The 1,153,433-nt window shown below is 44.0% G+C and overlaps 17 protein-coding genes, 1 long non-coding RNA gene, 5 other non-coding genes and 1 pseudogene across 45 annotated transcripts; 16 read left to right on the top strand and 8 right to left on the bottom strand.

The window, feature by feature from the left end:
• The first annotated feature begins 30,091 nt into the window (after positions 1 to 30,091).
• NINJ1 (ninjurin 1) lies at positions 30,092 to 41,133 on the top strand. Its single transcript, XM_066257481.1, has 4 exons — positions 30,092 to 30,249; positions 38,450 to 38,675; positions 39,499 to 39,660; positions 40,611 to 41,133. The coding sequence occupies exons 1-3, from the start codon at positions 30,175 to 30,177 to the stop codon at positions 39,651 to 39,653; spliced, it is 456 nt and encodes a 151-aa protein (XP_066113578.1). The 5' UTR covers positions 30,092 to 30,174; the 3' UTR covers positions 39,654 to 39,660; positions 40,611 to 41,133.
• A 16,263-nt stretch (positions 41,134 to 57,396) lies between these two features.
• On the bottom strand, positions 57,397 to 72,217 carry CARD19 (caspase recruitment domain family member 19). Of its 7 annotated transcripts, none has more exons than XM_066257475.1 (8): positions 72,080 to 72,212; positions 68,077 to 68,217; positions 63,006 to 63,060; positions 61,363 to 61,505; positions 59,767 to 59,920; positions 58,601 to 58,660; positions 58,287 to 58,358; positions 57,397 to 57,693 (listed from the first exon to the last, which is right to left on the bottom strand). In XM_066257475.1, the coding sequence occupies exons 4-8, from the start codon at positions 61,459 to 61,461 to the stop codon at positions 57,578 to 57,580; spliced, it is 501 nt and encodes a 166-aa protein (XP_066113572.1). In that variant the 5' UTR covers positions 61,462 to 61,505; positions 63,006 to 63,060; positions 68,077 to 68,217; positions 72,080 to 72,212; the 3' UTR covers positions 57,397 to 57,577. The 7 variants fall into 7 exon arrangements, with proteins under 7 accessions (XP_066113572.1, XP_066113573.1, XP_066113571.1 ...); XM_066257476.1 differs by lacking the exon at positions 68,077 to 68,217 and adding an exon at positions 61,650 to 61,716 and having other exon boundaries at positions 72,080 to 72,142; XM_066257474.1 differs by lacking the exon at positions 68,077 to 68,217 and having other exon boundaries at positions 72,080 to 72,164.
• A 590-nt stretch (positions 72,218 to 72,807) lies between these two features.
• LOC136322898 (uncharacterized) lies at positions 72,808 to 78,476 on the top strand. Its single transcript, XR_010728876.1, has 3 exons — positions 72,808 to 72,912; positions 77,207 to 77,259; positions 78,196 to 78,476. It is a non-coding gene; the product is annotated as an uncharacterized lncRNA (long non-coding RNA).
• Positions 78,477 to 81,279: 2,803 nt separating this feature from the next.
• On the bottom strand, positions 81,280 to 104,647 carry SUSD3 (sushi domain containing 3). 2 transcript variants are annotated; one of them, XM_066254762.1, is made up of 5 exons: positions 104,510 to 104,647; positions 87,808 to 87,996; positions 86,102 to 86,249; positions 84,284 to 84,433; positions 81,280 to 81,951 (listed from the first exon to the last, which is right to left on the bottom strand). In XM_066254762.1, the coding sequence occupies exons 1-5, from the start codon at positions 104,595 to 104,597 to the stop codon at positions 81,756 to 81,758; spliced, it is 771 nt and encodes a 256-aa protein (XP_066110859.1). In that variant the 5' UTR covers positions 104,598 to 104,647; the 3' UTR covers positions 81,280 to 81,755. The 2 variants fall into 2 exon arrangements, with proteins under 2 accessions (XP_066110859.1, XP_066110860.1); XM_066254763.1 differs by having other exon boundaries at positions 104,453 to 104,587.
• Positions 104,648 to 125,673: 21,026 nt separating this feature from the next.
• FGD3 (FYVE, RhoGEF and PH domain containing 3) lies at positions 125,674 to 165,499 on the bottom strand. 2 transcript variants are annotated; one of them, XM_066257471.1, is made up of 17 exons: positions 165,406 to 165,499; positions 155,344 to 155,518; positions 152,972 to 153,511; positions 148,978 to 149,067; positions 148,153 to 148,289; positions 146,212 to 146,368; positions 140,631 to 140,769; positions 139,945 to 140,003; positions 135,584 to 135,730; positions 135,392 to 135,484; positions 134,004 to 134,083; positions 132,926 to 132,956; positions 131,864 to 131,971; positions 130,766 to 130,828; positions 130,326 to 130,448; positions 129,905 to 130,045; positions 125,674 to 126,834 (listed from the first exon to the last, which is right to left on the bottom strand). In XM_066257471.1, exons 2-17 carry the CDS (start codon positions 155,446 to 155,448, stop codon positions 126,745 to 126,747), a joined length of 2,103 nt encoding a protein of 700 aa, XP_066113568.1. In that variant the 5' UTR covers positions 155,449 to 155,518; positions 165,406 to 165,499; the 3' UTR covers positions 125,674 to 126,744. The 2 variants fall into 2 exon arrangements, with proteins under 2 accessions (XP_066113568.1, XP_066113569.1); XM_066257472.1 differs by having other exon boundaries at positions 140,631 to 140,766.
• A 34,310-nt stretch (positions 165,500 to 199,809) lies between these two features.
• On the top strand, positions 199,810 to 199,885 carry TRNAV-AAC (transfer RNA valine (anticodon AAC)). The gene has a single exon. It is a non-coding gene; the product is annotated as a tRNA-Val (tRNA).
• Positions 199,886 to 215,402: 15,517 nt separating this feature from the next.
• On the top strand, positions 215,403 to 272,490 carry BICD2 (BICD cargo adaptor 2). Of its 2 annotated transcripts, XM_066257468.1 has the most exons (8): positions 215,406 to 215,753; positions 251,855 to 252,067; positions 261,936 to 262,088; positions 264,490 to 264,924; positions 265,661 to 266,656; positions 266,948 to 267,099; positions 268,436 to 268,646; positions 270,387 to 272,490. In XM_066257468.1, the coding sequence occupies exons 1-8, from the start codon at positions 215,514 to 215,516 to the stop codon at positions 270,390 to 270,392; spliced, it is 2,406 nt and encodes an 801-aa protein (XP_066113565.1). In that variant the 5' UTR covers positions 215,406 to 215,513; the 3' UTR covers positions 270,393 to 272,490. The 2 variants fall into 2 exon arrangements, with proteins under 2 accessions (XP_066113567.1, XP_066113565.1); XM_066257470.1 differs by having other exon boundaries at positions 215,403 to 215,753; positions 268,436 to 272,490.
• A 7,475-nt stretch (positions 272,491 to 279,965) lies between these two features.
• On the top strand, positions 279,966 to 338,580 carry IPPK (inositol-pentakisphosphate 2-kinase). Its single transcript, XM_066257462.1, has 13 exons — positions 279,966 to 280,180; positions 289,568 to 289,615; positions 292,179 to 292,274; positions 295,248 to 295,314; positions 297,736 to 297,857; positions 299,181 to 299,270; positions 307,714 to 307,772; positions 308,400 to 308,472; positions 311,616 to 311,895; positions 313,512 to 313,662; positions 314,370 to 314,472; positions 333,872 to 333,951; positions 336,070 to 338,580. The coding sequence occupies exons 1-13, from the start codon at positions 280,100 to 280,102 to the stop codon at positions 336,293 to 336,295; spliced, it is 1,476 nt and encodes a 491-aa protein (XP_066113559.1). The 5' UTR covers positions 279,966 to 280,099; the 3' UTR covers positions 336,296 to 338,580.
• A 14-nt stretch (positions 338,581 to 338,594) lies between these two features.
• Positions 338,595 to 599,793, bottom strand: CENPP (centromere protein P). Of its 5 annotated transcripts, none has more exons than XM_066257465.1 (8): positions 599,766 to 599,793; positions 592,353 to 592,534; positions 582,036 to 582,124; positions 574,424 to 574,512; positions 554,588 to 554,684; positions 340,290 to 340,369; positions 339,081 to 339,172; positions 338,595 to 338,743 (listed from the first exon to the last, which is right to left on the bottom strand). In XM_066257465.1, the coding sequence occupies exons 1-8, from the start codon at positions 599,780 to 599,782 to the stop codon at positions 338,613 to 338,615; spliced, it is 777 nt and encodes a 258-aa protein (XP_066113562.1). In that variant the 5' UTR covers positions 599,783 to 599,793; the 3' UTR covers positions 338,595 to 338,612. The 5 variants fall into 5 exon arrangements, with proteins under 5 accessions (XP_066113562.1, XP_066113563.1, XP_066113560.1 ...); XM_066257466.1 differs by lacking the exon at positions 599,766 to 599,793 and adding an exon at positions 599,373 to 599,754; XM_066257463.1 differs by lacking the exon at positions 599,766 to 599,793 and adding an exon at positions 599,377 to 599,754.
• ECM2 (extracellular matrix protein 2) lies at positions 392,093 to 441,213 on the top strand. 3 transcript variants are annotated; one of them, XM_066257461.1, is made up of 10 exons: positions 392,093 to 392,221; positions 417,591 to 417,903; positions 419,044 to 419,232; positions 422,264 to 422,806; positions 425,161 to 425,276; positions 427,330 to 427,465; positions 431,866 to 432,023; positions 435,587 to 435,726; positions 437,025 to 437,351; positions 440,763 to 441,213. In XM_066257461.1, the coding sequence occupies exons 2-10, from the start codon at positions 417,615 to 417,617 to the stop codon at positions 440,929 to 440,931; spliced, it is 2,067 nt and encodes a 688-aa protein (XP_066113558.1). In that variant the 5' UTR covers positions 392,093 to 392,221; positions 417,591 to 417,614; the 3' UTR covers positions 440,932 to 441,213. The 3 variants fall into 3 exon arrangements, with proteins under 3 accessions (XP_066113558.1, XP_066113557.1, XP_066113555.1); XM_066257460.1 differs by having other exon boundaries at positions 422,198 to 422,806; XM_066257458.1 differs by having other exon boundaries at positions 422,195 to 422,806.
• On the top strand, positions 456,324 to 482,633 carry ASPN (asporin). The gene is made up of 8 exons (XM_066257457.1): positions 456,324 to 456,568; positions 465,001 to 465,279; positions 467,515 to 467,627; positions 472,475 to 472,688; positions 473,872 to 473,982; positions 477,492 to 477,585; positions 478,229 to 478,367; positions 481,350 to 482,633. Exons 2-8 carry the CDS (start codon positions 465,030 to 465,032, stop codon positions 481,545 to 481,547), a joined length of 1,119 nt encoding a protein of 372 aa, XP_066113554.1. The 5' UTR covers positions 456,324 to 456,568; positions 465,001 to 465,029; the 3' UTR covers positions 481,548 to 482,633.
• On the top strand, positions 497,801 to 509,367 carry OMD (osteomodulin). 2 transcript variants are annotated; one of them, XM_066257455.1, is made up of 3 exons: positions 497,801 to 498,119; positions 505,385 to 506,338; positions 507,321 to 509,365. In XM_066257455.1, exons 2-3 carry the CDS (start codon positions 505,399 to 505,401, stop codon positions 507,647 to 507,649), a joined length of 1,269 nt encoding a protein of 422 aa, XP_066113552.1. In that variant the 5' UTR covers positions 497,801 to 498,119; positions 505,385 to 505,398; the 3' UTR covers positions 507,650 to 509,365. The 2 variants fall into 2 exon arrangements, with proteins under 2 accessions (XP_066113552.1, XP_066113553.1); XM_066257456.1 differs by lacking the exon at positions 497,801 to 498,119 and having other exon boundaries at positions 507,321 to 509,367.
• OGN (osteoglycin) lies at positions 533,964 to 549,896 on the top strand. Its single transcript, XM_066257454.1, has 6 exons — positions 533,964 to 534,223; positions 536,686 to 536,779; positions 541,644 to 541,802; positions 544,472 to 544,674; positions 547,025 to 547,120; positions 547,868 to 549,896. The coding sequence occupies exons 1-6, from the start codon at positions 534,050 to 534,052 to the stop codon at positions 548,036 to 548,038; spliced, it is 897 nt and encodes a 298-aa protein (XP_066113551.1). The 5' UTR covers positions 533,964 to 534,049; the 3' UTR covers positions 548,039 to 549,896.
• Positions 566,546 to 566,887, top strand: LOC136322896 (uncharacterized protein C4orf46 homolog pseudogene; annotated as a pseudogene).
• TRNAA-UGC (transfer RNA alanine (anticodon UGC)) lies at positions 580,832 to 580,907 on the top strand. The gene has a single exon. It is a non-coding gene; the product is annotated as a tRNA-Ala (tRNA).
• A 165-nt stretch (positions 599,794 to 599,958) lies between the features above and the next one.
• NOL8 (nucleolar protein 8) lies at positions 599,959 to 643,250 on the top strand. 2 transcript variants are annotated; one of them, XM_066257453.1, is made up of 17 exons: positions 599,959 to 600,171; positions 601,151 to 601,365; positions 602,297 to 602,359; positions 604,083 to 604,161; positions 605,540 to 605,675; positions 609,879 to 609,949; positions 612,220 to 614,053; positions 615,334 to 615,447; positions 616,480 to 616,602; positions 616,862 to 616,952; positions 620,753 to 620,891; positions 622,349 to 622,426; positions 629,057 to 629,313; positions 631,869 to 631,995; positions 634,013 to 634,083; positions 640,748 to 640,827; positions 642,476 to 643,250. In XM_066257453.1, exons 2-17 carry the CDS (start codon positions 601,227 to 601,229, stop codon positions 642,524 to 642,526), a joined length of 3,453 nt encoding a protein of 1,150 aa, XP_066113550.1. In that variant the 5' UTR covers positions 599,959 to 600,171; positions 601,151 to 601,226; the 3' UTR covers positions 642,527 to 643,250. The 2 variants fall into 2 exon arrangements, with proteins under 2 accessions (XP_066113550.1, XP_066113549.1); XM_066257452.1 differs by having other exon boundaries at positions 640,745 to 640,827.
• Positions 643,251 to 653,206: 9,956 nt separating this feature from the next.
• On the top strand, positions 653,207 to 742,581 carry IARS1 (isoleucyl-tRNA synthetase 1). Its single transcript, XM_066257451.1, has 34 exons — positions 653,207 to 653,288; positions 658,609 to 658,734; positions 659,444 to 659,600; positions 659,855 to 659,974; positions 662,875 to 662,957; positions 668,480 to 668,597; positions 675,947 to 676,094; positions 680,475 to 680,562; positions 680,872 to 680,932; positions 684,606 to 684,701; positions 688,421 to 688,543; positions 689,293 to 689,384; positions 691,091 to 691,189; positions 693,736 to 693,862; positions 695,543 to 695,616; positions 695,994 to 696,188; positions 698,704 to 698,790; positions 700,596 to 700,679; positions 701,886 to 702,030; positions 702,952 to 703,072; positions 707,206 to 707,297; positions 708,322 to 708,399; positions 709,973 to 710,094; positions 710,524 to 710,626; positions 710,872 to 710,955; positions 712,764 to 712,938; positions 716,068 to 716,180; positions 718,283 to 718,378; positions 719,514 to 719,690; positions 720,847 to 720,955; positions 729,506 to 729,631; positions 734,839 to 734,982; positions 735,590 to 735,742; positions 739,640 to 742,581. The coding sequence occupies exons 2-34, from the start codon at positions 658,616 to 658,618 to the stop codon at positions 739,720 to 739,722; spliced, it is 3,792 nt and encodes a 1,263-aa protein (XP_066113548.1). The 5' UTR covers positions 653,207 to 653,288; positions 658,609 to 658,615; the 3' UTR covers positions 739,723 to 742,581.
• Positions 667,568 to 667,643, bottom strand: TRNAS-AGA (transfer RNA serine (anticodon AGA)). The gene has a single exon. It is a non-coding gene; the product is annotated as a tRNA-Ser (tRNA).
• A 9,187-nt stretch (positions 742,582 to 751,768) lies between the features above and the next one.
• ZNF484 (zinc finger protein 484) lies at positions 751,769 to 829,288 on the top strand. Of its 5 annotated transcripts, none has more exons than XM_066257448.1 (6): positions 751,781 to 751,898; positions 759,948 to 759,992; positions 771,941 to 772,067; positions 772,351 to 772,446; positions 783,906 to 786,245; positions 829,196 to 829,288. In XM_066257448.1, exons 2-5 carry the CDS (start codon positions 759,978 to 759,980, stop codon positions 786,233 to 786,235), a joined length of 2,568 nt encoding a protein of 855 aa, XP_066113545.1. In that variant the 5' UTR covers positions 751,781 to 751,898; positions 759,948 to 759,977; the 3' UTR covers positions 786,236 to 786,245; positions 829,196 to 829,288. The 5 variants fall into 5 exon arrangements, with proteins under 5 accessions (XP_066113546.1, XP_066113545.1, XP_066113542.1 ...); XM_066257445.1 differs by lacking the exon at positions 829,196 to 829,288 and adding an exon at positions 805,823 to 807,309; XM_066257446.1 differs by lacking the exon at positions 829,196 to 829,288 and adding an exon at positions 805,820 to 807,309.
• On the bottom strand, positions 814,133 to 890,583 carry MFSD14B (major facilitator superfamily domain containing 14B). The gene is made up of 12 exons (XM_066257450.1): positions 890,254 to 890,583; positions 871,768 to 871,863; positions 857,219 to 857,281; positions 836,790 to 836,917; positions 834,217 to 834,331; positions 830,588 to 830,806; positions 828,720 to 828,833; positions 822,934 to 823,005; positions 821,463 to 821,575; positions 819,656 to 819,753; positions 816,601 to 816,743; positions 814,133 to 815,896 (listed from the first exon to the last, which is right to left on the bottom strand). The coding sequence occupies exons 1-12, from the start codon at positions 890,347 to 890,349 to the stop codon at positions 815,651 to 815,653; spliced, it is 1,503 nt and encodes a 500-aa protein (XP_066113547.1). The 5' UTR covers positions 890,350 to 890,583; the 3' UTR covers positions 814,133 to 815,650.
• A 29,092-nt stretch (positions 890,584 to 919,675) lies between these two features.
• On the top strand, positions 919,676 to 936,730 carry ZNF658 (zinc finger protein 658). The gene is made up of 5 exons (XM_066257440.1): positions 919,676 to 919,769; positions 923,916 to 923,970; positions 929,483 to 929,609; positions 930,101 to 930,196; positions 932,295 to 936,730. The coding sequence occupies exons 2-5, from the start codon at positions 923,956 to 923,958 to the stop codon at positions 935,057 to 935,059; spliced, it is 3,003 nt and encodes a 1,000-aa protein (XP_066113537.1). The 5' UTR covers positions 919,676 to 919,769; positions 923,916 to 923,955; the 3' UTR covers positions 935,060 to 936,730.
• Positions 936,731 to 1,001,830: 65,100 nt separating this feature from the next.
• LOC136327982 (U6 spliceosomal RNA) lies at positions 1,001,831 to 1,001,933 on the bottom strand. The gene has a single exon (XR_010730028.1). It is a non-coding gene; the product is annotated as a U6 spliceosomal RNA (small nuclear RNA).
• Positions 1,001,934 to 1,026,898: 24,965 nt separating this feature from the next.
• Positions 1,026,899 to 1,153,032, top strand: FAM120A (family with sequence similarity 120 member A). Of its 2 annotated transcripts, none has more exons than XM_066257437.1 (18): positions 1,026,899 to 1,027,446; positions 1,047,740 to 1,047,986; positions 1,052,199 to 1,052,281; positions 1,079,401 to 1,079,529; positions 1,080,259 to 1,080,355; positions 1,097,370 to 1,097,467; positions 1,097,711 to 1,097,991; positions 1,109,488 to 1,109,575; positions 1,111,279 to 1,111,506; positions 1,113,995 to 1,114,169; positions 1,124,927 to 1,125,176; positions 1,133,210 to 1,133,324; positions 1,138,364 to 1,138,573; positions 1,140,585 to 1,140,768; positions 1,141,309 to 1,141,446; positions 1,143,435 to 1,143,576; positions 1,144,031 to 1,144,127; positions 1,151,147 to 1,153,032. In XM_066257437.1, exons 1-18 carry the CDS (start codon positions 1,026,973 to 1,026,975, stop codon positions 1,151,453 to 1,151,455), a joined length of 3,345 nt encoding a protein of 1,114 aa, XP_066113534.1. In that variant the 5' UTR covers positions 1,026,899 to 1,026,972; the 3' UTR covers positions 1,151,456 to 1,153,032. The 2 variants fall into 2 exon arrangements, with proteins under 2 accessions (XP_066113534.1, XP_066113535.1); XM_066257438.1 differs by lacking the exon at positions 1,026,899 to 1,027,446 and adding an exon at positions 1,027,677 to 1,027,817.
• On the bottom strand, positions 1,042,612 to 1,042,687 carry TRNAS-AGA (transfer RNA serine (anticodon AGA)). Its single transcript has one exon. It is a non-coding gene; the product is annotated as a tRNA-Ser (tRNA).
• Positions 1,153,033 to 1,153,433: the final 401 nt, after the last annotated feature.

The raw sequence follows: 1,153,433 nt of genomic DNA, 5'->3' as shown, positions 1-1,153,433 counted from the left end.
CCAGGGTTTAATTTCCATGTCTCTTATTAGCTGTGGGCTCAAGCCTTTCAATCTGCCATGCCAAGGCTCCAGCTGTGAGTCCTGGGTCTGAGGGGCAGAGCAAGACCTCCAGCTGCCGTGGTGAGATCTCCCAGGCTTTGATATGTGACTAAGCTCCGTTCACACAGGACACCGTGTGGACGACACCTCCCCACAGAGCAGACAGGCTGGTCATTCCCGTGATATGGTTTAAACTCAGGCTCAGGCACCTCCTCTGAAAACCAGGAACAAAATGTGTGCCCGCTCTCAGAGTTGTGGAAAGATTCAAGAAGCCAGACAGCCTGGCCGCAAATGGTTCTGTGCTGCTCTGAGCATCGCCTCTGCTCACCATGGGAGCGGGTGAGGCTTGAGGTACCTTGTCCAAGGTTTGAGCGGCTGGTCCAAGCCCACAACCAGTCCATTTCCCAGCCCCTGGCTGCCTGTCACCCTGAAATCACCATCATCACTGCTGCATCTGCCTCTCCCCTGCCCAACAATCCAGTCATAGCTAGGAAACCCCACCCATCTGGTTTCAGCACCTCTCCCCCTCTCCAGCAGGGCCTGTGCTGGTCTGAGCTGAATGTTCTGGGTGATGAACCTGCCTCCTTACAGGGAACCCACCAAGCAAGGTCTTAGCCTCAAGACTGTGGAGTGTGTATGGGTTGGGGTGGGGTGGGGAGGAGTGCTTACTTGTTGTTTAGTTGAATACATTAATGTACTCTGAGGGACTGTTTGCAAGTTAAGCGTTGTTTTGAGTGAGCTTTACCCCAGGGCCTGAAGGCTGACTGCTGGGAGCACAGGGATGCCCAGACTGGTCCTGCTGCAGACCCAACCCCGCCCTGGGACCACACAGCAGGGTCTAGGGGACAGTGGGCATATCCGGCCTTGGCCTGCACAACCCAGTCCCCAGATGTCACAGCACCCTCCAGATAATCTCCTGTCTGCCACATTGCAATTTTCCATCATGCCCCATCTTCCCCGAGGAGGAATCACAGGGAGAAATGAACAAGAACATGAATTCAACAGAAAGCTGAGAATGTCTGAAGACTGGGAGAAACATTTAACATACACTATGGCTGTGCCGGGGTTGGGGGAAGCATTTCAAGAGCTCAGGCATCATGTTTTCACACTGATCAAAAAGTGTGTTTTAAAAATTGAGACCTAATTCACATACCATATAATTCCCATTTTAAAGCATACAAGCCGGTAGTTGTTGGCACATTCGCAGACTTGTGCAACTGTCTCCTCGAAGTCCAGTGCGTGTTCATCACCTCAAAAGAAGACCCATTTTCCTGGCTGAAGCCCAGGGACCCTGTGTCCTTGGAGCTGAAGACTCTCGACTTACTGCAACCTGCTCAGTGGTGGGATTCAGATAGTTCGCACAGGCTCGGCAGAACCAACACCTAATTTTTTGTTGAATTCGGTGAAGCGGTTGTTAAAATGGCCCTTGTAATCAGGATTCTCTCTTAGGTGGGTGCCTGGGCAGACACCCAATGTGAAAATCACAAATTTACATTCCTTACTCTTTTTTAATATTCATCTGCACAACAGCATATTCTAAGCACCCGTAGTAATGTTCATTCCATGCATATGTGAACAAAATTGCAAGTGAGGACACCAATCAAGAAGCAATATGGAAATGTCTTAAAGAACAGTTTTATTGGTTTTTGTCAGGTATTTTTTAATATTTTTTCATTAATATTTTAAAATTATTTCTTATAACATAATCTACTTTAGTGTACCTCTTTTATTCTTATTTAAGTATTAAATGCATGAAATAATAAACTACCTTTAGGCACATTGTTTTTTAATATTTAAATGACCTTATTGGGGCAGAGAACCGGTTGTTAAATTATTTGAATCCCACCACTGAACCTGCTGCTTCAACTTCAACAATGAAAGAGAATCTAGAAACTTTATGGCTCAACTTGAAGATCAGAAAACCAGACACTGCCAGATGGAAAACGGAGGTAACTTAAGAAATATTCACAGCAGTGACCAGCCCCAATTCCTTGAAAAGTATCTCAAGACCTTAGCCATCCTTTCAAGATTCAAGAAGCTTTCTCTGTGAGACTAGAATATGGAAATGATAATGTTAAACATACAAGGACTCATACCTGACAACAACACACAGAAAAACACAATGTTGCAACTACAGATGCAGGACCTCGATCAGTTTCGATGTAAATAAGCCTGATTTTGAGTCTGGTGTCACTCTTCCTTCCCTTCAGCGTCAACACAGTCCTCATTGTGGCTCCCAAGGCCCTGACGCAGGATACAGTTGCCAATGACGAAATCCAACACGAGAGGGCTTGCCGGCTGCTTTAAGAGCATGCTCTTGGCTTTGACACAGAAGCTGCAACTCTTAATGGAGCTGCTCCAATTGTGCGATGGCTGTATACAGAAGGGCTCAGAGAGCTACAGACAAAAGGGAATGGAGCCACCGTGGACACAAAGACCACAGCCTGGGGAACATGAGAAGGACGGGTTAGGGTTTCAGCCTCTCATCTGCTCAATACACTCTGGCATGTGTCTGGAAATCAAATGCCATGTTTTTGAGGGCAGAATCCCCCAAACTGACTCTCTTCTAGAGTTTTTACTATCATTCCTTCTTTATTTAATAGTTTGGGAATGTAAGGGGAGCAGGGGAGGAAGACCTTATCAAGCAGTCACTCCCCACATCTTACGTTCTCCCCCAGAACTCGAAAACCGTTAGATTACCTTCTGTCTCTGGATTTGCCTATTTGGGACATTTCATATAAACAGAATCATACACTGTGTGGCCTTTGTGTCTGGCTTCTTTCACTCACAGAATGTTTTCCAAGTTCATGCTCATTGTAGCAGGTGTCTGAGCTCCATTCCTTTTATGGACGAATACCATTCCAGCATACGGAGAGACCACAATTTCTTTATCCATCGCCCATTAATGGACATCTGAGTCGCTTTCACTTTTTGGCCGCTGTATTCCCATACATGTTTTCGTGTATATGCGGAGTGGCCGAGCCACAGGGTCACTCTGTTAACTCTCTGAGGGACAGCTCGATTGTCCTGCACAGCAGCTGCAGGATTTTACACCCCACCAGTGGTGGGGGGACGGCTCCTCTACACACTTGCCAACGTTTATTTTTTGTGTTTGCAATTCCAACGATCCTGATGGGTGCGAGGTGGTTTTGATTTGCATTCTTTTCCTGTGTTTCTTGGCCTTTTGCATATCTTCTTGAGAGAAATAGCCATTCAAGTCCTTTGCTCATCTTTGATTCTAGTTGTTTGTCCATTTGCTGTTGAGTCTCAGGGGTTCTCTGTATATTCTGGACCCTGGACCCTGGTTAGATCTATGGTTTGCAAATATTTTTTCCCATTCTGTGAGTGGTCTTTGCACCCTTCTTCGTAGTGCCCATTGATGTACAAAGGTGTTTAATTTTGATGAAGTCTGTTTTTCCTTTGGTTGCCTATGCCCCAAATCTTTAACTGAAATTTCCACACTCCCCTGGCAACGTCCTGGACCTTCTCCTGACTCAGTCACCGGGAGGGCAGACCTTTTTCCTGCCACAGGTGTGCTGTGTGCGCCCCCTGCTGGCGCCCAGCACAGCATGGGACCGTAATCGCTGTGAGGCTTAGTGGGGTTCCTAGAGTTTGGAATGCTAAACTGCGTTCAAAGTTACTTCCTCTCCTGAGAAGGAAGGAGATAACATTCCTGCTTCCCCAGTCCTATGCTGCCTCTCAGTGTATCTTGTCCACAGCACTGTGAGGTCAAGATCGCTGTCCCCATCATGCCGCAGAAGAGGAAACTGAGAAGTGATGGGATTAAAATAATTTAGCAATCGGTTCTGTGCCCTAGTGACCATTTTAAGTATAAAAAACAATGTAACTAAAGGTAGTTTATTTCGTACATTTAATACTTAAATAAGAACAACAAAAGAGGTATACAGAATTAGATTATGTTTTAAAATATTAATGAAAAATTTTTAAATAATACCTGACAAAAAACAATAAAACTGTTCTTTAAGATATTTCCATACTACTTCTTGATTGGCATCCTCACTTGCAATTTTGTTCACCTATGAGCGGATTGAGCATTACTATGGGCACTTAAAATACGCTGTTGCGCAGATGAATATTAAAAAAGAGTAAGGAAGCTTGACCAGGTGGTGGCGCAGTGGATAGAGCATCAGACCGGGATGTGGAGGACCCAGATTCGAAATCCCGAGGTTGCTGGCTTGAGCAAGGACTCATCTGGCTTGAGTAAGGGCTCATCTGGTTTGAGCAAGGGCTCATCAGCTTGAGTGCAGGGTCAGTGGCTTGAGCGTGAGATCATAGACATGACCCCATGGTCGCTAACTTGAAGCCCAAGGTCACTGGCTTGAGCAAGGAGTCACTCGCTCTGCTGTAGTCAATGTGCCCCCTCCAGTCAAGGCACATATGCGAAAGCAATCAATGAACAACTAAGGAGCTGCAACAAAACATTGATGCTTCTCATCTCTCTCCCTTCCTGTCTGTCCCTCTCTCTGACTCTCTGTGTCAAAAAAAAAAAAAAAAATGTGTGATTTCCACACTGGGTGGCTGCCCAGGCGCCTACCTTAGAGAGAACCCTGATTACAAGTGTCATTTTAACAACCAGTTCGCCAAACTTAACAAAAAATTATGTACTGGTTCTCCCAACCTAGTATGAACCGACTGAATCCCATCACTGAAACTGAGTCTCCGGATAGTGCAGTAAGTGCCTGAGGCCCAGAGGCACAGACTGACTCATTCATTTATTTAATAAACATCTGTGAGGACACACCCCACACGGACCCTGGCTGAGCCCTAGCCAGCTCACAACCCCACAGGAGGACAGACTTAATAGATGAGCACCAGAGTGCCATGCAGGTCAGGGCCCCTAGGACTCCAAACTGGGCTCAGGGTGTGGGAGAGGCAGAGGCAGATTTAACGGCGGGTGCCCTGGGCGCACGCTCTGGGCCTCGACTTCTGAAGGGCCCCCCTAAACCACAACTTTACATTTTTTTCTAATGATACCAAGTTTGGTTTCATATGTGCAATTTTAACATTAATAAATATTAATAACATAATATTTTTTATTTATTTAAAAATATGGTTAACATGTATTTTTATTTTCCCTATCTCTCTCTTTTTTTTAAGGGGACCAATATTTTCTTCTGTGCCGGGGGCATCAACCGACCTTTATCAGCCTCTGGGGAGAGGGGAGCGGGGGGGGGGGGGGGAGAAGAATACCATTATTCTCCACCTACCTGGAAGACCAGGGCTCAACACTGACCAAAAAAACTCTGGGAGGGGGATGTCCTAAACCTCATTGCCCCTGCTTTCCTATGAGTGAGCAGAAGAGCTTCTGCTATGTGAGCCTGTCACCCACAGATCCTGAGAGCCCTGGGGCTGGCCCGGTGGGCCCCTTTACCAAACAGAAGAGCTGGGGAAAGGTGCAAAGTGCAAGATGGTGAGAGCACAGCCTGTCCTCATCCACATGTGTCTGTGTCTAGCTCGCTGCTTTCCAACGAGGTTCCGGAAAGAAACACAAACCCCACGGACAGTGGTGGCCTGGGTGTTGGGGGCCACCAAGTGGGTAGAGGCAGGCATGGAGGAGATGCCTTCTTAAAATGTTTGAGTCACTTAAATATGACTATTCAAAAATTAAATTAAAAATAACAATGAATAATCAAAGTATTCCCAGAATAGATCACGGGAATGGATGCACCCGTCCAAGAACATTGTATGCTTAACTGGTGTCCATTTCACATGAGTGAGATGGGAGGGTGTGATCACATCCCAATCAGGCTGTTAGAAAAGGGCGTTATCTGTGGCCCTGAGTGTTGTCCAAATAAATGAAGCAGCAGCCAGAAAGCGTGAGTAGTCGGTAGTGCTTCCATTGATGCAGGGGGCTGGGCACCTCCACACGGTACATATTTGCTCTCAGACTTTAGCTGACTCAGAAACCCTGAGGGCTGGCTGAAACACAGTTTCCTGGCCTCACGCCCAGATAGGGCCAGGGGCCTAGAAAAGTACACTTTTGTTAATCCCCTATGATGCAAGGCTGGTTAAAGGACCCACTTTGAGAACTGCCTGCCTGGATTTACTTTGCTGCCCCTGCAACGGCAGGAGGAGGAGGGACAGGTTTCACCACAGCCACTTTGAATGTTATACCGTGTGATCAGGCTACTTAACAAAAAATATGTAAATGAGATTCAAACTTTAGAAATTATTAGAACTTATTAGAATTAGGTATGCCCTCTGCTGTCCATTCTCTTCTTCCTCCATAATAGAAACCTTGAACTTTAGTTGGGAATAGGAAGTCCATCCTCACACTTCCCTCATATCTAGGTGGGACCATGTGGATGAGTTCTAGCCATAAATATGAGTGAATGTGTTCAAAAACTTCTGAGAAGTCTCTTGCAGTGGTCGGCAAACCGCGGCTCCGGAGCCACATGTGGCTCTTTGGCCCCTTGAGTGAGGCTCTTCCACAAAATACCACGTGCGGGCGCCACCTCGATAAGGAATGTACCTACCTAGATAGCTTAAGTTTAAAAGAATTGGCTCTCAAAAGAAATTTCAATCGTTGTACTGTTGATATTTGGCTCTGTGGACTAATGAGTTGGCCGACCACTGTTAAGAGGATGGGGTACACCCTTCTTTTTTCTTCCTTCTTCCCACTGGCTGGTATGCAAGCATGATGAATAGAATTAATGCAGCTATCTTAGCACTAGGTGGAGTCTACGTGTTGAGTATGGCAAAGCAGGAAAATAAGAGGAACTAGGGCTTCTGACTACATGGAACTACCACAGCAGTCCTGTCCTGCTTGGCTCAGGCATCCTCTATATGGTAAGAAAGAAACAAATTTCTTGGTTAAGCATCTGGTACTTTGAAGTTTATATCACTCATAGTCATACTTGCCACATGTGACATCTTTATTTATATGTGGCTTAAGTGTCTGTCGCTGATAGCTTATTGGTTGCTTGCGTAACTGTACTAGCCAATGGGGTGAAGTTGCCACGGCATTCAAATAGTCCCGCCTTCTGGCATGCCACCTCACAAATTGAGGTTAAAGATTGGAGCAATTATTATGCTGTTAAGAAATCTTAATACCAGAAGGGGTCTTTGCAATGGTACAAGACTAGAGGTTCTCCAATTGAAAAATAATGTCATAATAGCTAAGTCTTTGACTGGCTCCTCTAAAGGTGAAATACATGTCATTCCAAGAATTGATTTGGCTCCATCTCAAACAGGGTTGCCGTTTCAATTGAGACGTAGACAATTTCCTGTAAAACTTGCCTTTGCTATGACCATCAATAAGTCTCAGGGCCAAACGCTTAAGCATGTTGGCATTTTTTTACCTGAGCCTGCATTTGGACACGGTCAACTTTATGTTGCCTGTTCAAGAGTTCGTGAAAGAACGGACGTAAAATTAAAAATAATTGATGGTCCTCTGCAAGGTGAGCTTAAAAATGATGGAAAGATCTACACAAGAAATGTTTTGTACAAAGAGATTTTTGACATGTGAATTAACATTTTATTATTTAAATCACCTTTATTTATTGAGCTAGCGGTGGCTCTTAAGAAATGTACCGCCAGTGGTTTCCTTCATTGCACTCTACTTTAAGCAATTAAGCAAGTAGAAGGGGGAAACCCCGTGGGGCAGTAAGTAAAGGGGCGTTCCTCGCTGCCTGCCCTGGGTAATTCAGTTTGAATTAGCAGACACCTTTGCACAAATCATTTTAATTACAATTTATAATATCTAGAACAGCGGTCATTTCATATGACCGCCGGGCTTTCTAGTAGCATATAAAGTACCTGGCTCATGGATTGGAAGAAATAATGTTGTTAAAATGATCATATTACCCAAAGCAACATACACATTCAACGCAATCCCTACCAAAATATCAATGGCATTCTTTTCAGAATTAGAACAAATAATCCTAAAATGTATATTGAGTTACAAAAGACCACAAATAGACAAAACAATCTAGAAAAAGAACAGAGTGGGAGGTCTCATGGTCCCTGATCACAAACTATACTGCCAAGCTACAGTAATTAAAGGCATTCAAAGGGGCACAGTTCCGGCACAGAAACAGACATATACTTCAATGGACCTGGATGGAAATCCTAGAAATAAGCCCTCACTTAAATGGTCAATTAGTCTTAAATGGCAAAAATATACAATGGGAAAAAGACAATCTATGAATGAATGGGACTATATCAAACTAAAAAGCTTCTGCACAGCAAAAAAAAACTGACAACAAAACAAAAAAGAAGCCAACCAAATGGGAGATATTTACAAACAACAGCTCCAATAAGGGGTTATATCCAAAATATATAAAGAACTCACAAAGCTCAGCAACAATCAAGCAAACAATCCAACTAAAAAATGGGCAGAGGACCGGAGCAGACACTTCTCCCATAAAGATATACAAACAACAAATAGGTACATGAAAAGGTGCTTATCTTTGCTAGCTTTAGAGGAATACAAATCAAAACCACAATGAGATACCACCTCACACCTGTTAGATTAGCTATTATCAACAAGACAAGTAATAACAAGTGCTGGAGAGGCTGTGGAGAAAAAGGAGCCCTCATTCACTGCTGGTGGGAGGTACAGCCATTGTGGAAGTGAGATACCTCTGCAAACCCATTTATTGTTGGAGGAGGTCATCAACAGAGTGTGGCCACTGGTTGACCTGCAAGCTAGACCCTGGCAAATCTTTAGAATATGCGTTCTACCCACCATTCCCACACTAAGAGCTATTTTCAAGGACACAGCCTTTTAAGACCATCCAGAGACAATATACATAACTAAAACTAGCTAGGGTCTCTATATACACTTGAAGGTTCTGGTGGGCAGGTGCAAAGATCCACTGTCTTGTAGTGCCCAAGGCAAGCCTAGTGAGTATGTTTTCTTGCTTGTTAAACCTGCCACCTACCAGTCTGGAGTGGTCTGCCGCTTTCTTCAGTCTCTCCTTCCCCTCCTTGTATGGGGGCCATTTTACGAACCAGCAATTAGCAATCCAACCAGGAGATTGAAGAAATGAGCCTTGGGAAAGAGGTATCTTTGTGGGGAAATCCCGAGTCAGGGAAGATGGCTCATGTGTGAGACACTTGGGGATCACTACGTGAATACAAGGACCCTCGCAATACTCTGGCTGCTTTTTAATTCAAGGAACTGCACACAGGGCACTGTGGCAAAGAGGGAAATGAGTGACCGCTGCTGTGGGCTGACATCTACCCGGGGCAGTTTGGCTGGATTCCAATGCCCAGCTCGAGGCTGAAACTCAAGTTGGAAAACTGAATGAAGAGCTGAGACTAGAGACAGACATAAGGTTGTCCACTGTCTGTTAGCTTCGGGGCCAGCAGATAAGGTGGGAGAGCATGCTGTCTTACAAAGCTAGGAGAGCACATGCCACTGCTGATTAAGGTCCAAGCACTTGTGAGGAAGCTTGATTAGCATACTAAGAGGTAGAATCCCTGGGAAAGTAAGAAGAGCAAAGGGAAGGGAGTGTGGAGAGTGATTACCAGTAAAACAAATGCAGGCCCCACTCTCACCCCCGTGCCATTCAACCCCTAATACAAAAGGAAAGTTTAAATGGCAATTGCCCCAGACTTTTGATAATAGACAAATATATTCCAAAACTCCTAGGAGACAACTGGGCATTCTTTCTCTGTCCTTTGAGATTGTAAGTCTTATGTTTTTGAAATATAAACATCCCATGATTACTGCCTGAGACTGAAGAAAATACAGGGGGAAAGAGGCTTTTTAAAACACAGACTGTTATAGAAGCTTCCTTGCCCAAAATATAGTCCACAGCCTCCATCAGATGACTCATCTAGGTCTAAAGTTTTGAAATAAAGGCTGTGGGAGTCTCTGCTTGTATGTTACGTATGTCTATGGATATAGGTTATGTGTCTGTGGTGTTTCTCTACCTCCAGAGGGTATTGCCAAAAGTAATTTGTAAAAGAGCTTTATTTAACCAGCTTAAAGAAAAAAATGAGTTCTAATATCAGTCGTGTACTTGTGTAAAACTGACACTGAATTCTCATCCATCTGCCAGACGGACAAAGTGTTCTTGGACTATTGGTCTGTTCTCGATGGGACTGTGATTTTTTTTTCTTTCCTAATCTTTTAACTAAGCTACCTAGAAAACAAAGATTCTATGTTTAAGCAAAATAATTTCCTGTGCTTCATGTTGTCTTTGTCAGATGTTTGATTACTTAAAACTGAGTTTCCTCAACATTAAAAGAGCTAGGTTTTTATGTAACTATATAACTTTCTGCATCTACCTTTGAAGTCTTCATTGTCACTTTGGTTAAATGGATAACTATTGTTTCATGGTAACTGATGAGGTGTTTTAAACCTTTTGATATTTTGGACAAACTTCTCAGAACTCAAATTCTAAACGAAGTCTTGTTGTCCTTGAACTAACTAGAAGGTTTCTCAGAGTGCCCCTGGTACACCTCAAAAGATGTGTTCTCTCTCTTTCTGAAAGAGAGAGATTAAATTAAGTAGGCTTATTTGGTATGTCAAATTACATAGAAAGCAATATCAAATAGAAAATAATGCTCAACTTTCTTAAGACTATATTTTCATTATTTTTTTTACAGTGATAGAGAGAGAATCAGAGAGAGGGATAGATAGGGACAGACAGACAGGAACGAGAAAGATGAGAAGCATAAATTATATTAGTTTTTCGTTGCAACACCTTAGTTGTTCATTGATTGCTTTCTCATATGTGTCTTGACCACGGGCCTTCAGCAGACCGAGTAACCCCTTGCTTGAGCCAGAGACCTTGGGTCCAAGCTGGTGAGCTTTGCTCAAACCAGATGAGCCCACACTCAAGCTGGAGACCTTGGGGTCTCGAACCTGGGTCCTTCCGTATCCCAGTCTAACACTCTATCCACTGCGCCACCGCTTGGTCAGGCAAGACTATATTTTCATGAAATTCTTAGGAAGTTAATATCTTCTGGTATAATGTTGTCAGTCATAATTCTAGTTGTTAATCTAAAATTTATGTCACAAAAACAAGCAGATTCTTTTGTCAATTGCAACATAATGAGCTTTCACCAGGCCTTTAACCACTGCTGTTTCAGTCTTTTGTCAATGCAGACAGTTTTGTTTTATTCACAGGCTTTTGAAAAAGTACTTCACCTTCTAGGAGATGCATGGGAAGACTGCAAGTACGGGTTCCTGATAACTAAGACCAACAGGTCTTCAGCTGAGAGGGATGACAGTGAGCCTTTCGATTGCTCCCCCAAGGCTGCCTATACAACCTCCAAGGTGCCATGGGGTGGCAGCCTGAGACCTGGGCCTGTTCTCTTTCCCCACACCAGCAGCATGGCCACATTACACTGATGTTAAAGGTGGAGACCTGTCCCTGGTGCAGTCTGCACTGAAGGCTCTGCTGGAACATCTGCGAGGATGGATGGGGTGGGGCTGCAGAAAATTCAGGGCCCAGGCACCACCATAAGGTTTCAGGAGTCGCACATGAGATGCAAGTTATCTGAGAAGTCACTGGAGAAAGAGAGAAGGGGGTGCAGGCCTCTGTGGGGACTGACGGGTTCTGGAGGACCCTTATCTCCCACTGGGCGCAATGCCTCCACCCCTTGTGCTGCCTGGTGAAGAGAGGGCATGTGTGGGTGAGCGGATCCAAGCAGCAAGCCACCTTTTAAGAAGGCAAAAATACCAATAAAGCAGAAGAGAGCCCTGGACATGGCTACCATTCAAGTAGACATGTCTGTGACTGCGGAAGGCATGGCTCAGGCCCTGGAGCAGAGCAACAGAAGGGGAGAGTGTCCCTGCTGTGGAAGGGGCAGACACCGAGGTGTCATCTACTGGAATTTGCACTCCAGAGCCCCAGCTGCAGGCAGTGCACATAGGGCTCCTCCAGTGAGAGCCTCTCCGGAGGGGAAGAACCAGAGGCCACCGTGGGCTGAACGCAGAGCAGTTTGACTGGTGACCGCTCTGAGTCCTAGCTGGTGGTTACCCTTTGCACTGAGACTTGGGCTGTTCTAAAGGGATTAACCCTGTGGCTTGAACAATGGGAGGCTGAGGGGTGAATGATCATGAGTGTGACCTGTGGGGTCAGGATGTGTGGGGAGATGTTTGGACTTGCCTGCAAGCACCCGAGGCAGTTCTCACTGTTTTCCACAACCTGGCTCCTGTGACGCTGAGCCCTCTGGCCATCAGGAAGCTGATGCCCTAGATTAGATTTGATCCCTAGCAACTGACCCTTCAGTCAACAAGGCAGACGGGGTGAGCAGAAAGCACAGCCCCCACAGGGCCGAAGTGGTGGCATGTTGTTAAGGATGCTGACTGCCCTTGAAGTACAGCAGCTTGAATATGTGCTCTAAACAAGGCCCCAAGCAACTGCCGAAGGGGCTCAGGGCCACCCATCAGGGTCCCCACCCAATGAGGGATTGCACACAGATTGTATTGGCCCCTTACTATGAGTGAGGGCTCTAAACGTGCTCTGGTTTGTGTGACACAATGTATGGCCCAACCTGAGCTTTCCCTTGTCCCCCTGCAAGCCAGGCTGCCATCGGTAGGGAATTAGAGAAGCTGAGTGCCCTCATCAAAAAAACAGTGATGGGGGTCACAGTTCAGAGGTCATGATGTGCAACACTGGGTCAAAGACATGACACTGAGTGCAGGCTCCACCTCCCCAGACCCACAGGCAGCAGTGCCAGTAGACAGGAAGAATGGAGCATTAAAGCAGCAGATTAACTTCCCAACGAGTAAAACCACCTTGGCCAGGTGGACTAAGGTACTGTCCATGCTTTATACGTTTGAGTGGTCAGCCAGGGCCAGCTGCCCTGTATGCCAACCTGAGGACCCTTGCTGAAACACCCAATCCAGAAGATATAGAGCTCATGGGAGACATGTCACTATGGCTCCAGATCTCATTGTGGATCAACAAGCTATGCTCTTGGGCCCTGGCCGGTTGGCTCAGCGGTAGAGCGTTGGCCTGGCGTGCGGGGGACCCGGGTTCGATTCCCGGCCAGGGCATATAGGAGAAGCGCTCATTTGCTTCTCCACCCCCCCCTTCCTCTCTGTCTCTCTCTTCCCCTCCCACAGCCAAGGCTCCATTGGAGCAAAGATGGCCCGGGCGCTGGGGATGGCTCCTTGGCCTCTGCCCCAGGCGCTAGAGTGCCTCTGGTCGGCAGAGCGACGCCCTGGAGGGGCAGAGCATCGCCCCCTGGTGGGCAGAGCGTCGCCCCTGGTGGGCATGCCGGGTGGTTCCCGGTCGGGCGCATGTGGGAGTCTGTCTGACTGTCTCTCCCCGTTTCCAGCTTCAGAAAAATACAAAAAAAAAAACCACAAAAAAAACAAGCTATGCTCTTGAAAAAGCAAAGCCCATCACACCTGGGAAAGGTGTCATCTACTGGAATTTGCAATGAAACGGCTTACTTGATGGGTGCGTTACTTCATGCCCTTGGGTGAAGAGAAATTACTCAGTCTCCATTAGGCTCTTACTGCTCTGCTGCAAAGCCAGACCTATTGGGACACACTGTACCTGGAATGGAATGCACCACGGAAAGAGGGGAGAAGGTGGGGTCCTGGACTGGCACGCCCTGCCACCAGTCCATCTCCTCATGCCTGACAGCGCTGCTGCCCCCGGCCAACATATATAGGGTTTGGACAACCAGGTTAGGTTCCTAACGCTGTCAACCCCCTTCTCCTTACGGCCAGCTGGGCACATTCTGTTTCCCACTGGTATGATCATTGACCACCATCTTTGTTCCCTCCATTAGCCTGGAAGATGTTATAGCTCATGTAGAAGCTGTGACTAAACTTTCTTAATAAGCTTTAAAGGCTACCCAACAATGCCTGTCCTTATTGAACTCTGTAATGTCTCTAATGAGAAAAGCCATCCTCCAAAATAGAATGACCTTGGACTCATGCTGTAATCCAAAGAGCGTTGTATATTCAGACCTAATGAGTCTGCTGATGTATCATCTTTATTAAATCACACAAAGACACAAGTGAATGCCTTGAGTTATCCAACCCACAGCCTAGGGGACTTACCAGATTAGTGGTTCAGATCATGGGCTCTTGGTGAAAAAAAATGGTTTGGGTGTTAATCTACACAAGCCCATGCTGTTCTATGGCCTCTGCTTCCAATGCAGCCAGGCACTGCCAAGCAAGCCACCTCTGTGCTAATGAACCCCTCGCTGACCACTTGGGGCACATTGCAGAAGAAGGGGATGCACAAGATTGTAAGAGCTGGTCATGAGGGTAAAATGTTAGAGGAGGTCAAGAGGACATGATTATTGGTTGACTCATGAGCTGGATGCTGGCAGTCAAAGGCTCCTCACCCCTCCCGTTCCCACAGGGGGAGCCATTTGCAAGGACGCAGCCGTGAGCCAGCCCTGTGCTGCTGAGACCATCTGGATGGTACACATGTGACTGAGCCCATGCAGGCAGGCCTCTCCATGAACATTAAGGTCCAGTGGCAGGTGGGGGGTTGGCGTGGAGCAGAGGTCTACTCGTCTTGGGGCCCCCAAGTCAAGCTTTGTGTGTAAGTTCCCCCTTTTTACTTGCCGCTTATCAATCTGAAGAGGTCTGCCTCTTTCTCTCGTCTCTCCTTGCCCTCCATGTGCGGGAGCCAGTTTACCAACCAGCACCATTCTAATGGCTCAAATTTAATAAACACTTAGCGTAAATTCCACTCCATTCATCCAGGAGCTGTGAGAACATAGGCTTACACAGTCCCTACACACAAGCGCTAAGAGTGACTTCATTTACTGTAGCCCCAAACAAGAGCCACCGCTGTCTGCTGGCAAGTGAATGCTATTCTTATTAACCTCAAACATTTGTTTTCCTCTCACTTTAAAGGACCTTTTTATTTTTAAGTTAACTAATGCCTGTGTGACGTTCTCCAAATAACAGAACTTAAAGAAAAAGGAAGTCGTTTAACTTGTGTTGGGTCTGGTGACTGTGGGATCTTCAGACCCCAGGTTCTTCCTCCTCCTCCTCTACACATGCTTCCCCCTCGCTATCCAAATGGCTGCCTCGGTCCTGCCATGGCATCTCCGTGCCAGTCAGCAGAAATGGGACAGGTCACAGCCTCCCCTTCACCACGTGACCCAATAAATAGTTGTGCATGTCATTTCACTTACATCTGACTGGACACAATCCAATCAGATAGGCACACCTGGCTGTAGAAGGCACAGGAAGATGTGGTTTTATTTGGGGCAATGGTGTTTCAGTTATTAAAAATCAAGAAGGAAAGAATGGATATTGGGTGACAATCTCTGTCCTAGGGGACAACATGGTCAGATATAGTCAGACCAAGTGTCAGGTGAAGACTAGTCCAATTCTTTCCCATGTTTCTCAGCCTCCCTTACAGCTAGGGGTGGCCCTGGGACTTAAAGGACAGTTTGCTGAGGAAATTTAGATTTTTTGCTCCCAGGATAAAAGGGAGCTGATATGACCAGTGGGCTCCTCCTTGTTTCTCCTGGCCTGCACAGACATGGTGTCTGGAGCTGAGGCAGCTATATTGTGATGAAGAGGAAGCCACCCTGAGGAGATAAGAGCATCCCTGAGCTACTGCTCAGATAATACGAAGCCTCTAAGGGACGCTGCTGCTGCCCAGGTCTGATCTAGAGATGGGGGGGGGGGGCTATTTCTATTGTGAAACACCATCCATTCTTAAGGGGTGGATGCATTTACGTTATAGACCAGCTCTGGCAGCTGCCCCACAGATGAGTTCTGAGGATTTGGTGAGTGCTGCCAGAGCTCCGGTCAGCATCTCCCAGGTCAGACTGCCAGCCAGAGAGGAAACTCAAGTTCAGTGCCACAACTTGCCACGCTGCCTTACAAATCCACTCCTGCTGCCTTAATTGTTTTTCCTGATGCCCTGGCCTCAGCCTGAAGGGGGCGCATTTATCTGCCCTGACTCTTCCATACCACAGGCTTGTGTTACTCCAGTTGTGTCAGGTGCCTCCCTCATCCCCACCGGGCTGGGCCTGAGCCCAGGGGAGAGGGAAGGAGGGAAAAAGGTCATCTAATGGGTGTGTGTTTTTTAAGCAATTTCAGGAAAACATAAGAAGAAATGTGGAATAAAAGTAAATACTGTCCTTTTCATAGATGGCTAGAACTTTTAAAAGAGAAAGCTTCTGAATCATTGGTCCTAATGTCTTTAAAGTGGATACCCCAGGGCCAAGGGCGACATCACAAGCAGACCTCAAATCTATTATTTCTTCCTGGACTTGATCACAGTCAGGGTGGTGGGGAGCCCCAGCAAGTGAGGGCAGCTGTTAGGACCCATGCCTGACCTTGTGAGGTGGGGTCAAGGGAGAGGGAGGATCCCAAGTAAAAAAACAAAACAAAACACCCAGTCTCATCACAGGATCACCTGCAGGAGTCTCTCATGTCACTAGGGTCAGACTCATATTGCACACAGCCCCCCAGGCCGTCAGTGTAACATAGGCTCTCTCTAGCTCAGGACATCCACGCACCTCAGCCAAGTCACAAGGTTGAAGTGGGCAGCAGCTTCAAGGGGCAACCAGACCGTGCACACAAGTCTAGGGTGGGGGCAATGGTGGAGTCTCCTTCTTCTGCCACTCCCTGAGTCTTTCCACCTTCCTTCCCTCTCCATTTCTCTTTCTTTCCTTCCCTCTCTTCCTCCCTCCCTCTCTCTCCCTGCCTCTCTTTTTCTCTCTTCCATTGGTGGCGGACGAGGCAGTGACAGACTGAGAGCCACGCTCTGTATCAGGAGCCCTGTTCTGGCTGTGTGACCTTGAGGGAAGCCTCCCCTCGGCCTCAGGTCCCATCTGTGAGGTGGAACGGGATGGACATTGACGTAATGCCTGCAGGACTCGGTTCCTCTCTCTTAGTAGTCACATCACATCACAGTGTTGGGCTCACATGAGTCATCTGTCTCTCTCAGTCTTGCAATCCGTGGTTTTCCCCAGGCCCTGAGCCAAGACCCAGTGCTTCAGGGCACGCTCGGTACACAGTGCCCCTCACCCTCCTCTCCTCCCGCTCAGGCCTCCACAGCTCCCACTGCTGATGCCAAGGCCTTAACTTTTTCTTCCTGGCAAATTGGCCACCACTGCCACCTCTTCCTCCTCCATGGAAGACCCCAGCCACAGCCCCCAGCCTGGCAGTGACTGGCTGCCACTGGCCCCACACCAAGCCTCTTTGCACTCTGAGCTCTTATAGACATTGATTGTGGTCAGGGCCTGCGCCCAGGCCTGTGTCCCATCCCCAGAGCCTGGCCCACATGGGTGGTGCCAGAAGGGAGCTGGGACCACCCACTACAGCAGAGGCTACTCCCTCACAGGCATCATGTGAGAGCATTGGGGAAGGGGATCTGGGCTCTCAAGCCCTGCCCTCAACCCACTAGCTCAACCACCCTCTGGGCCTCAGTTTCCTCAATTATTAATAGGACAATAACTCCTATTGCTTGGCTCACTGTATGGGATAAATGCAGGGCAGTACCCACCATACTCTGGACACTGACCACAGACCACAAGTGTGCCCTTCTTGGCACCCAGGCCTGGGGAGGCATCTCCTGCACAGTCTTTCCCCTTGGGGTTCAAAAAGTAAGACCATGGCTGAGGCCATGTAGCGAGTGGGTGGAGACCAGCAATGACGTGAGTGGGTCCCAGCACCTCCTGCCCAGTTCCAACCATGATATGGATCCAGGAGGCTCCTGTTGACTGAAATGTAACTGAGTGTTTCATCAACAAAAAGGAATTATGTGGGGAGAAAGAAAGGTTTGGACCCAATGCATGCAGACATGGCAAGCACACACATGGAGGGGCATTTTTATAAGGGAAAAGGAAGTTAGGGGAAAAGGGAAGTCAGAACCACAGGGCTTTAGTGTAAACATAGAGTTCTTCCTCAAGGTACTCTCAAGTAGGTAGAAAAGGAGAACTCTACCTCTGAGCCCTAGCTCCTCCCACAAGCTCACCAACCAATTGTGTTCATTTTAAATACCCCATCACTCTGTGTCGCTCCCCAGGCCTCAATATTCAGGGCTTCCTTGCCAGTTAGACTGCCCCTGAGGGGCACGTGACAGAGCAGCGCACTCTGTGGGAGTGGGCTGAGAGCAGAGGCCACCATCTAAGCCCGCTTGGTATCATCACGGTTCAACAGCATGGAGGAGCTGTGGGCATCATGGTAGATACGGACATCACGGAGGATGTGGGCATCATACGGGCAGTGGGAAGGAGAGATGTGAGATGATGGGGTCTGTAAACATCTTGAGAGATGTAAGATATTGGGGCCTCTGAGAACCATGAGAAATGTAGGCATCATGGGAGATGTGGGCATTATGGGTATGTGAGCATTGTGGGAATTTAGGCATCATGGAGGACTGGACATCAAGGAGGACGTGAGCATCAGAAAGGCTATTGGTATCATGTAGCATGAGTTGGGGGGCATCAGGAGACAGTGAGATGGGAGATGTCCCAAGCCTCAGGCCTGGCTGTCATTTGGATCTGAGTGGCAGCACCTAGGAACCCATGGTGGCCCCCATCTGGTTCCTGTGGGTACAAGACCAAGACCCTGGTGCTCTCCAAAGTATCCTCTTTCCTCCTGGCCTGCCTCCACCCTGGGGAAGCTCCCAAGAGTATTGGGGAACTGTCACCTTAGGGTGAACAGTGAAGCCAGTAGTATCTGCGTCTGATTAAGGATTCAAAAACACCAGCATCTCCTTTTCCATCTCTCTCTCTCTTTTTTTTTTTTTTTGTCTTGGTATAAAATAACATATAAGGTTATACACACAGAGCTGTACCTAACTGAGGCAGGTCTTATAAAAAAAGCACTTTATTTTATTTATTTATTTATTTATTTATTTATTTATTTGTATTTTTCTGAAGCTGGGAACGGGGAGAGACAGTCAGACAGACTCCCTCATGTGCCCGACCGGGATCCCCCCCGGCACGCCCACCACGGGCAACGCTCTGCCCACCAGGGGGCGATGCTCTGCCCCTCCGGGGCGTCGCTCTGCCACGACCAGAGCCACTCTAGCGCCTGGGGCAGAGGCCAAGGAGCCATCCCCAGCGCCCGGGCCATCTTTACTCCAATGGAGCCTTGGCTGCGGGAGGGGAAGAGAGAGACAGAGAGGAAGGAGGGGGAGGGGGTGGAGAAGCAAATGGGCGCTTCTCCTATGTGTCCTGGTCAGGAATCAAACCCGGGTCCCCCGCACACCAGGCCGACGCTCTACCGCTGAGCCAACCGGCCAGGGAAAGAAAGCACTTTAGTATCTGAAAAAATAAAGAGATGGATGGAGAAAGAGGCCAGCAGGCTTGCAAATGTGCCGTGTGCCCACTTGAGAAAACTTGTCAAGTCAGCCAAGGTATAAAGTAAGCTAGGCCCTGGCTGGTTGGCTCAGTGGTAGAGCACCAACCTGGCGTATGTATGTCCTGGGTTTACCAGTCAGGGCACACAGGAGAAGCAACTATCTGCTTCTCCACCCCTCCCCCTTGCCCTTCTCTTTCTTCCTCTCTCTCTCTTCTGCTCCCACAGCCATGGCTCAGTTGGTTTGAGTGCATCAGCCCTGGGCGCTGAGGATGACTCTGTAGAGCCGTGATGGCGAACCTATGACACACGTGTCAGCACTGACTCGCGTAGCCATTTTCAATGACACGCAGCTGCATGCGGCCGCATACCAGAGAAGTATGGGGCCACATGCCGAGAAGGACGTTTCATCCTCGGCTCCTGCACGGCCAGGTGCAGTAGCCTAGGATAAAACATTTGCTGTAGTGTAGACACTCTGTGCTGGAGGTCTGTAGGCCAAAACAACAGAACTCCAGCACAGAGTGTCTAGTTCTGGGACTTCCGGTTAGACCGTTAGGGGATCTTTGACATCACTTCCGGCTGGCGGAGCAGGGAGCAGCAGAATGCCACGGGGGACGCATCTCTGGGGGCCCTATGATCGCCATTACCAGCAACCACATAACCACAGCAACCAGCATCCAATCTACTGTTCTGGGGTGTCGTGGATTTCTAATTGACCATCATTACTGAGATAAGTGAGGGGGAGGCTGGGAGAGGCGAGGGCCTGTGCTGTGGGTGCTGTTTCCCGCCATTAGAAATAGCGGCAGCCATCTTAATTTACGTAAGATGCAACTTGCAGAATTTCAAGTCAGCATCTGGGCTCAGGTGTTTGTCGACTTGAGGTCAAAGCTTGAGAATCCGGAAAGGTGCCCCTTGGAGAATCAAGAGGAGTGCCACTGTGAACAGGAAATTTGGAGTGCCTGGAACAGATTACCAGACACTTTTAGCACCCTGAAAAATATAGCAATGGCTTTACTCACAATTTTTCCCTCTATGTACTTTTGTGAGACCTTATTCTCAGTGTTAAATAATATCAAAACCAACAAAAGAAACAGATTGACAGATGAAGTTAGTAGTGCTTGCTTGGGCTTGAAGTGTACAAAATACTAACCTTCACTTGAAGATTTAGCCAATGAAATTCAGCAACAAAAAAGTCACTAATAGGCAGGTTAGTTAAAGAATTGCCCCTCCCCCTCACTTATCTAAGTTCTCAACACCCCACACAAGTTAAATGATATCAAGACCAACAAAAGAAACCTACTGACAGATGAACAAAGAAGTCACTAAGCAGGTAAGTTAAATAATTAGTTTTTGGTTTATTAAATACAGTTATATATTACAATTATACACTTTTGTTATTTAAACTATAAATATCATGAAATTATGTTTTTTTTTCTCAAAGTGACACACCACCCAAGTTATGCTCAGTATTTTGGCGAATTTTGACACAGCAAGCTCAAAATATTGCCCATCACTGCCGTAGAGCCTCTGCCTCAGACACTAGAAATAGCTTGGTTGTGAGCATGGGGCCTAGATTGACAGGGCATTGGGCCCCAGATGGGGGTTGTCGGGTGGATCCCCATTGAGGTGCATGCAGGAGTCTGTCTCTCTTATCTCCCCTCCTCTCATTTGGAAAAGAAGAAGAAGAAAAAAAAAAACCCGGCCCACCTCCTCCTACCACCCAGAGGAGACCATGCTAGTATTCAAGTGCTTCCTTTCTATGTGTGTTTCCATTGTTGCATCTCTTTAATTTTGCAGCCTTTACCCCATAACACTAGCATCAGCCAAGAAGAGCTCACTACAAGCACTGCCTGTATTGGCCACATGCATTCTATGGTGGAGGTGCCAGAGTCTATATTTAAGTTGCCTAAAGTTTATCATTACTTCATATAACACTATGGTGAATTAACATACAGCTTTATCATATTAAAGAATGCTTCTTTAGATTCTCAGAAGCAAAATTATTTGGGTCAGAAAAAAACTAGATAATTTAGGTTTTGGATACATATTATCAAACTTTTTGCAAAGAAGGGGTTGCTTTGTTTGCAAGTGTCTGTGTTACAGTAACTATGGAAGTTTGGATCTTCTCTATAAGAAAGGTTTTTGTTTATTCCATAGAAAGTGAAACATTGTGAATCATAATTTCAAAATGAATGTCTTTAAATCTTAGATTATTTTCTTAAAAATAGTAGTAACCATTTATAGTTCTTTTGATTTCTGTGGCAGAAACAGTGCGAAGTTTAGCCAGTTACTTTCTTGGCTCTGTATGTCCGGGTATGATCACAACCAATTCTCAACCCCTGAATGTGACAGGACCTGACCTTCTTCTGGATTGAAATACACTGGGTCCCCGGATGTCACTTGGGTGACAAGAAGGGAGTCACCTACCCGCACCACACATGCATGAATGAGAAATAAACCTTAACGTGATAGCCACCAAGATGCCGGGGTTTATCTGATACCACAGCACAGCTTGTTCTCTTGACCAAAATATTCACTGTTTTAGTTACCTGTCACTGTGAAACAACCCTAAAACTTAGTGGCTTTAAAAATAAATCATTTAATGTCTCTAACAGTTTCTATGGACCGAAACTTTAACTCTTCAGGGTGACTCGAGGTGAGGGTCTCTTGTGAGGCTGGGGTTAGATGTCGGCTGGGGCTGTGGTCTCATCTGAAGGCTTGACTGGGGTCAGGGATCCACTTTCGTGTGATTCCCTCCCTCATGGCCAGCAGGTGCCAGCTGCCCACAGGGGCCTCCTCCCTACATGGGGCTCTCCTCATGACAAGGTGCCTGGCTCCCCAGAGTGAGTGACTCAGGAGAGAAAGGCCAAAGCCTCAATATCCTTTATGACCCAGCCTCAGAAGTGCCACACCATCACCTTACTATGATCTATTGGTCACACAGACAGTCCCTGATTTACTTTGGGAGAGACTAAACAAGGGTATAAATGTGAAAGTGAAGATCTCTGTTACTAGAGACTGAGCTACTTTTTTTAGGCGAGAGGAGGGGAGATAGTGAGGCAAACTCCTGCATGCACCCCAACCACCTGGCAACCCCACCTGGGGCTGATGTTTGAGTACTGAGCTATTTTTAGCATCTTGAGGCTGATGCGCTCCAATGAAGCTATCCTCAGTGCCCGAGGTCACGTTCCAACTAATAGAACCACTGGCTGCAGGAAATGGAGAGAAGGGGGAGAGGGAGAGGGGAGAAGCAGGTGGTTGCTTCTCCTGTGTGACCGGGAATCAAACCTGGAACATCCATACACCGGGCTGACGCTCCATCCACTGAGCCACTTCTTAAACTTTCCAAAACATTAGTAGCATTGTTTTTAGCCCATTAAAATTTTTCAATTATTTACAGGTGTCAAGTAGGACTTAACTGCTGCTTAACTGTGTATTTTGGAGGCGCTTTGTAGGCAGAAGGAGTAGCAGAGGCAGAGCTACAAAAGCTGGAGGGACACAGAAGTCACTTCCTGCAGTGTGAAGCCATCTGCTCTCGTCTTACTGACAGGCTGTTGGGTGAGACATAAATTCAGATATTCACATCACAGGGAACTGCTGAGTCACAGCACCCCAGTGGAGACTTACCTGTGTTTTAATGTTTCTATTCTCTCTCTCTCTCTCTCTCTCTCTCTATATATATATATATATATATATATATATATATATATTCCTCTCTCCCCCCTTTGTCCCTCCCACTCTCCCTCCATTTCGCTCTACCTTTCCTCTCCCTCCTCCCCCCCTAACAATTTCTGCAGGAAAGTAAAGAAAAGCAGGTCCCTGCTTTTCTACAACACAGGGGGTCCCCTGCCAGGACAGTGAGTAACTCACCATGACTATGGACAGAAAGTGCAGCTTGGAGAAGGAGCAGGAAAACTGACACCCTCAGAGCAGGAGAGCCCAGCCCTGCGGGTGCTGTGTGAAAGGCTGTTTCTGTCCTCCCAGTGCCCGATGGAGACCCGCCATCCAGCTAATAAAAGCCCCTTTGTGTCAGATGGATTGACATCAATCTGTGAGATGCCCTTAACGAGGGCTGGCTGCGTGCTGCCCTGGGCTCTGCCCAGCACCAGGCCTGCCAGCAGAGGTACCACTGAAGCCATGGACAGGAGATGTGGCATTTAGGGACCACCCCAGAGACTGCAGGCTCTGCACAGTGCAGACAACACCCATGAGCTGTATAGGTAGCCGGCCCCATGGAGAGACCATAGTGTCAAACACAGGTCCTGGCTCTCAAACCTTGGACCTGCCTTGACTATATATATGACTGGGGGCCTAGTGGCTTGGCCCCTGAGCCCCTGGGGTCAGCCACCACCCGCTCCCTTTGACTGGAGGTAGCAGCTGTGGAATCAATTGAAATATCTCAGCTCCCAAATTCTTTCACTGAGCCTTCACTGAAAGCCAGGAAGGAAACCAGAGGTAGGCCACTGTGCAGAATTCAGGGGAACTTGGGAGAAGAGGCTGTTGGCACAAACCAGGCAATGTAGCCTGCGGCAGCAGCCCGAGGGCCCAGGGCCAGTTAAAGTGGAACTGCCCTGCTCCCTTGCCTGGCTACCCCGCAGTGTCCTTAGAATATCAAGGTCCTCCAGGTCCCTGCTTTTCTACAACACAGCCTTTACTGGGGTAAGGGTAGCACTTCCCATTGCTAGAATGAATTTGCTCTTCAACCCTGAGATGTGACAGGTGACAGGACACCACCAGGCCATCGGGAACCTAACCGGCATGAAAACTGTGTCAGCTGATCCCAGACAGGATCTCTTTTCAGGCCCCTTCCCTTCATGAATTCATGCCAGTAAAACAACTAAAAATGGTGCCTTTGCAGCAGTCATTTATTTTCTTTTCCTTTCTTTTGTTTTCTTTTTTTTAAGTGAGAGGATGGGAGATGGAGAGATAGACTCCCACATGCACCCTAGCTGGGATCCCCATGGCAACCCCGGTCTGAGGCCAGTGCTCTGCCCATCTGGGGCCATGCTCTCAACCAAGCTATTTTTAACACCTGAGGTGGAGGCTCCACAAGAGTCATTCTCAGTGCCCGGGGCCAATGTGTTCAAACCAATTGAGCCATGACTGAGGGAGAAGAAGAGAGAGAGAGAGAGAGAAAAGTGAGGGAGAGGGGTGGAGAAGCAGATGGACGCTTCTCCTGTGTGTCCTGACTGGGAATTGAACCTGGGACTTTCACATATCAGGCTGATGCTCTACCACTGAGCAAACCAGCCAGGGCCAACACAGTCATTTCTAATTTGCCACATTGACAAGTCAAGACTTCCCACAGCAGAGGGACACATGCCCTGGGCCAAGGGGTGATTAGGACATCCAAGTGAAAGAACATCCATGGCATATGCTCAGAAGAGGAGCCCCTCAGACAAATTCATGACTTGACCCAAATTCCTACCTCAGGGCTTAGAGTGAGGTCCCCAGACTAGCCTCACCAGCCTCCCTGAGACTCAGGCAGAAATGCAAGGGGTGGGCTGGTAAGCCATGTCCCTCAGTGGTTCTGATGCTGACCCAACCAGGAGTAGGACAAGGAGGCCCCTTTGGATGAGGCCATATGGTGTCCGACAGGTGTAAGGGCTTACTGCTGTCCCTTCCCCACCTCAAGATTTACACCTGGGCCTGAAGGCCTCACCTACCACAGGTCCTTGGAGCGTAGTTTGCCTGGCATCTGAGGTGGGCCACACCTCACCAGGAAAAAGAGGAAAGTCCTCAGGTAGCCAAGAGCTCCTACGGGTCGTACCATGACCTCAAGGTGGCTCTCAGTACCCATCTCATGAGGGCAGGTAGGTTTGTGGGAACCTGTGTTCAATCTTGGCTCTGGAAGTCTCAGTTTCCCCACCTGCAGAATGGGCATAACACCTTATAGTGCACATCAAGGCCCCAGCTTGGGCCTCTGGGTGGCAGTCATAACCCATGGGAGCATGGACATAAACTCACGGCCTTCAGATCCCGACAGCAGGGCAGAAAGCATCTTAGAAGATGAGGGTGCCTCAGTTAGGGAGAAGTCCCAAGAACAGGGCAGAAAAAGACCTCAGAGAGGATGTCCTCAGGGACATCTGGGGGCTTCCTGGAGGAAGCAGCCCCCAGGCTTGGAGAATAAAGAGGCTTTGGCCCTGGATAGGGGGAGGCACCAGGGAGAAATGAGGGCTGGGTGTGCACAGGTCCCACTGGTAACTCAGCAACTGTTTGCTGAGCCCCTGGGACAGGTGTGAGGCTTTCAGACCTGATTTACTCAGGAGAAGCCATGGACGGCCCATGGGGCTTCCACACAGCTGAGGCTGCAGCCCTTGGCCCAGTTGGCTTCCTGGACAGGCAACAGCCAGCAGCTAGCTTTTGGAAAATAAAGGGGGTACCCAGACTAGCCCTGACCTGCCAGTGACTGCCCTTCACTAAACCACAGGCTACTTGCCCGCCGGGACTCCAGACATCCGTCCTTGTTTCCACATGAACCTGGGGCCCAGTGACTTCATGGCCAGGGTCAGCTGTCAATGTCAGGGCCAAGAATATGGAGCCTGGTGGCTCTGTCATTAGTGGTTTGTGGAGCACAGGCTGGGCCCAGCTGGCTCAGCTGAGGGACACCTGGAGGCTGAACAAAGCAGATATGGCCAGGGCATGCCCCAGGCAGCCACCGGGCATGGGCCGAGGGTCAGCAGTGCCCAGGCTTTGTGTCTGGGGGTTAGGGGGACACAGCATGTACACAAACAAGAATGGTGCCTTCAGACTGACCCAGGGATTGTGGTGAGAAGGCCAGGGCAACTGCAGACAGGTGGGCTGCAGCCAGGTGACAAGAAGGAGCCTGCTGGGAGCAGGCCTGGGGGCAGATGGGTGAAATACAAAGGCCCTGAGGTAAACAGGTGGTCAGGAGTCGTGGAACAAAGAGAAGGGCAGTAGGAGGGTGAGGAGAGGGGAGGATGTAGCATCCAGAGTGAGGATTTTCAAAAGAAGACTTTAGAAGATTTAAACTAGCCAGTGACATATCTGCTTTACTCAGGAGAAGCCATGGAACTAAAACCAGCAGTCCATGACTGAGGGAGAAGGGGAGGACTGATAGTGGGGTTGAGCACTGTTCCTGTTACCTTAGCCCTAACTGTTGGGAACAGAGGCTTTGCTGGAAATAGATGCCAGAAGATGACAAGCAGAGTCAGCCCCACCCACCCTGGAGAGAGTCAGATGCACAAACCAGAAGGGCAGACATGTGAGTCGGGACTCCCCACCTTCCTTTCTCCGCGGTGCCACGTGGGCTTCTCCAAGCCAACCGGCTGCCTCATCTGCTCTGTTGGTGGCTGCCAGACATTTCAGAATGTGACGGACATAACTCCCTCATGGGGAACACCCGCCTTGTTTCTGGGGTTCAGAGCCTTTGAGGGCCAGCTGCTCTTTTCCATGTGGGCATGTCAGGTCTTGCTGCGGAACTGTGCAAGGCGCTGCACACATCTGCACAGGTATCCACCTCACGTTACTGGCCTGTTACCATGCATGGTCCAGGCATGCCTATGTGACATTGGCAGCACCTTCTCTCCTGTTTCTAAAGTGAGGGTGCTGGCACAGCACCCCCTCTGAACCTCTGGCCTCCTTTCTCTGGGTGGCATCCCTCCTCGACCTTCCACTCTGTGCACCCACCTGGATGGAGCTGTGGTTCTGGAAAGCACCTGAGGGAAGCGAGGAGCCCTGGGTCCACCTCACTGTTGTGTAACGGTCTCCCGGGGAGCGCCAATTGCCCCAAGCAGGCTGTGCTCCCTGGCGGTGGGCATGTGCAGGCTGCCTGGGCCCAGGACTGGCAGAGAAGCAGCTGCTGAGCTGCCTCCTGGGCCAGGACCTTGCACAGGCCTACCTCACTCAGCCCAGGATGCCAGCGGCAGGCCTCACCACCTCCCAGCCTTGGTGTCATCCCCACTCCACTCCCACCTCTCAGAGATGGAGAGGGATAGGAACCAGGCCATTTTGAAAGCCTCCCATTCACGAACATGGGCGAAGCACACATCCTCCCAGGCCCAAGATGCCACATGCCCAGGGGAGTGCTTATCCCTGGCTCCTGGGGCCACTGGGGTGGGAGGCAGAGGGGCCAGTGTCCCTCCTGACCAGGAGGGATGCTGCACCTCTGGGGCCTATTCCAGACATGCTGATGGGATGACACTGCCTGCTCAGCGTGACGGTGTGAGGAGGGGCTGGGGTTGAGGCCTCCGTTTCCCTCACGTAGGCTGGGTGGCCTCATGTTTGTGGCCCCCCCATTTTACAGACGGAAAGCACATCCCCAATCACACAGCTCAGAAGCGGAGCGTGAACTGGACACGCCACCACAGGTGTGTGCTCACTTTTGTGCGTGTCTGCATATGGGCACTAGTTGCACACATCCTCCACCACTCCCTGTGTCTCTCTCTCTCTGCTGGAACACAGCCCTCCTGGGACACTCCCCAATGGTCACTACCCCATGGACCCTCACTTATTTCAGTATCTGGGGACGGGAAACATGGGGGGACACGGCAGGCACTGGCCCTTTCAGGCTTCCTGGAAACAGTCTGGGAAGCAGACACTTCAGAGGCAAATGAGGGTGACACTCAGGAGGGGGGAAGTCCCTCCCTGAGGACACAGGACAGGGCTGGCAGGCCTGGAGGATGGGACCCTGCCAAGGCTGATCATACCCAGACCCCAGGAAAGTAGAGTGCCTACCAGGCCCTACAGTCAGTACAGAGCAGAGTGACAAACCAGGTGTAAATATACAGTTGCTCCACCATAACCTTTCCTGGCTTTCTCCTTCTGAATGCAGGGGATAATGGTCCTCAGATGGGAGCTGTCATGAGGCCCACAGGACAGACATCCTCAGGATGGGAGACCAGGTACCCCAGAACTTTTCTGCAGAAGCCCACTAAGACATTCACTGCAGGACAGGCAGGGACACAAGGCTCCTCAGCGCCACTCCCACCCCCGGCCCAGGAAGTGCTGCTGTGGGAAGGGGGACTCTGCCCACACCTGAACACAAGAGGGGCCTGGCACTTTGGGGCTGTAGTCAGGATGAGCTCCCAGGGTAGTCCCCACACATAGCCTGGACCTCATCCTGCCCCATAAGCAGAGCACTGAGGGATGGGGATCTGAATGCCTCTGAACACAGATGGGGAAACAGTTAAGTCACAGCAGCAGGGGCCCAGCTGGGTTTGGCCCCAACGCAGGTGGCACAGATGTGCCCATGGGTCACGGGAGGCCTGACCAGGGTTTAGGAGAAGATCCCTCTGCTGGTACACCCCCAGGATGACTTGCATTTTCCATGCTTTCAGTTTCACTTACAGAATACCACCCTCTCCCGCAGCAGGGTTAAGGCCCTGGGCAGGAGGAGGAGAGGAGTACCAGTCTGGAGTGTGGAGAGCAACCGTGGGCAAGGCCAGCACTAGGCTTCTGTACCTACGGGTGCTTGCTTGTGGGCCAGGCCAAACACAGAGGAAAGTATCCGCTACTTAACTGCACAACAATCCTAGAAGTTCTGAGTTCAGCCTCCTGGGCCTTTCCCCAGCTGTGACTCAGTTTCCTCCCCTGTCAGGTGAAGGGGGAACACCTACTTTCCAGGGAAAGAGAAGTAAGGAACCTGAGTCAGGCAGTGCCACCTGACACCACCCCACCTTACTCCACAAGCACAGCTCCAGCTGCCTGCTGCTTCCACAGAGCCTTCACCAGGGCCTGGCACACAGCAGGCTCTCCATGACTATACCATGAATGAATGCACCCCAGCAGCCACTGGACTGGGGCTCAGGGGTCCCAATTGTTGCCTTGGCACTGCTGCTTACCCTTTCTGATCTTCAGATTAGGGGAAGGGAAAAACCAGGCCTCCTGGCCTTGTGCTAGGAGCACCACATTCCCCTCTCACAGACAGGAAGCTGACCCATGGAGAGGTCAAGCCACTACTGGCAGTGGTTCAAGGTCATAGAATCAGGCAGCCTGGCCCCACTGGGCCCTGAGAGGTACCATTGCACCTCCCCAAGGCAGCTGGGAGGGATCAAGGGGGTTGGTGGCTCTGCTCAGGGCACAGTGAGGGGAGGGAAGCTTCAGTGCAAACACCAGCAGACATGGAGGGAGAGGGCAGAAGTCAGGGGCTCCACCTAGAAGGTCAAAAGCAGCCGTGCCTGGGAGCTCTGTCAGGGTCAGAACAGGAGGATACAATGGCCCCCACCTTGGAGTACAGGCCCCTGGAGATAATGCCCGGGCTCCTCCCACCCCACCCGCATCTGGGAAACAGGGGCCAACTGAGCTAGGGCTGAAGGAGCTAACGGCTCTGGCTGACTCTACCCGCTGGGCAGACACAGAGTGCCACCCCGGGCAAGGGCGTCCAGCCTCCCCCCTGGAACACCAAGGCTGTTCCAAGGGCGGGGCAAGGTGTGGAAGAGTAGGGGATGGGAACAAGCGCACGGGAGGTCTTCCTGCCCTGTTCCCCGGGAAAGGAAGACCAAGACTCAGGTGGAGGCCCAGAGTCCGGGTGCGCAGCCGGCCCAGGGCTCGCTGTGGCAGTGGCGCCCTCTCGCCTTCCTTCATGGCGCTCCGGGCAGTTTGCGAAGTGGCCAGGTTCTTGGTCTCATTTTATGGATTAAAAGTGCCACGACCAGAAAAACAAAAAGAGTGTCCACAACCTGGGCGCAGAGCGGGACGTGCGCCCCTCAAGGCCACTTGAGACCTGGGCCTGAGGAGCCAGGACGCAGCGTGGGATGTCCACACTTAAGAGAGCGGAGTCGCTGGTGTCCCCCAGCCGGGCTTCCAGGGCGGGGCCGCCAGGGCGGGGCGGAGCCAGGGGCTGCTGCGTTTGGTGGGGCGGTCCCGGGGCGGGCACTCGCCAGGACCCGCGGCGGACGAGCGGTTGGCGCTCAGGCTGGGAGCGAGGTGGCCCCTGCGGCCGCACCATGGACTCTGTCCCCGAGGAGTACGACCTCAACGGCGACCTGCGCCCGAACTCGCCGCGCTCTCCGGACGCCTCGGTAAGCCCCCTCCCCCGCACCGCTGTGCGACCTTGGCCGGCGCCCGCCCTCTCTGGGCTTTGGGCCCGGGGCCCGGGACTTGTGGGCACCAGCCAGTTGCGCGCTGCGGCCGCCGTGCCGGAGGCAGAGTTCCCCGCACCCGGTGCGCCCCATACCTCTCCGCACGCTCAGGAGCCCTAGCGGTGCCCCCGGGCTCCGGCCACTCCCGCAGGTGAGCGGGGGCGCGGGGCGGACTGGAGGGCCATCGTCCAAACCGCGCCAAGTTGTGCCCACGCCTCCCACGCCCGGCCTTCCCTCTCCCACACCACCCTCTAACTTCCAGTCGCCTCACCTCCGCTGCGCGCTGGGGATGGGCGGAGAGTAGTACCCCAGCCGCAGGGCCCCTGGCCAGCAGGCGGCAGACGGTTACGTCACCCATGGTGACCAGGGCGACCGTACAGTCTGGTGCGTGCCCTGATGGAGAATTTCTGGCACTGTGGCCCCGCTCCTCGTACACAGTACCTGCAGGTCAAGGAGGGTGGCGGGCACCAGGCGGGCACTGGCAGTGGTCCGGCTCCTCATTAAAGTTGCTGCCCTCCGGCCCCAGGGTCCCCTCCTGCTACTGGGCAAGGCCTGAGCGTGGTCTTGTGCCACTTAAGAGGCCCAGCACTTCCCCAGCTCCTGTTTGTGAAGCAGTCCTGGACACAGCCCTTTGTGATTGGTTGACTTTGGACATTCTTTTAGTTTCTGACTCTCTGGGGAGAGAGGCAGGGCCAGTGGAATCTCTGCTGTGTGAACCTGACTTGGACAGAGACGACAGTGCCCAGGTGTGGGTGACCAGACAGGCCATATTGGAGAAGACCCTGTGGGGCAAGCGAGGCCCCAGCTGGCCTGGATGGCCTTCCATGAGCCCCTGGTCCTGCTTAGTAACCATCTCCAACCTTCTCTGTAGCAAGCCTTTCCAGGGCCCAAGCCTCCTTGCCAGCCCTCAGTAACGCCTGACAGCCCTGGGGTGGCCCAGCATGTTTGTCCTGGGTTAAAGAGGAGGGCACTGAGGACTGAGAGGAGCCCACACCTGGCCCTGCCATGGTGTTTGAACACTTTTGAGCAGAGGGCTGTGTGTGCTTGGGGAGGCTGCCTTCCTCTCTGGGCCTTCTGTGGGTAGTCTGAAAAGGGAGAACGAATGATCTCTGCCTGCCTTCAGGGAAATGGGGGGAGCTCGGCAGGTAATACACAGGGCAGGTGGGTTGGAAGTAGATTTAAAAGAGAGGGATTCTGCTCATCTCCCAACCTTGGCTGCCCCTTTGCTCCAAACCTGCTCCGCTCACCAAATCTTGGGAGCACATCATAGGCTCTGAACTGACTGGTGAGGGAGAGCACTGTACCCTGTAAGCAGAGCAGACAGAGAAGCCCCCAGTCAAAGTGCTCCACTCTCAGGGTCGGATGTGATGGCAGTGGGAGTGTGACATTGGTGCTGGGCCCTGGACTGGAGTGGGGTGCAGGTGTGGCCCCCACAATGTGGGAAAGGGCATCCCAGGCAGAGGGAACAGGGAGAGAAAGGCCCAGAGGCTGGGCCACCACGCACGCTGAGGCTGGGGAGGTGTGATGGGAGGTCAGGCCTTGGTGGGAGCTTGTGTGAGAGGGAACACATTTGTCCTGTGCTGCAGACCAGTGCGGCTAGTAACTGTCCAGGTCCTTAGTGAGAACCGGGCAGAGTGAAGAAATAAACTCAAAGAGAAAAAGGATGGGATCCGGAGGCCGCTTTGCAGCCTTTAGCTTGCAAGAGTGAGTCTTCACCCCCAAACCGCTTTATTTATAGGACAGAGTAAAGTCATTAGCAAATCAAAGAGAACTTTAAAACAAAGTCACATTTCCAAGGCAACCCAATAATTCTCCCAAGTGCAGAAAACCTTCCACCCTGCATAACATCTTAACTTCACAAAACAAAAGGTAAAAAGAAAACTGCCTCCAGCCTCTCCTAGGGACAAGGGAGATGGGACAAGGGAGATAGGACAAGTAAAAACAATCCAGCATCACAGCTAACATGGAGGTGTGGGGAAAGAGCTTAACCTTTGGCTAAGCCTTAAACTGCAAGGGCTTCACCAGCTTGCAGTCTCCAACAGTCCTGCTGTCTTCAGTCACAGACAGGGAGGCTCCTGGAGGAGTGGCCAGCCTCAAGGCCCCTCAGCTGGCCCAGGCCCACAAAACACTGCAGCCCAGCCTCTTCCCTCCCCTCCCCACCCTCAGGAGCTACCTTGCTGTGTTTGAGGGACATCGCTCTGTGCCTCAGTTTGTTTTCTGTGAAATGGGTTGGTAGCAGAGCAGCCCTCAGGGGTCATTGTGAGGACCAAAAATGTTCGTGTGTGAAGTGCAGCCATCAGCCAGGCATACTGTGTCATTACCCGCACAGGCCTTCCTTCCAGGTGGCCTGGCTGGAATCTGAGCCTCAGGCACCTGCATGAGGTTGGGAAGAAAGGCTTGCTGGGAGGAGGGATAAACCAGGACATCTATATCTTCCGGGAGTCCTGAATAGCAGGATAGGTGAGCTGTGTCCCCAGTGTGCCCCTGGCCATGGGAGGACAGCTGGGAGGCCTGGCCTTACCGTGCAACCGTGGACAAGTGCAGACACAATCCAGCCTCAATTTTCTTTTCTGTGAAGTGGGGTGGCATGGCTCACTTCCCCAAGTGACCTGGCCTAAGGAGAAGTCACATGTGTAACCAGTTGGCAAACAAGTCGCACTGGGCCAGGACAGTGGGGAGCTCCACAGATGTCCCCCTCTGTGTGCCCGAGCCCCCGTGGCCCTCGCGTAGGCCAGCCTGCCCGGGGCCCCTCTGCAAGTGAGTTGGTGTCTTCATTTAGGTCATCTCACTTGTGCTGTGGACAGGAGGAATGGTGTCAGTTATGCTGTGAAAGTGGCCCACTGGCCCTGGCCGGTTGGCTCAGTGGTAGAGCGTCGGCCTGGCGTGCAGGAGTCCCGGGTTCAATTCCCGGCTAGGGCACACAGGAGAAGCGCCCATCTGCTTCTCTACCCCTCCCCCTCTCCTTCCTCTCTGTCTCTCTCTTCTCCTCCCGCAGCCGAGGCTCCATTGGAGCAGAGCTTGGCTCTGTGGCCTCTGCCTCAGGCGCTAGAATGGCTCTGGATGCAACAGAGCAGTGCCCCAGATGGGCAGAGCATCGCCCCCTGGTGGGCATGCCGGATGGATCCCGGTTGGGCACATGCGGGAGTCTGACTGTCTCCCCATTTCCAACTTCAGAAAAAAATACAAAAAAAAAAAAAGAAAGTGGCCCACAGCTGTGTCATGCCCAGAGTGGCTTGGTTTGGGGGCCACTGTGTTCAACCCTGCAGCAGATGCTGGGATGGTGGCCAGCTGAGGACACAGCAGGGAGGTGGTGGGACAAGGTTCCTCGGGCCACATCTGGGTCATGCACAGCCTGAGCTGCTGGGGGACTTTGCTCTTCTCATTTCTGCTTTCCCAGCAGATCCCCAAGCTGACGGGGCCTGGCCAAATTCTAGGAGGTGACTCTGATGTGGCCGCAGGGTCACTGGCACTAGTGCTGAGCCTGCAGGAAGTGGGTGTGCCCAGCCCACAGCCCAGCTGCCACAGGAAACACCCCCCCCCAACCCCCACCAAACTTCCTGCGTGGAGCGGGAGACCTTTTGGCTGGCCAAGTGGGGACAGTTCAGGAAAAGTGTAGGCAGGTGTGGCCCCAGGAGGGTGCCTTCACACGGCCTGTGCAGTGGACGCAATGGTAGCTCACGCACTAGTGGGTCAAACAAGGGACACCAAAGCCCTGCCAGAGCCAGTTTGGTTCTCAGTTCCCGCCCCAGAGAGAAGGACACAAGAGCCCCCACGTACACTGGTGCTAAGTCCAAGGCTCAGCGGGCAAGCATCTGGGGCTGGACACCCAGGACCTCCAGTGCCCCTCAACTCACGTAGACCTAATTCCCAAGCTTGTTCTTTTTCTTCTTTGTTATGGGTTTGTTTTATGGTGTTACTTAATTAACTGGCATAGTTTGTTTGAGAGGCAGTCTCTCAAAGCCGTGAGGGCTGGGCGGCAAGGAGGACCATCCAGCCCTGCCTCAGAGGGCTGTGTTCTGACTGGCCACCAGTTCTCTGAGTCCTTCATTCAGTCCCCTGTCAGCCCAGTTTACAAATGTAAGGAAACTGAGGCACGGAGCTGTCCCACCTCGGGTCTTTGGTGCAGCTGGATACAGGGGTGATGGGGCGGGGGCAGCTCTGCCCAGCTCCTAGCAGGCCCGCTGGTTGACCTTATAGATTTGTTGGGGTCCTTGGTCTCTCACTCAGCCAGTATGAAAACGGGCTCTGGGAGGACAGGTGGGAGTTCCCATGTAGGTCCTTGTTCTATACTGTGCTCAGGATTCAGGGCCCATGGAAGGTTGGAGATCAAGCAGGATTAGAGGGAGTCAGTAACCAAACCCCTCAGGTTCTTCAGGGTGTCAGTGAGCCTCGGCCCTGGCCTGTCTTGTCCTGGTCTCCCAGAAGGGCAGGAGTGTGGGGGCAAGAGGCTCGGGGTGGGCCAGGCAGCCTCCTTTATGGTCCCATTCAAGTCTGGGGTGGACTGGAGCGTCCCTTGTGCCATGACCAGAACCAGGCACCCAGGTTGCCTCAGACCTGGGTTCAAGTCAAGGCCTACTTCCCCTCCGCCGAATGGAGGGTGCCCAGCAGTGTGTTCCAGGCCAAGTGGTCTGGGTCCCTACCAGCTGCCTGTGGAGAGCTGCTGCAGGGCCCTCTGTCCACAGAAGGTGGGCATTCCTGCATTGAGGCAGTCTCCCCCCCACATAAGCCTTCTTTATGGCTTTTGTGGGGAAAAATCTGGCAGTCGTGAGGTCACCCAGGTCCTGGGGCCACAGCTGAAGTTTTGGGAAGTTACGTTGGCTCCAGGAACATATTCATATTAACCAGGGTGTTTGTCCCCTGCACTGCCCAGATTGTGGCTCGGGTCTCAGTGGGGGGTTCCCAAGGTAGCTCCTGGCAGCTGGTTAGGCAGGCGGCCAGTTCAGGCCCATGGACTCTAGGCCTGCAGGAGGCGGTTTGCAAGACAGCAGCCTCCTTGGGACTCACTCGTGTCGTGGTCATCTCCAGGGCCCAGAACTCCCCTCACAGTTCAGAGCCCCCGGAGGCCTGAAGCACCAACATTGGGCCTGGGTAAAGTGGGTCACCTGGGGCCCTTCCCAGGGTGGACATAAGGCTGTGCCTCACCCTGGGAATCCCTCGGCATTGGGGACAGCATTGGGACAGATGGGCCAGGTTTGAATTCTGATCTGCCCCTCCCTCTCAGTGGCCCAGGCACCGCCCTGAGCCTCAGTCTCCCACTCTGTAGAATGGGAGAATCACACTTCCTCTCATGGTTAGTGGAGAACTTGGTGAGAGGTGGAGCCTCCCAGAGTGCGGCCCAGGGCATACAGCTGCAGAGACCGAGGCCAGCAGAGGGAGAGCACATTGTCAAGGCCCTAGAGCCATGCTGTGGCGAGCCAGACTTTGACTGGCACCCCCTGACCCCAGCCTGTGTTGCCCTTATCACTGTAAAGGTTGACTAGGAAGCTGATGGCTGAATGGGCAGGAAGCACCCTGCACCAGGAAAGGTGCACAGGCCAGGGCTCCGGGGCAGCAGCTAGACTTCCAGAGTCCCCAGGGTACCTGCTCCATGACCCCCATGCACAAGTGAGGCGCAGAGGGGGCCAGGTGTCCTGAGGTCACACAGCTGGGGCCTGGAGTATATCCTCAGCCCCCACAGGGTGACCTTTGACCCCACCCCCCTCCATGGGGCCTGAGGAGACCATGGTGTCAGCTGCCATGGCTTCTGAACCCCAGGGCCTGTGTTCACATCTCAGGACAGCCCTCACTTGTTTGGACAAGAGCTTCAGTTTACCTGTAGTGAGTGGGTACGGGGTCAGGGAAGCTCCCTGGAGGAGGACAACCAGCTGAAAAGTGAATACAATGGTAGGCTGTACCCAGGGCCCCCAGGACAGAGGACAGCAGGGGCACAGGCTCTCTGTGCTGTGGGCTCTGCCACGGACAGTGTCATTCTGAATTTGAATGTGCATGTGGCTATGTGGCTACATGGCTATAAGATGTTCAGGTGGCTCAGGAGAGCTCAGAATAGAAAAGAATTCTTCCTCCTGCCTAGAGACCACCACAGTTAGCCTGGGCATGTGCACGTGTCTGTATGCATGTTTGTTTATGCACATGTACATGTGTCTGTTATGTATATATGTGTGCATGTTTATAGAGGTATGTTAACACACGTGAGTTCCACATATATGTACACCTGTGTTATGTGTATGTATATAGGCTTATGGGTTTATGTGTGCATACACATTTGTGTGTATTTACACATGTGTACACATGTTGCTTATGCATGTGGGGGGTGTGTATGGTCATGCTTGTATGTCCGCTTATGTGTGCATGTGTGTATAAGCTCATGAGTATACGTATGTAGCCCACGGAGGGTGGGAACCCCTTACAAAGTTTTCTCCGGGGTTGGCGACTGGGATGAGCATTGCGGTGGCTTCGAGTGAGGGCACTTCGGTTTATGAAACATAGTAGCACACACACCCACTGCAGGCCAGCGCTTCCCAGATGCCACCCCCAGAGGAGCACACTCATGTGACTGGGGTGGAGCTAGGGGCAGCCTCATGTTGTAGGCACCAGAGGCCCTTAGGCAGAGGGCAGCCTGTGCCCGGACTTTGGCTGGGAGCAGCCCTGGAGGTGTGGGGGTCTGGGTCACGGCCCGCCCCACTGTGAGTGCAGCTGGAGACCTGGCGTGAGAACCCGCACAGAGAGTTGCAGGGGAGACCCGGGGGGCTTGGCCATGTATGGAACATCCCAGAGAGCTGGGGCACGGCCTGGGTCTGCACAGGAGGCCTTCCTTGTGTCCTTTGGTCTTTAATTTTAAACGAAGTGAATTTGCTACTTCAGGGCCCCTCACACCAGGGAACCTGGGCAGGTAGCTGAGCCACCCCATTCTGTGCCCATCCTCCCTCCCCTCTGGGCATGTTATTCTAGAGTCAATTTAAATTTAAAGACACACTGTAAAAGTGAGTCCCGCCCTGCTGTAGGTCAGTGTTTTCCAGGGTGACATCTGCAGCTGCAGAAGGTGGAGGTGGACTGAGCACCATCCGGCCTCTCCCAGCACCCGCCTCCTAGTCTCCATCTTTCATGAGTCTAGAAACAGGATCTCCTGGGTGGCCCCAGGAGGCCACCTGCTGACTGGTCCCCAGGAGGCCACCATTCCAGCCTGGCAGCTCAGGGGCTCCTGTGGACAAAAGGCCAGGCCCAGGGGCTCAGATTTGCCCTGGTTAGTGGGGAGGGGCAGTCAGGGGCAGTTTGAAGTCATAGCATGTTGGGGACCTGGGAGTGGCAGGGGACCTGCCCCGAGACTGGGTGTTCTCAGGCAGAGGTGAGGGAAGAGGGACAGGACTCACTCTGTGTCTGTTTGATGGACAGGAACGTGAACACAGGGCATGAGCAGGGACTGCTCTGCGCAGGTGCCGTCTGTCCCAGGGGAAGTAAATGAAGGGGCGGGAGCAAGCGTGTAGAGGGCCGGGATGGTGGTGACAGTGTCACACCTGTAGGCTCCACACTCTTCAGGTTGTCTACATTAAATACATAGCCTTAATAAAGAGGTTTAAAATTTTGTTAATAAAAATTAAGGAAGGTATAAGAGCTGCAGCGTAGGATGCAAGGCATCCACGTTTTGTGCCCTGCTCAGCTGGGAGGCCTGTTTCATAGCTGGGCAAGGGTGCAGGGAGCGGGATCCAGCTCCCACCCCGAAAGTCACTTCTGCCCTGGTGCCAAACATCCGCCCAGATCTGGCAGAGAGGGTAGGCCAGGGCACCACGGGCAGGGTCATCCAGGAAAGGCTGCCAGACTCCACCCCAGTGCGTGGAGGTATTCTCTAGTGGTAGTTTCCGTTCTGAAACCAGAATGTGCTGGAGTAGTACTTGTGTTTCCTTTCTCTTCCAGGACTTGATTCCTGGGGAGGGTCTTGCAGGGCTGTGCAGCCTTCTCTGGGCCCCTTGTTCCGTTAATAAGCACTTCCCTCTCGAGCCTCGTCTGGGCCAACAACTGCAGGCCATTAGCCCCCACTTCCCTGCCAGTTCTGGGGAGGAGACCTGGGTAGCGGCTTGGGGTGGCTCAGGCCTGCAGCCCCTGCCTCCTCCCTGCCACCCATCAGCTGACTGCCCCTTCCCCACAGCCACCCCGCTGGGGCAGGAACCGGCCCATCAACGTGAATCATTATGCTAACAAGAAAAGTGCAGCGGAGAGCATGCTGGACATCGCCCTGCTGATGGCCAACGCCTCCCAGCTGAAGGCCGTCATCGACCAGGGCCCCAGCTTCGGCTTCTTCGTCCCCCTGGTGGTCCTCATCTCCATCTCCCTTGTGCTGCAGATCTGCGTGGGCGTGCTGCTCATCATCCTGGGTATGTGCCCAGACAGGGTCCCCACAGTGAGCGGGCCTTGGGGCAGCCCTGCCCCAGGATTGGCTGGCTCTGCCTGCACAGCTCCTCGCATAGGGTGCTTACCCTCTGACACTCTCTGAGCGTGGAGCCCTCACAGAGCTGCACAGGGGAAGGGGAGGCAGGGGGGTCCTCACTTGGCTAGGAAGTCCAGGATGTGGTCCCCAGAGAACTACCGCTGGGTCTCTGTCCTTCCATCCACCCTGGCTGAGGATGCTGGGAAATATCATAAACACACTAAGAGTTGACACATATCGGGTGCCCACCATGTATCCTCTAGTTCTTACAATGGTCTACAGGGACTAACTGCTGGTCCTTTTTTGCCAGGACATCTGTCTGCCCAGGTGAAGGTCAGGGCAAGGAGCAGCAAGGTCCCCAGGGTTGCCTTGACCTCCTGGCTGTGTGACCTCAGGCAGGTTGCTTGACCTCCTGGCTTCAGTTTCCCTGCCTGTCAAGTGGGCATAAAGCGGCCTTGGGTGCATGTGAGGGTTGCTAGGTTACCACGCAGAGGACACTCAGGAAGGTGCTTGCCTGTGTGTGCTCAGCACATCCTGCCTTAAAATCCAAACTGGGGCCTTGGGTTGGTACCGCACCCTCTGTGGCCACAAATGTCAGGCCCCTCCAAGCTTCTGTCCTGTCACCTTCCCAGGCCAAGCCTGTTGTCCGTAGTGTATTAAAACAGGTACGTCCCTCTGGAGGACAGAAGTGGGCCCTGCAGCGTCACTCCGCCCCAGCTCTGGGCCCCGTTCAGGCAGCCGCGGCAGTGTCCACACCCTCTTGCCCACAGTCAGGTATGACCTCAACAACCCAGCCAAGCACGCCAAGCTGGACTTCCTCAACAACCTGGCCACCGGCCTGGTCTTCATTATCGTTGTGGTCAACATCTTCATCACTGCCTTTGGCGTCCAGAAGCCCACAATGGACATGGCACCTCAGCAGTAGGGCTCAGGTGAGTGAGTCGTGAGGGTCAGGCCAGGCACTGTACTCCACCACAAGCCTGCTCTCAGACCCTGCTGGCCGCTGACCCATGAGTAGGCTGGGGACCTTTCATGCAGAGTGCCCTGACCTCGTGCCTGCCCCTGCCTGGGCCTTGTGGGGTGGGCGCCCCGGCTGTACATTCCCATACCACACTCCACCTTCATCCATGCTCAGAGAGGCTGAGCACCTGCCAAAGTCACCCTGCTAGGAAACAGGAGCCAAGGGAGGCCAGGTGACCCTTATAACACGCTCAATGAAGGACCCCCTACTGTGTGCAGCCAGGGGTGCTGAGACACAGGCACCCTTAGTGTTTGTTGCACAGGCAGATACAGGTTAGCAGAATTCAATACTTTGCTAAGTTTGATGTCAGCAATTAGGTTATAAGGATACAAGTGTCCTGCATTTGGAACCCTGGCCAGGGCTACTCACCACAGGTCCATGTGACCTGGGGCCCAGTGGTCATGACTCAGGCCTGTCTCAGAGGAAGCGTGGACACCACTAACAGACAGCTCTCTACCACCAGGGATACCCCAGGGCAGAATGGGAACCCCACAAAACCATCTGCAGGCCAGCATGGTCCCGCACTCATGGCATGGTGATTAGACCATTTATTAACCATCCATTGTATGCCCCACACACAGCCCCGACCCTCCCAAGCATCAGCCCATGGCACGAGTCCCCAACAGTTCCTGCTCTCTGGGGTCCCCTGTCAGAGTGTGCTGGGACCAGGGCTTTAAATCCTATAATAACCCAGGAGGGGAAACTGAGGCTTGCCCAGGTGAGAATTGGGCCCTTTTGGAGTTGGAGAGGTCCCAACATTTGTGGGCTGGTTGTTGGACACACCGTCAAGGCTGGGTCACCAGGATGGCACCAGGTTGCCTCTGGCCTGGACAGGCCTCACACCTCTCCTCTCCTTTGCAGATGTCCCAGATTGTGCCTGGCTGCAGCCACACAGACCCCAGAAGTTGCCTTACCCATGGGGCCCACCTGCCTGCGTACGGCACTCTTTGAAACTACCAGAGCCCAGCAGTGGACTGGAGGACACACAGGCCAGTGTGAAGCCTGCTCCGTCCTTGGCTTCTCCTCCTCATAGAGCAGTGGGCAGTAAGGCCCAGAGGGCAGAACTGGAGACCCCCAAGAAGGCTCATGGCCATCACAGACACGCAGCAGGACAGAAGATGGGCAGCAAGGGGCCAGGGCCAGCCTCAGCCTCAGGACATTTCCAGAGGGATGAGATGCCTCTTCTCAGTCAATGTACCCCCTGTGGGACCGGTGGTCTCGGCCATTCCCGACCCAGGACACTGGACCACCAGCTCCTCCCTTGGCCTGGCACTGTGGCCGTGGGCCCGGTGCACACCTTCCACCAGCAGTTACTGGTGGAGTCGGGTCCGAGCCCCACTTTTCTAAGCACAATGACCAATAAAACAGATGTTCCTACTGTGCAGCCTTTAGCACTGTTCTCCGTCCCACCCACGGCAGGCACGGGGACATAGTTTGCACCCCAGGTGCCCCCTCAGAACTGTGGGGTTGGACAGCTCCTTGGCACCGGACCTCCAGGTCAGGTTTTCAGGCAGAGACCGGGGTCTTGGGTCTCCAGTGCCCCAGTGTCTTACTGTTTTACTTGGCGCGCAGAAGAATGGTTCAAAGAGCTCCCAGTAGCCCAGGCCCAGAGACTGCATGGCAGGCAGTCCCACAGATCATCATTTACTCCATGGGGGCCTGCCCACAGGTGTCACCCCCTCACCCCGATCCCTGGGGCTCCCAGGAGTGACATACACACTGTGCCAACTCAGAAACTTCAGCAGCAAGCTCCCAGGAGTGGGCTCACTGACCTGACCACACGTGATGACCAGGTCAGAAAACCAGCTTTGACACAACAGTACCGTCTCCACGGCGGACCTGTCCACGTGTTGCCAACCTTCCCAGTGCTCATTTGTAGCAAGACAGCAAACCCCAAGGTCCAGCCCTGGCTCTGGTTCGAGGGCTCCCAGGCATTGCCTTAGATCTGGTTCAGGTGGGGCATTATTCAAGTGACTGGCCCAGGATGCCTGTGTCAGGGCTGGGGGTGTGTGACTGGTCCCCATGTCAACTTTGTGGGCATTTGGTGTCAGAAGCCAAGACTTGACTCTCTGCAGGGATTGGGGGACAAGTGGTAGGCAGGGCGACCTTGCATAGGAGCTCCCTCCATTAGCATCTCCAAACGTCACCCCTACTGTCCTCGGGCACTCGGCCTGATGATGACTACTAACCACTCCCTCATGGAAAGTTCCAGCACTCTCACTGTTTCTTGCAGCCTGTTCACTACTCGTCTTCCCTCCATACTCACAGTTGTGACCCACCCAACGTGGTGCCCAGCACTGCCCTTCAGTCATGCCTAATGGGCCAAGGAGAGTAGGGCTGGCGCTGGGTAGGCTGAGACCCTGCTGAGGGCCAGATGCCACCTAGGGGGCCAGCCTGCCTCAGAGGTCCTTACCTCACCTGGCTGGAGTCCCAGCTCCCTCCATTCTCCCCTCGAGGCCCTCAGGGCCTGAGCCCTCACTCTCTGCCCCTTTGCCCCTCCACTATGACCCTGCTGCTGCCCCACCCCCTCATCTCCTTGAGGTGGCAGGCCTGGCCTCATCTGGTACCTTCCAGGTGCCTGGGATACCTGGGAGCTGCTGTGGCCTTTGCCCTCCCTTTCCCCGTCACTTTTCCCTGCCACCACCTGAGCCTGAGGTGGCTTCAACGCCTTGTTCCCTTAAGATAATCAGGTGACACTGCCATCTGGTCAGTGGGGCTGGAAGATCATCTTGGCACAAAGTGATGAACAGAAGTGGGTGAGACACCCAGTCCCAGGCTTTGCCTGAAAATACTCCAGGAATAAGCATAGGGACTGCAGAGTGGGGCCACAGCGTGGCCCTGCTCTGGGGAGCGTCTGAATGTCCCACAAAGGCTTTTTAAAGGTGATACCCTGTGGGATGAGGTCCAGGAAGGAGCATGTGAGCAGAGCAGGCAGTGGTGGACACATTCTGGCTGTGCGGTGACCGGGCCCTGGGGGGTGAGGAGGTTTCCAGACTCACATCTCCTCTCCTGCTGATTGATCACTGTGAGCATGTCTTACCTCCCCCTCTCGCTTTTGACAGGAAGCAGCAGGTGTCAGGCTCCCAGCTATGAACTGTCCCGGCCATGGGCCCGGTTTCATCCCTTTTGCTTCCTGTCCCTGGCCATCCAGTGTGTCCAGGACAGTTCGGGCCCACTCTCACAGACACAGCTGTACCCAGGGCCTGGCACAAGCGAGTGCTACCCACACCTTGTTCCTGAGGTGGCCTGAAGCAGCCTGTGGCCTGCAGTGTGGCTGGCCAACAGCCACGCAGGACGGCTGCCGGCCTGTGTGCTGATCTTAGGAGGCAGCACCTCCAACATGACCAACAGATGGCATGGTTCCTCTTCGCCCGGGACCAGAAGTCTGCCCAGATGGGTGGATTGAGTACTGCGCCACCAAGTCAGGCTGGCTTCCACGGTGCTGGGGACAATGGGGACAGGTAGGGGTGTGCTTCCCACCCCCACCACCCCCATCCCAAGGTGCCTCCACCAGGCACACATGACAGCCTCACATTTCCCCACCCACTATCTCCCACATTCAAAACTCAATAGCCACTTTGGCCCTTAGACCCTCACTCCAGCCTTGGAACATGCTGTCACTTTCTGAGGACAGTGCTGAGGCCTGAGGTCCTCCCCATAAACCCTCTGACCCCCTCTACTGGTCACTGTCACAGGGAGCCATTGGGGTTTACTGGGCCTTTAGTGCTGTGGGCAGGCCTCACTGACCACCATGTCCCTATAGCTGGTGTCGGAGCCCCACCCATAACTTGCCGCACTGGTCCAAGATCAGGGCTCCACCCCAAGAAGGAATGTCCTGCCCCTCTCTCCCCAAGGGCAGAGGGGCTCTGCCTGAGATTGGAAAGGTGGGCCCCCAATCATGCCTGTGATTCTACTTACTTACAGGACCTTGGTCTGGTCCAATTGGATGCCACCAGCCATAGTCTGTGTCCTTGACACTGTGTCCAGCATACAGGATGTGCTCAGTAAACATCGACAGCATTTGCTCACTCATCCATGTGTGAGCCCAGAGAGCAGTGCAGAGCAAAGCCAGCCCCACAAGAGTGAAAACGCAACGGCACTTCCTGGACCCTAACACCCTACACCTGCCTGTCTCTCCCCTGTGCCCCACCCCGAAGCTCAGCTCTGTCCTCCTGGGGAACATCATAGACCTCAAGAGTGAGCAAGAGGCTTAAGGAGCAAGGAAGGCACATGCAGGGTTTGGGGGGGACGTCATGGAGGGACACACATAGAGAAGGGGTTTTGGGGAGGTCTTAAGAGCCATGCTTGATGCCCAGCAACAGGAGACAGCCTTGTGGAGGTATAAGTCCTGAGGCCTTGTGACCAGGGCCTGGCCAAGGTGGTCGGGTGGGGGAGAGAGTCTTCATGTGGAGCTTGAGTGGGATGCTGAACGAGACAGGCCAGGGGCATTGTGTGCTTCACCTCATGGCTCAGGTCCCCTGCATGCCTCCCAGGACACTAGTTTATTCCTGCCCGGCTCAAACCCCATGTGTGTCCTCTAGGTCTGGTTCACTCTGCAGGCTTCCCTGTCCTGGCGCTTCATTCTCACTGTCCACACCTGAGACCCTAGCCCACTTGGCAGGAGCCGAGGAAGGAGAAGAGAGAAGATAGGTTAGGCCTCCCACCTTGTCCCCGGGAGTGAAAGCCAGACTGGGTGGGGCCAGTAGACTGAGAAGGTGGCCATTGGCTCCCACACCTGTCATGTCATACCCACACCTGTTTGCCTCTGCCTCCTCCCTCCTTCAGGTGCCTCCCACAGGCCTTTCATTGACTTTAATCCCTCTTTCTTTGTGGTATTACTTTTAAAAATCAGGGAGCTAAATGTTTTGTTTTCTTGTCTTTCAAGTATTGATTTCAGGAGGGAACTAACTAAGGCTGCTAGATCTGTGTGGCATGAGGAAGCTGACCCAGGGCAGCAGGGCCCCTCCCTAGACCCCGCTTCTGCCCTTGGTTTTCTAACAGCTGGGAGATGGGGCTCAGTCCTGCCTCCAGGTGGGATAAAAATCAGAGTCCCAGTGCTGAGGGAGGGCCTCCAATCCCTGAGGGGTCCCCTTCTTGTCCCTACTATATAGGTGAGCTGACCTAGGCTCCAGCAGTCATTCTGGGAACAGGACATGCCCACCCAGCTCTTCATCTCCTTCCAAGCCCAACCCTTCACAGAGGTTTGTGCAGACGTTTGGGGAGATACATGGCTCTTTTTTTTTCTTTTTTTTTTACAGGGACAGAGTCAGAGAAAGGGATAGATAGGGACAGACAGACAGGAACGGAGAGAGATGAGAAGCATCAATCATCAGTTTTTCGTTGCGATACCTTAGTTGTTCATTCATTGCTTTCTCATATGTGCCTTGACCATGGGCCTTCAGCAGACCAAGTAACCCCTTGCTCAAGCCAGCGACCTTGGGTCCAAGCTGGTGAGCTTTTTGCTCAAACCAGATGAGCCCGCGCTCAAGCTGGTGACCTCGGGGTCTTGAACCTGGGTCTTCCGCATCCCAGTCTGACGCTCTATCCACTGCGCCACCACATGGTCAGGCAGCATGTCTCCTTCTGAGCTCTGCCTGCCTCAAAGCACTGACTCAGTAGGAACTATAAATACGAACCCCTATTTCAGCAGTGTCAGCACCCCCCACCTGAACCCTGTGATTGCAGAGTCAACACCACCCTCTTGCCAAGGGGAACCTTGTGTTGTGCAAGATGCAGCTGCATTTTGGGCTCTGAAAACAAGAGCTTGTGTCTTACACAGCTTATAACCATCTCTTCTGGACAGAGCCACTGGGACCCAAACTCCCTTCCCCACAGGAACATCCATTAATGAGACATATGCCCCTCCTTCATTGTATGCACTCCCAACAACCACACCAACTCCATACCTGATCAACTCTTCACACTGTCAACCGATGGTCAGTGGTCTATGGTTGACCATCAATTCAACACCAATAGGAATCCCCAATTTGGGGCACAGTGAAGAAGGAAACTTTATTCAGTACAAACAGCTCAATTGTGATACAGAACAGCTGTGGAACAGCTCAGTCGTGTTATAGCTCAATCATGAGGGATGGTTGTGAGGCCCTGGGGTGAGGAGGCCCTGAGGAATAAAGCTCTGCTCTTCTCTTCTCTGCTCTTTAATGTTTCACCTTTGGTATTTCAGCTCCAGCCAGGGAAAAGCAGTCTTCAGTTAAATGGAAAAGTATACTCTCTGAGCCAAAGGGGACCTGACTTATATAGACAGAAGTCCTGCTTCTGGTCCCTGATCTGCCCATCCTTATGCAAATGAGGACTCCAAATCCTTATAGTTTGATTGGTCCAAAAATCACTATCTTGATTGGTCAGAATGAAGCTGCTCCGATTGGTCAGTGAAGATGCCGGTGGGGAATATAGATGTGCAGATCCAATTGGATAGGACAAGCTTCCATCCTATTGGTTAAAATACAATTTCAGGAATTTCTTTATAAGGGCGGACTCCCATGGCAGGAACAGGGTGCAGGTGGGCAGTTCAGTGTGGGAGGCAGGCAGTTCAATGCAGGCTTTACCCTAAAGTAGTTTTCAAGAGGCCTTGTATATAAATGGCTACTAGGCTCTGTTTTTTAAATTTGAGCCCAGTTAGGCATCAGCCTCTTAGTATCTTCTTTCTCAAGGTCCACAAAACCCTCCTCAAACCCTCCCTCATAACTTTCATCACACCCTGCTACACCACCCTAACTCCCTCCTTCACCCACGCATCGTTACGTACACCCTCCCTAACTCCTGCCCTCACAACTTCCCTCATCCATTCCCTCCCTCACAACATCCCTCACAATTTTCCTCACATACCTCCTCCTCATACACCTTTGGTAATGAGAGAGCTCTCCCCACCCAAGCAACCTTCCCAAGCCTCTACACAGCTCTGGAGGGGGGAAGGACATCCCAACACTGTTGTAGTCATGAAGAGCTACAGTCACGAGTCCCTAAAGGACATTAGCAGATTTCATCATTGTGTGAATATCACAGGGTGTACTTTCACAAACCAGGATGCTACAACCTGCTACATGCCAAGGCTCTATGGCAAAACTGTGTTTTTCAATAAAAGTCTGTAATCTTTGGGTCTATACTCTTCATACATCAGGATGGTTAATCGTTTCATGCACCCGCACAAAATTTCTGGCAGATAGGCACTGGTCCACAGGCGGGTGGTTGAAAATCACTAGCTGGCCTATTGCTCCTAGGCTACATACCTGCACAGCATGTTACTGTACTGAATAATGTAGGCAACTGTAATAAAATGGTATTTGTGTCTAAACATAGAATAGGTACAGTAAAAATATGGTATGAAAGATAAAAATGGCACACCAGGATAGAGCACTTACCATGCACGGTGTTGCTCTGGGTAAATCAGTGAGTGGGTGATGAGTTAATGTGTGCACACTACTGCAGACTCTATATATACTGTACAACCAGCCTACACTAAATTTATAAAAAATGATTTTCTTTCTCCAGTAAATGTCAAATTTAGCTTACCATAACATTTTTACTTTATAAACTTAAAAAAATTAATTATAATTTTATTTATTTATTTATTTATTTATTTATTTATTTTGAATGAGAAAGAGACAGGAGGGGAGAAAGGGTGAGAAGCAACTCATAGCTGCTTTTGCTTTAGTTGTGCATTGATGGCTTCTCATATGTGCTTTGACCTGAGTGTGCCAGTGTTCCCTTGCTCAAGCCAGCAACTTTGGGCTTTTCATACCAGTAAACTTCAGGCTCAAGCTCGGCAGCTTTGGAATTGTGTGAGTGATCTCCCACTCAAGCCAGTGACCTCGGGGTTTTGAACCTGCGACCTCAGTGTTCCTGGTGGATGTTTTATCCACTGTGCTACCACCCATCAGGCTTTACTATTTTTTAACTTTTTGACTCATTTGTAGAAACACTTAACTTAAAACACAAACATGTTGTACAACTGTTCAAACGTTTTCTTTCTTTATATCCTTGCTCTATAAGCTTTTGATATTTAAATTTTTTAAAATTTGCTTTATACTTTTTAAACTTTTTTTTTTAAGTAGGACACAAACACATACAGTAGCCTAGGCCTACATTAGGTCAGGTCATCAGTATCACTGTCTCCATCTCCACATCCTGTCCCACTGGAAGGTCTCCAGGGACATTAGGCTTGGAGCTGTCCTCTCCTATGAGAACAATCCTCTGGAACACCTCCTGAAGGACCTGCCTGAGGCTCTTCGTGAGGTCTCATTTTTCAGAACTATGTCCATGGTGGTTTGCTTCTTGCTTTCTTTTTAATCATAGATTTGCCTATAATCAGATAATGCACCATGAACATTGCTCTCTATCAATGACAACCTCTCATTGTTGGTGTCTTCAGACGTTTTAAGTCTGAGAAAGCTTCTGCTAAAAGTTCACTGAATTTTCACAGGGGTTCTTCTCCTGCAGTTTCCTTTTCTTTCGCCCCTTCTTCAGCTCTGTTTCTTTCCAGTTCCAACAACCCCCATCAGTCAATGCCTCAGGAATCACCGCTAGACCTCCTTGGTGTCACCCTTATCTGCACCCTGGTTACAGTTGTGTGGCATCTGCACCACAGACACTGATACTTGCAACCTCCTCATCCTTGGCAAACCCTTTGAAGTCATGGACGAACCTCTTTGTTTGTATTTTATTTTATTTTATTTTATTTTATTTTTTACAGAGACAGAGTCAGAGAGAGGGATAGATAGGGACAGACAGACAGGAACGAAGAGAGATGAGAAGCATCAATCATTAATTTTTCATTGCGACACCTTAGTTGTTCATTGATTGCTTTCTCATATGTGCCTTGACTGTGGAGCTTCAGCAGACTGAGTAACCCCTTGCTCAAGCCAGCGACCTTGGGTCCAAGCTGGTGAGCTTTGCTCAAACCAGATGAGCCCGCACTCAAGCTGGCAACCTCGGGGTCTTGAACCTGGGTCCTCTGCATCCAGTCAGATGCTCTATCCATTACGTCACCGCCTGGTCAGGCTTTTTTTTTTTTTCTGAAGTGAGAAGTGGGGTGTCAGGGAGACAGACTTCCACATGCGCCCTACCGGGATCTACCCTTCATGCCCATCAGGGGGCGATGCTCTGCCCATCTGGGCCTTTGCTCCATTGTAACTGGAGCCATTCTAGTGCCTAAGGCAGAGGCCATGGAGCCATCCTCAGTGCCTGGGCCAACTTTGCTCCAATGGAGCCTTGGCTGTGGGAGGGGAAGAGAGAGACAGAGAGAAAGGAGAGGAGGAAGGGTGGAGAAGCAGATGGGAGCTTCTCCTGTGTGCCCCGACCAGGAACTGAACCTGAGACTTCCACACGCCGGGCCAATGCTCTACCACTGAGCCAACAGGCCAGGGCCATGGACAAACCTCTTAAGTATCTTCTTCCAAATGCCATTCCTACACTCCTTGGTGACATCAACCCAAGTCAAAACAAGGTTCCTGATGCAATCAAAGATGTTGTAATCCTTCCAGGATTGCAGCAATGTTGTCCTTAGGTGCTGCAGCAGCCTGGGCCCAGGGCCCCTGCAGGCAGTAGGCTTTAAAAGCTGCTACAACTCTTAGTTCCAATGATTGAATCGAAGAGGTGATATTTGAATGTATAAACACCACTTTGATGTTGATATGAAGATCACGAACAAAAGGAGAATGTCCAAGAGCATTATCAACAATAAGCAAAATCTTGAAAGGTCTGTTATGCTCCAAACAGTACTCCATTTCACTGGCATAGCAATCCAGGAGGGCATCTTGGAAGAAGAGCTGGGATGTCATGACTTCCTATTGCTCCTGTAGGACATGGGCAGTGTGTGCTCACTGACATGCTTGATGGCCCTGGGGCTCCCACTGTGCCAGGTCAGAGAGGGTTTCAGTTTGTAACCTGCAACACTGCTCCCAAGCTAGACTGTTATTTGCCCACAAGAGTCTTGAAACCTGGCATTGGCCTGGCCTCCTTATAAATGAACGTCTTCCAGGCATCTGCTTCCAGGATAGGAAATATTGAATATTTTCTCTGGCAAGTAATTTTCCCCCATAATCAGCTTATCTAGAGTTTCCAAAAATTCTTCAGCTGCCTTCACGCCAGCACTTGCCGACTCACCACTCACTTTCACATTGTGTAATGAATAATGATTCCTGAATTGTTTAAACCACCCAGATCTGGCAGTAAATTCAACATCATGGTTGAGCCCGGCCTTCTCTTTCAACATCACAGACAAACGTCTCCCTTTGGCCATGAACATCATGAAGTAGGAGGGACACGCTTCTGTGTCTGATCTTCAACCCAGGTCACCAGAAGTTTCTTCATGTCTAATACAGGCCCTTCCAGAATTCTTGTTAGTTTTGTTGCCCTCAGCAAAGGAGATCCATTAACAGCTTTCACCACTTTGCTCTTGTCCAATATGGTAGCTGTGGTGGAACGGGACATGCCTGACAGGTGAGCAATAGCCATCAGTGATGTCCCACCTTTTTATGAATAGTTTTTAATTTCGTTTACAGGGCAGTCCTCAATGTGGCCACTCACTGACAACATGAGCAGTGGATTTGTTTGCTCAGAGGCCACGATGAATAAAACATGAGATTAAATCAAGCATGAGAGAAAGTGATGCAATCAGGAGATGAAGTAAACACAAGATGCAGGAGGCCCCTGCCAGCTTAGTTCAGTATACTGTTTCACAGTTAACATTTTCTTGTGTAAATGGAAAGAGTATACTCAAAGTATAATATAGTAAATGCATAAACCAGTATCATAGTCAATTGTTATCAATATCAGTAACTATGTACTGTACGTATAATTGTACTTTTATACTCCTGGCAGCACAGGTTTGTTTACATAAGCATTACCACAGACACGTGAGTAATGTGTTGCACTGTGACGTTACAATGGCTGCAATGTCACTAGGTGATAGGAATTCTGCAGCTCCATTATAACCTTATGGGACCACTGTTGTATATGTGGTCCTGTTGACCAAAATGTCATTATGCGGCACATAACAGTATTCTTACTGGAATGTTAGAAGGACTTCCTGGAGGAGGCGGCATTTTACCCAAGACCTGAAGTGTGAGTAGATGGTGGGGGGGGGCTAGTAAAGAGTGTTCCAGTCAAAGGAACAGCAAGTTCAAAGGTGCAGAGGTATGGATCATGAGCAGTTGTTGGAGTGTGGAGGTGGGAAGTTGGGGACAGACAACGAGGGCCTTGAGGGAGGGGGGTCAACAGGAGAGGCCGTAGCCCTGCAGTGCTTTTCATGCCCTGATGGACTGAATTCATTCCAGGTCACAGGCACTGACTCACCAGGTGGTTGGCAGGGTGAGGCATCATGGGAGGAAGTGCTGAGTGTAGACACAGCAGCCAGGTTATTCCCTACCCAAGGCCCAGCCCAGGAGGACAGGCCTTGCAGGTCTCTGACCGGCTGTGGGCAGAGCAGCCTGGCTGGCGGTCTGGGCCATTGCAGGTCTCAGCCCCAGGCACAGAACCCAGGCATTGCCAGGGAACAGGACATCAAGGCTGAGAGCTGGGAAAGGGCCTGAGCACAGCCCGGGCTCAGGGGCTGGCTTTGGGCCCCGAGGGCAGGGCCTCGGTGGATCATGGACAGAAGAAAGAGTCAGCAGTCACAGGAAGCAACCCCGCCCAAGCCACGAGACAAACAGCCTGGACCATCACAGCTCATCACATGGTCCTGAGGCCCTGGGATGGGCACTGACTGCGCCTCACGCGGGATGGAACCCTGCCACTGGGCCCTAAAGACTCGTGGCCGTGGGGGTCTCAGGTAAGGACAGCTGGTGCATTTCTCCCTCGGATACTTGCTCAGGGCTGCCTCAGCCACCCAGGCTGCTGTAACAGGGTCACAGTGTGCGCAGCTTAAACAAAGGGCATTTATTTCTCAGACTGGAGCCTGCAGGTCTGGTATCTGTCACCTTCACCCGTGCATCTGTCACATGCACCTAGGCTTCTTGTCACCTTTACCTGGGCATCTCATTCACCTTTACCCAGGGGTCTCTGTCACCTTTACCAGAGCATTTCTCTCATCTCACCCAGGAACCTGTCACATTTACCCGGACGTGTCTGTCATCTTTTCCCAGCTGTGTCTCTCAGAGGAAGACAAGCATGAAGAACAGCCCCGGGCTCTTGCCCAGAGATATTTACCCAGGAATTAGGATCTTGCCTGGGCCCCGAGGTTAGAGGGGCGGCAGACTGCAGAGGACCTGCCAGGCTGAGCCACAGGGGTCTGCTGACCTTGAGCACCTCTGCTGCCCTCCCCCTGCAAGGTCAGAGCCTAGAGGGGGCACAGGGACTAGTGTTCCGTCTGGCTGGTAACCAGGAGGCCACCTCCAGCCTCACCTCTGCAGTGATGGGAGAAGGTTTATATGGGGACGGGGTGACTGAAGGGACCTGGAACACCACGCACCTTCCCAGCCCCACACAGGCCCCGGAGAAGGGCTGGAGGCACTGAGCAGGTTCACATCTTTACCCCAGACCCCAAGCAAGGTGCAGAGGGTTCTCAGGTGGGGCAGAGCCAGCAGGGCTTTGCTCAGCCTGCCCAGCTCAGGGCGACAACTGCTTGCACTGCACCAGAAACCTGTTCTGAGCTACACCTTCCAGCAAGGTGGTCAGTAATGGAGCAATTATGGGGACAGTACTGCCACTGAGCAGAGCTGTGCCAAGCTATGCTCAAGGAGCAATTCCCAGATCATGTGCCCATTGCACAGACACCCAGGGCCCACAGCCCACAGGTGGCAGTAAGCAGTCCGCCACTGTCCTCACCTCCTGGCGGGTGGGAGGACTCCTGCATGCAGGTCTCCCTTGCCTGCACCCTCACTTCTCTGAGAGGCATATGAATGAGTGAGATGTCACCTGAGCTGGCCCCATAGGGCCGGACTCCATGTAGGAAGCTGAATCATCTGCCCCATCTTGGTTCCCACTCCCGGGCCCCATGGCATCATCCTGGAGTCAGCATGTCTAGCACCTCCAGAAAGCCCCGTGGAAAACGCAAAGTCATGATTCTCAGGCGAACAAATATGCTTCTGTTTCTCCAAAAAGAGGCTGGGGGAGGGGGAGCTGACAGAGGGAGGCAGTCAAAAGAGGAACCCACTGGGGCCAGGCTGAGGCTAGCAGCACGCCCTCCATGTACGCACGTGTATGGGAGAGTCGTGCGCATGTGTGAATTTGCACGTGCGCCTGTGTGTGTGGCTGCCTGTGTGTGTGGCTGCCTGTGTGTGTGGCTGCCTGTGTGTGTGCTCCAGACTGTGTGGGGAGGGTGCTAGAGCCTCTACTCTCAGCTGCTATGTGGTCCTGGGCTCCAGCCTCAGGCCCCTCAGCAGTAAGGAGGGTGGCAGCAGGACACTGAGGAGGAGGAGGGTGCTGCCTTCAGGAGAGCAGGTGCCAAGTGTGGGTGACTGGGTCAGCTCACAGGGCCCAGGGCCTGACAGCAAATAGCGAAGGCAGCACCCAGACCCTCTAGAACAGGGGTCGGGAACCTTTTTGGCTGAGAGAGCCATGAACGCCACATATTTTAAAATGTAATTCTGTGAGAGCCATACAATATGTTTAACAATAAATACAAGTAAATGTGTGCATTTTATGTAAGACCAACACTTAAAGTACAATAAGTCTCTGAATTCCTTTTTTTTTTTTGTTTTGTTTTGTTTTTTAAAGATTTTATTTATTCAATTTTCAGAGAGGAGAGAGAGAGAGAAAGGGAGAGAGAGAAAGGGGAGGAGCAGGAAGCATCAACTCCCATATGTGCCTTGACCAGGCAAGCCCAGAGTATCAAACAGGCAACCTCAGCATCCCAGGTCGACGCTTTATCCCACTGCGCCACCACAGGTCAGGCACTGAATTCTTTTTAATAACATTGTTATGCTGTTGCTAACCAATGATGAATAAAGTACTTCTTACCATTAATGTGACTTCTGATGCTGCATGGTTTTGCTGATGGCTTTGTAGTCTGGTTGATACATGGTGAGGTTAAGCTTCATGCAGGCATTGAGACTTCCATCCGTTAAAAACGTGATCGTGGCCCTGGCCGGTTGGCTCAGTGGTAGAGCCTGGCATCGGGAAGTCCCGGGTTCGATTCCCGGCCAGGGCACACAGGAGAAGCGCCCATCTGCTTCTCCACCCTTCCCCCCTCTCCTTCCTTTCTGTCTCTCTCTTCCCCTCCCGCAGCGAGGCTCCATTGGAGCAAAGATGGCCCGGGCGCTGAGGATGGCTCCTTGGCCTCTGCCCCAGGTGCTAGAGTGGCTCTGGTCTTGGCAGAGCGAAGCCCTGGAGGGGCAGAGCATCGCCCCCTGGTGGGCAGAGCGTCGCCCCCTGGTGGGCGTGCCGGGTGGATCCCGGTCGGGTGCATGCAGGAGTCTGTCTGACTGTCTCTCCCCGTTTCTAGCTTCAGAAAAATACAAAAAACAAAAACAAAAACAAAAAAAACCATGATCGTAGGTTGGTCTTAACGTTCTTTAGATATGAGAAAGACTGCTCACATGCATACATAGAGCCAAACACTGTCAGTACAGCAATAGTCACACGCTGCAGTGTGTGGTATGTGACGGGAAGCACATTCCAAGTTTTGACAATCAGCTGGTCCGCAGGTTGAAGTTTTTTCATTTCTCCTCACTTGTGTTTGCTCACCAACTCTGCTTGCTGTCGTGCAAGTCTTTCCAAATCATCACTCAGTGACTTGAACTTATTCACCCATATGTCTGAGGCCTTCAGGTCAGCAGCTTATAGCTCCAATCTCTGACAGAGACACCGGGGATGTAACTCAAGTCGGCACTGTCCACTGCACACTCGTGTAGATGGGTGATGAACTTAAAAAGACGAATGCGCTCACAGAATTCTCCAAAGCGCGCTTTGAATGACTGCAGGAGATTAGATGCGAAGCCCGCTAGCTGCTGGAGATCAAGATGTTGAGCAGGGTCACTTGCTGTGCATGCATCTTTAAATTCTCCCAGTTTTTCAAAGTGTAGTAAACGACCTGTTTCAATGTCTGTGATGAAGAGTTCCAGCTTGTTTTCAAATGCAAACACTGCTTGTTGAAGGGATATAAGACTGTATTTCCAATGCCTTTCATTTTCACATTGAGCTGGTTCAGATGTTCAGTCATGTCCACGAGATAGTAGAACTTCAGGAGCCACTCAGTGTTAGCTAACCCAGGATGCTCGATGCTTTTCATTTCAAGAAAAGTCCGGATTTCACTCAGACAAGCCACGAAACGGCTGAGCACCTTCCCTCTTGACAACCAACGCACATTGCTGTGCAGAAGCAGACCAGGATAATTATTCCCAACTTCATTCAGCAGTGTTTTAAACTGGCAATCATTTAGAGCTCGGGCAACAATAAAGTTGACCACTCGAATGACCAGCGACATCACCTCACCAAGCTGCTTGCCACACATCTGAGCACTAAGCGCCTCCTGATATAGGATGCAGTGAAAACTTAGGATGGGTCTCTTTTCACGTTCACGAAGAAGCGCTATGAATCCTCTGTTTTTCCCCACCATACACAGAGCTCCATCAGTACACACTGAAATAAGTTTATCCATCAGATTTTTTTCTTTAGCGAACTCAGTGAAAGACCTGAATAAATCCTCCCCTCTTGTTGTCTCTTTCATAGGCAAAACAGCAAGACTTTCCTCACGTAGTTATGTCACCAACAGCATACCTTGCAATCACGCTGAACTGGGATAAATGGCTTACGTCTGTTGACTCATCCAAAGCGAGAGAAAAGAATGGTGCTGCATTTATGTCCTTCACTTGTGTTGCCTCAATTTGATTTGCCATCATGATGGTACAATGGTGAACAGTTCTTGCCGATAGAGACATGTCTTTTATTCGTTTGATTATCTTGTTTTTATTCAAAAAGTCGTCAAAAAGTTCATTGGCAACATCAAGCATGAATGTTTGGGCTTAGTCCCCATCTGTGAATGGCTTTCTGTTTCTCACAATTGCTAAAGCACCAGCAAAGCTAGCCAAATTCCAGTCACCTTGTTGGGTCCAAACACGGAGTTGCTGCTGACTAGCTTGCAGTCTGTACAGTAGCTCTTGACATGCTTTCTTCCTGCTGTCCCCCGCTGGATATTTCGATGCAAATGTAGTATGGCATGTGTCGAAGTGCCGCTTTATATTTGACCGTTTTATCAATGCAATTTTATCATTGCATATTAGACACACTGCAGAACCTGCTCTCTCCACAAAGGTGAATTCCTCTGTCCATTCTTGCTGAAAAGTACGATACTCATCTTTTTTTCTTTAAGCCATCTTCTTTGTCAAAAGGGTTTCTACAATTAGCTAGCTGACTACTTGATTAAAAGGAGGGAAGTTTACTTCCTGACATCACAACGACCCGTGTACTTGACGCATTATCCAATAAAAATTTGGTGTTGTCCCAGAGGACAGCTGTGATTGGCTCCAGCCACCATCAACCATGAACATGAGCAGTAGGAAATGAATGGATTGTAATACATAAGAATGTTTTATATTTTTAATGTTATTATTTGTCTGAGAGCCAGATGCAGCCATCAAGAGAGCCACATCTGGCTCGCGAGCCATAGGTTCCCAACCCCTGCTCTAGAACCTGTGTGTTCGCCCTCTTCTGCCCATGAGCAATATTTCCACAGAGTGAGACCAGCAGGAGACAGAGGGGTGTGAATATCCTGCTCAAGGGGGTCCAGCACTGAGGACCTGGTTGCTGACACTCTAATAAGGGGGCGCAGCACTAAGGAGGTCAGGGTGACACCCTGGTCAAAGGGAACCATGTCCTGAGGAGAAGGAGGCCCAGCTGTGGCTAAGCCCCAGGCAGATGGAGGGCTAGAAGAGCCAGAGCTCAGGACTGGGGAAAGCAAGTTTTTCATCTCTAATATTTCTCAACTGCTCCTTGGGCTGTTTTCAGGCTGGTTTCCCTTTCTCCTAAGATCCCAGACAAGTCTTTGTGTTCATCTCTATGTTCTGAACTACCACGGATCCACCATCACCTCCATGTGGGTGGGGAAAGGGGCTCTGTCACAAGGAAGGTCTGTGGGGCTGACAGGGGCCCAGGATGGGGACAAGGTGCCATTTTGGGGTCTCCTTGCACGTCATGGAACAGGAAGAGAATGTGGTTGAGCTCACACCCCTCAAGTGCAGGGTCCCCTCCTTGGCTGAAATACCTTACACTGTGGCCAGCTTCCTCATCAGGAAAGCAGGACTGCAGCCCCACCTGCTGGGGTGGCCAACAGGCAGCCAGTTCATACACTCGGGCACTGGGACCAGGGCAGGGTCTCACAAGGCCCAGGGCTTGGGTGACAGAGAGTCTGGTGGGGAATGCCCATCCCACCCCATCTGGGGCTGGGGCTGGGGGCCAGGAGGCAGAGGGGCAGGGCTGGGGTGGGGATGGGGAGGTGGGCGCTCTGGAGAGCAGTGGGAGGCGGCCATGGAAGAAGGGGAGCAGTGAGAGGGGAGAGGACTACTGGCATGGCAGTGGGTGGGGATACCTAGGGCTAGAGCAGGCAGCCAGGCAGAGGGGAGGCCCAGGCCCATGGTGGTAAAGAGTGTGCATGTAGGGGGGGGGGGCGCCCTGCAGAGGAACTTCAGGAGCCCCCAAGGTCAGCTTCTCCAAGAGGCCTGTAGAGTCTCAAGTATGAATCATCAGAGAACACTCCTGAGAGAAGGGAGGAGACTCCCACATTTAATATCACAGAGCACCTTTGGGAAGAGAAGGTGAAGTGCTTCTTACATTAATTATAAAGTGAAATACAAGCATTTAGAAAAGAAGCAGGACCCCTGGCTGGGCGGAAAGTTGGGGGCTCTTTGGTGTACGATGGTGGCAGGGCTGGTCCGTCAGAGGCCCCCCACGTTGTCTGCCAGGAAGGCCAGCAGGAAGCGGCTGACGTGCCTGTCCACGATGATGGGGGAGAAGCCCAGAACATGCCGGGCCCTTGGCAGCACCTTGGGATCTGGAACACAAGGAGAACTCAGAACCCACCAAAGATGCCTTCTCTCAGTTCCAATGTTGCCAGCCTCACACCCAAGTGACGGAGGTTACCGACACCAGCAAGCCTGCCAATCACTGACCCCATGTGACCTCAGCAATCTCAGCATAGCCAGAAAGGAACAGCAGGGACACCACACTGGGCCCCAGGGGGGCCTCAGCCATGAGTTTCTAGTCTATCCGTCAGGGCCATGACACTGGAGGGGGCCACAGACTGTGAGGTGATACTCTGCTCCAGGCCCCACACAGACAGGACTTTCTGACCCCTGAACCCCGCGGCACCCCTCCTCCCACAAGGGCTATCATCGTCTGGCCCCTGTGGGTGGTGGGTCCCTGAGGGACAGGCACAGGACCTGGGACCCACCGTCACGGGGCCTGGTGGGTGCGAGCCCCACACGCCCTCTCTCCTGAGCCTGGCCTCTGCTCTCTGCAGGAAACAGGCCTGGAGAAGCCAGGGGCTGGTACCATCCTGCAGAGTTGAGTGGCTCGTGTCCCAACTTGCATGACACCCTCTGCCCCGGGTCTCTCAGGGGCGGGGCTGAGGCTGATGGCACCCACCTGGGGGGCAGCAGTAGATGAGGAGTGCCAGCCCCGCAGCCAGGCCGAGACAGGCCAGGAAGGCCATGGGTCCTGGGGGAGAAATAAAGGTCAACAGCTGCTCGCCCCTCTGAGGGCAGGGAGGGTCCTCAGGCCATGAGGGGCAGGCTAGTGCCCCGCGCTGGGGTCAGCTGGGTGAGGACACCCCCAATGAGCACCCTTGGAGGATCCGTCCATGGGAAGCCAGGAACAGAGCCCAACTTGGAGAGGAGAAGTACCCCAGGTGGAGACAGAGCCCTGAGTGGGGGACAGAGGGGGGAGCAGTTGGTGGTTACCCCTGTCACTGAGCTCATGGCTTGCAGTACCCGAGTCGAGCTCTGTGCAATCTGAGTTCTCTGGAAACAAAATTACAGGGTGGGTTAGTCGTGGGTGAGCCACAAAGGAAAGTGGTTGCCTGCCCTCAAGACACCAAGGGGGCTGCCGAGGTCCCTCACTCCCAAGACCACCCTGCCCCTGGCTGAGTTGGGTCAGGCTGTGCTGCCAGGGAGCCCTCCAGCTCTGCTTGGTGGAGTCAGTGCCAGGGAGGGGACCCTGCACGGTTTCAGGTCCTCTACTTTTGTCTACCTCCTGGGACCTTGAGGGCCATCAAGTGTGGGGAGCAGAGGGAGGCACTGTTCCCTGGTGGCCATGAGGCACCAAATGCAGCACGAACACCGCCTGTCAAAGGTCTGACGGGGTCCATGTGTTAGCAGCACGCTTCTTCTCCAGACCTCCCCAAGCAGCCACCTGCTGGACGGCCCTGCAGACACTCATGAGCTGGGAAGGTGCTGGACTTCCAGCAGGGCTGTGGGGCCCTGATGGCTGGTGTCACACGACTGTCCAGTGCCAGAGCTCAGAGCCTGTCCTGTGGGCCTGCCTTTGGGGTCAGAGAGACCAGTCCCGGTCATGACTGAGTGGCCTGCGTGAGCTGTCCCATCCCTTGGGGCCTCTAGCCTCTTCTAAGAAATGGGAGAGAGCAGCCACTCCTCCTGGGGACCCCTCAGAACTAAGCTGCCATCTCTGCCTGTGCCTTCTCCATCCTGGTCCCAGCAGGTCATAGGGACCCTCACACACCTCCCAGGCCCAAAGACAGCACCCTCTAAACTGAATCACCCCCTACACTGACCATCTGGGCCAAAGGCTGTTGTACAGAAAAACCCACCCTGGGGGTCCACCTGGACCTCAGCACCCACCACAGGGGCCAGTGCACTCGGGCTGGAACAAGCATGCACTGCTGTGACCAGAAAGGGAAGGTTCCCACAGTGCCCTGAGCTACAGCTCAAGAGGCAAGCACTGCCTTTTGTGTAAAAACTGGCACAGGGAAAGAGACAGAGATGTCTGTGTTACCCGAAATACTCTCTACTCTCTGGGGGCCACACGAGATGAGACATGGCTGGAGGTAGTCTCTGGTATGGGTGGAGCCAGTTGTTGCTGATGCCCGGGGCCTGGGACATGCACTTACGCAAGACGTGCCGGCTGGGCAGACGGCTGTGCAGGGGCTGGGCGTGGATGTACAGGGCTCGGTAGAACTCCTGGCAATCCCGCTCGTTGCTCCGCTGCAGGTGGCCCAGGAGGTCACAGAGCCGCACGCGCAGGGATGCCTTGGGGTTCCGGAACTAGTAGCATAAGGGACACAAAGAAAAGGTCAGGCCTCAGGGCTGGGCCACCAGCGGCTGTGGGATGGGAGCAGGTGGGCTCCAGAGTCGGCCCTTCACCCCCTCTGGCTCCAGCCTCCTCATGGGTGGTGACCCCGCCGTGGTGCTCCACACTCCCCTGGGGAAGTAGTGACTGGGAACCCTGAACCACAGCCTCCTGTGCCCGAGACTGCTGGGGTCACAGCACAGCTGCTAATCCTCACACTCCCTGTGAGGGTGGAAAAGTCACCAAGAAAGGCAGCAGTGACATTATCCCAAGTGTGGGAACTTAGTGGCCTGCTGTGTAACTTCAGTAAGCCTTTTCACCCTCGAAGACTCGGTTTGCTCATTTGTAAAGGGAATAGCCCACATTGGAAAGCTATTGCAGAGAATCCATGAGGTGATGGTGTGATAACTTCTCATAGTTTATAGTCTACAGCAATGTGACTGAAGTATATAAAAAAATAAATCAAGGGTTAAGGAGAAAAGAATTGGCTCTTTCAATGTGTCTGATGGAGAAACGTGGTTCTAAAAGTCAGGGGACAGGGCACTAGGCATTGACCACCCAGGACCTGGAGGCTGTGCCTGGTGCTGCCACCTAGTGGCAGCATGCCACTCTACATGGAGCCAGAATTGGGTATCCTGAGAGAAGGGACTGTGTGGACAGAAGCTCAGCTGATAAGGAGTTTCCTTTTCCTTGTACAAATGTCAAAAACTTTTCAAAAAATTTTTTACAATGAATGTGTATTAGACTTTTAATTACAATGGTAAGATACAATTTGGCCTCCTACTTTTTGACTTTCTGTACCATTTTCGTAACTTGAGAAACATCTGAGCCAGTAGCAGGTCCGTGTGTATTCCAATTCTGCCAGAGATCTACCTGGGGATCACTGTCCCCAGGAGAGGCCCAATCCCCAGGACCACCCTCCATGTGGACCCACTTACCTGTGCCAAGGCAGAAAGCTGCTGTTCTAGAAGGGCTCACTGAGTCACCTGACGGGGAGGCTGGCTCTGCACCCCAAAGCCCTGGCTGGTCTCTGGCGCCTGCTGTCAGCCCCATGGGGGAGCCAGAGAAGTGGGTGTAGCAGTCAAGGTCACCCACTCTTACCCAGTGTCCACAAACAGGATGGGCCAGATTACAATGGAAAGTTTGCCTCTTTTGATTATGGAAGAGGCAGGGTGAAGAGCCACGTGGCACCTGGATGGTGCCCCTGCTCACTTCCCCTTGCCCCCCTCCCAGGTTTTTCATGTTGTGGCGCCTTGTCACGTCTCCTGTGATAATCCCAGCAACACTAGAAGGAGCCAGCAAGTACATGACATATAAAGAGATTGAGACAGAGAGAATTGATGTTCTAGGCCCAAGGTCACCCCAGAGAGCCCAGAAAGGAAGGACAGGAGGATGTGTCAGGCCCACCCTTCAGCACCTTTTCTGCGTCCTTGTTGCTGAGGATCTGGGGGTAGTAGCGGTTCAGCTGGAGGATGATCCTATCGACCTGCTGCTCACTCAGGCGTCCATCGCCCATCAGGAAAGGTGTGTCTTGGACCAGCCGGTCACAGTAGGTCTGCTCTGAAATAAAGGCAGAGAGCACGGAGGGCATAAACCAGCATGGCCAGTGGAGAGAGAGCAGTCCCTACCACCAAGACACAGCCTTGGCATGAACCCCTCACAGGAAGGCCCTTTGCCCACGGGAGGTATGCTAGTTGTGAGTACCTGGACAGCTGTTGACATCCCATGGGCCTCATGCACAGCCCAGAGCCCTCCATGATTGAGCTAACTCCTGGCCAAAGACAAGATATGAGACACAGTGAGAACTGTGCTGAGTGCTCAGAAGCAGAAGAGAGCTTCTGCTCCCTCTCTTCCCTGAAAATAAACTCAGAAGGCCTAAGTGTATGCTGTTCACGGGCCCCGCAGGACCTAAGCGTATGCTGTTCACGGGCCCCACAGGTCCCTCTGGAAATATCCAGGCCTGGGAAAGGGCATAAGCAGCCTGGAAAAGGCCCCACCCACAGCTTCCACAGGTGCCACTGTCACAGGGACAGAAGCACAGGGCTCAGGTTGGCCTGATGGCATGGCAAAGGAACCATGTGAGCAGCAGGTGGACAGGCCTGTCTGCAAAGGCCTCGAGAAGCTGCCAACAGAGGCCAGTGCAGAGGCAGATTAAGGTCGGTTGAGGCCCTGGTCACAGATAATATTGGGCCCCTTAAAAAAAGGAGAGAGGGCCCTGGCTGGTTGGCTCAGCGGTAGAGCGTCGGCCTAGCGTGCGGAGGACCCGGGTTCGATTCCCGGCCAGGGCACACAGGAGAAGCGCCCATTTGCTTCTCCACCCCTCCGCCGCGCTTTCCTCTCTGTCTCTCTCTTCCCCTCCCGCAGCCGAGGCTCCATTGGAGCAAAGATGGCCCGGGCGCTGGGGATGGCTCTGTGGCCTCTGCCTCAGGCGCTAGAGTGGCTCTGGTCGCAATATGGCGACGCCCAGGATGGGCAGAGCATCGCCCCCTGGTGGGCAGAGCGTCGCCCCTGGTGGGCGTGCCGGGTGGATCCCGGTCGGGCGCATGCGGGAGTCTGTCTGACTGTCTCTCCCTGTTTCCAGCTTCAGAAAAATGAAAAAAAAAAAAAAAAAGGAGAGAGATAGAGAAAATAAAAATACATATTAACCATATTTTTAAATAAATAAAAAATATTATATACTATTGTTAAAATTGCACATATTAAACTAAACTTGGTGTCATTAGAAAAAAGTGCAAAGTTGGGGTTTTGCGGGGCCCTTCAGAAGTCCAAGCCCTGTGTGCATGCCCGGTGTGCCCACCGTTAGATCCACCTCTGGGCCAGTGTGACTGCCCAGGGTGCTGGGGGTTTTCTTTTGTCTTTTCTTTCAGAATCACCATTAAAACATCATTGTTGCACCTTCTTTCCCATGAAGAACCAGGAAATTCTTTAAAGTGACAAGCTCTAAAGACAAAGAGTGGGGTGGAGCTTGGCAGATGGGAGACACAGGGTCTCCAAGGGAGAATCCTGAGTCCCTGTAGCACCAGCTGCCTGAGTAGGTGCACCACCACCTTACTTACCTACCTGTGGCAGCTTGTCCCGTTTCCCGGTGGGCACAGGGGCTGGGGGGCGGGCAGAGCTGTATAGGAGAAGAGTTTTTTGTATGTGATTGGAATTAAGCTGGTATGGATTCAAATTAGATTGTTACAACTTTAGGAGGTTATGTGTAATCTCATGATAACCACAAAGAAAATATCTGTACAATATACTCATAATGTGTTACTATAAAAAATCAAACACAAAAGAAGGTAGTGATGGATGAAATGAAGGGGGAAAAGCTGTAAGACATATAGAAAATAGCAAAAGGCAGAAATAAGTTATTCCTATCAGTAATTACTTCAAACATAAATGAGTTAAATTCTCATTTAACTGATAGAATGAATCTGTGATGTTGTGATTTGTAAGAAATACAGAAGTGGTCTTCATCCTGCTTCCTGGCACACACCACCTAAAACCCTAGGATTTCTTAAATAATGAGCTATGAAGTCTTTTGTTACTCATAACAAGCCCCTTTCAATCTCACTTGAGTCTGTGTTCATGAGGTGACTTCTGGAAAGCACTGAATAACCAGAGGGTGGGAGCTGGTTGCCAGGGGAACCAACCAAGTGATTGGAGGGTTGGAACTTTCAGTCCCACTTCCAGCCCTCCTGAGAGGAGAGAGGGGCTAGAGGTTGAATCATTCACCATTGGCCAATGATTTCATTAATCAAGCCTATGTAATGAAGCCTCTATAAAAACCCAAAGGACAGGGTTTGGAGAACTTCTGAGATGCTGGGAGGGTGGTCCACCTGAAAGGAGGATGGAAGCTCTACTCCTCTTCCCATGTGTAGTTCTTCCATCTGACTGTTCATTTGTATCCTTTGAAATATCCTTTGTAATAAATTGGCAATGTAATCAATTGAGTTCTGTGAGCCAATCTAGAAAATAATTGAATCCAACAAGGGGACTGTGGGAAATTCAATTTACAGCCAATTGGTCGGAAGCCCAGGTGAAAACCTGGACTTGTCATTGGCATCTGAACTGGGGGTAGTCTTTTGGGACTGAACCCTTAACCTGTGGGATCTAATACTATCTCCAGATAGATGGTGTGAGAATTAAATTGTAGGATGCCCAGTTGATGTCCACCAGAAAACTGGACAGTTATTTGAAAGGGATGAGGAGGAACAAACCCCACACATTTAGTGACTAGAAGTGTCAGAAGTGTTGAGAAATTGAGTTTTGTGGAGTAGAGATGATTTTCCCTCCAGGATTAAAAAATATATATGACTCAACTATATGCTGTTTTCAGAAGACTCACTTTAGATCTAAAGACACAAATAGGGTAAAAATGAAATGATGGAAAAGATATTTCATGCAAATAGTAACTAACAGAAATCAGGTGCTACACTAATGAGAAAAAAAGTCTTTAAGTCAAGTATTACTATATGAAACAAAGTAGTACATTATATAATAGGGATATTCACCAAGAAGATATAACAAATATATATGCACCAAATATCAGAGCCTCAAAATATGTAAAACAAACACTGGTAGAATTGAAGGGAGAAAATAGACAGCTTTATAATAACAGTTTGAGACTTCAATACACCACTTGCAATAATAGACAGACCAACCAGACAGAAGATCAATGAGGACACAGAGAACGTACCAGTTCCATAAACCAATCATACCTAAACACATATAAACAATACTCCACCAAACAATGACAGAATATACACTCGTCTCAAGTGCATATGTAACATTCTCCAGAATAGAACTCAAACAAAGCAAGTTTGGTCACAAAACAAGTCTTGGTAGATTTAAAAATATTGACATTATACAAAAGATCTTTTCTGATCACATGGAATAAAGCTAGAAATCAATAACAGAAGAAACAATGAAAAATCCACAGTATGTGAAGATTAAACAACCAATGGATCAAAGAAGAAATCACAAGAGGAATTAGAAAATACCTGGAGACAAGTGAAAATAAAAACACAGCATCTGGCCCTGGCTGGTTGGCTCAGCGGTAGAGCGTCGGCCTAGCGTGCGGAGGACCCGGGTTCGATTCCCGGCCAGGGCACACAGAAGAAGCGCCCTTTTGCTTCTCCACCCCTCCGCCACGCTTTCCTCTCTGTCTCTCTCTTCCCCTCCCGCAGCCAAGGCTCCATTGGAGCAAAGATGGCCCGGGCGCTGGGGATGGCTCCTTGGCCTCTGCCTCAGGCGCTAGAGTGGCTCTGGTCTCAACATGGCGACGCCCAGGATGGGCAGAGCATCGCCCCCTGGTGGGCAGAGCTTCGCCCCTGGTGGGTGTGCCGGGTGGATCCCGGTCGGGCGCATGCAGGAGTCTGTCTGACTGTCTCTCCCTGTTTCCAGCTTTAGAAAAATGAAAAAAAAAACACAAAAAAACAAAAACAAAAACAAAAACAAAAAAACAGCATCTGAAAACTGAAGGGATGCAGTGAGTGCAGGGCTGAGAGGGGACTTCACAGCTCAAATGCACACAATAAAATAGAAGAAAGATCTTAAATCAATAACCTAATGTGCAGCTCAGGAAAATAGAAAAAGAGCACACTAACCCCAAAGCAGCAGGAGAAAGAAAATAAATCGAGAAAAAATAGTAGGGAAAAAATATTAACAAAACTATAAGCTGGTTCTTTGAAAAGATCAATAAAATTGACAGATGTTTAGCTAGACTGACAAAGGAAATAAAAAAGACTCAAATTACTAACCTCAGAAATTAGAGTGGGGATATAACTACCAATTTTACAGAAATTAAAAGAATTATAAGAGAATACCATAAACGTTTATATGACAACAAATAGGATGATATTGATGAAATGAACAAATTCCTAAAATACACACTCTCCCAAAACTAAAAAGTTTCTACACAGCAAAAGAAACCAACAACAAAACAAAAAGGCAACCAACCCGGTCCTGGCTGGGTGACTCAGTGTGTAAGGCATCGTCCTGGTGTGCTAGAGGTCATGGGTTCGACCCCCATCCAGGGCACGTATGAGAAGCAATCAATGAGTACACAACTAAATGGAAAAACTGAATGAAATGAGTTGACACCTTTCTCTCTCTCTCTCTCTCTCTCTCTCTCTCCCTCTCTTCCACCCCCTTTCCTCTCTATCAATGGAAAAATTTTTTTAAAAAAGAGAAGAGAAAAAGGCAACCAGAGGAATGGGAAATTATATTTGCATACAACAGCTCTGACAAAAAGTTAATACCTAAAATATATAAAGAACTCATACAACTCAACAACAAACAATCCAATTAGAAAATGGGGAAAGGACCTGAACAAACACCTCTCCTAAGACATACAAACAGCCAATAGATATATGAAAAGATGTTCATTCTCACCAGCTATTAGGGAAATGCAAATCAAAATTACAATGAGATACTACCTCACATTTGTTAGATTGGCTGTTATCAACAAGACAGGTAATAACCAGTGCAGGAGAGGCTGTGAAGAAAAAGGAACCCTCAGTCACTGCTGGTGGGAATGTAGACTGTTGGAGCCACTATGTAAAACAGTGTGGTAGTTCCTCAAAAAATTAAGGATAGAGTTAACATATGATCCAGCAATCCCTCTATGGGGTACCTACTGAAAAAAAATTGAAAACATTTTCTTGCAAAGATATATTTACCCCCATGTTCACTGTAGCATCATTCACAGTGTCCAAGACATGGAGACAACCAAAGTGTCTTTTGATGGAGTATTGGATAAAGATGTGGTACATATATACAATGGAATACTACTCAGCTATAAGAAAAGATGAAATACTGCCATTTGCTACAACAGGAATAGACCCTGAGAATATTTTACTAAGCAAAATAAGTCAGTCAGAAAAAGCTAAAAACTATATGACTTCCCTCATAGATGGGACATAAAAATAAGGCTCACAGACACAGACAACAACAGTATGGTGGTTACCAAAGGGAAGGGGAGAGTGGTGGGGGGTAGAGGGGCCAAATATACAGTGACAGAAGATGGTATGACTTTGGGTGGTGGGCACACAATGCAATATACAGATCATGTATCATAGAGATGTACACTTGAAATATATATGATCCTATTAACCAATGTTACCCCAATAGATCTAAATTAAGAAAAGAGCCCAGAAATAAATAATATTTTGACTTAAAAAAAGGAGAGTGAAAAGACAACCCATAGAATGGAAAAAATATTTTCAAAGCACATGTCTGATATGGGAATGATATTCATAATATATACTGCTCACAAAAATTAGGAAATATTTCAAAATGAATATGAAGAGATAAAAAAAAGCATTTGATTTTTTTCATTAAACAAGAACATCAGAAAAGCAAAGGACAAGTCAGAGAAAGTTGTTTGATTATGCAAATGTATGCAAAACCAACTTTTATTTCATTGGTGAAAATGCACTATACAAAAGGCTGAAAGAACTGGAGTATCTGCATAATTCCTGATCCCCTAATTTTTGTGGGCAGTGTACAATAAACTCCTACAGTTCAACAACAAAAAACCTGCAAACAATCCAATCTGAAAATGAGCAAAGTACTTAACCAGGCATTTCTCCAAAGAAGATATACAAATGGCTAAAAAGCACATGAAAAGATGCTCAATATCATTAGTAATTAGGGAAATGCAAATCAAACCACAATGGGATTTCACTTCATACTCATAGGGTTATTTTATATATGTATATAGAAAACTATTAAGGTGATCTATTACATTGATGAATCTTCATATGTTGAACCATCCTTGCATTCTGGGAATAAGTCTTTTTATTGTGCTGCTAAATTCAGTTTGCTATATAGATATAGATCTATATAATATAGTAAACAAATATATATGGAGAATGAGGATGTAAAAAATTGGAACTCTCATGCATTGCTGGTGGGCACGTAAAATGATGCAGCCACTATGGAAAAACAGTATGGTAATTACTCAAACAGCTAAACATAGGGTTGTCACATGACTGAGCAATTCCAGGTATACGCCAAGAATTGAAAGTAGGGATTCGGATACTTGCACATCAATGTTCATAGTAGTGCTATTCACAATAACTAAAAGGTGGAAACTGATGGATGAATGAGTAAACAAAATGTGGCATACACGTGGCCTGACCTGTGGTGGCGCAGTAGATAAAGTGTTGACCTGGAACGCTGAGGTCGCTGATTCGAAACCCTGGGCTTGCCTGGTCAAGGCACATATGGGAGTTGATGCTTCCAGCTTCTCCCCTCCTCTCTCTCTCTGTCTCTTTCCCCTCTAAATGAATAAATAAAAAATCTTAAAAATATTTAAGATAAATGTGGTATGTATATACAAGAGAATATTATTCAGCCTTAAAAAGAAAATTCTGACACATATCATGGGTGTACACTGACAACATTATGCTAAGTTTAATAAGTCAGACACAGAAGGATAAATACTGTATGATTCCACTTATATGATATATCCAGAACAGACAAATTCTAGAAACAGAAAGTAGAATGGTGATTATCAGGAGCTGAAAGCATAGAAGAAACAGGAGTTTTTGCTTCATGGGGATAGAGTTTCTGTTTGAGATGATTGAAAAGTCTGGAAATGGATAGTGGGAATGGTTTCACAACATTGTAAATATATTTAATGCCACTGAAATATATAGTTACAATGGTACCCACACACACACACAAAAGGTGAATGGCTAAACTATGGTTCATCTATATAATCAAATATAATTCAGTAATAAAAAAGACCTATGAAGTCACAAAAAGACTTGCAGCAAACTTACATGTATATTTTGGTGTCTTTCACTTTTAAAAATATATATTTTTCAAAACTCACAGAATGTACAACACAAGGACTGAACCATCATGAAAACTATAGCTGGTACTGACCTATCAAATGAGCTTAGCAAGTGCAACAAATGCACCACATGAATGCAAGATGTCAGTAATACTGGAAACTAAAGAGTGAGAGGTGAAAGGGATGAATCCTCTGTAGTTAATCTCCTAATTTTCTATAAACTAAAATTGCTCTAAAATAAAATCTAGTAATTAAAAAATATCCTATTTAAAAATTCCAGTAAAGAAAAAACGGGGGTCACAGAAAGCAGATGAATCCCTGAGTTGGGTGGGGTTCTCTGGGAAGGAGACTGAAGAAACTTTCCAGAGTGATGAAAATGTTCTGACTCGACTTGGCCTGGGATGCTAGTTTCATGGTGTACACACTTGTCCAAACTTATCTAATTATTCACTAAAAATGAGTACATTTTCTTGTATTTTATACTTCAATAAAGTTGATTTTTACCAACGGGGTCATCGTCCTGGAACAAGCAATCTCCTCCCCGACTTCCTCTGTGGGGCTGACTGAATTGAGCATTTGCCTTCATCTCTCTCTTCTACTGCCAGCTTAGCCTGGCTGGTCTTTTATCCTAGAATATAAATTTCTAACTTCTAAACTCTCCCAGCCCCTGAAACTCTACCTGGCAGGCAGACTCATCAGCAGCCCCATCATGGTGAGGAAGTTGCACACGGGATGCCAAGGATCCTGCCACAACCACATAAGCAGTAACCCCTGCCACCTGTCTTCAGCACTCTCTGATTAGAGTTAATGGCACAGCCAGAGTGTGCCCTCAGAGCTGAGCATTCTGTGGGCTCTATGAAACAGAGCCTTCATCCTTACATCAGCACAAACACAATCATCACCCCCATTTTCAGACAGGGAGACTGAGGCACAGGGAGGACACCTCAGCCAGCTAGGGAGTGATGGATCAGGTTGAGATCCTGGACTAGTGTTGGGGCTACCTCTTGACACCAGACTTTCTGCTCCACTAACTGACACACTAATTGTGCATTTAGGTGCATCGTGTCTGCTCCTAGCCAGGCCCACAAGGGCAGGCCCAAGGATGTTCTGTCCAGTGTGTGCACAGCACCAGTATGCAGTAGGTGCTAACTAAAGAAGTCTGGAGTAAATGAATGTAGGCCTAAGACCCAAAGGTGAAGGCTGTTGGACCTTGGCCAGCACCCTGCAGTAGCTCCTCCAGCCCTGCCGTCCAGTAGCCAGGCGGAGTCCCTGCTGCTGCCAGCTGTGGCACAGTGGCTCAGCCTGTGGGATGAGGCTGCAGGTTCTGCTACGCCCTCTACTTCCTGTGGTCGCTGAAAACTGTGCATGCAAACCACACCCAGACAACCACTCAGAGGCGCTAAAAGGCATGGGAAAAGGAAACCACTTTGGTCCCAGGTTTGTATAACAGTCCCAGATAGTTTTTACAGGATAAAGGAAGAAAAATGCTATGGCACAAAATCCACCAGGACTTTGCCAGCTCCCTTTGCCAAGCCCCACCACGCCCACTTTTGTGTCCAGCTGGCACCAGGACTACAGACCCCTGCCTACACTAGTGGCCTGGTGGAAGCTGGCCCCATGTTCCCTCACCTGGCCCCCCCAGATCACCGAGCCTTCCTACATGGCAGCCCCCAACTGTGCCACACTGCCCAGGATCCCTGCCCCGGGACAAGAGCACCGTCCCTGTGTATTCCACCTGGCTAACTCATGTCCTCACCTCAATGCCCTCCTGAGTTCCCCTGGCTCTGGCCTGACTGCAATTCAGATGCTTGGGTCTCTACCTCCCCTCCTGAATGGAATCTCCCAGAAATCCTCCTGCCTCAGAGCCCAACTTGGCCTTGGGCACGAAGGAGCTAAGACTGCTCACTTTCCAGCACACCACAAGGCACTCATCACAGAGGCTCTAGAACCAGCATGAGGCAGGCCTCTGTCAGTGCACAGGGGCAACGAGCTACACATGACAAACCTGCCATCTTGCAGAGCTGCCCATCTGATGCTCCCAGGCATGTGCTCTCTGGGCTTCAGTTCCCCATCCCAAAAATGAAGGGCTGTGTGGGGAAGAGTCTCTAAAAGTCTAGCATACAGAGATGGCAGGGGAAGATGGGATCAGAAGGCCTGGGAAGCACACAGGTCTAATCCCATCTCTGTCACTGACCACCTGGCACTTAGCACCTGCCCAACCTGAGCTTTGTTTCCTTATCCATACATAGATATATTCCACACATCCCTATATGGTGTTGCTGGATGGGAAGTGTCCACTGCAGGGCCAAGTGCATGTTAGGTGCTTAGAAATGGCAGCCACAAATACAAAGGGTCCAGAGGAATAACCAGGTAGCGGGTGGCAGCTGGGGTCTCTTCTGGCTTAGGCTGGGACACCGCTGTCCTGCAAGTCACCAGGTTCCAGCTCATGAAATGCCATGTGTGCAGGCTCCATTCTGAGACTCCAGTGAGTTCTGGGGGAAAAGGACAGGGACTTCTGGGGCCTCCCTGACCCCCTGGTGCACCTCTAGATGATTCCTGTCCCATGAGGCAGAAGAGTGAGCCCCTCAGGGATGAGGTGCGGCTTCTGGGAGCCCCTAAATCCCCTGACCACTCTGCCATGGGTCCGTCACTGGCCCACCATCACCCTTGGAGCTTCTCCAACAAGAGCAGATCCACAGAACAGTGTGACCCTACTGGCTGGGGTCAGGAGGGAGGTGAGAGCCCAAGTTCAGAAAGACACCGTGGGGATTGCTGGGCTGGAAAAAGAAGTTGGAGGGGTAGGGGCAGCCTGGCGTGGAGCACAAAGCCTTGGCGGACTCAGTCTATGTTCCCAATTCCCCTGGGTCTGTCCCTGGGCTCGGGGTGCAGCCCAGGAGGCGCCAGAGTCTAAGGGGTTCCACACATAGCCTAAGAATGCAGCACCTGAGTGGCCTCCTGTCTAGGAGGCGGTGAGGATGGAGATGGGAGTGTCTGCATCTCCTACTGAAAGCACAGCAGAATCAGCCCTCCTGTCACCGTTTTCACTCTCACCTCCTACACTGTCAGGCTGCATCTTCATCCCAGCCCCACCCACAGGCGCACAGGTCTCCGTCCCCCATACCCCTCCGTGGCCTAACCACGCCCCCGGACCGCCGTAGTCCTGCTGGCCGAGGAGGCGGTCAGGGGCACGCGGTCACGGGCACGCAGTCACGACAAGGTCACTAGCCAACCCAGAGAGGAGCGGCCCCCAGGGCGACATCGGGGCAGCCGGGCCCTGGGGACCGCCGGGGTTGCGCGCCCGTCCCGGCACTGCAGGCGCGGCCACAGCCTGACTCGCGCTCACCTGTCATGGTAGCGACGGTATACACCCCGCTGGCACCGGCTTATCCCCCTGCAGCCGACCGTCAGTCCGCCCGCCAGCCCGACGCCGGCCAGCCCCGGGTGACCTCCGCCCACCCGCCGGACTCGGCCTGCCCCTCCCCAAAAGGCCCCGCCCCAAGCGTCGCGACGTCGTTTCCACAACCCTAACTCCGCCCCCACGAGGTCCCTCACTCCCCTTAGGCCACGCGCCCAGTGCCCTCAAACCCCGCCCTTCACAGATCCTTGTCTCTAGCGTCCGCACGGGGCCGCAGGAGCCCTTGAGTTCCACCCTCAACTGAACCACGGCCTGACGGTCCCGGGCCACGTTCCCACCAAAACTCCAAATCCCACTCTTCCTGAGCCCCGCCCTCCCCTAGGCCCCGCCTCCAACGTGAGCGACAGGGCTACCAAGCCCTAAAACCCTCCTTCACTGGGCCCCACCCTCACGACGTCGGCTACGTCGTTACTACCGCCTTGAGTCGTGCCTTCCACTGAACCCCGCCCTCTGTAGCTACTAAGCCTCCGGCAGACCGGAGCGTCGATCCCGCCCACCCTAGGGAACAGTACCCTCAGAAGCTCCTAGCCCCGCCCCTAGCTCGAGCCCCGCCCCCTGCCACCGAGGCGGCCTCTGAGAGAGCAGACGTGAACCTTCCTGGCCCCGCCCCGCCCCGTATTGGCCCCGCCTCTTCCTCTCCGGCCCCACCCAGCCCGGGTGCCTGGCTGGCTGTTACCGGGTTAAGCACTGCGGTGCAGTTAGCCTCCCAGCGAAACTGAGGCCCTGAGGGTGGAAGCGACTTGCCTAAGGCCATGTAGAAGGTGAGGTCATGGAGCAGAAGGTCGGTGAGCGTCCCAAAGAGGGCAGTGCCTGCATAATGACGCTCTCCAACCCACTGTGTGACTTGGGTAGGGCACTCCCCTCTCCGGGTCTCCCACCTGCAAAAGGGAGACGCCAGCTTGTCACTGTGACCGTGACTAGGTCTTTAAAGTGTCCTGAATCTCAGTTTTCCATTCTGTAAAGTGGGTGACCTTGGGCAAATCTCGCCCTCCCAAGAGTCCACTCGCCCTTCTGGAAAGTCACAGGCCTGGTGAGAGGGAAAGCAGGGCCACTGCGGACCTGGTTCCTTCTCTGCCTATCCGGGCTGTTACCTCATTAGCATGATCTTATTTTGAGACACCGGGGCTGGACCTGGAGTGGGAGCCAGCTCAGTATTCATTTCTTGGACAGCACACATATTCAGGTCCCCAAATAAATGTGCCCCCACCCCACCCACATCTGTGCCTTAGTCGTACCCCCTGTAAAATAGGACTAGGGACCACCATCAAAGGTTTGTGAAGTTGGGGCATCCAAAGAATTGGTGCAGTTGTCTCCTGGAAACCTCCAAAGCGAGTCATGGTGGTCATTATCTGGGAGTTACCTCCTCCCCAAACACTGAGGGTGAACCTGACCTGGCTCCCTGCAAGGCCCAGCCTGAGCCTTCCCTCCTTGGGAAGCCTGGCACAAGCCACCCCAGGGGCCTCTGGAGAGGGCTTCTTGAGCACAGTAGAACCCAGCCTGAACGCCATTTACCCACATCCTTCACTGTGTCATGGCTTCTAGCATTTCTTTCATTTCACCCTCAAAAGTAATGTCAGTGCCATAAGGGTGGGATCTAAATGGACAGGGGACAGAGTAGGGACACCAAGGGGTGGGGGGGAGGCTTCCAGACCCATCTACCTTCAGGGAGCCCAGACCTTCTGGGGTGGCCAGCTACTACTGCCATGGGATGGAAAGGGAAACAGGGAAGGAGAAGTGGAGTTCCTCCCAGGACTGGACCTCCCAGGTGCAGGATTCACTCTAAGGGCCCCAGGCTCACCAGCAAAGACCAGTGCCCCTCAGATGGGGCACTCAAAGCTAGCACAGTGGAAGCCTGGGGCACCAGCTAGGCTACCAGCGTGGATTTCTATCCCAAGTGTTTGGTGGATGCACACAGCACCCCCAGAATCAAAGGGTGGTCCTCAGACACTCCCCACCTTGGCTGAGGGGCAGAGTCTTCCCCCTTCCCTTCCTGCCACAGAAATGAGTGCTTGGGCCTATAGGCCCAGCCATCCACCTTGGGAGGGCAGAGGATCCTGGGGACTCTCACCTGCTCCACTGAGCACTATAGATCTCACACATGGAGGGGACTAGGTCGCTCTGTGCACTGTGCAAACTGAGGCTGTTTCCCACCTGTCCCTACATGGCACAGATGTATTGGCCCTGACCCCCATCCTGACAGCTTCCACCCATCTTTTACTTCTTTTACATTTTGTAACCATGGCATACTTTATCTGATCAGGAAGTAAATACAATTTTAAACCAACAAGGAAAGCTCATGGAATATAGTGTCTATACTTGCTATTCCCTGATCCCTGATTTCTCAGGGCCCCCTTCCTTATTCAGGCCTTTTTTTGTGTGTGTCCACTCCAGCAGGCCATCAAAGTCAGATAGCAAACAAGAAAGTGGGCAAATGTTGGCAGCTCATCTCCCAAATTAATAAAGAGCTCCTAAAAATTAGAAGTCAACACTCCTGTGCTCAGAGAGAGGAAACACACTATACTAAGCTGCTCAATTCCATTCATAACAAAAATATCATGACTCATAGACCCATCTGGCACAAGATGCAAGGGCCTGATCAGACTGTGGGGAACACCCTGCCACAGGGATCCTCCCCAGGTTTCCAGTCCTGCCCCCGGGCACTTCCTGCTGTCCCTCTCCCCAACAGAACATCACCTCCCAAGGACAGGAGCTTCAGTCGGACTCCAAGATGGCCCCACGACCCTCACATCCTGGGTTATTCTTTTCTGCAGTCTTCTCCTGTGACAAATCAGGCTGGTCTGTGCAACTGGTAAAATGTGGCAAAGGTGATGTGGTACCACTTCTGAAGCTGGGTCATAAAGGACATTGTAGCTTCTGCCTTTCCTGATTTACTCACTCTGAGGAGAGCCCATGTAGGGAGGAGGCCTGTAGCCAGCAGCCAGCACCAGGCACCAGCTGGCCAAAAAGGGAGGGAACCATGTGGAAGTGGATCTCCAGTCCCACTCAAGCCTTTAGATGATACTACAGCTATGGCCAACATCTGACCAGACCCTCACGAAACCCCCACCCTGCCCTGCCAAGCCTCACCCAAAACTGTGTGAGACAATAAATGGTTATTGCTTTTGAATCACTACATTTGAGGGCCAATTGGTTAGACAGCAGTATGTAACTAATACACCAGACTGAGCAGAGGCCTAGCTGAAGTGAGGGAGCAAGCCACATGACAGTCGGGGAAAGTATTCCAGAGCAAACAGTGCATACAGGGCCCCAGGCATGGATGACCTTTCTGTGCTTGAGGGACAGCCAGTGTGGCTGGGGTGGAGTGAGCAGGGGATGAAGGCAGGTGGTGATGGGTGGGTCAGGCAGGCAAGGCAGCCAGGAACCCACAGTCTGAGCAACAGGAGCTGAGGGAGGGCATGGGGACATGGGGATCTGCTCTGACTTATGTTTTAAAACAGGGGTCCCCAAACTTTTTACACAGGGGGCCAGTTCACTGTCCCTCAGACCATTGGAGGGCCAGACTATAAAAAAAACTATGAACAAATCCCTATGCACACTGCACAAATCTTATTTTAAAGTAAAAAAAAACAAAATGGGAACAAATACAATATTTAAAATAAAGAACAAGTAAATTTAAGTCAACCAACTGACCAGTATTTCAATGGGAACTATGCTCCTCTCATTGACCAACAATGAAAGAGGTGCCCCTTCCGGAAGTGCGGCGGGGCCGCATATGGCCTGCAGGCCATAGTTTAGGGACCCCAGTTTTAAAACAACCTATCGGCCCTGGCCGGTTGGCTTAGTGGTAGAGCATTGGCCTAGCATGCGGAAGTCCCGGGTTCGATTCCCGCCAGGGCATACAGGAGAGGCGCCCATCTGCTTCTCCACCCCTCCCCCTCTCCTTCCTCTACATCTCTCTCTTCCCCTCCGCAGCCAAGGCTCCATTGGAGCAAAAGATGGCCCGGGCGCTGGGGATGGCTCCTTGGCCTCTGCCCCAGGCTCTAGAGTGGCTCTGGTCGTGGCAGAGCGACGCCTTGGATGGGCAGAGCATTGCCCCCTGGTGGGCGTGCCAGGTGGATCCCGGTTGTGCGCATGCGGAAGTCTGTCTGACTGCCTCCCCGTTTCCAGCTTCAGAAAAATACAAAACAAAACAAAAAAAACCTATCTACACAGTCTTACCTATGTGCATACTGATGTTCACAGCAGCATTATTCCCACCAAAAGGTGGGAACAACCCAAGTGTCCACCAACAATGAATAGATAAACTGGTACTGTGTATCCATGCAGGAAATTCTGACACATGCTACAACAAGAATGAACCTAAGGACATTATGCTCAGTGACATAGCCCAGTCAGAGAAGGACATATGCTGTGTGATTCCACTCAAATAAGGTTCCCAGGGTAGTCGGACAGAATGGTGGTTATAGGAGGTGGGGGAGGGGTAGTGGGGAGCTGTCGCTTGATGGACAGTTTCTGTTTGGGAAGATGAACAAGTTCTGCAGAGAGATGGGGATGGTTGCACAACAGTGAGAATGTACTTAATGCCACTGAATTTTACACTTGAAAATGGTTAAGATGGTAAATTTTGTTATGTATATTTTACCACAGTAGAACTAAAGCAACCCTTTGATAAGTGTGTGATAACTGAGTTATGAGTCTCGGGTGGAGGCAGGGATGCCACGGGGACAGCGGGAGGAGGCTACTACAATGGTCCAGGCGAGAGGAGACAAGGCTGGAATCAGTGGTGGTTGTAGAGGAGAGGAGACTGGTTGGCTTCCAGATGAATTCTGAGATTGGGCCAAAACGACTTGGTGCAGTATTGGATGGGGCGTGTGTGTGTGTGTGTGGGGGGGGGGCCTGATAGAAAGCAGTCAGGGTTTTGGCCTGGGGGAGGTAGAATCCCTAGTTCATCTCTGGCGGGCCGGGCCAGGTTCAGCAGTCTGAGTGTGTCCACCTCTCTGACTGCTTGGCTAATAGGGAACCAGTATGGGCTCAGGGTTAGGAAGCCATCAGCCTCTACTTCCTGTTTCTTATGACCCTTACCTTTGATTCCAGCTGCCATGCAGGAAGGATTCTCAAGTCACATGCGTTCCTGCTGATCACCCCAGGTGAGGTCCCAGACAGCTAGTGTCTAATTCCAGACATGTGAATGGAGAAACGTATGGAAGATTCCAGTGCCAGCCTTTGCTAACCCCATGCGTGGGGGAGAAGCACCAGCAAGAGCCGACAGAAGCAGGAAAGATAATGATATCCTGGCAGCTGTGGTTTTAAGCCATGCAGTTGGGGTGGTTCACTGTCTGGCAGTGGATAAACAGGACCCTTATGTTACCTGCTGCAGCATCACCAACTCCTGAGGCACAATCCTTCCCAACTACCGTCCCCCCGGCTAGGGCTGTTCTGCCTGGTAACAAGCTCTCCTTTGTGACATCTTAGCCTGATTCTGCTCAGACTCTTTTGGGGACAAGAATGACACCGTCCGAGTACTTAAAGCTAACAGGTGTTTTCTCTGATAACTCAGCTGTCACAGCCACTGAACATCATGGGTCTCAGCAACACCACACCTGAAAAAGCTGGCACAGGCCTCAGAGGATGGCATGGTCATAATGGTGTTACTCTTGCCTTGCTGTTCCCTCTCCCTTCCCACACCCGGAGAGTCACCCTCCTGACCCGTGAGGTCAATGCCGTCAATGCACTGCCCACCCAAATGAGGTGTGCGCCTCCAGATCAGATCATGATGTTGCAAACCCCTGGGCATTTCTTCCGCTGCCAGAGAGATCTTGGAGGTGTAACCGCATAGAAACTCCATTCCTCTAATATGATCTTCTCTCCTTTCTTTCCTTTTGATTCAAACTGGCCTTGTCCAGCACCTTGACTCACCCATCTCCCTCTCCCTTGTAGGACCACTCCCTTAATCATTAAGTCCTCAGAACAATGAGGTTCTGGTCAGTATCAGACCATCTTCCGAACAAAGCCTCAGGTCTGTTGACTCCTCAGGTCTGAGTTTCAGTCAAACTAGAGGTAATATCTAGGCCTTGTTGTTTCAGCTCCAGGCCCAGAAAAGCAGCACAACCAGATGAAGTGGCGCCATGGCCGACATCAGGACCAGGTGCGGTGACTGAGGACCCCTATCCTAGTGCCGACCAATCACTAAAGATCCCTTCCCTGACCCTGACCTCAACTCCCTTAGTCCCCATGATTAATGATTCCCCCCTATATAACCCATCCCTGGAAGCCATTAGGGAGCCAGTTCTTTGAGCATTAGTGCACCTGTGTCTCCTAGCTTGGGCCAATTCCTGAAAATAAACCCTTCTTTCTTTGTTGCAAAGTGCTGTTTGTTATACAGCTTTAATGCCCACAGGCATCTATTACTGTTAGTCCAGTAACAGAGGTGTGTGTTGGAATGGACTGTTTTACCAGCGTCCACTGAGCAGACCCCCTGCCTATCACAGTGGACATGCATGCAATAAATAAGGTTGTTTGAGCCTTTGAGACTGGTCAGAGGGAAGGGAGGTTGTCATGAGCTGAATGTGTGCCCCCAAATTCCAGATAATTGAAGCCCTAACCTCCCACCTGGCTGTATTTGGAGGTGAGCCTCTATGGAAGTAATTAGAGGTTGAGGTCTTAACGGTGGGGCCCTGATCTCATAGGATTCGTGTTCTCTTAAGAAGAGACACCAGAGCTTACTCTCACCTTCTCCTCCTCTCCCTCTCTCTGCACACAAATCAAGAAAAGGCCATGTGAGGACAGAGGGAGAAGGCGGTCATCTGCAAGCCAGTAAGGGCCCCTTTCCAGAAACCAAATGAACTTCCAGCCTCCGGAACTATGAGCTAGAAAGGGCTGTGGCATTTGTTATAACAGCCCAAGCTGACTGAGACGGGTTCATTCGGCAGCATAACCTCACTGAGCCTGCATGTTATAACAGCAACAGAAGTTCACGTTTCTCGGGCTGAGAAGGAAGTGGGAGTGAGCCATGTGGCCTGCAAGGGCAGAGTTGCCGGCAGGGGGAACAGCAGGTGCTAAAAAGCCACTTGGTGAGGAAGGGGTTTCTCTCTTCCTAGTACAAGCTAGAATTGGTTTTAGGGGAAATTTGGGACTGGGTGGGTGAAGCCACTCTGCTCTGAAATGCCTGTGGAGACACAACTCTCTTCCTGCTCCTTGGTGGGGACATAACCCACTCCAGCTGACAGCCCCCAGGCCACAGCCCAGCCCAGGGCCAGCATGCTGCAATGTGGAGGCCTCTTGCCCCCCAGCTCTCCTGAGCAGTGGCTCCACGTCCAGGCTGCACCCTCTGCAGCTGGGCACCACATCCTTTCCCTCCCTCCTGCCCCCCTGCCACTGCAGCCCCTTGTGACCATCTGGACACCTACCTCAGTAACTCTCCGCTCCTGGGAGCTGAAGTAGAATGAGGTCGCCCTCCTTTCTCCACTTCACCCCAGTCCTCCTGTCCTCTGATCTAGTAGCCCAGGGTCAGACACCTGGGAACAAAACACCAGCCTCTCCTTGAAGGCGTCCCCAAAGTGTCCTAGCAGGGCCTCCCTACCCCAGGTCCCCTCCTCTTCCTCCCAATGAGGACGGTGGCACGGAGAGGGCCTGGTGGGGCTCACTCACACTGAGGACTGAGGACAAAGGCAAACAGAGCCTTTTCTCATCAGCACTGACCCTTGGCAGAATTGCTGAGTCCTGTAAGGAGCCAAGCAGTCTATAACAGCTGTGATACCTATCCATGTCACCCTCTACAGATCAAGAAAGCAGGGCAACTGTCCACCCCTGCCTGGCCCGCCGGACTCTTGTAGGTATGTGGCTGAGAGACCTTGCTTGCCACTCTGAGACAAGCCAGGGGAGCTGAGTCAGCCGAGGACCCCAGGATGTGGACACTGTGCTGCTCTGTGAGGGCAGGGTCTCAGCCTGCCCCTCCTGCAGCCCCTGCTGGGTCTGTCTCAGTCCTCTCACCAGGAACCAGAGTGAAAACCACCACATGCCTAAGGAGCACCATACCCACTCTGGCCTCAGGACCCCACTCTGGGATCCACCCAACAGAATAGCACCCCACAATAGAAAGGACGTCAGCACCCACCAGTATAACAGCTGAAAACATGGAAACACCCAGTGACCCTCACTGGGAGCTTGCTAATGGATCACAGGGCAGATGGACTGTTCTAACTTGCTAATGGATCACAGGGCAGACGGACTGCTCTAGCTTGCTAATGGATCACAGGGCAGACGGACTGCTCTGTGAAGCCTGTATCAGAACATATTTGTAAAAGATGGAAAACATGACCACTGTGGCTTCAGGGGGGAGCACAGACTCCTTTAGGACTGCCTGCTCTTCTTTCTCAGACTCCCCTCCTCATGGCCCCAAAGTGGCTGCAGGGCCTCCAGAAGAAAACAGGGGAGGTCAGGAGACAAACTTGAGCAAGTTTCCTCAATGGCCAGACAGGTCACACCCCAAACCATAGGAAGTTGGTCGGATTGTAACTGGCCTAGGGCAGGTATAGGCTCTGCTAGTGAGATATACAGGGGGTGGGGCCATTCAGAGGAGGCCTGCATGTAGAGTCCCAAGGTTACCTTCATTGTAGCAAATGTCTGGAGTTAAGCCCAAGGGCTCCTACCAACCATCCCCTTGGGGAGCAGGGCTGGGCAACAAGAAATGTGGCATCTTTTTATCTAACTGCTTCAAGAGTGACAGGTTAGGGGACTGTGATGGCTCTAAAGGTGCCCACCCATGCCCCGTACTCCCACACCAAAAGAGGGGTCTAACTGCCTCCCATGTTGACCAGCAGTGACCCAGCATGGCTTCCCGGACCATGAAAGGCGAGGCTCGCACTTGGGATTCTCACTGTGAAGACCAGCTACCCTGTGTGAGGAGGCCCAGGTGCCACCACCCCATGAAGTCTCTGCTGGCAGCAGCAACCCCCACATGTCAGCCAGCCAGCCAGCCTTCAGTATGACTCAGAGCTAGCCACCAGCTGACTGCAGCCACCCATGAGAGGCCCCTTGAGACCCAACCTGTTGAGCCTCGGCTGCACAGAGGCCCTAGGGTAATAAAAAAGGACTGCAGTTTTAGACTATTATGCTCAAGGTTTTGTCATGGAAGGATTGACAACTGAGCCAGTGATTTTTATCTTTGCAATTTTCAGTATTAGAATTGTTTATTTCACACCCCATCCCTGCAACCTGACAGATGTGGATGGAGCCCTCAGTTGGGTCCCTGCTTACGGGCTGCCGTCCCCTGAGGAGGAAGAGCCATCGTTGTGATTGCTGAGAATCTGGGTGTACTCTTCCTTTTCTGCTATGCAAAACTAGATGTGCTTAAAACGTCCCAGTCTCTTCAAAGGTCCCTGGTTGGAGCGGGGCTGCAGCTGGGTCTGTAAACCTCAGTGGCAGTCCCAGGAAGCCCCTCTGTGAAAGCAGCTATAGCTGAGCCCCTGGGACAGGAAACACTCAGCCTCTTTGGAGTCAGGAGATGTGCCCTGAGCAATCCCTAAACCCAGAAACTCACTTCAGTGACCAATCTCAAGCTGGACACACGCTGAGATGTAGGTGGGCAGCTGGTCAATTGGCCTGGTCCTCACAGTGTGGAGGGCAGCTCTGGCCTGGGCCTTGGTCATCCTGGGCCATAGGCAATAGGCTGTCTGGACAGTCCTGCGGTGGGCCTGGGAGCAGGCCGGCTCTGCCCTGGGATCCCTGCATGCACTATAACCTGGGCCTGGGACGAGCACACAGGGCTGCGGGAGGTCCAGGGGTCCTTGTCCACACTGCAGGCCACACCAGCCAGTTCTCTGGTGCCCTCACCAAGGTCTCTGCAGGGAGAAGAGGTGTGAACCAGAAGAGCCCGACCTCATTTAACCCCAACCCTGCCCCCGCTGCTGGGCCCCCAGGCCCCCAAAGCCATGGTCATCAGGTGGCCTGGGGCAGACTACTGCCCCAAGGTTGGGGAGACCCATTTCTCTTCCTGAGACCACCTTGAGCCTGAGGAGGCCCCTCCATCAGTGCCCTTCCCTCAGCCTAGGGCCCCTCAGCTATATGAGGGGAGTGATCCAAGGAGAAGCTCAGGTCTTAGGCACCTGCCTCCATTGAGCTGCCCCAAGGGTGAGGGAGCAGAGACTTCCCAAGGCTGTGTCAGGGAAGGGAGCAAAAACCACAGGCCAAGACCTTCTAGGACTGTCCAGAAAGTCACCTTTGCTCCTGCCAGACTGGTCCTCTGGTGGTCTGGGGGCTGCATCACCTCCTTCTACATCTTCTGTTCCCTGTGGCCCTTCTACCACCCAAACCACAAACCAAGCCCCTCTCCAGGCTGATCAGACCTTGGCCTGCCTCCATCGCCTGGCTCACGCTGTCTCCCCCTTACACTGGCCTCTTCTCCCTGGAAGCAGCCAGGCTGCTCTACCCCCAGCCATCCGCAGGGCTGCTCCCTCCGTAAGGTGCTCTCTCCTTCCCTGAAATTCAGGCTCTCCCAATCTGTTCACTTCAGGCATCACCTCTTTCAGGAACCCTTACTGGATCTTTGTTCCCACCCACATCTAATTCTCAGAAAAGCTCTAGGAAGTAGTAGGAATTAAGAAGTTGTCAGTTGGTTTGATGGGTAAGTGAATGAATCAAGTAATGAATTTGTGATAAGGAAAGACAGCTTAGAGGGCAAGTCCATGGACTTTGGAGCTAGACAGCCTGAGTTCAAACAAGCTTCATGCTTAGTAGCTCTATGTGATTTTGGTAAGAACAGATACTAGCCTGACCGGGCAGTGGCGCAGTGGATAGAGCATCGGACTGGGATGCAGAAGACCCAGGTTCGAGACCCCAAGGTCACCAGCTTGAGCGAGGGCTCATCTGGTTTGAGCAAAAGCTCACCAGCTTGAGCCCACGGTCGCTGGCTCAAGCAAGGGGTTACTCGGTCTGCTGAAGACCCACAGTCAAGGCACGTATGAGAAAGCAATCAATGAACAATTAAGGTGTTGCAACATGCAACGAAAAACTAATGATTGATGCTTCTCATCTCTCCATTCCTGTCTGTCCCTGTCTATCCCTCTCTCTGACTCTCTGTCTTTGTAAAAAAAAAAACCCACAAAACCAGATACTACTCTTGAACTTAGTCAAAAGGCCAAGAAGTGATAGTGTGTGATTCTGGACAAGTATCCTAAAATGGGGTAAGAACAGTACTTATCTGAAAGAGCTCAGAACAGTGCCTGGACCGTTTTGAGTCCTGGGAAGTATTTATGAAATAAAAGTAAGGTGGCTCTGGCTGAGTAGCTCAGTTGGTTGGAGTGTCATTCCAACATGCCACGTTGCAGGTTTGAGCCTAGTCAGGCAACATACAAGAATCAACCAATGATGGTATGAGTGAGTGGAACAAATAAATTGATGTTTCTCTCTCTGTGTGTGTCTCTCTCCCTCCCCCTCTCTCTAAAGGTCAATAAATAAAATAAATTTAAAATAAATAAAAGCAAGGTCAAGAGGCAAACTTCACCTTGCTGATGACAATTTCACTACCAAGTAGTGGGAGAATTGCCTGGGTATTGCCTAGGATGGCACATCCAGAGGCCCCAAGGGCTTAAGGGACCCTGCCTCCTCCATCAAGCTGTGCGGCCCTGAGCAGGAGCCGCCTTCCCTGGGTCCCCGTTGAGTCGGGCTCAGAGCTGGGGGCTGGGGGATATGTGGGAGAGCCTGGGGAGAGGCTGTGACTACACTGGAAGACACTGTATCACAGTCTACATTCAGCCAGATCAGACTCCTTGAGTCAGAAAGGGTGCTGCGTAAGAGTATATCCTCTATGTGTGCAGAAAGAGAGACGGAGGGAGAAAGGTATGACAGGATGACGGAGTGAGTCCACGTGCAGACCAGGAAGCCCTGCTGGGGTGAAGGGCATACTCGCTCAGAAGCTGCACTTTCCCTGCAGGTTCGACCTCTCAAGATAAAGCCACAGGGTGGGTAGTGGCTCTGGGCACTAGGGTACAAGGTCAGGACTGGGTGTTAGAGGACCATCAACCTGTCTTTGGGGCAGGATTTAAAGCTCATGTGAGCCTGCACAGCATGTGGGGGCAGCCAGTACCTCCCTCCAGGGTCCTGGTTCTCTGACCAGTCCTGAACAAGCCAAGGTCCCCACCCTCGCTCCCTGCTGCCCTCCGGGCCCCTACCCACCTGATGAAGCTGTGATTGTCATGTGCATTGCAGGGCCAGCTACTGGACTCCACACTGCCACTATTGTTATTCAAGCCCTTGAGGCCCAGGTAGGTGGCCTGCATTGTCTCCAAGTCTTCGCCTCTCAGCTGGAGCCACAGCTGGGCAGTTCTGCAGAGAGATACAGGAGGACGTTCAGGTGAGCAAGTGTGCAGGCCGCCATACCTAAGCCTCTGCAAGGCCCACTGAGAGTATTTCAGGGCCCTGTCATCACTCCTCAGCTCTGCCTCTGGAGGGTGGAAGCAGACATGGACGATGAGGAAATGCCAGAACATTATTTGCAAAGCAAGAAGGCAGTGGAACATTCTAGAGATGGATTGTGTCGATGGCGGCACAATATTGTGAATGGAATTTATGCCCCTGAATTCTACTCTAAAAGATTGTTAAGGCTCTGGCAGGTGGCTTAGTGGGTAGAGTGTCACCCAGCATGTGGATGTCCTAGGTTCAATTCCCAGTCAGGGCACATGGGAGAAGCAACCATCAGTTTCTCTCCCCTTCCCTCTCCTCTTCCTCTTCCCATAGACCAGGGATCCCCAAACTTTTTACACAGGGGGCCAGTTCACTGTCCCTCAGACCGTTGGAGGGCCAGACTATTAAAAAAAACTATGACGACCTGGAAATGCTGAGGTCACGGGTTCGAAACCCTAGGCTTGCCTGGTCAAGACACATATGGGAGTTGATGCTTCCAGCTCCTCCCCCCTTCTCTCTCTCTGTCTCTCCTCTCTCTCTCTGTCTCTCTCTCTGTCTCTCCCTCTCCTCTCTAAAATGAATAAATAAATTAAAAAAAACCTATGAACAAATTTCTATGCACACTGCACATATCTTATTTTAAAGTAAAACAACAAAACAGGAACAAATACAATATTTAAAATAAAGAATAAGTAAATTTAAATCAACAAACTGACCAGTATTTCAATGGGAACTATGGGCCTGCTTTTGGCTAATGAGATGGTCAATGTGCTCCTCTCACTGACCACCAATGAAAGAGGTGCCCCTTTCGGAAGTGCGGCAGGGGCAGGATAAATGACCTCAGGGGGCCGCATGCGGCCTGCAGGCTGTAGTTTAGGGACCCCTGCCGTAGACAGTGGCCTGATTGGCTTGAGCGTTGGCCCCAGGCACTGAGGATAGCTTGGTTGGTCTGACCGCATCAGCCTCAGGCACTAAAAATAGCTCAGTACTTGAGCATTGGCCCAAGATGGGGCTTGCTGGGTGGATCCTGGTCAGAGTGCCTGCAGGAGTCTGTCTCACTATCTCTCCTCTTCTCACTTAACTAACTAACTAAATAAATAAATAAATAAAAGATGGTTAAAATGGTAAATTTTATGTTATAAATATTTTACTGCCATTTAAAAAAATATCCCCCCAAAGGACTAATTATAGTGAAAAAGCAGCTGGCAGTGGGCCAGACTCTGCCTGCTGACTGAGGATAACCCTAAACTGTCGGCCCTGTACACCCCACATGGCAGAGCACACAGCATGCACACACAGACTGCACTGCAGGATGACAAAATCCCTGCTACCCCCAGCCCATGTGATGCCCTTCAGGGCTGCAATGCTCCATGACCAGAAGCCAAGCCCCCACCACACTGGGGAGACCCTGACTGACTTGTCTGCAGCTAGTGTGGACTGTGAGAGCAGCTCTTTGTAGGGTGATCTCTCTCCTCACACCCCTGGACGCCCTTAGGAGTCCCCGAAAGGCAGTGCCAGGCAAGCTCCTGGCTCCTGTCAAGGCTCCGGACCATAGGCTCATCTCGCGCAAGGATGCTGGGGCCACTGTACCTGTCAGTGCGCCGCTGCTTGGTCCTCTTCATGCATTTCAAGAGGCAGCAGGTGAGGAAGGCCATGGACATGAGCAGGATGATGGCGCAGCTGATGATGGAGGCGATCACGGCCACCCTGAAGCCAAAGTTCTCGTGGGGTGGCACAGCTACGAGAGAGACAAGACTAGCTCCTGGGCGTGGCTCCCCCAGCCCTCCTCCAGCGAGCCCCATTCCGCAGGGGAAGCAAGGAGTTGTGGACTACTAAAGCAATTGTCTATGCACACTGTTGTAGGAGTGGGGCTATCAGGGAAGGCTGCCTTCCAAGAAGGGGCTGTCTGAGCAGGGTTTTGGAGGGTGTCTAGGAGTTTGTGGTAGCACACCAGAGAAGCTCTGATAAGGAGTACAGGGAGGCCCCTCTGGCTCTTACCCACACTGCTGCCTGGGCCCAAGGCCAGATGACTACACAGAGCTCTCAGTCTGTTTTCACAATGCCCCCAGCTGGCAAAACCCTTCGGGAGCCTATGGGCCTTCACTTTCAAGAAGGCAAAAAAGTAAGAAAATGCCCACTTTGGGGTCAAAAGGCCTTTGTCACACAACATCTGTGTGACTTTGGCTATGAGCCAAGAACTAGTTCTGTCAGGTTCTAAAGGATGTTCCAGGAAAGCAAGGCCCAGGATCCTAATTTGAACAATGCCATCCACTCTCCCCTGTAGCAGACACTGCTCATATCCCTAGCCTCCTGCCCTGGCTGGACACTGGCCATTCAGACTACAGACTACATGTAGTCACATGCCCATGTTCTGACCTGTGGGGGACAAGGGTAAGGAGCGTGAGACCACTTCTAAGACTTCTTGCTCTGCCCTTAACGCCGTAACAACTGCCTGGAATACAGCTGCTATTATCCTGGATCACACGGCTAAGGACACACCCCACAGAACCACAACATGGAAGGGACCTGGCTCCCCACTGTGGAGCACTATATGAGCCTAGGACTTCCCAATCTGAGGGCTACAGGCAAGAGAAAGCTCCCATTGCCCCTGTCATTTTGGCTAACTCCTGTTATCTTGGGTTTTGTATCTCTAGGAAACTAATCCTAATAGATAGCTTCCTTTTCAGAGGTTCACCCAGCACATAAGCACTTTAAAGGCTCTGAGAAGTCCTACAGCCTATTAGCATGGCCTTTTCCAAACTGTTTTGAGTACTGAACCCTTTTTATCGCACAACACACGTGGCCTCCGTATGAAAAACGCTGTGCTGGGTATTATCCTTCAACACCCTCTACAACATATACAAATAGAAAACCATCTCTTTCCCCAGACTGGGGCTCCAGGCTAGGACACCCTGGCCCTTGGTGTCCACAGTTCTAGAATTCTTGGCATATGGAAAATCCTATTAAGGGTTGCCATGTGCATGCTTAGAGAATGAACAAATGTACAACAGGTGAGTGTTGGCTCAGACAGCACAGGGAACCTCTTGGAAGCAAGAGGCCAAGTCAGTGGCAGACCTAGGGTTTGGAGCACCTGTTGGGACTTGAATCCATACTATGGAAGTAGAGACATCAGGGCCACCAGCACCAGGAGCAGGACCCTACACAGAGGCCCAGCTGGGACTTAGCACCCACTGCATCTTCTCTGTGGACATCATGCTTTCCACGTGACAGCACCAGACACCCTCCCACCCAAGGCAACAGCGGATCTGGCGGCAGCTCAGGGGAGCGGGCCTCACTCTTGCACACGGGGGTCCCTGAAGACCACTCAGCGATGCTCCCCTTCCAGGTACAGGTGAGGAGGCCAGACCCCACCATCTGGTGTCCTGAGGGGCAGTGGAACATGATGACAGTCCCCACAGAAATGCCATCACCACGGAGGACTTGAAGGGTACCCTTTTGGGGTGGCTGCACTTGGGTACACGTGCCTAGGGAGGGAGAGGGAGAGAGAGAGAGAGAGAGTGGAGTGAGAGAGCATGAGGATCCCACACCAGAAGGCAGAGCCTCAGCAGAAGCCCCACACCTAGAACGGGCACTGCCACCCAATGGCAATGTGATGATCTGGAGGTCACCCAGCCACCCAGACCAGGAGTGGCAGCCACAGAGTCAGTGGCCTGGGAACAAATGTATACATGATCCCTATATTAAGTGAACTCTCAATGATCTGAGGACCACACTGTTAAAATCAGAAACATGCTGAAATAATACTCAGCAATAAAAACAATAAAATCTTTCCACTTGCAACAACATGGACGGACCTAGACAGGATTATTGCTAAGTGATGTAAATCAGATAGAGAAAAACAAATACTATGTGATTTCACTTATATGGGGAATCTAAAAAACAAAACAATTGAATAAACATAAAATAGAAACAGACCTATAGATACAGACAACAAGCTGATGGTGGCCAAAGGGGAGGGGAATGGGGAGTTGGGTGAAATTTTGTTTTTAGAGACAAATTGATGTTTATAAAAAAGAATTCTAAGCAGGGTGGTCTTAAGAAAATACAAAAAACAAACCAACAAAAAAACGAATGTAACACAAACCTACGAATCAAAAGATTTTATAGTTATAGGCAAAAATTTAAAAATAAAATGCATGTGCATAGTAGCTTGGCACACACAAAAAAGATACATGCATCAGGAGACAATAAAAGGAAATATGCAATGATTATCCAGGTGTTAGGAAGAAGGGTCTCAAGGTCTGCGCACTCCTTACTAAATGCTATTCTTGCTAAATGTTAAAACACTGCATAATATTTTACAGACTAGCTACAAACAGAATGACCTGACAAGAACCCAACTAGATAAGTATAGGCAATTACAAAGAGGAAATCAACATGTAATTCACCAAACACTTTATGTAAGCAATAAGCAATAGCTAAACCTCCCTTGGGGAGAGGAGAGCTTTGGAAATGAATCCCCTCTCCTTTACTTGTTCCAAGTTAAAACTACCTTGCAACTCAACAACCACGTCAGAATACTCTGAGGAGAGCTCCCCACACAGCGAACCCTGTGAGTTCAGTGCCACAACATAGCTTTAAAGGCAGAATTAAGAGAAAAGCTTTAGAAAGGGAGAGATCGCATGACAAGTAAAAAGCAAAAACTTTTGTTCCTCCCAAATAATTTGAAAACAAACATAAACTCGAATAAAAATAATTAGAAAAAATATTTGGAGAATAAAAGATCCAAGTTCCCCGCCTTTGATTTATAAAGAGATCTCATGCATCACGTTAGTAAAAGCTGAACATCCAAATAAAAAAGATCAAACTGATGTGTGAGCAAGCATTTCACATAAGAGATAAATGGCCAGCAACCTGAAAAAAGAAAGCTCGCCCTCATAGTAACTGAAGAAACACTGATTTAAATGAATGCTATCCTTTTTCTCCTCAACTTGGCAAAAAGTTAACAAAGAGAAAAAAGGCAGAAGTGCAAAGTTAGCAAGGGTCCGGGGGCAAATTCCTCTGACACTTTGCTGATAGGTGCAGACCCAGGCCTTCTGGATGGAGTTTGGTAAATGTATGAAGGGCCTTGTGTTGGATTGCATCTGAGGATTTAGCCAAAGGAAATAATTACTAATCTGCTGCCAGGATTTCTATACCAGGATGTTCACCTCAGAATAGTGAGAAGTGTAAACCACCCACATCTCCAGCTGTGGGGACTGAAGCAGGTACACCCTGATGGTGAATGTCATCAAGGCTGATCTAAAATTTTACCTCATCCTTACATTAGGGCAGAGAGACACTCCAGATGAAGTGGCAATCACAAGCATGTTATAAATTAGTAACAATGACAAGAGCTGGCACTCACACAGAACCTTCTGTGAACTGGACGCTGTTCTACCTGCTCTATGTACACTAACCCACTGAGCTACACAGCACCTTCTGAGGGAGAACCATCATTTGCCCACTTCATAGGTGAGCAAACTGAGGCACATAGCAATTAAGTCACTTCCTGAGGTCACACAGCTCATGTTGTAGGGCAGAGATTCAGAACAAGGCACAGTGGTCTGGGCCTACTTTCTGAACACACCCCCCCCACAGATGTGTGCACACACGCACACACACATATACCATGTGCCCTTTCTTGTCTGGTTACCCTGCTTGGCACAATGCCAGAGCTGCCAGGGTACATGTGCCCTGTTTGCTCGTTTCCTGCTGATGGGCATGTGAGCTGCCTCCCATGTGGAGTGGGCAAAATGAAGCTGCTATAAATGTTCCCAAGCATACCTCCCTAGGCCGAGTGCAAGAGGTTCTTCCTTCTGTTTTTCCATAATGTTCTGATGTTGAGCACTGACTGTGTACTAGTGCATGAAGGCAGAGTGGTTAGTCTTGGAGAACAGGGAGACTGGGTGTGCTGGTTGTCCGGCTTGTGCTGGTGGACACATCGACTCCAAGGTGACCTGCGCGGGTCCAGTGCCCAACATCCTCTGCATAGACCGTGGGCAAGGTTGGCGCAATGTGGGGGAGGGGGGAACAGAGGCCAACTCCTACAAGCTGAGGGCCCAGTTATTCTATGCTGACCAGAGACAATACTTTACCTCTCCTCCTTGTGATGCTCCAGCCAGGACTGCCCCCTGCACACTGGGCTCGGATGTCCTGCTGCCCACTTGGCCCGCCATGACCCATCCAAGTTCCTGTGCTTCCAACTGGCTTGTCCCATGGCCTCCCCCATTTTAACGTTGATGTTAGTTACCAAACCCTCCATCCTTGACTTGCTCTGGTCCCAAATCTAAGAATTTACCTGGACTCTTTCACAATCCACTACCAACCTACCCGCAAACCTGCTTTCCAAATATATGTATACATAGAGGAGATCTGTAGTGGGCTGACTGTCCCCCCAAATCCACATCTACCTGGAAGCATCCATGGAGAGGTCCACTGTGGAACACACAGCACCCTGTTTCGCACAGGTGTGGGGACAGAGCACACCCACGACCGCCCAGAGCAGTGGCTGTCACTCTGGACGGCCACACACGTGTACTCACATACCATAAGCTGATGCTTCACACACTGGCCCACAACCAACCCCAAGGCTCAGGGAAGCCTCACAGCTCTGGCTCAGCCATGCAGCCATGCCCCCCTTAGGGTAGGGTGTTAACAGGGCAGCAGCAGAGCCAGGCTTCAGCTTCAGCCAAGTATTCCTCAGCCTCCCAGATGGCAGCCCAAGCCCCTCAATGTGGGTGGTAACAAGGAAGGCCAGGCTTGGTTGTGCTTGGCCAAGATGCATTAGTCCATTCCCTACCTCAACCCCACTAGGAACTTGGGGTGGGGGTGCTCACCAGGCAGAGTGTGAGCCTGGGAGGCCCTGGTGGCTTGTGCCGTTGCGGAAAACTTGACTTCTAAACCAGCACCAACAACCCTGGGCACCTAATAGATGTTTGCTGGGTTACAGCCCTATGAAGAAGGCAGCTATGTCCACCTTACAGCTGGGGAAACTAAGGCACAGAAAGGCAGATGACACACCAAGAGTCAGCTGTGGGAAGATGGTGGGAGTGGACCTGTGCATCCCAGATGCTCGCCATCAGCGTCACCACTAGCTGCAGCAATGACTGCGTCCACAGTCCTGACCTCCTGTGACACTCAGAACATCCATGGTAAACAGCAGGGAAGAAATCCTTATTATCCCCAGTTTAACATGAGAAAACCGAACTCAGAGAAGTGGCTCACCTGTGAAGGAAATGTTTAACTCAGATTCTTTTCTTCAACTAACTTCCCAACCCCCTCCATTCGGATTCCTCTGACTGGGGAGTAGAATGAGAAACAGCTAACTTGTTTACCAATCCCCCAACCCCTTCGTCGGTCATCCAACCATTCCTCAACCCCCTTACCTAGTTAACGATATCCCCATCATCCCCATCTCTCCCTTCCACCTTGGTGTGGCCATTTAAACTAGCCAATTGGGAAAAAATAAGATTGTACAATCAACACTCCAGCCAATGAGCAAGACCCAGCCTAGGGCCTGCGCTGCATTAGGGATAAAAACAGAATTTGCCCTCTGCCTGTGTGTTTGCTGGCTGGCTTTCAATAGCGGCAGCACACCCTTCTGCAGAAGTTACTAAAGTTGTCTTGCCAAGGTGTTTTATCTCCACAAGTCTTGCTTAATTTCATCTCTAATACCTGCCCAATTCCCCAGACTGAGAATGGGCAGATGGTAGTGGGTTCAGTACTTAAGATTCTTGAAATAACAGCACAAGGAGACACTCCAGTCTACTACAGATGTGTGGGTATTGGCAACAGAGAGTGTCCTTCCCATATAAACAGCACTTACATATTAATAAGATGTAACAAAATTCACAACAGATTATGGCTAAGTTAGAAAAAAAAAACCCAAATAGTTCCAAAACCAGGGTGCAGGACAATTAGTTAAGAAAATTCAATAAACAGCATCCAAATCAGAAAGGAAGAAGCAAAACTTCTCTATTACTTAACATGGTCTTGTGTCCAGACAATCCCAAGGAGTCTGCTAAAAAATCTCTGGGAACTAACATACAAAGCCAGCAAGGTTGCAGGATACAAGATCAATACATGAAAACCCATGGTACTCCAGTACAGTGGCAAGCAACAAAATTAAAATGAAGAAAATCCCACTTATAAGAGCATCAAGAAAAATATATTACTTTTATTTTTTAGAAATACTTTTAACAAAAAGAATGCAAAACTTTTTTTTAAATGCAGTGAGAGGAGGGGAGGCAAAGACAGACTCCCTCATGTGCCCTGACCCGATCCACTTGGCAAGCCCACAGGGGGCTATACCCTGCCCAAATGGGCTGGTGCTCTGTTGCTCAGCAATAAAGCTCTTCTTAGTGCCTGAGGCAGAGGCCATGGAGCCATCCTCAGTGCCCAAGGCCAACTCACTCTAATCAAGCCATGGCTGCAGGAGGGGGAGAGAGAGAGAGAGAGAAGTGAGACAGGAAGGGGTGAAGAAGCAGGTGGGCACTTCTGTTTGCTCTGACCAGGAATCAAAACCGGGACATCCACATGCTGGGCTGACACTCTACCACTGAGCCAAACTGCCAGCACCAACAAAAGGAGCACAAAACTTAAACTCTGAGGACTACATAACATTGGTGAGAGACATTAAAGAAGACCTAAATAAATGGGGGGAAAAATGCCACATGCCCATGGGTCAAAAGACTTAAAGTTGTTTAGGGGCCAGTACTCTGGTTCTGCTGATGTACATATTCAACACGACCTAGCAGAGTCCCAGCTGCCGCCTTTGCAGAAATTGACAAACTGCTCCTAAAATTCAGAAGGAAATGTAAAGAGGGACCTAGAATAGCCTAAACAAAGACCATCTTGAAAAAGAAGAACAAAGCTGAAGGACTCAAACTTCCCTATTTCAAAACTTACCACAAAGCTATGGGGATCAGAACAGAATGGTCCTGGCACACAGACAGACATATAGGCCAATGGAATAGACTTCACTTACAGTCCCTCATTTTTGACAAGGGTGCCAAGACAATTCCATGGGCAAGGAACTGGTTCCCAACAGTCATGCTGGGACAACAATATCTACGTACAAAAGAATAAAGTTGAACCTCTCCTCATATCCTATACAGAAATCAACTGAAAATGAATCACAGCCATAAATACAAAAGTTAAAACTTTAAAACTCTCAGAAGAAAGCATAGGGATAAGTCTTTTTGACCTTGGATTAGGCAATGGTTTCTTAGAGATGATACCAATAGCAAATGACAAAAGAGAAAAATGAACTGGACATCATTAAAGTTTAAAACATTTGTACTTCAAAGGACACACTCAAGAGAATGAAGCCCTGGCCAGGCTACTCAGTTGGTTGCGGGGGTCCCCAAACTTTTTACACAGGGCGCCAGTTCACTGTCCCTCAGACTGTTGGAGAGCCGCCACATACAGTGCTCCTCTCACTGACCACCAGTGAAAGAGGTGCCCCCTCCGGAAGTGCGGTAGGGGGCTGGATAAATGGCCTCAGGGGGCCGCATGCGGCCTGCGGGCCATGGTTTGGGGACACCTGGAGAGTGTCAACCCAATATGCTAAGGTTATGGGTTCGATCCCAGGTCAGGGCACATAAACTACCAACCAAAGAATGCATGAATAAGTAGAATAACAAATGGATGTTTCTCTCTCTCAAAATCAATCAATAAAAATTTTTAAATAATTAGAAAAAAAAGTAAAAAGGTTTACAGAGTAGAAGAAAATACTTGCAAATCATATATCTGACAAGGGAATTGTGATAGATACATGAATTACAATTGCCCTTTTGCTGTTCTGCTTGGCTGCCTGACCCCACCCTTAATTACAGGACAATCGCCCCGGGGCAAAGGAATACCAGGAAGCTGGTCAATCACCGCAAAGAGGAGTATTCCAGAAAGCTGAACATACCAGCACACCCTTGCTCGAGGCTATCCCCAACCCTATAAAGTTTTACTTCAGTCTGTTTTGGGGGCTCTCCTTCCTGGAGAAGTACCCCGGCAGGTCTTTCTCCTCTAATAAAGCCTGCACACCTGGAGTTCGAGTGCCAGTCTCATTCTTACAAATTGTATCTAAAATGTATAAATTATTACAACTGAATTATAAAAACACACACACATAAAAAACAATTTAAAAATGGCCAAAGTTGGCCCTGGCCGGTAGAGTGTCAGCCTAGCATGCGGAGGACCCGGGTTCGATTCCCGGCCAGGGCACATAGGAGAGGCGCCCATTTGCTTCTCCACCCCTCTGCCGCGCCTTCCTCTCTGTCTCTCTCTTCCCCTCCTGCAGCCAAGGCTCCATTGGAGCAAAAATGGCCCGGGCGCTGGGAATGGCTCTGTGGCCTCTGCCTCAGGCGCTAGAGTGGCTCTGGTCGCAACATGGCGATGCCCAGAATGGGCAGAGCATCGCCCCCTGGTGGGCAGAGCATCGCCCCCTGGTGGGCGTGCCGGGTGGATCCCGGTCGGGCGCATGTGGGAGTCTGTCTGACTGTCTCTCCCTGTTTCCAGCTTCAGAAAAATGCAAAAAAAAAAAGGCCAAAGTTGCTGAATAGACATTTCTCTAAAGGTTTACCAATGGCCATCAATACGCACATAAAAAGATGCTCAACATCAGAGAAATACAAACTGAATCCACAGAAAGGCATCTTTGGAGCCAGCTGTACACAAAAAAGACAGCTGTGCCAAAGATGTGCAGAGACTGGACCTCTCTCACTGCAGGGAGGCATCATAAACCGGGGTAAGGGCTTTGACAATTTCTCCAACAGTTACATGATGCATCACCACAGGACGCAGCAACACCCATCCTAGAAATATAAGCAAAAGAATGAAACACGTGTCCACACAAACACTTGTATATAAATGTTCACAGCAACATCATTCACAGTAGCCAATTTGTAGAAATAACCCAAATGTCCATCAACTGATGAACTGGATAAATTAAATGTGGTCTATCCCCACAATGGAATATTATTTGGCAATAAAAGGAGTGAAGTTCTGACACATGCTACAATGTGGAGGAAGCTTCAAAACATTGCACTCAGTGCATGAAGCCAGTCACAAAAGACCACATATTGTATGGTCCCATGTATATGAAATGTCCAGAACAGGCAAATCCAGAGACAGAAAGTAGATTATTAATTGCTGTTGGGGGGCAGTAGGAGAATGGAGAGTGACTATGCTGAAGGGTCTTCTTTCTGGGGTGTTAACAATGTTTTAAAATTGATGGTGGTGCCTGACCAGGCAGTGGCGCAGTGGATAGAGCGTCGGACTGGGATGCAGAAGGACCCAGGTTTGAGTCCCTGAGGTTGCCAGCTTGAGCATGGGCTCATTTGGCTTGAGCGGGAGAAAAAAAAAAAAAAAAAAAAGCACATCAGCTTGGACCCAAGGTCACTGGCTTGAGCAAGGGGTTACTCGGTTTGCTGAAGGCCCACGGTCAGGGCACATATAAGAAACCAATCAATGAACAACTAAGGTGTCGCAATGAAAAACTGATGATTGATGTTTCTCATCTCTCTCCGTTCCTGTCTGTCCCTATCTATCCCTCTCTCTTTCTCTCTGTCCCTGTAAAAAAAAAAAAAAAAAAAAAAAATTGATGGTGGTGATGTTGGTAAATATTAATGAATGTAATATAAGCCATTGAGTTATACACATGTAATGTACAATTTAAGTGGGTGAATCATATGGTATGTGATTTATACCTCCATAAAGTTGTTAGGAAAAATTCAGAGGAAATATTTATGTCAAATAAATGCAAATTTGAAATCTAAAACAGTTTTTGGCCTCTTGGTCAAAGACAAACAGCGCACCAGACTGTTGAGGGTTTAGGGGGAGGGGTCCACACCCCAGGGTGGAGGGCAGTGTGGGCCTAAGAGCCCCTACAGCAAGGGGCTGAGCTTGGAGCCCCAGGGAGGCAGAGTGAGGAGGATCCCTGTGCCCCCATCTGGATATTTTCAGGAACCTCACACTTACCCTCACTGGCCTTGGGAAGCAGTCAGGGGTGCAGTGGGATGCCTCCCTGAGCCCAGTGTCTGGGCTGTTAATCAGCCACCATGACTTCACAGGAGCCAAAGCAGGAGTGAGTGAATGCATGCACAGATGAATGGATGGATGCATGGGTAATACAAAGGATGAGAGATATTACTGACATTACCCCAGGAAGAACCTCTTTTTTTTCCAGGATTCGTGGACTTGGACATATGCTGTCCTTCCAACCAGGAAGGTGGACATGGGTTTTGGAGCAGGACAGACAGAGCAGAGCAGCCACGGGCTGGCCACGTGCACCGCCCCCAGGATCACCAGGCAGGCAACACTTCCCAGTCCTCAATTTAGAGCTGCGACTTCTCCATTTTTCCGTAGCTGAGCAGCATTTTGTGGGGTTTTTTGGGTATACATTTTTAATTTTTATTTTTATTTAAGTATAGTTGGTAGATATTTCATATTGGTTATATTAGTTTCAAGAGTATAATACAGTGATTTGACATTTTTATACCTTACATTATGTCTACCCCACTAATTCTAATAATTACCTGTCACTGTATAAACTTACCACAATATTGGTGACTATATTCTCCTTCCTTTTTCACCTACTCTCTCACCCTCTCCCTCCTGGTAACTATCCCTTTGCTATGTTCCTGTAAGTCTGTTTTTGTTTTTAGAGTCCACATAGAAGGAAAATCATATGGTATTTGTCTTCCTCTGACTTATTTCACTTAGCATATAATACCCTCTAGATCCCTCTGTGTTGCAGAAAATGGTAAGATTTCATTCTTTTTTATTGCTATGAAATATTCCATTGCATGTATGGACCACTTCTTCTTTATCCGCTCATCTAGCGATGGACACCTACGTTGCTTCCCTCTTGGCTACTGTAAATAATGATGCAATAATCATAGAAGTGCACGTGTCTTTTTGAATTAGTCTTTTCATTTTCCTTGGATAAATACCCAGAATGGAACTGCTGAGTTATATGGTATATGCATTTTTAGTCTTTTGAGGAATATCCACAGTTTCCCACAGTGGCTGCACCAATTTACCATCCCACCAACAATGCAGTAGGGGTTCTCTTCTTCTCTCTGCATCCTTGCCAACACTGTTGTTTGCAATTTATTGATGATAACAGGTGTGAGGTGAATCTCACTGTGGTTTTAGTTTGCATTTCTCTGCTGATTAGTGGCATTAAACATCTTTTCATATGTCTATTGGCCATCTGTATATCCTCTCTGGAGAAGTGTGTTGGGTAAATAAGTTTGTAAAATGTGATTTTTATGTTTGCTCACTTTGATAAAAATGGTGCTGCCCACGTGAATGGCATGGCGCGCTACCAGGTGAAACTGCTAATTACCTTCCTGCTTGGGAAGGGCCATTGTTATGCTAATGTGTGCTGGAGGAGAGGTTTTCTGCCAAAAAGTTTTCAGAGAAAGGAGGAGAGGGAGGAAGAAGGAAGCCATTTTTGCAGAGTAGGAAGCCAAGATGGCAGGGTGCTGAAGGAGAAGCCAGTTTGTGCAGAGAGGAGGGAGAAGATGTGCAGATGGGGAACCAGAGGTGACTGAGACTGGTGGGGGCCTTTGAGTCTAGGAAAACACGGATGTGTCAGTAGCTTTGTGAGTGCTGAATGAGTGGGTTTTGCAGCCCTGTGTGTGTGTGTGTGTGTGTGTGTGTGTGTGTGTGTTTACTCGCCTGCCAGGTGCGAGGCTAGAATAAAGGAATGGCCCACTAGTTTCTGGCTCCGCAGTTTCTTTACCGTCTGCCTGAATCTAATGGGAATATGCATGTGCCTGGCAGTGATGGCCGTGACCACTGGCCTTACAAGTATCTATTCAGGTCCTTTGCCCATTTTTTTAATCAGACTGTTTATTTTTTGTGGTTATCAAGTCGTATGAGTTTCTTATATATTTTGAATATGGACCTCCTAAGGTCACTGGCCACCACCATGGCCACGCAGCTTCACATTGGATTCAGGCAGAAGGTAAAATGGTGGGCCATTCAGTTTATTAAAGTCTTGTAACAGTGGACGAGCAAACAGGCAGGGCTCCCAAGCCCCTCAGCATTCTGGACTCAAAGGCCCCCCACAAGCTAAACAGCCCTCCCCAAACAGGCAGGGCCAAAAATCTCAGGACTCCCACAAACCACGGGGGGGGGGGGGGGGGGGGGGGGGGAGGTGTTCTCCAGTAAACAATGGCAAACAAATGTCCCTCCTAAGCAGAAAGGCAGTCTTCAATTTGCAATCTGCTGCCCCGAAGGCAAGAATGCTGCCCCAATATAAGCAAGCAAACTTAAAAACATTTGTTTACCACCTGACCAGGTGTGGCATAGTGGATAGAGCGTCGGACTGGGACCTGGAGGACCCAAGTTCGAGACCCCGAGGTCGCCAGCTTGAGCGCGGGCTCATCTGATTTGAGCAAGGCTCACCAGCTTGGACCCAAGGTCGGTCTGCTGTAGCCCCCCCCCCCCCAAGGCACATGTGAGAAATCAATTAATGAACAACTATGGAACCATAACGAAGAATTGATGTTTCTCATCTCTCTCCCTTCCTGTCTGTCTGGCCCTCTCTCTGACTCTCTTTGTCTCTGCCACACACACACACACACACACAAAAAAAAAATTTGTTTACCCAACAGACCCCTTTTCGAAGGTGTCATTTGCTAAAATACTTTCCTATTCAGTGAGAGCACCTTCTTTCTTTCTTTCCAGTCCCATGTGGCCCATAGGGAAGGGAGACACTGGGGAAGGTGGTCGCAAGGGTAAGAGTCCTGGGGGCGCTTGTGGCTGTCTTCCCAGGCCCCACACCAGCGCCTAAGAATGCAAGGGGAAAGGGATACAGTCCTGCTCACCCTTTAAAAACACAACTAGCACTTGATCAAAAGGGTAAGAAGCCTTGAGGGATGGACAAAGAAATGGCAGAGATATGGTGATCAGGCTGGGGGAGGGGTGTGTTTACAAAAATGTTGGAGAAAGCCCTGCAGCTGATTACCTGGTTGCCGACATCCACCAGGCTGGGGGTGAGGGTGGGGGTGTGGGCGGTGCTGTCCTTCCAGCCAGAGCCCAGCCCAGAACCCTGATGAGCTGGTGCCAAAGGAACTGATGGCCCTCAAGGGGGTGTTCTTTCTCCTAACTCACAGAGGGCAGCAGAGCCTCCAGGAATCCAGACATGCCTGCTGAGTAACTCACATCACTGCCTGTGAGCCGCTCATGGTGCTGGGGTGGGTAGGGTGAAATAGGGGCCCCAGCCCCAGCGAGGAAACCACTGCTGTCATCTTAGAGAGACACATGGATTGTGCAAGGCAGCGGGGAGGGGACTAGCCAACAACAGTCACATCCTAGGCTGCACCGAGATGGCTTTGTGGGCAGTTTCACCACCCATGGAGGTCACTTATCTGAAAGGACAGAACTAACCCTCCCCAAGATGGCCTGAGCCTGTCCTGCCTCTTGGAGGCTACTCCAAGACCATGCCCCTCTGGGAGCTGGGGATGGAGTCTCTTAGAAGTGCTGGGGGTGGGGTAATGCTTCCAATGTGACCCCCCTCCCTCTTTCCCCTCCACCCTCCCCTTGTCTGTGCTTCCACCAGAAGCAGGGAGCCCCTGCTCCTGGCAGAAGTGTGTTGTTTGAACTAGTCTGCCCAGAAAAAAGGAAAATGGAAGGTCTGAGGAAATGACTCTTGTTAGGATAGTGAAGGAAGAGAGGAGCCCTTGCCTGGCAGGCCAGAGATCAACCCCATTATGGTGGGTATGCTCAGAACACCCCCAAACCCCCAGCCCCCATCCACACAGGGTCTGTCTTTGGCTCAATCACCTTATGGCCACAAGTCCTGGACCTGGCCCTGAAAAATGGGGTGATCTGCCCCCTTAGGGTCATAAGAGAAGTGGGAATACCCCATAGAGACCTTAAAGTGTCAGGAGCTCAGGAATGTTCCCCAAGAGGGCGCTTAAGGCCGTATCACAACCCCCCTCCCCCCCTCCACGGCACCCAGGAGACCACAACCTGCTCTCTCTACTACCCCCCATGGGATCTCCTGCATCCCCTCCCTGGGCCTGGAAGGTCAGTAAGAACTCCTCTGGGCTGAGCCCATTTTTCAGATAAGAAATTCAGGCCCGTAGAGCGTCGGCCTAGCGTGCGGAGGACCCGGGTTCGATTCCCGGCCAGGGCACACAGGAGAAGCGCCCATTTGCTTCTCCACCCCTCCGCCGCGCTTTCCTCTCTGTCTCTCGCTTCCCCTCCTGCAGCCAAGGCTCCATTGGAGCGGAGATGGCCCGGGCACTGGGGATGGCTCTGTGGCCTCTGCCTCAGGTGCTAGAGTGGCTCTGGTCACAATATGGCGACGCCCAGGATGGGCAGAGCATCGCCCCCTGGTGGGCAGAGCTTCGCCCCTGGTGGGCGTGCCGGGTGGATCCCGGTTGGGCGCATGCGGGAGTCTGTCTGACTGTCTCTCCCAGTTTCCAGCTTCAGAAAAATGAAAAAATGAAAAAAAAAAAAAAAAAAAGAAATTCAGGCCCACAGACCTGCCCAAGGCCTTGGCTATACAGCTGCCAGACCTTTCCACAGGACTTATGATCTCCCAGGATGAGCTAGGAGGTGACAAAGTACCAGTGGCCTATGGGGGCTCAGTCACATCTATTCTATCTCCCTGGAGACCTCAGGACACCCTTCATTGCCCTCCTCACAGCCTGGAGTCCCCTTGCTGTCCCTACTAGCCTGAGGACCACTGGACCCCCAGACACTCCTAGCTGAACCCCAACAGCCCCTCCCCACAATTGGTGCCTAAAGAAGCAAATCCCACCTCCTCCCTCCCCTGCTGAAAACCCTAACAGATACCCAGCTGTTCCAGGACACCCCTCCTAGCTCCCTACCCCCCAGCTGTCCTTTCCCCCCCAGCCTCACCCAGCCTGGTGCCAGCTTACATCCCTGCAGCTCTACACAGCAGGACACTAAATTGTGCACTTCCCCCAGCCCTTCCTGGGCTAGACTGACAACACAACCCTCAACCTTGGCTATGTTTTCCTTCGGCACCCTTTATGACCCCTCTCTTTTTTTACCATGTGAAAATAACTCTTACCTGAGAGAAAATAGAAAGGGAATGAATTTGATGCAAACAAGAGCCAAAGCAAAAACAACCCTATGGGCACTGAACAGTGAAGAGGGCAGGCAGACATGCCCATCAGGCCAGCCCTGACATGCCTATCTCACACCCGGCCCCTTCTCTCACTTCCACCCTGCCTGCTCCCAACCTCCTCCAGCCAGCCTGGCCTGTGGGGGTGAGAACAAGTCTTGCTTGTTAATCTTTTATCTGGAAACCTGGACCACAGGCCTTCTCTTCTCGTCCTCCCTCCTGGAGTCCACACAGTTACAAAACCTTGACCTCACCATCTGGGATCAGGTAAATAAGTTACCTTCTACACTGGCCATGGAGGGGGCCAGGCAGGCCACTGGCCAGCCCACCCAAGGCTTCGTGCCTAGCTTGGTCCCTGTGAGACCAGAGAGTCACTTCCTGCCTCTGGGTCTCAGATTTCCCAAATGGAAAGGAGAATCCTCAGAAGGAATTTCTGACAGTTCAAAAGTGTGGCATGTGCATACACAGATGTTCTATAGAGAGTAGGACCACCAAGATGCCTGCAGAGGGGACAGCTACATGCAGGAGGCCCACAGCCCTGGTTATGTGTCCTTAGGCAAGACAATTGCCTTCTCTTTTGCCTTCTCTGAGCCTGTCTCCTCTCCCCACGGAGGCGGGGCATGGAGGTTAGAGCCACTGCAGGCCTTGAGTTCGGTCAGAGCCCAGACTCTGGTTTCCCAAAAACAGAACCAGACTAATTCCAAGCCAGGAGAAGCATGCCCCCAAATCTCTCAGGGGAAAGCACTGAGGCTCAGGCCTGAGCCAGCCTCAGGGGCTTTGTCTAGATTCCCACTGCTCCCTCTGAGCCTCAGTGTCTCCTCTGTGAAATGGGCCCAGGCCAGCTGTGTGGCAGGGTTGCAGGAGAAAAGCCAAGAGAAAGCCCAGAGCATGCCCTCACCATCTAGCGGTCCTGCTGCCCTTTTTCTGGACCTTCCTCCACAGTTCCTCCAGGGTAGAGGGTGTGGGAGACTCCTCCCTGGCCACTGGAACCCTGCGTTCCTCCTCCCACCAGCCCACGTTCCTGGACAATCTTCCCGATCAGGGAGTGCTGGAGCTGCCTGCGGGCAGTGGAAGGGTGGTCTCTACACTGGTTTGGACACCCAGCCCCTCCCAATCAGCCATTCAACAAACACTTAAAACTGCTCTGAGCCAGCCTCCCCTGACTGACCCATTCCTCACGGGCCTCACATGGGAGACAAGGGGAGGACACAGACCCCAGGACATCGCATCCACCTGGCTGGACTTTCAGGAAGAGAAGAGTAACACGCCCATCTCACAGATCACAGGAGAACCACACAGCCCATTGCTGTGTTTGTGACAGCGCCAAATTGTCTCCCAAAGACCCCATCCCTGCACAGCCCTACAGGGAGGGGTGGGCATCCATTCCACAGTCCAAGAGACTGTGGCCACAGGGTAGGAAAGTGGTGGAGTCTGAATGATAGCATTACCTCAGAGCAGAAAAAACATGGCCAGGGTAGTGGCTCTATCTGGCCTGTCCAACACCACTAGCACACCTGGAAACTGCTGCACAGAGGCAGAAACTCACCCCAGGTCGACAGGGGGGTTCTAACCTCAATTCCAGGGAAGGGCTCATGGGTTGGGACCCCAGGGCTCCCATCTGGTAGGAAGCTGAGCTGCAGGTCACGGGAGGGCTGGGGCTAGGCTGGCAGGCCAGAGGGCAGAGACTGGACTCTGAGACTATCTTTCCCCAGGAGAGTCCTCTGCAAACAGCCTTCTGTATGACCTTGGGCAAGTCCCTTCACCTCTGGTCCACACCCACCTCCCCAGCAAGGAGCATATAGTCTTCCTCACACACATTAAGCAAAGCACCCAGTTCAGGACAGGAATCAAGCTGTCCTGGGCTGTCAAACAGTCAAAATAAATAAACCCACCCCACCAGGCTAGGGCAGGTCTTAGTTCCCACTTGGTGACTTAATTCCTTGGGCCTCAGTTTCCCTATCTGAGAAGGAGGTGGCCCTCCAGTGCCTTCTAGTGGCAGGCATCACTGTTTTAAGGAGGACCGGCTGCACCCTGAGGTGTGACCTGGGCCAGCTTCCACCTGTGCAGAGCCCAATCCTGCGCCTGAGCCCAGTACCTTGTCTGGCCTCATGCACAGGTGCGCTGGTACCCTCTAGATTAAGTGTCTACTAAGGTGAGCCTCCAGGACATCTAGGGCACATACATGGTCCAGGTCTGGTTCCGTTTCTAAAAGGGTTAGAGTTTAGGTGCATTCATGGAACAGAGCCGGCATTGGAACTCGGGACTTCAGATGCCTTTCCTACACCAGAACCAGAACACTAAGGTGAACCCTCCTCACATTATTCTCCAAATCAAACACAATAAAACAGCTAGACCTCCCCTCCTTCCGGAGATCCTGGCGCCTCAACCCAGGCCCCACATCCCCAGGGCCTAGGGCTGTCGCCCCCTCTCCCAGGCGCAGTTTCCCCACCAGCGAAGTGGACCCCACGGACCAGAGCACCACCGAGTGGCGACGCCAGTTCCGATTGCCCACCTCCGCCGACTTTCCCAGCGACGGGGCGGTGGCGCTCGGGGAGCCCTGGCCGCCGCTGGGAAAGGGCGGGCACCTGTGCCGGCAGGAGGCTGCTGCCTCCGCCTGGGCTCAGGCCGCTCGCTGCCCGCTTTCGGTCCGCTGGGGCGCCGGCTGGACGGGGCGGGGAGGGTAGGCTCGCCCTCCCTCGGGTCTCCTGCTGTGCGCCCCGCCCAGCGCAGCCCAGACGGACGTCCCCAACTTCTCGGCGGTGCACACTCCCTCCCGCCGCCCCCCAGCCCCCGGCTGTACCGAGGCTTCCCGGCTGTGCGGTGCGCCCTACCCCCCGTCCGGGAAAGGGTACAGAGCCCGGCTCACGTTCCGCCGTCCCGGCCTTCACCTGTTCTGTTCCCGGGGGCTGGCGTGGAGGCCCACGCGTGGCCTCCAGGCTTCACCCTGCCGCGGAGGGTCGCGGCCGCCCAACGCATCCCCGCTCACTCCCGGCTGTGCACCCGACTGCCCCGACCGCGGCGGGGCGGGGCGGGCACCCGGCCACGCCCTCCCAGAGTTCCGCCCCTTCTCCCAACGCGAGCCTGGTGGCTGGGCTAGGCCCCTGGGAGCCCAAATGCCTTAGGGGGCGAAGCCCGCGGAGCAGGAAGTCTCGCTCCAGGGCCTTGAGCAGGTGGTGACCCCTGCCCCCCGTCTCTCCGACCCGTTGGGTCTTTCCAGGCCAGGTGTCAGCTGGGCCTCATTTGCATCACTGTGGGCCATGCCCTGGGAGGTGGGTGCAGATATTGTATGCCCTCACTGAGGGACTCCTAGGTTTAGGGGCAGAATTCAGACGCTCAGAGCCTGGCACAAGGTCCACACCCACGGACCTGCTCTCTCCTGGCTCTCCCAATCCTGCCCTGGTCTCTCCAAAGAGGCCTGCTGCTCTGTCCTCTGACCTGCCCAGCCCACGTGCAGAACCCTGCCCAAGACAAAACCTAGAGGAGTCTCAGACCACAGACACCTCAGCTGGGGCCACGCAGGGTTCAGGGCAGCATTTGAGCAGGTGACCTGTCAAGCAGAGCTCAGGCAGGTGGTGCCTGTAGAGAAAACAGCAGATGCAAAAGCCCTGGGGTCTGAACACTTTGGAAGTTTGAGGGACTAGGAAGGTGGCCTATGGACAGAACTGGCTCTGGAGGGCCTGCCAGTGGCAGTGAAGGGGTGAGTGTTCTCACAGGACCACAGAGCAGTGTCCCAGCCAGGCAGAACTCCCCACTCTGCTTTCTAAGCCCAGTAGAACCTGAGGTTCAATTCAATAGGTGAAAGGTCCTCCCTTTTCTTGAGTTAGGGTTGGTTTCATCCCATAGTATCTCATTCCCACTTTAGACTTATGGAACACAGCTGATGACTTTCTTCAATTCCCTTAATGTGAACCAAGTACATGTGTCCCCTCTGCCACATCAGGAAACCAGGTGAGTCTGCAGGGTCCACAGACCACACTTGGGGACCCAGGACCCCAGAATTCCCTGCCAAATGGCCTGAGCCCACCTTGTGACCTCACTGGGTCTGACCTCCCTATGCACACACCACTGTGCTGAGGGCAGCTGCCTGCAGGGGGAGACAAGTCTGGGAGGGAAAGTCAGAGTAGTGCTTGAATTGCAGGATGGAGCCCATAGGAGCTACCTGCATGCTGCCCACATGGCCACTGTCTGACCAAGGCCTCCAAGAGCCCCAAATGCTGAGTTCCAGCCTGTCCATTTAGGGTGGGTATGCTTCCTGGGGCTGCCATAACAAGGTGCCACAGACTGGGTGTCTGAGGACTACAGAAATGGAATGTTTGGGAGTCCTGGAGGTCTGAAATCTGAGATCAAGGTGTCAGCAAGGCTGTGTTCACTCCAAATGCACTAGGAAGGGCGTGCCTCCAGCATGCAGTGATTCCTTGCCTTGTGGCTGCATTGCTGCTGTCTTCACACAGCTCAGCTGCTTTGTCCCTTATGCATATCTGCCTCTGTGTCCAAATTTCCCCTTTTTATAGGGACATCAGTTCTATTATATTAGGGCCAGCCTACTAACCTCACTTTAACTTGAGTGTATCTATCTCCAAAATAGGGCACGTTCTGAGGTACTGGGGGTTAAGACTTAAACATGTGAATGGAGGTGGGGGGCGGATACAATTCAGCCCATAACAGACAGTATCAAGGAAGGGATAGCATGTTTTCTTGACCATCTGTGACTTGGTTATATGTTCTGGGTGTTCAAGCACATGGTGTCAGCCTCCATTTGTACTGTTAGGGAGCTGGGGGTGGCCCTGACCTCTTTCATGTGCTACAGGAAACTATATGGTTTGCTATATCTCAGAACACTCACGTGCCACCAAAGGCACCTTCAGAAGCAGCAGGAGCCACTGGGGTTGGTTCTGGAGGTGGAACCTTGGCCAGTATGGACCTTGATCTGGCTTCCCTGTCCACATTTTCGAGGGCCTCTTGGAACAGCACCCTTCTGGAGAGTGCCAGCAATGCTGACCATGCGCAGGGAGAGAAACTGAGGCCAGGGAGGAGAAGGCACGTGGCCCATCACAGACAACAAACCACCTGGGCCACCCTTGCCCCCATTCATGGCAGGGAATGTGGCTCTGACGCCTCCCTGTGCCTGGGCCTTGGTGTTTCTATCTGAGGAATAGAGGAGGTTCTGCCACCCTCCTGAGGCGAGGGAGGCTGTGACATGATTAAAGATGGAGCAGCACAGCACTGGCGGGTTGGCTCAGTGGTAGAGCGTTGACCCAGCGTGTAGAAGTCCCAGGTTCTATTACCGGCCAGGGCACATGAGAGAAGCGCCCATCTGCTTCTCCACCCCTCCCCCTCTCCTTCCTCTCTGTCTCTCTCTTCTCCTCCCACAGCCGAGGCTCCATTGTAGCAAAGTTGGCTCAGGTGCTGAGGATGGCTCCATGGCCTCTGCCTCAGGCGCTAGAATGGCTCCGATTGCAGCTGATCAACGCCCCAGAGGGCAGAGCATTGCCCCCTAGTGGGCTTGCTGGATGAATTCCGTTAGGGCACATGCAGGAATCTGTCTCTCTGCCTCCTCGCTTCTCACTTCAGAAACATACAAAAAAATAGATACAAAAAAATAAATATAAATAAATAAATAAAAATAAAGATGGAGTAGCACCATGCAGCTGGGCCACACAGGAGCTGATGGACTTATTCACCTTGCCACCTATTCCTGGCTCTCCCAGCTACCCAGGATCCCCGTGTCCCAGCCCAGAGGGAGCAGTCCAATGCCAGGCTGGTATCTCCTTGTCCTCAGGCCTCAGCCATCTACTCCAGGGAGCCCTCCCTAATGCCCTGCCTAGTAGAACTCTTCTGTGGTGGAGACAATGTGTGGGCAGCTGCAGGGAGGCAAGGAAAATGCAGCACAGATGCCTAACCTTCAGGAACTGACCTTCTCTGCCTTTGAGAGTCCAGTACCCACTTCATTTCTTGCTCCCCATCTAGTTTTTCAGCTGGAAACACACAGATGGGGTAAGAAACTAGAGAAGCTGGTGGGGAGGGGTTGAAAACCCCTGGGCTTCAGTGTTCTGCTCTGTAAAATGGGCTTCCACGTGCTAACAGAGATTTCTTTTTTGTGTGTGTGTGACAGAGAGGGAGAGACAGAGGGAGGGACAGATAGGGACAGACAGACAGGAAGGGAGATGAGAAGCATCATTTCTTCATTGTGGCACCTTAGTTGTTCATTGATTGCTTTCTCATATGTGCCTTGACTGGGAGGCTACAGCAGACCAAGTGACCCCTTACTCAAGCCAAAGACCTTGGATTCAAGTCAGCGACCTTGGGCTCAAGCTAGTGAGCTGTGCTCAAACCAGATGAGCCTGTGCTCAAGCTAGCGACCTCAGAGTTTCGAACCTGGGACTTCTGCGTCCCAGTCCGACGTTCTATCCACTGCGCCACTGCCTGGTCAGGCATGCTGCCAGGGGTTTCAAGGGGATGGCCAGGGTCTGGTCCAGTGGTCTCTTCTTCCCACAGGGTCTAGTTGAGGCATTGCCTGCCCCAGGGAGCCTTCTTCAGCCCCCCATTTCCTTGTCACAGCATCCACAGGCCCTGGTGGCCTGAGTTGGGGAGGTGGTTATTAGTGTATGTCCCTCAAATCAGATAATAACTGACCAGGCAGTAGCGCAGTGGATTGAATGTTAGACTAGGATGCGGAAGACCCAGGTTCGAGACCCCGAGGTCGCCAGCTTGAGCTCAGGCTCATCTGGTTTGAGCAAGGCTCACCAGCTTGAGCCCAAGGTCGCTGGCTCGAGCAAGGAGTCACTCGGTCTGCTGTAGCCCCCCCACCCCCGTCAAGGCACATTTGAGAAAGCAATCAATGAACAACTAAGGTACCACAATGAAGAACTGATGCTTCTCATCTCTCTCCCTTCCTATCTGTCTGTCCCTATCTGTTCCTCTGTCTGACTCTGTCACAGAAGAAAAAATAAATAAAAATAATTATAGAATTGTAAAATGCCTCTTGTTTCCCTTTAAATATTCTTCATTTTTATTTCCACTCAATAGAAAAATGAAATTTCCATCCTAAAAACCTCATAATGGGCCAAGTCCAAAAAGTTCCATTACAATGCAGGAGTCACCTAAGCAGGGTGACCGCTCAGGCTTCGCCTCTTTTTCTTTTAATGTTTTAAAATTAAAAGCATTTTTTTTAAATGAAAGTAATCTGAGTTTGTAGCTCCAATAAAGTAGGTATTTGGGGAGAAAAGATTTTCCCCAAAATATTTTCTGCCAGGGTGTTTGGCACCCTCCAAGCCGCGTCTTCTAGCCCCGCCACAGCGAGAGCTGGTACCCTTATGCAGGTAGCCCCTCCCCGGGGCCCATTCCCCACCAGAAAGTGTCCTGACCATGTGGTTGTCCTCGCTGGCCAAGGCCCTACACAAGTGAGGCTTGCCTTGGTTTTCAAGAGGTAGACAGTTGAGTCACCCCATGTGACATTGAGCCACTGCCCACATGTTTGAAGTGATGGCTTGGAGACATACAGTAAGACCCATGCAGTGCTTCCCCAGAGTGTGAAAACAGGTGACGCATGCACAGAATAGAGCAACCAGCTCCTCCTGTGTGCCAGGCCTACTCAGGGGCTGGGACACAGTTTACCTGGAGGGACAGCACCTGGCTAGGTGCCCCTCAGGATTCCTCCCTGCCCCCTTCCGGGCAGCCAGACTGTGAGTTATGTTTTCCTGCCTCGACTTTCCATTGTTTCAATTTTCTACAATGAGCATGAATCTATTATCTAATCAGAAACTAGGAAACTAATATGGTTTTAAGGTAGGGTACATTGTACACATTCACAAGACAGTTCTGAATTCCACCTATAGTAAAAGACATGGACTGATGGACCGACCCCCTCATTTACAGATTGGGAAACTGAGGCTCGGAAAGCAAGAACTGTCCTGTCCAAGGTCACTTGCTTGCTAGGATTATGACACATTACTGTGGACTGAGGGCTCATTTGTAGTGATAGGATTCTGGCAGCCTCAGCTGCTAACAGGTAAGCCAGCAGTAAGAACTGCACAGGCCAGGCCGGTCAAGGGCAATCCAGAGGCTTAGTGCTCAGGAGCCAGTTAAGCTCCTCTGATGCCCACACTTGCACAGCCAGCACAGCAGGAGACTGTCACCCGAGAAGTGTGAGAGCCTGCTTCTCCATGCTCCCGCTAGCCTCCCCACTGCCCAGCACAGACCCCATGCCCACTGGACCCTCATCAGCCCCTCAGGCTCAGGAGTATTAGCGACTCTTCTTGCCCTGCTAGCTGGGTTTAGATCAGCGGTTCTCAATCTGTGGGTCGCGACCCCGGCGGGGGTCGAACGACCAAAACACAGGGGTCACCTAAAGCCATAGGAAAATACATATTTATTATACAATACATTTTTAAATAAAATATGTATTTCCGATGGCTTTAGGCGACCCCTGTGTTTTGGTCGTTCGACCCCCGCCGGGGTCGCGACCCACAGGTTGAGAACCTCTGGTTTAGATAAATCCCACCCCTCCCTGAATTCCTGTGTCTTCCCACCTCTCCGAAGCCACACCCACAGAGGCTCAAAGCTCTCAGCTCAGGGATCACCTCAGAGACCCAGCCATGGGGCCCGGCTCACACCTTGGGGAAAGGTATTCCTGGGGCCCTACAGGGTGGCCTCTCACAAGGCATGGAAGTCTGGCCAAACCATCCAAATGGACAGATCAGATACCCAGCCTGGAAGAGGTGCTTAGAGGGCTCCCATTTCACAGTTAGGGAGGCTGAGGCCCAGGGGAAGAATCTGCCCCTGCCAACACAGCTCATACCAGACATTACCCCCAAAGCTTGGGCTCTGGAGCCTGATGATCTGGTTTTTGGTGCCTCTCAGTTTCCACACTTGCAAAATGGGCAAGCTATCTCCTACCAGGGCGGAAGAAGGACAAGATGTACGTGCCTCCCAGTGTGCGAGGCAAGCAGTGGGGGCAAGTAGGAGGGGCTTGTGTCATCGGAGGAGTGAGGCGTGGGAAAGGGCTGCTCAGAGTCCCTAGCTGCATACCTGCTCTGGCCCCTCAGTCCCTGCACTGACAACTACACTTTTCCAGTAATCACAAGTGCTGTGGTCCTCATTTTACAGGTGGGAAACTGAGGCTCAGGCCTGTTTGCCGACTGCCTGCCGCATCAAGGGACAAAAGCCCAAGACCGACCCAGGGGAGGTGGCTGCTGGCAGCTTCATAGTTCTGAGGAAGGCCCTAGCAGCTTCGAGTCCCAGAGCAGGAGGAGCAGCTCTCCTGGCATTAATACCTTATACCAGGGACCCCGTGCTCCTCTGACCACTCTGTGGCTGGGAAGAGGCTCTCGGTATTGCTACAAATAACAACATTGCTTAGAATTGCAACAGTCGTGACTCTGTGGTGCAGGAGGAGCTCCACTGGAGAAAGCTCATCCAAGGGTGCAGACACCTCTCCACGGGGTGGTTTGACCTTTCTTACAATAAGGTGGCTGGCTTTTGGGAGCAGGCATTCCTGAAAACAGGAAGTGGGAGCTGCCAGTGTCTCCAGGATTGGCCTGAATGTCACTTCTGTTTTATGCTGTTCGTTAAGCAGCCAAGGAGATTAGGTTCAAGGAGTGGAATCTGAGACCACACTTTTCAGTGGATTGTCAGCAAATTTGAGGGCCACCGTGAGGGCCTGAGTCCAGCCAGGTTGTCCCCACCTCCTCTTGGGTACATGTAGGCCTTCTGCTCACCAGCAGCCCACTCTAAATTAGGGAACTAGCATACCTGTGTGGTGTGGGGTGCCCTGGCTCTCTCTCCCTTGGGGAGATGGTTCTGCACTGTGAGAAAGCTGGGCCACGGGGTTCTGTTAAAGAGAAACAAACCATCACAGAATGTTAACATCAGACAAGGTCACTCTGAGACAAAGAAACAACACCACTTCATCATGTCCAGGCACAGAAAACACAGCCACTGGGTGAATGATGATACAACGCTACCACGGGAATAAGAGTGTCTGCTGCTTTGTTACCACCTATAGCTTCTGCCTCCCTTCATCCCCCTCACTTTCTAATAAAATGTATTGATACTCAAGCACAGAACAAGCCCCACTTCCTAACAGCAGCCCATCCAGCCCTGCTTCCTCAAACCCTCCTCCAGTCCTCTTGGGCATTGCTCGGACACGTGGGATGCTTTACCACGGGGTATACGTCACTTTACCATGGCAGGTCAAAAACTCAGCATGGTCAACTACAGGTGTGTTCCTGGGCTCTGTGGGGAGTGAGTGGTGCCCAGTCTTCCCAGTAGCCAGGCTCCAGGTGCCTCCAGACCTAAGCTGCTTGACAACACACTCTGTGCATCAGTGTTCTGAGGCAACCACAACAAAGTGCCACAAGCCAGGGAGCTCGAAACAGCAAATGAATCCTCAGGGCTTCTTGGCTTGTAGCCGCCCACTGCCATTCCTGACTCCACCATCACATCGCTGTGTGTCCTCTCCTTCTTCTTGTAACGTCACCAGTCACTGGATTGGACTACCCTAATGCTGTATGACTTCAACTAATTATACCTGCAGAGACCTTATTTCCAAATAATGTCACATTCTGACATTCCAGGTGGACATGAATTTTGGGGGGAATACTTCAACCCACCACAATCTTCCCTCTGACCCCCTCAAGAGTCACTTCAGTTCCATGTTTAAAATACATCCTCCCCATGCCTGACCAGGTAATGGTGCAGTAGATTGAGTGTTGACTTGGGGCACTGAGGACCCAAGTTTGAAACCTTGAGGTCACTGGCTTGAGTACAGGCTCATCAACTTGAGCACAGAGTTGCCAGCTTGAGTGTGGAATCATAGACATGACCCATGGTGGCTGGTTTGAACCCAAAGGTCACTGGCTTGAAACCCAAGGTTGTTGGTTTGAGTCCAAGGTCACTGGCTTGAGCAAGAGGTCAGTGGCTTTGCTCCCCCCACCACCCCTGTGAAGGCACATAAAGGAAAGTACTCAATGAACAACCAAAAGTGCCACAACTACAAGTTGATGCTTCTCATATCTCCCCCTTTCTGTCTATATCTGTCTATCCCTCTCTCTCTCCAAAAAAATAAAATACATCCTTCCCATCTCAACATCTCCCAAAGGGAAAAAATGGAAAGAATGAAGGAATCTCTGGTTCAAATCAAGTCTGAAACCCAGCAGTGCAAGTTCCATTAGATTTCAAGACCTCAGAAGAATCCTTTGTGGCTTGATGCTCTGTCCTCTGGGTATAAGGTGGTGCCCTGCTCTTTAAGGCCTAGGCAGCAGCTGCAGCCCCACCTTCTCTAGTCTCTGCCTCTGCATTCATGGCTTTGCCCTCCAAGCTAGTCTTCCTTTACTTCATTTATCTCCATGTCTCTTAATTCAGGCTGGCAGGGTTTCTGCTGGTATAACATTCTTAAAAACCTTGTTGGTCTCCTATGTAATTTATCGGGATCCATGCCATCAGACAAGAGGCTCTACACATCTTTCCTGGGTATCTCTATCTCTATTCCTGCATTCCACTGAGATGGTGGAGTAGGCCCAACAATAGGTTATCCAACAATACCTTTGGTGTTCTCATCAGATTACACTTTCTGAACAGTAAATTTTCTAATTTTAACAATCTAGACAGCCTGACCTGTTGTGGCACAGTGGATAAAGTGTCGACCGGGAGCACTGAAGTCACTGGTTTGAAACCCTAGGTTTGCCTAGTCAAGGCACATAGGGGAGTTGATGCTTTCTGCCCCTGCCCCCTTCTCTCCTCTCTAAAATGAATAAATAAAATCTAAAACAAAACAAAAAAGCAATCTGGACAGGCTAAAGTCTTTCCAAATCATTAAGTTCTGGTTCCTTCTTGCTTAACAGTTCCTTCCCCAATGTCTTTCTTTCTTTCTTTTTGTATTTTTCTGAAGTTGGAAACGGGGAGAGACAGTCAGACAGACTCCCACATGCGCCCGACTGGGATCCACCTGACACGCCCACCAGGGGGCGACGCTCTGCCCACCAGGGGGCGATGCTCTGCCCCTCCGGGGCATCGCTCTGTTGCGACCAGAGCCACTCTAGCACCTGAGGCAGAGGCCACAGAGCCATCCTCAGCACCCAGGCCAACTTTGCTCCAATGGAGCCTTGGCTGCAGGAGGGGAAGAGAGAGACAGAGAGGAAGGAGAGGCAGAGGGGTGAAGAAGCAGATGGGCGCGTCTCCAGTGTGCCCTGGCCGGGAATCAAACTTGGGACTCCTGCACACCAGGCCGATGCTCTACCACTGAGCCAACCGGCCAGGGCCCCCAATGTCTTTCTTCCCTCTCAGATTTTACTACATGCAACACGGAGAACTCGGGCCACACTCTCCACTCTTGGTTTGGAAATTTCCTCAGTTACATATTCATCCTTTAAAATTTCAACGTTCTGCTCCACACTAGGACACAGGTCAGCCAAGTTTCCACCTTCTTACAACAAGGATGGTCTTTCTCTTGTCCCTAATAACCTGTTCCTCATTTCTCTCGGAGGCCTTCCCAGAAGTACCTTTCATCTTCATACTTCCACTGAGATTCTGTTAATGGTGCTGTATGTATTCTCTAAGACAGTGGAAACTTCCTCTACATTCTCCTCTCTTCTCTCCTCTCTGCGTTCTCACCAGAATCACCTTTAACATTTATATATTCCTATCAACAGTCTCTCCAAGGAAATCTAGGGATTTTCAACCATGCACCTCAAAACTCTTCCAGCGCGGCCACTTCCACATTCTTAGGTATTTGTCACAGCAACATCCCCTTTGCTTACTTTGCCAGGGCTGTGGTACAAATTGCGACAAACATAATGGCTTAGAACAACAGGAAGTTGTCCTCGCATTGTTCTAGAGGCCAGCAGTGCCAGCAGTCCAAAAATCAAGGTACCGACAGGGCTATGCTCCCTCTGAAAGCCCTGGGGGAGGATTCTCCCTGCCTCTCCCAACTGCTGGTCACTCTCGGTGATGTGTGGAGTTCCCTGGCTCATAAATGACCATGCCAATCACAGCCTCCATCATCACTTGGCTTCCCCTATGGGTCCTCTCCTCTCCTTTTATAGGACCCACACTATCCTCAGTTTAACTAACTACATCTGCAAAGACCTTTTTTCCAAATAATGTCACATGCTGAGGTTCCAGGTAGACACAGAGGCAGATTTAATGACGGGCGCACCAGGTACACACCCTGGGCCTCAACTTCTAAAGGGCCCCGCAAAACCCCAACTTTAGCCCTGGCCAGTTGGCTCAGCGGTAGAGCGTCGGCCTAGCGTGCGGAGGACCCGGGTTCGATTCCCAGCCAGGGCACACAGGAGAAGCGCCCATTTGCTTCTCCACCCCTCCGCCGCGCTTTCCTCTCTGTCTCTCTCTTCCCCTCCCACAGCCAAGGCTCCATTGGAGCAAAGATGGCCCGGGCGCTGGGGATGGCTCTGTGGCCTCTGCCTCAGGCGCTAGAGTGGCTCTGGTCGCAACATGGCGACGCCCAGGATGGGCAGGGCATCCCCCCCTGGTGGGCAGAGCATCGCCCAGGGCGTGCCGGGTGGATCCCAGTCGGGCGCATGCGGGAGTCTGTCTGACTGTCTCTCCCTGTTTCCAGCTTCAGAAAAATGAAAAAAAAAAACCCCAACTTTACACTTTTTTCTAATGTAAGGGTCCCAATATTTTCTTCTGCTGCTGGGGCCTCAACCGACCTTAATCCGCCTCTGAGTAGACATGATTAGACATGTCTAATCATGCCAGCCTGAATTAAGAGACATGGAGATAAATGAAGTAAAGGAAGACTAGCTTGGAGGGCTTGCCCAAGCCAGCCCCCCTTCTTTGAGCTACTGAAGAGATACCTAAGAACAGATCCTGCAATGATGACTAAAGACCCACCTGGACACAGGACCCCCTCTCTGAGCTACTGGGAACCAACCTAAGACATAACCCACTCTCTGAAACACTGGGGCCCACCTTAGACACAAACCCCCACTGTGAGTTACTGGAGACTCACCTAAGATGCTACCCTCCACTCAGAGCTATTGGCATGCCCCCTTCCTGTCTCTGACTTACCGGGACACATCTAAGACAAGGGCCCCCATTCTCAGCTACTGAGGTAGCTGAGCCCTTGCCCTGTGCTACTAGGGAAGCACTCTAAACATCCCCCTACTCTGAGCACCTGGACCATTCATTCTGAGCTGCTGGGGAACCACCTAAGACATGAGCCCCCGCCCCCCGTTCTCAGGTACTAGGGACCACATAGGACTCTGGGTTTAGGGCTACACACAGCCAATAGCACTCCCGGTCTCTGGGAAATAGAAGCATTGAAAATGTCCCCAATTATATTTTTCTTAGAAGTAGATGGGCACCTCAGTCGACATCAGTTTTCTGATTTCAATTTGGGGGCAGGTGTTGTTTTGGGGCTGTCATTTGATCTCTGAACTTTGATAAGACTCCAGAAAGCGGAGCTCCATGTCTGGGTGGGCTGCCCGGGAAGTGTGCACGCATCTACAGGGGCAGAGCTGTAGCCCAGAAGACTGGGGTCCCCACAGGCATGGTCCTGACAGGAGAGGGAAGGGTGTTGTCCCTTTTGGAGACACTGCCAGCCTGAATTTGGGTGGGGGGAGGATAGTGCCAAGGCAGGATGTTTGGGGGTATAGGCTGCTTCCTGCAAACAGTGTCTGGGTGTGGGGCAGGGCTACAGTGAACAGAAAATCTGACTCCAACTGTGCTTTATTCTTACACACCTGCAGCAGGTGAAGTCAGAAGTGGTTTTCTTCCTGCCTCTTCTCCCCTGTCCTGGTCCTCTGTCCCCTGCCCCCTGGGGGCCCTTCTGTCTGGCTTTAGGATGGCTCTCTGAGCACAGCAGTACAGCAGTACTGGCTCCCTCCACCCGCTGTGGCTGGGGGCTGTCTTGAATCACATGGGCAACCTAGACCAACCTTGGTGCAAGGAGTTGGAGAGCTGGCCAGCGAGCCTGTAACACAGGAGGCTGAGGTGGGTTTATACTTTGCACACCTTCCTGCCATGACCTACGTGATGAGTATATTCCAGGGTCTCAAGTGGCAATGGTACAAAACGAATGAAAAATATAGACTTAAAGACATATACAGGATGAGTCTGGGAGGATGCCACAGCTCCTTGCCGGCAATCTCCTGCCCTGACCAAGCCGCAAAAACATGGCTGCCCCCAGAGAAACAACTTTCTTTATTCTTTGGGCAAGGTGGGTCATTAGCAATTCAATCACATATCCAAGGCAACCCAAGAAAACCACCAGGTGCAGAAAAACCCCCACCATCTTAACTTTACACAAAGAAATAACTAGCTTCCAGTCCTTCCGGGAAACATGGGCGGGCAGGACGAGTACTGAAGTACAGCTCTTTGCAACTTAGTGAGGTGGGGGTTGAGCAGACTGTCAGCTTCCAGTCAACTCCCAGCACCTTTATCTCCCAGAATCCAAACTGCAAAATACCGTTTATTTTTTGGTCCCTAACACCTTCCCTTTCCAAGATCTCGGAGACCAAGTGACCCAGCCCAGCCACCAGCACTTCTCCTCTGCAGGACATTCTCCAAGTGTAGCCTTGTGTCTTCAACCCTGCTGATCAGAGGGGGCCAAGTCTAACTCAGGGCCAGCATAGGGTGGGGGTGGACATTGGGAGTGTGGGAAAGAGCTGACGGAAAAGCATGGGTGTGCCACCATCTCAGGGACCCCCGGACGCTCCCACCAGGGGTGCCACTGATGCCCAGCAGGCAGGGACCTGAACATTCCACGGCTTTGAGGGAAAGAAACCCCCAAGTCAGAAAGTGGTATGGGTTCTGAGGGACCATGTCTTCCCAGGCTGAGGGACCTCCTTCAGAGCTTTGCACTTATATGCAGGGCACTGAGACCAGAGGTACACTCATTAGTGAAGAGTGTTGTAAGGTACAAAAGGCTACAGAATTAATATTAATATTTTAGGGAGCTTAAAGAACATTTTATTAATTTGGGCTAGACATACAGAGAGATTTTGTAAATGATCTCTGTACTTGTATGATTAGCATAAAACCAAGATGGCCGGTGACATTGTGTTGTAAATGTAGAAAGAGAAAGGAGACTTGGATTCTCTGACCTTCCTCCATACCTGTGAGGAAATGGGTGAATGGCTTGCCAGGTGTAGGGAGAGAAAATATTAAATTAAACCTTTTCTTACATTGATGGACCATTTACAGGCATTTGTCCCCATGGAAACTACCTCTCCCTTCCTGAAAGCATGTAGTGAATATATGTATCTCTAGACCAAGGAATAGCAAATGAACGCTAGAAAATTATAGGAATGTCTTTTAGTATGTAAAGTGACATTTTTATCATTATGTTGCCTTGTAAGTTTTGATGTAGAAGCGTTTTTTTATGAATCCTATAGACATGTTATAAACTTGCTAATGAATTGTGTCTCATCCTCCTCTCTTCATTCTTTCCCCAAACCTGTATAGGAGAAAATAAAAGGTATAGTCTTACACCATAATGTCAGGTTATTTCCCCACCCATGTATAATTAACAGTATATAACCAACCCCTAGAATATTAATGAGACACATGATTTGGGACTGATCCCGTGTAAGCTATATGCAGCCGGTATATTTAATAAATTTTCTCTTTTAATAAAACTTTTCAAAAACTTATTTGGGCCCTGGCCGGTTGGCTCAGCGGTAGAGCGTCGGCCTAGCGTGCGGAGGACCCGGGTTCGATTCCCGGCCAGGGCACACAGGAGAAGCGCCCATTTGCTTCTCCACCCCTCCGCCGCGCTTTCCTCTCTGTTTCTCTCATCCCCTCCCGCAGCCAAGGCTCCATAGGAGCAAAGATGGCCCGGGCGCTGGGGATGGCTCTGTGGCCTCTGCCCCAGGCGCTAGAGTGGCTCTGGTCGCAACATGGCGACGCCCAGGATGGGCAGAGCATCGCCCCCTGGTGGGCAGAGCTTCGCCCCTGGTGGGCGTGCCGGGTGGATCCCGGTCGGGTGCATGTGGGAGTCTGTCTGACTGTCTCTCCCTATTTCCAGCTTCAGAAAAATGAAAAGAAAAAAAAAAAAAAAAACTTATTTGGACTACGTGCCTCTACGAAAACCCGCGCAATTGTGGATTGGGTACTTTACAACAAGAGGACGAGCAGCCAGGAGGGCACGTGCAGAATGTGAGGTGAACTGCTCTCCACGCTTGCCCAGCCCCACCCACCATCCCTCACACCACCCCTCACCCTCAGCCTTCAGGTTTCCTCTTGTTAATGCGAAAGCAGTGTGGAAAGGGAGCCGCGGAGGGCTTCCTTGGGACCACCTGAAGCCCCTTGGAGTTACGGGACAGGGGACCTGGCCCTCTGGGTCTGCCTAGGGCCAGCCAGTAGTGTGTGGGTTCTTGACTCCATGCAGGAAAAATTTCACAACATGAGTTCAGGTGATTTTGAGAGTACTGAGATAGAAAACCTCCCCTTGAACTAAGAGGCTTCAAGGGCATTTTATGATTTAGGCCAAGCGTTCAGAGATTTTGAAAGAACACCTTTGTAATTATACGACTTGTACTGTTACTATAATGTACTTCATTCCCTGCATTGGAATGCCTGTGGTGTAGATGTCAAAGTAAGCAGAAGGAGTAAGATGTTAACCAAATAATTTTGTATGATTTTTATACTTGTGTGTGATTTACACCAGCTCAAGATGGCCAATTGCATTCCTGCTTAGGAAGGGCTGTTATATTGTAAATGGAGAGGTTTTCCTACTAGAAGGTTTTGAATGGAAGGAGGAAGGAGACTCGGAACCCCTCCCTTCCCCACACCTGTGAGGAAGACGGTAAACAGTCAGGAATGCCGGAGGGGGGAGAAAGATTTGAGTAGCCCTTTCTTCTCCTCTTCCTTTCTCCTTTTTATTTTTATTTTTGTTTTTTAAATTTATGGTTCAAATTTGCATTTACATAGATTCAAGTGTCCCACCGAATATATTTCCCTCACCCCCTTATTTCCCTCGTCCCCCCCCAAGCCTCCTCCCCCTAATACCTTCCCCCCTTCCCTCCAGGATTTGCTGTCCTGTTCTCTATAATGCTGTGTTATGTATATATAATTTTACTAATCTCTTTCCCTTCTCTGATCCCATCTTCTCTTCTACTTTCCCTCTGACCACTTTCCCTCTGGTCCCTTTGATCCCGCCTCTGCCTCTGTTCAGTTGCTCAGTTCACATTGTTCATTGGATTCCTCAAATGAGTGAGGTTATATGGTATTTTTCTTTCTCTGCCTGGCTTATTTCACTTAGCATAATATTTTCCAGGTCCATCTATGTTGTTGTGAAAGGTAAGATTTCCTCCTTCCTCATGGCCGCGTAGTATTCCATTGTGTATATGTACCACAGCTTTTTAATCTACTTGTCTGCTGATGGACACTTGGGCTGTTTCCAGATCTTGGCTATTGTAAACAATGCTGCAATAAACATGGGAGTGCATTTCTTCTTTTGAATCAGTGATTTGGTATTCTTTCACCTTAATAAGCGATTTATAAACGCTTATCCTCTGATATCATCTAAACCAGTGATTTTCAACCTTTTTTGAGCCGCGGCATATTTTTTACATTTACAAAATCCTGAGGCACACTATCTACCAAAATGACACAAAATGACACTCTAACACAGTATATATATTATACATATAGTTAATAATATAGTTTCTAAATGTATTTATACTCACTTAGTGTGAAATCTGGGCCTGTTTCGATGAACACAAAAGGGATATCCTGGCAGGAATGGTAGAAAGACACACACGAAGCTCTTCCTCAACAGTTCTCAGTCTCTCTCTGTTTTTAGTTTTTATCACAGTCAAGCTTGAGAAGCTCAGCTCACATAGATATGTGGTTGAAAACGGGAGCAATGTCAAAATAGCTTTGTTGGCCAGAATGGGGAACTCCTTGGCAACAGATAACCAAAAACTGTCCAAAGGAAGACCAGCAAACTTTAGCTTTAAAGTTAGATAACATTGTGATGCATTGTGATGCGTTGTATATCACCCTCTGCGGGGGCCTCTTTTAAAAAGAAAAAGGTCAAATATCTATATACACCACCAGGATAAACATAACCAGCCGAGGCTGAGGCTTCATCTAGTGGTGGCAACACTTACCTCCAGTCCTGACCAGGATTAGAAATCGGGACCATGGGGAGGAGTAGCAGCTTCAACTACTCGGTGTGGCCACTCAATGACAAGTGCTCGGCAGCCCGAGCAGGGACCTTCCTGGGTGTGGATGAGAGGCGGCCTACTATTGGTTCATCGCTAGTGGTCGGCATGAATCCTAGAAGGTGATTGGTCAGTGAGCGTTCCCTGTGCCTCCACTCTTCCTGTCGCTGATAGCTGGAGGGATTGTGAGGGGAATGTTTATGTTTGGATGGAGGCGGCTGGCAGCAGGCCGTATCTGGCATACAGGCCATAGTTTTGGGACCCATGTTTAATTTCCCCACGGCACACCTGACCATGTCTCACGGCACACTAGTGCTGGCACACTGGTTGAAAAACACTGATCTAAACCCCCTCCCATCCTGAAATCATGTGATTGATGTATGTACCTAGACAAAGGAATCACGAGATCCATGTATGTTCTGTAAAGGGTATATAAGATGTAAGAAATCTAATTTCAGGGAGCACGTGTCTTTGGAGCTACTGGCCCACGTGCTCTGCTGGCTTTTTTAATAAATTCTTTTTCTCTTATGCAGTTATCTGAGTGTCAATCCTTCATTGTGTTGCTTTCAAGCAACATTTGTTTTTTGGTTTTTTGTTTGTTTTTTTACAGAAACAGAAAGAGAGTCAGAGAGAGGGATAGATAGGGACAGACAGACAGGAACGGAGAGAGATGAGAAGCATCAATTCTTCGTTGTGACACCTTAGTTGTTCATTGATTGCTTTCTCATATGTGCCTTGACTGTGGGGCTACAGCAGACCGAGTAACACCTTGCTTGAGCCAGAGACCTTGGGTCCAAGCTGGTGAGCTTTTGCTCAAACCAGATGAGCCCGTGCTCAAGCTGACGACCTCAGGGTCTCTAATCTGGGTCCTCCGCATCCCAGTCCAATGCTCTATCCACTGCACCACTGCCTGGTCAGGCAAGCAACATTGGTTTTACTGATCACTTGCTTGCTGCCATGAAAAGCAGTTTTCCCCTGCCTATTCACTCGCCTGCTGTTGTGAGAATCCAATAAATGGAAATGGCCCAATGCCTTTCAGCTCTGCAGTTCTTTGGTGGCCTGCCCAAAAATCCAGTGTGAATTTGCCTGCCTCAACCACCAGCATTACAAGGGGTGAGGGCTCCAGTCCCCCAAGTCTGGGTTCTGGAGCCTAGGTTAAGTTGGGACTTTAGGGGCCAATTCTGCTGCCTCACTGTGCACAGTGGTGACCTATTATTCCCTGGGAGAGTGTTGTATGGGCACAGCGGCAGGTCAGACCCCAAATGCCCCTCTGCTAGTGTTCTGGAGCATAGTGGCTCCTCTGGGTCTCATTGTGCTGATCCCTACAAGGGGACCAGATGTCTGGGGCGGGGGGATTAGCTCTGGGTCCCTGAGACCTAGAAACCTCAGGGAGTTGAGAGAGCACTGGGCCTTTACAACCCCAGGAAGCTATGACCTCTCCTGAGCCTTAATTGCCCCATCTGTAAAATGAGGATTCCAGACCCGAAGGGCTCAGGGGCCACACCCAGCTGTTGGCAGATATTTACTGAGGACCTTCTATATGCCAGGCACTGTTGTAGGTGCTTTGTCCTGCCCACAGAGCCTCTGCTCTAGATAGGGAGAGGTTAAACAAGAGTGCAAATACCCAAACACACAGTAGAGGGACTGAAGCAAGGGTTGTCTGTGGAGATGGCACCAGGAAGTCTTGTAAAGACCTGCAGGAAGAGTGAAATAACAGCATGTGCAAGGGCCTGGAGGTGGCAAGGGGCTAGTGTGTTCTGCAGGCCCACTGACCAGAGCCTGGTGACCTGAGGAGGGGACAAGAGAAAATGAGGCTGGAAGTGTGGCAGGGCCAGAGGCTACAGGACATCACCCAACACACTCCCTGCCCCCAGTTCCAGAAATCCAGGTGGCTGACCCCACAGTGCCTGGCACACAGGAGGTGTGTTAACAACACCTGCTGCATGAACAAATGGATGACTCCTGCTGGGTCCCTAAGTCACTGTGTGATCTTGGGGCAACTGTGTTTCCCTCTCTGGGCCTCAGTATCACTACTGCTAAGATGCTCTCTGGGTCATAATTCTTTTCAGAGGGTTGTTGGACTGGGCAGCTGGCTGCAGCATGCCCGTGTGGACGCTGCTTCCTTCAACTGTGGGGAAACAACCAGCACCACCTCTGGGCCTAGTGGGGATGTGTCTTCCCCCAGCAGGGCAGTCAGCAACCCCCTCCCCCCAGAACCCACACAAGGGCCTGGACTCCGAGTACCATGCAGAGACTTCTGCCAAAGAGCCCATTCACTAGCCACCTCATTTTCTCCTCTCTTTCATCACTACCCTCGCTCCTGTGGAAACCTCTCTGCTCAGGTGTGCACCGTGCTTCAACCAATGCCCCTGGGCCTGCTACCGGGATCATCTGACCTGCAGGCTGGGCAGGCAGCAGCCATTGGGAGTGCAGAAGACCCCTGCCTCAAGCCCCCGACCCCTGCAAGTGCAGGATAAGCAAGAACTGATGGGGTGGGCAGTGTGTGGAGCCCCCAGGGCAGGAAGCCTGCTCCTCACAGCTTTTCCCATCCAGTGGGAGCAGGACAGTGCAGATGCCTCCAACCAAAGGTTCCTGGGGACAGACCCTAGGAGTCAGCCCCTAAGGGCTGCAGCACAGGGCTCTGTGTGGCTGAAGTCCTTCACTGTCCCTCTGAGCCTCAGCTTCCACTTCTGGAAAAACTGGGGACAACAGCCTGTGGCCAAAATGAGCTCAGATCTTGGCTGACCATGGGCGTGAGCCCTTGGGCTTTGTGTCCACCTTGGGAGTGTGCCTGTCCCCACTTACCAGCTCCCTACAAGCACGCTTTCAGATTTTGTAATAGTTGCTAATATCTTCCAGGATATTTCATCAAAACATCTGAGTTTCACCTGACCTGTGGTTGCACAGTGCATCAAGTGGCAACCTGTTATGCTGAGGTCACTGGTTCAAAACCTTGGGCTTGCCCAGTCAAGGCACATATGGGAGTCGAAGTTTCCTGCTCTTCCCCCCTTCTCTCTTTCTCTCTTTCTCTCCTCTTTCTATAATGAATAAAATTTTTTTTAAAAAAAATCTGAGTTTCTTTCATCTCTTGAAAAGCTGGAAGCTCCATCCATCCAGGTCCCTGACTATGTGGGGATAGTTGGTCAGTGTCCCACACTGCCTTGGCTGCTGGCTTCTGGGTGCTTGTTGCAGGGGTCTGTATTGATACTTGCTAATGATGTGGGGCCCTGTCTCCATCTCTGCTCCTGGTGTCACCAGGGCCACCCCAGTGCCCACAGTACCCTCCCTCCCTTTTTCCTCAACAACGCCAAAGGAGAGACCCTGGGAGACCACATAGCCAGGCCCTGACATCCCTCCATCCACACTGCTCCACCCACAGGCCTGCCCAGCACTTGGTGGGAAAGGCCTGGGGAGGGGAACTCCCTGGGACCTCTGCCCCTGGCCGGCCCCCTCCCCGTCTCTGCTTCTGTTCCTCCCAAACCAAGGCACCACTCCCTAAAGCTGTCCAGTTTCTTCTGAGTCTGCAGGAGGAGGGCGGCAGCCTGGGGCCCAGCACTGTCTGAATTGGCAGGAGGGTATCTTTCCTCACCCTGCTGCAGCGACAGCTCATGAGGAGGCCTCATGCCCCCACACGTAGGGCCGACCCAGCAGGACATGCTTTGTGGACCCTGACAGAACATAATGTCCTGGTGGACCCTAAGCAGCGTGAGCACGCTGCCTCACCTGCCCATCCTCCATGTGCTGCAGGAAACTCCGCCAAGTGCGGCAGGATCTCTATGTGGTGAGATCACAGTGGAAAACTGCGTGCAGGGTGGGGGAGTGGGGGTGGGCAGAGGTGAGAGGGCTGGGCCTCCATGGTGCGGGGAGCTCCCTGGGAGACCAGCCGTGGGGCTGCCCAGGGTCACTGCAGACCCCAGCTGAGCACTGTCATGCCCAGAGTGTCAATTCCTGCAGTGGGACTCTCATGGTCTCCTCTTTGTAACTCAGTTTCTTAGCCGTCAAGTGGGAACATCCTGGGATTGTGGTGAGACTGGCCTAGAGTGGGCCTTTGTCACTAACTGTCCCTGTCCCAACCCATGAGTGAGAGGCCTTGCTACATTTCCTGCATTTGCAGGAGCCTGGCCACGGCTGGAAGGGGCTGACCTGCCCTTCACAATGGACATGTCCTTGATGTCAAGCAGGGCCAGAGCACCCACGGCAGGGTGGTGGGTGCTCACACTTGGCACTGAGACCCAGACATACAGCGAGTATGCAGCTGAAGCAGTGTCTAGACACTGTTGGGTGGGCCCCCAGGGTAGGACTGGCTCATGCACAAGCTCATCTCTGCCCTTCCTACCCTCATCTGGGCAACTACCTCACTTGTGTCCCACCTCATCTGTGCCCTGACCCTACTTCACCCATGATCAGATTCCCATTTATGGCTCCTACGTTGCCCTCTAAGCACCTCAGGTGGGCACCCTAACAATGTGCCCATGGCTGGGCAGTGACAGGCATCGCCCCAGGGTGCCATGTGGATGTTAGAGGGATGGGGGTCCCAAGGGACTGGACACCCTTTGATCACTGGTCCCTAAATCCTTCCTCTCTCTTCTAAGGCCCTCAGAGTTCTGTTTCAAACAGCATCCACTCCCCACCCATGGCCCCCTGTGACCTTTCTAACTTCTTTGCAAATGCCTGTACCCACTCTCCTTATCTCTACACAGGTACATGGCCCTATCCATTTCACTAACATGATCACGGACAGAGAGCAGGCCTCCAGGTGCCACACCTGGTCTGAGGCCTGGCTATCTGTCTCTCTTTCATCCTGGGATTTCCCACAAGGCCTTGGAGTTACACACCACAGGCCTGGGTCACTGTGCCCTTCTGTCACCCTTGTCCCCCACTCAACCACCAGAGGGCGTACCTGGGAGGACAGTAAACCAAGGTTGTGTTCACCTGCTGGCTGCCAGCATTTATTTATGCAGACAACACTGCCTGAGACCCTCCAGGCACAATTCTCAGGCACCCGTGTAACACTGGGGTGGGCTTCCCATCAAGTTCCTCACTGGGGTTACTCAGGAGCAGTGAATCCCTCCTGGTCCAGCACTAGCCCTGTCCTATGAGAAGCTCCACACGAGGCTGAGAGCTCCAAGGCAACGTGAGAGCAGTGGGTGCCTGGTAGCCAGGAAGGGCAGAAGAAGAGGTGGAGTCTGGGAACTGCTCATGGTGCCACTCACATGGTGTAGATCAGTTTTTTCCGCTGCCAGTCCACTGACCGGTCCACCAGAAAATTTGTGGTGGTCGGCAAAAGAGTTAACCACCCTAATGTTGTATGAAGATTATAGATCCAATGATCTTAGTCAAATTCACTTATGCTCAGGGTGATTCCTCCCTTAGGAGCCTCCAAAATAATTCTGTTGCCATTGTCCCCACATGTACAAAGGTTGAAAACCAGTGGTGTAGATGGCGTAGACAGGCAGACAGTGACCAGGAGGGATGGAATGACTGCAGATGTGCACAGGTGTTCCCAGGCACCATCTGTGACATTCCTCCTGCTTTCCAGAGCCCCCACAGACAGGGTTTACTTGACAGTCGCCCTGCATCCCTCTCTGAGCCATACTGCTGGGCCTGAGGGTGGAGGCTCTTCCCCGAGATGTGCTCAGTGACCCTGGACAGGTGGCCACCCCTCTCTGGGCTTGAGTTTCTTCCTCTTGAAACAGAGAATCCTCCAGGGCGAAGTGTCCTGTGGCCTGTTGGCCCCTCAGCAGTCAGGGAACACTTCACCTTTGCACACGGCCTCCATGGCCACCTCCCAGGTGAGCACAAGCCCTGCTGTGGCAGCTGCAGAGTCAGGGATATGGCCAAGACTCAGTTCATGGGGTTGCCAGGGCCTGGGGCTTCAGGGTCCGTGGGCTGGCTTGGGCCAGGGTGACCGTGCTCAGGACCTCTAGTCACCACTGTTGCAGTTCAGAAGATGGGGTCCTCAGGCACAAGGACTCCTGGGCCTGCTGCAGCCATCACACGTGCCCACTGTCCAGCCTCTCTGCCAGGTTCGGCACACTCTCTGCGGAGCTGGAGAGAGGGATGGCGCACGGCGGACCACTGCCCTGCAGCAAAGGAGAGGAGAGTCAGCACTCTGCTTCTGGAGTCCTGGTGTGTCCAACTATCATTGCCCACAAGTGGGCAGCAGTGGAGTGATTCTGGGCAGCCAGGAAACTGAAGTCCCACAATCACATGAGTCATATTCAAGCAATTGGTCCCAGGCAGCACGGCCTGGGCACCTCCGGGCACATGGGCCTGAGGCTCTGGGCTGCAGAAGGAAGCAGACTCCCAATGCACAACCAGTTCTAGGAGGTGCAATGTGGGAATAGTGGCCCATACCTTATTCTAGGTCATGCCATCATCTGATACCTGCAGGGGGTCACAGAGCATGCTGGGCAGGGGGTCAGCAGAGGCTGACTTCTGGGGACACAGAGGTTGGGTCAGGTACAATATACCTGCAGACATCACTCTCATGGAGGGTGCTTCAGTCCCCTCTGGGGACTGAAGGGTAAGGGAAATGAACTGGCCAGCTGTCCCTCCCTAGGGTCACCACCAGGCCACTTGGATTAGGCTGTATCCCTCTAGGAAATGAAACCACCATTGGGGCCAGGGAAGATACAAGATAAAACAGGATAAAATGAAACAGGAAGAGCTAGAGTGCAGCTCACCAGGGAAGGGCTGTGAATGATTCAGCTATTCTCTCTCTCTCTCTCTCTTTCACACACACACACACTCACATACACTACATATACTCATATACACACTGAGAAAAAGACACTTACTAAGAAGTGTTTCTGGTGGTTAACTTGGCTCAAAAAGAAAAAAAAAGTCTAGTAGCCATTTCTATACTGGGGCCTCTCCTGCAAATTACACTTCAGGGAGAAGGCTGCACTAAACTACCTGCCTCTGCACTGCACTGCCTCCCTACACTGTGTCTGGGATCTGAGCAGCCCTTATAAAAGGAATTCCTGAAATCCTGTTTCAACCAATAGAACTGAGGCTTTCCTCATTCAATTAGAGCTACACAGCTCCAATCAATGGGCACAGCTGTATTCTGATCATTCAGGACAGTGCCTTTTGGACCAATCAAACTGCAAGGATTTGGACTCCTCATTTGCATGAGGACAGACCAATCAGGACCCAGGAGTGGGGACTTTTGTCTATATAAGCCAGCTCCCTTCTAGTTTTAAGAGTGTACTTTTTCTTTCCACTAAAGAGTGAGCTGGAATGCTGGAAGATGTCTCAGGTGTGTGACCAGAGCAGAGAGGAGCTGACCAGCACAGGCCAAAGCAAAGTGACACAGAACAGAGCAGAGTGGTCTAGCAAGAGAGGCCTGGCCCCAGGTTGGCCTCATAGCCCTGCTGTGTTCACAGCTGTGCTGTATCAGAATTGAGCTGTTCCACAGTCCTGTTGTTTTCACAGTGTTACTGTTGTATTTATAGCTGTGCTGTATCACAATTGAGCTGTTTTGTGCTGAATAACATTCCTCCATCACTGCACTCCAAGTTGGGGATTCCTGTTAGAGTTAAATTGACCAACTACCACTGGTCGACCATGCACACATTCTCATCCACTCTCACACTCAAATACACACATACACTCATATTCACATATACACATGCACATATACACTCACACATATACATGTGCACATACACTTACACATATACACTCACACATATAAACATGCATATACACACTCATTCGCACATATACACTCACACATACTTAAATGTACACACACATACACTCATACTTGGACACATGTACAGTACATACATACACAGTCACATATATCCACTCACACATATACACATGCACATATATACAAACTCATATACACATTTACATACACACACATTCACACATACACTTAACACTCATGCATTTATACACACATTCATACACACTAATACATACACACTCACACACACATATGTGCATACACCGCACAAATACTACACACTCCCCTCCTTCTCTCTGACGTGTTTAGAGCAATCACGGACACAACTCCTGTGCTGTTTGGAAGCACTTGAGACACACCTGGCATAGCTGGTGCCTATTCAGACCTAGGTCTCCAGACACAGTGTTGGAAGTGCAGGCCCATGAGAGGGCTCCTCTGTCAATATCATTCTGTATCTGGTTCTGCTGTACTTACACATTTGACCTCTATGATAGACACCTAAGTGGGGCTCCAGCAACAGCTGTGACGCTCTTGGACCACCCCCTCCAACATCTGGGAAGGGAAGCCAAAATTATAAACAGCTTCCCAGGAGATGCCAACATGAATCTGACTTTGGACTGTGCTATGTGCAGAGAACAGAACAATGTACCTTTTTGAAAAGCCATATTTTCTCTTTCCCATCTTTCCTGCCACTCCATAAAACAGGGACTGTGCCCTTGAAAGAGGGCCGCCAAGGCAGTGGCCATCCTCAGGGGGGTAGGAGGTGAGGAGGGGGCTGGTGCCCTCCCTGCTCCCGGCCCTCAGTGGCTTCAGTGAGGCACAGGCAGAATCTCCCCTCCAGGCTTCCAATCAGGGTGACCATGAATAAAGATGATACTTGATCCCATTTGCTATGGGCCCCCAAAATCCATATGTTGCAACCCTAACCCTCTGTGTGACTATATTTGAACATAGAGCCTTTAAGAAGGTAATTATGTCAAAATGAGGTCATTAGGCTGAGCTCTAGTCCAATATGACTGGTGTCCTCAGAAGGAGATTAGGACACACACACACATGCACAGAGGGACAACTGTGTGAGGACACAGAGAGTAGACGGTCATTTGCAAGCCATGAAGAGGCTTCAGGGAAAACCAACCCTGCCCACACCTTGATCTTGGACTCCAGCCCCCAGGACTATGAGACAATAAATTTCTACTTGGAGCATCTGTCACACAGCCTGAGCTGACTAATATACCACCTGACTCCCAGGTACAAGTAACTTCCAAGCCCTAGGCTGTGACCAGACACTGAGAAGCCCAACACACATAGGCATGACATTAGGCATTCCATTGCTGGCTGCTCCAGCAACCTGTGGACCCCAAAGAGCCATCAATCCTGGTCCTAGGGAAGCACAGTCTTCCAAAACTGCCGGGATGGGGAGCTCATGTCTGGGAGGCTTACAGGATACCCACCTGCATGCTCTGCTGGGGTTCAGCGGGTGCCTCAGGGCTGGGGCTTGCAGGGACCACTGGCTGTGTCAGGAAACACTCTCGGCAGACTCGGCTCTGCCTCCCATTCTCTGTCTTGAACTCGGAGCACTTCCCACAAATGACCTGTCAGAAAGAGGGCACCTGTGACCCTACCGTATCCCGGGGATGAAAGACTGTCCTAGGAGAGGATAGAAGAGACACAAGGCCAGGAGAGATGGGACATGGTGGGCGAAGAGAAAGGGCTTTTCTACAGGTGATGGGGGCCGGGAGCCTCAATGGACAGCAGAGACCCTGAAGCTGGAGGGCCCAGGGTCCAGGCATCTGCATGCACAGAAAGAAGACTGGGAGGAGGCACCTAAGCGTGTGGATTGCCCAGAGCCGGCCTCCTCCTGCCCAGACTCACCGCCCCACACAACTTGCAGCGGTGCCTTCTCTTGGTGATAGAGTTGAAGGACTCGCCACAGCTCCTGCAGCCCTGTTTCTCCTTGTCACGCTTGGTCTTTGAGGACCCTCTCCTGGGCTCGAGCTACAGGGAGTCAAACAGTGGGAGTCAGCTTCTCGGTGCATACACGGGCAATGCACACACAGGGCAGAAAACCAGCATATTTCACAGGAAGTGAAGAGCTCAGGTCTCCAGAAGAACTCAGCTGGGACCTCCACCCACCCAAGGACAAGGACATTCAGGTCCCAGTGACCCTCACCCCCAGCCCTCCATCAATAAGCCTCAGGGTCATCACTGTGGGGACCTGGGTCATACAGGTCACCCTGGTCTGACCTCACTCTCCAGGATACCCTAGTCTGACCTGACCCTTCACCTCCTTCCTCTGTTGGGTAGTCACTCACCTCTGCAGTACCCCCTCTACCGTCGGCCACCACTGCAGGGTCCTCAGAGCTGGCACTTGCCATCTGAAAAAGACAGAGACAGCTAGCATAAGTGGAGGTCCCTTGGCCACACACTAAAGTCCAGTGTGGCGTTGGGATCACCCCAGCCCTCCATCTGACCACCAGGTGGGAGGAAGACTCCCAGCACGGCAGTGAGGCAGCCCTGGTCCTAGCCCCTCCCTTGGGTGGCTTGCAGATTGCTCTGCGCCAGCCCCCTCCAGTCGGGCTTTGCCTCTGTGCTGACTCTAATGGCAGGTATGACAGGGTTCTTGTTTCTAGGTGGCCACCGTTCAAGGCAGGGGACAGTACTTTCCCTGTCCAAGGCTGATACAGTTTTCTTTCAAAACAGTCCAGAAAGCAGAAAAAAGCAAGTAAATTTGATGCAAATATTAAGAGGTTAACAAGGGGGCCTGTGGGCTGAAGACCCAGTCAGGCCACAGAAAAGGGCAGCCAGGCCTGGTGCCTGGGTCTCGGGGCTGCTGGGCCAGGCTGGGCCGGGCCTCCGTCAGCTTCAGGGACAGCCTTGATGGGAAGCATGGAGCGAGATAACCTCACTCTGCAGCCCAGACAGAGGAAGTGGCTGAGGCCCCAGATGCCCCCGCCTCACCGAGGGACAGGGATGGCTAACGCCCTGACGGCCCCCACCTCACTCCTAGGCCCAGGCGACCCTGCATGGGAACAAGTGAGCTTCCCCACTGATAAGATCACTATGCCCAAGGTTCATGTGAGAGGATGCAACACCTCATGCAGCAGCTCCACCCAGGCCTGCCCCTCCTTCCTGTGCCTGAGTGCCACCTGGCCTTGAGGCACAGTGGTCCTCACGTGGGCACTCTGTACAGTGTGGGCAGTGAGTGTACATCACCTTTCTTCCAGACCCCTGTCCTGGGCATGAGGATAGCTCAGGATGGGGAGGCAGCTCCCCTCCTTGACACCAACCCTTGTGCAACAGGCCTGGGCGGTTGTGACGGGCACGGGCTCCCTGCAGCCACTCGCCCACCCAAGTGAGACTCATGCAGCAGGCAGGAGATACCTCCCACAACCCCCAGGGCTGGAGCTTACAGGTGGGTCTGGAGTGAGGGCGCTGTCCTCATCCTGGCTGAAGGAGCAGCCGAAGGCCTTGAAGGTCTGGCTGTTCTGTTTGTGCTTCTCGATAGTTGCCTCGATGACCTGCAATCGAACCACCGAGAACAGAAGTCCTCAGCATGTGCTTAAGGGAGAACAACATGGTGCCTCTGTCTGCAAGGACAGGATCCTGTGGCCACCACATGCCCACTGATCACGTGACCTTGCACTTTGGCAAAAGCCACACTCTAAGATGAGGCCCCAGCGATGTGACCAGTGGCCTACCAGGTCCCCACACCCTATCTCACGGGTCCCGGTTACCACACTGCAAGTGGCCAGGTCCCTCTCACGGTCCCCTTAGCTATGGGCTGCCACTTCCTAGGAATGTTCTACGTGGATTTGAGGCCATGTTTCCATTTCCTGCATCAGCATTTCTACCTGGTCCCTGTTTGAATTTCCTTTCCTCTTCTCACACAGATATCCGTTCTATGCTTTGTAGAAGCCACAGTTTCTAACAGCATTTGGTCTGACCGTGGTCACTCTGGGCTCCCTGTAGCCATGTCACAGAGCTCCTAACCTTTGCCCTCACAGGCTTGTCTGTAGCCCGTGTCCCCACCATGGCCAGTCCTGAGTCGAGTTTGCTCTGGCTTCCCTAGGACACTGCCCACCTCCCCGCCCAGCCCGTCCCTGGAAGCACAGGCTCTATCCTGTAAGTCACACTGCTCGGCCTGCCAGCCATGGAGAGAGGGCAACACGGGCTCTCTTTGGAGCCACCAGACAGCAGAGATCCATCCCCAGGGTGAGGGCACCTCCTTGATGCCCACCTCCAGACCACTCAGGTTTATTTATTTACTGGGGGGCCAAACAAGCAAATGGATTGAAAGGCTGTGGTGTCTAAAGGTGCTTGTAACCTCAGCCATGCCATCATTCCAAGGGGTGCAGACAGGTAGGGCAATGCCTGGGGGTTACAGGGCTATTCAAGCCCTTGTTCCAATAGGAAATGCGCATACTGCTCAAGAATTTGGTGATTTGGTTACTTTAAAACTTTAGGAGCTTCACCTGAATCCACTCTTTCTTCTCCTCTTCTGTCCTATGAAAAACAGAAATAGTAATTTATTAATTCAGTCTTGGATACTGACAATAAACCACCAAACTCCCCATAGCTCTTCAGCACATGCCTGAGCTGCTCACTGTCTCAAAGTGCAACTCAAGGCTTGGAAGACCGCCCTCAAAGGGTTCTTCCAGAACACTGTGGTCAGATGGAATCAAGTGCATCCAGGTGGGGTCATGTGTGTCCAGGTGGAGTCATATGTGTCCAGGTGGAGTCAGGGTTAGCCATATGGGGTCAGGTGTAGACAGATAAGGTCAGGTATGGTTAGGTATGGGTAGGTGTGGTAGGCAGAGCCCTGTTCAGTGGCTGTATATCAATGCTTCCCTGGTCCACAATGGATTATCACAAAGGTCCTTGGTAGAAGTGAGAGGAAGGATCACCCACACACTGCCTTCAGTCAGAGCATAAGCCTGGCATTGCCTTACAGTGTAGTGTGACAATAGCGACCAAAACTTAAAGTAGATGTGCTACTTTATGGGCAGCAATCCTACTTCAAGAATCCATGTGACAGATGTAACACACATATGTATCAAACCTGGTGTGAGGATGCTGTTTGCAGCGCTCTTTGTAAGAGTAAGACTCCAGAGGAGCCTACGTGCCCGTCAGTGAGAACTGGTCAATGACCATAACGAAGAATTATATTACTTTAGGAAATGATGCTCAGATTAAGATGATTTCTGATAAGTTAAATGAAAAAAAAAAGCAAGATGTAGAACAGGCTATATAGTAGATAGCCATCTGATTTTAAAAATAGATACATATGTATGAGCACAGAAATTGTGGGAGGATATTTAAGGAATGGTTAAGAATGTCTGCTGCATGGGGGAGGTGGGCAGGTAGGCAGAGTCTTAACTTTCATTGACGTCTCTCTATTCTGTTACATTTTAAATCACAAATAAGTGAATACAATGAATAAATAAAAACACATAGCAAGGTTATCTGGTGTAGAAAAAGAAGCTATCCGCTAAAATCCTAGGTCAAAGACAACCAATTTACAGCAGCCGACACTGACACAGCCAAGCTTACCGGGTCTGCAGCTCCAGGGACCTTTTCCTTCCTGTTATGATGAAGGTGTGGGCTGACTGTGGCTTGCTGATATCCTGAACCTAGAGGCACATGACCAAGGACAAAACAAAACAGCCAGTCACTTAGCAGGCCCTGAGCTGTGGCCACATGCTCTCAGACACGGAAGACTTTTCAGAAGAGGGGGCAGAGGTATTCCAGCGCGTCCTCAGGGAGGGTGCCTGGTTCAAGGTCAGGGTTGAGGAACAGATCCTTCATGAGCAAGTCTGTGGGGCAGGAGAGCCACTCTGTCAAGAAGCAGCCGGGACCTCTCATCTGCCCAAGCCACCTCCACCCCAGGATTCCTGGGAAGTCCCAGCCAGTCCCTGGACAAGCTGAGCAATTCCCCACAGGGAAGCCCACAGGCATGACACCTGAGAGAGGGGTGGAGCTCAGGAGAAGAGCCAGGAGGATCTCCACAGCTCTGTAGAAATACCTGAGCTCCCATAGCCGGATGTGACCTTAGGCCGGCAGCCATCAGAACCAGGACTGCTTGTTAGGGATATGGAGGTCTTGCCCGCTCAGAACTTTCAGTGGAGCCTCAGAGCAGAACTTCCCCAAACAGCCCAAGGTTGAGAACTTCTGCTTTAACACTCCAGTTAATTACACAGACAGATTTTTTTTAACAGAGAAACACTAGAAAAATGGTTTCTTCTAAGAAAATGTTTTTTTCTGTAGTTAATTGTTACTTTTAATGGTATTTCTTAAACCTGGATTCAGAAAATTTCAAGGTAAGAAGGGATTTTTTTGTATCACTAAGGCAAAACTTCACTTTTTAGAACTGATTAAATACTTTTATTTTGCCCGTATATTTAAACGCCTATTAATTCCCAGCCTTTCCTCACAGGAAAGGGGACTGATTTCAGCTCCTGCAGCCTCCACACCAGGAAACACTGACAGGCGCAGGGGACAGGGACAGCAAGGACAACAAGCTGTCTGGGCCTCAGACACAGGTGCTTGTGGAACCCTGTTTGGGCACAGAGGTGGTGCAGAGGAGGAGAGGGCGTGGACGGGGAGCAGGCATTCACCCCGAGCTTCAGGTCTGTAAATGGGGCCCTGAGCGCTGACCTTACAGGGGACAGGGGTCAGCCAAGGTCCTGGTGCCAACCTTCTCCTGTCAGCACAAGGTGTGCAGTGGGCCAAGTAGAGGGACAAGGGATCCTGTCCACCTGGTCCAGGATGCCAGGACAAGGTACTCTCAGAGACAGACCAACCATATCTGGGTTACTGACAGAGCAGAGGCTCAGAGAAGTGGGCCGGTGGCCAGGTACACAGAGGGGCCAGAGCCTGTGACCCCATCCCTGCTCTGTGCTCTCCCAGGGGAGGGGGGTGGAAGGGAGGGGCTCACCCACCTGGAGGTCGGAAATGTCCATCTTCTCCCGGACACTGAACTTCTGGCCCATGAGCCGCAGTTTAGGCACACAGTAAAGGATCATGCTGTTGAACTTTGAGAGGGACAGGCAGAGTCAGGGGCAGGCATCCCAGGGAGGAGATGCAGAGTGGCTCTGGGGGGGTGGCCCAGCAGGGGTTGGGGTAGGGCTCACCAGGAAGAGGTGGCGGTCCTGGGCTGTGCCATTCTTGGCTGACAGCTTCTGGATGTGGCCCTCCTTGATCAGCTCGTTGGCAGGGTTGACAATGTCTTCCTCCCCACCTAGTTGCTCGTACACTTCCAACAGCTTGTGCATTTTCTCCTGCAAGAGACAAAGGGCTCAGGCATTCTGCTCAGAAACAGTGAGTGGAGGCCTGAGGGGCTGTCTGGGACTTAGAGGTGAGCAGAGCCCTGCCATGCAAGCATGGCTCAGAACCAAGATGGATCAATAAGCCTACGGCATAGATAGGAGGGAAAACACGGGGGCTGAGCATTGAAGGCTGAAGAACAATAAATAAAAACAATAGGTATTAGCCCTGGCTGGTTGGCTCAGTGGTAGAGCGTCGGCCTGGCGTGCAGGGTCCCAGGTTCGATTCCCGGCCAGGGCACACAGAAGAAGCGCCCATCTGCTTCTCCACCCCTCCCCCTCTCCTTCCTCTCTGTCTCTCTCTTCCCCTCCTGCAGCCGAGGCTCCATTGGAGCAAAGATGGCCCGGGCGCTGGGGATGGCTCCGTGGCCTCTGCCTCAGGCGCTGGAGTGGCTCTGGTCGCAACAGAGCGACGCCCTGGATGGGCACAGCATCGCCCCCTGGTGGGCATGCCGGGTGGATCCCGGTCAGGCGCATGCGGGAGTCTGTCTGACTGCCTCCTGGTTTCCAGCTTCAGAAAAATACAAAACAAAACAAAACAAAAAACCCAATAGGTATTGACTCAATTAATTCTAGAACTGACCCTCTTATCCCCAATTTACAGACAAGGAAACTGAGGCATGGAGAAGTCAAGTGGCTTGCTGGAGGTATCTCAGCTGGGCTGGGACTGGCCTCTCAACCTCTGCACTGCATGCCAGCTCCTTCTACGGGGCTTCCATGGAGCCTTCAGGGGGGCGTGTCAGGAAGCTGCAGTTTTTACCCTGGTAGCCTTGCCTTATTTCCAGGCCCATCATAAGACGAGACCTTTGCCAATCTGTAGCTCATTGCCCTCTGGCCTCATGACTGCTTGAGTGGTTACATGACCAACCAGTGCCCCTGGGGTGTGCTGGGAGAGAGTCAGCAGCTGTGGCACCAGCTCTAAGCCGAGAGTCCATAGGCCCTGAGTTGTCACTGAGCCAGGACCAAATGAGTGCACACAGCAGAGGCTGAGCTGTGTCTGCAGGAACTCTGACCCAGTGACACAGAGCATTGACCTGCCATGCTGCAGCAGCCACTGCCCTTGGACCTGACCAAGCTCAGCCTTCACACTTCAGAAGCAGGCTGGTTTGGCTTACCCTTGTGCTTACAGTACAGAAACAGATGGTACATGTGGGTGTAGGGGGCAGAAGGAGAACTGGCATTGAGAGCCAGGAGGGCAGGGCTAAAGGGCCTTGCATGTGCTGGGGCACTTGGGGAGCACCTAGGGTGTACTAGGTAGGCTGGGCTTGCCCTGCTGTGTACTGGCGACAGGCATGCACCTGGTGTGTACTGGGGGGATGGGTGTGCAGATGGTCTGCACTGGGTAGGGTGGGCATGCACCTGGTGTTTACCTGGGAGGCTGGAAGTGCACTTGGTATGTACCTGAGGGCTAGGGGTGCATCTGGTGTGTTCTGGGTATACTGGGTGCACACCTGGTATGTACTAAGTGGGTTGGAAGTACACCTGGTGTATACTGGGGGCTAGAAATGCACCTGATATGTAACTAGGAGCTAAGTCAGGGTCGGGAAACTTTTTGGCTGAGAGAGCCATGAACATCACATATTTTAAAATGTAATTCTGTGAGAGCCATACAATGACCCATGTACATTATGCATTATCCAATAAAAATTTGATGTTGTCCCAGAGGACAGCTGTGATTGACTCCAGCCACCCGCAACCATGAACATGAGTGATAGGAAATGAATGGATTGTAATACATGAGAATGTTTTATATTTTTAATGTTATTATTTTTTTATTAAAGATTTGTCTGCAAGCCAGATACAGCCATCAAAAGAGCCACATCTGGCTCGTGAGCCATAGTTTTCCAACGCCTGAGCTAGGTGTATACCTGCTGTGTACTGGGCGGGTTATAAGTGCACCTGGTAAGTAAGGGGCATACTGGGTGTGTACCTGGTCTGTAGTGGATGGGCTGAGTGTGCACCCTGTCTGTACTGAGTGGGCTGGGTGTGCACCTGGTCTGTACTGGGTAGACTGTGTGTACACCTGGTATGTGCTGGGAGGACTGAGTGTGCACCTGGTGTGTACCGGGTGAGCTGGCATGCATGTGGTGTGTTGTGAAGGTGGGGCACACATACGGTGTATACTGGGGGCTGGCCATTCACCTGGTGTGTAGGAAACCTGGTTTGTACTCGAGAGGCAGTTGCAGGTCAGGAGAGTTCTGAACAAAGAATGGCAACATAGGTGCCCCTTAGAAATCTGTGATGCAGGGAGGGTGGATCAGAGGCCAGGGAGACTGGTGGCTAGGGGAGGCTTGGGGAGTTGTAGAGGCTCAGGTTGAGGGTGGGGGGATGGATGAAAGTACAAAGATGCTTCAGTGAACTCACTGATAGTTCCCCAGGGACACGACCTGGGTTCTCAGTGGGCCTCCCACTGGAGCTTCCTACCTGTCACACCTCATGGGCAGTGGCCTCGCTGGACTTGAAGAGAGAACCGCCACACAGCAGGCATGCTGCAGGCGGAGCAGGAGTCTACCTGAACGGGAGGCCCCAGGCCTTGTCCATTCCCCTCAGAGGTGTAGGCCCATGGAAGCTCCCCCAAACACCCATGGGTTCTGTATGAGCTCATGATCATTTCTGCAAAGCAGCTTTCCTTCCTTACTTAGATTGTCTTGGGTAGGAAAAAGAAAGAAATTAGATTTTAAAAATAGATACAGAGTAAAATGTGGCCTGTTTGGAGCTGCTGTGGGTGCCCTATAGTAGACCTGACCTCAGGCCCGTCTGGTCTGGGGGCCCCAGACCCAGACTTGGGGACAGGTGGGTAATGAGGATGCTGGATGTAGACCACCAGTAATAAGAGCAGTCCCAAACCAAGCTGCCCACCTCTCAATGATAACTTTTGAGAAATGTGGGATTTTAAAAAATTTATTTTACTTTATTTTTCCTCTCAAAAGACAGCTATGCCCTACAGAATAATATTGAATATAAATTGGAATTCTGTAAAAAACAACAACAGTGTCCGTGCAAAGGTAAATCATTCTCAGGATTGGGACACAGACACTAGAGCTGAGTGGGGACTCTGGTGGCCTGGAGAGCCAGGCAATATGCCAGCTGAACAAGGGACAGAACCACTTGAGTCACAGGGTGTTCAAGTGGGCCCAGTGAGGTCTCCCTGGCCCACAAACCCCATCACACAGAGGTGTTAGGTCAATAAGAAAATGTGTCTCCTCCATCTGTGGGAGGAATTTGGAGGCGAGGTCATAGTCACAAGGGCAGAGCCTGATAAAAAGAGACCCCAGAAAGAGTCATTGCTCTCTCTGCCACACGAGGACACAGCAAGAAGGCAACTGCCTGCGAGCCAGGGCCAAGTCTGCTGGCACCTTAATCTGGGACTATCAGCCTCCAGAACTGAGAATACAGGTGTATTATTTAAGCTGCGCTGTCTGTGGTACTTTGTTATAGCACCTGATAGGTGCTGATGAGCTGACAGGGCTTGAATGAATGAATGAGTGAATGAATGAATGAATGAATGAATTGATGGATGATGAGAACACTGAGACTAACATTGTGCCCAGTCCTACACTACTTTATGTAGAGTAATTTAATTCCCACAACAGTCCAACGAGACAGGTTTTGTCAGTGACTGTGTTTAAATATGAGGAAACTGAGGTGCAGCATGCTAAACCACATACCACCAATCACCAAGCTAGTGTGAGCAGTCCTGTCTAGTTCCCCACAGAGCCCCCATCTGCCCTGGGGAACATGTGAATGCATGTGCACGCCAATGAAACCCACCTGGGGACAGGTGTGTGTGTTTGTGTGTGTGTGTATGTGTGTAAGCTGATAGGGTCCACCTGGGGACAGGTGTGTGTGTGTGTGTGTGTGTGTGTGTGTGTGTGTGTGAGAGAGAGAGAGAGAGAGAGAGAGAGAGAGAGAGAGAGCACTCTGATGGAACCCACCTGGGAACAGGTGGGTATGTGTAATGGAGTCCACTTAAAGACAGGTGCACGTGTGTGCAGGCACACACCAATCGAGCCCACGTGCTGACAGGTGGTTGTGTATGCATGCCAATGGAGCCCCCTGGGAACAGGTGTGTTTGTGTGCACACTGGTGGCACCTGATCCACCCCACACTCTCCCTGCTTCACACTGTGGGTTGCTCAGACATCCTCCAGGAGTTGCCTCCCCACTTACCATTTTCCGAATGGCGGCATTGGAGTGGTTTGCAGCAGTGGAGATGAGTTCCAAGGATTCTGTAAGAGGAAGAGTCAGAGTCAGGCTACAGGATACCTGGTGACTCCTCTCATTCTGGACCAGCAAGGCTAAGAGTTCCTGTCCTGCCATTTCCCATGGGTGTTGGGGCTGCTCAAGAGGCCTGGCTAGTTGGGAGGGAGGGTTGTGACCCTGCAGACATCTTGTTTGCTGGGGCCTGGAGGGCTAGCATGGGTTCTATGGGTAGCTCCTGCCCTGTGGGGCATGCCAGCCACTGCCCTTGGGCCTGGAGTGACCCTTTCCATCCAGCAAGACCCTCTGGAGGCCTAAGCACTGCCAGCACTTAGTAGCTCCCTCCCCAGAACCAGTGTCTGCCCCTCACATGGCAGTGGGAGCAGGGGCGTCTTCCTCTGCCTCAAAGATGCTTGGTCACTTCCCAAGATGTGTTCAGGAGACACTTGGAGGTCTTTCCCTTTCTCTCTGTGTGTGTGTCTCTCTCTGTCACTGTCTCTCTCTATTTCTGTCTCTATTTCTCCGTATCCCTCCAGCTCAGTCTCTGTCTATATCTATCCGCCTCTGCCCCTCTGTCTCTCTTGACAGAGATTTTCAGCAGGTGCCTCTGCTCCCACTTCCCAGGAGCCGGCCGGCCTCCCGATGGCTCTCCTCACTCTCTGCGTCCTTTCGGTCTGGAGCGTCTTCAGGGAGCCTCTTCAGATAGTCTTTGAGCAGCAGCTCGTAGCGGGGGACCCTCTGCACAGGCTCCAGCATGTGGTGCTGCAGCGTCAGGCTCCCACACACCGCCTGCTTCTGCAGGGAAGACAGACAGTGTGGGGTGCTGTGGACACACACGCGAAGCCCAGGCTCCATTTCACCTCAAGCCCTACCACCCCCAGGAAGCTTCCTGGAGCACCTGTACCTCCAGACTGCAGACCACATACGATAGTGGGGGGAATGAGGCTTGGAGAGATTGAGCCTGGACGTCTGAACCAAACCTCTTCCCTCCACTGAGAAGTCAGGAGCTTCCCCAGCCCTTCTTACAGGGAAGCCCCGGGGATCAAGCCTAGACACTGCTCTCAGCGCTGTCTTTTCCTCTTCTGTAAACATGACGGGGAGTAGGGGGTACCCCCTGCCCAGCACTGATCCCAGGCTCCCACCCTCCTTTTTTCTTCTTCTTCTTTTCCAAGTGAGAGGAGGGGAAATAGAGAGACAGACTCCAACATGCACCCTGACAGGGATTCATCCAGAAAACCCCATCTGGGGCTGATGCTCTGCCCATCTAGGGACATGCTCGCAACCAAGCTATTTTTAGTGCCTGAGGCAGAAGCTGCACAGAGCCATCTTCATTGCCTGGGGCTGATGTGCTCAAATCAATTGTGCCAAGGCTGTGGCAAGGGAAGAGAAAGAGAGAAAAAGAGAAAGAGGAGGTGAAGGGGTGGAGAAGCAGATGGTTGCTTCTCTTGTGTGCCCCAACTGAGAATTGAAACCTGGACATCCACACACCAGGCCAACACTCTACCACTGAGGCAATCGGCCAGGGCCCCATTCTCTCTCTTAAATACAACCCTCCCCTCTGGCCCTTCAGCACCTTGTCCAGACTTCACTGGGCATCTGCACTCCAAACCACATTTGCTGAATGCTGTCAGCCACCAATCCTGTGCTTCCCCACTGGGGCTGCCCTCTCTTCCTCTCCTGACAGATGCACCAGCATCTGTGTCTTGGCAGATGGGCCTGTCTGCCTCTTTCAGAATCCATCCCACCCCTGTGTCCACCAGGGCAGTCTCTGCAGTCATCCAGGTTGTCACACAAGCCATCTACCTCCCCCACCCACCCACCACCCTTGCCCACCTCTGGGCCCAGCTATAATGAGCTCAGAACGCCTTGGACACAGCCAGGCTGGAAGAGTGCTAGTCTGAAGCCGCCATGCTAAACTGTTGTTCTAGGCAGGAAGCACCCTGGAGGATGAGGAAGGGGCATTTACATCATCTCTAAGCATCTCCCTTCAAGAAACTCACTAATAGGGCAAAACGTGACTTCACCATGGAGAGGTCTGGCAGACACCCCCTGAATCAAATGTACATCCTCCAGCCTAACCAGGTGGTGGCACAGTGGACAGAGCATCAGCCTGGGTTGCTGAGGGCCCAGATTTGAAACCCCGAGCTCGCCAGCTTGAGTGCAGGCTCATCCAGCTTAAGCCTAGGCTCACCAGCTTGAGCATGGGTTTGACAGCTTGAGCATGGGATCATAGACATGGATGGCCCTATGGTTGCTGGCTTGAGCAAGGGGTCACTGGCTCAGCTGGAGCCCCCTGGTCAAGGCACATATGAGAAAGCAATAAATTACGATGCCACAACTACAAGTTGATATTCTTCATCTCTCTCCCTTCCTGTCTCTCTCTCTCTCTCTCTCTCTCTCTCTCTCTCTCTCTCAAAACAAACAAACAAAAAATGCACATCCTCCAGAAAGGGACAATTTCCTCCAGAAGAGGACAGTTGGGAACTGTGCACCCCAGGCAAGACAGGTGAGGACACAGCCTCACTCCACAACCAGAACTGAGTCATGGAGAAGCCATGAACAAACCCAAATTGAGAGACAGTTTGCAAAAGTAACTGACCTGTCCCTTTCAGAAGTGATACTGTCATGGAAGACAACAATGGAAGGAGACAAACATGATAGAGAATGTAATGTGTGGTCCTGGGTTGGTTTGTGCAACAGGAAATTTTTTTGTGTGTGTGCAACAGGAAATTTAAAAAACTACATTGGGCCTGACCAGGCAGTGGCACAGTGGATAGAGCATCAGACTGGGAGGTGGAGGATCCAGGTTCGAAACCCCGAGGTCGCTGGCTTCAGCGTACTCTCATCTGGTTTGAGCAAGGCTCACCAGCTTGAACCCAAGGTTGCTGACTTGAGCAAGGGGTCACTCCATCTGCTGTAGCCCCCCGGTCAAGGCACATATGAGAAAGCAATCAATGAATAACTAAGGTGCCAAAATGAAGAATTGATGCTTCTCATCTCTCTCCTTTTCTGTCTGTCTGTCCCTTTCTCTGTCTCTGTCACAAAAACAAAACAAAACAAAAAAACACTACATTGGACTATGGGTGATATCCGAATAGGGACTGGATATTAGACAGCACGGTGGCAGCAGGTGAAATGTCCTGATTTTGATCACTGAGCTGTGGTTATACAGGAGGATATCCCTGTTCCCCCTCAGTGTCACAGGGCTACACCATCTGCTACTTAGTCGCAAGAGGTTCAGAAATAATGATCACACATGTGTGTCTGGAAAAAAAGATAAAGTAGCCTGACCTGTGGTGGCGCAGTGGATAAAGCGTCGACCTGGAAATGCTGAGGTCGCCGGTTCGAAACCCTGGGCTTGCCTGGTCAAGGCACATATGGGAGTTGATGCTTCCAGCTCCTCCCCCCCTTCTCTCTCTCTGTCTCTCCCTCTCCTCTCTAAAAATGAATAAATAAATTAAAAAAAAAAGAGCCTCCTAAAAAAAAAATCCTTTAAAAAAAAAAAAAGATAAAGTAAACAAAACAAAACTGTTAACAGTTCCTCATTTTTGCAACTTTCTTGTAAATGTTTGAAATTAATTTTGAAAAAAAGTTCTAAAAGTTTAGAATATGCTTTGGATTGAACCAAGGAAACCTCCAAAGGCCACGCAATCCCTGGTTTGTTCACACTGGGGGCTCTCAGCAGCCCTGTGCCTGTGGTACATTTAGCAGCATCCCCGACCTGCACTTGCTACCGTGCCATTCTGCAGGGGTCCCTGGGGGCTGGGGGCCTGTAGAGAACCCGGTACTGGGCTGAGCCTGGGTATGGAGCTCCAGGTCTGTCCAGGGTGTGGGGATGCATTGGCCAGCAGCTGGCTGTGACCTGAACCATGTCCACCTGTGAAAAATCACATTGGTCATCTGCTTCCCCATCCCCAAGTCACTAAGGCCCTGTAGACCCCAGGACCTGGTCTGCCGGGTGTAGGCAGAGAAGGCAGCCCCGCCCCAAGCGTGTCAGGAGGAAGCTCCATACAGCACCTCATTAGGCTGGGCACAGTGTGAACGTTAGCTTCCCAGCTAGCTGTTCCATCAAGGAGGAGCAGGTGCCCAGAATACGCCCTCCTTCATTCTGGAGCCCAGACAGTTGTCACTGCCTGGCAAATGGGGAAGTACACCAAATGGAACCTGATTTTTATCTTCTCTACTTTCTCAAAATAACCTAATCAGATAGCAATTGCCCAAAGCAAATTAGACAGATTTCAACTTCCTCGATTGTGGCTTTATTATTATTATGAATAATAATAATAAGAGATGTAGGAGGAGAAAAGAAAAATAACAAATTCTGGCCTCCAAACTGGGAAGGACAGTGGGGCCATGCGGAGTTCGGGTCTGAGGTCCACTGGGGGTGGACCCACAGGTCCTCCTGACAATAACACTGTCGCTCCAAGGACAGCAGTCAACCTGACAGTGACCTGCTGACAAAACCACACAGGGCCCACCCACACTCCCTGGAGAAGGAGACCATGCTGTAATCTGTGTCCCAGGAAGTGGGGCTTTGTTCTCCCTCTGCCAGGCTCGGCAGGAGGACAGAACTATGGTGCTAAGACCAGCCTAGATCTCCATCCTTGAGATGCCCTGCTGGGCCAACCCCAGTCAGCCCTGCCGCTGGGTGACCAGGCCCTGCAGACTTGAGCAGCACAAGCCCCTGGTGTCTGGTTGCTCAAGGCTGTGGGTCAGCCATAGGCACAGCTCAGGGAGGCTGGAGGAAACTGTTTCGTGGGAAAGCTGGGAATTCCAAGACAGAAGTGAGGGAGTGAGGGTTCAGGAGGTGTAGGAAGAAGAAAAAAGGAAGGATTCGGTGTTGAAGCTGTCATCTCTGGGAAGGAACAGGGATGCTAAGGGACACGAGGGGATCTAGGACATACCTAGGGAAATTGCTACTGACCTGGTGACAGAGACTCTGGGGAAATGCAGAAAGTTATGGAGAGACCACTCCTAACCCGAATCTGGTCTCTGAAGCGTCTGCACAGAGCGTCTCTGCGCCCGTTAACCCTACAGGATACACTGAGAAAGGTGTGTGTGTGTGTGTGTGCGTGTGTGTGAATACACATGTGTGTGAGAGCTAGTGATATCAGAACAAGCAGCTAACTAGTGACAAAAATGGAACTAGAGTCTTACTTCATACCACAATCCATTAGGAAACTATTCTGGGATAACATTTTGTGTGTGTGTGTGTGTGTGTGTGTGTGTGTGTGTGTGTGTGTGTGTGTTTCTGAAGCTGGAAACGGGGAGAGACAGTCAGACAGACTCCCGCATGCGCCCAACTGGGATCCACCCAGCACGCCCACCAGGGGCGACGCTCTGCCCCTCCGGGGTGTCGCTCTGCCACGACCAGAGCCACTCTAGCCCCTGGGGCAGAGGCCAAGAAGCCATTCCCAGCGCCCGGGCCATCTTTGCTCCAATGGAGCCTTGGCTGCGGGAGGGGAAGAGAGAGACAGAGAGGAAGGGGGGGGTGGAGAGCAAATGGGCGCTTCTCCTATGTGCCCTGGCCGGGAATCGAACCTGGGTCCCCCGCACGCCAGGCCGATGCTCTACCACTGAGCCAACCGGCCAGGGCCAACATTTTTTAATTTTTAAAATGAAGCTGTATATTAGAAGGAAACATAATTCTACAATGTGGGAGGTTGGAAATGCATTTATAAGCATTGCTTTAAAGATTTGTTTAAAAGCATTCATTTATTTAAAAATTAGTGGGTGTGGCTAATGAAAAACAAAAAATTTTATATAGAAAGCAATGTGATAAAGTTAAAAATTAATAAAAAACCCAGTGAGAAAAATTAATTGTAACACATGTGATAGATAACAGATAACACTCTTAACATAGAAAAACCTCGTGAATCAATGAAAAGAAGGGTAGTGTTGTGGGAGACAACAGCAACCAGATGTGAACTAGCTGTTTGTAGAAAAAGGAAAAGATCAATGTGGCATTTCCCTAAACGCCTGCTTCAGCCAGTGATGAGAGCTATGGAGGAGGAGCCGGCATTTGGATCCAGGTCCTAGCTACAGTAGTTTGTGGCAACACAGATCATACAACTTCTCTGAGCCATGACTTCCCCACAGGTGAAATAAGAACGATGATTTGTCTCTGGGAGTTATTTTAAGAATCAAAGCGGGATTCATTCCCGCAATGGAACCGATTTTCTCCGTGTGAAAATGACAACTTACTGCTCTGTCCCTGAGGCCATGGCAGGGCCCTACCTGGATACTGTGGATGATGTCTCTGAACAGCAGCGATCGCTGGGTCCAGGCGCTCACCAGCTCCACGGCCCGGTCAAAGTTTTTGATGTACTCGCCATACATCTTGAGGAATGGGGCCAGCTTCTGCAGGATGTCCCCGAGCCGAGGATTCATGTCCCTTTGTGGGAAAGTGAGACCATCAGAGAAGCAACTCAAGGGAGAGGTCAGGGTAGGACAGGGACTTCACCAGGGGGCTACAAGGTGGCGATCTGACTCCCAGTTCTGTGTGACGGTAGGCAACCTGGTCACCCTCTTTGAGCCTTAGTTCTTCTCTATCACATGGAGTAGAAAACAGTGTGTGACTGAACAGCAAACAGGAGGGTCATGTGACACACTTCACCGGTGCAGGCACAGAACCATTGCTCAAAACCAGGTGCTAGCAATGGAGCCACTCTAATGATGGACAGTTATCAAAGAGGAGCAAGGACACTCCATTTCACTCCTTCAAGTGAGCAAAGACTAGGAACAGGGGTGGGGGCGACCCCAGGCCAGTAGCCGCATTGGAAAGCAGCACTGTGCACTGCTGATAATGGTTTGGACAGGGCTTTACAATTAAGTTTCAGCAAGCATAAAAATATATTCTTAGTCTTTGACCTTACAACTATAAGGTGAATTATCCTAAAGAAATCACCAAAGAGAAAAAGAAAAGGCATGTGCACCACACAACACAAAGCTATCTACTGCAGTTGTCACTAAAAATGTGCACTTGGAAATTTCACTCAAAGCCCCCCAACCTGTAAAAGGCAGCAGGCCAGCACTGAACTCCTGCACTGTTATTATACCAGGAGCCACACGGACATCTATGCACTAACAGTTTCTCCAGGGTCTGGAGGAAAAAATCTATTTCTAGCCAGAAGGACCATGCCAGCCAAAAGGCCAGCCCAGCCCTGAGCATTAACCTGACAGCCTTGGGGATACCTACTCTGTAGGTGGAGTCTGTTCTTCTGAAGATTTACAAATTGTTCCAGCACCTGGCTGAGCCTTGCAGGTGATGGACACCCCTGAATCCAGCCCTGGCCTGGCTCTGCCTGGCCTGGCTGGAGCTTGGAAAGGACAGGCTCCTGATGTTCCCAATGCTCCAGGAAAATGGCACACTGACTCAAGCCAGGCCAGAGAAGAGGAGAGACAGTGGAGACTACAAAACAAAGCTGCAGCCGCACCCAGGACAGAGCAGAAAGTATGTAAGGTAGAGAACGGCCAGGCAGGGGCCATGCCTGTGATGTTTTATTATTGTGACTTGCAGCTGAGTTAAAAATGAACAGAAGTGGCTGAAGGACAGCAGGAGGATCCCAGGTGTACTACTGAGAGGGAAATCTAATGTTTAAAAGCAAAGGCGAACCTGGAAACGCTGAGGTTGCCGGTTCAAAACCCTGGGCTTGCCTGGTCAAGGCACATATGGGAATTGATGCTTCCCGCTCCTCCCCCCTTCTCTCTCTCCCCTCTCTATAATGAATAAATAAAATCTAAAAAAAAAAAAAAAAGCAAAGGCGGAGTATAGCCTAGGAGGGAAAATGAACTGACTAGCACCACTTAACAGCCGTTTGGTGCTTGCCGATATCTAGCCAATTAAATCCCATGAATCCCTAAGTAGTTATGAAAGCCCCTTTGATTTTCAGATGAAGCAGCTAAGCCTGAGAGCAGGGGGGTTGGTGAGGTCCACGTTGGCCCAGGACCTTGCAGAGAGGGAGCCCAGAGTTCCATGAGACAGGCTAAAGTACCTGCCTAGCTTTAAAACATAGAAACTCTAGATTTAGAGGCCACTCGGCAAAGAGAACTAAGAAAAAAAAACTGTGACAAAGTCACCATGACCCTCAAGCATCAACCATGTTGAAACTAAACTCCCTGGGAGACATTGCCTTCCCCTTCTGTCCTCATTTTCCAGGTGCCATGAACCACACTCACCACTCCTCTGTGATCCTTGTCTGCAGCTCAGGCAGGAGGAACTGCCCATGGAAGCGGTAGATGGAAGAGATGTTAGAGAAGATGCCTGTGATGACTTCCAGAGGGATTCCTGCTTCTGTCAGCTGGGTGCAGAAGACCTGGGCATACAATGGTCAATGAGTGTGGATCACCATGGATGGGATCATGCTTCTCCTGTGGGTGGGTACAGGTTCCCAGGAGAGGCTGTGACCACCTCTTCTTTCCTTCATAAACCTCCCATTTCATCAGAGTGGCTTAGACAACCTTATCATCTTCAAGCAAGCTTACATATGGCTAAGGATTGGGGTGAGGCAAGAACAGTCCCCTCCAGATGGAGATAGCCCATTTTTCCTCCATCTATCTCTCATGGGAAATGGAAGGTCCCAATTTCCTTTCTCTGCTGTGAGTTACAAACAGAAGTAACATCTTTCAAAACCCTAGGTTTCATTTGGAGTGACTTCCTGTGCTCATAAACCCCATGTTGCCACATGGACAGAGGAAGTACCAACCACAGGCTTTACTATTTATGCAGAAAGATGTCCAGGGGCCATTTACATGCTCATATAATGTGACTTTCAAGAATAAAGGGCCCAAGGGGACCAGACAAAGTCTTTACCCTAAAACCACAATCTCTGAAAGCAGAAAATACAAGTTTCCGGAGGATACTTAAATTTGGCTGAGTTTTTATATAGTCATTTGTACTGAAAATGTAAGGTCTAGCCAATGCTAAGATGGGGAATTTTCCTGTTAAACAGCCCACTGTAACTCTAGAAGTAGAGAAAGGCATGCCTCAGCCAGAAAAGCTACCTGGTCTAACAGGTGCAGCCGGCTCACATAGGTCTTCTCGGTGTGCAGGAGCTCTTGGGCGATGTGGAGCAGCTCCCGGGGCTTAGAGCACTGGTGAGAGAAAAGCCACAGCTCACATGGAGAAGATGAGCCTTAGAGAGGCAGATCTGAGAAGGGCTACCTGCTGTGCACCAGGGACAACGAAAGGTGCCATGGGGCCAGAGGAGGCTGCTGGGATTGGAATGTAGGGTTCAGTTCTCTCAGATGGAGTCTGCAGGGAGGTTTTTGTGGAAGGCACAATAGTTCCTACCAGTCTCCCAAAACTTCTGCAGTCCAGAGAAAACTCTACCTTCCTAGAGCTTTGAAAACAGAGCAGCTGCAGCAGCCACATCAGCTGTATTGTGGAATGATGCCAACAGGATTGCAGACCAGAAAGCAACAGACCCTCTTCTCCCCACAGAGACATGCAGTTAATAACAATATATGGACTAGACTACCTCTGTGAGAACTCTAGGGACTACCTGAGAAGCTACAGCTCCCAAGCCATTGTAAAACCAAGAACAGATCCTCACAAACACAATAGGAAACCATCAGTATTTTGTATGCCCTTGCATGTTCCTCCTCATGCAGTAGAGTGTGACAAAGGTAGAAGGAAAACCCCTTTATAGGGGCTAATCATTCAGGATGAAAACAAAAGAGTGAACTACACATCAATGTTTTGACTTGTTTGGGGGGTGCTTGAGAGACTGATTCCTGTCTTATTTGACTTGGAATGATGGCAAGACTAGAGCCAGAGTTTGGAAACCACTGAAAACAGAGGCAAGCAGCACATCAAAGCTTATATTCTGCAGGTAGGTTACAGGGGAGCAAGAAATTAGAAAAGGTTTAAGAGGCCTTAGGATCTCCAGTCAGACTGATTGGTGGTCTTTGGCTATACAAAACAAGCAAGCAAAAACTAAAAAGGTGATTGTTTTCCAAATGTCCAAATTCCAGCCAAAAATAACAAAGAAACAGGGAAATGTGGTTCAATCAAAGGAACAAATAAAACTCCAGAAACCACCCTTAAAAAAAACACAAATCTATGAGTTGCCTGACAAAAAAGAAAATAATCATATAGATGCTCAGTGAGCTAAAAGAAAACACAGATAGACAACTAAACAAAATCACAAAAATTATGCATGAAAAAAATGAGAATATCAACAAAGAAATAGAAACTATAAAAAATATGCTCAATGAACTAAAAGAAAACAGATAGACAACTAAACAAAATCATGAAAATGATGCATTAACAAAATGAGAATATCAACAGAGCTAGAAACTACAAAAAAGACCCAAATGAAAGTTATAGAGATTAAATATACAATAAATAAACTAAAAAAACTGAGAGGAATTAAATATCAGATTTGATCAGGCAGAAGAAAGAGTCAGCAAACTTAAAGCTTCATTTGAAATCATCAAGTCAGAGGAGCAAAAAGAAAAAGAAGGAATTAAAAACAAAGAGAACCTAAGGATCTTATGGGATACTAACAAGAAGGGCAATATATGCATTATGGGAGTCCTCGTGGAAAAGAGAGTGAAAGGGGCAAAGAGTTTATTTGAGGTAATAATGGCTGAAAATGTCCCAAATCTGAGTAAAGAAGAAGTGGACATAAAAATTTGAGAAGCTTGCCTGACCAGGCGGTGGAGCAGTGGATAGAGTGTTGGACTGGGATGCGGAGGACCCAGGTTTGAGACCCTGAGGTTGTCAGCTTGAGCACGGGCTCATCTGGTTTGAGCAAAGCTCACCAGCTTGGACCCAAGGACGCTGGCTCGAGCGAGAGGTTACTCAGTCTGCTGAAGGCCCAGGTCAAGGCACATATGAGAAAGCAATCAATGCACAACTAAGGTGTCGCAATGAAAAACTGATGATTGAGGCTTCTCATCTCTCTCCATTCTTGTCTGTCTGTCCCTATCTATCCCTCTCTCTGACTCTCTGTCTCTGTAAAAAATAAATAAATAAAAATTGAGAAGCTCAGGAAACTCCAACTAAGGTAAATCTAAAAAGAACCACACAGAGACCCATTAAAATAAAAAAAAAAGGAGTGAGATAAAAGAAAAAAAACTGTCAACCAAGAATACTATATCCAGGAAAGCTAAATTTCTTCTTAAAATAAACTAAAGATAAAGAGTGCATTGCCATTAGACCTTCTCCACCAAAAAAAAAAGTTTCAGGGAATCTTTCAAGTTGTGAACTTGAACACAGCAACTCATAAGCTGTACAAAAAAGCTTTAGTAAAGGTAAATTAATAATTGTTAGTGGATATACAGTGTATGACTGTCATTGGTGACATCAATAACTGAGTGAGGAGGAGGGGGAACTATAGAGGAATAGAGTTTTTATATGCAATTGAAATGATCAGTTCAAAAAAATGATCAGTTCAAAATAAAATGTATAACTTTAATATATTTTATGTAATTCAAATGACAATCACAAAGAAAATGACTATAATATATACACAAAAAGAAATGAGAACAAAAGAAAAGCATATCAGTATAAAATGTAGTGAAACAAAAAGAAAGTAGTAAGAGACAAAAAAAAGCAATAATAAGTCCTTTCCTATCAGTAATTACTTATAAATACATTAAACTCCCCAATCAAAAGACATGAATTGCCTGAATGGATTGAAAAAATTCGCCTCCAACTATATGTTATCCACAAAAACAAAACAAAACAAACAAACAAACAAAAAAAAACCCTCACTTTAGATTTTAAGGATACACATAGGCTAAAAGTAAAAGAATGGAGAAAGATATTTTATGCAAATGGTAACCAAAAGGAGTACCCATATTTATGTCAGACACAATAGGCTTTAAATAAACAACTGTTACACAAGACAAAGAAGAATATTCTATAATGATAACATGACCAATTTACTGAGAAGATATAACAGTTATAAATATTTATCCACCAAACCTTAGAGCTCCTAAATATAAGAAACAAACTTGACAGAATTGAAGGAGAAACAGGCAGTAACAAAATACTAGTAGGATATTTCAGTACTCTACTTTCAACACTGGGTAGACTATACAGAATATCAGTAAGGAAAACAGAGGACTTAAACAACACCAAAACCAAGGGGACCTAACGGACAAATACAAAACACAGCAGAATACACATTCTTCTCAAGTGCACGTGACATATTTTCCAGGACAGACAGACCACATGGTAGGCCACAAAACAAATATTAATACATTCAAGAAGGCTGAAATCATATAAAATATCTCAGCTAATCACAATGGAAGTAAAATGAAGTCAATAGAACAAGGGAAACTGGAAAATCCATAGGTGTGTGGAAAGTAGACAAAGAGTCAAAAAGTCATAAAGGAAACTAGAAAATACCTGGAGAAAAATGAAAGTGAAAACACAATGTACCAAATTTATGGAATGCAGTAAAAGCAGGGCTGAGAAGGCTGCTGATAGTCATAAATGCGTTTGTGAACAAGGAAGAAAGATCTCAAATCAACAACCTAACACGTGCTTCAAGAAACCGCAAAAGCAAGAACTAAACCAAAAGCAGCCAAAAGGAAGGAAACAATAGAGATGAGAGCAGAGAGAAATGAGACAGAGATTAGAAAAACAAAGGAAAAAATCAGCAAAACTAAGAGTTGTTTTTTTGAAAAGGTCAATGGAATTGACAAACCCTTAGCTGGTGACACCCTAAGCTCGGGGCCCCAGCCCCCGCCGGACCCAGGCACCTTCCCACTGAGACTGAGAGTCAGGTCTCCCTGGTGTGGACGTTTCCTTGCAACTGTGCTGCCATGGAAACCAGGCTCAAGAGTGAGGTTGTCATCCAAGATGATAAAGGGTGCCGGCCTGTGTGGTCCTTACCCAAGTCCTGCCCACAGACCTATCTAAGGGGCCGAACATGGTGTCTGAGCAGGCACTCAACTATTGGCACCAAACATGGGTGATGCCACTGCAAACCTCAAACCTCTTTGGAGGAGCCCTGCCACCCTGGGCAGGAGGACAACCTACCTTGGCTGGGTCCACACTGGCCCCCAGGGGGCTGTTCTCTTGCTCAGGCTCTTCGCTGCTGCTCTTGCCCACGTCACTGTCAGCCTCTTTCAGACAGGTCTTGCTGTCTGGGGTCCTCTCTGAGTGCAGTCCCAGGATGGTGGGGCCAAGGCCTGCCTCGCTGCTCTCCTCGCCAGGGAAGGACTCGTCAGCCATGCTGCAAGGTGGGCTGTCGATCCCACTGTCCCGGTTAGGGATCTTAATGTCACAGCTCTGCTCCCCCGTGGGGTCCATGTCTGGGGGACTGTCCCCCACAGTGGCCTGGCCACTAGAGTTCCTAGGGGCAGGTTCCCCATGGTGGTCTCTAGGCCCAAGGGGCAGCATTTGGAGCTTCTTTGGGTCTGTGCTGGATAGCTCTGTGGAGGAGCAGCCAGGCCCAGCATCTGGCCCTTTCAGGGTGGCAATGAGGGCTGGGGCTGTGGAGGCCTCTCCTCCTGACTCCATCCTCAAATTGAGCTCTTTGAGCTCTATGGAAGGGTTGGGTGGGTGGGGCAAGGATTCCTGTCAGAGAGAAATGAGCATGGTCAATGCCAGCTGGGTCGTGGACCAATCCCCAGGACAGCCCCAAATGCAGCTTCCAGGTATGCTTTTTGGAAAAATTCAACACGAAAGGGGTAAGCTGGGTCTCATGTGAGCTGAACAGGTGGCCAGATTTAGCTGGTCCTATCTAGACAAGCTTTTGGGAAATGGCACATGGAAAGCATTATATTTTTAAAATAAATTTCTTCTACATAAAAAAATAAAAGAAGCCCTGGCCGGTTGGCTCAGCGGTAGAGCGTCGGCCTAGCGTGCGGAGGACCCGGGTTCGATTCCCGGCCAGGGCACACAGGAGAAGCGCCCATTTGCTTCTCCACCCCTCCGCCGCGCTTTCCTCTCTGTTTCTCTCATCCCCTCCCGCAGCCAAGGCTCCATAGGAGCAAAGATGGCCCGGGCGCTGGGGATGGCTCTGTGGCCTCTGCCCCAGGCGCTAGAGTGGCTCTGGTCGCAACATGGCGACGCCCAGGATGGGCAGAGCATCGCCCCCTGGTGGGCAGAGCGTCGCCCCATGGTGGGCGTGCTGGGTGGATCCCGGTCGGGCGCATGCGGGAGTCTGTCTGACTGTCTCTCCCTGTTTCCAGCTTCAGAAAAATGCAAAAAGAAAATGCAAAAAAAATAAAAAAATAAAAATAAATAAATAAAAGAAGAGCCTGACCAGGCGGTGGCACAGTGGATAGAGTGTCGGCCTGGGATGAGGAAGACCCAGGTCTTTGGCTTGAAGCCCAAGGTTGCTGGTTTAAGCCCAATGTTGCTGGCTTGAGCGGGGTCACTCACTCTGCTGTAGCCCCCTGGTCAAGGCACATATGAGAAAGCAATCAGTGAACAACTAAGGAGCCACAATGAAGAATTGATGCTTCCCATCTCTCTCCCTTCCTGTCTGTCTATCCCTCTCTCTCTCTCTATCTCTCTCTTTGTCACACACACACAAAAAGAAGGGGTCCTGGCTGGTTGGCTCAGTGGTAGAGTGTTGGCCTGGCATGTGGATGTCCCAGGTTTGATTCCTGGTCAGGGCACACAGGAGAAGCGACCATCTGCTTCTCTACCCCTCCCTCTCCCCCTCCTCTCTCTCTCTCTCCCTCTCTTGTCTTACAGCCATGCGTTGATTGGTTCCAGCACATACACCCCAGGCACTGAGGATGGCTCTGTGGAGCCTCCGCCTCAGGTGCTAAAAATAGCTTGACTGAGAGCATGGCCCCAGATGGACAGAGCATCAGCCCCAATGAGGGTTGCAGGGTGGATCCTGGTCGGGGCGCATATGGGAGTCTGTCCCTCTATCTCCCCTCCTCTCACTTGGAAAAAAGAAAAGATAAAGGAAGAAGAAAAGAAGAGAGAGGGGAGGGAAAAGGGAGAGAGTGAAGAAGGAAGGAATCATGTACAAAATAATAGCAATAATCAGCTTGAGCACAGTGGACTGGGTCCACACTGTGCTTTGCCACAGTGCTTTTTATGCTATGACGCAGCTCTGAGGTGAGGCAGCTTCCCTGTCAAGACCCCTCCTCACCATCACTACCATTATCCCATCAGACAGGTGACAAGGCACCTCCTAGACAACCTGGTTCCCTCCACCCCCAATGGTACTCCTCTCCTGGAAGCCCCCTCTGGGGAGAGCAGGATCAAGCATCACTCTAGGTGCACAGAGAACGCACGAGAGTTCAGCCAAGGAGGGTGAAGGGTGGGATTGAACAAGAGCAAGACGGACATCCCTGAAACCTTCCTCTTAAACCTGCACTGGGGCTGCAGAGGAAGACAGGGACCAGGAGCAACAGTCCCTTATTCCTGAGGGACAGGCCGTTTACCTGATGCCCACAGACTCCTGGTGAAGATGCTGAGGAGGATGAGTTGGTGCCTGGCTCTCTGCTGGCCACGTCCTGGGGGTCTAGATTGGCCATCCAAGACCACATGCAGGGCTGGGAGGATTTGCTGAGACTTTTTCTTGCCCAGCAGGTTTGAAGCAGAGCAGCTCAGGCAGTTCTAAAACAACATGAAAGGAGAATGAAAACCACCTCCACTGGTGCTTGGAGTGGCCAAGGTGACAGGCCTGGTTTTGAATGGACAGTGTGTAAGAGCTGCTCCATGCCATTGTCCAATACAGTGGACCCAGGGCAGGTCACAGAGGGCAGCACACAGAGCACACTGATTCCCAGGCACTGAGCGCCTGAGGCAATGCCCTGTGGTATGGGGCAGCTCCGAGGGCCCAGCTTGATGCCCTGGGGCCAGAGCTGAGCTAGTCCCTGGCCACATGAGTCCCACATACCAGGGAAGCAGGGACCCCCTACATGTGCAGAGCCCACCCGGTGTAAAGAGGGCTGGCGGGCTCACCGCCCACCTTCCAGCCCATGTCCTGGGCATCTCACTGACACCACCTCAGACACACTGCCCACACCCTAAGCTGTGTGGCCAAGGGACACTTCACACACTTGCTCCTCACTCGCTGAATTGTGAAGAGCCATCCATGCAGATGGAGGTCTCACACTCAAGACCAAGGAGGTGTCCCAGAGCCTGCTTTTTGGCAGCTTGCATGGCACAACTGCTCTGCGCAGAGCCCAGTGGGGAGTAAAGTGAGCCCCAGTGCACCAGCTCCCGCCCCTGCAGCAGCCTCCTCACCTTCTCCTGTGGTCAAACTACTTTTGAGCAGATGCACCTTTAAGCGACACCAAACCCCACACAGGGCGCGCATCCATTGTTGGCTGCTACCACATTCTTAACGTGCTTATTCGGGAGAAATATTAAGATTTCTAAACAGAAAATACATGCTTTGCTGCATTCTTCTCATAGCACAGCGGATAAACTCAGGTTCACAGATATCAGACATGACCCAGCAGTAAAAATGTGCCAGAGGGAATGGGGCCTCGCACTCAGCCTCCTCGTGTGCACCTGCAGCCGGCTGGCACCGGATGGCGCTGGCCCCAGCCCCACCTCAGGGTCTCCTGCTTCCCATCAAGGTACAGTGACAGAAACAGGACTGAGCCTCTTGTCTGAAATAAGCAAAACCTGCATGAAACATGCAACGGCAGTTTGACAGATACCCTGTATCCAACAGCGAAGCACTGTGCTCCTGAGAGGTGGTAACTGGTGCAGTGTACCCTCTGTCACCTCAATTTCCTGCCTGGAGAAGGGGACCCTGGTAGACCCCCTCTGTGCACAGACTCAGCTGAATGTTCAAGAAGACCGAGGCGGCTTGAGATCACAGGGCAGAGCACTGGAGAGGGGAGGCGGCACAGAGAGAGGCGAGTTGAAGAAAGCCCCTCAAAGAAGACTCAGGTACGTGTGCAGAAACCACGAGGCTGGACCAGGTGGGGGCAGGGAAGGTGGTGGGACCATCACCTGGCGTTCACACAGGGTAGGGCATACGTTCGTCCCCACCTGCCCAGCTGAAAACCCCATGCTCTGGAGGGAGTTAGAGAACTTGGAAGGGTCTTGCCTCTGTGTAGGGGACAATCAGTCCCACAGTGAGATCTGCTTGGGTCGACCCAACAAATATTGATAAATCTTAACAGGAAGCCAGTCTCTAACAGCAGCTTAACTGCAGCCCTAAACCACACTCAGGAATAATTATAGGAACACAAACAAAGCTGGCACCCGGCAAGATGAGACTTACATGTCTGGTCCCCAACCATACATCACCAGGCACACAGAAGGCAGGAGTACACTGCCCACAAGCGAAGAAGAAAAGTCAATGAGGTAAAACAGACCCAGAGCCGACCCTGAGGTTGGAATTAGCAGACAAGTTCATCAAGGCAGCTGAGGGGCCTGCATTCCATCATGTTCAAAAGGTCAGCAGGGATATGGAGGGTAGAAAACATGCACATCAAACTTCTGGAGGTGAAACCCACAGAGTGTGAGATCAAGGCCCATTGGAAGCGTTCTCAATGGCAGGTTAAACATTGTAGAAGAAAAAATAGTGAATTTGGAGAGACAACAGGAGCTATCCAAAATAGAAGGAGAGGGAGAGAGAGAATAGTGGGAGGTGGGGAAATTTCAAGCAGCTCAGTTAACATATATGTGATCAGAGTCTCCATATATAATTGAAATCCCAAAAAAGAATGGGCAGGAAAAATATTTGAGGAAATAGTAACCAAAGTATTTCCATATTTGATAGAAACCATCAATCCACAGATCTAAGAAACACAAGCAGTATTTATTTTTAAGCGTTTTTCCACAGAGAAAACTCCAGGATTAGATGGTTTTACTGGTGAATTTTTACCAAACATTTAAGGGAGAAATGATGTCAATTCTACACAAACCTTCTTCAGAACAGCCAGGAGTAAAAAGTCTACTTCCCTACCACATAGATCAATCTAGAAATAATGATGCTAGGTGAAAAGAGATGGGCGAAAGGAAGGCACCCGCGTGCTTTGCATTTACGTAGAACTTTAGAAAGTGCACACTCATCTGTGCTGTCAGGCAGCAGACTGGGGGCTGCCTGGGAACAGGGGTGAGTGTAGTGAGGTGTGGGGGTTACAGTGGAGCTTTCAAGGGGTGACGGACTGTGGTGATGGTTTCATGGGTTTGGACGTATGTCAAAACATTGCATCATACACTAATTATGTGTCAATTATACCCCATAGAAGGTGATACCTCTGAGTTTGCAAACTTGGAGAGTTGCTGACATTCCCTAGTATGATTTTTCTTATTATGGAAGGGGTGATGACTCATGCAGAGGGCAGTGGTAAGGCACGTGGACGGTCCCGTCAGTAGGAGAGGTTTGCGCCCTTCCAGTGGAGATCCTTGAGCCATGATCAACTCCTCTTCCAAGGACTATTGTGCAAGGGAAGCCAAACAATGCATGGCCAGACAGGAGAGCCTAGGGCTCCGGGGGCAGAGAATGGGGCAGGGAGAGGGCCTGGCTGGGGAACAACTGAGACCGTCCCCGAACTGATTCAGAAAGATGAAGGATGCAGCCTGTGGCCTCACTGAAGTAGAGACTGGTCCCCCAACTGCTCTTCCCAGGCCAAAGTAAGCACCAGAGCAGGTTCCAGCCTCCCCTCCACACTGCTCAGGGGAGCAGGGGGGCTTTGGGGAGGGAACACATGTGTGCACATATGCTTACACATATAGACAGGTACACACACATACACATGTATGCACACATAGATATAAACACATAGTTATGCACACACATGATGTGCCAGGAACCATGCTAAGCGCTTCTGAATCCCAGTCAGTCAGTCAGTCAATGAAGTGGGTGATGCCGAGGATAATCCTGGCCACACTGGCCTGGACGGAAACAGCCCCCAGGACCTGGGCCCAACAGCTATGTGTCGCTGAACCCCTAGATGGGGCTCCAGGCTCATTCTGACACTGCAGCATAAGGGATGTACATGTCAAATAGATGTTATTCTAACTGACTACTCAGTTCTCCCTTTAGAAGCCTGGAGCTGCCTGAGCTGAGCGAGTCTGGCAACTGCCCAGGTGAGTGCAGCCCAGGTGAATGCAGCCCAGGTGAGATACACCCAGGTGAGCCAACCCCAGGTGAGCTGTTGCGTGCTGTAGGACTCAGCCAGGGCTGCCTTCACTCAGCATCAGAGGCCACAACACTGGGACTGTGAGAGGTGTGGGGACTGCAGCAGTGTGGAGAAAAATAAGGCACTCCACTCTCCATGGCATCACAGACCATTTACATGATTCCATACACAGCAGCCAGTGGAGGGGGTAACATGGGTGCTGTGGCCTCTGCCCTGGAGCCCCCACACTGCTCGGTGCCTGCTGGAACTGGTCCAGGATGGTCCCAAAGATGGGCCGTGAGACTGCCCACCGCCCAGCTACGCCTGCTGCCAGACATCTCCAGAGGAGCAGCACAGGAACCTCTGCTAAAACCACCACTACACCCCCTCATTTGTTGCCTGTCACCTGGCACCCCAGAGTCCCTGAGCAGGCAGGGAACTCCCCTGTCTGGTCATTGATGTGGCCTGGTGGCCTTGGCATATAGCTCCCCTGCTCCCAGCTAATGGCCCACAACTGGGAGAAGCCTTTGGAACTGTCCCAGCCCTGTTTGGTAATAGCCCCAGGGGAGCCCTGCCAGCCCCAGAACTGTGAGCTGACAATGCTCAGAGGGGTTGCTCTTTACAACACCACGTTCAGGTGGTTGGTTACCTGCAGGAGGTAATTAAATAATAATGAAAGTGCCAGGCAGAGGGGCAGCACCAGGAACCCCTGAGCAGTACACCCACATACAGGTCACAGACTGGGACGCATGGCTGCGGACTCGGGATGTGGGACTGGCCCTGCCAGTCAGCAAAGCCACCCTGCTATTCTGAACGGGGGACTTCCCTCTGGGATCCGGATCTGGAAGCACAATACTTGCCTTGGAGTCTCAGCCTGGCAAGTGCTCTGGCTGCAGCCGGCCCGGACTGGGGTGTCCATCCTGCGTGCTGAGAACACAGACAGGGATGAAGATGCCATGAGGTGCCACGTGCTCCGGGATGTGGTGGAGGTCAGACCTCAGGGCAAGCTGAGTGCGGAGGGAAGGAGGTGGGTCAGCACAGCCACATCCCTGCTTGCTGAGACTCCCCACTCAGTCACTCCCCAAACTGCTCACACAGAGTAGGATGGTGGGTGTCGGGAGCCAGGAGAGTTAGTATTTAATGGGAACAGAGTTTTAGTTCTACACGATGAAGAGTTCTGGAGGTAAGTGGTAGTGATGGTTGCACAATAATGTGAATGAATTTAATGCCACTAAACTGGACACTTAAAAGTGGTTTAGATGGTAAACTTATGTTATGTCATGTATATTTTACTACAGTTTTTTTGTTTTTTGTTTTTTGTTTTTTTTTTTTAGGGCAGAGGAGGGGAGATAGAGAGACAGACTCCCACATGCATCCCGACTGAGATCCACCCGGCAATGCCATCTGGGGCCAATACTCGAGTACTAAAGCTATTTTTAACACCTGAGGCTGATGCACTCCAACAGAGCTATCCTCAGCACTTCAACCTTGAGCCAATTGAGCCACTGGCTGTGGAAAGGGAAAAGGAAGAGAAGGGGGATAGGAAAGGGGTAGAAGCAGATAGTTGCTTCTTCTGTGTGCCCTGACCAAAATCAAACCTGGGATGTCCATACACTGGGCTGATGCTCTATCCACTGAGCCACCAGCCAAGGCCAATAATTTTTAAAAGCATTTTTAAAAATGTCAAAAAGGTCCTCATCAGAAGTTCTGTAATTTGACACTATGACAGCAATCACTCAAAAGCATGTAAAATGTACTCCCCAACCTGCATCCCTGGCACCCTGGGCCTCGACCCCTGGCTTTTCTCCACCTGGAAGCCCCATGGCCCTGGCTCAGATCCAGAACCGCCTGCAAACCCCTCACCCACTACTGATGCTCACTGCGTGCACTGCTGCCTCGCTTTTTGGGAAACAGGCTTGAGTGGGGCTGAGCACAGACCGGGGCGGGGGGGGGGGCAACAGTGGCCCATGTACCACGTGGCTCTGGCCTCAGAGTCCCCACCTGGCAGGTTAGCCTCAGGGACAGCTCAAGGGTCAGCACAGAGCCTAGGTATCATTATTAGGGGCTCAGTAAGTGATTGTGGGGAAAATACAGGATGATGTCTTGGTTGATTTCATCCCTGAGACGGTGGATGTCTTGTCGGATAGCATCAGATAGCACTTTAGGAAGAAGAGGGGAGACATGGAGACCCTTCACACACCAGTGGGTGAACCAACTCCAGCAAGGTAGAAGTCCTACCCCAACTCCCTGCTCTGTCCCCTGACTTAGGGACATGACAGACACATGGATTGCACAGTGCAAAACACATCACAGGCCCTCCTTTGTGGGTCTAGGGAGGCAGCAGTGTAGGGGTCTGAGGTTAGGCATCCAGTCTGACCAGTTTCTACCACTGACTGGCTGGGTAGCCAAACAAGCTCAGCCAAACCTCAGTTTTCTTGTCTGTAAAACGAACACAACAGTACCGCGAAGGTCCTTAGAGCCCAAGAAGGCACCCTGCACTCCACCCACCCCCGGGGCCGCATGGTACGAGCAAACGAGCACAGCCATTGTGTTGCTTGGAGTTCCCAGGTTGCCATCACAGGGCCCTCTCAGCTCCAGCAGGACTAAGGCTGGACCCACCGACAGCAGCTCATGAAAAGCAAAGCCGGGGACCCTCTGGTGCAGCGCAAGGCACTGTGACGGAGGTCCGGCACGGGGCGTGCTTGGAAAGAAAGCACTGCACGCTTTCTACTTGCTTCTTTTTACTTGTGTATTTATTTGCTTGATATTTTTCTTCCTACCTTTAATTTCTAGTAAAATTTTCTATACTATTTTTATTTTCAATTTATTTTTATTTTTACTTTACTTCTGTTAGAAGGAGTATAAATATTAACACTACAGCAGAGGCAGATTAAGGTCAGTTGAGGACCCAGGCATAGAAGAAAATATTAGGCCCCTTAAAAAAAAGAGAGAGAGAGAGAGACAGGAAAAATAAAAATACATGTTAACCGTATTTTTTAAATTAATAAAAAATATTATGTGCTATTAATGTTAAAATTCTACATATGAAACCAAACTTGGTGTCATTAGAAAAAAGTGTAAAGTTGGGGGTTTGTGGGGCTCTTCAGAAGTTGGGGCCCAGGGCGCGCACCCAGTGCACCTGTTGTTAAATCCGCCTCTGCACTACAGGGTCTGGCCGGGTGGCTCAGTGGATAAGGCGTCGACCCAGTGTACCATAGGTCATGGGTTTGACCCCCAGTCAGAGCACATACGAGAAGCAACCAAAGAGCATACTGCTAAATGTAACAACTAAGTGAAACGAGTTGATGCTTCTCTCTCCCTTCTTCTATCTCTCTCTATCCCTTCCTCTTTTTCTCTCTCAAATCAGTGAAAAAAGATTAAAATATATATGTATATAAACAGTATAGTCACTGTTGTCATACACATAAAGGCTACTATAAATCACAACCTTTAGCCGGACCGGTGGTGGTACAATAGATAGAGAGTTGACCTGGGACCTGAAGTCCCAGATTCAAAACCCTGAGGTCTCTGGCTTAGATCAGACTCAGAGAAGTGATCCCAATGTCGCTGACTTGAGGCCAAGATCGCTGGCTTGAGCAAGGGGTCACTGGCTGGGCTAGAGCACCCAGTCAAGGCATGTATGAGAAGCAATCAATGAACAACTAAAGTGACACAACTACAAGTTGATGCTTCTCCCTTTCTCTCTCTTTTGATAACTCTCTCAAAAAAAAGTCACAACCTTTAAAATAAAAAACAAATCCTTCTCTGTCCAGGTAGCTAGGTGTGTGACAAAGCAAGTCAAAACTCAGGCATGGGCACTGCAAAATTCCTGGAGTTTTGCTGTACACTTGAAATTTTTTATAATAAAGCTTTGGGGGAAAACAGTTGACCCCTGCAACAACCCATACCACCAGATCCACCCTTGAGGCAGTGAGGGGGCGGGGTACCTCACTCCATTCTTTCCACAAGTTCAGGCTGACCCGCCCTGTTGGCCACCCCGAGCTCATGACATAATTCTCTCTACTGTTGATTATGTAGTAAGTTTTTTTATTTTAAAAAAGTAATGAAACAAAAGAAGCAAAAACCTTCCAATGGCTTCAATCAACACTGAAATTCTTCACACAGATGTAGCTCTGCATTCTCAGCCCCCACCCTCCCAGCTCAGGCCTCTGAGGAGCATCGCAGGGCACAGCGGCCAAGTGCCTGACACTTCCTGCTCCCAGAGTGTCCACATTGTCCCACTCCACTCCCACCAGGGCGTGGCCACAGGAGGAAACAGGTGGAAACACCACTTTCTTCACATGGTCCCCGCCTGGCAGACAGGACCCAGTAGCATGTTGGTGAGTGAATGAATGAAGGAACTGTATCAGCACCTCATATAGCCTTTATTTCCCTTCTAATGCATACTTTGACATAAACATACAAAAATGGGCTCTGGCTGAACCCAAATTTTGAAAATAAAAATTCCAGCTTGAGGTCATGGAAGGTGAAACCTCCTTGTGACGCTCCGTCCCTGGGCTTGGCTCCCCAGGATGCCTCCCTGGGCTGCACCGTCATCCCGTCAGGTTATCATAGGACAGAGTGGCCACCTGGTGGCTTGTCCTCTCAGGGCCACACTCTGGCATCAGCAAGAGCTCCATGTCTGGGCAACAATGCACTCCACATGGGCCCTTAGTCACTGGTCACCATCCACCTCACTGGAGACCTGGGTAACCAGTCATCACCACCACACACATGAGGATGCAGTCAGAGGAACAGTGTCCTGACAGGGAACAGCATCCCAGACAGAGGGAACAAGTGTCCCGACAGAGGAAGCAGCGTCCCGATAGAGGGAACGGTGTTCTTGGCAAAGGGAAAGCCACAGAGGCAAATAAGCCTGAGTCAGGCCATGAGAAGAGCTGGTCGTGTGTGAGATATGTGAGCCCAGAGGGAAGGAGGTGAAACCTAGACAGTGGGGCCAGGATGTATCTCACTGGGGTGGACAGACAGGGCATGAAAGTGAGTGACATCCCATTCACGTCTGGGTTTCACATGTGTCCTATAGTCAGCACAGACCCAGTGCTGCATTCTCACTCCCAAGTTCACCCTCTTTATGTTGAAGCCTCAGTTGTTTCAACTGTCAGTTGGGGGGTTGTCAGAGCCCAACTGGAGCAGGAGAGGACACAGCAAGACAGGCGCTCTGGCCGCTGTGGTCATTATTCTGAATCTAGGGACACCCATAACCTGGGCTCACAAGGGATTCAGGGCCGCAAAGTGCCCCCCGTCGTTCGGGGCCTCACTGAGCACTTTCATCTCAGCTCTGACCTGGGAAGGCCAGCAACAGTCCAGGTTTCAGCATGTGCAGGACACACAGCCCTGTCCTGTTTCAGGAGCCACTGCACATAAGGAGGTGCCGGTCTTTGTGCCGAGATTAATGTCACCTCTGAGAAGCGGAACTGGGGACTTGGGCCTCCTGCAACTACCCGACTGGGGACAAACCACTTCCTCCCTCTGCACCCAGCCCCACCCAGTCCCCGCAGGCTGTCAGGCTCCGGAGGTTTGGGTTGGGTTTGGGCAGTCTGGAGCAACCAGGGGGGTGCTGTGTGTCGGCTTTCTGTCCTGTGAGAACAAGAACGGCTGAGCTAGTGGAGCCTGGGTGCTGTTAGGGACTGTGCTCTAAGCACATAGGCCTTGCTGCGCTGTACTCACAGCGGGAGCTGGCACACTCAGGCTCCCCTTCACAGACAGGGACACGAGGCGGTGGGAGCAGCTGCCCACAGTCATAGGGTTGGGACTGCGTGCCCAGCTGCCGTCTTGCATTGTCTGGGTGTGTCGCAGGGTCCCGTGGAGGCCTGGGTGGGCTGAGCCCTCTTTCCTGGTAGCATAACCATAGACAAGCCCTCATCATCCATACCAAAACTGAAGATGGCAAAGCAACCTTCTTGAGTCACATTGTGTGGAAAGGTCTAGACCCCTGGGGACTGTGTCTGGGACCACTTACCCATCCTTGGCCCAGGCGAGGAAGACCCAAATAGCCCTAGGCCTGGGCAACCGGAGTGGGACTACGCTGTGGGCAAGTGTGCCAGCCAGGCTGAATTGGGGATCTCCCTCAATCGATAAGCCGGCCCCTCCTCTCTGCTGGAGACTGAGATGCCCCAGATGATGACCAGCCCTGTCCCAGCACTTGGCATGCATAAAGGTTTGCACGCTTGCTGTTCCACAATAACCTGACTTTTGACAAGCAACCTCAGCAGCACCACAGGAAGAGAAAGGGACAAAAACAAGACAACATACAGTGCCACCATGACAGCTTCCTGCATGTAAGACACGTTCCCAATAGCTCCAGCTCTGATTGTGCCCCAACCCCAAAGTGCCCTTTCCAGGACCAGCCCAGGCTCGCAGGGCCACAAAGACCTGGGAGCCAGCACCACTCACCTGCCGCTGAGCGCGCTCGACCTCCTCTCTGGGACTGACTCCAGGCAGCAGGAGAACACACTTCCTTTTGCTAGTTTTCGTAACACAGGTCACCAAGTGACATGCATGTGCATTTCCGCATTCACGCCCCAGCTTGCTGGTGCTCCAGCTGTTTCACTTGCAAAAGCATAGCCGGGACTGGCCGGAAGGCTGTCTGAGGCCCAGGCTGCCTCAGCCCACGGCGGCCTGTGGCGGCTTAAACTTTAATGGGCTGCTCCAGCGCCCCTGAGTGCTTCGGGCTGGAGGCCACAGCCACCGCCTCGGTGGGCTTTTCTTAGCAGACAGGACCCTCAAAGAGAGGTCATCTAGTGGAGGTGAGTGGTGCCTCCAGTCCCCGGGTCACACAGGTAGCAGCCCCCAGGCTGAGATAAATGGTCTTCTTGGGCAGGAACACTGAGAATGGTTACAGGTGGCTGGAAAATTGAGAGCTGCCCCCCTTAAAAATGGGTTATTTCAAGGTGTTCCTAGGGGTGAAGCCAGCCCTCCTGCCCTCCTCTCTGGGAAGACCAGCCCCGGGAGGGCTGCTGCAGCCAGGCCCACACTTCTAGCACCCAAGAGAGGACTACATTATTTTAGGGAGAAAGTAATTAAATACTTAAAGACACAGGGGTCCTATAAGGCTTAGATCACAAATTCTGACCAAATTTTAATTATGGTTTCTTCATCCAACTCAAAGACTTAAAAAAAAAAACAAAGCCATTTTTTCTGGGCGTTGGCTTCCTCATTGTCACATGAGGTCACTGCAGAGACCCCTTGGGAACAGCACCTTACACACAGGAAACCTGTAAGTGTGACAAATAAAATCCACAAAGGGGCCACGGCAGAGTTCTTCAGCCTGCACTGACCTCCCCCGGCGAGGACCCTGAGTGCGTGGCCCTGTTTCTCCACAGGTTCCTGAGGAAGACTCACAGCTGCTGGAGAGGGGACTCCCTCCCTTCCTCCCTCCCTCATTTCCTCCAAATATTTATCTCATGTTTGACGGGGGCAGTAGGTGGAGCTATGCTACCCACTTTCACCTCCACATATACTTCCTGTCCACCTATGTTTTGAAGGATTCTACAAAGTGCTGATGAGCACAGGGTTACCGCCACAACAAATCAGTGAGAGCCATCGTGTGCTATCCCCGTGGGTCCCACAGCCCCAACCCTAGCCCAGCTCCTCACAAGTGCAACTACCTCCAGCAATCGCAGAATGAACTGAGGACAATTCTGTCTGGTCCCTGCTGGCTGCCACCCATCGCTGCGGCCTCAGAACCATCCCACCCAGCAGGCGACAGAGGACGGGTGGCCAGGGTCTTAGAGGCACCTGCATTATTACCTGGCTTGTGAGCTTTCAACCTGGCACATCACTGAGCCTCTTGAAGCCCCAGTTCACACTCCATAAAGTGGAAAGGCTATAGGATGCAAGGTTGGAGCTCATGAAGAATGATGGCTCAGCCTGTGGCAGGTGGACATCCAGATACTCCCAGCTCAGATGGCAAAGAACAGCACCTGCCGCCATCCCCCAGCACAGCCCTTCCCCCACTGACATCCTAAGCCAGGAGACTGGCAGCAGGACCCCCCTACCAGAGCCTGGGGACCCACTAATCAGAAATGGCCTCAGAAGGCAGGGGTGAATGCTGGCAACAAGGCAGCAGGCCAGGTGTGACAACCCAAAAGGTGAGGGATATTGGCAGGAACTAACAAAAGGTGGAGTAGGGTGAGGGCAGAGGCGTGTACCCTGGGACCTGACTTCTGAAGGGCCCTGCAACCTTACACTTTTTTCTAATGACAAAGGGCCCAATATTTCCTTCTGCACCTGGGGCTTCAGCTGACTTGAATTTGTCTCTGGTGAGGGGTATGGCAGGAAGGCAGAATTGGGGTCAAGAGTCCTCCTCTGAGAGGGATGTCTCCGCCAGGGAGCTGATACTCTCCAAGAAGAAACACGCTTATGGAAATCACTCCCAAGATGGCTCAGAGATGGTGACTTTCTAGTGATGCTGAACTTTTGTAGCCATGTTCATCTTGAATAAGGCTGACCCTGTGATGTAGCCAGTAGGACTCTGCAGAAATGACAGTGGTCGCATCTGAAGCCAGGTCATGCACCACATTGCAGCTTCTGCCTTTCTCTCCTGAGTCACCCTCTTTGGGGAGGCAGCAGCCATGTCCTGTGTGGGGAGAAGCCAAGGCCCCCAGCCAAAAGCCGGCACAAACTGGCCAGGAGGGAGGAAATCACATGGACGTGGATCCTCGGCCCCAGTCAAATCTTCAGATGAGACCACAGCCCTGGACAACATCTGACCCCAGCCTCATAAGAGACCCCAAGGCAGAGCCACTCTGCACCCATATTCCTGATCTACCCAAAGTAATAGAGTTGATAAGTATTTCCTAAGTTTGGGGTAATTTAGTATGCAGTAATAAGGGGTGATATAACATGGTTATCAGGGGAAAAAAAAGAGCAAGGGGTGATTTAAGGTTGGGTGGCATCAGCCACAGTGGAGAAGTATCCACAAGGACTAATGGCATAAAATCTTATTTCTCTGTCCAGTTATTTCATTAAAGACTTAACGGTCCAAACAGGGTCCTTAAGCCTGAAGGACTTCCTGGGGACAATGGTGATGTTCCTTTTGTGCTGTTCACTCTCAAATGGCCCCAAATAGCTACACAAGTCAGTCTCTTCAGGGAAAGCCTTTGTGCCTCCCTCCCATCATCCCCCTGCCTGCCCAGGGTGGGCCAGAGGCTGCTTCCTCTTCCTCCAGGCAACTTGCTGCCCAGGAGGCGGCTCTGATGGGGAGGGGCTTTCCCGGGGATAGCCAGCAGTCACCTGGGGGCAGGCCACCTGCAGAAGGCAGAGGAAACCCAAAAGCCAGGCACCCAAAGGGACCTGTGTGGAAACAAAGGCTGGACGAGCAGGAGAGCAGAGACCTTTCCGCCAGGGGCAATGTGCACTAGTTTCACTGAGGAATGACCCAGTGGGATAGGGCCCCGACCATGCAAGAAAAACTGGTCAGGGGAAGGCAGAACCAGGTGGAGCCCAAACCCTAGGGGAGGCTTCTGCCCAGCTCCGCCTCTGAGACGGAGGTAGGACTATCTCTCTGGATAAGGGACAGGCCAGCAAGGAACCAGGAAGGTCTGCGCAAAAGTCAGTGGAAAGAGTGACAAAAGACACTGCGTGGGTGGTGCAGGTCAGGATGTATATAGAGTTTCTCTGAGTCATGTCTTTGTCCCCTGCCCAGCCCTCAACTCCCTGGCTCACCATTTACTCTGAGAGCAGGTACAACACCTGCCCTGTGCCTGCTCAAGGGACACAGGGGTTGTCTTGACAACAGGTGCAGAGTGCATGGCCCACCTCATGTCACACATCACATTGGCCCTTCTGGGACTGTCTGGTCTAATACTCATTAAAAAACCCCATTAATTTAGCATATTATCCCCATTGCAGATGAAGGCTAGAGGCTCAGACACGTGACATTAACCTGTCCCAAACTGCACAACTAGTGTGTGAGAGAGTTAAGGCAGACCTGAGTCTAGGCCAAGCTCTGAAGGCCTCGGGCAGCTCAGAGGCTGGAGAGAGACCTGCACACCAGCTGCCCAAGTGCAAGACCACAGATGAGGAAGGGTGTGTGCACATGCACACGGGGCACAGATGCAAACATGACAGAGACACCGTACTTTACAAATTGGTAAAGAAGGGACAGACCATCCAATAGATATGGAGAGGGACACACACAGGATCAGTGCCCCTCACCATCCATGAAGATAATTCTGGGTGAATTAAAGACCAAAAATGAGAAGCAAGAAAACATGAGAACTTTTAGAACAAAATATATATATGGAAATGTCTTTATGACTTTAGGTAATGGAATTTTTTTTTAAAAAGCATAAACCATAAAGAAAAGGATTTGCTGCATTTGATAAGAAAACTGAGCATGTCTATACAGAAAAAAAATGTTTTAAACCAAGGGGAAAGGCCATCAGTGGTCTGGGAGGACTCCCTGCAGGGGCCCCAGCCATACCTGGGACACAGAGACCTGCCAGATTCACAAATTCGCATGATCATGAAGCAGACTAGCTGATCCTGGACAGAACATGAGGGTGAGTCAGGAAATGATCCTGAAAGAGGCCAGGGTCCAAGTTCTAAGGACTCCTGGGCACATGTTATTCAGTGTGTGTGTGTGTGTGTGTGTGTGTGTGTGTGTGTGTGTGTGTGTGTGTTTAGGGGGGTTGATTTTCTTTTAATTAATTAATTTTTTTAAATGAGAGGAGTGGAGATAGTGAGAGAGACTCCTACATTTACCCTGATCAGGATCCACCCTGCAACCTCTGTCTATGGCTGATGCTTGAGTACACAGCTATTTTTAGCACCTGAGGTTGATGCACTTGGACTGAGCTATCCTCAGCATCCAGGGACACACTTGAACCAACTGAGCCACTGGCTGCAAGAGGGAAAGAGGGAGAGAAGGGGGAGAAGAAAGGGAAGAGAAGCAGATGATCACTTCTTCTGTGTGCCCTGACTGGGGATCAAACCTGGGACTTCTGCACACCAGGTCAACACTCTATCCACTGAGTTAACCAGCCAGGGCCAGGTGGTGTGCCCCTTCAGGTCTTATCAACTCCCGCTACCACCACCCTCACCCCCAATGATGGGCACAGAGCCATGTGACCCAGCTCTTGACCATGAATGACCCCTCTAGGCCTAGCCCCTCAAAAACTCCCATGCAATCCTCCAGGTTCCTCTTCCTTGTCTGCAGTGTAAATGCACAGAAGACAAGCCCGGAGCCACCAGATGGAAGGGACAGGGCCTCAGACTGCGAAAAGGCTAAGCTGGATCCACATCACCTTTCTCCCTAAGAACAGGGGAAGTCTGTTTGAGGTCCGGGAGGCAGAAAGAAAAAGGCACCTAGCCCTGGCCGGTTGGCTCAGCGGTAGAGCGTCGGCCTAGCGTGCGGAGGACCCGGGTTCGATTCCCGGCCAGGGCACATAGGAGAAGCACCCATTTGCTTCTCCACCCCTCTGCCGCGCCTTCCTCTCTGTCTCTCTCTTCCCCTCCCGCAGCCAAGGCTCCATTGGAGCAAAGATGGCCCGGGTGCTGGGGATGGCTCTGTGGCCTCTGCCTCAGGCGCTAGAGTGGCTCTGGTCGCAACATGGCGACGCCCAGGATGGGCAGAGCATCGCCCCATGGTGGGCGCGCCGGGTGGATCCCGGTCGGGCGCATGCAGGAGTCTGTCTGTCTCTCCCTGTTTCCAGCTTCAGAAAAAAAAAAAAAAAAAAAAAAAAAAAAAGAAAAAGGCACCTTCCTCTCTGAAGAGTATTGTGACTGGGCGAGAGAGACTGCCCAGGTTCCAGCTGGGCCCCCTTTCTCTCTGCTCTGTGCCCAACCTTGCATCCTCCCAAGCAACGGCTGAATTCAGGCCCCATCCCAGGTCAGGGCCATAGTTTTCCGTGACTGTCCCCACCAGCTCCCCTTCACAATCAGTCTGCTGGTAGGCATGCTGGGCCCTTCCTTCCTAGCCTCTCACATGGTGGCCAGGCTTGTTCCTAAAACAAACCCCATACCTGATGCACTCCTGCACTCTCCCTAGCCAGCACTGGGCCCTGACAGAGTTTCTGGGCCACTTGTTACTGCAGCCAGCCGAGCCTGACTGTCACACCCACCTTCTTTCCCAGAGTTGGTGCCACTTTACCCTCCATGGGGAGAGATGTCCTCCTGGCATCCAGAGGTGAGACCTGAAGTGCATCTACTCAGCAAAGCCATGTTACTCATAGCGATTTTGGAGCCTTTGAAGGGAAGATTTTTAGGAGAAAGGCAGCTGATATTCACACATCCCTTATCCATGGGGGACACATTCCAAGACCCCCAGTGGACACTAGAAACTGCAGATAATACTGAAGCCAATATATACCATGTTTTTCCTAGAAACGCATACGTACAGTAAAAATTAATTTTTAAATTAAGCAAAGATTAACAATGATATAATAAAATAGAACAATTAAAACAATGCACTATAATAAAAGTTACCTGAAGGTAGTCACCATTTCAGGGGGTCCCTTGCTGAATGAAGTCTTGTATAGGCTTGGTGCCTCCCAGTGCAACCTGTATCCACAACTGGAACACATTTCCTATGTGTGTCTTCCACCTGCTAATTTAATGTCTTTCCATTCATGCATTGTGGTTGTAAATCTTTCCAGTTTCAGGAGCAGCAGCAAAACTAGTCTGACTTTCTTTTTCCTTCTTCATAATTTCACAGATAGCAGTTTTATTTTTACTGTAGATCTTAGCAACCTCAGGATAAGATTTTTTTTTATTAAGTCAAGCACTTTCACTCTTTTACTTAAAGGATACACTTTGCAACTTTCTATGGCATATCTGAATTGCCCACATCACTACTCTTACACTTGGGGGTCATTATTAAGTAAAATAATGGTGACTTGAACACAAGCACTATGATAACTTAACAGTGGATCTCATAACCAGCAGTTACTTAGTGACTAAGGGGCAGGGACCACGGGCCACTAGGGTGATGATACACAGCATAGACAACTTTCTGGATCTTCCAAGTGCTACCCGGCCCCACCTGTCCCCTGGCAGAGCCCCTCGGCACTGCCGCTGACTGCATGTGCCCGCCCCCCACCCATGGCCCCCACTGTGCTCTTCGGGATTGGGGCAGAACCACATAGCCAACGCCACTTCAGCATCCCTAATGGTGCATCCCCGTACCAATGCAATGACACAAAGCAGGGGGCAGCAATTGGCTCTTAATAGTCCAGGTGGCAGGCAGCCCTGCTGCACCCGTCATGCAGGACCGAGAAGACAGCCTACAAAGTGGTCCTGACCAAAGGGCAAAGCTACCACTGTTCCAACGTCTTTAGCAATGTTTGTCAGAACAGTGAAAACTCTCTCAATGTTACTCTAAATATAGAGATTTTAAAATAGTCATACCAATATTTATTCAAAGTATGTTATAGCTTGAAACATTGAGAATTAAGGTGTTTCATTTCTTTGTAAAAAAGGAAAACTTATCAAGAGAACTTAATTCTCTCTCTGGTCTTTTAATAAAATTCTGGACATATCAAATATTAAAATTCAATATTTACTAAGTGCAATATGGGACCCCAGACTGGATACTGGTGGAATCTGTGTACAGTCTGTAGTTTGTAGTGTTCTACCAATGCCATCTTGACAGAGAAAGCCAATTATGTTAATGCAAGCTGGGTGAAGTGTATACAGGAACCTTTTGTGTTATTTTTGCAACTTGTCTGTATATCTAAAATTATTCTAAAATAAAAGGTTTGAAGTTCAGTGTTGACTGTTTTAATGAGATGGGACAGTTCTACTGGGGGGCCGTGAGCTGACTGGCTTTCTGTTAAAATCTTGTCTCTTATTGCATTTTGTGTTCTGAATAACTTCCTGGGTCCCACATCGGGTCAGTGAGGCAGCATGGAGGACAAAAGGATGATATTTAAAAAAGGCAATTTGTCTGATGTTTATGTGTGTGGAATTTACATGAGTTGATGTGACTAAACCCACATTTGGTTTTGTTGCAAAATTGTTCAACTTTTTTTTTCTTTCTTTTTACAGAGACAGAGAGAGAGTCAGAGAGAGGGATAGATAGGGACAGACAGGAATGGAGAGAGATGAGAAGCATCAATCATTAGTTTTTCGTTGCAGACCTTAGTTGTTCATTGATTGCTTTCTCATATGTGCCCTGACTGCAGGCCTTCAGCAGACCGAGTAACTCCTTGCTCGAGCCAGTGACCTTGGGTCCAAGCTGGTGAGCTCGGGGTCTCGAATCTGGGTCCACTGCGCCACTGCCTGGTCAGGCCAAAATTGTTCAACTTTTAATTTTTTTAAGATTCATACGGCTGACCCCATCACATAGAGATCACCCTCCATCATGCAGTCCGGGTAAGGGGGTGGAGGGGTGGCAAGAGAGTGAGTGTGCTGTGGAATGATCCAAAAACTGATAACTCTGGGCAAAGGGCAGGAATGAAAAAGACAAACCATAGACGGGGAGATCTTTGCAAACCATGTATCCTATAAAGGACTAGTTCACAAAATATATGCAAAGAATCTGAAAACTCAACAATAAAACAAAACAATCAAAATTGGAAAATAAGCAAAAACCACTCAAAGACATTTCACCGAAGGAGACACACAGACGGCACAGAAGCACGTGGAGGGAAGTTCATCCTATTAGCCGTTAGGGGATAAAGTCATGATGAGATGTCACCACATTGCTATCAGAACGGCTTAAAAAAAAATAACAATACCACCAAATGCCAGTGACAAATTGTTGAAACTGGGTCTCTTATACACTGCCGGTGGAAATGCAAAATGGGACAGCCTCTCTAGAAAACTGTTGGGCAGATTCTTCTGAAAGGAAGCATGTCCCTACCCTACAACACAGCTGTTGCAACTCCAGGACATTGTCCTAGAGCAGGGGACCCCAAACTACGGCCCATGGGCCACATGCGGCCCCCTGAGGCCATTTATCCGGCCCCCACCACACTTCCGGAAGGGGCACCTCTTTCATTGGTGGTCAGTGAGAGGAGCATAGTTCCCATTGAAATACTGGTCAGTTTGTTGATTTAAATTTACTTGTTCTTTATTTTAAATATTGTATTTGTTTCCGTTTTGTTTTTTTACTTTAAAATAAAATATGTGCAGTGTGCATAGGGATTTGTTCATAGTTTTTTTATAGTCCGGCCCTCCAGTGGTCTGAGGGACAGTGAACTGGCCCCCTGTGTAAAAAGTTTGGGGCCCCCTCTCCTAGAGAAACAGAGACCTGTGCTCACACACAAACCTGTACGTGAATTTCCAGAGCAGCTTGATCCTTCACGGCTCCAAACTGCAAACAGCCCAGAGAGCCTTTAAGGGCTGCATGCCCGAACCACAGCACACCGCACCACAGACACCACTCATCCACGGAAAGGAGCAAACCAATGCAACAATGCGGACAGAGCCTCGAAGCGAACACCGAGGGAAAAGTTTGTTATTCTGTGATTCCACTTGAAATGAAAAAATTTAGAAATAGAGACCAGATAGTGGGTGTTGGGGAAGGGAGGTTAGGGGCAACCATTAAAGGGCATCAGGAGGGGTCTATGGGAGAGGGGATGGGCCTAGATCTCATCTCTGTCAGTGCCAACATCCTTGCTGTGACCTGGCACTCTACAGTTCTGCAAGGTGCCACCATCGGGGAAGGCTGGGTCAAGGGCACTCAGCATCTCTGCATTATTTCTTACAACTGCAAGTGAACCTACAATTATTTTAAAATAAAAGTTTATGTTTTTATTATTTATTTATGTATGTATGTATGTATGTATTGAGAGAGAGGGAAAAAAAGGAAGGGGGAGAGAGATGGAGGAGAGAGATGAGAAGCATCAACTCGTAGTTGTGTCACTTTAGTTGTTCATTGATTGCTTCTCATATGTGCCTTGACCGGGTGGGTTCCAGCCGAACCAGTGATCCCTTGCTCAAGCCAGTGACCTTCGGATCATGTAGATGACCCAGCGCTCAAGCTGGCAACCTTGGGGTTTCATACCAGGGACCTCAGCATTCCAGGTCGAAACACTATCCACTACATCACCACCAGTCAGGCAAAAAGCTTATTTATTTATTTATTTATTTAAAGGACTAATGGAGTTCTTCGGCTTTCATGAAGAAACAATGAGTTATTAAGTGAAATATAGCAATTCCTGGACTCCTTGGAATTACCTGAGCTGGAGGTGACTGAAACGCTAGGCCCTTCTGAGCCCTGGCCCCTGCCAGCTCCCCTGCTCCCCTGCACCTCCACATTACCTGCCTCTCATGGGCCCAGCCCTCAGGTCTGTGCCTCGGCCCAAGAGCACTGGCTAGTGTCTCTCACCCACCCACACACAGCTCAAGAGTGTGGGGCTGGTCACTCTTGCCCTCCGGGCATCTAGCTCCATTGCCTCTCCTACAGACATTGAGACCTGATGTCAGTCCTTGCCAGGCCAGACACAAGTCCCCACAAAGACTGAGCAATGAGGCACAACCTCAACGCTAGCCTCCATCTCCCCACTTCCAGGGCAGGAAGTTGCAGCTCAGAAGGTGAGGTCACGCCACAGCCACAGGGCTCTGCGCCTCACACAAGGTGCAGCCAGGACAGCTGGCCACTAGGGACAGCTGGGGTGCACGGGATTGAGGAGGCTCAAGGGAAAGTGATAGCCTGGAAGTTAGAGCCCCATTCCCAACCAGGAAACTGAGGGTCGAGATGCCAGCTGCTTTCCTTAGCCAACAACCGTTTGCTAAGCAGCATCGGGTGCAGAAGAACAGAGACAGGCTCTGAAAAGCAACTCCTAAAGAGGAAGCAGCACATGGGGCTGCCAGCTCCTCTGGGACAAGTTACCCCAGAACCCACAACCCTTCTACTCACTTGTCAGGGCCACAGTTGGTCAGAAGAACCACATGGGCGCTGGTTACTAGGAAGCACCCTTCAGAACTCAAGGATGGGACAAGTGTCCAGAGCTGTTATTCTCCTCTCCACGAGGCAGGTGAGAGTCACAGAAGTGCCAAAACAGCTGCGGTGTAGATCCAGGCTTTGGTTGGGGGGCACCTTTGTCGACTCTCAGGCCCCAAGATGAATCCTACTGAACATTCCATCTAACAATAGACAAGACCCAGAATAAGAAGCAAGAAATCTTTCTAGACGTGCATGAACCACTGATGGTGCCCCCCGGGCGATGAGCTGCTGGGAATTTTTATTTTTCCCTTCATGCTTCTTGGTAATATATAACTTTCTGCAAAGAACATTTATTTGATCTGTAATTGGGAGAAAAGCCAACCTATTTAAAAGCAACAGAATAAGCTTCTGTGTTGCTCATCTGAGGTTTCGCTCCCCCAACAATCATAGCCAGAGCCAGCCATGTCCATGGTGGTTATACATGAAACATTTAATGTCTACTTAGCTGTCCTAAACCTCTCTGAGGAAAAATGTGGTCAAGACACCAAAAACAGAAGAGAGACACTGAGTGTTATTTTGCTTTTGAAAACACTTTTGCAAAAAAAAAAAAAAAATTCTCTGGGTTGCTTTAAACCGAAACTTCATTTTGTTCAAAGACAGAAAAGACTTGCTAAACATAGGCACTGCCCTGAACTTCTACCTGTCTTCACCATTGGTCAGGTAGCTAGGAGGGTAGACAGGGCCAGGACCTGGAGCTCATGAGGCCATACCCTGCCGGGTGTGGGAGAGCCCTTTGCCCCAACTCCAGGCGATCAGGGGTTCCCTGGAAAAATGCACATGAGATGCACGTCCCTTGTGTGAGCAGTGAGGAGCTGATTACTCATCACTCACTTTATTCCCTTATGAGGAAAAAAGAAAGAATCACTTTAAAAATATTTGACGGTTTAGTCATCACAGCCAGAAGGCTTTGTACTGATAAAGCAATTGCTTCTCAGACCCTTAGAAGTGGCATTTGGGAGTTTTCCAGACAAGACAGGATAATTACAGAGGCCCTGGCATGGGCTGGGAAGACATTTGAGGGAGAAGGTGGGAAGGAGGGACAGGATACGGAGAAGAAAAAAAAAGAGGAAGGAAGTGAAGGAAGGTGGAAGGTAGAAGGGAAGGAGGGAATAGAGGGAGAAATGTGAGTGTCCCTCACAAGGGTCGGAGGACACCCATGCAAGATTAAAGTGCTGAGGAGGACATGTAGGGGGCTCCAGCTTCATTCACAACAGTTCTATTTTTACAATCATGTGCATATACATGCTTTTGCTAACTGAGAATATACACAGATGGGCTGGACTCTGGCGCACATGAACCAGGAAGCCAGGGCCGTTCTCATACAGCAAAAGCAGGCTCAGAAGAAGCTACACCCTCCTCTCCTTTATTATTACTATTATTATTATTATTGTTATTATTATTATTATTGAGAGAGAGAGACAGAGAGACAGGAACACCGAGCTGTTCCTCTAGGTGACCTGACTGGGGATCAAACCAGCCCCCAATTATTTCATAAGCAAACAGTTTGTTTTGTAGACAAAATTTTTTGGAACATGGTTTAAGAATAAGGATCATGGGAAAGATGGAAGGATCACATGCCCTCTTTGCCACTGAAGATCTTAGACTCTGAGGTTGCACCTGCCCCTGATCCCACATGTAGTGGGCAGGGGAAGGCAGGACCCTCTCTGCAGCAGCACTTGATATTAACAAGACGATCACCTACTCAGTTTCCTGCAGAACCCCCCCCCCAAACACGGTGCACACACATACACACATACGCACAGATGAGGACACAGGCCAGCCCCTCATCACACCAGGGGTCATGACCAGTCATCCAGGACAAGCAGGCAACAGCCTCATTCCTGCAACCCCAGTCTTTGGAGAAGCAGCACAGCCCGCCGACCAGCACACCCCAATCCCACATTTCAGACGTCAGCGGTTTCACCCAGTTTGCACCCCCAGCAACGGCAATGTGGGTTCCTTGGAGCACAGATATTTCAAGGACTAAGAACACAGGAGTGGGCAGAAATAACCCTACCTCTGCATGAGCTGGCGACTTATGTTAGCATGTTACAAGTTAAGCAAAAGATGCATTCAACAAAAAATTCAAGCCGGTCTAGCTCTGTCCAGGTGCAATCCTCTGAGATACAAATTATATACCTGGAGAAGACAGGCTAGGAATGACTAGAAACTAATTACTGGAAAACAACAAGGCTTTTCTCATTTATTTGTGTAAGCAGATAGCACTAAAAGCTTTTCTTTTTAAAAGCCTCCATTGGCCCTGGCTGGGTAGTTCAGTTCATTAGAATGTCGTCCCGATACACCAAGGTTATGGGTTCGATTCCCTGTCAGGGCACATACAATAATCAACCAATGAATATATAAATAAATGGAACAACAAATTGATGTTTCTCTCTCTTTCTCTCCTCTCTTCTCACTAAAATCAATCTCCAGAAAACCATTTGTAATTCCCCCTACACTCACTGAACATGGCCTACGGGTCCTAGGCTCTCATCCAGGCAGAGGAGCCAACTGTCCCTATGCTGTCCCTTCTCCCTTGTCCCTGCAGAGTCAGGAGCTGACAGCTGAGAGGACTGACCCTCAGGGACAGCAGGAATAGGTCGGCCTAGAATGAACCAACCCTGAGGTCAGAAACACAGCTTTTTGGCTCTTTGCCAGCACATGTCCCAGGGCGAGGAGAGGCAGCACTGTCCTTGAGGTCATTTAGAGGCTCCTGTTCTGAAGCTCCCCCTGAGTGGGTTCTTCAGGTCCATGTCTGAGTTTCCTTCTTTAGCCCGAAGGTCACTAGGTGCTCACAAGCCCCGACAGCTCACAAGGTCCTAACCTGGAGGAAGGGAGGAGGCTTGAATTAATTCGGCCAACCTCAAACACATGAGTGTGGAGACCTCCCTTCCCTTGCCATCCCCCAGTGGACCAGGCTCTAGAAGGGTCGACTGAAGTCCAGAATTTCCATGGAATTCAGTCACTGAGCTTCCTCAGCTCCTCAACAAATTCTTTCTGATAAACACAGAGGCTCTTACAATGTATTGGCCTGCTTCTCCCTACCTCACACACAGAAGCTGAACCAAACCCTTTCTGGAACAAGCCAGGAAGGAAGGAAGGAAGGAAGGAAGGAAGGAAGGAAGGAAGGAAGGAAGGAAGGAAGGAAGGAAGGAAGGAAGGAAGGAAGGAAGGGGGGAGGGAGGGAGGGAGGGAGGGAGGGAGGGAGGGAGGGAGGGAGGAAAGAAAAGGAAGTGGGTCAGTCAGTTAATTGGTTAGTGGCTGGTCAGGGATCAGCAGCAGCTGGCTGGTCAATTAGTCAAGCCCTAATGCGGATTCTGAGTCTGACTGGGTCCGGAGGGCTGAGACCATCTAAGGGTTGGTGGCAGGTGGACAAGATGACCCTTTGGCTGCACACTGGGCAGGTGCTGTCTTTGGAGGGATGGATCACTACAAACACAAATGTTCTGGAGTAGATGGATACCCCTCAAACTCTTTAGGACTGAGGAAGAACCAGCATCCACAGCTTGAAAAAGGTAGCCCTGTTGCTGAGGCTTTAGTCAGATGGGCCATCCACACCACAGTGTGTACCCCTCAGCTCCTATCTCCCACAAGTCCCACTGAATATCTGGAGAAACTGAGGCACTGGCCCATGGTCACATGATGGGGTGGAATGGGACTTCCTTCTTCCAATGGCAGGCAGAAGTGTCTTGCCCCAAACCCCCCAGACGTGTGTGAGCAGGTCTGTTCCGGGTTCCAGATCATGATCGGGTCCCCACGGCTCTGGCTGAGGTCACTCAGCAGCCCAGTAAGGGTCCAAGAATGAGCTGTCCTGACTCCTGTGGGAAACTGAGGCCCTAGCCCAAACTCTGCCCAATGGTTTTCTATGCCCATGGGACACAGGCCAGCCCCTGTCACCCATCACCCCATCACTAACTGAGTGATCAAGGCCGGGACCCTGGCCTGAGGGATCCTGAGCCTCAGGACCCACAGAAGCACAGAGAAGACCCTGAGCCCAAAGCCAGCTGCCTTCCAGTGAACCCACCCACTGGCCCAAACAATACAGGGGCCTGGACAGAAAGATCACCCTCACCAATATATATATATATATATATATATATATATATATATATATATATATATATATATTTTTTTTTTTTTTTAGTGAGAGGAGGGGAGGCAAGCCCACTAAGGGGCAATGCTCTGCCCATCTGGGGCCCTTGCTCGATTATAACCAGAGGCATTTTTTAGCACCTGAGGCAGAAGCCATGGAGCCATCCTCAGTGCCTGGGGCCAGCTTGCTGTAATCAAGCCATGTCTTCTACAGGAGGGGAGGAGTAGAGAAGGAGAGAGAGGAAGAGGGAGAAAGAGAGAAACAAGAGGGGGAGGGGTGGAGAAGCAGATGGGCGCTTCTCCTGTGTGCCCTGGCTGGGAATCAAACCCAGGACATCCACATGCTGGACCGACACTCTACCACTGGGCCAACCAGCCAGGGCCCAAAATATTTTTAACTTTTCTGCACAGTGCAATCCTGTGACAGCCTCTCCGGGGCTGAGGTGCCCTGTTGTTTCAATAGTTCACAAAATTGCCTGTGTGAGTGTGTGTATGTGTGTGTGTGTCTGCACATGGACACAACCACATTTTGACTCTTTTCATGTCAAGCTGACTCTAGCAAAGACGCCTGTATTCCCCAGTCACCCTAGAAATCCCACATGTTGGCTAAGATCCTCACTGTCCTCATTCACGGATGCAGCATCAGAAACATACCACCAAAAGCCAGGGAGAACCTGGTGTCCCCAAGGATGCGGGAATTGGCACTTCACAGCCTCTGGAAAGAAAAAGTCCTTTCTCACACATTCACCCAAACACCTGGCTCTCCTAATGACCCTCACACTTCCACAGCAACACCAAAGCACCACCTCTCACTTGGTTTTATTTATTCTCTTGGAAGAGGTGATACTTAGAGGAAATGTTCAGTGATAACACCCCCAAAAAAGTAAGGAAGAAAGAAAGAAAAAAAGACAGTCCCAGAACCTTAAATGCATCCTAACTGAGAGAACCCAATCTGAAAAGGTTGCACACTGTGTGAATCCAACTGTGTGATGTTCTCAAAAAAGCAAATCTATGGCGACAGTAGGAAGATCAGGGGTTGTCCAGAGTTAGGAAGGAAGGATGACTAGGTGGAACATAGAGGATTTTTAGGGCCATGCACCTATTCTGCATGACACTATATGATGAATACATGTCATTATACATTAGTCCAAACCCATAGGATGCACAAGACCCAAAGCAAACCCCAAGGCAAACTATGGACTTGGGTGACACATGTCATTGCAGGTTCAGCATGATGGTGGACAGTGATAATGGGAGGCTGAGATGGATGAGGAGTGGGAAATCTCTTTCCTCCCTTCAGTTCGGCTATGGACCTAAAACTGCTCTAAAAATAATAGCCTATTAAATTAAAAACAAACAAACGATCTTGTTATCTGAAATGGGATGTTATCAAGACAACCTTGGGCAAGGGTACTTCTAAAGCAGACTGCATCCCCTCTCACTCATTTATAAAGACATGGGAAGAGAGGTGAGGGTGGAAAAAGCCAGTAAGGAGCCAGGTCCCATCACAAGTCTAACAGCACCCATTTGTTCTAGAGATATGCTGGGCAATTCTGTTCAAGAGCCAGGGGAGCTCAGAACCCCGCAGGGAAGCCGGGCCAGGTAAGAGGATGAGGCTAGCGCTGAAGGTAGGGTCTGCGGGAACCTCCTCAAGTCACACAGCGGAGACCTGGCCCCTCTGCACTGGAGGAGAAGCAGGACAACTTCCTCCGGGGTCTCAGCACTACTGGAACGGGGATGAGGGCACAGCCTTCCTTTTCAGGCACCAGTCTACTCACCTCTGTCCCTCGAGGAGAAAAGCCATGAAATAGGCCAACAAACAGAGTCAGGAAGTTCCCATTGTCACTCCAGTGCAGACCGCTTGCTGCAGAGGGGACCGCAGTGAGTCACCAAGGAGCAGGACTCAGCCCCAGACCTCTGTCTGGGCTTTGCTGTGGGTGGTAAGTCCAGGTTGAGGCCAGTGGAGATTCACCAGCTGGAAGCTGGCCCAGGGTGGCCCTGCTGCCTGTCTGGGGCCCTCGGGGGCGTCCCTGCAGCGCCAGCAGACAAGCCCCTTCTCTGTCTGATAGCTGCAGGGAGACAGGAGCCCTGACAAAGCCGCCTGCTCATCCAGAGCCGGGGGGAGAGGGAAGGATGTGCAGCCCAGGGATGACCACTGTTGTCATAGCAGTGCAGGCTGGGAGTGCCCTGGGCGGAGGAGGCCTGCGCTGCAACAAGAGGTCCCTACAGCCCTGCAATGCGGAGGGGGCCCAGGAAGGCTGGGAGGCTGTTAGTCATTGTTCAAAACATCTCTGCCACCCATCCTCCCTCTTGCAGGCTTTTTAGGAGGTCCTGAGGCAGCAGCGCATTTAAATTACCCCCCATACCACCACCACCACAATGAACTCTCTTCTGTGGTGTAAAGATGCTTACCACATGGCTAGGGAAGCAGACGGGAATATGCAGTTGCTTAAAGAGGTCTTTGTTTGAAGAGAGAGACAGAGAAAGTTTGTATGTGTATGTGTGAGTATGACAGAAGAGTGTGTGTGTGTGTGTTCCACAACCTTCCCACACTCAAGCGCACTCCCACACTCCCACTCTCACCTGCACCACTCAATGTCAGGGATGCTAACTGACAGTTGTATCCCTGAGGCATGTCTGCTCCCCGAGGCCCTATGCTGAGAACCTGACACAGACTTACCTGTGTAATCTCTGCTGCACACCTATAAGGTGAGTATTATTATCACCTGTTTGCAGCAAAGGAGCTGAGGCAAAGAGGAGACCATTGTACCGCCAGGCATCCTTTCTGTAAATGAGGAGCCCAGGCCGCACAGCCACATTATGCACTTTAAGTGCTAGGATCACAGCCTTGTATTGGCCAGCCTGGCACCCCACAAATATAAGCACTGTGCCCCAGCTTCCGACGTTGCCCTGGCTGCAGACTCTGAGCATCTGTCATCTTAATGTCATTCATCTCAGCTCAAGTATTTACAGCTTATCATGGAAGGCCTGAAAATGTCCCACAGGTTCCCTCACATGAGTCCGAAACTGGGAAGTCCTAACTTCTCACTGTGTATTTCTAAGTACATTCATTACTGGTAGCATTGAAACACCTTGCAAAGAGGGTGCACTGATGCCTGACCAGGCGGTGGCGCAGTGGATAGAGCATCGGACTGGGATGCGGAAGGACCCAGGTTCGAAACCCCAAGGTCTCCAGCTTGAGCGTGGGCTCATCTGGTTTGAGCAAAAGCCCACCAGCTTGAACCCAAGGTTGCTGGCTCCAGCAATGGGTTACTCGGTCTGCTGAAGGCCCGCGGTCAAGGCACATATGAGAAAGCAATCAATGAACAACTAAGGTGTTGCAACGTGCAATGAAAAACTAGTGATTGATGCGTCTCATCTCTCTCCATTCCTGTCTGTCTGTCCCTGTCTATCTCTCTCTCTGACTCACTCTCTGTCTCTGTAAAAAATAAATAAAAAAACTTAAAAAAAATATTAAAAAAAAAAAAGAGGGTGCACTGATATGTTACTTCTAAAATTAAAAATAAATGCAAAAAGCCTCACCAGGTATGGTGCAGTGGATAGAGCATCAAGCTGGGATGCTGAGGACCCAGATTCAAAACCCTGAGGTTGCCGGCTTGAGCTCAGGCTCACCAGCTTGAGTGTGGGGTCACTGGCTTGAGCATGGGATTATTGACATGACCCTATGGTGGTTGGCTTGAACCCAAAGGTCACTGGCTTGAAGCCTATGGTCACTGGTTTGAGCCCAGGGTCACTGGCTTGAGCCCAAAGGTCGCTGGCTTGAAACCCAAGGTAGCTGGCTTGATCCCAAAGGTTGCTGACTTGAAGCCCAGGGTCACTAGTTTGAGGCCAAAGGTCGCCCCCCCCAATCCTCTGCTCCAGTGCCCCAGATTTCTGGCAGAGGCATCCCAGCTCTCTGACATTCTCACTGCCATCTGTGCCACTGAAACACATGAGCACACAGAGTTTGCCCCTCGCTGGGATGCTCTCCCACCACTGCTGACATTTGCACCATGAACCTAAAATGATGGCAAATACAACTGCAGCCATGTCTGTGCTCTGCGAACATAGGAGCCCCCCCCTTATCTATGGGGAACACATTCCAGACCCCGGGGAATGCCCAAAACCCTGGATAGTACTGAATTCTCACCTTTTCACTTAAAGGAAGCACTTTCCAAATTGCCAGCGTCATCACTATCTTGTTGCACTTTGGGGTCAAGATTAAGTTAAATAAAGGTGGCTTGAACACAGCACTGCGATACTACAACGGTTCTGATAACCAAGGCTGCTAATGGGCAGGAAGCATCTACAGGGTGTACACACTCTACAAAAGGATAAGTCATGTCTCTCTGGGACAGAGCTGGACAGCACAAGATCTCATGACGATACTCAGGATGGCAATCAATTTAAAACATGAATTCTTTATTTCTGGAACTTTCCACGTAATGTTTTCAGATCGTGACTGAATGTGGGTAACTGAACTGGGGAGAGTGGAAGTACAGACAAAGGGGGATTACTATATGGCGTTTAAAACCCATGCCATCTCTTCCTTGGAAAATGGCATGTTACAAATCTTGATGTTAGACGATTCCTCCACTCGGCGAAGAAGAGCATCACAGAATCAGCAGCCCAGTCAGCTATTACCAATCCTTAGATTCCCTCTGCACAAACAGCAGACTGTGGGCCTCAACCTGAAGTAGCAGAAATCATCCCACCCCCAGCCTCAGCCTTGCATCTCTGCAGCCCAGCCCACCTCAGCCTAGAGTGAACTTCTGACTACATGCTTCTGATCCTAGAGCCCCCCAGGACCACACAATCCTGGTCCTCAGAGACTTCTGATCACACACCGTCCTGGTCCTGGGAGACCCACTGACTGTTCCCTCCTGCTTCCCAGAGACCTTTGGTTGATTCCAGGACTCAGTCAGGAATAACACAAGATGAGCCTGGAATCTTGTTGTGCCAGATAGTAAGGAATGATCCCGCCCCCCCAAAAAAGATGGGTGCTTGTCAGAAGAACACCGGACCTGACCTGGCAGAGTTCCTACTTGGCAAAGCTGGAATAATTTTAGCAAAATAAATAAATAAACAAATAAATAAATAACAGTATAAGATTTCAACCCACAGAGTAAAATTGATATCTATGAATCCATGCTGATATTAATAACTGAAGAGGTCCATAAGTAATACAAGAGAAGAAATAGTTCACTGCTGCAGAACAAATGGAAAGAGAGACATGGAGAATCACAGCCAGGCAAACACCAACAACAAGGACTGGAGACAAGATGTCCCAGCAGAGACAAAAGGCACTGGTGACAATTTGAGGAGAAAGGGGATTTACGTGGTGACCCCCCAAGATTCTTTTTTTTTAAATTTTTTTTTAAATTTTTTTACAGGGACAGAGAGTGAGTCATAGAGAGGGATAGATAGGGACAGACAGACAGGAACGGAGAGAGATGAGAAGCATCAATCATCAGTTTTTCGTTGAGACACCTTAGTTGTTCATTGATTGCTTTCTCATATGTGCCATGACCGACGGCCTTCAGCAGACTGAGTAACCCCCTGCTCGAGCCAGTGACCTTGGGTCCATGCTAGTGAGCTTTTTTTTTAACTCAAACCAGATGAGCCCACGCTCAAGCTGGCTATCCTGGGGTCTCGAACCTGGGTCCTTTCGCATCCCAGTCTGATGCTCTATCCACTGTGCCACCGCCTGGTTAGCCCCTCCCCCAAGATTCTTATCAACCATATGGGAATGAGAGGATGGTTACAGGAGAGGAACTTCACCAACTTAACCATGGGAACAAGCTAACCTCGCCAAGGATGTTCTGATTTCATGGATAAACTGCCCTAAGAATGATGCATCGTTTCTGTGCCATTCCTGCCAAAACACACAACATCACTGCATTCATGAGCCAACAGGGAGGTAGCCCAAACTGAGGGCATTCTACAGAAATAGCAACTGGTCTTCTTTAATGCAGATCAGGAAAGACAAGAAACAACCTAGGCACTGTGACAAACTCGGGGAAATCTCAGAACAGAAGAGAACATTAGTAAGCTGTTTGCTAAAATTTGGCAAAGGTCTGGAGTTTAGTTAATAATCTAGTACTGGCTCTGGCCAGTTTGCTCAGTGGATAGAGTGTCAGCCTGACACATGAACGTCTCAGGTTCAATCCCTGGTCAAGGCACACAAGAGGAGTGACCATCTGCTTCTCTCCCTCTCCCTCTCCCCCGTCTCTCCCCTTTCCTCTCTCACAGCCAGTTGTTTGATTGGTTCGAGCACTGGCCCCAGGCACTGAGGATAGCTCAGTTGGTTGGAGTGCATCAGCTTTAGGCACTAAAAGTAGCTCTGTTGATTTGAGCATTGGACCCAGACAGGGATTGCCAGGTGGATCCCAGTGGTGACATGTAAGGGAGTCTGTCTCACTACTTCCCCTCCTCTCACTTAAAAAGAAAATAATAAATTTAGTACTAAGAGAAATATGCTTGTTTTAATACTGTACTAGGTTATCAGGAGTTTCCATGAAGGGGTTGAGAGGTGCAAGGGAACTCTGCACAAGTTCTGCAACTTTTCTATAACTCTAAAATTAGCTCAAAATTAAAAAGAATTTTAAACTCTTCAATGTTTCCTCAGGATGAAGTACAAGTGTCCTGTTCTGACATTCAAGGCTCTTCAGAGTGACTCCAACCTTCTCTGGAACCCAGAAATGAATTTTCTTAATTCTAGCAACAGAGCATTCCATTCAGCCTTTAAGAGGAAAGCTCTTCGTCTGACCAGGTGGTGGCGCAATGGACAGAGCATTGGACGGGGATGCAGGCTCATTGGCTTGAGTGTGGGGTTGCTGGCTTGAGCCCAAGATTGCTGGCTTGAGCAAGGGGTCACTCGCTCTGCTGTAGCCCTATGGTCAAGGCACATCGGAGAAAGCAATCAATGAACTACTAAGGAGAGACTAAGGAGCCACAACAAAGAATTGATACTCATTTCTTGCCCTTCCTGTCTGTTTGTCCCTATCTGTTCCTCTCTCTGGCTCTCTGCCTTTGTCTCTGGCAAAAAGGAGAGAGAGAGAGAAAGAGAGAGAGAGAGAGAGAGAGAGAGAAGCTCTTCTAGTTAAAGTAAGATTAACCAGAAGGTCACTTCTCTGATCCCCACACCCAGCTCGGAGGCCTATCCTCAGTGACACCCCCTGTCATCCCACCACACACACTGGGTGAGACTCCTGGTCTTCTGAGCTTGGGGCACCAGGCTGGCACTCACAGCAGTATACGTCTCTCCTTCATTGTTATTTGAGCTCACATGTCTTTTAGGGAGGCAGCAAGATGGAGGGGTTAAGGGCTCTGCCCTTGGGCAAGTTACTTACCCTCTCAAAACTTCCGTTTCCTCGTCTATGCAACAACAATAATAAGAGTACCAACTTCTGCCTGACCAGCAGTTGCACAATGAATAGGGCTGACCTGGGACGTTGAGGTCCCAGGTTTGAGACTCTGAAGTCACCAATTGAGCGCAGGTCACTGGCTTGAGTGTGGGATCATAGACATGGTCTCATGACTGGCTTGAAGCCCAGGGATGCTGGCTTTAGAAAGGGGTCACTGACTCAGCTGGAGGCCCCTGGTCAAGGCACATATAAAAAGTAATCAGTGAACAACTAAAGCGCCACAGCTACGAGTTGATGCTTCTCATCTCTCTCCCTGTCTCACTCTTTCTCTGTCTCTCTCTCTCAATAAAAATAAAATAAGAGTACCAACATTGTCTGGTTTTTGAAAGGATTAAAAGAAGCATCACATACAAAGGGTTAGCCCAGTATCTCTTATCAGTGCCACTATGACACCATCTCCCCATGGAGCTGGTGTCCCTGTGACTGCATGTGCAGCACCCAACACAGGGTCTCCCCAGACCACCATCAACTCCTTCAAACTTGGAACTGACTCTAAACTGACTGCAGCATATACTAGGTGCCCTGGAGCAAACACAGGACTCCACCTCACTCTCACCGTTTATAAGCTCACATTCGATAGATCAAAGAGTGAACCTGAAATAGGTTCACTTTGCCACCACCTGGTCAGGTGAAGAGCTTTTCTCTTAAGGGCTGAATGAAATGCTCTGTTGCTAGAATTAAGAAAATGCATTTCTGGTGTCCAGAGAAGGTTGGAGTCATTCTGAAGAGCCTTGAATGACAAATCAAGGAGTGAAATGAAAACACTCCAATTTCCAGTTGTCAGAAATTCAGAAGCTGAATAATACCTGCCCTTCATGGAAAGTGGACTGCTTTTCTGAGTGACCCTGGAACACCATCACACAGCCTCCACAGGCTTCCTGGAGGAGAGAGGGTCCCTCACAGCCCTAGCCCAGGGCAGGCACGCAAGAATTTGTGGAATGAACGATCTCAGAACTCTTAAGAGATCTCTAGAATCACCTGACTCATGCATACCCTCTTCCAACTTCATACCTTTTCATATATATATAATATATATGAAATATATATAATATATAATATATATATAATATATATATATTAGTGAGACAGCAAGGAGTTGGACAGAAAGGGACAGACAAACAGGAAGGGAGAGAGATGAGAAGCATCAACTCATAGTTGCAGCACTTTAGTTGTTCATTGATTGCATTCTTTTATGTGCCTTGACCAGGGGGCTCCAGCTGAGCCAGTAACCTTGGGCTCAAGTCAGCAACCTTGGGCTTCAAGCTAGTGACCTTTGGGCTCAAGCCAATGACCATGAGGTCATGTCTATGATCTCACACTCAAGTCAGCAATCTCACACTCAAGGTGGTGAGCCCACGCTTAAGCCAAATGAACCCACATTCAAGCTAGCAACCTCAGGGTTTTGAATCTGGGTCTTCAGCATCCCAGGCTGATGTTTTATCCACTGTGCCAACACCTGGTCAGGTCTTTTCAATTATTTTAAATGTATTTTTAAATATACTGCTCATAAAAATTAGGGGATATTTCAAAATGAATATGAGGCAATAAGAAAGAGAAGCATTTGATTTCTTCTTTTTTTTATTAAACAGGAACATCAGAAAAGCAAACGACAAGTCAAAGAAAGTTGTTCGATTATACAAATGAGATGCAAAACCAACTTTTATTTCATTAGTGAAAATGCACTATACAAAAGGCTGAAACTACTGGAGTATCTGCACATTCTCTGATCCCCTAATTTTTGTGAGCGGTGTAGTAGCCAAAGCAGGAAAGGTTGGTGATATGGTCACTGGTAAGCACAGCAGATAGTCAGCCCACTGTCTGGCCTGCCAGCGTGTGCCAAGTGCAGGACATCCCTGCCCCCTGACCCTGCATGCCTGAGAATTTTCAGTGGATCAACAGCAGCGGAGCTCCCCATGAAAGCCCCCTCTGACACAGAAGAGACAGCTGGGTGAATATCCCCAGCACCCAGTACCCAGGCATACAGATGGTTAATGCAGCGCTGTAGGTTATGAAATCATGGCCAAGTGCATACAAACTGTTTAGAGCAGTGTTTTTCAACCAGTGTGCCATGGCACACTAGTGTGCCATGAGACATGGTCAAGTGTGCTGTGGGGAAATTAAACATGGGTCCCCAAACTATGGCCCGTGTGCCAGATATGGCCTGCGGAGGTTATTTATCCAGCCCGCAGCCAGCCGCCTCCATCTGAACATAAACATTCCCCTCACAATCCCTCCAGCTATCAGCGACAGGAAGAGTGGAGGCACAGGGAACGCTCACTGACCAATCACCTTCTAGGATTCATCCTGACCACTAGTGATGAACCAATAGTAGGCCGCCTCTCATCCACACCCAGGAAGGTCCCCGCTCGGGCTTCCATGCACTTGTCATTGTGTGGCCACAGCGAGTAGTTGAAGCTGCTACTCCTCCCCACGGTCCCAATTTCTAATCCTGGTCAGGACTGGAGGTAAATGTTGCCACCACTAGATGAAGCCTCAGCTTCAGCTGGTTATGTCTATCCTGATGGTGTATACATATTTGACCTTTTTCTTTTTAAAAGAGGCCCCCGCAGAGGGTGATATACAATGCATCACAATGTTATCTATATTGTATATGGCCTCCTGAAGGGTCATCTTCTTAAAGAGCTCAAATCTCTATATACACCATCAAAACAGACAGAACCAAGGCCCCTGCACCCAGCTGACCATGGGATTTGAACCCATAACCTCAGGGAGAACTCTAGTATTTATCAGAATCCTTACCTAGAAAGCAAACCTCTCAATCTGACAGTAGAGATGCTCTGAGGACTTATGATGTTACACAAGTACCCAACATTTTCTAAAATTGATTTTGTCCAGTCTCTATATAGAGAGAGTATTTGCCAAATTGATTTCAACCCACAACCTTGATGAAAGCTCCAGTATCTATTAGCGGGACTGTATATATGAGGGGATACATGGGACTGTATATATGAGGGGTTATATGGGACTGAATATATGAGGTTATATGGGACTGTATATATGAGGTTACATGGGACTATATATATGAGATTACATGGGACTGTACATGAGAGGATGTTACATGGGACTGTATATGAGGGGATGTTACGTGGGACTGTATATATGAGGGATGTTACGTGGGACAGTATATATGAGGGATGTTACGTGGGACAGTATATATGAGGGATGTTACGTGGGACTGTATATATGAAGGATGTTACATGGGACTGTATATATGAGGGGGTTATCCTTTTTTATTTAACTTTTTTTTAATAAATGTAATTTATTTAAAGGACCTCTGCCAGGCATATTTCACTTTTGTGACAGTTTGGGATCTCAGCAAGATGAGCAAGTGACAGTGATGGAGAAGTTTTTGAGAAGAGAAAATGCAAATGTTGAACAGGGCCCTGGACAAAATTCTGACCCAGATGAAGGCCGTAGTATGAGTGGTTGACAAAAGAAAAAAGACAAGATGGTGAGCTTGAGGCAATACAATGAAAGCTATCTTTCATTTGGATTTACTTTCACCGGGGATGAGACAGCACCGATTCCGCTGTGCTTGGTGTGTGGTGAGAAATTATCCAATAGCGCCATGGTGCCAAACAAGCTTAAATGCCATCTCCAAATGAAACAGCCTTCCGTTCAAAACAAGCCGATGGACTATTTTGTATGCTTACGTACAAACAATGAGAAACGGGCAACTTTTTTGAGAAAAACCACAAAGGTAAACGAGAGAGCCCTCAAAGCTAGCTACCTTGTTGCTGAACTCATAGCTAAATCAAAAAAGTCCCACACTGTGGCAGAAACATTAATACTGCCAGCTTGTAAAGCCATTGTAAATGAGATGCTTGGCCCTACCGTGGCCAAAGAGATAGCTAAAGTGCCTCTCTCAGATAACACAATTGCCAGACGTATTGATGACATGTCTGCGGACACTGAAACTGTTGTTTTGGAAAAGGTGCGCATCAGTAAGAAATTTGCATTGCAACTTGATGAGTCGATGGATATTAGAGGACATTGTCAGCTCTTGGCCAACGTGCATTTTGTGGATGGAGAAGCCATTAGAGAAAACTTTCTATTTTGCAAGGCACTGCCAGATAAATCAATAGGAGAGGAAATATTTCGGGTCACGTCAGAATATCTTGATAAAAGCGAGCTTACATGGGAAAACTGCACAGGTGTCTGAAACTGATGGAGCCGCAGCCATGGTTGAGCACATCAAGGGCTTTGTAAGTAGAGTCAAAGAAAGAAACCCAGATGTTATTGTTACGCACTGTTTTTTGCACTGTGAGGCCCTCGTTGCAAAGACCTTACCAGCAGATCTAGCTCCTGTGTTGGATGATGTTGTGAGCATAGTGAACTTTGTGAAGAAGCGACCTTTGAGATGTCACTCATTTGCATCTTTGTGTAAAGAAATGGGAGCGGAACATAAAATCTTATTGCTCCACACAGAGGTCCGGTGGCTGTCACGCGGCAAAGTGCTGGCCCGTGTGTATGAGTTGTGAGAGGAACTTAAAGTATTTCTGACAAACGAGAGGTCCAATTACTCAAAGCTGCTTGCAACTGATGAGTGGTGTGCAAAGCTGGCATACCTGGCTGATATATTTCATTATCTGAATGAACTGAACACACGGATGCAAGGCTGAAATGAAAACTTGCTCACAAGCACTGATAAAATGAACAGATTTCGTTTAAAGGTGCAGCTCTGGCAACAATATGTCCAGCGTGGCAATCTTGAGATGTTCCCGCTCACCAAGAAACAGCATGATGGCAACACTGCTGCAATGTGCGAGGTGATTGGAAGACATTTGAAAACTCTTGAGAAGACGTTGTCATTTTATTGCTCTTCAGCCTTCACAGAATGCCTTGACTGGGTTAGGGACCCATACAGCTCAGTATCCATTGCTAGAAAGGACATGACTTTAAAGGAGCAAGAGGAACTCATTGAACTGAAACAAGATCATGGTTTAAAGCTAAAGTTTGCTGATCTTCCTTTGGACAGTTTTTGGTTATCTGTTGCCAAGGAGTTCCCCATTCTGGCCAACAAAGCTATTTTGACATTGCTCCCATTTTCAACAACATATCTATGTGAGCTGAGCTTCTCAAGCTTGACTGCAATAAAAACTAAAAACAGAGAGAGAGACTGAGAACTGTTGAGGAAGAGCTTCGTGTGTGTCTTTCTACCATTCCTGCCAGGATATCCCTTTTGTGTTCATCAAAACAGGCCCAGGTTTCACACCAAGTAAGTATAAATACATTTAGAAACTATATTATTAACTATATGTATAATATGTACTGTGTTAGAGTGTCATTTTGGTAGGTGGTGTGCCCCAGGATTTTGTAAATGTAAAAAATGTGCTGCGGCTCAAAAAAGGTTGAAAATCACTGGTTTAGAATACGTGTAAAACGGGGAAATCCAAATGGAAAGCATCAGTTCAGTACCATGTTTGTGTTGAAAACCCCTGGAGGCATGATGGGCTGGGGTAATGAGTGTCCTGCCCACTGTGCCCCACACACATTCTTTTTCTCCAGAATCTAGGTGGTATCCTCTTTTTACCTGATTGTGAGGAAAACTTGTGAAAAATTGTAGAAAACTGCTGTCAACAAAAAGACAACTGAATCTCTATAAAAATAAATTTTTAAGTGGGAGAAGGGGACACAGTAAGAGAGACTCCCTCATGCACCCTGATCAGGATCCACCTGGCAACCCCTGTCTGGGGCCCATTTGAATCTACCAAGCTATCCTCAGCACCCAGGGCTGACACTTGGGCCAACCAACCTATCCTCAGTGCCGGGACTGAGACAGATGCTCGAACCTATCAAGCCACTGGCTGAGAGAGGGGAAGAGAGAGAGAAGGAGGAGTGGGAGGGGGAGAGAAGCAGATGGTCACTTCTCATGTGTGCCCTGACCAGGGATTGAACCCAGGACATTTGCACACTGGGCCAACACTCTATTTGGTGAGGGCTTGAATCTCTGTAAATTTAAGCAAAAAGTTGTATTTGGACCTAACTGAGGACTAGCCCAGGAACTTCTCGAAATCTTCAGGAATGTGAGAGGGATACAGGCAAAAAAAAAAAAAAAAAAAAAAACCTAAGCAAAACTACATTTGATGTGTTAGAAGCTACACTGAGGGGCCATGTGTTTCAATGATGACAGTTTTACCTTAAAGGAAATGGACGCACAGAGAAAATGGGGTCGAGTGCTGTGCCCCCAGCATCAAGGAGACTGGGAGCGGAGTCTGGAAAAAAATCAATGACTTTGAAATGCTTTGAGGTGAACCTTTATTGGGGTGCAGAAAGAACAGGCACAGATCCTTGTAAGCATTGACTCTCAGCGGTGGAACTTTGTACTTCTGCGCTGACTGGTCCTTATGGTTTGTCTTTATTTTTCTGAAGTTGGAAATGGGGAGGCAGTCAGACAGACTCCTGCATGCGCCCGACTGGGATCCACTCCGCATACCCACCAGGGGGCGATGCTCTGCCCATCTGGGATGTTGCTCTATTGCAACCAGGGTCATTCTAGCACCTGAAGCAGAGGCCATGGAGCCATCCTCAGCGCCCGGGCCAACTTTGCTCCAATGGAGCCTTGGCTGCGGGAGGGGAAGAGAGAGACAGAGAGGAAGGAGAAGGGGAGGGGTGGAGAAGCAGATGGGCGCTTCTCCTGTGTGCCCTGGCTGGAAATCGAACCTGGGACTCCTGCACGCCAGGCCAACGCTCTACCACTGAGCCAACCGGCCAGGGCCTTATGGTTTGTCTTTAAAAGTTTTTCGTTAGATGGTTTGTGATGTCCTTCGTGGTTGTTGATTTAGTCAGAGAGGCTTTGGCACCCTTTCCTTTCCCCACTGTCAATGGTGAAAGTCAGAGACAACTGGCTATACTGCAAGTCACTCTTCTCCGTTGGAACTCAGCGAGGCATACTGCGCTGACCAGCCATCCACTGCCTGCACACGTGCCGCTGAGCCACCTCCTGTTGGAAGATTTGAGGGAGTGGAGGGTGGGGCGGCACCTGGGCAGGAGCATCTTTATGATTCTTGGATCACATCTTTGGCATGTGTTTGTATTATGTCTGTATGAGTCATGGCTTTACTTTTTAAAAAGTGGAAACTCCCCAAACATGGGCTTTATTTAAATGTCCAGGGCCAACATTCAGTTACCACATGGATGTCAAGATGTCAACACACTGGAGGAGACCTGGCTGGGGCTGTTGACCTCACCAGGACTGTGTTCTCAGAACCCCTGTGGGGTCACAGAACTGGGCACCACAGGTCCTAACCCCAGGCTTCCCAGATGTTCACGGCCCCTTTCCTTTCTCTTGGGAACACCTGCAAGTTCTAAGTTGTAGAAACAGTCTGGAAGAGTGAGGGCACCAAGAGCCCGCAGAACAGAGCCTGACAAGACCTCTTTTCTAAAAAGGAGGTTTAAATACATGGTGCTATATGAGCAAGAGGAGGAGAGACTACATTCAGGCTGCTGGCCAGATGCCCCTCCACCTGCCCTGCCTCAGGCCAGTCACCCCTGGGCCCACAGGAGACAGAGGGTCTGTCTCCTGGGCTGTGGGCTATACCGGAGCTCCCAAGAGCACCAAGTTCCAGAAAATGACCCTGTAGGCAATGGCTGCAAACCTTCAACCAAGCACCACTACCGGGGAGGTGAGAGCAATGCCACTATCAGGTACCTTATAGAGGAAAAACTGAGGCTGAGAGAGAAGGAACATGCCCCTCAGCCACCCCACCTCCATCCTGCCTTCAGTCCCACCCTCATCCTCAACACTCAGCTCCAGAGGCGGGGTCACTTTCCTCCTCCACCTCCTCCCCTGCCCCCTCCACCCAAAGTCCCTTCCCAACTCTGTCTCCCCACGGCCCCATCCCTCCCTTCCCCTGCCTCCACTCCCTGACCTAGCCCATTCAGCCCATTCGCAGAGGCCCCAAGCCCAGCTTATTGTCTCTCCTCCATGTGCTTCCTCCATGACAAGCACATTTCTAGAGCTGGTTTGTCTGCCCCTTTCGCTACCCTGTGAGAACGCCATGGGATTCAGGTGACCCTCAAGTCTTTCCTGAGAGGACCTCCCCTCGTCATTGGACAAGGCCAGGACTCTGGCTAGGACCTGCTGAAAGAAGGATCCCTCTTCCCAAGAAAGCCCCCTTGCCCATGGATTCTCTGGAGGGAGTACGAGCAGAGGAGACCTCGGGTACAGGCCCATTCCTATGCTTATCAGACAGATGTCCCCACTGCTCCCCACACCAGCGAGGGGGTGGCAAGGGCCTACATAATTTCCTGTTTGAGCAAAACCATAAATTAACCTTTTGCTCCCACTTTGTATTTTTTCCAAGTGAAATGCTAAGGCATACCCTTCCTCTTATCACTTCCCGCCTGGCTACCAACACTGAAATAGAAGCATCTGCATGGACACACGTTAAAAAGATGGAAAAGAAGTGAGGAAAAGCAAGAGACTTGGCATCACAATGGCCTGTTTTTCACAATAAGGAATCACTAATGAAAACGGTTACTCCAGAAGCAGTGCTCCCTGTGGTATGTCACAGTGATGGTGAATCGAGTGCCCCCTCTGTGCCACAGGCCCCCACAGTCCAGGAGGCCTGGAATCCTGCCCCTGCCTAAACCTGGGCATCCACACCACAGAGTAAAAATGACAAGAGCCCCCACCTGGAGGGGAAGAGTGATGGTCAGTGAGGTGTTTGTTGACACCATGCCCTGGTGTCAATACTCAGGGAGAGAGAATACAGGAAGTTTTGTCTCCTGTGACAGATGCAGAAATGGGAACTTCAAGGCCTGCAGGTTGGATGAAACCCTTGTACGCCCATCCAGATCCATATGACTACAGATATTCCTCACTGGCACTCATATGTAAAAATACCAATGATTTATGTATATGCACCTTATCCGGCCACCTTGCTGAACTTGTTTATTAGATCTTGTAGTTTTTCTGTGGACTCCTCAAGATTTTCTATATTTCTTTCACCTCTAAAGGCCTTTCATTTCCTTTTCCTTCCTGACTTCCCTGGCTGGGCTCTTCAGTTTGATATTGACTAGAAGTGGAGTGGACATCCTTGCTTTCGATGCTTTGATGGTAGAAAAAAAGCATCAGTCGGTCCTCAGGAGGTATGACGTTCCTGGTGGGTTGTTCATAGATGCCCCTTATAGGCTGAGAAAGTTCCCTCTCTTTAGTGTTGGGATTTAGTCAGTTCACACAGGTTCAGCAGAACCGATACCTAATATTTTGGTGAGTTTGGTGAATCAGTTGTTAAAATGGCACTTGTAACCTGGGTTCTCTCTAAGGTGGGCACCTGGGCAGCCGCCCAATGTGGAAATCACAAATTTACATTCCTTACCCTTTTTTAATGTTCATCTGAGCAACAGCGTATTCTAAGCACCCAAAGTCTTGTTCATTCCATCCATAGGTGAAAAAAGTTGCAAGTTAGGATGCCAATCAAGAAGCAATATGGAAATATCTTAAAAAACAGTTTTATTGTTTTTGTCAGGTATTATTCAATATTTTTTATTAATATTTTAAAACTCTTATAACAGGCTCTGGCCGGTTGGCTTAGTGGTAGAGTGTCGGCCTGGCGTGCAGAAGTCCCGGGTTCGATTCCCGGCCAGGGCACACAGGAGAAGCGCCCATCTGCTTCCCCACCCCTCCCCCTCTCCTTCCTCTCTGTCTCTCTCTTCCCCTCCCGCAGCCAGAGCCGAGGCTCCATTGGAGCGAAGATGGCCCAGGCGCTGGGGATGGCTCCTTGGCCTCTGCCCCAGGCGCTGGAGTGGCTCTGGTCGCAACAGAGCGATGCCCCGGAGGGGCAGAGCATCGCCCCCTGGTGGGCAGAGCGTAGCCCCTGGTGGGCGTGCCGGGTGGATCCCGGTCGGGTGCATGCGGGAGTCTGTCTGACTGTCTCTCCCCGTTTCCAGCTTCAGAAAAATACAAAAAACAAACAAACAAAAAAAGAACTCTTATAACATAATCTAGTTTTGTGTACCTCTTTCATGTTCTTATTTAAGAATTAAATGCATGAAATAATAAACAACCTTTTGGTATATTGGTTTTTTTATACTTGAAACAGTCATTAGGGCAGAGAACTGGTTGTTAAATTATTTGAATCCCACCACTGCCTCTCTTTCTAGTTTATTGAGAGTTTTCTTATCCTGAAAGGGTGTTGAATTTTATCAAATGCTTTTCCTGAACCAATTGAGATGATCATGAGGTTTCCATTCTTTGTTCTATCAGTATGGTACATTACAGTGCCATAGACTGAATGTTTGCATCTCCCAAAATTCATGCGTTGAATCCGAACCTTCTATGTGATAGTATTTGGAGGCACGGTCTGTAGGAGGTTTTCAGGTCATGAGAGCAGAGTCCTTATGAACAGGATTCCTGTCCTTATAAAAGAGATCCAGGAGAGTGCCCTCCCCTTCTGCCAGGTGAGGACACAGGGAGCAGAAAGCCATCAGTAAACCTGGAAGTGCCCCACGCCAGACACCAGATCTGCCCATGCCTTGATCCTGGATTTCCCATCCTCCAGAACTGTGAGAAATTTCCACATTTCTGTCCTTTACAAACCACCCAGTCAATTTTATTATAGCAGCCCAAATGAACTAAGACACAAAATTCCTGTTATTTGCTGGACCTAGGTTCTATAAAGTCATTGAGAACACTGAGTCAACAAATATGGAGCTGCTGTTCCTAAGAAAATACAGGATTAGGATCCCACTAGCCTCATGCCGCACTTTTTCATCAACTGATCAATATGTACCTTTTTAAAATAGGTGTTTCTTTTGTGAAAAATAATATAAACAATGCTACTTTAAAATGGAGTTGGAGCCTGACCAGGCAGTGGCACAGTAGATAGAGTGTCAGCCTGATATACTGAGGACCCAGGTTCAAAACCCTGAGGTCACTGGTTTGAGTGTGGGCTCGTCTAGGTGAGTGTGGGATCACCAGGTTGAGCCTAAAGGTCATTGGCTTGAAGCCCAAGGTTGCTGTCTTGAAGCCCAAGGTCACTGGCTTGAGCAAGGGGTCACTGGCTTGGCTGGAGACCTCTGGTCAAGGCACATATGAGAAAGTAATCAATAAACAACTAAAGTGATGCAACTATGAGTTCATCCTTCTCATCTCTCTCCCTCCCTGTCTGTACCACCCCAACCCCTCTCTCTCACTAAAAAAATTAATAAAATGGAGTTGGCCTCACCATCCCAGAGAAACTGCTTTACACGTCTTACTCTTTAAACCTTTCCAATGTTAAAATGGGGGAAAATGTTAAAACCTTTGGACTGGGCTTAAATTACCATTGTGTTCCAAAGAACTGTTGGAAAAGAGAAGACAGCAGATACTGTGAGTACTGGCCTGAAAATTAAAGGCATTCTTTAGAATTAGCATCGCACTGTTAACTTATCTGCACTATCTATAAAAATTCCTCCTTTCTCTTCATACAATTGTTTCTCTTTCCTTTCTTATAAACACTCACCCCTTGCCTTCATTATCTGGGTTTCTGCCTGAATCAGTGTTTCCAAAATAGCTATTTTTATGGACTTCAAATAAACACTTGTGGCTTCTCACTTTGAACTTTTATTTTTAGAGTAACACTTATTGACACTAAAAATGTCCAAATCTGTAGAGAATTTTTATAGAGTATTAAGCCAAACTGATGGCATTCTTGGAAGCAAGATCTCAAATGCTCTATAGAATGACAGTTTGGTTTTTTTAACATAGTGTTTTGTTTTTTTAACGAGAGAGAGAGAGAAAGAGAGAGAGACAGACAGACAGAGAGACAGGAAGGAGAGAAATGAGAAGTATCTACTCATAGTTATAGCACCTTAGTTGTTCATAGATTGCTTTCTCATACATGCCTAGATCCGGGGACTCTAACTGAGCCAATGACCTCTTGCTCAAGCCAGTGACCCTGGGCATCAAGTCAGAGAACTTTTGGCTCAATATGTAACCATGGAGTCATGTCTACAATCCCACACTCAGGCTGGTGACACCGCACTCATGCTGGTGAGTCCACACTCAATCCGATGAGCCCAAGCTCAAGCTAGTGATCTCGGGGTTTGAACCTGACTCCTCAGCATCTCAGAATGATGCTTTATCCACTGTGTCACCACCTAGTCAGGCAATAATGTATTATTACTGTTCTCAATATTCAGCAATCATGAGACAATCTTGGGACATCTTGAGACCTCCTTCCTAATTAGAAGCTTCTCTCTACTTTACAAATGTAAGCAGAAAAGATAACTTGTAAAATGTAAAAACTAAGAAATTGGGAGAGAGAATAAAAGAGAAACACTACCTATCACCCTAAAATGGTATGACAAAGTCTGCTTCTTTGATTTATTTTTGTTGCCTTATAATGTCTGTGGTCTTCAAAAATGAGTCATACTTTAGCCCTGGCTGATTGGCTCAGTGGTAGATCATCGGCCCAACATGTGGAAGTCCTGGGTTCAATTCCCAGCCAGGGCACACAGGAGAAGCATCCATTTGCTTCTCCACCCTTCCCCCTCTCATTCCTCTCTCTCTCTTCCCCTCCTTCAGCCAACGCTCCATTGGAGCTAAGTTGGCCTGGGCGCTGACAATGGTTCCATGGCCTCTGCCTCAAGTGCTAGAATGGCTCCAGTTGCAGCGGAACAACACCTCAGATGGGCCAAGCATCGCCCCCTGGTGGGCATGCTGGGTGGATCCTGGTCTGGCGCATGCAGGAGTCTGTCTGCCCCTGACCCTCATTTCTCACTTCAGAAAAATACAAAAATAAAAAAAAGAATAAATTAAAAAAAACAAAACTTGTTCTCTTAGCTTCAGTGTGAGGTCACTGGCTTGAACATGGGATTATTAGCATGATTCCATGGTTGCTGGCTTGAGCCCAAAGGTCTCTGGCTTGAAGCCCAAGGTGGATGGTTTGAGCCCATGGTCACTGGCTTAAACAAGGGGTGACTAGCTTGGCTTGAGCCCCCGGTTAAGGCAATCAATGCACAACTAAAATGATGCAATTATGAGTTGATGTTTCTTATCTCTCTCCCTTCCTGTCTTTCTCTCTCTCAGAAAGAAAAAAAAAGGAATCTACAAAAAACCTACAGCTAGCACCATACTTAACAATGAGAGACTGAATGCTTTTCTCCTAACATTGGGAACACAGCAAGGAAATCTAGTTCATCACTTCTGTCCAACATTGCACTGAAAGTTCTAGGCAACACAGGAAGATGAGAAAATGAAATAACAGGCATACATATCAGAAAGGAAGAAATAAAACCAATTGTATATCTGTATACTAGCAATTACCACACTGAAATCAAAGTTTAAAAATAGCACAATAGTTCAAAATGAGAGAAGGTATTTATGTATAAATTAAGGAAACATGCACAGAATTTCAATGCTCAAAATGATTTAAAAAATTTAATATTTTTTTTATTTATTCATTTTTTTTAGAGAGAGAAGAGGGAGAGAGAGAGAGAGGAGGGACAGAGAGAGAGAAGGGGGGGAGGAGCTGGAAGCATCAACTCCCATATGTGCCTTGACCAAGCAAGCCCAGGGTTTCGAACCGGCGACCTCAGCATTTCCAGGTCGATGTTTTATCCACTGCGCCACCACAGGTCAAGCAAAATGATAAAATTTTGACAAAAAAATCAAACAAGATTTAAATAAATGGTGACATACTGAGTTCATGTTTGGAAGACTCAATATAATAGAGCTGTCAATTGTGTCAGTGATATACAGATTTAGGGCAATTTCTATCAAAACCTTGGCAAGACTTATTCTAAATTAATACAGAAAGGCAAAGGAACTAAGAATAAAAATTGTTGAAAAAGAGGGATAAATTGGGAACCAATCCTAAGAATTTTCACAAAATAAGAAATTTGTCTCTGAAAACAGAAGAAAAAAAGAACTTTTCCATAGCCATGGTAATCAAGACTGTGTGGTACGGGCAGGAAGAGACGCATACATCAGCAGAAATGAAGACATCAAGGAACAGCCCCACAAGTAGGAGCAGCTGTTTCTTGACATAGGTGCAAAGGCAACCCATTGAAGGGAGAATAGTCTTTACAACAGATGGTGCTGGAGCAACTGAATATCCATAGGGAAAGAAGAATCTCCACCTAAATCACATATTATACCAAAACTAACACAAAAAACATCATAGATTTAAATGTATTAAAAGTATTAAAGCCCTGGCCAGTTGGCTCAGTGGTAGAGCATCGGCCTGGCGTGCAGGAGTCCCAGGTTCGATTCCCGGCAGGGCACTCAGGAGAAGCGCCCATTTGCTTCTCTACCCCTCCCCCTCTCCTTCCTCTCTGTCTCTCTCTTCCCCTCCTGCAGTTAAGGCTCCATTGGAGCCAAGTTGGCCCGGGCACTGAGGATGGCTCCATGGCCTCTGCCTCAGGTGCTAGAGTGGCTCTGGTTGCAACAGAGCGACACCCCAGATGGGCAGAGCATCGCCCCCGGTGGGCATGCCGGGTGGATCCTGGTTGGGTGCATGCGGGAGTCTGTCTGACTGCCTCCCCGTTTCCAACTTCAGAAAAATACCAAAAAAAAAAGTATTAAAATTCTAGAATAAAACAAAGGGGAAGGTCTTTGGGATCTAGGACATGGTTCAGGGTTCTTAGATGTGACACTAGACACATGATCTGAAAAAGAAAAAGATGGATAAATTTGTCTTCTACAAAATGTAAAACGTGTGCTCTGTGCCAGACTGCTACGAAGACAGAGGAGGAAAAGACAAACTAAAGACTGGGAGAAAAGATTCACAAAACGCCTATTTCACAAAGGACTCAAACTAGAATACATAAAAACTCTCAAAACTCAAGAGTAGAAAGAAGTCCTTTTAGAGAGCGGGCAAAAGGCTTGAAGTGCTATTTCACTGATGTGGACAGACAGATGGCAATAAGTACGTGTAGAGATAGTCAACTTGACTAGTCATCAGGAAAACGCAAATTAAGACTACAATATACACATCAGTCAGTATGCACCAACTGACCAGCTAAAATAAAAATCAGTGATAGTGGCAAGTAAGGACAAGAATGCAAAGAAACTGAATCTTTCTTCCATTTTTAAAGGGAATTTTAAATTGTACAACCACTCTTGCAAATAGTTAAGCAATTTCTTTAAACAAACAATAATAACCCTCTAAATATACACTTACCATAGTACTCCACAATCACATGCCTGGGCATTGATCGCAGAGCCCATTTCTTGAAGATTTATCCTTTTTTTTTCAAATTAATTATATTTTTTTAGCAAGCGAGAGAGAAAGAAGTGAGAACCATCAACTCATATTGCCAGTGGTCACTGTCTTTGGGAAGCTGTATCCAGACTTGACTGCGACCACAAATCACCCATAGCTCCTGAACTTGGATGCAGCAAAAGGATAAGACTGGGCTGTATCCTTTGGGCAGGGTTGATATGTATTTTATGTAGACACATGCATTATTTAAAGTGCCTATATGGGAAAGAAGTTGTGAGAAGAGCTGTTTGTTGTTGAAATCTCAAAAATTTCAGCTCAGGTGCACAGCCCCTGGCTGCTCAGATCCTGGGAGGTGAGACTCTGCCCCTTCATTGGGTTTCACTACTGGGAAGTTAACTCACTTTCCATCAAGGCTCACAGATGTGGCCTTGGCTGGTTGGCTCAGTGGGTAAAGCATCAGCCTGGCATGTGGAAGTCCCAGGTTCGATTCCTAGTCAGGGCACATAGGAGAAGCAACCATCTGCTTCTCTGTGCCTCTCCCTCCTCTCTCTCTCTCTCTCTCTCTTTCTCTCTCTCTCTTTTCTTCTTTTTCCATCCTGCAGCCACGGCTCAATTGGTTTGAGCACATCAGCCCTGGGTGCTGAGGAAGGCTCTATAAAGCCTCCGCCTCAGGTGCTAAAAATAGCTCAGTTGCGAGCATGGCCCCACATGGGCAAAGCACCGGCTCCAGACTGGGTGGATCCTGCTCAGGGCACATGCGGGAGTCTGTCTCTCTATCTCCCCTCCTCTCACTTGGAAAAGAAGAAGAAGAAGAAGAAAAAAGACTCACATGATGCGAAAGTTTTTCAAAGTAGGAAAAGTTTCTAATCCTGTGGGTCCTGAAATACCACAGTTCTCCACAGTGGCATTTTGGGTAAGAGCCTGAAAAAGATGGGAAGCACACAGGGCAAGTTGTGTTTAGAACAGCCTTGAATTCCAGCAAGAAAGCCATGTTGACTGGGATCCAGGAGAACCCACAGGTGGGGTAAGACACAAGGAATAGTTTAGGTGGCAGCAGGGTGATGATGAGTGGGAGTAAGAGCTCCCCTCTCCACCTTCAGGAGTTCAAATTCATGGCTTTATTACTCTGGTTCTGTATCCTGGTTTCCTCATCTGAAAAATGGGTATCATAACTAATCCATAAGGCCTTTTGTAAGAATTAAATGAGATAAATACTAGTAGTTCAAAGATAATCTAGGACAAAGTAGATGCTCAACAAATGACAGCTAATTATTATTATGAAAATAACAATAGCAATAAAGTGCCTAGTATTTGCAGCGCATAGCATGGAGTTGATGTATGTTGGGAGTTAAACCACATTGGCTACAAGAGCCCATGGTGAAACTTGCAAGAACGCTGGAGCTAATTGTTAAACTCAGCTTCTATTAAACATTCAATTACACACACTTACAAATAAATAGAGTAAATGCACAAGATTCTTCACTTCTTTATGACTTTGCTACATCTTACTATGATGGTGCTCTCAAGGTTATTTACCTGTATTTATCTGTGAGGGGCAATACTGTGTCAAGTTGATACTGTGCATCTCTTTCCAAGGCCATTCAGTATAGTTGCCATCAGTAACTTGAAATTGGCCATAGGGGATTAAGACTGGAGAAATTGGCCCTGGCCGGTTGGCTCAGCGGTAGAGCGTCGGCCTGGCGTGCGGGGGACCCGGGTTCGATTCCCGGCCAGGGCACATAGGAGAAGCTCCCATTTGCTTCTCCATCCCCCACCCCCTCCTTCCTCTCTGTCTCTCTCTTACCCTCCCGCAGCCAAGGCTCCATTGGAGCAAAGATGGCCCGGGCGCTGGGGATGGCTCCTTGGCCTCTGCCCCAGGCGCTAGAGTGCCTCTGGTCGGCAGAGCGACGCCCCGGAGGGGCAGAGCATCGCCCCTTGTGGGCTTGCCGGGTAGATCCCAGTCGGGCGCATGTGGGAGTCTGTCTGACTGTCTCTCCCCGTTTCCAGCTTCAGAAAAATACAAAAAAAAAAAAAAAAAGACTAGAGAAATCATAAAATCCTATAAATTCGGGCTTTTTTTTAATTAACAGGAAAGCCTAATGTTAAATAACTAACAGCATATTTCCTGATGTCTATTATTCTTGTTACTATGGACTGAATATTGTCCCCCTAAAATTAACATGTTGGAGCCCTAACCCCCATTATAACTCTTTAGAGACAGGATCTGTGAGGAGGTGATAACAGTTACATGACGTTATTAAGGCAGGGCCCTAAACCAACAGGATTAGTGCATTTCTAAGAAGAGAAAGAGGCCCTGGAACTCGCTGTCCCCTCTCTCCCTGCCTTGTGAAGGCACAGGGATAAGGCAGCTGTCTACAACATAGGACGAGAGCTCTCACCAGAGCCCACCATGCTGGGCTGGCATCCTGCTCGTGGGCTTCCAGTCTCTTGGACTGTGAGAAATAAATATCTGGTTTTTCGTGTTATTAAATTTTATTTATTGAGTTCCGAGAGAGAGGAAGGGAAAGAGACAGAAATATGGATCAGTTCCTGTATGTGTCCTGACTAGGGATCCAACCTTGGACTATTAGGATGATGTTCTAACTAACTGAGCTATCTGGCCTGCGCAAATATCTATTGTTTTAAATCACCCAGTCTATGGTTTTTGTTATATGGGAGCCCGAGCTAAGACACTTGGTCTTGTTGGTGGTATTAAAGTGCAATGTTTGCACATGGAAAATATTCCCTTCTTCCTCTTCTCCCCTCTCCTTCCTAATTCCCTCTTTTTCCTGTCTCCCAAACCTTTCCTTTTCCTATCCCCAGGTGAAAACTTCCAGGCCCAGCTCCAGCTGTGGTCCTCAGGTGCAGAGCTGCAAGGGGCCAGCAGAGGGAGCCAAGATTCCAGCCCCAGCCATGAACTGACATCAGGGTCTTGGAGGTTGACTTTCAAGTTAACTTGTGCTTAGGGGATTCTGGTTGCTTGACCCTTATCAGATATTAATTTGAAAATGTTTTCTCCAATTCTATTCTCCATATTGTTCTTTGAAGCACAGATTTTAAATTTGATAAAATTCTATTTATCCTTTTTTCTTCTGCTTGTGCTTTTGGTATCATATCTAAGAAACCATGCTTAATCCAAGGTCATAATTTTTTTTTAAGAGAGAAAGGAAAGGAGAGAGGGAGAAAGAAACAGAGAGACAGGAACATTGAGCTGTTCCTGTTTGTTCCCTGAATGGGGATTAAACCAGCAACCTCTGATGCTCAGGACAATGATCCAATCAACCAAGATAGGGCTAAGGTCACAAAAATTTATATGTGTTTTCTTCTAAGAGTTTCTTCATTCAGGTTTTTTATTCTTTTTTTTTTTTTACAGAGACAGAGAGAGAGAGTCAGAGAGAGGGATAGATAGGGACAGACAGACAGGAATGCAGAGAGATGAGAAGCATCAATCATCAGTTTTTCGTTGTGGCACCTTAGTTGTTCATTGATTGCTTTCTCATATATGCCTTGACCATGGGGCTACAGCAGACCGAGTAAACCCCTGCTCGAGCCAGCGACCTTGGGTCCAAGCTCGTGAGCTTTGCTCAAACCAGATGAGCCCGTGCTCAAGCTGGCAACCTCGGGGTCTTGAACCTGGGTCCTCCACATCCCAGTCCAACACTCCATCCACTGCACCACTGCCTGGTCAGGCTGATTCTTTTTTTTTTTTTTTAACAGGAGAGAGAAAGAGACAGGAAGGGAGAGAGATGAGAAGCATCAACTCGTAGTTGCATCACTTTATTTGCTCATTGGTTGCTTTCTCATATGTGCCTTGACTGGTGGGCTCAAGCCAAGCTAGTGACCCCTTCCTCAAGCCAGCAACCTTGGGATCATGTTGATGACTTCTCACTCAAGCAAGTGACCCCGCGCTTAAGATGGCAAGCCTGTGCTCAAGCCAACGAGCCCACACTCTAACCAGGTCACTTCAGGGTTTTTAACTGGGGCCCTCAGTGCCCTGGGCTGATGTTCAATCCGCTGTGCCACCACCAGTCAGGCCATTTCTTTTTCTTTTCTTTTTAAGTGAGAGGAGGTGAGATAGACAGATTCCCATGTGTGTCCTGACCAGGATCCACCTGGCAACCCTCGTCTGGGACTGATGCTGGGACCAACAGAGCTATCCTCAGCACCTGGGGCCAACGCTCAACTTGAACCAATCGAGCCACTGGCTGTGAGAAGGGAAAAGAGAGAGAAGGGAGAGAGAGAGAAGGTGAGAGAAGCAGATGGTCTCTTCTCATGTGTGCTCTAACTGGGAATCAAACCCAGAAGTCTGTACACCAGGCCAATGCTCTATTCACTGAACCACCAGCCAGGGCCTCATTTATTTTTCTTATATGATTTTTCGTTTGGTCTTTATATAATACTATGGATGTCCATTTTTATGTAATATTTTGGAAATGTTTTGATAACTTTTAGTAGTGGATTTGGACTCAGTTATTAAATTTAATTTATACTGATTTCCAATAAGTTGCAAATATGTTTTAATGTCACCTGGGAAATTCTTTCAGCTAAATTAGTTATTTCTGTTTCTAAACATTTTCATCATCTTTTCTGGATATCTTTTTCCATTTGGTATTCATTGTTTTACTTTTGTTATAAGTAAACAAACAGATAAAATTGTTTTTAAAAAATATTCTATGAATGAAATCATGTAGTTATGTAATCTTTTGTATTGCCCTTTTGTATTAGCATAATCCTTTGCAAATTCATCCAGCTTGTTGTATGTCATCCAGAATTCATTACTTTTATTGCTGAATAGTACTGTATTTCCTGGGACGGGTGTACTACTGTGTTTTTTTTAACCATCAACTTGGTAAAAGATATTTTGGGTTGTTTCCAGATTGGGGATTTTTATGAATAAAGCTGCTACAAACATTTGTGCACACATTTTTATGAACACAAATACTCATTTCTCTGAGATAAGTGAAATTGCTGAGTCCTATGGTAATAGCATTTTTGGGTTTACAAGAAAAAGTCAAATAGTTTTCCAAAGCAGCTACACCATTTTACCTTCCCCAAAGCAGTGTGTGAGTAATCCTGTTTCTCTGCATCTTTGCCAGCATTTGTTGCTGCCACTGTTTTTCTTTTGTCCTATTTTAGCCATTCTGATAGGTGTTTGGTTATATATTCTTCTTTGAAACTGAAATTTTAAACATGTGCATATTACCTAAAACAATAACAGTAATTAAAAAATAAAGTCACCTATGTAAGCAGGCACATGACGGCAACTGAAAATTAAGATATGAAGCAATTCATTTAAAGTAAGTAGGTTAAAGCGTAAGATCAGAATTCATGGCCACTGGTCAGGCACTCTGTCCCTAGCTGGGACAGACACCTAGAAGTCAAGTGCTGTTCCAATGGCAGCCTGACACCTTTCTCAGTGGACAGGTAAATGATTTTTTCTTAATTTTGTCTTCTCATGCTTTATGAAGATAATGCCATTATAACATTAAAACATTTGAAAATATTTCTTAAAGTTCTTTCTATATAGACTTCAAAATCAAAAGCATAATGTAACAGTGTGTGCATTCCACATAGCTTTGCCTACAATCAACAACTTCTGCCTGTTTCATTATCCTTATCTCCCCTTTTCTGTAGAGTATTTTAAAACAAACGCCGAATATCATGTCCTTTCTCTATAAATACTTTAGGATGTGTTTATATATATATATATTTTAAAAACACACACTTTCTTACATAATCATACTTAAAATCAACAATGATTTCTTTGTTAAAAATGTTTAAGGAGAAACAATTTCCCCCACTCCCACCACTATTCAAACCACAGTGATTGCACTTCCCCTCTTCCAATTCTGCAGGAAGTGTGCAAGGCCAGGTGCCGGAGATGCAAGCCCAGGGCCTCCCCTGTTTCTTCCCTTTTTAAACATGACATCATGTTCAGTTCCATGTAGCCCCATCATCTTAACCAGGGGAGTTGGATGATTTTTATATTCCTCTAAAAATACCTTCCTTACAGACCATTTATCCCTTATGAATATTGCTACAAAAATCCTCAACAAAATACTAGCCAACCAAATTCTGCTGCATATGAAAAGGATCAGCCTGACCTGTGGTGGCGCAGTGGATCAAGCGTCGACCTGGAATGCTGAGGTTACTGGTTCAAAACCCTGGGCTTGCCTGGTCAAGGCACATATGGGAGTTGATGCTTCCTGCTCCTCCCCCTTCTCTCTCTCTCTCTCTCTCTCTATCTATCTATCTCTCTCTCTCTTCTCTAAAATGAATAAATAAAAATTTTAAAAAATTGATACATAGTCAAAAAATAGAAAATTAAAAAAAAGGATCAGACACAATGACAAAACCGAATTTATTTGCAGAATGCAAAGATGGTTCAAAATATAAAAACCTGCCAAATTAATATATCACATTAGCTCTTTCTCTCTCTCTCTCTCTCTCTCTCACACACACACACACACACATACTTCCTCTCTTTCTCTAAAATTAATAAAAATAAATTAAAAAATATATATCATATTAACAGAATGAAGTTGGGAAGAGGGATACTGACATTATCATCTCAACTGATGCAGTAAAACATTTGACAAAGTCTAACACCTAATTTTTATGGCAAAAACAAAACAAAAAACACTCAACAAACTAGAAATGCAAGGCAACGTCCTCAACATGATGAAGGCCATATATGAAAAATCCACAGTGAACATTATATTCAATGGAAAAGACTGAAAGCTCTATCCCTAAGATCAGAAACAAGACAAGAATGCCTGCTTTTGTCCCTTTTATTCAGTAAAGTACTGAAATCTTAGCCAGAGCACTTAGGCAAGAAAAATAAATAAAAGGCATCCAAATTGAACAGGGAAAAAGTAAATTAATCTTTGTCCATAGATGACACTTTTTTTTTTTCTTTTCTTTTTTTAGCAAGAGAGAGAGACAGCCAGATAGACAGGAAGAGTGAGAAATGAGAAACATCAACTTGTGGCATTTTAGTTGTTCAGCGATTGCTTTCTTATATGTGCTTTGATAAGGGAATGGGGGGGGCAAGGGTGTGCTCCAGCTGAGCTGGTGACCCCTTGCTCAAGCCAGTAACTTTGGCCTCCAAACCAGCGACTTTTGGACTCAAGCCAGCGGCCATGGGGTCATGTCTATGATCCCGGGCTCAAACTGGTGAGCCTGTGCTCAAGCCAGCAACCTTGGGGTTTCGAACCTGGGTCCTCAGCATTCCTGGACACTCTATCCACTGCACCACCACCTGGTCGGAAAGATAACATCTTTATTATATACAGCTTAAGTGTCTGCTTGTCGCCGATAGCTTATTGGTTGCTTGCGTAACTGTACTAGCCAATGGGGTGAAGTTGCCACAGCTGAACACAAATTGAGCGGGTCAGGGGGAAGGTGAACATTTGTTTGCATTGGCAATCATCTGTTTTACATAAAAACTACGTCTTAACGTAATTTCTTTTAAGAATGCCTCCTAGAAAATACAGCACTGAAGAGGAGAGAAAAGGAGCTAAAGCAGCACAAAAACGGCTTTCTTGACAAAAAGAAACCACTGAGCAGAGAAAGACAAGGCTTGCTTCAGTCGCAGAGCAAATGCGTCTTTCTCAGCAAAATGAGACTGATGAGCATAGAGAAACAAGGCTTGCCTCAGCTGCAAGACAAAAAAGCCTGTCTTGACAAAATGAGTCCCTTGAACAAAGGCAGGAGAGAAATGCAAAAAAAACGACAGAGTAATGCTGACCGAAACGCAAAAAGGATTAAAACATATTTAAATCACCTTTATTTATTGAGCTAGCGGTGGCTCTTAAGAAATGTATCGCCAGTGGTTTCCTTCATTGCACTCTACTTTAAGCAATTAAGCAAGTAGAAGGAGGAAACCCCGTGGGGCACTAAGCAAAGGGGCGTCCTCGCTGCCTGCCCTGGGTAATTCAGCTTGAATTAGCAGACACCTTTGCACAAATCATTTTAATTACAATTTATAATATCTAGAACAGCGGTCATTTCATATGCCCACCAGGCTTTCTAGTACTCTTATATGTAGAAAACTCGATAAAGATTTCACATCAGCCTGACCAGGTGGTGGCGCAGTGGGTAGAGCGTTGGACTGGGACGTGGAAGACCAGGTTCTGAGACCCTGAGGTTGCTTGAGTGCAGGCTCATCTGGTTTGAGCAAGGCTCACCAGCTTAAACCCAAGGTCTCTGGCTGTAGCCCCCCCCCCCCCAAGGCACATATGAGAAAACAATTAATGAACAACTAAGGTGCCACAAGGAAGAATTGATGCTTCTCATCTCTCTCCCTTCCTATCTGTCTGTCCCTATCTGTCCCTCTGTCACAAAAATAAATAAATAAATAAATAAATAAATAAATAATAGTGCATTAAAAAAAAGATTTCACACCAACCTCCCCCACACAAAACAACCTAGTAGAGATAATAAACTCAGCAAAGCTGCAGGATACAAAATTAAGACAAATATCAATTGCATTTCGCCTGTCGCGTGTGTTGATCTGGTTTGTGAGGTGACATTGGGCCGGGAGGGTGCTGAAAAGCTAGGGTGGTTCCCGCTGCGCCAGGTCTCAGCTTCCCAGAAGTATATAGCTTGTCACTCCGCGGCAAGGATGCGGCGCTGACGGTGCGCTCTGAGCCCGGGCCTCACCCTCGCTCCGCCCCGCCTCTGCCCCCTCCTCCTTGCCCCCTCCTCCTTACCCGCTCCAGCTCACTCCGGGCTGCGGCTCGGCACTGCACCTTCCTGGTCTTGCGCCCTATGGTGGGCAAGACAAAAGCAGCCCAGGAGTCCCTGACGCAGGCTCCGGCCCTAGGGGCAGCGCTGGGGCGGGCAAGCCTGTATGACACCTGTGTGAAGAGGAGGGAGATGGAGAGGAGGAGGCGGGGGAGGACGAAGCCGACCTGCTGGACCCTCAGGACCTCCATGGGGCGGCGAGAGCAGTGCGAGGCCGGAGGACCTGGAGGACGAAGAGACCCACTCCAAGGGCGAGGAAAGCAGCGGGGGCGCCGGCGGACGAGGCAGCAGCTGGGCCGCATGAGCAAGACCTGTGCTTCTGAGGGCTGCACCGCAACTACGAGCCGAGTGCCCACGTAGCGCAAGGCATGAGTGTGCAAGAAACTCCGCAACAGCATGTACAAGGACAAATACAAAAAAGGAGAAAAGTGATCAGGCCCTGGGTGGAGCCGCCCGGGCTGGCAACTGGAGGAAAGTGCAAACAACATACTCTCTGTTTAAAAACGGGAGCTTTGGGCGATCCTCTTGCAAGTCCTACGTTTAGAACAAGTGTTGATCAATAGCTGGGCTGGCTAGAGCATCGTGGGGGAAGCACCGAAGCTGCCAGTTCAATCCTGCGTCAGGGCACATACAGAAACAGATCAATGTTCCTGTTTCTGTCTCTCTAAAACCAATTAAGTAAACATTTAAAAAAAGTTAAAGAAAAAAATATAAAGGAAGAGTCATTACCAAAAAGCCCAGAGTGTGCATTTTTTTACAGGAACAACTATTAAATCCCCAAGTTTTAGAGTAAAGACAGCAGCAGTTTTCAGGAACATCAGTGTGAGGAAATTTATCAAAAAGCTCAACATGATTTTTTAAAAACCTTATTTCAGTAGACAAAGGTATTTTTGTACTAAGATAACTGGGGTAGCCTGACCAGGCGGTGGCACAGTAGATAGAATCTCGTGGAACCATGATCTCAGACTTCCAGCCTCTGGAACTAAGAGAAATTAATGTTGTTTAAAAGCCTCCCAGTCTGTATTATTTTTATAGCAACCTGAATGTACTCAAAGGGTTTTGAGCAGAGGGAATGTGACTTGCCTTGGGTCTAAGAAACACTCAGCTGCTGTGAGAGAAAAGACAGGTTGTGGCCTAGCTGAAAGCCAATCGGAAGATGACTGCAATAGTCTAGGCGGGAGGCAATGGGGCTCCGGCCACAGAGAGGGCAGTGAGGAGAGCAGGAGGCTGAGAGGCTGGCTGTTCTTTGCTGTCAAATTGAGAAGTCAGATGAGGCGTGTAAGAAGTTGGACAGTGACACTGAAGTTTTGTGCTGAGTCTGTTTCCTCATTTGTCAAAGAAAATAGCAATTCTCACTTCTTGGGGTGTTGTGAGGACTCAATGGGATGATGTAAGTCAGATACCTATCCATATTGGGGGCCCAGTTGGAACTAAACAAAGGGTGGCCCTGCTTCTTTTATCTTGCTAGTCCCTTTTTGCAGCAGCCTGACTGGCCACTTCCTGTGCTTACTTTGGGTCTCCACTCAGGTCTCACCTTCTCAAGGCATCCTTTCTAATGCCCCTACCCACAACATGCACACATCATGGCTCCTCCGTCATAGCTCTAAGCTTGATGGCCAGAACAGCTGTCCCTCTTGCAGGAAGCCCACAGTGGCAATGATAAGTCCCTGCCTGTCCCCCTTCTCCCACCACCCTGTCTTCAAGTTCAAAGCTCCAAGGTCAATGACTGTCTCATATTCCCATGGCCTTTCCCCTCTCCATCCTCAGGTGTGGAGTGAGAGTGGGGTTTTCGAGTTTAGCCATTTTGGGTCAGAAGGGTATGTTGACTTGGAGGCTATGTCTGCTTGGACAAGCCACTGACTCTTGGAGCATCAGTGTTTAGCATCACCTATACTAAACTCGCTCAGACAAGTATTGTTCATTCTCCTTTTTCCCTGGGATTTCTTCCACTTAGGCTGAAAGGTGTGCCCAGGCCTGACGGTTTCCCAGGACTTGGGACTCTCAGTGCTAAAACCAGTCTGTCTCAGGCAAACTAGGCTGGTTGGGCACCCTACTCTTAATTGTGGTTGAAGGCCCTAAAAATTTAAATTTCACAATGACATTTTTCTCATACAAATGAAACATCAGACCATTAAAAGGAGTGAGAGGCCCTGGCCGGTTGGCTCAGCGGTAGAGCATCGGCCTGGCATGCGGGGGACCCGGGTTCGATTCCCAGCCAGGGCACATAGGAGAAGCGCCCATTTGCTTCTCCACCCCCACCCCTCCTTCCTCTCTGTCTCTCTCTTCCCCTCCCGCAGCCAAGGCTCCATTGGAGCAAAGATGGCCCGGGCGCTGGGGATGGCTCCTTGGCCTCTGTCCCAGGCGCTAGAGTGGCTCTGGTCGCGGCAGAGCGACACCCCAGAGGGGCAGAGCTTCGCCCCCTGGTGGGAAGAGCGTGCCCCTGGTGGGCATGCCGGGTGGATCCCAGTTGGGCGCATGCGGGAGTCTGTCTGACTGTCTCTCCCCGTTTCCAGCTTCAGAAAAAAAAAAAAAAGGAGTGAGGGCTCCTTGGAGAAACGGCTGATTACAGGTCTGGGGCAGAGTACAGATGATCCTGGAGCAATTTTTGCTAGAAAGTAAGAAAGTACCAAATAATTATGATGTATTGAAAGGAAGTGAACCTGACCTGTGGTGGCGCAGTGGATAAAGCATTGACTTGGAATGCTGAGGTTGCTGGTTCAAAACCCTGGGCTTGCCTGGTCAAGGCACATACAAATGAACAACTAAAGTGAAGCAACTATGACTTGATACTTCTTGTCTCTCCCCTCCTCTCTCTGTAAAATCAATCAATAAAAAAAAAAAAAGTGGATACCAGTTTGAAGGACACCCCTAGCTAAATCTGCCATTTGAGCATCTAAGTAAGGAGTGTAATAGAATTAAACTCAATGAGTAAAATAAAAATCCACTGCTCCATACTAATGAATATCTTCTCTAGAATACACAGCTAGTAAGTGGAGAAGGTAATTCGTTTGGACAAGAAATGTCAATGAAACGGGTAGTTTAGACATTTGAGGAGTGACAGGATGTTTGCATAGTCTCAAAGTGTTTTCTCACAAGTAATAATTACAAAGGAAAACCTAGCAGGGATCGGAGTGAGGCAACTGCGTGCTGAGAACGCAGCACCACCTGCCAAAGTGCATTACCTAATTTAACCATGTGGATACATCAGTGTGTACATTTGTTCTGCACCCTCAAGATCAAGGTGGTAAAGACAAAGAGGAAGTCTTCCCGTTGGAGGAACAGTAAGGAGACACCACAGCCACGCGAGGCGTGATGCAAGGCTGGAACTGTGTTCGTGAAGGCGGAGTCTGTGTGGGCTGTCCAGAATTGGAGCACTGGACTGACTGCACATAGAAATGTGCAATTCTTAGGACATACGCTGGGAGCTTGTTCCAATTAGTCGGGACGAAAGCGCCCCTTCCTCTTTCGGTCCTCAGTCAGTATGCTTTTGTCTGCCGCATGTTCCGCAGAACGCGGGTCTGGCCGTCAGACTTCACTAGCAAACTTAAACCGTGCACTTGACCATTTGTCCCACTCCACGGGTGCTCGGCTCAGTCCGCCTGGCCCGTAAGTTAAAACGGTCGGATCTTCGTGCACCAGACTCTCGGGCGCCCTACATGAGGCGCGGCGGGTCCGAAGCCAGGTCTCAGCGCGCGCGACACAGGTGCGTCCTCCCCAGCAGCCCTGGATTCAACCGCGAACCTCCAGCCTCGCTGGTCTAAGGCATCGGCACCAGTAAGCACGGTGCTTCCGGCGTCTCTGCGACAGCGGCCTCGCTGGCCAATCCCGGCCAGGGGCGGGCAGGCGCGGGGCATGACGGGCCTTAGAACCGGCGCGCGGGCGGGACTACGGCACCTACAATGTCCCGGGCAGCGGAGCGGAGGCGATGGAATTGGGAGGGGCCGCCCGGCGCGGAGCTCCGACCAATCAGGGGCCGGGATGGTGGGCTCGTGCTGCAGGAGCCTGGCAGTCGCACGGCTGGGACTACGGCACCCACAGTGCCTCGCCCGGCGGGGAGCGCACTGCGGCTGCGCGGCGGCCCGGGCGCCGTCGGGCTGGGCGGTGGCTAAGAGGACGGGAACCGGGTTTAAGCCCGGTGGAAGCGACGTGAGTCGGGCCGCGGCCACCATGTCGGCGCCGTCTGAGGAGGAGGAGTACACGCGGCTGGTGATGGAGGCGCAGCCCGAGTGGCTGCGCGCCGAGGTGAAGCGGCTGTCGCACGAGCTGGCAGAGACCACGCGCGAGAAGATCCAGGCAGCCGAGTACGGGCTGGCGGTGCTGGAGGAGAAACACCAGCTCAAGCTGCAGTTCGAGGAACTCGAGGTGGACTACGAGGCCATCCGCGGCGAGATGGAGCAGCTCAAGGAGGTGAGGAGCGCGGGCGGCCGCCGCCATGCCTTCCGGCGTCCCCGCCCTGCCCCCGACCCCTGAGCCGACTCCTCACGCGGGCCGGGCTGGGTCGACCACCTAGCCGGGCAGCCCCAGGGCGCCCAGGGTTGGCGTGCACGGCCGGCTTGCCCGCTCCGGGCAAGGCTGCGGTGGGGCCGCGTCGCCAGCCTGCCTGCTCCTGGTGACAGGCCTCAGGAACGGTGGGTGCTTTTCTCTGCGGTGTTTGGCTTCCTGAGCTGGGGGGTGGGGCGAGGGCGTGGGATGGATGCCGAGGAAAGCCAGACCGGCTTCTGCATCACTTCCAAGCGGATGATTTCCTCCATCTCGCCGTAGCAGCCTTCAGTAGTTCTAGGGTCTTTCAAGAATGCTCTGAGGCAAAGAAAGGGCTGGGACTGGGGCTCGCCTTGCTTGTGGCCCTCGCTGCCGGCTGGGGTCCCCCAGTGTCTCCCCCGAGTCAGCTTTCCGCGCGTACAGCGCATTACTACTATGCGATGTCGTGCTTCTTCCACCCACTTCCTGTCTTAGACGCACTTCCAGGTTCCTGCAGACGGGTGACAAGTTTGTGGGTGTTTGTCACAGAGAGAGCCTTGTGTCTCCTGTGTGTCTCCAGGATGAGGACGTCAGGGTCCCTTGGCAGTCTTCCAGGGAAGTAATTCTTGTTACAGATTTAAACACCAGCCTCTCTCCCAGCCCTGTTGTGGGGAGAGAGGAAGGAGAGGGTACTTTCTGGGTGGGACACCAAGGTTTGGACTCAGGCCCTACCCCTTGATGATGATGTGGCTATGGGCAGAGGCCTTAGCTTCTCCCTCTGCAACATTGGCCACCCAAGAAGTTTGTTCTGAAGGTCTTATATTTGAAAAGGCGGAGCATGGTTTTAGGCGTGTGGCCTGTCAGTTTCTCTGACAGTGTACTCTTTCTCCAGCCAACTCTTCCCTTGTTCTGGTGGGCTCTTTGCCCTTGGTTTTGGGATCCACCACGCTAGTTGCTACCCCACCACCTACCTCCTAACACTCGTGCTCCCAGTGGCCTTGGACAGGTGCCTGGACTGTTCAGAGCCTCCTTGCCTCATTGAGGAGACCAGTAGAGTCCTCTTTTGAAGGTGGGGAGAAAAGAATGAATCCATCCCTGGTACTTAATTAAGTTCATGCCTGGCAGAGAAGGTGCTCACTGTTAGCCATCAGTACACAACTGACAGGAGGGCTTGGGAAGGCAGGTGGCAGCTCATCCATCTGAAGTCCTAATATCTCTCAACAGGTATTGGGGTCTCCTTTGAGTCAGGCTTGATTGACACTGGATCCACAAGAGGGGCAACGTGTGGCCCCTCCTACAAGAGCCCCATTTTCGTGTGGGGGGAAGCACCCACAGTCTTCCTGGATGGGGCTCAACTCCCCCCCCACACACACACACACATAGCACTCACAGTCTCCCTTTGTGTTCCCAAGCATGCAGTCGTGACCCTATAAGAAGTGACTAGACCAACCATTGCAGATAGAACCAGTTTCCATTCAGGAACCTTACATTTGTTAGCTCTTTACTCTTGTGGATACAAACATTTTGGCCAATGCAAGAATCTTGACCCTTTTAGTGGGTGTGTGTGGAGGATGGGTCCCAGGGGAATTTGGAGGAAGGCTTGTCAGACTCCGCAGGTTCCTGCTTGCTTAGTTTGTTGTCAGCTCTTGGCTTCTGCGTGCACTGGGTATATGGCCTTGGACATGTTGCCCTGTGGTTCTGAACTCAGTTTCCTTCATTGCAGGTGGGAAGTCCTCGCTGGAGCTCGAGAAAGGTGGCTCAGTTTCAGTAGATGTCAGGAAGCTTGCACCAGTTCACTCACACCTGAGCCAGTACAGACTCTTGTCAACCTATTAATTTTTGGCTAATTTAATACTGAGAAATACTCTTATTTTAAAATTCAAGATTTAAGTAGACAATACAGGGTGGGGCAAAATTAGATTTACAGTTGTAAGTACATGAAACTATTCTTGTATTATTTATTAATTATGTTATTTTCCATATGAACAACTGTAAACCTATTTTTGTCTCGCTCTATGTTTGTTGGGTCCCTTTTTTCTCCTGTAGAGAAGTGAATTATCTTTCTTCTTTTAAAACTTTATTTCTTTAAAGTGGATTTAGTTACTAACAAATTATGCTGCAAATGGAGTTGCCTGTACCCTTCCCAGCATTTGTAGATAATACAATACTATTTTTGAGGGAGGGAAGTTGGCTGTCTGGGCTCAGGCACTGTGTCCTCAGCTGCAGCTTTAAGGGTGTGGGTGTACTGGGGTAGCAGCTTTTGTCTGGTAGGCTCAGGTAGGTATCAGAAGTATGTGGTCCTCACGGGTGGGGATGTGAGGATTAGAAGGCATGCCTCAGGCCAGGGGCAGGTTCCTGATGCATTTTCAGCCCCATCTCTTGGCTCCTAGCGAGAATGAGAAGACAGGTCTGGAAGCCCTCTCTGCCTACGTGCCACCTCAGGATCTTGAATGTTTGGTGTGCATACATCTTGGGGAAACAGTGGGTACAATTTTGTGAGCTTTGGCACGACACCAGCTAGGCATGGTGCCCAGCACACAGGAAGGGCTTACTTAATGTCTGCTGTCTGCTGTCCTCAGCTCCTTCCCTCCACCTGTCAGGCTTGGGTCCCCTCACTTCTGTTTCTGCAGCCACCTTGGCTCTGCTTCTTGGCCTGGTGTGATCTGGAGCAGCCTCACTGCATCTCCCAGAGCGCAGTCCCAGCCTGCTGCCTGAGGCCTCCAGCCTGGCTCAGCTTTCACTGCCCTTACTGTCTGATGCATCTGAGCCTCCTCTGCCTCAGACTCTGGACTTGCCTGAGCCCCGCTCCTGACACTCTGGTGTCCTCCTGTCCTGCAGGCTCAGTAGAAGGGCTGGGGTAGAGCTGGTGGGAGCAGCAACCCTGTCCCCTTTTCTCCTTTCCTCCCATCCCCCTTGTAATCTCCTCTGCTAGAGAATGGGGAGACTGAGGTAGAGATGTGTGGGAGCAACTAAGTCCTGATCATGCAGCTCAGACAATTCAGGAAGGAGTCCTCACCACTAGTTTCCCTGTCCATATGTTTTCACAGAAGTCACAGCCAGGAGTGGTGGTGTGAGCACGCCATGCAGCCTCACCCCTTGTAGATGAACTGCTTCTGCCATAACCTTCCTTTGCTCCACTGACTTCTGCAGTCCCCACACCAGCCCTTGGGTCACCATCTTCTTTTTTTTTTTTTCCGTGGCAGAGACAGAGAGTCAGAGAGAGGGACAGATAGGGACAGACAGGAAGGGAGAGAGATGAGAAACATCAACATCAATTCTTTGTTGAGGTTCCTTAGTTGTTCATTGATTGCTCTCTCTTATGTGCCTTGACCGTGGGGCTACAGCAGATTGAGTAACTCCTTGCTCGAGGCAGCGACCTTGGGCTCATGCTGGTGAGCCTTGCTCAAACCAGATGAGCCTGCGCTCAAGCTGGCGACCTTGGGGTCTCGAACCTGGGTCCTCCACGTCCCAGTCTGACGTTCTATCCACTGCGCCACCATCTGGTCAGGTGGGTCACCACCTTCTTATATCCATTGTACAAATGGGGAAACTGAGGCAGACACAGAGAAGATGTGTATTGCTCAAGGCAGTGAACCCAGGTAGCCTTTTCCCAAAGAACAGGTACCTACTTGGGGATGAAGGGCAATTGGAAGCCTCTGTGTGAGTCCCAGCCTCCTTGAGTGTTTGTTTTGGGGCAGGAAGAGTCCTGATTATGGCTAAAGCCTGTAGAGGTTCTTTTTGTTCCTCTGATACTACCCTAGACCTTGGAGCACAAAGTCATTGGGGGCTGGGAGGTCCTGGGAGTCCTGGGGCCTTTCGGAGCCTGGGCTGGGGGGTGTTTTTCTGCTGTTGGCATGAAGAGGCCTGACTTGGGATAGGAACTGTGGTCTGGGGAGTCCTGGAGGTTCTGAGGTGGCCCTGCTCTCTCCTTGTCAATAGCCAGGAGAGGCGGCTACAAGCATCCAGAGGCTATGACTCCAGGGCCCACTGTGGCTGGACTGCTGGGTGCTCCCCCTTGTCCCACAGGCAGAGTATGTGTGGGGCAGGGGGTTGTGACTTGATCTTATGGGCTCTTTCACTTTTAAAAGCACCTGAGAGACTGCTGCCACCTGGGCTGTTTCCTTCTGCCAGCCTGGGGGTTAAGCAGCTGTGTACCTCAACATGGCATGGCCTTGGACTTAAGTCTGGCATGCTGTGACAGAGCTGCTTTCCTACAAGTAGGACAGAAGGGAGACCAGGCCCAGGAGCCTGTGGCCCAAAAGTGGCTTGCCTGAGTAGGTGAGGAGGCCCTGCATGTGCTGTCCAGGGCTGTGGTTTTCACACTGGTTTTAGGGAGGAATTGGACCCTTCTTGGGTCCTCAGCTCTGTGGCCCTGAACAAGCAGCTCTGCCTGTTGGGGTTGGGATGGGTCACTAGGGTGCAGGTGCCTGCATGGGTTGGTGCACCTGGAGCCCACAGTGTGTGTGTGTGTGGGGTGGCTGATGCTCCCTGGGTCTGAGCAGCCACCTTGGAGAAAGTCATGGCCAGGTCAGCATGGGCTCCTGCTGTGCCTCCCCCATCACTTCCTATGAAGGAGATCAGCTTCCCCTCATCAGTTTGGGCAGCCACCCCTTAGACCAACTTCTCACGTCAATACACTGGGTGAAGGGCCACTACACACATTGGGGACAAAGATTTGTTTTCTTTTTAGACATTGAGGTGAAGCGGTCCTGACCCTGCTGGCACTGACAAGTGAGGCCCTCTTGGGCCTTGGGCTCTGTGTTGTCCGTTTTCAGAGTGTGGCTCCTTGAGCCATTTCCCAGTGCAGAGGCCCTCTGGTGTGGCTGCCCAGCTGCTGTCCTGACCTTTAAACCCTGTCATCCCACTGGGCTCTCCCATGGAGGTAAACTGAGAGATGGGGCTGGAAGCATGGGATGGATCTGGGTGATGGCAGCGAGAAGGATTAGGCTACAGCTTCTTCTTACAGTTTAGTATGTTTAAAAATTGTCCATCTTGGAAACATCAGAAAGTAAAAACGAGCAGTGGCTCTGCAGGAATTGTTAAGATGACAAATGTGGGGAACAATGCGGTGCTTCTACTTGTTGGCTTTTTTTCTTCTGTGTATGTATGTGAGATACATGGATACAATAAAAAGTAAAGAGTGCTCAGAGCTTCTGTGCGAGCTTTCAAAAAGACAGAGTTTGATGTTACTCTGAGTTGAAGAAAAGTGGGTTTCATTCAAGTGGATGAAGACATGGAAGTGTCCATAGGTTTAGAAGGCGCTGTGCACTTTCAGTCTGTTGTGTTGTGTGAAATAATTGTCGTGGTTTTGCATTTCATAGGTTTGCAAGGCAGTTTTCTGCATTGTTTCCCTCATACACTTCCCTCCTTCTACCTTCTATGGGAGAAGTTTTAAGTTTGGGCAGAACAGAGAGTAGTGTGGTCCCTGTGCATCCCATGCTCGGGCAGCACCAGCTCGGCAGCCTTCTGTTTTACCTCATTCCCTCTGAGTACATCAGTGTGTTGTACTGAGAAAATACCGTAACTCTTTTTTTATGAAATTAAACCATAGGTGAATTTTCACACCTAATGAAGTTCACAGTGATTCTTTAATGCCATCTCCTGTCCAGTAATCATTTGGATTTCTCGTTTTGGCTCATAAATGTAGCTTTCCAGCTGCTCTGTTAGCATCAGGAGCCAGGCAGGGGGCCTTGCAGAGGGCCTTGTTCCACCGACAGAGCAGTGTGTGCCTGTCCATTGGCCACCCCCTCCTACCTCCCTGCTGGAAACCTAGAGCTGCTCTCCTAGTCCCATTCTGGCCTGGCACCTCACTCTTACTTTTTCTTATCTTTCTTTTTTTAAAAAAATTGGCCAGGCCTGACCAAGCGGTGGCGCAGGGGATAGAGCGTCGGACTGGGATGCGGAGGACCCAGGTTCGAGACTCTGAGGTCGGCAGCTTGAGTGCGGGCTCATCTGGTTTGAGCAAAAGCTCACCAGCTTGGACCCAAGGCTGCTGGCTTGAGCAAGAGGTTACTCGGTCTGCTGAAGGCCTGTGGTTAAAGCACATATGAGAAAGCAATCAATGAACAACTAAGGTGTCGCAACACGCAACGAAAAACTAATGATTGAAACTTTTCATCTCTCCGTTCCTGTCTGTCTGTACCTGTCTATCCCTCTCTCTGACTCTCTCTCTGTCTCTGTTAAAAAAAAAAAAAAAATTGGCCAGAATGATGCCTACAGCTGATACATGCCTGGCTCTTGGGTTACTGGGTTGCTGTCACTGTCACCCATCCAGTCATTATAGCAGCCTTTATGGCTGCAGCTTGTGCCTCTGGGGCTGGTGGTCACCTGTTGTCACCCGTTGAGTTTGTTCTATGATGCTGAGAGCTGCCCAGCTCTTTCAGAACCAGGAGGGAAGCTCTTGTCTTCATTGTCATCTTTGTTCCACAGGTGGGGGTCCTGGGGCTCAAAGAATGAGGGTGACAGTTCAGGCTGTGTGCTAGCAATGCTTGATGTGACCCTGAGCCGTCCTCTCCCTGGGCCTCAGTTTTCTTAGTTTAGGCCCCTGATTGGCAAACTGTGGCTCATGAGCCACATGCGCGGCTCTTTGGCCCCTTGAGTATGGCTCTTGCACAAAATACCACAAATGGGCGCTACCTCAATAAGGACTCTAGCTACCTATATAGCAGAGGTCAGGAACCCATGGCTCATGAGCCAGATGTGGCTCTTTTGATGGCTGCATCTGGCTCGCAGACTAATCTTTAATAAAAAAAATAACGTTAAAAATATAAAACATTCTCACGTATTATAATCCATTCATTTCCTACCACTCATGTTCATGGTAGATGGTGGCTGGAGCCAATCACAGCTGTCCTTTTGGACAACACCAAATTTTTATTGGATAATGCATAACGTACACGGGTCGTTGTGAGGTCAGGAAGTAAACTTCCCTCCTTTTAATAAAGTAGTCAACTAGCTAATTGCAGAAACCCTTTTGATGAAGAAGATGACTAAAAGAAAAAAAGATGAGGAGGATCGTACTTTTCAGCAGGAATGGACAGAGAAATTCGCCTTTGTGGAGAGAGCAGGTTCTGCAGTGTGTCTAATATGCAATGATAAAATTGCATCGATGAAACAGTCAAATATAAAGCGGCACTTCGACACACTCCATACTACATTTGCATAGAAATATCCAGCGGGGGACAGCAGGAAGAAAGCATGTCAAGAGCTACTGTGCAGACTGCAAGCTAGTCAGCAGCAACTCCGTGTTTGGACCCAACAAGGTGACTGGAATTCGGCTAGCTTTACTGGTGCTTTAGCAATTGTGAGAAACGGAAAGCCATTCACAGATGGAGAGTATGCTAAAACATTCATGCTTGATGTTGCCAATAAACTTTTTTTTTTTTCAGGCTTATCCTTTATTTTTATTTTATTTTTTTACAGGGACAGAGAGAGAGTCAGAGAGAGGGATAGATAGGGACAGAAGACAGGAATGGAGAGAGATGAGAAGCATCAATCATCCGTTTTTCGTTGGGACTCCTTAGTTGTTCATTGATTGCTTTCTCATATGTGCCTTGACCGTGGCCTTCAGCAGACTGAGTAACCCCTTGCTTGAGCTAGCGACCTTGGGTCCAAGCTGGTGAGCTTTTTTTTTTTGTTCAAGCCAGATGAGCCCGAGGTCAAGCTGGTGACCTTGGGGTCTTGAACCTGGGTCCTTCCACATCCCAGTCCGACGCTCTATCCACTGCGCCACCAACTTGTCAGGCAGCTAGTGAACTTTCTGATGACTTTTCAAACAAAGACCAAGATAAACCAATAAAAGACATGCCCTTGTTGGCAAGAACTGTCCACGATTGTACCATCATGATGACAAATGAAATTGAGGCAACACAAGTGAAGGACATAAATGCAGCACCATTCTTTTCTCTCGCTTTGGATGAGTCAACAGACGTAAGCCATTTATCCCAGTTCAGCGTGATTGCAAGGTATGCTGTCGGTGACATACTATGTGAGGAAAGTCTTGCTGTTTTGCCTATGAAAGAGACAACAAGAGGGGAGGATTTATTCAGGTCTTTCACTGAGTTCGCTAAAGAAAAAAATCTGATGGATAAACTTATTTCAGTGTGTACTGATGGTGCTCTGTGCATGGTGGGGAAAAACAGGATTCGCAGTGCTTCTTCGTGAACATGAAAAGAAACCCATACTAAGTTTTCACTGCATCCTACATCAGGAGGCGCTTTGTGCTCAGATGTGTGGCGAGCAGCTTGGTGAGGTGATGTCGCTGGTCATTCGGGTGGTCAACTTTATTGTTGCCTGAGCTTTAAATGATCGCTAGTTTAAAACACTGCTGGGTGAAGTTGGGAATAATTATCTTGGTCTGCTTCTGCACAGTAATGTGCATTGGTTGTCAAGAGGGAAGATGCTCAGCCGTTTCGCAGCTTGTCTGAGCGAAATCCAGACTTTTTTTGAAATGAAAAGCATCGAGCATCCTGGGTTAGCTAACACTGAGTGGCTCCTGAAGTTCTACTATCTCGCGGACATGACTGAACATCTGACCCAGTTCAATGTGAAAATGCAAGGCATTGGAAATACAGTCTTATCCCTTCAACAAGCAGTGTTTGCATTTGAAAACAAGCTGGAACTCTTCATCACGGACATTGAAACAGGTTGTTTACTACACTTTGAAACTGGGAGAGTTTAAAGATGCATGCACAGCAAGTGACTCTGCTCAACATCTTGATTTCCAGCAGCTAGCGGGCTTCACATCTAATCTCCTATGCAGTCATTCAAAGTGCACTTTGGAGAATTTCGTGAGCGCACTCATCTTTTTAAGTTCATCACCCATCCACACGAGTGTGCAGTGGACAGCGCCAACCTGAGTTACATCCCCGGTGTCTCCGTCAGAGATTTTGAGCTATAAGCTGCTGACCTGAAGGCCTCAGTCATGTGGGTGAATAAATTCAAGTCACTGAATGAAGATTTGGAAAGACTTGCATGACAGCAAGCAGAGTTGGCGAGCAAACACAAGTGGGGAGAAATGAAAAAACTTCAACCTGCGGACCAGCTGATTTTCAAAACTTGGAATGCGTTTCCTGTCTCATACCACACACTGCAGCGTGAGTATTGCTGTACTGACAGTGTTTGGCTCTATGTATGCATGTGAGCAGTCTTTCTCACATCTAAAGAACGTTAAGACCAACCTATGATCACGTTTAACGGATGGAAGTCTCAATGCCTGCATGAAGCTTAACCTCACCACGTATCAACCAGACTACAAAGCCATCAGCAAAACCATGCAGCACCAGAAGTCACATTAATGGTAAGAAGTACTTTATTTATCAGTGGTTATCAACAGCATAACAATGTTATTAAAAAGAATTCAGAGACTTATTGTACTTTAAAAGTGTTGGCCTTACATAAAATGCACACATTTACTTGTATTTAGTGTTAAATATATTGTATGGCTCTCACAGAATTACATTTTAAAATAATGTGGCGTTCATGGCTCTCTCAGCCAAAAAGGTTCCCGACCCCTGCTATATAGTTTAAGTTTAAAACGTTTGGCTTTCAAAAGAAATTTCAGTCATTGTACTGTTGATATTTGGCTCTGTTGACTAATGAGTTTGCTGACCACTGTTTTAGGCCAGTGCATCCCTGAAGCCCTGGCACTGGACCATCTTTTCCTCAGCGATGGCCCCATTCTGCAGATTTCTGTGGCTTGCTGCCTGGGATTGCCTGGGTGCTTTCCTCCTTCCTTTCCTCCTCATACCCCATCCTGCACATGCTGCATAGGTCCAGGTTTTTCCACCAGTCTAGTCAGTCGCTGGGTGCTGTAAACTGTGACCTGGTATGGTCAGAGAGAACACTGGCCTTTGGAAGGGGGTGCACTAGGAAGGCTGTCTACAGTCTTGAACTCAAAGCCTTGCCTGCCATCATCATGTCACCTGGTGCAGATGCTGGGATTGCAGATGTTCTCCCCAATCCGAGAGGGCAGCCTCAGGATAGACTCCTGCAGCAGTCTCTGAGCAAGTCTGCATTCTCACCAGCACCTGTGGAGTGGACTTTGTCATCGTGGCCAGTGCACTGGGGGGGGGGGTTTGATTCATTTCTTCTTCCGGGAAGCAGTCAATTCTGCTATAACACTTGTTTTGAAAGTACAAATTTGTTCCAGAGTGGCTGATATTTGAGGGAACAGTGTGAGCATAATAAGATTTTAGCATCTGCTCATGTGCGATTTTTGTCCTCAGAACACAGCAGGTGAACACAGACCTGGCACTGAATGACCGCCCATCCGTATCTTGTATCTGGTGCATCTCCATTGCTTTCAGAAGGCCCGCTTCCCACCAGAGACACCTCGCCCACTCGCACACCTCAAGGCTTTGTCAGGATAAAGGACCATGTGTGTTGTGGCATTTATGTCTTAGCACATGTAACGTGGTGCTGCCTTTTTTAGCTACTGTTTAAAATTAAGCTGCTTTAGAAAAGTTTTAGGCTTACAGAAAACTTGTGAAGCTGGTAGAGTTCCTGCACACCCAGCATTCTCTCCTGCCACTGACTTCTACATTAGTGCAGCACATGGTTGCAGTTGCTTAGCAAGCATCCATGTGTCTTTATTAACTAAAGTTCATACTTCATTTAGGTTTTCTTAATTTTCATCTGCTGTTTTTCTTCTGCTCCAGGACCCAGTCCATGACCCCACATGACAGTTGTCACATCTCAGGTTCTTCTTGGCTGTAACAGTTTCTCCAACTTTCATTGTTTTTGGTAACTTAGTTTTAAGAAGTAGTAGTCAGGTATTTTGTTGAATGTCCCTCATTTGGGTGTTGTTCATTATTTTTATAGTGATTGGAATAGGATTATGGGTTTTTGGGAGGAAGCTACAGAGGAGTAGTGCCATTCTCCTCACATCCTGTCAGGGGTCACTGACTTTCCCTGTTGATACTGACCTTACTCCTCTGGCTTAGTTGTGTGTAAGCATCTGTGTTACAAAGGTGCTCTGCCCCTTTCCACACAAGTGGGCCCCGCCTAAGGATCATGCTCTGTTCCTTGAGGGGTAGCATCTACCTATATTACTTGGAGTTTTTCTGCATGGGTGAGTTGTCTGTTCTCGTTCATTCATTCATTCATTCATTCAACCATCCATTCATTTCTGTTGGTATGGACTCATGGATGTTTGTTTTATATTTGGGTTAAGATCCAATACTGCTTTATTTTGTTGCTCTTCTTCCAGATTTGATCCCTGACAGCTCTTTCTTTTGGCTCCTATGCCCCTTTGAGATACTTGTGATTTTTTCCCCTCCCTCTCTTTCTTTTCTTTAAAAATTTTTTTTTTTTTTTAAATTTTAGCAGGAGAGGAAGAGAGAGAAAGAGATGGGAACATTGATCTGTTCCTGTATGTGCCCTGACTGGGGATCGAAGCAGCAGCCTCTGTGCTTCAGGACAATGCTCTAACCAACTGAGCTCTCCTCCTTTCATAGCACCTCCTTACTTTCAAGCTCTACAAAATGCTCCAGGATCATTCTTTACATACCAGAACACACTCCTGGAATCAACTCCAAGGAGCCCTGGCGTGTCACTGCTTCTAGGCCCTCTCAGCTGACAGAGCCAGGGGATATACGTGTGTACTCTGGTCCATGTATACACACACATCTATGAACACTTCTCACTGTAGCCACCTGTATGTATATGAAGCTGAGCATGAGTTCATGCTGATGTCTCCAGTATGATCCATCACCCTGTGGGTCATCTCCACGGCCTCCCCTTGTTTATATGTAACGTCCCTCCAGCAGTGAGATACCTGGATCTCCTACTGGCCACAGCTACCCAACCATTCTGCTTCAACACACATCACGGTAGTCACAGCTATTGACTTGAACACCCCGGGGGAACAATTTATCAACTAGAGCAGGGGTAGTCAACCTTTTTTACCTACCGCCTACTTTTGTGTCTGTTAGTAGTAAAATTTTCTAACCGCTCATTGGTTCCACAGTAATGGTGACTTATAAAGTAGGGAAGTAACTTTACTTTATAAAATTTATAAAGAGGAGTTACAGCAAGTTAAAGCATATAATAATAATTACTTACCAACTACTTTATATCGGATTTTCACTAAGTTTGGCAGAATAAATCTTTATAAAACGACTTACTATAGTTAAATGTATCTTTTTATTTATACTTTGGTTGCTCCGCTACCGCCCTCTATGAAAGCTGGAACACCCACTAGTGGGCAGTAGGGACCAGGTTGACTACCACTGAACTAGAGTCTTATGTGCAGTTCCTTTTGTCTTAGTCTTATATACTCTGCTTATTTCCAAATAAGTTACTTACTTAAGCAAAGCATTTTATTCCCCATTCCTTTTAGTAAGGTGGTTTTATCCATATGTAATACAGTTAGATTGTTTTACCATATTCAACATTTCATCCTGGGATCCACTGACCTTCTAAGTGACTTAAAATTTGCATAAATTAAGGTTCACATTTTGGGCTATAAAGTTACCTGAATTTTGATAAATGCAATGTCATTTATCCACCATTAAAGTATTATACAGAATTATTTTACTATCTCACAAAATAATCTCCTGTGCTTCACTTATTCAACACCCTCCCTCCATAAACCCCTTTCTCTATGGTTTTGCCGTTTCCCGAATAGCACATAATTAGAATTATACAGTATGTAGTCTTTTCAGACTAACTTATTTCAGTTAGCAATATCTATCTATCTATCTATCTATCATGTATATGTTTTGTTTTTTTTTTAAAGAAAGAGAGACAGACGGGAAGGAAGAGAGATGAGAAGCATTATTAGCTCATAGTTGTGTTACTTAAGTTGTTCATTGATTGCTTCTCACATGTGCCTTGACCAGGGGCTCAAGCCAAACCAGCAACCTTGGGCTCAAGCCAGCGATCAAATGATCCGTGCTCAAGCTGAATGAGCCCGCGCTCAGGCTGGAGACTTTGGGGTTTTGAACCTGGGACCTCAGCATCCCAGGTTGACGCTCTATTCATTGCGTCACCACCAGTCAGACTTGTTATGTGATTTGATAGCTTTCTTTTTTAAATCACAGAATAATATCTCGTACCACAGTTTGTTTATCTAGCATCTTGGTTGCTTCCAGTTTGGAGCATTATTAAGAAAGTTGCTGTAAATATCTATGTGCAAGTATTTTTTTTTTTTTTTTTTTGTATTTTTCTGAAGCTGGAAACGGGGATAGACAGTCAGACAGACTCCCGCATGCGCCCGACCGGGATCCACCTGGCAAGCCCACCAGGGAGCAACGCTCTGCCCACCAGGGGGCGATGCTCTGCCCCTCTGGGGCGTCTCTGTCTTTGACCAGAGCCACTCTAGCGCTGGGGCAGAGGCCAAGGAGCCATCCCCAGCGCCCGGGCCATCTTTGCTCCAATGGAGCCTCGCTGCGGGAGGGGAAGAGAGAGACAGAGAGGAAGGAGAGGGGGAGGGGTGGAGAAGCAGATGGGCGCTTCTCCTCTGTACCCTGGCCGGGAATCGAACCCGGGACTTCTGCACGCCAGGCCGACACTCTACCACTGAGCCAACCGGCCAGGGCTATGTACAAGTATTTTTTAGGATATAATTTTTCAATCCATTTGTATAAATACCAAAGAGCATGATTGCTGGATTGTAGGGTAAGAGTATGTTTGGTTTTGTATGAAACTGCCAAACTATCTCTTCCAAAGTAGCTGTACCATTTTATGTTCCCAGCAGCAGTAAATGAGACTTCTTTTGCTCCATCAGCTTTTGCTCACCAGCATTTGGTGTTGTCATTGTTTTGGATTTTAGCTATTTTAGTAGGTATGTAGTGGTATTTTATTGTAGTTTTAAGTTGCATTTCCCTGATGATACAGGATGTTGAGTTTATTTTTATACGTTTATTTGTCATCTATATATCTTCTTTGGTGAGGTGTCTGTTCTAATCTTTTGCTAATTTTAAAATTGAGTTGGTTGTTTTCTTGTTGAGTTTTAAGAGGTAACTACTGTACTTTGGATTCACATTTTACTTTACAAATAATTTCTTGATTTGTCTTTTCTTTCTCTTAACAATGTCTTTCACAACGCAGAATTTTTAATTTAATACCATTGTGCAGGCCCTGGACAGGTGGCTCAGTGGATAAAGCAGTATCCCAGCACACTGAGGTTGCTGGTTCAATCCCTGGAATGAGAAGCAATCAATGAGTGCACAGCTAAATGAAACAACTAAGTGTAACAATGAGTTGATACTTCCGCCCTCCGGTCATTGGAAAAAAAAATATCATTGTGCAGATCATGCTTCTGGTGTTAAGATTTTTATCACCAAAACCCAAGATCACATAGATTCTTTTCCTATGTCTTTACCTTATTTTTAAAATTTTTAGTTATTGATTGAATTTAGAGAGAGAGGAAGGGATTGACAGAGACATTGGTTTGTTTATGTATTCATTGGTTGATTCTTGTATGTGCCCAACTGGGGATTGAAACTGCAATCTTGGCATATTGGGATGACGCTCCAACCACCTGAGCCACCTGGCCAAGGCCTCTTTTCATATGTTTTTATTTAGAAGTTTTATAGTTTTTCATTTTATATTTAGATCTATGGTTCAAGTAATTTTTATGAAAGGTTTAAGGTCCAGATTCTTTTTTTGCTTGTGGATGTCTAGTACCATTTATTGCAGAGACTATATACTTTCTCTATGAAATTGCTTTAGTGCATTTGTCAACGATTGGTTGGTTGTATGTGTGTGGGTCTGCTCCTGGCCCTTTGATCCCATTTTTTGTCCCATAGACCAGTGGTCCCCAACCTGTTTTGGGCCACAGACCAGTGTAATGTCAGAAAATATTTTCACGGACTGGCCTTTAGGGTGGGACGGATAAATGCACAAAATAAAATTATGCGACTGGCGTAAAAACTGTGGTATTTTTAAATATAATTGTCGAACTTACAAGACAAGCATCAAGAGTGAGTCTTAGATGGATGTAACAGAGGGAATCTGGTCATTTAAAAAAAATAAAACATCGTTTAGACTTAAATATAAATAAAATGGAAATAATGTAAGTTATTTATTCCTTCTCTGTGGACCGGTACTGTGGACCGGTACCAAATGGCCCACGGACCGGTACCGGTCCATGGCCTGGGGGTTGGGGACCACTGCCATAGACCTATGCAGTTGTCCTTTTGCCAATACCCTATTGTCTTGCTTGTGTTACTGGTTTTATTAGAGTTCTTATTTCTGTGTCTCTGATGAATTTGTGTGACTGCATACCTGACTGAGTTCTGTGACCCCGGTCTTCTGTCCTGGACTGCGGGGTTGGTCTTGGTCACCATCAACTAATGATAGCCTTTTTTTTAATGTTGAGAAAAAGGAATAGAATGCACATGGCTGGGTAGCTCAGTTGCTTAGGGTATCATCTTGATACGCCAGGGTTGTAGGTTCAATCCCCAGTCAGGGCACATGAAAGAATCAACCAATGAATGCATAAATAAGTGAAACAACAAATCAATGTCTCTCTTTCTGTCTCTCACTCTCTCATCTTTCTCCCTTCCTCTCTAAAAAAAGAAAAAAGAAAAACCACTAGTATGGTAGGTCAGATTCTCAGTAGAGAACAAGTGTGAGGCTTCTTGCCTTCTCAATCTGTTAAGGTGGTCCATGGGACTGCCCATTTTGCTCAGCTCAGCAGGGTTGACTTTACTCCTACATTTAAGTACTCCTACATTTAAGTAAGCATGCTGCTTAACTTACTACCCTGTGTGTCTGACTTTGGTGGCAATTAGGGGAAGGGTATGGTGGCAGCTACTGGTCAGACCTGAGATTGAGTCCCTCTAGGAGTCTAGGGTGTCCACTTGTTGCTTGCCCCATGGGTAGGTCTCGTCAAAAGTGTAACCAGTGCCCCCTGTTTGGGTTCAGTTGCTGCTGATGTCATTTCAGGTTTCCACCACCCTCCACAAGCACCTTTCCAGGTCTGGCCCCTTTTTGTACTAAGGCTGGATTCCACCCAGAGATGCCAGCCCAGCCTCTACCCCCTCCTGCTCCTCCTCTTCACCGGCTTCAGGCCAGCGCTGCAGGACCCCACTGTTGGATGTGCATTTGATTCAGGTGGTGCCCTGCCTTTTCCCTTCTGCACTCTTGGCATCAGTGTCTCACCTCCACTGTGGCATGCCCCAGTGTAGGCTGCAATCCACAGTCAGGAACACCTCCCTGTTTTCAGGATCCAAATGGCGCAGTGAGGCTCAGAGAGGGAGCACGCCTGGGCCAGTCATGAAGGGTGGTGGGTCAGTTCCTGAAATCACACCTTTTTTGGCTGTGATCTGCATGGTGGCTGTGTCAGCATCAGCATGGAGCAAAGTTGGTGCTGTGTGATTGGGCTGTGAAATTGCCCCAGATAGTCTCTATTGATGGTGTCCAGGATGAATCAAGAGTGGTGGGCCCTGGGCCCTCATGCCCACACTGTGGTGGAGTGGATCATGTGAGCACATGTGCCTGTGTCACACAGGGCACAGGAAGGATCCTGCAGGCCTTGCCCTCCCGGGTGACAACATCCAGGTGTTCTGGTGGAGGGTTGCGGTTGGGAGTCTAGATAATTGGCATAGCTTAGGATCCTGGTTGTCCCTCCCTAAACCTCAGTTTCTCACCTCTTTTCATGGTCAATGTCCTCATTTCCTCAAAGTGTAGGAGACCATCATGTTAGGTGATAATTACCTGGGGCACCTGGGACTGACTCTGCTAGGGTTTCTGTGACGAAATGCCAAATGTGGGGCACACTCAGCCCTTGAGACCCAGCAGTTATTGACAGTCCCGTCCTCCTAGAGCCCCTTGAGCACATCTCACACATTGGATCATCATCTGCCACACCTGCCTCTCCATGGGCTCCACCTATCCTGAACCCTGGGTCCTTGAAGGGACATGGCCTGAATTAGAGTCTCTGAGCAGTTGCTAACCTCGAGCTTGCTGGGTGTCCCTTCCTAAAATGGGCTAATAACTTGAGGAAATGTACTGACATTGGAGATGAAGTCAGAAAACTCAGACACACAACTCGGCTGCTCTCTTGGTGTTTCCAGCCCAGCACAATCCCTGCTACCCTGCCCTAGCCATCCTCTGGGGCCTGGGACAAATAGGAGCTGACAGCTGCCCCTCCGCCCTGACTGCGGGCCATTGAATGGAGGTTTGTGTCAGGCAGCCAGTGCTGTGGGAGATGGTGTTTCGTTCTCAAGCCCCAGGATGAGCGCAAGAGCCAGAGTCTGTGGAGACCGCCACCCACCACAGGGCTCAGCTGGCCAGAAGCCTATCTGCTCACACCAAGGCAATCAGGGTGTAATCTTCTCTAAATAGCACCCAATTCTGGCTAAATCCCTCCTGCCCAAGAGTGGATGCCAGTTTTCTAAAGGCAGCTTAGTGTTTGGATGCTGTCCAGCGCAGCTGGGGTGAGCAGTAGGTTATGGGACAGACACGGGCAGATGGGACAGATATGGCGGGGGTGTGGGTGACAGCCACTACAGCCCATTCTTCGATCCTCACCACCAGTGTGTAGATGTTCCGAGGGGAAACTGAGGCTGGAAGCTGCATAGTGGGAAGGGTGGGCCAGTGAAGAGGACAGATGTCACACATATGACCCTTTGAGACTGAGATGGGCGTGGGCCCTTGGCACATTGGTCTGATGGATGCAAGCTGTTTGCTAGGCAGGGTGTGTGCAGGTGTGCCCAAAGTCTCCGCCCTGCCAGGTGTAGCTGTTGGGGTCCAGTTCTACCCCACACCTACTTTTTCTCCAGGACACCCCAGCTCTGGGAACAGGGAGAGTGGTTTTTAGGTTGAGAAGCCCTGTGGTGCCAATCAGGCAAATCATCTGACCTCATGCATTACCTGGGGCACCTGGGACTGACCCAGTCTATGTGCTGTTGGGAGGGCCTGGCTCTGTGTTTGTGTTTCCCTGCTAAGTCAGGGCCGCTAGCTGCCCTGGGTTGGGCCCAGAGAGAGCTCCTCTCTGAAGGTGTGTGCAAGCTGAGGGTAGAGCCAGGGATGGGGCTGGGGGCCCTTCTGCCTCTGAGTCACTGGGGGTGTGTTGCCTGCTGGCTACAGGGAGCAGTAAAGAGGATACACCTGCAGCGCCTCTCCTTCAGAACCTGCAGCCCTCCAGCCGCTCAACAAACCTGGGGAGATGACTAGTCCATTCACGGGACCTGTTTTCCCATCCATTCCTTTGTGTCAGCATTTCACACCCCTGTAGTGTTCCCATGTCTTCCCTGTTCACCAGTTCGTCTACCCACACCTGTCACTTGCCAGGTGTGGACTTGCAGCTCCAGCCAGCACCCCATTGAGGAGGCACAGACTTGGTGCCAGGCGTGGGGTGTCCGGGCACATCTGTGCTTGTGTTCCTCCCTGTGTGAGAGCCACCATGGCCTCACACTGTATCTGGGTGTTGGGCCTTGCTTCCCCCAGGCCCCAATCTCTATGCCTGTGAACTGAAATGGCAGTGCTGGCCCTTGGGTGCACTGGACTGAGGGAATTCTACAGGAAAAGTCCTGGGGTAGCCCTCGACACTTTTCCTGTTTGCCCCTGCTATCCCTGGGGCAGACCCCTTGACTCCTGGTGATATCCTGGCTCTGAAATGTGGCCTGATGGAGACCCAGGGGGATATCTCAGGGTCTGTCAATCCTCCAGAAGGTTGTGGCTTATGTGGGAGCTTGGGCACCCCACCCCTACCCCTTGTGCTTTCTTTCCTGGAGGCTCTGGGAAGCTGCTTCTGCAGCTCCTGTTGCCCTGTCCCTGCTTGCCCAGGAGACCTACCTGTCGGGATTTGTGTGACTCACTATGAGGTGGGGCTGAGCCCCTATTCCAGTGGCAGTCTGCACTGACCTCCAGGGACAGGTGCTTTTAGAGTAACTGGCTGCTGCCCAGGTGATTCTGTCTGGTAAGCAGCTCTCATATTAAAATTGGGGCATATTTACCTGTAAGGAGACACAGAATTGTTGCGCTCCTGTGGGTGCCCTTCGGTGGGGGCATCCTCATGTACTCTCCAGATTCCCCACCCTGTGGGGCCTGCAGCCTCAGTGCAACAGTCAGGTTTTGTTCCAGACTTCTGAATAGCAGCTGCTCCCAGGTGGCTTGTGTCTGGCTCCTCTGAAAGGTGTTGGAGGTGCATATGTTGGTGGTTGGTTTTCTATGAGCACTGTTCCCAGAGTCACCAGCACCTTCCTTTGGTGGATCTCAGGGTTGCCCGTGTCTGGCTGTCGGGATCATAGCAACAGGAACACCCATGCATGAGGCTCTGTGTGGACCTGGGCTCTCATCTTTTTTACTGTTCCCATGAGGTGAGCCCATCTCCCCTTGTCCAGAAAGGACACACAGATAACCACTCTGGTTCCTTGGCAAAAGGGCTTTGCCCTTCAGCTCTGCCACTTCAGTTACCCAGCAACTGGGGCTGAGTGCCAGGCGGGAGATAATCTCCATAAATCCGTGTGAACCAGATCAGAGTATTAAAACAGGCACTGTCCCAGTAAGCCAGGGCATTCCAGCTTCCAGACCCCAGATCCCAAGACTGGGAAGGGCCAACTGGAAAGTGTGCCTGCATCTGGGAATGGATGCTTCTGACTTCCTGGGTGATTCTCAGGCTCAGGCAAGCTGAGCAGTGCAGCCATGGGTCCAAGTCCTAGTTTTGCCTTTCAACCTGTTTCGCCTCTTTCCTGTCTTTTCTGTGGTTCTACTGGCCAACATATGGAGTTGTTTGTTCTCAGAATTCAGTTTCTAACCTGTGAAAGGAGATCCCTCCCAGGAGGGAAGCTAATGGGCTAATGTTGGCACACACTGAGAGGTGCGTAGGCCTGGTTATTGCCTGCCCTCCAGGGCTCTCCCAGCTGTTTCATCTCTTCTCTGGATTCCTCAGAGTTGAGGGTGCAGAGGGCCTGGTGGGGCCAGGGGACAAGGAGCAGGGCTGTGGGCCAGGCCTTGGAGCTGCTTTGTTGCTGGGTGCTGCAGGGCCTTCCATGGCACCTTCCTCAGGACGGCTATCCTGGGTGCCTCCCCATTGACAGCGGGCTCCAGCCCTTCTCACGCCCCTCTTTCCAGACCTCTTTGTCAATGCAGGTGCCTTGTAGGGGCTTAACTTCTTTTCTCCAGTTGCCAGCAAGGCTGTGTTCCTGTGTGGGTGATGGAAAGTATAGGACCCAGAGCAGACCTGCAGTTTGTTTCTCATCCCCTTCCTGACTGGACTTTGCATTATTGTATCAGGTTTTTGCTAAAGTGCATTTATGGGAAGCTGGAGCTTTCATCTTGCCTCTGATGCCTTCTGTCTCATCAGTAAGGAGTGAGTGGGCTCCCTGGGGTATATTCAGACAGGGTTTGGGTTTCATTGATCTTTTAGCTATATTTACATGCAGGGAAATGCACAAACTTGAAGTGCATGTGCACACTGTCCCTGGTCACACTTGTTATTCTGCTTCCTCTTCTTTTTCACTACCAGGCTCTGAGCCTCTCATCTCCCAGTGTTGTGCATTTGGATTACATTTTGGATAATGTGTCCTTTTTAAGGATTTGTTTCTATTTCAGTATTCTGTTTGGCCCTGGATGGTTGGCTCAGTGGTAAAGTGTCAGCTCAGTGTGTGGATGTCCCGGGTTTGATTCTCAGTCAGAGCACATAGGAGAGGCACACATTTGCTTCTCCACCCCTGCTCCTGTTTCTCTCTCTCGCTCTCTCTCTCTCTCTCTCTTCCCCTCCTGCAGCCATGCTGGATTGGAGCGAATTAGCTTGGGGCACTGAGGATGGCTCCATAGCCTCCAGCCCTAAGAAGGGCTTGGTTGTTGAACAACAACCGAGATGAGCAGAGCATCATGGGCTTGCCAGGTAGATTCTGGTCAGGGTGCATGTAGGAATCTGTCTCTGAATTCCCTCCTTTCACTGAAAAAAAAAATTCAGTTTTACTTAGTTTTATGTATTGATTGATTTGAGAGAGAGAGAGAGAGAGAGAGGTTTCTTGTACCATATATATATATATATGCATTCATTGGTAGATTATTATTATTACTTTTTAGATATTATTGATATTTACAGAGAGAGGATTGGGGGGCGAGAAATATCAATTCATAGTTGCTTCACTTTAGTTCTTCATTGGCTGCTTGTCATATGTGCCTTGACCAGGCAAGCTCAGAATTTTGAACCAATGACCTAAGCATTCCTGGTCGACACTATATCCACTGCACCACCACAGGCCAGGTAATCATTGGTTGATTCTTGTATGTGTCCTAACTGGAGATCAAACCCACAGCCTTGAAATATCAGGACAACACTGTAAGCTGGCCAGGGCCCTTTTTTTTTTTTTTTTTTTGTATTTTTCTGAAGCTGGAAACGGGGAGAGACAGTCAGACAGACTCCTGCATGCGCCCGACCGGGATCCACCCGGCATGCCCACCAGGGGGCGACGCTCTGCCCCTCGGGGCGTCGCTCTGTCACGACCAGAGCCACTCTAGCGCCTGGGGCAGAGGCCAAGGAGCCATCCCCAGCGCCCGGGCCATCTTTGCTCCAATGGAGCCTCGCTGCGGGAGGGGAAGAGACAGAGAGGAAGGAGAGGGGGTGGAGAAGCAGATGGGCGCTTCTCCTATGTGCCCTGGCCGGAAATTGAATCCGGGACTTCTGCACGCTAGGCCGACGCTCTACCACTGAGCCAACCGTAGAAAGCATTTTATTTTTTTTACTTTTATTGAGATGTAATTTACTGTTTATTTTTAAGCCGTATTTTTAATAGTTTTGAAAATTGTCATACTGTACTTTTAAAAAAAACAACAACTGCTTTTGAGAGCGTAAGGCAAATACCAAAGCTGTACAAATCATAATTGTACAGCGTGATGGCCTCAATTGTACAGATGGAGCAGTGCATGTTATCAGCATCACAGTGACTGACTGGTCTCTGACTCTGTCCAGGGAGAAAGATTCTTTTCCAGAACTTCCCTATCATCAACTTACTATAGGCAGCCCCGTGACATGAGTTTGTGGGTACACCCAGCGTTTTGTGTCATGAAGTGCTGTTGCCTGAATTAGCAGGTTGTCAGCATTTGTCAAGGATAGGGCTCTTGTGGACTCACCATGTATGTCTTCTAACCCTGTTTGGGCTGCTGCTGTGAGCAGGCATGTAGATGGCACGTAGGGTGGGGTTCTCGGGTGAGTGAGGATAGGCCATTTCCACGGTAATTGCACTAGCAGTGTGGGTGCTCCTAGCTCTTACTATCCTCCCCACCCAAACTGGCACTTTCTGCATTAAATTTCAGCCTTTCTGATCTGTCAGATTTTGTTGAAGTCCTGGTGCTAATTTGCATTTGGAGACTCTTGGGAAGAGCCTGTTCAGGACTGTGGCCAGTTTTTCTGTGGAGTGTCTCCCTTTTCCTTGCTGATGTATCAGAGTTCTTTGTTTACTCTGGATATAGGACCTCCTGCCCTCTGGTAGTATTTCTGACACAAGTGCAGTAGAAGGGGCTGGCACGAGGGGTCTGGATGGCCCAGAGGTCCAGATGTGCCTCTGTCCAAATAGCTGAGGCTTTGGCCTCTAAGAGCCTTAGTTTTTTTGTTCATAAAATGGGAATGTCAGTCTTTTGTGAAAAGTGAAATAATATAATCACAGAGAATTATAAGAGTGGTAGCAATTAATGTTACTAATATTAATTTTTTTAATGGGAGGAGATGTCACACCCAGTAGGATGGCTAAAATAAAAAGACAGACAATAAAAAGTGTTGATGAGGATGTGGAGAAACCAGCTTACACTTGGGTGGTGGAGTGAAAAATGGTGCTGCTGCTTTGGCAAATAATCTGGCAGTTCCCCAGTGTTAAGCACAGAGTTACCATAAGACCCACCTGTTTACTCCTGTGTATATGGAAGTGAAAGGATGTGTTCCCATGAAAACATGTAAGCATAATTGTTCACAGTGGTGTTATTCACAATGGCACCAAAGTGAAAATCCCCGAATGTCCCTGAACAGATGAATGGATATATAAAATGTGGTCCATTCATACAACGGGATAGTGTTTGGCAATAAGAGAAGTGAAGTGCTGGTCTGACTGGTGAAGGGTTCTTGTTCCTCTTTAAGATAGAAATCACAAGAGAGGAGGTAAAATACTAGATTCAAAAGCAGGGGTTTATTGAAAGATGGAGGGAAAAGAGAAAGGGGGGCAGTTGGTACATCAAGGAGTGCAGCACCACTGATGGAGAACATGCTCCCGAACTGCTGCTGGGATCTGACTTCCACGGGGCTGGGTTCTCCTAGTAGGTGCAGAGTAGACTGCTTTCCAGGTTCCCTCTGTGGGCTGTTATCAGGCAGCACAGATGTGAGTACAGCTCTTTGGAGTGTGTCTGAAGAGAAAGTTTAAACTTATCTAGGAAACATCATAAATAATTGCATCGTGTTCCCTTCTGTTTAGTAGAGGCTCAGCCTGTCTCAGTGGTACACTCTACAACATGAGTGAACTTGCAGTCATTGTGTTCAGTGCGAGAAGCCAGTCACAGATCATGAGGTTCCCTTTAGATGTATGTACATCCTGAATAGGCAGTCCATAAAGACCGAAAACACATTGGTGGTTCTTAGGGTCAGGGAGAGGGAAGGTGAGGAGTGACTGATAACGGGGACAGGTTTTTCTGGGGTGATGAAATGTGGAATTGGATAGTGATGATGGTTGTTGCACGAACCTATGACCATACTAAAATCCGATGAATTGTACGCATTAAAAGGGTGAATGTTAGGAGATAGGAGTTGTATCTTTAATTTTTTTTTAATGGAGATGAGGGGGAGAGTTTTTTTGTTTGTTTGCTTTTTGCTCAGTCCCTCTACAGAGAGCATTTTTGCTTGCAAAATGGGCTGGATAAAATTGACTTTGACTCTGAAGTAATCCCAGAGGATCTTGGAAGCTTCCTTCAGCCGCACAGCTGTGTTGCCCTTGTTGCATGAGCTCCCTGTAACAGCTAGGTTCAGCCTTTCTCATTAGCGTATTTATCATTTTCTTGCACAAGTCTCATGTTTCTAGTTAAAGTAATATTCAAGTGCTAATTTTTTTTGATGTTGAGATTATAAACGTAATTGCTGCTTTTTAAAAAATTATGTATTCCTGGCCTAATAATTTAATTTGGGGGGATTAGAGATCTCTAAATGACCTTTTTGGAGGTGTTTCTTATCCTTTTTTAAAGAAAAACTGATTTTGAGAGAGAGAGAAACATCAACTTGTTCTTTCACTTATTCATGCCATCATTGATTGATTCTTTACTTATTGATTGATTGTAGAAAGAGAGGGGAAGGGAGGAGAGAGAGAGAGAGAGGGAGAGAGAGAAACAGTGATTTGTTATTCCACTTATGTCTTCTTTGGTCGTTTCTTGTATGTGCTCTGACTCGGGATCACACTGCCACACCCTTGGTGTCTCTGGACAATGCTCTTACTGACTGAGCTCACTGGTTGGGGCTAGTATGTGCCCTGACTGGGGATCGACCCAAAACATTGATGAGTTGAGACAAGGCTCTAGCCAAGTGAACTACCCAGGCAGGGCCTGGAGGTTTTTTTAGTGCTTTTTCTAGTTAAAATCATCACCTGCAAACAATAGGGAATTAATGTATCCTTCTGTTTCTTCTAGTCTCTATAAAGTGTGGTGGGAGGTTTTCTTGCCTCAGCCTTTTAAAGGGAGTGACACCAGTGCTTGACCACTACTTATTAATAATGCATTCTGTTCTTTGATAATGTTTGTTGTCATTTTAAATCTGTGTGAGTAGGTTTACTATAGTTATAAATGCTCTTTTTATGACATTAATAAAGCTACCACATACATTTTTCTAAAGTTTCAGTTGAGAAGTGAGGCCAGATCACAGTGAACACATCTTAGTGCGGATGGCATTCTTGCTTCCTTTCTAAACATTATCTGTGGCTTCACTTCTGACACACTACACTGTATGGGTTACTTACTGAGCTTGCCTATCCTGATCTCTGGCAGGTGCTGAATCAGTAATTTTAAAGCTGAACTGAATGGGTGCCGCTGTTTTTGTGTTCCTGGGGCACGTGAATGATTCCTAAGATGGACTGTTGCTTCTGTTTCCTGAGGTTTTGCCTGAGGTTTGGTGTGCATGGTCAGTGCATGGTCAGCGTGGGTGTTCATGATCCCCCTTTGAAGGGAGGATCTGTGGAGCTCCTGTTGCAGCTCTGGCATGTTGATTGACCCTGTGCCGACCATCCTCTCTCCTCTTCCCCTGTTCCTCCTCCTATTGTGGGTGGGTGTGGCAGTAGACAGAGAAGCTCTGGGTTGCAGCCCTGGTCCTGCCCCAGTGAGCACCGGCCAGTGCAGGGTCCGTGTGTGGGGTAAGCACCGGCCTGCCCATCCCTGGCACAGGCTGTCAGCCTGGATAACATCATTATGGGCTTGGGAGAAGTTTACTTAGCTGCTTTTGCTTTTTTCTTTTGTGTTTCAGCTTTTGTTGTTTCCCTTTCCCTTTGTGCCTTCTTACTCTGTTTAGATTTTGCATTTTCTTTACCTTTAATGTGTGTTTTAGTGCAGCTCTCAGCACAGTCCCTCAGGCAGTGGTTCCCAGGTTTTCATGTGCAATGTTTTTTTTTATTTGATTTCCTACTATTTTGTTCTGTATGTCCTCTCTGATACATTTTTTAAGAGGTCAATTTCTCTGTGTTTGGGTGCATACTAATACAGATTTTAGTAGCTTTTTTTTAAAGGACTCTTTTAGATGTACAGAAAACTTTTAAGTATATATTTTTATTTTGTTCTGTTCTGATGGGTGCACAACATATGTGGACTTTGTGCCCTTTTTACTTTACTGTGATGTTATTCCATCCCATTGTGATCCCATTTCCTTGGGGAAAACTCAGTCTTGAAAAGGCTATGCCCTTCATTCTGCTGTTGATGTCTGTGTTGTGTTCATGCTAGTTCTGACTTATTTGCCTATTGCTAAATGATTGTGATTGCTAAGTGCCAGATCCCTAGTTGACATAATCTTGTGTTTTTGCCATTACGAAGTATTTTCTTCTAAGCTGTTTGGGCCAGCAAATTCAGTGTTGATAGGTTTAATCAATCTTTGACAAAAACTTTAATCTCTTAATGCTGTAAAATCTTTATCTCATAGTGATGTCTTTGACCTTGTATCTGTGTCCACTTCACAGGTCTGAGCCCCCTCTTGAGTCTCTTTTGGAATTGGGGTTTTGCAGGGCTGATGGGCTCTTGCAGAGGGAATGACCACATGGAAATGTCCAAATGTGGCCCCATGTCACAGGTCCCTCTACCATATATGTCTTGTTTCCAGTCCTCAGAGTTGCCAGATTCCCACTCTAATTAGGGTAGTGAAGCCCTGTGGCTTGCAGGGAGAAATCAAGCAATTGATCAGTATCTGTTGAGGACAGACTGTGAAAGGCCAGCATGGGCTTGAGTTGTTTTTTCCTCTTCCTCGCCTACCTCCATGCTCTTTTCCCTCTCTCAAGACAGAAGCAGTGAATTATAACTTCAGCTGGTTACGTAGGGCTGGCAACCGGTTCAGTGGGCACAACTGTACCAGCAGATGGTGACTACACAGAGTGAGCCCTCCCTCTCTGAGCACCAGTTGCCTGACAGCTGGCCCAGCTCTGCCCCAGGGCAGGGTTCTGGCAGGGACACCACTTTGAACTGGGAACAGGGCACTGCAGGGGCTCCTCACTCTGGTTGGGAGATAGAGACGCTGTGGTGCTGACAGTCATTGATCCATAATCAAGACCACTGTTAGCTGAGGTGCCAGTGATTCTGATCATTTAGTGGTTCCCCAAGATTATCAGGTTTTGGTGGTCTCAGTGGAGACAGAGTTGGGTCCTGGGGCCTGACAGTCTGCTGTTTTTGCACCAGAAGCACCCATCTGAGGCCAGGCATGCAGTTGGTGCTACTGGTAAGGGGATGAAGGCACTGCATACTACCTGGTGAGGTCCTGGTGAAACTAGCTGGTGGGCTTTCCCCCAGGCCTGCATAGGAAGACATGTGTGGGGCGGTGTGTCCTGAGCCCCCCAGCCCCTGGTCTCAGAACAAATGAAGATCAGGCAAGTAGCTTGTCAGAAGGGTAGGATCGATAGTTGGCAGAGGTTGGGAATTCCTGGGCTGTGCCTACCAGGTGTAGGCTGGTGACCCTTTAAGGGATAAGTGGGATTTGCTGGTTGGGAGGGGGGCTGGGTCCAACCCAGGAATGGTAGCAACAAAGGAGTTGAGAGTCCCAGATGCCAGCTTCATTCTGGGACCTGCTTTTTATAGGGATGCCTTCTTCATGGGAATGCTGAGGTCAGCGCTGCTGGGTTGGACTGTGTTGTACCTGCTTCTTCAGATGCCAAACTGCAGGCCTGGTTTCCTGTTGGGGTCAGGAGTAAGGCTTGTTCTCAGTCTCCCCTGCAGAACTATCTCCAGGCCCAGCCTAGGTGTGTCAGACTTAGAGTTAGCCTCTGTGAGCTGGGACTGATGACCAGTGCTCACTGTGTAGATGCCAACACTGTTCTCTTGATGGGGGGGGCAGACAGTGAGGCCACTGCAAAGCAGACACATTGCCCTGTGGGGGCTGAAGAGGCTAGCCTGCATGAGTTCAGGGGCAGAACTCCCTGGGTTGCTCTTCAAGTCCTGGCACACCTCATAACTGGGCTTGACATGACTTGTTTCACCTGTGGACCCAGGTCCTTTCAGCTGCTTTAGCACTGGGCTGGGCATTCCACACTCGGCCCAGTTTATAGCCAGGCTTAGTGAGCAGGAGGGACCCACCTGACTCACAGCCAGGACAGGGCCCAGGCAGCATACCAGGGCCCTGGTATTCATACCCGCTGGGTGCTGGGGTTCGCCACAACCGAGGAGGAAAGGGACTTCTTGTCCAGAGCTCAGGCATGGGCTTTGGCCACACCCATGCCTCCACTTGGAGCATCCCCATCCTTTTTTTTTTTTTTTTTTTTTACAGAGACAGAGTCAGAGAGAGGGATAGATAGGGATAGACAGACAGGAATGGAGAGAGATGAGAAGCATCAATCATCAGTTTTTCGTTGTGACACCTTAATTGTTCATTGATTGCTTTCTCATATATGCCTTGACCGTGGGGCTACAGCAGACTGAGTAACCCTTGCTTGAGCCAGAGACCTTGGGTCCAAGCTAATGAGCTTTGCTCAAACCAGATTAACCCGCGCTCAAGCTGGCGACCTCGGGGTCTCGAACCTGGGTCCTCTGCGTCCCAGTCCCACGCTCTATCCACTGCGCCACCGCCTGGTCGGGCCATCCCTATCTTTCTCGACTCAGACCTGATGTGCATTTCTGCCTCTGCAGCCAGCTCTGGGCCGGGCCCTTCCAGCACACAGAGTATTTTCTGTAATGAACCACAGAAGGTGGGTGCCAGGTGATGATGAGGTGCTGGACTTGTGGGCCACAGCTGACTTTATGAAGAACATTTTACTCACAGTTGCACATGTCAATGGCTGCTTTCAACTACAACAGCAGAGTTGAGAGTCATTGCAACATCCCCCATGCTTGTGTGGGTGGTTGATTCTGTATGACTACTTGGCTGGACTGAGGGAGCCTAGCCAGCTGATGAAGCATCATTTCTGGGTGTGTCTGAGGGTGGTTCTGGAAGAGACCAGAATTTGATTCTCTGGATGCCTTCCTATGTGGGTGGCATCACTCAGTCTCAGTCTGTTGGGGCCCAAATGGAACAAAAGGCAGAGTTCTGTTCCTTCTTGAGCTGGGACATCCATCTCCTGCCTTTGGGCATTGGAGCTCTTAGATGTCTTCATGTATTTCCATATCTTCTTCATTCTGTTTCTCTGGAGAACCATGACTAAGGCATTTTGGTAACAAGAGTGTGGAGATGTATGTAGTCTCTTCCTGTTTGCCTCCCTATATTCACCCTCCCATCCTTGTCTCTGTGCTGGGCACCCCACCCAGAGGGGCTTTCTGGCTCTTCCTTTGGTGTTAGAGTGGGGTCTGGGGCAGGCATGGCCAACATATGGTCTGTGGGCCTGATGCAGCCCGCGTAATGAGTTTATGCTGCCTGCGATTGAATTTTTAATATTCTCCGCTACTTTAAAATCTCAGCTACTCAGAAGCGGAAGCATCTTTGATTATTGGATATCAAGATATTTAAGAAGATAGTGATATGCGGAAAAGAATTCCACATGTGATTAATCTAGGGTTAACTTCCAATAAGTGGTCGAATGGATTCATGATACTTCATTTTTTAAAAAAAATCCATTATAAAGATTTACAACTTTTGTACTCGTCTGTACTCGATTTGAACTATTTGACATTTAGCGGCAGTGTGAAACCCACATTCTTTTAGGCAGAGTTTGCCATTGCGCACCCAAGGTCAAACAATTTGTTATTTTTGTGGTCAAGTGTGCTGAATCAAGTGGCATTGTAGCATAGACAGTAGCTACAGTTAATAACTGAAAACGTGTCTAAGCTGTTTGTAAAACGAAATAATTGTTTTATTTGCGATGTAACCCCTTCAAGCTCATTCTATTAATTAAATATTGTTTCGATTGATTGCAATACAGTTTGGATATTTATACGGTATGTAATATATTTCTATTAAAATAATATTGTATATTAAATTTTTTTACTCACATTTATTCATAAACAAATTACATAATAAAATTTTGTTTACTTAAATGAATTGTTTTTGTATTTAACATTTTTTAATTTTAATATTTTAGCCGGCCCGTGAAAAAAGTTTTCTTTCTAATCTGGCCTGGGGGCAAAAACTGTTGGCCACTCCTGGTCTAGTAGATGTGTAGTAGTATCGCATTGTAGTTGTCATTCTCCAATGTGGAGCATCTTTGCATGTCATCCTTTCCCATACATACATCTTCTTGTATTCTTAGGTGAAGTATCTCTTTAGTTTTTTGGCTTTCTTTCTTTTTTCTTTTTTTATAAATTTTATTTATTTATTTATTTTTTACAGATATAGAGAGTGAGTCAGAGAGAGGGATAGACAGGGACAGACAGACAGGAATGGAGAGAGATGAGAAGCATCAATCATTAGTTTTTCATTGTGCGTTGCAACACCTTAGTTGTTCATTGATTGCTTTCTCATATGTGCCTTGATCGTGGGCCTTCAGCAGACCGAATAACTCCTTGCTGGCGCCAGCGACCTTGGATTCAAGCTGGTGAGCTTTTGCTCAAACCAGATGAGCCCGCGCTCAAGCTGGCGACCTCGGGGTCTCGAACCTGGGTCCTCTGCATCCCAGTTCGATGCTCTATCCACTGTGCCACCGCCTGGTCAGGCTGGCTTTCTTTCTTTTCTTTTTCTTTTTCTTAGTGAGAGAGATAGACACAGAAAGGGAGAGAGATGAGAAGCATCAACTTTAGTTGTGTCCTTTTAGTTGTTCATTGATTGCTTTCTCATACATGCCTTGATGGGGGGTGGTTCAAGCCAGTGACCATGGGCTCATGTCGATGATCCCACGCTCAAACTGGCAACCATGTGCTCAAGCAGATGAGCCTATGCTCAAACTGGTGACCTTGGGGTTTTGAACCTGGGTCCTCAGCATATCCCAGGTTGATGTTCTATCCACTGTGCCACCACCAGTCAAGCACTTATTTTTTGCTGGGTTGTTTTTCTTACTGAGTTTTAGTTCTTGTATTCTGGATACAAGTCTTTTTATCACATGTGTGATTTACAAAGATTTAATCCTACTCTATAATTTGTCTTTCTAGTCTGTTACTGTGTCTTTTTTTTTTAATTTACTGAGAGGAGGGGAGGCAAAGACAGACTCCTACATGCATCCCAACCAGGATCCACCCAGCAAGCCCACTAGGGCAGTGGTCCCCAACCCCTGGGCTGCGGACCGGTACCGGTCCGTGGGCCATTTGGTACTGGTCTGCAGAGAAAGAATAAATAACTTACATTATTTCCGTTTTATTTATATTTAAGTCTGAACGATGTTTTATTTTTAAAAAATGACCAGATTCCCTCTGTTACATCCGTCTAAGACTCAACTCTTGATGCTTGTCTCGGTCACATAATATATTTATCCATCCCATCCTAAAGGCCAGTCCGTGAAAATATTTTCTGACATTAAACCGGTCCGTGGCCCAAAAAAGGTTGGGGACCACTGCACTAAGGTGTGACTCTCCACCCATCTTGGGCCCTTGCTCCTTTGCTCTGTGACTGGAGCCATTTGGCAGATGCCATGGAGCCATTCTCAGTGCCTGAGGCCAGCTCACTCTAATCAAGCCATGGCTACAGGAGGGGAAGAGGAGAGAGAGAGAGAAGCCAGAGAAGTGAGAGGGGGAGGGATGGAGAAGCAGATGGTCACTTCTCCTGTGTGCCCTGACTGGGAATTGAACCCAGGACATCCACATGCTGGACCAATGCTCTACTGCCGAACCAACCTGCCAGGGCCTTACTGTGTCTTTCAACCAACATAAATTCTTAGTTTTGAAGTCCAAATTACCAGTTTTTCCTTTTATGTGTCGTGTCCAAGGTCACAAACATTTTTTCTTTTTTTCCCCTGGAAGTCTTATACTTTTATTTATTTATTTTTTATTCTTTTAAATTATTTTTATTTATTTATTCATTTTAGAGATGAAAGAGAGAGAGAAGAGGGGGAGGAGCAGGAAGCATCAACACCCATATGTGCATTGACCAGGCAAGCCCAGGGTTTTGAACCAGCGACCTCAGTGTTCCAGGTTGATGCTTGATCCACTGCACCACCACCAGTCAGGCAGAAGTCTTATACTTTTAATGCTTAAGCCTATGGTTCAATTTTTATTAACTTTCACATATACACTCCGAGGTATGGATAGGTATCCTTTTCCCACCAAATTATCTTGTACTTCTGTCAAATCAGTTGACTATATGTGTAGATCTATTTCTGGATTCTCTATTCTAATCAGATTTATTTGTCTGTCTTTATGCCAATACTGTACTGTCTGAATTACTAAAGCTTTATAAATACTGATATCAGATGGTGTTAGTCTTGCTACTTTGTTTTTCTTTTTCAAAGTTATTTTGATTATTATAGATCTTTTGAATTTCCATGTGACTTATAGAATCAGATATGTATATTTCTACTGAAAAAATGCTAGGGTATTGATTAGCATTGTGATGAATTAATTGAAAGATTAATCAATTTGTGAAGAATCGACACCTTAACAATATTGAGTCTTCTGGCCCATGAAGGTAAATCTCCATTTTTTTAATGTCTCCCAGCAATATTTTGTGGCTTTGAGTGTGTAGGTCTTGTATATCTTCTAACCATAAGCATTTAATATTTTTGATGCTTTTGTAAATAGCGTGAAAATTTTTTTCACTTTCTGATTTTGTTTTTAAGTGAGAACAGGGAAGATAGTGAGACAGACTCCCTCATGCACCCTGACTGGGATTTACCCAGTAACCCTTGTCTGGGGCTGATGCTTGAATCAGCTGAGCTATTTTTAGTGCCCAAGGCTGATGCACTTGGAACAACTGAGCTCTCCTTAGTGCCTGGGGTGGACACTCAAACCAGTCGAGCAGGAAGGGAAGAGGGAGAGATGGGGGAGAGGGAAAGAAGCAGATGGTCGCTTCTCCTGTGTGCCTTGACCAGGGATTGAACCGGAACATCCATATGCTGGGCTGGCATTCTATGCACTGCGACAACCAGCCAGGGCCACACTTTCTGATTTTATTCCTAGTATATTGAAATGTTTGATTTTTTGTGCATTGATCCTATGTCTTGCAGCCGTGCTTAAAATCACTTGGCAGTTCTAGTGGCTCCTTTGTAGATTCCTTTGGATTTTCTGCGTATAGACTGTTGTGTGATGCTGATGCGTGGTTAAAACACATGACACGTCCATTTTACCTCTTCCTTTCCAGTCTTGATGCCTTTCATTTTTTTGCTTCTATGCACTATAGACTGGGTACTCCTGTACAACATTGAGTGGAAGAAGGAAGGCTCAGTTTTTCACCATTAAAAAGTGTTAGCTATAAGGTATTTGGAAGGTTGACGAAGTACCTTTACCAGGTTGACCAAGTACCTTTTTGTTTGCTGAAAGTATTTATCAGGGTTGGATGTTGAATTTTGTCAGATTGTTTTCCTGCATCTTTTGAGATTATATCGATTTTCCTTTTTGCCTGTTAATATACTGAATCACATCGTTTGTTTCTGTAATGTTAACCAACCCTACGTTCTTTGGATAAGTCCGACTATCTCATGATTCTTTATCCTTTATTTTATATGTATTGGTGGATTCAGTTTGACATTTTGTGACGAATTTTTTGTGCCTGTGTTCATCTGGGATAGTGGTGTGTGGTTTCCCTTTTTGTACTGTCTCTGGTTTTGATTTACAGGGTAACGCCGACCTCACAAAATTAGTGAGAAATGTTCTCTGGGTTTAACAGTTACACATTCAGCTGCTTTAATAGATAAAGGACTCTCCAGGTTATCTATTTCTTCTGGAGTAGACTTTGCTAGTTTGTCTTTCAAGGAATTTGTTCATTTTATCTAAGTTATCAGATTTACTGGTATAAAGCTGTTGATATTCCCTTATTATTTTTCATATCTGTACTGCTGTCACCTTTCATTTCTGATATATTGGTAATTTGTGCCCCCATCCCCACCCTCATTCATCTGGCTAGAGGTTTATTGATTTGATCAATCTTTTCAAAGAACTTGCCTTTGGTGAGCTCGGGTGACCTATTTGTGTGAACAGGGCTCAGCCTCAGTCTTCATATCTGTTGAGAGAGCTGAACCACCCACAGGGCTGAGGGTGACTCAATGCCTTGTGAGATGCCTACATTTTGGCTTAAGGTTCCTGAATACATTCTGCTGCATTTGCCCAGTTAGGCTTGTTTGGAGGTTTGGAAAGACAGAGCTGGCTGATGCTTTCCTGCACTTCTGAGAGCCCTGCAGGTTCTGGTGGGCCCAGGGCTGGTTTGCAGCCAGGGGTCGGTGCAGCCATGTAGGATGATGGGGCAGGGTCAGCATGGATGCAGTCTGTGCTCTGGGCTCTCCTTGACCAGGATGGAGGAAGGGGACAGTAACAAACATCACAAGGCTGAGCTGACTTGGTTGGAAAATAAACACGTCTTCACAGAAGAGCTGTGTTGATGGCTGGGGCAGATGAGCAAGAGCTGCCCTCGGGAGGACGAGCCATTACCCTGAGCACACCCTACTTCATTTAGCTATCTCCACCTCTAAGAAACAGGTCACTTTCTACATTTTGATTTATTTTTTTTAAATTCTTATTATCAATATTAAGTGAGAGGCAGGGAGGCAGACACTTACTCCCACGTGCGCCCCTACCGGGCGATGCTCTTCCCATCTGTGCCACTGCTCCTTGCTGGCAGGTGAGCCATTTTAGTGCCTGAGGCAAGGCCATGGAGCCATCCTCATTGCCTGGGGCCAACTTGCTCAAAGCCTTTGACCCATGGCTGTGGGAGAGGGAGGGAAGGAGAGATAAACAGAGTGGAGAGGAAGAGAGAGGTGGGGGAGGGGTGGACAAGCAGATGGTCACTTCTCCTGTGTGCCCTGATCGGGAATTGACCTGGGACTTCCACATGCCTGGGCCAACCGGTCAGGGCCCCATATTGATTTTTTATATTGAAACAGCCCTGCTTAGTAGCATTTTATACATAGTTTTGCATATTTTCCCAGGTATTTTGTTGACTAAATTCCTTGGACTTTCTGTTAGTCTGTTATATTAATCTGGTTATATTGTCACTAGAAAGCCCAGCGGTCATACGAAATGACCACTGTTCTAGATATTATAAATTGTAATTAAAATGATTTGTGCAAAGGTGTCTGCTAATTCAAACTGAATTACCCAGGGCAGGCGGCGAGGACGCCCCTTTGCTTAGTGCCCCACAGGGTTTCCCCCTTCTACGTTTGAAACTGTTTTAATCCTTTTTGCGTTTCGGTCAGCATTACTCTGTCGTTTTTTTGCATTTCTCTCCTGCCTTTGTTCAAAGGACTCATTTTGTCGAGACAGGCTTTTTTGTCTTGCATCTGAGGCAAGCCTTGTTTCTCTATGCTCATCAGTCTCATTTTGCCGAGAAAGACGACGCATTTGCTCTGCGACTGAAGCAAGCCTTGTCTTTCTCTGCTCAGTGGTTTCTTTTTGTCGAGAAAGCCATTTTTGTGCAGCTTTAGCTCCTTTTCTCTCCTCTTCAGTGCTGTATTTTCTAGGAGGCATTCTTAAAAGAAATTACGTTAAGACGTAGTTTTTATGTAAAACAGATGATTGCCAATGCAAACAAATGTTCACCTTCCCCCTGACACGCTCAATTTGTGTTCAGCCTTAAATTGTTTCAAAAGCAGATGATTGCCAATGCAAACAAATGTTCACCTTCCCCCTGACCTGCTCAATTTGCGTTCAGCCGTGGCAACTTCACCCCATTGGCTAGTACAGTTACGCAAGCAACCAATAAGCTATTGGCGACAAACAGACACTTAAGCCGCATATAATAAAGATGTTAGCATTGATACTCATAGTAAATGAATAAAGACATTTCGTTTCTCTCAAGGAATAAAGGCATTAATTTCCTTGTTGTTCAGGAGCCCTGTAAAGAGACAAGATCCCCCACCCCCCCTAACTCCAGAAGTCTGCATGGGCAGCCAGTGGAGAGGGGGCACTGGGGAAGACACATAATGTTGGTTTATGGGGATCCTTTCTTGGCTACTGGGATGTACTGGGTGGGAGGGAAGGAGAAGCAGAGGTACTTCCTGGGGGCCTGGCCCCTTACCTACAGATAAGACATGATGGGAGGCCCCAGCCAGCCCAGAACTCTCGCCTACAGGGCTCCTCACTGAGCCTTTCCTCCCCATGCCCCTTCACCACTCAAACCCAACATCCTCGCTGCGTATGGGAGTGGCCGCCTCCTCTCCCCTGTCTGGCAGTTCCAGCTCTATCCCCAGGTTCCATGCAGGCAGGTGGATTCTTTTGAATCAGGCACACATGGTGGCCTGTTGCCTGGTTCCGAGTGTCCAGGTTCATGCTCAGGTCCCCTCATTCAGACCTGGGCCCCTTGGCCATAGGTGTCACCCAGAATGAGCATACAGATCTGGAGTCGGCCCTCCACCCATTCCTGTGTCTGGCTTCATGCACACTTGCAGCAGTGCTGGCCCGGCCAACCCTCTTGGTGTCTCTTCTCCATGTAGGCATATGGACAGGTGCACACGAACCACAGGAAGGTGGCCGCGGACGGTGAGAGCCGGGAGGAGAGTCTGATCCAGGAGTCGGCCTCCAAGGAGCAGTACTATGTGCGCAAGGTGCTGGAGCTGCAGACGGAGCTGAAGCAGCTGCGCAATGTGCTTACCAATGCACAGTCGGAGAGCGAGCGCTTGGCCTCGGTGGCACAGGAGCTGAAGGAGGTACCTTGGGCTGGTGGGCTGCCTGCGGGTGAGGAGACAGCCTCAGTGTGCCCCGGGGAGTGGGGGGGGGGGTACGAGGGCCGTACTATCAGTCATCTTACCTGCCCAGCACTAGCCTCATGTGGTCCAGGGTCCGGTAAGTCTTCTGGCTCTGTGCTTGAGCTGGTGTGAATCCTGGGTCTCAGGGGTGTTAGAAATGAAATTAAGCAAGACTCGTGGAGACAAAATATCTCAGTAAGGCAACTTTAATAACTTCTGCAGAAAGGTGTGCTGCCGCTATTGAAAGCCAGCCAGCAAACGCGTGGGTAGAGGGCAAATTCTGTTTTTATCTCTAACGCAGGCCCTAGGATGCTGGGTCTTGCTCCATTGGCTGGAGTGTTGATTGTACAATCTTATTTTTTCCCAATTGACTAGTTTAAATGGCCGCACCAAAGTGGAAGGGAGAGATGGGGATATCATTAACTAGGTAAGGGGGTTGAGAAATGGTCGGATGACTGGATGAAGGGACTAGGGGATTGAAAAACAAGTGGGCTGTTTCTCATTCTACTCCCCAGTCAGAGGAATCCGAATAGAGGGGGTTGGGAAGTTAGTTGAAGAAAAGAACCCAAGTTAAACATTTCCTTCAGGGGCAGCTTTTTCCTCAGGTGAAAAGTGGGACTATAGCATCCACCTGCTAACTCATGATAAAGAAGTCAGAAGGCGTTGCCACAGATGACATCCAGGACCAGCTCCACCCCTGACAGGGACCTGGCCATAAGAGAGACCTCTCTGAGTGGAGAGCAGAGGGCAAGTGGCCAGTGACCTCTGAGGGAGGTGGAAAGTGGGTCACTGACCCCAAAACGAAGTTGGACAGGGATAGCAGGTGCAGCTGGGAGTCTTTGTGAGCTGCAGTCTTAGCCATGACCTTGGGGACCCTGTTCCTGAGAGCCCCAGGGTTCTCAGGAAGGGCAAAGGGCCTTGTTCTGGGCTGCAGACTAACCCACCTCTGTTTTCCTGGGAGGGCAGTGACAGGTGACCAGACAGACAGTTTTGAGTGCTGGCTGGCTCTGTGGTTCACACCTCGGATATGAGGGCCCCAGAGGGCTGGATGGGGACATTGGCAAGGTTTGGGACAGAGCATAGGGGCCAGCAGTACAGGGAGCAATAACCCTTCCCTCCTCTGGTTCATTTGGGTCAGAGGTCTGGAGACTGTAGGCCTGGGAGGAGCTCTCTTGGATTGGGGGTTGTCAGTCCCTGGAGGCTGGGGAGCTGTGTGATCTCATTTCCTCCCAGAGGCTCATCCTGGTTGGGGGGTGGGGGAGGAACTGTCGGATGAGGATTTGGCCTCCCCACTGTCCAGACCAGGGTTTATTCTGTCTCTTCCCTCTTCCAGAAGGGCCTGTCCTGGGCTGTGAGGGAAGTGCTGGGACCTGCTGACTCTTGGCTTTGAGTGAGCTCAGGAAGTGAGCTCAGCCAGTCCCACAGGCCGTCAAAGAACAGTTCTGGTGGGGCCAGGCTCCTTGCTCTTCCTGTTAGTGCTTCAGGAGAAAGCTTGTGGCTCCCCACATGTCCTTAGCTGCCTCTTTCTCCTGGGGCACAGCCTGTACCCCTGGAGTCCCTGTGGGGCAGGCCATGAGGAGTTTTCCTGGGTTCGTGGTTGGGGAGGATGTTTCCTACTGCCACCAGCTTGGACCAGAGCCCTGGTCAGTCCTCTCCATTGCTGGTCGTATTTTATACCTCGTTCCTGTTCCTCTCCTATGACTCTTCGACCAGTCCTGGCCCTGCTGCTGTGCCAAGCTTTTCTGTCCTTCTGGCATGGCTGTCCCCTCTCCTGTACAAGGTTCGTGCCCAAGGCTCAGGCCTAGCTGAAGAGTTTGGACCATGTGGGCACAACACTGAGCATAGTCCTCAATGAACAGCAACCCGCAGCTGCCTTAGGATAACCCAGCTACACAGGCCTCACCCCATGGGATACCCCTTCCAAAGGAGGGTATCTGTCCTGGTGCCCAGTCCTGACCTGTTCACATTCAGTGACTGATGAGCTAGTTTGTCCATCCTCTTTGTGACAACTGGCTTGTGCCTGTTACCCCCATGTCCAACTCACCTGGAGGACCCTGTATTCTAGGGTCCTAATCACTGCACTGTGTTTGGACAGACCAGGTACCTTCTGTCTTTGGGTGTGGCCATTTTGTAGGTGGAGAAGCAGAGTCCCAGGAAGCCAGGCACGTCCGCAGCCGGCTGGAGTCAGAGTCTGGTTTTGTGCATATGCAGGGGCTGCCCCTGAGGACTGCCAGCAGGAAGGGGTCAGCCTCCTCTGCCAAGTGCTGGCCCCTCGGTCATCTTCCTGTCCTGGTGAACCCTTACATGGTCTTGCTGTTCTGATGGACCCTTGGTGACAGTGATGTTCTAGCAGCTGTCTCCTCCAGCCCAGGCCAGGAGCCAGGAAACGGCTTGTTTCCGTCTATGGGGCGGGCACCTGGGCTGTCTGGACTGGCTGGAAGAGAGCTGGGTGTTTGGTCACAAGCCAGGATGCGTACTGGGTCGGGAGCAGCAGCGCCAGGCACCAGTCAAGCTCTGCAGCATGAAGTGGATGCCTAGGTCCAGAACCAGGAGAAAGAAGTTGTGTGTGTGTGTGTGGGGGGGGGCTGTCATGTAGGTGGACAGCTCGGGACAAGACAGGTTGACTTGGGTATAAAGGAGGCAGCGAACATGGAGCTCCGCATGGGTGAGGAATGTAGACTCTCATGGTTCCTAGAACCCCGTGAAGGACACATTCCTCCAGGGAGCAGGACTGGATCCCAGTTGCTCAGGTGTTACATCCATCAGCTCCCCCAGGAAATCAGGGAGTTGGTGAGGGAGGGTCCACAGGAAGCATGGTGGGTGCTGTCTGGGCAGCCTGCACAGGGTAGCTCACCCTACTCCCAGCCTCTACAATTGCACATGAGAAACACTCACCTTCCCAGACTCCCAGGAAAAGGTGCCCCGGCTCCAGGCAGACACACCTGCACATCATCCTGCTCCCCCCTCAGAGCCTAGCTAGCCTTTGTCTGACAGCTGCAGCCATGGGCACCAGCACTTCCTAGGAGCTTTCTCGTTAATAAACTAATTTTTATGAAGTACAACTGGTCACACATACCTCATGGCTGCAGTGTGTACAGCAGAGCTCTAGAACCTTCCATATTCCTGTAGAGCCACGTTAACTGGCCTATCCCTGGACTCTAGTCAGACTGGCACCAGTGTCTGCCTCAGGACATAGGTGCAGCCTGTGCGCACTCGTCACCGCCCTGGAACCTGGTGAGAGAAGGGCGGCAGGATGTGTGGCTGAGGGCCAGGCCCATGGGGCCAGGGGGAGAGCCTGTGGGGTCACTCCCCAGCCTGACATCACACTGCCCGTCTGGCTTGCGTTGTCATTGCAGGCTTCCTTCTCTGACACTCCCTCCTGTTCCTTGTCTTCTTGCTGTCCCCCAACCCCTGCCTTATCTGTCCTGGGGCCTGATAGCCATCCCGTCTTTGGTCCTTCCTGCTGTGGACAGTGAGAATAGGTGGAGGCCTGGCTGGAGGACAAAGGCCTGGCTCAGTCCTGGTCCTGCTCTTATGATCTACCAGTGCCTCCTGCCCTAATGCCACTTCTCTGATGGTCCCATGTTGGCCATCCCCTCTGATGTGTATTGCATGTTCCCCCCTTTGCATGTTCCTCCATGGGCCTTTGCATGGTTTCCTCATTGAAGGGGAGTGTCTGCCCCTCCTCCCGTTTCAGGGCACCTGAAGGGCTGAGGTGTGAGTGTGCTGAGTGGATGGGGCAGGGGCCCTGAAGGGCACAGAAAAGGGTAGGCGACACCATCAGGTACCTGCTTGGCCCCTGAGGCCAGTGTCATAGTATTTTTTTTTTTTTTTAAACAAGTAACCTGAAGTTTCTTGGAGGAGCTGAGATGGGACCTCACTGGTCACCTTTTTTCCCATCAGGGCAGCTATTGACAGGCTTGCTGGGAGAAATGCTCACTTGGGAAGCCACACGCCACTGGGCCGGCTAGAACTTGTTTGAGCCCATGGATTTGGGGCGTGTGGATTTTGGGTGTGTGTTGGGCGGAGGTGCTTGGTCACTATGGGAACCAAGGTGCAGGCCTGTGAGTTCTGCAGTGTCAGCACACAGCACTTTTCCCTGCTGTGCGCTGTCCTGGGCCAGCCTGTGACCTGATTGTGCCTCGCCTCACTGTTCACAGGGCCCACCTGTGGGCCTAGCAAAGGGGCAAGGCAGGACACTGCCCTTGGGGCACTGGGGGACCCACACAGGACTTGCCTCAGGTGCGTCAGACCCAGTCCTGAGTTGGGAAGGTCAGGTCTGCCCTGATCTCATTGGAAGATACCCAAAGTTTCTGTTTTCACAGCCTGGAGGTCCTTCTAGGTCTGTCAGCCCTGGTGCAGAGACCTGCGGGGAGCTGGTGGTTTTAGACCTTTCCCTCAGCTTCCACTCTACCAGGTGGCCATGTTGGGTGACACTGTCCATGTTTGGACCTTTCCTGTGTGCCAAGTGCCGTGATTTAGCAAGGAAAGGGGAGGATTTGGCTAGACCTTTTTTTGACAGGGATAAGCAAGTTCCCACTTGTGTTTTCATGGAAAGCTGGAGGCTCTATTTGTAGCAGTGGGAAGCAGCATGCAGGGGCCTGGTCAGGCGAGAGGTTCATGAACATAGCCTGCTGAGGGCAGAAGGAACCAGTGAGGGGTTCCAGCAGTCTTTAAGCAGTGGGAACCAATGTAAGACGAGAGAGCAAAGCCAGCTGTGTGAGCAACCCCCCCCCCCCCCCCCGCTGAGTGGATTAGGGAGACTGGCTAGTTGTGGCTCACAGGGTGAGACGTCTGCAGAAGTGGCAGCTTCCCTGACAGCCTTTCTTACTCACCACAGTCTTCAGAATGGAGAAGAAGCTTTGAGAGGTGCCCCAAGAGTGGCAGCTATGTGGGGGCAGGGAGGAGCCTGTGAAGCTGACCCCTTGGATCCACACCTACCTGAATCAGTCTGAAGTGTCATCACAGCTGGTTCTTCCTGCCTCTCCAGGTGTGGGTGCATTTGGTGACACTGCATGGTCATTAAGATCGCTGATGGCTCCTTTAGAGTACAGTGGCCAAGGGGGTGAGGCCACCCTGCGAGGGCGGGAGGTGCCAAGCAGGACTGTCCGAGGTCGTGTCCCTTGCTTCCTGGCAACTTTCAGGTGGGGGCAACCACACCACCCCACCTGAGAGATGCTGACAGCGCCAGGGGCTTCTCTGACCTTTCTCTTACTCTGGCGTTATGGCCCACACTGCTGTTTACCTGTGTCCAGGTGCTCCAGGTTCTCCCCTTAACTGACCCCAGCTTTCTGGGGCTAAGACCAAAATTTGTGTTTACTTCTCACGGTTGCCATAACCAATTTAACACAAACTGGGGGCTTATGACAAGAGAAATTCTCTCACAGTTCAGGTCAGGAGCCCAGAATGAAGAGGTTGTTTGTTGCGGATGCCCCATGGGAGCATCCACCCTGTGCTTCTGCCAGCGCCTGCTGGCTGCCCTGCTGTTGTGGACGCACAGCTCTCACCTCTGCCTCTGTGTTTCCGTGGCCTTCTCCACATGTCTGTGTCTCTACCTCTCCCACTAGTCAGGACACTGGTTGTTGGATCAAGACCTGCCCTAACCCCTCCCACCTCATGTTAACTTGGTTATATCTGCAACAGTCACAGGTTTCAGGGATTAGCATTTCAGCATATTTTGGGGGTTAACACATTTAAAACCTAACAGCCTACCCTCTGGTCCCCCCAAATCATATCCTTTCCATCTGCAAAATATTTATATATTTATCCCTAAAGTGTTAGCCTTTTCCACCTTCAGCTCTTAAGTCCCAGATCTCAGCTAAATGCTCTAAATTAGGGACGGTATGACTCTAGGATGGTTCTTCCTAGGGTAAAACTCCTCCCAATACAAACTGCTTGCTCCTGGAAGACAGTGATGAGAGACAGAGGAAAGACACTCATTCCGAAAGGGAAGAAGAAGAAGGAATATAGGGCCTGTGGTTCCAGCAAGTAGCAACCTTGTGGAGAAAGTTGCACTGGGTTTCCAGGCCTGGGAATTTTTGAAGCTCTGGGCTCTGCCCTCTGGAACCTAGGATGCCATCGACCTGCTGGCCTTGAGCCAGCTCATTGGCTGGGAACCACACCCTTCATGCTCTGTCAAACACACTTTCTTCTCTTTTGTATTGATAGTAAGGACAGACTAAGAATTTTCTAAATCTCCAAATTCTGGGAGTTACTTGCTTACCAATTCTTTTTTTTAAGGTGTTTTTTTTTTTTTTTTTTTAATCGATTTGAGATAGAGGGAGACAGGGAAGCATCAACTCATTGTTTCACTTACTTGTTCCATTCATTGATTGCTTCTCATACATGCCCTGACCGGAATCGAACCTGCGATTTCACGCTGGATGGCGCTCTATCCACTGAACCACCTGGTGAGGGCCACCAGTTCTTAATTTCTCTCTCCTCACAAGGAGAAACCAGGCTGCAACTTCAACAAATATTTCCTCTGTGTGTCATCTGTGGGTGACTTCAGAGAGTCTCAGTGAATTCTTCAGCACAGTTGGTGCTCAGCAGTAAGAGAGTCGGGGATGCCCCTTGGGCTGGTCAAGCGCTGAGCACAGTGCCTGTGGAGACGGTGCCAGTGGAAGTTCCTTGAGCCAGGCAGAGGCTACCCATTGTCCAGACCCATGGAGACTGGCAACGGGTTGTTGGTTACTAATTGCTGTGTGGTTTCTTTTTAGGCTGATGAAAATGTTCTGGAGTTAGATAATGGTGCACAACTCTAAATAAAGCAAAACCGTTGACTTGTACACTTTCAGTGGGTAAAATTTTGGTGTGTGAATTATATCTCGATAAAGAACAGGGGTGACCCCTGTGAAGGAAGACTGCGCGGATTCAGCTCAGCACAGGTTCCTGGGTGCGCCCTGGGCAGTCAGACTGGCCTCTGCTTTTATGTCCTCTGACCTACTGTTTTTTTGAAGGGAATTGCTGAGTTTTAAATAGAGCCCATTTACAGGGAGGGACAAGAACGGGATTTACGGCCAATCCTTCCCTTGCCCCAATCTCAGCACACTGAGAGTGGGCAAGTGCTCCCAGGATGTGTGTCTGCCCAGGGGGAGGAGCCGTCAGCCTGCCTCACCAAGGCATATGCAGTGAGCACACAGTTCTGATATATCAGTCATTGTGTTAGTGGTGAGGGCCAGAGAGGCAGACCAGTAAGGTGCATGTGTGCTGGGGAGGGTGTGTGGTGAGATGGAGTTGTGTGTGTTAGTGATGTCTGGTGTGCATTTGTGAGGTGTCGGATGTGCTTGTGTGAGATGAAGGGTGTGCATGTGATAGTGTGTGTGGCGAGGAGGATGTGTGTGTCATGGATGGTGTGTGTTTGAGTGATGGAGGGTGTGTGAAGAGAGATTTATTGTAAGGAATTAGCTCACAAGATTGCAGGGTTTGGCAGGCCCAAAATCTGAAGGGTGGGCCAGCTGACTAGAAACCAGGGAAGAGTCCAAAGGCCACCTGGATGCAGAATTTCTTTTCCTGGAATCCTGTTCTTTTTGTTTTGTTTTGCTTTTAAAGGTCTTCATCTGATTGGTGAGACTCACTCACACTCTGGAGGGTATTGTGCTTTACTCAGTCGGCTTTCAGTGTTAACCTTATCTAAAAAATACCAGATGCCTAGATCAGACATTTGAGCATGTATCTGGGTGCTGGGGCCCAGCTTAGTTGGCACTGATGATGTTCACCATCACAGCCAGTCAGGCTGAAATGGGCGGTAACCGGAGGCAGAGGCTGCATGTGAAACTTGTTAGGGTCTCCAGCTGCCTCCCAGGTAAATGGAAGCAGGTCAGTATGTGTTTCCTCACGTTGTCACTCACACTGCTGTCGTGCTTATTTTCGCTTATTTTAGGAGTTTGCTTCCTGAGGGTGAGGGCCTTTCCCCCAGTCAGTAACTTGGTATTTGTTTCCTTTGTTGGCTTCTGGGCACCTACCTCTTTGGGTCACTTCCTGAGGAGGCTGTGTCCTTCCATTTGCTGGAGATCTTGTTCATCAGTGTTGGTCAGAATGCTGGCTGTACATGATGACCCTCCCTTTTCTGTTGTTTTCCTTTGCTCTTTGCCTTCTTTTTGGTTCTGCTTCATTTTACTAATGCCACACTACCGTTCCATGTGTGCCTGATGGAACCTTGGAAACTTGTCTGCAGAGCATGTGTGGAAGTGGTCACAAGAACCCTTTGCACCAGTGTCCTGGGGGAGGGCAGGGTGAGTGGTGGGGCTCAGCAGATGCCCAGGTGGGGTGGTGTTGGCCTGGGGGCACCACATGTTTGCAGATATTCAAGGAGGCCACTTGGAGCCACGGGAAATGAGAGGAGATAGTTTGTCTAGGAGACAGTTTTGTCTCCAGGGGATATTGGCCATGTCTGAAGACAATTTCAGTTGTCAGTATATGGGAAGGGGCTACATTTGTTGGGCAATGGGTCAGGGAATTGCTAAACACCCTTTCACGTACAGAATGAGCCCAGAATGTTGCAGAGTCTAGGGCCAAGGGACCCAGTTTCTGGCACATGGTGTGCAGCAGTAACCTCTCTTCCTGAAGGAAATCTGAATTCTCAGGGCACCCTGGAGGCGGGAACTATTTATTTATTTTTTTATTTTTTCTTTTTGTATTTTTCTGAAGTTGGAAATGGGGAGGCAGTCAGACAGTCTCCTGCATGTGCCCAACCGGGATCCACCTGGCTCGCCCACCAGGGGGCGATGCTCTGCCCATCTGGGGTGTCGCTCTGTTGCAACCAGAGCCATTCTAGCACCTGAGGCAGAGGCCACAGAGCCATCCTCAGCGCCTGGGCCAACTTTGCTCCAATGGAGCCTTGGCTACGGGAGGGGAAGAGAGAGACAGAGAGGAAGGAGAGGGGGAGGGGTGGAGAAGCAGATGGGCGCTTCTCCTGTGTGCCTTGGCCAGGAATTGAACCCGGAACTCCTGCACGGCAGGCCGGTGCTCTACCACTGAGCCAACCAGCCAGGGCCAGGAACTATTTTTTAATAGCTTTACTGAGATAATTTACATCCTTACAATTCACCCACTTAAAAGTGTACAGCTTGGTGGGTTTCAGTATATTTACGAATTCATGCACTGTCACAGACCAGCTTTAGAACATGTCATCACTCCAGAAAGAAATCCTGTTAGTGTCACCGTCCATCTCCCTCACCTCCCTCCCCCAACAACTACCCACTATCTGTCTTTGGATTTGCCTTTTCTGGACATTTCAAGAATTTTTAAAAAACTTACTGATTTTAGAGAGGAAGAGAGAGAGAGAGGGAAACATTGATTTGCTGTTCCACATATTTGTGTATTCATTGGTTGATTCTTATGTGTTCCCTGTATCAGAACAATGCTCCAACTGAGCGAGCTGGCCACGGCCTGGATATGTCATATATGTGGAATCATACGATACATGTCCTCTTGTGTCTTGCTTCTTTTACTTGTAATAACATTTTGGAGGTTCATTCTTGTGACAGTATGTGTCGGTTGCATGAATATGCCACATAAGTTCCATATGTTCATCTGTTCTTCAGTTTGTGTTTTTGTTTCTCTGGGGTGCATGCCAAGGAGCAACATTGCCGGGTCAGGTAGCAACTGTGCCGAACTGTTTGTTTCCACAGTGCTGTACCACTGTAACCCTATTTTACAGATGAAGAAATTGAGGGTCAGAGCCGACCAAGGCCACCCTCCCCATACTTCCTGGGGCCCCAGCTTCTCTCCAGGTAGCCACACTTGCTCTGACTGCGCTGAGCCCTCCGAACACCAGGGGTGGCAGGGCCAGCTGGGGTAGGCTGCTCACACCACCACCTCTCTGCAGATCAATCAGAATGTGGAGCTCCAGCGAGGCCGCCTTCGGGATGACATCAAGGAATACAAGTTCCGGGAGGCCCGCCTATTGCAGGACTACTCAGAGCTGGAGGAGGAGAACATCAGCCTGCAGAAGCAGGTGTCTGTGCTCAGGCAGAACCAGGTGAGTGTTTGGCTGGGATGGGTGATTTGGCTCTGGGCCATGGTCCTTGCACCCCCTCACCTTGCTATTTTGCATGGTCAGGAACCCACACACTGCTATGGACCGGTGTGTGGTAGCAGGGTCTGGCTCCTTCACAACCATGAGAACAAGGCCTCTGGCTTTAGTGTTGACTGATGATTGGCCTTGACAGCGTGTCCTGGCCAGCAGAAATGGAGGGAAATACAGGAGTTGATGGAAGAGATGACACCAGAAAACTCCTGAGGCTAGGTATCTAGCTCAGTCTCCTCTGGGGTGCTGACAGGAGGCCCCAGATGTCCTTATGCCCTGTGGTACCTGGAGCTGCCAGCCTCTCATCCTTCCTTCTGTCTCTGCTTTGCCAGCCTCCTTTGCTCCTGTGTGGTCCTGAGGGACCCCCTGGGTGAAGCTAGTGGGCCTTCCTTGAGGAGCACTGTGGAGATGTTCAGAGTGTCATCTCCTGCCCTCACGTAACCTCAGCAATGGGTGAGTCGAGGAGGATCACCATCACCTGTGACAGGACAACCAGGTGGTCCTAGGCACTTAGGTCCCTCAGTGACTTCCCCTGTTACCTGCTTCTCCAATAGCCACAGCTCCGCAGGTTGGTGACAGGGATCTTTTCCTCAGTTTGAATTTTACAGAAGGAAGTGTGGGCCCATGAGTTTATCTCAACAACAGAATCTCCGTGTTTGCAAAACCAGCAGAGAGCACACTTGTCCCCAAGAATGCAGACATAGGAGCTCCACCTCTGGTCACGGAGGAGGCCCACTGTGACACTGTGTTGGTGGTTACACACAAGGATCCTGAGGAGAGGGAGACTTTGCCCTTGGGCCTTGGGTGGCACATGGTGGAGTCTAGCCCCCTCCTAGAAATCTTCCTCCCCCAGGCTGTGACCATCAGAGATTCGCTCACTCCTTCCTCTGAGTAGCTTGTTTCCTTATTTTTTGCACAAGTATTATAGAATACTGTATTTCCCCATGTATAAGGCGCACCTTTTCCTGAAAAATTTGGGGTCTAAAAACTGGGTTTTTCTCATACAGTGGTTGTAGATATTTTTATTTGCATTTTTCCACTTTTTCATACTTGTTTTGTGCTCATTATTGAAGACAGTGATTCATCATCAGACACAGATGAGGACAAGCTAATGGATGAGAGTTTTAACAGTGATGAGGAGCTGTATGAATTTTATGATGAATAAAACTTGAGTTCAATAACTTTATGTAATACATTTTTTCCCCCAAATTTCGGGCCCCCAAAATAAGGTGTGTCTTATACATGGGATCATCCTATACGTGGGGAAATACGGTAATTAGAAATGTTTTGTTAAATTGCACATAGACCCTGATCCTCCACATCAAGCATAAGTTTCTGCTTGCTCCTCCCTTGTCCACCTTCAAATACAGTTTCAGCAAGATTCTGTGTCCCCTACTCACTCGGTATCTTCAGGTGTGGGTGCTGAGCAGCTGCAGCACACCCCACCTCAGTCAGAACTGCAGCTTTGTTGTTTTAAATATCATTAGAACTAATGATCATAGCACACATCTAGATATACAAAAATACATATGTGCTTTATTTATTTATTTGTTTATTTATTTATTGAGAAAGGCAAGGAGAGAGACAGGAACATTGAGGTATATGTGACCTCACCAGGAAATCAAACTGGCAACCTTTGTGCTCTGGGACAATTGAGCTACCTGGTCACAGCTTTAATTTTTTTTTTCCTTAAGTGAGAGGAGGGGAGACAGACTCCCCCACATGCACCCCAACTAGGCTCCACCTGGCAACGGCTGTCCAGGGCCTATGCTCAAGTCAGCTGAGCTATCCTCAGTGCTCGAGGCCGACATTCAAACCAATTGAGCCACAGGCTGCGAGAGGGAAAGAGAAGCAGATGGTCGCTTCTCATGTGCGCCTCATTTTTTTTTTAAAGGGACGGAGAGGGGAAGGGAGAGAGATGGTGGGAAAAGGGAAGCCTTCATTTGTTGTTCCACTCAGTCATGCATTCATTGGTGCTTCCTGTGTGTGCCCTGACCAAGGATCGAACCCACAACCTTACTGTTTTGGGACAACACTCAACTGACTGAGCAACTGGCCAGGGTCTAGATACGCATTTTATGCATTTTAAAATAACTGTTAAGGTTAAGTATTTATGTAGAATTTAAGATTAGTACACACTTGGTAACATGTTACTTATCTAACAAATTCATAGTGTGGATGTGTTTGTTTGGCTTCCTGAGTCTCTAGCTTTGAGCTCTGGTTGTCTCCTTTACTTGCACTGCCCACACCATGTGCACACTTGTTCTGTGTTTGCACCTGGTGTCATGGTGTCAGCACTCCGGTGCTTCTTACTGATCACTCGTGCTTAGAAGTGTTGGCCTTTCTTTCTCAGGTAGAGTTTGAGGGCCTCAAGCATGAGATCAAGCGTCTGGAGGAGGAGACTGAGTACCTCAACAGCCAGCTGGAGGACGCCATCCGGCTCAAGGAGATCTCAGAGCGGCAGCTGGAGGAAGCGCTGGAGACACTGAAGACGGAGCGGGAGCAGAAGAACAGCCTGCGCAAGGAGTTGTCGCACTACATGAGCATCAACGACTCTCTCTACACCAGCCACCTGCACGTTTCCCTGGACGGCCTCAAGCTCAATGATGACACTGAGGCTCTGGCCAATGGCTTTGAGCACGGCTGCCTGGCCAAGCTGCCGCTGGACAACAAGACCTCCACGCCAACCAAGGATGGCCTGGCCCCGCCCTGTCCCAGTCTTGTGTCCGACCTCCTCAGCGAGCTCAACCTCTCTGAGATTCAGAAGCTGAAGCAGCAGCTGATGCAGGTGAGCAGTGGGCAGCCGGGATGTCCACCTCCATTCCGCCCCTCCCCACCACCACTTTGTCAGTGGCACCACCTCATTTTACATGTCTTAAGTCTGCATTGCTAAGTAAGTAGAACTGCAGCATTACAGATGGAAGGTAACCAGAGAAATGGGTTCCTCGTTATGAGGTTGAAGTCTGAGTGCTGCCCAAGGTGTTCTTGTGTCTCTCTGATGTGTCCACGTGCAGTCTTCCTGTCTCCTGTGGACATGTCACATCAGGATTTCCTGTCCCAGACTGAATGGGATCCCAGGGTTTGTACCTTGGCCCTTCAGTTTGCTGCATGTCTCCGAGGAGAGGTCCACATGCCCTCCTAAGCCCCAACACCTGGCACCCCCACTGAACTCAAGGGGTCCGCCACTTTTGGTACTTACTATTCAATAGTGAGGTGTGGTTGTCACGAGGTAGTTTTATTTACTTGCAGCAAGTAAGGAGAGAGGATTCATATTGGTCGGTTACAGGTTGATTCCTTTTTTACAAATTACACTTATCACATTGGGTTCCTGTCAAACTAATCCTGTTTACAGCTAAGTTTGCAAAATATTGTGCTACACTTAGCATTTAGTATGAATGGTTCAGACCTTGAGACCCTTGTTCTATCTTACAGTGTCACAGAGCAGCAGGGTGATGGGTAGGGTCACTACTGGGACTGTGGGGGTCCCTGTGGGCTGTTGACAGGCCTTCTCTGTGCCTTTGCAGATGGAACGGGAGAAAGCGGGCCTGCTAGCCACACTGCAGGATGCGCAAAAGCAGCTGGAGCAGGCTCGTGGGGCTCTGTCAGAGCAGTGCGAGGAGGTGAGCCGCCTCACGGAGAGCCTGGGTGCCCTACAGCATCTGCAGGCTGGCAAGGAGAGGCGCACAGCCCTGGACAGTGAGAAGGAGCGCGACAGCCACGAGGATGGTGACTACTACGAGGTGGACATCAACGGGCCTGAGATCCTGGCCTGCAAGTACCGTGTGGCCCTGGCAGAGGCAGGTGAGCTCCGGGAGCAGCTGAAGGCCCTGCGCAGTGCACATGAGGCCAGCACAGCTCTGCACGCTGAGGAGAAGGGCCGGCATGAAGCCGAGAGCCAGGCGCTTACCGAGAAGGTATCCCTGCTGGAGAAGGCCAGCTTCCAGGACCGTGAGCTGCTGGCTCGGTTGCAGACAGAGCTGAAGAAGGTCAGTGATGTCGCCGGTGAGACACAGGGCAGTCTGAATGTGGCCCAGGATGAGCTGGTGACCTTTAGTGAGGAGCTGGCCAGCCTCTACCACCATGTGTGCATGTGCAACAATGAGACACCCACACGTGTCGTACTAGACTATTACCGTGAGGGCCCAGCTGGTGCTGGCCACTGCAGTCCTGAAGCCCGTGGGCACCGTTCACCAGTCCTGCCCAAGGGACCACTGGCTGCAGAAGGTGGGGCTGGGGACAGCAGCCCTTTGCTGCCCTCACCCCTGAGTGACCCACGCCGGGAGCCCATGAACATCTACAACCTGATTGCCATCATCCGTGACCAGATCAGGCACCTGCAGGTAGCTGTGGACCGCACCACGGAGCTGTCGCGGCAGCGCCTGGCTTCACAGGAGCTGGGTCCTGCCACAGACAAGGACCGCGAGGCACTCATGGAGGAGATCCTCAAGCTCAAGTCTCTGCTCAGCACCAAGCGGGAGCAGATCACCACTCTGCGCACAGTGCTCAAGGCCAACAAGCAGGTGCGTACTGTGCTCTGGCCAGCGGGGTGGGCAGCTGGGAGGTTGACGGGGCCCCTCGCCTCCCCAGCACCCCCGGGGCCTGTGTCGTCACAGGTTGGCTCAGGCCTCAGGCTGTGGAGCGTGTTGGTCCTGCTGCCAAAAGTGAGCGGATCTCAGCTCAGTGCTAGGGAGGAGCAGTCCCCCCAGTGCTGTGCTGAGGGGCGCAGCAGCTGGGGTCTTTGTGGCACTCACTGAAACAGGTGGAGCATTCCCCATCCCCTCACCCCCCCACCCTGTGTCTCTGACACCCAGACGGCCGAGGTGGCCCTTGCCAACCTGAAGAGCAAGTACGAGAATGAGAAAGCCATGGTGACCGAGACCATGATGAAGCTGCGCAACGAGCTCAAGGCCCTCAAGGAGGACGCGGCCACCTTCTCCTCGCTGCGCGCCATGTTTGCCACTAGGTAACACTGCCATCCTGTCACTACGGCGCTGGCCAAGGAGCCTGGTGTGGGATGGGGTGGGGGTGGCCTTCCTGCCATTTGTGGAAACCCAGAGGGCAGTTTGTCTCTGCTTTACATGTAGGATGAAGATGAAGGCAAAGGGTTGAAAGGACAGGTCCCTGGTGGCTGGGCTGCTGGTGGGCAGGTTACACAAGATCGACTTGGGGCCAATAATAAACAAGATCTGCCCCCCAGAGCTTGGCTGGAATTTTGTGGATTAAGAAACAAGGCCTTTCTTACCCCCCAGCCCTCCCTACCCCAGTGTCTGCTGTCTGACCCTGCTAGCCAGGTGGTGGTGGCAAAGCAGAGGGACTCTGAGGAAGTTCACAGCTGCCTGTTTCTGACATCCATAGAGGCATGGCGCCATCTGGTGGATGGTTTTGGACTGGCAGGGGTATGGCCTGCATGGCCCCTAAATAGTCCAGGCACATACTCAAGGGTGGGAAGGCTGAGGCTCCCCAGGTTAAAAGGGGTTGAACACGAGCTCAGGGCCTGCTTTTCCTCACACTGGGGTGCTGGGTGGCCCTTGCTTTCCAAAGGGAGAGGCGAAGACAAGGAAAGAAGCTTTCAGGCTCCTTGGGAAGCTTCTTTCCCCCCCCTGGGCAGAGTGCTTGGGACCACAGAGCACTGGCATGTTGACCCTCACTTCCTCAGCTTGTTTAAAAGACCTGACTTCTCTGATGCAGCTGAGATCTCTGGGTGAGAGCTAGAACTTGACACTGGCCCAGGCTCCTGGAGGAGTGGGAGAAGGGGAGTTGTAGGTGGGCATGCCCACTGCCCACTCTGCCCAGGCCTCATTCTCTTTCCCAGGGGTAGGGCCCTGGTGTGCACCTCTCTCTCCCAGCTCCATACTCTCACGTGTGTGGGGGTGTCACATGTAACAGTTAAGCAGAAGCTTAAATGAGCTGTTCACTGTACCCACTTGTGCCCTTCCCAGGCTCAGGCTCTGGTAGACTATTTGGTGCAGATTCACTGAATATCTCCTCTGTGCACATGTTAATCTGGAACAAGCCAAGTCCTGTCCTTGGATTCACACTCACACTTGGAGAGCCAGGTGTCATATCCTGCCTATAACCAACTGCTTCTGGGTTACCTGAAGACCTTAAGGGGTAGCCTCACCTTTATTAGTAAAAACTAGCTTCGTGTAGAGTCCCTTCCAGAGAAAGCCAGATCGCTGTGGGGCAGGGTTCTTTCTCCAGTCTGATGAGCGGAGGGTCCCATTGAGGCCCCATCACCTCTGCCCACGTGCCCTACCTGGGTCCTTCAGCTATCTTCTCACCTCTGATGACCCCCACAGGTGTGACGAGTACATCACACAGCTGGACGAGATGCAGAGGCAGCTGGCAGCAGCCGAGGATGAGAAGAAGACACTCAACTCACTGCTGCGCATGGCCATCCAGCAGAAGCTGGCACTGACCCAGCGGCTAGAGCTGCTTGAGCTGGACCATGAGCAGACCCGGCGGGGCCGTGCTAAAGCCACCCCGAAAGTCAAGCCCAGCACCCCGAGCGTAAGTCACACCTGCGCCTGTGCCAGCGACAGGACTGAGGGCACTGGGCTTGCTGCGCAGGTGATCTGTGGCGAGAAGTATAACATTTGCTGCGACTAGGGCCTCCGGGCTGCATGCCGCAGCTAACCTGTTGCCACCACCTGTCCGCTTCACCTCAACTAACCCAGCAGCAGTGGGACTGCGGTGCTAGGCTGGTCTTAACCATGACTAACGCACAGAGGGAAGGACTTAGCCAGGATGGTGTGCTTTTCACCAAGACAGTACAAGCTAGGTGTCTGCTTCTCACCCCTTGGGATCACCCTTCATAGCAGCTGCCCTCTGGGTGGGGTGGGGGTGGAGGTCACGGTATGGTCAGAGCCATTAGTCCTTGAAAAAGTGTGGCTTCCTGGGGCCCGAGTGTCAACTGGTTCTGCTGATGATACTTGCATGTGTCTAATGCAGATGTGCTCCCAGGCACCCAGGGAGTGATGTTAGAGGGCCTGGCCAGGTTCCAGCTGCTGCCTCAGGGGACAGAGAATTACTTCATAGTTTGTGCACTATCTCACTGCAAATCCTATTCTGGACAAAAGGACAGAATGTTTCCTCCCAAACCCAGAGAAAGGGCAGCCCCGAGCCTGGAGTCCTTTAGCTTAGGCATACACGTGCACTGAGCAGGTCACACTCACAGCACAGGCACACCTGGCCACACCCTGGATCAGAGCGTACAGCCTTGGCTTCTCTTTATGACACTTGCACACTGGTCTGGTGGTTTGCAAGGTGACAGATTAGCAGGCCCAAAGCCTTGGGTTTTTTCAATGAGAAAACTTCCCAAGTGCCTTCCCAGACTCCCATCCTGGGGAGAAGCCTGTTCTTCTGTACTTAGGGTCGCCCAGCTTTCAGAGTAGGTTTCTATACCCTCTGTTCCTAATCAGGCCTTCCTCCCACGGGGCTTTAGACCCTAAGAAACAGGGCTCTGGAAAGCCCCTCCTGCAGCTGGACCCCAGCCCAGTGTGAGAAAGGAGACTTGTGTGGGCCAGTTCAAGGACTCACTCAGGAGAGGAGGAAGGTGTTTCCCCTCATCACTGTGATTGCAGGGTGATGACAGCAAGAAAGGCAGCCCTGGTCTCTTGTTCCCAGGAGCTGCATCCACACCAGATTTCTGACACATTTGGAAGCAGAGCCTTTGTCAGTACTTTTCTCCCTTTTACACCCATGGTGGCCATTGGTTGTGTGGCTGCGGTCCTCTCCCTGAAAGGGCTCTTTGCGGCCCAGAGGGGTAGTTTGCATTGCCCCCTCACACAGCTGTCATTCCCCTTGGTTCCCTAGTGTGTCAGATCCCACCAGACTCCAGATGCTGTACAGACTGCCTTGGGTTTTGCAAACCACGGGAGTGGAGAGCTGCGGGTTGGGCACACCTGTTCCCTCTGAGTTCCTGTCCCAGGCTCTGGGCTGCTTTGCTGATGGGATGTCAGTCTTCGATTCTCCTCCTACTAAAGACGTGGTCAGGCCCTGTCTCTGGGCAAGCAGGACTTCTGGGGATTAGGGTCCAGACACCGCTTCTGCCCCCTCGCCGAGCCTGGCATGCAGCTTCCCTCTATACCTGTAAGCTATCTTCATGAGGCACGTGGAGCTGGCTGCTTCCCTAACACGTGCAGTCTTCTCTGCTGCTGACTAACGCTCCCACGCTCCCCGCTCAGCAGGAGCTTCAGGTGTCCGACAGGTGACTGGTTCTAACGCTGTCTTGTTTTCTCCCGTTTCCAGCTGTAGACTAGCTGCCGGGAGAACTCGGCCACCGGCCCTGTCACACTGCAGCCCCGTCACCCTGCAGCCCCATCCCTCCCCTCCCGTGGGCCCACACAGAGGAAGGAAGGGCAGCCTAAAAGTCCACTTAGAAACGTTTTTGGATATGCCACTGCAATTCTTTTCAAAATAGCATTCCTGAATTTTTAATGCGGAGGAGAAAAGCTTTAAAGTTCAGAAAGCCGGCAGCCACTGCTTGGAAAGGCCTTTGTACAAGAGCTTGAAGAACCTGCTGGACAGCAGCCACCAGGCTCACTTAGGAACCCTCTAGAAACACTCACCACTGGGGTCTCCCTGTTACAGATACTCCTTTTTCATTTGATCAACCTGTGCACTTTTGATATTTTGATTTTATATTTGCTTCCTCAGATCCCTCACATAGAGACGATCTCAAGTGCCGTGGTCTGTCTTGTTGTCCTGTAGCGCCCCGTCTTAGCTCCCGACATACTGATTTGACATCAGCATGTGGCACAGGTGTGTCCTATAGTGTGCAGCTCTAGAATGTGTAGATAAAGGCTTCAACCTAGCAAGGAGCTTGGCTAAACATCCACGCTGTGGTTCAGCAGCCTTTTAGATTCTACGGCATTGTGGTTCATGTTTGAAATTAACAGGTTTTAAATGCCATGTTCATTAAGAAATCCAGGGTTTTATGATTCTGGAGTTTTTCATATTGTATTATTATTATTCTTAGGAATAGTTCAATGTAACAAGAAGAAAACTTGACCTTTGCTCTGGTTAAACAGTTATAGGCACTTGAAAACAAAAAGATAAATTATTGAATGAGTAGTATTACCTACAAATTCCAGAATTTTCTGGGTTTTAGGATATTGTGAAGCATGACTGATTAACAGAATTTTATACAACTGTACCAGTGAAATTCCAAATTGGAATTGTTTTGTTACTCTGGTTGTTGTGCCAAATTATGGTACACTTAGAAAATTCTACAGTCAAATTTTCAGGTGTTCTGTTTCAACACCGTTTTGTTAGTAACATTGCCAGTAGTGCCTTCACCAGTTAAGGGAGGTGTCCCGGCATAGTGTGTTCTCTAACATGGACAGTGCAGAGCTAGTTGGGAATGTTGAAGGCCAGTATGGACCAATAGGTGTGAAAGGGCATACACCTTCACACCTGAACCTGGGCATCTTCATTGAGGGAAAGGAAACAGCAATTGTGCAAAATTCTGTTAGTCAGTGATTCTTTACTGTGTAGATCCTTGCAAATTCAGGGGCTGAGAAATGAAAGTGAACACAAACCTTGAGTGTACTTTAAGAACCAAACAGACTTTATGAGATAAGCTAAGCAAGCGGGATGAATAACATGCCACGTTTGTGAAGAGCCACTGGGCAGCAGGGAAACCGGTGCTGTCGGCCTCTTGCAGTGGGGTGAGGGCTAGCCATAGTATTCTTTGCAAATGTGAGGAAAAGATGTTATATATTCTCTTGCTTGGTGTAACTAATCACTGTTAATTTTCAGGAAACAGAACTTACTAAAGCTCCTTAGCAAACCAGGTCTACCAGTTTGCTGAGTGAGGTTGTGTGAATGATTAAATTGGTACTCGATGAGGAAGAACGAGTGTCTTTCCTCTTCCAAAATAAAGGACAAATTACAGTAAGTAGTAAGAATAAAAGAGTTCTGTTTCCTGGAACGAGCATTTCTTATTCCTAGTTGTAGGGACCCCTATTTTTACCTTCTATTACAGTGTTGATTCATAAGAAAGTATGTTACATTTATGATAACTTCATCATATGGGGTATTTATTTGCAATGATGTCTGAGTACTGTATTTTTTTCTATGCATTGCCTAGTGTCAGAATGTTGTCTTTATTAAGATCATATGCATGTTCTCCTGCTAAGGAACCTTTACACAGACCCACAAAGACAGATAAAAATGGCTTCAGATTCTGAGAAAATAAGGCCGAGAGTGGAAAAGGAATGGGAAGGAGAAATCGTCGTGACTAGGACACAGACATGGCGTGAAAGGCCTGAAAGCCAGTGCACATAGGAACAGTGGGCCTGAGTGAAGGGTCATGTTGGTAGGACCAATAAATAAAGAAGACAAAGCACAAGCTTGTTCTCTGTGGCTGCTTTGACTCTATCCTAGGTGACTGTGGACCTAGCAATACACTAGTTCCAACACCTAAAACAACAAAACCAGCTTATCAGAAACCCTGGTGGTGGGAGCTAGAAGCAGTCTTCGGCACAAACCGGGGAGGGGGAGGTTGTGGGGTGCCTCCTGTGAGGAGCAGCCGGTGTCGTGCTATGGCACTATGAACCCAGCACTATGGCAGTGAGTGCACTGCCTTCACACTGTCTGTCATCCTGACCAGAAAGCAGAGACTTGGATTATACAGGTCTCTTTGCCGCCTAAACTCTTGCTCACCGGACCTGGGAATGACGAGATGCAGGCAAGAAGAGTTACCTGTTTGTCATTGCAAAACCACATTCATCTGCAGGAATGTGTACAAAGCACGCTGAGGCTCACAGTTGTGAGTGTAGGTAGGGGCACAGCCTACCTGAGGGAGCAGTAAGTCCCTGGGATGCTCTGCCACCACTTCTACTGACAGCCTGTCAGACCTGAGCAACTTCGCTCAAACCTCGGAAAGGCCATCTGAGGCTGGGCTCTCCCTGCCCTGGCATCTCCCCAGGACCTCTCCCTCCACCTGCAATCTCCCTTCCTCTGATGATTCCCATCCCTCTTTAGTAGTGGTGGCCTCCCCTAAGCAGTTTGAAACTTTCAAAAGAGACTTGTTTTTCTAACTCTGCAGCTAGAAGGATTCTTCCTCCCCTGCTAGCCCACGTTGCTCCAACAGGCCCCTGGAAGAGGTTAAGAATAGAGCCTCTTTCCAGGTGGGGATACCACCTGGCCCTTGGCTAATACCAACCTGCATGGCACATGTTGGAGTATTTGATTTGCATGAGCACAGATGCCAAGAGTTTCCTGCCCGCAGTGTGCTCTGGGTCCTAGCACACATGGCTTTTCATTTCAGAGGTCAAGTGGCAGGCTCATGAGTAGGCAGCATCTCAGGAGCCTGTGGGAGGGGCATTGGGTGCTGGCAGGCCTGCTCAGCCTTTCCTTTCAATAGGGAGTATCTCGATTCCCCCACCTCCTCCATTTGCCTGTAGCAGTTTTCACCCCCACCTCCCACAGCTGGTTACAAGAGCTAGAAACAGTGGCAGCTTGGATACAGATCTTTGGTTGAATTTTCCCCTTTTGGTGGCTGACAACCTCTCTGAGCCTCAGTATCACATCTGTAGGTTGGGGACTGTAGTTCTTTGCTCAAGAGGTTGTTGTGAAGCTTCATCAAACCTGACGTATCTGGCATGCAGCAGATGCTCAGTGGATGGGTGTTGCTAATATGGTTCTTGCTGCCATTGTCATTAATTACCAAGATTTGGGATCCCGGGCCATGGTCTAGACCTCTATCCCATGGGGAGTGTGATTCTAAGTTAGCTTTTTGTCAAAGCATAGTTTGCATTTAGGAAAGTGCAAATCTTAATGTACAGGGGAGATATGCACACAGGAGACATAGCTGGTAACCAACAGCCACAGAGTTCCTAGAAGTGCTTCTTGGAATACATTATTAGTAGAATGCCTCTGTCTGCTGGTCCTGGTGAGGTCCTGGGAGAAGAGATGTGCTAACATTCTGACATCACCTGGCATGGGGTTTTGGCAGGGATGGGCAACCTCTGTGCTTAAAGTGCAGCTATGTCCAAATAGCAAGGACTACCTGTTGTCCTTCTGTCAGATTTCTTTTGAGCAAGCACATTGGCTCTCATGAGTTGATTGTGTTATCCATGAGCCTGCCTATGTAAGACCAAGTCCCAGGGATGAAGTCCCTCCACCCTCCAGTGGAGCTCCTCCCCTAAGCAGGAAGAGGCAACACCACAGTAGCTCACCCACAGGAAAGGCCTTCTTCCATGGATACTGTGAGCACACCCCCACGTGTGTCTCCTAGAAGGAAAAACAGTCAAATCTAGTACACATACACATACCAGGATCCTTTTTGTTCATCTGACTCTCAAGTAAAGAATCAAGACTTGTTTTATTTATCTTAAAGTGTTTGTGAAGTATAACACATCCATAAGAGTAAACAAGTGTCTACTAGCTGGATGTTTGCGTACTGAACACACTGTAGCCACTGTCCAAATGAGAAGAAAATGAGGGCAGCCCCTCAAAGCCCTCCCTCTTCACACCCACTCTTCCTCCCAGGGGTACCGAGTCTGTCAATGCAGGTCACTTGTGCCTACATCTGTACTTTATAAACGTGGAAGTAGAAAATGGAGACCTACGGCTTTGATAGATTTAACTTAGAGATTGCGTTGATTTCTCACACAGTGATTGAACTATGCGTTTACAGGTGACTCACTAGATTCAAAGACAATATAAATCAGCTGAATGTAAAAGAATGGGAAAACATATTCCCTGCAAATAGTCAAACCAGCAGTAATGGCTATACTAATAGACATTCAGACAAAAGTTGTTAAGAGAGACAAAGAAAGACATTATATAATGATAAAAGAAGATTTAACAGTTATAAACATATGCGTCAAACAACAGAGCCCCCAAAATACAATAAGCAAAACTGCCAGAAATGAAGGAAGAAATAGATCAACAACAATACAGGCAGTCCTCGAGTTATGAATGAGATAGGTTCTGCAGGTTTGAAAATGTGTAAGTACTTACATGCATGGAAAGGTAGAAAAAATACTATGTTAAGACAAACATCTAAGTTGCATTTAACTGGTAAATGAATGTACCTTATTCCAACATACATACAGATTCAACTTTTAAGAACAAACCTGCAGAACGTTTCCTGTTCATAACTGTGGACTGCCTGTATATAGGCCATTTTCCAGGATAGACAATATGTCAAACCGCAAAACAAATCTGAGTAAATTAAAGAAGATTGAAATCATACAAACATTACTGTTAAATGACAAGGGAATAAAATAAATAATGAAATGTAGGAAATTCATGAATGTATGCAATTGAAACAACATACTTCTTAATAACAATGGGCCAAAGATGATAAAAGGAAAGACAGCTAGCTTTCAAATCAATAATCTAACTTCCAAACTTAAGAAACTAGAAAAAGAACAACAAACTGCCCTGGCTGGGTAGATTAATTGGTTGGAGCATTGTCCTGATGTGCCAAGGTTGTGGGTTCAATTCCTGGTCTAGGCACATGCTGGAATCAGCCAGTGAATGCACAGCTAAGTGGAACAAGTAAATGGATTGATGTTTCTCACTTTCTTTCAAATCAATAATTAAAAAGAAAAAGGCACAACAAACAGCCCAAAGGAATTAGAGGAAAGGAAATGATGATTAGAGTGGAGATGATGAAATAGGAAATGGGGTCTGGGGAAGAAAAAACCAAAAAATGACAAGACTTTAGACACACACACACACACACAAAACTACAAAAGTCAGAAATAAAAGTGGAGAAATTATTACTGAATTTCTAGAAATATCAAGGATTACAAGAAAGTCCTGTGAGATATTATACACCAAAAAATTGAATAACTTTTAAACTCAAACCAAGCATAAAGAAGGAAATAGTAAAGATTAGAGCACAGATAAATGAAACAAATCAATAGGAAGAATCGACAATCAAAAGTAGTTTCCTAGACCTGGCAGGGTAGCTTAGTTCAGGCGTCCCCAAACTACGGCCCCCACCTCACTTCCGGAAGGGGCACCTCTTTCATTGGTGGTCAGTGAGAGGAGCACTGTATGTGGTGGCCCTCCAACGATCTGAGGGACAGTGAACTGGCCCCCTGTCTAAAAAGTTTGGGGACCCCTGGCTTAGTTGGTTAGAGCATCATCCGGATATACCAAGTTTGTGGTTCGATCCCTATTCAGGGCACATACAAGAATCAACCAATGAATGCATAAATAGGTAGAATAACAAATTCTACCCACCCCGGTCAGTTTTTTAAAAAAAGTTGTTTCCTAGAAACAAAAACAAGCAACCCAAATTACTGGTAACCAATAATGACAATGGGGACATTACTAATGACTTCACATAAATAAAAAGATTATAACAATGCCAACAAATTATATAACTTTAATGAAGTGACAAACCACTAGAATCACACCAACCACCAAAAGTAACTCCAAAGGAAATCTAATAGACCAATAACAAAAATTGAACCAGTAATCAAAAATCTTCCAATAGGATTTCTGGTTTCTGGTCCAAACTGTAAGGAGCTTAGAAATCATGATTGTTCTAAAAATAAGTAAAAAGATAAACAAACTGAACAACCAATTCTGAGAGCCATCATAAAAAGTGAGGACATAGGGCACACCACTGCCCCCAGCATTGTAGAGACAGATAGGCACAGAGAATTACAATTTAGCAGTGCAGTTGTAACCAACATCTGGGGAAGAAAACCTCAGCTTAGACTAGTCTGGAAGATAAAAGCTCCAGGAGCCCCAGGCATGGAGGGCACCCTCACACTTATGTGAGTTTTGTCCCCAGGAGCTCTAGCAGGCTGCCACAGTTAAGATGAGAGACAAATCCCTTCAGGCTCCCAAAAAATGGAAGAGGAAAAAAGCAGTTTTAAGACTATATGGCATTCTGTTCTTAGCCAGGCCTATCCTTAGGACAAACTACTTACCACAGAGCAACTAATCTGGGGGCGGGGGAAGGAAAGCAGTGTAACTCCAGTCCCTTCTGGCCATACTTTACCCCTAAAGGGGTGAAAAGAATAAACTGTGAAGCACAGAGGCACTAATAACAGATGAATCACAGTCCTAGAACGCTTCCCTTCCCCCCACACCTTAACATTACATTACAAAAGGTTCCCTTTCTCCAGTATATCTGTCTGGCTTTCAACAAAAACTTAACATAATAAAAGAAAATACTTTGAAGAGAGTACAAGCAATAGAACCAGACTTAAATATGACAAGAATGTTGGAAGTATCAGACCAGTGATTGATCAATATAGTGAGGGCAGTAATGGAAAAGGTAGACAACATGTAAGAACCTGTGTATAATAAAGCAGGAAGATTGCATAATCTAAGAAAGAATCAAAAACTGGAAATTAAAAACATTAAGAAAGAAAGCTTTTGGTTGGCTCATTGGTAAACTGGACATAGCTGAGAGAAGACTCTGAACTTGAGGATATGTCAGTAGAAATTTCCAAAACTGAAAAGAAAAAAGACTGAAAAATGGAAAATATTTAAGAACTGTGGGACTACTAAAAAAGGTGTAATAGGCACACAATGGGAATACAAGAAAGAAAGCAAAGAACAAAAGGAAGAATACTTGAAGCGACAGTGACAGAGAATTTCCCAAAATTGTCAGACACCAAACCACAGATCCAGGAAGCTCAGAACACCAAGCAGGATTAAGTGCCAAAATAAAACTACACCTAGGCATATGATATTCAAACTACAGAAAATGGCCTGATCTGTGGTGGTACAGTGGATAAAATGGAGACCTGGAACACTCAGGTCTCCAGTTCGAAACCCTGGGCTTGCTGGTGAAGGCAAATACAAGCAGCAACAATAAGTTGATGCTTTCTGTTCCTTTCTGCCCCCTCCCCCAAATTAATAAATGAAATCTTTAAAAAAAGGCAGAAATTGAAGCTAGACGCGGGGGGGGGGGGGGTGAACGACGAAAAGGCTTACTTATAGCAAAGAATTATATCTGACTTCTTAGAACCATGCAAACAAGAAAGTGAAGTGAAATATTTAAACTGGTGAGAGACCAAAAAACAAAAACAAAACCTAGAATTCTATATCTTGTGATATTATTCTTTTATTTTTTAATTTACTGTGTTGACATGATTTCAAGTCTCACTCAATTAAGACCATCTACACACTGCATCATGCCCCAACCCATACAAACTGAAATTATTCTTGAAAGGTAAGGAATAAAGACTTGCTCAGACAACCTGACTGATGGTGGTGCAGTGGTTAAAGCATTGACCCGAACACTGAGGTCGCTGGTTTGAAACCCAGAGGTCGCCAGCTTGAGTGCTGGCTTGTTGGCTTGAGCACAGGGCCACTGGTTTGAGTGTGAGATCATCAACACTATCCCAAGGTGGGTGGCTTGAGCAAGGAGTCACTGCTTCGGCTTGAGCCAACCTGGTCAAGTATGAGAAGCAATCAATGAACAACTAAAGTGGTGCGACTACAAGTTGCTGCTTCTCATCTCCTTGTTCCCCCTACCCCTTCCTGTCTCCCTCTCAAAAAAAATTTTTTTAATGAAAAAAAAATTGAGGAAATATGTTGTTGCCAGTAGACCTTCCTTGCAATAAATGTCAAAGGTTTTCAGAGAGAAGGAAAGTTATATGTCAGACACACATCAACTTAAAGAAAATTAGAGAAGGAATAAAGGTAAAATAAAAACCTTTTATTCTTATTGTTACTTGATCTAATAGTTCAAAATAATAACAGCTAAAATATGTTTAATAATTACAGACTATGTATAAGTGAAATGAATGGCAGCAATGATACAAGGAACAGGAGGAAAGAATTAATACTTTATTATAAGGTACTTGCATTACCTGTGAAGCGGTATAGAATTATTTGAAAGTGGACTTGGTTAGCTGTAAGTGTATTTTACAAACTCTAGGACAAAGAAGAGTAAGAAGAGAAAAAGAATTGAAATGCTAAGGAAGGGAGAAGACAAAAATGGGAATAAAGAACAGGTTAATAATAACTTTAAACATCAATTAAAAGACAGACATCAGCGTGGACCAGTAAACAAGGCCCAACTCTATTATATGTTGTCTCCAAAAACCCATCTTATCTAAAAACCATATCTTAACCTGACTGGTGGTGGTGCAGCGGATGGCTATAGTGTTGATCTGGGGCGCTGAGGTCCCGGTTGGAAATCCTGAGGTCGCTGGCTTGAGACTGAGGGCTCATCTGGCTTGAGCGCCATCCACTGCGCCACCGCCTGGTCAGGCCACACAAAATAACTCCCCAAACAAAGCACTGGGTCGAGATGGGTTCACTGGTAAATTCTACTAAATGTGTAGTTTCTTCCAGAAGACAAAAGCAGGGAGAATCCTGACTTCATGACTACTATGAAGTTGTAGTAATACAGATGGTTGGGTATTGGACACACACACACGACAAACATCAGTGGGACACACTAGAGAGCGGTACGGTAACCACTCGACATCTACAGACAAAAGGTGAACCTTGACAAAAGGTGAACCTCTGTGCCTCTTGGGGAGCCTAGACCCCGACTACCGTGGGCTCCCCATCTCCGCCGCCTGGACCACTCCACCCCAGCACACTTGAAGCCCTGCTCTCCGCCGCACCAGTCCAAGGCACAGCCGGTCCGGGAGCGACCGCAGGCTCTGCGCGCTTACCTCGCTTCCGGCGCCCAGGCAGAAATGTCACTTCTGTTTCTCAGGACCGCGCTCCGGAAGCGTGTTTGTGTGCCAGCACCGAAGATGGCCGCTGGCCCGGCCGCAGCCGTGATCCGTGGAGGAGAAGCGCGCGTGAACCCGGAAGTTGCCCGGCTCCGCTATGGCAGCCACGGGGGGCGTGGCTTCCGGCGGTCCTCTCCTTTGAGTCCGGGGTGGCAGTGTCTAGCGTAGGCGGCGGCTGACAGGCGCTCCTCCTCCTCCTCCGGCGACGGCGGCGGTTGGTGCCCACGCGGACTGGCGACCCCCAGCTCGCGGCCCTGCGAGGCGCCAGGGCCGCACTGGGGGATGGACAAGGCGAAGATGGACGAGAATGAATGGGGGTATCACGGTGAAGGCAACAAGAGCTTGGTTGTGGCCCACGCGCAGGTGAGCGGCAGACAGTCGGCGCGGCCCGGGGCCCTCGCCCTGCCCGGTTCGTTTCCGCGTCCCCAGCACCCCTCAGTCCGGATCATTTCCGCGTCCTCCCAGAACCGCCCCCCGCTCCAGGGTCGTTTCCGCGTCCCCAGTATCACCCCATGACAGTTCCGCGTCCTCACAGAATGTCACACTCTCTCCCCGGGTCAGTTCCGCGTCCCCACTTTGTCACCCCCTCCCTGGTGTCATTTTCCTGTCCCCGCATTGTCACCCCCTCCCTCCCGGTCAGTTCGCGTTCTCCGGGTGTCACCCCTTCTCCTGCAGTGAGTTCCGAGTCATCCCAGTATCACCACCTCCTTGGTCAGTTTCTTGCCCCCCCCCCGCAACCCCCGCGTCGGCCTTCCGTCCGGTCCGTGCCCCCCCCCCCCCCGGAATGCCCAGCTGCAGTGGGGCGGAGGTTGCGCCGGGAAGTCGCCGGCCCGTCGGTGGCCGGCCGGGTGGAGGGTCCAGGCAGCTCTGGAGGAAGAAGTGGAGAGCCCGGGATGCTGTTTGCCTCTCGCGCGGGCGCCGGGGGAGTTCCATGTCCAGACTCCAGAATTACTGGTCTCCTGCGTCTGCGGCTAATAATAATGGAGCACTGCCCACAGAGGTGGATTAAGGTCGGTTGAGGCCCCGGGCGCAGAAAAAAATATCGGGCCCCTTAAAAAGAGAGAGGGAAAAGTACATGTTAACCATATTTTAAAATAAATAAAAAGTATTATGTACTATTAACGTTAAAATTGCACATATGGAACCAAACTTGGTATCATTAGAAAAAAGTGTGAAGTTGGGATTTTGTGAGGCCCCTCAGAGGTCAGACCAGTGCGTCCACTGTTAAATCTGCCTCTGACTGCCCATAAGTTCTTGTGTAGGATCTTTTAGAATTGACTTTCCCTTTCTTCATTCTTCCCTTCTTAAACCACCGTTTGTTAAGGGAGGATGAGAGTTTCAGAAAGTGCCATAAGGACGCCCAGGGAGGTGACTCCAGGAAGAGTCATTTATGTGACTTAAGAGAAGGCCGGGATCTCTGGCTGGCATCCTGCTGTCTGATACAAGCGGCAGGAATGTGGTGGGCCAAGGAAGGGGTTGAGAGCATGGGTGTTGGAATCACAGAGAACTGGGCAGGATCCCAGTTCTACCACTGCCTGGCCCAGTCTCCATTTCTGCATTTGTAAAGTGTGAACTAGTAACAGAACCCCCTTTGTGGAATTGCTAGAAAAATGAGGTGAGCAGGAGCTGGACAGGTTATAACTGGTAAGTGAGGTTTAGAGTCCTCACCCAGTCCAAGAACTCCTTTGGGATGGTGCAGGCCTGGGTGGTGCCTTGCTCTGCCATTCTAAGCTGATCAAGCACATCTGGGTGTGCTGCATCAGCTATAGGGTCAGTTGCCGTCAGCCTGGTGGCCCCTGCATTCAGCCTTTGCATTTTGTTACCCATTAGCACAGTCGGGAAACTCGAGAACTAAGCTTATAGGCTTTGCTCAAGATCTTGAGATGAATTAATAATGGACAAGGCTTAACCTGAAGCCACTCTTCTCTGTGCAGTCTGCCTGGCTCCACTGTGTTTCAAGGTCAGGCAAAGCATGGGATATTACAGCATAAGTGTTGTTTGGTTATTGTAGTGACCCACTTTTGATTCCTTAGTAAGATTGGATAGTGTGTAAAGCTAAGGCTTCTTTTTAGTGGGGACTAATGTACTGAGTTTCCAAAGTAGTGTGGGACAAAGGAGCAAGTTCCAGACTTGGAATAAAAGGACTCCAAGTTGGAAGGTCAGAGACATTGGGCACCCACATGCCTTCTCCACCATCCCTGTCAAGGGTGTGTCACCCTCTAGGGCAGTCTGGCCCCCTCCTTTGTTGTACAGCTATTGTTAGGGCTGTGGGTTTCTTTCCCTTTTCTTTTTCCCCTTTATTTATTTATTATTTTTGTTTTAAACTTTTTCATCAATTTGAGAGAGAGAGAGAGAGAAGCATCAACTCATTGTTTCACTTCTTTGTTCCATTTAGTGCACTCATTGGTTGCTTGTTGTATGTGCTCTGACTGGGGGGGCAGGGGTCAAACCTGTGACCTCTGACATGCCGGTCAGCACTTTATCCACTAAGCCACCTGGCCAGGGCCTTTCTTTTTTCCTTGTAAACACAGCCTTCAGGCTACCCTGGACCTGTGTTCTTTATTCTTGATTTTACATCTAAGTTTGCTCTGCTATGCTCGTTCCTTCCTGGTTGTTAGTAGCTCATCATTTCACTTGAAGATCATCATTGCAAACGGACTTGTAAGGAAATGTTCCTACCAAGTGAAGGCACTGAGTAAAGGGAAGACTGTGCTCCTTGGGTGTGGAGAAGCCTTTGAGCTTTGCCTGGGGCTTGAGGACTAGGGAAGAGGAGAGAGTCCTAGAAGGCAGCCTTTCAGGTTCATCCTGTGTCCAAGGAGAGGCTGCGTGTATGAGTGGAATGGAGGGAAGGTAGATGACTGAGCACAAGGCTTCCCTTGCCTGCGGGTGGACTCTCCACACCCACCTCATTCATTCTAAGGTAGAGAGCTGCCTTTGCTGTGTGTTTTCCAGATCAGGAGATGGTCACTTTCTCACAGAGGGCATCATTTACTTTCAAATTGAAAGGACCCTAAAAAGTGACCCGTCTGTACTCTACTCTCCAGCTTCAGAACACAACGTGCCATCAGGCTGCCGGTCCTAGGGCCTGGTGTCTGCACTGAAGGAACCTAAAATGAGAGACAGGCAGCCTTTCAGGCTGGTAGGTCAGGAGCCTTGAGGAGCACGGGGACTTGTACAGTGGGGCCTGGAGGTGGAAGAGCTGAATGCAGGCCGCAGGAGAGTCGTAGCACAGGCGTGTGCTCAGGGCTGAGCAGTAAGAAAGGGCAGTGCGAGACCCTGGTGGCAGACCAGTTTCTGGCAGGCTGCTGTCAGCTTCCCATGGCCCTTTTCGGCATCCTTTGTCACCCTCAACCTGGTGCCCAGCACCCGTGGGTCCAGCTCTGCAGTTTAACCCTTTCCCAGGCACTGGTCCTTGTCCCTGGTGCTGACCTCTGAGGTGCTCCAGGCTGTGGCCAGCTTGGCACTGTTCCCCAACGGGTGCCTGGAAGCCCAGGCACTGACATCATGGGGGGTCTCGGGCAAGGACATTTCCCGTGTGGGAAAGCGGGGGTGCTGTCACTTGTCCTGGTGGCCATGTCACACTTCTACTCACTCTGGGCTGTGGTCAGTGAGGCCCAGGGCTGCCCTCATGTGTGCTGGGATTTCAGTCCATGTGGTGCCATGGCTTCCATATCTGCACCCAGCTTTCTTCACCTTTGTCTTGGCTTGGCTCATTGCCTGTCCTGGGAAGGTCACTGTAAGTCTGGGTTGTAATTTGAGCTCTTATGTGTCTCCAGTGGTGAGAGCCAGTGCAGTCCTGGTGGAGAGCTGTTCCCAGGCCTCCAGCTGCCCTCCAGCTGCCCACAGGTGTGGGTGCAGGGCAGACAACGGCTCCCTGCCTTCAGCACGCTAAGGTGCTGTGATGGAGGTGACATGAAAGACCTGCCAAAAAGATTATTTATCAAGAACGTGACTGAAGCTGCTCATGTCTGATATTGAAGGTTTTACAACCCTTCTAAGCTTCTGTGGGGGTTGTTCTGATGCCCAGTGGTATTTGGGTCCTGGAGATGGGAGGTTCAGTCAGGGGCCATCTAGCTGTTTCCTTCTTGTCTTGTATTTTAGGATTTCTGGTTTGTAGATCACACTTCTTACTGTGCCTGCTGAAAGCAAGGAACAGTTGCTCTGTTTTGTTTCTTTAATGTGATTTTCCCCAAGTCCTGGATCACTCCCTTCTTTCATTTTCTCCCAAATCTAGTTGAAAGAATCTTACATTTTTGTTGCCGCTAGTATTATTTTTTACCTTTTTTTTTCTTGAGAGGCAGGGAGAAAGAGAGGAACATCGAGCTGCTCCTGCATGTGCCCTGACCAGACAATCAAACCGGCAACTTCTGCACTGGGATGATGCTCCATATGGCCAGGGTTTAATTTTTATAGATTTCCAGAGAGACAGAGAGAAGAAGAGAGGGAGAGGAGGAAGGAAAACATTCATTTGCTGTTCCACTCAGTCATGCATTCACTGGTTGCTTCCCGTGTTTGCTGTGACAAGGATTGAACCCACAACCTTGTTGTTCCAGGACGATGCTCTTAACCAACTGAGCTGACTGGCCAGGTCTGCATCCAGTATATTTTTTAAACAAGTAACTAATTCTGCATTTGAGATTTTTAATATTATCCACACAGGTTGATGCAGCTGATGTGACTGCTTTCTTGGTGAGATCTCGGAGGGGAGCTCTGCATGCGGCTCCCAACTGTTTATTCCTGAGATCACCTGTAGTCAAATGGTTGGGATTTTATTTCCCAGCTATTTCCTTTGGCTGTTTCCAGCCCTGGCCCAGTGAGCACTGAGCTCTGCCCTCCTGGCCTGTGGGGCTCTGCCAGGCTAGGCCTTGTCTGTCCAGTGCATGGCTCCTTGTCCTGCTCTTCAGTCACATCTCAGGGTGGCAGTGGCCTCACGTGTCAATGAGGTGAGGAAGGCTTCTGTATCTTTAGCAGAAGGTCGAGGCTGCAGTACCGGGCACCCCACCACTGTGTAGTATGTGTGAATACTTGCTCCTTATGGAGCTGGGGTGTGGGGTCTGGGACCTTGACAGCTCCTCACAGGCCTGCTGTGTGTCTATGCAGTTCGGTTAGTCTTTTTTTTTTTTTTTTTTTTACAGAGACGGAGAGAGGGATAGATAAGGACAGACAGACAGGAACGAAGAGAGATGAGAAGCATCAATCATTCATTTTTTGTTGCTGCACCTTAGTTGTTCATTGATTGCTTTCTCATATGTGCCTTGACTGGAGGCTACATACAGCAGAGCCAATGACCCCTTGCTCAAGCCAGAGACCTTGGGTCCATCTGGTGAGCTTTGCTCAAACCAGATGAGCCCACGCTCAAGCTGGCAACCTCGGGGTCTTGAACCTGGGTCCTTTGCCTCCCAGTCCAACGCTCTATCCACTGCGCCACCACCTGGTCAGCCTCGGTTAGTCTTTATAGATCGTTCTGCTTCTCCTCTGGCTGTCACCTTGTTCATCCCTTCAGAATCACCGAGCTTGTCTTCTACTTTAGCCCCTGGGTGTCCTTCCCGTCTGTCACCTGGGCTTACACTCCTACTCTCTCATCCCCACCTCACAGATTCCATCTGCTTTAGTTGTGCAGCAATTCTGGGTCCAGATGGGGCTGCCAAAACTTGGGAAGGAAAATGTCCTTCCTTCTGGCCTCCATGGGGTGTCCTAGTCCCCGCTTTGTGAGACTTTTTACCTCACTCTCATCTGTTTTGTCTAAGGGTATCCACCCAGCACAGAGTTTCACCCCTTGTCTCCCAGTCCCACTGTGGGCCTTGGGTGCATTTCTGGTTGTGTTGCCAGAAGTGAGTGATGTGGCCAGGTGTTATGCTGCAGGTGTGCTGAGACTACTGGGGCCAAGGCCGTGGGCAGCTGCAGAAGGTAGCCTGGCCCCCTGGGAAACTATGAGCCGTTTCAGCCGTCCAGGGCTGCACCTCAGGGTTGCCATTTCTTCTGCTGTTTTGTTTGTCTGTCTCTCTTTCCTTTAAAAGTGAGGGTCTTCTCGGGGCCCTGTTCTGGGTCATAGCATCATCCCAGTGGAAAGCGAAGACTGTTTGGCAACAGCGAGGCTGTAGCCTGGGACTCCCCCTGCAGGGGCGCCTGCAGGTCATGGACCGCCTTGCCTTTGGTTTTACCAGGAGCCCTGGAGCTGTTAGTCCCGCCCACAGGTTCCCTGTCTCTGGCTTCAGGTGCCTAGGTGTCCCTTTTAATATATTGGTTTTTGTGGACTTTTATTTATTACCATCTATCATTTCCTTCTTCTGTTCCAGAAAATGTAGAATATTGGAAGAAAGTAAAAAGCACCCTATACTTACACATTAAAAAAATAATTTTTGTTAACACTCTGCTGCAATTCTTCCAACATATAATTTTACTGGATACTTAAGAGTCTTCTGTGTCTGTTTTTATTTTCTGCTTTTTCATTCAACCTTACAGCCCGAATATGTAGGAAATCTTTCACGCATGTCTGCCGAGCTGCAAAGCACTCAGGCGGCCAGAACCCCCAGGCCTGTGCTGTCACCTGTTCAGAAGGTTGTGCTTCTAGAGCTGTTCCGAGCCATGCTTGGTGTTTTGATGACTTGATGGGTTCTCAGAGTAGATCAGAGGCACCTCCCCCAGGCCACCCCTACCCGCTCCAGTGTTGGGACCCTCGCAGCACTGAGTGCCTTCTGCTGCTTTTTGAGTGACAAATTGTACCCTTAACTCTGAACATTCTGAGGTTGGTTAATGTGCATGTGTTTATCTGTGTCGTTCCTGGCATTCCATGGCTTTTTCGGCTGATTCTCATCTGGGTCGCAGAGCGTAAACAAGTCCGCCACTCCTCCCTGTCCTTCTGAGAGCTGCCCAGCCCAGACTGCAGGATCCTCACTAAGCCTGTTTCCTTACTCGCACCCCTTTCTCTTCACATTCTTAGCATTTTGTCCTAGACCGTTAAGAAGAAGGTACATTTTAAACGTCTGCTTTCAGATATTTATTTTAAAAGGAAGAGTTTCCTTCACAACTGGTTAAGATCTAGTGAAGTGACAGAGCCCTGGTACTTACTGGGTTTGTCAACAGTACTGGCTTCTTCTTGGGCATTTCTCCATGGGTGGCCAAGGCAGTCCTGCCCTTCTGCCCTGGGTGGGTCTTGGACTACTGGTGTCTTTCTGCCGAAAGGGCTGTAAGGTTGATTTCTCACCTTTCTCTGCTGTCCATCTGAATGAATTTTGCTGGTTCCATGTCCAGCCTTTTGGCGTGTCCCTGGGCCACCAGCCCAGTGGTCAGGCTCTGCCCCGGGGCCAGCGGGGCCTCCCTTCCAGGGCAGGTGCACCAGTGGGAATGCTCATGCTTGCGGGGCTGGCCCTTAGGTTGACACTGCAGCTCCCTGTGGCGGGCTGATGGCTGGTGGTAGTTTGGGTGATAAATGAGTCCATACAGAACGCAGTTTTCTCTGAAGCAGACACAACATGACACTCAAAATTTTCTGGCAGGTCTTGACAAGAATGGTGGAGTCCATGTAGGAGTTAGTATACAGTGTGTCTGTAAAGTCATGGTGCACTTTTGACCAGTCACAGGAAAGCAACAAAAGATTATAGAAATGTGAAATCTGCACCAAATAAAAGGAAATCCCTCCCAATTTCTGTAGGATGATATGGCAGCATGTGCAGATGATGACGTAACACTGTATACAGCAGAGCAGCCCACGGCCATGCCAGTCGAGATATGGACGGTACAGAGGAAAGTTCAGTGTGTTCTGTGGCTCGCTAAATTCGAATCCGTGACCAAAGTGCAACGTGAATATTGGCACGTTTATAACGAAGCGCCACCACATAGAAATAACATTACTCGGTGGGATAAGCAGTTGAAGGAAACTGGCAGTTTGGTGGAGAAACCCCATTCTGGTAGGCCATCAGTCAGTGATGAGTCTGTAGAGGCTATATGGGATAGCTACCTAAGAAGCCCTAAAAAAATCTGTTTGTGAGCCCACATCGAACTGCACTGAATAGGTATGAAACTGGGAGAGTTTTCCTTTTATTTGGTGCAGATTTCACATTTCTGTCGTCTTTTGTTGCTTTCCTGTGTCCAGTCAAAAGCGCACCATGACTTTACAGACACACTGTATTTTGGGGTCTGAGTTTCTGGAAAGGTGCCTCAAATGAGGATTTCTGCACATTACCCTTTGTTTTTCTTGAATTTGATGGAATTGTAGTTTCATGGAAATCATCGTTGGCTGGCTGATGCCTGTAATCAAGGGTTGATGTGTGCCTGGACTTGGAGGGAGTGGTGGCATTGGCAGTCTGTTCACCTCGGCTTCCCTGAGTCTGGGCTTGGGGCCTAAGCAGGTGATAGGTGTCCCAGGTTTTGAGAGGATCATGTGTTTTCTTTGAGTTGGGCAGAAAGGACCAGGGAGCTGTGGCCTGGGCAGAAGGGTCTGGTCTCCACGGGGCCCTCCCTGCTCTCAGGCCATTTTGGTTTAGAAAGCTGTACTTTCTGAACCTCTTCCATCACCCGTCCAGGTCGCAGAGCCCCCTTGCCTCCCTGGCCCCCACACCCTCATGGTTTCTCTAGGCCCAGCCCAGTTCCCTGCCCTCGGCCCTCTGCTTGATACCTGGTGCGTGCGAGCTGGTTTCCAAAGCTGTCCCTGTGGAGTGAGTCTACCTAGTTGTAGAGCTCCTAGGGTCTCCAGGTATTTCCCTGGAGAATGGCCATGTCCAAGGCTGTACTTGCTTAAAAAGTTATCTTTTTCATTCTTGTATATTACATGAACATTATAAAACAATTGAAAAACCCAAATAAGCAAAACTTAAGAAAAAAATGTTATGTCAATTGGAGATGCTGTTAATAGTGCTGAAGTTCTTTCAGACGTTTCATACAAATGAAATGTGTACGTACTATTTCTCCGCATCCCAGTCCAACACTATATCCACTGTGCCACCGCCTGGTCAGGTTACGTACTATTTCTAAACATTTTTATTTTACAGACTTAAGAATGAAGTGTAACAGACCTACAGAAAAGTGCTAAGATCATAAGTGCATCAGCAGTTTATTACAAAGTACATGGACCCATAAACAGCCCTTCTAAAACCATTCTCAGGGACCTTCCCATCTGCCGGAGGGGTGACCAGCAGCCTTGTCTTCCCCGTTTCCCTGTTTGTGAACATCACATGAGCAGAACTGTGCCTGTACATCATGTGTGTATATATGCACATACACATACCTGTATGCACACACAAGTGTAATTACGTATTTATAAAAGTGGGTTCACTTTGTAAGCCCTATTCTATGACCTTTTCATCTGGGTCTGTGCATGCAGAGCTCCCTGTTTTCTTGTCAGTGACAGCACAGGCTCCCAGTCTGGAATGTGTTCCCTGTGTTTAACCATCTCACTACTGATAGGCATTTAGGTGGTTTCCATTTTATTTAGAATTATAAACAGGACTTCTACATGAGTAGCTAAAATGTTTTGCACACCTTTTATTATTTCCTTAAGATAGAATTCTGGGAGTGGGCTGGCGAGGTCAGTGGGCATAGGTTTTCCTGATTGTGCTGTGGACCCAGTGTGTCCTCCAGCATGTGGCACAGTGCTGGGCCCTGTTCCCGGGGCACTGGGAGTCCTGGGCCAGTAGTCTGTCTATGGAGGCCGCAGCCCCCAGGCTGCCCCAGCTCCTTCTCCATACCCACCCACCCACCCACCCACACGGCTTTGGGAAGGTACTCATCAGACTTTGTTTTGTTTTCCAATAGCGTTGTGTGGTGCTGCGTTTTCTGAAGTTTCCTCCCAACAGGAAGAAGGTAAGAGCTATGGGGTTTGCCACACAGTCATTGAGTAATTAAAAAAACTTTGATTTTATTTGTGATATAGAAGTATTAATATGAATTGCAAAAATTTAAACATGACGTAGGCTTTCAGTATAGAGAGTGGTATGGTCCTGGTTCCTGCAAGACCCAGTGTTTTGACCTGCTGGGGTCACCATGAGTCACTGTGGTGAGTCCCTGGGTGATGAGCTGGGGAGTCACCTGTTCAGTCAAAGAGCCCTCCTAGTTGTCTGAGCCACCCAGGGCCAGGTCTCAGCTTTGTTGTGATGATGTCCTTGCACCCTGCTGCCTATGCTTTCCCATCTGTGGAACTGTCTCTATGAATAAGCAGTATGTAACACTGTCAAGTGGATGGTGTTACAAGTCACAAGATGCAGTTCCTTCCTAAGATGAAGCGTTAGTCTCCTTCCTTCCTTCCCCTTCCTCCCTCCCTCCCTTCCTTCCTTCTTTCCTTCATGAGAGGAGGGGAGATAGTGAGGCAGATTCCCACATGCACCCTGACCAGTATCTATCTGGCAACCCCTATTTGGGGCCAATGCTTAAATCAACCAAGCTATTTTTAGCATCTGAGTCTGATGCCCTCAGAGCAACTGAGCTATCCTCAGTGCCCAGGGCCACTGCTCAAACCAATGGAGCCACTGGCTGCTGGAGGGGAAGAAGGAGAGAAGGCAGAGAGGGAGGTAGGGAGAAGCAGATGGTTGCTTCTCCTGTGTGCCCTGACTGGGAATCAAATCCAGTACATCCATATGCCAGGCCAACACTCTATCCACTGAGCCACTGGCCAAGGCCTAGCAGGGGTCCCCAGACTTTTTACACAGGGGGCCAGTTCACTCCCTCCCTCAGACTGTTGGAGGGCCACCACATACAGTGCTCCTCTCACTGACCACCAGTGAAAGAGGTGCCCCTTCCGGAAATGCAGTGGGGGGGGGGCGGATAAATTACCTCAGGGTGCCGCATGTGGCCCGAGGGCCATAGTTTGGGGATGCCTGGCCTACAGCATTGGTTTCTATTTGCAGAGCTCCATGGATGCCCTCAGAGAGTTGTTGCTGCTCTGTAATACACCAGCAGACCACTGATTTGTAGAGTCTGTCTCCCAAGAGGTGGGATGTCACTGTAGAGTTATCTAAATCTTGTGGTTGCTCTGAGGAGCCCTTCCTCTTTTGTGGTCCTGGGGGGAAGGAGGGAGGCGCAGAAGCTGGCATGAGATCTGCTCCAAAACACAGGATCTTATCTTAAAAGGGGAGGGAACAAAGGCAGGAGCCCAGGGGCACAGTGAGGATGGGCAGGGTGGTTGGGTGGTGAGTGGAAACTGGGCACATGATCAGCATCACTGATCATTTGAGTGATGAAGAGACAGCCAGAACGGAAGGGGAGGTGACTGCCAACAGGCGTGGTGGTGGCCAGTGGTGGGAGTGAAGGGCACACTCGGGTGTGGCCACAATGGAACAAGAAGAGGGGTCTGTGGGAGGAAGCGGGGGCTGCTGTGAGCTCTGAGGAAGGTTAGGTCAGTGCAGAGAAGGCCGGCATAGGATAGGGCGGGGACAGAGGGATGCCCCTCCTCAGCTGCTGAAAAGAACCGTGTAGGATGTTGTGTTTCTGTGGAATCCAGGTGGAAACTAGACCCATTTGGGAAGCTGCCTTCGCCCCTCCCTCCCCACTCAGCAGCTTTTCCTGTCTCGATGTGTTGAGGCTGTGTCTTCCAAGGCAACAGGGCTGCCCTGGAAGACACTGAGTAAATGGCATGGTGTGATACCAGCTACATTACCTGTGGGCAGCCGGGTATAATTCTGTCAACAAGAAAACAAGAAGAGCTTTTTGTCAGAAGCTTTGCAGCCACAGCTGTGTGGAGCCACTGGGTGTGTTCTGGGCTTTACTGCTGAGCTTCATTCTCACACGGTCATACTGCATGCGCCCCACAAGGCCGGTCTGCACTGCTACAGGTGCAGTTGGCAGCTCTAGCACCTTCCTAGAGCCCAAGCTGTGTGTTGGGCACCTCCTGGTCTGCCAGTGACGAGAGTGGCCCTCCTGCCCCTTCGAGAGACCTGTAATGGGCCCTTCAGACTTCTCATATCGAGTTAGAGGGAGGAACACAGGGCTAATTTTCTGGGTCACCCAAATCTCACAGCTTATTGGCTGCTTAAGAACATCTGATTTGAGAGAAAGCATTTTATTCTTTATTTAGATAGACTTAAGAATAAAATCTAAACACTTAGTGATTTTTGGACAGGAGCGATTTTCAAAGTCCAGTTCCTTGGAACAAGGTGTACACGAGCTGCTCCACAGATGTTCCTGGCAAGGGTGGAGAGCGGGCACAGATGTGGGTCACATGAGGGACTGAGGGGACAGAAGCTCTAGTAGGTCCAGTGGTCCCTCTGGCAAGGCTCACCTTTATCCAAGTAGAGGGCCACTGTCTCCTGTTTGTGGCCACAGACATGGCAGCCCTGGATGCATTGGGCCCATGCTGGTGCCAGAGTCCACGCCCTCTGTACTCGCGTGGAGGCCCTAGTCACTAAGGCCTTCCTGCGCTTCTTTTTTACAGACCTCGGAAGAAATATTTCAGCACCTACAGGACATAGTGGACTTTGGCAAAAATGTCATGAAAGAGTTTTTGGGGGAGAACTATGTTCATTGTGGGGTAAGTGATTTTTATCTATGTAGTCCAAGTTCACGGGCGCATCTGTATCAATAATTCCAACCACTCAATTATAATATGGAACTTTGTGCTTAAGGATAACTCCTCAGTTAGTTCGAGTTTCTGAGTGTTTGCTTCTCTTGTTTGCTGCAGTGTGAGCAGCAGAGCAGACAGTATGACTCCTATTTTTCAGCTGAGTGACTGCGGTTCAGAGAGACCATGGAGACTCCTGCTCATTGGGATGTCCAGTCCCCGCTGTGCTGTCTTCATGGAGACAGGCAGTGTGGTGGGGGCTCTGCAGTGAGGTCCAGACAGCATCACTGACCCCCTGCAATGTGGGTGGTCAGTACTGTAGGCTTTTTCTGGTCTTGGTAACTGAGAGGAGTGCCTGTGTGACACTCAGGGAGGGGTCAGTGTAGGAAGCCATAGTGGCTTTGGGCCATGTCCGGGACAGCTGTCCTGGCTTCTGCTGGTTTTGCTGCTTGTCTGAAATCAGAGCCCTGAACAGTTGAGCAGGTTTGTCACTTTGAACACAGAGAGCATTGCTTTGTTTTGCAAATACTGTACCTTGTGTCCGTCCAGAGAAAAATGATACTAAGGAGGCCAGAGGAAAGTTTCTTTGAAGCTTAAGGATTGCCTGGAAGAGTAGAATTTAATTGTCTCTGACAGCAGAACACCCTCCAAGAAGGGTCCATTCCTGGGCGACCCTTAGGCTGCAGTCTCACCTGGAGGCCTCATGTCTCTTCCAGGGCTCTCTGGCCTTGTGGCTGGCAAGGAGGTGCCAGCTGTTTGCTTGGATCTCAGCACCTCCTGACATGTGCTCACCTCTGGGCTCTGAGTGTCCCCAAGACTCAGCTTGGCTTCCCCAGCACTTAGATCTGAGAGATGTTCTGGCCCAGAGTTGTGTTCTATTTCCACAGCATCCTGGTGGTTTTACAGGTGAGCCCTGGGCAGTGTGGAAGAGACTACACAGGAGCCAGAGTCATTGGGGCCATCCTTGCGGCTGGCCCTGTGCATAGTGAGGTCTTCAACTGTCAGTTGAATTGTGAGAGCCCCGGGGTCTCTGAGCCACCTATGTTGGGTGCCACCTACTTCCTGTCATTGCCCAGATGGACAAAGTCCGAGTGAGTGCAGGTGTGCCGACTTCCAGCACCCCCCTGAGGAGGGCGTGTGTGCCTCTGGCGAGCGGGAGCATTTCTCTGTAGCTGTGGCGCCAGGGGCTCTAGACCTTTTCCCTCAGAGGATCACAGTGAGGAAGGTCGTAGGAGCTCAGGCCAAGCCAAGAGTGGCCTGACAAGTGGGGACAGCATCAGGATGTTCCCCTGGGGCCCAGGGTACTTGCTGTGGCTCCAGGTTTGGTTCTCTTTGTCCACAGGGAATAGGGCTCTAGGCATAGGAAGTGAGCCCACAAAGTCACATTTTGGGGACATTCATCTCACTGACATACCTCCTCCACAGGAAGGTAGCACAAAGTGAACACACCCTGCTTTTCCTCCAGGTGGGCGTGACATCCCCAGGGAACTGCCACTGCGGCCCTGGCACGATTAGAATGTGGCCTGCAGAGCACATCTCTGGGCCTCACAAGACCGTGTACAGAAGAGCGTAAATGCCCCCGTTTTCTCTGACCACTGACCGAGACAGGGCAGAGTGGAGCCCTGGGGAGCATACCCTCCTCTGTTTCCTGGGACAAGATACAACCTGCCAGTGGTGAGAGCACAGGCCCAGCAGACTGCAGACACACCTCGTGCCCACGCTGCCTTGGGCCCGCCCAGCTGGTTTGAGGACGGGTCTGGGCCAGTCCCCATGTGAGCTGGAGGCTAGGAAATGGGGACGAGGCCGTTCCCTCCGTACACACAGGTGTTTGCATCTTACACTCCAGGCGGAGTAGAGACACTGGTTGAGTTGTAGAACTTTTGCTTCAGTTCTGTGGGCCTCGCCCTCCCAAGATTGGGTCCCCGAGTGGCCTCAACCTCACATTTTAACGTGACATGACGGAAGCGTTGGCGCATGCAAGGGGGGAGATGCTGTTTTGCTGAGGGAGCTTCTAGAAGACTAGATGTGCTGCCCCCCCTGGCAGGCCCCTCCCATCTCTGTGGCCTTTGTCCTCCTTTGCAGCTGTGCTGTCATCCCTTTGAGGGCAGATGCCTGTCAGTGGGGAGGCTATGTGGCCATACCTTCCAAGTTCCACGTCCTTGAGAGGAGTTCTGTGGTCTTAACTATCGTTTTTCCTAAGTGAATACTCTGGGCAGGTGCTGGCCACATGCCAGCTGATGACCACCTTCCCAGGGTTCTATCTGTGCTGTCTGTCCTGTCAGGTGGGATGGCGTGGCTCACGAGTGTGAATCAAGGATTGGTGAATGTAGCCAGATGTTAGGAAGGGTGCCTACTATAAACGTTTTATTTGGACTGAAAACACAAATCAAACCCATTATAAAATCATAAATTTAAAGCCGCATAGAGAGATATGGTTCTTTTTACCGTGGTGACTAAGGACTTAGACGGGTAGCTCACAGATGCTGTGTAGAGAGTACTGAGCTACTTTTGGCTCTGGACTTGGTCCCGTCTACCCCTGTGCACATTCTGTCACTGCACTGATTCCCACACAGGCATGACTTCCCGACTTCCTTCCCCAGTGGGGAGCGTCAGGACCTGGTGATCCTCTGCAAGAGCATCCCGTGCCGTTCTTTATCGTCCCTGTCCCTGTACATCGCCCTGTCTGCCATCTGCTCACTTTGCACGTTTGGTTTCTTTATAGCGAAGTGAGAACTTGGACTTTTTGTGAGATGGTCTAAGTTTTGAATTTTCACATATTTATAATTCCCACTCTTTTCTCTTGTTTCACCTTACCTAATTCAGAACTAAAATTTTAGCCTAAGATTTAGCATATTAACTGTTTCTAAGTGTGCGCCTGCGTAGAGTCGAATGTGCTCATGTTGCTGTGCAGCCACACTAAGTGTTTTGTGTTTGTCCTTACAGGAGGTTGTTCAGTTGCCTTTAGACTTTGTGAAGCAGCTTTGTGTAAAGATACAGTCCGAACGACCAGGTAAGGATTGTGACTTACAGGTTTTCTTTGTAACTTCAAGTATCCCATTTGAAAAGTGTTTCACATTATTACTCATGTTGGGCAGGTACAGTTTTTCACAGAAACGTAATTATCAGAGGTAGAAGTCCAGGAGGTCAAGAATACAGTCTGGGCAGCAGACACTGAGGTCACTGCAGGGAATATCTGACCGGGAAGTGATTAATATACATAAATGTGCATTTGGGAGAGAGAAGGAGTTGAAGGAGTCAGGGGAGACTTGGGGAAGGGAAGGTGGGCTACAAGAAGGCCTAGAGCAGGGGTCTCAAACTCGCGGGCCGCATGCGGCCCGCTGAACAATTTTGTGCAGCCCACAGACTAATCCACGAAGTTCAAAATATTTTGGATAAAATTAAGCCCGTGGATTAGTCTGTGGGCCGCACAAAATTGTTTGGCGGGCCGCATGCAGCCCGTGGGCCGCGAGCTTGAGACCCCTGGCCTAGAGGAATCAAAAGGAAAACCAGGGGAGACCCAGGCCACAGAGAGGGCCAGGCACTGGGGTCTGCAGCCTGAGGACCTTCCCCCAGGGCTAGAGTCCACCAGCCTGCTCATCCTCTGGGGGGACAGGAGACATGATTCTGTGGGCAGTACCTTTCCCCATCACCTTACATATCTCTCCCTGTCCCCTTCTATACCTCCCCCCATCACCTCACCTGACTCCTCCCGTCACCTCGTGTCACTTCCTTAAACTTGGCTGCGGCTGTGATGACAGAAACCATGTCAAAGCTTTTCCTCCCAGAGTCAGGGCAGAGCTGTGAGGGCTGTGTTACTGAGGATGGTGGACAGGCCTCCTCCTAGAGCCCAGTCAGGCCGCGAGCTGTGTAGTCAGCTGCGCAGTCCTTCCCTTATCTGATAAGGAAATGAAAGCGAACCAGGCACCGTGTCTGGAACCCCTGGTGGGGGGCCCCTGAGGAACAGGGCTCTGTGTGGGAATGGCTGATGAGGGCAGGGCGGGCGGAGCCACGTTACATCCAGGATTGTGCCTGGCTGCTCCCTCATCTAGACAAAGACAGACGGAGACGTGGTCTAGGGCTCTGCCCTGCTGCAGCACTGCTCAGTACAAGTGTTTTATTTTATAATTATAAGTTAAATGTAAACTACTCAACAATAACAAGAACTGTTCCCCATTGTCACAATGACACAAAATTGGCTTTGTTGTGTGAAAGGAAGAAAGCCAGCTTCACCTGGGGTCTGGAAGCCAGGCGTCTCCTGTGACCATGCACAGTGTGGCTTCCAGCAACCAGTGCTAAGGCAGTAGCGGTGCTGGTGTATTCTGAAGGGACTAGCAAGGGGAAGGCAGAGGCTGCTGCCTCCCTCCTCTCTGAGTCCCTGGGTTAAGGGGCTCATGGAATTGGGGCACAGTCCCCAAAACTTCCTTTACTTCTTTTTTTATTTAAAAATTTTTTTCCACTGATTTGAAAGAGAGAGAGGAAGGGAGGGGGAAAGAATAGAGAGAGAGAGGGGGGGGGGGCATCAACTCATTGTTCCACTTAGGGTGCACTCATTAGTTGTTTCTTGTGTGTGCTCTGACTGGGGATTGAACCTGTGACGTTGTTGTGCCAAAGGTAATGCTCTATTACACTTAGCCACCCAGCCAGGGCCAACCACCTTCACTTCTGATGACAATTGAACATGTGGTCAGATCCTGACCAACCCCAGGATCTGACAACGTGCTAGAAGGACCCATCGAACTCACTGTTATCCTCACAGTTACCGCTTATCACAGCTAAGGGACGTAGATTAAGACCAGCTGAGCCCTAGCCGGATGACTCGGTTGGTTAGACTCTAGCATCACCCTGATATACAATGTTTGCCGGTTTGATTCCCAATCAGAGCACATACAGGAGCAGATCAATGTTTTTCTTTCCTCTGCCCCCATTCTCTCCCTTCCTCTCTAAAACCAGTTAATAAAATAAATAAGTAAATAAAAATAAAAAGACAGCTGATTGAAGAGGCACTGGGGGCATTTCCAGGGAAGCGAGCAGGAGCTTCTCTGTGTCCGTTCCCGCCGGAGCCGGGTGGATCGCGCTCCTTCCTCCAGCAGCCCTGTGTGCCGCACAGAGCGGTGCTGAGCATGGAGGCTGCCTGAGCCCTGGTGTCGGGGCTTTTCTGGGATTGTAGACACAGCTGACTAGCTACCCTCAATCTCCAGCTTCCTGGAGGTCAAGCTGATACCGTGAGACCCGCACCCCCACTGGATCGCAGTGTCACAGTCGTGACTCACAGGCCCCAGGGTATTTCTCAGGCGGGTTGCCCAAGGCTCAGAGGCCACGGTCAGCCCTTAGGCCGGGCTGACGTTTCCTCCACAGGAATGTGCGCAGTTACCATGGGTCCATCCTGTCTCCTGTGCTGATCCTGAGGTACTTTCCTTGCTCTGTTTTCTAGAATCTCGCTGTGACAAGGACCTGGACACTCTCAGTGGTTACGCTCTGTGCCTTCCCAATTTAGCAAGACTTCAGACCTACCATTTTGCTGAGCACCGGCCAATTCTGTGTGTAGAGATCAAGGTGAAGTTTTGTCGAGGGGAAAATGGTGTGGGGAGAGGGGAAGGTTGGGTTCAGGTTGTAAATCCCTAGTACCTGCCAAGAGCACCTTCCCACAGAGGCTCCTGGTGTCCTCCCACTGGGCCCCATAGCCCCTCCTCAGGGACCCCCAAGTCCTGGAGACTCAGCTTGCTTCCTCTTCCTTTCGTGCGTGCCACCTGCACTTCCCTGTTCTGGGTTCCCCACCAGCCAGACCTGAGGGACATGACTCCTCAGGACCCAGATTTAGGCCTGTTCCCAGGTGCCACATTGGGGAGCCTGCCATGGACAGTCCTGCCATGTTCTATCCTTGTTTTCTTTGGAAGGTGACCTTCTTCGCTGCCATGCCCCCTTGGCCATGGACACTACATGCACGCTGTTTTTCAGGAGGTCAGCTTGCGGGTTGCCCTTTAAACTGGGTCGCGCTCCATTTCTTTGCTTCTGTCCTGCTTAGGACAGACCTGCCCAGAGGCACAGAAACCTGTGTGACTCTCAAGGTCCTAGTTTGTCCTGACCAAGAGTCCCGAGGGGGTGCGACAAAGGGTACCATTCACCCAGCGAGGGACATGACTGCTGGATAAGGGCCAGGTCCCCAGCTTCAGCTCCTCTGCCCAGTGTCCAGGGTGGCTGCCAGTCTTCCTCAGGATGCTTCCAGATGTCCCCGGGCCATTGCTTGTCTCCTTTGTCCAGATGTCTGTGGTGGTGATTTCTGGGTCACACCCTTGCTCTGAGCACTCACGCCTCCTGTGCTAAGTAGGGACTACTGAACTGCTTCCCCACCAGAGTGTGAATGTCTTGGGCACGACACAAGGCAGAGGTTCTTCTGGGCCCCAGTGCTGAGCGCAGGTCTTACGGATTGTACGTGGCCAGAAACCATGGCTCTTAAAAGGCAACTGGGGTTCCAGGTGTTTTGGGAACCTAGCAACCTTCCCATTCACGAGTTCTTGTCTGGAACGAGAGGCCTGCTTCTCGTAGCTGGGAGTGGGGCGAGTCTGCTCTCCCACAGTCTCCAGTCTTGTTCTGTCTCAGAAACACAAAGTGACTCCTTTGTACCTTTCAGTCCAACAACTGAGGAGCCAGTGTCTCCCAGTGAAAGTTCCAACTCTAGCAGCAAGGAGAGGTTTAGACAACACCACAGTGCCACAAGGGAAGCGTTGGTTCCCGCCTGGGGCTGGAGAAAAGCAGCTTGGGCTATGTTCCTACCTGACACTTGCTGCTGCTCCTGTGTTGCCTTGTAGTTAGTTGTATGTCTGCCTAAAGGAATGTGATTTCTCCCTAAGCAGTTTTTCTTCTTTCTTTATTTTGCAGCCAAAATGTGGATTTATTCCTTTCTCCAGTGACGTTACGCACGAGCTGAAGCATAAGGTGTGCCGTTACTGCATGCACCAGCACCTGAAGGTGAGCAGGGCCGCCTGGCGGGTCCTCCCTGCAGAGCAGCATGGAGGGTGGTGGGGCTTGAGCTGGGACCACCCGGGGTCCTCAGAAGGGTGAAAGTAAAAGATATTTATTGTATTCTTGTTATTTCACAAGTACTTCGTTTTCATCTTTTTTGGTTTTAAATTGAGATAAAATTTGCTTATCCTAAGATTCACCCTTTTAAAGTGTATTAGTGAGTATATTTTAGTAGATTCACAAGTTGTGCATCTATCACCACTCTCTAATTCCAGAACATTCTCACTGCTTCAAACAAGTTCTGTCCCCAGGAGCAGTCATTCTCCAGCCTCTTGTCCTGCCAGCGCCTGTCCACCACCTGTCTATCTGGCATTGCCTGTTCTGGATGTTTCTTGTAAATGAAGTCACACAATATGTGGCCTTTTGTGACTATCTTCTTTCACTTGATATTTTCACTAACAATACTGAGGGTCATCCATATTGTAGCCGTATTAGCACTTCATTCTTTAATGGCTGACTGACATCCCATCATATGGGATGTCATCTATTCATATACTGACTGAACCTGTGGATTGTTCCCACTTTTTGGTGTTTGTGAATAATGTTTCTTTGAACATGTGCATACATGTTTAAATCCCTATTTTCCTTTCTTTTGGGCAGATTCCTTAGACTAGAATTACTGGGTCTCTGGGAACTTCTGTGTTTAACTTTTTGAGAAAACGTTGAGTGCTTTCCCCAGCTGTTGCACTATTTTGTAGTCCCACCAGCAATGTATGAGTGTTCTAATTTCTCCATATCCTGGCCACCCCTTGTTATCTCTGTTTGTGGTTACAGCCATGTGAGTGAGGAGTGGTATCTCATTGTGGTTTTCACTTGCATTTCTCTAACAGTGATATTAAGCATTTTTCCATGTGCTTATTGTGCCATTTAAATATCTTCTTTGGAGAATTGTCTATTCAAGTTCTTTGCCCATTTTGAATTGGGTTGTTTTATGTGTTCTTTATATATTCTTATATTAATCTCTTACCAGATATTTGATTTGCAGATATTTTTTCCTCTTCTGTCAGTTGCCTTTCACTCTGTTGCTAGTGTCCTTTGATGCACCGTTTTTAATTTTTAGGAAGTCCAGTTTGTCTACTTTTTCTTTTATTGCCTCTGCTTTTGGTGTCATATCTAAAGAAATCATTACCTAATCCAAGGTCAGTGAAGCTTTTCTCCTATATTTTCTTCTAAGAGTCTTATAGTTTTAGCTCTTGTGTTTAAGTCTTTGATCCATTTTGAGTTAATTTTGTACATGGTGTTAGGTAAGGGTCCCACTTCATTCTTTTGCATGTAGAGATCCAGTTGTCCTTTCTTCAGTGAATGGACTTGGCACTCTTATCAGAGATCTTCTGGCTATATATATGGTGGATTATTTCTGGGCTCTGTATTCTGTTTTATTGGTCTTTATGCCAATATCACACTTTCTTGATTACTATATGTCAATGTCAAGCAGATGAGTTATATTTTGCTCACTCTGTTAAAGATGGCCGCCTCTCTCACACGGTGATGCTCTCACATGATAACAGCTAATTGCCCTTCTGGCTTGGGAAGGGGCTTGTTTATGCTAATGTGTGCTGGAGGAGAGGGTTGTCCCACCAAAAAGTTTTAAAAGGAGGAGCTAAGAGGCCATTTGGAGGAAAGTGATCATGGTCTTGTAGAGAGGAAGAGCCCATGGTGTAGCAGGGCAGGGAGGCCACGAGGAGGAGGCAGCCAAAATGGTGGAATGGTGAGGTCAAGCCTTTGATTCTAGGAAAACTCGGATGAGTCAGTGGCTTTGGGAGCCTTGAATGGAAAGGGAAGTGTTTTCCGCTGTGTGTTTTTACTCACTTGCCAAGTATGAGTTTCCGCTGTGTGTTTTTACTCACTTGCCAAGTATGAGTCTAGAATAAAGGAAAATGGACCACCAGTTTTCGGCTCAGTTGTTTCTCAATAACCTGTCCAAATTAAATGCGAACCTGCACGGGCCAGGTGCCTTTGATGGTGGCCGCAGCCACTGGCTTTACACTATAGTTTTGTAGCAAGTTTTGAAATCAGAAGTGTTCCCTGGTTTGTTCTTTTTTTTTTCGAGATTGTTTAGGCTATTTGGGGCCCTTTACAATTACATATGAATTTGAGGATAGGATTTGTCATTTTTGCAAAACATGACTTGAAATTTTGGCAGAAAATGCAGGAATCTATAAATCACTGTGGGTAGTTTTGCCATCTTAACAACATTGAGTCTTATGAGCCAAGTGTTTTGTAGTTTTCACTGTTCAAGTCTTTCACCACTTTGACTGTTTATTTCTAGATATTTTATTCTTTTGTAATATTGGAAATGTGATTATAAATGGAATTACTTCCTTAATTTTTTTTTGGAGTGTTCATTGCTGATATGTGGGAACACAACTAACTTTTGTCTGTTAATCTTGTACCCTGCAACCTTGCTGAATAGGAGCTTTGTTGTAGAGTCTTTGGAATTTTCTATGTATGGGATCACGTCCTTCGTGATTAGAGGTTTATTTCCTCCTTTCTAATTTAGATGCTTTTAGCTTCTCGATTTCCTCAAAGAAGTCAGCAGATTCTGATAGGGATTCTGTTGAATTGCAGGTTAGTTTGGGAGGTATTGCTCTCTTAACAGTATTAATAGTCTGTGAACCACAGGATGTTTTTCCATGTATTTAGGTCTTTAATTTCTTTGATGTTTTATAGTTTTCAGAGTATAAGTCTTATACTTCTTTTGTTAAGTTTATTTCTAAGTATTATTTGTTTTGAATGCTATTGTACATGGACTTTTATTTCATTTTCAGGTTGTTTGTTTCATAGAACTACAATTTATTTTTTAAATTTATGTATTTTTGGTTGCAGTGAAATACACATAACATAAAATTTAGCACCTTAACCATCCCTGGCAGTAAGTACATTTACAATGTAGTGCAACCATCACCATCACCTGTCTCCAGAACTTTTATCATCTGACAGAACTGAAGCGCTGTCTCAAAGAAACAGCCTCTTCTTTTCTTTCCTCAGCCGTGGGAGCCACCATTGTAGTTTTTATCTCTATGAATTTGGCTACTGTGATACCTCATATATGTGGCTCAAGCAGTATTGGCCTTCTGTGATGGACTTGTTTTCACTAAGCATGATGTTGTCGAGGTTCATCCATCCTGTAGCCTGTGTCAGGATTCCCTTCCTTTTGAAGGCTGAGAAACCCATTGAGCTTGGGTGGCTTCTATCTTTTAGCGGTTGTATCGAATGCTACTATGAATACGAGTATACAAGTAGCTCTTTGAGACCCTGCTTTCAGTTTTTCCTGAGTCTGTGCCCAGGGTAGAACTGCTGGATTGCATGGTGACTCTGTCATTATGTGGAGCCACCACTCTGCGCATAGCCGCTGCACCAGGTCCCGTTCCCACCCCAGCACACGAGCGCTCCCCATGTCCTCACCGAGACTTGTTTTCTGTTTCTGATAGTAGCCTCCTGATGAGTGTGAAGTGAGAAATGCTGTTGGGTTTTGCATATTGCTATTTTTAAGGAAAAGAAGCTTATTTCTTAGGCACCCACTGCCCGTCCATCCTGTGCCCCCCCCCCATCCTGGTGCAGGCACTTTCACAGTGGAGGCATGTCCCCTCTTACAGTGGTGGTGCCTAGTGACAGGTGTGACGTTAACAGCTCTTTTTCGACAGTAGCCAGCTGCTAAAGTTCTGACGGAGGTCAGGGAACACAGTGAGGTTGGGTCTCGGGTATCATCTGAAAAAATGGAGATAAATGCCAACTGTAGAAACGTCTCCTTGAGGTCAGCTTCTGCCTCGGCTCTTCTGAGGCATTTCTGCTGTCTCCTTGCCCGGGAGCAGGTACTGGTCCAGTGCTCCAAAAGCCAGGGCTGGGGTGGGCTTCCTTCTATGTGGCTCATTTACACTTAAGACCCAGTCAATCACAAAGAAATTCTGTCTTCATCATCATTGACCCGACAGCCTTATCTTGTATAATATTCAGTGTTCAGTGGAAAAATAAAAACAGTTCCAGGTATTCTAAGCAGAAAAGTTTAATATGGAAAGGAGGTGTTTACGGATTCATTAGAAAGCTGGAGGAGGGAGCCATAGGTTGTTCTCCCAGAATTGGAACATCAGAGCGCTGACCCCCCATGGTAGCTGCGGCCTTCTCTGTGGAGAAGGTGGTGGGGACGCAGGGAAGACCACCCTGAGTGCTCTGGATTCTCTCTCTGGGGCCACAGAAGTAAAGGTTGGGCCCTGGGACAGCTGAAGAAAAACCGTGCACAGAGCGAGTGCCTACTCTGCTGCACACCGATCTTTTATCTCGTCACCCTTCATGAACCTGTGCTCTGGGTTTTCTTAATGGTTCTTAGGATTTTCTGCATATGTGATCTGATCACTTGCAAATAGAGATCGTTCTAGTTCTTTTTTTCCAACCTGGATACTGTTTATTTTTATCTTCCCTAATTGCGGGCTTATGAGGAGTTTTCCTCTTTCTATTACAGTAGCATGGAAATCTTGTATGTCTGGGATAAACCCCCCTTGGTTGTAGGTGGATAATCCCTTTAATATTTTATTTCCCCTTGTATAAAACAACCTCATGTATTGCACCTTAATTTTGGGGCCCGAAATTTGGAAAATAATGTATTACATAAAGTTATTGAACTCAAGTTTTATTCATCATAAAATTCATACAACTCCTCATCACTGTCAAAACTCCCATTCATTAGCTTGTCCTCATCTGTGTCTGATGATAACTCACTGTCTTCAACAATGAGCGCAAAAACAAGCGCGAAAAAGCGAGGAAATGCAAGTAAAAAAGTCTACCACTGTATGAGACGCACCCAGTTTTTAGATCCCAAATTTTCTGGAAAACGTTGCGTCTTATACATGGGAAAATATGGTATGTTGCTGAATTTGTTTTGTTAGTATTTTGTTTAAGATTTTTTTCTTTTTTTTTTTTTTTTTTTTACAGAGACAGAGCGAGAGTCAGAGAGGGAGAGATAGATACAGACAGGAACACAGAGAGATGAGAAGAATCAATCATCAGTTTTTCATTGTGGCACTTTAGTTGTTCATTGATTGCTTTCTCATATGTGCCTTGACCCTGGGGGGCTACAGCAGACCTTGGATCCAACCAAGCTGGTGAGCTTTGCTCAAACTAGATGAGCCCACGCTAAAGCTGGTGACCTCCGGGTCTTGAACCTGGGTCCTCCACATCCCAGTCCGACGCTCTATCCACTGCGCCACCGCCCGGTCAGGCATAAGATTTTTTTCTTAAGGTATATTGATCAATAGAAGGTATATTGATCAATAGTTTTAAGAAATGTTTTCTAATAATGTTGTTGTGTGGTTTTGATACGGTGGTAGTAACTGGCTTCATAGAATGAGGCAGGGAGTACTTCCTTCTCTCCGCTCTTCAGGTTTTTGGAAGAGTTTGAGTATAGGTGTTGATTCTTCCTTAAACATTTGGTAGAATTCACTAGTGAAGCAGTCTGGTCCTGAGATTTCCTTTGTTGGTAGGTTTTGATTATGGATTTAGTCTCTTATTATTGATCTTTGACAGTTTTTTATGATGGATCTAGTGTGCTTCTGTTGGATTTTATCCTCTGCCTACTCAGATCTGTTGTTCAACATGACTTTCTCATCTTTGTACTTTTCAAGTACAGAATTTCTATATATTTGGTTCCTTTTTATAAATTCTGTCTCTATTGATATTCTGTTTGTTAAGACATTGTCTTCCTTGTTTCTTTCAGGTCTTTGTCCTTGATTTCCTTTAGCACTAAGCATATGAAAGTATTTAATTGCCTGGCTGGTGGTGGCGCAGTGGATAGAGTGTCAACCTGAGACCCAGGTTCAAAACCCCAGGTTGCCAGCTTAAGCATGGGCTCATCCCGCTTGAACACAGGGTTGCCAGCTTGAACATCAGGGCTGCTGGTTCATGGGATCCCATGGGTGCTGGCTTGAGCCCAAAGGTCTCTGGTTTGAAGCCCAAGGTCTCTGGCTTAGCTGGAGCCCCCCAGTCAAGGCACGTATGTGAAGCAATCAATGAACAACTACACTGACAGAACTACAAGTTGATGTTTCTCATCTCTACCTTCCTGTGTATCTGTCTCTATTTCTCTCTCAAAAAAAATAAAGCTAAAGTCTTTTCTTTTTTAAGATTTTATTTATTGATTTTACAGAGAGAGCAGGGGGGCGCGACTGAGAAGTTTCAGCTAAGACTATAGCTGCTTCACTTTAATTGTTCATTGGTTGCTTGCTGTGCCTTAACCAGTCAAGCCCAGGGTTTCGAACCAGCCACTTCGGTGTTCCAGGTCGATGTTTTATCCACTGTACTGCCACAGGTCAGGCAATTTAAAGTCTTTGTGTAGTAAGTCCAATGTCTGAACTTCCTCAGGGGCAGCCTGTTGATTGCTTTTTTCCCTGAAAGTATGGATCATCTTTTCTTGTTTCTTTGCATGTCTTGTAATGGTTTGCTGAAAATGGGCATTTTTTAGTAATATAATGTAGCCGCTCTCTACAACCTCTCTATGATTTATTATTGCTGCTTATTGTAATTATTTTTTTAGTGACTTTCAGTGCTAATTTTGAGAAGTCTATGTTATTGTTGCACGTAGCTTCTGAAGTCTTTGCTCAGCTAGCTTAGTGGGCAGCTAATGGCTTGAAGGGGTTTTCCTAAATGCCTGGCATCAACAAGTGTCTCAGTCATTGGCCAGAGGTTGCGTGTGGAAGCCTGCAGCCGCCCTCAGCAGGAGAGTGCCAGCTGCCTGCGCCTTCCCTCCCACGGAGTGCCGGGTCTGTGGGAGATGAGGGCCTCTTTAGGTCTCTAGAGCCTGTGTGTAGCCTTCTCTGTGCCCATGGTATGCCAGAGCTTATCAAAGCCCTGTGTACCTCTCATTCCTCAGTTTCATCTTTTTAGCTTTAGCCTATTGTTTGCCACAGTTGTTACCCACCATCTCAGGTAGCCATGAATTTGGGACGGTGGCTTCTGAGTAGTTTTCTTAAATGTCCCTGGGAAACAATGCCGCTCTGTACCTGGTGAGCTCTGAGACAGGTCAGTGCCGACAGGACACCGAGCGTGACCAGATACTGAGCCTTCTCCAGGAAGGAGGCCGTGCAGCAGCTCCTGCCCTGCTCTGCCCACCTGGAGGGGGCCAGGCTCTGTCTTCACCGTGATCGGGCTGCTGGTTCTCATGGTTCCCCTGGAACTGGGGGTAAGAATAGAGCATTAAAAGTGCCACAACGCTCACTGTTCTTACTTAGATTTGGCTGTATTTCATGAATAAATGTTCCTCAGATTGTTGCAAGACTTTGGTTAATTTCAGAATTATGAAAATTTTCATTGATTCTGACAGTTTTTGCCAGTTTTCTCAGAGAGACTTTCCATATGGTGAGACTTTTCCAGAGGTGCTTACTACCTTTGCTGACTCAGCACCTGCTCCTGTAACTGTTGAAGTGTGGACTGGTGTGATTAGGTCACCTCCTTCCTAAGTAACTCCTGTTGTCAGTTTGTACATTCTTCCAGACTTCCTCCTGTGCCATCAACATAAACATGTTGTCCAGGGGAAACGAGGAGATGCCCATCTCTGCGCGTAGTCTAATGTATGTTCGCGTGTGCATATGCACACATATCTAAATCAAATACGGAATCCTCTCCCGTGATTTTTCTGCTGATTGCTTTTTCCACTTAAATAATCTTTGAGGATTGTTTGTTTTATATCCTTTAAGTTCTTTTCTTTGCATATTTGGACACACACACATATATATATTTTAGCAAAAGTGACATCACATGCTTTGTTTTGCAAGTTGCTTTTTGACTTGAATAAATCTTGGTGCTTTTTAGTTCCACCTCTCTCTGTTTGTGGCTGCATATCATTTATTCATTGCTTCCTTCTACATGAGCCCTGCTGCATCCTGGGCCCAGGGCACACGTGCTGGGGTGGACCTGGTGGTTTCTAGGTCTTGCTGTCACAGTGAGGCAGCAGTGAGCATCCTTGACCCTGTCTTTCCTTGTAGATTTGCCACATCAGAGGACACCCAGCTTTTAATGGAAACTAGCAAGTTGACATTCAAAAGATTGTGCCAATTTTTCTTCTCACTGACAGTATGAAATTACTTACTAGCCGTACCCTACCTTTCCTGGGTATTATAATTTGTTTATCTGATTACCAAAGTTTAGCTTTGTCACTGTAAAAAGGTGCTTGCTGCTGCTTCCTCACTCATGTGGAGGGTTGGCCGGCATACGTGAGGCTCTAAGAGGAGGGCCACGGGTTCTGGGAGGAGTCCATTCCTCCACTCCAACTAATGATGTGCCCCTGAAGCTGGTGACATCTGTGGGGACCTCTGTCATCTTAGCCCCTTTGATTTTTCTGTGCTAAAGTTAGCCCTGTGCTGTTGCAGACCAATCACTGACACACGTGGTGGTTTCTTAACAGGTGGCAACTGGGAAGTGGAAGCAGATAAGTAGATACTGTCCCCTCGATCTCTACTCAGGGTAAGAGAGCACGCCTGCTTTGTCTCTAGTGCCGTTCTCCCTGGATGGGGGGGCGCTCTGTGAGGGGGTCAGCGAGGGGCACCCTGTGAGGGGGGTCAGTGAGGGGCGCCCTGTGAGGGGGGTCAGCGAGGGGCGCCCTGTGAGGGGGTCAGCGAGGGGCGCCCTGTGAGGGGAGTCAGTGAGGGGCGCTCTGTGAGGGGGTCAGCGAGGGGCGCTCTGTGACGGGGTCAGCATGGGGCGCCCTGTGAGGGGGGCCAGTGAGGGCGCTCTGTAGGGCTACTGGCCTGTGTGTAGCCAGGGCCTGGGCAGAACTCAGGTTTTGCCTGGGGTCAGGGTTGCCTTTATTTTAGTCCTGCAAGTTACCTGTGGGAGCCCGCAGCTGGGAGTCCACAGCTGGGAACATGTTGCCATGAGGACAGGGCTGAGAGCAGGATGGGGATTAGGGGTCCTGCAGGGTGCCTCTGTAGGGAGGGGCTGGGAGAGGGGACAGCGCAGCTCCTTGACCTGGAAAGTGTGGAGACCTGGAGCAGGTGTGCCTGGGTGTGTCCCCTGAGCCACGTGTCCTCACCACAGGCAGGTGAATGTGAAGACTGCTTCTAATTTACCAATGATCCTTTCCCCTTTTAGAAATAAACAGAGAATGTACTTTGCTTTGAAAAGCTTGTTGCAGGAGGCACAGAACAACTTAAAGATATTTAAGGTAAGAGTTGCTTCTCTATCGTGGCCCTTTTAGGATGGAGCCCACAGGTGTCTGGACTGGGCTGGGTGAACTCATGGTATGCTGGTCCCTGTGACCATGTGGATGGGGACAGTGAGCTGGCTCTGCCTTGGCAGGGTCCTTTGGATCCTTTCCCCAGCCTCACTCCATTAGCGTGGCATCCTGGGATTCCTCTGGTATGTGATGGCAACTCCCTGACCACCCTTGACACCCAGACCCTGACTCTGGGTCTTGGATGAGGCTGGTCCTGCTGCCGCTCGGGCATCCTCTGTGCACCTCTGGCCGGTGGCTGACGAGGCAGGAGGCACTGGGGCGGCCCCGCCTCGAGGGCAGCCTCGCCTGTGCGTTTGCTCTGGACTGACTGAGGGAGCCTGTAATTCGAGGACCTCTGTCAGTTAGCTCTGTCCTGGCCAGGCAGTGAGCTCATTCACCACCTGGCACAGGCTTCTTTGGCTCTCTCCTTGTGACTTACAGCTGGCACCCTGACCTGGGCTCACGGGCGCCCTGCGGTCACCTGGCTGGTGCTGGCAGGAGTCGGGCATCAGAGTGGGTGCAGGAGAGAGAGCAGGGCTGGCCCCGATCTGGGCGAGAGCTAGCTGGACCTGTGTTGGAAGTGTGTCTCCTGGGGTCCCTTTGCCATCTCCTTTCTCTTTGCCTCTGACTATCCCCAGTACTGGTTGTGCTCTAGCTGAGTGTGACACATGTGAGAGTTGGTGACAGGGTCTAGGCTTGCAGGCACAGGTCTGTGTAGGGAAGCAGGGCTGTTGGATCTGGACAGTGTGTATCCTCCGCACCCTGCTTTGTGTGGATGGTCCTTGGCAGGGGGCAGGAAGGGGCCTATTCTTGACTCGATTTCCCCCATTTGACTCAGAAGTCTGGCTGCAGTGACATGACTTTGCCCCGTCTGCCTCCCCTTCCTACATCTAGAAAAGGAGGACATGTTCAAATCAATTTATATTTATAGTTCTTATGAAGACTTCAGGGATTTTATGTTTATATTTGAAAGATAAATTTTCTTTCATCTGAGGATTTATTTGGAACCTGTCATAAGGCTGGCGTTTTGTCTCAAGGGAACCCCTTTCTGACCCACCCTGGGCTGGCCTGCCAGGCCCACTTAGCAGAGTGGTAGGTCTGGCTCGGCCCACAGGTAGACGGCTGTGCCCTGGGCCTGGAGTCTGGGTCTGAGAACTGGCTGCCTGTTGCTTCTGTTGAAATCAGTAGTTTCAAAAGAGAAGGAGTAAGAGAAGAGAAACAGTGGCTTTTGCACACAGGCCCTGGAACCGTGCAGCGCGTGCTCAATAGTAGCACGCATGCTCCTGCCTTCCACTGCAGCACATGCCAGCTGTGGAGGACGGTCCTGTGTCATGGGCACAGCCACCATCACACTGTCTGTGTGCGGTTCATAGACTCCATGGCTGTGGCCTGTCCACCCCAATACTGGTCACTTGTGAAACTTGCGGGGGGACACATGGGGTAATGATGGAGCCCACGTTGATGGCTGTCCCCCAGATGCCACAGGAGGTTCTTGAACAGCTGTATTTGTGCACGTAAAACTCTCCTCTGTCCGGATTGCAGTCACTGAAGAGAAGAGGCATTCCTCTTCCAGGGGTCACTCAGCCATGCGTGGGCTGTGCAGAGGGGCTAGCGTCACGGTGGGCCAAGGCTGCCACTCTGCACTGGACCTCGGGCGGCGTGCCGGCCCCACCTCCTGGCTGCAGCCCGTGGTTCCTGGTTTCAGCGCAGCACATGCTCTCTGCCTGCTTTCCCCTGGGCACCACTGCCTCCCTTTGCTCGGCACACCGTCCTCCCACTCTGAGGCCCTTCAAGGGTCAGTGTCTTTTGTTGGTTTTCCTGGTCCTGTGGCCACAGGTGGCCTTATTGTGTCCCCATCACCCTGGGCATCCACACCATGAGCTCTGACAGTGCTGATGGGCGGCTTCCAAGAGAGGTGGCGTGCTGCTGAACCTCAGGGCCTTGCTGAGGGCGTGAGGCCTGTCTGTGCTTCTCGCTGGTTGACTTGACTCCCGTAGGCCACCTAGGGGCAGACCGTCATCCTCAAGGATGCTGCCTACTGCTGCATCGCACCCACTTGTCACCTCAGTTTCTGTGGCCAGGAATTGAGGAGCAGTGTGGCTGACTTTGGCTCAGGTCTTTGAGCTATGTCACACCTGAAAACTCGGCTAGGGCCATATCTGTTCCCAAGACGGCGCCCATGGCCCAGCCTGGGCAGGAGGCCTTTGTGCCTGCCTAGGGGGCTTTGTGGGGCTGCTCAGCACGCTGCTGTGAGTTGAGAAGAGCCACCAAGGTGGAGGCCATGGCCTCTTTTACAACTTAACCTTGCTGAGGGGTGCCGTTAAACAGTCCAAACCTCCGCAGTGTGGAGCAGGCGGCAGGGTATGAAGATCAAAGGATAGGGACATGGGGGACCATCCTGCAGCCTGCTGATTCACCATCTCACAGACGAGGGAACTAGGGGCAAGGGGTTTCGCCATTCCCCTGGGGTGGCTGCTGCTCAGAGTCCTCTTAGGGGCTTTCCCGCCGGACACCACAGACCTCGGTAAGAGTCACGGGATTGGCCCCACTGGGTGTCCTCGCTGGCAGTGCTGGAGACACTGGTGCCACAGGTTTCTTTGCTGGACCTGGCTTTAGAAGGCAGGATGGCTTCAAAGACAGAGGTTTTCACATAAGCGATGCTGGCGGCGTCACCTACCCAGCGGGAGCTGGCCCAGCCTTGCACGGGACAGCAGTGCTCGGGAAACTGGCCCTCTGCTGTTGTCTTCACTGGCCCAGGAGTTTCCCTGCTCAGGGTCTGACCGACGCTGTGCCTCTCAGGAGCCTGTGTCAGCCTCTGAAGTGATGGGCTGCGATGTCTGGTCGAGGGTATTTCAGATCAGGACTCTTGTCTTCATATTTTTAGAACTTTGCTTCTTTTATGTCTTCCAGTGGGATTTGCCTCTCAGCCAATGACAGGGTCCATTGGGCTTCCCCATAGGGTCGCAGTGTGCAGGGATGGGGTGGGGGGCACATGTAGATGTTAGGTCCCTTTGCCTGTCCAGAGGCTGGGGACCACAGTGCTTTCCTAGCTGGCTGTTGGAAACAGCGCCCTGTTCTTTTCCTTCCTGAAGAATGGGGAGCTGATTTATGGCTGCAAGGACGCCCGCAGCCCCGTGGCCGACTGGAGTGAGCTCGCGTACCATCTAAAACCATTCTTCTTCCCATCCAACGGCCTAGCCAGTGGGCCCCACTGCACAAGGGCCATCATCCGGGAGTTGGTGCGCGTCATCACGAGGGTGCTACTCAGTGGCTCGGACAAGGGCCAGGCTGGTGCCCTGAGGCTAGGGCCAGGGTCTCAGGGCCCACGAGTCTGTGAAGCCAGCCCTTTCAGCAAGAGTCTGCGTCACCAAGGTAGGCTGGGAGGGTGGGCGGGCAGAGCCTGGGGCACAGCTTGCTGGAGTCCTGCCTGGCCTTATGGAGCTTCTGCAGGAGCCACCTGGGCTCCCACAGGGGTCCCCAAGCCATTCTCCCAGCCCTAGGTGGGGAGCCTCTCTTACCTTTGACCTGGGTTTGTAAATTGCAGCACCATTCTGTGCTGTGGAGTTTCCCCAAAACATCACCCCACGTGTCTGTGTCCTCTGGTTTGCTGAGAAATTTCTCCACATCATCCTAGCTTGTCCTCTTTGCAAACTTGGGGGTAGGTTTCTGTGGCCCCTTTCCCTTTCCCTTTTCTTTCCTTTCCCTTTCCTTTCCTTTCCTTTCCTTTTCTTTCCTCCTCCCCTTCCCCTTCCTTTCCCCTTCCCCTTCCTTTCCCCTTCCCCTTCCCCTTCCTTTCCCCTTCTCCTTCCCTTCCCCTTCCTTTTCCCTTCTCCTTCCCTTCCCCTTCCTTTCCCCTTCCCTTCCCTTCCCCTTCCTTTCCCCTTCCCTTCCCCTCCCTTTCCCCTTCCCCTTCCTTTCCCCTTCCCCTTTCCTTCTCCTTCCCCTTCCCCTTCCCTTCCCCTTCCTTTCCCCTTCTCCTTCCTTTCCCCTTCCCCTTCCCTTCCCCTTCCCCTTCCTTTCCCCTTCCCCTTCCTTTCCCTTTCCCCTTCCCCTTCTCCTTACTTTCCCCTTCCCCTTTCCTTTCTCTTCCTCCCTCCCTCCCTGCCTTCCTCTATTTTATTGATGAGAGAGAGAGAGAGACAGGAACATTGACCTGTTCCTGTATATGCCCTGGCCAGGAATCGAATTGGCAACCTCTGTGCTTCAGGATGATGCTCTAACCAACTGAGCTCTCCAGCCAGGACTCCTTGGCCTGTTTCTTACATATGGCAGATAGAGTGAGGCACAGGACTGGGAGTTCTACACTGCAGGCCCGTCAGGGTGGGGATGGCCCCAGCAGGCAGCAGTTTGCAGATAGGTGTGAACATAGGCATACAGGATTGGGGTTCTGGGTGCCTCCTACTGGAGGACCTGTTCCTTACAGACTCCCCAGTAGCCAGCTGTGACTGGTGGCATCTGGGCTTCCAAGTGGCTAGTTTGGATTAGAGTACATGGGCTACGCATTGCCCCTTGTCACCTGCTAGCAGGTCCACAACATGCTCGTGTTGTGGTGTGAGGGGCCACAGCCAGGAACTGAGTTTGGGGGCCAACTAGGAAGCCAGACTCTCCAGCTGTCATGCTGAGAGCCCTGTGGTCTGTCAGAGCCCTCTGATGACAGCCGTAGGGGGTGACAAAAGAAGGTACAGCCCTGCCTCTGTGAGTGGGCTGTGAACCTGGGCTCCACAGACATGTTCTCATAGATTGGAGACATTACCACAGTCGATTAAAATTTTGTGCCTTGTCTTATCCAAACCATGGGTCACCTCTCCAAGCTTAGCTCTGTCTGGTGTGACGGAATTGTCAGGTGCTGGAAGGGCAGAAGCACCAAGATGGTGAAGGCACCTGCCCTTTCTGCCTGGTCCCCAGCGGCTCCAAGAGGGAGGGTGCTGCCGTGCCCGCTGCCTCCCCAGCCGTGGCAGTAAATCTCGTTTCCCTGATGTTCTCGGTAGGAAAGAGCAGCCTGGAGCGCGCAGGGTTACCGAAGGGCTGTCTTCTGTACAAAACCCTTCAGGTGCAGATGTTGGACCTGCTGGACATCGAAGGCCTCTACCCACTGTACCGACGGGTCGAGCGGTACCTGGAGGAGTTTCCTGAGCAGAGGTGTGTCTTGGGCATGTGCCGCCCTGTCTCTGCTGGGCCCACGTGGGGCCCCTCGAGCGAGCAGCCATGATGGTGAGGTTAGGCTGAGGGGCAGGGCTGCTCCAGGGGGAGGACAGACAGGCCTCCCAGGAGGAGGGCCCTCCTGCACTCCTCCCTCCTTCCCTGCAGGTGCCGCCCACCTGGGCTTCCCTGCTGTGTGAAGGACCAGGGTCCCTGCACATCAGTGGTCACTGGTGCATTTCTGGAAAAGAAAGCACATCCTGTGACTGCAAGTCCACGCCAGGCAGCTGTGTCGAGGCCGGGTGGGGCCTGCAGGGGGCAGTGCTGCTCCACAGCCGGCAGCTTCTGTCTGTGCAGCGCTGTGTCTCTGGCTTTCCTGTGCAACTGAGTTGGTCCCCTTGCCCTCCTGATGTGGGTCCGCACCTGTGGTGTGTGGCAGGTCCGGGACCCCTTCTCACTGTCCCTTCACTAGGGTCTCTGACCCAGATGCCATTTGTTGTAAACAAAACACATTCAGCCTCAGCTCCCGGGTTCTGATGTTGCAAGTTCTCTTTAAAGCTCGGGTGCTTCAGGACCGACCAAGTTGTGGCCCTGCTGAGAGGAGTTCCCTCCGATGTGGTTTGAAACCAGTGTGAGCTGTGCAGTTGTTAGCAGTTTCAGAAGCAGTTCCCTGTCAGCTTTGTTATCTTTCTTGTGTCCTCCTCCAGAAAAGCACTGCAAATAGATGGGCCTTATGATGAAGCCTTTTACCAGAAGCTACTCGATCTCTCCACGGAGGATGATGGGACGGTGGCTTTCGCGCTGACAAAGGTGGGCAGACCTCTCCAGAGACACAGTGTGCTCCTCGGGCTGTCTGCACTGCTGTGGGCTCCCCAAGAAATGTTTCCCAGTGCCTGCCCCTGGTGCTTACAGTAGAAAAACAGGATTAGAAAAAGTGTTCAAGTTCCCCAGACTGAGGGTCCGGGGGAGGACCACTGGGCCCAGGCCTCTCTGCACCCCCACGCTGGGGTCCAGGGCCTGTGGCCACCCCTTTGTGCTTCCTTCTGAGCAGCCTTTGAACTGGCTGGCAGCAGCCATACCTCTGGTGGCCCTCACTGGGGCGTGGACCCCTCCCCTGTGGCCCATCGGGGGGCTTCCTTTCCCCAGAACTCGGGCCAAAGTTCAGCCTCAGAGACTCTTAGGGAAGAGGCCTGGTCCTGTTCTTTCTGGTTCTGTCAAATCAGGGAATTCAGAGGCTCCATGGAATTGGAGAGAGAAAAAAATTATTATCTTTTACTGAGTGCTAACTGCAGTGGAGCATTTTCACCCACGGTGAGCGTGGCAGCAAGCACTGTGTGGTGTGACGGTGAGCGTGGCAGCAAGCACTGTGTGGTGTGACGGTGAGCGTGGCAGCAAGCACTGTGTGGTGTGACGGTGAGCGTGGCAGCAGGCACTGTGTGGTGTGACGGTGAGCGTGGCAGCAAGCACTGTGTGGTGTGACGGGACCCTGCCTGTGCGTGAGACATCAGACCTGCCACTTCACACTGCGGTCACAGGTCTCACGAGAGCTGTGTGGTCATCACTTCTGGGGTTTGGTTGTGTAGTTCTGTGGAACACATTTGCTTTAGAAAATTGTGGTGTCTGATACAGGCACCTTCTGCTTTTTATTTTCTGCATTTAAAAATGTTATTCTGAGAGGGATTCACTGGGCTGCCAATGGTGTTTCTAGGTGCTGCTTAGTTAAGGAATCTTTGTCTCGTGGGAGTGAGGTGACAGAAGGCAAGAACAAATGAGGGACCTCCTTCTCTGTGCACCTGGGCGGCTTCCCTGGGTCTGACAGTGTGTCTGTGGTTCCCACTGGGAAAAGGACCCTCAGTGTTGTCCCAGGCTGAGGGGTCCCTCCTGGAGACAGAGCCCTCTGCAAGGTGCAGAGAGACCCACCACAGGGTCTCCACATCAGAATGAGGGACAGAGCCTGCCCAGTGATGCCTGGAACTTGGGTACATTGATTTTGGAATTCAATAACAGCATTGCTTCTTTTTTCAAGAGAGGAAACATAGGATATCTTTCTTTTATATACATTTCTATATTTTTCAAAATTCCTACTAAATAAGTGTGGATTACTCTTTAATATTATTTCAGTTTTTTAAGCTCATATGTAAACGAATCTGTTTCCTTTTTTCTAAAGGAAAATAATCTTGTCGTAATGGAGTCAAGCGGTCATTACATGACTGAGAAGGGCTAACATAGTCCATTGGGAGAGCGCTGAATGCTGATGCACAGAAACTGGGTGACTCGTGCACTGCGGGGGGTGGAAAGGGGCAGCTGCCACTCCAGGAGACAGTGTGGTGGCATCACGCTGAACTGAACGTGCCGGTCACCTGTTCCCCTCTGGGCACTTCTTACAGAGCATGGAATACATGCTCACCCAGAACTTTGTCAGTCTCATGTGTAGCAGCTAAAAGCTGGACACACCAGGTGTCGGCAGGTGGCCACCACAGGTAACACACACTGCACTGCTGAGCAGTGGAAGGGACGGACTCTGGAGGCACAAGTCACAAAGGGCACACACTGGTTCTGCTTAGATGACACTTCTGAAATAACAGATGTTGCTGTGGGTTGCAGAGGAGGTAGAAGGAAGGTGGGTGTGATGATAAAAGATCGATGTGAGGATCCTCGCAGTGATGGGACTGCTCTGTACCTGACTGGTGTGGCTGCACGTCTGATACAATACACGCACACTCACACACACAGGGCACTTGTAAAACTTTGGAGATTGGAATAAAACCATGGAGTGTATCAGTGGCACATTCGTGGCTGTGATACTGTGTCATAGTTCTGCAAGACGTCCCCTTGCGGAGGGCTGAGTAAAGGGCATTCAGGATCTCTGCTTGATTTCTAAGAGAGCCTGTGAGCCTACAGTTATCTCTAAGCAAACAATATACTGAAAAGGTTCAAGCCATGAGTATATTGTCTAAAATATGGCCATGTTCTTGCCCAAGCAATAGAACCCATGGCTAATAGTATGTCAGATGTCTTTTCAGAACTTCATACATACTCTCTCACTCCCTCACTCACTCCACTCCTTGGCCACAAACTGTTAAAGTTCTTTCTCAAAGGCTGTTTGTCTAATGTACCTTTGATGAATCAAGAGAGGAGGGGATATTCTTTATTTTCCAGCCCAGGACCCTGCGGCTCAAGTGACTCCTGCTGTCTGTTGTGTGGTCTTCTGTAGCAGGCCAGCAGGCTTTTCCTGTAACAGTGCTTTAGCCCTTGCAGGCCCTCTGCTCCCTGTTGCAGGTCCCCTGCTCTGACGCGGTAGCTTGGAACAGCCGTGCACAAACATCACTGAGCATAGCTGTGTTCCAGTGAGACTATGTTTACAAAGCAGGTGGCGGCTGGGTTTGACCCCAGCCCAGAGTTTGCTGACCTCTGTTCACTTCTGCTTGTTAGTTTTTATAGTCATTTTTTTCTTTATTAGTTTGGGAGTTACACATTGTTTTTATTATTTTAATGGTTACGTGTCCAATTTGACAATGCATATTTAAAATCTAAAGTTAATTAATAACCCGTTCTCTTCCCCACCATGTGTGCAGTTACTGTCTGCGAATCTCTGTTTCCTCTTTTCTAAAGTCACAATTTACAGTATCATTTTATACAGATGCTTGTGTAGATCTATCGTGTTTGGTTGTCTTTATCCAACATTCTTGCATCTCAGATCTTTCCTCTTTTTCCTTTTTTCCTCTAACAGCTTTATTGAGGTATAATTTACATACCATACAATTTACCTGCTTAAGTGTACAATTCAGTGGTTTTTACTAGATTCACAGATCTGTGCATTTTCATCAACTCCAAGAGAACTCTCCTGTTTAGCTGTCACCTCTCTCCTTCCCGCTCCTCACGCCCAGCCCTGAGTAACCACTAATCTGCCTTCTGTCTGTCTGCCTGTTCCAGATAACTGCAGATAGATGGTATCGTTCAATTTGTGGTCCTTTGTGACTAGTTTCTTTCACTTAGCATAATGTTTTCGAGCTTAACCTGCATTGTAGCATATATCAGTACTTTATGGCTGAATAATATTCCATTGTATAGATATACAAAATATACATGTTGTTATTTGTTCATGAGTTGGTGGCCACTGAGTTGTTTCCACTTTTTCGCTACTGTGAATAATGCTATAAATATTTGTGTACAAGTTTTTGTGTGGACATGTTTTTACTTTCCTTGGGCATATTCATAGGAGTGGAATTGCTAGGTCAAATGGTACTGTACTTTCCCACGAGCACTGTAGGATAGTTCCCATTTTCTCGTGTCTTTGGCAGTACTTATTCTCTGTCCTTCTGATTTTAGCTACCCTTATTGTGAAGTGGTAGCTCATTGTGGTTTTGATTTACTTTTCCCTGATGACTTAGAGCATTTTTTCCTGTGCTCGCTGCCGATTTGTGTATATCCTTTTGAGAAATCTTTTCAGATCCATTGCCCGCTTTTTTAAAATTAAATTTATTGGAGGACATTGGTCAATAAATTTATATGGATTTTGGGGTGCATCAATCCATTATACATCATCTGTACACTGCACCGTGTGTCTACCACCCCAAGTCGTCTCCTTCCATCACCATTTGTCCCCCCATACCCTCTTCTACCTCCCCACACCCTTCTCCCTTTATCAGACTTTTTTCCTTTGCTTAATTCCTTCACCTTTTTCAGCCGGCTTCCAAACCCACTTCCTCTCTGACAGCTGTCAGTCTGTTCTCTGTTTTTATGAGTCTGTTTCTGTTTCATTTGCTAGTTTATTTTGTTCAGAAGATTCCACACATAAGTGAAATCATATGGTACTTGTCTTTCTCTGGCTTATTTTACTTAGCATACTGCTCTCCAGGTCCCTCCATGCTGTTGCAAAGGGTAAGGTCTCCTTCTTTTTTTAGCTGAGTAGGTGTATAAATGTACCACAACTTTTATGTCTACTTATCTGTTTATGGGGACTTGGGTAGTTTCCAAATCTTGGCTATTGTAAATGACGCTGCAGTCAACGTAGGGGCGCATGTATTCTTTCTAATTAAGCTTTGGGTTCGTTTGGGTAAATTTCTAGAAGAGGAATTGCTGTGTCATAAGGGCCTACTTTTGAATTGTGTTGTCTTGCTGTTGAATTGTAAGAATCCTGTATTTTGTAGATACTAGGTCCTTATCAGATACATGATTTGTACATATTTTTTCCCAGCCTGTCACTTATATTTTCACTTCTTTAATAATGTTCTTTGATACAAAAATGTTTTTAATTTTGATGAGGTCCAGTTTATTTATTTTTATCTTTTAGTTGTTCATACTTTTGGTTGTCATACCTAAGAAGCCATTGCTAAATTCATGGTCATGATTTTTTCCCTGTTCTAACTAACAGTTTTATACTTTTAATTCTTACATTTAATTCTTTAATCCTTTTCTTTTTTCTTTATTTTTAGTGAGAGAGACAGGAAGGGAAGAGAGATAAGAAGCTTCAACTTTGCTAGTTGTGTCACTTAGTGGTTCACTGATTGCTTCTCCTATGCACCTTGACTAGGGGGCTCCAGCCAAGCCAGTGAGCCCATGCTCAAATCCACAATCTTGGGCTTCAAGCAAGTGACCATGAGATCATGTCGATGATCCCATGTTCAAGCTGGCATCTGTGCTCAAGCCGGTGACCTTGGGGTTTTGAACCTGGGACCTCAGTGTCCCAGGTTGACGATCTCTGTCCACTGTGCCACCACTGGTCAGGCTTTAAACCATTTTGAGTTAATTTTTGTATATGATTTTAGGTAAAGATTCAACATTATTCTTTGCATGTGGATATACCGTTGTCCCTGCATCATTTGTTGAAGAGATTACAACATTCCCCATGTATAAGACGCACCCACCCCTTTTCGAAAAATTTGGAGTCTAAAAATTGGGTGCGTCTTATACAGTGGTTGTGCATTTCAAGTGCCATAGATGGAACTGAGGACGAGGCAGTATTTGAAGACAGTTAATTGTCATCAGACACAGATGAGGACAAGCTAATGGATAGGAGTTTTGACAGTGATGAGGAGTTGTATGAATTTTATGATGAATAAAACTTGAGTTCAATAACTTTATGTAATATATTTTCAAAATTCGGGCCCAAAATTAAGGTGCATCTTGTATGTGGGAGTGTCTTATACATGGGGAAATACGGTATTTTTTCCCCAGTGAATGGTTTTGGCACCCCTGTGTTGCACTGATCTATGTCTGTACTTATGCCCATACCTTGTCTTGATTTACTCTTGCTTTTTTAGTAAGTTTTGAAATTGGAAAGTGTAAGTTTTCCAACTTGGTTCTTTTTCAAGATTGTTTAGGCTATCTGGAGTCCCTTATAATTATATGTATGAATTTTAGAATCAGCTTGCCAATTTCTACAAAGAAGCCAGCTGAAAGAAAGAAAAAAAAAAAAAAAAGAAGCCAGCTGAGATTGATAGGGATTGAGGTGAATCTGTGAATTTCTTTGGGAGATATGGCCATCTTTATAATAGTAAGTTTTCTGATTTCTTAACATGAGATGCGTTTCCATTTATTTAGATCTTTTTCTTTCAACAGTCTTTTACAATTTTCAGTGCATACTTCTTCTATTTAAACTTATTCCTGAATGTTTTGGTCTTTTGATGCTGTTATAAATGGAGTTTTCTAAATTCTGTTTTCAGATTGATCATTGCAAGTGTATAGAAATACAGTTTATTATTTGTATATTGATTTTGTGACTTGCAACCTTGCTGAATTTATTACTATAATTCTAATAGTTTTTTAGTGAACTCCTTGGGATTCTTTCCATGTGAGATAATCTGTTCATAGAGATTTATTTCTTCCTTTCCAGTTTGCATGCCTTTTATCTCTTTTCCTCGCATAAGTGCCCTAGCTAGAGCCTGTAGTACAGTGTTGAATAGAATTGGCAAGACAGCTCTGGCCAGAAAGCTCGGTTGGTTGGAGCATCATCTGGAAGTACAGAGGTAGCTGGTTCAATCCCGGTCAGAGCAGACACAGGGAGAAGTTGATGTTCTTGTCTCTCTCCCTTTCTCTCTCTCCCTTCCTCTTTCACTGAAATCAATGGATGAAAAAAAAAAAAATTGGCAAGAACAGACATTCTTGATTTGTTCCTGGTATTATTGTGACAGTGTTCAGTCTTTCATCATTATGTATGGTGTTAGCTCTGGGTTTTTAAGATATCCTTTATCAGATTGAAGAAGGTCTTTTCCTAATTTGTTGACAGTGTTGATCATGAAAGAATATTGAATTTTGTCTTTCTGCACCAATTGAGATTATCATGTGTTTTTGTTTTTTTATTCTATAGATATATAGTCTTAAATTTAGGCTTGAATATTACAGCCAACCTTGTATTCTGGGATAAATCCCACTTGGTCCTGCATCTAATCCTTCTTATATGTTGTTGGATGCAAATTTGCTATTATTTCATTGAGGACTTTTTTTTTTTTTTTGTATTTCTCTGAAGCTGGAAACGGGGAGAGACAGTCAGATTCCCGCATGCGCCCGACCGGGATCCACCCGGCATGCCCACCAGGGGGTGACGCTCTGCCCACCAGGGGGCGATGCTCTGCCCCTCCGGGGCATCGCTCTGCCGCGACCAGAGCCACTTGAGCGCCTGGGGCAGAGGCCAAGGAGCCATCCCCAGCGCCCGGGCCATCTTTGCTCCAATGGAGCCTTGGCTGTGGGAGGGGAAGAGAGAGACAGAGAGGAAGGAGGGGGGGGTGGAGAAGCAAATGGGCGCATCTCCTATGTGCCCTGGCCGGGAACCGAACCCGGGTCCCCCGCACGCCAGGCCGACGCTCTACCGCTGAGCCAACCGGCCAGGGCCCCAACCTCCTATTCTTGAAGTATATATATCCTTTAAGTTATATCAGTGAAAGTTTTTTGATAAATTCTTTATCTGGTTATATTTATAATTTGTCCACAAATTCAAAGGGTAGTTTTTTTTTTGTAGGTACAAAGACTTGATTGTTTTTCTACTAGCAATAACCATTTTATGTAATATCTGAGTGGTTGTTGCTTCCAAGATAACTTCTGTCGGTCTGACTGTCCTTTCTCGGGAGGTTAATTTTTTCTTTGTTGCAGTCATTAAGGTCTTCTCTTTCTCTTGTTACTTGACACTTTAGTGCAGTGTGATTAGGGGTGGGATGCTTTTTATTTATCCTGCTTAACGTATGTTGTGCTTTTTTCTCTATTTGTGAATTTATATTTTTCTCTTAGGATGGTCATATCATTGTCATTTATTTGGATGTTGTTTTAATTTGTTACTGTTAAAAAAAATTTTGACATTCACATTTTTGTACTTTAACCCTTGTGTACATAAGCATATGTGTAGGATAGATTCTTTTTTTAAAATTAAAAAATCTTTAAATTTTTATTAATTTTAATTTATTGTGTTAATATAGGTTCAAATGTCCCACTGAATATAACACCCTCACTCCTCACCCCCCCGTGTCCCTATTTACACCCCCTTTGCCCTCCTCGCCCTACCTCCCCCCTTCCTTCTGGGATTTGCTGTCCTATTATCTGTATCTGTAACTATATAACTATGTATATATAGTTTTACTAATTCCTTCACCTTCTCTGATCCTGTCCCCTCATCCCCCTTCCTCTGACTGCTGTCCCTCTGGCCCCTGGGACACCGCCTCTGCCTCTATTCTGTTCCTCAGTTCACTTTATTCGTTAGATTCCACATATAAGTGAGATCATATATTTGTCTTTCTCTGTCTGGCTTATTTTACTTAGCATAATAGTCTCCAGGTCCATCGATGCAGTTAAAAAAAAGTAAAATTTCCTTCTTTTTCAAGGCTGTATAGTATTCCATTGTTTATATGTATCACAGCTTTTTAATCCACTTGTCTGCTGATGGACACTTGTGCTAGGATAGATTCTTAGAAATAAAATTTCTAGATTTTTGATAGATTGTGTCATGTTATTCTCTCAAAATGGTTTTTCCAATTTGTGTTCCTTCTTGCAAAAATTGAAGGCACTTGTTTTCACCATGCTCAAAACACTAGATATTACTAGTATTTAATATTTTATTTTCTAATGTTTTTTTTTATTAACCATTTGTATTGTGAAATATAGCATACACAGAAAAGTACACAGAAAAAATGCACAGCCTAGTGATTTGTCCAAAGCACTCACTTCTAGAATTGCCAGTTAGGTCTTGATACAGAACATTGGCAGCCAACCAGAATCACTATTGGTTTCCTGTCCAGTTATTCCTCTTTTCTTTCTTCCCAGAGTTAACAATTATGTTGACTTGTATCCCGATGGTCCAGTGTATTCTGTTTTGAATTTTATTTATGGAATCATGTATATAGATCTCATGTTCTTTTTTGGCTCTATATGACACGAGAGTCACTCATGTTATTGTATGCATATCCATATCTGCATTGCTTTATAGTGATCCATTCTACTGTTGATGGACATTTGAATTGTTAGTGTTTGGCTACTATGTATAAAGCTTCTGTGGACATTCTTACTCAGATCTCTTGGTGTCCTTGTGCACATGTTTCTTTTGGATATATTCAGAGGAGTGGCATTTCTAGTCCAAAGGTATAAGCATATTTAGCTTTGGCAAATACTGCAAAGCAAGATTACTGTTTCTGTTCCCTACAACAGACCAGGGTAGCCCCTGTTTCCCCAAACCTCTCCATCACTTGGCTGTGGGTCTTTTTAACTTTAACCATTCTGCTGATTGCGTAGAAATGAGATTATGCACCTTTTCATATGTTTATTGGCTGTGTGTATTTTCTTTTTTGTGGTAATACTTAGTTAAGTCTCTTGCCCAGTCTCTTCTTGTTGTGTGCCATATTCTTATTGATTTGAAGGAGTTCTTTATATATTCTTTAAAGAATATATGCTACAGATAGCTTCTTTTACTCTGTAGCTTGCTGTTTTACTCTCTTAATGGAGTTTGTTAAGAAGGGAAGTTCAGACTTCCAGTCAAGGTGGCAGAGTAGGTAAAACTGTGCTCGTCTTCTCCCACAACCCCATCAGAATTACAGCTAAACTACAGAACATCACTCAGAACCACCTGAATACTAGCTGAACAGAAGCCCTGTAACTAAGGAAGAAGCCACATTCAGACTGGTAGAGGTGGAGATGCAGAACGGGCAGGTCCCACACCCACATGTGGCGGTGAAGAGATGGAAGGGATATTTCCTCTGCAGAGGTCCCCAACAGGAGTCCCCACAACATCTGGCTGTGAAAACCAGTGGGGATTCCATCCTGTTGAGATGGAGGGCTGCTGAAATCCCAGGTGTTCATTTTAAAGGGCCCATGCTCAGATTTACTCACTGATGGATCACTGGCGCAGTGGCTTAAAAAGTGCCAGAGAAACAAGGGGAGGAACTTCTTGGACTGCTTCCGAGCAAGGGCTGGAGGGCAGCTTTCTCCCAGGTAGAAGTGCTGGCAGACACCATTATTCATTTGTTGAACACTCCCCCACAGAGTTGGCAGACAGGTGTCATATCCGAGTCTCTGCCAACCTAACGCCATTCACCTAGCCCTTGTGATTCTTTGAGACCCTGTCCCACCTAACTTGCAGACCCACACAAGCTGCTTCCAGCAGTTTATCCATACAAACAGCGTGAACTTAGCTGTCACTGTGGATTTCCCTAAAATCTGTCAAAGGTTCACAAACTCCAAACAAGCAGCATCTGGCCTGGGTGTGCCCATACCTTTTTCTAAGTGGCCCCAACCCTGGCACTAGTGACAACCAGTCTCTTTCACAGCTCTGCCTTTCCCAGATGCCTCTGAGCGCAGCACAAGTGGCAACCACCTACAGATCATTTGGTAGGTCATACCATGTGGCTTTGCGCAGAGCAAAGCTGACCTTGGCCTGTACCAGAGCCTCTCCCCAGAGGACCCAGAACCAACAAACTTGGTGGCCATCATTATACCACAACAGAACACCACCCAACTACATCCACAAATGACCAACCAAAGAGTGAACCTGACAGGCACTAGATCCCTGCTAAAGATAATCCTGCTCCGTAGGGGCAGCCCCTGCACAATAGCTCCTCCACTATGATATGGCCAGTCCTCATAGTCAATCAGCCTAAAGGTCAATCATCCAACAGATATCCTAACAGCAGTCAAGGTTCAACGACCACAGAAGAGCACACAAAACCCACACAGTGGACACACCTAAAGCACCCAGCTCAGGTGACCAGGGAGACTGCACCAGTCAGTCCCACAGGAAACCTACACAATGCCACTTTACCAAAACTGAGAGATGTAACAGCTCTACCTAATGCATAGAAAAAAACACAGGAGGCAGCCAAAATAAGGAGACAAAGAAACATGTTCCAAATGACAGAACAGAACAAAACACCAGAAAAAGAACTAAACAAAATGGAGCTAAGCAATCTACTAGATGCAGAGTTCAAAACACTGGTTAGAGGGATGCTTAGTTAACCTTAAAGAAGAATAGATGAACTCAGTGAGAACGCCAGCAAAAAGACAGAAAACATAAAAATGGAAATAGAAAACAAAAAAGAACCAGTCAAAGATGAAGACTACAATAACTGAAATGAAGAATACATCAGAGGGAATCAACAGATTAGATTGAAGGAGAGGATCAAATCAATTTGGAAGACAGGGTAGGGGAGAACACCCAACCAGAACAGCAAAAAATAAAACAATTTAAAATATGAGAATAGTTTAAAGGGCCTCTGGGAGAATATAAAGCATATCAAATTTGCGTCATAGGCATAACAGGGGAGAAGAAAGAGAGAAGGGATTGAAAACCTATTTGAAGAAACAATGACAGAAAACTTCCCTAACCTGGTGATGGAAAAAGACATATAAGTTCAGAAAGCAGAGAGTCCCAAACAAGGTGAACCCAAAGAGGCCCACACCAAGACACATCATAAAATGTCAAAGGTTAAAGACAAAGACGGACCTTAAAACCAGCAAGAGAAAAGCAGTTAGTTCCCTACAAGGGAGCTCTCATAAGACTGTCAGCTGATTTCTCAACAGAAACATATCAGGCCAGAAGGGATTAGCAAGAAATATTCAAAGTGATGAAAAGCAAGGTGTTCACCACAAAACCAGTATTACAAGAAATGTTAAAGGGACTTCTTTAAAAAGAAAAAATATAAAAAATATGAATAATAAAATCCTATAAATAAAAAACCTATAAATAATTACTTTAAATGCAGATGGATTAAATGCCCTAATTAGAAGACACAGGCTGGCTGAGTGGAGAAGAAAGCAAGGCCCATACATATGCTGTCTTTAAAAGACCCACTTCAAATAGACACAGACTGAAAGTAAAGGGATAGAAAAAGCTATTTTATGCAAATGGAAACGGAAAAAAGAAAAGCTGGGGTGCATTACTTACATCATATAAAAAGAAAGGCCATAACAGGAGACAGAGAAGGACCCAACAGTCCACTCCTGGGTATTTATTCAAAGAAACCCAAAACACTAATTAAAAAAGACCTGCATCCCTATGTTCATTGCAACATTTACAATAGCCAAGATGTGAGAGCAACCGAAGTGCCCATCAGCAGACCAGCGGATCAAGGTGTGGTACATATATCCAATGGAATATTACTCAGCTATTAAAAAGTGTGTTCTGATCAGTGGTGGTGCAGTGGATAAAGTGTTGACCTGGAATGCTGAGGTCACTGGTTTGAAACCCTGGGCTTGCCCAGTCAAGGCACATAAATAAGAGAAGCAACTACTAGTGTGAGTTGATGCTTCCTCTCTCCCCACCTTTCTTTCGCTCGAAAAATCAATAAAAAAATCTTTTTAAAAAAGTGTGAAATTGTACCATTTGCAACAACATGTGTGGTTCCAGAGGATATTATGCTAAGTGAAATAAATTAGAGAAGGACAAATACCATATGATTTCACTTATATGTGGAATCTAAAAAAACAAAATAAACGAACAAACAAAATAGGAATAAGCTCACAGACACAGAACATTTTGAAGATTGCCAGATGGGAGGGTGGTTGGGGAATGGATAAAGAAGGGAAAGGGATTAAGAAGTACAAATTGGTAGTTACAATATAGACATGGGGATGTGAAGTGTAGCATAGGGAATATAGTAATATAATATTGTATCCTGGTTGGTTGCAGTGGTTGGCAAACCGCAGCTCACGAGCCACATGCGGCTCTTTGGCCCCTTGAGTGAGGCTCTTCCACAAAATACCACGTGTGGGCGCTACCTTGATAAGGAATGTACCTACTACCTATATAGTTTAAGTTTAAAAAATTTGGCTTTCAAAAAAAATTTTCAATCGTTGTACTGTTGCTATTTGGCTCTGTTGACTAATGAGTTTACTGACCACTGGCTCCTAGAGCATCGTCTTAAAGGGCAGAGGTTGCCAGTTTGAACCCTGGACAGGGCACACACAGGAACAGATAGATGTTCCTGTCTCTTTCATGTCTCTGCTTCTCTCCTTTCTTCTCTCACTAATATCAATAAATAAAAATTTAAAAAGTAAATATTGTGGAGGGGAGCTGAGGGGATCACGGGGGTGGGGAGAGATATATTTGGTGGGACACTTGAATCTATGTAAACACAATAAATTAAAATCATTAAAATAAGTAAATATGGTAATAATCATGTATGGTGTCAGATGGGTACTAGACTTATTGGGATGATCACTTGTAAGTTATATAAACATCAAATCACTATATTGTATACCTAAAACTAATACATTGTATGTGAACTGTAATTAAAAAATAATTTATTTTCAGAAGGAAGTTCATAACTTTAAAATAGTTTCATTTACATCTTTTTTTTTTCTTTTTAAGTCTTTTACCTTAAAGACCTATAGAAACTTTATAAACTTTATATTTGGTGTATACCCATCTGCAATTGATTTTTGGTGCAGCATGAAATAGTGTTTTATTTTATTATCATTTGGAATTGTTCCACAATCATAGCATCACAAGTCTTGATAACCAGTAAAATAAACCCTTCTGTGTTCTTCAAGGATGTCTCTCCTTTAATAAACACTTTGATTCTTCTTGACCTTTTGCTAGTCTACATCAATATTAGAATCAACATGTTCAGTTCCACAGGAAAAGCACAACAAAACTTGTGATTTTGACTGGTTTGGCATTAAAAGAATGCATAAGAGTTGACAGCTATACAATATTGAGTCTTCCCCCATGGGCATTTTGAATTTTTTTTTTTAACAAAGTCAGAGAGCGGGACAGATAGGGACAGACAGGAAGGGAGAGAAATGAGAAGCATAAATTCTTTGTTGCAGCTCCTTAGTTCATTGATTGATTTCTCATAAGTGCCTTGACCAGGGGGCTCCAGCAGAGGGAGTGACCTCTTGCTCAAGCTTCAAGCCAGCGACCATGGGGTCATGTCTATGATCCCATGTTCAAGTTGATGACTCAGCGCTCAAGCTGGTGAGCTTGGGGTCTCGAACCTGGGTCCTCTGCATCCCAGTCCGCCGCTGTATCCACTGTGCCACCGTGAGATCAGGTCATTTTGTATTTTTTTAGGTGTTATTTAAAATCTGGAAAAAATATTTGATTGACTTTACAGAAGTTTTATGTTGTACATAATAGATTTATTCTCAGATATTTGATAGTTTTAGATACAAATGGTATCCTTTAAAATATTTAATTTTACAGCAGTTACTGTGGTAGCAATTTTTTATTTTGATGTTTTATCTGTGTACCATGTTAAGCTCACTAATTCTAACAAATGTATAGCTTCTTTGGATTTTCATTGTATGTAATCATATTGTCTCTGAATTTGATTTTTTTTTTCCTATCCCACCTTCATACCTACACTTACTTTGTTTTGCTTAATTGCATGTAGTTAATATGTGATAGTGGGAATTATAGCCCCCATTTTTGAAGATAAAGCATTTTACTATTAATATATTGTTTGCTGTAGGATTTTTTGGGGTTTTATTTTTTAAAAAGATAATTCTTATCAGATTAAGCACGTTTTCTCTATTCCTGATTTGTTAAAAGAGTAGTTTTTTTATTTTTTATTTTTGGTAAAGTGGATGTTAAATTTTATCAATATCTTTTCTTTTTCTATTGCAATGATCACATTACTTTTCCCTTATCTGTTAATGTGGTTAATTGTACAATTTGTAATGATGTATCTTTTTATAGATTATGGTATTTGCTTTGCTAATATTTTGCTTAGGTGTCTTTGCATATATACTTGTGAGCAATGTGAGTTTTTGTAATGTTTTGTTAGGTCTTGGTATCAAGGGTATACCTGATATAAAATGTGTTAGTAATGTCTGACTGTGTTTTTCCCTCTGGAAGAGGTAAAGTAAATCTATGATTTCTTAAATATTTTGTGGAATCACAGGTGAAGCCATCTGGGACCAGGGTTGTCTTTGTAGAAAAACTTTAAATTATAATCTCAATTTCAGATTTTCACTTTCTTCAGTCAATTTTATTAAGTGGTATGTTGTAGAAATCTTAATTTATTGAAAAATTTCAAAATGTTGGCATATAATTTTTTATAATATTCTTTTATTTTCTTTTAATGTTTTATAAGATCTGAAGAATGCCCTTTCATTCCTGACTTCTGGTATTTGTCTTCTGAACACAACCCATCAAGAATTTATCAGTTTTGTAAAATGTAATTTAGGACCCTTTCACACTTTATGATTTTTCCATTTCATTAGTTTCTGGCCTTGATTATTTCCTTTCTTTGGATAATTTCTTTCTCTAACTTCTTCCTGATAAATGCTTACCAAATTAAGTTTTGGCCTTATTTTTTTCTAGAATATTTATTTAAAGCTGTATACAGAGGTGGACAAAAGTAGGTCGACAGTGTGTATGGGAAGTAGTGCAATAATAATCTGAGAACAAACCGTTTCCTGCACTCACAATGTAAGTGTACTTCTGCAGGCCCCTTGCAGTGCCGTGCAATTAAAGCTCACTCCGACTGGCACTGAGATTTCTCTTTTGACACACGGTGGTATTTTAGAAAAGAACTAATTACCAAACATGAGATTTCTAATTATCTTTTTCATCACCTCGCTCTACCAACTGAGTTGCCTGGCCAGGGCCAATGCATAGTTGTTAAGAGTCCATTTTATTATTATTCCTGAATTATTTTGCTATGGTTGTTATGTATTCTTTTTTTTTTTTTTTTGTATTTTTCTGAAGCTGGAAACGGGGAGAGACAGTCAGACAGACTCCCGCATGCGCCCGACCGGGATCCACCCGGCACGCCCACCAGGGGTGAAGCTCTGCCCACCAGGGGGCGATGCTCTGCCCCTCCGGGGCGTCGCTCTGCCGCAACCAGAGCCACTCTAGCGCCTGGGGCAGAGGCCAAGGAGCCATCCCCAGCGCCCAGGCCATCTTTGCTCCAATGGAGCCTTGGCTGCGGGAGGGGAAGAGAGAGACAGAGAGGAAGGAGGGGGGGGTGTGGAGAAGCAAATGGGCACTTCTCCTATGTGCCCTGGCCGGGAATCAAACCCAGGTCCCCTGCACGCCAGGCCGACGCTCTACCGCTGAGCCAACCGGCCAGGGCCTTGTTATGTATTCTATTCATTTAAAGAAGACATGTTTGTTTGTTTGTTTTGGTTTATTTATTTATTATTATTTTTATATTTTTCTGAGCTGGAAACAGGGAGGCAGTCAGACTCCCACATGCGCCTGACCTGGATCCACCCAGCACGCCCACCAGGGGGCGATGCTCTGCCCATCCGGGGCGTCGCTCTGTTGTGACCAGAGCCACTCTAGCGCCTGAGGCAGAGGCCAAGGAACTATCCCCAGTGCCCGGGCCATCTCTGCTCCAATGGAGCCTCAGCTGCGGGAGGGAAAGAGAGAGACAGAGAGAAAGGGGGGGGAGGGGTGGAGAAGCAGATGGGCGCTTCTCCTGTGTGCCCTGGCCAGGAATCGAACCCGGGACTTCCACACGCCAGGCCGACACTCTACCACTGAGCCAACTGGCCAGGGCCAAGGAGATGTTTTTGTTAATGTTTTACGCAGTCAGTGTCTATTACCCACATGGTTCTTTTGCAGCGTGCCCTTGTGTTCCACCTCTCTGAGCTTGTACCTGGATCACTGTGGTTTTGTCTGAAGAGTGAAGAACACTGTTCCTGTTCCCTCAGTGTAGGTCTGCTGGTGATTTGTCATTGTCCTTTCCTTGATAGTTTCCCTTCCTTACTTCATTGTGGTTACACACACACACACACACACACACACCCATCTTCCAGTTTAGCAAGTCTCTTTGGCTTTTTCTAATCTTTTAAAATTATGTTTTGAATTCTTAATAATTTTTATAGTTTTTATTTCTAAAATTTCCAAATGGTTCATTTTTTTTTTTTTTGTATTTTTCTGAAGTTGGAAATGGGGAGGCAGTCAGACAGACTCCCGCATGCGCCTGACCGGGATCCACCCGGCATGCCCACCAGGGGGTGATGCTCTGCCCATTTGGGGCGTCGCTCTGCTGCAACCAGAGCCATTCTAGCACCTGAGGCAGAGGCCACGGAGCCATCCTCAGCATCCGGGCCAACTTTTGCTCCAATGGAGCCTCGGCTGCCGGAGGGGAAGAGAGAGACAGAGAGGAAGGAGAGGGGGGAGGGGTGGAGAAGCAGATGGGCGCCTCTCCTGTGTGCCCTGGTCAGGAATCGAACCTGGAACTCCCGCACGCCGGGCCGACGCTCTACCACTGAGCCAACCAGCCAGGGCTCAAATGGTTCATTTTTATAATCTGGTTCTCATTTGAAGTTCTCCAGTACTGGAGTCCACCTGTCTGTGTCTCTGTCATGTTTTTTTTCCATTCATGTCAGCGTGTTTTGCGCTTACATGTCAGAAATTCTGTTTGTATAGTTATTTTAGAAAAATTTAAGGCCTAGGATGGTATCTTCTTCCAGAGCAGAGTTCAGGTTTGCTTGGCCAGGGGCCGAGGAAGCACTGCCAGCTGGGTCCATCCTACCCTAGGTCTGGTGGCGGTGCACTGTGGAGCAGAGCTGCAGTTGCTGGTAAGGCTTGCTGACTTATGGCTCACTCAGTCTTCAGATGCAGAATTTTGGGTAGTAACACACGGACGGGTTCATTGTGGTTATTGTACCCATAGCCCTGGAGGTTGGTTTAAAGTGCCTCTTGCCTGACCGGTGATGGTGCAGTGGATAAGGCGTCAAACCAGAATGCTGGGGTTGCTGGTTGGAAAACCCAGGGTCGCCAGCTCTGAGCATAGGTTTGTCTACTTTTGAGTGGGGGAATCGCCTGTACGACCCCAAAGCTTGCCAGTTTGAGTCCAGAGATTGTTTGCATGAAAAGCCCAAGGTCACTGGCTTGAGCAAGGGGACACTGGCTGGGCCCTCGTCAAGACATGTGTGAGAAGCAATCAATGTACAAGTAAAGTGAAAGCAACTCTGAGTTGATGCTTCTCACCCTCTCTCTCCCTTCCTGTCTCTCCCTCTCAAAAAAAAAAAATGCCTCTTGGCCAAACTTCCAGAATTGTCCCCTCACTCCCTCACTCCCTCACTCCCTCACTCCTAGGCAAAAAAGACCCAATGTCTTTGTCTTCCCTCAGTCCAGCAATGTTCCCTGGTCTTGTTACTCTGCCTTCAAGCAGGTGTTTTTGATGTTTTGTCCCACTTTTGCTAGTTGACTTCAGCCATTGGGTCAGCCCCAATTACAGGGTCCAGTGTTACTGGAAGTATAACTCTAACCCTTTTATCAGTGTCTGATATACATATATAGTGATAGTTTGTCTGTCTGATGAGTAAAAAATACATCACTGTTATAATGTACATTTCCTTTATTACTGGTAAGGCTGAGCAATGTTTCATGTATTGATTGGCTATTTTTTCTCTCATCGGTTTATTTGCTCCATATCTTCCTGGGGTCCTTCCCTGCTCTCATGCTGATCTAGCACTTTGTATACTTGATGCTAATCACCTCTTATTCGTTGTAGGCATTTTCTCACATTCTTTTGCAGGTCTTTTACATTACAGTTATGACTAGGTCGTAGAAAACATTTTAATTTTTAGGTATTTAAATTTTTTGGTCTTTTATGGTTTCTGGGGTTTATGTGCTACAAATTAGGGCATAATAAATATTTTATATTTTGTATTTATGTCTTACTAATTCTTTGGACTGAATTTTTAATGTATTGTGAAAAATCTGACTTCCTAGCTGAATGAATAGTGTAGGAGAAGAACTCTCTCATACTTGTCAAGGTTTGTGCGGACCCCAGGGAGAGCAGTCGGGCCTGAGCTAAGGCCCCCTCTTCTTCCTGCACAGTCCTGTCGTGGGGAAGATACAGCATAGTGTTTTCTTTGGATGGGTCCTCCTGGCTAAGTGACATGGAGGGGAATGACTAACGGGAGACCAGTTCTAATCTGTCATCACACAAATGTTGAGGCCAGTGATAACATGGAAGGTTTGCTTCCCTTTTTGTACTTTATTTTTGTAAAAGCAAGAGCTATTCAATCTAGAAAATTAAAATTATATAGGAAAGTTCAATGAAGAAAGGGAAAAGAATGCCCCAAATTTCATATAAAGGTGCCCATCTTTTTGGCTTTCTCTGTGTCTGTAACATGTGAGCACATAGTGCTTTATAGGTCAGACTGCAAATGATGCTGTGTGCTGTGCTGGTGGAGTCAGTGGCCCGAGTGGGTGCCATTTGGGCCGGTGTGCACAGATGCACGCGTGCTTGCAGCCCAGTCCAGAGCATAGACTTCAGAGCTGAGACACCAGAGTTTGTGTCCACCCTGTTAGCGCCCCGAAGTGCAGCATGAGCAGGTTTTCTCTCCTCATCCGTAAGCTAGGACAGTGGCCATTTCTGCCAGTGGGGATGAAGTGGCTTAACACCAGGACAGATGGGGACCCTCTGCAGCATCTTTCCAGGTGGATACACAACATTCTGAGTGTGATATGACCTGAGGGGTGTGCTAAACAGACCTCGGTGGATGTCTGTGCACCGCCGTCCCGAGGTTCGGAGTGGTGTTCGCTCACCCTGCTGTGTGGCCAGCCCAGTGGTGGAGGCAGCTAGTACTGCTGTCTCCACGGCAGACTGAGGCTACTTTGCTGCAGACAGATCCCAGCATTTGCTTTGGGGTCCACACACTGCTTGCAATGAGGCCAGAAGGCAGGGCTGTTCTCTGAGGAGCTCTTTGGCCTACAGCGTCCTAACCAGCCCCAGGTTCTGGGACTGGTTCCCAGACCTCACAGGAGGAAGAGTGCATGTGGTGGTGGCCTAGTGCCCCGGAGCTGACTTCTCCTCCCCAACAGGTGCAGCAGTACCGGGTTGCCATGACTGCAAAGGACTGCTCCATCATGATCGCGCTGTCCCCTTGTCTGCAGGATGCAAGGTGAGGTACCGTGCCGTGTCGCTGTCTCTGGTTTCGCAGGGTTCTGTGGTGTGACGAGTCAGTTCCCCACATTCAGAGCCCAGCAGGATCACGTGCGTTCTGAGGCTGACCCGAGGCTGCTTGAGATCACGCCGCTTACTGACTCTTGCCCTCGACAAAGTTGTAATTCAGTCAGAAAAACATTTATGGAGAGCAATTTTGATTGATCTATTAAATTGATGATTACTGTTGTTTTCTAAGAAAATACCCTATTAGAAGCATTTTGGATACTGTGGTGGAGAGTCCTCTTAAAAAAGCCCCAAGCTCCTGTCCAGGCTCCGAAGCCTGAGTAACCACAGGTCCCTAGGCCTTCCCCCGCCAGGCCCTCACGTGCTGGCCTCAAGAGTTGTTTGAAGCCTTGAAAACAAAACGGGCGTTCTGCTGCTGCCTGTCCGCAGCACCGCTCCCGAGCCACCACCTTGTCGTCCCGGGTCCTCCTCGCCTTTTTTAGGAATTCAAGACAAACCCGATAATCTTCTCTAGTAAATACATAGCATTTTCGGCCTTGATCTTCAGGGTGTAAAACCCCACACAGTATTTGCGGAATGTTCTGCATCCCTGTGCCAGAGTTTCTGGGTCAAGATGACCTTGTCACTGGCTGCCAGTGTCCCGTCTTTCTGCTTTTAACTAAGCATTTCTGGCAGGCACAGAATTGTCTATTTTCTGATAGGATACGTAGAGGCACATTTATAGATTATAACTAAAATACAGAAAAAGGTTGTTCCATTTACTTGAAAACTCATTATCCCCAAAGCAAATGCCCCAGTGCTTAGCTGTGAGGAGTCCACAAACTCGTGATGCAGGGTGAGGAGCAGCACAGACACGCTGCGCGCCCGCCTGGCACGAGGACGCCGGGTGCGGAACGGGGAGGGCCGAGGGCCCGGGCGGCTGCCCCCAGTTAGAATGGACATGCTGGGATAGGAGCAGGTCACATGCCCAGAGGTGGCAAACTGCTGAGGTGTCGGGAGCCAGGTCCTGGGCTCGGTGGGAGCTTCTGGGGATCAGACTCTGCATAGGGCATCCCTCTGGCCATGAGGTGATAGATTCTCACCATCTTGCTGGGTGCTGGTTCTGAAGTAAGAAATGGGGTGTGCTTGAATGTGTGTAGCCCTGTTGATAACTGCAGACAGGGACTGCCCCAGGCCCAGCTGTGCTGAGCTCGGGTTTTAGGCCCCGAGAGGAGACACTGTAGGGAGACCTGCACCTGTGGATGCGTCTCTGCTGTTCAGGAGGGAGTCAGGAACACACTGCACCTGGACCCCTTTCTCCTGTCAGCTGCATTCGGGCAGAAGCTACATCAGAGTCTTGCTTTGATTAGATTCAGCAGGACAGGAACATGGTCACTGGCCTTCTTTCTCCCAGGCAGAAACTTTTGAAATTGGTGTTTTGTTTTAACTTGTTTTTTAAATGATTTCTAAACAGTTAATCATGGGGACACCAGGACTCCTGGCCACTTCCCTTCAGCCACACTGAGCTGATCCAATGCCTGTCACCAGTCACCTGGATGCAGACTGTGACTGAGCATGCTGACAACTCAGTGGGACACACGGTGGTCTCAGTACAACAGTCAGAATCAGTCTCAAAGTGTTAAGTACAAGTAATTGTTCATCTATTGTTATACACATGACTCTTCCATTGTTTAGAAAAAACATACAACTAAGTCCTAAGGAACAAAACACAAAACCCTGCAGATACGATTTGAGAATAAAAGATGAAACAGCTGTCTCCAACTGAGAAGGCAGAAAGAGGCCTGCACTTTCAGCAGAGGTGGGAAGGTGTGTAAGAAGTGTGTTCTCAACATTTTACCCATTTGGTTGTTGAATGGCCAGATCTACTTTTTCTTAGGTTTTGTGCTACAGTTTCTTTTCCATCGTCACTCGTCCCACTAGGATACGGGGGATGTCACAGATATCCTGTGTACTTAGTTTTTTATCGGTCTGCATTGTGGTGGTGGTTTCCTGCAGGTGTCTGTCTTGCAGAAGCTGTAGGCACAGGTGCGCACTCTGACATGCAGAATGGGTGTTCTCTGTGAGCTGGGACGAGAGGATTTAAGGGCTGAAATTGCCTTTGTACTTTCAGCTCTGATCAGAGGCCCATCGTCCCATCGTCGAGATCCAGATTTGCCTTCTCCGTGTCTGTGCTGGACCTTGACCTCAAACCCTATGAGAGCATCCCTCATCAGTACAAACTGGATGGCAAGATCGTCAACTACTACTCAAAGACTGTACACGCCAAAGATGCGGCCATGATGGCGACCAGGTTCAGGGAGAGAGAAGACTGCACACTGGTTCTCCATAAGGTCTAACTTCCCTGCGGTGTCGTGGAAACTTGAACATAGAATGTGAAGGTTGAACAATAGAGCTCTTTTCTCTTTTGTGTTGAATGACTTTGGCTATGAATGTTTTTGCTTTTTAACCACTGCTCAGGTGGGACTGCTTCTGGGAGACACAGTGGAAGAAACATCTTCCAGGACAAAGAATGTCAGACGTGAGCCTGAGGTAGTCTGTGTCCCGGGAGCCCGCTGGGCAGTTTTCCCTCCCACCCGAGGGCTCATGTCTAATCTCTAACACAGAAAGCCTTATTTTAAGACCCAAGGTTTGAATCTCCTACCTAGACTAGGCTCCTAACATAGAAAACTTGAATTGTCACGTCTATCTTATAATTTGGACTCTTAAGGAAACAGGGATACTACTGGAACTTTCCCAGCTGAGTTACTTGGTCACTTTTTTATGTAAGCCACATGTCAGCACAGGTTCTGTGGTTCCCTGTGGCGCACTGGTGGGCTGTGGGTGCAGGTGTCGAGGACTCGGTTCCGTGGGGACTCGGTTCAGAACGGCAGCCACCGTTCTGTGCAGGATCACAGGGCTGCAGGACTCAGGTTGGGGTAAACACCACTGATGTGAGCATTGACTTGCTTGTTCTTTTTTCCCTGAATGATTTTGTAACTTTAGGGAGACAAGGTGTGTCTCACCTGACACTGCTGTGCTGCGTGCCAGGTGAGGCTCGGGCAGCTCGTGCCCTCCAGCTCCGTGTTCCTGGGGACCCCAGCCAGTTCTGCCAGACCCAGCACTGAGTCCCCTCATCCCTGCACCTGCTCCTCCCTCGGTTTCCCTGGGACACGTGGTGTTTACAGCCGTGAGTGCTGCTGGGCCGCCCCACTGGGGCTGCCTGAGGCCCTGCTCCCCTAGACGAGCATCTCCTGGCTGGCACTGAGGGGGTTCTTGTGCCTGGCTGCTATGGAAACAATTGGGAATCTTTGCTTCAGTTTTTTATTCTATGGTAGGTTGTACAGATTGATTATTTATATCATCATTTTGAGGAATTAATGAAGGCTTATTGTAATATAATATAATATTAGCAAAACCATGGAATTATATGAAAATGCTACATGAAAAATGAGAATATTTTGCTGATTGTAAACTTTTGTGGGGAAATTTTGTGATAACTTGAGAATTACACTTGTTTGAATTAAGCCAGTTTTTCTAGAATTTTTTTTAATTCTGTCCTAACATTTACTTCTTACTTCTATACTCAGAGTCAGAAAGAAACTTAAATGAGGCATCTCTCTCCTGTGTCAGTGCGCTGGCGTCTGGAGGCTCTGGAGACTCCACCGCAGGGACACGTGGGGAGCCGTGTTCTCGCGGGAGTCGGTGTGGGGAGGGGAGCAGCTGGAGTGTTTGGGCTGAGGTTCTTCCTGGCTGCTGGCTGGGGACAGGGACGGGCGGGTGGGATCTGCCTGACCTGCCGTGCCCAGCCCCACAATGTGCAGAGGGCCCTGGATCCCTGTGCACGGAGCCCTGGAAGCCCAGCTCCTGGGGTGGTGGGCTGGGCGGCCTCACGCTGGACCTGTCCTCTGAGCTGGGCAGCCTGAAACTCGGGGGGAGAGGGGACAGAAGAGCGGCCCGGGTTGGCCGGTCTTGGTCCAACCCTTGGCTCTGTTCAGGCCACCACAGCCTCTTCCCTGACTGTGGCATTCCTTTGACGGAAACAATGTCCTCGGAAACAATGTCCTCGGCGGCTCTAACCGGTTAATTGGGTGACTGAGGTCAGTGCAGCCCTGAGGAAGGCCGTTTCTTCTGTGCGGAGGGACGGGCACCGAGGCCCCGTGTGAATGGACAGTGTCATCTTTGCTGTCTTAGGCACCCACGTCTCTGTGGATGACCAGGAAGAGTGACAGGACGCTGAGAGGGGCTGGAAAGGTTCCCAGGGCTGCTCTGCCGCACGGGAGGGGGGGGACTGGCAGGTGCCTCCCCGGGGTGGGCTTGGGCAGTGGATGTGAGAAAGGAGGCTCCCAGACCCCAGGTGCTGGGTGGGGCAGTGCTGGGCAGCGCCTCTGCCCTCAGACTGGGGTGTGTGTGTGTGTGTGTGTGTGTGCGCGCGCGCGCGCGGGGTGGGGGGGTTGCCTTTGCACAGAGCTGTTCCCATCTATCTCTGGCATTTTGTATTTTAATAGCTGTATTTATTTTTTATGTCCTGACAGTTTCTTATATAATGTGGCATAACTGCACAGACAACACGTTTCTAAGGGTATGGTTTCTAAGTGGAAAATAGCAAATGTTTATATTCAATAAAATCACAGGCCTCGGTGAAGCACCTGTCTCCGCCGCATTACTGTCCGGGGACTAGTTGTTTTCCTCTGTGCACAGCGATCTTATCAGGCTTTCGAGAGCCGCCTCGATGCCCAGCACACCCAGCAGGGTTCGGAAGCTGAGCGGGGCAGTCTCCACCACTCCGTTCCTGTCCAGCTCCAGGGCTGCAGAGAAAACAAACTAGTAAGAAACTTTGCCGAAACCGTTCCCTCCTCTGCGACTGGCCGCCTGGGTCATGGCCGAGCCGGCTCTTCCCTGCGTGCTGGTGGCAAACCCAGGACACCCCCTCACGCACTCAGTCCAGGAGGGCCCTGGGGACACGATCCCCCTGCATGTGCTTTTTGAGTGATTATTGATAAAAATATTTTAAACATTGATATAAAAAGCACAAAAATAAGATGTTCAACTTTTGATTCTTGCCATTTAAAACCAGATAAAATAAATAGGTGTCTGTTGGGCACATTAAGGAGTCACCAGGACACCCACAGGGGACCTCCCCACCTTGCTGCGGCACTTTGGTGAGAAGATCCAGCTTCGGAAAAACCTTTCCTCCTTCCTCTATTTCAATCTTCCAAACAATGACCAATTCAAACCTGAAAGAAGTGAGACCCATCACCAGGTGCCTCTGAAACCTGCTGAGGGCGAGCTCTCTGCAGCGGCAGAGGGCGCCACCCAGGCAGCTCTGCCCTCTGACGGTCCGACCCGTGCAGCTGGTCATGCTCCTAAAGCTGACCCCACAGCTGAGGCTGAGGTACGGTTGGTTTGTCATGAACACATGTTCAGTATCATGAACAAACAGGAAAATGGAAACAGACCACAGGAAGTACTGTTTTGTCCCCACTAATATTAGTGTCACAGTACAAGTGAAGTACAGGATGCAGAGCAGCTGGAGTAACGTTTCCTGTGGGAAGTATCTATTGAAAACTACTTTGAAAAAATTTGGCAGTAACAGAAAGCTGACTCGACCCTGTGACCTGGGAATTGCACTTGTAGGTATAGAAGTGTCCTCCCAGGCCAGGGTTCATGAACAGGAAGGTCAGAAATGGTTGAAAATGAATAACCCAGATGCTGAAGACTTGAATACAGAAATATATATATTCGCTCAGTAGAGGATTGGCACCGGACACGATGGTCTAGCTACATGCGCTGCCAGAGGTGAATTTTGGAAATAATGTTTTATTACTAAAAGGCAGGTCCCAGAGGCCTACATAATTATGTCACCATTTTAAGGCTTGAAAACAAAACCAAACATCTGTGTGGGCAAGTCATCAAAGTGCATCACATTTAGGCAGATCTCCATGTGTACACTCAAGAGTGTCCATGGCCATGAGAAGGGGGCCTGAGGGGTCCTCCCTCACTCAGCACTTGCTGCCTCCTGAGCTTTTCTGAAATAAGTTACCCAAAACAAAACAGCTCCAGCACTTCCTGGCCTCCCCTCCTTGTTCCCCTAAGGATCCCTGCAGTGAGATCAGCCCCATTTCCTGTCCCCACATCCCCCTCCTCCCTAACCCAGCAAGGCCCCTCCCTGTGCTCTCAAGATCAGCTGCATCTCTGTTAGGATTCCATAGGCAATTCTCAAAATTTGGGTAGTATACATTTGGCCTCTAGTATCTGTAATCCTTGTTTTTAATAGGAAACAAGCATCTGCTTGCTGGGCAGGCACCTGGCCAGTGAGGACAGCCCAGGGGCCCCTGGGGCATCTGCACTCACCCGGGCTGGCTGGGGCTCCGGATCCCCATGTAGCTGGAGGAGGCCCCCTCTGAGAGGAGCACAGCCTCGGGGTACTTTTCCTGTGGGGAGAAGAACATTTATTATTTTTAAAATCATTTTTATGTGACATACATTATTACAATAATGCGTTTTAGGTGTACACCCCAGTGACTAGACATCACATAACTTACAAAGTGATTATCCTGATAAATCCTGCAGCCATCTGACACCATATACAGTTATAATATTATTGACTATCTCCCTGTGCTGTACTTCACATCCCCATGACTATTCTGTAACAACCAATTTGTACTACTTAATCCTGTCTCCTTTTTCACCCATCCTTCTGACCCCCTCCCATCTGAATCATTAAAACGTTCTCTGTATCTATGAGTCTGTTTCTGTTCTGCTTGTTTATTTAGTTTCTTAGATTCAATTGTTAATAGATATGTGCTCATATTTTTAATTTTTTTTCCTTCTTAATACCCTTTAACAGTTCATGTAATTCTTGTTTGGTGGCAATGAACTCGTTTGGCTTTTTCTTGTCTGGGAAGTTCTTTTTCTATCCTTAGATTCTAAACGATAGCCTTGCTGGGTAGAGTAATCTTGGTTGTAGTTCCTTGCTTTTCATCACTTTGAATATTTCTTGCCAGTCTCTTCTGGCCTGCAAAATTTCTGTTGAGAAATCAGCTGACAGTATTGTGGGAGCTCCTTTGCAGGTAACTAACAACTTTTGCTGCTTTTAAGAATCTCCCTTTGGCCTGACCTGTGGTGGTACAGTGGATAGGGCATTGACCTCCAATGCTGAGGTTGCTGGTTTGAAACCCCAGGCTTTCCCAGTTAAAGCACATATGAGAAGCAACTAGTATGAGTTGATGCTTCCTGCTCCTCCCTCCACCTTACTCTCTCTCTCTCTCTCTCTCTCCTTTCTCCCTTAAAAAAAAAATCAATAAATAAAATATTTTTTAAAATTCCCTCTTTGTCTTTAACCTTTTACATTTTAATTATGATGTGTCTTGGTGTGAGCCTCTTTGGGTTCATCTTATTTGGGATCTCTGTGTTTCCTGGACTTGTATGTCTATTTCCTTCACCAGTTAGGGAAGTTTTCCATCCTTGTTTTTTCAAGTATGTTTTCAATTTCTTGCTCACTCCCTCACAATGCGGATGTCAGTACACTTGAAGTTGTTCCAGAGGCTACTTACAGTGTCCTAATTCTTTTGGATTCTTTTTTGTTTTTGTTATTCTAAATGGGTGTTTATTGCTTCCTTATATTTCAAATCACTGATTTAAATTCTCCGCTTCATCTACTCTGCTGTTGATTCCTTGTAAGTTACTCTTCATTTCAGTTAGTGTATCCTTCATTTCTGACTGGCCTTTTTTTATACTGTTGAAGTTCTCACTAATAGCATTTGAGTATCCTTATAACCAGTGTTTTGAACTTTGCATCTAGTAGATTGCTTGTCTCCATTTTGTGTATTTTTCTGGAATTTTGTTCTGTTCTTTCATTTGGGAATGGTTGTCTCTTCATTTTGGCAGCCTCCCTGTGTTAGTTTCTATGTATTAAGTAGAGCTGCCTTGTTGAGTGGTCTTATGTAGTAGGTGTCCTGTTGGGTCCAGCAGCACAGCCTCCCTCATTACCCAACTCTTGAGCTGCATGCCCCATGTGGTCTGTGTACACCCGCCTGTTGTGCTTGAGTCTTGACCGCTGTTGGCATCTCAGTGGAGGGATTTACCCCCAGGCTGATCAGTTGCAAGGACTGGCTGCAACCACCAACCACAGTGGAAGATCAGCCGTGCAGGGGTCTACTCCATAAGGCAGGACTTACTTGAGCAGAGCTCTGGTGCCCACTGAGTCCACCCCTTGAGTGTATCACTGATGCAGGTGGTTGGGTGGTGCTCTGAACTGTCCACCAGTGCACTGATGCAGGCCAAGGTCAGCTATGGCCTCTGTTCTGCCCGGGGCCACCCAACATGAGCTGCAAAATGATCTGCAGATGGCTGCTACTTTTACAGGGTTTGGAGGTGCCCAGTAGAGGCCAAGCTACAAACCAAATCCAGTTGCCACTAGTGCTGGGCCTGGGGCCACTTAGCAAGAGGTACAGTATAGGTTGAGGCCAGATGCTTCTTGACTGGGTTTGGGAATCTTTGAGAGATTTTAGGGAAATCTGAAGCATGAGCCAAGACAGGCCGCTTGTGTGGAAAAACAACTGGAAGTGAGTGGCTTTGATGGGCCTGCAAGTTGGGTGGGGTGGGGTCTCAGGGAATCACCAGAGTGGGGACCAGCAGTGTGAGCCAGATTGATGGAGACTCAGATATGGTGCCTGCCTGCTGCTCTGTGGGGGGAGGGGTCATCCAAGGAACAATGGCCTCAGCCTGCACTTCTCTCTGGAAGAAAGCTGTCCTTGCCCCCCCGCCCCCAGCTCTTGGCCCAATGTCAGACAATTCAGTTCCTCCCAGCATGTCTCTGGTGCCTTTCAAGCTGCTGCCCTAGGGCTGGAGCTCAGAGGGAGTGTGAGGGAGTCTGAGTAAGTCTGTGTGCGTGGGCCCTTGAAGAAGAAGGCCTGGGACTCCAGCAGCCCTCCATCTCCCTCAGCCGCAGGCCCTGCTGGTTTTTACTGCCAGAAGTTTTGGGGACTTCTCTTCCTGGCTCTGGGCTCTGGGAATAGAGTTCCTGGCCTGGGGCTGGGACCCCTCACTCCTCAGGGGGATCTCCATAGCAGAGATATCCCTCCCAAGTTTGAACTGCCACATGTGGTGTGGGAGAAGCCCATTCTGCACCTCTGCCCCCCCCCACCAGTCTCAGTGTGGTTTCTTTCATTCCCTACTTGTAGGACTTCCGTTCAGCCCGATTTCAGGCAGTTCTGAGTGATGGTGGTTCTGTAGTTTAGTTGTAATTCTGATGTGGCTATGGGAAGATTTAAGTACTATGTTTACCTACACAGCCATCTTGACTGGAAGCCCCCTTTTTTTTTTTCACAAAGTAATCTGTGGGCACAGGGACGCTGATCCAGGTGGCTAGAAAGGGGAGGAACCCTTTTGAGATGTCTCTCCCACTCCGATATGACATTCTGTTAAGATTCTGATGCGCAGTCACTGGTCTCCCACACGCCTGCCTTCGTGCTCACTGGCACTGCCATTCTAGATCTTTCCATTGCTACACGGCCTCCAAGCTGCCACACGATCAGCTCCCCAATGCTAACACATTACAGAACAACTTCACCCAGGGTCCTGCGGCACATGGCTGTCCTGCGTCTGTAAGTCCCCACAGATCTGACGCAGCCTCTGTCCCGAGGAGGCCAGTCCGGCATGCTGTGGGGTGTCCTTTACCATCAGAGTTCAGCTCACTCTCCAAGAGGTTCTGACCCTGACTACTGAGGGGAGGTGATGTCTGCTGGCGTTCCCGCTGTAAAACAGCTGTTTTTCTCTAGAGCTTTAGCACTCAGCTTTAAGAACCTTTAAAACACCGAGGCCTATGGGCTGGCCCCTGTCACAGTGGACAATCTCACCCATCCTCACACTCGCCACCAAATTGCCCGCCCACACATCGATGCCTGCGGACTCATAGCCCTGCAGGTGCGCGGTTACCCAGACTCTCCCACCCACCTTTTTGTCACCCGAGGCACAGTGCCCGCTACTCCGGGCGACAAGCTGAAAGTTTCACAATGCGACTCTGTCCCATTTAAGAGCCAAAAGTATTCTCTCTATAGAATGGGGAAATTAAGTGGAACTTCAGAAATTTCTAGGCTTGCAAACTCTAAGGTAGAGTTCCCCCACACACACCATGTAATATAATCATTCTGCAAATGTCTGCTACTTTCTACTATGTGCTGCAGGGCCAGGGAACCGTTAGTACAGGGTGGGGCAAAAGTGGGTTTACAGTTGTATGTGAAACACAAGTTTATTCTTGTGTCATTATTTATTCATTATTGTATTATTTTCTATATAAACAACCATGGACCTGCTTTACCCACTCCGTATGCCAGCACTGACATGTGATTCAGCCTTGACTCAGGTCCTCAGTACGACTGGCTCTGCGGGGGTTTCCAGGGGCAGAGAAATGTGACTTGTCTGCTCTGAGAACAGACGGGCTGGGGGTGGTGTGGGGGACTGTATTCATGCGGGCTCCACTGTGAGATGCTGGGTGCCTGGGGTCGGCTTGTGAAAGACACTTTCTGCTCTTCTCACAACTCCAGATATGAAAAGGGCACCTGGCTGATGCTGCTGTCCGCTGTGGTCCTGTAAGTGCAAACCCAGCCCCACACCTCTGCACCTCGTGGGAGGAGGGAGAGGTGCAGCTCCCCTGAGAAGTGCTCGGTGCAGACGCCGGAGACCCCAGGATGGGCAGGCGAGAGCGGCAGAGGCAGGGCCTTCCTGAGGCCAGTGTTTGGTGGACTGAACTTAACCTGCTCTGTCAAACGAGGGCTCGCACAGACAAAGACGAGTCATAGCTCTTAAAGGACTAGCCCGCGTCTCGGTGAGCCTGTCCCCAGCGTGCGAGACCAGCGCCCCGACCCCTGTGGGAGAGGGATGCTGCCGGCCAAGAACACGTTCACACAGCAGGACGCTCCGAGCAAATGCTGGGCGGGCCCAGAGCACGCTTACAGACAACTTCTAATTTCAGCAAAGGATTTTTATTGGAAAATTTATACCTAAGTGTTTTAAATGGAAAGTGCTGGTTGGTGTTTGAACCTCAAGCCCTTCTAAATGAGTAACAACTGTCTGAGGAATGCAGGGGGCCCTGCGGCCTGGCTGGCTCCCGCGGGGTCTCGGGCAGCCTGGCTGGCTGCGGCTCGGCCCAGATGGCTCCCGGCCCACTCCAGGCCTGCTCCTGAGCAAAGGGGGCTCTAGATGAGAAGTTTTCACTAAAAAATACATTGTACTCCCTTAATTTTTTTTTAAACATAAGGAAAAGGGGCATTCAGTATGGTTTTCTGAGGAGCTTTATGGAGGTGGGGGGATGTGGAAAGTTTTCCTTCACGCAAGTTAGTAACATCACCGCGTTAGTCCAGCGCAGCCGCAGGGAGGAGGAGACGGCTGGGCCCGGCACACTAAGGGGCGGTCTCATCCACGGGAGTATACAAGTGATGTGGAGAGAGAAGACAGAAGAGCTTTGAAAAATGATACGACTCTAAATGCAAAGCGTGCCTCAGGTCGCTTAACCCAAGATTGGCACATTTCAACCGCAATGGAAAGTTCTACATATCACTGTATTTGACATTTGTCACATCACTGAGTCACCAGGAAAGGGTGAACATGCACTAAGATAAGGCAGAGACCTGGCCTCTGTAATTCAGAACATTTCCATGGAAAGGAGCAACAGAATGACAGCCCTTTGTTTCTGTTCACTCCTATCTGTCTGCTCATGTTTCCATAATCTTACAGCACCTTCTTGTTTCCCACGACATAAATGAAGATCATGGGCACAAAAAGAAAAGGAGGTACACACATGAAAAGAGTTTAACTGGAAAATTAGCCTGATTTGGAAAGCACCTCAGATAGTTGACATTCTGCCACAAACAACACCCCAGCCCAGGGAGGGAGCGAACAGGCCTCTGTTTTCACGATGACACCGGGGGCAAGGCCGGAGGATGCGGCCTGCAGGGCGTCTGCACACGCTGGCCCGTCGACACGGAACGGGTGTTACGCAGCTGCCTGCCCACACGCCTGGAGTGTGCACCCCACCTCCTGGTGTTTCTGATAGAAAAATGGCTGTGACAATGGGGGCAATTCGATGTCCACTCCCTATTTTACGCCTGAGACCCGCTTTCTGTTGGAATAGCTGCCGGATGCTGGTCCAAACGGAATAACATTTTTTTTTTTTACAGAGAGAGAGTCAGAGAGAGGGACAGACAGACAGGAATGGAGAGAGATGAGAAGCATCAATCATTAGATTTTGTTGTGACACCTTAGTTGTTCATTGATTGCTTTCTCATATGTGCCTTGACCGTGGGGTTACAGCAGACCGAGTAACCCCTTGCTCGAGCCAGAGACCTCGGGTCCAAGCTGGTGAGCTTTTGCTCAAACCAGATGAGCCCTCGCTCAAGCTGGCGACCTCGGGGTCTCGAACCTGGGTCCTCGGCATCCCAGTCTGATGTTCTATACACTGTGCCACTGCCTGGTCAGGCTGGAATAACATTTTTAACAGAGCTTTCAAGAGTACTGGCCTCACAGACATCAGCGGTCACACCAGCCCAAGAGGAGCAACCAGCCTACCTTCCACTTGCCTCCCTCTTACACAAATGGAAACCTTGAATCCTGGCTGGAATACCCTTGAGTGTCCACGGATGTGTTAATTCATCTTGATTTTGTTTTCCCAAAGATTGTTATCTGGTTGATTCAATGATTTTTAAAAAATAATTGGGATATAATTCACATGACAAAATTCACTCCTTTCAAGTGTATAATTCGGTAGGTTTTAGTACATTCACGAGGTGATGTGACCATCACCCCTTTCTGAATCCAGAATGTTTCATCACTCTGAAGCCTGGCACCCTTTAGCTACTACCCCCACCACCCCCTCCCCCACCCCGCCGTAAACTGCCTTCAGTGCACCAGTCTCTGCAGGGCCCCTCTGTGCACGTCCCAGGTGACGGAGCCAGTCATGCGGCGTGAGGTCCTCTGGGACCAGTTCTTCCCCTCAACACGTTTTCAAGGCTTGTCCACGCCGTGGGTGTGTCACTCACTCCACAGGACGGACATACCAATTCTGTTGTCCGTAAGCTGAGGGACACTGGGTGGTCGCTGCTTTTTGACTATTGGGAATGATGCCATGACCATCTGCATACGAGTTTTTGCACAGACACATTTTCACCTCTCGTGCTTATATACCTGGGAGTCAAACAGCCAGGCACAGCAACTCCGTAACCTCCCGAGGAGCCGTCAACTGCCCCACAGTGGCAGCACCATGCGTACTGTAGGGGGTTCTCCTTTCTCGCTTTGCCCACACTTATTTCCCTTTTCTAAGAAAATTCTGTCATCCTGGTGCGTGTGATATGGTATCTCATTGTGGTTTCAATGCGTTTCCCTACTGGTCTGTGACGCTGAACGTCTTCACATCTCTCACCAACCGTTTGTATACCTTTGGAGAAACATCTATTCAGATCCTTTGCCTATTTTTTAACTGGCTTATCTTCCTGTTTATTATTAAGTTATAATGGTTCTTTATATGTTCCAGACATCAATCACTCATCAGATATATGGTTTTCTAAAACACCAGTTGTCCTTTTTCTTCCTTAATGATCATTTGTATAAAGTTTTAATTTTGATGAAGACCAATTTATTTTTTTTCTTTTTTGCTTGTGCTTTTGGTGTCATACCTAAAACATTTAATCCAAAGTCAAAGGAATATACACCTGTGTTTTCTTCTAAAGAGTTTTATATTTTTAGTTTTTAAAATTGGGTTTTTGATCCATTCTGAGTTCATTTTTAAGTGTGGTGTGAGGTAGAGGTCCGACTTCACTCTGGCAAGTCCCCTGTTGTTCGAGCGCCAGGTGTTGAAATGACTGTCTTTCCCCATCTATCTTGGCTCCAGTCACATTTAGCAACATTTTGTATTTTGAAGACAGCCCAGTCCAGAGACACTGAGATCAGTGAGGTCCCAGACTTCTCAACAAACAGTGCTTGGACTGTTGGATATCTATATGTAGAAAAATAAAACTCAACACTCACCTCAGACCATACAGAAAAATTTACTTATAATGGATCATAAACATAATATAAGAGCTTTTAAAACTATAAAGCTTCCAAAAGAAAATGTCAGAGAAAAAAAAAATCTCTATAATCCTGAGTTAGCCAAAGATCTTTCAGATACAACACAAAAAAGCAGAATCCATTAAAAAAAATAAATTGAGGCCCTGGCTGGACAGCTCAATTGGTTAGAGTATCATCCCAATACACAAAGGTAGTGGTTCAATCCCTGGTCAGGAACATACAGGGACAGGTCTGTTTCTGTTTCTTTCTCTCTCCCCTTCCTTTCTCTCTAAAATCAATTGATAAATTTTAAAAATCAAAAATTGGGTAACTGATAAATTGAATTTATCATAATTAGAAACTACTTTTCTTTTGTTGTTGTTGTTGTTGTTTTGGGGTTTTTTTTTTGTATTTTTCTGAGGTTGGAAATGGGGAGGCAGTGAGACTCCCGCATGCGCCCGACCGGGATCCACCTGGCACGCCCACCAGGGGGGGATGGTCTGCCCATCTGGGGCTTTGCTCTGTAGCAACCAGAGCCATTCTAGCACCTGGGGCAGAGGCCATGGACCCATCCTCAGCGCCCAGGCCAACTTTGCTCCAATGGAGCCTCGGCTGCAGGAGGGGAAGAGAGAGACAGAGGAAGGAGAGGGGGAGGGGTGGAGAAGCAGATGGGCGCTTCTCCTGTGTGCCCTGGCCGGGAATTGAACTCGGGACTCCTGCACACCAGGCCGATGCTCTACCACTGAGCCAACCAGCCAGGGCTGAAAGTACTTTTCTTAAAAACCATTGTTAAAGAAAAAAACCCAGCCTGACTGATGGTGTGCAGTAGACAGAGCGCTGACGCGGAACGCTGAGGGCACCAGTTCAAAACCCAAGCTCGCTGCCCTGAAGGCAGGATCATCGTCACCATCCCGAGGTCCTGGTTGGAACCCAAGGTCTCCAGCTTGAGCGAGGGGTTGCTGGCTTGATTTAAGCCGAGGGCACAGGTCTGATCCCCAGTCAGGGTGCGTAGGGAAGCAAATCAACGCACAAGTAAGTGGAGCAACAAATTGATATGATTCCCTCTCCCTTCTCTTCCATCCCTCTCCTTCTCTCTTTCAAATTAAGTAAGTAAATTAAAAGAAAAAAGCCAGCCTCAGACTAAGTGAAAATATTGGCAAAATCTTGCATCCAGAACACATAAGGAACACTTTACAATTCAGTTATAAGACACATAACCCAATTTTAAATAATAGCCAAAAAAGTATTTAATGGTCAAAGAGAGATACGGAAGGGAAAAGATAATATCATGAGTTGCTAGGGAAATACAAATTAGAACCAAAATGAGATATCACTACGAACCTAGCAGAATGACTGACATCATAAAGACTGACAATACCATGTCTGGGTGAAGGCGTGGAGCAGCTGGAACTGCCAGACATCACTGGTGGGAATTAGAGAAACCAGGCAGCTTCCTAGGAAGCTAAACATACATTCACCATGTGACCCAGCTGCCCCACTCCTAAGTACTTCCCCAAGAATAATGGAAACCTATGTCCACACAGACTTGCACGCAACAGAGCATTAATAAGAACCCCACGGCTGTCAGCAGTAACAGACACTTGGAAGTCTAATTAGCAGAGCAACCAGAAGAGGTGGACACTTCCCACCTTAAGACACACCATCCAAGTGGAATCCTAACAAAACCCTAGCTACGAGATTGGATGAAAGGAGCCCTACTTTAAAACTGTGATCACACCAAGGATGGAAAGACTGTGAGTGTGGACTTTATTTTAACCAGCCTTGCCAGACTGTGGTCAGGGTAAACATCTCATGGAGGAAGATGAATGCTGTGTGCTGGACTACCTCATGTAAACCACACTGCCCCAACTTTCCTGGACGCAGTCCTGGGGATGAGACGCAAATAGACCCAGCCCCACACATGTCTGCACACGAGAGGCTCCGCTTGGTAAAAAATAAGGCACGGGAGCTTACCAGAGTGGGGGCAGAGACCAGACCCCCAACCTCTTAGACACAGGCGCCTGGGGGCCTGGACCACAGAAACTCCCTGAGAAGTAACTGGGAAAATCGCTTTGTTAGGCATTTCTGAGCCAGAGGAGCTTAAAAAAATGTATCCTAAAAGTTGCTTAGTAAGACAAACAATCAGAAAACCTCCATTCGAAGCACATGGTGGCTCACAAACCCGAGGGCGGGAATGTCATCACTGCGCTGGTGGGATCACACACAAACCTCTGGTGTGACTTGTGGGCGCATTCTGGTACCAGGTCCCAAGGGCCTGTCCAAATGCTCTCCACTGCCCCAGCCCAGCTTCTGGCCTGCTCCTGGCATGGTCTTCATCCCCTGGTCCCCCCAAACAGACCAGCCATGGTGCCCCATCCTCCTGTCACCCCCTTTTGTCTCGTGAGAACTGGGAAGAACCAGAGGATCTCAGGGACCCACATTATTGGAAATACATTCCAATAGCATTTTTAAAGCAAAGACTCTTTCCTAAGAGAAAGTTCCACAGAAATGGTCGCTGTGTAGCAGGAAGCAGGGGTCCCTGGGGCCAGGGCAGCGAGCCTTGGGGGTGCCATGTAGCACTTATGTGAAATTCAAACTTCAGGGCCCACAGTAAAGCCTGGCTGGAAGGCAGGCAGGTAGGCTCCCACGGGCACGACCCGGGGCTGCTCTCCCTGGCTGTGCAGACACCGCCAGCCCAGCCCAGCCTCCGCACCAGCACCAGTCTGGCCGTCAGGGACCCAGGGGGCGTGCATGTTCCCAGAGGAGAGGGAGCCTGAGGCAAGAGCGCAAGCAGGGAGATCAGGAGGGAGCCACACCACATGTTTAATGTTTCCTTTCGGGGAGGGAACCTGGGAGGGCACAGAGGTAGAGCAGATTATACATATATTTATAAAAATGCTACCTCAGTCACACCTGGATGGTCAGGTGAATGTGCAGCATAGGGGACCGTGGAGAGGGGTCAGATGTGGCCCCGGTGTGGCTGTCCAGTGTAGCCCTTGGAATGAACTAGGACACTTGGTACAACTGTTCTACTCAGTGACATCCCTGTTCACATGTTTCCATGTCACCCGAGATGGTGTCCCCTCAGCAGCCCTGGGACTGAAAAGTACTTTCTTTCCCTCTTCCCCCCTCTCTTTTTCATTCCTCAGATGCCTCCTTGTCTCCCAGACCCCCTTCAGGGCTGGGGCCAGTGTCCCATCTGGAGAGGCTGCTGAGCGGCTCTCAGCTAGTCAGATGCCTTTCCTTATCGTTTACTGCTTTTTTTCCATATTTCATTTAATTGTATTAAAGCTAGAGAAACTACCCAAGAACCCTCTGTTGCTTATGTTATAATTCCATGTTTAAATGTCATTTGTCGTTTGTCTGTAGTCTTTGGTACTGATAGCAATTTCTGTGCCCGGAGACACGGCATGTTCTGGGTTGGCTGTCACAGAGAAGGCCCTACCCTTTGACTTCATTCCAACTGAACCTGGTCAATGGTGAGACCAGCACTGCCTTTTCTGGTGTCAGAGAGAACAGTACGCGCCCACGCCCCCTGGGGAAAGTCAGGGTGTGTTTCCCCATCTGACTCCTTCATGCGGGCACAATCCCTCTGCACTGCCACCCGACGCCTAGACTGTCCAGAGGGACCCCATGGGACCCTTCGATCATGGCTGCAGTGATCACTGAAAGCCGGTCAGAGGAGCAGGGGTGACAGCGGTGGGGTGGGACGACCCTCTGCCCTCACCCGCTCCTTCCTGAACCCAGGGACCCGGAGAAGCGTTAGCCACCCCCGCGTTGGCCAGCCCCACCAGACAGGCAGAACACCCGTGACTCTCAGAGCTCCTCCTCAGCCAGCCGGGAAAATCCCACCACAGCAAGCAGCACTTTTTAGGAAACCAGGGAGTTGCTGATAGAAGAGATCACAACATGATCCTTGTCTAGAAAATGGAATTGAAAGAAGGAAGAGAGGGGTGTGGGAACCCAAGAGAGAAACAAAGCTTGCAGACCAGAGGTGGTCTGTACCTTCCCTTTTAGAATAAAGAGGGAAAAGCAAGGCAAGCAAACTCAGTTATACGACAGCTAAGGAACACATGCTCCCACAGTCGAGCTGAAGGCAAATGTGCCCTTAAATTCAGATGCCAAGACAATAAACATAATATGGGGGGGGGTAAGTCTTAGCGGTAAGAGTGTCATGCTAAGATTATCATACAGCAACCACATGCTCTAAAAAGGACTCTTCTGTTCCCTCCTGGACAAACTAAAGGATGAGCCAAGCTGGTTTCTTTCAAAAGAGTCAGAAATGATAATTAAGAAGCTAAATACAGGCCCTGGCCGGTTGGCTCAGTGGTGGAGCATCGGCCTGGCGTGCAGAAGTCCCAGGTTCGATTCCCGGCCGGCGCACACAGGAGAAGCGCCCATCTGCTTCTCCACCCCTCCCCCTCTCCTTCCTCTCTGTCTCTCTCTTCCCCTCCCGCAGCCAAGGCTCCATTGGAGCAAAGATGGCCCGAGCGCTGGGGATGGCTCCTCGGCCTCTGCCCCAGGTGCTAGAGTGGCTCTGGTCGCAACAGAGCGACGCCCCGGAGGGGCAGAGCATCGCCCCCTGGTGGGCAGAGCGTTGACCCTGGTGGGCGTGCCGGGTGGATCCCGGGCGGGCGCATGCGGGAGTCTGTCTGACTGTCTCTCCCCGTTTCCGGCTTCAGAAAAATACAGGAAAAAAAAAAAAAGAAAAAAGAAAAAAAAAAAAAGCTAAATACACACACACACACACACACACCAGTCAATGCTAGAAACTCTTCAGAGGGAAATTCACAACTTCCTCTTCATACAGTTATTAATATGTAATTATGCAAGCAAAATAATAAAATATTCACTGATAAATATATCATTACTAAGGTTTAAACTCTCTCATTAGTTCATAAATCTCAAAGTAATGTCTAAAACACTGAGACTAGTTATAATTTAAAGTTATAATGGTCTCACTTAAAATTTTTTCATGGAATCACAGGTCTCTAACTTTTAAGTGCTTATGTTTCTGTTTTAAAAGACAAATCACAGCCCTGCCAGATAGTTTAGTTGGTTAAACTAGAGCAGTGGTTTTCAACCACCAGTCGTGGTTCACTCTTTCGTGGACTGGCACAAAATTTCTGGTGGACCAGGAGTTGAAAAATACTGGGTTAGAGCGTTGCCCTGATATGCCAAAGGCGCAAGTTTGATCCCCGGTCAGGACATATACAAAAATCAACCAATGAGGGCATAAGTAAGTGGAACTAATTGATGTTTCTCTCTCTCCCTCTCTCAAGCCAATCAATCAATAAAATATAAATGCTTACTGAATATTTGAAAAAATAAAAAGTGAAAGATAAATCACACTCACATACTACCACACAGAACCTTTGCAGGCCCCTTGCCCTTAACATGCATTAGCTCACACAGTTTTCACAGTACTTGAATGAGTCATCAGTCTAATGTCCACTTAAATGACATGGAGGCTCAAAAAATTAAGGGACTTGCTCAAAATTGCACAGGTAAATTGATAGGCAATCATATTCCAAAACCTGAGTCTGGGACATTCTACCATATGGCATTTATTTATTTATTTATTTATTTTTAATAGAGACAGAGTCAGAGAGAGGGACAGACAGGGACAAAGAGATGAGAAGCATCAGTCATTAGTTTTTCGTTGCGTGTTGCAGCACCTTAGTTGTTCATTGATTGCTTTCTCATATGTGCCTTGACCACGGGCCTTCAGCAGACTGAGTAACCCCTTGCTCGAGCCAGCGACCTTGGGTCCAAGCTGGTGAGCTTTTTGCTCAAACCAGATGAGCCCGCGCTCAAGCTGACGACCTTGGGGTCTCGAACCTGGGTCCTTGGCATCCCAGTCTGATGCTCTATCCACTGCACCACCACCTGGTCAGGCCCATATGACATTTCTAAACTCAAATATAGTTGTAATACACAGGTACAGTGTTATTAAAATCAACTTAATCCATATCGGCAACTGACTTTGATGGTAGCAACAAAACATAATTGCTTCATTCCACATTCTGTGCCAGACATGAATAAGAACCAAGTCCCATGTGTAAAGGGCTCCTGAGACAGGACAGGAGCCCTTCTTTCCTCCCTCCCTCCCTCCCTCCCTTCTTTCTTCTCCTTAGGCCCTCCCTTCATTCTCCTTAGTTTTCTTTCCAGAGGAAGCAAGGCACAGAGTTCAGGCCCTTCCTGGAGATTCCTTTCTTTATCAGCTTGGCCTCTGTCAGGGTGGGGGGCGGCTGCTCACGTAGACTTCTCCCTTATTCTTCTCCCAGCAAAGGCCTGCTTTCAGAGGGCCCACAGGTTGAACCAGCAAGGTGTGAGTCTCGGTGTCCCCTGGTGTCCTCATCAAACCCGCACCTCCCCTGCTTCCTGCCTCCAGGACACTGCTGCCTGCCTCCCACCACTCAGCCTCATGCGTCATCTTTGCAAACCTCTCTGCTGTCATTTCAGAAAGGTGCCCAATATGGGCTGTTTCAATATTCCATTTTTGAGGTCTTTCATGTTCAATACTTTTTTTATTAAAGATTTAATTTATGGATTTTACAGAGAGGAGAGAGGGACAAAGAGCGAGAAGTTATCACTTTAATTGTTCACTGATGGATGGCTCTCATATGTGCCTTGACCGGGCAAGCCTAGGGCCTTGAATCAGCCCCCTCAACATTCCAGGTCAAGGCTCTGCCCACTGTACCACCACAGGCTAGGCATGTTCAATAATATTTTAAATTTTTCCTCATACTTGATGAATAGTTTGGGTATAGAAGTTAATGTTTAAATAGTTCAAAGACTATAGAGATGTTTACCTGAAACCTATGTACTCTTATTGATCAAGGTCATCCCATTAAATTTAATTTCTAAATAAAATAAAAAAGAAGTTAATCTTGAAATAATATTTACATTTTATGTAGAGATAATTATATATATTTAAACTTGTACTCTAGAGTCCTACGCTAAATGCCTTCTGTTTTTAAGAATGGGAAGCAAATAAATCACTAAATCAACACATGTCCTCAGTAGCAGAGCAAAACTTCACCTCTGGGGCAAAATAAAATAGGGCATAAATAACTTATGTAAATAAAATTTTAAATGGTTAAAATTTTGTATTATATCAAAAGTTGAGCCTGACCAGGTGGTGGAACAGTGGGTAGAGCATCGACCTGGGATGCTGAAGACCCAGGTTCAAAACCCCAAGGTTGCTGGCTTGAGTACAGACTCATCAGCTTGAGTTTGGAGTTGCCGGCATGAGTGTGGGATCATAGACATGACCCCATGGTCGCTGGCTTGAGCCCAAGATTGCTGGCTTGAACAAGGGGACACTGGCTCAGCTGGAGCCCCTTGGTCACAACACATACAAGAAGCAATCAATAAACAACAAAAGTGGCACAACCATGAGTTGATGCTTCTCATCTCTCTCCCTTCCTGCTTGTCTCTCTCGCAAAAAAAAAAAAAAAAAAAATTGATCATTAAGGAAAAATAAAATAAAAATGTGGGGTGGGGGAAGCAATCCTTGTTGAAATATTCCAAAGGACAATAATTTATTCTATTTGCAAATAGTTCTAGCTTTGTCAGAATTTTACATTTTGAACCATAGGACACCTTTTTGAGCTGGGAATACAAAATTATGGCCATTTTAAAACTAAGAAAAATCATGCACCTGAAACATACAAAATAATATTGAATATAAACTGCAATTGAAAAAATTTTTTTTAAAAAAGAGCCAGAGACATGCAATGCTACTCCAGTGACCCAGAACCCAGAGTGACCCTAATGCCTTTTCTTGAAAGCAAATTTCAGGTGACCCAATGTCCAGCTCAGCACTGATCAGAGCAGAGGGATATCAGAGTGAATTCACCTGAAACCAATAAAGCTTAGGCCTCAGGGACCTCTGTGAATGGGCTCCTTCCAAGGCCCTCTGTTAAATATTTAACAACACAAACTTTATTTTTTAGAAGTTTTAGATTGACAGAAAAATTGGGAAGCTAGTACAGAATTCCCATATTATTATTACCACCTGACATTGGTGTGGTATATTTGTTTTAACTAATGAACCAATATCGGTGCACCACTTTTATAACTGAATTCTATACTTTATCCAGCTTTCCTTAGTAGTTTTTACTAAATGTTCTGTGTCTGTTTCAGGACACCTAGGATCCCACATGATATTTGACACTAGTGACAGATGGGAAATTTATCAAGATGGTTATTCTATACATTCTTCTTTATGTCCTGACAGAGGTTGAAATATTATTTTAGGTATCTTTTTTTATTATTTTTATTGATTTCTTTAGAGAGAAAGGAAGAGAGAGAGGCAGAGACAGAGAGAAACATGGATTTGTTGTTCCATTTATCTATGCCATCATTGTTTGACTCTTGTATGTGCCCTGACTGGTGATTGAACCTGCAACCTTGGTGTGCTGGGAAGACACGTTAACCAACTAAGCTAGCCAGCCACTGCCTGTGCTTAGGTATCTTGATAAGAGAGTCGAATTTTTCACTTAAGGAATCTGAAGAGAAAGTGCATAGCTGTTTTTGGGTCCTAGAATAACACACAGGTTAGCAAAGACAGAAAGTTACTGGCTTCATCCAGTAGTAGTAGAGGGTGTGTCTTGTCACAAATCACATCACCAGCCCCACCACCATTGTCACTATAGGACTCCACCGCTCACCTGGGCAGGAAGAAGAAGCCAGCTGGTCCTGGCCTTGACTTGAGACTCAAATTGAATAATGGGACAGTAGCAAACACTGAAAATGCTTGCATGCATTCATTTCTCTACAGACCTCCTATGAATTTGCAAAATGGATCTCATGCACTATTTCAGCAGGTAGCAGACAGATTTTATTTCCTGTCTTAGAATTGCTTTATTTTCCCAGAGGACCCCTTACTAAAAGTATTCTGAGGCCCTGGCCGGTTGGCTCAGTAGTAGAGTGTTGGCCTGGCATGCAGAAGTCCCAGGTTCGATTCCTGGCCAGGGCACACAGGAGAGGCACCCATCTGCTTCTCCACCCCTCCCCCTCTCCTTCCTCTCTGTCTCTCTCTCTTTCCCTCCCGCAGCCGAGGCTCCATCGGAGCAAAGATGGCCCGGGCGCTGGAGATGGCTCCTTGGCCTCTGCCCCAGGTGCTAGAGTGGCTCTGGTCGCAACAGAGTGACACCCCCGATGGCAGAGCATCGCCCCCTGGTGGGCAGAGCGTCACCCCTGGTGGGTGTGCCGGGTGGATCCCGGTCGGGCGCATGCGGGAGTCTGACTGTCTCTCCCCGTTTCCAGCTTCAGAAAAATACAAAAAAAAAAAAAAAAAAAGTATTCTGAGTTCATCCTCTAACATATGATGAAGTCTACACTAACATGATGAACGTGGATTGACTCATTCATTCGCTCAAAACGATTTTTGGAGTATCTGCTGTGTGGAAACTTCATGGACTGCGAGACCTGTTGTTCTTTGTCCAGTGAGTGTTCAGATCGCTCCTCTCCTGGCAACGGGCTTGCCCCTGGTCACAGGACTGGCTCAGGGCACTTCAGACTGTCCACTCCTCCTCAACAGTGAAAGGCCTGCCCCGGGCCAACTGACATGTGATGCTGGGAGGAGGAAGGCTTCTCCTGTAGGTGTCATTCCTTTGGGGAGAGAGGCCCCTGGGGCTGCGGACAGCGTCCACTGGGCTGTGAGGTCAGCAGCCTGCCCTGGCAGAGATGAGGGGCTCCTGGTGGAGGGAGACTCCTCAATCATGGTGTGACCCCCAAATGAGGGCAAGCCTTTCTTCGATTGTTGGAGCTACGTCCACGCTCTCCTACTACTGGATGGAGCCATTAACTTGACGTCTTTGCTAAGCCATGGTGAGTTGGGGTTTCTGTCCCACCCTGCCCCTTGTACTGAAAGAGCTCTAATGAAAACTCTAGGCACACTGTTAAATGCTGGGTATACCCTAGTGAACAAACCAACACTGGGCGCCAGGGAAATGCAAATAAAACTCCAGTGGAAGACAACACACACACCTGAGGGGCTAAAACGACGAGCACAACCAGAACCAACAACCAGAACCCTCACACGTGGCTAGCGAGAGTATAAACGGGTGCAGTTACTTTGGAAAACTGTTTGGCGATGCCTCCTGAAGGTGAGCACATGCCTCCCTAAGATTCAGCAGTTCCACCCAACGTGCATAACAGCGTGTCAGCACGGGCCTGCCGCACAGCGGAGCCTGGAGGGACCCGGGAGCAGGCGCTCTGTCAGCGCTCGGGGGACAGCTACAGGGCAGGAAGGTGAATGACCACCGTCTGACTGCAAGGTTGCAGTCCTGGCAGACGGACCTCAGGGACACAGTGTGGAGCAACAGGCACTGACACTGCCCTGCCTGTGGGGAGTGGGCAAAGAGGGCTGCTCACGTGCTGCTTCCTCAACAAACTGTGAAAAATATCAAACTGAATATTCTGATGTGTGCCCCTTTTTGCATGTATTTAATTCAACAACAAAATTTTTTTTTAAAAAAGACAGCATCCTGAGCTCATGAAGCATAAGATCTAGCAGAAAAGAGACAATAAGTGAGTGCACACATGATTCCAAGACAGAGAAGGCTTTGCTCCTCTCCACCTGGCAGCCCTGTACCATCTCCATTACATGTTGTCTCCAGTTCTGTCTATCTGTCCTGCAGGGCAGTGACGACAGGTGCATGAAGCAATGTGTACAAATGCTCTAGGATTGGGCACGGAGCATAACATCTATTTTGTTTTCCCAGGTGTTCCTGGATTCAGACTAGTAATCTGAAAGCCTTTCTCGATGTGGAGGTATCTGAAACACTGCGCGGGCAGGATTTAATAGACAAGGGCACATTTGTCAGCCGGTAGTTTCTGTTTTTGTGTGCTCTGAATGAATGTTTTCAGTGCATTCCCACCCTGTGGTATTTTCAAGTGTGGGAAGGTTAAAAGGTATCTGAAAATATGGAGATTTTACTGTCCACTCTTCCTTGACTCAATTATACTTCTCTATCCGGAAAATATGGTCCACATGATTTTGTTCAACTAGAATCAGTAGTATCACATTTGACATAAGTGGGCCAAGGCCGCAGCTTATCAATTCTTGTTACATAAAAACTTAGGTTGTAAAGACATTTGTGCCTAACCAGGGGACGATGCAGTAGGTAGAGCGTCAGACTGATGCGGAGGAACCAGGTTCGAAAAATCAAGGTCACCGGCTTGATCGTGAGCTCATCTGGTTTGAGCAAGGCTCAACAGCTTGAGTGGAGCCCAAGGTTGCTGGCTTGAGCAAGGGGTCACTTGCTCTGCTATAGCTCCCAGTCAAGGCACATATGAGAAAGTAATCAATGAACAACTAAGGTGTTGCAACAAAGAATTGATGCTTCTCATCTCTCCCTATCTGTCTGTCCCTATCTCTGTCTCTGTCAAAACCCCCCCACAAAAACCACATCGTTCTGAATGTGAGTTTTCTATCTTTCATAATCTCATTCTATTAAAAGTTCAGTAAACCAGTACATTTAAATAATAGCTGAAGCCAAGGCTGACCAAAGAAATGGTAAAGGCCTCCACAATTCTTGGCTTTATTTGGGAACAGAGAGACGTTGTTAATTAAGCACCGGAGGGGAATATGGGCCCCAGGACCCCAGAGGTCGCACAACCACCATCCAATCTGGATTATGCAGATCAGCAACAGAGCCACAATGTCAAGCTGGACAATGTCAGGAAGGAAGGAAGAAAGGAAGGGAGGGAGGGAGGGAGGAAACAAAACAGCTAAAGGACAGATTCCAATTTCCTAAAAGACAAACTGCAACCTTAGACAAATTGCATAATGTTTTTTTTTCTTTTTTTAGTAGAAATTATTTTATTTTCACTGACTTTTAGACAGGGGAAGCAAGAGAGAGAAACATCAGTTTGTTGTTGCACTTATTTATGCATTCATTGGTTGATTCTTATAAATGCCCTGACCGGGTTTTGAAACCACAACCTTAGAGCTTTGTATCAGGATGACGCTCTGACCAACTGAGCTAACTGGCCAGAAACAATTGCACAGTTTTTAAAACTGAATAGCTGTAAACAGTGTTTACACATTTGTAACAGAAAGAGGGTTCTTTATTGACAAGTGTCATACGCACTAAATACTCATCAGATGTCTTTTACTGTCTCTTAGAAAGCAAGGAAAGGCATAGAGAAGAAACTAAAGTTTCAGTTTGAAAAAAACCTTACAGTAAGTAGTTAACAACCTGTTACAGTAACAGAATGAGCAAGCGGGTTGAGAGCCCCTTGCCCCACTGAGCAGCAGTACTGAACTTGCTCAGCCAGAGCCCTCTCCTCCCACTGATTCCAAGAGCACTCGGAGCATCTGGGCTCTTCTGTCCACACCTCTGCCTCTGACAGTGATTACGGTGTTCTAGTCACTGCTCCTGAGTGAGCTTAGCGACCCTGACTTAAGCAAACCCAGACAAGGACATGCAAAATCACTGACCTAATTATAACAGGAAGGTGATTATTTCAAACATGCTTCTCTCAAATAAACAACCTTTAAGTTCTTGGGACAAAAAAAAATTTTTTTTTAATCCACCTTTTTTCTAGGGAGGAGGGGGAAGGAGTAGTGAGGGTGATACTGTGAAGTTTGTGTTTGTCAGACAAATACTATTTTAAATACAATAAAAATATAACCAAAGATTGAATAAAAACTAACAGGGCATGTGAACACATGATTATTAATATAAATTACAACTAAGCTTTGTAAGAGAAGATAGTTTAGAAAGGCATTTAGCAACAATTGAATCTTAAAAACTTGAAATAGATGTAAAAAATAGATTTGCAGGCTGCTTAGTTTTCATCTACCTTAAAAGCATACAGAATCATGTCACACTCACTAGAATAGCTATAATAAGTAAGACAGACGGTAACACGTGCAGGTGAGAATGTGGGAGAGTGGATCACTCATACTCGGTTGGGAGGAATGAATGTAAAAGGGTGCAGCCGCTCTGTGAAACAGTCCAGAAGCTCCCATTCTTCTTCTCTTTTAAAAACATCCTTTATAAATTCTGAGATGATCTACCAGAAAGTTCTGTTCGTTTCTATCACAACAAGTTTCAACATATAAGCACATGTTTATTTGGCGCATGTGTGCCTCTCTATTTTTATCACTTAATGTATACATACTGATGTAGCAAATTAACTAAAACAAAGTTGATTCATGTTAGTCTTATGTGTGAAGCCATAGTGTACCCATGGCTACTGATAAAGTTCATTTACACCACTGTAATTTTTACAAATTTCAACAAGGAAGAAATGCTACAGAAGCATGTCTGTCGCATCCACCATATTCCCTGGACTTAGCACCCTCCAACTATCACCTGTTTTTGTCCTTACAAAATTTTTTGAAGGGCAAAAAATTCAAAAATGAAGAAGATATCAAACAAGCACTGGTTCAATTTTTCGCATCAAAAGATAAAACATTTTTCAAAAATGGGATATACAAATTGCCCTCACGCTAGCAAGAAATCATTAATAATAATGGCAATTATATTATTTAATAAAGTTTATTGATGGTAAGAAAAATTTGTATTTTGTTTTATTTCAAAAATGGACAGAACTTTCTGGTAGACCTTATACATTCACGTGTGAAGTGGAGTTATAAATGTTCCTTTAAAGTTGTTCATAATGCACGTTATTTCTTCATAACCTCACAAACATACACTCATCCTGGGGCTCAGAATGGAGACTGATTGTCCCTGGCAAGGTGTCTCTCTTTTCTCTGTAAGTAGACTCTGGCCAGGACACTGGAACGTCTTACTAGAGGCCCTGCTAGAGGGACAAACAACTGAGGGTGTTGGACAAGGTAACATTCTTCTCTTTAAAAACACCACCTCTTTCATTCGCTGTTACTGGAACTAGTATTAAAATACAGTATGTTGAACCACCTCATTCCATACTTAACTGAACTCATATTTTCCATCTAATTACCATTCTGTTCTTTTATGTGATTTCTTTCTTTTTTTTTTTTTTTTTTTTTTTTTTTACTTACAGAGAGAGTCAGAGAGAGGGATAGACAGGAACAGACAGACAGGAACGGAGAGATAAGAAGCATCAATCATTAGTTTTCTGTTGCGCACTGTGACACCTTAGTTGTTCATTGATTGCTTTCTCATATGTGCCTTGACTGCGGGCCTTCAGCAGACCGAGTAACCCCTTGCTTGAGCCAGTGACCTTGGGTCCAAGCTGGTGAGCTTTTGCTCAAACCAAATGAGCCCGCACTCAAGCTGGTGACCTCAGGGTCTCGAACCTGGGTCCTTGGCATCCCAGTCCGATGCTCTATCCACTGCGACACCGCCTGGTCAGGCTATGTGATTTCTTAAAATCAACCTAATTTTCTCTTTAGCGTTCTCTAACCTGTTTCACTTATCCATTGTTTGTTTGTTCATTTATTTGCTTGAGAGAAGAGAGACTGATAGGCAGGGAGAGAGATGAGAATTATCAACTTGCAGTTTCGGCGCCTTAGTTGTTCAATGATTGTTTCTCATACCTGCCTTGACCAGGGGGCTCCAGCCCAGCCAGTTACCCCTAGCTGAAGTCAGTGACCTTGAGCTCAAGCCAGCAACCTTGGGCTTCAAGCCAGGTCCTTTAGGCTCCGGCCAGAGACCCTGTGTTCAAGCTGGCAACCTCAGGGTTTAGAACTAGGGACCTTGCCCTGACTGGTTGGCTCAGCGGTAGAGCGTCGGCCTGGCGTGCAGGGGACCCGGGTTCGATTCCCGGCCAGGGCACATAGGAGAAGCGCCCATTTGCTTCTCCACCCCACCCCCTCCTTCCTCTCTGTCTCTTTCTTCCCCTCCCGCAGCCAAGGCTCCATTGGAGCAAAGATGGCCCGGGCGCTGGGGATGGCTCCTTGGCCTCTGCCCCAGGCGCTAGAGTGGCTCTGGTTGCGGCAGAGCGACGCCCCGGAGGGGCAGAGCATTGCCCCCTGGTGGGCAGAGCGTTGCCCCTGGTGGGTGTGCCAGGTGGATCCCAGTTGGGGGTATGCGGTAGTCTATCTGACTGTCTCTCCCCGTTTCCAGCTTCAGAAAAATACAAAAAAAAAAAAAAATGTAGAACTAGGGACCTCAGCATCCCAGGTAGACACTCTATCCACTGCACCAATACAGGTCAGGCTCAATTGGCTTTTATTTTTTATTTATTTATTCATTTTAGAGAAGAGAGAGAGAGAAAGAGAGAGAGAGAGAGAGAGAAGGGAGGAGGAATAGGAAGAATTAACTCCCATATGTACCTTGACCAGGCAAGCCCAGCATTCCAAACCAGCGACCTCAGCGTTCCAAGTCAACGCTTCATCCACTGCACTACCACAGGCCAGGCCTCCATTGGCTTTTAAATTTTAAAAATTCTAGTGACATTTAAAAAGATTTATTAGATGTAAATGGTTTTTTTTTTAATAAATTTTTATTAATGGTAATGGGATGACATTAATAAATCAGGGTACATATATTCAAAGAAAACATGTCTAGGTTATTTTGTCATCAAATTATGTTGCAAACCCCTCGCCCAAAGTCAGATTGTCCTCCGTCACCCTCTATCTAGTTCTCTGTGCCCCTCCCCCTCCCCCTAACTCTTTCCCTCCCTCCCTCCCATGTCCTCCCTCCCCCCCCCACCCTTGGTAACCACCACACTCTTGTCCATGTCTCTTAGTCTCATTTTTATGTTCCACCAATGTATGGAATCATGTAGTTCTTGTTTTTTTCTGATTTACTTATTTCACTCCTCATAATGTTATCAAGATCCCACCATTTTGCTGTAAATGATCTGATGTCATCATTTCTTATGGCTGAGTAGTATTCCATAGTGTATATGTGCCACATCTTCTTTATCCAGTCTTCTATTGAAGGGCTTTTTGGTTGTTTCCATGTCTTGGCCACTGTGAACAGTGCTGCAATGAACATGGGGCTACATGTGTCTTCACGTATCAATGTTTCTGAGGTTTTGGGGTATATACCCAGTAGAGGGATTGCTGGGTCATAAGGTAGTTCTATTTGCAGTTTTTTGAGGAACCACCATACTTTCCTCCATAATGGTTGTACTACTTTACAGTCCCACCAACAGTGAATGAGGGTTCCATTTTCTCCACAGCCTCTCCAACATTTGCTATTACCCGTCTTGTTGATAATAGCTAATCTAACAGGAGTGAGGTGGTATCTCATTGTAGTTTTGATTTGCATTTCTCTAATAACTAATGAAGCTGAGCATCTTTTCATATATCTGTTGGCCATTTGTATCTCTTCCTGGGAGAAGTGTCTGTTCATGTCCTCTTCCCATTTTTTTATTGGATTGTTTGTTTGTTTGTTGTTGAGTTTTATGAGTTCTTTGTAAATTTTGGATATTAGGCCCTTATCTGAGCTGTCGTTTGAAAATATCAGTTCCCATATAGTTGGCTGTCTGTTTATTTTGATATCAGTTTCTCTTGCTGAGCAAAAACTTTTTATTCTGATGTAGTCCCATTCATTTATCTTTGCCTTCACTTCTCTTGCCATTGGAGTCAAGTTCATAAAATGTTCTTTAAAACCCAGGTCCATGAGTTTAGTACCTATGTCTTCTTCTATGTACTTTATTGTTTCAGGTCTTATATTTAGGTCTTTGATCCATTTTGAATTAATTTTAGTACACGGGGACAGGCTGTAGTCGAGTTTCATTCTTTTGCATGTGGCTTTCCAGTTTTCCCAACACCATTTGTTGAAGAGGCTTTCTTTTCTCCATTGTGTGTTGTTGGCCCCTTTATCAAAGATTATTTGACCATATATATGTGGTTTTATTTCTGGGCTTTCTATTCTGTTCCATTGGTCTGAGTGTCTATTTTTTTGCCAATACCATGCTGTTTTGATTATCGTGGCCCTATAATATAGTTTAAAGTCAGGTATTGTAATGCCCCCAGCTTCATTCTTTTTCCTTAGGATTGTTTTGGCTATTCGGGGCTTTTTATAGTTCCATATAAATCTGATGATTTTTTGTTCCATTTCTTTAAAAAATCTCATAGGGATTTTGATGGGAATTGCATTAAATTCGTATATTGCTTTGGGTAATATGGCCATTTTGATTATATTTATTCTTCCTATCCAAGAACAAGGAATATTTTTCCATCTCATTGTATCTTTTTCGATTTCCCTTAACAATGCTTTGTAATTTTCATTATATAGGTCCTTTACGTTCTTTGTTATGTTTATTCCTAGGTATTTTATTGTTTTTGTTGCAATTGTAAAGGGGATTATTTTTTTGAGTTCGTTTTCTATTATTTCATTGTTGGCATATAGAAAGGCTATGGACTTTTGTATGTTAATTTTGTATCCTGCGACCTTACTGTATTGGTTTATTGTTTCTAATAATCTTTTTGTGGAGTCCTTCGGGTTTTCGATGTATAGGATCATATCATCAGCAAAAAGTGATAGCTTTACTTCTTCTTTTCCGATATGGATGCCTTTTATTTCTTTGTCTTGTCTGATTGCTCTGGCCAGAACTTCTAGCACCACGTTGAATAAGAGTGGAGAGAGTGGACAACCCTGTCTTGTTCCTGATTTAAGGTAGAAAGTCCTCAGTTTTATGCCGTTTAATAGGATGTTGGCTGATGGTTTATCATATATGGCCTTTATCATGTTGAGATATTTTCCTTCTATACCCATTTTGTTGAGAGTCTTAAACATAAAATTGTGTTGTATTTTATCAAAAGCCTTTTCTGCATCTATTGATAAGATCATGTGGTTTTTGTTCTTTGTTTTGTTGATATGGTGTATTACGTTAACCGTTTTGCGTATGTTGAACCATCCTTGAGATTCTGGGATGAATCCCACTTGATCATGATGTATTATTTTTTTAATATGTTGTTGTATTCGGTTTGCCAGTATTTTGTTTAGTATTTTAGCATCTGTATTCATTAGAGATATTGGTCTGTAGTTTTCTTTCTTTGTGCCATCCTTGCCAGGTTTTGGTATGAGGGTTATGTTGGCCTCATAAAATGTGTTTGGAAGTATTGCTTCTTCTTCAATTTTTTGGAAGACTTTGAGTAGAATAGGAACCAAGTCTTCTTTGAATGTTTGATAGAATTCACTAGTATAACCGTCTGGGCCTGGACTTTTATTTTTGGGGAGATTTTTAATAGTTTTTTCTATTTCCTCCCTGCTGATTGGTCTGTTTAGGCTTTCTGCTTCTTCATGACTCAGTCTAGGAAGGTTGTATTGTTCTAGGAATTTATCCATTTCTTCTAGATTGTTGTATTTGGTGGCATATAATTTTTCATAGTATTCTACAATAATTCTTTGTATTTCTATGATGTCTGTGGTGATCTCTCCTCTTTCATTTTGGATTTTATTTATTTGAGTCCTGTGTCTTTTTTCCTTGGTGAGTCTTGCCAAGGGTTTGTCAATTTTGTTGATCTTTTCAAAGAACCAGCTCCTTGTTTTATTGATTTTTTCTATAGTTTTTCTGTTCTCTATTTCATTTATTTCTGCTCTGATTTTTATTATCTCCTTTCTTTGGCTGGTTTTGGGTTGTCTTTGTTCTTCTTTTTCTAGTTCCTTAAGGTGTGAAGTTAAGTGGTTTACTTCGGCTCTCTCTTGTTTGTTCATATAGGCCTGAAGTGATATGAACTTTCCTCTTATTACTGCTTTTGCTGCATCCCAGAGATTCTGATATGTCGTATTTTCATTTTCATTTGTCTGTATATATCTTTTGATTTCTGCGCTTATTTCTTCTTTGACCCATTCATTTTTTAGAAGTATGTTGTTTAGTTTCCACATTTTTGTGGGTTTTTCCCCCTCTTTTTTGCAGTTGAATTCTAGTTTCAAGGCTTTATGATCAGAAAATATGCTTGGTACAATTTCAATTTTTCTAAATTTGCTGATATTGTCTTTGTGGCCCAACATATGGTCAATTCTTGAGAATGTTCCATGTACACTAGAGAAAAATGTATACTCTGTCGCTTTGGGATGAAGTGTCCTGTAGATGTCTATCATATCCAGGTGTTCTAGTATTTCATTTAAGGCCACTATATCTTTATTGATTCTCTGTTTGGATGACCGATCTAGAGCCGTCAGCGGTGTATTGAGGTCTCCAAGTATGATTGTATTTTTGTTAGTTTTTGTTTTAAGGTCAATAAGTAGCTGTCTTATATATTTTGGTGCTCCTTGGTTTGGTGCATATATATTAAGGATTGTTATGTCTTCTTGATTCAACTTCCCCTTAATCATTATGAAATGACCATTTTTGTCTCTGAGTACTTTTTCTGTCTTGTAGTCAGCATTATTAGATATGAGTATTGCTACACCTGCTTTTTTTTGGGTGTTGTTTGCTTGGAGTATTGTTTTCCAGCCTTTCACTTTGAATTTGTTTTTATCCTTGTTGCTTAGATGTGTTTCTTGTAGGCAGCATATAGTTGGATTTTCTTTTTTAATCCATTCTGCTACTCTGTGTCTTTTTATTGGTAAGTTTAATCCATTTACATTTAGTGTAATTATTGACACTTGTGGGTTCCCTACTGCCATTTTATAAATTGCTTTCTGTTAGTTTTGTATCTAGTTTGATTCTTCTCTTTTGTTTTTCTATCATTTGTTTTTGTTTGTTTGTGTTCCATACTTCTTTCCTCTGTTGCTACCTTTTTTAAGTCAAGTGTTTTTGTGGTGGTTTTTTTAAGGGTGGTTACCATTAAGTAATGAAAAGGGTACCTACCATATTCATTGTAGTACCCTATCTTATAAGTATTTCTGCACTTCATCATCCTTTGCTACTGTTAATCTCCATCCTCTCCCCCCTTTTTTTCCTTTGTTGTCACAGTTTAAGTTTGGTTTTATTGTGTTCTTGGTGGAGCTGTTACTTGTGGTGTTGTTTTCTTTTGTTCTTTGAATCTGGTTGGAAAACCCCCCTTAGTATTTCCTGGAGTGGGGGCTTTCTGTTGATAAATTCTCTCATCTTTTCTGTATTTGTGAATGTTTTTATATCTCCTTCATACTTGAAGGATAGCTTTGATGGGTATAGTATTCTTGGCTGAAAGTTCCTCTCTTTCAGGGCTTTAAATATTGGGGTCCACTCTCTTCTAGCTTGTAGAGTTTCTGCTGAGAAATCTGATGATAATCTAATAGGCCTTCCTTTATATGTTGTACTCTTCTTTTCCCTGGCTGCCTTGAGAATTTTTTCTTTGTCATTGGTTTGTGTCATCTTTATTATGATGTGCCTTGGAGTGGGTTTGTTGGGGTTAAGAAAACTTGGTGTTCTGTTTGCTTCTTGAATTTGAGGCTTTAGTTCCTTCCACAGGCTTGGGAAGTTCTCGTCTATTATTTGTTTGAGTATATTCTCCATTCCATTTTCTTTCTCTTCTCCCTCTGATATACCTATTATTCTTATGTTATTCTTTCTGATGGAGTCAGACAATTCCTGTAAGGCTTTCTCATTTTTTATTATTTTTGAGTCTCTTTCTTCTTCTCTCTGTTGTGCCTCAAGTTGTTTGTCTTCTATTTCACTAATCCTATCTTCAATCTGGGCTGTTCTGTTAGCTAAGCTTGTTACCTCGTTTTTCAGCTCGTGAATTGAGTTTTTCATTTCTGTTTGATTTGTTTTTATAGTTTCAATTTCCTTGGTAATATATTCTTTGTGTTCATTGAGTTGTTTTCTGATCTCCCTATATTGCCTTTCTGTGTTTTCTTGTATATCTCTGAGTATTTTTAAGATTTCTATTTTAAATTCTCTGTCATTTAGCTCCAAGGCTTCCAATATGTTGTCTTTTCTCCATAGATTTTTCCACATCTATTTGTGTTACCTCTCTTTCTTTTGTATCCATAATATTCGATTTCCTCTTTCTTATCGGCATCTGAGGGTGGTCTTATTGATAGCACGCAGGCGCACTCCCTCGTGGCTTGAATGAGCGTCGCTGCGGTAGCTTCCTCCACACCCTCGTCTCTCAGATTCAAGTGATAACAGTCCTTTTGCTTTCAGTTTGTGTGGAACTCCGGAATGCTCCGAGGATAAATTTTTCTGTTTCTAGTTGATAAATTTGTTGTGATTTAGGGGAGAGCTGTCGGACGCGCTTCTCACGGCACCATTTCCGTGACGTCACTCCAAATGTTTTTTTTTTGAAGTAGGTTTTGTAAAAAAAAAAAAAAAAAGAAAAAAATTGTCCTATATTTTTAATTAGATTTCTATTTGTTCAGTTATCACTTTGAGAACTTTAGCCCTTTACTCAATAAATAGCTTCTGTCCAGATTGTTCTATAATTCTCATTTAATGGTTTGGTTTTTTCAATTAATGCACAATTTCTTCTCCTTTTTTTAAAAAAATTATTGATTTTAGTGCGAGAGGGAGGGGGGAGAGAGAGAGATGGGGACATTGAACTGCTCCTGTATGTGCCCTGATGGGGGATTGAACTGGCATCCTCTCCACTTCAGGATAATGTTTTAACCAACTGAGCTATCCAGCCAAGGCTGCACAACTTCTAATGTGCACTTCCTTTAGCTGGGGTCATTTTTTCTGTGACTGTTCTGTGAGTATGGGTATGAAAGTTTCCCTTCAGGGCTGTTTCACTGTGGCTTTTCTCAGAGCCTAGGGAGAGTCCCTGTATCTGCAATTTACATTTCTCTGTGTATGTGTGTGTGTGTGTGTGTGTGTGTGTGAGAAAGAGAGAGAGAGAGAGAGAGAGAGAGACAGATAGGGACAGACAAGAAGACAGAGAGATGAAAAGCATCAATTCTTTGTTGTGGCACCTTAGTTCAGGGGTCGGGAACCTATGGCTCACGAGCCAGATGGGCTCTTTTGATGGCTGCATCTGGCTCGCAGACAAATCTTTAATAAAAAAAGATAATAACGTTAAAAATATAAAAGATTCTCATGTATTACAATCCATTCATTTCCTACCACTCATGTTCATGGTTGCGGGTGACTGGAGCCAATCACAGCTGTCCTCTGGGACAACACCAAATTTTTATTGGATAATGCTTAATGTACACGGGTCATTGTATGGCTCTCACGGAATTACATTTTAAAATATGTGGCGTTCATGGCTCGCTCAGCCAAAAACGTTCCCAACCCCTGCCTTAGTTGTTCATTGCCAGGGAGCTACAGCAGACCAAGTGACCCCTTGCTCAAGGCATTGACCTTGGGTTCAAGCTGGTGAACCTTGCTCAAGCCAGATGAGCCCTCACACAAACTGGTGACCTCAGGGTTTTGAACCTGGGTCCTCCGTGTCCCAGTCCAATGCTCCATCCACTGCGCCACCTCCTTGTCAGGCTACATTTCTTTTTGGATTTGGGATTCTACCTACATAAACTGAGACCCTGTATCTATGCCAGGGACCTGGAGAGGTGGGTTTCTCTACCCACCAAGCTCCCTGAAGCTGTCTGGCAGTTACTCTCTCCCCTTTCAACCAACAGAAGACTCTGAAACTCTGAGTTCTGGCAGGAGGAGCGCATAGCCCGCATCAGATGCAGTCCAGACTATCCTCCTGTCTCTGCTGGCAGGAGCACTCCGACCCCAGCCCCAGCCCACATCTGGGCTGCCCAGCACCAGCCAGAAACCTGTGCTTCATGTGTGATTCCTCTTCTTCCCCCTTTCCCTATATCCAACTCAATCTCAAGTCTTGTTGATTTACCTAAGTATCTGCTGAGTTCCCCTCTACTGTCGTCTATAGATCTCTCTCTCTTGAATGACTGCAGTGGTCTCCTCAGTGGTGTCATTCACCTCGTGAGCCACACTAAAGAGTCACCTATCTAAGCGGCAGAACTGGCCAGGCTCCTCCCGTGTAGCCTTTGGGTAAAGCCCCAAACCTTCAACGCCATTTCCAAAGCCATTTCAAACTTGCACCTGACCTTCTAGACCTCAAAGTCACTTTCACTTCCCACAGGTGCCCATGTCATCACAGGCCTTCTCTCACACTGTCCTTTGCCTAGAGCATTATTTCCCATCTTATCCCTCTGGACCCAAATGCTTACTTATTTAACCTTCAAGTTTCATTTTAAATATAACTGCAGTCATATTTAATAAATATCTGGGTCTGTTAGGTTTGAGATTATCCCCAGACCTTCAAACAGACTTGTCAAGAAAGCAGCTGAAATGACCAGCATATAGATGGCAGAGATGTGGATGCAAAATAAGAGGCCGCATGCTGAACATGACAAGCTCAGGGGAGGCCTGCATGGTGGCCTTGCAAACTCAGAGACCTGAAGTAACCACATAGCATGGTCTGAAATGAAAATGTCCGAACTAAGAGGGTCACGCCCTGGGCTGGTGTCAATGCTCACTTTAGTGGGGCTTGTCTGTTGTCTTCTTTTTCTTCTTCTTTTATTTTTTTTGCATTTACCATAACATACCTGATGGCGTACCTTTGGAACATCAAAGTAATTTCCTTTTTTCAAGCAGAGACCCCCAGACCCCCTTATTGTTATTACCATGTTAATGGTTAACTGTTAATTATCCTATACCCGGCCATGTACTTTTCATCCAATCCCAGAGATTTCTCCCTCCTTGGTTTCTCTTTCCTCCACAATCTATCACCAGTGGGTTTCGTGTAACCCCCTTCCGCCTCCTCCTTTGACTGTAATGTATAAAATAAGGTGTAAAGCTGCCATTATTGGAGCATTTTCTCAGTCCGTTGAGATTTTGCTTTCTGGTAACTGTTGTCAGTTTGGCTCAAATGAACTCATAAAAAAAAATCTTATAGGTTTGGATGTTTCTTAAGTTGACAGATGATCGAATCACCTGGAGAGAAATGATAGCAAGAGAAGAGGTTCCAGGCCCGAGACCAGATCCAGGCGGAAGAGCCAGCAACAGAGATGAAGAAGTGAGACAAGAGAGGCGTTGACAAACCGAGCTGAGTGTTGGAAGGAGGTGAGGACCACTGGGTTGATGCTGTTAAACTCGCTCTAACAACTCCAAAATGGTTTGTCCTGCCTGTTTCCATCACAACGCACATCCCCAACCACAGAAATGATCACACAGCCTAACCCCGAGGCCACTGTTGGTCTGAACTGACTCTGACTGGCTGCAGGTAAGAAGTGCGGCAGCGTTCCTTGTTGTCACAGTTTCAGCAGTGAGGTCAAGTCTCAGTCCATAAGAACTTGTTGCCTGACTTAATCACTGGTACATATGCATACATTGAAGGGCTCAAGAAAGTCACATGCTTTTTGGGGAAACAGATGAAAACCACTATTTACAACATAATGCAGGTGGCACAAGTAGTGGTGAAGAAGCAAGAGAACCTGGTGCTGTGGGACTAGATGGAGAGAGCTTCCTGGGAAGGAACTCAGTTAGGTTCAGGGCTGAAGAGAGGAGCAGGCTCCCGGAAAGTGATACTTGAGGTTTTAAAAGAATACCATGTGTTTGCTTTTAATTTTGTTAATTTATCCCATTGCGGCAAGACAGTGGTCATACACATCTGTGCCTGTAAATGGCAATACTCAAAACTTCATTTTGGTGGGAAAATGCAGTGTAAAGATGAGTACTGTATTTTAAAATACTATTACTTGTGCATGATTAATCTCAACAGTGGTATGATTCTAGATGACCATAGTCTTCATTATATAATATTTTCTAACAATTTCTAAATTTTCTATTCTGCTATAATTTGGTGAGGGGGCAGTTTTAGTTTTGTTATTAAATATCAATTTCATTTGAGCAAAATGAGAAAAAGAAACATAATTCAAAATACTATCCTTGCCTGACCACTGGTGGCATAGTGGATAGAGTGTCAACCTGGGACACTGAGGACCCAGGTTCAAAACCCGAGGTCGACAGCTTGAGTGTGGGGTCGCTGGCTTAAGCTCAAAGGTTGTTAACTTGAAGCCCAAAGTCACTGGCTTGAGCAAGGGCTCACTGGCTGGGTTTGAGCCTTGCCCCCTAACAAGGCACATATGAGAAGCAAACAATAAACATCTAAAGTGATGCAACTGTGAATTGATGCTTCTCATCTCTCTCCCTGCCTGTCTCTCTCTTTTGGAAAACAAACAACAAATAAACAAAAACAAAATCATAACCTTGTACATATACAGAAAACTCAGTAATTTCCAAAGTATTATTCCAGGGGTCAGGAACCTATGGCTCACAAGCCAGATGTGGCTCTTTTGATGGCTGTATCTGGCTTGCAGACAAATCTTTAATAAAAAACAAAAAACGTTAAAAATATAAAACATTCTCATGTATTACAGTCCATTCATTTCCTACCGCTCATGTTCATGGTTGCGAATGGCTGGAGCCAATCACAGCTGTCCTCTGGGACAACACCAAATTTTTATTGGATAATGCGTAATGTACATGGGTCATTGTGAGGTCAGAAAGTAAACTTCCCTCCTTTTAATCAAGTAGTCAGCTAGCTAATTGCAGAAACCCTTTTGACAAAGAGGAAGGCTAACAGAAAAAAGATGAGGAGTATCGTACTTTTCAGCATGAATGGATAGAGGGATTCGCCTTTGTGGAGAGAGCAGGTTCTGCAGTGTGTCTAATATGCAATGATAAAATTGCATCGATGAAATGGTCAAATATAAAGCGGCACTTTGACACACGCCATACTACATTTGCATTGAAATATCCAGCGGGGGACAGCAGGAAGAAAGCATGTCAAGAGCTACTGTGCAGAGTGCAAGCTAGTCAGCAGCAACTCCGTGTTTGGACCCAACAAGGTGACTGGAATTCGGCTAGCTTTGCTGGTACTTTAGCAATTGTAAGAAATGGAAAGCCATTCACAGATGGCGAGTAAGCCCAAACATTCATGCTTGATGTTGCCAATGAACTTTTTGACGACTTTTCAAATAAAGACAAGATAATCAAATGAATAAAAGACATGCCTCTGTTGGCAAGAACTGTTCACGATTATACCATCATGATGGCAAATCAAATTGGGACAACACAAGTGAAGGACATAAATGCAGCAGCATTCTTTTCTCTCGCTTTGGATGAGTCAACAGACGTAAGCCATTTATCCCAGTTCAGCGTGATTGCAAGGTATGCTGTCAGTGACACACTATGTGAGGAAAGTCTTGCTGTTTTGCCTATGAAAGAGACAACAAGAGGGGAGGGTTTATTCAAGTCTTTCACTGAGTTCGCTAAAGAAAAAAAAATCTACCGATGGATAAACTTATTTCGGTGTGTACTGATGGTGCTATGTGCATGGTGGCGAAAAACAGAGGATTTGTAGTGCTTCTTCATGAACGTGAAAAGAGAACCATCCTAAGTTTTCACTGTATCCTATATCAGAAGGCGCTTTGTGCTCAGATGTGTGGCGAGCAGCTTGGTGAGGTGATGTCGCTGGTCATTTGGTCATTCGGGTGGTCAACTTTATTGTTGCCCAAGCTTTAAATGATCGCCAGTTTAAAACACTGCTGGATGAAGTTGGGAATAATTATCCTGGTCTGCTTTTGCACAGCAATGTGTGTTGGTTGTCAAGAGGGAAGGTGCTCAGCCATTTAATGGCTTGTCTGAGCGAAATCTGAACTTTTCTTGAAATGAAAAACGTCAAGCATCCTGAGTTAGCTAACACTGAGTGGCTCCTGAAGTTCTACTATCTCGTGGACATGACTGAACATCTGAACCAGCTCAATGTGAAAATGTAAAGCATTGGAAATACAGTCTTATCCCTCAACAAGCAGTGTTTGCATTTGAAAACAAGCTGGAACTCTCCATTGCTGACATTGTAACAGGTTGGTTACTACACTTTGAAAAACTGGGAGAGCCTGACCTGTGGTGACGCAGTGGATAAAGCATCGACCTGGAAATGCTGAGATCGCCGGTTCGAAACCCTGGGCTTGCCTGGTCAAGGCACATATGGGAGTTGATGCTTCCAGCTCCTCCCCCCTTCTCTCTACCTCTCTCTCCTCTCTAAAAATGAATAAATAAAAATAAAAATAAAAAAAAAAACTGGGAGAGTTTAAAGATGCATGCACAGCAAGTGACTCTGCTCAACATCTTGATCTCCAGCAGCTAGCAGGCTTCACATCTAATCTCCTGCAGTCATTCAAAGTGCGCTTTGGAGAATTTCGTGAGCACACTCATCTTTTTAAGTTCATCACCCATCCACACGAGTGTGCAGTGGAAGCGCTGACCTGAGTTACATCCCCGGTGTCTCCGTCAGAGATTTTGAGCTACAAGCTGCTGACTCAAAGGCCTCAGACATGTGGGTGAATAAGTTCAAGTCACTGAATGAAAATTTGGAAAGACTTGCAAGACAGCAAGCAGAGTTGGCGAGCAAACACAAGTGGGGAGAAATGAAAAAACTTCAACCCACGGACCAGCTGATTGTCAAAACTTGGAATGCACTTCCTGTCACATACCACACACTGCAGCGTATGAGTATTGCTGTACTGACAATGTTTGGCTCTACGTATGCATGTGAGCAGTCTTTCTCACATCTAAAGAATGTTAAGACCAACCTACGATCACATTTAACAGATGGAAGTCTCAACGCCTGCATGAAGCTTAACCTCACCACGTATCAACCAGATACAAAGCCATCAGCAAAACCATGCAGCACCAGAAGTCATATTAATGGTAAGAAGTACTTTATTCATCATTGGTTAGCAACAGCGTAACAACATTATTAAAAATAATTCAGAGACTTATTGTACTTTAAAAGTGTTGGTCTTACATAAAATGCACACATTTACTTGTATTTAGTGTTAAACATATTGTATGGCTCATGGAATTACATTTTAAAATACGTGGCATTCATGGTTCTCTCAGCCAAAAAGGTTCCCGACCCCTGTACTATTCTTTTTTTTTTTTTTTTTTTTTTTTACAGAGACAGAGATAGAGAGAGGGATAGACAGGAACAGACAGACAGGAATGGAGAGATGAGAAGCATCAATCATTAGTTTTTCGTTGCGACACCTTAGTTGTTCATTGATTGCTTTCTCATATGTGCCTTGACCGCGGGCCTTCAGCAGACCGAGCAACTCCTTGCTGGAGCCAGCGACCTTGGGTTCAAGCTGGTGAGCTTTTGCTCAAACCAGATGAGCCCGTGCTCAAGCTGGCGACCTCGGGGTCTCGAACCTGGGTCCTTCTGCATCCCAGTCTGATGCTCTATTCACTGCGCCACCGCCTGGTCAGGCTATTCTTTTCTTTTAAATTCTTCCACTGATTTGAGAGAGAGGGAGAGAGAGGGGAAGGAGAGGTAAGGAAAAGAGAGAGAGAGACATCAAGTTGCTGTTTCACTTAATTGTTCCATTTGACTGTATACACCTATTAATTGCTTCTCTTATGTGTCCTGACTAGGGGTCGATCCCACAACCTCTGGTGCACTGGGTCAACATTTCATTCACTGAGCCACCCGGCCAGGGCTCACAATACTATTCTTATGAAAATCCCTGAGAACAGTTTGAAAATTTCATCCACACATCTGGCAGAATTAATATTATATTTCTCTTTAAAAATGGAAATACAGCACAATAAATGAAGTTAACACTTTTTTCCTCTGGGATGCTAAAAGAGTCTAATGGAAATGAAAAAGATGATATCACCCATGGGTAATGCGGAAAAACATGAAGCCATGGACAAACACACTGTTTTCGCTTATTAAACCTCAAGTGAGCTCCATCCCCAATGAGTGATGGGTTACACTAGTTGCCAAAGTCGTCTTTTTCACTGAATACCTTTGTAAATATTGTGGTTACTTTGGTTTATAGCCATCTCCTTCAGACAGTGTATCAGTGGAAAAGAATCCCCATTTCAGCAAATGTTAAAACTACCATATGTGAAATCTCACAGACCTCACGCTAATCATGGGTTTCAGGGTTTGCAGGAGGAAAATGTCAGTAAAAGACCGTTCTGGAGGCTCTGGCTGTGGTGGCTTTTCCCAAAGTTGGACTGCCATATCCAGAAAGCCAGAATCACCGGGGAAGTCTGTACTGGTCTTCCTTTAAGGAAGGTCGTGTGGCCTGTCCAGCCTGTACTGGGGACGGCGGCCGAGGTAAAGTCCAGGCCTGAAGGCTGTGCAGTGGCTGTACAGCACCTGCTCTCCAACCACAGGGCAATCTGCTTTTCATTTGAAGGCATCTGGCTCCTATGGCTTTATGGGTACATGGAGCTATGATGGGGATGCGAGTTGGTTTCTGCTGATGAGGGCTGCCAAACATAGTTCTACCCGTCCTTTCGTGTCTCCTGGGGGAGGGAAAGCTGCAGGGGAGAGCTGGCCAGTGACTCCAGTGTGACTGCTGTGGAAGCGAGAGATTAAACCCACTTGGAGTCCCACTCAGCACTCCCAGTTCCCAGCAAGCTAGGCAAACTACTTAACACGTGAAGCTTTAGTTTCCTCATTTAGCTCTTCTCCTTTGTAGACTGGAGGATAACCACACATACACCATGCTAAAGGAGTTGGGGAGATACACGCGTACTGTGCTTAGCAGAGAGCCAGGCATCGGGCTCATTAATGCTGGTGCCCTTGTTTCTCTCCCAACTCCAACACGTGCAGGGTGTGTAGGTATAGGTGAGGACCTGATTCTAATATACTGCAAACATCTATTCCTAACTTATTTTAAAACTCCACAAATTTATTTAAGTGCTCAATAACATACGTTACATTTTTAACTTTGAATGCATACTCATTTTTTTTTTTTTAGCGAGAGAGAGAGACAGACAGACAGGAAGAAAGAGAAATAAGAATCAACTTGTTGCGGCACCTTAGTTGTTCATTGATTGCTTTCTTATATGTGCCTTGACCAGAGCTCCAGCCAAGCCAGTGACCCCTTGCTCAAGCCTGCAACTTTGGGTTCAAGCCAGTGACCTTTGTGCTCAAGCCAGCGACCCTGCACTTAACCTGGTGAGCTCATGCACAAGCTGGTGACCTCGGGGTTTCAAACCTGGGTCCTCAGCATCCCAGGTCGACACTCTATCCACTGAGCTATCGCCTGGTCAGGGTGAATGCACAGTCTTATAGCAAAACATTACTGTAGTTTTTAAGAACAAACTAAATACCAAGTATGGTTTTTGTATACAGAACTTTTTCTCTAACATAAGCTCTCTTGAACTATCAGAATATTACAAGTGTTAAAACAGGTTGGTTTGGATAAGCAAAACAATATCCTGGTTCGACAGACATGATATAAATTCACATCTCCATCCAAGCCTAAACTTGACTAATCAGCTATAAAAAGCAGAGGTGAAACTAAATTTAAAAACCAGCCAGTAAAACTAGTGGTTAGGTAAATTCTGCATTTCTGTATTTCCATGAATTACCTACAATAAGAAATCAAGAAGGAGTAACAAGTCTGAGGGTAGAAAGTACATGTTGTTCTGGATGTGCTGATGCAATGCTTGGGAGAGATCCAAGCCAGACTGACCTAATGGAAGTTGGCAATTTGAGTATAAAGCTCAGCAAACAGTTTAGAGCTCAAACAGATCTGTAGCTCACTGGCATGTTAAAGCGATATGATTAGTGTGCTTTTGTGTTTGCTTAATGAATGAAAAAGAGCAAGAGGGAGAAAAACGATGATGACATCAACATTTATAATGCCACAAAGGGGAGGATCAGTAAAGGATGAAGAAAAAAATGGAAGAGCAGACTGGCTTCCAAGAGAATGGCAATCAATAAGAAAATGCCAAGAAAAAAGAAGGCCGAGTGGCTTAGGGGCCAGTGGGATGTCTGAGAGGGCAGGTTTATGATGGACAAAATTGCTGCAGCAGAACTGCAGAAGAATGAGCAACACATGGGAGGTGAACACGGGGAGGCATTGCCTAGAGATAACTTTGTCAAGAAATTAGGTAGAGCCTGACCAGGCGGTGGCGCAGTGGATAGAGCATCGGACTGGGATGCGAAAGGACCCAGGTTCGAGACCCCGAGGTTGCCAGCTTGAGCGTGGGCTCATCTGGTTTGAGCAAAAAGCTCACCAGCTTGGACCCAAGGTCACTGGCTCGAGCAGGGGGGTTACTCAGTCTGCTGAAGGCCCACGGTCATGGCACATATGAGAAAGCAATCAATGAACAACTATGGTGTTGCAACGAAAAACTGATGATTGATGCTTCTCATTTCTCTCCATTCCTGTCTGTCTGTCCCTGTCTATCCCTCTATCTGACTCTCTCTCTGTCCCTATTAAAAAAAAAAAAAAAGAAATTAGGTAGAGGATGGGATGAAGGAACAAATGGCAGTTTGAAGATTGCAGACAGGTTACAAGAAGGTTATGCAAACTGCCACACTCCTGATTCAGCGATGCACTGGACGGTTCATGAAAGTGCTATGGTCAGTCACACAGGAGACCCAACTTGCTCCTCACATGTTTACTTGCTGAACTTTTTATATTCCTCAGCCAGATTATTTCAGACTAGGTCCCTTGAATTGTTATACTTATACAGCACTTCCCTTACCTCAAGAGCTAAGTATATTTAGAAATGTATGACATCATGTAGGACCCCATTTTGGGGAACTGAGATGCCGCACAATAAGACTTCCACACTCAATCCCTTACCATATTCCTATAGATTTCTCCACCCAGAACATTTTCTGCTCTGAAAACTATGGTTGCCCTGGCTGGTTGGTGCAGTGGTAGAGCGTCGGCCTGGCATGCGGGAGTCCCGGGTTCGATTCCTGGCCAGGGCACACAGGAGAGGTGCCCATCTGCTTCTCTACCCCCCCCCCTTTCCTCTCTGTCTCTCTCTTCCCCTCTCGCAGCCGAGGCTCCATTGGAGCAAAAGATGGCCCGGGCACTGAGGGTGGCTCCTTGGCCTTGCCCCAGGCACTAGAGTGGCTCTGGTCATGGCAGAGCGATGCCCCGGAGGAGCAGAGCATCGCCCCCTGGCGGGCGTGCTGGGTGGGTCCCGGTTGGGCGCATGCGGGAGTCTGTCTGACTGCCTGTCTCCCCGTTTCCAGCTTCAGAAAAATACAAAAAAAAAAAAAGAAAACTATGGTTACTGCTCATGACACTTCCTGGCTTCAGAACCTAGCCTCACAATCAGATCTGAGTGACAGGGAATCTCTGCACCAGGCTCTGGCTGGCCCTGCCCTGGTCATGCCACTCTGCACTCATCAAGGTGCCGGCCAACTCTCACAGCAAGTGAATCCCCTGGAGGTTATGTTCAGGGTGCCTGATACCCTAGAGTTCCCTACCCAAGTGGTTTTGTTTCTAGGACTCGGCTAGGGAGGACCCCTGGCTCTGTGGCCCTGAGGACACACCACGAAGTTAGGTGAGCAAACCCTAGGCCCGTGATGGCGAACCTTTTAATAAAAACCACCCACTTTTGCAGTGCTGGTCAACCTGGTAACTCCCACCCACTAGTGGGCATTCCAGCTTTCACGGTGGGCCAATCGCGGCACCGTTTGGTTGCTCCGCTACCGTCCACCATGAAAGCTGGAATGCCCACTAGTGGGCGGGAGGGACCAGGTTGACAAGCACTGCAAAAGTAGGCAGTTTTTATAAAAAGGTTTGCCATCACAACCTTAGGCCCAAAGGGTTTGCTTGTGTAGGGCTGAGGAGAAACCTGAAAGCATAGGCTGGGTGGCAACACAAGCTGCTCATAGCTTGGGACGGCACACAGCACAGGGCAGGAGCCAGTGACTACCCCTTCCTGAGCCACCATGGATAGCTGGAGGCAAATTCTGTGGAGTTCAGGGTTCTGAGTTTGACCCCATAGTTCCAGGATACTTGTTGAGGTGAGAGAACGGTGCCCCAATGTATTTATTTAATTGCTTGCTAGCTTGATTTATGACTTGAGCACATTTGGAATATCACACGTGAACCTTCACTTGTCCCAGACTGAGTGTTCCTGCAGCAGAACAGGAACTCAAACACTGAAATGAAGATATAGCAGGCCCCAGGAACATATGCTATATTCATTGTCACCTCTTAAACTCAGTTCTCAAAAACAAGGCACTGCATTTCTTTCTTAGATTAGTTCTTCTTATCAAGACTTCAGTACCCCGACATCTTCAAGCCACACCATTTGTTCACTAGCATTTCTCTCTACAACCCGATGTAACGTAGAGGAGCTGGTCAGTGTGTCCTCTTCTGGAAATGCTCAGCAAGGAGATTCAGGGTCTGCTCCAGGCACCTGGAACTTCAAAGGATGGCTGTGGCCTGGACAACCCATGGACAAAGAAGCTGACCTAGAACCTGACCTAGAGCAGTCTATGTGGGCCATTTTACTAAGCCTGCCCCCTCATCACACTGTGCTCAGGGAGTGAGAGAAGGCCCCAAAGAAAAGATGGGCCTCTGAGGTCCCTGTAGCCTGCCAATGCAACCTTAAAAAGGCAGACTCAAAAAACATGGAACTTTATGACTTAAAATGATATTGTCGCCTGACCAGGCAGTGGCGCAGTGGATAGAGTGTTGGACTGGGAAGCGGAAGACTCAGGTTTGAGACCCCGAGGTCCTCAGCTTGAGTGCAGGCCCATCTGGTGTGAGCAAAAAGCTCACCAGCTTGGATCCAAGGTTGCTGGCTTGAGCGAGGGGTTACTCGGTCTGCTGAAAGCCTGCAGTCAAGGCACATATGAGAAAGCAATTAATGAACAACTGAGGAGTCCCAACGAAAAACTGATGATTGATGCTTCTCATCTCTCTCGGTTCCTGTCTGTCCCTATCTATCCCTCTCGCTCTGTCTCTGAAAAAAAAAATACATTAAAAAAAAAAAAAAGATATTGTCGAGTTCAGTGTCTTCTGTGCCTGATCTGGTGGTGACACAGTGTATAGAGCGTCAGTCCCAGGTTGGAAACCCCAAGGTCACCCGCTTGAATGCAGAGTTGCCAGCTTGAGTATGGGATCATCGACATAATCCCATGGTCGCTGGCATGGGCCCAAAGATCGCTGGCTTGAGCAAGGGGTCACTGACCTGGCTGGAGCTCCCTCAACTCCAGTTAAGGCACATGTGAGAAAACAATCAATAAACAACTAAAGTTGATGCAACTATGAGTTGATGCTTCTCATCTCCCTCTCTTCCTGCCTGTCTCTCTCTCTTGCTAAAAAAAAAAGAAAAAAAAAAGAAAAAAAGTCCCTTCCGTAGCATTCCCAGTAGAATGTTATCTGGTTTCAACTGAAGTCCTTCTAGTCCTCATCTGGCAGCTCAGTCAGACAGTTCTGGTAATGAGAAAGTTTGTTTGTTTTTAAACTAAGCCTAAATCAGCCTGTTTGTATCCTCTGTCCACTGGAACCGATTCTAGTCTCTGGAGCAGAGCATAATAGAACACATCCGGGGCCTGCTTCCACACATGCAGTCTCTTCTGTCTTCCTCAGTCTCTCTACACAGTCTTGGTCAAGGTGAGGTACCCCCACTCCTGGAAGAGAAACTTCTCTCATAAATCAAGGAGCCAAATGTGAACAAGTCCTTGTCCCACTGGTTTACTGTTCATCTTTGTGTCATCACCAAACAGTCTTAATTATCATATTTGTTTATAATAAGAGTTGATATTTAAGACAGAAATTCCTAGAGCCTTGTTCTTCTTCAACAATAGCTTGGCTATTGTTTGGTCTTTGTTTTTCCATATACATTTAGAATTTGTCAAATTCCACCAAAAAAACCCAAGCAAACCAACCAACCAACCAACCAACCAATCAACTCCCCCCTCCCAAAAAAAACCCCAATGCATGAACAATTAGGATTTTGATTAAAATTGCATCATGTTGGATCAGTATACAGAGAAATGATATCTTTGCAGTCCTGTGTTCCCTCCCCCATAGTTATCTTTAATCTCTCTCAACATTCTCTCTGAAGTGATCTCTCTCATCTTTGCTTTGATTATTCCCATATACTTAAAATATATATTTAAATATGCTTAATATTTAAAACACATTTTTTCCTTGATTTCATTCTCTAACTGTAGAAAGACACAATGGATTTTTATATGTTGTACATAGAAAAAGTCTTTAGATGATTTTAATAATTTTTATGGCCATACCACCTGAACATGCCCTATTTCATCTGAAAGTTATTTCTGATTTTCTATACATATAACCATATTATGTAAGTTTAAGAAAAGTTTTAAAATTTCACCGTTGAGTATATTTTTTTAGTAACAGCTTTACTGAGATATAATTTAAATACCATAAAGTTCACTCTTTTAAAGAATACATTTCAGTGGTTTTTAATATATTCCTAGTTGGGAGCCATTACCACTACCTATTTTGGGCACATTTTGATCACCCTACAAAGAAACCCCTGGCAGTACCTCCCCATCTTGCTCCTACCTGCACCGTCCTCACCCTGGCAATCACTCATCTACTGTCTGCCTCTGGAGATTTGCCTGCCCTGAACATTTCACATGCACAGAATCATATGTGGCTTCTTGTGACCAGCTTCACGCACTGGGCATACTGTTTTTGAGGTTCGTCCACATTGAGGCATGTGTCAGCACTTTGTTCCTTTTTATTGTTGAATAATATTCCACATTTTATTTATCCATTTATCAGCTAATGGCCTTTTGGGTTTTCTCCCTATCTAGGCTATTATGAGTAGTGCAGCTATGAAATCCAAAACTGGTGCACAAGTTTTCATGCAGATATGTTTCCACTTTTTTGGGGCATATAGCTAGGAGTGCAACAATGCTGTTACCGGCAGAACCTGGCAGACTAAGGAGTTCCTGTCTTATTCTGAATGGTGAAAGCCTGCCTGTCTGCCTCCCTCCCTCCTGCCTCTATTGCCCTTTCTCCCTTCTTTATTTCTTCTTTAAACATTAAGATAATCATATAAAGTTTGGATATTATCCTTAAATCATCCAAGTATTTCTTAAATACTAAATCCAATGTACTCATGATATATCTTCACACACACACACACACACATATACACACACACAATTGGTTTGGTTTGCTAATATTTTAGTTTTTAAAAAATCTGTGTGCAATAGTAAGACTAAGCTATAATCTTCCTTTCTTGTAATGTCTTTGACAGGTTGTAGTATAGTTAGTTATCCTGACTTTAATAAACTGTTTGATAGAATCTGTTCATAAATAATAGAGGCCTGTGGTATTCTTTGTGGGAAGGTTTGAAATTATGAATTCAATTTCCTTAAGTTATAGATAATTCAGATATTCTATTTCTTCTTCTGATAGTTTATTAAGTTGTATTTTTCTAGAAACTATCATCTAAATTTTCTGGTATAAAGTAGTTCATAATATCCTCTTATTTTCTCTCAAATGTTTTTAAAATCTGTAGTGGGCAATTTTCTAGTTCTCATACTAGTAACCTGTGCTTTCTCCTCACCCCCCACATTAGTCTTGCTAACAATTTTATTTCTCCTTCCCCCCGGCACTTTTAGCTTTGTTGATTCTGTCTGCTGTGTAATATTTTTCATTGATACTTTTGCTCTTTAATATTTCTGGTAAACACTCCCAGGACAAAGCGCTGCTCAAAGAGACCTCAAGGATGATTTAAAAATATTTTTATAGTGATCTGACTTTTTAGTTTGTCTTTGATAAGAAGGTTGGTAGAATTACCCAATCCTTCAATATTGGATATAGAAAGCTGAAATTTTTAACTGTATTTTTAAAATTTATGCCACTTACATGTATTACCTATTCAAAAATATAAACATAATTTAAAAAATAAAATTGCAGGGAAATAGGCATTTTATATATTTCTAGCGGGAGTAGATATTACTTGAATGTTTTTTAAAGCAACCTAGAAACATGCACCAAAACTCAAAATGGGTCAACAACCCAATGGCCACTGACAGAAGAGTTGAGTATATCATGGCATGTTTATATATAAATACTCCACTTAAGAGGGTAAATTCAATAAAAGCAAATGAAGCAAATGTCACATTGCAGTGTGAATTAGCTGAAAAAGAGTTTGATTATGGCAACAGGTGGGGATTCAGACTAGGCCTGAGGCAAGGTAGGACTCCCATTTCTGAGAGGGGCCCTACTTAAAATTTCCAAAATTCAGCTTTATCTGGGTGTTGTCCACAAAGCTGTCATATGGAAAGCAACTACACCCTTAAGAGGAAAAGTAACTGACTGGTGCTCAGTACCACAGAAGTAGAGACACTTCACTCAAACACACGCTCTGGAGTTAAACCTGCACTGGCCGCCTTGTGGCCTAGGCACTGAGGGCCCAGCTCACATCCTGTTTGGTGACCAGAATAAAACTCTGCAGAGCAGCTGTTAGAGCTAAGTCTCAGGATAAAGTTATGGCTGAAACAATAAAGGGGAGGAGAACTTCAATGCCAGCATTTTACATATACTGCTGTTACAACAGCTTCTGCAGAAGGACTCATGTAACAGTCCATTAAACCATGAAAGTCTAGAGCAGCGATCTCAGCAACTGTATAGCCGGGCTCTCTGCTACCTTGTCAGTCTTGGCATGGTAACTGCTGCTACTCCTCTGTGCTGCTATTTTTAGTTACTTTTTTTTCCTGATTGTTTAAATTCTCTTTCAGAAGTTACTAGTTTTCTTCTTTCTTTTTTTTTCTAATTTTTATTTATTGATTTTAGTGAGAGAGATAGGAACATTGATCTATTCTTGTATGTGCCCTGACTGGGGATTGAACTGGCAACCTCTGTGCTTTTGGATGACACCCTAACCAACTGAGCTATCACCTAATCTGTGGTGGCACAGTGGATAAAGTGTCGACCTGGAATGGTGAGGTGTCTGGTTCAAAACCCCAGGCTTTCCCAGTCCAGGCACATACAAGAAGCAACTACTATGAATAGAGGTTTCCTGCTCCTTCCCCACCCCCTTTCTTTCTCTCCTGTCCTCTCACTAAAATCAATTTTAAAAAAAGTCTATTAACCAACCGAGCTATCTAGCCAGGGCCAGAAGTTACTAGTTTTCTGAACTGGTTATAAAAAGCTCAAAACATTGTAAAATACAGAATTATTCCGTAATAAAGCTCCCCCATAATGCCATCATTAAGATAACCACTATTCACAATTTGTTGTTTATTCCTTCCAAATTGTCCTTGAGAAAGGTGCTAAATTGTATACATTAAAGAAGATAAGATGTTGGACAAATCAGTTTGTAAAATTTGATTTTGCTCACTTTTATTGTTAAAAATGGTCGCTGCCCATGTGATGAAGCTGCCAGGTGATGCTGCTAATTACCTTCCTGCTTGGGAATGGCTTTGTTATGCTAATTAATGTGTGCTGGAGGAGGGGTTTTTGCACCAAGAAAAGTCTGTGAAGAAGCTGGAGAAAGGGAAGGAAAGAGGCCGTGTTTTTGCAGAGAAGCAGCCAAGATGGCGGGGTGCTGAAGGAGAAGCCAGTTTGTGCAGAGAGAAGGAGATGGGGAGCAGAGGGGACTGAGCTAGTGGGGCCTTTGATTCTAGAAAAAACGGGAGAAAGTCAGTGCCTTTGGGAGCCCTGACTGTAAAGGGAAGTGTTTTCCCATTGTGTGTATTTACTTGCCCAGCGGTACAAGGCTAGAATAAAGGCATGGCCCACCAGTTTTCGGCTCCGCTGTTTCTCTACCGTCTGCTCAAATTCAATGAGAACCTGCATGTGAATGGCCACAATGGCAGTGGCCCCTGGCCTTATGTAAGATAATAGCACATGCACTGTTTGTTTGGGGTTTTTTTTAATTTTTATTTATTTATTTCAGAGACAGAGCGAGAGTCAGAGAGAGGGATAGATAGGGACAGACAGACAGGAATGGAAAGAGATGAGCAACATCAATCATCAGTTTTTCGTTGCAACACCTTAGTTGTTCATTGATTGCTTTCTCATATGTGCCTTGACCGCGGGCCTTCAGCAGACCGAGTAACCCCTTGCTCAAGCCAGCGACCTTGGGTCCAAGCTAGTGAGCTTTTTGCTCACACCAGATGAGTCCGTGCTCAAGCTGGCGACCTCGGGGTCTCGAACCTGGGTCCTTCCGCATCCCAGTCCAACGCTCTATCCACTGCGCCACCGCCTGGTCAGGCACATGCAATGTTTTGAAACTTCTTTCTTCTTGGTATATTGTGCACAACTTTACACACCTGTGTAACAGTTACTTCAGTTTCTCTCCATAGCTCACGGCAGCCCACTGTCCCATATCAATATACAACTGGGTTAATTCCTTCCCCACCCCACCCATGGTTACAATGATCCAAAGTGCTTTCCTAGGGGGATATCCATGCTGAGAAAAACATGTTTCCATACTGGATTCCTAGACAGGAAAGGCTGGGACGGAGTATAGTTATTTTTAAGTTGCCCTCAAAAAATATGCATTTCTGTTTGCACCCAAACACCACATGCCATCAACATTTTTTTCCTACTCAAGCAATGTATACATTTCAAATCAGGCCATATTTTTTAAGGCTATTTTGTTAAAAAACACCTTCAGGTCCACAGCAAAATAAAGAGGAAGGCACTATACAGAGATTTCCCATATATCCCCAGTTTCCCTTCTAGCCTCCCTCATTATCAACATCCCCAACTATCATGGTGCATTTGTGACAATTAATGGACCTGCACTTCATCTCCCAAGTCACAGTTACGTCAGGATGCACTCTGGGTATTATGCACTGTGTGGGTTTAGACAACTATATGACGGCATGTGTCCATCATATATTAGAGTAGTTTCACCGCCCTACAAATCCTCTGTGCTCCTCCTGTTCATCCCTTTCCTCCCCAAACCCTAGCAACCTCTCATCTTTTTACTGTCTCCAAGTTAGCCTTTTCCAAACAGTTGTAATCATACAGTTTTTGGCCTTTTCAGAATGGCTTATTGCACTTAGAATTTATGCACGTAAGGTTCCTCCATGTCTTCTCATGGCTTGAGAGCCACTCATTTTAGCACGGAGTAGTATTTCGTTTTCTGGATGTACTACAGTTTATCCATTTACCTACTGAAGGACATCCTCGCTGTTTCTAAACTTTGGCAATTATGAATAAAGCTGCTATAAATATCCATTGGAAGGTTTTGTGTGAACATAAGTTTTAAATTCATTTGAGTAAATATCAAGGAGCATGATTGCTGGATCATATGGTAAGAATATGTTTAGTTTTGTAAGAAACTGCCAAACTGTCTTCCAAAGTGGCTGCACTATTACACATTCCCACCAGCAGTGTGGAGAGTTCCTGTTTTTCCACATTCTCACCAGCATTTGGTGCTTTGAATTTTTGTAATTCTAATTGGTAATACTGTGCTATCTGGTTATGACTGAGAATACAGAGTTAGACACTGACCAAAAGTTCTGAAACGGTAGGTAGAGATGGTCAACTTTGTGCTGGTACTGGGTTGTACTGTAGCAAATTTGAATTCAGAACATGGGGACTCCATGTTCCACCAGCCACCCAAGGCCAAGTAGACGAGGACATGGGTTCAATTTGGGGGAAAATGCCTAGTACTTAGAACAAACAATAGAGACATCTGGAGGATTGAGGTTATCTGCCTGCTACTTGATAGATAGGTGAATTCCAAACTGCCCTCTTGATGTTCCGCTTATCTGTCAGACCTCACCCTTACTGGACTATCACCCCTGAGACAAAGGAATTCCAAAAAACTGACAACCCGCCCCAAGGAGGGGCTCCGGACACACCAGGACTTTTGCCTCAGTATCCCCTCAGGCTCTCCCAAACACTATATAACTTGCCCCTAGTCCAGGGGTCCCCAAACTACGGCCTGTGGGTTACATGCGGCCCACTGAGGCCATTTATCCGGCCCCCGCCGCACTTCTGGAAGGGCACCTCTTTCACTGGTGGTCAGTGAGAGGAGCATAGTTCCCACTGAAATATTGGTCAGTTTGTTGAATTAAATTTACTTGTTCTTTATTTTAAATATTGTATTTGTTCCCGTTTTGTTTTTTTACTTAAAAATAAGATATGTGCGGGTGCATAGGAATTTGTTCATAGTTTTTTTTATAGTCCGGCCCTCCAACGGTCTGAGGGACAGTGAACTGGCCCCCTGTGTAAAAATTTTGGGGACCCCTGCTCTAGTCTGTAACTGGTGCTCTTCTCCCCCAGGAGAAGTGCCCGGCAGGGTTCCTTTCTTCCTTTCAATAAAGCCTGTTTAGTCTGGTCTTTCAGACTCCCATGGATTCCAACACTACTCTTAAATGCAGCTTCCCAATGAACCTCACCATTCCTAGGACCTGTCATTTCTAAATCTGGAACACTCACAGAGCTATCCTGTCCCACACATATTTTGGGCTGTAATGTCATCTATCAGACAGAGTCTATGTGCCTTTATTTATTTATTTATTTATTTATTTATTTATTTATTTATTTATGGTAGAGACAGAGAGAGGGATGATAGGGACAGACAGGAAGGGAGAGAGATGAGAAACATCAATTCTTCGTGTGGTTCCTTAGTTGTTCATTGATTGATTTCTCATATGTGCCTTGACCGGGGGGCCACAGCAGACCGAGTAACCCCTTGCTTGAGCCAGCTTGGGTACAAGCTGGTGAGCTTTGTTCAAACCAGATGAGCCCGCGCTCAAGCTGGCGACCTCGGGGTCTTGAACCTGGGTGCTCCACATCCCAGTCCAACGCTCCATCCACTGCGCCACCGCCTGGTCAGGCTATGTGCCTTTAGTCTTTACGAAATTTCTCAGAATTTCTTGTCTTCTAAGAGTACTAATTATGGCTTTGGCTGGATAGGTCGGTTGGTTAGAGCATCGTTCTGAAGCACAGAGGTTACCAGTTCAATCAACAGTCAGAGCACATACAAGAACAGATTGATATTCTTGTCTCACTCTCTGCCTTTCTGATAGATAAAATGGCTACTCTGCTGCCATCTCTAAAACAATGCAGGCCTGAAGGAGAAGGACTGGATTACTTAGTAACCAGTCCTTACTTGGGACGTCCTTCTTACTTGGTAACCTGGCCCAAACCTCTCTTTTGCTGATAAATGACGGTTGAGCTGCTGTGCAAATTTTTTTTTTTTTTTTTCTGAAGCTGGAAATGGGGGGAGACAGTCAGATAGACTCCCGCATGCGCCCGACTGGGATCCACCCAGCACGCCCACCAGGGGTGAAGCTCTGCCCACCAGGGGGCGATGCTCTGCCCCTCCGGGGTGTCGCTCTGTCGAGACCAGAGCCACTCTAGCGCCTGGGGCAAAGGCCAAGGAGCCATCCCCAGCACCCAGGTCATCTTTCTCCAATGGAGCCTTGGCTGCGGGAGGGGAAGAGAGAGACAGAGAGGAAGGAGGGGGGGGGTGGAGAAGCAAATGGGCGCTTCTCCTATGTGCCCTGGCCAGGAATCGAACCCGGGTCCCCTGCACGTCAGGCCGACGCTCTACCGCTGAGCCAACTGGCCAGGGCTGCTGTGCAAAGTTTTGAGGAGCTGTGGCACCACTCCAATCCACAATGGAGGAAATAGTCTTGTGCCAACAGATGTAGCAAAATTAAGAAACAGAACATTTTCATCCCCCACTGTAAGGTTATAGTTCATTTCATTGCTTATTCCTTCTTAAGGGCTCCCTGGCCTCCTCTTTGAAATGCATCAAGATGTTTATCTTCACAGCAGAATCTGGGAAGTGTCCTTGGGAGCAAACATTTAGGAGGAGCCTGACCTTATGCTTAGGAAAGGAGACAGTCTTGAAAAGGGCAGAACCACAAACCTTAAATCTTTATCTTGTCTCCCAGAGAGAATGTCAGATAGACTGGTAATGGACCTGTGTTAACTTACCAAGGAGACATTCCTACCAAACAAACCCCCCACCTCCTACTCACCCTCACGTCAGTGACCAATGCCATAAACCAGGATGTTGTGAGTGTACTGGTGCACCACCCGATGTCGGCAGATGCCTGTAGCAGCCACCCCTAGCTCCTATATCTAACACTCTCTCCTGCAGCTTGGGGCTGACACCCTTTGCTGGTCTCAGCTTGCTAGCACCCAGGCAGTTTAAAATAAATTTTCCTTTGTGAACACAACAGCCTCATGTTTTCGGTTCAACACATGGTTTCTGCCTTTCAACTTCCTCTCATTAAAATCAATAAATAAAAATTACCAAAAAAAAAAAAAAGGTACTAATTATTTTGTAGTGCAGTGTTAATATTTTAAAAATCAAATGGGAGTTTTTATTATTTTTAGGAATTTGAGTGCTCATATGCTTAGTCAACCATCTTGATTTGATCTATCCAGATCATTTTTACATTTTTTTGGAGAAAAAAAAATGTAGCTCTTCTCTGTCAAATAATTTAGACCTCTGAAGTAGAATAATGAGAATTTTTTAAAAAGAAGAAGCTTGACTAGGCAGTGGCACAGTGGATAGAGAGTAGGGGCCTGGGATGCTGAGGACCCAGATTTAAAACCCCGAGGTTGCTAGCTTGAGTGCGGGCTCATCTGGCTTGAGCATGAGATCACAGACATGACACCACCGTCACTGGCTTAAGCCCAAAGGTCACTGGCTTGAAGCCCAAGGTCAATGGATTGAGTCCAAGGTCAATGGCTTGCGCAAGTGGTCACTCGGTCTGCTGTCCCCCCCCCCGCCCCCAGTCAAGGCACATATGAGAAAGCAATCAATGAACAACTAAGGTGATGTAACAAAAAATTGATGCTTCTCATCTCTCTCCCTTCCTGTCTGTTTCTGTCTCTCTAGCTAAAAAAAAAAGAAAGGAAAAAAATAGATATTATCATCCCTGTGTACAAAAACTAAACTTTAGAAACAGTAGTAACTTACCCAAAGTCACCTGTAAACAGAGGCGTGGGTCTGAAACCCTGACTTGTCTCTGAGCTGCTCCCTTGCAGATGCAGAAACTGAAGCCAAAGTACATAACCAATTTGCCAGAGTAATCATAATAGGAAGCCTCACAGATCCTTTGTACATTTTCTTGTTATTGCTTCAAGGTGGAAAGTTACATAATTTCAGTGACATTACTATGTAACAGCTTTTTGTTTGGTTAACAATACTGCATGTGTGATTCCCAGTGGGCAGGCAGAGAGATGGATGATGAGTTAAATAACACTACCCAACTACAGGCTTCCCAGGAATGTGGTACCTTAAACTTGGCAAAAACAGCATCTCTGTAATCAGATAAAGCTCAAGTGCTATCAACTAGGCTAGTATAAATATTAAGAATCTTTATGTAAAGAGTCTATGAAAACCACAGATTTCTTTCTTGTTTTTTAACCACAGATTTCTTAATCAAGCTTCATTTTTATGCTTCCAACTTCGCCTTCCCAGCCCACAGACTAATTTCCCCCCCTGCAGTTTTTCACTTTTCCTATGATTTCGAAAGAAATATTTCCCTTAGTAACCATTTCCCCTGGTTACTCTCTTGGCTGGTTTTCAGCACAAAGAACTGAAAGGCATTTATCCCCAAGGGAAGCAGTCATTTTAGATTTTACTAAGAAGTCAGTTAACATTTTTCAACATTCCTTTCTGTACTTTGTTTTAAAGAAAGCTCTGTTTTTGTTTCATTTGCAGCTGGAGACGTAAATGACACCAAGCAAAGCCTACTTAGTTTAGAGTTTCAGGTAAAAAAGTTTTCAATTTTAAGTTTTTACTAAAGCATGTGGAATGGTTTTAATATTTGGGTATTTTATGCTGTAAATGTGTTTAACACTTGAGGAAATTGGCTCTTACTAATAGATTTTTAAACTTTAAAATGTACATTATTCTGTTTACTTGTTTTTCTCAGGGTGAAAACTTCCCAAATATTTCAAAATTTACGAAACTGGGATTAAAAATATTCGTATATGTTTAAATAGAATAATGTACTCAATAGAAATGGTTTGAAAATTTTCGTCTGTATTTTTCAGTCCGAAAGAACATAAAGGATTAATTAAAACTTTTTTTTCATTTTAAGCTTGTAGAGTGAAGTTAAAAAGGATAACAGACATCTAATAGCTTCATGTAGAAGTTTAAAATCCTAAACTTAGTATTTTAAAAGCTTACTTAAGAGTGCTGATTAAAAAGTTTAAGGAGAAAAACAGTAAGTTAACTAGATTTAAAGATGATATTTAATGTTGGGATAAACACAGTTATGTGCTACAAGAAAAATTTACTTGATCAAAATAAGAATAACTGCAATTAGAGTGCCATAAAAGTTTATCTCTAGAAACCTATGAACTCAATTGCAGAGCTGTTTACTAATTTTTTTTTTTTTAACAGAGTCAGAGAGAGGGATAGACAGACAGGAATGAAGAGATGAGAAGCATCAATCATCAGTTTCTCGTTGCAACACCTTATTTGTTCATTGATTGCTTTCTCATATGTGCCTTGACCGTGGGCCTTCAGCAGACTGAGTAACCCCTTGCTCGAGCCAGCGATCTTGGGTCCACGCTGGTGAGATTTTTGCTCAAACCAGATGAGCCCGTGTTCAAGCTGGCGACCTCGGGGTCTCGAACCTGGGTCCTTCACATCCCAGTCCACGCTCTATCCACTGCGCCACCACCTGGTCAGGCCTGTTTACTAAATATTAAATGTGATGCAAAATTCTATAAATTGTTGAAAATAACAAAGACCTAGGCATCAATTATAAAATTAACATTGAGAGCCCATTCCCTAAAAATTGTTTAAACATTTCAGTGAGACTATTTAGATTCTGATTTTATTAAAGTTAAGATAGCTCTGCAAATTTATTTCTGTACATATCTAGTTAAATTTCTGGATTAGTAAAAATAGGATAATTTGAGGGGGGAAAGAGATAAAGACTAAGGGAGATGGTTTCCATGATGGGGAAAGTGGAAGAGGGGTGAACTCAAGCATCCTGCTGAGTGGTCACAGGGGGGCCAGGGATGGACTACAGGACACCAAGGACCCTCAATGGGAGTTTATCTTCAGAGCCCTCAAGTTCATGCCCAACCCCCCCATAACTCTTACCTACCACGGGGGCCTACACACATGACTCTCAAAGTAAGAACATTTCTCTGTGTGTTTTATGCACAGCAGAGCACGCATACTTTCCATCAGAGCCCACCTGCCTTGCCGCTCAGCACAGGTTACTTCCAGGCTACCTCATGGTCCAACTTGTCATAAGCACCCCTGCTGCTGTTGCTGTTCCTTCCCAATATCAGTTTGCTCTCGTAATTTACTTTTACAATGTTAACTGCAAATCACCTAAGGGGTTTACTCCTTCCTTGCATTTTGCATGTTACCTTTTCTAAAAATAGATTACAAAAAGTGGTTCTAATGTAGTTTTGTCTTGATGACCTACTGTAAAGACTCTGGAGTGACTGCAATAATTAATGTCCATATATGCTGAACAAACTTTGCAGTGCTGAGGTTCGCTGATATAAATATAAAGACACCTTCATGGTGGCAAGTCAAATATGACTCAAGGTCAACCTGACTACAGGAAGATGATTTTGTTGGACGAAGGTATAAAAAAGAACAACTGAGATTCAGAAGGGCAATCCGAGCAGATATCACACCTAGTTCTCCTCACCAGGTCCCTAGAAACAAGAGAAGATTAATTACAAATACACACATGAATATACAGCTACACTAGAAAATAATGAGAATTCCTGCTGAGAGAAACTCTGAGGAGTCCTTCGAAGACAGGAGAACACGGGAATGAATTCAAAGAGGGAAAACATTGCCATAGTGTGGGAAAGAACTACATAAAACAGAGCTTGGATGGGGGGAAAAATGTTAGAGTAAAAGAGTCCAAGAAGGATAGATTAAAAAACAAAACAAAACACCGATATATTAAACTTCTAACTATTAAACATAAAGTGAAAATATTAAAAAAAAAACCTATACAAAGAGGGAAAATGCCCTGGCTGGATAGTTCAGCTGGCTAGATCATTGTCCGGATATATAGAGGTTGCCGGTTCAATCCCTGGTCGGGGCACAAACAGAAACAGATTAATGTTTCTCTCTCTCTCTCTCTATCCCTCTCCCCCTTCCTAACTCTCTAAAAATCAATAAGTAAATTAAAAAAAGAAAAAGAGAAAGGAAAAATGAGATTTCTTAGAAAGAGATAAAAATTAGATTCAAATTGGCCTGACCTGTAGTGGCACAATGGATAAAGCATCAGCGCTTAGGTCACCAGTTCAAAACCCTGGGTTTGCCTGGTCAAGGCACATATGGGAGTTGATGCTTCCTGCTCCTCCCCCTACTTCCTCCCTCCCCCCCCCCTCTCGTCTCTCTAAAATAAATAAATAAAATCTTAAAAATAAATTTTAATAAGTTAAAAAAATAAAGTATTGAAGGAAATTATTTTTAAAATAATACTATTTCCAACTAAACTGAATACTTTCAGACATATTAGAATTCGAAATTTTTATAACTCACAACATTCTCTTTTAAGATGTAGATATATTTCAGTAGGAAATAGAATGAATCCAAGGGCTTCTAATAATGGCAGGCTAGGCAATTCAGACTGATGGACCTGCTAAGAATAATTAGACAAAAGAAGAAAATAACAGGGCCAGTGATAAGACTAAGACCCAAAGAAGTTTGGAATAGCTTTTTCTTCTGGTGGCATCTGTGTACCCAGATGAGGTGGTTGAGAAGCTTAGTATATAGCTTTAAAACAGCCTCATTAGGCAAGAGAGAAACAAAAACCAAGGGACAGGACCAAACCAGCAGCAGGGGTGGCAGGGACAGTGATGCCAGTGAAACCACCAGGCTCGTTTTGGGACACAAAGTGCTTCAAATCACTCAATCCATAACTGGTAGTGTCCTTAGTTTCATGTATGAGGCAAATGTAAATCTTTTTGGCATAAAGAATATATCATCCTAGGATTCAAAGTATTTTCAAATTTTTTCATATACAATGGCACTCAATCAAAAGCCATCAGGCATACAAACAAGACAATGTAACTAAAGACCTCAAGAAATACAAACTATAGAAATAGATATAAAGAGGGTCCAAAAAATGGAGTCTTCAGACACAAACTTTAAAAAATATGACACATTTGGCCCTGCCAGTTGGCTCAGTGGTAGAGTGTCGACCTGGTGTGCAGAAGTCCCGGGTTCAATTCCCGGCCAGGGCATACAGGAGAGGCGCCCATCTGCTTCTCCACCCCTCCTCCTCTCCTTCCTCTCTGTCTCTCTCTTCCCCTCCTGCAGCCAAGGCTCCATTGGAGCAAAAGATGGCCCAGGAGCTGAAGATGGCTCTGTGGCCTCTGCCTCAGGCGCTAGAATGGCCCTGGTTGCAACAGAGCAATGCCCCAGATGGGCAGAGCATCGCCCCCTGGTGGGCATGCCGGGTGGGTCCCCATCGGGCGCATGCGGGAGTCTGTCTGACTGCCTGTCTCCCCGTTTCCAGCTTCAGAAAAATACAAAAAAAAGATTGAAAATTTCAGTTGAGAGTCAAAACTAATAAAAACCCACTGAAAACTTAAAAAACTAAAAAAACCCCCCACAAAACAGAAATAAGGAAGCCAATGAGTGGGTTTAATAGCAAATAAATCACAGCTGGAGAGATAATTAGTTAACTGGATGATAGATTTAAAGAATAACTAGGATGGCCTGACCTGTGTTAGCGCAGTGGATAAAGTATCGACTTGGAACACTGAGGTCGCTGGTTCAAAACCCCAGGTTTGCCATGTCAAGGCACATATGAGAAGCAACTACAAGTTGATGTTTCCTACTTCTCCCTTTTCCCACCTCCTCCTAAAATCAATAAATAAAATCTAAAAAAAAAAAATTACCAGGATGAATCAGAGTCACAGAATAATGAAAAATACAAGACAGGGAAAGAGACATTAAAGACATAATAAGAAACAAAACAGAAACAAACTCACTGATACAGGAAACAAACTAATGGTTGTTAGATGGGAGGAAGGTATGGAGGGCTTGGGGGCTAAGTGGAAAGGTAAAGGGGTTTAAGTAATAAAAGTGGCAGTTACAAAATAGTGCAGCACAGAGAATATACTAATATTGTAATATCTATGTATAGTGTCAGGTGGGTAGAAGACTTATCAGAGCTATCATTTAATAAGTTATATAAGCCTGACCAGGCAGTGGCGCAGTGGATAGAGCGTCAAACTGGGACGCGGAAGGACCCAAGTTCGAGACCCCGAGGTCGCCAGCTTGAGTGCGGGCTCATCTGGTTTGAGCAAGGCTCACCAGCTTGAGCCCAAGGTCGCTGGCTCGAGCAAGGGGTCACTCGGTCTGCTGTAGCCCCAGTGGTCAAGGCACATATGAGAAATCAATCAATGAACAACTAAGGAACTGCAACGAAGAATTGATGTTTCTCATCTCTCTCTCCCTTCCTGTCTGTCTCTGTCTCTGCCAAAAAAAAATAATAATAACAATAAGTTATATAAGTGTCTAACCATCTATGGTATACCCTGAAACAAATAAAATATAGAGTGTCAACTGCAATTAAAAAATAAAACAAGCCCTGGCCAGTTGGCTCAGCGGTAGAGCGTCGGCCTAGCGTGCGGAGGACCCGGGTTCGATTCCCGGCCAGGGCACACAGGAGAAGCGCCCATTTGCTTCTCCACCCCTCCACCGTGCTTTCCTCTCTGTCTCTCTCTTCCCCTCCCACAGACAAGGCTCCATTAGAGCAAAGATGGCCCGGGCGCTGGGGATGGCTCTGTGGCCTCTGCCTCAGGCGCTAGAGTGGCTCTGGTAGCAACATGGCGAAGCCCAGGATGGGCAGAGCATCGCCCCCTGGTGGGCAGAGCGCCGCCCCTGGTGGGCGTGCCGGGTGGATCCCGGTCGGACGCATGCGGGAGTCTGTCTGACTGTCTCTCCCTGTTTCCAGCTTCAGAAAAATGAAAGAAAAAATAAATAAATAAAAAATAATAATAATAAAAAAAAATAAAACAAGCCCTGGCCGGTTGGCTCAGCGGTAGAGCGTCGGCCTGGCGTGCGGGGGACCCGGGTTCGATTCCCGGCCAGGGCACATAGGAGAAGTGCCCATTTGCTTCTTCACCCCCATCGCCTTCTTCCTCTCTGTCTCTCTCTTCCCCTCCCGCAGCCAAGGCTCCATTGGAGCAAAGATGGCTTGGGCACTGGGGATGGCTCCTTGGCCTCTGCCCCAGGCGCTAGAGTGGCTCTGGTCGCGGCAGAGTGACGCCCCGGAGGGGCAGAGCATCGCCCCCTTGTGGGCAGAGCGTCGTCCCTGGTGGGCATGCCGGGTGGATCCCGGTCGGGCGCATGCGGGAGTCTGTCTGACTGTCTCTCCCCGTTTCCAGCTTCAGAAAAAAATAAATAAAACAAGAGCCTGACCAGGTGGTAGCACAGTGGATAGAGCGTCGGACTGGGTTGCAGAGGACCCAGGTTCGAGACCCCAAGATTGCCAGCTTGAGCGCAAGCTCATCTGGTTTGAGCAAAAACTCACCAGCTTGGACCCAAGGTCGCTGGCTTGAGCAAGGGGTTACTCAGTCTGCTGAAGGCCCGTAGTCATGGCACATATGAGAAAGCAATCAATGAACAACTAAGGTGTCGCAACGACACACTGATGATTGATGCTTCTCATCTCTCTCTGTTCCTGTCTGTCTGTCCCTGTCTATCCCTCTCTCTGACTCTCTCTCTGTCCCTGTAAAATAAATAAATAAATAAAATAAAACAAGTAAAAACAACCCCCCAAACCAGCAAAACAAAACAAGACGTAATAAGAAGACTATCAGCCCTGGCCAGTTGGCTCAGCAGTAGAGTGTTGGTCCAGCGTGTGGAAGTCCGGGGTTCGATTCTTGGTCAGGGCACACAGGAGAAGCGTCTATCTGCTTCTCCACCCTTCCCCCTCCCCTTCCTCTCTATCTCTCTCTTCCCCTCCCGCAGCCAAGGCTCTGTTGGAGGAAAGTTGGCCCAGGTGCTGAGGATGGCTCCATGGCCTCTGCCTCAGGCACTAGAATGGCTCGGACTGCAGCAGAGCAACGTCCCAGAGGGGCCGAGCATCGCCCCCTTGTGGGCATACTGGATGGAGCCTGGTTGGGTACATGTGGGAGTCTCTCTGACTGCCTCCTTGCTTCTAACTTTGGAAAGAAAAAAAAAAGAAGACTATCATAATGTAACTATAGTTCCAAAAAAGAAAGAGAGAGAAGCAAGAAAGCAGTATTTAATGAAATAAGGGCTTAAAAGTTTCCGAATTTGATGAATATGAGGCTACAGTTTCAAAAATGTTTTGAATCTCAAACAGGGTAAGAACAAGAAAATTATATGTATAACAGAGTAAAACAGCTGAAAAACAAAGCTAAAGAGAATATAGTAAAAGCAGCCAGAAAACAAAGTTACTTTTAGCAGAGGGGGAAGAGTCCTGAGCCCCAGGAACAAAGCCCCAGCCTGCAGCCCCAGAGCCTAGAAGAGGCGTATGAACAGTATTTAGCTGGAAACAAGTCAGGATACTGTTTGTGAGAAAGAGTCTGATTTCTCAGACTCAGGATCCTTCTTTTTTTTTTTTTTTCTTTTTGTATTTTTCTGAAGCTGGAAACGGGGACAGACAGTCAGACAGACTCCCGCATGCGCCCGACCGGGATCCACCCGGCACGCCCACCAGGGGCGACGCTCTGCTCACCAGGGGGCGATGCTCTGCCCCTCCGGGGCATCACTCTGCCGCGACCAGAGCCACTCTAGCACCTGGGGCAGAGGCCAAGGAGCCATCCCCAGCGCCCAGGCCATTCTTGCTCCAATGGAGCCCTGGCTGCGGGAGGGGAAGAGAGAGACAGAGAGGAAGGGGGGGGGGTGGAGAAGCAAATGGGCGCCTCTCCTATGTGCCCTGGCCAGGAATCGAACCCGGATCCCCCGCACGCTAGGCCGACGCTCTACCGCTGAGCCAACCGGCCAGGGCCCAAAGTTACTTTTAAAAGAAAAATAATTAAATCGACAGATGACTACATAATAGAAACTATGAAAACAAGAAGACATTGAAATGAAACCTTCAAAATGCTGAACAAAACACTTGTCAATCTAGAATTTCATATCTAGACAATACATCATTTCAGAATAAACAAAATATAAATATTTTCAGATAAAAAATAATTGGTTATCAGTTTCCTGAACTATAAGAATGAAATGTCTTCATCAATTAGAAATAAAATACTCTTAATAGAAAACTGAAGATGCTGGAAGGAATAAAAAGAAACAAAAAGGATAAATGTTTAGGTAAATCTAAATTAGTGGTTCTCAACTGAAGGCAGGATGAATCCCTCCATACGATATAGGATACCATTAATAATGTCTGGAGACATTTTTGGTTGTCAAAACTGAAGGGAAGTTGTTAGGGTCATCTATTGACTTGATGCCACGAATGCTACTTAGTATAGAAAGGCCAGCCCCCGGCAAAAAAGAATTATCCAGCCCAAATATTATAGTGTGAAGGCTGAGAAAGCCTGATATAAATGAACTTTGAGCATAAAATATAAAAAATAATCTTTTGAGGGTTTAGCATATATAAAGAAATAAAGTGTATGACAAAAGCAGAATATGTGCCAGGATGAAGTATTTTTTGTTTTTGTTTTTGCCAGGGTAAAGTTCAAGTTGTCCTGGTTCTTACATTGTACAGGAAGAGGTAAAGGTACTGATTGTGTTTAGACTTGATTAGTCAGAGATGTGCGTGGCAAGCTGTACAAAGAACAGAAAGGTAAAAAGTGTATAATTGTTAATGTAATAATAAAAAATAAGTAATCAGCCTGACCAGGTGGTGGCGCAGTGGATAGAGCGTTGGACTGGGATGCCGAGGACTCAGGTTCGAGACCCCGAGGTGGTCATCAACTTGAGCGTGGGCTCATCTGGTTTGAGCAAAAGCTCACCAGCTTGGACCCAATGTCTCCGGCTAGAGCAAGGAGTTACTCAGTCTGCTGAAGGCCTGTGGTCAAGGCACATATGAGAAAGCAATCAATGAATAACTAAGGTTTCGCAATGTGCAACGAAAAACTAATGATTGATGCTTCTCATCTCTCCGTTCCTGTCTGTCTGTCCCTGTCTATCCCTCTCTCTGACTCTCTCTGTCTCTGTAAAAAAAAAAAAAAAAAAGTAATCAATTTTTAAAAAAGAATTAAAAAAAAAACAGACCAGGCAAGATAAATAGAAAGCAAATAATCAGAAACCAGATTTAAACCAAAATGCATCAAGTGTTATATTAGAGTAAATATTACAATTAAAAGACAAAGGTCAGCCTGACCTGTGGTGGCGCAGTGGATAAAGCGTCAACCTGGAATGCTGAGGTCACCGGTTCAAAACTCTGGGCTTGCCTGGTCAAGGTACATATGGGAGTTGATGCTTCCTGCTCCTCCCCCTGTTCTCTCTCTATCTCTCCCTCACTCTCTCTCTCTAATAAAAATGAATAAATAAAAATAAAAAAATAATTTAAAAAAATTAAAATTCCATAAAAAAAAAAAAGACAAAGGTCAGACTACATTAAAACCAATGTGCTAATAGAAGGTATATTGAAAATATAAGACTATGGACAGGTGGAAAATAAAATGATGCAAAAATAGATTAATTAGACATTAACCAAAAGAAAGCAACTCCCATTATCAGGCAAAGTAGATCTTATGACAAAAATCTCTACTAGAGATACAGAAAGTATCTAATGATCAAAGTACCAGAAAAATATAGCAATTATGTTTGCATATACCTCAAACATAGTCTCAAAATATGTCAGTAAATATGACCAAAGTGAGTTATAAATATTAAACCACATCCAAAAATAATTCCCCGGGATAATATAGTTAAAAAACAATGAAGACTTATATTATCTTATGTATAAATTAAAATTAAAACACAAAAGTACTTCCAGAAGACATATGTGTAAGAATGTATATAATAGCAAAAAATTGGAAAAATTAAATATCCATCATCAAATTGTCTGTTAAATCACATAAAATGAAAATAGTGTGTACAGACCAGATGGGTTTATCTATGTTGACATACGGGAGGGAGGAGGGAGGCTTACAGATGTTTATATGGCAAATAATACAATCGTTAACAATAATACAAAATAAATTGTCAAGAAAAAATTGTGTAAATCTACTTTTGCCACACCCTTTTTATGTCCACACATCCACAATTTATTATTGAGAAGAAGACAATAGGTTGCAGCATAATATATCAAACAATTCCATTTGTGTTTTTTGTTTTGTTTTTTTCACTTTTCTGAAGCTGGAAACAGGGAGAGACAGTCAGACAGACTCCCGCATGCGCCCGACCGGGATCCACCCGGCACGCCCACCATGGGGCGACACTCTGCCCACCAGGGGGCGATGCTCTGCCCATCCTGGGCGTCGCCATGTTGCGACCAGAGCCACTCTAGCGCCTGAGGAAGAGGCCACAGAGCCATCCCCAGTGCCCGGGCCATCCTTGCTCCAATGGAGCCTTGGCTGCGGGAGGGGAAGAGAGAGACAGAGAGGAAAGCGCGGCGGAGGGGTGGAGAAGCAAATGGGCGCTTCTCCTGTGTGCCCTGGCCGGGAATCGAACCCGGGTCCTCCGCACGCTAGGCCGACGCTCTACCGCTGAGCCAACCGGCCAGGGCTTTGTGTTTAAATATATATGTTCATATATGCTTAAAAGGGGTCAGATATACTGTAACAGCAGTTAGGAAATTATGGCCCCCAGGCCAAATCCTGTTTTTTTGTTTGTTTGTTTGTTTGTTTGTTTTGTATTTTTCTGAAGCTGGAAACGGGGAGAGGCAGTCAGACTCCTGCATGCGCCCGACCGGGATCCACCCGGCATGCCCACCAGGGCGACGCTCTGCCCACCAGGGGGCGATGCTCTGCCCCTCCGGGGCGTCGCTCTGCCGCGACCAGAGCCACTCTAGCGCCTGGGGCAGAGGCCAAGGAGCCATCCCCAGCGCCCGGGCCATCTTTGCTCCAATGGAACCTTGGCTGCGGGAGGGGAAGAGAGAGACAGAGAGGAAGGAAGGGGGGGTGGAGAAGCAAATGGGCGCTTCTCCTATGTGCCCTGGCCGGGAATCGAACCCGGGCCCCCTGCATGCCAAGCCGACACTCTACCACTGAGCCAACCGGCCAGGGCCCAAATCCTGTTTGTTTTAAAGAAACAACAACAAAGTGCCATTAGAATATACTCATGTCCTTCCATTCACTTATCTTGTATGGCTCCTTTTGGACTGCAGTAATAAGTAGAGTAGTTTAGACAGAAACTGTTGGCCAGCAAAGCCAAAAATATTTACTCTCTGGACCTTTAAGTAAAAGGTGACTACCCTTGTACTAAACTATGAATTACAGTTAAGGGAACTTACACATATGCCCATACATATGTGTATTGTTTTAAATATAAAAAACTATATTATTTTTATAAATTTAAACACATCTTTCTACTTTTTTTTTAAAAAGGAGCAGTACTATTTTTATTCAATGGTCTCTAACAAAAATAAAACAAAATAGAATGTATATGCAGAACTAGGAACTTTAAAGAGAATTGATGAAAATGATTGCAAAGTCAGAAGAGAGAAACTGTAAACATGGCTCTTATCTTTAAATCTCTTCTGAGCTTGGCCTGACCAGGCGGTGGCGCAGTGGATAGAGCGTTGGAAACAACAGCATCGCCTGAGCACAACAGAAACACAAACTGTAAAGGAGGGCCCTAAAATAAGGAATATGCGATTCTGACTACACGGCCAGATGGCTGAGACTTGGAAACAGATTAAAAGTAAAGAACATCTTGGAATTAAGAAAAAATCTTGAGAAAGAGATTACCACATGGAAATGATTTGCTTATAACTAATCCCATCTAGTTATAATTCACTAGATTCTGTCTATAAGCAACATGTGACGGTCTTGATTCTTCAAACATGGGTTTCTGAATCTTGGCACAAATGACATTTTTTTTGCTGGCTGATTGTTTGCTGTGGTGGCCTGTCCTAGGCACTGAAAGGCATTTAGCAGCATCTCTGGCCTGTAGCACCCCTTTCAACTGTGACTACAAAAATGGTATCCAGTCATTGCCAAATGTGTCCGCTGGGGGCGAAGTCATCCTCAGTCCTGGAGGACTGCTATAAACTGGCCAACTTGAGCTGTAAACTATTTTAGATGTAGCAGGCTACATTGTTAAAGTTTAAGCAGTATAGGCCCTGGCCGGTTGGCTCAGCGGTAGAGCGTCGGCCTGGCGTGCGGGGGAACCCGGGTTCGATTCCCAGCCAGGGCACATAGGAGAAGCGTCCATTTGCTTCTCCACCCCCCCCCCTCCTTCCTCTCTGTCTCTCTCTTCCCCTCCCTCAGCCAAGGCTCCATTAGAGCAAAGATGGCCCGGGCGCTGGGGATGGTTCCTTGGCCTCTGCCCCAGGCGCTAGAGTGGCTCTGGTCTCGGCAGAGCGACGCCCTGGAGGGACAGAGCATCGCCCCCTGGTGGGCAGAGCGTCGCCCCTGGTGGGCGTGCCGGGTGGATCCCGGGTCGGGCACATGCGGGAGTCTGTCTGACTGTCTCTCCCCGTTTCCAGCTTCAGAAAAATACAAAAAAAAAAAAAAAAAAGTTTAAGCAGTATATAAATAAATGAGTGTGGCTGTTTCAATAAAACTATGTATGGATATTGAAATTTTAATTTCATGTAGTTTAGTGTCATAAAATATTATTCTTTTAAAATTTAAAACCATTAAAATATAAAAGCCATTTTAAGCACCCAGCAGGTTTGATTTGGCTTCTGGCCCCTAATTTCCTGATCCCTTATCTAAGCTTCTATCAAACCCACAGCCTGGTCTTCAAGGCCCTCCACATCATTTCTCTTTGATCATATATCATTGCTAAGTATCTCAGACAAGTCAGGATTGTAAAGTTTATTCACACCATTTAGATGTGTGATACCAAAAAGCTGCTCTATTTCTCTGAACATCAAAGTGGTTGCCCTATCCAAATACAGTGGTGGAGACAACATACTTGTAGAGTATTGGCAAAACTATGACAGAATCAAGAAAATGAGTATCATCTAAAAGCTCACTAGTAACCATTGGTAAGCTCATCCATTGGTCTGACTCCAAAAAAAACCCCTCCCTATCTTGAAGCAAACACTGAGATGCTTTCCCTATAAAAAGTTTTGTATCCTTTTTACGTAAGACTTCTTTTATTCAAGATAATTATTTTGAGATGCATCCACTGTTGTTGCTAAGTACTCTTCCATTGTATAGATATATTACAGTTAGTTTATCCATGAACATACTGATGAATGTATAGATGGGTCCCACTTTTTGTCAAGTATGAAGAAAAGCTGCTCTGTACATTTACACATAGTCTTTGTGTAAGTAAAAGCTTTCATTTCTCTTGGGTAAATATCTAGGAGTGGAATAGCTAGGTAAATGAAAGGTGCATGATTAACTTTTGAGGAAACCACCAAACTGTTTCCTAAAAATGTTTATGTCATTTTACATTACCAAGAGCACTGTATGAAAATTATAGTTAGTCCACATACTTGCCAACACTTGCTATGGTCTGTTTTTTAAATTTTAGCCAGTCTAATATGTGTGTAGTGGTACCTCATTGAAGCCTGAATTTCAATTTTCTTAATGACTAAGGATGTGGAGCATCTTGTCATGTGCTTATTTGCCATTTATGTAGCATCTTTGCTAAACTGTGTTCAAAGCTTTGGACTGTTTTAAAAATTGGGTGGTTTTTCTCTTTATAATTGAGTTATAAGACTTCTTTATTCTTGATACAAGTGCTTTTAGAATATATATTTTGCAAAACTTCTCCATTATGTGGCATGCCTTTCCTTGTTCTTAACAGTGTCTTTTAAAAAGATTTAAATTTTGATCAAGTACAATTTATTTTTTAAAATACTACATGCTCTTTATTGCTATAGTTAAAGAAATCTTTGCTAAATTCAGTCACCATAAATTTTCCTGTTTTCTAAAATTTTATACATTTTGCAGTTACATTCTTTGACTTTTTGTATTTTTGTTTTATACGTGACTATGCAATTATGTTAGTATCTTGTGTTGAAATAATCACCCTTGCACCATTAAAATTGTTTTGTTACCTCTGTTGAAACCTAACTGGCTGTATTTGTTGAGCCTATTTCTATGCTCTCTACCCTGTTCCTGATCTACTTGTGTATCTTAATACCGATATCCAACTATCTTTATTTCTCTAGTTTTTAATAACTATTGAAATCAGGTACTCTTCGTCCTCCATATTTGTTCTTCTTTTTTACAAAGTTGATGTGGCTATTCAATGCTTTTTGCACTTCCATATAGGTTTTAGGATCACCTTATCAATTAAAAAAAGAAGAAAGCTTGGCCTGACCTGTGGTGGCACAGATAAAGCATCGACCTGGAAATGCTGAGGTCGCCAGTTCGAAAACCTGGGCTTGCCTGGTCAAGGCACATATGGGAGTTGATGCTTCCAGCTCCTCCCCCCTGTCTCTCTCTTCTCTCTCTCTCTCTCTCTGTCTCTCTCTCTCTCTGTCTCTCTCTTCTCTAAATTAAATAAATTAAAAAAAAATTTTTTTAAATCTTAAAAAAAAAAGAAGAAAGCTTGCTGAATTTTGATTGGCTCTGTGACAAATCTATAGACTAATTTAAGGGAGGACAGAGAATTAAGAACTGAGTCAGCTGAACCATATACACATCCTTTTTTTATTATTTATTTATTTTATTTATTTTTTATTTTTTTACAGAGGCAGAGATAGACAGGGACAGACAGAAACGGAGAGAGATGAGAAGCATCAATCATTAGTTTTTCGTTGCGTGTTGCGATTTCTTAGTTGTTCATTGATTGCTTTCTCATATGTGCCTTGACTGCGGGCCTTCAGCAGACCGAGTAACCCCTTGCTGGAGCCAGCGACCTTGGGTCCAAGCTGGTGAGCTTTTTTTTTTTTTTCTCAAGCCAGATGAGTCCGCGCTCAAGCTGGTGACCTCGGGGTCTCGAACCTGGGTCCTTCTGCATCCCAGTCTGACGCTCTATCCACTGCGCCACCACCTGGTCAGGCTACACATCCTTTTTATGGGTCTCTTTGTTCATTTATCTAGCGATGCTTTATAGTTTTCAGTGCTTGACCTCATACATCTCATCAAAGTATTGTTTGAGATTTCACATTTTTATGCTATTATAAATGGTGATGTAGTCTTAACCTCATTTTTCTGATTGTTGTTAGCATATAGAAATTTATTTTTGTATACCTATCTTATATCCTTAAACCTTGCTAAATTCTTTTAATTAATTTTAATGGGGTGACATTGATAAATCAGGGTACATATGTTCAGAGAAAACATCTCCAGGTTATTTTGACATTTGATTATGCTGCATTCCCATTACCCAAAGTCCAATTGTCTTCTGTCCCCTTCTAACTAGTTTTCTTTGTACCCCTCCCTCCCCCTCTCTCCTCCCCCCCCCCCCGCCTCCAGTAACCACCACCCTCTTGTCCATGTCTCTGAGTCTCAATTTTATGTCCCACCTATGTATGGAATCATATAGTTCTTAGTTTTTTCTGATTTACTTATTTCTCTCAGTATAATGTTATCAAGGTCCATCCACATTGTTGTAAATGATCCGATGTCATCATTTCTTATGGCTGAGTAGTATTCCATAGTATATATGTACCAAAGCTTTTTAACCCACTCGTCCACTGACGGACACTTGGGCTGTTTCCAGATCTTCGCTATTGTGAACAATGCTGCCATAAACATGGAGGTGCATTTCTTCTTTTGAAACAGTGCTATAGTGTTCTTGGGATATATTCCTAAAAGTGGGATAGTTGGGTCAAAAGGCAGTTTGATTTTTAATTTTTTGAGAAATCTCCATACTGTTTTCCACAGTGACCTTGCTAAAATCTTATTAGTTGTCGGAGAGCTTTTTTGTAGGCATCATAAAATTTTCTATATAAATAACCAAAAACATCTATGCATAAAGTCAGTTTTACTTCTTCCTTTCCAATCTCGATGTATTTTATTTCTTGGTCTTACGTTACTATATTGGCTAGCAGTAAAATGTTGACTAGAAGTGGTAAGATCAGACATCCATTTATTCCTGATCTTAAGGAAAAACACTGTATTTAACAATTAAGCAAGATGATAGCAATAAGTTTTTTTAATATGGCAATTACCAGATTGAGATTCACAGCAAGTTAAAAGTAATGGATCTACACAGATACATCGTTATAAGCAAGTCCATAGTTTACAGTATGTTTGGTGTCACACATTCCCTAGGATTGGATAAATGTCTAATGACATATATATATCATGATACTGTTTTATGCCCTAAAAATCTCCTGTGCTCCATTTATTCATCGCTCTCCCATGGCACTAACCCCTGAAAACTACAGATTTTTTTTACTACCTTTTCCAGAATGCCATATAGTTGCAATCATACAGTGTTAGCATTTTGTTAGCACTAAGTGGCTTATTTCACTTAGTAGTATTCATTTAAGGTCCTCCGTGTCTTTTCAATAATTGATAGCTTGGCCTGACCAGGTGGTGGCGCAGTGGATAGAGCTTTGGACTGGGATGTGGAAGGACCCAGGTTCGAGACCCCAAGGTCGCCAGCTTGAGCGCGGGCTCATCTGGCTTGAGCAAAAGCTCACTAGCTTGGACCCAGGGTCGCTGGCTCCAACAAGGGGTTACTCAGTCTGCTGAAGGCCCACGGTCAAGGCACATATGAGAAAGCAGTCAATGAACAACTAAGAAGTCACAACGTGCAACGAAAAGCTAATGATTGATGCTTCTCATCTGTCTCCATGCCTGTCTGTCTGTCTCTGTCTATCCCTCTGACTTTCTCTCTGTCTCTGTAAAAAAAAATAAATAAATAAATAATAATTGATAGCTTGTTTCTTCTTAACACTGAATAACATTCCATTGTCTGAATATTATTATTCATTCACCTACTGAAGGACATCTGGCAATTGTGAATAAAACTGCTGTAATCAGCCATGTTTAGGTCTCCATGTGGACATAAGTTTTCAACTCATTTGGGCAAATACCAAACAGCATGATTGCTGCATCATATATTAATATGTTCATTTTTCTAAAACACTGGCAAAATGTTTTGTACCACTCTGCATTCACATCAGCAATGAATAATAGAGCCTGTTGCTGCATATCCTTGTCAGCACTTGTCAGTGTTTTTTATTTTTGCCATTCTATAGGTGTGTAGTATTATCTTATTTTAACTTGCAATCTACTATTTTAAAAATCAGCATTTGAGACAGAAAAGTAAAAAATTTGGATAACTACAAATTGGTCTATTTAGTTTTACAGTTTCATCAGTATTATCTTTTTCTACTTTGAAGCTGAATTGTTCATTGTATAGAGGTTTAGATTTGTTATATTTGCATGAAGAAAAGATCCGTTTAGCATCACACAATGGCTCTCTTTGTGCTTGGTAATATTCTTCTTCTTCATCTTATCTACTTCATCTGATATTAGTATAACCATTAATGGTTTTTTGTTTTGTTTATTTTTAATTCTCAATTACAGCTGGCATACAACATCATTTTACTTTCAGGTGTATAATATAAATGATCAGGCATTTATATAACATAAAATGATCCTCAAATAAGTCTAGTTACCAACCTGACTATAATCCCTATGCTGTATTTTATATCCCTGTACTCCGCTTTTATTTTTCAATTACAGTTGACACTTATTATTTTATATTAGTTTCAGGTGTAAAACCGTGAATAGACATTTATATATTTTATGAAGTGATCTGCCCAATAAGTCTAGCGCTACCTGGAACCATACATAGTTATTACAATATTATTGACTATAATTATTCTTTGTTTTCTTCTTTTTTTTTTTTTTTTGTATTTTTCTGAAGCTGGAAATGGGGAGGCAAGCAGACTCCCACATGCGCCTGACAGGGATCAACCCAGCACGCCCACCAGGGGGCGATGCTCTGCCCATTCGGGGCATCGCTCTGTTGCGACCAGAGCCACTCTAGCACCTGAGGCAGAGGCCATGGAGCCATCCCCAGCGCCCGGGCCATCTTTGCTCCAATGGAGCCTTGGCTGCGGGAGGGGGAGAGAGAGACAGAGAGGAAGGAGAGGGGGAGAGGTGGAGAAGCAGATGGGCGCTTCTCCTGTGTGCCCTGGCCGGGAATCGAACCCGGGACTTTCACATGCCAGGCCGACGCTGTACCACTGAGCCAACCGGCCAGGGCCTATAATTATTCTTTATGCTCTATAATACATCTCATGATTATTTTGCTACTACCAATTTTTATTTCTTAATCCCTTTACCTTTTCACCCAGGTCCAACCTCGCTCTCATCTGGGATCCATGAATTTGTTTTCTGTGTCTGTGAGTCTGCTTCTGTTCTGTTTGTTTAAATACTTTGTTTTTGAGATTCCATATAAAGGTAAAATCATAGGGTATTTGTCTTTCTCTGTCTGACTTATTTCACTTAGCATAATACCCTCTAAGTCTATTTCATGCTGTCACAAATGGTAAGATTTCATTACTTTTTATGGCTGAGTAATATTCCATTGTATACGTGTACCACACCTTCTTTACCCAACTGCCTAATGATAGTCATTCAGGTTGCTTCCTTGACTATTGTAAATAATGCTGCAGATGAAAAAAGGGGTGCATATATCTCTTCAAATTACTCTTCTGGATTACCCAGGTGAGGAATTGCTAGGTCATGAAAAGTTTCTGTTTTTAATTTTTTGGTGAAACTCCATATTGTTTTCCATAGTGACTACAAAATTTGCTATCCCACCAACAGTGCACAGGGTTCCCTTTTTTCCACTTCCTCATCAACACTTGTTTATTTATTGATGACAGCCATTCTTATAGGTGTGAAGTGATCTCATTTTGGTTTATATTTGCATTCGTCTGATGATTAGTGACTTTGAGAAATTTTTTTGTTTGTTTTAGTGAGTGAGTGAGAAAGACAGAGAGGAAGGGAAGAGAATATTTTCATGTCTATTGGCCATGTGTATGTCCTCTTTGGAACAATATTCAGATACCCTGCCCATTTTAAACTGAATTGTTTTTTTGGTGTTAAGTTGTGTAAGATCTTTATAAATTTTGCATATTAACCCCTTACTGGATGTATCATTAATGAGTGTGTTCTCTCATTCAGTAGATTGTCTTTTTCTTTTACTGATGGTTTCCCCTGCTGTGGAACACTTTTAAGTTTGATATAGTCCTATTTGTTTCCCTATGTTTTCTTTGTCGTAGGAGATATAACAGAAAAAATATTACTAAGAGCAATATCAGAGAGTTTACTGCTTATGTTTCCTTCTAAACGTTTTATGATTTTAGGTCTTATATTTAAGTCTTTAATCTATTTGGAGTTTACTCTTATATATAATGTAAGAAGGTAGTCTATTTGCATTATTTTGCATGTACCTGTCCAGTTTTGCTGACACTATTTATTAAATAGACTGTCTTTACCCTAGTTTATATTCTTGCCTTCTTTGTGACATTATTAATTGACCATAGAGGCATGGAATTATTTCTGGCTCTGTTTTTCTGCCAGTACCATGCTATGTATTTATTTATTTATTTATTTATTTATTTGTATTTTTCTGAAGCAGGAAACGGGGATAGACAGTCAGACAGACTCCCGCATGCGCCCGACCGGGATCCACCCGGCACGCCCACCAGGGGGCGATGCTCTGCCCCTCCGAGGCATCGCTCTGTCGTGACCAGAGCCACTCTAGCCCTTGGGGCAGAGGCCAAGGAGCCATCCCCAGCGCCCAGGCCATCTTTGCTCCAATAGAGCCTCGCTGCGGAAGGGGAAGAGAGAGACAGAGAGGAAGGAGAGGGGGAGGGGTGGAGAAGCAGATGGGCGCCTCTCCTGTGTGCCCTGGCCGGGAATTGAACCCGGGACTTCTGCACGCCAGGCCGACGCTCTACCACTGAGCCAACCGGCCAGGGCCACATGCTATGTATTTTGATTACTACACCTTGTAGTGTAGTTTGATATCAGGTAGCATGATACCTCTACTTTGTTCTTCTTTCTCAAGATTGCTGTGGATATTTGGGGTCTTTTGTGGTTCCATATAAATTTTTGGATTATTTGTTGTACTTCCATAAAAAAAGCAATTGGTATTTTGATAGGGATTACATTGAATCTACAGATTGCTTTTAGTATTATGGACATTTTAACAACATTAATTCTTTCCATCTGTGAGGATGGTATGCTTCCATGTAGTTGTATCTTCTTCAGTGTCCCCTTTGTACAATTTTTTTTTAGTGTGTATGAGAGAGATAGACAAGGACAGACAGAAAGGGAGAGAGATAGAGAAGCATCAACTCATAGTTGAGACACTTTAGTTGTTCATTGATTGTTTCTCATATGTGCCCTGACTGGGGGGCTCCAACTGAGCCAGCAACCTTGGGCTCAAGTCAGTGACCATGAGATCATGTCCATGATCCCATGCTCAAAGTGGTGAGCCCATGCTCAAGTTGGCAACCTCAGGGTTTCAAACCTGAGCCGTCAGCATCTCAGGTCAACACCCTATCCTGCGCTACCTCCTGGTCAGTCATCTTTGTCAATGTCTTATAATTTGATGAGTACAGATCTTTTATATCCTCAGTTAAATTTATACCTGTGTGTATGTGTGTGTATATATATTTTTTTTTTTTTTTTACAGAAAGAGAGAGTCAGAGAGAGGGATAGACAGGGACAGACAAACAGGAATGGAGAGATGAGAAGCATTAACCATTAGTTTTTCATTGCACATTGCAACACCTTAATTGTTCTTTGATTGCTTTCTCATATGTGCCTTGACCACGGGCCTTCAGCAGACCAAGTAACCCCTTGCTCGAGCCAGCGACCTTGGATTCAAGCTGGTGGGCTTTTGCTCAAACCAGATGAGCCCACGCTCAAGCTGGCGACCTTGGGGTCTCGAACCTGGGTCCTCGGCATCCCAGTCCAACGCTCTATCCACTGCGCCACCAACTGGTCAGGCCCTACGTATATTTATATATATATATATATATATATATATATATATATATATATATATATATAAAGATTTTATTTATTCATTATAGAGAGGGGACAGAGGGGGGGGGAGCAGGAAGCATCAACTCCCATATGTGCCTTGACCAGGCAAGCCCAGGGTTTTGAACCGGCAACCTCAGCATTTCCATGTTGACGCTTTATCCACTGCGCCACCACAGGTCAGGCCTACGTATATTTTTAATGCAACGTAAATACGATTGATTTCTGCAACTATGTGCGGTACCTGCTGAGACCACCCTTTAGGTGGGCCACCTGTGGAGCTAGTCATATGGTGCTCTGTTGTAGTCTGGAGCCAGACACTGTGTGTTGTTTCTGGGGCCTCTTGTGAAGGGCTCCAGTGCAGGCCAGTGTCAGCTGCCGCCTGTGACTAGCCTGGGGCTGTGTTAGAAGCTACAAAGTGATCTGTGGCTTGTAGCTGCTTGTGCTGGACCTGGAGACATGTGGGAGAGGCCACACTGCATACCAAGGCTGGTTTCCACTAGTACCAACCCTGGTGCAGTTCAGCTAGAGACACAAGGAACCCTCAGGCCTGCTGCTGCCTTCCAGCTTCCTGTGAAGCTCAGCCACTGGAGAAGTCTTGGGTGGTAACTGAGTTGGGTGAGTCAGGTCTCAAGGAGCCACCAGGGTGGGGCAAGTGGTGTTTTTCACATTAAGCAGATTCAGATTTGGCACCAGTGCTGAGCGCTAGGCTAATCATTAAAAGGCAAGACCAGAAGCTCTCCACTTAAGGTCTGTGGACCTCTAGGAGTTTTTAAAGAAAGACTAGTGCAGGCCAAGTACAGCTTCCTGCTGCTGAAAGACCCTGGGGCAGTGCCCCAGTTGGGTGGGATCCAGTCTGGTGGAGTTGTTAGGGGGGAGGGAGTGGTGTCACCAGGCTAATGCAGATTCAGATTAGGCTGTGAGGGGCGTGTTCAGCAAAGGAAAGGTGGTGTTCCCCATTACCATCCACTGGCTGTGTGAGAGGAGGGCTCAACAGAGAGACAAGAGTAGCTATTCCTCCAGCACTTGCTGTTAAACCACACAAATCAGTATTTCCCTGTGTGTTTCTGGCATCTTCTGAGCTGCTGTCCCTCAAACCACACAAATCAGTATTTCCCTGTGTTTCTGGCACCTTCTGAGCTGCTGTCCCTGTGCTGGAGTGTGGAGTTGAGTCTGTGCACAGGTCCATTAAGTGGACACAAGGTTTTTTAGTAGCCTTGCATTTCACCTGACAAATGGTATTCCCACTGATTCCACTGCCAGATGTTATATGGGCTCTTCTAAGCACTGGTGGTCCAGGCCGAGGCACCTGGTGTGGGGATGGGACTCCTTGCTCCTCAGTGGGTGACCTTGCAACTGAGATGTCTCTTCCAGTTCTCACCTGCCACCTTTAGGTGTGGGACCAGCCCATTTGGTGTCTCTGCCCCTCCTAGCTCCACAGTCTTGAAGAGGCTTCTTCTTTATATTCAAAATTATAGGATTTCTGTTTAGCTATTCTTGAAATGGTTCTCCAGGTTGATTGTTCTATAATTCAGTTGTGCTCATAGGAGGAGGAGAGCAAAATGTTTACCTACTCTGTCATCTTGATTGGAATTTCCACTTTTGCTTAGTTTACCATGGTATATATTTTCCATCCTTTTAACTTTAACCCATTTGTATCTTTTATTTAGCATTAGCTTCTTATAGGCAGCATATTATTGGGTCCTGCTTTTTAAAAGCTCAGTCGGGCAGTCTCTGCATTTTAATTGTAGCATTTAATCAATTTGCATTTAATATAATTTACATATGAGATATTTTGAATAATTTGTTTTTTATTATTCCAGTTTATCTCCTTATTTGGTTTATTAGCTGTAACTCTTTTTGTTTAGTGGTTACCTTAGGACACATAATATGCATCTTTAACTTACTACAGTTTACCTTCAAGTGATAGTATTCTACTTTGCTTATAGTACAAGGTCTTTACAACATATATTTAATTTTCTGCTTCTGCCTCTTTGCTTCTGTTGTTATATATTTTACCTCTACTTATGTTATAAACACCCCAAATACCATATTCTTGTATTAATTAATGCAATTTTTAAGGAGTCGAGTATAAATAGTCAATTATGTTTTCTTTCGCTTTTTCTGTGTGTGTATGTGACAAGAGATACAGATAGGGACAGACAGGAAAGGAGAGAGAAGCATCAATTCTTCATTGTGGCTCCTTAGTTGTTCACTGATTACTTTCTCACATGTGCCTTGACCACAGGGCTATAGCAGAGCGAGTGACCCTTGCTCAAGCCAGTGACCTTGGGTTCAACCAGCGACCTTGAGCTTCAAGCCAGTGACCTTTGGGCTCAAGCCAGTTACCTTGGGGTCATGTCTATGATCCCACGCTCAAGCCAGTGATCCCACTCAAGCTGATGAGCCTGTGCTCAAGCTGGCGACCTCAGAGTTTCAAACCTGGGTCCTCTGTGTCCCAGTCTGATGCTCTATCCACTGCACCACCACCTAGTCAGGCTTCTTTTGCTTTCTTGAACACATTGCTCCACTGTCTTCTGGCTTGTACTGATTCTGATGCCTTTATCCATAACTTTATGTCTTTTTCTCTGGTTGCCTTTTTTAAAAAAAATATTTTATTTATTGATTTTTTAGAGAGAGAGGAGTGAGAGAGAGAGACAGAGAGAGAGAGAGAGAAGGGGGAGGAGCAGGAAGCATCAACTCCCATATGTGCCTTGACCAGGCAAGCCCAAGGTTTCGAACCGGCGACCTCAGTGTTCCAGGTCGACACTTTATCCCATTGCGCCACCACAGGTCAGGCCTCTCAGGTTGCTTTTAAGACTTTTGTCTTTATCACTGGTTTTAGGAAAATTTGAAATGATAAATATTTAGTGTAATGTTTTTCATATTTCTTATGTTTGGAGTTCACTGAGCTTGCACATGTGGGTTTATCATTTTCATCAAGCTTAGAAAATGACTGCTCTTTCTTTATATATAAATATTTATGTGCCCTCTATTTCTTTGGGTATTGAAATTAGACATTATACTGACCTGCTTGAAGTTTGTATTGGTCTTATATGTATGTGTGTGTGTGTGTGTGTGTGTGTGTGTGCGAGCATTTCCTTTTAAATAATTTCTATGACTATGTTTTCAAGTTCACTTTTTTTCTGTAATGTCTAATGTGCTATTCTTTCCTTTTAGTGTAGTTTTATTTTTCACATTGTAGTTTTCATCTTTTAAAGTCTGATTTGGATCTTTTAAATATCTTTCCTCTACCTTCTTGAACATATGGAATGTAGTTATAATAACTTTTAATAACATACTTAGTAATCATGTCAGTTGTACCATTTCTGGATTGGTTTCAATAGATTGATCTTTCTCATCATTATGGGTAAGCTCTTCCTGCTTGTGTGCCGGGCAAATTTTTGCTGGACTCTCAAACACTGTAAGGTAGTCTGGGACATGCTTAAATTACTGCATATAGTTGTGATCCTTTCAGAAAGGCTTGTTGCTCAGTTCTTTAAATGGATCAAAGTAGCCATTATTGCAGCGTGAACTGTTTCCTCTGCTGAGCCAGTATCCCGAGACCTCTGCCTGATGCCCTGTGAAGTACAGGTTTTCGACTATAACAGGTGGGCACATGAACACTGCCCAGGCCTTTTCAAGTCCCAGGTATATTTCCTTTGTGGTAGTTGTTTCTGCAGTGTCAGGTGGTTTACTCATACAAATGTGCTAAGCAGTATGAGGTCTCTGGAAGGCTTTCTCTGTATAGCTCTCACCTTTCAGTACTCTGCCCTACAAAATCTTGCCCCTTTGGCGCCTCCAGACCCCCAGGTTTGTCTTTTAACTGAAGGCGACTGTGGACTCAGCTGGGTCCCCTCCCTGGGCTGCAGCCTGGAAAGAAACTCTCTCTCAGTAGTAAGCAGGGTTTCACCTTGGATCTTGTCCCTCACTCAGGGATCTCTGTCTTCTGATTTTCCATGTCTAATGTCTAAAAATGTTGTTTTAGCCTGACCGGTGGTGGTGCAGTGGATAAAGCCTTGACTTGGAATGCTGAGGTTGTGAATTCAAAACCCTGGGCTTGCCTGGTCTAGGCACATACAGGAAGCAACACGAGTTGATGCCCCCCCCACACACACACACTTCTCTCTCTCCTCTCTCTAAAATGAATAAATAAAATCTAAAAATAAAATAAAAGTTATTTTATGTACCTTGCCCAAATTTAAGTTATTTTAGGTGAGAAATTATATCTGGTCTGTCTCTCCACCTTGGCTGAAAGTAGAAATTAGATATGATTGCTAAAATTGGTATAATAATTCATAGACGCTTTAGAAAGTGACAGTGAACCAACTTTCAGTTTCTCCAGGAGTCACAACTTCATGAGTCCACTCTAGTCACTAGTTGTCCAACTGGCAAGAATGTTGGCAAGGTGCCAAGTCGAACCCACTGCCTATTTTAGTAGGTACAGTTTTACTGGCATACAGCTCGTCTATGTACATATTGTCTGTTTTTGTGTTGCAAGGGACAAGCAGAGTAGTTGTGACAGATAACATATGACCTGTAAAGCCTCAAATATTTACTATCTGGTCCTTTATAGAAAAAGTCTTCTCTGCCTGGTCTAGAGATAACGATAGTAAAAATTCTTTGATGTTGATAGAAAAATTCCAATGTGGGCAGCAACACCTGCCCTGCCCTGCCCTCCACAGAGCCCGGTTCCAAGGGCTGTTCTGGACACCTGCCCATGTCACGGAGGGCCTGCCCCAGAGGCTCTGGGTCCAGCTCCACTCACCTGCATGTAGCTCCTTAGTGCTAACCTAGGAACCACCGCTGCCTGCTAAGAGGCCATGCCTCTCACGCCCTCCCCCAGCGAGGGTCCTTCACCAGTCAACACTTTCTTGTTTTATTCACATTTTATGGGATTGTTCACCTGGTTTGAAATAATAAAATGTAGAAAGAAAAATTCCAAACTCTGATTTGTCAGTAATACTACAGAATAGAACACATAGATCATATGTATTATTTCTCAAAAACTTGCTACTGAGGCATATAGGCAACCATCACTCAGTTTTCAGAGGTAAAAGTTTGGTCACTATGAACTTGAATATTCTGTTTATTCTCATTCTAGTGAGTGGACGGTGAAGAAGCAAGCATGAAGTTTGCAGGTTTGTTTTGTTTTCTTCTGCTTATCATTTCTCAAATTGACTTTGGACAAAATGATGAAACTCCCAGGAAGCAAAGGAGGAAGATGCATCACAGAAGACTGAAGAAAAGCTCTTCACCTAACCACAGAGCCGACAGACAGCTCAGAACTCAGCCAGCAACTGTGACGACACCCGCAGCAACACTCCCCAGGGTTAACGCGGAACACAGCACAGAGGAGAAGTTTGAATCCTTTCTAAGTGTTCTTGGAGTAGAATCAAGCTATAATGTACTACCAGGTAAGAAAGCAGTACTGGAGAGAGGGAGAGAAAAAGAACCTCCATGAAGATAATTTTTTTAAAATTCAACTAATCTTTTGATTTAATCTATGAAGATAAATTTTCATTTAATTTAAAAAATCATTCATAGAATGCACTTATAAAATTATTGGAAAACAAAGAAAGTTATCCTACAACTATACTTATAAAACCATAGTTATACTTTGTTTTATTTCTAGCCTATTTACTACTATGCCATGTATTTTAAACAGCTGTAATCATAACAGAGATAATATACACATAAATCTGTAAACTGCTTTTTCACTTATATCATCTAGGGTATAGAAATAAGTGATTCAGATGATTTTATGAACATATGGCTATTAAATATTTTCAATCAAAAAGTTTTCAACAAAAAATGGAGTTACGCTATTTTATCTTATATAGGCTAAATTACTGAATTTTTAAAGGTTGAAAAGATCGGAAATTCTACCAAATGGTTCAACCACCGCTTTTAAGAATGATTATTTAATGGTCCACATTTTTGCAGAAAAGGCTGTCAGAATTTTGACAGAATATAGTACATTTATATTCAGGAAAAAATTACGTGAATCTATGTTTTCTCCAAAGGAGAAATTGGGTGGGTGGGATTAGTCTACTGCAAGTATTCAAATGAGAGTTGGGTAGGGCTTGAACGGGACTATCACAGTGGTGAGGGAAAGTATGGAACAAATGTGAGAGCTCATATGGGGGTAGAATTTGGAGACAATGGCTCATCAGATGAAGAGTTATTAGGAATGATGTTAGGGTCAGAAGAAAAATACTCCCTCTAATATTTGTATCAGCTGTCTAATGCTCTGCTTAGTTGACACACTTATCCACATATCCAGTGATGGATAACTTAGCCACCCTGACAGATACAGGACAGAAGTGCAGTTCAGAGTCAAGTGACCATGAGGAGGTCACTGTCAGAATCTGAGAGAGGCTGAGAGTAGAGCAGGTGAAAAGCATTTCATTTATTAGCTTTGTTTACTCTAAGCATGAACACACAGAGTGTTATTCTTCTGTGGTTCTAAGAGGTTGACTTCACATTGTGCTCACTGCCATTCACAGGTGCTGGTAACCACGCAAGGAATTTAAATGTCACCTGTTCTCTCCTAGGAAAGGAGGGTCGCTGTTTCGTAAATGGGATGACCATGTACAACAAAGCTGTGTGGTCTCCGGAGCCCTGCACTACCTGCCTCTGCTCCAATGGAAGAGTGCTCTGTGATGAAACTGTGTGCTATCCTCAGAAGTGCCCCCAAACAGTCATCCCTGAAGGAGAATGTTGCCCTGTCTGCTCTGATACCGGTATAAATATTTAGCCAAGACAAAATGTCATGTGCAATTTAGTCCTTAACTTCCACTTGTTTTTATTTTGTTACTTACCTTAAGTCTCAAATTATGATAAACCTGTTATCAGAGTACTTACAATACTGGCACAATTATGATAAATATAGAATTACTTGGGAAAATAATGGTAGGGAACAGAAATAAAAGAGCTTGGTGGCATGGTTCTAGCTCGAGCAGCATGAGTAAACATGGACCAGAGGCCGTTCTGCATTTGACTCTCAGCTTTAGAAATGTAGCGACAGAATTTACACAGCCTGAGTTGTCAGTATGCAGAGTTCTGCTTAGTTCCTTACATGCATTACCTCACTGATCCAACTCAGTATGGGTATAAGTAATTATCCCAAATGAAGATAAAGAACTCATGGTGAACAAAGGAAGGAATGATTTACATCTAAGAGAATAAAGCTCGACTCTCCAATCTTCTTGGAGTGGTGGCTTTCTCTGTGGCACTGCTGCGCACAAGATCACACACACTATGGGGTTTTGTTGGCTGCTCACTGTGCCCTTATCCTATGAGGCTCAGAGCTGATGGAGTAGACAATCCTCAGGAGGGAGGCCCAGGTCTCCTCCCAGAAAAGCCAAGCCAATGACTTATGAAATAAACAAACACATGTCAATAAAAAGGTAAAGAGCCTGACCAGCTGGTGGTACAGTGGATAGAGCATTGAACTGGGACACAGAAGACCCAGGTTCAAAACCCCAAGGTCACTGGCTTGAGTGTGGGCTCATCCAGCTTGAATGTGGGCTCATCAACCTAAGTGCAGGATCATAGACATGACTCCATGGTTGCTGGCTTGAGCAAGGGGTCCCTTGCTCTGCTGTAGCCCCCCATCAAGGCACATATAAGAAAGTAATCGCCCTGGCCGGTTGGCTCAGCGGTAGAGCGTCGGCCTAGTGTGCGGAGGACCCAGGTTCGATTCCCGGCCAGGGCACACAGGAGAAGCGCCCATTTGCTTCTCCACCCCTCCGCCGCGCTTTCCTCTCTGTCTCTCTCTTCCCCTCCTGCAGCCAAGGCTCCATTGGAGCAAAGATGGCCCGGGCGCTGGGGATGGCTCTGTGGCCTCTGCCTCAGGCGCTAGAGTGGCTCTGGTCGCAACATGGCGATGCCCAGGATGGGCAGAGCATCGCCCCCTGGTGGGCAGAGTGTCGCCCCTGGTGGGCGTGCCGGGTGGATCCCGGTCGGGCGCATGCGGGAGTCTGTCAGACTGTCTCTCTCTGTTTCCAGCTTCAGAAAAATGAAAAAAAAAAAAAAAAAAAAAAAGAAAGTAATCAATGAACAACTAAGGTGTCACAACGAAGAATTGATGCTTCTCATCTCTATTTCTATCTGCCTGTTCCTATCCGTCCCTCTCCCTGTCTCTCTCTCTCTCTTTCTCTCTCTCTCTCTCTCTCTCTCTCTCTCTCACACACACACACACACACACACACACACACACACACACACACAAGGATTGGGATGGTTTCTCCTGTCTATGACCAAGTATGATCACAGGGCAAATATCTACAAGTCTCCTGCTGGGAAGAACTTTAAAATATTAGGAATTGTATTTTGGTAGGGAATACCAATTAGTTTACTAAGGTATTATAATTTTTAAAATGTTAAAAAATTAAAGTGTTTAATAAAATTTGACTCCTTGGCGGTAAAACACAAGGTTTATAAAGGAAAGATTGAGACATTTTCAAACATATTTCAAAGGACTTGGGTTAGTCTTAAAAGGCAATGGTTATTTTGAAAATATAAACTTGGATATACAGGAAGGATTTTAAATGTTTCAATACAATAGCTTTAGTTTCCTTCTGCTATTTTTTTTCCTACTCTCCTGTTGTAGTTCTGCCAGAGAGGTGGAAAAAATAATTCAAAGGCTTTTTAATATACACTGAATTGAAATCTCAAGTAATCCTTCAAATAACTATATTTTCTGAGTTCTTTTTGGGGCAATTTATATATAGTATTAAATAAAAGCAGGGAGATTATTAAGTAAATATTTTGATGAAAGAAAGTCCACACACTGAGCTCACTGCTTCTTAAAACTCTTCATCCCGAGGGTGAGTCTGATGGATACTCTTACTTATGTCTTCCCCACTTTAGCCAAAGATATTAAGTGCTAATAGCAAATGTAGATGAACTTTCTGCTATCTACAGGGGAGGCAAAAATAGGTTTAGAGTTGGGAGTTGTATTATTATTTATGTATTATGTATTGTCTTTATTTAGATAAGCAACTGTAAACCTACTTTTGTCCACCTCACTATATCTGCTCTCATCATCATAGAATAATAAAAGGTACCCTCATGTATATATCTAGGTTAATTAGGTCCAAGATGTTTTCTGTAAGTCTAAAGAAGAGTCTGGGAGAAAAACAGAACTTTCTGTCAAAGGATGCTTTTAGACTCATGGAACTGAAAGCAAATTGAACAACAACAGAAAATCTATAAACAAAAGCCAATTTTGTTGGTTAACTACCATAAGGAAAAACTAAGGCTATCATACTGAAACATTTAAAAGGAAAATATGCATCTGTTGCATATTTTTATGTCTAATGTGCACATATTCTTATATTATCAATAAGGCTAATGAACTAAACAGTATCTATTATAAAGGTGCCACATCTGACTATGTTGCAATCTCACAACAGGGCTGCTTATTATGTTGCATGTGTGGAAATATTATTCCCTCTTTATCAAGTAGCATGATACTTCAGTAAAAATAAATAGTAAAACCTCAGGCAAAACAAAAACGGTCCATAATAGATCTTACAGAATAAAGCAAAGTTACTACTTAAGCAAAAATTTCAAGATTCATTTCATATTTAAACCACATTCAAATACCTGGAGGGAATAATATTAACCTCATTTTCACTATGATTCTTCCTTTTATTAATATCACAACGTGTCCCTGCTGCCTACTCCTTGCTTGGTCAGTAGCCACCTACTTGCTACTCGGTGGTAAAGCATTAAATGACAGAACTCAATTTTCTGGTGATTCTTCAGAACAAAGAGAACCTACTAATTTACTTCATAAGCAAAAGCCACCTGCTCAGGTGGAAATGGATGAAGCATTGAGAAAAGAGGAACTTCAGTCTGAGGAGGCTGAAGAAGAAATTCCAGAAAATGATGATAGGAAGCAAAAGAACAACACCCCCGGACCTGGTGACGAGGGGAGACTTCATAAAGAGGAGCAGAGCAGAGAAGGGGCGAAGCAGAGACCTGGAGAGGAGGGCAGGCAGCCCCATCAACATGGAAACCCAACACGGGAGGAGGAGGATGAGGAGGAGGAGGAGGAGGAGGAGAATGACGAGGAGGAGGAGGAGAATGACGAGGAGGAGGAGGAGAACTACAAGGATGAGTATGAGATTACGAGAGGAGACGTGTTCAGGATGCCATCTCGACTCCCAGTCCCTGCCCCTCCCAGAGGCACGCCACCCCTGCCAAGCAGGTGCTCTTTGTCCTACAGGACCATCAGCTGCAACAGTGCTGACCTCACACAGATACCACCGCTAACAGCACCAGAGATAACAAGTCTGGAGCTCGTCGGTAAGAGATGTTGATGTCTGTTTTATTTTGTGCTTTATAAGTAAATAACTCTCATTGCCCTATGAATGTTATATTTAAGTTTCACAATATAAATGAAGTCCAAACAGACCACTTTCACAATCTTTAAACACAAATAAACTCGGCAGAATAGCATAAGAGTACATTCCTCCAAATCAAACCATAATTTCCTGTGGACTTTTTTCTTAAAATCAGCTCTACTAAGATATAATTTCTATGCAGTAAAACTTATTTTTAGCATGTTATTGAGTTTTGACACATGCATACAGTCAGGTAACCATTGTCACAATCAAGATACAGGCCATTTCCATCACCTCCCTCAATTCCTTCATTTCCTCTTTCCAAAGCCCAGCCCACCAGGATGTGTTGTTCTATGTCTAGAGTTTTGCCTTCTCCAGCATGTCATAAAAATGGAAGCATTCAGTACACAGCCTTTTCAGATGGTCGTCTTTCACTTATCACACTGCTTCTGAGGGCCATCTAGGTTGCTGCATTTATTAATAGCTTGCCCCTCCATACTGCTGAGTGGTTGTTGGATGACCACAGGTACCAGCTAAAATCATCTGAGTTATTTCCAGTTTGAGGCAATTTTGTGTACAGTTGTTTTAAATATCCACATACAAATGTTTGTGTGGACCCAAGTTTTCTTTTCCCTAGAGTATATACCCAGGAGTAGGACCACTGAGTGACCCAGTAAATGCATGTTTAAGTTCATAAGAAACTACGTATTAAGCATTCCCTAAAATGGCTATGACATTACCACCACCAATGTCAGCGATGTCTGGCCATTCTGCTTCCTGTCAGCTGTTTCTCCCCTCATATTAGCCATTCTGATGGACATGGAGTGGTCCAGACTTTCTACTCATGTTTTCATAGGGCCACCTGGAAGGGTTGTGAGTGGAAGGACAGCATGACCAGGTGTGTGTATGAGGCTGGTTGGCAGGGAGACTGGGCCAGAGGACTAAAGTGGGGGTCACCCTACAGATCAGAATGGTGCTTCAGGCATTGTCTTGGGGAAAAAAATAGAAATAAACTACCATCAAAATAATAAATAATCATATAAATACTCAATAGAAAGAGTCCAACACCTTTATTCAGGATGGTCAGTCTGCAATAGAAACCACCAGTGACGTGGCCTTCTGGACACCACATTCTTGTGTCCTCCAAAGGAATTCTTATACCCAGAGCCTCCTGCTCCAGCAGTACCCCTCCTCCCGCCTCCTGCATGCTTGTGAAAGTCTGAAGTCTTATGAAAGATGAAAGACTTGTGCTCATACTATCTTGATTTTACAAGAAGGTCACCAAGTAGTTTATATAGTACTAACTACTTCTGGTAAGCTCATTTTCTGAGTTTAAAACCATTGACTACTGTACTTAACTAAATGTTACAACAAAACACCATAATTTTAAGGCATGTAGGAACATCTGTAGATTAAAGTCATAGAAGTAAAATATTAGACATGGCAGTGACCTGAGAGATTATCTTATTTAGATAAACTGCTTACTTTGGGAAGAAAACTGATGCTCAGAAAAGGTAAGTGGCACACTCAAGATTTTATAATTAATGAGTATCATAGTTCTGAACCAGGGTCTGAGAAATGTCAATGGGAAAACCTGGAGAACTACAAAAATCAGTTTCTACATAACCTTCAGAAACAATCTTTGTTGTAAAATGCATGATGCTAATAGAACTGTCTAGCAAACCATCTTCTGGCCATTTATTTAAGCAGTTTTATCTAAAACATGATGTACTAGAGCAGGGGTTGGGAACCTATGGCTCACGAGCCAGATGTGACTCTTTTGATGGCTGCATCTGGCTCACAGACAAATCTTTAATAAAAAAAATAATGTTAAAAATATAAAACATCCTCATGTATTACAATCCATTCCTTTCCTACCGCTCATGTTCATGGTTGCGGGTGGCTGGAGCTAATCACAGTTGTCCTCCGGGACAACACCAAATTTTTATTGGATAACGCATAAGGCACATGGGTCGTTGTATGGCTCTCACAGAATTACATTTTAAAATATGTGGCATTCATGGCTCTCTCAGTCAAAAAGGTTTTCTTTTTGGAAACCTGTTCTAGAGCATGACAAATCCTTAGAGTGAAAATTTTGACTATGAGAAACAATCTAGTCCCAATCTTGTTAGTTTTCTAAATGTGTATTCGCTTACATAAGATATATTGTCCTTGTTATGAGTATTGCTCTCTCCTACAGATAAACTCTCTTGCTATCTGTGTATGTGTACATGTATGTATGTGCATGTGCATTCATGTATACATGTGTACATGTATTGGCACATCAGTCTAAAATGTAACTATTCCTTGTCCAAGGCAATTCCATCACCTCCATTCCGGATGAAGCATTTAATGGATTACCAAATTTGGAAAGGCTTGATTTGAGCAAAAATAATATCACCTCTTCAGGCATAGGTCCAAAAGCATTCAAGGTAAATACATACTCTGATTTGTGAATAACAATCCATTGATATAGCTTTCCAATGTCTGGCACTGGCAGTTGGTGGAGGTGGGGAAGGGAGGAGAAGTTAAATGTTTTAACTGGTAGTTTTCTCCTAAGTTAAGAAAGTTTTTTCCCTGAGGTCCCTGAATTGTATTCAAGTTTTATCTTGAAAAGTCTGTTCTTTCTCATGTTTCTGGCTGGTTTTCCTATGCTTCATCTTTAGAACGCCAACAACAGCATCAATGACAAAATGAATGCTTTAAGTTTATAGCATAGTTTTCCTCGAGTAGCTGAAAACATGTTGAAATATGGTCTCTTAGTACACAAGGTATCCTGAAAAGAAATAATAGCTTTATCTAGAAACCCCATGAACATCCCGAGGCTAGCAAGTCAGAGATTCCCTGTTTTGTGCCATGGGCCACACTTGATGAAGGGCTACTTTAGCAAGAGGAGGTTCTGAAAAATCAAATGGACTCAGATGAAAAGTGGCCGGAATAGACTGGAGAAAGAAGAGGGAAGGAGAGAAGCTGGGGAGAAGAACAGAATAAACTTCTGAAAGACTCATATTGGACAGTTTTTTTTCTAAAAAGGAGAAGAGAGGATCAAGGAATTTCATAGAAACAAAGACAGAAGCAAGAAAAAGAGAGGTCTCTGTTTGTAAACTAATACTCATAAATATGTGTGCTTTAAGACGCCCAGGTAAAACATACTAATCCCACTAGGTCAAACGTTATCCCCTTAAACACTCTTCTCTTCATTCTGTGGACACACTGCTGGCCTCTTATATGCTCAGTTCCCGTTTCTCACTCAGATTCTGGGCTGGCAGATGAGAGAGGTCCCCATTTATGTCACAGACCAAGAGCACCTACTCACGCTAGCCATCCTTCTCACAGAAAACCTGAGACTCATGCAAGTCCAGTATTTGCTCAAAAAGGAAGACATTGTAAGAGATTACATTCTTTTCTTGTTTGGGATTTTCCGTCCATTCCCAAACTACCAGTGAAGCGAGTCATTCATGTGGCCTCACAAAGACCTGCCTAACAGCAGTGCTCCGCATCAGCAGTGCAGGCTGCCATGGCCAAAAGCACATAGCTACAAATGTGGAGATGCACTTCCCACACAGTCAAACTGTTTGGCACTGTAGAGCAACAGCTTGTGATATTTGTACCACTTCCCTTTGAAGAATTTCCACTGTAATTAGTGCTATAATTCTGCTTTTATTTAATGAACATAGAAAACTGAGGTTACATAGACATTGAAAAGATCCAAATTGCTGTCCTAATTTCAGCATCCATGATAGATTCAGGTGACTGCACGATTTAATTAACTTTGTGTCTATTGCTGAGAATGTGGAAATCTAAGATCCAGCAAAATATAATCAATCCAGTTGCAACAGGAGCTTTCTTTGATTTACAAAGGCCGCAATAATGTGGCAAATAAGTATGTGTAAGTGGAATACAAAATCATCAAATGTAGTTTGCTAAAGATGCCTGGGAATAAATACTACTAACAGGATCAACATCCACCTGGCAGGGAGAATAAGGGGAGTCCCGTTTAAACCTGAGTAAGTGTGGATTTATAAGATTTCAGTGGCTCTAGCCAATTGGCTCCGTGGGTAGAGCATCGGCCCAGTGTGTGGATGTCCTGGGTTCAATTCCCGATTAGGGCACACAGGATATACGACCATCTGCTTCTCTACAATGTTTTTCTCTCTCTCCTCCTCTAGCCATGGCTCAATTAATTCAAGTGCATCAATCCTGGACACTGAGAATGGCTTTGTGAAGTATCTGCCTCAGGCATTGAAAATAGCTAGGTTATGAGCATGGCCCCAGATGGCCAGATGATTGGCCCCAGATGGGGGTTACCAGGTGGACCCTGGTCAAGGCACAAGAGGGAGTTTGTCTCTATTTCCCCTCCTTTCATTTGGAAAAAGAAGGAAAAAAAAAAAAAAGACATCAGTAACAATAGCAAACTGACCGTTAACTGAGATATGTTATTGTACATCTGTGACCAGATTAAAAAATTGAGATTTGCTTTTTAAGCTTCTGAAGAAGTTAATGTACCTGAATATGGATGGAAATAATTTGGTAGAGATTCCTTCAGGACTACCACCGACGTTACAAGAACTTAAAATCAATGAGAACAATCTCCGCACTATTGACGAAGAAAGTTTATCAGGTACTAAGTATGTGGCTTTGTATGTGTCCTTATAACCTTTCTCCTGTAGTCATCTGGGAATTTTATTTGCAGTATTGCCAAATGAATAATAGCTAGTGAGGTTGGTGTTAATGGTCATTTCACCATTTAAGTTGATAAAATTTATTTGAACTACTGACTGGTGAAACTTCATAAAATGTATTTTAAACTGCTCATTGTCTTAAAAAGAACTCTAAATAGAAATAAGAGTCTCAATGATCCAAGTTCTCATCATTTACAAGGCAATAACTAAGCCCTAAATCCATAATATTCTGAGTCGCATAATATTTAGACACAGCGTATGTTCCAGTGCTGTGTCCGTACTGATACTTTGATGGGGGTTAGTAGTGATAAAACGGTACCCTGACTTGCAGACTGGGTCTCCTTTATTACTCTTAGATGCCCAATACACTACAGCCACAACTCTTGCTGCCTCCACACATTTTGCTATTTTAATTTTTCATGTGTTGGCACATAAGAATTATATCTCAAATAGAAGTAGTAAGTGGCACTATATGCGAGGCTGAGGGACTCTCCTACCATCAAAGCATGTTAACGTCAGCACATGCATTCCATGGCAGTCACTTTGGTTTTGACAGTCTTGTTCCCAGGAGAACAACTCTGGCGCTTCTGGCCACAGAGCAAGACAGATGATGCACATGGGTGTGTGGATGGGTGTGTGGCTCTCATGCAACCTGGCTTCCCTATGAATGGGCTTTAGTGAAGGTGGCCCCATCCCATAAATCTGACACATCTACAATGAACTATTCTTATGGCTGTTTCTAGACTAAGCTGGCTAACTAAGCTGTCATATTATAAACTCTGTATAAAAGGTAGTATTACATTTAGCTTTTCATGAATTCTAGCTAATGTCTTTGATTAGATCATATTCTTCTTTAAGACAAAAACTGCCTAATTTTTGGTTCTTCCTAACAGTGTCATGTAGCTCTTGAGGTATAGTCCTCAACACTTTTTATTTGTTTTGAAATATATTTTTTATGTTAATGTTGATAACCCAAACCTTTGAGGAATGAAACAATTTTATTATTTCCCTTTACTCCCAAAAACTTCATAGGAAGAAAACACTTCTGGTGGTGAAAAAAAAAAATCATGGGCCTGACCTGTGGTGGTGCAGTGGATAAAGCGTCGACCTGGAAATGCTGAGGTCGCCGGTTCGAAACCCTGGGCTTGCCTGGTCAAAGCACATATGGGAGTTGCTTCCAGCTCCTCCCCACCTTTTCTCTCTGTCTCTCTCTCCTCTCTCTCGCCTTCTCTGTCTCTCTCTCTCCCTTTCTCTCTCCTCTCTAAAATGAATAAATAAAATTAAAAAAAAATCATGGGGACTGCCAAATCTGAGGATTCCAAAGTTATAGAATAATCTATTTACAGATGAATTTCAGGGTACACAAGAAAAATGATAAGAAATACAAAGTTTGATGGGCTTTGTAATATGGAAAAGACATTTAAAATTCAATTTCTAACTGCTAGAAACTGAAATAGATCCAAGGAATGCTTAATTTAGAAGATATGTACTCGCCCTGGCCAGTTGGCTCAGCAGTAGAGTGTCAGCCCAGCATGTGGAAGACCCAGATTCGATTCCTGGGCAGGGCACACAGAAGCGCCCATTTGCTTCTCTTCCCCTCCCACAGCCACGGCTTGAATGCTTCAAGCTGGCCCTGGGCACTGAGGATGGCTTCATGGCCTCGCTTCAGGCACTAAAATAGCTCCATTGCTGAGCAGCAGAGCAACAGCCCAAACAGGCAGAACATCGTCTGACAGGGATCAAGGCACATATAGGAGTTGTTGCTTCCAGCTCCTCCCCACCTTCTCTCTCTGTCTCTCTCTCCTCTCTCTCTTGCCTGGTGGATCCCGGTTGGGGCGCATGTGGGAGTTTGTCTCTGCCTCCCCACATCTCAATTAAAAAAAAAAAGACATGGACTAATAGGTTACATGTGAACTACATGTGAGATCATACTTCTACCTGTGTTAACGTGAGTCACACATTCCTGCAACTGCTTCTCTGTTCTTCTTCCTTGTGAACAAATGTTTCCACATTTCCAAGAGGGTTGACAGTGGTCCAGGGTAAACAGACCTCCTGCACGCCCCTCCCAACTCCACAGTCCAGGAACCGTGGAGGCCTCAGCGCTGTGCAGGGGCCACTGAGGAGTCTATTTGTTGTCATCTTGTCCCCAGAGCCCCTTGAACGCTCTGTGTGGGCTGGCTCTTTTTCTTTTGGGTCTGCACCTTGTCCTGTGCCAGTGCTGACCCCTCAGGTGCTGGGCTCTCTCTTAACTGCTGCAGCCACTGACGCTCCTCAGCTCCTGGGAACCTTGCTGCCCGATGGTCAGGTTGCCCAGCAGTGAATGGGTAAGCCTGAGGAAATGCCACCACCAGTGCCATGCCACTGCTTATTCACGGTGGAAGCCCCTGGGTTGGACACCAGTAGCCTACTATTCTTCTGTTATGTCTAGTGGCAGGTCTTCACCCACAACTTTCCAGGTTACACATGGTTCCAGAGACGTGGGGAAGACAGACCTTACAGGGAGAGAATCAGCAAGTGCAAAACCCATGGAGAAACGAAACAATCCATACACTAGGGAACCTTGTGCAGGTCTAGTTCTGCGAGTCTGGGGTAGGTTTGATGGGGAGTGAAGAGCAGAAGACGGCGTGAGGACGTGGGCAGGGACCTGACCAGGGAGAGCTGTCAGTGCTGTGCCAAGACACTGGCCGTTCACCCAGAACTCCATGAGGTGTGCAACACCACTAGGGAGAACAGCAGGGTCTTAGAATCGAGGAGGAGAGGTGGGAGGGGAGAAAGGAGGGACAGCGGGAGAAAACTGGATGTGCTTAGAAAATGTCTTTATATACATCTATAACCTATCATATTGGTCCTCTACCCCAAATGGGAAGGACTTTTACCAACTCCCTGCTAACAAATCTTCTTTCTACCCTAAGTCTAACCTACAAAAACATTTTCATCTTTTCTAACTCTATCCTGTTTCCTGTTACATATAATAACACACATACCATGTGGTTCCTACACATATAATAGACACATAAACGAGAGAAAAATTATAAAGTGTTGTATAATATCATGAGTTGGCATTGTATATTTTGTTTTTCTTCTGAGAAATAATAACTATTATTATTCTTTCTAATGTAATAACCATTAGTCTACTTCTGTTATCTGTTTTTCACTGGAAATTTTCTATTACATTCCCAAACCTGAACTTTGTACTAGGCAAATATGCTGGATTCTCAGTGTCTTCAGTGTTGGAAATTAAAAGAGAATATAAGGAAATATAATCACTTATTATAGTTTACTGGTTGGTCTCCCTAGTTCCTGTCTCTTGGCCCTTCAATTGACCCTACACACCAGCAGCTGGGCCCTGCTCACACTCCCGTACCACTCAACAGTGCACTACCGTCTCCTCTGTGTCATAGCCTATGTCTATGATCTGTACTCTGCACAGTGCTGTGTTGCTTCTCTGAAGGGCCTACGGGCTGCACAGAACATTTAGGGCAATGCCTGTGACTTGCAGCTGAATATAAAAACATCCCCCATTCTGGAAATCTTGGCCACAGAACAAACTACAGAGTTACACCCTGAATGTCTGACTCAGATCTCTGGCAGTCATCACTGATGAGCTGCCCATTATTCTCTAAACTTCCAATTAGTTTGGATCATACCAGTCCTGAAGCCAGCAGAAGTAATTTAGAGAAAAATTGTTTGTATAAAGGACTTTCTTGGTAGCGCAATCTGAACGTGTGGAGAATTTTTGATTATTTTCCTACCAAGACATCCACTTGGCTGCATTTTCTGCCAGGAAGTGAACACTGTGATGGAAATTCAGTGCTGCATGTTCAGGAACCAAGGGTTTGCCAGGCAAAGAGCGCTCTTTCTTTGTCCTTCTTTGTCCAAGGAACCACTCGTTGGACTACACTTCTCTTCCATCCCCACACGTGCTTGCCATTTCATACCTAGCTGTCTTTACAAGTGCTTCAAGTGACGTTCCACAACCTTCTACTTCTTGCCCACCTGTGCTCCACGTCCCTGCTTGGCCAGTGCTGCCTCTGTGGGGCACCCTGCTGACCCTTCCCACTCCCTGTCTTATAGTGCACACTTGGATCAAACAGTACAGCAACAGTCTCTGCACAGGCCTGCCTCTGCACTGAACCATGCTTTCAGCCGTCAGTCTTGGCTGAAACAAGCATTTAGAAGGTGCAAAGTACTTGGGGAAAGGCCCTACAGGGAGATACAATGAAAGAGGATACATCTACCCTCCAAATAAACTGAACACTTCACATGACATTTTGAGACCTTATAGAAATTGCATAATTCTCCAATTACTCTAATATTCCAATAATTTTATTTTTTATAGACTTAAATCAGTTGCTCACTTTAGAACTGGAAGGAAACAACCTCAGTGAAACCAATGTCAACCCCATAGCTTTCAAACCTCTGAAGAGCCTATCTTACCTGCGTCTGGGAAGAAACAAATATAGAATTATACCACAGGGTCTCCCTGCTTCTATCGAGGTACTAATATCTTTCCTCTAATGTTTTGTCTCTTAAATACAGTATGCTACAAACACCAAACAATATATTTTAAGAGATTATTGTGATGCATATTAAACTCAGTAGTTTTTTGTTGTTTTTTTTTTAATTTTTTTTTTTTTTAAATTTTATTTTTTACAGAGACAGAGAGTGAGTCAGAGAGAGGGATAGACAGGGACAGACAGACAGGAATGGAGAGAGATGAGAAGCATCAATCATTAGTTTTTCATTGCGCGCTGCAACACTTTAGTTGTTCATTGATTGCTTTCTCATATGTGCCTTGACCACTGGCCTTCAGCAGACTGAGTAACCCCTTGCTGGAGCCAGCGACCCTGGGTTCACGCTGGTGGGCTTTTACTCAAGCCAGATGAGCCCGCGCTCAAGCTGGTGACCTCGGGGTCTCGAACCTGGGTCTTCCGCATCCCAGTCTGACGCTCTATCCACTGCGCCACCACCTGGTCAGGCTAAACTCAGTAGTTTTGAGGCTGTATGTAGAACTTATTGTAATCTGAATGTTGTTTTCTCTTCAAATTACATAATATTATGAATCAAAGTTATCATTATGAGTAGAGACCATTAAAAAAGTAATGAATGGGCCCTGGCCGGTTGGCTCAGTGGTAGAGCGTCGGCCTGGCATGCAGAAGTCCCAGGTTCGATTCCCGGCCAGGGCACACAGGAGGGGCGCCCATCTGCTTCTCCACCCCTCCCCCTCTCCTTCCTCTCTGTCTCTCTCTTCCCCTCCCGCAGCGAGGCTCCATTGGAGCAAAGATGGCCCGGGCGCTGGGGATGGCTCCTTGGCCTCTGCCCCAGGCGCCGGAGTGGCTCTGGTCGCGACAGAGTGACGCCCCGAGGGGCAGAGCATCGCCCCCTGGTGGGCAGAGTGTCGCCCCTGGTGGGCATGCCGGGTGGATCCTGGTCGGGTGCATGCGGGAGTCTGTCTGACTGTCTCTCCCCGTTTCCAGCTTTAGAAAAATGCAAAAAAAAAAAAAAAAAAAAAAAAAGTAATGAATGGTCCTGCTGAAAGCTCCTGAGGAGAGACTGGGAAAGTGAACTGAGAATTTGAACAAAAACTATGACTTACAAAAAGTACCTGGACTCAGAAGTTACTTTTAACTGTCCCAAATGGGAAAGTGACAATCGTCCACCCCAGTCCATTCCACCCAAAGTCCCACTTGAACTAGCAGTGACCCCGCATGGATGAACACAGTCTATAGAAACAGCTGCCAACAGTCCCTCAACTTACTGGTTCTGACCAGCTCCTACCAAGGACTTAAGAGTGGTCCTGTTTCCATACCTACAGAGATGCCCCTGCTGCTGAGGTCTGTGGCCTCCTTTACTGTGGCAAGGAACACACTTATATAACAGGGACTCCTGGTGGCCTTTGCTACTGAGTCATACTCCAACTTCCTGCATTAAGGACATCTAGCTGAACCCCAGCTCATCTCCTCTGAGCTCCATTTCTACCACACATACAATCACCCAGCAGGAAGGATAGAGTTTCCCACAAGTATGGGCTCAGGGGACCAAGAGGAGGCCAGTGATCGTCATTTGACGCTGCTGCCACAGCCACAGCTACCACCCTTGTCTTTCCACTATTTACAGATGAAGATACAGCATCGGAATGTATCAAAATAATAAAGATCAAGGTTTCAATACCTGGATTGACACCACAATCACTTGGATACTAAAGAAATACAGGCTCCTGGACTTATTCCAGGCACACTAAATCAGGTTCTTTGAAGGGTGAAGCCAGCAATTTGTACCTTTTTTTAAAATGAAAAATTTTCATAAATAATGATACACACAGTAAAGCACATAGACACACACATAGGTATGCATGCACACACTTTGAAAAATACAGAGCCATGTGTCTCCATTTCACACCTGACCCTGCCGTCCCTTGTTTCTCCTTCTCTCACTAACCTACCTGGGAGATACTGTCTGTACAGGCGCATGTGCTGAGTCCAGCCATGGCACTGCTTCAGAGCTGCACAGTTTCAACGTATGGATGACTGCACTGTTTTATTTATTCATTTTTATTTATATTTTTGAAAGAAAGCATCAAATCATTGTTACATGTAATTGTGTACCCACTGACTACTTTGCACACATTCCTTGACCAGGGCTCAAACTGGCAACCTCGGGGTCAAGCCAGCGCCCTCAGGAGCTAGATGGCAACCTTGGGATTAAACAAGCAGCCTTGGCGCTCTGGGATTACACCCTATCCACTGTGCCAGCAGCCATGGCTGGAGGACAGTACTTGGACTGGGCTACATTTAGTTTGGGATTTACATTTAAAAAGCTCACAAGCAACTGTACTATACAACATTTGGGAACCACTGATCTAGTTTACTCCTAAATACATATGAACATCAAAGCAAAAAGTAAAAATCTCTACCCATTTCTAACAAATACCAAAATTAAGTGACAAAGGGAAATTACTACAAAAGGAACAGAAAGTTAAACAGAAGACACATACTTACTCTAATTCTGAATCCCAACATAATCCTTGCTGAATAAAAAACCCTAGATCTAAAACTACCTGAATTAAATTGAAAATGGCTAGATATTGAAAACTTAAAAGTTCTAGTGAACTTCTGAAGAAACCCGAAACACTAATTCAAAAGAATATAACCATCCCTCTCTTCATTGCAGCATTTCCAACAGCCAAGATTTGGAAACAGCACAAGTGCCCATCAGTAGATGAGTGGATAAAAAAGCTATAGGACATTTACATAATGGAATATTACTCGGCTGTTAAAAAAAAAGGAAATCTTACCTTTTGCAACAGCACGGAGGGACCTGCAGAATATCATATTAAGTGAAATAAGCCAGTCAGAGAAAGACAAATACCATATGATTTTGCTCACATGTGGAATCTAACGAACAAAATGAACTAATAAGCAAAACAGAAACAGACTCAGAGATAGAGAGCAGGTTGACAGCTTTTGGGGTGTGGGAGACTGGAGGGTCAAAGGGATTGAGCAAAAAAAGAAAAAAAAACTCATGGACAACAGTGTGGTGAGTGCCAGGGCTGGGTGGAGAGGTGGAGGAGGGTAAAGGGGAGATAGATGGGGATGGGTGAAGATGTGACTTGGGGGGGTGAACACACAATAACACAGGTGATGTGCTGTGGAACTGTGCATCTGAAACCTGTGTAGTTTTGTCTGAGTATGACTGTTTGTATCTCGAAGGCCTGATTCTCTCCACTGCTAAATGGGGATTATAACTTCTACCTATTTCCTAGGGTTTTGAAGCCAAATGAGATCATTTGTGTGAATAAGTTTTTGTAAATTAGAAAAGCTTTATCCAATTATTTTGGCATACTACATCTTGAAACATTTTATGGTTAAAAATAATTAAATGAGATACTTTTTTTTCTAATTAGAAAGTTTGACAACTTAAAAAATGAACTCACTTGGAAGAGCAGTAAAAGACTCATTAGATCATTCTAATGACAATAGTCTATAATACCATTTTAATTTCTGTAAAATTGATTATATTTATTAACATGAAGAAAAATAAGTCTTTTCTCTTACTTATAGGAATTATACCTGGAAAATAATCAGATTGAAGAAATAACTGAGATTTGTTTTAATCATACCAGAAATATCAATGTCATTGTACTGTGTTATAATAAAATTGAAGAAAATAGGATTGCTCCATTAGCCTGGATAAACCAAGAGTAAGTATATGTTATAATTAGACTTTTTCTAGACAGTTCCTTCCCTTTGCCATTATTAATGAGGGTATAAACATGGAGATATAAGGAAGGTAACAGCATAATTTTTTAGCAAATCTTTCCCTCCTCCAAACTTTCAAGGAGTTTAAACCATTGATAATGTGACTGGTGTTAGGATGACCAGGGTCATTGCTGCTGTAGACACTTGACTGCATTCAAGTGCTGAGCCAGCCAACCACTGAACCTGACTGAGTGTGTGACCCAAGCTGTGCCCACCACACCACTCACGCTGTCGACCTCACAGGGCATCATGAAATCTCAGAGTGAGGAAGAATGCTGCCCTCTGCACCTCCTCACTTAGGTAGAGGCAGCAGGCTTCACTGTCCTACATCACACTGTCTCTACTCCTCCAAACTATTTCTCTTACAAAATAGACTGGAGAATGCTTGCATGATAGCAAACAGCAGAGCCTATCTTCCTGGAAGAAATGAGTGGCCCCAGGCTGTGGCCCCAGGCTGCAGCCCTCATTGAAGGGGCCAGCATGGAGGCCCTGACTGTCAGGAGAGGGTGAACAGGCCATGTGGGAAAGCCAGACTGACCTGTTAGCAGGTCCAGCATGTGGCGAGGGAACAAAACACCTGACTAGCAGAACCTAGGAAAAGTTTCTTTCAGAAGCAGGATAGAGAGAGATGGATAAAAAGAGGCATGGAGGGCCTACTGGGTTTAGCAGGATGTGGAGGTGGCAGGTGACTGAGTCTTCATCAGACTCAGTCTTCATGGGTAGGCAGAGGCTGCAGGTGCAGCTCCTGAAACCAGCCAGGTAACCCATTTCCTGATCTGGCTGGTGAACAACCTCTGCTAGATCCCTCTGTCTTGCCTCATATCCCAGGTGCCAGGTCATCAGACAAATGCAGAATGAAATACAAAAATCCCACCACACTGTCACTTCTTTGCTGGAACCATTGAAGATTTTAGGGACAGGCAATTTTATGTTGGCTAGAACTCCTGGATCTCATTTCTGATTAAAGTTTGACCTTAGAGATATTTGGGGACCTCTTTGAGCCTCCCCATTACCCCCGGGATAGGAGTTTTTCTCTCTGAACTCTGGTGTTCTTCACTGATGGAACTGGAGCAGCTGTGTGGTGCCCAGGACACCCACCACACAGCCAGTGTCGCACTGGGAGTTGTTACTGCACACCGGGTGCTGGCAGGAAACTCAACAAGATCCTGACTGGCCTAGTCAAAGCCTAGAGCCGATGGTTACTGCGCTGATGCTCTGTTTACTCTTTTCTTTGCTGCAGAAATTTAGAATCAATCGACCTCTCCTATAACAAGCTCTACCAGGTTCCCTCCTACCTCCCCAAGTCGCTGCTGCACCTTGTGCTCCTGGGGAACAGGATTGAGCGCATCCCTGGCTACGTGTTTGGCCACATGAAGCCAGGCCTGGAGTACCTGTACCTCTCCTTTAACAAACTCTCTGATGATGGTGTGGACCGAGTCTCCTTCTATGGGGCTTATCATTCCCTGAGAGAGCTGTTTCTGGATCACAATGATTTACAGTCTATACCACCAGGGGTACAAGAAATGAAAGCACTACATTTTCTGAGGTTGAACAACAACAAGATACGGTAAATTTTCCCCCCAAGTATCCATTTAAATTGTTACAATTGGCAAAATATATGATTCAACTACCATGACATGATGTCTAAGGTTTACTTTAAGGGGGGGGGGGGAGACAAGAGTTGCATTAAATAAGATTGGTAAATGTTAATCACTGTTGAAGCCAGAAGATAATAGGTACCTAAGAATTCATTATATTTTTTCTACTCTTGTATGTTTTCAAACTTCCACAGTAAAATTGTTTACAATGGAGTGTTATTATATCAATATAATACTCAGAGCCTTAAACACTGGTTGAAACGTGCCATCAAGGCTTCAGGTTACGGTGTGGCTCCCACTTCACATATAAAGACTCTCACCTGTAGAACATACAATAGATGCTAAAATTACAGTGGCTGGAATTGTGCACCTGAAACCTGGACAATTTTGTAAGCCAGTGTCACACCAATAAATTCAATAAATAGGGGGAAAATCATAAAACCTAATCAATAAAAAAATTGGTTCTATTTAGATTCTTCTAAAGGCAAAATTCTAAACAAATCTATAGAGATTCAGCTTCCCTCACCTCTGGAAACACTTTTCTGCGTGTGTTCTGTCTGCCCAGAAAGCGTGAGGGTCTCAGGAATTAATCTGGAACACTTTGTTAGTGAGTTAACAACGGAGGCAGATCACTGAGCTCTGTGGCCTCATCCCTAAAGATTATACCCTTACTCTTTTCCCTAGCTCTGAAATTCCAAACACATTTAAACTCCCAAAAACAACAAGACAGAGAAAGGGTCAAGAGTTTGTAAAATCCCTGGTGGAAGAGGTGGTTTCAAAATATCTGGCTAAAATACTTCATAGGTCATGCCGTATGCTTGCTTCCGTTATAATGCAATAGGAGGCATGCGCGTGTTTGTCCCACTTCTGGTGGGATTTGGGTGGACACCGCCTGATATTTCCATCGCTTTTCTCCTCCACCACTGAGGCAATGAGTCACTCACAGATGACTGTTCCTTGAGTCAGTTATTTTCTTAGGGGTTAACAAAATGGTGAATTTTTTCTCCATATTTTTGTCATTCTTTCTATATTTGCTACCTGGAATTCCTTATAAGGAAATTTTTCTTACCAACTAGGGTTACTTTGTTACTCTGAAAGGTTGGATATAAGATCAGTTCTTTCCTTTAAACTGCTAGAGTAAGAAATTGGTTACAAATTTGTAACTATGGGAGATGTTCGATATTAACTAAACTTACCATGGCCATCATTTCCCAATATATACATACATCAAATCATTATGTTGTACACCTTAAACTAATACAATATTGTATATCAACTATAGCTTTATTTAACTAAAAAAAATTATACATATGTGCATTATATATTAATAAAGAGATTAGTAAATGTATTGAAATGTTAATAGTGGCTGTCTCGGTAAAAAATAACTGGTCAGTAAGTGTTTTTGCTTTATTATTTTGTTTTTGGCCTTCTCTCTCTTTGGAAAATCAAAATGAACTTATGGTTTTACATATTCAGAATGTTTCCATCAATTACAGTTATTACTCTTAAACGGTCCTGTCTTTGTCAATGGCAGCCCTTCAAGCTGGCGTTCTTAGGCAGGGCTTCCACGACCTTGGACGGCTCACTTTTACGCTTCCTACTGCATACCTGTGCCAGACTTTCTCCAAAGAGCCCTAGCTCCTCTTGTAGGGGAATAGCATTCAGAGGACCAATCCACACACTGGGCATGTTACCCTCAAAGTGTTGCAACTGTTTTGAGGGTTCAGTGGACTGTCAGAAAACATGCATTTTGTAAAGAAAAAGAATGAGTTCATACTGACATTCCCAATTACAACCTAGCAATACAGAATATTCCTTTTGTTTTAAACTTGCTTATCTTACACTGAAAATCTAGGTTCCCAATAATATTAACCTACATTTGTTATTTACAATAGGCAAACAATAGTTTCAAAATGATAATTATTACGACTAACAGCAAAAAAGTTTATGGGGAAAAAAAGTTTATGATGGTTTTTGTTGCTGTGTTGATTGTGAGAGTATGTTCCACGAAGGATGTAGAGTTGAAACACAGCAGTTTTCTCTATAACAATATGTCAACAACTTAATACACACTCAGAAAAGGTCTTTAGTTGTGGTTTTTAGGAACTGGTATTTTCTATTTGATTAATATTATTTTAACTGTGTTAAAAATTTATGATTTGAAAGTCAAACTGTATAACAATATCTATTAAGAGAAGTCTTTCTCCTATGTTTGTCCCTTACACTGCATTCTATCCTTCCCCAAAGGTTAAAATTTTAAATTAATTTCTAGTTTATCCTTCTAGTATTTCTTTTTGCAAATTTAAGCATACATACATACATACATACATACTCATATTTTCCTATCTGCTCCTATTACTATACAAATATCACGCTGAAGGTTTATTCTTTTCCCTCTCTAGTATGTGTATTTACTTTCAATCTTTATATTTTAAAAATTATCAGTATATCATGGATATTATTCCATCTCAGTACATAGAGAATTTCCTCGTTCCTTTTTATGACTCAATAGTATTCCACTCTGCAGACATTTTATTCACCAGTTCCTAGAAATTTGATTATTTCCATTCTTTACTACACGTAATACCACAATGCATAACGATGTTCAATCATTTTGTATTTTTCCAGTCTAATTTGGGGGCAGATTCCTAAAAGTGGGATTTCTGGGTAAAAGGGGTAAAATGCACATGTAATTTTGCTAGATATTGCAAAATTGCTTTTGATGGGCCAATATAGTTGTGAATTCCTTTCAGTGGTGTTTGGTCCCCCACGGCCTCATTGTCCAAACATGTTGATGAGCTTTTGAACTTTTTTTGATAGCAAATCTGGTGAGAGTGCTATGCCAATAACATTCAATTTACACTTCTCTTATGAGTGAAACTGAGCATCTTTTCATGTTATATATCATTTCATTTTTTCTTTTGCCAACTGGTTACCTTACTCTTAATTTTCTCTTTCCCCTTTTCCTTTAAATTTTTAGGTCTTTGTAAATTAGCCCCTTATCTGTGATATAAGTTGCAAAGACTTTCCTAGTTTGTCATTTGTCTTTTAACTGCATTTAAAAAAAATACCTTATAGTCAATCTACTGATCTAGTCTTTCAGTGCTTCTTGTTTTTAATTCACAAGAAGGACGATTCTTCTCCTGTTCCCATGGTATGGCCATGCTTTCTTTACTCTACTACATCCATGGCTTCATTATTTTTCATATGTAGATCTTTAATGTATTTGGAAACTTTTCTGGTTTATAATATTTAGAAAATGGATCTAATTTTTTAAGTAACAAAATAATTTTTAAAAATAAAAATAAAACTTAACTCCTGAACTATGAAGGCAGAATATCACTCAGACAATTCTGACCCTCATGTGCCTCTCTCCTTAGGAATGTTCTTGCCGAGCAAATCTGCAGCACTGACGAAGAGGACGAATCAGCACTGGAACATCTTCATCTTGAAAACAATTACATTAAAACAAGAGAAATATCATCCTATGCATTTTCATGCATAAGATCATATTCAAGTATTGTTCTTAAACCACAGAATGCCAAGTAACTCCACATTTTCCTTTGTCATTTATAAACTATAGTTCTATATTTGTTGTAGTAGCATTTATCACCAATAAGAGAGGCATCATGTCATCTTATATTCGGTGTCATTACATTAGTCTACTTGATTCATTAATCCAGAGATGAACAACCAAAAATCTATCTAGAGGGCTTAGTCTTCCAGCGCTTTTGGCAAAGGTTCCAGTTCCACACTTTAGAGAGAAGCTGTCCCATTGCAAAATTTTCTCATGGGGATAGGATGCTAGTACTGCTGAGCTGGACTGGGAGAGTCTGGAACAAAATAAGTAAAGTATGTCCTTTACAATCAATTTGTGAATATTGCTATAGCGGAAAACCCCTTAAATCCATTTAAAGTTATGTATACTATGTTTCAAGACCAAGAAGTAGATAGCAGGAAAAAAATTACAGTGGAATTTATGAATGAGTGTTCTGTTTATTATTCTAAACTTAAAAACAATTTGTTAATTTTTTTTAAGATCCTGTGCTAGAATTATTGGTAAAAATGAACTTAATTATTATTGGGTTTGCTTTAGATTCCTCTATTAATTATATGTGTGAAATTAAAACACTATTGTAATGTTAATTCCCTGGTTTTGAGAACTGTACTGTGATTATTTGGTGATTATTAATATTAGGGGAAACTGGGAAAGGGTACATGTGAATTCCATATTCTTTTGAAAGTTTTCTGAAGTCTAAAAAGTGTAACAGTATCTTAAGATCACCTTTGTTATTTTTTACTCAAGATCAAAATGTTTTATGGAAAGTGGTGGAGTTTGCTTAAAATATAAATTAATTATCCTTAATTATACTTTTGCAAATGTAATCATAAAACATGAATTTTTGAAAATTTTTGCTCCATTGGTCATTTTGAGAACCTATCTCCTTTGCCCTAATTGGCTCAAATGTATGTATCCTTTTACTCAGTTCAATTTAAGATAAAGATATTAGTATTTTCTGTATACTGGACACTACCAAAACCATACACTAAAATTTTCATTATGTAATGATCTTTTATCTCTATGTCTAAAATTATTTATAACACACATAGAAACTGTGTTGACTTCTCATTACTATCTGTTTTGTGTCTTAAAAAACACCAGACTGGGAACTTAATTTTCACACTTGGCACCATTGGGAAGGTTACACCAATCTTTTGAACTTCAGTTATTTAATCTTTTAATAGTTCTCCCACTGGCTCTGGCTGGTTTGCTCAGTGGTAGAAAGAGTGTCAACCCAGCATAGAAGTCCCAGGCTCAATTCCAGGTCAGAGCACACAGGAGAGATGACCATCTATTGAAATATTTCTCCCTTCCTTCTCTTTCTCTCTTTCTTTCTCTCTCTCTCTCTCTCTCTCTCTCTCTTCCCCTCCCGCAGCCATGGCTAGATTGGTTCAAGCACATCAGCCCCGGGGTGCTGAGGATGGCTCTGTGAGGCCTCCCCTTAGGGGCTAAAAATAGCTTAGTTCCAAGCATGGGCCCAGCTAGGCAGAGCATCGGTTCCAGATGGGGGTTGCTGGGTGGATCCCAATCTGGGCACATGCAGGAATCTGTCTTTCTACTTCTCTTCCTCTCACTTAGAAAAGAAATAAAATATCTTAGAACTGCAGAGAGCATGAATGGACCTAGAAGGTATTATGCTAAGTGAAAAATAGAGAATGACAAATATGATTTCATTTATATGTATAATCTAAAGAACAGTATAAACGAACTAACAAAACAGAAACCAACTCACAGATACAAAGAACAGACAATTAATGGTTTCCAGAGGAAAGGAGGGTTACCCTTCAACTGGGTAAAACAGTTGAAGGAATTGAGAAGTACAAATCAGTAAGTTACAAAATAGTCATAGGGATGTAAAGTTCAGCACAGGGAATAAATATAATCAGTAATGTTGTAATAACTATGTATAGTGCTAGGTGGCTACTTCAAGTATTGGCAGGAACACATTGTAAAGTATATGATTGTCTACCCACTGTATACCTGAAATTAATACAAAATAATATTGAATATAATATTGAAAAAAAATTTAACCCTGGCTGTAAAGCTTGGTTGGTTAGAGCATTGTCCTGAAGCACAGAGGTTGCCAGTTTGATCCTCAGTCAGGGCACAAAGAGAGACAGATTGATGTTCCTGTCTCTCCCCGTCTCTCCCTTCCTCTCTCTAAAATCAATAAAATAAACACTAAAAAAAATTTTTTTAATGAAAAAAAGTTTAGCTGCATACATTTAAAAAATTCCCCCTTTCATTAAAATGGAAAGTATCACCCACAACACTAGCTGAAATGGGCCTATGCTTAGTACCCTCTGGTCCACATGGACTCCTCTAAGAGCAGTGAAGTCAGGATGACTGCCCCATTCACACATAAAATGTGACTATTCCAGTAACTGTTCAAGGCTATCATGCTTGTTTTAAGATAACTCTGGGCCCTGGCCAGTTGGCTCAGCGGTAGAGCGTCAGCCTGGCGTGTGGGGTTCGATTCCTGGCCAGGGCACATAGGAGAAGCGCCCATTTGCTTCTCTGCCCCCCGCCCCCTTCCTTCCTCTCTGTCTCTCTCTTCCCCTCCCACAGCTGGGGCTCCACTGGAGCGAAGATGGCCCGGGCGCTGGGGATGGCTCCTTGGCCTCTGCCCCAGGTGCTAGAGTGGCTCTGGTCGCAGCGGAGCGACGCCCCAGAGGGGCAGAGCATCGCCCCCTGGTGGGCAGAGCACCCCCCCCCTGGTGGGCGTGCCAGGTGGATCCCAGCCGGGTGCATGCGGGAGTCTGTATGACTGTCTCTCCCCGTTTCCAGCTTCAGAAAAATACAAAAAGAAAAATAAATAAATAAATAAATAAAAAGATAACTGTAAAAACTTAAGTCACAGATGATGGCTCTATAGCTATATAATAAGAGCCCAAATTTTTACTGGTGGCAGCAAACACTGTGCTGTTTGCTGTAGGCAAAAATGGTTTCCCTAAACTGACAAATTTAGATCAGGAGTAACAAAGGAAGCCTGTGATATATATATAGGAAATAATTAGCACTAAATTATATGATGCTTAGCTTGAAAGAAAAAATCAACAGGCTTCACTGGGCTTGAAATAGGGTTTGGATCACTTGAGGGGGAAGAAATGATCAATGAGAGGTGAGTGCTGTGCCGAGCTGAGATTCACTAGTTAAGAGACGATGCAGAAAATAAAGTCCTGTAGGGCTTGGAAGGTCAAAGAGACCTAACTCACTATGATATGTTGGGCACTATGGACAAACTATGGAGGGAGAAATGTATTCTGAAAGCAATGGTTTCAGGATAAAAGCCACCATTGCAATAATAAAGAAACAGTATATGGGACCCACACAGCACAGGTGACAGGAGGACAAACAGAAACAGGAACAGTTATGACAGAGACTTCAAAAGAAATACCCTGGGAGGAAGAGAAGGAAGCCCAAGATAAGTCCTACGATGATGCTGAGAGGCTGAAAGGGGTAGTCTGGGCAAGACCATGCCGATGTGGGGGAGCTGCCATGGATTTCAGGCAGGAGGACAGGAAGAGGGAAAGACAGAAATGCATGCAGCAGCAGCAGAATCCAGAAGCAAGGTTATAGACTGAGGGGCATTTAAGGAGAAGGAGAGGAGAGCCAAACCCTAATGGGCATCATCCCCCAATGTCAAAGGGAGCCAAGTACACTGAGAGTTTCCATCTGACCTGAGCTGTGTGGTCTGGCCTCATAGAGCTTCCAGGGCACAAGACAAGTTGTGTCTAGAAGCATGGCTCCTGGTTTCTCTTCCCTCTCCCCCTGGCATTCAGAGCCTGTGCCACCACCCTGGTAACCGAGAAATAAGTTTAGGTCTGTATCGATCATTTTTTTTGCATATGTCGCATGTCAAACAGTAGAGAGGTAGAGGGTATACAGTAAGTCCTCATTTAATGTGGTTGATAGGTTCTATGACTTTAAACCATGTATAATAGCCCTGGCTGGTTGGCTCAGCGGTAGAGCATCGGCCTAGCGTGCGGAGGACCCGGGTTCGATTCCCGGCCAGGGCACACAGGAGAAGCGCCCATTTGCTTCTCCACCCCTCCGCTGCACTTTCCTCTCTGTCTCTCTCTTCCCCTCCCGCAGCCGGGGCTCCATTGGAGCAAGGATGGCCCGGGCGCTGGGGATGGCTCTGTGGCCTCTGCCTCAGGCGCTAGGGTGGCTCTGGTCGCAACATGGCGACGCCCAGGATGGGCAGAGCATCGCCCCCTGGTGGGCAGAGCGTCGCCCCTGGTGGGCGTGCCGGGTGGATCCCGGTCGGGCGCATGCGGGAGTCTGTCTGACTGTCTCTCCCTGTTTCCAGCTTCAGAAAAATGAAAAAAAAAAAAAAAAAAAAGTATAATAAAATCAATTTTATTATAGGCTAATTGATGTAAACAAAAGTTAAGTTCTTGCAGTATCTCATCAACGCTGTTACAAAACAACTGTTGAATGAAAAAACATTATTGGAGGACCTGCTAATACTTTGTTTCTCCCAAAAGATCGTAAAACCTGGAACAGAGACAATTCATTCCTTGGATCCCTGTATCCTGTGCACACAGGGTAGGTGCTAAAATGACTGTTGACCCCCTAGTTTAAACTGAGTCAGCTCAGAAGCTGACCAAAATTGATGTTAATACTATTCCTTACCAAAATAAAAAGGAAGTGAGAAACAACTGAAAACTGATATAGTCGTAAAATTAATAAGGAATAATTTCTCTTTTTAACATTTCCTAGTATGAACATCAAAAAGCACAGAGCACATTTTATAAACAGTTAAGTCATGCTTTCACAACTGGTAATACTTAGCAATCAACTGATTGTTCTGCATAATAGCAACATTGACTATGTTTTCCAAAACCATCATTTAAATATACCATGAATTACTAGGTTCACAGAAGAAGAAATACTCAAATTCTGCTGTTGAAGTAAAATTTCAAAGAGCTGGGTAAACCCTCTATGGTATCTATTCCACCGCTTTCCCTTATTTAAAAAGGAAAGTTTCCTCATAGGAGAAGTATTTGCAGATTGACAATGACAACTATTCCTCTGTCCATAGTTAAATGTGAATCCAGATCTTTGGTCAGATTAAAATTCAAAACTATTAAAAGTACCCATGAAAAGAGCCAGAAATTTCTGGCCAGCTCTAACTTACACCACCAGATAGACTCCAGAAGTCTATGGAACATGCGGTTCATTTCTTGTAGTTATACAAGATAGAGTAGCATGGTTCTGAACTAGAATCCTTATTAGCTGTGAACCTGGCCAAGTTAGATTTTGATTCCCAGTTTGTCACCCACTGAATTGGGAGGGAATAACATCTATCTCCCAAGGCTGTTAGGAAGGTTAAATGAAGTGATGTCTATGACAGTGCTGGTGAATGTCAGATAAGGTGTGTGTCCATCCCTTCATTGAAAGGTGCTGGGAAAACAGCAGGCAGGAGAGTTCAATGACTTGCTCACAGCTGTCAGGCCTCTTACTATGGTATACAATCTTTGATTCCTTAGATTATGAACTACAGTTGGAAAATGAGTGGGCCTATCACACTAGGACCTGAGTTGGCAAATACTCTATGTGGACGGCCAGGCTCCAGCGGGACCCTGCAGCCATGTCGCCAGCGACCCCGGGCGTGGATGCCTTTCTTGTGTCGCTCACTGTGTGCTCATCCCCACACAGAGCAGGGTGAACCGGAGCAGAACACACTCGACAAGGGGCTCTATGAGTGCAGTGAAGCTAGGATGCAGAGTCTGAACTACTTCTGGTACTGGACATGGGAGTAGTTTAGAAGATCTTGTTTTAAATCCTGATTATTGGAAAATAAATCTGACTTATGATAAATGTGATTTTTTCAACACCTATAATGGGTTAAAACTGTATTTAAGAGAGCCAGCTAAACTAGAAGAGTATCTGATCAAGAAATCTGTCCTGCAGATGGGACTCCTCTCTCCAGGATAACCCACGAGGGGTGCACAGGGCTGGAGTAAGCCTTGGTCTTCCTGTTCTGTAGCCAGAAGCAGCATGCTCTGGGCACCTGGTTTTCTGGGCAGTTTAATTATGTCATTACTGCCCCTATATCTGAACCTAATCCAACAGATCCAGAGGCATTTATAAAAATTTTTCAGAAAAACTAAAATATACCATATACAGTTTAATCATTTTTTTTTTTTTTACAGGGACAGAGTGAGAGTCAGAGAGAGGGATAGATAGAGACAGACAGGAACAGAGAGAGATGAGAAGCATCAATCATCAGTTTTTTGTTGTGACATCTTAGTTGTTCATTGATTGCTTTCTCATATGTGCCTTGACCGTGGGGCTACAGCAGACCGAGTAACCCCTTGCTCGAGCCAGCGACCTTGGGTCCAAGCTGGTGAGCTTTTTGCTCAAACCTGATGAGCCCGCACTCAAGCTGGCGACCTTGGGATCTCGAACCTGGGTCCTCTGCATCCCAGTCCGATGCTCTATCCACTGTGCCACTGCCTGGTCAAGCATAATCACTTTTATTTAAAATGTTGGATCCTATGTGACTTAAACAACACTTAAGCATATTCCAACCTATTACTCATGTCTCTCCTTCAATATGCTGAACAGGAAGAGTTGAGATGATAAGCCATGCCGAAATTCATTCTGTCATACAGTTATTTGCAGAGAAGTAAATGTTTCTAACTTGGTAAACAGAGCTTAGTGATCACACAACTGAAAAATAAAAGCATGACTCTTTTTTTGAAGTTATGTTTCTTTATCCACATAAACATGGATAAAATCAAAACTTATGGTCTAGCCTGACCAGGCGGTGGATAGAGCGTAGGACTGGGATGTGGTAGACCCAGGTTCAAAACCCCAAGGTCACCGGCCTGTGTACAGGCTCACCAGCTTGAGTGCAGGGTCACTGGTTTAAGCGTGGGATCATAGACATGACCCCATGGTCGCTGGCTTGAGCCCAAAGGTCACTGGCTTGAACCCAAGGTAGCTAGCTTGAGCCCAAGGTCGCTGGCTTGAGCCAGAGGTCACTCGCTCTGCTGTAGCCCCCCCGGTCAAGGCACATATTAGAAAGCCATGGAAGAACAACTGGGGAGCCGCAACAAAGAACTGATGCTTCTCATCTCTCTCCCTATCTGTCCCTCTCTTCGACTCTCTCTCTGTCTCTGTCAAAAAACAAACAAACAAAAAAACAGTCTAGGATAGATTTTCCTTTGCACAAAATGTGAAGAATGTGAGTCCAAAAAAAGGAAAGCAGATTGTATTAAAAATAACATGTGATTGCACTAAACATACATTAGTTTTGAAAAGAAATAATCGTGTTACTAAAATGTCACCATGTGTTCCCCAGTAACAGAATCTCTGTGGTAAAATAAACTTACATTAAACTATCAGCTGATATAAGAAAATCTTTGTCTAAGTTAGAATTTGATGGAGTTTCATTTGTTTTGAATAAGTTGAGAATTACACTGACAATTACCAAATTTATACGTGCACTGTCTGAAATTCAAACTTAAACTACTATTGTGATACTCAGAATAAAGAACACACTATGAATTATAAATATAGGGCAGTAGTTCTTAACTATCTGAAGGATAAATTACTTTGAGGATATCATGAACACTATGATGAACTCTCTATACAGAAAAATACACATATACAAGCACTCTGCTAGTATAAAAAGACTCATATAACCTTTCCCAAATCCTCTCAGGATTCATGTAACCTAGGTTAAGAATCTTTTCTACCTAGCGTGCGGAGGACCCGGGTTCGATTCCCGGCCAGGGCACACAGGAGAAGCGCCCATTTGCTTCTCCACCCCTCCGCCGCACTTTCCTCTCTGTCTCTCTCTTCCCCTCCCGCAACCAAGGCTCCATTGGAGCAGAGATGGCCCGGGCGCTGGGCATGGCTCTGTGGCCTCTGCCTCAGGCGCTAGAGTGGCTCTGGTCGCAATATGGCGACGCCCAGGATGGGCAGAGCATCGCCCCCTGGGGGGCAGAGCACCGCCTCTGGTGGGCGTGCCGGGTGGATCCCGGTCGGGCGCATGCGGGAGTCTGTCTGACTGTCTCTCCCTGTTTCCAGCTTCAGAAAAATGAAAAAAAAAAAAAAAAGAATCTTTTCTAGGGTAATGCCTTAATTAACTTAAAAATTACATGTAAATATTTAACTAGAGTTAAAGATAAATCAAAGAGTTAAAATTAATTTAAGGCAAACTCCCTTATTTTCCACAATTCTTTAGCATTTATTTCCCTATTTATTTAGGAATACTTTTAAGACCATAGAAAAGTTAAACATCTATATACACTTCACCTACCTTCACCAAATTAATTTTTTTCACATGCATTTTATCCCTCTCTCTTTCCATGTTCATATCTATACCTATATACACACATATATATGTATTTGCAGGGGAGGGGGTCTGGACCATTTAAATGTAAATTGCAGATATTATAACATGTCACTCCTCTATGAATCTTCTGAATGAATCTCTTAAGAACAAGGACATTTTCTTACATAACCATGAGACAATGATCACATCCTCTCACATTATGAACCCCAAGGAATGTAACAGTAATTATCAGCTAACATAAAGTCTATATTCAGATTTACCCAATTGTCCCAACAAAGTTCTAAATTACTGTGTGTGTATATGTGTGAAGATCTAATCAGAGTTCACATCCTGACCCTTTTTTTTTCTTTTTTTTAAAATAGCTATGCTTGTAAATAAGCCACGTTAAGCCTAAATTTACTTTGTTGTAGTTGTTTAGGTTTGTTCATTCTTTTCTTTCCTTTTTTTTTTTTTTTTTTTTTAATAGAGACAGAGAGAGAGACAGATAGATAGGGACAGACAGGCAGGAACAGAGAGAGATGAGAAGCATCAATCATCAGTTTTTCATTGCGACACCTTAGTTATTCATTGATTGCTTTCTCATATGTGCCTTGACCATGGGCCTTCAGCAGACTGAGTAACCCCTTGCTCGAGACAGCAACCTTGGGTCCAAGCTGGTGAGCTTTGCTCAAATCAGTTGAGCCTGCGCTCAAGCTGGTGATCTAGGGGTCTCGAACCTGGGTCCTCTGCATCCCAGTCCAACGCTCTATCCACTGTGCCACCGCCTGGTCAGGCACATCCTGACCCTTTAGTCTTCTGTACAATAGCAATTCCTTGCCAATGTGTTTCACACCTTTACTTTGTTGGAAGGATCCAAGCCAACTCTCTTATAGAATGTCCCCTAATCTGCATTTGTCTGATTGTTTCCTCTAAATTTAGATAAAACATTTTTGGCAAGAATCCCACATAAGTAATGTCATATACTTCCTATTGCATCTTACCAGGAGGCTCAAAATGGTAGGCTGGCCCAATATTGCTGATGCTGAGACATTTAGTTAATGGTATTTTTATCCCCTGAAAGACAGAGAGTGAGAGAGAGAAAAAGAAAGAGAGGAAGGGAGAGAGAGGCATCAACTCATAGCTGCGGCATTTTTAGTTGTTCATTGATTGCTTCTCATATATACTCTGAATGGGGGGGGGGGGCTCAGGCCAAGCCAGTGACCCCTTGCTCAAGCCAGCAACCATGGGATCGTGACAATTATCCCATGGTCAAGCCGGCAACCCCACACTCAGGGTTTCAAACCTGGGAAGCTCTATCCACTGCAACACTACTGGTTAGGTTATCCTCTTATAATTAAAAAATAATCTAAGACTTTGAGTCTGTGGGAATATCTTGCCATCTTACCTTTCATTTAGTGGTTTTAGCTTCCATTGATTATTTTTGCCTAAATCAATTACTATATTAGAGGTTTCACAGTGGTGATTTTTTAACTCTACAATTCCTTCTGTTCTTATTAGTTGGCATTCTTCTATAGGAGATGCTTTGACTCTTTTCTCTGTTATTATAAAGAAAGATTTTGCATTTGACATGTTATAATTCACTGCCATCTGATTCTTTCTGAGGTGCTTAAACCACTTTCCTGTTGGTTTCTATGTTCTGGCCACATGTACACAGTAATCTCTGCACACCTTCATGCATGTTAGTATGACGAGATGTTTCAAGCACACCTCATACTTTCTCAGGTCTGACTTGGTCCCTCTCCTGGGAAACATTCCCTAAAAACACATATCTAGAAGTTAGAGGCATTCTTTGCTTTCAAGTCTTCTCATTGGAAAAAAATGGGAAATGTATTTAAAACAAAACTATTACTGCCTGGCCAGGTGGTGACACAGCAGATACAGCATTGGCCTAGGACACTGAGGACCCAGGTTTGAAACCCCAAGGTCACTGGCTTGAGCATGGGCTCACCAGCTTGAGCGCAAGGTTGCCAGCTTGAGCATGGGATCACAGACATGACCCCATGGTCGCTGGCTTGAGCCCAAAGGTTGCTGGCTTGAACAAGGGGTCAATGGCTTGGCTGGAGCCCCCCAGTCAAGGCATATATGAGAAAGCAATCAATGAACTAAGGTGTCATAATTGATGCTTCTCTTTCTCTTCCTGTCTCTCTGTCTGTCTCTCTTTCACTAAAAAAATAAACAAAAAACAAAACCATTACTTGTAGCCATTCTTCAAAAACAAGTTTTTTAAAAAAATTTATTTATTTTTTACAGAGACAGAGTCAGAGAGAGGGATAGACAAGGACAGACAGGAACTGAGAGAGATGAGAAGCATCCATCATTAGTTTTTCATTGCACGTTGCAACACCTTAGTTGTTCATTGATTGCTTTCTCATATGTGCCTTGACCGCCGACCTTCAGCAGACCGAGTAACCCCTTGCTGGAGCTAGCGACCTTGGGTTCAAGCTGGACCTCGGGGTCTCGAACCTGGGTCCTCTGCATCCCAGTCCGAGGCTCTATCCACTGCGCCACCACCTAGTCAGGCACAAGCTGACTTTTAAGTCATTATTTTAAAATATCTGACACTAACACAATATTATAAACTAAATTATAAAAGACCTTCATTTTTCATAAACTTATTTTAAATAAAAATTTATGGTAAAAATTCATTTTCAGAGAGAAATCTCCCTCAATCTGTGTATCGCAGAAGTGAGCCATTATAGCACAGGGGGGTAGCAAAGGGAGGGAGGCCAAGAACCAGGAGCCAGGTCAATTGTTGGAAGCACAGGAATTAAGACCTGACTTTGTCAGATTGATTTTTTAAAGACATTGTGAATTTGGATTTGATATAAAATTTCCTGGTTTTTAAAAATATCATATACCCATGGATCATGACATATGGTATAAGTCAATTCATTGTAAACCAGAGCCTAGTCCACCATAAGGGGCACATGAACAATCAAAACAACCCATGGAGCCGGACCAGGCGGTGGCGCAGTGGATAGAGCATCAGACTGGGATGCTGAGGACCCAGGTTCGAGACCCCGAGGTCACCAGCTTGAGCGCAGGCTCATCTGGTTTGAGCAAAACGCTCACCAGCTTGGACCCAAGGTCCCTGGCTCAAGCGAGGGATTACTCAGCCTGCTGAAGGCCCATGGTCAAGGCGCATATGAGAAAGCAATCAATGAACAACTAAGGTGTCGCAATGTGCAACGAAAAACTAATGATTGATGCTTCTCATCTCTGTTCCTGTCTGTCTGTCCCTATCTATCCCTCTCTCTCTCTCTCTATCTCTGTAAACAACAACAACAACAACAACCCATGGAATCATAACCATTGCTTTTAAACGCTTTGTGAATGCCTACTATACACAACCTTTGTTATGCATAAAGAACATACATTATTTATATCCTAAGATTCAGTGGTCTAGAACATTCTTAAACTAGGTATTTATTTGCAAGGCATGCATACCCCCACGGGCTTCTCTGATGACTGATCAACCCTGCCCCTCAATCTTGCTTTCTCCATAGTACTTACACTATTCACTGCATGAATGAACGAACACACTAACAGACTCCTTGTGGCTACTACTGCATGAGACTGTCACACAATCCATTCCAATGTACTTACAAGGTAAGAGCAGAAAAGGAGGAGACACCGGATACTGGCTGAACACCACAAAATTCAATCACCTGAGTAACACTTAAACTCGGGGAGGCATCACATGTGGCCACAGTCACCTCTATTCCTCACCCACTGGATTCTTAATTTGAACAAGATGATTTCTAAGGTCTTTTCCAGTTCTCATTTGTTTGTGCTTGGACCATTCCATTTCTACAGCAGGAGGCACTCAGGAAAGGGTATTAGAAATTATGTGATCTTGGATTAAACAATTTATTTTTATCTTTACATGTTTGGAATATACTGGGCCATGCAAGAAATTTGTGTTGAAGTTCCTTTTTATAGCAATCTATGTCTCTGTTCATAAAATATAAGTGCAGAGAATATTACTTTTTCAGTTTTGTCATTTTCTTTTTAGTTCACCAGGTAATTTTGTGCTGGTTATTCATGATTCCTAGTAATATTTTTTGATACAGTAAATCTAATTCTTCAATATTTAGACCAAAGCCTAATGAGGCAAAAATGAAACAATAAAAATAATAAACATGTAGAAATAAATTACGTCTCCTCCACAGAACCCGTACAGGAACCAAATGCTGGAAACTTTCTCCTGACACTACGTTAGGGCAGAGCAGGCACTCTGTTGTGTGTGGAACGACAACCTGCAAAGACGTGGTAGTAAAACTTCCGTTCCTTTCCAAATGGTGTGTTCATGCATGCTGGGTCCCCTCTACAGCCCTTGGAAGGATCCCTGGCCACAGGTGAATAAGCCAAACACACCATCACCAAACCGGCATTATACTCTATGGCCAATTTCTTTCCCCAAGCCCTCTGACCAAAGATCAAAGCAAGATGCTGGAGGAAGACAAGTGCAGGGCTCACAAGTGAGGAGAGGAAAAAGAAGCTAAAACATACGTTTAGAAAAACCACCTCACAGGAAGTGCCTCGCAGTGCTCCACACGAAGAGGCAGAACCCCACCTACACGAGCGGTACCAACACCAGACTGGAAGAAGAGTGACATGGACCAACTGTGTGAGCAGAGGTGAAGGTAGAGAGGAAAAAGAGGAGGCACACACCGACAAAGCTTTACTTTTCAGGAGAAGCTGAAACCTCATAATTTTTAAATACAGCAATCGCACCTAACAAAAATTCACACATATGAGCCTCAGATGATAATGTGTGAATGTTCATATCTGCACTACAAATGGGAATAAGCCCAGTTGACTATGTATAAAATATATAATTTGTAGCATATTCATACAATAGAATACCATACAGTAATAAAAATGCACAAATGATTGCTAACCACAGGGACCTGGATGCTCTCATAAATATAATTTTTTGTTTGTTTGTTTGTGACAGAGAGAGGGCCCGATAGGGACAGACAGACAGGAAGGGAGAGAGACAAGAAGCATCAATTCTACATTGCGGCACCTTAGTTGTTCATCGATTGCTTTTTCATATGTGCCTTGACCAGGGGGCTTCAGCAGACTGAGTGACCCCTTGCTCAAGCCAGTGACCTTGGGCTCAAGCTGGTGAGCCTTGCTCAAACCAAATGAGCCTGCATTCAAGCTGGCAATCTCAGGGTTTTGAACCTGGGTCCTCCATGTCCCAGTCCAAAGTTCTATCCACTGCGCCACTGCCTGGTCAGGCTCTCATAAATATAATGTTGAATGAAGAAAGCCAGACACAATAGAGAATGCACTGTATGACTGATATACTTATGTGAAGTTCAGTAAATAAGTCATGGTGTTTGAAGCCAGGCAAGTGCCCCTTTGATGAGAGAATGATTCTGAGGGGGGTGCTGGGAATGCAGGAATTTCTTGCTCAGGGTTCAGTTTGTGAAAATTAATTGAGCTGTAGCATTATGATGTGTTTCTATTTCTGTAATACGTAATTCAGTTAGAAGTTAAAAAAATAAAACATTGTGCAAGACAGACATAATTTTGCCCAACGGCTTTCCATTTACAGCTGCTGCTCTGATGAAACTCAGGTTAATAAAATCCAGTTCCACTTTCAAGATGTCCCAAGTCATCAAGGTAATGTGTTTAGTTCAGAATAATATACATGTTTGAACTAAACATAACTGAGTAAATGAGAACACGAGCATTCTAACCAAACAAGAGGTTTGCCACTGCTCAGGTGCTATAGGCCTCAAGCGCCTTGGGGACCAGTGTATGAAACCATCCACCTCAAAGTTAAAGGACGGTATTTTATTCAAGTGGGGCTGGCCATCCTTAAACTAGCTGAGGACATTGCGATAGTTTCTTTGGGAGGAGGGAAAGGATATTCAGAATATTTATGGCAGGAGAGAATAAACTCTGCTAACTGATTAGAAACATACTTTGCAAATAGGCTAGTCCCCAAATCTGCACAATGGGAAGACCCAACTGGCATCACCTAGCACTGGTTGAGCCTTTCTCACCACTTAGTACAGTGTCCTCTATCAAAGATTGATTTTTTTTTGAGAGAGACAGACAGGGACAGACAGGAAGGGAAAGAGATGCGTAGCATCAATCCATAATTGTGGCACCTTTAGTTGTTCATTGATGGCTTTTTCATAACTGTCTTTACAAGGGGGCCCCATGCTCAAGCCAGAGACCTTGGGTTCAAGCCAGTAACCTTGGGCTTCAAGCCAGCGACCTTTGAGCTCAAGCCATAGACCGTGGGGTCATGTTTATGATCCCATGCTCAAGCTGGCAACCCCATGCTCAAACGGGCAAGCACATGCTCAAGCTGATGACCTCGAGGTTTCAAACCTGGATCCTCAGCAGGCCAATGCTCTATGCCACTGCCTGATCGGGCTCAAAGGATGATGTCTTATCTGATGTAGAAATAGGGAATTCTCTCAAGGCTAAGTGGGAAAGGGTTTACTAACAATGCCTTTCTTCTCAGAAAATGGTGTCTTTCTGCTCCCAAATCCTCCCTAAAAAATCTGTGTGGTCACAGCTGATATTCTCTTGAAAAGAGAAAGTCCAAGCAAGTGTCACCTGGATTTCTAGATGTCTATGTCTGTATCACAGCATATCAGCTGGACCTGGGGCATGACAGAGAGCTTGGTCTGTAGTTCCCAACAGGCTCACAGCAGGGACCTCAGCTTTGAAAGAAAACCTTGAGAGGTATGCTTCAGGTAACAGCTGCAGCCACCAGAAGAATATGACAGCACGGCTCCTGTCTCAGATACATCTGCAGTGTGGGTTTGTACTTCAGTAAGTATTCTTTGCTAAAATTGATAAACATGTTGTTGGGGTGTATAGAGTAATTTTTAAATTTGTAATTTGTAAGTATTCATTCATTTAAGAATTCTATAAAGTATTTTTCAAATCAGTTATTTCTTGAATGACTGTCAGTGCATTTTGAATGGCCAGTTGCCATGTATTATTAAACACTTTTTTTTCTTCAGAATCTTCCAGTAGACGTCTAGAGAGTTTAGCTAGAAGTCTTGGCTACAATACAAACAGTGATGGAAAACACATGAGCAGTAACAAATTTTAATCTTGCTTCTCAGTACGAACATGGGCTAATCTGTGGAAACAGCCTATTTCAGTGTCACCCAGGGTGCGGCCACACAAGCCTCTGCTGAAGGGTGCTTTTCTTTTCTATGTAACACCTCATCTTTTCTTCTTAAATAGTACCTGAGAATATTTACATTGCATAAGTAGTACATGGTGGAAAGTTCTGCTTTCAAGAGGACTTACTCTCTTCTTACAAGGTATGTTTTCATGTATTTTTTTCACTTACTGGTATACAATTATTTTATAGTCAATAGTAAGGGGACATGAATATTATTAATATAAATGCTTACAAATTATATGATAAAGTTTCAAGTTTATCTGCATAATTTCTTAAAAATCAATACTTAATTACATATCAACCTAAAATTACTCTAGTTTTTTATGTCATAATATAATATTCAATAATTATGACTTTTATTTTACAACTAAGTGAAACCTGTCATTGTGCTTTACTATTAATGTTAACATGAATTTAAACATATGTATTTCTTTTTAGAAAAAAGATATTATCTTAATAAATTATAAGGAATTGTAAGAATATCACAAATACATTAAATAAAATAGTAAATGTTTCTTTTGAAATGTAAAACTATAACATTTTCTAATGTATTTTTTAAACAGATGTATTATTCAAATGTGATTTTTACTTAAACACTTGAATATTCATATTTTCCCTTGATAAAAGTCTTCCTTATTCTTATGGAATGAAATGGCACTGTACAATTAAAATGGAAATCCACATAATTTCAGTAAAGAATAATGACCAGCAACAGTTTAACTAGCTCTATAGTCAATATAAAAATTAGGAACTTCTTTTCACAAAACCCATAAAGTCAGAACTTAAAGATTTCCTTTATTCCATCCCAAATTTTTTAAAATTAAATCTTAGATTAAAAAAAATTAAACAATGTATTTGCTATTCTACTCCCTCATAATTTAAACAGAGTAGAGCAGTCTTTCTTTTTAATCTGCTCAGAGGTATGACAGCAATGAACCATGGTCACATGTGTAGGATTATATTCCAAAGAAATCTGAGGGGTCTATAGCACTCTAAAAATAAAGTACTTTTACAAATTAATTCTACCAAGAATCAGTGAGTTGTTGTAAAAAAACAAAAAAGAAATCAATATAAATCAAAAGTCCACAGATGTGAAAGCATCTTGAGATTTTCTCTTCAATATTTAGCAATATTGTACAGTGGTGGGAAGAAGAGAGGATGTGCAGTCCTTTATTACAACTAACTATTGCATATTAAAAGATAATAAAAAAATATTTGATAATTGATCTGAGATTTGAGACAAAGTAGATTAATTTTATAAGCACAAATTGCTTACACTAGAGGAAACAGCAGAAAAATGAAATAGTAGGAGTGTTTTGTTTTTTAAGACAGCAGGAAGGTTGCTGGATATGTTTTAAAGATGATAAAGGACAAAAGTGGTATAAAGGGGAAAGCAGCCAAATAGCTCTTTAATCAAGTTCTATTTATACTTTAAAGTGAAGTTCATTGTTTCTTTAAGGAAAGTATAGTCTATAAAAGTATCAGTTTCCATGACCAAAAGGTACTGTGAGTAAGTTTCCAAATGCATGTTTGGACCTTTACCTTACTTGCTCACTCACATGGCTTTGCCTTGATTACACCTGAATTTAGTCTGGATTCCATCTGTGAACAGAGTATGTTATATAACATTTGTATACTGAAAAACTACTACTGGCACTTGTGAATTGACAGAAATACTTCCAAGGGGAAAGTTGCCAAGTATGGGATTTAAAAGCACAGTGACTTATTTTCCTAATAATAGTGTCTGAGAGGAAATACCATTTCACTTAGACAAATTTTCCATTCTAAGTTTGTGGAACATTGAAGAGAAAAACAGGAGCTTAAGCTAATTCAGAAGGACACTTCTAAGTTACATTTCCAGTCCTGAGAACCTGGGCAAACTTCTCACCCCGTCCTCTGCAAGGACAGTTTGGTTACTCCTGGAAGTCACTGTGGGATTGAGATTTGGAGGAGGCCATGCAGCAGGGTGGACAGTGCAGGAGGGCGGAGGCTGGCCTCAGCTTCCTTAGAGGTAAAAGAGGGCAATGGGAGAGAAGTCTTTAACCTGTTATGGCTCGATTAATAACAGTATTAGTACCAAAACAATATTCCAAATTTTATTCTGACTAAAAGATACTTGAAACAAAAATCCAAAGCTTTCAAATTGGGAAAATACTGAGTCTTCCTGAGAACAAGACTTAAATATTTTTAAAGTTTTAAAAATACCACAATCTAAATACTGCTAAAACTAATCTAGTAAGAGCTTGAGCTATATTAATTAATTCAAAATTTAGGCCCTGGCTGGGTAGTTGTTGGTTAGAGCATTGTCTCGATACAACAAAGTTGCAGATTCATTTCCCAGTCAGGACAAATAAAAGAATCAAAGAATGCATAAATAAGTGGGACAAGTTGGTGTTTCTTTCTCTCTCTCCCCTTCCTCTTTTCTCTCTCTAAAATCAATAAATTAAAAAGAAAAACAATTTTAAAGAGTATATGGTATATCCTCCCAGATACTCCAATATTTTTCTACTGATAATAGAATAAGGTAAGGTTTGGGGTCTACAATCAATCATACTTTATCAGGACTTTACCATCTCAGATCAAGGGTGAGTTCTTCGTGGAATTAAGATTCACCTGGCTTCTCTTTTCATGTAACCAGAATATGAGAATACAAAAAAGATAAGAGTAGTTTTATATGGCTAAAAGAAGACGGAACTAGTAGAGAGAGACAAGTGTGCCAGAGGCAATTTTAGTCTCAATGTAAATAAAGATTTTTCATTGCTTCTCAGCCTTTTAGCTAGGAGCAAGTGTAGTACCAACATAAAGATTTTATCAACCACAGATGCACAATGAAACTGGATGCCTCTCAAGGAGTACACACCTGGAGGCATGCAAGCAGAGTGCACCACTATCTGGTCCAGAATGTTCTGTAGGAAACTCTAACACTCAGAGGAAGTTCCAACTAGATGACATTTCCTGCTTCCGCAGGTCTCTCTCACTCACAGGGCAGGCTGGGAAGGCATGATAGGAGGCTGCCCCACCAGCCAGCAGACCGGAAAGCTTCCTGATTACCACAGCTGCACCACTGTCTAATTTAGCAGGCCAGAGTCTCCACTCATCTAAAGCAGGGAGAGTCTCACATAACTAATTAGTGTAAGAAAGGAGAGCCTGGAAAGGAGAAAGGAAGAGAGGGACACTGGCTGCTGCTCCAGACCCCATTTGTGAGCTGGTCGGCAGCCCTGCAGAAGGGGATGTGGAAGAGAAACCCCACCCCACCCCCATGCCTGGCTTCTTTCTCCTCCTTCATCTGTGCCTGGCTTCCCAGTGTCCTCCCAGCTCTGTTCCTTACACCAGCATACCTCCATGTTGGTCACATCTGCTATTGTCAGCCTGCTCCCCATCCTAGCCTGCACCTCACTTCTAAGCTCTCCTAGGTCACAGTGCAACAAGACGGCAATACGAAGTGGAAAGAAAATAAGGTTTGCAGGAGTGAAGGCAAGTCCCCGCCTGCCAGGCCACAGGGAAAGCCTACCAACACGTGTTCCTGGTTTCCTACACTGGCTCACACATTGCACTTAAACATTTTTTTTTTTTTCATTTTTCTGAAGCTGGAAACAGGGAGAGACAGTCAGACAGACTCCCGCATGCGCCCGACCGGGATCCACCCGGCACGCCCACCATGGGGTGACGCTCTGCCCACCAGGGGGCGATGCTCTGCCCATCCTGGGTGTCACCATGTTGCGACCAGAGCCACTCTAACGCCTGAGGCAGAGGCCACAGAGCCATCCCCAGCGCCCGGGCCATCTCCGCTCTCAATGGAGCCTTGGCTGCGGGAGGGGAAGAGAGAGACAGAGAGGAAAGCGCAGCGGAGGGGTCGAGAAGCAAATGGGCGCTTCTCCTGTGTGCCCTGGCCGGGAATCGAACCCGGGTCCTCCGCACGCTAGGCCGACGCTCTACCGCTGAGCCAACCTGCCAGGGCTTAAACATATTTTTTAAAGTTCTATGGTATTCTTAGGTCTATATCTCAGGTATATTAAGTCTTTTCTGGTCTAGACTGGGAAACTACAGCCCTTATACCTCTGCTCTATAAGAAAATACTGAAATTCTAACCAATCAACCAACTCAAAAACAATTTTTTTAAACCAAACTTTATTTCCCAAGGCTCAGAGTAAATAGAGCTAGGCTTTAAGAAATTGTGACCCTAAACAATTTCCCAGGAGAGTAATATGACTAGACTTTTAGGAGGGCAGTATGTGGAAAACTTTTTTGTTAAAGCGAGAGAGGCAGACAGACAGACAGGGACAGACAGGAAGGGAAAGAGATGAGAAGCATCAACTCGTAGTTGTGGCACCTTAGTTGTTCATTGACTACTCATATGTGCCTTGACCAGGGGGTGGGGGCTACAGCAGAGCAAGTGACCTCTTGCTCAGGCCAGCGCCCTTGGACTCAAGCCAGCAACCTTTGGGCTCAAAGGGACCATGGGTCATGTCTATGATACCATGCTTAAGCCAGTGATCCTATGCTCAAGCTGATGAACCTGTGCTCAGGCCAGATGAGCCCATGCTCAAGCCAGACGAGCCCATGCTCAAGCTGGCGATCTCAGGGTTTCAAACCTCGATCCTCAGCGTCCCAGGCCGACTTTCTACCCACTGTGCCACTGTGTGGTTAGGCTGTGGGAAACTTTAATTTGTATTAACTATTTAATACTGTAGAAATGGTAGCAATACAAAAGTACAGAGAGGACAAGAGCAAAAACAATTTTCATGGCAGGCTGATATTTATTTAGAAAACAACATAATTTTTCACTCATAATCCCACTGTCTCTCTTTATTAGGTTTGTGTATTCTATTTAATCTCTTTTTCATATGCATGTGTACTTCACTGAGGTCTTTACTTCTATTGGTCTCGAACAGTAAACTGAGGGTTATGAAGAGTAGACAGACATATAGTCGAAAATTTTACTTTCAGAGTCTGAGAACCACACATCTGGAGATTCCTCCAAACTGACTGAACCACAGTGTACACAATCAACATAGTTTACTTGCAGTTTAGTTCTATTTAGTAACTTGGACATTTATTTTTTAGTTTTTTATTAATTCACCTGACCAACTATTAACTTTTACAACAATTCCACACATATTAGGGGCTCTGGTTATGATTTTTGAGCAGGGAAGAGAATGGGAAGGGGTGTTTCCATCGAGACTGCCTAGACGTGTTCCACTTCGCGGATTCTACCTCCTAGCACTGTGCCTGCCACATGGAGGGTACCTGATACATGTCCACTGAGAAACTCCAGCAACCTCAAACAAAGCTAGAGACAGGATCTCTCTTGTTTTTGTTTTGTTTTGTTTTTTCTTTATTTTTTAGAGAGAGGAGAGAGAGAAGGGGGAAAGGAGCAGGAAGCATCTTCTCCTATATGTGCCCTGACCAGGCAAGCCCAGAGTTTCGAACCAGCAACTTCAGGGTTCCAGGTCGATGCTTTATCCACTGCACTACCATAGGTCAGGCTGAGACAGGATCTCAAATGACATTTCATTCAACAGCCTCTATGCCAAGGTCAGAAAAGGTCAAGGTAGCTACGGCTCCTGAAGGCACAGCTGCAATGCAGAACAATGTTAAAGAATAAATTAGTACTAGGGATAAGCTTTGCTTTCACTAAGGACTAAGAACTGAATTAGCTGAGAGATATGAAGATCAAGGCCATGCTGGGGACCAAGCATTAAAGAGCCAGGAATCACAAAGAAGCCTAAGGTCAAGAAACACAATGAATAAAGTTAGTTAGGCAGCCAAGAAGCAGAAATAATGTGCCAGAGACAAAGTGACATTGGAAAAGAAGCCCAGCTGACCTTAACCTGCTACGCATGCCAAGATTCCTGGAATACACAATACCAACCCATGCTCTGGGACAGCTGACAAAAGCTGCTGGGCTTTGGGTTTCCAGCAGTCTCCTCTGTATCATACAAATCTGACCACACAACTGCTCCCATTCCTGCTCGCCCAACCCAAGCTGTGTGGGAGCCCCTTTCTGCATAGATGTTTACCAGAATACAATGTGTAGACTGGCTGGAGGGGAAGAAATGCCAGTGCGCCTGTGAGGTCACTAGATTTGGGGATAAAAGTAGAATGCTACCATATGGGCTGCATCTGAAGATGCAGAGAATGGGATAGGACACATGGATTCTAACCCAGGATCTAATATTTTCTGGCCGTGTGGCCTTGGGGAAGCAACTGAAGCTCTCTGCGCATCCCCTTCCTCTTGGTTAATGTCACGGATGTATCTAGAATAAATTCTTAATTGACCCTTCCACAAGACAGTGCAGAGTTCTGAAGTGGGATTTCAGAACAGGATAATTAAAATATAAAAAGCTTTGCCATTCTCAGACATGTCCTAGCCTCTCCTCTTTCCCAGCATTACTGAGCATAGGCTATTGCAGGGAAACCTCGTGTAGCAGACTGGCGATGTCCAGCCACCCGGGGGGCAAAATATTCACAGTGCCATTTTGACTTCTAAGAATTAATAATGTAAGCTTTCCTCTGGTGATTAAAAGGAATACCACATACAAATGAATGTTTTAATTTAGTTAATTCACTTCTGATTACTAAGTACAGAAAGAGATGTTAAAGCTGATTTCTGGGTTCAGGGAAATTATAAGCAGCTTGCATGATTCAAGGATTTGGGGGCCAGGTCCTCCTCAGACTGGGCCGACTGACTGACTCTGGAAGCCCTGATGGCTAAGGTGCTGTCTGGTTCTCAGGCAGAGCGGGCAGGGATACTGCTGGCTGACCTGACTGAGGGACATCGGGGTGAGTTCCCGCACTGGCATAAATCTGTTCCATAATGCTTTTATAATTTTTGAATATTACAAAGAATGTATGTTTCACAGGTGATAGTTAAAAAACCATGATCATTAAGCACACCTGGAACAATACCCACAATCAGATTAACAACAAACCCATGCTCAGGTAATCACTCATACATTCCAGTTTTGTGTGGGCTTTAAAAAATACAACTGTAAACAAACCCCCACCCCCCCACACACACCAAAACCAAAAGGTATACAGTGGAAAGATGAGTAAGAAAGAATACTTTGTACCTCAGATGCTTTAGATTGGGTATTAGACAACGGAACAAATTAGAAGGAAGAAATCCAGATGGCACTGTGGAAAAAGTGACCACCTCTGAGAATGAGGCTGGGGATGGTGCTGGCAGAGAGCTCCATGAAAGAAAACTTTCAGACGCTGTGCCAAGGAAACGGGGAGGTTTCACCTTGAAAGTGATACAGCTATTAAGGCAATGGCAGGATTTGGGAACAGTCAGGTATGATAACTGGCTTTATTTTTAAAAAAACATTTATTAGTCTCCTAACTATACAAGTTGCACTTCATGGTCATTAAAAAAAAAACAAGCTAACAAAAAACGAACACAAGAAGTCATTCATCATTCTACTACCCAGAGATTATTATCAGTTAGGTGTATTAATGTCAATTTGGTATGGATGGATTTTTTATATTTATGAGTTAAAAAGTATTTCATTTAAAAAAAGGTATTTTATAAGGCCCTGGCCAGTCTGCTCAGTGGATAGAGCATCTGCCCAGCATATGGACGCCCTGGGCCTGATTCCCAGTCAGGGCACATAGGAAAAGTGACTATCTGCTTCTCTCCCTCTCTCCCTTCTCTCTCTCTTCCCCTCCTGCCACCAATGGCTCAATTGATTCAAGCATGGGCCTCAGGGCTCTGAGGATGGCTTGGTTGGTCAGAGTATTGGCCCCAGACAGAGGTGGCTAGGTAGATTCTGGTGAGGGAGCATACAGGAGTCTATCTCACTATCTCCCCTCCTCTCATTTAAAAAAAAAAGTTCATGAGCCTGACTGGTGGTAGCACAATAGATAGACAGTCAACCTGGGACACTGAGGACCCAGGTTTGAAACCCCAAGGTCACCGGCTTAAGAGAGGGCTCACCAGCTTGAGTGCGGGGTTGCTGGCTTGAGTGTGGGATTGCCGGCTTGAGCGTGGGATCTTAGACATGACCCATGGTTGCTGGCTTGAGCCCAAAGGTAGCTGGCTTGAAACCCAAGGTCACTGGCTTGGGCAAGGGTCACTTGCTCTGCTGAGCCACCTCCCCCCGCCCCCGTCAAGGTACATATGAAAAAACAACCAAAGAACAACTAAAGTACCACAACTACGAGTTGATACTTCTTATCTCTCTCCCTTCCTTCTTGTCTCTTTCTCTCTTTAAAAAAAAAAAAAAAAGTATTTCACAAATATACACTTTTTTATTTCACTATTTCCCTTTTACCACAGTCTAATCTTTAATTTTTTTTGCTATCATATATAATTCTATGATGAACATCTTCATGCATATTAGATTTCCTCAGATTAGATTCCAAAAGGTATAAATGACTAGATGAAATACAATCTTTTTAAAGCTTGTATTGCATACTGCTGAATTGCTTTCCAAAACTTTCTGTAAATTTACTCTCACACTAACGACGAATAAGAATGGCATTTCATTGTATTATTATCAGCTCTAAGAAATGTACAGTTGCAGTAATTTTATGTTTAACCATTAACCTCATCTTCTGTCTACTTAGTCTTGGACTGGTCCTGTGCACAAGGCAACATGAAGGAGTGTGTGCTCCTAGTATTCCTGGCCGTGTGCTCTGCCAAACCCTTATTTCACCCTTCATACATGACGCTTAAGGATATGATGCTGAAGGACATGGAAGACGAAGGTGATGGTGACACTGATGCTGACAACTCTCTTTTTCCAACAAGAGAGTCAATTAACTCCTTCTACCCATTCGATCTGTTTCCAACATGTCCGTTTGGATGCCAGTGCTACTCAAGAGTTGTACACTGTTCTGATCTAGGTAAGAACATGTCAGCTTGTTTTGGAGAATCATGTCATTTTGACAATATTAAAAGAAAATGAAAAGTCTTCACTAAAATTTCAAAAACCAGCTCATTGAGTATGTAAGAAATTTTCATTTGAATTTTTGGGAAGTATAACAAACCCCAAGTACATCAAAACTTTTTTTAAAAGTCCATAAAATCAGAGGTAAACAATGAGAATTTCATATATAGACCATTTCCTTCTCTTCCCAAATTTGAACCAAAGTACCTCATTTTCATTTTCTTCACAAAGAATGGATGTTAGTTTCTTTATCTTTGGGTGCCAGGACGTAGAGATTGTGCTTTCTAGGAAAACTCTACAATAACAAAATTAATCAACTGTCCTGGATAATAACTTATAGAGTAGTGAAATCTGTAATCTATATATTTAAAATTTTTACTTATTGATTGATTTTAGACAGAAAGGAAAGGAGAGAGAGAGAGAGAAACACCCCTCTAATCTATACATTTTTAAAACAATTCTCTATTTGTTTTGAGATTTGATTTTAGAATTGACTAAAGTGGCTGAACTAAATTATTTTTTAAATTCTCTTAAAAATGTGTATTTCGCTGCTGAGTACTTTATTTCCTTAATACTTCTAATGAAGGTGTTCTCAAATAGAGGGGCACACTCATACCCTGCTGAAAGAGAGGGTGTGACAGCAATTACATCAAGAGCTGCTGTATTCGCTGTTTCCATAAGAAGAGATGACTCAAATCTGCCTCACTGTAGGAAGCCACGGTCTGGCACACATCTCCTGTTCCAGGGCTGGAGGCCCAGTAGGGCTACTTCCAAAGTCCATATGAGCACATGGTGCCTTTGAAAGCTTTCGACTCATTTCCTACTGCTACAGCATTTGTGGCACTCACTAGTCAAAGCTTGTTACAATCCACTCTAGAGACTTTATTTAATAAAGTATGCTATTAAAGGACAAAATGAGATAGGTGAGTGCAATTTACTTCAATTTCATGTCACCTGACAGCAGACAAGCAGTGACAGCCAGACCCAGCTAGACACCTTGTAAAAATAAATTATTGGAAAAGGTCTTTAGGCCTTTCCAGAGAACAGTGTTTTTGTCATATGCTACACTAGAAAGCCCGGCGGTCATACAAAATGACCGCTGTTCTAGATATTATAAATTGTAATTAAAATGATTTGTGCAAAGGTGTCTGCTAATTCAAACTGAATTACCCAGGGCAGGCGGCGAGGACGCCCCTTTGCTTAGTGTCCCACGGGGTTTCCCCCTTCTACTTGCTTAATTGCTTAAAGTAGAGTGCAATGAAGGAAACCACTGGCGGTACATTACTTAAGAGCCACCGCTGGCTCAATAAAGGTGATTTAAATAATAAAATATTAATTCACATGTCAAAGATCTCTTTGTACACAACATTTCTTGTGTAGATCTTTCCATCATTTTTAAGCTCGCCTTGCAGAGGACCATCAATTAAGTGTTCACATTTAATATTCATGTCACCAGAGGAATGCTCAAATATTAAAGTTTCTCCGTTTGAAACTTTTAATCCTTTTTGCGTTTCGGTCAGCATTACTCTGTCGTTTTTTTGCATTTCTCTCCTGCCTTTGTTCAAGGGACTCATTTTGTCGAAACAGGCTTTTTTGTCTTGCATCTGAGGCAAGCCTTGTTTCTCTATGCTCATCAGTCTCATTTTGCCGAGAAAAACGTATTTGCTCTGCGACTGAAGCAAGCCTTGTCTTTCTCTGCTCAGTGGTTTCTTTTTTGTCGAGAAAGTCGTTTTTGTGCAGCTTTAGCTCCTTTTCTCTCCTCTTCAGTGCTGTATTTTCTAGGAGGCATTCTTAAAAGAAATTACATTAAGACGTAGTTTTTATGTAAAACAGATGATTGCCAATGCAAACAAATGTTCACCTTCCCCCTGACACGCTCAATTTGCGTTCAGCCTTAAATTGTTTCAAAAGCAGATGATTGCCAATGCAAACAAATGTTCACCTTACCCCTGACCCGCTCAATTTGCGTTCAGCCGTGGCAACTTCACCCCATTGGCTAGTACAGTTACGCAAGCAACCAATAAGCTATCGGTGACAAACAGACACTTAAGCCGCATATAATAAAGATGTTAAGTCATCTATTACATAATGGTAACCATGGGTTTTTAACAAATGCACATTTCCAACATATTAGTAGTCTCTTCATCATATAAGTTATATGTAACATGAAATATGTTTGTTTATTTCTCAGGTTTGTCCTCTGTCCCAAGCAACATTCCATTAGACACTCGAATGATTGATCTTCAAAACAATAAAATTAAGGAGATCAAAGAAAATGATTTTAAAGGACTCACTTCACTTTATGTAAGAATACATGCTCATATATTCAAATATTTGAGTTTAAATATCACTACTAAAATAATTGTTTGTATTGTGTTCATGTAAACAAGTCTTACTTTTCTGTGTGTGAAGAATGGCAAAAGCCTGTTATTTAATGGAGTTCTAAACAATGAAAAATTATAGATTTAATTCAATTAGTAATTTAATTCAACTGTTTACTGACTAACAGCTAAGCGAAGGCAGTGGGCTAAGAATTAAGTACACGGTCCTCAAATGAGTTTCTAATCTATGGTATTTAGCTCATCACAGTCACTATACACTAAAATGAATAAGATTATGATTATTTACAGAAATTCATTAGAATAATACAGTGTTAAGAAAATCTGTATCCAAACCAACTGACTTATCTAAGGCACCACCAATGTCTAATAGCAGCAGTACATGCAATATATCTAATTGACTAATATATACTTTATGGCTTTTTTCTATACCTTTAAGGATGAAAATGAATTTTTCCTTACTATACTTATTAATATTTTAATTTTCTAAAATTTAAAAGATTTCTATTTCTCTTTTAAACATTTTGAGTCTCTAGATTTTAGAAAGTAAAATCTCTAATTTGGAATTAAATCTGGGGGAGAGCCTGATAGCACATTGTCACAGGCCTGGGGTGCCGTCTCTCCCCCTCAGCGTGGTGCTCAGCACCTGTGCTCTCCCAGGCCGTGTTTCACAATCTCATGCTGTGGCTGGAGAGAAGAAATGCAGAGCTTGTCAACTGTAGTGGAGGTGTAGCTATGAGAGGAAAAGGTAGAGATGCCATGACCACATGTTGCTTGCTGCCATCCACGTCGGCTGTTATCTTCCTATATCTAAAAGACCTGTTCAGGTCACCCTGCTTGCTGTTCAGGTCAGTGTGTGGACCCTGCTGACCCATCCCAGGTGAGAGGAAAAGGAGACTACTGTGTCCTATTATGCAAACTAGTGCCTGTGTGTCAGCTAGGAGAGCAAGGACAATCAGGTGGATCATGTTCTAGGCCCCACGAGGGGTGCTCTTTACTAGGCTCTCCTGCTCAGTCCTCCTGCCAAGCCTGCCTGGAAGGGGTGACACCCGAAGGAGCCAAGCCAGCCTTCCTGCAAAGCCATTCTCTGCTCTGCACATCCAGGCACCTGGACTCTGGGGTCTTCATTGCTCCTTTCTTTTTCAAACGTACTGTGCTCAGTTTTGGTTAAACTTTAATCATACCACTGTTTCCATACACATATACATATATAATAGATATAGATAAATATAGAATAGATATGAAGAGACAGAGAAACTGGAAAAGCATATACTTATAATTGAGGCCTCATTTAAATATTAAGACAATCGTCAGTGGTAGAGCATCGGCCTGGCGTGAGGAAGTCCCGGGTTCGATTACCGGCCAGGGCACACAGGAGAAGCACCCATTTGCTTCTCCACCCCTCCCCCTCTCCTTCCTCTCTGTCTCTCTCTCCTCCCCTCCCGCAGCCGAGGCTCCATTGGAGCAAAAGATGGCCCGGGTGCTGGGGATGGCTCCTTGGCCTCTGCCCCAGGCGCTAGAGTGGCTCTGGTCGCGACAGAGCGACGCCTCAGATGGACAGAGCATCGCTCCCTGGTGGGTGTGCCGGGTGGATCCCGGTCAGGTGCATGCGGGAGTCTGTCTGACTGCCTCCTCGTTTCCAGCTTCAGAAAAATACAAAATATATATATATTATATATTACTATATATATATATATATATATATATATATATATATATATGACAATCAGAAACAGAAATGCCATGATGGATTCCATCAAGGATCCCTCTAATCCACCCTATTCCCTTCAGAACATGGAAAAGTTTGGAGAACAGCAAGACCATTGTTCTAACTTCATAAGGGAAAATATGCCTATGAATGCTTCTATAGCTTCTTCAACCTATATTCAGCTACATACCCACAATAATTAATGTCATATAATACTGAAATCATAAAAAGTTTTTAATTTAATTTGTCACATCATTATTTATTATACTTCAGGAGTATTCCAGGGATTTAGTCCATATGTATGCCTGTTAATCACTGGGAAATAAGAATCAAAAAGATGACATGAACTGTCTTAGACCTCCTTAATTTTCTTTTAGTCAATTTCTATGTGGCACTGTATTGGACAATGTGTGTTCTATAGGCAGGCAAACCTGGGCTCAAATCTCACGTCCTCCACCAAAAATGGACACTGGGAAGGCAGTTTACCACTAAGCCCAACCTTGTTCAGCCATGAAAGGGGTGTAATGACAGCATGAAATTCAGAATGCTTATTTAGACCAGATGAATGAATACAAGTAAGGTGCTCAGCATGCAATCACTTACTATTTATTGCCACCAGCCTAGTATTTCTAGACTGGCCAATGTACAAATACAAAGTACTTTTCAAAGCACATACTTTATAGTATCACTGGTACCTGTCTTTAAAGAGAGTCAATGTGTTTTTTAGGTATTCTGTAAATCCTCCATATTATGTTCTATTTGCTTGGTTAGCGTTGTGGTTCTTACACAAAGGACTATACAGCACTAGAGAATGAGTGAGATCATTACACACACTCACACTCACAGTTCACCTCTAGCCCATTTTTACAGTCACGTTCATCATACTGCCCTACTTCTGAAAGGCAATACTCTTCTCATCTTCTGGCCTCACACAGAACCACACTGTGTAGGGCTCTGTGACTGCCACTTTTGGAATTTTATATAAAAGCCAACACTGAAAGTACAGCTTAACTGAAGACAGTCTGCACACCTACTTTGCTGCGGCAGCATTTGATAGCACTACATGAACACTCTCACCCCATTCTGTACTACTTCTACTTCCTTTCATGAGTCTCTGGCAGCTGCATGCCCCAACCAGAGAGGGAGAAAAACACCAAACCTCAGGGGTCTAGGCACACATTCCCTGCAGGGCTCCTTCCAGGGGCAGCCCACAGGAAGTACACAGCAAGGACAGCAAGGTGTGCGGGGCAGGAGGCTGGGCCCACCGGAGGCAAGTCACTGTGCCTGTTTCATCACTGAAAGGAACGACATATTTTTGCTAAGTTGACTTCTGAGGCTGAATGAGGGTTCACCAAGTTGTTACATCCCTCCTGCTCAGCCTCATATTTCAGTAAAGGAAAAGAGAACAAACTCTTCGTTGACATCTTACATTCAGAAAGGAGTACATTTTACCATTTAGTAACAAAATGTAGTTTCATCTGTTTTCTTAGGCTTAACTTTTCTCAGGTAAATATTTTAATAGTAGTGATATGTCTGAAAGAAGGGCAAGAAAAGGGAGCAGCAAAGAGCTACAGGGAAATGAAAAAACAATGAAGACAATTTAACTGCCAACGCATCTATTTGCATAGGCATATTACTCAGTCTGCAAACACAGGGAAGACTGCTGTAGAACGGGGCTGGGGATAAAATGCATGAAAGGAATGCATCTAGAGCTGCTGCTCCCTGGAAGAACGAGAGACCCTAGATTGGTAGAGAGGGATAAAACTCCTAAGGAATGCTAAGCCTCCTGTATCACCCTGGGGAAACACCTTTACACCCTTGTAAAATCTGGCAGTAAAAGAAGGAGTAAGCTATGCTCATTTTGCAGTGAAAATAATTACTAGGAGGGGGAAGGGAGTAAAGAGGGACAAATATATGGTGGCGGAAAATGATTTGACTTCAGGTGATGAGCACACAATGCAATCAACAATTCAAATGCTACAGAGATGTTTACCTGAAACCCTAAATTTAATTTCTAAATAAAAATAAAATAATTATTAGTGAATTATTAGTGAGACTGATAAGTCTTGGTTACCAAGGGCTTTTCTAGTTTTCATTCCGAAGTTCCCACAACCCCCAGGGCGGACATAGCGCAGTCAGCACCCTCCACAGGGCACACAGGGCCTGTCTGTAGAGAATGCAGTCAGAGTTGCTACAAGTTCCTTTACTCTCAGGGGTTGCTGCGTCCTCTAAAGGGCGCTGCATGTCACACTGAAAAATAACCATGGGACTGAGAAAGGGCTGAGTCTCTGCAGGACCCACCACTCTCTCTCCAATGTCTTAAATATGTCTGATACTTTGTAGGAGTTTTTTTTCCTGATAGATCTATATTCTAGGAAAAATGGTAAAATTAGGAAATATAAAAGAAGTGAAGTTAAACTTAATTTTGCAGAATGAAGAAAAAATTTTTTTTTTTTTACAGGGACAGAGAGAGAGTGAGTCAGAGAGAGGGATAGACAGACAGGAATGAAGAGAGATGAGAAGCATCAATCATCAGTTTTTTGTTGCGACACCTTAGTTTTTCATTGATTGCTTTCTCATGTGTGCCTTGACCGCGGGCCTTCGGCAGACTGAGCGACCTTGGGTCCAAGCTGGTGAGCTTTTTGCTCAAACCAGATGAGCCTGCGCTCAAGCTGGCGACCTCAGGGTCTCGAACCTACGGTCTCGAACCTGGGTCCTCCGAACCTGGGTCCTCCACATTCCAGTCCAATGCTCTATCCACTGCGCCACCGCCTGGTCAGGCTAAGGCAAGATAAAGAAAATATTATCAACCACTGCCATAAAGGAAAGTTTCTAGAAACAGGAGAAGGGCCTCAACCATGTGAACACATCACCTACTCAAAGTAAACCACAGGCACAAAACCAATCATTAAAGCTTTGCATTGTTCCAACTCACTAGCCAAAATTTTTTTTTAAGTTTAGATTGGGCTGAGGAATTATTTACACAGAATCAAGTACTCAAAATGACATAATTTCACTGATTTCCACTAGTGACTAATCACTATAGAATACTGGTCAATTCAATTCACTTCCTAACATGGTGTAACTTTTTATGTTCCAATTAGGCTTTGATCCTGAACAACAACAAGCTGATAAAGATTCACCCAAAAGCCTTTCTAAGCACAAAGAAGTTGAGAAGACTGTATCTGTCTCACAATCAACTAACTGAAATACCTCTTAATCTTCCCAAATCATTAGCAGAACTCAGAATTCATGATAATAAAGTTAAGAAAATAAAAAAGGAAACATTCAAAGGAATGAATGCTTTACATGTTCTGGGTAAGGTTTTGCAAATAAATGGGACAATTAGAAACTATAAGTAATACACAGAGGTAGACATTTCATTATCATTAACAACTTTTAAAGCTAATAATTTCCAAAATTAACTTTTTGAATCTAATAACCTTTACCTAGATAACCCATTTACAAATCAACTAAAATGTTAAAATTTATAGCATATAAAGATGACTTTTGTAACACACACACAAAAACTCAAGAATCCCTCCCCCCTTTAAGATTTTATTTATTGATTTTAGAGAGAGGAGAGAAAGGCAGAGGGGAAGGAGTGGGAAGCATCAACTTGTGGCAGCTACTTCTCATATGGGCCCTGACCAGGCAAGCCCAGGGTTTCGAATCTGGAACCTCAGCATTCCAGGTCCACACCCTATTCACTGTGTCAACACAGGTCAGGCAAGAATTTTCTCTTAAATAACTAGTGTGGCTTCTGTTTTCTGACTGCATCCTAATTGGTAAAATCTATTATTATTATTATTATTATTAAATTTAAAAGTAGCATTTTTGATGTATGTATACTACTCAAATATATAGTGTAGAAAATTAATTCAGGTATTATTGCCTGGAATATACATCTAACTGTTCATTCTCTGTTTTATTATTATTGAGCTAAGGACTTTTCTGATGTATATGTTAAATTCCACTCTATTTGTTCAAACCCACTGAACAACCATGCCATCTCCCCCTAAAATACCCACTGAAAATTCCTAACCATATTCTCATTCATTTATTCACTTATTTCATTCAACCAAGTACCTGGTACATACCAAATAGCCTCACTTACTGGCATTTCCTCAGTTATCTTTCTGTTAGTCAAGAAACAATTCCTAACTGACCTATAAACGTTTAGGTAACAAATTAATGTACAGGCAAAAACAAATATTTTGATTTCTATGAAGAATCATCTTTGTTTCTAATGTAATATTACTACAATGAATCCTTGGTCATGCTTATGATTGGAAGAGAGTGATGTTATTGATTAGTAATTCAAAGCAAAATAGTAAACTTGTTATATATTCCAGCCTATGTAATACAAAGTAGTCTTTTTCTGAGAGTGACAAAAGGTAAGTAAATAGACATAGAAACAGACACACTGAGCAAAACATCACTGTATTGTGGGTCTCCACTTACAACATACGTGTTATAATTATGTGATTTCTCCCCACAGAAATGAGTGCAAACCCTCTTGAAAGTAATGGGATCGAGCCAGGGGCATTTGAAGGGGTGACAGTGTACCATATCAGAATTGCAGAAGCAAAACTGACTTCAATTCCTAAAGGTTTGTGTTTATTTAAGATAAAGTTTTTTTTTTCATGTTCATCCTTAAAGGGACATTAAGTATAATGCTATAACCTCTATACACTGTAAAAACTGCACTGTAATTAGAATTGTTTTTATCAGTGTATCAGGTCGGTGTAATATGAAGTTGAGTGTTTTCTCATGCACAACGTGAAGGGCCATATGCAGTACTTTTCTTTTTGTCAGTTTGAAACCAGAATCTTTATTTCCCCAGTGAAAGTAAATATTAAGAAGAAATAAACTTCTTATTTTCCTTCTCTTTCCTGATACTTATTCATCTATACTCTGTCATTCTGTAAAATACCTGTTACAGGTGAGAACTCTGTAGAAAAAAGAAAACGCATGGGACCAGAGACTCTTGTCCCAGCTGTGAAGGAGTGGTTTGCCCAGCCGGCCCTATGAGGCCAGACTAGGACAGACGCTGGCTCTGGCAGGGACCAGCATGAACTCGGGGCAAAGTGCTCATCTGCTGCTTCACAGAGCTGTTGTGCAGTTTAGAGAGTCAATGTACAGTAAGGTCTGAGGACAATGTTTGGAGCCTGGTAAACACCATCTTGTGACATAACTACCACCAGAATGAATACCTCACTCTTGATCATCTCACCTGAATCTGGAACCTCAAAGTAAAATGCTCCTTAAGTGTGCTGTCGGACTAATTTTCTAACGCAATACTCCAAGCTCCTAGCTGATGATTACCTTACTAGGACTGCCTTTCTCAGGAAGCATGCTCTCTCTCTGCTAGGATGGCTGCCTGGATCAGAAATAATCCCTATGGTTAATAATACATTTTTCGTTCATATGGCTCTGCCTTTCAGGATCCACAGCTAAAGCTGCAAGTTCACCGTAACCCCTTTTCTACTATCCATCCCATCCAGATGATTAATAAAACAAATATAAATTGATAATTTAAAAGATACAAGCCCTCCCACCCATGTAAAAATTAAAAAAAAAAAGATACAAGCCCTGACTGGATAGCTCAGTTGGTTAAAGCATTGTCCTAATATGCTAAGGTCGGCCCTGGCCGGTTGACTCAGTGGTAGAGCGTCGGCCTGGCGTGCAGGAGTCCCGGGTTGGATTCCCAGCCAGGGCACACAGGAGAAGCGCCCATCTGCTTCTCCACCCTTCCCCCTCTCCTTCCTCTCTGTCTCTCTCTTCCCCTCCCGCAGCCAAGGCTCCATTGGAGCAAAGATGGCCCGGGCGCTGGGGATGGCTCCTTGGCCTCTGCCTCAGGTGCCAAAATGGCGCAGGATGCAACAGAGCGACTGCCCCAGAGGGGCAGAACATCGCCCCCTGGTGGGCATGCCAGATGGATCCCGGTCGGGCACATGCAGGAGTCTGTCTGACTGCCTCCCCATTTCCAGCTTTGGAAAAATGAATAATAATAATAATAATAATAATGATAATATGCTAAGGTCACAGTTCAATCTGTGGTTGGGGCACATACAAGAGTAGACTAGAAAACCCATACATGAATAGACAGCAGGTTGATGTTTCTCTGTCTGTCTCTCTCTCTTTACCTTCTCCAAGCCCTAGGGAGAAATCCCCTCAAGTTGTACAAACCCAAGAAGGTTCCCTGACTCCTCAACACAACAGATAGTTCTCTCTTCTTTGACTTGCTACAACATACTCTAGAATAGGCTGGTGCACTCAATGAAAACTTTCTAGTGATTTCTGTATGCATGATGGATTTGCTCAACTAATGCATAAGGTCTTTTAAAAAACAACCTTTTCTTTTACATATTGAAGTGAGTATATAGAAATTAGAATCCTCTCAGTTTAGAATTATTTTCCTGCTCTCTACTTTTAAAATTCAAAGTAGATTCTAGAATAAACATAAATTCAGCCATGAAGAATATTCATATTATAAGGATGCTTCAATTACCTTCATCAGTCTTTACCACTAATATAGTAAGGAAATGTTTCAGTAGGAGTTGGAAAAAAAAGAACACTTTTCCCAGCTAGCTAACTAGAAACTTTGGTGACAAATAATACCTCACATTTTTAATACTAGGTGTTACATATAATACCAGGTCTTATAAAGGATTAATAAAATGAACTCTGACAGAATTTTCTGGTGAGCCTCTTAAAACTCCAGCTTCAGTTAATCTGGGGAGGCTGGGGTCAGAAGATGCAGGTACAAGAAAAAGAGAAGGTGAAAATATTCACTGGGTCCCTGCTATGGGCCTGGTAGAGTTGGCTGATTAAGCAATTAAGAGAGGCTTCTCTTATGCAGAAATTCCTATAAAATAAAAAGAATACTGCAATAGTCTGTATCTAGATCTACTAGGTCCTAAGAAATACGGGGCTAGAGGACCATGATAAACTATCATGTGGAAGCTATCAGCCCAACCCACATATGTGTATCTCAAATAAATCAATATCTGAAACAAATGAATAGAAAAGGGAGAAAAGGAGGAAGAATGTAATAGAAGAACAGATTTAAAGAGATATAAGAATCAAATAAATGTATTCTGTAAATTTTATTAGGATCCCGACTTAAATCAACTATAAAACAATATGTTTGAGATCATTAGGGAAATAAGTATTAGAGGATAGTAAATTATTATTACTAATTTTGTTAATGTGACACTGAATGATTAGTTACATGTATCTAGTCAACTCTTTACAGGCAAAATAACAATAGGTATAGAATTTAATTTTAAATATGCCAGCAAAAAAAGTGAATAAATAAAACTTTTAAAATAATCAATAATTAGGGAAGCAAGGTTGGGGGAGGCCTGGGTGGAAATGGTAAAGGGATTAAGCAAAAACAAAAACAAAAAAACCAAACTCATAGGCATAGATAAGAGTATGGTGATTAACAAAGGGGAAAAGGAGGTAGGGAGAAGGTGGAAGAGGGAAAAGGGGCATAAATGCTTACAGAAGGAGACTTGTGACCTGTGGTGGCGCAGTGGATAAAGCGTCGACCTGGAAATGCTGAGGTCGCCGGTTCGAAACCCTGGGCTTGCCTGGTCAAGGTACATATGGGAGTTGATGCTTCCTGCTCCTCCCCCCCTTTCTCTCTCTCTCTCTCTCTCTCCCCCTCTCCTCTCTAAAATGAATAAAAAATTAAAAAAAGATAGTGTCAGAAGGAGACTTGAGTTGAGATGGTGAACACACAATACAATATACAGGTGATATATTATGGTATTGTACAGTTAAAACATAATTTTATTAACCAATATCACCTCAAAAATTCAATTAAAAATAAAAAAATCAATTAAAATAATCAATAAGTAATGGGATAGATGAAATAAGAATAATAAATCATTTAAGATTGGAAAAATTAAGATACTTGTTGAAGCTGGGCAACAGCATAATGGTTCATAACACTAACTTCCATTTTTGTGTGTGTTTAAAATTTTCCATAATAAAAAATTTAAAAAAATCCCTAAAATATTACATAATATAATGTGAAACTTAACAAGTAAATAATCAATGGGACTTGATCTTACTTGACCTAACATATATTTCTTTCCTTATCATTAGAACTACCATCAACTTTATTAGAGCTTCATTTAGATCATAATAAAATTTCAACTGTGGAACTCGAGGATTTTAAACGCTACAAAGATCTGCAAAGGTAAGAATTCCCCAAATCCTAACTTAGAAGTGGTAGTCTATATGATGAACAAATCAATAAAATTTCTTGGAGAAGGTGTAACAGGGACCTAATCAAGATGATCATTGTTGCTACTAGAGCAGGGGTCTCAAACTCGCGGCCCACGGGCCGCATGTGGCCCGCCAAACAATTTTGTGCGGCCCGCAGACTAATCCACGAACTACAGTTTCTGGTCGTTTTGTGACACTGAAAAGTGTTGCGTAACAGTTGCCTTTTGTAGACCTAGTGCGGCCCGCCAAACGGCTGTGATCTTGCTCTGCGGCCCACATGCTGAGTTGAGTTTGAGACCCCTGTACTAGAGAGTGAAGGAAAAACAAGAAGGAATATTATTATTCTGTCTTGATGATGGAAGAGGGCACCAAGTAGAAGGAGAAGGCACTTTCCAAATGTCCCTTTTTTGAATATAGGTTACATAAAGAATTTTCCAACAGGGAAAGAGAGGACTGTTAACATACTGAAATAAGCTATTAAATAAAACCATGAAATATTGTTCTATGAACACATATATAAAAAGAACAGGTTTATATTTCTAACTCCATTGTGTTTTTAGCTAACTGTATCACACCATCTGCTTAAGAGTTGCTGAATTTTATATCACTTTCAGGCTGGGCCTAGGAAACAACAAAATCACAGATATTGAAAATGGAAGTCTTGCTAACATACCACGCATAAGAGAAATACACTTGGAAAACAATAAACTAAAAAAAATCCCATCAGGATTACAGCAGTTGAAATATCTCCAGGTAAAACATTCTAGTTGTGTTTTATATTGTATAGATATCAGTACTTTTCTTTGTTTTTATGAAACCTATTAGTACCTAACAAAAAGACAAAGCAAGGGTAAAGCAGGAGGGCATTAGGAGAATGGTTTTTACAAAAACGTCAACTAAACCTCTCAGGTACCCATTTCCAGTCTTCTCTTTCTCCAACTGAAACTGCTAAGGCCATTGTGGCAGAGGCACCAGCTAATTTCAGGGTTCTAGGGTGGCAGTGGCTATGTGAAGGCAGGCCTGGTCAGGAGGAAACCAAGTAAAACCATGTACCCTTTCATTCTGGGAACATTTAATGAAGGCAGACTGTGGATGAGGTCCTAGTATTTTCACTATCAATGTGGTACTAGATTAGAAGAATGTAATCTTTTTTTCTTTTTTTTTTTTTTTTTTTTTAATTTTTCCGAAGCTGGATACGGGGAGGCAGTCAGATAGACTCCTGCATGCGCCCGACCGGGATCCACTCGGCATGCCCACCAGGGGGCGATGTTCTGCCCCTCTGGGGCAGTCGCTCTGTTGCATCCAGAGCCATTCTAGCACCTGAGGCAGAGGCCACAGAGCCATCCCCAGTGCCCGGGCCATCTTTGCTCCAATGGAGCCTTGGCTGCGGGAGGGGAAGAGAGAGACAGAGAGGAAGGAGAGGGGGAGGGGTAGAGAAGCAGATGGGTGCTTCTACTGTGTGCCCTGGCCGGGAATCCAACCCGGGACTCCTGCACGCCAGGCCGACACTCTACCACTGAGCCAACCGGCCAGGGCGAATGTAATCTTCTTTAAAAATTCAGGCCAGGATATAAAATCAAAAGTCAGTGTTTGGAACATCATAGGTTTACATTTCTAGCTCTTCATTAGTAAAAATCCTTTCCCTCTAACCAGGCAACTCCTGAACAGCTGGGAGGGGCCACAGAATCTTTGGAGAATCACATGAAGATCCTCCCAAGAACAAAAATGAAGACAATATTTTGCACATAATTTTATAAGTTTCACAGATCTCCCCGATTTTCATCTATGGACCTCAAATTAAGAATCCCTACTTAATCCCATTTCACTTTAGTTAATTTTTCTCATGTGTTCTTGCTATACAAAGTTCTCATCTTACAAGAAGCAAAAATATACTGAGAACAAAGCTGGGCTTTGAGCTACTTGCTTCTAGATTTCTTTACTATTCATCTTTAAACAAGTATTGTTAACTACACTATTTTTGAGATGCAAGTCATCAAACTGGATGTACTTGCTACCTGCAGGTGTTCATCTTTTTTTTTTTTTATTTTTCTTTTTCATTTTTTCATTTTTCTGAAGCTGGAAACGGGGAGAGACAGTCAGACAGACTCCCGCATGCGCCCGACCGGGATCCACCCGGCACGCCCACCAGGGGCGATGCTCTGCCCACCAGGGGGCGATGCTCTGCCCATCCTGGGCGTCGCCATATTGCGACCAGAGCCACTCTAGCGCCTGAGGCAGAGGCCACAGAGCCATCCCCAGCGCCCGGGCCATCTCTGCTCCAATGGAGCCTTGGCTGCAGGAGGGGAAGAGAGAGACAGAGAGGAAAGCACGGCGGAGGGGTGGAGAAGCAAATGGGCGCTTCTCCTGTGTGCCCTGGCCGGGAATCGAACCCGGGTCCTCTGCACGCTAGGCCGACGCTCTACCGCTGAGCCAACCGGCCAGGGCCCAGGTGTTCATCTTAATGTTACAACTCTGACTTTTTCAAGTGCTAGAGTTAAATATCTATTGTGAACCAGCTAGCATGACCTGCCTATACCTCAAGCTGTCCCGTCTTTGCATACTCTACAACTCTGATCCCAGCTTCTGGGTGCGCTTATATCTATTACCCACATCCTTGCCAGGATTTTAGAAAAATGAATAGAATTATAACATAAACAGAGAGCACTACAAGTCATAAAGGTACAATTCAATGAATGTCCACAAAGCAAACAGAGACATGTCCAGACTTTTTCATTCCCAGAGATGTCAGCACTATGGGAAGCTCCATCTGCACTGACACTGGAAATGCTCAGGAAACAGGGAAAGCATCTGTTACAATATCCCCAAGAAGGAGGGTAGAGGGGACTCCAGCACCAAATGTACAGGTTTAATAATGCCTTGAGTTCTCATGACTGGATCAGATCGATCTCACCAAGACAGAAAGGCAGAACCTAGAGTAACAGCCAGAACCAATGTCTTGACTTTGCCAGTAAAAAGGTCCTACTTTTTATATGACAAAGTGCTGTCGGTTTAGTAGATAGTTTTTACTTCCCCAAAATTTCAGTGGTCGAAAAGGTCCAAAGGCGTTTACAGCAATGTTAAAGGGAATGAAGGGAAGTTTCTATATTGTCTATCCTGAGTAATAATTTAATTTAAAGACACATACACAGCATAAAAAATTATATTTTCTCCACTGGTGAAGATTCAACTTATTGATGCTGTATTACAGATATGTATTGAAGATGTCAACAGACATATTTTTCTATAAAACAACTCACAGAAATGCAGTTGTTTCTGCAGAAGTTGCACTTCTGTCTCTTGATCATAGAAAACGCTAACAAGTATTGTTAACTACACTATTTTTGAGTCCATATTGCAAGTCTAATTCTTGAAGCATTAAGTTCCATTATTCTACTCATTTCTAATACTTTTAAAACACATTATTGCAATATGGCACTGAAGTGAACACGCACACACCTATGTAAGTGTAGAGAAGCCATGCTGATCAGGTAGTGTGTTCTAGGCCTTGGCAGGAGTCCTGCATCACACCTCACACATAGAGCACTCTTGTGTATACCACATGATCCTGACATGTTAAATTTAGTTTTTAAAAGGCATAAGTGAGTACGTACATTTAAAGTGGAATACATTCAAATTAGTGTAAAATAAAGCCATGAAGTATTCAATATAAATAGAATATGTTCTTTTAACATATGCTGTGTATTTTATATCCTTTCTTTTCCCCTACTACAACAGGTAATCTTCCTTCATCATAATTCAATTATGAAAGTAGGAGTGAACGACTTCTGCCCAACAGTGCCAAAGATGAAGAAATCTTTATACAGTGCAATAAGTTTATTCAACAACCCGATAAAGTACTGGGAAGTACAACCTGCAACATTTCGTTGTGTTTTGAGTAGAATGAGTGTTCAGCTTGGGAACTTCAGAAAATAATAATTAGTAATTAATAATATCCACTTAACATAAAATTAAAAAATTGTTACATTTGGTATACTTGAACTCTATCAATAATGGTAGTATTATGCTCAGAAGCAAAAATCTATTCCTATGTGGTATGTCCAGTGACTTACTGTAAGACAAAAAATTTTATCAGAATTTTGCAAAACTATTGATACAGCAGAATTAAGAAAAACAAGTATTGATTACAGTTTTCTTTTGCATACAAATGATTTTACATAAATCTCATGCTTAAATATTCTTTCTCAGAAATATAAGACACTCAGTAGTTAACACTTTGTTATCAGGTATGTTTTTAAAAGAACTGTACTGTAAATGGAATGCTTCATTTAGCAAAATCTGTGCTCTTTAATTTGCAGTTCAAAAAAACCAAAATGGACAAGGAGAGTGATAGGAAGAATACATTATGTTGTTCTTACTTTTTAATAACTCGGGTCATACTGTAATATTCCTAATTATGTTAAGGTATGGTTTGATATAATCTTATTCAAGCTCTCATGTCTTAGAGCCTTATTTTCTTTGTGTTTAAAACTAACCCTTTATAACGAAACCTTCAGTAAGTGTTTATGACCAACTCAACAGATGGTATTCATAAGGGCTGGGTTTTGCACTATGGCACCTGCTTTTCTTTTTCATTATTATTACTCAATTATAAAATCTTTAGAAAATGTGTAGTGGGTGTTTATATAAAACCTGTAACTCACTCTTTTTATTATCACAGTTATTACAAGTTTTTACGAGTATGTCCGTTGTTAGGCTATGTAACGTTGTCACCTCGATGCTAAGGAATATTTTTGAACTGTCCCTCTGTGAGGTCTTGTTGGAAGAGCTTGGACACTCTAAATTCTACAGCAAATTGTCTCCTTAAGGATGCACAGACTGGATAACACTGAAAAACACATCTGGTATTATTAAAGAGGCAGAACATTAAATAAAACACAAAGAAATTAAAAGTTCTGAATAAAACTTAAAAGGACTCACATATTTTTTTATTGACATTCAACATAAGTTCAGTAAAACTAGAAAATCAGGAAAACATTAAAATATTGGTTTGAAATAAAACATTTGTGTTTTGGTTTAAATTTTCTTCTGCTATCCAGGAACTATTTCTCAGAGAACTCTAAGTTATACATAACATTTTAAACGCTATATAGCGCTAATGCTTATTCTTTTGGTTTATTTCTTTTAATTTAAATATTGGTTTTCAATTACAGTTTACATTCAATATTATTTTGTATTAGTTTCAGGTATACAGCATAGTGGTTAGATAATCACGAAATTTATAAAATGATTTCTGTTATTCCCAGACACTAAACATAGTTATTACAATATTATTGACTATGCTGTACTTTACATCCCCGTTACTATTTTGTAGTAATGCTTATTCCTAATAACAGCAGTGAAATACTCCAAATTATGCCTATTGTGTGAAAGATAATCCCTTTATGTTAGACTACCTTAAAAATTAGGTTTTAAGTAATTTGGGGGGAGGGGGTACTAAACATTACAGACATATAAGAAGGGGTGTGGATATCCAGGTCAAGAATGGGTAAATAGGGCCTGACCTGTAGTGGCGCAGTGGATAAAGCCATTGACCTGGAACACTGAGGTCACAGGTTTGAAACCCTGGATTTGAGTGGTCAAGGCACATATGGGAGTTGATGCTTCTTGCTCCTCCTCCTTCTCTGTTTCTCTCCCCCTCCTCTCTAAAGTGAATAAAGTTTTTTTTGTTTGTTTGTTTGTTTTTTACAGAGACAGAGAGTCAGAGAGAGGGATAGATAGGGATAGACAGAAATGGAGAGAGATGAGAAGCATCAACCATTAGTTTTTCGTTATGTGTTGCAACACCTTAGTTGTTCATTGATTGCTTTCTCATATGTGCCTTGACCACAGGCCTTCAGCAGATCAAGTAACCGCTTGCTCGAGCCAGCAACCTTGGGTCCAAGCTGGTGAGCTTTTGCTCAAATGAGATGAGCCCGCGCTCAAGCTGGCGACCTCAGGGTTTCGAACCTGGGTCTTCCGCATCCCAGTCCAATGTTCTATCCACTGCGCCACTGCCTGGTCAGGCTAAAGTGAATAAAGTCTTAAAAAACAAAACAAAAACAAATAATATAAAGAATGGGTAAATAGGTCATTCTTCCTGAGTGGTTCCACACCAGTGGCGCTGACACTGGCCTGGATCTCCCCTGTCCTTTGCAGAATGTCTGGTAGCTCAATAGTCTTCACTCATTAGGATGCTAGTAACACTTGCCACCCCAGCTCACGGCAACAATCAACAATTTCTCCAGACATCTGCGCACGCGTGTGTGTGTGTGTGTGTGTGCGCGCGCGCGCACATGTGTTGGGAGTCTGGGGGCTAGCTGAGAACAACTGTTTTATAGAATACTTACTTAACTTCTAAAAATGGCTGTGTTTGGTAAAATTATAGTGATGTAACAGAAAGAGCCCTGGGATGTAGAACTCTGAGTTGGAAGAACATAACCAGTAATCCCATGCCATTTATAGTCTTAGGCGATCATAATCTCTTTGAAACTGTCTCCTCATCTGAAAGAGTAGGGGTGACAATCAATTATGTTGCTATGAGAACTGAATACTAAAAAATGTATGTGAAAATGCTTTATAAACCATAAAGATTCCTAAAACATGAGTAATTATTATACTAGAAAATTACTGACAAAAATGACAGATTATGACGTCCTTAAAAATAAGAGTACAATGACAATTATTTTAAAAATAGATTCTACATTTCCAATAGTTTTAATAAATAAAATACATTTTTTCCTACAATATATCAAAAAATAAATTGTGATATCATGGCATGTAAAAGACATAAATAAAAGACAAATGTTCACTGAAATGTTAAGAACTCAGTTCTTAAAATTAATAATTAAGTTAATAAGGTTAATGCTAAGGTTAAAATCATTTAATAAACAGATTAGTCTGTGATCTGAATAGTGGAGATTAAAGTGGCCAAGTTAACCTTTTTCTAAAAAGAAAAGAACAGCATACATTTTAAAATGCTGGAAATGATTCGTGAAATCACTGCAATTAATTTCCTGTAGTTAATGTTTCTGTTTGTCTTTCCACAGCTGTTAACTATTTTTGGTTTTATGTTTACAAAAGACAAATCACTAATAAAAATCATAAACAACAAAAACTGCACAAAAGTTTTCTGCTATAAACCCATTTTGTGATATATACAAAATACTACTCACTTGAAACTCATTCAAGTTCAGAAACAAAAGAATTACTATGACTTACTGAGTTTATTAAGGAATTCAAGGTAGAAAAAAATTCTCAGGGACCATCTATCCTCATTTCCTCTGAAATAATAAAAGATGATCACTGAATTCAGGAAACAAGCACAACACTTTTAGATAATCATTTGCTGGCCTTGGCTAGTTGGCTTAGCAGTAGAGTGTTGGCCCAGTGTGTGAAAGTCCTGGGTTCAATTTCCGGTCAGGGCACACAGGAGAAGTGACTGTCTGCTTCTCCAACCCTCCCCTTCTCTCTCTCTCTCTCCTCTTCCCACAGCCACAGCTCCAGTGGTTCGAGCAATTTGGCTCTGGTTGCTGAGGATGGCTCCATGGCCTTGTCTCAGGCACTGAAATAGCTCTGGTTGGAGCAATGGAGCAGCAGCCCCAGATAGGCAGAGCATCGCTCCTACAGGGGACTTGCTAGATGGATCCCAGTTGGGTGCATGCGGGAGTCTGTCTCTCTGCCTCCCTGCCTCTCCACCTCTAAAAATAAATAAATAAATAGATAGATAGATAGATAGATAGATAGATAGATAGATAGATAGAAAATCACTTGCTAAAACAGAAATTTTTATTAAAAAATCAATTTTGTTTCTCCATCTTTTCTTTATTTTTTTAAAAAATTGTCTTACCTTTGTCTTAATTACCTGTCTACTCACATGGTCCTTAACCTATTGTAAATAGCCTAATAATTCTACTAAATCTATTTCCCAAAATCAAAATCATATTATATAAATAATAGCTGATGTTTAAAGAACATTTTCTAACATTCTTCCAAATGCCTTACTTGCATTATTTCATTTAATCCTCAAAATAATCTCATGAGACAAGACTTTCACACCTTCTTTTTATTTTTTATTTTTTGGTGTGGAGCCTAGGGAACAAAGACGAAGGGAGATCTAGGGTTTGATGCCAGCAGTCTAGCTCCATGCTCTTAACTGTGATAAGACTAATTTTTTTAGTCAGTGATCATCATTATAACACTACAGTGCTTCCTTCCAGAGACTATTAGTTGGCTTTCATACATCACGCCTTTGGGGTTGCTCTTTAGTGGCTAGCATTCTCAATATTCTTCTTTTGGCCTCTTCTCTCTAACCCTGGGCAATCTCATCCATTTCTACACATTCAGCCACAACCTCTAATGTGAGGCCTCTGAAATTCCCCTCTCAAACATGGCCCTCACTTGGGAGTAACAAACTCTCAAAAGCAAACCCAAACATTTAGATCTGTAAAAATCAATCAAAATCAACATTATAAACAATTTCATTCCCACCCACTCTGTCCTTCTTAACCTTTTCTTCCCCACAGCTGTTCAGGTTCATCCCTGAGCCTCTTGCTCTGAACAGGCGCCTGGTGCCAAGTTCTGTCCTAACTTGCAGGCTGCCTGTATCCATTCCTTCATGTTCATTCCCATTCACTGTATCACAATAGCTTTATTGTCTACTTGGAGTATCAAAATCAGTTCCTGGCCACATTTCACCAGTCCAAGTCTTAACATGACCAATCAAATAGAGCTGCTTTGATTATTCATCAAAAGTCTACAGTGTTTCCCATTCATTGCTAAATAACAAAAACTTCTTCACCTACTCTTCAAGACTAAGATCTACACTGAAATAATGATTTTTTAAAAGCTTTGCTTTCAGGCTTACAATTTTTTATGCTCCAGTTCAAGATTACTTGCTGTTTCTCAAACACATCCTCCGTGTTTTCTGGCTTCTGTGTTTTTGTTCACACATCCTTCACATGAACAGATCATACCCAACCTCAGTTGTCCATGTCCAAGTCACCCATCTCTGTTCATCTTCCTGACTTACTCATAAACAGATGTGGTTTCTCACCTCCTCCCATCTGTTCCTCTTTTGTACTTATCACATCCTAATTTATTATAGCTATTTATAGCCTGGCCTTTTAAAACTTTCACATTCCGCAGAGTGTTTGTAGACATCTCCTTCGCAAGCACTGTTTTAGTCATCTCCACATCTTCCTCTCACCAAAAGCTACCACATGCCTTGGCTCCATACATGTGTCTGAATTAAATCAGTGAAGGGGAATAAAACACTTTCTTCCCCGTAAGAACATAATGTGTTTTTACCCCACACTGTCACTCCCATTCTGGCAGCCCACACTGCTCCCCATCTCCCTCACAGACTATAAGCCGGCATACTGCGTACTGAGCATTACTCAGAGGTAGGTGCAAGCAGACGGCATTTTTTCCCAGTGATTCAATGTTATTGAAGAGATTTATCACAGGTTCTGAGAAACTGTAAAATAGATCCACCCAATCTGCTTTGACTAGTGCTGTAATGAGACAAGCATTCCCAGCAGAGACATCTTTCTCCTGGTGAAACAGTAACTCGGACTAAAGAGAAGCGCTTTAAAATGAGGTCTTCTGTAGACGGAAGAAGAGCTTACAGACACTGGAGAGGCAGGGCCACAGAAACAGGTCAGGCTACGGGACAAAAGCATGTGCCATCCCCCACTTTACACACAGGTCAGACTCAGTCACATGAGATCCTGATATTAAGACGCGCAGGTTGAGTGCTGGAAGCTTCCTCTTTATTATGGAAAACATACAACAATAGCAGAAGTAGACAAAATGACATAATGAACTTACATGTACTTCTCATCCAGATTAAAAATTATCAACTCAGATCCAATCCCATTCATTTATACTCCCATTACTATTATTTTTTTTCATTGCTATTATTTTTAGTAATATCTTGATATATAATTCACATACTGTACCATTCAGCCATTTAAAGTATACAGTTCAATGGTTTTTAGTATCTATATTTGTGGTTAGCAACTATCATCACACTTTCTAAACATTCTCATCACATAAAAAAGAAAACCTGTACCCATTAAAAGTTACTCCCCATTTACTCTCACTTTAGGTAACCACAGGTCCACTTTCTGTCTCTATGGCTTTGCCTATTCTCAATATTTCATATAAATTGAATCCATCAATATGTGGTCTTTTGTGACTGGTCTCTTCCATGTCAGATAATGTTTTCATGGTCCATTCATGTTGTAGCAATACCAGCACTTCATTCCTTTTTATTGACAAATAATATTCTATCATATAAATGAACCACATTTATCTATACATTCATTAGTTGGTGGACATACACTTCTTTCCACTTTTTGGCTATTATAAATAATGCTGCTATAAATGTTAGTGTATAAATTTCTGTGTAGACAGGTGTCTTCAATATACTTGGGTACATACTAAAGGAGTGAAAATCGAGGGTCAGCCTGACCGGTGGTGGCACAGTCAACTTGAAATGCTGAGGTCTCAGGTTCGAAACCTAGAGGTCACTGGCTTAAGCGCAGAATCATCAACATAATTCTAAGGTCACAGGTTTAAGCCCAAAGGTCACTGGCTTGAGCAAGGGGTCACTGGCTCGGCTTGAGGCCTCCAGTCAGGGCACATATGAGAAGCAATCAATAAACAAATAAAGTGAAGAAACTACAAGTTGATGCTTCTCATCTTCTTTCTTTCTCTTCTCTCCCTTTCTGTCTCTCTCTCTCTCTCTCAAAATTGATTAAATATACATATAGTATATATAAATTCATGGGTCAAATGGCAACTTTAATATTTTTAGGAACTGTAGACTTACTCCAAAGTGACTGTATATTCCTATATGCAACAAATGCAGAATCCAATTTCTCCAGGTCCTCACCAATACTGGCTATTATTCATCTTTTTGATTGACCCTAGACAATGTGAAGTGATACTTCACTGTGGTTTTGATTTGCATTTCTGTGATTACTAGTGATGGCTGAGCAGCTTTTCATGTGTTTATTGACCATTTGCTATCTTCTTTGGAGAAATGTTTATTTGGGTCCTTAACCCATTCTTCAACTGATGGTTATATTATTATTAGAAAGGCATTCTTAATGAAATATTATAAATGATTTGCAAGCTTTTCTCCCATTCTGTATGTTTTTTCACTTTCTTTTTTTTTTTTTTTTTTTAAATAATTTTATTTTTTTTACTGGGGTGACATCAATAAATCAGGATACATATATTCAAAGATAACAAGTCCAGGGTATCTTGTCGTTCAATTATGATGCATACCCATCACCCAAAGTCAGATTGTCCTCTGTCACCTTCTATCTTGTTTTCTTTGTGCCCCTCCCCCTCCCCCTTTCCCTCTCCCATTCCCCCCCTCCCCCCCCCCAACCACCACACTCTTATCAATGTCTCTTAGTTTCACTTTTATGTCCCACCTACGTATGGAATAATGCAGTTCCTGGTTTTTTCTGATTTACTTATTTCGCTTCGTATCATGTTATCAAGATCCCACCATTTTGCTGTAAATGTTCCGATGTCATCATTTCTTATGGCTGAGTAGTATTCCATAGTGTATATGTGCCACATCTTCTTTATCCAGTCGTCTATTGACGGGCTTTTTGGTTGTTTCCATGTCCTGGCCACTGTGAACAATGCTGCAATAAACATGGGGCTGCATGTGTCTTTACGTATCAATGTTTCTGAGTTTTTGGGGTATATACCCAGTAGAGGGATTGCTGGGTCATAAGGTAGTTCTATTTTCAGTTTTTTGAGGAACCACCATACTTTCTTCCATAATGGTTGTACTACTTTACATTCCCACCAACAGTGTATGAGGGTTCCTTTTTCTCCACAGCCTCTCCAACATTTGCTATTACCTGTCTTGTTAATAATAGCTAATCGAACAGGTGTGAGGTGGTATCTCATTGCTGTTTTGATTTGCATTTCTCTAATAGCTAAAGAAGATGAGCATCTTTTCATATATCTGTTGGCCATCTGCATTTCTTCCTGGGAGAAGTGTCTGTTCATATCCTCTTCCCATTTTTTTATGGGATTGCTTGTTTGTTTGTTGTTGAGTTTTATGAGTTCTTTGTATATTTTGGATATTAGGCCCTTATCTGAGCTGTTGTTTGAAAATATCATTTCCCATTTAGTTGGCTTTCTGTTTATTTTGTTATCAGTTTCTCTTGCTGAGCAAAAACTTCTTAGTCTGATGTAGTCCCATTCATTAATTTTTGCCTTCACTTCTCTTGCCATTGGAGTCAAATTCATAAAATGCTCTTTAAAACCCAGGTCCATGAGTTGAGTACCTATGTCTTCTTCTACGTACTTAATTGTTTCAGGTCTTATGTTTAGATCTTTGATCCATTTTGAGTTAATTTTTGTACAGGGGGAGAGACTGTAGTCCAGTTTCATTCTTTTGCATGTGGCTTTCCAGTTTTCCCAGCACCATTTATTGAAGAGGCTTTCTTTTCTCCATTGTGTGTTGTTGGTCCCTTTATCAAAAATTATTTGACTATATATATGTGGTTTTATTTCTGGACTTTCTATTCTGTTCCATTGGTCTGAGTGTCTATTTTTCTGCCAATACCATGCTGTTTTGATTGTCGTTTTTCACTTTCTTGATAGTATCCTTTGGCATAGTAAATATTAAAATTTTGATGATATGCAATTTATTTTTTTCTTTTGTTTCTTGTGCATTTAGTGTCACATCTAAGAAACTGGTGCCTGATTCAAGCTGATAACGACAGATATCTGTTTTCTTTAAAAATATAATTGTTTTAGTTCTTATACTTAAGTCTTTGTCCTAGTTTCAGTTAATTTTTGCATGTGACATGATGTGAATATCCAGTTGTCTTAGTACCGTTTGTTCAAAGTAGATCAAGATCCAGAAAGCTCTTCCATGCCCCTCCCTTGTCTATAGCTCTACTTCCCCTGCAAATGTACATTCACTCACTCTACCCATCAGATATACCCCCTGCCAGAGCTGTGCCACCTGCAGTATAACCCTCTCACCAAATATTCCTTTTTATAAGTCTTCTTAATAACTGTGAACCTGAATAAACATAATAGAATTCTGCTGCCTGAGTCCATATATCCCACCTTCCCTCTTAACAAAAAAGAGTAATTTCCTACTAATTTGGCCAAGGAAAACATATCTTATCATCCTTCCTTGGGTCTAAAAATGTTATTGCTTTGTACTCAGTCCCAGTCAGTGCAAAAAAAAGAAAAAAACATTGGCTCAGTGGTAGACTGTCGGCCTGGCATGCAGGGGTCCCGGGTTTGATTCCCGGCTAGGGCACACAGGAGAAGTACCCATCTGCTTCTCCACCCCTCCCCCTCTCCTTCCTCTCTGTCTCTCTCTTCCCCTCCCGTAGCTGAGGCTCCATTGGAGCAGAGATGGCCCAGGCACTGGGGATGGCTCCTTGGCCTCTGCCCCTGGCGCTGGAGTGGCTCTAGTCGCAACAGAGCGACGCCCGAAGGGGCAGAGCATCACCCCTGGTGGGCAGAGCTTCGCCCCTGGTGGGCGTGCCGGGTGGATCCCAGTCGGGCGCATGCGGGAGTCTGTCTGACTGTCTCTTCCCATTTCCAGCTTCAGAAAAATACACACACACACACAAAAAAGAGATGAATAACAAATAAAAATGAGTAAAAAATATTAATGGGCACAGCGCAGAAGAGAAAATCCAAATGGCTAAAAACATCTGAAAAAGATGTTCAACCTTTTCAGTAATCAGGGAAATGAAAATTAAAATCACAAGTCATGCCATTATATCCCTATCAAATTGGGGGCAAAGTTGGATAAGACCAAATATTAATGAAATCCCAAACAACTGTAGCCTTACCCATTACCCATTTCCAGTGAGCATGCAAACTGGTATCACTACTGTAGGACCTAATCCGGTATGTTGCAGAGCTGGAATGAAGTGACCCTTCGGTATACATATGCCCAATGACATCAAGCATGTGTCCCTAAGAGACAAGTTCCAGGAGAGTCATAGGGTTACTTTCCATAACAGAAAATAAAGGTAGTATGTTTAATGGTTTTTTCATAGAAGGAAACAGATAAATGCTGGTATTTTCATACAATAATATGAACATTGTACATAGTGAAATGACTGAGCCACATTGTTGAGGGAAAAAAAGAAAATTATCCAAAAATACCTACACAGTAGTACATCATTTTTTTTTTAATTTTTTTATTTTTATTTATTTATTTTTTACAGAGACAAAGAGTGAGTCAGAGTGAGGGATAGGCAGGGCCAGACAGACAGGAACGGAGAGAGATGAGAAGCATCAATCATTAGTTTTTCATTGTGCGTTGCAACACCTTAGTTGTTCATTGATTGATTTCTCATATGTGCCTTGACCGTGGGCCTTCAGCAGACCGAGTAACCCCTTGCTGGAGCCAGCGACCTTGGGTCCAAGCTGGTGGGCATTTGCTCAAATCAGATGAGCCCGCGCTCAAGCTGGCGACCTCGGGGTCTTGAACCTGGGTCCTCTGCATCCCAGTCCAACGCTCTATCTACTGCACCACCACCTGGTCAGTAGTACATCATCTTTACATAAAACTCAACAGTATAAAGTATGAGATGTGTTAGACAGCCATGCATATGTAGTATATATGAGATTCAAGGGTATACTAAACACATTATTCAAAACAGTGGTTCCTCCTGACACAAAGAAAAAGGGAAGATCCTGGCCCGGGGTGCAGTGGAAAGACTGTTGCCCTGGAGCACCAAGTCAAGCCTGGTCAGGACACATACGAGAAGTAATCAATGGCACAAGTAAGTGGAACAATGAGTTGATGCTTCTCTCTCTCTCTCAAAAAAAAAAAAAAAAAAGAGAAAGAAAAACAAATGAAGGGTCCTGAAAGGCATTAATAATATTCTGTTTCTTAAGCTGAATGGTAAGTACGTGTTTGCTTCATGAATCTGGATATCTAATAGATATGCATGTTTATTCTATAAATGAAGTATATCACTAATGAGTCTATCACACATAATAATACTTAGTAAAATGAAAAACAGTAAGAAAATTACCCACAATATAAAACAGATGGGTAACTTTAATACTGGAAAATATTAAAGAAAAGGAAATATGAAGGTCAAGTCAAATCAAACCAGGCAGCAGCAACAAGTAGGAACAGTTAGACAAATCCTGAAAAAGAAGCATGATGAGGGGAACAAGTCCTACCAGATATTTTAGTGATAATGTGGAAGTGAGGAAGGTGGCAAAAGCCAGAAGAACCTTAAATAGAAATGTATAAACAACTTAAAAGTTTTTGTGGCAAAACTGCTGAAAGCAGTCAAGGGACAAATGACAGGCTAGAATACAATAGTGAGAGTTCTGGCATATAGGCTTTATTTCCCTCATATATAAAATACTCCTAAAAGTCAATCAGAAAAAGACCCAAAACACAAGAGGGAAAAAAGTAAAAAATATAGGTATCTTCAGAAAAAGATGCACGCATGGCTGCAAAACATAAGGAAATCAAACTGACTCACAGAGAAATGAAAACCAAACTATACCATCTAACCTAGCAGGGCATCAGGATAAAATTTGATAAACTGCACAAAGGAGGATGTAACAGGTACCCTTGGGCCCTCTGTGGACAGCAATTCAGATGCAGATGAAATGGCTAGGACTTATTCCTCAAATATATCTGCATACACGTTCAATGACATATAATAGGTTATTATCTGTATCAGTGTTACTGTATTCATGTTTTTATGTTAACAAAAGTTTGTTCTCTATGCAGAACATATGATGTTCACTGATCAGCTGTTCAGGTGAGGTGAGGGAGCCAACAGCAAGAGAACATGCAGGAGGACTAATTTCTTGGTTGGCTTAAGGCAGCTTTACAGGACCATCTTTCATCTAACAGGCAAGAAGTTAGAAAAATACTCAGAAAATAGAAAAGAGGGAGAATCTTAGAAGGTATTGTATATTCTTTCATTCATCAAATAATATTTACTGAGCAACCATTATTAACAGACAATTTGGAGACATGGCAGCACATAAATGGAGTCTGGGTGGAAGCAATCAGACAAATAATTACACAGCATTCTAAGCAGAAGAAAAAGCACATGCCAAGGCATTAGTGAGAAGGATCAGGTCAGCTTGAGGATTAGTGTTGGTACAACACAAACCACTCCACAAATGGGCAAATAGTAAGCTGTCAAAGCCTCCCTTACTATGAATGTCACATTCAGAATTTATTTTAAAATGTGATGCACCACTAGAGGATTTTAAACAGAAGTACTGTAAAGTTAAGATTTATTTTTATATAGAACCAGATGAAAAATGGGTTAGAAAAGAAGACCAGTCAAAATACTACTGAAAACTTCTGGGGGACAGACATCAGTCTCTGGAAAAAAAGACTGTGGTGCCTGACCTGTGGTGGCGCAGTGGGTAAAGCGTCAACCTGGAAACACTGAGGTTGCCGGTTCAAAGCCCTGGGCTTGCCTGGTCAAGGCACATATGGGAGTTGATGCTTCCAGCTCCTCCCCCTTCTCTCTGTCTCTCTATCCTCTCTAAAAATAAATAAATTAAAAAAAAAAGACTGTGGTGGCAGTGGGGAACAAGACATAGACACACTAAAAGTTATTTAGGCACTAAAACACAAAAGACTCAGTAATAGATCCAATTTAAAAGTGAGACACAGGAGGTAATTTAGATCACTAGTACTCAAGTTTTCATGGCAGCTGGAACACCTGTTAAAAATATAAGTTCCTGGGCCCACACTCACAAGGTTCTGATTTTGCAGGTCTAAATTCATGCTGGAGCTTGAATTTTTAAACCAGTATCCTAGCAATTCATATACTGATGACTCTCCCACCACATTCAGGAACGCACTGATTTAGAGGACTCCCAAAATCCTGGCTTGCATAAAAGAGTGGATTAGGTTGAAACAGGGGTTTTCCACTGGATAAAGCACAGACCTGGAACTCTGAGGTCGCCAGTTCAAAACTCTAGGCTTGCCCAGTCAAGGTACATAGGATTGATGCTTCCTGTTCCTCTCCCCTTCTCTCTGTCTGTCTGTCTCTCTCTCTCTCCTCTGTAAAATGAATAAAGTCTTAAAAATAAAAGAAATGGGGGTTTCCCATTTTATGGGAAGAGTAAACAATGAGGGAAATAGAAGCCAGTATGCATTAATGTGTGGGTGCTCCTCAAAGCTCTGTGAAGGCTGATGCACAAAGGTGGACCACGTCTTCTGGGCACACGTGACATCCAGGATCTGAACTATTTCTATAGCACTACCTAAATGGGTCTTTCTGATAGAAGCAGTTCACCAGCTAAGTGTCATATTTGCCTCCGAAACATGACTGGACTTAGAATGCTGGGAGGCTGAGACTTCCAAGCATGTCAGCAGCATACACTGTCCTTGCTGGCCCTGGCTGCCTCTATCACGATACCCCACACCTCCTACACCACCTGGCCCCAGCCATGCATCTTTTACCCCTCTTATACCAGCTTGGCTTGCTCCCTTACTAGACACAGGTCTTTGATAAACCATCTAAAATAATAACTTTCCTTTTTAAAATTCATTAATAGATGTGAACTTTTAGAGCAGTTTTAGGTTCACAGCAAAACCGAGCAGAAGCTACACAAGTTCCCCATGTTTTCCCTTCTTAGCATCTCCTTACTTTGCAGCAGCACAAGATGCTCCAGGCTTGTCTTGTACATTCCCTGCCCCAGTCCTGGAGACAGCCATTTCTCCAAGGATCCCTGGTCTCTTTTATTGGAGAATGGTATTAGGAGCCAAGACCTGGGTGCTGGGTGTTTGTTGCTCATTGAATGTCACTGCTTCTAGGCCCTCTCAGCTGACAGAGCCAGGGGATAGACGTGTGTACTCTGGTCCATGTATACACACACATCTATGAACACTTCTCACTGTAGCCACCAGTATGTATATGAAGCTGAGCATGAGTTCATGCTGATGTCTCCAGTATGATCCATCACCCTGTGGGTCATCTCCACGGCCTCCCCTTGTTTATATGTAACGTCCCTCCAGCAGCGAGATACCTGGATCTCCTACTGGCCACAGCTACCCAACCATTCTGCTTCAGCACACATCACGGTAGTCACAGCTATTGACTTGAACCCTGTGCTCAGTTGTTTCTATCCTTCCCCATTGCTTTATTCTTCTCCATCACGCTTCACACCACCTGATTCACTGATTTTCTGTTTTCCTCCTCCATGACAACGGGGACTTTTACAGCTGGGTCCCCAGCACCTAACACTGCCTTAAACAAAGTAAATATGCAATAAATATTAGCTGAATTAGTAAATGAATAAAAACTCTTTATGCTTATCATCATAATTAAGCAGGTCTCAGTCAGGCCTTCCCTATTCAGCAATACATTATCTAGCCTTGAGATATTGCATCTACTTCAATTGAATTATAATTGTAAAATTTACACTTTTCATAAATTCAACGAGCTTCTCCTCAGTTGCTTTAATTATAACCATCTGAAACAGCGAAACAGTCACAATCACAGCTTCTATTTCTCCTCTAAGACCTGACTTGAACCCCCCTTCCCACCACTCTTCCTCCCCCCAAACCTAACCCTCCAGGACATTGTCAACTTCACTTAAATTTGCTAGATACTTTTGTTTTGAGCCATCTATTGATAAATGTTTTCATATTTTTTTAATTTAGAAATTAAATTTAATGAATGACATTGATCACAGGTTTCGGGTGAACATCTCTATAGCATTTGAACGGTTGATTGTGTTGTGTGCCCATCACCCAAAGTCAAATCATTTTCTGTCACCTTATATTTGTCCCTCTACTCTCCTCCGCTGCAACACCCTCCCCTGGTAATCACTTCACCTTTATCTCTGTCCATGAGTCTCAGTTTTATATCCCACCTATGTGTGAAATCACATACAAAGTTCTTAGCTTTCTCTGATTTACTTATTAGTTCACTCAGTAAATGTTCTCGAGGTTCATCCAGGTTGTTGTAAATGGCACACATTTGTTAGGAACATGAATAACATAATCACTATCATAAGTTCAAATCAGAGTTAAATAAGGAATTATATAAAAATTAAGCTATAGATTTTTAATCAATCTTTCAAAAGAACTGTGAGGGCACATAAAATAATTTTTGGAAAAAGTACACAGATTTGCTCTCTGTTCCTTAGCGTGGAAGCCTGAGCTTTAAGAACAAAGACTAATAGGAAACATATGGAAAAGATCAGTAACGAGATGAAATCTTGGCCCAGACAAACACGGTCCGCCACGTTTCACATACCACTGTCTCAAACAATAGATGAGATTTTTCATTATTGCCAGAGAACCACTTGGAATATTGTACACTTTTTAAAAAACTGAAGTATAACAAAATAAATATTATTTGTAAAAACCTAATGGAAAACACTATTTTGATGGAAAATAAAAAGGGAAACGAATTCCAAGATTTACTTTACCTTATTAGTTTGCACAAGCTTAAAAAAATCTCACAAAGAATGAACTCAAAGATCACTGCCAAGAGACACAAGTTAACTCTCTGTTGAAAATATGAAAACATTACTATAAAAATATAGCATTTAGGCAGTCAACTGTTACTCTTCAGGAGAAACAGCTCAGTGAAACCAGAAAACTTTCTACATCTGCAAATTAAAGGTAATAGCAATTGGTCAGCAGATGTTCCTAATTCTATTTTATTCAGTCCTGTAAGATTACTTCTTGTACTACCAAAAACAGGCAAATCAGAGATATATCTTCATAAAGGTAAAAAACTGACTTCTATACCGAAGAGACTAATTTTTATTTTAAAAGTTGTTAGAAGCCATTCTAATGAGTGTATTTGGGAGGAAGGTGATAGCTGATAGAAAAGAAGGTACAATAGTTTCTGTGGAAAAGTTATATACTTAATCTATGTCACCAATGACAATCTATTTCATTTAAACTAGAGGTGAAATGCTATGTTTCTAATCCTAGTCCCTTGTCTTAATGAAAGGAAGCACTGGTCTGAACAAAGGGTACCAAACAAGCAAGGTCTCGAGATGACTCTGAATTCCACCTTAAATTGCTGAGACACTGAGCTCCATGTTACAGAGGACCTTAATTTGAAGAATTCTTTGGCATGAAAATGAAAATAAAAACAGTAATCAGTACATGCCGTTTCATTTAGTTCTGTTTGCCTTTCAGACTGAGAGGAAATTCTTACCACACCTCAAAACCAAAGTTAAGGGGAAAAGAAAGAAGAAAGCCACATAAATCTGACCAAGAACTCAAGCATCTTAATTCAAATCCACAAAGTTTTGGATAATGAAAAGAAATACATAATTGTAATTCAACCCAAGTGTTTTCCAGGCAGATTATATTTGCTTAAATTGCTACAGTGATTCAAGAAACAGCCTTATTTGAACAAACAGTTACTGTGGATTTTTAAGAGACTCAGTTAAGAATTTAGGAATCTCTGATTCATTTACAGGATTTGCAAATTCATCAACCCCTGAAAACTAAGGCAAACTCAACAGGTATGACAATAAAATAATTTTCAATTTTTTAAAGAAAGTATTCCTACTGTTAAAAATAAAAAAAGTATATTTGATTTGTTTAGCATTAAAATAGGTTGCAGCCATCATAAAAGCATAACTTTGAAGCAATGTCTGTTAGAAGCTACATTAAAACTTTGATTAGCCAAATGATTCAGGGAAAGAAGTATTAGAGTGAATTTAATTTTCTAATTTAAGATCTACCCAATAAATAACCTTTGTTTATATATTTTTGTTTTGAAGGAAAGATTCTTAGGTTAATGAAGTAATTTTTTGTGCCTTTCTGCCTTTCAACTTTAAATGACAAAAACCTGACAAATGCTTTGAGCCATACATCTGAGCAGTGCTAGAGACTCTGGTGGTAGAGAAGATGGGTGTTTGCACAAATTTCACTAGAAATTTTCTCAAATTTTCTCCATTCACCAAATTCCTGGTATTAGAATGATTTTGTTTTATTTGCCTATTTTTCAAAGGGAAATGAGAGTGTTCCTTCTAGTACTGAAGGATCTAGTTTCTTGGGTTTCGGTTAATTGAGATTTAAATGTAATATGGCTAAAAATAATTGAAATGTGCATATTTTTAATAGCAAAAGTCTTACTTCCTTAGGCCTTGGGTATCATAGTGATGGTATACTAATTTTACAGAGTTAAATTTGAAACCGCTTTAAAAAAAACTCTGTACCATACCCTAATGCTTGGTTTCTTATGGTCCAGTTTTTAGGTATACCAAGAAAATAGTTGTGTATTTTAAAATAAAAAAAATGCAATGAGGCTTTCCAATTAACTTTCAAGAGCAAAGCTCTATCTTATTTTAATTTTAATTGGAACATTCCTGATGAAAGCATGAGTGCTTTTTTCCAAGTTAGAGAAGTGTGATAACATAGAAATTTTATAGCTATAATATAAAAATTTCATATTAATGGATAATTTTTTAAACTGGTAACTCGTATTCCACTTTCTTTTCCACATTTGTTATTTTTCTACCACACAATTTAATAGGAAAGTGAAGAATACAGTATATTGTGATGGAAACATATTCAATAGTCAAAAGAACAGCCACATTTTCTGTGACTATGTTCATTTAAAGAAACCACTGCAAAAATAAATGCCTAGAAAAATATCAACATTAGTAGTGATAAGCATCATTAATGAGATGAAATCTATAATTTATTAATATAATCATTCATTCAACAAAATTTTGAGCATTTATACCAGTGATAGTCAACCTGGTCCCTACCGCCCACTAGTGGGCGTTCCAGCTTTCATGGTGGGCGGTAGCGGAGCAACCAAAGTATAAATAAAAAGATAGCCTGACCAGACGTGGCGCAGTGGATAGAGCGTCGGACTGGGATGCGAGGACCCAGGTTCAAGACTCTGAGGTTGCCAGCTTGAGCGCAGGCTCATCTGGTTTGAGCAAAGCTCACTGGCTTGGACCCAAGGTCGCTGGCTCAAGCAAGGGGTTACTCGGTCTGCTGAAGGCCCACAGTCAAGGCACATATGAGAAAGCAATCAATGAGCAACTAAGGTGCCGCAACGAAAAACTGATGATTGATGCTTCTCATCTCTCTTCATTCCTGTCTGTCTGTCCCTACCTATCGCTCTCTCTGACTCTCTCTCTGTCTCTGTTAAAAATAATAATAATAATAATAATAAAATAATAAAAAGATAGATTTAACTATAGTAAGTTGTTTTATAAAGATTTATTCTGCTAAACTTAGTGAAAATCCAACATAAAGTACTTAGTAATTATATTATATGCTTTAACTTGCTGTAACTCTGCTTTATAAATTTTATAAAGTAAAGTTACTTCCCTACTTTATAAATCACCGTTACTGTGGAACCGGTGGGCGGTTAGAAAGTTTTACTACTAACAGAGATACAAAAGTGGGTGGTAGGTATAAAAAGGCTAACTACCCCTGATTTATACAATGTGAATTGTACTAGATTCTGTAAAAAATTAGAGCTCAGGAGATGAGATGATTGACAGTGAATTATACTGTTTGCTATGAATTATCCTACAAGAAACAAGGCATAAATTGTAGAGTACAAAAGAATCAGAAGTAATAAAAATATGCTTAGCAAGTGACTGGGAAAAGACTAGTTGAATGAAGATTTGGATGAAAAGAAATGAGATCATCATAATGTAAAATTATCATGGGTGAAGTTGAAGAGTAAGAGGAATAGAAAATAATGGACATAGAGATGGAAATAGGATGGAGTTAAGACCAGAAAGCTACACTAACAGTCAAAAGGGTGTGGGACCAGGTTAAGATACAGGATCACAGTCCTTAAGGGATAAGGACAATGATGATGAGTTCAGATTCAGAAGAGAAACCTTTCTTCTTAGGTGGTCTTCAAAAGCAAAGAGCAAGCACCAAAAATCCCTTTATTTCCAGAGAGACCCCCATCATCATAAGGTCTTTTTTAAATTTATTGATTTTTACAGAGAGAGGAGGTGGGAGGGCAGGGAATGACAGTAGTTGCTTCACTCTAGCTGTTCATTGGTTACTTGTCATATGTGCCTTGACCAGGCAAACTCAGGGTTTCGAATGGGCAACCTCAGTGCTCCAGGTCAGTGCTTTACCCACTGTGCCACCACAGGCTGGGCATCATCCTGAGGTCTTGATTCCAGGTCAAAGGTATGCAGTTAGGTACAGGATCAAAAGTATCATCTAGGTCTACTTTTTACCCAATCATTTATCATAATTATCAACAACAGAGTCATAACTTTTAATCCTCAGATGTAAGGTTTCTAAGTGATGACTGCTAATGTTCCTATCACAAGAATAAAATTCAGAGTTCTCATGAGCAACAACACTATTGATAGTTCAACTGTGTTACGGTAAGCTTCTGAGACCACCTAACTGCCCTGACCCCACACAGCTGCACAGCTCTCCTTTGTGTCTACATTCATCTTTCTGGGGCACAGCAACCTTACAGAACCCCAATTTCATGGTGCAGTGAGACTGACATGAAGTATAACAAATACTTTAAAAAGTTAGTATACTATACCATAATGAGTATAATAAAATACGAATTTAATGCTTAAGTTATTACCAACTAGTGAATAAAATATTTAGGCCTGACCTGTGGTGGCGCAGTGGATAAAGTGTCGACCTAGAATGCTGAGGTCGCCGGTTCAAAACTCTGGGCTTGCCTGGTCAAGGCATATATGGGAGTTGATGCTTCCTACTCCTCCCTACCCCTTCTCTCTCTGTTTCTCTCTCTCTCTCTCTCTGTTTCTCTCTCTCTCTCTCTCTCTCTCTCATTCTCTCTCCTCTCTAAAAATTAATAAAAGTAAAAAAAAAATATTTAGGATGACCTATCCCCACTCCTGCTAACAAGCCCATGCCTGGGCCAGATGATGACTATAAAGACGTCCCTGCCTCCCTCAAGCAGAGTTAAGCCACCAATTCTGACAGTACTGGTGTAGCTGCTGTAATCCACAGTTCTTTCAGCCTGAGAATATGGTTCACTGTTGTGTCTCTCTTGTCCACTAAACTGCATTCTCTTTACCCAAGGGGCCATGCCTTCACATCCTCTTCATTTCTGTAGTCCCCACCAAGCATAGCGCCTCACTCCTATTAATAATTCAAGACATTCATTCGTTGGGCAGAGACTCAACCAAACTAAAAAACCACTAATTTTGTAAGGTGCTTTCCTAACCACATTCACACCACGCAGATGAAAGGGCACTCCCAATCAGACCCCCTGGGAGCTTCCCAGCCCAAAGTCTAGGCCAGCATTTAACATTACCCTCTGGAATAAGACCACACTCTTTCCTTCACTTTTCCTCCTCCCAGGACTTTCTCCTACTTCAGCAGAAACACTGCTGTGTGACTTCACGGCTCAACTATGTATATTAATAAATTCAATAGGTGTTTAGTCCCCGAGTGTAAACTCCTTAGGTCAGAATTCAGGCCCTACAGATTTTGGTCCAGACTACTCTAACAGTTTTATTTTGCTCCTTCAACAGTTAACTACCAGTTCTCCAACATCCCATCCTTTACTGCTTATATGTTTTTGTTTGTTTCTAGTATCTGGAAATCTCCCTATCTCCTTCCATGAGTACCCTAATAGTCTTTCAAAGTCTTGTTCAAATGCCACATCCTCCATGAATCACACAGTTTCATGAAATAATGGATGTCTATTTAGCTTTTAACAGGAACTTTATGAATTTCAAAGTCAGATTGTTTAAAAATATCAAGCCATTGCTATTTTGTCATTTCCGTAGATAGGGGTAAGATGAATATATAATGAAAAATATATTAGAGTAAACAATTGATCCTGAGGTTTTCGAGGCTTGTCTAGTTGAAAGGGAAGGGAATTGCCTAAGTAGATGCTGGGCAGCACATGAATGGTCATGAACATAAAGTTAAATAGACTGGCACAGGCCCTGTTTTTTTCTTGCTATTTTCAGCTGCCTGAGTCAGGCCAAGAGTAAATGTAGGAATGAAGTAACCATTCCAACTAGAGGTTGGTAAGAAGGAACTGGATGTACTGGGAGGTATGGAAAGGGGTAATGAAAAGATAGTAGGATCTACATATTTTAGGTCCTGCTGAATTGAAGAATTACTGCAGCTAGAGGTACTATACAATGAGTGAGTTATAAAGACAGAGTGTGAGGGGTTGAGGCACTAGCAATGACAAGGCCCACGGTGTGGAAGCATGGAAAAGAATGGAAGGAGGGGAAGACTGGAAGAAATGTAACTGAAAGAAAAAAGATGAAGGGCCTCTACCTACTGCAATTCCCAAGTACACACAATGCTTACATTCTACCAGGTTTTGGTTTCTGATAAGTAAAGAAACAAAAGACTGAGATGCTTGTGTCTACAGCAACCTTTCTAAAATTAGGTGCTATCAGAGAAAATTTAAGTAACTCTTTTCTCAGTTATGCTGTTGATCAAAAATAGTTACTACCATTCTAGGTAAATAGGAGATAACTCATTTTATTACATACCGTAATGTGTTACAACATTTATTCTCTCTTGAAATCCTGGATGAAAAGGACAGAGAAAAGCGGCCTCAGAATAAAAGAGGCATATGCCTTTTTAAGAATAACATATTTAGCCTGACCAGGTGGTGGCACAGTGAATAGAGCGTCGGACTGGGATGTAGAGGACCCAGGTTCGAGACCCCGAGGTCACCAGCTTGAGTGCAGGCTCATCTGGTTTGAGCAAGGCTCACCAGCTTGGACCCAAGGTCGCTGGCTCAAGCAAGGGGTCACTCGGTCTGCTGTAGCCCTGCGGTTATATGGCACATATGAGAAAGCAATCAATGAACAACTAAGGTGTCATAACGAAAAACTGATGATTGATGTTTCCCATCTCTCTTTGTTCCTGTCTGTCTGTCCCTATCTACCCCTCTCTCTAACTCTCTCTCTGTCTCTGTAAAATAAATTAAAAAAAAAATAAATTAAAAAAATAACATATTTATTCTAGCTAAATCATTTTAAACTTGCAAAGTACATTTATGTACATATCTCATATAACCTTAACAACGACCAGGTGAGATAAACAGGCAGGCAATTATTCTTCTTATTTTATTGACAGATATGGTAAAGGACTTGGCCATCATTAAGTGACAGGACTTAAATGAAGGTTTACAGGCTCCTCACCCAGTCAGTACAACTCCAAGTTCCAGCAAGAATACAACTGTCTCTCACACTGAGTCCTCTGTCCTGTACAATCCCACCCTACGCACACCCTTCTGTTCAGTGCCTCACACGTCTCTCTGAATCTCCACTTGACCTAAACTCCTGGGATACAAGATACAAGTGAGATTGTTTTTAGTATCTGTGTATATAGAAGTTAGTTCAAAAGTATTAGTGATGGCCCTGGCCCGTTGGCTCAGCGGTGGAGCATCAGCCTGGCGTGCGGGGGACCCGGGTTTGATTCCCGGCCAGGGCACATAGGAGAGGCGCCCATTTGCTTCTCCACCCCCCTTCTTCCTCTCTGTCTCTCTCTTCCCCTCCCGCAGCCAAGGCTCCATTGGAGCGAGGATGGCCCGGGCGCTGGGGATGGCTCCTTGGCCTCTGCCCCGGGTGCTGGAGTGGCTCTGGTCGTGGCGGAGCGACGCCCCGGAGGGGCAGAGCATCGCCCCCTGGTGGGCAGAGCGTCGCCCCTGGTGGGCGTGCCGGGTGGATCCCGGTCGGGCGCATGCGGGAGTCTGTCTGGCTGTCTCTCCCCGTTTCCAGCTTCGGAGAAGTGCAGGGAAAAAAAAAATTTTTTTTTAAAAAGTATTAGTGAAAAGAAGGAAGCTAGGAAGGTAAAAAGAAAAATGTATAGAATAACCTATTAGAAACTAAAACTTGGCCTGACCTGTGGTGGCGCAGTGGATAAAGCGTCGACCTGGAAACACTGAGGTCGCTGGTTCGAAACCCTGAGCTTGCCTGGTCAAGGCACATATGGGAGTTAATGCTTCCTGCTCCTCCTCCTCTCTCTCTCTCTCTCTCTCTCCTCTCTAAAAATCAATAAATAAAAATAATAATTCTAGAACATTTAAAAAAAAAAGAACCAACTTTAAAAAAAAAAAAGAAACTAAAACTTGATAGAATGTAATTATGTATGTATTTTGGGATCTGAATTAATTGTGCAAGTAGACACAAGAGGAAAAATAATTGAATATTGGAAACTGTTTCACAGGGAAAATCTGAAGTCATGGTTAGGTGTGGAAAGAAAATAAAAAGAGAAAACATAACAGCTATTTTTAGTATCTCAAGCTCTCACATAAATGAAAGTGTTTCATATTCTCCCAAAAAGCAAAAAAGAACAGCAAACAGAAGCTGCAGTGGGAAATATTTGATTACTATTAAGAAAGAATCTTAGGTAAAAGCTCTCTCACTAAAACATAGGGTCTTTCCACTCGTCGGTAGAGGCCATCACCAAAGGACCAGTCAGTGAGAACACCCATCATTTATAGTGGAGAAAACTTCAGCTTTACCGTTGAGAGGCATCACTATATACAGTAAAGTATAGTAAACCAGCAGGACAAACTGAGATTCTCTTAAAAGATGGTTATTTATTCTGGTTCAATGCAATATGTGACTTTAAAAAAGAAAAAAAAAATCTTACTGCTACCTAAACGTTAATTTTGCCATGAGCATTGCCCATTCATTTGGACATTCTTTTATATGTTTCAATACAGGGATAGATATTATATGTTTTATGTAACTGTCAACTTATATAAAAAATGTTCTAAATTTCACTTATTTTTCCCACAATTTATTTTCTTTCTTCCTTGCAATAGGACAAAAAGAGACTATGGGCTTTTTAAGTCCAGTATGTATCCTTATCTTCTTTCTCGGAGTCAAAGTATACTGCCAATATGAAAGTTATCAATGGGACGAAGATTATAACCAAGAGCCAGATGATGATTACCAACCAGAATTCCATTTTCATCAAAATGTGGACTATGGAGTGCCTTTTCATCAGCCTACTTTAGGCTGCATCAGTGAATGCTTCTGTCCACCTAACTTTCCATTATCAATGTACTGTGATAATCGCAAACTCCACAGCATCCCAAAAATTCCAGCACACATTCAGCAAGTCTATCTTCAGTTTAATGAAATTGAGGCTGTGACTGCAGATTCATTCATCAATGCAACTCATCTTAAAGAAATCAATCTCAGCCACAACAAAATTAAATCTCAAAAGATTGATCATGGTGTTTTTGCTAAATTGTCAAACCTACTACAACTTCACTTACAGCATAACAATTTAGAAGAATTTCCATTTCCTCTTCCTAAGTCTTTGGAAAGACTTCTTCTTGGTAACAATGAGATCTCCAGACTGCAGACAAAAGCCGTGGATGAGCTGGCAAACTTGACCATGCTTGATCTCTGTCATAATCATCTTGAAGATTCTATGTTACAAGAAAAAAACTTTGCCAAAATGGAAAAATTAATGCAGCTTAACCTATGTAATAACAGATTAGAATCTATGCCTCCTGGTTTGCCTTCTTCACTGATGTATCTATCTTTAGAAAATAATTCAATTTCTTCTATACCAAAAAATTATTTCAATGGACTTCCAAAACTCCATGCTCTAAGAATGTCACACAACAAACTACAAGGCATACCATATAATATTTTTAATCTTTCCAACCTGATAGAACTCAATGTTGGACACAACAAACTGAAGCAAGCATTCTACATTCCAAGAAATTTAGAACACCTATACCTAGAAAATAATGAAATTGAAAGTATGTAAAATTTCTTTTCTTTTTTTTTTTTTACAGAGACAGAGAGAGTCAGAGAGAGGGATAAACAGGAACGGAGAGAGATGAGAAGCATCAATTATTAGTTTTTCATTGCGCATTGCGACACCTTAGTTATTCATTGATTGCTTTCTCATATGTGCCTTGACGGTGGGCCTTCAGCAGATCGAATAACCCCCTTGCTTGAGCCAGCAACCTTGTGTCCAAGCTGGTGAGCTTTACTCAAACCAGATGAGTCCACGCTCAAATTGGTGACCTCAGGGTCTCGAACCTGGGTCCTTCCACATCCCAGTCTAACGCTCTATTCACTGCACCACCGCCTGGCCAGGCAATTTCATTATTTTTTAAAGACAAAATGTTTACAGATCTATGCTTTATACATTGATGAAAATGGTTGTTTTGAAGTTTCTAGGAAAATGGCAAAAATTGACCCCAGAGAAAGATGTGCTAGAAAGTTCATAGCCATTTTTATTAAAAATTTTATCACCTTAAATATTGAGAAATAGTACTATAGAGTATATGAAGAAATATGAGTATCCTGAGCAATGTGGCTAGGAAAATGGCATAAATAGCCCCAAGAAAAGGTGTAAAGTTTAGTTTTATCTATTGAATTCTATCACTTTGAACATTGAGAAAGAGTATTGTACTCTATATGAAGAACTATGAGTATTCTGAATAGTGGGACTATAGGTAACTTTCACTTTTCCTTTTGAGACTGTTTGTACTAAGAATTTATTATTTATTACTTAACTTACTAAATTTCCAATGAAGCATCACTTATTTCAATAATATAAAACTCATTTAGTTTTTTCTTCATTTTATTATTTGGTTACTGTACAAATAATTAAACCTAATTCCACTTGTAAGTATTTTAATTAAAACTACACCTATATAACATTTTAATAAAATCTAATACAGGATTATGAATGTAATATAGCAGAATTAATTTTTATTTTGTATTTTTCAGATATCAATGTTACAGTGATGTGTCCGACCATTGATCCACTATATTACCACCGTTTAACATATATTCGTGTGGACCAAAACGAGCTAAAAGAGCCAATAAGCTCATACATTTTTCTCTGCTTCCCTCATATACATACTATTTATTATGGTGAACAAAGAAGCACTAATGGTCAAACAATACAACTGAAGACACAAGTTTTAGGGAGCCTTCCAGATGATGACGACAGTGAAGATCATGATGATCATTATGAAGGCTTAGACCAAGAAGGATCGGAAGAAAATGTTGACCCTCTCTATTATGGAAGTCAAGAATGGCAAGAAATTATATAGGTATACATTTACGACTTCACAAAACTTATAGCTCACAATAAAATGTGAAGAATTATGTGTTAGTATAAGATCAAATACTTGAATTTAGGTTGGTACTCAAAATGATACAAGTCTTTAGAAATATAAATTAGAATGACAAATAGAAATCAAAAATTAAACTTTAAACATAAATGTTTTATCATATTGAGAACGAGTGTGCCATTTCTATTGACAGTAATTTTTGTAAGAATGATGAAAGAAGTAACATTAGAAGCTCTGAATTATTGGCCCTTGCCGGTTGGCTCAGTGGTAGAGTGTCGGCCTGGCATGCGGGAGTCCCGGGTTCGATTCCCAGCCAGGGCACACAGGAGAAGCGCCCATCTGCTTCTCCACCCCTCTCCCTCTCCTTTCTCTCTGTCTCTCTCTTCCCCTCGCGCAGCCAAGGCTCCATTGGAGCAAAGTTGGCCTGGGCGCTGAGGATGGCTCTGTGGCCTCTGCCTCAGGCGCTGGAATGGCTCTGATTGCAGCAGAGCAATGCCCCAAGATGGGCAGAGCATCGCCCCCTGGTGGGCGTGCCGGGTGGATCCCGGTCAGGCGCATGCGGGAGTCTGTCTGACTGCTTCCCGTTTCCAACTTCAGAGAAATACAAAAAAGAAAAAAAAATCTAAGAAAAAAAAAAAAGAAGCTCTGAATTATTATAAGGATAGTTTTTAAATGCCAACTGGTACATTAATGGAATAGGCAGCCATTCACTTAAGGAATAGATTATCATAAAATCAATGAATCTTATTTTTCTTTCAGAGCATCAAAGCAACAAAATTTTAAACCCTGTATTTGGATAACTAAAAAAAAACACAAAAAAAAAAACAAATTAATCACATTCTGTATTTAGCAAAATTTAGCAATTGTCCAAAACAGTCTTTACTGTGTTTCAATTTACCTGGGATGTTTTAATAATAAATTCACTAGAGAAAGTTTCTTTGTTTTAGTTAGTAAAGATTTGCTAAAAGCCTGACCAGGCGCTGGCGCAGTGGATAGAGCATAAGACTGGGACCCAGAGGACTCAGGTTCGAAACCCTGAGCACACTGGTTTGAGTGCGGGCTCACCAGCTTGAACACAGGGTGTCTGGCTTGAGTGTGGGATCACAGACTTCACTGCATGGTCGCTGGCTTGAAGCCCAAGGTCGCTGGCTTGAGCAAGGGGTCACTTGCTCTGCTATCGTCCCCCAGTCAAGGCACATATGAGAAAGCAATCAATGGACAATTAAGGTGCTGCAACGAAGAACTGATGCTTCTCTTCTCTCTCCCTTCCTGTCTATCTGTCCCTATTTGTTCCTCTCTGTCTCTCTCTCTCAAAAAAAAAGATTTGTTAAAAAAAATAACTGCTTTATTCACAAAGTTGAGCTAATGTTAGCACAACAAAATATATCAACATTATTAAACACTTATTTTTCTAGCAATTAGAAACATAAACGCGCCCTGGCCGGTTGGCTCAGCGGTAGAGCGTCGGCCTAGCGTGCGGAGGACCCGGGTTCGATTCCCGGCCAGGGCACATAGGAGAAGCGCCCATTTGCTTCTCCACCCCTCCGCCGCGCCTTCCTCTCTGTCTCTCTCTTCCCCTCCCGCAGCCAAGGCTCCATTGGAGCAAAGATGGCCCGGGCGCTGGGGATGGCTCTGTGGCCTCTGCCCCAGGCGCTAGAGTGGCTCTGGTCGCAACATGGCGACACCCAGGAGGGTCGCAACATGGCGACGCCCAGGATGGGCAGAGCATCGCCCCCTGGTGGGCAGAGCGTCGCCCCCTGGTGGGCGTGCCGGGTGGATCCCGGTCGGGCGCATGCGGGAGTCTGTCTGACTGTCTCTCCGTTTCCAGCTTCAGAAAAGTGCAAAAAAAAAAAAAAAAAAAAATTAAAAAAAAAAAAAACATAAACGCGTATCAATGTTTATTTACAGTGTTAAAGCTAAATAAAGTTCCTTTAAAGTCTGAACAAAAAATGGGCTTGACATCCTCTTTAAAACTTTAGAAATCACATATTATTTAATCTATCAATTTGAAATATTTAAAGTATACCTTATAATAAAGATGATCTAATTGCTGTGGAAAACTTTCTTAATATCAAACTACCATGTCATAGAATTCCTCAGGTAAGGAATAAACTCAAACCTAGGCTGCCTATACAGGGAACCCAAAGAACAAGCAATAACAATGTGCACAATATGCAAAGACCAGAGAAGTTAAACTGTATTTTAGAAGCAGTTTTCAAGGAGCAAGTCATTATTTTTCTGGAGATGACAGTTTTAAATGAAGCCTCTAGTGCTCTTTATACTTTTAAGTTATTAGCATAACTTAAAGAAACAGTACCCACCTGTCCCCAGGAAAACAATCCAAATTAACACAGACAACATTCATTCTTTCATTTAACTAACATTTATCAAGTCATTTTGTGTGTAAGGCTTAGCAGTGAGGTCAAGAAAGAGAGTACCTATGTGCGACCATGACACCTAAGATGCAGGCGTGAAGATAAAGATCAGAGCAAAATGCTAGTGATGTGGGTAAGGCACACTTTATAATTTAAAATTAAAAAAATAATAATAATAAAGGGCACCACTACCCTTTTATTGAAATTTTTAAAAATAGGGTTTATAAATTAAAGTTTTTTTATTATGAGCTAATTTGTGGAAAATACAGTGGGTGTTTTAGGAAATAAGAAATATAAGAGGCCCTGGCCGGTTGGATCATCGGTAGAGTATCAGCCCGGTGTGTGGATGTCTTGGGTTCAATTTCCAGCCAGGGCACACAGGAGAAGCACCCATCTTGCTTCTCCATCCTTCCCCCCTCCTTTCTCTCTATCTCTCTCTTCCCCTTCCGCAGCCAAGGTTCCACTGGAGCAATGTTGGCCCGGGCACTGAGGATGGCTCCATGACCTCCATCTCAGGCGCTAGAATGGTGCTGGTTGCAACGAAGCAACGCCCCAGATGGGTAGTGCATCGCCCCCTGGTGGGCTTGCTAGGTGGATCCTTTCAGGCGCATGTGGGAATCTGTCTCTCTGCCTCCCTGCTTCTCACTTTAGAAAAATACAAAAAAAAAGAAAAGAAAAAGAAATATAAGAGCATTTCTTACTTAGATAATTTAAAAGTTACTGAGAAGCCATCATAGAAATGCAAATGAAAACCACAGGAAATATCTTTTCACACTCACAGGATGGCTATCATCATAAAGACAATTTTAGCAAGACGGGAAAAAGTAGAACCCTCATGCACCACTGCTAGGGATACCAACTGGTGCAGCTACTTTAGAAAGCAGTCTGGCAGTTCTTCAAAAAGTTAGTTACCTATGACATAGCAATACTACTCCTACATGTATACCCAATAGAAACGAACACATATGTTCACACAAAAACATTTACAAAAATGTTCATAGCACTATTATCCATTAACAGTGAGAAAGCACCTAAATGTCCATCAGTTGATGAATTGATAAATAAAATGCAATATATCCACACAAAGAAATATTATTCAGTCAAAAGAAGGAATGAAGTGCCTGACCAGGTGGTGGCGCAGTGGGTAAATGTAAAGCCAGGAGCCAGGGCCACCATCACAGCCGCCTGACCCATGCAGGTTCACACTGGACTTGGACAGTTGGTAAAGAAACAACGGAGCCAAAAACTGGTGGGCCATCATATTTAATCTTAGCTTGCACCCGGCAGGCAAGTAAAAACACACACTGGGCTCCAAAACCCACTCACATTCAGTGCTCACAAAACTACTGACTTATCCAAGTTTCCTAGAATCAAAGGTTTCTAGTTCACCAGCCTTATTCACCTCTGTTTCCCATCTCCTTCTCTCTGCACAAACTCTGCACAAACCGGCTTCTCATTCAACACTCCACCATCTTGCTTGCTTCTCCTGGCCTCCTCCACGTGGCCTCTCTCTGCTCTCCTCTGCTCTCTCCTCTAATATATATTAATCTCAGGAACCAAGAGAGCAAGCTCCCATTCTGCCTGCATTTTACAGTGTAGAAATCCAAACCTTTAATCCAATATACAAAATAGGGAAGTCTCTAATACAAAGTCACTTATCTGGGGCATGATGGGATTGTACCACCCCACATCAAAAAGGGTGGGAAAGGCTTAGTCCTAAAACCAAGCCCCAGCCTGACCTGTGGTGGCGCAGTGGGATAAAGCGTCGACCTGGAACACTGAGGTTGCCAGTTTGAAATCTTGGGCTTGCCTGGTCAAGGCACATATGAGAGTTGATGCTTCCTGCTCCTCCCCCTTCTCTCTCTCTCTCTCTTTCTCTCTCACTCCTCTCTCTCTAAAAATCAATAAATAAAACCAAGCCCCAGGCTACAATGATCCTGCCTGCCCACAGCCCGCCCCCAACACACTTTAATATCACCTGGGCGACGGCTTCCATGTGGGCAGCACCATCTTTAACAAAGTGAGCATAATATATTTTATCTGCTCAACAGTAAAGCATCACACTGGGACACAGAGAACCCAGGTTTGAAACCCCGAGATCGCCAGCTTGAGCATAGGGTCACTGGCTCGAGTGTGAGATCATGGACATGACCCCATGGTTGCTGGCTTAAGCCCAAAGGTCACTGCCTTGAGCAAGGGGTCACTTGCTCTGCTGTAGCCCTCTCCCGCCCCCCCCCAAAATCAGGGCACATATAAGAAAGCAACCAATGAACAACTAAGGAGCCACAACCGAAGAACTGATGCTTCTCATCTCTCTGCCTTCCTGTCTGTCTGTTCCTCTCTCTCTCTCTCTCTCTCTCTCTCTCTCTCACACACACACACACACAAAAGGGATGAAGTAATGATACATACTTAAACATGGATAAACCAAGAATCTATTATGCTAATGAAAAGTCAGTAGGAAAAGACCACATATTGTATCATTCCTTTTATATGACATGTCCAGAACAGGCAAACATATAAAGACAGAGTGATTACTGGTTCCCTGGGCTAGGGGGAAGGAGAATAAAGTGTTGTAAAGTACTGTACCCCAGATTCTGAAAAGTACCGTACCTCACTTCAGCGGGTCTATGTAGAGACACCAAGTCCAGTTGAATTTTGAAAAGTTTTATTGATTAAGCCGGCGGCATACACGGGGGGATTCTTCAGACCCAAATCATGCAGCCCCAAAAATAGTTCAGGGGCTGCTTATATACCCCTGATCACACGCGGGTGGGGGAGAGCATGACATTATGGCACAATCATTAACAAGATTATAACATTTGTCTAGAGGATACACAGAAACATTAAGACTTTCTAGGTAACACAATCAAAGATATTTACAAATCTTTCAGGGTTCTCTTCCCTCACTAGCCTACAGGTATTTTACTCTCAAGATTCCAGGAACTACAATCAGTGTTCCTCCCAAAAGGGAGGAACTACAATCAGTGCAAGGTGGTATGTAAATTCTGCCTCCTATTGAAAGAGAAGAAGTTTCTCAGTTAACCTTAATCCTTTCAGAGAACTTAAAACCATATGACCCTAGTCATCCTTGTGAGTCAGGAGACTTCTACATTCCTTTTCTTCCATTTTCCAAGAAAAGGATAGGAAAGCTTGACCTTTTCTTCCTAGAATATCAATATTAATTTGCAGCTTTTTGGTACCTTACAACATTTCCCATTGGCTTTATGTCCTAAGTCAAATCTTTGACTTAATTTACTGAAAAGCATAAGGCTGTGATATTAACATTAATTTATAATATGTAACAGATATTTAATAGACAGTATTAATAGTAATATAATTCATTAAAGAAACAAATATTATTGATTAATTTAGACTGTACAATTTTCTTTTGTAACTTATATAAAACTAATTTGCTTTTATAACAATTTACCTTTAGTCAGAATTTTTCATTTTAAAACCTTTAACCTTTAGTGACAACTAAACTGGTTTTCTTTTTACCCTAGTTTCCCTTTTCCCAAAGTCTGATTAAAAAGGGAGTCCCTTCAGCGGTAGAGCGTCGGCCTGGCGTGCGGGGGACCCGGGTTCGATTACCGGCCAGGGCATACAGGAGAAGCGCCCATTTGCTTCTCCACCCCCACCCCCCTCTTTCCTCTCTGTCTCTCTTCCCCTCGCGCAGCCAAGGCTCCATTGGAGCAAAGATGGCCCGGGCGCTGGGGATGGCTCCTTGGCCTCTGCCCCATGTGCTAGAGTGGCTCTGGTAGCGGCAGAGCAGTGCCCCGGAGGGGCAGAGCATCGCCCCCCTGATGGGCAGAGCATCGCCCCTGGTGGGCGTGCCAGGTGGATCCTGGTCGGGCGCATGCGGGAGTCTGTCTGACTGTCTCTCCCCATTTCCAGCTTCAGAAAAATACAAAAAAAAAAGGGAGTCCTTAGTAAGTTTCTTCATGCATTCGCCATACATAGACCAACCGGCTTCCAGTTTGTGGTTGGAGTAGGGCACGCCATTCTTCTACCTTAACAGCAGTGGGAGTTGTCAGGATCACAGTGTGCGGACCCGTCCACATGGGAGCTAGTCCCTGGGTAATGCACTGGATTTCCTAATAATGCTGGATGCACCTCTCAGACAGTTTTTTGAACAGTTTGCTGGGTAACCTGTAACTCCTGCAAGTACTTAAAGAATGGGTGGTTACATTTCTTTTACTATTTGATTCATGTAATTTATTTGCCCTGAACCTTCTGGGTGACTGTGGGCACAATGTAACTTCAAATTAGCTTCTGTTAGATTAATATTGAGTTCCTTTCCAACCAGCTTTGAGACTGTAGATATAAATGTAGGTCCAACACCAAAATAGGCAAGCTAAACTTGGAAAGAATTCCACACAGTAACTTTTTTTATTTTTTTTTAAGATTTTATTTATTCATTATAGAGAGGGGAGAGAGAGAGAGAAAGGGGAGGAGCAGGAAGCATCAATTCCCATATGTGCCCTGACCAGGCAAGCCCGGGTTTTGAACCGGCAACCTCAGTGTTTCCAGGTCGATGCTCCATCCACTGCGCCACCACAGGTCAGGCCCACACAGTAACTTTTTAACAACTGTTAATTATTTTATTAAAGTCTATTTTAAACATTTATCTGGGAAAGCCTTTTTCCTGTTTTGTTTTGTTTTTATGATTTCCTTATTTTGCTTAGTATTCACTTGGACACAAACTAAATACTCAGATATTATGCCTTCTGTAATAGATTCTAAGTTTGGCTTTTGTAATTATCCTTTTCCTGTTTGCAAAATCTTTTTCTAATTGGTTTTAAATATACCTTTTGCAATAAGGGTCCCAAGACCCCACTGGTTTTGGGTGGCATCTATTCATTTGAATTACTATGTTCCGATTTTAAGGTAGACTGGAAAAGCATATAATTAACAATAAAATTCAAATAGCTAATGTTAAAAAATATTATAATACTAATGTAATAAAATGACTAAAGCCTACCAGATTATTAAACAAAATAAAATTCTAACCAATGTAACAGGATTCAAAATAAAATTCTTACAATCACAAATGTTGTTAACATGTTAACATAATTTCACTAAGTCTATGTTGACATCATTGCTGCTTTATATTATTTAAAATGTAACCTAAATTTCTATTTTAGACTGAGAAATGTCCCAAAGAGCAGGAGTCACATCTATTCTGGAAAAGTCTATAAGGTACTGAAGTTGTAGTTATATTCCACACTCTGTAGCTAGAGTTTAAGTCTTAATGACCACTGCTTTTATTTTTTTAATTATTTTTATTTATTTATTCATTTTAGAGGAGAGAGATTGAGAGAGAGAGAGACAGACAGACAGACAGACAGACAGAAGGAGGGAGGAGCTGGAAGTATCAACTCCCATATGTGCCTTGACCAGGCAAGCCCAGGGTTTTGAACTGGCAACCTCAGCATTCCAGGTCAACGCTTTATCCACTGCGCCACCACAGGTCAGGCATGACCACTGCTTTTAACTGGAATTAGGAGCAGGTCCCAGCCTAAAATAGGCATGGAGCATTGAGACAAGAATTAAGGAGACACTATACATTAAATGAAGCAACAAAAATCAGACTGTCATTACCCCCAGTAGAGATCTTCGAGGGATAAATAGAACTCGAATACTCAGGCCCTCATGTTTACATGAAATGAGATCAGTTTTACCTGCTACTTGGAAGAAATACCTTAGGCTCCTAAACGGTGTTGTGAGATGGGGCCAACAGCCTTAGGCACCTTTTAGCCTTCAGTGGCAAGCCCCAGCAGGCTGGGCAAGGTCAGGTCACAGGTAGCTGGAAAGGGTTGGAAGATACTGAACCCTCCCTCCGTGGAGCAAAGGGGCAACTTACCTTCTTGTATCCCTTTTTCTCACAGCAGAGGTATGTCCCCTGGTGGGGCTGAGAAGCATGAAAGGCCTCAGCTCAATGACCTTTCTTTCCACTCTTGAAGCAGGGTCCTGATGGAATCCTATGAAGCCTGTTTGGGATGGTGGAGTCTTTAAGGGTGTATGCCAAGAACTGGTATTTTCCTGATCTCTTTTGGGCTCTATTTGCCTTTTCTGTTACTATCTTGGTCATTATAGACATTAAAAGCCATGCTCAGAAGATCTGACTGAGGGGCTTGAGGGTCCTTTTCTGTTTATATAACTTCTGGAAAAAGACAAAAGCAGCGTTATTAGCTAGATTAAATCAATAAAAACAGGTTTTGGTGTCTCCTTTAGGATTCCAGAGTCTCTCGCTACTGAATAACTCAGCACATTAGCATTCAAAAGAAATTTTAAACAAAGATCATGATAAAAATAGATTTGCAGAAGTTTCAGAATATGACTCCTTTATTTATATTACCTAGTATTGAACAATATTGTTGTAAAATAATAACTAAACATTACATAAAAAGGTATTATTAATAATTTCTAATATTTAAACTAAGATTCCAATATTACAGGGCTATAAAATAGCAAATAGAAGAATTAACAAAAGGCTTTGGAAATAACATATACATTTTAACATGGAAAATACCTTTTACACAATAGTGGAGGGGGGACAATAAGTCACCATTCCTAATTAGTGGCCGGAAAACCTATTAGTTAATAGATCTAATTATTAACAGTACAATAACTGAATTTTAAGAGCCTATTTTAAATTTAAACTATATATATGTAGGCACCTTTCCTATGGAGGCAGCGCCCACACCTGGCACTCCATTGGAGAGCTATACCTAAGAGGGCAAAAAGGTCTTATGTGGCCCACGAGCTGTTTGCGAATGGCAGTTTGCCGACCAGAGTTCTTAGGAAAAGGAGGAAGAGGAAGAGGCATCCAACGTGCCTGACCCTCTTTGCACATCCCGAGGGCTGACTGAACCCTAGCCTGGCCAAGCACAGGATGGCAGCAGCGACGAGACTCCGGGCTCAGTCCCAAAGCAGCGCCTATTTTTCCAGGACTCCCATTCCCTTCTCCTTTGCCGCTGGATTAGAGACACGGTTGCCATGCGAGAGGTGGCGCAGACAGGCGGGCATTTAGACCCAGCATTTCTAAAAACAAGCAAGCCGACTTTCATTACCCCCACCCTCAGCTGTTTAGCTGTATTTCTTACAATAAAAGCAGCAAATAAAAATACAATTTTTATAAATTTACCTTCCTAACAGAGGGCTGCTTTAGCCTATTTGAGGTTTCTAATTTTTTCCCGCAATTCCTTGAAAACTTTTTATAATTTTTACTATTATGGCTAATGCAGTAGGTCTTCGTTATGAACTCCATGCCTTCTACGTAACTAAGAGGCTTATAGAGGACCCAACACCCACTTGGCCCTCCCATGGGAGAGTGTTGGAACTTTTTTCTCTAATTTTTTACACCAGTGGAGGGCAACAAGCCACTATCCCCAACCCACGGAAGGCTCATTTCTAATCATTCTATTCCGTATAATCCTATTATTCATGCTTTTATTACTCCTTCTGGAATTGCAATTTAAGAAACTGCCAATTGCCTGGCCTGTGGTGGCGCAGTGGATAAACCTTCAGCCTGGAATGCCAAGGTTGCCGGTTCAAAACCCTGGGCTTCCCTGGTCAAGGCACATACCGCAAGCAAGCAATGAACAACTAGCCTGAAACAACTATGAGTTGTTACTTCCCGTTCCATGCTTCCCCTTCTCTCCTGTCTCTGTAAAATCAATAAAGTATTTAAAAAAAAAAAAAACTGCCAATAATTAGCAAGGTCCACACCTACCACTTGTTAATTTCTAAATTCTTTTTTCTTTCCTTTAAGATTTTTCTAAAGCGCCTGACCAGGCGGTGGCGCAGTGGATAGAGCATCAGACTGGGATTCAGATGACCCAGGTTCGAGACCCCGAGCTCGCCAGCTTGAGTGCGGGCTCATCTGGTTTGAGCAAAAAACCCACCAGCTTGAACCCAAGGTCCCTGGCTCCAGCAGGGGGTTACTCCGTCTGCTGAAGGCCCGCGGTCAAGGCACATATGGGAGGGCAGTCAATGAACAACTGAGGTGTTGCAACACGCAATGAAGAACTAATGATTGATGCTTCTCGTCTCTCTCCGTTCCTGTCTGTCTGTCCCTGTCTATCCCTCTCTCTGACTCACTCTGTCTCTGTAATAAATAAATAAATAAATAAAATTAAAAAAAAAAAAAAAAAGATTTTTCTAAAGCAAAATTCCAATTTTTAATACTATACCCACCCTGTATTTTCCAAATGGGCAAAACTTCTTTTGGTCAGTAGGCGGACATTTGAAACTAGTTTCTATTCTATATTTTTTAGTTACCTCACCCTTACTTTATTGCCCCCCCCCTTTCACTCCACACACAGCAGGCTGAATCCTAACCTAACCCTGTGCCCAGAGGCGGTGGGGCTCCTCTCTTAGTGCTTGGTTTGCTGTTTACTGTTTGCCTTCTGCTGCGGTGCAGCGTGACAGCTGAGGCAGGGGAACGATGGGGAGGGGAGGGGAGGGGCATGCACACGTTCGCCTCTCCTCGGCTGCGGCCCCTACACCTCGGTCCGCACACCGTACCTCCCAACACGGTATTTCTCTTTTCTTTCATTTAAATCGCTTGCTTGCCAGCCCTTTTCCCTAGAGGCTGGAGAAACACTTTCCCAAGGGTATTTCCTATTATAATATTCACATTGATCTTTTTCTTTTTCTTTCTTTTTTGTTTTTACAGGGACAGAAAGAGAGTCAGAGAGAGGGACAGATAGGGACAGACAGACAGGAACAGAGAGAGATGAGAAGCATCAACAATCAGTTTTTCGTTGTGATACCTTAGTTGTTCACTGATTACTTTCTCATATGTGCCTTGACCGCGGGTCTTCAGAAGACCGAGTAGCCCCTTGCTCAAGCCAGCAACCTTGGGTCCAAGCTGGTGAGCTCAGGGTCTCAAACCTGGGTCCTCCGCATCCCAGTCTGACGCTCTATCCACTGCGCAACCACCTGGTCAGGCACATTGATCTTTTTCTAGTAGAGTTTTAATTCTTTCTCTTGAATTCCCTTTCTGTCCTAGATATAAGTCTGGCTGGACTAGGAAGACATAGTACCCTTTCTGTATTGAACAAGCTTTTAGCCTTGTGGTGGGTTCATTGCTAAATACAGCCATTGATCAATGTATGAAAACTGATCAGGGTGGCCTGGATCCCCAGTCATGATATCCCAGATGTAAAGCCAGTAGCCATGGCTACCATCACAGCAGCCTGGCCCATGCAGTTTCGCATTGGATTCGGACAGTCGGTAAAGAAACAACCGAGCCAAAAACTGACGGGCCATCTTCTTTAATTCTAGCTTGCACCCGGCGGGCAAGTAAAAAACACACACTGGGCTCCAAAACCCACTCACATTCAGTGCTCACAAAGCTACTGACTTATCCGAGTTTCCTAGAATCAAAGGTTTCTAGTTCACCAGACTTATTCACCTATGTTCCCCATCTCCTTCCTTCTCTCTGCACAAACTGGCTTCTTACTCAACACTCCGCCATCTTGGCTGCTTCTCCTGGCCTCCACGTGGCCTTTCTCTGCTCTCTGCTCTGCTCTCTCCTCTAATGATAATCTCAGGAACTGAGAGCAAGCTCCCGTTCTGCCCCCATTTTATAGTGTAGAAATCCAAACCTTTAATCCAATATACAAAATAGGGAAGTCTCTAATACAAAGTCACTTCTCTGAGGCATGATTGGATTGTACCACCCCACATCAAAAAGGGTGGGAAAGGCTTAGTCCTAAAACCAAGCCCCAGGCTACAATGATCCTGCCTGCCCACAGCCCACAGAGACACACATTAATACCACCTGGGCAATGGCCTCCACGTGGGCAGTGCCATCTTTAACAAAGTGAGCATAATACATTTTATCTGCCCAACACCAGACTTCCCTTACTAGGCGGAGATTAAAAGTTCAAACTGTTGGCCATTCTATTACAAAAGTAGGCCATTCTGATTCACAAAGACTATGTATCCTTTTCTTGGACCATTTAATTTTATATTCACAGTTGTTTTCATAAGCTTCTTGAAAGTGCTTTAAAAGACAACCTAAAGGGGTCTTCTGTGAACTGGCCCCTCCTCCCATATTTAATAGCTAAGGATACTAATTACTACTTCAGGAAAACCCAGAAATTAGTGCACCGATAAAAAAAGAAAGATAAGACAGATAGTTAACTAGCACCCGAAGTAAGAGGATGTTTGACTATAGAGATATTAATTATTACACTAGACCAAGGGAAAAGTCAACAGAAGAGAATAATTTCCTTCAGGGAAGAAACCTAACAGGGTGCCCCGGAGCTAGAATTTGAGAACAAAGAGAATAATATTTATAATTTGCCACTTAAGATTTCTTTTTAGTCAGAAGCTTCCAATTTTGACACAAAAGATTTAAGCCAGGCCTTAAAACAGACACATTTAGACATTAAACAAAGAACTTACACACACACACACACACACACACACACACACACACACACGAGTGTGCTTTCATAGATGAGTAAAGGGCTCCCCCCCATGGCCTCTCTGGAGTATGCAGGCTGCATGCCTGCAAGGACTTGAGACTTAAACTCGGGAATTTTAGACAAAAGTAAGGAAAAGAAAGGATGAGATCTCGACAAACACAGAGAAATTTCTGGCAGTCCAAGGTGAGATTAATTAATCCAGGCTAGCTCAGCCTCTATAGGTGTCCTTCTAAAGTACAAGCAGATATCCCCAAGAGCCTCAAGCAGGACCCAATCCCACTAGTACCTCTTATAGAGAAACTGACATGTTTGAAGGCCTTCTAAAGTACAAGCAGAGATCCCCGAGAGCCTGAAGCAGGACCCAATCCCCACCAATCATCCCTCCAGAGTATAACCAGATGTTCCCCAGTAAAACCCAAGGCAGAACCACTAAAATTCCCCACCAACGTCTCGGTCTTGGAGAACGTGCTGCGAACATATGATCACGTCGGATCTGTTTCACAGCAGTCCAAAAACAGAAAGACTATAGACTAGTTACATACAGCAAAGCAGTTTTGAAAGCCCTACCTACTCCACCCTAGAGTCACAACTTAGCAAAGCCCCCAAATCCACTCTAACTACTTCTAGTCTCACACAGAAAAGCGAAAGCAAGAGTTTAGAGGAAAGCCAGAAAATTCAGTAAAGCAAAAAGAGTTGCTTTGCCTACCTCCTCGATTTCTCTGCCTATTTGTCTAAATTGTCGAATTTGGGAGACCACTCCAGGGAGGTGTCTACTGGAGAACTGTCCAAACCCCAAGGGAAGACCGGGAGCCCTGAAAACATGTCAGGTGGCGAGCCTCTCCTCAAGATTCAAGCGGAGCCAGGCAGCTCAGCAGAGAGTCCATCCGATTAAGGGTGTCTCAATCCAGTGATGCAAAACACCAGATCCCGGACAAGCCCCCAAATGTTGTAAAGTACTGTACCCCAGATTCTGAAAAGTACCGTACCTCACTTCAGCGGGTTTATGTAGAGACACCAAGTCCAGTTGAATTTTGAAAGGTTTTATTGATTAAGCCGGCGGCATACACGGGGGGGCGGGGATTCTTCAGACCCAAATCATGTAGCCCCAAAAATAGTTCAGGGGCTGCTTATATACCCCTGATCACACGCAGGTGGGGGAAAGCATGACATTATGGCACAATCATTAACAAGGATACACAGAAACATTAAGACTTTCTAGGTAACACAATCAAAGATATTTACAAATCTTTCAGGGTTCTCTTTCCTCACTAGCCTAGAGGTATTTTACTCTCAAGATTCCAGGAAAGGGAGGAACTACAATCAGTGCAAGGTGGTATATAAATTCTGCCTCCTATTGAAAGAGAAGAAGTTTCTCAGTTAACCTTAATCCTTTCAGAGAACTTAAAACCAAATGACCCTAGTCATCCTTGTGAGTCAGGAGACTTCTCCATTCCTTTTCTTCCATTTTCCAAGAAAAGGATAGGAAAGCCTGACCTTTTCTTCCTAGAATATCAATATTAATTTGCAGCTTTTTAGTACCTTACAACAAAAGGGAAAGTGGAGAGTGACTGAAAATAGGTAGAAAGTTTCATTTTGAGGTGATAAAATATTTTAAAATTAATTGTGATGATGGTTGTACAAGTCTGAAAATACTAAAAATACAACTATCGAATTGTACAATTTAAAAGAGTGAACCGAGCCTAACCTGTGGTAGCGCAGTGGATAAAGCGTTGACCTGGAAATACTGAGGTCGCCGGTTCGAAACCCTGGGCTTGCCTGGTCAAGGCACATATGGGAGTTGATGCTTCCAGCTCCTCCCCCCTTCTCTCTCTCTCTCTTTCTCTCTCTCTCTCTCTCTTCTCTCTCTCTCCTCTCTAAAAATGAATAAATTAAAAAAAAAAAAAGAGTGAACCGAGATGTGAATATCTCAATAAAGCCGTTACTTAAAAATTTAACAAAAAAGATGAAACAATTTATTCAACACAAGGAGGAAAGAAATAAAAGCTAAAGTGGCAGAAACTATGAAAAGTGATGTGATTTCAGATACCCTAATTCTGCTTCTTACTGGGATGTGGTAAAGAGGCTGAAGGCTTCATGGGAGATGTGTGAGGCAATGACTGGTAAGAGTGGAGAAAACACTCCCAGAAGAAAATTAATATAGACATGTGGTAAATGGAAGTGTAAAGCCAGGAGCCACGGCCATGGCCATTCACATGCAGGTTCGCATTGGATTCGGACAGTCGGTAAAGAAACAATGGAGCCAAAAGCAGATGGGCCATAGTCTTTAATTCTAGCTTGCACCCGGCGGGCAAGTAAAAATACACACTCTGGGCTCCAAAACCCAGTCACATTCAGTGCTCACAAAGCCACTGACTTATCCGAGTTTCCTAGAATCAAAGGTTTCTAGCTCACCAGCCTTATTCTCCTCAGTTCCCCATCTCCTTCCTCAGCCCAGATACAAACTCTACACAAACTGGTATCTCACACAGCACTCTGCCATCTTGGCTGCTTTTCCTGGCCTCCTTCACGTGGCCTCCTTCCGCTGCTGGCTCTACTCTCTCATGCTAATCATCCCAGGAACCAAGAGAGCAAACTCCCACTCCGGTCCCATTTTATAGTGTAGAAATCCAAACCCTTAATCCAATATACATAATAGGGAAGTCTCTAATACAGAGTCAATTCTCTGAGGCATAATAGGATTGTACCACCTCACACCAAAAAGGGTGGGACAGGCTTAATCCCAAAACCAAGCCTCAGGCTACAACAATTCTCAACACACATTAATATCACCTGGGCAACGGCCTCCTCGTGATATCTTTAACAAAGTGAGCATAATACATTTTATCTGCCCAACAGGAAGGAAGGAAGGAAGGGAGGGAGGGAGGGAGGGAGGAAGTGTAAAGCCAGGAGACACAGCCAGGGCCACTATCAAAGCAGCCCGGCCCATGCAGGTTCGCATTGGATTCGGACAGTCGGTAAAGAAACAGCGGAGCCAAAAACTGGTGGGCCATAGTCTTTAATTCTAGCTTGCACCTGGCGGGCAAGTAAAAATACACACTGGGCTCCAAAACCCAATCACATTCAGTGCTCACAAAGCCACTGACTTATCCGAGTTTCCTAGAATCAAAGGTTTCTAGCTCACCAGACTTATTCACCTCTGTTCCCCATCTCCTTCCTTATCCCAGATACAAACTCTACACAAACTGGCATCTCACTCAGCACTCCACCATCTTGGCTGCTTCTCCTGGCCTCCTCCACGTGGCCTTTCTCTGCTCTCCTCTGCTCTCTCTTCTAATGATAATCTCAGGAACCAAGAGTGCCAGCTCCCGTCCTACCCCCATTTTATATTGTAGCTTCACAACCTCTAATCCAATATACAAAATAGGGAAGTCTCTAATACAGTCACTTCTCTGAGGCATGATTGGATTGTACCACCCCACATCAAAAATGGGTGGGAAAGGCTTAATCCCAAAACCAAGCCCCAGGCTACAAGGATTCTCAACACACATTAATATCACCTGGGCAACGGCCTCTTTAACAAAGTGAGCATAATACATTTTATCTGCCCAACAGGGAGGGAAGGAAGGAAGAAAGGAAAAAAAGGGGAGGGAGAGAGGAAAGGATGAAAGGAGGGGGGGAGGGGGGGAGGGAGGGAGGGAGGCTGGCCAAAACCGTACAATTCTCAGAATTTTGGAGCTTCTATTTTTATCTCCTCCTAAACTGATAAAAAAAAATACATTTTAATTCTCAAAGAACAGTCTTAGGGAAGAATAAAACAGCACAATTTAGAAATTCAAAACAAGGAATTTGAAATAAGATATGCCTAGGCAGGAGCCTGACTTCTAAATAAGCTAGGTGACTTCAAGGAAGTTATTTAACTTCTGAAAGCTTTTCTTTCTGCATTTCCATTAAAAATGTGGTTCTCATAGAACTGTTATAAGGATAAAGAGAAAGCCTGTATGTAACAAAGGATTTAACAAACCCATGCCAGTCACAGGTATCCAACAGTCAGGAACCACTACTTCAGCTGTCCAGCCCAGCAACGAGCTGGATTTATGTGCTTCCCAAGTGGCAGCTGGGTTTTGCACACTTCAGTGCTCTCTGAGTCCCCAGAGCAGAGTCAGCACTCTTTGGGGTTCCTTCCAAGATTTCACTCATACAAAAGATCAGTGAACAGTAGAGACTTTACTAAAGGTTTCCTTAGGGGGAGAGAGGAGGGTGCTTAAATAATATATACACAACAAACACATACCAAGTTACTATTTGAGCGTTCAGCTTTCCAAAGCACCTCTGGACAATCTGCCAGGGAAGAAAAGCAGGAGTTCCTCCAGCCCCTCCCATAGCAGGCACTCTGGCCAATGTAAGGTCAAACTCCTCCCCTATATTAGGAAGAAGAGGTCAACTCTGTTCTGGCTCCTCCTTCCACAAGCATGCATATACAAACATAGCACAAAGGGCCTCCAGCTGCAAGGCTTAATGAAAAGACATGTTAAAAACTATCTTGTTACTAAAAAATGTGCTAAGGAACCCTCTCCAAGTAATTGTCCTAGGAGAAAGTGAAGAATAAAGTCCTTCTTTAACTACACATCAAAATTGCAAATACCTACCAGAACTACAGATAAAGCCAGTTGATTTGCTATTTATAACAGGAAATAAAAAGATAAAAATTCATCTATTTTCTCATTCTACTTCAAAGTATTAATTAGCTACTAGACTGAACTGTGTGACCACTAACAAATAAACCAAAATCACATCATGAACCCAATCTTAATTAATAAACATAAAGGCATGCCATATGTACAACCAGTAGTCACGGCCATCACAGCCAGGCACGTGCAGGTTCCCATTAGATTTGGTCAGATGGTAAAGAAACTGCAGAGCCAAAAACTGGTGGGCCATTCCTTTTATTCTAGCCTTGTACCCAGCAGGCAAGTAAACACACACACACACACACACACAGGGCTCCAAAACCCACTCATTCAGCACTCACAAAGCTACTGACACATCCGGGTTTTCCTAGAATCAAAGGCCCCACCAGTCTCAGTCACCTCTGGTTCCCCATCTGCACATCCTCTCCCTCCTCCTCTCTGCACAAACTGGCTTCTTCTTCAGCACCCTGCCATCTTAACTGTCTTTCCTCACTCTGTGAAAACATGGCCTCCTCTCTCCTCCTTCTTCTTCTTAAAACTTTTTAGTGTGAAAACCCCTCCTTTAGCATACATTAGCATAACAACTGCCATTCCCAAGCAGGAAGATAATTAGCAGTTTCATGTGGGCAGCTGCCATTTTTAACAATAAAAGTGAGCAAAATCAAATAACACAAATTTTACAAACTTATTTGTCCAACATACACTTAGCTTTTAGGAAGGAAATAAATTTAAGGAATACTTCATAAATTTGCTCACAATAATACGAGTTGAGAGTGTTTAGCTTGTGTTTAAATATTACCTGAAACACTATACAGTTTGCCTTTATTCCTGAAGCTGGAGCCACTAAACTAAAATGTAGATGTGTGCATATCATGTAACACACTTAATCAACTCCACAGGAACAAAATAGAAAAATAAACCTTGTCTCTTCTGCATACTTTCACTATTGCAGAAAATTCATGTGATTCTCAGGTAGGCTAGAACAAAACCTTGGTTTCCTGGTTCCAAATACATTTTTTCTAAATATTAGAAATAAAGTTTAACAGTAGCTGGAAACAAAATTAAATCATAGCAGCTAAAAATACAAAGTTTCTTGTATATTTCAACTGCCTAAATAAATATAACTACGCCTAGCAAGTAAATATCACAGAATCATGGACATGTCTATCACTAGAAGGTAAATATATTGCAAATTCACTACATGGAGATTTATATACTACTTAGAAAAATTAAACCCATAAACATGATATACTTTTTTTTTTTTTTTTTTTTTTTTTTTGCATTTTTCCGAAGCTGGAAACGGGGAGGCAGTCAGACAGACTCCCGCATGCGCCCGACCGGGATCCACCCGGCATGCCCACCAGGGGGCGATGCTCTGCCCCTCTGGGGCGTCGCTCTGTCGCATCCAGAGCCATTCTAGCACCTGAGGCAGAGGCCACAGAGCCATCCTCAGCGCCCGGGGCCATCTTTGCTCCAATGGAGCCTCGGCTGCGGGAGGGGAAGAGAGAGACAGAGAGGAAGAAGAGGGAGAGGGGTGGAGAAGCAGATGGGCGCCTCTCCTGTGTGCCCTGGCCGGGAATTGAACCCGGGACTCCTGCACGCCAGGCCGACTCTCTACCGCTGAGCCAACCGGCCAGGGCCCATGATATACTTTTAACAGGAACCCTTCCTTATATAGAGTCATAATTCCCCTCCCTTTAAATTTTATCCTTTAGTTTAAGAAGTTCTTGGTTCTAATCTGTATCTCTATATCTTATTTGACTAACTGACCGTGTTTTAATCATATGCACAAGATTTGATATGGAACTTCAAATCACAGCCTTTCCACAAAATCCTAGAATATCTTATTTTAAAGGATCTATAAATATCTGGCAACTCAGTGATTCTCAATGGGGGTAATTTTGCACTTCAGGGGACATCTGGCAATGTCTTGAGACAATTTTAGTTGTCACAGATGGGGAAGAGTAGGTGGAGGAGTATTACTGGCATCTAGTGAGCAGAGGGTGAGGATGCTGTTAAATGTCCTATAATGCATATGACAGTCCCTACTGAAGAATTATCCAGTCTAAAATTTCAACAGTGCTGAGGTTAAGAAACTCTTTAGGAACTAGATTTCAATCAAACAGATAAAGAAAATAAAGCCCATCAGGGGTCCTCAAACTTTTTATACAGGGGGCCAGTTCACTGTCCCTCAGACTGTTGGAGGGCCGCCACATACAGTGCTCCTCTCACTGACCACCAGTGAAAGAGGTGCCCCTTCCTGAAGTGTGGCAGGGGCCGAATAAATGGCCTCAGGGGGCCGCACGTGGCCCGCGGGCCGGGCTGTAATTTGGGGACACCTGCCCAAGTTAATCTGACCAAGATCAGGGTTAGAGTAATGACAGAACAAAACTAATGTGTATGTGCTCTGACTCCTAAATTATACTACTCCCAATAAAGTTAGAGAACACAGAAAATAGAGGACTTGACCACCTCATAGTTTTTTGAAACTCAAATGACTTGTTGGTTATATGTTCTGTCAGTAGAACTAAGCCTCCTCTTCCTCCTCCACAAAATACTCCCAGAAAACCCTTGTTTCTGATAGATAAAATGGCTGCTCAGCCACCATCTTTCTCAAGAACAAAGCAGGCCTGAAGGAGGAAGAAGGACTTGCCTACTCAGTAATCCAGCTCAGACCTCCCTTGTAGCTGGATGCTGATTGGGACGATTGAATCAAAGTGCAGACAGTTTTGAGGAACTGTGGCGCCAATCCCAACCACAAACGGAAGTTATCTTGCAGCTGCCTTTGCCCAAGGCCCTTTCACAAATCCGTATACTGTATTTTTCGCTCCGTAAGAGGCACCTGACCATAAGACCTACGGTTTTAAGGAGGAAAAAAAAAAATCTGAACCAAACGGTGTGTTAAAATATTTAATAAAATATACCACAATAATATTTCAACAATGTAAACTCAACAGCAGTATTAACAGTCATTAGCACTGTCATTAACAAATGAGAAGAGACTTAATGTTCAAATACTCTTCTAGTTGTCCAGGAACTCACAGCATCTAAAAAAAAATGAACATTCATACCATAAGACACACGGGCATTTTCCCCTCCACTTTTTTTGGGGAAAAGTCCATCTTATGGAGTAAAAAATACAGTAACCCTGCCCCATCCCTCCCTTGGGACTGATACCTTTTGCTGGTCTCAGCCCGCCTGCACCAGGCTTTTTTATAATAAACTTCCATTTGGAACAGATTAGCCTTGTGTTTTTGGTTCGGCCCACAGTTTCTGTCTTTCAGTTTCCAAAATCAATTCTATTCAACACATTTTTGGGTTGCCTGCTGCTGCAAAACAATTAGGAGGTAGAATGAATAGTCCAATGGGACCCCTTCAATAATACAAGACCCTACACAAAGATACCAAGGATAATGCAATAGGGTCACCAAGAAGAATCCCACAGAGAAAACACTCAATTTTGTATAAATGCACGCTCTTAAGCCATTAGACAACTCTCATCTTTTATTACGATGCAGTGAAAGCTAAATAACTTTCTATTAGGATATAATAGTTCTTTGTAGAATAGAAAACCACCTAAATTTCAAACATATTTTATTCTGGGAACTGTAGAGTAATACTCAAAGAGAGGTCCAGGCTTTGCAATCAGCTTCTAGGAGGTAGTCAACAATTTGTTTAGACTTGAGGTCACCTTACCACATCCTATCATATAGATAGTCTTAGGGTTGGGTTTACCATGTCAGAAAGACACAGAAAATCCATGTGATTTAGGATGGGGACTTTGGGTCATGCAGTATCAGTTGACCTGGATCCTGAGTTCAACCACATGGACATTCAATCAATCATGCCTATATAAAGCCCCAATAAAAAATCTGAACACCAAGGCTTGGCAGCAGTTCTCTGGTTGGCAGTGTGTTTTCAAACATCAATGCTGGGAAGGTAATGCATCCTGAGAAAAATTATTCCATCCAATGTATCTTTTTTTTTTTTTAATTTTTTTTTTAAGATCAATGTATCTTTTCTTGGCTGATATATGTGTGTCTTTCCCTGATAAACCATAACTATAAAGGCTTTCAGTGAATTCTGAGTCCTTCTAGAAAATTATCAAATGTAAGGGTGGTTCTGGGAATCCCCCCAAAGTTGCAGTTGGTCTTGGGGACTATGCCCTCAAATGTTGTTTAGCTATCTATAGGCAAGAGGGTGGGTTTATTACAAATTTGAGTATCTCTAGACCCCTGCTTTGTGTAGTCGTCTCCTCTTCAGTGTGGTTGTGATCTCTGACTTGCCTCTAACCAACAGAACGCAGCAAAGGAGATGACATATATGTAGTTATGTGTGCACGACTGCTACAAAGACCGTCATGCCCATCTTGTTGGAAGACTGTCTCCCTTTCTAGCTGTGAAGAACCAACCTGCCATGTTGAGAGCTACCTCATGGAGGAGGCCATTTTGCAAGAAACTAAGTGGCCCTTGGCAAACATCCAACAAGATACTGAGGCCCTAAGTCCCACATTCTGCTTGGAGCTATAGTCAACTACCACCTGGGCTTACACGCATCTCCTTTACTCAACACTTGAAGTAAGGGTGCAGTCTCAGCCAAAACCTCGATTGCAGCTTTTAGGTAAGATCCTGAAGCAGAGAACCAAACAAAATCATGCCTGGACTCCTGACTCATAGAAACTATGAAATAATAAATGTATGTTATTTTAAGCCAGGAAAGTTGTAATACATGCCTGACTGGTAGTAGTACAGTGGACAGAACGTTGACCTAGGATGCAGAGGTACCAGGTTCAAAACCCAAAAGTCACTGGCTTGAGCATAGGCTTGCCAGATTGAGCGAGGGGTGGTTGGCTTGAAGCCCAAGGTCGCTGGCTTGAGCCCAAGGTCTGTGGCTTGATCAAGGGGTCACTGGCTCAGCTTGAGACCCCTGAGTCAAGGTACATATGAGAAACTATCAAGGACAACTAAAGGTGATGCAACTATAAGCTGATGCTTCTCATCTCTCTCTCTTCCTATCTATCTGTCTCTCTCTTTAAAAAAAAAGGCCTGACTGGGCATGGCGCAGTGGATAGAGCGCCGGACTGGGATGTGAAAGACCCAGGTTTGAGACCCCAAGGTTGCCAGCTTGAGCAAGGGCTCATCTGGTTTGAGGAAAAACTCACCAGCTTGAGCCCAAGGTCACTGGCTCGAGCAAGGGGTTACTCAGTCTGCTGAAGGCCCGCGGTCAAGGCACATATGAGAAAGCAATCAATGAACAACTAAGGTGCCACAACAAAAAACTAATGATTGATGCTTCTCATCTCTCCGTTTCCTGTCTGTCTGTCCCTGTCTATCCCTCTCTCTGACTCTCTCTCTGTCTCTGTAAAAAAAAAAAAAAAAGTTGTAATACATAACCAATACAATAGACAAGTAGTTGTATTCTTTAGAAACGCAACATTAGTGGGATATTTCTAAAATGAAAATAGGCTATCACTCACTGGATAAAAAAAAAAATCTCTTAGTGATCTCTCACTAGCTACAGAGCAAACCCCAAACACCTTAGCCAGATATAAAACACTCTCTCCTTAATCTGACCTCTAGTCCCGTCTGTCTGATCTCTTAATATGTACCATCTCCTTACCTCTTCCCTCCCTCCCTCCAAGCTCTAGCCACACAGAACTAATAAATTTTCTCAATTATTTATTCTCCCTGACTTATGTGATGCTCTCCTTCCTAGAACATCTCACCTCCTGCCACCATCCCTGCTCATCGCCCATGTTCTCTGCGTAAGTCAGCCTGGCACAGCCTCCACAGCCCACCCTCTCTCAGCTATCACAGAACCCTGCGCATTTCTGGGTAGCAGGTCCCACTGTCCACTCCATGGTTTGTTTGCTGTCCTTCCTGCTGATTGACAGACTACAAGTGGCTTCAGGGGAGAAACTGAGTTTGTTTTGTCAGTGCTTATATTGTCTGTACTGGTGGAAAGTTGCTGTTCAATTAACTCTTATTAAAGGAATGAGTGCCGATAAGACAGCATTCCTGGTCATAACTTTTCAAGGAAAGATGTTATAACCTCCAAAGTAATTTTCTGTAGTAGAAAGTATCAAACTGTAGTACAAAGTATATACCATTAGTAAAACTATTAATCTCAAAGATTAACTAAATTTGAAATTTAGTATCTGATTCACTTTTCTACATTGTTAAACCTGCCATAAATGTAAAAACAAGTCAATATTTTCGGTTTCAGTATTACATATTTTCAAAGACTCTCCTTAAAGCTACAAATTTACAATTTATATCAAGTAAAACCAGAAAATATCACAACTAAATTTAAAATAATTAACATTCAAATAAAAACATGAGTCTTCAAATCTTAGTTTATCCAAGATTTAATTTTTTTTTAAATTTTTTAAATTTTTTTACAGAGACAGAGAGAGAGTCAGAGAGAGGGACAGATAGGGACAGACAGGAACGGAGAGAGATGAGAAGCATCAATCATCAGTTTTTTATTCTTTTTTAATAAGATTTTATTTATTCATTTTAGAAAGGAGAGAGAGAGAGAGAGAGAGAAGAGGGAGGAGCAAGAAGCATCAACTCCCATATGTGCCTTAACCAGGCAAGCCCAGGGTTTCGAACCGGGGACCTCAGCGTTCCAGGTCGACGCTTTATCCACTGCGCCACCACAGGTCAGACCCCAAGATTTAATTTATAAGAACCTTAAACCAGTTCTGAATAGAAAAGAACAAATTAGTATTCTTTCATTTTCTTTCTTTTTTTTTATTTATTTATTTTTTACAGAGACAGAGAGGCAGAGAGAGGGATAGACAGGGACAGACAGACAGACAGGAACAAAGAGAGACGAGAAGCATCAATCATTAGTTTTTCATTGCGCGTTGCAACACCTTAGTTGTTCATTGATTGCTTTTTCATATGTGTCTTGACCGTGGGCCTTCAGCAGACCGAGTAACCCCTTGCTGGAGCCAGCGACCTTGGGCTCAAGCTGGTGGGCTTTTGCTCAAACCAGATGAACCCGTGCTCAAGCTGGCAACCTCAGGGTCTTGAACCTGTGTCCTCCTCATCCCAGTCCGACGCTCTATCCACTGTGCCACCGCCTGGTCAGGCTCATTTTCTATTTTTAATATTTATCTACATCAATATTTACTGAATTTTTAGCTTAGAAGAGAAAGAAATGTTACCTTGCTTGACTGCTAAAAGCGCCAAAGAGTGATAAAAATAAAAGGGAATCTTTAATAAACCCAAACTGTAAATCATATCTACTTTTTAAAAGCTGATTCTTACACTTGGGTTATTTTATATGTAAATAAAATAAAGGGGAGGGACCCCAAATGACCAAACTATAAAATAATTTGTGCTAAAACAAATTTTCATATTGGCAATCTCTTGGCTATAAATTAATCATAATCTAGAACAATATGTTTATTCCTCCTATGCTTTGATTTATTGTTTTATTTGATTTTTAAAAAACCAGATATTGTGTCTCCTGTGAAAACATGAAAATAAAAAGCATGATTTTATAACTATGTCATCTTCATAAACTAATATTCACAAAACATTAGTGTTTATTTTACAAGGTAAAAATAACACAAAGTTAGGATAATTAGTAGAAGACTAAGCACAACATACATTTCATCCTAGACAAAGAATGTTGGCAACAATTTCTACCACATGGAAACTGCTTTTAAAGCTGCTGGGCCCTGAAATTCTACTCAGCAGTTTGAAATCAGTCCACAGCTTTCCTCATTCACCCTCCCACTTGGGGCTTATGCAAAGACATGAACATCTATTCAGGAAAACCACAAAAAAAACTTCAAAATACCTACTATGGTCGGTTCTCCCCCCACACAGGGGTATATTATTTTAAATATTGTTTGTTAAGATGTCACTCATCTAACAGTCTTAATAAATGTAAAGGCTGTCTCTAATTGTTCCATGTCTGTTATCTTAAACAATTATTATTAAAGTATATTTCATTGTATAGCTTTACTATTCATTGCAGGCAAGATCACGGTGCTGCTAATATCACAGACCACGCTATTCTTAATTTTTAACCATTGATTTTTGATGAAGTGGCATCTATAATGCAGCACCAGCAACTCTGAGTGATTCTGTTTCAAATTACTTAAGAAAAAGTCTGAAATGTGCATCAGCAGATAAAATCCACCAGCAAGCCTAAATCCTTCCCATTATACTTCCCCAATCCTTGATTAATGTTTTGTTTTTCCAGTTTGCAATACTGTTTTTTTTCATAGTTTAAATTTAAAAAGCAATTCTATTAACTAAAAACAGTGATACCTATTAAAATAAAAATAAAAAAACAAAAAACAAGATACTTTAAATTATGGCTTTTCCTATATTTTGTGCCACCTAAAAGTAAGTATTAATAGACTACTTTTCACAATGTTAAATTTAAAGTTTAAAACTGTTCTTAAAACTTGTTTTTGTTCATACCAATACAAATCAAGAGTTCTTATAAAGTAGCAAAGTTGAAATATGATATTTTAAACTCACATGAGACAGGACCTTAGGTCTTCGTTTTAACTATTTATACTACAGGTATCTTAACATTTCAAGTCCATAAAAGTAGTTCTGTTCAAGGCACCTAATTATTAAAAAACTGAAATTATCAACACTGCTTGAATTTTTTGATAGAAAAGAAATAAAACCATTTTCTGAAACTGTTTTTTCAGAGCATCACTGATACAGAAAAACTTTTAGCATCTAATTAAAGATCACTAAGGGTTAAATACTTGTTCTCTGGCCCCTACTGCGTACACCCTGCCAAAAAGTACTCTAAGCTTTTAAATATTGCTTCGATGGTCTGCGTTTTTGCTTCCAGGGAAAAAGGAGTATTGTCCTTCAGTCAGCAAGGCCACTAGCTTATTAACTTCCAGTCACCTCAATCTTTGTGAAAATGAAGATCCTGCAGTCTGTGCTGCTCCTGTTACTGTTTGTGCCTCTGATAAAGCCAGCACCATCAACCCAGCAGACCTCACGCATCACCCATGATTATGGAACAGATAATTTTGAAGAAATCTTATTTACCCAAGATTATGAGGATCAATACCTGGATGGAAAAAATATTAAGGTACCTTATTTTTACTCTAAATTTATCTTCTAAAATAGTCTAGCACATTTAAATGCATGCTTTTAGTTTTTTTCCGAATGTATCTAATAAGGTATAAGGAAAGAAAAAGTACTTTAAGTGATTCAAAGTAATTAAAATGTGTCCCTAAAATTATATTTTTAAAGTATGCATGCCTCTCAGATTAATAAATAATACCTGCAGTAAGCAAAGAGTATCTATAGTAACCAACACAAAAATTTAAGAAAAGCTAAAATTTAATATGATCCCTGACCAGTTGAGATTTATATGTTAAGTAGTCTATACAATGCCCTATATTTAAATATTATCTCAAATTAAAATAAAAGATGTGTATTAGAAGAAACAGAGGGATTACCAATTTAAGGTTTATTATTTTAGGAAGCAATTGTTCAAGAAAATAAATAGGAGAGTACTGTTATTTAGTATGTATAGTATTTCACAATAACTTATGTCAACTACAAACAGTACCAAAAAATGAAAAACTACTTAATATGAAGCTTTCGTTTTAAATTAGCTTCAACAATTTAGACTCTATCAATTTGCACCAAGTAACTGTAATTGTCATTGAGTTAATACTTCACCACATCTTTCATACTCCACTCATATGGGGACTAAGTAATTCGTTGTGGTTTTCTTGGCACACCATGCATAAGGAAAAAGTTAATACAGCACATAAATATCTTTCGCTTGCCTATGACACACACACACACACACACACACACAGAAAAATGAGAAAGGCAGCCAAATACATAACTGTAGATTGCTTCAAAGTTTTTCTCCACTATAAATAAGATGGTAAAGATTAAGAGTAACCAGTTATAGTTGCTTCTTTTTCTTTATCTCTCTTTTCCTTCCTTTTTCTTTTTCTCATTTTCTCTCTCACACACACACATGAGCAAATGTTAACAACACATTTTCTTTCAACAAAGTTAGTTAACATGCTAGTATATATTATTTTTGCCCAACATTAAGACAAAAAAGGTATGTAGTACCAGTCACAGCTTCAAATTTTAAAAGAAGGCCTAAGCTATTGGCTCACATGGATGATTTGAATCTATCAGTTATAATAATACTTTCAAAATTCCATGATCCCAAAAATGTAATAAGTAAAAGAAGTTCTCTGTTTTTTTTCTTTATGATGCTTTAGAAGTCCGTCTTAATATAAACAAAATGAAGCAGAATTGACTGGAACTTAATATACAAAACACAGAGTAGAAGGACTGTTCAACCAGAACACATATGAGAGAATGAAGGAGTCAAGACTGAGATTAGTGGTGGAAACGCTTCCAAAGGGTAGAGAAAATAGGGCCCGACATAATATACTTGAGCCTAATGGCAAAAAATGTTCTTTCCCAGAAAATGAAAGAGAGAGCAACAAATGTTAAGGACCCAAATTCTCCCAGAGCTAACAGCCTGGAGCAGTGGCCAAGTGTGGTGTGTGGGCTGGAATAAAGGACACCAAGGGCCAGGGTTTAATGGAGGCACACAGGTAACTAAGGGCCACTTCCAGAAGAGACAAAAAGAGCTTACTCAGTCCTATACATTTATGGCATGACTGGTGCTCTAGTTCTGTTCAACATGGTAGAATATAATGTCAGGAATTCACTTCAGGCAGAAACCATAAAGAGTAATTAAAAAGAGCTACTTTACACAAAAATAATCTCAAGACACTATCTTCATTTTAGGTTCCACCTCAGAAAAATTTTAATTCCAAGTCAGAAAATTCTCTCCTAGTTCCCATTTAGAATTTTAATATGTTCAAAATTTAGGAAGCACTGAGTTTGGTTTTTGGAGATAGAAAAGTAAAAAAGACCTATTTTTTTTTTTTTTCTTTCATTTTTTCATTTTTCTGAAGCTGGAAACGGGGAGAGGCAGTCAGACAGACTCCCGCATGCGCCCGACCGGGATCCACCCGGCACGCCCACCAGGGGCGACGCTCTGCCCACCAGGGGGCGATGCTCTGCCCATCCTGGGCGTCGCCATATTGCGACCAGAGCCACTCTAGCGCCTGAGGCAGAGGCCACAGAGCCATCCCCAGCGCCCAGACCATCTCTGCTCCAATGGAGCCTTGGCTGCGGGAGGGGAAGAGAGAGACAGAGAGGAAAGCGCGGCGGAGGGGTGCAGAAGCAAATGGGCGCTTCTCCTGTGTGCCCTGGCCGGGAATCGAACCCGGGTCCTCCGCATGCTAGGCCGACGCTCTACCGCTGAGCCAACCGGCCAGGGCCTAAAAGACCTAATTTTTATGCTCAAGGAGCCCACAGTATAAAAGTAAAAACAAGCTAAACAAATATTTACATAATGTGATAAATGTATAAAACCCTAATAAAACATAAAAGAAATGCCATTAACTGTAACTATAAAAAGACAAACGTTCACGATCCCTGTTTTTATAATCAAAATTAGATTTTATCACACCTAATAATAAATTTTTATTTTTCAAATAGGAAAAAGAATCTATGATAATATCTGATGAGAAAAGTCTTCAATTACAAAAAGATGAAAGTTCAACACCATTACCCCCCAAGAAAGAAAATGATGGTAAGTATGAACAATCATTAATCTATTTTTTTAAAGGAGCTTTAATAAACAGCTTATTGTGGAACTTTACTCTTTATAGTAAATCAAAAACTGCCTCTGGATATAGTAAATCCAAACAGTAGAATTCTTTCTCCAGTGATAAAGTCAAACAGGTACATAGGGAGTGTACATCATTTCCTGTCTCGTGATACGAGTGAGAAACATTCAAGAACAACCAAAGCTTAACCCAAGTCTAGCTAGCCCCTACAAAGTATGTCTTTCTGTTTATAGAAAATCAATTCATGAAAGTTATAAAACATCAATTATTTTCAAACTCAGTCTTCGAACTTATGTTTCAACTTGATTTTTCAACTTTCTGATGGCTCCAAATGAGACTCATAATAAATTACACAAGATATTCAACACTCATTGTAAAATTGAAATTATATTTCAAATGAATACTGTAATAGACTCAAGGAGGAAAAATATAATCCAAATAACCTTAAACACAGTATTTTGTCAGGCTAAAGAAAAAAACAAGAAACAAATACTAAAATTCCAGTGATGGGGTTTGTAGCAATAACGAAACTACTTAACGCTTGTTCTAGGACTGAACAATGTAAACATACTGTGGATATGGAGAGCTAGGTTTCTCACTGTTAGAGAAGGATGGAAATACACAAAGGGGAAGGCTAGAATGAGCACTGTGGAAACAAACTGGAATAAGACATTACCATCAACTCATGGCTTATACACAGATGCAGAAACAGATATAGGCATGTTTGTGTCACTACATGAACATGTATGCGTTGTGTATGTATGCCTATATGTGTATGTATGTGTATTATTACATATGGAGAGAGAGACAAATATACATGTATATATTTCCAAGTTCCCACTGCTGGGAAAGCCTAGAAGCAGTGAGATTCCAGAAGCAAGAGCGTATCCACACCCAAATCTTGGTTTCTAAATACCATTCTCCATTAAAATTAACCAGTAGGCCTTGAGGAAACAGCTGATTTCAGGCTTGGGGCAGAGAAAAGGCAATATTGGTCTGGGACATCTTACCAAGCCAGAAAATAAAGAAGTTCTCAAAGAATAATGGCAACATTTAAATTTTTAAGAATTAACCAAATATATTTTAAAATATATATGTAAACCTATGTGCAAAAGATATACAAGACTTATACACTAAAATTTAGACAACAATGATTGGAGAAATTTAAAGAGGCCTAAATATATAGATATATGGTGTTCAATGACCAGAATACTCAACATTGTTAAGATATCAATTTTCTTAAATGTATCTGTTGATTCAGGCTTCTTTCTTTCTTTCTTTTTTTCTTTCTTTCTTTCTTTAATTAACAAGCTTACTCTAAAATTTATATGGAAATGCAAAGAACCTAAACCATAACAGTGAAAAACAAAGTCATAACAGTGAAAAATAAAGTTGAAGGATTTATACAACCTAATACCAACATTCATTATAAATCTATAGGAATCAAGATATTCTGGTATTAGCATAAAAATAAACAAATAGATTAATGGAACAGAATAAGAGTCAAGAAATAGACTTACACAATATGATAAACTGATTATTAACAATGGTGCCAATATAATTCAGTGACGAAAGACAATCTTATCAAAAAATGGGGCCCTGGTTGGTTTGCTCAGTGGTAGAGCATCAGCCCGTTGTGTGATGTCCCAGGTTCAATTCACCAATAGAGCACACAGGAGAATTGACCATCTGTTTCTCCACCCCTTCCCTTTCTCTCTCTCTCTTCCCCTCCGGCACCCTAGGCGCCACTGGAGCAAGTTGGCACAGGCGCTGAGGATGACACCAAGGTCTTGCCTCAGGCATAAAAATGCAAAAGAACAACAGCCCCAGATGGGCAGATCATCGCCCCCTGGTGGGCATGCTGGGTGGGTCTTAGTAGGGCGCATGTGGGATTCTGTCTCTCTGCCTTCCTGCTTCTCATTTAAGAAAAAAAAAAAAATAGGGCTGTCTGACCTGTGGTGGCACAGTAGATTAAGCATCAACCTGGAACACTGAGGTCACCAGTTCAAAACCCTGCGCTTGCCTGGTCAAGGCACATACGAGAAGCAACTACTGTGAGTTGATGCTTCCCACTCCCCTCCCCACTTTCTCCTTTCTCTAAAATTAATTAATTAATTAAGTTTATTTAAAAAAATGGTTTGCCCTTCAAAAGACAATAAGAAAAGACAAGCCACAGACTAGAGGAAACATTTACAAAACATAAATCTATTAAATGACTTTTATCTATAAATACATATATGCTCTTATAATTCAATAATACAAAAAAAGGTCCCATTTAAAAAATAGGCAAGAGATATGAACAGACATTTCACCAAAGAAAATATGTGGATGGCAAACAGTATATAAACAGATCCTCGGCATCACTGGTCATTAGGAAAATACAAGTCAAAACATGATACACCACAACTCATTTTACTTGAATGGCTAAAATTAAAGAGTCCAACCATACAAAAATGTTGGTAAAGATGTGAGGCATCTGAAACAAACTCTCATGTACTGCTGACGGGAATACAAAATAGCACAATGACTACGGAAAACAGTTTGGGACTTTTCTCAAAAGGTACACATAAAAGAAAAAAGGTAAACATAAACCTACCCTAGGTATTTACCCCAGAAAACAAATGCATTAAGTGCACACAACCTGTACATAAATGTTCTTACTACACTTGATTCTAGCCGAAAGATTGAGAAGTGATGTATATACATAAATGTCTTTAGCAGTTTTCTTTGAAATACCCCAAAACTGAAACAACTGAAATGTCCATAATAGATAACTATACATTGTGTATATTGACACAACGGAATACTACTCAGTAACAAAAAAAGATTGTACTACTGATACAAGCAACAAGAGATGAATCTTACAGTAACCATGCAGAGTGAAAGAAGCCAAACATGAGAACATATCACATGACTGTTTTGACGCAAGATTGGGAGAAAGAGATTACCAAAAGGCATGAGAAAGCTGCGGTGATAAATATGTTAATAATCGTGATTGTGGTAATGGTTTCATGAGTATATATACATATGTCAAAAACTTACAAATTATATGTTAAATACATGCAATTTATTGTATGTCATTTAATCACAAAAAAACTTGAATTAAGAAAATAAATAAAAAGAGTTTATAAAAGCTACCGCTGGGTAATCTGTGACAATTTGATTATAAAAATAAATGTGATAGGGCCTGACCGATGGTGGCACAGCAGATAGAGCACAGACCTGGGACACTGAGGTTTCAGGCTTGAAACCCCGAGGTCACCAGCTTAAGCATGGGCTCATCTGGCTTGAGTGTAGGATCACTGACATAATCCCAAGGTCACTGGCTTGAACAAGGGGTCACAGGCTTAGCTGGAGCCACCTCCCCCTCGCCACCCCCTAAACCCTGGTCAAGGCACATATGAGAAGCAATCAATGAACAACTAAAGTACTGCAACTACAAGTTGATGCTTCTCATCTCTGTACCTCCTGTCTTTCTTTCGATGAATGAATGAATGAATGTGATGGCAATGTATTATGACCCCTAGGATAAGGAATTCATAAATTCATACTGACAGAAATAAATGAAAGAAAGAAAGAAAGAAAGAAAGAAAGAAAGAAAGAAAGAAAGAAAGAAAGAAAGAAAGAAAGAAAGAAAGAAAGAAAGAAATTAAGAAAGAGATGCTACTGCCTGACCTGTGGTGGTGCAGTGGATAAAACATTGACATGAAATGCTGAGGTTGCTGGTTCAAATCCCCAAGCTTGCCCAGTCAAGGCACATATGAGAAACAACTACCTGGTAAGGCTTCTCCCCTGCACCAGCGTGTGTCTCTCTCTCTCTCTCCTCTCTCTAAAATCAATAAATAAAATCTTTAAAAAAAAAGGAATGTTCTATCTTACAACAGAATACCAACTAACAAGTATGAAAAGAATGTTGGAATTGAAAATCATTATTTGGCAACTATCCTAGTGTTAAACAATTCAGGTAAAAATCAATTAATGATAAAACTAATGGGTGAATGATTAATGACAAATCAGATGTTTAAAATCTCAAAGTACTCCTCTGGAAGATACTTATTAATTACACAATGAAAAACATTTACTTTACAGAGTGAGAAACATGGTGGACACCAAATGAGCCAAGTGACTAAATACAGCATGGTCAGGAATGCGACAAATAGATACCATGTGCTCCTTAATACATGGCAGTGAGGACCCTACATCATTTCCATGGTATTCCTACCAAAAATGGGGAACCTCAATAAACTCTTAATTAAAAGACATTCCACAAAATATATGCCCTAAAAAGTGAAATTTAAAAAAAGACTAATAAACTGTCCTAGGTTGAAAGAGACAAAAGAGGCCTACCAAGTAAAAGGAAGGAAGGCCAGCAGAGTGAAATGGAACCCCAGAAGTGCCTCTGATGACTCTCATTTTCAAGTTAATAGTTTGCTTATTTAACCAGTGGTTTCTAAACTCCTTAGTAGTCACCAATCTGAAATGTGTTTGTGCAGACCAAGTGTTATATCAAGCTTGTATTTACCTTATTTCCTGCTTTACAAATTTTTTTGGTATTTAAATGAGGAAATAGAATTATTGATCAATTCAGCAATTAAAGGATCAATGCTAAAGCAGAGAATAAAAGAGACTGTGAATTACAAATCCTACATTAAAATTCTGGTGAATTATCAGTTACAAGTCTCTAGAACCATGGTATCTTTCCTATCACCTGTAACTCTAGAAAATACCTTTTCAAGTCAGTAATAACATTCATAATAGCAATGATTTTATCAGTAGAGGCCCAAAATTTAGAATTGTTTATACCTTTATGATTTTTTTCCCAACTAGAAATGCCCACGTGCCTGCTGTGTGTTTGTTTAAGTGGCTCTGTATATTGTGAAGAAGTTGACATTGATGCTGTACCACCTTTGCCAAAGGAATCAGCCTATCTTTATGCACGATTCAACAAAATTAAAAAGCTGACTGCCAAAGATTTTGCAGAAATACGTAAGTTAGTTTTAACTAAGATATTAATATTAACTCATGTTAGTATTTAATTAATATAAATACAAGATTCTAGGTACTTGCAACCTATCTCATCTAGGGTAGTCACTACTGTCATTTTTAAGTACCTTCCTCATTTCACAACCCACTGATTCGTTGGTGAAATCTCCTGTCCATTCAGAGCTTCCCTGTCATCTTTTTCTACTGGTGACTTTGGTGTCTAAGTTAACAGCCCATTAGCACATACATGAGAAGGCAAAGTGTCTTCTCAAGATCCATTTGCCTCAGCCAGGGAACAGCACAACGCAATATTGTATTTTCTACCTTCACTATAAAAGCATAGAAACTTTTTCCTTACTTTAACTCATGTTTCTTAAATCTGGCTGCATGATTAAAAATATCTGGAGAAGCATTTAAGAAATACTGGACTTAGATTATGCTAAATGAAATAAACCAGTCAGAGAAAAGACAAGTACCATATGATTTCAATTATATGTGGACTCTAATGAACAAAATAAACTCACAAACAAAATGGATACAGGCTCATAGATACAGAGAACAGACTGACAGATGTCAGAGGGGAAGGAGTTTGGAGGCTGGGTGAAAAAGGTGATGGGATTAAGGAAAGGAAAAAAAACAGTGTGGTGCTAACTGGAGGGCAAGAGGGTGGAGGAGGAAGAAGAGGGTCAAGGGGGATCAGCGGTGATGGAGACTTGACTTAGGGTGCTGAATGCATGGTGCGGCGTACAGATGTTTTATGGAACGGTACACCTGAAACCTACGTAATTTTATTAACCAATGTCACCCCAACAAATTCAATTCAAAAAGTAAAGTGCTGAAAGGAAAAAAAACAAAAAAACTTACACCTGGCAGGCTCCAAGTCACCCAGAGGTTCTAACTGAGGTCTGGGGAGAGGCCCAGGCACCATCATTAAACACAACCGAACTCCTCAGATGATTCTAATTTGGCACTAGTGTCGATCCTGAATCATTCATTTTGGACTTCTGGCGCCATGTCAAACCTTACAACAACCTGCCACTAAGGCACTACCATGGCACACCAAAATCCCCCGCTGCCACAGGATCTAGTACCAGGCCTGGATCACTAATCTTCTAGATTCCTATGCTGCCAAGTGTTTGCACAGTAAGAAATGCACACTGGCCCCACTACACAGTCACAAGAGAAATCGTAACTGGATTCATGTGGCCTCTGGCAGCTCCAGCTGGCTGAAGTACAGTTGTTCCTCATTATGTGTTGGTTCCATATTTTCAAACTCACACTAAATTTATTTGTAAACCCAAAATCAATATTTGCAGCATTTTCAGTGTCATCTGCAGACATACGCCTAGTGGCAAACAATAAATAAGTAAATATTGAGTGACCCACATGAGGCTGAATAAGGCAGCGCTTTGATCTTTTGTTTCTGCTCTTACACTATAAACAAGAGCACCCTTCAGTCTACTTAGAGCCACAGTTTTCACATTGTTGCCCTTTTCGCTGTTTAACCCTTTGGGTAGTGAGTTTTTTATGCTTGCTGATCCCCGGGAATGAGTTTTATTTTTCAAAAAATGAAATTAGTTCCAGTTTTATTACCTTAAAATCATGTTTGTTTGAAAATCAATGTATGGAAACAAGAAGAACATACATTTGCTTTTTTTAATGTTGGCTTACACATTTTTAAAATAAAAATTTTTGTACGATCGTACTCTGGATGGTCAGAAGGCACGAGGATGTACATGAACATTTGTACTACTCAAAGGGTTAAAATGGTCCCAAGTGCAGTGCTGCAATGCTGTCTAATGGTCCTTAACGCGAGAAGGCTGTGATGTGCCTTATGAAGATAATACATGTGTTAGTTGATCTTCATTCAAGTGTGACTTACAGCGCTAATGGCTGTTGAGTTCAATGTTAATGTATCAACAATATATTCTAAAAAAGATATCTTTAAAAAGAAACACACATAAAATTATGTACTGATCAGCTGATGAAAATGTGTGACCACAGGCTTTAAGGAACCTAGCCCTGTATTTCCCTAGTAACAGTGGTTCTATATTTACTAAGTCAGTGTTTCCAGCAATTTTATACACATGACTATCTCAAATGATGAGAAGCAACTATATTTCCTAATTGTTCCAGATGTACAAAGGTGGTACACACATACACATGCAATCTGAATTTCTCTCTTAGTCTGCATCACTTGAACAAATCAGGGAATATTTTTGTCTGTTGTTGTTAAGCAATAAGGCACAGAAAGATTAAGATAACATACTCACAATGGCAATGTATGTTGGCAAAAAATCCAAAAATAATTTATTTATGATTCTATTCAATCAAATGTAATGCTTACTTTCCATGATTTGCAACAAGAATTTCTTTCCAACTGCCTGAGCATCCTAAGAATTCAGAGTCAGAAGGATTCTATTGTTTCCTTCTAAATGTGATATTCTAGAACTCCAGTCAGAAAGGTCATCAGTGTTGAGTACACAGTAGATGCTCAGCATTCATTCAATAAAATTTCCTGAGCTCCTTATAATAGAAGATACTCTATCAGACACTAAAAATAAAAGACGTCCAATGACCTGTTAAACAAATGCTTTTCTTCAGTCCACTTAAATGATAATTCCTTATTTTTGTATACTTTCTGTATTTTTCATATATTTTTTCCCTTCAAGCTAATTTAAGAAGACTTGATTTTACGGGAAATTTGATTGAAGATATAGAAGACAGTACTTTTTCAAAACTTTCTCTGTTAGAAGAACTTACACTAGCTGAAAATCAACTATTGAAACTTCCAGTTCTTCCTCCCAAGCTTACTTTATTTAATGCAAAATACAACAAAATCAAGAGTAGAGGAATCAAAGCAAATACATTCAAAGTAAGTATTTTACAGTATGTATACAATATCAGTTTTATACAAACAATGATAATATGATTAAAGAAAGAGAAAATCTGGTAGAAGTAGAATTTGGTTTTATGCTTTAAGACTATTTTAATTTAATAAATGAAGACATAATTTACATAATAAATAGCCATATCATTAGGCTTATTTTGTCCAGTGTACATACTGGACAATATATAGCCTCACACAATATATAGCCTTGATCTTGTTTCACAGACTACTTCATGTCCCATCTTTTCTACTTATCTATACAGCAAATATTTATTTATAGAGACATCGTTCTTACCCTCATGGCATCAAACCTGTACAAAAGCTCAAAATGGGAGTTTCCCTATCTTTTTCCTTATAATATTAGTAATTTACCAATGCCATAAAAAATAACCTTCTAGAAGTAAACACTGAATTTTATTTTTAATACTTAGATGTATTAGACCATAAAATTATATAGGTAGCCTCTCTTTTTAATTCCATGACAGCACCTAAAACAAAATCATCTATGTAGTAAAAATTGAATAATTTAGTAATTCAAGAAAATACATGTACAGGAAAAAGGGGAGGTTGATCTACTGTGACTGGGGTAGCCTGGTTGTCTCAAAATGGATGGTCTATGGAGAAGCAATCGGCTCAGCCCAGGATTTCCATAGCTCTGATAACTCTTTCCAGTCCTGAAAGGAAGCCCAGATAAAAAGGCTTATGCTATTGTTAGCAAGAGACAACCTCATTCAAAAGGAAGGTAGCTTGTAGCAATTAGCACCTAAAACTATCAAATATTCATTATCATCACGTTATGCTAATTACACAACATACAATCTGTCCACAAAAGTACAACCGGTCAGAAAATGTAAAAATATTCCATTTTCCTTTTCTCTGTCTACATTTAAGGAGCCCTCCTTCAAATTTAAGGGACATTCTAGAGCAGGGGTCCCCAAACTACGGCCCGCGGGCCACATGCGGCCCTCTGAGGCCATTTATCGGGCCCCCGCCGCACTTCCGGAAGGGGCACCTCTTTCATTGGTGGTCAGTGAGAGGAGCCTAGTTCCCATGGAAATACTGGTCAGTTTGTTGATTTAAATTTACTTGTTCTTTATTTTAAATATTGTATTTGTTCCCGTTTTGTTTTTTTACTTTAAAATAAGATATGTGTAGTGTGCACAGGGATTTGTTCATAGTTTTTTTTTATAGTCCGGCCCTCCAATGGTCTGAGGGACAGTGAACTGGCCCACTGTGTAAAAAGTTTGGGGACCCCTGTCTAGAGACTCATCAAAGTTACACAGAATGTAAGAGACTCAGGGGGCTTTTAAAAACTAAATTCACTTTAAAAACAAATAAAAACCCCTGTAATTTGAAGATACATAATTTGAATAACTGGCTTGTTAAAGATCTACAGGAGGTGATCAGCATTTCACAAAAGGAATGTTTGAATATTTTTTATTTTACACATGCATTACAGCAGGGATTCATGACAAGTTTGCATGGAAATGATAAACTCGGCTACTCTGCAGTTTTGTTTAAAACCCTAGGCTGCAAAAGCCACCAGTAAAATCAAGTTATTCTAACCCAGGTAAAGAGAGAGGCCCATTGGGGAAGACAGGAGCTTGGGGCTCGTAAGGTGAATGGTAGAATGTTCAAGAAAGGATTAAAATCATAGCAACTTAATTCTAAAAAAAACAAAATCAGTAAACTCTGCTATAGGATGCATATCAAAAGTAAGGTAAAAGATTAATGTCAGGGGAAACTACAACATGAAATCATATTATAAAATTATTCACAACAATGGGTTACTGATAATGAAGAATAATACAATATCAAGCACTAAAGGGGGAAATTTTTTATCTACGAAAGTATTTAATAAATTGATTTAGGAAAAATCTTACTAACAAGCATATACATCTCCTAGGAGAATTCATTTTGCTACAGTTGAAGCTAAAATGGGAAGTTCTAGAGGTGCAATACAAGCTACGGCAACACCAGGAGCCAAACTCAATCCTGCACAGGGACTGACCTCATTAGCTGTTCCTAAAACAAAGTCAAAGAGCCCCAGACATCAGCATGAGGGCTGAGGTTAGACAGAGCTGGGGAATCAGAGATCAGATGAGCAGAAAGAAATGTGGAGATGCAGCAGGGCTCTCTCCTAACCAAAAAAATCCCCAAAGCCAAAATACTATCATAGCAATGATAAACACTATGAACAAGTATCTATCAGTATCTATATGTATATACAAATGTGCGCGCGTGTGTGTGTGTGTGTGTGTGTGTATGTGTGTAGAATTTGGACTCTGAAGAAATGCACTGACCTCACGGAAGTAAAAGTGCCCTTTCCTTACAGAAACTGAATAACCTGTCCTTCCTGTATTTGGACCACAATGCACTGGAATCTGTGCCTCTTAATTTACCAGAAAGTTTGCGTGTAATTCATCTTCAGGTAGGACTTTACTTCTTTCACAATATCTGACTTTAATTTTAATTAGTAAGGGTCAATCTTCTGACTCATTAGGACATTCACACTCACAGGTAAATTCTGCCCACCAAGTATTAATGCTGAGCCCAATGCATTCTCCTGCCCACTAATCCGTCTGTCTAAAGCACCATGAAAGGGCAAGCAAAACCAGGCCTGAGGTCTGCTCTCAAACTAGTGTTTGCCTCCAGCTGTGCACTTACTATCTCCTATTAGTTAACCTGGCCCGTGGATTTGAAGTTAGGGGCACTAAAACCTAAAGCTTATGTTTCTTTCTCCAAACAGCTGTAATACTTTGCTTATGAAGAGTTTCTGACTGACTTTATTGTTCAGCATCAACTTGAAGGAAAGAAAAGTAGACAGGGACTAAAAATAAACTAAAATTGATCTTCCAGCATTACAAGATCTCCTATTTGTTCTTTTTACTTCCTTAAAGACTATTTATGGACACAGTATGCATTTTGAATTGACACTCTAGAATAGGATACTTTATAAAGTTAGTATAATAGCAAGTAGTCTGTTCTTCCAAAGTCACGCTGTAGACTTAAAAAAAAAGGCTCAGATTGCACAGAGAGGGTTTTATTACCTTAAGGATAAACAATATGTACAATACTTTAAAAATCACTTTTTAGATAAAATATTCTGATCCCATTGCATAGCATACAAAAGATTGATTTCAGATATCTGAACATTTTTTTCCCTTTTATTTTCCAGTTTAACAACATAACTTCAATTACAGATGATACTTTCTGCAAGGCTAATGACACCCGTTATATTCGGAACCACATTGAAGAGATACGCTTGGAGGGAAATCCCATTGTCCTGGGAAAGCATCCCAACAGTTTTATCTGCTTAAAAAGATTGCCGATAGGGTCATACTTTTAGCCACTATCAATGTGGCATATACTAAAGTACACACATACTTACAATTTGTCACAAGTGTCTAAAGGAGTGTGAATATCTGTATAATATTAACTCTGTATACCACTATGAAGGAATTTTTTTTGTTTGTTTGTTTGGTTTTTTTTTTTTCTGTATTGTTCTGAAGCCGGAAACGGGGAGAGACAGTCAGACTCCTGCATGCGCCCGACTGGGATCCACCCGGCACGCCCACCAGGGGACGATGCTCTGCCCCTCCGGGGCGTCGCTCTATTGTGACCAGAGCCACTCTAGCGCCTGGGGCAGAGGCCAAGGAGCCATCCCCAGCGCCCGGGCCATCTTTGCTCCAGTGGAGCCTCGGCTGCGGGAGGGGAAGAGAGAGACAGAGAGGAAGGAGAGGGGGAGGGGTGGAGAAGCAGATGAGCACTTCTCCTGTGTGCCCTGGCTGGGAATCGAACCCCGGGACTTCTGCACGCCAGGCCGATGCTCTACCACTGAGCCAACCAACCAGGGCCAGGAATTTTGTTTCTTAAGAAAAGATGTTCCAAAGCTTACATATAACAACAGAAAAAAAGACTAATAAGTTCAAAACAGAGTAACGTGAAAATATTGAAACAGCATTACAAACTCCTTGTAGTTTATAGTGGGATGACATTTAAAAGGCATGTTTTTATGTAAATACCCAAATTTAAGAAGCATTATTTCTATTATTAATGAAGTGAGGATAAGTCCAAGAAACTTTCAACTGTTTGTCTTTTGTGGCCTTTGCTGGATCCCTAAAGCATTAAAAGCTGATGTTCCAAAAACTATGAAAAGCTTAATATTTCCAATGATCTCTTGTTTTTCTTTCATAATTCATACACTATTCATTATGAAGTAAAAACTTTGTTTTCTATTAAGGTAGCTATTATAATATATTTTTATTTAGCCTGAGAAATAAGGAATATCTCATATCTAGTCAAAACTTTCCAAATACAGCATAATTTTACTCTCTAATAAAGAGTTAACATAGTAATATTGTTCTGCTTTGTAGTTGCACAGTTAAAGGCTTTAATAAAATAGCATAAAATCCTCTTTTATCTAAATATTAACATTCTAAATCTAGGATAAAACATTTTAAGACGTCAAGCAAACCAAAATCAGTACGTTTATATAATATATAAAACAAGAATAACAAAAACAGCAATTAGGCTTTCTATTGTAAAGTCTTGCAAATATGATAATGCAAAATAATTCCTTTTTACACTACAGAAATAAAAATCCTATCAATAAATTTGCCTGAATGTAAGACATGAAAACAAAATGAATTCTGTGGTGTTATTACACTTCACCCTCTGAAACACATCCATGTTCATGCAAGTTCTGAGCAACATTTCTCAAGACCCGTAACTGATACCTTCAAGGATGAGAATTCATAGTCAATTTTAATGGTGAAGATTTATGATGAGAGAATGCTGCCAGAGTCAAGTTCCTAAAATAACTTCCAACTTGTCCAAATCCCACTCAAAAAGTCTTAGTTTCCACATTATTTTGGGGTTACACACAAAATCATTAGTGCCTTAGAAACATAAGTTTGAACTGTGTATATAAAAATTACCATAAGCCTGATCTGTGGTGGCACAGTGGATAAAGCGTCAACCTGGAACGCTGAGGTCGCTGGTTCAAAACCCTTGGCTTGCCTGGTCAAGGTACATACAGGAAGCAACTACTACAAGTTGATGCTTCCCATTCCTCCCCAGTCCCCCTTCCCCTCTCTCTTTCTTTCTCTCTCTCTCTCTCTCTCTCTCCTTTCTCTAAATAAATAAATGAAATCTTAAAAGAAAATACCAACATTGTTTCCAAATAAATTACACATTAGAATCAAGTTGGTCTCTGTATATTATTCCTAGAACAAATACTTATTCCTATTTTTAAGCATTTGCTTCCACGTTTTCCTTACCTAGCATGACCTCCTATCTGTTTTTCAATTTTTCCCAATTTCTCAAGGTTGAATGACCCCAAAATGAAACTTTTGCATTAAATGATCTGTGATCTCTTTTATTTATTTATTTATTTGAGAGAGAGAGAGAGAGAGAGAGAAAGACAAAAAAGGAGAGAGAGAGAGTGAGAAGCATCAACTTGTAGCTGCTTCCACTTTAGTTGTGCACTGATTGCTTCTTGTACATGCCTTGGTCAGGGCTGAGCCAGTGTCCCCTTGCCTCAAGCCAGCAACCTTGGGCTCAAGGTGGCAAGCTTTGGGATCGTGTAAACAATTCCCTGCTCAAACCAGTGACCCCCTGCTGATGAGCCATGCTCAGAGCTGGAGACCTTGGGGCTTCAAACAAGAGACCTCAGCATTCTAAGTAGATGCTTTATCCACTGTGCCACCACCGGTCAGGCCTGTGATCTCTTAAGGCCATAATAGTAACCCCACAGCACTTATTTACTCATTCATTTATTTTATTTCAGTAACTGGTAATCGTGATTGTACTTTGTCATTATTTTGTGTGCATGACTCATTTCTGTATGAAAAATGAGTCCATTTCTGTATGAAAAATGAAATACATGAATATTCCCTTTATACTTTCAAAGTGCCGAGCATAATAGTGAGCACATTTGAACTGAATATACAATAAACAGTACAAAATAAAATCCATTTAAACAGAAGGGCTCTGTTGTATTTGAAAACATAATCTTTAAACTATCATAATCTTGAATAAATCAATGGAAATAAATTATAACTTTATCTGGAAAAATAAAGTTAATAAGGAGTGCTGAGTGGTGGGATCAAAACTGGGAAAAATAGAGGAGAGTTCTCTCATATTTTCAGATGTCAGAAAAATAATGTATCTGTATGTTCTTAATATAATTAAACTTAAAGAGAAGAAAAAAATCAAAAGTAACTCAAATTTTAGAGGATTCAAAAGCCAGTGGTTTAGATAAAATAGGAAAGAGCACTGGTAAAAACTCTGAGTTATAAAATATCATTAAAAGATAATTTTGGGACTTCTAGGTAAAAGAAATGGCCTGAGTACCTGACAACCATACACACACACACACACACACACACACACACACACACCCTCTTAAGTTACAAATGAAATAATGAGAGAAAAAATATGCTGATTTCATTATCTTAAATAGATATTGCTTCATTCTTGACACTGATCATTACAGGCTTAAAATTAAGGATATTTTACTCTTACCAACATTCCTGAAAGAAACTAATGTCATGCATAAATGGAAAGACCTCCTATGTCCATGGACTGAGGAGTGAATAGTTAATATGTCGTGTTACCCAAAGCAATCTGCAGATTCAATGCAATCCCTTTCAAAGTCCCAATGACATGTTTTGAATGAATGGAAACACCATCCCCTTAAATTCATACAGGATCTCAAAAAACTCCAAATAGCCAAAACAAATTTGAAAAGAAAAAAACTGAAAAAACGTTCTACAGTATAAAGCTATACTAATCAATAGTGTGCTACTGGAATAAGAGCATACACAGGAACAATGGAATGTAATAGCCCAAAAAGGAAACTTTGCATATATGGTCAAATGATTTTCAACAAAGGTGCAAGACCACTCAATATGGAAACAACAGTATTTTCCACAAGCAGTGCTGGAAAACTGAATATGCACATGAAAAAGAATAAAGCTGGATCCTTAGCTTGTAAATTGGGTTAAACACCTAAACTTAATTAAGAGCTAAACCATAAAACTCTTAGGGAAAAAAAGTCTTTATAGCATTAAATCTGGAAGTGATTTTTGAATATAGCATCAATAAATACAGGCAGCAAAATAAATAGTAAGTAAATAAATAAATAAAAACTAGACTTCATCAAAAATAAAAACTTTTGTGCAACAAAAATCATTTATCAAGAGAATGAAAATACAGTCCAGGGCATGGGAGAAAATATTTACAATTATGTATCAGATAAGGAATCACTACCTAGAACATATGAAAAGCTCCTTCAACTCACCAATAAAAACTCAAAACAATTTGATTCAACACACAAACGCCTTGCAAAGATATTTCTATAAAGAAAATATGCAAGCCCTTGCCGGTTGGCTCAGTGGTAAAGCATCGGCCTGGCGTGCAGGAGTCCCGGGTTCGATTCCTGGCCAGGGCACACAGGAGAAGCGCCCATCTGCTTCTCCACCCCTCACCCTCTCCTTCCTCTCTGTCTCTCTTCCTCTCCTGCAGTCAAGGCTCTATTGGAGCAAAGTTGGCCTGGGCGCTGAGGATGGTTCTATAGCCTCTGCCTCAGGCGCTAGAATGGCTCTGGTTGCAACAGAGCAACACCCCAGATGGGCAGAGCATTGCCCCCTGGTGGGCATGCCGGGTGGATCCCGGTCGGGGGCATGCGGGAGTCTGTTTGACTGCCTCCCCATTTCCAACTTCAGAAAAATACAAAAAAATAAAATAAAATAAAATAAAAAATAAGAAAACATACAAGTAACTCAAAAGCACAGGAAAAGATAGATGCTGAACAACACTGATCATTAAGAAAATGCAAAAAATATATAATGAGAATACCTCTTCACATCCATTAGGTTGGCTATACCAAAACAAACAAACACCAACCACCCAACGTAACATGGATATGGAGAAATTGGAAGCCTGTATATTGCTTTGGAATGAAGTGGCATAGCTGCTATGGAAAAAAATATGCACTTCTTCCAAATATTAAACAGACTTACCATACAATCCAGCAATTCGGCTTACAGGTTACACTTAAGAGAACTGAAAGCAGGCACTTGAACTGATATAACAGATACTGTACACCATTCTTCACAGATACATTATTCACAACAGCCAAAAGGTGGGAACAACCCAAAGAACCCACCAAGTATCCATCAACAGATGAAAGGATGAACAAGATGCGATGAATACATAAAATGGAATATTCAGCCTTAAAAAGTAATGAGCCTAACCAGGCGGTGACACAGTGGGTAGTGTCGGACTGGGATGCGGAAGACCCAGGTTCGAGACCCCGAGGTTGCCAGCTTGAGCGCGGGCTCATCTGGTTTGAGCAAAAGCTCACCAGCTTGAGCCCAAGGTCGCTGGCTCGAGCAAGGGGTTACTCGGTCTGCTGAAGGCCCACGGTCAAGGCACATATGAGAGAGCAATCAATGAAGAACTAAGGTGTTGCAATGTGCAACGAAAAACTAATGATTGATGCTTCTCATCTCTTCGTTCCTGTCTGTCTGTCCCTGTCTATCCCTCTCTCTGACTCTCTCTCTCTGTCTCTGTAAAAAAATAAATAAATAAAAATTAAAAAAAGTAATGAAATCATGACACATGCTACATATAACATAGATGAACCTTGAAGATATTATGCTATGTGAAATAAGCCAGGCAAAAGAAATAAATTTTACAATTCTGCTTAAATGAGGTAACTAGAGTAATTAAATTCATAGAAACAGAAGAAAGAATGGTGATTCCCAGGAGCAGGTGAGAGAAGGAACTGGCCAGTTTCTGTTTAATGGGGACAGAATTTTAGTTTGAAATGTTGAAGAAATTCTGGAACTAGATATGATGATGGTTACACAACAATGTGACTATCTTCATTCTAGTAATCTTATCACCAGCAAACACGAGTTCATAGAAGTATTCTACCCTCAATAGGAAAAACACACCAATTATACTTCTACACCTGCCTTGAAAGCACCTGGAGGAGAACTGAATTTGGAAATGGGACTAGCATCACATTTCCCACAACCATTCCAATGTATAAGTGCACAATCATATTACATGATTCATATCTGTAACTCCTCAATCATTTGTGAAGGGGGACTAATTAATTGTTCTGGTGCCAAGAGCACCCGCAAATAAACAACATAATCATGAGATCTCAAAGGTATCACAGTACAAGTATAGGCATAGGACAGGATCTGGCAGGTTTCATTGTAAAGAAAACCCTATGACTGACAGACTTGATTAGCTCAACAAAATTGAATACAAATAATAATGATAATAATGATAAAAATAATATAATCCAAAATAAAGGAGAGTTAATACCAGATAGAAAATAATAGTCATGATCCAGTTAGGCTTTAGGGAAAACTGAACCTTGAGATATTATTTATGTTGACTCTTTCCGAACTGGTTTTTATTTAAATCACTATTGTCAAAACTCTGATGCTATCCAACTAAGCAGGATCTGGGGGATTACAATGCAGCCAAATATAATTTTAGTTATGCCAGAAAACAAGAGATGAAAGGAGTCTTTGAATGTATCAGTATCAGACTTAAGAAGCATTACTTTATAAGAATCAGACTTACACTTCTTTCAAGATATTCCATCATGTAAGATTCACTGATGTCACCTGAAACCTCTGTAATGTTATTAACCAATGTCACCACAGTATAGTCAATTTTTTTTTAAAAAAGCCTTTGATTTATACAAAAGCATTGCTCCTCCATTTATTCCAAATAACTAAAAATTTCAAAAGTCAATTAACCACATTTTGCTTAAAAACTTTTAGGAAAGAATGTTATATTAAATCCCCAAATTAAGACAAGCTTGAGTTTTTCATATATGTTTAAATTTAAAAAATTTAGACCCTACCTTGAAATGCTTAAATGTGCGCTTACGATATTCACACCATTTCACAAAAGAGTGTAGAGTTTGGAAAAACATAAGTAGATCTCTTCTTTCTTGTGCTCTGGAAGAATAAAAATTTCTATGATTAATAAATATTATTAAATGAGAGGTCCAACCTGGCTTTACTCCTTAATATTACTTTTTTTGTATATCCTCTGCTAGAGCTAAAAAAATTTATTTGATATATTTCTACATACTAAACTATTCACTTTTGAGCATGTGCTTGTATGATTGCTAATGCTACTTTCCCAGCCTGGAATGCCCTTTCCCATCTCCAAATGTCTAAATCCTACCCATCTTTCAAGGCACCATTCAAAGGCCACATTTTCATTGAAATTTTATTTGATAACTGTAGTATAATAAAGAATATATCTTGTCTTTATTACCAAATTGCTGGCACAGAGCTTCAAAATCACTTAAAATTCCTGAGTGACAAGAGTGCCTTTGTTATGTTAATAGTGACTCAAGGTGACCCCCTGAACAGCCTCAGGACAGGGGCAAGACACCAAAAAGACCAACCATTTAAAGAGATTGGAACTTTGGACCAACCAGGCCTCTAGGGAGGAGAGAGTGGGTAGGAGGAGCTCAATCATATGGGCAATCATTTAATCCCAATGCTAACATAAGAACACCAATAAAAAACCTGGACAACAAAGCTCAGAAGAAAGCTCAGAGGATGGTGAACACATGAATTAGCTGGGAGATAAATGTACATGAATTCCATGAGAAAAGACACAAAGGTCAATGTTCCTCCTGCTCACACCCCAATCCCACCCCAAACCATGGCCTATTCATTGCTTCCATTAGGCTGTTTCTAGGTTGTAGGCTGTATAATAAAACTACAATTTTTAGTATAGCATTTTCAGTGAGTTCTCTTGTGTCTTAGCATATTATCAAATCTGAGGAGTGATGGGAATGCCCAAATTATTGTTAAGTAGGACAGACAGGCAGGTGGCCCATGAGACCTGTGGCTGGCATATGAAGTAGAGCAGTCTTTTGGAAGATTTTGCCCTTAACCTTTGGGTCTGTGCTAAATCCGGGTGGTATCAGTGTTGAATTGAATTAAAGGACACACAGCTGGTGTCAGAAAATTATTGTCTGAAGAATGACCTTACCACCACACCACACCCAATTCCAGAATCACTAGAAATAATTTCATTTCTATGCCTATGAGTTCCTATAGAATTCATCTTAATTCTCTTAATACTATATGTATTGTTATATTGACACCCATAAACACAGCAACTTATAGGCAAGATGTACATACTCATTTAATCATTCATTAATTAATGTAGGAGTCAAGTTCCCATTCTAATCATAATGGATTTAAAAACACATTACTCCCAAAGATTATAATTTAGAACAACTGACATACACATAAAGCAAATATTGAAAGACTGAAATGTGGAAAGAAGGCGGCAGAATGGGTTGAGGCTTCAGGAATTAGAGGAGACCCAGGTGTTCAGCTCCGTGGGGTTTATTTTTGCCTCCTGTATATCCCAAATAAACACTAGAGGAGATGCAACCCAGAACAGTCATAGGATAGAGTTTAAAAAAAAGGGTCCTGGGAAACGCTACTACCCTCTAGGCAGCAGAGGTCATGTAAGATGAGAAGAGAGAGAACATGGTCTGGTGATGATTTTTTTGACTTGACACCAAAATAGGCAACAAAAGCAAAATAAATAAAGAACTACATCAAACTGATAAGCTTTTACAGAGCAAACAAAACCATCAACAGAATAAAAAGGTAACCTATCAAATGGAAGAAAATATTTGCAAAGTATGAATCTGACAGGGGTTAATATCCAGAATATATAAAGAACTCATACAATACAATAGCAAAAATGAAACTATTAGATTAAAATATGGGCAGAGCATCTATTTTTTTTTTTTCTGAAGTTGAAAAAGGGGAGGCAGCCAGACAGACTCCCGCATGCGCCCGACTGAGATCCACCCGGCATGCCCACCAGGGGCAATGCTCTGCCCATCTGGGGCGTTGCTCTGTTGCAACCAGAGCCATTCTAGTGCCTGAGGCAGAGGCCACAGAGCCATCCTCTGCGCTCGGGCCAACTTTGCTCCAAAGGAGCCTTGGCTGCAGGAGAGGAAGAGAGAGACAGAGAGGAAGGAGAGGGGGAGGGTTGGAGAAGCAGATGGGAACTTCTCCTGTGTGCCCTGGCCGGGAATCGAACCTGGGACTCTTGCATGGCAGGCCGACACTCTACCACTGAGCCAACCGGCCAGGGCCAGAGCATCTAAATAAACACTTTTCCAAAGAAGACACATAGATTAACCACAGGTACATAAAAAGGTGCTCAACATCACTAAACAGGGAAATGCAATTCAAAATTACCATGAAATAGCATCACACACATGTCAGAATGGCTGCTGTCAAAGAGACAAGAAATTCCAAGTGTTGACAAGAATGTGGATAAAAGGGAAACCTTGAACACTGTTGATGGTAATGTAAACTGGTAGACTTATATGAAAACTGTATGGGGTTTCCTCAAAAAATTACAACTACAAATACTATACGAGCCACCAATTCCACTTCTACGTATTTGCCTGAAAGACACAAAAACACTAACTTTAAAATATATATGGGCCCTGCACAGGTTGCTCAATGGATAGAATATCGTTCTGACACACAGAGGTTGGGGGTTTGATCGTGGTCAGGGCACATATGAGAAGCAACCAATAAGTATATAACTAAGTGGAATGAGTCTCTCGCTCTCCTTCTCTTCCTCCCTCTCACAAATCAATGGGGAAAATAAATAAATAAATAAATGGCTTTATGCACCCCCATACTCAGTGCAGCATGATTTACTGTATCAAAGACACAGAAACTAGTCCACCAATGATTGAATGAATAATGACAATGTGGTGTGTGCACACATGCATGATGGTACATTATTCAACCATAATAAAGGAAGTCCTGCTATTTCCAACATGAATGGACATTAGGGCATTATGAAATAAGTCATACAGAGAAAGACGAATACCATATGATCTCACTTGTATGTTAATTCTTAAAAAAAAAAAGAAAAAAACACAATACAAACTGAAATCCACAGGTACCAAAATGTACAAACTTTGAGTTATAAAATAAGTAAGTCACGGGGGTGTAATGTACAGCACAGTCACTGGAGTTAATAATACATATTGTATGTCTGAGAGTTGTTATTGTATGTAGAAAGTTCTCATCAGAAGAAAAACTGAAACTATGTGTAGTCATTGATGTCAACCATACTTACTGTGGTGATCACTTCACAATATATACAAATGCTGAATCATTATGTTGTACACCTGAAACTAATATATGTCAACTATATCCAATTAAAAAAAACCCATTGTTCAAAATCAAGCAATTTAGTCTACTAATGTAATGTTTATAAGTATCTTTTGTGAATTCTTACTTAATAGCAAACATTTACAAAAATTAAGCAATAAAATTTTTGATGCAGTTAAAAAAAGATGAGAGGAGAGGTCCATGCAGAACAAAATCCCAAGGCCTAAGACAAGCTGAGGCCCTCTGCCTCCCATTTGGGCAAGTGGCACTGCTAGCAATAAGCAAGTGTCAGGAAAAACACAGTGCCCTCACTTCCTGACCAAATGCTGAGGCTGGGAGACTGTGGAAGGAAGCTTTATAGGCTACCCCTACCCCTGACACAAAGCAAACTTGAGAAAGAGGGCATGCCATTCCCACTTTCCACTAGAATGGCTCCTGCAAACACAGTAGGATGCTTTGTCAACTTTTCACATCCTACACTAAGCGATCCCAAGCAGGGAGAAATAGAAAGGAGGAACCTGGAGAGAGGTAGCCTTTACATTTGTGTATGAAAGTCCTGAGATCACCACCAAATGGGCCACAAACAAATCTGACCAGAAACATTAAAACAAAAAATAATGAGAAGTGAACTATGATGTAGAATATCTCCCATAATTCACATTGGCCTCAAGGCTGTGTACAGGAGAGACAAACCAGGATAGCACAGTTAAACTATAGCCCGTAAAAGTGAGCCACGATGTGCTTTAGAATAAAAGTATGTTGACAAGAACAAATGCAAAAATGGCAAAATAGACTAGTGGGGCTATCCTTGCCCAGAAACACTGAAAATCATTGCAATATATGTCAGAATCACACTTAGTGGAATTTAGGAAGATAATAACACACTTACAGCAACCAACCAAACAATTAACCAGGAGGAGGACCACTAAACAGGAGCGGAAAGTTTTGCAGTGCTTTGGTTTATGTTAACTACACCCCCAACCTGCATAGAGTGGCGGTTTTGAAGATGGCATCTCATTTTCCAGGTGTGGGAACATTGTACTAACCACAACAAAGTGGATCTTGTTCCCAAATGAATTGTTTGTTTTGATGTCTATGTGGAGCCCTGAGGATTAATGAAAGGGGCATGGCTATTTTTCACCTAACTCATAACTTTCTTGGAGTAAAGACAATACTGCAGAGGACATTTCTCAAAGACTTTGACAAGTCTCTTGCCTAGGGCAGAATAACTGTTAAGGCAAACAACAGACATGCAAAAGCCAAGGAAGAAAAAGGTGCAGAGTGAGAACCTTTAGAGAATAAGGAATTTGAAAAAAGTATATCAAGAAACTAGCTAGAAAGCCACGTGAATGTCTAGGGCAGGTGAATGCTAAAAAATACCTAAAAAGACAATAAGCTTTCACCTCTGGCTGATCTTTAGACTAATGGCAGACAGGGGGTAAAGGCTGAGGCAGAACTATGAAGCCTTGCTGAGTGCTGAAGTAAGTAAAGTGCCCCAATACAAAGCCCAAATAGACCTGTGGTGGCACAGTGGATCAAGTGTTGACCTGGAATGCTGAGGTTGCCATTTCGAAACTCTGGGCTTATTGGGTGAAGGCACAAATGAGAAGCTACTATGATTTGATGATTACTGCTCCTTACTCCCCCTTTCTCACTCTCTCTTTCTCTCTCTCTCTCTCTCTCTCCTCTCTTTAAAAATCAGTAAATAAAATCTCTCTCTTTTTTTTAGCAAGAGAGAAAGAGATAAAAAGGTGGAGAGAGATGAGAAGCATCAACTTGTAGTTGCACCACTTTTACTTGTTTATTGATTGCTTTCTCATATATATCTTGAGGGGTTCCAGCCAAGCCAGTGACCCCTTGCTCAACCCAGCAACCTTGGGCCTCAAGGCAGCAACCTCTGGGCTCAAGCCAGTGACCATAGGATCATGTGTACGATCCCACACTCAAGCTGGCAATCCTGTGCTCAAGCCAGCGGTCTTGGGGTTTCAAACCTGGGACTTCAGCATCCCAGGTCGACACTCTAGCCACTGTGCTACCACCAGTCAGGCAATAAATAAAATCTTAAACACAAACAAACAAACAAAAAAGGCCAAAATGCCAATCCCTGGAGATAATATATTTTTCTTTTATTTCCTTTTGGTACATTACAATATTCAAAATGTATTCAACAACAACAAAACATAAGCAAGCAAAAAATACAGTGTGTCCGTAAAGCCATGGTGCACTTTTTTTTTTTTTTTTTTTTAAATATATATTTTATTTATTCATTATAGAGAGGGGAGAGAGAGAGAGAGAGAAGGGGAGATGAGCTGGAAGCATCAACTCCCATACGTGCCTTGACCAGGCAAGCCCAAGGTTTTGAACTGGCAACCTCAGCATTTCCAGGTTGACACCCCATCCACTGCACCACCACAGGTCAGGCCCATGGTGCACTTTTGACTGGTCACAGGAAAGTAACAAAAGACGATAGGAATGTGAAATCTGCACCAAATAAAAGGAAAACTCTCCCAGTTTCAACCTATTCAGTGCAGTTTGATGTGGGCTCACACACAGATTTTTTAGGGCTCCTTAGGTAGCTATCCCGTATAGCCTCTACAGACTTGTCATTGACTGATGGCCTACCAGAACGGGGTTTCTCCACCAAACTGCTGGTTCCTTCAACTGCTCATCCCACTGAGTAATGTTATTCCTATGTGGTGGCACTTCGTTATAAACGCGCTGATATTCACGGTGCACTTTGGTCACGGATTCGAATTTAGCGAGCGACAGAACACACTGAACTTTCCTTTGTACTGTCCACATCTCAACTGGCATGGCCATGGGCTGCTCCACTGTACAGACGGTGTTACGTCATCATTTGCGCATGCGCACATGCTGCCACATCATCCTAGAGAAACTGGGAGGGTTTTCCTTTTATTTGGTGCAGATTTCTATCGTCTTTTGTTGCTTTCCTGTGACCGATCAAAAGTGCACCATGACTTTACGGACATACTGTATATATAATGGCTCAACTACAGGGAAAAAAAATAGAAACTGTCCTTAAGGAAACACAGAGTGGAATTATTAGACAAAAATGATAAATCAACATATCCTAAATAAGTAAAGAGAACTCAAGGAAATCAAGAGAACAACATATACAACAAACAGAGAATACCAGTAAGAGACAAATTATAAAAAGAAAATAAATATAAATTTTAGAACCAAAAAGTACAAAAAAAAAAATAAAAAAGTTATTTAAAAGGCTTCAATAGTAGATTTGAACAGGCTGAACAATCAGCAAAAATGAATATAGGTAAAGTGAAATTATCTACTTTAAGTGAAAGGAAAAAAGATAATGAGAAAGAAAGCAGACCCTAAAAAACATGTGGGACACCGTCTAAAATACCAACATGCACATAATGGGAGTCCCAGACAAAGAGCTGAGAGAAGGGAGCTAAAAGTGTATCTCAAGAAATAATGGTCAACTGCTCCCAAATTTGATGAAAAAATTATATAAATCTAAGAAGCTCACAGACTACTACAAATAAAAACTCAGAGATCCATACCAAGACAAACACTCAAACTGTCAAAAAGCAAAGAAAGAATTCTTAAGAGTGATGAGAGAAGTAACTCAATACAAAAGAAATTACCAGTAAGACTAAGAGCTGATCTGCCTTCAAAAACAGAGATCAGGCCCTGGCCAGTTGGCTCAGTGGTAGAGCGTCGGCCTGGCGTGCGGGAGTCCCAGGTTCGATTCCCAGCCAGGGCACACAGGAGAAGCAGACAGGAGAAGCACCCATCTGCTTCTCCACTCCTCCCCCTGTCCTTCCTCTCTGTCTCTCTCTTCCCCTCCCGCAGCCAAGGCTCCATTGGAGCAGAGTTTGCCCGAGTGCTGAGGATGGCTCTGTGGCCTCTGCCTCAGGCGCTAGAATGGCTCTGATTGCGGCAGAGCAACGCCCCAGATGGGCAGAGCATCACCCCCTGGTGGGCGTGCCGGGTAGATCCTGGTCGGGTGCATACGGGAGTCTGTCTGACTGCCTTCCTGTTTCCAACTTCAGAGAAATACAAAAAAAAACAAACCCCAAAAAAACACACAAAGGTTAGAAGATAATGGGATGACATTTAATGTGCTAAGGAAAAAGTCAAACAATAATTCTGAATTGTTAATGGCAAAACTATACTTCAACAATGAAGGAGAAATCAAGATATTCCCTAATATTAAAAAGCTGAGAGCCTGACCTGTGGTGGCGCAGTGGATAAAGTGTTGACCTAGAAGGCTGAGGTTGCTGGTTTAAAACCCTGGGCTTACCCGGTCAAGGCACATATGAGAGTTGATGCTTCCTGCTCCTCCCCCCTTCTCTCTCTCTCTCTTCTCTAAAATGAATAAATAAATTAAAACTTAAAAAAAAAAAGCTGAGAGAATTTATTACTAAAACGCTCAACCTACAATAAATGCTAAAGGGAATACCCTCAGGCTAAAATGAAAGAATATTGGACAATAACTCAAAAAAAACACAGGTTACATAGATAGATAACAAAGACAGTATTATTGCATTTTTTTGTTTACAACCCCTCCTTTTTCTTATATAAGAGACAAATGAATCAAGTAATAATTGCAAATTCATATTAATGGGTATACTACACATAAAGATATAATCTGTAATAATATAAAAGGAGGAACAAAAATATAAGGAAACACTTTTTGCATATTAGTAAAGCAAAGCTGATATTAATTCAAAATAGTTTGTTAAAAGTTTAAGACATTTATTGTAGTACTCAAGGTAGTCACTATGAAATGACCAAAAAAATTAAACAGATAAATGAGAAGGGAATCAAAATGGTACACTACAAAAATCAATTAAACATTAAAGAAGACAGTTACGAAGAAATAATAAAAAGACATGACATATAGAAAACAAATAGCAAAATGACAGAAGTAAATACTTCCTTATAGTAATTACTTTAAACTGTAGATGGGTTAAATTCTCCAACAAAAAGGCCAATCAGAAAAACAAGTTTTTTTCAAATGATCCATCCATATGCTATCTATAAGAAATTCACTTTAGAGGTAAAAAATGAGGCTTGAAAAAGATGTCATGCAAATAGTAACCAGAATAGAGCTGGGGTGGCTTTATTATCACTAGACAAACTAGGCATTTAGTTAAATATTGTTATTAGACACAGACAAAAGTAAAGATTAGAAGAGGAAGCGTGGGGGAAGGCAGAAGAGAGAGAAATGGTGATGGAAGGAGGCCTGACTTGGGGTGGTGAACACACAGTGCAATGTACAGATGGTGTATTCTGGAGCGGTACACCTGAGATCTACGTAATTTTGTTAATATCAAAACCAATAAATCCAATTAAAAAAATAAAAAAACTCTTATAGTATCAAAAACTAGGAGACAAAAAATTACATTTATATTGATAAAAGGGTCAACTCACCAAAAAGCTATTAATAATAGGGTTAATTCATCAAGAGATAACACATATAAACCTAACAAAGAATCTGAAAATATATTAAGTATGACTTGACAGAATTAAAGAGAGAAATAAACAAGTCAGCAGTAACAGCTGGACACTTCAGTACTCCACATTTAATAATGGATAGAACTAGACAAAAGGTCTGTAAAGAAATAGAGGATATAAACACTACAAACGATTGTACCCAACAGACATATACAAAACATGCTACCCAACAGCAGAATATATATCATTCTTAAGTGCACATAAAGAATTTGAATGGTGACATAAGAGAAATGGTCACATGAGATATCCCTCGAAGTTTCAATATTTTGAACAGCTATAACGTAACAATTCCCTGCTCAACCTACAAACACACCAGAAATCTGCACGTTGAAGCATCTAAAGGTGAGCAAGTGGGAAAAAACGGGGGAGGCATGAAGGGAAGACTGAGATAACCCATGAATGCAGCCCTGCAGCTAGGAGCTCATGGCAGGGCTCAGCCCAAAGAGGGGAGAAATCAAGTTGTGACTGGCACTCCATTCAGCCAGGAGGAACAAAGAGATTCAGTGCACATTCGCACAGGAGTTAGCAGTGCAAGCTGCAGCTGAACCAGGGACCTGGGCAAGGACACAGCACGGGGGAGCAGCCATGGTTGTCTTCACAGGCAGCATTCCAAACAGAGAAACAAAGGCACAGAGCTCTGCCGTCCTGAAGCATCCCAGATTTCCTCTTCTGTCAAACTTGGTGTTGGGTTGTATAGCAACTTATCTGCAATCTGATAACTGTTACTACAGAATCACATCTTTCCCTGACAATAAGGTACACTCTTCACAGGTCCCAGGATGACAGCACAAGGGGGACCCCTGAAGTCTGGAAGGGAAAAACAAAGAAATTGGCCAGTTCTCCTGGGCTTACAATTACAACTATACTGAACACAGCTTCTGGCTGTGGGGATGCACTGGGATTTCACAAAGCTAAAAAAATCTTGTGATTCAGCACCACCTACTGAATAAAAATGGAAATACCTCATCAAATTAAACTGCTACTGCCTGGCCTGTGGTGGCACAGTAGATAGAGCATTGATTTGGAACACTGAGGTCGCTGGTTCAAAACCCTGGGCTTGCGTGGTCAGTGCACATACGACAAGCCATCAATGAACAAGTAAAGTGAAGCAACTATGAGTGATGCATCTCGTTCCTTCTCTCTCTCTCTCTCTCCTGTCTCTGTAAAATCAATAAATAAAAAATTTAAATATATATTTTAAGAATAAATAAAATAAACTGCTAGAGAAGTGCCATTCATATGTAAATGCTTACAGAAGGAATCTACCAAATACCATGTATAACTAAGGTACTGAGGCAGCTCAGAAGGAAAATGAATCACCAGAAAACATACTTAAAGACATGGAAATAGATTATATAAATGGCAAAGAATTCAAGATTGCAGTTCTGATAATAACAAGACGTGAGAAAATATAAATAGGCATTTAATAAGCTCAAAGAACAAATCAAGGAACAGAATGAGTACTTTACCAAAAACACTGAAACTTTAAAAAAGAGCTAAACAGATAATTCTGGATATGAAGAACTCAATAAAAAAGTTCATGAGTGAACTAGGAAACATAAGAAACAAAGCAGCCCAAATGAAGGAAAGAATTACTAATACAGAAGACAAAAACCTAGAAAATATTGGGAGGAAGACACACTTGAGCATTAAAAAAAAATGAAAGGATTCTGTGCGAACTGACTCCATCAGAAAGAGCAAAATAACAAGAGGCATACCAGAAGAAGAGGGAAGGCGATGAAAAGCCCATTCAAACAAATAGTGGATGACAACTTCCCAAGCCTATGTAAAGAACTAAGACCTTGAATCCAAGAAGCAAACAGAACTCCTAGTTACCTCAATCCAAAGAGGACTTCTTCAAGGCACAATGTATATTAAAACTGTCAAAAATTAATGGCAAAGAAAGAATTCTCAAGGCAGCCAGAGAAAAGGAAAAAACCTATAAAAAAATCCCATTAGGTTATTATTGAACTTTATAGCAGAAACTCTATAAGCTAGAAGAGAGTGGAACCAAATATTCAAATCACTGAAATAGAAGAATTACCAGGCAAGAATATATTAAAGTTATCCTATAAATATGAAGGAGAAATAAAGACTTTTTCTCCCAGACATACAAAATCTGAGGAAATTTATCACCAGAAGACCCCAACTGCAGGAAATACTCAAGGGGGTTATTCTACCTGAAATAAAGAACAAAACATCACAGAACTACAAGTAAGATCACCAACAAACTTAGACCATAAGTAGGGATAATTTGTGACAACAAAAACATATAAGGAAAGAGAGTAAAGATCTGAATTTGCAAAGAAAGATGGAGATCACATGCATTCAAAAGTAAAAGGACTACTGTATATATGAAACTGACTTTTGCATAAAACTAATAATAATCACACAAACATAAAGTACAAACTGAGGAACATAGCTTAAAAAAAAGGAAACATAGGAAAAAAGTATGGAATACCACCAAGCAAAAACATTAAACATAAAGACAAAGAAAAATAACCAACAGTAGAGCACTACCAGAAAAAAAAGATAAAATGGCTATAAGAGATATTCACACATCAATAATCACCCTAAATATAAATGGACTTCATTTACCAATAAGAATGCATGAAATAACAGACTGGGATCAAAAAACAAAACCCAGCCTTACCTGTGGTGGCAGAGTAGATAGAAAGAAAGGCAGAGAGAGACAGAGAGACAGAAACATTGATCTACTGCTGTATGTGCCCTGACCAGGGATTGGCAGAAATCTTTGCATATCAGAACAAAGCTCTTAACTGAGCGATACCACCAGAGCAAAAAGATAGCATTTAAAACAAGAAAAAAGCAGTTCAGTACCTACAAGGGAGCTCCCAAAAGACATCCAGCTGATTTCTCTACAGAAACTTTGCAGGCCAGAAAGGATTAGCAAGAAATATTCAAAGTGATGAATATTTCTTACAATATTGTAGGAATATTTTCTACAATCAAGATTACTTGACCCATCAAGACTATCATTTAGAATCAGAGGATACAAAAAGACAAGAAAAAACTAAAGGAGCTCGTCACCACCAAACCAGTGTTACATGAAATGTTAAGGCGGGGTGTCAGTTCCTCTACGTTCTGATTCGGCTGTCCCAGTCCTCTTCATGGCAGACCCTGAGGAAGTGAGGGTTTCTGCGCAGCCCCCGCTGCTTCCCTCCTCTCTCTTGTCTTCAGACATCTCTTCCACATCTTCCCCCAGAGTCCCAGGGACTTTAGACTGGCCAGTTCTGAGAAGGAGCAGTGGCCGGACAATGGACCCACTGGAAGAGGGGGAGCTGCAGATTGGAGACCCAGCATTTTCAGTACCCAAACTTCTTGAAGCCACATCTGCAGCAGCAGCTCATGTGGAAGAACTTGCCTTCAAATACACAGAAAATGCACACTTCCTTATAACATGGCAGGACCTCTCGAAAGAAGGCTATGATTCTTTGAAGCCTAACAACTGATTTGACTGTGGAATAACTCATAATTTCTCATTTATGATATCTGCACATGTAACATATGTACAGGATAATCTCCAGTAGTTCTGTATACTCAAAACAAATTTTTTCTTGGTTTTCTTCAAAAAGGAAGAATGGAAAGGAAAGGAGAGGAAAGGAGAAGAGAGGGGAGGGGAGGGGAGAAAAGAATGTTAAAGGGTCTTGTTTTGGAAGAAGAAAAATAATAGAACATGTTGACAGTTGCCAGATGAGAGAGGGGTTGGGGGAAGGGTGATACAGGGGAAAGGATTAAGACAGGGGTCCCCAAACTACAGCTAGGCCCGTGGGTCGCATGCGGCCCCCTGAGGCCATTTATCCAGCCCCCGCCGCACTTCTGGAAGGGGCACCTCTTTCATTGGTGGTCAGTGAGAGGAGCATAGTTCCCATTGAAATACTGGTCAGTTTGTTGATTTAAATTTACTTGTTCTTTATTTTAAATATTGTATTTGTTCCCGTTTGTTTTTTTTTACTTTAAAATAAGATATGTGCAGTGTGCATAGGGATTTGTTCATAGTTTTTTTTATAGTCCGGCCCTCCAACGGTCTGAGGGACAGTGAACTGGCCCCCTGTATAAAAAGTTTGGGGACCCCTGGATTAAGAAGTACAAATTGGTTGTTACAGAATAGTCATGGGGCTGTAAAGTACAGCACAGGGAACAGAGTCAACAATATTCTAATAACTCTGTATGGTACCTGGTAGGTATTAGACTTATTGGGGGATCATTTATTTAAATTATATAAATGTCTAACCATTGTGCTGTACACAGATGGATAAGCTAAAACTCTGCTCAGTATGCCACCACTAGAATAGGTAGGAAAATTTGAAAAAGACACACACACACATACACACACACACACACACACACAAAAGATACACACAACTTTTACAAATTACAAGTACTGTCAGTGAAATTTAAAACTCAACGAATGGGCCTGACCAGGCGGTGGCACAGTGGATAGAGCGTCGGACTGGGATGTAGAGGACCAGGGTCAAGACCTCAAGGTAGTCAGCTTGAGCGCGGGCTCATCTGGTTTGAGCAAAGCTCACCAGCTTGGAGCCAAGGTCGCTGGCTTGAGCAAGGGGTTACTCCAGGGGTAGTCAACTATTTTATTCCTACCACCCACTTTTGTATCTCTGTTAGTAGTAAAATTTTCTAACCGCCCACTGGTTCCACAGTAATGGTGATTTATAAAGTAAGGAAGTAACTTTACTTTATAAAATTTATAAAGCAGAGTTACAGCAAGTTAAAGCATATAATAATAATTACCAAGTACTTTATGTCGTATTTTCACTAAGTTTGGCAGAATAAATCTTTATAAAACAACTTATTGTAGTTAAATCTATCTTTTTATTTATACTTTGGTTGCTCTGCTACCGCCCACCATGAAAGCTGGAACGTCCACTAGTGGGCGGTAGGGACCAGGCTGACTACCACTGGGTTACTCCGTCTGCTGTAGCCCTACGGTCAAGGCAAATATGAGAGAGCAATCAATGAACAACTAAGGTACCGCAACGAAAAACTGATGATTGATGCTTCTCATCTCTCTCCGTTCCTGTCTGTCTGTCCCTATCTATCCCTCTCTCTGACTTTCTCTCTCTGTAAAAAAAAAAACAAAAAAACCCCCAAAAAACCCAACTCAACGAATTGGAGTTTAATAGTTTAGTCACAGAATGAAGAAATAATTACTGAACTGAAATACAGATCTGAGAAATAATCAGGAATAAGCACAAATTTATGAAGAGATAGAAAATATAAAGACAAGTCAGATGCAGAAGATAATATTATTATTCCCTAAATTCCATAATAAGATTCAGAAAAAAAATCAAGAAAGAATTCTGCTTCTACTTAGGATGTAAAAAGCTACAGAAAAGGTTACTCTCAACCTAACATCAAGAAAAATCTGAATAATCTATAAAATCATAATCTTTCTTGAGCTCACTAAAGACCTGAAGTCACACGACAACAAAGTAAATGAACATTTTTCTCCCTCGAAGGAGGACAGGACACATAAACTGTTCATCTTTGCTTAAACATAGAGGAGGGAAACAGCCACCACACAAATGGGTAGGAAGAAGTCAGCTAAAATTTTAACAAATTCTTAAAGGATAGATGTTAAGTACAGTGTCATTTACAACAGATAAGAACCCAAGAACAAGGACTCACTCCATCAGAAAGACTGGAGGCATGCAGCAACCTGGAGAGAGCTCTCCTCAGAGGCACAGGCATGGAGATGTGATTAGCTGCTGCTGGGGGTGCAAAACGAAGCCAGAATTCTTCTATGGCGAGAGGCAAAAATCCTAACCTGCTGAAGAAGAGGCAGCAAAACAATGGGGGGAAAATACCCTACTTCTGAGGGAGGAACAGAAGTCAAATCCACTTGACTCTGGGAGAAGGGCAATAAACACTTTTGCTACCAAGACCCACTGCTACGGGAAGAGTGGCAGAGCCAAAAACTTCTGTTCCAGGGTAAGGCAGGAGATCCACTGAGCCCAGAAACCTACACTAAATCCAAGCCTACCTCTGCTACTGGGTGAGGGACAATGATGTCTCTCACCAAACGCCATTGAGTTTGGCTACACTGGGAAGGAGCAGAAGAGCCCTACTCCAAAGGTACAGGTCCACAGGACCTGCCCAGTACTGAGGACAGACCATGAAAACACAGAACTCCCTTTGTTCCCATATGAACCCAGCACCAAGTAACAAGCATCAATGTCTACTGCTAATGGCACATCACATGCACAGAGAAAGATTCCCCATGAGGTGTACATACATAGGGACTTGCTGAAAACTAAGAGTGATGCTGGGACACCAAGGAAAACCCTCAAGTTCCCAAATCCCCATTAAAAGCATAAGAAAGAATTGAATTTGAATTTACTACTGGAAGAAATTGAAGCCTGTGGTGCCTGAAGTTAATGAAAGCAACAAACCCCAAACCCAGCTCAAAAGCTGACTACCTTAAATTAACCCCCACATTAACAGCCTGACCATGTGCCTACTTCTGAGCATAAACACTATTTGCTTCAGTCTCTACTATTTTTTCAAATTTAATAATTTCCATCATTTAATAAAAAAGAGATTATGACAAATATTCAAAAAAGAAACACCTATTGTAGCCTGGCCTGTGGTGGCGCAGTGGATAAAGCGTTGACCTGGAAATGCTGAGGTCGCCAGTTCCAAACCCTGGGCTTGCCTGGTCAAGGCACGTATGGGAGTTGATGCTTCCAGCTCCTCCCCACCTTCTCTCTCTGTCTCTCTCTCCTTTCTCTCTCCCTCTCTGTTTCTCTCTCTCCCTTTCTCTTTCTTCTCTAAAATGAATTTTAAAAAAATTAAAAGAAAAAAACCCAAAACACCTATTGTAAACTAATCAGAAGAATCACACTCAAAGATGATTGAGATGTACTACCGACAGGGAGTTGCAAATAACTATGATTAGAAATCACAGAGACAGAAGGAATGGTGGTGGCTGGGGACTGGGGAAAGGGGAAATGGGAGCTCTTGTTAAACACATACATATACAGTTTCAGTTTTACAAAAAGAAAAAAGTTATGGAGATGGATGATGGTCATGTACAATATTATGAATGTATTTAATACCACTGAACTGTACACTTAAAAATGGTTAAGAGGGCCTGACCAGGAGGTGGCGCAGTGGATAGAGCATCGGACTGGGATGCAGAGGACCCAGGTTCGAGACCCCAAGGTTGCCAGCTTAAGCGCAGGTTCATCTGGTTTGAGCAAAAGCTCACCAGCTTGAACCCAAGGTCGCTGGCTCCAGCTAGGGGTTACTCGGTCTGCTGAGGGCCTGCGGTCAAGGCACATATGAGAAAGCAATCAATGAACAACTAAGGTGTTGCAACATGCAATGAAAAACTAATGATTGATGCTTCTCATCTCTCTCCGTTCCTGTCTGTCTGTCCCTGTGTATCCCTCTCTCTGACTCACTCTCTGTCTCTGTAAAAAATAAAAAAAATAAAAAGGTTAAGAGGTAAATTTCATGCTATATATATTTTACCACAATGGGAGTTGATGCTTCCTGCTCCTCCCCCCTTCTCTCTCTCTCTCTCTCCCCCCTCTCTATAATGAATAAATAAAATCTTTAAAAAAAATGGCGGAGGCCCTGGCCGGTTGGCTCAGCGGTAGAGCGTCAGCCTAGCATGCGGAGGACCTGGGTTCGATTCCCGGCCAGGGCACACAGGAGAAGCGCCCACTTGCTTCTCCACCCCTCCGCCGCGCTTTCCTCTCTGTCTCTCTCTTCCCCTCCCGCAGCCAAGGCTCCATTGGAGCAAAGATGGCCCGGGCGCTGGGGATGGCTCTGTGGCCTCTGCCTCAGGTGCTAGAGTGGCTCTGGTCGCAACAGGGCGACGCCCAGGATGGGCAGAGCATCGCCCCCTGGTGGGCAGAGCGTCGCCCCTGGTGGGCGTGCCGGGTGGATCCCGGTCGGGCGCATGTGGGAGTCTGACTGTCTCTCCCTGTTTCCAGCTTCAGAAAAATGAAAAAAAAAAAAAAAAAAAAAAAAAGGGCGGAAAAGAGTATGAAATAGTCTTGTGTCTTAAATGTCAGGGATAGTTTCAAAAATATGTGTGTAAGAATAAATTAAATAAAACTGACAAAATACTGGTAATTGATGAAGGTGTTAATGTGTAGTTGCAGGTTAATTACCACCTTATTTTTTTATATATTTGAAAATTTCCATAAAACATTAAAAAATTAATTATGATTAATATGTTGAGATCTAGTGAAAATTTTGGACAGCACTCATGAACAAATGTGGAATTTCAGCAGAAAGAGAAATTAAGAATCAAATGAAAATGCTAGAAGTAAAAAAAAATTACATTGCAGTTGAAGAATTCCTTCAATGAGTTCATTGGCTGACTGGACTTTAACTGAGGAAAGAAGCTGTAAATTTGAAGATAGGGTAGTAGAAACTATCCAGGTTGAAATGTGAAGAATAAAAAAGAGAATAGAACATCCACACAGCACAATAATGTATCAAACTGTCTAACATGTATAAGTGAAACTGAAGAAAAATAGACAGCAGAAGCAGAAATTTAAGTGAGAGGCAGGGAGGTGCCCCAACTGGGATCCACCTGGCAACCCCCTATCTGGAGCTGATGCTTTGCCCATCTGCGGCCAATGCTCTGTCGCTCAGCAACCGAGCTATTTTAACACCTAAGGCAAGGCCATGGAACCATCCTCAGTGCCCAGGGCCAACTCACTCTAACCATTTGAGCCATGGCTGCAGGAGTGAGGGGGGGGACAAGAGAGAGGGAGGGAGGAAGGGAGAGAGGGAGGGAGGGAGAGAGAGGAGGGAAAAGACAGAGAGGGAAAGAGAGGAAGAGAGGGAGAGAGAGAGAACTGAAAGAGAGGGGTGGAGAAGCAGATGGTCACTTCTACTGTGGGAATCAAACCTGGGACAAAAGTAGAACTTGATACACAAGTATCCCATAAATATAGTACAAACTATGGAAAAGAAAAATTAAGACATAGATTTGAAGGCAGCCCCCAAAAAACACATGCACAAAATAACAATATAAGACTTCTTGTTAACAACCTATGCAACCCAGAAGACACTGGAAGGACATCTTTAAAGATGTAAAAGAAGGCCTGACCTGTGGTGGCGCAGTGGATAAAGCGTCGACCTGGAAATGCTGAGGTCGCCGATTCCAAACCCTGGGCTTGCCTGGTCAAGGCACATATGGGAGTTGATGCTTCCAGCTCCTTCCCCCTTCTCTCTCTCTGTCTCTCCTCTCTCTCTCTCTCTCTCTCTCCCCCCCTCTCCTCTCTATAAATAAATAAATAAATAAATAAATAAATAAATAAATAAATAAATAAATAAAAGATGTAAAAGAAAAACTGTTAACCCTAGTCCATGGGCAACAACACAGCCCCTGTTTTCCTCCCACTTCTCAGTTTCTTTTCTAATTCCTTTGCAAGGTCCTTCTCTTTCATTCAGCTGTACATTTTAGAATTCCTCAGGGTTCAATTCCAGTGCTTTCCCTATTTTTACTCTGTATCCTTTCCATAGGTAATCTCATTCCTGCTCCAGGCTTTACTTTTTCCTCCAGCATTATATCTCCTACCTATACCATTTCTGAGCTGCCTAGTTCACAGCCTTTCCTTCAGTGTTTCACAGGCACTCAATTTAACATGTCCCAACTAAAGTTACAATCTCACTCACTTGGTCCTCTTCCAACTTTCCCTATCTCAACAAATGCAATCACCTTCAAGAAGTTATCCCTGTCAATGACTCCTGACTCCTCTGATTCAATAACACTATGCCCATTCAATGGTGCTTCCTGTGTTTTTTTTTCTTTTGAGAGAGAGACAGACAGACAGGAAGGGAGAGAGATGAGAAGCATCAATTCTTCACTGCAGCACCTTAGTTGTTCATTGATTAATTTCTCATATGTACCTTGACCAGGGGGCTCTAGCTGAGCCAGTGACCCTTTGCCCAAGCCAGCAACCTTGGGCTAAAGTCAAAGACCATAGGGTGTTGTCTATGGTCCCACACTTAAGCCAGTGATCCTATGCTCAAGCTAGTGAGCCTGTGCTCAAGCTGGAGACCTCAGGGTTTTAAACCTGGATCCGAAGCATCCCAGATGGATACTCTATCTACTGTGCCACCGCCTGGTTCAGTTTTGCTTCCTAAATATCTCCAAATCCATCCAGCTCTCTACCTCAACTACCATTATTCTAACTCAAACTACAAACTTATGTTGTATGAATGTCTTACTAGACAGTCATTTACCCTTCTGCACCCACCATTGTACCCCTTCAATCTGCTCTCCCTTCAGCATACAGAATAACTCCTTATAGACTCCCTCAGGCTCTGCTTAAAACCTTTCAAAGCTTCACATTGGTCTTAGGACCTTAGGACTGTGACTGAATTCCTTACACCAAACTCCACATAATACATACCTTTCATACTTTGCTAGCTTCATCTATACCACAATCCCTTGCTTTGCCATTCTCTAATCACTCTGGCTTCATGTCAACTATTCACAGATGCCATGCTCTCTCCTAGCAAACTGCTTACGCACAAGCTATTCTGTCAAAGACCCTTTTGTTTATGCCTATTCATTTTTCAGAGGTCAGCTCAAGTTTCAGGAAATCATTCTATGTTTTCCCCCAAAGTCAAGTTCCTGATGTATGCTTCAATAACATTATGCAACTCTTCTCTGTAGCAATTAACATTGGCACAATCTTAGATTTATTTCTGTGATTATTTAATAACCGTGTTCTCCACTAGGCTATAAATTCCATGACGATCAAGGCTTATTTATATGTTTTTGCTCTCAATTTAATGTTAATGCCTAATGCATAGCAACATATAAAATTTTATTGAATGAAAGAATAGATATAGAGACTATAAGCTTATATATAATAATGGTGTTATATTTTCAGAGATATTTGATATTTACTTATCAAGAAGAGAGAAAAGGTAAACTCAAAACTACAGAGTGAAAACAATCCCCCCAAAAATAAATTTGTAAAATATCTTACCTTGACACAAATTCACTTAATTCTGAATATACAGTGGGCTCCGTTATTATGTTGAGGTCAGTAATAACAGAAGATAAATTCTCCTTATTCTAAAATGTTAAAAAAAGTTTTTTGTATCAGAGTACAATAAACATTTAAACAAAATAAAGTCAAAAAAATTTAAAAGGTTATGAAAAATGAAATGCCACCAAGTAATAGGAAAAATTAATCTACAGAAGGTACTGAAAATATTATTTTGTTAAAAGAATAGTCATATCCTTGCTCCATACCAAAATGAACTACAAATGAATTACTTACTTAAATATAAATCATAAAACAGCAGAAGGAAATATTCATTTAACTGATCAGTGAGCAAGGAAAAACTTTCTACAAAATAATAATGAAAAAAAGTAAATAAATTATATTAAAAAACTCAAAACATCTATATAAAAATAATTTTATAACTAAAAGAGAAGCAATAAACTGAAATTTGGTTATTTTACTATAAACCTAACAAAGAGATAGAAAAACTGAAAAGAAAAAGGTAAAGCACATTAACTAAAAACTCAAAGTCAAAAGACAATTTACATGAAAAACAATGTTTAATGTCACTAGTATTAAAAGTCAATTAGAACAATGAGATCCCAAGGTTCAGAGTCCTGGGCTTGCTTAGTCAAGGCACATATGGGAATCGATGCTTTCTGCTCCTCCCCACCTTCTCTCTCTCTCTCTCTCTGTAAAATAAGTAAATAAAATCTAAAAAACAAACAGTGAGATGATATTTTTTTCTATAAAATCATTTAGGCATGAATAACTTCAAATATTCATAATCTCTGTCCCAGCAATTTGACTTCTAAGAATCTATCCTGAAATAATAAAAAATGAAGACAAAGCCTTCTGGCAATTTTTTACAAAAAGCAAAAATCAACTCAATATTCAAAAATGGGGACTGCTAAATATAAACATATATTTTGCCCCCCCCCCTTTTTTAAACATATATTTTGAAACTGCAAATTCAGGTTTTCTTTACTCTAGTAAATTTTCTTCTGTTATATATTTGCCTATAATTTTTTTCCTATCCTTATTTCTGGAATAATCATATATTAACTCTCTACTGTCTCTCTTCCTTATTTTTCTTCTTTTCAGTTGCTCTTACAGATTTTTCTTAAGCCTATTCTCCATATTCTACTCCTGGCTACTTTTAATGTCATTTTCAGCACTGGAATCATTGTATCTATCCTTCTCTCCTTCCTTTTTTCCTTCCCACTGTCCTCCCTCCTTCCTTTCTCTCAGCTCTCTGTTACTCTTAATTCAATTTTCTTTAAATATTTTCATTTGAGAGTCAGAGCAATTTTATATAACATGTTCTTATATTTCCTGGATTAAGTCTTCCAAGGTGAGTTTATCTCTATTTTCTTAATTTCTTTCATAGTAGTAATTTTGCATAGGTCTTAAATGATGATGAACTCCGCACCATCTTTGTGCTTTGAACTCTGTGGCTCCTATTTGTTAATAGGAGTAGGTCTACAATTTTTTGCTATTTCTTTTTTTTTGTATTTTTCTGAAGCTGGAAACGGGGAGAGACAGACAGACAGACTCCCGCATGCGCCCGACCGGGATCCACCCAGCACGCCCACCAGGGGCGACGCTCTGCCCACCAGGGGGCGATGCTCTGCCCCTCCGGGGCGTCGCTCCGCTGCGACCAGAGCCACTCTAGCGCCTGGAGCAGAAGCCAAGGAGCCATCCCCAGTGCCTGGGCCATCCTTGTTCCAATGGAGCCTTGGCTGCGGGAGGGGAAGAGAGAGACAGAGAGGAAGGGGGGGTGGAGAAGCAAATGGGCGCTTCTCCTGTGTGCCCTGGCCAGGAATCGAACCCGGGTCCCCCGCACGCCAGGCCGACGCTCTACCGCTGAGCCAACCGGCCAGGGCCTTTTTTGCTATTTCTTAGTAACAGTATGGATACTCCTTGACTCTTCTCCATTTGTCTGGGTACAATCTGACTTGTTTCTTTGTATCTTGAGCTGCTGGTGAAATGGTTTATAATATGTTAGTTTTTCAGCTACTAGAGGGTATAGTGGGAATTGTTAGGAACAACTATAGTCTAAGTAGGCTATTTGTGGGCATTCACCACTGTGTCTAATCAAAAACATATATCTCAGCCTGACCAGGCAGTGGTGCAGTGGATAGAGGATCAAACTAGGATGCAGAGGACCCAAGTTCAAAACCCTCAGGTCACCAGCTTGAGCGCAGGCCCATCTGGCTTGAACATGGGCTCACCAGCTTGAGCTCTGGGTCACTGGCTTGAGTGTGGGATCATAGACATGAGTAGGCCTAGAATATGTGAGGTGTTACTACTAAAGAATGAAAAATTTTTAAATAATTTTCATTACCCCATTATACCAGATTCTAAGTAACAAAAACAAACAAAAAAATAAGACAGTCCTTTGTTCCTTTTTTCTCCAAAAAAGCCTGAGTGCCACATATGACATATTCCTAAATCTTGCTGTTTAGAGAGTTTGTGACTACTCCTCATATCTAGCTTACCAGTTTGGTCCTCAAGAAGAATCATAAAATGGCAAACGGCAGAGAGAAAGTAAGTGTTCTTAACACAGCCAGGAAGAACATGCTCTTTTTGTAGCCAAGTAAACCCAAGCAGTTCACAAACACCTATACACTTTGAAATGTGAACAATGACAACTCATGTCTCTTTAAAGCAGGGGTCCCCAAACTTTTTACACAGGGGGCCAGTTCACTGTCCCTCAGACCATTGGAGGGCTGGACTATAAAAAAAAAAACTATGAACAAATCCCTGTGCACACTGCACATATCTTAAAGTAAAAAAACAAAACGGGAACAAATACAATATTTAAAATAAAGAACAAGTAAATTTAAATCAACAAACTAACCAGTATTTCTTTCTTTTTTTTTTTTTTTTTGCATTTTTCTGAAGCTGGAAACAGGGAGAGACAGTCAGACTCCCACATGCGCCCAACCGGGATCCACCCGGCACGCCCACCATGGGGCGATGCTCTGCCCACCAGGGGGCGATGCTCTGCCCATCCTGGGCATCGCCATGTTGCGACCAGAGCCACTCTAGCGCCTGGGGCAGAGGCCACAGAGCCATCCCCAGCGCCCAGACCATCTTTGCTCCAATGGAGCCTTGGCTGCGGGAGGGGAAGAGAGAGACAGAGAGGAAGGCGCGGCGGAGGGGTGGAGAAGCAAATGGGCGCTTCTCCTGTGTGCCCTGGCCGGGAATCGAACCTGGGTCCTCCGCACGCTAGGCCGACGCTCTACCGCTGAGCCAACCGGCCAGGGCTACTAACCAGTATTTCAATGGGAACTATGCTCCTCTCACTGACCACCAATGAAAGAAGTGCCCCTTCTGGAAGTGCGGCGAGGGCAGATAAATGGCCTCAGGGGGCCACATGCGGCCCGTGGGCTGCAGTTTGGGGACCCCTGCTTTAGAGATTTGGCAATTACTATGTTCTGTGCTTTTCAAAGAATATCAACTCTTCCTCTCCTTAGTTTTTTTCTCACATCCCCTAAAACATATGAGACAGACACTACTGGTATTCCCCAATTCTTCACTTCTTTCTGGCCCCAAATTTTCATTTGTTACATGGCCAAGCAAAAATGAAGACTAAACGTCCAGTCTCCCTTGCACTAACTTATTGGTCAATATGTAGGTGAAAATTATGGGTTTTAAGAGTTCTAAAAGGTGTCTTTTAATGGAAAAGGTGAGCCCTTGTTTGCCCTCCCCAGTTCCGGATGTCTAAAATGCTAACACGGCTTGGAAGCCGTGTGGATCATGGCAGAGCCTGATCATCACGCAGCCTTTGAAAACGGGTAAGTTAAACAATTTGTTTAAGCAACAGAGAAATAAGCTTCTAGTACCTGAAACCGCTTTTTTTTTTTTTTACAGAGTCAGAGAGAGGGATAGACAGACAGGAACAGAGATGAGAAGCATCAATCATTAGTTTTTTGTTGCTCGTTGCAACCCCTTAGTTGTTCATTGATTGCTTTCTCATATGTGCCTTGACCGCGGTCTTCAGCAGACTAAGTAACCCCTTGCTCAAGCCAGCAACCTTGGGTTGAAGCTAGTGAGCTTTTGCTCAAACAAGATGAGCCCGCACTCAAGCTGGCTACCTCGGGGTCTCAAACCTGGGTACTCCGCATCCCAGTTCGACGCTCTATCCACTGTAACACTGCCTGGTCAGGCATGAAACTGCATTTTATTTTTAATTTTTCTGTCATACGCAGCTCAACTAATCATAATTTGTTCAGCATGTGAGCTAAGAATATAGCCTTAGGCCATTACTAAATGGTCATAAAATTTTCAATCATGCTTTGGTAGTCTGGGATCAGAATATTAGCTTAAAATACTGTTAACAGGGAACTAAGCACTGGACTAGTGCTGCCACTACCTGGTAGGAGGCAGGAAACACAGCCACTGCAGCAGGGGGAGCAGGGCCTGTGTGGCAGGGCCCACAGAGCTCTGGTCCTGTCTGTGCTACCTCACAGCGGCCACCCAGGATCAGCAAGGCACACCACTGTGGGAACTACAGGGGCCCAGGCTGGTTCATCCTGGGAACACCTCTGGTCAGGAGGGCAATTCTTCAGAAGTACATCATGTTATAAACAATGTCCCCGAACTGTGACCTCGCTGTTGATTATCATTTGACAGTTTCCTTCAAATGCTTAAAATGACCAAAGTACACAACTTAAACAAAATGTTAAAACATGCAGTCTAGAGATTAAAAACAACAAAAAAATGCAGTCCATTTTATCTCTCAGGCTATAACTCTACTAATGAGCACAACAATCAATCTTTGTGCACAACCCTGGAACATCCAGCTCCACTGAGCAGCTCCCTCACCTCAACTTCAAAGGACAGTTTTGGACTTGTGAACAAACCCCCCAAGGGCAATCCTGATTTTGCCCACAGTCTAGCTTCTCCCCACTAACCCACTGGATGACTGAGAAAAAAGATGAACACCTATAACAGAAAAGGCCTGCAGGACCCCAAGGCTACCAGGAAGTCCCCGAGCAGGTGCCCGGGCAATGTATACACTGACTGTGCGGATGTGCTCAAACATGGAACTGGACCTCAAGCCTACGACGCTGCCACTTAACATGGACAGTAGGCATGGGCCATTAAGGGAGGCCAGCATGCAGGTGAGCAGTTGGTGTATCAACACTCTGAGTTTAGGATCTCATCAGCCACAAAGAAAGAAAATGTAGCCGGTCCTTTTGTAATGCAACCTTCTCCAGTGTGACAACATCCAAGAGTTTCTGGGCTGCACTGAAGAGAAGGCTGAGATCCTGGCACAGGCTGTCCATCCCAAATGAGACCACCCATTTGGCTCTATGTTCTGTTTTAGTTGTCAGCAGATAATCATCCAGAACAATATCACTTTGGTGACCCAACATAGACCCAAGGCTTGATGCCAACCTGGGAACAATGCATCTCCCCTTGGGCCACTCATCACCTATGCCCCTGACTGTGTCATATTTGGCTCAACAGGGCTTGGCAATGCCACAATGTAGATGTTCTTGGTCACCTTGGCAGGGTTGAAAGAGGACACTCTGAGGTAGAACAAGCTAGAAGCTCTGTCATCAGATGAGGGGCCTAGGTATCCCTCAGTTCTTTCTCACTCAGCCTGCTGGGGTCAGTGCTGACGATCAGGAAATAGATGTAATGTGTTCTCAAAAAGCAAAGCCTGCCTGATCAGGCGGTGGCACAGTGGATGGAGCATCGGACTGGGATGCAGAGGACCCAGGTTCGAGACCCCGAGGTCTCCAGCTTGAGCGCAGGCTCATCTGGCTTGAGCAAAAAGCTCGCCAGCTTGTGTTCAGGGTCGCTGGCTCCAGCAAGAGGTTACTCGGTCTGCTGTAGCCCCCCAGTCAAGGCACATAAGAGAAAGCAATCAATGAACAACTAAGGTGTCACAACGAGAAACTGATGATTGATGCTTCTCATCTCTCTCCGTTCCTGTCTGTCTGTCCCTATCTATCCCTTTCTCTCTCTCTCTGTTCCTGTAAAAATAAATTAATTTAAAAAAAAAAAAGCAAATCCTCTAGCCCAGATAACTGCACCTAGGCATTCTTGACTAGCTCCTAAGGATGCAGGGGTCTGATTAACGAACATCAAGTCTTGTCCCACATAAAAAGGTACAACGTAGGGCTGTTTATGTGGCTGAGGAAAAGGATAAGAAGTCCCGGTATATGACCATAAATGCAAGCACCTTGCCCACAACACTAAGGACGTGGTGCAATGACTAGTCTATATCCACTTTAGTTATCTGATGACTGAAGCCAAGGCAGCCTTCCTGTCCTTCCTTATCCCTGCCCTCTACACACACTCCCTTGGTAGGCCCAGCTAGCAAAACCAACTGGTTAAAGAATTTTCTGCTATAAAATCATAAACCTGGCCCTGGCCGGTTGGCTCAGCGGTAGAGCGTCGGCCTTGCGAGCGGGGGACCTGGGTTCGATTCCCGGCCAGGGCACATAGGAGAAGCGCCCATTTGCTTCTCCACCCCCCCCCTCCTTCCTCTCTGTCTCTCTCTTCCCCTCCCGCAGCCAAGGCTCCATTGGAGCAAAGATGGTCCGGGCGCTGGGGATGGCTCCTTGGCCTCTGCCCCAGGCGCTAGAATGGCTCTGGTCACGGCAGAGCGAAGCCCTGGAGGGGCAGAGCATCGCCCCCTGGTGGGAAGAACGTTGCCCCCTGGTGGGCAGAGCTTCGCCCCTGGTGGGCATGCCGGGTGGATCCCGGTAGGGCGCATGTGGGAGTCTGTCTGACTGTCTCTCCCCGTTTCCAGCTTCAGAAAAAAATAAAATAAAATAATAATAATAATAATAATAATAATAATAATAAACCCTGCCTTGGTCAGTTCACAAAATTATGCCTAGATCCCACTTTTTCCAGAGCCTGCCTTGGAAGGAGTCAGTGCCTTGTTCTTCTGCTCCACCTCGGCAATGTGTTTGTTGCACATTACCATTACGATTGCTTCCTGATTTTATGTGAAAATCTTAGTCATAAGTATTTCCCTCTGTGTTATGTCTCAGCAGTCCAGTACAACTTGCTGCCATAACCATGTACCAGTTTGGAGTCTAATCCTCCAGCCCAGAGCAGTGTTCAGATGGCATAACTTCATGAAACGCCTGAGGCAACAGCACCCAACTGAGCTGTTTCCAAATTCCTGACCCACAGGAAATGGGTAAGATAATAAAATATTTTTGTTATTGTTTTAAGCCATTAAATTCTAGAGAAATTTGCTAAGCAGCAATAGAAAACAGATAACAAATGGCTGGCATCTCAGCTAACTACTGAGGGCATCCAGGCCTGCTCCTGTAACCTCAGGGCTTGCTCTGCTAGCCCAGGAGCAAGCATCCTAGCCTCCAATAAAGTACCTACACTCAACAACAACCCTACCACATGCACTTGTTGGGGTACTATATCTGTACTTAAAAATTTTTTTGAAATGGTACCACTGCACAAATATGCTACAAAGGAAGCCTGTTTCATTAGCTCTTCCTCAGCTCAGCCACTGCTGGAAGCTGGAACAGGAGAAAAGGGAGGTATTTTTTATTTCAGAGTAACAGAATCTGTTATTACAAAATACTCTTGATTTTACCTGGACTTCCAGAGTCTGAAATTCAACTTGAAATGTAATCATATGGCAATTTCCTGATAATCTGTGTCTCTGTAGAACTTTCTTTACACCTATCAATCAGAAAAACAAATACTTTATTTGCAAATAATTTTTTTCAACTATCCATTAAATAAGTTTGTGTGAATGTCTGTAATACTGATATCGGTATATGTGTGAAATATATTAGTATTTGCATTCAAAATATCTAGAATAATGTACATCAAATTGATTACCTTGTAAAATAGAATTAAATCAATTTGTACTTTCAAGCTCTTCATTATACCAAAGATTAAAGTAAGAAATAGAAATTTTCCATGTAACCACCACTGAGATCAAGATATAGAAATTTCGCCTGACCTGTGGTGGCGCAGTGGATAAAGCATTGACCTGGAAATGCTGAGGTCACCGGTTCGAAACCCTGGGCTTGACTAGTCAAGGCACATATGGGAGTTGATGCTTCCAGCTCCTCCCCCCTTCTCTCTGTCTCTTCTCTCTCTCTGTCTCTCCCTCTCCTCTCTAAAATGAATAAATAAAAAATAAAAAGTATTTAAAAAAATAATAATAATAATTAAAAAAAAAAGATATAGAAATTTCATGGGGTAGTGAACATACAATCCAAAATACAGATAATGCATTGTAGAACTGTACACTTGAGACCTATATTTTACTAACCAATGTCACCCCAGTAAATTTAATAAAAAATGATAAAAAAAAGGAGATGACATCAGAGTAATGGCGGAGTAGGAAGTGATACCAATAAATCTCCCCCAAACCTCAACAAGATCTTCAACCAGAAACAGAAAAACCTATCCTTGGAGCCTCCAGATGTTTCGCAATACATCCAAAGGTATGATCGAGCGAAAAATTGGCTAAATATATAACCAAGCCCCGAAGGAAATAGGGAGTAAGAAATGCTCCGCCTTCCTCACTAACCTAAACAGGGCGATTTTCACTGGAAACTGAGAATATAGAAACTAAGGCGGGCAAAGGGGGTGAATAGATCCAGGCCGCGGCACAAACGGCCGAACCAGGCTGTGGCACAGAGATCAAAGCCAAGGAAAAACTGTTCCTGTGACAACCCAGGCAATACAGCTAACACTCGCGCCAAACCCAGACAAAGAAAGACAAGCGGGGCAGTCATTTTACCTGATCCCCTGGTAGGCGCATAGTGGCGAGAGATTCCTTCCAAAGCCCCCGGAGGGTGTGCCCGTGTTACTCCACAGAGAGGCAGAGTCAGAGGCCTTTGTGTGGGCCGAAAGCCTCCGGGCCGCCCCAGCACCCGGGGAGAGCCACACACGGGGAGGAAGCGAGAGCTAATTCCAACGCTGGAACTTTTCAGTGCGGACGGGAGGTTTCACTCAGAGGGCGAGACTCCGGCCTCACATCCTGGTCTGCGCGCACGGGGAGTGGGAAGGAGACTCCTCCCAGCACCTCCGGAGTGGGAGCCCGTGTTGTCCCACGGAGGGGCAGAGTCGGGGGCCTCTGTGTGGGCCAAGGGTGGAGTCACGGGCTGCCCCAGCGCCTTGAAAGAGCGGCACACAGGGATGAGCGAGAGCCAATTCCAACATTGGAACTTTTCAGTGCGGGCGGGGGGTTTCACTCAGAGGGCGAGACTTCCGGTCTACCATCCTGGTCTGTGCGCGCAGACCCGCCCGTGTTACCAGACAGAGTGACAGAGCCAGAGGTCTTTGAGTAGGCGAAAGCCCGGGCTGATTATGCTAGCAGCTCTGACTGACTGAGCCTTACCCAGAGCCCTGTGCTGAGTGGAAATAAGAGTGGGGAGTTGCCCGCTCTTTGAGCCTCTTACTATCCAGGCAGAGGCAGCAGCAACTCCATAGCTGGATTCTCAGACTGCTGGTTAAGGAAGGAAAGACTAGGAGAGAGGCTCCTGGAACACAGACTCTCTCACTGTCGGAGCCTATAAACGCTAATGAGCCTCGACTGCCAACGAGACTGAAGCACAATACATGACATCGCCATAGAGACTTATCAACTGCAAACCTCTACCTGAGCGTGCCAAAGGGGCAGAACCCGGGGTACAGAGTCGCCGACCAGGAAGAGGGAGAGAAAAGAAAAAGCAAGAAGATAACCTCTGAAAATCAGAATAATCCGCAGACTTTATAACCTATCCCATTTTATTATATTTGTTCGTTTGTTTCTCTTATCTTCATCCTTGATTTTTTTTTCTTTTTTCTTTTTTTTTGCCTCCTCCAATTTGGTCGTTTAACTCCATACCGGTCTTACTCTCTCCTCTCCTTGAACTACACTACCCATAAGTGTTACATCTCCCATTATCTTTTCTTTCCTCTTCCTTTCTCTCTATGAGGGTTGCACTCCAAAACCCTTAACTCTCTCTCTCTCTCTCTCCTCTTTTTTCTTTTTTCTTCTTTTAGTGGTTCCCTCTTTTTTCTCTCTCTCTCTCTTCTTTTCTCCCTCTATATTAGTTTCTTCCTTTTTCCTTTACATCTCCTCTCATTCAAACCTCAATAACAAACAAATTATTTTATCTGGGACTCAAACTTATGTTTGTGGCATTTTGGGGTTTTTTTACTTCACCTTTTTAACTCACTAGCAGTGCTCCCATCCCTGGCTCTCCATTTTATCAAGCTCTTGTTCCACTAAATACAATAGTAATTTTAAATTTGTCCCCCCATTTTCCTGTTTCCCTCTTACTCCTCTCATCATAACTCTTAGTCAACCAACACCTAAACGCAAATCATTTTATTCTTGATCCAAATTTTTTCATTATTTGCTTTTTGTGGGTCCATACCCCCACCCCTTTTTTATTTATTTATTTTTCTTGCCCCTTTATTACTTTTTCCCAATTCAGGCCCTCCATTACAGGCATTGTTTGTTCTATTAAATACAATATAATTCACAGTTCACCACAAGATTTTCTCAAGAAAGAGGGGAGAGGAGAGGAGAGAAAAAAAGGAGGAGGGGAATAAATTCCTTTTTAAAAATTTTTATTTTATTTTATTTTTCTTTATTTCATTCTTAATTTTTTTTTAAAAAAAACAACTTTTTTCAATTTTTTATTTTTTTAACTTTTTATTTTTTATTAAATCTCATTAATACTATCAACAAAACCACCCTCAGATGCCATTAAGGAAGAGAAAATCAAATATCATGGATACAAAAGAAAGAGAGGTAACACAGATAGAAGAGGAAAAATCTATGGAGAAAAAATTTAATATATTGGAAACCTTGGAGTTAAATGACAGAGAATTCAAGATAGAAATCCTAAAAATCCTCCAAGATATACAAGAAAACACAGAAAGGCAATTTAAGGAGCTCAGAAAACAACTCAATGAACACAAAGAATATATGTCCAAGGAAATTGAAACTATAAAAACAAATCAAACAGAGATGAAAAACTCAATTCACGAGCTGAAAAACGAAGTAACAAGCTTAGCTAATAGAACAGGTCAGATAGAAGAGAGGATTAGTGAAATAGAAGACAAGCAACTTGAGGCACAACAGAGAGAAGAAGAAAGAAACTCAAAAATTTTAAAAAATGAGATAGCCCTACAAGAATTATCTGACTCCATCAAAAAGAATAACATAAGAATAATAGGGATATCAGAGGGAGAAGAGAGAGAAAATGGAATGGAGAACATACTCAAACAAATAATAGATGAGAACTTCCCAAGCCTGTGGAAAGAACTAAAGCCTCAAGTTCAAGAAGCAAACAGAACTCCGAGTTTTCTTAACCCCAACAAACCTACTCCAAGGCATATCATAATGAAATTGACACAAACCAACAGCAAAGAAAAAATTCTCAAGGCAGCCAGGGAAAAGAAGAATACAACATATAAAGGAAGGCCCATTAGATTATCATCAGATTTCTCAGCAGCAACTCTACAAGCTAGAAGAGAGTGGACCCCAATATTTAAAGTCCTGAAAGAGAGGAACTTTCAGCCACGAATACTATACCCATCAAAGCTATCCTTCAAATATGAAGGAGAAATAAAAACATTCACAGATACAGAAAAGATGAGGGAATTTATCATCAGAAAACCCCCACTCCAGGAATTACTAAAGGGGGTTCTCCAATCAGATACAAAGAACAAAAAAAAATAAAGCCACAAGTAAAAGCTCCAAGAAGAACACAATAAAACCAAATTTAAACTGTGACAACAACAAAAAGAAAGGGGGGAGAGGATGGAGATTAACAGTAGCAAAGGACGATGGAGTGCAAAAGTACTCACAAAATAGTGCTCTACAATGAACAGGGTAGGAACCCTTTTCATTACCTAAAGGTAACCACCATTGAAAAAACCACCACAGAAGCACATGAGATAAAAAAGATAGCAACAGTGGAAAGATGTATGGAATACAACCAAATAAAAACAAAAGATAAAAAAAACGAAAGAGAAGGATCAAACAAGACACAAAACTAACAGAAAGCGGCCCTGGCCGGTTGGCTCAGCGGTAGAGCGTCGGCCTAGTGTGTGGAGGACCCGGGTTCGATTCCCGGCCAGGGCACACAGGAGAAGCGCCCATTTGCTTCTCCACCCCTCCGCCGCGCCTTGCTCTCTGTCTCTCTCTTCCACTCCCGCAGCCAAGGCTCCATTGGAGCAAAGATGGCCCGGGCACTGGGGATGGCTCTGTGGCCTCTGCCTCAGGCGCTGGAGTGGCTCTGGTCGCAACATGGCGACGCCCAGGATGGGCAGAGCATCGCCCCCTGGTGGGCAGAGCGTTGCCCCATGGTGGGCGTGCCGGGTGGATCCCGGTCGGGCGCATGCGGGAGTCTGTCTGACTGTCTCTCCCCGTTTCCAGCTTCAGAAAAAAAAATGCAAAAAAAAAAAGCAAAAAAACAACTAACAGAAAGCAATCTATAAAATGGCAATAGGGAACTCACAAGTGTCAATAATTACACTAAATGTAAACGGATTAAACTCACCAATAAAAAGACACAGAGTAGCAGAATGGATTAAAAAAGAAAATCCAACTGTATGCTGCCTACAGGAAACTCATCTAAGTAACAAGGATAAAAACAAACTCAAAGTGAAAGGCTGGAAAACAATACTCCAAGCAAATAACATCCCAAAAAAAGCAGGCGTAGCAATACTCATATCTGATAATGCTGACTACAAGACAACAAAAGTACTCAGAGACAAAAATGGCCATTTCATAGTGGCTAAGGGGACACTGAATCAAGAAGACATAACAATTCTTAATATATATGCACCAAACCAAGGAGCACCAAAATATATAAGACAGCTACTTATTGACTTTAAAACAAAAACAGACAAAAATACAATCATACTTGGAGACCTCAATACACCGCTGACAGCTCTAGATCGGTCATCCAAACAGAGAATCAACAAAGACATAGTGGCCTTAAACAAAACACTAGAGCACCTGGATATGATAGACATCTACAGGACATTTCATCCCAAAGTGACTGAGTATACATTTTTCTCCAGTGTACATGGATCATTCTCAGGAATTGACCATATGTTGGGCCACAAAAACAACATCAGCAAATTCAGAAAAATCGAAGTTGTACCAAGCATATTTTCTGATCATAAAGCCTTGAAACTAGAATTCAACTGCAAAAAGGAGGAAAAAAATCCCACAAAAATGTGGAAACTAAACAACATACTTTTAAAAAATGAATGGGTCAAAGAAGAAATAAGTGCGGAGATCAAAAGATATATACAGACTAATGAAAATAACAATACAACATATCAGAATCTATGGGATGCAGCAAAAGCAGTGATAACAGGGAAGTTCATATCACTTCAGGCATATATAAACATACAAGAGACAGCCCAAGTGAACCACTTAACTTCACACCTTAAGGAACTAGAAAAAGAAGAACAAAAACAACCCAAAACTAGCCGAAGAGAGGAGATAATAAAAATCAGAGCAGAAATAAATGAAATAGAGAACAGTAAAACTATAGAAAAAATTAATAGAACAAAGAGTTGGTTCTTTGAAAATATCAATAAAATTGACAAACCCTTGGCAAGACTTACCAAGGAAAAAAGAGAAAGAATTCATATAAACAAAATCCAAAATGAAAGAGGAGAAATCACCACGGACACCGTAGATATACAAAGAATTATTGTAGAATACTATGAAAAACTTTATGCCACTAAATTCAACAATCTAGAAGAAATGGATAAATTCTTAGAACAATACAACCTTCCTAGACTGAGTCAAGAAGAAGCAGAAAGCCTAAACAGACCTATTAGTAGAGAAGAAATAGAAAAAACCATTAAAAACCTCCCCAAAAATAAAAGTCCAGGACCTGACGGCTATACCAGCGAATTTTATCAAACATTCAAAGAAGACTTGGTTCCTATTCTACTGAAAGTCTTCCAAAAAATTGAAGAAGAAGCAATACTTCCAAACACATTTTATGAGGCCAACATAACCCTCATACCAAAACCAGGCAAGGATGGCACAAAAAAAGAAAACTACAGACCAATATCTCTAATGAATACAGATGCTAAAATACTAAACAAAATACTAGCAAATCGAATACAACAACATATTAAAAAAATAATACATCACGATCAAGTGGGATTCATCCCAGAATCTCAAGGATGGTTCAACATACGTAAAACGGTTAACATAATACACCATATCAACAAAACAAAGAACAAAAACCACATGATCTTATCAATAGACGCAGAAAAGGCTTTCGATAAAATACAACACAATTTTATGTTTAAAACTCTCAACAAAATGGGTATAGAAGGAAAATATCTCAACATGATAAAGGCCATATATGATAAACCATCAGCTAACATCATATTAAATGGCACAAAACTGAAGGCTTTCCCCCTTAAATCAGGAACAAGACAGGGTTGTCCACTCTCTCCACTGTTATTTAATGTGGTACTAGAGGTTCTAGCCAGAGCAATCAGACAAGACAAAGAAATAAAAGGCATCCATATCGGAAAAGAAGTAAAGGTATCACTTTTTGCAGATGATATGATCCTATACATCGAAAACCCCAAAGAATCCACAAAAAGACTACTAGAAACAATAAGCCAATACAGTAAGGTCGCAGGATACAAAATTAACATACAGAAGTCAATAGCCTTTCTATATGCCAACAATGAAACAATTGAGAATGAACTCAAAAGAATAATCCCCTTCACAATTGCAACAAAAAAAATAAAATACTTAGGAATAAACATAACAAAGAATGTAAAGGACTTATATAAAGAAAACTATAAACCATTGTTAAAGAGAAATTGAGAAAGATATAATGAGATGGAAGAATATTCCTTGTTCTTGGTTAGGAAGAATAAATATAATCAAGACGGCTATATTACCCAAAGCAATATATAAATTTAATGCAATTCGCATCAAAATTCCAATGACATTTTTTAAAGAAATAGAGCAAAAAATCATCAGATTTATATGAAACTATAAAAAACCCCGAATAGCCAAAGCAATCCTAAAGAAAAAGAATGAAGCTGGGGGCATTACAATACCTGACTTCAAACTCTATTATAGGGCCACGACAATCAAAACAGCATGGTATTGGCAGAAAAATAGACACTCAGACCAATGGAACAGAATAGAAAGTCCAGAAATAAAACCACATATATATAGTCAAATAATTTTTGATAAAGGTACCAAGAACATACAATGGAGAAAAGAAAGCCTCTTCAATAAATGGTGCTGGGAAAACTGGAAAGCCACATGCAAAAGAATGAAACTGGACTACAGTTTGTCCCCCTGTACTAAAATTAACTCAAAATGGATCAAAGATCTAAACATAAGACCTGAAACAATAAAGTACATAGAAGAAGACATAGGTACTCAACTCATGGACCTGGGTTTTAAAGAGCATTTTATGAATTTGACTCCAATGGCAAGAGAAGTGAAGGCAAAAATTAATGAATGGGACTACATCAGACTAAGAAGTTTTTGCTCAGCAAGAGAAACTGATAACAAAATAAACAGAAAGCCAACTAAATGGGAAATGATATTTTCAAACAACAGCTCAGATAAGGGCCTAATATCCAAAATATACAAAGAACTCATAAAACTCAACAACAAACAAACAATCCAATAAAAAAATGGGAAGAGGACATGAACAGACACTTCTCCCAGGAGGAAGTACAAATGGCCAACAGATATATGAAAAGATGTTCATCTTCTTTAGTTATTAGAGAAATGCAAATCAAAACTACAATGAGACACCACCTCACACCTGTTCGATTAGCTATTATTAACAAGACAGGTAATAGCAAATGTTGGAGAGGCTGTGGAGAAAAAGGAACCCTCATACACTGTTGGTGGGAATGTAAAGTAGTACAACCATTATGGAAGAAAGTATGGTGGTTCCTCAAAAAACTGAAAATAGAACTACCTTATGACCCAGCAATCCCTCTACTGGGTATATACCCCAAAAACTCAGAAACATTGATACATAAAGACACATGCAGCCCCATGTTCATTGCAGCATTGTTCACAGTGGCCAGGACATGGAAACAACCAAAAAGCCCGTCAATAGACGACTGGATAAAGAAGATGTGGCACATATACACTATGGAATACTACTCAGCCATAAGAAATGATGACATTGGATCATTCACAGCAAAATGGTGGGATCTTGATAACATTATCCGAAGTGAAATAAGTAAATCAGAAAAAACCAGGAACTGCATTATTCCATACGTAGGTGGGACATAAAAGTGAAACTAAGAGACATTGATAAGAGTGTGGTGGTTACGGGGGGAAGGGGGAAAGGGAGAGGGAAAGGGGGGGGGCACAAAGAAAACTAGATAGAAGGTGACAGAGGACAATCTGACTTTGGGTGATGGGTATGCAACATAATTGAAAGACAAGATAACTTGGACTTGTTGATCTTTGAATATATGTAACCTGATTTATTGATGTCGCCCCATTAAAAAAATAAAATTATAATTAAAAAAAAATGATAAAAAAGATGGCCTTAAGTACCATGAAAAAAAGGATACAGAAATTTTAAAATATCCATTAAATTGCCTCATGCCTTTTCCCAGGCTATACTCTACACCCTGCCCAAGAAATAACTACTATTCTGACTTTAACAACATCTAGATTCGCTAATAAAGGTATTTTTATTTTTAATTTTTTTTTTATTATTCATTTTAAAGAGTGGGGAGAGAGAGAGAGAGAGAGAGAAGGGGGAGGAGCAGGAAGCATCAACTCCCATATGTGCCTTGACCAGGCAAGCCAGGGTTTTGAACCGGCAACCTCAGTATTTCCAGGTTGACGCTTTATCCACTGCGCCACCACAGGTCAGGCTAAAGGTATTTTTAGAAGGGTACAATTCCACAAGGACAAAGAGAAGCAGACATATGAAAGTAACCTAATTTTGGAAGTGGAAAATCATATGAATGAGCTAGATATTATTACATGGAAAAGTAGAACTGACCTGGCAGACCCAGGAAAACTGAGACCTAAGCCAGCAATGGGGAAAGCTTAGAATCACACCCACCCATCTACATGGCAGCATACCAGAAAGGCATTCTGAATTGGCAGCACCAACTATTGCATCATATGGGGGTGAATTTGGAGATCAAAATAGTAAGACTGAAGCTTCTACACTAGTAAAAGTCTTCTACCTGGCCTCTCTGCATTCCATCTCTTCCCTTCAAGTCTCTGGTGTATCTAAGTTCTATCACTCATTTCTATGATATTTGCAATTCAAACTTCCACTGAGGCGAGCTGCCCAGAACAGAGAGTCACTTTTCCTCTTTCCCTGGTCTTGGTGGTTATTTTCATGGAAGTCAGGAAACATTTCCAAAAGTGATTCCTTCTTGACAGAATGCTACTTTTGGCCAAAGTTCCTGACATTCAACTGCACAAATGAATTAGCTTCCCCTTTCCTGTTAGAGCATCACAGACCACTGGCAATAAAGCTTAGTTATTGAGACTAGGAATCTTCCTTGGGTAAACGGTCCAGCTGCTGAAACATTTACCTTGGCCACAGACTATGTTCAATAGGAGTATAGTATACAGATGAAGGATCTCCTGTCAGTGGTAAACAGCTCCTAAGATTTATAAATTAGTGGTGCTGATGTTCTTACAATCACTTATCTCTGTTACTTAACTATTAAGTTACTTAATAAGAGACTGTGCCTCCTTTAATATCTACCTCAAGTAGCTTTTGAAAGAGTATTATGTACACTTTGACATTTAAGTCACCCTACACAACAAATTTACCACAACCACACAAATAATTACCTGTAGTGTTTTAATTCAACGACATCCCACCAAATTTCCTATGCATAATAAGGTAAGTGTTAATGCCACTTCTAGATTAAAATTAACACTTACTCTCTTCTGTCATCTCAGTGCTTGTTAGGTCTTCTGTCTTCTTGGAGTAATTTCTTATATTGATGTCAGTAAGCGTACTTAGAAATAGAAGTTCTGATTCTAAATGTCGAAGATTACTTCTCAGATCCTTTGAAGATACCCATCCTTCAGGATGTGATTGGTATATTTCTTGAAGAGATTTTCTAAGAAGTAAATATTGGAAATAATTACTCCAATGAAGAAACCCTGTAGTAGCTACAAATTTCTTCAGACCATTCCCATTTTGCCCTTCTTATTTCCTATTAAAACCAACTCAAAACAAATATGGCTTACTGACACAACCTTTAATTGCAACATAAAACAACCTAACCAAATTATGTTATCATATTTTTACATATTTGAAACTATTAAAAAATTATCACAGGAGCATTTCACAAAATTAAAATGTCCATTTAGGTAAGAATGTTTAGAATGTTCCAACCTAAATTCTGATATACCAAGACATCTCATTATTTTAAAAGATGTCATGAAATTAATAACAAAAAAAATTTAGCTTGCTTAAACTTCCAAATCAAGCAAGGTATCAAAGATCATTTTATATTAAGAAAGAGATTCTCAGGAAATCTCAGAATAAAGGGGGTAAAAATTCTAAAGGAATGAGAAAGAGCATAATTTTTTTTACACTGTAATCAGATATTCCTCATTGCAAACATGTAACTCTATTTTCCTTGAAAACAGTAAAATTTCCGCTACTGTTCACAATGAATTGTACCTTACTTTTGTCATACTGTATTGCCCTCATACTCTGCCGCATTCTGCAGTGCTGATTTCTACCATCTTAAGAAACAACTTCCTTGGATTCTGAGGCATGATTATCCCAATTCTCAATTTAAATTTTGAATCTCCAACTGTACATTCTTCATAGTGGAGATCAAAAACTTATACAAAGTCTGTGGTAATTTTTTTTATTTATTTTTCTTTATTATTATTATTATTTTTCCTGAATTTGGAAACGGGGAGGCAGTCAGACAGACTTCCGCATGCGCCCGACAGGGATCCACCGGGCATGCCCACCAGGGGGTGATGCTCTGCCCATCTGGGGCGTTGCTCTGTTGCATCCAGAGCCATTCTAGCGCCTGAGGCAGAGGCCACAGAGCCATCCTCAGCGCCTGGGCAAACTTTGCTCCAATGGAGCCTCGGCTGCGGGAGGGGAAGAGAGAGACAGAGAGGAAGGAGAGGGGGAGGGGTGAAGAAGCAGATGGGCGCTTCTCCTGTGTGCCCTGGCCAGGAATCGAACCCGGGACTCCCACACGCCAGGCTGATGCTCTACCACTGAGCCAACCGGCCAAGGCCTCTGTGGTAATTTTTTTAAATGTTGTTTTAATGCTAATTTGAAATAGTAATATAAGTGTATTCTGGGATACTCCCCCATGCTCTTTTGTATTTGCCATCATTTATTAATGAAAATATTATTTAAATATAGAAAGCTAATACATGAGAGGCAATCTTCATAATTAAATGATGGGTTCCTGCCAAGTGAATACCAAATAATGTCACAGTAAGCTAGGAATGAAAATGTCAAGGTATTTCTAATAGAGCAAAGTGATAAGAAAACTAGGTCATCACATTAAAGGATAAATATGCAGAACTCAAAAAAAGAAACTGTGATAGAAAAGAGAAGGAAAAAGCAAGGAATTACAAAACCACCAGAAAACATCAAAATGGCAATAAATATACACCTATCAATAATTAGTTTAGGCCTGATCTGTGGTGGTGCAGTGGATAAAGTGTCCACGATCAAGTGTCGACCTGGAACACTGAGGTAGCTGGTTTAAAACCCCAGACTTGCCTGGTCAAGGCATATATGGGAGTTGATGCTTTCTGATCCAGCCCCACCCCTCTTTTTCTCTCTCTCCCTGCTCTAAAATGAATAAATAATAATAATAATGATAATTAGTTTAGCCTGACCTGTAGTGGCACAGAGGACAAAGTGTCAACCTGAGGTTGCTATTTGAAACCCTGGGCTTGCCCAGTCAAAGCACAGACAATAAGCAATCAATGAACAACTAAAATGAAGCAACTATGAGTTGGTACTTATTTCTCCTTCCTCTCTCCTCTCTGTGTAAAATAAGTAAATAAAATCTTTTAAAAAATAATAGTTTAAATGTAAATCAACTAATTTTCCAATCAAAATACACAGATTGCTTAAATGGATAAAAAAACAAGACCCAGATATATGCTGTTTACAAGAAAAAGATTCACTTAAGATATAAGAACACACACACACTGAAAGTGAAGGGATAGAAAAAGATATTCCAGGCAAATGAGTACCAAAAGAAAGACAGGGTAGTCATACTTATATCAAATAAATAAATAAATAAATAAATAAATAGGCCCTGGCTGGTTGGCTCAATGGTAGAGCGTCGGTCTGGTGTGCAGGGGTACGGGGTTCGATTCCCCGCCAGGGCACAAAGGAGAAGCACTAATCAGCTACTCTACCCCTCCCCCTCTCCTTCCTCTCTGTCTCTTTCTTCCCCTCCCGCAGCCGAGGCTCCATTGGAGCAAAGATGGCCCGGGCTCTGGGGATGGCTCCTTGGCCTCTGCCCCAGGCGCTGGAGTGGCTCTGGTCGCGATGGGGTGACTCCCCGGAGAGGAGGAGCATCGCCCCCTGGTGGGCAGAGTGTTGCCCCTGGTGGGCGTGCCGGGTGGATCCTGGATCCCGGTCGGGCGCATGCGGGAGTCTGTCTGACTGTCTCACCCCATTTCCAGCTTCGGAAAAATACAAAAATAAATAAATATATAAACTTTCGGACAAAGTTTGTAATAGGACTAACATGGTCATTACAAAATGATATTGGGGTCAGTGCACCACTATTATCAACAGATAGATCATCTAAACAAAAATTCAATAGATGACCTGACAGACATATATAGTACATTGCATCCAAAAACAACAGAATATACAGTCTTTACAAGAGCACATGGAACATCTTCCAGGATAGGTCATATGTCAAACCACAAAACAAATCTTAATAAAATTATGATTGAAATGATATTAAGCATCTTTTTTTTTTTTTTTCTGAAGCTGGAAACTGGGAGAGACAGTCAGACAGACTCCCGCATGCGCCTGACTGGGATCCACCCGGCACACCCACCAGGGGGCGATGCTCTGCCCCTCCGGGGCGTCACTCTGCCACGACCAGAGCCACTCCAGCACCCGGGGCAGAAGGCATGGAGCCATCCCCAGCGCCCGGGCCATCTTTGCTCCAATGGAGCCTCAGCTGCGGGAGGGGAAGACAGAGACAGAGAGGAAGCAGAGGGGGAGGGGTGAAGAAGCAGATGGGCGCCTCTCCTGTGTGCCCTGGCCGGGAATCGAACCCGGGACTCCTGCACGCCAGGCCGACGCTCCACCACTGAGCCAAGCGGCCAGGGCCAATAAATACCTATGATGCCATTTACATGAAGTATCTGGAGAAGTCAAATTCAGAGAAAGGAGAATGGTGGTTGCCAAAGGCTAAAAGAAGTGAGAAATACGAAGTTATTGTTTAATGGATGCAGAGTATCAGTTTTATAAAATGAAAAATTATAGAGAGGAATAATGGTGATAATGGCACATTATGAATGTATGTAACATCACTGATCTTAACACTTAAAAATGGTTAAGATGGTAAAATTTATGATACACTGCTTACAAAAATTAGGGGATATTTCAAAATGAATATGAAGCAATAAAAAAAAGTATTTGAGCCTGACCTGTGGTGGCGCAGTGGATAAAGCGTCAACCTGGAAACACTGAGGTTGCCAGTTCAAAACCGTGGGCTTGCCTGGTCAAGGCACATATGGGAGTTGATGCTTCCTGCTCCTCCCCCCTTCCCTCTTTCTCTCTCCCCTCTCTATAATGAATAAAGTCTTTAAAAATAAATAAATAAAAATAAAATAAAGTATTTGATTTTTTAATTAAACAAGAACATCAGAAAAGCAAACAAGTCAACGAAAGTTGTTTAATTATGTAAATGAGATGTAAACTCAATTATCTTGATTGAGTAGCAAGTGACATATTGGTTGGGGCTAACAGAAGCATGTCAAACTGGGCAAGAGTGCCACACACTGACTGTTCAGTAGGTGTATGGTCACCCAAGACTGCCAAAACACACTGACAGTGATGGGGCATGGACAGGATCATATTGTTCAGCTATTCTTGTGGGATCCTCTGCCACTCTTGCTCCAGGGAAACTTCCAGCTCAAGAAATGTTGTGGGGGGAAAAAAAAGAAATGTTGTAGGCTTGACCAGGCAATGGCGCAATGGATAGAGCGTCAGCCTGGGACACGAAGGACCCAGGTTTGAAACCCCAATGTCGCCAGCTTGAGCGCAGGCTCATCTGGTTTGAGCAAGGCAAGCCAGCTTGAGCCCAAGGTTGCTGGCTTGTGCAAGGGGTCACTCGGTCTGCTGTAGTCTCCCTGGTCAAGGCACATATGAGAACAGCAATCAATGAACAACTAAGGAGCCGCAACAAAGAATTGATGCTTCTCATCTCTCTCCCTTCCTGTTTGTCTGTCCCTACCTATCCCTCTGTCTCTGTCACATACACACACACACACACACACACACACACACACACACACAAAGAAAAAGTGTTGTGGGAGGCACTGAACAGTTCTCCAGATGTCTTCCCAGTGCATCCCAAGCATGTCCAACGTGATTCAGGTCTGGAGAACATGAAAGCCAGGCCATGCGTTTGATTCCTGCCTCCTAAAGCACATTGATGAGATGTGCAAGGTGGGGCCTTGCATTATCGTCCATGAAAAGAAAGTTGTTTCCAACTGCTCCAGCATAGGGCACCACTGTCAGGTGCAGAACCTCATCTTGATATCTGACAGCAATCAGTGATCCGTTTCTGATTATGTGGAAGTTGGTTCGACCACCAATGCTGATGCCAGCCCACACCATGATTCCACCACCACCAAAGGAGTCCCTTTCTCACATGAAAAGTGGATTCTCCAGTGTTCCTCGGTCACACCAGATCAGGACACAATGATTGTCAGGCTGAAGACTGAACCGTGACTCATCAGAGAGAAGGACAGTTGACCACTCATCACAGGTCCAATGACGATGCTCATCAGCCCACCTTCTACAGGTTCTATGGTGTTCAGCAGATAACGGAATGCATACCATTGGTTGCCAGGTATGCAGTTTAACACGATGGAGCCGATTTCATATGGTCTGGGTGCATATCCATCATCTGATGGCAGCAACAAACTGTCCCCGCAGCTCTGTTGCATTGCTGCACCTGTTCCTTCTTGCAAATAAAGTCAAGTAGTGGTCATCTCTTGCTGTTGTGGCAGATAGGCAACCCTACCCTCATCTTTTTCATACTGTGCCAGGCTCTTGAAAGCAATTCTACAGCCTGCTAATCACACTTTGGGATGTTCCAAGTGCTGTTGCCACTGTCGTCTGTGTTTGACCAGCTTCAAGATGTCCTATGGCTCTCCAGGCTTCGCATTCAGGCAAATCATGTTGCAGGGGCATTGCAAGCACTGGGAAATTGCAGAATGTGCACTTTCAAAATCAGGGAATGTGCAGATACTCCAGTACTTTCAGCCTTTTGTATAGTGCATTTTAACTAATAAAATAAAAGTTAGTTTTGTATCTCATTTGCATAACCAAATAACTTTCCTTGACTTGTTTGCTTTTCCAATATTCTTAATTAAAAAAATCAAATGCTTCTTTTTTTAATCACTTCATATTCATTTTGAAATATCCCCTAATTTTTATGAGCAGTGTATTCCAGTGTACTTTACCACATACACACACACACAGACATGCACACACAAATCTTGGTACACAGGTCCCAATCTTTCTTCTACACCATAGTTTAAAGAAACTTCACATTAAGTCCAAACACCTTGGACTAATATTTAACATCCTCCACAATTTGAACTCTTTCAACTTCCCCAACTCATCATTTGAGGAGGCCCAGATTACTTTAATAGTCTCCATACTATCCTGGTCTAACAACATCTCCTGGCCAGTAGAGAAATAATGTTTCCCCGCAATATGATACATCACTTCTCAAACTTTCCAAGGTGCATCAAGTAGTGCCGGGGTGCTGTTAAAGTGCTGCTTGACTTAGTAGGCCGGTGTGAGGCCAACATCTGTATTTCTAACAAACTCCCAAGAAATGCTACTGCTTCTGATCTGTGGAGCACCTGTAGAAGTGTGCCTGCACTGTGGAGGAACACACCTGGATCCTGTTCACCTGCTCCACTTCTTCCTGTCACCAGTCATAGCTTTCTCTATCTTTAGGACCTCATCCGATGTGCAAGCAAACATCTTCAGAACCCCTCCTCGTTTTCTCGTCCAATCAGCTCTGGAAAACCTCATTCTCTCTACACCTACGTCCAATCAGTTTCAGGTTTCCAGCAGCTTGCAAATTCGAGACAAGTATGTAACTGGTACACACCTTGTCGACTCTTTCTCCCCTTCTTCAGCTAAGCCAAGTGCCTGGGCATTCAAGTTAAGACTCTTGGGATCCAACCCAGATCTGACACTTTCTCTTGAGACCTTGGGCAAGCAGCTTAGCTTCTCCGAGACCCAAGTTCTTTAGGACAGTTAAAAATGGCAACTACCTTAGACAGCTGTCCTAGGTACTGAAAGAGATGATGCACATCAAGAAAGCTCTTTGCCTTTCTCAGTCTGGCACTCACAGTTGCAGTGAGTACTGCAAATGATAGACCCTGGCTTAGACTAGTAACAAAGATGTTAAGACGCCGCTTTCTCAGCGGCAAAAGGCACTCCACACTTATCTCCGCCTGTTAGTGCAGAATGGCTATCTGGTGGTTTAACAAGGAGTTTCCCTAACTTCCCTCGCAGCGGCGCGATGACATCAGTTCACACCTGGCCTCGCACTAACAAGGGGCCGGCGCGCGGACTCCGCATTCTAGACCTGTGATAGAACTATTTGCGTTCCCGCCCACGTTGCTACTCCCGCGATATCTGCCGGAGGTCCCGGACACCGTCCCCCAGGACCCGAGGAGGACCACCTACTGCACTCGGGCGGTATCTTCCCCTGGCGACGGCAGCTCCACCACCGCCCGTTTCAGGGCCGCGATCTCGGCTTCCAAGACGCGGACCTCGGCTTGCTTCGCATCCATAGCGCGGTGCTAACGGGACGGACGCACGCTCGCCTCGCAGCGCGCTTCAAACTTCGCGCGCTCCGGGCACAGACTGTCCCAACAGCGGGGGAGTAGAGGGAATATGCCCGACGTCCTTGCGTGCAATGCGAGCTCGCAAGGTAGGCCTGGCTCGTTGTCATCCCCGCGCACGTTGCCACAGCTGTACCCTAACAGTCCCTACGGTTGTAGAGAATTGATTCGCTCCAACCCGAAGCCCAAAGGCACGGCCGCCCAACCCATGGTGGTGGAGTTTGGAGCAACCTGGATGCGTACGTCATTGAAGAGTAGCTTCCGGGACCGTGGGAACGGAGCGTCTTGTTATTTTTCTTCCGCTCGGTCACTTCCGCCGGCCGAGTCCAGGCGTGGTCAACCACAAAGTGATAATCCTCTTAAGCAAGAATTATAGAATTGTGGTTTGAGTATTTTGAGGACGTGAGGGCAGGGTGGCGGAGGCATCGCGGCATCCCATACGATGGAAAACGAAATAGACAGCACTAAGGAACTGAATATGGAAACGGAACCTTAGGAAGCTGAGTTGGAAATCGAGTAGGAAGAAATACAGGTTCCGCGTCGTGGCACACGTGACTCGAAGTTAGGTACCTCTAGCATCGCTGGGTGTAGGAGACGAAGTGGCGAGGACTGCGATTGGGGCATGGGAAGTGACCAGGTAATTTGGCCTCTTCTGTCCCTTCCTGTCTGGGTCTTCATGGGAAAGTAGGTAGAGGTTAGTAGGTTGGGTCCAAAAGCGTCTACTGAAAGATGTTGGCAGCACCTCACGCCCAGAACACGGGCCACGCTTTGGGTTTCTAGGTTCTGTTTTGGGGTCGAGTGGGGGTGAGTCTTATAGCTCTTTGGAAAGGGCAGGGTGTCGCAGTTGAGCGCCTGTGGGTGCTAAACGGGATTAGAGATCTCAAAAAGGGCCTCAAATCTCACTACCTCCGAAAGAGTTTTCCCGAAGCCTTTCTAATCCAATAACCTTGTAGTATAGTTATGCATGACAGGTCCTAATATTAGACCCGGTTTATAATTCTGGCTTCACTAATTCACTGAATGGCGTTGGGAAAGTGACTTACTTCCTCCTGCTCATCTGAAAAATGAAATGCACGCAAACTGTCATAGACGCCGGCGCATAGTTAAAAACAAAAGTCTGTAGTAGCAGTGATATCAGTTGCTCTCCTAGCCTGAACAGCGCTTTGCAGACACTACTCTTGTGACACTGTAGTTACTATGACTGCATCCTTTGCTTCTCTGGTGATTGGGAAGAACACCAGGATGGTGTTCTTTTTTCTTTATTTATTTTTATCCTTTAGCATATAGACCTGCCACATCCCATTTCTGTCAGCATTTGTTAACGTTAAGTAAATATATAAATGCATAAAAAAAGAAAAACGCCTAACAAATTGGTAAGTAAATGAGATGGGGTAAAGTATAATATTGCAATTATTTGAGAGAAAGCATCTGTTCACACCTGTGTCTATGTAGAGAGGCGCTGTTCTGCAGTGGGGTCATGGAGAAAGTGGATGGAGGGCTTCACCAGAATCTCCAGGGATAAAATTTGGAAACACTATAATAGTGAAAATTCAGGCAAACAATTTGGCATAGAAGGTTCAAGGTAGGAGTTGGGGTTTATTTTGTTTGTTTTTTAGGTTTGAGAAGAACTGTTCTGTCAATAGAAAATTGCTTTTTCTCCACAAGAACACACTGAGTGTCTGCCTAGCCTTTATGAAAGCTAACAAAGAAACAAAGCGCCTTTTCGTGGGTGGCCTTGGCCAGAACATTTCTGAGGCAGACCTACAAAATCAGTTCAGCAGGTTTGGAGAAGTTTCTGATGTGCAGATCATCACTCGGAAAGATGACCAAGGTAAATTTACAGGCCTTCATGGGTAGCCACAGGCAGATCTAACTCAGGTCACTTACCACAAAATAAAGGAACCATAGAGATGAATGTTAACCCTGATAATTAAAGGTGATTTGTGTATCATTGTAGGACACTATCTTGTGTTCTCTGCCCCCTGCTGTGGAGGTGTGTGTGTGTGTGTGTGTGTGTGTGTGTATATATATATATATATATTTATTTATTTTTTTTTTTTCTGAAGCTGAAACGGGGAGGCAGTCAGACAGACTCCCGCATGCGCCCGACCGGGATCCACCTCTCACACCCACCAGGGAGCGATGCTCTGCCCATCCAGGGCGTCGCTCTGTCACGACCAGAGCCACTCTAGCGCCTGAGGCAGAGACCATGGAGCCATCCTCAGCGTCTAGGCCATCTTTGCTCCAATGGAGCTTCGGCTGCGGGAGGAGAAGAGAGAGACAGAGAGGAAAGAGAGGGGGAGGGGTGGAGAAGCAGATGGGTGCTTCTCCTGTATGCCCTGACTGGGAATTGTGGAGGTATAATTTATGATGTGGAACTTGCCCAGAATTATGTTCCTGAAATCAAAAATATTCTAAATTCTAAAATATCTGGTTCATGGAACATGTAACTAACTTTATTTTCAGAGCTAACATTTTAATATTCAGTAAGTGCCCTATTATGTAGAATATCACTGACATATAATCATAATGTAACAATGTAATAATTACATGCAATTAACCCACTACGACATTTTTTTGAATATTCTGATAATCATACTTAGAAAAATGCAGTCTTTGTGTCCAGTGAAAAATAAATGTTTTTCTTTGAAAGAGTTTTCAAGAACTCATTTTTTAATTTAGAAATTAATTATTTTTACATTGTTCTCTGGATAAAAGTTGAAATAAACTTGTTTTTCTGGTTTTTTGTTTTGTTTTTTTAGGAAACCCACAGAAAGTCTTTGCATATATCAACATCAGAATAGCAGAAACAGATCTGAAAAAATGTAAGATGTTTTCCATGTTATTTGCTGGTTTATGTCACTGCATAACTTGCGACAACTTCGTACTAAATCTAAACTTCGTCAGACGCTCTTTAAGTCATCCAGAGCCCTGGTTGGCAAACCGCGGCTTGTGAGCCACATGCAGCTCTTTGGCCCCTTGAGTGTGGCTCTTCCACAAAATACCACCTGTGGGTGCTACCTTGATAAGGAATGTACCTACTTATATAGTTTAAGTTTAAAAAATTTGGCTCTCAAAAGAAATTTCAATCGTTGTACTGTTGATATTTGGCTTTGTTGACTAATGAGTTTGCTGACCACTGACAGAGGAACAGCAATGATCAAGGGAACTCCATTATCCTACAACTCAGCAGGTTTAGATTCATACCATTTGGCATCAGCAGACATGTGGTGGCACATTGCTCATGGGTTTGCTCAAAAGGGTATTCTAAAATAGTGTGTACAAGAGACAAAACGCTCATTGAAATTGCCTGTTACACATATCCCACTGGATATTATGCCGTACCCCGCCTTCCCTGTGTGTTCATTTCTCAGAGATGTTGTTTTCTCGTCATTACATGGCTTTATTGTATCAGTAAGTTCAGTAAATCTGAGGGCAAACTGTGGACTTGATTGAAGCAGAAAGGGTAGATATAATCCGTACTGCCACTGATGCAGTAATGTAGTCCAGTTATTTGGAAGCTGAAAAGTAAGAGGTACTGCTAATAGGAAAAGTTCCAGCATCCTTGCCTTTCATTTGCAAAACAGGGATAGGATGGATGACAGTATAGGAGTGATTAATAGTGATGGGTACAGATGATTTGGAGGGGTGAACACACATACAAAGTACAGAGATGTGTTGTAGTATTGAGCACCTGAAACCTGTATAGTTATGTTAGCCAGTGTCATCCCAGTAAATTCATTTTTTTTTAAAAAAACCTCAATTCTGTTGTTCATTGAGGTTGCTAAGTTGTGGTTAAGAACACATCAGCTCTAAAAACATACAAATAAAGAACACATCAATTCTGATGTGTGGCAAGTTATTTAAACTTCTATGCCCTCGTTTGCTTATCCAGTGTGTGACAGATACTGTGTGTCTCATAATATTGTAAAGATTGAACTGATCAGTACCTTTATATTTAAAATATTATCAATACAATCTTCTCTCTGTTAGTGGGTATTATTGAGACTGATAGCAAATATTGAGAAAAATGAACTACTAGGGCATAATAGTTCAAACACAGTTTAGTCACTTGCAGCTAATTTGTTTGGATGTTATACAGTAATAACTAATATGAAGCGATAGATAAAAGTGAGGTGCTACAGAATTCCAGCGTGTCCTCTGAGTTCCTGTAGGAAAATTACATTAACATTTTATAGTTTTTAGTGTGGGAAATAATGAAATGTTAAATATCAGTCATTCACCAAAGTTTTCTGATGTTACTTTATAAACAAATGACAAATTTTCTTCATAGTTTATATGTTGGCCTCATTCATATCTTCCAGTCACACTGGGAGGTAGGGAATAAAAGGGCTCCAATGTTAAGGGTCAAGGTGAGACCAAGGTCTAAGCCTTCTCACTCCAGGTCTCAAATTCCTTATTTTGTCTTCTTTGTATCTTTGAGATGAACAAGTCTACTTTTTTGGTACTAAATACTTAGAAAAAATCACATTCTGAAATATATTTTTGCATTGTCATGTAATTGGGTAATAATTCTTTACTTTATAGGTATGTCTGTTTTAAATAAAACTAAATGGAAAGGTGGAACTCTGCAAATTCAATTAGCAAAAGAAAGTTTTCTGCACAGGTAAGATTTGCTCTAGGTGAATTTAAACAGTATTTTTTTATTTTGTAAATGTTTTCATCTATTCATTTAATTGATTTGTTTATTACAGTACTAGCAAATTCAAACATCTGCAAATTCAAGCAGAGCTAAAATGCCTCTCAAGTGTGACTCATCACAATCCCAGACTCCACCAAAAAAAGATAATACAGAGCATCTCCATCTGTCTATTTTAAGCTATAAAAATATATACTTGCTATCTTTTTTAACAAAATTCTTTATGGTAATGTAGATCTTCCCTCTTTTAAGTAATGATTATTGAGTACTATTTCAGAAAACAGTATGATTGGCCACTGATAGACATTTAGACTGTTTCCACCTTTTCATGATAAAAGATGACCCTTGAAGATAGATACTGCAAGGCTTCCCCTGGGTTTTGTGTCATCTAGAAGAGTTACTGTGTCATGGAGTTATATGTACATTTAAATTTTAATAGATACTAGTAAATTGCTCTGTTATTTTTGACTTAACACTAGTGTCATACCAAGATACAGATAATAGGAAACTTCTATGTAAGAGGCATAAGATTAATAATTAAGCAAGTGATTAAGAACAAGGCATTTTAACAACTGTTAGTGTACTTTAAGATCCTGAAGGTATTCCTTGGGAGGAAAGATTACATAAATCTGGGAACTTCCCAAAGGTGAAACATTTTAGAAATATACAGATCTAGCCACCAGTATCAGTGATAAGATCATTCTAGATCAGGGAAAAGTAAGGTCTGAAGCAGATGACAAGCAGGAGGAATGCTTTGAGGGAGTGGTCTGGTGAGACAGGTGAAAATCTGATTTTGTTCTTCAACTGGGAACATCTGGAAACAGGAATAGTGATGAGATTCATTCAGCAGCACTTCAGTGGCTGCTGTATATAGGAATTCGAGTCCTAGTCCTGAGCAGTGTGAGAACACAGTGCCGCTGCCTGGAAGGTGCCTGCAACTGTGCCGCAGGAGCACATGGCAGTCATTCTGGAGGGTGGAGGTTAGGAGACAGACCAGAGGCAGAGTGCAGTAATGATGGGTCAGTTCAGTTGTTCGTGCCTAAACAAGGTGAGGAGGTTGAATCAGAAGGTTGAGATGGCGCTTAGCATTCTTTTCCTCAGTGCTCTTCCTTATAAGAGTAGAAATAACACTTGGCAGATTTGGGGCTCTGAAATGCACCTTTATCTAATGAGGAAGAATGAAGGGATTCAGGAGGGTAAAATGTGAAAAGTACTCAAGTTGAAAGGGAAAATTCAAAGGCCCTGGATCACTATAAAGTTAAACAGCATTATAGTGTTAAAAAATAATAATAAAACAAAAGCACCATTAGTAGTGTGACTGCTTTATTTTTATTTTCTGTTTCAGATTGGCCCAAGAGAGAGAAGAAGCAAAAGTGAAGAAAGAAAAATCAGCAATCGGCAATACCAACTTGATAGAAAAGGCTAGAGTGGTGGATTTCCATCTGAAAGCTGTGCCAGGGACAGAAGTACCAGGGCACAAAGTGAGTCTCTTCTAGTAGCCTGAACTAGCCCAGGAACCAAATCTCGAGACCATCTGACTGTGGGCATCATGTCTAAAGCAGTTGCTTTTTAACATAGGTAGTGCTTTATGGTTTTCAAACTGCATTTACAACTCTTGGATAAGCGTAGTCCTCCATTATATAGAGACAACTCAAAACAAGTGGAGACAGGACTCCATTATTTGTAAATTGCATTGTGTGCCCACCACCCAAAGTCTGATTTTCCTCCATCACCATATATTTGACCCCCTTTACCCTCATAATCCTCCCTCACCATTTTCCCCCTCTAATAACCTGCATACTGTTGGCTGTGTCTTTGAGTTTCTTTTGCTTGTTTGTTGCTTTCCTTCTTTGTTTCGTATGTAAGTGAAGTTGTACAGTTCTTGACTTTTAGCTTCTTGTTTCGCTTAGCATAATACTCTCAAGATAAATCCATGTTGGCCCTAATGGCCATACATATTTTTATTCTTTCTTATGGCTGAGCAATATTCCGTTGTATACCATACCTTTATCTACTCATCGGTTGAAGAATGCTTAGGTTGTTTCCATGTCTTGGCTAACGTGAAGAATGCTGCAGTGAACATAGGGGTACATATATCTTTATTGAAATGTGTTTTCAAATTGTTTGGGTAGATGCCCAGAAGATGGATTGCAAGGTCATAAGGTAGCTCTATTCCTAATGTTTTAAGGAACCTCCACACTGTTTTCCATTGTGGCTATATTAGTTTACACTCCCACCAGCAGTGAATGAGGGTTTCTTTTTCTCCACAACCTTTCCAACACTTGTTATTACCTGTCTTGTTGAACAGGCAATCTAACAGGTGTTGGGTTGTACCTCATTGCAGCTTTTTCATTTCTCTAATAGCTAGTGAAGTTGAGTATCTTTTCATATGTCTGTTGGCCATTTGTATGTCATCTTGGGAGAAGTGTCTGTCCAGGTCCTCTCCCATTTTTTATGTTTTTCTTTTTATAGGGACAGAGAGAGAGTCAGATAGAGGGATAGATAGGGACAGACAGGAACGGAGAAAGATGAGAAGCATCAATCATCAATTTTTTGTTGTGACACCTTAGTTGTTCATTGATTGCTTTCTCATATGTGCCTTGACCGCGGGCCTTCAGCAGACTATGAGTAAACCCCCACTCGAGTCAGTGACCTTGGGTTCAAGCTGGTGAGCTTTTTTTTTTTGCTCAAGCCAGATGAGCCCGCACTCAAGCTGACAACCCCGGGGTCTCGAACCTGGGTCCTTCCGCATCCCAGTTCGACGCTCTATCCACTGCGCCACCGCCTGGTCAGGCCTCTCCCATTTTTTAATTGGATTGTTTGTTTTTTTATTGTTCAATTGTATGAGTTTATTTTTATTTTGGATATGAACCCCCTTGTCAGAGATATTTGCAAATATTTATATGTTCTCTCATTTGGTTGGATGCCTTTTGTTTTGTTAATGGTTTCTCTGCTATACAGAAGCTTTTTAATTTCATGTAGTCCTATTCATTCATTTTTGCCTTTACTTTCCTTGCCTTTGGGATCAAATTTATAAAATCTTTTGAGACCAAGATCCATAAATAATTAGAAACCAAGATCTGTTCTCTACTATGTTTAATTTATACTTTCAGGTCTTATATTTAGGTTTTGATCCATTTTGAATTAATTTTTGTGCATGGGGACAAACAGCAGTCTATTTTCATTTGTTTGCATGCAGCTTTTCAATTTTCCCAGCATCATTTATTGAAGAGGCTTTCTTTTCTCCACTGTGTGATTTTGGCTCCTTTGTCAAGGATGGTTTGTCCATATATATGTGGTTTTCTTTCTGGGTTCTCAGTTCCATTGGCTCATGAGTCTGTTTTTCTGCGAGTACCATATTGTTTTGATTATTGTGGCTCTATAGTGTAACTTGAAGTCAGTGAGTGTGGTACCTCTAGGTGTGTGTGTGTGTGTGTGTGTGTGTGTGTGTGTGTGTGTTTCAGGATTGCTCTGGCTGTTTTATATCTTTTGTGGTTCCATAAATAGTTGCTGATTTTTCTGTTTTATTTCTTTGAAAAAGTGTCATTGGGATTTTGATGAGGGTTACATTACGTTTATATGTTGCTCTAGGTCATAGAGCCATTTCAGTTAAAGATTTTCCATGTTCTTACATTTTTGTGTCTTTAATATTTTTCACCAATGTTTTGTAGTTTTCAATGAATAATTTCTTTAATTTTTTTGTTAAGTTTATTCCTAGGTATTTTATTCTGTCTTTTGTAAATTCAAATTGAATTTTTTTTCATTGATTTTGAATCCTATAACTATATTGTGTTTGTTTTTTCTAATCTTTTGGTGAAGCGATTTTCAACCTTTTTTATCTCATGGCACATGTAAACTAATGACTAAAGTTTTGTAACACACCAAAAAATATATTTTTTGCCAATCTGACAAAAAAAATAGGTATAATTTTCATTGATCTACAAAAATAATAGTAATTACCTACCCTTTTTGTTCCAAAATGAGTTTAAAAAACCAGGTGCCTATACTTGTATATAAGCATTTCTGGTACCAAGAATTAACCAATCAGATGTAGTATTTTTTTTAACCTAGAAAGAGACAGACAGACAGGAAGGGAGAGAGATACAAAGCATCAACATATAGTTGCATCATTTTAGTTCATTGATTGCTTTTCATACATTCCTTGACCAGAGGGCTCTAGCCAAGCCAATGACCCCTTGCTCAAGCCAGCGACCTTTGGGCTCAAGCTAGTGAGCCTGTGCTCAAGTCAGCAACCTCGGGGTTCAGAGGCTAGGTCCTCAATGTCCCAAAACCACACTCTATCCACTGCGCCACCAACTTGTCAGGCTAGATGCACTCTTATTATGTGACGTGACCAACAAGATGCAACTCCATTATATGCTCTGTATATTTATGGATCAATGCAGGGCATTCACACTGGACGGCTACTGTTTTATTGGCTGTTGTCATTTTTTATTTGACAATCTAAGGGGGAAGAAGTCAGTGCCCCAGGTATTGCATGTTTTAAAAATTCTTGTAGCACACCAGTTGAAAATCACTAGTTGAGCATATTGACAAGTGAAGGTGTCTTTTGTTTTTCAGTAGGTGGCTCTGAAGCACAAGTTCCTGTTTTCTCTTACTTGCACTACAGGGGCTTCCTTCATCTCTGTGGGTTGGTGTCTCCTCAGTCATGGGAATTGCCCCATATCCTCCAGGGAGGTGGGCATCCTTTTTACGACCCAGTCCCCTCAGTCTCAGGGCACCACTCTCATGGTGCTGAATGGCAAGCTGTGGGTCTCCCAGTCAGTGCCTCCCAGTACCACTCCTGCAACCAAAAGCTGCCTGCCACACTGCTGTCTCAGGTGTCTCACTACCTCTACCAGGCTCCGCCATAATGGGTGGGCACGGGGTGGGCGTGGAAAAGTGGCTTCACACGTCTGAGGCTGTGTTCTTTCCAGTGAGATAAGTCATAATATGTACAGACCATTTAGGTTTTGGAAGTTGGTTTTGTCTTTTAGTGATATGCCAAGTGCAGGTTTTAATGCTGGCAGGAATGGGGGTAGGGGTTCCCCTGGCTGCTGCTTTCTTTTTGTGGTGTTGGCAGCTGTAGAACCCTTTGCAACACTTCTCTAACCGTGACCCTGGGTTCAGTCTCAGTGTGTACTGGCCATCCAGGCCCAATTGCTTCCTGTACCCCTCCATTCTGTCCAGTAATGGTGTCACCCTCATCCTTCACTGCCGTTGCAGCCATTGTGTCTGCAGCAAGCACTGGACTGCATCTGTCCCTCCTATCTCTGTCCTACGCCCCTCTTCCCCTGCTTATTCTGATAAGCCCACCTTCAATGTCTCGGTGCATGGATCCCGTAGAGGTATTTGTGTGTTGAGCGGGAATCTTTTATTGAATTTTGGCTGTTGAACTTATAACTTCATGGGGAGGTCCTCTCGTGTTGCCTTGCCGCTGGTGTCACTAACAGCTAGTGTTTTTTGTGTCACATCCTATGTGGTTTATGTGGGGTCGATTACTACCCCAATTTTCCTTTTTTCATTCTTCATACACTTGGTTTGAGAACTTGTGTTTCATTATCAGAAAACTAAACCCAAAGTAATGATGGCTGAGTGTGAGTTCAATTTTTTTTAAAAGATATTTGTGAAATGTGGTTAATGTCACTCATTTGTGACATATATATTATTTTTTTCTTTTTTAGAATTGGGTTGTGAGTAAATTTGGAAGAGTCTTACCTGTTCTTCATCTGAAGAATCAACATAAATGTAAAATATCCTTTGCAATTGGATTTTCAGAGTTTACTTACTACTTTTAGAATTTTGCTGCCTATGTCACGAAATATTTAAATGTTTATTTAACAGTTTCATGTTTCCAACTTCTAGGCAATGTGTAAGACCTTACTACCTGCGTGAATGGAACGATTAAGAGAATAATTACAGAATATAGTGAGGCTTTATACAAATAAATGATACAAATGATGACTGTCAAAGAAGCCTTTTCACTTACTAGTTTACATACCACTCCTCTCCTTTGACATGGATTCAAAGCCATCGCTGAAAGAGCTAAATTAGGGCAAAGGGAACATATAGCCATTGTTAAAGAAGGCTTTGGAGGAAGTGTAATAGGTTTCACATTTCTAGAAAAGTAATAGGAATCTAGGAAAGAGGAAAATAGTAAATTGAATCATGTAGGCAAGCATGAGAATGGTTGGTGGAGAAAGTGTAGAACCCAGAATGAGCAGATTGAGGTGTCTGTTCTCTGATGAAATAGAGTCAAATTGTCTGAGACCTTGTATTCCTAGTGTCATGAACTTCTTAGCTGAGGGAGCTACTTGTGTATCCTTTATCTCTTAAAGTATGTGTCAGGGAAGCAGAAGCAGTTTCAGGTATTTCAAACAGAGGGAGTGAAATATATCCAGTGTTTATAGTAAATACTACCACCCTGAGGTTAGAGAAACGGAAAGGTATGTCCTCATTGCTTATGGTTTCTGTGCCACTGAGGCTGCTGGAGCTTTGGCCACAGCTGCTGCTGCTGCCCTCCCTGCCAGTGGCACTAAAATTATGGAATGACTCCTTTTTTCTTTTTTTCAGAGACAGAGTCACAGGGATAGACAGGCAGGAACAGAGAGAGATGAGAAGCATCAATCATCAGTTTTTCGTTGCGACACCTTAGTTATTCATTGATTGCTTTCTCATATGTGCCTTGACTGTGGGCCTTCAGCAGACCGAGTAACCCTTTGCTTGAGCCAGCGACCGTGGGTCCAAGCTGGTGAGCTTTTTGCTCAAACCAGATGAGCCTGTGCTCAAACTGGCGACCTCTGGGTCTCAAAACCTGGGTCCTCCGCATCCCAGTCCGACGCTCTATCCACTGTGTTACCACCCGGTCAGGCTCCTTTTTTCTCTTTACCTTCTACCAGTGGCAGCCACTAACAGCAAGGAAGGGGAATTTGAAGGGAAGTGTGAAACAGAAATTAGAGACACTTTTTGAAAGACGGGACATGTTTGGCAAGTATTCAGAGGTTACTAAAATGAACAAAGAATCTTCAGGGTTTATTATTAAAGCAGTTTATTATTGCCTATTTATATGTTTCAGGAAATCAGCAAATACCAACTGTCATCACAGCACATTGACATTAACTAGAATCTTTCTGGTTAATGTTAGCAACAAAAACACCCTGGTAAAGAAGTATTAGCTTTCTAATAAAGACCTACAAAATGCCCTGAGAGAGGAAGTAGATATAAATGGAGGTTATTCAGCTAGGGTAGGCCAGGATTGAGAAGGCAGAAATGCCAAAAAGATTTGAGACCGGAGGACATGCGGCATGAAGCTGTGCCCCTTTGGATGCCCCCTCTATACTCTACTCTATGGCATCAGCCTAGTGGATGGATTTCTTGGATTTACAGAAAACAGTCTTTGGGCCTCTATATCTAGAATATAATCTGATTTAGTTTGTTTTAAAGTCTATGTACAAGATTGATATGCTGCCTGACCAGGCAGTGGCACAGTGGATAGAGCGTCAGACTGGAATGCAGAGGACCCAGGTTTGAGACCCTGAGGTCGTCAGCTTGAGCGCAGGCTCATCTGGTTTGAGCAAAGCTCATCAGCTTGGACCCAAGGTCACTGGCTTGAGGAAGGTGTTACTCGGTCTGCTGAAGGCCTGTGGTCAAACCACATATGAGAAAGCAATCGATGAACAACTAAGGTGTCACAACAAAAAACTGATGATTGATGCGTCTCATCTCTCTCTCTGTTCCTGCCTGTCTGTCCCTCTCTCTTACACTGTCTCTGAAAAAAAAAGAAAAAAAATGATTGATATGCTGCTGATAGGTAGGGCTTTGGTTTTAACTGCCAAATAATTTCTGCCAGTCAATATTGATGGCGTTTTGTTTTCACTCTGGATAGAATGTTCAGGTCACCTAGTGATGCCCTCATTTTGTTGGGTAGGAAATAGGAAAACATTAAACTAGTCCTTTTTCTTCACCAGATTGACAGGCTTTCCAAAACCTAGTGCTTTTGTTTTGTTCCTTGACTTTTGGAAACATTATAAAGTATGATCCATCAAAATACTGCCACAACTTAAAAAAAATAGGTGACGATTTCACAGATGCCATCCCTATAGCCAGTCTCACTTGGGAATCTGAAGGAGGGAATGATCCTATGAGTAAGAAACGGCGAGGAAATTTTTCTGATCTTTACAGCCCTTCCAAGAAGATAATAAAAGTGCAGAAGGAAGAGAGTGCCACTGAGTCTCTGGCTTTGAGACCAAGACCCAGTAGTGAAATACTAGAGAGTCCACACTTAACACAGCAACTGACTGCACAAGAAACACCTAATGCCATTACTCCTAAGTCGCCTCATGTACCTGATTCTCATTGTCAGAAACTTAGAAGCAGATTTTTTCAGACTTCTGGTTTGGAAAATACTAGCAGCAAAAATAGCATGTCTGATGATGATAACAATTCTGAAGATGAATTAAGACTAATGATCTCAAAAGAGGAAAACTTAGAGAGAAGTACATGGTCCTCAGTAAATGAATCTGAAAATGATTCCTTTGAAGTTGTAAGGGATGATTTCAAATCAGATGCTCACAAACTTAATTCTTTAACAGGTTTAGGCATCAAAAATAATGTCTCTTGCTTTGATAGTGAAGATGATGTCGGAAATGATTGCAACTATGATTTAGGAGATAGACATGATATTGCGATGAAAAAAAATTTGGGTGAGGTAAAAAATAGTACAGAATTTTCACAAATGGAAAAGTCTATATACAAGAAAACTTTGAAAAACAGAAAAAACTCTGAGCTTTCTGGTCATTGTATTAAAGTACAAAAAAGAAAAAACAATGCAGAACTAGCCATCAATCATAAAGCTAAGCAACTTATTTGTACACCTCTATCCAAGTCCATGGACAGTGAGGATGCTGATTCTGTGTCAGAATCAGCCACGTCTGAGGATGAGGAGTATAATGCCATGATGAAAAACTGTCTTCATGTGTCTCTGACTTTAGCTGATTTGGGACAGTTGGCTGGCAGTAACCTGGAGGCTCCAAAAGGAGATAATGAAACCACCTCCAAGTATGACAGAGCCTCCAAGAGCCACAGGATTTCTGATGGCCTCCACAGAGGTCGACAGTGTATTTATCCTGATGAGATTCTGGCTTCCCTTTTAGAAGAAGAGAACATCCCTGGAAAACAGAAACCAAAGGAAAACAACTTAAAGCCAAAATTCCAGGCATTCAAAGGAGTAGGCTATCTCTATGGGAAGGAATCCGTGAAAAAGGCCTTGAAAGAGAATGTTGCTTCTTGCAATATTAATAAAAATCAGAATTCCTTGAAACTTGAACCTACCAGCATGGCCATGGAAAAGGGCTTACCATATACTAATGGTTCATCAAGCAAACTGACTCCTTCGCAACATGCAAAGAAAGCAGATGACCCAAACCTTGTTCATCCTCAAAAGAGAGATAAGAGCCAGAATCACAAAATAGTGTCCCCTAGCAGTTCAGAAAAGGGAAGTAGGAATCCTATTTCTAGTCTGTTGACATTAAAAGATAAGGAATCTGTAAGGCTTGGTGCAGACACTTCCACGAGAGGCTTTGATGAAGACTGTTGCCACATGACCACAAAGACAGGAGAGGGCTCTGAAAAGAGGCCTGATCTGACCAGCATCATGGTCCCTGGGAAATCACCAGAGGTCTCCAGGATGGACACTCAAAGAAGTGAACCTGACTTCCCATTTTCTCTTAATAGTTCATCAGATGTTAGTACTAAGGATAAGCATGTTGAAGATAACCAGAAGCGTTTGGCAGCCTTAGAGGCAAGACAAAAAGCAAAAGAATTGCAAAAGAAGCTGGTTCACAATGCTCTGGCAAATTTGGTGAGTATGTTTTCAGTCTGGTTTAACAAGAACTCTCTAAAATTGCATCCTTCCCATGAAGATAGGCATGCCTCTTTATGAGTCAGTGTCTTAGCACCTACCAATTTCATGTTTTGTGTCCTTGAGTTAGAAGCTTTTATCATGGAATATATTTAGTAGATCCCAATGGAAGTGAGATTAAACTATGAAAAACATTTTAGATTGGTTTTTATCTATTTTTTTTTCATAGTTTTCCTTTACAAACTAGAACTGGTATAGTTAACATATAAATCACTTCCTAAGTGATTTATATCTTGTCAAGGTTTACTATAATGATTCATTCTTTCAATAACTCTTAAGTACCTATAAAGTTCTAGGCCTTCACTGAAAGTACTAGATCTATAGAATCACAGTCTCTGCCTTAGGGAACTATTGTTTCATAGTATGGAGAGCAGAAGGTGGCAGTTGAGAGAGACGTATGCCCATGTGCCCTGGGAGGCACCAGGTTGATTGGGAATGGGGTTAATGGGTTTCCTCAGCCTGAGCTGAATCTAATGAGAAGATCAGTGTACACTGGGCAGAGGTGAAAGGGTGGAACGGCTTTTCATGACAAGGGAGCAATTTATGTGAAAGGAAAGGTTTGCAGTCAGTATGACTGAAAATGTAGAGGGTATGTGGTGGCAAGAAATCAGGCTAGAGAGAAAAGTAGGAGTTACGAGGAGGCTGTGGGGGTTGGACTTTATTCTTAATGCTGTGAAAAGACTGAAGAGCTTGAAACAAAGGAGTGAAGATTAGTTCTGTCTGTATTGGAACTGGATTGCCAAACTACGGCTCGCAGGTTAGGCTGCCCACAGTCTGTTGGTACATCCTCCAAGCTAAGAATGGTTTTTACATTTTTAAAGAATTTTTTTTAAAAAAACAATACAGGACCAAGACTGGAAAGCCTAAAATAGTTACTTTCTGTCCCTTTAAAGAAAAGTTTGCCAAGCTTTGTTTGGGAAAGATTGTTCAGGTTGTGATGAACAAAACATCGAATGGGGCAGGTCTAGAACCAGGGACAGCTTTTGGGAGGTCATGAGCTCTGGCTCATGGCAGGAACCAAGGCAGGAACAGTGGGAAGAAGGTCCATCTGATGGGACTTGGTGGTCAAGTGGATATGGAGAGAGAGAAGTCATAACTCTAAAGTAAGTGAATGAAGGCATTCACCAGATTTAAAAAAAAAAGATGGGAGATGGGAAGTAGATTTAGCAGGGAGTGGAAATGAGGAGATTAAGATGTAATGCCTTTGATGAATGCTCTAGGATGGGCATCCAGAGAACAAGCCAACGCACATCATCTTTGGATCTGACAGTGAAAGTGAGACAGAGGAGACATCCACTTGGGAACAAAGCCATCTGGTAGAGAAACCAGTAAAAGTAAGAAGTTCAGGGTGTCTTTGTGGGCACTCCTCTATTTCTTCACATCCATTTCTGCCATTTGCATACCAAGACCTGCACACAACTGCCAGACTCAACATAAAATCCTCCAGGAGGCCTGACCAGTGGTGGTGCAGGGGATAAAGTGTTGACCCAGAATGCTGAGGTCACTGGTTCGAATCCCTGAGGTCGTAGTCTCTGAATGCAGGTTTGTCAGCATAGGGTCACTGGCTCAAGTGACAGTTCATCCACATGATCTCAAAAACTTGCCAGCTTGATCCCAAAGTTTGCTGGCTTAAACACAGGGACACTCTCTAGGCCCTCGTCAGGGCATATACAGGAAGCAATCAATGCACAACTAAAGTGAAAGCAACTAAGAGTTGATGCTTTTCACACTCTCTCCCTTCCTTCCTCTCTCTCTCAAAAAAAAAAAAAAAAAAAAGCCTCCAGGAGCCACACAATGATAATGGGGGCTCCCCCACTGCACCACACACAAAATAATGGGACCTTGGAAACTTTTTTTTTTAAGATCTTACTAATTTTAGAGAGAGCAAAGAGAAATGCAGGAGGGAAGAATAGGAAGCATCAGTGCACAGTTGCTTCTTGTATGTGCCTTGACTGGGCAAGGCCAGGGTTTCAGACCGCTGACCTAAAGGTGCCAGATCGACACTCTGTCCATTGCACCACCACAGGTATGACAGGACTGTTGGAGATTTGCTCCCACATGAACTTCGCTTCACGTCTGCACAGTGACATCAATATTAGTGAAACCCTGTAGAAATTGTTTCACATCTATAACAACTGTCCTTTCCCTTTTCCCCATTTGGGCTGCATCGGGAGCCTCTGTGCTAGTGGCCTGAACGGCCAAGTAGATATCACTAAATCAGGAGTTTCCATTCTAACCATACACACTTTCCTGGGAGATGCATCTGAGTTGTTGGTTCTTAAATGTGAGGGGGAAGATTACATAATGAAGGAAACACTGATTGCCTCAGTTTTTAATAAACATTTCTGTTTTTCTTTCTGTAACAGGAGTTCTTAGGTAGAACATCTGGGAAGCTATTTGACAGCAGTGATGATGAAGAATCTGATTCTGGAGATGACAGTAAAAGATTCAGAATTAAACCTCAGTTTGAGGGTAGAGCTGGAAAAAAGGTTAGTAAAGACGGAAAATGCTAAAACTTACAACATGTTCTTATTTTTTGACATAGTTCTGAAATGTAGGTAAAAGCACTCCAATGTTTAACTGTTTATTTTGGGAGTGAATCTTCCATGACCCATTCTGACTGGTTCCTGGGTAGGTGAGGTCATGTAAACATTAATTGGAATTTGAGGGGGGGGCAGTTGGCGGGTCTTCTGTAGAAGTGATTTCTTGGGACTATGGCTTTCAATTTTGTATGTTTTGTCTTTGTAGCTTATGGATTTGCAGTCTCACTTTGGCACTGATGAAAGATTTCGCATGGACTCTCGATTTCTAGAAAGTGACAGTGAAGAGGAACAAGAAGGTAAATGCCTCTGCCTGGCCTATGGTGGCACAGTGGATAAAGTGTCGACCTGGAACACTGAGGTTGCCGGTTCAAATCCCTAGGTTTACCTGGTCAAGGCACATATGGCAGTTGATGCTTCCTGCTCCTCCCCCCCTGCTCTCTGTCTCTCTTCTCTAAATAATGAATAAATAAATTTAAAAAAATAAAATAAAAATTAAAAAAAGAATGTAAATGCTTCATTGTCCTAGCAATCTGATGACTAAGAAGTCATCTAGTCTAGCTCTTTTGCTTAACACATGGAGAAAATGTGCACCCCAAGACATTGAATTGTGAAGCTTATAGTCCAGTGCTTAGCATACTTAGTACTCCTTGAGTTTATTTGTACATATTAATTTATTTAGACACTTTAAATTACTTGAGGTCTCCAGAAAAGACAGGAATAGCTCACATCCACTAGAGTCACCATCTTCCTCTGTCTCATCTTTAGTATTAAAGAAAAAGACAGGTCCCACCTGACCAGGCGGTGGCGCAGTGGATAGAGCGTCGGACTGGGATGCAGAGGACCCGGGTTCAAGACTCCGAGGTCGCCAGCTTGAGTGTGGGCTCATCTGGTTTGAGGAAAAGCCCACCAACTTGAGCCCAAGGTCGCTGGCTCCAGCAAGGGGTTACTCGGTCTGCTGAAGGCCCGCGGTCAAGGCACATATGAGAAAGCAATCAATGAACAACTAAGGTGTTGCAACGCGCAATGAATAACTGATGATTGATGCTTCTCATCTCTCTCCATTCCTGTCTGTCTGTCCCTGTCTATCCCTCTCTGTGACTCACACTCTGTTTCTGTAAAAAATAAATAAATAATTAAAGAAAAAGGTCCCTATTTGACAGTAGCTTGGGAGGTCCAGGTGAGGCCATGGAAGACAGTGAAGTCACACTTGGCTTTGTGAAAGAGAGTATTCATCTCTCCTCCTGTGTGTTTGCTGGGTCAGATATTTAAAAACTAATGTACTGTTGAATGCCATTCTACTTGACTTCGTCCTTATTTGGGTATATCTAACACTAATGGTGTTATCAGAAGCATTCAAGTTCTATACTTTTTTACTTCCTTTAGTGTTTTTTAAGAATTCAGGTTTTTTTTAAGTTATTCTTTATTGATTTTAGAGAGAGAGGAAGGAAGAAACAAAGAAGGAAACATCAATTTGTTGTTCCACTTATTTATGCATTCATTGATTGATTCTGGTATGTGCCCCGACCAGTGATTGAATCTACAACGTTGGTGAATTGGGATGATGTTCTAACCTACTGAGCTACCCGGCCAGGGCCTAGCAGTTTTCATAGAAGTGGTTCTAAACTTTCTGTACAAGACTTTCTACTTTTCAAGTGCACCCCCTGCTTCCCTCTGTGATCTCAGGACTTCTTTCCTTATACCTTTTCTTTTTCTATCTATCTTGAGTTCATCTAATGTGCCTCTCAGTCCCCCCACTCATACATCCAGTTAGCCCCTTTCTCACATATATCTTCATCCTTCCCCTTTCTTCTAGCTCCTTTATGCACTGGAAGGCCTTATTGGTCCAACAAGCCATTTTTTCTTCCCTGACAGTTTTCAAGTTATCACTCCCTTCTTTTAAATTCTAAACTTAAAAAAAAACAAACCTACAACTAATTTAGAACCAGTTGACTGTTAAATATACCATCTCTGATTTAGTTACTTCTTTGAGATGATTATTATGTGTATTGTGCATTTCTAGAAACCAGTGTTCAAAGAGTAAATTCTCCAGGGTCCACACCAACTTAAGTTTCAGAGCTTTCACTCAGAATCCCATGTTGAAAACAGGAATGGGCCTGACCTGTGGTGGCGCAGTGGATAAAGCGTCGACTTGGAAATGCTGAGGTCGCCGGTTCAAAACCCTGGGCTTGCCTGGTCAAGGCACATATGGGAGTTGATGCTTCCAGCTCCTCCCCTCCTTCTCTCTCTCTGTCTCTCCTCTTTCTCTCCTCTCTAAAATGAATAAATTTAAAAAAATTTAAAAAAAAAAAAGAAAACAGGAATGGACAGGCTAGTCCCTGGGAATAGCCTACATTTAGAAGCTTCATATAGAGGTTACTTTCTTAACTTCTGCCATTTTGGTCTGTTTTTACAGCTCTTTTAGTATGTGTTCCCTCAAGACTGAATAACCAGTTCACCAAATGTAGTGGCGTTTACTCCAGCGTCACCCTCCTCTCCTGCCTGTAGCTTTTGTCACGTTGACCATCCTTTCTTGAAATGTTCTCTTCCCTTTGCTTTCATTATACCATAACTTCCTGGTTTTCATCCTATTTTCTTGGTTCCTAATGTTCCTTTTGCCTCCAGATATAAACTTTACCTAACGTTCTGTAAGTCCTGTTGCTTTAGCCTTCTCTCATACATAAGAAATACCCGAATTTGTGTCATCTTTGACTGTTGTGCTGAGTCCCATCCATTCTTTTCTCAGTGCCTGATGGATATTTCTCACAGGTACTCCTGGCCTGTGTTAAAAGTCAAGTCTCAACTTTAACTTCTTTCTCTCTCAACTCCTCCAGACCTAGCTGTTTCTGTTGATGGCACTTCCATTCTTAAGGCACTCAGACGTAGAACGTCTATCTTTTGGAGTTTTTTCTTACCTACTTTGATGTTCAGTTTTTTGTGAATTGCAAGGACTGTCTTGCAAGAAAGCAGCACAGCCAGCGTACAAACACCTTGAGCCCTTTGCATTCTACTTCCTAGTGGTCATTAGGTTGTAATTGAAATTGCCATTTTCAAAGGCAAAAGTTGTTGAATGTTGGTAGTTTCATATGGTTCAATCTAATGCAATGTAAAACTCTTGTATTTTTCAAAATATATGTTCATTTTGTTTTTCTACACCTGCCGTGCTCTCCTCCCATCATTTTATCTTTCCTCCTTACAATCCATCTGGTTTATAAAGCATTTTTTGATTCATTTGTACCTAATCTATACCAGTGTTTTTTCAACCACCGGTCTGTGGACCAGTGCTGGCCCGCCAGAAATTTTGTGCCAGTCTGCAATAGAGTTAACCTCCCTCATGTCGTATGAAGATTAGAGAGTCTATAATCATTGTGTCAGTTGAAAAACACTGATCTCTACCTCCTTTGAACCCTTAGAAACTTTGGGGGCATCTCTGAAGAGAACTTTTTCAGATCCGTGTTTTGTTAAAATTTCTGTTTTTTGGTTTATATCCTGTGAAAGTTTGAAAGAGGTCTTCAAGGCTTAGACTTCTTTTGTATTTTGATCTGTATTCCAAACTAGCTGTTTAACTTTCATCCCTGCTATTTGTCTTTTTCTAGTAGTTGAGAACAGCTTACGGACTTCCATGATGCCCTGTGCATAGAGGCCTGTGGCTCTCTTCCCCCAATATTTATTGCTGCATTAAAGGCTGAAGCAGTTGTCTATTAATATACATTAAGAGTCAGTAAAATTACCATCTTTCACATGGATATTTATATGTAATTTATATTATATTTTTAGAATGTTAATAAACTCAATCTGGAATAAGTTCAGTTTTGTAGTTGATATCTTTCTCTACATATTTGTCAGTCTTTACCTTAAAAACTGTTATACTTGACAACAGTAACTATTAAATCCAGATTTGATTTTTATAATTACAAATAAAAATGAGACTTTTTGTTTGCTGGTCTTGCAACCTTTGGGTACTGTGACATTGAGGATCTTGGGGATAGGGAGATTAGCAAAATGAGGTTTAACTTCTTCTGTCTTAATGTGTTTAGGTGATTGAGATTTCTCACGTTTTATTTGCCAAGGGAATACTAATTATCTTTTTCTTTCTAAGAGGTAAATGAAAAGAAAACTACTGAGAAAGAGGAGCTGGCTGCAGAAAAGTTGAAAGCCCTGAATATAGTACAGAGTATTTTGCACAGCAACTCAAGCAATTCTACAAGCAAAGGACCAGTAGCTGCTAAGAAATTTAAGTATGATTTACGTCCTATTCCATTCCACCTTATCTTCCTTTGGCATAAATGCCTACTTGAACTCATTTTAAACTTGCCAAGGCAGGTAGCAGCAGTATGTATCAGAATCTTAAAAATATACCTACCTTTGGCCCTGGCCAGTTGGCCCAGTGGTAGAGCGTCGGCCTGGCATGCAGGAGTCCCGGGTTCGATTCCCGGCCAGGGCACACAGGAGAAGCGCCCATCTGCTTCTTCACCCCTCCCCCTCTCCTTCCTCTCTGTCTCTCTCTTCCCCTCCCGCAGCCAAGGCTCCATTGGAGCAAAGTTGGCCCAGGCGCTGAGGATGGCTCTGTGGCCTCTGCCTCAGGCACTAGAATGGCTCTGGATGCAACAGAGCAGCACCCCAGATAGGTGGGCATGCCGGGTGGATCCCAGTGGGGCGCATACGGGAGTCTGTCTGCCTCCCCATTTCCAACTTCAGAAAAATACAAACAAACAAACAAAAAAATATATATATACCTACCTTTAACCCAGTGTTTCGATTTCAACAAACTAACCTTAAAAGTTTTTTTTTTTTTCTTTTTCCTTCCAAGTAAGAGGGAGGAAAATAGACAGACTTCCCATGTGCCCAGCTGGGATCCACCCAACAACTCTAGTCTGGGGCCAATGTTCTGCCCATCTTGGGCCATGCTCGCAACTGGGCTATTTTTAGCACCAGAGGCAGAGGATCCATAGAGCTGTCCTCAGGACTTGGAGCCAATGCGCTCTAACCAATCAAGCCATGGCCATGAGAGAGAAAGAGAAAGAGAGAGAAGAGGAAGGGGGAGGGATAGAGAAGCAGATGTTCGTTTCTCCTGTGTGTCCTAACTGGGACTCGGACCTGGAGCATCCACATGTCAGACTGACGCCCTACCACTGAGCCAACCATCCAGAGCCAGTATTTCTGTGTTTATATTCTTAGATAACATAGCAACATTGCTTCCAGTAGGGAAACAATAGGACAGTGGTTTAAATGTTATACGTATAACTTTATTTTGGAAAATTTTAACATGTAAAATATTAAACATGTAATATATTAAAAAATTAAACATGTAGTATAAACTAGTGTAATGAACGCAACCACTGTATACCAGATTCTACAGTCACCAGTATGTAACCAGTTTTCTTTTCTGCATTTTCACTCACTTCCCCCCACTTTACCTACTGAAATATTTCATGCAATCCCAATAGTGTATCATTTTATCTGTGTATATTTTGGTATGTTTAAAATAACTCAATATTAACATAAAGATCCAAGGAAACTCAAAACTGGATAATTTCAAATATTTCGAATGAGATTTTCTTTGATACTGAGTAGCTTTGTCTTGCTCAAAAATTGGAATGGCTCTGGTGTTGAACTATAATTTGCTATTAACTTTTTGCATTAGTGTTCTGATTTTTCTCTTGCAATGATGTCTTGTTTCTTTTTTTTTACATAGGGACATCATACACTATGATCCAACAAGGCATGATCATGCAACTTATGAAAAGAAGAATGATGATACACCAAAAGAAAGGTAAATCAAGCTCCTTCTTTTAGTAGCAGCATGATTATATGAATTAATCTCAATTTAGACAATGAGAAAAGTAGATAATAACCAGTATTCCATCCATTGATCTCCACTGCATTTAGTTTAAGACCGGGGGTTAGAGTAGAGTTATGGATGTGGTGGAGAGAGCCTGCCTTTGACAAAGGAATCTGATATGTGTGAATGATAATGTATGTATTCCTACTCTAGTATGCTTCCTCCTCTATATTTTAGTTTCTTATGGTTGCTGTAACAGATGATCACAAACTTGGTAGCTTAAAACCACAAAAATTGTGCTAGGAGTCTGAAATCAAATCAGTCAGAAGGGCTGTGTTCCTTTGCAAAATTCAAGGTAAAAATCTGTTTCATGTCTCTCTCTTAGCTTCAGGTGACTGCCCAGCAATCCATGGTATTCCTTGTTATGTGGCTACATTACTTCAAGCTTTCCCTCCCATCTTCACATGGCTTCCTCCTCTTTTCTACATGTATGTCATCACTGTGTCTGTTGATGCTGTAGTTGCATTTAGGGCCTGCCTGGATAACCTGGGTAATCTCTTTGTTACAAGGTCCTTCACTGACTCTACAAACACCCTTTTTCCAAATAAGGTAATATTCACAGGGCATGCACATATCTTTTGGGAGGCAGCCATTCAATCCACTACTCTAGTGTGGTAGGAGCGTCTTATTTTCTATAGATATGCTATCAGTTAGAAAACTGTATCAGATCTATGAAGCAAACAGTAACTTTACCTAGCTTAATTCTTTCACTTTGCCTGAACTGTGGTGGTGCAATGGATATAGCATCAACCTGGAATACTGAGGTTATTGTTTCAAAACCCAGGGCTTGCCTCTCAAGGCACGTATGGGAGTTGATGCTTCCTGCTCCTCACCCCTTCTCTCTCTCTCTCTCTCTCTCTCTCTCAAGTGAATAAATCTTAAAAATCTTTTTTAAAAAAATCTTAACTTTTCTACTGTTACAGTAACTAAAGGCATGTAGATCCTGAATCAGGTCCTGGGACATTTGTGGGGAAACTGTTGAAAGTTTGAATATAGTCAGTAGTAATGTAACAATGTTAGTTACTTAGTTTTGATAATTGTATCATAGTTATACAAGGTGCTACCATGAGAGGAAACTAGGTGAAGATTATTTGGGAATGCTGTACTTTATTTGCAACATTTTTGTAAATCTAAAATTAAAGTTTTTTTTTAAAAAGTATCACATATCAGACCAAAATAAAACTAACATAAATATTCCTGCAATATATTTTTTTATGTTATTTAAGGTAATCCACATTGATAGTTTTTGTATGTAATTTAAAATATTCCACATTAGTGCATAAATGAGGGATGTTTTGTATACTATATTAGTTTTTATTTACATCTAAGGTGTATTTATTATCTATTGCTGCATGACAAATTATCCAAAAATTATCACCTTAAAACCACCAACATATATTATCTCAAAGTCTCTCTGAATCTAGAATTTGGGAGCAACTTTTTTAGGTAGTTCTGACCAGAACTTTTCAAGAGGTTGCAGTGAGAATGTTGTCTGAGGCTTGAGTCTGAGGCTCAGAAACTTTAATTGTTCACATAGTAAGGCTTGTAAGAAGATGGTGTCTCTCAGCAGTCTCAACAGAAGTCCACAGTAAAAAATGGCTGACTTCCAAATGATTTCTGGTGTGGCTTTTGCCTAATGGAATGAACTCCATGATTATTCACAGGAGACTCACAAATATTTTAAGAAGATTATATTAACAGAAACACTCATAGCTTGGAATGGTAAGTAGAAAGACATCTCACAATGAAGAGGCTTTCTGACTCCCCTATTTTTACAAGCACAAAGCAGGCTAAGGTACTCAGCTGCAAACATATGCTGCTGTTCATGGAAAAAGAAGGACAACCCAAAAGTCAGAGTCAAAAACTATGGAAAATTATTCTCAGCTCCTTAGTTTTCTTTCTTTTTTTAAAAAAATTGATTTTAGAGAGGGAGAGATGAAAGGAAGGAGAGAGAGAAGGAGAAAGAGAAACATTGGTTTCATTGTTACTTATGCATGCATTGGTTGATTCTCGTATGTGCCCTGACTGGAGATCAAATCTGCATTGGGATGACACTAACCAACTGAGCTACCTAGCAGGGGCTTAAGCCCTTAATTCTAATAAAAGATCTTGCACCCTGGCTGGCTGGCTCGCCTGGCTGGAGCATTGTCCTGCAATGCAGAGGTGGCTGGTTCAGTCCTTGGCCGGGGCACATACAGAAACAGATTGGTGCTTCTGTCTCCCCCTTACCCCCCTTCCTCTCTCTGGATTCAATAAAAATAAAAGATTAAAAAAAGTAGAAAAAATAAAGACAAAAGAAAAAGGCAACAGAGAACATTTAACAAACTATAGAAATGATCCCTGAAAGTATAGTCTTAACAGAGAACATTAAAAAAAAAAAAAGATCTTGCAACATCTGGCTGTCTAGATTTCAGAGCACTTATGGACCAGTGAGTCCTCTGTGCCTACTTTTTTCTCTGGTTGAGAAGTAGTGCTTACACTGGTTAGTTTAAGCTTGTCCCACCACCACATGTCTTCTATCAAAAAGGCTGCACTCAAGGTGCTGTACTCCACAACAGAGCCTGATGAAGCAGTGGCGCAGTGGATAGACTGTCAGACTGGGAAGCGGAGGACCCTGGTTCGAAACCCTGAGGTCACCAACTTGAGCGCAGGCTCACTGGCTTGAGCATAGGATCTTAGACATGACCCCATGGTTGTTGGCTTGAGCCCAAAGATCTCTAGCTTGAAGCCCAAGGTCACAGGCTTGAGCAAGGGTCACTCACTCTGCTGTAGCCCCCGATCAAGGCACATATGAGAAGGCAATCAGTGAACAACAACTGAGGTGCCTCAACGAAGAATTGATGCTTCTCATCTCTCTCCCTTCCTGTCTGTCTCTATCGTCTCTCTGTCTGACTCCTCCCTGTCTGGCAAAAAAAAAAACCCACCAGAAAACAGAAGTCTCCTCTGTACCTAGATCTGATTTGGAGGATGACATCCTGGACTTTGAACTCACACTGTAAAGAGCTGGGACTTCAGGGGAGTCTGGAGAGAGAGTGAAAATATTCTGAATAGAAACAATTTGTGGGCTCTGGCCGGTTAGCTCAGTTGGTTAAAAGCATCATCCCAAAACAGCAAGGTTGCAGGTCTGATACCTGGTCAGAGAACACATGTGACGCAACGAAAAATGCATGATCTTTCTCTTCCCCTTCTCATCTCTCTCCCTCTCTGTCTCTCTAAAAATTATTAAAAATTAAGGCCTGGCTGGATAGCTCGGTTGGTGGGAACATCGTTCCAGAGCACAAAGGTTGTCGGTTTGATTCCCCAGTCAGGGCACATACAGGAACAGCTTGATGTTCCTGTCTCTCTCTCTCTCCCTGCTTCTCCAAAACAAAACAATAATAACAAATAAAAAATATCTGGTCAGAGGGTAGATTGTGGTAGTTTTAAATACACATGTCTACAAATTCCACAATACTCCCTTTAAGAGATGGCACTTAAACTCCCCATCAAATTATCAGTGACTTTGTTAAAGATAGTTAAGGCTGATGTGTGTCACTGTGTGATTTCTAAAACTATGCCATAAAATACACTATGGCTTCCTCCTCTCTCTCCTTTGGGCCACTTTCTTTAGGGGAAGTGCACTTAAGCTAATAGGCAATCAGTATAGTGACCTGGCGAACAACCATGTGAATGAGCCATCTTGGAAGCAGACCACGCAGCCTCAGTCAGACCTTCATAGACTCATGCTGTGTGTCATGTCTTAGCAAAGGATTTCGTTTTATATGCAGACTGGAGTATACAGATTTTCTGGTAAGGGTCAGATAGTAAGTGTTATGGGATTTGCAGGCTAGATGGTCTGCTGCAGTGATCCCACTCTGCCTCTGTGTCAAATGCATTCCAATAAAACTGAGTAGGACACTGACGTGTGTGTTATATATAACTTGTGAGTGTCACAAAATCATCTTTTACTTTTTCCCAAACATTTTAAATTATAAAAATATACTTGCCCTGGCCGGATAATTCGGTTGGTTAGTGTCGTCTGGAAGTACAGAGGTTGCCAGTTCAATCCTTGGTCAGGGCACATACAGAAACAGATCAGTGTTCCTGTCTTTCTCTCCCTTCCTCTCACTAAAATGAATAAATAATTTTTTTTTTAGTTCTTAACTTGTGATGCCTACATAAATAGGCATCAGCCTGAAGTTGGCCTATTTGCCAACACCTGCCTTAGACCATATTTTTCTGAGAGTCTTAGATCGGATCTTTGCCTAGAAGCCAGTTACTAAATCTCATGTCATGTGTCTTCTGAAGATTCACAGTCATCAAATCATCTATTCATTAGGTACATTTCCTACTTTCCCCATTAGTAATGGTGACAGTGTTGCTAAACTTTCTGTCACTACATAGCAAGGATCCTTTCATCCAGTTTCCAAGAGCATTCACCTCACTTTTCTGCAGCCTCCTCAATGGCCGTGTAGTTTCTTTAAGGCTCTTCAGGCTTTTGCTGACACCCTCACTAACCTACCAATTTCTGCCCATTGCTTACACTCTGAAACCACACCTATATTTTAGGTTTGTGTTACAGCAGTACCCCACTTCTAGATCCCAAAATCTGGATCAATTATGTATTGCTATATAAAAAATTGCCCTGCCTGACCAGGTGGTGGCGCAGTGGATAGAGCGTCGAACTGGGATGCGGAAGGACCCAGGTTCGAGACCCCAAGGTCGCCAGCTTGAGCGCAGGCTCATCTGGCTTGAGCAAAGAGCTCACCAGCTTAGACCCAAGGTCGCTGGCTCCAGCAGGGGGTTACTCAGTCTGCTGAAGGCCCGCGGTCAAGGCACATGTGAGAAAGCAATCAATGAACAACTAAGAAGTCGCAACGCGCAACGAGAAACTGATGATTGATGCTTCTCATCTCTCTCCATTCCTGACTGTCTGTCCCTGTCTATCTCTGCCTCTGTAAAAAATAAAATAAATAAATAAATAAATTGCCCTAAAACTTAACAGCTTGAAACTTCAAATAGTAATTTGAATTCCAGTTTCTTTATGTCAGGAATTTGGGAGTGCTTCACTAGGTAGTTCTGGCTCAGAGACTCTCCAGAATTGCAGCAAAGATGTCAACTAGGGCTGCAGTCTATAAGGGCTTGAGATCTGCTCACAAGATGGCCGTCGGCAGGAAGCATCAGTTCCTTGCCTTGTAAGCCTGTCCGCTTGGCTATTAGAGTGCCCTCAAAACATAGCAGATACTTCCCCTCAAACTGGTAAGCTAGAAAATGGAGAGAGCAGGGAGAAAACCAAAGAGCGTTCTATGGCCCTGGTGTCAGTCACACACCATCACATTGCCTTGTTCTATAGTTAAAGAAATCAAGTTTAGCCCACACTCAAGGAGCAGAAGAATTCATCACACCTATTAGAGAAAAGCATCAGGATCTTTGGACGACTTTAAAACCACTACATCATGGCTCAATGATAATCACTTGGACCTGTCCAAACAAAGGACACCATTTTTTTTTTTTAATAGAATTTGCTTTCAGAGAAGGCATAGCTGTCTTACATTGTGGCTAAGTTGTAAATGTTAAAATTTTTTCACTGTGAGATAGTCTCCACCAATAAGATGATCATTTAGGACCGTGGTCCCCAACCCCCCGGGCCACGGACCGGTAGCGGTCCATGGGCCATTTGGTACCAGTTCGCAGAGAAGGAATAAATAACTTACATTATTTCCATTTTATTTATATTTAAATCTTGAACGATGTTTTATTTTTAAAAAATGACCAGATTCCCCTGTTACATTCGTCTAAGACTCACTCTTGACGCTTGTCTGGGTCACGTGATACATTTATCCGTCCCACCCTAAAGGCTGGTCCATGAAAATCTTTTCTGACATTAAACTGGTCCGTGGCCCAAATAAGGTTGGGGACTACTGATTTACAACATCTTGTTCGCTTACTATTTAAGGTAATACAGTTAGAATTTTGGCCTGATAACTGCTCTTACATGGATTCAACTCTAATATGAAAGGATTTTAATCTTTTATTAGCTAAAAACTGATATTGGAAACTGCCATATAACTTTTTATCTAAGATCAAAAAGAAAAGCACATTCCTAAATATAGAGCAGATTTATGATAATATAAAATTTTCATTCCAAAACAAACTGGACTTAGCATATTTAACATTCATTCCTAAACATAATTATAATTAAATCCTTTTATGCCAGTTTTGTAAAATTAATAATTTTAGAACCTAGAAAGGTCTTTAACATGTATGTTTAGCAGATGAGGAAACGGGTGTATTGTGGTTGTGCGTTTTCTTACCACTAATATCTTAGGTGTAATTTCTGAATTGTAGTTAAGAGGAAAAGAGATAGGGTATTTGCTACTTGGAGCTTTTTGACAGTGTTTTATGTATAAAAGCTTACTGGTCAAGATTCTGCTGTTGTGAGTAGGGTTTTATATATGTGGATCCTACTGGTTTTTGAAAGGATGGAATTAGAGTTATCTATGTTATTTTCCTTTCTTGATTTCTGGAAATTGTCCAAAAAAATTGATTTTCATTGTGCTTCACATGTCTCTGTCAATGCAGTAAAGCAAAGCGAAAGAAAAAAAGGGAGGAAGCTGAGAAGCTACCTGTGGTGTCTAAAGAAATGTATTATAACATCACTATGGATTTAAAGGAAATATTTCAAACTACAAAAGATGTCAATGAAAAAGAAGACGAGAACTGTGATGGAGAAGAAGCCAAGGAGATCCATGACCCTGCAGCTCTGCTGACCGGGGCTGAGCAGCCTGGCGGGTTCACCTTTTCCTTTTTTGATTCAGACACAAAAGATGTAAAACAAGGTACTTTTTTTTTAAACTATTTTATTCTGGGCAATCTAAACTTAATTGACTGAGTCTACATTAAATATACTGATTTAACATAAGCTGTAGAAAAAATTCTTTATTCACCTAGATACATAATATGAGGTTCGATATTACACAACCATGAATGCAGTTCCTGGAGTTGTGTTCAACAGCAAAACATTGTTTCTGCTTTAAGTGAGCAAACTTGTAGCCATGTGAGGGGAGGTAGAAAATAATGTGCAGCATCCCTTCTGTTGAGTAGACAAAAAATAGTCATGAAGAAGTATAGTATATCATATATTTAAATAGCTTCATATCTGAAATGCATTTGGAGAAGCCATGGCTTATGGAAAGCCAGTGCTATATGGTAGGGAAGTGAAAGAAATTAATAACCTTGGCTTTTTGCAGATGTGCTATTTTATCAATATACCAGTTGTTTCAAACTTTATCCTTGAAGATTTGGCAGAACCTAAAGAAAAGTACTAATACCAATGTATACAGTTTTGCATTCCACTTAGGAAGGTCCTCTAACGGCCAGTATGGTACAGAAGTTAAAAACACCTGTTCCTTAGGGGCTGCTCTTCACCTAGAGTTTACAGTGGAAGTGCAGCTTTTCTGGAACTTTGTTTTAAAAAGTAGGATATACCCATATAGGGGAGTATATGCACACCTAACTACAACAGCTTCTACTTTAAAGATCAGCATTTAAAATAGCACCCATGTGTTTAGCTGTTCAGTGTTAAATGCCAGCTCTGTGGTACTCCAACAAGAAGTACAACAATCTAGTTTTTCAAATGTTATTCTTTTTATTATTATTATTGATTTGGAAGAGAGAGGATGGGAGAGAGAGACAAGAACACTGGTATGTTCCTATATGTGCCCTGACCGGGGATCGAACCAGCAACATCTGTGCTTTGGTGAGACGTTCTAACTAATCGAGCTATATCCATCCAGGGTCAAATATTGTTCTTAATAAGACACAATATAGTATGTGCTCTTATCACATTATCCTTCCTGTGTTCTCCATTGTAGTACCACGGTTAAGTTCTAAAGTATGGAGCAGAGGTAGCATGATAGGGATATTGACTATAATTCTAACATGGAGAGCGAAGTGTGAGAAATTGGTTTTTTTATTCCCCTCCTAAGATTTATTGATTTTACAGAGAGGAGGGGGCAGGGAACAAGAAGTAGTTGCTTCAGTATAGCTGTCATTGGTTGCAGGCAAGCCCAAGGTTTCCAACCAGCGACCTTAGCATTCCAGGTTGGCGCTCTATCCACTGTGCCATCACCAGGCGAAATTGGTCATGAAATAAAGACTAAGACACCTCAGAACCTAAGAGATGTGCTTCAAGTACTTAGGAAATCTGGGAACAAGTGAGGTGACTGTCCACCTCTAATATCAGTAGCTCTTTTAGCAGTTCTAGAAAGAGATTTTGGAAATTGAAAATGTACACATATGTACCTTTTTTCACTTATGAGTAAGTAGGAGGGAAACCTGCTTTCACTACATTGTGTTCTCTTAAGGCTTCTCATGCTAGCACAAGTGCCACACTTACTTTTTTTTTCTTAAGTGAGGATGTGGAGGCAGAGAGACAGACTCCTGCATGCGCCCCAACTGGGATCCATCTAGCAAGCCCCAATGGGACTAATGCTCTGCCCATGAGGTGGGGGAGGCATTGCTCTATTGCTCAGCAACCAAGTTATCAATATTTTAGTGCCTGAGGCGAGGCCATGGAGCTATCCTCAGCGCCCGGGGCCGACTTGCTTTAACCAAGCCGTAGCTGTTAGAGGGGAAGAGAGAGAAGGGAGGAGCAGAGGGAAGGAGAAGCAGATGGTCGCTTCTCCTGTGTGCCCTGACCGGGACATCCACATTCCAGCTCGAAGCTCTACCATTAAGCCAACCAGACAGGGTAGGGTTTTTTTTGTTTGTTTATTTTGTTTGTTTGTTTATATTGCCCATTTACAAATTGCTATTTTTTATATATATTTTTTTAATTTTTTTAAAAATAAATTTTTATTTTAATGGGGTGACATCAATAAATCAAGGTACATATATTCAAAGAAAACATGTCCAGGTTATCTTGTCATTTAATTCTGTTGCATACTCATCACCCAAAGATTTTATATCTTTTTACAATATGCCTATATTCCTATCAGATTACCCTAGCAATGCCAAAAAAAGTTGATAGTAGCTTTTCTCAATTAGTATTTGAAAATCTTGAAAAGATAGTACCTATTTTTGATTAATAATTAAGAGATAATAAATATAGTCTGACCTGTGCTGGCACAGTGGATACATCATCGACCTGGAATGCTGAGGTCGCTGAAACCCTGGGTTTGCCTGATCAAGGCACATATGAGAAATAGCTGTGAGATGATGCTTCCTGCTCCTTCCCCCTGTTCTTTCTCTCCTCTCTCTAAAAATCAATAAATCTTTTTTTAAAAGAAAATAAATGTAGAGATATGCTAACATGGTAAATCAAATGAGCATGTTCAGAAATACTTGGTTATTAGTTACAATTCTGTCATCTTTTATTGTCATTGATATATAGAGACCTATAAAGTTGAGACAGTGAAACCTTGTAAGACTGCCTGGCAGGGAGCCCCTCGTTTCCAGGACAGCAGTTCAGAAGAGGAAGATGTTGCTGAAGAAACAGATGACAAAACGGCCAGCCCTGGGTAAGAAAATTATTTCTATACAGGTATACATCATAATTTGTAATAGCTGAGTTAGACATGCTTTAAAATATTCTAGAAGTGTCTAAGCTTATATTTTCAAGTCAACTTAATTTTCTTCTGTCACTTTATAGTATTTAGAGAGTTCAGTAGCCTTTTTTGTAATGGGGAACATATTTCCTTTTCTTGAGATCGGGATAGCACTGGGTGGGAGCTGTGACATGCATGAGGAAGGGAGTCTGACACTGAAGTCCCTTTTCTGCAAAGAGGATGCTGCAGCTGGCTGGCTGCCACCTCATGGCTAATGGAGTGGCAATGGTAGTGTACAAGTGCCAGCAACCTGGGAGGGGAGGAAAGAAATTGTATTTAAACATGTCTTTGTTACCAACACTTTATTTTTTTTTTTTTCAATTTTATTTTTTTATAGGGACAGAGAGAGAATCAGTGAGAGAGATAGATAGGGACAGACAGACAGGAACGGAGAGAGATGAGAAGCATCAATCATCAGTTTTTCATTGCAACACCTTAGTTGCTCATTGATTGCTTTCTCATATGTGCCTTGACCATGGGCCTTCAGCAGACCGAGTAACCCCCTGCTAGAGCCATTTGCTCAAGCCAGATGAGCCTACGCTCAAGCTGGCGACCTCGGGGTCTCGAACCTGGATCGTTCCGCATCCCAGTCCAACACTCTATCCACTGCGCCACCGCCTGGTCAGGTTGTTACCAACACTTTAGATAAAAGAATGTTGAATAGAAAGAGCATGGGATCACTAACTCAGCAAAATAAGCAAAACTCAAAGCGAATCTGTTTTAGGGATAGTTCATTTATATTTTCAATGTAAACATTTCTCTTTTTTTTTTCCTTTTAGCAAGAGATGGGGGAGGACAGAAGGGACAGACAGGAAAGGAAAGAGATAAGCATCAGTTCATTGTGGTACCTTAGTTGTTTATTGATTGCTTTCTCATATGTGCCTTGACCAGGGGGCTCCAGCCGAGCCAGTGACCCCTTGTGCTAGCCCTCAACCTTGGGCTTCAAGCTGGCAACCATAGGGTCATGTCTATGGTCTCACACTCAAACCAGCAACCCCACACTCAGGCTGGTGAACCCGCACTCCAAGCCGGTGACCTCAGGATTTTAAAGCTGGATCCTCTGCTTCCCAGGCCAACGCTCTATCCACTGCACCACTGCCTGGGCAGGCTAAACATTTCTTCTTCTTCTTTTTTTTTTTTTTTTGTATTTTTCCGAAGCTGGAAACGGGGAGACACAGACAGACTCCCGCATGCGCCCGACCGGGATCCACCTGGCACACCCACCAGGGGGCAACGCTCTGCCCACCAGGGGGCGATGCTCTGCCCCTCTGGGCGTCGCTCTATTGCGACCAGAGCCACTCTAGCGCCTGGGGCAGAGGATAAGGAGCCATCCCCAGCACCCAGGCCATCTTTGCTCCAATGGAGCCTTGCTGAGGGAAGGGAAGAGAGAGACAGAGAGGAAGGAGAGGGGGAGGGGTGGAGAAGTAGATGGGCGCTTCTCCTGTGTGCCCTGGCCGGGAATCGAACCCGGGGCCCCTTGCACGCCAGGCCGACGCTCTACCACTGAGCCAACCGGCCAGGGCCTCTTCTTCTTTTTTTTTTTAAAGAGAGAGTCAGAGAGAGAGGGATAGATAGGGACAGACAGACAGGAACGAAGAGAGATGAGAAACATCAATCATCAGTTTTTCATTGCAACACCTTAGTTGTTCATTGATTGCTTTCTCATAGGTGCCTTGACCATGGGCTTTCAGCAGACTGAGTAACTCGTTGCTGAAGCCAGTGACCTTGGGTCCAAGCTGGTGAGCTTTTGTTCAAAAGCCCCAAACAGATGAGCCCGCACTCAAGCTGACAACCTCGGGTCTTGAACCTGGGTTCTCCACATCCCAGTCCGACGCTCTATCCACTGCCCCACCACCTGGTCAGGCTAAACATTTTTTCTTAAATATAGTAATTAACCAACCAATCTCTCTTTTCCTCTCTCTCTCCCCAGAGAAGTATCATTACCTGAGAAAGAGACCACTAGATTTTTCTTTTTTTCTAAGAACGATGAAAGACTTCATGGTAAGTCTATTTTCTCATTAAATGCTTCAAAACATGTTATTGATTGCAGAATGTGCAAGTGAGAGAATCTTTGGCAAACATTCTGAATCTCTTTAATGTCATGTGATTTAGCCCTCTGTATTAGACTGATGCATGTAGACTTGTAAAGCTCTGGACAGCTGAGAGCTCCTACTCACCACCTCGTGCACTCAGCTGTTATCATCAGCAAAGGCTTGTTTTGTTTCGGGGAGTTGCTTAGATGGTAAAAGTCCCTGTGAAAATTCTGAGGATGTTGGTAAATTCCTCATTTTCTTTTTTTTTTTTTTTACAGAGACAGAGAGAGGGATAGATAGGGACAGACAGACAAGAACGGTAAGGGATGAGAAGCATCAATCATCAGTTTTTCGTTGCGACACCTTAGTTGTTCATTGATTGCTTTCTCATATGTGCCTTGACTGTAGGCCTTCAGCAGACCAAGTAACCCCTTGCTCTAACCAGCAACCCTGGGTCCAATCTGGTGAGCTTTGCTCAAACCAGATGAGCCTGCACTCAAGCTGGCAACCTCGGGGTCTTGAACCTGGGTCCTCTGCATCCCAATCCAACACTCTATCTACTGCGCCACCGCCTGGTCAGGCTTCCTCATTTCTTACAACCTAGCATAAACATAAACCAAATTGTGTAATAGTAAATGGTATATAAACAAAACTCCTAGCAGTTCTATGTTGTCATTTTTTTAAATAATATTTTGAAAATTAGCCTTAATCCTTCCAGCTATGGAAGGGAAGGCTGCACCCACAGATTTTGAGCACCTCTGGACCACAGTCACTGCCCCAGGGGGGCCCAGATAACGCCTATAATTTTTCAGTTTAGATGGCGGCCTAGTGAAGGCAGCACTCACATCCTCTCACAACCACATCAGAAATACAGCTAAACTACAGTACTGCCATCATTCAGAACCACCTGAAATCTAGCTGAATGGAAGTCCTACAACTAAGGATGTAAAGAGCCACATTCACACTGAAGGGAGGGGTGGGGGCTTTAAGTAGGCTGGTCCCACACACATGTGGCAGATAAGTCAGGAAGGATATCTCAGCTATGGAAGTCCTTGAGTAGCAAGGGGTCACAGCCCTATACCAGGCCCCCCAGCCCAGGGTTGCAGTTCCAGGAAGAGAAGTCTACATAACTTCTGGCTGTAAAAACCAGGGGGGATTGTGAGACAAAGGGCTGCTAGAGTCCTAGGCAGTTCTTCTTAAAGGGAACACACACAGACTTACTCAGACTCATTCCCTCAGAGCTCCAGCACTAGGGCATCAGCTTGAAAGGCACCAGGAATGCAGGGACAGGAACTGAATTGTCTGGCATCTGAGTGCTGGAGAGGCAGCTTTCTCCCAGACAGAAATGACAGAGGTCATTTTTCCCTTGATAAACCCTTTGCACACAGAGGGTGCCATATCTGAGACTCTGTCAACCTGGCTCACACAGTTTGCCCCACCCTGAGAAATCCCTGAGGCTGGGCCCCACCCAACTTACAGACCCACCCAAGCTGTTTCCAGTGGCTTTTCCATACCAGTGGCCTATCTTGGTGTGATCACTGGCTTCAGATTTTCTTAAAATTTCTCAAACAAGCAGTATCTGGCCTCAGCATGCCCAGGACCTCTCACTAATTGGCCCAGCCCGGGCACTAGCAATAGCCACCCTTGGTTTGCACTTTGGCTTCCCCTGCGCATCTCCATACACAGCACAAGTATCACCATCTGCTGATCTCTTTGTAGTTCATGCTGGGTGGCCCGGGCAGAAAACAGGTGGTATCAGACTTGGCCTGTACCACCTAGGAAGCCCCAAAGTCAGCAATGCCCAGTAAATAGTTCAGACTACCCCAGAGCACTGCCCAGCTATTTCCATAAGCAACACACTCAATGGGCAGACTTGGTGGGCACCAGAGCCCCACTGCAGTAAGTGTTGCTCGTTGGGTGGGCCATGGCACAGCTCATCCTCTGCGGTGGCCAAAGCCTGTCCTGTAGCAGATCAACCTGGAGGTTAATCTGTCATTCATGTGCCAACAGTAATCAAGGCTCAGCTACAGTAGGAGGGTATATACAGCACACCCAGGGGTGGGGAGATACACCTGGAGTGCCCAGCTTAGGTGCTATGCCACTGGACCCCACCCCTACTACATAGGGCCATCCGCATGTGTGGGACATGTAGCAGCTCTATTGAATACATAAAAACAAACACGAGGAGGCTGCCAAAATGAGAAAGACAAAGAAGCATGTCCCAAGTGGAAGAACAGAACAAAACTCCAGAAAAAAACTAAATATGCCTGATCAGGCGGTGAAGCAGTTGGTAGAACGACAGACTGGAATGCAGAGGACCCAGGTTTAAGACCTCAAGGTTGGCCCTGGCCGGTTGGCTCAGCGGTAGAGCGTTGGCCTGGCGTGCGGGGGACCCGGGTTCGATTCCCGGCCAGGGCACACAGGAGAAGCGCCCATTTGCTTCTCTACCCCCCTCCTTCCTCTCTGTCTCTCTCTTCCCCTCCTGCAGCCAAGGCTCCATTGGAGCAAAGATGGCCCAGGCGCTGGGGATGGCTCCTTGGCCTCTGCCCCAGGCGCTAGAGTGGCTCTGGTCGCAGCAGAGCGACCCCCCGGAGGGGCAGAGCATCGCCCCCTGGTGGGCAGAGCTTCGCCCCTGGTGGGCGTGCCGGGTGGATCCCGGTCGGGCGCATGCGGAGTCTGTCTTGACTGTCTCTCCCCATTTCCAGCTTCAGGAAAATACAAAAAAAAAAAAAAAAAAAAAAAAAAGACCTCAAGGTTGCCGGCTTGAGCACGGGCTCATCTGGTTCAGGCAAGGGGTCACTCAGTCTGCTATAGCCCACACTGGTCAAGGCACATATGAGAAAGCAATCAATGACCCTGGCCGGTTGGCTCAGTGGTAGAGCATCGGCCTGGTGTGCAGGAGTCCCGGGTTCAATTCCCGGCCAGGGCACACAGGAGAAGCGCCCATCTGCTTTTCTACCCCTCCCTCTCTGTCTCTCTCTTCCTCTCCCGCAGCCAAGGCTCCTTTGGAGCAAAGATGACCCGGGCACTGAGGATGGCTCTGTGGCCTCTGCCTCAGGCACTAGAATGGCTCTGATTGCGGCAGAGCGACGCCCCAAGATGGGAAGAGCATTGCCCCCTGGTGGGCATGCCGGGTGGATCCCAGTCGGGCGCATGCGGGAGTCTTATCTGACTGCCTCCCTGTTTCCAACTTCGGAAAAATACAAAAAAAAAAGAAAAAAGCAATCAATGAACAGTTAAGGTGCTGCAATGATGCTTCTCATCTCTCTCCCTTCCTGTCTGTCCCTATCTGTCTTTCTTTCTCTCTCTCTCTCACACACACAAAAAAAAAAAAAAAAAAAAAAAAAAACTAAACCAAATGAAGACAATGTAGATGCAGAGTTCAAAATACTGGTTATAGCCTGACCAGGTGGTGGCGCAGTGGATAGTGTCGGACTGGGATGCAGAGGACCCAGGTTCGAGACTCCGAGGTCGCCAACTTGAGCGCAGCCTCATCTGGTTTGAGCAAAAGCCCACCAGCTTGAGCCCAAGGTCTCTGGCTCCAGCAGGGGCTGCTCGGTCTGCTGAAGGCCCGCCCGTGGTCAAGGCACATATGAGAAAGCAATCAATGAACAACTAAGGTGTTGCAACGTGCAATGAAAAACTAATGATTGATGCTTCTCATCTCTCTCTGTTCCTGTCTGTCCCTGTCTATCCCTCTCTCTGACTCACTCTCTGTCTCTGTAAAAAATAAAAGTAAAAAAATAATTTAAAAAAATACTGGTTATAGGGATGCTCACTGAACTTAGGGAAGATTAGATGAATTTTCAACAGCATAATAAAGGACAAGGAAAACATAAAAAAGAACCAGTCAGAAAATAAAGGATACACTAACTGAAATGAAGAGTAATTTATATGCCTGACTGGGCAGTGGCGCAGTAAATGGTGCATCAGACTGGTATGCACAGGACCCAGGTTCGAGACCCCGGGTCGCCAGCTTGAGCCCAAGGTCGCTGGCTCCAGCAAGGGGTTACTTGGTTGGCTGAAGGTCCGCGGTCAAGGCACATATGAGGAAGCAATCAATGAACAACTAAGGTGTTGCACCGTGCAATGAAAAACTAATGATTTTTTTTTTTTTTTTTTTTGTATTTTTCTGAAGCTGGAAACGGGGAGAGACAGTCAGACAGACTCCCGCATGCACCCGACCGGGATCCACCCGGCACGCCCACCAGGGGCGATGCTCTGCCCACCAGGGGGCGATGCTCTGCCCCTCCGGGGTGTTGCTCTGCCACAGCCAGAGCCACTCTAGCGCCTGGGGCAGAGGCCAAGGAGCCATCCCCAGCGCCCAGGCTATCTTTGCTCCAATGGAGCCTTGGCTGCGGGAGGGGAAGAGAGAGACAGAGAGGAAGGAGGGGGTGGGGGTGGAGAAGCAAATGGGCGCTTCTCCTATGTGCCCTGGCCAGGAATCGAACCCGGGTCCTCCGCATGCCAGGCCGACGCTGTACCGCTGAGCCAACCGGCCAGGGCCAAAAACTAATGATTGATGCTTCTCATCTCTCTCCGTTCCTGTCTGTCCCTGTCTATCCCTCTCTCTGTCTCACTCTCTGTCTCTGTAAAAAAGAAATAAATAAAATTTTTAAAAAAGAGTAATTTATAGAGAATCAACAAGAGTAGATGAAGCCAAGACAAAAACAGCAATTTGGAATATAAAGAGCAAAAAACACCTAAGCAAAACAGAAAAAAGAACCCAAGAAATTGAGAATATGAAAGGAGTCTCTGGGGCAACTTCAAGCATACCAACATTCACCTTATGCAGATGCCAGGAGGGAGGGAGAGAGCAAAAAATTGAAAATCTATTTGGAAAAATAATGACAGTTTTTTATAATAATGAATAATAAGTAGTACAAATATATTTAATAAATAGTAATTTCATATTTTGTTTTGTATAAAACATTTTATATTTTAATTTTATAATATGAAATAATTTATTATAATATAAATAATAATTGTTATAATTTGGTGAAGGAAATAGACATACAAGTCCAGGTAGCACAGAGAATCCCAAACAAGAGGCCCACACCAAGACACATCATGATTAAAATAAAGCCCTGGCCAGATGGCTCAGAGGGTTAGACCGTCATCCTAAAGCAGATTGCCAGTTCGATTCCCTGGTGGGGCACATACAGGAACAGGTGTCTCTTTCCTGCTCTCTCCCTTTCTTTAAAATCAATAAAATAAACATTAAAAAATAAAGACAGAGAATCTTAAAAGCTGTGAAAGAAAAGCACTTAGTTTCCTACAAGGGAGTTCCCATAACACTGTCAACTGATTTGTCAACAGAAACTCTGCACACCAGAAGGGATTGGCAAGAAATATTCAAAGTGATGATGAAAAGCACAAACCTGCAACCACAATTATTTAAATCTACCCAGCAAGGCCATCATTTAGAATTGAAGGGCATATGTAAAGAGCTTTCCAGCCCTGGCCAGTTGGCTCAGTGGTAGAGCATGGGACCAGCATGTGGAAGTCCCAGGTTCAGTTCCAGGCCAGGGCACATAGGAGAAGCGCGCATTTGCTTCTCCATTCCTCCTCCTCTTCTTTCTGTCTGTATCTATCTACACCCGTCCACAACCAAGGATCCTGGAGCAAAGTTGGCCCCAGGCACTGAGGATGGCTCTATGGCCTCCACCTCAGGCGCTAGAATGGCTCTAGATGCAACAGAGCAACGCCCCAGATGTGCAGAGCATTGCCCCCTAGTGGGCATGCTGGGTGGATCCTGGTTGGGTGCATGCGGGAGTTTCTCTGCTTTCCCACTTCTCACTTCAGAAAAAAAAAAAAGCCCAAAATAAAGTTGAAGGAGTTCATCTCCACCAAATCAGCATTACATGAAATGTTAAAAGGTCTACTTTAAGAAGGAGAAAAAAACCCAAACTAGGAACAATAAAATGCAATAAATACATACCTATCAACATTTGAATCTAAAAAAATAAAACAAGAAGAACAGAAATAGTCACTCATCAGAGAACATTCTGGTGGTTTCCAAATGGGAGTTTGGGGGTGATGGATGAAACAGGTGAGGGGATTAAGAAGTACAAATACGTCACAGGATTGTCATGGGAATGTGAAGTACACCATAGGAAATAGTCAATGAAATTCTAATAACTGTTGTCATAAAGGTACAAGATTTATCAGGATGATCATTAAGTTATGTAATGTTTAATCCCGGGGTGTATACCTGAAACTAATATATCAACTGTAATTGAAAAATAAAAAATAGGCCTGACCTGTGGTGGCGCAGTGGATAAAGCATCGACCTGGAAATGCTGAGGTCGCCGGTTCAAAACCCTGGGCTTGCCTGGTCAAGGCACATATGGGAGTTGATGCTTCCAGCTCCTCCCGCCTTCTCTCTCTCTGTCTCTCTCTCCTCTCTCTCTCTCTCCTCTCTAAAAATGAATAAATAAAATTAAAAATTAAAAAATTAAAAAAAAGAAAAATAAAAAATAATATGAAAATTAATAAAATGAAATTAGCATAAATTGAGTGGGGTAGGGAAGTCTTAACTAGGATTAAAGACCTTAATATGGCCAGCACTAGAATATTATCCTATTTGGTATTAATTTGTTGCCTTATCTTTTTTTATCTTCCCCTAGCAGGTTCTGACTTATTCTGGAAAGGAATGGGAGGTAATATTAGTAGGCATTCTTGGGAGGCCAGAACAAACAACTTGCGTATGGTGAGTAATTGTATTTTGAAATTGTCTTCCATAAATAGATATGATGTTATCTTTGTTTTAATATGTACCTTGTGTAAGAATATGGGAAAAGGTATGAAACTTAAGACAGAAAGGATGACAATTGAGAACATGATATAAACACTCAGAATTAATGATGCTGGCATGACCTGTGGTGGCACAGTGGATAAAGTGTTGACTGGAACACTGAGGTCAGTGGTTCGAAACCCTGGGCTTGCCCAGTCAACACACATATGGGAGTTGATACTTCCTGCTCCTCCCCTTCTCTCTCTCTCTGTCTCTCTCTCTCTCTCATATCTAAAATGAATAAAGTCTTGGGCCCTGGCCGGTTGGCTCAGTGGTACAGCATCGGCCTGGTGTGCAGGGGTCCCAGGTTCGATTCCCGGCTGGGGCACACAGGAGAAGCGCCCATCTGCTTCTCCACCCCTCCCCCTCTCCTTCCTCTCTCTCTTCCCCTCCTGCAGCCGAGGCTCCATTGGAGCAGAGTTGGCCTGGGCGCTGAGGATGGCTCTGTGGCCTCTGCCTCAGGCGCTAGAATGGCTCTGGTTGCAGCAGAGCGACGCCCCAGATGAGCAGAGCATCACCCTCTGGTGAGCATGCCAGGTGGATCCCGGTCGGGCGCATACAGGAGTCTGTCTGACTGCCTCCCCGTTTCCAACTTCAGAAAATACAAAAAAATAATAATTTAATTTAAAATAAATAAAATGAATAAAGTCTTAAAAAAATAATTATTGATGCTGGAAGGGAACTTTGAGGTTGTTTTATCCAACACACAGTATAGGTGAAAAGACTGAAGAATGGCTGAATGGAGTGATAGGTCTAGTTCCAGACATGCTCAATTTTTTTTATTATTTATTTATTTATATTCATTTTAGAGAAGTGAAAGAGTGAGAGAGAGAGAGAGAAGGGTGGGGAGAGGAGCAGGAAGCATCAACTCCCATATGTGCCTTGACCAGGCAAGCCCAGGGTTTCAACTGGCGACCTCAGCATTCCAGGTTTGTGTTCTATTCAGTGTGCCACCACAGGTCAGGCCTCATTTTTTGTTGTTTTTAATTCAGTGAGAGAATGGGGAGGCAGAAACAGGCTCCCACATGCTCCCAGACCAGAATTCACCTGGCAAGCCCACTAGGGGGCGATGCACTACCCATCTGGGACATTGCTCCATTTGCTTAGCAACTGAGCTCTTCTACGTGCCTGAGTTAGAAGCCACGGAGCCTTCCTCAGTGCCCAGGGCCAACTCATTTCGATCAATCCGTGGATGCAGGAGCAGGTGGGCAGAGAGACAGAAGTGAGAGGGGGAAGGGTGGAGAAGCAGATACTTTTCCTATGTGCCCTGACTGGGAATCAGACCCAGGACATCCACACACCAGGCCAACGCTCTACCACTGAGCCAACCAGCAAGGGCGCCATGCTCATTAAGTAACAGAAAGTAAAAAACTGTTAGAATTTCTATTGTAAACACTTAAAGCCAAAAATTTAAATAGTCCCAGTTCATGTCACACGATCACTTCCAAAATGGTTTCTATAACCGACACTGGATGACCCTAAATTTTACTTTATAGTTACTGAATTCCTTGAAAATAACTTACATTTACTTTTAACAAAGGCTTTTTTAATTTTGTTTTTCTAGGATTGTCGGAAGAAACATAAAGATGCTAAAAGGAGAGTGAAACCAAAATAAACTGTCATTAATGGTTTTGATACTGATTGTGAACAACTCACCGATGGAACTGGATGAACCAGAAAATAATTTTAGCTGACAAGAATTCGGTGTGAAGGAATATTCAAAACCTGGCTGATGCATATCATTCTGGTTGCTATGTTTTTTTGTGGATTTCATCTATTTCTTCCTAAGTACCCCCCAAAAATTAACCTGAACATTTTTTTTTAATGAAGCACAAGATAATCCCTCAAAAAAAAAATACTTTTTGTATATGATCTCTTAGCCCTCCATCCTCAATAACTAATGGGCATCTTCTGATGCTTTATATAAAGCCTTTTTAAATATATAGGTCAGAGAACTTGTGTTTTCCAAGTTAGGTTTTATGTGAATCATAGGCTACTTGAAATATTTATTTCTAATTATAACATACACACCTTACTTCCATTTGTTGAACACAAGTCAAACTTGATTTTTGTACTTTCAACCTGGTGAATAACTGAAATGCAGCACATTCCATACCAACATCATTGGAGGGTTCTGGAAAGACCAGAAAGGGATACCAAATAGAGTTTTCCTGTCGTTGGCCTTTCAGAACTGTTAAGAGGCAAGCCCATCAATCCCAAAAATTTAGTTAGGCCAGAGGCTTATGAAAAATCCAACTGTTTGAAAGGTACATAGCCACAGTCAGGTGTTAGGACCCTAATCAACCAGGCTACGATTAAAGACAAATAATGCTATCAAACTGGGCTCTGTAGAAAGTTGTGTTATACAAACAATCCTAAGGGATAATCATTGAGCCATAATGAGTATCTGAAATGGAGTATTTATTGTTTTATACCTTGATTGAATATAAATTTAATGAGGACTGGGATGTTACCTGTTTATTCATTATTTCCCCATTGCTTAGATCCATGCCTAGCACAGGGGATGCTAGGCACCTCAGTTTTATTTTTAATTTTTATGAGCTTATCTGAGCCAAATTGATGACATGCCAGGAAGTGAGATCTCAAATGCTCACTCAACACATAAAAGAGTCATTCCTGTTTCCAAGACTTTAGATTTCATGGAGAATGGAAATGTCCACTCAGCAGGATAATCCAAATGTTCCACCTTCTATTGATGTATATTAACAGCTTATCAGTTGCTGTGTAACAAGTCATCCCATTAACAATCATTAATTTGGCCCTGGCCGGTGGCTCAGCGGTAGAGCCTCGGCCTGGCGTGCGGGGGGACCCGGGTTCGATTCCCGGCCAGGGCACACAGGAGAAGCGCCCATTTGCTTCTCCACACCCCCCCCCCTCCTTCCTCTCTGTCTCTCTCTTCCCCTCCCGCAGCCAAGGCTCCATTGGAGCAAAGATGGCCCGGGCGCTGGGAATGGCTCCTTGGCCTCTGCCCCAGGCGCTAGAGTGGCTCTGGTCACGGCAGAGCATCGCCCCGGGTGGGCAGATCGTCGCCCCTGGTGGGCGTGCCGGGTGGATCCCAGTCAGGCGCATGCGGGAGTCTGTCTGACTGTCTCTCCCCGTTTCCAGCTTCAGAAAACAAAAACAAAACAAAACTCATTAATTTGCTTACAAATAATGAACCTGGTCAGTATTCTTTGGGGACTGACTGCTCATCACTACTCTGTAATTGTTGGAATCTATGGGAGTCCAAAAAGACCAGAGTAACAGGCTTTATTGAAAGGAAGAAAAGAACCCTGCCAGGAACTTCGGGGAGAAGGGCACCAGTTACAGATTATGAGGTGAATTTTACAGGGTTTGGGAGAGCCTGAGGGAGTACTGAATCATAAGTTCTAGTATGTTCCCTTCTGTGGTTTTAGGATTTCAGCTTTCTAGAATGCTCCTCCTTAGGCAGTTGACCAGCTTTCTGGAACTTTTCAGCCTCAGGGGTGATTATCCAGTAAGTAAGGGTGAGGTCAGGCAATCAGGCGGGACAACAAAAGGGCAGTTGTAAGTTCTGGTAAATTTGTATATCAATCATTTCTCAACTCTGGTATGATGAAAAGGAAAAGAGGTGGGGAGAGGAAAGGGTATGGAGTTCAGGAAGGAGGTTTGTCTTGGACCGGCCATCTTCTGGAGCTACTTCCTGCTGTAATCCCTATAGGGGGCCTCCTTCGTGAACCCCTCCCTGGGGCACTTGGAGTAGGGGTTGTAAAAGCATTTGATTGTAGGTAATTCTGGAGATTTCCCTCATTCAAGCCTGTAGGAACTTAATATTAAGAAAGGGGCAAGCATTAAAATTAGGCACAAAATTAGGATTGGCCCTATAATTGGTGCTAGCATCAAGAACAAGGGGGTTTTCCACCATTGTTTGGAGTAGGGTTGTTTTTATAGGGTTCTAGATTTTTCTGTTTCATGAGGGCAGGTATCAGGGTTGGTGTGTAGGGTTAGGTAGATTTTTCCAATTTTCTGATTGGCGAAGGTCTGCATGCGGTTCTGTAAGAAACTAGTGAACAAATATAAAAGGTAGGGTCTAAGAGTTAGAAAAATAAATAGAATAAGTGGACCAATGAAAGGCAATAGTCAAGACACCCAGTTTGTGAGAAACCATTGATTCCATGTTTACAAATTCGCTGGGCTTCAGAGAGAGAGAGAGAGAATAAAACATGGCAGTGGCCAGTTCCCCTGCCCCTAGACCTACTTCTGTAGAAATTCCTAAAGTAACAAGAAGAGGGATTACCTGTACAGCTCGTTTGGTTCTTAGATTGGCGGGTAGTGTACTAGGAATTGAAAGAGGCTCATGGGGTGGAATTAGGTTGATATTTGGAGTGCGATTGATTAGGGTACAAGTTTTTGTCCAATTAGTAGGGAGACACATATAGGTGTTATGCTGTTTTTCTACTTTATTTTTTTTTTAATTTATTTATTTATTCATTTTTAGAGAGGGGAGAGACAGAGAGGGAGAAGGGGGAGGAGCTGGAAGCATCAACTCCCATATGTGCCTTGACCAGGCAAGCCCAGGGCTCTGAACTGGCGACCGCAGCATTTCCAGGTCGATGCTTTAGCCAATGCACCACCACAGGTCAGGCTGTTTTTCTACTTTAGCAACAGTGGGAGTTGTCAGGATCACGGTGTGTGGACCTGTCCACGTGAAAGTCACTCCTTCGTTGATGTGATGCTGGAAGCGCCTCTTGGACAGTCTTTGAACAGTTTGCTGAGTAACCTGTAAATCCTGCAAGTACTTAGGAAAAGGGTGGTCACATTTCTACACTTTGCAGTTAGAGTTTAAGTCCTCGTAACTGCTTCTAGCTGGAATTAGCAGCAGGTTCCAACCTACAATAGGCATGAGGCATTGAGACAAGAGGAATAAAGGAGATACTATACATTAAAAAAAGCAACAAGGCCCTGGCCAGTTGGCTCAGTGGTAGAGTGTCGGCCTGGCGTGCAGAAGACCCGGGTTCGATTCCCGGCCAGGGCACACAGGAGAAGCACCCATCTGCTTCTCCACCTATCTGTCTCTCTTCCCCTCCCGCAGTGAGGCTCCATTGGAGCAAAGATGGCCCGGGCGCTGGGGATGGCTCCTTGGCCTCTGGTTGCAACAGAGCATCGCCCCCTGGTGGGCAGAGCATCGCCCTCTGATGGGAGTGCCGGGTGGATCCCAGTCGGGCGCATGCAGGAGTCTGTCTGACTGTCTATCCCCGTTTCCAGCTTCAGAAGAAGAAAAAAATACAAAAAAAAAAAAACAACAACAAAATCAGACTGTCAGTACCCACAGTAGAGATCTTCGAGAGAGAAATAAAACTTAAATATTCAGGCAAGGCATAGTAGATGGCCCTTGTGTTTCCAAGAAATAAGATCAATTTATCTGCTACTTGGAAGAAATATCTTAGGCTCGTGAATGATGTCCTTGGGCCTTCAGTGGCAATTCCCAGCATGCTAGGCAAGGTCAGGTCACAGGTAGCTGGAGCAGGGCTAGAAGAAAGTGAATCATCCCTCTCCATGGAGCAAGGAGCAGCTTACCTTCTCGTGTCCTTCTTTCCACAGCAAAGGTGTGCCAATCGGTGGGGCTGGGAAGCCTGGCAGGCTTCAGTTCAATGACATTTCTTTCCATGCTGGAGTAGGGCCCTGATGGAATCCTATGAAGACCTTTAGGGTGCTGGAGCCTTAAGAGTGTATGCCAAAAGCTGGTATTTTCTGATTTCCTTTGGGCCTTATTTGCCTTTTTCATTGCTCCCTTGGCCATTATAGACCTTAAAAGCCATGCTCAGAAGATCTCACTGAGGGGCTTGACTAAGAGCAAAATTGGGAATCCAGTGTCTAAAGAATCCTATTAGACCAAGGAAAGAAAGAATTTGATTTGCAGTGGTAGGTGGTTGGAGACTGCGGAGGGTCTGAGTTTAATCTAGGGTGAGACCTCAGGTGGTGGGCGTTAAGGCGATGCCCAGATAGACTACAGACTGAGTGAAGTTGAATCTTAGCAGAGAAGACACGATATCCCTTCACAGCAAGAAGTTAAGGGTGGAAGTGTGTCTCCTTGAGGCAAGCAGGGAGGGCTGCAGAGGAGTAGATCATCTACATATTTTAAGAGAGTACTAGTTTCGAGATTGCATGCTGCTAAATCCTGAGATAGTGCCTGCCCAAATAGATGTGGGCTGTTTTTGAACCCCTGGGGTAAGACAGTCTATGTCAATTGCTGGGCTGCATTAGTGTCCGAGTAAAGGCAAACAGAAAAGAGTCAGGGTGTAGAGGAATGGTAAAGAAGGCGTTCTTTTTTTCTTTTTAAATTTTATTCATTTTAGAGAGGAGAAAGGGAGAGAGAGAGGAGAGAGAGACAGAGAGAAGGTGGGGAGGAGCTGGAAGCATCAACTCCCATATGTGCCTTGACTAGGCAAGCCCAGGGTTTTGAACTGGCGACCTCAGCATTTCCAGGTCAACGCTTTATCCACTGTGCCACCACAGGTCAGGCAAGAAGGCATTCTTGAGGTCTAAGATTGTGAAGTGAGTGATGTTTGAGGGAATGTGTGACAGTAGCTTGTAGAGATTAGGGACTACTGGATGGAGGGGAACTACCGCCTCACTGATTAGGTGTAAATCTCGTAAGAGGCAATAAGCCCGTGAAGGTTTTCGAACAGGAAGGATGGGGATATTGCAGGGAAAGTCCATGGGGATGAGTAAGCATTGATTAAGAGGTGGGTAATTATTGGTTTAAGGCCTTAGAAACAGACACAATTACACATTAAACAAAGATTTCTCATACAAATTATAAATTAAGAAATTTGAGCACACTTTACTTGTTTCAATTAAAATTAGAGATATCTGACAGAGACAAAACAAATTACTCACTCACACAGCTTAATAGACAATTCTGATTTTTTAAATTTTTTGAGGTGGCTGGGAGTTGTCAGCATAGAGGGAGGAAGAGAAAGCAAATGGATGGACTGTGCACAGCTGGATGGAAAGGAGGGTCAGAATCTGCAGGAGGAGGAGGAGATTAAAGTGCTGGTGGTGGCACCACGTGGTCAGAGCAGTCAAAAAGATTTAGGCCTGACCAGGCAGTGGCGCAGTGGATAGAGCGTTGGACTGGGATGCAGAGGACCCAGGTTCAAGACCCTGAGGTCGCCAACTTGAGCGCAGGCTCATCTGGTTTGAGAAAAAAAAAAAAAAGCCCACCAGCTTGAACCCAAGGTCGCTGGCTCCAGCAAGGGGTTACTCGGTCTGCTGAAGGCCCACGGTCAAGGCACATATGAGAAAGCAATCTGAACAACTAAGGTGTTGCAACGCACAATGAAAAACTAATGATTGATGCTTCTCATCTCATTTCTCTCCGTTCCTGTCTGTCTGTTCCTGTCTATCCTTCTCTCTGCCTCACTCTCTGTCTCTGTAAAAAATAAATAAAATTAAAAAAAAAAGATTTAGAGCTCTGAGGAGAGGGGAGAGGATGAGGGGTAGTGGAAGGCACAGTCTCTGAGGAGAAGGATGGGTTGAAGAAGAAAAAGAACCGATGCCAGTGGGGTGGGGGGATGAGTCAAAGAAGAAAAAGAGACAAAGCCACCCGTCTGTAAGGAGGGAGGAGGGATTTAAGAACATAGTGGAGAAGGGAGGAGCCCCTGGCCAGCAGGGGAGGAGGAAGAGAGACTGGTATTTGCAGGTGAATGAAAAAGAAGATTCAGCAAAGAGAAGGGAGGGGTTTTCTGGAGGGAAGAGACTCAAGTGGAAGAGATTTGCAGAGGCGCCAGACAGGGGTCCTGAGAGAGGGGTGCCCCCGGGGGTCAGGCAGGAGGTGGAGATAGTTGAGAGTCAGGCGAAGGAAAGATTAGGAGCAGAGGTTTTAGGTGAGGTTTCTTTGGCCAAAAACGGCCTGCGTGTATAACAGGCAGCATAGAGATTAAGAACAGGAGTGAGCCTGACCTGTAGTGGTGCAGTGGGATAAAGCGTTGACCTAGAACACTGAGGTTGCCAGTTCGAAACCCTGCACTTGCCTGGTCAAGGCACATATGGGAGTTGATGCTTCCTGCTCCTCCCCCTTCTCTCTCTCTCACTCCTCTTTCTCTAAAAATCAATTAAAAAAAAAAAAAGAACAGGAGTGAAGGGAGAAGAAATCCTGCACGTAGGAATCTCTGATGCCCTCCCCGTCCAGTGGCAGAAATTGTCAAGATCTCTTAGGATATTGTAATAGTAGTAGAAAGCAACCTGGCTAGGCACCCAGACTTTTGAGAAAGTCCATAGAAGCTAGCTGCTCGGAGTAGAAACCCTTAAACTGTGAACCTCAGAGAGTAGAGAGTCCCGAAGAAATAGAGGAGTAGTCTCTGAGGCCTGAGATTGGGAGGAGCCCATGTTCCAAGGGGAGTCTGGCTGGATGGTTTGGACTGAGAGGAGCCCACAGGAGAGGAGACTGGTGAGAGAAGGGGGCATCCCTGCCCTCAGTCACAGCTCCAAGAGGAGAAAAGCTATACTGTAGAAAGAGAGTCTCAGACAGGAGGTCATCATTCCAAGGCTGAGATCCGGGGATGTAGGAAAGGGGCCTGGCTAGGCGTGCCTAGACTTTCGTAGAAGTCCATAAAGGAGTTGAGGCAGACCACTCATAGATATGGGGTCTGAAGTCAAAACTGTCCGACCAGGTTGGAGTGTTTTTAGAGAGAAATTTGGAGGCCAAGGGAGTGAGAAACTCCTACCTTTCTGATCCAGCAGAGGTTTGGGACAGGGTCAGATCGCCGGCCAATCAACTACAATTACACGTCCAAACAGAATCGAAGTAAGCCTGGGAGGAGCTTCCACTGCCCATTGCTTCCCTGGTTGTAAGTTTGGACGGCAAAGAGGGATCATCCAGGCAGTTAGTACCCTGTCCCAGGTTTTGGCAACAAATGTTGGAATCCATAGGAGTTCGAAAGACCAGAGTAACAGGCTTTATTGAAAGGAAGAAAGGAACCCTGCTGGGCACTTCTCTGGGGAGAAGGGCACCCGTACAGATTATGAGGCAAATTTTATAGGGCTTAGGAGAGTCTGAGGGGGTACTGAGTCAAAAGTTCTGGTATGTTCCCTTTTATGGTTTTAGGATTTCAGCTTTCTGGAATGCTCCTCCTTGGGCAGTTGATCAGCTTTCTGGAACTTTTCTGCCTCAGGGGTGATTGTCCAGTAAGGGTGAGGTCAGGCAGCCAGATGGGACAACAAAAGGGCAGTTGGAATTTCATATATCTATCAGTAATGTCATTAAAGTGGCCCTGCTGGAGCCAGTGAATCCACTTCAAAGATGGTCCCCTCCTTCAGTGCTTATCCATGGGTTTCTTCGCAGCATGGCAACTAGGATTTAGAAGCAGGAAGCAAATGCTGGCAGTCTCTTAACAGCCTAGCCCAGAAACAGGGTCAGTCAGTTCTATATTCTATAGATCAAAAAGAACACGGAGGCTTGGGTAGAGAGCTCACCTTAACAGAATAGCAGGGGAAATAGACCCTTACCTCTCAGTGAGAGTGTGTTCATGGTCATGTTTAAATCTGTTTTCCCAACAGTACAATAGTGTTTCTCAGAACAATTTTTAAATAGACCTATTCTCACACATTTTCCCTGATCTTATCTATCTGGGAGCCCTCAGTCCTGTTCTAATCTGAGCTGTCTGGACAGATGATAAAAATGACGTGAACAAGGTTGCAATTTAAGGTACCCAAAGACTGGAGACACAACTAAATGTGTTTGTTCAAGTGAGTTAAGTTACTGAGTCCAGGCCTGACCTGTGGTGGCGCAGTGGATAAAGCGTCGACCTGGAAATGCTGAGGTCGCCGGTTCGAAACCCTGGGCTTGCCTGGTCAAGGCACATATGGGAGTTGATGCTTTCAGCTCCTCCCCTCTTCTCTCTCTCTCTCTCCTTTCTCTCTCTCTCTCTCCTCTCTCTCCCTCTCTGTCTCTCTCTCCTCTCTAAAAATGAATACATAAAATAGGCCCTGGCCAGTTGGCTCAGCAGTAAAGCGTCAGCCTGGCGTGTGGGGGACCCGGGTTCGATTCCCGGACAGGGCACATAGGAGAAGCGCCCATTTGCTTCTCCACTGCCCCCTCCTTCCTCTCTGTCTCTCTCTTCCCCTCCCGCAGCCAAGGCTCCATTGGAGCAAAGATGGCCCGGGCGCTGGGGATGGCTCCTTGGCCTCTGCCCCAGGCGCTAGAGTGGCTCTGGTCGCAGCAGAGCGACGCCCCGGAGGGGCAAAGCATCACCCCCTGGTGGGTAGAGCATCGCCCCTGGTGGGCGTGCCGGGTGGATCCCGGTCGGGTGCATGCGGGAGTCTGTCTGACTGTCTCTCCCTGTTTTCAACTTCAGAAAAGAAAAAAAAATACATAAAATTAAAAATTAAAAAAAAAAAGTTACTGAGTCCAGAGTTAACCCCTTTAAGGAAGCACATGAAACCCACCTCCTTTAATCCCTGACACTTGGTAGGGTGTTCCTAGACTTTAAAGTGAGTATTGAATGAACGCTACACAGATTATCAAAATCATCTTAAACTTTTATTAAGTGCTTTCTACGTATTTTCAGATCAATTTTCTGTCCCTGTAACGGGTACAATAAGCAGTTACATGCAGAATTCTTCTCAATTTGTCATGGCCTAAAATTTCCTTCTCCAGTGCCAAAACCTGAGGTAACTGTCCTTTGCATGGCACCCAATTCTCTTATTTTTAATCAGCTGATCCAGAGGTGCGAGGCAGTCACAGCAGAAATAATACAAATTATGTAAGCAGATAAATGAAGTAATTTTGCTTTCAAAATGGGAATGAGAAACACTTAAGGCTGGTTACCCAGACTTTTTTTTCTCCATATTAAGGTGACCAACTTTTTTACAATGAAAAGGAGGACAAAAATAAATGGAAAATAATATTGTAAATAAAAGAAACATTCATTGGGCCCTGGCCGGTTGGCTCAGTGGTGGAGTGTCGGCCTGGCATGCAGAAGTCCCGGGTTCGATTCCTGGCCAGGGCACACAGGAGGGGTGCCCATCTGCTTCTCTACCCCTCCCCCTCTCCTATCTCTCTGTCTCTCTCTTCCCCTCCTGCAGCGAGGCTCCATTGGAGCAAAGATGGCCGGAGCTCTGGGGATGGCTCCTTGGCCTCTGCCCCAGGCGCTGGAGTGGCTCTGGTCTCAACAGAGCGACCGCCCCGGAGGGGCAGAGCATCGCCCCCTGGTGGGCATGCCGGGTGGATCCCGGTCGGGCGCATGCGGGAGTCTGTTTCTCCCCAGCTTCAAAAAATACAAAAAAAAACCACATTCATTGCAACAATAGTACACTATAATATAAATATATTTGTAATATGTTATATTGTAATTATGCTTACATGCCTATTAATTTTTAATAATTATAGGAAAAAAGTACTCATTTAGATACAAATATGATACATCACATCACATGCAATGGATCGACTTGGCATCAATCCAATATGGACATTTACAGATTAGTCTTACAACATTAAAAAGGAGGACACGTGGGAGGACACTTTTCCAGGGAGAACGAAACTTACAAAAGGACTGTTCTCCCTAAAGGAGGACAATTGGTTACCTTACTCTATATGGCATTTACCATAATTTCTGCGGTGATACCCAGAACTTGGAGGTGGTCCTGAAAGACAAGGGAGGAGAGGCTTCCCTGGAACCCGCTGAACATGCATGCTTCGGCTCCTTCCAGACAGTTTGTGGTCCCTGCGTTTTTCGGGGGAACAGGAGGGTCCCTTCAGATCGGTGGGTCGGGAATTTTAGTGTGCAGAGTTACCCAGGTACCTGTTAAAGTGCAGCTTTTTGTAACCCACCTCCAGAGACTGGCCCAGCAGGCTTACCGTGTAGTACAGGACTCCGCATTTTGCAAGGTGCTGTATGATTTGGTGTGAAGGTCTGCGCTATCCTGAAACGGCCTAGAGCAAGGGCTGCTTTCTGCAGCGCTTACCTCGGAGAGCCGCCTGAGGATAGCATGCTCACAGCTCACAGTACAATTACTGAGGCCACTGTCGTGGGATTGGATTTGTCCCACGTATCGAGAAGTGAACACTGATAAACGCGTACACCTCCCGATAAAAAGGCAGAACTTCAGCCGTCAACCAGTACGGGTCCTAGTCACTCCCCAGCGCCCTCGCCCAAGCAGCACGAAATTTTGCAGCTGCCTTCCCAGCGAGGACCACGAGGAGGGGCCCGGTGGGCGTGGCCACGCCCCGCGCTGCCAATGGACGCCTGGTTTGTTGCCTGGTGTCCGCCGGCGCGCGCTGATTAGCTGGTATGAAACACCGCCCTCAGCCGCCTGGTGCGGGCCTTGCATCACCCAGGACGCTGCTGTGGCGTGCACGCGCTCCTTCCTAGGTTCGCCGGCTCGGCGGCCCTCAGGTACAGCACCTCAGGAACACAGCGTGATGTTTTTTTAACGTCTCCACAGGCTGTTGGTTAGATGCGTGTGTCTCTGTTTCCAAGGAGAACATTGGGAGGGGTGTAAGGGGACTAAGGAACTCGGAGTCCGGTATGCATCCTGGTGCTTGGGCCGAGGGCTGCAGCCCTTGGAATTTCCTCTCAACCTGGGGTCGTGGTAACCCTTCAGCCGTTGGGTGGTCGTGGAATTGGGTGTGATCGAGCTTGCTAGGGGAGTGCAGAGGTGGGTAGAATTAGACATTACTTGGAAGTCGAGGTATTCATAAGAACAGGTCAAGTACTGCTGGGCTCACAGGAAGGAGCGTTGGTTGCCGGGTGCCTGCGGTTAGAAGGGGCAGAAGGCCCGGCTTTCCCTCGGCTCTCACGGGGTAATAGCGCCGTTCGCGCGGAGCAGGAAGGCAGACCTCCAGTGGGACCTGCAGGTGCGAGGACACGGCTTCCCAGGAGCTGCGATGGGCTTGGGTAGAGAGAGGGCCCTGGGTATCATAGTAAAGTATAGTAATGAGGAGCTTTACGAACTTTAATATGACTAATAGCCCAAAATTTGGATTTTTTGTATGTTGAGCTCTGAGGCTGCTTACAGAGCATAACTTTGCGTTTTTGGTTTCGGGAACTGCCCCCAAAAGAGTAGCTCTCGTGTGCTGATTGTGCAGTTTGATAGCTTGTACTCCTTGAGAGGTCGTTAAATGACACTCCCTGTACTCTAATTGTGTGATCAAGGACAGTCTTTTTGTTCCACAAGCGTGGGCTGAATCTAGGATGCTAATGAATGCTTAATCACATATTACCCATTATTCTCTTTGCACAACCCCAGTTAGCCTAACCCCAGAGTCAGCCCACTATTAAAAGTCCAGTTACTTTCGACAATCAGAAAACCAATTTTATAAAGTTAGGGTCTTGTTTTCCCTAGCAACCCATCAGTTGGATCATCAGCTCTTTGCAATTTTTGTCTTTATAAACCCTGCCTTATGCCGTCCTTTTTGGAACATATTCTTTGCTCATACCGAGAGCTATGTTTCCTGATTTGCAAGTCATTATCTGAATAAACATAATTTTCCTCCAGACTTTTGTTTATAGCAAGATTCCAAGGTATGTGTGTTGATTCAGGAAGTAGGGTTGTAGCCCCTGCAGCTTAGAGTGAGTGTGAGAATCAAGTGGGAGATGGCATTTAGCTTCCAGACTTAGGAATCAGTGGTTTCCTTCTTGAATGAAGTATTTGAAATGAGTCCAGAGGAAAGATGGGCTTTTTATAAGGTGACGCAATGATTACTTTTAGCATCCAGGTTTTCAAGGAGCTCAGGAGGGATGATATTAGAAGCAAAGTAATAGATTTAGGGGAGTTCTAGTGATTGATGAACATTTAAAAAGTAAATATCAGTAAGATGGGTGACCACAATGTCCTCGTAAGTTATTAAAGACTAAAATAACATGGAGGGGAGAAAAGGCAGTTAAGTGTAGATTGCACTCTAGATGTTTTTGGAAAGGCAATTAGTTCCTGGGCAAGGGCAATAGAATGCAATTTGTGGACAAAGAAGTAATAATACCTGACGTGTTTGCTGTGAGCTGTCATAGCCATTATTGCACTAAGTTAGCATTATGAGTATAATGGCTTTTATTTTACAAATGACACACTTGTGTTTTTTTTGTTTTTTATTTTTATTTTATTCATTTTAGAAAGGAGAGAGAAAGGGAAAGAGAGAGAGAGGGAGAGAGAGAGGAGAGAGAGACAGAGAGAGAAGGTGGGGAGGAGCTGGAAGCATCAACTCCCATATGTGCCTTGACCAGGCAAGCCCAGGGTTTCCAACCGGCGACCTCAGCATTTTCAGGTCAACGCTTTATCTACTACACCACCACAGGTCAGGCCTGGTGTTTAAAGGTTGAGTAACTTTTCCTACAGCTCATATGCAAAGTAGTGGCACCAAAACTGTGAAATTCCAAAGCAAATCCCCCGAACCATGGTCCTGGGTCAGGAAGAGCCTATGGAGTGGGACAGATTGGAAAGGCAGGTTGAAGGAGTACCACTGAGGAAGTGAAGGATGCTGACAAAGGGGTTCATTCAAGCAAACATTTTGGAGCACTTATTGTAAAGCACACAGTGGAGATTAAATAATACAGTCCTACTGCCAGCAAGAAGTGTGCAGTTGAATTGGAGAGTGTGTGAAACATACAGTGCAAATAAACCACAGATATGTAGGAGAGAAACAGACTCAGGGGAAGGAGTATTCTGAAAAGGGGAGATTGGTGAAAACCTCAGAACGGATTCCATTTAAGCTAAATAGTGTTAGTGTTAGAGCATGTGGAAAAAGGGTCTGCAGGAGGAAAGTGGCTTTGCTTATCAGCAGTGACCAACAGTGTGATATAGCTGGAGCTGGAATTTTGTAGGAGTAAAGGGCAAGAGTGAGAATAGTAATTTAGAGTAAGGACAGGGTAGCCTTGACTGTTCCATTGAAAAGTCTACAGAATGCTGTTGGGAGCGAGGAGCCATTGGATTTCTTTGTAACAGAAATGTTACTTTCAGAGCTTTTCCACTGTGAACAGTAATCTACAGTGGTATGTAGGATATAGAATAAAAATCAAAACAGTAGTATGAAGTGTTAAAAAAGTTTTAATTTTCACAACTGAAAGTCTTTTATAAGTTTTTTTTTAATTTTTATTTACTCATTTTAGAGAGGAGAGAGTGAGAGAGAGAGAGAGAGAGAGAGAGGGGGGAGGAGCAGGAAGCATCAACTCCCATATGTGCCTTGACCAGACAAGTGCAGGGTTTTGAACTGGTGACCTCAGTGTTCCAGGTTGATGCTTTATCCACTTTGCTACCACAGATCAGGCCTGTAAGTAAGATTTTATTGAGCCAAAACTGATAGCCAAAAAAACTGTTCTTGGTACCTGGAGTCTAAACCACCAGCAGTGTGGCTAGGTAGAAAAGACAGCACGTCCAGCATTCCAGGGTTTTTCAAGAGCTTTTTTTATACATTAAGTTGGGGGAAAGGAGGATGAAGAAGGTAGATTGAAAGTATTTATGTTAGCTGAGAGCAAGAGGTGGGAGATGGTGAAGCGGAGACAGCTCTGGTGCCTACTGTAGCTCAGGAAAGCCCACGTGTAAACAAGCAGAAGCTCTACAGTGAAATGGGACCTAGCTGAATATCAAGTGGAAATAGCCACCTGGAAATGAACTAGAGTTCCAACAGGCAAAACAAGAATATGAGCAGTCTTTTGTTAACTGGTCAGCAGCCATTAGTAGACTAATAGCCCTGTCTCTTTCTCTCACTCTCTGCACTCTAGTGCTTTCTGTCCTGTGGGTATAGGTACTAATTCTTAACTATTTTGAATTTTTTTTCCAGATGTTATTGATTTTTTATTGTTATTATATAATAGAATCCCCAAGATTTTCTTGTTTACTTTTAGGAGCATATTGTCTACAATTACTAAATGTTATATTGTAGTTGAAAATGGATGTAGAATGTGATTTGGACACAAGTTTTGCAATAATTTTAAAAATACCATGTATCCGTAGTTTACACCACATATATAAAAATAACTGAAAATGGATCAACAACCTAAATATATAAAATCTAGAAATTCACAACCTTGTTTTAGGTAGTGGTTTCATAGATATGACTCTAAGTAACAAAACAAAAAGATAAATTGGACTTCATCAAAATTATAGGTGTATGTGCTTCAGATAATAACATGAAGAAAATAAAAAGCCTGACCAGGTGGTGGCGCAGTGGATAGAGCATCGAACTGGGATGCGGAGGACCCGGGTTCGAAACCCTGAGGTCACCAGCTTGAGCGGGGGCTCATCTGGTTTGAGCAAAGCTCACCACCAGCTTGGACCCAAGGTTGCTGACTCGAGGAAGGGGGTTACTCAGTCTACTGAAGGCCCACAGTCAAGGCACATATGAGAAGGCAATCAATGAACAACTAAGGTGTCGCAATGAAAAACTAATGATTGATGCTTCTCATCTCTCTCCGTTCTCGTCTGTCTTTCCCTCTGTCTGACTCTGTCTCTGTAAAAAAAAAAAAAAAATTAATTAATAAAAAGACAGCTCCCAGAATGGGAGAAAAATTTGCAAATTATGTAACTGAAAAGGAGCTTTTATCTGGAATATATAAAGAACTCTTACAACTCAACAATAAAAAGACAACCCAATTCTACAAGGGGCAAGAGATGACTAGACAACCCCCTAAGATACTATGAAAGTGCCCAATAAGCACATGCTAACCACCATTACTCGTTAAGGAAATGCAAATCAAAACTACAATGAGTTACCACTTCCTATCCACTAGGATCCAATAATGGAAAATAAGGAATGAGAACTTGGAGAAACTGAAATCATCATTCACTGCTGGAAGAATACAACTGTTATGAAAAAATTTTTGGCAGTTTCTTTAAAAGGTTAAACACAGTTACGATGTGACCCAGCAATTCCACTCCTAGATATGTACCCAAGAGACCTGAAAATACGTATCCATACAAAAACATATATGAATATTTATAGCATTGATCATAGCCAAAAAAGTGGAAACAGTCCTAATGTCTATGAACTGATAAATGGATAAACAAAATATCATGTTTATACAATAAAATATTCAGTATAAAAAAAATAATGAGAATACATATTACAACATGGATGCACTTTGAACACATAATTCTAAATAAAGGCACCAGACCAAATAGGCTTTGTACACATGATTTCATTTATATGAAATGTCCAGAACAGGAAAATCTATAGAAGCAGAGCACAGATTTCTGGTTGTCAGTGGGGCTGGAGAAGGAGGGAATGGAGAGTGACTGCTAATGGGTAAAGGTTTTTAGAGGACAGGAAGGGAGCACTGGTGAAAATATTCTGGAATTAGAGCATGTTGTGATGGTTGCACAACCTTGTGAATATACTAAAAACCACTGAGTTGTACACTAAAAAGTGTGAGCCTGACCTGTGGTGGCGCAGTGGATAAAGCATCGACCTGGAAATGCTAAGGTCGCTGGTTCGAAACCCTGGGCTTGCCTGGTCAAGGCACATACGGGAGTTGATGCTTCCAGCTCCTCCCCCCGTCTCTGTCTCTCTCTCCCTCTCTCTCTCCTCTCTAAAATGAATAAATAAAATAAAAATAAAAAAATAAAAATAAAAAAAAAAAGTGTGAACTATATAGTGTAAGCTGTAATTATTTTTGAAGTACCATGTAGTATTATGGGTAATAATATGTACACTCATTTTAATATATGGTAATCTGTTATTTCTAGATTCTCTTTTAAGAAGAATAAATTTGATTTCTCTTGCAGCAAGAAAATGGTTCAACAAGTTCCTGAAAACATCAATTTTCCTGCTGAAGAAGAGAAAATATTGCAGTTCTGGTCCAAATTTAATTGTTTTCAAGAATGCTTGAAGCAGTCAAAACATAGGCCAAAGTATGTGAATTTCTTTGGTAAAGGTAGAGTCATTTCTTAGGCTATGTCCCACTAAGGCAGGAACTTTTAATTTACCTTTGTATTCCCAGAGCCTCCTAGCTGTACACAGTGGGTACTCTGGGTTGTAGATGTACATTGAATGGATGAGTTCTTAATTATTAGGTTAGATTCAGTTTCTTTAAGTTCTTCTGAATAGATCAACTTGAATGTCCTAATATAATTCAGATGTTAAAAGCCATTTAAATTTGGGCCATTAGTGAATAGAATTTATATATCACCTTTTCCTTTTCCACTTTTTTAAGTCCATTAGGACTCTATTTAGGGTACTTCCTGCCTGTAGTCTCCATTCAGCTAAAGACTGTCTTTTTTTTCTTTTTAATTATGTCTCTCATATGCTCAAAAACTTTATGAGATAGGCATTTGTTGCCTATTTTACTGATGAATAATTTGGTCAGCATCAAGATGAATAACTTGGATTATGTTGTGGACTAATCAATGAAGAATGAGTGGCCCAGTAGTGGCCTCTCCAGCTCCCCCCTAACTAGCTTTTTGAAGGCAGGACCACCAGTAAATATCTAATCAGTTATCTGAATTTCCTGGTCTTACTGCTTTTCTTCTTCCTGAAGACTCCACTGTGACAGGAGCTATCTATAGAAAAACTAGCTAAAGTTTGCTATTTTAAAGTAACAACATATTTTTATTCTGTTAGGTTTACTTTCTATGATGGGCCTCCTTTTGCAACTGGACTGCCTCATTATGGCCATATACTTGCTGGAACAATTAAAGACATAGTTACAAGATATGCTCACCAAAGTGGGTTTCACGTTGACAGAAGATTTGGATGGGATTGTCATGGTTTACCTGTGGTATGTCTGACTCACCAGCCTTCTGTTTTGAGTTTTTTTTAATAAGCACTGGATTTCATTGTATAATATGTATAAGTATGATGAGTTTTTACTGTAAGTTTTTTTTCTACTTTATTTCTATAATACTATTTATAGTTTATTTTCTCTAGATTTTCTGGAAACTAATTTTTTAAAGTATGTTTTATTTTCTAGAGTTGCTGAATTACACTTGTTTCGTAGGGTGGGGTTGTAAAGAATCTATTGCCAATTTTCAGGAATATGAAATTGATAAGATACTGGGAATCAGAGGACCAGAGGATGTAGCCAAAATGGGAATTATGGAATATAACAATCAGTGCCGAGCAATTGTGATGAGATACTCTACTGAATGGAAGGTATGTTGCATTATTTATCATTTAAATGGACATTGAAATGGTTTATGCTTCTTTGTGCTTTTTATGGTGCTCCCAAAAGTATGCCTGTCTATATGAGGTAATATAACAGGGGTAGACCATCCTTTTTACAGGAATTTTATAGGAGTGTTTAGCTTCTCCCACCAACCCTAATACTTAGGCTGTGGCTTAGACTAAAGTCTCTTATTTTCATGTGCCCAAATAGTCTTCCAGATTTAATCATTTACCCTCTCACAGTGTATGACAGGAATCAGGCTGTCCTAGTCACTAGATTAACTTGAATGTTGTAATAAAAAAAATTCAGCCTGGCCTGACCTGTGGTGGCGTAGTGGATAAAGCATTGACCTGGAAATGCTGAGGTCGCCGGTTCAAAACCCTGGGCTTGTCTGGTCAAGGCACATATGGGAGTTGATGCTTCCAGCTCCTCCCCACCTTCTCTCTCTCTCTCTCTCTCTCTCGTCTCTCTCTCCCTCTCTGTCTCTTTCTCTCCTCTCTAAAATGAATTAAAAAAATTTAGCCTGACCTGTGGTGGCACGGTGGATAAAGCATCGACCTGGAACGCTGAGGTTGCTGGTTCAAAACCCAGTCAAGGCACATATGGGAGTTGATGCTTCCTGCTCCTCCCCCCTTATCTCTCTCTCTCTGTCTTTCTTCTCTAAAATGAAAAAAAAAAAAGAATCTACTACTCATAAATTAAAAAAAAAAATTCAAACATTAATATCAATCCTAATTTGGAACCTTGTTACATAAATTTTGCTCTTATCCCCTTACCAGTAGGGCTTCTACAGCTGGTGCCTTTCAGTGCATTTCACCTGTCAGGTGCTATCAGACCTCCTGTCCTCTCGTTCTCAAGGGCTTAGGAACAAGGTCCTCAAATCTATTTCCTCGACCTGGCCATTTGATTAGTTTGTCTGTACAACTTAAAAACATGTCTGGGCCCTGGCTGCTTGGCTCAGTGTTAGAGCGTCGACCTGGCGTGCAGAAGTCCTGGGTTCGATTTCCGGCTGGGGCACACAGGAGAGGCGCCCATCTGCTTCTCCACCCCTCCCCGTCTCCTTCCTCTCTGTCTCTCTCTTCCCCTCCCGCAGCCAAGGCTCCATTGCAGCAAAAGATGGCCGGGGCGCTCTAGTCGCTCTGGTCACGACAGAGCAACACCCGGGATGGGCAGAGCATCGCCCCCTGGTGGGCATGCCGGGTGGATCCCAGTCGGGTGCATGTGGGAGTCTGACTGCCTCCCCATTTCCAGCTTCAGAAAAATACAAAAAAAAAACACAAAAACCATGTCTGGCTTTTATCTTTTTCATCTTCTCCATCTTACCACTTGGACTTCTTACTGTTCCCAGAATTCTCTATTCTGAATCAGGCTGGTGTCAGGCTTCACACATGAATCCTAATGGTCAAATGGAATGTCAGAGCCTATCAAGTCTTTCTTCTTAGTCTTTTATTTTCATTCCAGTAACCTTTCCCTGGCCTCTCACCTCTTCATTTCTGTAACAGTTTCCTAACTGGTCTCTTGCTCATGTTCTTCCCCCCCCCCCTCCTGCCAGGTTCTTTCTCCCACGAGACTTCATCTTGTTCTTTCCATCTCAAAACATTGAATAACTTCTCTTCTTGGCGAATAAAATTTTATTTTGTTGACCTAAAAAATCAAAGCTCTTTTTTATTTTTTTTGAGAGAGAGACAGAAAGGGAGAGCGAGAGGAGGACAAGTACTTCCTTTTACTTTAGTTGTACATGAGCTTCTCGTACGTGCCTGACCAGGGCCAAGTCAGTGTACCCGGGCTCAAGACGGCAACCTTGGGCTTTTCTATGCCAGCTACCTTTTGGGCTCAAGCCAGCAACCCTGCACTGACGAGCCCACGCTCAGAACCAGTGACCTCAGCCTTCTGGGTCAATGTTTTATCCACTGCACTGCCACCGGTCGGGCTTTCCTAACATTCTTTAATTTTTCTTGCCTGGTCACCAGTAGGAAAAAAATGCTGATTATTATTATATGTGTATGGGTCGTTTTTTAAAAATTTTTTATTGTGAAATAAGTATGAAGAATTTCCTTATATCCTTCACTCACCAGCAAATACCTTCAAAAAACATAGTATAGTTATCCAAAGGAAATTTTAAAAAAGAAATTAACATTGGTACAATACTTAGACCTTATTCAAATTTAACCAGTTCCACTAGTTTTTCTTAACTAAGATCCAGTTTAGAAGCACACATTGCATTTCGTTGTCATACTTCCTTACTCTCCTTTCATCTGGAACATTCCCTCGATCTTTCTTTGTTATTTATAACCTTGTCACTTTTAAACATTACGAACCAGTTATTTTGTAGAAGGTCCCTCGATATCTAATATTTATGATTCAGTTTAGGTTTTGCAATTTTGGAAAGATTGCCTCAGAAGTAACATCATACCCTTCTTGGTCCCTATGATAGTGTTATTCTCACTGATGATGTTAACTTTGGTTACTAAGGTGACCTCTGTCAGCTTTCTTCATTGTAAAGTTGGAGTTTTTTTCCTTTGGAATTAATAATTATTCTGTAGGGAGATTCTTTGCAAATAATACAATTTTTTATACTTTAACTCAGTATTTTTAGTATACATTGATGATTCTTGCTAGCAAGTTATACCTATGGTTTTTGCCAAATGGTAGTTTTGGTAGGCTTTAAAGGCATATTAATACTTGTAAATAACATTATTTACATAATAGGATGGTTGCTGGGAAAAAATGCTTCCTCACTTTGCATAGTGTGTTGATTGGGATATAAATTTACTTCAGTCATTGATCTATTTTCCCAAAGTCAATGGGTGTAGTAATAAAAAGGTAAAACACATGGATGTACAATAACAAGTATTATTCTCTAATAACTAGTATTTATGTTTTTAAGTCTACTGTTACCAGACTTGGCCGATGGATTGACTTTGACAATGACTACAAAACTCTGTATCCAGAATTCATGGAATCTGTCTGGTAGGTTTATTTGAAATTGTAAACATAATGACTTGTTATACACTGATGGGGAAAAGTAAGTTTACAGTTGTTCATATGGAAAATACAATAATTAATAAATAATAATACAATAATAACTTCTGTTTCTCATACTTGCAAGTATAAACCTACTTTTTCTCACCCCTGTATTAGCAGAGTGATGATCAGTTTATTTTAGTTTTTAAAGACTTAAAAGTTTACTTTTTAGAGCATATTTAGGTTTGTAGCAAAATAGAGAAGGTACAGACATTTCCCATGTGCCCTCTGCCACCACATGCATAGCTTCCCCCAGCAGAGTGGTACATATCAGCATCCCCCTCCAGAGTGGCACATTTGTTACAACTGAGCCTTCATTGTAATCACTCAAAGTCTATGGTTTACTTTAGGGTTCACTCCAGTTGAATGGTTTGGGGTAAATGTGTAATGACATGTATCTGTTCTAGTATCATATAAAGATTTGTTTTTGGATTCTACATTGGTAATAAGCTATGTGTATATTTTGTCATATATAATGGCCCCAGAAGATTTAGCAGCAAGCTGTAATTAGTTACATTAGTACTTCTACATCAGAACATACAGTTGTTCACACAAATGGCCTGATACCAGCAAATCAAACAAGTTTTGGTAAAGATGTAGAGAAAGGGACCTATCATGCATTGTTGGTAGGATAGGAAATTGGAATAGCCACTGTGGAAAACATTATGCAGGTTCCTCAAAAAAATTAAAGAAAGAAACTATTTTATGACCCAGCAATTCCCTGTGGGTATTTATCAAAAGAAATCCAAAACACTAATTCAGGAAGATACACACATGATTCTGTTTGTTGCAGCATTATTTATAGTAGTCAAGATATGGGAACAAGCCTGACCAGGTGGTGGCGCAGTGGATAGAGCGTCGGACTGGGATGCGGAAGGACCCAGGTTCGAGACCCCGAGGTCACCAGTTTGAGCGCGGGCTCATCTGGCTTGAGCAAAGAGCTCACCAGCTTGGACCCAAGGTCGCTGGCTCCAGCAGGGGGTTACTCGGTCTGCTGAAGGCCCACGGTCAAGGCACATGTGAGAAAGCAATCAATGAACAACTAAGAAGTCGCAACGCGCAACGAGAAACTGATGATTGATGCTTCTCATCTCTCTCCGTTCCTGTCTGTCTGTCCCTATCTATCTCTGCCTCTGTAAAAAAAAAAAAAAAAAAAAAAGATATGGGAACAACCTAAGTGTTCATCAATAGAAGAATGAATAAAGAAGATGTGATGGTTATATACAGTGGCTTATTACTCAGCCATTAAAATCAAAGAATTAAATCTTACCATTTGTAACAAACATGGGTGGACCTAGAGGGTATTATGCTAGGTGAAATAAGTCAGAGTAAGATAAATACCATATGATTTTACTTATATGTGGAATCTAAAGAACAAAATAAATGAACAAAGAAAACATACCTGTAGATGATCAGAACAAACTGTAGATTGCTAGGTGTGAGGGGGGTTAGTAGGATAGGTGAAGGGATTAAGAAGTACAGATTGGGAGTTAGAGAATAGTCATGCAGATGTAAAGTACAGCACAGGGAATATAGTAATATTGTAGTAACTGGTGAAAAGTGGATAGTAGACTTATCAGGGTGACAGGGTCACTATAAAATATATAAATGTGTTACCACTATGCTATACACCTAAAACTAACAAAATGATATTGACTGTCAGCTGTAATTGAAAATAAGTAAAAATACTACATAACTAAATAGAACAACTAAGTGGAACAACAAGTTGATGCTTCTCCCTTCCTTACTCTCTCAAATCAGTGGAAAAATTAAATATATGTAAATGGCTTTATAGCAGTTAAAATTTTTTTGCCAAATTGATGGGTGTAAAATTTGTGGAAACTAATTTTAAAAGTTTGTTTGCTTCTTAAGAAATTAAGTCTAAGAGATTGTGTACTTGAATTTTATACCAAGAGAAAAGTATAGTGCAGTTACTATTCTGTAACCATTTCAAATGTGTTTTACTTATTTACTATTATAAGACAACTGTTGCCATGCCAGTCTTGATTGGTGATTTAATTTGAGCCTGCGATTGTAGTCTGAAAATTATTACATACTAATGGGTATCAGACATCATTATTAGGGTTATAAACTACCTTCTGGCCTGACCAGGCAGTGGCGCAGTGGATAGAGCATCGGACTGGGATGTAGAGGACCCAGGTTCGAGACCCCGAGGTCACCAGTTTGAGCACGGGCTCATCTGGTTTGAGCAAGACTCACCAGCTTGGACCCAAGGTCGCTGGCTTGAGCAAGGGGTCATTCAGTCTGCTGTAGCCCTCCCCCCCCCCCTCCCCCCCCCCGTCAAGGCACATATGAGAAAACAATCTCTGAGAAACTAAGGTGCTTCAGCAAAGAATTGATGCTTCTCATCTCTCTCCCTTCCAGTCTGTCTGTTCCTTTCTCTGTCACATACACACACAAAAGAAACAAAATAAACTGCCTTTTGTACATAACTCAGGTGAATTTTACATAATTACAGGTGAATTGCAAAGCTGTTTTATAGGATGTGCTTTCACTGCCCTACTTTGTAGGTGCTGTGTCTCTTATTACCCTCCTATCTACCTGGTCATATTTCTGTCAGGATCTGTTGCACATGCTTGACATGTGTTCTTTGCCTTTAAGGAGCAAGACACCGTGGGGTAGTTCTCAGACCCTTTGACTCTGTGTGCCCCTGTGGGTGCATCTCCAGACCCATATACCCCAGGGTAGAAGCTGACAGATTTTCTCACATGCCAGGGACTTTGGACGGGACAGGGAGCGTGTCCTATTCACTGAGCAGCTGGAGTTCTCATGGTTAGAGCATCTAAAAACCAGGGATTGTGTTAAATATCAGAAAAATAAGGTACTATTTGTGCTCTAGATCAGGGCTATTGCGCACTTAAATGTGGAAACTATGATCAAGAAACTGAATTTCTAATTTTAATGACTGAGCACCTGTGGCTAGTACCTACATGTTGGAAACTACAGCGCTACATCATTTTCTTAATTTACACAAAATATACTTGAATTAGGGGAAAACAGTTTGTTATTAAGATGTTATTGTTTCTGAGGACGGTCTTGGCATATAAATAAGACACATAGACCTAGGGTGAATATAAAAAACAGTGGGACAGCCTGACCTGTGGTGGCACAGTGGATAAAACATTGATCTGAAATGCTGAGGTCGCTGGTCAAAACCCTGGGCTTGCCTGGTCAAGGCACCTACGGGAGTTGATGCTTCTTGCTCCTCTCCCTTTCTTTCTCTTTCTCTCTTTCATCTCTAAAATGAATTTTTTTAAAAAGTAAGAGATACCTTTAATAATGACATTAATAACTGTGATAATTTAGATTGAGTTGGTGCTTTTGAGTATACAAAGTAGTTCACCTGAATTTTCCCAGATGATTCAGAGGCCTGTGGATTGGGTTAGGACCCTGTCTGAGATAAAGACAAGTGGCTGTTACTTGCCTGAGATAACATAGCTGGTTTTGTGGCTCTTGGACTTGAAAACTGCGTCTTAGGCCCTGACTGGATAGAGCATCATCCCAAAGCACAGAGGTTGCCGGTTCAGTCCTCAGTCAGGGCACATAAAGGAACAGATTATAGTTCCTGCCTCTCTCTTGCTCTCTCCCTTCCTCTCTTTAAAATAAATAAAATAATTAAAAAAGAAAGAAAGCTGGGTCTTACGATAGGTAACCTAATACTCTTCCTTTAGTCCTCTATTGAGTGTCCTACTTCAAAGTGTATCATTTAAAATTGAGCTTAACCTTAAGAAATTTATTATAAAACATCACTTTCTTTTTTGTGTGGGAGAGACAGAGTCAGAAAGAGGGACAGATAGGGACAGACAGACAGACAGAACGGGAGAGAGATGAGAAACATCAATTTCTTGTTGCGGCTCTTTAGCTGCTCACAGATTGATTTACTAATTTCCCACATGTGCCCTGACGGGGGTGCAGGGGGGGGGCGGCTACAGCAGACCAATTGACCCTTTGCTCAAGCTAGTGACCTTGGGCTCAAGCTGGTGAGCCCTGCTCAAACCAGATGAGTTCACATTCAAGCTAGCAACCTCGGGGTCTCGATCCTGGGTCCTCCACCTCCCAGTCTGATGCTACATCCACTGCGCCACCTCCTGGCCAAGTTAAAACATCACTTCTTAAGTTTTATCTAAAGCCAAAGGAATACCATGAAAAAATACACAATTTTCATAAAAATGTATTTTAGCAAAGTGTCTTATTAGTACATTTAGCTTAAAGCAATATGATTAAGCATTCAGTAATACTTTTTTTTTTTTTTTTTTCATTTTTTCCGAAGCTGGAAACAGGGAGGCAGTCAGACAGACTCCCGCATGCGCCCGACCGGGATCCACCCGGCATGCCCACCAGGGGGCGATGTTCTGCCCCTCTAGGGCATAGCTCTGTTGCATCCAGAGCTATTCTAGAGCCTGAGGCAGAGGCCACAGATCCATCCCCAGCGCCCAGGCCATCTTTGCTCCAATGGAGCCTCGGCTGCGGGAGGGGAAGAGAGAGAGAGGAAGGAAAGGGGGAGGGGTGGAGAAGCAGATGGCACTTCCCCTGTGTGCCCTGGCCGGGAATCGAACCTGGGACTCCTGCACTCTAGGCCGACGCTCTACCGCTGAGCCAACTGGCCAGGGCCAGTAATACTTTTTAACTAGTTGTAGGAGAGACACTGATTCAAATTTCAGTGATGTTATACCAGAAACAAAAACTGAAGTACCACATGATTAAGATATTAGTAGGGCCCTGGCCGGTTGGCTCAGCGGTAGAGCGTCAGCCTGGCGTGCGGGGGACCCGGGTTCGATTCCCGGCCAGGGCACATAGGAGAAGCGCCCATTTGCTTCTCCACCCCTCCGCCGTGCTTTCCTCTCTGTCTCTCTCTTCCCCTCCCGTAGCCAAGGCTCCATTGGAGCAAAGATGGCCCGTGCGCTGGGGATGGCTCCTTGGCCTCTGCCCCAGGCACTAGAGTGGCTCTGGTCTCAGCAGAGTGACCCCCCCCCCCAGGGGCAGAGCATCGCCCCCTGGTGGGCGTGCCGGGTGGATCCCGGTCAGGCGCATGCAGGAGTCTGACTGTCTCTCCCCATTTCCAGCTTCAGAAAAATACAAAAAAAAAAAAAAAGATATTAGTAGGAATCTATTTTTTTCTAGTATTCCTAAAAAAAATGTAAATAATATAACGATATGTATAGTTTTATGTAACTGGTACCTTACTGTACAGTATGGTGTTAGTTTTCTCAGTCAACATTAAGTCATGAACATGTTTCCATGTCAACAGATACTAGTACTTTTATGTCTACATAATGTCTCATTGTTCTGATCTGTTGTAATTTAACAGAAAATCTTCAGTTGAGGGACATTTTGTTTTCACATCTTTGAGACAAACTATAAACAGAACCTGGCATAAATGTTTGCATTTGGGGAAACAAAATTTTGATTATATAATTATTCTAAAACTTTGTCTCTTTACTTGCTAGGTGGGTCTTCAAACAACTTTATGATAAAGGCCTTGTTTATAGAGGTGTGAAAGTCATGCCCTTTTCCACTGCATGCAACACTCCACTTTCCAACTTTGAATCTCACCAGAATTACAAGGTAAGGCATCATTGGGCCTTAAGTTATGTAGAAAGAAGTTAAATGGTTGTGGTCAAGGTAGGCTGTGTGGAGTGTTAGCCTAGCAAGTCTTGTCAGTTTGATTACTTTTTTCTGAGTGCTGGTAAAGTTGCCAGTCACTGAACCAAGGTTCTGTTAAGAGTATAAATGAGGCCGTGCCTGGATAGCTCGGTCGGTTAGAGTGTCATCCCAGTACCCGAAGGTTATGGGTTCAGTCCCCAGTCAGGGCACATATAGGAACAGATCGAAGTTTCTGTCTCTCTCTCCCCCTTTTTCTCTCCCTAAAATCAATAATATATATATATATATTTTTTTTTTTTTTAACGTGGAAATTTTATTTTATCATTTATTTATTTACTTATTTATTTTTACAGACAGAGAGTCAGAGAGAGGGATAGATAGGGACAGACAGACAAGAAGGGAGAGAGATGGGAAGCATCAATTTTTTGTTGTGGCACCTTAGTTGTTCATTGATTGCTTTCTCATATGTGCCTTGACCATGGGGCTACAGCAGACCGAGTAACCCCTTGCTCAAGCTGGCGACCTCAGGATCTCGAACCTGGGTCCTCTGCGTCCCAGTCTGACACTCTATCCACTGTGCCACTGCCTGGTCAGACTATTGATTAATTTTTGAGAGAGAGAGGAAGGGAGAGAGAGACAGGATCTTTGATCTGCTGCTCTTGCATGTGCTCTGACCAGGGATCAAACCAGCAACCTCTTTACTTGGGGACAATGTTTTAACCAACTGAGCTATCTGGCCATGGCAAGAGGTTTTTAAATTTTTTCTTTTTTTATGTTTATTACTGTACTACTAAAATTAATATTTTACATCTTATTGCCTGGTTTAATAATAAGACCTGTTTTGGCTCCTCCATTTTCTTGCTGTACTCCATATAGTTACATGAAGTGAATAGCCAACACCCAGATAAAACGAAGAACCTTATAAACCTATCACGCTCCTTTCTCATGTTCCTTTCATGTTAGTCACACACTCCTCGCGCCTCCTTCCAACTGCATTGATTTGTTTGCTGATTCTAAATTTTTATAAATGGAATTATACAGTGCGTTCTTTTTTTTTTTAATTTTTTATTCATTTTAGAGAGGAGAGGGAGAGACAGAGAGAGAGAGAGAGGAGAGACAGAGAGAGATAAGGGGGGGAGGAGCTGGAAGCATCAACTCCCATATGTGCCTTGACCAGGCAAGCCCAGGGTTTTGAACCGGCGACCTCAGCATTTCCAGGTCGACGCTTTATCCACTGCGCCACCACAGGTCAGGCTACAGTGCGTTCTTTTTTGTGTCTTGCTTCTCTTGATCAAGATTCTGTTTCAAAGTCATCCATGCTGTGTTTGTAGATCACCATTTTAATTACTGCCTAGGATTTATTTACCCTACTATTGGGCATTTGAGTAATATTCAGTTTGTGGTTCTTATGAATAGTGCTACTATTCTATTCATAAAAATAGAATGTGGACATTCTAGAACTTGTCTTTGGGGAAGCATATACTGTACACATTTCTGTTGAATACATACCCAAGAGTGGAATTGTTGAGTGGGTATACTTCTATTTAGCTCCAATATACAGGCTGGAAAACTCATTAAAGGGCCACATAGTAAATATTTCAGGCTTTGTGAGCGATGTGATCTCTGTCTCAAGTATTCAACTCTGTCAAAACCATCCCTAGCTTTGGAGCTACATAAAAACAGGTTACAGGCAGATTTGGTTTGTGGACTGTGGTTTTCTGCCTTCTCTTCAAACAGATAGTAGCATAGAGTGCTTTGAAGTCATTATATAACTAGAACAAGGCAGAGCTCATGCTGCCCATTGCTATGAACCCAACCACACAAGTACAAGGACTGAAATATATGAATTGACAGCAAACTCCAGAAGGCAAAGGACCTCAATGCCTCCAAAGCCTGCTTTAGCTGTTACTGTACTGTCTCTTTTCATGCAATTCAGGGGCTGTTAGTAATGGTGCAAAGGGCAAAGTCCATGCAGTTAGTCATATAGGCAGTGGGGTGATGAGGTATCCCTCAGTGTGATCTGTTCTTGAGGTAATGGGACTGTCTTCTTGCTGTCTCTGCATTCCTCCATGCCTGAGTGGTTCAGGCTGTCCATCTCCTTCCTAATTTCTGGGCTCCTCCTGGATGCTTCCCAGAGCTGCTGCAAAGATAAGCTTCTTGCCACATTTCAAAGAGGAAAGTCAGGGAGCCCTTAAGGGAGAATAGAAAGCAAATGTGCCAATTAACTGTGTCCTAACTCTTACATTTTTTACTGATTTATACTCCCACTAGACAGTTCTGATTACTCTGTATCCTGTCAACACTTAGCATTTTCTTTTTTCACTTAAGCCATTCTATGATTGTGTATTGGTTGCCACTGAGGTTTGTTTTGTTTTGTTTAATGAACTTGAAACTAGAAAATATAGTGGAGTTTGTGCTGCCTGTCACCAATTTATAAACAGAAATTGAATCTTTATGGGTGCTTTATTCCAATGACCAGCAATCTGGGGAGATGGCGGTTTCACTCCCAAATTATCTCAACTCCCTTTCCCCAGCCAAACTTTTTTTTTTTTTTTGTATTTTTCTGAAGCTGGAAACAGGGAGAGACAGTCAGACAGACTCCCGCATGCACCCGACCGGGATCCACCTGGCACGCCCACCAGGGGGCAGAGCCACTCTAGCGCCTGGGGCAGAGACCAAGGAGCCATCACCAGTGCCTAGGCCATCTTTGCTCCAATGGAGCCTTGGCTGCGGGAGGGGAAGAGAGAGACAGAGAGGAAGGAGGGGGGTGGAGAAGCAAATGGGCGCTTCTCCTATGTGCCCTGGCCGGAAATCGAACCTGAGTCCCCCTCACGCCAGGCCGATGCTCTACCGCTGAGCCAACCGGCCAGGGCCCCCAGCCAAACTTTTTATAAGGGGAAGGAAAAAGGTAGGTAAGGGTTTTGGGATTTCAAGGGAGAGTTAATCAGATCATAGTTAACTGTTAATTGGATCATAGACAGCAGGTGTTCCTTCCTTGGAGCACAGAGGCTTTGCTTGCAGTACCCTGGGGCACAAAGATGAGTCACTCTCAGATCTCCTCAGATCCTGCAGTCCTGGTCAGATAACCCACCTCCTGGAACAAAGTTTTTACTTGCATTAACCATTATATCCACTGACCGTACCAAAACCATCATTACTCAAACTAAAATTTTAAATCTTGAGTTCCCTCTATCAAACAGAATTAATATTAATATTGTAATATGTCCAATGAGTTGAGTGACAAGGAAAGCAACTTTATTCAGAAAGCCAGCAAGCCAAGAAGATGGCAGACTAGCATCCTAAAGAAACATCTTAAAGTATAGAATCCAGCCTTTTATGTCAAAGAAAGGGGGAAACAGGAGGGCAAAGAGGTGATTGACAACCATAGACATCTGAGTGCCACCAGGAGTCCCAGGAAAATTGTGGAACTTCTTTGTTCTTAGTCTGTTGACTCTAGTTGATGTGAGTCCATTCAAATCTTTGATAGTCATTTTTGTACATACGTATCTCCTCAGGAGAGATAGTTTCTGGTAAGGGGCTGTTTTTGAAAAGCTCAAGCCACAAGCATAATTCCTCTAATGGTTAGCACATTTATAGGTAAAACTTAGCAGAAGCTATTAACCTGAAGGTCTTGGAAACAAAGCATGCTTGAACAAGATGGAATCAGAACAAGCATTTCACTGTTACAATTTGGGCATATTATAATTTCAGGTATATGGTGTTTCAAAATGACTTGTTTTTAGGTTTTGGAATAAAGTAGGGGTCCCCAAACTACGGCCCGCAGGCCACATGCGGCCCCCTGAGGCCATTTATCCGGCCCCCACTGCACTTCTGGAAGGGGCACCTGTTTCATTGAGAGGAGCATAGTTCCCATTGAAATACTGGTCAGTTTGTTGATTTAAATTTACTTGTTCTTTATTTTAAATATTGTACTTGTTCCCGTTTTGTTTTTTTACTTAAAAATAAGATGTGCAGTGTGCATAGGGATTTGTTCATAGTTTTTTTTATACTCTGGCCCTCCAACAGTCTGAGGGACAGAGAACTGGCCTCCTATGTAAAAAGTTTGAGGACCCCTGGAATAAAGAATAACTTTTTAAATTATTTTTAAATTATTTAATTATTTTTTTCTGGGTAATTATTTTTAATTATTAAAATTATTTTATTGACATATGTGGGTCAAATAAGTTTGCAAATATGTATATGTTTGCTTGCTTATAGTTTGCATTGAGTGTGGGAGACAGGCTATAAGCTGGCAAAGTTCTTATAGCTTAAGGCAGGGGTCCCCAAACTATGGCCCGCGGGCCACATGTGGCCCCCTGAGGCCATTTATCCGGCCCTGCCGCACTTCCAGAAGGGGCACCACCATCTCATTAGCCAAAAGCAGGCCCATAGTTTCCATTGAAATACTGGTCAGTCTGTTGATTTAAATTTACTTGTTCTTTATTTTAAATATTGTATTTGTTCCCATTTTGTTTTTTTACTTTAAAATAAGATATGTGCAGTGTGCATAGGGATTTTTTTCATAGTTTTTTTTATAGTCTGGCCCTCCAACGGTATGAGGGACAGTGAACTGGCCCCCTGTGTAAAAAGTTTGGGGACCCCTGGCTTAAGGCTTAGTTTTAAGACTAAGCCTTTTCCACCCTTTTAATACTAAGATCTTTTCAACATTCTTCTAATACTAAGATCTTCTCAAAATAAGCTTTTCCTTACACCCTTGACTACTGCATGATAGAGGTTGGTGCACTCTTCTTTTTTTTTTTTTTTTTTTTTTTAGACTTCACATATAAGTAAAACCATATAATATTTGTCTTTCTCTACCTAACTTAGTTAACCTAGCCTGATTTTTATTTATTTATTTATTTATTTATTTATTTTGCATTTTTTTCTGAAGCTGGAAACAGGGAGAGACAGTCAGACAGACTCCCGCATGCGCCCGACCGGGATCCACCCGGCACGCCCACCATGGGGCGACGCTCTGCCCACCAGGGGGCGATGCTCTGCCCATCCTGGGCGTCGCCATGTTGCGACCAGAGCCACTCTAGTGCCTGGGGCAGAGGCCACAGAGCCATCCCCAGCGCCCGGGCCATCTTTGCTCCAATGGAGCCTTGGCTGCGGGAGGGGAAGAGAGAGACAGAGAGGAAGGCGCAGCAGAGGGGTGGAGAAGCAAATGGGCGCTTCTCCTGTGTTCCCTGGCCAGGAATCGAACCCGGGTCCTCCGCACGCTAGGCCGACGCTCTACCACTGAGCCAACCGGCCAGGGCGGTTGGTGCACTCTTATGAGGAATCCCATTTATGCCTCAGATAAGTGCGACTTTGTACCAGAGAATTCCTTATTTGTATATTGGCTTAAAGGCTTTCATTTTCTACACTATAAAATAAAGCAGACTGGGGGCTCTCTCTCTAGGTTCCTGCCATCAGCATTGCAGAAGCCTCCCTGATCCCTTGCCCTCTATGGGAAAAGCAGTTTTTTTGCTTTCCCTTGGCTTTTCTTGTGGCTTGCCTGTCTTGGTGAGACACCAATAAACAGAATGGCCCACCGTTTCTTTACCATGTACCCGATTTCAATGAGAACCTGCATGTGAATAGCTGGGTGGCAGCCCCTGGCCTTACACCCAGGCTACATGATATAGCCTATTGCTTTGTAGGGGAGGAAAAATAATTTCCATCTACCTTTCTGGGTTCTTGGCCAAGAATTTCTGTAATAAAAGACAAATTATGCCTAGCATCGACCTGAATCAAAGTTGCTGGTTTAATCCCAAGTCAGGGCACATAGGGGAAGCAAACCAGTGAATCCACAGCTGGGTGAACAACTGAGTATCTCTCCCCCTCTCCTCCTTTTCCCCTCTGTCTCCCTCTCCCCCTCCCTCTCCCTCTCCTCCTCCCTCTCCCTCTCCTCCTCCCTCTCCCTCTCCTTCTCCTTTTCCTCTCCCTCTCTTCCTCCCTCCTTTCCCTCCCCCTTCTCCCTTTCCTCCCTTTCTCTCTCCCCTTCTCCTGTCTTCTTGTCCTCCCTCTCTCCTTCCCCCATCTCTAAAATCAATAAATCCTTTTTTTTTTTAAGTAAAAGGTTAACAGGAGAGAAAAAAAGTTTGCTAGCATGTATACCTCCTAGATACATGGGAGAGACCCAGGAAAACTGAGTAACTTGTCAAAATTGCAAAAGCCACCACCACCACCTTAAGTACAGTCTTCAGCTGAAGACAGGAGATGTTGAGAACTCTGGGTGGCAGGTATGGGAGGTTACCAGGAAAAGTACAGTAAACAAAAGTGAGGTTGCTATGTAGTTTACACAGTTATCTTCTGCATTGGTAAGAATTTCTAAAGATAAGGTCTTCCTCTTTCTGGCACAAGAAGAGGAGACATCCTTACAAATGGGGAGTTCTCTTGCAGATATAAATGTCTTTTATAAAAGGTAACTTCTACTTGCTTTCAGAGCTTCTCCCTTGTCTACTGTTTCTTTTTTTATTATTATTAATTTTTTTACATGAACAGAGAGAGAGTCAGAGAGAGGGATAGATAGGGACAGACAGACAGGAACGGAGAGAGATGAGAAGCATCAATCATCAGTTTTTCGTTGAGACTCCTTAGTTGTTCATTGATTGCTTTCTCATATGTGCCTTGACCGCAGACCTTCAGCAGACCAAGTAACCCCTTGCTCGAGTCAGCGACCTTGGGCTCAAGCTGGTGAGCTTTTTTTTGGCTCAAGCCAGATGAGCCCGCACTCAAGTTGGCAACCTCGGGGTCTTGAACCTGGGTCCTTCCACATCCCAGTCCGACGCTCTATTCACTGCGCCACCACCTGGTCAGGCTGTCTGCTGTTTCTTAAAGTTAACTGGCCTAAAATAATCTTTATTTATGTGAAATAGACATATTTTAGAATTACAAATTCTGTTTTCCTACATTTATTAGGCTATAAACATCTTGTTATTGTACTGAATAGTGTAGGCAGTTGTAACACATTGCTTCTAAGTACTCCTGGAATGCGCTGACTTAGGACCTTAGGAAAGCCAAGACGTCACTGGCCTAGCCTATAGGAATTTTTCAGCTTCATTGTAATTTTCTGGTACCACCATCATATTTGCAGTCCACTGACCAATGTCATGCAGTGTGTAATTGTGAAAACTTTTAAAGTATATTTAAAAATATATTTGGAAATTTTTGCTATGTATTTTATTTTTATAAATAGGATAAATGGTTTTTTAAAAGCTCAGTTTATTCTGAAAATCGATTTACTTTAGTCTTTAGTATTAGTTTATTTTTCTTACATGTCAGTTGTGGGTTTTGTAAGAAAATACTGTCTCATTTTATTTCAGGATGTTCAAGATCCTTCAGTGTTTGTAACCTTCCCTTTGGAAGAAGATGAAAATACATCTTTGGTTGCTTGGACAACCACTCCCTGGACCCTACCTAGTAACCTTGCCGTCTGTGTGAACCCAGATATGCTGTATGTAAAGATTAAAGGTAAGTGAGAGCCTGTTTACTTATGATTAATGTGGATAAGATAATTCTAACATATTTTGGGAAAGAATGAAGTTACATTTTTGGAGGAATAAAAATAAATGTTTTTGAAAAAGTGTTAAAACTTAATCAGAACAATAACCTCTAAAAGAGGTTTGGGTTTTTGTTTTGTTTGTTTTTGGTTTTGTTTTTGTTTTTAATCTGTTAAAGAACAAAATTCAGCCAAATAAATTTGAAGGTCTGATTGACTTTATTAATTGGGCAGTGTTTCATCTAGCAACTATAAGAGGATGCTGCTGGGTTATACAATAGGAAAGATTTTTTTTTTTAGATTTTTTATTTATTTATTCATTTTAGAAAGAGGAGACAGAGAGAACGGGGTTGGGGGGAATAGGAAGCATCAACTCCCATATGTGCCTTGACTAGGCAAGCCCTGGGTTTTGAACCAGTGGCCTCAACATTCCATGTCAATGCTTTACTCACTGCACCACCACAGGTCAGGCTGCAAGAGGAAAGAGTTTTATAGGAAGAAGAGTGGGACAAGGGGAGCTATTTGAAAAAGAAAAGATGGAATTAGTTTTATATCAGAACATCTGTGTTTTTGGTTTGTTTGTTTTTGGGTTTTTTTGAGGGGAAGCTAATAGGCAAAGTTTTTAATTAAATGGATTGCCTGTTTTTTTCTATGGTTTGGGGGTATGGTGAAAGCCTGTGCTACAAATTACCTCACTGGTGTTGACCAGAAAATTGCAGGCATTAAGATTATGTTTCCAGGAGAGGTTGAAATGGCAATTAGGTTGGGTAATGAATCTAGGTTTGTATCATGGGCTTTTAGCATGAGTGAGACCATTTTGGCTCTGTGGTTTTCTCTTTAAAATATTGAAAATGTCAGGCCCTGGGCAGTGACTCAATGGATAGAGCATTGGCCCAGCAATTGGATGTCCCAGGTTTGATTTCCAGTCAGGGCACACAGGAAAAATGACCATCTGCTCATCCCCCCAACCTCTCCCTCATCCTCTCCCAGAGCCAGTGGCTCAGTTGGTTTGAGCATGACTCCAGATGCTAAAAATAGCTTGGTTGTGAGAATCAGTCCCAGATGGGGTTCCCATGTGGATCCTGGTTAGGGGTGCATGTAGGAGTCTGCCTCACTATCTCCTCACTCTCACCTAAAAAATAAAATAAAATAAAAAAGATTAAAAATGTAACACATAAAAAAGTAAAGTAGTACACAAATAAAAAGTAAAAATTTCTTTTAAAACATTCCTTATAATATTCTAATTTTAATATATTTTTGTACATCATGCCCCTATTAAAGATGAAGTATCAGAGCTTCAGAGGAGTGGTATCTCATCATTAGGAAATCTCTGATGTTTATTTTTTAAACACACCAAGCAGTTTACTCAGATATTACTAACCATCTGGACTTACCATCAGATCCCACAGGTAAGGGCTCAGTCCTACAAAACTGTCCCCACCAGCACACCCCCTCTTCAGACTCCAATCACAAGTCCACATTGTCCCCTCTGCTTCTGACTGATCCATGACCTCCTCCTCAGGATCAATTAATTTGCTCACAGAACTCGAAGTAATATATTGCTTATTAGATAACCAGTTTGTTATAAAAGGATATTTTGAAGGCTACACATAAGCAGCTACATGGAGAAGTTCATAGGGGTAAGGACTGGAAGGGTCCCAAGCACAGCTTCTTTTCCTATGGAATTTGGGTGGGCTACATGGCTCTCATCATTTAGGAAATTCTAAGGATTTTAAGAGCTCTGCCAGGCCCCTGCCAGTTGGCTCAGCGGTAGAGCGTCAGCCTGGCATGCGGGGGACCCAGGTTCGATTCCCAGCCAGGGCACATAGGAGAAGCGCCCATTTGCTTCTCCACCACCACCCCCTCCTTCCTCTCTGTCTCTCTCTTCCCCTCCCGCAGCCAAGGCTCCATTGGAGCAAAAGATGGCCCGGGCGCTGGAGATGGCTCCTTGGCCTCTGCCTCAGGCGCTAGAGTGGCTCTGGCCGTGGCAGAGCGACGCCCCAGAGGGGCAGAGCGTCGCCCCCTGGTGGGCAAAGCATCGCCCCTGGTGGGCGTGCCGGGTGGATCCCGGTCGGGCGCATGCGGGAGTCTGTCTGACTGTCTCTCCCCGTTTCCAACTTCAGAAAAAAAAAAAAAAAGAGCTCTGCCAGGAACAGGGGAACTGAGACCAAATATGTATGTATCATAAAGTCTTTTAACATCACAGAATTTGTACCACAACTTGACTTTTGTGTCTTTTACATATTCTCTGGTAGAGAGTTAAATCAGTCTCAATGAGGTCCTTTCCAAAGATATTTATATGGAAATAGAAGATTGGTACCTTTAAGGTGTTGATGATAGCTAATGGGGAGAGGGGGAAAGCCAGAGAAAGAAAAGAAAAACTTGTCCAGAAAAAAAAAATCTGCCTTGTATGACAATCAACTTGATTCACAATAGCTTTTGCTGGCAAGAGAAAAATACTGGTAAAGGAATGAGAAAAAGCAGGGTTTTTTGTTTTGTTTTGTTTTATTATTATTATTATCATTTAGCTGTGCCTTGAGAGTGGATAGGCCTGAGGCCTGGTTTCTTGTGACACGTGCTGGGAAAGCGCTGTTGTACAGGCAGAGCCTGGCTCTGGTGTCTCAGCTGTTTCCCTGGTTATAAGTTCCCTGTGTCACCCATAAGACATGGCCATTCTCTACTGAGCCTGACAGCCTTACGGACCATCTGACTGATATTTCAATCATGTCACTTCTCTGCCTGTATACTTGGTAAACCGTGTGTCCTGAGTTTTATTCAAGAAATGTAGACTCCACTTAAAATGAAGTTCCTGTAAGGTCAGAGCTGGTGAGTTTCAAAATTGTTATAGTAGTTTTCCAATAAATTGCAGAGACCTTTACAGTAATTTGTAGATTCTCATTTTTTCTTATAGTTAACTGTATGTATATTATAGACTCTAGTAAATTCTAGGGTATGTCATACTTTATAGGTGGGAGTTTAAGTTACCCAAGGTTTTGTTCCAGCTTTTCTATTTCTAATGTAATAGCCTCCATTTCCAATAAGGGTACAAAGACCCATACAGGGATACTCATTATCCTAATATTCATGGTAGCAGTGATTGGAAAATAACTTAAATGTCCCTTAGAATTAGTTGATGTGTTAAAAATAATTTGTATTGGCCCTGGCCGGTTGGCTCAGCGGTAGAGCGTCGGCCTGGCATGCAGGGGACCCGGGTTTGATTCCCGGCCAGGGCACATAGGAGAAGCGCCCATTTGCTTCTCCACTCCCACCCCCTCCTTCCTCTCTGTCTCTCTCTTCCCCTCCCGCAGCCAAGGCTCCATTGGAGCAAAGATGGCCCGGGCGCTGGGGATGGCTCCTTGGCCTCTACCCTAGGCGCTAGAGTGGCTCTGGTCGCGGCAGAGCGACGCCCCGGAGGGGCAGAGCATCGCCCCCTGGTGGGCAGAGCATCGCCCCTGGTGGGTGTGCCGGGTGGATCCCTGTCGGGCGCATGCGGGAGTCTGTCTGACTGTCTCTCCCCGTTCCCAGCTTCAGAAAAATACAAAAAAAATAAAATAAAAATAACTTGTATTCCCTTAAAATGGCATAGTATAGAGCTATCTAAAAGCATGAGGGAGATATATATACTAATATAGAAGAAGATGTTTACAATGTATTGTGTGAAAATGAATGTAAAAATATATTAAGTTATATCCCACAATTATTTTTTAAATATCACTCATTCACATAACATGCATATTACTGTATACACAGAAAATAACTGGAGGAAAAGGTACTCAAATGGTGGTTCTGAGGGCAGGTGAGATTAAGGGGCTGCTGTTTGTGAGCTTGGGTTGCTAATGTTATGAATTTGAATCATTCACATATATTACTTTTGGTAGGAAAAAAAGAGATTAATTTGCTTAAAATGGCTAGAGGTGCATTTAACAATTGATGAGCTGCCTAACATCTTTTGATGTTTTTGTCTTTTTGTGTCATTTCTTTTTTATTTATTCATTTATTTATTCATTATAGGGGAGAGAGAGAGAGAGAGAGAGAGAGAGTAGGGGGAGGAGCAAGAAGCATCAACTCCCATATGTGCCTTGACCAGGCAAGCCCAAGGTTTTGAACTGGCAACCTCAGCATTTCCAGGTTGACGCTTTATCCACTGAGCCACCACAGGTCAGGCATCTTTTTAATATCTAGAAAGCAGTGTACCATAGCTTCTTTGAAGTGTTTCTCTGTGAGTGCTGAGCACAGTAGATGCAGATGATACAGAAGCCCCCTGGAGGGGGAGCTCTGCTGATAACAGGGCTTTTTAAAGTAAAGCAGAGTCTGAATATCACTGAGGTCCACTGTTTCTGTTGCTCTTGTAGATGTTGTAAGAGGAAAATTGCTCATTTTAATGGAAGCCAGATTACCAGCCCTCTATAAATTGGAGAGTGAGTATGAGGTCCTTGAAAGGTAAATATACAAGTCATTGATTTATGCATGTGGGCATCTTTAGCTTTAAAATTTTTTTATTTTTAAAAAATAAGACACTTTATTACCCAGAGGCTGTATTAGTCAACTTCACTTTTAAGTACTAATAGCATTTAAAATACTAAGTACTCGAGTACTATTTTAAGTACCAGTATGTTTTAGTAATAAGTGCCAGCCTTAATGACTAAGGAATCCGTAAACCAGAAGGGAGTGGTGACTTGATGTGTCTACAACTTAATTTCCTTAATAATTTGAATCTAATTGTGAGTTTGCCTTTTTCCTTTTTTCTAGATTTTCTGGTGCTTATCTCAAAGGCAAGAAATACAGGCCCCTGTTTGACTATTTTGCGAAGGTGAGCTTAGGGGGCTCAACCTCAGTGGCTCTCCACACTGTGTACAGTATCAATACCTGCAGCAGTATTATGGAACTGGGGTAATATGCACATGGTCTGGCGGTTTGCAAGAGTGCTCCTGAACCAAAAGTCAACTTCATTGTTAACAGAATTAAATTTTGTTTGTATTGCCTTCTTGTTCTAGTAATTAAAATTCTGTAGGAATTTTTAAAATACTTTTCTCGAAGTACATAAGAAATCACTTACATTTAATATTATTTTTATGTTTATATATTTATTGTTTATAGTCTACTATCACCCAGGAATATGAGGAATGGTTTGTTTTGTTTTGTTTTGTTTTTTTGTTATTTACAAATTTAGGATAATGCTCAGAGGAAAGTTGCATGTAAAAGTAAACAGTTCATTTCAAGGAACTTGACTAGGTGGGTTCTTTAAGTCTCACAATGGAGTTCATACATTTACTGACTTAAGAGTCATGATGCTCTTTAAGGGAGTTTTTATTTTTCTGAGGAGAGAACTCACAGCTATAGTTGCAACCCAAGAACCAACAGAAGAATAAGGGCAGCAGGAATTTCCTGCTGGTCCTTATTTATAGGTCTTAGAATAAAACAATGAGCAGCGCCTGGCTTCACATACTATGATTACGTAGGAATATATTCAGCAGGGCAGTGTTAGCTAGCAAAGCCTTCCTCCCAGCCCAGGAGAGATCCTTTCCTTACCTCTCTGTTCCATTTCAGTGCAAGGATAGAGTTTGATTAACACAGAAGACCTCTGCCATTGGGCTCTGTCCACAATGTTGCTCACATGTGTCTCTGCACTTCGTGCTCCTAGCTAGAGGCTCTCCTCCTCATTACATGTTGTTGCAGGTGGATATTCCTATGCTTTCCCTGGTTTGGTCCTTCCCTGTGAGCCTGTAGTTGTTTTGTTTGCCAACACATTACTCACCAGGTATTGGCCACTTGACAGGAGGCAGGCCGGCTTCCTAGTCATTCCCCTAACATGTCTTTTGCTTTAGTCAAGCTACCCTTTTTTCCCCCTCCCTGCCTTTGTTTTAATTGCATTTTTCTTCTGTTTAAAAAATCCTTCACCTGCCTGACCAGGTGGTGGCGCAGTGGAGAGAGCGTTGGACTAGGATGCAGAAGACCCAGGTTCAAGACCCCGAGGTTGCCAGCTTGAGTGCAAGCTCATCTGGATTGAGCAAAAGCTCACCAGCTTGGACCCAAGGTCGTTGGCTCAAGCAAGGGGTTACTCCGTCTGCTGTGGCCCCACGGTCAAGGCACATAAGAGAAAGCAATCAATGAACAACTAAGGTGTCGCAACAAAAAACTGATGATTGATGCTTCTCATCTCTCTCCATTCCTGTCTGTCCCTATCTATCCCTCTCTCTCTCTCTCTCTCTATCTCTGTAAAGAAAAAATCCTTCACCTTTCTGTAATGTTATAGCTGTTCCAATTCAACCTACTCTTCAGGGCTGAAGTTAGAGGCCATCTGAAGAACAGCATTTTCGGAAATGCATCTTGGGTTTCTCCCTCTAAAAAATGCCATTACTACATTCTTCTGTGTGTGTGTGTGTGTGTGTGTTTTGTTTGTTTTGTTTTGTTTTTGTGTTTTTCCGCAGTAAGAAGTGGGGAGGCAAACAGTCCCACATGCACCCAACTGGGATCCACCCAGCATACCCACTAGGGGGTGATGCTCTGCCCATCTGGGGCGTTGCTCCGTTGCAACCAGAGCCATTCTAGCACCTGAGACGAAGGCCATGGAGCCATCCTCAGCGCCCAGGCCAACTTTTGCTCCAGTGGAGCCTTGGCTGCAGGAGGGGAAGAGAGAGGTAGAGAGAAGGGAGAGGGAGAAGGGTGGAGAAGCAGATGGGCGCTTCTCCTGTGTGCCCTGGCTGGGAATTGAACCCGGGACTTCCACATGCCAGGCCAATGCTCTACCAGAAGCCAACTGGCCAGGGCCTTCTCTTGTGTGTTTTAACATATATTGTTTTATATCGTAGTTGTTTTTGTTAGTCTTGAAACTCTTAAACTTTCTGAATCACAGACACAGTTGAGACCTGAGGAAAGCTCAGCCTTCTCAGCAAGTCACATGGACACTCTGGATAGGAACTTTGGGTTAAGTCAGAGGTCTATCTGGAATATGCAGTCAGTACATAGAACTAAGTTGAATAAGACCTGTCCATTCAGTTAGCTTCCTGAAAATTTCTGGGACCTTCTGTAGAATCATCTGATGTACACCTGAAATATACATGTCCTGAGCTATTAAATGGGAGCTCAGGGAGTGTGTGGGGCGGCACTGCAGCTCTCTGTGACGGCTGCTTACCATTCCCAGCCTCGCGGGGCAGGGTCCAGAGCTGGGTCGGGAGAGGGAAGTGCATGTGGGGTTCTTTGGTGTGCAACTATGAATAGTAAGATACTTCTGTATTCCTCATCCCTACCTCTGGTTCTAAAGGCACATATTGTCTCTCCCTGGTTAAAACATTGAAAACACCGAAAACATTTCCAGGTGGTTTGAGTTACAGCAATTTAACATTTAGTTTAGTTTTAAGCAAGTGCCAAACAAAGAGCTGTGATGTAGTTGAAAATGATACTGTACTTCAGACCAGAAGACCTGTTTCAGGTCCCAGCTTCATGGCTGCTGGCTGTGTGATTCGGGCAACCATTTCGTCTTTGTTCTGAGTTCTGTGTAATACAGATGCAACTGGAATATTTTTAAAACATGGAAATTTCAGTACCTTTTTTCACAGAATATAGCTTTAATTGTGAAAAATCATTTCTGAACAGACTTATTTACAAAGGCAGAGAGGTAGGAAGGCAAAGGGTTTTAGTTGGGCTAAAACAAAGGGTATGTGAAAAGAAATATTTGGAAATGAAGGTATAAAAGTAGGTCTGTAGTATTATGTGTACTAACCTAGCTTTGTTGTTGCTGTATCAGGAATCAAATGGGAAACATTCCCTGCAGTGTTAGCAGGGGTGGAATGGCTATAAAGAGCTTGCAGCTCTTGGCTACCCCATCCTGCTTCTTCCAGTAACTTGAGTTGGCTCAGAAGGGGAAGAGAAAGTAGATACAGTGATTGAAGCTGCATCTGACCCTTGAACAAGGTGCCAGTCCACTTACACATGGATTTTATTTAACCAGCCCTGGATAGAAAACAGGTTGTCACATTCCCAGCTGCAGGTTGAAAATACGGTTGTCACTTTGTGGTTGGTTGAATTCAAGGGTGCGAAGAGCCAACTGTGGAGTCAGAAGTTACACTCCTATTTCCACTGCATGGGGGTAGTTCCCTGAACCCCTGCACTGTTCAGGGATGGCTTATATACCAGGACGGGAATAGTTTGAAGAATATATTTTCTGAGAATATGATAAACAGCATGCTAGGGGTCAGGGAGCAGTTCAGGAGAAGTAATGAAAAGGTCCAGTTTTGTACAAAGGAAGTTAGAAAATTTCCTCTGCAAGTCTTCAGGTAATTATTTCATTTATAAATGATGAGTCATTATTCATGGAATAATGTATAGAATTAATATGTTTCTTTCCAAACTGAATTATTGCTGTTTCTACTGCTGAAAATAATTTTGCATGTTAAAAGTTTTTCAAGATCTAAAACCTGTTATCAAATTAATGTTATGATATGGTAATGTTTCACCCTTTAATCCTGCCAACATTTCTTTTCCAGTGTAGAGAGAATGGTGCTTTTACTGTGCTTGTTGACAACTATGTGAGGGAGGAAGAAGGCACTGGGGTTGTACATCAGGCTCCTTACTTTGGTGCTGTAAGTAGTATAAATCTTGCAAATGTATTATAAGAAATAAATATTCATCTGACCAGGCAATGGATAGAGTATCAGACTGGGATGCAGAGGACTCAGGTTTGAAACCCTGAGGTCACTGGCTTGAGCATGAGATCATACACATGACCCTATGGTGTCTGGCTTGAGCAAGGGGTCACTCGCTCTGCTTTCACGCCTCCCCCATCAAGGCACATATGAGAAAGCAATCAATGAACAACTAAGGTGCCGCGATGAAGAATTGATGCTTCTAATCTCTCTCCCGTCCTGTGTGTGTGTCCCCATCTGTCCCTCTTTCTGACTCTCTATCTCTGTAAAAAAAAAAAAGAAGTAAATGTTTGTGGCCACTGAGTCGTCATTGTTGCCAGACAAAAAAGAGCTATAGGAGTTCAGCTCCACCAAAGTCATGTAACACCAGACCAGTATTATATGAAATGTTAAATGGCCTTAAGAAGGAGGGGTAGCCTGACCAGGCGGTGGCACAGTGGATAGAGCATCGGACTGGGATGCTGAGGACCCAGGTTCGAGACCCCAAAGTCGCCAGCTTAAGTGCGGGCTCATCTGGTTTGAGCAAAAGATCACTAGCTTGGACCCAAGGTTGCTGGCTCGAGCAAGGGGTTACTCTATCTACTGAAGGCCCGCGGTCAAGGCACATATGAGAAAGCAATCAATGAACAACTAAGGTGTTGCAGTGTGCAACGAAAAACTAATGATTGAAGCTTCTCGTCTCTCCGTTCCTGTCTGTCTGTCCCTGTCTATCCCTCTCTGACTCTCTGTAAAAAAAAAAAAAAGAGGGGTAAAAAGATGAAAAAATATGATAATAAAATGGCAATAGATACATATCTATCAACAATTAAACCTAAAAAACAAATGAATAAGCGGAACAGAAACAGACTCATACATACAGAAAACATTTTGATGGTTGCCAAATGGGAGGGTGTTGGGGTGGTGGATAAAAAGGTAAAGAGATTAAGAAGTATAAATAGATTACTACAGAGTAGTCATAGGGATTTAAAGTACAGCAAAGGGACCTGACCGGTGATGGCACAGTGGATGGATCATTGACCTGGGATGCTGAGGTCCCAGGTTTGAAACCCCGCCGTTGCAAGCTAGAATGCAGGCTCCACCACAGCTTGAGCACAGGGTCATCTACATGAATTGACGGTCACTGGCTTGAACCCAAGATTGCTGGCTTGAGCAAGGGGTCATTGGCTTGGCTGGAGCCCCCCCCCATCAGTCAAGGCATGTATGAGAAAATATTGTAAATGAACAGCTAAAGTGCCACAACTACGAGTTGATGGTTCTCATCTCTCTTCCTATCTGTCTCTCTTTTTTTTTTTTAAGGAAAACTCTTAAAGAGTTTATATTTATTTTTTAATTTTTTTTACAGGGACAGAGAGAGAGTCAGAGAGAGGGATAGCTAGGGACAGACAGGAACGGAGAGAGATGAGAAGCATCAATCATCAGTTTTTTGTTGTGACACCTTAGTTGTTCATTGATTGCTTTCTCATATGTGCCTTGACTGTAGGGCTACAGCAGACCAAGTGACCCCTTGCTCGAGCCAGCGACCTTGGATCCAAGCTGGTGAGCTTTGCTCAAACCAGATGAGCCTGCACTCAAGCTGGCGACCTCAGGGTCACGAACCTGGGTCCTCTGCATCCCAGTCCGACGCTCTGTTCACTGCAACACTGCCTGGTCAGGCTGTCTGTTTCTATCTCTTGCAAAAAAATTAAAAAATAAAGTACAGCATAGGGAACATAGTCAATAATATTCTAATAACTATGGTGTCAGACAGGTCCAAGATTTAGCAGGATGATCACTTAATTATATATGTCTAATCCCAGGGGTGTACACCTGTAACTAATATAATAATGTATGTCACCTATAATTAAAAAATAAAATTATTTAAAAATGGAAAAAGTAGCCTGACCAGGCAGTGGCACAGTGGATAGAGCATTGGACTGGGACGCACAGGATCCAGGTTCAAAACCCCAAGATCACCAGCTTGAACGCAGGCTTATCTGGTTTGGGCAAGGCTTACCAGCTTAAGCCAAGGCTACTGGCTTGAGCAAGGGGTCACTCAGTCTGCTGTAGCTCCGCGGCCAAGGCAGATATAGGAAAGCAATTAATGAGAAGCAACAAAAAATTGATGCTTCTCATCTCTCTCCGTTCCTGTCTGTCTGTCCCTCTCTCTGTGTCTCTCTGACTCTGTCACATACAAAAAAAGAATAAAGAAAACTAATTGGGTGAAAGCAATCTTGATAATACTGTTTATTGAGTTTCAGAAACTAGTCAAGTTTCAGTTAATTCATGCTAGTTTCAGGGTCATCTGGTATGGTTTCTTTACTGATACTAAATAACAAAAAGATAACTTCATGATTTTCCATTGTAGTTCAGGTTTTTCTTTTAAAATGTGACCGATTGTCACTTACTATAGTGCTTTCTAATATATCTGTCCTGCATACCAGGAAGGTTAGTCACATGTCCTCATGGCCTGGACCTGTCCTGGCTCCTTTCAGGAATGCTGCTCTTATCTAGTCAAAGTGGGCGGAGCTGTGTGTTCTCCACTACAGATTTCAAACTGCTGGGCTTCAGGGCTCACCCTATCTGCTGCGCAGAAGCTTTTGGGGCATTCATTCATGGTCCAGTACCCACATGTTGCATCATACCAGGCAGTCCCTCAGCACTCTGAGAATTAATCACAGGCCCAGGTGGGAACATAATGGCTTTCCACCTTGTCTTGGAATTAAACCAGAGGGTAGTTTAGCTATCTAGCTAGCCTAGGATAATTCTTATAATTTTAGATTTGGGCAGCGTAACATGTGCATATCAAGCATTATGCAGGACCAAGCAGGTCATGCCTTACACCTGTATGTTCTGCTTTTGTCACACATGTATTTGCCTATGTGTTAGTGTTATAAGTCAAATTGAATACTGTTTTTTTTTCCCATTTTGGGGGGCAGTTTAATTTGCATAAGTTAAATGCACGTAGAGATTTAACTTCTGTGTCAATAGCAGCTGTTTCAGTTTTCATGAGAGAACCAATTTTTTTTTTTTTTGTATTTTTTCTGAAGCTGGAAATGGGGAGAGACAGTCAGACAGACTCCTGCATGCGCCCGACCGGGATCCACCCGGCACGCCCACCAGGGGCAACGCTCTGCCCACCAGGGGGCAATGCTCTGCCCCTCCGGGGCGTCTCTCTGCCGTGACCAGAGCCGCTCTAGCGCCTGGGGCAGAGACCAAGGAGCCATCCCCAGCGCCCGGGCCATCTTTGCTCCAATGGAGCCTTGGATGCGAGAGCGGAAGAGAGAGACAGAGAGGAAGGAGGGGGGGGGTGGAGAAGCAAATGGGCGCTTCTCCTGTGTGCCCTGGCCGGGAATCGAACCCGGTTCCCTGCATGCCAGGCCGACTCTCTACCGCTGAGCCAACCGGCCAGGGCCTGAATACTGTTTTAATACACTCCTTTGTCTTCTCTCTTCTCACTTAGTGGGTACTCTGACATATGTAGGGGTCTGAAATAATGACTGCTTAGATTGGGCTAGGTGATCTAATGCCCTGTCTGACTGTAAGGCTGTTACTTTCTACGTGGCCTTTATAATTTGAGTCGTCAGCGTACTGAAAAGTTCTGTAAACCCACCTCGTCCCTTGCTCCACTCACTCAAGCTGTTTTACTTTTCCCTCCCTCCCCTCCCCCCGTCCCCTAGGATGACTATCGAGTCTGTATGGACTTCAACATCATTCAGAAAGATTCTGTCCCTGTTTGTCCTGTGGATGCTTCCGGCTGTTTCACAGCAGAAGTGACAGATTTCGTGGGACAGTATGTGAAGGTCTGTGACTGTGTGATGGAGAGAGGTGTTGGGCTCCTCATACTTTTTTCATTAATCAATTTTTATCAAATAGCTTCCACATCTGGGATTTTTTTTTCCAAGAAGTTGTCTCTGTTTTGTTTTGTTTCTGTCCATAACAAAAGACAAGTTACAAAAGACAGATGGATATTCTGAGCTGCACTCCATGGTCTAGTGTCTTCAGAGTGAGCATGCTGTAATTTTAGGCATAGGAATTAGAAAAACTGGGCTCTGGCTGGTGACTCATGAAGCAACTTTGTGTTCTTGGGGTAACCATTGCTGATTGAGAACTTCACTACCTTAATGGTATGGAGTGTACTTTATAAAGTACATAAGATTAGCCTGGCCTGTGGAGGTGCAGTGGATAGAGCATTGACCTGGAACGCTGAGGTCATCGGTTCAAAACCCTGGGCTTGCCCGGTCAAGGCACATACAACAAGCAATCAATTAACAACTGAAGTGAAGCAACTATGAGTTGATACTTCTCGCTCCACCCCTTCTCTCTCTACTTTCTCTATAAAACCAATAAATAAAATCTTTAAAAGTACATGAAGTTATACAGTGGCTAATATACTGATCAAGTGTTTTTATAATACATTTGTTATTTGTGCCTTTTACTCATAGTAAAGGTATCCAAATACCAGAGTTTACTAATATAATACTTAATTATACATATTATGTTACTAAGTACTGGAGTTTATTTTAATGGCTAGATTTTACTTCTTTAACAGGATGCTGACAAAAATATCATAAGAACCCTGAAGGAGCAAGGCCGACTTCTGGTAGCGGGCACCTTCACTCACAGCTATCCTTTCTGCTGGAGGTGAGGAGCGTAGACTGCAGCCTGAGCTTTAGGTCCGTGGGTGCACTCGCTGTGTGTGCCCGTGCCGTCACTCTGCTCTCCGTCTCATTTGTATTCTTAGCAGTAGTGTTTGGAAACCGCCTTCTTGTTTCAAGGAGAACTTGATGAGTGCACACAGTTACTTCTTTCCTCGGGAGTGTGTGAGAAATAGAGATATAGGCTGTAAAGAAGAAACCCATTTCTTCTCTACTTTGTTTCCTTATCCTTTGAGTCATCGTTACTATTCACATAAATCTTTCACTTCTAACACTTGACTCACCAAATTGCAGAGGTTTTTTTCCCCACTCCAAGCAATTCTCTGTGACGCCAGCTGGGTGTCCTACAGTTTAATTCAGTTCTGACACTCTCCACCCAGAGATTAAGAGTGCAACCCCACTACACACACACACACACACACATACATCTCAGATGTCTGTCACTAACACAGGCTATCCCCTACTCGATGAACCAGCTTTAGGTCAGAGGTTCTAACTGCCCATGCCCTCCCCCACCCCCCACCTTGGGTTTTTAATTTGCTAGAGAACTCCAGGAAACACATTTATTAAAGGCTACGGAGGGACAGCCACAGGAAGACGCACACAGGGAGAGGTCAGGAGGGTCCTGTCACCGGAGAGCCTGTCCTGTGGAGTTGGGGACTGTCACCCTCATAGTGTGCGCTTGTGTTCACCAACCCGGAAGCTTCCCGAACCCCGTGCTTCTGGGATTTCATCACAAAGTCATGATTGAGCACTAGTTCTATTTTCCGCCCTTCTCCCTTCTCAGGAAAATGGGGGCAGGGATGAAAATTACAAGCTTCTACTGTGGAATGGTCTTTCCAGTGACCCACACCCATCCAGGAGCCCACAGAGAGTCACCTCATTGGAACAAAAGACACTCCTGTCACCCAGGAAATTACAAGAGTTTCAGGAGCTCTGTCTCAGGAACTGGGGTCCAAGACCAAATATTAGAAATATAAGATAATAAAGATAGAGGTGAATGGAATGTTCAGTGGTATCATGTTCTGTTCCCACATTTCATCTTAGCTGAACTTGGTATTTTTTAGATAACTGTCACAACCAGCCAACAGAATTATGTATTTTTTTTCTTAGATTGTTCTTTAGTAGTTTCTGCATGTCCTGGATATTATGGAGGGCAATGACCAATGCTGAAGACATAGATATTAGTTTTGGAGTAGACATGAATGTCGGCAGGAGGCCTAGTAGCTGGGACAGGGGCTGACGTCAGTAAGAAAGTAAAGGTGGGCCCTGGCCGGTTGGCTCAGTGGTAGAGCGTCGGCCTGGCGTGCAGGAGTCCCGGGTTCGATTCCCGGCCAGGGCACATAGGAGAAGCGCCCATCTGCTTCTCCACCCCTCCCCCTCTCCTTCCTCTCTGTCTCTCCCCGCCTCCCGCAGCCGAGGCTCCATTGGAGCAAAGTTGGCCCGGGCGCTGGGGATGGCTCTGTGGCCTCTGCCTCAGGCACTAGAGTGGCTCTGGTCACAACAGAGCGATGCCCCAGATGGTGGGCATGCCAGGTGGATCCCGATTGGGCGCATGCGGGAGTCTGTCTGACTGCCTCCCCATTTCTGGCTTCAGAAAAATACAAAAAAAAAGAAAGTAAAGGTGCTTGTTGCTCTGGGTGCTTGCATACCTGCGTCTGACCAGCTATACCTCTGTTTCTGCTTCCCCAGATCAGACACTCCCCTCATTTACAAAGCTGTACCAAGTTGGTTTGTGCGGGTGGAGCACATGGTAGACCAGCTGCTGAGGAACAATGACCTGTGTTATTGGTGAGCAATAAAATGTGTGTCTATGTCTTCAGAATATCCACTATCATATAGTTAGCAAGTATTGGTTTACATTTCCCCCAAATTATAACAATTTTAATAGCCATATTTTATTATATATTGTATTAATGCCTATTTTTTATTTCTTTTTAGGAACACAATTTAAGATGTAACAAAGTAGCATTCTTTTTTATTATAAGGCATATAGAGTAGTCATTTTTTTTAAGCCCAATAGAAATGAGAAACTGCTATTTATTCAATTTACGGAATGGAATGACAAAAACATCTAACTGACTCTCAGTTTCTTAGCCTTAAGTAATAATAGTCAGCCTGACCTGTGGTGGCGCAGTGGATAAAGCGTTAACCTGGAAATGCTGAGGTTGCCGGTTCAAAGCCCTGGGCTTGCCTGGTCAAGGCACATATGGGAATTGATGCTTCCAGCTCCTCCCCCCTTCTCTCTCTCTCTCTCTCTCTCTCTCTCTCTCTCCTCTCTAAATGAATAAATAAAATCTTAAAAAAAAAAAGTAATAATAGTCATTTTCAGGGTAAACCTTTGTCTTAGAATATGCCTACAGAAGCCAGTTATAATTACAATTGACCCTTGAACTATGCAGAGGTCAGGGGTGCCAACCTCTGTTCAGTCAAAAATCCATGTATAAGTACAATTAACTCCACATCCAAGGATTCCCAGCCTTGGAGTTGACCCTTGGAAAACTTGGGTTTGAACTTCATGGGTCAACTGAAAAAATTTGCATGTATGTGGATTCGTGCCTTTCAGACACGGTTGGCCAAGGGTCACCTATACTACTTTCAGTACTTGTTGAGTTCCTCAACTGTGGTATGCAGGCTGGCTTCAAGGATAGACACTGTGGGGACAGAAGCCTTCCTCTGAGTTAATATCTGATCCCATAGGGGTGTTACTTCAACCTGTTACACAAATGAAATAAGGCTGCCTGACCAGGCAGTGGCGCAGTGGATAGAGCGTTGGACTGGGATACAGAGGACCCAGGCTTGAGACCCCAAGGTCACCAGCTTGAGCGCTGGCTCATCTGGTTTGAGCAAGGCTCACTAGCTTGAGCCCAAGGTCACTGGCTTGAGCAAGGGGTCACTCGGTCTGTTGTAGCCCCACCATCAAGGCACATAGGAAAAAGCAATCGATGAACAACTAAGGAACCGCAACAAAGAATTGATGTTTCTCATCTCTCTCCCTTTCTGTCTGTCTGTCCCTATCTGTCCCTCTCTCTGACTCTCTCTGTCTCTCCCACCAAAAAAAAAAAAGAAAGAAAGAAAGAAAGAAGGCTGAATCTAGGTATTGTAGAAGAATGTATTTCACTGAGAGTTTGGAAGGTAATCTTACTTCACACAAGAATTTAAAAACTGTATTTGATTTTGGAAGAATGGGGAGAATCTCTGGTAGTACAAGGAAATGGCTGTCGCTTTTCTCCTTTTATAGCAAAGTGACCCTGATTCCTCAAGAAAAAGCAGTTCATTTTCATACCTGGAAGCTCTTTTTTTCTTTTTTTTTTTTTTTTTTTAAGATTTCTTTTTTTTTTTTTTTTTTTTATTCATTTTAGAGAGGAGAGAGAAAGGGAGAGACAGAGACAGAGAGGGAGAGAGAGACAGAGAGAGAAGGTAGGGAGGAGCTGGAAGCATCAACTCCCATATGTGCCTTGACCAGGCAAGCCCAGGGTTTTGAACCGGCGACCTCAGCATTTCCAGGTCAACGCTTTATCCACTGCGCCACCACAGGTCAGGCTCTGTAGTTCTTAATGTGTGATGTACTGGGTATGGAAAATTAGTACGGGAGCTCATGGAGGATTTAAGCCTATAATTGCAATTATAATACAGGACTGAATGGACAGGGTGTTTAGGAGCCTAGGGTGCCCTTACTCATCCTTAACATGGGGATGTTTCCTGCAAAGCTAAACCTCGAAGAATAAGGAGTCATTTACCAAGCAGACGGGTGGCTGATACTAGGGCTGCTGGGTGAAGGTTATCACAGTGGAGGGATGGTTAGTACCCAAAGACTGAGGTCAGAAGCCACACTTAACGAATTTGCCTCATTACTGGAGCCTAACATGCAATGCTAAGGGGACTGCGGGTGAGCCTGGAGAGGCAGCTACCAGCTACCTACCAATAGCCCACCTATTCAGATTCTTTTTTTTCTAGGTGATTGGGAACCCGCACTAGTGAGTTACAGTAGAAGCGCTGCTGTATGGATGAGCCAGAAAGCAAATATGAGTGAGTCTAGACCAGCTAGCATCATGGCGGCTGGTTAGAGGACTGTGGCAGTCCTCTAGTTTGAGAGCAGGATAGGGAAGCATGTGTGTTGCAAGGGTTCCTTTGAAAGATCATTTTCTCTGGGAAGAATTCATGGCAGATTCAAGCCTCTGAGCCATCTGGTGCTGTCCACGCAGTAAACAATCTCCCAAGAGTGTGCTCAGCCTTGCCACAGTGTTTAGTCCACAAAGCAAAGGTTTATGCAGATGTCATTTACAGGTTTACTTAGTAATGTTCTCAGGGGATTGTGTCTGACCTGTTTATTGCAGGGTCCCAGAGTTTGTGCGAGAAAAGCGATTTGGAAACTGGCTGAAGGATGCACACGACTGGGCAATTTCCAGAAACAGATACTGGGGCACCCCCATCCCGCTCTGGGTCAGCGAGGACTTCGAGGAGGTGAGGCTGGTGGGGGTTTTGTGTACTGACTTTTGTTGAGGTCCTTTGTTCGTTTCATCTGAATATGGGGTCAAACAATATGTTTTTTTGCTTTTTCTTTTTTGTTTTCTTTTGTTCTTATTTCATCTTTTCCCCCCTCGTTATTCCTTCTTATAATCATGACATAATTAAAAATATTCATAGGGCTTTGAATTTATTTTTACTTTAGTTCTATTTTCATGCAATTTTTAACAGTTTCCCTCTGTGTAAAAGTGAAGAATGCAATTTGTGTCCTCAGAAAACCCACACATTAAATTGTGTTGCTCAAATCTCATTTTCTTCCTGTGAGTTACTGGTGAACAGGATAGACTGCACACCCTGCACCAGGTTATAGCAGGTTAGACTCAACTTGCAGCGATGACAGAGGATGACGGAGGAAAAATTACCAAAGCACTGTAGACCTGTGATGTGTAAAATCAAGAGGTTGTGTGACTATGTGAGACTATGTCTAGATAAATACATAGAGAACTACAGGTGTTTTCCCACGATGGGGCTTTTTCTCCAGAGCTGAGAGCATCAGTGCAGGCGTGAACCACACCGGCCCTGGGACCTCGGTGTGTTTCTAATGCGCAGGGACCTGAGGGCCACAGGAAGGTTGCTGAGGCAGAAGCCTTTTCGGGACTGGTCAGGCAGGGCAGAGAAGGCGGCCATGGGTGTCACTAGGTAGCAGACACCCCTGGGTGAGAACCCAGAGCAGCTTCTGTGGGCAGGACCCCGGCAGGTGATTCTTCCTGTGTTGAGTGCCACAGCTGGGACCATCTCACAGCCTCCTTACCTAGATAAAACTTAAACGTCTTGCATATGACTATTTTGATTCAGCATCCTAATTTACTTCTAGTTTTGACTTGGGAAGATTACAGCTTAAACAGCCAAATTAAAGTGCCAGGCACAAGCTAAGATGCCCTAGAGCAGTGGTCGGCAAACTCATTAGTCAACAGAGCCAAATATCAACAGTACAACGATTGAAATTTCTTTTGAGAGCCAAATTTTTTAAACTTAAACTATATAGGTAGGTACATTTCTTGTCAAGGTAGCACCCACACGTGGTATTTTGTGGAAGAGCCTCACTCAAGGGGCCAAAGAGCCGCATGTGGCTCGCGAGCCGCAGTTTGCCAACCACTGCCTAACAGGCGTCCCCAAACTACAGCCCACGGGCCGCAATGCGGCCCCCTGAGACCACTTATCCAGCCCCCACTGCACTTCTGGAAGGGGCACCTCTTTCATTGGTGGTCAGTGAGAGGACCACTGTATTTGGCAGCCCTCCAATGGTCTGAGGGACAGTGAACTGGCCCCCTGTGTAAAAAGTTTGGAGACCCCTGGTCGAGCCATTGTACTTCTGCTGTTTACTTCTGGCAGGGATCTGAACACTAAACCCTCAGGCATACTTGTTGAGATGATGAATGTTTATAATCTTCTCTGCATAGGGCCTCCCTCTGATGTGGGAGTAGATAGCAAGGAAGTGAAGTCTGCTCACCTCTGCAGACAGTGACCTACTGTAGTCTTTCAGGAGGGTAAGGTGCATTGGTGATAAATTGTTCTGAGGATCATAGGTTTCTAAAACTGAATATAAATGTTACAGAAATTAACTCTGTGTGACCTTTGCCTCTGAGGCATCCCTGCTTTTTACCTTTGTTTTGACAGGTAGTATGCATTGGGTCAATGGCAGAACTTGAAGAACTGTCGGGAGCAAAGATCTCAGATCTTCACAGAGAGAGGTCAGTTCCTGAGTGTTGAATTCATGTCAATTCCATCCTTCAGAGAGCAGTGGGCTGGGTCCTAGCCTGTTAAGACATGGCCTCCATAGCAGATCACAGAGCTCCACTTAGATATCAAACACTAATTTGCTGAATTACATTGTTCTTGATGACTTAATGAGGAAGGGTGACTGTCCTTGAGTTAGATGTCAGAGGACTTTGGTATATGACCTTCTAGGTTGAGACTGGCACTCCCTGAAAGCCTGTGATGCCTGCCAACATTCCTGTTGATAGTTGCATATGAAGAGCTTGTCAAGACATTGTTTCCTACTGGCAATTAAACTGCGAGCTCTGCTATGCTTAAAATTAATAGAAATATTTACTTTTTTGTCTGTTAGCATTGACGATCTGACCATTCCTTCACGCTGTGGAAAGGGATCACTGCGTCGCATCTCTGAAGTGTTTGACTGTTGGTTTGAGAGTGGCAGCATGCCCTATGCTCAAGTTCATTATCCATTTGAAAATAAGAAGGAGTTTGAGGATGCATTTCCTGCAGACTTCATTGCCGAAGGCATTGATCAAACCAGAGGATGGTATGTTTCTTGTTCTCTCAAGTGTTGTGTTGAGCTGGTTTTATTTAGCAGGTAGTTTACTGAGCATCTATTATCTAACATCAGCGATGGGCTGGAAAGATGTGTCAAGTGACACTGGCTCTGCTGCTGTCTCTGCTTCTCACCACCAAGGAGGAGTCCCAGTCTATGGTGGGACCGTGCTCTTAGAGTTACCATTATTTCACTGGCATCTTGGAATATGGAGATTTGTTCACTGGCCATTTAAGTGATTTAAAACACTTTTAATATGTGGTCATAGCTTGTTTACTTCAAACGATTTATTCAAATGTATAATGAGTATTTACATGGGCAGGGCTACAAATGTGGAGATTTACCTGGAATGTACTCAGATGTTAGGCCAACCTTAGAAAAGTAACATTCTAAGAAAAATCTAGATCTTAAAAATGAATGTGGGAGAGGGTATGAGCATTGGTTTTATCTGGCACTTTAAAGCAGTGCCCTCATCCTTTCAATTGTAAAAAGTGACCTTTTTTTGTAGATGAGCTTGGTTGGCCCAGGTTCTAATTGCACTTTCATTAGTAATGTTTCTACAGCAGTGTTTAAGGAATGTGGGTGTCATTTTCTGCTTTTACTAATTGTGAAAGTCATCACAAACTTAAGTTCCAGCGTTAATGTTTCGGAATGTACTATTTTCAACCTCCAATCCATTGACCTATAGGAACAGCTAACAGGCAGAAACCACTGTTTTTAGGGAGTTTCTCAGAAGAATGCTGACCTCTAGCAACTGTTAACAGTCCTTATGTGGGTTCCTGCGTGCACATTCCCTCCCTCCCTTTTCCTCAGGTGTGGGCTGCCTCTCCTAGATCCAGGGCCTCCTGACATACTTTAGAGGAAAGGATACCTGGTCAGGTGTTCATGTTAGGCACAGGGTCTGGCCTCTGACCTCATCAGTTCATGTCCAATGACGGTCTTGGTGTGCAAAATCGATTTGGAGGTGACACAAGAGCCTCTCTTACCAGGGCGGCTTACAGAGATGTGATGTGATGCAGCTGTTTTAGGGAATTAGCTATCTAGCAAATAAACAACATGTGATATCTCATAGAATAAAAATATTTTCTCTGAATCTGTAGTCTGTCTTTTGATTTTTGAATGAGTACTTTTTGCTTTGCTTTTTTTTTTGGTTATCAGATTGTCACATATGACTGTGCTAAAGGCAACATAGATCTCTTGATTTTTTTTTTTTTTTTTTTTTACAGAGACAGGGATAGATAGGGACAGACAGACAGGAACAGAGAGAGATGAGAAACATCAGTCATTAGTTTTTCATTGTAGCACCTTAGTTGTTCATTGATTGCTTTCTCATATGTGCCTTGACCGTAGGGCCACAGCAGACCAAGTTGACCCCTTGCTCAAACCAGATGAGCCCGCGCTTAAGCTGGCGACCTTGGGTTCTCAAACCTGGGTCCTCCGCATCCCAGTCCAACGCTCTATCCACTATCAGGCTATCTCTTGATTTTCAGTCTCATGTTTTTAGGAGGTCTTTAGAGCCCTCTATCACCTTCCTGCTCTGCCTTATGGGTGTCCAACTGGCTTCCTGAGGAGGGCGATGGTACTGTCCTTACCTGGGGTCAGTACCTTGCTATAGGACTTTGCTTTAAGTAAAGTACTTTTTTTGTAATCAAGCTCTAATATGATTGGTCTGCAGTGAGCCCTGGTGGTAATTTTTTAGCAATCCTGACAAAATTTTAATACCTCACCAGAAATAACCTTTGCTTTAGTTCAGGGGTCAGGAATCTATGGCTCACGAGCCAGATGTGGCTCTTTTGATGGCTGCATCTGGCTCGCAGACATTTTTTTTTTCCGTATTTTTCTGAAGCTGGAAAAGGGGAGAGACAGACAACTCCCGCATGCGCCCAACCGGGATCCACCTGGCATGCCCACCAGGGGGCGATGCTCTGCCCACCAGGGGGCGATGCTCTGCCCATCCGGGGCGTCGCTCTGTCGCGACCAGAGCCACTCTAGCGCCTGGGGCAGAGGCCAAGGAGCCATCCCCAGTGCCCGGGCCATCTTTGCTCCAATGGAGCCTCGCTGCGGGAGGGGAAGAGAGAGACAGAGAGGAAGGAGAGGGGGAGGGGTGGAGCAGCAGATGGGCCCTTCTCCTGTGTGCCCTGGCCGGGAATCAAACCCGGGACCCCTTGCACGCCAGGCTGATGCTCTACCACTGAGCCAACCGACCAGGGCAACAAATCTTTAGTAAAAATAATGTTAAAAATATAAAACATTCTCATGTGTTACAATCCATTCATTTCCTACTCCTCATGTTCATGGTTGCGGGTGGCTGGAGCCAATCTCAGCTGTCCTCTGGGACAACACCAAATTTTTATTGGATAATGCATAAGGTACACGGGTCGTTGTATGGCTCTCACGGAATTATATATTAAAATATGTGGTGTTCGTGGCTCTCTCAGCCAAAAAGGTTCCCAACCCCTGCTTTAGGTGCTTAAACTGTTTCTTTGTGGATTAAACTTTTTTCCAGGTTTTACACTCTGCTGGTGCTGGCCTCAGCTCTCTTTGGACAGCCGCCTTTCAGGAATGTGATTGTGAATGGACTCGTCCTTGCAAGGCAGGTGCACTCCTTTTTACAGTGAACATCCCAGTTCCTGTTTCCCTAACCATTCTTTTGAGTAGAGGAATTTAGGAACACCTCAGCTCTGTTCCTGTGACTTTTTCTTCTCTGCTTTTACACTTCTTGCTGCTCTTCCTTTTCATCCAAGTCCTTGTGCACTTCTCCACCTTTTGTCTCCACACCCCCGTGTCCTAGGGAGAAGGGCTGGATGGAGAGCTGAGCCCAGCGGAGCAGGTGGAAGGAAAGGACTTTCCAAGGATACTTCTAGTGATAGAATATCATTTGTCATTTCAGAATTTAATGAAGTAGTTTAGCTTATAACTCTTAATTAATCTGTGTAGGGGTTTTTTTAACATAGGAAATTATGGGTTCTAGAGGTTTCTGGTATCCTACAGGAATCTTTTTCTTTTGTTTTTACTTCCTCATGTTATTAAAAATAAAACATAAATAAAAATAAGAAAGTAAAAATGTTTGCACAGATACCCAGCTTTGTGTGCTGTGAGGTGGGGAGGATGACAGTAGGCCCTTTGTAAACATTTACACATCTTCACTCAATCCCCAGAACTGTGTGATATGTGTCTTTTTGTTACTGTTTGGACATTTGGGGAATTTAAGGAGAAAAAAAAAATTAACTTGCCCAGGGTCACACAGTGAATAAGTGGTAGATTCAGACACCTAGGCAGTCTGTCTGTACAGCCTGTGCTTTTTTCATGTTAAATTGAAAATGTTACCGAATTATATAGATTTGTGTGCAGTGTGAAAAATAACAGAGACCCCTTGTGAGTTCTCCCAGTTTCCCCCAGTGGTCATATTTTTAAAAACTATGATTCCTGAGCACAACCAGGATGTGGATACAATCCACCTGTCTTACTCAGATTCCCCCAGTTTGTGTGCACTGATTGGCTGTGTGTATTTGGCTGCATACAGCTTACCACGTCTGTGCACATCACAGGACCCTCTACTGCCCTTTATAACCGCACCCACACCCTCCTGCCCTTTCATCCTCCTCCCCGACCCTGGCAAACCTCTAATTCACTCGCCATCTCTGAAATTGTGTTATTTCAAGGGTGTTATATAAGAGGGTTCATACCACAAATATCACTTTTTGGAATTGGCTTTTTTTTTTCCTCAGTATTATTCCTGAAGCTTTCTGGGTGCTTGTGTCTCTGTGGTTCCTCCCTTTTCTTTGCTGAGCCCTGTCCTATAGTGTGGGTGACCCAGAGTCTGGCTGTTTGCCTGCTCAAGGCTATTGGGTTGTTTCCAGTGTTTGCTGACAGAGAATAAAGCTGTGAATTTGGTTATGGGTTTTGTGTAACTCTAGATTTCCATTTCTCTGGGATAAATGCCTCGTCTGTATTTTTAACTTACACTATAATGTCTTCATACCTTCCTTTATCCTGAAGCTTCTCCATTGATTCAACACAGTATTTGAAAAGAAGCTTACAGGTATTAACTAAACAACTTTATTGTACATTAATGTTAGCTTGTATGCCATGTACATTTACTTATTCCTATTGAAAATATCTGTAACCATATAGAAAGACAAAATGTGATGTTGACTTTTTTTTTTTTTATTTATTTTTTTTACTTTTATTAATTTTTAGAGAGGAGAGAGAATGAGAGAAGGGAGGGGGGGAGGGAGGAGCAGGAAGCATCAACTCCCATATATGCCTTGACCAGGCAAGCCCAAGGTTTTGAACCGGCAACCTCAGCATTCCAGGTTGACGCTTTATCCACTGCGCCACCACATTTCAGGCCTGATGTTGACTTTTTTAATTGGCATCTCCCTTTTGTTTTTAAAGTGATGGCCAAAAAATGAGCAAACGAAAAAAGAATTATCCAGATCCACTTTCAATTATCCACAAATACGGTGCTGATGCCCTCAGGTATGAACTGGCACTCTGCCTTGTATATATTTGTCAGTATGTATGTATCTCTCATTCTGTTAATTGTGTTCCTTAGATTTGGTTTATACTTAGCTTTTTTTTTAATTTTTTTTTTTCCATTTTTCTGAAGCTGGAAACGGGGAGAGACAGTCAGACAGACTCCCGCATGCGCCCGACCGGGATCCACCCAGCACGCCCACCAGGGGCGACGCTCTGCCCACCAGGGGGCGATGCTCTGCCCATCCTGGGTGTCGCCATGTTGCGACCAGAGCCACTCCAGCGCCTGAGGCAGAGGCCACAGAGCCATCCCCAGCGCCCGGGCCATCTTTGCTCCAATGGAGCCTTGGCTGCGGGAGGGGAAGAGAGAGACAGAGAGGAAAGCGCGGCGGAGGGGTGGAGAAGCAAATGGGAGCTTCTCCTGTGTGCCCTGGCCGGGAATCGAACCCGGGTCCTCCGCACGCTAGGCCGACGCTCTACCGCTGAGCCAACCGGCCAGGGCTATATACTTAGCTTTTTAAAAGATGTATCCCTGTTATAGGGGGAGTAGTTGACATTTGTATGAAGTTGACTTGAAACTCCAAGGCGGTGTTTTAAATAATATGCCATTTCGAAATCGAGATCTTTTGGAGGGTGAGGACCTGTGCCTAAGGTCTCCATGTTGGTGTTACATCATTTATTTCCATTTTACACTTACTCCTTAAAAGATCCATATAAAGTATATTTATGCCAGAACAAATAAATAAAATTAATATTGAAAAGTTTTTGGAGAACGTGAGCTTCTGCTGAAATAGTCACCGTCATGAATGTTGAGTGTTCACGTGAAAGGCCACCAGCCTTTCTGTCCTGGCAGAGCACACGGCTGCTCCTTAGGAGTCTCAGTGCCAGCGTGCGTCCTGGAGGAGGCCTGGCTGCTCCCCTGGTCCTGCCGCACCCACACCGGTGGCCTGCACTGCGGTCAGCACAGGGCTTGCCTCTGGATTGGTCCAGGGCCACAGTTTGGTGTGCGAATGCATCTCCCTTTATAGTTTGCTAGGTCTCTTACTTGTAAAAGTAAGAGTTTGTCAGTTTTAAATAGACTACGAGAAGAGTATTCATAATTATCCCTTTTTGTGGAAGAAATGCTAATTTTGGCATTACCCCTATCAAAATGTCACATAATAATGGGTGACTGTCTCCGTTCCCTTGTGTGTAATTTTCCTCTTCCAGATTATATCTGATTAACTCCCCTGTGGTGAGAGCAGAGAACCTCCGCTTTAAGGAGGAAGGCGTGCGCGATGTCCTGAAGGACGTGCTGCTCCCTTGGTACAATGCCTATCGCTTCTTCATCCAGAATGTCTTCAGGCTGCAAAAGGTGTGGGCCAGGGTGCTGGGGCTTGAGCTCTGCCTCCTCAGCTGTGTTGCGCTGGTTTGGCGCAGGCGCTGTGGGTGGAGGCTTGGAGATACTTGGGAGGCCATGATGAAGGTACCGGGGCCTTTGCTGGGACAGGAGCGTGGGCCAAAGCTAGGGCATCTGGGCAGGCTCATTTATGCAGACACAGGAGCCTCGCCTGTAGAAGAGTTGCATTGGATTTTCCCTTAGTCGGCCAGTTCCCCTTTCCTCACGGAGCCAGTGGGGGTAGGGCCTGGCAGAACCAGTGAAGAGCCAGCTGTTGTGTAGGAGTGGATGCCTGCAAGGGCTGCTGCAGACAGTGATTCGGGAAGGCCCTTGATGGGTGCCTTTGGCTGAGATTCTCAGTGAGAAGCTCTCATTGGGTTGTTAGGGTGTATAGTAATGATTGAGATGTGCGTGAGAAAGGTCCATCCGAGCAGCTGCCTGCTGCCCACAAGCGTTCTCTGAGAAGCTGCCTGCCCTGCCCCACTGACTGCTCTTAGGCCAGCAGACCCTGTCTGCATGGTCCTGCATGCGCATTCAGGGCGCCCTTTGGGATCAGGGCCCAGGTACTACACTCTGTTTTTATCTCTGGCACCGTATAAGTAGAATTGCTTAGTGAATTGCTGTTAACTAAATGTATGATGTTATTCCTTCCTGAGAAACTGGTAGGAAAGTGAGCTTGAACATCACACTTCAGCAGTCCAGACAGCTGCTTCCTGCTCCACTGATCTGTGTAGGTCTGCTAATGTCATTCATTAAATGAGGATCTCATGTCCCAAATTTAAAGCTTATCCTGAAAGTATTACTGAGAATGAGAAATTTAGATTGCTAGTGGGTAGTGGGTTGGCTGTTACTGTCATGTAAGTGCTTTAAAGAGTTTCGATAATTGCTGATACCTAGGAGGAAGAAGTGGAATTCCTCTACAATGAGAACACAGTTAAAGAAAGTGCCAACATCACAGACCGCTGGGTCCTGTCCTTCATGCAGTCGCTCATCGCGTTCTTCGAGACTGAAATGGCAGGTGTGTGTCCTTTGGCCATCCTCCCAGGACTAAGGACCCTTCTTTTTATGATTGTCTTTTAGATGTTTAATTTTCTTCTTTTTTGTAAATACAGAGAAAATGTTACAGATATTTTAAAATTTACAGAACAATAGATAATTGTTTAACACTCAAATATAATTTTGTGAAGTCTTATTAGTTGGAAAAAGTTGCTGGTCCAAGGCCTAGGGAATTTTCTCAGGTGTCCAGTGGCCTCCTCCCTCCGCAAGCACCACAGGGGCCCGTGGCATCGCAGGCTTCAGTGCTACATGGCTCTGCCATCTGTTCCTGGGGACACCCTGCCTAGTCTATGAACGTTTTTCTTTCTGTGGAGAGTACCTAGTTATAGAGTTATTGTAAGACTCAAATAGAGATCATGTACATAAAGTAGCTGGCAGATAATAGGTACTCAGTAAGTAGTACTTGTTAATTTTTCAGATATACTTTGTTAAATAAGTAGTCCTTGTTCAATCTAGAAAAAGTTAGGAAATACAGAAAAGCAATAATGAAATAGACATTTCTGTTATGTAACAACAAAGAATATGGTTTTATACAGAGGCTGGGAAAATAGGTTATGATGGTTTTTGAGGTTGGAGACAGAACAACTGTAAATCAGCATGAAAATTTCTGATAGTATTGACTAGTTAAAGTAGGTGGGCTTCCCTGTGCACACTCTGGCAAGGTGATTCGAGGGGCAGGCCACCCTTTCGTGAAGCAGGGGTCTTCCACTCCTCAGGTGGCCATGCCTCTTACTAGAGCAAGTGCCTCTACATTTGGCACAGCAGGACAAGTCTGGAATTTCCTCATGTTTGTCAGTCATCCTGAGGAGCTGTGTCCACCCCCCTAAACATACATAATGAGGATTATCAGACTGTCAAGCTGTTGGACAAATTGACGGGCATGAAAATGGAAGTGTGTGGGAGGCAGACTCCTGAGCTGTGAGTTCACCAGGCTCCGAGGGACCCTCTTTCATAACCACATCCACTGGTCTCTCCTGAGTGATATGAGTGGGTGGGAAGCAGTGCTGGGGTTGTTGCTTGGGGCCCCTGCCATCCCGAGCATGTGTGCCCTGGCCAGGGCCCTGTCTGCCAGCTCATTAGACGTTAGGCAGCAGTCATGCACATCAGCGGAGTGGTATGGGCCAGGTGTGAGGGGCCAGGTGTGGATTAGATGGGCTCAGGATGTAGACTGCTTGCTGCAGTTCCTGCTCTGTGGACCTATCAGCTTGGGCCACCAGCTCCCTCATCAACAGCCTAAAATGCCATCCTGGAGGAGTCTGCAGCTGATTCTCTCTCTCTCTCTCTCTCTCTCTCTCTGTCTCACTTTATTTTATTTTATTTTATTTTTAAGGAGTAGGAAGTTGGAGGGGAAGGGAGAGAGAAGCATTAACTCATTGCTCCACTTAGTTGTGTGCCCATTGATTGCTTGACGTAAGTGCCCTGACTGGAGCTCGAGCTGGCAACCCCAGGATTGAACTGGAGACCTCCACGCTCCGGGATGATGTTTACCACCAGCCAGACCAAGTGTGCAGCTCTTATACATGATCTCAGCAGTAGCTTCCACTGCTTCTAATTACTGGGCTCATTATATGTGGGCTCCACTCCTCTCTAAGAGTTGAAAACTGGCTTCCAAGAAGATAAAAAGTATAACTTTCTTTACAGAATAGGCCTCTGATTGCAGGCATCACCTGTGTGGGAATGCGCAGCCCTCTGAGGCTGGCCTGGAGCTGAGGCTGGTGTGGGGCTTTGCCTGCCAGCACCTCGTTCTGGTCTTTGTGAACCACAGCAGAAAGCAGCTAGCTCTGCCCCTGGCAGCCTCTCACCATGTTAGGTTAGACCAGGAGCCTTAGTCATTACTCTTTTTATTCATGCAAATGATTTTGTTCGTGCAACAGAGTATCAAAGGGGAAATGAATGGGGAAATCCTTAAAATAAGCCTGTGCCTCAAATAAGATGACCTAGGTGCCCTTACTTCCCTGCTTCCCTCTGAGTTCCTCAGAGGGGCCTTTCTAACTCCTCAAAGGTCTTCTCACCTCCCCCCACCTGCTTTAACTTTCTTTCCATGTCTGCTGGCATACCTTGGAGATACTGTGGGTTCAGTTCCAGAACCCCCAATAAAGCAAATATCTAATGAAGAGTGTTGCAATAAAGCAAGTCACACTAATTCTTTGGTTTTCCAGTGGTTATTAAAATTATATTTGCACCATTAAGTGTGACGTAGCATTATGTTTAAAACAGTGTACATACCTTAATTAGGCCCTGGCCAGTTGACTCAGCAGTAGAGTGTCAGCCTGGCATGTGGAAGTCCCAGCTTCAATTCCCAGCCAGGGAACACAGAAGCACCCATCTGCCTCTCCACCCCTCCCCCTCTCCTTCCTCTCTGTCTCTCTCTTCCCCTCCTGCAGCCAAGGCTCCGTTGGAGCAAAGTTGGCCTAGGTACTGAGGACGGCTCCATAGCCTCTGCCTCGGGTGCTAGAATGGCTCCCACCTCAACAGAACAACATCCCAGATGGACAGAGCATCGCCCTCTGGTGGGCTTGCTGGGTAGATCCCAGCCAGGTGCATGCGGGAGTCTGTCTGACTGCCTCCCCGCTTCTAACTTTGGAAAAATACAAGAAAAAAAAACCAAAAACAAAAAAATGTACATACCTTAATTAAGAAATACTTTATTGCTAAAAAATCTTGGCCATCATGTGAGCCTTCCTTCAGTAATCTTTGTGCTGGTGGAGGTCCTTTCCTGCATCTCAGTGGCTGCTGACTGATGGGGTGGTGGTGGCTGAAGGTTAGGGTAGCTGTGGCACCTTCTTAAATTAGACAACAATGGAGAGTGCTGCATCAGCTGACTCTTCCTTTCACAGTCGGGTCTTTGCAGTGTATGATGCTGTGTGACAGCATTTTATCCAGAGTGAGACTTCTTTTAAAATTGGAGTCGATCTCAGACCCTGCTACTGCTTTGTCAGCTAAGTTTATGCAGCGTTCTAGTCCTTGTTGTCATTTCCACGGTCCTCATATCATCTTCAGCAGGAGTTGTTGTCAGCTTTTCTTGCTTGAAAAAATAGAGGCCATTGTAGGTTTATTATTCCACCTCATTTCAGTGTTGTTGTATCTCGGGGCCAGTCAGTAGAGCAGTGGAACACACATTTACCAAGTAAGTTTACAACCTTTTGTGGGGACAATTCATGATGCCCCAAAACAGTTAACAGTAACATCAAAGATCACTGACCAGAGAGCATCATAACAGCTATAATGATGAAAATGATTGAAATATTACAAGAATTAGCAAAGTGTGATAGACACAAAGTAAGTAAATGATGTTGAAAAAATGCTGATAGACTTGTAGGGTTGCCAAAAACCTTACACACACACACACACACACACACGTGAAGCATAAGATAAAGTAAAATAAAATGAGGTATTCCTGCATTTAGACCTGTGAACATCTGTTCTGTTTTATTCATAGCTTTTGCCAAGTTTCTCAATGGCAGCATGAAGAAGAGTTGGGGCTGGGTGTTTCTCAATCATGGGGCTGGGTTGGGCTGTGTGGTGTGGTGTGCAATGTTGAGCAACAGGTATCACCAGGGTCCCCTACCAGATGTCTGGAGCACCCACCCCTCAGTTTACAACCAGTATGTCTCTAGACATTCCAGTCTCTCCTGAGGGACAGTGTTGATCTGTTGGAGAAACACTAACCTGTGCTGTGCCTCTTGCCATCTCATTAGAGCTGTCTGTGTGTCAGTCTTAGTTGAGGTTCAGAGCAGAGCAGTGGAAGGCAGTCGGGCTTTTGTGGCGCTGCACCATTGCACAGCTGTGTGTAAATACGCCTCTTGGAGCCGTGTGATGGGCAGCGTTGCCTCGGCCAGACAAAAGGGGTTTCCATGTTTCTCACCTACAGTGGCTCACAGGGTGGTTTGTGTGCCCCCCTAGGTCGTGTAGTATATCCTCAGTGAATGAGCTGCTGTGATTGCTTCATGTTGGTTCTTTCTGTCTCCTTACTGAGTGCGGTGACCCTTGGGTGACAGGACTACTTGTTCTTTTCTAGTATCCACCCCTTACATCCCCAGACACTTCAGATGCCTAGTATATTCTTGTTGCCTGACTGATTGGTCTTACTTTTAGCTTATAGGCTCTATACTGTGGTGCCTCGCCTGGTCAAGTTTGTTGATATCCTGACCAATTGGTATGTCAGAATGAACCGCAGAAGACTAAAGGTGAGTCCAGGCTGCTCTTCAGAAGAGCAAAAAATGTAGGAAGTATGAAAATGAGTACAACCAAATTCTCTCAGCTTTTGAAGCAATCTTTTTCTTTTTACATTGCATATTAACTGTATTAATCACCATTTGATGGATGGCGACCTATAATTTTTAAAAGTCATGTGCATATTTTCAAAACACAATTATGAGACATGTTATATTGAAGGGAGTCTCAGGGTCATTTAAGATTAAACCGAGCAGAACTCTTAAAACCCAAAATAAAGTTATGCAAATATTTTTAGGGGTTGTCCTGTACAACTGTGATCTCCAGAGGGACTTCTACCTCTGGAGAATCACTTTATTGACAAAATTCTTCCTTGAGCCGGTTGGAGATTTAAAATGAATGAAGCACGATTCCTGTCTCAAGACTTAAGCCATGCATAAACAATGATTGTACATGACAGGAAGTGAGGGATGCTTAAAGCAAAAGCTAGTTAGAGGCATCTCTTCCCATCAGTTTTGCCTTCAAATGCATTCATGATAAAAGCCCATAACAGACAGTAATTCATTTTTGTTGAAATATATACATGTATATATAAAACTCTATAAGGATATGCATTAAAATGTTTCAGTTATTGTTTCTTTGTAACTTAAGTATGGTTGAGCTTTTTTATTTTTGTTTTTTCTATAATGAATTAACATAATTATTTTTAAGTACATAGTGTATACTTTTTCAGAAAAGGAGAAATATTGCCTAGAAGTACTTTTTAAGCAACTACTTCTGTCTGTTGCATGTGAATCCCACCCTAGCCTTCAGAATGTCTACTTGGTCTTTACTGCACGGTTACTGAGCCATCCTGACCTCAGAGGTGGGAGGCAGCAAGGGGTCCATCCTGGCATTCTGCCCTGGCCCCAGACCAAATGTGGTGGAGGTCACTTTTCCTTGCTCTGTCTGTACACTGCTCTGTATGAATTGCCTCTTTATAATAAATTTCTCATTGGGTTTTAACAGTTCAATGTGTGTTTCTTTTTTACTCACTAGGGTGAAAATGGGGTGGAAGATTGTGTCATGGCCCTGGAAACCCTGTTCAGTGTTCTGCTCTCTCTGTGCAGACTTATGGTAAGGAGCTTGGCCCCGTTCCAACACTGCAGCCCTGTGGACTGCTCGCATGCCCTGCTGATTCAGTGTCAGAAAGAGAAATTGAGTTTTAAAACAACTTAAATCTCTAGCTCCTTTTCAGAAACCTTATTAGCATCTACGGGTCAAATAAGGACTAAGAAACATTAGTTTGAAAAACTGAATGTTTTTTCTTTTCACCACTGACAGTACATTTTAGATAATGGTTCTTGCCATAGTTCCCCTGAATAGCATACCTCATCCTCATGTGAATTCCTGCATTTGTTGAAATATTAATTAAATTATATATAAGTAAAATTTTTACTTCTTTTAATTCCTCATGCCCTGTTTCTGCTTCCACACTGTAAATTACAAGCCTCTGAATATTTTCTAAACACGCACCGAGAACTCGCTCTGTGTCAGGTCCTGTGCCTGGCTCCTCACATTCGTCCTCATTCATCTTATCCTGTGAAGGACGTTGTGTTTCCCCAGTTTATAGAGAAGGTTTCTGAGCTTTAGGAACATTGAGTCATTTTTATAGTGACTGCTGGCCTGTGTTGTTGTATTCAATTTGCTGGTATTTTGTTGAGGATTTTTGCATCTGTATTAATTAGAGACATTGTTCTTTAGTTTTCTTTTTTTGTGTTATCCATGATAGAGTTTGGTATTAAGAGTTATTATGTTGACTTCATAAAATGTGTTTGGAAGTATTTCCTCTTCGGTTTTTGAAAGGGTTGAAAAGGATAAGTATCAGATCTTTTCTGAATGTTTGGTAGAATTCACTGAACTTTTGGTTCACCTGGTCCTGAACTTTTGCTTTTTAGTAGGTTTTTGGTGGTTGTTTTAAGTTCTTCATTGTTGATTGGTCTGTTTAGATTTTCCAGTTCTTTATGATTCAGTCTAGAAAGGTTCTGTGTTTCTAGGATTTACTCATTTCTTCTAGGTTATTGAATTTGGAGGCTGATAGTCTTTCATGGTATTTTTCTATGATCCTTTGTATATCTGTAGTGTCTGTGGTAACTTCTATCTGTAGTGTCTGTGGTAACTTCTCTTTCATTTCTGATTTTGTTTAGTTGAGTCTTTTTTCCTTAGTGAATCTACTCAGAAGTTTGTCGTTTTTATGAATCTTTTCATAGAACCAGCTCTTTGTTGCATTTATTTTTTGTGGAGTGTTTTTTATTTCTCCATTTCATTTCATTCTGCCCAAAATTTTATTTTCTTTCTTCTGACTTGGGCTGCTTTTGTTCTTCTTTTTTCTAGTTCTAATTTAAGATGTGACATTAGTTGTTCACTTGAGATTTCTTTTTTCTTCTTGAGATAGGCCAGTGACTCTTATTACAGAATTCCCCCAAGATGCTTTGGTACATAGCTGTACACCTCCTGTGCTTCACAGGAAGTTCCTCTCGCCAAATGACCTCAAAATGAAGTCATTTCTCCTTGTAGGACAGGTTTAGTAACCTCGTGTCCTCTTCTATACATATGTCTTTCTCTTAAATTTTTAATTTCTGTTTTCTACTCTCAGTTCAGTTAATGATGGTTGCATATGAATGACATGATGTCCTCTGTCCTTATACAGGCTCCCTATACTCCTTTTCTTACCGAATTGATGTACCAGAATCTTAAGGTGCTCGTTGACCCTGTTTCTATCCGGGACAAGGACACACTCAGCATCCACTACCTCATGCTGCCCCATGTTCGGTAAGAATCAAATACAAATAAGCCTTACCTGGCCCATGGGAAGGGAAGTTGGCAGAGATGCACTCGTGTGGGGGCCCAGCCCCTCTGTGTCCTGTCTCTCACCTGAGCTGCTCTTCAGTTTGCAGAGTGGGTAGCAGTGGGGATGCTCAGCGTGGAACAACCTATAGCGCTGCAGCAGGGGATGTGAGCACAGCCACTGGGGTGACCTTGGGGAGCTGCTGGGTACTGAGCTGGAGATCCAGGTGTGCTCCTGCTTCTTGCCATGTAGTCCCAGGGCCAGCACATGCGTGCTTCCCCAGCGGTCTCAATGGACACCTCTACACCATCCTATCATCAGCCTGACCCTCTTCATTACGTAGGCATACCTATTGTTGGGGATTCCTTTTTTTTTAATTTAATATTTTTTATATTCCTACATCTTCCAATCAGAGAAGAATTGATTGACAAGAAAATCGAGAGCGCAGTATCTAGAATGCAGTCTGTGATTGAACTTGGGCGAGTGATCCGAGACCGCAAAACTATTCCAATAAAGGTTTGAGGAGTTTTTATTTTACATTGCACAGACCTACATCATTACATCTTTGAGTATTTTTCTAGTATAGCGAGCTTCCAGCATGGCATAAATTTTTGTTCTTTCCTATAAAAAGGGTGTGAATGACTCAGTTTAGCTGAATTAGTCTTGTAACTTGACATTCAGATAAAACATTTAACATTCATTTTATCTGCAGTTTTGAGGACTGGCTGCTTAGTAGGCTTTTTCTTCCCTTTTCCTCCTAGTATCCTTTGAAGGAAATTGTGGTTATCCATCAAGATCCGGAAGCTCTTAATGATATCAAGTCTTTGGAGAAGTATATCATTGAGGTAAGGCGGATGATATATCTCTTTGGGTACAAATAGATTTCGTTCCTTGACAAGATTATTTTGATTAGGACTCTTCAATGACCTACTCTTTGAGTGTAATTTATCCTTTTTATTTTGTATATCTTTACGTATGTACATAAATTTCACTATCCATGAAATTTTATTCTGCTTAGAATCATCATAAATTTTTACAATGTTATTACAATTCTTTATAAATGATTTTAAGATCCATGAATTTTCTTATATTTATTGGATCATTTATACCTCCATCCACTACTCTTCTCAAAGTACTTTCTGATAATTAACGGGAAGACTTTGTTTCTTCAAATGATATAAATAGCTAGTGAACACGTTGGTAGTAAACAGTTCAAGCACTAGCATTGAGAATGAGGTGAGGTGAGAGCCCTCCCATCCCATTTGTTCCCGGGAATCTTGCCCCCTTCTAGGGATGTTCACTAGGACATCTCCTGCGAGGTTGTTCCTCGCATTTTATGCAGATGCACACACCATTGGTTTTGTTAGTGCAGAGAGGATTGTGTATGTAGTCTTAAACTTGCTTTTTTCACTTAGAATTTCTTAAAGGGCATCTCATGTTAAAACGTAAAAATCTACTTTATCCTTTTTTACAGCTGTATAACGATCACTTTTTGGCTGTTTCATGATTTATTTTCTCTCATTGGAAGTTTACATTTCTCATTACAAGCAAAAGTTTTGTTTGTGTTTTTGTACCTACGTCAGTGTGGACACTGGATAGAGATTCCTAGAAGTGAAGATTTGAGGTCCAGAGTGTAAACTAGTGTCAGTTACCCCCTCCCAAAAAGCTTTATTTAGTGATGTTTTAAAAATAAATATATTTTAAATTTCATATTCTGTATTTACTGGTTATATTAACTTTATAATTGTAGAAAATATGAATTTATATATTGATTTTGAATTGATTGAAAATTTCAGATAAATTTTGGAACCTAGTTACAAATTTTATAAATTAATTCTTATAGGTATGGATAAAAATAGAGTATCTTAATCACTATAATGAGATCACATAACACAGTTAAGTATAAAATGGCAAAACCAGACACATCCTTACAGTTGGCTTCAGTCATACATCCTGTGTGCTGTCAGACACAGGAAGTATGTAATTTGTAACTAACACGATGGTTAGTAATTTTTAACTAACATGAAATGTTATGCTCAACTGATTCCTCTAGTCAGTTAACCTTGTTGTCCTCTGACATTGCTTGAGCAAAGGTTCCCCATAAGAGAGAAAATTCTGATTTCTGATTCTCATGTCATTTTTAGTTCAGTTATACTCAGCAGGTCTGGACAGGAAAGGTTTTTCCATACCATGCATTTCAGTGGTTTTTACTTTATAGAGTTGTACAACCAATCATCACAGTTTTATGACATTTTTATTACCACGTAAAGAAACCCTATAGTCATTAACATTTGTGCATCGTTTCCTTTCAAGATCCCACTATCCTTGTGAACCACAAATCTGTTTCTTGTCTCTAGATGTGCCTACTCTGGACATTTAATATAAATAGAACCATGTAATACACGGCATTTTGTATCTGACATCTACTTTATTTTATAGCATGAATTGGTGCTTTCTTTCTTTATATTGCTAAATAATAAGTCTATTTTGTGGGTAGACCACATTTTTTATTCATTCACAGTTGATGGACATTTGGTTTGTCCACTTTTTGTTTATTGTGAATGATGTTGCTATCAACATTTGTGCGCAATTTTTTTGTGGACATAAGATTTCACTTCTCTCATTTTTGTCTCATCTTGTCCACCAACTGTAGGAATTGAATGTTCGTCAAGTTACGTTGTCTACAGATAAGAACAAGTATGGTATTGGCCTGCGGGCAGAACCAGATCACATGATCCTTGGAAAGCGTCTGAAGGGAGCCTTCAAGGCGGTGATGACAGCCATCAAACAGCTGAGCAGCGAGGAGCTGGAGCAGTTCCAGAAGAGAGGTGTGTGTCAGCCTGCGGTGCTTCTGTTTACCCTCTCCCGCCATCACCTTTTCTTAAATGAAATGAAAACCTTTCTGTCAAATGATTATTTGGAATAATTCTGATAATTTAGAAAAACTTCAGGCAATAAAAATGACCCCTAGCCCCTTGCCCAGTCATTTGATGTAGACTGAGTTCCTCCCTTTTGCTGTTAGGTAGGCTCTGGGCTACTGTTAAAATTCTGATCCATTTCCTTTTAGCTGCATATATAGTCCTAATCACATTTTATAAAACATGACTTTGTAATTTTAAATTATTTTTTGTTCATTTTTACCTTTGTTTTTATTATTTTTAATTTATATTATAAACATTTTCGTATGTTAATATTAAAATGCTGTTTCAATAACTACATAATTTGCCTTCATATGGTTACATGATAATGTTTTTAACTAGTCTTTTATTTTTGGTGTTTTATGTTATTTTCATTGCTTTTAATATTATAACTAATATTTCAGTGAGTATTTTTATGTAAATATTTTTTGAAATTGATTTCCTTGAGCTAAATTTTTTGATAGAAATTACTAAATCAGCCTGACTGGGCAGTGGCACAGTGGATAGAGCATCGGACTGGGATGCAGAAGACCCAGGTTCGAGACCCTGAGGTCACCAGCTTGAGCGAGGGCTCATCTGGTTTGAGCAAAAGCTCACCAGCTTTAGCCCAAGGTCACTGGCTCGAGCAAGCGGTTACTCAGTCTGCTGAAGGCCTGTGGTCAAGGCACGTATGAGAAAGCAATCAATGAACAATTAAGGTGTTGCAATACGCAATGAAAAACTAATGATTGATGTGTCTAATCTCTCCATTCCTGTCTGTCTGTCCCTGTCTATCCCTCTTTCTGACTCTCTCTCTGTCTCTGTAAAAAAAAAAAAAAAAAGTACTAAATCATATGGGTGGCCCTTAGGTTATCATTGAACTCTACACGTGCTAATGTCAGCCCAGAAGATCTACCCTTGTGGGAGAGCAGAACCTTTGGGGCTTTATTACCAGCCAGTGTTATAGAATATCACTGTTAACACTTGTTGCTATGGGGAGAAAAAAGATTATGACTTTTGAAGGCATCAGAATGAAGACTAGAAAATATTCAGGGGAAAAGACTTGTTTTAATATTTTATTTATTGATTTCAGAAAGATAGGAACATCAAGACTGTATGTGCCTGTGTTCCTGTATGTGCCCTGACCAGGGATAAAACCAGCAACTTCTACGCTTCGAGGCAATGTTATAATGTACCGAGCTATCTGGCTAGGGCAAAAGTAAAGAATTTTAAGATTTTTCACTGAGGTTTGGAACTTTTTGTGGAAGAGAACTAGATCAGAACTTAATCTCAGCCTGACCTGTTGCTGGTTCGAATCCCTTTGCTTGCCCAGTCAAGGCACATACAGGAAGCAACTACTACGAGTAGATACTTCCTGCTTCTCCTTTTTCTCACTTTCCCTGTCTTCCTCTCTCTCTCTTTCTCTCTCTCTCTCTCTCTCTCTGTCCCCTCTCTTCAAAAATCAATCAATAAAAAATTTTTTTAAAAAAGAAAACTTAGATTCTCTAAAATATCTGGAATCCATATATTGACCCCTTAATGGGGCAAGGCTTGATTTGTTCACTCAGCAAATATTTTTTAAAGACCTTCTCTTTGCCTGGCACTGGGAACAGAAAGCTTAGTAAGACAGACTTTGTGTGCACCCACATTCTACTGGCAGAAATGGAAGATTTATGGAAGTAATCATAGTTCCAGTAAGTACTCTGAAGGAAGTGAATAAAACATTATGAGGAGGACGGGAAAGGGGCCTCAGCTCTGTCCTCTTCATTCTGTATGCCCAGAAGTTCTCAGCTCTGCCGTGATTAGGGTCTGCTTGGTCTTATGGCTGCTTGACATTCTACAGCTGTCCTAGGAACAGGGTGTTTGATTGTTAGGGCTTCCTGTGAAGTTGAAAATCATAAGCACAGAGGCGGCATGAAGAGAGATGTGAAGACTCAAATCCAGATGAGTGATTATGGGAGTAGGGGAATGTCCCTAAGATTCCTCAAATTGTTAGTTAAAATTTATCTGGACATCTTACATGAGATTGTACCAACTAGTAGTTGAGCCATAATTTAACTTACTATATTAATAAAATCTTTGATTAACCTTCCAGTCATGAATCTAAGTTGTTTCACCAAATAGCCAAAATTTCAGAAATTCCTGAAATAAGCCATATTTGACACTAAAAGTTTCTGAGTAGACTGTTCTGCACTGGTGGAAATCAGTTTTCATGACACAGCAACATGAAGTAAGAATGGCTGTCCAGGCCCTGGTTGGTTAGCTCAGTGTTAGAGCATCGGCCTGGTGTGCGGGAGTCCCGGGTTCGATTCCCGGCCAGGGCACACAGGAGAAGCGCCCATCTGCTTCCCCACCCCTCCCCCTCTCCTTCCTCTCTGTCTCTCTCTTCCCCTCCCGCAGCCAAGGCTCCATAGGAGCAAAGTTTGCCCGGGCGCTGAGCATGGCTCTGTGGCCTCTGCCTCAGGCGCTAGAATGGCTCTGATTGCGGCAGAGCAACGCCCCAGATGGGCAGAGCATCGCCCCCTGGTGGGCATGCTGTGTGGATCCCGGTCGGGCGCATGCGCGAGTCTGACTGCCTCCCCGTTTCCAACTTCAGAAAAATACAAAAAAAAAAAGAATGGCTGCCCAATGATCAGAGACCAAGAACATCATCATGGGTAATCACAATGGCTTCCTGAAGATGGGCGTTGCAATCCTTGGCTGTTTTAAATATTCTACCTGCAGTGGACAGGTGTGACACTCAGAGTGTTCATCTCTTTTAACCTACCTCACTGCACCCTACTCATCATGTAATAGAATATCAGGGTCCCACCATCAGTGAGCGGTGGGACTGCATTCTTCAGTACATTGTGAAGTCGGTATTTATGGTGGGGATTCATGGCCTCCTGGCCTGTGTCTTTGGACCTGGGAGTTCATATACAACAGTAGACATTAGTCAAGAGGACATGATTATCTTGAAGCTTCAGTAGCATAATGCTTTGAATTTTTATCAAAAAGTGGAGCAGGGCAACTTGAGGAGATGAATGGGCTGATTAACATTGGGAATTACTTCTTTAATAGGGACCATTGTTGTAGAAGGCCATGAATTGCATGAAGAAGACATTCGCCTCATATACACTTTTGATCAAGCTACAGGTGGGACGGCGCAATTTGAAGCACACTCTGATGCTCAGGTATTTTTCTGTTCCCTGGAGCATTTATTTACAAAAAGATAAGAACATAGACAAGAAAGTATTTACCTAAGCCTTTCCCGACAGTGTTGACAGCTTGTCTCAGGGTAAAATAAAGCAGATATTATTTTCGATTGGCTTATTAAGCTCTGTTACATGCTCTTTACATACGTGTTTCTTTAACCAGTACATAATAGACCTCTTATGATTTCTGCATGTGAGTAATTGTCCTAAGAGTTGGGTCATACTAAAATGAATAAGATGTGATCCTACCCTTCAGAAATAAGTCATAGAAGACAGGAAAGTGAGCCAGTTATTATTCTGCCTAATAAATAATCTGATAGAAATACATAGAGAACTCCTATCCAAAGTGTGGGGTAGAGGTGGGGATGGTTAGGAAGTGCTCTTTGAAGAGGTACATAGGCAGTTTTGGTTTCTGGGTCAACATTTTTTTATTGTGATGGAGCACATCTCTCTTTACTCCTGATCAGACTTCTTGGGGCAGAGTGGTTGTAAGCTCTCCAATGTGGGGGTAGGAGGCTTGCTGGAGTCCCTCTGTGCCTAACGTGCTAATACCAGGGGCAGTGGGGAGTACCGTGCATGAAGAGGCTAACCTCCTCAAGCCTTTGCACAGGGTCTCGCACTGGATGTAGACCCCAAGTGGGCAGGCTGTGGTAAGGAGCCAAAGGTGAGGAAGCTAGAAAGGCAGGAATGGGGTGCAGGGAGGATTGAAAACACTGCGGTGTGCAGTCCTCCTGGCTACAGCCAATATAAAGGAGGACCTAGAGGACTGGTTTGCATTTAAGCAAGTGTCATTGTGAGCCATGGTGGCCCTGCCCTGACTCATCATCCTTTCCCAGTTATGCCTTCCGTGCCTTCATGAGATTTAACTTTGCTGATTGAGTTTTCTCTAAGGTAAATGGTCTTGTTACCTAATTTACAAGTATATTCCCCTCTGATAAAAGTGACACTTAAATTATTAGTACATCATCATCCACAACCCTCAGAACAGATGAGATAGAAAAGTAGATGTTGACAAGAAGATAACAATTTAACTCATAAAAAAGTGCTGTGATCTGTTGTAGTAATTATTTCTTGACTCACTAATAAACCAAACGATAAAAGGAGTCATGGTTCAAGAAAATATCAGATGGCTGCCTTTAATCATCTTGATTATGGTGGCTCCATTGTGAAAAGCTGCTCTATGGCTTCATGAGTGTTGATCTTCTTATGACAAGATTTGACACTGCAGGCAGTCCCCAGGTTACAAAAGAGATAGGTTCCATAGGTTTGAAAATGATTAAGTATTTATATGCACAGAAGGATAAATACTATGTTAAGACAAACATCTATCTAAGTTGCATTTCATAGGTTCATTATTCCAACTTACATACAAATTCACCTTAAGAACAAACCTACACAACCTATCTCGTTCATAACCTGGGGGCAGCCTGTACTTATTAGATAAACAAAAAAGCAGAGTTGAGAAACTACCAAAGCCGGATTCAGCATCACCTGTGAGCTGCACCCTGCAGAGATAATGGGAAAGCTGCCGGTCTCTCCAAAGATGAAGGAATCGGTGGTTACAAACAAAAACCTGAACTAGAAAGAAACTAGATTTTTTTTTTTAACAGAGACAGAGAGAGAGAGAGGGATAGACAGGGACAGACAGACAGGAATGGAGAGATGAGAAGCATCAATCATTAGTTTTTCGTTGCGCATTGCGACACCTTAGTTGTTCATTGATTGCTCTCTCATATGTGCCTTGACCGCAGGTCTTCAGCAGACTGAGTAACCCCTTGCTCGAGCCAGCAACCTTGGGTCCAAGCTGGTGAGCTTTTGCTCAAACCAGATGAGCCCGCGCTCAAGCTGGCGACCTCAGGGTCTCAAACCTGGGTCCTCTACATCCCAGTCCGACGCTCTATCCACTGCGCCACTGCCTGGTCAGGCAGAAAGAAACTAGATTAACTGTGTCCTTTGCTCAGCTATGTGAATAAATAGTGCTTCACATTAAACTTCATAGAATTTAGTTTTAAAGAGCATTTTGCTGAGTTTGAAAGAACCATTTTTTTCTTTGTCTTGGTATGCTCCGTTTTATCCCACAGGCTTTGGTTCTTTTAGACGTCACCCCTGATCAGTCAATGGTGGACGAAGGAGTGGCTCGAGAAGTCATCAATCGCATCCAGAAACTTCGCAAAAAGGTTTGTCAGGTTAAGAGCAAGCTACTGTTTTGGAGGGTGTTTTTGTTTTGTTTTGTGTTGGTTGTTGGGGAGGACAGGGGAGATAAGGAATATAAAACATGGTAATTGCTTGATGATAGTCACTAATGCAGGGGTCGGGAACCTATGGTTCACGAGCCAGATGTGGCTCTTTTGATGGCTGCACCTGGCTCGCAGACAAATCTTTAATTAAAAAAATAATAACGTTAAAAATATAAAACATTCTCATGTATTACAATCCATTCATTTCCTACCACTCATGTTCATGGTTGCGGGTGGCTGGAGCCAATCACAGCTGTCCTCCGGGACAACACCAAATTTTTATTGGATAATGCGTAATGTACATGGGTTGTTGTATGGCTCTCACGGACTTACATTGTAAAATATGTGGCGTTCATGGCTCTCAGCCAAAAAGGTTCCCGACCCCTGCACTACTGTACAGTCCATTCAGATTGTACTCTGTAGGAAAGGTGGGTCCCTTCATCTCCATACTGTTCACTCCCAGGCTGCATGTGGCTCTTCTGTTTCTCTGACCAGGGTCTTTCAACCAGCCTGTGCCCCTTATACTCGCTTTTCCACCTCCCTGGGCTTTCCACAAAATCGTCTTTGGGATTGATAGCCCACCTGACTGGTGTAGAAGGTCATCAGAGATGACAGTAGGTGTCTATGAGGATGGTAGAAGTGCGGTCAAGTCAGCGTGGTAGCTCAGGGAGGAGGTTGTTGATCTGGACAGAGGGCTGGTTTTTTATTCAGGAACTGGGAGCCTGGGTTGGTGGACAGAGTCCATTGTCTACCCCCACCTGGTGAGAGAGCCAGGAAGCTCCTTACCCCTAGGAAGGCCCCCACCAACCCTCCTCCTCAGGCCAGGTGTTAGATATCTGTATTTCAGGGTCTGAGGAAGCCAGTTCCAACAGACAAACACGCTGCATGTGAGTTCTTGTCTCAGTACAGACTTTGTGAGTGGGTTCTCCCTCTCCTTTGTGTCAGATGAAGGTTGGGCAGGAGACTGTCCCTCCCATAATCATTTGGCATGGGACTGTCAGCCCTTCTACAGCGGCACCTAACATTTTGATTAACGAAGTGCTTCCCTTTTATATTTTTCTGTATGTACTTTCAGTGCAATCTGGTTCCAACTGATGAAATAACAGTTTATTACACAGCAAAGTCTGAAGGAAATTATTTGAATACCATTATTGAAAGCCACATGGAGTTCATATTTGCCACCATAAAGGCTCCCTTGAAACCATATCCAGTTCCTACATCAGATACAATCCTTATTCAAGAAAAAATGCAGGTGAGTTCTGAGTTCTGTTGAACTGTTAAGAGATTTAGTATTAGCTTTTATGTCAAGTTTATGTACTCACATCTTTATTTTATTTTATTTATTTTTTGACAGAGGCAGTCAGAGAGGGACAGATAGGGACTGATAGACAGGAAGGGAGTGAGATGAGAAGCATCATTTCTTTGTTGCAGCTTCTTAGTTGTTCAGTGATTGCTTTCTCATATGTGCCTTGACCAGGGAGCTACAGCAGAGCAAGTGACCTTTGCTCAAGCCGGTAACCTTGGGCTCAAGCCAGCGATCTTGGGCTTCAAGCCAGTGACCGTGGGGTCATGTCTATGATCCCATGCACAAGCGGGATGAGGCCACGTTCAAGCCGGCAACCTCAGGGTTCAGAACCTGGGTCCTCCACATCCCAGTCTAGTGCTCTATCCACTAGGCCGCCTCCTGGTCAGGCTTGATATTCTTTTCCTTCAGTAGCAGTTGATGTTGTACTGAGCCCTTAGTAGAGTTAGAGAGATGATGTACAGAACAGCAAGGAAGGTGAGTAGACCTGTCCTCATAGCAGTTCTCTGTGGAAGGCAGCCAGTAAGTACGTAGTTACTGCCAGGATCACATGGCTAAATGGGCCGGTTATATCTAAAACTAGAAAAGTCAGTATCATGGGTTCTGGGAGTTACTTTAAAGTTAACTGCAATTGTCTTCAAAAACAGTTAATTTCTAAGGTAATAGGTTATACATAAAACTAAAATTTTATTTCCTGTAGGTACCTTTTAGATGTAACTGTGGAAATCTAATACCAAGGCATGGCCAGAAGTTGGTCATTTATATCAGGGGAAGAAAATCTGTATCAGTCACTCGTTTATTCGATCATTTGCTCCTTATCTTGTTCCTACTTTATTGGGGACAAATAAGACAGGCAGGCAAGGGAAGAAAGTGATTCTTTTCAGTGGGGCAGTTTGCAAGATGGTTTCATTTTCTATTTTGCATATATTTTTTAAAACAAGGTAAAAAAATGAGGGAGAAAAATGTAGCCTTTGACTATTTTAGTGATGGGATTAAATATGTTCTCAGAATTATAAAGTTCTTATTCATAGAAGAATGGTTGTGTTATTTGTGATACTGTGGTCAGATGCTGCAGTTACTCAATCACATGTTCCTGTGTGCACAGTTAAAGGGGTCTGACCTGGAAATTACACTCACCAAAGGATCATCACCCAAGCCCAGCCCTGCTTGTGCATATGTCAATCTCAACATCCGTGCAAATGGCATTGAGCAAGGTAAGAATAAATGAATTCCATGGGTGGTATTTTATATTTTACTCAAGCCTATTAATATCTTTGAAGCTATAACAGAATTGATCAAATCAGATAATATTTTCTTTTTAGTTGTTACCAAACTGAATCTACAGAAATAAACTCTTAGACTTGCACTATTGAGAAGATACAGTAGACATAGTTTTCTCTATTTCTACCACAAAGTACAGCTCAACACCCTGTACATTAATTACGTATAAGAACCAATATGAGAAAACTGCTTTGTACCAGTTTCAGTCTATCTAAAACCAGTGGTGTTGGTAGACCAGCCCTTTTTGTTCTTACTATGATTAAGATACCCTTCAGCAATAATCGTCAGGAAACTGGAAGGATACAGGTATCTTACTTACAAAACCTGCAAGTTACACAGCACATGTGGGGCCACACAACAAGGTCATGGTAAGTGTGCAAGTGTACACATGCACGGACCTGGATTATTGTTGAACTTAAAACAGAAGAGCAGGAATTTATAGGATAAGAAGAGAAAGTAACTAGTAGCCCAAATGTCAGTTATTGAAATCAACCAAGATCTCTAAAACAAAGGAGCCCCGGTATGGTGAGCTCAGCCTGGCTCTTTATCCAGTAAAGTGGTTGGCAATGTGTTTATTGGAGATGGCTGTCTTTGAAATGGAATCCTAAGCATTCAGAGCTTAAGTTTGGCACTTGCATTAGAAAATACAAAAGAAAAGAAGAAGAAGGATTTATATTTCTTTTTTTTTTTTATTGATTTTTTAATTGATTTTTAGAGAGAGGGGAGAGAGAGAGAAGGGGGAGGAGCAGGAAGCATCAACTCCCATATGTGCCTTGACCAGGCAAGCCCAGGGTTTCGAACCGGCAACCTCAGTGTTCCAGGTCGACGCTTTATCCCACTGCGCCACCACAGGTCAGGCGGATTTATATTTCTAAGACTTAAAGGTTGAAGGAAGCCAGCAGACCAGTAAGGGACTTTGGAACCTTGGGACCAACCAAACATCACTGCGTTCCCTCAATTTTCTCTTTGCCTCATGTATCCCAGACTTGGAATTCAAGAAGCCACAATCTGGAAATGCTGATGAGTGTGGACAGAAATACCCCAACATAATCCTACTCTCTCCTGCTCTCTCCAGACAAAGAACCAGGAGAGGGACAACCTTGCAAGTCAGAAAACTTTTAGACAGTAACTGTTCTCCACCAGCCAAACACGACAGGAGAAAACTATGACCGCACTACCACTTATACTAACAAAGACCAAGTGGGGAGCCTAGATTTCCACCTTTGCCAAGCTGTGGAGCTTCAAACCCCCACTGCCATGATAGCACATTCATCCTGTCTGGTTGGTTGCCCATTATATATTTACTATGTACCACCTGATGCAACCACTAAAAGACTATACAAAAATGGAATTGTGGCCCTGGCTGGTTGGCTCAGTGGTAGAGCTTTGGCCTGGCCTATGGATGTCCCAGGTTCAATTCCTGGTTAGGACACACAGGGGAAGCACCCATCTGCTTCTCCACCCTTCCCCCTCTTATTTCTCTCTCTCTTTCTCTTTCTCCAGCCCCCTCTCCCTATCTCTCTCTCCCAACCCCCTCCTGCAGCCATGTTGGCCCTGGGTGCTGAGGATAACTCCATGGCCTCTGCCTCAGGTGCTGAGAAGAGCTTGGTTGCAAAGCAACAGAGCAACACCCCAGGTGGGCAGAGCATCACTCCCTAGTGGGCTTACCAGGTGTATCCCAGTCATGCGCATGTGGGAAGTCTGTCTCTGCCTTCCCTTCTCTCACTGAAAAATGGAGAAAAAATGGAATTCTAAAATACATTCTAATAACTCACAGGAAACTTGGATAAAGAAGACAGAATATATAGAAAAATAAAAGAAGTTGGAAGACATACTTAACATCAATAATTACAATAATATTGTTTTAAATTAACAGTGATTTTAAAAAATTACCTGGCTAGATGCTGTGTTTGAGACTCTTCAAATATAACAAGTATAAGTAGGTTGAAAATGAAAGGATAGGAAAAGAGATACTGTATGAACATTAATCAAAGTATATGCAAATGTTATTTTCATATCCATAAAGTAGACTTCATAACAAAGAAAATTGCAAGTGGCATTTAATAATGATATAAATGTCAATCCACAAGGAAAATACAATGATTCCAAATGTCTCTGCATCTAACAACAACTTCAAAATACAGGAAACCAAAACTGATAGACTTTAAAGAAGGAGAAAATTCATAATTATTGTTTAAGAATTGAATATTCCTCTTTAAGCAATTGATAGAACAACTACACAGAAAATCAGTATATAATCAGCACTTGTGGAACACTGCACCCAACAGCAGCAGAAGATTTTACTCAAACTCCTGAACAAAATACTAGTACATAGAACACAATGATAAATTTGAAAATAATAACATCACGTTCAAATGCAGTTCATTCCAGGGGCAAAAAAATAGTTCAGCATATGCAGATCAATCAGTGGAATATACATACACATTAACAAAATAAAAGGTAAAAACCATGATCTTACTAATAGATGCAGGAAAGCATTTGTTAAGGTGCAACAACTTACGATTAAAACACTCAATAGAATAAGTATAGAAGTACCTCAACATAATAAAGGCTACATATGACAAATCCTCACCCAGAATCATACTCAACAGTGAAAAACTGAAAGCTTTTCCTCTAAGATCAATAACAAGACAAGGATGTCCACGCTCACCACTCTTATTCAGCATAATAATGAAAGTCCTAGTCAGAGCAGTCAGGCAAGAGAAAGAAACAAAAACCTTCCAAATTAGGAAGGAAGGAGTAAAATTATCACTTTATGTAGATGATACAATTATTTATAAAGAATCCAAAACTATTAGAAATAAACATATACAGTAGTTTTGCATGATACAAAATTATTGTACCAAAATAAACTCTTTATTTTGCTTGTTAGTTCATTTTGTTCATTAGATTTCACATATGAATGAAATCATATGGTGCTTGTGTTTCTCTACATGGACTAATAATTTTTTACAATATAGCCAAATACATACAATGAGGAATAGAAAGCCTTTTCAAATAAATGGTCCTGGGAAAATTGGAAAGCAACATATATACAAAAGAATAGAACTAGACTTCAGTTTTTCCCATATACAAAAATTAACTCAAAATGGATCAAAGAACTACATAAATTACATAGAAGAAAACATAGGTAGTAAATTTATGGACCTTAGCCTTACAGAGTATTTTTATGAATGACCCCAACAGGAAAGGGGTAAGTAGAGCAAAAATAAATGGATGAGACTATATCAAATTAAAGAGCTGAACAGCAAAAAAAACCACTAACAGAGCAAAATGGCAACTAACCGAATTGGGGAAGGCATTTGCATACAACAGCTCTGGCAAGTGGTTATTATGCAAAATATATAAAGAACTCACAAGACAAGGATGTCCACGCTCACAACTCTTATTCAGCATAGTAATGAAAGTCCTAGTCAGAGCAATCAGGCATCCTTGAACACCAACAAGACTAACATTTTTAAATGGACAAAAGGCCAGAACAGACACTTCTCCCAAGAAGACATACAAATGGCCAACAGATATATGAAAAGATGACCAACCTTACTAGCTATTTCCCTTACTAGGGAAATGCATATTAAAACTACAATGAGATACCACCTCTCACTGTTAGAATGGCTAGATGTCAGTCAGGCCAAAAAATCAAGAACCATATTATTTCACTTCTGTGTGGATTATAAAACTGAAAGCAACAAATGAACAAACAAGAAAAACTTGTGGACACAGAGGACAGTATGGTTGTTACTATAGTAACATGATTTTTTAAGATCCAAGCATGGACAGTTTTGTATACATTTTGGGTCCAAGCATTAGTTGGATTTTGTTTCCAAATTAATTGAATAAAATAGCTAAGAAAAAGAAAACAACTTTAATCAAATTCACAAAATAAATTTAATTTTTATACTGTCAATGAGTACATGGAAAATTAAACTTAAAATGTAATAATACATTTACAGTCACTCAAATAAAAGACATGGGTTTAAATCTTTTAAAATACATATAATAGGACTTTTATGCTAAAAATTATAAAAGACTGATAAAAAAATCAAAGATCTCAGTAAATGGAGAAACATTCCATGTTCACAGATTGGAAAATTCAGTACAGTAAATGTCAATATGTCAATTTTCCTTTAACTCAAATCCTATGAAATCTCAGCAATGTTTTTTATAGATATAGACAGGATTATCCTAGCAGTTATTTGAAAGGAGAAAAGGAATAAAATAGCAAAACAATCTGGAAAAAAATAATATAGTAGGAGGAATCACCCTACCCAATTTCAAGACATATCTGAAGACTGGTGTGAGCATAGAATAGACCAGGGGTAGTCAACCTTTTTATACCTACCGCCCACTTTTGTATCTCTGTTAGTAGTCAAATTTTCTAACCGCCCACCACTTTATAATGGTGATTTATAAAGTAGGGAAGTAACTTGACTTTATAAAATTTATAAAGCAGAGTTACAGCAAGTTAAAGTATATAATAATAATTACTTAGCAAGTACTTTATGTCGGATTTTCGCTAAGTTTGGCAGAATAAATTTTTATAAAACAACTTACTATAGTTAAATCTTTTTATTTATATGTTGGTTGCTCCACTACCGCCCACCATGAAAGCTGGAACGCCCACTAGTGGCCAGTAGGAACCAGGTGGACTACCACTGGAATAGACAGATCAGTGTCACAGAGATAGACCTACAAATGTAACCAAATGCTTTTTGAGAAAGAAGCAAAAGCAATTCAATTGAGTCTTTTTATTATATGGTGCTAGAGCATTAGAGAGACAAAAGTAATCACTGACCTAAGTCTTACATTGTATACAAAAATTAGCTCAAAGTGGATCACAGACTTAAATGCAAAATATTAAACTGTCTAGGATTTAGGACGAGGCAGAGTTTTTTGTTTGATTTTTTTATAGGAACAGAGAGTCGGAGAGAGGGATAGATAGGGACAGACAGGAATGGAGGGAGATGAGAAGCATCAATCATCAGTTTTTCGTTGCTACACTTTAGTTCATTGATTGCTTTCTCATATGTGTCTTGACCATGGGCCTTCAGCAGACCGAGTAACCCCTTGCTCGAGCCAGTGACCTTGGGTCCAGCTGGTGAGCTTTTTGTTTTTTCTCAAGCCAGATGAGCCCGTGCTCAAGCTGGTGACCTCAGGGTCTCAAGCAAAAAACAAAGCTTGGGCCCTGGCCGGTTGGCTCAGCGGTAGAGCGTCGGCCTGGCATGCGGGGGACCCGGGTTCGATTCCCGGCCAGGGCACACAGGAGAAGCACCCATTTGCTTCTCCACTCCCCCCCCCCCCTTCCTCTCTGTCTCTCTCTTCCCCTCCCGCAGCCAAGGCTCCACTGGAGCAAAGATGGCCCGGGCGCTGGGGATGGCTCCTTGGCCTCTGCCCCAGGCGCTGGAGTGGCTCTGGTCGCAGCAGAGCGACGCCCTGAAGGGGCAGAGCGTCGCCCTCTGGTGGGCGTGCCGGGTGGATCCCGGTTGGGCGCATGTGGGAGTCTGTCTGACTGTCTCTCCTCGTTTCCAGCTTCAGAAAAATACAAAAAAAAAACAAACAAAAACAAAAACTTGCAATTATACCTGGAGGCTTGACATCCCAGCTCCAGCCACTTGATGTCAGCATTAACAAACCCTTCATTGCTGTCTTGAGAGACAAATGGAACCAATGGATGAGGTCTTCTGGGACAATTTGACAGCAGCAGGAAGAGTGAAGAAACCAACTATAGGAGAAGTTTGTACCTGAGTGAAAAGATCTGGGATAATATCAAGATTGAGATTGTTATTAAGTCATTTAAGAACTGTGGCATTTCAAATGCCATAGATGGAACTGAGGACAAGGCATATATGAAGACAGTGATTTGTCATCAGATACAGTTGAGGACAAGCTAATGGAGGGGAGTTTTTTTGGTTTGTTTGTTTTTTACAGAGACAGATAGAGAGGGATAGACAGGGACAGACAGACAGAAATGGAGAGAGATGAGAAGCATCAATCATCAATTTTTCGTTGTGACACCTTAGTTGTTCATTGCTTTCTCATATGTGCCTTGACCTTGGGCCTTCAGCAGATCGAGTAACCCCTTGCTCAAGCCAGCGACCTTGGATCCAAGCTGGTGAGCTTTTTTTTTTTCTTTCTTTTTTTTTTTTTTTGCTCAAGCCAGATGAGCCCGTGCTCAAGCTGGCGACCTCGGGGTCTCAAACCTGGGTCCTTCCGCATCCCAATCCAACGCTCTATCCACTGCGCCACCGCCTGGTCAGGCTGAGGCAGAGTTTTAGTAATCAACACCAAAAGCCCATTTACTTACCAAGGAGACTTTACAGATGACAGATAAGCGTGTGAAAATGATCAACATCATTAGGGAAATACAAATTAAAATGACAATGTGATATCACTACACATGTATTAAAAATGACTGAAATTAAAAACCAGTAACAATACCAAATGGTGGTGAAAATGTAGAGAAATTGGATCTCTCGTGTGCTGCTGTTAGAAATGTGAGGTGAGACAGCCACCCTGGAAAACATTTAGCAGTTTTTTTAAAAACTAAACTAACACACTTTCCACTATGGTGCAGCAGTTGCATTCTTGAGTGTTAAGTCCAGAGAAATGAAAGTGTTTGTTTCCCAGAAAAACTACCCAGATGTTTTTTTATTTATTTTTATTTTTTTACAGAGACAGAGATGGATAGACAGGGACAGACAGACAGGAACAGAGAGAGATGAGAAGCATCAATCATTAGTTTTTCATTGCACGTTGCAACAACTTAGTTGTTCATTGATTGCTCTCTCATATGTGCCCTGACCGTGGGCCTTCAGCAGACTGAGTAACTCCTTGCTTAAGCCAGCGACCTTGAGTTCAAGCTGGTGAGATTTTGCTCAAACCAGATGAGCCCGGCTCAAGCTGGCGACCTCGAGGTCTCGAACCTGAGTCCTCTGCATCCCAGTCTGACGCTCTATCCACTGCGCCACCGCCTGGTCAGGCCCCTGATGTTTTTATAGTAACTGCATTCATAATAAACTGGAAACAGCCCAGATGTTCTTCACAGGTGATGGTTGAACAAACTGGTTCCTTCACACCATGGAACTCAAATCAGCAAAAAAAGGAACAAATCATTGATTAACGCAACAACCTGGATAAATCTTTTGTTTTGTTTTGTTTTGTATTTTTTTAGTTTGCTCACTTTTTTAAACATTTTAATTAATTAATTAATTAATTTTAGAGAGGAGTAAAGGGGAGCGAGCAGGAAACATCAACTCCCATATGTGCCTTGACCAGGCCAGCCCTAGGTTTCAAACTGGTGACCTCAGTGTTTCTAGGTCGACACTTTATCCACTGCGCTACCACAGGTCAGGCAGCCTGGATAAATCTTTAGAGATTCACACTGAGTGGGAATAAAAAAGTCATTCACAAATGGGTACCTACTGTACATATTCCATTTATATAACATTCTTGAGATGATAAAACTATAGAAATGTAAAATAGATGTTTGCTGTAGGTTAAGTAAGGAGTGGGGAATTAGGTGTAGATTTTAAAGTACAACTCATGGGATTGTTGTGGTGATCAAACTGTTCTGTGTCTTTACTGTATCCATGGCAGTACCCTGATTGTGATAATGTACCACAGGTTTTTTTTTTGTTTTGTTTTGTTTTGTTTTTCTATTTTTCTGAAGCTGGAAACAGGGAGAGATAGACAGACTCCCACATGCGCCCGACTGGGATCCACCTGGCACGCCCACCAGGGGGCGACGCTCTGCCCCTCCGGGGCGTCGCTCTGTCGCGACTAGAGCCACTCTAGCGCCTGGGGCAGAGGCCAAGGAGCCATCCCCAGCTCCCGGGCCATCTTTGCTCCAGTGGAGCCTTGGCTGCGGGAGGGGAAGAGAGAGACAGAGAGGAAGGAGAGGGGGAGGGGTGGAGAAGCAGATGGGCGCTTCTCCTGTGTGCCCTGGCCGGGAATCAAACCCGGGACTTCTGCACGCCGGGTCGATGCTCTACCACTGAGCCAACCGTCCAGGGCTGCACCACAGTTTTATGTTAACTAAATTGGGCAAAGGGCCCAGGGTATGTCTATTATTATAGCTGCTTATGACTCTTTAATTATCTCAAATATTTAAGTAAGTCAATAAAGTAAATATCTGTAGCTAAATCTAAGGTATAGGATAAATCAATGTCGATGACCACTATTTTTAAATCAGATAGTATTTTTGACAAAACAGAGCCCTAGAGATTTATAAATGGTACAGAATGAAAAATGAGGGTCATAAAGACAAAAGTTTGAATCTAGGAAATGATTGCCTGATGGAGTTCCATCCCTGGAACAATTTACCCAGGACTGCCTGAGCACATACCAAGAAAGCAGGTAGTACGTGCTTAAAAAGAATGTTGAGCCTAGAACACCCTAATTCCTTTGCTTTTTATTCAAATATATCTCTTTTTTTAGTTTTACTTTTATGTATGGCTTTTTAGGTGGAGTATTGCTGCTGGAAAATCCAAAAGGTGATAATAGGTTAGACCTTCTGAAGCTGAAGAGTGTTGTTACAAGCATTTTTGGTGTGAAAAATACAAAGCTGGCTGTCTTCCATGGTGAAACAGGTATGTACAGAGTTGAGATATATCCATGGCCTTTGACAGGGGGTGGGTCGGTGAGGATGTTCATTTGATTTCAGTTATGCTGCATAGCCTTTGCCTTTCTACTGACTTGGAGATAAAGGCTGCTTTTCAGCAGTGCCTGCCTGGAATGTGTCTATGTCTCCTTACTGTGCAGTGTGGCAGAAAGAACACTGTGCTTAGGAGATGAAAGCTCCTACTATCTCCCCTGTTAGCCTTGTGATATATTCTGGGCTTCAGAGACTTCCCCGGTAACTTTTAACTCCCCCCCCCACACACACACACACATAAAAGTTCTCTGTTTATTAATCCTCTCATGAAAAATCTGCAGTCACCATAGATAAAGTCACAGAAGAATCCTCACTCCTCCTGTTGTCTAGTTGCCAGCTCATTGTTTATAGCACCAGCGTTGGCCTTTGCAGTCCCCCTGACTTTCTTCATTCTGTTCTTGTGTTCCTTTCTCTGTTTCTTGAGGTCTTTTATAGGCCGTGTCTTGCAAGTCTATGTTGGCACTCGTTCTTTGCCTAGTCCAAGAAATCATAAATCATGCCAAAGCCGGTTGTGTTGCCACCACCAAAATGGCTTCTGAATCCAAACACAAAGATGACATCTGATGTGGTCTTCTACATGTTGGGTAGTGTTTCCCAAATTTCTGTCTTGGTTACTGTTGCCTTCCCAGGATTAAGGACGCCAGTGACTATTTGTTTCTGCTGAAGTAGTCAGTAGATCCTGAACTTCCTGGTTCTTATAGTTACTGTGTCATATGGCAGCGGCCGATCTTCAAGTAGCCAAGGAGAAAAAGGAGTTTTAACTTTCTTAAACATAGTGCCTGTGTCTTGCTAAATCCAGACTCTCAGTAAGAGAAGCCTAATAAAAAAATTTTAAGTGTTAAGTACATTCTCATTGTCATGGGTTAAAAGTGTGAGACACAACCCACCAAAAACAAAGATATGTTGAAGTCTTTATCCACAGTACCTCTGACCTTTAAAGGGTCATTGCAGATGTAATTAAGGCGAGGGAAGGTGGACCCTACTCCAATATGACCGATATCCTTCTTAGAAGACAGTGAAGATTCTGAGACACCATGTGATGACAGGCAGAGATTGAAATTACACAGTCACGAGCCAAGATACACCAAAGATTGCTAGGGGCTTCCAGAAGATAGGAAGAGGAAGGGAAGGGCTCCCCTACAGGTGTCAGGTAGCACAGCCCTGCTGTCACCTGGATTTCAGGCTCCTGGCCTGCAGAGCTGTGAGACAATGAGTTTCTGTTAAGCACCCTCGTTTATGACTGCTGCAGCACCTGTAGGAGACTATTTTATGAATCTGAATGCTTGTTTTCAGAAACTTTTAAATAGGCTAAAAGGAAATCTAAAGGGTCAATAAATAAAGGAACACCTGCTGAACCCCAGTAGTAAAAGCCACAATGACACCAGATAGGCAAAAAATAGAAAAATTTCATAGCATTAAATGTCAAGGGTGCTGTGTGATAGGAACGCCTGTCAATGCTGGATGGTACGTGGGTAGAACCAGCATGGAAAGCCTATGCCGTCCTGTCAGGGGCTGAAGAAGGGAAGCAAGCATGATGTGAGAAAAACCAAAAAGCAGATGTCTGGATGAGGGCAGTTAGTGTAGGACCTGAGAAAGATGATCAGGATCCACCAAGGGGAGCTGATTAACATGTCATTGGGAGACTTGGGTTTCTATCTGAAGTCGCTGTAGGATGAGAAGTAGGGGCCAAGAAGGACAGACAGGGACTCCTCTGTCTAGCCACTCGAACACTCAGTCAGGACCTGTAGAAGCAGGTTTGCGAGCGAGTTGCCCCTGCGCCTGGCCCAGAAGTTGGAAGAGCACAGGAGTATGGGTTGCTCACTGTCCCCTATAACCCTGTGAATGGCAACCCCGTGAAAACTGAGTGGTGCCTGGACCCCACCCACACTGACCTTACCAGCGGCTGTAACTAAACTGCCTTCCAAATCCTGTGCACCTTTCTCTGGTTAACCTGAACCCAAAACAGGTCCATCAGAAAATTTGTTGGAAACTGTTTTGGCTTAGCTAAGGTAGCAGAGTAAAACCTCCATTCTACCCCTTGTGATTCTGGCTCTTTACAACATTTCTAATTTTCAGGTAGGACCATCATAAATTAAAAATCATGTGTTCAGCTATCCCTCGTACAACTGAAAACATGCTAACCCTGTTACCCAAAACTGTGTAGAAGTCACCTTTTCCATCTTTGAGTGATACTGATTTTCTCACTGGAGTCACATTTCCCCTTTAATGGTCTTTACCTTTATGAACATATACCAAATTTTTTGCTCCATAAGACACACCTAGAAATTTAAGGAGGAAAATAAAAAAAATATTCTGAACCAAATGATGTGTTGAAATATTTAATAAAATACCGTATTTTTTACTCCATAAGATGCACGGGCATTTTCCCCTCCACTTTTGGGAGGAAAAAATGCGTCTTGTGGAGCAAAAAATATGGTAGTTAAATTCTATTAATATATTTTATGCTGTATATAGTAGGAGAGTGGAAAAAATCAGAATTGGTTAATATATACACAAATATATTCTTACCAAGATAACAAAGTCATAACTATTACCATCTCAGTTCTGTAGCTGATCCCGTGGTCAAAGTTTTCACGATCATGCACAGCACGGGGGTCTCTGATTTAGAGCAAGAGTAAGCAGACTTTGTCACAGAGGGAACATTGTAAATATTTTAGAGTAGGGGTGATTGCTGCCATTGAGATGCAAAAGCAGCCATAAGAGTGTTGTTTTGTTTTGTTTTTATGTAAAAAAAGAAAATGGGCAACTGTGTTTTATTACAACTTTTATAAACAAGCAAGCAGCCAGGACCATAGTCTGCGTGTCCTTGTCTACAATATAAAGGGCATCTTGAAAGATAGTATCCCAACCCTGCCCGTTGTTGCCACCCAGTGGCCCTGAGACTGAGTCTTTAAAAGGCCATTCCATTGTTGTTCTAGACTAGCTGCTTCATGATGATGGGGAACACAGTATTGCCAGATAATTCTCTGAACAAAGACACATCCTTCTATAGCTGTGAATGAGATGTTCCCTAAGTCCATGGATGATGAGTCAGACAGGAGCATTGCAGATGACAAAGACTAACCCGTACTCCAGACAAATGTCTGCTCTAGTAAGAACAGAGCACTGCCTTTTCCATGATAGAAGTGACCCGTAACCAGTCTGCCATCCAGTATCCTCCTCATGACCATGGCAATGTGATTTGGGGAGCTTAATCATGGCCCTACTGTTGATAGGTGGAATACACTATACCAATTAGCAAAATCAGCTTTCAGAGTAACAGTCCTGTTGCTGAGCCCATGTGTAACCCCCACCCAGCCAGGACAGCCCCTTTGTCCATCAGTCTTTTGGGCACAGACAGGAGCGGCTGATTTCTGCAAGACAGATGACACTGTCCACCTGATTTTTAGGATCCTCTTTAACAGTCTGCCCATTTGGAGCAGTTTGGCCGCTTACCTTTGCCCAGACTTCCTTGTCACCAGTTTTTCAGTTCTTTTCTTTCCGTGTCCCTGGTCATTCCCAGTCAGTCAAACCATTAACCACTGCCCATGGGCCAGTGTGGATCCATTCCTCTGGCCATCTCACCTGAGTGAGATAAACAAGCAGCCTCCCTGAATGAAGTGCCCGTTGGGCAGGTTCCTGTGCCTGCTGCTGTTCGGGGCCACCCGGTTCAGCGGGTTCCTGTGCACGCTGCTGTTCAGGGCCGCCCGGGTCAGCGGGTTCCTGTGCACGCTGCTGTTCAGGGCCGCCCGGGTCAGCGGGTTCCTGTGCACGCTGCTGTTCAGGGCCGCCCGGGTCAGCGGGTTCCTGTGCACGCTGCTGTTCAGGGCCACCTGGGTCAGCAGGTCCCTGTGCACGCTGCTGTTCAGGGTCAGCGGGTTCCTGTGCACGCTGCTGTTCGAGGCCACCCGGGTCAGCGGGTTCCTGTGCACGCTGCTGTTCGGGGCCACCCGGGTCGGCGGGTTCCTGTGCACGCTGCTGTTCGGGGCCACCCGGGTCGGCGGGTTCCTGTGCACGCTGCTGTTCGGGGCCACCCGGGTCGGCGGGTTCCTGTGCACGCTGCTGTTCAGGGCCACCCGGGTCAGCGGGTTCCTGTGCACGCTGCTGTTCAGGGCCACTCGGGTCAGTGAGTGTGTAGGACTGTTGTCATCCACATGAAGTAGTGCAGCATATTATGCAGAGCCATCCACACAGCAGACCTGAATGCTTTTTCTGCTACCTGGTGAGTTCTCAGGAAGCTATAGGTGTGGTTTAAATGAGGAGAACACGTGACCCCCGGCTGGTCATAGGTGTCCACCACTAGGTGTAACAGCGCTCTTGTTCCTTGAGAGTCTTACCACCTGCTTTCATATATTACTGCTTCCACTCCCTGTGCCCAGTCACAGCCACCACCAGTGTTCACCTGTGCTGACATCACTAAGCAATGTTTAATTTTATATAAATAAAATTATACTACATGTATTCTGTGTGTCTTGCTGTTTTCTACATATGTTTCTGAATCAAATAACTTCTGCCTATAATTATCATTTTTATATGTAAGGCTCTTTTCGTGGTGAAGCCTGGGATTCTGTTATAGGGAGAGCCCTAATACACAGTAGACTCTTGAACAATGTGGGTTTCATGCACACTGCCCCCTGACCCCACCACTCCGGTCAGAAATCTAAGTACATCCTATCTTAGCACTTCACAGTCATGGATTCAAGCAGCCATAGACGGAAGACAGTATTTTCCATCTGCAATTGGGAATGAGAAAATACTGCTTTCGAGCCTTTGATGCAAAACCTGTCAATACAAAGGGCCAACTATTTACTGAAAAATTCCACATATGAGATGACCCCCACAGTTCAGACCCATCTTGTTCAAGTCAGCTGTACAGGGAAAACTAAAGACAGTTTGCCTATACTTTAGGTTGTAAGTATTATATCATTTATTTATTACTGATACCATTTTCAGTTAATTGCATCTTATGAAAGTCTGATTTTACAGAAAAGGTGATGTTCTTTGATAAACAAGTAGAAAGTATCACTATAAAGATATATATGTGTGATCATTTAATAATTAAGAAAAAAGAGAATGACTTTTTTTTGTCTGCTCTGAATTGTCTACCCCTGAAAGAATGATATCTTGTTACTTTATTTTTAGAAATACAAAACCAAACCGACCTACTGAGTCTTAGTGGGAAAACCCTGTGTGTGACTGCAGGATCGGCTCCCTCTCTGATTGACAGTCCTGGTACTCTTCTCTGTCAGTATATCAACCTCCAGCTCCTGAACACAAGCCCACAAGGTGGGAGCCTCCCCAGCTGTGAACACCCTCAGCGTGGGGGTGGTGGGGTGGTGGGCGGTAAGGTTCCTCCTACCTCTCTGACTTATGTGGATTCTTCATATGGGCTTTACTATACTAATTTATCGATTCCCACCCTGCTGTAGGGAGGACACACAGGCTTTGTTTCCTTTGGTATGTTTATGTAGAAACACCCTCTCCCATCTGAGATGGTAAGAAAATGGGATAAATTGGTTAGGTAAAGGTTAAAGTTAAATGAAGCATAAATGTTTAAATGCCAAAACATTTTAATTTAGCCTTATATTTTTTTCTTGGAAAATGTCTTGAAAATTTTTTTCCAGTTACTTTGATGTTCACATTATACACTTTTGTTACTGAAGCCCTCTGGGTCTTCACTGGACTGAGTATCTCTTTCCCACGCTGCAGGGCTTTTTCTCCCGCCCCGTGCTGCCCTCTGCGATGTGCTGAAGACTTTCTGTGAGCGGTGCAGCTGTCCCACTCGGGTCCTTGTACTCACCGCTCATTTTCTTCAGCAGCCACCACCTCCATTAGGGATCCAGTAGCTAGTGTGAACCCTCAGGATTTAATCCTGTTTGGTTTTTTCCTATAGAGTGTTTAATGGGAACAGTGGGAACTCTCCTGCTTGAAAACCCTTTTGGGCAGAATGGACTCACCTACAAAGGTCTTCTGTATGAAGCAGCAAGGGTGTTCGGCCTTCGCAGCAGGAAGCTGAAGCTGTTTCTGAATGAGACTCAAATGGATGGTGAGAAGATTGTAGAACATGCTAAATTTTTATTTTTCTTTTGTTGAAAGTAGATTTGATACCAGTAACCAATTGGAGATTATATGTGAGCTTTACTGGTAGTGGTGCATTGGATAGAGCATCGACCTGGTATGCTGAGGTCCCAGATTCAAAACCCCAAGGTCGCTGACTTGAAGCCCAAGATCACTGGCTTGAGCAAGGGGTCACGGGCTTGGCTGGAGCCCCCCACTCAAGGCACATATGAGAAGCAATCCATGAACAACTAAAGTGCTGCAACTATGAATTGATGCTTCTCCTCTCTCTCTTCCTTTCTCTCTCTCCCTCTTATTCACCCCCTCTCCAAAAAAAGGGGGGAAAAGAATATATGTGATATTTTATCTTTTTTTATCTTCAGAAACTTGTCATAATTTTAAAAAATAATATTTAAAAGTGATTGCCTTTTTTTTTTTTTTTTGTATTTTTCTGAAGCTGGAAACGGAGAGACAGTCAGATTCCTGCATGTGCCCCACCGGGATCCACCCGGCACGCCCACCAGGGGCAACACTCTGCCCACCAGGGGGCGTCGCTCTGCGGAAACCAGAGCCACTCTAGCGCCTGGGGCAGAGGCCAAGGAGCCATCCCCAGCGCCCGGGCCATCGTTGCTCCAATGGAGCCTCGGCTGCGGGAGGGGAAGAGAGAGACAGAGAGGAAGGAGCAGGGGGTGGAGAAGCAAATGGGCGCTTCTCCTATGTGCCCTGGCCGGAAATCGAACCCGGATCCCCCGCACGCCAGGCCGACGCTCTACCGCTGAGCCAACCGGCCAGGGCCTGACTGTTAATCTTATGAGTACCCCTACTATGTTGCTTCTCTTTTGCTACTTTCAAGATTTGACCATTATTTTGTCAAATGTTCTTGCCCTTTTCTTCTCCTTCTGAAACTCCCATAATGTGTACGTTGGTCCATTCGACAGGATAATTTCAAATGTCCTCTTCTCAAGATCACTGATTATCCTACCTGCTCAAATATGCTGTTTAGCCCCTCTTGTGAATTTATCTCTGGTGTTGTACTTCTCAACTCCAGAATCTTTATCTGGGTTTTGTTTTGTTTTGTTTTGTTTTGTTTTAAGCAAGAGAGACAGGAAGGGAGAGAGATGAGAAGCATCAGCTCATAGTTGTGGCCCTTCAGTTGTTCATTGATTGCTTCTCACATGTGCATTGACCGGTGGCTTCCAGCACAGCCAGCAACCTCTTTCGCAAGATAGTGGCCATAGGATCATGTCTGTGATCCCATGCTCAAACCGGTGACCCTGCGCTCAAGCCGGATGAGCCTGCACTCAAGCCAGTGACCTTGGGGTTTTGAACCTGGGTCCTCAGCATCCCAGGCTGATGATGCTGTATCCACCTTATCCCCACCTAGTCAGGCTATCTGATTTCTTTTTATAATTTCTCTTTAATTTGTTAATAAGTTGTTTTCTTGAATTCTTTAATTCTTTGTGGTTTCCATGGTTTGTGGTGTTCTATTTAAGAGAGTTACTTTAGAAGTGTTTGTAAATTCAAGTATTTGTACTTCCTAAAGGTAAGATTCTGTTAATTTTCTCTGAATGGGTCATAACTTTCTTGTTCCTTTGTATGCCTTGTGAGGTTTTGTTGTTGCTAGAAATTGATACTGTGCTGTGATCACTTTGGAGATAAGGTTCTCCCCACCCCAGGGTTTGCTGTTTCTGAGTTTTAAATTGTTCTTTTATGACTTTGCCAAACTTTGTGTGTGCGAAGACTGTATTCCTTGTGTGTAGTTGCTAAAGCCTCTGTTTTTTAGCTTGTATTCATCTTTTATTTAACAGAGATCGTTTCGACCACCAGGAGCTAAAAGCGTAAAAACAAAGTCTCCACCTGTCCAGGTCTTTGGGGACCGACTGCTGTTGGGCCCCAGCCCGGCTGTTCACAGCTCTGCCTCAGCCTCACCTTCGGTTTGCGCTGAGCCGCAGGAGCAGCCGGATTAGTCCAAAAAAGCCTTTTTTTTTTTTTTTTCGAAATTAAAAGCTTGGGTCTTCTCATGTATTTTCTGTCTATACATTCTGGCATGGGTAGGCGAGTTGCTTTCTAAAATTACCCAGGCGACATGGGCAATTTTTATTTTTTATTTATTTTTTGACATGGGCATTTTTTAATGCCCCAACTATCCAGAGAAACTCTCTCCTGCTTTCTTTCCCAGGCCTTAAGCAATCTATGTATGTTTCCATCATAACCGTTGCCCCACACAGCTGTGGGCTTTTTGTTTGCCTTACAATGTTTTTAAGCAATACCTTCTGCTCACAGTGAGTTCCAGGTTAGGCAAAACGGAGACAAGCACCTTATGTAAGCTCTTCAGATAGCCCCGGTCAGGGTTGAGCAAACACAGTATTTTTGCTATGTCCCTCCTAGAAACAGGTGCCAGGGTCCCACACTGGGAACATGGGCTGCTGTCTTCAAGCCCACCGCCAAGCAGAGGGTACTTGATGCACAAGCAGGTACATCTGGCCTCGTTTTGTCTTTCATTAAATATTTGTATTTTTGCAAATTGGAAGGATCAGGAAATGCTTACAGTTTTGAAAACTCACTGAGGCCTTCTTGCTTATTCTACTACATTCTAAATATCATCTCTTGATCCTGGAGCTATACATTAAGGAGGCAGCTTTGGGATTATTTTCACATTTAGGGTCTTTGCTAGGACAAGAGCCATCTTTGGAGAAAGTTGATCCTTTCATTTGAATTCAGATCTGGTTAGAAGCCAGAACTTTTGAGGTTTTTCTCTTGTCACTTTTTTTTTTTAGTTTTTATGTATTAAATGTTAATCAGTCACATTTGTATTATATGATACTTTGGCTACTCAATGTATTAGCTTTGGCTGTATTGGCTCCTGTATTCTTTGACATGAGCCCTTTAGTTTTTGAAAAGTTCTTGTTTTCTAGCAGTAACATGTCCTAGACTTACCATGTACTCTTCCTTCCCCAGATCTGGAAACAGCTGTTCTTGTTATAGGAAATTAATATTTAGAAACTACAAATCTGGGCTGCTGGCGTGGCTTTGCTCCTAGAACCTTTCTGTAGACAATAGGAAATACCTATGGAGTGGTGTGGGGGGAGGGTTATTGGGAACAGTTTGGGGCAATACCCAGAGTTAGTTAGGTTGAGGGCCTAAGTTAATAAATTCAACCAAGAATTGAACCTCGACTGTAAGAATTAGGATCCAACTACAAACTCAGAGGGAGTGGTTCAGACAAGTCTACTGTCACTTCTTCACCACTGCTATTTTAAAGGGTTTCACAAAACCACTCTCAGCTTTGATCATTTGCTGGCAGGTTTCACAAAACTCACTGGACTCTACTGCATCATGACTACGCTTATTGTAGGGAAAGGCTAAAGTCTAGAACCAGGCAAAGGAATAGAGGTTCAGGGCCAAATAGGAGAGGGATCCAAACACGGAACTTCAGTTGTCCTGTCCCCAAGGAGTCATGGACAGAGTTGTCTCCTCCTGGCCCCGGTGCGTGTCCTCGTGTGCAGTGTCTTACCACCCAGAGAAGCTCATGAGCCGTACGGAGTTGGCACTGAGGCTTTAGAAGATAGGCATGACTGCTTCATTGCCCACAGGACTGAGCTTACTTTCACCCTGAGTCATATGATTGGTCTTTCTGGTGTGGCCTCCCAGCCCGAGTCATCTTCTTACCATGATTGTTAGGTGTGATCAAGGGCCTACTGCAAATAACAAAACACACTGCTATCACTGAGGAAACTCTGTGGGTTAGAGGTTCCCCAGGAGCTGGGACAAAGATCAGGCCTCTCTTAGGGTGAGGCCAAACATATCGCTACTCTGACAGTTAACATTTTTAAAATATTCAGAATAGATAGAAAATTAATTTTTTTTTACTTTTTTTCCATTCTAGAAATTACAGAAGAAACCCCTATGAAGACTTTGAACACAAAGACTGTGTATGTTTCTGTATTTCCAACAACGGCTGACTTCTAACAATCTGTTATCAGTGTGGTTCAGTCAACCTTTCCTTGGTGTGTGTCTGTCCGTACACTCACAGACACACAGGTGCATGTATAATATGCTGCTTTTGGTCTAAATATGAAGAGGGATTGATTTATCAAGTGTATTGAGACTTCACAGCAATGCTCACATTTAACCTTAAACACCTGTGCAGTCAGGTTGGGGTGAAGATTATATTATTACCTCAGCACTAGAGTTTATTTCTATACTTGAATTCTTAAGTATAGAAGGTAGATATGATTAAAATGTCATAATATATATCATCCTGCGGTCTTTTAAAACTTATTTCAGACCTTTAAGGAAAAGATAATTACCTAGACTTTTCTGGGTAATTTGATGGAATATTTTGTTCCATTAAAGCAAAAATAAATAAAGAAGCTTTCTCTCAGATAATAAATGTATGAGAAGTAATTCATTCTTGCCTAGTTTAATGAAACTTGAAATTTATAATCTTCAAAGAGCACAAAAAACTTAACAGTGACTTCTGTGTTAAAATAGTAGACTCATCATTTAATTTTACTTCTTCCCCAAATCCTGTGTCACAGAAGCAGAGGCCAAGACAAAAATTAGATGTTCATGAGCTACTGGGGGAAACATGCAGGAAGGAGTAAGGGGAGAGGGAGCAAGCATGGGTAGAAGGAACCTTCAGACGACGTTTAGGAATGACACCTGTGAAACGTTAGAAGAAAAGAAGGAAAATTGGTTCTAAAAAGCCAAGACTTGCCTGACCTGTGGTGGTGCAGTGGATAAAGCGTCAACCTGGAATGCTGACATCTCCGGTTCAAAACCCTGGGCTTGCCTGGTCAGGGCACTTATGGGAGTTGATGCTTCCTGCTCCTTCCCCTTCTTTCTCTCTCTCTCTCTCTCCTCTCTAAAATGAATAAAATAAAATCTTTTAAAAAAAAAACTAAATAAAATAAAAAAGCCAAGACTTCAGTGCAGCTCTCAGAAAATCTTGATCAGGCCAGTCAAGAGTTTACAGGCAAGGATTCCAAAAATAATGAGTCCAGAGTTGGGTAGAAATGAGCCATCTCTGTTTCCCTGCATTGCTATTCAGTGTCTCAGAGCAGCCCAGGCTGGGTGTGGTTTCCGCACAGGCCCCGTGGATCTGAAAGTGTAGGACCTGAGGGCTGTCAACCAGCTCTGCTCCTTGCATCTGATTCTTCTGAAGGGAGATCTGCATGGTGTGTTTCTGGCTGCTATAGTAACTGTATTCAAATTCACACCCACAAAGTTGGAAAAAACAAAAGAAGGGTTCATGAGAATATGAAGACATTGCAACCTTGGACACTGTTGGTGGGAATATAAAGGTTGCATTCATGTGAGAAACCGTATGCAGGTTCCTCAAAAAATTAAAAATAGAGCGCAGTGGATAAAGCGTCGACCTGGAAATGCTGAGGTTGCCGGTTCGAAACCCTGGGCTTGCCTGGTCAAGGCACATATAGAGTTGATGCTTCCTGCTCCTCCCCCCTTCTCTCTCTCTGTCTCTCTCTCCTTTCTAAACTTAATACATAAAATTTAAAAAGAATTAAAAATAGAGCTGCCATATGACCCAGCAATCCCATTTTGGGTATAGACCCCCCAAAATAAAGCAGGGTTTTCAAGAGATACTTGCTCACCCAGGCTCATTCATTACAGTATCATACAAGAGTTGGAACAAATGTGGAATATACATATTTGAATATTAGTCTTTGAAAGAAGGATGGCCCTTGAGGATATTAAGCTGTAAAGTGAAATACACCAGTTACAAAAAGACAAATGCTGTATAATTCTACTTGTGGAATTATAGAGTAGTCAGACTCATTGAAACAAAACAACAGTGGTTGCCTGACCTGTGGTGGCGCAGTGGATAAAGCATTGACCTGGAAATGCTGAGGTTGCCGGTTCAGAACCCTGGGCTTGCCTGGTCAAGGCACATATGGGAGTTGATGCTTCCAGCTCCTCCCCTCTTCTCTCTCTCTCTGTCTCTCCCTCTCCTCTCTAAAATGAATAAATAAAAATAAATAAATAAATAAAAAGTATTTAAAAAAAAAAAAAAAAAAAAACAGTGGTTGTAAGGAGCTGTAGTTAGGCAGAAATGGGGGGGGTTGTTAAAATGGAATAGTTTGAGTTTGCAAGAGAAATAAGTTCTAGAGTCATTTGCACAAAAAATATATAGTTAACTACTAATCTGTATCTTTAAAAACGGTTAAGTGGTAAATTGTATGTATTTTTTACCACAAGTTTTAGCTTTCTTTTTATTGTCAAGGGGACAGTAGCCAACCTGAAAGAGCAATTTGAACAACAAAAATAGTATTTTATTAAAATCCAAAATATGGTCGTGTTCTCCCCACCTCTACCGTATCTGCAGTTTTGATTTTTATGGCCTCAGTTACACAGTCAACTGCAGTTCAAAAATATTAAATGGAAATTTTCAGAAACAGTGAAATCTTGCCATCTGTACCACCAGGTGTGGTCGTAGAGGGTATTGTGCTAAGTGAAATAAGTTAGGCAAAGACAGACAAATGCCATATGATTTCACTTACATGAGGATTCTAAAAAACTAAACAGACTCAGATACAGAATATTTTGGTGCTTGTCATTAGGAAGGAATTAGGATGGGCATAAAAAGTATGGGATTAAGTATAAATTTGTAGTTATAGAATAGTCATGGGGGTTTAAAGTACAGCATAGGGAATATAGTCTAATGTAATAACTATGTTGCCAAATATGGGTATTAATTGGGGTGATCATAAGTTATATGAATGTTTAATCACTATGTTGTACACTCCAAATGAATGTAATACTGTGTGTCTACTGTAATTGAAAAATAAAAGTTATTTGCAAAACATGTTTTAAATTGCACACAATTCTGAATAGGATGATGAAATCTTGAGCCATTCCCGTCTGTCTTTCCCAGTATGTGAATCATACGTGTGGTTCAGAATACCCATGCTGTAGGTGCTGCTTGCCCAGTAGAGTCCAGAAAAAATGGATACAATATTATTTAAGTGTAAAAAGAAAAGACAGTGAACTGCAAATTCCCTATACTTCAATAATTAAGTGTAACAAACATTTTCAGACAATAGAAACAAATAATTTGTCACTAGAACTACCATTAAATATTGGCTAGGGAAGTTTCGGAAATGAAAAAAACCCTTTTAACGTAATGAAGAAAGAGCAACGGCCTGACCTGTGGTGGCACAGTGGGATAAAGCGTTGACCTGGAACACTAAGGTTGCCGGTTCGAAACCTTGGGCTTGCCTGGTCAAGGCACATATGGGAGTTGATGCTTCCTGCTCCTCCCCCTTCTCTCTCTGTCCCCTCTCTCTAAAAATCAATAAAATATTTTTTTTTTAAAAAACAAGAAAGGGCCTGACCTGTGGTGGCGCAGTGGATAAAGCGTCGACCTGGTAATGCTGAGGTCGCCGGTCCGAAACCCTGGGCTTGCCTGGTCAAGGCCCATATGGGAGTTGATGCTTCCAGCTCCTCCCCCCTGTCTCTCTTTCCTCTCTGTCTCTCTCTGTCTCTCTGTCTCTCCTCTCTAAAATGAATAAATAAAAATTAAAAAAAAAAAAAAACAAGAAAGAGCAACAACAAGAAAAATACAGGAACATACAATAAACTATTCTTTCCATAAGTTTTATAAATCACAGTTAATAATTGAGCCTGACCTGTGGTGGCGCAGTGGATAAAGCGTCAACCTGGAAACACTAAGGTTGCCGGTTCGAAACCCTGGGCTTGCCTGGTCAAGGCGCATATGGGAGTTGATGCTTCCTGCTCCTCCCCCCTTCTCTCTCTCTCTCCTCTCTATAATGAATAAATAAAAAAATCTAAAAATAATAAAAATAATAAAATAATTGAAATAAATGAGAATATTATCTGGTACTTCATGATATTGAAAAGTGTGGACCTAAATGAAAGGTAAGGTTTTACTAATTTCATTCAAAATGTTAGAATGTCGCCTGACCTATGGTGGCGCAGTAGATAAAGCATTGACCTGGAAATGCTGAGGTCGCCGGTTCGAAACCCTGGGCCTGCCTGGTCAAGGCACATATGGGAGTTGATGCTTCCAGCTCCTACCCCCTTCTCTCTCTCTCTCTCTCTCTCCTCTGTCTCCTCTCTAAAAATGAATAAATAAAATAAAATTTAAAAAAAAAAAACCTGAACCATGCCTTAAAAAAAAAAAAAAAGAAAAACAAAAACAAAATGTTAGAATGTCACTGCTGGTGGAAATGTAAACTGGAACAGCCACTATGGTGGTTCCTCAATAAATTAAGAATAGAATTATATGCCCCAGCAATCCCTTTACTGGCTATCTACCCCTAAAACCTCAAAAACATTGATATGCAAAGACACATGCACTTCCATGTACCTCACAGTGTTAATCATGATGGCCAAGACATGGAAATAACCAAAATGTCCCTTGATAGAGGATTGAGTAAAAAAGATGTACATATATATAAATATATACAATGGAAGACTACTCAGCCATAAGAAGTGGTGACATAGTGCCATTTACAACAACATAGATGGATCTTGAGAACAATATACTAAGTGAAATAAGTAAATCAGAAAAAGCTAAGACCTATATGATTTCATACATAAGTGGGGTATAAAACAAATTTACTGACAGACAAAAGTGAAGTGGTTACCAGGGGGAGAGGAATAAAGACAGACAAATATACAGTGATGGAAAATGATAGACATACAACACAATATAAATGCTACAGAGGTGTTCACCTGACACCTATGTATAACTTACTGGTCAATGTCACCACATTAAATTTAATTTCTAAATAAAAAGTAAAGTAATTATTTAAAAAAGGACTAGTATCCAGAATATATATAGAACTTTCAAAACTCTGCCTGACCAGGCGGTGGTGCAGTGGATAGAGCATCAGACTGGGATGCAGAGGACCCAGGTTCAAGACCCTGAGGTCGCCAGCTTGAGCATGGGCTCATCTGGTTTGAGCAAAGTTCACCAGCTTGGACCCACGGTCACTGGCTTTAGCAAGGGGTCACTCGGTCTGCCATAGTCCCATGGTCAAGGCACATATGAGAAAGAAATCAATGAACAACTAAGGTGTCGCAATGCACAACGAAAAACTAATGACTGATGCTTCTCATCTCTCTTTGTTCCTGTCTGTCTGTCCCTATCTATTCCTCTCTCTGACTCTGTCTCTATAAAAACAAAAACAAAAACAAAAAAAACAGGCCCTGGCCAGTTGGCTCAGTGGTACAGCATCGGCCTGGTGTGCAGGAGTCCCGGGTTCAATTCCCGGCCAGGGCACACAGGAGAAGCGCCCATCTGCTTCTCCACTCCTCCCCCTCTCCTTCCTCTCTGTCTCTCTCTTCCCCTCCCGCAGCCAAGGCTCCATTGGAGCAAAGTTGGCCCAGGCATTGAGGATGGCTTCGTGGCCTCTGCCTCAGGCGCTAGAATGGCTCTGGTTGCGGCAGAGTAATGCCCTAGATGAGCAGAGCATCGCCCCCTGGTGGGCATGCCGGGTGGATCCTGGTCAGGCGCATGTGGGAATCTGTCTGACTGCCTCCCATTTCCAACTTCAGAAAATACAAAGGAAAAACAAAACAAACGACAACAAAAAAGTAAGTAAACAAACAATGCAATTAGAAAATGGGTGAAGGCATGACCAGACATCTCACCTGAGAGTAGATACTAGTGGCAAACAAAATTGCAGCATTTGCAGCAAGTGTGCCTCTGATCATTTGTCCCAGGGTAAGGAAGATTTCTGTTCACATGGAACTCTGTGCACAAATGTTTAGAAGAGCAGCTTTATCTTTTTTTTATGGATTAAAGATTTTTTAAAGGATTTTATATATTTAATTTCACAGAAGGAGGGGGTAGTGAGAAGTATCAACTCAGTTGCTTCACTTTAGTTACTCATTGATTGCTTGTATGTGCCTTGACCAGGCAAGCCCAGGGTTTTAAACCGGCGACCTCAGCTTTCCAGGACAATGCTTTATCCACTGCACCACCACGGGCCAGGAGAGCAGCTTTATCTGAAACAGCCAAAAACTAAAGACCCAAATATCATTGAGTGGGTGAATGGCTAAACAAATTGTGATGCACTCACACCACGAAATTCTATGCACCAATAAAAAGGAATGGCTCTTTGACATATGCAACTACATTCATGAATTGCCAGAGGATTATGCAGAGTGAAAAAAAAGTCAATCTCAAAAGGTTACGTACAGGGTTATTTCTATAACACTCTTAAAATGAAAAATGTATATATCCAAGACAGTGTTGTTGTCAGGGTTCAGCAGTATAAAGAGTGAGAAGGAAGTAGGTGTGGTTGTTACAAAAAGGGTAGGAGGTAATATGAGGGACCTGTGTGAAGATAGAAATGTCCTGTACCTTTACTATATCAGTTGCTATTTTGGCTGTCATATTGTATTAGAGTTTTGCAAAATATTACCATTGGAGAAACTGGGTAAATGGTATCTGGGCTTGTTCTGTATTATTCCTTTTTTTTTTTTTTTTTTTTTTTTTAAAGAGACAGAGAGAGAGTCAGAGTGAGGGATAGACAGGGACAGACAGACAGGAATGGAGAGATGAGAAGTATCAATCATTAAATTTTCGTTGCGCATTGTGACACCTTAGTTTTTCATTGATTGCTTTCTCATATGTGCCTTGACCGCAGGCCTTCAGCAGACTGAGTAACCCCTTGCTTGAGCCAGCGACCTTGGGTCCAAGCTGGTGAATTTTTGCTCAAACCAGATGAGCCCACACTCAAGCTGGCGACCTCGGGGTCTCGAACATAGGTCTTCCACATCCCAGTCCTACGCTCTATCCACTGCGCCACCGCCTGGTCAGGCTGTATTATTCCTTTTAACTGCATGTGTTTCAGCAATGACCTCAAGCTGAATTGAAAAATTATATAATAAAATATGATCCCACTGTTAAAACTGTAGTACATTTGAATTGATCTTTAGAAACAACCTACCAATAAAATGCTTATCACACATTTAAAAAAATTGAAGGAGAAATAAAAAGTTTGCCAGTTCAAAAAAGAAAAAAGATTTAAGGGGATCATTACTATTAAACCAGTATAAAATGAGCCTGACCTGTGGTGGCGCAGTGGATAAAACGTTGACCTGGAAATGCTGAGGTCGCCGGTTCGAAACCCTGGGCTTACCTGGTCAAGGTACATATGGGAGTTCATGCTTCCAGCTCCTCCCCCCTTCTCTCTCTCTGTCTCTCTCTCTCCCTCTCTCTCTCCTCTCTAAAAATGGATAAAAAAACCAGTATAAAATGAAATATTAAAGAGTATTCTTTAAGAAGGAGAGAAAAATCAGTTACAATAGTTAAAAGAATAAAATACTAGTAAATATATACCTATAAATAACGACTTTAAATATAAATAGATTAAATGTTCCAATCAAATGACATATAGTAGCTGAGTGGGTAGGATAACAAGACCCATATATATGCTGTCTCCTACAGACCCACATCTGAATTAAAGACACACAGACTAAATAAATGGAAAAAGATATTTTATCAAAATGGAAATTTTTAAAAAAAGAGTAGCAATACTTATATGAGTCAAAATAGACTTTAAAATCGAGGGTATAATAAAAGACAAAGAAGGAAATTACATAATTATAAAGAAATCCATCTAATCAGAAGCTACAAACCTTGTGAACATTTATGCACCCAACATAAGATCACCTAAATATATAAAGTAAACTTTTATAAACATAAAAAATAGACAGTAGTAAAGTCATACTAGAAAATTTTAACACCAATGAATGGATCTTAGAGAGAGAAAGTTAACAGAAACAACAAAATAAGGGTGGACTTATGATAAACTAGGCCCAATAGATTTAATTGGTATTTTCAGAACAGTTTACCCCAAAACAGCAGAATGTACATTCTTTTCAAATATACATGGAAGATCTTCTAAGATAGATCACACGTTAGAACACAAAACTGGTCTCAAGTAATTCAAGAATATTGAAATCATATCAAGCATCTTCTCTGACCATAAAGGCATGAAACTAGAAATCAATACAAGAAAAAAACTGAAAAACACACAAATACATGGAGGCTAAATAACAGCTACTGAACAATAAATGAATTAACAATGTGATAAAAAGAATCAAAAGATACCTTGAGAAAATGAAACTGGAAACATAACCCAAAATCTCTGGGACATAACAAAAGCAGTCCTAAGAGGAAAATTCATAGCATTACAGACTTCCATCATAAAACAAGAAAAATCTAAGATAAGCAATCTAACTTACATCTAAAGGATCTAGAAAGCCTGACCTGTGGTGGCGCAGTGGATAAAGCGTTGACCTGGAAATGCTGAGGTCGCCGGTTTGAAACCCTGGGCTTGCCTGGTCAAGGCACATATGGGAGTTGATGCTTCCAGCTCCTCCCCTCTTCTCTCTCTCTGTCTCTCCTCTCTCTCTCCCTCTCCTCTCTAAAAATGAATAATAATAAAAATTAAAAAAAAAAAATAAAGGATCTAGAAAAAAATAATAAAAATCAGAGCAGAAATAAGCAGAACCTAAAAAACAATACAATAGATTAATGAAAAACAAAAGTTGGTTTTTTCAAAAGATAAACAATGTTGATAAATCTTTAACCAGACTGATCAAGAAAAAAAGAGGACCCAAATAAATATAATCAAAAATAAAAAAGGAGATGTAACAAGTGACACCACAGAAATACAAAGGATTAAATGAAAATATAATGAACAACTATATGTGAACAAATAGGACAATCTGGATGAAATTGATAAATTCCTAGGAACATACAGTCTTACAAAACTAAGTAAAAAAACAAAAACAAAATCTGAACATACTGATTATAAGTAACAAAATCAAAGTAGTGCCCTGGCCGGTTGGCTCAGCGGTAGAGCATTGGCCTAGCGTGCGGAGGACCCGGGTTTGATTCCCAGCCAGGGCACACAGGAGAAGCGCCCATTTGCTTCTCCACCCCTCCGCCGCGCCTTCCTCTCTGTCTCTCTTCCCCTCCCGCAGCCAAGGCTCCATTGGAGCAAAGATGGCCCGGGTGCTGGGGATGGCTCCTTGGCCTCTGCCCCAGGCGCTAGAGTGGCTCTGGTCGCAACATGGCGACGCCCAGAATGGGCAGAGCATCGCCCCCTGGTGGGCAGAGCGTCGCCCATGGTGGGCGTGCCAGGTGGATCCCGGTCGGGCGCATGTGGGAGTCTGTCTGACTGTCTCTCCCCGTTTCCAGCTTCAGAAAAATGCAAAAAAAAAAAAAAAAAAAAAAAAAGTAGTAATAAAATAAAATTAAAATCTCCCGGCAAATAGAATTTCTTGACTTAATGTCTTCAAAGATGAATTTTACCAAATATTCAAAGAAACACTAACATTTATTCTTTATGAATTATTCCAAAAAAATCAAGAGGAGGGTAGACTGACTCCCAAGCTCATTTTACGAGGCCAGCATTATCATATTTCCAAAACCAGATAAAGACATTACAAAAAGTGCCTGACCAGTCAGTGGCACAGTGGATAGAGCATTGGACTGAGACACAGAGGACGCAGGTTTAAAATTCGTTGTTGCTGTCTTGAGCGTGGGATCATAGACATGACGCCATGGTCATTGGCTTGAGCCCAAAAGTTGCTGGCTTGAAGCCCAGGCTCACTAGCTTGAATCCAAGGTCGCTGGCTTGAGCAAGGAGTCACTCGCTCTGCTGTAGTGTCCCCCCCACCCCAGCAAGGCACATATGAGAGCACATGAAAAAGCAATCAATGAACAACTAAGGTGCCTCAATGAACAATTGATGCTTCTATTCTCTCAGTTCCTGTCTATCACTATTTGTCCTTCTCTTTGTATTTCTCTCTCTCAAAAAAAAAAGACATTAAAAAAGAAAAATAATTATAGGCCAAAATCTCTGATAAATATAGATACAAAAAAGTTCAACAAAATATTGGTAACTCAAATTCAGCTGTACAAAAAGATTGTACATCTTGAGAAAGCGGTACGATGAATGTGCTACACCACAAACAAAATGAAGGATAAAAATTATATGATTATATCAATAGATGCAGGAAAATTTCGCTCTGCTTTCCTCTCTCTTTAAAAATCAATCAAGGCCTGACCTGTGGTGGCGCAGTGGAATAAAGCGTTGACCTGGAACACTGAGGTCGCCGGTTCGAAACCTTGGGCTTGCCTGGTCAAGGCACATATGGGAGTTGATGCTTCCTGCTCCTCCCCCTTCTCTCTCTCTCTCTAAAAAAATCAATAAATAAAATAAAATAAAAAAATCAATCAATAACATTTTTTAAAAACAGTGAGATTGTAGCCTGGCCTGTGGTGGTGCAGTGGCTAAAGCGTTGACCTGGAACGCTGAGGTCTCCGGTTTGAAACCCTGCACATGTCTGGTCAAGGCACATATAGGAGTTGATGCTTCCTGCTCCTCCCTTCTTTCTTGCTCTCTCTCGCTCTCTCTCCTCTCTAAAAAATGGATTATAAAAACAAAGAAAAAACAGTGGAATTTTTCATAAGATTACATCGAATCTATATATAAAGTTGAGAAAAACTGACGTTTAACAATATTGTTTTCCTATTCATGTACATGAAATATTTATTTAGATTTTCTTTGTGTAGAATTTGTGTTTTTTTAATGTTAAAATTCTCCAATGAAGACATCTGGGCCTGAAGATTTCATTTTTAGGTGTTTTAAGTTTTGACTTTAATTACAGGGCAACTTAACATGTCTATTTCATGATGTGAAAGTTTGTGGAGTTTGTGGATTTTGAGGAATTGGTGCATTTCAACTAAGTTTTAAATTTTTATGTGGGTAGAGTTGTTTGGGAGATATTCTCTTTTTATTCTTCTGATGTCTGCAGAGTGTGCAGTGGGGTCTCTTTTTCTCATTCCTTATATTGTTTCTTTTTATGTTTCCTGTAGAGGATTGTCAATTTTATTTACCTTTCCATAGAACAGCTTATTGTTTTTGTTTTCTTTATTGTTTTTCTCTTTTTTATTTCTCTGAAGTTAGAAGTGGGGAGGCAGTCAGACTCCCACATGAGCCAGACCGGAATCCACCTGGCATGCCCACCAGGGTGCAATGCTCAGCTCCTCTGGGGCGTTGCTCCACTGCAATAGGAGCCATTCTAGAGCCTGAGGCAGAGGCCATGGAGCCATCCTCAGCGCCCGGGCCAACTTTGCTCCCATGGAGCCTTGGCTGCAGGAGGGGTAGAGAGAGATAGAGTGAAAGGAGAGGGGGAAGAGTGGAGAAGCAGATAGGCACTTCTCCCTTGTGCCCTGACAGGGAATCAAACCTGGGACTTCCACACACCTAGCCAATGCTCTACCGCTGAGCCAACCGGCCAGGGCTATTGTTTTTCTCTTTCAATTTCATTCTTTTCTGTTCCTTATGCTTTATACTTCCTTCCTTTGGGTTTATTCTGCTCTTCCTTTTCTATTTTATTGAGGTGGGAGCTTACATTATTGATTTGAGAATTTTCTTCCTTTTTAATGTAACCTTTTAGCGGCATGAAATTTTTTCCTTTCATCACTTTTTAGCTGCAACTTATACATTTTGATATGTTGTGTTTTCACTTTCATTAGTTTGAATGTATTTTTAAATTTCCTTGAGACTTTCTCTTTGACCTAGGGCCGGCGTTAGACTTGCCATTCGCTTAATTTCCAAGTGTTAACATCCTGTTGTGTAGTATTGACTTCTAGTTTGAGTCCATTGTGTTCAGAGAACATTCTTTGTATGATTTCAGTTCTATTAAGTTTGATCTGCGTGATGCTTCAGCTTATGGTACACTTTAGTAAATGCACGTTCTGGTGTTTTCTATTTGCTGGTTAGAGACCGCTAGTTATGGCTCGCAGTGAACTCTGGTTGTTTCAGCATCTCTGCGTGGCCCGACAACTCTCAGCTGTGCTGTCCTCGCATCACTCCACCACGCCACCCACACAGGGCATCCACAGGGCACCCACAGGGCAGGTCTTAGCACAACGCCATGTTGAGTCCTGGCAGTCTTTACCCAAGAGCCGCTGCCGACTGAGCATGCGCGCCCACGCGGCGCCGCGAGGACTCTCGGGGCGACCGGGCTGCACCTACGGAAGAGATTAGGTCCCGTTTCAATGTCTAGTGATTTAATTCACCGCCTGAGGCAAATGACCGCTGCCTAGCGAGGTTGTAGATGAGGTGCAGGTGAGTGCAGGGACGGCAGCATCCGGAGCTGGTGAACAGCGTCCTTGGTTGTCCGCGATGAGCAGCCGGTGTGAGGTGGGGGGTCAGTGGGTGGAATGATGGGGTGATGGGGTGGGTGAGAGTGATGGTGGCAGGTCCGCGGGGCAGGGGCTGGGGTGGGTCCCGGGAAAGGTACCTGGGGTGCTGAGCCGACAGGCATCTGAGGGCTGCGCGCTGCTAGATCTTAATTAATTTCCTCCCTGGGCTTACCTGCTTGTTTTATTTCTGGTTTATTATCATGGCATTGCATATAAGTTTCCATTTACTTTATTTTGATCCCTTCCCGTCTACGTTGGAAGCTATTTTCTTATTCATTATATAAATATAATATTTATGTATCCTTTTCTTTTTTAGTAGGCATCTGGAGGTTTATTTTGCTCACCATCTTGAAGTATTGTAGTGTGTATACCCCCTCCTCTTTTGTATTAATCTAATGTTTTTTCTCCTTTCGATTTAAATTGTGATCCAACCCTTTATTTTTCCATTTTTACACTGGATACCTTTAGAGGTATAAAGGTTTTTTTCCCCAATAAATACATTTTTATCTATGAAATGTATAATTTCAATTTGATGTTCCACTTTGATTCTGAGTGTTTAGGAGAGTTTTTGAATTTCCAAATTATTACGATGTTTTAATTATTTAATTTTATTGTGCTGTCATAAAAGTTGCCTGCAATGTTTCAACTTTTAAAAACTTACTAAGATTTTTCTTTGAAGGCAAGTGACACAATGAAGTTATTCAATTGCAGTAAGAGAAGGAGTATATTTTCAGTTTGTATGGTGCAAAGTTCTCTTTATGTATATCAAGTATAGTTTGTCTTTTTCAAATCTCTTTCCTATATTTGATCTACTTGAGCCATCATATTCTGAAAGAAATATAATTATAACCTCACGAATAGTTCACTTTGTAGTCCTATGTTCCTTTTATGCTTGTTTTATTTGTGTGTGTGGGGGAGGAGATGTATACATGCATCCAATAATTGATGGATTTTGTATTTTCTTTCCACTTATTGGATACGATTATTATTTTTTTAAATTTTTTTATAATTATTTTTATTTATTTAATTAATTTATTTTTTTACAGAGACAGAGAGAGTCAGAGTGGGGGATAGACAGGGACAGACAGACAGGAACGGAGAGATGAGAAGCATCAATCATCAGTTTTTCGTTGTGCATTGCAACACCTTAGTTGTTCATTGATTGCTTTCTCATATGTGCCTTGACCGTGGGCCTTCAGCAGGCCGAATAACCCCTTGCTCAAGCCAGCGACCTTGGGTCCAAGCTGGTGAGCTTTTTGCTCAGGCCAGATGAGCCCGCGCTCAAACTGGCAACCTCGGGGTCTCGAACCTGGGTCCTCCGCATCCCAGTCTGACGCTCTATCCACTGCGCCACCGCCTGGTCAGGCTTTTTTAATTTTATTTATTTATTTTTTACAGAGACAGAGAGTGAGTCAGAGAGAGGGATAGACAGGGACAGACAGACAGGAACGGAGAGAGATGAGAAGCATCAATCATTAGTTTTTCATTGCGCGTTGCAACACCTTAGCTGTTCATTGATTGCTCTCTCATATGTGCCTTGACTATGGGCCTCCAGCAGACCGAGCAACCCCTTGCTGAAGCCAGTGACATTGGGTTCAAGGTGGTGAGCTCTTGCTCAAACCACATATGCCAACACTCAAGCTGGCGACCTTGGGGTCTTGAACCTGGGTCCTCTGCATCCCAATCCGATGTGCCATTCACTGCGCCACCGCCTGGTCAGGCTGGATATGATTATTACAGGTTTCCTCTTTTATTATTTTTTTATTTTTATTTTTATTTTCTTTTGTATTTTTCTGAAGCTGGAAACGGGGAGAGACAGTCAGACAGACTCCCGCATGCGCCCGACCGGGATCCACCCGACACGCCCACCAGGGGCGAAGCTCTGCCCACCAGGGGGCGATGCTCTGCCCCTCCGGGGCGTCGCTCTGCTGCGACCAGAGCCACTCTAGCGCCTGGGGCAGAGGCCGAGGGGCCATCTTCAGCTCCCGGGCCATCTTTGCTCCAGTGGAGCCTTGGCTGCGGGAGGGGAAGAGAGAGACAGAGAGGAAGGGGGGGGTGGAGAAGCAAATGGGTGCTTCTCCTATGTGCCCTGGCTGGGTATCGAACCCCGGTCTCCCGTATGCCAGGCCGACGCTCTACCACTGAGCCAACCGGCCAGGGCCAGGTTTCCTCTTTTAAACAAAAACCCCTTTAACCTGAATTTCACTTTGATTTACATTGGTAGCCTGACATCCATTTATTGCATTTGAATGGTGTATCTTTGGCCAGGGCTTTATTTTATATTTGTATTGTCTTACTGTTTAACTATTTGTAAAAAATAGATACTTTTTGGCTTTTTTTCAGATCCAATCTATAGTTCTATTTGTCAATAGAAGAATTTTATTTAGTTTAGTGTAGTAATGATTTACCTGATTTTTTTTTCTTCTTTTCCAAGTGAGAGGAGGTGAGATAGACTCCTGCACACGCCCCCACTGGGATCCACCCGGCAGTCCCCATCTGGGGCCATGCTCACAACAAAGATATTTTTAGTGTCTGAGGTGGAGGCTCCCAGGAGCCTTCTTCAGCATCCCAGAGTCATCCTCAGCACCTCATGCTGACTTGCTCAAACCAATCCAGCCAAGGCTGTGGTAGAGGAAGAGAAAGAGAGAGAGAGAGAGAGAGAGAAGAGCAGGGAGAAAGAGAGAGAGAGAGGGAGAGGGAGGGAGGGGTGGAGAAGCAGATGGTCACTTCTCCTGTGTGTCCTGACCGGGAATTGAACTCGGGACATCCACATGCCAGGCTGATGCTCTACCACTGAGCTAGCTGGCCAGGGACAATTTATCTGATTTTCTACTTCCCATTTTAATATTTATTTTGAATTATTATTTCCCATCTTTCCTTTTCTTTTTCATACTTACATTGGGTTGATGGAATTTCTGTTAATCGTTTCCATTCTACACCCCTAATAACTTCTGTTCTTTTTCTGATATAATCAGAAATATTATTTTCATAGGATATTATTAATTTTCCTTTTAAAGGACTCCTAATTACATCATCAACATTGTCCTATATTGATTGCTTGATTGATTTTAGAAAGAGAGCACACTCACTTTGGGCTCTGTTTGTTGTTTTTTCTTTAGGTATTTTAAATGTAAAGTTGTGTTGTTTATTTTAACTTGTTCTTGTTTCTTTTTTTTTTTTTTTTTTATGTTTTTTTTTTTTTTTAATTTATTTATTTTTAGAGCGGAGAGGGAGAGAGAGAGAGAGAGAGAGAGAGAGGACAGAGAGAGAGAAGGGGGGAGGAGCTGGAAGCATCAACTCCCATATATGCCTTGACCAGGCAAGCCCAGGGTTTCGAACCGGCAACCTCAGCATTTCCAGGTCGACGCTTTATCCACTGCGCCACCACAGGTCAGGCTGTTCTTGTTTCTTATGATTGACCTGTAATGCTATAAATTTCCCTCTTTCTGCTTTTGCTGTGTCCTATAGATTTTGGGTGGTTGTTTTCCCATTTTCATTTGTTTAAAGGAATTTTTGGGTCTTTTTCCTTGATCTTATTGTTAACCCATTCATTGTTTAGTAACATGTTATTTAGCCTCCATGTCTGTGTGTGTGTGTGTGTGTGTTTTATTTGTTTGTTTTTAGTGGGGTGGTGGCAGGCAGGCAGAGACAGATAGGAAGGGGGAAAGATGAAAAGCATTAACTTGTTGCAGCACTTTAGTTGTTCATTGATTGCTTTCTCATATGTGCCTTGACTGCGGGGCTCCAGCCAAGCCAGTGACCCCTTGCTCAAGCTCCCATGAGTATCATGCAGCAGGTACAGGTTGGGTGCAGTCATCCATTTCCTTTGTAGGAGCAAGCTCAGCAGGGGGGAATACTGGGGCTCAGGATGCCAGATCAAGGGTCTCGCATTAGGAATGGTGCTGGCTAAGCCCACAGTAGGGTGCCAAGCACTTTGTTCTGGTTCCAGATAATAACCTTCAAGGGAGACAGACTCTGAATGTCACAGCTTCTTTCCCCCTGCGGAACTGAGCTCAGCTGGACAGGGTCACCAGGACTTGGGAGTGCCAGTCCAGTCTCCTGTTGGGGGTGTTACCAGGAAGCTTGTAGGAGGGCAGTGGGCACTTCCTCCCCTTTTCTCTATGGCATGGCTGAGCTTGCAGGAAAGATAGGAGTGTCCTTCCCCCACAGTGTAGCCACACACCCAGCACCCATGTATCTGATTTTTGGACAAAAGCCTTCCTGGGACGAATCTAAAATCACAGTTCCCTCCCTCCTTTTCTCCCTCCCTCCTTTTCTCCCTCCCTCCCTCCCTTCCTTCCTTCCTTCCTTCCTGCCTGCCTGCCTGCCTGCCTTCCTTCTTTCCTGCCTTCCTGCCTTCCTGCCTTCCTGCCTTCCTTCCTTTTTAAAGAGAGAGAGGCAGGAAAAGAATGACAGAGAGACAAGAACATTGAGCTGTTTCTGTATGTGCCCTGACCAGGAATTGAACTGGCAACCTCTGGCCTTTGGGACAACGCTCCAACCCACCGAGCTATCCAGCAAGAGCTTAATCCTTTATTTATTGATTGATTTTTAGAGAGACAGAGAGAAGAAGGGAGAGAGTGGGGAGGGGGAAGGGAAGCATTCATTTATTGTTCCACTCAGTCTTTCATTCATTGGGTGCTTCTGTGTGTACCCTGACTGGACACTCTACTGACTGAGCTAACCAGCCACAGGCCTAAAGTCCTAGCTTTGTGCGGCACTCTGATCTACCTGTATAATTGAACTCAGCAGGGTGGGGTCACAGAGTGGCAGGCAGGCCAAATGATTCAACAAGGGGCTTATGCACCAGCTGTGTGCTCGAGGTGGGGAAGAATGGCCCCCTTTCCAAAGCTACACAGTTCCTTCACTGTCTGAATCTACATCGAGAGCTTCTCCAGAAAAACGAGCCCCCCAAAGATCTCTGCTGGGTGCATCCAGCAGACCATTCTGCAGGGCCCAAGCACAACAGAGTGGTATTGCCCCTCGTTGGAGGGCCAGGCTGTGTACTCCCCAGGCTGGTCGTAACAGTAGGGGTGCTCGACCCTGGGATCTAGTCTTTTAGTTCAGCTTGCCCTTATTGGTTATTGGTTATTCAGGTTGATTGCTCTATATTTTTGCTGTAAATACAGTTTGACACCAGGAGCAGGTGAGTACAGCTGCTGGCTATTCTGTAGCCATCTTGAAATTGATTTACTAGGACTACATCTAATATAGAAGTTCAAAGCAAATATAAATTTTAAAAGTCCATCATGAAAAAATATTGGAGAGAACAGGGCTAGGGTTCAAGGGACACAGTAGTCAATGTGTGAGCCTTAATTGGAAACAGCTTCCAAATGAAACAGCAATAAAAATGTGTTTCTGGGGTAATAAGGGAATATTGAATATAAGCTGAATGTTAAGATGATAGCGGATTACTATTAATTTTCTCAGGCATGATCATAATCTTTTAGAAGATTTATGTTATATGTCATGACATCTGCAATTTTTTAAGTGGCTTAGCAAAGAAAAATTTATTTTGCCTGACCAGGCAGTGGCACAGTGGATAGAGCGTCGACCTGGGACGCAGAAGACCCAGGTTCAAAACCCCATGGTCACTGGCTTGAGCATGGGATCATAGACAAGACCCCATGGTTGTGGGCTTGAGCCCAAAGATCAATGGGTTGAGTTCAAGGTCGCTGGCTTGAGCAAAGGGGTCACTAGTTCAGCTGAAGCCCTTCAGTCAAGGCACATGTGAGAAAGCAATCAATGAACAACTAAGGTGCCACTACAAAGAATTTATGCTTCTCATCTCTCTCCCTTCCTGTCTATCTCCATCTGTCTCTCTCACTGTCTCTCTAGCTAATAAATAAATAAATTATTTTGTGTGCAGAAAAAGATTATGCAAATAAGACAAAATACTAATTGTTAAAATTAGGTGGAGATGTTATGTGTGTTTTTTGTACTAATCATTCAACTCTTTTTTTTTTTGTATTTTTCTGAAGCTGGAAACGGGGAGAGACAGTCAGACAGACTCCCGCATGCGCCCGACCGGGATCCACCTGGCACGCCCACCAGGGGCGATGCTCTGCCCACCAGGGGGTGATGCTCTGCCCCTCCAGGGCGTCGCTCTGCTGCGACCAGAGCCACTCTAGCGCCTGGGGCAGAGGCCAAGGAGCCATCCCCAGCGCCCGGGCCATCTTTGCTCCAATGGAGCCTCGGCTGTGGGAGGGGAAGAGAGAGACAGAGAGGAAGGAGGGGGTGGGGGTGGAGAAGCAAATGGGCGCCTCTCCTATGTGCCCTGGCCGGGAATCGAACCCGGGTCCCCCGCACACCAGGCCGGCGCTCTATCGCTGAGCCAACCGGCCAGGGCTCAACTCTTTATGATAGGAAAGTATTTAAAAAATTAGAGAGTACCCTGGCCAGATGGTTCGGTTAGTCAGAGCATCGTCCTGAATCACAGAGGTTGCAAGTTCGATCTCCTGTGAGGGCACACACAGAAACAGATTGATGTTCCTGTCTCTCTCTCTTCCCCCGACTCTCGCTAAAATCAATCAATAAAATTTTTTTTTTTAATTGGAGAAAAATGGCCTTAGTCAGTAAGTGACCTGGCTCAGGTCTTAAAGTTTGTTATTAACTAGAACCAAATTAAATTACTACTTTGTAACCAAAATAAAGTTTCCACTTAAAGTTTCATTTGGGCCCTCGCTGGTTGGCTCAATGGTAGAGCATTGGCCAGCCATGTGGATGTCCCAGGTTCGATTCCTGGTGAGGTCACATAGGAGAGATGCCCATCTGCTTTTCCACCTCTTCCTTGCCCCTTCTTTCTCCCTCTCTCTCTGTCTCTCTTACCCCCTCCCATAGCCTTGGCTCGATTGGAGTGAGTTGATGCAGGGCACTGAGGATGGCTCCGTGGCCTCTGCCTGAGGGACTAAGAAGAGCTTGGTTGCTGAGCAATGGAGCAATGCCCCAGAGGGGCAGAGCATCGCCCCCTAGTGAGCATGCCGGGTGGATCCCAGTCAGGGCACATGCGTGAGTCTGTCTCTGCCTCCCCTCCTCTCACTCGAAAAAAAAAAAGTTTCAGTTTAAGAAATGTAAACAAAGAACAGTGAAATAGCTATAAAGCTTTTATTTTGGTCTTTCCTTTGGAATGTCTCACTACTTGGGTTTGGATGGTCACAGAAGCTTAGAGCAAAATCATATCCTTGAAAAGTTACTTGTTTTCTCATATATAAGAATATAAACATCAATACCTACTATTTTACTGTTACTAAAATATTATATCTTAAATTCTTAGTGTATTCCTTTCAGAATATTTTCTTTATGTATGTACATAAATACATTAATGCATGTGTGTGCATGTATGTATGCATATGTACATACACACATATTGTTCAGTGACAAAGGAATCATACAATTAGGTACATCTTCTATTTTTAACTGACATTGTAACAGACTTTTCTGTAGTAGTTTAATTTTACATGATATCATGCTCTTTGGATATTCTATAAAGTATTTAAGCAGTCCGCAATTATTGGTTATCAAGGTGTTTCTAGCCTTTTTTGTTGTTGTTGCCATTAGCCATGCTGTGGTAAAGCTGCCATATTTATATTTTGTGCAAAACAGAATGATTTTTTTAAATTTTATTTATTCATTTTAGAGAAGAAAGACAGAGAGAGAGAGAGAGAGAGAGAGAAAGAAGGGGGGAGGAGCAGGAAGCATCAACTCCCATATGTGCCTTGACCGGGTAAGCCTAGGGTTTTGAACCGGCAACCTCAGCATTCCAGGTCAATGCTTTATCCACTGTGCCACCACAGGTCAGGCCAGAATGATTTTTTTATGCTTGATGTTAGCCAGAGGCCAAGACATGATATGAAATAGTTCTAGAAATAGCTTTTTGGGTCAGGTGCATGAACACTAACTGGCGCATGTGTTTATGTGTGACATTGGCATACTGTCTTCTCTCATCTCTCATTCTGTCTACCTGTTTTCTCAGCTCTCTGCCCCTTTCCTAGAAGAGCCAGAAATGACCAAGTTTCTGGTAAGTTCTTAATTGTTCTTATATTTATTTGTTGCTTTTCTTATTTTCTGTTGGATTTTACAAGGCATCTAAAAACCCATACAGTAATATGGGCAAGTACAAATAAATAAAAACCAAGATAAAAAAATAAAGATAAAAAAAGAGACTATACATACCAAGTCAAACTTAGATTATAGATGCATACAAATATTGTGGTTTCACATAGTTATGAACTTTGAACTGTAAAATTACCTCTGACCTTTCTGAAAGACATAGCAACAATGGAAATGAGACACATGATGTATTGTTGACAATTAATTTATTTAATCTGTAGTAAAGATTTCCTGGTCCTTGATGTTTAAGAATATTTTTGATAGATCTTCAGATGGATGGAGACAAAACAATGTCTTCCACAACCCTGTTAGAAGTGGGCTAACAGGTTTTATATTGTTTTATAAAGCAGATTTTTTTTTTTCTTTTTGTATTTTTCCGAAGCTGGAAACGGGGAGATACAGTCAGATAGACTCCCGCATGCGCCCGACCGGGACCCACCCGGCACGCCCACCAGGGGGCGATGCTCTGCCCCTCCGGGGCGTCGCTCTGCCGCGACCAGAGCCACTGTAGCGCCTGGGGCAGAGGCCAAGGAGCCATCCCCAGCGCCCGGGCCATCTTTGCTCCAATGGAGCCTTGGCTGCGGGAGGGGAAGAGAGAGACAGAGAGGAAGGAGGGGTATGGGGTAGAGAAGCAAATGGGCGCCTCTCTTATGTGCCCTGGCCGGGAATCAAACCCGGGTCCCCCGCACGCCAGGCCGACGCTCTACCACTGAGCCAACCGGCCAGGGCTATAAAGCAGATTTTTAAACACTTAAGATTCTCATTTAGTAGGGCTGGGATTGCAATGTGATGTCAGTGCTGCTTGTCCAAGGATTATGTTGTAAAGGAAAGTTATGAGGTTTTATCATGAACAGTTGTTGAATTTTATCAAATGCTTATTCTGTATTAATTGACATAGCCATGTGATTTTACTTCTTTAGCTCATTGCTATGGTAGATTACATTGATTATTATTTTTTTTTTGTGACAGAGAGAGAGAGAGAGACAGATAGGGACAGACAGACAGGAAGGGAGAGAGATGAGAAGCATCAATTCTTTGTGGAGACACCTTAGTTGTTCATTGATTGCTTTTTCACATATGCCGTGACAGAGGGGCTACAGCAGATTGATTGTCCCGTTGCTCAAGCCAGTGACCTTGGGCTCAAGTTGGTGAGCCTGCTCAGACCAGATGGGCCCGTGCTCAAGCCAGTGAACTCAGGGTTTCGAACCTGAGTCCTCCGTGTTCCAGTCTGACACTCTATCCACTGTGCCACCACCTAGTCAGGCTGATTGATTTTTTTTTCCTTCTGTATTTTTCTGAAGCCGGAAACGGGGAGAGACAGTCAGACAGACTACCGCATGCGCCCGACCGGGATCCACCCGGCATGCCCACCAGGGGGCGACGCTCTGCCCACCAGGGGGCGATGCTCTGTCCCTCCAGGGCGTCGCTCTGTTGCGACCAGAGCCACTCTAGCGCCTGAGGCAGAGGCCGAAGAGCCATCCCCAGCGCCCGGGCCATCTTTGCTCCAGTGGAGCCTCGGCTGCGGGAGGGGAAGAGAGAGACAGAGAGGAAGGAGATGGGGAGGGGTGGAGAAGCAGATGGGCTCTTTTCCTGTGTGCCCTGGCCGGGAATCGAACCCGGGACTTCTGCACGCCAGGCCGACGCTCTACCACTGAGCCAACCGGCCAGGGCCCTGATTGATTATTAAATACTGAGCCAACCTTTAAATAAGTCTCACTTGGTCATGGCATATACTTTATAAAATATACTTGTATTGTTAATATTTTATTGAGGATTTTTATAGTATACTAATGAGTGATATTAATCTATTTTTTCCTTTAATCACAGCTATGTATGGAGAAATGTCTCAACTCCCACTTTGTTTTTTTCCACACCACTTGACTAGAGTGTGAAAGGGCACCTCTGTTTAGCCAGACAGGGATGGCAGTGTAGGGTACCCATTGGGTATCTTTTTATTATTACTACATGAAAGGAGGGAGGCAGACACTCTCCCACTAGCACCCCGACCAGGATCTACCCTGCAATGCTCTGGCCATCTGGGGAATTGCTCCAATGCTCAGCAACCAAGCTCTTCGTAGTGCCTAAGGCTGAGGCCACGGAGCTATACTCAGCACCAGGGACCAACTCACTCCAACCGAGCCATGTCTGCAAGAGGGGAAGAGAGAGAGAAAAGTGAGAGAGGGAGGGGTGAAGAAGCTATGGTTGCTTCTCCTGTGTGCCCTGACCTGGAATCAAATCTGGGATATCCACATGCTGGGCTGTAACCACTGGGTCTTTTTTAATGCATGTGGCATCAGAACCAAAAATATTATATTTGCTTGTTTTTCTTTTAAATAATTTTTTATTTTGCCTGACCAGGCAGTGGTGCAGTGGATAGAGCATCAGACTGGGATGCCGAGGACCCAGGTTTGAGACTCCGAGGTAGCCAGTTTGAGCGTGGGCTCATCTGGCTTGAGCAAAAAGCTCGCCAGCTTGGACCCAAGGTCGCTGGCTCGAGCAAGGGGTTACTCGGTCTACTGAAGGCCCACAGTCAAGGCACATATGAGAAAGCAATCAATGAACAACTAAGGTGTCACAACGAAAAACTGATGATTGATGCTTCTCATCTCTGTCCGTTCCTGTCTGTCTGTCCCTATCTATCCCTCTCTCTGACTCTCTCTCTCTGTTCCTATAAAATAAATAAATAAATAAATAAATAAATAATTTTTTAATTTTTGGATTAAGATAATTAGGTATTTATGTTGGCTTTTTGGATTCAAGGTTCTAGCTCCTTCATTATGTTTGCGAAGTTCTTGTCAACTGTTTGCTCTTATGAGCTTTCAATTCCCTTCTTTCTCTCTTTTTCTGATATGCCTATTATTCTTATTTTATTCTTTCTAATAGAGTCAGATAGTTTTTATAGAGTCCTTTCATTTTTGTGTGACAGAGACAGAAAGAGAGAAGGATAGATATGGACAGACAGATAAAAAGGGAGAGAAATGAAAAGCAGCAATTCTTTGTTGTGGCTTCTTAGTTGTTCATTGATTGCGTTCTCAAATGTGCCTTGCTTAAGCCAGGGACCTTGGGCTTCATGCCAGCATCCTTCGGGCTCAAGCCAGTGACCATGGAGTCATGTCTATGATCCCACACCCAAGCCAGCGACCATGCACTCAAGGTGGTGAGCCTGCACTCAAGCCGGTGACCTCAGGGTTTTGAACCTGGGTCCTCTGCATCCCAGTCTGATCCCATCCACTGCGCCACTGCCTGGTCAAGCGAGTCCTTCCATTTTTAAAAAAATTTTTGACAGAGAGAGAGTCAGAGAGAGGGATAAATAGGGACAGACAGACAGGAAGGGAGAGAGAGGAGAAGCATCAACTCTTCATTGCAGCACTTTAGGTGCAACGATTGATTTCTTTCTCATATGTATCTTGACCGTGGGGCTACAGCAGACCGAGTAACCCCTTGCTCAATCCAGCAACCTTGGGCTCAAGCTGGTGAGCTTTACTCAAACCAGATGAACCCACGCTCAAGTTGGTGACCTTGGGATTTTGAACCTGGGTCCTCCATGTCCCAGTCCAACGCTCTGTCCACTGTGCCACCGCTTGGTCAGGCAGTCCTTTCATTTTTTAATGCTCAAGTTTCTGCTTCCCTCTGTTTCCTTTCTAGATCTCTATCTTGATATTACTCAGTCTTTCATCCATTTGGTCAGCTTTATTTCCTAAACTTGTTAATTTATTCATTTCTTTTATTGATTTCTTCATCTCCAGAATTTGTTTGTTTTTTTGTAGTTTTGATATCTTTAGAAAAGTTCTCATTTTGTTTATTGATTTTATTTCTGTGTGTATTAAATGCCAGGGTCCAGCCCCAGGGGGATCCAGGGGTCCCACAGGAAGAGATGGCGTCGGCGAAATCGAGTGAGAGAGCCGAATTCTTTTCTTTCTCTTTATTCTCTAGTTAGCATTTACTGCTAGGCATCTCTGCCAAATGCTAGTATAGCTTCTTTTTTATACACACACACTAAGTTACAATCACATGGTATTTTGTTTCACTATGGTTATATATTTCCAGATAACAGTTAATTCATATCTATAAGCTACAAATCAGGTGGTAAGTCATTCAAAATACAGATATACAATAACTTGAATAGCAATAACAATATCAGTACAAACTTCTAAAAGATTAGTACTAATTAATAACTCAACTTTACTGTTGTGAGTCAAGGGCGCAGAGAGAGATTAGCAGACGAAATCATCAAGGACTAGCAAAGGACCACCACTTGCTCAGGCAAATGGCCTTGAGTTCATGCAGTGTCCTAATTTTTCTCACAAGACTTCAAAGGCTTGCCTATTAAGAAATTGGCATAACATCAAGAGTAACTTTTGCTTAAAGATATATAGAGTGCACCTGCCAGATAGCTTAGTAGCAACATAATATCAGAAGGCATTAATTGCTAATGCTGCTATGGATCCCACCACATTCCTCTCCTTATTCTTGGAAAATACAAAAATCTCATGAGAATGTTTTACTGAGAAAAACCCAGCAACTGCTTTCAGTCACAAAACAAGTCTCTTAACAAAACATTCTTTACTTGCCGACTGCGTTCCCATCCAAGGCCATGCAACGGGCCATTCCATAACACCTTACCTAAGATTCTATTGTCTAGTCAAATTTTATTTATTTACTGTATTCACACACTAGTTAAGTTCTAACTATATTCTTCTCAGAGTGTTCCACCATCTGCAGGTCAGGTAAGCAAGAAGAAAGGAAAGTTTCTCTCCTCTATCACATGAAAAGGCTAGGAAGGAAAGATGATGAATTAAGTGAAGGCCGAAAGGTGCTCTGTGCACAGCCACTGCCTCCTATCCATTTACAAGTCATAATCTATTCTTTCTAACATGATTAATAAGAAGAAATTCTCCTACAAACTTAACCCTTTATGAGGGATATCATAGCCAGCCTCTTATGTTTATGAGCCCAGTTCAAGGGGCTTACAGGCTTTTCTGTGGAACTCACACCCTCTGTCTCATTTCCAAAGAAATCACTACGAATCTACAGGGAAAGCATGGTCCTATTATCCCTGTGCCACAAATAATAGCACACACCCAGAAAAGGGGGGATATAAGGCCAGATTAATTTAAAAAGTCAAAGGGGGAAGTATCGTTGTGCCTTTCCTCTGCGGTGACTTTGTCAACCCGCAGCCATTGGTCTTCACTGCGGTGACTTTGTCACCCCGCAGCCGTTGGTCTTCTCTGCTGTGACTTTGTCAATCAGCAGTTTTTGATCTTCTGCTGTGACCTTGTCAGCCAGCAGTTGTGGGTCTTCTCCTGCTGTGACCTTGTCAGCCAGCAGTTGTTGATCGGCTCCCGACAATTAAATTGCCTCTCTGTGTTTTTTTGTAACTTGAGCTCTTCAGAACTGCAATCTTGAATTTTCTGTCACTTAACTCATATATTTCCATGTCTTTGTATTAATCTGGAAATTTTTTGTTTTCTTTTTGAGCTGCCCTGTTACCTTAGTTATTCATGGTATTTAAAGATTTTCTTTCTTTTTTTTTTTTTTTGTATTTTCCGAAGCTGGAAATGGGGAGAGACAGTCAGACTCCTGCATGCGCCCGACCGGGATCCACCCGGCACGCCCACCAGGGGGCGACACTCTGCCCACCAGGGGGCAATGCTCTGCCCCTCCGGGGCGTCGCTCTGTTGTGACCAGAGCCACTCTAGAGCCTGGGGCAGAGGCCAAGGATAAAGATTTTCTTCTCTATTTAGGCACCTATTTGTGAGTGTCACTTTTCTAGTAGATTGGTAAGAAATCTTTTTGTTGTTTTCCAGTAGATAACACTGAAACACAAGTTTTATAGTTCTCTGGCACTGTTCTAACTTTTCAGATCTCTCCGTGGTGATAGAAAAAGTCCTGTTTTCCTTGGGTAGGTGGGCATCTCCTTTGTGTGCTGGTTGCCACAGACTTAGGAGGCCGACCTTGTGGGGAGTGTGCTAGGTGATGAGGCTCCAAATCTGTTAAATTCCAGTGATGTCCTCTGTAGCCAGACAGTGCTGGGGGTGCAGCCCTGATGGGTGAAGGTAGGGTTAGCTGGGGTACAGCTAGCTGTGCTTTGTTGCTTTTTTCTCCTAGTAATGGTGACTGATGGATTTCTGGGATCTCTCCTCTGTATCTTCACTTGGCCCTGGAATAAGTCACATAGGGAAACAATGTTTCTGTAGTTTAAGATCTCACATTTGCAGATAATGTGCTCTGCAACCTGACACTCCCTACTACAGAGGTCCCCAAACTTTTTACTCAGGGGGCCAGTTCACTGTCCCTCAGACTGTTGGAGGGCCGGACTACAAAAAAAACTATGAACAAATCCCTATGCACACTGCACATATCCTATTTTAAAGTAAAAAAACAAAATGGGAACAAATACAATATTTTAAAATAAAGAACAAGTAAATTTAAATCAACAAACTGACCAGTATTTCAATGGAAACTATGGGCCTGCTTTTGGCTAATGAGATGGTCAATGTGCTCCTCTTACTGACCACCAATGAAAGAGGTGCCCCCTCCGGAGGTGTGGCGGGGGCCTGATAAATGGCCTCAGGGGGCCACATGCGGCCCGTGGGCCGTAGTTTGGGGACCCCTGCCCTACTACTTGGTTTTATGGGCCAACTGTGCCCTTTGGAAGGGTGAGGGGAGGTTGCCAGATTCTTTGGCTTTGTTTTTTTCTCTGGAGATGGTGGTTTTTAGACAACCTCAGTGGCACTCCTGTACTCTTTCTCTGTCCAGGTCACTGGGTTTAGCTGTGCCCCCTGACCACTCCCACAACAATGCTCACTGTATTTGTCTTCTCCCAGCAGAAGGGAGTGCCAGCAGCAACCTTCGTCTTCGCCTCTCCTAAGATCCGCATTGAGCTCTATGTCACCGTCTCAGCTCTTTTTCCTTTCCTTGTCCTTGTTTTGCCTACCTTTATGCATTTCAGTGCTTGGATTTTACAGATGTGTTTGTACACCGAACAGAATATCCTCTGTTTAATTACAGCTGTTCAAATTGTTAAAACTTCAAGGAGAGAGACCAAGGGGACAGCTTATGCATCATTTTTCTGACATGACTCTCATTGACGTTTAATTTTTTTATTTTTTTGTGGCAGAGACAGAGAGAATCAGAGAGAGGGACAGACAGACAGGAAGGGAGAGAGATGAGAAACATTAGTTCTTCGTTGCGGTTCCTTAGTTGTTCATTAATTGATTTTTCATATGTGCCTTGAATGGGGGGCTACAGCAGACCGAGTGACCCCTTGCTCAAACCAGTGATCTTGGGCTCAAGCTGGTGAGCCTGATAAGCCTGCGCTCAAGCTGGTGACCTTGGGGTCTCAAACCTGGGTCCTCTGCGTCCCAGTCTGACATTCTATCTACTGCGCCACTGCCTGGTCAGGCTCTCATTGACTTTTTTTTTTTTTTTTTTTACAGAGACAGAGAGAGAGAGAGGGATAGATAGGGACAGACAGGAACGGAGAGAGATGAGAAGCATCAATCATTAGTTTTTCATTGCGACACCTTAGTTGTTCATTGATTGCTTTCTCATATGTGCCTTGACTGTGGGGCTACAGCGGACTGAGTAACCCCATGCTCGAGCCAGCAACCTTGGGTCCAAGCTGGTGAGTTTTGCTCAAACCAGATGAGCCCGCGCTCAAGCTGGTGACCTTGGGGTCTCGAACCTGGGTCCTCGGCATCTCAGTCCGACACTGTATCCACTGTGCCACTGCCTGGTCAGGCTCTCATTGACTTTTTAAAAATATGACACAGCTTTCTTTTATTTATTTCTTTATTTTATTTATTTCTTTATTCATTTTAGAGAGGAGAGGGAGAGAGAGAGAGAGAGAGAGATAGAGAAGGGGGGAGGAGCTGGAAGCATCAACTCCCATATGTGCCTTGACCAGGCAAGCCCAGGGTTTCGAACCGGCGACCTCAGCATTCCAGGTCGACGCTTTATCCACTGCGCCACCACAGGTCAGGCTCTCATTGACTTTTTAAAGGAGGGTTGATTTTTATATTATCCATAGTCTTGCCCTGGCTGGTTGGCTCAGTGGTAGAGTGTTGATACAGCGTGTGGATGTCCCATGTTTGATTCCCAGTGAGGGCACACAGGAGAAGTGAACATCTGCTTCTTCTCACCTCACTTTCCCCCTTCTTTCTCTCTCTTCTCCTCCTGTAACTCAGTTGGAGTGAGTTGGCCCTGGGTGCTGAGGATGGCTCCATGGCATCTGTCTTAGGTGCTAAGAAGAGCTCAGTTGCTGAGCAATGGAGCAACACCCCAGATGGGCAGAGCATCGTCCCCTAGTGGGCTTGCCTGGTGGATCCTGGTCAACATGCATGTGGGAATCTGTCTCCTCCTCCCCTTCTCTCACTAAATAAAAAATAAGAATAAAAATAAAAAATTTAAAATATCCATAGCCTTGTCCCTGGCCGGTTTGCTCAGTGGTAGAATGTCAGCCTGGCATGTGGAAGTCCCGGGTTCGATTACCAGCCAGGGCACACAGGAGAAGCACCCATCTCCTTCTCTACCCTTTCCCCTTTCCTCTCTCTCTCTATCTGTCTCTTCACCTCCCGCAGCCAAGGCTCCACTGGAGCAAAGTTGGCCTGGGCACTGAGGATGTCTCCATGGCCTCCACCTCAGGTGCTGGAATGGCTCCGGTTGCAGTGGAGTGACACCCCAGATGGGCAGAGCATCGCCCCTTAGTGGGCATGCCGGGTGGATCCACGTCGTGGACATGTGGGAGTCTGTCTCTCTGCCTCCCTGCTTCTCACTAAAGAAAAATACAAAAAAATATATATGTATCCATAGTCTTATATATTTCTTTAAGCCTGACCAGGTAGTGGCACAGTGGATGGAGCGTCGGACTGGGACACGAAGGACCCATGTTTGAAACCCCAAAGTCACTGGCTTGAGTGCGGGTTCATCCAGGTGAGCACGGGCTCAGCAGCTTGAGTGCAAGGTCACTGGCTTGAGTGTAGGATCATAGACATGACTCCATGGTTGCTGCCTTGAGCCCAAAGGTCACTGGGTTGAGTCCAAGGTTACTAGCTTGAGCAAGAGGTCACTCATCCTGCTGTAGCCCCTTAGTCAAGGCACATATGAGAAAGCAATCAATGAAGAACTAAGTAGCCACAACAAAGAAGTGATGCTTCTCATCTCTCTCCCTTCCTGTCTGTCTGTCCCTACCTGTCCCTCTCTCTGTTAAAAAAAAAAAAAAAAAAAAAAAAAAAAATATATATATATATATATATTTACCCTACCCTGGCTGGATAGCTTAGTTGGTTAGGGCATCATCTTGAAACACAGAGGTGGCCAGTTCAATCCCCAGTCGGGGCACATACAGGAGCAGATCAGTGTTCCTTTCTCTACCTCTCTCTCCAAAATCAATGAAACAGACTTTTAAAATATTATATATACGTCTTTGTGCTTTGCATTTTAACTTTTAAAAGTAAATATTTTGAATGCTAGGAAAGTTATATGTATTTTTACTCAAATAGTTCTTTTGAAGCTTCATAGAAAAGACAGCTGTCTGCTCTCTTACCCCTCAAATCCCAGTTTCTCAAAGGTAATCACTGTGATCTCAATTAAACTAATTCTTGAGTATTTACTTTCATATGTCTAAATAACATTTATATTGGTACATTTTGACTTTCAGTTTTAGGTAGTATCTATTAAACTCTATTTCAGACACTTAGGCCCTCAACAATCACTCACACATTTCTTATGTCCTCTCCTACTATTATAGGTATATTATAATTTGGGGTAAATTAATAGGTTTTATTTATTATTGTGGTTAATTTAGTTATATTAAAAGCTGAACCATTTACTTTACCTTTTGTGAACTGCTTTTTGTTTTACCTGGAATTAACAATTGTTTGGTTTAATAAACTTTCATTTTGTATATCTATATTATCTACATCTATATATCACTAATTCAAATCCATATTCTTCCCAAGTATATAAATATCTTCTCAGTATGTTAAAACATAATAGATAATAACAGTAATGGTAACGACAAAAGCTAATATTGTGCTTTCTATATGATAGGCACTATAATTACTTTTTCTTTTTATTAACTAATATAATCACAACCCCTATGAGGTATCTATAACCATTATTCTTATTTTACAGAGGAGGAAACAGATTAACACAGAGGTTAAGTAACTTGCCCAAGTACTCACCGCTAGTAAATGTGAGGTTTGGAGCAAAACACAGGCAGTTTGGCTTCAGGATATAGACTGTTTCTGTTCTTTAAAGAAACTTCTCTTGGATCTTTGACCTGCTCATAGTGGCTTTCTTTCATTCTTTTTTCTTTTTATTTTCCAAGTGAGAGGAGGGGACATAGAGAGACAGACTTTCACATGCTCCCCAAGTGGGACATACCTGGCAACCCCTATCTGGGGCTGATGCTCTGCCCATCTGGGGCCATGCTTGCAACTGAGCTATTTTTAGCACCCAAGCTGGAGGCTCGACGAAGCCATCCTTAGCACTGGGGGCTGATGTGCTCAAACCAGTCAAGCCATGGCTGTGGGAGGGGAAGCGAGAGAGAAAGAGAGAGAGAAAAGGTAAAGGTGTGGAGAAGCAAATGTTGTTTGTCCTGTGTGCCCTGACCAGAATCAAACCCAGGACATCCACATACTGGGCCAACGTTCTACCACTGAGTCAACTGGCCAGGGCCTTAGTCAACTTTTTATTATTATTTTTTTAATTTTTAATTTTTATTTATTTATTCATTTTAGAGAGGAGAGGGAGAGACAGAGAGAGAGAAGGGGGGGAGGAGCTGGAAGCATCAACTCCCATATGTGCCTTGACCAGGCAAGCCCAGGGTTTCGAACCGGCAACCTCGGCATTTTCAGATCGACTCTTTATCCACTGCGCCACCACAGGTCAGGCTAACAACATTTTAAAAGAAAGAGTTGAGACTGCTTACCTGGAGGCAGAGGCAGAGGCGGAGGCAAAGGTGCAGTGCTTGAACAGTAAAATAGCTTCTAGGTACCCGTTTACCTCGAGTTTCTTTTCCTCTATGCTACACTTATGAAAATCAAACCTAAAGACTGAATTTGTACAAATGAAAACAATAACAGGTAAGAGGAGGGGAGATCATGAGGCAGACTCCTGCCAGCATCCCCATCTGGAGCTGGTGCTTGAGTACCAAGCTATTTTTAGCACCTGAGGCTGATGCACTCTAACTGAGCCGCCTTGAACAAATTGAGCCATTGGCTGCAGGAGAGGAAGAGGGAAAGAAGGGGGAGAGGATAGGAGAGAAGCAGATGGTTGCTTCTCCCCCTGATTGAGAATTGAACCTGGGACGTCCACACTCTGGGTCAATGCTCTATCCACTGAGCCACCGGCCAGGGCCTATGCACACATTTTTATCCAACCAACAATAAAGGACATGTTGAAGCATAAAAAATTAAAAAAAAAATAAAAGAGTTGACTTACTTGTTTATTGAATGCAAAATGGATGGCATAATATATACATATACATAATAATATATATACATAAAAATATATATGTATATATATTTACATGAAATGTTAATGAAGTATAGTATACACAGAAAAGGATGCACAAATCAGGTGTACACAGCTTATTAATTTTCACAGAGTATTCTTTTATAATCAGCACATAGGTAAAAACAAAATAACAAAAACCCAGAATATTATAAGTACCACAGAAAGGATGGTGTAATATTTTAAATAAGATTTATTTTATTCCTTCATACAGGTGTTTATTGGAAACCTGCTATATTGTATCATGTTAAAAATTATTAAAAGTAAGTTCCTAAGTATTTTGTTGCCATTCTGCAATTTTGATTCTTTACAGTGAGTGGGAATGTGTGTTTACAGGGATCAGTGTCATTCAAGGATGTAACTATAGCCTTCAGCAAGGAGGAGTGGCAACAGCTGGACCTTGCTCAGAAAAGCCTGTACAGGAATGTAACACTGGAAAACTATTTCAACCTGATTGCAGTGGGTAAGCACAGCTCGGGTGGGGATAAGGCTGTACTGAATTGTGTATATATTTTTAGTAGAATTTCTGAAATCTGCGGGATTTCTGAGGTATGTGGGGCTGCTAAATCTGTCAGACCTGTGAAGTGAAGTGTGTAATAGTTTTGTCCATGTTCTTTCCTGTGTTTTTAATAATCTCTTCTGGGTATTATGAATATGCTTCTGTTCCCTGTGAGTTTTCCAAAAAGTAAATGAAATAGTTCATCATATGGCTTCAGACCAAGTCTTCTATCATTTCCTGTTAATAGGGTGTCAAGTTCCAAAACCAGGAGTCGTTTTCAACATGGAACAAGAGGAAAACCCATGCATATTGGATAGTAAACTCTCAAGTCCGAGCTGTGTGGGTGAGTACAGAAACATGAGCGTGTGTGACAGTGTGACTGAGTCACGGTCAGAACATCAGAGGCTGACAACATTGCAATGCAATTAATATGGCATTTTTGTAACATTCTAAGATTTTGGAACTACATGAATATAGTTAGTTCCTTGCATATCTAACTGCTATTCCCACTTTAAAGCCTCTTTTCATATCAGTGTCTTCTTTGCTTATTTTTTTAGGAGAGACTATACTGAAAATAACTAGATATAGGGTCTTTTTTTTGCTTTTCCTCTCCTTTCTCTATTATTTTTTTCCTATATTTAAAATTTATTTGATTTTGCAGAGAGAAGAGACAGAGGGACAGGGAATGAGAAGTATAAACTCATAGTTGCTTCACTTTAGTTGTTCATTGATTGATTGCTTTTGTATGTCCCTTGATCGGGCAAGCCAAAGGTTTTGAACTGTCAACCTCAGCATTCCAGGTCAATGCTCTATCTAGTGTGCCACCACAGGTTGGCTTCTCTAACATTTTTATTCTTTTTTCCTCCATCAAAAAAATTTCTAGCCTGACCAGGTGGTGGCGCAGTGGATAGAGCGTCAGACTGGGATGCGGAGGACCCAGGTTCGAGACCCCGAGGTCGCCAGCTTCAGTGCAGGCTCATCTGGTTTGAGCAAAGCTCACCAGCTTGGACCCAGGGTCACTGGCTTGAGCAAGGGGTTACTAGGTCTGCTGTAGCCCCACAGTCAAGGCACATATGAGAAAGCAATCAATGAACAACTAATGTGTTTCAACGAAAAACTAATGATTGATGCTTCTCATCTCTTTCCATTCCTATCTGTCTATCCCTATCTGTCCCTCTCTCTGACTCTCTGTCTCTGTAAAAAAAAACAAAAAAAAAAAAACTAAGCTTTAAAAAAACATTTCTAGCAAGTAAAATAACTAAATTTATTCTATACAAGGGGTCGGGAACCTTTTTGGCTGAGAGAGCCATGAACGCCACATATTTTAAAATGTAATTCTGTGAGAGCCTTACAATATGTTTAATACTAAATACAAGTAAATGTGTGCATTTTATGTAAGACCAACACTTTTAAAGTACAATAAGTCTCTGAATTCTTTTTAATAACATTGTTATGCTGTTATATAACATATGATGAATATAAAGTACTTCTTACCATTAATGCGACTTCTGGTGCTGCATGGTCTTGCTGATGGTTTTGTAGTCTGGTTGATACGTGGTGAGGTTAAGCTTCATGCAGGTGTTGAGACTTCCATCCAATAAACGTGATCATAGGTTGGTCTTAATGTTCTTTAGATGTGAGAAAGACTGCTCACATGCATAGGTAGAGCCAAACACTGTCAGTACAGCAATACTCACGCGCAGTGTGTGGTATGTGACGGGAAGTGCGTTCCAAGTTTTGACAATCAGCTGGTCCATGGGTTGAAGTTTTTTTACTTCTCCCCACTTGTGTTTGCTCGCCAACTCTGCTTGCTGTCGTGCAAGTCTTTTCAAATCTTCATTCGTGACTTGGACTTATTCACCCACATGTCAGAGGCCTTCAAGTCAGCAGCTTATAGCTCAAAATCTCTGATGTGGACATCGGGGATGTAACTCAGGTTGGCGCTGTCCACTGTACATTCTTGTCGATGGGTGATGAACTTAAAAAGACGTGTGCTCTCATGAAATTCTCCAAAGCGCACTTTGAATGACTGCAGGAGATTAGATGTGAAGCCTGCTAGCTGCTGGAGATCAAGATGTTGAGCAGGGTCCCTTGCTGTGCATGCATCTTTAAACTCTCCCAGTTTTTCTAAGTGTAGTAAACAACCTGTTTCTTTTTTTTTTTTTTTTTTGTATTTTTCTGAAGCTGGAAATGGGGAGAGACAGTCAGACAGACTCCCGCATGCGCCCGACTGGGATCCACCTGGCATGCCCACCAGGGGGCGACGCTCTGCCCACCAGGGGGCGATGCTCTGCCCCTCTGGGGCATCGCTCTGTTGTGACCAGAGCCACTCTAGCGCCTGGGGCAGAGGCCAAGGAGCCATCCCCAGCGCCGGGGCCATCTTTGCTCCAATGGATCCTCGGCTGCAGGAGGGGAAGAGAGAGACAGAGAGGAAGGAGAGGGGGAGGGGTGGAGAAGCAAATGGGTGCCTCTCCTGTGTGCCCTGGCCGGAATCGAACCCGGGACTTCTGCACGCCAGGCCGACGCTCTACCACTGAGCCAACCTGCCAGGGCCAAACAACCTGTTTCAATGTCAGCAATAAAGAGTTCCAGCTTGTTTTCAAATACAAACACTGCTTGTTGAAGGGATAAGACTGTATTTCCAACGCCTTGCATTTTCACATTGAGCTGGTTCAGATATTCAGTCATGTCTATGAGATAGTAGAACTTCAGGAGCCACTCAGTGTTAGCTAACTCAGGATGCTCGATGTTTTTCATTTCAAGAAAAGTCCGGCCTGACCTGTGGTGGCGCAGTGGATAAAGCATCGACCTGGAAATGCTGAGGTCGCCGGTTCGAAACCCTGGGCTTGCCTGGTCAAGGCACATATGGGAGTTGATGCTTCCAGCTCCTCCCCCTTCTCTCTCTCTGTCTCTCCTCTCTCTCTCTGTCTCTCCTCTCTAAAATGAATAAAAATAAAAAATTAAAAAAAAAAAAAAAAAAAAAGTCCGAATTTCGCTCAGACAAGCCGCGAAACGGCTGAGCACCTTCCCTCTTGACAACCAATACACATTGCTGTGCAGAAGCAGACCAGGATAATTATTCCCTTCATCCAGCAGTGTTTTAAACTGGCGATCATTTAAAGCTCGGGCAACAGTAAAGCTGACCACCCAAACGACCAACGACATCACCTCACCGAGCTGTTCGCCACACATCTGAGCACAAAGCGACTCCTGATATAGGATGCAGTGAAAACATAGAATGGGTCTCTTTCCATGTTCACAAAGAAGCGCTACGAATCCTCTGTTTTTCCCCACTATGCATAGAGCACCATCAGTACACACCAAAATACGTTTATCCATCAGTAGATATTTTTCTTTAGCGAACTCAGTGAAAGACTTGAATAAATCCTCCCCTCGTGTTGTCTCTTTCATAGGCAAAACAGCAAAACTTTCCTCACGTAGTGTGTCACTGACAGCATACCTTGCAATCATGCGGAACTGGGATAAATGGCTTACGTCTGTTGACTCATCCAAAGCGAGAGAAAAGAATGGTGCTGCATTTATGTCCTTCACTTGTGTTGCCTCAATTTGATTTGCCATCATGATGGTACAATCGTGAACAGTTCTTGCCGACGGAGGCATGTCTTTTATTCGTTTATCTTGTCTTTATTTGAAAAGTTTTCAGAAAGTTCATTGGCAACATCAAGCTTGAATATTTTGACATACTCCCCATCTGTGAATGGTTTTCCATTTCTCACAATTGCTAAAGCACCAGCAAAGCTAGCCGAATTCCAGTCACCTTGTTGGGTCCAAACACGGAGTTGCTGCTGGCTAGCTTGCAGTCTGCACAGTAGCTCTTGACATGCTTTCTTCCTGCTGTCCCCCGCTGGATATTTTGATGCAAATGTAGTATGACGTGTGTTGAAGTGCTGCTTTATATTTGACTGTTTCATCAATGCAACTTTATATTGCATATTAGACACAGGGCAGAACCTGCTCTCTTCACAAAGGCAAATTCCTCTGTCCATTCTTGCTGAAAAGTACAATACTCCTCATCTTTTTTCTTTTAGCCATCTTCTTCGTCAAAAGGGTTTCTGCAATTAGCTAGCTGACTACTTGATTGAGAGGAGGGAAGTTTACTTCCTGACCTCATAACAACCCGTGTACATTATGCATTATCCAATAAAAATTTGGTGTTGTCCCAGAGGACAGCTGTGATTGGCTCTAGCCACCTGCAACATGAACATGAGCAGTAGAAAATGAATGGATTGTAATACATGAGAATGTTTTATATTTTTAACGTTATTATTATTTTTTATTAGAGATTTGTCTGTGAGCCAGATGCAGCCATCAAAAGAGCCACATCTGGCTTGCGAGCCATAGGTTCCCAACCCCTGGTCTATACTTATATATGGTTATATGCATACATGACAAGTTCAGAGACCCCACATACTGGAGAGGTTCAGTGATAGAAAGGGGGATTGAAGGACATAAGACATTCTGAGGTAAGGGTGAGCGCACCTTAGGGCTTCAAAGGGTCACTAAAAAATGATAAGAAGAGTATATATGTTTAGTAAATACAGGTTTTCCCTGCATATGGGGGTATCAAAAGGTTATTGCTGATAAGATCTTAATATGGGTAAATCTTAGTATGGTTAATCCAATTTTTCTAGGCAGTTAAAGTGGGGGAGGACAGTAGTTTCTTCTGAGCTTGTGGCTAAAGTTGGCTTTAGCTCAAAACAATCTGCATACCACAGAGGTGCATCTTAGGGCGACTCATTCGGGACCCCCCACAGTACCCTCCTCTGAAATGTCTTTGGAGGTTCACATTCCAGAATTTGTGTTGGTTTTACGTTCTAGAGGTTGTTCTGTAGCTCATTAAATCAGTCTCAGTCTTCAGTTAAAGAGTTGTGTTTTATTTCTGGAGGCAGTAATTCAGGTGGGCTTCCAAAGTTAAGCTATTGGTGTAAGCCAGGGGTTCCCAAACTACAGCCCGCGGGCCACATGCGGCCCCCTGAGGCCATTTATCCGGCCCCTGCCGCACTTCCAGAAGAGGCACCTCTTTCATTGGTGGTCAGTGAGAGGAGCATAGTTCCCATTGAAATACTGGTCAGTTTGTTGATTTAAATTTACTTATTCTTTATTTTCAATATTGTATTTGTTCCCATTTTGTTTTTTTACTTTAAAATAAGATATGTGCAGTGTGCATAGGGATTTGTTCATAGTTTTTTTTATAGTCCGGCCCTCCAACGGTCTGAGGGATAGTGAACTGGCCCCCTGTGTAAAAAGTTTGGAGACCCCTGGTGTAAGCCGTTATGTAGTTAATAAGAGGCATCTCTATGAAAAAGAAAAAGAAAAAGAAAAAGAAAAGGTTGCCTGACCAGTGGTGGCGCAGTGGATAGGGTATCTACCTGGGACTGTGAATCCCCTGATTTGAAACCCTACGGTCTCCAACTTGAGCATTGGCTCATCTGGTTTGAGTGCAGGTTCACCATCTTTAGCGCAGGTCACTGGCTTGAGCAATGGGTCACTCGCTCTGCTGTAGCCCTCTGGTCAAGGTACATATAAGAAAGCAATCAATGAACAACTAAGGTGCTGCAACTACAAGTTGATGCTTCTCATCTCTCTCTCTTTCTTTCTTTCTCTCTCTCTCTCTCTCTTTCTCACACACATACACACACACAAGTAAAAGAAGAAGAAAGAAAAGGTTAATTTTTCACACAGGCTATAATCCCAATTTTTGCGTTCTGAAGGCAGACAGTCAAGAAGATTTCTAGATGTGTGTCTCGAATCGTCTTCAGATGCAGAGTCAGGCTGTGACCATCTGATTGTTCTGGTTGGCAGTTTGAATTTCTCTGGTGATATTTTTGCAGCAGACATAATGATTGTCCATAAGTGAGCTGTTGTGATTTCTCTGAACTCTACATCAAGTTGTCCAACGTTAGCTTCTAGGGCTTTGGAAAAGGGCAGTTTTAGTTCTCAAAGATTCCAAGTCCAAGGATGGAAAAATGAAAATGCTAGTTTGGAGGGTTGCAGCCAAATATTTAAGGAAACTAGAACAGTTTAGAATCAGATCCAGTTTATAGGTATAAAATTAAAAAAAGAAGAGAAAAGAAAACCTCAAAAGACAATGAACAGGCCCTGGCCAGTTGGCTCAGTGGTAGAGTGTCGGCCTGGCGTGCAGAATTCCCAGGTTCGATTCCCGGCCAGGGCACACAGAAGAGGCGCCCATCTGCTTCTCCACCCCTCCCCCTCTCCTTCCTCTCTGTCTCTCTCTTCCCCTCCTGCAGCCGAGGCTCCATTGGAGCAAAAGATGGCGGGGCGCTGGGGATGGCTCCTTCGCCTCTGCCCTCAGGCGCTAGAGTGGCTCTGGTCCTGACAGAACAACGCCCTGGATGGGCAGAGCATCGCCCCCTGGTGGGCGTGCCGGGTGGATCCCGGTCGGGCGCATGTGGAAGTCTGTCTGCCTCCCCATTTCCAGCTTTAGAAAAATACAAAAAAAAAAAAAAAAAAAAAAAAGACAATGAACAGTACAAGAATGTAATATCCATAAAAGTATATTATAGTTTTTATTGCACCAGTTATTCTTTCTCAAATCATTCCCATTTTTACCAATAATAACCAAATTAAGACTAACTTGTTTATAAAATACAGTAAGTCTAGTTTCTATAAACTTGTGCTAGTTATTTATATAGGAGCAGCAAGAATAGTATTTAACCACATAAGCACTTTTAAAATCTGCTTTTTGGGGATTTTTATAAGGAATTTCTAGATTGACCATAAAAAGGCCTTTTGAGGCCTTGGCTGGTTGCTCAGTGGTAGAGCGTCAGCCCAACGTGTGGAAGTCCTGGGATTGATTCCTGGTCAGGGCACACAGGAGAAGCAACCACCTACTTCTCTTTCCCTCTATCTCTACCCCCCCCTTCCCCTCCTGCAGCCATGGCTTGATTGGTTTGAGCACATCAGCCAGGGCACTGAGGATAGCTCCATGGAGCCTCTGCCTCAGGCACTAAAAATAGCTCAGTTGCAAGCATGGCCCCAGATGAGCAGAGCATTGGCCCAGACAGGTTTGCCAGGTGGATCCAGTTGGGCTGTGTGTGGGAATCTTTCTATCTCCCTCCTCTTACTTGGAAAAGAAGGAAAAGAAAGCAAAAACAAAAAATAAAGACAAAAGCAAAAAGTGGCTGTGATTTCACTGCCACTGGAATGGAAGGCATCTTTCAGGTCTAGAACTGAAAACCAGTTGCTGTCCCCTGGAATGTTGTTGATCAGGGTATATGGATTCGGGACTGTGGGGTGTTTATCTTGAACTATTTCATTAATAGCTCTCAAGTCCTACACAAAGCAGTACTCCTGTGACTGGGGTTTCTTTTTTGGCAAAATCAGGGTATTGTAAGGTGACTGGCAAGGTCTGATTAGTCCATATTCTAGGAAGCTCTGAATGATTGGTTTAATTCCTTTTGTGTGTGTGTGCGTGTCTGTGTGACAGAGATAAAAGAGAGAGACAGAGAGAGGGACAGATAGGGACAGACAGAAAGGGAGAGAAATGAGAAGCATCAATTCTTCATTGTGGCTCCTTAGTTCATTGATTGCTTTCTCATATGTACCTTGATGGGGGGTGACAGCAGAGCAAGTGACCCCCCTTGCTCAAGTCAGCAACCTTGGGCTCAAGTCAGAGACCTTGAGCTTTAAGCCAGCAACCTTTGGGCTCAAGCCAGCAACCATGGGGTCATGTCAGTGATCCCATGCTTACGCCAGCGTCCCTGTGCTCAACCTGGTGACCTTGGAGTTTCGAACCTGGGTCCTCTGCATCCCAGTACAATGCTCTATCCACTGCACCACTACCTGGTCAGGCTTGGTTTAATTCCTTTTAAAGCTTCCCACTTCAGGGGATACTGCTTTCTATGTGGTTTCCTAACCCCTGGTCTGAGCTCTACAACAATTGGCAGTGCCCCTTTGGCTCATCCCAGTGGGCCAGATGCTGGTTATTTATATAGGAGCAGCAAATGTAGGAGTTTACCTGTTCTCGGAGTTCCGCCAGGTAGGTCTCTTCACCACCGTGAGCAGCCTTTGTTGCCCAAGGCTTTGTGGTTATCTGCCAGGCCTGCTCCGGTAGAACCTGGAGATGTAACCATTGTTCCTCAGAAACAAAGGTTATCTGAGCCCTTAGCTTGGCTAACAAGTCCCATCCTAACAGCAGTTTCAGGCATTCAGGGATGTAAAGAAACTTGTGGCTTAACATGGAGTCCGCGATGACACATTCCTGCAGTTTTAGGAAAAACTGACTTTTCTTCTGAAACCCCAGTCACAGTCACAGCCTGCTTAGATGCCTTTGTTACAGGAGTGTTGACTACTGAGTATATAGCCCTTGGGTCTAATAAAAAATCTATAGACTTGCCCCCCACCATTAGTGGTACCCGAGCCTCCTGGGGGTAACATTGGTGGGTCACCACGGCGACAGTCTCAGGGCCCTATCAGTCATGAGGGTTGCCGCCTTTCCCTAAACAGACCCCAGCTTCCTCAGCACCAGATCTCTTTCCCCTATTGGGGCACTCAGCCTTCCAGTGTCCTTTCTGCTTACAGTATGCACATTGATCCTTCTCATGCCGGCTTTGGGCCCCTCTCGTCTCTTGCCTTTGCTCCCTTTTATTCCAGTGAACATTTTCTGTTGCCTGAGTGGCAAATACTGTGGCTACCTGTGCTTTCCTATGTTCCTTTCCATTAATAGTTTTGAATGCAATGTTTACTAGTTGAGAGGGGTTTATGTAATGTTTAAAGTTTTAAGCTTTGTGTATTCAGCATTTGTTAGTAAACAATCCGGGCCTGGCTGGTTGGCTCAGTGGTAGAGTGTTGGCTCAGTGTGTGGCTGTCCCAGGTTCAATTCCCAGTCAGGGCACACAGGAGAAGTGCCCATCTGTTTCTCCACCCCTCCCCCTACCCTGTCTCTTTATCTCTTTCTTCCCCTCCCGCAACCATGGCTTGATTGGAGAGAGTTGGCTCCGGGCACTGAGGATGGCTCCATGGCCTCCGCTTCAGGTGCTAAGAAGAGCTTGGTTTGGAGCAACGGAGCAACACCCCAGATGGGCAGAGCATCGCCCCTTAGTGGGCTTGCTGGGTGGATCCTGGTCAGGGTGCATGCAGGAGTCTGTCTCTGCCTACCCCCCTCACTGAATAAAAAAAAAAAGAAAAATTAAGAGAAAAAAGAACAATCTGTGCCAATTAAGTATGAGTAGCTCAAAATATCAGATCTTTGTTTTTTCTTTAAAGGAAAAGAGAATTTTTCTAGAGTTCTGCTGAGACTTCAGATTAGTTTTTAGAGCATAGAAACCTAAATGACCCATGAAGAACAACAGATTTTGAATAGGGATTCAAAATCTGTCCAGAGGATTAAAAATATGAAGCTTAATGGGAAAGAGGAAAAGACTATATCTTTGGGTTTAGTAATAAAATAGACCAGTGGAAAGATAGCTTGCATATACACGTCATTGGTCTGATTTTAACTCTGCATTTTATTGGATGAGTAATTGGATTATTTGTGACAGAGGAATTATATATATAATTAAACTTTTATCACAGGAACAACATTTTTACATAGAATATTGTTGGTAGTAATGTAAACAATATCAGACATAGCAATGGGTTTCTTAGCTAAAGAAAGTAAAAGGTTGCAAAAGATCAAAATTTACATTTAGAAATCCAGTGTTGCCTAACCTGTGGTGGTGCAGTGGATAAAGACTTGACCCAGAATGCTGGGGTCACCAGTTCGAAGCCCCGGGCTTGCCCGGCCAAGGCACATACTGGAGGCAACTACAAGTTGATGCTTCCCACTCCTCCTCCCCTTTCTCTCTCTCTCTCCTTTCTCTAACATCAACAAATAAAAATCTTAAAAAAAAATAAAAGAAAGCCAGTGTTAGATGTATTAGATGTCATTAATATTTGTGATTAAATATGGAATATAACAGTTAAAGAGTGCATTTGGAGTCATAAAAATGCCTTAGAAACAAAATAAATATGAGATTAGTCTGTATCTATATTCAAGAATTTTAGTAGAATAAGATGATAGTATAATCTAGTTTTTACATAAATATTTACTGAGACTCTATTACAGAATTTGGAATATTAATGATTCTTATTCTGGGCAACAGTGGTATATTGGAGTAAAGCCAAGCTCTTGTCACTAAGAAACATGACAGTTCCAGTGTGAGTGGTACAGGTCTGCTAGGCAACTGCTTTCCACAGCCACTCAGGGACAAAGTTTCTGGAAAGTTACTGCACCACCATCCTCTAGAGCAGGGGCTGGCGAACAGACCCAGAGTAAATATTTTTAGCTTTGTGAGCCATATGATTGCTGTTATAACTACTCATTTCTGCAGTTACAGCCCCAGAGTATATATAGATAAATGCATCAACGAATGGACATGACTGTTTCATTAAAAACTTTCTAGACACACAAACTTGATTTTCATATAATTTCCGTGTCATAAAGTATTATTTTTCTTTTGGTCTTTTTTCAATCATTCAAAAATATAAAATCTTTTCTTGTCTTTTGAGTAGAGGCCTGGATTTAGCCTGAGGGTTGTAATTTTCTACCCTCTGCCCAGGGCATTGCCAGCTGCATAGATTTGGGTACTGCCAGCCTGGAATAGAGCCTGCAGGAAAAAAAGTTGTGGTAGACATACCCGGTTCCTTAAGATCTTGGCCTTGTCACAACACAAATAAATTTTAATTCCCTGTAATTGGTAAGAACTGAATTATTTGCCTTCACATAATGACAAATGACCTGCTATTCTGAGGCAGCCACATGCTTGGCTTTGAGCTTAATATTGTTGAAGGAAGGGAACGGATTTTGATGGACAGCTTTTAGTCTCTGCTTCTGATGAGTTTCTTCTATTATATGCTTCCTATTAGATGCATGTGTCTCTGTACCCCAAACCACAGGTAAAGAATTAAATCCTGGACATCTATATGCATATGGCTAAGTCAGGATGACTGAGGTTACAGTAGTTTTACTATAGACAAATAAGTTGTATTTGGGGAACAGTGGTTAACAGGGAAAAAAGCAGAAAAATTAGCAAGGATGTACAGATCAAGAATAATAAGAATCTTGACTCAGAAATACTTTTTTTTTTTTTGGCAAATTCTGTTGTGTTTTTTTTTAATTTTATTCATTTTAGAGAGGAGAGAGAAAGGGAGAGAGAGAGACAGAGAGGGAGAGAGAGGAGAGAGAGACAGAGAGAGAAGGTGGGGAGGAGCTGGAAGCATCAACTCCCATATGTGCCTTGACCAGGCAAGCCCAGGGTTTTGAACCGGCGACCTCAGCATTTCCAGGTCGATGCTTTATCCACTGCGCCACCACAGGTCAAGCAGAAATACTTCTTTTAAGCCATATGTTTATCCCCTTGTTTTCCTGACACTTTACTTTGTAGTTCTGTTACATACACAGAGCTGACATGCTTCAGTCTGAATCTCATCTCCTACAATTACTAAACATTTGGTTTGAGCAAATTATTTAACTCTTCTTGGTTCAGGTTCCTCGGCTATAAAACAGGGACAATAATAATGCCAACAGCAAATGGTTGGCACATCTAAATGCTATTATTTATTGTACAGTAAATGTAGTATAAATGCTCATTTTGTTAACTAAATATTATCTTATGTATAAATACGTCACTATATGTATATTTATGTATGTTTTATATATTTGTTATATTTATATAGAACTTATTTCTCTGTGTTCACTCTGAATCAACATTATATTTTATTACTTGTATGTTCTGTTAACTGTTCTTTGTATGTTTTATTTATTTTTTCTTTCTTTTGCAGATTGGGATATTGGTTTTGAAACTTCACAACAGGGAATATCTCAAAAAGCTTTAGCCGAGTTTGAGAGAATTCATTCCTTTACAAGAGATGACCCTGATTCCATGTTAGAAGCATGGCATGATAGTGAGCCAACAAGAAGAGATGGGGAACAGCAGAACAGATGTTCAAGTCCCATCGCTCTCGTCAGCCAGGGAGCGCTAGCTCATGAGAGCGACTCTGAATGTAAGGACCCCAGGAAAATAGTGTGCGTAAACACACCCTCTGTTGCTTCAAGAAGAAGGCTACATAACTGTGACTCATTTGGAAAGAGTTCAAAGCCTTCTGTAAGCTTATCCAAATATAATAGAAACAATGCAACAGAAAATCTTGACAAGATTATTAGATGTGGTAATATTTTTACTCATATAAAGTCTTACACAGAAATGAATGCTTGTGAGTGTATTCAATGTAAGATACTTCTGAGTCATAAGCAAGCTCTTATCCAACATCCAGAAATTCTTACTGGGAAGGACCTCTGTGTATTTTCTGATTGTGGAAACATTTTCACCCAGGAGCCACACCTCTTTGCACATGATCATATTTATCTTGAAGACAAACAGAATGAATGCAGCAAATATGAGACAGTCTTCACTCAGAGTTCCTGGTGTGCTATAAATCAGAAAGTTTGTACAGGAGAGAAATCCTATATATGCACTGAATGTGGGAAGGACTTTTCTCTCAAGTCAAACCGTGAGACAAATCATACTCAGGGAAATCACTGTAAATGCATTGAATGTGGAAAAGCCTTTATTCAGGAGTCAGATCTGTTCAGATGCCAAGGAATTCATTCTGGAGAAAAACCCTATAAGTACAGTGAATGTGGGAGAAACATCTCTCAGACTTCAAACTTCAGGGTACGTAAAAAAAATCATAGTGAAGAGAAACACTTTGAATGTACTGAATGTGGAAAAGCCTTCACAAGGAAATCGACCCTAAGCATGCATCAGAAAATTCATACAGGAGAAAAACCGTATGTGTGCACTGAGTGTGGGAAAGCCTTTATCCGGAAGTCACATTTTATTACACATGAGAGAATTCACACTGGAGAGAAACCTTATGAATGCAGCGACTGTGAGAAGTCCTTTATAAAGAAGTCGCAGCTCCACGTGCATCAGCGAATTCACACGGGTGAGAATCCCTTTATGTGCTCAGAATGTGGGAAGGTCTTCACCCACAAAACAAATCTCATTATACACCAGAAAATTCATACTGGAGAAAGACCTTATATCTGTACGGAATGCGGGAAGGCCTTTACTGACAGGTCAAATCTCATAAAGCACCAAAAAATTCATACAGGAGAGAAACCCTATAAATGCAGTGACTGTGGAAAATCATTCACCTGGAAGTCACGGCTCAGAATACATCAGAAATGCCATACTGGAGAGAGACACTATGAGTGTGGAGAATGTGGGAAGGCCTTCATTCAGAAGTCAACACTAAGTGTACACCAGAGAATTCATGGCGGGGAAAGACCCTACGTTTGCACTGAGTGTGGGAAGGCCTTTTTCCACAGGTCACATTTTATCGCTCATGAGAGAATTCACACTGGGGAGAAACCTTACGAATGCACAGACTGTGGGAAATCCTTTACTAAGAAATCACAGCTCCACGTACACCAGCAAATTCACACTGGAGAGAGACCCTACAGATGTGCTGAATGTGGAAAGGCTTTCACTGACAGGTCGAATCTCTTTACGCACCAGAAGATTCATACTGGAGAGAAACCCTTTAAATGTATGGACTGCGGGAAAGCCTTCACCCGAAAGTCAGGCCTCCATATCCATCAGCAATCTCACACCGGAGAGAGACAACATGCATGCAGTGAATGTGGGAAAGCCTTCGCGAGAAAGTCAACGCTGGTTATGCACCAGAGAATTCACACAGGAGAGAAGCCCTATGTTTGTACTGAATGTGGGAAGTCCTTCATCCAGAAATCCCACTTAAATCGACACCGAAGAACCCATACCGGAGAGAAGCCTTATGACTGCAGCAACTGTGGGAAAGCCTTCGTTAAGAAGTCCCAGCTCCATGAGCACCAGCGAACTCACACCGGGGAGAAACCTTACATGTGCGCTGAGTGTGGGAAGGCCTTTACCATCAGATCTAATCTTCTCAAACACCAGAAAATTCATACTCAACAAAAGCCCTATAAATGCAGTGACTCTCGGAACGCGTTAACCTGGAAGACACAACTCAGCCTGCATCAGAAACCTGATGCAGAGGAGGCAGAGCGCCCAGTGCCGCAGCGTGGTGTGGTGATGCAAGGCTGTGACGTGCTACAGCTTCACTAAGAAGCGGGAGGTAACCGAAACCAAATCTCCTGTCCAGGCAGGATGTATAAGTGTCTGGATCACGTAGCTGCAGCTTTGTTACACACGGAGAGAAACTTCGAGAAAGTGTTAAAGCAGTGTGTAATGGTTTTGCTTGGTTATCTGATAGATACTGGCATTGTTAATCTCCTGAAAATACTAGTGAATAGGCAAGGAGATAACTTAACAATCCTTCTTGTCACATTTTGGACGAGCAGCTGTATGAATTCAGAGCAGTTGTTTTCATGCCCTGGGTAGCAAAAATGCTTAGTATTGACCAAAGGTATTTTTTAACCATTAAAGTGCTAAGAAAATTTTTCATTGCCTAAGCACTGCAATGACACTGAAATCAAGGCAAAAGTATAGACAGTTTAGGTCGATAATAAAGAGAAGCCAGAAATTTTTGTGAAAATCGACATTAAAGACACAAAGAAAGAACTCTACCTTTCTTTGGGAAATTACTGTTATTTATTGTTTATGGTATTTATCATTGTGTGAAAAAAAATTTTTTTTTTAATTTTAGTGAGAGGAGGGGAGGCAGAGACAGACTCCTGCATGTGCCCTGACCAGGATCCACCTGGCAAGCCCTGTAGGGGGCAATGCTCTGCTCATCTGGGGCCCTTGTTCTGTTGCAACTGTAGCCATTTTAGCGCCTGAGGCAGAGGCCATGGAGCCATCCTCAGCGCCAGCCAGTGGCCGACTTGCTCTAATTGAGCCTTGGCTGCAGGAGGGGAAGAGAGAGCAAGAGAGATAGAGAAGTGGTGGAGAAGCAGATGGGCACCTCTCCTGTGTGCCCTGACCAGGAATCAAACCCAGGACATCCACATGCTGCCCAGATGCTCTACCACTGAGCCAACTGGCCAGGGCCCCATTCTGTGAAAATTTAGATAAGAAAAATTTAAATACACAATTTGACTTGAGACTGGAAAATCAGAACCACAAGCCTGCCTGAATATTTACAGGCATCTTTAAGTGACCAATATATTCTCTCGTTTATGAATTCCCTGTATGGCAGCAGATAACTGACACCCAAGAGGTGCTCCCAGACTGTATCCCAAAAGTGATCACTCATGTAAGCAACTTGTAAGCCAGTCATGTGACTTATTGACTACGTGTCACCTTATAAACGGACCCTATAATTATGGAACTTTGCCAAAGGTTATGAATCTAGATATCAGCCTTGGATTCTCAGCCTCATCCACAGAAACTTGTACCTTTTTCTTATTTAAAAAAACTGATTTCTGCCCTGGCCGGTTGGCTCAGCGGTAGAGCGTCGGCCTAGCGTGCGGAGGACCCGGGTTCGATTCCCGGCCAGGGCACATAGGAGAAGCGCCCATTTGCTTCTCCACGCCTCCGCCACGCTTTCCTCTCTGTCTCTCCCTTCCCCTCCTGCAGCCAAGGCTCCATTGGAGCAAAGATGGCCCGGGCGCTGGGCATGGCTCTGTGGCCTCTGCCTCAGGCGCTAGAGTGGCTCTGGTCGCAATATGGCGACGCCCAGGATGGGCAGAGCATCGCCCCCTGGGGGGCAGAGCACCGCCCCTGGTGGGCGTGCCGGGTGGATCCCGGTCGGGCGCATGCGGGAGTCTGTCTGACTGTCTCTCCCTGTTTCCAGCTTCAGAAAAATGAAGAAAAAAAAACAAACAAAAAAAAAAAACAAAAAAAAACAAACTGATTTCTGTTTGAAAAAAGAGACAACTTAAGAAGATGGGTTTTGTTTTTTTTTGGTTTTTTGATAATCTTTAATAAAAAAATCAAATACTTCTATTTTTTTTTAAATTATAATTTTATTTTTTTAATGGGGTGACATCAATAAATCAGGATACATATATTCAAAGATAACATGTCCAGGTTATCTTGTCATTCAATTATGTTGCATACCCATCACCCAAAGTCAGATTGTCCTCTGTCACCTTCTATCTAGTTTTCTTTGTGCCCCTGCCCCTCCCCCTTTCCCTTTCCCTCTCCCCCCTCCCCTCATAACCACTACACTCTTATCAATGTCTCTTAGTCTCACTTTTTTTTTTAATATAAATTTTTATTAATGTTAATGGGATAGTCTCACTTTTATGTCCCACCTACGTATGGAATAATGCAGTTCCTAGTTTTTTCTGATTTACTTATTTCACTTCATATAATGTTATCAAGATCCCACCATTTTGCTGTAAATGATCCAATGTCATCATTTCTTATGGCTGAGTAGTATTCCATAGTGTATATGTGCCACGTCTTTATCCAGTCATCTATTGACGGGCTTTTTGGTTGTTTCCATGTCCTGGCCACTGTGAACAATGCTGCAATGAACATGGGGCTGCATGTGTCTTTGCGTATCAATGTTTCTGAGTTTTTGGGGTATATACCCAGTAGAGGGATTGCTGGGTCATAAGGTAGTTCTATTTTCAGTTTTTTGAGGAACCACCATACTTTCTTCCATAATGGTTGTACTACTTTACATTCCCACTAACAGTGTATGAGGGTTCCTTTTTCTCCACAGCCTCTCCAACATTTGCTATTACCTGTCTTGTTAATAATAGCTAATCTAAAGAAGATGGGTTTTTTGTTTGGTTTTTTTTTTTTTTTTTTTTTTTTTTTCCATTTTTCTGAAGCTGGAAACAGGGAGAGACAGTCAGACAGACTCCCGCATGCGCCCGACCGGGACCCACCCGGCACGCCCACCAGGGGCGATGCTCTGCCCACCAGGGGGGCGTTGCTCTGCCCATCCTGGGCGTCGCCATCTTGCGACCAGAGCCACTCTAGCGCCTGAGGCAGAGGCCACAGAGCCATCCCCAGCGCCCGGGCCATCTTTGCTCCAATAGAGCCTTGGCTGCGGGAGGGGAAGAGAGAGACAGAGAGGAAAGCGTGGCAGAGGGGTGGAGAAGCAAATGGGCGCTTCTCCTGTGTGCCCTGGCCGGGAATCGAACCCGGGTACTCCGCACGCTAGGCCGACGCTCTACCGCTGAGCCAACCGGCCAGGGCCAAGAAGATGGGTTTTAAAACCTAGAATTTTACCTTTCAATTTGGGTCATACATTCTTTTTTTTTTTAATTTATTCATTTTTTAGAGAGGAGAGGGAGAGACAGAGAGAGAGAGAGAGGAGAGACAGAGAGAGAAGGAGGGGAGGAGCTGGAAGCATCAACTCCCATATGTGCCTTGACCAGGCAAGCCCAGGGTTTCGAACCGGCGACCTCAGCATTTCCAGGTCGACGCTTTTTCCACTGCGCTACCACAGGTCAGGCATACATTCTTTACATATTCATTACATGCTAGGTTACTATGGGAGGCAGTTGTCTTGCATTTGAGCTTGTTTTATTAGAAGATATAGCTGTTCATTTGGAAGAATTCTCCTGCTATACAATCCTAATATTTACAGATTAATATTATTTAATTGTTTTCAAGTCCTCTATATCTTACAGGTTTTTTTGTTTTTTCTTCTATCAGATACTAAAGTGTCTTATAACCTTTCAGAATAATTATAAATTTATCTCTTTGATCTACCGATTTTGGCTTTGTATATTTTGTATCTTTGTTTTTACAGATATTTAAATTTAGAATTGTTATATTTTTATTGGTTAATTGAAACTTTATCATTATGAAATCCCTTTTTAATCTCTAGTGATGCTTTTTGCTTTAAACTTTACTATACCAGCCTGACCAGGCAGTGGCGCAGTGGATAAAGTGTCAGACTGGGATGCGGAGGACCCAGGTTCGAAACCCTGAGGTCGCCAGATTGAGCGTGGGATCATCTGGTTTGAGCAAGGTTCACCAGCTTGAGCAAGGGGTCACTCGCTCTGCTGTAGCCCTCTTGTCAAGGCACATATGAAAAAGCAGTCAGCCCTGGCCGGTTGGCTAAGTGGTAGAGCGTTGGCCTGGCGTGCAGAAGTCCCGGGTTCGATTCCCGGCCAGGGCACACAGGAGAAGCGCCCATCTGCTTCTCCACCCCTACCCCTCTCCTTCCTCTCTGTCTCTCTCTTCCCCTCCCGCAGCCGAGGCTCCATTGGAGCAAAGATGGCCCGGGCGCTGGGGGATGGCTCCTTGGCCTCTGCCCCAGGCGCTAGAGTGGCTCTGGTCGCGACAGAGCGACGCCCCGGATGGGCAGAGTATCGCCCCCTGGTGGGCAGAGCGTCGCCCCCTGGTGGGCGTGCCAGGTGGATCCCGGTCGGGCGCCTGTGGGAGTCTGTCTGACTGTCTCTCCCTGTTTCTAGCTTCAGAGAAATACAAAAAAAAAAAAAAGCAATCAATGAACAACTAAGGTTCCGCAGTGAAGAATTGATGTTTGATGTTTCTCATCTCTCTCCCTTCCTGTCTGTCCCTATCTGTTCCTCTCTCTGTCTCTGTCACAAAAAGTTAAATAAAATAAAATTTACACTACGAAATATTAATATTAATACAATATGAATACTTATTAAATTAGTACTCACCATTTTCTGAACGAGGTAGAAGTTAGAACATTAGTTCTGTGTGTTATTTTATTTTATTTTTTTTTGTATTTTTCCAAAACCAGAAATGGGGAGGCAGTCAGACTCCCGCATGCGCCCGACCAGGATCCACCCAGCATGCCCACTAGGGGGTGATGCTCTGCCCATCTGGGGCATCACTCTGTTGCGACCAGAGCCACTCTAGCGCCTGAGGCAGAGGCCACAGAGCCATCCTTGGTGCCCAGGCCAACTTTGCTCCAGTGGAGCCTTGGCTGCGGGAGGGGAAGAGAGAGACAGAGAGGAAGGAGAGGGGGAGGGGTGGAGAAGCAGATGGGCGCTTCTCCTGTGTGCCCTGGCCGGGAATCAAAGCTGGGACTCCTGCATGCCAGGCCGATGCACTACCACTGAGCCAACTGGCCAGGGCCTGTATGTTATCTTTTTAACTTATGGCATTGTTGTCATGCATTTGATGTCATGCACATGTAGTTGATGTGGCCAATCCTTGTTTCAGAGTCAATATTCATTTAAATTAAGCCACCCTTTTTGTTACTTTTTTATTCCTCCTTATTCCTTCTAATTGCCTCTAGAATCATTTTTTTCTGACTAAAGAGCATCCTTGCCTGACCAGGTGGTGGCGCAGTGGATAGAGCGTCGGACTGGGATGCAGAAGGACCCAGGTTCGAGACCCCGAGGTCGCCAGCTTGAGTGCGGGCTCATCTGGCTTGAGCAAAAAAAAAAGCTCACCAGCTTGGACCCAAGGTTGCTGGCTCCAGCAAGGGGTTACTTGGTCTGCTGAAGGCCCGCGGTCAAGGCACATGTGAGAAAGCAATCAATGAACAACTAAGAAGTCGCAACGCGCAACGAAAAACTGATGATTGATGCTTCTCATCTCTCTCCATTCCTGTCTGTCCCTGTCTATCTCTGCCTCTGTAAAAAAAAAAAAAAAAAGAGCAGCCTTTAGTATTTCTTTTAGTGAGTGTTTGGTAGTGATACATTTTGTTTTTTTTAGTTGAAAAACTTTATTTTACCTTCATTTCCTTTTTTGAGAATTCTTAAAATTAATTTTTAGAGAGGGAGAGGAAGGAAGATAGAGGGAAACATCGATTTGTTATTCCACTTATTTATGCCTTCATTGGTTGTTTCTTGTATGTGCCCTGACCAGGGATCAAACCTGCAACCTTGGTGCGTCAGGATGATGCTCTAACCAATAGAGCTGTTGGGCCAGGGCTTATTTTTGCTTTCATTTTGAAAAACATTTTTTTTTAATTTTTTTTACAGGGACAGAGAGTGAGTCAGAGAGAGGGATAGATAGGGACAGACAGACAGGAACGGAGAGAGATGAGAAGCATCAATCATCAGTTTTTTGTTGCGACACCTTAGTTGTTCACTGATTACTTTCTCATATGTGCCATGACCGCGGGCCTTCAGCAGACTGAGTAACCCCCCGCTCGAGCCAGTGACCTTGGGTCCATTCTAGTGAACTTTTTTGCTCAAACCAGATGAGCCTACGCTCAAGCTGGGTATCCTGGGGTCTCGAACCTGGGTCCTTCCACATCCCAGTCTGACGCTCTATCCACTGCGCCACCGCCTGGTCAGGCTTGAAAAACATTTTTATGAGTATAGAATTCTAGGTTGACAGTGATTTTCTATGAGTATTTTGAAGATATTTAGTCTTCCATTGTTTGTTGAAAAGTAAGCTTTCAATCTAATTAAGGTAATGTGTTTTCTTTTTCTTTCTTTTTTTTCACTTCGTTAAAATTTGTATCTGTCTTAGGCTGTCAACAGTAGCACAGTGACATGCCTAAGTATGATTTTCTATGTATTTATCTTTTTTTTTTTTTTTTTACAGAGGCAGAGATAGACAGGGACAGACAGACAGGAACGGAGAGAGATGAGAAGCATCAATCATTAGTTTTTCGTTGCGTGTTGCGACTTCTTAGTTGTTCATTGATTGCTTTCTCATATGTGCCTTGACCGCGGGCCTTCAGCAGACCGAGTAACCCCTTGCTGGAGCCAGCGACCTTGGGTCCAAGCTGGTGGGCTTTTTGCTCAAACCAGATGAGCCAGCGCTCAAGCTGGTGACCTTGGGGTCTCGAACCTGGGTCCTTCCGCATCCCAGTCCGATGCTCTATCCACTGCGCCACCACCTGGTCAGGCCTATGTATTTATCTTGCTTAGGGTTTTTAGTGTATTTTTTAATCTGTAGCTTAGTGGGTTGTTTTGGGGTGTTTTTTTTGAGAAATTTCTAGTATTATTTATTCGAATTATGCATGTGCCAGACACTATATATTAAAAATTGTAGAGAAAATTAGATGGTCTGAGTGATATGGTCCTGAGAGAAATTGCCTTTGCTTATGTTATGTGACGAGGCTAGAAACCCTGATTGCCTTTATCGGCTCGTATGCTGAGAGTAATGAAAACAGGGCTTCAGTTCCCGTGAAGGCTTATCTATCTTTTATTCCTAGGGGCTTTGGGGAATTTATTAGCCCCTCATCGGAAGGACTTTAATTCTAGTATTTGTCACTTTACTCTCATAAATTTGTCAAAAACTGTCTTAAGCCCCTCTTGCTCAGTATTTGCTTTCAGAATTAGCAAATATCTCTTTGTAATGATTAATCTTAAATTCCAGAGGCTGTGTCTACCTTTAATCTTATTTCTGCAATGCTTCACGTTCTCGGTAGCTCTCCAATGCCAACACAAAACTAAATGTATCTAATATTTTCTTCCACCTTTTTTTAGTCCTCTTCTAAAGAGAGGTAGTCCTCAACTAAGAGAGTATTGCCTCTTCTGCCATTTACAGAAGTTTTCAGTTCACTGTGATACATGTTCCTATTTAAGGAGTGTGAAGTCCAGAAATATATATATTTATTTATTATATTTATTTGTATTTTTCTGAAGTGAGAAGTGGGGAGGCAGACAGACTCCCACATGCGTCTGACTGGGATCCATCCGGCAAGCCCACTAGGGGGCGATGCTCTGCCCATTTGGGCAGCTGCTCCTTTACGACCAGAGCCATTCTAGCGCCTGAGGCGGAGGCCATGGAGCCATCCTCAGCATCTGGGCCTTTTGCTCCATTGGAGCCTTGGCTGCAGGAGAGTAAGAGAGAGATTGAGAGAAAGGAGAGGGGGAAGGATGGAGAAGCAGATGGGCACTTCTCCTGTGTGCCCTGACCAGGAATCGAACCTGGGACTTCCACATGCCGGGCCGATGCTCTACTGCTGAGCCAATTGGTCAGGGCCCAGAAATATATTTTTTAAATTACCCAAACTTTCCTAACTTAAAAATGAAAATGCTTTGATTTGCAACAGTACTTTATTCCCATATTTTTCTTGCTAAAAGTTAAGGCAATTACTCTTTTGTTAAAGACTTTAGAAACTTTGATGCATGATAGAAAAATTACTTCTGGTGGTGTCAGATTTTTACCATGGTAGCTGTTAAATTATAGCAAAAAGAGGAGACTGATTTTAGAGTCTTTCAGATATATATATATTTTAATAATTTTATTTTTTTAATGGGGCAACATCAATAAATCAGGATACATTTATTCAAAGATAACAAGTCCAGGTTATCTTGTTGTTCAATTATGTTGCATACCCACCACCCAAAGTCAGATTGTCCTCTGTCACCTTCTATCTAGTTTTCTTTGTGCCCCTCCCCCTTTTCCTCTCCCTCTCCCCCATCCTCCCCGTAACCACCACACTCTTATCAATGTCTCTTAGTCTCACTTTTATGTCCCACCTATGTATGGAATAATGCAGTTCCTGTTTTTTTCTGATTTACTTATTTCACTTTGTATAATGTTATCAAGATCCCACCATTTTGCTGTAAATGATCCGATGTCATCATTTTTTTTAATAGTGAATTTATTTATTTATTTTTCTTACAGAGACAGAGAGAGAGTCAGAGAGAGGAATAGATAGGGACAGACAAGAACAGAGAGAGATGAGAAGCATCAATCATCAGTTTTTTATTGTGACACCTTAGTTGTTCATTGATTGCTTTCTCATATGTGCCTTGATCGCGGGCCTTCAGCAGACTGAGTAACCCCTTGCTCGAGCCAGCGACCTTGGGACCAAACTGGTGAGCTTTGCTCAAACCAGATGAGCCCGCACTCAAGCTGGCAACCTCGAGGTCTCGAACCTGGGTCTTCCGCATCCCAGTCCATTGCTCTATCCACTGCGCCACCACCTGGTTAGGCCTGATATCATCATTTCTTATGGCTGAGTAGTATTCCATAGTGTATATGTGCCACATCTTCTTTATCCAGTCATCAGATATATTTTTTAATAGTATGGATTATCCCCCTTTTGATAGTTAATTTTCAAAACGTTATTGAAGACTGGTCTAAGAGCCCATGGGGTTTGACAATAGGAATTTCAAAGATTATTTTAGGCCCTGGCCGGCTTGCTCAGTGGATAGAGCATGTCTCAGCTTGCGAAGTCTCAGGTTCAAACCCCTGTCGGGGCACACACAAGCGATCGTCTGCTTCTTCCTCTCCCTCTCCCCCTTCTCTCCCTCTTCCCCTCTTGCAGCCAGTGGCTTGGTTGGTCCAAGCGTTGGCCTCAGGCACTGAGGTGAACTTGATTGATTCGAGCATTGGCCCTAGACGGGAGTTGCTGGGTGAAACCTTGTCAGGGTGCATGCTGGAGTCTTTCTATCTCCCCTTTTCTCATTTAAGAAAGAAAAAAGGGTTATTTTAGTAAAATTACTGAGTTAGTGATTCTCGATCTTTTTATTCTTAGGCACATTTTTAAAAAGTACATTCTACATAACTGCATACTCCCTCCCTTCCCAAGAAATGACAAAAGAGATACTTCATGTTTTTTCAACAATTTTAATCTCTAAGAAAAAGAAAACATTTTGTGTGTGTGTGGGGGGGGCCCTCCACATATTTTAAGAGGTACTTGGGGATTGATTAAGGAATGGATAATGGAGCATTTTAAATTGAATAGGAGGGCTAAGTCTTAGGTTGAACCTCCAGGTCAGTAGAGATTGGAGGCACATTGGGAACAGTCTTTACTAGGAAAAGTAGTGGGTTAGCCAGATCTGTTTATGCCAGCAGTGTAACAGTTCCTTTGTATTGATAGCTGTTTTTAAAGTTTGGCAGTTAGAATTTTTATTTTATTATTATTTTTTATTTCTTATTTTATTTTAAAAGGCAAGAGAAGACTGTTTATTCTGTTTTATAAAACCATTTCTCATAGGTAAATCGATAGAGGAGAATTTTCTGTGTGTCTTAAAAAATCCTTGTTTGGCTCTGAGTCCTTCAGTCAAAATTGTTCACAGTGTTTTTTCCACCGATGGGCCCCTCTGTGTGTCCCACTGGTGTGGCCTGTGCCAATTTTTTAAAATTAAATTTATTGGGGTGACATTGGTTGATGCAATTATGTAGGTCTTAAGTGTATAAGTCTATGACACGTGAACTTAAGTCAAAATTGTTCACAGTGTTTTTTCCACTGATGGGCCCCTCTGTGTGTCCCACTGGTGAGGCCTGTGCCAATTTTTTTAAATCAAGTTTATTGGGGTGACTTTGGTTGATGCAATTATGTAGGTCTTGAGTGTATAAGTCTATGACACGTGCACTTTAATTTTTCAAAAAGGCATCTCATTCTGTGAATTCAGTAAATGTAAGAAAACTTTCACTCAAACATGTAATTATACATCAGATAATTCATTAGGGGAAGAGTAATTTTCTGTCTTACAAATGTGGGTGGGGCTTTATTCACATATCAAACTTAATAACATCGTAGAGAAGTGATGCTGGAGAGAAACCTTATGAATACATGACTAGAAAATCATCCACTGAAAAGTCAACTCCTTGAACAACAGCAAATTTATACATGACAGAAATAATAGGCTAAATCTCATTGTATAGCAGAAATTCATTTCGGAGAGAAAAACCTATAAATAAGGTGACCAACTTTTTTACAATGAAATTAAGGACAAAAATAAATCGAAGAAAACAATATCGTAAATAAAAGAAACATTCATTGCAACAATAATACACTATAATATGATAAATGCATAATAAAAACATTTGTAATATTTTATATTGTAATTATACTTACATGCCTATTAATTTTTAATACTAGTTGTAAGAAAAAAGTACTCATTTAGATACAAATATGTCACATCACACACAATGGATCGATTCTGCATCAATCAAATATGGACATTTACAGATTAGTATTCCAATATCAAAAAGGAGGACATGTAGGAGGACACTTTTCGAAGGAGGATGGAACTTACAAAAGAAGAACTGTCCTCCCTAAAGGAGAACAATTGGTCACCTTACTATAAAAGAAGTGACTGGGAAACTTTTCTTACCTGAAAGTTATTTAAAGTTACATATTTCCCCATGTATAAGACGCACCATTTTGGGAAAAATTTGTGGTCTAAAAACTGGGTGCATCTTATACAGTGGTTGTAGGTTTTTTTACTTGTATTTCCTGCTTTTTTGCACTTGTTTTTGCCTGATTGTTGCTCGATCAGTACATGGCACACATAACAAAAAACACAAAGAAGATTGCTGCAGAGCAAAAACCAAAACTTGCCATCATACCTGGGGGCTTGACATCCCAGCTCCAACCATTTGATGTCAGCATTAACAAACCCTTCAAAACTGCCATGAGAGATAAATGGATGAAGTCTTCTGGGGACAATTTGACACCAGCAGGAAGAGTGAAGAAACCAACTATAGGAGAAGTTTGTAACTGGGTGAAAAGATCCTGGGATAATATCAAGATTGAGATCGTTGTCAAGTCATTTAAGAACTGTGGTATTTCATATGCCATAGATGGAACTGAGGACGAGGCAATATATGAAGACAGTGATTCGTCATCAGATACAGATGAGGACAAGCTAATGGATGGGAGTTTTTGTGTTTTTTTTTTATATATTTTTATTTATTCATTTTAGAGAGAAGGGGGAGAGAGAGAGAGAGAGAGAGAGAGAGAGAAGGGGGAGGAGCAGGAAGCATCAACTCCCATATGTGCCTTGACCAGGCAAGCCAGGGTTTTGAACCAGCAACCTCAGTGTTTCCAAGTTGATGCTTTATCCACTGCGCCACCACAGGTCAGGCTGGATGGGAGTTTTGACAGTGATGAGGAGTTGTATGAATTTTATGATGAATAAAACTTGAGTTCAATAACATTATATAATACATTTTTTTTCAAATTTCAGGCCCCAAAATTAAGGTGCATCTTATACATGAGAGCGTCTTATACATGGGGAAACACATTATTTTCTAAAAGAAGACAAAATAGCCTGACCAGGCAATGGGACCTTTAGGACAAAATGAAGCACAACAACATTTGTATCATAGGTGTACCAAGAGGAGAAGAGAGAGTGCAAGGAGTAGAGAATCTATTTGAAAAAATAATGACTGAAAATTTCCCTAACCTGGTAAAGGAAAAGGACACTCAAGTCCAGGAAGCACAGAGTCCCAAACAAGATGGACCTAAAGAGACCCACACCAAGACACATCATGATTAAAATGGCAAAAGTTAAAGACATATAATAAAAGCAGCAAGAGATAAACAGTTACCTACAAAGAACCCCCAATTAGACTGTTAGCTAATTTCTCAACAAACATTGCAGGCCAGAAAGGATTGCCATGAGATATTCAAAGGAATAAAAAAAGCAAAAACGCACATCCAAGATTACTTTACACAGCAAGGTTATCATTTAAAATTGCAGAAGATATAAGAGCTTCTCAGAAAAGAAAAAGTTAAAGAAGCTTATTACCACCAAACCATCATTACAAAAAATGTTAAAGGACCTTATTTAAGATATCTCAGCCTGAGCAGGCAGTGGCACAGTGGATAGAGCATTGGCCTGTGATGCTGAGGACCCAGGTTCAAAACTCCAAGGTCACCAGCTTGAGCATGGGCTCATCGGCTTGAGTGTGGGGTCACCAGCTTGAGTGTGGGATCATAGATATGGCCCCATGGTCGCTGGCTTGAGCCCAAAGGTCACTGGCTTGAAGCCCAAAGTTGCTGGCTTGAGAAAGGGGTTACTGGCTTGGCTGGAGCCCCCCAGTCAAGGCAAATGTGAGAAAGCAATCAGTGAATAACTAAGGTGCAACAACTCTAAATTGATGCTTCTCATCTCTCTCCTTTTCTATCTATCTGTCCCTATCTGTCTGTCTCTTTCTCTCTCTCTCTTGCTAAAACAAACACAAAACACACACACAAAAAACAAAAAAAAACAACCCAGTTTTGGTTTCATTGATCTTTTGTATTTTTTTTTTTTAGCCACTATGTCTTTTATTTCCACTTTGATCTTTATTATTTCTTTTCTTCTACTTCCTCTGGGCTTTATTTGTTGTTTTATTTCTAGTTCTTTTAGTTGCAGGGTTAGATTGTTTATTTGAGCTTTTTCTTCCTTTTTTTTTTTTTTTTTTTTTTCATTTTTCTGAAGCTGGAAACAGGGAGAGACAGACAGACTCCCGCATGCGCCTGACCGGGATCCACCCGGCACGCCCACCAGGGGTGATGCTCTGCCCACCAGGGGGCGATGCTCTGCCTATCCTGGGCGTCGCCATGTTGCAACCAGAGCCACTCTAGCGCCTGAGGCAGAGGCCACAGAGCCATCCCCAGCGCCCGGGCCATCTTTGCTCCAATGGAGCCTTGGCTGCGGGAGGGGAAGAGAGAGACAGAGAGGAAGGCGCAGCGGAGGGGTGGAGAAGCAAATGGGCGCTTCTCCTGTGTGCCCTGGCCAGGAATCGAACCCGGGTCCTCCGCACGCTAGGCCGATGTTTTTCTTGCTTCTTAAGGTACATCTGTAATGCTATGAACTTCCCTCTCAGGACTGCTTTTACTGTGTTCCATAGATGTATGTTCATTTTCATTTGTTTCAAGGAAAATTTTTATTTCTTTCTTGATCTCATTTTTAACGCATTTGATATAATAACATGCTTTTTAGCTTTAAAGGGTTTGAATGTTTTTTAGTTTTTCTACTATAGTTGATTTCTAGTTTCATGCCATTGTAGTCAGAGAACATGCAGGATATGATTTCAATCTTCTTAGATTTATTGAGACTTCTTGTGTGTCCTAACATGTAGTCCTAGAAAATGACCATTGAATACTTGAAAAGAATGTATATTCTTCTGCTTGAGGTGAAATGATCTGAAGATACCAATTAAATCCAGTTGACATAGTGTATCATTTAAGGCCACTGTTTCTTCTTTATTTATTTCTTTATTTGTTTATTTTTATTTATTCATTTTAGAGAAGAGAGACAGAGAGAGAAAGAAGGAGGGATGAGCAGGAAGCATCAACTCCCATATGTGCCTTGACCGGGCAAGCCCAGGGTTTTGAACCGGCGACCTGAGCATTCCGGTGTTTCTTCTTTTTTTAAGTGAGAGGAAGGGAGATAGACAGACTCATGCATACACCCCAACCAGGATCTACCCAACAACCTCTATCTGGGGCTGATGCTCAAATCAACAGAGTTATTCTCAATGCTCAGGGCCAATGCTCAAACCAGTTGAGCCACCAGCTGCAAAAGGGGAAGAGTGAGAGAAGGGAGAGAGAAAAGGGAAGAGAAGCAGATGGTCACTTCTGATGTGTGCCCTTGTTGGGGACTGAATTTGGGATTTCTGTACTCTGGGCTGACGCTCTATACACTGAGCCAACCAGCCAGGGCCAAGGCTGTTGTTTCATTAATGTTTTTCTATCTGGAGGACCTATCAATTAATGTTAGTGGGGTGTTAAGACCCCCTAATATTATTATATTGCTGTTAATATCTCCCTTTATGTTCATCAAAATCTGCTGTATATATTTAGGTGTTCCTATATTGGGGTGCATACATGTTTACAATGGTTATATCCTCTTCTTGGGTTGCTCCCTTTATCATTATGTAGTGACCTTCTTTGTCCCTTATTATAACCTTTGTTTTAAAGGCTATTTTGTCAGATATAAGTGTTATTACCTCAGCTTTTTTTTTTTTTTTTTTTTTTTTTGTATTTTTCTTAAGTTGGAAACGGGGAGGCAGTCAGACAGACTCCTGCATGCGCCCGACCGGGATCCACCCGGCATGCCCACCAGGGGGTGATGCTCTGCTCATCTGGGGTGTCACTCTGCCGCAATCAGAGCCATTTTAGCGCCTGAGGCAGAGGCCACAGAGCCATCCTCAGCGCCCGGGCCATCTTTGCTCCAGTGGAGCCTTGGCTGCAGGAGAGGAAGAGAGACAGAGAGGAAGGAGGTGGGGGTGGAGAAGCAGATGGGCGCTTCTCCTATGTGCCCTGGTCAGGAATCGAACCCAGGACTCCCGCACGCCAGGCCGATGCTCTACTGCTGAGCCAACCGGCCAGGGCCTTTCTTTCCTCTTCTAATAGTAGGCCCTTAACATTTCTTGCAGTACTGGTAAGGTGATAATGAATTCACTGAACCCTTTTTTTCCTTTTTTTTTTGTGCCTAGGATGCTCTTTATTTCTCCTTCAATTTTATATATTGTATATTTATGTATGTATGTATATTGTTTATTTATGATAGAGACAGAGAGAGAGAGACAGAGCGAAGGACAGATAGGGACAAACAAGAAGGGAGAGAGATGAGAAGCATCAGTTCTTCATTGTGGCACCTCAGTTGTTCAATGATTGCTTTCTCATATGTGCCTTGACTGGGGGGCTATAGCAGAGTGAGTGACTCCTTGCTCAAGCCAGCTACCTTGGGCTCAAATGAGCGACCTTAGGCTTCAAGACAATGACCTTTGGGCTCAAGCCAGCAAACATGGGGTCATGTCTATGATTTCACACTTAAGCTAGAGACCCTGTGCTCAAGCTGGTGAGCCCATGTTCAAGCCAGCAACCTCTGGGTTTCAAACCTGGGTCCTCTGTGTCCTAGTCCGATGCTCTATTCACTGTGCCACCTTTTGTGCCAGGCTTTTTTTTTTTTGTCTTCAATTTTAAATGATAGTTTTGTTGGATAGTCATGGTTGTACGTTTTTGTTTTGCATCACTTTGAATATTTCTTTTTAAAAAAAAATATTTTATTTATTGATTTTTAGAGAGAAAGGAGAGAGAAGGGGGAGGAGCAGGAAGCATCAACTCCCATATGTGCCTTGACCAGGCAAGCCCAAGGTTTCGAACTGGCGACCTCAGTGTTCCAGGTCGACGCTTTATCCCACTGCACCACCACAGGTCAGGCACTTTGAATATTTCTTGACAATCTCTTCTGGCCTGAAGTGTTTCTGTTAAGAAGTCAGATGTCAGCCTTATGGGGGCTTTATTGTAGGTAATTAATTGCTTTTTTCTTGCAGTTTTTAGGATCCTTTTTGTTTCTCTCTCTCTCTCTTTTTTTTTTTGGTATTTTTTCCAAAGTGAGAAGCAGGGAGGCAGACAGACAGACTCCCACATGCGCCCAACTGGGGTCCACCTAGCATGCCTACCAGGGAGCAATACTCGGCCCATCCAGGGCATTGCTCTGCTACAACCAGAGCCATTCTAGTACCTGAGGCAGAGGCAATGGAGCCATCCTCAGTGCCTGGGCCAACCTTGCTCCCATGAAGCTCTGGCTGCGGGAGGGGAAGAGAGAGATAGAGAGAAAGGAGAAGGGGAGGAAGGGTGGAGAAGCAGATGGGCACTTCTTCTGTGTGCCCTGGCTGGGAATCAAACTCAGGACTACCACATGCCAGGCCGATGCTCTACTGCTGAACCAACCAGCCAGGGCCTGTCTCTTAACTTTGGCATTTAATTATGATGTGTATCAGTGTGGGTCTCTTTGGGTTCATCTTTAATAGGAGTCTCTGTGCTTCTTGAACTTGTGTGACTTTCCCTTTATCAATTTAGGGAATTTATGATTTCTTCAAATAAGTTCTCTATCCCTTGTTCATTCTTGTCTCCTGCAGGAACCATTATGATACAGATGTTGTTTCACTTGATGTTGTCACACAGATCTCTTAAAGAGTTTCCTCAGCCTCTTTGAGCCTCCTTGCATTTTGTTGCTCTACTTCTGTGCTTACATTTATCTTGATCTCTAAATCAGTGATATGATCCCCTGCTTAATCCTACCTGCTGTTGATTCTTTCTAGTGCAGTCTACATTTCAGATATCGTATTTGCCATTTCTGACTGCTTCTTCTATATGGTTTCAATGTCCTTTTTAATACTTACTATGTCTTAAAGTTCCTACTGAAGTTATCCATTCTTACTCTAAGATCCTTGAGCATCCTAATAACCATTATTTTAAACTCTGCATCTGCATTTGGTTACTTTCATTTCATTTAATTCTTTTTCTGGGGATTTCTCTGGTTGATTAATTTGGGTCATATTTCTTTTTCTTTTTCTTTTTGTATTTTTCTGAAGTTGGAAATGGGGAGGCAGTCAGATAGACTCCCACATGCGCCCGACCGGGATCCACCCGGCATGCCCACCAGGGGGCGATGCTCTGCCCATCTGGGGCATTGCTCTGTTTCAACCAGAGCCATTCTAGCACCTGAGGCAGAGGCCATGGAACCATCCTCAGCACCCAGGCCAACTTTGCTCCAATGGAGCCTTGGCTGCAGGAGGGGAAGAGAGAGACAGAGAGGAAGGAGAGGGGGAGGGGTGGAGAAGCAGATGGGGCGCTTCTCCTGTGTGCCCTGGCCGGGAATCGAACCTGGGACTCCTGCACGCCAGGCCGACGCTCTACCACTGAGCCAACCAGCCAGGGCTGGGTCATATTTCTTTATCTGCCCATTTTGTCTGTGTATTAGGTAACTCTCCTCTGACTCCCAAATTTGTTGTGGCATCTTTATGAGGAAGACAAGCTCAATAGTACTGACCTCCAGGCTACCTGAGTTCCCTGCTCTAATATTGCTTCTTTAAGATTTTTATTTTATTTTTTTATACAGAGACACAGAGAGAGAGGGGGATAGATAGGGACAGACAGACAGGAGCAGAGAGAGATGAGAAGCATCAATCATTAGTTTTTCGTTGCGACACCTTAGTTGTTCATTGATTGCTTTCTCATATGTGCCTTAATCATGGGCCTTCAGCAGACCAAATAACTCTTTGCTCAAGCCAGTGACCCTGGGTCCAAGCTGGTGAGCTTTGCTAAAACCAGATGAGCCCATGCTCAAGCTGGAGACCTCAGGGCCTCGAACCTGGGTCCTCCGCATCTCAGTCCAACTATCCACTGCGCCACCGCCTGGTCAGGCTAGGATTGCTGAAGGTTATATCATATTTACCCACCTGTTGTATGCGAGTCTTGAATGCAGTTGGCCTTTTCATGGGTGGAGTTATCCCTTTGGTTGGCTGGTTCTAAGGGTCAACCTTGATCATATGTGTTAGACACTGTGTAGTGTTTGTCCTCTGGGGCATATTTATTCTTTGCAGTGTTTGATGCCCACTAAACTCTTCCTTTGGGCATGCTGCTGTGTAGCTAGCTGAGTCTGGTGTTGGTGCGGTCTGCCACCCAATACTGGTTGTGCTGGTTCTGTGTCAGGAATGGGTTGATACCAGCTGTTGTTTGTAACCCAGTGTGGCTAACTGTTGGAGCTACCACTTTGTTTGCTGTTTGTGTCTGTATTTTCTTTGCTTGTTTGTGTGTGGGAGAAGCCAACCTGTGTATAAGCCTTCTGCTTAAAACTGACAACCATAGGCTCCAAGGAACCCACATCTCGAGTGTCTGTGCTCCAAAACTCTCTCCCTACTGCTTGTGGAACCTAGCCCAGTGGGGCAGGATAGCCAGGACCTGGGCTGGCTGATTGAGAAGCTCTACCCTGTCCAATGAGTGTACAAGCTGCCATGAGGTGCTGACCACAGAATGTAGAACTCACTTCAGCTGGGCCCAGTGTCCAATGAACCCTCACTTTGGACATACTGCCTGCAAGGGTAGTGAGGTCCTTCTCTGATGCTCTTCACACCTGGCCACTGGATGTACAAGACCTGGGCCTCCCAGGAGGGTATCTGATACACACCAGTGCAGGACACTGCCCATGACTGGCCCTCAGCAACCTACTTGTAGCTATGAGCAAACCAGAGTTTTTAGCTGCCTCTGCTGGGCCCTGCTGCACATAGATAAGGGGTCCAGACCTATGGCTCACGAGCTGGATGTGGCTCTTTTGATGGCTGCATCTGGCTCGCAAATTTTTATTATTTTTTTTGTATTTTTCTGAAGTTGGAAACGGGGAAGCAGTCAGACAGACTCCCGCATGCGCCTGAACGGGATCCACCTGGCACGCCCACCAGGGGGCAATGCTCTACCCATCTGGGCGTCACTCTGTTGCAACCAGAGCCATTCTAACACCTGAGGCAGAGGCCATAGAGCCATCCTCAGTGCCCGGGCCAACTTTGCTCCAATGGAGCCCTGGCTGCAGGAGGGGAAGAGAGAGACGGAGAGGGGGAGGGGTGGAGAAGCAGATGGGTGCTTCTCCTGTGTGCCCTGGCCAGGAATCGAACCCAGGACTATGGCACGCTAGGCCGACACTCTACCATTGAGCCAACCGGCCAGGGCCAGACAAATCTTTAATAAAAAAAGATAATAACGTTAAAAATACAAAACATTCTCATGTATTACAATCCATTCATTTCCTACTGCTCATGTTCATGGTTGTGGGTGGCTGGAGCCAATCACAGCTGTCCTTTTGGACAACACCAATTTTTTTTTTTTTTTTTTTTGTATTTTTCTGAAGCTCGGAACGGGGACAGACAGTCAGACAGACTCCCGCATGCGCCCGACCGGGATCCACCTGGCACGCCCATCAGGGGGCGACGCTCTGCCCACCAGGGGGCGATGCTCTGCCCCTCCGGGGCGTCACTCTGTTGCGACCAGAGCCACTCTAGCGCCTGGGGCAGAGGCCGAGGAGCCATCCCCAGTGCCCAGGCCATCTTTGCTCCAATGGAGACTTGGCTGCGGGAGGGGAAGAGAGAGACAGAGAGGAAGGAGAGGGGGAGGGGTGGAGAAGCAGATGGCCGCTTCTCCTGTGTGCCTTGGCCGGGAATCGAACCCGGGACCCCTGCACGCCAGGCCGACGCTCTACCACTGAGCCAACCGGTCAGGGCCCAACACCAAATTTTTATTGGATAATGCCTAATGTACACAGGACATTGTGAGGTCAGGAAGTGAACTTCCCTCCTTTTAATCAAGCAGTCAGCTAGCTAATTGCAGAAACCCTTTTGACGAAGAAGATGGCTAAAAGAAAAAAGAATGAGGAGTATTGTACTTTTCAGCAGGAATGGACAGAGGAATTCACCTTTGTGGAGAGAGCAGATTCTGCAGTGTGTCTAATATGCAATGATAAAATTGTATCAATAAAACAGTCAAATATAAAGCGGCACCTCGACACCCGCCATACTACATTTGCATCGAAATATCCAGCAGGGGACAGCAGGAAGAAAGCATATCAAGAGATACTGTGCAGAGTGCAAGCTAGTCAGCAGCAGCTCCATGTTTGGACCCAACAAGGTGACTGGAATTCAGCTAGCTTTGCTGGTGCTTTAGCAATTGTGAGAAACGGAAAACCATTCACAGATGGGGAGTATGCCAAAACATTCATGCTTGATGTTGCCAATGGACTTTTTGACTTTTTGGATAAAGACAAGATAATCAAATGAATAAAAGACATGCCTCTGTTGGCAAGAACTGTTCACCATTGTACCATCATGGTGGCAAATCAAACTGAGGCAACACAAGTGAAGGACATAAATGCAGCACCATTCTTTTCTCTCGCTTTGGATGAGTCAACAGATGTAAGCCATTTATTCCAGTTCAACGTGATTGCAAGGTAGGCTGTCTGTGACACACTATGTGAGGAAAGTCTTGCTGTTTTGCATATGAAAGAGACAACACAAGAGGAGGACTGATTCAAGTCTTTCACTGAGTTCGCTAATGAAAAACATCTACCCATGCATAAACATATTTCAGTGTGTATTGATGGTGCTCTGTGCATGGTAGGGAGAAACAGAGGATTTATAGCGCTTCTTTGTGAACATGAAAAGAGACCCATCCTAAGTTTTCACTGCATCCTACATCAGGAGGTGCTTTGTGCTCAGATGTGTGGCGAGCAGCTTGGTAAGGTGATGTCGCTGGTCATTCGGGTGGTCAACTTTACTATTGCCCGAGCTTTAAATGATCGCTAGTTTAAAACACTGCTGGATGAAGTTGGGAATAATTATACTGGTCTGCTTCTGCACAGCAATGTGCATTGGTTGTCAAGAGGGAAGGTGCTCAGCCATTTCGCGGCTTGTCTGAGCGAAATCTGGACTTTTCTTCAAATGAAAAACGTCGAGCATCCTGAGTTAGCTAACACTGAGTGGCTCCTGAAGTTCTACTATCTCATGGACATGACTGAACATCTGAACCAGCTCAATGTGAAAATGCAAGGCATTGGAAATACAGTCGTATCCCTTCAACAAGCAGTGTTTGCATTTGAAAACAAGCTGGAACTCTTCATGGCCCTACATTGAAACAGGTCATTTACTACACTTTGAAAAACTAGGAGAGTTTAAAGACGCATGCACAGCAAGTGACCCTGCTCAACATCTTGATCTCCAGCAGCTAGCGGGCTTCAGATCTAATCTCATGCAATTATTCAAAGCACGCTTTGGAGAATTTCATGAGCGCACTCGTCTTTTTAAGTTCGTCACCCATCCACACGAGTGTGCAATGGACAGCGCCAACCTGAGTTACATCCCTGATGTCCCCATCAGAGATTTTGAGCTACAAGCTGCTGACCTGAAGGCTTCTGACATGTGGGTGAATAAGTTCAAGTCACTGAGTGAAGATTTGGAAATACTTGCACGACAGCAAGCAGAGTTGGCGAGCAAACACAGTGGGGAAAATAAAAAAAACTTCAACCTGCGGACCAGCTGATTGTCAAAACTTGGAACACGCTTCCCGTCACATACCACACACTGCGCGTGAGTATTGCTGTACTGACAATGTTTGGCTCTACCTATGCATGTGAGCAGTCTTTCTCACATCTAAAGAACATTAAGACCAACCTATGATCACGTTTATTGGATGGAAGTCTCAACACCTGCATGAAGCTTAACCTCACCACGTATCAACCAGACTACAAAGCCATCAGCAAGACCATGCAGCACCAGAAGTCGCATTAATGGTAAGAAGTACTTTATTCATCATTGGTTAGCAACAGCATAACAACGTTATTAAAAAGAATTCAGAAGAAAAAAAAAAAAAAAAAAGAATTCAGAGACTTATTGTACTTTAAAAGTGTTAGTCTTACATAAAATGCACACATTTACTTGTATTTAGTGTTAAACATATTGTATGGCTCTCACAGACTTACATTTTAAAATATATGGTGTTCATAGCTCTCTCAGCCAAAAAGGTTCCTGACTCCTGACCTAGATATACCAAGCCACACACCTTTTACCCACGCGGGGCCTGGGGGAAAGTCAGCAAAAGGCCCAAGATTCCCTGAGATTTGCCTCCTGCTGCTGTGTCTCCTGACTGCTTATTGGGCTCAGCCACTGAAACTCTGGCAGAGTCTAGACTCGCAGGCGTCCCCAAACTACGGCCCGCGGGCCACATGCAGCCCGGAGGCCATTTATCTGCCCCCCCCCCCCCCCCGGCCGCACTTCCGGAAGGGGCACCTCTTTCATTGGTGGTCAGTGAGAGGAGCACTGTATGTGGTGGCCCTCCAACAGTCTGAGGGACAGTGAACTGGCCCCCCGTGTAAAAAGTTTGGGGACCCCTGGTAGAGCCTGGGGCAATTTAGGGATTAGGAAAGTTGGTGAATGAGGCTCCTATTCCAGGACCCTAGGTATCAGTCTGTCCTGACATTTTTCACAGACCTCAGTAAGTTGTGCCCACTATGAGTCTGGTGTGGATTCTGAAACCCAGAGATCTGGTCTGCCCACAGTCCAGAGAGTTTCTACTGAGTCTCCTGTGAGGTGGAAGCACTAAATTCTCAGGAGAGTGTGGGGGAAACCTCTGGCCTCAACACCAGAAAACTGAGTCACTGACACACCCCTGCTTCTTGGCCAAGGCAGTTTACTTCTCAGCAGGGCCCAATCTTCATAGGGTGGGACAAGGGAGATTCTTGAGGGTGGGGCAGTTGCTCTCTCCCAGGCTGATGCTGCATGGAGGGGACTGCTCCATCCAAGAAAGACGGCAACTCAGAATTGGAGAATGACTCGGCACAGGGGTTCTGGTTTCCAATTCCCCACAATGTCTCTCTCAGCTGCCGATTTCACACTCTCCTCATGTGTCTCTAGTCCTTTCAGCCCTCCCTCCACCAGAGCCCTGGGTAAGTAGCTGTGAATGAGATTTTCTGTGTTTAAGACAGTTCTTGGGTCTCTCAGAACTCCCTTCTCTTTCTCTCAGACAAAACCTTGGCTCTTTTCACCACAAAATGCTGTGTGGGCACTCCTAAGCTCTGGTGCTCTAGGCTGGCACACCCTCCCTCTCAGGGCGAACTGCCCTACAGGGACAGTCCCTCTGGAAATTCAGCTCCCATTAGCTCCTGGGAGCTGAGGAAGGTTTTTCATGTCTCCACGCCTTCTACCAGTCTTGGTGTGGCTTTTGTGATTCCTTAGTTATGAACTCCTCTTCATTTAGTCTGAAGTTGATTTTTTAAGATGATTGTTCTTAAATTAGTTACAACTCCAGATCGATTCTGGGAAGCAACAGTTGGAACATCTGCCTATTCCGTTGTCATCTTGGAATCATCTCTACATGTGAGTTTTCTATTAGGATTACCTGATATCATAAGATACAATATTGGTAATCCAATGAGGTCCTCTAGTATTAAATAATGGGCCAATTTGATAAGAAGTCTATATATAGGGCTATATCTTGTCCTAATGATATATATATTTTACAGAGACAGAGATAGAGTCAGAGAGAGGGATAGATAGGAACAGACAGACAGGAAAGGAGAGAGATGAGTAGCTTCAATCATCAGTTTTTTGTTGCGACACCTTAGTTCAGTGCTGGTCATCCTGGTCCCTACCACCCACTAGTGGGTATTTCAGCTTTCATGGTGGGTGGTAGTGGAGCAACCAAAGTATAAATAAAAAGATAGATGTAACTATAGTAAATTGTTTTAAAAAGATTTATTCTGCCAAACTTAGCAAAAATCCGACATAAAGTACTTGGTAAGTAATTATTATTATTTGCTATAACTCTGCTTTATAAATTTTATAAAGTAAAATTACTTCCTTACTTTATAAATCACCATTACTGTGGAACCGGTGGGTGGTTAGAAAATTTTACTACTAACAGAGAAACAGAAGTGGGTGGTAGGTATAAAAAGGTTGACTACCCCTGCCTTAGTTGTTCATTGATTGCTTTCTCATATGTGCCTTGACCGTGGACCTTCGGCAGACCCAGTAACCGCTTTCTCGAGCCAGCGACCTTGGGTCCAAGCTGGTGAGCTTTTGCTCAAACTAGATGAGCCTTCGCTTAAGCTGGCGACCTTGGGGTCTCAAACCTGGGTCCTCCACATCCCAGTTCAATGCTCTACCCACTGTGCCACCACCTGGTCAGGCCCTAATGATATCTTAAGTACAGTACTTCTAAAAGCGAGGTTGCCTCTGCTACTACCTGAGGCAATGAGGCCAGCCTTGAGCCACTGTATCTAGCATTTTGAAAAAAGAACCCAAGGCCTTGGTGGGTCCCAAAGCCTGAGCCAGGACCTGTAATCTTATTATTTTTCAGTAACATAATATTAAGAGCTTTTCTAAATTTGGTAAACTTAGGGCTGGTGCCTGTGTAAAAGCTTCTTTTATTATTTTTAAAAAATTTATTTATTCATTTTAGAGAGAGAGGGAGAAACATTGATCTGTTCTTGTATGTCCTGGCTGTGGATCATATTGGCAACCTCTGCATATCAGGATGATGCTCTAACCAGCATTCTGTTGTTTTCTTCCCCATGTAAGTTAAGTTAGGTGACTCTCGTTGATTGCTCTCCTTTATAGCCCTAAAGAGGGGTCTGCCTTCTCCCCATATCCTAGAATCCATAGTCTGCAATATCTTGTGTTTTTTGTTTGTTTAAGTGAGAGTAGGGGAGATAGTGAGACAGACTCCCTCAAACGCCCCCCAGGATCCACCTGGAAACCCCATCTTGGTCTGATGCTCAAATCAGTTGAGCTATTTTTAGCACCTGAGGCTGCCGTGCTTAGACCAACAGAGCTATCCTGAGCCTAGGGCCTACACTTGAACCAATTGAGCTACTGGCTGCAGGAGGGGAAGAGGGAGAGAAGGGGGAGGAGAAGAGAAGCAGATGGTTGTTTCTCAAGTGTGCCCTGACTGGAGAGCGAACCTGGGACACTCCAACATCTCCCAAGTTTTGGCAAGGTCTTTCAGGGCAAAGCCAGCATCTTCTATTGCATCGATCGGCTTTTATAAGATACATAAATTGTTGATGAGTCTGAAAATTTGGTATCAAGACTCGAAGTAAATACATGAAGAAGGTCCCCACTTCCCACCTGTTTCACAACTGGTGCGGGTTCATCTCCCCATTTAATGGGGTGGAATACAGAGTCCTGAATAGCTGGGTAAAATGTACCTTCAGGTGCTGCTGGCCACATGAGTAGTAGTTGTCAGTGTCCTCCACCTAATGCTTGCCCTCACAGTGCAGATACAGGCAAGACAAAGGGGGAATAGCCTCATCTAAACTTGGGTAGTATCTTAGAAATATATAAGGTCCCCTTTGGGGCATCTTTTTCGAAGCCTGACAAACACAACATCATCTCTACTTATGCAGCCTACAGGGTGGATAAAAATGTAAGTAAAGCTACTAAAAGCCAAGCAGGGAGGAGGTGCAGCAGTTCAGTAGCTGACTTATGGATTAAACTTATTCTGTTGGAAGCCATGCTTACAGACGACTAGGATTTTCCTGTAGTGGATCTTAGTGTGCTGCTCCTGAGTGGGGCTCCCAGAGGCCGTACTCCTCTGGTCATCCCTCGCTTTTTTATGTGTCTGCTTCTCTCCTGAATGTCTAAAAACTCTGGGAGGGTTTGGAGCGCTGGATGATCAGTCCTTATATGTGCATCCCTAGATGAGCTAAAGAAGTTAATTACAATTGAAATAGAAGTCGTGACTGCTGAGATTTTGCATCTTCTAATTTTTCAGAGAATACAGATTATTATTTTTTTAAATTAATTTTAATGGGGTGACATTGATAAATCAGGGTACATATGTTCAAAGAAAACCTCTAGGTTATTTTGACATTTGATTATGCTGCCTTCCCATCACCCAAAGTCTGTCTTCCGTCACCTTCAGGTTTTCTTTGTGCCCCTCCCCTCCCCCAACCCCATAACCCCCACACTCTTGTTCATGTCTCTGAGTCTCATTTTTATGTCCCGAATACGGATTATTAGTAAGATAGGTACATCTCATTAGTTAGGATATGGAGTTGGCTGGTGGCTCACACATGGGTACCAGACGTTGATGGGGTTAATGACTCCATACTTTACTTGGCACACTTGCTCTGCTTTGCTGGCTGGCTCTCTTAGCTCTGCCAATAAAGGATGCTAGAAGGGAACTGCTAACTGAAGAGGAAGAGAGGGACTAGCTCCTGGCTGTATTCTCATTTCTAACAGCTGTGTTTGGCAATACTACTTCACCCTAGTCATAGCAAGTCCTTCCATAGCAGCAGCTGTTCCTAGTTTGCAATTTTTCCAGTATCTGTAGAACCAGGTACACTGTGCCAGTCCCAGCCACCCCCTACCTCCAAAGACCTCACATTCAAGCTTAGAGCCACCATTGGGCAGCTGGCAGCCTTTTTTCACAAATCTGAGACCCAACTACAGATTTTTTTTTTTTTGAATTCAGGGAGAAGGGTGGCAGAGACAGACTCCCACATGTGCCCTGACCAGGATCCACCCTGCAAGCCCACTAGGGGGTGTTGCTCCATTGCTTAGCAACCAAGCTCTTCTTAGCACCTGAGGCAGAGTCCATGGAGCCATCCTAAGCGCCCAGGGCCAACTGGCTCCAATTGAGCCATGCCTGCTGGAGGGGGAGAGAGAAGCGAGAGGAGGATGGGTGGAGAAGCTGATGGGTGCTTCTCTTGTGTGCCCTGACCAGGAATCAAACCTGGGACATCCACTCGCTGGCCAACACTCTACCACTGAGCCAACTGGCCAGAGCCCCAAATACAGATTCTATAACCTTTCCCTAAGTTCTGTTTGTTGTTTTTTTTTTGTATTTTTCTGAAGCTGGAAACGGGGAGAGACAGACTCCCGCATGCGCCCAACCGGGATCCACCCGGCACGCCCACCAGGGGGCAACGCTCTGCCCCTCTGGGGCATCGCTCTGTTGTGACCAGAGCCACTCTAGAGCCTGGGGCAGAGGCCAAGGAGCCATCCCCCAGCGCCCGGGCCATCTTTGCTCCAATGGAGCCTCGGCTGCGGGAGGGGAAGAGAGAGACAGAGAGGAAGGAGAGGGGGAGGGGTGGAGAAGCAGATGGGCGCTTCTCCTGTGTGCCCTGGCCGGGAATCAAACCCGGGACTTCTGCAAGCCAGGCCGACGCTCTACCACTGAGCCAACCGGCCAGGGTCCCTAAGTTCTGTTTTAATAATTCAAACTTGTAGCGTTTGTTCCCTCAATCCTGGGAAACTGTTCTTGTTAGCCCCATAATGCCTTGGAACAGTTCTTAACTGTTGTCCTAAGACCAGCAACACCAGCATCTCCTGGGAACTTGTTAGAAATGCAGATCCTTAAGCAACATAGCTAACAGCTGCACCACCATGCAAATAAGCTAAAAACCAGTGAATAGTACATTTGGAATGGTTAAAATGGTGAATTTTATCCCAATTTAAAAAAATCTACCCTATTACAAAAAAATAATAAATGACCATTTGTTTTACTGGGTAAAAAAACAATTTTGTTAAGCAGTGGTAAAGAACAAAGATGCTATGAGAGCATTTGTAAAATACTGGCACTTATACATGTTAATTTTGAAGCAGCTCTGTGGCCTTCACACTCATTGTTGTACAGCCATCCTCACCATCCATTTTCAGAACTTTTCCATCTCATAGAACTGAAACTCTACCACTTCCCCTTCCCCTAATCCTGGCAACCACTATTTTACTTTGTGTCTCCATGAATTTGACTAGGTACTTTATAAAAGTGGAATCATGTAGTATTTGTCCACTTGTGACTGGCTTTGTTCACTTAGCATGTCTTTATTGTTCATCCATGTTATGTAGCATGTGTCAGGATTTCCTTCCTTTCTAGAGTAATATCCTACATTGTATGAATATACCGTATTTTCTTTATTCATTCATCCAAAAATGGACACTGGGGTTGCTTCCACCTTTTGGCTATTGTGAATAATGCTGCTAATCAGCATCTATATACAAATATCTTTGTCGCTGCTTTAAAAAAAAAAAAGTTATGATCTGTTATTAAATGGAGATTTGGAAGGAAGTTTGTTAAAAATTAAACTGTTTGAAAATATACATACATTTTGCATTAGCTTAAAGTTTAGCTATTTATTTTAGTTGAAAGCCATTTAAAAGAGAAACCCAAAGACCAGTGGTACTACTTGCTTTAAAGAAACACAAAAGACATAAAAGTATCCATTGCAAATTTATTATGCATTAGGAAGCTTAACTTAAAAACCAACAGCATAGTAAAAAGATATGTCATTTCTGTTCATAGCACAACAGGTTCCAAAATATATTTTCTTTTAAATGTATTCAGTCAGTACATAACCCTTTATAAAAGTTGTATATATTTTTTTTCTGTCAACACCTTCATTGTATTTAGGAATACAAGATTTACACAGCACTCTATCAAAAAAAAATTTAAAACTCCTTACAAATATCTACATATATTTCATACTTATAAAACTTTCAAGGAAGTGCTCTGTTAAAGGTAGGCCCTAGTGAATTGGTTCGGTTACTGGTGCAGCAAAATGTATATAAATCTGTAGTTTTCTTTGTCCATAAAACATCTCGAAAAATTAGCAAGAAACTTTTTGTGAAAGTAAGCTTCCTAAACTATTATATTTTAGAAAGGAATACGATGTGCATATTCCCATGAGATTCAAAAGATAGATAAACAGATGGAAACAAAGACCTGTTGAAAACCAATGCATCCTACACAGAGCAATTAAGGCAGGAGTGTGATGAATGAGAATGAGAAGCAGGACACAGATGTGGGAAGGAACAAACAATAATCCACTGTGTGGGTCTGAACCTGGATATGAACTCCACTGCATCCAGTTCCTCTCATACTCACTTAGGAATGTTTATGTTGCCGAAACTTTCTTAGAAGCACCCTCCAATTTCTATGTTGCTACCAGGATGCTTGATGTGCGTTTTCTTCTGTAAATACTTTGGATTTGACCAAGACACTCAGTTGAGGAAGCTGAACTGCTATTTCTTCATGATTTAAATTTATAAGGAAAAATTTTCTTCACTGGTAAAGACTATCACTGATCAATGTTATTAATATCTGGAAGTGTATATGCTGAATTTCATCTTAGCCAAGAATATTGAATAAAGACAAGGAAAGGAGAATAAGACTAGGTTTTTGTTTGACCTTTGAACAAAGGCAATAGATCCCTGATACTCAGTGACGCTAGGAGCAGCCACTCAAACACCTGTGGGCTAAGCGGGCACTTTTCAGAGAAACAGGGCAAGAGAATAAGAAGGGGTTCTTTATCTTGAATCTGGCCAGAGATGGCAGTCGCACCACAACCCTGCACCTTCTTCTGAAAATGATGTGGAAAACTGCTGTCATTCTGCTCTGGAGGTATTAAGGAAAGTCATCCTTTATAGCAGGCACGACTTTTTCTATTTGAGTTTTGAAGTCTGGACTCCAGATAACTTTGAGAGTTGCATACTATTTGCAACAACATATTTCAAATCTTAACTTGTTCTAATGTACAAACAGAAAAAAAAAAACCCGGAAAAGAAGGAACAGGAGAAGGAAGAAGAGGGAGGCAGAGGGTTACTTATCAAACTCGACCCTAAAGGATGCCACTAGCATCTCTCCCCTCCAGCACCATAAAGTCTGCCGGGGTGAGGCTCCCCAACAATGTCAGAGAGACGGGGTCTGCAGACTCCCTCTTGCCGCAGAGGTCACAGCTCAGTGCACTGACTCCCAGGCTCCTCGAAGGAAGAGAGCTCCCAGATGCTGCTGTCGTGCAGCAGCGGCTCGATGTCCTCATCGCTGCCCCGTTCCGGGGTGTTGCTCAGGTTGCCACTGATGCTGTTGCTATGTTTTTTAATTCCATTACTGTATTCAGGGATGAATAAGGCAACCAGAAAAGACATAAGAACTATACATGCCCCAAATAAAAATGGTGGGCCTGGGATGACAGCTCCCTGGTGGTGTTGGGGGGGAATGAAGATGAAGAATTTGGTTAGTCTTTTCAATGCAAAATTAGTTCTGGATGACCCCAATCCAGCACACCCAACCCTCCAAAAACCCCACACCACCTCAAAGTGAATCATTTTCTCATGAGCAAATGTTTCACTAAGTGTCCTAGAGCCTAGAGTTTAGAATATAACAAAAGGCAACTAATCCCTGCTTTCCTACCATGTCAATAGTTTAACCAAACCTCTAAGTAACAGCTGTTTATCTCTAATCTCGTCCTACGACCTTAGGTCACGCTTTCTGTACGTGAACATTAATTCCAATTTTGTACAGATATCTATATTAAATGTCACTTAAGAGGAAGGTGGCAAGAAATACTAAATAAAGAAAAGGCAAAGTACTCTCACTCAACTTCTAGCTGGAACTGTTTGCCATTTTATATTTTATCTGGCCTGGGCTGTACCAGAGGACGGCATTCTGACCGGAGTTGTTGTGTAGATGAGAACAGAGCTAAGACAAATCTTTTATATAAGATATTAAGTCACTGAAACGATGCCTCCCCACTCCCGGTAAGCACTGAACATAGCACACACTACTGTCAAATACAATAGTAATATTATCCAAGTAAGATATTCTCCAAATTTAAGGTCAGAAGGTTTTGCTACAATCAGACATAATCACTATTATAAAACCAGGATTATCACCGCATTACCTGCAGAGCAGCATTGTTGGAATTCAGTTTTGGTTCCAGCTCAGTCAGCTCCACATGGAACATGTAGAATATGAAGCCATACAGCGCTGGCCCCAGGCCGTTACACAGCCCTCTTATTCCAGTTATGATCCCCTGGGCAACGCCTAAGTGAGAACAAAGAAGGAAGCTGGTCTTCTCTGAAAAACACCTCAAGCCTGGGACTTACCAGCTGCCTTACAGACGATGACATACTGATCAGCAGACTCAGTCCACACTGAGGAGAGTTTAGGGATCTCACCCATCATATTTTCCCTCATGGCACAATGTGTTCCTGGTTTTACTATGTCCTTCTAATGTCATTCTGTGTCCTAACATCTCTAAGGAGATGAAATGATGTTTCTGAAATCCTTTAGGGGCTGAGTTCCCCCCTTAACAGTTAAGATATTCCTATAAACGGAATAATAAAATTAAGAACTTTAATCTCTATTTACAGACAATTTCCACTTTTCTGTGGATTAAGATTTGACTGCTCTTTTCATTGAAAGGCGCTTTACAAAAATATATGTCCCCTGTGTCATGCAGCCCAGTCCATGTGAGTGCACAACCGCCCTGAGGCTGTGATACCAGCCTTCCAGTGACTCAGTTCCCGAGGGGCCCTGACTTCGAATGCATCCTTCTATAGATGTGCAATGATAAGCCCCACAAATGCCAATTTCTAAATATCTCTGGTTTCTAATGTGCCAGGTAAAAAGTTAGCTTGGACTGTTGGAAATGAATGTTTCTGTAGGTCAAAAATGGTCAAAGATAATTCAAGCTAATACAGTGTGTTGTAATAATTTTGTATGCTGACATTTAGAAACATCTGTATTAATAAATATAAGGATAAAAAGAGCCAAAGAGAATTTATGCCACGAGATAGGACAGCTTCTGTCAAACATTGAGTGGCGCCCAGTTCCAGAGGCACGCCCTCACGCGGTCACAGGCCTCTCCACGCGTGTGCAGCCAGCTGAGGCACACCCTCACGCGGTCACAGGCCTCTCCACACGTGTGCAGCCAGCTGAGGCACACCCTCACGCGGTCACAGGCCTCTCCACGCGTGTGCAGCCAGCTGAGGCACACCCTCACGCGGTCACAGGCCTCTCCACGCGTGTGCAGCCAGCTGAGGCACACCCTCACGCGGTCACAGGCCTCTCCACGCGTGTGCAGCCAGCTGAGGCACACCCTCACGCGGTCACAGGCCTCTCCACGCGTGTGCAGCCAGCTGAGGCACACCCTCACGCGGTCACAGGCCTCTCCACGCGTGTGCAGCCAGCTGAGGCACACCCTCACGCGGTCACAGGCCTCTCCACGCGTGTGCAGCCAGCTGAGGCACACCCTCACGCGGTCACAGGCCTCTCCACGCGTGTGCAGCCAGCTGAGGCACACCCTCACGCGGTCACAGGCCTCTCCACGCGTGTGCAGCCAGCTGAGGTACCGCAGCCAGGGACACACAGAATTGTGGTCAAGTGACTCTATTTTAAAATGTGGATATGAATAAGATGGCTAATTTGATATGAAAAAACAGGTGCAATAAATAAACTATCTTTTCCAATATAGGTTTTTATTTTTTTTTTTTTTCTTTTTTTTTTTTTTTTTAATTTTTCTGAAGCTAGAAACAGGGAGAGACAGTCAGACAGACTCCCGCATGCGCCCGACCGGGATCCACCCGGCACGCCCACCAGGGGCGACGCTCTGCCCACCAGGGGGTGATGCTCTGCCCATCCTGGGGGTCGCCATGTTGCGACCAGAGCCACTCTAGTGCCTGGGGCAGAGGCCACAGAGCCATCCCCAGCGCCCGGGCCATCTTTGCTCCAATGGAGCCTTGGCTGCGGGAGGGGAAGAGAGAGACAGAGAGGGAAAGCGCGCGGCGGAGGGGTGGAGAAGCAAATGGGCGCTTCTCCTATGTGCCCTGGCCGGGAATCGAACCCGGGTCCTCCGCACGCTAGGCCGACGCTCTACCGCTGAGCCAACCGGCCAGGGCCCAATATAGGTTTTTAAATAGAAACTTTTAAAGGGCTCTAAGGCATTTAAAATTTTTCCTTCTAAAATTTAGTACTTCTTGACTACAGTAAGGTGAGTCATTAAAAGATGAAGAAGGAAGATTAATTCTGGTAGTGGGAACTACCTGATGGGAAGCCAGAGGCAGACGAAGGCTGAGAGTCTACAAACCGCACTCCAGAGTCCTCTTAACTGTCTCTCACTCTGCATTTAATTACCAACAACTACACATTTTTCTTCATCCTCTCAAAGGATCATTTCCTAAATTAAACTAAAAGAGTGGTCCCATGAAGAAAGTGATTACAGTGATTAAATAAAGAGCTCATTGTTTTACTAACTAGCCTATCATTATTTAACAAACATCTGCTGAAGTATGATTATAGTCAAGTCTGATGGCATCCCACTAAAGAGGTGTCAAAACCAAAAAAGAGAAAACAGTTCTATCTCTCTCTCTCTCTCTTTTTTTTTTATGTGAGAGGCAGAGAGGCCGAGACAGACTCCCACATGTGCACCCGACTGGGATCCACCTGGCAAGCCCACCAGGAGGTGATGCTCTACCCATCTGGGGCATTGCTCCACTGGTAGGAAACTGAGCCAATAGCACCTGAGGAGGTGGCCACGGAGCCATCCTCAGCACCTGGGCTCAAACTGTTTGAGCCATGGCTGAGGAAGGGGAAGAGATGGGGGGGGGAGATAAGGGGGAGGGTGGAGAAGCAGATGGGTGTTTTCTCCTGTGTGCCCTGGCCAGGAATCGAACCTGGGCCATCCACATGCCGGGCCAGCACTACCGCTGAGCCAACTGACCAGGGAACAGTTCTATTTCTAATTCTTAGTATTCTGAACTTTGAGTCTACATTTTAAAAACATGAGTATAAGATCAGAGAAGGCAGGAAAACAGAATCTTTCTATTTGCCAAAGTAACTAGGTCTGATTGTTGAGAAGAGACCACACAAATGTGAAGAGAGGCTCAGAGCCGCTCATGTGTCCGGCAGGTACATCTCAGCTGAAGAAGAAAACAGACAGAGGACAGCGACCTCACCTTGCTGATCTGACTCTGCATTCTGAGAGACGAGGGCACTGACTGCTGGAAACGTGATGCTGGACATGGCGGCCACGGTCCCTGCTGCCCACATCATCCTGCAATGACAGGACAGGCTGTCATCAAGCGGGCAGGACAGCTCCAAGGAGCTTGCTGCTCAGAGTACCATCGATGGCGAAAACACAAAATGCTTTCTGTTTTCATAAGTTGTATTTAATTTTTCCTCTTTAATGATGGATTTTTTTTAACATGAAAAGTTATATGCCAGTCTGTTAATACTTATCACTTCACGGGCTGGGAAAGTATCATTTGTCTATTTTATTTTACCTCTTTCAAAATTGTTCTTCTTGAGCTCCCTATTGCCACCTTTAGATATAAGCTCAATGAAGCTCTAAAGGATTTCTTGTTTCCATAAATTTCACACTTCCCACTTTTTCTTTGTACTTCTCAAAGGCTCACCTTTGCATTGCCCCTGAGCTCCTTGAGCTGCTAGTTTTGCTGCCCCTCAACCAAGTGTCGTGTGCTACCAACACAAAGCCCGGAAACCTGGAGTACAGGGTAACATCCCCCAGACTGCCACGCTGCTTCCTTTAGACTTCTGTCCTTTTCTCAGCGAAAGGAACTGAAGCATGTATCATGTTGAGCATGAGTGTGAGGAAGGTAAGGCCTCACTGGCCAGACTTCCTTGGGGATGCCAACATTGTACATCCTGCCTGGAAAGAATAAACCCTTCAGGTTGACAAAATCTTTTAAACACAGCATGAGCCTGACTGACTCAGCTACTGAACCAAAGTTCATAGGACTGAAATCTTAAAGAACAGGAATCATCTACTGACCTCTTGCATTTTTTACTTCTGTAAATTATATCATATATAAGGAGAACTAACTCTACTATTTGAAATAGAGATATGAACTCTGGTGTTTAGAGTCTTTGGTAAGCAGGCACATGGGGAGACTTGCCACATAACAAGACAGCACTCAGGATTCTTTTTATTTCTTCTGACTCCAGGGCTTATTCTGGCCTTTCTGCTTATGGGAATAGAATATGTTAGCAGTAACAGCTGCCTCCGAGTACACATGATTTTAGATGAAATCGTACAATTGTTCTAACTCAAAAGCTGTTACAAAGGTTATGTAACTGCCCAAGGTCACTCAGCTAACTACAGCAACGACCTCTGCTATCATTTTCCTTGTCTTTTGTTTTTATAATTTGCATTTTTAAAAATTATTCATGTTTGAAGGGGAGAGAATGAGAGAGGGAGAGAGAAAGAGAAGGGGGAGGAGCAGGAAGCATTAACTCCCCTATGTGCCCTGACCAGGCAAGCCCAGGGTTCTAAACCAGCAACCTCAGCATTCCAGGTGGACCTTTTATCCACTGCCTACCAGAGGTCAGGCCATTCTCTTGTGATTTGCATTTCTCTTTTTTATTCATTTTTAGAGAGGGAGGGAGGGAGAGAGAGAAGGGGGGAAGAGCAGAAAGCATCAACTCCCATTTTGTTTTGTTTTTGAGTATATGTGATATACCTAAAAACTGACATAAAATTTTTGGAGGGATTGGAGGAGGAAGCACACACATTTAATTAACAATTCACTGAAAGCCGAGGTAAAGACAATCTTTACAATGGCTCTTAAATTACCTAGCTCCAGCACTACCTAACAAATTATGTCTGAACAGTTTTTGAAATGTTTAATATTCCAAGCCGGTAAAATAATCCTTGCTTTCCTTCACATCACACTCAACAAACTCAGGCTCCTCTGAAAGATGCAATTTTCTGCTAGTTCATAAGAATTCAGGAAAGAGGCTTACCAGGCCTGAGATCCAAAGCCATACCAGGCTAACTGGAACATCTGGAAACCCAAGCCAAGGAGGACGGTATTCTTATTCCCTAATGATTTCATCAAGATGGTAAGCAAGGCTGTCTGCAAAACAAGGAGATAAGCGAGAAACCATGTGAACAGACTTGGTGCAGGCTTCGGGAGTGAAGCCCAGTAATGATAACCAGGAGCAGCCTGAGTGGACAGCTTGGAGACCACGTGGTACTGACGTAACTTAGGGTGGAACTTCAGAGGCTCTCAAACTGGCCGAGAGCTCAGGGCCTTCAGCCTCTACTAGCAAAACCTGTTTATCTGATGCCTTGTTAGCACTTCCCCAAAAATGTTATCACAGCCATTCACCAGTCACCATGACTGAGAGGGACACAGCCTTGGTCCTTTCTGAGAAATGCCAATCACTTAGCCGCCAGTGAACAGCAAGCCCCTGCTGAATATTCACATATGTGGGATTTTGCTGGAGGTTGGCAGTTTCACAAAGTTGAACTACTATAAATTTAATTTTAACAAATATATACTCTGTTAAAAAACTAGTTGAAAGAATCTGAAAAGGCACAGGATAAAAGATGAGTCTGGGATAACTGACTAGCGTGAACACAAAAATACCAAACCAGGAGCAACTTGAAAGTTGAACATAATTTACATTGGCTGATACAGCCAAACAAAAATTAAAAAGCCTTTGCCTTGATGCATTCCTATGAGTTTTGTCAATTCTAATATTAAGGTAAGAGTCTTGCAGCCTTCTCTGCTCTCCTCGAGATAGTTATCAGAAGAATGCTGTACTGGCCTACCACACTTGACAGCAGTAAGGAGCTGTTTCAGGGAAACGACCTTCAGGAAGTCTCAATGGTGTAGCAAATGCACCCAAGCATGTCAATGAATTAATTCAAAGAATTAATCTTTTGTGGCCCTACATTTATAATAAATAAAGATGTTTTTAATGCTCTTTACTAATTACATATATTCTAATGTACTGCTTTGCCACATTTCTTCAGTCCTGGGGATAGCAGAAATTGGAACAGTTACTGATGTCCATTTCTGCTTTTCACTTCTACTTACTTTTCAACATTAAATATTCTCCTTGTTAAGTAATGTTTTTGATATATGGAGTTCAACTGTAGTTGGTGGTTATGACAGCTAATTTTTAAATAGACCCAATAGAGGTAACAAATATTCTAAAAAGCACTGAAAGGCTATATTAAATCCTCTCAAATCCCAATCTCAACATTCTATTTAAATGAAGTAAATGGTCGTGAGGAACACACATGTCAGTTTACAGGGTTTGCGATCGTACCACACACATATAAGATGTTATCACAGCAGGGGAGGAGGGGGGCTGAAGCAAGGTTCAGGGAATGTTTAAGAACATTTCTCTGCAGCTTCCTATGAATCTACAGTGATTTCAGAATACAAATGTTAAAAAAAGACATGAGTAAAATGACACTGACCTGAGCCACAATAGACAGAATTCCAACCATAGCTATGAATGCTGCAATTTTAACAGATCCAAAACCTATAACCTGTGAAAACAGGGGCAGAAAACCACTATCATTACTAGATATTATTTTTTTAAATGTTATGTTCCAGTAAAGCTTAGTAGGGCAAAACAGTTGAAAAAGTTGAGACCTTGACAATGGCAAATTAAGGCAGTGCTGAAAGTTGAACCTATTTAACCAGTAATTGATACCTAAATCTGATTTTTTAAAAATCAATACAAGTAGGCACAACCTAACAAATATTTTGAAGATATTTTTTATTATAGACCTATACATTGTTTCATATTCCTTTCAATCCCCAACTCACTAAAAAACAAATATGTTATCAAGCATTAGAGAAAAATAAAATAATTTGACTTTCGATACAGAACTTGGAATTTACTCATTAGCAAATTCAGTGGCTCTCAACTCTGGCTGCTTAACATTAAAATCATGTGGAACACAAAGAACGAGGGAGGAGGGGAGACGGGGAGAGAGCAATGAGACTCTACAACCCACGTGAGACTGACTCATATTCTCTATGTCTAAACACAAGCCTGTTTCAAAAAGCTTCCATGGTGACTCCAAGGAACAGTCAAGGTTAGCTGGCAATGACTTCTAAGCCTCTTAACCATAACAGCTCTGAACTGCAAAAACATTTTTTTCTTTTGAAAGAGACAGAGAGAGTGAAAGAGAAAGAGACAAGGGAGAGAGATGAGAAGCATCAATCCAGTTGCATCACTTTAGTTGTTCATTGACTGCATCTCCTACATGCCTTGATCAGGGGCTCAAGCTGACGATCCCACAGCTCACGCTGGTGAGCCCGTGCTCAAGCCAGCAACCTGGAGGTTTCAAACTGGGGAACTCAGCATCCCAGCTCTATGCTCTATCTACTGCGTCACCACCAGTCAGGCTAGAACTTCTGTTTTTAAATATTAAATTTTTAAAAAAGTTAAATTCCTTTCCCCTCTGTTAAAACTCTATGAAAGGGTCAAGAGCTAGAATGCTAGAGAAAAAAAATCCTTTCAAAAAATGCAGGTTAGAATGAAGGCATTTTCAGACAAGAGGGTGAGGAAGAGAGAAGAAAGGCTTAAGACAGGAGGCAGGAAGCTGACTGATTTTGTAAATGGCAGCCCTGCACTGAAGAAAAGATGTTCTTCAGATGGAATCAAAGCAGTAATGATTTATGACAATGCAGAAGTACTGAAATAGTAAATGTGTTAATTTTACCTCAATAAAAAAGAAATGGTAAAAATGCAAATACAGTGGTACCTTGAGATACAAGCAGACCAACATACAAATTTTTTAAAGATACGAGCTGTGACTCGGTCCATAATTTTGTTTGAGATTCGAATGAAATTCTGAGATATGAGTCGTGCATTTTTTTAAAATTAAGTTTTTGTGGTTTCATTTTAAGTAAAGAAAGTGCAGTTTTAGTTTTGTTTAAAGAAAATGCAGTTTTAGTTTACATTTAGTGTTAAGAAAGTGCAGTTTTAGTTTACGTGTCTACAGTGCCTGCATCCCTTCCTCCCTCCCTCCCGCCTCCTCCGCCATTCACCTCCGTTAGCCGCACTCTTCTGTCTCCAAGGTAATAATACAGTACTAAATAACACTTTTTTCTTTTATTTCATGTATTTTGCTATGCATTGGTAAAGTATACATGTGTGTTTCTTAATTAAAAACATGTCTTTTTTCATAATTTAGGATGGTTTGGGGATGTTTCCTAGGGCTGGAACGGATTAAATCTATTTCAGTTATTTTAAATGGGAGAAATTTGTTTGATATACGAGTTGACTGACTTACGAACTCAGTTACAGAATGAATTAAACTCTTATCTCAAAGTACCACTGTAAATAAAAAAAAGAACACTGATTATGTAACACAACTGTAAATTTGTTAAGGCTTAAAATATAATGACACAAATTACTTGATAACAAGCACAAAGGTGAGCAAAAGTAGATTTACATTGTGAGTACATGAGCAGGTTATTGTATTATTATTTAATAATTATAACACTATTTAATTGTACAACTGCAAACTTATTTTGCCCACCTCTATATAACTCAGGACGATTGACAGAGTTAAAGGTTCTTAAATAAAGTAGGGAATGTCAATAATACTATTTCATTAGAGGTTAAGAAATCATAGACACAAGTAGTAATCTCCAGGGTAGGCACTAAATAAAATGTGCAGCTAATGAGCAAAATCAGTTCCTTTATAGTTTAACAAAATTATTTTAAAAAGCAAAGAAGCAAATATAAGCAGACAAAACGGAATGCATGAGAGAAAAAGAAAAAACAATTATACAGTCTTTTTTTCGTCTTCTTCTTTTCCAAGTGAGAGGAGGGGAGATAGATTCCTGCATGCGCCCTCACCAGAACCCACCGAGCAACCCTCATCTGGGGCCATGCTCTGCTCATCTGCTCATGTGGGACCACGCTTGCAACTGAGATATTTTTAGCACCTGAGGTGGAAGCTCCATGGAGCCATCCTCAGCACCCAGGGCTGATGTGCTCAAACCAATGGAGCCATGGCTGCAGGAGAGGAAGAGAAAGCCAGAGAAAGAGAGAGACAGAAACAGACAGAGTGGGGAGGGGGAGAAGTGGAGAAGCAGATGGTTGCTTCTCCTGTGTGCCCTGACTGGGAATCAAACCCAGGACATCAACATACTGGGCTGATGCTCTACCACTGAGCCAATCAACCAAGGCCAATTATACATTCTTGTCATTTCACAAATGACTATGTGCTTCATCACACAACTACCTAAAGAACTAGAGCTAGACTCCATTTCCCAAAACAGCATTGCTGACATTAGCAATATACCATTAGTCACTAATCAAAAATGATTTTTAAAATATTGGAAACCAAAAATGTGGCTTTAAGGATTATTTCTCAGCCTTTCTTAGTAAATAAGTATATATTTAAAACAGCTTTATTCAGATGGCATTTAAATGCCACACGATTCACCCATTATGGTTTTATACATTCACAGTTGGACAGCTGTCATACCAATTTTAGAAATTCTCATCATCCTCAAAGAAACATGGTCCCCCATCAGGATTCCCATTCTCCTGGCCTACCCCACCACCCAGCTAGTAATCTGCTTCCTGTCTCTACAGATTGTTTATTCTTAGCATTTCATATACGTAAATGCTATCACACAATATATGGTCCTGGCTTCTTTCACTTGGCATGTTTTCAAAGTTCACTCACATTGTAGCATGTTATCAGTGCTTCATTGCTTTTTATCACCAAATAATAACATTCCCTTGTATAGATATACCACATTTGATAGATTTCATGAGTTGCTAGATATTTGGGTTGTTTCTATTTTTAGGCTGTTGTGAATAATAATTTGCATAGAAGTTTCTGTACAGACATGTTTTTTTCCCCCTACTTCTTTTGGCTATATACTTAAGAATAGATTTGCTAGGAACTTTATGTTGAACACTGTGAGGAGCTGCTGGACTCTTCCTCACAGTGGCTTCACCAGTTCACATTCTCAATAGCATTATAAAGATTCCCATTTCTCCACATCCTAGTCAGTCTTTTGGTTAAAGCCATCTTAGCAAGAGTAAAGTGGTATCTACTTGTTTTGATTTGCATATCCTTGGGCTAATAACATTAAGCATCTTTTCATGTGCTTATTGGCCACTTGTTTATCTTCCTTGGAAAACTATCTATTTATAAAGTCCTTTGCCTATTTTTTCCATTTATTCAGTTGTCTTTTTATTATTGAGTTAGAGTTCTACATATACTGGATGTAAAGTTTCTTATTAGATATACAATTTAAAAATATCAAATGCTATTTTAATTAAACAATGTATGTGTGTTAACTTCTTCAAAGCAAGCATAAGTACAAAACAATAGAATGATTCTGATCTGTTGAGATTATTGGTGGTGGTCATGACATAAGCACATGTATATGGAAAAAGGATAGAAAAAATTATTCACAGTTGTCTATTATATGTGTGAAGGGAGCAGATAGGATTTTTCATTTTTTTCTTAGGTCTTTCCTATATTAAATGAAAATTTAATTCATAATTTAATTATCACTTTTTCTACTAAATCGCTAGGACTCACCCATCAAAAATGACCACAACAAAATAAAACTGCTTGAAAAAAGTTGTACTTATATGCCACCATGTAAAATATCAGTGCCATAATCTCAGGAAAATGATGAAAATGGCAAATTTAACAAGTTTCATTTAAAGCTATCTCCAAAATAGAGGAATCTGTCTTAGGAGAACTGCTCTGCCAAAGTTGAGTAAACCATTAGGATGTCCAGTGAAATCAGTTAAAGACCAGGGCAGGATTGCAACGGAAGGCAACTCATGTCTCAACAAACACAGACATCTGGAACAACAGCTGGAAAAAGAAACTACTGTATTAAAAAAACTGTCTTGGCCCTGGCCCAGTGGGTCAGCAGGTAGTGTTGTCCAGGTGCACCGAGGTTGTAGGTTTGATCCCGTAAGGACACGTAAGAGAAGAAAACAATGAGTGCCCAACTCAATGGAACAACTAAGTGGAACAGCGAGTTGATACTTCTCTCTCTCTCTCCCTCCCTCCCTTCTTCTCTCTCTCAAATCAATGAAAAGGAACATGTCTTAAGTCAATTGACTTTTAGACAAAGTAAAGTAATTTTTTTTTAAATTTTTTTTTTTTTTAGATTTTATTTATTCATTATAGAGAGGAGAGAGAGAGAGAAGGGGGGAGGAGCAGGAAGCATCAACTCCCATATGCGCCTTGACCAGGCAAGCCCAGGGTTTTGAACCGGCAACCTCAGTGTTTCCAGGTTAACGCTTTATCCACTGCGCCACCACAGGTCAGGCTAAAGTAATTTTTAGAGGAAGAAAATTAGAAGAGAGAAGATTCTCTTTTGGAGGGGGAACTCCTGTACTTCCTGTACCTGGATATGTGTTCCATCCCGGGTTGGGAAAGTTTTCAGCCATTATTTATTCAAATAAGTTTTCTACTCCTTTCTTTTCCTCCTTCTTTGATCCCTACAATGCTCGTATGCTCGCTGTTGAACCACAAGTTGTCCAAAGCTATTTTCATTAAAAAAAATTATTTTTGTTCTTTATGCTGTTTATTTCTTAAATTTTTATTTAATTCATTGTGTTGACATGGTTTCAAGTGTCCTACTCAATATAATACCCTCTCCCCATGGCACTGTACCCCCACATCCCATGCAGTCTCTTTCCACCACTATTTCCTCTCCTTTGCCCTCCCTCCCTCTCCCCCCTCTGACTATTGCTACCCTATTGTCTGTATATATGTGTCATATAGATGTTTTTAGCCAACTCCTTCACCTTCTTTGATCCAGTTCTCCCTTCCCTCTGACAGCTGTCCACTTGTTCCCTGTGACCTGCCTCTGTTTCTATTGTGTGGAGAAGGCTCTTTTGATTACTGCTTGTGAGCCACAGTGGAGCCCGCAGCAATGCTGAGCCTACTGAAGGTGATTCGGCAGGCTGGCAGGGTATCTCTCTGTAAGATTTAACAGATATTATGAAAGATTTAAAACATTATGATAAATTCTGTTTCTGCTAATTCTCAAGGAAATTTTTGCCTACAGTAAACATTATTTTAAAATATCACTGCATTAAAGGTTCCCAGCCTATTAACTGTATCAGCATCTACATTTGTAACTGGAAGCAAGTTCACATATTTTTTTCTCTACACCATTTTCCTTAAAATTCCTTAGATGTCAGTCTTTGATTTTGCTTATGTTCAAAAGGTACTAGGCACTCATGACCCACCTGCCTGAGATAGAGAAAAAAACTCGAATATTGTCCAGCTTCAGGGAGGTAGGAAAGAAACACGGTGATGCATATTAATAAGACAGCAGAATCTTTTCCAATTTTCTTCAGTGACTAGGGAAAAGCAGAAAGAGACATAAAAAGTAAACAGCATAGGGGATATAGTCAATTAATATAACAATGTATGGTGTCAGATGGGTATAAGATTTATTGGGATGATCACTTAGTAAGTTATAATTCAGTGGTTTTCAACACTGAATTATAACTTACATGCAACATCAGGGTGGTTAACTCTCTTGCGGATCAGCACTGATCCATGGACTGGCAGCTGAAAACCACTGACTATAACATCTAATCACTGGGGTGTATATATCTGAAACTATTATAATATTGTATGACAACCGTAATTGAAAAATTTTAAAAAGTAAACAAATTAATATTCTATGATACTGACTTTACTGTTTTTATTTATTAAGGTGGATAACAAAAGTTGAATGGATTTATAAAAGGAAGTGAACCTGAACATGAAATCTATCACCATCTCTTTATGGAGGTTACAAGTCCTAATATCTGAGGTATGTTTCTCAAATATATATTATACCTAACACACACACACACACACACACACACTTTCTCTCTCTCTCTCTCTCTCTCTCTCTTGCCCTTCTTTATTTAACAATACTGGTTCACATCCTGAAGTAGACCATGAACAACCTGCAAATATGTTGTTCAAGAACCTTTTACGGAAATCTCATCTCCCTTTTTCATTCATAATATAACTTCTTTAAAGCCACAAACAGTACACGGATTTCATTACACATAAATTCACTGTATTCTTTAAAATATTAGTATTCAATCTGCCTATAAACTAATTGATAACTGGATGAAAGGCCCAGTTGGCTTCTGGGTGTAAGCCTGACTTCCTTCTTTCTCCATGTGGCACAAACAGAACAAGCAGGTCCCCAAGTCACACTCCAAGGGGCTTTTCTGAAAATCATTTCTGATGAGCTAGTTTTCTTATTACATGTATTTTCCCTAAAGGATAAAGAGCAAAAATCAAATCTCTGGTTAACTTTTCCTGCACATATTCTCTCCAAGGACAATTTCAAACCAAGAGGGGAAGGATGAAAAATACATCCTCACCCAGGGTCCCACCTGCAGTAGGCACGCACCTACATTCCCGTCTCACCCGGGGTCCTAGAGCTGCATACCGACAGCCATCCTTCACTTAGTTTAAACAAGACAAAGGAATGTGCTGCACACCAATTTTAAGAAAGAAACCAAGAGGGGAAGGATGAGATTCTATTTCTAAGGACCTTTTAACAAGTTGTTAATGGGATTCCCCCATCGTAAAACTTTAAAAATATAGAAAACAAAGAATCAATTCAACCTGTAAAATTGCAAGTTCAAAACTTCTGGTCTAAGTGGATGTATTTCAATAATTTAGAAAATAATTACTTTAGTCAGACAACAAGTACTTTTATCCTTTTTCAATTTCAGTGACTGAAAACAACCACTTCAAATAGCCATCTTCATTTATTTTGTTAAGAAATGAAAACCACTCTGCAAAATGAAAATACACACACACACACACACACACAGCCTTCTTTCCGTCATCAGGTATTAACTAGACATCTTTTCTCTCTTCCGTTGTGATAACCCCATGCCTGACTTAAATATCAATTCTATATACGGTATTTCTTGGTGTAGTTTTCCTCAATCTCCTCCTTGCAATTTTTTTCTATTTTTACTGGAGACAGAAATGGATTAATAGCTGCTGGGATGCTTAAGTTTACAGAAATGTTTTTTTATCTGTATGGCTTAGAAAGATTTCTTAGAAAAGTAAATGTCTCTATATTTGTATTTACCGCAAAAGGGTCTGCTTGTTTCCAAGAAATATGAACTCCCCAGGAGAGTGGTCTCATTTTCTCTGGGAAAGACTCTGGAACAGCCAATAAGATGAAGCAGATGTCCAGAAGGGCCACCACTGTGGCCACCAGAACAACGAGGCTGTCTCCATAGCTGGCGGAGAGGTATGCTCCAATGGCTGGGCTGCTAACCAGACTGGCTGCAAAGGTGGCTGAGACCTGTGAGAAAAATACATCCTCACCCAGGGTCCCACTTGCAGTAGGTACGCACCTCCATTCCCGTCTCACTCGGGGTCCTGGAGCTGCATACCTACAGCCATCCTTCACTTAGTTTTAAACAAGACAAAGGAATGTGCTGCACACCAATTTTAAGAAATAAATAAAGTCATTTTAAGAACTTTTTCACCCATTATTAACTAATTGGAGATAACCTAGAAAGTTACAAGAGTAAAAAATAATGTTATTAAAAATAAAAATTGCCTGACCAGGCGGTGGCGCAGTGGATAGAGCATTGGACTGGGATGCAGAGGACCCAGGTTCGAGACCCCGAGGTTGCTAACTTGAGCACGGGCTCATCTGGTTTGAGCAAAAGCCCACCAGCTTGAACCCAAGGTCGCTGGCTCCAGCAAGGGGTTACTCGGTCTGCTGAAGGCCCACGGTCAAGGCACATATGAGAAAGCAATCAATGAACAACTAAGGTGTTGCAACGCGCAACGAAAAACTAATGATTGATGCTTCTCATCTCTCTCCATTTCTGTCTGTCTGTCCCTGTCTATCCCTCTCTCTGACTCTCTGTCTCTGTAAAAAATAAAAAAAAATAAAAAAATAAATAAAAAAAATAAAAATTGTGAAACTCTTCCCTAAAACAAAACACACATGCTTTAATTTTCTTTAATAGAGAAATGGGAGTGTGGGGAGAAGGTATAAAAAATTGCCTGCAGGACTTAAGATAAAAATCTACAAATTACTTAGGGACTGTGCTTGATTTCATCTCTCAAAAAAACCCTTCCCCCCTTTTTTTCCAAGTGAGAGGAGGGGAGCTAGAGAGACAGACTACCGCATGTGCCCTGACAGATCCACCCAGCAACCCCTGTCTGGGGCTGATGCTCTGCCCATCTAGAGCCATGCTTGCAACCGAGGTATTTTTAGTGCCTGAGGCAGAGGCTCCTTGTAGCCATCCTTAGTGCCTGGGCTGCTCGATGTGCTGGAACCAACTGAGCCATGGCTGCAAGAGGAGGGAGAGGAAAAGAGAGGGGGGGGGGAGGGAGGGAGGGAGAAGGAGAAGAGGAAGGGAAGAGGAAGAGGAAGGGAAAAGGGGAGGGGTAAAGAAGCAGAGAGTTGCTTCTTCTGTGTGCCCTGACCTGGAATTGAACCGGGACAGCTAAATGCCAGGCTTAGGCTCTACCACTGACCCAACTGGCCAGGGTCAAGGGATATATTAGATAATATATAGTAGTGCTTAACAAATATCAGCCTTCTTTGTGCTTTCTGTTGTATTCAGACTTCAACTGATCGGATGAGGAACATCCCAAGTCCCATGAGTAAGTCCAGGCAGCCTTATATTTCTGCCAGGCGCTTTTCTCACTGGGTTTCCTCAGCACCCCTCTGAGCAGTCATTATTTCACAGGAGAAGAACTGCACTAGAGAGGGAATCTAAATCACTGGTTCCTAACCTCCCTCCCTGAAATCTTTTTCTTAAAGCCCTAATACTCAGCATAACAGCTTTGTGAATAGTTCTTCTGCTGAAAGCAAGGACCAAAATTCTAGTAAAATTGGAAAGAAATGAGTATAACAGGTATGAAAAAGAGGCTTCTGGCACCTCTAAATTCTCTAGTGACCAACCTTAAGAGCCATTCTTTTTATCAGCTCCCTCCATCCTCCTCTGCAGATACTCTGGAGATATCCCGGTTTTAGGACATGAAATGAAACATTCAGGGTAGAGAGAAGGGAAGAAGGAAGGGAAGAGAGCACAGGTAATAACAAGAGGGGAAGAGGGATCGAAAGGGAAATTTTTAAATGACTGAGGTCTAAAGTCAACAAAGTAAAAACTGCTAGTATATTTTATGAGACACCAGTAATTGACTCCTGTGTCCATCACTGCTTTGTACAATTGTTCCTTCAGTCTGTTTCCCAGGAAGTGAGACTCAAAAGAAAAATTGAGACTTAGGAAAAGAGAGAAGTAACTTGGGGTTTTGGCATTCAGTGCTCCTCCCATCTATTCAACAATCTAGCCAGACTATTGTTCTTCTGCAATCTTACCATAAATATTTTGAAACACAGGAAAGTGGAGAGAAGAGCACAATGCACGTTGGGGGGGGGGGGGAGAGTAGAATATAGCACCGAAAATGTGCCACTTTGGCAAGTGGATTGTTTTAAGTTGAAGGCAATTAAGACCTGGAAGACTTGGGAAAGGCTTTATACTTCTCCCTTAACAGCCTAAAAAGTTTAGATAGGGAGGGAGCCCTGACCAGACAGCTCAATCGGTTAGAGTGTCACCCGGAGTACAAAGGTTGCTAGTTCGATCCCTAGTCAGGGCACATACAGGAGCAGATCTGGTTCCTGTTTCTCTCTCACTATCTCTCTTCCTCTCTCTAAAATCAATAAAATAAATATTAAAAAAATTAGATAAGGAAGCTGTACCAGAAAGAGAGCTACTACCAAAGACAACTTTTTATATAAGAAAAATTTATCTGCATGGCAGGGTAAATATTTGCTCTTTACATCTTTCTGAGAATTGTCTTCCTTCCCCTTTGAAGTCCCAGAACCCGATGCCCTTGCTCCTTATCTCAAGAAGGCATATAAGCCTCACTGACCTGATTGCCTTTGAGTGTCTCTTGTCTTTGTGGGGCTCTTGTATGTATGAACATAAATTTATTTTTTCTTCTATTAATCTGCCGTATGTCAATTTAATTATTAGGCCAGCCATACAACCCAGAAGGTAAGAAGGGACAATTTTTACTCCCCAACAACACTGACATGTCTCAACAGGTTCACGCACTGAACACATGCCCACACGCCTTTGATTCCTCCTGAACCAGTAGAGTAGCTCTCAGAGACATGACACTCTGACATAAAGGGTTTTAGCCTGTCATGTTCTACATAACCACACTGCCATTTATCATGTCTAGGTAAATCAGAAATGATGGTTTAACACTCAATTATTCATAAAAAAGGTATCCTATAACTTTTGCAATGCATTCAACAGTTATTGGCTGGATGAATGAGTCAAGTCCATTTTCTGCAGTACTCTGTCCCCAAAAGGCGACTCAGCCACACAACCAGTAATATAATAATGGGTTAACATAGCTGAGGGTTTTAACCTCTCCAATTCGGATTAGGTGCACAGAGACATCAGGTTTGTTTATGATTTGTCAAGAGATCAGCTAACAAGAAACAAATCAAGTCAACTTTTAAATATCTTTATAACTGGGAACTCAGATATTCCCGATAATGTTCCAACCCTATAAAACCACAGATAAATTAATAGCAATTTCTATCTTGCTATTTTTAACTTTTGGTAAGTCTCCTTTTTTATTTTGATGGCTTTAGATTTTCTTTTTATATAAATCAACGTTTACAACTGATAGAATGTTATTTCTCTGGTTAAAAAACGAAATCTATTATCTTACCCATCCATAAGCAGTACTTCGCTCGTGTTCCTGAGTGACATCAGCTACATATGCAAATATCACAGAAAACGTGACCGAGAAGACTCCAGACACAGAAATCATTGCAAAATACCACCTATAAAAAGATCATTTCAATTACCCAGGAGAGAGGTAGTGCATGTACATTTTTGTAACTCGAGTGAGAGATATGTATATTATAAACCAAAATATAAATCTTAAAAATATGCATATATAAGATATAAAGGACAACTAATAAAATTAAAATGAAGGTGAAGAGAAAGAAGTAGAAGCATACTAATTTTGGAACTGCTCAAAGTGGGTCAGTACATGCAGTTTTTTGTTTTTGTTTTTTGTATTTTTCTGAAGCTGGAAATGGGGAGAGACAGTCAGACAGACTCCCACATGTGCCCGACCGGGATCCACCCGGCACGCCCACCAGGGGCGATGCTCTGCCCACCAGGGGGCGATGCTCTGCCCCTCCGGGGCGTCACTCTGCCACGACCAGAGCCACTCTAGCACCTGGGGCAGAGGCCAAGGAGCCATCCCCAGCGCCCGGGCCATCTTTGCTCCAATGGAGCCTTGGCTGTGGGAGGGGAAGAGAGAGACAGAGAGGAAGGAGAGGGGGGGGGCGTGGAGAAGCAAATGGGCGCTTTTCCTATGTGCCCTGGCCGGGAATCGAACCCGGGTCCCCCGCACGCCAGGCCGATGCTCTACCGCTGAGCCAACCGGCCAGGGCCTTAAAAGGACACGCACTTTTTTTTTCTTTTAAACTATTTTTTTTTAATTATTCATTTTAGAGAGGAGAGGGAGAGACAGAGGAGAGACAGAGAGAGAGAAGGGGGGAGGAGCTGGAAGCATCAACTCCCATATGTGCCTTGACCAGGCAAGCCCAGGGTTTCGAACCGGTGACCTCAGCATTTCCAGGTCGACGCTTTATCCACTGCGCCACCACAGGTCAGGCAGTTTAAATTAGTTAGTTTTAAAGGATGCCAAAACAAAGGAAATAAAAACTTTCAAAATTTCCTAGCTTTAGTTAAGAAAAAACAAATATAGCAAAAGACTTTACAAGAGCTACATACACAAAAGCAGAAAGCGTAACAAATATTAATATAATTAAGACCAAAAAATTTTATTATATGCATAGATGCTTTAAAAAAATTTATTTAAAATGGTAGCAAACAGAACTTTATGGAACAAAAAGTAGGGTTTACCTCAGATATAATGAAGGTTTAATATTAGAAAATATGTTAATATAATTCATTATAGTATGATCACTGATGCAAAAAGGCATCTAATAAAATTTGACACTTGATCTTGATTTTAAAAAAGAAAATCTCTGGAAAAAATAGAAATGAGTATTTTTCAATCTAAAAGCTAGCTTAACACTTGATAAAATATCACGACATGTTCTTTATGAGGAAGGTAAGTCCTCAGTCATCACTTTTACTTAATATTATTCATGCAGCATCATGAAAATTGGAAGGAAAGAGGTAAAATCATGTGAAGAGCTAAAAAATCGTTTTAAAGATATTCAGAAGCCCTGGCCCATTGGCTCAGTGATAGAGCCTGGAGTGTGGATGCCCCAGGTTCGATTCCTGGTCAGGGTACACAGGAGAATCACCCACCTGCTTCTCCACCCCTCCACTTCTCACTTCTTTTTTCTCCTCCCCTCCTGCAGCTATGGCTTGATTGGAGCAAGTAGGCCCCAGGCACTGAAGATGACTCCAAGGCCTCCGCCTCAGATGCTAAAAAAAAGGCTCCGGCTGCAACCGAGCAAGGCCCCAGATGGGCAGAGCATCGCCTCCAAGTGGGCTTGCCAGGTGGATCCCGGCCGGAGTGCATGCGATGTAGAAGTCTGTCTGCCTCCCTTCTTCACACTAAAACAACCCCCAAACCCAAAAACTTCCATTCTAAGACGTGTCCTTCACATTGCTGAAATTAGCAACAGGAATTTTGGCCAAAATACTATCCTCTGGATTCCAGAAAAACAACTAAGTTACGACTCAGATGCAAATTCCAACCCATCTTTGGTAACTGCTATAAATAGACTTGTTTATATGCTAAATATTTTCTTCATATTTATCTCAAAAATATTTGATCAAATTAAAATTAATATTATGATTTAGAATAGGCTATTGGTCTTACTACAGTATAAACAAAAGTGACCTCTGCCTATTGATGTAAATTATGTTCAAATCAGTGCCCAGACCATGTTCATAGTGCTTAGGCCAATCAGCTGACAAAAACAATACATCTGCAAAGTCGACTGACCCACAGCAGTGAGTACAGGGATCCTGTGGCCCCTCCCAAGACCCAATCCTGTAACTGACCTCATGAAAAAGCTATAGCTTTTATTTCTGTTTCTTCACCTCAGACTTAATTCTGTACTCTCTTCATTCCTCCATTTATACAATGGGCAAGATGGCAACCGCTGAAACTGGCTTTCAATATTACCAAAGAGATCAATTGAAAACACAGATACAACTGCTTTGAAATGGTTAAGAAGTGCTCTACAGATGTACTATTTGTACGTGACCGATACAGCCATGGCGATGAAAGGCTGAGCCACTCACCATGGGTTGATCTTCATCAGCGGGATCGGGAAGCAGGTGAAGAAGACGGTGACAAGGAGGAAAGGCTTCCTCCCCCACACGTCAGACAGCCCGCCTATGAGCGGGGCGCTCAGAAAAGAGAGCAGGCCCTGGAGAAGAAAACAGAGGTACACGTCAGATTTGTGATGTAAGCCCCCAATTACCTGTCATTCTTATTTTCTAAATAAATTTCTAAATGTTCCAGTTCATTTTGCTGGCCCCCAAAGAGAATAATTTGAAACATTAAATACAAACTGTCATTTAAAAGAATTCTAACAGCCTGACCTGTGGTGGCACAGTGGATAAAGCGTCGACCTGGAAATGCTGAGGTCGCCGGTTCGAAACTCTGGGCTTGCCTGGTCAAGGCACATATGGGAGTTGATGCGTCCAGCTCCTACCCCCTGTCTCTTTCTCTTCTCTCTCTGTCTCCTTCCCTCTCTCTCTCCTCTCTAAAATGAATAAATAATAAAAAAAAGAGTGCCCTCCCCACTTCTACCCCCTTCCTATCTGAAGGCACTTAAAAAAAAAAAAGTAAAAAAAAAAATAAAAGCAATGTTTAAAAAAAATTCTAACAAAATCTCTAAACATGTTGTTAGAAAGGAAAGACAGGAGTAAGAGCTTGTTTTCTGGGAGAAACTGGAAAAGGTGACATGAAATATGTATGTACCCACAGATGGCCCTTAAGATGTACATACACCACGCATATGGGAGAACCCAGAAACTTCACTCACTCTAATAAATATGTACAGTATATCTACTATGTATAAAGCTGTGAATTAACTGGTGTAGTAAAGACATCCAAATGAATACATATCTTCTACTGTCAAACCACCTGTGAGCTAATAAGGACAAACAGAACATGTGGGCAGACCTGTGAGCATGCCCTTCTGGCTTACACACTGCGTGTGAAACAACTGATTGCTGGTGTTAAAACATATTCCACTGAGCCACCCTACAGCCAGAGAGCTATGAGGAAATTGTTAAAGAAGTCAGCACCTACATTAAGAAAATTGACTACAACTCTGACACAGTACCATTTGTGCCAATTTCTGGTTGGAATGGTGACAACATGCTGGAGCCAAGTGCTAACATGCCTTGGTTCAAGAAATGCAGTCACCCGTAAAGATGGCAATATCAATAGAACCATGCTACTGGAAGCTCTAAGTCATAGCCTGCTACCAACTCATAGCACTGACAAGCCCCTGTACCTGCCCCTCCAGGATGTCTACAAAATTAGTGGTTTTTGATACTATCCCTATGGGCTGAGTGGAGACTCATGCTGTCAAACCCAGAATGGTGGTCACCTTTGCTCCAGTCAATGTTACAACTGAAGTAAAGTCTGTTGAAATGCAACATAAAGCTTTGAGAGAAGCTCTTCTGAACCTGGTTAGTTGGCTTAGTGGTAGCGTGGGCCCAGTTGTGGATGTCCCAGGTTTAGTTTCCAGTCAGGGCACACAGGAGAAGTGACCATCTGCTTCTCCACCCCTTCCCCTCCTCTTCTCTCTCACTCTCTCCCTTTCTCTCTCTCTTTACCCCTTTCACAACCATGGCTCGATTTTTTTTGAGTGAGTTGGTGCAGGGTGCTGAGGACGGTTCCATAGCCTCTGCCTCAGATGCTAAAAATAACTTGGTTGCTGAGCAATGGAGCAATGGTCCCAGATGGGCAGAACATCGCCCTGTAGGTGTCTTGTCAGGTATATCCCAGTCGGGGTGCATGCGGGAGTCTGTCTCTCTGCCTCTACTCCTCTCACTAAATGAAAGAGGAAGAGAGAGAGGAAGGGAGGGGGAGAAGGGAGGGGTGTGGAAGGGGGGAGGGAGGAAGAAAGGGAACAGAGGGGAGGAGGGAAGGGGGAAGGGAAGGGAAGGGAAGGGAAGGGAAGGGAAGGGAAGGGAAGAAGGCTGCAGAAGTTTCAAAGTAGACCCTGGGCAATCAGATGAGCTGGTCTTAATGAAGAAAATAATTATAATCACTATGCATGTTCCTGTTAACCAATGGTTAGTCAAACCAGAGCATCTCAACTTGGTGTTATAGTTCTGACAAAGTGTAGCCAAACTTCTGTGATGGTTAGTTTTACATGCCAGCTTGGCTAAGCTGCAGTACCCAGTTATTTAATCAAACAGTAGTGTGGGTATTGCTGTGAAATTTTTGGTAGACATGGTCAACATCTGCAACAGTTAGCTTTAAAGGCTATCAGACTCAGTAATATGGGGAGCCTCACCCAATCAGTCGATGGCCTTATAAGAAAAATCTGAGGTTTCCAGGAGAGAAAAGAATCCTGCTTTAGGACTGTACCAGTTTCCAGCCAGCCCATAGGCCTGACCTAGTATTTCAGACTTGCCAGCCCGACAATCATGTGGGCCAATTCCTTAAAATAAATCTATGTATATACATACTGTATTTTTCACACTGTAAGACACACTTTTTCCCCCCAAAAGTGGAGAGGGAAATGCCCGTGCATCTTATAGAGCAAAAATACAGTATTTTATTAAATATTTTAACACATCATTTGGTTTAGAATATTTTTCCTATTTTCCTCCTTAAAACCCTAGGTGTGTCTTATGGTCAGGTGCAAAAAATGGAGTGAAAAATACAGTATTTATTCTATTGGTTTTGTTTCTCTGGAGAACCTTGACTGATTAACAACTTCTTATTGCTACTCATATACCAATGTCTGCCACATATTTCAATTCCATAAATATAAGAACTGCTATAGAGGAGTGGTTGAAAGACTGAGAATATGAGAAGTGGAGTCATCTCTCTTCATTCCCCCATTTATATAACAGGCAAGATGTTAACCATGGAAACTGGCCAGCAAAATAATGTAAAAAATACCCAAACTTACATATAATCAAAGAAATACTAATAAAATGAACAGGGAGATATCATTTTCTTTTTCTTTTTTAATTTTTTTATTTATTCATTTTAGAGAGGAGAGAGAGAGAGACAAAGAGAGAAAGGAGAGAGAGACAGGGGGGAGGAGCTGGAAGCATCAACTCCCATATGTGCCTTGACCAGGCAAGCCCAGGGTTTCGAACTGGTGACCTCAGCATTTCCAGGTTGACACTTTATCCACTGCGCCACCACAGGTCAGGCGAGATATCATTTTCAAGCAACCAGACTGGTGAGGATTTGAAAAGTAACCCTTTTGTGAGAGCACCCTGAGACAGGCACACACAAAGCTGGTGGGAGTGTGAGGCGGCACAACTGCTTTAGAAGATAATGTGATCCTATACACATAAGACCTTTAAAATGCCCAAACCTTCTTACTCACTAGTTAGTTATACCTTTACAACTCCCATTTTTAGAAAACAATAAAAAATATAAAGACTTAATTTTTAAAATTATATAATTATTTTCAATAGTTTGAAATTAGAAACAATTTATATAGGAAAATGGGTAAATAAATTATGGCACGTTCATACAATGGAATAATATATAAGCACTCAAAAAAATACAGGCAATTCTTGTTTTGTATGGTAGTGCAGGACTGTAAAAATAACCATTCAAGCTGAAATCGTGTAAAGTGATTTTAACCGAGAAAAACTAATATGTTCTATGACCTCTAGAAATTTTTGTCAGAATACTGAAGACTCTTTTACTGTCACTTATAAACTAATATTTATTTAGTATGCTATAATTTAAAACAATAATATGTGCTGGCCCTGGCAGGGTGGCTCAGTGGATAGAGTGCCGTCCTAGTGTGCAGAGGTCACAGGTTTGATCCCTGGTCAGGGCACATGTGAGAAGTAACCAATGAGTAAACAACTAAAAGGAACTAAGTGAACAAGTTGATGCTTCTCTCTCTCTTTCTTTCCCACTCTCAAATCAATGGGATTTAAAAAAAAAATTTGTGTTTTATTTCTTGGTAAAAAACTTATCAAGAGTAATCTAAACAGTGCTAGCTTCTTCATAAGTCATACATATGAGGTGCAGTACCTTCTATGCCCTGGCAAACTGCCATACCTTTGGATCAGCTTCCAACATTTTATCCTTTGCGCTTTCAATGTCATGAAGTATCATCTCTCAGAGTTCCTGTAACACTAAGCTTTTTGCTGCCATCCCTTCCTCGGGGACATCTTTATTCTTTTCATCACAATCATTTTCCTCAGTTATGCTGATAAATTTAACGTCACTCAGTACCTCTGGCACCACATCTAGAGTCACTCCAACATGTCCTAATCAGCTGTTTCTTCTGTAATTCCTAGAATTCTGGGGTTCTATGTGAATCTCACCCTGACATTATCACTATTTCTTACTGCACTTGCATCCTTGTTGGCCAATTCCCTCTTTTGATGATCCATTTTTGTAAACTGTCATGTAGATTTATCACTGGAGACAAGGAGGCAACCCAACTACATGCTTTGTTGTATGTATGTGAACTAAGATGTCCAGTGATCAATCAGCAACACTTTAAAATGGTACGACTGGCCTGGCCTGTGGTGGTGCAGTAGATAAAGTGTTGACCTGGAATGTTGAGGTCCCCGGTTTGGAACCCTGGGCTTGCCTGGTCAAGGCACATAGGGGAGTTGATGTTTCCTGCTCCTCCCTTCTCTCTCTCTCTCTCTCTCTCTCTCTCTCTTTCTCTCTCCCATCTCTAAAAAAAAAAAAAAAAAAAAGTTGTAACTGGTCACTAATCATAATGTCATGTTACTTATATAGTGTTTTGTGAACTGAGGAGCTAGCAGCAGTTTGTACTTTATGAAGTTTTGTACTGTTGATATACCATGATAACAAAAATTTAAATTATGTTGTTGGGAAACCTAGTATTATTTATTTAACTGAACTGTAGTAACTGAAATTGGTGTACAGCAGAAGGTACAAACTGTATTTCATACAGTTTTTAATGTCATGGGAAAATTATTATGGTATAATTAGTGCTTGCTAATACAAGAAAAAAGATGCACTTACAGTCCCCACTGAACTTATAAAGTTGCATAGAAAAAGACTGGAAAGAAATAGGAATTCAACAGTATTTACTGAGTGCCTTTCAAGAGCCAAAGACTGGTATAGGTACTGGGGAAAGTAATGAGCAAAGCAAACAAAAATCCATGCCTTCAATAAAACTCCAGTCTAAAAGAGGAGGGGTGAGGAGGACACACAATAACAAGATAGAAATAAAGCAAAATATACATCATATCAGAGGTGAGATGATAATGCTTTGGAGAAAAACAAAGCAAGAGATCCAAGATGGCTGCAAAGTAGATGTTAAACATACCTCCTCCTGACACCAAACCAGTCTTACAGCTAAGTTACAGACCCATCTACCTGAATGACCAGTTGAAGGACACGGCTAGAAAGGAGTATTATATCCAAGGATTTATATAATAAGTCACACAGAGACTGGTAAAAAGGGTGGAGATCCAGAGAGGGCTGGTTCCTGCACCTACGTATAGCAGCTGAGAAGCCATAGAGCTATCTCAGCTGCAAAAGTCACCCCTGAAGAGCGCGGGGTTGAGATGCTCTGGAATCCCCAACCCAGAGCACCAGGACCAGGAAGAGGAGCCAGCATAGCATTTGGCAGTAAAAAACAGTGGAGAGCCTCAACAGGTGGTGGCACCGTGGATAGAGCGTCAAACTGGGATGCGGAGGACCCAGGTTTGAGACCCCGAGGTCGCCAGCTTGAGCGCGGGCTCATCTGGTTTGAGCAAAGCTCACCAGCTTGGACCCAAAGTTGCTGGCTTGAGCAGGGGGTTGCTCGGTCTGCAGTAGCCCCACGGTCAGGGCACATATGAGAAGCAATCAATGAACAACTAACGTGCCACAACGAAAAACTGATGATTGATGCTTCTCATCTCTCTGCGTTCCTGTCTGTCTGTCCCTATCTGTTCCTCTCTCTGACTCTCGCTCTGTCTCTGTAAAAAAAAAAAAAAAAAAAAAAAAAAAAAAAAAAAAAAAAAAAAAAATTTAAAAATTAAAAAAAAACAACCAACAGTGGAGATTCTGTCCAATGGGAAGAGAAGGGAGTCTGCTAGAATCCCAGACGCTCTCCTAAAGGGCCAATGTACAGGAGCTCAATTTCGGGCTCTCACATGGGGCTCTGGTAGAGGGAAGGAGACTCAGGAAGGGAATCATAAAGAGAAGATTTTAGTGGCATGGACCTGGAGAGAGATCTGGAGGGTCAGCTACTGAGGTCCCAGTCCTGAGTCAACATCCCATACCCTCCTCATGCAAGCACCATCTTCTAGGACTAGGCATTACTATTCATACAGCCTGGGGAGTGCACTGACATGGTCCTCCAAATACTGTCGACAACAGCCTACCAAGCTTGAGTCCAGCAGAAAGGATTATTCACTGTACCCAGCACTATCTGTGGTATGCTCTTTTTCTAGAGAAACTAAAGGCAGACTTTCAATATGAACTTCACATTTTCAGATATTCAATGAACTACGTGGCTTTGGAACAGGCACCAATATTTCCTTCCATTCCTGCGGGTTTGGCATGCACCACCCCCAATGGAAGACTCCCTTGATTTGTTTCTGAAGTCTTGGTGGTCGCGAGCTCCTGAGCTCAGCTCCACAGGGAAGGGAATGGTGCTCAGAGCTGTGACAGACACAGTAAGTTCCTCTCAGAGGTTCCAGTCTGAGGTTTGAGCAGGTGTTGCCACAGAGCTATGGGGAAGAAAGCAGCTCACCCACTCCCTGTGGCCAAACCAGTGCCAGCCCCAATGGAGGGCTTTCTTGACCTGTTTGTCCAAGTCCCACTGGCCTTGCCCCACTGAGCTTGCTCCTGCAGCAGGGACAGCTGGCTGCACCCATCCTGAACCTGTGGTGCGCTCCTCCTGAGGGACCTAGAGTTGGAGACTGTAGCAGAGACTGAGTGATATGGCTTTGGAGTAGGGGCCACATTCTCCTCACTGAGTGCCTGATCATGCTGCCCCCAAGTAGGAGACCCACTAGCCTCCCAACCCAGTTGCCCTGAAGAAGGGTCAGTAGGGTGCAAACTTGGGCCTGTTCTACTGTCCTTCTTCTTAAGACTCTGGATGAAGTCCAGGCAATGTCAAGGGGTAGTAGAGTAGCCAATAGGTAGACATTGATATCAGAGAGCACTGGACCTTTTATTGATCTGCCCCCAGCTCAGAGCTGGAGGAAGCTGATTTTTTTACATGGCCTGGACCCTTACCCACACATCCAGGCTGGTAGAGGTAGTCACAAACAATGAATAGCGTGGAAGCTCCAGACAGCCCAAGGCCAGTTACACACAATGTTTGCCATCAACCTGCATAGGAACCCCAGACAAGTGGGCCAGAACCAATACAACCAGAGGTGGGCTTCAGACCACTCCAGTACTCAACCCAACTAGCCACACAAATGGTACAGCCAAAGGGGGACTGCAGCAGACACCAGACCCTACTGGGAACAAGTCTGCCTTGGGGGACAGCCCCTGAACAATGACTCATACTTGATCAAAGTCTAGCCTTATAGTCAGTCAGCCTGAGGGTTAACTCCACCCACAAACAGGCTAACAGCATTCAAGACGCAACTACAACAGGAGGGAACACATAACACACTCAGGAAACAGTTCTGGAGTATTGAGCTCAGGAGATTTAGAAGATTGTGCCACTGAGATCAACAAGGAAACTACAGCAGAAATTCCACATAGCAAGCTTGGGAGTCATAGCACATCTATCCAATATACAGAGACAAACACAAAAACGTAGACAAAATCAGGAGACAAGAAATAAGTCGCAAATAAAGGAACAAGAGAAATCCCCAGAAAAAGAACTAAATGAAAAGAAAGCAAACAAGATTCCAGATGCAGAGTTTAAAATGATGATTCAAGGATGCTTAAGGACCTTGGGGGAAGAACTGATCATCTCAATGAGGATTTAAATAAAGAGCAAGCATTAAAAAAGGACAAAGAATCATAAAAAGAGTCAGTAAATAATGCAGAATAAAATATAGAAAAAGAGCCCTGGCTGGCTGGCTGAGCAGTAGAGCATCAGCCTGGAATATGGATACCGCAGGTTTGATTCCCGGTCAAGGCACACAGGAGAAGTGACCATTTGCTTCTCCACCCTTCCTCCTTTTCTGTCTCTCTCTCTCTTCCCCTCCCACAGCCATGGCTTGATTGATTCAAGCACGTTGGCCCCGGTGCTGAGGACGGCTTCATGGAGCCTCTGCCTCAGGCACTAAAAATAGCTCAGATGCGAGCATGGCTCCAGATGGGCAGAGCACTGGCCACAGACAGGGGTTGTCAGGTGGATCCTGGTCGGGGTGCATGTGGGAGTCTATTTCCCCTCCTCCCACTTGGAAAAGAAGAAAAAATAAATTAATTAAAAAAATTTAAAACATAGGAAATGAAAAATACACTGAAGGAATCAATAGCAGATTAGATGAATAAGAGGACTGAATCAGCAATTTCGAGGACAAGATAATAGTAAGCACTCAAGCAGAGCATCAAAAAGAAGACAAGCCTGACCAGGCGGTGGCACAGTGGATAGAGCATCAGACTGGGATGCCGAGGACCTAGGTTCGAGACCCCGAGGTCACCAACTTGAGTGCGGGCTCATCTGGTTTCAGCAAAAGCTCACCAGCTTGGAGACAAGGTCGCTGGCTTGAGCAAGGGGTTACTCGGTCTGCTGAAGGCTCGCAGTCAAGGCACATATGAGAAAGCAATCAATGAACAACTAAGGTGTCACAATGCGCAACAAAAAACTAACGATTGATGCTTCTCATCTCTCCGTTCCTGTCTGTCTGTCCCTGTCTATCCCTCTCTCTGATTCTTTCTCTGTCTCTGTAAAAAAAAAAAAAAAAAAGACAATTTTAAAAATGAGAAAGTCTAAGGGACCTTTGAGAAAACATCAAATACAATAACATCTGCATCATAGTGGTACAAAAGAAGAAGAGCGTGAGCAAGGAATAGAGAACCTGTTTGAATAGATAATGGCTGAAAACTTCCCTAATCTGGTGAAGAAAAGTAACACAAGTGCAGGAAGCATAGAGAGTCCCAATCAAGGTGAACCCAAAAAGGCCCATACCAAGACATGTCATAATTAAAACAGCAAAGTTTAAAGACAAAGAACTTTAAAAGCAGCAAGACAAAAGAAGTTAGGTTACATACAAGGGAGCACTCATAAGACTGTCAGCTGATTTCTCAACAGAAATACTTCAGACCAGAAGGGACTGGCATGAAACAGTCAAAGTAATGAAAAGTAAGAACCCACAACCAAGAATACTCTACCAGCAGGGCTATCATTTAAAATTGGAGGCAAAATAGCGAACTTCTCAGACAAATAAATAAAACTACATGAGTTCATCACTACCAAGTCAATATTGTAAGAGATATTAAAGGGTCTGCTTTTAAGAAGAAGAAAAACTAGAATGAGATGAACATAGGTATAAAGCAGGGGTTGGGAACCTTTTTGGCTGAGAGAGCCATGAAAACCACATATTTTAAAATGTAATTCCGTGAGAGCCATACAACGACCCGTGTACGTTACGCATTATCCACTAAAAATTTGGTGTTGTCCCAGAGGACAGCTATGATTGGCTCCAGCCACCCGCAACCATGAACATGAGTGGTAGGAAATGAATGGATTGTAATACATGAGAATGTTTTATATTTTTAATGTTATTTTTTTTCATTAAAGATTTGTCTGTGAGCCAGGTGCAGCCATCAAAAGAGCCACATCTGGCTCACGAGCCATAGGTTCCCAACCCCTGGTATAAAGAATAAGATGGCAAAAAATACATACCTATCAATAACAACTTTAATTGTAAATGGATTAAATGCTCTAATCCAGGGTAGTCAACCTTTTTATACCTACCACTTTCTTTTGTATCTCTGTTAGTAGTAAAATTTTCTAACCACCCATTGGTTCCACAGTAATGGTGATTTATAAAGTAGGAAAGTAACTTTACTTTATAAAATTTATAAAGCAGAGTTACAACAAGTTAAAGCATATAATAATAATTACTTACCAAGTACTTTATGTTGGATTTTCGCTAAGTTTGGCAGAATAAATCTTTATAAACAATTTACATAGTTAAATCTATCTTTTATTTATACTTTGGTTGCTCCACTACGGCCCACTATAAAAGCTGGAACGCCCACTAGTGGGCGGTAGAGACCAGGCTGACTACCACTGCTCTAATCAAAAGATACAAGGTAGCTAAATGAGCTAAATGGTAAGAAAACATGAACCATACATATGCTGTCTACAAGAGACCCACCTCAGGTCAAAATACACACAGAAAAAATGTGAAGGGATAGAAAAAATATTCCATGCAAATAGAAATTTAAAAAAAGGAAGCTGAGGTAGCAAAACTCATATCAGACAAAATAGACTAAAACAAAGCCTATAATAAGAGGCAAAGGACACTACGTAATGATAAAGGAACAATCCAACAACAGAATTATGCATCCAATATAGCAGCATCTAAATATATAAAGCAAATCCAGATGGACACAAAGGGAGAAATAGTAATACAGTCAAATAAGGGGTTTTGACACCCCATTGACACCAATAGATAGATTTTCCAGAATCAACAAGAAAATAGCAGCCTTAAATGACACATCTGGGCAGATGGATTAAATTAAAATCTTCAGAGCACTGCACCTGAAAGCAACAGAACATACTTTCTTTTCAGGAGCACATGGACCATTTTCTAGCATCGACCACAATGTTAGGACACAAAACCAGTCTCAATAAATTTAAGAAGAATGAAATTGCCTGACCAGGCGGTGGCGCAGTGGATAGAGCATCAGACTGGGATGCGGAAGACCCAGGTTCAAAACCCCGAGATCGCCAGTTTGAGCACAGGCTCATCTGGCTTGAGCAAAAACAAACAAAAAAAAAGCTCACCAGCTTGGACCCAAGGTCGCTGGCTCAAGCAAGGGGTTACTTGGTCTGCTGAAGGCCCACAGTCAAGGCACATATGAGAAAGCAATCAATGAACAACTAAGGTGTCGCAACGAAAAACTGATGATTGATGCTTCTCATCTCTCTCCGTTCCTGTCTGTCTGTCCCTGTCTATCCCTCTCTCTGTCTCTGTAAAAAAAAAAAAAAAAAAAAAAAAAAAAAAAAAAAAAGAATGAAATCATGTCAAGCATGTTCTCTAACCATAATGGAGTAAAACTAGAAATCAATCACAAGAAAAAAACTGAAAACACACATGCTACTAAACAATGAATGGGTTAACAAAAAGATCAAGGAAGATATCAAAAGCTACCTGGAGACAAATGAATGGGTTCACAAGAACCTAACATTGATGGGACACAAAGAAAACAGTCCTGACAGGGAAATTCGTAGCATTACTGGCCTACCTCAAGAAACAAGAAAAATCTCAAATAATCTAAATCTACATCTAAAAGAACAGAGGAACAACAAACAAAGCTCAGAGTGAGTAGAAGGAAGGAAATAACAAAGATTTGAGAGGAAATAAATGATATAGAGACATAAAAATAAATAAATCAATGAAACCAATACCAGTTCTTTGAAAACATAAACAAGATTGACAAACCTGCCTGACCAGGCGGTGGCGCTGTGGATAGAGCATCTGACTGGGATGCGGAAGGACCCAGGTTCGAGACCCTGGGGTTGCCAGCTTGAGCGCGGGCTCATCTGGCTTGAGCAAAAAGCTCACTAGCATGGACCCAAGGTCACTGGCACAAGCGGGGGGGTGGGGGTGGGTTACTCAGTCTGCTGAAGGCCCGCGGTATTGGCACATATGAGAAAGCAATCAATGAACAACTACGATGTTGCCACGAAAAACTGATGATTGATGCTTCTCATCTCTCTCCGTTCCTGTCTGTCTGTCTATATCTATCCCTTTATCTGACTCTCTCTCTGTCCCCGTAAAAAAAAAAAAAAAAGAAAAAAAAAGATTGACAAACCTTTAACTAGACTCATCAACAACAAAAAAAGAGGGCTAAGATATATAAACTCAGAAATGAAAGAAGAGAAGTGATAACTGACACCACAGAAATAAAAAAATGATAATAAGAAAACACTATGGCCTGACCTGTGGTGGTGCAGTGGATAAAGTGTCGACCTGGAAGTGCTGAGGTCACCGGTTCGAAACCCTGGGCTTGCCTGGTCAAGGCACATATGGGAGTTGATGCTTCCAGCTCCTCCCCCCTTCTCTCTCTCTGTCTCTCTCTCCTCTGTCTCTCTGTCTCCCTCTCTCTCTCCTCTATAAAAATGAATAAATAAAAAAAAAAAAAAAAAAAAAAAAAGTCACAATGAAAATGAAACATTCATTTAAAAAAAAAGAAAACACTATGAACAACTGCATGCCAACAAACTGGAAAACTGGGTGCAATGGATAAATTTCTAGAAACATGCCATTTTTCAAAATTGATCAAGAAGAATAAAAAAAACTGAACAGACCATTCACAACTTACAATAATACAATTATTGTATTATTACAGTAACAAAATTAAACCAGCAATTAGAAAACTCACAAAAACAAAAGAACTGGCCTGATGGCTTCCCAGGCAAATTTTACCACATAGTCAAAGAACAAACAGCTAATCTTCTCAAACTATTCTAAAAAATTCAAGAGGAGGGAAGACTGCCAAGCTTATTTTATAAGGCCAACAGTTTTAATTCCAAAATCAGATAAAGATGCTACAAAGAAAGAAAATTATAGGCCAATATCCCTGATGAACTTAGATGGTAAAATCTTCAATAGATCCAGCAATACATTGTACACCATAATCATGTGGGATTCATTTTAGGATGCAAAGTTGGTACAATATCCTCAAATCAATTAGTATTACACCACATTTAAAAAAAGGGAAGGATAAAAATCACATGAGCGTATCAATCAATGCAGAAAAAGCATTTGATAAAGTCCAACACCCATTTATGATAAAAACTCAGCAAAGTGGAGATCAAGGGAATATATCTCAACATAATGAAGACCATATATGACAAGCCCACAGTCAATATCGTACTCAATGGGCAAAAAGTAAAAGCAATCCCCTTAAGATCAGATATGTCTGCTTTTACCACTCTTATTCAACATAGTACTGGAAGTCCTAGCCACAGAAATCAGACAAGAAGAAAAAATAAAAAGCAATGACATGATATTGTACATAGAAAACCCTAAAGACTCCACTAAAAAGCACTAAAACTGATAAATAAATTTGGTAAAGTAGCAGGACACAAAATATTCAGAAATCAATGGCATTTTTATACACCAATAATGAACTATCAGAAAGAGAAACTAAGGAAAAATCCCATTTATTATTGGAGCAAAAAAAGTTAAATAAAATAAAAAAATAAGATACCTAGGAATAAATTTAACAAAGAAGGTAAACAATCTATACTTTGAAAATTATAGGATATTGAAGAATGAAATCGAGGAAGATACAAATAAGTGGAAGAATATACTGTGTTCATGGATAAAAAGAATTAACATCATTAAAATGTCCATACTACAGAAAGCAATCTATAGATTCAACTCAATTCCTATTAAGATACCAATGGCGATTTTGCAAATCTAGAATATTCCAAAAACTTATATTTAACCACAAAAGACTCCAAATAGCCTAGCAATCTTGAGGAAGAAGAACAAAATTGAAGGTTTCATACTACTTGACATCAAAGGGTACTACAAAGTCATTGTAATGCAAACAGTCTGGTTCTGGCAGAAGAACAGGCATACAGATCAATGGAACAGAACAGAGAACCCAGAAATATAACCACGCCTTTAAGACCAATTAATATTTGACAAAGGAGGCAAGAACATACAACGGAGTAGAGTCTTTTTAATAAATGGTATTGGAAAAAGTGGACAAGTATGTGCAAAAAACATTGGACTACCAATTTATACCATACACAAGAATAAAATCAAAATGATTAAAAGACTTAAACGTTAATTGTGAAACCATAAAATTCCTAGAAGAAAACACAGGCAGTAAAATTTCAGATATCACTCGTAGCAACATTTTTGCCAATATATCCCCCCTGGCAAGAGAAACAAAAGGAAAAAAAATAAGCAAATGCAACTATATCAAACTAAAAAACTTTTGCACAGCAAAAGAAACCATCAACAAAATGAAAGGGCAACCACTGAATGGAAGAATATCCTCACTAATGATACTTCTGAAGAGGGGTTAATTTCCAAAATATGGTCCTGGTCGACTGGTTCAGTGGTAGAACGCCAGCCTGGTGTGTGGATGTCCTGGGTTTGATTCCGAGTCAGGGAACATAGGAGAAGTGCCCATATGCTTCTCCACCCCTACCCCTCTCACATCCATCTCTCCTTCTCCCCCCACTCCTGCAGTTGGCCCAGGTGCTGAGAATGGCTCTGTGGCCTCCACCTCAGGCGCTAAGAAGAGCTCAGTCGCTGAGCACAGAGCAATGCCCCAGACGGACAGAGCATAACCCACTAGTGGGCTTGCCAGGTGGATCTTGGTTAAGGCACATGTGGGAGTCTGTCTCTGCCTCCCCTCCTCTCACTGAATTAAAAAAAAAAATCCAAAACATATAAAGAACTTATACAACTCAATATGAAGAGGACAAACAACCCAATAAAAAATGGTCAAAGGATCTGAATAGACACTTCTGCAAAGAGGACATTCAGTAGCCAATAGATGAAAGATGCTTGATGTCAAGAATCATAAGAGAAATACAGATTAAAACCACAATGACAAAACACCCCACTCTTGTCAGAGTGGCTATCATCAACAAGTTAATAAACAAATGTTAGTGAGGATGTGGAGAAAGGGAACCCTTGTGCCACTGTTGGTAAGAATGCAGATTGGTACAGCCACTGTAGAAAACAGTATGGTATTTCCTCAAAAACTTAAACATGGAACTGTCCTATGACCCAGTGATCTCACTTCTAGGAATATATCTGAAAAAACCTGAAATGTTAATTATAAAGGATATGTGCAACCTTATATTCACTGCAGCATTATTTACTATAGCCAAAGATCTGGAAACAGCCCAAGTGCCCATCAGTACATGAGTGAATAAAAAAGCAGTGGTATATTTACACAGTGGAATACTACTTAACTGTAAAAGCAAAGGAAATGTTATCCTTTGCAACAGCATGGATGAACCTAGAGATTATTATGCTAAATTAAATAAGCCAGTAAGAGAAAGACAAGTATCATATAATTTCACTTATATGTGGAACCTGATAAACAAAATAATTTAACAAACTAAATAGAAACAGAAGCATAGGCACACAGACCATCGCTCAGAGGGGAGGGGGGTTTGGAGGGCTGCATGTAAAAAGTTGAAGGGATTATGCAAAAAATATATAACACAGACATAGACAACAGTATGGTGACAGCCACAGGGAAAGGGGTGTGAGGGATTATGAAAGAGGGTAAAGGGGGGGATAAATGAGGATGGAAAGCGACTTTACTTTGGGTGATGAGCACACAATGCAGTATGCAGATGATACTTGACTGAGATGTACACTTGATACTTGTATGGTTTATTACCCAGTGCTACCTCAATAAATCCAATTAAAAATAACAAAATAAAGAGAAACAAAGCAGAGAAGAAGGAGTAGGAGTGATAAGAACAGGAAAAATTATTCAAGAGGTAGATAGTGAAAGTTGCAATGACAATGACATCTGGATGAAGAGATGAATTTATGAGGCCTGCCCATACCTGGGGTAAAGCAATCCAAGCTGTAAAACAGTCTGTGCAAAGTCCTCAGGCTGCGGAAGTTGTGGCTTGAGCAAGATCAGCAAGGAGTGAAGGACAGCAAGCTGCCAGAGAAGGTGCGGTTGGTTACAAAGAAAGCCACAAGCTGGTTTATATTTTATCAGGATTGCTACTGAGAAGGACCAGGTAATATTCTGATTTATAGATCTGTTTTGAAGGTAGAACCACAGAATTTGCTGATGGATTTATTATTTGAGAGTTGAAAATGATAAGTCTGACAATATCATTGAGAGTGAGTATAGAGATAAAGGAAATTGTTGTTCAAGAGCTGAGCCACCCATCTTTCAGAAGCTAGGAGATAATGCACATATATTACTTGTCAAAAACCTAGTTAAGAAATAAGTTAATTTATAAGCATAAAAAAAAAATCAAGTTTCCATATGACCCAGTAATTGTCATTCTGGGTGTATGCCAAAGATAATGTGAAAATAATGTCCACATAAAAACGTACACAAGTGTTTACTGCAGCATTTTTCACAATAGCCAAAAAGTGGAAACATCAACTGATGAATGGGTCAACTGTGGTATGTCCATACAATGGAACAGTATTTGGCTGTAAAAAGAATGAAGTACTAGTATGTGCTACAACCCAGTGAACCTTGAAAACTTTATGCTAAAGTGAAAGAAGCCAATCACAAAAGACCATCATCCAGAATGATCCTCTTTATATGAAAATGCCCATAATAGGCAAATTTATAGGGAAGGAAGTAGATCTCTCCTTGCCAAAGGCAAGGTTGGGGAGCAACGAGGAGTAACTGCTAATGAGTACAAGATTTCTTTTGGGGGTGATGAAATGTTCTAAAATTGATTTTGTACTGATGACTACACAAATGAGTAACTGGCATGGTATGTGAATTGTATATCAATAAAACTTAAAAAAAATAAAAAGAATGAGCTTAGAATAAAACTTGCTACTGGCAAAAAAAAAAAAAAAAAAAAAGAATGAAACAAAAAACCCCAAACTAAAACTGGAGAATTCAAAGAATTGTTTTTACTAGTGTGTCCTTTCTTGATGCTCAACCAAAATCTAAACATTCTCTTCTATGCATTATAATAGTAAACTTACAAAGTGAAAGTTAACTGTAAAAAATCTACAAAGATGGGCCTGACCTGTGGTGGCACAGTGGGATAAAGCGTCGACCTGGAACACTGAGGTTGCCGGTTCAAAACCTTGGGCCTGCCTGGTCAAGGCACATATGGGAGTTGATGCTTCCTGTTTCTCCCCCCCCCTCTCCCCTCTCTCTAAAAATCAATATAAAAATATTAAAAAAAATTTTTTTTAATCTACAAAGATGAATAAAAGACAAAAAAACCTAAAAATCATCCATAAAATCATATTTTTCAAACTTCAGTTGCTTCCTTTTCATTCCTCCCTGCCCTCTGCTTATATTGCATGTATTTTGGGACCCAACAAAACTGAAAACATACTGAAATTTTATATCTTTTTGTTTCACATTATATGATATTTTTCATAATGTGTTCTTTTTTTTTTTTGCCAAAGACAGAGAGAGTCAGAGAGAGGGACAGATAGAGACAGACAGGAAAGGAGAGAGAGGAAAAGCATCAACTTGTTCTTGCAGCTCCTTAGTTGTTCAGTAATTGCTTTCTCATATGTGCCTGGACGGGAGAAGGGGTGGGAGGGGACGAAAGCAGAGTGAGTGACCTCCTGTTCAAGTCAGTGACCTTGGGCTTCAAGCCAGTGATCTCTGGGCTCAAGCCAGTGATCTCTGGGCTCAAGCCAGCGACCATGGGGTCATTTCTAAAATCCCACGATCAAGCCAGTGACCCCACACTCAAGCTGGTGGGCCTGAGCTCAAGCTGGATGAGCCCATGTTCAAGCCAGCGACCTCTGGGTTTCAAACCTGGGTCCTTTGTGTCCCAGCCCGATGCTCTATCCACTGCGCCACCACCTGGTCAAGCCATAATGTGTTCTTAATGTGACTATATTCATTACATTATATGGCTTGTACTACAACGTATTTATTCTTTTAACTAAGGTATTTTAATTAGTTCCTCGTTTACTATTACAAATGCCCTTTACCGGAATCTCTAAATAACTCTATTTGATTAGAACAATTTTCTAGAAATAAAATTACTTAAAATGTGAATATTTTTAAGGATCTTAAAATACTGCCTTTTGGAAAAGCTATCCCAATTTATCCTCTCATCAACAGGATATGGAGGTCCAATTTGCACATACTCAACTAGTTCTCATCAATTTAAACTTTTTAACCAGTCTGTGTAAAAATGTTATCTTATTTGAGATTTACTGCTTACTAGTGATAAAGTTATATTTCCACTGATATCTTCTTTACACTGCCAGCTTACATCCATTTTTGCCTTTCTAGGATACAGGTATTTTACTATGGTTTTACTCTGAGAACTTTTCTATGTATTCCTCCTTCTATTATGTATGTTGCAAAAAAAATTTATCATTTGTCTTAATTTTTTTTTTTCTACAGAGACAGAGTGAGAGTCAGAGAGAGGGATAGATAGGGACAGACAGACAGGAACGAAGAGAGATGAGAAGCATCAATCATTAGTTTTTCGTTGTGACATCTTAGCTGTCATTGATTGCTTTCTCATATGTGCCTTGACCATGGGCCTTCAGCAGACTGAGTAACCCCTCGCTCGAGCCAGAGACCTTGGGTCCAAGCTGGTGAGCTTTACTCAAATCAGATGAGCCCATGCTCAAGCTGGCGACCTTGGAGTCTCGAACCTGTGATCCTAGCATTCCAGGTTGACACTCTATCCACTGCGCCACCACAGGCCAGGCTGTCTTTTAATTTTGATCATAATGATTTCGACTTACCAAATTAAACCATTTATGTAAATAACGCAATATTTTTCTTTATAAATTCTTGTTCTAAAAAAGAAAAGTTTTCTCAAAACTGATATGAAAAATGGTCACCAAGATTTCTAATAGTTTTTGATTTTTACATATTTTAACTTATGACATTTACTGAGTATTTATAACATGGAGATGCTTTGCTAATTATCTTCATAATCATGTTGTTAGAAAAACCTTTTATCCTTCTCATTTCATGAATAATAAAACTGAGGTTAGGGAGGTTCAATTATACGACTAGGACAACACGGGTACAAAGCAGTGATTTAAAGCTAAAGCAATCTGAAGCCATATTCATTTCACTTTGCTCACATGCATATTAAGATATCTTAAGAGAGCTATGCTTTGCTGCAGTGTTCTGTACCCCCAGCTCTGAAATAATAACCCATTATTAAAGTATATAAGTTTAACAAGTTGAAGTTCAACAGTATTTAAATTTGAATAAAAGTCTAAGTATTGAATCAATCCAAAATCATCTCTTATGTCTTTTGTTTTTTTATAATAATATTGTGAATATCACTAAATGACACAACTTGACCGTAAAACATAGTGTTGGTTTTATTTTGCAGAACAAGAGTAAAACATTTTATTAGTCCACAAGCCAAAAAAGATCTATGAAGTAACACCTGAGAATCTACTGTAAAGATAAGCTTACCTTATAATTTTTATCAGTATTCTCTTTCATGTATTTAGTTTTTTTCTTTTTATCTACACTGGTGCTTAAATACCCACATGCCAGATTCTTGCTAATACTGCTTTTACTTTCAATGAGTATTAAAACCTTGTTTCAACTTCTATTTAAATTGTCTTGTTTTACTTATCAAATTCTTTTTGAAAATAGGCAAATAATAAATAGTATTCATTACAATTAATGCTGCTCAAAGCTGTGAATTCAGTAAATTCCTATGGCTGATATTAGCAATTAGGGCATAACTTGAAGTATGCTGGTCAGGACAATAAAATTATGCACAGATTTATATGATCTAAGCTGGGAAGGGCAAATTAGATGTTATACCCATATATCTGACTATAAAGTGGGACAGGACTAAACATTATATTTTAATATTTTATTCAAATGAAAAAATATATATTTATAAGCTTTTCTGATAAATATCACATTAAAATTTAAAGTTAAGAGGTTGAGAACTCAGAAAGTTAGGCCTAGAGTACCAGCCTTGCCAAAAGACTATATACCTCACTAAGCCTTGATGGTTTCTTCTTCCTTAATCTAAAAGTATTTCTCAAAAGCTGACAGGAACACATGCCTGTTTTATTTTATTGACAGGCACAGAAATCAGAAAGTCACAAAATTAACCCTTTCTAAACTGCAGTGTACGCGTTAAAAAAACAAAGTACTTCTTTTACCAGTAAATCATTCTATGCTTTACAGATTTGGATTGTATTTAATTAATTAATTAATTTATTAATTTTTCTGAAGTGAGAAGTGGGGAGACAGGCTCCTGCATGCGCCCCACCAGGACCCACGCAGCATGCCCACTAGGAGGCGATGTTCTGCTCATCTGGGGCATTGCTCCGTTGCAACCGGAGCCATTCTAGAGCCTGAGGCGGAGGCCACGGAGCCATCCTCAGCCCCCAGGCCAACCCTGCTCTGATGGAGCCCTGGCTGCAGGAGGGGAAGAGAGATAGAGAGAAAGGAGAGAGGGGAAGGGTGGAGAAGCAGGTGGGCGCTTCTATGTGCTTTCACCGGAAATCGAACCTGGGACTTCCACACACCGGGCTGATGCTCTATCACTGAGCCAACCAGCCAGAGCCTTGTATTTTAACTTTGGTAATCCAGGTAAAAAATTAGATTTAGGTCTCCAAAACAAATAGTAATTGTTGTCCTAAATCCTATTTAAACTTCCAGAGTTGAACTACTAAGGACCCCTGACGTCATTCACAATGAACCATACAAAAATCATTCTTACCTTTACACCTTGAATGAGACCATTCATGAGGAATGTGTGTTGAGGAAATGTTTCATGCAGAACCTACAAACAAGACAAATTCAAATTAGAGAAAGATTTCTGCTTCTGTTAATGGCAGGCTATTAAGTAAGATGGAACCATGCAATGAAAAATTTTTAAGTATCAATGAATTATGTAAAATATCCTAAAAGTATAAAAACGAAACAAGAGGCAGAAATCTAAAGAAGACAAAAACCTAAAAAGGTATTGCAGATACTTAGTTGCTTTTGCTAGAAAAGGATTTGTAGCAAAAGTAAATTGTTAACTTGCTACCCCCACAGTAAGCAGGTACCACACAGGGTTATACAATCCAAGGTAGGGTCGAGTTTTATTTTACCTAGGTAGTCCAGGAAACATCAAGCTTTAAATATGGTTATAGTGAATCCAGACTGGTAGCACCTCCATAAATCTAACAGAAAAAAAAACTTAAAATGACTACTGAAGAAGTCCATTATCTAGGTAGGCTTCAAATCAATCATACATATACTTTTTAAAAATATAAGACCAGGCAGTGGCGCAGTGGATAGAGTGTTGGACTGGGATGCGGAGTATCCAGGTTTGACACCCCGAGGTCCTCGGCTTGAGTGGAGACTCATCAAGTTTGAGCAAGGATCACCAACTTGAGCCCAAGGTCGCTGGCTTGAGCAAGGGGTCACTTGGTCTGCTGTAGCCCCCCAGTCAAGACACATATGAGAAAGCAATCAATGTACAACTAAGGTGCTGCAATGAAGAACCGATGCTTCTCATCTCTCTCCCTTCCTATCTGTCTGTCCCTCTCTCTCTTTCTGTCTCTGTCACACACACACACAAAAAGTCCTATACATAATCAAAGGTAATCAGATTTAAAAAAAGAAAAAAAAGTAAGACATCATACGCAAAAAAAGCAACAAAAATACAAACAGAAACAGACTCTTAAAACCTTCATATTTTAGAATTAATCAATACAAACTTTAAAATGAACATTTTCCATGTTCCAGAATGTAGAAAATAAGCTTAAAACTTTTTAATTAGAAACTGTAAAAAGGAACATAGCAGATTTTAAAAAGCAAAAGAAACTTCAAGATGGAAAAAAATGTATTAACTTAAATTAGAAACTCAATGCATATGTTTAAAAAGATTAGACATAGGCAGGAGACAAGATGGCGGTGGAGTAGGTGGATGTACCAACTTCTACCTCCCAGAACCAAAGTGGATTACAAACTAATTTTAAGAACCATCATCTGGAAAAACCAACTTTGGACTAAACTAAGAGGACTCTTCAACCAAGGAACACTGAAGAAGCCACACTGAGATGGGTAGAAAAAGTGGAAATGTGGAGAGGGCTGCCCAGCTCCCCAGAGTGAACGGCAGCTGGGAGAGACTCGCGTGGCGGGAAGTGAGTTTAGCAGAGAGGGGAGGGTCCTGAGTCCTAGGAACAAAAGCTGAAGCCTGCAGCCTCAGAGCCAAGAAGAGGCATATGGACAGTATTTAGCTGGAAACAAGTCAGGATACTGTTTGTGAGAAAGACGCTGATTTCTCAGACCCAGGATTCTTCTTAAAGGGACCGCACAGAAAACCTCTCTCACAACCACTCACCTGGGGCTCCAGGGGATAGGGAGAGAGGAGAGGACCGGATTAGCAAGAAGAGAGTGTAATCTAGGAGGCACAGGGAAAAACACTTTGAGAGACAGCCACCCTAACCTCTGGGATGAGTCACTCCCCAAATCTGAAGTAAATATTTCCCCTGAAAACAGCAATACCAGCAAAGGGAAGCAGGACACCAGCCAAACAAGCTCTCCCGGGGCACTCAGAGCAGAGTCACGTAGAAGGAGGGAGCTTTCGGGACTACAGTAGTGTTAGGGTCTGAGCTGCAGCGTTCTCATCCACACAGCTGAGGGCTCGCCCAAGGGTGGGCAGCAGTGGGACACGGTTCTGTCGCGGTTCTGTCAGCAAGGGCAGAAGCCGGCTGGCCACCACTGAGGCCCAGGTGTGAGCTCAGTCTTGCCTGGGGGAGGTGGGGACGTGCAAAAGTGGTCAAGCCCAGCTGCTGGCCATCTGTAATCCAGCCTGCAGGGGAAGGGCAGGAGCCCCGGAAGGGGTGGAGACCTGACCATGAACAAGGGCGCTGTAGCACAGACTTGCCCCACCTACGGAACTGAGGCTTGTGGCCTGACTTGGGAGCCGGCTCCTCCGGTGGGGGTGGAGCCAAAAGCCCAGCACAGGTGGAATTCCGCTACTGAGCGTGGGCACGCAGTCCCACCCGGCCTGTGGAGCCAAGGCTTGCAGCCAACCCACCAGCGGGATCCTCCTGCAAGGACGAGGCAGAAGCACGGAAACAGGCGAAGACCCGCAGCTGAGCAAAGGTGCTCACCCCTGCCCTCAGGGCCGAGCATAACGCCACCCAAGGGCGAAGGCCAAGGTCACCGAGGCTTGTACACCCGAGCACGTGATCACAGCCACTCCTGTGGAGAGGCGGAGACCACAGCAACAGCCCCAGTGGGCAAGCACTGGCAACACCATACCCGAACGCCCTAGGCAGCAGCAGAAGAGGGAACGGCGGGCCTGTAGACAGACCACATCTAGGGACACAGAGGCCACACCCAGTGAATAAATCAAGAGAAATCCCCAGAAAAGGACCTGAATGAGTCAGATATAACCAAATTACCAGATGCAGAGTTTAAAATAACGATTGTTAGGATGCTCAAAGATATTAGCACAACAATAGATGGTCATAACAAACACTTAAATAAAGAGATAGCAAATATAAAAAAGGACATTGAAATAATAAAAAAGAATCAGTCAGAAATGACAAATACAATATCAGAAATAAAGAACACAATGGAAGGAATTAAAAGCTGGATGGATGAAGCTGACATTCAAATCAGCAAGTTAGAGGACAAGATAAATGAAGGCACGGAAGCAGAGCAGAAAAAAGAAAAGAGACTCACAAAGTTTAAGGAAACTCTGAGAGCTCTGTGACAACATGAAGAGAAATAACATCCGCATCATAGGGGTTCCTGAAGAAGAAGAGAAAGAACAAGGGATAGAGACTTTGTTCAAACATATCATAGCTGAAAACTCCCCTCAATTAAGGCAGGAAAACATCTCACAAGTTCAAGAAGCATAGAGAACTCCATTAAAGAGAAACCCAAAGAAATCTACACCAAGACACATCATAATTAAAATACCAAAGCTAAGTGGTAAAGAGAAAATATTAAAAGCTGCTAGAGAAAAAAAGACTATCCCCTACAAAGGAGGTCCCATAAGGATGACTTCTGACTTCTCAACAGAAACACTTGAGGACAGAAGGGAATGGCAAGAAATATTCAAAGTAATGCAGAACAAGAGCCTACAACCAAGACTACTTTCTCCAGCAAGGCTATCGTTTAAAATTGAAGGAGAAATAAAAAGCTTTACAGACAAAAAAACCTCAAAAAATTCACTACAACCAAACCGAGGCTGCAAGAAATGCTAAGGGGCCTGTTCTAAACAGATCAAAGGAGAAAAAGAATATAGCAAAAGAGGAATACAGTTTTAATGAAGAAAATGGCAATAAACAATTACCTATCAATAATAACCTTAAATGGAAATGGATTAAGTGATCCGATCAAAGACATAGGGTAGTTGCGTGGATAAGAAAACAGGACCCATACATATGCTGTCTACAAGAGACACACCTTAAAACAAAAGATGTACATAGACTGAAGATAAAAGGATGGCAAAAATTATTTCACGCAAATGGAAATGAAAAAAAAGCTGGGGTAGCAGTATTTATATCAGACAAAATGGACTTTAAAACAAAGGCTATAGTAAGAGATAAAGAAGGTCACTACATAATGATAAAGGGAGCAATCCAACAGGAAGATATAACCATTATAAATATCTATGCACCTAATATCGGAGCACCTAAATATATAAAGCAGATTTGATGGACTTAAAAGGGCAAGATCAACAGCAATACTATAATAGTAGGGGATTTCAATACCCCACTAACATCACTAGATAGATCCTCAAGAAAAAAAAGTTAAAAAAAGAAACAGCAGACTTAAAGGACATACTAGATCAACTCGATTTAAAAGATACCATCCGAACCTTTCACCCTAAAGCAGCAGAATATACATTCTTTTCAAATGCTCATGGTACATTCTCTAGGACAGACCACATGTTAGGGCACAAAAGTGGTCTCAACAAATTTAAGAAGATTGAAATCATATCAAGCATTTTCTCTGATCACAATGCATAAAACTAGAAATCAACCACAATAGAAAAACTGAAAAATACTCAAAACTTGGAAACTAAATAGCATGTTATTAAATAACGAATGGGTCAGCCCTGGCCGGTTGGCTCAGTGGTAGAGCGTCGGCCTGGCGTGCAGGAGTCCTGGGTTCGATTCCCGGCCAGGGCACACTGGAGAAGCGCCCATCTACTTCTCCACTCCTCCCCCTCTTCTTCCTCTCTGTCTCTCTCGTCCCCTCCCGCAGCCAAGGCTCCATTGGAGCAAAGTTGGTTCAGGCACTGAGGATGGCTCTGTGGCTTCTGCCTCAGGTGCTAGAATGACTCTGCTTGCAACGGAGCATTGCCCCAGATGGGCAGAGCATCGTCCTCCGGTGGGTGTGCTGGGTGGATCCCAGTTGGGCGCATGTGGGAGTTTGTCTGACTGCCTCATCGTTTCCAACTTCAGAAAAATACAAAAATAAATAAATAAATAACGAATGGGTTAACAATGAGATCAAAGAAGAAATCAGCCGAGGCTCCATTGGAGCAAAGATGGCTCGGGCGCTGGGGATGGCTCCTTGGCCTCTGCCCCAGGCGCTAGAGTGGCTCTGGTCGCGGCAGAGCAACGCCCCGGAGGGGCAGAGCATCGTCTCCTGGTGGGCAGAGCATCGCCCCCTGGTGGGCATGCCGGGTGGATCCCGGTCGGGCGCATGCGGGAGTCTGTCTGACTGTCTCTCCCCGTTTCCAGCTTTAGAAAAATACAAAAAAAAAAAAAAAAAAAATTCCTAGAAACAAACGATAATGAGCATTCATCAACAAAAATTTATGGGACACAGCAAAAGCAGTCCTGAGATGGAAGTTCATAGCATTACAGGCATACCTCAAGCAGCTAGAAAAAGCTCAAATAAACAACTTGACCCTAAATCTAAAAGAACAGCAAGTAAAGCCCAGAGTTAGTACAAGGAAGGAAATAATAAAGATCAGAGCAGAAATAAATGACATAAAGGCTAACAAAACAATACAGAGAATCAAAGAAACCAGGAGCTGGTTCTTTGAAAAGGTAAACAAGATCAATGAACCTTTAACCAGACTCACCAAGAAAAAAAGAGAGAGGACTCAAATAAATAAAATTAGAAATGAGAATGGAGAAATAACAACTGACACAACAGAAATACAAAATATTGTAAGAAAATACTATGAAGAACTATACACCAAAAAACTAGACAACCTAGATGAAATGGACAAATTCCTTGAAACATATTTATATAATCTCCCAAAAACTGATATGGAAGAATCAGAAAACCTAAACAGACCGATTACAATAAATGAGATTGAAACAGTTATCAAAAAACTCCCAAAAAAGAAAAGTCCTGGGGCTGATGGCTTCACAAGTGAATTCTACCAAATATTCAAAGAATAACTAACTCCTATCCTTCTCAAGCTATTTCAAAAAATTCAAGAGGAAGGAAGACAGGAATACTTCCAAACTCCTTTTATGAGGCGAGTATAATTCTGATTCCAAAACTAGGGAAAGACAACACAAAGAAAGAAAATTATAGGCCAATATCCCTGATGAATTTAGATGCTAAAATCCTCAACAAAATATTAGCACACCGGATCCGGCAATATATGAAAAAAATCATACACCATGATCAAGTGGGATTTATTCTTGGGAGGCAAGGCTGGTACAATATTTGCAAATCAATCAATATGATTCATCACATAAACAAAAGGAAGGACAAAAACCACATGATAATTTCAACAGATGCAGAAAAAGCATTTGATAAAATCCAGCACCCATTCATGATCAAAACTCTCAGCAAAGTGGGAATACAGGGACCATACCTCAACATGATAAAGGCCATCTATGACAAACCCATAGCCAACATCATACTCAATGGGCAAAAATTAAAAGCAATCCCCTTAAGATCAGGAACAAGGCAGGGGTGCCCCCTTTCACCATTCTTATTCAACATAGTTCTGGAAGTCCTAGCCACAGCAATCAGATAAGAAAAAGAAATAAAAGGCATCCAAATTGGAAAAGAAGAAGTAAAACTATCATTATTTGCAGATGATATGATATTGTATATATAAAACCCTAAAGTCTCAGTCAAAAAAACTACTGGACCTGATAAATGAATTCTGCAAGGTGGCAGGACATAAAATTAATATTCAGAAATCGGAGGCATTTTTATACACTAACAATGAACTGCCAGAAAGAGAAATTAAGGAGAAGCAATCCCCTTTACCACTGCAATAAAAAAAATAAAGTACCTATTAACAAATTTAACCAGAGAGATTAAAGACTTGTAGTCAGAAAATTATAAAACATTGATAAAAGAAATCAGGGAAAATACAAACAAGTGGAAGCATATACCGTGCTCATGGATAGGAAGAATAAACATCATTAAAATGCCTATATTACCCAAAGCAATTTATAAATTCAATGCAATACTGATTAAAATTCCAATGACTTACTTCAAAGATATAGAACACATATTCCAAAAATTTATATGGAACCAAAAGAGAACACGAATAGCCTCAGCAATCTTGAAAAGAAAGAATAAAGTGGGAGGTATCACACTTTCGGATATCAAGTTATACTACAAGGCCATTGTACTCAAAACAGCCTGGTACTGGCGTAAGAACAGGCATATAGATCAATGGAACAGAACAGAGAACCCAGAAATAAACCCACAGCTCTATGGACAACTGATATTTGACAAAGGAGGTAAGGGCATACAATGGAGTAAAGACAGCCTCTTCAACAAATGGTGTTGGGAAAATTGGACAGCTACCTGCAAAAAAATGAAATTAGACCACCAACTTACACCATTCACAAAAATAAACTAAAAATGGATAAGAGACTTAAATGTAAGCCGTAAAACCATAAGCATCTTAGAAGAAAACATAGGCAGTAAGCTCTCCAACCTCTCTCGCAGCAATATATTTGCCGATTTGTCTCCATGGGCAAGTGAAATAAAAGACAGGATAAACAAATGGGACTATATCAAACTAAAAAGCTTCTGCACAGCTAAAGACAATAAGAACAGAATAAAAATACACAATGGGAGAATATATTTGACAATACGTCTGATAAGGGGTTAATAACCAAAATTTACAAAGAACTTGTAAAACGCAATACCAGGAAGACAAACAATCCAATCAAAAAATGGGCAAAAGAAATGAATAGACACTTCTCCAAAGAGGACATACAGATGGCCAATAGGCATATGAAAAAATGCTCAATATCACTAATCATTAGAGAAATGCAAATTAAAACCACAATGAGATATCACCTCACACAAGTCAGAATGGTGCTCATCAACAAAACAACACAGAGTAGCCTGACCTGTGGTGGCGCAGTGGATAAAGCGTCGACCTGGAAATGCTGAGGTCACCGGTTCGAAACCCTGGGCTTGCCTGGTCAAGGCACATATGGGAGTTGATGCTTACTGCTCCTCCCCCTTCTCTCTCTGTCTCTCTCTCCTCTCTCTCCCTCTCCTCTCTAAAAATGAATAAATAAAATAAAATAAAAGATTTTAAAAAAATTAAAAACAAAAACAACACAGAGTAAGTGCTGGCGAGGATGTGGAGAAAAGGGAACCCTCCTGCACTGCTGGTGGGAATGCAGACTGGTGCAGCCACTGTGGAAAAACAGTATGGAAATTTCTCAAGAAATTAAAAATCAAACTGCCTTTTGACCCAGCTATACCACTTTTGGGAGTATACCCCAAGAACACCATAGCACCATCTGTAAAGAAGAAATGCAGCCCTGGCCGGTTGGCTCAGCGGTAGAGCGTTGGCCTGGCGTGCGGGGGACCCCCCCCCTCCTTCCTCTCTGTCTCTCTCTTCCCCTCCTGCAGCCAAGGCTCCACTGGAGCAAAGATGGCCTGGGCGCTGGGGATGGCTCCTTGGCCTCTGCCCCAGGTGCTAGAGTGGCTCTGGTCTTGGCAGAGCGATGCCCTGGAGGGGCAGAGCATCACCCCCTGGTGGGCAGAGCATCGCCCCTAGTGGGCGTGCTGGGTGGATCCCGGTCGGGCGCATGCGGGAGTCTGTCTGACTGTCTCTCCCCGTTTCCAGCTTCAGAAAAATACAAAAAAAAAAAAAAGAAGAAATGCTCCCCCATGTTTATGGCAGCATTGTTCACAATAGCAAAGATCTGGAAACAGCCCAAGTGTCCGTCAGTGGACGAGTGGATTAAAAAGCTTTGGTACATATATACTAAGGAATACTACTCAGCCATAAGAAATGATGACATCGGATCATTTACAACAACACGGATGGACCTTGATAACATTATACTGAGCGAAATAAGTAAATCAGAAAAAACTAAGAACTATATGATTCCATAAATAGGTGGGACATAAAAATGAGACTCAGAGACACGGACAAGAGTGTGGGGGTTATGAGTAGGGGGGAGGAGAGGGAGGGGGTTGGGGGAGGGAGGGGCACAAAGAAAACCAGTTAGAAGGTGACGAAAGAGAATTGGACTTTGGGTGATGTGAATGCAGCATAATCAAATGTCAAAATAACCTAGAGATGTTTTCTCTGAACATATGTACCCTGATTTATCAATGTCACCCCATTAAAATTTATTTGAAAAAAAGATTAGACATAGACGAAGAGAGAATTACTGAACTCAAAAGCAGGTCAAAAGTATTTATCTAGAATGAAGCATTGAAAGACATAAAGACAAAATATAGAAAAGTAAGAGACAGAGAAGAGCATCCAGTAAGAAAATCTGACACGAGTTCAAATAAACTTTTCCTATAATGAGAATGAAGCAGAGACAATATTTCAGGAGCTGATGACTGAAAATGTAGTAGAACCAACCATATATATATCAATGCAGAAGTTAAAGTAGCCAAGAAATACTAAGGTAAGAAATCCACACTGAGAATTAAATTAAAATTGCAGAAAATCAAAGACAAATGTTTTAAAAACCAGCCAGACCAATACAAAAAGACTGTCTTCAAAGGAACAATAGTTAGACTGATAGATGGTTTCATAACAGCAAGAATGGAAGCCGAACAAGGAGCATGTTCTTTTATCACCTATGTAAGGAGAAAATAAAACTAACTGTAATGTGAAATTTTATTAAAATGCTACATGTTTTGATCTAGCAAACATTAGTTTATTATTATTATTATTTTACAGAGAGAATTAGAGAGAGGGATAGATAGGGACAGACAGGAACGAAGAGAGATGAGAAGCATCAATCATCAGTTTTTTGTTGTAGTTCCTTAGTTGTTCATTGATTGCTTTCTCATATGTGCCTTGACCGGGGGGCCACAGCAGAACGAGTAACCCCTTGCTCGAGCCAGCGACCTTGGGTCCAAGCTGGTGAGCTTTGCTCAAACCAGATGAGCCCACGCTCAAGCTGGCAACCTCTGGGTCTCGAACCTGGGTCCTCCACATCCCAGTACAACACTCTATCCACTGCGCCACTGCCTGGTCAGGCAATTTATTAACTTATAGTAATGAGTTTGCCAGTTTTTAGACTCTACCTAATAAAATATAAAACTATACTTTTGGAAGAAAGAAAATAATCCAGATGTAACATCTGAGAGGTAAAAATAAAACAGAAAAAAGAAAAATATAAATGAACAGTGATACTAAAAACCAAAAATAATATGTCCTATGGGTTTTATTTTGTCATACAGAATTAAAATATTTAATATAAATACAAATGAGGTAAAGATACAGTTTTAAATTATAGTGTTTAAATTCATTTACCTCATTTATATTAATATAATTATCCTGAGTAAGAGTAAAGATATTAATTAATTAATACCAGACTTTCAAAAATATGTATGCAATGGCATGGTAACCACAAAAATGACAGAATAGAGTAGAAAACTTCAAATGGAATAGGAGAAAATCACCATAACTACTGAATACAAAAGGCAGCAAAATGAAGGAAAAAAACTGTGATACAAAGAACAAAATAATATGGTAATTTAATTCAAATATACTAAATACACCAGTTAAAAGGCAAAGCTTCCTCTAAAATCGAATTTTCGATAGAATCTTAACTACAGAATTTAAAACCACAGAATCACTCATACATTGCTGGTAGAAATTTAAATTAGTATAATCACTTTAAAAAACAGCAAAATCTGGTTAAAGGGGCCTTTTGCATACTTATGATCCAGCAGTATTTAACCACAAAAGAAAATCAGGCCCTGCTGGTTGGCTCTGTGGTAGAGGGTCAGCCTGGTGTGTAGATGTCTTGGGTTCAAGATCCGGTCAGAGCATACAGGAGAAGTGCTCAACTGCATCTCCATCCCACCTCCTAGCTGCTTCTCTCTCTCCCTCCTTCTGCAGCCATGGCTCGGTTGGATCGTGTTGGCCCCAGGTGCTGAGGATGGGTCCATGGCCTCTGCCTCAGAAGCTAAGAAGAGCTTGGTTGCTAAGCAACAGAGCAACACCCCAGATGGGCAGAGCATTGCCCCGTAGTGGGCTTGCCGGGTAGATCTCCGTCCGGGCGTATGCGAGAGTCTGTCTCTCTGCCTCCCCTCCTCTCATTGAATAATAATAATAAAAATGCTATTCTTAGTGTATAGTCTATATAAAAACAAGAAATAGGCTAGATTAGGCTGTGGGCCACAGTTTGCAGAACCCTGACAGGAAAACAATACTTATTAACAGCTGACTTTCCATCATATATAATGAATGCCAGAAAGCAATACAATTACATACGTATTTAAAGTGCTGAAAAATCTATTTGAAAAATCAAAATGCACACTAAGCATTTTTTATACAGTATATCACATTTAAGACAAGACTCATTAATGGCTACCTTATATTTCCATGTCAGCTCTTCTTATAATTGTATTAACTTGTCTTTTTTTAACTATTCACAAGTTCATTGATACACAGACTACAACATACAACACACAAAAATAACTGAAAGAAATGCCAAGCAAAGGTCATTTTTATCCATTTAGTTAAGGCTTATTATATCATAACAGTCAGCTGTGCATGATAAAGCAAAAATTTAACACATTGTGATCATATACTAAAGATAATTTTAGTGAGCTACTTATCGCATTTTAATAATTACAAGGCACATGGTGGGCAGGTTCTGGTACATTGGTCAAAACATCATTAAAAAACTATCAGTACCATAAGATGAGCCTGGAACATTTGTGATTCTAGAAAGCAAGACAGTTAGTTTCCATGTGACTATAGTTAGAAGTTTACTTCCTTTTCATGTGAAGAGCACATGATCCAATGAAGTCCCTTTGTCTTATGCCAAAAATGCCTGGCAAATAGACCTACTCTATCCCACCCACCTCAATTCCCAAGAGGAAACACTGATTAAGTGAAAAATAATAGGAAGGCTTATCTGCAGAGCAAATAAGGGGCTGACAAGATAGAATATATACATATGTTTGTTGAACAAATGGGCACATGCTTTGACAGTAAGGAAGAAGGAATATAATAGGAAAATAAATATGGCACTAAAGTGTTTAAAGAGCATTCTTTCACAATAATGAAGAGGCTCGCAGAGTGGGAAATACTGAATCCTGCATCTATAGCAGGATTTCACAAAGGTCACTTGCAAAAGAATATCTGCAAATTGCAAGAATAAAATTCTTCAGTCACAGAAACTAAAGTTAAGTATATCTTTATTGAAATAAGTGCTCTATTTAAACATATCTGAAGACATTCAAATTAGGGTAAAATGTCAGATATCTTGTACAAACTACTATTACTAAAAGGTAAGGCCACTGTGGGAGGCCAATTTTACAAATCTGCTTCAGTGTATTAGGGATGGAGACCTCTAATGGTGCTTAACTAACAAACTAAAATTGTAATCCAGGACATGGCTACCTGAGTTAGGAAACAAATCTCACAGAGAAAATTCATAAGAAATAAATTGTTCTGGCCCTAGCCAGTTGGCTCAGTGGATAGAGCGTTGGCACACATGAGAAGCAACCATCTGCTTTCCTTCCCCTCCCACTCCCCCTTCTCTCTCTCTTCTCTTCCTGCAGCCAGTGGCTCAATTAGTTTGAGTGTTGGCCTCTGGTGTTGAGGCTAGCTTGGCAGGTCTGACCATCGGTCTCAGGCACTGAGGATAGCTCAGTTGATTCAAGCATCGGCCTCAGACTGAGGATGCTGGGTGGATCCCAGTCAGGTTGCATGTGGAAGTCTGTCTCGACTTCCTCACCTCTCACTTAGAAAAGGAAGGGGGGGGGGGAAAGGAAGAAGAAAGCAACTGTTCTATGCTTCCAAATAGGGTCCTAATGAGTACTATGATGTAGAGACAGTCGGATTGGACAAAATATTAATCTATATGTACAGTTCTATATCTTCAAATCCTAACTTAAGACTGTTTTGCTCACTTTGATGGAAGCAGGACAGAGTACTATCCACTAGATAAAGCAAGTTAAAAAAACAAAACAAAACACAATGAACCACCACCATCCTAATACTTACACCATGGTAGGTGCTGGTTTCAGAATGTTATGAACTAGAAATTCACAACACTAAACCACAACATTAAGGAGAGGATAAATGAAAACAGCTATAATGATATTAACCCTTATTTTGTCCTTACCTTATCAAACAATCTAATGTTATTACTTTGTTGTCCAACCAGAAAAGGCAGAAAGTGGAATGGATATTACACAGAAAAATATTTTTTTTCAAAAAGAGGAGTGAACCAATCCTCTACATTAAAAAATAAACAAGAAGAAACCACAAACTGTGGAATAAAGACTGAGGGAGATAGAAAAGTAAAGGTCATCTGTCTTTTTTTTTTTTTAATGGTAAATTTTATGTTATGTATATCTTACCACAATTTTTTTATTTTATTTTACAGAGACAGAGAGAGAGTCAGAGAAAGGGATAGATAGGGACAGACAGACAGAAACAGAGAGATGAGAAGCATCAATTATTAGTTTTTTTGTTGCGACACCTTAGTTGTTCATTGATTGCTTTCTCATATGTGCCTTGACCGTGGGCCTTCAGCAGACCGAGCAACCCATTGCTTGAGTCCAAGCTGGTGAGCTTTGCTCAAACCAGACAAGCCCACGCTCAAGCTGGAGACCTCGAGGTCTCGAACCTGGGTCCTTCCGCATCCCAGTCTGACGCTCTACCCACTGCGCCACTGCCTGGTCAGGCAAGGTCATCTGTCTTAATTTAGCAACATCAAGAGCTCAGAAAGTTCCTGACCAGGCAGTGGCGCAGTGGATAGAGCATCAGACTGGGATGCGGAGGACCCAGGTTCGAGCCCTTGTCAGCTTAAGTGCAGGCTCATCTGGCTTGAGTTAAAAAAAAAAAAGCTCACCAGCTTGGACCCAAGGTTGCTGGTTCGAGCAAGGGGTTACTTGGTCTGCTGAAGGCCCACAGTCAAGGCACATATGAGAAAGCAATCGATGAACAACTAAGGTATCACAACGAAAAACTGATGATTGATGCTTCTCATCTCTCTGCGTTCCTGTCTGTCTGTCCCTATCTATCTCCCTCTCTGACTCTCTCTCTGTCCCTGTAAAAAAAAAAAAAAATAAAAATAAATAAAAATAAAAATAGAAAAATAAAATAAAAATAGAAAAAGTTCTCTATTTTCTAAATCTAATTTGGAAACAAAATTTATTTGTATCCAAAAGGATTCTCTCGGGTAAGGCAAAATGGTGATTAGGAAGAGTTAACTTCCAACGGTTTTTAAAGAACACTTTAAGACTGGAAATTTAAGGCCAATTTCAAAATATCTTTATTAAAATTAAGTGTTACATGGTCACTAGGCACTTAAAATGTACACCCCAATCTTTTCTTAGCATCTCCCTTCCTCTATCCATACATCAAACATATATAAATTCTTTCTAAGAAATTCAGTTCAGCCTCGAAAATCTATGGCTGGAGGTAAGCTACCAAAAATGGAAATTGGAACATTGTTACAACAGTCACATTCATTGTTACAAGGTACCTACCAGTCTCCTATTTACTATGTTCTTAAATCAAAGGCCATCACATCCATATAAAGTAATTTATAAACTTCAACAAAGCTTTGTGATAATTTCCTCTATGGCATCTTAATCATCTTTTAAAATACATATAATTTGTTCATTATCAACCAAGATTCTGGTTCAGTGGGAGTGTCTTGCTACCCAGGAATATTTAATGAGCAGTCCTGGTGTTTTGTTGCAGGTGATTCCATCTACGCTGTGGAAACAACCCAATGGAATAAGCCGTCTTAAATTGCTGTCAAGAACGCTCAAAAACATACTTAGCAGTATGGTCCTGTAAATATATGCTTAAGCACACCTCTTTTTCTCTTATAAAGGACCCAGTTCAGCAATACTCACAGTTAACATTGGAGTTGTCAACAGGCCCCAAGCAAAGAATTCAAGGAAGATTACAATAGCAGCATGGTACACACTTGGTCGGCCAAAGCCTTGAAGCTAAAAAAGGAAGAAAGTTATTATGAAAAAGAGTAAAAAGATTTTAAAAATTCATTATCCTAAAATGGTAATCTAACACACACACACACACACACACACACACACACACACACACACACGATAAATTTATAACTTATCTTTAAGATAAACCTTCATTCTCTGGTATCTCTGATTCTTTCATCTTCCTTAATTATAGAAGGCACCAAGGCTGTAGACTTTCTACTCATTTCATCAATACAAATCTCTGGTGATGACATCACCAAAGCAATTGGTGATTGGAAGGGTCTAAGGTTTACAGTGAAACTGAACGTTCAGAACAAACAGGCCCAGATTGAGGCAGTACCCTCTGCCTATGCCCTGATTATTAAAGTTCTCAAAGAACTGCCAAGGGATTAAAAAAAAAAGCAAAAAAACTTAGCCCAGTAGAAATATCACTTTTGATGAGATTGTCAACACTGTCTGACAGATAAGGCACCAACCTTTAGCTAGAGAACTCTCTAGAACCGTTACAGATATCATGGGGACTGGCCCAGTCTCCGGGATAGTCTGCATGTTGATGGCTACCTCCCTCATTACATCATAGATGACACCAGCAGTGGTGCAGTGGAATGCCCAGATAGCTAAGAACTACAAAGGAAAATATTTCCATTAAAGATCATTTGACAACAAAAACATCAAAAACAGGAATTTCAATAACAAATAAAGAAGGAATGATTAACTTATATCCCTGCCACCTTGCAACTTCACTGAAATAATGAACCTAGGCAATAACCACTAATGGCTGTAAAAGCCACTAAGGAAAAATTGATGAGGCATTTTATAAGAGAATAATCTGACAACACCTAAAGCTAATCAATCCTAATATCACAAAGAAAGTCAAAGATTCTTGGTTCCATAATGTGATACAAGAAATAACACCACATAAAGTATTCATTCTCACCCCAAACAAAAAGCTCGGATTCATTCACTGATACTTAATGATCAGTTTACAGAAAATGCGGGTAAAATAAAACTGGCTTTGTGTGTTTCTAATTGTTGAACTAGGGTGATAAATATGGGAGAGTACACATAACAACATATAAGTTTTTAAAAAAAAGCTTTAAAAAGGTTTTCAAAAGTTTTAAAAAGAAACTTGTATTCTCTCATTAACAGTGTCTGAAAATACCTGTCTCCTCATACCCAAAGATTGCAAATAATTTAAAAATTTTTTCCCATTGAGAGAGAGAGTGCGTGAGAGAGTGAATTATCAACTCGTTCCATTTAGTTGTGCACTCATTGGTTGCTTCTCATATCAAACCCATGACTTCGGCATGCTGGGATGACGCTCTATCCACTGAACCACCTGTACAGGGCCTGTAAATATTTTTTTTTTTTTTTTTTTTTTTTTACAGAGACAGAGAGTCAGAGAGAGGAATAGACAGGGACAGACAGACAGGAATGAAGAGAGATGGGAGCATCAATCATCAGTTTTTTGTTGCAACACCTTAGTTGTTCATTGATTGCTTTCTCATATGTGCCTTGACCGTGGGCCTTCAGCAGACCAAGTAACCCCTTGCTCGAGCCAGCAACCCCGGGTCCAATCTGGTGAGCTCTGCTCAAACCAGATGAGCCTGCACTCAAGCTGGCGACCTCGGGGTCTCGAACCTGGGTCCTCCGCATCCCAGTCCAATGCTCTATCTACTGCGCCACCACCTGGTCAGGCTGTAAGTAATTTTTAAATTTCCGCTAATTGGGTTTTTAACAGTTGTCTCATTTTATTTTGAATTTCCCTGATTACAAGTGAAGTTGAACTTCTTTCCTATGGTGTTAGGAATTTATATTTTTGTATAAATTGTTTGCTCATCCTTTGCACATTTTTTATGAGTATAATCTTGCACAGTGATTACAGGACCTCCTTAGAGTCAATATCAAAGATATTTATATTATGTAACATAATCATTCATTCTCCTTTACCCATTGGTAGCCAAATCTTTTAATAAACAAACAGACATCTCAACAATAGTTGGAGACTTCAACATCCATTTATAATAATGGACAGAACAATTAGATGATCAAAAAGGAAACAAAAGTTTTCAGCAACACTGCATACTAGCTAGAACTAACATATTTATTGAACACTCTATACCACTAGAACACAACATACGTTTTTCTTATGTGCACATGGAAAGACCATAAAACAAGCCTGAATTAATCTAAAAGAACTGAAATCATACAAACTGTTCTTGATCAAAATGTACAACTAGAAATCGATAAAATAGTTGATATTAAACAACGTACTCTTAAATAACCATGGATCAAAGAAGAAATCACAAGTTACAAAACTCTCAGATGAACAACAATGAAAACACACATAACCATTGAATGCAGCTAAAACAGTGCTCAGAGATAAACTTATAGCTATAAATGCCTAATTATAAAAGATCTGAAATCAGTAATTTAACTTTTCATAGTAAGGAACTAGAAAAGAGCAAACTAAACACAAAGCAAGAAGGATATAATAAAAATTAGAGCAGAAATAAGTGCAATACAGAATTTAAAAAGCTATACAGAAAAACAAAACTAAAACTTGATTTTATGAAAAGATTAAAAAATTGACAAGTCTTGAGTGAAACTGATAAAGAAAAATAGAGAGAAAACAAATTACTATAATTGGAAATGAAAAAGGTGTTATAAGAGCAAGTGTGGGCAATTGTAAACCAACAGATTAGATAAACTAGATTTACTGGATAAATTCCTAGAAACAATCAACTAAGACTGAATTATGATGAGAATAGCAGGGAGCAGTGGGATGGAGGTGGAGGGATTGGGGTGTATATGTAATAGGGACGCTACCTCTGCCAGTGCAGCCTTGTGGAATGTCTCTAGAGAGGGGAGAAACTGGTTGTGTCTGGGTTTCCTCATGCTGGGAAGGGCGGCGGAGAGATCAAGGACACTCTCAGAAGTTAACGGCTGAGAGCAGGGACCTGGACAGGGCAGACACCTCTGGAACACTGCTGGTTCTCCCAGGCTTCCCAAGGCCATGCTTCAGACAGAGAAACGGAGACACAAAGTACTGAAATCACTCTGCCTTTCAGAACTCGCTTCCCTTTGCCCTTGGTGTCCAGGTGCAGGATACATCAGTGGCATACCCAAACACTAACACTGCAGGACCACTGCTACCCCTGAGCAAAGGGGGCACTCAGTGTCTGGTCCCTGGTCCGGATGCCAGGAAGAACAACAGACCACCTCACTTCTAACATTAGGGTTACACTAGGGCAGTCTGCATACAGTGGGGGTTAGCACCGGGATTTCAAGTAGCTAAAACTCGTGATTCCGTGCCACCTATTGGAAAACAGAAAAACCTCTGAAATAAATTACTAAGAAAGAGCCACTCACAAATGCCTAGACAGAGAATGAATCCAGTAAAGACTTGAATAACCAAGAAAGAGATGCAATTCAGAAAGAAAATGAAAAACCTCCAGAAAGCAATCTTAAAAACATGGAAACTTAGAAGATAGAGAATTCAAAACTGAAGTTTTAAAAAAAATGTGCAATATGTGAGAAAACGGCGATTGGCAATTTAATGCACAAATTAACAAACAAAATGAATACTTAACCAAAGGGATTGACAGTTTAAAGGAAAGAAAAAGTGATACCAAAGATAGGCATCTAGAGATGGTGCAGAATAAAGAAGAGAGACTCAAGAACAACAACAAAAAAAGATAAGAGCTCTATAAGAATTATTTGACTCCACCAGAAAGAGTAATATTCCTTGACTGATTGTGGCGCAGTGGATAGAGCTTCAACCTGGGACACTGAGGTCCCAGGTTCGAAACCTAAAAGTCACTGCCTTGAGCACATGCTCATTTGACTTGAGTGGAGGCTTGGCAGCTTGAGCACGAGGTTGCTGGTTTGAAGCCCAACTTCACTGGCTTGAGCCCAAGGTCACTGGCATGAACAAGGGGGTCACTGGCTCAGCTAGAGCCTCCTAGTCAAGGCATCTATTGAGAAGCAATCAATGAACAACTGAAGTGACACAACTACAAGCTGGTATTTCTCATCTCTCTCCGTTTCTGTCTGTCTCATTATCTAGGAAGGAAAGAAAGGAAGAAGGAAGAGAGGATACACCTTAATTTTGGGGCCCGAAATATATTTTTTTTAAAAAGCATTACATAAAGTTATTGAACTCAAGTTTTATTCATCATAAAATTCATACAACTCCTCATCACTGTAAAAACTCCCATCCAGCCTGACTAGGCGGTGGCACAGTGGATAGAGCGTCAGACTGGGATGCAGAGGACCCCGGTTCGAGACCCTGAGGTCACCCGCTTGAGTGCGGGCTCATCTGTTTTGAGCAAAAGCTCACCAGCTTGGACCCAGGGGTGCTGGCTTGAGCAAGGAGTTACTCGGTCTGCTGAAGGCCCACGGTCAAGGCACATATGAGAAAGCAATCAACAAACAACTAAGGTGTCGCAACACAAAACTAATCATTGATGCTTCTCATCTCTCTCCGTTCCTGTCTGTCTGTCCCTATCTATCCCTCTCTCTCTGACTCTTTCTGTCTCTGTAAAAACAAACAAAACTCCCATCCATTAGCTTGTCCTCATCTGTGTCTGATGACGAATCAGTCTGCATATATGCCTCGTCCTCAGTTCCATCTATGGCATTTGAAATGCCACACTTTTTAAATGACTTGACAACGATCTCAATCTTGATATTATCCCAGTATCTTTTCACTCAGGTACAAACTTCTCCTACAGTTGGTTTCTTCACTCTTACTACTGGTATCAAATTGTCCCAAGAAGACTTCATCCATTGGTTCCATTTGTCTCTCATGGCAGCTTTGAAGGGTTTGTTAATGCTGACATCAAGTGGCTGGAGCTGGGATATCAAGCCTCCAGGTATGATGGCAAGTTTTGTTTTTTGCTCTGCAGCAATCTTCTTTGTGTTTCTTGTTATGTGTGCCTTGAACTGATCAAGCACCAATAGGGCAGGTTTGCGTAGGAGCCCACCTGGTCTCCTTCTCCAAACTTTTCTCAAACCAGATCTTCATCCCATCCTGATCCATCCAACCCTTGTCATGAACGTGAACATTTACTCCTCAAAGAATGTCTTCTTTTGGCATTGTTTTGCATTTGAAAATTAGCATAGGAGGCAGCGTGGTTCTGTTGGCACAATGAACTAGAAAAACTGTATAATGGCTTTTTTCATATCCACTTGTCTTCACAGTTACAGTTTTCACCCCCTTCTTATCAACAGTTGTTTCTTGGGACATCAAATTTGAAGGGGCAGTTTATCCATATTTGCAATCTGTCCCAACTCAAACTGATGTGCCTTCTGATATTGAATGACAAAACAATGAAATTCTAGGACTTTCTGCTCATAGCTTTCAGGCATCTTTTGGGCAAGGCTGGTGTGTGTACACATGTTTAGTCCATTTCATTTCATGAACCTGAAGCACCAATTGTGTCCTCCTTTGAAATCAGTAACTTCTTTTTTATCAGCAATTCTTCCTGCCTCATGCTGAACCGTCTTTGTGGACACAGGAATTCCAATTGCCATTTGCTCTTCAATCCATATCTTCAATTCCCTCTCTAAATCAGGCCATTTTGCTGACTTGCCTCTCATGGCCTTCTTCTGCTTTGGCGTTTTCAGTAAGGTTTCTTCTTCCCATAGCCAGTCTCAGATTAATTTCTCAATTGGAGGAGGACCAAATTTACATTCAGCAGCATGATTTCCATTCATTTTTGCAAATGGAATCACTTTTTTCCCCCATATTTTTCCAAAGTGAGAAACAGGAGGAGGAAGACTGGGATCCATCCAGCATGCCTGCCAGGGGGTGATGCTCGGCCCCTCTAGGGCATTGCTCTGCTGTAATCTGAGCCATTCTAGCACCTGAGGTGAAGGCCATGGAGCCATCCTCAGTGCCCAGGCCAACTTTGCTCCAATGGAGCCTTGGCTGCAGGAGGGGAAGAGAGAGATAGAGAGAGGAGAGGGGGAAGAGTGGAGAAGCAGATGGGCACTTCTCCTGTGTGCCCTGACCGGGAATTGAACCCGGGAATTCCACATGCCGGGCTGACGCTCTACTGCTGAGCCAACCAGCCAGGGCCATGGATCACTTTTAACTTGAATTCAGCAGTGTATGAAATTTTTTTCTGAGCCATTTCTGGGCAGAATGTGGCAAAACATAACCTACTGTAATATACCGGTAACAAGTGTGAAACAATGAGCACAAAGACCAGTGTGAAAAAGCGATAAATGCAAGTAAAAAAATCTACAGCCACTGTATATAAGATGTACTCAGTTTTTAGACCCCAAACTTTTTGAAAAAGGCTGCATTTTATACATGGGGAAATACGGTAGATGTGGTACATACAAACAATGGAATACTACTTGGCCATAAGAAATGATGAAATATACTGTCTTTTGTGACAATGTGGATGGATTGTGAGGCTATCATCCTAAGAAAAGTAAGTCAGATGGAAAAGGATAAGAACCATATGATTTCACTCATATGTGGAATATAAAACAGAAAGCAACAAATGAATAAACAAGACAAACTCTTAGACACAAACGACAGTATGGAAATTACCAGAGAACGGGGTAAAAAGTGGCTGAAGAGGATATAGAATCTAATATATGGTAATGAAAGAAAATCCAACTTTGGGTGGTAAGCACCCAATGCAATATATAGATGAAATATTATAGAATTGTATACACTTGAAACATATAATGCTATTAACCAATGTTACCTCAATAAATTTAACTTTAAAAGAAAGTACCTTGGTCCTGAAGACACGGTTTAACTGTTAAATGAACCAATCCTGGACCTCTCTTTTCTCCAGATTTCTCATTAAATGAATTAATAAATCCTCAACTGAAGAAAATGAGTAAGGAGGCCCTGAAAAGACTCCTACACAAAGATGATATACCGATTGCAAATAAGCACATGAAAAGTAGCTCAGTAGTAAATCATTAAAAATGTAATGAGATTGTTAGATGTTAGCAATAGGCAAAACAAGGACCTTGCCCCAAGGTAACACTTCCTCCCCTAGCATATCACTGATGATGTGGCTTGGCCAACCAATCAGTGGAGACACAATCCAGAAAGAACACATTGGACAGCTGAGGAATATTCTATTGAGATCCTCCCCTGGGACCTCCCCTGAAATCCCCGCCTTTGGAGAGCAGAAAAAAGCCTTTAAGATGAAGACTTGGTACAGCTTTCTTAAGGGAGCACACCTACGCCTTTCCCCACCCCCATCCCCCGCACATTTCCACTGATTCGCTCTTTCTCCTAAGCTCTAAGGGCCCTTCTTCTGCCTCTGTAACTTATTTCCTGAGCCCATTTCTTCCACAATTGTGACTTTCTAAATAAGCTTTCTCTTATACTTTGAGTCTTGACTCTGAAATTTTTTCTCAGCCAGAACTCAAGTACTGAGATTGCTGAATGAAAGTCTGACTCTACCATTCTAACACATGATGCTGTTTGCTGCCAACAAAAGGGGAAAAAAGCCTGACCAGGCAGTGGCGCAGTGGATAGAGCATCGGACTGGGATGTGGAGGACCCAGGTTCGAGATCCCGAGCTTGCCAGCTTGAGCGCGGGCTCATCTGGTTTGAGCACAGTTCACCAGCTTGGACCCAAGGTTGCTGGCTTGAGCAAGGGGTTACTCGGTCTGCTGAAGTAACCCCTTCAAGGAGTACAAGGGGGTACCACGGTCAAGGCACATATGAGAAAGCAATCAATGAACAACTAAGGTGTCACAACGAAAAACTGATGATTGATGTTTCTCATCTCTCTCTGTTCCTGTCTTTCTGTCCCTATCTATCCCTCTCTCTGACTCTCTCTGTAAAAAAAAAGGGGGAGGGGGAGACACTTTACAGTGAAGACTAACAAACGTCACCTCAGACAGAAGGTACATCAATAGTGTTATGTGTCTTTCATATGATATAACAAAAATAATACTTCAATTCTGTGTGCTTCCTCTCTAAAACCTATAATCCCACTTTAATCACAGTTAAACATTAGATGAAAACCAATTAAGGGACATTCAACAAAATATCTAACCAGTACTTGTCAAAATTGTGAAGGTCATCAAAAATAAGGAAAGCCTGGGAAATTATCACAGCTCAGAGGAACTTAAGGAGACATGACAACTAAATGTACTAAGATACTAATACAGAAAAACTGTATTCAGTAAAATTAGGAATACCTGAATAAAGTATGGGCTTTGGTTAATCATAATGCACAAATATCGGTTCATTAATTTTGGCAAATATACTATACTAATGTAATAGGCTAATAATAGGTGAAAATGGGTGAGATATATGAAAACTATGCAATCTTAGTAATTTTACTATAAGTCTAAAACTACTCTAAAATAAGCCTTATTTTAAAACTAAGTGAATAAGAATATAAAACATCAACCCTGATTGGTCAGCTCAGTCAGTTAGAGCGTCATCCCGAAACAACAAGGTTGTGGGTTTGATCCCCAGTTAGGGCACAAAGGGAAAGCAACCAATGAATGCACCATTAAGTGGAATAAGAACTGATGCTTCCATTTCCCCTTCCTCTCTCTGGCTCTGTTAAAAAAAAAAATCAATCAATAAATAAAAATTAAGAAAGAAAGAGAGAAAGAGAGGGAGAGAGAGAGAGATAAAGAAAGAGAGAAGGAAAGAAAGAAAATATAAAACATCTCCTGAAAGAGGAAAAGAGTAGGGGAAAAACTAGTGCCCTTAAATATTGTATTAGAGCAGGGGTTGCCAAACTACAGCCCACAGCCCAATTCTACCCCAGTTTTCGCAAACTATGTTACTGAAACTTAACTACACGTATTTATTCATTTATGTATGTCTATGGCTGCTTTTGTGCTACACTGGCAGAGTTGAGTAGCTGCAACAGAGACTATGTGTAGCTGCAAAGGCTAAAGTTCCACTATCAGATTCTTCAGAGAAACATTTTGCTGACCCCAATATAAATAGGTGGCATATAAAGTAGCGTTCATAAATATCAGTAACTTAATACAGTAATATCTGAGAAGCTGTTGACATTTCTTGTCTTCTCTGAGCATAGGCAGGTGCTTCCCTACAACATACCTGTAGCCTCCTTTTCCATTTAACACATCTTCCTTCTACACTACATAACACCTCTCAGAAGCAGGTATCACATAGTATATATCTAAATATACTCCAAACTCAGCACATAATAGGTTTTCGTGGCAGAAAAGGTTGACTTCCTATTGTGCCTGAGAGATATTTGCTAACAAATACCCAACTGTGTCATGTTTCAGCAACTGTGTGCTTGAGCCTGACCAGGCAGTGGCGCAGTGGATAAAGCAGAGGAGTGGGACGTGGAGGACCCAGGCTCAAAACTGCGGTTGCCCGCTTCAGCGCAGGCTCACTGGCTTGAGGGTGGAATCATAAACATAACCCAATGGTCGCTGGCTTGGGCCCAAAGGTCGCTGGTTTGAGCAAGGGTTCACTCATGCTGCTGTAGTCGCTCCCCCCAGCCCCCGTCCCCTGTCAAGGTACGTATGAGAAAGCAATCAATGAACAGCTAAGGTGCCACAACGAAGAATTGATGCTACTCATCTCTCTCCCGTCCTGTCTGTGTGTCCCTATCTGTCCCTCTCTCTGACTCTGTCTCTGTCAGAAACAAACAAACAAAAAACCCTGTGTGCTTGAGCAAGGAGTAGTCACTTTTTTTTTTTTTTTTTTTACAAAGACAGAGAGAGGGATAGATAGGGACAGACAGACAGGAATGGAGAGAGATGAGAAGCATCAATCATCAGTTTTTCATTGCAGCACCTTAGTTGATCATTGATTGCTTTCTCATATGTGCATTGACCAAGGGCCTTCAGCAGACCGAGTAACCCCTTGCTCAAGCCAGCGACCTTGGGTCCAAGCTGGTGAGCTTTGCTCAAACCAGATGAGCCCGCGTTCAAGCTGGCAACCTCGGGATCTCGAACCTGGGTCCTCCGCATCCCAGTCTGACGCTCTATCCACTGCACCACCGCCTGGTCAGGCAAGTAGTCACCTCTTTAAGACAGCTGGCTAGAGAGTTCTCTAGGTCCAGGAGTTGAATCTTGAGTAGCCAAATTGATGCAGATAATTTGATAATCTAAGTTAGGAATGAACCTCATGGCCCAAATGCAGACATTGCAATATCAGGAAAAATAAGTGGGAAGGTTTATGGATTTATCACTCTGTAGGAACACATTTAAAAAAACCTATTGTTTCCAGTTTGGGGGCACTGTTGTGTAATGATGTGATCTTAGTGTTATCAACCATCTTAAGACCAGAGGCAGGTCAATCTTAAAGACCAAAAGCCAGTATACTGGGAAGAGCAGAGAATATGAATGTAATAAGCCCACCTTGGTGATATTAAACTGCTAAACTAGCCTGACCAATGGTGGCGCAGTGGATAAAGTGTCAACCTGGAAACACTGAGGTTGCCGGTTCAAAACCCTGAGCTTGCCTGGTCAAGGCACATATGGGAGTTGATACTTCTGGTTCCTCCCCCTTCTCTTTCTCTCTTTCTCTTTCCTTCTCTCTCCGGTCTCTGAAATGAATAAATAAAATCTAAAAAAAAAAAAAAAAAATTAAACTGCTAAACTAAGCACATTATTCCTGGTCTATTATGTGCAATAATAAATCACTTTATCAAGTTTATCATACACAATGTTAACCTATTAAAAATGAAATATCCTAGTTTGAATTATATGGGTAAGCTAAAGAATCAAGGCTATAGCTGTATAAAGTGATTGATCTATTGTACTTCTAAGTAGAAAAAAAATTATTTTAAAATATATTCTAACTGAAAACTAGTCCTCCATAGTTGAAAAGTACCTCCACAAGATTCAGTCATCTCTACATTACTATAAAGACATATATGAAAAGTATGTTTTATTATAAGCTCTTACTATTTTAATAACTCACATATTTGCTACCTTTAACCTACATCATTGTATCTATCCAGTCACTAAAATGCTCCATCAAAAATAAAGCTATCAGAAAGCTTTTTCTATATATACACAAGAATGAAGAACACAGATGGTTTTAAAAACCAAATAAATGTCTATACCTAAAAGCTGTTTTTCTTTCTCCTTAATAATATTGAAATAAAAGTAGGAAAAACAATTCTACTGCTTATTTCTCCAGATAAATATCTTTAGTTGGATAAATGAGATGGCTATAATATTGGACACAATAAGCATTCAGTAAATATTAGTAAAATTAATGGTTTTCATTCAACTTTCAAATTCTTAACTTACCAACCACCACTCAAAGCAGACCAAGATGCCAAGAACTGCGGCTATATTCCTATCTCTATCAACATTCTTAAAGAATAAACAGTCAACTCCAACTGATTAATTCATTCAACACATAGATGCTGGGCTCAACTATATGTCAGCTAGATACTGGAGACAATGATAGTAATAAAAGAAACTATCCCTGCTCCCATTTTATGGATGTATAGATAAATACTCAGAAGAACAAGGACAGTCTATTACAAAGAATCCTGAGCTATACCCAGGCAAAAAATTATACAGCAGCACCAGACACCATGCCAGGCACTGACCAAAGCACATTACACATACTATCATTTTATCCTCACTACAATCTTTTGAGATAGAAACTATTACTATCCCCATTTTATAGATGACAAAACTCAGATGAAGAGATTTAAGTAATTTCCCAACTCAATTAGTAACTGCCTAAACTGGTATTTCATCCAGAGTCACATACCTCCAGAGTATATGCTACTAACCACTGTATTACATACACTGCCTTTCTTAGCCCAAATTTCTCCACAAATAGAATTAGCACAGATATATGGCAGGTAGTCTGGACTGCAGCAACCTGAGTAAGAGGTAACAGGAGTCAAATGTAGATAGCTCCTCAATCAAAGCAATGAAGAACTTGACTTACATACCCACCCCTTTCCCACACTAAGGAGTCTGGCCAAACTATGTGTAACTAGACAAAAGGACAATCTCACCTGCTTTCTCAACATGACCTGAAAAGTTCCGATAAACTAGGGCATATGGCTTTTGTCAATCAGGTCATCTGTTTTTAATTGAAAAAAAGATCAGGTTGAAAGTTCTATCATTTGTTGCACACATGATCTGCAATTTAAAGATCACAGTACACAGTAAACACTAGTGATATGCCAACATGGAGGCAAAAGACAAGAGGCTGTCATATACACCAGGTGAATAAAATTGAGAGTCCAATAAACCCATTCCATCTATGTCCAACTGATTTCTGGCAACATTGTCAAGTGCAATCAAGTGGAAAGAACCACTGCTTCAACAAAAAGTGAACTTTTTTGAATTGACAACTGAATATCCACATATAAAGAATAAAGCTGGAACCCTACCTCATGCCATATATAAAAAGTAACTCAAAATGGATGAATGACCTCAGCTAAAACCACAACACTCCTAGAAGAAAACACAGAGGTAATGGATTCTTAGATATGACTCCAAATTATAAGCAACAAAAGAAAAAACAGATATGAGCTTTATCAAAATTATAAACTTTATGGATTTTATAAAATTTAAAACTTCTGTAAATCAAAGGACACAGTCAACAGAGTGAAAAGGCAACCTGTGGAGAAAATATATATTTGCAAAAAATGTATCTGATGGGCTAATATCCAGAATATATAAGAAAGTTCTATAACTCAACAACAAAAAACAAATAACAATTTAAAAATTGGTAAAGAACTTAAGCAGACATTTCTCCAAAGAAGATATATAAATGGCCAACAAGCATATGAAAAGATGTTCAACATGTCATTAAGTATTAGATGAATGCAAAATCAAAAACATGAGATATCACCTACCTCACACCCATCAGCCAAAAACAAAAACAAAACAATAGAAAATAACAAGGTTGGTGAAGATGTAAAGAAATTAGAACCCTAGTACATTCTTGGTAGAAATGTAAATGATTCAGCTATATGGGAAACAGTATGGTGATTCCTCAAATAATTAAAAATAGAATTACTCAGTGATCCTACAATTCCATTTCTGGGTAGATATCCAGAAGAAATGAAAGCAGTACAGGTATCTCAACAAAATATCTGTACACTCATATTCCAACAGCATTATTCATAATAGTAAAAAGATAGAAGCAACCCAAGTGGTCATTAACAGATAAATGAAGAAATGAAAAGTGGCATGTATATAAAATAAAATAGTATTCTTTTTTCTTTTTTAGTGAGACCAAAAGGAAGGAAGAGAGATGAGAAGTTATCAACTCATATTTGTGGCACTTTAGTTGTTCATTGATTGCTTCTCATACATGCCTTGACCATGGTGCTTTAGCCGAGCCAGTGACTCCTTGCTCAAGCCAGTAGTAGCCTTGGGCTCAAGTCAGCAACTTTGGGCTTTAAGCCAGAACCCTTTGGCTTAATCCAGCAACCTCAGAGTTTTGATCCTGGGACCTCAGTGTCCCAGGACGACACTTTATCCATTGGCTAGGACATCATGTCTAAGTGAAATGAGCTAGTCACAAAAAGACCAACAGTATATGATTTCACTTATATGAGGTATCTAGAGTATAGTCAGATTCAGAAACTGAAAGCATTACGGCCATTACTAGGGAATTGGTGATGGAGGAAATGGGAGTTGCTATTTAATGGGTATAGTTTCAGTTTTACAAGAGGAAAAGTTCTGGAGCTTGGTTGCACAACAATGTGAATATACATATATATATATACTCAACAGTAATGAACTATATACTTAAAATGATAAATTTTGTTATGTGTATTATATAGCAATTAAGAATATTTCTTAGGCCCTGACCAGTTGCCTCAGTGGATAGAGCGTTTGTCTGGTGTGCAGACTCCCCGGTAAGGGCACATGTGAGAAGTGACCATCTACTTCTCTTCCTCTACCTCTCTTTCTTCTCTCTCCTTTCCCTCCCTCAGCCAGTGGCTTGGCTGGTGTGAGCACTGGCCTCAGGCATTGAAGACAGCTCAGTTGATTCAAGAATTGCCTGGTGGATCTTGCTCAGGGCACATGCAAGAGTCTGTGTATCTCCCCTACTCTCACTTAAAAAAAAAAAAAAGAAAAATATATATAATCTGACATCTGTGGTGAAAGAACTGTACACTAAAAACTACAAAACACAGCTAAGAGAAATTAAAGATCTAAAATAAATGGAGAGATACCTCATTCATGGATCAAAACTTTCAATATTAATTTTCCCCAAACTGATTTTCATGGTCAACATAATCCCAGTGAAAATAACAGCAGGCTTTTTTTGTAGAAATTAAAAGCTGATTCCATAATTCTAAAACGCAAAGAACTCAGAACTGTCAAAAACAATTTTAAAAGAGAACAAGGTTGTAAAACTAACTTCTTCCAGTAACAGAGATCAAATGGTATTGATGTAAAGATAAATAGATCAATAACACAGAGAATCCAGAATACACTGACACATATATTTTGACAAAGCTACAAAGGCAATTCAGTGAACAAAAAAGTCTTTTCAACAAATGATGCAACAATGGTTATATACATGCAAAGAACTTCCATCCACATGTTGCACCATAAAAAAATTAATGCACACCTCCCTTTTCCAGATGGCAATAATCCCTTGGAATAAATGCTTGATAACCTTCTATTATTCAAGTCAACACATCTCTTTGCCAATATCTTTTTCAGGTCAATACATCTCTTTGACAAACAAGGCAAAAAAAAGTTGTGAGCCAGTTCCTTGTACATGAGCAGTGTTTCCCTAAATTATTAGTAGCATGAAATCAAGCTATAAAAAAATTCCAACACATTAAAATAAAATCAAGTCTTGGGGGCTGTAGAAAATAGCACCTGAAAGTGATACTAAACAGAATCTGCAAGCAGGAAGGATGCATAATTTAGAAGTACTGGCATATGACATGAACATATATGATTAAAGGCATTCACTGCTTTCACAGCCACCACACATTCCAAAAAGCATCCGTTACTGGATTCTGCTACTTGCCCAAGCTAGTTATCTCACTAAGTACAGCAGGCATTAAAAAAACCTATTTTCAGTATTCACTGCAATTTATCAATACCGACATTATGCATCTTCAAAGACAAGGAAATACTGGACAGGATATCTACTTGTGCCCATATTAGCGTCAGGATTCACAGAATGAATTTGGGAATAAATTGTCTAGGTTTCTTTATCAGGGGTCCCCAAACTTTTTACACAGGGGGCCAGTTCACTGTACCTCAGACCATTGGAGGGCTGGACTATAAAAAAAACTATGAACAAATCCCTATGCACACTGCACATCTTATTTTAAAGTAAAAAAACAAAACAGGAACAAATATAATATTTAAAATAAAGAACAAGTAAATTTAAATCAACAAACTGACCAGTATTTCAATGGGAACTATGGGCCTGCTTTTGGTTGAGATGGTCAATGTCGGTTCCCTATTTGTCACTGCTAGCCGTAACAAGTGATATGATGCACTTCCGGGGCCCTGACGCGTGCACCCTGCATCACCGGAAGTAGTACTGTATGTGAGCAACACCATGCTTTGTGGCACCGCCACATACAGTACTCCAGGACCACCTCTCACTGACCACCAATGAAAGAGGTGCCCCTTCCGGAAGTGCGGCACAGGCTGTAGTTTGGGGACCCCTGCTTTAAGTAAATAGTCTTCAAAAGTTCCTGCTCTAGCCCTGGCCGGTTGGCTCAGCGGTAGAGCGTTGGCCTAGCGTGCGGAGGACCCGGGTTCGATTCCCGGCCAGGGCACACAGGAGAAGCGCCCATTTGCTTCTCCACCCCTCCGCCAAGCTTTCCTCTCTGTCTCTCTCTTCCCCTCCCGCAGCCAAGGCTCCATTGGAGCAAAGATGGCCCGGGCGCTGGGGATGGCTCTGTGGCCTCTGCCTCAGGCGCTAGAGTGGCTCTGGTCGCAACAAGGCGACGCCCAGGATGGTCAGAGCATCGCCCCCTGGTGGGCAGAGCGTCGCCCCTGTTGGGCATGCCGGGTGGATCCCGGTCGGGCGCATGCGGGAGTCTGTCTGACTGTCTCTCACTGTTTCCAGCTTCAGAAAAAATGAAAAAAAAAAAAAAAAAAAAAGTTCCTGCTCTAAGCACAGAATTAACTATTTTAATTTTTAGACTGGGTTCTATTTCCTGTAAAATTAGTAAATGAGAGAGAACTGAATACTTTTGTCAGGAACCCCTATACATTCTGACCCATCCTTCATGTCAAAAATATAAAAATATTGAGAAATAAGAAAAACAACAGCTAATATTTATTAAGGACTTACTAGGTGCCAGGTTGTGGTAATCCTCACAACTCTCTGTGGTAAACATTATTATTAATTTGGCTATGTAACTTGCCCGAAGTTATACAGTTAACGAAAGGTGGGAACTGGGATTCCAAGCATACTCAGATAATCACTATGCTATAATGCTTCAACCCGACAGAGCCAATGAAAAAAATTAAGGACAGCAGTAATGAGCATATCTGCATGTTGGATAACACTATTACACACTGTGGAAGGCAGGTAAGCAAGAATCGCAAGGGACAAAATCTAATCTAGGTCAAATATGCTGAGGAACTGAACCACAGCAATGTGGAGGAGGATAAAGCCCAACATCTTTACCTGGTAAACTTAGCTAGACTTATTAAAGCAGGGGTCCCCAAACTACCGGGCCGCATGCGGCCCCCTGAGGCCATTTATCTGCCCCCACCGCACTTCCGGAAGGGGCACCTCTTTCATTGGTGGTCAGTGAGAGGATGCATAGTTCCCATTGAAATACTGGTCAGTTTGTTGATTTAAATTTACTTGTTCTTTATTTTAAATATTGTATTTGTTCCCATTTTGTTTTTTTACTTTAAAATAAGATATGTGTAGTGTGCATAGGGATTTATTCATAGTTTTTTTTATAGTCTGGCCCTCCAACGGTATGAGGGACAGTGAACTGGCCCCCTGTGTAAAAAGTTTGGGGACCCCTGTATTAAAGTATTGAATGTTGTAGATACACTAAAGAATGAAAGTTACACTATCTCTCCTAGGTCACTAGCTTGGTCACTGGTTTGTACTCAGTTTATTATTCAGAAAGACAGAAGTAGGGGCTGGCGGTTTGGTTTTGTTTAAGGAGAAGGAAGATGACCATTGTACTTTTAAGTAATCAGAAACAAAATGAGAGAAGCCAATTGTATAGCATTTCCCTCCCCCACCAAGATAAATTTCCAACATTCCAGAAATATTATCTTTGAAATGAGGCCTCCTCCCCCCAAAATGCTTTTTCAAAAATAAGTCACTTTGGCAGGGAGGGGCCTTTAACATGAGCAAGCTTCTTTATACAAATTAGGCACTGAATGGAGAGGCGGTCAGTCCCTTGCCTGGTGCACACTAGTGCAGGTAGCACCAGCACTATAACCAGCTCCGCTGACTCCATTCTGCTTAGGACTTCTACTTCACCTGTCCTCCCAGTTCTACGAATGAGGGGTCACATCACCAGGAGTAATCACTTAGCATTCTTTAAAAGCAAATTTAGATACGTACCCTAAAAATCTGAAGTGGATTACAGATATTTAATTTTCCTAAAATTTCAACTTTTCTTTGGAAAAACGTTTCCTTGGTGTTAAAGAGTTTCTGTTCACTGTAACGTTCCTACAGAGTGGGGCAAAAGTAGATTTACAATTGTCCCTATGCAAATCATACAAGAATCAAGTCTGTGTTTTGTGTACTTACAACTGTAAATCTACTTTTGCCCCACCCTGTATATTTCCGGTCCCACAGACCAAAAAGAAAAAAGAAAAAAAGAAAAGGTCTTTAAGAAATGACAGCTTCTCATGCTTACTGTTCCACCATGAGAAACCATAGTGCCCCTGACAAGACCTCCGCTGCCGAATCCAGGCCAGTGACATGAGGGCTTCAGAGGTCACCTGAATCTCGTGTAAAACTGCAAAAAGCGACCGGCCTGAACAAGCTCCCCAGCCCGGTCCTGGGGTTCTCAGCTTCTTCTGAAATCCTGTTCCCCAGCTGCTGGGCGACTCTTAGAAACCGAAGAGCCAAGAGGCGTTGCCCAGCCTCCACGGCCAACCTCCTCGTCCGAAGCCGGTCTCAAGGCTCCCAGCACCTCTAAGCAGGCTGGCCAGAAACTGCACCGCAAACATGGTATCCACTATCTCATGAATGAATGAAGAGTTCAGAAAAGATCGAATTACTGACATTCATGATCCCTTGTCTGGCACCTTTTGAAACAATAACCAAAACACATACTTCTGTATAGCGATGGGCAGGGCTAGAGAAGCCGGGTGGCTAGTTCACAAGCTTACCAGGAGCCGGAGCTCCCGCCCCGCCGTCCGTGCCCCACACACTCGCGGCTTCGGACTCTGACCGCGATCCCGCCCAATCTCCCCTGACTCGGCGGGACCCCCGCTCACCCAACTGCTGCCGGCGGCCTGCGCGCCCGCGCGCTTCTCAGACATGGTTCCCGCCTCCAGTGCCGGCGCCTCTCGTGCCTCGGACTCCCAGCTCATGCCACCGCCATTCCCGCGCCAGCTCCGCGCGATCCAGGAGCACTGCGACGCCGCAACGGCGGCGGTGGGCCCCGCGCCCTCATGGGCTCCGCGCCCGGTGGCCTGCGGGTCTGGGCCGAGGCTGGAGGCGGGAGGCTGGAGGCGGGGAGAGCGGTTGCAGCGCCGGGCGTCGCAACTACCAGCAGCGTAAGCACCGGCCCCGAGGCCAAGAGGCCGCCCCAACTCCCGCCTCAACGCCGGCCCAACGCCGCGCCCACCTCAGGCCCCGCCTCCACGCCTGCCCGCGCCGGAAGCACGTCAACGCCCAGGCCGACCTCAACTTCCTTTTTCCCGGGGTGAAACCGGGTGTTCTGAGTGAGAGTACTGTGCAGGTTGGTCGGAGCAACAGCACTTTTGGTCTTGGTGTGGCCCATACCACACGAAAGAACGACCCTTAATGTCCCCGAAAAGTATATAGGTGGGCACTTTCTAACTGGAGCAAAAACCCCATGTGTTAGAGCTACAATCTGCAGTTCCTCCCTAGAATCTGAAGAGAAGCCGGAAGGAGAGGTGACTAGGTCACCAGCCCTCATCTGTAAAACAGGAACAGTAGCATACTTAGGGTAACGTGATAATATGCAGAAATAAGCTAACGCTAATCTTGGCACCATGAATATTATGATTACTGGCTGGAAGGGACCTTGTGAGATAATACAATCTATTTTGCAGATGTCAATCCAAGCTTCAAAAGGAAATGGACCTAACTAGGGCAGCAGTTTTCAACCAGTGTTATGCAAGAATTTTTAAAACATGCAATACCTTACTATTTAGTTAAGACACTTACTCCTGACCTGTGGTGGCGCAGTGGATAAAGCATCAACCTGGAAATGCTGAGGTCGCCGGTTCGAAACCCTGGGCTTGCCTGGTTAAGGCACATATGAGAGTTGATGCTTCCAGCTCCTCCCCCCTTCTCTCTCTCTGTCTCTCCTCTCCCTTTCTGTCTCTCTCCCTCTCTCTCTCCTCTCTAAAAATGAATAAATAAAATTAAAAAAAATTAAAAAAAAAAGAAAAAAAGACACCTCTTTTCCCTTAGATCAGTGGTTCTCAAAGTGTGCGCCAGGGCACACTGGTGCACCCTAGAAGATTTCCAGGTGCACACTATGGTATTCCAGAGAAATATATGCCTGTTGGGGACCAAAAAACCAACAGGGTTTTTGGAGTTTAGATTGTTGGGGGACAGAGGTGTGGGGAATTGGCTATAAGCTAACAGTCTGCCCAACCATCCCCCCCCACCTCACTTGCCTGATTAGGTTGTAAAAGGCTGTTAAGCTGTGGTGCTGGATTGTTTACACTACCCCCCATGTTCCCTGGAAAGACTGGAGGCAAGTTTCTTCTATCCTTTGTTTGGTGTAAAGTTAAGATGATATGTATGGTGGGGGTTTTCTGCACTCAACACAATTAAGAGTAAAAAGAGAGGAATTTTTCAATGTATTGACAAGGAAGTGACAATTTGCCTTTCAAATATGTGCCCAAACATTGAAGAAATCGCTAGGACACATCAAGCTCATTTTTCTCATAAACACAAGAATGAAAACGCTTAACACGTTTGCATGGGGACCTGCTGAATTTACTGAATCTTACTAAGAATCTATCAGATAGATAGATAACTTTTGTTGTTTTATTTTATTTATTTATTTATTTATTTATTTATTTATTTATTTTTACAGAGACAGAGAGTCAGAGAGAGGGATAGTTAGGGACAGACAGACGGGAACAGAGAGAGATGAGAAGCATCAATCATTAGTTTTTTGCTGTGACACCTTAGTTGTTCATTGATTACTTTCTCATATGTGCCTTGACCATGGGGCTACAGCAGACCAAGTAACCCCTTGCTTGAGCCAGCGACCTTGGGTCCAAGCTGGTGAGCCTTGCTCAAACCAGATGAGCCCGCACTCAAGCTGGTGACCTCGGGGTCTCGAACCTGGGTCTTCCGCATCCTAGTCCGACGCCCTATCCACTGGTCAAGCTGTCGTTTTATTTTTAACCCCCTTTTTTTTTTTTACAAATTCTAAAAAGCATAACAAAAAATGTAATATAAGGCCCTGGCTGATTTGCTTAATGGTAGAGCATCGGCCTGGTGTGCAGGAGTCCCGGGTTCAATTCCCAGCCAGGGCACACAGGAGAGGTGTCCATCTGCTTCTCCACCCCTCCCCTTCTCCTTCCTCTCTGTTTCTCTCTTTCCCTCCCGCAGCCAAGGCTCCACTGGAGCAAGGTTCGCCCGGGCGCTGAGGATGGCTCTGTGGCCTCTGCCTCAGGCACTAGAATGGCTCTGATTGAGGCAGAGCGACACCCCAAGGTGGGCAGAGCATTGCCCCCTGGTGGGCATGCCAGGTGAATCCCGGTCGGGCGCATGCGGGAGTCTGTCTGACTGCCTCCCCGTTTCCAGCTTCAGAAAAATACAAAAAAAAAAAAGTAATATAAAAATGTTTTTTGCCTGACCGTGGTGGCGCAGTGGATAAAGTGTCGACCTGGAAATGCTGAGGTCGCCGGTTCAAAACCCTGGGCTTGTCTGGTCAAGGCACATATGGGAGTTGATGCTTCCTGCTCCTCCCTCCCCCTTCTCTCTCTCTCTCTCCTCTCTCAAAATTAATAATAAAAAAAAAGTTTTTTAATGTCAGAATAAATTTAATTTTGTCGTATTTATTTTGTTTAATTACCATAAAAGCACGCTTGGACTTTATGTTTTTTCTTTAATATTTGACTTATTATAACATTTCTCAGAAATTTGTATATAGTGCACCTATAATTATTTGTAGGATTTTAAATGGGCTCCAACTTCAAAAAGTTTGAGAACCACTGCCTTAGATTGTCAAATTAAAAAAAAAAAAAAAAAAAAGAACAGTCTTAAAGGCAGAAACCATGGGCCGAACCAAAAAACATGAAGCTAGCATGTTTGTTGGTCAAATAAGTTTATAAATATGATATGTATATTTGCTTGCTTATATTTTGCATTGGTTTTGAGGGACAGGATGGCTGTAAGCAGGCAGGATTGTTATAGCCTAAGGCTTAGTTTTAAAACTAAGCTTTTCCCCACACCCTTGACCGACTGCATGATGTGATGTGAGGTGGTGCACTCTTATGAGGAACCCCATTTATGCCTCAGATAAGTGACTTTATATCAGAGACTTCCTTATTTGTATATTGGATTAAAGGTTTTGATTTCTACACTATAAAATGGGGCAGACCGGGAGCTTGCTCTCTCTCGGTTCCTGAGATTAGCATTACAGAGGAGAGCAGAAAAAGGCTATGTGGTGGAGGCCAGGAGCAGCAGCCAAGATGGTGGAGTGCTGAGGGAGGAGAAGCCAGTTTGTGCAGAGTTTGTGCAGGGAGAAGGAAGGAGATGGGGAACAGAGGTGAATAAGTCTAGTGAGCTAGAAACCTTTGATTCTAGGTGTTGGTCAAATAAGTTTTTAAATATGATATATATGTTTGCTTGCTTATAGTTTGTATTGGATGTGGGGGGACAGGCTGTAAGCAGGCAGGATTCTTATAGCCTAAGACTTGGTTTTAGGACTAAGCCTTTCCCACCCTTTTTAATGTAGGGTGGTACATTCTCATGAGGAATCCCACTATGCCTCAGATAAGTGACTTTGTATCAGAGACTTCCTTGTCTGTATATTGGATTAAAGGTTTTGGTTTCTACACTATAAAGTGGGGCAGACCAGGAGCTTGCTCTCTTGGTTCCTGAGATTAGCATTAGAGGGGAGAGCAGAGAAAGACCATGTGGAGGAGGCCAGGAGAAGCAGCCAAGATGGTGGAGTGCTGAGTGAGAAGCCAGTTTGTACGGAGTTTGTGTAGAAAGAAGGAGATGGGAAACAGAGGTGAATAAGTCTGGTGAGCTAGAAACCTTTGATTCTAGGAAACTCGGATAAGTCAGTAGCTTTGTGAGCACTGAATGAGTGGGTTTTGTAGCCCAGTGTGCGTTTTTACTTGCCTGCTGGGTGCAAGCTAGGATTAAAGATGATGGCCCACCAATTTTTGGCTCCGTTATTTCATTACAATCTGTCTGAATCTAATGCGAACCGGCATGGACCAGACGGCTGTGATGGTGGCTGTGGCTACTGGCTTTACAGTGTTCCAAAAGGAAATTTTATTTTAAAAATGCCTGGGTGCAGGCAAGCTGAGACCAGCAAAGGGTGTCAGCCCTGAAAGAGGAATGGGACAGAGGTTATATGGAGTTCTCAAAGGGCATTGGGCAAAGACAGTTGCAAGACAACTTATGTTTGGGAGTGGCACCACAGTTCCTCAAAATTGTCTGCACCCTAACCCAATTGTCTCTTAGCATCCAGCTACAAGGGAGTTCTGAGCTGGATTACTGAGTAGGCAAGTCCTTCTTCCTCCTTAATACCTGCATTGTTCTTAAGAAAGATGGATGCTGAGTAGTCATTTTATCTACCACAGTCAACACATCACTAGCCATTTGATGTGAATGAAGCAAAATTATACCTTAATTTTTTTGTCAGATTGGCCAAAAAATATGTTTTTGGGTGTGCCACTGAATTTTAATAATTAGTTAATGTGTGCCATGAGATTAAAAAGGTTGAAAATTGCTGGGCTAGGGTAATAGGACCTGCTCCACAAATTTGGAGTACAAATATAATCAGAATAATTTTTCCCTATTAGATTTGACTGTGGACAAAAAAAAGGAGTCACATACTAAACCTGACAACCACAGGGGATGACTGTATGGTGGACTTACAAACTAAGAGACCTAACATGATTATATAGGATGGTCTGAATTGAAAACTTCTTAACTAAAATGAGTCATAGTAGGTAGTCATGTCCTAAGCCAGTATTTTCCTTGACATAGGTCAGTCTTTACCTTAACTGAGCCAATTTTTTTTTTTTTTTTCATCTACAATAACATACTTTGGAATGTCAGAGTAATCCCCTTTTATCCAGACCCCTCAGGACACCACTCATTATTATCATGGAACCACTCATTATTATTTTGTTCCCCACATACAACCTCTATGTGCTGTAAATGTTAATTGTTGGTCCTGGCTGGTTGGCTCAGTGGTAGAGCGTCGGCCTGGTGTGCAGGAGTCCCGGGTTCGATTCCCGGCCAGGGCACACAGGAGAGGCGCCCATCTGCTTCTCCACCCCTCCCCCTCTCCTTCCTCTCTGTCTCTCTCTTCCCTTCCTGCAGCCAAGGCTCCACTGGACCAAAGTTTCCCCGGGCGCTGAGGATGGCTCTGTGGCCTTTGCCTCAGGCACTAGAATGGCTCTGATTGCAACAGAGTGACGCCCCAGATGGGCAGAGCATCGTCCCCTGGTGGGCATGCCGGGTGGATCCCGGTCGGGGTCATGTGGGAGTCTGTCTGACTGCCTCCCCGTTTCTAGCTTCAGAAAAAAACAAACAAACAAACAAAAAAGTTAATTGTTTACTCTCCTCTCCCCAGCAATATAAAAGAAGTATTTGTCTCTCTGTTTTACTCTATCCAATTTCCCTGCTTTGTTTTCTCCCAACTTTCTTATCTGCCACTGTAAAGCCAGCCATGACCACCATCACAGCCACCTGGCCCATGCAGGTTGGAATTTGATTCGAACAGACGTTAATGAAACAATAGAGCCAAGAACTGGTGAGCCATTACCTTTAATCCTAGCTTGCACCCAGTGGGCAAGAAATACACACAGTGGGAAAAAACTTCCCTTTCCATTCAGGGCTCCTAAAGCCACTGACTCATCTGAGTTTTCTAGAATCAAAGTTTTCTACATCTCCAGCCTTATTCACCTCTGTTTCCCATCTCCTTCCCTCTGTACAAACTCTGCACAAACTGGTTTCTCCCTCAGCACTCTTCCATCTTGGCTGCTTCTCCTCTCCACAAGTGACCTTTCCCTGCTCCCCTCCAGCATGGGCTCCTCTGCCCAATTTTATAGTGTAGAAATCAAAACTTTTAATTCTGTATACAAACAAGGAAGTCTTTGATACAAAGCCACTTATCTGAGGCATAATGGGATTCCTTATGAGAGTGCACCGCCCCACATCATGCAACAGTCAGGAGTGTTGGGAAAAGCTAGTTTTGAAAAGATCTTAGTATTGAAAGGGTGGGAAAGGCTTAATCTTTTTTTTTTTTTTGTATTTTTCTGAAGCCGGAAACGGGGAGAGACAGTCAGACTCCCGCTTGCACCTGACCGGGATCCACCCGGCACACCCACCAGGGGGCGACGCTCTTCCCACCAGGAGGCGATGCTCTGCCCCTCCAGGGGGTTGCTCTGTTGCAACCAGAGCCACTCTAGCGCCTGGCCCTGGCCAGTTGGCTCAGCGGTAGAGCGTCGGCCTGGTGTGCAGAGGTCCTGGGCTCGATTCCCAGCCAGGGCACACAGGAGAGGCGACCATCTGCTTCTCCACCCCTCCCCCTCTCCTTCCTCTCTGTCTCTCTCTTCCCCTCCCGCAGCCAAGGCTCCATTGGAGCAGAGATGGCCCGGGCGCTGGGGATGGCTCTGTGGCCTCTGCCTCAGGCGCTAGAATGGCTCTGGACATAACAGAGCGACACCCCAGAGGGGCAAAGCATTGCCCCCTGGTGGGCATGCCGGGTGGATCCCGGTCGGGCACATGCAGGAGTCTGTCTGACTGCCTCCCCTTTTCCAGCTTCGGAAAAATGAAAAAAACAAAACAAAAAAACCCAAAAAACTAAGCTTTAGGCTATAATGACCCAGCCTGCTTATAGCCTGTCCCCCACACCTAATGCAAACTATAAACAAGCAAACATATATACCATATTTACAAACTTATTTGACCAACAACCACCAATGAATTTCATGTAACATTCTTTATGCATCCTCCTATGAGGGTAGCATATAAAATAAACTGCAAAACTGCCATTCTCTGGAGCATTTTCTCAATCTGTTGAAATTTTGCTTACTGGCAAGTGTCGTCAGTTTGGCTCAAATAAACATAAAAATTCTCTGCAAGTTTGGATATTTCTTAGGTTGACAGAATATTCAATGCTCCAGTGTCTCTGGTAAATTCAATGTCCTTTGAGAATCCTGGTGTCCCTGGCAACCTGGTGGCCTTGGAAGATCCCATTATCCCTTTGTTGGTCAAATAAGTTTGTAAATATGATGTATATGTTTACTCACTTTGGGTGTGGGAGACAGGCTGTAAGCTGGCAAAGTCATTTCCCTCCCTTCTAATACTAAGGTCTTATCAAAATTAAGCATTCCCCCACACCTTTGACTATTGCATGGTAGGGGATGATGAGGAATCCTATTTATGCCTCAGATAAGTGGCTTTGTATCAAAGACTTCCTTATTTGTATATTGGCTTAAAGGCTTTAATTTTCTACACTATAAAATGAAGCAGACCAGGGGCTCTCACTCTCTCTTGGTTCCTGCTATCATCATTGCAGAGGCCTCCCTGATCCCTTGCCCTCTGTGGAAAAAGCAGGTTTTCTGCTTTTCCCTTGGCTTTTCTTGTGGCTTGCCTGTCTTGGTGAGACACCAATAAACAGAATGGCCTACCATCCTCCAACTCTGCCATTTCTTTACCATCTTCCCAAATTCAATGAGAACCTGCATGTGAATGGCCATGATGGCAGCCCCTGGCCATACAACTGGCATAGTTTGTGGCAGGATTCGGATCAGATCAGTATGGAGCCACCACCCCAAGGCACATATGGGAGGTGCATGGTAGAGGACTGGTTGCTGTTCTGGTTCCCCCTGGCTGTCCTTTTAGGGGCTGTGGGCTGTGTGTTTTTTACTCAAGGGAAAACCAGGAGTTCTGTGCGAAAAGCTGCCTGAGGTCAAAAGCTCCAGGGTGAATTGCAAATCGAAGGGCAGAAAAGGCTGGAATTGGAGCAAGCACTGGAGAAGAAATTATGCGTTTGCGAGTTGCAGTTTTCCCTGGAAGCTGAACATTTCCACTGGCAGTGATGGAGAAATAACTGCGGATTCAAGAGCTCGAATCTCAGCTTCTGACCAGAGGCCAGCAGCCACAGGAGCCTAAACGGTCGCCAAAGGAGCAACAGCATCTATGCCAGTGGATTGGCTTTGAGTTAGGAGGAGAAGGCGCTTGCAACTCCTCTTCTGAGGATGAGAAGGTTCAGGCTAAACCTGCCATGCACACACTCAGAACCCGGCCAGTGGTTGCCAAGAAGGTAAAAACCCAGCAGCATCGCCTGACCTGTGGTGGCGAAGTGGATAAAGCTTCGACCTGGAACGCTGAGGTCGCCGGTTCAAAACCCTGGGCTTGCCTGGTCAAGGCACATATGGGAGTTGATCCTTTCTGCTTCTCTCTCTCTCTCTCTCTCTCTCTCTCTCTCCTCTCTAAAATGAATAAATAAATAAAGTTTTTTAAAAAACCCAGCAGCAAAGAGTTCGTCAGGGGCAGCCACAGCCTCCTGTCTAGGTAATGAAACACTCTGTGGTCCGGCCCTATACCCAGGCAGAGCTGATGGAGTTGGGGGCACAATTTAGGCAGAAACCTACTGAATCCCTGGTAGTCTGGTTACTATGATTATGGGATATAGGGGTGATGGCACCATGCTCTCTGGAACAGAGATGGAGAAATTGGCCGCCATTACCACACACTCTTCCTTGAGGCAGTGTCTTCAGAACACAGTGTCTGCCATCACAACCCAGGAGACCATACCCTATTAGAATGGGTGATGGCTGCCATTCGTATGGTCTGGCAGAATGCTGGAGAATTGCCGGGGGCAATGAGTCAGTGCCAGTGCTACAGTGAGTTAGTAAAGGTCCTTCAGGAACTAGGTATGAAGAATGCTGTGTTCAACCCAGGGTCCCGTGGGCCAGACAAGGAAGTGTTTACGGCAAAAATGAGGGACTTCATTCTTGCACCCCATCAACCTTTTTGGATCACTTGTGGCTATCTTGGGCCCCTATGTGGGGCAGCCCATCAGTGCAATTGCACAAATGGTAGAAGATTTAGGAGAGCTGGAAGGCTGCTCGGGATCATAAAGCAGTGAGAGCTGCTGCCTATGTTGCCCCCCCCCCAACTCACAAGGAAAATGGGCCTATAAAGGTTACCCGAACACAGATGTGGGTAGATTTGATTGCAGCAGGAGCAGATAAGGGGAAATTAGATGGCCAGCCTAATAAAATTCTTTTGGAGCTTTGGCGGCAGCTAAGATCAGAACAGAAGTTCCAGCCACTGAGACTAAAGGCCCCAACAGCTACCAGTAAAACGTTTGGTGTGCAGGCAGCTCGGTTACAAGATTATATGATAGAGACAGCTGAGGGAGAGGAGAACTCCCAAGACCCATTGTACCAGTTCGAATAAGGAAAAGGGCTGGTGAACCTGTCTAACAGGGATGGGTGGGGACCGGAGGCCACATGTACAACTGGCTATCCACTGGTCCCCTTCCAATGTTAACAGGTGTTGGCCTTGGTGGATACAGGTGCAGAATGTTCCCTCCTCTATAGGAACCCAGAGCAGTTTGCTGGGACCCCAGTGGCCATTGAAGGTTATGGGGGCAAAACTGTTCAAGTAAAGCCAATAACTATTCCATTGGGGATAGGAAGACTGCCTCCTAAGCCATATAAGGTGTATGTATCTCCTATTCCTGATTACATTTTTGGGGTAGATGTCTTACAAGAACTGTGGTTGGAAACTACAGCTGGGGAGTTCCGGCTGTGGATCAGGGTTGTGAAGGCAATGTTGTGGGGACACGCATCACATTCCCCTTTGCAATAACCCGTTCCTCGGCGTGTGACTAACACCAAGCAGTACCACCTGCCAGGTGGTTATGAAGAAGTCACAGGGATGATCCTTGAACTAGAAAAGGTGGGGATCATCCAGCCAGCACACAGTCCTTACAACTCCCTCATATGGCCTGTGCGCAAAAAAGATGGAACCTGGAGAATGACAGATTACAGAGACCTTAATAAAGTTGTTCCGCCTGACCAGGTGGTGGCACAGTGGATAGAGAGTCGGACTGGGACGCAGAGGACCCACGTTCGAGACCCCGAGGTCGCCAGCTTGAGCACGGGCTCATTGGGTTTGAGCAAGGCTCACCAGCTTGAGCCCAAGGTCACTGGCTCGAGCAAGGGGTCACTCAGTCTGCTATAGTCCCCCGGTCAAGGCACATATAAGAAATCAATCAATGAACAACTAAGGAACTGCAGCAAAGAATTGATGTTGCCCTGGCCGGTTGGCTCAGCGGTAGAGCATCGGCCTAGCGTGCGGAGGACCCGGGTTCAATTCCCGGCCAGGGCACATAGGAGAAGCGCCCATTTGCTTCTCCACCCCTCCGCCAAGCTTTCCTCTCTGTCTCTCTCTTCCCCTCCCGCAGCCAAGGCTCCATTGGAGCAAAGATGGCCCGGGCGCTGGGGATGGCTCTATGGCCTCTGCCTCAGGCGCTAGAGTGGCTCTGGTCGCAACATGGCGACGCCCAGGATGGGCAGAGCATCGCCCCCTGGTGGGCAGAGCGTCACCCCTGGTGGGCGTGCCGGGTGGATCCCGGTCGGGCGCATGCGGGAGTCTGTCTGACTGTCTCTCCCTGTTTCCAGCTTCAGAAAAATGAAAAAAAAAAAAAAAAAAAAAATTGATGTTTCTCATCTCTCTCCCTTCCTGTCTGTCTGTTCCTATCTGTCTCTCTCTCTCACTCTCTCTGTCTTGTCAAAAAAAAATAAAGCCTGACCTGTGGTGGCGCAGTGGATAAAGCGTCGACCTGGAAATGCTGAGGTCGCCAGTTCGAAACCCTGGGCTTGCCTGGTCAAGGCACATATGGGAGTTGATGCTTCCAGCTCCTCCCCCCTTCTCTCTCTCTCTCTCTCTCCTCTCTCTCTCTCTCTCTGTCTCTTCCTCTCCTCTCTAAAATGAATTTAAAAAATTGTGAGGAACCAGACCCAGGAACTTTGGCTGGAACCACCCACACCCATGCACACCAAAAGAAACTTCTCAGGAGTCCTTTGGAAAAGAGCAACCATCTGCCAGCCAATGAAATTTCACCACATCATATTAACTCGACCACCCTAAACAACCCTTTAAATTTCTCCTACGTGGTTTCCTCCATGCGACTTCTCTGGCCCCTGTCCCCTGGACCAGAGAACCTTGTTGGGCGGTATGTGCTGTACTAAATAAAGCTTTTGCTGTTCTACACTTTGTGGCTATGCCCTTCCTTCTTCCTCGGCTGGGAAAAATACCTTACATTTGTTGCTAAATCCTGGGAGGAGTTGAAGTCCGTGAGTGTCCGCTCCTCTCCTCTTCCCCTCCAAGAAAGAACCAGGATATCCAACTTTTCACCCACTTTGGCACACGGTGCGGTAAGTTCTCTGCCTCTAGCCTCCTCTCAGTTCTTTCTGCCAAGACTCCCTGTCCGATACAGCAGCTGGTTCAGGGACCTCTTTTCCGTTCTGAGTGTGTGTGTGCCTGTGGAGACGTCCCGGTCACATCCACTTTACCTAACCATCCAGTGGCCAGAGATTGAGTTGCGGGATGCCAATTCTCATCTTTGACCGCTCCGAGAACTGAGGGTGGCCATAGAGGCACAGGAATCTAAACCTAATCCAAAAACACTCCTGGAGTACCTTATCCAGAATCTCTCCCTACCTAAAGAAGAAGAAACTGTTCTTCTCTGCTGTGGCCAGGCCACAGAACCCACTGGATAACCAAGGTGACCTCCTGAAGGGACTTTCGATTTTAACATCCTCACCAATTTAACTATCGCCAAAAGAACTGGGAACTGGTTGGAGATCCCTTACATTCAGGGCTTCTAGTATTTGCGCTCCCGTCCTAATCTCTGCGCCACCTGCTGCAGGGCGCAGGCTCTTTTAGCCAGAGAAACCTCAACTAAACCCTCCACTCCTGATCTGTCCTCCTTTGCCCGACCCCCAACTCTCACCCCTCCTGCCTGACCCCCGGGGGGTGCCCCTCTCTCGGGACCTCTCTCTGGTCCCTCTGCAGACCTCTTTCACTTGGGTGTCTTCCTGCCAGGATTCCCCTGCCCTCTCTTCGCAGGATCCTGTTTCTCATTCACCTGAAAATACCATTCTCTCTTTCTCCTCCCTTGCTGGCCAGGGGCCCCTCCCTTCTCAACTGTGTCCTTAGGTCCCTCATCCATCAGGCCATTCTCCACCTACCATTGACTCTCACGCTGGTTTGCAGTTCTCCTAACCTCATAGCCTAACCCGATCTTCTTGCAGGAAGGCCTGGCCTTGTCCTGCCTCTGGCTCCAACGTTTCTGACCAGATCTGGGTGCCAGGATCCCCAGGAGCCCCCCTCCTCTTATTCTCAACCTCCAAACCCCTATCTGCGACCTGTGAACATGGCATTTAAAGTTTTTAATGGTTGCAACTAGTAGAAAAAGGCCAAAGCTATTCTCCAGGCTCGCATGCAGCAGAAGGTAACACTTCATACCCAGGCTCTTGTGGCAGCCCTGAGGCCGGTAGAACAACAGGAGCAAGGCACGGAAGGTACTGGACCCAAGTCTGGGCTGCAGGGAGGAATCCCACCAGGAGTTTGCTTTAAATGTGGCAAACGGGGTCACTGGTTCTGGCAGGGTCCCTACCTGTGGCTGCCCACTGATCCCTGCCCAGAATGCAAGCAGCCCGGTCACTGGCAGAGTGATTGCCCCTTTTGGGCAACAGGCTTTTCCTCAGAGCCTCTATGTGGAGGACAAGCCACCCAAATGGGAAGCCAAGCCAACCAGGCAGGCCCACCACTTGAACTCCTAGGCCTCACAGATGACTGACACGACCCAGACTCAGAGACCCCCATCACCCTTGCCAAACCACAGGTAATGCTACAACTAATGGGTAAATCCATCTCATTTCTTGTAGACACGAGGATTACCTTCTCTGTTTTGCCATCACACTTTGGACCTCTAGCTCCCTCACAGGTCTCAGTTATAGGAGTGAGTTGCACCCCTTCTTTTCTCCTTTGCACGCCACTCCTGACATGCAGTTTGGATGAAATCCCCTTTTTGCACTCCTTAGTTATACCTCATGCCCTGTACCCCTCCTGGGTCAGGACATTCTACAAAGTCTCAGAGCCACTATCCAGCTGATAACATCTTCCTCACTACAAAGGGCTCCCCATCATCAATACTACCCTCATTTCTAACCATGTCTCTCACCTCAAGCTTGCCCCCATGCAGGACTGCTGGCAGTCAGAATCACTGGGCCCTACCCGTCTCTGGCTCACCTAAAGGCTGGACCCTGCAGATCTTCCTATTGCTCCTCTTTTGTTAAAATCCTTACAGAGGCCCTGGCCGGTTGGCTCAGTGGTAGAGCATTGGCCTGGCGTGCAGGAGTCCCGGGTTCGATTCCCAGCCAGGGCACACAGGAGAAGCGCCCATCTGCTTCTCCACCTCTCCCCCTCTCCTTCCTCTCTGTCTCTCTCTTCCCCTCCCGTAGCTGAGGCTCCATTGGAGCAAAGTTGGCCCAAGTGCTGAGGATGGCTCCTTGGCCTCTGCCTCAGGCACTAGAATGGCTCTGGTGCAACAGAGCAACGCCCCAGATGGGCAGAGCATCACCCCTGGTGGGCGTGCCGGGTGGATCCCGTTCAGGCGCATGGGGGAGTCTGTCTGACTGTCTCCCCGTTTCCAACTTCAGAAAAATACAAAAAAAAAAAATCCTTACAGGACCGTATCCACAAAATTTCTCAAGTCACAGTCAAACAGATGCTCCTACACCCATATATACGTCTCCCCTCAGAGCCACCACCTTCCGACCTCCCCTCCCCACGATGTCTCTAACCAGCAGGAAGTAGCCAGACGAACAGCAGCGCCCTATCTAACATAAAAGGTCAGAATGTAAGGTCAGTGGGCAATGGGGGAAGGTCACGTGAGGAACCAGACCTGGAAACTTTGGCTGCAACTGTACACTCCCATGTGCGCCAAAAGAAACTTCCTAGGAGTCCTTTGGAGAAGAGTGACCATCTGCCAGCCAATGAAACTTCACCACGTCATACTAACTCGACCACCCTAAATGACCCTTTAAATCTCCCCCACGCAGTGCTTGCTTCGGCAGCACATATACTAAAAAATTTCCCCCATGCGGTTTCCTCCATGAGACTTCTCTGGCTCCTGTCTCCTGGACAAGAGAACCTCGTAGGGCGGGATGTGCTGTACTAAATAAAACTTTTGCTGTTCCGCACTTCGTGGCTATGCCCTTCCTTCTTCCTTGGTGAGGAAAAATACCTTACAGCTAACATGATGGATAGGCTAGCCATGGGTTGGGGACATACCACTTTGTGGCCAACTTGGCCAATGCTTTTTTCTCTATTGATATAGCTGCAGAGAGTCAAGACCAATTTGCCTTCAGTTGGGAAGGGAGACAATGGACCTTTACAGTATTACCCCAGGGCTATTTGCATAGCCCCACCTGTGCCATGGGGCTGGTGGCTGCTGACGTGGCTAAATGGAAACAGCCAAAGGCAGTTCGCATGTACCATTATATTGATGATATTATGCTAACTAGTGATTCTCTTCCAGAATTGGAGCAAGCAGTCCCTATCCTGCTATCCCATTTGAAAGTATGTGATTGGGCAGTCAACGAGAACAAATTACAAGGACCTGGGTTATCTGTTAAATTCTTGGGAGTTGTCTGGTCAAAACAAAAGATATCTGTGATGCAGTTATAGATAAGATCCAAGCATACCCTGTGCCCATTATGGTAAAACAGTTACAGGAATTCTTAGGTTTGTTGGGGTACTGGCGAGCCTTTATACCCCATTTGGCTCAGTTACTACACCCCTTGTACAACCTTATTCGGAAGAGGGTTCATTGGGATTGGACTGAGCAAGTGCAAGGTTCATTTGCAGCAGCTAAGAGAGCTGTCAAGGTGGCACAGGCCTTGAATGTGTTTGATCCTGCCAGGCCCTGTGAGCTGGATGTTCATGTAACCTTGGAGGGGTTTGGATGGGGCTTGTGGCAATGGACAGAGTGCTTATGGCAACCTATTGGGTTTTGGTCCCAATTGTGGAAAGGTCCATTACTAGTGAGTCCATTACTCAATAGTGGAGAAGTAGTTGGCAGCTGTGTATGCTGCCCTTCTGGCCATTGAGGGTATTACGACCACAACACCAGATATAGTCAAGACAACATAACCTATTGCAGGATGAATGAGAGATTGGGCGACCAAACCACGTAGTAGTATGGTCCAAATATCCACCCTGGCCAAGTGGGGTGCCTACTTGCAACAACACTGTGCTCTTAGCACCAGCCCGTTGAGGGAAGAACTGAAGAAAGTCTTGGGTCCAGTTACTTATGCAGCCTTAGAGTCAGGTACAGTTGGGGGTCAGGAGGCAGAACCTGAAGTCAGTCCCTACCAGGAAGGGTGGGTGCCCATCCCCGAGGATGCCTGGTATACTGATGGTTCCAGCAGGGGCCAACCTGCCAAATGGATAGCTATAGCCTTCTATCCGGCCACTGAGACTATTTGGATGGACAGAGGTACAGGGCAGGATTAAGAGCTGTTTGGCTAGTTGCCCATAATGAACCTTTACCTCTGGTGATCTGCACTGACAGCTGGGCTGTCTATCATGGACTGACCCTTTGGATTGCTACTTAGCACACTAACCAGTGGACGGTAATGCACCATCCACTATGGGGTCAGGCCATGTGGCAGGACTTATGGGAAATAGGACACCAGAAGCAGGTGACAGTATATCATGTCACAGGGCATGCCCCTCTAGCCCATCCTGGGAATGATGAGGCAGATACGTTGGCAAGGGTGCGATGGTTGGAGACTGCACCTGCAGGTGACATGGCGCAGGGGCTCCACCAGCGCCTGCTCCATGTGGGACAGAAAACTAAGTGAGATACAGTTAAGGTGTAGAACTTGCCTGTGTCCTATGCAGAGGTACTTGCAGCCTGTGAGCAATATGCAGTATGTTCCAAGGAGCACCCTCGGAGACCACTGGTGTCACATGGACAGATCCAGAGGGGTCATGTTCCATTAACATGATGGCAACTAGACATCATTGGACCCTTACTAAAGTCAGAAGGGTACCAGTATGCAGTCACCTGTGTAGATACTGCCACTGGTCTGCTTTCTGCTTACTCCACCTATAACCCTGACCAGAGTGCAGTCATACAGGCTCTGGACTGCCTGAGTGCTGCATATGGGCGAATGCTGGTCCTTGAAAGTGACAATGGTACCCATTTCACTGGTTCAATGGTGAGGCAATGGGCTCAAGAACTGGGAATAGACTGGAAGTACCATGTTCCCTACCACCCCCAGGCTGCTGGTATCAATGAGTGGCATAATGCAGTGGTCCCCAACCTTTTTTGGGCCACAGACCGGTTTAATGTCAGAAAATATTTTCATGAACTGGCCTTTAGGGTTGGACGGATAAGTGTATCACGTGACGGAGACAAGTGTCAAGAGTGAGTCTTAGACGAATGCAATAGAGTCATTACATTTTAAAAAATAAAATGGTCATTTTTAAAAAATAAAACATCATTCAGACTTAAATATAAGTAAAACGGAAATAATGTAAGTTATTTATTCTTTCTCTGCAGACCGGTACCAAATGGCCCACGGGCCGGTACCCGTCTGTGGTCTGGGGTTGGGGACCACTGGTATAATGGACTCTTAAAGCAGGGACTGCAACAGGAGGGGGGCACCGGCTCCCTTACTGAATAGACATGCCACTTATGGATAGTACTCCAGATTTTGAATGAGAGACCTTGACGGGGGAGCCCAGCTCCAGTGGAAGCCCTCCTGCATTGGGCAGCTGCCCCTCATTCAGTTGCAGATATGCACCAAGGACATTTTACTCAAGCCAGGTTTCGGACAGCAGGGCAACGTGCTCTTGCCTGTCCCAACAGCCCTTCTTAAAGGCCAACAGCTTCGATGGACTTGGCCCTGGACTGTACTGGCACCCCTTCGGAGATGGGTGGTCTTGTTGGCACTATGGGGAAAGGGACTAGAGGTGGACCTCCAGTTAACTCCTTGGGCAACCAGCACCTGGCCACCTAAGGTAGAAGTGTATTATCCCTTGAGTTCTCAGAGGGACAGCATTATGAAGGGCACCTTTGTGATTTCTTTATGGCCAATAATGAGTTCTCCTATTTTACTACACATAGAACCAGCAGATGCTGGTGTATTGGCCAATAAAGTTTGGTATGCCCGCTCAGGGTGGCCTCTGGTACCAGCTACTGTGCTCTCTGCAGACAAAACTCTGGCCTGTATTCTGTCACAGGGAATAGATTTGCCTCTCTTGGTGTCACTGACAGCTCTCTCATTTCGCCCATAGCTTTTGATTTGTTAATTCTATTGCTGTAGTTTGTACTGTTTCTGTTTATGCAATGTATCCCATTCTCTGCACAGTGACCATTGTGGAAGATGCCTGTGGTTTAGATTGTAAAGCAAGCAAATATGGTGGAATGTTGGTCAAATAACTTTGTAAATATGATGTATATGTTTGCTCAATTATGGGTGTGGGAGACAAGCTGTAAGCTGGCAAAGTCATTATAGCCTAAGGCTTAGTTTTAAGACTAAGCCCTTCCCTCCCTTCTAATACTAAGGTCTTCTCAAAATTAAGCTTTTCCTCACACCCTTGACTGTTGCATGATAGAGGTTGGTGCACTTTTATGAGGAATCTCATTTATGCCTCAGATAAGTGGCTTTGTATCAGAGACTTCCTTATTTGTATATTGGCTTAAAGCAGTGGTTCTCAAAGTGTGTGCCAGGGTGCACTGGTGTGCCCTAGAAGATTTCCAGGTGCGCCTGTTGGGGACCAAAAAACAAACAGGGTTTTGGAGTTTAGATTTTGGGGGGACAGAGGTGTGGGGAATTGGCTGCAAGCTGACAGTCTGCCCAACCCCCACCTCACATGCCTGATTAGGTTGCAAAAGGCTGTTAAGCTGTGGTGCTGGATTGTTTACACTACCCCCATGTTCCCCAGAAAGACTGGAGGCAAGTTTCTTCTATCCTTTGTTTGGTGTAAAGTTAAGATGATATGTATGGTGGGGGTTTTGGATTGATGATTAAACATAAGGAATTGTCTCTTGAAGCCTTTTGGATTTCTATAAAAGAAGAATATGTGGCAATATCTAAAAAAGCTTTGAACATTTTACTACAATTTTCAACATCCTATTTATGTGAATTAGGATTTTCTACCCTCAACACAATTAAGAGTAAAAGAGAGGAATTCTTCAATGTATTGATGAGGAAATGAGAGTTTGCCTTTCAAATATATGCCCAAACATTGAAGAAATTGCTAGGACATAGCAGGTTCATGTTTCTCATAAACACAAGAGTGAAAAAACTTAATACATTCATGCCGGGACCTGCCAAATTTACTAAATCTTACTAAGAACGTATATATATCTATATCTATATATAACTATATATATCATTATATATATAGATTACTTTTTTGTCTTCTTTTAATTTTTTTATTAATTCTAAAAAGCATAACAAAAATATAACATAAAAATGTTTTCTAATGTCAAATAAATTTAATTTTGTCATATTTATTTCATTTAATTACCATAAAAACAAGCTTGGACTTTATATTTTTTCTTTAATATTTGACTTAATTATTATAACATGTTTCTCAGAAATTTGTATATAGAACACCTACAATTATTTGTAGAATTTTAAATGGGCCCCAACTTCAAAAAGTTTGAGAACCACTGGCTTAAAGGCTTTAATTTTCTACACTATAAAATGAAGCAGACCAGGGGCTCTCGCTCTCTCTTGTTTCCTGTTGTCAGCATTGAAGAGGCCTCCCTGATCCCTTGCCTTCTGTGGGGCTTTTCTTGTGGCTTGCCTGTCTTGGTAAGACACCAATAAATAGAATGGCCCACCATCTCCAACTCCACCATTTCTTTACCATCTGCCTGAATTCAACGAGACCCTGCATGTGAATGGCCACAATGGCATACCCTGGCCATACACCCTGGAAGATCCAAGTGTCCCTCAGGAACCCTAGTATCCTCAGAGACCCAAGTAAGCCTAGTATACTCTGCTGTCCATGATAAATCCTGGCATCCCTGTTGGATACATGTGACTCTGGTAAACTCTTGTAATTTTGTCATGGTTTGGTGGCCAAGGACTTAGCCACCTGGAAAAAAACCCTTATGGTGTCACTGTTCCATTATGTTCATGACTTGATGCTAACCTCTGATTCTCTTGCAGATCTAGAAGCAGCTGCAACAGGGTTGCAGCTAGTGCTGCAGGAATGGGGGTGGGAAGTCAACGATGCCAAGGTCCAGGGGCCTGGAATGTCTGTCAAATTCTTAGATGTTGTCTAGATGGGTAAGACCAAACTGATCCTGGATACTGTAATAGATAAGGTTCAAGCCTTCCCTCGACTGCAGATGCAGATGGTAAAATAGTTACAGACCTTTGTAGGTCTCTTGGGATATTAGTGTGTGTTAATTCCCCATCTAGCCCAGACCATCCACCCTCTGCACCACCTGTGCAGGAAAGGAACAGTTTGGGATTGGTCTGAGGAAGCAGAATGGGTCTTTAAGGATGCCAAGCAGGCAGTGGCCCAGGCATGAGCCCTACAAGTTAATGCCACTAAGCCTTTTAAGTTGGATGTTACTATAACTCCTGATAGGTTTAGATAAGGCTTATGGCAGAAGTCTGGGCAGACACATAGCCCAATAGGTCCCAGCTGTAGAAAGGTACTGGAATCCACTATTTCTTGGTAAAGAAACAGCTAGTGGCTGTCTATGCAGCTTTGCAAACCTACAAGCCTATTACTTTGCAGGGGCAGGGGCAGGTTTGCACTGCTTACACAATAGCAGGATGGGGGCACTCATGGGTGTCCATGCCCAAGTTGGATATAGCACAAACCCTCACTTTGGCTAAGTGGGGTGCCTATCTGGCACAGAGGGCTGCGCTGAGTATTAGCCCTTTGACTCAAGAGCTGCAACAGTTATTGGACCCCATTACCTTTGCTGAATTGCCAGATCTTGTGCAGGGGATTGATGTCACCCCCAGTCCCTATTGTGAATGGATGCTTCCCATAACACCAGATACCTGGTATACAGATGGATCCTGTCAAGAAAATCCTCCCGGCCCTGGCTGAATTGCTCAGTGGTAGAGCGTCGGCCTGGAGTGCAGGAGTCCCGGGTTTGATTCCCGGCCAGGGCACACAGGAGAGGCGCCCATCTGCTTCTCCACCCCTCCCCCTCTCCTTCCTCTCTGTATCTCTCTTCCCCTCCTGCAGCCAAGGCTCCATTGGAGCAAAGTTGGTCCGCGTGCTGAGGATGGCTCTATGGCCTCTGCCTCAGGTGCTAGAATGACTCTGGTTGCGACAGAGCAACGCCCCAGATGGGCAGAGCATCGCCCCCTGGTGGGCATACCAGGTGGATCCTGGTCGGGCGCGTGTGGGAGTCTGTCTGACTGCCTCCCCGTTTCCAACTTCAGAAAAAATACAAGAAAGAAAAGAAAATCCTCCCACCTGGACTTCTGTGGGAGTGCAGCTGGACACAGATTAATTGTGGTTTGAGACATGGCTAGGCCAGAGCAACCAGTAGGCAGAATTCTGGGCTATCTATTCTTTTATTTATTTATTTTTTTGTATTTTTCCGAAGTTGGAAACGGGGAGGCAGTCAGACAGACCCCCGCATGCGCCCGACCAGGATCCACCTGGCATGCCCACCAGGGGGCGATGCTCTGCCCATCTTGGGGTGTCGCTCTGCCACAATCAGAGCCATTCTAGCACCTGAGGCAGAGGCCACAGAGCCATCCTCAGCGCCCAGGCAAACTTTGCTCCAGTGGAGCCTTGGCTGCGGGAGGGGAAGAGAGAGACAGAGAGGAAGGAGAGGGGGAGGGGTGGAGAAGCAATAGGAGCTTCTCCTGTGTGCCCTGTCCAGGAATCGAACCCGGGACTCCTGCACGCCAGGCCGACGCTCTACCACTGAGCCAACCGGCCAGGGCCTGGGCTATCTATTCTTGATGCATGAGCAAGGCCAAGTGCATGTTTGCACTGATAGCTGGCCTTACTTTGTGGCTTCCTCAATGGGCTTCCCAGCAATGGATTGTTGGGGTATGACCACTAAGTGGCCAACCCATGTGGGAGGAACTCTGGGAAAGAGGGCAGAAGAAGGGGGCAATGATAAACCAACCACACCCCCAGGCATTGCCCTTTGCAGACTCCCAGAAATGATAAGGCAGACGCCTTAGCTAGAATTAAGAGTCTCGTCCTTCCTAGGGGAGACCAAACTGTGTGGCTGCATAAGAAGACAGGTCATGTGGAGCCTCAAACCATGCAGGCCTTGGCTGAGTGCTGGTATCTGACGCTCAGTACTGCTGACCTATGAGTTGCTGTGCATGGATGTGAGGCTGTGCCAAGCATTTCCTGCCCCGTCAGAGACTGCCAGTTGTGCCGGGACAGATAGAGAAGGGGTTAAGACCCCTGCAGCATTGGAAGGTTAATTACATCGGCCCCCTGCCTGCTGTATGAAGGTACAGGTATGCCTTTACTGCTATTGATACTGCTACAGGTGTAGGGTATGCTTGCCCTACTCAAGCAGCCAGCTAGGCCAACACTATTCATGCCCTGGAGAATTTGTGTGCCACTTATAGGGGACCCCTCGTGATGGTAGTGACTAGGGAACCTACTTTGCAGGGCAAAAAGTATAGACATGGGCTAAAGAGCAGGATATAGAATAAAGGCTGCATGTCTCAACAGGCCCCAGGCGGTGAGAATGATAGAGTGATATAACGGCCTGCTAAAGGAGAAGCTACGACTTAGCAGTCACATGCCTGGCTAGGTGAGGTAGGCCTCCCTTTAACTGTTGGGTTATTGAATGAGGAGCCCAGAAAACAGGATAGTCACTTTTAGAGTGTCTGGTACAAGGATATCCTCAAGCCCTTTGAGTACACATACCAACAGGTAAGGTCTTGAAAGAACTGTTGCCTCTACCTAAGCAGGTCAGACTCTTTTTACCTACAGTTGAGGTCCTCACTAAAAGACAATGAAAACAATAAACCCGGCCATGGGAATTGCAATCAGAGACCCCCTGGGTGGCTCTTTTAGAGCCTTGGGGCCTAAGGGTGGAGCGACTAGTGACTGTATGACCACATACATGCCATTGTCTTGAATTGCTCACCATAACCTTACCCTCTGATGGGAAGGGAAGCATTTTAGGAGGGGTGCCCCTTGTATACCTATGGCCTCTACCCTTGCTAATGACACAAGAGATACCTCCACACTCATCTCAGCAGCTAAAAGAAAAGGTTTAGTACCATAGACCCAGAGCCACATGCTCCAGGAAACCCTCTTGTCCCAGAATGGGAAAGTAGCATATATACTCCCAGATGAGAGAGACTTACCTCTAATGGTTTCAATATCTTTCCTTTCTCTCTGACCAGCTTGAGTAGTAGAAATAGTTTACTTTCCTTAGCCCACATCTTTGCCCATGTGCACAACATTTCTCGTTGTTGGGTATGCACAGAGGACCCCACTGAAGCTGCGGAGGGACTACCAAGGTGAATCACTCCAGCCACCTAGCCTATTGGACTGCCTTGAAGCACTAGGATCAGACCAGCCAAGAAGCCCTTCTCTGATGTGATCATCACAACCCCCCACCATTCCTAGGGTATGCTATTTATAACAGCTGGGGATATTTGGTCAGGGAACATGTAGAATTGTTAGAACAAGTGCCTTTTTGTATAGAGCAGCATGATCCTACTGCCAACCAAATGGTAGGCTAGACCCCTTGAGAATTGTGCCTCAACACAATTCATAATCCCACCATATGGTGGGATGGTCAGACATTGACTAGAATGAAACCCACTGATTTCCTTCCAGCTAGATGCTTATAGTTATGTAGACATTATGGCTGACCTTACTTGTCTGGACATTAGACTAATTGATGTACCTGGGGATGCCCATACAGTAAGGGACATATTCTCCCTACACTGACTCACAGCTCTCCAATTTGGACACTGTTTATCACCGCTAGCATCGGGTGAAGAGGGATACATAGTAGTTCTATCCCTTAGCAATATTCCTCCCTGGAGGAGGAAACATTGATGTAAAATTACAGGTAGAAGCCTTGGCCCAGCATACTTCCTTAGCCTTAAATGTTACTCGACAGGCTCTTTCTCTGCTGCTTGATGAAACCACACAGATGAGGAAGGTAGTTTTTTTGTTTGTTTGTTTGTTTTTTTCAGAGAGAGAGAGAGGGATAGACAGGGACAGACAGACAGGAACGAAGAGAGATGAGAAGCATCAATCATTAGTTTTTCATTGCGCGTTGCAACACCTTAGTTGTTCATTGATTGCTTTCTCATATGTGCCTTGATTGCGGGCCTTTAGAAGACTGAGTAACCCCTTGCTGGAGCCAGCAACCTTGGGTTCAAGCTGGTGGGCTTTTTGCTCAAACCAGATGAGCCCGTGCTCAATCTGGTGACCTCGGGGTCTCCAACCTGGGTCCTCTGCATCCCAGTCCAACGCTCTATCCACTGCACCACTGCCTGGTCAGGCGAAGAAGGTAGTTTTACAGAGCAGAATGGCCTTAAACCTTCTAACTACTTCCCAAGGAGGAACATGCGCCTTACTACATATAGAATGGTATATCCATCCCTGACAATCAAGAGCAAGTGAGCCCTGGCCGGTTGGCTCAGCGGTAGAGCGTCGGCCTGGCGTGCGGGGGACCCGGGTTCGATTCCTGGCTAGGGCACATAGGAGAAGCGCCCATCTGCTTCTCCATCCCTCCCCCTCTCCTTCCTCTCTGTCTCTCTCTTCCCCTCCCGCAGCCAAGGCTCCATTGAAGCAAAGATGGCCCGGGCCCTGGGGATGGCTTCTTGGCCTCTGCCCCAGGCGCTAGAGTGGCTCTGGTCACGGCAGAGCGACGCCCCGGAGGGGCAGAGCATCACCCCCTGGTGGGCAAAGCGTCGCCCCTGGTGGACATGCCGGGTGGATTCCGGTCGGGCTCATGCGGGAGTCTGTCTGACTGTCTCTCCCCGTTTCCAGCTTTCGAAAAATACAAAAACCCCCACAAAACTTAATTTAATTAAAAAAAAAAGAGCAAGTGAAAGAAGCTCTAACAGAGATGAAGAAGAAGTATAAGCCATACAGATGGTACAAGATGACCACCCTGACCAATTGATGGTGGTTCTTTTTTGTCATTGCCCTAGTGGCCATCTGTTTAGTAGTAGGTTGTTGTACTCTGTACTGTTGTTGTGGCCTCTGGTCCCAAAGAGCTACTCTACAAACCAAAGCCATCCTGTAGGGGTAGAATGTGAAGACTTTCATAGTGAAAGCCAGGATGTGAGTTCTGTTTATCATGAGAAACTGTAAGCAGCACCAGCTCCCCCAACTCTCTGGGCTGTGTGCCCTAGTACCAGCTCCCACGCATATTTGGGCTAACTGACTCAGCGGAGGTTCCCAGGTGTTTCTAGATCAGTTGCCCAGAATATTGCCTGTTAGGACATAAACTAGCTAACACAGCAAATTGACATTATGGTTGATGTAATGTTAGTATCCTGCCACTATTGTCTGTAAGCTCTATATATACCTGCGCCTGCACTGCTAGTCTAGGAGTAGCAGAATTCAGCAAAAATAAAGTCTTGAAGCATGCACCGCTTGCCCCCGGCTCCTCAGCCATTTGTCACCTTGGGGATCTCTCCACTGAAATCATCCCATGCAGAGCAGGTGTGCTCCGACAAGGTTGTTATTTAAGTTAAAAATTGAGACTGACTTAGGGAGAGTCTTCATGGCATTCTTTTTTTATTTATTTTTTATTTTTCCAAAGCTGGAAATGGAGAGGCAGTCAGACAGACTCCCGCATGTGCCCCAACGGGATCCACCCGGCATGCCCGCCAGGGGACGATGCTCTGCCCATCTGGAGCGTTGTTCTGTTGCAACCAGAGTCATTCTAGCGCCTGAGGCAGAGGCCATGGAGCCATCCTCAGCGCCCGGACCAACTTTGCTCCAATGGAGCCTTGGCTGCAGGAGGGGAAGAGAGATACAGAGAGGAAGGAGAGGGGGAGGGATGGAGAAGCAGATGGGCGCTTCTCCTATGTGCCCTGGCCAGGAATCGAACCTGGGACTCCTGCACGCCAGGCCAACACTCTACCACTGAGCCTACCGGCCAGGGCCTTCATGGCATTCTTAAGTAGGTTGTTTTGTTTATTTCAACTATAATTTGAACATAGAAGTAAACGGTGGAAGAGGTAAAATGACCACTTTGATGCATTCTTATTTCAGTGACTTAACACACTTTACTTTCTCATTGCCTGTTCTATAGGAGTGGTGGGGTGGTTCATGAGACTGTTGGTCAAAAATTTGAAAAGAGAAAAAACATAAATTTTGACTTTATTTTGTAATATGAAATTTTGGGACTTAAGCTGCTAGATCCTGCACAAGAATATATATGTCTCAATGGCTCTCTCTTTCCTTCCTTCCTGCTAATAGAATCCTATTCAAATTTATAAATGTTGTGGTAAAAGTTCTAAAGGTCAAGCAGCTGGGACAAGCTTGAAAAGGAGGGTAGAAAGGGAGGAGAGGGAAGAAGAAAGGAAATGTTTGATTTAAAACCATCCTGGGTAATATGGGGCTAGTGTTTATTGTAGTTGTTTTTTGTTTGTTTATTTATTTATTTTTTTAGAGAGAGAAAGACACAAATGAGAAGAATCAACTTGTGGTTGCAGCACTTTAGTTGTTCATTGATTGCATCTCATATGTGCCTTAATTGGGGTATGGGGGGGGACTCCAACCAAGCCAGTGAACCCCTGCTCAAGCCAGCAACCTGGAGCTCAAGCCAGAGACCTTGGGCCTCAAGCCAGCGACCATGCAGTCATGTTTACATTCCTATGCTCAAGCCTATGACCCTGTGCTCAAACTGGTGAGCCGTGCTCAAGCTGAATGAGCCTGCGTTCAAGCCAGCGACCTCGAGATTTCAAACCTGGATCCTCTGCATCCCAGTCTGATGTTCTATCCACTGCGCCATCACTTGATCAGGCCTTGTTTTGTTTATTAGTTTATTTTCTGAGTGCATTAAATTGAGCTTCAGTGTTTTCTTACATCTCGTTGAGTATTTTCTTACATTTCGTTGAGTATTTTTAGAACTTCAGTTTTGAAATCTGTGTCATTTAACTCCAAAGTCTTCATGTGATTAAGATTTTTTTCTGGAGATTTTTCAATTTTGTTCTGAACTGCATCTCTTTTTTGTTTATTCATGGTAGTTTTTCTGTGTCTAGATGGTGTTTGAGAGTGATATTGCACTTACAGGAAGTTTTTGTTTCTTTCCAGTAGGTGGCACTGGATTACAAGTTTTAGCTCTGTAACATCCCCAGGCTGACCCCAATTGAGATGACACAGCCTTGATTATGGAGTCAGGGGTACTCCTGCGATCATGGGGTGGGGTGTGCTGTGAGGCTTTTGTGGCTTTGTTCTTTCTCCCAGCTATGGTGATTTTAGGTCTCCGTGTGTTCCTCCCTGGGTCCTGACAGACCAGGAACCAGACTGAGAATACCCCTGTTCTTCAGGGGAAATAGTGGTTCTGCAGAGTTAGTTCTGGGGTATGCCACTGTTATTCTCTGTACCTGGCGAAGAGTGGGAAGTGGGATCTGGGAGGCTGAGAAGCCACACTTTGTATTTCTCTGTCTCTATCCCTCATGCAGAATGCTGGAAACCACAGGAGGACTAGCAGTGTCCCAGACTTTGATCTTTGGCCCTGTCCCTGCACGCAGCCATTGCTTTGGTCAACCACTTCTCTAAATGAACCCCAATCTCTTTGGTCCTCCTAGTAAAAGACCCAGACACTTGGGTTTCTCCTGTCTCTGGAGCCCCACCATGAGTATTTCTTATCTTTCACTTGCCCCTTCCCTCAATCTCTATCCTTCCAACCTTTAGTTGATTCAATTGGCAGATCTTTTAGGCAAGATTTTGAGTCCAGTTCTGGTTTCTTCACTGAGTTACAGCTGTTCAATTTGTTGAAATTTCAAGGGGAGGAATCAAGGGTATCTCTCATGCTACCATTATTCTGCAGTTTCCTATAAAGCAAAACTAATCTCTATTATACAATCTGGAAATTGCACTTCTTAGTATTGACTCAATTGATTTGAAACTTATGTTCATACAAAAGCCTGCTCAAAATATGTTCATAGCAGTTTTATTCACAGTTGCAAACACTTGAAAGTAACCATGATGTCTGCCAATTGATGAGTGAATAAGCAAACTGTGTATATCCATATAATGGATTATTCATCAATAACAAATGAATTATCAAGCCAAGAAAAGATGCAGAAAACTTAAATGCATATTCAAGTGAAAGAAGCCAGTATAAAAAGGCTGACTAGGATCCACCCGGCATGCCTACCAGGGAGCAATGCTCGTCCCCTCCGGGGCGTTGCTCTGCTGCAATTGGAGCCATTCTAGCACCTGAGGCAAGGCCATGGAGCTATCCTCAGTGCCCAGGCCAACTTTGCTCCAATGGAGCCTTGGCTGCGGGGGGGGGGGGGGGGGGGGGGGGGGGGGGGAGGGGAGGGAGATAGAGAGGAAGGAGAGGGGTAAGGGTGGAGAAGCAGATGGGCGCTTCTCCTGTGTGCTCTGGCCAGAAATCGAACCTGGGACTTCCACGCGTCGGGCCGATTCTCTACCACTGAGCCAACCAGCCAGGGCCAAGTACAGGAACTTTTTAGGGCAAGGAACTTTAATGCTGGATATTGCATTAGATAGTATTATGCTTTAGGTAAAACCCATATAACTGTACAACAGAAACAGTGACTGTTAATGTAAACTATGGGATTTAGCTAGTAATAATTCACTAACACTACAAAATATACCACCTTAGTGTAAGATGTTAGTAATAGAAGAAACTGTTTTGGGGATGATGGGTGGGGAATGGAAACTCTTTGTGCTTTTGGCTGAAGAACTCTGTAAACCTAAAACTGCCCTAACAAAATCTACTAAAAATAAAGCTTATGTTATTGTGTCCATGTCTGTAATTTGATATGTGCACACATTAACTTTCAGGGTATTTTTACTTATGGAAATGCAAAATAGGTACAGTAATCATTTTCTTATTTGGCATTGTATAATTTTCATGCATTACATGAGTAATTTGAAAAGCTAGATTAATGCCCCTTCCTCCAGTCAAATCTGTTGGTTAGAGATAAGACTCTTTCATATTATTGTTGGCTCCACTTTCTAGATTTGTTCTATTTCACAACTGTGAGATTCTTGTGTGTACCTTTACTTCTCTTGGTAGCTGATTTTAAAGGCACACTTCTGGAGGAGCAATAAAGTCCCTGCTCTCCCTTCAGCCCACCCTACCCCATGTCTTTTACTGTGTATTAAAAAGAAATTCAGGCCCTGGCCGGTTGGCTTAGCGGTAGAGCGTCCTTCCTCTCTGTCTCTCTCTTCCCCTCCCGTAGCCAAGGCTCCATTGGAGCAAAGATGGCCCGGGCGCTGGGGGTGGCTCCTTGGCCTCTGCCCCAGGCGCTAGAGTGGCTCTGGTAGCGCAGAGTGACGCCCCGGAGGGGCAGAGCATCGCCCCCTGGTGGGCAGAGCGCAGCCCCTGGTGGGCGTTCCGGGTGGATCCCGGTCGGGCGCATGCGGGAGTCTGTCTGTCTCTCCCTGTTTCCAGCTTCAGAAAAAAAATAATAAATAAATAAATAAATAAATAAAGAAATTCAAACACTCCAAATAGCCGAAATAGTAAAATGAGTATCATACATATTCTCCATAGATTTAATGGCTAACCATTTGTCATATTTGCTTTTCTAGTTGTTTTAATTCTTAAAAAGTAAATTATAAATATATGATTTTATAATTGTAACTATATTTGTATGTATCTTTAAAAAATAACAATCTCCTACATTGTTCCAATACAGGGTGGGCCAATATACAGTGTGTCCATAAAGTCATGGTGCACTTTTGACCAGTCACAGGACAGCAATAAAAGACGATAGAAATGTGAAATCTGCACCTTAGGTTTAGTTATGAGTACGTGAAACACAGTTTATTCTTGTATTATTTATTCATTATTTTATCATTAATCATTATTAACCTAGTTTTGCCCACCCCTGCCTGTATTATCACACTAACCAAGGTAATTTTCCCTAACATTTCTAATATCTAGTTCATATTCGTGTTTCCCTGTTTTCTCTTGTAGCTGATGTCTTTCCAACTCGGATCCGAGCAAGTACCACGCTTTGCAATGTGTTATGTGTTCCACTCTACCACCAGATCTCTGCGGATTCAGGAAGTTTCCAGGGCTCAGGTACAATTGGCTAATGCCGCAAAACCTTCAGGATTGTTTTCTCAGGTCTCGCCATCTTGTGGGAAATGGACTCTTCAACGCGGGCCTTACGCACCGCTCTCTGGGAGCGGGTCCTGGCACTCACTCTGCGCATGTGCAGACCAGTGTCCTACCCCCCCCACCCCCCCCCCACCCCCGGGGGGGGGGGGCACTGAGCGCAGCTGTCGGCGTTGCTGCTGGTCTGTGTGGAGCAGAGGCTGCGCGCCCAATTGAAAGCGCTGGGCTCCGGCGGGGCAGGTAGGCTCGTGTATGGGGCGTGGGAACGGGGTGTCCCGGGGACTTCCAGACGACCCTGCCCTCCCTGAGTCCCGTGGGCTTGCGGGTCGGCCCGCCGACTCCGGCGGGCAGGTGGGCTGAGTCCCAGCTGGGACAAGGTTCTCCGTGCGACCCGGTGCGTGAACCGCGGACGCGGGCAGGGATGCACTTTTGTGAAGTTAATCGCGACCGTGAGGCTGCTAATAGTAGTTCATGCAGTTAGTCTGAGAATTGAAAAGGTGTCATCTGCAGAATACTTTATAAATGCTCGTAGTAACCATTGTGTAAGCTGCTATCAAATGACACTTTTCCCCCGTTCCTTGATGTCATTCAACCTTGACAACAAGCTGCTTGTCAGTATAAACAGGCCGTTTTAAAAAGTAAAAGGACTTTGTTATGGGCGGAATGGTATATCCCAGGGCACAACCTGGTCGATGAGAGAGGGAGGACGCGTATATAGATTTAAAAACTAAATAGCTAAGGGCTACAGTACTAGAAAGTGCATTTTTAGTGAATTCCAACAGGGTGGTGTTAGAGGTCACGTGCTCAGCAAGGAATAGTTTAGTTGGTGAGATTCCCAAGGTGAAGAAAGCACGAGGAGCCTGAGGAATATGCCACGTGCTGCAATGCTTTTATTTCATGCTGTATTCCTTGCAGTCCTTACTTTCTTCTTTTCATGCCTTATTCCTAGTCTAGCAGTGCTGGAGCAGTAGATACATAGTAGTGCTCAGGGACAATAGTGGCATGGGGCCAACTTTACATCATTACAAGGGATGATGTCATGACCTACATAGCAGTTGCTGAGTCAGGTGGCCCCAAAAGGCATGGGAGCTGGAGCTGAGTCAGGTGACTCAGGAAGGCTTGGAAGCTGGACAGCCTCTGTGTCCACAGCCTACATCCTGGATCTTATTGTCATGTCCCCACATTCCACCCCTACAGGATGAGGGCTTTGGTTCATAGGGCAGCTCCTTGGGCCCAGAAGCCACAGCAGCATTATGGGGTACAACAACCTACCACCAAGCAAACAGCAATCGGGGTGATAATGGTCAAGACCCATTGCCTGTGTTCCCTATGTAGTTCCACCAGATGGTTTAAGGCAGTGGTTCTCAACCTGTGGGTCGCGACCCCGGTGGGGTTGCCTAAAGCCATCGGAAAATACATAATGCATTATCAGGTATTTACATTCCGAATCATAACTGTAGCAAAATTACAGTTATGAAGTAGCCACCCAAATTATTTTTTGGTTTGGGGTCACTGCAACATGAGGAACTGTATTGCGAGGTCACGGCATTAGAAAGGTTGAGAACCACTGGTTTAAGGGGTCATCTTGTAGAGCCTGTATAGCCCAGACTTACCCTTCCATCTCTGCTAGAGCTTCCTTCACTTGCTCTTGGTGATGAAGCATATATATGCAATATTCTATGTGTAGTACACATGCTCCTCTCTCCCCGGGAAGGATCAGACTTTTTTTTTAAGTTCTTTTCCAAATGAGAGGTGTGGAGATAGAGAGACAGACTCCTGCATGAGCCCTAACTGGGATCCACCCAGCAACCCCTGTCTGGGGCTGATGCTCTGCCCATCTGGGGACATGCTTGTGACCAAGCTATTCTCAGCACCTGAGGTTCCAGAGTGTGCCACTGCCCTTTTGGTGGTGCTGAACGCTGTTTCTTGGCTGTCTGACCAATTCCATAGTGCCTTCCTTTTCACCAACCTGTAAAGGGGTGTTGCTATTTGGGCCAAGTGGGGTATGAACACTCTCCCGTACCTTAACAATCCCAGAAATGTTTGTAACTGCTTCACTGTAGAGGGATGGGGATTTACCTGGATTTTGTCAATGACCACCTTGGGCACGACTTTGGTTTTACCCAACAACTCCCAAGAATTTGACAGATAATCCAGGCACTTGCACTTTGCTGGCATTGATGGCCCAGTCCCATGTTTCTAAGGCACCTTTCAAACTCTTTGCTGCTTGCTGTCTCTAGGTCTGTAAGAGAATCACAGGTTATCATTATATCATCAATATAATGAAAGAGGGCCGCTGCAGGTGGTTTAGCCCATGAAGCCAGGTTTTTGACCACCAAGCCATGACAAATGGTTCAGCTGTGCAAATAGCCCTACAGCAAGACAACTAAAGTCCATTGACATCCTTCCCAAGTGAAGGCAAACTATTTCTGGCTCTCTGAGGTGATGCCAATAAAGAATAAAGCATTGGCCAAGTCCACTACATAGTGGTCGCGTCCCAAAGTCAGAGTCAACCAGTCCATTAAATCCAGCACCAATGGGATGGCTGCATGAAGGGGGGGGGAATCACCTTGTTTAATTCCCGGCAGTCAACTGTCATGCGCCATGTTCTGTCAGGCTTCTTTCTTGGCCACAGTGGGGAGTTGTAGGACTGTGTGTTGGTCACACAATACCAGCCTCTTTAGTTTCAAAATGGTCTGTCCAATTTCCTCATGCACTTGAGGCCTTCTATGTGGGAGTGCGCTGCCAGCTCCGCAGCTACAAAAGAGCCTAGGAGGCGCACCCTCACAACGTCTTCACAACATTGCACAGTGTCAGTCCCTCCACCAGGGGTGGGGCAGGCAGTTGCAAGGGGAGATGTGCTGCATGCCTCCACAACACCGCCTTTACAGCAAAACCCAAAGGTGTAACTCCCCTGCTGTAGTTTCCAACTACAGCCCTTGCAAGACATCACCCCTAAGACACATTCAGGGATAGGACACAGCACACTGCATGGCTTAGGCAGCAGTCCTCCCACCTCTAAGAGTGCAGTTATTGGCTTTGCTTGAACAGTCTGATGCTGAAATTGCTAATGACTACCGGAGTCCCAGGGAACCGCTCTGGGTTCCTGTAAGGAAGGGAGCAGGTAGTGTCTTATCTATCTGAGCTAACACTCTACATTAGAAGGGGACTAGTGGATTGTCAATTCCACCTGGGGCCTCTGGTTCCGCCTGTCCCCATTAGGTGAGTCCCTTGATCTTCCCCCTATTCAAACTGGAACAGCAAGGCTTGGGGTTCCCCACATCCTCAGCCTCTTCCTACCAGTAGTCTTGTGGGTACGCTTGTGTGCACACGGGAGCTGCTTGTTTCTCCGGCTTTTTCAGCAGCTGAAAAGTCTGTTCTGGTTACCATCGCCGGCCCCTTTTTCTTTGATAGCAGAGGACAAGGCACAGGCAATCCATACATCCTTATGGTGCTATTATTGTCTTTGCTTCTGTAGCAGTGTCAAAAACAGCCAGGACACCCGTCCTGCTGCCTCCTGATGCACCTTTGGGAGGTTTGGCTCCAAATCCTCTAAATCCTCATTGCATCTAGCATGAGCTCCACCATGTCCCATTCTGCTGGGGCTACCCAGGTTGACAGAGCCGCTGCTACCTGGTATCAGAACCTAGTCAGTGGCCACATGTTGCCACCGCCCTCCAGGGGTGCCAAGGCCCAAGGAGTACTTGCTGCATCCTGCCAACTGTCAGAGTGTATCCTGTTCACAGTAATAGATGTCGGAGCCCATCTGCTCTACAAGGGATGGTTTAGATGGTGAGATCCCCAAGGTGAAAAAAGCACTAGAAGCCTGAGGAATATGCGCCATGCTGCCATGCTTTATTCCATGCTGTATTCCTAGCAGTCCATTTCTCTCTGCTTATTCCTAGCCTAGCAGTGCCAGAGAAGTAGATTCACAGTGCTCAGGGACAATAGTGGTATGGGCCCAACATTACATCAGTGCAAGAGATCATGTCAGTTTCTTAGTGAGGCAGCCCAGAAGGGGGTGGGAGCCCAAGCTGAGTTAAGCAGCCTAGAAATGCGTGGGAACAAGACGGACTCTGCAGTCTAAGTTCTGAACCAGAGCCCATGTTCTGGGTCTTACTGTCAGGTCACCACACAGATAAAGTGAATTTGTTTCTCAGGCTCATGTCCCAGTCCCTTCAGAGCAAAGTATCTCTTAAGTCAGGAAAGATGGTGTCCCAAGAATAGTCCCTCTGACAGACCCCACGTTAGAGCTTCAGAGCATAGACAGAAATTTGTACAGAGGAACAGATCCTGATTTATTCCACTAGAAGCAGTGCTATGAGATTTTTAGGCAGATGAATATAGAAGTTCCTCATGAACCCATATCTCTTTCCTCCTCCCCAGCTGAAGCATCACAGATTTTTACCTTCTTGCAGGAGCAGCAATGAACATAGTTCAGGTGAGTTCAGTTTTTAATAACCTGATTATTTTACACTGGGTATTATAAGGGCTCTAGTATCTTTCTGTTAACATGGAAGAATAGAAATAGAAATGGACCCAGTGCATTCAGAGAAGATATAGAAGTACAAATGAATAGCAGAGCAAATGTGGCATGTAGATATAGGCAGATTGTCTCATATTACACATTTACTAAATTTATTCATGAGGGTTCTGTTATCTATGTCAGAGTGCAGACAGTACTTCTCTAAAGGCTGGAGGTGGTGAGAAGAAAAAGCAAACTGATTTCCCCCTGGAATGTAGAGACAATTGAAGGTAAAAGTGTCTTTGTTGTTTTCAAGTAGGTGATTTAGTTAACAACCTTTCAGTAATAACCCTAAAATAATATAGAATATTGCCTCTCTACTTATTCTTCAACAGAAGTAGAAGATGTATGGCTCTCTGTGAACTCAGTCAATACTGTTTTTCAGAAACTCAAACACAGGGGTTGAATTAAGGCATTTTTCTGATGACTCAACTGAACAGCCTTAAAATTACTCTGCATAAATCCACATTTCAGGACCTGTGCCTTCTAGATTTTCAGAAATATATTAGAGCCTTTCTGAATCCTTATTGACATTTCATTCCCCAGCATTTCCTTTAAGATCTTGATTGCCCATTTTTTGCCCTGGCTGTTATCCACCACTTCAGGTAGCCACTAAGTTAAATAACTGCCTGAAAATGTTTTGACAGGCCCTGGCTAGTTAGTTCTATCAGAGCGTCCACCCTGAACACCAACGGTGTGAGTTTGATAGAGGAAGCAACCAGTGAATACTCAACCACTGTATTTCCCATATATAAGATGCACCCTAATTTTCAGGGCCCGAAATTTGAAAAAAAAAAAAAGGTATTACATAAAGTTATTGAACTCAAGTTTTATTCATCATAAAATTCATACAACTCCTCATCACTGTCAAAAAAGCAGGAAATGCAAGTAAAAAAAATCTACAACCACTATATAAGACGTACCCAGTTTTTAAGACCCCAGAGTTTTCAAAAAAGTGTGAGTCTTATACATGGGGAAATACAGTAAGTGAAACAAATAAATGCTTCCCCCTTCTCTCTCTCCCTCCCGCCTTCCTTTCCTTCTTCTCTTCTTCCCTCCTTCATTCCTTCCCCCTACTCCTCCCCACTACTTCTTCTTACCTTCTTTCTCTTTAAAATCAAACAATAAATAAAACAAACTGTTTTGACAAATGCCTCTGAGAATAGGCTGTTCACACTATGTAAGCTCCAAGATAGCTCAAATGAAGTCATCCTTGTATGTGGATTTTTTCAGAGAACCACCAAACAGGCCAAATGATGAAAGTTTTCTGGGAATGAGGTTTTGATGGAACTCCAACATTCTTGTAGTTGCTGGGCTGCTGGGTTGAAGACTGTTGGTTATCAAACTACCACAGAGTTGGAGAGAGAGGGATAGGAACAGGGTAAATTAGAAGGACACAGTATCACTGTTCTTACTGTGATTCAGTCATTTTTCCTGTGATTCAGTCATTTTTTCCTGTGTATTTCCACAGATTGCCTTTGTTAACTTGTTTAATTTGTGCCAATTTTTTTCATTGCTTTTATAGAAAAGAGAATTTTCTGGGATTGCTACTTCAGCATTTGCACCTATATCACTTGACAGCTTAAATTTAAAAAAAAATCTAGCTGATTTTAATTAAGCCAGATGTTAAAGAGAATGGCAAAAATGAAAAAAAAAACTTTTCTCACAAATATTTCAGTTTTGGAAAATAAGTCAGTTTTCTTTATTTTTATTTAGATTATACTAAATTTAATCAAAGGTATTCCTGTTCTTTTTCATTTGTTTTATTTTCTATAACTAGGGCTGAGTATCACAGGGGGGAATTTCCTCTGTGATGTAGAAGACATAAATGAACGTATAATTGGATATGTAACAGAGGGAAAAACATTTCTGTCCTCTTATCTCTTAATCTATTTCCCTTCCATTCTAGTTTTAACTGTGTTAAGAATATTTAACACACGCCTGATCAGGCGGTGGCACAGTGGCTAGAGAGTCGAACTGGGATCCCGAGGACCCAGGTTCAAGACCCTGAGGTCACCAGCTTGAGCGTGGGCTCATCTGGTTTCAGCAAAAGCTCACCAGCTTGGACCCAAGGTCGCTGTCTCGAGCAAGGGATTACTCAGTCTGCTGAAGGCCCATGGTCAAGGCACATATGAGAAAGCAATCAATGAACAATTAAGGTGTCAAAACGAAAAACTGATGATTGATGCCTCTCATCTCTCTTGGTCCTGTCTGTCTGTCCCTATCTATCCCTCTCACTGACTCTATCTCTGTCTCCTGTATATAAAAAAAAGAAAGAATACTTTAAAATGAGAGCTACTCTCTTAACAAATTTTCTTTTCTTTTCTTTTCCAAATGAGAGGGGGAGATAGAAAGACAGATGCCCAAATGTGCCCCAACTGGGATCCACCCGGCAACCCACAGTTGTCTAGGGCCAATGCTCTGCCCATCTGGGGCCATGCTATTTTTAGCACCTAAGGCGTAGTCTCCAGGGAGCCATCCTGAGTGCCCAGTGCCCATGGAACCATTCGAGCCATGGCTGTAGGAGGAGAAGAGAAAGACAGAGGAAATGGGGATGGAAAGGGGTAGAGAAGCAGATGGTCACTTCTCCTGTGTGCCCTCACCGGGCATCAAACTCAGGACATCAATACTCCAGGCCAACACTCTAACACTGAGCTAATTGGCCAGAGCCACAAGTTTTGATGTGAATAATTCAGTATCGTTAACTAGAGGCACAATGTTGTACAGTAGATCTCTAGAATTTAATGTTTTTTACAAGTGAAACTTTATACTCCTTGAACAGTAACTCTCCACTTCTCCCCACCAGCTCCTTTGAAGTTTTGTGTGGTGAAACTTTCCCTTTTTTGATTTTCCAAGACTCTACTCCAGGGGTCGGGAACCTATGGCTCGCGAGCCAGATGTGGCTCTTTTGATGGCTGCATCTGGCTCGTAGACAAATCTCTCTCTTTTTTTTTTTTTATAGAGACAGAGAGAGGGATAGACAAGGACAGACAGACGGGAATGGAGAGATGAGAAGCATCAATCATTAGTTTTTCGTTGCGCGTTGTGACACCTTAGTTGTTCATTGATTGCTTTCTCATATGTGCCTTGACCGTGGGCCTTCAGCAGACCAAGTAACCCCTTGCTCGAGCCAGCAACCTTGGGTCCAAGCTGGTGAGCTTTTGCTCAAACTAGATGAGCCTGTGCTCAAGCTGGTTACCTCGGGGTCTCGAACCTGGGACCTCGGGATCCAAGTCCGACGCTCTATCCACTGCGCCACCGCCTGGTCAGGCCAGACAAATCTTTAATAAAAAAAATAATAACGTTAAAAATATAAAACATTCTCATGTATTACAATCCATTCATTTCTTACTGCTCATGTTCATGGTTGCAGGTGGCTGGAGCCAATCCCAGCTGTTTTCTGGGACAACACCAAATTTTTATTGGATAATGTGTAAGGTAGACAGGTCGTTGTATGGTTCTCATGGAATTACATTTTAAAATATGTGGCGTTGACCTGACCTGTGGTGGCACAGTGGATAAAAGTGTTGACCTGGAGCATTGAGGTCACCGGTTTGAAACCCCTGGCTTGGCTGGTCAAGGCATATATGGGAGTTGATGCTTCCTGCTCTCCCCTTCTCTCTCTCTCTGCCCTCTCTAAAGTGAATAAATAAATAAATTAATTAAAAAATATGTGGCGTTCATGGCTCTCTCAGCCAAAAAGGTTCTCGACCCCTGCTCTACTCTCTCACAGTTGTATTACTACTTTTTAAAAAAGTTTTCCGGCTTTGTGGCCTATACTTTTTCCACTGTCCTCTAACACAGTGGTCCCCAACCCCCGGGCCACGGACCGGTACTAGTCCATGGGCCATTTGGTACCGGTCCGCAGAAAAGAATAAATAACATGAAACATTGTCAGAATAACAAATTTAAATACAGCCTGAATAATGAGGACATGCTCATTCCTCCTTTAACTTAGTCCAATAAATATCGTAAGTTCGACAATTATATTTAAAAATACCACAGTTTTCACACCGGTCGCATAATTTTATTTTGTGCATTTATCTGTCCCACCCTAAAGGCCGGTCCATGAAAATATTTTCTGACATTAAACCAGTCCGTGGCCCAAAAAAGGTTGGGGACCACTGCTCTAACACATACGGTTTCTCAAATGCTATTTTTGGTGTTTTCTTTGCTCAGTTCCTACATGCTCAAGTCACAGTCTGACTGCCTCTGGTAACTTCACTTACTACCTGAAGTGCTAGTAACTCCTTTCTGCATGTCCTTGTCCTAGACCCCTGTCTGTGTTCTAATGCCCTGTGTGTTAGTGTAAGGGACAGTGCCAGCTTACATTCCGTAGGCCCTTCAGGAGCAGCATGAACAGGTGTGTCGCAGTAGAACTTCTAACACATTTTTTTCCTTTTGTGTCCCAGCTATCAGTATTTAGCAGCAGCACTCAAGAAGCAGCTCATATTGCTAGCCTGAGTAGCTGCATCTGGAAGTAGTTATCAAATGGGTTGGTGCATCTGCTCTGTGATTATACCCCTGTCCTTATAGCCTTGTGTACTTCTGTGTAGATGTTTTCTTACACAGGTCTCTCTGATTCAAACTCCGTGGTAAGTTGTTCTTTGCTCTTCATGAGCTCTACATTTATTATCTTCTGCACTTATACATAGTTCAATCTGATGTGATATCTGCATAGCTTACATGTTTTCTTCCTTGGCTCCCACTATTTATGGCAGGGGTCCCCAAACTACGGCCCACGGGCCACATGTGGCCCCCTGAGTCCATTTATCTGGCCCCCACCGCACTTCCAGAAGGGGCACCTCTTTCATTGGTGGTCAGTGAGAGGAGCACAGGATGCAGATGCGTCACAGCTCCGGAAGCATGTCATATCACTTGTTACGGCTAGCAGTGACAAATATGGAACCGACATTGACCATCTCATTAGCCAAAAGCAGGCCCATAGTTCCCATTGAAATATTATACTAGTCAGTTTGTTGATTTAAATTTACTTGTTCTTTATTTGAAATATTGTATTTGTTCCCGTTTTGTTTTTTTACTTTAAAATAAGATATGTGCAGTGTACATAGGGATTTGTTCATAGTTTTTTATAGTCTGGCCCTCCAACGGTCTGAGGAACAGTGAATTGGCCCCCTGTGTAAAAAGTTTGGGGACCCCTGATTTATGGTAATGATGTCCAAGGAGGGATTGAACATCCTAGATCTCTAGAATACCCAGGATTATTGCTTTGGAAATAGGAGTTGTAGGATAGTACATTAAAAACCTTTTTAACTAATTGAGTATCTCAAATTTAAAGATAAGTAGATGAAAATTACACATCCATTATTATCTGTATCAGAGCCTTAAGAGTAAATAGGAAAGTAGTTCTCAAAGGTATTTTCTTTGTCACATATTCTTAACTTTTGAACAAGATATGCTATTACAGGGATCAGTGTCATTCGAAGATGTGACAGTGGAGTTCACCCAGGAGGAGTGGCAGCAGATGAGTCCAGCTCAGAGGACCCTGTACAGAGACGTGACACTGGAGAACTACAGCCACCTCGTCTCAATGGGTGAGCAGAATCCAGTGGCTCCACTGGAATACATTTCCTTTTTTATTTTTTAATTATTAAAACACTTGGACCCCTATAGAGATAAGGTTTAGGCTTTAAAAAAATTATTTATTTATTTAAAAAAAATTCTTACTTTTATTAATTTTTAGAGAGGAGAGAGAGAGAGAGAGAGAAGGGGGAGGGAGGAGCAGGAAGCATCAACTCCCATATGTGCCTTGACCAGGCAAGCCCAGGGTTTTGAACCGGCGACCTCAGCATTCCAGGTTGACGCTTTATCCACTGCGCCACCACAGGTCAGGCAGGTTTAGGCTTTTGATTAAGAGGCATAGTAATGAAACCTAAATAGAAACAATGTTTGTGTCATTATTTTCCCATTGAAAACTGCAATGGTTACTTTCATTTTGGTCTTGCCACTATATTTTTTTCCACCTTCAGAAACTATAAAGCCTGTGGATGTGCTCTTTATATACTCTCAATTGTTCCATGCACAGGGTATTGCATTACCAAGCCCCAGGTGATCTTCAGGTTGGAGCAAGGTGAAGAGCCCTGGCCCCCCAAGGGAGAGTTCCCAAACCAGAGGAACGCAGGTGAGTGAGCGCGGACAAAAGGGAGACTCCTGGGTTAGTTATACCTGAGAGGGAAACACTTCTGAAAAGTTGTTTTTTCTTTTAAACAGCGTTACTGAGATTCGGTTCATATACCATGCAATTCACTCATTTGAAGTATACAGTTCAGTGGCTTTTATTATATTCACAGATAAATGCAAACAGCACACTCAGCTTTCTTTACGTCAGAGAGAAACCCCATACCATTTAGCTGTTACCTCCCTATCCTCTGGCCCGAACAGCCCTAGAGACCCCCAGTCTACCTTTTGTCTGTAGATTTCGCTAATCTGGACATTTCATATAAATGGAGTGATTGGTTTCTTTCACTTGCATTTCAAGGTTCAGATTATAGCATATATAAGTATTTCATCCTTTTTATGGAAAAAGTAATGTCTCATCATCTGGATATACCACATTTGTTTGTTCATTCATCAGTCAGTAGACAGCAGGCATTTACCTTTTGCGATTATTGAGTATTGCTGAAATAAACATTCATTACAAGTTCTTGCATGGATATATGCTGTTATTTCTCTTGTGTTTACCGATGGGAGTGGAATTGCTGGGTGTTATGTAACTGTGGAATGGCCAGAGTGTTTTCCAAAGTGGCTGCACCTATTGTGAGCACATGAATGTTCTGATTCCTCCACATCTTCACTAGCACTTATTATCTGACTTTTTTTTTTTTTGTATTTTTCTGAAGCTGGAAACGGGGAGAGACAGTCAGACAGACTCCCGCATGCGCCCGACCGGGATCCACCCGGCACGCCCACCAGGGGGCGACGCTCTGCCCACCAGGGGGCGATGCTCTGCCCCTCCGGGGCGTCGCTCTGTTGCGACTCCAGCAGAGGCCAAGGAGCCATCCCCAGCGCCTGGGCCATCTTTGCTCCAATGGAGCCTCGGCTGTGGGAGGGGAAGAGAGAGACAGAGAGGAGGAGAGGGGGAGGGGTGGAGAAGCAGATGGCGCTTCTCCTGTGTGCCCTGGCCGGGAATCGAACCCGGGACCTCTACATGCCAGGCCGACGCTCTATCACTGAGCCAACCGGCCAGGGCCATTATCTGACATTTTGATTGTAGTCATCCTAGTGAGTGAGAAGTGCTACCATCTCCCACTATGTCTTATGAATAGTAATTTCTCAGAATTATTTATGATCTTTCCTATGAACTTTTGGTTTGGCTTTGGAGAAAAATTTTGCAAGAGGGTACAAATACTTTACATCTGTGGTACTATAAAGGTGTTCTTTATTTCTTTTCTCTTATTTTTGGGGTGTGGGAAGCTGAGTATGATGGATATTGTCAAAAAGTTTTTCTCGCCTGACCTGATGGTGGGGCAGTGGATAGAGCGTCGGACTGGGATGTGGAGGACCCAGGTTCGAGACCCCGAGGTCGCCAGCTTGAGCATAGGCTCATATAGTTTGAGAAAAGCTCACCAGCTTGGACCCAAGGTCGCTGGCTTGAGCAAGGGGTTACTCAGTCTGCTGAAGGCCCGCAGTCAGGGCACATATGAGAAAGCAATCAATGAACAACTAAAGTGCCACAACGAAAAAAAAAAGTTTTTCTCTTCTGTTAGAACACCTTTTTCTCAGATGTTTGACTGCAAGGCACAGGTATTTCTTGGAACTCTTTTGTCTCCGCTTCTTGTTCCCTGTGGATTGCAGGCTTCTCCAGCAGGGCAGCACCCTATGTTAGATATATGGTAGCAGGAAGAAAATCTGGGAATTTTCTGGCATGTCGTTTTTAAGTCTTGAAGTTTACTTTCTTTTTATTTTGTAGCATCCTCATTTGTTTATTCATTTTTTTCTCAGGGATTTTTAATTGCGGGAGGGAGAGCCTCGATGGGTGGGGCTGCTTGCTCCATCTTGGGTTGCTCTGGAAACAATACAACAATACCTTTTTTTTTTTTTAACTATTTGGAAGAGTAGAGAGAGAGTGTGTGTGTCAGTTTTTCCTCTTTGTGTCTATGGATTATTAACCTTTGGAGAAATGACCTGAAACAAAACAATGCATAACAAAGCATGGCTGTAAGCTCCTCTTAATAAGAAGTGTAAGATTCATAAGATGTTTTCAATTTTTTTCATTTTAGGATATTACAGAGTTGATGTCCATGTTGAGGGGAACCAGGAAAAACAAGAGAAACTTCTGTGGCAGGAAATATTCATTGATAACAAAATATTGAGTAAAGGAGGGCAGAACGTTTTAGCAAAACCGAATAACCTGGATATAACCCAAGATTTTTTAGGAAAAATTCCCTGTGAATGTGACTCATGTACAATGAGTTTGCCGCTTGTTTCTGACTTAATTAGCAGTGATAGGAACTATTCAAGAAAGAAGTCTGATTGGGTTAATGTATGTGAAAAGGTGCAGCTTGATATTAAACATAGGAAGACTCATACCAGGAAGAGGTCTTACAAATGTAATACAAATGTGAAAGCTCTCAGTCATCAGAAAGATCTTCAGAAGTTTCAAACTTGGGAGCAACTGTTTGAATGCAATGAATTTGGAGAAGTTTTACATGATAGCACTGTTGTCTCTGTAACAGCTGAGAGTTCTCTAACAAGAGAGGAATCCTATAAGAACGGCACATTTAGGAAAAGCTGTGATAAGGCAACTCTGTTTAACCATGTAACTGGCACAAGGAAGAAACGCCTTGATCTTAATGAATGCAAGACATCTTGGAACAAAAACACCAATATGGATTGCAATAAAGTTCACATGGCTATGACACACGATGCAAGTGGAAATAACTTCAATAGGAATTTACCCCTTCTTCCTCCTCAGACAAATGTTACAGGACAAGGTGCTTTCAAAAGCACTAAATTTGAAGAAAACTTAAGCCAAAGCTCAGCCTGTCTAGAACATCAGAAGATACAAACTGGAGATAAGTTCTGTGTTTTCAGTGGATGTACAAATGCCTCCTCTCAGGACTTAGACATTACAATACATCAGGGAACTCAGACAGAAGAGAAATTTTACCAGTGTAAACATGGGGAATCCTTGCATCAAAACTCACTCCTCAGTGTACGTGAGGAAAGTGACACAGGAGAGATGTCACTGGAAAGTAATGAATGCAGGAAATTCATTTACCAGAAAGCACACTTCATTCAGCATCAGAGGACCTCCTCAGGGGAGAAAACCTTTGAATGTGAGGAATGTAGGAATTCCTTTTGTTCAAATTCACACACTATTCATTATCCTGGAACTCACATGGAGGTCAGTTTCTATGAATGTAATGAATGTGGGAAAACTTTTGCTGATAATTCAACCTTCAGAACACATCAGAGAATTCACACAGGTGAGAAGCCCTATGAATGTAGTGAATGTGGGAAAACCTTCTCTCAGAAATCATACCTCAGTGGACATGAGAGTATTCACACAACGGAAAAGCCTTATGAATGTAGTGAATGTGGGAACACCTTTGTTTCTAAAGAAGCCCTCATAGTCCATCAAAGAATTCACAGAGGAGAGAAACCCTATGAATGTAAAGAATGTGGGAAAACTTTTTTTTGGAAGACACCACTCTGTACACATCACAGAACTCACATGGGAGAGAAACCCTATGAATGTAAGGAATGTGGGAAAACTTTTTCCCGGAAGACACAGCTCTGTACACATCAGAGAATTCACACGGGCGAGAAACCCTGTGAATATAAGGAATGTGGGAAAACTTCTTCCCTAAAGGCGCAACTCTGGACACATCATAGAATTCACATGGTAGAGCAACCCTTTGTGTGCAATGTCTGTGAGAAAACTTTCACCCATAATTCAGCTCTCAGAGTACATCTGAGAATTCACAGTGGAGAGAAACCCTATGAATGTAAGGAATGTGGGAAAACTTTTTCCCGGAAGATACAGCTCTGTACACATCAGAGAATTCACACAGGAGAGAAACCCTATGAATGTAAAGAATGTGGGAAAACTTTCCCCCGGAAGACAGAGCTCTGTACGCATCAGAGAATTCACACGGGCGAGAAACCCTATGAATGTAAGGAATGTGGGAAAACTTTTGCCCAGAAGGCACACCTTTGTGCACATCAGCGAACTCACACAGGGGAGAAACCTTATGAATGTAATGAATGTGGGAAAACTTTTGCTGATTATTCAACCCTCAGGACACATCAGAGAATTCACACAGGGGAGAGACCCTATGAATGTAATGAATGTGGGAAAACTTTCTCCAGGACCTCACACCTCAGAGCACATCTTAGGATTCGCACAGGGGAGAAACCCTATGAATGTAATGAATGTGGGAAAACTTTCTCTCGGAGGTCAATTTTTAGGGCTCATCAAAGAATTCATACAGGGGAGAAACCATATAAATGTAATATATGTGGGAAAACTTTTACTCATAATTCAACCCTCAGCGTACATAAGAAAATTCACACTGGTGTGAAATCCTACGAATGTAATGAATGTGAGAAAACTTTCTTCCAAAAGTCACACCTTAGTGCACACCAGAGAATTCACACAGGGGAGAAACCCTATGAGTGTATTGAATGTGGGAAGTGTTTTGCTCATATATCTGGTCTTAGATCACATCAGCGAATTCACACAGGGGTGAAACCACATGAATGTAATGAATGCAAGAAAACTTTCTTCCGAAAGTCACACCTTAGTGCACATCAGAGAATTCACACAGGGGAGAAACCCTATGAGTGTAATGAATGTGCAAAGTGTTTTGCTCATATATCTGGTCTCAGATCACATCAGAAAATTCACACAGGGGTAAAACCACATGAATGTAATGAATGTGGGAAAGCTTTTATTCGTAGGGCAGGTCTTCGAAAACATCACAAAAGAATGCACACTGGAGAGAAACCCCTTCCATGTAATGAATTTGGGAAGTCCTAAAGAAACTTATACCTTGTTAGATAACAGAGTGAAGAAGTTCATTTCATGTAGACTGGCAAATTGTTTCCTTTAACTATTCCCTTTTCTAATAGGCACAGCTTGTCTAAATTTCCCAATCTGTCTTTCATCCTGGTGGGGCTGGTCAAGGAATATGATGTGATAACATTTCAGATAAGTTTGGCCTTAAAATGTCACCTTACATTCTTCCAGTTGTGTGTTATACTGGAATGGAGAAATTTCCATGGCAGTCGTGGGTGTTGTGTATTAAACATAGAGCACAAGGTAAAAGAAGCTAGAGCCTGAATAATGATATAACAATTCTCCACTAACCGATCTTCCCCAGTTTTTTTTTTAAGTGAGAATTAAGTTTACTGTGTTGAGCTCTTACAGATTTTGGTCTATTCATTAAATGCATATTGTTCAGCCAACTATTAGAGGGGCAAAACCTGTCAACCCAGGGTTGTTGGTGCCAGTTCAGCACCAGCAGGAATCTCCAACTTGGGGTGCAGTGAAGAAGGAAACTATTCCGTACAAACAGTGATACAGGGTGGCTGTGGATACAGCACTGCTGTGGAACAGCTCAGTCGTGCAGCAGTGCAGCTGTGGAAGCAGCATGGCTGTGAGGCTGCCTTGGGGTCAGGCCTTTCCTGCTATGCACCTCTGGTCTGCTTCACCCTGTGTTCGTCTGCTCCAATGAGACTTCTTTGGTGCTTCAGCTCTAGCCAGGGAAACATGGTCATTAGTCTTTGGTGGAAAGTACACTCTCCAAGCCAGAGGGAAACTAGCTTATATGGACAGAAGTCCCCACCCCTGGTCACTGATTGTTCTTGACCTCATGCAGATGAGGAATCCAAATTCTCAGTTTGATTGGTCCAAATGCACTGTCCTAATTGGTATGAATAGAGCTGCTCCAATTAGAGGGGAGAAGCGTCACTATTGGTTTAAATAGGATTCCAGGAGCCTTGTAAAGATGGCAGAAACACAATGCAGGCAGGCAGTTCAGTGCAGAGGCTTCTCCATGAAGTGCAATTTGTGTGAGAGGCCCCTGTGCCAAAATGGCTGCTAGGCTTTGCTTTTTAAATTTGAGTGCAGTTAACCACCAGGAGCCCTTCTAAGGAGGTGTTTACTCCCCCGCCCCTCTTTTAGGGTTCACAAACCTTACAAATGTAATAAGTGTCAGAAGACCTATTAGCTTTCAACCTATCATTGTATATCAGAGATTTCCTATGAGGAAGGCAACTTCTCTCCGTGTCCTGAATGATTGGATGACCCAATTAAAAATGAGAGAAATCTCAGGAAAAAACACAAAAGCCTTTTACTTCCATGTGAACTTCATTAGGCAACAAATAGGATTACAACAAAATACAACAAAATCTTGTATTTTGATAAGTGACATTTTTAACACATTTAGTTGGCATCAGATAATTTTTTTCCTAAGGAAATTATCAGTTTCAGAAACTTCACCTAGAGCTGGTATACTGAAACTTGTTTTATATGTAATACTTTTACAGAAAATATTATATAGAAGAAAATATGTACGTGCAAATTAATGATGGAAATTTTAAAGATGGAAGAATGAATTTTGTGGACACTGCCAATAAATACTTGTAACTAGTCTTTGAACTGTGTGGTACATCTGTGAGTCCATGCATCAGTAGGAGGCAGTAGCCAAACTTGCTCTGGAACCACTCACCTTTTTTTTTTTTTTTTTTTTTTTAGTGAGGGGTAGGGGGACAGACAGCAACAGACAGGAAGGCAGAGAGATGAAAAAGCATCAATTCTTTGTTGTGGCATCTAGTTGTTCATTAATTGCTTTCCTATATGTATCTTAACTGGGAGGCTCCAGCAGAGCAAGTGACCCATTGCTCAAGTCAGCAACCTTTGGGCTCAAGCCAGTGACCATGGAGTCATGTTTATGATCCCACGCTCAAGTTGGTGACCCCACATTCGAGCTGGTAAGCCCACACTCAAGCCAGATAAGTCCTTGCTTAAGCTGGTGACCTCAGGGTTTTGAAGCTGGGTCCTTAGCATCCCAGGGCAATGCTCTATCCACTGTGCAACCACCTGGTCAGGCTTCACTTTACTTTTTTGGATGACTGTCAGAGACAGAGACTACTCGGAGAACATGTAGCGTGCACCGAAAGACATAGGGGAGACTGCCTCACAATCCGCTATACAGGTTTCATGAGACAACCCTGACCCCCGGTCCTTACAGGTATTTATTGATACACACAGAATAGAAGCAGGGACAAGAATGAGGAAGTGAGGAAGCAGAGAAGAGAAGGAGGGAGTCAAAACGCAACTTTGTTAGAGCAGATTAAAGGGCAAGCAAAGTAGCTCAAATGTCCCCACCTATTGATTAATCAGAATTGCTAATTCTATCCCTATTGTGCTGGGTTCAGCACAGTACTGTGTTCAGTACTTTTGTCAGTAAAGTCACTGTGACCTTTGCCTCAGGGTACTGAACTCTGTTCCTGTTTTATGTTGCTCTTCAGGGCCTCTACAGATGACAATCTGGGTGCTTCTGTTGGTTGCTCTCAGCTTGATGTGGTTAGATTTTGGCCTGCCTGCTATGTCTGAATATTGGTGTGGCCCTGTGTATCTAGCACCATAAGATTTCCCAAGGATTCTTTGTGTGTGTTGTGGATGTTGATTCTTACATGCTCTTTTGGCATTTATTTTATGCCATTTTAGTTGTTTATTTTGCACTGAGTAATTATAACGCATCTTCTTAGCTCTCTTGTATGTCTGTAGCTTGAGCATCCTGTATAGCAGGGGTCCCCAAACTTTTTACACAGGGGGCCAGTTCACTGTCCCTCAAACTGTTGGAGGGCCGGACTACAAAAAAAACTATGAACAAATCCCTATGCACACTGCACATATCTTATTTTAAAGTAAGAACAAACAAAATGGGAACAAATACAATATTTAAAATAAAGAACAAGTAAATTTAAATCAACAAACTGACCAGTATTTCAATGGGAACTATTCTCCTCTCACTGACCACCAATGAAAGAGGTGCCCCTTTGGAAGTGCAGCAGGGGGCCAGATAAATGGCCTCAGGGGGCCGCAGTTTGGGGACCCCTGCTGTATAGGATCTTTTCCCGACCCCATGATGCTTTCTTGCATTGTGGCATTGTAAGCTAGTTAATTTCTACTCTGCATGGGTAGCAGGTTTTAGAATTGGAATGAAATAAGGGCTATTTTCATAGTCAGAAGCACCACGCTGATACTAAAAAAAAATGCATTGTTTTGGGGAAACAATATAGTATCATCTTAGTCAAGCAAATATTTGGTCATTCTGCAATAATTTCAGCCTACATAATTTGGTCAGCACAGAGAAATAAGTGAATGAAATTCTCATTTTTAAAACCTGGGCCACAATATATTACTGTCAACCCTGGGCATGTTGCTTTCTGTGAGTGATCTAGTAGACTGATTATGTAGACAATAAGTTGATTCCCTGAGTAAATTTTCTACCCCACTATCTTCTACTGATGCTGTGAGGGAAAATGCCAGTATGTTTTTAGCATACAGTGGTACCTTGACACATGAGTTTAATTTGTGTCATGGCTGAGCTTGTGACTCAATTTGCTTGTGTGTCAAATCAAATTTCCCCATTTAAATGAATGGGAATATAATTAATCTGTTCCGGTCCCCAAAAACCACATGAATTTTTGTTTTATATGCTTTTAAATAAGAAAATATACTTTATAGGTAACAAGTACACACACACACACATATACATAAAAGAGAAAATTATTTATTTATTTATTATTTTTATTTTTTTGAAGTTGGAAATGGGGAGGCAGTCAGACAGACTCCTGCATGCGCCTGACAGGGATCCACCCGGCATGCCCACCAGGGGGTGATGTTCTGCTCATCTGGGGCGTCGCTCTGTTGCGACCAGAGCCATTCTAGTGCCTGAGGCAGAGGCCATGGAGCCATCCTCAGCGCCTGGACCAACTTTGCTCCAATGGAGCCTCGGCTGCAGGAGGGGAAGAGAGAGACAGAGAGGAAGGAGAGGGGAGGGGTAGAGAAGCAAATGGGCGCTTCTCCTGTGTGCTCTGGCTGGGAATCCAGCCTGGGACTTCCACACACCACTCCAATGCTCTACTGCTGAGCCAAATAGCCAGGGCCTTACCACAGCTTTTTAATCTACTCACCTACTGATGAACACTTGAGCTGCCTTCAAATCTTGGCTATTGTAAATAAAGCTGCAGTGGACACAGGGATGAATATATTCTTTTGAATCAGAGTTTCAGGTTTCCTCAGATAAATTCCCAGAAGTGAAATTGCTGAATCATAAGGCAGTGCCATTTTTTACTTCTTGTGGTAACTCTACACTGCTTTCCACAGTGGCTGAACCAACCTGCATTCCCACCAAAAGTGCACAAAGATTCCCACAGGACAGCATTCTATTTTTTTTTTTTTTGAGACAGAGAGAGAGAGTCAGAGTCAGAGAGAGGGATAGACAGGGACAAACAGACAGGAACGGAGAGATGAGAAGCATCCATCATTAGTTTTTCGTTGCGCATTGCAACACCTTAGTTGTTCATTGATTGCTTTCTCATCTATGCCTTGCCCGTGGGCCTTCAGCAGACCAAGTAACCCCTTGCTCGAGCCAGCAACCTTGGGCTCAAGCTGGTGAGCTTTGCTCAAACCAGATGAGCCCATGCTCAAGCTGGCGACCTCGGGGTCTTGAACCTGGGTCTTCTGCATCCCAGTCCAATGCTCTATCCACTGCACCACCACCTGGTCAGGCAGGACAGCATTCTTTAATGCCCACTTTGATATTGCTCTACAAACTCATGGCACAGCATCATGACATTTCTCTGACCTATTAACTGGAAGAAGGTCAAAAATGACATATTCATAGCAGGGTAAAGAGAGTAAGTGACAATATAAGAATGTTTACTTTTTGGATTGTAGACAGTTTTCAGATTATGTTAGTTTTTTAATTTTTTCTGAAGTGAGAAGTGGGGAGGCAGAGAATTAGACTCCCGTATGCACCTGACCGGGATCTACCCAGCAAGCCCACCAGGGGGCAATGCTCTGCCTATCTGGGGCATTGCTCTGTTGCAACTGGAGCCATTCTAGTGCCTGAGGCGAAGGCCATAGAGCCATCCTCAGCACCTGGGCCAACACTGCTCCAATGGAGCCTTGGCTGCAGGAGGGGAAGATAGAGATAAAGAGAAGGGGTGTGTATGTGGAGAAGCAGATGGGCATTTCTCCTGTGTGCCCTGGCTAGGAATCAAACCCAGGACATCCACACACTGGGCTGATGCTCTACCACTGAGCCAACTAGCCAGAGCCAGATTATGTTAGTTTTAAATAAGCAAATCTAACGTACTTTCATTTAAAAATTCTACTTTAAAGCCATTTCTGATAAGACAGTTATTACCATGAGAACAATGTAGTGAATATTAGTTACATGGGGGGGAAGGAAACTGTTAAGACATTAGGGTTTCAAGGAGGAGGTGACTTCAAATTGCTTGAGTCTATGAGATGAGTGGAATCTGAGTAGCAACCTCTGTGCCTTACCAATCCTCCCGGCTTTACTTCTTAATGTGATACATAGTAACCAGCTGCCATTGCTTAGATTTTAGGTCATTTTGACCTCTAATCAAGTGTCTTCAACAGACTCAGTTCACTATAAAACTGAGCTAGATCACTATTATGGCTGAATTGTGGTCCCTCCCAAATTTCATAGATTGAAGTCCTAATACTCGGGACCTCAGAATGTGACTGTATTTGGAAACAGGGCCATGAAAGAGGTAATTAAGGTAAAATGAGGTCATATAGGCAGGCTGTATTCTGATATGACTCGTGTTCTTAGAAGATAATACAGACCTGCACAAACTGAGGGGCAATCATGCGAGGACACAGAAGGTGGCCATCTGCAAGCAAATGATAAAGGCCTCAAAGAAACTAAACCTGCTGGCACCTTGATCTTGATCTAGCCTCAAACTATGGAAAAATATATTTCAGTTGTTTAATTCACTCAGTCTGGGATGTTTTGTTATGGCAGCCCTAGCAAACGAATATGAACACTTTGGGGAGTGGGGTGAGAGTGATCATGTGCTTTTTTATTCCAGTAGGATGACTTTAACACTGATTACTTCTACCTTGAGATTAATACCTCTCGGCTGTACATGATGACGTGTGTCCATTCAGGCTCCAAGGAGGCAGGAGTTGAAGGAAGCACCTTTCTTCAGACATGCAGCTTACTGGGGTGACTGGAGCCTCACAGTGGGGCCACAGCTTGGTGAGCAGGATGGCAACAGCCACACAAGGCCTTGGGAGACCACAACAAAATCATGAAAGAATAATATCACTAGTCAGGCCCGGATGCAACATTTCCTCCTATCACTGCTCTTTTGGGAAAAATTCTTCCCAATACTTAATTTTGTCCCAAAATATAGTGTTGGATACTTTCCCTACGAGGAGTTAGTAGGAAATATGTTTTCCCAGCATCACTGTTGAATAAACTTTTATGGTTTCAAAGTCACTCAGAAAAGAATGCATCCTTTCCATAACTCTCCTTCACCAGCATCCCCCCAAATGTTGTCTGGCCCACAAAAATCAAGGGACTCACCACTCAAGTAAACAGGTGCTTGAGTGTGACTTAACACTGGTCTCCCCATGAGCTATGGTCACCTCTCAGAGCATCTCTGCAAGCAGCCCTGCCAGCTGTTGGCTGTTCTCAATGCAGGGGATACTCTGGTTTCTCACGAGTACCTAGACACTGTCATCCCCACACAGTAACTGTTCCGACAAACTTCATTTTAATGATTTGGCTTTTAACTCTCAATTTGTTTCTGTTCCTAAGCTTGTATGGATTTTTAACCAAAACATGAAAAACATCTTTAGATAAAGTAAGGTGACACTCAGATATAACATGTTAAGTTTTAACCTAGTAAGTATTTAAGGCTGGTGTTTTCCAAAGAACAAGCTTTCTTTGCTGTGAAATAATAGAGTTTTGATATAAAAAAAGTATAAAAAGTAAAAAAACTGACAAAAATATTGGCATATTCACAGATGAATTCTTAACATACTCTTGCTATATATAAAAAAGAAAAATTGACCTGACTGGGCAATGGCACAGTGGATGGAACATTGAACTAGGATGCAGAGGACCTGGGTTCAAAACCCCGAGGTCGCTGGCTTGAGCGTGGGTTCACCAGCTTGAATGCAGGCTCATCTGGCTTGAGCGTGGGATCATAGACGTGACCCCATGGTTGCTGGCTTGAGCCCAAAGGTCACTGGCTTGAAGCCCAAGGTTGCTGGCTTGAGCAAGGGGGCACTTGCTCTGCTATAGCCCCCCAGTCAAGGCACATATGGAAGAGCAATCAGTGACCAGCTAAGGAGACTAAGAAACTGCAGTGAAGAATTGATGCTTCTCATCTCTATCTGTGTGTCCCTGTCTGTCCCTCTCTCTGTCTCTGTCACACACAAAAAGAAAAAAGTTGGAACATATTTTAGATAAATTCCAATATTAAAAATAAGAAACTGGCCCTGAGCGGTTGGCCCAGTGGTAGAGTGTCGGCCTGGCGTGCGGAAGTCCCAGGTTCGATTCCCAGCCAGGGCACACAGGAGAGGCACCCATCTGCTTCTCCACCCCTCCCCCTCTCCTTCCTCTCTGTCTCTCTCTTCCCCTCCCATAGCCAAGGCTCCACTGGAGCAAAGATGGCCCGGGAGCTGGGGATGGCTCCTTGGCCTCTGCCCCAGGTCCTAGAGTGGCTCTGGTCGCAACAGAGCGACGCTCCAGATGGGCAGAGCATCGCCCCTTGGTGGGCGTGCCGGGTAGATCCCGGTCGGGCGCATGCAGGAGTCTGTCTGACTGCCTCCCTGTTTCCAGCTTCAGAAAAATACAAAAAAAAAAAAAAAAAAAAAAGAAACTGAGTTCCAATACCTAGATTTACCAATTTTATAAAATAGGAAAATGAAATTTTGTAAAAGTTAATAAAATATAATTTTATAATATTTGTAAATCTAGGCAACAAATGACTTGCCCAAGTATCAGACCTAGTAGGTGGAGTCCCTGACTCTCAGCACATGCACCTGCTGCCTTTGCTTTTGTGCCACTATTGTTTTCTGCTTTATAAGCCAGAACACTAGTGGGGTTGGTGCAGCTCCTCAGCTGAACGGCCACCATTGGCACTGTCCTTGTATTTAAGTAATAAAGACTATGTCTGCCCCATCTGGTTCTTGTGTTCTTCTCAAAATATTGGTGAGACAGGTAGACATACCTCACCTCAAGCTCCTGTATTACAACTGGCATCATCGGCAGGATATTCTGAAAAACCTCCAGGCTGCTATCAAAAGCAGCATGCCTGTTGGGGAGTTTCCAGGGGCAATCCCAGAGGGGTTGCTGTGTTGGTCAGCCAATTGTATGTGGCATGATATTGCTACATTGGTAAACTTTAGGGATCCACTGAGGAACTGGAGGATGCCTGATTAAAGTCTCCTGTTATCCTAGCCACATTGAAGGCAGTGGGGGACCACTGGGATTTTGGAAAGAAAAGGATTTAAAGAGGAGCTGCAGCACTGCTTGCCCAACCACTGCTGGGAGTCTTATGCACTGTGACTTGGAAGCAGTTAGCTGCCGAAACAAAAGTGCAGCATTTAGATGAAGAATTGAAAGTAGGAAGAGACATGAGACTGTTGCAGGCAGGCAATAAGAAAGCCTTGGGATGACAAAAGAGAAGTCTTTTAAGCATCTTAGAGCCTTCTCGTAAAGGTCCGGGTACTGCTGTGTCCCTGGGAACAACAGTGGCATTAATGCCACCACAAACCTTGTGCAGGCTGTGGGCTCCTTGGCCTCTGCCCCAGGTGCTAGAGTGGCTCTGGTCGCAACAGAGCGACGCTCCGGATGGGCAGAGCATCGCCACCTGGTGGGCGTGCCGGGTAGATCCCGGTCGGGCGCATGCGGAGGGATTAATATAGGTGACCAATCATCCTCCTTTAAGGAAGATAGTCCTTCTTTTGTAAATGCCATCCTCGAATAGTGTCCTCCTACACGTCCTCCTTTTTGATATTGGAAGACTAATCTGTAAATGTCCGTATTTGATTGATGCAGAGTCGATCCATTGTGTGTGATGTAATGTATTTGTATTTGACATGACGACTCATCAAGGATCAGTATAGTGCGGTGAGACGTGATTATGAGATGCATGTGCTCCGCACAGACCTTGAGAGAGCACGTGATATACTGAGCAGGCAAATGGCTTTGTGTACTTCTTACTGAAACACAACATGACACACATGACATTGTGGACTCACAGTTATTTTTTTCCAGGTGAATATTCAATAATAGGTAAGCACAATTCATGTTTTATTAATTCATTATCTATTTAATAATTTCCAAATATGTCTAATTTTATTTACAAGTATTTTCCCAAAATTTGAGTTTTAAAGTGGAAGTCTAACCTAAATCCATATCTATTAATAACACATTTTGATTAGTTGCATAAATTAGATGTTTTTAAATTAGAAAATGATAAATACACCCGAATATTACTCCAAATTAGTGGTTTTGTTTGATATTTAGTTTTAATTTAGCTTCCGGAAAATTTGCCTACCATGATGTAACGTGTTCAGTTCTTAATGTGTTTGCATAATTCATGTAGCTCTATATTTTATTTTTATTTTTAAATTTCATTTAAGTGATGGAAAAATCAAAAAAGAGAAAATGCCATTTCAATGATAAATTGAAAAAGGAATTTTCATTCCTCATATCAGAGAAAGATACCATTGTTTTCTGCAATATTTGCAGCGGAGAGGTTTGTATTGCAGTTGGGAGCAGAGCAGCGATAACGAAACACTTGACCACCAACAAACATAAGCAATCATTAGATGCATCAGCTTCCAGTTGTAAAGTAACAAGTTTTTTTAAAACTTTAAATTATTCTGAAGATGAAAAATAGTTGGCTGCAATGGAGGGAACATTTGCATTTCATACCATAACTCACAAAGTCTTCTTAGTGTGGATTGTACAACTCAATTATTGAAAAAGCTTCACAATGCAAACTTTTCATGTGCCAGGACAAAATGCAAGGCTATTTTGAAATCCGTACTTAAAAATTACTGTGACAAAATACTTACAGAGGACTTGGAAACTGCAGCATTTGTAACAATTTTATCTGATGCATCAAATCATAATGAAATTAAATTGTATCCAATAATAGTAAGATATTTTAATGTTACCAAGGGCATTCAAGTAAAAATTTAAATTTAGAATCCATTGAAGGTGAGACTTCTGAAATTTTGTCAAACCATCTATAATGGCTGATAATACAAATACAAATTTTGTTGGGCGAAGATGCAAAGGGTGAATAATGTGTATGTAAAATTACAAGAGTTACTCCAAAAGAAAATACTAGGAATAGGTTGTAATGCACATATTTTGTCAAATGCAATCAACACAGCATCATGTGCCATGCCAATTGATGTAGAAGTAATAATAATGATAATTTATTTGTATTTTAGTCATTTTACCATTTGTGTTGCTACTTTAAAACAATTTTGTGAAGAAGCAAATGTTGAATACAAAAACTTTTAGGGCCCTGGCCGGTTGGCTCAGTGGTAGAGCATCGGCCTAGTGTTCAGGAGTCCCAGGTTCGATTCCTGGCCAGGGCACACAGGCCAGGAGAAGCACCCATCTGCTTCTCCACCCCTCCCCCTCTCCTTCTTCTCTGTCTCTCTCTTCCCCTCCCACAGCCAAGGCTCCATTGGAGCAAAGTTGGCCCAGGTGCTGAGGATGGCTCTATGGCCTCTGCTTCAGGCACTAGAATGCCTCTGGTTGCAACAGAGCAATGCCCCAGATGGGCAGAGCATCGCCCCCTGGTGGGCATGCTGGGTGGATCCCGGTCGGGCGCATGCGGGAGTCTGTCTGACTGCCTCCCCGTTTCCAACTTCAGAAAAATACAAAAAAAAAAAAACTTTTAGGATATTCAAAAGTTAGATGGCTTGCTCTAACACCTGCTATAGAGCGTGTTCTACAATTATTTGAGTCTCTCGTTCATATTTTTTAAGTTTAGACAAATGTCCTAAAATCCTGAAATCATTTTTCAATAATAAACTATCTGAGATATTCATATATTTTGTACATAATCAAGCATCTATTTTTTACAAAACGATTCAAAAGATTGAAGGTGAACACATTTCAGCTATGGAAGTTAGTCTTATTTTGAATGACTTGATCCTTCAATATAAATCTCGTTTTGAAGACAAATTTCTTCCTTTAATTATAAAAAGAAAATTGTCAGACTTAGAGGAATCAAATCTGGGCATAACAGAAAATTTTATCAAAGAAGTGCAGAATTTTTACCAGATATGTTTTCAATATATCGAAGAATATTGAGACAAACAAGAATATCTGAGACAAATATCACTGGAAATAACAGTTTTCATGGTGTTTTTTTACTTCATCACAAGTATATTGGACAGATATTGAATCTTGTCTTGAGTTTTTATCTAAACAAATGCCAGACATCAAAATAGACAACAATTGTCTCTTTGAAGAAATTAGAAGACTGAATGTATATTTAAATTCTGAAAAATTAATACAATGGGAAAATGAACAGGTCGAAATTGATAAAAGATGGGTGGAAATATTCAGCCATTTCAAAAATGAATATATTCCATGTGAAAATTTATTTATTCTTGTTCAATTTACATTGTGCTGCCCTGGAACTAATGCAGCAGGTGAAAGAGTTTTTTCAATTGCTAATGATTTTTGGACAAGTGAGAAATCAAGATTGAATGTTGATACTTTAGCTGCAGCACTTGCCATAAAATTCAATATGAAGGATATTTCTTGTTCAGATATTTCCAATATATTACAAGATACTACATTGACAAAAAATATTCATTCAATAGAAAAGTAATATTATTAGATAATATTACCTAAATGAGTACTTTTTTCTTAGTTATTATTAAAAATTAATAGGCATGTAAGCATAATTATAATATAAAATATTACAAATGTTTTTATTATGCATTTATCATATAGTGTATTATTGTTGCAATGAATAAAATGTTTCTTTTATTTACAATATTGTTTTCTTTTATTTATTTTTGTATTTTTAATTGTAAAAAACTTGGTCACCTTAGTTACCAAGTTTTTGGTAACTTCAACTTGAGAAAATAAAAATGGGACTTCTAAAAATCCAAGTGGCTAACTGCCAATGCCTTTTATCTCCCCTCCCTCCTCTATAACCTTGGAAAGTTGTCACAGACAAATGAAAATCTTGCCCCCTCAACTATTAATAATACTGTTTATATGTATGATAAAAATATAAATTATCCCAAATGTCTTTTTAGATTGGGTGGTCTGGGAAAACATTCCATGTTACTACTGGTTTAAATTTAATTAGTATTTTTTAAAGTCATTAACAGAAAATATGTGTTTTGTTTTGCTTGTTTCTAAAAAAAGATGAAATATGTTCATAAAAGTATCAATCTAAAAAAAGCTAATTACTCACTTTTGATTGTCACTGAAAGTTAAGGTGTCTGAGAATTGGAGTTCTAATTCTCTAATAGCCAGAAAGAAATGCATAGTTTTAATAATAAAAATATAAGGTATAAAGATAGTTTTAAAGGATAAAAATTAAAAATACATTGTTCTAAAATAGTTATTTTTGATTGAGTTAAAGAAAAGATTAGGAAAGTTGCAGAAGGTTTATGTAAGTTGCAGGAGTTCTGTGCAAGTTGCTGAAGGTTTGTGCAGAAGGAAGACGCAAAAGAGAGAGAAGGAATTAAGAAAGTAAAATAAGTAAGAAACGGAAATAAAAAAAAAACTCGGACTTATCATATAGAAATAATCACTATATACCTTAGAACGAGATGAAGATTTACAGAACTCTAGGAAATAACTAGATTAATAAAATACTGATGAATAATTAAACAGAAATTATGTAAGACTAAATAGATTGAGAATAATTATTTTGTTGATTTTTAGATCTTTTGTTTTCCAGCTATAAGGAAAACAAAGGAAAATTGTTTCTTAAAGCAATTTAGTGAAGCGTACCTTTATAAGCAATATGGGGGTATTTGAAATTTTCTCCTTACTTGATCTCTCCAGAATCTGGCAACTCTTAATGAGTAAGTATTATTGTAATAGTAATATATTGTTTGTATAAAGCCAATAAGAATCTATTTTCTTTATAAGACACAGAACAAGTTTCCAACTATGGTTTATTAACCAAGGCTTTGACTAAAATGTCATATCTAAAAAGGACATGCCTGGACACTGGATGTCACTAGAAACCTTTATGAAGTTAAGATTGACTTCAAGCCAATAACGCTGCTTGGAGGAATGGCCTGGTACTTTGCTTGTTCATGTGGTTCATGGCAAGTCTTTCTAGGTAAGAGACAAAGGTCTCTGTCCTAGGAGATAGCAAGGAAAGAACCTCAAGACATTTGGGGGGCTTTGAGAGCTTAAGGTATTCACCCAGAACTATAGGTACTGCAGGCAAAGCCTGATGGCAACTGTGTGGCTTGCCTCTTTGCCTGGAAAGGCTAATTAAGGCTCAGCCTAATAGTCCTTATGAAATTCCAGCAATGCTAATTTTAAAAAGCCTATACAAGGGGTTCTTCAGTTATGACACAGTTTCCTTCCTATGACAGTGATGTAACATGAATTTTTGTGTAAGTTGAAACACACCCTAGCCTAACACAAACAGAACACTTGTGCTTTTAACAGTCCAAAATGGCATAGGTAAGTATACTGGGTGATACCAACTCCCTCACTCACATGCCGGGCTACTGTGTATTCTTCTGCCACATGCAACCAAACTAGTCCGCTCATGTAGCCGTAAGTACGATGCTAACGGTAAGTATAAGCCAAAACACTCATGTCTCAAATTTTTTCAAAGTTTTAATGAATGTGAGCATCATAAACTAGAAACATTGTATGTTGAGACTGTCGTAATCCAAGGACTCCCTGTATGATCAATAACTATTCTTGTCATGTTAATGCAAATAATCAGACTAAATTGAAACTAATAAATACAATGGTCTCAGCTTGGCTCTTTAACAAAAATGAGGCTAATTTTAGGGAGAAAAATTGTGTTTTAGTAGAATGTATAACACACAGTTATGAATATCAGAAACTAGACTGGATCCTGAATTTCTTTAGTCTTTCTGCATTGAATCATTCATTATAATTTTTGTCATTCTGGCTTTTGCCCCAGTAATACAATGATACCTCAGTTTTTGTCGATAATCAGTCTGAAAACAATTGGCAAAATCCAATACTGATGAAAACTGAGGCAATTATTTCCATATAAATCAATGTAAATCCAATTAATTCGTTCTAGACCAGGGGTCGGGAACCTATGGCTCGTGAGCCAGATGTGGCTCTTTTGATGGCTGCATCTGGCTCGCAGACAATTTTTTTTTTTTTTGGTACTTTTCTGAAGCTGGAAACAGGGAGGCAGTCAGACGGACTCCCTCATGCGCCCGACCGGGATCCACCCGTCACACCCACCAGGGGGCGATGCTCTGCCCATCCTGGGCGTTACTCTGTCGCGACCAGAGCCACTCTAGCGCCTGGGGCAGAGGCCAAGAGCCATTCCCAGCTCCTGGGCCATCTTTTGCTCCAATGGAGCTTCGGCTGCGGGAGGGGAAGAGAGAGACAGAGAGGAAGGAGAGGGGGAGGGGTGGAGAAGTAGATGGGCGCCTCTCCTGTGTGCCCTGGCCGGGAATCGAACCCAGGACTTCTGCACGCCAGGCCAACGCTCTACCACTGAGCCAACTGGCCAGGGCCTCGCAGACAAATTTTTAATAAAAAAAAATAATGTTAAAAACATAAAACATTCTCATGTATTACAATCCATTCATTTCCTACCGCTCATGTTCATGGTTGTGGGTGGCTGGAGCCAATCACAGCTGTCCTCTGGGACAACACCAAATTTTTATTGGATAATGCGTAACGTACACAGGTTGTTGTATGGCTCTCATGGAATTACATTTTAAAATATGTGGCATTCATGACTCTCTCAGCCAAAAAGTTTCCCGACCCCTGTTCTAGATACTCTGAAATACATACCAAAAACACATTTTATAGAGAATAAATGTAGTGCTTAATACTAAAAACAATAAGAAATTAATATAAAATGAATATAAAAGACTAATATAAAGAATAAATGAACATTTAACATGGCATTTATCTTTCTGGTGTATGGAAGACAGCAAGGAGGGGAGAGAGGAGTGCAGATATTATTGTGTTACATCTGGACAGTGAGGAAACAAATGTTTTGCCACACAATTAAGTAGCCAAATTAAGGAGTCTTTAATTTAAATGCTGGCAACCGCACGGAAAGTATAGTTACCAAATCATGCAGCCCCAAATAAACTCTTCTTTTTGTTTTTAAAGGCAAAAAAGAAGTGAGGGGAGCGGGTGAACACCTAGTCAAAGCAGTTTTACAGAAACGAAACAGGGTTTTGGTTATCGTTGGAACAATCTGGGAGAGAGTGCTCAGCAAAGCATTTTACAAAAAGCAAAAGAATGTGCTCGGTTATCTTGGACTTTTACAGAGGTTGTTAAGGCAGCATCCTGAGGGCTTTTGGAATTTAAACATGAGGTAACATTTATGGCCTTTACAGAACTCTTTTCATCTACTCATCTGCAAATCTTGCAAAACTCGTTCTTTGGTCAGGGATATGGTGTTTCTACATTTCAATTGTTTGAAAGGGGAACCCCTATCCGTAAGGACCTTAGGTATCAAGGCACTATCTGGGGTCACTTCCCTTCTTGGTCTTTTGGCACTAGGACCAGCTTCAGAGTCAGTGGACCCATGTTGCACAAGAAAGCTGTCCAAAGAGGTCTGTTTCTGCCACCTCTTTAAGATTTGCCTAAAACGGGGAAGACATTATTATTAAACAAGTTGCAGACACAGCCTGCAACAGCTTTGTCTGGGTTTTTCTCCACAAGCCCCTGTACCTTACTCCACATGGAGAAGATGTCCTTAATCTCTGAAGAAGGCACATTCCCCCTGTCTCTTCCTCGTCCTCTGAAGCAACTTCTTCATCTGCCGTCTGCTGCACTTCTAGGTGAAGGTCTTGCAGCTTTTCAGTGGTGAGTTCTTCACTGTGGTCATCCGCCAGCTCTTCCACATCCTCACCACTCACCTCCAAACCCATGGACTTCTCCAAATCAACAACTGACAGCACCACATGTGTAGGGTCATCGGGGGAAGGCTCAAACCCTTCAAAATCTCTCTCAGGCACACATCCTGGCCATGATTTCTTCCAGGCAGAGTTCATCATCCTGGATATCACTCCTTCCCAAGTCTTATCTACAAGGCTAATGCAGTTGAGAATGTTGAAATATTTTTTCCAGAACTCTCTTAAGGACAATTTATATCTGATGTCAACTCAAAGCACCTTTGAAACATTGCTTTTGTGTACAGTTTCTTGAAGTTTGAAATGACATTCTGGTCCGTGGGCTGGATGAGTGGTGTGGTATTAAGGGGCAAGAACTTCACTGTGATAAAACTGAATGCTTCCAACAATGTGTCTTCCAAACCTGGAGGATATGCAGGAGCACTGTCCATTACCAGGAGGCACTTAAGGGGCAACTGATTATCCTGGAGGTATTTTTTCACACTCGGGCCAAACACTTCATTCATCCACTCAATGAAAATTGGCCTCGTGATCCATGCTTTCTTGTTTGCCTTCCACATCACACACAATTTACTTTAATCACATTGTTTCTGCTAAACACTCTAAGAGTTTCTGAATGGTACACCAGTAAGGGCTTCACTTTACAATCACCAGTAGCATTACTACACAACAAAAGAGTTAGCCTATCTTTCATAAGCTTATGTCCTGGTAGTGCCTTTTCCTCCTGTGTAATAAACATTCTCTTTGGGCCTGACCTATGGTGGTGCAGTGGGATAAAGCATCGACCTGGTACACTGAGGTCGCTGGTTTGAAACCTTGGGCTTGCCTGGTCAAGGCACATATGGGAGTTGATACTTCCTGCTCCTCCTCCCTTCTCTTTCTCTCTCTTTCTCACTCCTCTCTCTCTAAAAATCAATAAATAAAATATTAAAAAACCAAAACATTCTTTTGGTATTTTCTTCTAAAAGAGGCCAGTTTCATCACAGTTGAAGACTTGTTGGGGGATGAATCCTTCAGCCTCTATGTAATCTTTAAATTCATACAAAATATTTCAGCCCCAGACTTGTCTGAACTTGCACTTTTGCCGTGCCTAGTAACATTGTGTATGCCAGAGTGTGCCTCTTAAATTTTTTGAGCCAGCCTCCGCTGGCCTTAAAATCACTAAGTACTCTAGCACTTGTCCCAGGCATTTTCTTAATGAGATCGGCATACAACAGTCTGGTTTTTTCACATATGCTGGCCTCTGAAACAGAATACCATCTAACTGGTTTTGATTGATCGAAATTAATAACTGTTTGACATCTTCAATTGTTTACAATCTCTGTTTTGTTAGCACATTCATGCCTTTTGCTCCATTTGCCTCTTTTATTGCTTCCTTTTTCACCACAATGGAACTTATTGTGGATGGTGACTTCCCATACATGTGGCCGATTTCAGCAATCTTGAAGCCGCTCTTGTATTTTTCAATAATTTCCTTCTTCAACTCGGCCATGTTCCTGGCTTTCTTCATTGACGGGCTGCTGGCTCTGGAAACTTTCTTTGGTCCCATGATGGAGCTAAAAGGAAAAGGTTAACTTATTAGCAAGGGAAACACTCAACAGGGACAATAAGGTTTGAGCACATGTGACTTTATCTTACGTGCGTTACGTACATTTTGAAACTGAAAGATGCAAAATAAACACATTACACCGAATACTGTATACGCAGTAATCACTTACATGTAATTGAAGTATTAGCACTTGCAATTAATAAAAAAAAGCACAAAAACACTGGAAAGCAATGGAATTATTTGGCTAGATGCACGGGGTTGATGCTCACACAACGAGAAACAATGCCACATTGAGCAGGAGAATGCGTGGGTTGCCCTTTGTTTTCACAAAATTAGCAGCGAGGTCACATGAGCATACTGACAAAATATGAGGCAACCAACAAAACCCGAGACAAAATTTCATGGAAGAAACCAACGAAAACCAAAACCGACAGTAACCGAAGTCAACAAAAACCGAGGTATTACTGTACTAAGATTTGTGACACAGCTTGTCTCTACCAGGTTACAAGCCCTACTAGATTCAGGGAATACCACCTCTAGATACCACCACCACCTCCTTTCATGCCCAGGCCTCATTATCCCTCTAAAACAGAGCAAGGAACTCTTGACTCTGTAGGAAAACATCACCTCTCTTCAGCAAGAAGCAGCTATAGAAGAGACCCTGTGTGCCCCTTTTCCCTGAAAGAATTGAGAGCCAGGATCCTTGAGGGAGAATATAATAGGCAATGAGACAGACATGATAAAAGCAGGGACCATAGGCCAGGCAATGAAAGTTACCAGGGCAGAAAGCCCCAGGTGCCTCGCAATGGGCAAGGCTAAAAGGGCAGGCCTCGCCCCCCAACATAACCCTTTCTCCACTAGCATATTGCTATTTAAGCTCAACTTTACTAGGGAATGCAAATCAGAACTACAATAATACTACCTCACACCTGTTAGATTGGCTGTTATCAACAAGACAGGTAATAACAAGTGTTGGAGTGGTTGTAGAGAAAAAGGAACGCTCATTCACTGCAGGTGGGAAAGTAAACTGGTACAGCCACTATGGAAAACAGTATGGTGGTTCCTCAAAAAATTAAGCAGAGTTACCATATGACCCAGCAATCCCTCTACTGGGTATCTACCCAACAAACTAAAAAACATTTGTTTGTCAAGACATATGCAACCCCATGGTTGTCACATGGTGGCCAAGACACGGAGACAACCAAAGTGTTCTTCCATAGAGGATTGGATAAAGATGTGGTACATATATACAATAAAATACTCCTCAGCCATAAGAAAAGATGAAATACTGCTATTTGTGACAACATGGATGAAACTTGAGAATATTACACTAAGTGAAATTGGTTAGAAAAAAACTAAGAACTATTTGATTTCACTAATATGTGTAATATAATACTGAGACTCATAAGCAACAGTATGGTGATTACCAGAGGGAAGGGGCTGGGGATTGGTAGCTGAAAAGTGGGTCAAATAGACAGTGATGGAAGATGATTTGGTTTTGGGTGATTGACACACAATGCAATAATACAGACCATGTATCATAGAGATGTACACTTGAAATATATATGATCCTATTAACCAATGTCACCCCACTACATTTAACTTAAAAATTGGCAGATTGAACTCACATTATATAAAACAAGATATGTCCTGAGTTGAGTTGTATTTATTCCAAGAATGCAAAGTTGTGTTAAAGTTACAAAATTGACCATATAATTAACCATATTAACAGAATAAAGAAGACGACTATTTACAATAAATGCTGAAAAAATGTTTGATAAAATCAGTACCAAATCATGTTAAAATCATTTAGTACATTGGGAATAAAAGGGAATTTTCTAAACTTGATACAATGCGCATACGAAAAACCTACAGCTAACCTCATAATTAATGGTGAGGGACCAAAAGTTTTCTCCCTAAGATTGGGAACAACGTAAGGATTGCTATACTTATCATTTCTATACAACATTTTATTGGTCATGCTGGTCATTGCAAAAGGTGAAAATTTAAATGAAAAATTCCATTTTAATTGCTTCTAAAACCAAGATATTTAGGAATACATTTGGCATGAAACATGTAATACCTCTACAGTGAAAACTGCAAAACATTTCTAAAAGAAATTGTCTACATAAATAGAGATACATTACATTTATTGATTTAAAAACTCAATATTTACTGGTGTCAGTTCTCCCTCCATTAATCTATAGTCAACAAAATCACAAGACTCCCACCAAGTATTTTGGAGAAATAGAGAGATTATTCAAGCATCTTTATACAAATTCATGGGATCCAGAATACTCAAATTGCTCTTGAAAAAGAACAAAATTGGAGAATTTTTACAACCTGACCTAGGTTATAAAAGCAAGTGGGTGAAAAAGTGGTTACCAACTAAAATCTGGGGACAAGTTCCCACCTACAATGTCTTGAGCTTAACACCATTGCCATCGCATGCTGCAGAATATGTCCAGCAGTGGTGCACAGGCATGTGAACTAGACCGCTTCTGGCGTGTGATTTTAGGTATGTAGCCTGTATGTGGTTTGTATAGTACTTCTGCTGATTTTATGTGCTACCTGATAATCTATGATGATTCTTTTCTGCTAAAAAAAACAACAACTCATAAACAAAACAAAACGAAAAGAACAATGGCCTCTGCCTGTACTTCTGTCTGGGAGAAAGCTGCCCCCACCCAAGCTCTCTGCTTAATGATGGGCAACTCAGATCCTCCCCATGTCTCTTGTGCCTTTCAAGCTGCTGCCCCAGCACTGGAGCTCTGAGGCAGTGAGTCTGAATAAGTCCGTGCATGGGTCCTTTAAAAGGAACTGCCTGGGACTCCAGGAGCCCCGTGTCCCTCAGCCTCAGTCCCCAGTGATTTTTACAGCCTTCTCCTCCTGGCCCAGGAACCCTGAGCTGGGACACCTAGCTCTTCAGGGGGACCTTTACAGCAGAAATAGCCCTCCCAATTTTTATCTGCCACCAATGGGTGTGGGACCAACCCATCTCATGTCTCTACCCCCCCCACCCCAATCAATCTGGCTGCACTTCTTTCATTCCTTAGTTGTAGGACTTCCATTCAGGCAGTTCTGATTTTGTTCTATAGTTTGGTTAGAACTCTGATGTGGTTGTGGAAGGAGAAGAGTACCACGTTTACGTATGCAGCCACATTACCCACATCCATCACACATAGGGTTTCTAGCCTATATGAATTTTCTGATGTGTACTGAGGTGTGTTTTTTTGGGAAAACTTTTCCCCACAATCATTACATTCATAGGGTTTCTCCCAGTGTGAATTCTCAGATATACTCTGAGAGCTGAATTATCTCAAAGACATTACATTCAAAGGGTTTCTCACCAGTGTGAATTCTCTGATGTGCTCTAAGGGCTGAATTACAAATGAAAGACCTCCCATATTCCTTACATTCATAGGGTTTTTCTCCCGTGTGAATTCTTTGATGTGCTCTGAGAATTGTATTTTGGGCAAAAGATCTCCCACAACCATTACATTCATAGAGTTTCTCCCAGTGTGAATTCTCAGATGTACTTTGAGAGCTGAATTTAGGGTGAAAGATCTCTCACAATCATTACATTCATAGGGTTTCTCCCCTGTGTGAATTCTCTGATGTTTTCTGAGGGCTGCATTGTCAGCAAAGGTTTTCTCACATTCATTACATTCATATGGTTTCTCCCCTGTATGAATTCTACAATGTGCACAGAGGTGTGTCTTGTTAGAGAAAATTTTCCCACATTCAACATTCGTAGGGTTTATTGCTTGTATGAATTTTCTGATGAGCTCTGAGATGTGATGTCTTGGAGAAAGTTTTCCCACATTCAATATATTCAAAGGGTTTCTCCTCTGTGTGAATTCTCTGATGTTCTTTGAGTTGTTCCATCTTGGAAAATGATTTCTCATAGTCATTACTTTGATAAAATTCAATCTCTGTGTGTGTTCTCAGGTGTACTAAGAGGGCAGACTTCTCATAAGATTTCCCACATCCAGTTCTATCAGGTTTCTCCTTTGTATGTTCAACCTCTGTTCTCTAGCTTTCCCATCCTGGACTCTTGGTAGCACTCATCTTTTTACTATCTCAATAATTTTGCATTTTCTAGAATATCAGAGTTAGAATCATATAGTAACTGGCTTTTTTAGACTGGCTTCTTTCACTTGAACATGCATTTAAATTTTCTGCATGTCTTTTCTTTGCTTGATAGCTCATTTGTTATTGATGAATAATATTCCATTATATGGGTGTACACAGTTCATTTATTCACTCATCACATATCTTTTGTTCTGAGGTGGATCTCTTAAAGATAGCATATATATGTATATGAGTCTTGTTTTCTTATTCATTTAGCTATCCTATGTCTTTTGATAGGAGCATTTAATTCATTTACATTTAAGGTTATTATTGATATGTACTTATTTATTATCATTTAATCTTTAAACCTATAATCCTTTCTCTCAATTTTTCCCCTTTCCTCTTCTTATAGCAGGCCCTTTAATATTTCTTACAATACAGGTTTGGTGGTAATAAACTCCTTTAGCCTTTATTTCTTTAGTTTTTTTGTTGGGAAGTTCTTTATTTCTCATTCAATTTTAAAGGATAGCTTTGTTGGTAGAGTACTCTTTGTTGTAGGTTCTTGTTTTTCATCACTTTGACTATTTCTTGCCAATCCCTCCTGGCCTGAAGTGTTTCTCATGAGAAGTCAGATGGCAGCCTTATGGAGGCTCCTTTGTAGGTAATTAATTTATTTTCTCTTTCTGCTTTTAGGATTATTTCTTTGTCTCTTATCTTTGGCATTGTAATTATGATGTGTCTCAGTGTTGACCTCTTTGGGTTCACCTTGAGTGGGACTCTTTGTGCTTCCTGAACTTGTGTGACTATTTCCTTCACAGGTTAGGGAAGTTTTCAGCTCTGATTTTTTCAAACAGATTCTTATCCCTTGTTTATTCTCTTTTCCTTTAGAAACCACTATCACGTGAATTTTCCACAAGGGTGAAGCATCAGTCATATCCTCGGGATAGTCGGGGGAAAAGCTCTGGCCTCAAAGCCCAACAACTGAGTCACTGTTACCCCTGAGACTGTTTAGCTCTTTTCTCCCTGGCCTACGCTGCTTACATCTCAGCAGGGCCCAATCTCCATAGGGTGGGGCAAGAGAGTTCCAAGGGTGAGGCAGTTGCTTCCCCCAGGCTGATGCCACATCGAGGGAATTAAACCAGCTAAGAGAGGTGGTGATTGCAGTATTGGAGAATGACTCAGCACAGGGGTCCCAGTGGCTGCCCCCCACCAGGTCTCTCCCCAGGGCTGCCAATCTCAGACTCTTGTCATGCCACTTTAGTCCACTCAGCCCTCCCTCCACCAGAGCCCAGAGTAAGTGGTTGTGAACAATATTTTTTGCATTGGCCTTTTAAGAGGGTGCAGGCATCTCTGAGAACTTCAGTCTCTTTCTATTAGAAAGAAACCTCACCTTTTTTCACAGCCAGATGCTATGTGGGCACCTCTTCTTGGCTCTGGTGCACTAGGCTGGGGAGGCTGGCTTGGGATTTGAACCCATACCTGTCAGGATTAACCACCCTTGTAGCTGAGATGTCCCTCCGGACCCTCAGCCACTGCTCTTAGGAGTGAAGCTAGCACTTTTCCTGTCTCTTCCCTTTCTACCAGTCTCGATGTGGCTTCTGTGAGTCCTTAGTTATAAGACTCCTCTTTATTTAGTCTTGCCAGGTGGATTCTGGTCGAGGGTGCATGCTGGAGTCTGCCTCTCTGCCTCTCCTCCTCTCAATGAATAATAATAATATAAAAAGTGCATGAAATTAGACTTCATTGGTAGAATAAAAAATGATGTAGTTTTATGAAATTTTATTTTTACAACTAAAGGAAAATGAAATGACCTGATCAAACAAAGTGTGGTTCATTTTAATATTATCAGGAAAAAAAAGCATTGCAGTATTTAAAGATGAAGACTCTGTTACAAGAATAATGTGATTCCTTTACCTCGTGTCATTAATTTTGCAGTACTTTGTATCATATTTTCTTTGTGTGTGTGTGTGTGACAGAGACACAGAAAGAGAGATAGAGATAGAGAGGACAGATAGGGACAGACAGACAGGAAAGGAGAGAGATGAGAAGCATCACTTCTTTGTTGTGCCACCTTAGTTGTTCATTGATTGATTTCTCATATGTGCCTTGACTTGGGGGGGGCTACAGCAGAGCGAGTGACCCCTTGCTCAAGCCAGTGACCTTGGGCTCAAGCTGGTGAGCCTTGCTCGAACCAAATGAGCCTGTGCTCAAACCAGCAACCTCAGGGTTTCGAACCTGGGTCCTCTGCATCCCAGTTCAATGTTTTATCAACTGCACCACCACCTGGTCAGGCTGTATCATATTTTCTTTAAGTAAGTATTTATGTCAGAGGCAAGAATATTCTGAAGCATATAGTAAAAGATATCACTGATGCCTGACCAGGCAGTGGCACAGTGGATAGAGTGTAGGACTGGGATGCCGAGGACCCAAGTTCGAGACCCCAAGGTTGCCAGCTTGAGTGTGGGCTCATCTGGTTTGAGCAAAAAAGCTCACCAGCTTGAACCCAAGGTTGCTGGCTCAAGCAAGGGGTTACTTGGTCTGCTGAAGGCCCATGATCAAGGCACATATGAGAAAGCAATCAATGAACAACTAAGGTGTCGCAATGTGCAACGAAAAACTAATGATTGATGCTTCTCATCTCTCCATTCCTGTCTGTCTATACCTCTCTCTGACTCTCTGTCTCTGTAAAAAAAAAAAAAAAGATATCAATGAGTAAAACAAGAAAATCAAATCTGAATCTTACTTGCTACAGAACTATACAATTGTCTTTAAAACCAGAACTACTAAACTTCAGAATAAAAACTTAAAATTAAATTAGGAACTCTTTTTTCAATATTGGTTCTTAAAAAAATAATCACTTTAAATATGCTAATTAAGCCACTCTAAATGATCTGTTATCTACATTATAAGGAGTGAAATAAGCAAATCAGAAAAAACAAGAACTACATGATTCCATACATTGGTGGAACATAAAAATGAGACTAAGAGACATGGACAAGAGTGTGGTGGTTACCAAGGGTGGGGGGGGGGGGAGGGAGGACATGGAAGGGAGGGAGGGGAGAGAGTTAGGGGGAGGGGGAGGGGGCACAGAGAACTAGATAGAGGGTGACGGAGGACAATCTGACTTTGGGCGAGGGGTTTGCAACATAATTTGATGACAAAATAACCTAGACATGTTTTCTTTGAATATATGTACCCTGATTTATTAATGTCATCCCATTACCATTAATAAAAATTTATTAAAAAAAAATAAATGATCTGTTATCTAATAATTATGCTGTAAAATATTTTTGAATTATACAGAAATTAACCCTTTCCTAACTTGAAATAATTAACATAAAAGCACTTGTCCAAAAAAAGGTGATTTTACAAACCAACTGTTCTTCATTAAAAAAATTAATGTCAAATTAAATAATCCTTAAATTCTCTGCAAACAAGAATAAAAGATAACAATTTCAAAGCAAGAAAAGTAATATTTATAAAAATTATATTTTTAATTCTTTTAATTTGTTCTGATTCATAAGGTGAACCTTGAGGAAAAGAATTAAAATGAACACCTACTAAGAAGGGCTTCTGGTGGCTAACTATGTTCAAATTTTTTTAGAAAAAATAGAGCTTAGTATCCTTTTCTGCACAGAGGCCTCTCATTCAATCTGCACTTCATATTGAAGGAAGCCTGAGCTGAACTGCCTGCCTGCTCTGTATTTTTGCCCTCTTTGCCAGACATTATAATGGTTTCCTGGAATTTTATTTTAACCAATGAGATTGAGGTTTTTCCCATTCACTCTGCACAGCTCTGACCAATTAGAGTGGCTCTATTCTGACCAGTCAGTATTTGGACCAATCAAACTGAGAGGATTTGGAACCCTCATCTGCATGAGCCTGGACCAATCAGGAACCAGAGGTGGGGATTTTTGTCCTATCAGCCATCTCTCCTCTGACTCAGAGAGTCAGAGTGCATTTTCCCTTTCTATCACAGAGAATGAAGACTATTGAGGGGCAGAAGTCTGTCTTGCCAGAGAGGGGCCTGGCCCCAGAGTTGTTCTGTAGCTGTGCTGTATCACAATTGAGCTGTTTTACACTGAATAAAGTTTCCTTCTTCACTGCACCACAAATTGGGGATTCTTAGTGGCATTGAATTGGACTAATGACCATCAGTTGACAACAACCACTGCTTTCACTTGTACGTGAAATGGTTTGCAATATATTGAATACAAAGTTGTGATTGACATCCATAGATGATGAGCTTCCTTACTCTTCAGAATAATATTAAATGGAAAAGGGATAGGGTGACATCCTTTCTTTGGTTGACATGTTGAATCAACAGAAAAGAATTCATATAAAGAAGCAAAAGAGTGCTGGCATTATTGTTTTGTAACACAGTGTTTTACACACACACACAAACACAAAAACACACAAAGAGTACAGTATACAGAAAGGAAAACAGAGCTAGAGCACAACAGTAAGTGAATGCATAGTCTTATAGAAATGATCAGTCATGCTCATGTAACTGTCAGCACAGTCTCAAGAAGAGGTATTCTAGGTCTGGGAGCATTCACTCCCATTTTATACGTCATTTAAGATGGCATTCTGGTAAATGTGCTAGTCTCATGAACTTTGTCAATATGAGTTCACTCCTGAAAGATGGAATTTGTCATAATGTGTTGAGAAATAAGTTTTCTGAAGATGTAGGAATAAAGGCCAGATTATGCAAACTTGCTGCCCACCTTCTCATTCCAGCATGTAAAAGTTTATGTTTTGCATAGATCAAGTTGTACTTGTACTTTGAGAAAAATTCTTGGAATTAGGTTTGCATAAACAAGATAAGTTAAAAGAAGTTTTTGGGTAGGTGAACTTGGGACAAACGTTGTTTTGTGGACAGAAGGAGATCTGGCTAGCATGGAAATGGGGAATGTTTTGTTCACTGTTGTATTGTGGTAACTAGCTCAGGGCCTGGAAAAACAGTGAGCATTAAATTCCTGTTGGATAAAATTATATTGACTTTCTTTTGCTAATGTTAAGAAATGGAGAAGAGACAGTTTTACATAAAAGACATAAGGGAAAACTTGCCAACTATAGAATGGTTAAGTAATGCTATAAGATAACATGTCACAAGATGGCTTGGGCCAGAGCTGGTCTATAGTTGCCAGGTAAGCAGGAGACACCCAATTGGTCTGAGAATTTTGGGTGGGCACACAGAGAAAGATATTGCATCAGAAGCCCACTCCTCAAAGTCTCATTTGGCCACAGTGACGTGGTCACTGGGCTGCAGCGGGATCTGAAAGCTTGCCAAGGGGCTAACTTGTAGTCAGAAGATATCTTGGGGAACAAAGATGTGACATATTTGCCAAATATTTAAAATGTTTAAGTGGCACATGAAGGATGCAGAACCAGGGGGCACAGTGCCCTAGTCAGAGATTCAATGGGTACTAACAACATTAGTTTGAGACTAACCTTGTTTGAATGGTGTTTTCTTTCTTCATGTACAATGCCTCCACAAGGGTTGCTGTGAGGCCGCATTGGCCTAAGATTGTTCTCTGTAAATTTTCCCATCACTGGGAAAATCTCAGAAGGAAATGATATTTCTCTGATTTTCAAATACCTGAGGCAATGATGATCATTTTAATACTAGGTCCATACTCTGTCCAACAAGGGAAAAGCATATTCTGAAGATCAAAGTATATTTTAATGTATGTATTTTGGAACTCCTTAGTTATTAAAGCAGGATATCTGCAAGTGTGAATATATTTTTAGTGTGTTTGCTTTGATTTTTACACAAGTTTGAAAACAATGCCTAATTTTACAAAGCTATTAAAATGTTATCCCTTACAGGTTTTTAATGTATTATTATTTTTATTGCTTTGTCTTCCCATAGCACTGCTCCCACAAGAAGTCAGAATTTTTTTATTTTATTCTTATTTTATTTATTCATTTTTAGAGAAGAGAGAGGGACAGAGAGGGAGAGGAGATAGAGACAGAGAGAGAGAAGGGGGGAGGAGCTAGAAGCATCAACTCCCATATGTGCCTTGACCAGGCAAGCCCAGGGTTTTGAACCGGCGACCTCAGCATTTCCAGGTGGAGGTTTTATCCACTGCGCCACCACAGGTCAGGCCAAGAAGTCAGAATTTAATGAACAGTATTTGTCATTTCATATTTTATTTATATTAACCTTATACTTCACATAAATAATGGATGGATTTATATTTACTTATGTTATAAATAAATATAAATTTGGCATTGGTTATAAACAGAACACAATTTTATGAAAATTTTCCCCAACTTTAGTGTCATATCTAACAATACCTTGTGGAAATTGTTGTTATCTGGTATAATTCTCGCCTTTTATTTTATTTTTCTTGGGGGGAGAGAGACATACAGGAAGGGAAAGAGATGAGAGGCATAAATTCATAATTGCATCACTTTAGTTGTTCCTTGATTGCTTCTCATAGGTGACTTGACAGAGGCGGGTGGAGCTCAAGTTGAGCCAGTGACCCCTTGCTCAAGCCACTGACCTTGGAATCATGTTGATGATCCTGCACTCAAGCTGGAGACCTCAGGGTTTTGAACCTGGGTCCTTGGTGTCTCAGGTCCACAAGCTATACACTGTGCCACCACCAGTCAGACTGGTGTAATGCTCTTTTATTCTATATAACTGCTGTGTGATTTTCTGTTTATCATTGTTTAGTCATTTCCCTATTCATGAGCATTAATTCCTTTTCTTTTTTCTAAGTGAGATGACAGGAGATGAAGAGACTTCCATATGCACCCTGACCAAGATCCACCCAGCAACCTGTTTGGGGCTGATGCTCTGCCCACCTGGCCTTGCTCACAACGAACCTATTTTTAGTGCCTGAGGAGAGACTCCATGAAGACATATTCAGTACCCAGGTGGTAAGCTTAAATCAATTAAGACATGGCTGCAGGAGAGGAAGAGAGAGAGAGAAGGGGGAGAAGTGGAGAGGCGGATGGTCGCTTCAGCTGTGTGCCCTGACTGGAATCGAACCTGGGATATTCACACGCGAGGCTGTCACTCTACCACTGAGCAAACCAGCCAGGGCCAACTTTTTATTTTTTTTAATATTTAAAATGTATTTATTTATTGCTACTGTTGTATATAGAGATTCTGCCCTCTTTTTAATTTTTTTTCTTTTACTTTTTTTTCCAAGTGAGAGGAAGAGAGATAGAGAGACAGACTCCCACATGTGCCCTAACAGCGATCCACCTGGCAACCCCATCTGGGGCTGATGCTCTGCCCATCTGGGGCCATGCTCACAACTGAGCTATTTTTAGTGCCTGAGGCAGGAGGCTCCATGGAACCATCCTCAGCTCCTGGGGCTAATGCACTTGAATCAGTTGAGCCATGGCTGCAGGAGGGGAAGAAAAAGAGAGGGTGAGAAATAGAAGGGGGAGGGAGACAGGTGGAGAAGCAGATGGTCACTTCTCCTGTGTGCCTTGACTGGAAATCGAACACAGGACATCCACACACTAGTGAGGCAGCTGTCGAGGGCCTCATTTTATATTTCTGATGTCACAGTTCACCTCTTTTATGCTGTGAATTTATTATAGTAGCTACAATTTTAATACTCATTTCTTTCTTTAATACAGCCATTGTGAATTTTTTATCAGTTATATTACACTATTTTATGTCTTTGGGTTCAGTTTTTGGAGAATTACATCTTTACTGATACATATTTTCCTGATTTTTTAGTTTTTTGTATTCTATATTACTGCTTTTGTACTTGTAATATCTTTACTGGTTATCTTCAGACGAGGTAATGTTCCTCAGTGTGGCTTCTTTGGGGTTTTCTATACTTATATGAAGCGACCTGCTTCATTCTTCTTGTTCTTTCTGTGGCACAATTCCTAACCTTTGTGTGTTACACTTAATACTCACCAAACTGGCTACAGATAACCTCTCTTTTGTTTTCCAGAAGATGGCACTGTGGCTCCTGCTTGAGGTCTTTCTCTGTGAGCACTTTGATTACCTGACCTGTTCTCACTACCTCCCTCCAGAGTGCACACAAGGATTCTGCCGCAGAGAGGAAGGAAGTATGGGTCTAGCATTTGGAGCATTAGAGTATCTGCAGACTGGTGGGGAAATCTTTAAGTGGGGTACTCCCAGAGGTTTGTGAGTGGACTTTCCTACCAATGTCCTGAAACACACAGCAGGAACCATGTTCTTTAATGCCCTTTGTTATTCTTATCTGCTTCCTCCCTTATCTCCTACCCCCGCATGGAGGTCCCACCTCAGATATCAGGGTGCTGCTGAAGACAAATGGGTTTCTCTCACCATGACCCGCACAACTGGGGTAGCCAGGCAGTCACTCACCTCTCTCCACCTCATGTGAGAGAGTTAACCACTGCCTCTGCAGGACTGCCTAGCCACAAGCTGTGACACCCCGGGAAGGCGAGCGGCTCTACTTTCTATTTTTCCTATGCATCCACACTTGTCTCTATCCCTCTCCCATGGCATACTGGGATTTCCCTTCAGGCAGACTGGACTTCTACAAATCCTCTCTCACCCATGGGTTTCTGCCCAGGTCAACACTTTTCATGTATCTCTCCATGTTTAATTAGTTGTTAAATAAAGAGGAAAGGAGGAATGACTTACGCTGCTAATATACTGACATCACTTCCATACTTGACATTTTGAAAACTTCTCTGGCTGGGGCTAAACTGGATCTCCTGGGGCTGGCTAATCCAGGAGCATGCCTGTGATAACAAATTAACCAATCCAGAGCTATACCTCTTTTATCTGATCTTACACCCAAGAATTAAGATTTGCTAGCTCTTAAATATCCAGGGTCAGGTGCTTAGCAACTAAGACCACAGCCCACCAAATCTCACAACATATAAATATAATTTCAAATGAATTATGGACCTTACCATAAAAGTTAAATTTATAAAGTTTGTAAAAGGAAACATTGGAGACTATCTTCTTAACCTTTGATTGTCAAAGTTTTCTTTCTTGTCAGAGAAAGTTCTGATAATAAAAAATAATAAAAATGAGATTATACTAATTTCAAAAAACCATCAATATGTTGGATAAGATAGTAACAGACTGGAGAAAATGTTCGCACATGTATCTGACAAAGAATTGCTATCTGGGAGGGAGACACTTCTTACTGTTCAATAACAAAAAGAAAGGCAGCCAAATTAAAAAATGGGTAAAATGCTTGATAGACACTTGAACAGTGAAAATAAAAAACTGGCCAATAAACTAATGAAAAGTGTTTTCAAAGCATGTTTCTTTAAGAAAGCACAGTTAAAACCTAGTGAGACATGGAATTTTATGCTAAACCACAGTAATAGTAAGACCTATTATAATATTTATTTATTTATTTATTTTTGTGGCAGAGACAGAGAGAGAGTTAGAGAGAGGGATAGATAGAAATAGACAGACAGGAACAAAGAGAGGTGAGAAGCATCAATCATTAGTTTTTTGTTGCGGTTCCTTAGTTGTTCATTGATTGATTTCTCATATGTGCCTTGACCTGGGGGGCTACAGCAGACCAAGTGACCCTTGCTTGAGCCAGCGACCTTGGGCTCAAGCTGGTGAGCCTTGCTCAAACCCGAAGAGTCCGCGCTCAAGCTGGCAACCTCGGGGTCTTGAACCTGGATCCTCCACGTCCCAGTTCGATGTTCTATCCACTGTGCCACTGCCTGGTCAGGCAAGACGTATTATAATATTTAAGAGAAAAAAAAGGCCTGACCGGGCGGTGGTGCAGTGGATAGAGTGTCAGGCAAGACTTCTTGTAATATTTAAGAGATAAAAAAGGCCTGACCAGGCAGTGGCGCAGTCGGACTGGGATGCGGAAGACTCAGGTTTGAGACCCCGAGGTCACCAGCTTGAGTGCAGGCTCATCAGGTTTGAGCAAGGCTCACCAGCTTGAGCCCAAGGTTGCTGGCTCCAGCAAGGGGTCACTCGGTCTGCTGTAGCCCCCTGGGTCAAGGCACATATGAGAAATCAATCAATGAACAACTAAGGAACCACAATGAAAAACTAATGATTGATGCTTCTCACCTCTATTTGTTCCTGTCTGTCTGTTTCTATCTATCCGTCTCTCTGACTCTCTCTCTGTCTCTGCCACAAAAAAAAAAAAAAAAAAAAAAAAAGAGAGAGAGAGAGAAAGAGAGAGAGAGAGAAAGGTATGGACAATTATGTGGAGCTACTAGAACTCTTAAACATCAATGGTGGAGGCAATAATGTACATTCATATTGGAAAAATTTGGTGGTTTCATAAGAATTTTGTATATACAGATCGCAAAAGGTTAAAATGGACAACAATTTTGTAAATACAGCTGAACCTCATAAAAATTATACATAGGTGACATGAGAGGGCATATTGCATGGATGAACAGAAGAGTCTTCAGCGTGTGAACTGAACCCCTGCTCCCTGCTTCCTTTGCTCAGCATCCGGAATTCCAGCAGCCACCTCCTGCAAAGGGCAGGAGACCTCAGAACACTCAGGTGGATATTGGGAACTACCCAAGTCACTTATCTCCAGATCCACATGCATCCACACAGAATTAACCCAGCGATCAGCATAGAAAGACACAAGCCCCACCACAGCTCACAGAACTGCCACTCAGCTGTTCTTTTTTCTACTGCACACATAGGAACACACAACCAGGGACTACTTGATACCTGAAGACGTCCTCTAGCAGTAAAGATGGAGGACAAAACACACATATGAGAACAAGAGTCCAAGGAACAGAAAAAAAAATCAGAGAAATAGGAAAACCTCAGATATACATCTATTAATGTCTTTGATATGATTAAAGAAGTTATATCAAGGCCAGTTGGCTAAGTGGTAGAGCATTGGCATGGCGTGTGGAAGTCCAGGGTTTGATTCCCGGCCAGGGCACACAGGAGAAGCACCCATCTGCTTCTCCATCCTTCCCCCTGTCCTTTTTCTCTATTTCTCTCTTCTCCTCCTGCAGCCAAGGCTACATGGGAGCAAAGTTGGCCCGGGAGCTGAAGATGGCTCCATGGCCTCCATCTCAGGCATTGGAATGGCTCTGATTGCAGCAGAGAAATGCCCTAAAGGGGCCAAGCATCACCCCCTGGTGGGCATGCCGGGTGGATCCCGGTCGGGCGCATGTGGGAGTCTGTCTGTCTGCCTTCCTCCCCACCTTATCACTTCGGAAAAATACAAAAAAAAAGTTGTATCCATTAAGATCAATCTATTTATCTATGCACATTAAGGATATGTGTATATGTATGTATATGTATACACACATGTTTAAGTATATATGCATGTACAAATGTATGTATATGTATGCATATATGTATATGGTGGAGGCTGTGTTGTACCACTACCCCAATACCTCCAGATAATTTTGGGACAGGCTTAAAGGATCAGTGTTGCACACCTGGAATGAAGAACCCCATCCTTGGGTAGTGGGAGGGGTTGGATTCAGTCTTTTATTGGGTATTAGGGCTGAAATGGCCTGAGACACAGAATGACTTGGAAAAAAATCTTGCTATCTCAAGGTTACCTGATACTGATTTCTCAAGGGAGCTGGAGGAAGATCAGAGTTAAAGCCCACTCACAAGCTGAGTCTCCAGGTCAAACACCTGGCAGGTATCATCCTTCTAGGGCCAAGGACAAGAACATCACTTCTTCTGTGCCATGAGATTGCGGGATTATACAGAGTACATTCCCAAGCTCTCTCAGAGGTCTGTGACTACTTGAGGTTTTTTGCCTGTGTTGGGGAAACGGACCAGGACGGGAATTCTGTACATGTGACAGACTCAGGTTACTGCTGAGGCTTTTTGTGACGTGTTGACAATGGGAAACCTAATGAGGGCTCTGGCCATACACAAGCCTATTAAATTTACCCTGTGAAATCTGCCCTGTCCTTGGGCATCTTTTTTTACAGTGATTTTGCTCCCTGATGACCCTTCATATTTATAGTCACAGCTTTGATCACTTCTCTTAGCTCAAAGCCTGGCCTCTGGCTGGTTCTCATGCTCACCATGCTCATGGTCACCCAGAGCTGCCACTTGTTGTGTTTCTCATCCTATAGCTCTTCCCAGATGCCCCCATTGCTCAGGTGTCCCCTCCTCTGAAACCCTCTCCCTGACTACTCCATTTGGAAGGCCCCCTGTCCACTTGTCACTCTTTGATGCTCATTTGTTCTTCTCCAGAACCCGCATTATCATGTGATACACTATCTCTTCTATTTCATTTCCTTTTTTTTTGTATTTTTCTGAAGTTGGAAACAGGGAGGCAGTCAGACAGACTCCCACATGCGCCCGGCCGAGATACACCCAGCATGCCCACCAGGGGGCGATGCTCTGCCCATCTGGGGCATTGCTCTGTTGCAACCAGGGCCATTCTAGCGCCTGAGGCAGAGGCCATGGAGCCATCCTCAGCACCGGGCCAACTTTGCTCCAATGGAGCCTTGGCTGCAGGAGAGGAAGAGAGATACAGAGAGGAAGGAGAGGGGGAGGGGTGGAGAAGCAGATGGACGCTTCTCCTGTGTGCCCTAGCCGGGAATCGAACCCGGAATCCTGCACGCCAGGCCAACGCTCTACCACTGAGCCAACCGGCCAGGGACTTTTCATTTCCTTTTTAAAAATCTGCCTTTCTCCCCTAAACTGTCAGCTCCATGAGGACACAGGCTTTCTTTTCAGTCTTTATTGTCTGACTACAAACCCAGGCAGAGTTTTCTTTAATAATTATGTGGAGAAATCATTTACCTTGTTGTGCTGCTATCTCTGTTATTCATTTACCTCCTGTGACTCACCGGCCCGATCATCAAAATGTCTATTGTTTTTCTTTCACCATGTCAACTGCCATGTTTTGCACATCCTCTGATTAGGGGGCAGGATTTGTAACAAAAACTATTAATTATGAGAATCCCATCTTATTTATGTGGGAGAAAAAGCCCTGAGATGTCCCTCAGCATTCCACTGAGGAATGTTAGCTGGTGAGTGAGAGAGGGACAAGGGGCAGTGATGCAGAGCTCCCCAAATTGCCAAAGGGATTTATTCTTGGTCAAAAAATTCTCACTAAAAACTTTTTGAAAAGGAAGAAAACTTTCATGCAATATTTCAATGCTGTATTATTTTAAAACTTAAATACTATTATACTGAATTGTAAATATTAAATAATATAAATTTCTCTCTAAGCATACCATTTAGATAATCCCAAAAGACATTTAGGTACCTTTAAAAAAACAAATATTTACACAAAAACAGTTTCTTTTGCATGGTGAGTATTGAGAATATAATGCCATGAAAGACTTCAAAGAGGCTCTACTAGAAAAGCCAAATACAAAGTGGATTACCAACAATAGCTGATGCCAACCCAAGAAGACCTAGAAATAACACAGCTGAAAATTGGAGGTAGACAACACCAACCCTCGACTTAGCCAGCTCTACAAACAACACACCCAAATGAGGAGGGTATGCACAGACAAAATGAGAAGACAGAGAAGTGCAATCCAAATGAACCAACAAGAGAAACCTCTAGAAAATGAACTGAGTGAGATGCAAACTACTGGATGCAGAGTTTAAAATAATAATTATTAGAATGCTGAAAGATCTTAGAACAACAATGGATGGACACAATGAACACATAAATAGAGATAAGCAGCAAAAAGGACATTGAAATAATAAAGAAGAACCAGTCAGAAATGACAAATACAATATCAGAATTGAAAACTACACTAGAAGTAATTAAAAGCAGGCTGGATGAAGCAGAGGATCAAGTCAGCAGTTCAGAAGACAAGATAAACAAAAACATGAAAGCACAGCAGCAGAAAGAAAAGAGGCTGAAAAAATATGAGAAAATTCTAAGAGAGCTGTGTGACAACCTAAAGATAAACAACATCAGCATCATAGGGGTTCCTAAAGAAGAGAAAGAACAAGGTATAGAGACCTTGTTCAATGAAATCATAGCTGAAAACTTCCCTAAATTGATGCAGGAAAAAGTCACACAAGTTCAAGAAGCACAGAGAACTCCATTAAAAAGAAACCCAAAAAAATTTACACCAAGACACATCATAACTAAAATACCAAAGCTAAGAGATAAAAAAATATATTAAAAGCTGCTAGAGAAAAAAAGGTTATCACCTACAAAGGAATCCCCATAAGGATGACATCTGACTTCTCAACAGAAACACATGAGGCCAGAAGGGAATGGCAAGAAATATTTAAAGCAATGCAGAACAAGAGCCTACAATCAAGACTTCTTTATCCAGCAAGGCTATTATTTAAAATTGAAGGAGAAATAAAATGATTCCCAGACAAACAACAACAACAACAACCCCCCCCCCAAAAAAAAACAACTCAAGGAATTCATTACAACCAAACCAATGCTGCAAGAAATGTTAAGGGGCCTGTTGTAAACAGAACAAAAAGGGAAAAGAATATAGTAAAAGAGAAATACAGCTTTAAAAAATAAAATGGTAATAAACAACTACATATCAATAATAACCTTAAATGTAAATAGATTAAATGATCCAATCAAAAGACATAGGATAGCTGCATAGATAAGAAAACAGGACCCATACATATGCTGTCCACAAGAAACCATAGAGGCTAAAGAAACAATACAGAGGATCAATGAAACCAAGAGTTTGTTTACCTTGAAAGGGTAAACAAGATCAATGAACCTTTAACCAGACTCACCAAGAAAAAAAGAGAGAGGACTCAAACAAATAAAATTAGAAATGAGAGTGGAGAAATAACAACTGACACAACAGAAATACAAAGTATTGTAAGAAAATACTATGAAGAACTATATGCCAAAAAATTAGACAACTTAGGTGAAATGGAAAAATTCCTTGAAACATATAATCTTTCAAAAATCAATCTGGAAGAATCAGAAAATCTAAACAGACTGATTACAACAAATGAGATTGAAACAGTTATCAAAAAATTCCCAACAAACAAAAGCCCTGGGCCAGATGGTTTCACAGGTGAATTCTACCAAATATTCAAAGAAGAACTAACTCCTATCCTTCTCAAGCTATTTCAAAAAATTGAAGAGGAAGGAAGACTTCCAAGCTCCTTTTATGAGGTGAGCATAATTCTGATTCCAAAACCAGGCAAAGACAACACAAAGAAAGAAAATTATAGGCCAATATCCTTGATGAATTTAGATGCTAAAATCCTCAACAAAATATTAGCAAACCGGATCCAGCAATACATGAAAAAATTCATACATCATGATCAAGTGGGATTTATTCTGGGGAGGCAATTGATTGATTTGTAAATCACATAAACTAAAAAGGGAAATACCACATGATAATTTCAATAGATGCAGAAAAAGCATTTGATAAAATCCAGCACTCATTTATGATCAAAACTCTCAGCAAAGTGGGAATATAGGGAACATACCTCAACATGATAAAGGCCATCTATGACAAACCCACAGCCAACATCATAATCAATGGTAAAAAATTAAAAGCAATCCCCTTATGATCAGGAAAAAGGCAGGGGTGTCCCCTTTCACCACTCTTATTCAACATAGTTCTGGAAGTTTTAGCCACAGCAATCAGACAAGAAGAAGAAATAAAAGGCATCCAAATTGGAAAAGAAGAAGTAAAACTATCATTATTTGCAGATAATATGATACTGTATATAGAAAACCCCAAAGTCTCAGTCAAAAAACTACTGGACCTGATAAATGAATTCATCAAGGTGTCAGTATATAAAATTAATACACAGAAATTAGAGGCATTTTTATACACCAACAATGAACCATCAGAAATAGAAATTAAGGAAATAATCCCCTTCACTATTGCAACAACAAAAAAATAAAGTACGTAGGAGTAAATTTAACCAAGGAGATTAAAGACTTGTACCCGGAAAATTATAAAACATTGATAAAATAAATCAAGGAAGATACAAACAAGTGGAAGCATATACTGTGTTCATGGATAGGAAGAATAAACATCATTAAAATGTCTATATTGCCTGACCAGGCGGTGGCGCAGTGGATAGAGCGTCGGACTGGGATGCGGAAGTACCCAGGTTCGAGACTCCGAGGTCGCGCGCGGGCTCATCTGGCTTGAGCAAAGAGCTCGCCAGCTTGGACCCAAGGTCGCTGGCTCCAGCAAGGGGTTACTCGGTCTGCTGAAGGCCCATGGTCAAGGCACATGTGAGAAAGCAATCAATGAACAACTAAGAAGTCGCAATGCGCAACGAGAAACTGATGATTGATGCTTCTCATCTCTCTCTGTTCCTGTCTGTCTGTCCCTGTCTATCTCTGCCTCTGTAAAAAAAAAAAAAAAAAAAAAAAAAAAAAAAAATGTCTATATTACCCAAAGCAATTTATAAATTCAATGCAATATCAATTAAAATACCAATGACATACTTTAAAGATATAGAACACATTCCAAAAATTTATATGGAACCAAAAAAGAACTCGAATAGGCTCAGCAATCTTGAAAAAGAAGAATAAAGTGGGACGTATTACACTTCCTGATATCAAGTTATACTACAAGGCCATTGTACTCAAAACAGCTTGGTACTGGCATAAGAACAGGCATATAGATCAATGGAACAGAACAGAGAACCCAGAAATAAACCCACACCTTTATGAACAATTGATATTTGACAAAGGAGGTAAGAGCTTACAATGGAGTAAAGACAGTCTCTTTAACAAATGGTGTTGGGAAAATTGGACAGCTACCTGCAAAAAAATGAAACTAGACCATCAACTTACACCATTCACAAAAATAAACTCAAAATGGATAAAAGACTTAAATGTAAGTCGTGAAACCATAAGCATCTTAGAAGAAAACATAGGAAGTAAGCTCACTGACATCTCTCGCAGCAATATATTTGCTGATTTATCTCCACGGGCAAGTGAAATAAAAGACAGGATAAACAATGGGTCTCTATCAAATTATAAAGCTTTTGTACAGCTAAAAACAATACAAAAAGAATAAAAAGACATACCACACAATGGGAAAACATATTCGACAATACATCTGATAAGGGGTTAATAACCAAAATTTATAAAGAACCTGTAAAACTCAACATCAGGAAGAAAACAATCCAATCAAAAATGGGCAAAAGAAATGAATAGACACTTCTCCAAAGAGGACATACAGATGGCCAATAGGCATATTAAAAAATGTTCAACATCACTAATCATTAGAGAAATGCAAATTAAAACCACAATGAGATACCACCTCACACCAGTCAGAATGGTGCTCATGGCCTGACCTGTGGTGGTGCAGTGGATGAAGCGTCGACCTGGAAATGCTGAGGTCGCCGGTTCGAAACCCTGGGCTTGCCTGGTCAAGGTACATATGGGAGTTGATGCTTCCAGCTCCTCCCCCCTTCTCTCTCTCTGTCCTCTGTCTCTCTCCTCTCTAAAAATGAATAAATAAAATAAAATAAAAAATAAAAATAATAAATTAAAAAAAAAAAAAAAAAAAAAAAAAAAAAGAATGGTGCTCATTAACAAAACAACACATGATAGGTGCTGGCGAGGATGTGGAGAAAGGGGAACTCTCCTGCACTGCTAGTGGGAATGCAGATTAGTGCAGCCACTGTGGAAAACAGTATGGAGATTCCTCAAAAAATTAAAAATGGAACTGCCTTTTGACCTAGCCATCCCACTTCTAGGAATATATTCCAAGAACACCATAACTCTGACTCAAAAAAAATAAATGTACCCCCATGTTTATGGCAGCATTGCTCACAATAGTGAAGATCTGGTAACAGCCCAAGTGTCCATCACTGGATAAGTAGATTAAAAAGCAGTGGTACATATATACAATGCAATACTATGGGGTAATGAAAAAGAAGGAAATATTACCTTTTACAACAACATGGATGGACCTGGAAACTATTATGTTAAGTGAAATAAGCCAGGCAGAGAAAGAAAAATATCATATGACCTCACTCATTTGAGGAATCCAAGAAACAATGTGAACTGAGGAACGGAATTGAGACAGAGGGGGGATCAATGGGACCAGAGGAAAAGAGGACAGAGGGAAAGGGGATGATAGGATGGGATAAACCTGAAAGGAAGAGGGGAGGGAGATGTTGGGAGGGGGGCAAGAGAGATGTTGAGGGGAAAACAGGGGAGGGAGGGATGCATTCAGGGCAACACTAGAATCTATGTAAACACAATAAATTAAATTAAAAAAATAATGCCATGAAAAAATATTGCTGTTGACTATTAAAAAGTCTTTATTGCAGGCCCTGGCCGGTTGGCTCAGCGGTAGAGCGTTGGCCTGGCGTGCGGGGGACCCGGGTTCGATTCCCGGCCAGGGCACATAGGAGAAGCGCCCATTTGCTTCTCCACCCCCCCTCCTTCCTCTCTGTCTCTCTCTTCCCCTCCCGCAGCCAAGGCTCCATTGGAGCGAGGATGGCCCGGGCGCTGGGGATGGCTCCTTGGCCTCTGCCCCAGGCGCTAGAGTGGCTCTGGTCGTGGCAGAGCGACGCCCTGGAGGGGCAGAGCATCGCCCCCTGGTGGGCAGAGCATCGCCCCTGGTGGGCGTGCCGGGTGGATCCCCGTCGGGCGCATGCGGGAGTCTGTTTGACTGTCTCTCCCCGTTTCCAGCTTCAGAAAAATACAAAAAAAAAAAAAAAAAAAAAAGTCTTTATTGCAAAGCTGCATATATGTTCAAATTACAATACGTAAGGAGAGAACAAAATATAAATGCTAAGAAAAATGCTAGGTTGCTGTATACTAAATACTTTTATTTGTACTTTTTTATAAGTACTTTACTTAAAAGATTGATATATAAATAACGCTTACAAAACACTGAGAAATGTAGTTTCATGAAGATTCAATGAGTAAGACTGCATCTTTTAAGTACAGCATTTCTTTCATTGCTACTAAGAAAGAATGCAAACACTCTGTGTCTATAAAAAGTCCCCCATTTCTTGCTGCGTTCCAGGATGTCTCGTGTTGTTTACTTTTGGAGAGCTTGTCCCTAAAGGAACTGATCACTGTGTGTAGCCTGGGGAGGAGGAGCAACTCCAGCCCACAGAGATGGCCTGGCATTAGGAGGTGGAGGTGAAGGTGGAGGTGGAGGTGGAGGTGGACGTGGACGTGGACGTGGACGTGGATGTGGACGGAGGCAGCTTGTCAGCGGGGGAGGCCTGAGTGGCGAGGTGGGGACCCCCAGGGCTTGACGCTTGGTGTCCTGGCAGGTTTGGAAAAGCTCCTCGTGATGATTTTCACAACCTCTTCTAGGAACGTGATCGTGATCGTCTTTAGCGCCTCCGCTATCTCCTCCTCTTGCCTTGAGCTATATTGGATCTCTCTTTTTGAGTTGTTGACTCAGCATCGAGTAGGTTGTGGTCACCTTTCTGTAAACATCGGTAAGGCTGGGTGTATTTAATAAGCTCTTTTTCTTGCCTGGCATCATCCAAGAATGACGCCTACTTCTCGTTTGTGGCACTGAGTTGACAGTGCATTTCCCCTCAATCTGTGCAGCCAGTTCGTTTGCAACCAGCGCTTCGTGTCTTACATAAAGTTAACTCCAAACAAACTGAACAAGTCTGATTATAAATAAGAGACCCACCAAGAAGGCAATAACAGGTGGACAAGCTACCGTCCCCCACTGTAGATGTGGGCAATGAGGCATGGACTCAGGACATCGTGCAGCAGCCTCACCGCCATCTCTCCCACTTCCCAAGGATGGGCCCAAAGCCCAGCTCTACAGTGGCTGCAGCCCTCCAGGGACCACCCACACAGGGACTACCCTATCTCCATGGAGCTTCTGGCCACAAGAAACCCCCAAAACCCCAACATTCCATCTGGAATCCTGCCAGGAAACAGCGATCTGGATTGCTCATCACTGATATGGTTGGGGTAGGAGCTGATTTATAAATAAAATGTACTCGCCTCCATGATTACCTAATGATCATTCTCTTTCATCTTTACCTGTATGTTTTGTATCAATATAATTTAAAATATAGTAAAAACAGCAATCTTAAATGTATGACTTGATACATATTTAGAACTTTAGACCTCCCTATGGTATCCAACAATCCTATCTATGAAAGGCATACCTGGGAGATATGGTAGGTTTGAGACCACCATAACAAAGCCAATACTGCAATCAAGCGAGTTGTAATCTTTTTGTGGATGGAATGAATGTCTTATCTTCAACTGGTAAAAAACACAACATCTGCAAAACACAATAAAGTGAAGTTCAATAAGACAAAGTAAGTCTGTACATGGATCTTACCTATTTACGCAGGAAATACCACCCTGGAATTTGTCAATCAATACTCACCCCCACCCTACCCCACCACATGCAGTTAATGTGCCTTAGTTTCTTTATCAACAACTGAATAATTATAGTGCCTGGAAAGGGGGTGATACTGATGTTACAAATGTAGACTTTTATTTCCCTTCCAACCTCTTGCAGGACGCAAGATGGGGACAGCCAGCACCTGGTAGGCAGTGGGGTTCATCCCTCCTCCCTCTACCCCTTCTGGAAGTCTCCAGGCCTCAGTGCCTGCAACAGCTGGCTTTGGGCAAATAAAAGACTAGGTTGTTTACTAAAAACAACAAAAAAGGAAATTTTTATCGATATAAATCACTACATATGATTTGTACTTCTGCTGTGAGATTTCCTAGTGTCAATGTTAAATCAATAAAACTAAGCATTTGTCTCTGTTAGCATCCATCAGTTTTGTCAGTTTCTCAACAGATTAGAAATGGCATAACTCCCAACGTGCACTTTGATATCTGCTTCTTTTGCTCAAAATTATATTTTTTATCCCACTCATGTTTTTGCATGAATAATTTGACATTGTATCAATATATCACAAAAATATTTACTAGACATTTGTATTGCTGTAAATGTGAAGTATTATGAATAAAGATATCGTGGACAACATGGACATGCTTTATTCACACACATGTGTTTTTATTTTCTTTGAAAGAAGAAATACTAGGTTGTTGTATGTTAAGTACTTTTATTTGAGATAGCACTATTAAGCTGTTAACATGTCCATGTATATAATTGACACACCATAAAATTTACCCATTTAATATACCTAATTTCTTGATTTTTTTGGTAAACATACAGAGTTGTGCATCTGTCACCACAATATAATTTTAGAATATTTCCATTAAAGAAATCTCTCAGACTTGATGTTATTGGCTGCATTTGACAATTTGTTCCCCTCTCCTTGAAATTCTTCTATCATTTACTTTTCATCTCAATACATTCTACTGGAGTGTGTGTGTGTGTGTGTGTGTGTGTGTGTGTGTATTTTGTTTCTGACCTCACTGGATTTTCATCTCTGTCTCCATTTCTGGTTTTTAATTTTCTTGGACTATTTCCTTCCTCAGGCACTCATCCCCTTGCTCACTTCATCCAATCTCATGGTTTAATGGCATCTCTACTGTCATAACGTCTACATTTACTTATCCATTGTGAACCTTTCCCTACTGTCCAGATTCATACCCAGCTGCTCAGGACATCTGCATGTGGATGCCTAATGTGCCAAACCAATCAGATGTCACCCTGAGTCTGCTTCCCTTTGGTCTCCCCCTTTTCCATGACAGCAACTCCATCCTGACAAGTGTTCAGGCCCCAGCTTTGTGGTCTTTCTTGACTTCTTCCTTCTTTCTGCCTCATGTCTTCGTCATCAGCAAAGTCTCTATATTCAGCTTCGGAATATGCCCTTATCTGACTCGTTGTTTGCCTCTGCTTACTCTACCTGCTCAGAACTGCCATCACCACTTGGAAGGATAACTATGGCTTCTCCTACGCATACCCTCCTCCTGCTCTAACTCCTGCACTTTGCTCTCCACCCAGTACGAGATGACCCAGTCAAATCACTCCCAATAACATTTCACTCATCAATACTCACCCCCACCCTACCCCACCACATGCAGTTAATGTGCCTTAGTTTCTTTACCAACAACTGAATAATTATAGTGCCTGGAAAGGGGGTGATACTGAGTTCAAACCAAAATATGTTCACTTTCTATGAGTCTTACATGATCTGATCCTTGGTCATTTCTCTGATCTAACGCCACAGCAGGGCCCTGCTCTTTCTATTCTCCCTCACAGATCTCAAATGCTGTTTCTCAAATGTGCCAAGATGCTTCTGCCCCAGGACTTGACGTTCACTGTTTCTTAACCTTGAATACCTGCCCATGACATGAACATGGTGGTCAACTCCTTCCCTTCAGGTCTCTGCTCAAATGATTCCCCATCGATGAGGTCTTCCAAGATCCCTTGCAGTGATCACCCAATAGGAATAGCGATGCCTTCCTTACATGTCACCTCCCCCTACTACCTCTCTGCCTCATTTCTCTTTATAGTCTCACTATCATTTGACATTTGGCAAATTCTGTCTTTTTGTATTGGCTATCAGTCCTCACTGTAAGCTTTATGAGAGCAGGGATTCTTTTTACCACTTTGTCAATGCTTTATCTCCAATACCCATTATACAATAAGCATGCAGCATGTGCATGCTGAAAAATGACCAAACTACATGATAAGAGAAAAACTTTGTTGTATTTTATTGTAATAAATCTGTAACTTCATCCTAAGCTGTATGTGAACCTACCTACATGTCAGCCACTTTCAGTTACTTAATTTTCTAATGTATAGTTAATTTTCTATGAGAGTTTCCTGGAAATATCTGTACATTTTAGAGAGCATTAATAGTAAATAGAGAATATACCAAAAGTAGATTAAGTAATGAAATACACCTTCCAGTCACACAAACTCACCTCAGAGAAAGCATAGCAGGTCGAAATGATCTAATTTGTTGGGGACTGCTTGTACACTCAGAGTGCAGAGCCTGACCAGGAGGTGGCACAGTGGATAGAGTGAGGACCCAGCTTTGAAACCCTGAGGTCATTGGCTTGAGCCCAGAGATCACTGGCTTGAAGCATAAGGTCGCTAGCTTAAGCTCAAGGTCTCTGGCTTGAGTAAGGGGTCACTGGCTCAGCTGGAGCCACGGCCCCCTCCCCCCCATCAAGGTACATATGAGAAAATAATCAATGAACAACTAAGGTGCTGCAACAAAGAATTAATGCTTCTCATCTCTCTCTTTCCTGTCTGTCTGTCTGTCTCTCATGCCATAAGAAATGTAGACAGACAAAAGCATATATCTCATAATCTAAAGGAAGCAGAGAGAGTGGCTTGTGATATCCTTGAGGATCTACAGATCTATGGGGAAAGAAGACCACAATTTGAAGAATGTAGCAGAACCCAGAGGCTCCTACAAAAAGCAGAGATTAGACTCATATGAACTCAAGACATTTAAAGGCTGCATGTACATAAGGTCTAGCGATAAAACTCATTTCTTGCACTTGTAGCCTCTACTCTCCATATTTCTCTACATCATCATTCACTTCTGAAACTAGATGTGTGGATTTCCCACATGCTCAGTAATTCTGTGACATCAACTTGGTGCCCCACAATTTGACTCAGTTCTGACACTATCTACTGGAAGTAACATCAGATCTCACAAATTCAGTCCCACAAGTTTGCCCTTCACCCATGCAAAAGCCAATCATAATTCCAAGTTGTTACCTGTGTTTCTGACTGTTGAGCTATAAATTGGAGGTACTTACAACCCCTTCCTGGGGTTCAATTAATTTGCTAGAGCAGGTCATAGACTCAAAAAACAGTTTACTTTTGAACTTATTTGGCCTTACAAAAGAAAATCTGTCATTTTTAACAACATGGATAAACCTGGAGGACATTATGTGAAGTGAAAGTCAGGCAGCAAAAAACCAGCAATACATGGTATCAGGCACTAGGGTAGGGGGGCGGTTGGAGTATATGGGGAGAAACTGGTAAAATGCTGCAAACTTTCCGTTATAAGATGAGTAAGCTCTGAGGATCTAATATATAGCACAGTTGATAATACTGTAGTACATAATTGATATTTGCTAAAACAGTAGATCTTAAGCATTCTCTTATCACCTCCCTCTTGCAAAAGGTAATTATGTGGGGTGATGGATGTGATTGTGGGAATCCTGTCACAATATATTTATATATGTATATCAAATCATCACATTGAACACTTTAAATATATTGCGACTTTACCTGTCAATTTTACATAAATAAAGCTGAAAAAATTTAAATATAACTGCAAAATAAGAAAAGTATTTGGATTTGAGATAATGGTACCTCTTATTCCATCCAACTATTCTCTTGGTTTTCAACCTAATATTTTCTCCAAGTTTAGAAAGACTATGGGCCAAGGATTACTTGGTGGTTCTTCTTGAAAACAAACTGTATTTATATGGTTAAAATTTTCTAAAGAGAGACAAAAATTTTAACCTCTTCACAACGAGGTAAAACAAAAATGTTCATATTTTTCTTTAAATACTTTCTCTCTATGGTATTAGCAATGTAATTTCAGAGATAATGCAATTCCCCGATCTATAAAAATGCTAACCTTCTCATTTGATTTTGCTGAATTCTTTGTGCTTCAGATTTGAGATTTAACGATCTCTTAGTATAATTTTAGTGTTTTTTTTCTACCTATGCAAGGCAGCATTTTTAGAAAAGTGCCTTAAGTGTGTTCACAAAAATTCACTTTATCATTAGTTTTTGCTTGCTTTTATTGGCTATTTTGTGGTTAATCCTTTCAGTGCTTATACATGCAGAACTCCTTAGAGTTCAGTGTATATTGTGTGCATGGAGGAACTTGAGAACTGGGCTTTTGGTTTATTTCTCAAACCTCATTAAATTGCCTTTGCTTAATTTTCAAAAGGCAGTTTCCCAGATCTCCATTCATTTGTATACTGCGCCCTCTCTTTTCCTTTGTGAATTTAGACAATTCATACCCCTAACCTTCTCTTTGGTTTTCAGACGTTCTGGTCTATGAGACATAGTTGCTTAGCAACAGGTTAGCCAGCTCTTCCTTTCTATGTCTATTTAAAAAGAGCTCATCAGAACCTCCATACACTCTTGCTCATCAAATGACTACAAACACAGTTTCTTATGTTGTATTACTGACTGTATAATTTTGTCTATCTTTAAACTGCAGCAAGATAGAAAATGTATGTTTTTAAATGAAATTTCTTATTAAAATATGCATACTTGTTTGATTTGATTTTAAACAATGTTTTTGCTTATGAAGATTCCACTTAATTGCGACAAGCTCAATCTTTCCCCCTACATTTTAACTAAAGAAAACGGACATGATTTTTAAGCTGATTATAAAAACTCCAAAATATTTGTTCTTACTAAGGTTTGCTTCATCTAAATAGTGTTTTGAATTGAGTAGTGACAAATTTATTTTTATAACTTTATTCCGAATTTAAATATAAATATATAGCAGAAGCCAATTTGGGATTCAAAAATGCAATAGTGGAATACTTGAAAAATCAAAATCTTTAAGAAAACATTGCTAAGAAATGCTAAAGTTAAGTTCTGTTAAATCAGGAAGCAGGTGAAGCAAAGGTACAATTTGTCAGTTTCTCTTTTGGTAATAAAGACCATGATGTATCAGAAAGTGTTGAGATTTAAATAATTTTACAACTGGTTCTCTGCTCTAATGACCGTTTTAAGTATAAAGAAAAGATATACCAAAAAGTAGTTTATTATTTTATGCATTTAATACTTAAGTGAGAACAATAAAAGAGGTACACAAAATTGGGTTATGTTATAAAAAGTTTTAAAATATTAATGAAAAAATATTAAATAATACTTGACAAAAAGCAACACAAGTTGTCAACTCTAGGTTGTTCAGCATTTTTTCTCTTTACGTTATATGTATGTTTACTGACATAACAAACGCGAGGGAATTAAAATGTAGTAGTATTTCATTAAAGGAATAATGAGTTTTATGAAATGAATAAGTAAATATTACAAGCATAGTTTTGTCAATATTTTTCACCTATGGACGAAATGGCCATTACTATGAGTGCTTAGAATATGCTGTTGTGCAGATGAATGTTAAAAAAGAGTAAGGAATGTAAATTTATGATTTCCACATTGGGCAGCTGCCCAGACACCCACCTCAGAGAGAACCATGATTACAAGTGCCATTTTAACAACCAGTTCACCAAACTCAACAAAAAATTAGGTATCGGTTCTGCTGGACTGGCTGAATCCCATCACTGGTATTGGATTCTCAGTTGCCAAACAACTTGTTCTAAAACTCCCTGTTGCTGAAGAAGGAAATAAAAAAGAATACTGAAGCCACTTGAAAAAACAACAACACTTGATTACTTTAAAAATAAGATAAACTCAAGTTTATATTTTATAAGATTTTTAAAGTATTAGAACTTCTTGCCCTGACCTATGGTGGTGCAGTGGATAAAGCGTTGACCTAGAACTTGGAGGTTGTGGGTTTGAAACCCTGGGCTTACCTGGTCAAGGCACATATGGGAGTTGATGCTTCCTGCTCCTCCCCCCTACTCTCTCTCTCTTTCTCTCCCCTGCCTCTCTAAAATACATAAATAAATAATAATAATAATAAAATAAAGTATTAGGACTTCTTGAGCCGGCCAAAATAAAGTTAGCACACTACAGCCTGTCTCTCCCACTCATTACAACTAAAATTTCTAGACAAAATTATCTATCAACTCCCTATGGACTCTCAAAAGTAAATAATGGCAGGTATATTAGCAGGAAAGTTAAAATCTGAAGAAGTGATGTGTACAAGAATGAGTTTACCAGGTTTTTGTTCTCTTAACTCTCCTGGCTTTGTCATGAAAGTGCCCCAGTCACAGAACTCCCCAGTTGGCACATGCAACAAAAAATCCAAGAAAATTCCTGTCTTTCTGACCAGAGGGGACCAGGAAAGAAGGTCTCTGTGAGCCAGACAGATTGAAGGGGAAAAATCCCTATTCTCCCTCTTTCTCTCTTTCTCTCTCCCTTTCTTTCTCTCTCCCTTTCTTTCTTTCTTTCTCTCTCCCTTTCTTTCTTTCTTTCTCTCTCCCTTCCTTCCTTCCTTCCTTCCTTCCTTCCTTCCTTCCTTCCTTCCTTCCTTCCTTCCTTCCTTCCTTCCTTCCTTATATAGATTATAGAGCTAGATATAGATATAAATACAGACATCAATATAGATAAATCTTGCTTCTTTTTTTTTCTAGCCCCACTTGAGGAAGAACACAGTCCTGGTACTATGGAAAGGTGGGATAGGTAACAAAAACTCCAAGAAGTTCCTGTGAGCCAGACAGTGTACATTGGGGAATCTTAGAGAAGAGAAAACTAAGGAAGTGCACCTCTGACTGCATATAAAATAGCACAAGTCCAGGGGCTCAGGTCCAACCTGCACATGCATGGTTCTACCCAAAGAAGTGAACAAAAGCTTTGACACTTGAACTGCCTTTGGAACCACCACCCACAGAAGGAGAGGTAGAATTTGAAGTCTAAGCTAAGCTGCGTTGATTGTCTTCAGAAAATCAGTATTCTCCAGAGTATTTTAACAGGTTGTGGAGTCTCATAACATAATTAAAATGTCCAAAATAAAACACAGAATTACTGGACACACATGAAACCAGCAACATATGACATATTAACAAGGGAAAAGACAAGCAACACACATCCAGCCAAAAATGACCCAGTTGTTGGATCATCAGACAAAAACTTGAAAGCAGCTATTAACCATGCTTTTAAGATAAATATAGGCGTAGCTCATTTTATTGCACTTCACAGATGTTACAAATTGAAGGCAAGACCCTCTGCCAGCAAAATGATTACAACTAATTTTATGGTGATATCATAATATTTCTGTAATATGTGATTGTAGCAAGACAGAAGTTCTTGACAGACCCTAGAATCTATAAAAAATTCCAAAGGGGAATTTTATTTTTATTTTTTTTTTTGTTTTTTGCATTTTTCTGAAGCTAGAAACAGGGAGAGACAGTCAGACAGACTCCCGCATGCGCCCGACCGGGATCCACCCGGCACGCCCACCAGGGGCGACGCTCTGTCCACCAGGGGGCGATGCTCTGCCCATCCTGGGCGTCGCCATGTTGCGACCCTCCTGGGTGTCGCCATGTTGCGACCAGAGCCACTCCAGCGCCTGGGGCAGAGGCCACAGAGCCATCCCCAGCGCCTGGGCCATCTCTGCTCCAATGGAGCCCTGGCTGCGGGAGGGGAAGAGAGAGACAGAGAGGAAGGCGCGGCGGAGGGGTGGAGAAGCAAATGGGCGCTTCTCCTATGTGCCCTGGCCGGGAATCGAACCCGGGTCCTCCTCACGCTAGGCCGACGCTCTACCGCTGAGCCAACCGGCCAGGGCCCCAAAGGGGAATTTTAGAATTGAAAAATATTTCTGAAAGTTTAAAAAAATATATGTAATGGATGGGATTTATAACAGAATGGAAATAACAAAAGAAAGAGTCAGTAAGTTGAAGTCAGATCAATAGAAATTAAATAAACTAAGGAACACCGAGAAAAAGGACAAAATAAAATGAATAATGTCAGGTGTCTGTGAGAAAATATCAAAATGCCTAATATTTTGTCATTGGAGTCCCAAAAAGAAAGTGAAAAAATTGTCTCAAAAAAAAGTTTTGAAGTAATAATTGCTCAAAACTTCCTAACTTGGCTAAACAGTATAAAGCTACAGATTCAAGAAACTCAGTAAAATCTAAACAAGATGCTTAGCATATCATAATCAAACTGCTGGAAACTAAAGACAATAAATCTTAAGAGCAGACAGAGAAAAACAGCATATTCAATACAGGGAACAGCATTTTGAGTTGTGGATAGCCACAGATATCTAATCAAGAATCACATGACCAGAATGCAGAGAAACTTTGAAGTATTAACATAAAGGAACCATGAACCCAGAATTCTATATTTAGTGAAACTATTCTTTGTGATGGTTCTAAAATATGCCCACAAATCCATTTACAATTCTCCATTTAAAATGTGGAACCTAATTTCTGTCCCCTTGAGAGTGAGCCAGAATTAATGATTCACATATAATGAATAGATCACAAGTACGGTAGAAGTGACATTCTATGATTATGAGATTTGAATTACCACAGTTTAACTGACACCAGTACCTCAACACCATGGTTCAAATTTCAGTTACCACAGTATGTTAACTATGAGTGATTGTATAAAATGCAAACTTGCTGCTGGCTCCTCACCCCACCAATTACTATATAAATCACAGATAACATTATGCTCAAGTGACCAATGAGGTCCCTTCTTGCAGAGTCTGTTGGCGAATGACCACAAGCATCTCTTAGGTCACACACAGAACAGACAGCAAAGCATGTGATTGGGTTGCCTCCTTTTTTTCCTAGTGCTAAACCTACATGGCAGTTTACAAAAATGGATCACTGAAGACGGGAATGAGCCAACAAAGATACAAGTGCAGAAAAAAAGAAAAAGGTGAAAATAAAATTCAAATTAAACACAAATGGGGTCATCAAAGAAATAGGTGACTGTAGGGTTTGTCAACTCTTCTGACATTCCAGACACTCAGACATGCAGCAGAATGACTTAGTAAAGGTGGAAATGATCAAATACACAAGGAAAGTGCTTGTAATGAAAAGAATGAAGATGTCTCAGAGGAAGAAAACCAGCAAAACTTCACGATAAAGGAAATTGGAGCTATTTCTCATTAAAAACACAAAAGAGAAAATGTTACAAGCCGATCCAAAGTTAAAAAGGAATATGACAAATATTGTCAAATAAGCTATACAATTTACGCATGCACTATTAAATGAGTTTTTTGTTTTTTTGTCTGTGTGACAGAGACAGAGAGAGAAACAGAAAGAGGGACAGATAGGGACAGACAGATAGGAAGGGAGAGAGATGAGAAGCATCAATTCTTCGTTGCGGCTCCTTAGTCTCCTTAGTTGTTCGTTGATTGCTTTCTCAAATGTGCCTTGACCAGGGGGCCACAGCAGAGCAAGTGACCCCTTATTCAAGCCAGCAACCGTGGGGTCATGTCTATGATCCCATGCTCAAGCCAGCGACCCTGTGCTCAAGCCAGCAGCCTCAGGGTTTCAAACCTGGGTCCTCTGCATACCAGTCCGATGTTCTATCCACTGCTCAGCCTGACTGCCTGGTCAGGCTGAATTTTTAATGTTTTGAAGGAAATTTCTACAAATCACAGAAAGTCACATTTTCACTTGTTGATTATTAAGATAACATGGCAGAGCCTAGCCAGTGGTGATGAAGTAGATAGAGCATTGACCTGAAATGCTGAGATTGCCAGTTCTAAAACCTTGAGGTCACTGGCTTGAGCAGGGGCTCATCAGCTTGAGTGTGAGGATGCTGGCTTGAGCACAAGATCATGAACATGATGATACCAAGGTCCCCGGCTTGAATCTATAGGTTGCTGTCTTGAGCCCAAAGGTCATAGGCTTGAGCCTGAGGTCTGATCCCTGGTCAAGGCACGTATGAGAAGCAATGCACAACCAATGTGACACAACTATGAGTTGATGCTCATCACTCTCCCTCACTTTCTCTCTCTTCCTGTCTCTCTCTCTCAAAAAAAAAAAAAAAAAAAAAAAAAAAAAAGAAAAAGATACCATGATATAGTTTTAGCTTGCATGGCCACGTTTAATGGTTTCCTGCTGCTGTGCAAAGCAAAGACTGGTTTATGTTGGGAGACTCTGTGTGCTAAAATTCTAAAAAAAGTTCTGCAGAGAATGTTGGTTTTCTTGTCTTAGCAAGCAATCACCCTGGTTAGTCTCAGACCACAAATCCTGTCTTGCTCTCTGTTGGTAGTGTTTTCAATGTTTGTTCATTTTCAAAGTACTACTAAGCAGCTCTGGGCTGAGCACAGACATGTATCGGCTTATACACAGAATTAGGAAGCCCTCTTTCCAGTTCTCTCCTATCTAGGATGTTTCCCACACTCTTTAGCACTCAGGGGCCCCTTTTCCTGTTGTCTGGCTAGAAAAATGAGGTTTCTCTCCCTTACAACCAGCATGGCCTATGATTTTGCCAAAAGGGACTTTCAGACAAAAACAGGAGAGAAAACAACGGAAAAATTAACATGAGTTTCTTTCACATTATTTAGACCACAGGGTCACTCCTCTCTGCCTCCCCTTGCTGGAAAGACAGGTTTTCTTCCAGAGTTAAGTTGACTGTTAACTGTGTTGGCCTCTGCAGTGCTTCTCTGTGACGGTAGTAGGAGCTCATGGGTTTTTAAAAGCTTTATTGAGACATAATTCACATCATATTTTATTCATTTTAAGTGTATAAATCAATGGTTTTTTTGTATATTACAATATTAATTTTTAAAAATTGTGACAAAATGCATATCACATAAAATTTTCCATTTAACCATTTTTAAGTGTACAGTTAAGTAACTTTACATTTACAGTGTTTTGTAATCATCACCACTACCTGGTTCTGAAACTTTTTATCACCTCAAGCAGAAACTCTGTACCATTAAACAATAACTACCAATTTCTCCTTCCCCAAGTTCCTGGTAACCTCTAATCTAATTTCTCTCTATGAATTTGTCTGTTCTTTGTCTCTCTGAATTTGTCTATATAATGTTTCATGTATGAAAAATTATATAATATTTATCTTTTTGTGTCTAGCTTATTTCACTTAGCATAATGTTTTCTAGGATAACCATGTTCTAACATGTATCAGTACTCTAATCCTTTTTATGGCTAAATAATATTCCATTGTATTGATATATCACATTTTATAATTCCATTCTTCTGTTAATGGACATTTGAGTGGTTTTCAACTTTTGGCTTTTGTGAATAATGCTGCTATGATTATGGAATAGCTGTTTAAGCTCATATTTTAAATTTCTTTTGGTAAATACATTGGAGTGGAATGCTGGGTCATATGGCAAGTTTATCTCTAGGATTGAAAAACTGTTTCCACAGTGGCTTTCAGTATTTTACATTCCCACTGGCTTTATATGAGAGTTCAAATTTCTCTACATCCTTATCAACACTTGTTATTCTCCATTTTTAAAATTGTAGCCATTTCAGAGAGTGTATTTCACTTGGTTTTGAATTGCATTTCCATGATGTCTAAATGGATATAGTGTCTATTCATGCTTATTGGTTATTATTATATATCTTCTTTGGAGAAATGTCTATTCCAGTGGTTTTCAACCACCAGTTGAATGAAGGTTATAGAGTCTATGATGATTAGGTGTATAATCTTCATATGACATCAGGGTGGTTAATTCTTTTGTGGATCAGCATAAAATTTCTGGTGGACCAGCACAGGTCTGCAAACCAGCAGTTGAAAAACACCGTCTATTCAACTCTTTTACACACTTTTGAATTGTGTTTGGGTATTTTGTTATTGAGTGTAAGAGTTTTGTATATATTCTGAATATTAATCTCTTATCAGACATATAGTTTGCAATTTTTATCCCATTCAATGTGTTATCTTCACATTTTCCTGATATCATCCTTTGATGTACAAAAGTTTTTAATTTTGACAAAGTTAAATTTATTTTTTTTAATTTTAATGTCTTGTGTTTCCAGTGTCATATTTCAGAACTTAATGCCTAATTCAAGGTCATAGATTTTCAACAGTTTTCTTCTAAGAGTTTTATAGTTTTAATTCTTAAGTTTATGTCTTTGATCCATTTTGAATTAATTTTTGTACATCATATGAAGTAAGGGTCCAACTTAATTCTTTTTCATGTAGACATACAGTTCCCCAACAACATTTTAAAAAATATATATTTTATTGATTTCATGGAGGGAGGAAGGGGGAGAGAGAAAGAGACAGGAATCCACATCAATCTCCTGTATGTGCCCTAACTGAGAATCAAACCAGCAATTTCTGCTCTTCCAGATGATGCTTTAACCAACCAAGCTATCTGGCCAGGGCTGTTTGTTTGTTTTGTTTTCAACTATAGGTAATATTTAATATTATATTCAGTTCAGGTGTACAGAGTAGTGGTTAGTTACAAAGTGATTCCCTCAGTAAGTCTAGTATCCACCTGACACGATACATAGTTATTACAAAATTATTGATTTTGTTCTCTATGCTGTACATTACATCCCCATGATTATAACAACCAATTTGTACTTCTTAATCCCTTAATCTTTTTCAACCACACCCCAACCACTCCCATCTGGTCACCATCAAAAAGTTCTCTGTATCTGTGAGTTTGTTTCTGTTTTACTTGTTCATTTGTTTTTAGATTCCATTGTTGATAAATATGTATTGATTGCCATTAACATTTCATATAATACTGATTTGGTGGTGATGAACTCCTTTAGCTTTTTCTTGTCTGGGAAGCTTTTTATTTGTCCTTCAATTCTAAATGATAGCCTTGTTGTGTAGAGTAATCTTGATTGTAGGTCCTTGCTTTTCAATACTTTGAATATTTTTTGCCAGTCTTTTCTGGACTACAAAGCTTCTGTTGAGAAATCAGGTGAAAGTCTATAAGAGCTTCCTTGGTGGTATAACTGCTTTTCTCTTGCTGCTTCTACGATTCTCTGTCTTTAACATTTTGCATTTTAATTATAATGGTTTTTGGGGTTTTTTTGGTCTCCTCATTTTGGCAACTCCTGTGTTTGTTTCTATTATTAAGTAGAGTAACTATGTCTCTTGGGCTTGGTGGAGAGGCCTAATGTAGTAGGTGTCCTGTAAGATTCAGTGGCACAGCCTTCTTATTTACCCGAGCTGGGCACTCAGGTGTACACCCCCCCCCCCCAACCTTGAGTGAGCTGTGTGCACACCCCTGTTATAGTTGAGTCTTGATTGCTGTTAGTACGTCAATGGAAGAGATTTACCCTCAGGCTGACTGAAAGAACTGGCTGCAACCACCTGGGTTCTGGTACCTGCTGAGTCTGCAACTTGAGTGTGTTGCTTGTGGAGGAGGTTGGGTGCTGTTTTCATGTGGTCTGAAGCTGTCCAACAGAGGTTCTGACTGTGGAATTTCCTGGGAAGTGCAGGCCAAGGTCAGCCACCACCTGTGTTCTGCCTAGGGTCCATTTGTTCAACAAATGGTGCTGGTCAAGATGATGGAGTAGGTAAACGCTGTGTTCACTGAATTGCAAAACAACTACCTATGAGAACCACCTGAAGCCTAGGTGAACAGAACTCCTATAACTAAATATATAGAGAAAAAGCCACATCCACACTGATAAGGGAAGCAGAGATGCAAATTGGGCTGGCCCCAACCTACCTGTGGCAGTTAAGAATCAGGAGGGATATCTTGCTACAGAGGTTATCACTGACGGTTGAGAGTTCTAGACAAATAAAGGACTCGGCAGCACAGAGCACCACTAGTGGGGCACTAGAGCCTCACTAAAGCAAATATCTCTCCTTGGGTCAGATCCCACAAAATAGCATGTCTACTGCAGTTATAGCCAGTCTGCACGGCCAGTCAGCCCCACTCACAAATGTGCCAATAGCAATTAAGGTGCAACTATAACAGGAGGACACACACAACCTGTACAAGAGATATTCCTAGACCACCCAGCTCAGGGACCAGGGAGATTGCATCACAGGTCCCATAAGATACCTATTACATAAGGCCAATCTGTGAAGACTGGGAAATGCAGATTTACCTAACACATAAAAACAACACAGGGGTGCCCTGGCCAGTTGGCTCAGTGGTAGAGCATCGGCCTGGCATGGGGGGGACGGGGGTTCGATTCCTGGCCAGGGCACACAGGAGAAGCGCCCATTTGCTTCTCCACCCCCTCCCCCTCCTTCCTCTCTGTCTCTCTCTTCCCCTCCCGCAGCCAAGGCTCCATTGGAGCAAAGATGGCCCGGGCGCTGGGGATGGCTCCTTGGCCTCTGCCCCAGGCGCTAGAGTGGCTCTGGTCGCGACAGAGCGACGCCCCGGAGGGGCAGAGCGTCGCCCCCTGATGGGCAGAGTGTCGCCCCTGTTGGGCGTGCCGGGTGGATCCCTGTCGGGCGCATGCGGGAGTCTGTCTGACTGTCTCTCCCCGTTTCTAGCTTCAGAAAAATGAAAAAAAAAAAAAAAAAAAACACAGGGAGGCAGCAAAAAGGAGGAGACCAAAACAACAACAACAAAAACCCCAAAACATGTCCCAAATACAAGAACAGGAAAAACTCCAGGAGAAGAAAAAACACAACTAAATTAAATAGAGGAAATCAATCTACCAGATGCAGAGATTAAAACACTAGTTATAAGGATGGTTCATGAACTTAGAAGACAAATAGATGAACTCAAAGAAAGCCTACACATAGAGATAGAAATCATTAAAAAAAAAAAAAAAAAAAGAACCAGTAGAAATGAATACAAAAATCAAAATGGAGTATACATTAGGTAAAATCAATAGCAGTTTAGATGAAGCAGAGAGTCAAATCAGCAATCTGGGAGTCAAGGTAGCTCAAAGTTCCCCATAGGAACATTAAAAAGAAAAAGAATTAAAAAAAATTGTAGTTTAAGGCAATGGTTTTCAATTACCAATCTGGAGACTGCTGCCAGTCTGTGTAAAGTTAATCACCCTGATGTTGTATGAGGATTATAGACCCAATGATGATAGACTCTATCATCTTCATGAAACTTCAGTGTAGTTAACTCTTTTGCTGACTGGCACAAAATTTCTGGTGAACTGGCAGTTGAAAACCACTGGTTTAAGGGATTTTTGGGACATCAAGCATAAGAACATTTGCATAACAGTGATACCAGAAGGAGGAGAGAGAGCAAGGAATTGAAAACCTATTTTTAGAAATAATGACTTGAAAACTTCCCTAACCTGGTGAAGGAAATAGACATACAAGCCCAGGAACGATAGATCACCCAAACAAGATGAACTTAAAGAGGCCCACAAAAGGGATTGGCATGAAATATTCAATTTGATGAAAAGTAAGGGCCTACAACCAAAATTACTCTCCTATCAAGGCTATCATTTATAATAATAATAACAATAAAGGACAAATAAAGTTTCTTTGGGTTTTTTTTAGGAAAAAGCTAAAAGAATTCGTCACCACCAAACCAGTATCACAAGAATTATTAAAGGGATTACTTTAAGGGGAAGAAGAAATAAGATGAAAATATGAATAATAAAATGGCAATAGCTACATGCCTGTGAGTAATTACTTTAAATGTGAGTGGATTAAACACCCCAATCAAAAGACATATGGTGGCTGAATAGATAAGAAAACAAGCCCCATACATATGCTGCCTAAAAAAGACCTACTTTAGATTAAAAGACATACACAGACTTAAAGTTTTAAAAAAATGGAAAAATATTTTTAATGCAAATGCAAATGAAATAAAAAGCTGGGATAGCAACACTTGTATTTGACAAAATAGAAGTAAAAACAAAGGTTATATAAGAGACAAAGAAGAAGATTATATAATGATAAATAAATCTAACAAGAGGCTATCATCCTTATAAAGATTTATGCACCCAACGTAAGACACATAAACATATAGAGTAAATATTGGTGGACATAGAGAGATCTACAGTAGTATTGTCATAGTTAGTAATTTTAACACCACAGATATCAAATGGCTAGATCATATAGATGGAAAATCAACAAGGAAACAGAAGCCTTAAATGACACAGTAGACCTGACTGATTTAATTGATATTTTTAGAACATTTCCCACCAAAGCTGCAGATATACATTTTTTCATAATATTGTGATAACTTTTCACAGTGATGAATGATTACTAGATTGAGTGTGGTAATCACATTGTAAGGTCTATAAATGTAGAATCACTACATTGCACATTGGAAATGAATATAATGTATACAAACTATACTTGAATTTATAGTCAATTTAACTATTTTTAAAAATTTGAAGCCTGACCTGAGGTGGCGCAGTGGGTAAAAGCATCGACCTGGAACACTGAGGTTGCCGGTATGAAACCCCGGGCTTCCCTGGTCAAGGCACATATGGGAGTTGATGCTTTCTGCTCCTCCCTCCCTTCTCTCTCTCTCTCTCTCTCTCTCTCTCTCTCTCTCTCTCTCAAATGAATAAATAAAATCTAAAAATAAATAAATAAGCCCTGGCCGGTTGGCTCAGCGGTAGAGCGTCGGCCTAGCGTGCGGAGGACCCGGGTTTGATTCCCGGCCAGGGCACACAGGAGAAGCATCCATTTGCTTCTCCACCCCTCCGCCGCGCTTTCCTCTCTGTCTCTCTCTTCCCCTCCCGCAGCCAAGGCTCCATTGGAGCAAAGATGGCCCGGGCGCTGGGGATGGCTCTGTGGCCTCTGCCTCAGGCGCTAGAGTGGCTCTGGTCGCAACATGGCGACGCCCAGGATGGGCAGAGCATCGCCCCCTGGTGGGCAGAGCGTCGCCCCTGTTGGGCGTGCCGGGTGGATCCCGGTCGGGCGCATGCGGGAGTCTGTCTGACTATCTCTGTCTGTCTGACTATCTCTCCCTGTTTCCAGCTTCAGAAAAATGGAAAGAAAAAAATAATAAAATAAATAAATAAATAAATAATTTTAAAAAATTTGAAAGAGAAAAGTAAAGTTATCTCTACATAGATGAAATAATCATATATATATATAAACTTAAGAATCCACAATAATATACACTGCTCACAAAAATTAGGGGATATTGCAAAATGAATATTAAGTGATAAGCCCTGGCCGGTTGGCTCAGTGGTAGAGCGTCAGCCCAGCATGTGGAAGTCCTGGGTTTAATTCCCGGTCAAGACACACAGGAGAAGCGCCCATCTGCTTCTCCACCCTTCCCCCTCTCCTTCCTCTCTATCTCTCTCTTCCCCTTGGCAGCCAAGGCTCCACTAGGGCAAAGTTGGCCCAGGTGCTGAGGATGGCAGTGGAGCAATGCACCAGATGGGCAGAGCATCGCCCCCTGGTGGGCATGCTGGGTGGATCCTGATCAGGCGCATGTGGGAATCTGTCTGACTGCCCCCCATAACTTTGGGGGGAAAAATTAAGCGATAAAATGTAGTTAGAGCTAGTAAATTTAGCAAAGTTGCAGAATACAAAATCAACACACAAACACCAGCAGTATATCTCTATACTTGCAATGAACAATTGGAGAAGGATATTTATAAATTCCATTTACAATAGCATCAAATTAGCATCAGAACAAAATTATTAGGGGTAAATTTAACCTTGGAAGCAAAAGACTTGTACACCAACATTACAAAACAGTACTGAAAGAAATATAAGAGACCTAAATACATGGGAAGACATGCTGTAATTAAAAAAAATGACTCGCAGGTCCAGTGGGATGTCTCCATGAGAATCAATTACATGACACAGATGCTGGTTAGAAGGAAAGAGGTTTATTTAAGTGCCAGCCAGCTGAGAAGATGAGATGGCTCCTGTCTTCAAAAACCCATCTTCCCTCTTCTGGCATAAGCAGGGTGTTCTTATAAGAAAAGAGAAGGAGGGAAAATAAGCAAATCTAGAACAAAACAATTAAAAGAAATGATCTGAGCCCTGGCCGGTTGGCTCAGTGGTGGAGTGTTGGCCCAGTGTGTGGAAGTTCTGGGTTCGATTCTAGGCCAGGGCATATAGGAGAGGCACCCATCTGCTTCTCTGCCCTTCTCCCCTCTCCTTTATCTCTCTCTTCCCCTCCCACAGCCAAGGCTCTGTTGGAGCAAAGTTGGCCCGAGTACTGAGGATGGCTCTGTGGCCTCTGCCTCAGGCGTTAGCTAGACTATGGCTCTGGTTGCAGCAGAGCATCGCCCCCTGGTGGGCATGCCGGTGGATCCCGGTCGGGTGCATGTGCGAGTCTGTCTCTCTGCCTCCCCACTTTTCACCTCAGAAATAAAAGGGTGGGGAGAGGATCTGAGTGTTCTTCGCCGAGGGGACTCAGCACAATTTGTTCAAATAAATGGATGAAGGTTTCATATCTCACAGAGCTAGCACATCTGAAGGCCAAAGTCCATTTCACTGTTATAGGAAATGAAGTTAGCAAGTAACTTATAAACTTAGAATTTTTGTTTTCTGTGACGAGTGTCCACAGATTACCATAGTCAGGTTGTCTTTTTAGCCTTGAGCGAGAATCAGAATTGCAAGCCTCAACGTGATGGAAGTGAGGAGAAGCAGTTATTCTTCTTGCTCAGATGTTAGTAATCCTAGTTGTGTGTCAGCTATGTAGGTGAAGAGCCCTTTTAACTATACTGAGAGCTTGGCCAGAGGTGAAAGTACAGGATTGATTATATACATTTGATTTGTTACAGAATACATAACAATGATCACTAACTTAGTAATATTGAGTCATGGTTAAAAGAACAACAAACTGAATTTAACATTTTATAGAATTTTTAAAATAAACTTACTTTGTTAGTACATTTTTACTTAGCTCTATTTTATGGCTAGTCAGACTAATATCAGTAAGTCAGTAATATAACATATTTATTACTGGTTACCATGCCATGTTCATAAACTGAAAGACTTGATATTACTTAGCAAACAATACTTACTGAAAAAATCTACAGAGTCAATGAAATCTGTCTCAAAATTCCAATGACTTATATTACCTAATTTAAAGACTGAGGGCTTGACCAGGCAGTGGCACAGTGAATAGAGAGATTAGGTTTGGAATGCAGAAGACCCAGGTTCGAAACCCCGAGGTTGCCTGCTTGAACATGGGGTCACTAGCTTGAGCATAGGATTATAGACATGGCTCCAAGGTTGCTGGCTTGAGCCCAAGGTCACTTGGCTTGAACAAGAGGTCACTGGCTCTGTGGCAGCCCCTCACCCCCATCCGGGTCAAGGCACATATGAGAAAGCAATCAATGAACAACTAAGGAGATATAACGAAGAATTGATGCTTCTCATCTCTCTCCCTTCCTGTCTGTCTGTCCCTGTCTATCCCCCTCTTTCTGTAGCTAAAGAAAAAAAAAAAGACTGAATATAAAAATAGAGTAAGGTAATTAGGGTAATTAAATAATTAGGGTAGCACTGGCATCATGATATAGAAAGAGATCAATGTAACAAAATAAGGAGTCCTGCACATTTGGAGTTGATTGATTTTCAACAAAGATGCCAATCAAATACTAGAGAAGTGTAATCTTTTTAAGAAGTGGTGTTTATACAATTCAACATTCATATATAAATAAAACAAATAAATAAGTTTGATCTTCTCCTTACACAGTGTACAAAAAAGTAATTAAAAATAGCTGTTAGACCTAAATGTTAAACCTAGAACTTTAAAGGGTCTAGAAAGAAACAGGAAAAAATCTTTGTGATCTTCAGTTAAAGATATTTCAAATTCTGCCAAAGCAATGATCCTATAAAAGAAAAATTGGAAAATTGAACTTCATCAGAATTACAAACTTGAGCTCTTAGAAAGACACTGTTAAGATAATGAAAATACAAGGTACAGTGGCTAAAAAACATTTCCAAAAGGGCCTGACCTATGGTGGCACAGTGGATAAAGAAAGCCTCGACCTGGAATGCTGAGGTCACCTGCTCGAAACCCTGGGCTTGCCCAGTCAAGGCACATATGGGAGGTGATGCTTTCTGCTCATTCCCCCCTTATCTCTCTCTCTTCTCTCTAAAATGAATAAATAAAATCTTTAAAAAATATTTCCAAGTCATATATGTAATAAAGCATTTATATTCATCACATACAATAAAACTCTCAAGACTGAATCATAAAAAACCAACCCAATACATAATTTGGGCAAATAATTTCACCAGGCTCATAACAAAAGAAAATATACAGCTGACAAATAAGCACATGAAGTGATGTTCAATGTTATTAGTTATTAGAGAAATGCAACTTAAAAACACAATTACGTGATATCATGGAAGATAGCAGAGCAGAAAGCTCTAGGAATTCACTTATCTGTAGAAACAACATCTTAACGGTCAGGACCTGAGCAACTTATTTTGTGACTTTGATCTAATAGAACTCTTGCTGAATCCAGGACAGTGCTTGATAAAGAGGTTGGTAAATTTCAATAAATTTTGATGAATTTCATCTACTGCATTCCCAGCACCCCACTTTCTGGTGAGGCTTGCTGAGGCTAGTGTGGGAAATAAATTCCTTGTTCTCCAGAAACTGAGATCATGGCTTTTAATTGTTGATCACTGAGGGACTGGCACAGAAGTTAGCCATTGTTTTTATTTCAAAGGGCTGAAGTGGCTTCCTGGCTAAAAGAAAATGTAAAAAGTAATACCTGCAAAGAACATAGTGGTGAATATACTTGCCCATCAGTAGATGAGTGAATAAAAAAGCTGTGGGACATTTACACAATGGAATACTACTTGGCAGTATAAAAAGAAAGAAATCTTACTTTTTGTGACAGCATGGATGGACCTGCAGAGTATTATGCTAAGTGAAATAAGCCAGTCAGAAAAAGACAAATACTGTGTCATTTCACTGATACGTGGAATCTAATGAACAAAATAAACAAACAAATTACAAAGACTCATAGATACAGAGAACAAACAGACTAACAGGTATCAGAGGGGAGCAGTGTTGAGTGGCTAGGTTGAAGGGATTAAGAAAAAAAAATTAGACACAGACAACAGTATAGTGACTACATGAGGGAAAGTGGGGTGAGAGAGATGGAAGAGGGTGAAAGGGGGACAAATAGTGATGGAAGGAGACTTGACTTTGGGTGGTGAACACACAATACAATATACAGATGAAGTATTATAGAATTGTATACAGAAATATACAAAACCTATATAATTTTATTAACCTACGTCAACCCAATAAATTCAATACAAAAAAAAAGAGAGTACCTCTCCTTTTCTATTTTGGGAGGCAGAAGTTTAAGAAAATTCTTATCAGGTCTCTGGTTCACTGCAAGGACATGGAATAGAAACTTCAGTGACCGTGCACAACAAGGAGCTCGTGCTCTCAAAAATAGTTTGGGAAAGTTACATTTGGAAGGCTTCATTCAGCCTTTGACAGGCGAAACGCAGCAATACCACACGAGAAGAATTAGAATTTCAGAATTTCAACAGCATTGTAATTTGAGTTACTACAACTCAAAATTTCTGGTTATCAACAAAAATTACAAAACATACAAAGAAACAGTAAAGTATAGCTTCTTCATAGAAACAAAAGAATTTGACAGAAACCATCCCTGAGGAAGCCCGGACATTTAAATCATTAGTCAAAGACAATAAATTAACTTTCTTACATATGTTAAATGAATTTTAAAAAATCATGAACAAAGAATGAAAGAAAATCAGAAAAACAATGTTTGTATAAAATGAGAATACAAATTAAACAATAAGAGATAGAAATTATTGTAAAAATGAATAGAAATTCTGGAGCTGGGAAGTACAATAACTAAAATGAAAAACTCACTAGAGAAGCTCAACATCAGATTTGATGTGAGTTTTCTACCTTTATTTTTCAAGGTTATTTTGACTACTGTAGGTTCTTATGTTTTTATATGAATATGGTATATTTCTGTATAAATTTTTTCATGATATCTTTCATCATAAATTTGAAAGTTTGAGAATACAAATTTTGTACATGTTATGTTAGATTTACATCTAAGTATTTTATTTTTGTGAGTAATTGTAAGTGGTATTTTATTTTTAATTTTGGTATCTATGTGTTTATTGCTAAATATATGGAAATACCATTAATTTCTGTATGTTAATTTTGTTTTCTGTGAACTTGCTGAACTCACTTTTTACTTCTAGGAGATTTAAGCAGATTCTTTGGTATTTTCTACATAAATAATAGTGTTGTCTGCAAATAGGGACAATTCTATTTCTCCTTTCTTGTCTGTATGCCTTTTATTTCCTTTATTGCTTTATTGTGCTGGCTAGAACTTCCAGTGCTTTGTTGAATAATAGCAGTGAGAATGAATATACTTGTTTTTTCTCAGTCTTGTGGGGGGGGGGGGAAGCATTCAGTTTTATAATGTTAACTCCAGGGTTTGTTTGTTTTGTAGATGATCTTTATCCAGTCAAAGGAATTTCCCTCTGTTTCTTTCTCTTTTTTTCTTTCTCATGAATGAGGGCTTAATTTGTCAAATACTCTTTTTTGCATCAACTGATATGATTATATAAATTTTCTTTATAGGTTAATTTTAATTCCCCAATATTGAATTAGTCTATTTCTGGGGGTGGGGAGATGCACTTGGTCATGGTGTATAATTTTTCTGTATTGTTGGTTTCTATTTGCTAATATTTTGCTAAGTATTTTTGTTTCTTTATTCATGAGATATATTGGTCTGTGGGTTCCTATTTTGGTACTGTCTTCGGTTTTACTTCTCATCATAATACTTGGTTATAAAACGAATTAGGAATTTGTTTCTTTGAATCTATGCTCTGGAAAAGATTGTGTGACTTGGAGTTACTTGTTTTTTAAATATGTGGTAGAATTTTATGGTTAAATCATCAGGGCCCACAGATTTTATTTTAGCACTTTTAAAGTTATCCTCAATAGTTAGTGAGATATTCAAATTATCTCTTTCACACTGGGTAAAATGTGATAGTTCATGCCTTTCAAGATTGCATCTTAGTTTTCAGATTTATGCATGTATTATTTTTGTAGCATTTCCTTGTAAATCTTTTAATGTATGTAGGGGCTGTAGTGATATCCCCTGTTCATTCATGATATTGGTAATTTTTGCCTTCTCTCTTATTAACCTTATTAGAAATTGTCAATTTGCCTGACTTGTGTTGACACAATAGAGAAAGCATCACTGGAATGCTGAGGTCACCAGTTTGAAACCCTGGGCTTGCCCAGTCAAGACACATATGAGAAGCAGCTTCTACAAATTGATGCTTCCTGCTTCTTGCCCCACTTCTTTCTCTTTCACCAATTTAAAAAAATCAATAAATAAAAAAATCTTTTTAAAAATAAGAGTACTATAAAAAAAGAAATTGTCAATTTTACTGATCCTTTTAAAGAACCAGTTTTTTTGAGTTTTTTTACAGAGACAGAGAGAGAGTCAGAGAGAGGGATAGACAGGGACAGACAGACAGGAACGCAGAGATGAGAAGCATCAATCATTAGTTTTTTGTTGCGCATTGCAACATCTTAATTGTCCATTGATTGCCTTCTCATACGTGCCTTGACCGCGGGCCTTCAGCAGACGGAGTAATACCTTGCTTGAGCCAGTGACCTTGGGATCAAGCTAGTGAGCTTTTTACTCAAACCAGATGAGCCCGTGCTCCAGCTGGCGACCTTGGGGTCTCCCGCAACCCAGTCCGAAGCTCTATCCACTGCGCTACCGCCCGGTCAGGCTTAAAGAATCAGTTTTTGTTTTATTGATGATCTCTGTTTTTTCTGTTGTCAATATTATTGCTTCTTGTTCTTTATTATTTCTCTTCTACTACTCTGCATTTACTTAGCTCTAGTTTTTTAAATTTCTTCAGATGTGAGTTGAGAGTTGAGAATTTTCTTTTTTCCTAATACAGGACTTTAGGGTTGTAGATTTCCCTCTCAGCACTGCCTTGGATTCCCACACCTTTTTGTAAGAATGAGACGCACTCGAATACCAGGTGTGCAGGCTTTATTAGAGGAGAAAGACCTGCCGGGGCACTTCTCTGGGGAGAAGGGCACCGGTACAGACTATGAGGCGAATTTTATATTTTGGGGGGAGCCTTGAGGGAGTACTGAGTCAGAAGTTCTGGTATGTTTCCTTCTGTGGTTTTATGGCTTCGGCTTCCTGGAACGCTCCTCCTTGGGACGGTTGACCAGCTTCCTGGAACTTTTCTGCCTCAGGGGCGATTGTCCAGTAAGTAAGGGTGAGGTCAGGTGACCAGGCAGGACAACAAAAGGGCAGTTGGAAGTTCTGGTAAATTCATGTATCTATCAATTTTGATGTGTTGTATTTTCCTTCTCATTCAATTCAATGTATTTAAAATTTTCCTTTGAGACTTCTTTGACCCATGAATTATTTAGAATGTGTTGTTTAGTTTTCAAGTATTTATAAGATATATATATATACTTTCCTATCTTTTTTATTATTATATATATTAATATAAAATGCTTCACTTCTGATCTGTGGTGGCACAGTGGATAGAGTGTTGACCTAGGACACTGAAGTCCCAGGTTAGAAACCCCAAGGTTGCTAGCTTGAGCACGGGTTCACCAGCTTGAGCATAGGGTCTCTGGCTTGAGCCCAAAGGTCGTTGGCTTGAACAAGGGGTCACTGGCTCAGCTGAAGCAATTCAGTCAAGGCATGTATGAGAAGCAATCAATGAACAACTAAAGTGATGCAATTATGAGTTGATACTTCTCATCCCTTTCCTTTTCTGTCTCTCTAAATATATATATATATATAGTATATATATTTATATATATATAATGCTTCACAAATTTGTGTGTTGTTCTTGTGTAAGAACCATGCTAATCTTCCCTGTATTATTCCAATTTTAGTACATATCTGCTGAAGTGAGCGCCTGTTATCTTTGTTATTAATTTCCAGTTTTATTTTATTGTCATTAAAGAGCACATCTTGTTTTAATTTCTTTTAAATTTACTAAGGTTTGCTTTGTGGCCCAGGATATGACCTATTTAGATGTATGTTATGTGAGTGCTTAAAAAAATGTATATTCAGTTGTTATAGGGTGAAGTGTTCAATAAATGTTGATTAGATACTGTTTTTGATAGTGTTGTTCTGTTGTTCTATATCTTTGCTGATTTTCTGTCTTGTTTAACAAATTGTTGAGAGGTGTTGTAGTCTCCAACTATAATTGCATATTTGTCTATTTCTCTTTTCAATTCTATTAGTTTTGGGTTCACATGTTTTGCAGCTCTGCTGTTTATTTGTGCATCACACTTAGGGTTGCTATGTTTTTTTGGTGAGTTGACCTTTATAGCATTATATAATGGCTCTCATTCCCTTTGGAAATTTTATTTCTGAAATCTAATTTGATATTAAAATAGCAACTCTTGCTTTATCTGATTACTGTTCACATGATATGTTTTTTTCATCTTTTAACTTTCACTCTATATTATTCCATTTGAAATGAGTTGCTTGTAGGTAGCAGATATTTGAGTCATGTTTTTAAACTACTCTGCCAGTCTCTGTCTTTTAAATGGTGCATTTAGACCCTTTATATATAATGTAATAGTTGATATGTTAAGGCTTAAGTCATCTATTTTATGTTCTACTTTCTGTTTGTTTTGACTTTTTGTCTTATTTTCCCTACCTTTCCATGGGTTATTTGACAATTTTTAGAATTCTATTTTGATTTATCTAATTGCTGTTTTTTGTTTGATTTTTAGAGAGATCTGGAGGGAGAAGGAGAGAGAGAAACGTTGATCTGTTGTTCCACTTATTTATGCATTCATTGATTCTTTTTCAAAAATATTTTATTTATTGATTTTACAGAAAGAGGGGAAAGAGGGGGGAAGTAGAATGAGAAGTATCAACTCATAGTTGCTTCACTCTAGCTGTTCACTAATTGCTTGTCATATGTGCCTTGGCAAGCCCAGGGTTTTGACCTGTGACCTAAGCATTGCACGTCAATGCTTTCTCCACTATGCCACCACAGGCCAGGCTATCTAAATAGTTTTTAATGTACCATATTTCTCCATGTATAAGATGCACCATTTTAAAAAATTGGAGTCTAAAAACTGGGTGCATCTTATATAGTGGTTATGGCATTTCAAATGCCATAGATGGAACTGAGGACAAGGCATATATGAAGACAGTGATTTGTCATCAGATACAGTTGAGGACAAGCTAATGGATAGAAATTTTGAAAGTGATGAGGAGTTGTATGAATTTTATGATGAATAAAACTTGAGTTGAATAACTTATGCAATACATTTTTTTTCCAAATTTTGGCCCCCAAGATTAAGATGTGTCTTATACCTGGGAGGGCCTTATACATGGGAAAATATGGTATCTCTGTATATCTTCTTTAATGTTTTCTCTACATATTACATTACGTACATGTAAGTTATCACTATTTACTGGTGTCAATATTTTACTTATTAAAGTGAAGGGTAGAGAACTTACCTCCTTTTATGTCCCTTTACCCTCCATTATTTATAATTGTCTTAAATATACTGAAAACTAGCAACATTCATGTTATCTTTTTTTAAATTTCACCATCATACGTAATTTAGAAATTCAAGAGGAATTTACTCCACCCTTTTTTTATTTTCATTTTTCTTCCTTCATTCTTAATGTCCTGTGACTTCCTTTGTTATTATTTCCTTTCTGTTGGAAAAATTCCCTTGGCTTAGCCATTCTTTTAGGGCAGATCTGCTGGCAACAAATCCTGTTAGTTTTACTTCATCTGAGAATGTCTTGATTTCTCCTTTATTTCTTAAGTATATTGAATTCAGGATTGATGGTTTTCTTGTTTTATTTAGCACTTGAAAAACGTTTTGTCACTTCTTGGCCTCCATGATTTCTACTGGGAAGTACACTGTCATTCTAATTGTTTTCCCCCATGGGTAAAATGCCATTTCTCTCTCACTGCTTTCAAGATATTTTTTCTTTATCCTTTGTTTTTAGAAGTTTGACTATACTGTGTCTTGTCGTGGATTTGTTTGGGTTTAGCATAGTTGAGGTTTGCTCAGCTTCTTCAGTCTGTAGTTATATGTTTGCCAAATTTGAGAAGTTTTTATCTATTATTTCTTCTTATACTTCTCTATTACTGCTGTTTCTCCTTTTCAATGGGATCCAATGATGTAAATCTTTGTGATAAACCCACTGGTCCCTGGGTCTGATACTTTTTGTTATTTAGTCTGTTTTGTTGTTCATTAGTTGGAGTAATTGCTATTGTTCTATCTTCAAGTTCACTGTTCTTTTCTCTCTTTCCTCCATTTTGATATTAAGTCCATATATCGAGTTTTTTCTTTATATATTTCAGTTTAAAATTTTCCATTTGGTTCTTCAGAATTTCTATTTCTTTCCTGAGATTTCAATTTTCATTTGTTTTAAGCATTTAAATTATTCACTGAAGTATCTTCAGGATGGCTGCTTTAAATTCATGTCAGATAATTATAACATTTCTGTCATTTGGGTGTTGGCATCTCTCTCTCTCTCTTTTAGTGAGAGAGAGAGACAGGTAGGAAGGGAGATAAGAAGCATCAACTCAGTTGTATCACTTTAGTTGTTCATTGATTGTTCTTATACTTACCTTGACCAGGGGCTCCAGCCAAGCCAGTTATCCCTTGCTTAAGCCAGCAACCTTGGGCTCATGCCAGTGACCATGGGATCATGTTGATGATCCCATACTCAAGCCAGCAACCCTGTGCACAAGCTGGATGAGCCCATGCTCAAGCTGACAACCTCAAGGTTTCAAAACTGGGACCTCAGCATCCCAGGTGGATGGTGGCTCTATTCACTCTGCCACCATCAGTCAAGCAATATTGGCATCTCTTGACTGAATTTCTTTTTTATTACTCAAGTTGAGTAATCTAGTTAAATATTAGAACCAGCTTATTTTAAAAATTGTATGACAAGACATGGTTTCTCATTTAAATCTTCTCTTAGTTGGCTTCTTTTGACATTCCTTTGACAGAGGCGAGGTGGAGCTCTGCTTTGGTACTTCCACATGGGATAGAAACCTAGATTCCTCTCTCAGTTTCTTTGCTGTTATTAGGCATGTATAGGAACTCCAGCTCCCGTCCAGTTCTCCTCTGATACAACCCTGGTTAACTCATTTTCAATGAGTGGTGACTCTCCACTAGGCCTCATCTGACTTCACCCAGTGTGGAGGGTGTGGGTTTCCTATAATCACTGGTTGAGGTAGAAGTCCAGGCTCCCCATGTAGTCCATTGTGACAGCACTGGGCATGCCTCTATACTTCCTGGCAGTGATGAAAGCCCTGGCTCCACCTGGGCTTTCTTAAAACCACTTTCACAGGGGGCTTAGGAATCCTCTTTAATGCCTGACAAAGATTAATACTAGGTCCCACTGTCAGCCTTTGCTGGTGAGATTGCAGTTCAGGTTGCTGTTTCTACTTTGGTATTTGGCTTGAATAGAGCAATTACGGCTTAACATTTTTTCTATTTTTCTAGGCTTTCCCTTTTCTGGTCCTTTGGTTACTGAGAGAGCTGCCTTCCATTTAAGTTTTCAAAATTTTTGCCTGTGCCTCTTGGTGTTTTTCTATTGCTGGATTCCCTAACAAGTCTTGGATTTGTGAACTAAAAGAACATCACTGGAATTCACTATTATGTTGTTCCCAGGGTGGGAAGTCCCTAACCAGCCTGTTTTCTTCTTATCTGTCAGAGGCTTCTTATGCTTGTTTTCTATATATATTATTTGGAGGTTTTAGTTTTACTTAGCAGGAAAAATAGAGAAATGTTCTTCTACTCCTTTTTCTTGAAGTAAATGTCTGTGACCATTTGCATTCAATGTGATTATTTGACATGGTTTTATTTAAATCTACCATCTTGCCATTTGTTTTCTATTTGTTCCATTTAGTCTTTCTTCCCTTTTACCTCTTTTTCTACTTTTCTTTGGATCAAATGAATACTTGGTATGATTCTGTTTAATCTTCTTTGTTGTTTATTTTAGTGGAAGTTTTAGAATTATAGTATACATTTTTAACTCATTTCAATCTAACTTCAAGTGATAGAGTACTACTTCATACATAGTAGAAGAACCTTATGACAATGTACATTCATTTCTTTGCTCTAAGACTGTGTTATTGCTGTCATATATATGTAGAAAGTTTACTTCCATATATATTATAAATTGTACAATGCATGGTGCTATGAACAGAATTGTGTCCATTCTATACTTTGCAGCTCACGTCCAAGTCCCAGTGACCACTGCTTCTAGCTGGTAATGATTCAGGTAGACTGGAAAAGCCATCTGCAGCATGTGTGAATATGGAGCTTATGTTCTCCTCTGCCTGGAGAGATGAGACCAGGTTGCTTTTCCCTGGAGCTCTGTGGCTTGGTAAAGAGAACCTTGGGATACACTAAACTGGGTGGCAAAGGTAGATTCATAATAGAAGTTGGCAAAAGGGGGAAAGAGAGCTCTAAATTAGGAGTAGGTCCCAGCCTGAAATATGAGTGGGGCATTGAGGTAGGAGGAATAAAGGAAACACTGTATATTAAACAAAGCAGCAGAAAATAGGACTATCAACACCCACAACTGAGATCTTCAGGGGAAGAATAAAAAATCTGACTATTCAGGCAAGACATAGTTAAGTGGCCCTTGTGCAAATGAGATCAGTTTACCTGCTTCTCGGAAGAAGTACCCTAGGCTTATCCACAGTGTCGTAGATGGGGCTGATAGCCCTGGGCACCTTCAGCCTTCAGTGGCAAACCCCAGCATTCTGGGCAAGGTTAGGTCATAGGTGGCTGGAGCAGGGCTGGAAGAGACTGAACCCTCCTTTAGAAGAGCGAGGGGGAAGCCTACCTTCCAGTGTTTTTGTTTCCTCACAGCAGAGGCATGTAAGTCTGGCAGGCTTTAGCTCAATGACCCTCCTTTCCACTATTAAAGCAGGACCCAGATGGCATCCTATGAGACCCCTTTGGGGCATTGGAGCCTTTAAGGGCGTATCCTAAAAACTGGTAGTTCCCCTGATCTCTATTGGGCTTTTTCTGCCTCTTGCTATCTTAAAGGCCATGCTCAGAATATCTCGCTGAGGGGTTTGAGGATCCCCATCCGCCTATATAAATCTTTTCCATATATCTGGAGCTATTTGGAAAAAGACAAAACAGTGTTATTAGCTGGATCAAATAAAGAAGGTAGTAGTTTGCAGGTGAAAAAGATTTGGCGTCTCCTGTTCATCAGCATTCAAAAGAAATTTAAAATTTTTTTTAAAGTAAAAAGCATGATATAGTAGACCCATAGGAGTTCCAGGATATAACTACCCCCTTTTAATTTTTTTTAAAATTGACCTTAAAATATTTGTTGGGTACACTTTAATAATACCTTTAAGGATTGTAAGAATGACAAAATACAGTAAGTGCTTTTGCTCCATATGCAGGAGCATTTTCAGTTTAACCAATTTAGGAAAATCCAATAATAGAACAATACATACAGACAATGAACTATAACATGCTTAGCAGCCTCTCCTGTTCTGACAGAGGTTACTATAAATCCAGAATATGTATCCACTGTAACGTGGACATAGGACTATTTGCCAAATGAAGGTATATGAGTAACATCCATTTGCCAAAGTTGTCCTGGTAGGGGTCCTTGAGGGTTAACTCCAAATGAAGGGGCAGATTGTAGTGTAGGACCCCTTGGTCAGGATTTCCCAATCTGCCGTGCTGCTTCCCGAGAAAGTTGAAACTGTTTACACAAGGCTGCAGCGTTCTGGTGATGAATAGTATGATGACAAATTATTATTTCTTAGAGATTAAAATAATAAGAAAATTAAGCATAACTATATAGTCACTATTTCTGGTGGACTTTATTAATTGGGTTTGTCTAGGTTTCTGTCTGGTAAAATTATTACTTGACATTTTTTATAGCAAAGATTCTTTAATCTTTTCTATGTCTGGAATGTCTTTATTTTGCCTTCTGTAAAGATATTTTGCTGGGTAATAATTCTTGGTTAATAGGGTTTTTTGTTTGTTGTTTGTTTCCTGTTATTTAGTATTTTAAGGAAGCTGCTCCACTGTCTTCTAGCTTCCATTGTTTATGATGGAAAAATCTGATGTAATTTTTATCTTTCTGGTAATATGACTTTTGGAAGACACCTTTAAAATTTTTCCTTCTTATGGTTTTAAGCAATTTGTATTGTGTGATTATATAGTGTCATTTTCTGCATAGTTCTTACATTTTGGGTTTGTTTAGTTTCTTGAATCTTTGGGCTTATAATTTTCATCAAATTTGATAAATATTTTTTAAAAATATTCTTTCAGTCCATTCTATTTAGAAAGTCCAATTCCATGTATATTTATCAACTTGATATTGCTTCACACAAGGTTGCTATGTTATTTTAATTTTTTCTAATCACTTTGGAGAGTTTCTATTGCAATGTCTCCAAGTTTTGCAATGCTTAATTCATTCATATCATTGTGTATTTTTCACCCATTGTAGTTTTCACCCCTAGAAGTTTGATTTAGATTTTTTTATCTTCCAACTTTCCATTAAATATGCTTTATATTTTCTTTACTTTCTCAAACATATGGAGTACAGTAATAATAACATCAATTTTTCTGCTTATTAATTCTATCATCTGTTGCATTTCTGAGTCAGTACCATTTCTTAATTTTTCTCCTTGTGGTAGGTAGCCTAATGCTCCCCACCAAAGATGTTCATGTTTTTATCTTCTAAACCTGTGTTATCTGAGTGGGCCATATGCATAGGGTTTTTATAAGAGGGAGACAGGAGGATCAGAGTCAGAGTGAGAGATATTTTATGATGGAAACAGAGGTAAGTATAATGGAGCCATAAACCAAGAAATGTGGGAAGCTTCTAGAACCTGGAAAAGACAAGGAAACACATTTTCTCCTTGAGGCTCTGGAAGGAATGCAGCTCTGATGACTCAGTGTAGGCTTCTGATCTTCAGGACTATAAAATAATAAGCTCATGTTATTTTAAGCCACTAAGTACATCGTAATTTGTTACAAAAGCAACATGAAACCAATACATTCCTCATTCAGACTGTGTTTTTAAGCTATTTCATATGCCTGATAATTTTTCATTGAATTCCAGACATTGCATATTTTACCTTGTTGGGTGCCATATATTTTTGCATTTTTACAGATATTCTAAAGTTTGTTGTTAGGCTTTGTTAGGCAGGTCCAGAACTGTGTCTTGTCTAGGGTTAAATTTTTTATTGTGTTAAAATACATATGACATAAAGCTTACCATTTTAATCATTTTCAGCATTCAGTTTAGTAATATTCAATATAACCACATTGTTGTGCAATCATCACTACCATCCAACGCCATAACTTCTCATCTTGCAAAACTGAAATTCCTTATCTATTAAACATTAACTTCCTATTTTCTCCTCCCCCAGCCCAAGAAACCACCATTATATTATACTTTCTATCTCTATGATTTTGACTATTCTAAGTACCTCATATAACTAGAATCATCATTTTTTGTAACTAGCTTATTTCACTTAATATAATGTTCTCAAGTTTCATCCATGTTGTAGCATATTACAGAATTTCTTTTATAAAGCTGAATAATATTCCATTGTATGTATATACCACATTTTTGTTATTCATCCATCCATTGATGGACACTTTGATTCCTTCCACATTTTAGCTATGTGAATAATACTGCTACAAACATAGGTGGGAAAAACATCTTTTCAACACCTTGCTTTAAATTCTTTGGGTGTAACCCAGAAGTGAAATTACTCAGCCATATGATAATTCTATATTTAGTATTTAAAGGAATCTTCATACTATTATTATTAGTATCTGCATCATTTCACATTCCCACCGACAGTACACATGTTCTAATTTCTCCACATCTACACCAGCACTTGTTGATTTTAGTTGTTTTGATAGTAGACATCCTAATGAGCATAAAGTATTACCTTATTGTAGTAAGTTGTTTTTTTTTTTTCCTGAAGCTGGAAACGGGGAGAGACTGTCAGACAGACTCCCGCATGCGCCCGACCGGGATCCACCCGGCACTCCCACCAGGGGCGATGCTCTGCCCATCAGGGGGCGATGCTTGCCCACCAGGGGGCGATGCTCTGCCCCTCCGGGGCGTCGCTCTGCCGCGACCAGAGCCACTCTAGCACCTGGGGCAGAGGCCAAGGAGCCATCCCCAGCACCCGGGCCATCTTTGCTCCAATGGAGCCTTGGCTGCGGGAGGGGAAGAGAGAGACAGAGAGGAAGGAGGGGGGGTGGAGAAGCAAATGGGCACTTCTCCTATGTGCCCTGGCCGGGAATCGAACCTGGGTCCCCCACACGCCAGGCCGACGCTCTACAGCTGAGCCAACCGGCCAGGGCCTGTAGTAAGTTTTGAAATTGGGAGAGGAGAGTATTTCAGTTTCATCCTTGTTCAGGATGGCTTTTGGCTATTCAAAGTCCCTTAAGATTCCATATGAATTTTAGGATGGGTTCTTCCATTTCTGCAAAAATTTTTCTTGGAATTTTTATAGAGATTTCTTTGACTTTGTAAACTACTTTGGGTAATATTGACATTTTAACAACATTAGGTCTTCCAATTCATGAACATGGGGTGTGTTTCCATTTATTTATGTCTAATATCTTTCAGCAATGTTTTATAGTTTTCATTGCACAAGTCTTTGCCTACTTTATTATTATTGTTGCCTACTTTATTTTTGACAGTATTATAAATCAAATTGTTTTGTAATTTCCTGTTCAGACTTTTCGTTGTTTTTGTATATAAATACAACTGAGTTTTTGTGTGTTGACTTTGTATCCTGCTACTTTGCTGAATTCATTTATTAGACCTAACAGCTTCTCTGGTGGAGTCTTTAGGGTTTTATACATAAGAGATTATATTTGCAGAGATCATTTTAATTGTCTTTTCCAATTTGGATGCCTTTTATTTCTTTTTCTTACATATGTTCTCTGGCTAAATCTTCTAGTATTAGCTTGAGTATATGTGATGAAAGGGGGTATTCTTGCCTTGTTTTTGATCTTAAAGAAAAAGTTTTCAGTCTTTCACTACTATTATATTTGTCATAGGTATTTTATACATGGTTTTTATTAGAGAGAATTAGTTTCCTTTTATTTATTTTTTGAGTGTTTTTAACAAGAAAGTATATTGTATTTTTGTCAAATGTTTTTTCTGCATCAATTGAGATAGATAATCATGGTTTTTCTTCTTATTTTGTTGATGTGGCATATTACACTGATCAATTTTTATATGTATGATGAAAGAATTCTTTGTATTCCAAGAATAAATCTATTTCATCTGGTTTATAACCTTTTTAATATACTGCTGAATTCTGCTTGCTAGTGTTTTGTTGAGGATTTTTGCACCAATGTTTATAAGAAGTTTTGGTCTTTAGCTCTCCTTTCTTGTAGTGTCTTATCTGGCTTTGGTATCAGGATTATGTTGACCTGAAAGAATAAGTTAGGAGGTGTTCTCTCCTCTTTAATTTTTGAGAAAAGTTTAAGAAGTATTGGTATTAGTTCTTCAGTAGAATTAACCAGTAGAGCCAGCAGGTCTAGGATTTTTCTTGTTGGGAGATTTTTTTGTTTGTTTGTTTTTTTAAGTGAGAGAGAGAGCGAGAGAGAGACAGGGAAAGATAGACAGGAAGGGAGAGAGATAAGAACCATTGATTCTTTGTTGCGGTACGTTAGTTGTCATTTTATTGTTTTCTCACATGTCCCTTGACTGGGGGTGGGGAGGTAGAGAGGCGCTACAGCAGAGCTACTGACTCCTTGCTCAAGCCAATAACCTTGGGCTCAAGCCAGCGACCTTGGGCTGCAAGCCAGCCATCATGGGGTCATGTCTATGATCCCATGCTCAAGCCAGTAAGCCTGAGCTCAAGCTGGAGCCTGTGCGCAAGCTGGATGAGACTGTCCTCAAGCCTGCCACCTCAGGGTTTCGAACCTGGGTCTTCTGCGTTCCAGGCTGATGCTTTATCCACTGCGCCACCACCTGGTCAGGCTTTGTTGGGAGAGTTTTGATAACTGACTCAGTCTTCTTACTAGTAAGTCTATTTAGATTTTCTATCACTTTATGATTTAGTCTTGGTAAGTATTGTGTTTCTAAAAATTTGTCCATCTCATCTAAGTTATCCAATCTTTTGATGTACAGTTACTCATAGTACTCTCCTATAATCCTTTTTATTTCTATAGAATCAATATAATGTCCTCATTTTCATTTCTGATTTTAGTAATTTAAGTCTTCTTTTCTTTTAATTCATCTAGCTAAAGATTGGTCAATGATGTTTATATTTTCTTTTTTTTTTTTTTTTTTTTTTGCATTTTTCTGAAGCTGGAAACAGGGAGAGACAGTCAGACAGACTCCCGCATGTGCCCGACCGGGATCCACCCGGCACGCCCACCATGGGGCGACGCTCTGCCCACCAGGGGGTGATGCTCTGTCCATCCTGGGCGTCGCCATGTTGCGACCAGAGCCACTCTAGCGCCTAGAGCAGAGGCCACAGAGCCATCCCCAGCGCCTGGGCCATCTTTGCTCCAATGGAGCCTTGGCTGCGGGAGGGGAAGAGAGAGACAGAGAGGAAGGCGCGGCGGAGGGGTGGAGAAGCAAATGGGCGCTTCTCCTATGTGCCCTGGCTAGGAATCGAACCCTGGTCCTCCGCACGCTAGGCCGACGCTCTACCGCTGAGCCAACCGGCCAGGGCTGATGTTTATATTTTCAAAGCACCAACATTTGATTTCATTGATTTTTCTCTATTGTTTTTTATGATTTCTATTTCATTTATTTCTGTTCTAATCTTTATTACTTTTTTCCTTCTGCTAGCTTTGAATTTAGTTTGTTCTTTTTTTAAATAGTCTTTTAAATTATAACATTAGTTGTTGACTTGAGATCTTTCTTGTTTTTTTTTCAATTAAATATATTGAGATGACATGGGTTAATAAGACTCTATAAGTTTCAAGTGTAAATTTCTATGATACATGAATTGCTGTGTATGCTCACCACCCAAAGTCAGATCATCTTCTGTCACCATATATTTGACTCCTTTTACCCTTTAAAATCCACTACCCCCTTTTTTTGTTTTTTAATGTCAGTGTTTATAGCTAAAGATCTCTCCTTAATACCTCTTTCACTGTGTCCCATAAGTATTAGCATATTATGTTTTCATTTTCATTCATCTCTAAGTATTTGCTAATTTCCTTTATAATTTTTTTTGATCCATTGGTTGCTTAAAATAGTTTTATTTCCACAATTCTGGAAATTTTTTCACTTTTTTTATGTTACTAATTTTTAATTTCACACAGTTCTGGTCAGGGAAGATATCTTGCATGATGTCATTTTAAAAATCCACTGACAGCCTGACACAGAGGACTCAGGTTCAAAACCACAAGGTCACTGGCTTGAGCACAGGCTCATCCGGCTTGAGTACAGGCTCACCAGCTTGAGCACGAGGTCACTGGCTTTAGCATGAGATCATAGACATGACCCCATGGTTGCTGGCTTAAGCCCAAAGGTTGCTGGCTTAAAGCCCAAGGTCGCTAGCTTAAGCCTAAGGTCGCTGGCTTGAGCAAAGGGTCATTCGCTCTGCTGTAGCCCTCCTCCCCAAGTCAAGGCACATATGTGAAAGCAATCAATGAACAACTAAGGTGCCACAGTGAAAAATTGATTCTTCTTATCTCTTTCCCTTCTTGTCTGTCCCTATCTGTCCCTTTCTCTGTCTCTCTATCTCTGTCTCTCTCACTGCTAAAAAAATCATTGAGAATTTATTATTTATATGTTCTGTCTTGAAAAATATTCCACATTCACTTAAGAAGAATGTGTATGCTGTGTTCTGTATATTTCTGTTAGATACAGTTGGTTAATAAAGTCTTCAATTTTCTTTCTTGTTTCCTGTCTGGTTGTTCTGTTCATTATTGTGAGTGGGATATTGAAGTCTCCAACTAGTATCGTACAAACTCTGTATTTGTCCCTTCAATTCTGTCAGTTTTTGCTCCATGTATTTTGATGGACTGTCCTTAGTTACATGAACGTTTATAATTATTATATCCTCTTGCTATATTGAACCTTTCATTAGTAAATAATGTCCTTTGTCTTTTGTAATCTTTGACTTAAAGTCTATTTTGTCTGATATTAGTATGGCCACTCCTGCTCTGTTTTATTTTTCTTAATTTTCTTGATTTATTTTTTTCGGTGAGAGGCAGGGAGGCAGAGACAGACTCCCACGTGCACACTGACTGGGATCCACCTGGTAAGCCCCCTACCCTGTGATGATCTGTCTATCTGGGGCCACTGCTTTGTTGCTCAGAAACTGAGCTATATTAGCACCTTAGGCGAGGCCATGGAGCCATCCTTGGCACTGGACACCAACTTGCTCGAACCAGCTTGTGGGAGAGGAAGAGAGAGAAAAGGGGGAGAGGGAAGGGTGGAGAAGCAGATAATTGCTTCTTCTGTGTGCCTTGACCGGGAATCAAAAATGGGACTTCCACATGCCAGGCAGACACTCTACTGCTGAGCCAAATGGCCAGGGCCTCCTGCTCTCTTTTGATTTCTATTGCATAAAATCTTTTTCCATTCTTTCACTTTTAATCTGTTTGTGTCTTTAAATCTCAACTGTATCTTTGTAGACAGCATATAACAGGATCATGTGTTTTTATCCATCTTGCTAATCTCTCTTTTGATTGGAGGGTTTATTCCATTTATGGTTTAAGGAATTATTGATAAGAAGGGACTTACTTCTGTCATTGTGTTATTTGCTTTCTTTTTTCTTATTATTTATTTATTTTTTAGGTGAGAAGAGGGGAGATAGTGAGGCAGACTCCTACATATGCCCTGACTGAGATCCACCTGGGAACCCCATCTGGGGCTGATGTGCAAATACTGAGCTATTTTTGCACCTAAGGCTGATGTGCTCCAATGAAGCTATCCTTAGCCCCCAGGGCCATGCTGGAACCAATCAAGTCACAGGCTGCAGGAGGGGAGAAGGAGAGAAAGGGGAGTGGGGGAGAAGCAGATGGTCACTTCTCCTGTGTGTTATTTGTTTTCTATATGCCATATAGTATTTTTTTTGTCTGCCATTTCTTACATATCTGCCTTCTTTTCTGTTTAGTTGGTCTTTTGTAGTAAAATATTTGAATTTGTTCTTAATTTGTTATTTTAAAATATTTTACAGTGGTTTTTTTGTGGCTATCATAAAAATTACATTTAATATTTTAAACTTATAGCATTCTCATTAAATTTATAGCAGCTTAATGTCAATAACATACAAAAACTCTGCTCCTTTACAGCTCCATTCCTTCCCTTTTAGTTGTTGATGTCACAGAATTACATCTTTATACATTGTATAACCCCAAATATAGACTATTAATAATTTTAATATTTTTAAATTCATTAGTCTCCTAAATTATGTAGAAAACAAGTTTTGGAGTTGCAGTAAGCCCATGTTACAGTGAAAACAGGTACTAGTTTTTACACTAATAATTTTTTCTTTAAATGTATTAGTCTCTTGAATCATGTAGAAAATTAAAAGCGCAGTTACAAACCATTATTACAATGATACTAGCATTTTAAGTTGCCCGAGTGTTTACCTTAATTGAGATCTTTATTTCTCCATGTGACTTTGAGTTGCTATTGAGTGTCCTTTTATTCTACCTTGCAGGACTCCCTTGAGCATTTCTTGCAAGGAAGGTTCAGTGGTCACAAACTCCTTCAACATCTGTTAATTTGAGAATTTCTCAATTTTTACCATAGGGCAATTTTCCAAATTCAAGATTCTTGGTTGACAGTAATTTTCTTTGAGCACTTTGAATATATTGGTTCACTTTCTTCTGGCATCTACAGTTTTTGATGAGACATTTTCAGATAATCTTATGAAGATCCCTTGTATGTGATAATTTGCTTCTCTCTTGCAGCTTTCAAGGTTCACTGTTTGTCTTTGTATTTGAAAGTTTGATTATAATGTATCTAAGTGTGTGTCTCTTGGAGTTCATCTTACATAGAGTTTGTTGAGCTTCTTGGGTATTTATATTCATGTCTTTCATTTTATTGTTTGTTTTGTTTCGTGACAGAGATGGAGAGACACAGAGAGAGGGATAGCTAGGGACAGACAGGCAGGAAGGGAGAGAGATGAGAAGCATCAATTCTTCGTTGCAGCTCCTTAGTCTCCTTAGTTGTTCATTAATTGCTTTCTCATTTGTGCCTTGACTGGGGGGCTACAGCAGAGCAAGTGACCGCTCGCTCAAGCCAGTGACCTTGGGCTTCAAGCCAGGGACCATGGAGTCATGTCTATGATTCCATGCTCAAGCCAGCGACCCTGTGCTCAAGCTGGTGAGCCCCCATTCAAGCCAGATGAACCTGCACTCAAGCCGGCGACCTCGGGATTTCGAACCTGGGTCCTCCGGGTCCCAGTCTGATGCTCTATCCACTGTGCCACAGCCTGGTCAGGCTATTCATGTCTTTCTTTAAAAATTTTATTTATTGATTGATTTTAGAGAGAGAGGAAAGGAGAAAGAGAGAGAGAGAAACATCAACCTCTTGTTCCCCTTATCCATGCATTCATGGGTTGCTCCTTGTATGTGCCCTGACCAGAGATCAAACATACAACCTTGGCATAGTGGGACAACACTTTAATGAACTGAGCTATCTGGTCAGGGCTTATATTCATGTTTTTCATCAAATTTTGAACATTATCTGCCAACATTTTGTCTAATCTTCTCACTGTCCCTTTCTTTTTCTCTTCTGGGACTCCCATGATAAGCATGATTTATGGAGTCCTACATTTCCCATGGGCTCCATTTCTTTTCTTCATTCTTTTTCTTTTGGTCCTCAGCCTGGATAATTTTCATTGTCCTATCTTCAAGTTCACTGCTTATTTCATTTGCTGCTCAAATTTGCCTTTGAATCTCTATAGTGGATTATTAATTTCAATTGTATTTTTCTGCTCTAGAATTTCTTTATGGTTTATTTTTAGATTATCTCTTTATTGATATTTTCATTTTGTTCACACCCCTTTTTGACTTTCTCCACATCTTTCTATAGTTCTTTTTTTTTTTTTTCATTTTTCCGAAGCTGGAAATGGGGAGGCAGTCAGACAGACTCCCGCATGCACTGGACCGGGATCCACCCGGCATGCCCACCAGGGGGTGATGTTCTGCCCCTCTGGGGCATCTCTCTGTTGCATCCAGAGCCATTCTAGCGCCTGAGGCAGAGGCCACAGAGCCATCCCCAGCGCCTGGGCCATCTTTGCTCCAATGGAGCCTCGGCTGCGGGAGGGGAAGAGAGAGGCAGAGAGGAAGGAGAGGGGGAGGGGTGGAGAAGCAGATGGGCGCTTCTCCTGTGTGCCCTGGCCGGAATCGAACCCAGGACTCCTGCACACCAGGCCGATGCTCTACCACTGAGCCAACCGGCCAGGGTGCTATAGTTCTTTGAATACTTTAAGACAGTCATTTTAAGGTCTTTGGTAATATATCTTCCATTAATTCTATTTCAGGGACAGATTCTGTTGAATCATATTTTTCCTTTGAATAGGCCATACTTTCCTGATTCTCTGTATGCCTAGTGTAACTTTTTCTGTTTGTTTATTTAACACTGAACATTTGAATCTAATACCATACTAACTCTGGAAATCAGATTCTCCCCATACCCCTGGGTTTATTGTTATTTTTTATTATTGTTTTTCGAATGTTGTAGGATGTCTTTGTGCCAAGGATCACCATGAGGTATAAATGTAATGTCTTTGAACTTTTTTGAGCCAATCCTTGGGCATGTACATGCCTTTCTAATTTCCTTTATATATGCAGTTTTTTTTTTTTAATGTCTTAATCTTTAATGTCTTTAAATCTTCTGGAAGTCAGTTCAGCCAGAGAGGTAGGGTGTCTCCCAACAATGAGAAGGGGGGAACATGGCAGTGAAGTGCAACAACAATGGCTACCTGCTTATTTGTCTGCATGTTTGTGATCAGAAGATATAATGTGATCAGAACACAGATCTCCAATATTTGGAGGTCAGAGTCTTTTCTGCCTACTCTGGATCCTGCAAGCTTTGTGCAAGCTGTTCCAGGAACATATGCACAACTGCCTGCCACCCCTCTGGCGGTTGGAATTCTAGCTGCTACTTGAGAGTTGAAATTGACCAAAACTTACTACCAAAACCTTCTTCTGGAAGTTGCAAGCCTTTAGATTCCCCAGTTCTAAAATATATAGTTACCTCAGATAGATAATACCAGTACCATTGTTGTTTAGGTGGGAGACATGTTCCTGATGCTTCCTGCTCCATCATTTTTCCAGAATTTTTATCTAAGGTAAATTTTATCTTACTACGAGTGAAAACCCTTTTTAGTAATCTAACTCTAGCTCAGTGGTACCCAACCTTTTTTGGGCCACGGACCGGTTTAATGTCAGAAAATATTTTCACAAACTGGCCTTTAGGGTGGGATAGATAAATGTATCACGTGACCGAGACAAGCGTAAAGAGTGAGTCTTAGACGGGTGTAACAGAGGGAATCTGGTTATTTTTAAAAAATAAAACATCGTTCAGACTTAAATATAAATAAAATGGAAATAATGTAAGTTATTTATTCTTTCTCTGTGGACCGGTACCAAATGGCCCACCGACCAGTACCGGTCCGCAGCCCGGGGGATGGGGACCACTGTGACTAGCTGATGAATTTTAAATTACATGGTTTTCCAATCTGTGGGAAACAGTCATTACTTCTGGCTAAATGAGCTTTAGGCATTGATTGTATCCTCTCATCCTTTCCAATGGTTTTCCCTTCTGCCTTGAGTAGTTTGTTCATAGGCATGCACTAATCCTCAGCTAAAGATTTGAGGAGCAGCCTCTTCAAATCTCTGGAGTCCTCTCTGTACAGAATTTCTCTTTCTAGTACTCTGCTCTGTGAATTCTAACCACCTTACTCAACCCAGATTGTCTGTTCCATTCCTTTAACCTGGGGAGGCTGCCAAGCTCTGTGAGTTCCCTTCTCCATATCATGACCTGGAAACTTTCACCAGACAGTGAGCTCAGTCATTTGCAGGGCTCATTTCCTGTGTTCCCCACTTCAGGGATCTTTGTCTGCCCTTGACTGATGTTCAATGTCTTAAGAACCATTGTTTGACATTTTATTTTTTTTTGGTGGTGTTGTTTCAGGTGGAAGGGTAATCAGTCCCTGTTACTAACTCTTGACTGAAAGTGAAAGGCCGAAGCTCCAATTTAAAATTAATTTCTTTCTCATATGATCTATTAGAATATATTATCTTATCTCTCATTGGTATTAATATCTTTCTTGGTCAAACAAGTTATATATGCACATATTTTGTTTTCTTAGCAGACTGTGAGCTTCTAGAGTAAAACATAAATCTGAATCACAGTATGTATTTTACAAATATGAAAAAACATGAATGATTGATAAGCATCTACTTAAGCCATTTAAAACTAATTTTATTTGGCATAGGATATCTCAATTTCTAGGTCATGAAACTTACAGTGTATGTTGAAAGGTGTAAGGAGTTCTTTATGAGAACTTTTGGGGTAAGATGTAGATTTTGGTTTCTTAGGATAGTTAAGCAAATATGTGGTGAGTTAAATACATGCAAGAGACAAATGGATCAAATTAAAACAGGATAGTTCTTTACACATGTGACTCATCTATGATTCAGTATATAATCAATGGGTTAAGTTTAGAAGCCATGGCTTGACAGTGTCTATCTATACCTCTTAAGGATAGGGTATAGCAAAGGTTTAATCATGTATTCATGAACATATGTCTATTTGGACATTAAGCATTGCTTTTCCCTTCCTAAAGGTACCCAAATATCTTTGTCAGAAGTTGTGTATACTTTGGTGAGATGGTCAATCCAGGAACTTGCTTCCTTATATTAAAATCAAAACAGCTATATTCTTTTCACTCTCAGGTTTGAAGACATTTTACCTAATTTTGCTTCATTCAGCTCTTTTTTCCACAACCCTGATCTGTTCCTTTGGCAACAGTTGTGTGCTCCCACCTGTGTCTGAGGCAACAGACGCTCCTAGAGGTCAGGTTCATCATTGTCTGGTGTGAGAGAATTGCTCTTTCCAGAAACATTTTTATGGTTTGCACAAATGTAAGAGACCACTTAATAATAATGATCTTTAAATGTTTGAATCTTACAATCGTTTTGTACTTGTGGATGGGAATTCCTGTTTTTTTTTTCTTCTTCTTTTTTTAATTGATTGATTTTAGAAAGAAAGGGTGAGGAAGAGGAGCAGGGAGGGAGATATTCATTGACCACTTAGTTGTGCTTTCATTGGTTGCTACATATATGTGCCCTGACCAGGAATCAAACCACAACCTTGTTGTTTCTGAACAATGCTCTAATGGACTGAGCTAACTGGCTAAGGCAGGAATTCCTGGGGGGGGGGGGTTGTTTTTTGTTTTTGTTTGTTTTTTGTGTGTATTTTTTCTGAAGCTGGAAACGGGGAGAGACAGTCAGACAGACTCCCGCATGCGCCCTACCGGGATCCACCTGGCACTCCCTCTAGGGGCGACCCTCTACCGCGACCAGAGCCACTCTAGCGCCTGGGGCAGAGGCCAAGGAGCCATCCCCAGCGCCCGCCAATCATCATCTTTGCTCCAATGGAGCCTCGGCTGCCGGCTGCCAGAGGGGAAGAGAGAGACAGAAAGGAAGGAGGGGAGGGCGGTGGAGAAGCAAATGGGCGCTTCTCCTATGTGCCCTGGCCGGGAATCGAACCCGGTTCCCCCTCACGCCAGGCCAACGCTCTACCGCTGAGCCAACCGGCCAGGGCCAGGAATTCCTGGTTTTAAGAAATAAATTTCTCATTTGATTTATACCAAATTAAAACAAAAAAAAATATTTTTTTTCTTTTTCCAAGTGAGAGGAGGGGAAATAGACAGACTCCTGCATGTACCCTGACCGGGATCCACCCAGCAACCCCCCTCTGGGGCTGATGCTCTGCTCATCTGGGGCTATGCTTGCAACTGAGCTATTTTTTAGAGCCTTAGTCTGAGTCTCCACGGAGCCATCCTCAGTGCCTGGGGCGAACTGATGTGCTCAAACCAATTGAGCCATGGCTGTGGGAAGAGAAGAGAGAGAGAATTGGAGGGGGAGAGGTGGAGAAGCAGATGTTGCTTCTCCTGTGTGCCCTGACCAGAAATTGAACCTGGGACATTCACACACCAGGCTGGCGCTCTACCACTGAGCAAACTGTCCCAGGCTTATATCAAATTTAAAAATATAATTTAGTTTACTAAAAGAAAATTGTCTTTTTTGCCTGACCAGGTGATGGTGCAGTGGCTAGAGTGTTGGCCTGGTGATACAGAGGACCCAGGTTCAAAACCCCAAGGTCACTGGCTTGAGCATGGGGTTACCGGCTTGAATGTGGGATCATAGACATGACCCCATGGTTGCTGGCTTGAGCAAGCAGTCACTGGCTAGGCTGGAGTCCCCAGGTCAAGGCATAAGAAAGCAATCGATGAACAACTAAGGTGCTGCAACAAAGAATTGATGCTTCTCATCTCTCTCCCTTCTTGTCTGTCCCCACCCTTCTCATTTAAAAAAATAAAAAATAAAATTTTCTTTCGAGTCTGTCAGGCAGTGTTTCAAGGATGAATATAAGTTCTCTACGCACGTAAGAAAGAATACATATGCAACTGAGTATTGTCTTCCAAAGCATCCCTGTGCGTGTTGGTCAGTTGGCTCCTTAGCAGCTCTCAGTGGTGAGGGTTGGAGTCAAGACAAAGTCTGACTCTTGAGTCTCATGTCAATAAGAATAAATGTGGGAGGAAGGGATCTTGTATGTTCTCTAGAAGTGTTGGGAGGGATTCTGGGCATTCCCATAAGTGGTAAAGAGGGGATACAAACAGTAATTTGCAGACTTCAGAAAGAATGGGCACCTAAGAACCCCAACAGTTGTAGATAGAGAAGGGAAAAGTACAATGATAAAGGGTGCAGTAACCTTCAACTGAAATGATAATCAATTGATTATACAGTATTTGTCAGCCATGCATTCGGGAGTTTCTTCTATTTTTGAAAAGTCCCAGAAATGTGAATTTATAGAAATTTGCTTATACTTTTTCATTGGCTTATTTTTTTTTTAGACTTTATTCATTTTAGAGGAGAGTTAGAGAGAGAGAGAGAGAGAGAGAGAGAGAGAGGAGGGTTGGGGGAGGAGCAGGAAGCATCAACTCCTATATGTGCCTTGAATAGGCAAGCCCAGGATTTTGAACCGGTGATCTCAGCATTTCAGATTGATGCTTTATTCACTGCACCACCACAGGTCAGGCCTGGCTTACATTTTAAAACGGTAAATGTACTTGTTTAAAAAAAAATGAATTCACACCTGTGACAGGACTTTTAATTCACATAATTAAAGACAGCACTTTCTAATTCCAGAATACCAAAACAAAAAAGAACAAAATCTTCAAGACTATAGAGACATCTGTGTGCTCTTCCTGGTAATTTAAGTTGACAATCAATAAACAGATTAGAGCCTACTTTTAGGTAAACATTACAGGTTCAAATCCCAGGCAGGAATTAATTTGCTCTCTCCCAGGGTCACAGATTCCAAGTTTAGCCCTAGCCTGCTGTTCTCCCCATTTTATGCTAATGATTATATGGATCAGAGCAAGGGTCTCTATCACCATACTTGAAAAAATGAAAGCTTATCTTTTATTGTTGTTGGATAGAAGTCTGAACTGAGTAGAATATTAATTAAAGGTATCATTCTACTATGAAATATTTTAATTTGGAAAGAACCACATAATTAAGATGGACAATATTTTCCTACTTTAGGTTGTAGGTAGGTAAATTGATTAAAAACCAATTGGTTGAAATGTAAAAGAGCTGAAGATAAGTATTTCTGTTCTTGATTTCCCACACATTACTAATTTCTGCACACCATGGGCTGGCTCTCTTCATCGATTAAACATAACTTTTTTTTTTCTTATATTTCCTTTTGTAATTTTTGTGAGGCATGGGGCCATGTCCTTTTTAGCATTTTTGTTTTATTTTTTCAGATTTTTTCCCCTCACTTGTATGGCAATCTCTCTGTGAAATGAAAAGTTTTCTCAGATGCTCTCAAAGTGAATTGTCCAAAGATAAAGTGGTTGGAAAATAAAGTTCCCAGCAATTAGTTGTCACATGTTGAGAATCCAAGATTATAATTTTTAATTAATTTTTAAATACAGATGTTTACTTTTGCATTGATATTTTAAAACTTTAACTTTAACCAACCCCTAAATTTGAGCTGAGGATGCACATTACATAAAGTATTTCTCAGCCAAACATTTGCCAGTCATTTATAATGTTGCTTAAAAAAATAAAAGAATTAGTTATTTTTTAAAGTTAACTCATAGTTGAATATGGAAAGTAAGCATAAATGAATTTTATGTTTTATGCTTACTAAAATGAATTTTAAAGTGTCAAAAAGTAAAATAACTAGTCTGTAATCTCAAGTCTATACAATAATAATAGGTGGCAGTAAGAATTACAAAACCCAGTATTTATGGAGCATTTGCTGTGTGGTAAGCACACAAATTATTTCACTTAATCCTTAAAACAATCTGGGAGGTAAGTACAATAACAATCTTCATTGTACAGGTGATAAAAAAAAAAAGTTTAGAAATGTTACATAATTTTTGCAAGGGCACACATATGGTAATTGGACATCAAACCTGAAGCTTAGTACTGTACTCGACACCAGTGGTCCCCAACACCCGGGGCCGCGGACCAGTACCGGTTGGTGGGCCATTTGGTACCGGTCGCAGAGAAAGGATAAATAACTTACATTATTTCCGTTTTATTTATATTTAAGTCTGAACGACGTTTTATTTTTAAAAAATGACCAGATTCCCTCTGTTACATCTGTCTAAGACTCACTCTTGCTTGACGCCTGTCTCGGTCACATGATACATTTATCTGTCCCACCCTAAAGGCCAGTCTGTGAAAATATTTTCTGACATTAAACCAGTCCGTGGCCCAAAAAGGTTGGAGACCACTGCTCTACACTGTCTCAAGGTAAAAATAAATTTAATTCCAGAATCCCACGTACTGGTACTAAAGTATTTAACAAATTAAAAGAAGCACATTTTAAAAGAAATAAAAACAGTACATAGTGAAGGTAAACATATATAATATTATGAAAGCTATAAATTAAAATGCTATATTTCCCCATGTATAAGACGCTTGCCTGTATAAGACAAACCTTATTTTTGGGGCCCGAAATTTGAAAAAAAAAAAGTATTACATAAAGTTATTGAACTCAAATTCTGTTCATCATAAAAGTCATACAACTCCTCATCACTGTCAAATTCAAGGAAAAAACTCTACAACCACTGTATAAGACGCACCCAGTTTTTAGTTCCCAAATTTTAAAAAAAAGGGTTAGTCTTATACATGGGGAAATATGGTACAATGATGAAAACTTCTCTACTCACTCTTATGAACCTGCAATGAGTTACAGAAGGAAGTTTGAATACTTTTGGAGTGTCAATATTTAACATAGCTTTAAATGACTAATTGGATTTCTACATAACATATAATCCTAGCTTTATCACCATTTTGTGCATGGGTAAGTGGCTTAACTTGCCCCAGTTATTTGTTTTGGGTTTTTTAGCAAGCAAAAGACAGGGAGAGATGATAAACAGCAACTCATAGTAGTGTCACTTTAGTCATTCATTGATTGCTTCTCATATGTGCCTTTACCAGGGAGCTCAGGTCAAGCCAGTGACTCCTTGATCAAGCCAGCAACCTTGGGCTTTAAGCCAGTGACCTTTGGGCTCAAGCCAGCGACCATGGGATCACATTGATGATCTCATGCTCAAGCCAGTGACCTCGCGGTTTTGAAACTGGGACCTTGGTGTCCAGATTGACACTCTATCCACTGAGTCACCACTGGTCAGGTGCCACAGTTTGTTTTTTAAAAAGTAAACGTACTTATGAAAATACCAAGAGCATTTTATTTATGGATATAGCACACTGGCCTGTATCTGAGGTGTCATTATAAGAAATTTAAAAATTACACCTGCTTTTTCAGGGACAAAGAGTATGGGGCTTCTTGTAGCCTATACCTGCTCAGGCTCCACCTGCTCTGCACCTGCGTCTGAGCCTGCTCCTCTAGAGGGGTTTCCTCAGAAAAAGAACAGATGGGAGAGGGCTGGAGGCAGAAGTGGATTTAACGGCGGGCACACCGACGCGCGCCCTAGGCCCCGACTTCTGAAGGGCCCCCGAAAACCCCAACTTTATACTTTTTTCTAACGACAAGTGGCCCAATATTTTCTTCTGCGCCTGGTGCCTCAACCAGTCTTAATTTGCCTCTGGCTGGAGGTGAGTAAAAGTGCCACTTCCAAGCTCTTAAAAATTAAGAGTTCTGAGTTTTCAAATGCTTTCATTTTGCAAGACATTTGTTTTTATATTTTATTGACGCATAATATATTTACAGTATTGACTATAAAAGTGGTTACTGCAGCGCCCTGGGCCATAAAAGGACCCCCTTCCAGAAGATGTGACATAGCAACAAAGATGTAAATCTCTCTCCTTAAGAGAAGGGGCCTAGCCTCAGGAAAGGGAGTCAAGGAAGAAGTCTCTTCTGTGATGATCTGACACTAAGGTTACTTGTATACTCAGACATTGTCGAGTGTCATTTTAGGGTCTGGGCCAGGGAATCTGTCACCGTTGTAAACAGTGATAAAAAGAAGCCCCAGGCTCCTTCAGGCGGTAAAACCACTGAGTGGCTTCAGTCAGGACCACCCATAGGGACCCTGCTCCCAACAGGGAGCTCCAGTGGGCCCCTTGACGCTCCCCGCAGCTCATTTCTCCTAGGAGAGCCGCGAATCCAGCGTATTGGGGGCAATCCGACACCTTTCCAGTTTTCCCGGTGTAAGGACTCCAACCCCTTGTGAACAACCAGATTCTGTATTTTCTTAGTTAAAGATATCACCACGATTAAGGCTGAGAAAGCAGGTGAGCATTTCCAAAGCTTGGCACCAAACCCGGGGACAAAGCGCGGCAACACGATTCCTTTCTCCACCGGGGACAGTGGCGTCTTCTCGCTCCTCCCTCCCAAGGGCACCCGGACTTCCAAGCTCCAGACCTGCCTGCCCACTTTCCCTTTCGCAGCCACCCCGCAGGGCACCAGGTCCGCCTGGGGAGGGACCGGCCTCCTCGAGATGACCAGACTACGAGGCCGGACCTCGGCCTCCTAGGGGCGACCAGACACAGGACACAGCTTCCCTCTGGTGACTGGCCACCGGGGACATGATGGGCCTCGGGAGATGACGGGACCTCACAAGGAAAAAGGGCCTCCTTAGGGGGGCTGGATCCAAAGACAGGACGCAGCCTCCTCGGGCGACTGGGTCTGGGGCAGGAAAGGTCTTCCTTGGGGTGACCGGATCTAGGGACAAACGGGCCTGCCGGGTGACTGGAAAGGGCTTCCTTGGGTGACTCGCTCCAGGGTGGGGGTGGAGACAGGGGCTCCGGACTGGTCTGAAGCATGGGGATGGGGACGCAGCCATCACCGCGAGGATCCCAGGCGCCGCGGGTGTCCGGGCGCTCTCCAGGCCGCCCGGCCGCTGCCTCTAAACCGAGTCGTCTTCCTCCACCCGGCCGGTTGCTGGAGGGCCGCAGACGGCAGGTTGAGCTCGCAGGCCGCGGCACCGCCTCTTCCGCCGGCCGCGTGCGTCAGCTCGCACGGCCCCGCCCCGCCGCCGCGCGCCCGCCCGCCCGCGAGAGGCCGCCTCTGCCTGGCCTGGGCCTGGAGCGGCGCACCGCGCAGTCCCTCCTCGCCATGGCCCTGGGAGGCGGCAGCACATGGCGGCCGCAGCGGCCATGAGCACAACCGCGGCCCGCCCCGGCCCCCCCTAGAGCCCGCCGCCGCCCGGCCGCGCCACGGCCCCGCCACCCCCGGCCCCGCCGCCCGCGGCCCCGCCGCCCCGCCGCCCCGCGCCCGCTGCTGCCGCCGCCGCCGCCGCCATGGGCGTGCAGGGCTTCCAGGACTACATCGAGAAGCACTGCCCGAGCGCCGTGGTGCCGGTGGAGCTGCAGAAGCTGGCCCGGGGCAGCCTGGTGGGCGGCGGGCGGCAGCGGCCCCCGCACACTCCGCTGCGCCTGCTGGTGGACGCCGACAACTGCCTGCACCGCCTCTACGGCGGCTTCTACACCGACTGGGTGAGCGGCGGCCAGTGGAACCACATGCTCGGCTACCTGGCCGCGCTGGCCAAGGCCTGCTTCGGCGGCAACATCGAGCTCTTCGTCTTCTTTAACGGCGCGCTCGAGAAGGCGCGGCTGCACGAGTGGGTCAAGCGGCAGGGCAACGAGCGCCAGACAGCGCAGCAGATCGTCAGCCATGTCCAGAACAAGGGCACACCGCCGCCCAAAGTCTGGTTCCTGCCTCCCGTCTGCATGGCGCACTGCATCCGCCTGGCGCTCATCCGCTTCCACGTCAAGGTGCGGCCGGCAGGCGGGCTAACGTCGGGGACAGGGTTGGGCTGGGCGTGAGCCCGGGCGGGCTGGGCTCATTTGGGCCGGGGTCGGACTGGGTTCTGGGAGGCCGGGGGGTGGGGTCAGGGCAGGGCCTGAGTTGGCCTGGGTTTGAGGAGCTGGGGTTAGGGGGGCCGGGCTCACTAGGATTGGGGTCGGGGTGGGCCAGGGTCACTGGAGCCGGGGGTCAGGGTTGCCGGGGTCTGGGTCGCAGGCGCCGCTCTCGCCTTCCCGTTCTCCGGGCCGCAGAATGGACGCACGGCCTGGAACCTGGCTAGCGGCTGTGAGTGCCCGGGGATAGCGCTGCCCAGGCGGTTCCAGACCCTCAGGACCGGCGGGTAGGTGCAGACCAGGCTTGCAGGGTGCAGCGCCCCTCCCTTTGATTTTCCCGAGGGCTCCCCCGCACTTTGAGGCGGGCTGGTGACTCGCCTGAACTTGGACGAGGTGTATCCGTTTCAGAGTAGCAGTGCTTAGGCAGCAACAGGTTTCCCTTGAGGGAAGGTGGGCTAGATGTCGACGAGCACGGTCCCCCAGCCAATGGAGTTGGGTGGAAACTGCCAGCTGCTTGTCATTGTGTTTCAGCTAGGCGGTGACCTGGATAAGGGCTGCAGAATTGGCCCCCCTGGAGAACGGAGGGCTGTGTCCAGGCTCCCTGTAAGAGAGCAGTTTTGGAGAAGTTGTCTGATTTTTATGTTCGATTTCAAAGCGTAGTAACATTTGACTCGATGAAATTTTATCAGTTCTGTGATTTAGAGTGTATGTGAACAAAGTCTTGGATTCTGTGTGTCTCCTGTGAAAGGAGTAGTTCTGAGTCAGGGAGATGAGCGTGTAAATCAGTTTCTAGGATTTACTTCTCTCTGAACAGCGGGGACTCTGCCACTTTGGGCCGTGCACCCAGGTAATTAGAGCTGTGGCTGTGGCTGCTCTGCTGTCTCTTTGGCAGAGGGCGCCTCGCTGAACTCGGGCCATGGGTAGTTTCAGGACTAGCACTGAGGGCAGAGATAACATGAAAATCAGTTTTGCTTCCTTTTTTTTTTTTACTGTTTTTCTTTAACTTTTTGTTTTGTTTTGTGAATTTTGCCACTCTGTCCTTAAGTTTGTTTCCCCTTCCTTTATTTCTGTTTGAAACCGCAACTTTGTGAGATTCAAAGTCTTCCTGACTGTCCCTTTACTGCCTGCGCTGAGATGGTGGTGGTTAATCCTAAAGTGATAGCGGAAGTCCCACCCCGATCCTGTTGCAATTGGTGACAGGGTTTCTAAGTCTGCGGGTCAAGATTGCTAACGGAACGGCGATTGGTCTGTGAGCCTGGCACCGAGGCTGCGTTTCTCTCTGGGGAAGTTCGGGATGAGAGCCAGGGGTTGCTGCTGGCATTTTCTGTTTTGGAACCTGGGCTCTTGGAGGAGTAAGGCAGATTTCCAGAAGTGATCCACCTCTAGGAGATGTCATGAGAGTGTGGACAGTTTTACCTTGTTCAGAGATGGAAACTACTCACTGAAACGACAGGATGAGCTTTCTAATCAAGTGTCTTTCAGAGGAACATTATACATATTAGGATTAAAATCAGTGTGTATACCATTGTATCTTTTAATTGTAAAATTTTTTTATATTAATTTTGGTGCCCCTGTGAATATCTCACTTATCCGCTGGGCTCTCAGATTTTTGACCAGTGTGTGAATAAGTGTTTGGAAACTAAATTTGAACTAGATTTAAGGTCATTTCTTCCACTTAGGTTTCTGGATACAAGATAATTTTGCTTATAATTATTTTGCTTTAGATAAACTTTTAACTGCTGATACAGAATCATAGTATAGTGTTAATTGCACAGATTAATGTAGTAATGACTCCATTACCTGGTGGCTACCTGTCTGGCAGCCTCACCTTTTTGGAAAATACCTAAGAAATTTAGCTACTAGAAATTTCTCAGCAACTAAAGGAGATATCAGGAAGTTTGGGTACAGTGACCCAGAAAGAAAAAAACTCCAACAACTTCCTTTTTCCTCATCGAGGAATCAAGTTCTCTTCCTCATAGACTCCCCTCTCCTTTTCAGGTGTAATTCTGATAAGCTTAGTTACCGATTTCTAAATTCACCTTGAGAATGGATGCAGAGAAAGTCTGTGAGGCAGGAGCACAATAAATAGCAAGAATGAACAGTTTACAAGAGAGAAGATAAAAACTATTAAAGAAGACATAATTTGGGGGCTACTATAAAAAAACAACCCTATGTACTTCAGTAGCCCCCGAGAATGTCACAGTGTTGTCATGGATGATTTTGAGTCAGAAGAATTTATGTTCAGCATTCTCTAAGGGAATAGTGTGTACTATTTTTCTAAGATGCTCATTAAAATGATTAAGTAAATTGAAACCATGATACATCACTGCATACTTGTTGGAATAGCTAAAATAACAACAGTACCAAGTGCTGACAAGAACTGTGAGCAGCTGGAATCACCGCCCCACCTGGCTGGTGGGAACGCAGGAGGGAAGGAAGTGCCACCCTGGAGAGCAGCAGCTCAATGGTTTCTTACAGAGTTGAACATAAGTTTACCATATGATCCAGTAATCGTACCTCTGGGTATTTACCTAATGAAATTTTTGTTCACACAGAAACAAGATGTTCACAGTAGTGTTATTTATAATAGCCCAAACTTGAAGCTATTAAAATGTCCTTTAATGAATGAATAGTTAAACTATGGTACATCTGTACTCTTCAGTACTACTTAGCAATAAAAAGGGAGGAACTATTAATACATGCAACAACGGGTGAATCTTTTAAGGTTTTAATGTTGAGTGAAAGAAGCCAGGCTTGAAAGGTATGATTCTATTTTTATGACATTCTTGTAAGGATAAGACTATAGTGATCAAATCAGTTGTTGCCAGAGGAAGGGTTAGGGAGAGTGTGAATATAAAGGAACAGCAGGAGGGAGCTTTTTAGGGTGATGGAACTTTTCTGTACCCTAATAGTGGTGGTAGTAACATTTTAAAATCATATCTATACATCAAAATAAATAAAAGTTAATTTTACTGTATGATAATCAGTACTTTTAAAATTTTTTAAAAAAGAAAGTTAAATAAAAATTGACAAATAATTGACACGAACACCTATGTATAATGTTGGGCATATGAGGCATTTCTCCTATAAAAATCTACCATCTTATGGGTATTGAGGCTTTTGTGACCTGGCAGAAAGGGTTTAATTTCCTGTCAGCTTTGCTTAGAGAAATCTTTTTTTGACTTAGAAGACTGTGTCTTTGGTAAAGTACAATTGTTTCTTTAACTATTAGAAGTTGACTTATGTATCAGCTCATTTTTTTCGGGTCACTAAATTGGATGGCCTGAATTCGGCTTCTGCTAGCTACTAGGAGCATTTCTTCCTCTGTGTCCTGAGTCATCATAACCTTTGACACTTAGTGAGGGGCTGATGTTTATTTAAAAATTGTAGTGACATTAAATTCCTGGAGCTTTCCTCAGTGTTCCTGTCACAAGACTTGTGGAGTTAGAGTGGGGGTTTATGATGACGTTCTTCAGATCTTACCCTTAATCAATGCTCTGGTGTATTTACTTAGATCTTACATGAAGCTGTGCTCATATTTGAAGTCAGCATAAGAATGTGAGATTCGATAGCCTGAGATTTTGGAATGATCTCCTTCCTTGCGTAGTTGATGGGGGCAGGACGACTAACTTGTAGGGTGCCAGGCCCTTTCTAGGTCCTCTTTTATAGCACTGTCTTTCTCACTTAGCCTGCAGCATTTTGTTACTCCATTTCATGTGGGAAGAAATGGACTTGCTGTTTGACACCTAGGGACAGGTAACCAGTACCGTCTTCAAGAGGGAAGTGCCCTGCTGAATTCAAAGTTCAGTTTCATTGTGTAAGAATGCTTTGGAGGGGAGTGTGTGCCTACCTACAGTTCACTTTCAGGTCAGATTTGATAACACCTCTACTGCTTTTTTCAGTTAGAATGGGAGTGGCACGGTTCCCCAGGAGACACTGAAAACTAGCAATATACCTTATTCTTAAACTCCTTGAGTTGACCAGGGAATACTTAGGGTTCAAAATTGACCATATTATAACTCAAACCAGTCATCCATTTAAAACATTTATTTATTTTCTTCCAGTGACAGTTTTGTGATTGGCTTATTACACTCAGCCTAATGTCTTCAAGGTTCATCCATGTTGTAAAATTGTGTTAAAATTTCTTTCCCTTTTTAGGTTTAATAATAGTCCGTTGTATGGATGGACCACATTTGGTTTGTTCATCCAGCCCTCCACAGATGCTTGAGTTGCTTTTCCCTTTTGGCTGTTGTGAATGATGAGTAATGCTGCTGTGAACATGGGTGTACAAAATCTGTTCAAGTGCCTGCTTTCGGTTCTTTTGGGGTTACATCCAGAAGTGGAATTGCTGGGTCATTTGGTAATTTTAGGTTTAATTTCTCAAGGATTCATCATACTGATTTCCACAGCAACTGCCTACATATATTTTATATGATATGTTATACAATATATTATCATAATATAGTTTTAATCTTTTTAAAGCTTCATATGATGACATATGATGAATCGGGTTTTTTAAGTATGTAAAAACATATCATATTTGCTTGTCTATAATTACAGTTCTAATTCACATTAATGCCTGTGTAGTATTCCATAATTTATCCAACCCCCACAAAAGCTCTGCACACATACTAGGTTACTACCACCCCAGAGTTACCCTTGGCGTTTCATTATCCCATCCTGCCAGTCCCTACAATGTGTCTTGTCAGTTCTAGACCAGCTGTCTCTCTCTTACCCTATTCCTCATTTCCAGTACCCCAAATATGTGAACTCACCAAATTTACCCAAAAGGTCTAACAAAGTGCTTTGCAAATCCATTGGTAGGTTGTGGCATCAAATTATTGGGTGTTTCTATCACTTAGAAAAAAATGATAAAGAATAAAATAGAACAAAATATAGAATGCAAGACATATACTAAGGGAAAGTAGCATTTCATTAAACCTGTCTTACTATGAGGAGTAGTCAGCATTGCCTCAGGATCTCCCATACCTGGTGTCTTACCTTGAGCCTCATCTCAGATAGGTCAGTTTCCTGCTCGTGACTTGAACAAACCATTCATCTAAACTCCTTCTTCAGGCTTTTAGACACCCCCCCCCCCCAGCAATCTGCACCCATTCCCTCTTCCTTCATGTTTCACAGTCCCTTCTGCTATACATTTTAAATGTTCCTGATTGAACTGCTCACTATTTTTCCAAGAAGAAATATTCAACTTCTGCTTATGTTTCTCCCTCTTGTCTATGCCATTTTGGTCAGAATTTTACTTTTATTTCACAACCCACCTCAAATGCCAGCTTCCTTCAAGGAGTCTCTTCTGATGTTCCCAAAGGTGGAGCCAGGGACACACACGCAGTGTCATCTGTATTTGTAGTGGTAGTTTCTGCAGTCTGCTTCTTAGAGCTACCTGCATATGTGTCTCCCCCGCTAACTGTAAGCTACCTAAGCACCAGGGACTAATTTTACTCCTTGTATCTCCTATGTGTTTAGTGCATGCCTTCCGCCTTTTTTTTTTTTCCTTTCATTTTTCCAAAGCTGGAAATGGGAAGGCAGTCAGACCGACTCCCGCATGCGCCCGGCCGGGATCCACCCGGCATGCCCACCAGGGGGCAAATGTTCTGCCCATCTGGGGCTTTGCTCTGTTGCAACCAGAGCCACTCTAGTGCCTGAGGCGGAGGCCACAGAGCCATCCCCAGTGCCTGGGCCATCTTTGCTCCAATGGAGCCTTGCTGCGGGAGGGAAAGAGAGAGATAGAGAGGAAGAAGGGGAGGGGTGTAGAAGCAATGGACGCCTCTCCTGTGTGCCCTGGCCGGGAATCGAACCTGGGACTCCTGCACGCCAGGCCGACGCTCTATGGCTGAGCCAACCGGCCAGGGCTGCCCTCCGCTTTTTTTTTTTTTTTTTTTTTTTTGTATTTTTCTGAAGCTGGAAACGGGGAGAGACAGTCAGACTCCCGCATGCGCCCAACCGGATCCACCCCGCACGCCCACCAGGGGCGATGCTCTGCCCCTCTGGGGCTTGGCTCTGCCGCCAGCGACCAGAGCCACTCTAGCGCCTGGGGCAGAGGCCAAGGAGCCATCCCCAGCGCCCGGGCCATCTTTGCTCCAATGGAGCCTTGGCTGGGGGAGGGGAAGAGAGAGACAGAGAGGAAGCAAATGGGCGCTGCTTCTATGTGCCCGGGCCGGGAATCGAACCCGGGTCCCCCGCACGCCAGGCCGACGCTCTACCGCTGAGCCAACCGGCCAGGGCCGCCCTCCGCTTTTTAATCAAATATTTGCTTTGTTCTGTTTACATAGCCAGGCAAATTTTTTTCTTTCTACACCTGGATCAGTGGCTATTTCAAATTTCTTATACTTTGTTTTCTGACTGGTTCACAGGGATGATTTACTTTCCCTTTATCAAACACTGAAGGCCTGTGACTGGGCAGGCATGAGGAAGGCCTAGTGGAGCAGGGACTCACATATCATTTTCCCTTGTCAACATTTGGAACTTCCTTTGATGCCACAGGACAATCTATTTAGTCAGTGAAGAACAGTGAGTGGTATTTTTTTTTCTTTTAAGAAGCAGGAAGGCAGAGAGATAGACTCTCGCCTGTGCCCTGACCAGGATCCACCCAGTAACCTGTCTGGGGCCGATGCTCTGTCCATCTGGGGCCACTACTGTGTAGTTTGGCAACCAAGCTGTTTTAGTGCCTGAGGCAAGGCCATGGAGCCATTCTCAGTGCCCGGGTCCAACTTGCTCAAACCATTTGAGTCATGGCTGCAGGAGAAGAAGAGAGAGGGAGGGAGAGAGAGAGAGAGAGAGAGAGAGAGAGAGAAGGAGAAGGGAGAGGAGGAAGGGTGGAGAAGGAGAAGGAGAAGGTTACTTCTCCTGTGTGCCCTGACTGGGAATTGAACCTGGGACTTCTACATGCCAGGCCAATGCTCTACCACTGAGCCAACTGGCCAGAGCCCAGAGAGTGGTTCTTACTGGGAGGTGGTTTTGACAACGTGAAGAAACATTTTTAGTGTTCACAACTGGAGGGCATCTAGTGGACAGAGGATCTGGGTGCTGCTGAGTGTCCCGTAATGCATAGCACAGCCCCGCAGCAAAAAATAACCATCCCCAAATATCAGTAGTGTGGAGGTTTGGAGATACTGGTGTGAGCAAATCAAAGAATTCTAAGTTTTGGGCCTTCAGTAAAGCTATGTAAATGTTTGAAATAGAGATTTCTAAGTATTCTGGGAAGAGAAGTAGTAAATACAACTTCTTATTTCTAAATTAAAATACGCACATAATATACACCCTATTTCTAAAATGTTTCTAGACCCACATTGCTCTTTGTTTTGTACAATGAGAATTTATACAATGGAAAGAAACTGCCCTGGCTGGATAGCTCAGAGCATCATCCTAAAGTGCAGAGGCTGCTGGTTTGATCCCTGGTCAGGGCACATACAGGAACAGATCAGTGTTCCTGTCTCTATCTCTCTCTCTCTCTCTCCCTTTCTTTCTTGCTAAAATCAATAAATAAAAAATTAAAAAAGAAAACAAAACTAATTAGCACATACTACATATTCTAGCCTTAGTAATCAACCATAGGATAAATAAATGCCAAATACCATGTAATATGAAGAGATACTTTATTTATTTATTTATTTAAAAAATTATTTATTAATTTTAGAGAAGAGAGAGAGAGAGAGAGAAGGGGGGAGGAGCAGGAAGCATCAACTCCCATATGTGCCTTGACTGGGCTGGTCCAGGGTTTTGAACCAGCAACCTCAGCATTCCAGTTATCCACTGTGCCACCACAGGTCAGGCAAGAGATACTTTAAAAAGAAGTTTTTTTTAGATGTGATTAACATACAACATTACATTAGTTTCAGATGTATAACATCATCATTCAATATTGTATATATTGTGAAATGACCACTGCAGTAAGTCTAGTTAACACCTCACAGTTATAAAAACTTTTCTTATGATGAGAACTTATAAGATCTCTCTTAACAACTTTCAAATGCACGTTACATCCCTGAGACTTATTTTATAATTGGAAATTTGTACCTTTTGAACACCTTCATCCATTTTGCCCACCCCTCAAAACTAGATCTATTTTCCAGTGGCTTTAATAGACAAAAATTTTTAAACAGAACAACTAGACATAAATGAATCAGTTTAGATAAAAAAAATTTTTTTTAATTCTCCAAATGTCTATATAGCTGACATTGCTTGTCTCAGTGTTATGTTTATGTTTTCTGTTAATCTAGCTTTTAGAACATTATCTGGTGTGTAGTAGATCTTTAAAATACATGTGATAAATAGGCCCTGGAGTTGGTTAAAGCGTCTTCCCCATATGCAAGATTGTGGGTTCGATCCCTGGTCAGGGTGCATGGAAGGATCAATCAATGAGTGCATAAATAAGTGGAACAACAAATCTCTCTCTCTCTCTCTCTCTCTCTCTCCCCCTCTCTCTCTCCCTCTCTCTCTCCCCTGCTCTCCTTCTCTCTCCTTCTCTCTCCTTCTCTTCCTCGCTCTCCTTTCTCCTCTCTCTCAAATCAATTAAAAAAATACATGTGTTACATGGATATTTAAACCAATTCCAAATTCACCAGTTACTCAGTCCCCTTGTGCAAGGCAGTAAGTATTATGGCAGAAAGATGGTCGAAAGTTTGCATTCACACCCAATGGAGTCAGTTCCACAGATAAGTTAAGTGGTCTCAGCCTGGCCACCTGGCAGAAAGGCTTTGTCTTTGAACAAGCCCTTGATGCTTCTTAACTTAGGAACTGTGCTGAAGACATAAAAGAGGTGACTTGGGAAAATTGACTGAATTTAACCATCTTTTCTTCCTTCTTTTGTCTGGTTCTATCAAACATTGTTTCTAGACATCTTAGGGCCAGTATAGAGTTGAACTTGATGCACTGAATTATCTGCAAAGGTGACTCTGAGTCTGCAATAGTTAAGGATCTGTGATCTAGAAATGCGATCCTCTTGTGCCCCAGTCATTTGGCATTTCCAACAAGTCTCTGGAATAAATTGGCTTATTTGGAAAGACTGAACCAGCCATGTTACTGGTATTTTGCTAGTTAGTGTGAAAAGTGTACTGTAGAGCAGGGGTCCCCAAACTTTTTACACAGGGGGCCAGTTCACTGTCCCTCAGACCGTTGGAGGGCCGGACTATAAAAAAAACTATGAACAAATTCCTATGCACACTGCACATATCTTATTTTAAAGTAAAAAAACAAAACGGGAACAAATACAATATTTAAAATAAAGAACAAGTAAATTTAAATAAAAAAACTGTCCAGTATTTCAATGGGAACTATGCTCCTCTCACTGACCACCAATGAAAGAGGTACCCTTCCAGAAGTGCGGCGGGGGCTGGATAAATGGCCTCAGGGGGCTGCATGTGGCCCACGGGCCTGAGTTTGGGGACCCCTGCTGTAGAGTGTGTTGCTGGAGGGTGGACTGTTCGTAGGTCTGCAGTGCATTCATCTCTGGGGAAGGAGTGCCAGCCAGTCCGGGCTGGGGTTGGGGGCTCCCTGCACTGCTCGGATGAGCACAAACACAATGGTGTTTTATTTGCCTGTATCTCTGTGAGTTATAAAATATTTCAGTAAAGAGTTTGCAAGTGTCACCATCTTGAAATAAACTGTATCAATCTGAGATTCATTTTCCTAAATTGTGGAACTTAAATTTTAATGTATTTTGGGATTAGATTTTTAACAATAATATTATTGCTAGGACTTAGCTGAGCTATTGTGGAATTAATATAGTAGACTAATAGACACGTATTAATGTTGGTGTTTTCTTCTGTTTATCATTTTTATATTTTTACTTTTAAAGTTTATAAAGATTAATTTGCATGGCTTTTTATGACATCTACTTTCTTATTAATTTCTTTAGCAGAGAAAGAAAACAGTTTTATTATTGAATAAGTATTGAACTCATACTACAATCACATCATAGATGATCTCCTAAAGAGATTACAGAGGAAAAAAGAAATCTCGGCCTTGTATATAGCCTGGCAGATATAGTCCATTACATGCATGTCAGTGTCATTATCCAAAGGAAGAACACAACTTCTGTCTTTTGACAAGTTGAACATTACAGCAATGGAGACAAGTGCTTGAGATTCCTGAGAAGATGGGGAGAGTGGGTGTCATTCTTCATTAATATAATTTTTTTTATTTTTAAAATTGTGATAAACTATACATAACAAAAATTTTATGTACTTTAATCATTGGTTAAGTGTACAGTTCAGTGGAAATTAAATACCTACACACTGTTGTGCAACTATCATCACCATCGATCTCCAGAACTTATCTTTCCAAACTGAAACTCTGTGCCCTGTGCCCATTAAATACTAATTCTCCAGTCTTCCTCCCCCAGACCCTGGCACCCACCATTCTACTTTCTGTCTCTGAGAATCTCATTACTTTAGATCTCTCATATGCGTGGAATCACACAGTATTTGTCTTTTATGACTGGCTTAATATCACTTGGCATAATGTCTTCAAGCTTCATCCATGTTGTAGCATGTGTCAGAACTTCCTTTTCAAGACTGGATACTATTCTCTTGAATTTATAGTTTGCTTATCCATTACTTTCCCTTTTGGCTATTATAAATAATATTGCTATGAAAATGGGCATGCAAATATTTGTTTGAGTTCCTGCTTTCAATTCTTTTGGATATATACTCAGAAATATAACTGCTGGGTCATATAGCAATTCTGGTTTTTTTGGGGGGAGAAGCACCATACTGTTTTCCATAACATCTACACCATTTTACTTTCCCACCAGCAATGTGTGATGGTTCCCACTTCAACACTTATTTCTGTTTTTTGATTTTTTAAAAAAGTTTTTATAGTAGCCATCCTAGTAGGTCTGAAATGGTATCTCATTGTGGTTTTCATTTACATTTATTTGCCTTATGATTAATGAAGCTGAGGATCTTTTCCTGTGCCACTCCCTTATTTTAAAAGAAGTTATTTTTTCTTGCCCTTAAGACCCATCAACCAATTATTATAGACAAGAGAAATGTAAGGTAGAAAGCTTATTCAGCTTGACTTCAGATTTCCTGAGGAGAGCTTGTCTTTTAGAGATAGCTACTATAGGTCATAACATTTAAGTTGTCTTTTTAAAGTAGGCAACAACAATAAAAATTTTCCACTAAATTATAGTTGACTTCTATGGTCTCTCATTCTTCCGTTCCACTTGAGTAGGGAGTAAATAGTCTAAGTTTTACCCACCTAACATCTAGTGACTATAGTTCAGCTGGATAAAAGTGAAAGCTTGATTTTTATTTCCTTAAAAAAAAAAAGGTCAATTAATTTATATTCTCTTATGTTCAGGTTGACATATCTTTTAGATCTGGTAGCTGGCTGGAGGATGTATCACGTTAGTCCTTGAGCTGATATAAAATTATTCTAAAGAAAAACCACATATAGTATTTTTTTTTGTGTGTCAGAAAATCTATATATGACAACTCATAGTGTTTCAAGTCCTGTATGAAAAGTATAAAGAAGCAGATCCTGGCACTGGGTGGGTGGTTCAGTGGATAAAATGTTGTCTCAGTGTGCTGAGGTCACAGGTCCGATCCCCAGTCAGGGCATGTACAAGAAGCAATCAGTGGGTCCTGGCCGGTTGGCTCAGTGGATTGAGCATCGGCCCAGCATGCAGACGTCCAGTGTTCAATCCCCAGTCAGGGCAGACATGAGAAGTGACCATATGCTTCTCTCCCTCATCCTCTGCTTCTTTCTTTATTCCCCTCTCGCAGCCAGTGGCTCCATAGGTTTGAGCGTTTGCCCCAGGCGCTGAGGATAGCTTGGTTGTTTGAACTTCTGCCCCAGACAGGAGTTGCTGGTGGATCCTGGTCTGGCATATGTGGGAATCTGTCTCTCTGTCTCCCCTCCTCTCACTTAAAAAAAAAGGGGGGGGGGCAGCAGCCTGACCAGGTGGTGGTACAGTGGATAGAACATTGGACTGGGGCACAGAGGACCCAGGTTCAAAACCCAAGGTTGCCTGCTTGAGCACGGGCTCGTCTGGCCTGAGCACAAGCTCACCAGCTTCAGTGCAGGGTCGCTGGCTTGAGTGTGGGATCCTAGACATGACCCCATGGTCACTAGCTTAGCTGAAAGGTCTCTGGCTTGAGCCTAAGGTTGCTGGCTTGAGCAAGAGGTCACTTGTTCTGCTGTAGCCCCCTGGTCAAGGCACGTATGAGAATGCAATCAGTGAACAACTAAGGTGTTGCAACAAAGAATTGATGCTTCTCATCTCCCTTCCTGTCTGTCTCTCTCTCAGACTCTATGTCTCTGTCAAAAAATTAAAAAAGAAAAGCAATCAACGAGTGCACAACTACCAAACTGAAACAACTAAGTGGTACAATGAGTTGATGCTTTTCTTTCCCTTTTCCCCTCTCTTTCCCTTCCTCTCGTCTCTTCCTCTCTCAAATCAATGGAAAAATTAACAGTAAAGAAGCAGATCCTTTTTCATATAGCTTATTTAACTAGTAGCTGACATTTATCAAGTGCTTATTTATGACTGATTCTGAGCTGTTTACGCATAGTAACTCACTTAATCACAGCTACCCTATGAGATAAGGGACCTTTGCAAATGAAGAAATGGAAGTACAGAGAGTATTAAAGTAGGCAGTGGAGTTCACTCACCTGGTTCCAGAGACAAACCTCACTGCACGAGTGCTTCACTGGAGATTAGGAGTAAGTAATTGTTACCTTTTCATTCTTAAGAGACCAAGAATCACACTCACAAAGTAAGCTTGGGATTTTTTTAGTCCTTGTTGCTTGTAAAAAGAAAAGTTTTGATATATCTGCCTTTTTAATGACGAAACTTAAAACTATTCAGATACAAATTTACCTAGGATATTTTGGTAAGTATATAGTATCATAGAATTTTCTCTAGCAAAGTACAAAGTACTTCATTGGGACCCATAATAGGGTCCCAGCATTTTGCCAGCTACTGACACCCTTCAATGCTGACTGCGTCCATTCTATTTTTTGTGGATAGATAGGTGGAGAGGGGAAGCAAGGTGTTTGGTGGATCCTGGTCTGGTCAAAGCTCCCGCAGTATGTGGTGGGAGCAGTGTGCTCCATGCATGCTCTGTGTATAGGAGTTCTAGGATTTCACTGCCTTGATCTGAAGCTGCATTTTGATACAGTGTGATGGCAGCCACAGTAAAAATAAATTATGGCTTCCTACTGTTAGGGTGGTCTCTGGTTACCAGCATGGGGTTTTCTCTAAGGAGGCATGCATGATTCCAAGTCTGGCTCACTCTGGGTGGGAGGCTTTGTCCCCTTCTGTTAATACCTGTAAGTTGGTATGTTTCAGGCTTAATATTTTAGCTTGCTTTTATACTTTCTGAGAGTTCAAATTGAAATAATCTTACCAACATTGTATATAATAGTTTGCTTACTTCTAAAATTAGAACTAGACAAACCAATTTTATTGTATTTTGCCCAGTTCAAGCTAGGAGCTGGAAGGCCAGTAAACTGGAGAAACAACACAGGTGAGATCTTAGATTAGACACGAGATAGGAAACGGAAATAAAGGCATTCAGACCAGAAGAAAAACACATTCGGAGGAGAAAGAACAGCTAATACTCTGTGAGACCCTACTTTCTAAGGCTTCATCCCTGCATTTTTATTTTTAATTAAATAACTGCCTCTCAAGTTCTATTTTAACACAACCCAGACCTTTCTCCTATCCCCACCCAAACTGCATCAAGTCTTCTCTTTACCCCGTCTAGTTCTCTGCACCTGACTACTGGGTTCTTTGACTTTTGGTTGTTGGACTTCATTCACTCAGTCATAGGTTTGTAGTTAACCCAGCCCCATCTGTGGAAGTCCTTCTACCCCTTGGGTGTCCCAGGGAGTTGAGTTTTCTCTTACAGACTCTTGGATGCATTGCCTGCTCATCTAATGAAATAGCTGAGAACAGTGTTTTCAGCTGGTGTCCTGTTGACTATTAACATTTTTCTTTTAAAATAATTTTTTTTGGGAATAATTTTTGGTTTATAGAAAAGTTGCAAAGATGGTTCAGAGAATTCTCGAAAATCCTTCATTCGTCTTCTATGCGTATTAACATCCTAGGAGCTGGTATAATTATCAAAACTGAGAAAGTCGCACTGGTGCAGCACCTTAACTGTGTGTGTACTTCATTTAGGTTTCATTCGTTTTCTACCTTTTTCGGCTCCAGGCTCTACACTTGGGTACCACATTGCCTAAAACCTTCTGGTGTCATTGGTCCCCTCTGGTCTGGACAGCTCAGCTTCTGCTTCCCTTCACACTTTGAGGGTTGGTCACATTTTTTGTAGGCTGGTCTCTGACTGTGGCTGTCTGATGTTTTATTGTGATTTGGGAAAAATACCCAGAGCTGCAGTGCCGGTTTGTCACACTGTACCATGAGTGCGTGATGTCAGCAGTACTTGGCTGATTGTGACCCTGATCATTTGTTGAAGGTGGTATCTGCTGGGCCTCTGCTCTGTGATGTGACTTTTGTCTGCTTTGCTGGTTTGGTTCTTGGAAGCTGTTTATTTAGTCTAGCTCACATTCAGAGGTATTTTACACTGTCATTTGAATTCTTTAGGGAAGATTTGTGTCTTCTTTTGCCTTTATTCATCATTTATATATATCATTAGGGACTCATGTATTAATTTTGTACTTGGGATATAACTCTATACATGTTATTTTCTTTGGTTGCATAAGTTCCAGCTTTGGCTGTTGAATGTCTTTCAGGTGGATTATTTTGTCCTTCTGACACACCTATCCTCCATTTATGAGTAGTGCTTTTCTTTCTTTTTTTTTTTTTTTCATTTTTCTGAAGCTGGAAACAGGGAGAGACAGTCAGACAGACTCCCGCATGCGCCCGACCAGGATCCACCCGGCACGCCCACCAGGGGGCGATGCTCTGCCCCTCTGGGGCGTCGCCATGTTGCGACCAGAGCCACTCTAGCGCCTGGGGCAGAGGCCAAGGAACCATCCCCAGCGCCCGGGCCATCTTTGCTCCAATGGAGCCTTGGCTGCGGGAGGGGAAGAGAGAGACAGAGAGGAAAGTGCGGCAGAGGGGTGGAGAAGCAAATGTGCGCTTCTCCTTTGTGCCCTGGCCGGGAATCGAACCCGGGTCCTCCGCACTCTAGGCCGACACTCTACCGCTGAGCCAACCGGCCAGGGCTTAGCAGTGCTTTTCTTTCTAGCACCACAAGGTGGATGCTCTGGGCTCACCTTGGATGTCCCTGCACCAGTATCACCCAATTTCTCAAGGATTGTGGTCCCTTTTCATGGAGGATGGTCTTTAGAAACCAGACCTGGGGTTGGGTGTTCTCACTTGTGGGATGTTGCTGCTTCTTGGCTAACAGCAGAGAGGTGAGCATATACAGACTAACCCACACTTGCACTCTTAACTCTAATGATTTCTGTGTCTGCCTGTCTGTGTTGTCACCTACACACCAATTCTTATGGCTGTCTCTATGGCTAAGCCACACTGCAGGGTCATGCTGGTCTTCCCCTTTTGTACATTTTTAATCCCAGTCTCTGACAGGGGGATACCAGCTCATTTACTCCAGCCTTACACATGTGAGTGGTTTCAGCATTGTTCACCTGCACCCCCGGGGACAGGTTACCAAGAAGTGTTCAGTGTCTCTGTGCTATCTCTGTCTTCTGGCTCACAGCTTCCACTCAAAACATTGTTTTCTAAAGTTACTGTGGGAGCTTTCCCCACCCACTCAGTGGAGTTACTTCAGACATTTTATAATACAATTCGATGCATTTGTCAGTCTGTATTCTTTTCTGGTATCCCTGACATCCTGGTGGGTTTAAAAAAAAATTGTGTATATTAAAATTCATTATCTGTATGAAATGTACAATCATCTGAGCTCGGACAGATGACATAGAGTCATGCTATGTATACCATCCAGACAGCTCTTCACTCTTTCAGGGGTTTGGTGGTTTTCTTTTTCTTTCTTAAGTGAGTATTACCGCTCCCCACTCCTATTGTTCACCCATTGGGAAGGGTCGCATCTCTGTTACCTCGCAGTTTTTAATGCCATGTTGCCTTTTCTCACTTAAAGGAATAATGGGTTTTAACTTTGGGGAAGAGTATTAGAATTTTAGAAGCTGAAGGAACCCGAAACATCCACTAATTTTTTTATTCATAGTTGGGCAGGTTGGGCATCAAGCCAGGATTGGGATGTAGACATCCCCATCACTGTCACCTGGGTGCCTGAGCTGGGAAGATGAGCAAGACCCCAGGGCACAGCTTGTCTCACTGTGCTTTAGTTTAGGTTTGAAGTCTGTGCTTGTGGGCACAGTTACTTTATTTTTTGTTTCAGGAGATTAATTTTAGCAGGAAAGTATTTGTTTAATGTGTGAGTTTTGGGCGAGGATTTAAGGTATTGTTAATCATTTGCAAATTAGTATTGTAATGATTATTAACAGTTTATTCACTTTGCTTTTTAATGCCAATCTGAAAGCACATTTTTTTTTTTTTTTTTTACAGGGACAGAGTCAGAGAGAGGGATAGATAGGGACAGACAGACAGGAACGGAGAGAGATGAGAAGCATCAATCATCAATTTTTTGGTGTAACACCTTAGTTGTTCATTGATTGCTTTCTCATATGTGCCTTGACCATGGGTCTTCAGCACACCGAGTAACCCCTTGCTTGAGCCAGCGACCTTGGGTCCAAGCTGATGAGGGTTTTATTTATTTTTTATTTATTTATTTATTTTTACAGGGACCGAGAGAGAGTCAAATAGAGGGATAGATATAGACAGACAGGAATGGAGAGAGATGAGAAGCATCAATCATCAGTTTTTCGTTGCAACATTGTAGTTGTTCATTGATTGCTTTCTCATATGTGCCATGACCGCGGGCCTTCAGCAGACTGAGTAACCCCCCGCTCAAGCCAGTGACCTTGGGTCCATGCTAGTGAGCTTTTTTTTTTGCTCAAGCCAGATGAGCCCACGCTCAAGCTGGCAACCCCGGGGTCTCGAACCTGGGTCCTTTGGCATCCCAGTCCAACGCTTTATCCACTGCGCCACTGCCTGGTCAGGTTGATGAGGTTTTTTTTTCCCCCCTCAAGCCAGAGAGCCCATGCTGCTGCCTGGTCTGGCTGAAAGCACATGTTCTAAATGAACAAGGAGTTGTATTTGGGGAAGAGGTGATTGTGGCTACTCCACATTCCATTCTCTGGAAGCAGATGAAGATTCTAGAATTCTCTATCAGATGTTGGCTTCTACTGAACACAATATCTTACTAATCTTTGTAGGCACTTTAAAGACTCTTTGGAGGCTCCTGAATGGGACCCTCCAATGCTTCTCATTCTTTCGATGCTTACCGTATGCCAGGCTTTGAGCTAAACCTTCATATTCAGATGAGGAAGCTCTGTACCTTGTCATCTCGCAAGAGAGGGGCATGTGAAAGGAGGCGCGTTTGTTCCCGGTTTGGTAGCGCAGAGGTGGCCAGTATGGGCACAGCTTATGCTAGCGCTGCTTCAGCTTTTAGTTTGATTTTTTTTTCTTTTAAAAAGGTCTTATAAATATAATTGTACCACTCTGACACAACTGTGGTGGTTTTTGCCTGTTCCCAGTTTTACATGGTTGTTTGTACGGGATATTGTATTCTGAAATGGTTTTGTTTAGTATTGTCATAAGCTTTTCCCAGGTTTCTCCACACTACCACATAGCTTCTGTATTTACCCAGCTCCTTAATGTTAATTTATTTTCTCCCACAGGAGTCTACCCTGACCCTTTCTGTGTTCCCAACGTTTTTTTATTGGGTGTGTTGGTTACTTAGGCTTTAGTTCCTGGAGTGAGATTACTGGGTCAGAGACTGTGACCATTTTACAACTCTGGAAATAACACTGCCTATTGTTTTACAACTCAACAGCCTTTCTTGAACCCATGCCAGGGTAGACTCACCTACCAGTTTCCTGGGTTCACAGTATGGGGTTGCACACTCACCCCATTCACCTCTAGACTTTGCACCTGGCTCATGCTCTGACTGAACACCCACCTGGCAGTCCTCGAAGGCTTGGCCCCCTCCCTCACCTTCAGGTGGTTGTGAGGATAATGGGTAACAGTGTCGTGAGACACACTGCCCAGTGACTGGGTGCTCAGGGAAGGCAGACCATATCATCTCTGGATTGCTGTCCTGGAGGTGGGCAGGGCCAGACTGAGAACTGTTCCCAGCATTGGTTTCTAGGAAGAAAGGGTTAGTAAATTCTCACAAAGTAAAAATACTGAGCATGGAATACTCAATTCATATGTTTAATTCGACTTCATCACTACAAGACGTTTGGTCAGTCTGTGGAACAAGCAGCTATGCTGTCTTTTCTTGAATTCCTTAGAGAGGTGGGGAGCAAGGGCGTGGTAGGTCAGACCCTTTCATTTCATAGCCTCTTAAGAGGCTGTGTAGACTTACTATTAAAGATATCAGCAAAACAGCCAGGAATTACTGGTGACTTAAAAATGCTTTAAGACATTGCTGTAAATGTGAAGTTCTGTGTAATAAGTGACTTGAGGTAGACAGCTTGGACTTGAAAGTTATCCTTTTTAGAATGTGAGATGAGGCTGGCCTAATTTTAGAAAATTTTAAACTATACTTTTCTATTTTAGTGAATGTACAGTGTTTTTAGATTAAGGGATATAATAAAACAAGATTCTTCTATTCTAAGATACAGATTAGTTGACTAAATTGCATGTTTTATTTTTTTCTTACAAATTAAAATTTTTAACAAAAATTTTTTCTCAAGAATGCAAAAAATTGTTTTTAAGTATGCATCTTTAAAAGGTTTGCTTTACCTTTAAATTAAATTTTATTATAACTAACTTTCCAACAAAATTGGTGACTGCTTGTGTTAAGAGAATCAGTAAGAAATGAGAGTGGTTTCCACAGTGATATCCAGTACTTGAACATGGAACACTCAAAGTTAATTTCTAATGTAATTTAATTTTAATTCCATACATTGGGCAGTATAATTATAGAAATTTACATTTAAGTGCACATGATTTTCACCTTCAGGGCTCTATGGAGAGTAAATTTTCCATAGGTAGCTAAATTACCTAATTGAGTTTAAAATTATTGTTTTCTAAAATATCTTATTTATTGTAGAAATAAAAAAATCCTGTAGATTTTAGTTGGATGAATGAGTTTGGGAAATAGCAGGAGAGGAATTGATCATCTTTATATATTTTAAGAAAATGTTTTTCCGTGCTTTTTGGTATGTGTTTAGGAACAAAGAGGTTTCAGGCGTCTTTTATTTCTCCCTAGGAATTTTTTCTCTGGCAATCCTTAGTATGTCACAGACAGTTGAGATAGGTGGGGTAACTTTTTGCAGTGGAGAGCCAATAGAAGTAAGGAGGCCTTGGCTATACTTTTCATCACTAAAAGGGCAGTAAATTTAGACTTAGTGCTGTGGTGGTCCTGAACTTGGTGCTGTACCACCAGGCCTGGTCTTTGCATAGAATAAGCATGTGACAATTATTTGGGGGTAAATGTGTTCATTCTTATATTATCCCCATATGCTGAATGCTTTAGGGTATGATAACTGGTAGACTTGGCTTTTTTTTTTAATCCTTCTGCCCTGCTGGATAGTTCAGTTGTTTGGAGCATCATCTTGATAGGCCAAGGTGGTGGTTTCGATCCATGGTCAGGGCATATACAAGATTTAACCAATGAATGAATAAATAAGTAGAATAACATATTGATCTCTTTTTTATCTCTCTTTCTCCTTTTCTCTCTCCTTTCCACTCTCTCCCTTCTTCTCTCTCCAAAATCAATTAAAAAATATCATTTAGAATATTTTGCCTATTTGACACATTCGCTCTACTTTGAAGAAATTATTTTGGTTTCACTGAGGGTGGCTGGCTTCTCTCTCATCTTCCTTTATACTTTTTATTATCCTGTTCTCTTTTTTTCCATCAAAATACTGGGTTTTGGGGGTGAGGGTTGGCATTGTGTACTTCAAGCAAGGTGATCTTTGAACTTGATAAAAATCAAAAATTAATTTGCAGTGTGGATGGGATCATATATTACTGAACAGGAAAGGATTTCTCATTTGAGCAATGTGCTGTACACATTATTATGGCACTTTGGACCAGTTGGCTCTCTTGGGTATTTTTCATATCTGGAATTCTTGGATTCTGTACAGACATGTCTACACATCGAGCACATGCTGCCATGGTACCCGGCCTCTGACCAAGTGTCCTCCTTTCTCACTTGCATAGGTTGCGCAGAGCATCGAGGACCATCATCAAGAAGTGATTGGTTTCTGCAGAGAAAACGGCTTCCACGGCTTGGTGGCATATGATTCTGATTACGCACTGTGCAACATCCCCTACTACTTCAGTGCCCATGCTCTGAAGCTGAGCCGCAACGGGAAAAGCCTCACCACAAGCCAGTACCTGATGCACGAAGTGGCCAAGCAACTGGACCTGAACCCAAACCGCTTCCCTATCTTTGCCGCTCTGTTAGGTAGGTGGGCAGTGTGGACACTTTCTCAAATCATAAAGGAGTTCTGTACCGAGAACGTATTGATATTTTAAATTTTAGAGCTGGAATGTTTTGGATTGTCTTAAATTTAAAAGAACCAGGAAAAGTCTTCTCCTAAAAGTATTTATTATTTATGCTGTTGCCGATTATGTGTATGTGTGTGGTTTTTTGTTCTAATGTGTTCGTTTATGTATTATGCCTTCTGGGCTGAAAAACTAATTTGTGAATAAATTCATTTAAAATCTGGGAAAAATGCCTGACTAGGTGGTGGCGCAGTGGATAGAGCGTTGGACTGGGATGTGGAGGACCCAGGTTCAAGACCCTGAGGGCACCAGCTTGAGCGCAGGCTCATCTGGTTTGAGCCCAAGGTCGCTGGCTCAAGCAAGGGGTCACTCAGTCTTCTGTAGCCCCCGGGTCAAGGCATATATGAGAAATCAATCAATAAACAACTAAGGAATCGCAACGAAGAATTGATATTTCTCATCTCTCTCCCTTCCTGTCTGTCCCTCTCTCTGACTCTGCCTCTGCCACAAAAAAAAAAAAAAAAAAAAAAAAAAAAATCTGGGAAAAATAAGGAAAAAAAATCACAAATGTTAACATAGTCCCACTGTGAAAATTAGACATTTAAACCTTTGGCATTAATTATATTTATTATAGAAGAAAATATACTGTGAAGTTAGTATTGTCGTGTTTTCCCCTTTATTTTTGGAACACTTACTGCTTTCAACTATCTTACCTTGTTTACAATATCTAAGTTTTAAGTAAATGTATAAATGTGTTTAAAACCTCCCTTGGGAGGAATTCCTTATGTTGAATACCAACAAAGGATGAAGTTTTGATTTAACTAATGTTATATATATTTATATATATATAAATTAAAAAAATTTTTTTTTCGTAAAAATAACTTTATAGTAGGTAATTTTATAGTTATTTTTTCTTTTATGTCAGCTCCTCTGTCTGCATGTCTTTAGCTACTTGAATATCCAGCTTTAGGTTGCTGCAAGTTTGTGAGAATTGTCTTCACAATACAAGTAAAAGTAAACATGTTTTGAGCGAGGCCCTGCTGGGATTAAAATTCGTAAGCTGCGGGGATGGGATTGAAGGCTGTTAGTAACACACAAACCATTTTTGAAAAATATGTGAGTTTAAGGTAGTGATGTCACATTGGACTCTTTTTTTTTTTGTGACAGAGACAGACAGAGAGGGACAGATTGGGACAGACAGGAAGAGAGAGAGAGATAAGAAGCATCAATTTTTCATTGCGGCTCCTTTAGTTGTTCACTGATTGCTTTCTCATATGTGCCTTGACCAGGGGGCTACAGCAGACCGAGTGACCCTTTGCTCAAATCAGATAAGCCCACGCTCAAGCTGGTGACCTCTGGGTTTCAAACCTGGGTCTTGTGCATCCCAGTCCAACACTCTATCCACTGCACCACTGTCTGGTCAGGCACTTTGTACTCTATGGAGGTTAGCAGCCCAATCTGGTTGTATTAAGAGGGGAATTATATTGTGGATTATTTTTAGAAATTTCTAGATAATCAGATTTTTATAAACATTCCAAAAAAGTAATGAACAATTAGAAATTATTGTAAGCAAGCCACAATTTTTCAGTTTATTTGGTGATAGCATTTCAGATTATATAACTACCAATGAACAAAATTCTGATTTTGTAAATTCTCTTTGTTTGTTTGGATTTAATCTCATATATGTCTTTAAGTGAGTATTTGGCTGTTTTTTTGTTTGTTTGGTTTTTTTTTTTTGTATTTTTCTGAAGCTGGAAACGGGGAGGCAGTCAGACAGACTCCCGCATGCGCCCGACCAGGATCCACCCGGCACGCCCACCAGGGGGCGATGCTCTGCCCATCCGGGGCGTTGCTCTGTCAAGACCAGAGCCACTCTAGCACCTGAGGCAGAGGCCATGGAGCCATCCCCAGCGCCCGGGCCATCCTTGCTCCAATGGAGCCTCCCATCCTTGCTCCAGTGGAGCCTCGGCTGCGGGAGGGGAAGAGAGAGACAGAAAGGAAGGAGAAGGGGAGGGGTGGAGAAGCAGATGGGCGCTTCTCCTGTGTGTCCTGGCCGGGAATCGAACCCGGGACTTCCGCATGCCAGGCCGACGCTCTACCACTGAGCCAACCGGCCAGGGCCTATTTGGCTGTTTTCTGTCCATCTTCTTAGACAACTCTTGTGACTTGGGATTTGGAGGATTAAAACTAATTTTCTAAATATACTTTAATCATATATTGAAATATGAAAGTGTAATTCCTCTGATGTTAAAAGTGATTATGTAGATGGTCACATTACAAAAAGTTGTGTATTTACTTATATGTTATATAGAATGACTTGGGGATATTAACTGACTTTTAATGAACTAGAAAATTACATGTGCTTAGAATATGAATGCCTTAACTAGTTTGAGATGTGGAAGAATATTTGTTTATTTTATTTAAGAAACATTAAATATATTTCTTGGGAGATAATGCCAACTCAGTCTTCTAGGTAAATTACTTTGTGAAATTTTAAAATACAGTAAATGAAAAATAGTAGTAGCATTTTGAATAATTTAGTAATGAATTAATTTAGAGCTTGGAATGTCTTCAAAAGATTTAGGCAACTTAAAGGCAAACTTTTTTTTAAGATATTTATTTATTTATTTACAGAGACAGAGAGTCAGAGAGAGGGATAGACAGGGACAGACAGACAGGAACGGAGAGAGATGAGAAGCATCAACCATCAGTTTTTCGTTGCGACACTGTAGTTGCTCATTGACCGCTTTCTCATATGTGCCATGACCACGGGCCTTCAGCAGACCGAGCAACCCCTTGCTCGAGTCAGCGACCTCGGGTCCAAGCTGGTGAGCTTTTGTTCAAATCAGATGAGCCCGCGCTCAAGCTGGCAACCTCGGGGTCTCGAACCTGGGTCCTCTGCATCCCAGTCCGACGCTCTATCCACTGCGCCACTACCTGGTTAGGCAAAGGCAAATTCTTAATTGGTTGTGCTTTTTTATTTTAGATTTTGTGTAAAAGTTTCAATGTCCTCAAATGAGAGAGTTTCCTTTTCCTTTTCCTTTTGGTGGTAAAAAGTATAGCTATTTGTTTTAGAAAGTTGGTTGGAATATTCATTTAAAATGTATTTGAATCACTATTTAACTGGACTGTGTTACTGGTGTTAGAATTGGCTTAATATTTTTTCATGTAGAAGCTTAAAAACATCTCAGACAGTTCATACTTCACAGTGAAGTTCTATGCCGGCTGTGACAGGAACGCTGCACAGAGCAGTGACTAGAGAACAGGGGAGCAGCTGTGCCTCTGGGCATCCGGGCAGTGCAGTACTTTGTGTCCTGCTTCTGTGTGTTTAGAATATTATGAATAGAGATGTTGCAAATGATCTCACCTTGTTTTGTTTTCTGTTAGCAGCTAATTAATGAATCTGCTATTTCCATATGGTGGTGACTAAATTATGATATAAAAAATCACAGAATTATTTAGAAAAGTTCTGCTTTAAATTGCATCAAGATAACATATCAAAGATGTCAGGATATCAGGCAGCAGGCACTATAGTGAAGGGGGAATGTCTCTCCAAAATGTAGCTTCTCAACTGATACAGTTCTCATTTGTGACGTAGCCCGGGAATAGGGCGCACAGCTGAATGATACTTTTTGGTGGTATTCTGGTGTGTCACATCTCTTCATGGGTGGTGGTGGAAATTACAGGAGGAGGGTGTTGCTCTATGTCACAAGCAGTGGTTATTGTCACTTAACCTTGTATAGAGAGATTTTTATAACTACAGATTCCACCTTTGCTGTTGATCCTAGTTCACAGAGTATAGTCTTCTCCTGGACCAGTGAAAACTTGTACCGGGTTCCCATTATCAGCCTACCTTAGTCCTGTGCTGGGAAGTTGCTTAGGTTGTTACACAGTGTGCTCAGTGTGAGTGCTGTTGAAAGTGCACTGCAAGTTCATGTTGTACTTGAAGCAGCTGCAAGAAGTCGGCCTGTTGTATGCTGCTTTATGTTAAAAGATGAAGAAATATTCCCAGTTTCTGTGTGGAAGTTTTATGTGGTTTATCAAAGGAGGTGGTCCTTAATCATATTTTAAAGTCTAAAACAAAGGTAATCTTCGATTGTAACATGCAGTGATAAGTTTCCCTATGTCACTCATGGTGATAGCTTTTATAGTATCCATGTTTGCATTGCAGGAAATCACATTCTACCTGATGAAGACCTGGCTTCCTTTCATTGGAGTTTACTTGGTCCAGAACATCCACTTGCCTCACTTAAGGTACAAATTCATTTCATTTCCAACATTTGTAATCATCAACTGTTGATTTTGTTATTATTTTAATATAAATAATATACTTTTTAATATCAATATAAATTATGTTCCTCTATTGTAGAAGGAACTGTGCCACAAAGTTAGTAATGTTATACTTTCCTCTAACTTCAGGATCTGCACTGCCTTAAAAAACAGCCTGCCTCGTCTTGTTTCTAAACACCTGAAATGTCCTTAAAAACTCCCTTAGAGGAATTCAGGCCCTATACCTAGAAGATGGAATCTGTCAGCTAAAGTTTTCATATATTAATTTCCTTTCTTACAAATATTAATTTTTCAATAGGTAATAGAGTCATCTGTTACTTAGATCAATGTCTTAGCATAGTTTGATAAATTTTATAACTTAGACATTTTCTAAAATTAATGCTCTTTGAATGATGGAGGAGACCGAAGTTCATTAGAGAAATAGGTCATTTTTTAAAATGTTTATTGTATTGATTTGAGAGAGAGAGGAAGGGAGAGAGGGACAGAGAGAGGAATACTGATCTACTCTTGTATGTGCCCTGATTGGGGATCGAACTGGCCACTTCTGTGCTTTGAGGTGATGCTGTAACCAACTGAGCTATTCAGCCAGGGCTAGAAATGGTTCATTTGTACTTAACGTTGTTCATATAGTGTTTTGTTAACAATATTTATTTTCTTATCTTCCCTTCCTGTTTGTGAAAGTAATGAGCATCTGAGAAGACACACGTAACTTTGATTTTCTGAAGTGGAAAAGTTTATGGTTTGACATGAGCTCAGTAGTGAAATTGATATTAGCCCCTAGGAAGCTCAGGGTATATATGTGAATGGCTTCCTGTGATTTTCCCAGTTCCCTTTGCTGGGTAAATTGACTGTGGCATTCTCTGTTATTAGTGTTGTGATCACAATTGCAGTTTGTTAGGTGGGGAGTCGGGAAGTAGGGATGTAGATTGGCTGGCAGTCTAGTCCTGAGTTCCTCGTAGTGAAGAGGAGGTTGCATAGAATGGTTTCCGAAAGTACTTTTTTCTTTAAAAGTCTGAGTTTGGTCAGAATTACCTTCCTTCAAAAATAGTCTTAGTGGGCAGTTAGTTTTAAATTGGAGTTGTTGTTTTTTTTAACTGATAGTGAACTAGAGTGATACCTGAAGGCTCAAGTGGAATTCCTTTCCTATCTCTTGTCTTGGTCTTCGTTGCCCAGGACCCACTTTCTGTCCCGTTACTAAGATGTCACGGTGTTTTCTTTCATTTCTCACAGTTTTTGGTATGGGGGTTTTCGACTCCCATTCTAAAGTCAAGCTCCTCTCCTCTTATTGAAAATGATTTTTCTTTTCCTTTTTTGTCCGTGAAGGAGAAAAGCTTTTTATGTACTATTTACATAAATAATCTTGATTCTAAATTCCTGGCATTCAGTTATTTAAATGCATATTGGGAAAAGTATAGTCTTAATCAGTTAGATTTAAAGGTATTGTCTCATTAGGCTTGTTAAGCAGTATGCTTTTATAAGTTGAGGCAAATCGAAGGCTTGTTTCTTACAAGGTTTATGTATTTTTGAATAGTGGGGTGAGAGACAGGACCCCAGACCAGAATTTTGTGTCTGAGCTGAGCTAGCCTTGCTTCATGTGTCACAAGTTAGAAGCGAGGAGGTGTTTGAAGAATTATTAAATAACCCAGTCTTTTTTTTTTTTTAAAGGATTGTCCTTTTTATTTTTTATTTTTTTTAATTAATTAATTTATTTATTTTTTACAGAGACAGAGAGTCAGAGAGAGGATAGACAGGGACAGACAGACAGGAATGTAGAGATGAGAAGCATCAATCATTAGTTTTTCATTGCGCATTGCAACACCTTAGTTGTTCATTGATTGATTGCCTTCTCATATGTGCCTTGATTGTGGGCCTTCAGCAGACTGAGTAACCCCTTGCTTGAGCCACGACCTTGGGTCCAAGCTGGTGAACTTTTGCTCAAACCAGATGAGCCCTTGCTCATGCTGGCGACCTTGGGGTCTCGAACCTGGGTCTTCTTCACATCCCAGTCCGACGCTCTATCCACTGCGCCACTGCCCAGTCAGGCTAACTCAGTCTTTTGACTGGTCACTAACATTATTATCATGTATTTTTCCTAATGTTTTTGTTAAGAAAAATATTAAGTATGTAAAAAGTCAAAATAGAAAATGTCTATTGCCTGACCAGGCGGTGGAGCAGTGGATAGAGTGTTGGACTGGGATGTAGAGGACTCAGGTTCGAGACCCCGAGGTTGCCAGCTTGAGCGCGGGCTCATCTGGTTTGAGCAAGGCTCACCAGCTTAATCCCAAGGTTGCTGGCTCGAGCAAGGGGTTACTCGGTTTGCTGTAGCCCCACGGTCAAGGCACATATGAGAAAGCAATCAATGAACAACTAAGGAGCTGCAATGAAGAATTGATATTTCTCATCTCTCTCCCTTTCTGTCTGTCTGTCCCTATCTGTCCCTCTCTGACTCTCTCTGTCTCTGCCAAAAAAAAAAAAAAAAAAAAAAAAGTCTATTAATATATCCATCACCTTGATTCAACAATTAACATATCACTTTAAAGTATTGATACCTGTGTTCGTTTTTTATTCTGCTGTTTGGAGGTAAGTTGCAGATATCATAATACTTCACCTATGAAAACTTCCACTTATATCATCCCCACCTAAAAATGAAGATAATCTCAAACTTACTCATATTACTATTATCACATTAACTAAATTAGCAGTGATTTCCTAATATCATTTAACATTAAGTCTGTCTTCAAATTTTTCTTGAAAAATTGTTCCTCGAAAATCTTTTAGAACATTGTTTTTTTTTTTAGACCAGAATCTAATCAAGTTTTATGCATCCTCCTCCTATGTGTTTTAAATATTAGCCAAGTGTTTTATGGCATTATAGAGAAGCAATACAAAATAATTTTTCAGTGACTCGGTAAGTTGTAGGATTTTTAATGTCACATGAAATGGAAGCACATCTAGCTTGGAGTTTAAAAATTGCAATACTTTTATGTTACTTTATATACACATTTCCTGTGTGGACCATCATTTCAGTGATCTTAGTATAGATGCTGGGAAGGTGAAAGATGATTTTTCCCGTGAACATGGCTGCTGCACAGAAGAGTCTGCATCCCACATGCTTTTTAATCTCTTCCTTTTCCCAGTTATGAAATTGACTATATAGCTTTTGAAAATTTGTTTAGTTGTTGCTTATGAAACTTTCTCATGATTTTTATTAGTCCTTTTTTTTTTTTTTGTATTTTTCTGAAGCTGGAAACGGGGAGAGACAGTCAGACAGACTCCCGCATGCGCCCGACCAGGATCCACCCGGCACGCCCACCAGGGGGCGATGCTCTGCCCCTCCGGGGCGTCGCTCTGTTGCGACTAGAGCCACTCTAGCGCCTGGGGCAGAGGCCAAGGAGCCATCCCCAGCGCCCGGGCCATCTTTGCTCCAATGGAGCCTTGGCTGCGGGAGGGGAAGAGAGAGACAGAGAGGAAGGAGAGGGGGAGGGGTGGAGAGGCAAATGGGCGCCTCTCCTGTGTGCCCTGGCCGGGAATCGAACCCGGGACTTCTGCACGCCAGGCCAACGCTCTACCACTGAGCCAACCGGCCAGGGCCTATTAGTCCTTTTTAACACAGATTGTTGTATACACAGATTTTTTTAAAAATTTTTCTGAAGCGAGAAGCAGGGAGGCAGAGAGACAGACTCCTGCATGCACCCAACCGGGATCCACTCGGCATGCCCACTAGGGGGTGATGCTTTGCCCATCTGGGGCATTGGACTGTTACAACTGGAGCCATTCTAGCGCTTGAGGTGGAGGCCATGGAGCCATCCTCAGCGCCGGGCCAACTTTGCTTCAGTGGAGCCTTGGCTGCAGGAGGGGAAGAGAGAGAGAGAGAGAGGAGAGAGGGAAAGATGGAGAAGCAGATGGGTGCTTCTTCTGTGTGCCCTGGTTGGGAATTGAACCCAGGTCATCCACATGCCGGGCCAGTACTTTACCACTGAGCCAGCTGGCCAGGGCTGTATACATAGATTTTAAAGATACCTGATTTTGTATCCCCAAGTTCAAGTTTTCTTTGATCCATTCTGTTTATTCTACTATATTTATATAGCATCTTGCCAAAGTCAAATCTAGTCAATTATTGTTTGCAAAGGTCTGGTGTTATATGAACTCATTGTCTAATAAATTCAAAGTACTCCTTGACATGTATTGCCATGGTTTTCATGCTCTCAACATTTCAACCTCACCGTCCACAGTGCTGGCAGTGATAAGAGTAGAGCTTTTCTCGGGTGTAGGGGGGAGGTCTCTGATGGTTAGGAAGTTCAAGAAGAACTTACAGAGTCAGGCAGAATATAAGATGATTAGCTGACAGTATGGCATCCACAAAGAGAAAGCTGGGGAAGGAAACAATTCTGTTTTGTGCTGCCTGTTAATCAGGGAGCATGCTAGAAGCACAGATGCAGTGCTAGACATGAGGGTTATAGGAAAGGGAAGTCGGATGGCCAGTTAGGTTTTAAGATTTTTGGGACTTCAGTTTTGATGTTAAGCTAATAGGAAGGTGATAATCAGATTTCTTGATTTGGAAGTAGAGAATATTTCATTTGTGTTCAGGACAACGGGAGGCCATTTTATGTAACATTAAATTGTAGAAAGGGGGTGGCTCGGGAGTGTGGTGCAGCCAGCTCTGGTAGGAACATCTGTCTGTGAGCAAATGAGCTAAATGAGCACCCTTTTTAAAAGGAAGTTTCTGAGTATTTTATTCTATGATTTTGAGTCCTAAGTTGTAGAATTTTTTGTTTTAGGTAGGTTTTTAGTTGTTTTAGTTTAAAAAATATTTTTAATCTGACCATAGTTACAAATCTTTCATTTTACTAATTTTTGTGTTCTTAAACTTCATGCATTTTTAGTTTTTATCTGCTTGAGTTGTTCATTACCCTAAATGTTTCCTGCCATGGAGGCGCTCCTCCTCCTCCTTTTTTGTATTGGACAAACCACCTTGCAAGTTTTATTCCGGCCTTTCCTCTCCCAGACCTCCTGCAAGGATTGTTCTCCTATACAGGCAGTCAATCTGTGTGTTGCTCTTTCTACATCACGGCCCACTGTGGTGTGCAGGCAGAGGAGACCTTTCCAGGCCAGCTCTGTCCGTTAGCCTGGGCTGGGCCTGTACCTCTGTGTGGCTGGTTGACATGCTTCTTCCAGAGCCCTCTTGCTTTTGCCTCTTCTCAGAGCTCCATCCAAAACCCAGCCTTTGCACATCTCCCTTTCAATTTAAATAATTCTGTAGTGTTGATGTGCCTACCTTCCAAGTCACTGATTTTTAAGCACTCACCTTCCCTTAATAGCACATTGTCTTTTCCTTAGGCAGTTGGATACTATCAGGTCACATCAGGGATACTTTTTTAAAAACTTACCTAGATTTTACCCAAAGTTATTCCTAACTTTATAATTTTTTTTTATTTTTTATGTTTTACTGTCTGCTACCAAAAGTCACTGAGTAGTCTTCTTCACAAGTATCTTTAGGAACACTGTGTGGCATTCAACCCCAGAGAGGAGGAAGCTGGGCTGGTTCTGAGAGAGTAGCATGTTAAGGTCCCAGGATTGTGGAGGGGACAGCAGGACAAGGTTGGGGCACATGGCAGGGCTCTTGGCAGACCTCAGGATGAAGTGTCAGCTCAGAGTTCTTGTCCCTCTCAGCTTCCCTGATGAGGTGCTGTGGGCAATGGCTGCACCTGCTGCCCAGGGTCTAGCCAGCCCATGGTCCACATATCCACTGTGCCTGGGCCCTGTCTGGGTTTCTTGTCTTACATGGAGACAGCTTCCAGAGAGAAAAGCAGCATAATTTTAGGCACTTTGAGGTCTGTGGTCTATCTAACATACTGAGTAACCTTACTGGAGTGAGGTAGGCCATCAGATCCTTTATGCCATAAAGTTTATGGAATCATTTTATGAAAGTAAGGTGGGTGTAAGTTGTACATAAATAGAGAGATGGGTTTCATTCATTCTTAGTTTTTTACACAGGGGGCCAGTTCACTGTCCCTCAGACTGTTGGAGGACCACCACATACAGTGCTCCTCTCACTGACCACCAATGAAAGAGGTGCCCCTTCCAGAAGTGCGGCGGGGGCGGATAAATGGCCTCGGGGCTGCATGCGGCCAGTGGGCCGTAGTTTGGGGACGCCTGGCTAAGGCATTGTAGAAAGTGGCAGTTTGGGCACTATGGACCTTCCAAAGAAGGAATTCCTGCTTGCATATTAGTGTTAATTGAAGTTAACTCAATGCATCCCCTTCTCAAGAAATCATCCTATAGTTTCAAAATGAGCTAAGCAGCACTTCTAAAATCTAAGGACGTTTTGGGCTCTAGAGGAAATAGTGTTTTTGCCCTGGAAGGTTGAGAAAAAATAAACCAGTATGTGATGTGGAGGTGAGTGCTACTTAGAATCCCAGTACTGGAAGATAACCACTTGTAACAGACTGATAGTTGATCCAGAATTTTTTAAAAAAATGTAAATTCTATTAATTTATTATTATAATGCCACCATCATCAGGCACATCAGTTGCACATTCCTAATGGTCCCTGTGGAACTTGAGTACACAGATTCACTGTGCTCGGCTCTCAGCTTTTAGGTTGTGAAAACCTGTTTTTAGTTAAGTTTTATTTTAATTTATATATGAAATCCTTAAAGTGAAAATATGAAACTGAATTCACGAGAGTTTTACTTGTTTATGTCATTCCATTAGTGTTTCCTTTGTGTTCCCTGTTGGTTCTATTTTTTTTATTAAAAAACTTTTTTTTTTTTTACAGAGACAGAGTCAGAGAGAGGGATAGATAGGGACCAGACAGAGAGGAACGGAGAGAGAAACATCAATCATCAGTTTTTCGTTGCGACACCTTAGTTGTTCATTGATTGCTTTCTCATATGTGCCTTGACCATGGGTCTGAGCTGGTGAGCTTTGCTCAAACCAGATGAGCCTGCGCTCAAGCTGGTGACCTCAGGGTCTTGAACCTGGGTCCTCCCCATCCCAGTCCAACGCTTTATCCACTGCGCCACCACCTGGTCAGGCCCCTGTTGATTCTGAAGGGAAGGTGGAAAGTTTGAAGTTCCAAGGAATCTGCTAGATTGAGAATAGCTTTTCTGTCTGTTTACAGGTGGGGGAGGGGTTCCCACATCACATTTCTAGTAAAAGGGCAGAGTCTTGGGGGGGGATTCATGCTCCCTGGTTACAGGATTGCTTTCAGTGTGGCTCCGCCTGGGAGGGTTTTGGGAAGGTGTGGCCCATCCAGAAGAGCAGAACTGGGGCACGTTGGGTAGGACTGGAAAATACGTGGTTCACAGTGCTCGGCTTCTGGGCCTTGGAAGGTTGTCAGGGAAACAAGGTGAAGCTCAACTAGTGGCACTTTTGCTCTCTGTGTTTTCTCATGATCTAGAATCTTCTAGTTTTATGTTAAATTTAGCAGCATATTCTCAGACTTCAAAATAAGTGTGCAGACATTTCTAGCTTATTTCCTCCCCCATGGATCTAGCACCCCAGCACTGTCATAACCAGGCCCTCTTCATCACTGGTGGAGGGAGATCACCTCTGTTGGAAATATGGCTCTTGTGGTGTTCTCTGACCCTGTCCCTGTCACACACACAACACACCCTGTGCCTCACCGTGGTCCCTGCACACCGTGCACTCTGAGGCAACTCACCCAGAGACCAGGCAAATCTCGGACCAGAAGGACATATGACGAAGTTGGGACATGCCAGCCAGTTACTTCTAAAACAGCCATTCTCGGTTAGAGAGCTTTTCTTATTTTATGACAGCTTTATTGAGATATAATTCACATCATAAAACCTACCCCTTTAAAGTATACAGTTTTTAGTGGTTTTTAGTGTTCACAGAGCTACATGACCCTCATCCTTCAGTATTTTACTGCGCCAAAAAGAAGCCCTGTGCTTCTTGCCAGTCACTCTCCACTTCTGCCCCTCCCATTCCCTGGCAGCCACTGATCTACTGTGGAGTTGCCTCCTCTGGACGTTTATTTATTTACTTACTTTGCTGCTTTTATTTGTTTATTAAAATTGTTTTTTTACAGAGGAAGGGAGAGACACACAGATTCTTTGGTTCCTCCGAGTTGCGGGGACTAAACCCACAATCCTAGTCTGTCAAGGCAGCGCTCCAGCTAATCCTCGGCTTTTAGTTTTATTACTATTTATTTTAAGCTGAATTTACTCCCAGCCATAAGATTTTATTTTTTCAGTTTCTTCTGGGGTATTTTTTTCTTCTCTGCAGCCTCCTCTTCTGGTTTAGGAACATTCTGCTCTTCTTCAGTAGGATCCTCTCAGTGAGGCAGGGAGAGCTGTGTGCAGGTTCATCTGCCCACGAGCTGTAAGGTCTACGTCGCATCTTGGGAGCTTTGTTCATCCGGATGTGCTCAGTGACCAGAGAATCTGTGTCTACACCAGGGGTCGGGAACCTTTTTGGCTGAGAGAGCCATGAATGCCATATATTTTAAGATGTAATTCCATGAGAGCCATACAACGACCCGTGTACGTTAGGCATTATCCAATAAAAATTTGGTGTTGTCCCAGAGGACAGCTGTGATTGGCTCCAGCCACCCGCAACCATGATCATGAGTGGTAGGAAATGAATGGATTGTAATACATGAGAATGCTTTATATTTTTAACGGTTTTTTTTTTTTTTTTTAAAGATTTGTCTGCCAGCCAGATGCAGCCATCAAAAGAGCTGCATCTGGCTCGTGAGCCATAGGTTTTCCATTCCTGGTCTACACCCTTAAGTTCAACATCTGCATTTTTAGGCACATGCAGCAGCACTCTTTTTGGGCCACTGAACCTGTGTCCAGCCCCACTGTTTGGCCTGGCACACCTACCAACTCCACCATTGTCATGACTGAATGGTACACATTGCTGTTGTAAAGGGACATCCTTCAGGTCCTTGGTGGCTTTCGAATATGTGTACTTTTGATGGCCTCGGCAGTTTCACAGATGTTCTTGAAGTGAACACGGAGATTTGAACCTTTTGACTTGCATGTTTTTGTGGTGTTTTCTGGGTCAAGTGAATAGTGAACCATCTTCAGAGGTCACCTCTGACCATTTTCAGGAAGAGATGGACATTTTATGTAAGTGGGATTTTGTGACTTCTTGTGTCTAGCTTTCTAATTTTGTGTGTGTGTGTGAGAGATTCAGAGAGACAGATAAGGGCAGACAGAAAGGGAGAGAGATGAGAAGCATCAATTCTTTGTTGTGGCTCCTTAGTTCATTGATCTCATATGTGTCTTGACCCAGGGGGTTACAGTAGAGTGACTGACCCCTTGCTCAAGCCAGCGACCTTGGGCTTCAAGCCAGCTACCTTTGGACTCAAGCCATCGACCATGGGTCACATGTATCATCCCATGCTCAAGCCAGCATCGCCACACTCAAGCTGGTGAGCCCCTACTCAAGCTGTTGACCTTGGGGTTTCGAATCTGGGTCCTCTGCATCCCAGTCCAGCTCTCTATCCACTGTGCCACTGCCTGGCCAGGCTTGTGTCTAGCTTTTAAATGAACATGATGTTTCAGGGTTTGGCCAGTGCTGGCATGTGTCAGCACTTCATTCCTTTTCTTAGCCAAATGATATTCCATGTATAAATACACTTAGCACAATTAATCTGTTCATCAGGTGACGGACATTCAGGTGGCTTTCACCTTTTGGCCACTGTGAGGATTTGTGTACAAGTCTGTGTGTGGAGCTGTTTCCATTTCTCTCAGGTATATACCTGAGACTGGATTGCTGGTCACGTGGTAACCCTGTGCTGTGCATTTTGATGAAAACAGTGGTTACACTGTTGATACTCTTCCTCTCATTGTGTGAGGGCTCTACTTCTCCACATCCTCAGTAGCACTCGTTATTGTCTTTAGCCATCCTGGGACTGTGATGGGTTTGTTTTGCGTGTCTCTGATTACTGGTAATGTGAGCGTCTTTTCCTGTGTTCACTGACCATTTGTGTGTCTTCTTTGGAAAAGTTATCTATTCAGATTTTTTATCTATTTTTAAATTGGAGTATTTATTTTTTCAGTGTTGAGTTGTAAAGGTTTTTTTTTAATACACTCTGGATCTACATCTCTTATCAGATACATGGTTTGTACATACTTTTTCCCATTCTGTGGTTGTCTCTATTTTTGATTGGGTCCTTTTGATAACTCTTTTGAGACCGCCCTGGTCTCCCCTGTTGTGCTGTAGCCTTCTGCGTCCAGAGTCCTACTCTGGCTCTTCTCCTGTCTTAAACTCCAATGTCCCTCCTTTCCTCTGTCACCACTGCCTTCTACCTTTAGCATCTCACAAGCTGACACTTTGCTCTTTGGCCCTCCATGAGGCCGTCTGCCCATTTTCTCAGTTTCTCTTTCCCTAGCCAGTCTGGGGCCTCCTGGCAGGTCACCTTGACTGGCATCACTCTTCTCTTGCTCCGCCTTCCATCGCGCCTGTGCAGCAAAACCCTCTGCCCCAAGTTACTTCTACAGTTAGCGTCATATCGTCTCACACACAACTGAACAGATGGATACCACTACAAGAGTATTGTCTAAGGTAGAGAAGGATCTAAATGGAGAGAGGTACTTGTGTTCATGGATCAGAAGATGATTGTCATATAGATTTACTACACCTTAATCAAAATTCCAACAAGCTTGTTTTATTTCAGAAATTGAAAACTAATTTTATTTTTAAATTTTATCATCTTTTAAAATGTATTTATTGCTTTTTGATAGAGCAATGGAGACAGACAGAAGCATTAATCTGTTCCTATATGTGCCCTGACCAGGGATCAAACCCGCAACCTTAACATTTTTGGATGATGCTCTAATCAACTGAGCCATCCAGCCAAGGCTGAAAAACTGATTTTAAAATTCACCTGAAATTGCAAAGGACTTAGAATAGCAACAGAAATGTTCAAAAAGAAGAACAGAGTTGTAGGACTTAATGTTATCTAATTTCAAGACTCACTTTAAATTATAGTAATTAACTCAGGGTGGTACTGACATAAATGTCATGTAAATCAGTGGAGCAGAATAGAGTTCAGAAATGGACCTGCTGGTATGTGGTCAGTTATTTTTGCACAAGCCTCATAGTAACTTAAGTGGAGAAAGGGTCGTTTTTGCAGTTACTGTATAGCCAATGCAAAAATAAGACTAAATCTTTGTGACCTCGAGTTAGGCATAGATTTCTTAGTTAAGAGAATGAAAAACAAGTAGTGGAGTGGGAGGACATGTTTGCGCAACATATAGGTGGATGGGGACTAATATACAGAATGTGTAAGGATAGTCAATGAGAAGATTCTGCCCAGCTAAAACATGGAGGAAAGTTCTGAATAGATATTTTGCAGTGTTCAGTAAGCATACAAAGAGATGCTCTGCGTTGTTAGGGGATGCAAGTTACAACCACAATGAGATGCAGTCTGCCCACTAGAATGGGCCACAGAGGAGACTGATGATACTCAGTGTCGGGAGGTGTCAGCACCCACAGCTCTCAGACATGACTGGTGGGAAGTAGAATGGTCACTTTGAGAATAGCTTGGCACTTCTTACAGATTTCAACCTACACGCACATTATAACCCAGCAGGCCCACTCCAGGGCATTCACTCTGGAGAGATGAAATTATATGTTCCACTGAAACTTGAACCTGAGTGTTCCAGTGGTTTTATTCATTTTAGCCTCAGACGATCCAAGTTGTATGTCTGTAGGCTGATGAGTGGATAAGTACACTGTGGGTCTGTCATATAGTGACATGCTGATAGTAGTGAAAGGAACAGACTGCTCATCTTGCCATATGTATGAATCCCAAAAGCATTATCTTAAGTGAGAAGTCAAACACAAAGGAAATATCTAGGATTGCCTTTATGTAAACCCCTGGAAAAGGCAGAACTACAGTGATAGACAGAGGTTAGTGGTTGCCTGGGGCTGGGATGGGAGGGGCACAGGGGAACTTTGAGGTGATGGAACCATTCTATTTCATGACTGTAGTGGTGGTCACACTAACATGCATTTATCAGAACTCAGTGAATTGTGTGCTTAAAATTGATGGATTTTCTTGCATGTGAAATAATCTCAGTAACTGATTTACAAAATTATGTTCTCTGACTTGAACCAGGGTATTGGTATCAGCAGTTAATCCTTTTATTCTCCTTAATGCCCATCTTAAAAGTCGTTCGTCTCTTCAGACCTCTGTTGAGTTGCACATTGCTTTCAGTACAGAGCCTTGTATTTGAGGATGGGGAGGCCTTCCTTGGCTTCTCCGCCCCACTCCTTGCCCAATTTGCATTTTTTAATCATGCCCAGTTTGCCAGCCTGAGTCTAGCCTATCCTGACATTCTGAAGCTGTTGTCACTGTCTCCCTTCTCACCTGTGAATCTCCCAACAACTTAACCCCTGCACTGAATTGGTGCCATCACAGTGGCCTTTGTCTAGGGCTGCTGATGTCTCAGTTAACAGGTTTGAAGGTTGGCTTTCATTCACCTTGGGGCACTTGACACTGTCATCTGTCCTGCTCTCCTTACTCTGCCTTGCTCCTCAGACCCAGCATTGTTCTCTTCATCCCAAATCTTCCCCTTTCCTTGGCTTCCTCCCCTGGTTGTGTGTGCTTCACTAGGGTCCACCTGTACCTGCTGCGGTCTTCATGCTTTTTTTCTGTCACAGCTCATCTGCTCTTAAGGCTTCAACTACCACCTCTATGTTGACTCCCCAGTGTGCTTCTCCTGATGAGACCCTTCCCTGTGAACTGCAGGGTGCATCCCACTGTCCCAGGCAGCTCCAGTTGGGCACTCCACCTGCACATCAAATTGACATTTCTAACTTAGGAAGGTTATCTCTAAATGGGTTTATCCTCCTGTATTTTGTTCCTCCACTAGTGGTACCACTGTTCCTCTGATCTTCCAGGGAAGAAATTGGGAATGATCTTGGATTCTTCCTCTCCCTACAGCTAGTCTGGCTTTTCCTTACTCGAGCATCTTGTCCTCCCCAACCACCTGTGCTATCCCAGAAGCTGTGTACGGTCCCCTCGTGGTTTTCTGCCTTCCCGCCCGTCTTCCTGGTGTCTGACACTCAGGCTGACTTCATGTCTCCCTTGTTGACAGTCTTTATGGATTCCTTCATAGACAACAGGGATTTGGGTTTCCTGGATTTTTTTTTTAAATAAGTTGGGAGGACTACTTTTAATTGTTCTAAATAAGAGTATTAGAAGCAAAAGAGAACTTATTATCTACCATCATTTCATAGAAAGGGACATTTCAACACTAAAGAGGCACAATTTAAAAGATAAAACCAGAATATAGTCATCAAGTGTATAGTCTGTCTGCAGGTTTGAATGATGGCCCCACAACTTATCTGGCTGTCACCTCTGAGTGCCTTAGTAAGCTGCTCTGTCAGGTGGGGACATTCAGATTGTACCCCATGGTGGCTTTGTGAGGATGAAGGGAAGTGATGCATGTCGGGAGCCGTGCATGACACACAGCACTCAGAACTGTTAGAGTATACCCCCAGGAGGGAGCTCAGCCATGGGACACACAGCTCCAGCCACGTGTGGGCATCCCTGCAGGAGGTGCCCAGGCCCACCGCCTTCTGTTGGCCTGCTGGTGCTTCTTGCATGAATATTGTGATGAAAACCTCTTTTTGCTCAGTTTCAGTACATGTATACTTTAAATTTTCTGTGAAATATTTCAGTATATCTGCATAGCAGTTTTCATCTACAGGGCAATGATCACATTTAGCATTATTTATGATCAATTGCATTTTAGCAGCTTTTTCATAGCTTTATTTAGGCAAAAGTACAATATTGATGCTGATCATATCTCTGCAAGAATTTCAAAGGCATAACCATTTGTGGTTACCTAACAGCTGTAGGGTTTAAATGTTTTTCTCACTCTTGACTCTAGTAGAAAACACTGAGCCTCGGGGTGTGGTCAGTGATTTGATAGCTGGAGGGGCCCTTTGCACAGTTCCTTGGTCTGGTGGGCAGGGCTGACTTGAGGACCACCACCACTGAGGATGATGTGCATAGGGTCCTCGGGCCCTCTGGGAGCCTGTGAGTACTTTTTCTCCGACAGGAATGTGGGTGAGCCTCCCAGAGTCAGGATGCCGGGAGCTGCTGCACGCATTCCTGTGTCCCAGCTCTGTGCCATACCCGTGAGCGAATGGTGACCGATTTAGGTTTCTTGTCTCCTTCACTGAAATTGCCAAGTTTTAGAGTATTTGTAATCATCACACTTTGCTATTTTCTGAATAAGGATTGGGCTCTTCTGCTTTAGTAGTGACATTATGTGAAACTTGTTTGTATTCACTTGTATTTAAATGAGTGGCCAAGAGTTAGTTTGGGAACAATGGTACCAGTAGTCTCAGAGTCATAGTTTTGCGTGGTATTTTCAATTAGCGTGCAAACTCCCACAGGGATTGAGTGGCCGAGTGGATTTTAGAGATCAGACAGATGTACTGCACAGAATCAGCACAGGGAAGACTGCTAGTGGGAGGGATAGCCATGCTTTGGGATTCTATGCGGTCCTTATTGTTGTCTCATACTTTTATATTGAGTAGATAGTCTTGAGATGATAAGGTAAGACATGAAACACCATGGCGCTTGCAGAAGTGTGTATGATGTACACATAACATTTATGTGAAGTTTGGTTGCAGCGGGGAGAGATCATCAAGGGTTTTTGTTGTTGTTCTTGTCTTTTTCACTTACTCAAAATCTATTTCAGACTAATCAAAATGGTAGTACTGCAATTTCTTACAATATATAAATACTTCATATAAAACTTTCTGAAAACGTAAAAACTATTACCTAATCCCTAACAGCTCACTACAGGATTTGAACAAAATACCAATGAACTTTGATGTAATCACGAGGACATAATTAACAGTAAAACAGTTGATATATAACTACAGTACTATTCAAACAGAACAAACACAAATCTTTTTATATACTTTGCATGTTTAATTTTAACATTGCTTCATTCTTTAAGTCTTTGGGTTTCTAACATTGTTACATTTTCTAAAGTGCTTTATAAAGAAAATATTTTAAGTCACGGACTGTATTGTCTGCTGTATATTAATATGCTATAAAGTAAAACAGTCCAACTAAAACCACCCATTTTTCATACTCCAACATGTGTTGTAGACAACTTTCAAAAGGCACTTTATAAATATTTTTATTAAAGTCAGGTCTCTAATTCATTTAATGCAGATTGGAGGGAAAATGATCCGTAATGAATTGCCATCACCTGTGAAGTCACCGCCTGCACTCCTCGGCTCTCACACACAGTCTGTGAGCAGTGATGTAGCTTGCTTGTACAGGGGCATACTTTGTGCCGTTAGTTTCCTAAATATTCAAGCATTTCAAACTTCTGCCAATATAAAGAGAAAAGATTTTAGTGGCCAAAAATTATACATATTCTATAGAGGAAAAACACAAAGAATTAGGATTATTTGAAAAATAAGTAAAACATTATTACCTTTTCTTAGGTTACAAGCACTGTTTAGTCTGACATTAAATTGTATGTATACACACATCTATACCAGAGTTTAATTGGATCTTAAGTAGTTTCCTGGGTGTGTGTGGGGACAGTAGATAACTTTTTTTTTTTCTTATTTTCCAAGTGAGAGGATGGGAGATAGACAGACTCCTGCATGTGCCCCAACTGGGATCCACCTGACCATCCCTGTCTGGGGCTAATTCTCTGCCCATCTGGGTCCATGCTTGCAACTGAGCTATTTTTAGCACCTGAGGTAGAGGCTCCACAGAGCCATCCTCAGCACCCGGGAGCCTGTGCACTCGAACCAATCTATTGGCTGCAAGGGGGGTAGGGAAGAGAGAGAGAGAGAGGGAGAGGAAGAGGAAGAGAGGAGGGGGAGGGGTGGTGAAGTAGATGGTCGCTTCTCCGCTGTGCCCTGACTGGGAATTGAACCTGGGACATCCACACGCCAGGCCAACACTCTACCACTGAGCAAACTGGCCAGGGCCAGTAACTTTTTTATTAAGAAACTGGTGTTCATCTAAATCATGTGGCAGACCTGATGCTGACATTCTTTTTCTAAAGATGTAACACAGATGTGCTTGCTGGTCCCTGTTCATAGAGTGACAGGCGTAGGACAATGCTGACAGGTCTAGACTCCTGTCAGTGCACAGGTGTAAAGTTTAAAGGAGAAAAGAACTGAAGTAAAAAACAATTTTGAACGAGATTCTATTATTTACAAGAGGGGAAAATTATTTTCTAACATAAAAATATATCACAGATTTGAAAAACACTCCATTTCTTTGTTGTAAAAAAAGTGTTCTGAATGAAGTTTTAGAATGGGGTCTATAATATAATGGACATAATACAGAGGTTTGACTTCATCACAGAAGTGAAGAATGAAAACAAAATTTCACCCGTCTTCCTGTCTATAGTACAATATGTTAATGCATGATATAACAAAAATGTAGCAGTTGTGTTTTCTCCATAATCTATAATAAACCACCAGGTCTGTTGAATGTATTTCCTCCTGTGTGCCAGCACAGCCTGTAGATGTGCAGACCTGGGCGTTCCCTGGGGGAGTGAGCCTCACCTCTGATAGAGGACCTGCCGTTTTATTAGAGACATTTCCTTTTCATCATGTAAAAATTGAGAGCCTGACAGATGATCTTTCTAGTGGTTTATTTTTGAAAGCTTTGGAGAGTTTTTAATCAGCATATCACTTGAAAGAGAATCTTGGATTTTAATTGAGTTCTTTGCCACTGTGGCATGGTGTGTATAATTTCATTGAAATATAATAGGGTAACTACTTTGTACTATTTAAATGAATTTACAGCTATAGAAATATATTTGATTTTTAAAACATAACCAAGGTAAGACTATGGAATTATAAGCAGTAAAATACTGGGCAATAGAGAATAAAATTTGATTTTTTTTTTCCCCTGTATTTTTCTGAAGCCAGAAATGGGAGAGACAGACAGACTCCCGCATGCGCCCGACCGGGATCCACCCGGCACGCCCACCAGGGGGTGACGCTCTGCCCACCAGTGGGCGATGCTCTGCCCCTCCGGGGCGTCGCTTTGTTGCTACTAGAGCCACTCTAGCGCCTGGGGCAGAGGCCGAGGAGCCATCCCCAGCGCCCAGGCCATCTTTGCTCCAATGGAGCCTTGGCTGCGGGAGGGGAAGAGAGAGACAGAGAGGAAGGAGAGGGGGAGGGGTGGAGAAGCAGATGGGCGCTTCTCCTGTGTGCGCTGGCTGGGAATTGAACCCGGGACTTCTGCACGCCAGGCCGACGCTCTACCACTGAGCCAACCAGCCAGGGCCCTACTTACACCTTTCCCTGAAAACCCATAGATAGGTAAATTTTAGATCTAATTTTCTTTATTTAAGGGTTTGGGTAGGAATTTGTCCCAAGATAGTATATGGCTTTGGTACTATAGGATGTATAGGAATAATAACCTCATTTAATTCTCTTATTTAATTATCTTAAGTGCTTCTTTTAAAAGCAAGGTTGCTGCTGCTACTACCTGAGGCAGGGAGGCCAGCCTTGAGCCACTGTATCTAGCTCTTTTGAAAAACAGCCTACAGGCCTTTTGGTGTGTCCCAAGGCTTGAATCAAGACCCCTAATGCTATTTCCTGTTTTTTAGTAATATATAATTGGAAGGGCTCTTTTAAATTTGGTAAGCTTCGGGCTGGTGTCTGTGTAAGAGCTCCTTTTAAGTTGTTCGAAACCTTCGCTGTTCCCCTGTGCAGTATATATATGCTAGGTGGCCCTTTTGATCGCTCTCCTTTAAAGTTTTATAGAGGGGTCCAGCCTTTTTCCTGTATCCTAAAACTCATACTCGGTAATATCTTGTTCATCTCAAGAATGCTTGGAGCTGTTTCTGTCTTGTGGGCTCAGGAAGGCCAAAAATGGCCTGTATTCTATTTGAGGTAATGTTCTTTTTTAGGAGATAATGTAAGGCTTAAGTATTCTACTTTTTGTTGTAATACTTGTGCCTTATTCTTAGATATTATATATCCCCTATCTGCTAGGATATTCAGGATCTATATTACATGTCTGTGTCCTAGCTCCTCTGTAGGAGAACAGATAAGTAAGTCATCTACATATGTATTAAATTATTTGACTGCCCTCTCAAGTGATAGGTCCCTTAAGGCCTCTGCTAATGCTTGTTTAAATAAATGTGGACTATCTCTGAATCCCTGAGGAGGACAGTCCAGGTTAGTTGTTGCTTGTGTTCCTGTGAGTCCATCCATTCCAAAGCAAATAAAAATTACTAAGCTGGGTATAGTGCAATGCAGAGGAAGTCATCCTTTAAGTCTAGTACACAGAACCATTGGGTTTGGGTAGAAATTTGTCCCAAGATAGTATATGGCTTTGGTACTATAGGATGTATAGGAATAATAACCTCATTTAATTCTCTTAAATCTTGAACTAATTTATAGATTCCATCCTTTTTCTTAATATGTAAGATAGGAGTATTATCAGGAGAACTGTAAGATACTAGTCACCCATGATCAAAGAATGTAGTAATCATTTTCTCTAGCCCGTCCTTGGCCTCAAACTTTATGTGATACTGTCTTCTATTAGGAAAATTGGTTGGATCCTTTTAATTTGATCATAACTGGTTTGCCTTTAAGAACCTGGCCAGGAATTTCTGTTGTCCAAACTTGAGAGTTAAGTTCTTGTTCCTCATTTATATTAGTTTTAGTTGTTCCTCTTTTAATGAATAATGCCATAATAGGGACAGGTTTCTCTTTGCCTAACAATGGGGTGGGGCCCTCTCCCATAACTAAAAATCCTCAGAGGCAGTATAGGAGTGTAGTAAGTAAGATGCTTTGTCTAGGGTGTGCTGTCCACTCCCTGTATGACAGTGTGATCAGAAGAGAGGGTCCTCGAAAGGAGGTTAACACAGACAAGACGGCTTCATGTCTAGAAGAAAATTAATGGGCCTTCCTGCCACTTCAAGGGTTACCCTTCACTCCATCCCTTCCATGAAGATGCTCCTAGCAGGAGTCATCAGGAGTGTAGGGCCCCATCAGTTCAGGGTTCTGGCACTGGGGGTGCTGATCCAGGGTCCTTTCATCCCTTGAGGCAGTCCCTCCTCCAGTGGCCAGACTTTTGGCATAAGGGGCACAGTGTTCTGGGAGGCTTTGTCCCAAAACATTCTCTCTTCCAGTGTCCAGACTTTCTGTATTGGTGACAATTGCCAGAGCCAGTGCCCTTGGGTTTTCCTTTTTGTGGACCTAGAGGCCATTGCCCCTGCAGGGCACTTGTTAATTGGGCTTGCCCTCTCCTTATCGTCTTGATCTCTATGATAGAATACACTGGGGAAGCTGCCCTTAGTATAGTCTCTATAGGAGTCACCGGTCTCATTCCTAATTTTTGTAGTTTCCTTCTAAGACCTGGGGCCAACTGAGTCATGAATTTGTCTTTTTTTTTTTTTTTTTCATTTTTCTGAAGCTGGAAACAGGGAGAGACAGTCTGACAGACTTCTGCATGCGCCTGACCAGGATCCACCCGGCACGCCCACCAGGGGCGATGCTCTGCCCACCACGGGGCGATGCTCTGCCCATCCTGGGCGTCGCCATGTTGCGACCAGAGCCACTCTAGCGCCTGAGGCAGAGGCCACAGAGCCATCCCCAGCGCCCGGGCCATCTTTGCTCCAATGGAGCCTTGGCTGCGGGAGGGGAAGAGAGAGACAGAGAGGAAAGTGCGGCGGAGGGGTGGAGAAGCAAATGGGCGCTTCTCCTGTGTGCCCTGGCCGGGAATCGAACCCGGGTCCTCCGCACGCTAGGCCGACGCTCTACCGCTGAGCCAACCAGCCAGGGCGAATTTGTCTTTTAGTACTATTTTTTCTATATAGGATCCTCAGGATCTAGGTTAGTGTGCTAGATTTTAGCCTGCTTTCTAAAAAGGCTGTCGAATTTTCCTGAAGCCCTTGGTCAGTGGCTGCTCGCTTATTATAATTAACTTTTTTTTTTTTTAAAGTATTTTTTTACTCCCGCAAGAGACGGAAAAGCATATGGTTCCTTGAACATTTTCCATCTCCTGTATGGGGCACTGCCTCAGTTTCTGGGGGGCAATTATCATTTTGCAGGTGTAACTCATCAGCATAAGCTCTTGCCTTCCCCTCATGCTTGCACTTTCAGGAGTTGTGACAGCCTCCTGGAGGACTAGGTTAGCATCCTCCCAGGTCAGATCAAAGGTTAAGGTAAATTTTCTCCATTCATCTGTAAATTTACTGGGACCATTTGTAAAGTTACCTAATGGGTCTTTAATGCTTATTAGGTCCTGTATGGTGAAGGGGACCTGGACTCTTAATATCCCAGATGATCCTGAGCTTCCCTTAGGGCATTGGTCTGCAAACTCATTAGTCAGCAGAGCCAGATGTCAACAGTACAACTATTGAAATTTCTTTTGAGGGCCAGATTTTTTAAACTTAAACTATATAGGTAGGTACATTGTTATTAACTTAATTAGGGTATTCCTAAGCTGGCCAAAGAGCCGATGTGGCTCGGAGCCAGGGTTTGCTGACCATTGCCTTAGGGGAAAGAGCTGAGGGGCTGCTACTCTAGGCGGGGAGGTGTGTGTGTGTGTGTGTGTGTCTATATTCTATATTATTTTTAGGCTTAGTTGCCCTATCCTTTCCAGGTCGGCAGACTTAGTATATGGTGGTGCTGGCCGCAGGGCCGAGGGGCTGTCAGATGCTACGGCACAGTAGCTGGAGGCATAGGATTTTTTCTGTATCCCTAGGGTTAGGTTCTTTTTAGTTCATAATGGCTAAGAGGGCAGGATCTATTTATTTTTATTTATTTTTTTCCTTTATTATCAATTTTAATGGGTGACATTGATTAATTAGGGTACATAGATTCAGAGAATATATCTCCAGGTTATTTTGACATTTGATTATGTTGTATACCCATCATCCAAAGTCAAATTATCTTCCATCACCTTCTATCTGGTTTTCTTTGGAGAGCAGGATCTATTTTATAATTTTTATATAACCCAGGATTATTCCTTAGTGCCATAAAGGCCTGTGCATATGGTACCTTAGTCCATTTTCCTTGTCTCCTACAAAAGAGATCTAGCTGTAAGATAGTGTTATAATTTAGACTACCATTTTTAGGCCAAGAGCCCCCATCTTCTAATTTATATTGAGGCCATGCTGTATTACAGAAGAATATTAATCACTTTTTCTTTAGAGTTTGTGGGTCAAATTTATTCCCATTTTTAAGGATGCATCCCACAGGCATATCTCGTGGTTTAAACCTTGATTTCCCACCTGAAAAAGAATAGAGGAGATCATAGGAAAGACTAGGCATCCCCTCTTTTTCTCCCCATGTTTTATATACTGTCTAGAGAGGGTGGCCCCTCTCAGACCATGTGGAGAAAGCATCCCCTTTCAGATATGGGTTTCCATAATTAGCTAGCCGTACTGTAGAACCCAGCACTTTGTGGGCTCCCCTTATGTCTTATTTTTTTCTTCTTTTTTTTAGGTGAGAGAAGGGGAGATAGTGAGGCAGACTTTGCATGTGCCCTGACAGGGATCCAATCAGCAACCCCTGTCTTGGGCTGATGCTTGAGTACCAAGCTATTTTTAGCACCTGAGGCCAACACTTGGACCAACCTAGCTATCCTCAGCACCCAGGGCCAACACTCGAACCATTGAGCCACTGGCTGTGAGAGGGGAAGGGAGAGAAAAGGGGGAGAGAGAGGAGAAGAGAAGCAAATGGTTGCTTCTCATATGTGCTCTGACTGGGGATTGAACCTGGGACTTCTGCATGCCAGGCTGATGCTCCATCTACTGAGCCAACTGGCCAGGGCCACACCTCTATTCTTATACTGGAAATCTACCTCCTTTACCCTTATCTTCAACTTTCCTATGGAGGGCCTTTAAAAGGAATTTTAACTCCTTCAGGGTGTAACCCAGTCTCAAGCAAACACTAGCACCACTAATAGTTAATTTTGGTTTCTTGCCACATTCCTTATTGAAATAACAATTTTAATCATTTTATTCTCACTAATTAGTATAGGGAGGTAACTACCTGTGTTTCCTGTATTATCTTTAAATTAGTTTAGTTTTGTGGAGGTTTCCTTTAAAATTACTATTTTCTAATTAGTTTACTATAAATCTTCCTGGCCCTGGCTTCTCTGTACCTAGGCTGAGCTGCATGCATGAGGCTAGCAGGCTTCAGCTTCCTGGCCTTTAATGCCTGCCCTTAATGCCCCTTCAGAGGAAGCTGCTGGGGCTGTTGCTAGGCAACAATGTAAAGCTGCTTAAAGTTGGGGCTGAGGGAGATTGTGGATTTAAATTTGAAACTATTTGAAGTATGAGAAAAAAGGAACCAGAAAACTCATACTAGCAGTAACAGAGGAACAAGAGGGGAAACCTGCTAGCACCTGCCCCTGCTCAGGGACAGGGGGAAATTCTTAATTCTTACTGCAAGCTATTGCTCCTTTGGCCTACATTGTGTGTCAAGAAATGTTGTCTGTTAATGGTTCTGCCAAAGTTGGCCTGATAGTGCAGATACAGGCAAACTAAACGGGGAGTGTCCTAACCCAAACTTAGGTAATATCTCAGAAATATCTGAGGTTCCTGTCAGGGCTCCTCTCTGCAGCCTGACCAGACGCAACAAGACCCCCTACAAGTGCAGATAAAGCTGCCAAAAGCCAAGCTGGGAGGAGAGGTGCAGCATTTCAGTGACTGATTTATAGCTTAAACTTATCTCTTTGGAGGTCATGTTCACAGACAGAGAGACTAAGGATTTAGTGTGATGGATCTGATGTGCTGCTTGTGATTGGGGCTTCCAGAGGCTATTATCCTTCTGGTCATCCCTTTCTCTCGTACGTGTCTCAGTTTCTCCCAAATGTCTAAAACATCTGGGAGGGCTTGGAGTGCTGGATGATCAGTCCTTATGTGTATGTCCCCAGATGACCCAAAGTAATTAATTGTAAGTAAAATGGAAGTCCATATGAAGCCCCTACACGTCTTGGGAATACTCCCAGACACCTCTGCTAGGTTCTCACTCATGTGAAAATGTCTAGAACCTCAACTAGAGGGAGGAAGTGCCTCTTCAGTCTTTGGAGCCTGACCAAACTCTAGCCCTCATAAAATAATATTATTTCCATCAGTGAACACAATTCTGTATGTAAAGTCCAATTAAATTGCTATAGTTCACCTCTCTGGTTATGTACAGAAAAGCAACAGACAGAAGCAAAAAAGTCCCTGGAAGGGATTAAATGCACTGTCATCCGAGTCACGGCACCAGAGAGCCGTCACCAGAGAAAACCCAAGTCCAGTGGGGCTTCTCCCTCCTTGGTTCTTGTCACGCCTGTGAGAAAGAATTCAGGCGAAAGACACAGTGCAGTGTTCAAGCAAAGCAAGCAGTTTATTAAGCAAAACTAGACAACTTGGCACAAGCAGGCAACTTCAGCTAGTCTGAGCACCCAGTCTGTTGGGGTCTTAGAAGTTATGTACTCTTAGCTTCAAGGCTGTTTTCCTGATAGCAGGGCTAGTAGACAGGGTTTCAAGCCTCCCCTTCCTGATCATGGGACTAGCGTACAGGGTTTCAAGGCCATCTGGATATCTGGTGATTTTATTTGGGTAGGTCTGACTCCCACCTTCAGTGGGTAAGATAAACTTCTTTTTTTCTTCCATCTCCTTTTCCTGCCCTGGTAACTGTCTATCCTGCCTAATAAAAACTTTAATAGCCTGACCAGGCGGTGGCACAGTGGATAGAGCGTCGGACTGGGATGCAGAAGGACCCAGTTTCGAGACCCCGAGGTCGCCAGCTTGAGCACGGGCTCATCTGGCTTGAGTTAAAAGCTCACCAGCTTAGACCCAAGGTCGCTGGCTCGAGCAAGGGGGTCACTCAGGCTGCTGAAGGCCCACGGTCAAGGCACATATGAGAAAGCAATCGATGAACAACTAAGGTGTCACAACAAAAAACTAATGATTGATGCTTCTCATCTCTCTCTGCCTGTCCCTGTCTGTCCCTCTCTCTGACTCTTTCTCTGTCTCTGTAAGAAAAAAAAAACTTTAATAAATTGGATGTTGTAAACTTAAATGTACCAGGAATCTTACTACCAAATGGAATTCTGTGGCCAGCTGTTCTGGTAAAATTCAGTGGCATCTTAATTTTAGAAGTTATTTCATATGCTCTTTCTGTAAGTTCAAGCCTGCCATGTGCAGGGAAACCCTCCAAGTGTGCCCTGTGGGCATGCATGCGTCCTCCAGCTGTCCTGTCGTGGTGTGGATGGAGTGGAGTGGAGTCGCTATGCAATCACAACTGGACTCTGCCCTGAGTGTTTGGAATACTGGAGTTCACCCTGAGCTACTGGGAGGCTGTATTAGGAATGGAGCAAGGAGGGCGGAGGTAGGTGGGTATAAGGAAGAAATCCAGGCTATGGGGAAATTAAAAAGGGCGCAGACTTATGATGGTCTTAATTAGCCACTCAGAAGGATTTGGGGGCCATTTAATTATAGGATCTGATCACTTCAAGGATCTTTTAGCCACAGTGTTGTGGGGAGTGGGTAGTGAAGACAAGGATATTCGCAGGAACAGAAGCGACACACTGCCAGTTTTACTTGAGGTGGGTGGTGCAGTGAGTGGCTCCCCTTTGGTCTATGGCAGGGGTCTCAAACTTGCGGCCCGCCGAACAATTTTGTGCGGCCCGCAGACTAATCCACGAAGTTCAAAATATTTTGGATAAAATTAAGTAAGCCTAGGGGCCTACTTGTATTTTTCATTTCTCTAGCATCCTAGCTAGATATTAGCTTAGTTAACAGCAGTTGTGATGCGAACTACAGTTTCTGGTCGTTTTGTGACACTGAGTAAACTGCATGTACGATTGTGCTTGTTGTACTGATTTTTTTTTGTTTTCAACTGCAGTGAGAAAAGTGTTGTGTAACAGTTGCCTTTTGTAGACCTAGTGCGGCCCGCCCAACGGCTGTGATCTTGCTCTACGGCCCACATGCTGAGTTGAGTTGAGACCCCTGAGTGTCCTGGTGTCAGGGTGCCCACCTTTCGGAGAGGCAGCTTGCCTCACCCAACAGCTCTTCTCCCCTAGGGGGAAGCCTTTTCATAATTTGGGTTTTTTTATAGTCAACAAATTCTGTTCTTACCATGTTAATTGTCATTTATTTGTTCTGTATATAAAATCCTTCTAAAATGGCCAGTTTTTCTAGTGTCTTATACAACACAATTGGGTAATCCTAGGCTTTTAGTGTGACACTAGCCCCCAACTGCAGATAGAGAGCCTCAGGCACACCTGTCCTTATCCCTGTGGTGAGCGCTCACTGAGGTGAAAAAGCCACATTCTGCTGAGTGCAGGACACACAAGGTTTCTGGCCTGACCCCAGCCCTGAGGTGGGTCTTACCACTTCCTTGCTTAGACTTCCTTGCTTTCCAGACAGGCTGGAACGCGCTGTTGAGAGGCGTCCTCACCATTGTTGCAGGTGTATACCAGAGGTTTTTCATTGTTACATTGTGGGGGGGATTTGGGTTTCTAGGAATGCGTTGCTCATCTACATTCACAGTCATTGCAGTGTCTCTGTAGTCTTGTTATGTGGGATTTACCTTTCTAGGAGAGGAGAGCTGCTTCTCAAATATGGGAAAACATTGTTTCAAGAGGAAATTGAATATACTCTTGTGGGTCTGAAAATTTGCACGATAATAACTTAAAAGTGTAAATGTCTATTTTTCCAGAACTTTTTTTCTATTCCATTAGGTCAGGATGATTTTTTTCTAATTTTCTTGGTGGTATTTTTTTTGTTTTGTTTTTTTGCTTTTTCTGTTTGTTTGTTTTAGTTTTAGTTTTTGGTGTTTCAAAACAATATATATTTATTATCTTACAGTTCTAGAAGTCATAAATCCAGAATGGGTCTCACTGAGCTAAAATCAAGATGCAGGTCCACAATTCTTAGGAAGCTCAGGGAGGGCGTTTTCTGCCTTCCTACTTTCTAGAGGCCACCGCACACTGTAGCCCCTCCTTCACGGTCAAAGCAAGTAGCGGCTGGTGGAGTCCTCCTCACACTTCATCTCTGAAACCAGCTTTTCACTTCCTTTGCAACGTTGAAGGACCTGTGATGACAGTGAGCCCATCTGAGTAATTCAGGGTGACAGGCTTGGTCCGAGGTCAGGTGGCTGCCACGGGACATAGTACACTGAGGGGGTGAGGCAGGGATGCACAGCTATTGTCTTGCCCCCTCTTTCTCTTTTTTCCCTTTCTTTTATTTAGTTGAGAGGAGGGGAGATAGTGAGGCAGATTTCCTGCATGAGCCCTGACCAGGATCCACCCTGCAGCACCTGTCTGAAGCTGATGCTGGAATCAACGGAGCTATCCTTAGTGCCTGGGGCCAAGCTCAAACCAGTTGAGCCACTGGCTGTGGGAAGGGAAGAGGGAGAGGGAGTGGGAGTAAGCAGATAGTCACTTCTCCTGGGTGCCCTGACAGGGAATCGAACCTGGGACGTCTGTATATGCTGGGCTGACTCTATCCACTGAGATACTGGCCAGGGCCAACTTGCCCTCTTTTTTATCTTTATGCTCTTCATGATGAAATACCTTATTTTGTGCTATCATTCAGTTTTTTTAAATTGCTGGAAACAAAGTTTTAGTACCTGATTTATCTTGGTTTCTAAGAACACAGGGTATAGCTATAATTATATCTCTGTTTACTTACTATTTCCTGCTATCATGTTCCTCAGAGGGAGGGGATGTCAGTTTCCTCCCTTGTGTTTCTACAGTATACTCAGGTGCCTGGTTGTGTTGCCCGAGACAGCCTCCTGCTGGCTTGCGTTGAAAGAAAGGATACATTTGTGGCCCACGGCATCTCCATGGCTTTGCGCTGTCTGTTGTAGGGCAACAGTCTTGGGTTTGGAACTGATTTTGAGCAGGTTGCAGACCTGGTCTCAGAAGTTATGAAAGGCTGTCAGATGCTTCTGGACCTAGCCGGGCTGTACTTGAACAACTGAAAGGCAGATCCAGGGCTTGGACCATAGAATACAAAAGTCTTGGGGCCAAGATCTCACAGATGGGTCATAATTGGACCCTTCAAACGAAACACCACCTGGAGTTTCTGGGCCCTGAGTTTGGAATTAGGATGTTGACGTGTGTGCTTGTTTTCTTAGGTCCGGGCCCACCAGCTGGTCTTGCCGCCATGTGATGTGGTGATCAAAGCTGTAGCTGACTACGTCCGCAACATCCAGGACACCTCGGACTTGGACGCCATAGCTAAAGATGTTTTCCAGCATTCTCAGGTAGAAATGCAGGCTTCTGGGTTACACTTTGTATAGTGGTGTGCGCCTGGTTTGGAAAGGGCTTGAGAGGAACATGGTGGCTGGCTATGTCCAGGAGTGTTTGCCTGACTGTCAGGCCTCTGTGTTGACTGAGAGAGCCAGCACCTTGTCTCACCCCTTCCTCCTCTACTCTGACTTGCAAGGAGGAGCATTTGAGGGAGATGAGTGGTGAGGTCTCTGTTGCTGCTAGAGTCTAGAGTCTCCATCATGACTTGATAGGATTTCTGCTAAGAAGACAGGTATATCTCGTGGGTCAAGTGAACTTGCGAATCTCTGACTTGTCCTTCCCTGCAGTGATGGTCAGGGGTTTCTTCCATTTGTGGAAGTAAGGAATTGAGGGGTTAGGGTTAGTAAAAGGAGTGAAGTTTGTGTGACTTCCTGTCTGCTCCCTGAAGAGCTAAATAGTTGCTCCACTTGCTGGACATGGAAAGTAAAACATCTGGTAGCACTCAAGGAGAATTAGAGAAGTTGAGGGCTACAGCCCAGAACCCAGGTCTTCTACTGCTGTTTCAGAGTCTGTGTTAATTGCCTTGCTTTCTTCATTTTCCTTGAAGAATTTAATGTCATTCTAAACTCTTATCTAGTTTGAAAGGCTACAGATTATTTATCCATGTACTGAATTATGAAAAATATGTTGACGCACATGACCAGTGGCATGCTAATTTACGAAGGTTTTCCTGTTTGTTTCAGTCTAGAACAGATGACAAGGTTATTCGATTTAAGAGGGCAATTGGATATTACTCAGCGACTAGTAAGCCTGTGGCATTTCACCCACCACATTACTTAGGTAAGTAGATCCAGGCCTCTGTGATGGGTGTGTGGGCCATACAGTAACCAAGGAGACTTAAATATTTATCTTGTAGGCTTCTGTTGAGAGGAGGTTTCTGCAGTTATAACAAATAAGTGTAGCTGAACTTCCTGGGAAGACTCAGTAGGAATTTCTGAAAGCACTGACGCCAAGAGGGACTTATGAAAGTGGAGGGAAAAAGGAGGGCTGTGAGGACCTAGGTTGTAGGTGGGGTGATGCTGAAGGCCGTGTGTGCCCGAGGTGTCCTCTTGCAGAGTGCACTGAGGGCGTAGAATACCCTCCAGTCGCACACGTGTCTTCATGAGAGCATGGATGTGTGTCTCCTTCCTTGTTGCTTTTATTTATTTTTTTATCTGCAAAAGACTAAATTTAATTCAGAGGTTTGAAATTGGGGAATAAAAACAATTATAAGCTGTTTGCAGGAGGCCTACTTGGTAGTGCCGATCTTCTGGGAGGTTGTGAAGTACTAGCTTTCTTTCAGAGACTGGCTGCCTTTCTGGGGGTGCAGAGCAGTGAAGCTACAGAAATCCTGCTGCCTGTGATTCCAGCATTTGCACTTCATGGATGAGAGACAGCACACTCCTGAGACTGTCAGAGGAATTAGACTTTTTACTGGTTTCAGAAGATTAATCCCAGGGTTGGAAATGTCCCTGCTACTTGTCCTTTATGTTTGTTTGCTTGCTGAAGCACAATGCTGCTGTGTGCTGTGTATATGGGGCAAAGATGAAAGGCAGTGCTGGCTGCTGATGGCTGTCTCTACAGGTTGATGATGGATAAGGACCAAGAAGGGTGGGGGCACTGGTGCAGGCCATATCCTCTGTGGACTGAGCCCCATGTTGAGACTGTGGTTGTCACAGGGGCCTTCCTTGTAGGACAGGGTGCTAACTTCTGTGTGCTCCTGCTATTGCCCTCGCCACCAGCACTACCACCACCATTCATTTTCTTACCAACAGCCAGAGTACTGTTTCAAAATGTGTCAGTTCATGCCATTCCCATCTTGTTTGGAACAAACTCCCAGCTGCCCACCTGCTTCCCAGGGTCTTAACCCTGCCTGCCCGTCATTGTCCTAGCCCTGGCTTCATTCCTGTCTGAAGTGTGTCACACTGGTTCCAGGCTTGTGCCTCTGTATTGGCTGTGGGTCTTTTGTCTCTTTCCCTGACCTGCTATGCTTGGAACATTCTAATTTCTGAGATCTAGGCTTCACTGTCACTTCTCTGGGGTCTTTTATCTCTATCAGTCTGCCAGGCCATCATCATGCCACCTAACTTTAATTCTTTTATATTTCCTGACCCCCACTTCCCACCTCTAAGAATTTCAAGTCTGAGGGAGCCAGGACCTCATCTGCCACCTTTATTCTTGTACTTGACAGTGGGCAAGTATTTGATTGACTTAATTCATGAAAAGTTGTTGAATCAGGAGGGTGAAATGATTGGATGTGATTTAGGATTACTCTTGGAAAGGGGAACAGGGGATGTTGGAAGGATGGAGACTCGATCCCACATATTACTTCAGTTAAGGCAAGACATGATGGAGATCATGATGTTTTGGTTTTACTCCTGGCACAGGGGATGTCCAGTAGATGCTGTTGAGACAAGTGAGAGACTAGGTCAGTGGTTCTCAAACTTTTTGAAGTCGGGGCACATTTAAAATCCTATAAATAATTGTAGGTGCACTATATACAAATTTCTGAGAAATGTTATAATAATTAAGTCAAATATTAAAGAAAAAATATAAAGTCCAAGTGTGCTTTTATGGTAATTAAACAAAATAAATATGACAAAATTAAATTTATTCTGACATTAAAAAGCACTTTTATGTTACATTTTTTAAGTTATGCTTTTTAGAATTCATAAAAAAGAGAGGTTAAAAAAAAAACCAACAAAAAAGTTATCTTTTTATATATGTAGATACATTCTTAGTAAGATTTAGTAAATTTGGCAGGTCCTGGAGCGAATGTGTAATGTTTTTTCATTCTTGTGTTTATGAGAAACATGAGCCTGATGTGTCCTAGCAATTTCTTCAATGGGCATATATTTGAAAGGCAAACTCTCATTTCCTCGTCAATACATTGAAGAATTCTTCTCTTTTTACTCTTAATTGTGTTGAGGGTAGAAAATTCTAATTCACATAAATAAGATGTTGAAAATTGTAGTAAAATGTTCAAAGCTTTTTTAGATATTGCCACATATTCTTCTTTTATAGAAATCCAAAAGGCTTTAAGAGACAATTCCTTATGTTTAATCATCAATCCAAAACCCCCACCATACATATCATCTTAACTTTACACCAAACAAAGGATAGAAGAAACTTGCCTCCAGTCTTTCTGGGGAACATGGGGGATAGTGTAAACAATCTAGCACCACAGTTTAACAGCCTTTTGCAACCTAATCTGGCAAGTGAGGTGGGGGGTTGGGCAGACTGTCAGCTTACAGCCAATTCCCCACACCTCTGTCCCCTAAAAATCTAAACTCCAAAACCCTGTTGGTTTTTCTTCCCCAACAGGCACATATTTCTCTGGAATACCATAGGGCGCACCTGGAAATCTTCTAGGGCACACCAGTGTGCCCTGGTGCACACTTTGAGAACCACTGGACTAGGTACTGAGGCTCGGCATCCTGGTTCCTCCCCTCCCAGCTGCGGATGTCCTGTTCTATTAAAGTGGGTTACTTATGTGAATATGAAAGAGAAAGTATATGGAAAATGCTTTAATGAATGCTTGTTACATAGCAGGTAGATACTGTTGTTCTTATAGGAAGACTGGCTGGAAAAGGTAGTGAGTGATTAATACTGAATGAATAGTCAGAAAGCCTGAAAGGAACATCTCAACGAACATATTCGGCACTTCCTGTGTCTGGTCCTCCTGTGACAGTTGTGGTTTAAATAATTATTGTGTACTTGGGACTAGACTTATTCAGTAGGAGGAAATTAGGAGAAAAAGGCTAGAAAGACACTATATTATTCTACAGGAAAACATATTCAGAATTTTGAACAACCAATATTGGAACATAACTTCCTTGTTCATTAGAGCTCTGTATTAGAACTTGACTTAACATTTGGCATTGATCTGAGCTGAGAGGTGAGTTTTAAATTAGGCTTAAGTTTGAGCTTCTTAAAACTGTAATATTCTATAAAGTGCTTTCATACTTTTATTAAATCATCAAATGACATTTCAGTGTAGGTGTTTTATAAATGAAGTCAGCACTCTTGAATTCAGTTTCGTGTTCACTTTTAGTGTTTTGTGGAGAACAGCAGTAAAATTTGGGGTGTTTAGAGTGACATTTTCAGGCATGTTAGTGTAGGCAATAAGTACCTATAAATCCTTCTCTGAAGCACTTCCTAATGGTTCTGACTGCTGCAGAAATCTGAATTGTGTGGCAAGGGGCTCACAAAGTACCAGCACAGACTCACCGAGGGCAGCAGGTATGGGGCAGAGCAGAGTTCAGGGTGGCTGGTGTTGGTCTGGAATGTCAGGATGAGATTGGAGAGAGGTTGGGGCAAGATTTGGAGGGAAGGTTTATTTCAAGTTACACATGTAAAATTTGGAGCCAGCAGAAATGGATTAATGTAAAAATCACCTTTGTTGTTTTTCTTCTGATAAATATAAATAGAAGCAAAAGTAATCTGGAGAGACAGCACTCATTAATTTTTACTTGTATTTGCTAATAGGGTCCTACTGTGAAACCAAGCAGACAGGTGAGGACTGAAATGGAAATCGAAAGAAATGCTTTCTTGGCATCCCAAATTAGAACGCAAGGCCTATTTTCCATAAAATATTCTTTTTCCCTTTTTTAAGCGAGAGAGAGAGGAGAAGCATCAGCTCATAGTTGTGTCACCTTAGTTATTCATTGATTGATTTCTCATATGTGCCTTGACTGAGGGCTTCAGCTGAGCCAGTGACCCCTTGCTCAAGCCAGCGACCTTGACCTTTAAGCCAATGACCTTTGGGTTCAAGCCAGCAACATGAGGTCATGTCTGTGATACCGTGCTCAAGCTGGTGACCCCACACTTAAGCTGGATGAGCCCGTGCTCAAGTTGGTGACCTCAGGGTTTTGAACCCAGGATCTTAGCATCCCAGGTTGATGTTCTATCCACTGTGCCACCACCTGGTCAGGCAAAATATTCTTATAAGTAGTAGGTACCATATTTCCCCATATATAAGACACTCCCATGTATAAGATGCACTTTAATTTGGGGGCCCGAAATTTGAAAAAAGAATGTATTACATAAAGTTGTTGAACTCAAATTTTATTCATCATAAAATTCATACAACTCTTTAGCACTGTCAGAACTCCCATCCATTAGCTTGTCCTCATCTGTGTCTCATGACGAATCACTGTTTTCATATATTGCCTCGTCCTCAGTTCCATGTATAGCATTTGAAATGCCACAACCACTGTATAAGATGCACTCAGATTTTAGACCCCAAATTTTTCGAGAAAGGGGGTCTTATACATGGAGAAATACAGTAGGTCATAGTGGCCTTTGCCAACCGTATTTCATTATATTATTCTATAGGAAAACACATTCAGAATTTTGAGCAACCAGTATTGGAATATAACTTACTTGTTCATTGGAACCTGTCTGTATTAATCACTTTAGAAATTGGAATATGCATAGTATTTTGAAGAAGTTTTGAGGAATCATACTAGAAGCTTAGAATATGACTGTTGGGAATAAAAGGGGGGAGAGCTGACTATAACCAAAGTTTTCTAAACCTGCCTGGAATTTTAGGTTCTACCCCAGAACTGCTATGTCAGGATCTTAATTGCCCTAGAATTCTGTCTTTTCAAAAGAAAAGCCTTCCTGGCTGGGTCCATATGGATTGTCTTTGGGGAATGACAGCTTTGTCTTTGTTATTTCCTTCTGAGCCCGTGGTCCTCTGCAGTACTGAGGAAACCTCAGATATCTGCGTAGTTATCAGGGGGGTATGGAATTTACAGAAAGGAGCAACAGACATTATCTGCATGCACAGTGTGTGGTCCTCCTCTGGATGTGTCCCAATCCATACTGTGAGAAACTGTGTATGGGGAGCTGGAGATCTAGAGGTGGTTATAATGTTGTCCTTTCTGTCACAGCACTTAATGTTCATGTCATTTCACGGGAGAATCCCCAGTCTATGTGGAAGCACCAGTGAAATATGTCAGAGTTGAATTGCATTTGGTTTCTTGGTTGAATCAATAGTTATCAGACCCTAGCTGTGCTTCAAAATCATTGGAAGAATTTAAAAAATAACATGTTGGAGGCTACTCAGGTCTGCAAATGTAGACTTTGCAGGCAACGCTAATCCTAATGTCTTTGTAAAAAGCTGCCTAAGTGAAAACAAGTCCAGTGGGTCTGAACAAGCATGTTCAGTGACTTCCTGGCCTTCCTCAGTGAGAAGTAGACGCACTCCCACTACACATTTAATTGAATGGCTAACATCTCTAACACTGACAACCACCAAATGCTAGCAAGGATATGGAGCACAAGAAACTCTCCTTTGTCGCTGGTGGGAATGCAGATTGGAACACAGCTTGACAGTTTCTTACAAAACTAGACATACTTTACCATTAGATCCAGTGATTATGTTCCTTGGCATTTATCCAAAGGCGTTGAAAACTTATGAGCACACAAACCTGCACATGGATACTTATAGCAGCTTTTTTCATACAACTCCTTGCCAAAACTTGGAAACACCTGTATGTCCTCCAGTAGGTGAATGGATTCTTAAACTGGTCCATCCAGATAGTTGGATCTTATTCAGCACTAAAAAGAAATGAGCTGTCAAGCCATGAAAAGACATGGAGGAACCTTAAATGCATACTACTAAGTGAAAGAAGACAGTCCGAAAGGCAGAACTATGGAGACAGTAAAAAGATCAGTGACTGCCAGAGGTTAAGGTAGAGGGAGAGATGAATAGGAGGAGCACAGAGGATTTTTAGGGAGGAAAAGCTTTGTTTTATAATCCTATAAAGTAGATACATGTCTGTGTAAATTTGTCCAAATTCACAGAATGCACAACACCAAGAGTGAACCCTAATGTAAACTATGGACTTCAGTTAATAGACAGTGGGTCCTCAGTTAAAATAAAGATACTACTTTCTGCTGAGTTTTTTGTAAACTAAACTAAAAAAAGAGAAAGAAAAAGAAAGTATCAATTTAAAAAAAAAGAGTAAATGAGCCCCATAATGTGTTCATGGCAGGCACTGTGCCGGGTGCCGGACTGTGGTAAGCCAGGCAGATATCACCCTTGCCCTTGTAGACTCATGAAAGGAGGAATCTTACAGAAATATTAACAGAAAGGCCAAGGAAAGAGCAACCATATTAAAATAATGCTTGATTTTTTTCCCCCTGAAGTGAGAAGCAGGGAGGCAGAGAGAGAGAGACTCCCACATGTGCCTGACTAGGATCCACCCATCATGTCCACTAGGAGGTGATTTCTACCTATCTAAGGCGTTGCTGTGTTGTTCCATTGCAACTGGAGCCATTCTAGCGCCTGAGGCAGAAGCCATGGAGCCATCCTTAGCGCCTGGGCCAACTTTGCTCCAGTGGAGCCTTGGCTGCGGAAGAGGAAGAGGAAGGGGGGGGGGGGAGAGGGACGGGTGGAGAAGCAGATGGGTGTTCTCCTGTGTGCCCTGGCTGGAAATCGAACCCGGGACTTCCACATGCTGAGCCGAAGCTCTACTGCTGAGCCAACCAGCCAGGGCCTAAACTAATGCTTGATTAAATTAGTATTTGTCTCTGATTATAGTTTGGGGTGAGGTTTGGAGATAGTGTAGGAATTTTGCAAGGTGGCAGTAGGGAGGAGGCATGTGCAGAAGAGATAGTGTGTACAAAGGTGTTGAGGTGAGACGATAGGGTGCAGGGCGCAGAAGAAACAAAAAAAATGGTTGGAGCACAACAGCGGAAGGAGTGCTTGCTAGTCTAGGTGCCGTGGCCATGGATGGCCTCGATTTTAGATATACCCTTGGGACAACAAAAGCTCATGGAGGGATTTTGCATTATAAAAACTTATGTTATTTTGAAAGTATCATACACACAGTATACTTGTACAAGAAATAAAACAAATAACAGGAGCCCTCTCCCCGTCTCTCCCTGTCACATTCCCCCTTCTTCCAGAACCCTGAATTTTGTATTGTCTTCTTTCTTTTCTTTATTGTGTTATGTAATCAGAGCTGTGAAAGTAAGCGGGCTTCCTTGGGGGTTTATGTGGAGGGCACATTCTGTAGAGGTCCTGAGGTCTGGATCAGGGAGAGGGGTGGAGCCATGGGGAGCAGTGCCGCCAGAAGGTGGAGCCTGGCAAGAACAGTTGGCAGCAGAGGTGAGGTGAGGAGCAGGCTTTTGTGGTCTTCACAGCTCCCAAAATAGGTTTTAGTTTTGCAGCTTCTGTGCTGATGGACACGAAAGAGGGTAGGATAAGGGCCAGCACCAGCCTGCCAAACCCACCTGTGACCCCCTCTGTAAAGGGTGGGGCTTGAACAAGCATAACCTATTATGATAAAAGCTAGTCCATTGGAGCACAGAAGTGGGGGTTCTGGTGGGGATCAAGGGAGGCTGCTAGGCAGTAGGACTGCATGGCAAATAGAGAAAGAATTGTGCGAAGAGGACCATATTGGAGTAGGAGCTCCTGCCAGACTACAGTGAAAGGATTTCTGGCTCTCACAACTGCCAGGGTGCTGGCAGGGGTGCCCATATCCTGGCAGGCACCCAAGACTGGCCACAATCTACCAGACCAAGTCAGAGGATGCCAATTCACAAAAAGCAAACACTGGTGACCAATGTGCAAGAGAACAGAAATGACTGTCATTCTAACTGTAGTGATGGGACCCTGGGTCAGGGCCAGGGCTCAGAAAGATGCCTGTGTAAACAGGAGGGAGAGACCAGGGCCAGTCAGCGGGCTCTGATCTGGGCCCTTGCTTTGCTGGATGGTGTGACTTTCTGGTGACTGAGAAGCCGGATTTTTGTAGCTGCACAATCTGTATGTCTAGCGCTCAAATGTCACTGAGCTTTCTAAGTCCTGTTAATAGTCTTTTTGAAAATATGGCTTACCTGCCAACAACATACCCTTTCATAGTGTGAGGCGATGGTTAGGAGACGTCACCCCTGAACATGGAGACATGTTCTGTGAAGAATGGCGCATTACCTACAGGCCTTCCTCTTCAGGAAACCAGTTTGCCCAGTTGGGACTACGGTGGATCATGTGCAGAATCAACAGTGTGAGCTGCTCAGAACTGAGAGTAATGGCTCGCATACATGTGCCAGGGAGGAGTTAGGGTGAGAGAGAACATAATTGCTGACCTGCTCCCACAGCTCAAACTGACCAAGAGCAAACTGACCCTCAGGACCTCATCTACATGCCTGTAGCGCACAGCCAGGCTCACGGGGCAGGGATGGCATGCATCTGACTGCATGGTAGCTTGCCCTTTTTCCACACAGCAGTGTACCCTTAACCGTCCCTGTCATGTCACAGAGGTTTGCCTCCTGTTTCCAGTGCTTGTCTAATATTCCACACTGAAGATGTGCTATAATCTACTTTACAGTGTCCTGTGGTCATTATTTAGAATAGTTTCAGTTTTTTTGCAGTATCACTCAAAAAAATTTTTTTTGGCATCAAGCAGTCAATATTATACTGTTGACACACTCTACTGTATCAGGTTTTTGAAATACAGTGTGTCTGTAAAGTTATGGTGCACTTTTGACTGGTCACAGGAAAGCAACAAAAGACGATAGAAATGTGAGATCTGCACCAAATAAAAGGAAAACTCTCCCAGTTTCATACCTATTCAGTGCAGTTCGATGTGGGATCACGCACAGATTTTTTAGGGCTCCTTAGGTAGCTATCCCGTATAGCCTCTACAGACTTGTCACTGACTGATGGCCTACCAGAATGGGGTTTCTCCACCAAACTGCCAGTTTCCTTCAACTGCTTATCCCACCAAGTAATGTTATTCCTATGTGGTGGTGCTTTGTTATAAATGCGTCAGTATTCACCTTGCACTTTGGTCACGGATTCGAATTTAGCGAGCCACAGAACACATTGAACTTTTCCTCTGTACCGTCCACATCTCGACTGGCATGGCCGTGGGCTGCTCCGCTGTATACACGGTGTTATGTCATCATCTGCGCATGCGCACATGCTGCCACATCATCCTACAGAAACTGTGAGGGTTTTCCTTTTATTTGGTGCAGATTTCACATTTCTATCATCTTTTGTTGCTTTCCTGTGACGGGTCAAAAGTGCACCATGACTTTATGGACACACTGTATAGTTCTTTTAAAATTTATGTAATATTCAGTCATACAGCTTTACTTAAAAAACTCACCCTTTCCAAAGTCTTTACCTAATTTATTTTTTTTTAGGGAAAGCTTTGTAACAAAAGAGAGTATCACAAGCAGTACTGTATACACTGAACAGGTTTAACAAATGTTTGCTTCACATCTTTCTATTTTTAAAGAAATACATAAGGCTTTCCCCAAAAGTCATGTGTCTTCCCTCAAATAGACTTTAATATTTTCTAACCTCATAATATAGAATAAATAGTGCTTTGATTATTATCAAAATGCTGTATTGTTCACGTCATTCTACACTAGCTGTTTTTGAGATGTGTCCATGTTCGTCCTTTTTTGATTTTTATCTTTTTAAAGCTCATGAGGTGGCACTGATGTGAGCCCTCAGGATTTGACAGGGTAGATTTTACTAGGGGAAAGCAAAGATGCTACTGTGTTCAGTAGGAGGTCTTCTTACTCTTTTTTCTAGATCCTCAAGCAGATCATTTGGGGATCATCAGATCCTCTCAATCTGTTCCCAGGACCTTTCATTTTGTTTTTAGTGAATTTTAAACTGCTCACAAAAATTAAGGGATATTTCAAAATGAATATGAAGCCATAAAAAAAGCATTTGATTTTTTTATTAAACAAGAACATTAAAAAAGCAAATGACAAGTCAAAGTTTGATTATGCAAATGAGATGCAAAACTAACTTTTCTTTCATTGATGAAAATGCACTATACAAAAGACTGAAAGTATTGGAGTAACTGCATGTTTCCTGATCCCATATTTTTGTGAGCAGTAGTTGATGTGGTAGGGAATGATATAAACTGTCTGGTCTTGTGGCTTTTTGAAAGGTTTGTTTTTTTTTTAAAACCTGAAAACTATGTAGTCATCCTGGAAAAAGTGAAAATAAATTCTCCTTTTGGCTGTTGTCTGTTTTAAAAGGCTGCTGGTGTGTCTTCCTGGAAGGAGGGTGCCACTGCAGCGTGCCCGTTACTTTCAGATAAGGCTGTTAGGCGGTTGTTTTAGGTTGTGCTTTCCTAAAATACACAGATTGACAGAGACAGATTTGTCCTGTTTTATCACAGACTGTGAAACCATGTAGGTGACTAAGTGAGAGTCATGCTCTTTTCTACTTTTTGGATCTTGACTCAAGTAGTGTAAGCACAAGAATCCTTTGCTATTAAGCACTATTCACACTCCTGGAATTGAATAGAGTTGGATAAAATTTGAGATAAATCTGTTACCACCGGAACTATTGCTATTGAAGATTGAAATACCAAGTGGACTTAATGATACTGTATCCTGTGAATTTCCATGTGCGCTATCCAGACTCAGTCAGAAGGAGAAAGCTTATACGAACCCCGGCCCCTCTTGGCATGGACTATTTCTGTACCTGCGGGCAAGCTGCCAGAGCCACCCTTCTCAGTGTCTACCCACACTACTTGTCAGAAAGTTTTTATGTCCATTGACCTGGAATGTGCTTTTCTGGATTAATTTCTGGCCCTTGCTTGTAATTCTTTCAGGTGCCACCCAGAGTATGCCTGCTTGCTTTATCATATCTTACTTCTCAGTACTGAGGCTTCCATTGTAAGGGCTTCTCTCCTGGACAGTGGCCTCAGGCTTCCTGTGGGGCCTGACTGACACTGCAGCCCTGGGCAGCCATCAGCTGTCCCAGCTCTGGACTTCTGAGAGTTACTGTTCACTGAAAACAAACAAGTTTCAGTCCTTTAAAAGCTAGAGACGACTTCTGTGTCCTCCTGCTCAAAGCTCAATTCCCCTGCCTCCTTGTTTCTGCCTTCCTGCCTGGCTTGTACTCCGGTGTGGCCTTTTAGACCACAGACTCTATAGGCCACACCAGTTCCTGATGGTTCTTACCATGTTGCCCATCCCCCACCACCCGTCCATGCCAGCCTTCCTGCAGAAGCTATTCATCTATGAGGGGACGGAAACAATTACACAAAATTCTCCTTCGTATTGAGACAGCCTCGGAACCCGGCTATAGGACCCCAAGGAGGAACACTGGACCACACAAATGTCACCACCTATTACTCCGTACTCAAAATCACAGAGATAGCTGATGTTTGTTGTTGGTGGGCCTTACTTTATATGTTGTATTCTTCTTTTCCTTGGCTGCCTTGAGAATTTTTTCTTTGCCGTTGGTTTGTGCCAATTTCATTATGATATGCCTTGGAGTAGGTTTGTTGGGGTTAAGAAAACTCGGAGTTCTGTTTGCTTCTTGAATTTGAGGCTTTAGTTCTTTCCACAGGCTTGGGAAGTTCTCATCTATTATTTGTTTGAGTATGTTCTCCATTCCATTTTCTCTCTCTTCTCCCTCTGATATACCTATTATTCTTATGTTATTCTTTTTGATGGAGTCAGATAATTCTTGTAGGGCTATCTCATTTTTTTTTTTTTTTTTAATTTTTGAGTCTCTTTCTTCCTCTCTCTGTTGTGCCTCAAGTTGCTTGTCTTCTATTTCACTAATCCTCTCTTTTATCTGGCCTGTTCTATTAGCTAAGCTTGTTACCTCGTTTTTCAGCTCGTGAATTGAGTTTTTCATCTCTGTTTGATTTGTTTTTATAGTTTCAATTTCCTTGGAAATATATTCTTTGTGTTCATTGAGTTGTTTTCTGAGCTCCCTAAATTGCTTTTCTGTGTTTTCTTGTATATCTCGGAGGATTCTTAGGATTTCTATCTTAAATTCTCTGTCATTTAGCTCCAAGATTTCCAATATATTAAATTTTTTCTCCATAGATTTTTCCTCATCTAGCTGTGTTACCTCTTTTTCTTTTGTATCCATGATATTCGATTTTCTCTTCCTTAATGGCATCTTAGGGTGGTTTTGTTGATAGTATTAATGAGATTTAATAAAGAATAAAAAGTTTAAAAAAAATCAAAGTTGTTTTTTTTTAAAAAAATTAATAATGAAATAAAGAAAAATAAAATAAAAATTCGAATGCTTCTTATGTTTCAGTCACCACACACACACACACACACACACACCCACCCTGTCTTTACCCTTCCCACCTTTAATCATTTATCCTTCTCTCTTTCTCTCTCTCTCTCTTTTAACAAGAGAGGCAGAGAGAGAGAGAGAGAGAGAGACAGGCTGGAAAAGAGAGAGATGAGAAACATCAACTCATAGTTGTGGCACCTTAGTTGTTCACTGATTACTTTCTCATATGTGCCTTGATGGGGGGTGGCTATAGCAGAGCAAGTGACCCCTTGCTCAAGCCAGCGACCTTTGGACTCAAGCAGGTGACCATGGGGTGATGTCTGTGATCCCATGCTCAAGCCAGCAACCTCGTGCTCAAGCTGGTGAGCCAGTGCTCAAGCCAGCAACCTTGGGTGGGTTCTCCACATTCCAGTACTATGCTCTATCCACTGCGCTACTGCCTGGTCAGGCTAGTCATTTCTCAATGCACGAATCTTTCAGTCAAACCTGCAAGCCCAGCTGGGGTTCCTTCACTGCATTATAGCTGTTTAATTTGTTGAAATTTCAAGGTGAGTGATCAAGGGTATCTCTCACACCACCATTACTCTGACGTCATCCAGAGGTAGCTGATTTTATCTCCCATTTAACTGCCTGCTTGAATAGCTGACCCAAATGTGCAGTTGATCAAGGTTTGCCTGATTTTCATCCTTCCTAAGATGGGCAGTAGTGAGCAGTTCACTGTTTGCTCTCACTGCACAGGTCAAAGCATATGGAAAAGTAATTCACCTGAACCCTGAAATGGAAAATTCTGCAAGTACAGCTTTTCAAAAAGTCTGCCTTTTGCCTTAGGCCTGCTTTGCTCCCAGCTTATAAAAGTAGCCAAACAGGCCAGTCTCCAGTCTGGTTCAGAGGACCTTCCTTTCCTCTGTGCTGCCTCCCTTGTGCTCAGTCATAAGCTTAATAAAATCTGTGCAAATTTCTCTGGGTTTTTTTCTCACTTTCTGTCTTGGGGAACTCAAGAACCTTAACACTAGTAACAACATAACTTTATATGTGCCTTAACTTCTATAGAATATTGGTATTGAATAAATACATTTGACCCAATATGGGGTTAAGGGTGCTGACTTCTGTGCTGTTGAAAACCACTATATAACTTGATTTTTCAGAAATCTAACTACATCCCTCAGTATCTACAGAGCATTAATTGATTCCAGAATCCCCTTCCTCATACCACAACCCCAAAATGCTTAAGTCCCTTAAATAAACTGGCATACAGTAATGCATACCTGGGCTCTTAACTGCAGATTGCGAATACTGTTGTCCATTTGATGTTGGTTGAATCTGGGGATGTGAAACCCAGGGGGATACGGAGGACTGATTGTATATTGAAAATACTCTGCATATAAGGAGGCCCACTCAGTTTATGCCTGTGTTGTTCAAGGATCAACTGTCAAATCTATTTCAGCATGGTTAATGTGGTTGGAAAATTCTGCCTTGTTTTTTGCAAGCATTGGAACTAGTGTTGGTTGGTAGGGAATATCTTGACTTATTTCTTCTTTGAATTTTCAGAGGTGTATTTTTTCAAGAGTAGCACTTGAAAATCATACAACAGCACCCATCTGCATTATAGAATTTGAAGAAATATTACATTACTATTTGTTTAATGTATCATCTTTGCAGTAATGTACCTGATGATAGATGAATGTTTGTTAAGTTGTAGTAGGGCTGAGTAGTTCAGTAGAGCTTCTTGTTCTTGGTTAATACCCTTTATAAAAATCGATGGTATTTTAATTTAGAGAAAAGCTGTACAGCTTCATACAAGCACAGTAAGTAATTTACAGGAATGGATGTGGAATGATGTGTCTTTTCTGCTAGAGTACACAGCTTAAAGCACAGCTGTGAGGGTTGCAACGGATGCTTCTTTTCGTTCTCAGAGAAGTCTTCAATATTTAAAAGGTGATGTTTGAATTGTGAAAATATTTTTTGAGTAGTAATTAAGCACTTTTCTTCTGTCTCTGTCTTTAGTCCATGTCCTTTCCTAACAAAACCCTGCCTCTTATGTTTGTGAAAGGAGGAGGACGAGAAATGGTTAATCGGGAGTTGGTGTCAATTTGGAAAAAGATGTCCTTGTCATATAGAAGATAGACTGTGGCTCTGCTTTGCTGCATGAGGGCTTTGAGGACAAGAACTGATTTATGTATGAGAAAACATGAAGTATGCACTGACAGGCCCGGGCTTATTGGGCATTTGTGCAGCTTCAGAGACATACAGAGAAATTAATTTGCTAGTTGGACTGGGTCATGGTAGAATAGTAACTAACTCTGGTTTCTCAAAGGTTTATTTGAGGTCAGTGATTGCAGTATGATTTTAGAAAATGTTCTTTCCTTGAAAATAATTGTTTTTAAGTTTTAATACAGTTTGGGGTCTTTTTGGTTTTAAGGAAAATGTGTGCTTTTTATGAAGTTTGTAGCATATAATGGCTAAAAATACAGTATAATAAAGCCCATCTTCATTTGAATGCTGATGCTGCATTCAGTCATTTTTATTAATCAGAAGTTAAGTGTGGTAGGTCATCTCCAAGAGAGTGCAAACTAGACTTTTTATAGTGATTTAAATTACAGCATTAGAGCTTGAATGGCTTTCATGATATTCTTTGGCTCCAAATCTGGCCATGATTCAGAATTACTTGAGATGGGCATTTAACAGTTATAGGGTCTTGTATCTTACACTCAGAAGTTTGGATCTTTATACACTTACTGTTTGATTAGGAATGTCTCATGTATGTGAGAGTGTGTATGTGTGGTGAATGTGTGTGCATGTGTGTGTACATGTGCTACCAGCCCCATATGTAGACGTGCCCACATAGTTGTCCCCAGCTACTGTCCTGCAGTCGTCTCAGTTTGGTGGGAAGTGGAGCCTGGGTTGCACTTTCTTTTCCTGTGAGCTGGATCACAGGATTAGGGCTTCTCTGAGCTTCAGTGCGAGGCACTGGAGGTGGGCTCTTCCAAGGGATTGCCGCTTCTGAGGCTCATGAGTTCTTGTGGGTGGGCAGCAGTGAGTCTGGCCTGCACCCTGGCTGGGGGGGGGGGGCAGGGCGTGGCTTCCTGGCTCTACCAGGACTGGATTGGCTCAGGGTGCCTGGCTTAGGTGTAGGTGGAAGTTTTCCTTCAGGGAGTGGAAGGGAGGATTTAGGGTGCTTTATTATTTTATTTAGTTAAATTAAATGTGTTTATTTATTTTAGCAAGTTGGTGGGGTAGGTTGTGTGTTTCTCACCTGGTGTCACTGAGATTTCAAGGTTAGAGAAACATTCTTTCTGGAAAAGGACACTGGTGTTCAGCTAGTTTGGTTTTGTTCTGCTTTAAAAAAAGAAGAAAAGAAAAACACCTAAGGAATAGGTTGTGTATCTGTGAGGGCTCCAGTGGGTCTGTTGTGTGTTCTTACTGTGTGTGTTCTATGACTCACAGTACCTCAGAGGCATCCCATACCTGTTGTTCAGTGAGTGAACAAAGACCTGAGGAGTCTCCTTTCTATTTTATTATATTAGTACATAATTAATTCCTGATGCTTCCAATGGTTTTGATATCAGGCCACACTCATTCCTTGCCACCAAATGTCTGGGCGCAGATCACTCTGCTGACTTCGCTCATGTGGCTGACTGCACCCATCTGGCCATCTCTCCTCAGACCTGCAGGCAACTGAGGATGTAGATGTAGAGGCATTTAGGCTGCTGGCCAGGTTGACCTACCTACCCGTTATGTCTTAAAGCTGACATAGGACCCAGTCCCGATGCTGTGTGTGTAGCCGCTTGTCTACCGAGCTTCTGTTCTCTGCTTCACTAGGATAGCATGGGGATAGTGAGCAGATGCCAGTGTCCATCCAACAGGTTTATAAACATGTTTTGAGAGGACACAGAATCTTACATTACTGACCCTGTAATGCATGTTAAAAGGCGTCACCTGATCATGGCTTTGCTAACAATGAAAAACCGAAAGTATAGGCAGCAATGACCACATTTAACTTTTTATATTTAAAAACTTGCTAGTAGCTAAGAACCTAATTTGAGTTTTAACATAGAAGTTCTGTTGCTTCACAAATGGAAGGGGAGGTGTTCTGTCCCTGTTTTTTTCCTTGATGCTGTAGTATCCAAGATTAAGCTTTGTCAGCAGTTGGGGGGCTGGAAAACCCATCCAATTAAAGATGGACAAATTAGGCATTTAAGGAAACAAACAAAAAGCAAAAAGACTATCAGAAATTAACTGAAAATTCTTGAAAGTTAAAATTCTAGGCCCTGGCCAGTTGGTTCAGTGGATAGAAAGTCGGCCTGGTGTGTGGACGTCCTGGATTCTATCTCTGGTTCAGGCACACATGAGAAGTGACTATCTGCTTCTCTTCTATCCCCCCCCCCCCATCCCCTTTCACACCAGTGGCTCAATTGGTTCTAGCATCAGCTCAGGGCACTGAGGATAGCTCAGTTGGTCTGAGCGTTGGCTTCAGGCACTGAGGATAGCTCAGTTCTATCTTTGGCCCTAGCCAGGTGTTGCTGGGTGGATCCTGGTTGGGGTGCATGTGGGGTTCTGTCTGTCCTCTCACTTAAAAAATTCTAGCCCCAGTTGATAAAATTGTTCATCATAAAGTATTTTTTAATATTAAGCATGATTTTCTAAAGGTTTCTAAGAAGTGGGACCAGGGGTGTGTTGGCACGTGAGAAGTACAGGACAGATGGGACACGTGCTAGCCATACCCTGTCCTGGGGAAGTGTCCTCTGCTCACAGTTGTTTTATTTTCTCTCTGTGTCGATGAAACAGCCAGACCAAATCCATTTGGAATGCCTGGGATAGTGCCACCGTATGTCCCCCCCCAGATGCTCAACATTCCACAGACCTCTCTGCAAGCCAAGCCCATGGTAAGGCCTTTCCTTCCCTCCACAGTTTGTCTGCCCTGCCTGAGGGACAGCTGGCCTTGACAGCTGCATATGCATCAAATCCTCATGAACACTAAATGATGTCTTCAGCTATTGAATTGATATGTGAAGCAGGTGCCAGTGTTTGTTGAATTAAAGCTTAGCTAAGACCAGGAGTGCTAATAGGAGCCAGGTCCTGTAGGCAGCGTGTGTGTATGTGACCTGTCTTTCTGCACTCTATTTCAGGCTCCACAGGGGCCCAGCCCAGGTGCTCCGGGTCAGGGTCCACGCCCATACAGCCTCGCTGAGCCGGCCCTCACTTTGGAAACAAGCGGAAAGAATCTGACTGAGCAGAACAACTACAGTAACATTCCTCATGAAGGAAAACATACTCCACTGTATGAAAGGTCCTCCCCGATCAACCCAGCTCCGAGCGGCAGCCCCAATCACGTGGACGCCGCGTACTTTCCTGGTTCTTCTACGTCGTCATCTTCAGACAATGATGAAGGCAGTGGAGGAGCTGCAAAGTGAGTGGTGGGTTTCTTACGTGGCTCGTAACTAGGGAAGCCGTGGGCTGGCTGACTGGCTGTCCTGCTGGTCGGTCCATGGCACTGGGTGTTGTGCTCAGAGATGCAGTTTGTTGCAGGTAGGTGAGGGTCACTTTGTGCTGGGACTAGGGCTCCTCGAACACGGAGAAGAACGGAGGTTAGACATTTCCACAGGCTTCCCAGGCTAAAAGTCTGCACTGAGAGCCCATGGCCTTGGTCTGTTCCTCTGAGGGGGTGGGGTTTTAGGAAAATCAGTGTATGTGACTACCAAAACTGGTGAAGTGGTCTGCTTAAGTGCTGCCGACCTGTACTGTCTCTGGTTTCTCGTGCCGTTTTCCCCCAACCCTCCTCCTATAAAGCATTTTAAGTTAGACACCCATGGCTTTCAGTCTCTTGGCTCCTGAACCAGTGGGAACTCTGATTTCCTTTGCTCCTGAGTTTAATAGCTCATAGGACAACTCTTGAAATGACCCTGTTCACCCAACCAAATCCTTAGGAAGCTGCCAGACCCAGGCTGCAGTTCTCCCAGAGAGGAGTATTTTAAACGTGTGTCCCTAAGTAAATTAACTTTCAGGTACATAATTTGTTAGGATCTGATTGAGGTTAGTCTTAAATACACAGTCTTCCTTCTCCCTTTAAATTCCTGAAAGAACACAAGAAGAGAAAGGGCCTTTTCTCTGCACCTCCTCCTTTTCCTGGGTTTGAACTCCAGCTAAATGGGTAGATGCCCAGGGCTGGTTAGTACCACATTAATCTCTGCTGTAAGAAATCTGGGACAGTTTTCATTCTTCCTTAACTTTCTTACTGGATTGTCACCTGATGCTGGAGAGTTTTCCTCTTTTGTTCTCCTTTTCTCCATCTGTAAAGTGGGCTTTAATGTCTGTTGGCCACAAGTGGCAGTTACCAAGAAGTTTGCAATCATCCGGAGGTTGTGAACTGTCTGGAACAGGGAAGCACATAATTCATAAACTCTTACTGTATGTACAATCCTACTGAAGTGAAAGTCATAGTATAGCACTCAAACTTTCAAGTTAATCTTTTGGAAAGAAAATATATTTAAGATTTCCTGAGTGAGAATTTCTGGTCTGGGGCTCAGAAATCTGTGTGTGTAAATGAGCACCCAGTGACTCTTCACCTCAGTCTGAAACCAGCTGACAGATGTCTTGGAACCCCTTCCACTCTGGAATGAAAGCACTCAGATTTTCCTTTTAAAAATTGACTTATGTTATCAAGATCAAGGTGTCTGTATAGTACAGGTTCATCTTAATAAGAAACACCATTTCCAGACTCTGGAACACAGGTAGATATGAAGCAGAAGTACATGCTATATGGCTTGAAGTCTGTACAGTAGCAGGTGTGGGGTGTGTACAGGCCTGGCGTGGGGAGGTTTGGTGGCAACCCTGTTCATTCAGATAGGAATTCAGGAGTAACTCTAGTGCCTAGCCCTGTTAGCACACCGCCCAGTTAGGACATGACTTGAGCTCGCGGTAAGAGTGCTCACGAGCTCCTCCCTTCTCTGGTGCGGATTCAATTCCACCTGTTCATAAAGGGCCTGGTCAGCATCGCCTTCCCTGGAGCTGTCCTTGATTTCAGTCTCCTTTCCCACGTTTGAGCACTGTCACTCACTTGTCCACACCCAGCATAGTGTTCTCACTGTTTTTGGAGGAGTTTGTGGAAGGCGGACTCGGTGTGGACTTGGCAGGTGTGTCTCACCTTCTGTGTGATGTGAAGTGTGGCGGGACAGGTAGAGCATGGCCACAGCCAGGAGTCGAAGGAGTGGATCAGGTGTACGGCTTAGCAGTGTCTGTATTTCCTTTGGTCTGCTTCCCCGCTTATTGTAACAAGTGAGAGGCAGGAGAGTGAAAACTGAGCACAAGGAGAGAAGAAAGAGGCTATATTGTGTGTGTGCTGCAACTTTAGGATAATCAGCCAGGCAGGTAGGACCTGGAGGCAGCCCTGGTCATTAGCATCCTTGCTGTGGAGGAGGCCAAGAGAAGGTCAGTGTTCTCGATTTTGTGAGGAATCTAGTCTGTTAAATGAGTCTTTGTGAGCACTTGAGGCCATGCATAGGATTACAGGGCTGCTGTCCTAGTTCAAAACCCAGTGAGAGCAGTAAGTCAGGACATGGTTACCTTTGGTTTGGGCATGAATTAGGACCCCTTGACCTTCAGTGTGCTCTCAGGGTGGTTTTGAGGGAAAGAAAGCATCTTTGCATTCAGTCAGGCAACTTGAACACTGTTTCTACCAGTGAGCATGGCAGCGGGCAGTGCAATATCTGGTGTGGCGGTCTGCAGGATGTGAGCATCTTAGGTGGCATGTGTCCAAAGAAAATGCCTGACAAGGAGTACTGGAGATGAGTACTCTCCTGAGAGGTGAGATTTGGGCAGTGGCAGTGGGGATAGAGTTGGATGGATGGAGAGTGGAAGAAGGGGGTGGCATGGCCAGCAGGAGGTCTAGAGATGTGGAGGCTGAATGGTGAGGAGTCTGACCTCTTTCTTGGTGTGATGTGAGGTAGCCACTGTATTTGCCAAGAATGGCCCTGTGGCAGGAGAGATCTGATGCTTCTTTGGAAATGCGTTTGCTCTGATCAGGCTGTCTTTGCCCTTGGGGTGGATAGGGTCCGTTTAGCTGGGAAAGTACTCCACAGCTGGACTCCAACACCTCTTGTAATAGCTTCTGAGGTTGACTAGAAATGTCCATAGTTCCTGTACTTACCACCTTGACTTGTGCAACAGCCAAGGAGGGAGTCTGCCCCTTCCCCAAGTGGTGTATTTCTCTCTGTCACTTCATTGTCCCTTGTCACCATTCCCTGTTCAGTTCCCTCAGGCATTTTCATTCTCTCCGCTGTATTATCCACAGGTGGGTGAACAGTCCCAGAATGTGGAAGAGTCCACAAAATAAGTGTTACTATTTCCCCAACGAAAATCAATGAGATTTAAAAAAAAAATACATGGTGATGATGCATGATAGGATTGTTATAGAATAAAGGAGAATTATCCCCCCTCCCCATCAAAATAAAAAGCTTAATTTACAAATTGAGAAGGTAAGTGTTTTTGAATGACGAAGAGAATAAAAATGCAGTTCACAGAGGAAACAGATGGTCGATAAAATGTGAAAGGAAATTGGGTTTACTCACTAAGAAAATCCAAGGAATGCAACTTCAGATATGAGGTACGTTTTTTTTGTTGTTGTTTTTTTGTTTTTTACAGGGACAGAGAGAGAGTCAGATAGAGGGATAGACAGGGACAGACAGACAGGAACGGAGAGAGATGAGAAGCATCAACCATCAGTTTTTCGTTGCGACACTGTAGTAGTTGCTCATTGACCGCTTTCTCATATGTGCCATGACCACGGGCCTTCAGCAGACTGAGTAACCCCCTGCTCGAGCCAGTGACCTTGAGTCCATGGTAGTGAGCTTTTTTTGCTCAAGCCAGATGAGCCCGCGCTCAAGCTGGCAACCCCAGGGTCTCGAACCTGGGTCCTTCCGCATCCCAGTCCTACTCTCTATCCACTGCGCCACTGCCTGGTCAGGCGAGGTACATTTTTAAATCTAAGAAATTGGCGTTTGTTTTTAAAGATAAGTTCAGTGGGGTAAAGCGTTGAATAGGTGAGGCCCGAGGTCTTGGCTCTCCTGGCAAACTGTAGCATTTGTGGTGTCTGAGAGCTTTGGGCCCTCCTCCCAGGAATTAGTACCCTTTGAGCACCAAGGAAGTGTAGGGTACGTTACAGCCATGTTGGCAAGAGCAGAACATACCTCAACTCCAGAGAATGGTGAAGGGAAGTACGAGCTGAGGTGTCCCACAAAACAGCTGGGTATGAAAGGCAGTCCTGGCTGGTCTCGGATTCAGAAAGTGGCCACTCACTGTGGGTGTGCATATATGTACAGATGTGGCTAGGCAGGCCTTTTCCTGAATCTCTCCCCCTCTGTAATACCTATCCCAGGATTTTAGCCTCTGCAGCTGGGAGTATTCAGCTGTCTTTCCTAACTGGGCTGTTGGAATGGCTATCCTGGTTACTGTGTTGAAGTGGACACACATCCCTGGACAGTTTGCGGGTTTGTGCTGGACAAGGAGTCTGAGGCTGCGACAGGCCCCCTGAACAAAGGGGTGAGTTGGGTGTCCCTACCAGGACTGAGATGGGCTGCGTGGGTGCTCCTGGAGCTGTCCTGAGCATCCTCTCACTTCTGCAGGATCGCAACCTCCTGCTGTTGTGTGGCTGTATCCATCAGAGGACAAGGTGGGTGTCTGGGCATTTACTCCAGACCCATGAAGCAAATGAGAAAGAAATGTTGCTATCGAACTAAATAATTTTTTCTTCCATTCTTTTTCCTAGAGTAGAATCAACATGTACTTCTTGTTCTGTTCTTGACAGTGGTTTTGTTTTTTCTTCTTTTCCTGGCCTTTGTCACATCTTTGCCATCCTGTATCGGTTGAATTAAGAATTACGATTGAATCCTTATGGGGTTGTTTATTTTATTGGCTTTTAGATTCATTGGCTTTTAGAATTTGAATTTGATCTAAGGTTGCTAATTTGAAGATTTTAGTTCTTTGTTTTATTCTTTTTCTAATATTGAAATACAAAGTTACAGAGTTGAAACATTAAAAAATATAGTGTAGGAAGTCCTCATGATTCCATATCTAAAGATACAACTTTTTGAATTGGTGAATATTCAGACATTTTATTTTTTGCTGCATAACTAACATGCTTTTTACAATAATGGGATCTTTTAAAAAACTTGCCTTTTTCCTTTTCTTCCTTTTTCATACTCTATTATGAGCATGTATTCTGATTTGTATATAAATGTAACTATATGTACACTGAATATTACTTCAGTGATTTTACATGTCATTACTGACATTCTAAATGGATATTTAAAAGTCCTATTAAGAGAGAAGATGGACTTAATTTTTCTCCACATTGTTGACTTAGGTTGTGTAGATTTGACCCATTTCCTTGTCCACATTGATTTCGAGGTGTTTTGCCAGGCAGCAGCTGTGGTATAAGCTCCGCAGGCCCCCGCATGGCTCCTGTGGGACCTGGTCTGGGCTGTGGATGGTTACTGTTAGGGCCTGAGTGACTGTTGACCAGCACGGAGACTCACTGCTGCCAAGGCCAAGACCTCCTGGTGTTCCAGGCTGGTCCTGCCAGGCTCTGCTGTCATGTGTGTTGTGTGACCTGGAGCTCCCTGGACCAGTGCACCCAGTGTGGATGGGAGGTTACTGGGTGGTTTGTGAGGTAAATCAGCTGATGAGTAACCACACTAAGTGATAGCTATTATTTAAAAAAATAACTAGGTGCAATAAAAAAAAAAAACCCAACATTTTTAAAGCAACACTTTATTATTTATTTATTTATTTATTTATTATTGTATTTTTCTGAAACTGGAAACGGGGAGAGACAGTCAGACAGACTCCCGCATGCGCCTGACTGGGATCCACCCGGCACGCCCACCAGGGGGGCAACACTCTGCCCACCAGGGGGCGTCGCTCTGTGTGACCAGAGCCACTCTAGCGCCTGGGGCAGAGGCCAAGGAGCCATCCCCAGCGCCCGGGCCATCTCTGCTCCAATGGAGCCTCGCTGCGGGAGGGGAAGAGAGAGACAGAGAGGAAGGAGAGAGGGAGGGGTGGAGAAGCAGATGGATGCTTCTCCTGTGTGCCCTGGCCGGGAATCGAACCCAGGACTTCTGCATGCCAGGCCGACGCTCTACCATTGAGCCAACCAGCCAGGGCCCGCAACACTTTATTTTAATTAAAACAAGTTTCAATCACAGTTGGCATACTAACATTATGTTAGTTTCAGGTGTACAATGTAGTAATTAGGCACTTATATATAGATATATAGTTCATGATGTGAACACCTTGGTAAGTCTAGAACCTATCTGACACCATACATAGTAATTACAGTATTGTTGATTAATGTGAAATACCTGAAGAATTTCACTCGTTGTCTTTGATCTGATATCCCGGGAAATAGGCTTCTAATGCATCCTTTTCCCTTTGAGCGGGTTGGTGTCTTTCTTCCATTTTGAGTCCTCAGGCTCCCTTTCCAGAGACACTGTGGTTCACAAGGAATTCTACTCTACCGGCCCTAGGGTGCCAGGTCCCAGACAAGCTAAATAAGCTGCAAGTTTTTCCTTCTATATTGTTACACTATTGCGCCAGAAAAGTAGCGACTTCTTAACACAAGGCAAGATTTCTAACATTTCAAAAAAACAGTTCTGAATTGTGTGTTAGCAAACATTAATAATCATCTGTGCCTCTGTGTTCTAGCTGTCTGCTGACCTGTGTAGGTACTTGGTGTTCATTTCGTGTGACTCAGTCCCGTGTCTCTGAACCCTCTCTGGCTGTCAGGAAAGGGATGGCTCTGGCCAGCGCGGTGAGGTGTCCTGAAGCGCTCCAGAGGGAAGCTCCGTCTGCTGTACAGGAAAGCACTTGGGACTAGCACTTTCTAAATTGGCCTGACTGTTTATAAAAGAACCTGAGTGTGTGAAGTTAGCTTAATTTGGAGCCTAATGAGACTGTACCTGTTTGGTGTTAGTGACTCACATGGGAGCATAGGTTTTCATGCGCTGTATGTAGCAGGAGCCCCTGGGCCTCTAGGACAGAACTGGGGGGGGGGGTGTTGAATGAGAACAGCAGATGGAGGGGAATATATATGCATACTAATTGAAAGTCAGCTTCATTGTTTGACCCTATCTGTGACCTTACACACACACTAGATACTGCTGCTGTGGATTTGATCTCTTCTCATTTTTCCATGTGTTTTTCTTCTTGTGTGGTTTTATCAGCTTCATTCTTACTTTCCTATTGACAAGTAAGTCAGCTGTGATCAGTGCTGTCTTCCATTTCTTCTCCATCAAGGTGGGCTGGTGGCACCCATGGCAGTGGAGACAGGAGTTAGTCTCTGTGATAGGTCACGTTTTACACACTGTGTAAATGCCACCAGTCCGTTTCCATCCTAGCACCACCAGCCTGCTGACTAGAAAAATGCACAGGAGAGGCTTCTGTGGTGAGCACAGTTGGCTGTCTCAACCAGCTTTACTGCAGAAACCACTCCAAATGTCCCGGAGTGAGGTGAGGCCTGGCACCTATCTCTGGAGTCCTCGATCCCAGTGTGAAGTGCCGGCTGTGCTGCCGCTGTTCCTGGATATGAAAGTCATTTTCTGTGAACTTCCTACTGCATCAAGTGTGTTGTGTAAAACCCATCCTGAGGCTGCCTCTTCCTTGTAACTGCATGTGGTAATATCTGGAATGGGGGTGGGGTCTGTAGCTGTGGAGGGCTCCTTCTCTCTGAACCTGAGTGTTACCAGCCGAGAGCTCTGCAGACTTGGGGTGTACAGGAGATTTCCGCAGAGCGCTTTAGGTGGCTCTGGGTCTCAGGCTCCCTAGGGGTGCCTGTGACACATTGTGTCTGTGTGAGCTGTGAGTTGTCGGTGTAGAGTGAACTGTATGTAAAAATATTCTGAAATCTCTAGTTTGTTCTTCAAAGCAAGAAGACATTTGTCATATTCAAAATTTTGTTTTTAAGCTGTGAAGTAATATAGTTATCCTACTGAACTTTTCTGAACTTCAAAAAACTTGGCTAGTGTCAAAATGCTTCTCAGGCAGAATTTTAGATTTTATAGTATGATTATTAGATGATAATCTTAATTGACATGATTTTATTTTTAGCTTGTGATAATCTATACAGAGCAATAGAAAGGTTTATAAATGTAAGCTCTGTGTGACCTTAGGTGGGATAAGCTTTCTACTTTAGTAACAAACCACGTTTCCCCAGCTGTACTGTTCCACATGCTTGCTGATTGACCGCTGGGGCCCATCACTAGGGGTGTCGCATTTGGGGGACTACAAGTTGAATGGGCTTTCGTTTGTTGTGCTTTACGTCACATAAAAGAGATGCCTCTTTGCCTTATATCTTTAGGCTGTTTTTATGTGGCTTATTCATATAGTAGTTGGGTACCTGCTTGATGATGGTTATAAAATCTTGTCTTCACAGTTTATAATTAGTTAAAACCAGACAGTAATTACAAATAGTAACAAAGTGATCCATAAAGGAAACAGCAATGAGAATAGCAGGGGTGGGGATGGACGTTCCAGACAAGACCTTAAAGATGAGGTGTCAATATCAAAACTTCAGTCTGCCCTGAGGAGGAAGGTGTGGCCATCCAATAGAGTGTGGAAGATACTCGATCAAGAACTTGCATCTAGAACATATAATGACTTCCTGTGAGTCTTTTAAGAAGTACCACATAGAAAATGTGTAGAATATTTGAAAAGGTGCTTGTCTTCATTGTTATCTGAGAAGCACTCATTGGACCTGCTGAGGTTCACTGCCTTCCCTCTCAAAGGCTAACATGAGAGTGACCAAAAGTACTGTGTTCAGAAGGGGCCCCGGGGTCTCCTGCAGAGTTGGACTATAGACTCAGCTGTGGGGGTTTCCCATGACAGGATGCTACAGTGTTGAGTCTGAACCACTGGACACAAAAACGGTACAGTTGTGCCGTTCCATTTACATGGCATTCAGAACCAGATAAAGGTATCTTTGCTGTTGGAAGTCAGAATAAACATTGTCCTTGAGAAAGGAAGTCACTGGAATCAGGAGGGGCTCCTGAGTGTCAGCCCTGCGTCTCTGGTTGCTTACCCAGTATATTCAGTTCCTGGGCACTTATTAAATCATTCACTTGTGACTAGTGCGATTCTTTTAGCTTTATTATACTTAAATGTTTAAAATTATAAGTAACAGGCCGTTACTTGTGAATATCTAAGTAATTTGTTCTAAAATCACTGAGTAAATGTTACTGACATTTTTAAAGCAAGTGAGCAAATCTACTTATACCAGTGTTTTCAACTGCCAGTCCATGGACCAGGGCCTGGTACTCCAGAAATGTCATACTGGCTGCAAAAGACTTAACCTCCCTGATGTTATATGAAGATTATGGACCCAATGATCCTAGTCAAATTCACTTATGCTCAGGGTGATTGCCACTTACTAGCCTGTATCATTGATGAAAGTACTATTGAGGTTATCTTAAAACTTTGAAACTTGTATGTTGTTTGAACAACGTTTTGCACATGGAGACCATTTACAAATCACATGCAGTAGACAAGGTATTTGGTCAAACTTAAGTAGTCAGTGCATTGTACACGTGGGGTTCTGAAATCAAGCACCTGTCTTGTACAGTGTTGCACTGTTATGCATGGTAAGATGAAACTTTATTCATTGTTTGTTTCTGGCCAGTTAGGTCACCATTCCCCAAGTGTAAAAAGGTCGAAAACTACTGATTTACACTGCAGTCTCTAGATCATTGCAGAGCTGCCTTCCTCTTTGTTTCCTGGAATACTCTCTCTGGACTTGTGTGAGACAGAGTTGTCCACCATCAATTTCCCTCTTTCACAGGCCATGGCACACTTACCACATACTGAGGTCACTGATTCAGATCCTGACTGGTATGTGATCAGTGTATAATTGACTGAGATTGGTTTCCTGAACCTTTCACACACACCCTCCCTCCCCACCACCACCCCATAGTAGCTGCTCTTCTCTTGATTTTAAACAGGACTGATTACTATGCTTAGAATACTTGCATTTATTTTGATTCTTGCTCCTCATCACTTATGTTTCCTCTGGTTTTATAAAATTGTAGCCTGAGATCACACACACGAGCAGCAAACTTTGACAGAGCGGTGGTTTCTCTGAGCTCTCATAGAAGACGGGATCCTGGATGTGGAGTAACTGGGCAGCTGGGCTGCCCCCATTTCATGTGGCAGCGTCTCCTGTGTCCCATCCTGGTGTCCCATTCAGTGACTAGGATCAAGAAGCTAGAACGAGCCTCTAAGATATTAATAGCATGGGGCACAATTCCTGGTTTAAGATGAGACAGACAGCCTTCTCATCTCTCCTTTTAGCAGCCTTACTTTTTTAGTAGTAGAACTAAAATGAAGTCGGTTGGAAGATAGGATTAGTGGGTCTTAAGAGTCTCTCTATCTGCCACATGGGTCAGTTAGAAAGGCACGCCCATGAAGCTCTGCTCACTGGCAAGCCTGTGGCCAGCACTGCTTTTAGTAGATACTTTTGGCTCAGAGCCTTGCAGGACAGGGATGAGTGAGGGGTGGATGTCGGGAGCTGCCTGAGCTGCCCACGGAGGCCGAGGGCCACAGCTCAGGCCCCTCCAGTTCCCTGCTCCTCCAGGTGATGCTTTTTACAGAGCTTGCCCGGATACTGCCCTGAGCTTTCTCTTACATTGTGGACAAAGAATTTATGAAATAATACCATTCATGCCACAGTCACTGCATTCTGTTCTATTCTATTTTAGTGTTTAAAAAATGCTGGTTAAACCCACTAAATTGTTTTCCAGTGGGTCACAACACACAGTTTAAAAAAAAAAATGCTGATTGAAATATCTTATTCTGACATTATAAATACTCCATAATCTTCCCCATCTCTTTCTTCCACCTTATTTTTACTACGTTGCCAAATCAAGTTATTTCCCAAATAAGACTGATTTAACTCCCTGTTCTGTGAGCTCACAGACCCATTCCCCCTACTTGGGCCTGGAAGATGCCTTCCACCCCGACTCGGCCTTGTGTATCACCCAAGTCGTGGCTTTCTCCCGTGCCCCTTCCAGGAGTCGGCTGCAACTTCCTGTGTGTTGCCACTTGGCAAAGAGTAGCTTGCATTTATTTATAAATTATGAGTAACGTGATTCAGATAACATTTAATATTCTAGTGCCTGATAACTGTCAGTTAACTGATTTTTTTTTTTGTATTTTTCTGAAGTTGGAAATGGGGAGGCAGTCAGACAGACTCCTGCATGCGCCCAACCGGGATCCACGCAGCATGCCCACCAGGGGGCGATGCTCTGCCCATCTAGGGCACTGCTCTGTTGCATCCAGAGCCATTCTAGTGCCTGAGGCAGAGGCCATGGAGCCATCCTCAGCGCCCAGGCCAACTTTGCTCCACTGGAGCCTTGGCTGTGGGAGGGGAAGAGAGAGACAGAGAGGAAGGAGAGGGAGAGGGGTGGAGAAGCAGATGGGCGCCTCTCCTGTGTGCCCTGACCGGGAATCGAACCCAGAACTCCTGCACGCCAGGCCGATGGTCTACCACTGAGCCAACCTGCCAGGGCCAGTTAACTGATTTTTAAAGTCTTGTTTCTCCAAGATGACTGAGCTCTTTAAAGGGAAGGCTGCGTTTGAGTTTTCCATGCCCAATGGCACTAGCTCATCCTAGACCATCTTTAAGCTGAGTAGTCGCCGTGGGCTAGGGCACTTGATGTTGCTCTTCACAGTGAGTGGTTATCACCTACCCGTTGGAAGTAGCAGGAAGTGATATGTGTAGGTTCTCCTGGACATGGTTTGTTGGGGGAGACAAGATCAGTGAAGCACAGATCACCTTGAGTCTGTGACACAGGCTTTTGTCGTCATGAGCACGTGTGGGGAATTGTTGCACTAACTGTAATCATGTTCATTCTGTGTGCAGCCATATCAGTGGGAACAAAATTGGCTGGGAGAAGACAGGAAGTCACTCGGAGCCTCAAGCACGGGGAGACCCAGGAGACCAAACAAAGGTAGTAGGTTCACGCCTTTTCTTCTCTCAAGTCCTGGCTCTTTCAGTACTGTAGTGTTAGGGATTGTTGTGAGCAATACAGACATTGGCAGTGGGTTGGGGGCAGGGGATCACAGGCATTGGCAGGGGAGGGGGACTCACAGTCATGGGGAGGCAGGCAGAGGAGGAATCTCAGGGCTTCCACCTTTTCTCTCTTCACAGGGCAGGGTGGAAGCCTGGTAGAAATGCAACCCTGTCTTCTGGCTACATAGTCTGGTCAAGCACTTAGAGCCTTCCAGAGCCCTGTGTCTTGTAGGGTCTTTGTGGGGATTGAACAAGAAAGCACTTGGGATGTGTACAGTGAAAATTAAAATAAACTACATTCCACCTCCCCTCCCCTTTTATCTACTTCTACTTGTTAATAATGATTTACAGAAATAACTTTCTACCTACAAAGGCACATCTGTCCCTGCAGGCGATCACTTAGATGGCAGGGTATCTGGCTGGAAGAAGCTGGTGGATATATAAGGTGACAAAATACCAGAAATCCATTTAAAACTCTGAAATGCCATCACTGTTGAAAAAGTGTCCTATGAGTAAGCTTCATGGATGCCTAGTGTTTGCAGAAGCACCTTCAGTGGTCTGTGTCATCTCTCTATAAATGGTAATACAGAAACTCATGAATTATTCATGAGTTATTCTTGAGACTAATTGTGGCACTATGTATTTTAAGGAGTAAAATTAAGCACTTGATTACATACAATTGTAAAGAATACATTCTTTTTCCCCGTAACAGAAAAATGTCAAGGGTGGCACAAAATCAAACAATAAGCAATATTATTTCCAGCATTTATTGTGAGAAAGAAAATATAGTTTATTGTTTAAATAATAATTGCTCTTGATAAACAGCTCAGATGCTAAAGTTTATGAAGCGAAAACTAAGAGTCCTCTCTGCTTTCCCTTTTCTTGGTCCCAGTGCTTTGAGGTGATCCACTCTCATTCCTGCTTATGTCCAGATGGTCCTCATGTTGGCAGTTGATTGCTATAGAATGAGTGTTTTCCACCTAATGATATACCGCACACAGATTTCTGTGTCAGTTTATATAGACATGACTTATCATTTTTAATGGAATTAGCTTATCTTTTTGCTTTCATTTTTCACAAACACTTTCCTGTATGTAATTAATTTGGGACTTTATAAAGACCAAACAGAATGCTTGAGTTTGGGCTCTCGTTTATTCTTTAGATACCGACTTTGGTGGTAAAGAGAATTCCTAAGCCAGGCCTAGATCTGAGTCCTGTTGTACAAGTTACTGGTTGCGTAGCTGAGGACGGATGACATGCACTCTCTGAGCATTACTTTCCTCGTCTGTAGAGAGGACCGTACCTACTTGGCATCCGGCAGGGTCTCCAAGGAAAGTGAAAACACAGGAATTGGCTGCATGGGGTTAGCAAGCACAGAAAAGCCACACTGTCACTCCACAGGGGCCCAAGGAGCCGTGGGTGGGGACACCCAGCAGAAGCTGCAGGTCCCTCTGGGCTCCCACTCCCCAGTAGGCAGGTGGGCATCCACTCACTGCTTCCTCTGTCCAAGCAGAAGTGGGCCAGTGCTCCCTCATCCATGGTGGTGAAGGTGTTCATTATGTCTCTCTGCAAAGGACTCTGTCTCAGATGGACAGACAGCATGACATGAGCCGGTTTTCCCTCTCACCCATCACTCTGTAGGCAGAAGGTTCGTCCACTGCCTCTTCAGGCAGCCAGCTTGCTGAAGGAAAGGGAAGCCAGATGGGCACTGTCCAGCCAATTCCGTGCCTCTTGTCCATGCCCACCAGGAACCACATGGATATCACCACCCCTCCTCTGCCCCCTGTCGCCCCCGAGGTGCTGAGAGTAGCCGAGCACCGCCACAAGAAGGGGCTCATGTACCCGTACATCTTCCACATCCTGACGAAGGTATGTGCAAGAGTCACTCCTGGGGAAGCTGCTTGTTTTTGGAACTGTTTTTCAAGCTTACAAATTACTTGAAACAAAATTCATTTTCCCCTTTCTAAACTTTGAGAAAAAATGATGACAATTTATATTTGTAAATAAAATAAAAGAACTTGTAAAATCTCATTTTCCCCTTCAATGTAGTATAAAATATTTTTCAAACTTCTAATTAGTGACACATCACATTATTTTCTGACTTGTAATTTTATTCTCTATTTCTAATTTCAAAATTTTTGATACCACATTTGTGTCATAATGTCAGGTTTAATTCCAATGTCACATTTGATTATCTGTCTTAGAAATGCCCCTTCTGGGTGGCTGAGAGTGCTTTGTGTATTTTGACTCTTTTGCTTCATTGAGTATGATTTTAATAGCACCTGGGGAGAAAAAAGGGAATGTATGAGCTGTAACATATCCTAATCAAAAAATGCAATTTATATTTTTACACAGTGCAATAATTTCACATTATTAGTCTTTTAAATGTATCCTTAAGTAGTTATGGAGTGTGCTATTAATTGGTTTTGAATCTTGGTGTCTTGAATGGATCTGTGTGTATTTAAATTTCTTCAATGATTTGTAGTCTTTATCTTGGTACTTATTATCACAGACTCAGAGTTTAACAGGTTACCTAGGCAACTAGATTTCGCACGCAGAATTGGTTTATTGCCACATGTATTTTTAATGTTTTTGTCAGCATATGTACCACTATATATAAGCGGGCATTTTTCTCGTTATTTTCTGCACTCCATCTGTGATCTGTAACATGGAGACAATGAATACAAAAGTTGCTCCTGTCCCACAGCTCCCCAGCAGGGCCCCAGTCGTTAGCTAATTGGAACATTGCTTACTTTTAAAATTATAGACATGAAGAATATTTAGACCAGTACTATTTACTGAGCTCCTTTAATTTATTAGTAAACTGCAATCATATCCCAAATCTCATCTATTATTTGATTAGGGGCATGCGTGTCTGGTGTTACTTTTGAAATTATGATTGTAAGGTAAACATTTTATTTTTTCAGGTTCAACATGAATTGTAAGGGTAAGTGACTGTTGCTGGAAAAACATTTGCTAAGTTTAAAGGGACCAAGGTGTTTGGAAGACTGCGTCCTTTTCCCGTGGGGGAGTTGGGGTATAACTCCCCGGACCCTGCCGTTTCCGCCCTGCCGTGCGGTGGGTGTGACCGGCGCGGTCTGTTAGAGCATTGTGAGTCCTGCACACTGCTTCCTCGTCATTGCTCATTCATCTCAAGGGCAAATTTTGATACAATGACTGGTTCAAAAGGGTAAACTTTATTGTCTTTTTAGACTTTAAAATGTCTCCTGAAATTTTTCTGTGTATTAGGGAAAAGTTTAGAGTGTAAGGCCTGCTGCTTTCTGTGAGCTGAGCTGGTAGCACACTGTCCACGCTGAGTTGTTCGCATGAGGTGAAGCTTGGTAGGAACGTAGGGAGTTACAAGCCTCACTGTGCTGAGGGCTAAGTGCCACCTGGATGAGAGCGTTAACCACACATGGCAGCTAGAGCATGAAGGTGCTGAAGACGGGCAGATGGATCCTGAAATTAAATTTGTGTGAAAGAAACAACAAATGTTATGAAGTTATTATTGAAAGAGTATATATGAATAAATTTAATAGACATTGAAGGTCATAAACATGTTTCTGTGTTATAAACATGTAAATAAAATTTCTTGCAAAATCTCTCGAGATGTACTTTGGTGCCTTAAAATACACAAAACTGGACCACAGACATTTTGCCAATGGTCACAGTTGTCATTTGTCTCCTGGGGCACAGTCCTGTACCACAGTGCGGCCCTTCCATGCTGGCTCGGACCATGAGGCCCCCATCACTTTCTGTCCTGGCAGTGGTCATGCCCTCTCATTCAGTGAGATATGTCTGTCGAGTCCCTGCTGCACGAGGGTGGAGGCCATAAGTACTACTTAGGAAGGTTCTCTTAGCTAGGTTATGTTGTATACGGTAAATTTTTTTAGGGAAGAGCTTGGTAAAGAAAAATTTTCCATTTTATATTCAGGATACTAGTTTCTTTAGTTTCATCTAGATCATTAAAAATTGTGGATTTCATTACACATGACCATCTTGATTCATATATAAAATTTGCAAGTTCTCAGCATTTTCTATTCTACTTGTTGTCTCATGTTACCTATTTAGATTGTTTCAAATAGTTTGGGATCATCTATATGGTTTTCTTTTGTTCTTGGTTCCAGATTGAATATAAAAGCATGTAGATTCTATTTTGACTCCCTGACCATGTGTTTTGACAACAACGTACTAAATGACTCTCCTAAATATCTTGATGTAGGCAAGTTGTTAAGTGATTGGTTTGGAATAGAATTGCAATGTCATTAACTGGAGATAATACAGTATATTTCTTTGAGTTTATTGTAAATTCAACATGAAAAATGTGCAATATTATTCTGCTTTCTTCCATGCAAAGGGTGAAATCAAAATTGCTGTTTGTATTGAAGATGAAGCCAGCAAAGACCTGCCTCCCGCCGCCCTGCTCTATAGGCCAGTCCGCCAGTATGTTTACGGAGTCCTGTTTAGCTTGGCAGAAAGCAGAAAGAAAACTGAGAGACTTGCTTTTAGAAAGAACAGACTTCCACCAGAATGTATGTACTGTGAAATCCATTGTTTGTTTTCCTCGGTTCCTCATAATCTCTTGTGCGTTTTCTAAAGCCATAGAAGGACCTTGACCAAGCTCGCCCTGAGCACCCCGTGTGGAGGAGGTGGGCTTCATCTGGGCCTTTAGGAAAGGGAGACAGCTCTGGGCTTTTTTCCTTAGTCCCATCCCAGTAATGGTGGTCATTTGGTAAAATGATGAAACTACAGGTTTATGCTTTCAGCTGATCTGCAGGTGGTCCTGATGATCGCTGTCCTGCTGTGGTCAGCATGTCCCAGGCAGAGTGACGGCACTGTCCACTCTCCAGTAATCAGTGTTCCTGGGGAGGCCCTGCCAGCTCTCTCCCACCACCTCTGTGTGTCTGGTGTGTCGCTGCGCACAGCACTGGTGCCAGAAGGACACGTGTATGTGGTGGTTCCCCTCAGACATCCTAGCTGGTTGGTTCTGGGGATAGAAGGGGAAGTGGAACAACAAAAAGTATTGTTTCAAATGTTGGCAAACAATGAGGTCAGAGCAGCTTCCATCTTACAGTAAGGCAGCTTAATATTTTGGGAAGACTGTTTCAAGGCAGTATTATCTACTAATGTAGGAATGTAAAGATCACTGTATATTTAGTAGGAAATAGGAAAGTTCCTGAAACTTATAGTCTAAAATAATATTATGAACCGTGGAAGTTGTAGATTACGATCTCATCCTCTTAACTAAGGGTGCGCAGCGATAGGCCGCCTGCGTGGGGCAGGGCAGTGCAGGCCTGGCCGACGGGGTGCAGTCGGCCAGCGCAGGGGAAATGGACAAGTGGGGCCTGCCTCTGGACTTCTGACCACAGAGATTCTGGTGATGCTAAAACTCCATTCCATAGATTCTTAAGGTTTCTGTTTTTGAATACTGTAACAAAATTATGATTTTATAACCCTTTAACATGACGCATCTGTTTGTCACTCCCCTTGCTTGAGGACAGCTGGACTGGGAGTGGTGCTGAGCTGTGTGAGTGGCTGTCGCTGGAAGAGGCGGGCTGGCCCGAAGGGCCCCCTCAGCTGATGCTTCTGCTACTGAGCTCAGGGCGAGGCACCACATGGACACGGGGTTGTCAGCGGGCACCCTGTAAAAGCCCAGCATTTTTCTGATGTACATGGTCTCATTTTTCCTCACACTGTGTATTCATATGCTCAGAAAAGAAGGACCTTTCGTACTTTGTGCAGGTTGGTCACCGTGACTTGGCTCTTCAGCTGTGACCCCCCCCCCCCTTTGGTTCCCTGTTGGCCCTGAGTGGTTGAGGCCTGTGGCCCCCTTGGTTCTCTGCTGGGCCCAGAATGTGTTTGCCACAAAGTTGCGTTCAGCCCTATTCCCTGCCATGTCCTTCGCCCCATACCACCATTTTGGCTTCCATGGTGAAAGACTGTTCTTTTTTTATTTTTATTTATGTGTTCCAGAAATGTAGTTCTGTATGCAGCAGATTCCTCGGGAGTTTTCAGTGATCACAACCCGGGGTCCCTTGGGTGAACCCTAGGATGACTCTCCTTCACAGTGTTCACAGCAGCCTGAATATGGGTGGTGTGCCCTATTCATACCCCCCACAGTGGGCAGTGTGCATCCTTGTCCTGGCCGTCCAGTGCAGGAAGGTCTGCATTGCAGGTGAACTGCAGGCGCTGTCAGGAAGTGAGCCGTGGTCTCTTCTGCTCTGCTGCAGGCCTGCAGTTTTACAAACCTGAATGTACAGCTAGTAACACGCAGCACACTCACTACCTCCTCGTCAGTTATCTTGTACCTAGCAGTGCAGGTGTCCTGCTGGCCTGGAAGTGGCTGTCTATTAGCAGATGGTAGGGGAAGCAAAGGGCAGGGGTGGGTAGTCTCTGAATGGACCAGCATTCTCTGAGCATAAGCAAGAGAGAGACAGATGGTGGTAAAGGGCTGAGAGTGCAGACCATGCAGAAGGGTCCAACACTGTCTCGCAGGGAATTGCCAGGTTGGCTTGCTAGTAATAGACCAGCTCCAGCTGGGGCTGGTGGGCATGGGAATGGAGTGGCCAGGGAAGAAGAGAGGGGGTGGGTACGGTCGGGATGACTCAGATGGGTCCTGTGAGGCTCTGGCTCAGGTGTGAGAGGCCCAGGGGTACAAAGAAGAGGAAGAGGAAGGCACCCAGCACTCCTCAGACCTGCCTGAGATGAGTGGAGAGTCCTTGGCTTCAGAGGCATTCAATAGGTGTCTTATTCTGTCCTTCCTGCTTCTATCCCCGACCCTACTCTTCGGCTTTGTCTCTAACGTGGAAGTTGTAGTCGTTGTTGTTGCTCTGTCACCTTGGGCCAGTGGGTAGTATTGAATGGGGAAAGAAAGATATGTTATCAGATAGAGTAGGAATCTGGAGGAGTGATATTAGGGGTAGGTGGGAGGGAGGGTGGAGTAGGGCCTATACTTGGGCCACCTTTCTTGGTGAAGGCAAGAACTAGCGGGAAGATACATGTGGTTTAGTTTAGAAAAGGGAGCCAGCTGTCACTGGAATGGGGGGCTGCTCTATTGTGGAGGAGGGCCAAGACTACAACTGGCCAAGTGTAGTTTAACATTTGATACTTCTGAAATGGCAAGTAGGATATATGTCTGTGACTACTCTTTAGCCCTCTCTTAGAGTACGGCCCTGCCAGCAATAAAAAAGTGAATGAATAACTGATGCAGATACATGGCTGGTTGGAATGAAGACCCAAAGTGTAGGTATGGAGAATGATGCTCGTGTGTGAGAGTGTGCAGTCACTGAGGTTCTGTGAAGGTCAGCGCTGAACACTTTGCAGTCGTTGCTGGTTAGGTGGCTTATGAACATGTGCCTTGATTTTTCTGTTGGCAAGGAGGAGCCATTGAAGGTTGGATTAGAGTCATATTTCTACTTAGAAAGTTAGATTGGGTAGAGACTGTGGCTGAACTGAAGCAGAGATAAAACCTTGAAATGGGAGAGAAAGGGTGGTTCAGATGCCCACTGCTTAGACCAGTTAAATTAGCCCTTGGAACTTAAATGTTATCTGGAGAAGTGTATTATTAAAGTGTTGTTACAAATAAAAATTTACCTCTGGATAGAAAGATGTGTACATTTGACCTCTAAATTTACAAGTTGAGAGACCTTAGTTAGCTCTGTAACATAAATGGCTTTAGAATCTTGGTCTTTTGGTGGAGCTGATAAAATTCAACTTTTTTAAGGCAATGTTTATGTTAGTTGGGGAAACAACCTGCGGAAAAGGCTTGTATGTAGCAATACACGTCCGTTGATGATCTCATTAACTGGAACTTCAGGTCTTTACAGCATTGAATTTTGTCCTCGTTAGCAGTGCATTAAGGTTACTTCATTAGATTCCAGCTGGCTCTAAGCACTGATTATGATGATACCATCACTTTAGGTGTCCATGCCTGGAACATCTGGGTAACTGCACATTTTATTTATATAGATTGATTTTGAGAGAGAGACAGGAAGGGAGAGAGAGCGGGAGGGAGGAGAGTGAGAAAACATCAACTTGTAGTTGCTTCACTTTAGTTGTTCATTGATTGTCTCTCATATGTGCCTTGTGGGGGAAGAAGGGATGACTCAAGCCACTGGCCTTGGGATCATATGTTGATGACCCTGTGCTCAAGCCTGCTACTTCAGTGTTTCAAACCTGGGACCTCAGCGTTACCAGTCGATGCTCTATTCACTGTGCCACTACCGGTCAGGCCACATTTTATATTCTCAAGGAGAGAATATTGTAACTTCTTGACACTCTGGATCAGATGGGGAAGTGACAATGTCTGATCATGCTGAAAAGAGGTTGACCTTGAGTGGTTTCTTGGGAGTTCTTGGTTGACAAGATTTGAAACATTGTTGAAATCTGTTTCACCTGCTGTCATTGTCAGACCATGTGTAGATGAAGTCAGTGGCACTTTGCCGGAGATTCATAAACCATGAGAAGTACACCGTTGGGGTCTTGGGACAGATTTGTTCTTCAGATATCTCTGGCTTTGCCCGCCACTTTAGTGGTCTGGTAACCAGAACCATGCTCCGTCAGTTCCAGTGAATTCACCTACTCAAGTGTATGATGCAGTGGTTTCTGAAAGAGAGGGTTTTGATCTAGCACAGCTTCGGACTGTTGTGTATGCAGACACATGCCCCTGGTATGGCCACTGACAACAGAAATTTCCTAAGAGGCTTTGTTACCAGGAAGAACTAGTCAAGAGAGTGTACTGAGTCTGAAGGGTTGTTTAAAAATATTTAACTCTCACTAGATTTAAGACATGTATCCATTATGATAAGTTGATCATAATCTATAATTAATTTCTGTGTGACTTATCAAAGTTTCATTTTAAAGTTAATATGTGGTTAAGTAAGATATCTACCATCAAGTTCTTTAAAAAATTAATCTTTGAAAGTCATATTGAATTACATGCTGGCGGTTTATTTTCTGATATTCTGTGTCCATCCCAAGGTTCTATAGTTTTGCTTTTAAGAAATACTTCAGGATATGTATTTATGATGGCAGTATGCTACTGAGGTCACTGTTGTGGAATTTTATGTCTCACTGGTGGGGCCAGTAGAAAACTACTGACCCTTCACAAGCAGATTTGCCCAGAATGGCAACTGCTTTGGAAGGAGGTGGCACCAGGGAGCTGTCCCTCCCGATAGCTGCTAGAATAGAGGCTGGGTCTGGAGACTGGCTGGTTTCAGCCAGCCCGGCCTGGAGGCCTTCGTGTGTTTATGGCAGCATTGTTCACAATAGCAAAGATCTGGAAACAGCCCAAGTGTCCATCAGTGGACAAGTGGATTAAAAAGCTATGGTACATATACACAATGGAATACTATGGGGCTATGAAAAAGAAGGAAATCTTACCTTTTGCAACAATATGGAGGGACCTGGAAACTATTATGTTGAGTGAAATAAGCCAGGCAGAGAAAGAAAAATATCATATGACCTCACTCATTTGAGGAATCCAAGGAACAATGTGAACTGAGGAACAGAATTGAGACAGAGGAGGGATCAAAGGGACCAGAGGAAAAGAGGACAGAGGGAAAGGGGATGATGGGATGGGATAAATCTGAAGGGGGGGGCGCTATAAGGAGGAGGGGCAGGGGAGATATTGAGGGGAATAGGGGGGAGGGGGTATGCATTCATGGTGACCCTAGAATCTATATAAACACAATTTTAAAAAAGAAAAAGAAAAAAACAAAAAAATCCAGATGAAGGCGCTGATTCTGAGATGTGTTCCTGTCCTGACCTTGGCTGCCTAGTGGCTCTTCCCCTTGGGGGCACTACTCAGCTGCTGGCCAGGTTCCCCTACCTGCTCTCCAAGGCAGAATGGCAGGGACCGGAAGAAAGGGCTCCACTTCTAAGGAGACAGCAGGACAATGAGTTACCTCAACTATGGTTGAAGAATAAAAAACCAGGGATTAAAAAAAAGTTCAGTGACTTGCACATTTTTAAATTATCATCCAAAATTGGCCCCTGTTTTCTACAAGTCTCCCCAGTACCTCAAAATTAAGTAAAAGAAACTGTCTTATAGGCAGAAGATGGACATAAATTATAAACATATGAGATGAATTTATAGAAATAAGAAGCAATTTATATATTCTTGAGTATTACATATTTTTAATAAAGGGTATATTCTTTGCTTTTTAAGCTATCACAAAAAGCCAAAAGGAACACTGGGTTTTCCTGATCCAGTCTGCTTTGAAAATTATGTTTGTGCCAAATAATTGGGACTACTATTAATAATTAAATTTGCCCTGGCCAGATAGCTTGGTTGGTTGGAGCATTGTCCTGGTATGCAAAGGTTGTGGATTCAATCCCTGGTCAGGGCACATACAGAAACAGACTGATGTTTCTCTCGCCTTTCCTGTCTCCTTTCCTCTCTGTCTCAAGTCAATGAATAAATTTTTTTAAAAAACTAAATTTGTTCGCTCTGGATATTACAAAACAGAATACTTTAACATGACTGGTATTAGTGTACTGTTTTAATATATATGAAAATTGGTTTTCATAAACATTTCCCCATGATTTTATGAATACTGCTTATATATATATTAATCTAAATGTCTTTCTTCTGAAAAACTTTCTAGGAGTGATATTGGTGAACTGCTTCTTCCTCTCAGAACTTTAAGCACCAAGCTCCAGAGACATAGGAAGGTGGCCTGGTTCAGAGGGCACTCTAGCATTAATAATTATGTCACAGGTCTTTGAAGTTGAATTTATAATATATTAGGAGTTATATTAACGGGGAAAGTGAAGAACAGAAGAGTGTTTACTGCATGTGTAGAACACCATGTTCTTCCCTGTACCCTGTGGCCTACTGAATGTGTATATTTTTGTGGACAGAGGGTTGCCTTCAGTTTCAGACATAAAAAGGTTTAAGGGGAAAATTCACAGCCTTTCATGGAGTGTGTGCACACAGATGTGTTGTCAGTGTCAGGAGATGTAGAGCCAGCCGGCCCCCGCCTGTGCACAGACTTCTTGGATGTTAACTGGCAGTTTTCCCACTAGAAAGAAAAAGGAGCTGAGCCCCACTGCCTCAGTGTTTCGGTTTCTGCCGAGGTGAAGGAACTGGAGTTTTGTTTTTATTCCTTTGGGTGGTGTGGTTTCATTTCCACAACCCAGGAAAGCTCAGCAAGTTGTACTACTCCCCAGATGCACACATGTGCACACAGACATTGACCAAAGGTCCAGTCGGCCACAGTCTTGGAAGTCATCTGTCTCCTTCCTTTCCTCTCACCTGTAACTGCTGTGTATGCATGCCACAACTGTTACTCCTTAGCCTCCAGCAAGCACTGGTGCTGTGCCCAGTGCCCTGGCACTGCGTTTAGAGACGTCCTTCATGTGGCGTTGTAGGCAGCTGCTACCAGTCAGTGGGATTGGCTCACAAAATGAAACCTGTTCATTACTTCTGCTCTGGGAAGAATCCCAAAATCAGCATCATAATAGATTTCCAAGGTAGAAGATGATTAATGTCTGGTGGTATACACTGGGTTTTTACTGAGTGCTGAAGTATAAATCGTGTTTTAGGCACCAAAATTGTATTTGGAAGAGATACTTTCCATAAAGAAAGTGCATTATAAATTTAGCGTCTGGTAGCAGGAAGACTGATGCCCTGGAGTTGTTGCCAAGGTAAGGAAGACGAACGCCTACGTTGTCTTTTAGACACAGCCTACTTGCAATTTTCAGTTTTCCTAGCAATAGAAAAGACAAGGTGAATGTTTGTCGATGGTGATGTACAAGATTTTTCGTGGCCAGCATCTGGATCAGGTGACTGTTCTGCGTTAACAAGGCACTATGAACCTGTCTTTCTAAAGGATTCCATAATGGAGATGGTTTCACACCACGTGCTTTTGGCTGAGGCCCAGATGTTATTGAAATGTGCTCAGGGTGTTCCTAAGATCCAGTTGCCCCATTCCATTTAGACAGGCTCTGCATAACTAGGGTTTTTTGCAGAAATGATAAGAGTCTGCATGACTTGTTTGCTGGCTCCTTTGCATCTGCTTCTTCCTGTGAGCTGCATCACAGAGACCACACCTCCCTCCTGAGCACCAGCGACTCAGGAGGAGGGTCAGAGTCCTAGGGACTGGAGGTGTTGTGCGTGCTTCAGCCTCCACACTTTGGGCAGCTTGCAAAGCAAAGGCTGCCACATGTCAACCCCAAAATGGGATGTCTCTTGGCATGTATAAGTCTATAAAACACTAACTAATCTTTAATTAATGTATTGAGCCAGTTGTAACCATACAGTAAGGGGTGGTAAGGTACGTCTGTGTTTCCTCATCAGGGTTTTGTTTGCAGAGTGAGTCATTGGCCCTTTTGTTAGTACCTGGTTCCAGGACTGAGGGTAGGATGCCAGCAAGGCTGGTGAGGGACCCAGGCTTTGGAGTTTAAGGAAACCCTCATTCTCACGTGGTACATGGGAATCAGTGCCTCAGCCCTGGGTATCTCACATGCCTCACCCACATTTTCAGTCCTGTCCGGTGCATAGTAAGTGCTCAATAAAAAACCCATTAAGTCATTGACCAAAGGCTCCATGGTTATTAAGAGGTGATATACACACAAGATTCCAAATGTTCAGTTATTTAAAAACAGATGCACACATGTTTAAAATAAAGCAAGCCAGGAACAGCTTTGGTTTTGGAACAAAGCTTTGGTTTACTGGACATTTATTTTGTCTGATAAAGACATGTGTTTCCTAAATTAGATTTGAGTCATTCTTGTCATGAGTAGTGCAGCTAGGCAACAAAAGTGCTCAGAAAGATGAGGGGAAATGAATACATCTGATACCTTCTTCACAGCTGCTGTCACCCCTGCTCTGTCCTTTGCTCCTGGTGGGTACTGACTGCATGTCCCCCCCCTGCCAGGATTGAATAGTCCTTTCACAAGCATCAGCTGGCGGTTCTTTGTGCTGGTGTGTAGAGAGGCTCATCTGTAGCCCCTGCGGGCCATGTAGGATCTGAGCACACAGCTCCATGCCAGGTGAATTTGGGTACCCTTTGATCCTGCAGAGATTCAGCTGAACTAGAGTGGACAGCTCTTGAGCAGCTTCAGGGAAACCTCAAGTGGAATAGCCTCCACTCTGACCTCCAGTTACCTTTGAAGCAGGACCTGTAGGTCTGCCTCAAATATATAGAAGTCTAAGCATTCTGAACTTGAGAATAAAAATCCTCCACCAAAAATTTATTTCTAGAATGAAAACAAGTCATAAAAATATGATTGCTAAAAAATTAGTGAAGAAAGGCAAGAACATAGCTGATTAAAGAAAAGGAAGTAAATAGATGAAGATAAAATAATAAGAAAACCTTGAGAAAACTCAGAGAGACTCTTGACACTATAATCTGTCTTTTTTAAGATTCAGGAAACTCATGCTTTGTGTGCGGGTGTGTGTGTTTTGGGGGAGGAGTGAGAGAACCTATATTAACTAGTTCTACAACCAAAGATAAAATCGAATTACTTCCTTGAAAAACATCTTTGCCATCAAAATGAAGGTGTTACTGAGAAAAAAAAATAGGTTTATGCATCCTTACTTTTTTTGGCATGAAAATGAACTTTGTGGAGTAATCTAATAGAAAAAACAGCAACTGGTTCCTTAATGGCTTATTTGTAGGGCCACACTCTGTGGAGTTCTGCAAGATTGGGGTGGGGCTAGATTGTGAGTCCAAGGACAGGATCTGCTGAATGATGGGGGCCTAATGGGTTTGTGTCTGGCACCTAAAAATAGTGACGAACACAAAGCTGCATGCACTTTAATATACATGTGTATCTGTTTTGATTTGATGGACTTGAAGCATTTACGTGTTTTAAATTTTCTTTTAACATTTAAACACCAAGATATTAAAATATAAATGAAAGGGATTTTTCCAGTTACAAAGAGGTAATTCTTTTCTAAGAAGAAGACTGTTTGGACCCATCTTGCACCCTGGTTAGTCAGCTCCTGAGCAGTTAAGTCCCTGTGAGAGGGTGGCCCACATTTCTCTGCAGCCTACTCCTGCCTGGCTCCCTGGGGCGAGAGTTCTCAGCTTGCTTTCCTGTTGCTCACACACTGTGTGTATCCAGCTGCCCTGCTCCTGGCATCTTCCTGACCTCTGAAGAGATTATTTCTTCCCTTACTTTGTTTAGACTTGGGATGTAGCGATAGATGACCCAGTTGATCATTTATCAGGACTTGGGGACTTTGGTCTCTCAGCTGCCACAGGCATTACTTTAGGGAAAGGGAGCCCCAGTGGGGTACTGGAAAGAGGTGAGGTATGGAAGATCTCATCAGGTAGAATCCCAGCGCCATCCTGGCTTCATGGAGGCCACTGGCAGCTCCCTGGGCTCTGCTTTAGTTCTGATATTTGTTCCTTATGAAATGCACACCAAGATCTTTCCATTGGATTGTTAAGTCAGTTCAGTTGGTATGAACTGCACACTTTTCTGCAGTTTGCCTTGCCTTCGTTGTATCCCCCATCATAGTTTTCCTTTAATTTATTTGGAAATTATGTGGGGAAAATGTGCGTACGTGTGTGTTTTAAAAATTAACGACACTAATAGTGTTGTAAAAACCACTGGATTAAAGTCTTTGTTTTGTGTTATGTCGACTTAGAACTTTCTATATTTTTTGAGGTTGAAATGGGTAATTTCAAACTTTGTCTTCAGTCTTGCTGAATAGAATTACTATATGCTGGCGTCACCTGGGATTTCTTAACATGAACTGTTGCTTCTGCTTGCAGCCATATTGGGCTTTTGGGGTCCAGCTACGTGGTAGTTTTCCCTTTATTTTGATCCTTAAAATAAAGTTTGGCATTTTGGTAAAGTAAGGGGTCCTTAATCAAAGTGGCTACCAAATGCAAATTCTACCAAATGCAAATTCTTTCTCAAATCTAATTAGTAGAAGTATTTATGTAGAATGATGACCTATTTAAATTGGGTTTTCCGTGAATTTCCATGATAATCACATACTTCTGTGAATTATACCAGTTGTTATTACTAAAACTATTAATGAATTTTTCTATTAAAACATTTTCTCTAACATCCTTGATTTATAGCTATTAATTATATGGGGAATCAAGTCATGACTTGATTGAAAAGAAATTTATTGGTGGTCTGATTGAAAATACAAATGCATGATTAAAGTGCATAGAGTAAGAGAGCAAATGTCTTAGATGTGAGGACTGATGGCCAGTGAGAGGTGACATCTTCAGGCTGTAATTACCAAAACAGTTTGTTTTTGTTAGGCTCACAGGAGCTCAGATGGGGCATAAATGGTTCTCTTCTGATTTTCTTCCTGTAGTTTCACCAGTGATCATTAAGGAGTGGGCAGCTTACAAAGGGAAATCTCCGCAAACCCCAGAACTGGTGGAAGCTCTTGCCTTCAGGGAGTGGACCTGCCCCAACCTGAAGAGGCTCTGGCTGGGGAAGGCAGTGGAGGACAAGAACCGCAGGATGAGGGCCTTCCTGGCCTGCATGAGGTCAGACACCCCCGCCATGCTAAACCCAGCCAGTGTGCCCACTCATCTCACGGTGCTGTGCTGTGTCCTAAGGTAGGTGCCTGTCCTCCGTTGGGCGCTTGTACAAGTGTCTCTCCGAGCTGTGTGTATGAAGTACCAGGAGAGGGGGAGAGGAGTGTTACTCTACATGAACTGTTGAAATTTGTCCGTGTCCCATATTTACATATATTACAGAAATATAGGCCATGTGAATGCAGTATCGATTTGATGTTATAGATAGTATGTTTATAGAATAGGTGTATTTGGTGAACACGCATTTTATGTAAACATAATGATTTTAAACAGTATATTTTTTAAAGATAAAAGTGAAGTGGTTACCAGGGGGAGGAGAGTAAAGAAGGACAAATACACTGTGACAGAAAAATGACTTAACTTTGGTTGATGGGCACACAACACAGTTCAAACGCTATAGAAATGTTTACCTGTACCTATGGACTCTTACTGATCAATGTGACCTCATTAAATTTAATTTTCTAATTAAAAAAAAGATTCTGAAGGCTATCAGGGAGTACATGTTACTTAATATTTGGGATTGTTTGATAAAGGAAATGTGTCTTTTCTTCCCTCTCATTTGTTTAACTCTACGTAAGTCAGTACAGAGTTATGGTTGTCTGACTTAGTTCTAGTGTTATAACGCCATGCATCCTTATTTATTTGGTTGTTCACATTGTTCTTGCTGGGGCCTTAAGGGCTCATTCAGTAAGTCCCTGCGTCCTCTGTCCCCCAGGACGTTCTTGCTTTCTTTGTTCCACATGATATGCAGGCTTGTGTGGATCTTCCCTGCCCTGGAGCCTGCCTCTGCCAGCTCTCCAGCTGAGAGAGCGATTGGAAACCCAGATCTGGGAGCATTGTGTTTTTAGGCTGTCTCATTGATGGGTCTCCAGTGCCTGTGTAGAGACCCTGTTTGGTGTTAATTTGAGTTGGCATGCATTCCTGAATCAGGTTTATTAGTTTTTTGGGTGTTTTAACCAATTTCAAATTCAGGAAAAGTTAAAAGTACAGTACAACAAGTTGTTTGTTTTTTAATGTAGATGCTTAAGTGTGATTTTTTCTAATAAAGACGCTTACCTATATGATCACTGTATAGCCATTGAAATCAATCAACATCCGTATTTTATTTCTGTCTTCATTTCAGACTCCATTTCAGACCTTCTCTTTGTGAAATCCCATTGGTTTCTAGAGGGCAGCAGCTGGTAGAGCTGTGTGGCCATCCCTCTGCTCCTCATGGTCCCATCTAGGCTTTGCGTCGCACTCTTACCACTGGTGAAGGGGGGGTGTCTGCGGGACAGTGCCACCAGGTCCCACTATCCCCTTTGTACTTATGCGTATTTCATGGGAGGCACTTGAAACTGTTGAAATGTTCAGCGTGTTCATATCAGTGTGGACTCCTGGTTTCTGCCTTCTTCATTGGCTTCTGCCCCACTGCTACAGTCATTTCATTTGGTTCTTGGTTCTTGCCTGCTGGACTAGTAGGGGCCTTGACAGGCTGGTCTGCCACAGTGTTTTTGTGTTGTTGTTTTGTTTGTTTGTTTTTTGTGTGTGAGAGAGACAGACAGGAAGGGAGAGAGATGAGAAGCATCAATTTTTTTGTTGTGGCACCCCAGCTGTTCATTGATTGCTCTCTCACATGTGCCCCGACTGGGGGGCTACAGCAGAGCAAGTGACCCCCTGCTCAAGCCAGTAACTTTTGGGCTCAAGCCAGTGACAATGGGGTCATGTCTATAATCCCATGCTCAAGCCAGTGACCCTACGCTCAAGCTGGTGAGACCATGCTCAAGCCAGTGTCCTCGGGGCCTCGAACCTGGGTCCTCTGCTTCCCAGTTCAACTCTCCATCTACTGTGCCACCACCTGGTCAGGTTCCACAGTGTCTTTGTTATTCTGTGGGTACTTCTTGGCTTCTCTGCAGAGGTGTTCTGGCCTCAGCTAGATGCCCCATTCTCTCCACTGCTGTGTTTCCTGGTGATGGGGACAGTGCTGGACATCAGGCCCTTTTGGTGTGTTTACAGGAACACATATGCCCACAGGCTTGAGGTCTTCTGTCTCTGTTCCCTCCAGTCTACCCACTTAAGTTTCTCCAACCCTGACAGACAGTAAAAACTGAGGCCCAGCAGCCTTCTAAGCCCTAAATGTGTTCCGTCCCCCTGGGCTGGCCCAGGCCTCTGGCCGCCAGTGGGTCTCCCCTGCTTGACTGAGGACAGGGAACAGAGCTTTAGTCATGTGTTCATTTTCTGAAGTTTCTTAAATTCAGACTTTAAGGACAAAAACTTATTTAGAAGAAGCCTTTCCTTAATAAAATTGAGGATGACTAAAAGATGTTGTTTTCTTATCTTTATCTCCACTGAGAATTAGCTGGTGAGAAAGACTTGTTCTTTATTTGGTTTTTGAATCTTCTGGTTCCTCTGATGGAAAATTCATTTATGGACCTGTTTTTGTGAATAAAAATGTTTAAGCAAAAATTTAATATTAGGAGAGTGCTATAAAATTAGCAATAATGAATTTGTTTACTTTTTATTTCTTGCTTCCAAGTTTAAAATGATGTGTGGCCATTGATCTAGTAGGGCACTGACCATACCTGACCTGATGAGCCCACTGGACTGGACTCTGGGCTGCCTCTTGGACAGAAGTGGCTGGGCAGGAGTGTGGGACGTGTGCTGCTGTTGGGATGCGGTGCTCACGTTGGCTCATGCCCCTGGCGTAGTGATGCCTTCCTGTCTTATCTGTGTTAGGTGCAGCTACGTGGGTCACCGGATATTTGGGCACATTCTCCTTTTTATCTGTCTTCGTCCTTATGCCATTTAACCCCATAAAAGGCCTTCATAAAGTCTTCCTAGATTTCAGGATTGTCTTGATCCCTGTTTTTAAGACAGTAGTGTTTATTGTTTTTTGTGTGTTTGTGGTCACTTATTTTAAAAAGTACTTATTTTAGACCTTGAAAAGATTGATTACTGTAAGTAATAATGTTGGGTCTGAATGAAACTCTTCCTCTGTTCATTTGGTGGCATTGGAAGCTACAGTGATTGCAGTGCAGGCCCCAGCACCCCAGCAGAAGCTGGATAGTGTGCTGGGTGTGAGGAAACAGTCCTGTGCAGAGCGGGTGCCTGGGAGCAGGGCTTTCTTACTTGGAAAGACTGTTTCAGATCCTGAGGAGGAGAAGTGTGTTGAGGTGATGGGGTTGGAGAGAGATGGAGGGTATGTCTCTCAGGACAAGTCCCAGGGACTTGGGGCTAGGATACTGTAAGTGGTTTGGTCCACTTCTACTAAGAGAATCTGTTCCACCATCTGCATTTGGGTCCCCAAGATAGCAGGTGAAGGAGGGCATCCTGCACGGCCTCTGTTTGGTGTTTGGTCATGGGTGTGAGCCGCAGAGAACATGGGGATGGGCTGAGTCTAGGGTCGGAAGTCCTGGGGTGAAGTGCGGGAGTGGGGCTGGATGAAGACAAGTAACAGGGTTGGTAACAGGATGACTAACGAGCCCCTTGAAGACGGGCTGTGGGCTGAGGGCTGAGGCGTAGCCCAGCGGTTGTTTTCTGGAGAAACTGCAGCTGTGTAATAGGAGAGGTCTGCCTCCATCAGCCTGAGGCTGGCATGGGGCGGGGCGCTATGGACAGAAGGAAGCCCCTGAGCAAGGTGAGGCCCTGTGCATGACCCTTGGCCTTGGTGGCTGGGGTGAGACAAAGGCCAGTGGTCCCAAGGCCAAGCACAAAGACTTCTTTTCTTTCTTTGATATATATCTACATCAATATATAAAAAAATATATATATAAATATATATATAGATGAAGATATATATATATTTGCATATTTTCAAACTAGAAGAAATTGTGAGAGTAATACAAAGAGCTCATGGCTGTTCTTCACTAGGTTCCCCACATCAGTGTTTTCCTGCAGCTGCTTGTCCACCTCTCTGTGTATGTTGTGTTTGTCCTTTAGTCCCTTGAATGTAAGTTGTGGGTACGATGCCTCTTTACCCAAAGCTCTTCAGTTTGTTTCCTAAGAAGCAAGGACGTAATCAAAATCAGAAAAATACTGATCCATCTCACATACAGATCTTACTCAGATTTGCCATTTGTACCAATAACCTCCTTTATTAGAAACGAATCTTGTCTCATGCTTGGTTCAGTTGCCATGTCTCCTCCAATCTCAACTGCTCGTCTCCTTCGGGGTGATGCAGAGATGTTTCTGAAGGATGGGCCTAGTTTCCTGCACACTCAGGTTCTGCAGGCAGTCATCTTACACAGTCTTCTTAGACGCTGTGAACAAATGAAAAGTGTTGACACACAGGTGGCAGCCCCAGATGCAGTTTTGTTGACCTCTGAAGAGATTGCTTCTCAGTCTAGGTTTGTATATGTTGCTTTAGGTTGAGATCCGTTTCTGCGTCTGGAGTGGGCACATCCCAGCATGGGGAGGTGGTCTCCCTGGTGCTTTCACTAGTGCTGTCAGCACTGATATGTTACCGGTGTTTAAATGTGATGTTAGGACAGCAGTTGGGAGGATGGGAGAAGGACAGCAAGCAAATCCCTAGAATCCTTATAGCAGAAACCAGGAGGGGCCCATGTCAGAGCCAAGGTTCAGCACAAGGGTGAAGCGATGTTCAGAACAGAACAGAGGCAGTATTTTCTGAGTGCATTCAGAAAAATTAGATGAGGTCCTTGCTCAGGATATCTCACGTTACCCCTAGGGGCGGCCTGGATCACCTCTTGAAGAACCTGAATCAATAAATAAAGGGATAGAGGGCTTGAGCCTCAAACAGGACTCGAACCAGAGGGTCTGTTCCAGTATGTGAGGGGCATGGCCAGGGTCCAGACCTGCTTCTGTTCGGTGCCCAGACTTCTAAAGGGCAGTGAGAAGAGAGTGAGAAGGGGGAACTGCAGACACCCTCACACCTCTATAGGAGGAAACTTGTAGCCCCAGGAGAAGGCACGGAAAAGAACGTCTAGAGAAAACTGAATGATGGAAAGGGGCCGAGAGCACTGTTTGGGGCGTAGGTAGGAGGAGTGTTGACATGTGAGATGACTGAGGGGAACATGGTCGTTCCCACTGGGGGTGCCGTTTGTGCTGTTATGTACCTGCATATCTTTATGGACATTGCATTCCCCTTCTGCTTCCAGAAAGGCTCTCCCAGGACTTAGAGTGAAAAAGAAATAAACTTTGTTAAAATGTAATAGGAAGCCAAATAGAGGAAATAGCAGGTATCATAACCAAAAAGATTATTTGTTACTGTGGCTAAACTGAGTGCTGGGAGTCTTTGCTGCCAGAAACACCAGGAAAGATGAGAAAACCAACCTGCCCCAAGACAGTTTTTTTCTGATACATAATTTTCAAAGTTATATCTGGCCAGGGCCTAGGGCAGGGGTCCCCAAACTTTTTACACAGGGGCCCAGTTCACTGTCCCTCAGACCGTTGGAGGGTCGGACTATAAAAAAAACTATGAACAAATCCCTATGCACACTGCACATATCTTATTTTAAAGTAAAACAAAACGGGAACAAATACAATATTTAAAATAAAAAACAAGTAAATTTAAATCAAGAAACTGACCAGTATTTCAATGGGAACTATGGGCCTGCTTTTGGCTAATGAGATGGTCAATGTGCTCCTTTCATTGACCACCAATGAAAGAGGTGCCCCTTCCGGAAGTGCAGCAGGGGCCGGATAAATGGCCTCAGGGGGCCGCATGTGGCCCGCGGGCCGTAGTTTGGGGACCCCTGGCCTAGGGAATGGGGGGAGTCCATGTTTCATGCATTTGCAGGTGGGAGTTGTGGGGATGGGTGGGGGGTGGCTGCATGGGCTGAGGGAGTGGGGGGAGTCCATGTTTCATGCATTTGCAGGTGGGAGTTGTGGGGATGGGTGGGGGGGGTGGCTGCATGGGCTGAGGGAGTGGGGGGAGTCCATGTTTCATGCATTTGCAGGTGGGAGTTTTGGGGATGGGTGGGGGGGTGGCTGCATGGGCTGAGGGAGTGGGGGGAGTCCATGTTTCATGCATTTGCAGGTGGGAGTTGTGGGGATGGGTGGGGGGTGGCTGCATGGGCTGAGAGAGTGGGGGGAGTCCATGTTTCATGCATTTGCAGGTGGGAGTTGTGGGGATGGGTGGGGGGGTGGCTGCATGGGCTGAGGGAGTGGGGGGAGTCCATGTTTCATGCATTTGCAGGTGGGAGTTGTGGGGATGGGTGGGGGGGGCTGCATGGGCTGAGGGAGTGGGGGGAGTCCATGTTTCATGCATTTGCAGGTGGGAGTTGTGGGGATGGGTGGGGGGGTGGCTGCATGGGCTGAGGGAGTGGGGGGAGTCCATGTTTCATACGTTTGCAGGTGAGAGCCGTGGGGACGGGTGGGGGGGGTGGCTGCACAGACTGACGGTGCTTCATGCCATTGCACTATCCGTTTAGAAATGGTTCAAATGGTCAATTTTATGTTGTATATTTTATCATAATTATAAAAGAATAAAAATAAAAGGAATGTATGACAAGGATACTTAAGCAAAAACATTGTGTAATGAGCAGTCTTTTCCTCAATAGTTTTTTTCAGTCTTTCTCCAGATTTGCTGTTTCTTGCATCAAACCCTGATTAAAACTCAGTAAGACCATTGTACTTAAGATTTGTGACAATTGCAAAGGTTGTTTATTTTGTCATTGCAGATATTGACAGTTGAATGAAATAAAACTTTTACATCGTTTTAACTATATCTGATCGGATCTGAATACCAAAGAGAGAGAGAGAGATTAAACATGTACTATTAATTTACCTTGAAATTCATTTCCTTCCTACTAAAACTACATAATTTTACCATGAAGTATATATATACAAGCTCTGTGCTTGCATTTGCCCATCTCACAAATGAGGACAGTGGTGTTTACCCCTCAGAGTTTCTGTGATCACATGAGGAGTCGGTGCATATACATCTTCAGAACAGTGCCTGGCACTTAGCAAGCACTGTTGAGATTTTTATTGAAAATACTTCTCTTAATCAGCTGAATGGCACTCCTTCTTCGCCTATTAGTTTATGTACCTGTGGATGAATATTAATTAGTACAAAAAAGAAATAGAGCTTTGTACCAACTCTGATTCTCATTTTTGTTGAGTTAGATTTTAAGTCCTGAGAAACTTTCCTCAGCAGACGGGAATGGAGAGCTTTGTGAGGAGTGTCATGCCAGAGATGACCTACGAATCTATCACCAGAAGTTATTTTTAGTGATCAGCTGGCAGCTTGATTAGGTCACCCTTTAACTCTGCTGTATGCAGGAAACTAGGAACTGTTGGACTTGAACAGGACCTAGGACCAAGTTCTTAGTGCTAAGGCTCTTATGCCCTCACCCCAACACTGTCTGTGGTTGTGCCTTTGCTTAGTGCCCTGGGTTGTCACCAGGACCATGCACTCAGCAAGGTAAATAAGGGAACAAGAATTGGTGGGAGAAAGGTAGCATGAAAATGTGGTGGTTCTCTGGTAGACAGTACATAAAATGAAGATTGTTGATTTCGAAATTGATTTCTTGTCAGCTGCTCACATCAGGGTAAGCCAGTAAGCCAGTGGACCCGGGGACTGTAGACACTCATTCTGAAGACTACAGTTTTAATTCTTGTCCTGGGTTCTCTTTGTCCTGTGTCCCTGCACATCCACCTGCCACTGCCAGAGCCCTTGGGGCAGACGGTTCACACGATACTCACTCTTTAGCAGGGATTAATTTTTCCTATTTGGACCTAGGGTCTGCCCCTGGGAGTCCTGTCTTGAATTAAAATAGGTAAATCATATAAATTTTGTACATATAATGTGTTTTCAGGATTTAAATACTTCATAAGAGTGAAGTTGTATCAAAATTCAGCAACCAGCTGGTTTGCAGTATGTATAAATGTAGTGTATTTTTAATTACTCTAAAATGCTGATTGGCTCAGGTGATGATTAGGATTTTTTAGTTAGCATCATCTAGTAAAAATAGAAAAGCTGGGTAAGAAATCTATATAAGCCTCCTTAGTTTGTGTCATCAAAGTCTCTTCAGAACCTGAACAGGTTATGCATGTGGCTGGTGACCACCGCCTCCTAATTCCATGCCCTCTCTGCCTGTCCATCCCTGCAGGTATATGGTGCAATGGCCTGGAGCCCGGATTCTTCGTCGTCAGGAGCTGGATGCCTTCCTGGCTCAGGCGCTGTCCCCCAAACTCTATGAGCCTGATCAGCTGCAGGAGCTCAAGGTAACTGGCACCTCCTTCCTTGTCCCGGAACCTTGCTCTGGTGCTCAAGGGACAGCTCACCTCACCTGGCAGCTGCTCAGGACCAGACTAGTAATGCCGAGGATGAGGACTTGAGAGCCTTCAGGGCAAAGGGAATCCCCTTCCTGGTTATTGAAAAGGTCAAGTCTACTTTTGTTCGATAAAAACTTTTTCTTGTTTACCAGTGGGTGTTTGTTCTTGTTTTTCACATTAGGAAATAAACTTATCTTTTGTTTCAGGTGGGATCCCCAAACCCTGGGAGGGCTTGGTCCTAAGAATTTCCTAACATCTGGCCAGGATCTTTTTCTTATTTCGTTCTGTTGTTCTAATTACAGCATTCGTTTTCTCTAAAAAATAGTCTTTTTCTCCTACTATTGTAAATCCCTTTTAAAAAAACCACTTGAAGAACAATGTTAGACCATCATTCCTGTGCCCTTTAGTCAGCATTTAACATCGTATTTCTTTTAATTTTCCCTTCTAGTAATTCCTTTTATTCTTTGTTTTGACAATATTAATTTTCTCTGTGTTGTCACCCGATTTTTCAGTGCGCTTATCTTTTCAGTGCACTTTTATTAGTTGCTGTGTTCGCATGGCTGTACTTGCTTTCTAATTTCTACACTAAATTTTAGAAAGTTCAAGACTTTTCAGACTTATCTAAATTAGTGAATGCCTTTTTCTTTTTAATGCGTAGGGTTTTGGTTTTTTCTTTGCCGTTGGTTGGTTATTTATTTATTTATTTATTGCACAGAATTTAATTTGTAATGAAGTAATAATCTCTTTTGACAAAATTGCCTTCACTTTTAGATCTTTTTGCTGTTCTTTACGAAGGCGTTCTTTCCCGACAGAGGATTTGTAGGCTCACTGTATAGATTTTTAGTATTCTGCAGCTTGGGCTCAGTAAATTTCTCGTTTCCCCTAAACTATTGAATTAAATTTAGTAATTTGGTGTTGAGTGACCCTAGACTGTGGGGAGCCCATGTCATTTGTGGTCACCTTAGGCTTCTGATGACTTTGAAAGAAGCTAATTAAATAAGACCAAAAAAAAAAAAATACCGTAGGAGAATCTACCTCAAATTGTATTCTTTACTTTGTAGATTAAGCTTTTCTGTTTGTTAGACAGAAAGTATTATTTTTAATGGTTTTGAATTTAAGTTTTTATTCTAGAATATTTGGCCGGGTGTCCCCTGAGAGGCTGGTATTAAGCAAAGGCTCTACCTCCCGTGTCCTAGAGTGTGGTGCCGTCGCCACTGTCTTCATCACCAGACTGTGCTCAGGGGTGTTGTGATACTTTTACTAGAGTGTGGTGCCATCCCTCTACCTCTACTTCCTGTTTCTCTTATTTAGATTATTACATCAGTATTGACATCCCAGTTCTGAAAATCAGACCGCCAGGTATCAGGTATGCCCACCAAGCCTTATTCACCATCAAGTTGCTTTTACTCCAAGTTCATCTTTTCTCCCATATCCTTTTCATTTTTGGATCAACACATAGGATATAATAGCTTTTGAAAGACAGTCACACTCTAAGCTTTCATTTTGGTTCTTTTAAAGTCTTAGTGCTTTCATGGTTTTCTCCTGATTCTTCATCTAAAGCTAGGCATTGCTAGAGCTGTGTTAGAAAGTGCAGGTGCTTCAGGCCCACCCCGTCCCTTTGACTCTTCTGGTCTGGAAGTCTGTGTTCCCTTCACCAAGGGCAGCCCGCAAGCTGGTGCCCTGTTCATGAGCAGCGTAGATTCTAAGAACCAGAAGATAAAAGTAACAGCTTTTCTTGGGGGAGGGAGAGGTAGTTGGTGTTTTAAGATTGAACATCCTCTCAGCTATCAGATTGAGAACTGATAGGAATAATCATTGTTAAAGTGCTACAAAATTCCTATGTAGAGCTGAGGGAGGGTCCCAAAATTCAGTAATAGAAAAGTAAATTTTAAAATTGTTTTTTCATTTAACCATGAAAAGTTGTTCTGATATATCAAAATCGATGATGCTTTCATATAAAAAAAAAACCCATTTCACTGTGTAGGATATAGTCAACTCTTGATATTTGGTGGTGTTTTAGGGGCCGTTATCCGGTTTGTGGATTGCCCAGACCCTGTTTTTCTTCTCCCACTTCTCTGTGCTTTGGGAATAAAGAGGAAAAGAGAAAGAAAAGACCTAATTTTGATAGTTTGGCCTCTGGTTGGCTTTTCTGGTGGGAACTTGATGGGGAGATATAAGAGTTTCATCTGATCTGTGCTCTGTCCACCTGCTGCAACCATAAACAATTGAATAATCTGCATGGGTCATTAAGGGATATGGGGTGTGACTGATACCCTCCCTTTTCTCTGGTGTTTTGGGTGCTTCTAGGTCACCAGGGTGAGCATGGTCACTAGGGATGGGATAGCACGGCCGCTGTGTGTGCAGGGGGGTGGGTGGAGGAGGAGAGGGCCCTTTGTTCAGTGTGTTTTGTCACGTCTCTGTCTCCTTGCTCTTGACATCTCTGTGATTGTCTTACATTCTTCTAACAGTTCCACATGCCAAGTACAGAATATAAAGATGGAAATGAAGGGCTGTAACGACAGTGCTGGGGGCTGCAGCATGTCTGTGGCACCTGTAGGATTTACTGTGCATGCAAATGAACAGGACAGGTCACAGTAAGAGAGTGCTGCCCAGTAAATAGAAGTCATACAAAGTCACTGCACTGGAATTTGGTTCTTGAGCTAATTGGGCAGAGGTGAAATTCCATACTTGCATTTCCTATAAAGTTAGAAAATTTTGTTGACATTTCTCTAGTTAAGGAACTTCGGATAATGTTGAATATCTTATTCTACTTGGTATAAGAGAATGAGGTTGGAGTGTAAATATTTTGGCCGTTTCTATGGTCAAGGGTTTAGATTCTGGTGCTACCAGTTACCAGTATCGTAACCTTGAACTCTCTCTGACTCAGTTTCTTATCTATTAAATGGAGTGCTAAGAACAGTACTGTATTATCACACAGTTGTTGAGATGTCAATGAGACAAGACCTATAAAAATACTTAGACTAGGGTCTGATACATATTTATTTATTGTTTCCCATAAATATTAGACATTATTCTTTGTATAATTAACATTTAGGGACAGAAATATATACTGCTGTGTTATATAAAATTGTCATATTAGGCAATATCTACACAGCAGTTGAGATTTTTATTCCCATTATTTAGACAATTTAAGAATTTTTCTGTTAAATCAATGGTAGTTGTCATTACTGAAACTAAGTGACCTGAAAATTATTTTTTAAACCCATAAAAACAGTTTCTCAATGAATGGTGAGGCTATTTAAAATAAGTAGCGTGTGAGTAGATAGCCTGGGCTTCTCCGTTCCTCTCATCAACTCACAGGAGACCACTCTTTGTAACCAGGGTGCTGTGTGCTCCATGCACGGCTCTGCTTTCTTAACCTTGGTACTCACACAGCCATCTTCCCAGAGTGGTTTTGAGCTTTATTAGTCAAATAAGGGTTTGTTGTCAGTATGACCAACATCACAAGTTACTTAAGAAATGAGAGCAGCATGCTGCTTCCACAGAAGGCTGCTGCTGGCACCTGTCGCAGCTTTGGGTAGCGAGCACATGCCTTCAGAGCAGCACCGGCACCATCAGGTCTCTCCCTTGGTCCTGACCTGGCTGGAGGCATGTCTAGCAGTGATAGAGCAGCTAGAGGCCAGGCTGCAGTGCCACATTCCCACAGTGTCCACTTTCAGGGAGAAGACACCCTCTTCCTGCCTTCAGACTCTCAGCCAGTTTCCTTCTGTCTGTCTCTCTTTCTCCACTTTCTGCTCATAAATATAAAGATGCATCTAATTCCATCACCCTAACCCACCTTCCTTCAACTGAACATGTTCAGTTCCCCTTTCCAATGTTGCATGGGAGAAGCAGGAGCAGCAAGGTGCGCCAGCGGGGTGGACAGACTTCTCCAGGTCTAGGAAGTGTGGAATTGCATTGACAATGTTAAAAAAAAGAAAGTTGGAAAACACAGTGTTAGCTGATAATGGGACTGACAGCACAAAATAGCAGATAATAAATTCATCAATATTTGGCATAAGAATGACCTTTTATTCTCTTTAATGAAAAGCCATTTTACCTACCACAATTAGGTATTGCTTAGGTTGATTCCCATAAAGATAATATCCTTTGAGACCCCATCACTTTAGAAAAAAAGATGCCAGGTGGGAAGACAGAAACCAGGACAGCTAAAATTCAGTCCCGGATAATCCACAAACTAGGTCCTTGGCAGACAGATATTCAAGAGTTGACTGTATTTGTCAGTGTTTCTCGCCCTGTGCATCAGATGCTAGGAGAGAGAGAGCTGTGTGCTCAGGGGGGCTCCCAGCACTAATGGCCGAGTGAGAGGGCTGAGGAGACAGTCTCTAGACTCTGATAGTCTGCATGGTTCAGATACAATGTTTTTGTTGTTGTGTTCTTTCATTTATAAGCTATCCATTTCTCCTAAAACATTTTGACAGTCTCATTAATAAGTTGCTATCTAAAACATTAACATATAAATAATGTAAACAAAGTACAAGTTTTATGATGAAATACCAAGTAATTTTTTAGTGTAACTATTTGAAAAATGCATAATCTTATTAGAATGTTCCTTTTTACAATCTTTCTGTTAATATGCTACCAGTGTATAGAATCTGTAGTGTAAAATTTCATTAATGAATCGTGGGCTTCTTAACTGCTAAGGAGACTATTAATAATTTGTTACTTTATCATGTGTCAGCCTTACATATAGTATTACTTTATACTTGTATAATGCGTTACAAATTCCAAACAAATATTTCAGTATGTTTATAAAACATTCTTTTAAATTTAAATTTGTTAAATAACATAAAAGGTCTTTGTGTTGAACAGGTCAGTGCTAGGTCATTGTATGGTGTTGATTAACAGGTCTGCTTAGGGTGTCTGGTTGGGGTGTCCTGGTTAACCATGAGAGTTGTAGTCAGACATTGTGAGAACTTGGTAATGCATACTCTTACTCCATAGAAGTCACTCTTTTCCATTTAAAGATTGAGAACCTCGACCCTCGAGGCATTCAGCTATCAGCTCTCTTCATGAGTGGCGTGGACATGGCCCTGTTTGCAAACGACGCTTGTGGCCAGCCCGTGCCCTGGGAACACTGCTGTCCTTGGATGTATTTTGATGGGAAGCTCTTCCAGTCCAAGCTACTCAAAGCAAGCCGGGAAAAGACCCCACTCATCGACCTCTGTGATGGTCAGGTCAGTTTCAGGAACACTGTCTGGTGGAGACAGGGAGGAGAGGCTGGCCGCTTTTAACCAGGGGGAAATACCGCTCACTGGCTAACTGGTTATCTTTCATACCAAGTTTACAATGACCCCATGGGACAGGATTCAGTCTTAGATTGGGCCCAGTCCCATGTGTAAGTCAGTGTCAGTTCATTGCCCACTTGAGCTGAGCTCTGGCCACACAATACACTTGATTCTCATTAATCACCATAATCATGTTCTATGAATCTGCCTTGGACATTGAATTAGCAGATATTGAATCTCGCTTCTTAGGGGAAATACAGGGTTAGGTTCCTGCATCCTCTGGTCACGACATCGTTGTCACCAGAGCAACACATAACCTTGTGTATGTGTATTTAAAGAGCTATTAATGAATATATATTGTTGATTTGCTCACACTGAACTCAGGGCCAGCATCACTGTAATTCAGCCTGAACACACATTTTCTCCGTAAGGCATCTCACAGCCTGGCACTGAGGAACACAGAAGGCACTCAGCACTGCAGTTGGGGCCATGTCAAACAGCAGAGTCATCCATAAAAATTTAAAAAAATGGCACTAAGTAGATAGTAAACAGGACACTTTTTACAGTACAAAATGGGTCGGGAACCTTTTTGGCTGAGAGAGCCATGAACGCCATTTATTTTAAAATGTAATTCCGTGAGAGCTATACAACGACCCATGTATGTTAAGCATTATCCAATAAAAATTTGGTGTTGTCCCTGAGGACAGCTGTGATTGGCTCTAGCCACCTGCAACCATGAACATGAGCGGTAGGAAATGAATGGATTGTAATACATGAGAATGTTTTTTATATATATATATATATTTTGAGAATGTTTTATATTTTTATTAAAGATTTGTCTGTGAGCCAGATGCAGCCATCAAAAGAGCCACATCTGGCTCGAGAGCCATAGGTTCCCAACCCCTGGTATAAAAGCTTCAACCTCAACTGGCACCTCAAAGTGTCTCCTGCTTTGTGCCAGTCTGCGAATGACCATGAGAAAAATACAGTATTGGTTTTGGGGTTACAAAAATATTTTAGCATGTAGGTGAATTCCACGGGTGTGGAGCTCATGAGAAGTGAGGATTGACTGCTTTTTTAAAATCCTGGTTTAAAAATAAAGTGCAATAGATTATCAGGTTATTTTGTCCCATTGCCTAAAAGAAGCTCAAATTGGCTTCAAGCCTTTAAATCTTAGACTACAAAACATGCGATCTCTAAGGACTGATTTATTACAGAGTAAACAGATTTACAGATTCTCTGGCTGAGGATTGGTTGTTCATAAGACACTCTGGTTGAATGTTTTGGATGTTAGATGGGCTTTTTTCAGGCTGAGTTATAGCACTGCTGGCCCTGAGTGTGGTGGCATTTGACACACACAGGTTGTATTATCTTCATTTGTGCAGGTTATGTTGTTTTTCATGAAATGACCGAATAGTCACTTCATTCATGGGCAGCCTCACAGGTCGGTCCTGTCCTGAAGAGAGAGCGCCAGGGTCCCCTTAGAAAGAGTCTTCCACTCTGCCTAGTTATCTCTCTGTAAAGTGCCATGAATACCTGACCTAATACTAAATTGATAGGAAAGTAAATTTTAAAGATGTGAACTAGCATCATCTACCCTGGGGTGCATGAGTGGAAGGAAGAAAGACTGAGTAAGATCTGTCTTGACTTTGAGAACCAAACTCTCAGTTTCAGCCATAGTTTTTAGAATAAATGGATCCCACCTGAAGATATGCTCAGGCAGTAGAAATTCATGTTTGTTTATGAGATTAAGAGGTGAGGTATCTTAATTTTTTTTTTTGCATTTTTATTCGTTCAGTCATGTTTGCATTCTGCAAACAAGTGCTGCTAAGCGGACTTTGAGTTTTTATGGTTAAATAACTATGCATGGCACAGCAACCTGTGTCGTTTCTTTCCTGTTTGTTCCACTTCAACTGAAACCTTGTGAGTCATGTTTCACGTACTGGTGCTTGACTTGCAGGCTGAGCAAGCTGCCAAGGTAGAAAAGATGCGGCAGAGCATCCTGGAAGGGCTGAACTTCTCCCGGCAGAGCCTCCCGCTCCCCTTCCCGCCGCCCTCGGCGCTGCCGTTCTACCCTGCCTCTGTGTACCCGCGGCACTTCGGGCCCGTGCCCCCAGCGCAAGGCCGAGGGCGGGGCCTTGCAGGTGAGTGTGCCGCCACCGCAGACAGGGCCTTCTGGTGTGGGAAGGCCGAGGCGCACAGATTGCAGGTCTTGGTGGGCCATATCTTGCCCTGTTGAGGCTTTGTAATGAACTGTCAGGCTTAGTTATGAGAGGAGCAGATGGATCCTAGAAGAGATTCTGGAAAAGGAAGGAAGGGAGCTCCAAAAGCTGTTGCAGAGACGAGATTTAAAATCAGTATCGCTGAAAACTGCTTACGCTTATGACTTAAGATTCTCTCTCATGTGACATCTGTGGAGCCCTACTCTACTGAAGCAGGCCACCTCCCGACCACTGACCGGGCCACATGATAGTGCCCAGTTGCAAGAGGCTTTCAGCATTGGTGGAGGTGCCATTTCAGTGTTCTGGTGTTGATAGGAGGGGCTTGGAGACCCATCCCTAGCAGGCAACGGGTCAGAACAAAATCTGGAGGAAATGGGGTCACTCTGTTTGAAAGCCCACCAGGGTCTCCCCTGAGCCCATCCCTCATGTCTTCTTCCATTTCTTTTCACCTGGGTCCCATAGGAGTCTGTGGCTTTGGAGGCCCCTATGGGGAAACTGTAGCAACAGGCGCTTACCGTGCCTTCCGCATGGCGACGGCAGCAGGACACTGTGGAGCCTTCTCAGGCAGTGACGGCAGCAGGACTAGCAAGTCGCAGGGCGGTAATTATACCATGCCTTCTCCTAGAGCTTCTGCCCGCTGGCAGCTTCCCTGCTCCTCTGGCTTCTCTTCTGTCTTGATTCCAGTAGCACATCCTTTCCATGAGCCCCCTCCCTTGGCTCCCCCCTCCCCCGGCACTTGTTCCTGCTCCTCCCAGTCCCTGTCTGCCCCAGGTCTCTTCAGTTTGCTGTGGCCCAGCTCTGCTTTCCCTTCTGGGCTGTCAGTGTCCATACTCAGCCTTTCTGTGCATCGGCCCCTAGCCATCACTTCCTGTGACAGGACCAGCTGCCCAACAGCCCCTTGGTAAAGAGGATTATGTATGTGTAGAAGATTCTAAGGCCACAGTAGAATTTCTGACACAAAAACTTACCATAGTTCAAAATATTTTAAAAGAAACATCTGATATTAGATATATAAATCAGTTTATTTTAAATTCCATTGTTCCTCTTCTCGTTTCTGTTAGGCTTTCAAGGGAGAAAAAAGTCTTAACATTTAGTTTTGAAATAATTTCTTGTGATTTTGCTATAATTTGAAGTCTGTAACTTGTGGCTTTGTCACAAATCCTACATTTTGGGACTGCAGATTGAAGCCTGACCATCTGGCCATCAAGTCTGTATTTGTATTACAGGGTTATTCAAATACATTTTTTAAGTAACTTTGGGGATATGTAGGCCTTTCTCTCTTAAGTAAGAATGTTTTTCCAGCTCAGTTACTTGGGTGCTTAAGAGGCTTGTGAGAGAAATCTTGTGTAGCAGATGATTCTCAGATGAATGCAGCCCCTCTGTGGCTGCAGGAGTGTTTGTCCCTCCCCACTGGACTCGCATGCCCTTTTCCTGCCTCCCCTGGATTTTCCCAGCTCTTGGGTGCTTTTACTTCCTGTTCCTATGTCATGTGGCACCCACACAGTGAGGTGTGCTCTCTGCTTCGTGACTGGCTTTAGCTTCTTGCAGCCCTGGCCTAGAAACTCATGCTGGCCTGCAGTTGGGATAAAATGTGGGGGTGGATTTCAAGGTGAAATGATGAGGAACCTGCTTCCTAACTTACCCCAAACTATGTCTGGGGCTCAGATCTGCACTGTCTAGTGTAGGACCCACTGGGGACATGCGGCTCTCAAGCACTTGAACTTGAGCTGTGTCCTAAACACTTTGACTTTAAAGACTTAATACTGGAGGGAAAAAGCAAAATGTCTCATCGGTAGTTTTTTATATTGAGTACATGTTGAAATAACATTATTTTGGGTATATTGAGTTAAATAAAATAGATATTAATACTTATTTCATGTTTGTTTATTTGTAATGTGGCTCCTAGAAAAGGGAAGGCTGGTAATAGATGTTGTTGGACAGCAATTACAGTCCATTCCATCATCTAGGAAATAAGATGCTTGAGGTTCTCTTTTGTTTTTATTAGAAATTTTGCTAACAGATCGTTATGTGAGAATTTTCTTAAGTAAGTCAGAAAACCCTTAGAATACGCAGGCAACCTGAATCATAGAAGTTAGTGCATACAGTGGATTTGTGACCTAGCGTAAGGGAATTCTTATATAACAACACAATGAGAAACAGCAGGCTCCGTTCACTGTCAATTTCAGGATGTTTGGTTAAGGTAGAGAGGACAATATCAGAAGCTGGGCTGCCCACACCAAGGACAGCATTGTTGGAATGCGTTTCTCTCTTGCGCACTTTGTAGCTATAACCTATTTCAGTTGTCATGGCTTCTTGGCGTAGCCAACACATTTGCCTTACTTTTAGGTGTATTTTTAACAACAGTTAAAACCATTAAAATCAAACAGTGTGCATACTGATACTCCACATAATAAACAAGAAGTCTTCACAAAGCAAGAGAAAGGGCTTTATATGAAATATAAACTACAGTTGAAAAAAAAATGCTTGCCTGCTTCTTTTTGCCATGCTTAATCCTAAGATTGTAAAGATTTATTTATTTATTTATTTATTTATTTATTTATTTATTTTTGGGTCCATTTTTCATGTAGGAATCCAACCTATACCTTCTCAGGGAGGGAAGCTAGAAATAGCTGGCACTGTCGTTGGCCACTGGGCTGGGAGCAGACGGGGCCGTGGGGGCCGTGGGCCTTTCCCACTACAGGTCGTTTCTGTTGGAGGTCCAGCAAGAGGGTGAGTGCTGAAGAATGAAAATGTATTTAGATAAGTAAAAACAGTTTCTTACTTGCTTTTTTTCAGTTATGAGTGTACTAGAAACACTTTTATATTATTAAATACACTCTATAATATTCTTAGTGGTTACATAGGATCACATTAAATATATACATCATTATGTAATTATTGAAACCATTAAATTACTATCTGCACATTATTTAGTTAACCATTTTTTTAATGTTTAAAGGGGTAGCATTTTTGGAGTGTATTATTTTTTAAATTGCATGCACAAGATATGGAACAAGAAAGTGAGTTTGATTCCTTGGAATCAGTCTTCGGCATGTCCATGATTTAATAAACTCTGCTTCCTATAGCATAAGATTAGACGCCTTTAAATCCATTTGATATTACTTTCAATGCTCTTCATAACAGATTCAAATATTTCTGCTGTTGTTCTTTTTTATTCATTCAGGCGTCCAAGAGGAGTTATTTCCACCCCGGTGATCAGAACGTTTGGAAGAGGTGGGAGGTACTACGGCAGAGGTTACAAAAACCAGGGTGCGATTCAGGTAATAACACAGTATGAGGCTGCTGCTGATTCACCCCCTGGTGGCTTGTCTTCCAAGTCAGTGTTTGAGTGTGGTGTCCAGACAGAGGCTTTGGGGATGTTTCTGTGGAACATCTCACTTGCTGGTGGCATATAGTGTTCACTAATTCTAAGTCCAGCTCAAATCATTTTCATAAGGTTTGTACTCAACATTCACAGCTGCTGGTAGGAATTGACTGAGAATAATCTAGGGCTTTTAATGGTGTTTACATTAGGAAATAGGTAAATAGCATTCAGGATTTAAAAAGAAAATTGAGGCTTTTAGTGCTGGACAGTATGTCTGTTTCTTCTTCTCTTGGACCATCTTGAGTAACTTCTCCCTGAAAGGATCAGCCCAGGAGGAAACAAGTCGTGTGTCTGTCCAGAGAAGAACTGGAACTTTCTTCTGCTTTGGATATACCATTATAGGATCTGGATCCTGGTGAATTTCCTCTTGAGAATGATCTTTTTAAAATACCAGTCAGCCCTAATACTGTAGTATGTTGTCTCACTTCTTAACTTATGAAATTTAATCAAAGTGTGCAGTTTAGTCCAGTGCTATTCATGTAAACATTAAGAGGAGTGCACTCTTGTGACTCAGATTAATAACACATATTTAGAAACTTAATTGGCCAAGACAGTAAAACTGCTTGTACCAGTTGACCTTAGCATCTTGGTAACTTGTTTTAATTTAACGCATCAAACAAGTCCAGTAGTGAGGCAGTCCCTTCCCTGAACGTAGGGCACTGGCAGCCCCTCTTTGCAGCACAGTATCCAGCAAGGGTGGGGGCTTAGCTCAGTGTGCCCCAGCCCCATATTGACCTTCCTTCACCTTCACAAAGATGCATTTTGAGCCAAAGGTACTCAGCCTCTTGACAGGTTTAGTAGAGGAAGACACACCTTCTAGTAGTTACAGCCTAGAGCCCTTCGTGTAAAAGTGGCTTGTCATTGTCATCCTTAGTGGCTAACAGGGTCTTTCCTGAGCAGGTAAGGAACTATGTCCCCATGTTGCTTAAACACTTTAGTATAAAATATATATGTCAAAAACCACACAAAACAAATGTGTAGCCTAATTAGTTATAGGGCAGATCCCCATGTACCATCACTATGTGATGGAAACATCCCCAGCTATACCAGGAACCTCTCGCTCCTCATCCCAGTGCCTCACTCTTCTCTCCTCCCAAGATAACCACAAGCCAGAATTTCTACTGTTCTCAGTTATCTCAACTTGTCTTTCTGTGTTTTTTTCATTGATGTGTGGTCCCTAGATGTGGTCGAGTTTTGTTCATTTTCTTTTAGTTTATCTGTTAACTGCCAATCCAGGCATTTTGTGACAGACTTCTGCATTCTGCTCCATGCACACTCATGGTGCTGTTCCCTTTGGTGAGACGAGTGCAGCTGCGTGCTTTCGTTTCTGCTTGTCTGTTTTATGTGTTGGACTCGTTGGTGCATCAATGACTAGACTCATTCATTCACTAAGGATTGAAGAACGAAGATGTTCTTAACCCATCATTTCTTTTTGTTTATTGGTATGGTTTTATAAATAGATGCTTCCCGTTGCCTTCTGTTTTGTGCCCAAGTATTACAACCCTTACAGGAAAGGCAAGGTCTGCATGTGGTCACCTTGCCCATCCCAGGCCACTGGGCCCTTTTTCTTTGACCTCAGGTCCATAGTAGCTTCCTCTCCAGGGTGTCACCCAGCCTAACAGACCTGCAACAGCTACTTCTCTTAGTTTCTTGGTTTCTTCAATGGGAAGAAGCTTTTCAAGACCATAGTATAGGCATCAGTGCACTCAGACTGCCAAAGAGCCGGTCACCGTTCCTGGTGCTGTGTGTGCACAGACACAGCTCTGTTTCTTCATACACGTACGCATGCACACACACATCGATACTTTTACTATACAGTATATATTTTTAAGATAGAACCCGCATGAATTCTATTCATGGAAACGTGGAATTCATATTTCAGTTCAAACTGAGGACTATAGCACTTCCCACTTGACCTCTTCACTGTTTTGTCTGGAAGTCCTTTCTTTTATAGCAAGTCATGACTTTTTCTGTGGACAGAGCTAGATGGGAAGGTACACATAGGCACATCATATACACTGTGTGCACACATGTGTACATGTGTGCTGCTGCTTTTTTCTTTTCTTTTTTTGGGTTTTTGAAGCTGAAAATGGGGAGGCAGTCACACAGACTCCCGCATACACCCAACCAGGATCCACCCGGCATGCCAACCAGGGGGCAATGCTCTACCCATCTGGGGTGTTGCTCTGTTGCAACCAGAGCCATTCTAGCGCCTGAGGCAGAGGCTACAGAGCCATCCTCAGCGCCCGGGCCAACTTTGCTCCAATGGAGCCTTGGCTGCAGGAGGGGAAGAAAGAGACAGAGAGGAAGGAGAGGGGGAGGGGTGGAGAAGCAGATGGGCGCTTCTCCTGTGTACCCTGGCCGGGAATCAAACCCGGGACTCCTGCACGCCAGGCTGACGCTCTACCACTGAGCCAACCAGCCAGGGCCACTTTTTTCTTCTTAATGAGAAACCTCAACAGCTTATATTGACTCAGTCAAAATTTAGAACCCAGGGGATGATTAACTTAGAATGCCTCCCACATGTTACTGATTTCATCCCATACTGCACACACAGGCAGCTCAGAGCAGTTAGTGCTGCCACCACCAGCTCTTATCACTGAGGGCAGGGAAAGTGTTGCTTATGTCCCCCCTGCCCCATTCTTGTATTTTTGAAAAGCTAGCTGTGCTGTTACTGTCTGCATTGTTTGAGCATACAGCAGCGACCCATTTACTTCACTCTTCCTTTAGCCTCATCTGTCCAGGTTCCGTACAGCTCCACACCCAGGCCCCACCAGCCTGTGTCTGCAGGGCCACCGTGGGTGTGTTTCCAGACCATTGCAATAAAGGGAGTGGTAATCATTTTGTTGGTGGAGGGTCTTGCCTTCAGTTTGTAAAAATGTAACATCTGTGAAGTACAATGAAGTGAATAGCAATAAAGCAAGGTATGTCTGTACTTGAAAATGTTGACTCACATCCCCAAACATCTTACATCTGTGATGTCATTGTCTTCTGTCATAAAGCTTTTCTGGCAAAGACTGGTAACACCCTAATCATCATTCCCTGTGAAGTCATTTGTTCTTTTGACTGAAATGCCCAAATTATTTTTTGTCCTTCTATCAAAGTTTAGCGATGCGCCCTGCTGCTGGTTGCTCTGGGTCAGTGCACTTGGGACAGGACATGCTCTTTCAAACACAATTTCAAATCCTGTTTTGCATCAAGAAGTTTTCTTGAATTACTAGTTTTCTATCTCTGTTCTTTTTCTTTGCTTGTTTTAAATTTCCGGGACTCCTGTTGTCCTAGTCCTTTTAGGTCTGTTTGCAGTGTTTGTCATACTTTGGATTCCATTTTCTTTTTTCCTTTTCCTTTTCCTTTTTCTTTTTTTTTTTTTTGAGAGATATAAGTCACATACTATAAAATTCAGCTGTCAAAAGTATACAATTCTCAAGGTCATACAGTAGTTACCACTAATTGGAGAACATTCATCACCCCAGGAAGAAACCACTTCCTCACGAGCAGCTCCTTACAGCCATGTGTCTGCTTCATTCCTCAGTGGCCTTGGCCTCTGTTCCATTCATGTAAATTCATGTGTGGCTTGTACTTGCACTTCATTCCTTTTCATTTTTGAGTAATGTTTTTTGTTGTGTGGATGGACCATGCTTTGTTAATCCATTCATTAGTTGACTAACATTTAGGTTGTTTTTATTTTTGGCCCATTATAAATAGTGCTGCTGTAAACATATACAGTGTGTCCGTAAAGTTATGGTGCACTTTTAAAAATTTTTTTTTTTATTTATTAATTTTAGAGAGGAGGGGGGGGAGAGAGGGAGAGAGAGAGAAGAGGGGGAGGAGCAGGAAGCATCAACTCCCATATGTGCCTTGACCAGGCAAGCCAGGGATTTGAACCGGCAACCTCAGTGTTTCCAGGTTGACACTTTATCCACTGAGCCACCACAGGTCAGGCAAGTCATGGTGCACTTTTGACCGGTCACAGGAAAGCAACAAAAGACAATAGAAATGTGAAATCTGTACCAAATAAAAGGAAAACTCTCCCAGTTTCATAGCTATTCAGTGCAGTTCGATGTGGGATCACGCACAGATTTTTTAGGGCTCCTTAGGTAGCTATCCCGTATAGCCTCGACAGACTCGTCACTGACTGATGGCCTACCAGAATGGGGTTTCTCCACCAAACTGCTGGTTTCCTTCAACTGCTTATCCCACCGAGTAATGTTATTCCTATGTGGTGGCGCTTCGTTATAAACGTGCCGATATTCACCTTGCACTTTGGTCACGGATTCGAGTTTAGTGAGCCACAGAACACACTGAACTTTCCTCTGTACTGTCCACATCTCGACTGGCATGGCCGTGGGCTGCTCCGCTGTATACACGGTGTTACGTCATCATCTGCACATGCGCACATGCTGCCACATCATCCTACAGAAACTGTGAGGGTTTTCCTTTTATTTGGTGCAGATTTCACATTTCTATCGTCTTTTGTTGCTTTCCTGTGATGGGTCAAAAGTGCATCATGACTTTAAGGACACACGGTATATGTACAATTTTGGTCACACACCCCCAGTTGGGTTTTTTGTTTGTTTTGTTTTTATAGAGACAGAGAGAGGGATAGATAGGGACAGACAGACAGGAACGAAGATGAGAAGCATCAATCATTAGTTTTTTGTTGCGACACCTTAGTTCATTGATTGCTTTCTCATATGTGCCTTGACTATGGGCCTTCAGCAGACCAAGTAACCCCTTGCTCAAGCCAGCGACCAAGCTGGTGAGCTTTGCTCAAACCAGATGAGCCTGCGCTCAAGCTGGCGACCTTGGGTTCTCAAACCTGGGTCCTCCGCATCCCAGTCTGACGCTCTATCCACTGTGCCACCGCCTGATCAGGCCACACACTCCATTTAATTGAGACATAATCAACATATATTAATGTCACGTATACAACATAACGATCCAATATTTGTATATAGTACAAATTGATTACCATATGAAGTCTAGTTAAAATCCATCATCTTACATAAAAGAAAAGGTTTTCTTTTTTTGATGAGAACTTTTAAGAGCTACTCTCAGCAGCCTTCATGTATATATATATACACACACACACACACACACACACAGTGTGGGGAAAAAATAGGTTTACACTTGTTCAGAAAATAACAAAATTAATAAATAATACAAGAATAAACTGTTTCAAGTACTCACAACTATAAACCTACTTTGCCCCACCTTGTACTATAGAGTATTGTTAACTATAGTTGTTATGTACAAGTTTTTGTGTGGACACAGGTTTTCAGTTTTTCTTGGGTATATAGGTAAGAGTGAATTCTTGAGTGGTAATTCAGTTTAACTAATTGAGGAACCACCAAACTGTTTTTCCAAGGTGAATGCACCCTTTTCCATTCCTACCAGCAGTGTCCAAGGGTTCAGATTCCTCCACAGTCTCACCAACACTTTTTGTTATTTGTCTTTGAGTTTAGCTGTCCCAGTAGGTATGAAGTAGTATCAAATGTAGTATTTATTTGCATTTTCCTATTCTCGTTTCTTTTTGATTCAAATTTTTTTTCTTTTTACTTCAGATATTATAGTGTTTGTTTGTTTGGTGTGTTTCTTCTAAGAGTTTAGTCTTCATTTTTGGAATAATCTTTACTTTTAATTTTGAATTATTCCCTAAGATTTTCATTTCACTTCCTAGCTTTTCTTGGTTTGATCTGTGCACGTCCTGTCCTGTCACAGCCCATTTTGAGATCAGAGGAAGCAGTCTTGGCCGTTTATGGACATGCCATTCTGACATACATATTTCATTGTCCATAAGCATGTTTGTTCCATCCCTTACTTTCCTATAATGATGTCATGTGTGGTTCCACCTTAGTACTTTCTGGTGCTCATTTTTAGGTGACATTAGTCTTCTTGCATCTTGAGAAGGACAGACAATGAAGGGCAGCTTGTCTCCCGAGAGTTTCTGACCTGTCTGTGTTTCTGGTTTCTGTTGTTGCCATCCTGGTGGGGCCAGTTGATTTTCACAGTTTGGGCTACAAATGCTGTTGGCTTCTATGAGCAGAGGCCAATAATGCTTCTAACCACCCTACAGTGCACCAGACGGCCCATGACAGAACTGAGGTCCAAAATGTCATGATCCAGGTTGAGAAACCCATGGTCTAAAATGTAAGCAACTGAAAGATCTCAAGTCTGTCTTCACAGTTCCTTACAGGGAGGTCTTGTATTTAACGAAATGTGCTGAATCAGTCTCAGCATTTATTTTTTCCAGAGAGTTGTTTTTAAATCTGTTAGGAGGAGGGTGAGACCCATTCAGAAGAGATAAGTCACAAACATGTAGCGATTATCAGTGTGGACTTGCTTCTTGTTGAGGTTGTCTGGCAGTGATCTCTTTATTTCTTCATTTCTCAGTAGAAATGGGTGTCCTGCTACCTGATACGGGCAGATGTGCCAGTTGGTGGTCACCTGGGGGACGAGCATAGTCTGAAATTTCAGAGTAGACTTATTGAAGGGTCTTTGTTTTTTCAGATGACTTGATGCTATACAAAAGGATTAGATAGGGCTCTTTGGGGATCTCTCTTATCATCAGGGCATTATGTACAGGGAAGTTGAGGGATGGGGACATGGGGAAGAAACTGTTGAGACAGAAGAAACTTCTGCCAGATGAAGATCAATCAGAAGCAACAAAAGCAAAGACAAGGTATGGTTGAGTATGGAGAATGTATATAGAGTATATAATAGAAAGTATAGAGAGTGTATACGGACTTATAGAGTGTTGGAGTATGTAATAAACTGTATGGAGTAGAGAGTACATGCAGTGTATTCTGTTCTGAATCTGCAGCAAGTCATTAGCCTTCAGTTAGCCCCCCCTCACCCCCTTGCTTCCCACAGTTATCACAAGCTGCCTTATCACTTGTAATTTATTTTAAACAGGGCAAGCCTCCTTATGCTGCTTCAGCAGAAGAAGTGGCCAAAGAACTGAAGTCAAGATCTGGGGAATCCAAGTCCTCTGCTGTGTCTTCAGATGGGTCCCTGGCTGAAAATGGAGCGGTGGCTGAGAAGCCGGCTTCCCAGATGAACGGGAGTGCAGGCGACACCAGGGCCCCCAGCCACTCAGAAAGTGCCTTGAACAATGACTCTAAGACGTGCAATACGAATCCTCACTTAAATGCACTAAGCACAGACAGTGCTTGCCGTGGAGCTGATGCTCTGGAGGCAGCTGTCTTAAAGCAAGAAGAATAAACTTATTTTTTATAGAGGGTGAAGGATGCTGGAAGGGTAAGGATTTAGGAATATCTGGAGAGAAAGAGAGCCTACAGTTATGTACATTTTTTCCTTTCCGTAAGAGAAAAATGAGGACTTTGGAAATTCGGATCCCTCTTTGATATCAGAGATTTAAAAAACACATTTTTAGTTTTAACCAGTTGTAGTCAAAATGCTACAATAAAACAAAAAGAAAGAAAATGAAGAGCATTTGACTCCCACCTTAAAATGAAGTACACACAAAGTTTAAACTGGTTATGACAAAAGCCTATACTTGTGTTTCTTGAACTATAAAGAAAACAAATTTTGGCAGTCTTTAAGTATATATAGCTTAAAATATCATTTTTAGCATTTGGCACCATATGTATGCCATTTATCTTTGATTTTGCATTACTGTTCACAGGAAAGCTTTGTTTAAGGCTTTGATTTTATGATTATGAAAGAAATAGGCACAACCACAGTTTTTCTTTCTTACTTAAATTTCATCACTGTTGATGTGGTTCTTTTGTGCTAAAAGAAAAAGTGCAACTATTAAAACAAATTATAGAGTAATATTGCCGTTCTGCTGATTTTAAATATACAGTACATCATACATACTTTACAAGCAAGTTAAATGAAGATAAAGTTGAAATCATAGAAGATGCAAATGACCTTTCAAAATCAACACAATGTGTTCTGAAACTTTTTGTGACTTAAATACCATGCATCTGTGATCAATGAACTATGTGGTTTTGAATCGAATGTAGACCATTAGTGCTACTACTTGAGCTAAACTTCTGCATGGTTCATAATTTTTAAAGTGTGTAGTTAATATTATGCATGTTATTGTCCTTTCTTCCATTCTTACCAGTATGTGCCCATTTGCAAAACAAAAATGCTAATAATCAGTAATAGTCCTATAAAAGATGTTAACTCTGTTTAGTCATTGACTGATCTTGCTCTAACCTTAAAATTTTGTGATTATTGACCTCTGTTGCATTTATTCTAAACCCCCCCAAAAAATTATCTAGCTGTTTCGAATATCAACATTTCCCTGGTGTATTCACTGCTGTATGCATTATTGTTCTTTGTTGCTGTTTTATGCCTTCATATTAGCAAAATATGAAATTCTGTGAAAAACAAAAAAAAATCCCTTTGATCTTTAAGAAAAAAAACCCCTCTGTAGCAGGAAACAAATTGCTTGTTCTTGAGAACTTTCCCATTAAGAATTTAGTAGAAGCAGGTATACTTATATCATTTTAATGTTTTTGTTAATGTTTCCAAACAATGTACTTTGAAATCAGAATCACTTCTTATTCGTTTTCATATAATTCTCCTGATGCTCTTCATCACACATTAGTGATCAGAAACGAGATGTAATTCCCCAATCCCTGCCCGCAAGACCTGAGTAGGATCTTACTGTAAGTTGAAGGGAGTTTTACCCTAACTCATGGATTGTGCAAGAATGAACTGCTGTTGGGTTTGACTGATTGTAGATGGGTTGTGGTGTGGTGTATTGAAGGCTATTGAATGCAACTTACAATGCTTAATAAAAATCTTTATTCTTTTAGTATAAAGTATGGTGTGGCTTTTAAATTCCTTGTATTTACTAAGGTTTAATTCAGATTGAAACAGCTACTGAAGAGCTTGGTCAATTGCACAAGATTTAGAAATATTTTGTCCTTTTGCAAATAATTCCAGGTTTCCAGTTCTAAAGGAACTTACATGGTTAATATGAAAATTATGCTGATGTCTGAGTTTCATAGTTACAAAAAAAGCCAGACATTCTCTCTGATAAAGCAGGCTTAGAAATAGTTATTTTTCCCAAAAATCCCAAGGAAGAAAATACATTTTATCTTGATTAAACCACCTTTTTAGAATTAGCCAAATCCATGCTTTATTTGGAATTGGTTTTTTTTTTTTTTTTTTTTACCTAATATCCCTGTTTGTTCTGGGATCTACTACATTACATTTAGTT

This window comes from Saccopteryx bilineata, chromosome 2 (genome assembly GCF_036850765.1).
Source record: "Saccopteryx bilineata isolate mSacBil1 chromosome 2, mSacBil1_pri_phased_curated, whole genome shotgun sequence".
In the NCBI taxonomy this organism is placed as follows: Eukaryota; Metazoa; Chordata; class Mammalia; order Chiroptera; family Emballonuridae; genus Saccopteryx; species Saccopteryx bilineata.
This window is presented reverse-complemented; position numbering and strand designations above follow the sequence as displayed.

Bases quoted from the DNA above. Each gene is read 5' to 3' on its own strand.
- NINJ1 (XM_066257481.1), top strand. From the start codon at position 30,175: ATGGACTCTGTCCCCGAGGAGTACGACCTCAACGGCGACCTGCGCCCG. The intron at 30,250-38,449 runs GTAAGCCCCCTC...CCTTCCCCACAG, and splicing joins CGCGCTCTCCGGACGCCTCG to CCACCCCGCTGGGGCAGGAA. The intron at 38,676-39,498 runs GTATGTGCCCAG...TCTTGCCCACAG, and splicing joins CGTGCTGCTCATCATCCTGG to TCAGGTATGACCTCAACAAC.
- CARD19 (XM_066257473.1), bottom strand. The intron at 58,359-58,600 runs GTAACCACCAAC...TTTCTCCCCCAG, and splicing joins CCATGAGCTCAGTGACAGGG to GACCCATGGCCTTCCTGGCC. The intron at 57,694-58,286 runs GTGGGTGCCATC...CTTGTGTTCCAG, and splicing joins CATCTACTGCTGCCCCCCAG to ATCCCAAGGTGCTGCCAAGG.
- SUSD3 (XM_066254762.1), bottom strand. From the start codon at position 104,597: ATGCGTTGGGCGGCCGCGACCCTCCGCGGCAGGGTGAAGCCTGGAGGC. The intron at 84,434-86,101 runs GTACAGTGGCCC...ATCTCTCTGCAG, and splicing joins AAGCAGCGGCGCACTGACAG to AACTGCCCAGCTGTGGCTCC. The intron at 81,952-84,283 runs GTGGGTAGGGGC...TTCTCCCTGCAG, and splicing joins GACAATCACAGCTTCATCAG to AGACCTTGGTGAGGGCACCA.
- FGD3 (XM_066257471.1), bottom strand. From the start codon at position 155,448: ATGTGGTCTTGGATGGCCAATCTAGACCCCCAGGACGTGGCCAGCAGA. The intron at 135,731-139,944 runs GTAAGTGGGGAG...TGTCTCTTGCAG, and splicing joins ATGCCGCCATTCGGAAAATG to GAGAAAATGCACAAGCTGTT. The intron at 134,084-135,391 runs GTGGGTGAGCCC...ATGTGCCTCTAG, and splicing joins TGGACATTTCCGACCTCCAG to GTTCAGGATATCAGCAAGCC.
- BICD2 (XM_066257470.1), top strand. From the start codon at position 215,514: ATGTCGGCGCCGTCTGAGGAGGAGGAGTACACGCGGCTGGTGATGGAG. The intron at 215,754-251,854 runs GTGAGGAGCGCG...TTCTCCATGTAG, and splicing joins AGATGGAGCAGCTCAAGGAG to GCATATGGACAGGTGCACAC. The intron at 262,089-264,489 runs GTGAGTGTTTGG...TTTCTTTCTCAG, and splicing joins CTGTGCTCAGGCAGAACCAG to GTAGAGTTTGAGGGCCTCAA.
- IPPK (XM_066257462.1), top strand. From the start codon at position 280,100: ATGGACAAGGCGAAGATGGACGAGAATGAATGGGGGTATCACGGTGAA. The intron at 289,616-292,178 runs GTAAGAGCTATG...TCTTTTTTACAG, and splicing joins TTCCTCCCAACAGGAAGAAG to ACCTCGGAAGAAATATTTCA. The intron at 295,315-297,735 runs GTAAGGATTGTG...TCTGTTTTCTAG, and splicing joins GATACAGTCCGAACGACCAG to AATCTCGCTGTGACAAGGAC.
- ECM2 (XM_066257458.1), top strand. From the start codon at position 417,615: ATGAAGTTTGCAGGTTTGTTTTGTTTTCTTCTGCTTATCATTTCTCAA. The intron at 425,277-427,329 runs GTAAATACATAC...TTGCTTTTTAAG, and splicing joins TAGGTCCAAAAGCATTCAAG to CTTCTGAAGAAGTTAATGTA. The intron at 437,352-440,762 runs GTAAATTTTCCC...CTCTCTCCTTAG, and splicing joins TTGAACAACAACAAGATACG to GAATGTTCTTGCCGAGCAAA.
- ASPN (XM_066257457.1), top strand. From the start codon at position 465,030: ATGAAGGAGTGTGTGCTCCTAGTATTCCTGGCCGTGTGCTCTGCCAAA. The intron at 467,628-472,474 runs GTAAGAATACAT...TGTTCCAATTAG, and splicing joins AAGGACTCACTTCACTTTAT to GCTTTGATCCTGAACAACAA. The intron at 478,368-481,349 runs GTAAAACATTCT...CTACTACAACAG, and splicing joins AGCAGTTGAAATATCTCCAG to GTAATCTTCCTTCATCATAA.
- OMD (XM_066257456.1), top strand. From the start codon at position 505,399: ATGGGCTTTTTAAGTCCAGTATGTATCCTTATCTTCTTTCTCGGAGTC. The intron at 506,339-507,320 runs GTATGTAAAATT...TGTATTTTTCAG, and splicing joins AGAAAATAATGAAATTGAAA to ATATCAATGTTACAGTGATG.
- OGN (XM_066257454.1), top strand. From the start codon at position 534,050: ATGAAGATCCTGCAGTCTGTGCTGCTCCTGTTACTGTTTGTGCCTCTG. The intron at 534,224-536,685 runs GTACCTTATTTT...TTTTTCAAATAG, and splicing joins TGGATGGAAAAAATATTAAG to GAAAAAGAATCTATGATAAT. The intron at 544,675-547,024 runs GTAAGTATTTTA...CTTTCCTTACAG, and splicing joins TCAAAGCAAATACATTCAAA to AAACTGAATAACCTGTCCTT.
- CENPP (XM_066257463.1), bottom strand. From the start codon at position 599,483: ATGGATGCGAAGCAAGCCGAGGTCCGCGTCTTGGAAGCCGAGATCGCG. The intron at 592,535-599,376 runs GTAGGTGGTCCT...TTTACTTCTTAG, and splicing joins GAAGATACCGCCCGAGTGCA to AAAATCTCTTCAAGAAATAT. The intron at 582,125-592,352 runs GTAAGTGTTAAT...TCTGATTGATAG, and splicing joins CACTGAGATGACAGAAGAGA to GTGTAAAGAAAGTTCTACAG.
- NOL8 (XM_066257452.1), top strand. From the start codon at position 601,227: ATGAAAGCTAACAAAGAAACAAAGCGCCTTTTCGTGGGTGGCCTTGGC. The intron at 601,366-602,296 runs GTAAATTTACAG...TTGTTTTTTTAG, and splicing joins CACTCGGAAAGATGACCAAG to GAAACCCACAGAAAGTCTTT. The intron at 616,953-620,752 runs GTAAATGCCTCT...TTTCTTTCTAAG, and splicing joins CAGTGAAGAGGAACAAGAAG to AGGTAAATGAAAAGAAAACT.
- IARS1 (XM_066257451.1), top strand. From the start codon at position 658,616: ATGGTTCAACAAGTTCCTGAAAACATCAATTTTCCTGCTGAAGAAGAG. The intron at 688,544-689,292 runs GTCTGTGACTGT...CTTCTTTAACAG, and splicing joins TCGTGGGACAGTATGTGAAG to GATGCTGACAAAAATATCAT. The intron at 708,400-709,972 runs GTAAGGAGCTTG...GTCCTTATACAG, and splicing joins TCTCTCTGTGCAGACTTATG to GCTCCCTATACTCCTTTTCT.
- ZNF484 (XM_066257448.1), top strand. The intron at 772,068-772,350 runs GTAAGCACAGCT...TCCTGTTAATAG, and splicing joins TTTCAACCTGATTGCAGTGG to GGTGTCAAGTTCCAAAACCA. The intron at 772,447-783,905 runs GTGAGTACAGAA...TTTCTTTTGCAG, and splicing joins CTCAAGTCCGAGCTGTGTGG to ATTGGGATATTGGTTTTGAA.
- MFSD14B (XM_066257450.1), bottom strand. From the start codon at position 890,349: ATGAGCTGGGAGTCCGAGGCACGAGAGGCGCCGGCACTGGAGGCGGGA. The intron at 830,807-834,216 runs GTAAGATAATAG...TTTTTCTCACAG, and splicing joins GAAGTACTGCTTATGGATGG to GTCTCAGCCACCTTTGCAGC. The intron at 823,006-828,719 runs GTGGGTCATGAG...CTGTTTTCACAG, and splicing joins TTTTTCTCTATCTCAGGCAG to GTTATAGGTTTTGGATCTGT.
- ZNF658 (XM_066257440.1), top strand. The intron at 929,610-930,100 runs GTGAGCAGAATC...TTCCATGCACAG, and splicing joins CAGCCACCTCGTCTCAATGG to GGTATTGCATTACCAAGCCC. The intron at 930,197-932,294 runs GTGAGTGAGCGC...TTTTCATTTTAG, and splicing joins CCCAAACCAGAGGAACGCAG to GATATTACAGAGTTGATGTC.
- FAM120A (XM_066257437.1), top strand. From the start codon at position 1,026,973: ATGGGCGTGCAGGGCTTCCAGGACTACATCGAGAAGCACTGCCCGAGC. The intron at 1,079,530-1,080,258 runs GTAGAAATGCAG...TGTTTGTTTCAG, and splicing joins ATGTTTTCCAGCATTCTCAG to TCTAGAACAGATGACAAGGT. The intron at 1,141,447-1,143,434 runs GTAATTATACCA...TTTTTCATGTAG, and splicing joins GACTAGCAAGTCGCAGGGCG to GAATCCAACCTATACCTTCT.